Source organism: Grampus griseus (genome assembly GCF_964374135.1).
Source record: "Grampus griseus genome assembly, chromosome: 8".
In the NCBI taxonomy this organism is placed as follows: Eukaryota; Metazoa; Chordata; class Mammalia; order Artiodactyla; family Delphinidae; genus Grampus; species Grampus griseus.
In genome coordinates, this window is record NC_139002.1 from 48,089,156 (window position 1) to 49,092,721 (window position 1,003,566).

General features: G+C 38.9%; 1 protein-coding gene and 2 pseudogenes across 8 annotated transcripts; all 3 read left to right on the forward strand.

The window, feature by feature from the left end:
• Positions 1-33,684: 33,684 nt before the first annotated feature.
• Positions 33,685-972,159, forward strand: DLG2 (discs large MAGUK scaffold protein 2; the record flags this gene model as incomplete). 6 transcript variants are annotated; one of them, XM_082659633.1, is made up of 22 exons in its annotated part: positions 33,685-33,762; positions 216,508-216,561; positions 295,122-295,172; positions 348,717-348,841; positions 385,395-385,564; positions 438,144-438,280; positions 452,893-453,037; positions 455,765-455,903; positions 487,660-487,815; positions 553,725-553,793; positions 604,141-604,297; positions 662,177-662,279; positions 825,573-825,687; positions 898,893-899,069; positions 910,397-910,472; positions 946,133-946,178; positions 956,739-956,789; positions 957,886-957,987; positions 961,988-962,160; positions 964,226-964,335; positions 969,565-969,656; positions 971,366-972,159. In XM_082659633.1, 22 exons carry the CDS (start codon positions 33,685-33,687, stop codon positions 971,470-971,472), a joined length of 2,433 nt encoding a protein of 810 aa, XP_082515759.1. In that variant the 3' UTR covers positions 971,473-972,159. The 6 variants fall into 6 exon arrangements, with proteins under 6 accessions (XP_082515759.1, XP_082515755.1, XP_082515756.1 ...); XM_082659629.1 differs by lacking the exons at positions 33,685-33,762; positions 946,133-946,178 and adding exons at positions 160,972-161,450; positions 945,201-945,300; XM_082659630.1 differs by lacking the exon at positions 33,685-33,762 and adding an exon at positions 160,972-161,450.
• On the forward strand, positions 380,200-381,003 carry LOC309826556 (charged multivesicular body protein 5-like; annotated as a pseudogene). The gene has a single exon. The product of its transcript is annotated as a charged multivesicular body protein 5-like (transcript).
• LOC309825613 (L-lactate dehydrogenase A-like 6B) lies at positions 632,735-633,301 on the forward strand (annotated as a pseudogene). The gene has a single exon. The product of its transcript is annotated as an L-lactate dehydrogenase A-like 6B (transcript).
• Positions 972,160-1,003,566: the final 31,407 nt, after the last annotated feature.

A 1,003,566-nucleotide genomic window follows, 5' to 3' on the forward strand; every position in this document is an offset into this window, starting at 1 on the left:
ATCCCTGGCTGAGCACTGTAATACTCATATTCTCCCAAGAATACAAATGAATTAATTCACCTTTTTTTGGGGGGGAGGGGTATTTTCATATATTTCTTTGTGTGTGTGTGTTAGTTTCTTCTTTATAACAAAGTGAATCAGCTATACATATACATATATCCCCATATCTCCTCCCTCTTGCATCTTCCTCCCACCTTCCCTATCCCACCCCTCTAGGTGGTCACATAATTCACCTTTAAGTTTTTCCCACTGAAGGGCTAGAGAATGTTGTTTGAATAGGATTTCATGTGAAATAAAACAAACAAAACAAAACAGCCTTATGTATTTGTACTCTAATCCCTAGAGATTTTACAAGTACTTTACTCTGAGTTATTTGCAGAGCTTTCTCATCCTAGGAATAGTGTTCTCAGTGGTTTTGTGGGGGAGTTTTTATCATTTACAAGAAAAGGACAAAAAATATATTGATCATGAAAAGTTATGATCCTTACCAGACGATAATTAGAAGTCTATATTATTTTTCTGTTGGGCTTCTTTTCTTCATTCAGCACATATTTGTTGAGTCCCCACTATGTTCCAGGCATGGTTCTAGGTTCTGTCTGCTAGTATTTCCTGTTCTCTACCCAGTGATGACTATACTCATTTTCTACTCTGCCTAAGAAATTACCTGAAACCTTAGTGACCTGAAACCTTAGTGACTTGCCACTCATGGTTTTTATCTCATAGTTTCTGTAACCAGAAATTCATATAAGACACAGCAAGGATGACATGTTTCTGGTTCATATGTCTGGGGTCTCAGCCAGGAGACTCACAGGGCCTGGAATCATCCAAAGTTTCAACACTCAAATGTTTGGTAGTAAATGCTGGCTGTCTGCTGCCTTCTTAACTGTGGTTGTAGCCTGGAACATCTACACGTGGCCTCTCCATGTGGCCTGGACTCGCTCACAACATAAAGGATGAGTTCCAAAGGCAAGCGTCCCAAGAGAGAGAGCCAGGCAGAAGTGTTATCCTTTTTATGACCTAGCCTCAGAAATCACATAACACACTTTTACTTTGTTTTTCTTTAATATGGTAATGTCTGTAAACTAAAACTCTTTACATATGTTACTTGTTAATGGTGTTCAGTATGGTTGAATGCCAAGACTTTTCAGTGTTTATGGACAATTCTCAACTCTTTAACTTCTCTGATTTGAGGATTTTTTTCCTCCATAAAATGAGGGTGATGATAAGAATTACACCACAGATAATAACTACATTAAAATGATGATTAAAACTTTGTTTTAAAAAGTGAAATGCATTTTGTGTATTCATTTTACATCACAAGTTTTAAAACTTTCCTAGAAACCTGTATTCTAGAGAAATAATTTCCATATGTGCCATAGTTTGGTCAGCATACTATTCGTTTGGGGAGATCTTAGAGACAGATACATGGAGATTTGAACTCCTATTCTTTTATTAGCTATGCAATTTTGGACAAATTTCTTAACCTCTCTGAAATACAGGATATTCATCTATAAAATAAGAAATGGCTATCCTCAGAGCACTGGTAACCTTAACCAATCAGTAATTTTAGTCCTTGTAATTTGAAATAAAGGGCACAGAAGGAATGACATGACTGACGTAATTTGCAATTGTGACACTGGAGGTGACTTGCGGAGCATCAGCGTAGGAACGTATGCAATCTGATGTATACAGAGACACTGCTAGCTCATAAAGGAGCTTTTTGCAAAATGGAAACATACATCCTCCTCAGGAAGATCACTGCACCACGCCAAGGCACACAGCTCAGGGACCAGAATGTGGGCTGAATTTCAGTCCTTGCTCAGGTAGTTTCCTTGGGGGCACAGAACGGCTTGCACCATCATATACGGTGGCCCAGTGCCTTCCTATTTCATGATAATTTTAGTTGTTTGTGATAGAGGTCCTCATAACCAGAGTTAAATGCAATGATGTGCTATAAGCAGGCTCTTTAAAAAAAGGCTCTGATTTGTAGCATTTGCTGATATCCATGGTGTAAATACTCTCACCATGACTGATTTCAAGCTACCAACATTTTGACAGCTAGCTCACAAGACAATTATCTCTCACTCGCCTATAGGAGCCAACTCCAGCACACCCATTAGCAAAGAGTGAAATTCAAGCAACTGCCAGAAAATAGCCCTGAGACCTCATAACTTCCCTTAGATACGAAACATCCTATGAGCAGTTCCCATGGTAAAACAGAAGGGCTTCTAGGGCTAAAAGCAGTTTCATGGGAGGTATGCCTTTCCCTCTCCCACCAGATTATCTCCGTTTGACTGAGAAAAAATATTTCTTCACAAACTCTTATTGATTTCAATCTTATGGAAGACAAGTAGAAACATTTTAGAACATTATGTTTCAATGTACTGTGAAGAGAAAAAAAATGTGCTATAATCATTTTTTTTAAAATGAGATACACTTCCACAAGATGGTTTGGGAGGAGAGGAGACAGGAGATGATGTCACAAGTCTTGTATTGGAGAGATGCCAGGCTATGCCAGCCAAGAAAAAAATAACCTATTGGTTCCATCTTGTCACAGCTCATCGTGCCCTATCGGCTCATAATTCTGTTTTTTGGTCATATCTAGCAGACTTTCTGGTTACAGCAAATGTCATTTTTTTCATTTGTCATCAGAAATGAAGGTTAAACTATAATCAAAGACTTGGTGGTTGGATTGTCTTTAACTTTATTTCTGTTAAGTTGTGTTTAACTTTATTTTGGTTTTGTATCCTAGCACAAAGGAGGTAGAAAGATTTAGACAAAAGCATTCCTCATAGGGGAAAGGCTAGTGTGACCTCCCTTTGATTCCATTTTATTCACTTGAATTCAACAAATATAAATAAGACTTGCTCCCACCCCTCAAGAAGATTATTGTTTAGAAGTTGGACTCATCCAATTTGATCAAAGAAAAGAAAAATACTGGTGCTACTGGTGGTAGTAGTAGTCTTAATAGTAGTAGCAGTAGTAGAATAGTAGCAGCAGCAGCTAATGTAAGACCCAGGTTTGTACTTAGAATCTGATACTTATTGGATATGTGAACTTGAACAAGTTACTTGATTCCTCTGAGCCTGTTGCCTCATCTATAGAATGAGAATTCTACCTCACAGGATAAAAGGAATATATGTCAAGTTTTCAGTACCTTATCTGACACAGAGTGGGAGTAAAATAAATAGTATCTACAATTGTTAATAGTATCATCATCAAAGCATTGTTGTGAGGATTAAATTAGGTAGCATCCCTTTAAGAGCATGCAATAATTATTTAATGAACACCTACTGTGTGCTGGGTGCATCTGTAAACTGAGCAGCATATTCACTGCAACAGTGAAGGAACACACAGAGGATCAGAAATAGGGTTTAAAGAAAGGTGATATTGAGAGGAGCACAGAAAAATGGAACAAGAGGTCTTGAGAGTCTTACCCCAGTTGGAAGCTACTAATTCCACAGAAGCATGCCCATTGCCCATTGCCGCAGGATATCATAAATATGAGAATGAACTACTTCTACCACCTCATTCAAAGGTAGAGCTGAAAGTCTATAGCTCACCAATGGTGGATCAGCTAGATGAGTTTTACCTAGACATAAAGATCAACATTTTAATCAAACTTTGGAAAAATATTTGCTTTTAAGGTATAAATATCGAGAATGATTAGAGGAGCAATCAAGTTAGAAAACTTCTTTTACCCCGTCTTATGGTATTTGGTACCATTTCTTCAAAATGTAAAGGAGACGGGGAAACAACTTGCTTTTCAGAGAGTTTGTTTTGCAAAGTATCTTCAAAAGCACGCCTCACTGGATATGCTAATTTTTGGGGTTTTTCTTCAATTACCCCTGGAGAAAATGGCTTTAGACTACTTCCAGTAGAGCTAATCCTTACTTTTCTCTGCTCATTTGACATTACCTGGTAAAAATAATATGTCACTTCTCTGTATCTTGCGTATTTACTGTGCAGTTTCTGTGAATGACGTCAAGTAGAATTTTCAGAGCATATGTTCAGTCTCCTTTAGGGTGATTTGCCTTCCCCAGGCACAGTGTTTTGTAAAAGACAACTGTACACTTTCCTCCAGGAAGCTTCATGCTCATTTCATGGAGCATTTTGTATATTTCTTCGACATAAAGATATAGAAATTCTGTTACATTCACCTAGGCTATTTGTGGGTCAGGCTTTAGTGGCCTCAAAATGAGGACACTGTAATACTATCCTAATGGACAGAGCCATGTCCTTAAAGAATGACTTGAAGAGAGGCAGTCCAGTGTTGCAGAACAAGCACTGGACAGGGAATCAAAAGATAGAACTTAAAACTCTAGTTCTATAAAACTAGTTGTATGAACTTCAGACAAGTCATATGACAACTCTGGATATCTATCTCCCTATTTGTGAAGTAGAGATTAGACTACATTAATGCTTAGGTCCTTCCAGCCTTTGCACTACTGTCACCCTAGGTCTGGGACATCTCCTGGCTGGCTCGAGGCTCTTAATATTTTGCAAATTTAAGTCTTGAGTGGCAGGAATGAGGTTTTGTGATACTTGATTGAATATTCCTAATGATAAATATTTTAATTTGTGACAAAATCCAGTGGTGATCTCTGAAGTTAACAGGAATTTGAAGATAAATATTAATGGGAAAGTATGAAGAAAATATGTTTTTATTTTTTTTAGTTGCTAGTATAGTCATATTCCCACAACCTGACCTTGATTGAATGTCCCCGAAATACCTCGTCAACACCTATTTTTCTGAGTGCTATTGAGCTGAGTATCTGACCCTTAAACCCACCCAGAAGCACAAAAATGGAAGGTGCTTAGAATGTCCCATCCTTGTCCTAACACTGCATATTTTAATGGCTTCTGAATTGTTTATCTGATTGTCCCTTCTTAGAACCTTCACTTACCTAATGATTACCTACGGAATAAAGTCCAGAATCATCAGTATACCATAAAAAGTCCTTTCCAATCTGCCTTCTGCCAAATTGCTCATACGCCTTTTCCATCATCCCTCTGCACATACTCGAACTTTACTACTTCATCTGCAGATATTGACTTGTGCATGTATTTGCTTCTGCCAGGGAGTATGGTCCTAACTATTTATACAAATAAATCCCTTATGTGTAAGCATTGCACATGCAGTCTCTTTTGTGAGAATGCTGTTCTTTGCTTTCTGTGCCCAGCAAACTTTTACTCAGCCTCAGATCTCAATTTCTTGAGTCTTTCCTAACTCCAGATTCCTCCCCCAAGCATTTACCTCACTGAATGGCAATTATCTTTTTTATGCCTTTCTTTTAGACTCTAAACTCCTAGACAATAGGAACAATGGCTTATTTATATCTGCATTTTTTGCACCCAGCATGGCTGACACAGAAAAGATTCTTGTAAACATTTTGGTGAATAAGAAGAGGGAAGTGGAGTCTACTTAAGTGAATGTCCACTTTACGCTCACCTCTTCTTTGAAACCCTCCTTGATTTACCCTCACTAATCCCCAGGCACTTCACTTTCCAGTTTTTCTATTTCACTCTTATCTTTATGTATTTGGGTTCAACTATGTTTGCCAACACTTGTGCTTTCTATATTTCATTTCATTTATTTTCATTAGACCATATTTTCTATATACTTTGTCTTTTCATACAGCTCTCCCCATGTGACTGTTTCAATAAAGCTGTAAATATTTCAATATGAATGTTATTTGCTTTGTGTTCGTGCCCTTTTATATTCATATTATCTATTTTGTCTATAATTAGATAGGAAGAGATGTTAAAAAATCATTTTGCTACAGCAACTTAGCAGAAGTACTGAATAAATATTTAATGATGGCAATGTGGACTCACTACGATACACAGAATGAAAATAAAGCAATTTTCACAATCATGCAATATAAATCTCCGCTACAAAGATTTGTTGCCACTGAAATAGCTCCCATACAATATCTTACTTTTATGCTAAGGCTTTAAAGGTTTAAATGAGTTCCTGAATTTTTACTTTAATTCCAAGGCCACACAAGTAAGTCACTGGGCTTCGTTGTGCCATCAGCCTAATGTTCTAAGAATAGGAATGGATTGTCCTGATCTTAGGTTCAATCCTCGGCTCTAAAGGAATTTCTGTAGCTTTACATACAAATTATATACAGCTAGTCTTCCTTATTCCTTCAATGTGTTCTTCCTCAAATTTACCCCTCTCCCTGGAAACTCTTGCCAGATTAATTTTCCCAAGACTATCCTTCATCATCTCACTCAACCAAGATAAAAACGTTCGATGTTAGATCCATTGAAGAGAGACTGATATGTTGAAATAGTTATACCATAGTATGGTAAACATTGTAGGGATGGATACATTATTCATTCAAGAAATATTTAATGAGTCTTTACCAGTCCTTGTAATGTGCTAGTTCCTGGGGTATAGATTGGTTTAGTCCCTGTCTAGGTGTTTGGGAAGACTTGCAAGGGAAATATATCAGCTGTAACTTAAAGGTGAACTAAGAATTTACTACTTCATTCAAATGTCTTAATAATTCCTTACGTCTATGAATTAATCTATGAATTCAAAGTCTCTCTCTTTTTCTCTTTTCTCCAGAGCAAAATATAATAGTACTGGAAAGCAAAATGGCAAGGATTAAAATTTTAAAGCAAAACAAAATAACAAAGGAGAACCCAGAACTTGATCTAATATATGAAACTTTGAGTTATATATATTCTAAATAGTTTAGCACCTTTTGGTAAAAAAAAAATTTTAACATAAGTAAATTTGGGGAACACAGTACTTTAAAGAAAGAGCTAAACTGCCAAAACATGTCTTGGTCTAATCCTAGGACAAGGACTCAGTGATGGGCAAAATTGAAAGGATTGACAAAGTACTCATCTGAAATACTAACAGCAGTTCTGCCTGCAGTGGAAGTAAGGGAGCTAAAGGCAAAGTTATACGAATATGGTAAATGGAGTCTTTAATCGGTGTGTTAAATTAGTGTATCACCGGTATGTACGTGGGAGGTTTGGTGTGTGGAGGGGATGTGCACAGGGAGGATTATTGTTATTCTTCACTTGGCTGAGTTTAAATGGAAGGACTCGAACAGAGAGTAGGAAAATCAACATTTCTATCTTCCTTTGGGAAATACAGAACTAGCCAACAAGATCCAATTAACACACATGGAAGTCAAGGGACCATTTTATAGTAATTCAGCCTTCTTCATCTCATGTTCACTAAACCCAAAATTGTCCACTCAATCCAATAAGGCATCCCCAATTTCCTTCCTATGTTAATTGCATTCTGTGTTATAAAATACAGGATAGTAGAGGAACAGGGTAAAATAACATTTATTCAGAAGCTGAACCTTAAGATGGCACGACCATGTACACAAATTGTATACTTTATTTTATTTATATGTAATGCTATTATAACCCCCCAATATTGTCTTTAATTTTAATTTTTTCAGCATTTTATTAGACACATTTTAAAAGTCAGTACAATGTTGAAAGAATAATATAATGAACACCCATACTTTCTGGATTCAACAATTGTTAACCATATGCCAAATGTGTATTATCTTTCTATTTATGAAATTATCTTATCTATTAATTTATCTTCCCTGGTCTATGCAGATAGCTAGAATTCACAAAACCATTTGAAGGTAACTTGCAGACAGAATGACTTCAGTATTTATCTCCTACATAACCATAACAGCATTACCACACAAAAGACAACTAATAATTACTTCTTAATGTTATTAATATCCAGTTCATATGCAAGTTCCCCAACTATCCTCCTCAATTGTTTATAGTATTTTTTTTTCCAAACCAGGATCCAATCATGATTCATGAATTATATTTGTATCATATCTTTAGTATGTTTTAATCTAATCATCTCCTCAGCTTTTTCCCATAACACTGAGCTTTCTTCCCCCCACTTTTATTCTGAATAATTAAAAACCTACAAAAAAGTTGAAAGAACAGGAAACAAACACCATTATACAACTTTACCTTATTCACCAGTTGTTAGCATTTTGCCACATTTGCTCTCTGTAGCTCACTTGCTCTAATTCTATTATTTCTTCTACAGGCCATTTTTCTATAAAAATGTTTCCCTTCATTGTCTTAAGATGTTACTTATGTGAATGCAGGATGACTTAATACATTTCCCTTAGAATAAGGAGTTAGTATAAAAATCAACTCTAAGGATGGCAAATGTTCTCTTTCAATTTTTAAAAAAGTACCAACATTTTCTTTGATGTCCGCATTTGGTCAAGAGGAAACCCTTCAAATTGGCTCTCACGTTCTGGAACTTTTCCTGCCCCAAGTATAAAATCAGTCATCTCTCCAAGGAACTCTGTCTCCTTTCAGTAGAAAATGATAATTAGAAAGCAAGATCTTGGTGCTAGTTATGTTCTTGACTACTGGGGTGTTGTTTCTTAGGCCCTTTTAGTGAACAGATAGGGAATATATATATTTTTTCGAATGTCATGAGTAGATAATGATATTTCCAATTCAAATCTAACATTACATAGTATTTCCTTAAAATTCCTTGACTTTATAACTCCTTTCTCTTACACTAAAAATGTTTGTTTTCTTAATAATATTTTTACTTATTTGCTTTATTCTACATTATACAACAAATAGCTTCAAAATTATAACACTAATAATACAAATAAACAATGAAACTATTGAATAAAATGTAGGGTTTTTGCAGTTCAACTTTTTTCCTTAGAATGCACTCAAAATAAGATAAACTGTATTCAAAAGTCACTTGAAATAATTATTTTCTCTTTGGGATTAAATTAGTAGTCTGATACACAGGCTGGGTTGTTTGAATTTGTTTGCGTTGTTAGAATTTATTGTTTTCTTTCCCTTAAATTTTATTTATTTTGTACATTTATGTGATTCAGAAGTAAAAACTGTGGTAAAAGATATAGCAGAGAGGTATTGCTTCCATTTTTTCCATTTCTCCCATTCCCCTGTAGGTGTAGTCATATATAATTCATTGTCCAAGTGGGATACTTTTGAGAAGGAATTGGATTACTTAAAATAATTATAATTCATAATTTTTGAAATACTTAAGTATTGACTGAAGCCTAATCTTATCTTATCAGAGGACAAGTAAAATAGTCACACACTAAAGCAATTCTTTAAAAGCTTTTAAGAATATCTAAAAGTCTTTATATACTAAAAATAACATATATACATGTGTAATAAAGCAAGTTTAAAAATAAAAGATTCTATCCTGGACAAAATGATTTTCATTGGTGGGCTTACATTGTTACCAATTATTATTATTTTCTGTTTACCACTTGGCATCTCTTACCACAAAAGTAATGAAGTGTGTGTGTGTGTTTATTCTTTTCTTCCTTTCTAATGAGATAAAAACATCTTGCTTGCTATTTCACTTATTAAGTATACTTACAATTATTCCATAACAGTCTACAGAGATCTTCTTCATTCTTTTTTATAACCACATAGCACCTTATTGGGTAGATGACCATGGCTTATTCAACAAATTCCCTGTTGATTGGATATTTGAAATTCTTCAGTGTCTTGCTGTTGTATACAATGTTGTCACAAATAACCTTGTGGATATGCTCTTTAGTATTTATAGAGGCATGATTGTAGTGTAGTTTCCTAGAAGTGAGATTTTTGGATTGGAGGGAAAACACATATGTAATTTTGTTAGGTACTGTCAAATGCACTGTCATAGGAGATCTAATGCTTTGTACTCCCACTAGCAATTATATGAGAATCCCTGCTTCTTTTGTCAACTAAGTTGTTATCAAACTTTGGAATTTTTGCCAATAAAATAATAGGAAAGAGTATCTTAGTAGAATTTTACTTCTCTTATAAGTGATGTTAAGCGTCTTTTCATATGTTTGAGGGTCTTTTGTCTTTCTTTTTGGGTGCAGTCTGTTCATGTCTTCTGTCCACTGTTCTCTTGGGCCTTTGGTATTTTTCTTCCAGATTTCTAGAGGTTCTTTCTATGTTAAAGTATTAGATCTTTGTGGCTGTGAACTAAGTTGCAAGTATATTTTTACAGTTTGTTATTCATATTTTGAAAAATGTAAATATATACATGTATATGGTTTTATTGCTCATATTATATATATACACATACATATGTATGTATATATGTTATTGCTTGTGGATTTTGAGTTATATTTACAGAAGCTTTCTCCTCTCTTATGTTTTAAGGAATTAATCATATTTTCCTCTTTTTTTTTTCTTTTTTACATCCAGCTCTCAGATCCATTTGGAATTCATTCTAGTGTACAGTGTGAGGTACTGATCTAATTTTTTCTTTTTCCATGTGACTATCCAGTTGTCTCAATACTATTTTAAAATTTATTTTTTTTCTCACTGATTTGAGATGTCACTTTATCATACACCAAATCAATGTATATATTTGGGTCTTTTTCTCAACCTTTTTTTTTGTACTTTAAGTAAATGTGCAAATATCATACTGTTTTAATTATGGATAATAATAGTCTCCAAAGGTCAGAAGAGATTATGGTTTTCCCAAGGTCAATTCATTGAAAAAAAAAATTAGAGCCAGGATTTGATCCATGGCAACCCTACGTTTGTATGATTTAAATAAGCTTCTAAGCAGCATCGTTATCTCAGTTAAATAAGTTATCTGATATTGTTATCTTATTGATAATAAGTGGTGGTGTTTGGTAGTTGTAAACTACAAAAATTAGGGGTGCAGAGTAGTTTTTATAGCACAAAATGATTATCTTAAAAGTCTTCTGACCCCTTTCCTAATATATGGGTTATCCCATATATGGGTTATCCTATAGTCTATAGTCTAATTCCAAAAGCTCTTGAAGAACCCTTTACTTCCAGAAGTAGGATTTTATATGCATACATACTATTAGAGTATATATGGCAAACTTTGAGCTGATCTGAGTGGTAATGGACATGGGGGGTAGGGGGAGAGAGTCTCTATTATTTTCTCTTATGACCCACATTCTAATGTCCATGTAATGAGAATCCCTATGATGAATGCATTATTTTATAAATGTGAAAAAGAACCCACTAGAAAATAGATATGAGGCAAATAAATGCTGTTTCCCTAGTGTTGCACAGTTTAAAACAAAAACAAAAGCCCACTGGCAGAAGCCATCTGGTCCTGGCAACCTTCCCGGTTAAACACTTTTAATTGCTTCTATGATCTTGGTGGGTTGATGTGCCATGGTTTACAGGGATTTGGGAGAACTGACCTTTATGAAGTAATCACAGTTCGTTGTACAAAAGAACTCCGAGTTACCAAAGCAGGCAGCATATCCTGCTGTGGGGCTGTGGTAATAAAAATGGATCGATGTGTGATGGTGTCCTATTTGGAATAACTTCACTACAATATTCTAGATGTAAGGCCATGCCAACAGCCAAAAACATTCCACCTGGAATGTTCTGTGAGTTTTGGCAGTGATCGTAAATCTAGTAGGGTCTGTAAGTGAGATTTGTATATTGTTAGTCACTCTTATGACACCAAGTCCCTTTTCTGTACATCATCTTGAATTTTTTATTGAAATACAGTTGATGTACAATATTATGTTAGTACAGGTGTACTACATAGTGATTTGACATTTGCATATGGTATGAAATGATCATCGTGCTAAGTCTAGTAATCATCTGTCCCCATGCAAAGTTATTAAAATATTATTGACCATATTCCTTATGCTGTATATTATATCCCCATGGTTTATTTATTTTATAACTGGAGAATTATACCTCTTAATCCCCTTCACCTATTTCCCCCAACTTTCTACCCGCTCCTCTATGGCAACAACTTGTTTGTTCTCTGTATCTATGAGTCTGTTTTCCTTTTTCCATTTTAATTTTGTTTATTTTTGTGTTTGTTCTGCTTTTTAGTTTCCACATATAAGTGAGATCTTATGGTATTTGTCTTTCTCTGACTTATTTCACTTAGCATAATATCCTCTAGATTCATCCATGTTGTTGCAAATGGCAAAATTTTTTTAATGGCTGAGTAATATTCCATTTTGTGTGTGTGTGTGTGTGTGTGTGTGTGTGTACGTGTGTGTGTGTATCTCACATCTTATCCATTCATTTATTTTGGGAGAAGACATTTTCTGATACAGCATTATTTTCCCTATCTATTTTTAATTTCATTCAGAATAAGTTTAGCTCAAGCTCTTGAATTATCACCTCTTTCTCTTATACCCTTCCTCCTCCTCTTCAAACTTCTCTGAAATTTCTGAAGAGAATGGGCCATACCCTGACCCCTTGTTCCTGAGCTGTCCTTATTCAGAGCAGCTGTGTTCTCAGAGGATGCATCCAATGAGGAATGCTGTAATAATGTGATTCTGTCCGAGGAACAGACACTGTGTGGTAATAGAGAAAAGAAAATTACACTGGGAAGTAGAGAGCAAAGTCTGTGACCTGGCTTGGCTCCTGGGTGTGACCTTGGACAAGACCTGAACCTCTCTGAGACCTAGATCTTTCATCTCTAAGGCAAGTGGGCTGGCTCAGAGATCTCTGGTCTTTTTCCTCTTCTGACATTCTATCTCTTTGAAGGTTTGTAACCAATAAAAGTAAATTGGGACATTATATAACAAATACCTACCCCCATTTATGCATCTGACAGCTCCCAGAGTTAGCCCTTATGTTGCTGGGATTTGGTACAATATTCTTTCTTCGTAGCAAAAACGATCACGTGTGTGATTTTTATGGGTGGGGCTGCTGAACTCTGTAGATTCTGTGACTGTTCCTACAAAGATAGGGGCCAGTTGTTAAGCAGGACAGTACAGTAACAGTTCTGCTCAGCTGAAGTTAAAGTAAAGACACTTTATTGAAAATTTGCATTTCTAGTCCCTAGTGGGTGATGATGTAGTCATTTCCACTTTAGCATTAAAGAAAAGAAAAAGTATTACATAGTTAAGCCATTTGTAATTCTTATTTCTGTGGAACCAAACTGACATCCCTCTAAATACAAATAAATATTTTGCCCTAAGCGTAGAAAAATGATTAATCATGACTTTATAGCTTGTGCAAGAAGGATGACTGTATTCGCTTGTTAACATTGGGTCATTTCTCCGTTGTTGGACAAGTAGTACATTGGAGAGGCTGAATAATGTTTCTGCTTTCTAGAAAATTAGATTTATATGTATGTCTAAAAACACAGCTGTCATTATATCTGTCAGTTAATTCTGCATATATTTATTTGCACTATTAAATAATCATGGGAAAAATTTTTTTTAATATTATTTTATAGTTATTAAAGAGAGTATCTGAGGAAAACAGGGATATAGGACCTCTTGCAATCACTTCCAGGAAGGCTGTAAGTGGTTCAATTTGTGGTTAGAGTTCCTGACTGCTTGGGAGTCATTTTGATAAGTGGGAGCTTCACCTCTCTGATGGGTAAGAAGTCTGTAAGAAAATGCTGATATTATTAATTGGAGATCATAGAATTTTAGAGGTAATAAAGACCTGTGGGATCATTCAGCTCAGTCTGTTTACTTCACTGATGAAGAAACTGAGGCATAAAGAAGTTAAAACTCTGTTCAACATTGGTGACTATTTTGACTAATTTGAGAGCTATATGATACCTAAGTTGATTCTGTGTATTGTATAAATATTAAGTTTTCGTTCTTGGAATGCTTATCTAGTACATCCTCCAAGTATAATTTGTCATTTGTTAATTTATTTGTTCAGTTTATAAATTTAATATTATCTGGATGTCAAAACAGACAAGCATAAAAATAATATTATGACCTATTCTCATTAATAAGTAAGAATGATTAGATTTTAAATAAAATACACCCAGCAAAAATTAATATCAATTGAAGAATCATCTATGAAGGATAAGTGGAAATGAATCCCTGGAAGGCAAAGGTGGTTTAATTAGAAATCTATTATCATAAATCATAACATCTAAAATTAAATAAACAAAAAAGTATCATTCTAATATATGTTAAAGGCATTTGATAAAATCCAACACTCATCCTGACAAAAACTCTTAGAAAACTAAAAGTAAAAGGCTACATATTTAACTTTGTAAATAACAGCTATCCCAGACTTACAATCTTTTTCATACTTAATGTTGAAAGACTAAAAGAATCCCCATTAAAGTTGGGGGAAAAGAAAGATAATCATTGTTAGTGTTATGCTTTAACATTATTTGAAATTTCTGAGCACTGAAACATAACATGAAACAGAATGAGACATATCCAATAGAAGATTAATTCCTTTTTTCCCCCAAAACTCGAGATGTGCCTAATATAAGACAGGTATTAAAAAAAATCAGTTGCTTCCCTAATTACTCCAATAAAGAAAAAATATAGTTTTAAATATTCCATTTACAATAGCAGCAAAAAGTACAACATACCTAGGAATAACTCTAGTACTATCTATGCAGGATATAGATGAAGAAAACCATACAATTTTATTGATTGATGTCAAAGGGTATTTGAATAAATGATAAGTTAACCCATATTCCTGCATATGAAATGTGAAATTGAAAAAAATTAAAAATTTTCAATATTTAATACAATTCATCCTAGACCAAATAATAAAGTATTTAAACCTAACAGAAGGATTCTATGTTTGCTTAGACTAATAAATGGATGGTAAGAGTAATGTTAGTTGTCAAAGGGTAAAATAATGAATGCCCTATTTGTCCTACTGCACATATGCATGAATAGCATACATTAATAAGCATTACAAAGCTGTAACAATTTAAAAATGGTGCAGTGCTGACACAAGAACTGGCAGACAGGCCAATTCAATAGAATGGCTAACTGTGAAATAGAGCTTAGTGTAAACAATAATGTCATATAGGATGAAGGAATGAATACAAATCAAAGAAAGAACAGATAGAGTATTCAAAACTTGGTGTTCAGAAAGCTGATAATTTGCTAAGAAACAAAGTTAGAGCCATTCTATATTGGTATAAAGAGTAGTTAAGAGAACAGGCTCTAGGGGCTGACAGAGTTCAAACAAACACCAGCTACATCACTTACTTATCATGTAATCTTGGATAAGCAAATCGATCTCTCTGAACTTTAGTTTCCTCACATATAAAAAGGGACAGTAGGAGTTATTCCCAATAACTATTAATATAAGTAATAGTTATAAGGAGGTTATGGGAATTAACTAGGCGATAATTCATATAGTTAATGTAGTATACTGCTTGCAAATACTCTTCACTCAATAAACATGATCAGTTATTTCTATCAGACACCAAGGTGATTACATATGTATTAATAGGCTAATGTAAAAATAAAACCATGAAAAGTCCATATTTAACTGGTCTTAGTTTTGAGAAGGACTTTCTAATAATAAATACAATAGAAGAATTCACAAAGAAAAAAATAGATGTGACTACATAAGAATTTTAAAATACTACGTTTAAAATATAAAAAGCTGCAAAGCCGCAAATAAAACAGTTATATATAAACTATAAAGAGCTCTTACAAATCAATATAAAAATCAGCAACATCCTAGACAATTAACAAACATTAAGATAAATTCAAATAAGTTTTTTAACATTCTAAATCAATATTTGAAACAACGTAAATAAAAAATATGAATGTGCATCAAATTAGGAAAAGAATATGGCAGTGCTCCAGTTGCCAAGAGTGTGGGAAGATGATCACTCCATGATTCTGCTGGACAGGATTTATATCATGTAACATTTTGGAAGACAATTTGGCAACACTTTATAGAGTCTCAAAATGCTTTCACCATTTTAATCTTATTCTAGGAATTCATCCTAGGGAAATAATCAGAAAAGCAAATAAACATTTTTGTATACTTATTTTATCATAACATTGTTTATAATAGTGGTCACATCCATGAAATGGAATAGCATGCAGCCAAAAGAAATCATGTATGTGAAGCATATTGAATGGTGGTCCAATTTCTCACAATAATGGCTAAAACATTATGCAATTTATTATCAGTAATCACACCAGTAGCTACATTTATCACTACATCTGCATCTAAATGTGCACCTATACACAGAAGGAAATATACCAGTTTTCTAGGTAGATACCAGAATTACAGGTAAATTTTACTTTTATTTTATGTTGTGTATTTTTCGGTTTTCTACAATAATTAGCAGCACTTTTACCATCTGAAAAAATAAGACAAATAGTTGAAATATAGATGGCATTCTGTTTGTCTCTACTTTTTTGGAAGGTAATACTTCACATATGATGTGACAACTTGCGTTTATGAGATTTTGTTGTATTTCATCAATTTTGCATGAATTTAAATTTAACCTTTGGAAAATTAATATTAGACTTTCTTTTTAATTTGTTTGTAAAACTTGGGAGTGAAGAACAAAACTGAGGTTATGAAATTGCTCTCAGAAACAGCTGGAAACATCATTCAGTATTGTATTCTGTTTAATGTTCAGTGCCCTTTCACAGGGAGCTAAGAGAAATATGAGTCTTGGCATATGTTATTTTTGCATGAAAGCTTACCAAAATCCCTGGTGTATTTCAGTTGCAGGAGTGATAGGCAATAGCATTTTTTTGTCTCTGCCATACAGTTTGGCATTTGATTACGGTTTAGTGCTTCATAATATACTGTCTTTGGAATTTCTCCATCTTATGAACTCTCAAAGTATTTTATCTTTTTATTCAATTTTAGCACATTTTATTCCAGTTATCAAGTTTTTATTTATTGAGCAAGTTTTATCTTGTAGTAAATCCTACTTCTTCTACCAGATTGTGAACTCCTTGAAGTCGGGAACTTCTTATTCACTTCTTATTCACTTCTATACCTCCTGGACCTCACCCAAAATATCTTGCACACGAAGGTAGTAACTTGTTACATGAGTAAATAGAATCAATGAGAAATAACTATTTAATATATTGCCTTCTAATTGTTTCAAATTCTGTTTTTTCTCTGCCAAGATTGGAAGTTTCAGGAAAGCAAAGCCTAGGATGTCACATACTATTTTTTCACCTAATACCTGCTAATAAACTCATAAGTATTGCCCACTTAAATTGTTTAACCTTTTGCTTTGCAAAGTAAGTTTAGATGAAATTATCTGAACATGGCTTATTACCACAACTAGTAGTTAACCTTAAACAATGAACAAGGATTTATTTAAAGATTTTGCTTTTGTTTTTAGCCTAGTTTATGATAACAAGTGGTTGTTACTTAAAGCCTCATCATTTCCACTTATCACTTCCAAATATTTGATAAGTACCTATAATGGACCAGGCATCATTCAAGCTAGTAAATAAAAAAAGGTAAAATTCCCTGCCTTCATAGAACTTGCATTCTAATGAGGATGGTGGGAGAGGAAATAAATAAGTGAAAATGATGTTAGGCGCTAATAAATTTAGTTTTGAAAAATAAAAAGGGAACAACTAAAAAAAAGCTTCATTGGAAAAGTGTCATTTTAGCAAAGACTTGAAGGAGGCGAGGGAGTGATCCTATGGCTATCTCAGAATGAGAATTCCAGGCAGAAGCTAGAGCGAGTCATAAGACCTGAGGAGGGTGTGCTCTTGGTATATTTAAAGCACAAGGACTAAAACAGTGACCCATTAGAAAATTTATACCGAAAGGTATAGAAGATCTATACCTGACTTTGCAAAGTTGTGATGAGGTATAAACTGCATGTAAAGCACTTAGCACAGTCTTGTACATATCAAATAATTGATAAGTATTATTTATCATCATTATGTGAATTACATGAGCTAGACTCTTAGAACATTGCTAGAAAAAAGCACCATACACTGATGTCTTTTTAGGGTGAAAACATGTCTGTGTCAAGCCTACCTGGTTCTAATACATTATTTCCTTGCATAACTAACTACTTGCTATGTATTCTTTATTTCTGGTGGATAACTACTTATTCATGTTTCTAAATAAAATTATTTAAAATGTGTCCATGGAGCTTCCGTGAATGAGCTGAGGGAGTTTGAATTTGTACTATCCAAATGCCCAGAGATCTCTGGCATGGGATTGCTCAGCAGGCTTTTCATGCAAAGTTACAGGGCTGAGGTAAAGGCCCTGCTGCTCAGAACCCAGTGTTCCATACTCCCTTGGTGATGGTTATGGTCGCTCTCATAGACATTAGGTCTTACAGACATCCTCAACGTGAGCCAAGTTCCCTTAATGGATGTGCTGGAAAGAGCTCAGTGTTACTGAGTCAAGAATGTAATTTGAGCTGTGCCAACTGGAAACAAATTGATCATTTTGGCCCACATACCTGAATCTGAAGAAGTCCTTCCCCATCAGGGAAGACTTTCCAACATGATGCAGTTAAATTCCCAAATGTTCCTGGATATGGAGTCCTAATTTAGATTTGCTATTAAGCCCTTGAATATATTTTCAAATATGCCCTTTTAAATGCTCAATGGAAAATGGGATGAGGTTCTAGTATGTATTGTTGCATGCATGATCCTTAGTGACATTTTCTTTTTATTCCTTCCAAATTGGGAAAACAATTGCAAATAATTTCCTTGCATTTGGACAAAGAAAGGGAGCACAAAGTATTCCCAAGATCTCTTGGAGTAGTTCGTCTGTCAAAGATTGCTGAGATTACTAGTTTATAGACTTTGAAAACTTTGTTTCCTAAGCAACAGCGAAAAATAGAGTCAAAATCAATTTCTGAAGTCAAAAGTAAGTACCATGGTTAAGCCTGTTTCTATACCAAAACCAAACTAGATAAAATGGAAAAGGAAAACAGAATTAATTGGGTTTTCTTAAATTCTTTGTTGATCCACTTGCAATGCAGGCCAGACAGAAACATACAGCCAAAATACTTTCACTGTTCCTAAAATGTTAAATGGTGTCAGAAATGGACAGGTGTGAAATTTCATTAGGAAAATTGCTGTAGGTGAGAGGGAAGAGAATAACAGAAGTTAGGTAGAGATAGAATAAAAAAAAATAGAAGTTTTGGCTAAATTGTCCTAGTTTCTGCTTCTTTTCTTCATTATTTCATACTTCTTTTTTATGAAGTCATTTTGTCTGTTTTAAACCCTTCCCATTTTAAGAAAACCAGATATATTCAAGATTTAGATGACAAGCATCCTTTTATGTCTTGTTTTAACAACTTTACTGAGGTATAATGACATAGGATAAACCACATGTTTAAAGTATATAATTTGATAGATTTTGACATATGTCTCCCTCTGTAGATCATCACCATAATCAAGATAGTGAACACGCCTACCATCCCCTAAAGTTTGCTTGTGTTTTTTCATAAACCTTCCCTCCTCTCACCCTGTCCAGTACCAGTCAACAACTGATATGCTCTGTGTCACTAAAGATTTGTTTACATCTTCTAGCATTTTATATAAATGGAACCATAATGGAATCATATGGTATGTGCTCTTTTAGTCTGGCTTATTTCACTTAGCCTGATTATTCTGGGATTTGTCCATGCTTTTGCTCATACCGATAGCATTCCTTTTTATTGCTGAGTAGTATTTCATTGTATGAATATAATACAGTTTGTTTATCTGTTCATCTGTTGATGGACATTTGGGTTTTTTTCCCCAGTTTTTGGCTATTCCAAATAAAACTGTTGTGAACTCTGTACACTATCTTTAAATGAACATATGTTTTCATTTATGTTGGGTAAATGCCTAGGAGTAGAATGGCTGGGACATGTTGTAGATACACGTTTAACTTTTCAAGAAACTGCCAGACTTTTCCAGAGTGGTTATGCTATTTTCCATCCCCAAAGTGATTATTCCATTCTACATTTGCACACTTATCTCTCTCACTGGCTGGACATTTTCCTGAGTTCAGTTGGCTGTAAGAACATATCTATTTCCTCTATCTTCACCATGAGGATAGCTCCCAAATTCATGCCTCTAGTTATCATCTTCCTCTGGATCTTCAGCTCTGCAATTCCAACTGCTAATTTGCTAATCATCTACTTTACTAGTACTTTTATGAGACTATGAAGATGGGGCACTGGATCCATGCCCTAGCTCAGTTCCCCTGAATTCTCTTTCCTTTGGCAGGACCCAGGGTAGAACTGCTTCCTGGCATGATTTCACCCTATCATGAATAAAACCTCTCTTTAACTCTTTTCAACTCCTGTGAGACAGAATGGAACTTTCACGAAGACTTCACTGAATACTTCACCAAAGACATCAAGGGATATGAACACAGAGAATAAGAAGAGGGTTTTCTGATCCCTCACACAGCTAGCATGCTCATAGGAGCTAAAGTCCCTGCCCCAGGGAAAGAGGACTGGTACCAAAGGACAGGCACCCTGCCCCCATCTGTGGTCAGGAGAGGGGATTCTGAGGCAGACCTTGGCTGGATTCACACAGTGCCACTGTTAGTTGAGCGACTTCCAGAAAGTTCCTTAACTTCTCTGAGTCTACTTATGTGTAGACTGGAGCCACCTCATAGAATTCTTTTAAGATTGAATAAAATAAGTAATTGTTTGACTCATATTAAATACTTGATGTTAAATTTGATAAACATTTTAACCATATAAAATCCAATACAAGCCTTAGATATCTGTATGTACCTTGACTCCAATGATCTTTTGACCCCTACCTTATCTTATATTCATTGATCTTATCTTTTTTCTGGTTATCACCTCTCTCCTAGCTTTACTACTTTTCCTACCCAGTTTAAATCTGGTAGAAATTCATTCTAATCACTTCTATTGCATAAATTCTCAACTTTCTTGTATTACTTTCACTTTGTCCCTTGTTTTCACAGAATTCACCATTCAGTAAGGAAACTATATATTAAATAGACAACTGTAAATGTTGCAGTGCTCAAGGACTTGGTTTTGAGCTTTTTTCAGTAACTCAGCTAGTGATCATGGCTTTATATACCAGCTATATGCCAATATCTTCTTTGAAATGCTAGACCTGTATATCCAGCAGTTCCCTTGATGTCTCCGCTCAGATGTCTAAAAATATCTCAAAATTAACATGTCCAGAACCAAACTTCTTATTTTTCCCTAGAAACCTGCTCTATCCACAAAATTCATTTCAGCTGGTGGTAAATGTAGCCTTCTAGTTGCTCATGTCAATAGGTCTGGAGTCATCCTTGCTCCTCTCTTTCTCTCATACCCATATCCACTATCTTAAAAATATGTCCAGAACCCAACCATTGCTTTTTATTTCCATGTGCATTAGTTTTGTCCAAGCTACCATTACCTTTAAACTTGATCATTGCAATACTTTCTTAATTATTATCTCTGCTTCCAGCCTTGACCCCCTACAGTCAAAATTTTCAGGACAGCAGCAAGAATGACCTTATTAAAACATTATTCATATCGTGTTACTACTCTGAAATTGCTCCCAACCTCATTCACAGCAAAAGCCAATTTGCCCACAATAGCTTATGAGGCTTACAAGTTCTACTTTCCACATTCTCCCTTCACTCACCTCTCTGCCTTTCTGATCTTATTTTATACTGTCTTTCTTCTCACTCTGCTTCAGCTACTCTGACCTCCATGATGTCATCAGACAAGCCAGCCATAGTCTTTCGCATAGAATATTCATTTCCCATATATCCTTCTAGCTTACTTTCATTTCCTTAAGATCTCTACTCGAGTGACTTTTTCAATGAGGTTTACCTCAATCAGCCTATCAAAAAATTTAACCACTCTAACACTTTTTATTCCATTTATCTGTTCTCTTTTTTCTTTAGCTTGTATCAATATTTAATAGATGATATATGTTGCTATTTATCTTTCTTATCATTTCCTCCCTACACTAAAATGTAAACATGAGGTAGGGATTGTTGTCTGTTTAGTTCATTGTTACATTCCCATTGCTTAGAAATACGGTGGGTGCATAGTAATCCTCAAAAGTGTTGAATAAATGAATGAATGGAGGAAGGGTTTTTTTTCATTACTTTGCTTACTTGACATATATACTCCTATCTTTTCCAGAGCCATCACGACTTGAACAGATCTAAAAATTAACATACCATTACCCCTTTCACTTTCTATATGGATGTAGAAATCCCCAAGGCACAGGTTAAACCTCCTAGAATACACTGAAATAGAAAATGTCAACAACACTACCTTTAAAAAAAAATTGTCTGCTTTAGAGGAGCTTACAAAGAACCCTCACGTGGACACTATTGACCACGAGGAATAATCAACAAATTATATTAAATCTCTAAGAAATTCATTAGTGAAAATTTCATAAGAGACTATAAAATAAGAATACTTAAAATTATAATGAGGGGCTTCCCTGGTGGTGCAGTGATTAGGAATCTGCCTGCCAATGCAGGGGACATGGGTTCCAGCCCTGGTCCGGGAAGATCCCACATGCCGTGGAGCAACTAAGCCCGTGCGCCACAGCTACTGAGCCTGCGCTCTAGAGCCCGCGACCCACAACTACTGAAGCCCATGTGCCTAGAGCCTGTGCTCCACAACAAGAAAAGCCATGGCAATGAGAAGCCTGCACACCACAAGGAAGAGTAGCCCCCGCTCACCGCAACTAGAGAAAGCCTGCGCACAGCAACAAAGACCCAATGCAGCCAAAAATAAATAAATAAAATAAATTTAAAAAAATTATAATGAGACAAGGGGAGAAATAGAAAGTAAAATGAAAGAAGGGGGTACTCTAAAGCAAATGCTTCCTTTGTCTTAGAGATATCTCCAAGTTCCCTGGGCTCGAATCTCCAGCTACTTTTGACTTCAAGTGCTTAGCCTATAAAGCACCTGTCACATTTTTACAGATTCTGTCTCCTTCGTTATTCCTTTTTTTATTCATGTATTTAGAAAATTTGTTTCAGAGCACTTATTATGCACCAGGCACTTTGTTAGACACAGGAGATACAATGGTGAAAACACAAGCAAGTTCCCTACTTTCCTGGAATGTTCCACAAGGAAAGCAAGGAAAATATATATACTAAATAGATCATCGTCAATGTGACAAATGTTGTGAAAAGTAATGTATTGTGTTAAGGGACTGAGTCAGGGATCCAAATCTCATCTAAGGTGTCAAGAAAGAATGTTTCTTACGTTGCTTCTTGCCTTTTTCCTACCATCATCACCCTAACTAAGACCCTCATTATCTCTTCTGCCTCCATCATTCTGCCGACTCTCCAACTCTGACCATATTTGTCATGATTAAGTGTTTATTGGCATTCTCTAATTACAGCATGGCTACAGCCTTTTCTTCCTTCTTTCCCACTATTCCTCAAACACATCTCATGTTTTCCAACCTTTTTACTTTTACTCATGCTGTTTCAAGCAATACATATACTTTTTGTCTTGATCTGTTTTCTCAGCACCAACTCAAATTTCCTTTCTTATTGAAAGTCTGTCTTCTCTACTCCAGCACGTAGGCTAGTGAGTATTATCTGAACTCACAGCAGTTACCCCTTCTTTATTTATTTTTATTTCATCATAAGCTATTGCATGATATTTTTTGTACTGTTACACTCTGTCTTAAAGACAGGAACATTGAAGACCAGACAAGTTTTGAAAATCAAGAATTAAGGGAGGAGCAAACCAGGATTAAGTTACTTAATGTCTTAGAAATATACTTTCTAATTTATAAAAGGTAGATAATGTTATCTGACTCAGAGATTTCTTGAGATGATCAAATGAGATGAGACTATTTCCTAAAGTGTGGTTTATTGAAGATGGCACATGGCAAACATTTAAAAAATACTTATACTTTAATTTTAATTTAAATTAGAAAAGAAAAATTGGAACTAGAATATAAACCATCAGTTCTCTTTTGAAAGAGAGTTGTGGTTTACTTAAGATGGTACATGACAAACACTTAAAAAATACTTATACTTTAATTTTAATTTAAATTAGAAAAGAAAAATTGGAACTAGAATATAAACCATCAATTCTCTTTTCAACTAGACTTTATAAATTATTTCTGGTTTTTAGTTTACTTTTTAATATTATTAATAAACATGTATTATTTATATGTTACTTATTACTTATGGAGATGTCTTACCTTTGTTTATTCTGGTGAAGACAAGTTTATTTAAAATAAATTTATTTAAATAAAAAGTGAGTCAAATTAAATTTTAAAATAACCTAAACAACAATAGAGGTATTATGTGAACATGCAAAAATGGATGAGGTTAGATAAATACTGAGGTAAGGCAAGTTAAATACTTTTGTGGGCAAAATACTTTGTATACCTTAAAGATGAAATACCTTAATTTCATGTAAAGATGCTTAACGTAAAGTAGCTGACATAGCGGAGGCACCTAGCAAGTTGGTCTCCTTTATATTCTTTAAGCCGGAGAGAGGTTACAATTAATATCAGGAATATTTTCGGTAACACTATCTGCAATTGACATTTGCACTGAGGATTTCAGCAGCTGCTGTTTCTGTTTTTATGTAGGAGGCAGGATGGAAAAGGAATAGATTATGTGTTTTCATTAGTGGGTCTCATTTTTAAGGAAATGAAAAAAGGAGTTATTTATTTATGAATATAGTTTTCTGTATTAAATTTTGCAAAAGATCACCTGTATCTATCTATGGAAAGGGTGGAATTACAAAGTGAAAAAATGGCCAGCTGGTAGGCCACGAATCAACAAGTCTCATTGATTTATCTTTTGAAACGTTGGTTTTCAAAGCACTTTGAACCCTTCTAACAGTGACTTTGATTTATCTCTTAATGTATGAAGACGAGTATGAGGTAAAAATACAAATAGAGGGTAATAATAAATGCTTAATGTGGGTCTATATAGTGCCTTCCTTTCTTCTCCCAGGAGTGTGAAGGAGTTTAATTCAAGTGATATGCTCATTCATTTGTTTATTCATTCAGCAAATAACTATTAAATTATTCAGATATATTTATTGAGTGGCTACCATGTGCAAAGGACCATGAGGATAGAAAAATAAATAAGGGATTTTCTTGAATTGTTCACAGTCATTTATTTAGGGGGCAACACGTAAGTTCAGAGTAATCACAAATGAATGTCATAAGAGCCAAACCTGAGATGTGTACAAGTGCAATAGGAAATGTTAGTTTTAGTGCATTAGTACAAACTGGCCCTGTCTCAAGGGATCAGGAAAGGTTTCATAGAGAATTACTGAGCCAAGTCTCAAAAAATGTGTAAAGATTTCTCAAACCACAAAGATGAAAAGGAGCAGGAAGTGAGGTGAAGAGTTAGGACTGCAGGCAGAGGAAACAGCATGTACAGTGATTCAATCACATAGAATGTGTGTGTCTGGGAAACAGAAAATACTTTGGTGAAGACCCAAAAGATGATATGGCAAGGGGATAACTTCATCAGAAATGGCCATTGGACTTAAAAGAACATTCTCTTATAGATCAATTCTTGGGTCTTATGTTATGGACTAACAGATTATTTGTTTAAGGTGACTTTAGAAATTGATTATAGAGTCCAATACCCAGAGGTAAGACAACTGGTAAAAGTGAAATTAAAGCTAAAAGCAGTGACTCCAAAATTAGCACCCCACTTCCATGGATGGGAGAAATCCTGCTGTTGAGATAGCTAGAATACTGGACTGTATAACTGAATCATAATTGATAAGAAAGTTCCCATGCCGAAGGGCTCTAATTAGATGGGTGGTGTTTAAATGTCTCTATTTGTGGCAAGCTTTGGCAAAGCATGTAAATTTAAAGGGATTGAGTAGAATTCTCTGTTACAAAATTACTCAACTACCCATCTTTTAGCATTGTGTAGCTTTATCAGGAAAACTGTCTGTGGTCTTGTTTATTGCATTGATTTTTGTACTCACAAGTTAAAGTTCTTGCATGTTCCATGTGATATCCATTCTTTCTTGGCTGCTGGCTTGATATTCTTGAACTTTGCTCCTCACCTATATCCACTCAGTTCTACATTCCTTTGATAGTTATTGCCATATCAATCTATATCCCCAGTTGTAGCAAAATTTAATTGTAAACATGTGGCAAATCATAACATGTGGATTCAGAACTACTATATAAATTCAGGATGCATTTGAGTTTTTCTTTTTATGAGAAATCTGTAAAATGAAAAGAGGCTCTGAGAAGACTCTCAAAAAAAAAAAACTATTTAGAAAGCTTAAGAAAATATTCATTTGGCTCAGAAAAGAGACATTTGTGAAACTGAAAGTCTTTAAATTTATGAAAGATTTTTACAAGGGTTTGGAAACTGATTTGTTTTCTGCACTAATGGAATAAAAAAGAGGAAAGAACTTAAGAAGGTAGACTTCCTAACATTGAGGATGATTAAATACAATCATAAAAAGAGTTTTTAAAAAATTCTCTGCTTCATAATACTAAGCACGTGTTCTCTGTCTAGACTATCGTTGTTTTTTTTTTTCTTTTTCTTTTTTTTTGGCCTTCCCTAAAGATTAGAGGATGAATAAAAAATAAACATTTTTATTGCACCCATACTGTGTGTCAGGTACTGCTCTAAACAGTTTACATGTATTATCTCATTTGATTTTTATTATCAACACAATGGCATCGTTTCCATTATTACCCACTTTATAGAATTGACATTACTTGTCCAAGGTCACGAATATGACGGTGGTAGTCTATCTCACATCTAACTTGAGGTAATTAATTATCATATGAGAGTGTCTTTTAAACAGCATTTTAATTAGGTGACTTCCTGGCAATCTCTTGCATGAAACATTTCACAATAAATCTTATACATACTATTGTCAGACATGCTTATTAAACACTAAAACCTCACATGTAGGCCAGTTAAATTCTCTAGGTTTTATTTGGGGGGAGGTGGAGGGAGTGTTAAGTTAGAGGCAAGCCAGTTTGACTTATCTGAGTTTGTATAAAGTGATGGCTAGAGCAGTGATTTCTTGAGCTGACTATGGCATCCCAGGATATATGGGACTCAATAGGTGCCCTTGGAGTAAGAGTGTGGGGTTTTGATCAGGGCAAGAAAGTTGACCTTAGGATCACCAAAGGAATAAAAATGAAACTGAGAGCCCTGCGTAAAACTGAAACCTTAAAAGCGTTCTCATTTAATGAGAGGGCTTCTAAAAACTTCACGCATTAGCCCAGGTAAGCAATAATGAAGAGTATTTCTATTATGAGTAGAAAAATGAAAAAAAAAAGTAAATTTAACACTTTTGTTTGAACAGAATAACACTAAGCCAAATATATTAAACATGGGACTGCTCCTGAACTAGTGAAATCTCTGGGCAACTAGCAGAAGAATGTGCAAAATTATTCTGTAGCAACAATTACGCAATTAAAGGTCCCTGGGACTCCCACAGGAAGTACGATCTTACTAAAGAAGATCTTAGAATAAAAATGTATAGTGACATGCAGAAGCTACCCACCATGAGTAGAATCAGCATGATTAGACTTCCAAGAATACTAGATGAAAAGAGTACCAGATAAGGACTACAAATTGAATATGTTTTAAATTAAAAACATGATAGAGGAAAGAATAAATATCATAATAAAAGAATAGAACATCATGATAAGAGGCTGGGAGGATTTTAATATATAGAATGCCTAGAAATTTAAATATATATATATATATATATATAATAATTCACTAAAAATAAACACTCTATAGATAGGTAAGACAATGGATTAAAACTTAAGATAAAAAAGTAAGAATGAGGTCTGAGAATATAACCCTGAAAGAAGCACAAACAAGGGAGGAGAAGAATAATAGGAGGTATAAAAGCAATAGGATGGGTCACATGAAAATGTCCAGGAAAAATATAACAGGATATTAGGAGGAGAGAATAGACAGAATGAAGGGGAAGACGTACTAGAAGAAATAATGACTGATACTTGTTTATAACTAATCAGGTTGAAGAAACATAATGAATTCCAAGCAGAATTTTAGAAAAATATTGTATTACAACTGTAGCTCAAAAAGACAAAAAGTCTTCAAACAAATCATGGAAAAGAGACATATTCTTAAAATAGAGCAATTGGATCGACAGCAGACATCTTATCATAAAAATAGATACCAGAAGAAGGTATGAGATAATATCTTCAAAGTGCTGAGGGAAAATCTTGTCAATCTAGAAATCTTTATTTACCTATGTTATCCTTCAAACTCTAAGGTGAATGTAGACAGTTCAGGAAAAATATAAAAAGATTGAACATATTTAACCGTCACAGACTTTTGCAGAAATAACTATTAAACTATATACATCAGTAAGAAGGAAAATTAGGAGGGTTAGGATGCTAAAAATAATGAGAAAATAAATTAATACATGTGGGAGTTATTTTGACTATTAATTGTAAAGTAATAAATAATGGTGATAATAATGACAGATTTGGTCTGGAATAGAACTACTACAACAAGATGGAACTAAAATACTCTCAAACAATAACATGGAATATTGGGTGTAGTATTAAAATCATCAATTGTACAACTTTATAAAACTTAATTTGAAAAATTAGATCAAATGAAAAGGGTGATTAGCACTTCAAATATCAATATTTATAATAAAGCATAGTAATCAAGATGATGTGGTATTAGCACAGGTAAATAAAAATAGAACAATCAAAAAAGAACCCAGAAATAATTAAATGCACACTCATGTGATCTAGGCATATGACTTAGGATAAAGATAGACAACTGGCCATAAATATGGGGGGGAATAGATTCCCATCTCACAGCATAAAATGTTTTTTAAAAATTTAAGACTTAGAAGAAAATATAAGATGATTTATTTATGAACTTGAGATAGGGAAAATTTTTCTTAAGGTACAAAATGTACACACATAAAGGAAAACATTGATAAAGTTCAGTACGTGAGAACTATATGACAAAACATAAATGAAATTAAAAGACAAGTCAGAGATTGGGAGCAGACATTTTCAGTGCATGTAGTAAAGAATTATGTCCAGAATACATAAAATACTTTTATAAATCAGTAAGATATAACCTAATTTAAAAATGAACAAAGGCTATGAAGAGAAGGAAGTTCAAATAGCCAATAAATATATGAAAAAATGCTAAGCCTCACCAGTGATTAAGAAAATGCACATCAAAACTACAAAGAGTTAACAGTATACATTATGTTTGAAAAAATTAATGTCTGATTATAACATGTCATCTAGAATGTAGGACTCACATAAACTACCAATGGACATATCCTATGATCCATCAATTACATTTTGAAGTATCTACTCTAGATAACGTTGTATATCCTTAAAGAGAGAGGTACAAGAATGTTTCTTGAACATTATTTTGAGATGAATTCAAGGTGGAATGGAGTGAGGTGGGAGATTTTGATTATATTCTGAAGAGTTTATTTCTTTAAAATCAATCTGAATCAAATATGGCAAAATGTTCACATTTAATAAATCTAGGTGATATGTACATTGGTGAGTGTTATATTACTTTTTTGTATCTCTGGGTGCCTAAATATAATTAAACATTTAAAAGAAAGAACATATGAGATATTGAAAGACTAAAGAATTGATTGTGATGATTTTGAGAGCAGAAAAAAGAAGGCGGCCTAGCTCATTATAAGTAGAGTCAATAGGCTTGTTATTTGTAGTGACTTAAACATTTTTTCACACTTATCCATGACTGGTTGGTTCTTTGGGGCAGAAAAATAACTATTTGCAACTGGGTCATTGGTTTTAATGTACATATACAACTAGAGTGACCATTTTTCCTATTGTCCATACAGATAAAACATGCAGAAAGTATGAGCTATTCCTTTGCCTTTTTATCTACATCGACACTAATTATTGTGCTTTTTCCAGTTGACATTCATTATTGGGCTTATAGAGAAAGCACAAAAACAGTAATTTTCTTTCTGAGCTCCCACATTATTTTTCACACATCTGTTATTATGCCATTCTGCATTGAAATTTATCATTTTATGCATCTATGTCCCCAACTATATACAACTTCTTGAGAGGAGGGACTGTATCTTATTCAGTTTGCGGTCCCCAGTGCTTGACAATAGTAATAATAATTAATACATTTTTGTGGAAAAGTATTGCTTACCTTTTTAATCATATAAGTAATAACATGAGTATATTCTCATTGTAGAAGACTCAAATATTGCACAACTATATAGACTAAAATGTAACTGTTTTTATCCTCTCTTTTCACTACTCTCTACAGAGGTAACGAACATCAACATTTTGGCATCCCTGTGAATTAAAGTTAAATATTATGTTTACCTTCATTTAGTCATAAATTCTATGTAGTGTCTATTTGACACCTGCTGTTTGATGACAGACTAATATCAGACTTTAAGGGCTATCAACTATGTATATTATATATGCAAACAAAGCAAACAAATATTTAAATGTTTATTGGTTTTGTACATTAACTTTTTATATTTCAAACATGTATTTTCTTTGGTATATACCATACACCTAACCTAGATAGCTTTTCAAGCTACCAGATATTAATTTCTAGGGCTTAATATTTACTCTGTTTTTATAATTATTTATGATATATTTAGATGATTTTTAAAAGAAAATCATGTGTGTGCTAGGCAGAAAATGTAGCTATGTAATTCTTAATGGCTTGATTTAAATATTGCATTTACCTTGAGAATTCAGAGGAGACTCACACTGTGTGTGTTGAGGCATGGACCAAAAGCTGCTTAAAAGGATTAATGTTGCATCTCAAACTCAGCTGCACTGGTAGGCTTCTGTCATATGAGAGGTATTAAAAATGAAATTATAAAGGAAAATCTCTGTCCAGGTACTGATGATGTACAGATGGAAAGCGTCTGAAAAACTTGTTTTCCATACACAGCAGAGCTGCAGAAGTTGTTTCAATCAGCAGAGCAATGGTTAGAGACTATTAGGATTTACTGTAGGCAGCTGCTGCCTACTTTGTAACAGGTACACCTGCCCGGAAAGAGCCCAGCAAAGATGGTTGTATAACTATGGCAATGACTTCATTCCATCGACATGATACCCATCTTTAAAAAATCTTTTACAACTGAAAATTGTGGATATGCTTCTATTGCCTCTTCTAGACTTTCCAAGTGTGTGAATTCTCTTATTTTGCCATGGACATATTCAAAAAATATATTTTGAATACCTACATTGTGCTAAGCATTTGCCTTACACGTAGGCACTGACTACAAATGACCTATTCCACACTGCCCTTTCTATCTCCAAATGCCTATTTAAGGAATAATAGTTATTACTGTTATCTTTAAAGTTAAATCTCAGCTGGTAGGCCCAATTTATTTTCTTAAGAACTCCATCCTATAAAAGTTTATAAAGCCTCTAGGTCAGGTGTGTGAAGAAGGTCATTAAGGGTTCAATATAACAGCAAAACCAACCAACAAAATGATCAAGCGTCAAAGATCTTACCAAGCACCAGTTTTAGTGACTTAAGAAACATTAACTTATGAAGAAAGTGCAAACATTGTTTTATGATCTGGCAGTCTCATCAGAGTAAATTAACATTCTTTGATTTCCTCTATGGTATCAGTGATATGAAAGCTCGGTATTGTTTTCTCACTTCTTTATTGTTGGATTCCATCTTAAAATATTAAAAATGGAAATTTCTACTCATTAATGTAGGGACGATTGCTCCCCCTCCCCTTTTCATCGACTTTATCCTGTTAACTGAACAGTCTTTTAACTAAATCACAGCTTAGACAAACGCATATGCAGGAATAGTGAATTCCTTTAACATCACAGCAATATTGGGATAAGCTGTGGTCCTACCGAGTAGCTCTTTGAAAGCTAAGCAGGTGTTGTCATTTATTTATTTGTTGGATTTCTGTGGCACTTTTTTTCCCCAAAGAGTACAAGGTGTGATGTGGTGAATTTTGCACAAGGGTTGTCTAAGAGTGTCAAAAGGAAATTAAAGGAAAGTAGAGTGCATAGGAAATGAGAACACAGAGCAAAAGTAACAGCTAATGGCAAAACCAAACCCCAGGTGGCAATTAGGCCTGTTGATGAAGGTAGAAGAATCTGGGCTGCCCCAAGGGTACCACTGTTGGCTTTTCAGAACACTGAGTCATTTTACCAGAGCCTGTGCCCCTGGTGAGCACTAGACATTTCTGTTCAATACTCACATGGAGACCCCTAGACTAGGAATCAGAATCATAGACTCACAGGGCAGGAAGGGGCCTACAAAATCTTCTGCCCAATTCTCTTATTTTACAGATGAGGCAAATCAAGCTCAGAGAAAACAAGGAAACAATTTAGAAACAAAGCCAGGGTTTGAACCCAGATTATTCATTTATTCAGCAAACATACATTGAATGCATTGTGTTCAACACTGTTCTAGGCACCAGGGTTACTTTAGTGAGTAACATGGACATGGGTCCTGATCCCACACTGCCTTGTTCTACCTCCGATTGCTTATGAGGATGTTCAGTGTACTTTATAAAATGGCATTCTGTTCAGTGGAGACCCAGCACTCTGGGGGTAAACCTCAAGTGACGTAGAGTGAGAGAAGGGAATTCTTTTCCAATTTTCTGTAAGTGTGTTGACATTCTTTGGTCAACAGATGCTCCCTAGGGCAAGTCTTTCAGATCAGATGGAAAACATTTACTGGATTGAGTCTCATTTGTGGATCAGTGGATGGAAGGTTTTCCTTGCTGAGATGAGCAGTTTATTTTTTGTCCTCTAGTAGGATGGGCAAAGGCTTAGACATTATCTCTCGCTGGAGGAAACACCTGTCTCTTAAAATTGACTTTACCTTTAAAATGCCTCATAATAGTCTAAACCCTAGTAAGGTAATTGAAATTGGAAACACTTGGTGGTAGCATCAAATGTGAGAATTCTACAAAGGAGAATGGTTTAAGAGTTGCCATAAATCTACCTTCTCAAAAGTGATATTACAATCCTCCATTTAACACTGGCTATCACTACAAGAAAACTCCCTTGTTAAAAGAAAAGGGAGTAAATTGTTCTATTTTGATTTGAAGGTAGATTTAAGCCCGTCTCCATTACTCAGTCTTCAGGCAGTAAACCTGTGCTTCTAAAAGCAGCCCAGGTTGCTTTAGGGGTGGAACCAATGAGTTTAAAAGCTGAGGACCTTCGCTCCGCCATTAGGCGATAGATTTCATCCTGTTCACTTCGCCCTTTGTCCCGGGCCAGCCTGCAAAGAAATAAAGTGTTATTCTTGCAAACTGTGGGTAAGACTGGCTGATGAGCACAGGTAGGATTTTCCCTGGACCAAATGGAGTTGAGGAGGGGGCAAAGGAAGGACACTTCTGTTTTCCAGCCACCCTGACAGTCCGATCTTCTCGGAGGATCAGAGCGTGCTCTAGGCTCCGGGGACACCTGTTTGTGCCCACAGGGCCAAGTCCGTGGTGACCCTACCTCTCCTCCGTGCCTGGCAGCTCCTGTATTGGCTGATTTACCTGCGAGGCTGTGTGTGGATCTGTCTTTCCGCGGCCACTGCCGCCAGCACGTACTGTCAAGGCAGAGGGAAGCCAAGCGAGGAAGGCAACTGCCGGAGCCCAGAGCGGGAGGTGAGCCACCTCCCGGAGGAGTTGACTGCGGCTTCCCTTCCTCCTGACACGCATGGAGTTTGGTGGTGACGGAACCGAAGAACTGCAGGCAGATACTTAGCCGCCTGGATGTGTGTGCGCCGGCTGGGAAGGCAGCGCCCGCCCGCCTGACCCGGACCTCCTGTTGGCAGGATGTAAATATACCTGCGGACTGGCCAAACAGGACTGCCCTTCCCCCCAGCCCATTCCCTCCTCCCACCCTCTCCCTCGGCTAACCAGCATGAGAGGAACTGAGAAAGCAACAGCCTGCAAGTGACAGCTCCAGACCGATTCCGCTTGTCTCTGAGCCGAGGTGGGAAGTTGATTGTGCAGCAGCTTCATTGCGAATTCCTTCCATTGGCATCGCTATGTTTGCCTCTATCTGGTATGCCAAGAAGCTGGGTCGCAGGTTCGTGCACAACGCCAGGAAGGCGAAATCCGAAAAGGTAGGGAATGAGTGGGTATGATTACCTTTTCGATTTGCCAACTGCCTGCTCTGGACTGCCGGTCTGACTGAATACAGACGCAGGCTTTTTTAGCTTGGGATGCAAACTTGCCTCTCGCTGGGAATGTAGTCCATGCCACTTGCAGAAGGGGGAACTCTTGGAGCCTGGCTACTTGGGAGAGAGGCCTGGGGCGGTCAAGCAGAGTCATTAGCTGTTCAAACAAAATATTTGGTGAAATCATCAATTGATAGTGTCTCAACAGAGGCTTAATATTCCTTTAAATGGCACAGGGTGAAAGCAATTGAGCAGCTGAAATCTTTGCTTCTTCTGGGAGCTCTCTAGTAAACTTGTTGCTACACTGGATTATTTTTATTCCTAAAATCTTTGGTTCTGAAGGGGGCATTATAAATCCCTGAGCCTTCCTCCAGTACTTATGTCCTAGTGTGTGTCCTAGGAGCACATATTTGGAACTCTCAGTAACATTGACCAGACTCCACAGGGGTGCTTGATATCTTCTCAAATGAACAAAGCCATCACTTCAAAAGTGTTTACAATGAGCAAGAATTCTATTTATAATCGTATGGTCCTGGCCATTTAGAGAATGGCTTTGTATTTCTTTTATTCAGCATGACTGGTTGTTTCCAGAGAGCCTCTATGTAGATTTACCTCATTAGTTTTCTTTCTCTAAGAAATGAAAAAGGCCTGTAAGTCCTAAGCTGCATAACAAGCTTGCGTCTCTAATTTGCCTTATGCTTTCAGAGGCACTGGCCAAACTGTCATATTTAGGATATCGGTATCCAACTTGTTAGGTGATGGGGAAACTTCCCAAGAAGACAACATTTTATGAAACTGAGATTTTCCATATTATTTTGAGGATGTGATCTTTGGTCAAGCATCCTGTCTTAGAGCTTAGACCTACTCTTGAGATCGAACCAGAGGAGGCTTTCCTGGCCTGTGGCACAGTCCTTGCTCTCAACTGCAAAGATTCCTTCACTTTAACTTGCTATTTATTCCTTCAGAGTGGGGATGTTGATAAAATGGACAAGAATCCAGTGATAAACCAAGATAATTGTAGTGTGAAAAGAGAAAAAAACATCACTGGAGTTCTGACATTAGGGTTGTAGCCTTTCAGAATGTCCAGATCTGAGGATTGTAGAATGTTGACAGACTTGTTATTTAATGGCACTTTTGCTGGAGGAGTAGTAGAGAGAGGCAAGGGTGGGGTAGAATGGATTTCTTTCCTTTTCCATATATCACAGGTAAAACAATTACAAACCTAATTATCATATACCAACACCATATATCGTGAACAGCTGGGTTTTGAGGGTTTTGCTTTGTGTTGTTTTGTTCTGCTTTAAGGAAAGAGACTTGAAAGTGGGTCTTTCATTGGAGCAAATATTTTGAAAAAGTGCCTTCTTCCTATGAAAATTATAGGTTGTGTGGATGAGGGGACTGTCAGGAACCACAAATGGCTCTGGAAGCCATTGGGAGATAATGCCTTATGCCAAATTAGTATGCAAAGAAAAGTAGACTCTCCCAGTGACACTTAATTCAGGCTTGGGCCTGAATGTGGAGAACACCAGCTCTATGAAATTCAGTGTCCAGAACCTAAAAGGATGTTAATCCAAGGAACTAACACGGGCGTCTGCTTCTTGAGTGTGGGAAGAAGCTAGTAAGGGGCCTTCAGTATCTCCATTTCATTTCTGTAATGGCCATTGCTTGGAACAAGCAAGAAGAAACCAAATGTGGAGTTAAGGGTTTTTAATATTTTATCTTACTCAGAGATGATACTTTATTTGTGTTACTCAGAGAGTAAGGAATTCAACATTAGAGAACTGAAGTTTTGCTCCCTGAGTGATAAAGACTAAAGGAAAGATTATTAACTCTAATGCCCTTGTGTTAGCCAGTGGAACTAAGGAGTTAATTTTGAACACTAAATGATGATAACTAACATGAAAGTAGCGTCTCGGTTTTTTTTTTTTTCCATAGAATTTGTATTCACAGCGTTTCTGGAATAAATTAAAAGGTGTGCTGCCTTGAACAATGAACAACAAGGCCCTCAGTCGGTGCTTAGTGAAGGGAAATAGTTTATTTATTCTGAGTACCTCATTTTATCATATGGCTTATTTAAAACCAACTCTGTGAATTTTAATATTTGTCTAATGAGTACAGTAATATACTTCAACCGAGAAGGCAGTTAACAAATGATACTGCAAGCTGGATAAATTCCTATAATGTATTACTGTAACAGCAGAGATCATATAAGTATAAACAAGAAGGGGGATGTAAGGTGCTGCTGACTATATGTTGTCATGCTTTATTATAAGAAGAAGGAAGATGTATGAAGCAAGATTATTGTTGAGTTTTATTTAGAAAATGACCGGTATACTTAAGTGTGGAAGAACTATTGATAGCTTCAGAGCAGATTTTAGCATTTGGGGGTATAAATCTGTATCAGAGACAGTGACTGTGATTTTGTTTTAGTACCTTCTGTAAATTTGGGCTTCTTTTTGCTATAGGTAACATAGTTTATTTTCTCCTTTTCTAATTAAAAAAACCTACACCCATCATAGCCAATCAGTCCTACTTTAGCATTCAGGTGTGGTTGGGGAAGTATATTCCTCAAGGCTGGGGTTAATTGAAAAGCTAATTGGGAATGTACAAGCCTAAATGCCATCCCTAAACATGCAGTATACCTTATTCATGGTTGCCTGGCCTACTGTTTTACCTCATTTAATGCCAATAGAATTAAATAGCTGCATGGAATTGTAGTAGTAATAATAATAATGATAGAACAACCACAACAGTAACAATATTAACGATAGTCCCTGTTCATGCACACATAATGCTTTAGACCGTAGGGTTTCACTTAATCCTCTAAGGTAGAAATTGTTTTTCTTGAGTCCTAGAGAGAAGAGTAGCCCAAGGTCACAGAGTTAGTAGTAAGTATTAATGCTAGGATTGGAAACTGAGTTTATCCAAGCTATTCTAAAAATGACTCTGAGTCTCTAGCCCTCTCTTCCATCTACCTATCATTCACCTGTCTTAATAAGTCATGAGGCTTACCGAATCAAAGTTACTGATGGTGTAACTCAACCCCCTTATTTCAGATAAGACTGTACCTAAGCTATCTTAAATAGACAGTTGTCTGTCCCATTATAAAGACTTTACACTCTTTGTTGCCTTTAAATAAGTGTCTCAAGCTATCATCTTGGCACCTGTTATTCCTTTTAACTAGCTAGTAATTGTTACATCATCATAACCTAAACAATGGCATTTGTATTCATTACTTATCCTATAAAAACCAAAGGTGTCTTTCACCAAAAAAAAAAAAAACCTAAATGCTTGGCAATTGTAGTTGCACTCTCTTTTTAGAGTAAGTCAAAGATGTTAGCTGATTCATGTTGTCATTGTTCTAAAAAAAAGAAAAGGCTCTTAGCTATTCTTTCATTAAAAAGACAGTATGTGCATACGAACAAATTCTGTGAATGAAATTATTTTAAATGTGATGCTATGAAGTCAAGACTGCCTGGCTGCAATAGGATACCTTCATTCAAATAATTTTTTTGACCCTGTGTTCTTAATTCAGAAGTTAGTGTCTTACTTGTTTGCCACATTTCAACTGAAATTGCTCAATTTAATCAGTCTCTAGATTGTATTACTGTAAAAGGGCAGCTTTAAGATAAATTGAACTGCAATTTCTGGTGACATAATCATATGCAAGAGTATAAAACACTTGAAGTTGTGAACCTTCACTTCTGCATCAGCTTCTTTCATTTGTTTTTAATTTTTATATTTATTTATTTTGATTTTAAGCATATACCGTGAAAGTAGATGCATGATGCATTTAGAAAAGACTGGCATCAGTTTCCATCATCTAACAGACACAACTGTGGATGAGCTTGGCTGTGATATATATTCTATGAGTGATGTAACTGAGCAGAAATATTCTGACATTAGGCAATATTCACCTTGGAGAATTCTTTAAGAACGAACACACTGGTTCTACCCTCCTCTCCATATAAACCAAACACATTAATTCAACGTAAACCAACATAAGGGGAAATTTAGTAATGTATTTGCTGGCAGTATGGCCAACAAAAGAGAATACTGTCCTGGGTGATCCTGGTAGAGCATAAAGAGCCTTGGGCTTAAAGTGAGAACTTGGAGGGAATTATAGTCCTGTTCTTTGCTATTTAGCCTGAAGCCAGTCATATGCCTTCTCTAGGCCTCAGTTTTCTCTTTGTCAGATAGAAGTAACACCTGTACTTCAGTAGAACCCCAGTGTCTCAGGATACACTCCAAACTCCTTACCACGTCTACATGGCCCATCATGATATGGCCTCTGCTTTTCTCTCTGCTCTAAATCAGCATTCTGAACTATTTTCAAATTCCTGAATATCCCATGCTTTTTCTAGCTTCTAGGATTTCGCTTATCCTGTTTGGCGGACTACTAAACCACAGCCTAGCCGTACCCCTAACTCTAAACTTAGGTGACATTATCATCACTAGGAAAACTTCCCTGGCCCCTACAAGCCCAGGATGGGTCTTCCATCGGCTCCCACAGCAGCTTGTATGTCAGTTGTAATCATCTTTATTTCTCATTTCTCATTAGAATGTGGATTCTGTGAAATGAAGGACCATTCAGTCTTTTCCACCATATCTCTAGGGCCTAAAAGAATGCCTGGAATATGGTTGTCTCTCATATCCTATTTCATCAACTCTAGGTTGTCATCAGTTGCAAGATGCACCATTTTTTCATGTGTTACAAAGAAAAATAAAGATTGTCAACAGACCTATAATATATCATCACCTGTAAGATTGCATTGATTTCAGAGATGTTAAAATGTGAAAAAAAAAGTTTATTTTTAGAATCAATGAAGTATGGCATAGCTGAAAGAATGAATAATGAATGGGTTTATTTTGAGGATTACATGAGTTAATATCAATAAAATGTTTAAAGGTTACACTTGCTTTCAAATCACTTTTATTTCTTTGCAAATCATAATAATAGTTTGCATAGGAAAATATAATAGACAACCCTAAAATATATCATACATTTTGTCCTGTGCTGATCAGACTCAACCAGCATTACATATGCTATTCTGGATTTAGGAAGGTAAATAGATAGAGGGAAAATGAAAATGAAGGTTATAGAAGAAATTGCTTAAAAGCCATAATCAAACTGGAGCCATTTAGGTTGCAAAAGAGAAACCTTTAAGAAGGCTCCTGGCTTCTCAGTATATACTTATATGTCTAAATAACAACAACAATGATAGTTAACTTCTGTTGAATTCTTTCTATGAACTGAGAACTGTGCTTATGCAAGGATCTAGTGAGATCATTACTCTTATTATTAATTTTTAGAACAAGAACACATCACTGGTAGGTGACTGGGACTAGACTGGGTGGCTGACTATAGAGCTCAAGCTCTCAATAAGGAATACTCTGTATGTATACACACATGCATACAGAGTACCGCGTATTACGTAATATACTGTATACATATGTTTACAGTGACCTAGATATCAAGTGTATTTTTCCCTATGAAAGATAAATGTAAAAAGTGAATTTAAATGTAAAATCTGTAATTGAGCACAGGCATAAGAAGAAATGTCCTGATGTTGAAGATTCTCCAATCCTCGGTGAATGATAGAATCTTCCTCTGTCCATTTTTGCCTCATGGTAGGTTGAAGAGTAGCCTGACCTGGAGAGAGGGATGGACAGATTGTCCTCTCAGGTCTCTTTCTCAGAGCGTCTGAGTCTTTGAGAGCTCATCAGTCGTGAGCAGCAGCATGACTCAGCACCAGTGTCTGTCTAGCTGTGGTGACAGAGAGGACAGGTGTTTGTCCACGCTAAATGCAGCCCTGCAGTTCTCCCCTGTCACCTGGCACATGAATCAAGCAGCAAAATGGACAGTAGCAACCTGTTCTGAGGTCCCAACGCAGCTGCCCACCTTGGAAGAGCACAAGGACAGCTGTTAGCAGGACAGAGAGGGAGACAGAAGGAAAGGACAGGGTCAGAGAAATGGCTAAAATGAAGGAGGGGGAGAGCGGGCTGGAGAGAAAGATAGCAGGTCACAAAACCACTGTAAAATTGTTATTGATAATAGTAATGCCTATTTATTGAGCAGTTTACTCAGGCACTGTTACATGCACTTTGCATGTATCATCTCATTTAATCTGCACTACAACCATCAAAGATAATCCTGTTATTAGCCCCCATTTTACAGATGAAGAAACTGAGGTGTAAGATGTTACAGATTTTGCCCAAGATCATAAGTAGTGGAACCAGCATTCAGGGCTAGGTCTGGTTGAATCCAGAGCCTGTCACCCTAAACACTCAGACCCTGTGCTTTTTAAACTGATCTTGGATCGGGTGAGATAGTGATGTGGAGAAAGGATTGACCAACACAACAGCCATCTTCTCATCTGCCTGTGCTTCATCTCTGTTGAGTAACTGTGTGGCTAGACAGAAGACCTCATTTCTTATTGGGGTCCTCCAGGAACCAGATATCCAGATAGTCTACCTTCAGTCTAGTTTACAGAATTTTAGTTGCAAATTGTTTTTGTTTGTTTGTTTTGATTTGTTTTACCCTCAATATACCTTTAGAATGGTCTTCCTCTACCTGGTATTATTCAGTGGTATTTATTACATGAGGGATGGAGATGTAAGGAAAACTCTCCCATCCAGCAATAGTAGCTCAACCATGATGATCATTGTAGAGATAAATTTAATAATCAAATAATGTACACATCTTATTTGCATATGTATTATGTTTATGGAGTTAATGGAGAAACCATCTCACTTTAAATCATGCCTTGTAGTATTCACTAATAATTTCATTTTAGGTAGTCTTATTTCCCCAAATAAATTATTAAATTGCTAATTAAATTATTAAATCATTATAATTCTGTCCCACTCAGGATACCTAGTACACAGTAGGCTCTAAATAAACCCTGGTTAAATTATTGACTTGGATGGAGGACTCTGAGCTGCACAGGAACAAGACTGAATTAGGAGTCAGTAGACCTGTATGTTAACTGGCCCTGTCCCAACCATCTGTGCCACCTTGGCTAAAGTCTCTTAATCTCTCGGGGCTTGAGTTCTTCATCTGCAACCAGACTCCTTCCAACTCTAACTTTCTTTGAATTCTAATCCTGATTTGCTATAAGACTGCAGAGTCCTTAATGGGAAGGATTTGATCTCATTCGTCTTTGTACTCCCAGGACCTAGCACAATGCCCAGCACTAAGCAAAACTAATAAAATTTATGTCAAATGAATGTATACAAGAGGCCTAGGCTGTCTTTAACCATTAGCAATAAGAATATAATGGAGAATCTACCTAATTTCAAGGTGGGAGCCAAGTAAGAGATACTCAGGACTTTTCTTTCTTTACTGCCTTGTAAAGAAAAGGGAATATGAGGCATTTTATAGCACTGGGGCTGAAGGCTCCCATCCCTTCCTTTCCCACTCTCCATGCCACAAACACTGGAGTGAAACCAGCAGAATACCAGAGTCCTCTTCAACCACCAACAATGGTATGTCAAACTGTAAGATTTTCTAGCTGCTTTGCTCCACATGCCAAAAGATTACAGATTTATGTTTGATAATGAAATATTTATTTCTTGTACTTTCTTAATCTGAAAATTCTAGTTATGTAGAGAATCCTGACCTCATTTGCTGTGGACTGAATTGTGCCTTCCCCATTCATATTTTAGAGCCCTAACCCCCAGTGTGATTGTGGAGATGTGGAGAAAAGGCTTTTAGGAGATAATTAAGGTTAAATGAGATTATAATAGTGAGGTCATAATCTAATAGGATTAGTGGCCTTAGAAGAGGAAAGAGATCTCTCTCTCTCTGCCCGCCTCCCTCTCTCTCTCTCTCTCTCTCTCTGCCATGTGAGGACATAGCAAAAAGTTGGCCATCCACAAGCCAGAAAGAGCTCTCTTACCAGAAATCAAACCCTGCCAGACCTTGATCTTGAATGTCCCATCCTCCAGAATTGTGAGGAGGAAGTGTACTTCTGTTGTTTAAGCCACCCAGTCTATGGTATTTTGTTATGACAGCCTGAGCAGACTAATATACCACGATGCCATGATGGCCTTACATGGTGATGTTCAATGATTTTCTAGTGCCCAGGGTCAAGGTCTCACTGCTAGGGGGAAATACGTAACCAGTTGAGTGTCCTTTTTAATCCAAAGCATGTAAATTCTAATAAACGCACAGCCTCTGCAGTGTCAGTATCTTCTAGGAAGGGTTATTAAAATTAGTAATATAGTAGGAAAAAGGCAACGATGTGGAAGGTAAAGGGCATGAATGAGCTGCTTTTAGAGGATCACTGTGCTTGTCTTCATGTTCTGTGGTCTAACCAAGAAAGCAACATATTTTATCATATTTGCTGACTGTTCAACCAGCAAATTTGATAAAATATGAAAATAAAGTAAAACTCATCAAATACTATCCTTCCCTTCCACCCCTCCTTGTTGCTCTAGGTTACTCTGACTTATAAACAGAATTGGTTTGCTTTTCATACCATCAACTCCGCAATTCCTCAATATGGGAGAACGTTTCTGCTATGAGGAGGGCTTCTGACTTTTCACCAGAGTTTACAGCAAGGTATGATGAAAGGGACACTGTCCGGGTTAGGAAGTCAGTGTCCATGGTGTTCATGACCATAGCACTATCGAACTATGTTATTTCACATGAGAAGGTTTGGTGAATCCCTAGCACAGGAAGGGTGGAAACTGATGTACCATGGGAGAGGAGAAGTTGTGTTGGAGGTGGGAGATTTGGAGGGGGTTGTACTCGGGAAGGTATAAGAGAATAAGAAAAATATATTTCTTCTTCTGTGAACACCATCCTGACCTAGGACTTATTTTCATTGTTTTCTAAGCTCTTTGGATAGGGTCTTTGTCATCTTTATTGACCCCTTTCCTTCATACATTTTGTGAATCCTCTTGTTGGCACATCCACGAACAACGGGATGCAGTGAAAGACTACAGACTCAAGTTTGAGTTTGACTCAACACCTCACTGGTTGGGCGACCTTGAGCAAGTTGAATGCATCTTTTTAATTATTAGTGTTCTCATGTATTAAAAATAGTGATAACCATCCTTGCATGGTTTTCTGATTCAATTAAAAACTGCATGTAAAGTATCTGGTCCATTGTGAAACACTTGATGTTTCCTTCCCTCCCTCCTCCCTCCCTTGCTTCCTTCCCTGCTTCCTTCCTTCCTTCCTTTGTTCCTCCTTCCCTTTTCTCCTCCCTCCTTCCCTCCCTCTCTCTCTCCTTTCCTTCCTTCCATTCATTTTAACACTCCGCATAGTTCCAGAAAGGATGCAAAGCAGCTTTTGATAACTTCTTCATTAATGATTCCTTTTACTCTACTACTCCCTTAGGTTTCAGAATGGACTTGCCCTCCCATCCTGGTTTTATAGAGTGAGGAGACTATATCTCTGCTGCTAATTAGAGGGGGAAAATTTACTGAGAACATTTTAAGTAAAAATTGTCAGTATGCTGACTATGAGGAAATTCTAGGTTTTCATTTGCTTTTTAGTACATGAATACTAGGTCAACCTTATAAAAAGCACATTCTCTGTTTGGTGAATGTCAATCAAGGCATATTATTTCTCATTTGAAGTGAAGTGATATGTATGGAATGACTCAAGGTGCTCATTTCCCAGCTGGTGACTGCATCACATCACCTTTATAGCTTGATTTCAGGTCTTGGGGGAAAAGGGGAGAGGAAGAGCTTCATGCAGTGTTACACTGAATTTCATAACCTGAATGAACCTTCCTTTCATAAATGATAACTGTCACATTAATGACCACTTAATGAGTCCTTACTATGGGCAAGTTACTCTTCTAAAATTTTACATGTTCTAACTCACCTAACCCCCACAATGACCCTATGGGCTAAGTACTATTATATCCATATTTTTACAGATGAGGCACAGAAAGGTCAATTAATGTGCCCAGAGACATAAAATTAGCATGTTCTGGAACCAGGATATGAACCCAAGCACCCTGGATCTGAGTCTGCATTCTTAAGCATGGTGCTGCATTATTTCCCTTGTCTTTCTGATGAGCAAACTGAGTCTCTAGGCAACATGAGGTTTGGGAAGTTTCTTGCCCAGTGTAAATCGTTGTCAGCCAAACTTTTGAGATTTGAACTCAGATCTTCTGAATGCCAGTCTATCCCTTCTTCTGACAGGAGACCTAGTGACTCCACACACCATTGACATGAGTGCCCTTACGTTTATTTCCCATGATCAAATCTCAAGGAGTTTCAAGCATTACCCTTGTAATCCGAGATAAACAGCCGCCGATAGGTTCCTTCCATTTCACCAAAAGTATTATCGGTTGTATTCATAATATTGGATGGTGGTATTAATAACCTATGGTGATATTTTCAGTAAATAACTGATGCAAATTCATCTTGACTCATGATCCCTGCTTCCATTAAAAACAAAAAAAAGTCATCCAACAGGGAGGCATTTGGAAAACAATTCCACACCAGTGGTTGCATTAATTGCTACTTTAGATGTTCCCGCTGTGAATTGAATGGAGACACTTTGGATCTAGTTCTTAGAAATAACCACCTTTATTACCTCAGCTCTAGGATGCACAGTTTTGAGATTTTTAGAGGAAAATATCTTCACTAACCTGTTTGTTTTCCATTTTCATTCCATAAGTAATCCTTTTCATTGTTATCACCATTTTTAATGTTCTCAGATTTAATTTATGGAGGGTACAGGATGTTATAGGACATTTTTGCCTCTTGCTCTCTCAGCATACAACATTCTGTTAACTCCCCAAGTGTAACATTTTGAATATCATGTTTAATTCAAATATGATCCATTATTTTATTAAAGTTGTATTTTTCCCCTTACATATCTCTAGAATTTGTAAGAGCTCTATGGAAATGGCGTATGTGATACACAAGTAGGAATTTCTTTTAGTATCCGTCATTTCTCCAGTATTTTGAGAAAAACAGGATGAAATGTAGCATAATGAAACGGTGCTTGTTGGCAGTTATGAACTACACTATGCCTTTTAGAAAACAAATTTAAATACATTTCAGATTAATTGATGCTTTTTCTCTCCTGGTTTCCTAAAATTCACCTATCTGGTTGTCCTCAACAGATTCAAAGTCATGTTCTTTCATGTCTCCAGATTGACCCCAGGTTGGCCCCAGAAGAATAAAATTCAAGTAAATGAGTTATCTGTGGCCTTTTAAGGCAGTTAACAATTCACAATGCTTATTTGTCTCTTGGTATTGAACAAAGACTTACTTGCACCTTACTACTACTGATACTATGCTGGGATTTATGAAGGATGCAGAAATGATCAAGCCATGGTCTCTATGCTGAGGAAGTTCAGGTATAGGTTAGGAAAAATGAAATATATACAATCAAAGCAAACTCTTAGGTCTGCTTTAGCAGTATAAATAACACATTTACTTCTTCTGCCTTGTCAAACCCTCGGTGTTTTTTGCTGAATCATAGCATTCTAGAGCTGTGGGATCTAGAATGTGCCTAGGTTGTAAATCTATCTGTGCCTGATTGTAAACCACCTGGCATATATCTCATTCACAGAGCCCTGTTTTCCAAGATTAGAATAAAACACACCTGGTCTGATTATGCTCTTAGGTAGCACATGTGGACATGCATAGTATCCTAGGGGGAAAAAAATCTTAAAGAAACTCTCCTTATTTTTAATACTTATCTTAAGATATATTGGGACAGAAGAGTGGAGTATTTAAGAACACAATTTCTGGATCCAGACTTCCTGGGTTCAAGTCCCAGCATTGCTGCTAGCTGTGGGACTTTGAACAAGTTGTTTAAACTTTCTGTGCTTCAGTTTTCTCATCTATAAAGTGAGAGTAATAGGACCTCTCTCATAGGGTTGTTATGGGGACTGAGGAAATATTTGTGATGTAAAGGCAATTAGGTGCTTTTAAATACATACTATGAGAGAGGTCTTTTTTTTTTTAAAGAGATTTTGGGTTGAGTGCAGTTCTGTGGAACCTTTCAAATGAGTAGCCAATTCTTCCATCCCATGTTCAGACTCTGATTTTGACTTGCAGTACAGCCACTTTGAACTGCTTCATAATCATGTGCTCCACAACATCAGCACAGATGGGCAAGCAAAGCACTGCCCCAGTACAACAACCCTGAGCTTTACTGAGCTTTTGGAAGGTGACTCTTATCTGCAGCCCTAATGTAAGCAGTTGATCTCACCAGAGATGCTAGGATTACTGCCATTTGGTTGTTGAGTCATTAATTTGAAAAACATCTACCCAAGAGTGTCTGCCTTGATATCTACCCAAGAGAACATCCTCTGAGGATGTAGGGCAAAGGCCTCTAATTAGTATAATGAACTTCTGTCTTCCCAAAGCACCAGCTATGCTTTTGGAAAGGAATCAACATCCGTCATCACTATTTGTTGCTCAGTGATATAGATACTTCAATGTGTTTCTGTGCTCTTAGGAGCTGCTCAATGGATATGAGAACATTCAAATACTGGAGACAGCTTACTTTTTATTTCTAATTAACATTTTATGTTCTAGAATATGTGTTGCCTCTTTTTCCGTATCCTACCTATTTCTAATTTATACAATTTTATCGCTGATTGAGCAATAGCATGTCTTTCTGAAATAGAACTATTTTCTTTAAAGAAACTGAACATTAACTTTGAGTATTTGGCAGAAAAAATTTTTAACAATCCATAAATTTATTCATCTGATATGTGCCTTACAATATGCCAGGAAGCTGGGGTGTGATGGTGAATACAGCCTATTCAGTACTCAAGGAATACATTGTGTAGTGGATGTGGAAGACGATACTCCAACTTGAGTGTAGTCTATTTTTGTCTATTGTGACAAAATATACATAACATGAAATTTACCATTTTAACCACTTTTAAGTTTACAATTTGTGCCATTAAGTACCTTTACAATGTTGTGCAACTATCACCACTATCCATTTCCAGAACTCCTATCATCCCAAACAGAAACTCTCTACCCATCCTGATAGTCTAAATGTAAAAAATTTCAGACTTTCCCTATTTGACCTTCCTAAAAATCTACTGATTAATTTACAATAGTTCCATTTACCTGTCAAGGCTATTCTAAGAATGTTTCAGAAATACAAATGTTTGAACTTCCATTATTTCTTTGATAAGATTTTATAACGTTTGAAGTAATGATACTAAGCATTTTGTTACAAGTAATGTAATTTAGCTGAGTACCTTTAGCTTTACTAAGATTAGCAATTAAATATTTAGCTGTGTGGTAAATTAGCTATGCCACGTGATCATTGGAAAATGGGTGCTCCATTTACTGCAGCATAAATGTTTTACAAGGTATTGTAATGTAACTAGTAAATTAATAATAACAATTTAGGTTTCAGCTAATTAAAATCTTCCTTAGCATTTATTAACTTGAGAGTCTGAAGTAAAACAACTATGACAGTGATAATAACTGTTGCGATGGTTTAGCTGCACCAACCGAGGATAAAATAGGGAAAATAGAATATGTGTGACTAGTTGTAAAGATAAAAAGTCAGTTTCCAACTGTCTTTATGAATTCTGATTGGCAAATCTAAACCAGGATTAAATATTCATTGGGGAGAGAGACTTTCTCGTCAACTTCATACCCTTATTCAGTCAAAACATTTTTAATGAGAATTGACACAATTGCAATAGCAAACAGTCAATTAAATAAATTTTAAAGAGCATCATGAATGTGCCCAGAATTGAGCTAAGTTACTGAAACAGCATAATCAGACATGAAGAACCCAGTTCACAATCAGATTATTATGCCTAGAAGTTATTATAATACTAATAGCTAATAATAATATTAGTAATATATAACAAGACTTTTTGCAGATGAAGAAATTAAGGCCCATAAATATTTGGCTTTACATATCCAATATTTGTCTTCATGAATCAGCTCAGTCATAACCTAAGGCTTTATTTCATATAATGGGAACTATATGTAAGGACAATGTGAAAACATGCCAAGGAAGAGATGGCTGTGCGTCGTCACTCCATCTTTAGTTTATTTGGGAAAACACTGTGGTTTGGTTGAGGAAGCGACAGCTTTAGAGTCGGAAAGACCTGCCCTTGAATCAGCTTTGCCTTTTACTACTAGCTGGCAAAGTTATTTAACGTCTCTGAGGCTCAGTTTTTCCATCTGTAAAGTAGAGTTAAAAGTGGCAACTCACTAGCATAGCAGTGCTGTCGATAGTAGATGTTCAAAAGTCAATTTATTCACTCAAATAGTAATTGGAATTCTTAATAAATGCCTAATATATTCTCAGTTAAGGATATAAAAATAAAATAGAAATAAACTACCAGAGTATCCTCCCCAAGTTCTCTGAAGGGTTCAGGCAAGTGAGGGAGAGAGTTATGTAAATAGACTACCATATAGCATGACAGCTGAAATTTATTCATCAAATTGTGCAATAAGAGAAATACTGTAGAATCAACTTGATTTGGAGGCATAAAGGGAGGAGCGGAGATGAATGAAGAGACCTCAGAGAGGGGAATGATGCTTAGGAAGAGTCTAACAGGATGAGAAGGATTTTGCCAAGCAGATGGGGTGAGGGAAGTCATTCTGAGCAGAGAAAACAGCTTGAGCAAAGCACAGATTCCTCAAAGAGCATAGCCTTTTCATGGAACAGCAGGAGGTTCATCGTGGCCTGAGCTCAGAGTACACATGGGTGAGTGGGAAGAAGAGACTTTGGAAAGGTCGAATGGGGCCAGATGGCTTGGCTTGCTAAGAAGTTTGTATTTTATTTGATGAGGGATGGATCACCAGTGTCACCGAAGGGTTTTAAGAAATGAGGATGGTAGGAGGGGGGCAGGGTGGGGAGGGGAGCTGTAGTGGGGAACGGAGGGAGAGGAGGGATGGAGAGAGGGAGGGAATCAGATTCAGACTTTAGGAAAACTGATCTAGTGGCATATGAAGAATATATTAGAGGTGAGCAAAAGTAGAGGCAAGGTGACACTTCAGGTGACTGTTGCAGTATTCTCAAACTCCAACAGACATCAGAATCACCTGGAGGTCTTGTTAAACTACAGATTACTGAGCTCTATTCTCAGAGTTTTGGATTCAGTAGGTCTGGAATGAGGAACAAGAATTTGCATTCTTAACAAGACCCTATTCTGAGGATCACGTCCATAAAAATGATAAGGGGCTAACCAGGACCTGTACTGCAGCAGTGAAATAGAAGTTGTGAATGAAATTGTCAGAGGTTGTGAATGAAATTGTCAGGGCCTCATCGATTAGAAGTACCCTTATGATACATTTTTGCATGCTGAGATTTTGCTCGGCTAGCATTTCTTTGCCTGAGGCATTTGATAATGCTGGAGGGTATTAGGGGAAATAAAGTGCACCAGCTGTTGCCTACCAAGGTCAGAGGGTATCAAAGAAACCGGGGCTCTCAGTGAATGTTAATGCAGGAAACTGACCTTGGGAATTTCTTAACTCAAATTCCTTTCTTGTGGTCGTTGTTAAATGAAGAAGTCAATTCAGATTGCAGAGAAGAAATGTGTCCCCGGTCACAGGGCTGGTTATCTAAGGAGATGGGTCTCTGATGCAAGGCGCTGCTGCAGAAGAGACTTGCATTCTGATCCGTCCACATTCCCTGTGCTTTCAGCTGTATTATGGTCAAAGGGAAACAAATCTGGCTGCCTTTATGTTGTGTGACTATTCCAATTTTTTAAGTAAGCATATACTTTAGTAAGGTTTGTATGATCCTTGACTCTTGGTCAGATAAGATTTTTGTTTATTTGGTGCATGTGTTTGTTTTTAATCTGAACATGATCTCTCTAATGATCTTTTATTGTAACCACGGTTTCTTTTTCTCATAGTCCCATTGTTGTTCTAGGGAAATGGGCTTCATCTGCTGACTGTAGGAAAAAGGTTTCAATTGACATCTTTAACTCTGGGTGGTTACCTCGGGTTTCAAAGAGGCAGTTGATTCTTCCAGAATGTGAGGGTGTGGCCTGAAAGATCCAAGCACACTGTGTGTAATAAGGTGGCTGGGGAAAAATTTTATGCTCTTAATTAGGAATGAGATGAGGTAGCCTTCTGTCAGCAGGAGGCTCAGGACACAGGCCTGTAATTGCAATGAGTATAATGGGATTACCTCACATTGAGACTTGTTCTCACTAACAGGGGCTCAGAGCCTTCTCTACAAACCTGCACTAGTGTGGAGTAGAGAGTGTTGTAGTGGGATGTTTTGAAGAGAGAATTGATTGTGTAATTTGGAGGAGTTTTTCCTTCCTCCTTCCTTCTGTGTGCACGTGTGTGTCCATAGTGGAGTAGAGCATACAAATATTTGTGTCTCTCAATTATTGGGCTTCTAATGGAAGGGTTTTTGAGGGTTGTCTTGTATATGAGACAGTATATTCAGGGTGCTCCAAATAATGTCCAGAATAAACATACTGTACTTCTGCAAGCACTTGACGTGATTGCCTAATATTACAGCTCATAAATATTTACTAAGATAAAGTATTATTACATTAGTTAGTGTAAATTTCTCCCAGGTATAGGGATAGATATTGACCAGATATTAAATGCAATGAGTGTTTAGAAAGCATATATAGAACTTTGAATGCATTTTAATTTCAAAATAAGAGCAGGTTTGAGTTAATTAAGCACTAGGGATCTTATATGAGCCACCAATTAAGTAATCTCTCCCTCTCTCTGCCTCTGACTCCCTGCCACTTTTCCTGCTCTCTCTCTTTTCCCTCTTCTCCCCTCCTCCCCCCCTTTTTTTTTTTTTACTTTATCATGCATTCACAAAACTGTGAGTACGTGTTTACTAGGGAATGTGTAAGGCACCGTGACTGTACCAAGACTGATAAGACAGAATTTTTGCCTTCAAGGAGTTTACATTTTAATGTCAGAGGTAGGCATGCCACTAATCAACCACAAAGCAGTTTGTATCTCCAGTTAAAAACCAAGAGCTTGGACACACCAAAGAAGAAACAAAGAATACCAGCCAGGCATAGACTATACTTTGCGGAGAATATTGAAAACAAAGTGATCATAAAGAACAAGGGGGACTTTAATAGGCAGAGGGAGGTAGGCCAGCATTCCAGGGTGAGAAAACAGAGCAGAGAGACAGGAGCATTTTAAGGAAACTGAGTATATTTATTCTGGCTGGAGAGCTCAGTATCAGAGAGGGTACTGAGAGTTGCATCTGGGAGGAAGGGTTGGGCCAGATTGGTGAAAGCCTTGCACATGTAATAAGTAGCTAGAATCTAATTCCATGAATAGAAGGAAGACATGGTATAATGAATTCAGAAACCACTTAGACAAAACAATACATAGTTTAATAATGGTTAAAAACACAGGCTGTACCAAGGTTTCAAACCTAGGCTTTTGTTTATTGCTTAAGTTTGAGAAATTTATTTAATGTCTCTGAGCCACAATTCCCTCATCTTTAAAAATAATGATACCTCCTTCATGTGCTTGTTATAGAGACTAAGTTAAATGATGTCTATAAAGCCCTTAGTATAGCACCCAGCTATAATTCTTAACCAGTATTGCTGTTTTTTCTTTTTCTCTTTTTCCTTTGTCACTTAAGCTAAAAGAATTGTAAACCCCTATGTCTTCATAGAAGTAGACTAGAAAGTGGCAGACATTTTATTCAGGGTCTTTTTGAGCCTTATGATCTGCTAGGGCTTATGGAATACACTGGTAACACAAAGATGAATAAGAGTCCAACAGGTAAATAAGGAATTGTACTACAATATGGTAGTGCTGTAATGCAAACTGTTTATAAAGTGTTTGGAGCATGAACAAATTGATACATTCTAAGGGCTTATAGTCAAAAGAACACATTCGCATTATCTTACGATATAGTTATAAGAAACTTGGACATAACCCAACATATTAATGGACAATAAAGAATTTATATTTTGTGTAAACTAAAGGTCTAAATCAGGGTTGAGTGATACCCAAAAAGTACAAGTGGAGTGAGGGCTAGGAAAATAGGAAGTCCATTCCCAAATGATACAGGGTGCAAAAAGAAATTCAATTTTATGAGTTTAATCTAGGAAAACTTCCTGGAGGAGGTGGATTTCTAATGCTGCTTAAAACCTGGCAAATGATATATTGACAGATAAGGTAAGAAAAAAACACGTCATGACTTTATGAATTCTGGCACTGTTTTGAAGAAGGCAGAGGGTCCCAGTGAGAGGTGAAAAGGTGAGGAATATCTGTAAGACTATCTTAAGGAAGACCTGGAAAGACAAAGTTGGAGAGAAAATGGGCATGACTGGAACTGAGGCTTGTGTATGGCACCCTAGTGAATGGCTTTATACTCAAAGAAAGTAATACAGAGTCTGGATTTTCAAAGTGTCTTGGAAGGCAAATAAATTATTGTCCTGGAGAAGGGGGGAAATGGTGACGATGGACCATCTATGGTAAGGAGAAGGCTGTGAGAGTTTGGGGAACTGATAGACTTCAGTTCATGGGAAAAAGTCAGGAACACTAGCATGTATTAAGCACTTGCCATGAACCAGGCATGATGCTAGATACTGTTTATATTTTATCTCATTTAATTCTCACATTAATTCTGTGGGGCAGATATATTTATCCCTGTTTTATAGGCAGGAAAACTGAGGATCAGATGAAACAACTGTATCAAGATCACACAGTCAGTAAGTGAGAATTAAGAAATCCAACTAGAATATTTACAATCAGAAACTTTAAATTCAGTATTAAGACAAAACCACACCAATATCCTTCATCCATTCATTCATTCAGTAACTAATCATCCAGCCCTTACTGTGGGCAGGACACTGTGTCACAACCATCAGAGTGAGTCAAACCCGAAGGTCCAGAAACAGGCCCTGTGACTCATGGGCCCTGGTCTCATCTGCTCCAAAACCCCACCTTGAGTTCACGGATCCTGATTTTCCCTCGTGATAACATGCATCAATGATAATGAGAGAACTTGGCCTTTGGAGTTTGGCGGTCATTTCTAGTCGCATGATTTTCAGCAAGATGCTTTATTGTCTTCATCTATAAAATGGGAGAACATAATATAAAGATTATCTAAAATGAACGCTGAACTTTTACACGGTGTCTTGTACTTGATTCATGTTCATAACAGTATATGAAATATAATAAAATGTTTTAACGCAATACCTGGCTCCCAGAAGGTACTCAGCAAATGCCATCTATAGATTTGACATCGTGAGCCTTAGCCTCTGACTCTGGAAATATTCACAGGCACGTGCAATGACATCCATACTTCTACCCAAAGAGACAAGCCATCTGTCCTTACTAACACTAATCAACCTTCCAAGACAGGTTTTTGTATGCGACAATGCTACAGTAAATCTTCTTGGCATAACGTCTTTATTAAATAAAAGCTGTATGCCCTTAGGGGAATAGTAGTGCGCAGTGTATAATCCTCCGCTTTGCATATTGAAATTCAGCTACCAGACCTTGCAAAAGGAATTCAGAGGTATCTTAAAGTGGAGAATGACCTTCACATTTTTCATAAAATAAATGATTAATGTGGAGACCATTAATTCCACCCATACTCTATTCCCCAAACAGCTTTATCCATCCTGAAAAAGGCCTTTCATTTTCAAGGATAAATGATACATAGTTTTAATACAATTTTGAAAAATCAGGTATGTCATTTATATTTGTTATGTATAATAAAATACATAATTAAACATTGCTCCATAATTAAGGCATTAAAACTTGGAAGTGGCAAGAAGCTACCCGCAAGCAGCATCCTGAGTTAGGGAGATTATATATAAATGTTTCATAGTCTTAAGCGCTGTTTTTATTCCTGTTTCATTTTCTCCAAGTGTCATTGGAGAGGTCAGTCTTGATTATATACTGCATTTGGATACGTCCTTTAAGCAGAGGGATCAAAGGCCACTCACTTGAGCTTTTCAGATAAAATCTAAGGAGCCAATATTTTAACCCACATATAACGCTGATCCATTTCCCAATAATCAAATAAAATGGATTTTATCATAGATATCAATAAGTTAGTCCAAGTTTGTGCCTCAATTTGTGCATCAAAACCCTATAGTGGATAAAGTAGGGAATAAGCCATTTCCTTTTGTGGTTGTGCGGCGACGGTAAAAGTAGACATTTCCGATTCGCCTACCTCCCTTTTGGATTTTTGTCAGCTGTGATGAACAAGTAGTTAAAACGGACTGTACTGAATACTTTATTAATGACGATGATCCCAATAAAGTAATGAGTAAACTTTTGCCAGATCCTGTGTGAAGCACTTTAGATATACCCACCTATTTAATCCTCACCATAGTCCTATAAGGTGAGTATTGTTATTCTGTGTTACAGATGAGGAAACAGAGGCACAGAGATAGGTAATCTATCAGAGCATGATCTCTCTTAGAAGTTAAAAAAAAAAAAAAAGGAAAAACAAAACATAATAGCGATGGCATGTGATGGTTGTTTCCTGCATGTGTAAGACATAGGTGTTCTCTTAGAACTGGCTGGGGTTTGCTTTGAACTTAGTGTTGATACCATGATAAAGAATACTCGCACATAATAGACGTTTTATACCATTGAATGGAATTGAAGGTTCCCAGCAAACTCTCAGCTAGTTTCCTCCTGGAGGGGTCATAATATCTGAGTTGATGATTATTCTGAAGGATAAAAACCTTCTGCATTTCCATATCTGTCAGGGAGAATGATGGATAAGTGCAGAGGAAAGATTCACTGAGATGCCCTCATCAGGGATAATCATATTCCTTCCTGATTTTCAAGCAATGCCTCATTTGATAGCTGATGTCAGCAGGTATTATGTTATGAAAACCTGTGACTGACCCCTGCATGGAGTTTACCAAGTGTGGAGGCTCTGCAAAACACAACAGGCAATCTGAGAACAGTGGATTGCACTTGACCGTGTAATCACATAATCCTCTGAATGCTTCATGTGTCTTGGGGATGAGTGCAATAGTGAGGGCGCATTACATTTCTGGAACTCTTTGCTGTCTATCCTTCTACTACCACAAAACTGTTCTACCTCTTTGTTTTAGTCCCTTTGGGCTGGTGACAATTCTTCAAATATACTGTCTGTACTTAGAACTCTTCTGCCTTTGCTTACGTCTCTTTTTCTTCTAGAAGGCTCTTAACTATTCCTTAAGACCCAAGTCAAGTATCACTGTGGACCTAGTAGTTCCATTTAGTCCACGCTCTCTGCCGTACTCCTTTCATATCTGCAGACCCAGGCAGTGGCGTGATGGTTACAGGTAAGCAGAGACAGAGGACTGAGCCAGGCCTAAAGGCCTTGCATGGAAGAGTGGACCCAGGGCTGAGGCATCAGACAGCAGGAAGTAGATCCAGTTAATGAGGCAGCGACCTCTGAGCCTGATAAGGGCATTCATTAATCATGATTCAGTGTCAGGCACTGTCAGTTAGTGGAGATTAAAAGACTTGTTTCTAGTCTTCAAAGAGCCTAGACTAGGAAGAATCATAGAGTGTGAGTTCCAGAAGTTATTATCTTGGAGATCTTCTGTAGACCTCACATGCTGGGCTGTGCTTCTGGCATAGAACTCCAGTCCTTAGAACAGAGGCCACTAGAGTAAGTCCTGGGAAGCAGGGTGTAGGAGAATGGTTGGAAAACTAAAGCTTAAAATCATGGGGCCTTTCCTGGGGCAGGTGCTTCAGCTGGCAACAGAGCAAACTCAGAGCAGTCAGTTTGGAAGGATGGCTGGTGCCTAGCTCCATCACATGGGGCCGAAGACAGTATAAAACACTCTTTGTTTTATGTTCCTATTGAGCTGGGATCTATTTTTTTCCCTAACTTTGTGTCAGTTAGTAGCTGTGCTACCTTGGGCAATTCTCTTAACTTCAGCAGCCTAGGTTGCTTCATTTAAAAAGAAGATTAATCATAATTGCTTCTCTGGGTTATTCTGAGTTCAATGGACATTTAACTCCCTGTGCAGTGTCTCATGTATCTAAGGTCTCAATTAATGGTCATATCATCATTATCATCGTCACTAGTACCATCACCATCACAACCATACATATTATAACCATGTGTTATGGGACAGACTTTAGCTAAGCACAGCTATAGGGTGCTAGAGATTACAGATGCAGAAGCAGGAATTCACACACTTCCCCATTATGACACTTACATCTAAACTTTATGTCAGTCCTGTGGAAATTCTATTTGTCTGTCTTATTAGATTATAGGTTCAAGTGCACAGCATCTGACATTTTCAGGTTATGTTGCACAAAAGAATGACTCAGCCAGAAAAAGAAGTCCAGAAATGTCTCCAAAATCTGTAGCAAGAACTGAAACTGGTCTACGGTTTGTTCATTGTTATTTACTGGGGCTTTTAAACTTATATAAAGGAGGTATTAAGGAACAATTGTAGCATAATAATGATATTTGAAATATGATACTAAATGCTTTGTGATACTGTGGACACTTAGTTCAGAGCCATTGGATGTGATCTTATGCTCTCTGAACCCCTCGCCAACCCTAACTCCACCATCCATCCACCTTTTATTTATTTCTTCCACATTAATCTGAGAGAGAATAAGACAGAAATCACATCACCGGTGTTTTCTAAATTGTCTTAAATGGTGAGAGAGTCATTGTCTATTTTCTCATTATAATCAATTGAATCAGTGTATGACTAAGATCTCTGTGGTCCATTGATTTCAGTTTTATTTGTCATAAATGTTGCTGTCCATTCTTGGTAGATTTCTAGCTCTAGCAATCATAAGAAGGCATCTACCTCCCTTGTTATTTTCTGAAAAGGTAATATATGTCCACAGAGCCAGCAAATTTGTATTCATAAACATCAGCATATAAGGAGCGGTTGTGTCAGGAACACTGAAAACGTGATAAATATTAATTTCTAAATGGGTATTTCGTCAAGGACTTTTAGAATCAGCGTTTCAGGTTTTTGTGTTTGCCCTTGGAGTTTTCTAAATGATAGAAATAAAAGTTGGCGGTTTTTAATAGGGTCTTGTTTCCACCTTCAGAGGTCTGCTAATATTTTATTTTTCTACATGGTATGATTCTACCCTTGATTATTAAAGAGCTGTGTTTTCTGCCTTTTTTACTGCATCGCTCTAGTTTTCATAGGTGTATGGAGCAAGGGTGTGTGTTTACTTGATTTTACTCTTAGAAGTCAGTACTCACTATTTTTAAGTACAAAGATAAGAAAATGGCTTTCTATAAGTAAAATAAGTTCAATATTCTAAGAACTTTACTATGATATACGTAAGGTCTTAAAAAAATCCTTAAAGTTTAAGTGTTTAAAAGAAATGATGGTTCATACAGTGGAGTCATTGTTTGGTGTTCTGTCTTGTTTAGAGTGAGCTGCCAAAGGGTCCATCTGAATTGACTGAGCAACTTCAGTCACAGCCTCTGGCAAAAACCCTTCCTTTTGGTCCATGGATATTTGACAATGGAACTTGAAATGTTCATGAGGAGTGGGGGGTTGAAGCCAGAAGCTCCCTGGTGTAGACCTGGGTTTGAATCCCTGATGCACCACCTGTAACCAGCTGTGTGACTTGGGTTGAGTCACTTAACCTCCATTTGTGAGATAGAGGTAACAATACCTACTCTCCAGGTATTTTGTAAGGATTAACAGAAGCAACACGGGAGAGTGCTCAGCCATCGGGGCTCAGGAAGTGAGCTAGTCTCGCCTGGGAGTTTCCAGTCCGGTCTCTGCTGCTCATGTACTGTATGATTTTTGTGGTCTCATTTTTCTGTTCTATAAAAAGATAGCATTTCATTAAATAGCCTCTCAAGTTACTTTAAGTTCTATAAAGTCACAATTCTAATTATCTTGTCCAGAAAGGAAAAACTGGGACCTGCTTGTATGGGCTGTGCTCTGTCATTGCCTCCGGACTTCCTGGTGGGGGGAGGGAGAAGGTGTAACACATCTGCAATAGGCACATTTTCAGAGAACCAGGGAAAAAAGTTGATTGCACTAAAACTAAGTTCAACATGTTTGCTTCGAATGGTTCAGAAAGCAATTTGGGGGCACGGTTACCATGCTGTGGCCCTGATAAGAAGGTAGAAAAATAAGAGATTAGTGTTGGAATCTTTAGTAAGTGATCCTTACCCCTTCCTCACTAAGTGACATTGAAGAAGCGATCAGTTTGTATAAGCCTTATTTTCCTTATCTTTAAAGGAACAAAGATTGCCAATTTGTTATAAGGATTAAATGTGGTACACGTAGCAAATAGAATGTGTAATGCGTGAAGCACATTGTATGTACTTAAGAACTGGTATTTTCCTTTTAATCATCCTGTTCATTTCCCTGTAACTGGCCCTCATGATTTCCCTGCCAACAGTTTCACTCTTACTTGATGTAAAGGTTTCAACCAAAGAGCCACAAACAAGGTTGAGATTCTACACTTGATACTGATTAGGATGGAGTGATGTTGCTAGGAAAATTCTGTGGAGGAGACAGAACCACTGGCATAGAGGGCCCTTCTAAGTCCTGCAGTGAATGTGATTCCTCCCGATTGCCAAATGGCTCGTCTGTTAACCATGCACTTTGGAGGAGGACCCAGGGAAGAATCATGGAGATATAAAGAGCAAAATGCGTTTTTTAGGGGGAGTGCGGGGAATTCAATATTACTGGAACATAATGTGCAAGGAAAGGAATAGAAGGACCTGAGCAGAAAGGGGCCAGATGAGGGAAGGCCTTGCAGAGGGTGAGTCATCGGAGGATTTTAAACTCCAGAGTGATGTGATCAGATTAGCAGTGAGATCATTCTGTCAGCAGTGTGGATGAATTGAAAGAAGGTGAGACTGTAGGCTTAAGATCAGCCAGGGCCTTACTTCAGACACCTACTGAGAAATGACAAGGCCCTGAACTAAGGTAGCGGCACAGGAAAAAAGCTGGTCTGCAAGGTAGTTTAGGTATTGAAATTGACAGACTTGATGACGACCTGGATATAGGAGTTAAAACAAAGGTGGCATCCAGGGTAGCTCTCAGGGCTTCAGTTTGGCCCATTAGGTCAGGCTACCTCTGAGATCCTAGAAGCCCTTGCTTCCATGGTATTCCTGCTAGTCCTTCTTGGTGGGAGAAGTCACTTCTTTTGCAACAGCTCCTTTGCGTTCTTGTTTATACCACACTCATTGCATGCCTTGCTTTATTCCTATTTGTGTGCACAGCCATCTCCCCCACTTGATTTTAAACTTGTGATAAAGCTCACGGTTAATGAACCCCCAGTAAGGGCTAGTCAATCGTCTTAATTATGTGCCGCATATCATTTGATTAGACAGATATATTTGGCATAGGTTCCATGTCTTCTTCTAGGCCACAGATTAAATCGTTTTTAAAGGCCTTGGTCTCAGGAATGTCTCCTGTGGAATGCTACTTAGGACCCGCTCGATGAGTCATTATTTACCATTTTCTGATTTCTTTCCTTTTCTTAATTAATTGCTCTGGATCCCTAGACCATCTTCTCTAAGCTTATTGACACCCAGAAGAGAAATTCAAAAATGTTATTCTCTTTGGAATAAATGAAAGCTGCTGTCTCTTCCTGGTTCTTTATATACTCGTATGTCCTTGAAGGAGATTAGATTAATCAAATTCGATCTATTTAGTTTGAAAAGGTGCCGGCTGTGGGTTAGTATCAATACCTTCTTCCTAGTGCCTGCATGTGAGTCTGTGATCCTTGTTTCACAGAACTCTGATTTGTGAAAAGCAGGTGTGCCAAGGTGAAAGTGTATAGTGAAAAGGACACTTCTTGACACTGACACCGGGAACTTGGACTTTAGCAGTGGTTCGGCCACAGGCTATCTGTGCAGCCTGGGGAAAGTCACTTCCCCTTTTGGGCTTCAGGGTCCTCATCTGTAAAATGGAAGTGTTGGACTAGAGCTTTAAATATAGCTCTCCAATATTCCAATACTGTTAGATATCTTAAAGTGGGCTTGATACCCCCAAGAGCATCTTTCACTATTAAGTGTTCCTGGTCCTAGAGAGCAGAGAAAGAAGCAAGGCAAACGTGGGTGGGTCCAGATCTAGAAGCAGAAGCGAAAAAAGGAAAAGTAACCAGACCTAGGCCCAGAGGTTTTTGGGAAGCACTCCAGTTGAATAGGCAAGGTACAGAATCCGAAAGGTATAGTCTTAGAGAGCAGGTGGTCATCTAAATAGTCAGATGGCAAGAGGGATAGGGGGGATTGTGGCCACAGCAGGCAGATAGTGAGAGGAAAGGAGGGAACCCAGGAGCATGTAATGCTCAGGAGTCAGAGTCATGGAAGTCTGTCAGGGATTAGCAGGGTCCTGGCCACCTGCCTGGGTTCATGGGCAGGGCAGAGATTAAAAAGGGAGAAAGGCGAGGGAGATAAGAGCAAGACAGAGCTCCAGGCTTGGCCAGCCTGACATATTAGGCAGGTCTCCAAAAGGGAGATTGCAGAGAGAGGCAAGACAGAAGGCGAATTCTCAGAACTGGGCCACCAGGTGGGAACTGAGTTGTAGAAGCCCAGTTATAAGAACTGGGACAAAAGGGCAGGACTAGATTAATAGAAGGAAGGTTACTGCTGAAGCCTCAAGTTTTAGAATTTGGGATACTGTGAGGTCTCTTCTAATCCACAGCTTTTAGGAAGCAGTGATTTCTCCTATCTTTTAGCTGCCCGTCTTCTACAAGTGACTGACAGTCTCCTTTCCCTTCCCTACCCTCTCCTCTCCCCTCAGTATCTCTGCCCTCGTCAGTTTCATTGAGAATTTACTAAATGCAAAGTATGTAGGAGTAAGGAATGCTCTCGGGAAAGAGAGCTAGGAACAGGAAAATGTAAAATCAAAATACATGATAAATGCAGCAGAGAGATATGTGCAAGGTACAGAGAGCACTGAGGAGTTAGAAGCCAATTCCATCCAGAGGAAGTGAGGACCATGTCCCAGAGGAAGCACTCTGAACAGAGCCTTGAAGGGCAGGTGGCAGTTTGCCAGGTAGAAAGGTGGGGAATGGGCAGAGGGAACTGGCTTTGTGTGTGGGCATGGAATGGACATGTTCAGAGGATATAAGGGGCTAAGTGTGGTGATAGCAGGCGGGTGGCGGGGTGTTCTTAGAGATCAATGAGGGAAGTAGTTGGGGAATTTTCCAAAAGTGTACTAGAGTTGATGACAAGGAAGATAACATTCTTAGCAGAAAAGAGAACAAGATGGAGTATGGAGAAGGTGGTAGCAGTGAGACCAAGAAGGAGGCCATTACTTACGGTCCTGGCAAGAGACAACAGGGATGGAACCATGACTGTAGCAGTGAAAATGAACAAAAACATCAGATTTAAAGGAAAGAAGCAAGGAGCCCACAAAGCTGCAACTAAGCTAAGCAATTGCTAGGAGCCGGGAGCAAACAGCTAGGAAACAGGATTGAGTCTTTCCTTAAATGTCGCTCTCCTAGTGAAACCTTCTCTGGCTACTTGTTCAATACATCCTCACCACATTCCCAGTCTCCCTTTCTGACTTTTTTTCTCCTTAGTACTTTGTAGTACCTATCATACCACATATTTTAGTTATCTTGTTTGTTTTGTATCTCCTCCCATTAGAAGGTAGCTCTCTGAGGGCAAAGCTTTTGTCATTGAAGATCACTGTTTTACCCTATATCCCTAGCACTTAGAACACTCCCTGGCATATAGTAGACAGTAAACATTGAATGAAGTCAAGGCACCAGCAGCCATGGACCAAAACTTATAGCACGGAAAGACATACAGCCGTAGGATGTTTGACATTAGAGGAACACTAGAGACCAGACTAGACACTTTATTTTACAGAAGGCAGAAGTGACTGGCCCAAGGTGGCACACCGAGCGCATCAAACAGAGCAAATAGGAAGTGAAGGGTCTGCGGGTGTGTGGCGCCTGGTCTCCCAGGGGCTGATTGACATGCAGGAGAGGAAATAAGGATGAAGGTGTCATGGCCTGGCTGGTGAAGAGACACTGCAGCTACAGGTCATTCCTGATGTCAATAAATGGAAACTTACCAACATAAAACAGATAAATCATTAGATTTCCTTTTGTAACTGAAACATACTGAAACAATTGTTTCCTTCTTCCAAGGACTATTCTCATCCATTTTGTCCTTTGCTGTCCCTATTTGTGAATCCCCCCCACCACACACACACACATCAGGCATTGTTACAAGAATAAAGGGTCCTCTGAATTTGGGCATATATCAATACTGCCTCTTTTCCATAGTATAATAGTGTTTCTGTTTCCTTTCTTTTTTCCTTTTTCCCTCAATAAACATCAGCTCTCAGTAAATACCAAGCCATTTGGCCTGTAAAGTGTGAATGGCTTGGTTATTTTTCATATCTAGAAAAGTTAAAAGATTCTAAAAGGTGTGAGAATTTGAAAATTTTGTGAAGAGTTAGGTTACTACTTTATTTTTCATCTGTCTGTTCATTTGTCCATTTTTTCCCTTCATTCACTTATTCTCTTGTTCAACATGTATTTCCTTTGCATTTACTAGCTATAAAGGGTTGGGTTGTTGGGAGTACAGAACTAAATCAAGGAGTTTACAGCCTGGTAAGAGAGAGAGGAAATCAGGCAAAACCACACTTTCAGTAATTTAACAGATATATCTAATTTGTGTTCTACCTATTTATGTTTAAGTCAGGTAACAAATATTTGCCCAATATCTGTGTATCTAGGCACTGTGTTAGGCAATGCGGATCCAGTAGGAAGTAAGACAAACCCAAGTCCCTGACCTTATAGAAATTACATACTAGCTGAGGGCGCAAACACTAAATGTTTGTGGTATGTACTACAATGAAAAATTACATGTGGGGTGCTTGCTTTGCCTAGGTAGTAAGAGAAGCTTCTTCAGAGAGGTGATATTTGAGTTGAACTCTAAAGACTGAACAAAAATGAACTAGGTAAGGAGCGGTGGAGTTGGGGAGGAGAAGTCTAAGTAGAGGGAACAGCATGTTTGGAGGCCCCGAGACAGGAAGGGCATGTCTCATTAAAAGATTAAGAGAAGGCCAGCATGGATGAGAGCAGCAAGCGGAAAGTTAGACTAGAACAGTATACAAAGACCACACTGTGTAGAATGCTATAAACCACATCAAGGATTTTGCTCTTCTGCCTCAGAGCGATGGAAAATCAATAAAGCTTATAAACCCAGGAAAGTATGATAAAATTTTGTATTTGGAGGATTGGAGTGAGGCAAAAGTCAGGGAGATGGAAAAAATAAAAGGGATGCATAAATAATACAAAAAAAATTCAGAAGAGTAAGATTACTTCCTCTGAGAACATTGAAGAAGTATTAATGGAAGAGGTGCCTTTGGACCTGAGCTTTGAAGAAGGAATAGGATTAAGGCATATAGGAATGGGAACTGTGAGTCATCAGGGACATTTTCGACAGAAGGCCAACATTGGGAAGGTTAGGGAGATATGAAAGCACAGGTGATGAAATATGGGGAATGGCAAGCCAATAATTCTGGCTGGAGTATAAGACAAACACCTGAATTACATGAGTGAGAAATAGATCAAAAAGCAGAAATGAGGGTGGAAAGTTTTGAATATCCAGCTATTTAAATTTTATTATGTAAGTAAACAGGAGTCATTGAAGGATTCCAAGCTGACAAGTGCATGATCATATCTGTTTTCAGGGAGATTAATCACACAGCAAAGTGTAAGGGGGATTGGAAAGGATGGAGGTTGGTGGGAATGAGAACGGTCTGGCACAAAAAAGTCTGGCACAAAAAAGACTAGGCTGGAGTCAATAAAGGCTTGAATGAGGGTGATGGTAGTGGGAATGGAAAGGATGCAAAAGATATTATGGTGGTAAAATGAACAGGACTAGGCAACTGATCGGCTGCTACAGAACGTGGAAGAGGTTTAAAGACTTCATAGCATTGCCAGCACCTCATTTTATTTGGTCTTCTGTACAAACCTTTGAGGTAGGTTATACATGTGGTGTCCTGGAATACAGACTGATAACCAAAAGATATCTTGCCCACATGCCACAAATAGCTGTGTTATTACTGTAGCAGTTTTTGGGTGACTCCCAAATGAACTGAGTTTTAAATGTTAACCTACTAACAATGATTTCCATGTCCTATTAGCAATCAATTGAACAATCTACTCCTACCAACAGAGGATATCTTCTGGAAAATGAATTTGAGAAATAGTAGATGTCTAAAAAAAACAGACTGAGAACATTGTTTTGCAGCATTGCATGCTCTGGAAAAAAATAGTTGCGGTGGGAAGGAATTTCTCCTTTTCTGTTATATAAAGCTTATGCTAAGACACATAAAATATATAACAAGTTCTGTGACTTATATTGCCAAGTTTTTTTTTTTAAGTGAAAGACTAATCTTAAAATGATTCAAATGAGAAGGCAGTGCCACTAGTGGAAAAAGCCCTGGACTTGTGATAAAATGAGAAAATTTTGAATTTATCTCTATTATTTATTAGAGATGTAAGCTGTATTTTCACTTAAGGTCTCTAGGTCTTAGATTTCCCATCTATAAAATGAAGATACCATTACCTGCCTTGCCTAAGTCATAGAGTTGTTAGAAGGATCAAGTGAGTTGATGTATGTGAGTGATACAATCCTAATATCATCAGACCTAGCGAGGTACTTCACTGTAAAACTTCAAACTGTCGCGGACCACATCTTTGAATCTCTAAACACATATCTAAACACAGGGAAAGGTGTTAGATAATAAAGGTTGATAGACGAAAAAGCTTGATCACGAATTTGCCAGTTCTTCATTAGAATCCCAAAATAATTGGTCATATTTTGTGTTATTTCACAGAAAGGGTGCCACATCTGCACTGTGTAAAGTGATGGTTTTTAAAAAGTGGTCCTTGGACTAGCAAAACTAGGGACTTTTTAAAAATGCAAATGATTGGGCTCATCCTAGTCATATACTGAGTCAGAAACTCTGAGGGTGATACTCAGAGTTTTGTGACTTAAAAGGCCCTTCAGGGAATTTTTGTGACTGCTAAAACATGAGAACCATGGATACAGAGGAAAAAACCTGGACTCTGTGTTCAAACCCGGAGTCAAATTCAAGTTCTGACCTTTCATCATGCAATGACCTTGGACTTGTTCTTTATCAATAACTGCCCCAGAATTTCCCCACTGTGGCAGAAGATTAAGAGGGATAAGATAATATAGACACATTTTATCCTTCTTAAAACACTAGCCTACTGGCTAGGCTGACATAATATTTATTAGTTCTTCAGCCTACAAAAAGCTTTTCTTTCTTCTTTGCCTCCTCCTCCTTTTTTTGTAAAATTTCTTTGGGTGGAAATAATGTTCAAAGAATTGAGTTTTTGGTTAAGCTGTTGGACCATAGAGAGAAATGGCTTCTCTGAAAACTGCAATAATGTAGGGAAAAGCAAGGACAATTTTTTTTATTTTTGACCTTTAAAACATAATTTTCAAAGTGTAGAGGCTACTCCTTAGAAAAGTGCAATTTATGCTGTTAAAAATTCATATTAGTGTCTGTACCTTATGAAAGTTCATCTGCTTCAGATATACCGAACATGCAATTGAAAGACAGCTGCTATGAAAATGACTAGTTCTCTTCAAAAGTGTGTCTATAGCTGAAGTATAGTAGTTAAGTTCTTTGGGGTCACCACCTAAAATTACCCTGTTGCTAAGCATAAAGATTAAGACATGAGGCCAGGTCAGGGTCCAGTACACTTTTTTCTTCTGCTAGAAATGAGCTCCATAGATGTTTACATTGAGTCCTAAAATATTAATTAAGAGTACCAAAGAAATCCTCAATGAAGCCACTTAGACACAGAGGCCAGAGGAGATTCATCTATTCAACAGCTATTTATAGAGTACCTACCATGCATGAGGCACTCTGCTAAGCACTGGGCAAACAGAAGTAAGCTTTTAGAACAGAAGCAGTTCTCCTCATTGAAGGGACAGCATAGCAGGAAGAAGGACATTAAACAAATGATCACAAAAATAAGTACATAATTATAAGCTGTGATAAGTCCTGTGCAAAAAACAGTACAGGGTGTTTGGAAAGCATATAATAGGAGGATCTGTAAGTCTCTGCCCTTGAAGAGGTTACAGCTATCTTTAATGTGCTTTGCATCTTTTATGCTTGAAGTTGGTCTATGTTGCTTTTTATTGCTACTCATAGGACAGTAAACCAGAGTTTTACTTACCAAATAACTGTCCTGCTGCCTGACCTTAGGAAAATTACTTAATCTCACCAGGGTTCAGTTTTCTCAACCATAAAATGGAACAGAAATACCAACCTGGTACGATTGTTATAAGGATTAAATGAAGGGAAAAACAGAACTGCATGTGCTTGGCATGTAGTTAAGTGCTCAAAGAATATGAAGCATGTTAGACAAGAGGAGAAGGAGGAGGGTGATGGTATGGTGACAATGGTGATGATGATGTAGTAGTTGGGACAATTAGTAATTTAAAATTCTGTACTCTTGATACTCAGGCTAATATTTGTTCCTTAGAAAAAGTTATATATAAAATAACCAAAATATTAGAGAACATACTTAAATACACATACAAAAACAATATCTAAAATCCCCTGCCTAGTCTCTTTTTTGACTATATGTTGACAGAGTCCAGAGAGTTTTAGCATGAAAGAGTGAGAGGAAGACACTTAATTTCAAATGCTGGTCTGCCCTTTTGGTGATAAAGCAGTGGTGATCTTCAGGTTTCTAAGATAACTGTCAGTGAAGGATTTGGAGAGGAGGGCTTTCTTGTGAGAGTGGACACAGAAGCATAAGAAGACACATCAGACAAATTCACTACCATTGAGGTCCTGATGCATTCTCAGGATAGTGGCAAAGTGAAAAGAGGACTAAACTGAAGCCTGCAGTCCTTGCTTCCAGTCCTGTCTCTACCTTTCCAATGAGCTGTGCGGTCTAGATCATCTCTGTGAGCCTCAGTTTCTCCTTTTGTAAAATAGCAATGAAACGCAACATATTCAGCCAATGAATTTCATGCTTCCTTTATGAATCACACCTACTTTAGGTAGACCTAGTATCTTGTAAGGGATAGTGAGTATTGAATGAGATGATGTATATGAATGTTTTTTGAAATTTTAAGGTAGTAGTTAAACCTAAAATTATTTTTCATAATATTATTACCATCATTTGGACCTTATATTTTTACACGTAAATTTTCTGTCTTCCCAAAACCATTTATAAGCCCCTGGAGTATCAAGAGGATGCCATATTTGTTTTAGTGTCTCCCAAATAAGTGACCAAAGCAAGATTTCCAAGCACATATTGACTGAGCTGTAGAGGATCTACCACATTTGAAGAAATCAGAAAAGTTGCTTGGAGAGACACAGGAGCACAACATTTCTAGTGGGTGACACGGTAACAAACCAAAGTATGTAGCTTTCTTAGATAAGCATACAGCCAAAGGTAGTGGGTGGGCCAGACCTGTTGAGCAAAGTTTTCAGGTTTGTCAATGAAGCCAAACTTCAAGCAAAGACAAGCACCTTGGACATTTGCGGAATCACAAATCAAAGAATAGTCATTCTCCACTTACTTTTATTCACTAAATAAACTTCTATTGAGTGCAAGAAAGGACAAAAATACCAGCATGGCTCCTACCCTCAAGGAGCCCACCACCTAGTGGGGGAGGAGAGATACATGCATGTAGTACAATTTGAGAAGCTCTGAGATGGAATTATCTATAAAGGACTAGGAAATTAGAAAGGAGGCCCCTGGGCAGGCCAGGGAAGGCTTCTCAGGAGGGGTAAGACTTGAGTGTAGGAGAAGGAACACTGTCAGGGCACCGAAGGAGAGAAGGGCATTCCAGGCATTTTCAGTCCCTATTTTCATGTGGTGAACAGCCTAAGGGAGGCTCAAGTTCTTGTTTAAGCCAAGAGATGTGTATCCCTTATGAGAGACATAATTAAGACCCCAATAAGTTAATTTGTTAGTGGTTCCTCCCTTTTCGTGCATACCAGCCCTAATTTATTCTTTACCTATAATATACATTTTAAATGTATATTATATGTTACCTATTAATATGTATTAATAAGTATACATGATATACATAATAAGTATTAATATGTATTAATAATATACATAATATACATAATAAGTATTAATATGTATACCTATAATATACATATTAAAAGGTGAAAATGTGAAACTGTAACTGAGGAAGTGTCATAGAGTTCTGAAAATGAATTCACTCTAGGAGTCTAAATACAAAATAAATATCAGCTCTTTAAGCTGCTTCTTTACTGAGTGTTTTGAGTCAGCAGTCATTCTGGGTATAGAACACATAATGTGCTTCATAAATTGGGCTGACCCAGAATATTGCAGCTGATGTTACAGCATAAATCATCCAGACTCTTATTTTGCACAGTAAGAATTGTGTAAACCCACTGCCCGCTCTGTCCCTCACTGGGGTGTGAGTAATGTTTGTGGCTTATTTTGTTTGATTTACCTTTGCTCTTACCTAAAACATCTAGGAATATCAGCTACATTGCACTGCTTAACATACCCTTAAAATGAAAATATGAAAAGAAGTTTTAATCAACAAGGATAAGGTTGGGGGCCTTAAAATCCTCATTCCTACTGGTACCTGGTTTGAGGGATGGAAGTAGATACGGAACAGCAGTCCTTCCTGGCTTGCAGGTCATAATTAATCCTCCAATCTAGCATGAGCTCCACTCTCTTTCTTTATAGTACCACTAGTATCTGTCTTCTCTTTCTCCTATTCCTTGACATTTTTGCCCTCTGCTTTCCTCCCTGTTCTCCCATACCTCTGGTCCTGTCCACACGCTCCCTTTTAAGAGCTTTCAAACATACCACCTGGCTGACACTCCCTCTACAGGTGATCTGATGAATCCACTACGATTACCGTGGCACCGTTATATTCCTTTCAATTCTTGTTATACGTCATCAAAGCTCTGTGTATCATCTGGTTAAAAGAACTGTAGCAAAAGTGAAAGGAAAGCTTTCAGATTTGAGACATTTTAAGTAGGAGAATCACTTGGATTCTTATAATCTGTTTTTTTCTAGATAAAATTCATTGTTATAAAAATAAAGCATCGTGAAGAAAGAATTCATGTATAATTGATTTCTGCATCAAAGCAAATTATGGTTCATTTGTCCCAGATGAAAACAGAACCATTGTTAATTTTCATATACTGACAAAAGCATTTTCTCCTAAACTAGACTAGCAGTTATTACAACTTGCAAAACCTAGTAATAAGCCTGAGAGTCCTTAGAAGTAGAGAAGAAATTGAAAACGTCAGCATGACATTAGTGGCTTTACTGAATATTTTTTCTCATGGTTAAAAGGTAGTATATGCAGCAATGTAAGCTAACTTCTGTAACAGACAGTGGTGACAATGCAATGCAATCCTATAGCTCTCACATCAGAGTCCTGTACAGTTGGTGATAGACCTCTGGACCACAGAGCCCTACTCCTTCCACCTTGTCACTGCCACTTTCATCACTTGACCTCCAAGATTGTCAAATAATAGAAAAAGAGAGCTTGGAGAATTGTATAAGAGGTTTCATGACAAGGCCTGCATTGGCCCATGTCATCTCTGCCCACATTCTGCTGGACAGAACACAATCAATGACACCAATCTCCTATCAAGCAAGGCTGGGAAAAGTCATCAGCTTGTGGGTCCAGGAAAAAAGATAGCAATTTGGTGAATACATAGGAGTGTCTACGAAATAATTTTATAATTTATAATGAAGTGATTATTTAATAATTTATCAATATAATTCCCACTCCTTTTTCCTGTTTCAAAAATAAATCTCCCTCAAGAAGCTCTAATAAAGAGAGGCAGTATATATATAAAAGTATATATAAAAGTACAGACTTTGGAGTCATGTCAACTTTGGAGTCATGTCAACTTTAGTACAAATGTTTCTTTTGTTGACCTGTTGCCTTCTCTGAGGTCTTTTTCTTTATTCTTGAATTTTCTCATTCAATCTTTGGGAATCAAGATACCTAACAAGAAGATGCTGTGATGATAAAATGAGATAATGTTTGCAAAATAGGAAGTAGTCAATAAATGATAGTTATTATTATTTGTATGATTAGTAAAAACAGTGTGAAGAATATTAATACAGGTGACATTTACAATTAAACCTCTTTCACTCCTTTGCATTTAGGACATTTTCTTTCATTCAAACCACATTTTTGCTCCCAATCCCTTAAGCCACCTTCGGACAAAATGTACTGCCGTCACAAAATAAAGGAATTGGGTGAGGGAAGGAATGTCCCTCGTTGTGGTAGTTCACAGACTTTACAGATTTTTCATTTTGTTGGGGTAGGGGTTGTTAGCTGCCCAGTCCATGGGAATGTGATGACTGTCGTCCCAATGGCATTAGGACGACTCACTAGAGAGCTTGTTTTCACCAACTCTCTCGTTTCATCTGTACTGGGGAGGAGTCCCCATTGTACTTCTTAGGCAGAATGGCTTACTGAGGTTTTTCTCTTCCTAATTTCTGTGAAGTGCACTTTCTCCTTGATGTATGCCCATAAGTCACAGACATTTGCAAAATAAGTAAAATATTAAATCTAAAGCTCAAGTGAATTTATCACAAATAATTTAAGTAGGAGAGTTCTCAGTCAGTGCCCATGCAGGAAAGCAACTGTCATCTGGTACAGGATGTTTCTTGCCTATGGTTAAAAAAAAAAAAAAAAAAAAAAAAATCAGAGTACAATTCCACCGTTTATTGGTCCTAAGCATCTTTTATGAGAACCTTCTCTGAAGAGATACGGTTAAAGACTTTTGTTCCTAATGTTTTTCGTTTTGCAGTGAAAACCAACTATGAAGATATTTAGCTCATGTAAACTTAGTACGTTGAATTATTCAGTCCCTCCTGGGAACTCTTCACTTAGCTGAGAGAATTTTTATGGGAAAAATGGAACTGTAAGTGAAATATATTTTCATTCTGGTTCACAAGTGGGATAATTAAAGCATTAAGTAAATTAAATATGTTGCTGACATCACATGGTAGAATGTCAGTGGCCAAGAAAAACTCAGGTCTCTTAATTTCCAGGTGCATATGCTCATATTTAAACAATTTGTCTTTTATTAGCCCTCTTATTGTTTGATATGCCATAATGATTCTATAAACATTATAGGAGAAGAATATGTGAAAGATTATTTAGCCTAGCCCAGTACCCTTGAGCAGCTGAATGATTAAACAATTCAAAACAGGGATTTGTGTTTCTGGTAATATGTTGGATTACATTATTTGGACCACCTTCCCCCTCTGACCACAACTAAAAATGTTGTGTATAATAAATTAAAAAAACAGGGCTTCCCTGGTGACGCAGTGGTTGAGAGTCTGCCTGCCGATGCAGGGGACACGGGTTCGTGCCCCGGTCTGGGAAGATCCCACATGCTGCGGAGCGGCTGGGCCCGTGAGCCATGGATGCTGAGCCTGTGTGTCCGGAGCCTGTTGCTCTGCAACGGGAGAGGCCACAACAGTGAGAGGCCTGCTTACCGCAAAATAAAATAAAATAACAAACAAACAAAACTTCTTAAAAGTACCAGACAACTAACAAGATAGTAAAGAATTATCAGGCAGAAACCTAAGTGAAGACAGGAACCCAGAGAGTTGGTATTGCACTAAAGCTACTTCTGCCCTGAAGGCATTTGCTGAACCAGGTGAACTTGAACTTTGAAACTAATCAACAAAGACTTCCGATTGGAGTTGTAAGATATAAATTTTAAAATACTTATCCTCACTGTTTAAATTAATTAAAGACAAGCTTGAGTGAATAGTACAGAAAACTATAAAAACTGTTCCAGCAGATTTGGAAAAAAAAATTAGAGAACTTCAATAAAAGAAACAAAATTGAAATTAAAGACAAAATTGAGAAGTATAACAACAGATTAGTCAAAGCTGGAGAAACAATGAGTGAACTAGAAGATAGCTCAGAAGAAATGATCTAGAATGCAGAGAGACAAAGCATTGGAAAATATGAGAAGCTGAGAGACATTGAAGATAGTTGAGAAGGACTGATCAGTATCTAATAGGAGTCGCAGGAGGAGAGGATATATAGAATGTGGCAGAGGCAATATTTGAAAAGAGAAATGGTCAAGAAGTTTCTGGAATTGATAAAATGCACAGATATACATATTTAAGGGGATTCATGAATCCCAAACAGATTTTTAAAGTCCATGCCAGATATTGCATGGTGAAAATGCAGAACACCAAAGATAAAAGCATATCTTAATAATCGCTGGGGAGGAGAGACAGTGTGTATCCCAACATATGTTGAGAAAATAAATCTCATTCTGTAATTTTATCTTTAAAAAGCAAAGGCTAAATAAAGATATTTCAGAAAAACAGTACCTGAGTTTGTCACCAGCAGACACTCACTAAAGGATTTTCTTAAAAATCCTAGGAAGAAGAAAAGTGACCCTAGATGGAAAATCTGAGCTGCTAAAAGAAGGGCAAATACAGTACTATATATGTGAGTTAATTTAAATGAATATCCATTTTATAAAAAAAATATATATATATAGTAGAGTAAAAGTATTGAATAAGTTTAGATTTTGATAAGTATACATGTTATAATTTCAAGGGTCGCCAACAAAAACCCAAAAATAAGTAGAGAGAAAAAATAAATCACATAATGTAAAAAATCAATGCAAAATGGCAAAAAAGTGAGAACTATAGAAATATAAAACAACTGGGATAAATCAAAAGCAAAAATAAGAATGTAGCTAGAAAGCCAAATATGTCACTCATTACGTTAAATATTAATGAAATGACTGCTATATGAACCAGATAGCTGAGTGAATGTCACAATAGAATGGTAAGAGGAATAGATAAGTCACCCAAGGAATACATTTTGTGTGATCCTATGTATTTCAAAATAGGTAAAACTGTATTATATTGTCAAATAATGGAGGGTGGTAAACTCTGTAAAATAAGGAAATAATTATTAGAAGAGCCAGGGTAGTGGTTACCCATAAGCATTCAGAACGGGGAGTATTTGGGGAGTGGCCTTTTTTTTTTGCGGTACGCAGGCCTCTCACTGTTGGGGCCTCTCCTGTTGCGGAGCACAGGCTCCAGATGCACAGGCTCAGCGGCCATGGCTCACGGGCCCAGCCTCTCTGCGGCATGTGGGATCTTCCCGGACCGGGGCACAAACCCCCGTCCCCTGCATCGGCAGGCGGACTCTCAACCACTGTGCCACCAGGGAAGCCCTGGGGAGTGGTTTTTTATGCTTGTTCCTTAAACTGTATATATATATATATGTTTTATATACTTTTCTACAAATATATTTTATATACATATTTCTTCCAATAAGAATGTTTCTAAAAGGTAGGCAAATAAATACACAAATGACTTTGTATACATCTTTGCTATGTAAGCATTTCCTTGTGTTTCTTTATTATTTCTTTTGAACGGACTACTAGAAATGGAGATCAATGGGTCAAACCATTAGCAACAGTGATTCAAAGTCAACCCTGTCTGATTTTTGGCCATTTTCATTGAGTATACATTACATTCCACATACTGTTATTTTACCAAAAATTTTATGTCACCTTCTATTGCAACCAGGAATGCATGAGTACCAAAGCCTTTCTTTTGGCACCAAAACTGACCATTTAAAATATCCATTTCTAAGTTAACTTGGAATTACTTTGTATATTTTCAATGGTGCTTATGCTATGTTAAAAACAGTTTCTCATTATAAGAAGGTATAGTAGAGGAGCTAAGAATGTAGCCTCTGGACCCAAACTGCCTAAATCAATATCCTAGCTCTGCCAACAGAAGCTGTGAAAACATGGGCAAGATATTTTACCTGTTTCTCAGTTTCCTCATCTGTAAAATGAGAACAATAACAGGATCGATCCCATGGGATTGTTGAGAGGATTAAATGTAAACTGTCTAAAACAATGTCTAGCACATATTAAGTATTCAATATATGTTTACAAATACTTTATTATTACAAGCATAGAACAAAATGGATTTGACTTTAGCACAAATCACCTCCTTTGTAACATTATACCTATAATTAGTAAAATATGGTATGGCCAACCTAAAAGACAAATATTAACCTGCTCCTTCAGGAATATTGACTAACTAATCTCCTAGACATTCTTCTTCCCTGAGGACTTCTGGTGGTTAGTGCTGACCATGGGGAAAGAGTATGAATCAGAGGGAGGATCAAGAATTTCTTATGGTCACTCATTTAATTCAATAATGAATAATTGAGCTATATGCCTGTCTCTGCAGTAGACACTTGGAATACTGCATTGTGCAAGGCACTGCACGCTAGCAGGAGAGAGGAGAAACAAACATTGAATCATTGGAAGAAGAGGCACAGGTGCAATGGGAGCAGGTTGACATCAGGTCCTAGTCTTATTTAAGACATCAAAAAGAACTTTCCAGAAAAAGAATTGACAATTAGCCCTTCCCAGTGTACAAATCTCTGATAGACTATCTCATCATTGATTCTTCACAAAGACCCTGTTATGAAGATAGCCAACCCCTATTTTACAAGTAGGGAAGCTGAGGTGCAGACAGGATGGCTGGCTAGATGGAGTTGTTTCCCTCATTTCCAGAAATGCGCTGGGATTCTTCTGAAATGAAAAACCTACTTAGATGGCACTTAAGGTTCTCTTAGTTCTCCCTTAGCAGGCAAAGTCTGCAATCCATGGTGAGCCAAATTCTAGCACACCAAACCGTAAACAGCAAACAGCTGCTTTGACTTTTTTTAAAGCATTGACAGGAAATCCCAAGCTAAATTTAAATTGGGCTTTTAGAAAGACACAATTCAAGGAAAAATAATCAGCAGCTAGTTTTTTTTTTTTTTTTTTTTTTTTTTGCTGTACTTGGGCCTCTCACTGTTGTGGCCTCTCCCGTTGCGGAGCACAAGCTCCGGACGCGCAGGCTCAGCGGCTATGGCTCACGGGCCCAGCCGCTCCGCGGCATGTGGGATCTTCCTGGACCGGGGCACGAACCCATGTCCCCTGCATCGGCAGGCGGACTCTCAACCACTGCACCACCAGGGAAGCCCCAGCAGCTAGTTTTGTTTGCCTTCCATTAAGAAGTCTCAGAATACAAACCAGCTATAGTTTCACTATTAAATGCTCAGAAAGTATCCAAGCAAATCCACATCTCTGGTGGCATTCCACCATTGGTCTGTCTTGGAGTTTGTTACCTTGTAATTATGCTTGAATTCATTCGTTTTTAGGTCATACTGAGACATACATTGTTTGACATTTCTTGTTAAAATATAATGTAAACATGGTTTGTATAATAGAAAAGGTAAAATACCAAACTCATTTGTTTGAATTAGGTTATGGGTAAAAATAAAACCTAGGCTGTCTTTGAAGGGTGTTTTCACTCATTCAACCCCTTCTTTAAATAGGTAACCATTGTCATTGATTTCTTATGTATCCTTTCAGAGCTTGTTTATAATTCAATCAAGTATTTCAGATTTGCTCCTTTTCACTGAAAGGTAACATAGTATAAATACTTGTCTGCACTTCATTTTTTTTTTCACTTGATGTATCTTCAAGACCTTCCCATATTAGTACTTGTTTTTAGCACTTTCCAATGTGTGCATGTAGCATAATTTATTAACTAGCTCCCGATTGATAAGTATTTGGGTTGTTGTAATCTTTTGCTCTTACAACTAAACCTGCTGACATTAGTGTTCCCTGAATATATAAGCGCTTCTAAATTTCTAGCCTTCTGTGTGGTTAGGATGGGGATATGTGCCTCGGTTATAGCCAATGAGATAAGGGTAAAATTAATATAAGTAATTTCTAGGCCTGAACCTTAAAACTATTCTGTGTAACCCTCCAATGCTCTCTTCTGACGTAAAGACCCCTTGGAAATCATGTGTTCCAGATGGTATAATTATAATATGAAGGAGTGCTGCCCCACTAGCATCTGACTGTGCTGTGACTGAGAGATAAACTGTCATCATGTTAGGTCCCTGAGATGTGGTTACTACAGCATCACCTATTGTTTTTTGTTTTTGTTTTTGTTTTTTTGCGGTACGCGGGCCTCTCACTGTTGTGGCCTCTCCCGTTGCGGAGCACAGGCGCTGGACGCGCAGGCTCAGCGGCCATGGCTCACGGGCCCAGCTGCTCCGCTGCATGTGGGATCCCCTGCATCGGCAGGCGGACTCTCAACCACTGCACCACCAGGGAAGCCCTCACCTGTTGTTTTTTAATACAAAACTATCTCTTCACATATGTACAAGTATAGTTATGAAATAAAGTCCCCAAAGTGGAATTTCAACTTCAACTTCTCATAATCTCTAAGACTAGGTTTTCATCAGACCCTCTAATTCATGCCAGTGCTTCTCATCTCCAGCCCTGGCCTCACATTCCATTGACACAGCCCTAGTTTAGACCCTTTCTGTTTACCACCTGGCAATCCCCTTGCTGCTAATCTTGAACTTTAACTGTCCATGCACATTGCTGCCAGATTAATCTTTCTCTCTGTTCTTAAAACACATGCATTTTTCCACGACCCTCTAAGAAGAAATCCTTTAAAGGTTATCAACTGCCTACAGGATCAGTTCTAGATTTTTTAGCCTGACATTCCAGCCCGCCCATACCAGCATACAGAAGATAGTTACCAGTACAACGTCTAGAGTAGGTATTCAATAAATGCTGGTAGATATTATATCCTATAGCCTCCAATGAAACATACCATGGATATAGCTGATATTCAATAAATAATTGTTGGCCCGTGGATTCTATTAGGAAGAATTCGTGTAAGTTACACACTATAGGATTCCTTGATATATTCTTTCTCTAACAGCTTGGTTTTAAGGTTCATCTGTGAGGGTGTTGCTTAATCAGAGAATTGGATGGCAAGGCTACAGAAAAGTAGCTCATATCATTTTCAGTTAAACATCCAGGGAATCATTTCTTTGTAACTGGGATGGATTGTGCAACAGTACATATGTCATCCAAGGATGATTGTACCATTTAAGGCAATATTAAAAACAATGTATCGCACTGAATATTCATATCGAACATCTAGACCTAAATGATGCCGCTAACTCATAATCAAGTTGGAATAGCTTTTTTTAGCATTTTTAACCATAACATTCCAAGGCATAATTATTTGCATGTTGTTACCTCATGAATTTGAAGTGAGCCCATACGTAATCTTGTGTTTAAAAATGTTCATGAGTTGAATGTGATATTCGTTCAGAGCTAGCTGCATTTTTATAAAATAGGGATTTTGAAATACAATTTTATTTCTGTTGATAAAGGCTAGATGTTTATTCAAAAGAGAAACAAGTATTCAAAAATGTTGGTTATTTTTCATATTGATTTAACTAGTTTAAGTGAAGAAAATGTGTGAAATTGTTCTGGAGGATAAATCTAGTTGCTTGGAAATTTTGAAGAGCTAAAAAATGAAAATAAGATATTGTCATGCTTAAACTGCAAGGGCTAAGAAAATCAACTCTAAATTTCTTTAAATTTTGTTTCAGTGTGAACAAACTCATTATTAAGAAAGAAATAATATCAAGGACACAATGGATATAAAATAATACATATTATGTAATATATTTTTATTTATATTACATGTACAAAAAATCTGAATTCAGCGTTTTGTTATTGATTTGGGGCAGGTTTTTTTTGTGGTGGTTCAATTGAATGGGAATAAAACAAAAGTCAGTCTCTCTCTCTCTCTCTCTCTCTCTCTCTCTCTCTCTCTCTCTCTCTCTCTCTCTCTCTCTCTCTCTCTCTCTCTCGCTTGCTAGTAATTTTATATTTGTCTCTGCTTTACAAAACTGTGCAAAGTAGCCACGTCCTAAAATCTCATTTAACAACTAGTCAGGTTACAAACTTTAAGTGACACAAAGAAATAATATACAATGAAATACTACTTCTATTGGGCTTTGCGGAGGAAACCTCAAAAATATTAGCAGGTTCTTATCAAATTAATCTTCCAGCAACATTAGTTATAGAGATGCCCATGGTGCTCTCTAATACTTTGCAAAAAATAAAGTACAAGTAAGGAGATGATATGTTCTTTCACAACGGCTTTTAGAAGCAACAACGTAGTCTATGTGAAAGCTGTAGAAATTGTCACCTCCTTTCATGGATGCAAACGCTGTCTCTAAACTAAATATTTCAGAAAAAAAAGTGGAAGCTCCGAGAGTCTAAAAATGGCATCAGGAATTTTTATGTTAGCATAAATAAGGATGCACATTTAAGCAGAAGCAAGAATGACTTTATTATGATTATTAATAACAATTTCTATAATGATGAAACAAATGGTTTCTACATATTTCTGTTCCCAATCCCTGACATCCTCTTTTATTTTCACCTGCTTTTCCCTCCTTGCTCCTTTCCTTTCTTTCTTATCTCACATCACACACTCCTCTATTGTGAGGTTTTCTTTCCTTTTCCGCTTTTTCTAGTAGCCACGAATGGGTTCTTCTAAACGGTGACATATCCGGAAACATAGCATATTGAAATAACTGCAATCTACAATGTATAGATTTTACATTTTAATAAATTAGGTAGCTATAAATTAAAAAGAAAAAGCTACCCTCTTTTCCATTACCTACCTCTTCTGAAAACAGCCCTCCTACTCCCCCTTTGTACTTCACCAAAACACACACACACACACACACACACACACACACACACACACACACACACACACACACACACACACACACACACACACACACACACACACACACACATAGCAAACCAAAGAACAGTGGAGGCATCCTGCTATTAGAACAGACTTTTAGATTTCCCCCTGAAGGCAACTCGGACTTTCTGACTGTGTTGAGGTTTCACCAGAGTATAGAAGAGCAGACTGAAGAACCATGACTGTAGCTTGAGCTGGTTTTAGGTAATACATATCCTTTGGCCTTATGAGTAAAATTAAACAGGGGAAAGATACTTGAATTGTAAGCAAGGCAAAAGGATACTGTAGAGGCAGGACCTTCAAGATGGCGGAGGAGTAAGACGTGGAGATCACCTTCCTCCCCACAAGTACATCAAAAATACATTTACATGTGGAACAGCTCCTACAGAACACCTACTGAACGCTGGCAGAAAACTTCAGACTTCCCAAAAGGCAAGAAACTCACCACATACCTGGGTAGGGCAAAAGAGAAAAGAAAAAACAGAGACAAAAGAATAAGGATGGGACCTGAACCTCTGAGTGGGAGCTGTGAAGGAGGAAAAGTTTCCACACGCTAGGAAGCCCCTTCACTGGTGAAGACAGGAGGTGGCAGGGGGGAAGCTTTGGAGCCACGGAGGAGAGAGCGCAGCAAGAGGGGTGCAGAGGGCAAAGCAGAGAGATTCCCGCATAGAGGATCGGTGCCGACCAGCACTCACCAGCCTGAGAGGCTTCTCTGCTCACCCTCCGGGGCAGGTGGGGGATGGGAGCTGAGGCTTGGGCTTCGGAGGTCAGATCCCAGGGAGAGGACTGGGGTTGGCTGCATGAACACAGCCTGAAGGGGGCTAGTGTGCCATAGCTAACCGCGAGGGAGTCCAGGAAAATGTCTGGAACTGCCTAAGAGGCAAGAGACCGTTGTTTCAGTGTGCACAAGGACACGGGATTCAGAGCACCGCCTAAACGAGCTCCAGAGACTGGTGTGAGCCGTGACTATCGGCACAGACCAGAGACGGGCATGAAATGCTAACACTGCTGCTGCAGCCAGCAAGAATCCTGTGTGCAAACACAGGTCACTATCCACACCTCCCCTCCTGGGGAGCCTGTGCAGCCCACCACTGCCAGGGTCCCGGGATCCAGGGACAGCTTCCCCAGGAGAACACACGGCATGCCTCAGGTTGTTGCAACATCATGCCAGCCTGTGCCGCCACAGGCTCGCCCTGCATTCTGTACCCCTCCCTCCCCCCAGCCTGAGTGAGCCAGAGCCCCCTAATCAGCCGCTCCTTTAATCCCCTCCTGTCTGGGTAAAGAACAGTCGCCACAGGGTGACCTAAATGCAGAGGCGGGGCCAGATCCAAAGCTGAACCCCAGGAGCTGTGAGAACAAAGGAAAGAAAGAAATCTCTCCGTGCAGCCTCAGGAGCAGCGGATTAAATCTCCACAGTCAACTTGATGTACCCTGCATCTCTGGAATAGCTGAATAGACAACGAATCATCCCAAAATTGAGGCAGTAGACTTTGGGAGCAACTGTAGCCTTGGAGTTTGCTGTATGCAACTGACTAGTTTCTGATTTTTAAGTTTATGTTAGTATAGTTTTTAGCGCTTCTTATCATTGGTGGATTTCTTTATTGGTTTGGTTGCTCTCTTCATTTTTTTAATTACATTTTTAATTTTAATATTTTTTAAATTTTAATAACTATATATTTTATATTATTTTATTTTATTTTTTCTTTCTTTTCTTTCTCCCTTTTCTTCTGAGCTGTGTGGCAGACAGGGTCTTGGTGCTCTGGCCAGGTGTCAGGCCTGAGTCTCTGAGGGGGGAGAGCCGAGTTCAGGACATTGGACCATCAGAGACCTCCCAGCCCCACGTAATATCAACCAGTGAGAGCTCTCCCAGAGATCTCCGTCTCAACACTAAGACCCAGCTCCACTCAATGACAAGCAAGCTACAGTGCTGGACACCCTATGCCAAACAACTAGCAAGACAAGAACACAACCCCACCCATTAGCAGGGAGGCTGCCTAAAATCATACTAAGTTCACAGACACCCCAAAACACACCACTGGACGCAGTCCTGCCCACCAGAAAGACAATAACCAGCCTCATCCACCAGAACACAGGCACTAGTCCCCTCCACCAGGAAGCCTACACAACCCACTGCACCAACCGTACCCTCTGGGGGCAGACACCAAACAAAACAGGAACTACGAACCTGCAGCCTGTGAAAAGGAGACCCCAAACACAGTAAGTTAAGGAAAATGAGAAGACAGGGAAATATGCAGCAAATAAAGGAGCAAAGTAAAGACCCACCAGACCAAACAAATGAAGAGGAAATAGGTAGCCTACCTGAAAAAGAACTCAGAGTAATGATAGTAAAGATGACCCAATTTCGTGGATATAGAATGGAGAAAATATAAGAAATGTTTAACAAGGACTAAATAGCAAACAAACAATGATGAACAACACAATAAATGAAATTAAAAATTCTCTAGAAGGAATCAATAGCAGAATAACTGAGGCAGAAGAACGGATAAGTGACCTGGAAGATAAAATAGTGGAAATAACTACTGCAGAGCAGAATAATAAAAAAAAAAGAATGAAAAGAATTGAGGACGGTCTCAGAGACCTCTGGGACAACATTAAACACATCAACATTCAAATTATAGGGGTCCCAAAAGAAGAAGAGAAAAAGCAAGGGACTGAGAAAATATTTGAAGAGATTATAGTTGAAAACTTCCCTAACATGGGAAAGGAAATAGTCAACTCCAAGAAGTGAAGAGAGTCCCATACGGGATAAATCCAAGGAGAAACACGCCAAGACACATATTAATCAAATTATCAAAAATTAAATACAAAGAAAAAATAATAAAAGCAGCAAGGGAAAAGCAACAAATAACATACAAGGGAATCCCCATAAGGTTAATAGCTAATCTTTCAGCAGAAGCTCTGCAAGTGAGAAAGAAGTGGCAGGACATATTTAAAGTGATGAAAGGGAAAAAACTACAATCAAGATTACTCTACCCAGCAAGGATCTCATTCAGGTTTGACAGAGAAATTAAAAACTTTACAGACAAGCAAAAGCTAAGAGAATTCAGCACCACCAAACCAGCTTTACAACAAATGCTAAAGGAACTTCTCTAGGCAGGAAACACAAGAGAAGGGAAAGACCTACAAAAACAAACCCAAAACAATTAAGAAAATGGTAATAGGAGCATACATATCGATAATTACCTTAAATGTGAATGGATTAAATGCTCCCACCAAAAGACATAGACGGGATGAATGGATACAAAAACAAGACCTGCATATATGCTGTCTACAAGAGACCCAGTTCAGACCTGCGAACACATACAGACTGAAAGTGAGAGGATGGAAAAAGATATTCCATACAAATGGAAATGAAAAGAAAGCTGGAGTAGCAATTCTCCTGTCAGAAAAATCGACTTTAAAATAAAGACTAATACAAGAGACAAAGAAGGACACTACATAATGATCAAGGGATCAATCCAAGAAGAAGATATAACAATTATAAATATTTATGCACCCAACATAGGAGCACCTCAATACATAAGGCAAATGCTAACAGCCATAAAAGGGGAAATCGACAGTAACACAATCATAGCAGGGGACTTTAACACCCCACTTTCACCAATGGACAGATCAACCAATATGAAAATAAATAAGGAACTCAAGCTTTAAATGACACATTAAACAAGATGGACTTAATTGATATTTATAGGACATTCCATCCAAAAATAACAGATTACACTTTCTTCTCAAGTGCTCATCGAACATTCTCTACGATAGATCATATCTTGGGCCACAAATCAAGCCTTGGTAAATTTAAGAAAATTGAGATGGTATCAAGTATCTTTTCTGACCACAGCACTATGAGACCTAGATATCAATTACAGGAAAAAAACTGTAAAAATTAAAAACACATGGAGGCTAAATAATACACTACTAAATAACCATGAAATCACTGAAGAACTCAAAGAGAAAATCAAAAAATACTTAGAAACATATGACAATGAAAACACAATGACCCAAAACCTATAGAATGAAGCAAAGGCAGTTCTAAGAAGGAAGTTTATAGCAATGCAATCCTACCTCAAGAAACAAGAAGCATCTCAAAGAAACAACCTAACCTTACACCTACAGCAATTAGAGAAAGAAGAACAGAAAAACTCAAAAGTTAGCAAAAGGAAAGAAGTCATAAAATCAGATCAGAAATAAATGAAAAAGGAATGAAGGAAACAATAGCAAAGATCAGTAAAACTAAAAGCTGGTTCTTTTAGAAGATAAACAAAATTGATAAATCACTAGACTCATCAAGAAAAAAGGGAAAGGACTCAAATCAACAGAATCAGAAATGAAAAAGAAGTAACAATGACACTAAAGAAATACAAAGGATTGTGAGAGATTACTACAGGCAACTATATGCCAATAAAATGGACAACCTGGAAGAAATGGACAAAATTCTTAGAAAAGCACCATCTTCTGGGATTGAACCAGGAAGAAACAGAAAATATAAACAGACCAATCACAAGCACTGAAATTGAGACTGTGATTAAAAATCTTCCAACAAACAAAAGCCCAGGACCAGATGGCTTCACAGGCGAATTCTATCAAACATTTAGAGAAGAGCAAACACCTATCCTCAAACTCTTCCAAAATATAGCAGAGGGAGGAACACTCCCAAACTCATTCTACGAGGCCACCGTCACCCTGATGCCAAAACCAGATAAAAATGTCACAAAGAAAGAAAACTACAGGCCAATATCACTGACAAACATAGATGCAAAAATCCTCAACAAAATACTAGAAACAGAATCCAACAGCTCTTTAAAAGTATCATACATTGTTATCAAGTGGGGTTTATCCCAGAAATGCAAGGATTCTTCAATATATGCAAATCAATCAATGTGATACACCATATTAACAAATTGAAGGAAAAAACCCATATGATCATCTCAAAAGATGCAGAAAAAGCTTTCAACGAAATTCAACACCCATTTATGATGAAAACCCTCCAGAAAGTAGGCATAGAGGGAACTTACCTCAACATAATAAAGGCCATATATGACAAACCCACAGCCAACATCATTCTCAATGGTGAAAAACTGAAACCATTTCCACTAAGATCAGGAACAAGATAAAATTGCCCACTCTCACCACTATTATTCAACATAGATTTGGGAGTTTTAGCCCCAGCAATCTGAGAAGAAAAAGAAATAAAAGGAATCCAAATCAGAAAAGAAGTAAAACTGTCACTGTTTGCAGATGACGTGATACTATACACAGAGACTCCTAAAGATGTTACCAGAAAACTACTAAAACTAATCAATAAATTTGGTAAAGTAGCAGGATACAAAATTAATACACAGAAATCTCTTGCATTCCTATACATTAATGATGAAAAATCTGAAAGATAAATTAAGGAAACACTCCCATTTACTATGCAACAAAAAGAATAAAATGCATAGGAATAAACCTACCTAAGGAGACAGAAGACCTGTTTGCAGAAACTATAAGACACTGATGAAAGAAATTAAGGATGATACAAACAGATGAAGAGATGTACCATGTTCTTGGATTGGAAGAATCAACCCTGTGGAAATGACTATGCTACCCAAAGCAGTATCCAGATTTGATCCAATCCCTGTCGAATGGCCAATGGCGTTTTTCATGGAACTGGAACAAAAAAATTCACAATTTGTATGGAGAAACAGAGGACCCTGAATGACCAGGGCAGTCTTGGGAGGGAAGAACGGAGCTGGAGGAATCAGGCTCGCTAACTACAGACTGTGCTACAAAGCTACAGTAAGCAAGACAGTATGGTACTGGCACAGAATCAGAAATATGGATCAATAGAACAGGATAGAGAGCCCAGAGGTAAACCCACACACATGTGGTCACCTTATCTTTGATAAAGGAGGCAGAAGTTTACAGTGGAGAGTAGATGACCTCTTCAATAAGTGGTGCTGGTAAAACTGGACAGCTACATGTAAAAGAATGAAATTGGAACACTCCCTAGCACCATGCACAAAAATAAACTTAAAATGGATTAGAGACCTAAATGTAAGGCCAGACACTATAAAACTCTTAGAGGAAAACAGGCAGAACACTCTATGACATAAACCACAGCAAGATCCTTTTTGACCCACCTCCTAGAGAAATGGAAATAAAGACAAAATAAACAAATGGGACCTAGTGAAACTTGGGAGCTTTTGCACAGCAAAGAAAACCTTAAACAAGATGAAAAGACAACCCTCAGAACGGGAGAAAATATTTGCAAATGAAGCAACTGACAAAGGATTAATCTCCAAAATATACAAGCAGCTCATGCAACTCAATATCAAAAAAACAAACAATCCAATCCAAAAATGGGAAGAAGATCTAAACAGACATTTCTCCAAAGAAGATATACAGATTGCCAAGAAACACATGAAAGGATGCTCAACATCACTAATCATTAGAGAAATGCAAATCAAAACTGCAATGAGGTATCACCTCATACCAGGCAGAATAGCTATCATCAAAAAATCTACAAACAATAAATTCTGGAGAGGGTGTAGAGAAAAGGAAACCCTCTTGCACTGTTGGTGGGAATGTAAATTGATATAGCCAATATGGAGAACAGTATGGAGGTTTCCTAAAAAACTAAAAATAGAACTACCATACGACCCAGCCATCCCACTACTGGGCATATACCCTGAGAAAACCATAATTCAAAAAGAGTCATGTACCACATGTTCATTGCAACACTGTTTACAATAACCAGGACAGGAAGCAACCAAAGTGTCCACTGACAGATGAATGGATAAAGAAGATGTGGCACATATATACAATGGAATATTACTCAGCCATAAAAAGAAACGAAATTGAGTTATTTGTAGTGAGGTGGATGGACCTAGAGTCTGTCATACAGAGTGAAGTAAGTCAGAAAGAGAAAATCCAATACCGTATGCTAACACATATATATGGAATCTTAAAAAAAAAAAAAAAAAAGTTCTCAGGAACCTAGGGACAGGACAGGAATAAAGATGTAGACGTATAAAATGGGCTTGAGGACACAGGGAAGGGTAAGGGTAAGCTGGGACAAAGAGAGTGGCATTGATATATATACACTACCAAATTTAGAACAGATAGCTAGTGCTAAGCAGCCACATAGCACAGGGAGATCAGCTCGGTGCTTTGTGACCACCTAGAGGGGTGGGATAAGGAGGGTGGGAGGGAGACACAAGAGTAAGGGGATATGGGGATATATGTATACATATAGCTGATTCACTTTGTTACACAGCAGAAATGAACACAACATTGTAAAGCAATTATACTCCAATAAAGATGTTTTTTAAAAAAAGGACATTGTAGACATAAATTCATAATATGGTATACAAATGTATTTCTGACACTTGATATTTATGGCACTTGTGGACTTTCTTGGGACAGGATTGGGGTCTTTTATTTATCTTTTGCATGTTCCACCACACCTAACCATGTCTTAGACATGGGCTTGCTATGTCTTAGTTGTGGTTCTTTGTCAAAGTAGCTTAAGGGGCTAGTCAACAAAGCAAATCATTGAACATAGCTGGTTATTTATTTTCTTATGGGGGAATTGGAGTATTTTTCTTTTTCTATATAACTAATTTTTTTGTTGCATTTTTGCACTTTTTGGTGTAAATAAGAAGTATCTCAAAAAGGGGGGTTCATGCACAACCTGGAATAATCACTCATACAATCTAAAAATGAGTCATAGCATCATACCACTTTAGCATCACTTGGACTCAAAACTTATAGCACATAGAAGCTTACAGATAATACCTTGTATTTCCCATATTACACATACTTTTCAATATTCAGGTGTTTCCCATATTGAATGGATATAGGAAGTATATTCTTCTAAGAATACACTTAATTTTATGTTGACAATGAAATATTAGACTAAGAAGGATACTCAGCATTTCTTGACTGGATTGATGAAAGTTGCTACTCAAGTATTGTCAGGATTAAGATGTTCTTAATGATATTTTAATTGTAGTTCTAGTAATTTTTCTTTTGCTACTTAAAACACAATTCTTTTATTTGGAAATGTTCCCATTTTATGGTTATGCTAAGTGCTTTGCAAGGTACTAGAGGTTTGTAGGCAAAGATGTTCATTAGGTTCATAGTTAAATTAACAAAATGCCATTATTTTTAAGAAAAGAAGCTCAGCAAAGGTTAGAACTTGAGAAAGTAGGCACTGTACTCTCAAAAACTTACTGATTTTCATATTTAGCTTCCTTATCTGAAGAAGTTAACCTAAATTCTAATGGTATTTAAAAGGAAAGAGTCTAAAAAAAATGAAAGTCTAAGTCAAATGAAAGGAAATGCTTTGTATTAAGCCTATATATGATTTCAACCTTGGCTGAATTCTTAAAAAAAAAAAAAATACATTCCAGACTCAAAACTGTGGGCATGTATTGTAGGGAAAAAAAAAAAAGAGATGGGAAAATGCAAATGAAAAAATAGTTGAGAAAGAGATTAGCAATCTATAGCCAGGAATGAAATTGTTACAATAGCTTTTAACTTGAAGGAAATTCCAGGAGGTAATAGTGATGTGATAATTGATAACATTTTTTTTTATATCTTTCCCCACACTTTTTATATTATGGTTATATTATTTAAATGATTAAAAATTTTCAACTCTATATTAGAGTTAGTATTTATAATGTTAAATTGAGATTATAGAATCTATTAATTTGTAACATTTATTTAATTCGCTTTCAGTTATTAAAGTTAAAAAACAACATCAACAGTAGTAGACCTCATATTATGATCTTAAAACAAACTAAAACTGTTTTCACTGATATACCTGTTAAGTTCTTTTTTTAAATTTTTTTAACTTTTTATTTTATATTGGGGTATTAAGTTCTTACCTTTACTAGTGAGTGCTTGTATTACGTTGCTTAAAGCCACCTAACTTCTCTGTATCTCAGTTGACTTGAATGTCCTGTGACTAGTGTGGTATTTTTCAGTCTTAGAAGTTGATTATTGCTTGGGCAGCTTGGTTCCACATAACCATGATGAATGAAATTATTATATGGATATATTTATTCTATTTAATCATGTTCTGATGAGTTCAGTTATCTGAATATAAAATAGATGGACTGTGTAATATAATCATTCTCATATAAGAAATCCAAAGAAATTACAGCTGTACTTGTAACACAGAGGCAGCAATAATACCTGCTTTGTAAGATAGTTGGGGGGATTAAATGAGTCAGTACATGTACGCGATTAGCGCAGTGCCTGTCATAGAATAAGCTTTCAGTACATATTGTATTTTTCAAATTATTGAGTTTATTATTATTATTTTCCTTTTTTATCTAGGCAAGACTGGCAATTCTCAATTTTGATTGGAGATCATCGTAGTATTTGAACTGATAAAGATGTTATGAGGAGAATTTTAATCATATATTCGAAGTGATTTGGCTTCCCTGGAAGAGAAAAGAGCTAGAAATTTAAGGTTTCATTATAGAAGTATATTTCACAAACCTGTGGGTGTCGATATGGGATGGCATAAAGTTAAAGGCAGTGTGATAAGTGCATAAAACACGGAACCTACAGCAGGAAGGTGTGGAGGCCTAACTCTTATTCACTACCTGTGTGACTCTAGACACATAGATGTTTCAGAGTCAAGCCTTAGTTTCCATATTTGTAAACTACAGATCATTTTGCAGTCCACAAACTCCTTCTGAGGTTCTAATAAAGGCAGTATGTGAGCATTTCAAGTACATTGTCTGGCATGCAGTAGTGGCTCACAAAGTAATTCATAGTTTGTTTTTGTTAAATTAAACTTGTAATAGCTTAGTATTCTAATTGAAAGATAATGTACTGCCAAGTTTTTAAAATAAAATATATACTGGTGATGGCCCTAAATACAACCATTTCCCTATAATTATATTTTCCCTGTTGAGCACATTAAAATTAATCGTTGATGTTTTGTAAAATTTTTAGTTTTCATTGTAGATGATTTGTTGGTTTTATATTTTGTGTAGTTTATTTTCCTTCAAAGTTACTGCAGTTTAAAAAGCATGTGGGTCTCCAGTCCTCCATTCTCATTCCCTTCTCCCCTCAAATGAAAGCTCTATCTAGACCTTGTCTATACTTATATTAGAGAGAATAAATTGTTTTAAGGGACTTATTAAAAAGCTAATCAATTTGGGCAAAGTGATTGGTGTTCTTGTTGTTAACAACTTAAATTCACTTGTGAAAGGTCCACTCATGATTACCTAGCCCCCTTTTTACTTGCAGATGTGAAATAATAACCAGACAAATCTGCCCAGGTGGCATAGTCAGCTGAACTTAGATATAGTTACAGTGCCCTCCTCCATGCCCTGCACCACTCAAATTGATTATGCTGATGTTCAAGTTTAATGTCTAGATTTTAAGAGACACGCAACCACCACAGGTTGATCAAATGTCAGAAATTAAAATTAACGTGTAAAAGAGCAAGAAAACTTCTGGGTTGTTAGTTCACCTAATATTTAATGAGCTCCGCTATGTAGAGGACGATAGAGCAATGCTTTCACAATCTGAGGGAAACTTTTCTTAATCTAGAATTCCATGACTAGCCAAAGTACCATAACTAGCCCAAGTACCAATCGAGTATAAGAATAAAGATATTTGTAATGGTATGAGCACTTGGAAAGTCTGCATCACATACACTCTTGCACTGGAAGTTTCATGAGCTTGTACTCAGTAAGGGAGTACACCCAGAGAGAGGAAGCCACAGGTGTAACGAACAGTGGCGTAAACTCAGAAGAGCAAGGAAGAGATAGTGGTGGGAAGTCTCAAAATGACAGGGATACAAATGACCTGGAGAGCAGTTTAGATAAAGGTCAGAAGCTTCTAGAAGAAGCTCAGAGAAACAATGTCTTGATAGAACAAATGATATAATCAAGAATCTGCAGGTAACTGAAAGTATAATGGTAAAGGCAAATAATGTAAGAAAAAGACAAAGGCAGTTAGAAACTGTGGGGTGAGGGCTAAGGGAAGGATTATATTTTACAGGCCAACTACAAAGCAAACTATATAAGAAAGTAATTTTTTTTTTTTAAATGTAATACATTTTTTTTTTTTTTTTGGCGGGGGTACGCGGGCCTCTCACCGCTGTGGCCTCTCCCGTCGCGGAGCACAGGCTCCGGAGGTGCAGGCTCAGCGGCCACGGCTCATGGGCCCAGCCGCTCTGCGGGAAGCCCTAAAAAAGCACCAGGGAAGCCCTAAAGAATGTAATACATTTTTAAATGCATGATTTGTGGAAGGCATTGTTATAGTCATATGACAAAAAATAAATATCAACAATCTTGAAAATATAAACGTTCAGCTCTGACAGAAGAGAGAAAGAATAATAAAGTTGGAGGAAGAATAATGGGCAAATTGACACCTTAAAAATTGTGGAGTTGAGAAGGCCCACTAGAGTGATGAAATAAGATATCAATTTTTAAGAAATTATTTCCAATTACAGAGATAACTGTTAAAATGACTAAAATAATATTACAAATACCAAACATCTGAAGAGAAATTGGGAGTAGGAGAGTAGTGTGACTTAAATTCTCATCTTTCGTAAGAGGAAGTCAATAGATGTTAAAATGGACAAATCAAAAATTAGAGGGCTTCCCTGGTGGCGCAGTGGTTGAGAGTCCGCCCGCCGATGCAGGGGACACGGGTTCGTGCCCCGGTCCGGGAAGATCCCACACGCCACGGAGCGGCTGGGCCCGTGAGCCACGGCCGCTGAGCCTGCGCGTCCAGAGTCGGTGCTCCACAACGGGAGAGGCCACAACGGTGAGAAGCCCGCGTACGGCAAAAAAAAAAAAAAAAAAAAAAAGGTATATTCACATTGTATAGTAGTTCAGAGATAACCTAGGAAAGAATATAAAGTGGAAAGAGTTTAAATTCCTAGAAGAATGTCAGGAGTTGAAGAATGTGTTGGTGTGGGAGATTCTAAGCTTTTCTAGACAGTTTGTATGAAAATATAAATAGGTGTATTTACATGTGTTACTTTAAAAGCAATAAGGATAAATGAAAAATAACAAATTGGTTAAAGCAGAATGCTGCTCTTACTTAATTGCTTATTACCGCCTATGTTTCATCTCTGCCACAGTTAAATCCCTGGGGTTAGGCATTGAATTTCTTGTGGGTTACTCATAGAGTCACACACAAGGATTACTCAATCAAAATACATACATCTTGACTACTGGAGCTTTTATATCAATTTTTTAATAACGAACGCAAATTTCTGGGAGTATACAGGTCTGTTCCTTGTTAATTCAACTAACATTTATTAAGAAACTACTATTTGCATGGCTCTCCATGGACTCAAGTTACGAAAGTACTTCAATTTGTTAAGTGTACATGTATTACTTTGTCAGTATTCTTTGAGTGTTTATTATGTGTCAGGCACTATCTAGGCCTTGTAGATACGATGGCTACTATAAAAGAGTCCTCGTTATCTTAAAGTCTACTAGTTCCCCCTGAAAGGCACCGTGTACCTACTGCGTACTATGTGGTTGACTTATTATGCTGTGACAGTACTCTAAGTATCTGTAGAATGAAGGAACTTGTAGAATATTCCGGTTCAAATACTATCAAAGAGTTCATGAACCCTGGAATAGACTCTACCTTTCAGAAGAAAAGAAATGAGTTTTATGGAAGTGTGTCATGCAGTAGAGGTCTCTAAGGCCTGATCTTGAAGAATGAGAAAAAGCTTCCCACCCTTGTTCATAGCACTGAAATAATATTCATTTGTGGTTGTGAGCTGTGGGAAGGTACAGGAATAAGCATAAGGGTATTCATTTTTTATTACTAAAGCCCTATTAAGAGATCAAACAATTTTTGTTCCGTTAGATTTGGGGATCTAAATGAGAGTTATGTATTTGTAAATTTGCACCAGTTTGTGTGGGAGGGTGAATGTTACAGGAATAATTGGAGAAGGCAGTGATCAGGATAGATAGTGGTAATTTTGGGGTCACATACAAATTAGGAGTAGTATCCATAAATAGTTTTTCTTTAAATATACATGATTTTATATCCTGCCGTCTCCGTTTTCTAGAGCCTCCAGATAGACATCTCAGTTCCTCCATCCAATCCCTGCATCTGGCACAATGGAAACAGATGGAAGAATCCAAAGTCTCAATTAAAGCTGCCTTTGAATGTATAAAGAATTCCTGTTATGAAGTCTTGTGAATTAGAAACACTGTGCCGGCACTCTGCCACCATGTGGCTTCTGGAGTCATTGCAGCACATACAGAACTCAAAATCAGCACCTGTTCCTTAAACTTTCATTGGGGCTATGTGTATTAGGTTAGGTTTTATGGGCAGACACTTTATTTAAAGGGATATAGTTATTCAAGATTCATGAGAATACATTAAGAATTAGCTTTCCAATATATATTTTGTGCAATGTAGATACCATATCATTGGCTGTAATTCTCTAGCTACCACAAAATAATGATTTCCAAATTGCAATTTTAAGTATCATGGAATCTTAGAACTGGAATAGTCCTCAGAGATTATCCAATCCAACGTTAGAATGCCTCTTATTATCCTTCTAATAGGAGAGGCTGCTGTCTCAGCTTAACCATCTCTAGAAGAGCTTGTTTAATTTTGCAAAGTTGACTATCCTAATCACCTTTGACAATGTTTATCCAAAGAGTTACAAATCCAACTAACGCTGCTTGCATACAGCTCATATTTTTACATATAAACCACAAAAAGAATTATAAAAGGGTCTTATTTCAACTGCATTTTCCAAATCTATTCGGTCAGCACCAAGTATATAATAGGCACTTAGTAAATAATAGCCCTATTCAGTTTTCCCATATTCAATTTTTTAAGATGCAGGCTCAGAGTTTACAACTGTAAAGAAACTATATGCCCAATGACAAAATGCTTTCAATAGTTTATTTAATATTCTTCCAGTTTTACACTTTTACTTTAGTCCTTTATTTGTTGCAACAAAGAGTCATGGAGTACATCCTGTGTTAGATGCTGGAGATGCAAAATTAAAAATATATAATAAGTGCTCTTACATTTTTATCTATTGAAAAACAATTTATTTGAATATAAAAATTTAAGTTGCTTGATGGAGATATGTGAAAAGTTCAGTCGGACCCCAATGAAAAGTATCTTGAGTTGCTAATGTATTCATTTTCTATGCTTTCTATGCTAATGTATGCATTTTCCATGTAATTTCTAAATTACAAGTTTAATAACTTAAAACACTACACCTTTATTACTTCAGTTTCCATTGGTTGAGAGTCCAAACACAGCTTATCAGGATTCTCTGCTTCCAGGTCTCATTGGCTGCAGTCCAGGTGTCATTTAGGGCTGTAGCCTCATCAGAAGCTCAACTGGGAAAAGATCCACTTTCAAGATTACTCGGGCTGTTGGCAGAATTTATTTCCTTGTTGTTGTATGAATGAGGGCCCCGCCTTTTCATTGCCTGTTAGTTGGAGGCCACTTCGGGTATTAGAAGCCACCCATAGTTCGCTGCCATGTAACCCTCTCCAGAGGCAGTTTATAAAATTGCTGTTTGCTTCTTCAAGGCCAGCGTGAGAATCTCTCTGCAGTCTTCTAAGACAGTCTTCTATAATGTAAGGTAATCATGAGCAAAATATTCCATCATCTTTGTCATTTAATGTAACCTAACGAAGAGAATGACGTCCTATCATCTTCACCGTATTCTTCTAGTTAGATACCAGTCACCACTGCTTCTACCTGAACTCAAAGGGAGGAAGGTATTACACAAAGGCCTGAACACCAGGAGACAGGAATTATTGGAGGCCATCTTAGCACGAGTCTGTCAGAGCTGAAAAAATTTATCTGGAGAGTCAGGGAAGACTTCTCAGTTAAGGAAGACTTCACCTCAAAGTGGACATTGTGATGAGATGTGTGATGTTTTCCATGTAGATTTAAAAAAACAGGAAAACAAACCACGCTGAGAGAATAGCTTTGCTGACATATGGAAGAGTGAAGGAAGATTGGACAGGTGGGCCAGGGTCAGATCACAAAGGGCCTCACTTTGTGAGTTAAGGAGTATACCAAAAGAAATGGGGAAAATGGGTGAGTACCAGACAGGAAGTACAGTGGTCAGAGGTCCATGGTATACATGATACATGCCATTCTGGCAGCAATATAGAGGACAGGTGGGAGGAGCATAAGGGGCAGGGAAATAAATGAGATGCTATATTCATTGTCACATGGCAGACAGCTGAAGCAGTAGAGTAGCATCTGGATACAGAAAATATTTAGGAAGTACGGTCACAGTATATGATATCATTTAAGGGTATTTTTGTGTGTATTTAAAGCCAATAGACTTCTTTCAGGTGAAATATGACTTTTAATGTTTAACGGTTTCATAACTGAAGGGCACTGATGTGTCTGTAAATGTTCTGAATCCATTAGATAAAACCAGACTGGTATTTTAAAGACAAGCGGCTATGGTTAAACAAAACCTGTAGGATGAATTCTCTCACCTATAACCAGGTGCAGGGTCTACAATAGATAACCAGTCCCTGCCTTGAGTGAGTAAAGGAAGACTGAAAGCTCCGTAATACTTCATCATAATGTCCTATTTGAGAGGAGCCGCTTGGTTACTTTCACTTGAGTCCGATTTTAAAATGAAGGTATAATCTTGGGTCATTTTATCATCAGCAATAAGCAAACATTATGTTCTGGCATAGGACTGGGGAGGCAGCTGGAAAAGTATTCCCATTAGCAGAGATTGGCTTGATACCTTTTTCACTGTCTCTAGAGGAGTTTGATGAGAGCTACCTGGTGGTTTTACCTATATCTCTAAGGGAAGAGATCTGGCACCCTTGTAGACATCTATATAGTGAGAAGGAGCTAAATTAGAGAGGCTTAAACTCATTTCTAGCAGAAAAGCGGATTTGTGGAAGCTGTTTCTTCTGCTCCATGTCAGGCTGCTCCTAGCTGAACATTGGAGTGGATATTTTTTGTCTTTTTGTCTGGCCAACATTCATTTTTTCTCTTTCTAATTGCACTCCACTTTCTTCTGCGGAATCACCTCTCTACCGCTGAGGGCAATTTTGTTGTGCCTCTAAATCAAGATACATGTCCCCATACTCCAGAAGCGGAAGCTAACCCCATACCCAGAGGCTGTAATCTGCCCCTTCTGCCAGATGGTGCCCTCTCTCAGGAGGCAGCTAGACAATCTAAAATTCTGTTGGAATTTAATCACTCCAGCAGCTGCCTTTTCCATATCTTGTTCTTTTATCCTTTAGCTTTCCCACATCCTTCCAATCTCCTTTCCGATTAAGTTTGTCAGAGTTAGTTGTTTATAACCAAAGAAAACGATACAGTAGCTCATTAGCATTTCAGAAAGGAGGAGAAAATAGTGTTTATGAGCTTCTATCAGCTGTCAGACACTCTGTTAGATATTTTACATACCTTATTTTATCATCACCAAAGTGTCATGAAGTATAAACTTATCTTAATGGGTTGAATCACATTAATAAATTCTCTAATATTTAACTCAACTTGCATTTCTGGAAGAGTCAGTTTGGTCATGATGAATTTATATATTAAAATGTAGATATATATCTATATATAGCTAGATTCAGTATGGCAAGATTTTGGTAAGGGTTTTTGTATCTATGATTATAGTGAAATTGCCTAATTTTAGTATCTATTAGTCTCAAAATTGAGTCGGTGAGTGTATCTCTTTATGCTGTAAAAAGAGTTCCTATAAGTTTGAAATGTTCTCCCTCTTGATTGGTTGATAGAGCTTATCTGCAAAACTGTCTAAGCCTAATGTTTTCCTCATAGAAGTATTTAAATTTTTTATTTGCTATCTTTAATAGTTTTAAGATTATTCGGGCTTTCTGTTTCTCTTTGAGTCAAGTTTAGTAATGATTTTCCATTTCTTTCAGATTTTTAATTTTATTGAGGAAAAGTTTTTCTTATCCTTTTAAATGTTCTGCTGCATCTATAGTTGTCTCTTTTCATTCCTAAATTGTTTATTTGTACGTTTTGTAATACCTTTTGCGTAACTTTAAGGGACATGATTAATATTGTATTATTCTATTTAAGTCAGATTCCCCTGATCATAATCCCAGGATGCATCATTTATGTAGAGTATAACGTACATGTGGCCCCTGGAGTCATGCAAAGTGTTGTTCTGGTCTTTTCTTTCTTTTTTTTGAGAGATCTTTGCAAAATTTTGTCAGCTTTATTGGCTTTGTTAGTTCTCCTTATTGTATTTATTTTCTATTTTTAGTAACTCGTTCTTTTTTTAACTATCTTCTTCCTAAATGTATGTTGGATTTATTATTTTTTCTAACTTCTTAATTTGGATACTTTGCTTATTGGTTTTCAGAGTTTCTTCTTTACTAATATGAACACCCAAGGTTCTAAATTTTTCTCTTTCAATCGTTTTAGCAGCATCCCACACATTTTGGTATGTAGTATTATTATTGCTGTTTAGTTGTCTTAACTCCTAAGTTATTTAGAAATGAACTTTTAAAATTTCCAAATATATGTGTTTTCAAAGGTATTTATTCTTGACTTCTAGTTATTTAATGGTCAACAACATTGTCTTTGTGGTACAGATTATTGGACATTTGTTGAGACTTGATCTGTGGCCCAGTGAGGGATAAATATTTGTAAATGTTTCATGTTTTGAAGAATGTGTAGTCTCCTAACATATATTTACCTGGTAAATTTGAGTTAGTTTTTTTGTGAACTCTGAAGGTATAATTCTACTCTCTTACAGCTTCCATTTTACTCCCTATCAAGTTGTGTTACTTTGTAGGTAATCCACCTCTTCTTTCTAGCTGATTTTAAGACCTATTCTATATCTTTGGTGTTCTTTACTATGGTGAGTCTAGGTTTTTTGTTTGCTTTTGTTTTGTTGAAAATAAATACTGGTGGGGCTTATTATACTACCTAAATCTAGGGACTTGTATATTTCAATTCCAGAAAATTCACAGCCAACCTTTTTTGGAACAATGCCTCTCTCTCCCTTCCTCACTATTGGAACTATCATTAGAAGCATACTGGCAAGAGGCTTTGAATGCTCATACAAGTTCTGCTCTATACAAGGTGCCCAGGTGAGGGAAAAATTAAGGCCTGACTGTCATCCCATGCTCTCCTGGCCAACTTGTGTGCCTGAGGATCTGTGTTTGTCCAACTGTGCTGCCTCTTTTCTAATTTTCTCCAAGGTATTTTATGAGCTACCTGTGGTACTATATGCTGGGCCATTTTGTTCTATACTCCACTTTCTTAATTTTTCCGTCTCATTTCTCATCGTATAATCCTTAGTGATGTCTTCTAGGGAAACTTTCCCCAATCTATTTTCTAATTCTCTATTCAGTTGAGTCTAATCTGTTGTTTAGTCTTTAAAGATTTATTTTAAATGGCTATTTTTTCATTTCTGGAAACTTTATTGGACTCTTTGTTTGGATCTGCTTGTTATTTTTAGTAGTCTTTAGTGATTAACTCATACCTTTGATTTTCTCTTTTATGTCTTTGAACTTATTAACACATAGTTATTGTTTATTATTTATCCTGTGGTTTAAAGTGTTTGTATTTTAATCTTTTGTTTTCTTATGCTGACTGTCAGTCATGATGATTTTCTTAAAATTTTTATTATTGTTTAATTTTGAGCTCACGTTTTCTGGAGATTTATCTGTGCTAATTCTCTGAGGCCTAGGTTGAGGGTGATTTTGTAAAGGAAAAGCATGTATGTTTTTCTTCCAGACATCTGGGGGACAATTTTTCAGTTACACGCTTATGTTGGTGCTTTTTTGTACACAGGTAGTAGGAAATTGAGCCCCAAATCTGAAAAAAGGGCAAGGTTGTGATTACAGATTCTCAGGGGAGATTTTTCCCCCTTCCATTCACTGTCAATGCCAAGATTGATAAACATTCCTCACCATCTTTTTTTGTGGATATATTGGTATGCTTGTGTTGCTGTAACAAAATACGACAGAATGGAAATTTATTTTCTTATAGCTCTGGAGGCTGAGAAGTCCAAATCAAAGTGTCAGCAAATTTGGTTTCTGGTGAAAGCATTCTTCCTAGCTTGTAAATGGCTGACTTCTTGCTATGCTCTCACATGGCCTTTCCTTGGTGATGTACATGGAGAGAGATCTAGCCCTCTGGTGTCTCTTATTATAAGGACACTAATTCTGTCAGATCAAGTTCCCACCCTTATGAGCTCATTTAACCTTAGTTACCTACTTAAAAGGGCCATTTTCAAATTTAGCCACACTGGGGGTTAGGGATTCAACACATAAATTTTGAGAGAACACAAACATTCGATCCGTAACAGCTGGATAGATACTTTCTTAGTAAACTCTTTCATTGAGGATATGAGCATCTGGGCTCCTAGTTTTATACAGGGATTTTTGCTCTGACCCCTCACCTGTGTGTGCCCTAGGGTAAGTCTTCTGTTCTATGAGTTCATTAGAAGTGACTATTTAGGCAATTGGGAATGACAAATGTCTCTAGGGAAGCTAGCTGGTGGTTTCAGTACTTAGTTCTACCTCTGGATTCATTTGTGGCTTCTGAGAATTTCCTGTGGTTTCTGTTCAGATTAGTTATACAATCAATCAATCAATGTATGTGTGTGTTTATATTTCATCCTATATTTTAAAACATTTTATCATAGAAGTTTTTGGACTTATGTGATGCACAAAAGTAGATAAAATAGTAGAGAAGGTATAACAAGCTCCCGTATACCTATCCCCTAGTTACAGTAAGCATCAACATTTTATCAAACTTACTATAGTATTTTTAAGCTACAATATCACACTATTTGACTAGACAATACTAATGTAACTCGACAAATAAAGATAATTTCTACATAATTAACTAAAAAGTTACCAGTAAGTCTTTAATATTATCCAATACTTAGTCTATATTCAAATGACTCTTATTATTTAAAAATATTATTCTATAGTTGCTTTGTTTAAATCTGGATCCAAACAAGGTGTACATCTTATCTTTTTTTTTGTTGTTTCTTTAACTTCCCTTTAATCTAGAATGGTTACCCCCACTCCCACTTTTAAAAAAAAATTCCAAAGACTCATTGAAAATTAAGTCAGTAAAATTGCTTCTTATGGTGTATATAATGTTTCTCTATTTATAATTCCTATAAACTAGAAAATAGATATGAAGACTGGATTACATTTGGATTCAATTTCTTTAGCATACTTCATAGGTAGTGCTGTGTACTTTATATTGCATTAAATCAGACGGTACTGTCTGGTAATCATAATTTTAGTGTTATTGAGATGTAATTGGTGGTGTAGTTTTTGTCACTCTGACCATTTCATTGTGAAGATTCTCATTAACATTTCATCTAATACTTTTACCATCTGTTGATGATTGTTACCATCTTCAGTTTTTTCAAGAGGTTGCCAATTGGTGATTTTCTAATTCTATAATTTTCTCTATATTTATTAGATGGAAATTTTCCAAAAAGAATTTCTGCTCACAAACTAGAGTTGTTAGTGGACTCTAAACTTAAGTTTGTATAGAAAAGAGAGGATAAATGTTTAATTTGTCTTCTTTACTTACCAATGATCATAGTAAATGGTTGCTACCCTAGTGCCTCCAGTGCTGACGAGTGATTTTGTAAATTTTGTGTAGTCTTATGTCTTCTATAATGAGGCACTTCAAGTTGCTTTTACAAGAGGGAATATAAATAGAAAATAAATAAGCAAGAACACTTAACTATGAAATTACTACAATTTGGATTAGTGTTTCTTGGGTTCATGAAAAGTTGTTGGACCTGCCATTTCTGAGATATAAGCAAAAAACTTTATATTGACAAAAAAATAGTTCTTACTTTGATAAGCATTCAATATTAAATTTCCCAGTCCTTTAAGTCTTTCTTTTCTAACACCTTTATTAGAGTATAATTGCTTTACAATGGTGTGTTAGTTTCTGCTTTATAACAAAGTGAATCAGCTATACATATGCATGTATCCCCATATCTCCTCCCTCTTGCGTCTCCCTCCCAACCTCCCTATCCCACCCTTCTAGGTGGTCACAAAGCAGCGAGCTGATCTCCCTGTGCTATGTGGCTGCTTCCCACTAGCTATCTATTTTGCATTTGGTAGTGTATATATGTCCATAACACTCTCACTTCGTCCCAACTTACCCCTCCCCCTCCCCATGTCCTCAAGTCCATTCTCTATGTCTGCGTCTTTATTCCTGTCCTGCCCCTAGGTTCTTCAGAACCACTTTTTTTTTTAGATTCCATATATATGTGTTAGCATACGGTATTTCACTCTGTCTGACAGACTCTAGGGCCATCCACCTCACTACAAATAACTCAATTTTCTTTTTATGGCTGAGTAATATTCTATTGTATATATGTGCGATATCTTCTTTATCCATTCATCTGTTGATGGACACTTAGGTTGCTTCCATGTCCTGGCTATTGTAAATACAGCTGCAGTGAACATTGTGGTACATGTCTCTTTTTGAATTATGGTTTTCTCAGGGTATATGCCCAGTAGTGGAATTGCTGGGTCATATGGTAGTTCTATTTTTAGTTTTTTAAGGAACCTCCATACTGTTCTCCATAGTGGCTGTATCAATTTACATTCCCACCAACAGTGCAAGGCACTGTTCCCTAATGTCTGTTTAGGTCTTCTGCCCATTTTTGGATTAAGTTGTTTGTTTTTTAGATATTGAGCTGCATGAGCTGCTTGTAAATTTTGGAGATTAATCCTTCGTCAGTTGCTTCATTTGCAAGTATTTTCTCCCATTCTGGGGGTTGTCTTTTCACGTTGTTTATGGTTTCCTTTGCTGTGCAAAAGCTTTTAAGTTTCATTAGGTCCCATTTGTTTATTTTTGTTTTTATTCCCATTTCTCTAGGAGGTGGGTCAACAAGGATCTTGCTGTGATTTACATCATAGAGTGCTCTGCCTATGTTTTCCTCTAAGAGTTTTACAGTATCTGGCTTTACATTTAGGTCTTTAATTCATTTTGAGTTTATTTTTGTGTATGGTGTTAGGGAGTGTTCTAATTTCATTCTTTTACATGTAGCTGTCCAGTTTTACCAGCACCACATATTGAAGAGGTTGTCTTTTCTCCATTGTATATTCTTGCCTTCTTTATCAAAAATAAAGTGACCATATGTGAGTGGGTTGATCTCTGGGCTTTCTTTCCTGTTCCATTGGTCTATATTTCTGTTTTTGTGCCAGTACCATACTGTCTTGATTACTGTAGCTTTGTAGTATAATCTGAAGTCCAGGAGCCTGATTCCCCCAGCTCTGTTTTTCTTTCTCAAGATTGCTTTGGCTATTCAGGGTCTTATGTGTTTCCATACAAATTGTGAAATTTTTTCTCCTAGTTTTGTAAAAAATGCCATTGGTAGTTTGATAGGGATTGCATTGAATCTGTAGATTGCTTTGGGTAGTATAGTCATTTTCACAATGTTGATACTTCCAACGCAAGAGCATGGTATATCTCTCCATCTGTTTGTATCTTTTTTTTTTTTTTTGCGGTACGCGGGCCTCTCACTGCTGCAGCCTCTCCCACTGAAGAGCACAGGCTCCAGACGCGCAGGCCCAGCGGCCATGGCTCACGGACCCAGCCACTCCGCGGCATGTGGGATCCTCCTGGATCGGGGCATGAACCCACGCCCCCCGCATTGGCAGGCAGACCCCCAACCACTGCGCCAGGGAAGCCCTGTATCATCTTTAATTTCTTTCATCAGTGTCTTATAGTTTTTTTTTTTTTTTTAACATCTTTATTGGGGTATAATTGCTTGGCTTATAGTTTTTTGCATGCATGTCTTTTGTCTCCTTAGGTAGGTTTATTCCTAGGTATTTTTTTTCTTTTCGTTGCGATGTAAATGGGAGTGTTTCCCTAATTTCTCTTTCAGATTTTTCATCATTAGTGTACAAGAATGCAAGAGACTTCTGTGCATTAATTTTGTATCCTGCTACTTTATAAAATTCATTGATTAGCTCTAATAGTTTTCTGGTATCTTCTTTAGGTTTCTCCATGTATAGTATCATGTCATCTGCAAAAGTGACAGCCGTACTTCTTTTCCGGTTTGGATTCCTTTTATTTCTTTTTCTTCTCTGATTGCTGTAGCTAAAACTTCAAAAACTATGTTGAATAAGAATGGTGAGAGTGGACAACCTTGTCTTGTTCCTGATCTTAGAGGAAATTGTTTCAGTTTTTCACCATTGAGAACGATGTTTGCTGTGGGTTGTTCACATATGGCCTTTATTACGTTGAGGTAAGTTCCCTCTATGCCTAATTTCTGGAGGGTTTTTATCATACATGGTGCTGAATTTTGTTAAAAGCTTTTTCTGCATCTATTGAGATGATCATATGGATTTTCTCCTTCGTTTGCTAATATGGTGTATCACATTGATTTTTTTGCGTATATTGAAGAAACCTTGCATTCCTGGTATAAAGCCCACTTGATCATGGTGTATGATCCTTTTAAGTGTGCTGTTGGATTCTGTTTGCTAGTATTTTGTTGAGGATTTTTGCATCTATGTGCATCAGTGATATTGGCCTGTACTTTTCTTTCATTGTGACATCTTTGTCTGGTTTTGGTATCAGGGTGATGGTGGCCTCATAGAATGAGTTGGGGAGTGTTCTTCCCTCTATATTTTGGAAAAGTTTGAGAAGGATAGGTGTTAGCTCTTCTCTAAATGTTTGATAGAGTTCACCTGTGAAGTAATCTGGTCCGGGGCTTTGGTTTGTTGGAAGACTTTTCATCACAGTCTCAATTTCAGTGCTTGTGATTGGTCTGTTTATATTTTGTTTCTTCCTGGTTCAGTCTTGGAAGGTGGTGCTTTTCTAAGGATTTGTCCATTTTCCTGGCATATAATCACTTGTAGTAATCTCTCATGATCCTTTGTATTTCTTCAGTGTCAGTTATTACTTCTCCTTTTTCATTTCTAATTCTATTGATTTGAGTCTTTTCCCTTTTTTTTCTTGATGAGTCTGGCTAATGGTTTGTCAATTTTGTTTATTTTCTCAAAGAACCAGTTTTTAGTTTTATTGATCTTTGCTATTTTATCCATCATATATTTTTCATTTATTTCTGATCTGATCTTTATGATTTGTTTCCTTCTGCTAATTTGGTTTTTTTTTGTTTTGTTTTTCTTTTGCTAATTGCTTTAGGTGTAAGTTTAGGTTGTTTACTTGAGATGTTTCTTGTTTCTTGAAGTAGGATTGTATTGCTATAAAGTTCCCTCTTGGAACTGCTTTTGCTGCATCCCACAGGTTTTGGGTCATCGTGTTTTCATTGTCATTTGTTTCTAGGTATTTTTGACTTCCTCTCTGATTTCTTCAGTGATCTCTTTGTTATTAAGTAGTGTATTGTTTAGTGTCCATGTGCTTATATTTTTTACAGATTTTTTTTCCTATAGTTGATATGTAGTCTCATAGCGTTGTGGTTGGAAAAGATATTTGATATGATTTCAATTTTCATAAATTTACCAAGGCTTGATTTGTGACCCAAGATATGATCTATCCTGTGGAATATTCAATAGCACTTGAGAAGGAAGTGTATTTTGTTCTTTTTGGATGGAATGTCCTATAAATATCAATTAAGTCCATCTTGTTTAATGTATCATTTAAAGCTTGTGTTTCCTTATTTGTTTTCATTTTGGTTGATCTGTCCATTGGTGAAAGTGTGGTGTAAAGTCCCCTACTATGTTTGTGTAACTGTCGATTTCCCCTTTTATGGCTGTTAGCATTTGCCTTATGTATTGAGGTGCTCCTATGTTGGGTGCATAAATATTTACAATTGTTATATCTTCTTCTTGGATTGATCCCTTGATCATTATGTAGCTTCCTTCTTTGTCTCTTGTAATAGTCTTTATTTTAAAGTCTATTTTGTCTGATATGAGAATTGCTACTCCATCTTTCTTTTGATATTCCATGGAATATCTTTTTCCATCCCCTCACTTTCAGTCTGTATGTGTCCCTAGGTCTGAAATGGGTCTCTTGTAGACAGCATATATGCGGGTCTTGTTTTTGTATCCATTCAGCCAGTCTGTGTCTTTTGGTGGGAGCATTTAATCCGTTTACATTTAAGGTAATTATCAATATGTATGTCCCTGTTACCATTTTCTTAGTTGTTTTGGGTTTATTATTTTAAGTCTTTTCCTTCTCTTGTGTTTCCTGCCTAGAGAAGTTCCTTTAGCATTTGTTGTAAAGCTGGTTTGGTGGTGCTTATCCTTAGTATTTTCATTGTTTTTGAACTTCTTGTTTATCCTTTAAGGTCAATGTGATCCTACATTTCAATGATTATTTTTCTAATATTTTTTCTAGTATTTCATTCCCCCCAACCCCCCTGCCCTCATCCATAGGATTTGGGTTGAGATAAATAACAAGCCTATTCCTAATCTCCTTTACTCAACAAAGGATTAATATGGGCAATAAAGCAGTCAAATAGTGATTTGTTTTTTAAGTTATGCTAATAAGAATGAAAAAGAGAGAGAGAATTAAAGCTTCTAGAAGTGAATTTCTTAGCCTCCAAAGAAAAGATTGATGGTACTTTAAGCAAACTTAGAAAGAATACTTTATGAAAAAAGTCATTAACATGCCTATTTCTCTTCCTGACCTTCATTTTATCAATATCTTATTATGTGGACAAAATGAAGACATCATCATAGTACAAAAAGCTTATTTAAAAGGTAAATGGGTCAAGTTTGTATGAAATAGCAATTATGGAAATAATCACAAACAAGTCACTGAACAAGGTTTTGCTAATTAGGTTATACCCAAAGAAAGGCTCTGCATTAATGTATTTAACAACCAAGAAGGACACATTCTGGCAGGTCACAAACCATGTATGATAATCTATAATGCATATGGGTAGTCTAATGAAAAGGTAAATGTATTATGTAAATGACAAACTTGGGGCAGATATGTTGTTTTAGGTAGAAAGGATCTGGCCTCGATAATTATTAGTATTAAAATATGGGTAGCTAAGTCTATAATTTAAAAAAAAAAATTTCCATTAGTTCTTCCGAAGGTAACCTGTAGTTTAATATTAAACAAGATGAAGCTGTGTGACACGTAAGTTGTAATATTCAGTATATAGACAGAAAGACATGTACATAAAGTCTAATTTTAAATGCTTTATTAATAAAGTCTTGTATATCTACATAAAAGATGTAAAAATGCAATGTGTTTTTTGTAAAATGAGATTAACACAGCATATCATGTCATCAGACAAAACAGCATTGTCACTTGGTAAGTTTTATGTATGCTGTTTCAAAGAACCAATTGGTAAAGAAAAACTGCCTGATAATTATGTCAATCATTCACTCATTCATTCACTCAGCAGACATATGTCAAATATTATGTGCCAGATATAGTTTCAAGCTCTAAGAAAATAAATATTAATAAGACAAGGACCCTTCGTTTATGAGCTCACAGTCTCTTTGGAGAATTATGCACAGAAACAGTAGTAGTTGACTATGAAAAATGTTACATTGGAAATATAGAGAATGTACTTTGGATGACTTGAAAAGAATGAGGGTTCTTCTGCTGGGTAAGCTAGAAAGAGTTTTTCCAAGGAGGTAACTTTAGATTTGGATGTTGAAGGTTGAATACTAGTCCACCAACTGGAGAAATGGGGAAAATCAATTCAAAAGTAGGGAATCAATTACATTTGTAGAAATAGGAAAGTATAGAACAGCATGTGGGGTTCACAAGGCATATATAGTTCTGTGTGATTGGAGTAGAGAGTGCATGAGAGAGAATGGCAGGAGATGATACTCCATAGTATTGGGTAAAGATGGGGAAGATCGGGTGCCATGAGAAGCAGCTTGGGCTTATAAACTCCAGTGTTTATAGGCATCCAGCAAAGGGTTTGATGCAGTTTTATGTAGTCATCACTTCTGTGGTTTGTGAGGGATAGGATGAAGGTGGGGAAAGACTGTAGGCAGAAAAATGAGTTTGGAGAGTATTGCCAGAGTTGAACCCAGGTAGTGGTAGTTAGAATACCCAAAAAGGTGACAATTTCAGGAGTGCTTTACAACATAGGATCATTTAGACTAGAGGAACAGTTGAGCATCATGGGTTACAGAGAGAAATAATGAGGAATTATTCTAAAGTAGCCAAATGGGGTAGATTACAATGATATTGAATCAAGAACAGTTGGAGGAACAGATTTTAGGGAAAAGCTACCTGAGCCTCGTTTGGGGCATGTTGAGGTTTAGGGAGCTGAAGAATACCCAGGAAGGGCTGTGAGGGATGGGGACTTAGAGATATCCTTGTCCTCATTAAACAAATAATTTTAGAAGGGAAGTGTCAAACCATCTATTTGGGATTTGATTCAGCTTGGTGAACTTGTGTTGAAACAAAGGATACTTTCTCTGCCTGTAAAAAAAAAAAAAAAAAAAAAAAACAAAACCAAAAAGAAAACAGTAGTCAAACCTTATGAATATGGAACAAATGTGTTTTTCTAAAGCATCAAGAAGCTCAAAGGACCTTTTGATGTAAATTTTCACAATGTTGGTATGTAAAAATTATCATCCTTGGGTTTCCATTTTGAATCCATGTTGTGAGATTAGGCCCAGGGTTACCTTTGATCTTGATTCATAGAGATTTAATGGAAGGTACACATATTTTGTTCAAACTTTAGAGAAAGACAGAAAGTTGTAAGGAGCTTTTGGGGATTTGGAGATTTTAAAGGCTTTTTAAAAACAAAAACCTCTTGAAAACAAAAACCTCCCAAAAATAAGTTTTTTTTTTTAAATTTAGTGACAATGTGACAATCAACTATCGTTTACTTCTTGACAGTATGACAAACAGTTTTCCTCCATTATTGTTTCAGAATTTTTCCTCACAAGCACTTTAATAGGTATTTTTAAAATTTCCCTCTTTCTTATTTGGGATAAACAAAATTCAGAGAAATTAAGTGACATTATTGAGAACATTCAGAGTCAGTGAGACAGAATTTAAGCATTGGTCTTGCATGAGTCTCCTCCACAACTGATAAAAGTTCAGTTTGAGGCCTCAGTTGCTTCAATCTCTCTCTCCCTGTCTGTCTGTCTGTCTGTCTGTCTGTCTGTCTGTCTCTCTCTCTCTCTCTCTCTCTGTGTGTCTTCTCTTCAGCTATTTTTCTGAAGTGTCCGCCAAAGTGGAATATGTAGTTATTAGCTCAGGTCATTGTTCAAATATGCTAGCAACTCTGTGGTTTCATCTTTTGCTACATTTTTGAGTACTCAGTAAGATTACTGATTATTTTGTAAAAGGCCAAAGTGTCTCTTCAATGAGCATTTGATAAGTGAATGTGAATGACTTAGTGCTATCAAAAGTATTCGATCAGAAACATAGTTGGAAACTAGGGAAATAAATTCTGCAGATAAATAACTGTAATAGCACAGGTCATTCAGCATAACTTTGCCTTTAGTAAAGCCTATGGAAGCTGAACACAGAAAAGGCTTTTTTATATGTGAATAAGGAATAGATTCCAAAGACGCACCACTAACAGAACTTGATTTGTACGTTTGTGACTTTTTAGAGAAACATGTATTTATAACACTATTAAACAGAATAGCCTTAAATCAAAAGCATAAAGTGTGGTTAGACTAGTAGCATCTGGAAAGAATCAATCCTTTTGCCTATAATGTTTCTAAGCAACCACAAATTGAAGCAATGCAAGGATAGTTCATGGGAAGTTAAAGCTATAATTTTCAGATTTCTACAATTTTGAATCTGCTGTAAGGCAAAGACAGTGAAAGCTAATGTACACATTCTGCTTTTATTAAATACAAATTTCATTTATTTAAATACAAAAATCACAGCTTTTTATAAGCAAAGGAACCTTTTCAGGAAGTCCTGTTCTTTGTTATGAATAGTTAAAATCTGCATATGTAGTCCAGCATAATTACTTTGTGAAATATAAAGCAACACTGAAATTATGGTATTATTATTATAAAGCTATGAATTTGCTAAACATACTTCAGATACTTTCTGAACTTTTAAAATTCTAATTGGATTGAATCCAATCGTTATCAAACAATACTTCAATGCACCTTTTTATAATATGAATCTAAATGTAAGTCATTAATTTTTCCCTGTCCCCATTTGCATTTTATCAGATTAATTTAAATGTAAATATACTTTACACAAATTACCGCTTAAAATCCTTGAAGGTAAATCTCAAAGTTCTGCCACCTAAGAAGAGAGGAAAATACAGACTTTCCTATAGCATTCTCAAATAAAGCCATTTTAGAACACTGATTTCTCAAAAGGTCTTCCTTTTTTCTATGAAATAGGGTTTCTTTGTAACAGTGCAAAATGAGAGTCTAGCTGGTAGGAAATGAAATAAATCTTCCCCATATATCATGCGGGAAAGATGATTTTCTAATATGTAAATTTATGGTACATTTACAAAAAATTTCCATATAATAGTACAAAATTTTAATATAGGCTATCAGGACTTTTATATTAGATAACTAGGTGAGTTGACCATAAGAAGTATAGGAATATTATTTACTCTTTTTTTTTGGAGAGAGATACTGGCAAAACATGTTCAACCATAAATTAAAAAGTAGTAATTGATCTTAGTAGTATATTGACTTCCACCAATAAATTAAGCAAAGTTTCTATGCTAGTATAAAAGATTGTGTGTGTTGCATGCAAATATATAGATATATGTATGAATATAGATAGAATAGTTTCTTGACTAGGAGAAACATTTTCTGATTTTTTTATCTATGAATAATAAAGTAGTGCCATATTATAAAAGTAATGTGATGTTTTTCTTTTTAATGATGTGAACCAAGGGCTGAAAGAGACCAGTAGAAATTAATTAGCCCCACATCATTAACCTCCTTAAAGCTAAAGCCATAGACTTTGGTTCTTTGGGCATAAGGGGGCAAATGGATTTGTGAAACAGCCAGAATGGAAAATGTGAAGATTGACTGAGGATGCAGTGGGCACATTTCTCCATCGACTGGCCTTCCATAAAATAGACTCCCAGATATCCTCTTTCTACCACCTGCCTACACATATGATTACAGCAGCCTTCATTAGCACTTACTAGCTAAGTCAAAGTCCAATATTTTGTTTTGTGCCTTGGTTCCCTTATTCTGCTACAGGAGCCTACTTCCTATAATTTCAATTCACCAATAGTTTCTTGAACACTTATAGAGACCTAATAGTTGATTAAGGTTTAGTCACTGCATTCCAGAAACTGATACTTTTGTAGGGGAGAGTGGATATATATATATTATTCATGCTAATAGAAAAGAACCCTGTCACCAAAGCAATCTTGAGAAAGAAGACCCCTGATTTCAAACTATATTACAAAGCTATAGTAATTAAAACATCACAGTTTTGGCATAAAAACAGACATATAGATCAATGGACCAGGGTAGAGAGCCCAGAAATAAACCCATGCATATATGGTCAATTAATTTACGACAAAGGAGCCAAGAATATACAATGGGGAAAGGACAGTCTCTTCAGTAAATGGTGTCGGGAAAATCAGATAGCCACATGAAAAAGAATGAAACTGGACCATTATCTTAAACCATATACAAAACTTAATATGAATTAAAAACTTGACTGTAAGACCTGAAGCCATAAAACTCCTCGAAGAAAACGTAAGCAGTAAGCTCCATAACTAGGTCTTGCCGATGATATTTTGGATCGGACTCCAAAAGCAAAAGCAAAAATAAACAAGACTACATCAAAATAAAAATGTACTGCACAGAAAAGGAAACCATCACTGGAATGAAAAGGCAACCTACTGAATAGGAGAAAATATTTGTAAAGCACTTATCTTATAAGGGGCTAGTATCCAAAACATATAAAGAACTCATACAACCAACTCAATAGCAAAAAAAAAAAAAAAGAAAAGAAAAGAAATAATCCAATTAAAAAATAGGCAGACTATCTGAATAGGCATTTTTCCAAAGAAGGCATATAGGTGATCAGCAGACACATGAAAAGATGCTCTACATAATTAATTATCAGGGAAATGCAAATCAAAACCACAATGAAATATCAACTCACACCTCTTAGAATGGCTATTATCAAAAAGACTAGAAACAGCAAGTGTTGGCAAGGAGAAAAGAACCCTTGCGCACTGTTGGGGGGATTGGAAATTGGTGCAGCCACTATGGAAAACAGTATGGAGGTTCCTCAAAAAATTAAAAATAGAGCTACCATATGATCCAGCAATTCAACCTCTAATATTTATTCAAAGAGCACAAAGACACTAATTCAAAAAGACATATGCACCCTCATGTTCATTGCAGCATTATTCACAATAGCCAAGATAATGGAAACAACCTAAGTGTCCATCAACAGATGAATGGATAAAAAAGTGATACACACACACACACACTAGAATAATATTTAGCCATAAGAAAGAAAGAAAGCTTGCCATTTTTGACAATGTGGATGGACCTGGAAGACATTATACTTAGTGAAATAAGTCAGACAGAAAAACAAATTAGCATACAATCTCTCTCATATGTAGAATCTAAAAATTAAAAAACAAAACAGAACTAAGCTTAATAAATAACAGAGAGCAGACTGGTGGTTGCCAGAGGCAGGGGACTGGGGTTAAGAGAAATGGGTGAACTATTTTTGAAATTAATTAATTAATTAATTTAATGCACATGTTAAACTATTTTGACAAATTTACTCAAATTTTATTCAAATGTTATGCATATTTAATGCAAAGATACATGTGGTTCTCTTAACTATTTCCTATGCACCCCTTAGTAAAACAATAATGGCTCAAAAAAAAGTAGTACAGAGGAGAAGAGGTTGTCTTCCAGGACCCCACAGCGTACCACACAATGGAGTAGGTATTCTGCCTTCTTTGTCACGTCCAGTCTTCCCAAAAATCTTATGTGGATAAGGGATTTCAGTAGTGTGCCAGAACTTAGACCCAGGTATGCCTGTCTGTCAATCTGACTCCACAAACACTGTACTATTACCTTGCTACTTTATTTCCAATCAGGAGAAACTGGGAAGGTTTCTCAGAGAGGGTGGATTATAAAGATGTAATTACATAGGTTTTTTTTTTCTTCTTTTAAATGAATAACAATTCAAGTTTTCGTTGGGATTCTAAGTACCTAATAAAGTTGAAAAAATACACCTCTCACCATGTGAGAGGCAACTCGGATCTATGAAATTGTTAAAAATTAAGTCTTTGAATGGATTGTGTATTTCAAGCAGCTTCAACATGCATAAGAGGAAGTGCATGCTCGCCAGGAAAGAGGAGTTTCTTCTTCCCAGTAAGAGTTTAGGTTCTTTTCTTGAAGGGAATAGACAAAACTCTCCCTTCAGCATTATCATAGTTATTTATATTGTCCATTTGAAATTTTGTTTATAGTGTTTTAGCAAAAGAATGAAAAAAATTGGCCCTATCATTTACCAGTGAGAAACTTAGAGCAAGTTAGTTTCTCTGAATTTCAGTTCCCTTATAAGTAAGGTGAGGGGATAAAGTTTGCCTCACATGTTGTTGTGAAGCTCATATGTACCTGCATATATCTGGCACGTGGTAAAGAATACATGTTCTGTTTCATTTTATATGATTCTTAGCCTGGTAGATTGGCCCTGTGATGTCTTGGTACAGGGCTGTATACGGCTGTCCCATCCAGCGGTCTTTATGTGACATTATCAAATTTTGGAAAGGCGGGCTTCCCTGGTGGCGCAGTGGTTGAGAGTCCGCCTGCTGATGCAGGGGACACGGGTTCGTGCTCCGGTTCGCGAAGGTCCCACATGCCGCGGAGCGGCTGGGCCCATGAGCCATGGCCGCTGAGCCTGCGCGTACGGAGCCTGTGCTCCGCGACGGGAGAGGCAACAACAGTGAGAGGCCCGCGTACCGCAAAAAAAAAAAAAAAAAAAAAAAAAAAAAAAATTGGGAAAGGCATGTTTCTAATGCTTCGACCATGTCTGTGGCATGAAGCCCTTTATTGCCTTGGCTAAATGCCTAATGGAAGAGAGAGACACTTTCCATAAAACAGTTAAAGTAAATGAAGCTGTTCTTTGTATTTTTTTTCTTTAATTCCCTGAAGAAAAGCAATGTATGACCTTAGGCAAGTTCCTTTGCTTAGTTAAGCCTTAGTTTCCTCAAATGAAAAATAGAATTATCATATCTGCCTTGAAATGTCATGACTCCTTAATAAGTGAGATGTTTTAGATGCATGAGAAATAGGAACTTTTTCTTCCCCTTCTTGTTGAAATCATTAGCAATTTGTAGGAACTTGTACTTATGAGAGATACAACAGCACAGTGGTTTAAAAAATGAAGTCCCAAACGTGTCAAACCTAAGTTTCAACCTAATTTTCCTACATGGTGGCTGGGATAACTTTTCTGGAACTTATTTTTTCTCATTTCTAAGTTAGAAAAATAGTACCTAAGTTCAAGGGTTGAATAGTTAACTACACTTATATAAGTTATATGATATATATACAAAACATCTAACATATTACAGTATAAAAATATAAATTTAAGTGGAATCAAGTTGGAGATTTCAAATGACCCTCTTAGGTAATGGAAGTGATAAATTGTTTAACAAGTCAAAGCCATTATAATGTGAGAAAAAGTATCCCATATGCAGAGACTTCATTCATTTCAATTTCAACAAACAATATTTGAGTGCCTAGTAGTTATCAGACAGAATACTAGACTCTGGAGATTATAGAAAAAAAATTGGTAAGGCATGAGTTCTAGGTTATGTACAAGTATATTTTTCTCACTTACTTACTGAACACTTACCGTGTTTCAAGCACACAAAATAAAAATACTACTAAACATGAATTGAATGCTCATGAATAAGCTTCATTATGAAACTCTGTTCTAAGCTTTTCATGCATTACTTCATTAAATCTCCTATCACTCCTGATGAAGTATACCTTGTTTTTACCTTTAATAGATGAGAAAACAGAATCTTAAAGGCTAAATAATTTGTCTAGGCTTATACTGCAGCTAATAAAACACAGAATCAGAAATCTAAATCCTGAATTCCTAATCTGTACCTTAGACAGGCATGTTGACACCAAATGTATAATTTTCCTTTATGAATGGTACCATTTTTCCTAAATGAATAATTTGCCTTAAATAGAATTCATGTAATTTATTTGGTACAGTGACAGTTTTGACAACATGCTTATTTTATTGACCAAATGGTCATTAATGGAACATTAAGTCTTTATTTTGTAAGAATGTTTACATAGAACACCACGAAGAGTAGGCAAACATAAAATACCTCATTATTAGTAATCGTAAGATGATGAGAAAATTATCAAAAGGTAAGAAAGGAAGTTGTGACATGCTGAGCAAAAGGCCAATGCGAGATATTTGGAAAAAACAAATTGAGCAGATTATTGCCATGTGTATTACATATCCTGAATACAATTGATCAAACCTTCAACCTCACTGAAAATACAAATTGACAGTGGTGACTTTGGACACTTTTAACAGTTTAGGATTATTTTCAAAGTTACTAGCTGTATAGGCTGTGACAATACAATGAAAGCACAAAACAGCTTTGAAGAGCTTGGTTATAGGAAGTAAATTACCTGTCAGTGTCTGAGCTCTTGTCTTTTCTATTTGCATTAACCAAGAAAAGTAGATACAGGGTAAGTAGAAGGAGATATGTGCATCTCCTACTGGCACTGATCAAAGCTTTCTAGAGTAGTGATAAGTGCCTCATTCCAGGAATAGATAACCATAGCCACAGATACCTTGAGCAATCATCCTGTGCTTAGAATGAGACTTAGCAATCTATAGTCCATAGGCCAGATCTGGCCTACGACTGGTTTTTGTAAATAAAGTTCTATCGGAACATGGCCACATCATTCGTTTAGGTAGTGTCTATGGCTGCTTGCTTTCTACAATGTCAGAGTTGAGTAGTTGCTACAGAGAATGTATGGTTCTCAAAGCCTGAAATATTTACCATCAGGCCCTTTACAAAAAAATTTTGCTAACACCTGACTTAGAAGATTAACCAAATTCTGGAGTTTTCAGATGAAATAGATAAATTAACCATAAAACAATCAGAAATCATGCAGTGTCCTCTTAAAATAAGTGTTTGTTTTTTTTTTTTTAAGTAGTTGTCATAAAACCCGTTTTTAAGAATCTATTGATATGGAGAAAGTGAATATTTCACCAAGGCTTTCCTGGAATTATCCTTGCATGTCTTATGAAATAAGTTTTAAATACAAGCACTCTTTGAACAAATATTGTTGAGTAGATTTTGAGTACTAGTACCGAACTGGGCACTAGAAACACAAATTGAGTTAGATATAACCCATGTCCTTAAAGAGTTCACAGTTTATGGGGAGTTAATATTGTATCTTTTATTTAATTTCAGTTTCTTATAGATATCATATAGTTGGATCTTGCTTTAGTCAGTCCATTAATCTCTGCCTTTTAATTGAAGAGTTTAAACTATTTACCTTTGATGTAATTATTTCTACAAGCTAGAGCTTCAATCTGCCATTTTGCTGTTTGCTTTCTATATTTACCCTCTGTTCTTTGCTCTTTTTTTCTCTTTCTCCTGCTGTTTTCTGGATTAGTTTTGATCATGAGGTGAATTGGTATTTTCTCTTATGTTCATTCTGCTTGGGGTTTGTTGAGCTTCTTAGATCTGAGGATTTATAGTTATCATTAAATTTGGAAAATTATTGGTCACTGTTTTTTCAAATAATTTTTCTTCCCTCTCCCACTTTCTAGACTCCATTTGCACATGTGTTAGAGCAAACTTGATATTATTCAGCATACCATTGATGCTCTGTTCATTTTTTTTCAGTCCTTTTAAATCTCTGTGTTTCACTTTGAATAGTTTCCACACTATTTCTTCATGTTCACTGGTTTTCTTCTTCTGTAGCATCTTAATTTATGGTTACTCTAATCCAGTGCATTTTCACTTCAGGTATCTAATTTTTATTTTTATATATTCTGTTTCCTTCCTCATCCTCCTCATCCTGTTCATGTTTTTCTGTACATTTTTAAGTATATGGAGCATATTTTTGTGTTAGCTTTTCAAACATTCCTCTAACTTCATAACCTCTATAATTCCGGCTCTGTATCTATTAATTTTTTATCCTGATTATGGATCATCTTTTCCTGCTTCTTTGCATGCTTGGTAATTTTTTTTTTTTTTTTTTTTGGATGCTAGACATTTTGTACTTAATGCTGTTGGTTTCTGAGGTTGCTGTATCCTTCAGGCTATTGGATTTTCTCTGACAACTCTTAAGTTACATGGAATCGGTTTAGGGCTTTTGAGGCTTGCTTTTAATCTTTTTTTTTTTTTTTTTAAGGTAAGGCTTTCCTAAATCTATGGATAATTAGTGTTAATTTACCCTATAACTAGAGCAATATCCTTCTTTTTCCTTTACATGCTGCCCTAATAATATAAGGTCTCTCTACTCTGGCTGCTGGAAATGTGAAATATTCCCAGCTCTATGTGAGCCCTGGGAATTGTTCAGTCTATTACTTTTCAGTGATTCTTTCTCTGGTCTCATGGACCCTCAACCTATGCATGCCTAGATTATTATACAATCAGAGAATTGGCCAGAAGAAGGAGGGTGCTTTTCAGATCTCTGGGGTGTTCTTTCTATCTCTCTCTCTGGTATCCTGCCGGCAGATTCTACCTGCCTAGGTCACCCTAAACTCCATTTTCTATCTTCTCAATGCATGAAAGAAACTGAGCTCTGTTTGGGTTCCATATTTCTTCTCTCCTAGAAACTGCCTCCAAGCAATAAGCTGGGGACGTTGTTGAGCTCACCTCATTTATTTCCTTCCTTTTGGAGATTACAGGGATAGCTATTACCAAATGACTTAAAATTGGTAGTTTATATATTTTATCTGATTTTCTAGTTATCTATGTTTGGAGGTAATTTCCCTAGTGACTAATTCTTCCTAGGTAGAGGTGGAAGTCACAATTATTGTAAATGAGTTGTGAGATATAATAGATAATTGTACAATATATTCTTTAGGTCTCCAGAGGCACAAACTACTAATTCCCTAGAGAAGGTAGGGAAGAATTTATAAGGAAGATGTGACATTTGAGTTGACATTTGAGCCTGAAAGTATAGTTAGGAATTTGGCCCTTGAGCCTAATTTTTTTCATTTCTTTGTATTTAGCCAAATTAATTCTCCATTCCTTTCATTGATTGATTACTGCAAACCTTTACTTTCCAAGCCTTCTAGCAAAATAGTAACACCTTACTCTTAAGAATTGGCCTTCCTTAAAATGAGATAATTTGTCTTAGAAGGCATTTTCTCCCTCATTTTCTTACCTTTCCTTAATAAGTTATCACCCTTCACAAGCATATTTACCCTCTTTCCTCCTGCTGAAAGTTCACCTGTTCACCAGCACTGTTGATTCCATCCCATTAATTGTTTTGGGTGTCAGGGAGTGGATTATATTCCTAGGTCACCAATTATATTTTCTTTGAATATGAGTTTAGAAACTCTGATTTTTTTTCTCAGTCTTAAGAATTAACTTATCAAATATAGCAGGAAATTTACTGTGAAATATAAATTAACCAGGGCTTCCCTGGTGGCACAGTGGCTGAGAGTCCGCCTGCCGATGCAGGGGACACGGGTTCATGCCCCAGTCCAGGAAGATCCCACATGCCGCGGAGCGGCTGGGCCCGTGAGCCATGGCTGCTGAACCTGTGCGTCCGGAGCCTGTGCTCCACAACGGGAGAGGCCACAACAGTGAGAGGCCTGCATACCGCAAAAAATAAATAGTAATAAATAAATTAATTAACCAAATTTGATGGACCAAAATGCACAGATTTAAAATCAAATGTTTAATGTGGAAAAAGCGGAATAGGGTCTGTAATCTTGATGTATGGGGAGCCATGAAAAACCCTAATAGCCCTAAGAAAAAAGGATGCCATTTTATTCCTCATTCAACCTTAGGGAAGGCTAGAGAAATTAGAGTAGGAGGCCAAAGTGTAATAAGCATTCCTTTTAACATCTTTTTAAAAAGAATCATTTGCAAGCGTCCTTGAGGATTTCATGTAAGATGATATTTTTTTCCTTAGTTCCATATACTCTCCAGAAACCAGTGGACTTTCTCTAATTTAAAATATAAATTCCAGATGCCCTAGACAATCATTTTCAGGCAGCATAACCTTTATTAATAAAAATAAGTATGTCTAGAAATGTATTAACTCTTTCAGATCTCCAGGACAACCTTAATGAAGTTTAAGTCAATAAGTTCCTCAATAATCACTAGTAGCCTAAAAGAGTTAACACATCTAACAGAGATAGGGTATTTAGACCTTGTTCTTGAGTCTGCATCGAGATTTACTAAGCAGGAGGTTAACAGATTAGAACAATGCATAGTCGTTCATTTCTGAGTTTTGCCACTGTTTTAGGATATATATGTACCTCAGATCAACTTGGGAAAAGTTTTTAATTCTCCAAAAGAGAGTATTTTTAAAGGTTTATTCACCCTAAGGAAACATGTCACTGATGGGAAAGGGGATCATTTTGTTGGCAGTGGAAGGAACCTACAATTTGGAGTAAGCTATACCTGAGCTTAAATTATAATTCTTCTACTTATGATCATATATACTCAGATACCTATGTCTCCTAACAAAACCCCATATGTTGTAGCTCTCCTTCATGAAACCGACAAAGCAAAAAGAACAATGTAAGAGAAATTACCTGGGTTCAAATCCCAGCTCTACTATCTTCCAGTTGTGTGGACCTGAATAAGTTGCCTGATTTACCTGGTCTTCAGTCTTTTCTTTTTTTAATGTACATAGAAGTGAGATTTAGGAGGTAATAATATACATCTTATGGATTGTTCTTAGGATTAAATGAGTTATTACTGTATAGCAAAAGCAAAGCCATGTGTTTGGTGTATAGTAGTTGCCTAGTAAGTGACATTTTAAAAAAGTATTATTAAACATAAATCATCCAGTTGTAAAATTGAGTATGTCCTAGTTGTCAGAGCTGGAATGGCACATTTGCTGACACTGTGCCTTGTCTCTTCACCATGTCCTAGCAGCCACTGATGTGCTGTAATGTGATAATAGCCAAGTCTTGTTGCTGGAGGGTTGGTAGAGTTATTTTTCCAAACAACCTAGAGAGAAGTTACAACTTCAGAGTTATCACCAGCTTCCCCCAGGCTTAATTTCAGAGGTGTTAGAGTTAAGAACAGCGAATCATTTTCATCTACTTAGTATCTGGCCCCCAAGAAAGAAAATGAAAGCATGGAAATTGGTATCACATACCAATGAAAAGAGAAGCTAGTTTCTAGTTCCATCTCCCAAAAAGAAAGACTGGAACTTGCTGTTTGAAGATAGAAGGTATAAGAACAAGTGCCCTTACTGAGCTCAGCATCATCTGATAGTGCTTCAAACAATGCCAAGTCTTAATGGGGGCTGAATTTAATAAAATGTCACAGTCAGCTTTTATCAAGGCCACTGTAAAGGAGATCTCTGCAGAAATGATCCAGAAAGTGTGTGTGTGTGTGTGTGTGTGTGTGTGTGTGTGTAAGTGATGGATGAAACGTTGAGTACCTGCTGAATGAGCAATGAGATAATGTATGCAGCAGTTCTTTGGAGATTGGAAGGCACTATGCAAACATAGCAATTGCCTTTGCTAATATTATAGTAGTAATATTTTGAATTCTTTTCATTTCATTTATTGTCTGTTTCCAACACTGTAGATACACCATGGTCTTAATTCTTTGGCATGGCCAACTTTTAGAAAGTCATTAAAATAATGCTCCTGTACATTAAGAAGTTTGGGGAAAGATCTGCGTTTTGTTTAATGCCCTGATTTTTTAAAAAATGATTTAAAAAATAATTTTCAGAGTTTATATATATTTGCCTTGATTAATAAATACTTTTTAAATTTACTACTAATCATTTGAAAAATAATGCCTAGATTTTTAAAAAATGGCAGATACTCAGGTATAGTGGGTCTTTGTTGTTACTGTGTTAAATTTAATTTCTCATTTATTCATGTTGTTACCATATTTATTCGCATGCTTCTCATTGTAATACAATTTATTCATTCATTTAACAAATAATTCTTGAGCACCTGTTCTAGGTACTAAATAGACCCTGAGGACGAACTGGTATACACTGCCACTGCTCTTAGACATGAAACAAGTATAAAATCAGACTGTGATAGGTGCTAGAAAGGTGGGGAACATGCTGCCATGAGAAGATGTAGTGGACAATCTGACCGAGTCAGGGAAGCCCAGGAAGACTTTCCTGCAGAGTGAAAAACACACATGGGTTTAGAGTCAACATACCTGTGTGCCTTTTGATAAACTATTTCTGAACCTCATGTTGTTTACCATAAAATAGGAACATTGATGTTTATCTTGCATTCTTGATGTATGGATTAAATGTACAGCAGGAATTGCCTGCTACCACCCTCACCCCTCTGCAGTCCATTCTTTTTTTTTTTTTTTTTTTTGCGGTATGTGGGCCTCTCACTGTTGTGGCCTCTCCCGTTGCGGAGCACAGGCTCCGGACGCGTAGGCTCAACGGCCATGGCTCACGGGCCCAGCCGCTCCACGGCATGTGGGATCTTCCTGGACCGGGGCATGAACCCGTGTCCCCTGCATCGGCAGGCGGACTCTCAACCACCGCGCCACCAGGGAAGCCCTGCGGTCCATTCTTTATACATAGTCAGAGAGATCTTTTCTAAAATGACATCCAGATATGTGGTGTCTCTGCTCACAGCAGAGTGGCTTTAAATCTCAGTAAAAATCTCAGATCTTTCCAGTGGCCCATAAGGCCCCAAATGAATTCGCCATTTCTCCCTTCTTCTGCCTCACCTCCTACCATATCACCTTTGTTCCCTGCCTTGCTCACCACCTATTTCTAGTCACAGCAGTTTTCTTGCTACTCCTTAATCCCATCAAGCCAAACTGGTTTCTGCCCAATAGCACTTGCTCATTCTGTATTTGCCCTTCTCTCTTTGAAATGCTCCCTCCAAATATTCACATTTCTTTCAGGTCTCTTGCTGAAATGTTATCTCCTCAGAATTACTTTTCCTGATCTCTTTATTTCAATTATGTCCTCCTAGTCTCATTCCTACCCTTGCATTTTCTGGTTCTCTTTTCCTTTACCCTGCTTTGAGTCTTCTTCATAGAACTTATTGATAAGGCTAATTGTTATAAGAAAACCACAATAATAATCTTTTCTACTAACGATATTTACTATTTGCCAGGCTGTCTTCTAAATTCTTTATACCTGTTAACTCATTTACTACATACATAATTACTATTAACCTTATTTTACAGGTAAGGGAATAAGACAGAGCAGTTATGTAACTTACCTAAGGTCACACAGCCACAGCCAAAGTGGTCAAGCAAGAATTTAGGGCCAGAGAGTCTTAATTCCAAATATCATGCTCTTAACAATTATGCTCTGCCGTCTCTCAGCTTGGAAGTATGCTAAATAGTTATCGTTTCCCTTGTGTGTTCTCTGTCTTCTTGTTGGCACCTAAGCTCCGTGACGGGGACTGTATCTGTGGGGCCTCAACACTGCCATACGTACAATGAACGTTTGTGCCTGAAAGCACTTCGGATGCTGCCTAGCTACAGCTAGTCTTTATTACGTACATTTATGGTCATTACATTTACCATAACTGTACATAATGAAAATTGACATGCGGAGTTGGGAGTTATTGCCCCTAGAAAACTTATTGAGTCTGAAACATCTCAGGTGCCCTCATCCTCCCATTTCAATGTCCTTCACCCTCTGCTTTTGCCTCCACTGTCAGGTCTTCAGTGCCTAAAGCCGTCTCCTCCTTCCCCTGTTAACTTTCTCTTTATACATGACCTGAAATCTTTTACTTGTGGTATATAGACAGCTGAGTTATGACTTAGTGGTACCTCAGTGAAACAAGCTTTTAAATGATTTCATTCAGAAAAAAACATTCAATAAATATTTATCAAACACTGAGTTATATTTGGCTGTGCAAGATGCTGGGGGAATAGGGTGAAAGTCCTGTTCTTCCCTTCAGGGTATCCTAACTCTTCTAGTCCATCCTCCAGCATAATTTTCATAAAGTGTCCCATTTGCTTCAAAATTTTAGAGGCTTCAGGAAAAAGACCCTTTGTGATCTTTTTTTTCTGTTTCTTTATCCAACCCCTCCCATATTCTAAATATACTACTGAGCCTCTAAAGCTATCACCACAGTGGATGCCTTTTGTGCCTTCACACCATCTCTTCTCTCCCTTTTGTGCTCCTGCATCACCTGACTCACTTACTTGCCCTTGAGGTCCTAGCTCAATCATTACCACCTCCAAGAAGACTTTGCAGGTCAAGCTTCTCTGCTGCCAGAACATCCTGCTCATGCTTGTATCATCCTTATCCTTTTTGCCAGGAGGCCCTATAGATTATGAACTAAAGCAGAGTCTATGTATTTATCACTCGTTGCCATGAAACATCACCTTGCACAGGGCAGAATTAACGCTTGCTCTATAATAGGTGCCCAAAACTTGTTTGTCAAAAGAAGGAAAAGAAAGTAAAGCCCCATTTAAATCAAATTGATGTAGTAAACCTAATGGTATAATCACCAGCTTCAGTGAAATTGGTGGGAGTAGAACTTTTCAGAGGAGTCCAGAATCTTCCCCACTGCTGGTAGGTACTGCTAGTTCCTGGGGCTGACTCTGGGTTGCAGAAGTGGGTGACAGGTCATGATGTGATAAACCTGGGGTGTTGACAATTGGTTTTAAGGTCTGGAACTTAAATATCTGCTCCTGTTCTTCTAAAGACAACACTTCTAAGGTGTCAGTGAGAGTAATTTTCCACAGTTTATTCACTGTAATAAGAAATCTTTCTTTGCATTTCCAGCAGATAGCTTTTTTCTCATCTCTGAGAGCAAAGTTATTCTGCCAGAAAGAAACTGTTTTGAGAGAAAAAGAAAAACTGTATTTCCTTCTCAAAATTAGGGAAATAAAAATACACGTAGGAGGAGAAAAGGAGACCAATATGCCAGCAAGTATGATTTGTTTGAGTTTAATGCAATTTCATTGCCTAAAAGATTATAAGGAAGCAGGCTAATACACCTTTATAATTCACATAGTTAACAAATATTTATTGAATATCTATAATGCATTGGGAACTTTATTTTAGTGCAAAGACTTGGCTGCTAAAATCTTCCACTTTGAAACATTTTTGTATGTTTAATTTTATTTGGTATTATACTATTTTACTTGGATATTAAAGAGGAAAGTGTTTATATTTAAATACTTTATGGAGGAATTAGAATAATGATTGAATCAGAAAGTTCATCAATTCAAAAACTTATTGAGAACTTATATTGTGCTAGTTGCTAATAATATAGTAGAGAATAAGCTGTACACAGCCTCTAACATCCTGGAAGTTATATTTGAGCTATATTTGAGATATATATATAGCCCAAATATATATGTATATATATTTGAGCTACATATATATATATATATATATATTTGGTTACTGTATCACAAAGGAGAAGTGCAGTGAGTGTAAGGGATCTTCTATCAGAGAAGTTTGACCTATCAGGGAGGTTGCAGAAGACAGCAAAACTTAAATGTGAGAGCTAAAGGATTAGTGGGAAGTGGTTTGTAAACTGAATAATAAAATTATGGAAGAAAGCTGTTACAAACAGGGGAATCAGCCTTTACAAGCATTCTGAGGTGGGAAAGAGCAAGGCTGTAGTGGCAGGAGAGCAGAGAGCCAAGCAGAGAGGAGAAAAATGAAGACAGAAACATATCGTATACATTTTGAGGTCCGCAATAAGGATTTGAAATTTACTCAAAGAGCAATGATTGCCATTTGAAATTTATTTTAAAAATTGTGTTTAACGAAACTATGGCTGAAAAAGTAAGCCCCATGATCTGGAGAGGAAGTAATATGGCCCATAGATGAGGAGCCTTTTGATTTTGACTAGAAACCATCGTAGAAGCTAAGAAATGGAAACAACCAATTTCTTTCTTCCACCCTCCCTCAGATTTCTGGGTTTTGCTGCTGGGTGAATAGTAGTACTAGTCGCCAACAGAAGAAACACTGGGGAAAACCCAAATTTTTAGGGGGAAGAATGTGAATTTGGTTTGGGATATTTGAAGAGTGAGATATCTCTAAGGCTTTCAAAATGTATTGCTTAATAGATCCTAAAACTGTCCATTGAATTTGGTGCCACGGAAATCTTCAATAGCCTTAAGGCAAGTATTGATAGTAGAAACCAGTTTGGAGTTAGTTGAGAAGCAAGTGGGAGATGGCAAAATGGACAGAGTAGAGATAACTATTTTGAGAAGTTTGGTTGTAAATAGAAGGAGGGAGACAGTGATAGCTGGAGAAGGAATGTTTTTAAAAATGGGACAGAGCTTTGAATACATTTAAATGCCCATGAAAAATATCTGGTATAATGGGAGAACTTGAATGTTCTGAAGCTAGAAAGAGGAACGATGCATATTATAAGGAAGAGGATAGAATCCAGAGTACAGGAGAAAGGAGTAAAACTCTTCTGTTTTCTCTTTAGTCATTCCTGAAATTAAAAATATTTTTTGAGAACCTACTACCTACCAATCATTTTTATAAATACTTTGCTTTCCTCTTTCATAAAGTTCCATAAAATATGTTTTAAGGAACAGTTGCTAGGTGGAATATTACCCCTTCCCAGCATTTCAGGGAATATCTGAAATACTATTACCACAAAGTTATTTTGAGACATTAAAAATATCTTAATGCCTTGGTCTAGCTGATGCCTATACCAGCCAGTGAGGTGAGCCAGCAGATTTGTGTGTTACAAAATGGCTGCTGCTTCGCTTGCACCCTAAGTCTCCCACAGACTCTCTCCTGTGGTTCAGTCAACTGGAAATGTAAAAGAAATGGAATTCCGGGAAGTCTGTTCAGTCTTTCCACATTAATACATTACCAAATCACTAAAACAACTTTATTGTATAACTTGTTCTCACTATGTGATTTATTTTTCTATCATTTCCCTCTTTTACACATAGGCACTTGAGCACTGTGTGCCAAACAATTTGCCACATGCTTGACGTACATTTCCTCATTTAATCTTCACAGCTACCCTGTGGGGTGTGTTTATCATTACCCCTATTTATAAACAAGGAAACATCCTGTCTTTCCCAAGCTCCATGGTCTAGACTATGGTAGAGCTGTAATCGCAATCAAGGTTTCAGGACTTCTAGTTTGGTGCTTTTTAACGTAGTGGAAGAAAAACACATGTACTTCATGCTATAGAGGAAAAAAAAAAAAAAAAGGTCTTCATTTGGTTTGGTGGAACCCTAACCTCCATATTTTCTCAGATTGCATTGCCTCATTTGTTTAAAAAGATTCTATGAGTCAATACACCTTTCCAAAGGTAAAGTTCAGAGAGAGATGTTGTGTGGTTTAAGCACAAAGATATGCACTATCTGCCTCAAGCAATTTGTTTGATAAAACTTCATCTGAATTCAACAATCCTAATATTTTGGCCCTAAAATCTTCTTGCCTAAGAGCTGTCATTATTGAGAACTATGACTACATTTTAATTACTATATGAATTTAGATATGAAGCACAGTGTGTCTGTTCTACTCCTCCCCCATCGTTACAGTCTGTTCTAATTAGCATTTCAACCTAAATCTGCTGAGGCAAGGTCCTTTTAAGTCTTCACCTCATGCCAAGAACCAGAATCACCACTTTCCTAGGAATACTGGCAAATTAATATTTCTGCTGACTACCAATTGGTCAAAATTGCAAGTTCTTTAGAAGGACAGTAAAAGAACAAATACTGATGGAGTGCCCACTCTGTTCCAGACTCCTAATTAAAATATATCAATAAATCAAATGTTATTATATATATTACAGTCCTATGAAGTATCTATCATTAATATTTTTAAATTTAAAAGCAATGAAATTTAGAGAGGTTAATTACTTTGCCACAGTAGATAAGTTCCATGCATTATTTATTTATTTGTATATTCTTTATGTATTTATATATGTGTACATGTATGTATATCCTCTCTTAAGGAGTTTAACTTGTATTATAAATATGAATATAAAACACTAAGTAAAGTACAAATAAAATTAGGGAAACAGAAATAGGATATAATAAGTGTTTAAAATAGATGATGTCATCAGTAGCATTATATGTAGCATGTATACCAAAGGGATCCTCTATATTTGTTAAAAGTAAATAAAAAACCTGACTCTGGGTCTTTTAGCAGCCAGTGAAAAGGAGAACAGATGATAAGAGTTATTATTTACAATGCCCTAAGATTTGAAATAAACTTTTTTTTTTTTTTTTTCCTGGAGAAACATAATTTTTCCTGGAACTGAAAGCAAAGAGATATTTCCTGTTGTTCCTCACAAAAAGAGCTCTGTATAATAGAGTTTACAGTACCCTCAAAAATATCTTTATAACAAATACAATAATGAAATCTCTCGGGCTTAAAAAAATAAAATTCTTTAATAGATGTAGATGGGCTGATGCCAAAGCATGACTCTCTAAAAGCAATTCCTTGTCTTGAAAAGGGAGTGGGATGGGAATAGGGAAACATTGATTTCCAGATATGTTGCTCACTGATGGCCTAGAATTATCTCAAAAATAGATTTTAGAGTGTCTAGAAGACCAGATGAAGGACAAATTATTCAGTAAATATTCCACAAAAACTGTTTTGTTTAATCAAATTTTGATAAGTACGAAATGGACTGAGTAAGAGATTATACCTGCAGTATGAGTATTTTGCATGGTGGTAAAAGCAAAGCTATATGGCATCAGCCAAACTAGGAATAATAATACTAGAGAACATTTATTGAATGATTACTGTATGCTAGACTCTGTATTAAGTGTTCTACATGCATCATCTCATTCAATACTCCCCAGTCTTTTTGGAAGGTTTAGGGACCCAGTATTGACAAGGGCCTCTACCTCTGCATGGAGGTTGGCTGAAGGTGCTTCTGTGGTCAGAGGCAGGTTCTCAAGAAGTCCTAGATTCACTCTCCCACATAGATATAGGTGAGTAAGGCCTCAAGGCTGTATACTATAGAGCCATGGTTTTTAACCCATTTTGTGACACATACCCCTTTGCATATCTGATGAAAGTTATGGAGTCATCCCTGGAAAAACACAAATGATTTATGAAGCCCCTGGAACACACCCATGAACTTTTTCAGGTTAAAAGCTATTGAAGAGCATAGCCCTAGTAATTTTAGCCTGGGGTTGTTTTTTTTTAAAGCCTGAATAATCAAAGATCTATCTTGTCTATATATATTTTTTAGTAAACCACCCATAGAATTTAATGTTACTTTAATAAAGCAACTACCTGGTATACTCATTGAGACAAACTGACTGGAAAAATCATACCTAGTTAAATAAATGAGAAGATATTGTGTATAGCTCCCAATAAATTACATGTTGGGGGAATCTCTGCCGAAGGTAACCACATTGGCTTATATTTATCATTGTGAATCCCTTCTGCAGCAATTACATAATAGGGCTTTTTGTTAATTAAGTCTGATCAGAATTAATGAAGATAAAACCAAATCAACTACCTGTGGAGGATATCTATATTTGTGGTCACTATAGCATGGCCATGTTAGAGCTGCCATGCATGCTTGTTCAGGTTGTACACTGCACAAGAGCTCCCCAGCTAAGGGAGTATTACTCACAATATAGAGATCATAAATTTTTATATTTTTTATGATAGCTTTTCAATAGCAACATTTCTTTTTCTAATAAAATATGAGTATTCAGATAATTTTTTAAAAGATAGAAATAAAATGTAAAAGAAAGGATACATTTTTCAAATTTCATAAAAAATACTTTATGGGAGGTAAATGCCCCTATACCTTAAATATCCAGAACTTTATCTGGTCATTCAAGTTTGAATCAAAAAGAGGGGACTTATAATACACCTGCTTTATACACCACCCCCTTGGAAACTATTTTTTGATCCATCAATATTCTGTCTTCAATATCCCTATTCTGGCTTTATTAATAAGGTAAAGATCCTGTTTATATATTAGTAACTTGAGGTTTATAGTGAGCTCATGCATTTAGCTCATACTGCATGAGAAATGGCTATAGGAACTTGGGTTGATCAACCCGAAGAAGAAAAATTCAGAGGTAATATAATCAAAAACCTTTTCCAAAAAGTTTTTTTTCCATGTATATTAATTTGCTAGTGCTGCCATAACAAAGCATCACAAACCAAGTAGCTTAAGCAACAGCAATTTATTGTCTCACAGTTCTGGAGGCTAGAAGTCCAAGATCAAGATGTCTGCAGGGCTAGTTCCTTCTGAGGCCTGTGAGAGAGAATCTGTTCCATGTTTCTTTCCAAGCTTCTAGTGATTTGCTGACAATCTTTGGCATTCCTTGGGTTGTAGATACATCACTTCAATCTCTGTCTTTATCTTTACATGGCATCATCACTGTGTGTGTGTCTGTCTCTGTGTCCAAATTTCCCCTTTTTATACGGATACTAGTCATATTTGATTACAGCCTTTATTAATGACCTCTACTTTTACAAAGACACTATTTCTAAATAAGTATGTTCTACAGTACTGGGTATTAGGATTTCAACACATCTTTTTAGAGGGGCAAAATTCAACTCATAACACCATGCATACCATAAAAATTGGAAACACTCATTATTATGACCCCCCCTTGAAGATTCACCACATGTGTTAGTATATTAAAGGTTCTGAGAAATTCTACATTAAATCTGAGTTAATTTTACCCCAGAGTTCTGTAACTCTTACTCTCTTCAGCATACCTATGAACATCCTGTGAAATATCTTGGATGGAAGGAAAACACAGACATGGGAGAAAAATATAGGATTTAGAGTAAGGTATAGATAAAATTTCAATTCTGTCATTTCCTAGCTGTCTGATCTTTGGCAAATTACTTAACCTCTGAGATTCAGTTTTCTCACCCATTAAATGGATACAATTACTCCTACATAATAGCCATTTACCACAGTTGTTTCTTTTACTAGTCTCTGTGATGATTTAGTAAAATGACTATCCTAGAACACATCAGATGCTAGAGAAGAGGTCTTGAAAGGTATAACATAACATCCTTATTTTAGAGATAAAGTCACTAGAATCCATATTCTCAATGGCAGAACCAAAATGAAAACTCCAGTCTCCTGATTAGATGCAGCTAAATAAATGGAAAAAATACTTGACTTACTTGCAGATCTGGGTTCAAATCCTAGCTTCATTACATGCTGGCTGTGTGACCTTAAGGAAGTTAATTTCTCAAGACTTCTGCTTACCTCTTTTTCTTCTTCAGCTAACTTCAACAAACATTCACTGAGCATCTACTATACAACAGGCAGTATGTAAGAGATGGATACAAAGCTTATTAAGACACTGTGCTTAATTGGGAGGAGCTTACAGGTTAGAAGGAAGTGAATAAATAAGTGAAATACTCTCTAATACTGGAATAAATGTGAGTACACATAGAAAAGAGTAGTTAGATCCATTTGTGAGTATTGAAGAAGGCTTTGCAGAATTGGATATGACTGAGCTGAGAATCTTGAAGGACAACATGACAGAATTCATCTTGGTGATTAGTTTCAAAAACAATACTCCAGCTGAGAAATAATATATAAACTCATGCAAATTTTTATAAAAAGAGATCCTATAGACATCCAATGATTGCAGTGATAAATCAATAACACCTTCAGAAATGTCATTTTCTTACCTACTTCTTAACCCACTGCTTTTTCATCTACAGCAAAGGTCAACGCATTTTTTCTATAAAGTTTCACGCGGTGCATATGTTTGGCTTTATAGACCAAACTGTCTCTGAAACAAATACTCAACTCCGCTGTTGGAGCACAAAAGCAGTCATTGACAAACAAATAGCATGGCTATATTTCAGTAAATATTTACAACCCCCCCCAAAAAAAAACAGGGGGTGAGCACGATTTGGCCCGTAAGTTGCAGTTTGCCATCTCTTATTCTGTACCATGAAGCCTCGTGGCTAATCCAGCTCTGCTAGCTCTACGGATGAATGTCTTATCACAAAGTATCAGAGAAGGACTATGAAACCTAAGGGGAAAAAGACGACAGAAATATAGATTGTGACACCATCTTTCAACATGTGATTCTCACTCTAAGAGGTAAAGTCTTCATGTGACTCTCTTGGGACATTACACAATCATGATCAAAAAATTTGATTTTTGTGTCCAAAAAAATTTTTTAAAGGTTTTTATTACAATTCTGTGGACTGTTGCAAAATCAAAAAGAATGGAAAATTATTAATAGTTTAGAAGCTTAGAAACAGGGTCAATGGCCTAAAAAGCTTAAACATCACAACTTGTATAAGAGTAAGATTTCAATGTGCTTTGTTGAGACTTAGTATTCACCTATGTATAGAACTGTTGTTTTATTCCAAAATGCTATTTTCACATTCTCCAACTATGCTTGTTTCAAAATTTCCAAATCCACGTTTCACATACAATTTCCTGCAGTAGTTTTCCAAAGTCAGCATAAAAATTGTTCCTGCTTGTCCACATTTGGAAAGATAATCTATGGGAAAACAAATGATCTGGCTGACATTTCTTTTCTTTTCGTCTCCCTTAATTGCCTAACGTTGCATTTACAGCACCTCCTTCAAGGCACTTGCTAATGCAACTGGATGCTTCAGCCAAAGTGCACTTTGGTTAGGGATATCAAATATATACATAGCATTAGGATTGCTTTGCAAAGGATTGAAAAATAATATGATGAGGCTTGACTCTTTTTTTCCACTTTGACTTTTATTAAATTTGCAAGATTGGAATATCATATATTTCCAAATATACAAAATCTATGCATACTGTATAATCCAAATAAAAGGCTGTGTGTCCCATCCTAACCTTCCAGGAAGTGAAAGAAATAATGAATAGAAATGAAAAAATATGGCAAAATGTGATATTGTCTTTCAGCCATCAAGTCATCTTTGGCTCTGAAATTTTGCTAACCTGAGTACTAATCTGGGTACCTCTCTTCTTCAGACAGACCACCTCAGGTGGAATAGAATCATTGGGAATGACTGGGAAGCCCTTTGGACAGATAAGTTACTGTGATTAAATTAGATGATGGAGATTTTTTTTCAGGTAGAAAGGAGTTTGAAACTGAACATGTTCCCTTTAATAGATGAAAAAGACAAGTTTGTCAATGTCTGATTGCACTTCACTCAGCACTATCAATTCTTCAAATCCCTAAATGAGTTACCTTCTCTGCAAAGCTTTCTCCTCTCCAGACAGTTTGTTCCTCTTTATCTCAGCTCCCACAATACTTTCCATTCACTTTTCTCACTGTTGTGTAGCACTCTATTGCCATTATTTCTAGGTATGTCTTTCTCATTAGATTAAAAGGTGCTACAGGGTAGAGCATTACATTTACCCAGGTGCCTGGCATGCTGCATGTATTATCAGGAAGGGATCTAAAGCATAACATTTATTCTGAATGAGTACACATTCTAATTCACAGGAGAGACCTAGGTTAAGCTTTTTGCGTGGCTCTGTTATTAACATGTGGCACTGTCAGTATTGGTGCCAAGTCCTATTATACTATTTCATACCAAATGAATATAGTGTTGGTGCCCCCAAATTCCTTCTTTTCCTTGAGTCTGTTATCTGTAGGTGAATTGTTTTAGCAGTAAGATCTTTGTGTTTACTTAAAAAGTAATCACGAACTAATGATAATAGCTATGGTTTGGAGTCATGTATTGTGCTAAGTGTTTTATGTACACCTTCCTGGTTACTCTTCATTATAAAGTAGTAAATATTATCTACCCCAAGGCAGCTATGAAAGTCTTCACCTTGGACTAAACGATTAATGTGCCATTGGCCATTTCAACAAACAGTTACTCAAAAGGCAATCCATTTAGTAGTTCTTGTACCCTTTACCCTGCCTCTGATTCACAGAGTCTTAAAAATCTAACACAGAGACTCTGTAAAAGAGTGGAAATAAATAACAGTAGTTAAAAAATAAGCCCAGCTTCAAATCATAGCTTCTTTCAGCAGGAGCCCTAGATCACACCTCTGCTGTATTATTACTTAATTTTAAAAAGTGAAATGGACAATCCCATTCTGGCTGTGGTAAAACTGGAGCAACAAGTGAATAGAATCTGCCTTCATCCCTGGTCGGGATCTGGAGTTTGATCATTAGTGATACTCAGGGCACTGCCTTCAGAGTTAACAGTTGGCTTGGTGTGCCCCCAATAACAGAACACACAGCCAGCCTCTTGTGATGCACCAGGATTCTGGGCTCCAGGTGCTGGTAAGAAAGTTCAGGCTGAGACATCTGTATATGTTAGAATGGAGGTGAACTAAGTAACTGAATGAGTAAACATGAATCCAGGTCTTTGGACTCCAGATGTCACATTTCCTCCACTAAAATGTTGTTTCTTTCAAAATCATGGCATGTTACTTTAAAAACATTGCTAATCTGCTATGATGCTTTACGCTAGTGAATCTTAACATAGATTAATAAGACAATCACTAGCCATTTTTAAAAAGGGACACAGAGATTCTGTGGCTGTATGATTCCAGATTCTGCCTGATTGACACTCCACTATCACTCGCTGCCCAAAGGCAAAACACAAGGCCGTATGGAAATGGATTTTTTTCTTCAACCCTTACCTGTAGCAAGTGGGTTCACCCAGGGCTAAGATGCCTTGAGGTAGAGTCACCCTTGGACAGAGCTTTATTGTTCAACAGTGATTCTCAATCCTTTTTGCATATTGGACTTACTGAGGAGTTAAAAAAAAAAACAAAAAAACAACGGATGCCTGGGTACCTCCTGAGAATAATTAAATCAGAGTCACTGGAGAGGTGGGTGGAGAAGAAGCATTTTATATATATATCTTTTTTTATACAAAAAAATATACTTTTTTTTTTTTTAATATATACAAGTTTTCTGATTCTCATGTGCAGCCAGGGTTGAGTTCCACTTTACTTACAGGAACTGAATGCCAACAAAAAGAGGCATACTTACTTATTTCAGTTTATTACCTATTTCCTCTCGCCATTTTTCTCTTTTATTAGAGTAATAGCCGTTTATATTCCAAAACCACAACTAGCACCACCACAATCATCGTCATGCACCTGTGATGCAACCAGGTTTTAATATATATCTCAGGAGCTAACAAGTCTTCAAGAATGGTATTATGGGGCTTCCCTGGTGGCGCAGTGGTTGGGAGTCCACCTGCCGATGCAGGGGACGCGGTTCATGCGCCGGTCCGGGAGGATCCCACATGCTGCGGAGCGGCTGGGCCCGTGAGCCATGGCCACTGAGCCTGCGCGTCCGGAGCCTGTGCTCCACAATGGGAGGGGCCACAGCAGTGAGAGGCCCGCGTAGCGCAAAAAAAAAAAAAAAAAAAAAGAATGGTATTATGATATCCAGCTTATAATGAGGAGATTGAAGCTCAGAGCAGTATGGTAATAATCTCACAGCTACTGTGCAATGGATGGGGACCCCAAAGTCTGAGCTCCACTCTGTACTCTCCTTGCCAACTGTATGCTCCTTGAAGTTGGAGACCTGGCTTAGCAGTTGATGGATTTCCCTTTGCCTTCCTATCCTGCTGAAAAATGTTCCTAATCGAAGATACTCTTCTCTTACCCATTTATCTGGATTGGATGCACTGTTCCTCCAGCCAGCTCGCCTCCAATCACGTGGACCCCACTACTCCCATTCCCAAGCCTCCCCTACCTCCCATCTCCCTCAAGCAGCTGTGAAGCTTTCCACCCCATTCCAAGAGTGGTCCCTCTGATACCAGCCCCACACCTTTGATTTTCCATCTGCATCTTTTTGTCTTACACCTACCTCCTAATGTATGACTATTACCCAAAAGCTACCTCATAGCCAGGCTTCCTTGGAGGGAACAGGAAGAGTAACAGATATCAGAGTCAAGAGATACTGTTCAGGTCCCTGTTCCACTATTTACCAGCTGAGTGTCCTTGTGATATTACTTAGTTTCTCTGAACCTGTGTCCTTGTTGGTAAAATGGATCATACTACCTGCTTTTCCGGAGATCTGTGTGCAAGTTTCCTGGCACATGGTCTGATTCATAGTAGGCTCTAGGCAAGTATTTATTTCCTTTTTTCTCTCCTTTCTACCTTTTACATCCCTGTCTGAATAGTCATAATTAATGACCACAACAAATATTACTGAGGTGTTGCAGATCTACTAACATTTGTCTAGTGTTCCACTTATTTCCCTGGAGGATCTTTGAATTTAATGTAAATATACAGTGCATGCAGACCTAGGCTTTATGTATCTGTCCAGCAGAAGACTGTTCTTCTCCTGAGGCAGTGTCAACAATGGAATTCTCGGAGATTAAGGCAACTGGTGGGACTTTGTGTTAAAAGCAATTTTAGATTATTGGCTGAGAAAATACTGCTAGTGTGGCTGCATTTTTCAGTATTGCCTTCTTTTGTTACTACTAATTAGCAAATAAACCATACCCTCCTGAGAGATACCTCATTGTTTTCTTTACTTTTTCTCTGTGACCATATATCTGGCTGTGCTTACTGGGGGGCTTTCTATAATTGGATTCAAGCAGCTCAGTGAGTATACTAGTCCCATGCATGCACAGACCTAATCTCTAAGTGACCAGTGTAGCTCTTAGATGAATGTATGGCCAGGAGATTTACTGATACTGAAGAAATTAAATTCCCCATAATTATTTTTCTATACTTCATTCTCTGGAGAGCAAAAGCAAAGCTACTCACACGTTGATAAAATGTAGCTTATAATCTTCAGCTTCACGTATACAAACAATGCCATATTCGTAAAAGTAAGGCCCTTCTCTAAAGGAGATTGTTTTAATGAGGGCTTCTTCCTTGAGAAGATGCTGGAACTCCAGGGTGCAGAGTTCAGCTCTGCTTTGTATAGGGTGATCTTGATGGAGAGACTGAGCAAAGAACATCACACTGAAGTCCAGCATTGGAAAAACTGTATATCGTTGCATCACATGGAGGTGGGAGAGATGATGGCATAAGACATGTGCAGTCAGCTGAAAGCAGAAGGGATCATCTTTTAAAATTCTTTGCCCCAGGATTTCCTTAAAAATAAAGAGACAAGCAAAGAGAGGAACAAATATCAACATGAATTTATTGGATGTCTGCTGTGTCCACTATAGAGGATAAAAAATGGCAGGTAGTTAACCTTTCTAGGTCTCAGCTTGGACTATAAAATGGAAATGATGAACAAGGTCCACTTCAAAAAGTTTCTTGAGGATTTAATGAAGTGATGGTTCTAATAGCAGTTGGCACATTAATACTTCATAAACACAGGTTCATTTCACGCTTTTATTTTTGCTTTTAACACAGTCCTAAGAAGTTTTATCATCTGGTTGATTATCCCATAACCCTCCTTCCTCTCAGATTGATTGAAGTAGAGATAGAGAGTTAGGGAATTCAATGCCAGCTGAAATGGTGCTGTGATATAGAGGGGGAAAGAAATACTAAAACCCTCTGTAATATGTGGACATGGATGCTTAAGGTGTCATAGCAGCTTTTGGATATTAAACATAAGGGGAAATAAGCCACTATCGTCTGTGTAGATGACACTGTAATGTAATCCATTATAATAATAGATAGTTGTAATTTATGATCCTAGTTAGCAAATCCATATTAATAACTAATAAAACAATACTTCTATACATGAAGGAATATGATAGCTGCCATATATATATATATATATAAAATGTTATTTAATTCTCACATGAACATTTCAAAGTATGTATTACTGACACTTTATATGTAAGGAAACCAAGGCTCATAGTTGTTAAGGAACTTGTTCAAGACTACAGTACAAAGAAAGTCACTAGGAAAATTTTAAACTATCTGGAAAATCCACTTACTGTAAATGCCTCTTTTTTGATATTCCAGAAGAAAGTGCGTTACAAAATATTAAACCAAGTGTTTAAACCCAATTACATATAAAAGGTTTCAGAGAAGAGGATGATCAGGTTGCTTTCTCATATTGGAATTCATTAAGGAAATAAGGCTTGGACTGACAATCCGAGTAGATGATGAAGAGAAAGGGCATATCAGATAGAAAAACGGTCATAGACCGTTGCACCAAGGTGGGCGATTAAGATTCATGTGGGTGGAGCTTTGATCTGTACAAATTTGATACCTGGCTCAAACTTTGTTTTTGAAGAAATTACTCATGAATGAATGAATAAATGAATGAACGTCCCTCTTATTTACATTTTGGTTCTCAGAGGCATGCTGCATATTGTGGTACTTCAGTAGACGTATGCATCCAGTGAGTTGTCCTTTTGACTTTCTAAATTTTCATATTTCTAAGTATGCTGATAAACTTTCTTCCCTTCCTGCTTGGTCTGTTGATATTTGTCTTCCATCCCTGAGGAGGTCCTATGTGGGTTTTGAACCAGATGCTGACTAAATTACCAGCTCTTAGTGAAACCCATGGTCACTGTGCTGTAATAATATTTTACGAAGTGCTTTTTCTTTCTTGATATTTATGTAATGGAGAGAAAATCCCTTCACTTCTGAGGTCTTAATGTGTGCTGTGGCTTCCGTCAAGTAAGTCCTTTCATGGGTCAGTGAACTGGGGAACTTGCCCATAAGCTTCAGAGGCTATGTGTAAGGCTAAAACAATACAAGGAATATGGGTTTCAAGACCACTATCAGAGATGAGAGACCTAGTCAGAGATACCAGATCATCCAGTCACTTACACCAAATTTTTCTTAGTCTATAAAATCTACTGAAAAGATATTTACTGATGTGAAACAAATATCAACAATATATTAAACATAAAAGCAGATTAAAAACAGCAAGCATAGTATGATCCTACTTTTGGAGAAAAAATTCATATCGAAAAAAGAATGGGAGGATAGTACCAAAATATTAAAAACTGTTATCTCTAAGAAAGGGACTGTGGGTAATTTTTCTTTTTGCTCATCTGAATTTTCACATTTTTCCACAGTGAATGCAGTAGTTACAATAACAGTAGTAAGGATAGCCAACTTTTATTGAGTTCTCATGATAGTGAGCTCACCATGGGCTCTGTCTGCTCTGAGGTCAGACCACATGGGTTTGGATCCTGGGTTCCCCTTTTATTAGGTGTGTTAAGAAATAGGCTAGGCTAGGTGTCTCACGTGTATTGTCTCACAATATCTTTCTGGGTTAGATACTGCTATAAAGCCCAATTTTATACGTAAGAAACTAAGGCTTATGGAGTTTAATACACTTGCCCGTGTTCACATAAAATGTGAGCATATGAAAGCAATAGAATAAAGGTGAAAGAAAATTATCCTAATGAATATTGTCAGACTCAATCATGTTAATTACAGTGAAATCTCACAAATGGATTTTTATCAAGATCACAAAAAGTTTAAAGTGTGTGTGTGTGTGTGTGTGTGTGTGTGTGTGTGTGTGTGTGTGTGCAGAGAGAGGTAGTGAGAGGGCGGTGGGGGGATATGCTTTTGGAAATGAGAGGTACAAGGATAAGGACAAGAATATTCAGTTGGTATATACTCAGTTACATCTCCACTCAGCAAATTTATCTAGTCTGTCTTCTCCTCCTCCCCTCTTGCTACAGTCATCCATGCTCTGCATCTCTCCAGCCCAGAAGAGCTGCACAGCCATAGGCTTGCTCCAGGGTGGGAAGACTGGCTATCTTCCCAGACTTGGCTCCTGGTGAGCCATGCTGGTCATTTAATACGGTTGCTGACTCAGGGCTTAGCACTAGAGATGATAACCCGCCAGAGGGAGGGGAGTGATGAGAGCCAAGAAAATGGTTCAAAAATCAGAAGCCAGGAGACCAAGTCGATCCATGTGACTATCCTGGGCCTCAGTGGTCTTGATAAGATCAAACTGTCTGTGAACATAAGGGAGCAAACTTTATGAGTCGTTGGTCACTCCATTGGTAGGTAGTCTTTTCTGGCATGACAAGCATGGTGTTAGGTGAGGGTTGAAAATGGTTAGAAGGAACTGAATTGAATCAAGTACAAAAGACACTGGACTTGCAGTAGAAGATTGGGGAACAGGGAGAGATGGGGCTAAAGAAGTCAAATAGTTCTTCAGCAAGAGGCTGTAACAGCTATCCTCTGATTGCAGTAGCATTTAATCAGGGAAATCACCTTCTTTGATTCTCTTTTTTAATGTCTCCCAATCGTCGTGATGTGCAATGTTGAATGAACAGACAGGCAAACTCAGGATGTGCTTAGGGAACTAGCAAAGCATGGGCATTAAAAATTTAGGAAAGGCCCTATTGGTAAATGCACCCCAAATTTTTCAATCAGAAAAATCTGGAAAGAAGCTATTTTAATTGCAGCATAAATATGAGTAACATTAATTAAAAGAGTTAAAATTTATTTTTAATTATATTAATGAGTCTGGTAACCTTTCCAGGGCCCAGAGTTATTAAACGTCTGAATCGAGCCCTGTCATTGCAGTGGGCTTCTTCATACCCATCTGTATCATCATCACCACCATCACCACAAAGAATCCTAAAATGTAAGCTCTTGCAATGTATCAGATAGTCAGAGCCCTCAGCGCATTACAAGCTTTCCCTCATTTAATCCTCACAACAATCCTAAAAGGTAAACATCACCCTCATATCACAGATGAGAGGACTGAGGCTGAGAGAGAGGTTAAGTGACTTGTCTGAGGTCCCACAGCTGATAGATGGTGGAGCTGAGATTCAAACCCATTTTTCTCTCCTCCAGGAGCTTTTAAGTATTCTGTGAGTCAAAGGTACATTATTAGCAACATAAGGAATTAGAAATGACATACAAACTCCAGGTTTAAAGAGTGTGAAGTGGTTGGAAAACCTAAATTTTCAGCATATCTATTTTGCTCTCAAAGGAGTGTCTCAGCTTGGATGTTTGGTACAGAATTCCTCAGATCTGTCAGTAGTGCCACCCTCTTACTGAGCAGATATTTCAGTAATTCCCACCTGGGCATGCCCTTATTATCATAATAAGAGAAGTCTTAGTTTTGTGGCTTTTTTTGTTTTTTGGTTCTTTTTGAGTTTATCCAAGCAGTACAGTGTTGCTACCAATGCAGTGGCCAAGAATGCTATCAACTTCTTTGTACTGTTTTTGAACCCATGTGAAAATTGTTGTCCACCTTTTCCTCCCTCCCTTTCTTCCTCCTTCCCCTTCCTTCCTCTCTTCCTCCGTTCCTTCCTCCTTCCTTCCTTTCTTCTCTTTCTTGCTTGCTTTTTTTTTTTTTTTTTTTTTTTGCGGTACGCAGGCCTCTCACTGTTGTGGCCTCTCCCGTTGCGGAGCACAGGCTCCAGACGCGCAGGCTCAGCGGCCATGGCTCCCGGGCCCAGCCGCTCCACGGCATGTGGGATCTTCCTGGACCGGGGCACGAACCCGTGTCCCCTGAATCAGCAGGCAGACTCTCAACCACTGCGCCACCAGGGAAGCCCTCTTGCTTGCTTTTTTGCTTTATTCTTTTTTTTTTTGTAGTAAAGGACTTTACTTAAAATATAAGGTTATGACTTGGTTCTGGCTAGCATCAGTTTTAAGTAATAAGGAAACATTTTGGGGGCTGTGAATTTTAGCTATTTGCATTTTGGAATGAATTTTTTTTTTTTCATGTGGAGCTGTGTTCATTTCAGATTGTAAATTAACTTAATGCATCCTGATTTGATTTGCCAAGCTGACCAAGAGCGGAACAGATTTTACTCTCATATACACCAGCTTTCTTGGTTGAGATGTTATTTCCTCAGGAAAGCTGCCCCTAAGGCCTCTCTTGCATGCTCTCATAGTCTCTGAACTTCTCCTTTATCACCATTATCAAAGTTGTAGTTAAACGATCATGTATCTAGTTATTTATTCAAGGTCTCCCCCCTTAGTATGAAATCAACATGAGGGCAGGGACAATATCTACCTTATGCCCTGCTGTAAACTAAATGTCAAGCACAGTGTTGGGTTATAGTAGGCATGCAATTAATATTTATTGAGTGAATGAACAAAATTCTCCATCCCTAATTATTTCCTTATTTGATTTTTAATCTTGTGGACAAATAGGTTTCAGCTATGTCAATAGTTTGCTGCCTTTGAGAATTGAAAAGGTCAACAGGCAACGGTGGCTTGAAAGTGAACAGAGCCTGAGAAAACTATGTCATGTGTCCCTTCTCTCTGGTAAATTAACACCACTGTATCTGCTAGTGGGTGAGAATAGCAATTAAGTCGTGTGGAAGAAGTAGCAGAAGGCACAGAAGCATCCCCTCAGACTTCTGTAATGTGTATGGTCACTAATGCAGGTCAGACCTCAGAAGTCCTAGGGTTTATCTCTGGAAAAATATGAGCGTTGTTTACATAAAAGCCAAACATTTCAGGATTTCGACAGCTTTCCTCTATGCTGACTTCGTGTGAGATTCCAGGAGACTGAAACATAAGCTTAACATTATCTTAAGGAAGGAGATTTTGAGAATAATTTCCAATTCAAATATTGATTTTGTGAAGGTCCCAGAGTCTGTTGCTCTGGGAAACTGTGTTTAACAAATATTTCAGTATTGTGGGAGATGCCAGCCTGCAAGGCATGTGGAAGTATCCCGTACAAAAGTGTGATAGAAGATACCTCTGGGCATCACCTCTTTCTTCACCCCGGACCCCATCCTCACCCCCAACATACTCACACTCACTTACACAACTCAGCTTATTTTCTCCGAACCCCACCATTCTTCTTAAAAGTGTCATTGTATTTGTGACAGTAACATCCTCAGGTACTTGTAAGCTTTAAATTATTTGTCTAAGACCTTATATGCTTAGACTAAGGTAATTCCCAGAATGTGTGATTATTAGGAGGATTAGAGATCTAAAGGCTCACAGAACTGACTTTCAGAGAATTGAAATGTAAAATTAAGTATTATGGATTTTAACGTTAAGATAACGGTGGTATCGTTACTATCATCCTCTTTTGTTTAGAGACAGATTTATTTTATCGTGAATGCTGTTCGCATGTGGCTTTCTTCATTCTCAAAGAGCTTGGCTTTAAGAGAAAAGTGTAAATAGCCTTTTACTTTCCTGTAACTGAATTGTACACATTAACTGCCAAAGTTACTAGGAAACAGAAGTGATTGCTTTAGATTACCTTTGAAAGGGAGCCAGCTCCTTTCTGGTCCGGTGGAAGGATATAGCAAAGATCAGCAATGTCACAAAGAAGAAACTGTCAACTGAATGCCAAGTCAGTCATGGACCAAACCCAAGTGTTGACACGGCCCTAGATCATAAAAGAACATATTTTAATCTGAGCCTAATTTAAAGCAAAAGCAGTTGCATTTTTCACTAGTTGGGGAACCATTTGGAATGCAGATGCTTAACAGCACAGTTTAATTTTCAGAGACCCTTTGGGCAATTTTCAGAAGACATTTTCTTGGACCAGGGCAACAGAGGAATATCAGTCCTTCCCATTTATCCTTATAGAATTCTTTGTAAAGAAACAGAGACTTTGATGTGAATAGCCAAAAGACAGTGGATAGGAAAAGTCATGGGGATATCTGAAAAGTGGGCAAGGATGCACATGGCATATGTAAATGATGTTCAAGTGTGCAAAACCCCTACTTAGCCACTCACGTGGATACTACTGGGTCTCATCAAGAGCCTGCGCTGAAACTTTATAATCGAGACTTCCTGTTGGATCCTCCAACCTGGAACGATTTATTTTACTGCTTTTAATCCATTTTCTTTTCTACCTTAAATGAGATTGATTTCTATCCTGAATAGTCTTGTGCTTTCTGGAGCTAAAAGGGGGCCTTCCCACCATGGCACAGTATCCGTATCAGTGGAGAGGAGATGACCATTCATATGAAGGTCCTCCTTAGGTTGACTAGTAATTTGGTCCAGGTGGAATGAGGTGCTCTTTCTGATGTGCTGCCTGCCTAGTTGAAAAAGGCCACCTAGCAGATTGGATACAGGCAATAAGTTCCCTGTTGCCCTCCAGACAGATTACACATTTACCTACTTAAAGGAGGGCAAGCAATACTGTTGTCTTCAATGGGGAATTGTAAAAATATGGAAGGAGAAATATCAGATAATTGGTTTTATACTTTTCTTTAGAAACAGATGATTATTTAGGAAATTGCAAAGAAAGTGATATACAATCTTTGCTGCACAAATTACACTGAAAGAACATATTCCAAGAATGAAATCAGTGACCTTTCTGCAGAAAAGAAAATATTTTATCGTTAACTGCATGCTAATAAATTTGTACCAGATGAATCCTCCCACATGTATTTTCAGTGTTGGTGCCTGGGCTCCAAGTGGGGTGTCTTAAGCCCAACACCAATTCTGCAGAACCCAACCCACAAATACTTTGCATATCGTGTTTCCTTTGTTGGCTCATGAGTGAGATCTAGAATAAGGATTTGCTCAAAAGGTCTCACAGTGGGCACTTTGGCACCAAGTGTACAAAACGACATTTCATTTAGCCCAGCAGACCTAAATGAATACTCACTGGCAGGTGTCAAAGAACTCCACCCCAAAGAAGCTGATCACTCATTTCTGCTTGGACTTCTCACCAACATGGGTTTTATATAATCAGAGTTTGCATTGTTTTCCCAAAGCCCCCCACAGCTTGATTCAGAGTTTAACCTTTTTTTTTTTTAATTTATTTATTTATTTATTTATTTATTTTTTAACATCTTTATTGGAGTATAATTGCTTTACAATGGTATGTTAGTTTCAGCTTCACAACAAAATGAATCAGTTATATATATACATATATTCCCATATCTCTTCCCGCTTGCGTCTCCCTCCCTCCCACCCTCCCTATCCCACCCCTCCAGGCGGTCACAAAGCACCGAGCTGATCTCCCTGTGCTATGCGGCTGCTTCCCACTAGCTAACTACCTTACTTTTGGTAGTGTATATATGTCCATGCCTCTTTATCGCTTTGTCACCGTTTACCCTTCCCCCTCCCCATAGCCTCAAGTCCATTCTCTAGTAAGTCTGTGTCTTTATTCCTGTTTCACCCCTAGGTTTTTCATGACATTTTTTTTTTAATTCCATATATATGTGTTAGCATACGGTATTTGTCTCTCTCTTTCTGACTTACTTCACTCTGTATGACAGACTCTAGGTCTATCCACCTCATTACAAATAGCTCAATTTCGTCTCTTTTTATGGCTGAGTAATATTCCATTGTATATATGTGCCACATCTTCTTTATCCATTCATCCGATGATGGACACTTAGGTTGTTTCCATCTCTGGGCTATTGTAAATAGAGCTGCAATGAACATTTTGGTACATGACTCTTTTTGAATTATGGTTTTCTCAGGGTATATGCCCAGTAGTGGGATTGCTGGGTCATATGGTAGTTCTATTTGTAGCTTTTTAAGGAACCTCCATACTGTTCTCCACAGTGGCTGTATCAATTTACATTCCCACCAACAGTGTAAGAGGGTTCCCTTTTCTCCACACCCTCTCCAGCATTTATTGTTTCTAGATTTTTTGATGATGACCATTCTGACTGGTGTGAGATGATATCTCATTGTAGTTTTGATTTGCATTTCTCTAATGATTAGTGATGTTGAGCATTCTTTCATGTGTTTGTTGGCACTCTGTATATCTTCTTTGGAGAAATGTCTATTTAGGTCTTCTGCCCATTTTTGGATTGGGTTGTTTGTTTTTTTGTTATTAGGCTGCATGAGCTGCTTATAAATTTTGGAGATTAATCCTTTGTCCGTTGCTTCATTTGCAAATATTTTCTCCCATTCTGAGGGTTGTCTTTTGGTCTTCTTTATGGTTTCCTTTGCTGCGCAAAAGCTTTTAAGTTTCATTAGGTCCCATTTGTTTACTTTTGTTTTTATTTCCATTTCTCTAGGAGGTGGGTCAAAAAGGACCTTGCTGTGATTTATGTCATAGAGTGTTCTGCCTATGTTTTCCTCTAAGAGTTTGATAGTTTCTGGCCTTACATTTAGGTCTTTAATCCATTTTGAGCTTATTTTTGTGTATGGTGTTAGGGAGTGATCTAATCTCATACTTTTACATGTAGCTGTCCAGTTTTCCCAGCACCACTTATTGAATAGGCTGTCCTTTCTCCACTGTATATTCCTGCCTCCTTTGTCAAAGATAAGGTGACCATATGTGCGTGGGTTTATCTCTGGGCTTTCTATCCTGTTCCATTGATCTATCTTTCTGTTTTTGTGCCAGTACCATACCGTCTTGATAACTGTAGCTTTGTAGTATAGTCTGAAGTCTGGGAGCCTGATTCCTCCAGTTCCTTCTTTCGTTCTCAAGATTGCTTTGGCTATTCGGGGTCTTTTGTGTTTCCATACAAATTGCAAAATTTTTTGTTCTAGTTCTGTGAAAAATGCCAGTGGTAGTTTGATAGGGATTGCATTGAATCTATAGATTGCTTTGGGTAGTAGAGTCATTTTTACAATGTTGATTCTTCCCATCCAAGAACATGGTATATCTCTCCATCTATTTGTATCATCTTTAATTTCTTTCATCAGTGTCTTATAATTTTCTGCATACAGATCTTTTGTCTCCTTAGGTAGGTTTATTCCTAGATATTTTATTCTTTTTGTTGCAGTGGTAAATGGGAGTGTTTTCTTGATTTCACTTTCAGATTTTTCATCATTAGTATATAGGAATGCCAGAGATTTCTGTGCATTAATTTTGTATCCTGCCACTTTACCAAATTCATTGATTAGCTCTAGTAGTTTTCTGGTAGCATCTTTAGGGTTCTCTATGTATAGGATCATGTCATCTGCAAACAGTGACAGCTTTACTTCTTCTTTTCCGATTTGGATTCCTTTTATTTCCTTTTCTTCTCTGATTGCTGTGGCTAAAACTTCCAAAACTATGTTGAATAAGAGTGGTGAGAGTGGGCAACCTTGTCTTGTTCCTGATCTTAGTGGAAATGCTTTCAGTTTTTCACCATTGAGGATGATGTTTGCTGTGGGCTTGTCATATATGGCCTTTATTATGTTGAGGAAAGTTCCCTCTATGCCTACTTTCTGCAGGGTTTTTATCATAAATGGGTGTTGAATTTTGTCAAAAGCTTTCTCTGCATCTATTGAGATGATCATATGGTTTTTCTCCTTCAGTTTGTTAATATGGTTTATCACATTGATAGATTTGTGTATATTGAAGAATCCTTGCATTCCTGGAATAAACCCCACTCGATCATGGTGTATGATCCTTTTAATGTGCTGTTGGATTCTGTTTGCTAGTATTTTGTTGAGGATTTTTGCATCTATGTTCATCAGTGATATTGGCCTGTAGTTTTCTTTCTTTGTGACATCCTTGTCTGGTTTTGGTATCAAGGTGATGGTGGCCTCGTAGAAGGAGTTTGGGAGTGTTCCTCCCTCTGCTATATTTTGGAAGAGTTTGAGAAGGATAGGTGTTAGCTCTTCTCTAAATGTTTGATAGAATTCGCCTGTGAAGCCATCTGGTCCTGGGCTTTTCTTTGTTGGAAGATTTTTAATCACAGTTTCAACTTCAGTGCTTGTGATTGGTCTGTTCATATTTTCTGTTTCTTCCTGATTCAGTCTTGGCAGGTTGTGCATTTCTAAGAATTTGTCCATTTCTTCCAGATTGTCCATTTTATTGGCATAGAGTTGCTTGTAGTAATCTCTCATGATCTCTTTTATTTCTGCAGTGTCAGTTGTTACCTCTCCTTTTTCATTTCTAATTCTATTGATTTGAGTCTTCTCCCTTTTTTTCTTGATGAGTCTGGCTAGTGGTTTATCTATTTTGTTTATCTTCTCAAAGAACCAGCTTTTAGTTTTATTGATCTTTGCTATTGTTTCCTTCATTTCTTTTTCATTTATTTCTGATCTGATTTTTATGATTTCTTTCCTTCTGCTAGCTTTGGGTTTTTTTTGTTCTTCTTTCTCTAATTGCTTGAGGTGCAAGGTTAGGTTGTTTATTCGAGATGTTTCCTGCTTCTTAAGGTGGGCTTGTATTGCTATAAACTTCCCCCTTAGAACTGCTTTTGCTGCATCCCACAGGTTTTGGGTCGTTGTGTCTCCATTGTCATTTGTTTCTAGGTATTTTTTGATTTCCTCTTTGATTTCTTCAGTGATCACTTCATTATTAAGTAGTGTATTGTTTAGCCTCCATGTGTTTGTATTTTTTACAGATCTTTTCCTGTAATTGATATCTAGTCTCATGGCGTTGTGGTCAGAAAAGATACTTGATACAATTTCAATTTTCTTAAGTTTACCAAGGCTTGATTTGTGACCCAAGATATGATCTATCCTGGAGAATGTTCCATGAGCACTTGAGAAAAATGTGTATTCTGTTGTTTTTGGATGGAATGTCCTATAAATATCAATTAACTCCATCTCGTTTAATGTATCATTTAAAGCTTGTGTTTCCTTATTTATTTTCATTTTGGATGATCTGTCCATTGGTGAAAGTGGGGTGTTAAAGTCCCCTACTATGAATGTGTTACTGTCGATTTCCCCTTTTATGGTTGTCAGTATTTGCCTTATGTATTGAGGTGCACCTATGTTGGGTGCATAAATATTTACAATTGTTATATCTTCCTCTTGGATCGATCCCTTGATCATTATGTAGTGTCCTTCTTTGTCTCTTCTAATAGTCTTTGTTTTAAAGTCTATTTTGTCTGATATGAGAATTGCTACTCCAGCTTTCTTTTGGTTTCCATTTGCATGAAATACCTTTTTCCATCCCCTTACTTTCAGTCTGTATGTGTCTCTAGGTCTGAAGTGGGTCTCTTGTAGACAGCAAATATATGGGTCTTGTTTTTGTATCCATTCAGCCAATCTGTGTCTTTTGGTGGGAGCATTTAGTCCATTTACATTTAAGGTAATTATCGATATGTGTGTTCCTATTCCCATTCTCTTAATTGTTTTGGGTTCGTTATTGTAGGTCCTTTCCTTCTTTTGTGTTTCTTGCCTAGAGAAGTTCCTTTAGCAGTTGTTGTAGAGCTGGTTTGGTGGTGCTGAACTCTCTCAGCTTTTGCTTGTCTGTAAAGGTTTTAATTTCTCCATCAAATCTGAATGAGATCCTTGCTGGGTAGAGTAATCTTGGTTGCAGGTTTTTCTCCTTCAGCACTTTCAATATGTCCTGCCACTCCCTTCTGGCTTGCAGAGTTTCTGCTGAAAGATCAGCTGTTAACCTTATGGGGATTCCCTTGTGTGTTATTTGTTGTTTTTCCCTTGCTGCTTTTAATATGTTTTCTTTGTATTTAATTTTTGACAGTTTGATTAATATGTGTCTTGGCGTATTTCTCCTTGGATTTATCCTGTATGGGACTCTCTGTGCTTCCTGGACTTGATTAACTATTTCCTTTCCCATATTAGGGAAGTTTTCAACTATAATCTCTTCAAATATTTTCTCAGTCCCTTTCTTTTTCTCTTCTTCTTCTGGAACCCCTATAATTCGAATGTTGGTGCGTTTAATGTTGTCCCAGAGGTCTCTGAGACTGTCCTCAGTTCTTTTCATTCTTTTTTCTTTATTCTGCTCTGCAGTAGTTATTTCCACTATTTTATCTTCCAGGTCACTTATCCGTTCTTCTGCCTCAGTTATTCTGCTATTGATCCCATCTAGAGTACTTTTAATTTCATTTATTGTGTTGTTCATCGTTGCTTGTTTCATCTTTAGTTCTTCTAGGTCCTTGTTAACTGATTCTTGCAATTTGTCCATTCTATTGTCCATTCTATCTCCAAGATTTCGGATCAACCTTACTATCATTATTCTGAATTCTTTTTCAGATAGACTGCCTATTTCCTCTTCATTTGTTAGGTCTGGTGGGTTTTTATCTTGCTCCTTCATCTGCTGTGTGTTTTTCTGTTTTTTCATTTTGCTTATCTTACTGTGTTTGGGGTCTCCTTTTTTGCAGGCTGAAGGTTCGTAGTTCCTGTTGTTTTTTGTGTCTGTCCCCAGTGGCTAAGGTTGGTTCAGTGGGTTGTGCAGGCTTCCTGGTGGAGGGGACTAGTGCCTGTGTTCTGGTGGATGAGGCTGGATCTTGTCTTTCTGGTGGGCAGGTCCACGTCTGGTGGTGTGTTTTGGGGTATCTGTAGACTTATTATGATTTTGGGCAGCCTCTCTGCTAATGGGTGGGGTTGTGTTCCTGTCTTGCTAGTTGTTTGGCATAGGATGTCCAGCACTGTAGCTTGCTGGTCATTGAGTGAAGCTGGGTGCTGGTGTTGAGATGGAGATCTCTGGGAGATTTTCGCCGTTTGATATTATGTGCAGCTGGGAGGCCTCTTGTGGACCAGTGTCCTGAAGTTGGCTCTCCCACCTCAGAGGCACAGCACTGACTCCTGGCTGCAGCACCAAGAGCCTTTCATCCACAGGGCTCCTTAATTTGGGATGATTCGTTGTCTATTCAGGTATTCCACAGATGCAGGGTATATCAAGTTGATTGTGGAGGTTTAATCCGCTGCTTCTGAGGCTGCTGGGAGAGATTTCCCTTTCTCTTCTTTGTTCTCACAGTTCCCAGGGGCTCAGCTTTGGATTTGGCCCCGCCTGTGCGTGTAGGTCGCCAGAGGGCGTCTGTTCTTTGCTCAGACAGGACGGGGTTAAAGGAGCCGCTGATTCGGAGGCTCTGGCTCACCCAGGCCGGGGGTAGGGAGGGTCACGGAGTGCTGGGCGGGCCTGCAGCGGCAGAGGCCGGCGTGATGGCGTGACGCTGCAGCCTGAGGCGCGCCGAGCGCTGTCCCGAGGGAGCCGTCCCTGGATCCCGGGACCCTGGCAGTGGCGGGCTGCACAGGCTCCCCGGAAGGGCGCGTGGCTAGTGACCTGTGTTCGCACACAGGTCTCCTGGCTGCGGCAGCAGCGGCCTTAGCGTCCCATGTCCGTCTCCGGGCTCCGCACTCTTAGCCGCGGCTCGCGCCCGTCCCTGGAGCTCTCCCAAGCAGCGCTCTTAATCCCCTCTCCTCGTGCACCAGGAAACAAAGAGGGACGTAAAAGTCTCTTGCCTCTTCGGCAGCTCCAGACCCCTCCCCGGACTCTCTCCCGGCCAGCCGCGGCGCACCAACGCCCTGCAGGCTGTGTTCACGCCGCCAACCTCAGTCCTCTCCCGGCGCTCCGACAAAAGCCGGAGCCTCAGCTCCCAGTCCCGCCCGCCCCGGCGGGCGAGCAGACAAGCCTCTCGGCTGGTGAGTTCCGGTCGGCCCGATCCTCTGCGCTGGAAGCTGTCTGCTTTGCCCTCCGCACCCCTGTTGCTGTGCTCTTCTCCACGGCTCCCAAGCTCCCCCACTCCGCCTCCCGAAGTCTCCACCCGCGAAGGGGCTTCCTAGTGTGTGGACACTTTTCCTCCTTCACAGCTCTCTCCCGCTGGTGCAGGACCCGTCCCTATCCTTTAGTCTCTGTTTAGTTTTTTCTTTTGCCCTAACCAGGTACGTGGGGGGTTCCTTGCCTTTTGGGAGGTCTGAGGTCTTCTGCCAGCGTTCAGTAGGTGCTCGGTAGGAGTTGTTTCACGCGTAGATGTATTTCTGGTGTATCTGTGGAGAGGAAGGTGATCTCCGCGTCTTACTCTTCCGCCATCTTCCCGGAAGTCTCCCAGAGTTTAACCTTTAAAGTACTTATATTAGCTAAAGTAAGGTAGAAGACTCGTATCACTTTTATTCACCTTTTTTGTATGCTTTTGTGGTTTTTGTTTGTTGTTTTCGGAGAAAAGCAACATGGTGGAACAGAAAGCATCAAGATGTACAATCACACTAACTTGGGTTTGAATCATGACTTTACTATTTAATAGCTGTATGACCTTGAGCAATTACTTATCTTGTCTGAACCTCAATTTTTTCATCTATTAAAGGGAATAATATTTGCCTCTCAGGGCTGTTGTAAGAATTAGCTCTAGTTCTGTATATTTCTTGGCACATTCAGAGCAGATGATCACTAAATGGTAGCTGCAGCTGCTATGATTAAAGCTGTTCTACAGCCAGAAAGACAGGGGGTTTACATCAACTCAAGCCTCTTTCTCATGGCTGTAAGAAACCGCAGACGCTCCTGGACTTGTATGAGAAAATGTAATTAAGACAAAAACTTTATTTTCATTTCAGCCATTCTTCAGATCTCTCAAAATCCTGATGAATCCTCTCCTTAGGATTATAAATAGGAATCGAAAAGGCAAACACACATTTTATGCTAACACCAAACTTAAAACCTTAAATTCTAGGTTCACGAAATGTTCCTTATCTTTTACCCAATTTTTGATGTCAGAGAGAGTGACAAGATGCTATGTGTACATCCTTAAAAAGGAAGTGTTGTGTGGGAAAAGAGGATGGAATAGTGGACAGATTTTGGACAGAACACTGAGTTTTGAATTGTGGTTCCAACAGTATCACTTAACAGCTGTCTGACCCTTGACACACTGTTTCACAGCAATGAGCTTCTGTTTTTCTCCTGCCCTGCCTACCATATGGAGCTATTTTGAAAATTAAGAGAAATAAAGGATATAATGGTACTTCTGGAAACTGAAGTCCAACAGAAAAATGAGATGCTATTTTGCACAATTTTTTTATTCACAGGCTCCAGTGCTGTGTGAACCTTGATTTTATTCCTAGTTCCATTCCTTACTAATACTGTAACCATGGGAACATTATAGAATCTGTCTAAGCTGATTTCTGTATTTAAATTGGCATATCAGTGTTTACCATATAGGATTGTTAGGATCAAATGAAATACTTATGCTTGGGACACATTGTAAGTACTCAATAAATGGTAGATATGTTGCTGTTATCAATGATGTTATTTAGCACCTGGCCCAAGGGCAGAATGCCCTGACCAAAAATAGGAGTTGGAAAGAAGTTTAGGACCAATATGGGATCCTGACATTCAGTTGAAATCAGTTGACCTTTTTTGAGTGTCTCTATGTAGGCACTGCAGAATTTTTAAATGTCAGTATCTGCTACTTCTTATAATTGGAGTAGGGAGGGGGACGATGATAATGATGATTAGGAGGAAGAGGATAAAGCTTGCTGGATATTATTATGTGCCAGGCACTGTACTAAGTACTTTACAGAAATTAATCCATCTTATTCTCACATCAATCCTATGAGATAGGAACTATTGATATTATCAATCTTATTCTTCAGATGAGGAGACTGGGACACAGAGAGGTTAAGTAACTTAATCAAGTCCTAAGCTAATAATGATCAGAGTTGGAACGTTTACTCAGAAGTCTGATTCTAGAACTCATGCTTTGTCTACTATGAATGAGAGAAAAGAAGTACATAAATGTTGTACAAAACTTTATCACATTATGTAAAAATATAGAAAAAAATGTTCAAAATCCAGGGGAAAGTTCCAGCAGACTTCAGATATTTATGCAGCAATGAAAATGTGCTCAGCTGTGACTTCAAAGGCCATGCTTCTAGCCACTATAGCATGCCATCTCCCTATTTGGCAAAATCTTATTGAAGGGGTGTGAAATTGAGAAAATAAGCCAAAAAATTCACCATGCCATACCCTTTAATCATCTTGCTATGTGTTAAAAATAATAATAAACCTACATGTTTACAATAATAATATATTAAATCTGTATTTCTATAGTCAATTGGGAGGCATTATGATTAAACCTAGAGTTGTTGACAGGTCATCACTCACCAGCTCTGCTTGTCTTTCAGCAACCACTAAATATTGATGCATAGACACTTTAGTCCACCCCCTTAATTTCACAAATGGGGTCATTAAAACTTAACTCAATAAATTGTCCAAGATGAGATAGCTAGTTAGTGGCAGAGCTGGAACTAGAGCACATTTCCTAAACCCAAGTCCCATATTTTCCAAGTTTAATTCAACAAATATTTACTGAGCAATAATAATTATATTGTGAGGCAATGACAAGGAGGGTGTGAGTTTACAAATAAAAGATGGTCCTTGCTCTTCAGAAGCTTATAATCTAGTAGGAAAGGCAAACATGCCCACATATAATTATAAAACTCACCATAATGGAATGACTTCAATAGCAGGGAAGATCCCACATGCTGTCACTGTATGTCTCCCTTTCATCACTCAGCACACTTGTTTATTCAAGGAGTTCTGCCCTGCTAAATTGTTAGCTATAGTTCGCTAATTTATCCCTAGCATAGTTCCCGGTACAGCATAGGAACTCAATAAATATTTATTGAACAAAGTGAAAAGACACAAGAGCAAAATAATGTGGAATCACAGAGGAAGGGATGATTAATTAAATGTGAATTTGAAATGTACAGGCCAGAGCAAAGCCAATTAGGTAAAACTTTACTGAAATGTCAGGTCTCTAAGGAGAGGAGATCATTGAGCTGGAAGAGGGCCTGTCATTTCTATTAATCCATACCCCTGCCTTTAGGCCAATCCACAGATAAATTACCTCTGACAAGTCAGAATCTGGTTTATTTTTAACTGAGAAGTTTTGTGTATTTTTTTAACCTTTTGATAAATTTAGAAAATATCTATTACAAATCATTCATCAGAAAAATAAGAGCATGTAAAACTTAGACCAAAGAAAGGCTGATTCCAGTTTATCATTCTTTCTCAAATTCCGAGTGTCACAGCCCCCAAAATCTAGGTAGATTGCTTCAAGGGGATCTCAGTGGTATGTGTCAGACTGTCCCACAGTCAGAGGAAGGTCCATTTTATATTTGTTCCAGTTTGATTCTGTGCATAGCATCATTCAACCTGACTCTTGTGTCTTATCTTTTCTGAGATTTATTTCCTCAGTTTGTGACTGCTTCCTCCCTCCTTTGCTTTCTTCTTTTTGCCCTTCCTTCGTTCGTTCCTTCCTTCCTCCCTCCCTTCCTTCTTCCTCCCCTTCCTCTCTCTCTCTCTTTTCCAGTCATGAATCAATACCCTAATATTAGTTTTGCACATTTTATTTTTCATACATTTCCTCTCTCATGAAACTCAGCACAGGGGATGGCACATGCCTGTGCCCTGCCTAGGAACTCCACACTCTCCCACACTACTTTGCCTGCTCCTAGAAACCAGGAAAGAGTCAGTAGAGCATCTAGCATTGGAAGAATGAGACCAGCACTTGGAAATAACACAGTCAGAATGTTAAACATGTTAGACTCCCAAGAGTCTGATCAAAAGCCAAGATTCCCCCCCACCCATTTAAATCAATATACTTTATTTAAATTGACTTTCAAGTTTATTAAGGCTTGGACAAGAGCACATTGTTGTCTTATATGCAATAAGCTCAGTGATAAGTGCTGTAGTTACTGTATTAAGAACTAAAGAAGGTAAAGACAAGAGTATAAAAAATAACTATGAGTACAAAAATATGTTAATGGATACACACTACAAAAAGATGTAATTTGTGACATTGATGACAAAGTGTGGGAGAGAAGTAAAAATGTATTTATATACACTTGAAGTTAAATTGTTATCAGCTTATCAGGTTAAAATAGATTGTTATAACTGTAAGATATTTTATGTAAGCCACATGGTAACCACAGGGAAAATACCTATAGAAGATACACAAAAGAAAATGAGAAAGGAATCAACTCATGTCACTACAAAAAGAAAAAAAAGTAAATGAAACACAAAGGAAGATAGCAAGAGTAGAAAAGAGGTACAAGAAAGCTACAAGACAGACAGAAAACAATGAACAAAATGACAATAGTTAGTCCTTCCCTATCAATAATTACTTTAAATGTAAATGGGTTAAACTTCACAGTCCAAAGACATAGAGTGGCTGAAAAAAAAAGATTAAACTATGTACTGTCTATAAGAGAGTCACTTTAGACTTAAGAACACATATGGGCTGAAAGTAAAAGGATGGAAAAAGATATTCCAGGCAAATGGTAACCAAAAGCAAGTAGGGGTAACCATACTTATATCAGACAAAATAGACTAAGTCAGAAACTGTCAAGAGAGACATTATATATTCATAAAAGGGTCAATTCACCAAGAAGATATAACAAAGTGTTGAATATCTCATGTGATTTATTGAATACTGTACTGAACGTGAAAAACAGAATGGTTGTATGGGTACAGAATGTTTGTAAGTGTATTAGTTATTTACCCTTGTGATCACACGACTGACTGGGAGCTGTGGATTGCTCCTGTTTCCAAGTATCATACTGCATATCACTAGCCTGTGAAAAGATCAAAAATCAAAATTTGAAGTACAGTTCCTACTAATGTGTATCACTTTCACATCATAGTAAAGTAGAAAAATTATAAATTGAACCATTGCAAGTCAGAGATAGTCTGTATATGAAGCAAACATTGACAGAACTGAAGGGAGAAATGAACAGCAACACAGTACTAGATGATTTCAACACCCCACTTTCAACAACAGATAGAACACCCAGACGGAAGATCAATAAGGAAACAGAGGAGTCAAACAATAGTACAGTTCAAAAGAACCTAACAAACATATACAGAGCATGCCACCCAATAGCAGCAGGATAGACATTCTTCTCAAGTGTTAAAGGACCATTCTACAGGATAGATCACATGCTAGGTTACAAAATAAGGCTTAGCAGTTTTAAGAAGATGGAAATCATACCAAGTATATTTCCAAACACATGCAATGAAACTAAAAATCAGTGGCAGAAGGAAAACTAGAAAATTCACAAATATTTGGAAATTAAACAATACATTCTTGAACAATCAGTGGATCAAAGAACAAAGCAAATGAGAAATTTAAAAATATCTTGAGAAACAAAAACAAAACACAACATACCAAAACTTGTGGAATGAGGCAAATGCAGTACTAAGAGGGTAGTTTATAGTGGTAAATGACTATATTTAAATAAGAGAAAAGGTCTGACATAAACAACCTAACTTTACACCTCAAGGAACTAGAAAAAGAAGAACAAACTAAATCCAAAGTTAGCAGAAGGAAGAAAATAGTTAAGATTAGGACAGAAGTAAATGAAGTAGAGAATAGAGAAACAATAGAAAAAACCAACAAAATTAAGACCTATTTTTAAAAAGATAAACAAAATTGACAAACTTTAGCTACATTAACTAAGGAAAAAAGAAAAGACTCAAATGAATAAAATAAAGAATGAAAGAGGAGAGTTACATTTGATGCCGCAGAAATTAAAAGGATTGAGACTACTATGTACAATTATATACCAACAAATTGGATGACTTAGAAGAAATGGGTAAATTCTTAGAATTTACCTACAAAGACCTACAACCTACAAAGACTGAATCATGAAGAAATAAAAAATCGGAACAGACCTATAAATAGTAAGGAGATTAAATCAATAATCAAAAACCTTCCAAAATGAAAAAGCTCAGGACCAGATGGCTTCACTGGTGATATCTACCAAACATTTAACAGGAAAAAATGCCAATCCTTCTCAAACTCTTCCAAAAAATTGAAAATTCAGAAATACTTCTCATAAGCCCACATTAATATGATACCAAAGCCAGGAAAAGACACAACAAAAACACTTCGGGCCAATATTCCTAATGAATGAATGCAAAATCCTTCACAAAATAGCAAACTGAATTCAACAACACATTAAAAAGATCACACACCATGGCCAAGTGTGATTTATCCTTGGATGCAAAGATGGTTCAACCTATGAAAAACAATCAATGTGATCACATCAGCAGAACAAATGATAAACATCAGTGATCATCTCAACAGATGCAGAGACACACTGACAGATCTCAACATTCTTTCATGATAAAAATACTCAACAAACTAGGAGGAGAGGGAAATGACTTTAACCTAATAAAGGTCATAGATGAAATGTCTATAGCTAACATCATACTCAATGGTGAAAAACTGAAAGCTTTTCTCTAGGATCAGGAACAAGGTAAAGATGCCCACTGTCACCATTTCTATTCAATGTTGTATTGCAAGTTCTAACCAGAGCAATTAGTCAAGGAAAACAAATAAACCTCTTACAAATCAGAAAGGGAGAAGTAAAATTATCTCTGTTCACAGAAAACATTATTTCATGTTTAAAAAGCCCTAAAGATTCCACACATACATGCACACACACACACACGAAAATACTGTTAGAACTAATAAATGAATTCAGCAAAGTTGCAGTATGCAAAATCAATATACAAAAGTTAGTTGTCTTTCTACATACTAACAATGAACAATTTCAATAGAAAATTAAGAAAACAAACTCGTTTACAATAACAACAAAAAGAACAAAATAGGAATAAACTTAACCAAGGGAGTGAAAGACCTGTACACTGTAAGCTACAAAACATTGATGAAAGACATGAAAAAGAGACACAAATGTTCAAAGATTGGAAGACAACATTTTAAAATATACGACTCAAAGCAATCTACAGATTCAGTGTGATCCCTGCAAATGTCCCAATGGCATTCTTTACAGAAATAGAAAAAAAAAATCCTAAAATTGTTGTGGAAACACAAAACACTCCAGATAGATAAAACGATTTTGAGAAGGGAAGATGAAGCTCACATCTGTTAGTATGACCAATATCAAAAACAATGACACAGCAACAAAACCTAGAAAATGTATTAGTGAGAATGTGGAGAAAATGGGAACCCTGTGCACTATTGGTGGTAAGTGGGAATGTAAAATGGCTCAGCTGCTGAGGAAAACAGTATGGAGGTTCCTGAAAAAATTAAAAATAAAAGTACCATACGACCCAGCAAACCTACTTCTGGGTATTTATCCAGATGAATTGAAATTGGGATCTTAAGGAGATATTTGCACTACTGTGTTCACTGAGGCATTATTCACATTAGCCAAGAGGTGGAAGCAGCCTAATTCTCCACTGACGGATTAACAGATAAAGAAAATGTAGTATATACATACAGTGGAATATTATTCAGCCGTAGAAAGAGGAAATCCAGTCATGTGCTATAATATGGATAAACCTTGAGGACATTATATGAAATGAAATAAGCTAGTCACAGAAAGACAAATACTTCATGATTCCATTTATACTATATGAGGTATGCAGAAGTAGTGAAATTCATAAAAGCAGGAAGTAGAGTGGTGGTTGGCAGGAGCTGGGAGGAGGGAAATGAAGAATCACTGTGCATGGGAATAGAATTCTAGAATAGAATTTTAGTCCTGCAAGATGGAACAGTTCTAGAGATCTGCTATGCAACATTGTGCTTTATAGTCAACAATATTGTACTGTACACTCAAACCTTCATTTAGAGGGTAGATCTATTATTATGTGTTTTTTCACCACAATTTTTTAAAAGGAACTAAAGGGGATGACTATTATGGATAATAATGCTGTTTAATATTTTAACTTTCTAACTTGGTGGAGAGGAAGAGGAGATATCATCGTGCCTTTCTGCTCCCTAATACATACTTGTAATATACTGTGAAATCAGTATACCTTTTGGACTATATCATTTTAAGAGGAACGTGACTTTGGTGGCTGAAGTTTGGGATTCTCTCCCTGCTTTACCACTGACTGGCCTCTGACTTGGGGAACCACTCCCCATTTTGTCCCATCTAGCTATAAAGGGAGAACAGTCTGAAAACACAGCTGTCAGGAAGAGCAGCTTTTATGAATGAAGATCTGGCTAAAATAAACAGCAGCCATTTCTATGTTTTAGTATTATAAGACCACTAGCAAACTTCTTCAAAAAGATAAATTCATACACTTGCACCACTCAGCCACTGAAATGTTTCACATAATGACCTTAAGAACACATTGCTATTTTGTGTTTAAATTCAAAATGCTTATTTGTTCATTTTACACTAAGATGTAGAACATGGACCCAGATACCTATGTTGGAATAACCACTGAAGAACACTTTTATCTTCTTTCTTGCTTAATTTATTTTAATAAACACTAAACGCCTTTTGTGCTTGGTTCAGAGGATGCAACTGCAAAAAAAAGAGCCATCTCCCTTCCTTAATGGCTGTTACTTACATTCTGTTTGAGGAGAATGGCACAAAACAAGTAATAGTGCAATTCTTGTTTTAATTGCAGTTGTCATAAATTATAATAGAGGAGCACAGGTGCTAAATGAGTGCTTAATGGGAGGATGACTTAATCTGTTCTGGAAGGGGGTGGGGCAGTGTCCAGGGAATGCTCTCTTAAAAGGTGACATTTGAGTTGAGCTCTGGAATGCAGGGAGAACTCCAGAATTTCTGAATAGAAGAGGCTTTGGGTTGGCAATCTGGTAGGAAGTAAGCTCTGGTAGACTTGTTTTGGAGCTGTGTTTCATAATGAGCCCACTCTTTTTAGATTGTATTCTGTGTTTCCTTGAGATGGCTTCTTGGAGGTTGTATCTTGATGCACCCTACAGAAGGGTGAGTAGAAATGAATTATGTGGAGGTGTGAAGAGGGAAAGAGAACACGATAGTTGGAGGGTTAAACAAGTTGGAGGGTTAAACAAGGTGTGAAGAGGGAAAGAGAACACGATAGTTGGAGGATAGTGAGGGATGGGTGAGACTGGGGAAAGCAGTAGAGGCTGGGTCGCACAGGGCAGGATTAAGGACCACGCAAGCCACTTTAAAGATTGTATTCTCTGTAGGGATAAAGATTCCCAGAAAACGAGACTTTATTCACAGTTATCAAGCAGGGTAGAACCTAATCAGATTCTCACTTTAGAAGAAGTCACTCTGGCCACTACCTGAGCATGAATTGGAGTAAAGGTGGTGCCAGAGGCCAGTTACGAAGCTGTTTCACAAGCTTTACAGAGAAGTGAACGGTAGCTTAGACTAGGATGGTCATCATGGTGATTGAGAGGAATAGACAAAAGTAGAAGATACTTAACAGACAAATACTGTAGAGTATAACTGAATATGCCAGGTGGATCTGGAAAGAGTCACAGGAGACGTGACATTACTTTAATCTGGAAGGCTGAGAACAACTTTCTTGTAATACTGTGGTTCATCATTTAGGTTAAATTGTTAAAATATGTAAATTATAAATGATTATTACCTTTTATCAATATTCCTTTCAGATTCTCTAAGAAATGTCATATAACCTGTGTTCTTATTTCTCTAATAGTGTTACAAAGTTGGTTAGAATAGAATAAATATGCATTTCCTGAAAACCATTTGACAGTGGCCTTTTCAATTCAGATTAATCCCCTCCCCACCAGCATCCACCCAAATCCAAGTATATTAGTGAGAATTTGGGACCTTTAAAAATTTTTTTCTACTCCCTGTTAAATCCTCTGTCCAAGTTAAATCTCTATAGCAATAGGGATGTGTCCTTGCACACTGTTAATTCATGCTTACTTTTGCCTCATAAGATTTATGATTAAACTGATATAAGTATTTTGGAAATAATTTTAGAACCTAAATTACCTTAACTATTCTGGTTCTCTCTTATTTTAGAAGGTAATTGTGCTTAGTTCTGGAGATTGCCTAGGCTGAAGGTTTTAGATGTACAAGAATATTAATTTGTTAGCATTTGTAACATCTCTAGTCTTTGCGGTCACAGGAATTCACTGTACATACTTTTCAAATCAAGAGAAATTGTGTCTAATACTTTATACCATTTTATGATTATTTAACACATTACTTGGGGCTGCTAAAGGGCTTTTCTGCTACCCAGCCATCCTTTAGCAAGCACTTAGCTCTTCTTTCGTAATTAATATTTTCATTTCTCATATGCATAGAGTGCCTGCAGGAAATTTTATCTGGAAAAGAATCTGCATAGTGTTTTAGTGCAGTACAATTTATTTAGCAATTCATCTTTGATATTTATTTTTTATTAAACAAATTAAGCCAGGATTTTAGTTTTAAGCCCTTGCTTCAAAATGGGATCATATGAAATCATGTGTGTGAAACTTTTGAAAATGGTAAAGCACTATAGAATTTAAAGAATCTTTCATTCAATAAAAACAAATTTTAAATAAAATAAAATAAACAAAAACCTTCTAGTGTTTGTTCTGTGGAGGCACTACCAGGTCAAAGAGAGGTCAATAAGACGTATCTCATCTAGGCATTGCTCTGTGCGCCATATGCCCATGTTAAATCACAATGATAAGTAAGATGTGGACTTGTGCACCACTAATTCTCGTTTTGCCAGACTTTCATGTCATCCTATGGTCATTACAGTTGACCAATTACAGTTGATCGAATTGAATTATCTTTAATTAGTAGGTCTGTTTCATAGTACAGTGGGCTAGCTGGACATATTTATCTGTTTTAAGTGGTCTGTCCACAGACTTGGAAAGCCAAACGTCATTTTTGAAAAGGAAAAACTAACTGGGGGGGAGGGGGAGAGAGGAGGCTAGGATTATTTTATACGTGTTAAAGGGAAAGTACAATTTCAATAGTTTTGAAGCACGTTTAACAAAAGTTTGCTGTGGTCTTTAAGATCTTTGGAGGAAAGTCACATTAGTTAGGCAATATGTAATATTTATTTTTCTATATAGAATTGACATGCAAAGGTTATTAAAACAGCAATTCTCTTGTCTTTGTGATGGGAAGAAATAGCTGATTCCAAAGAACTCATTCATAACAGATTTAGGTCCCTATGAAGATTTATAATATCTTTGAGTAGTGCCCAGCCAGGAACTTTTCTGTCTTGTTGCAAGCTGCACACGCCATTACAAAATTATAACAAATTCACATTGACTCCTGCACAGATTGATTCTTATACTTGAGAGGCAAATGGATGAGAACAGGGCATGTATTCCCTGAAGATTCAATGGGCCTCTGAGCAATGAAATCTGCCTGAAAAACTGGAGAAGCATCTATGGTTAGATAAGATTGGAGAGAGCCAAACTTATCACTTCCTTACATTCTCATTTGGAGGGTGGTGGATTGCCATCTCACATCAAGTCCTACTGTACAGCCATGCATCATGGCGACACCAGATAAATATGAAGTTCTCTAGGGCGTTATTTGACCCAGAAGGTCATTCAGCCATTAGCCCTTGATTCAGCATAAAAAAATGAAGCGGGGCGAGGGAGGGAGGAAGAAGAAGAGAAAAAGAAAGGGAGAGAATTTTCTGCTCCTTTTCTCACTGCGTATCACATGATGATCTATTTGCCTCAATTTTATGTTTGTAAGTATTGATAGTGATTCCTTGTTCCTCTTTCAGAAAGAAATACCATTAATGCCATTGTTATACCTACCCAACAGTTCAAGTCTTCACGTTTTTGTGGCAAATTTCCTTAATATCTCAAAATCAACAGTAAAGCCAACCTTAGAAAAATAGTTTGTTTCTGGAGCACTGCTGAATCAAATATTATTTTCTAAAAATGTTAGTCAACTCCGTCATTCTTCTACTCTTTCCTTCTATTAGACATCCACCCAAATATCTATTCATCTGTCCAAAAATGTATTTATCATAAGCCTGCTATGATGTGCTGGGCAGGCAGTGGGCTAGGAGCTTGGGAAAAAATAGTCAATAACAGACCCAGGCCTGCCCTCTGAACTGACACATATGGGTCATTATTATTTAGCAAAGGTGTTTTGAATGCTTACCGTGCCAGGCAAGGTACTTATACCAACCCCTTGCACAGAATTTGGGAAACGTCTCTTTCATGCAGATACACGAAAAGAGAAATTCCTGCCCCTTCCTTTCAGGACTTTTATATATAACAATGATTTATCCAGGGAGTCCTAGTGTTGAATTGTAGGATATGTTGTAATCATGGCTTTTGAAACAAGAACCTTGTCGACTCAGATAGAAATGAGGTCTACACTGCCCCAGCACCTGGTTAGTCCACTGCGAAAGTGGGTCTGATAGCACCTGACTGTCTATAACTAGAATAACTATATCATGGGATTATATCACACTTGTTTGGTGCTGCATAGGTGGCGCTGTGCTCCCCAATCAAACCAAAATTATTTCCTTAGGGATATGTGATAGGGATAGGCATTTTGGCAAGAGATACGGAAAGTTTCAAACAGAATAAAAATTCTAAGTGCTGTAGTAATTAGCCTTTCCCTTTCCTGAAAATACTATGCATGGCTTCTGCAAACATACTAAAATTTAAAATTTAAAACAATCATGTCCTCTTTGGAAGGCAATTGCTTTAAATTGGATAGATTTCACTCATTTTTTAGTGAAAGAATTTGAAAATTCTGTCTTTGGAAACCAAAATACTGGATGGCAGAATTAGATGTCTTTCACTTTAAAATGCAGACTCTCTCTGTGGTGAATGTATTTGTTGTGGTAAAGTATTTGAAAGGAAATCCTCAGAATAATTTGGGGTAAGGAAAAACACTGTGTCAAAATAAGCCAACCCATCCGTTTGGAACTTTGGGAATTGCTTTACTTTTGAATCAGAAAGAATTAATAATTGTTCATAGCATAAATAATATATGTTTGGACTATAATATATAATCATGTTCTAAAACACACTTCCAAATTTGAAAGCACTCTGGTATAATGCTGTGATCTAAGTGATTTTTCTGAATGAATCAATATTCTTTAGAGTTAATACTGATCCTCTTATTTCGTTACCTCATGATTTGGTCTGTGTCTTGGCAAACCTCTCTCTAAATAAGTGATTCCTGTAAATGTTGGAAATTGTTTCACAGGTTAACCTCCCCATCGTTTTACATTGCTTACGCTATATGGTTTCAGCCTAGATATATTCTTTCTGGAAAGAAGGGTCCTGCTAGTCCGATAAGAAGCGTTCTTTCCTGAGGTCTGTATTTTGCGTGGGGATCAGCTGGAGAGGGAAAAGCCAGAATGCCAAATTGCGAAGAGTATGCTTTACTGTGGGGCTCCATCCAAAAAGGGTTTGTAACAGTGTACAGTCCTGTAGCCCAGCTGTGTGGAGCATTGATTGCTTCTGCCTAGAGCAGGGATACTGTCAAGTTGCTCTGTGAGTTGAGTCATCTATTGACAAAGAGCTACCAGCCCGCAGATAATGCTGTGCGGAGCTGCTCCCACGATGCGCTGCTATAGCAGCTGTCAAAGATACTGAGGGAACCACGGGAGAAAAAAAAAAAAAAAAAAAAAGACTTTTACAACTGCCTGGAAGAAAGGGGTGTGAGGGAGGAGACATTCCTGTGCAGAGCTGACCAAAGGCAAGAGTAGGCATCAGTGCAGTATGAATGCATACCTCACCAAGCAACACAGCTGCAGCCGGGGGTCCGATGGGATGGATGCCGGCAGGAGCGCACCCACACTGCTCAGGGATGCCCACTGCGCTTGTGGCTGGCAGAGGAGTCCTCAGGGGCTCGGGTACAGTTCTCAGACTATGCCCTCCTCGGGACCTGGGGGCCCAGCTTCAAACAGGACCAAGCTGGTCACTTTGTGGGACAGTGTGCGGAAAAGCTCCCACAAGACGAGCACCAAGGGCAAAGGGACTTGTGGGGAGCATTGTGCCTGCCCACATGGCTGGTTCAGCCCAGCACAGGTGAGCCTTTTCCTTGTGACTTTCCCGTGAGTATTGGAAGAAACTGAGAGCACGCTGGGGAAGGCTAGCAGTTTGGAAACTTTTCTGGGTGCTCCTTGCTGACTGGGTACGCATGTTTGGTAAATGGTAGGCCAAGAAATCCTGTAATTTTCACAGGTGTTTGTGGGCTCACACCTCTGTGTGGCCTGTGAAAGTCAAGGGATGCTGTGCTCAGTTTCTTTCAGTGACTTTTCCCCAAATTCAACTTCTCTAGTCCTCAGATGATTTTACTATTCTGCATCATAGACTTTAGCAGCACTATTACTTCTAATCATTGTTAACTTTTTCTATTCTGCCTAGCCTAGGGTTTTGTCTTGTTTTAAGGAAGAAAGAGAAAATGAACTTTAATCAGATACTTTCCATCTCTTTAAAGATAAAAAAACATTCATTTCTTCAGCTATGGAAAGCAGCGATTTAAAGTATCCTATTCTAATTTTACTCTTATAATGCTGTATACCTTTTCAGTGATGGAGAAGAAAATGTGTTTGTACTAAATAATTCATTTTATAAACAAAAGGAATACAATTGGAAGCAAGCTAGACAATTACACTCAGAATAAAATAATGAAACATTTCATTTATTCATAGAAGCAAAAAGGTTATTTATATTAAAAAGTATAACTCGTATTCCCCTGTAACATATTTCTGAAGCAGATGTGCAGAGTCCCTTAATTTGATTCCTAGCTTATTCTTGCCCCAAACTACTAGCATTGTACCAGAAACGAAATTGGCTCATTTTTTCCTGTCTCCATCCAGAAGAGGGAAAACAACTTCCTGTAAATGCTATAAAATATAAATAAAAGGCACCTGTAATCATTGTCATAAATATAGAACTCTGTTCATAAAAATTCACTGAAAAGAGAAAAATCTGTGTTTGCAGAAAAAAATCCTCTCTTGATTTTAATATGATTTTAGCATAATTAAGAAGTGGGTATTGATCATGAGTAAAACGTTATGATCTGAGAGGTGTAGAGAACATTCCAATTTTAATATTAGTTTTTTTTAAGTACTTGTAAGTATATATCACTAGATCTTAATGCTACATATACATAGCCTTATATGTGGCTTCTGATGCATTAATATCATGCATTTCAGCATCTTGATTTAAATCAAGAATATATTGTCATTTTAGAATTAAACTAGTTCACCTTGAAATGGAGCCTGATGTTTGGAAACTCAGTTATTTTTTAAAGTTAACATGAATTCCAAACTGAATAAACAGTCAACAATTATGAAGTCCCTGTTCTTTAACAAACACATGTGTTTAAATGTCTTTAGCCTATATCTCTTTATTGATTATGTTAAATTCTCAAGGCTTACATAGGCAGAGAAGGCAAACACATCTAGCTTATGGATTTTGCACAGAGTAGAATATGCAAACATGCTTTATTTTTACAATTCTTTTTATCTAAGATGTAATAAACTTTTCATCATTGCTCAAACCAAAATCTCTAATACTATATTATAATAACTATGCTCAAAAAATCTTGGTACATTTTTCATCAACCAAGGGAAACTTTTCCCTTCCTTGGTTTTTAACAAAGTCAGCCTCCTACTTGCTTAAATTTATAGCCATTTAATGCTTTAAAGATTGAAATAGACTCTGCACTGATAATTAAAGATCCAGTGACATATGAGAAGGCAATAAAATGAGGCAGCCACCATCTCCCGTTATTCTTTTGTATACACATTTCTCTACATTTTTCTCTCTTATTCACATGTCCTTTATTACTTGCTAAGAACAGTTACTCCCCAAATAATGGAGAACCGATACCACATCTTTTAGGATCTTCAGTGTTGTGACACTCTTCCATCAACTGACTTTTCTACCCTTTTACCATCTTAGTCCTAAAAATGTGCTATACTAGATTGATCAATCTCTCTTCATTCCACTCCCGTGCCCTTTCAAATATATTATGTCGAATAATTTTTAATATGTCTGTATATGCACATGTGCATATATATATTTAAATATCTCTATATAGAGATATATATTTAAATATATTAATATAGAGATATATATTTAAATATCGCTATAATATCTACTTTCATGTATTAACACATTTTCATGTGTATATAATTATACATATATATATACGTATACACATATAAAAATTAAAGTTCTATATTATTCTTTTCTCTCCTAGAAATTACTAGCTGTTCTTGTAATGTTTTTCTCTATATAAAGTATATTGCCTTTACTTCTGATAGGTACTCGAAAATGCTGCTCTATGTATATATATATCTGTATTCATTTACATATACATCTATAAAATATGTCTAATATTTGAAATATACAGATGTGTATGTATTATATGCCCATGTAAACTATCACAGAAACAAGAGTGTGTGTGTATCAATATGTGTCCATTAACACTAAGTCTGTTTTGAGAATTTTTGGATACCATTTTTATCCCTTAAATTAACTAAAGATACCCTGTGAATATTGTAAAATAAAAGGTAGAGGCTAATGATAGTAAACATTAGACTCCTTGATAAAGCAGAAAGAAGGAAAGTGCGTGTTTTAGAGTTGCCTAGGGACCCATATGTGGTACAGAACGTGCCTGAGGGCTATTAAGTGTCTGGGAGCTGGGATCTTGCCCTTGGAGATAGTTGCTGTGTTACGTGGAAATCAGCAGTGTGATTTCCGGCTGCTATAATACAGGGCCATGGTAATGACTTGAGTTCCTCCCAAGGCTCTTTGCCAAACTCCTGTTATTTGGGGGTGCTGTGTACTAACAGGACTTTGTCATTATGTTATTCCTCAGCAGGAATAAAAAACAGCTCCTGTCCCTTCTCAAATAAGTTTTCATTCCATTTGGATCTGTAGAATTAATATAACCATAATAATAGGTAAGAAAATGGAAAATTATAGTGTCCAGAAGTGAGTTCTAGAATGCACATCCAAGATAATAGTATCGGCCTTGGGGAAAAAAAAAAACAAAAAAAACATGTCCATCGCTGCTTATGCAGCATTTCTGCCCAGTGCAGACTGGTCTGGGGAGGCAGCACAGACAGTGAAGACTCAGAGACCAGGGTTCTATGCATTTGTTCTTTATTCATTCATTCATTCATTCTTCATTTCTTTATTCAACTATCATTTCCTGAGTACCTACTATGTGCCACTCTGTCAGGCCCTGTGGATATAATAGGAAACAAAGTAGATACCACCTCTACCATTATGGAGCTTACGACCTACAATAGTATACAATACTTAGCAAATATATCACTATATACACAGAATAATAGCGTCATAAATCAAAATTTGGAAGTGAAACAAAGTTCCACGGAGTGCTGCAAATTCCATAGTAAATGTGTATTCAGGATACAAAGGGACTACAAAGGAGAAAGACAAAAATATCCTTTTTTTTTTTTTTTAAGAAAAGATACTGTATCTCCTTATGCCTACATTTCCTGTTTTGTAAAATTAGGATAAAAATAGTACTTAACTCATAGGCTTATGGTGAGGAGTGATTAACATAATACATATAAAGCAGTTAGCACAGTGCTTACATATAGTAGAGACTCAATAAATATTTGTGGAATGAATGAATCATAAATCCACAATAAAAGTTGGCTTCTATTAACCTATTCCTTAATTCACTATAACTGTTTTTTTCTGGGAAGAGAAGAGAGGTGAATTAGTGAAGACTTCATAGAGGTAGTGATACTTGGATGGAACTGAATTGAATCTTGAAAAAATGTGTGTTTATCAAGTCGGCAGAGAGAGAGAGGCTTTGGGGGCAAAAATAACAGAAACAGTTGTAACACCCTGGTGTCTGTGTAGAACTGCTCTTAGTTCCGTCTGCCCACGGAGAGATGGGCAGGGGATGGGTCACAGAAAGCCTGGTGGGCCTTGGTGAGGACTCTGCTGAGTCAGCAGCATTGAGCCACCATAGGATTCAAGAGTTCTGCCACACTCTGTGTTAGGCTTCATGGTTAAGGAACCCTTCTAGGCCTCAGTTTCTCTGTTTCTAAGAAAACTGATTTTCCTAAATGAACCTCTGTATCCCTTCCAAAACTAATATTCTGTGGCTCTGTCACCTGACATCCATTAATGAATGAGACACACTTTGGAAAGGATTTATGCTTTAGAGCCAGATAATCCAAAGTTTGAACTTACTAGCTCTGTGTGATCTCACTTGCTTAACCTCTTTAAGACTCATCTGCCCCTCTGTAAAACTTAGAATGTTATAATCATGTTGCAGAAAAGTGTAATAAGAATTGAAAGTACTCCATCTAAAGAGCCAAGCGTGGCGCTTAGAACACAGGAATTGTCCAATTTAAAAAATGGTATTTATGATGACTAGTGATATCCAAATTATGTTTTTTAACCTGAAGAACATATCATCCATCGAATTAATTATCAGTATTGTGGTCCTTTATTAGAGTTTCTAGTCTGTCCACTGAATTTTTTGATGCCTCGCTTATAGTGATGAAGGTTAGGCCAGGCAACTGTTCAGAAACACTTGACACAGTACCACGTTATGATGGGGTGTCATTTTGTCCTTCAGGGTTCTCAGAGGTTTACAATGGTGTACATGTAAAGTACATGTAAAGTCATGTAAAATAGACTTGTTTTGATAAACTAGCATTTTCATAAGCTTGCATTCAGAGGTGGGTGATGTTAGGTTTTCTCAGTACATACTGCTAGAAAAACTACATTTGAAGTATTTAGCCAAACTGTGTAAATCTTCCCTAACAGTCCCTCTACAGCTCCTCCAGAAATAGCAGTTTACAGGAACTTGAGTGCAGAGGATTTTTTAGTCCAAGAAGTAGGGTTGCCCTAGGCTGAAATCTCAGGCTCAGCTTTTGTCTGGTTAGAAAGATCTGACAGTTTGTTTTAACTCTGTGGCTGCTTCTACTGATTCCTTCCATAGAGGGTCCCTTACTAAGGAAGAATAAGACTTTTTAGTCTCTGGGAAAACACCAGCAGCCTCCAAGCAAGGGAAGAAACATAAGAGAATAAGAGGTATCACAGAAGGAATAAAAGCACTGAGCATGCCTTGGGCAGATCTGAAGCCAGTCAGTCAGCAGCACTCCTGGCACCCCTGCTACTGGATGCTGACATCAGCAGAGCCTTCTCTCTAGGGCAGGGCAGGAGAGACAAAGTACAGAGGGTGGAAGAGAAAAGACCAAAGGTGACGGTATTTATCGAATACTCTCAACACCCCCAATGTGTAAAGCCCTGTGCTAGGGTCTTTACATTAATCATCACTTGGAATTCTTCCAACAACAGTAAAAGAGTGATTATATGATTCCCATTTTTCAGATATGGCAACTGAGGCTAAGAGTAACTTGCTCACGAGGGCACAACTGATAAAGGCAGAACTAGTTTCAAATAAAGTTCTATCGGACTCAAGCTTTCCACCTCATCTTACAGAAAGGCCTGTTTGAGGTACACTGGAAGGGAGAATACCCTCAGAGACCTCTTTAATTCTTTAATTTAACAGGAAATTTCCTTAAGGAATTGGAGTGTTTTACATGGTTGGGAGGACTGACACCTCCTAGCAGAATCCCAGATTTCCCCATTCTACTTTGTTTTCTGGTCTCAGGAACCCTGAGTTGGTTGAGCCCTTAAAGAGCCCTTTACTCTGTGATCGAGGTTAAGAACTACGCTGATCTGAAGCAGTGGAGTAGATTGCCACAGCACTGATACCAGAATAAGATACCTGCTCTTAGAAAGACCCCATCATCTGTAGTTATTTGCCAATTGGATTTAATCTTGGCAATATTTATGGTAAGGAATCAGGAACCATGTATTTTAAACTTAATATAAGTACAAAATAAAAGTACATGTAGAGTTTGTCTTTCATAAGTCCGACAACATCATCTCACATTGCTGAACGAATGTGAATCTCAAATGCATTGTCTACCTACCTATGCATCTGTTATGCCAAGAATCAAATACCTCCCTTTAATACCACCATCTCCATTGGCCATCTTCTTAGTTTTGGGGTTTTCTTTTTTATATTGTTTGATCTGTTACAAATGTAGCATCACCTGATTTTATTCTCCATTCTCTACTTTCATTCCTTTAATTTCCCAAAGGCATAGATAGGTAGATAGATAGACAGATATTTTATAATTATGTCAGAGCTGGATGGGAATTTAGAGGTCGTCTAGTGTATTTTCCAAAGAACGTGAAGCCTAGAAAAGTTAAAAAGACTTGCTCAAGGTCATTCAGTTTGTGGCAGAATTGGCCAGTGTCGTTGAACTCAGAATTCTTTTTACTGTTTCAGGCAGCTTTCCCTCTCTTACCTTTATGTGCTCCGCTTCACAAAGCGTAATTACTGACAAGAAAATTATTAAGCATGCAATTTGTTGATAATGCAATGTTGGGCATTATACAAAGAATTACATGAACCTAATTTCTACATTCTTATAATTCAGACCAGCAGTCCCCAAGAAGATAAGGAGAGAGACGAGCCATTAGAAATCATTTTACAAACGCATGGAGGGACTTATGTATTGATAATGTCTGGGAGGTGATACTGGCATTAGGAGAAGGGGGCCAGGGATGCTAAATGCACTATAATGTGCAGAGCAGTCCTGAAGAATAAAGAATGACTCCATTAATGCACAATTTTTAACATTTCACTTCATATTCATGAAGTTTTTTTTTTTATTTTTAATTTTCTAAACCTAAAATCAAATTCAGTTTTATAAACAAAGTATTTTCTGCAAGGATTTAATAATCATTTAATATTCTAGAAATGTAACTCCTGTGTAAATCAAGGGATCATTGTACTTTGTTCTGTTAGGAATTTTATCAGGAATTGGTTCCCAGTTTGGAAAATCCCTATCTTGAGCAATATTGCTGATCCTGGTATTTATGTCATCGATACACCTCTCCTGTATCAGTTTACATTTGTAAATGTCACCTGCAAATACGTAATTGAAGAGACTTGAGGTCCTTTTAATAGACATAGAACCAAACATTTTAAATTGGTAACAGCACTTGAAATACAAATAGTTCACCAAATTTCAATAAGATTGTTTTAAAAAATATTTTCTTTGATTGCCATACCTTATATTTATTTTTAAAATGTTATCACACTATAAGAAATCTATTTTGTGAAAATTATGTGAAATTATTTATTTTAGAGTTTTCTGTTGTTTTCAGTATTACTCTGATATTTCTCCAAAGATCATCTATACTCAGTTTCCCTGTAGGCTCTTAGGTGGCTGGGGTTCTCTAGTCCTCATTTTTTATCAAAGGACAGAGTCCCAAGATCTATTGAAGCACTGGAAGTCAAATCAAGTGTCTATCTTTACATGAGGGGTAATTCCAAATAGGGATAGAGAGGTGATGATGATAGATAGATAGATAGATAGATAGATAGATAGATAGATAGATAGATAGATAGATAAAGTTCCTCACCGGTCTGCCCCATATAAAGCAGAGAATTATTTTGACACTAAGTTATAAGTAATTATTTTGGCACTAAGTTATAAGTGTATTTGCAAAAATATGACACTTTTACTTTCTCCACTTTATCAGCAATCTTGTTAGATTATATTTCAACTAAAGTATTTCCTTTGCTCTCTTATTATATACAAATGAACCATTATTACTTCTTCCAACACTAATTTTCATATGTGTCTACTCTTCATATGCCTACTCTTGCTCTTTTCCTGTGTTTCTTGCAGATGTGATATCTGGTCTCTTTATTCCATTTAAATCTAAATTTATTCATTATAAGTACACGTAAACATGTGACTACTTTATTACATTTTCTAGTATAGTTGGGCTCACAGATTGCCATATTGAAAACATACTATCTTAACATAAAGTACTTTCTTTTTATTTCTTTTACTTCAGTTAAGGCATTATTTAAAAATGTGTAGGCAGTTGTATTATCCATGAATTTCATTTCAGATGGAGAAAAGAGGGTATTACAAAACATGTATTATAAAATGGAAAGGCTGGGTAGAATTGAGAACACTGGTTAGATATTTGAAATTGTTATATGTATTGTTATGTGTGTGTATTTAGCTTGCCTTCTAACTAGACCAGGAGTCAGCAAAGTATAGCCTACAGGTCAAATCCAACTTGCTACCTGTTTTGGTATAGCCTCAGAGCCAACAATTTTTAAAAATATTTTTGATCGTTGAAGAAAATAAGAATAATAATATTTAATATAATTTTGTGAAAAATTATATGAAATCCCAATTATACTATTTATAAAGAAAGCTTTATTGGAGCACAGCCATGCTCATTTGTTTACACATTATCTATGGCTATTTTGGTACTGCAATTGCAAAGTTGAGCAGTTGTAATACAGACTGTAGGGCCAGAGAGTCCTAAAATATTTTCTATCTGGCTCTTTATAGAAAAAGTTTGCCAACCTCTGCACTAGACTCTCAGCTTTCTAGTTCCTTCTGATGGAATGTCCCATTCTGCGTAACAAAGCCTATATGTTACTTAAAAGTCTGGTTTAAGCATCCTCCTCTCTAATCCTTTCCAGTCCGTTTTAGCTCCTAAAACCTCTACTTAATGTGGTATCCTGCACAATTAGCACATTACCTGGCATTGTGGTTAGTTGTTTCCTTCTCGGTCTCCTGATTAGAGAGTGAAAGATTCCTCATATGCCTAACTCATAGTCACCAGCTGTCCATTCATCTCTTCGTGACAATTTTGTAGTATCACTATTCTGTTTTTGGACCCTGACTTCTCAGCTGCATTGGTGGCTGTGGAGAAGAAAGACTATGTCTTGTCTACCTTTATGTCTAGCTGGGCACCATGCACAATTCACCTATCACATTGTATCACAGTTATGAATAAGTATCTATCTGCTTCTCTAAGCCAAATTCAATTAGAGCACAATCTGTTTATTTACCCTTGTTCTCCCAGTAACCCAGCATGTAGCAATCAGTCAACTAGGTGTTGTTGATTTCTGAATGAATATTAACACGGGATCTTGTACGTAAAGGTACTTAAGTTTCAAATTTGATTTATTATTATTATTACTCATTATACAAGTGCCATAAGATCAAGAGTAACATCTTCTGTCCTTAAAGTAGCTCTATTTAATAACAAAGAGATTGTAATAAAAAGTTGTTAGCACAGATTTATTGCTTTGCATATTTGTCTTGTTTTTAGTTTGACTCAGATTCTTCTTTTTGGTGGTGCTGTTAAAATATAGGAATCACTGTTCAGAAATTATATTCTGCATTCAAGTGGGTCATGCTGTTCAGTGATGGAAGGTACTGAACTGCACTTTGAGCGGACAATCAGAAAAAGAAAATCTGATTCTACACAGTTTCTTTGCCTAATTTAGGAGTCACTTGCTCTCTAGAAGGTTGAAATAATGTCGTGAACTATTACTTTATAATTAGTTTCTGTACAGTCTATTGTAGATTACATGACCTTTTTTCTCCATCATTTTCGTCATTAAATATAAGTGCTCAGAGTATAGTAGTTGGCAGCACCACATTAAAAATCCATAACTGAACACATTTGCACTTTATTCTGATAGGCTGTGCTATTTAGTTAGTGGTCAACATTGTTATAGTTCTTCAATAAGTAGTTTAAAAATGTACTAAGTTTAAAATTATATAAAAATTCCTAGATTTATATTACATTTTAGAGTGATTAGCAAATATATCTGCCTTTGCCAGACTGGGAAGGCAATCTTAGAAAATGCTTTTTGATTCTGTTTGTATACTGATCATTCATTTCTCTGATCTATGTTATTTGTTCTCCATCACACATATTATTGCAATTCATTACAATGTTTTAGTTTTTTTTTAAGACTTTATATTTTTAGAGCACTTTCACAGCAAAATTAAGAGGAAGATACTTTCAGTGTATATATTTTTCTCTGTTTTCAACTTGAAGTTTTTCAAAATAAAAATAAAGTCTAAGTGGATAATCATAAATTCTCTTAGTTTAAAGTGAGCATTTATATTACTCTTTTAAAATAATTTTATTATTTGGTTTTGATGTAGAAATAATACAAGTTTATGGTAAAAAATATTATTATAAGCTAAAGATATGTTTGAAAAATATTAAAATAGCTATAATTCCACCTAGAAGTAACCACAGTTAGTATTTTGATACCTTTTTAGTTTCTTCAATTGACTCTGCATGTGTATCTTCAGAAAAAAAATGTAATATATTATAGTAACATGAGCTCACAGATGTACCTAAATATAAGGTATTGGTTATATGTGTCTGCTAGTGGGAAGTTAAGAATATAAAACTGTATTGCTTCTTTTACATTAACATTAATTATGAACATTTTTCTGTTAGTAAAATATTTTTCTTTTTGACATAATTTTAATGACTGCCAAATATTACTGTTTCTACAAAAACTCATCTTGTTGGACGTTTAGGTTATATTATTATTATTAATATAAACAGTAGTGAAGTAAGTTTTGGCATACATTAACCTCTAACCAGTTTTCTCATTAAGATATATTTTCAGGAAAGGAATCAGTGAGTGAAGGGTGTAAATTTTTTTAGGCTTAGAACGTTGTTGTTCAGTCGATTTTTATTCAACAATTAATTATTGAACAGTTCCCAGATGCCAAAGCACTGTGTTAATCAATGGGGACATAATGGAAAACAAAAGAGATTGATTCCTGCCCCATAGAGCTTAGAGTTAATTGCCAAATTGCTTCTAAAAGGACTTTACAAATTTATAGTCCTCCCATTCCAGGAGTGTGTGAACATGTCTTTCCTCCTGTACTCTTGATGGTTCTTTCTTTATAAAAAGCATTTATAAATTTGGTAAGCTAAAAATTGCATGCTGTTGCTTTTTTAATTTGCTTTTATTAGTTCATGAAGATGAATACTTTTCGTGTGATTGCAGCCAACTTTGGACACTATTATGGCATCTTCTATAACACGTAGCATAATGATAATACCCAGTTGGTAATTTAATACATGCTTAATTTGTTGACTGGATGGATGATAGGATGGATGGAAGGAAGGAAGGAAAGAAGGAAGGAAGGATATATATACAAATAGGCAAGTAGTTTCTGTTTAAAAGTTCTGATAAGGGACTTCCCTGGTGGCGCAGTGGTTAAGAATCCGCCTGCCAATGCAGGGGACACAGGTTCAATCCCTGGTCCGGGAATATCCCACGTACTGCAGAGCAGCTAAGCCCGTGTGCCACAACTACTGACCCTGTGCTCTAGAGCCCGCAAGCCACAACTACTGAGCCCGTGTGCCACAACTACTGAAGTCTGCATGCCTAGAGCCCATGCTCCGCAACAAGACAAGCCACCGTCATGAGAAGCCCCTGCACCACAACGAAGAGTACCCTCGCTCACGGCAGCTAGAGAAAGCCTATGCACAGCAACGAAGACCCAATGCAGCCAAAAGTAAAATTAAATTAATAAAAGTCCTGGTAAGAGAAATTTCCACCTACCCTAAATATAGCAGGGTTGTTCTTAATCATCTTCATGAGTGATTTACACCCCTTTTTCTCCTGTCACTGTAACTCTTCCTTGTGTCTGTTCTCTAGAAGGAAAAGAGCTGAATGCTCTCGTTTTCATGTTGCTGTAGGTGAGCAAGATTGAATTGAATGACAGATGAAAAGGTAATTAGTACAACAGATAGAAGTAGGCAGACCATCTGACTGTGTAAACAGAGAATTTGCTGAGGAGTGTAGTATGGTCATTAAATTGACAGGAAGAGATGTTGAAGAGGAAGAGTGATCTAACTGATCAGATGGGGAAGGGAAATATTCTGGAAATTTCCTGTCTATTTTATAGTATGTTTATATACGGTTAAGAATTTTATGAAATTTGTATGTAGACATATTCAAGGTTGAGTTGGATCCACATGTCTTAAAATGCAGGCAGTCTGCCCCTGCAAGTCAACCATAATATCTTAGAATGATTGTATGAAATTGTATCCTTTGAAACCACACCATTATTATATTGCTTATACCAATATTTAGAATTAAACTTCCATATGCAACAACTCTATGGACTCCCTTATCAAAACTAAGCACCTTCTGGCCATTCTAAAAAAAAAAAAAAATGTGAAGCCAACATATCAGTAATGTGAGGGCAGCTGTTTTCTAGTATAAGAGAGCACATCATTTTCAAAGGACTGAATGGAAAGGTGACAGGAAAACTGGTTGAGGACTGTAGGTAGATTAAGGACAGAAACTCTTGAGTTTATGAAAGAGCCTAGCATAACTGGAAGTTCCTTGTAGGCTTATAGTTATTATTTTTCCAATAAATGAGTCAAAAACAGGTAACAGTTGACATGATGATCCTGATCCCTTTTTGTGCAGAAGCTTCAGCCGAGTTTTCATTACTCTTCTTTCCTACCCTGCACTGCTCTCAAACCTGTTTTACAATTCACTCAGTTTACCATGTTAGAATATCAGGAAGTCTTCGTTAGCTTCATCACCTTCTACACCCAGGGCGATCACTAATTAATTGATGACTAGTTGATATAGAATTCTATCTTAGAGTGTCTCAGATATTTTCCCGTTTTACATTCACACTCTCAGGGCTTGAGTATAGATGTGCGTTATCGTTCACATAAGATATTTGCAAGCATCAGTGGCCTCCCAGATTCCTTCCATCCATTCTAAGTGTTTTTGTCGCCAAATTTATCTCTACACTCAGTTCTGTTCGTAACATTCATTAATTTAAATAATTGAACAACTCCAGATCACTTAAAGGTAGTGCTTCACTTTAAATGTACTCTAACTTCTGGAGAAGGCTAGTATGTCTGGAAATGTTAATGGATCGTTTATATTGGATAACGTGTTAAGCAGTTGTTTATTTTTTATTATAGGATTTTTCAAAGCCTTTGGGGTTTTATATCTCCTAAAGGCAAGTAGAGTGTGCAGAGCATTTCTTAAGTGTGTGTGATGATGAAATCTCTTTTTCATGGATACATGTTTACCAGTATCTCCCGAAACATAGTTAGCCAAACACTAGTTTACAAAATAAAACTTGTTTCCCTAGCAAAGCATTAGAAGTTGTCTTCAATTTGGCCCCAACCTGCATTACCAACCCTATCTCCAGCCACTCCTATTGTATTCTGGTCACACCCCACCATTCACTGTTCCCTGATTCCCTGAAGCCACCATGCAGTCTCCTGCCAAATCTTTTCTATGTATCACTCTGTCTATAATGACTCTCCCTGTTTCTGTGTTTGGTAAAATTTCATTCATCATTCAAGGATCATCTCAAATGTTATCTTCTTTAAGCTTTTCTTTCTCTGTGGTCCTGCTTTTCACATAACAGTGTGCTTGCTTACATTTCTGCTTCATTTACCATATTGGAAGCTTTGGGAGAACACAAACCATGCCTTATTTATTTCTGCATCTTTACTGCTAGGATAGGGCCTGACATATTTTTTGAATGATTGAAAGAATGGTATCTTTAAAAATTGGTAAAGAGGAAATAGAGTGGTGTTAGACAAGGCATTCTAGAGGGGTACTTCTTTAGGTAATACTGTGATCAGGTCCCTCTATCCTATTTTTGTCTCTCTTAAATCCCAGATAGCCATTCTGATAAGTATCCAGAGGGAATTGGGACTAAGAAGCTGACTCAGATTGGCTAAAATATACATGACATCACATTATGACAAAATCATTTATTTCAGTGAAAAATGTAATTGTCAGATGAAGTGAAACACCCATGTTCATAAAATTCATCTGTTTATTCATTCACAAAGATATATTGATCATCTGTTGATGTTCAGACCTATTCTAGAAAGTTGAAAATATAGCAATAAATACAGTTGGCAAGATTTGGAGCTTATATTGAGAAATACATAAAATTAACACACAAATAAGACTACTTCAGATGTGACATACTATAAAAAAATAAACTAGAGCAATGCGATATGGCGGATAGGTTGGTGGAAGTGGGACTTCTTTGGATAAGACAGTAAAGTAAGAGAAGGCCTTAGTAAGGAGGAGACACTTGAATTGATATTTAAAAGATGAAGGTGGAAAGGGGACAATCTTATGACAATCTTCAGGTGATGTCACAAATAAAATACAACATGTTCAAGGACCCTAGGGTAGGAACAACTTTGATATGTTCCTGCAACAGAAGAAGCCTAGTGTGGAAAAAGAGAATATGGGGAAGAAGGACAGGAATGGAGGTTGGAGAGTGAGGTAAGGCCAGGTCATGTAGACTTTGGAGACTGTGGAAGTGAGTCTGAATTTTATTCAAAGTTCAGCAAGAAGCCATTGGGTTATTTTAAATAAGGACATGACATGATCTAATGTACATAGTGAGATGAGCTATGGAAGGAAGGGAAACTAGTTAGAATGTTATACAGCAGTACTTTCAAGGGAGAGATTATGATGACTTGACTGAGTAGCAGTGGTTGTGAAGATCCACTGTGTGAATTGAGGATATATTTTGGATATAGAGCAAGAAGATGGATTAACTAGCGTGGGTTTATTTGAGCCAGAATATAACAAAATGAGACAGATTAGAAGTCAAGGGTAACTTCCAGGTATTGGACTTCTTTCTTTGGGGGTCAAACCATCTTCAAAATTTGTTAATTATTTTAACTCAGATGTCCAGATTCCTTCCCACCAGTAAGGTCCTAGATTGATGGACAAAAGCTTAACCATCTGACTTCTCTTTTACTTTGCTTCCCTTCTTGACCCCAAACCTCCTCCCAAACTTCTGGTTGATACAGTTTTTTCTTTAGAGAGGATAATGTAGTCATTAGTTCTGCTGGCCTGGGTGTTCTTTCATTCCTTTAAGGTGGCCTTGTGTGGCTGAGTTTTGATCTTATTAGGGAGATCATAATTTACCTCGTGTTTAAGTTGGAAATTGGAAGGGTATCTTAATAAAGTCCCCAGATATTTACCACAAGGCAATAGATCATGGCTCACCAAATATCTGATGTTGACCCTTCTCTTCCTCTTCAGCTCTGGCCTTGACCCCTCTGTCTAATACTTTCCTGAGAAAGATATTTGAAATTTAATACAATTTAATATGTTAGATGATGAATGTCATTTACCTAGGAAAGTCACCAGGTAAAGAGAGTCTGGATGGGATGTCGAGGAGGACATAAAGTAATCATTTGACCCTAAAGAAAACTATTTTAATTTCTTAGAGTATATGGTTGAAGCCTGTGGTCTCCTTGCCCCCTTTTATTCCTTACTTTTCAGTTGAGCTATGAGATCATGAGTATATCCCTGGAACGCCATTTATTGGATTTATTAGAAATTGCCCCAAATATGAAGGAGAATTGATATAGGAAATTGAGACCATTTAAAATGGAATCCTCTCTCAGTTTCCTACCATTAAACTTCAAGTAACAAAATGATGCCATAGGTATGTGTCCATTGTTCATTCTGAATCTTTTATTTTAAGACTTGAGGCTGGTTATTTTGCTGATTAAATTTCAAGAGTGTTTTTGGAAAACAAACAAACATTTTTCTAAGAGTTACTCTTTAAGCTTCAGTTTTATTTCAAGACAGTAATGAATGAGTTGTATTTTGGGGAATAAACTTCAGCCAGTGGGAACAGATAGTCCCTTCATATATTCCAGACCAATTGACTAAATTGATGTAGAAATTGATAAATCATATTTTGTAGTATCTGAAAGTATCCTCCTATTATGAGCTGCCTGTAGCTATCATGGCAGCAGCCTGTCATAATGTCCATTATCCCATCACTAAAATTACTGTATTGTCGACCCCATGATAGCACTGGCCTTGACAGAGTGAATGAAGAGTCTGCTAAACAGTTCCTTGTTTCATATCAGTCTGTAACTGTATATTGCAAGGGCCGAGGTTTAATTCATACCTCAGCAGAAATCACATAGTGACAGGCTATGCTAAGTGATCTGTCTCTTCCAATTTGGACTCATGCTTGAATTTCATAACTCAGAGGAGAGTGAGTGAGTGAGTGAGTGAGTGTGCTGCAGTGGAAAAATACAGAACTGGAGGTCAGGAAACTTGGGTACTTGTAGCTGGGCTACTCTGGACTCTTTGAATCACCCTAGTCAAGGTTCAGAATGTTAGGGTCTACCTCTCAACTGGAGGAAGTTAGAATAGTTAAAAAAAAAAAAAACGAACACAAAAACCATGATTTATACATTTGACTGTCAACTCAGATTGATTCATGATGGCGCTATGGACCATGGTGCTAAGAAGGATGGTGAGGCTGCATCAGGCCCCTCAGGAAAGAAGACAGTAAAAATTAGCACAGTCAGCCATGAATTAGAAAGAAAACAGTGTGACCCTAGATCTCTAATTTCTTTGATAGCCCTGGCATTCAATGTTACCATGTGCTTCATGGGAATGACATAATTATAATAAATTATGATAGTAGCTACCATTTGTGAAGTTTTTCTTATATACCATTATCTTAATTTAACTTAACCTTCAAAATAATGCAGGAAGGTAGGTCATCTCATCCCCATTTTATACATGAATAAATGAACTTTTAGAAGAAAAGTAACTTGCCTTAGTTCATACCTCTAACAAGGACCAGATTTATGGTTGGAACTCAGGTCTGACCCCAAAGGGCCACTCCTTTCATTGTTCTCTACAGGTTCATATGTAAGCCTGCATTTGTTGATGTTGACTTGACTTATGAGAGGCTGATAAGCATGAAGTTGTCAGAGAACTAAACTTATTTAGGTCACTACACAGTTGAAAATATAATCATTATGGATCTCTGCAAATTGAATAGGTTTGAGAATGAAGTAGGAACAATGTAGTTTTTAAAATAATTTACTTACAGATATTCTGGAAGCTCTGTTTAATTTTTTTTAACTTCTTAAGACTTCATAATTTCTTAATGGGAGTAAAGATGTCAAATTCTGGAATGAGTAAAACTTTTTAGCCTCTTTTGAAATTTGGAAGACAATTGAAGATGATTTAAGGATAACCCTCACTCCCAAGCTCAGGGTCCAGTGTGTCTGGTGTAGTTGTTCTCTCCAACAGAATGGAGGACGGACCTGTCACTTATACCACACGATAGGTGACATTCAATAAGTCCTTCATAAATAATTGCTGAATAAAGAAATAGGATATTGCATTCCTAAGTGTCATCTCTTATTTCTACGGTAGAGAACAAGAGATGTTCTTCAAAAAGCTAGCTCAAGTTACCCACTTTTCCTTATGCATAATAACTTTAAGATATAAACACATACTACTCAATAAATTAAAAACAGAGTGCTTGTTTAGCAGATGAACCTGGACCAGAGTTAGGCAGGCAGCTGTGACTTTTCAGTGCTGCTTTCTGTCCACTAGAACTTGCCTCCTATCTGGTTACAGGATTACATCACTAGATGAATCATGTCATGTGGTATCTTTCTTGAACCCTTTATGTCCTAGTCTGTTATATAGGTGCTATTATGTGCGTATTCTTTTTCTGGTGGTGATGATGTCGGCACAGGGAAGGAGGGAGAAGCTGGTATTTTACAGGAGGTTTGTATCTTTTTTTTCTGCAGAACATCTAACTATTGCATGACTGGGAAAATTTGGCTTGTCTCTTAGACAATGCTTTTTAAATTAGGTGTGATTATTTCTGATGAGTTCTAGATTGGTCACATGGTCATCTCTTCATCTCAGCAACAGCTGAGCTTTAGCGTATCCCTCTTATTGGAACTCTCATTGTGCACCGCTTCCCCCCAGCCTCCGGCCCTGGGCCTTTATGATGTTTTAAAGTTGTGATTTCAAAGTAAGGTATGTTGGCCTTCTGTCTTATATTTCTTAGATTATAAGGGAATTTAGAAATCAATAGGGAATCAAGGACTAAATCTATTCACAAGGATCTTACCAGGAGTATTGGAACAGTCTTTAAACTGGCCTTTTGCCTCCAATGCACCACAAAACCCATCCGTTTCAAGCTGTCAGAATATTTCTAATACCCCCTCCTCCCACAAAATTTCTTGTCATTCTGCTTAAAATCCTTCAGTGGCGTCACACTGCACATGGGATACAGTCCAAATTCCTTAAAGTGACAGAGAAGCCCCATAACCCACTGACTGACCAACTTTTAAACCTTAAAACCAGTTTCTCCTCCATTTTCCTTCCTAAGTACATTACTCTCCTGAAAAAATAGTGTCACATTTTGAATACACTATGTGCACTCTCTTGTTTCCAAATTTCATTCTCTGTCAAGTTTGAGGAGGCTTAGTAATTAGCACCTTTTAAAAATTTTAAGATTAAAACCAGATAAGACAGAGGTGCCAGATTCTGATAGAGATTTTTTTTTAAATCAAATTTATTATTGCTAAAAGCTAGGTTGGAGGAAGTGGCTATGGCAGGCTGTAAAATGGGTTTACCCAAAGCCTCTGAACTCTTGATTTACCCCCATACCCCAAACTGCCAACTTCTGCAGAGCCACAGTCTGCCTTGCTAAGCTTACCTTATAGCAAGAGAGAATGCAAGGCTCATGCAGCTTGGCCGGCTCCCAAGAGGAATAAGTGAGCTGAACATCCCCAGTTCCTTTTTACAAACTTAGCCAGCACAAAACTTCCTTCTCCTTGTGGGGATGGAGAAGGAGATCCAGAGCATTACACTGGGGAAGTCTTTCTACTTGAAACCAATACTCTGAGCCTGGGAAACCCTTTATTCCTCTGTCTTTCTGTGGAATTCTGGCTACCCCTGCCCATCCAGCCTCAACGATATTTCTTTTTGTCTGTAGCTTTTCTGGTCTGCGTATTCCCCATCTCCCCTAGACTCTTAACCAACTTAACTGTGTTATTTTCCATTACACTCCATGTTCACTCCATTATAGTATGTGATGTCAATTTAGTGAAATGATTAGCTGGTCTGTGAAATCCTGAAGGTCAGGGGCTGTGTTATGCTTCACCAATACCTAAGAGTGAGTTTAGAACCTTGTGGGCACTTAATAAATAGAGATGTTTTCTAAACTACGTAGAAGGAAACTAAGTGAAAATTACTTACTTCGATGACCGCTTACTAGGTGCTAGCTGGGATGGAAAGTTGTTCCTGTTAACTCACCTAATCTACACAACAACTCTGAGAAACTGAAGGTATTACTCTCATTTTTCAGATGAAGAGAGAGGTTCACAGAACTTTGCCTAACTATCAGTGGAGCTGATATTCAAACCCAAGTTGGCCTATTGTTCTTAGATGAACCCTTATACCTCCCTGATCCCTGGGTTATCTGTAAACTGAAATTGTTTTTCAGAATATAAATTAAACAGATATAAAAGTCATAACATAAGGACAAAAATCGCACACTCGTGTTTTTTAGCCTTTTAAAATAAGTTTTTAAATAGATAAGGGGGAGTATATATTTAGAAGTTAGCATTTCAATATTGACTTTTTTTTTTTTTTTTTGCGGTACGCGGGCCTCTCACTGCAGTGGCCTCTCCCGCTGCGGAGCACAGGCCCCGGACGCGCAGGCCCAGCGGCCATGGCTCACGGGCCCAGCCTCTCCGCGGCATGTGGGATCCTCCCGGACCGGGGCACGAACCCGCGTCCCCTGCATCGGCAGGCGGACTCTCAACCACTGCGCCACCAGGGAAGCCCAATATTGACTTTTTAATGCTTTCACTGAGGAGACCTTATGTCTCATATCATTGAGAAGTTATTAATGTAAGTTATACAACATATGAATGGGTAACCCAGGTAGACTATAGGTTAGCTGTCAGTCAACATATTTAATTTTAAGATTTATGCATCACCCATTTAGTCTTATTTGGCAGTATTCCTTCTTTTTTCCTGACCTCATTCATTCTGTATTATCTTTATCTTTTCCCCATATATCTTATTGGATGTATGTCTTTAATCTGATATATCTGAGCTCACCCAGCTGACCTCCAGTCATTTTAGTCAATGTTTAGTTGTATGTGATAAAATCTACCTCATCTTCAAAATACTCGGAGTAAATTATAAGGAATTATGAGATTTTCCTGGATCATTTACTGAGCTGGTTGCTAACAAATTTTTCTTAAATGATAGAACAATAATAACTGATGTGTATTGAATGCTAACCCTGCGACGAGTATCCTGCTAAGTGCTACGTATGCATTTTTTTCTAGAAATCTTCACAACAACTGTGTGGGTTAGTCACTAGTCTTCCCCATTTTCAGATGAGACAACAAAACTTCAGAGAGAACTTAAGCAACTTACCCATGGCAACACTGACTGAGTGGCAGCGTTAGAGTTCAAGCTTTTGCTGACTCACTCTCAATTCCTGCATTTTTACACTGTTTTACCAAAAGCATAATTCTCACTTTCTGGAAGCTGAGCATTGCCTTTAGAGAGAGACAGAATTGAACTGAATTCTGTCTTTACAAATAACAAGCTCTGCGACCCTAGCTCTGTTACTCAATCTCTCCACCTCCTTTATTTGCCTGTGGAATGGGCGCAATGCCTATATCATGGGATTACTTTATTAAAAGCCCTAGTACAGAAGGAGCTTAGTGTTGTACCTGGTATTTGGTGGATGTTCAGTAAATGCTAAATCCCTTTTTCTTTCCCTCACAGAGAAAAATAATACTCCCTATGTTTCCAAAGCTTTTCCATATTTTTTTATTTGAGCCCCTAAGATCCCTGGTTTAACAAGGATTATTATTTCTGTTTTACAGTAGAGAAAATAAGGGCTCAGAAAAGTCAAAAGGCTTAGTTTTGGTCATACACATCTTGTCAGGAACAGAGCAAGGGCTTTATGTTTCTCACTCCTTTTCAGTACACAGTATTTACCTCTCGAAAAGCAAGTACACTGAAGGCAGAAGGAAGGACATCGATAAAATCTAAAAGGTTCCTATATGAAAAAATGTCCTGCAAAAAGATATTTGCTCAATCTTCTAACCCTCCTTTCCCTGAGACGCAAAAATCTAGAAAGAACTCAGGAAGGAAGGGTAAGATCCATTAGGAAGATTGTTCCCTTTGCTCAGCGAAGGCCATAATTGAGTTGACATTTAATAGTATTTGCTTATTTCAGAGCTGCAGATACTCAGCTTTTAGTGAGGACTGTTTTGTAATAGGTTAGAGGCTACATTGCATATTATCAGAATGAGTAAACTTAGTTGCCAAGAGTGATCTTGCTGATCCTTGTTAATGAAAAGCAGGGAAGTCCCCTTATAAAACGCATTGCTAAATGATGGATCTGTTTACCATTGCCTGTTGACCATCCAGCAAATGGCACTTTGAAACAGACTTGCTTCCTTTGATCACCACGTAGCACCCTAAAATTCTTAAAACATATAAACTGGAAGTAGAAATGGTTAATGCAGTCTGCTCAGAGTCCTGCAGTTTGCATTCAGGCTTTCCGAACCATTCCCATCCTCTTACTCATCATGCAAGTGAGACAGTCATGTGTGGATGGATCATCTCCCATAATTATCTAGGATTCCCTCCTTGCTTCTCCACTGGGCTCTGGAAAGTTGGAGGGTGATAGTAAAAGATTGCTTGTGAATCTGGACCTTAGGGTAAAGGCTCACTTATTTAGAATGATAATTTGCTCCTAGCTCTGGACCTCGAAAGATTACTTTTATTCATATTAGGATAGTGAGTCACATCCCATTCCCCATGAGCTGGGATGCAGAGCCCATTTTTCTCTCTCCATTGTATAGAAGACTTAAATCACAGTTTCTTTTTCAATCCCCCACTGATGGTACAATATGGGATTTTTCTGTATTAAGAAACATAGGTCAATAAAGGCCAAGGTTTGGTTGATTCTTGTAATTTTCCTAATTCCATCACAATAGCTTGGGCCAATATTCTTTAATTCCAGTTCTGTGACTTTACCATAGAAGTAGTGTTACCTAATGGCTGTGCTTTTGTCTCCTGTTTTTGAAAGAGCAATTCTTTTGTTACATTTGAAAGGACTTAAAAATGAGAAACCTAGGGATGAACTTTTTAATTAGATATAATGATTAGAAACTCTTCATCACAGCAGTTTTCCTTTCGTTATGAAAGGAAAGTTGACAGTTTCTGTTCAATTAATGTTCATTGAAATGTTTTTTAAATGAAATTATTGCTGAGTAAAAGGACATCGAAAAGCATATGACATGATTAAGGGCCTTGCTTTTTGACTTTTTTATGGGGAAAGACTGCTGATTTAAAAAGAATCCTAAAGACAACAAAACATTATATTTCTGCGCAGGAGTAATATTTAAGTCTCAGTGCTTGTAAAACTGAATATCACAAAAGCTTCACCCCACTCTAAGTGTTTGCAATCCCCATGCTAACTGACCTTTGATCACATCAACATAGTTCAGTGAAATCAAATTTGCAAGGCTTATTTTGGTGAAACCCATTATTTGTGATGATGGTGCTGGACTTTCGACTTTGGAATAGTTTACCTGTTACTGTCTTGACTTCATAGTATAATTTCAAATGATTTAGTTCATTTAATTGGGGGTTTTGCCATTGATGTATTAGCATTCCATATGCAACTTCATTTTGGGATGAATAGGCCAGAACCTCATGAGCGCTGAGATTAAATGCTTTCCATGACTCTGAGACTTGGATTTATCTCTTGTTCTAGCAGAAAATCACCTGGTTCTTGTAAATAAATCCTACTTGAACTCCCTGCATCTGCAGTACTTACCTCTCTAGTCTCTTAACAAATAGCTGTAAATATTCTTTCAATAAAAATTATTCTCTCCTTGTAGATTTTTATTGCCTAAAGTATCAAACAGATATTTATCATCCTTACCCTGGAAGCCTTCTGTACTTTCTCCTTCCTGATAGCATTCATGGTATTAATGATAATGATAATAATATTGATGACACCCAACATTTATTTATTATTACTTATTCTAAGAAGTATTATGTATAAGTAATTCATTCAATCCTCACAATAATCCCAAGAGATTGATAACATTATTGTTCATTATTATGATTCCCAGTTTACAAGAGGGGAAACTGAGGCTTGGCAAGGTTAACTAATTTTCCCAAATTTACTCAGTAAATAATTAATGCAGCAGACACAGACCCACTTATTGTCCCCCAGCAAGATTTTTTATTAATTGCTGTTGTTCCCTGCCTATAAGCTTTACTAGAATCAAGGACTGTCTCCTTCTTTATACTAGTTTTTCTTAATCCAAACTCTATTCCTTTGCTTTTTATTTTTTATTTTTTTTGCGGTACGCGGGCCTCTCACTGTTGTGGCCTCTCCCGTTGCGGAGCACAGGCTCCGGACGCGCAGGCTCAGCGGCCATGGCTCACGGGCCCAGCCGCTCCGCGGCATGTGGGATCTTCCCAGACCATGGCACGAACCCGTGTCCCCTGCATTGGCAGGCGGACTCTCAACCACTGCGCCACCGGGGAAGCCCTCCTTTGCTTTTTCATCTAATCCTTGCCCCTTGCCTGCCCTAGTAATCCAGGCTTACCTCTTATTGGCTCTCACCTGACCCCAGTTGTCTCACATAAGTTAGAAACCTCAAAGTCATTATTAATACTACCCTCTCCTTCCATGTGAAATAGACCAATAAGATATTTCTGAGTGTTTGTGCTTGTGCGCGTGTGTGTGGGAGAGGGAACGAGAGAGAAAGAGAGATGAGGGGGAGGAAAGGAGAGAGGTGGAGATAAGGGAGAAAGAAAAGAGAAAAAAGGGAGTGGGAGAGGTAGGGAAGGAGAGAGAGGCTGAGACAGACACGTATGCAAACAGACTAAAAGATGTTGCTACCCAGTGGAGATGTATCGATTAGAGGAAGGAAATGAGAGGGCAAACTTCCAGGGAGCTTTACTTTAGGGCCATTTTGATATCTTAAAAGAGTTGAGACAAGAAGTGAATCTGTAAAAAACATTCTTTGGTGTTAACAGAGCAAAAGAATATTCCTTAAAAGACCAATGCTTTAGTCCTGTCCCTGCCACTATCTAATTGCATAATCATAGGTACATCAGTCTGGGTCTCAGTTTCCTATCTGTAAAATGGGCACAACCATCCCAGCCTCATGGGATTGTTTTAAGAATCAAATGAAATACTTATATGATGAAGAAAAGGTAATGGAGATCAGATTCTTGAAGTGCTTATGAACTAGTGAAATGATAAATATCTGACATATGGACAGAGCTTAGCATTACACAGAAATAAAAATATGTTTAGGTAAAGAAGAAAGTTAATAGCTAATGATTATTTATTGGGTGCTTATTTTATGTTAGTCACATAAGCCGACTCATTTAATCTTCGCAACAACCACATGGCATAAATACCATTCTCAAACCCATTTTACAGAAGAGAAAACTGAGGTCCAGCATGTAGAGTAACCTGATCAAGGTCAGACAGTTAGTTAAAAAGCAGTCTAGCTAGGATTCTAGCCCAGGAGATCTGACTCCAGATCTTATACTCTTAACTATCTATCCTCTCTGCCTCTTCCATGAGCTGGGAAAGAATAGGCATTGCTTGCAGAGGAGAAGCCCTTTGCTGCCAGTAAGGAGATTCTACCACCACAAAGCCCACCAACACAGTTCCTCTCCATGGCTGAAGGGCACCTCTGTGTCAGGTTTACCTCTCAACAGTGTACCCTCCCCTCCCTCAGCTACTTCCATATTGGCTATCAAAGCACTTAGGCCATTAAAAAACGTTTGGAAAAAAAAATTGAGTAACTGTGCTGTATAAATCCTGCTTTTCAAAACCTTGGAAAATAGAAGTGTATTAGGCATGTTGAAAGTGCAATTTAAAAGACTTTCTATTTCCAGCTGAGATTTTTCTGCTTGGGTATGCTTAAGCAACATGGAAGTAAAAGATTTCAATCAGGTATCCTTAGAAGTTCTTTCACGTTCTAGTTAATTCGGCAATGCCTACGTTAAGATCAGAGTATCTTAACCTGTCATGTGATTATTTTTCTCTAGGCCGTTTACTAGAGTGGACCACAAGGCTAAGAGTACCATAAAAGCAAATTCATTCCCGAGAGTTATTGATTTTTTTTCCCCTCTTGCATTCCTATTACAACACGAGAAGCCCTAACCACCTCCCTCTTATATTTAATATGCCGTGATTTTTAAAAAGCATCATAGTGAGGCGTCACCGTAAGCCACTGTGAGGCCCTGAGCATTTCAGCCTTTGAGACAGTGCTAGGTCTATATCACTACTGCACATACTGCAAGGACAAAATGCAGTGGAGAACTTGGAAGGGAGAGAGGTTAAGTAATCTGAGAAGGTTAAAAAATGGTAATGGTAGTAAACTGATCTATGCTGATAAAAACTGAGAGTGTTAAAACCTAAGTTCAAGTCCCGTTATCAGCCATTTATTGATAGTGTGATTTGCATGCCTGTCATTTAACCATTCAGTGTATCTGTTACCTCAATTTAAAGTGGCTGTGTTAATTCTGTCTATACATACACCATAAGGTTTTTGCAATAACCAAATGCATTCATTTATTCAACATACATTCATTAAACACCTATCTCATCACTAGACACTGTACATACAGGTGTAAAATGATAAACAAAAGAACTCTTCTCTGTCCATAATAGGGTAGTCCAACAATAATCTAGAAGTCACAAAAAAGATTTATAAACTAGGTTCTATGAAAATCTATGATGGAATATCCTGATCAAGGTCTAGGGCAGAGGTTATTAACTGGGTATGATTTTGTCCCCCCAGGGGACATTTGGCAATGTTTGGAGACCTATTCGGTTGTCACAACTCGGGGAGGGGAGTGCTACTGGCATCTAGTGGGTATAGGACAGGGATACTGCTAAGCCTCCTACAATGCACAGTAGAACTGAGATTTGAAGGATAAGTGGGAGATAATTCTGGAGAAGAGGTGGGAGAAGATTTGAGGCAGGGTAACTAGCACTGACATGAGAATGCACTTCATCATAGCCTAAGTGCTAGGAGCAGGCCTGTGGGGCTGGGGAAAGGAGTGGGGGGAGGTAGCACAAGATGACATTGGTGAAAGACCAAGGGGTGGGACCATGCAGGGCCGGGAGGGTCATGCTGAAGTGGATATTGTGGGTTCCTGTGCATCTGCCTTGAGCAACTGAGTGGAAGAAGCTGGGATTTACCGGATGAGGAAATGAAAGAGAAGCAGATTTGAGGGGGAGGAAGGAGGATAAGAGCTCAGAGTTTGAAGGCGTTTCCGTCTGAGATGTCTGTGAGATATTTGAGTGCAGATGACCAGCAGGCAGCAGGATATCCAATTCAGGAAAGAAATCTGGGCCAAGAATATAAATGAGGTATCCATTGGCATACTAATATTTAAATGAGTAAAAAGAGAGAGGGTAAAAAGTAAAAGGAAAGAGAATTCCTAGCTGTGAAAGTGCTTTGTCTTTCAAAATATGCTTTACACATATAAGGAATTCCTGTTATTATAAACATCAAGTATAATGCTTTTAACATCCATCCATTTATTTAACAAACCTTTGCTCTCCTTCGTTATATGCTAGGTAATGTGCTAGGGCCTGGGGTAAAAAGATGAATAAGATTGACCTTGCTCTCAGAAGGAGTCAAGAAAGCAAGTGGGTGGGGGGGAGACAGAAAATTCTTTTCTTTTTTTTAACCTTTTATTTTATATTAGAGTATAGGTGAAAAACAATGTTGTGTTAGTTTCAGGTGTACAGCAAAGTGACTCAGTTATACATACACATGTATCTATTCTTTTTCAAATTCTTTTCCTATTTATGTTGTTACATAATATTGAACAGAGTTCCCTGTGCCTATACAGTAGGTCCTTGTTGGTTAGACAGTAAATTCTTAATACTGTCCTGTAAATGAGTTTGTGTAGCTTTCCTTCTGTCAGGAGAGTCCAGAGGAGAACGGCTGAGGTCTCTTGAAGTGGGCAAAGATGAGGAAGACAGATTTGATCTGCCCCGTAGTTCTATCCCGGGTTGGCCCTAGCTTTAACTCTGGCCTGAGGTTTACATGCTGTGACCTGGCATTCGGTAGAACTACGTTCAAAGAAGACCTGTTGCCCTGCCTGCTTCAGTCAGCTTCTCTGGGATCCTCTGCTTTCTCTCCCTTATAGAACTGGGCTTATGATTCCAGACTGCGGAGTATATGGAATAGCACTTTACCACAATGACTTGCATCTCTTAAGCACATATGAAATATACTGACTGATTGATCAAATATATAGCACACTTCTCTATTGTAAGAATTCTGGTATCCCACAGGTCATATCATGCCCTCTGGAAGACTATTGCATACAGTAAAAGTTCATGCTCTCTTTTATTTTGGTAAAGTCGCATGAGTCTTACCCCATCAAAAAAAAACAAGTGTCACTCTTCTTAAATAGGAGAAAATGGGTCAGATATGAGCTTTTGATAAGAGCCATGGCCAAACTCACCAGAGATCTTTGGAAATACAGAAGATTTGGGTAAATATACTAACATATGTTTTTGAAGTTTTAATATGCTTTTATCTATTTTAGGCCCTATTAATAAAAATAATATCAAGTGAACACTGAAAGAGTCTATGATGTTCCAGGCTCTGTGCTGGCGCTGACTGTACACTGGCTTCGCTTTTCTGATCCTACAGTTTACTTGGAGAGACTAGAGATTAAAAGTAAATAAATAAATATATTCCAAATTAAGATAGGAACCGTGAAGGAAAGAAACAGGGTTCAGGGAGAAAGAACATTAGGAGGATACACACTTAGACTGGGGTGTGGTTGTCAGGAAAGGTGAATCTGCAAGTACCTAAGTATTTTCCGATCAGTGGTCAAATGTGTGTTGAACAAAGAGCCAAAAAATATGAATTTATCTTAGGTCTTCTTTCTTTATCTTACTATTTAATTCTTACTTATTAAATAAGTTAAAATAAAGTTAATTTCACAAAGAATAACAGTGATAACTGTATGCTAGGCCCTGCTCTAAAGTTTTATAAATATTAACTCATTTAATCCTCAACAGTCCTATGAGATAAGTACTGTTATCATCTCTATTTTATACATGAGCAACAGGAGCAAAGGAGAAACTAAGGAACTTGTCCAAGGTCACATGGCTGGTACATGGTGAAGCAAGTTACATTAGCCTCTGTGGACCTATTTATCTGTAAATTGAGAATAATACTTTCATGGGAATAAGATGGGTGCTGCATGGGAAAGTAATTTTTTAAGAAGTACAATGGTAGATTTCTATCTTTATAATTTTAATACCAATTACAGTGTCACTATTACAATGATGTAGGCTCTGAATGTGAAATATTATGAGGAAACCAGAAATGTTAAGATGAAGGAGCCTACCCTCAAGAGTTTACTGTCTTACTAGAGAGATTATCAGCATACACGATAATGTACAATTCAAAATTGCATGGGATATTTTTGCTAAATTTAAGGCCATAGTTGTAAATGCTTAGTTGAGAGAAAAATGGGATTGTTGAGGATTAAAATCTATCCATAGATCACTGAATTATAGCTCTGAAAGACACTTGAGAGATGATTGAATCTAACTTCTGTATTTTGTAGATGAGTAATTGAAGCTTGTCAAAGCAAAATGACTGAACCAAGATCTTACTGCTAATTAGGGCAAGAATCATAACAAAGAGTAAGGCCCCTGGATATGAAATCTCAGCCCTTTCCTCTAGTTAAACTTTTTTGTATTCTTTGCTTCCCTTCCTGCGGGAAGGTCAGTGCTTTCTAACCCCCTCTCCACCTTGGGCAGATGGATCAAACTACAAGATTAAAACATTAAATGATAACAGAAATTGTCACTTTGGATCAAGTCCAGGAGATTGAGACTTTCTGATGGTTTTTCTAGGAACTTTTTAAGGAAATTTAAAAAATGGCTTCAGTGAAGTCTATTGATATTCCTTCCATGAACTGCACATATTTAAGATGTACAAATTGATGTTTTGACATATGAAACCATCCATTCACGATAATGAACATATCCTTCACCCTCAAAAGTTTCTTCATGCCTCTTTGTAATCACTTCATCCAACTCCCTCCCCCTGCCCATTGTACCTCCCCATTCCCAGTTTCTCCTTTCTATCCCTATAGGTTAGCCTGCACTTTCTATAATTTTATATAAATGGGACCATACAGTGTATATTATTTCTCTTCTTTCATTCAGCATAATTATTTTTAGATTCATCCATGTGTTATGTGTATCAATAAGTCATTCCTTTTTAGTGCTGAATAGTATTCCATTATTTGGATATATCACAATTCACTTATCCACTCACCTGTGGTTTCCAGTTTTTTGCTATTACAAATAAAACTGCTATAAATATTTGCATATAAGTCTTCGAATAAACATATGCTTTCATTTCTCTCGGATAAATATCTAGGAGTAGAATGGCTAAATCATGCTAGGTACATGTTTAAATTTTCAAGAACCACTGAACTGTTTCCAAAGGGAAAGTAGCATTTATATTCCCACGAGCAGTGTATGAGAAGTCCAGTCTTCCACATCTTTACCAATTCTTGATATGGTCAGTCTTTTTTAATATCATTCATTCTAATAATTAGTGTATTTTAATTTTTATTTCTCTAATAAATCACAGTGTTGATACTCTTCCACATGCTTGTTTGATACATATATATCTTCATTGATGGTGTCTGTTAAAATGTTTTGCTCATTTTTAATTGGATTGTTTTATTATTGAGTTTCGAGAGTTCTTTATATACTTTAGAAACAAATCCTATGTTAAATATATAGTTTATAAGTTTTGCTTGCATTCTATGACTTGTCTTTTCATTCTCTTAACAGTATTTCAAGAAACAAAATTTCCCATTTGTTGATGTCCAATTTTTCAATTTTTTTCTCTTATGGTTGTGCTTTTGGTGTTGTATCTAACCCTTAGATCAGAAAGATTTTCTATGTTTTCTTTTAGAAGTTTTATTTAGGCTTTACATGTAGGTCTATAATCTATTTCGAGTTTATATGTAGTAAGAGGTATACATCAAAGTTTGTTATTTTGCATATGGATAGCTAATTGTTCCAACATCATTTGTTGAAAAGATTACCTTTTCTTTATTGAACTGCCCTTGCTCCTTTGTTGAATATCAGTTTGCTGTCCGATGTGTGGGTTGATTCCTGGAGTGTCTATTCTGTTCCATTTTTTCCGTGCTATTCCAAGTTGTTTTGGTTACTCTAAATTCTTTGAATTTCCATATGATTTTAGAATTGGCTTGTCAGTTTCTCTAAAACAAACAAATAAGCAAACAAACAAATAACTTTGTTGGGGTTTTGACTGGGTATGCATTGCACTGAACCTATAAATTAATTTTCAGTGTATGACATCTTAAAAATAGTGAGTCTTATTACCCAGGAACTTCATATCTCTCCATTTATATGTCTTTAATTTCACTGAGGAAGGGTTTGTGGTTTTATAAATTTATCCCTAAGTATTTTATATTTTTTATAAATTTATTTTTTTCACCTTCCATTTATTTATTGCTAATAAAGAGAAATACAGTTGGTTCTTGTATACTGATCTTGTATTCTGCAGCCTTGCTGAACTCATTTATAAATTCTAAAGTTTACTTTAGATTCTATGAGATTTTCTACATAGACAGTTATGTCAAATATAAAGAAAGATACTTTTATTTTTTCCTTTCCAATATTTATGTCTTTTTCTTGACTTGTTAACTGTCTAGAACCTTCTAGACAATGCTGAACAGAAGTGGTGAAAAGGGACATCCTTATCTTGTCCTGAGATTTTTTTTTTTCTTATCCAGGAATTGATACTGGATTTTGCAAAATGTTTTCTCTGTGCCTATTGACCATATGGTTGGTTAGTTGTTTGGTTATTTTCTTTAAATGTTTGTAATACGATGAATTATATTAAGTCATTTTCAGAGATTAAACCTACTTGATTATGATGCGTTACCCCCTTTATATATTGGTGGATTCAATTTGCTAAAATTTGTTTAGAACTTTTTTCATATATACTAATGAGGGCATATGAATATTTCCTTTTCTTGTAATATCTTCATCTGGCTTGATACCAGGGTAATGCTGTCCTCAAAAAACAAGTCGTGAAGTATTTTTTCCTCTTCAGTTCTCTGAAAGAATTCGTATAGAATTATTTTTTTTTCCTTAAATAAAATTCATGAGAAGGCATCTAGGCCTGGAGTTTCCTGGTGGTTAGGTTTTTAATTAAAAATTCCATATCTTTAATAGATATATGGTATGGCTATTCAGGGTACTTATTTTTCTTGAGTGACCTTTGGTAGTTTACATCTCTCAAGGAATTTGTCTGTTCCATATACGGTGTCAAATTTATTGGCATAAAGTGGTTTCTGATATTTCCTTACTAGTCCGTTAATGGCTGCAGAATCCGTAGTGACACAACCTCTCTTATTTCTGATTTTGATAATTTATTTCTTCTCTCTTTCCTCACTAGTCTTGCTAGAGGGTTATAAATTTTATTGATATTCTCAAAAAAACCAGCTGTTAGTTTTATTTATTTTCTCTATTTTCCCTTCTAATCTTTTAACTTTTCTGCTTTGTGATTTTAATTTGCTATATTTTTTTTATTTTAATAAGGTGCAAGCTGAGATCATTAATTTGAGACCTTCTTTCTTTTCAAATATAGGTGTTTAGTGATATATATGTTCCCTTAACTACTGCTTTAAAGACATCTAACAAATGTTGATACGTTGTGACTTCATTTCATTCAGTTCAAAATGCATTCTAACTTACTTTTGATTTCTTCTTTGACCAATGGGTTATTTAGAAGTGTGTCATTTAGTTGTAAAATATTTTGGGAATTTTCAGAAATTGTTCTATTGTTGATTTCTAACTTAATTTTACTATGATCAGAGAATATGTTTTCTTTGACTTAAATCCTTTTAAATGTATTAAAATTTGACTTATGGCTCAGAATATGTTCTACCTTGGTAAATGTTCCATGAGCACTTGAAAAGAATGCTGTTGTAGGGTGAAATGTTTTTTAAAGGTATATTAGCCTAATTTGATGGATGGTTTTGTAAAGGTTTGCTATATCCTTATAGATTTTGCCTGCTTATTCTATTAATTATTCAGAGTAGGATAATAAAATCACCAACTATAGTCATGAATTTCTCTATTTCTCCTTGTTGCTTTGGTTTCTCCAGAAAACCAATTTTATATCCTCAATTCATCAAGTCCACTGGGTTCCAACTGGATCCACTCTCCTGCAATGTGGCCTAGACATTCAAGGTTGTAAAAGGGGCAATCATAAGACTTATCTTGTTTGTTTCCTGTCTCTTAGAGTTCACTACTTTTTGTTCTCTGATGTCCATTTTTGAAACTCATTGTTTCATATATTTTGTTCAGTTTTTTTTTTCCAGATAGGAATGTAAATCTAAGCCCTGTTACTCCATTTTTATTGTTGTGAAGTTATATTTAAACCAATCACTAGCAGAAAGCATTCAAATGCAGACCTTTTGAGCATGACAATAGTACCAACCATATAAAAGGTACTTTCAGACACTCTGAGGCCTGTAATCTAATTTAGAGCATGGCAGTATATTTAGATATGATGGACATATGGCCTAGTGACTAAGGGTTTAACAGAAAAATGGCAGCCGTGACATATCAGACATTGTGCTGGCAGGAAAAAAAATACATACAACATTCTACTTTGTGGGCAGAGGCAAATGCACACTGAGTGGTTCTTGAAAAGAAGCAGAGAATTGAAATTATATAATATTTATCTTTGTACTGTGTGTTTCTAGCACAGTGCTTAGCACATAGTAGAGCTCGATAAATGTTTGTTAAACTGAGCAAAATTGAATTATGTCAAATATTAGATCAGGTAAGACTCGTGGTGGACTCTATTTGAATACCAAAGGTAATAGACTTTAGAACTTATAGAAGTGATGGGACATGAGTGCAAAACATGCTATATGCACCTAATAAAAACTAAATAGTTAAGCAATATGGCCTAAATGATTGAGCTACCTAAAGCCTCCAAAAGTATATCAGTGTTCCTATTTTAAAGAGTGAGGAATAAATATATGAAATTTACTATCTCATGAGGTTTAGTTTCCCCGAATTTATGCACACTGATGCTCTAAGTATTAGTTAAAGCTAAGATTGATTAGCATTAGGAATAGGAAGCTATTGACTTTTTATTCAAGAGTAATCATTTTATTCAATAATTGTTACTTGGCTCCAGTAACAATCTTGAGTATTAAGCTTTCTTGGTGTCATGTTCTTTCCAAAACACCAGTAATGATCTTTCCCACTCTGTGCCTTTGTTCTACCTTTTCTTACTCAGGAATGTCCCCTATCTATCTCTGCATGTCCAAATTTTACCCTAACTTCAAGCTCTAGCTAAGTGCTAAATCTTCTGGAAGCTGCCCTGATTTTCCCAGTTAATGTAACTTTTCTTTTTCATTGTTTTGTGAATAGTTTATACTACCTCTTTTATGGCACGTATCCTTTTTTAACTTGTCTTTTTGTTATTTGTGCCCATGTATCATCCCTTCAGTTAAACTCTAAGTTCCTTAAAGACAAAATCAACATCTGATATCCATTTGCCCGTAATACAATGAAAAGGTATAGCACATGGGAGATGCTTGATATGCTTGTTGGACCAATAAATAAATGAATGAATGCATGACTCCAGGGGCATTTTTTATGTAGAGGTCCTACATGCAGAGACTGTGGATTCTCTACCCTTTTGTGAAAGAGTAGGAAAGAAGGACCTTTTAAAAGATGCTGCTTAAATGAAAAGCAGAAGGGATCTGTTGAACAAGAGATAGAAGTAGTCCAAGGCATGACAGAAGACCCAGAGGTTGGGGTCCGGAATAATGATGAACATTTGCTCAAGGAATTCAGAAAGAATAGATTAGAATTTTGGAGGATAACTTAGAAAACAACTTTTATTTTCCTGTTGTTTGATAAATATGGAACATCTACTAGTGAAGGAATATTTTCTGGGAGTTGTGGGCTGGCTGGTTGACAGTGCATGAGGGAGAAGCATGTGGCTGGGGCAGATGGAAGAGTATAAGGGCAGGAATGAAGGCAGAGGAGGGACTGTGGGTGTGAGTTGAACAGAACACCATGAATGAGAAAAAGAGAAGGTTGGTTGAATTAATATGGAAAAATAAACTGTCTAATGGCAATAACCTTATGGTGTGTACTCATGAAATATTAAGGAAAAACAATCTCCTTACAAATTAGCCCAGGTAGAAATTTTGAAAGATCAATTCTACTTGCAATTCCTTCAATTCCAAATTGAAAAGTAATTGAGACAAGGGGAAAACTTTGCCTTTGAGACTTTCACACCACCAAGTCATTAGTATGAACTAATCCACCATCACCAGGGTACAAATGCAGAAAAACTAGGTAACCCAAATCATGAAGCTCTTCTAAAAATAATACAGCAAAAATCCTTCATTTATGTTATACACTGTTTCCTACAGTTTGTACCTTGTTTTACACTCCTTGGATTTTCTAGGTCAATTAAAAGCACAATTTATTCATTATGCTGTGTGTTGCCCTCAGTTTACCCCTGACCTCTAGAAATACTTGAATAAATATCCCCATTGTTGGCTGTGTAACTAGCCCTGAGAGCATAGATTCCTTTGGAACTTCAAAGTGCTCAGCACCTTACAAGGTGCATTACCACCTGCCTCAAGGACCCCACAGAGTCTGTGGGGCAGGGGGGAGGGAGGAGGTTAGTAGAGCCTTACCTTGTAGGCTTAAGTTAAGGAACACTCAGAATGTGTTGCTATATTCTGTTGTTCAGATTTTATTTAGTGCTTATACCTTTTTTGTTAAAGTGTGCAAGCAATTTCTCTGGGATTAACACATTCCAATTATGTGTAGCCCACTCTCAGGTCCCAAGAATATGTGAAGGTTCAATTCTCCTGGCATTATTTATGTAAATTCTACCTGGAAGAAGAAATAAATGTGACTCTTACCTAATATAGAAGACAAAAGAAAGACCTTCTAATTACTCTTAAATTTTAATATAAATATTTGACTGCATTTTATGCTCATGAACTTTCTGGCTAGTCTTTAGAAATAATCCCAGATAAATAACTGTAGTTAATAAAGGCAGTAATACTCTCTAGATGGAAAATATATCACATCTAGATCATAACTAAACTGAGAGGAGAGTTGGATATATTAAATGACACTGTGAGAACGCATGTGTTTCACACAGAGCCGACAAGTGTACACACCTGCCTATGTACATATATGTGCATATGTAACCCACCCCTTCAATTTTACTACTTTTCACAAGCTGCTGAAATTCTACCTCCATGGCCTGCCACCCAGATCTTCTGGTGGAAATATTTTTTTACATCTCTCTCCCTCCTACTTCTTTCCCCCCACACACTTATGGTATGTGCAGTTTCGCCAGACCCATGTAAAGACAGGGGAACACTGATGGGATTGCTTTTCACAAGTGTGGGAACGAAAATCCTTCCCAATGAAAACATCTGTCTCTGTTCAAGTCATGCCCAGTTATCCCCCAAAAGAAATGTTCTGATTAACATTTTTTTTTTAAGTCTTAAGATAGCAGTTTGTGTAGCAGATCTAATTAAGAAGTTTATGTAACAGATCTGCAGGGGTTTTTTTTCCTCCTTCAACTGGGTTCTTTGAGCTCAGTTTGAGTGTTACTAGCTTTCGCCATGCAGCGGCAAAGCGCTTCCCGGGCTGAAAATTATCAGCTTCTGTGGGATACTATTGCTTCCTTAAAACAATGTGAACAAGCTATGCAACATGCATTTATACCGGTAAGGAAAATTTCCTTTTATTTTCCTAGGGATTCTTTTCTTTTTCTCCTATTTTTTCCTTTATAGCTATAGATAAATGGCATGTATTCTATGTCTTTAAAGATGTGGTATCTTCTCTGTAGTTCTTGTTTGGGATAAACATGTCTCTTTTTGCTCTGTGTGAAATCTGAATTATTAATATGATCAAATATTGATCAGTGAGAAAGAGTAAACAGTGGTCCAGGCAAACTTATCCCACTGAAGATAGTAGGTTCTAAGAGTAACATGTACTAAAGAAAGGGCACAAGATTGATATTCTTCATATTAATATTTGAAACAGCTTACAGTGCATGTTTCCTGGTTGGTTCCCCCAAAGTACTTAGAATGGCTTGAATATCTTTTGCAGTGGGTTTGATACATAGATCAGGAAGCCAAAAGTTAGTTCTTATGTTTCAATTCTTTGCTTATCCAAGTAAAATCTACCATAAAACCTCTTCTGAAAAGCGATTGTTCCTTTAGTAGTAACGTACTACTTAGAGATTTGTAAAAATGGCTTAGAAATTTGTAAAAAGAAAAAAAAAGTGCATAGATATATAAAATCAATTAATTGAGTCAGTGTCATTGTGTTTTCCATTGCAGATATAATATTTGTGCTTATAATTATCCAACTAGAAGAACCAGGCTGGCTACATTTGATAGGCTAAGGTGGGGTAAATGGGACTTGGAAGAAGAATATAAAAATATTTGCTCCTTTAAATAGATCTATTTTGAAGGATTGAGATAATCTATTAGAAATAAGAGAACACTCTTAAAAATTAAGACCTGCAAAAAATTATTTGGAATTCCTTAAGAAAAACATTATTTCTGACATAGAAATAGTTGGATTCAATCTTCTTTGAAATTCAAGTTATTTTCAAGTGGCTCAAGTCAGATGCCATATCTTTCTCTGTAACTGGGGAATCACCTGTTTCAAAGACTCTACTATGTTTAAAGTTCTTCTCATTGAATACTATTCTCTAATTGGATCTCTGTAAGTTGATCTTAATTGTTAAAGACATAAAACATATAATTTTTGCAAGGATTTAAAACACTAATGGTGGGAAGCTTTCTAAATCAGATTAAGTTATAATTATTCTGCTCTGAACTGGAATCTGCTGTGTATAGTTTGCTTCTCCTATCTTTATTAAACTCTTCCTCCTTTGTTTTAACAAGAAGATTATGATACCCCTTGCGAAGCTCTTGTGTCTCCTTCATAGAGCTTTCTCTGGCTAGGCAGAATTATTTTCTTCTATCTCGGTTCCTTTCATGCACCACTGATTTATCACCCAACATATTTTATTGTAAGTATTTTCTTTTCTGTCTCTCTAATTATATTGTAACTTCTTGGAGCTAAGGAGGAAAGGAAAGTAAGTTGGAGAAAGGAACTGATATTTGTTTCTTTTCTTATTTTCCTGTCTCGAACTCTTCGAATATAGGCAGCATCTACTCCTAGGGTCTAACACAGTGTTTGGCAAAACAAAGAGTGCTTGGTGAACATGTGAGGAATGAATGAAATCAACTAATGAGAGTCTCCAGTTCCAGCATTTCTAGTTACTACATGGCAGTTTTCATCATTAGCTTTGTCTATACTGACCTCATAAAATTATTTCTATTCAGATACATCTGGAGATAACAATAAACCTTGACTAAAGCATTGCCATGGGGTGATGGTGCGAGTGGTAGTGTGTTAGTGCAGGAGATAGACCTTTATGGGAAAAAGTAGCCTTGGATTCAATTCCCATAGTCCATGGGCTACTCTTCTTCTATTCTCGTGTCTGTTTCCCCATACTGCAGGCATTCACATAGACGTATTCAAGTTTTATTCAGGTTTGCTTCATTTTGACTGCTCTAAATCTTTTTCCAGCAGGTATTAGGAACTTGCCAGTGTCTCAACTCTTCTCAAATTTCTTCCAAGTCTTGCATTAAATGTATCATTCTGTCATCATAATTTTACAAGGACTGCTTTTAGAAAACATAGACATTATTAAAATATTACTATCAGTTGAGAATAATTCTGTTTAAATTGAGCTTCAATTTATTTCATTGTTAGAATATATAATTTAGATCTCAGGAAAAGGACTTCATTTATTCCATATTTTATGTACTTTTTAAGCCCAGTGATATGTACTTCATACACACACACACATATACATAGATGAATATGTGGCGTTCTTGGCTAAAGATGCCCTTCATTATTTAGAATATCCAAATAAATCCTTAAAACACACATCTTTACAATGATGCATTAAGCATGTTAAGGAAGTGAAAAACTATATTGACTCAATCAGTTGCCTCCTTTAGAATAGACCTGGTTATCTTTTAAAATAAAATACTTGGAAATGAATAGTATGTAGGAAGTGTAGACATACATTGATGTAGCTGATCTTAGAAACACTGACCTGAAAACTTCACAAGCTGTCTGTGCATCTCCTGTGAGTGTGGATTACTAACACATCATTAGAATACAGAGCCTCCTAGATGGTCTGGACCATCTCTCACGTGTGCAATAAGCCATAGATCACAAGTGGTTTTTCAGTCAGTGCAGTTCCGTGTACTAATAATAAACCTGACATAAAATCTCAAGCTATAATACAGTCTTCCCCAGAGAACCTCCACATACAGCCTAAAATATACACTGGAGAGGGGAAACTTAAAGCAGCTGTTACCTGGATAGTGTACTGCCCAAAACACTCTGTAGAAAGAAGGAAGACAAATTATAGACTCTCGAAGTTTCAGTATTTGATTTCACATAACAGATCATGCCCTGTAATGATGAGGCGGAGATCAAATCTGGATTCTCAGGCAGGTTCATCTTCTTGACCCAAGAGCCTTGAGTATAAAACAGCAATGCAGAATTTCCCACATCTTTAGCATAAGTGCCGGCCAATGTAACCTAAATATTTATTGAATGAATGACTAAGAAAAAGCTCTCTCATGAAGTCCTAAAAATTAGTTCCATCAATGGAACTGTAAGAGCATCCTTCTAGATAGTCAGTATCTTTGTATATCAGCAAATCAAAGGCTTTGCTGTTTTATCACTCAAATGAGCAGATATGCTTGTAAAAAACTGTCCCATATTTAGTAGTTATTTTCATAGAGACTTGCCTGTGTTTCTATTCACTTATTAGTTCGTTCACTTCACTCAGATTTTATTGAGCCCCTACTATGTTCTAGGCATGGTCCTAGGCACAGGATAAGGACCTGAAGGTACACTTCAACTTCTTTGTGACACCATCACTTTGGAATAGAGACTGCATTACCCCTTGCCCAAATGGTACCTTACTGTCTTTTGTTGCCATGAACAAAGTTGATTTTCCCTGCGCTGGTAGTCATCATGTTTGGATTTGGTCTAATGTGAGGTTCATGCAGCTTGCCAAGCGTTGGTTCAAATACTAAAATGAATAAATCAGGAGAATCCCTGAGGATACTTACATGGAATTCTGCCCACCGGGAATTTTCAAATGGACACACAAATCACTCTAACACCAGATAAAAAGTGTTGAGTCCCTTAAGTACCCATGAATTACCATAAGAGTTAAGAAAAGGGGTGCCGGGCTTCGTGGAAGGGTATCTCAGCTGAGTTGTGAAGATCAAATAGAATTTTGATATGTAGTCATGATGGTGGAAGAGGGCATTCCAAGTAGAAGGGAATAGTAAAGGTACTTACTAATGGTGTAATCGTGGTTCGTTTTCCATCTGATCATTCACTTAACCAATATTTATCAGATACTTTTTATGTATCAGAAACTGTGTAATATGCCTAGGCATATAGCAATAAATAGCACAAGTTCAAACCCTACCCTGAGGGCATTTACATTCAAATGGATGAGACAAACATTAAATGAATAGTTACATATACATCTGTACTGCACACTTGAATCCTATCCTGTGAAAGTTCTTCATAGCATTTCTCAAAATTGTAACTTAATATTGCACATATACATACACATATATATATCTGTTATTAGAATAGTACAGCAACTGTAGATATTTTGCAAAGCCACTACAAACAAGACAAATAAATCATTCTTTCCCAAATGTTTTGTAGTCTTAAAGCACATGTTAATTTCTTTAGCAAACAGTTAGTACATCCTGTCTGACACATGCTGGACTTGATACTTCAGTATAAAAGTGATAGTATTTATTGAGCACCTATTGTGTGTCACGTACTGTTCTAAACCCTTCACATATTATTTCACTCAGTTCTGTCAACAGCTCTCTGATGTAGGCACTATCATTTCCATTTTACAAAGTTTACAGAGGTTAAGTAACTTCCTCATGATCACATAGCTAATAAATGGAAAGGCCAGGCCTTGAAACTAGTTATCTGGCTCCAGAGCCCATCTTCTTAATAGGTTCACTAGAATAAGGAGGAAACCACTGAAACCAAAACAACTGCAGCACAGCATGTTAAAAGCAGTAATCAAGGGATATACAAACCACAGTAAATTCAGCAAGGTGGGAGTGATCCATCTGCTTGGAATGGAGAGGAAAGATGACCAAGGAAGACTGAAAAGAGGAGAGAAGTCTTTGGATGGTTTTAAAATAGTGGTTTATCAGATGAAGGAGGAGAGTGAGGCTGCAACAGTAGGTGCAAAGGCACTTAGGCCTGAAAGAACAGTATGGAGTGAGGGATATTTATCAACTTTCCTCAAGTCCTGATCTTCCTCTTTGAGCATTCGGAAGGAATGTCGGGAACAACAAGGATGAGAGTGGGGTCATTTATTTAAGGTAAAGATCCTGTAGGTCAATCAGAAAGGAAGAACTGAATACTTATGGAGCCTTAGAAGAAAATCTCCGCCCACAGGTTAACACCTATCTATGCCTGGAACTGAGGAAATATACGTGGAGAAGCAGAAAAAGCTTGTGCACAAATATGAAAGAATGAAACAAATGTAGAAAGAGAAAAGCAAATAAGAAACCAAGTGGTCCCAAAGAAGGATAATGAGAGAGATGAGTCTGCCAGAAATGGTGAGAGGTTGGGAGAGGCTGGACTGTGGCTTCCTGGGTCCCTCAGAACTCCCAGTTCTTAGTTCCTATCTATCAAGTGCCTAACTGCTGAGCTTCTTCCCTTTTAACCAGATATGTTCACATTTTGCCTAAGCTAGTGCAAGTGGCTTTCTCTTCCCTGCAACCAGAGAACCTTCATTACAGCAGGGACTGGTTAGTGGCTAGTGGTCCAGGGACAGGATCCATCCCTACACGAAAGGGCAGAACAACAGCTGGAGAAAAAGTGAGCAAATCAACAGAGTACATTAAGCTTCAAGGTGAAGTTCCATCCTTCAAGACTTAACTCACATCCCCTTCCGTGAGACTTACCTCATACTATGTAACCAAATGATATGCCTTCTCCCTCATTATTTCAACCCTGATTAACACTCCTTGAAGAAAACTGAGAGTAGGAAACCTACTTCCACATGGCTTTAGTCTATACTTTCTCCTTTAATCATCGCAGTACCAATATGAAATGGCCCCAATATTATTGTCTCCATTTTAGAGGATCAGTACCTTGTTGAAAATCATATAGATGCTAAGACCAGGAGAGAAACCAGACCTTCTGACCCTAATCCCACCTGCCTTTCTCCTTCACACCCACCGTGGTACTTTGCCCTATTTCTCTTGTGATGTTTCTCTGCTTTGTATTAGAAGCATTCGGGGGATTTCTCTTGTTTCCACAGGACACTGTAAACTCTTTGCAGAGCAAAACCATGTGTTTCCTCTTCCTAGATTCTGCAGCCCCGAGTACAGTGCCTTAAATATGATGTTTCCTAAACCAATCTGTATGGGCTGATTAATACTTCAAATGTAAGAACTTAGGCAGCAGTGAGATGATAATGAGGAAATAATTCTTCTTGTCTCAAATACATCCTTGAAACCTGTCTCCTCAGCTCAACCATCCCTTCCACAGACCCTGCCTCCAGCCCCTGAATGTCAAATTTGAACCATCATAAGCTCAGGTCAGCTCTAAATAGGATTTGTTCAATGATGAGTTTCAGTCCTAGTTCATGGTGTTCCAAGTGTGTTTTGTCCTTTCTGGATTCTAAATATTACTTGACTCATCATCCTCAATCATGCCAGATGCCTTTTTCTATTTCATTCCTCTTAGCCTCACTTTGCACTTCTGTCTAGTAATACCCCAGTTTTTAGTCTATTTCCTTCCAAAGAATATGAACAAGGCTATTAATGGAATTTCTATTAGTAAAGGAATAAAGGTGACACATAATCTATAGAGATGTTCAACCTAAAGGGGAAGGAAAGAACCGTATCTGAAGTGACCTGGATAATTGCAACAGCCTGGATCTGAATGAACATTTGCAGATTTGTGGTAAAATGGAATGAAATTGTCACTTTTGTTTTTGAACAAAAGGCAAAACTTGCCATCTTCTTATCTTCCTCTCTTGTGCAGTTTGCATTTCTTTGACTGCTGGTCTTGTGATTTCTGTGCATAGGTATCTGGAGTCCGTGAAAAATTAACGCCCAGTGCAGGATGGCTTCTTTTTGTATCAGTATCGCTCATTGTAAAATGTTTGTGTTGACTCATCAAAATGGGGTATTAGTGCAGATATATGTTATGGTACAACAGAGTAAGCCCATCCTCTGCTTCTCCCACTTTCCTCACCTACTCCAGAAATTACAAAAGTAGGGCCCCAAACATATTTGTTACAGGACAGAAAAATAGACAGTTGCTCGGGGTTAATAATAGCAGTCCTCCTACAAGTAACAAAACAAAATTAAAACACACACATATCAAACCCTCAAAACCTTTAATAAGCTAATACTAGAAAAATAGTACTCTTTTAAGCTTCGTTTAGATATTTTTGTTTAGCAGGAACATGCCTAAGAACAATGGAGTTTCTAATGTTTATCTTGTGTAGACACCAGAAAATATACTGTACTAATGTTTTTACTATTGCTGCTGCTGAGACCCCCCCACTACACTATTACTACTACCTTATATTTTCCTTATCTTTTTTTATCTTATTGCAATTTTCAAAGCAGTGTAAACTAGATTCTCTCTCATTACAACTTTGTAAGGTAAGCAAGACAGGTTTTAATATCCCATATTGTTCATAAGAAAATTGAAGTTCAAAAAATTGAAGTGGCTGGGGTCAGAAGTGGTTAAGTAGTAAAACATAATGTACTAGGGCTAGAGTCTCAATCTACTGCACTTTTGCTCAGATTCAGAGTTTTAGCTTAAAAAAATCTAGGTCTGAATCCTGGCTCTACCACTTGCTATCTTGGGTAAATGCTTAACTTCTCTGTACCTCACTTTCATCCTCTGTAAAATTAGATATTATACAGATAGTTTTAGGTTTGTTTGTAGTTTAAATGACATAATGTGAGTTAAACCCTTAGCAAAACAGCTAAGCAAAGAAAGTGACCAGTAAGGATTGCCATTATTAATGTTGCTGATTTTTAATAATTAGCCCAAATGTATCCTTTTACAAATTGTACAGGGTGTTTTGTTTGTTTGTTTTGCATAGGGTTTTTATATATTATCCCATCTGCTTCTTGAAGAAGCACGTTAGGTTGACCAAATAATAATTTATAATCTCCATTTGTACATGAACAGAAATTTCAGAAAGGCTACATTATTTGACTAAGACCATCATAAAAGTAAGAAGAAATGTCTTAAATCTTAGATGACCCAAATCCTAAACTCTTTTTATTACTGCTTTTATGATATTAAAAATTAGGTTAGTATTAAAATCAGCAATCATCCAATTCTTATTAGTAGTTGAATGTAGCCTTAGAAATAATTTAGGGAGTTAAGTGACCTGATCAAGTTCTGCAATGGTTCAGCCGTCCCTAGATGCCTCATCTGCTGACTCCAGGTATGGGGCTGGGAGGTGCTCTTCCTATAACATAAAAGCATAACATGCAAATGATGTTTGTCAAGTTAAAATGGGCAAGGAGGGGGTCATGAGATGTAAGGTTACAAACATTATATTCATAAGGAAGTCATCATCTCCTTTCCATTTGTTTGGGGAAATCCTTTATAAAACAAATGAAGGTTCCTAAGTATCTGAGTTTATAATTCCAGTGGACAAAGTGGTCTGAGAGAACAGAGGAGAGTCAGCCTGGGAGCCATCATTTCACTCTCCAACTTGTGACAGAGTCCCCATGTACCAGAGAACAACCTCCTCTCTGCCTTCTTTCTCTTCATTTCATTCTCTCTCACTGCTACCCTCTTTCCTCTAGCCCACTGCAACAGATAATATCCCTTCATCTTTCCTCTGATAGGCACAATTGTAGCATTATCCTAGGCTCAGGAGGAGGTAAACTGGGGAACAGAACCCTTGCTTGCAGAATAACAAAGGGTAAGAAAGCCACTGGAAAACTGAGAAACCCAAAGTAACATAGATATTGCCACTCTGGGAAGCTAAGGCAGCTGCAGAGCTAGGAACTGGGTGGCATTTTTGGACCTAGAGATTTGTAGGCTCTTGGCTGTGAAACAAAGAGTTCATTGCCTAGTCAATGACAGTATACAAACACATCTGCAAAATATATTCTTTGGCACCAGCAATTGCTGGCAGTATTTAGCCAACCTCTATTCTTCTAGTCCACATTCACTTCTCCTTTTTATCTATTCTCTCCCCCATGTTTTTCCTCATTGAAAATGATTTCAAATAAGACATTAATTTTGAAGAAAAAGTGGATAGAGGGGAGATTAATAGACGTATAGATGTTTTCAGCATTTAAAATAAGGGAAATTGATCTAAAATGTTGTCTACTCTGTTTTTTCCACAACCCAGTCCAAGTGCCATCGTTTAAAAGCAGGTATTGAAACATCTTCCAGGCCTAACATGAACATAAGAACATTATCTCTTACTAATGATGAAATAGTAAACCAAACTCACACCTCCTTTTCATCTCTCTCCCGTACATTTCCTCTCATACACACCCCAGAAAAACATTCTAGATATGAAATATTTTAAGACTTTCTCCATGGCTGTTATGTTTTAAACTTTGAGCATATTATCTAGTATCAAATTATGATTGGTAGGGGAAAAAAATCAAGCAGACCTTAGGTGTTAAGAAACTTTTCCTGCAGTTAAGGCTAATCGAACATGGAGAAAGGCAAGAATGGAAAAAAGAGCTTGGTGATAATTCTCTGTTTCACTTCAAATCTTTTTGTCTCTTTAATATGGAAGAGAATATTTTGCCACTAATTGCATGGTCTTATGGCCAGAAAAGTAACTTATTCACAAGAAAAACAGAATACAGGCTCTAAACATGATCATATAAAATACAGATTATAAAAATGATCATAAGTGGATTTTTGAGGTGCCTTGTCTAAGACGTCCGAACCTCATCCTTTATCCAGTTCATTAGAAGCCACTTTATATTATTGATCTTTTCCCAACTCGACTTTTGTCTTTTTTCTGCATGCCTGTCTTAATGTCATGTCTTCTGACTTTCTGTATCTGAATGATAAAAGCAGAGATCATCACCATCCAGAAAGAAGATGCTTGTATAGCATCCCTGCCTTCTTTCCAGTATTTCCCAGCAGGTCCAAATTTATGATGAGTGAAATCAGATCCTTGATGAGACATAGACTCTTAGAGGTCATCCATTTCACTCTTTATTTCTCAAATATAAAAATAAATTGGGAGGCTCAGTGAATTGCCTTTTCACTGTGAGTTACTGAACGTGATGGGTCAAATAAATGTCCAGTTTGGGGTGGATCTTTTGGGATATATCTTCACGCTCATCTGAGAAGTTTAAGAAATTCTGAGGATGTCATTTTACTTTTTTGACAATCTTTGAGTCCTTAGCTTTTTCACCAGATCCCAGGCTTCCTCTCACCTCTCCAACTTCTGAAATGTAGAGCGGGGTAGTAAATTAGAGCAAGGAACATCTCCTCGCTCCACACAGCGTGGTGATACCACAGAAATATGGATTTGAAGTCAAAAAGAGTGAGCCTTGGCTCCTCTAACTTTTAGTCTAGTGACCTTGGGCAAGTTTTGTTACAGGCTCATGCCTCACTCTCCTTATCTGTATAATGAGCATAATTATAGCATGCAACTCATAGGCTTGTAATGAGAAGTAGAAAAGAATGAGTGTAAAGGAACAGCATATGGTAGACACTGAAGAATCTTTCTGTTTATAACTTTCCCTAACTTACATGCCATGGTTCCGAGTAGCATGGTCTGTAGTGCATGGTAGCTCCAGATGCTATCAATAGCACCAGGCAGTGTGATACAACAGCTTGTCACCAAGGGGCAGCGTGCAATTGCCCCTTTCTCCCCATTTCACCTAATCTGTTGCCTCGCAGGTTTCTCATGAATCTTCTCTCTTGTTGCTGTGGTTCTAGTTCCAAAGGTTTAAAAACTCATTAACAAACATCTTTTGAGTATACTGTATGCCAAGCACGGTTAGGAGTGTTGGTGGAAGTGGCTAGTGAAGTAATGAAGTAGGATGAGGGCCCTGCCCTCACAATGACTACAGTTTCATCAAGGAGATGCAAATGTCACACATGAACCACTTAGCCATCAACATACGTGTAAGAACAGAAAGAAACGTTCATTAAGAATGGCAGAACTTGTTGCTTTCACGTAATTCCTTTTCCTTTATATTTATAATTTAATGTGAACTGAAGTAGTACAAATAATGAATGTTTTCAAATTTGAGAGGGGCAGGATGGACAGATTGAGGCCTGCAGTGAGGATTGAGGAAGCTTTCATGCAGAGTCTGGGGCTTTAGATTGTCCTTGCAGGATGGAGGGAGCTTGGTTAGGAAGATAAGAGAGGGGACCATGATTGGTTCAGGATGTGGGAGAAGGAAGAAATGTAAACAGTGACCTTATAGTAGGCATAAGCAAGGCGTATGCTTGGAGTAGTGAGAGTCCTGGCCTGATGGAAGTAAAGGAGATGAGAGAAGGAAACTAAACAGCAATCACTGATTGATCACCCCCTGTGTGCAAGGCCCTGATCCAGGTACCACAGAAGAAACAGGCCCCACCTCAGCCTGATGAACCGGCTTTGAGCAAGATTTGACAGCTTGCTCAGAATTCTGGTACCCTAAATCTGGAAAATACAACGGGACTGCTAAGATTATAGCTGTTCAGTGGCTTTGCAAAATGGAGCAGATGGTATCCACATGGCTCTTTCCAGGAATAGCACCACGTGGAGTGAAACAGTGAATTAAGTAGGTATGGTTGTTGTGGCATGGGGCACATTGACTAAACCACATCTGAGATTTGAGCTAATGACTCCATTCTTCGTGCAAACTTCAGAGAGCATTTGCACAAATGAAGCAGTTAGATCTGTAAATGCTCAGTGTGAATCAGTGGGATTTGTGGCATCATGGACTAATAATGGGAAAAAGCAAGGGGCTCACAGTCAGAAGACCTAGGTTTGAATCTCAGCTTTGCTTTTCTCTAGATGTCTGACGTTGGGGAATACACTGGATCACTCTGGGGTTCTGTTTACTTACCTATAGACAAGGGAAAGTTCCACCAGTCCCTCTGGGGTTCTGTGAAGAGCAGATAAGAAAGCAGAGGTGGAGAGCTTAGCCTATTTCCTGACACACAGCGGGTATTGGTCAATGAATGTTAGTTCCCTTTCCTCTGCCTGTGGGAATGAAATGATCTAATGTGTGTGGACACACATCATAAATTATGAAGCATGATATAGGTGGCCAATCTGATATAATTATCTATTTGAGTTTGAGTGATGATCTACAGACCTAGTTTTGGTGAGTCTTTTATTTTAGCCTTTTACACTAACTGCAAAGAGGTATGTGGAGAGGGTGTAGGATGGAGGTCTGAAGAGTCTTCATAACAGCTCAAGCAATTTATATCTGTTTCTCCAAGTGGGATTGATTCTAGAGAAATATAGTAAGAAAAACTCTGTTTAGTTCTGGGTCTTTACTTTCTGTGCCTCATTCTGCAGGCTGCCCCATCTTTTCTGTACTAGGAATAAAGAGGTGCCCAACTCAGCCTAACTGAGGCCCTTAGGATATCATTCATATTTTGCAAAATATTACAGTACCTTGTATTTTAAGGGAGGATCAAACAGACATGTTATCACTTTAATCCAAAGGGAAGAAATACTAATAGTGTATTTTCAAAGATCAGTGAAAGAACTTGTGTTGACTAAAACAGACTTCTGGATACGTATCAAATTTTAATAGGGAGCAGAAGCAAATATTTTGTATGTAAGTGTTACCCACTTTGGAACTAGGCTGATAGGTTTGACTCTTGACCTTGCCGTTACCAGCTGGATGACCTTGAACAAATTGCTTAACATCTCTGTGCCTCAGTTTTCTGTAGAGTGAGGATATTATTATTTTTTTATTATTAAGAGAGTTCAGGCAAGCAGAGATGAATCGAGTTCAAGCCAAACATAAATCTGACATTCTTCCTTCCCATTTTCTGAGCCAGTCTGGTGGTAAGCTAGGTAGGTAATGATGCCTGCGTTTTATTAAGTGCTAGGGAGAGGAACCAGGGTATTAGCTTCCTCCAAAGTTGCTCCCTTGAGATATCCTGCCATGACCATTAACCTGCAGTTATGCCTTGGCTAGCCAAGCCTTGGGCGCTCACATTGATCACTCACCCACTCACCTGGTATCGCCTCAGCGTCCTCACCTGTGAGGGGGGTTCCCCTATGTCACTGCAGGGTAAGGGCAAACCAGGTGACAGGCCAGAACCACTTGGTGCTGCTATTGGTGATGACTCAGATCAAATTGACCCACCTGGCCGGTCTTGCGGAGAGGGAATATGAAAAGGGAGAGGAAATCCAGGAAAGCAAGAAATAACCACAGTAATAAATAATATAACCTTACATCTATAGAACACCTCTCTTTCTCACCTCACATGCATTATTTCCCTAGCTAACTTCTTGGGAAATAGGTTAACTGGAAAATAGCATTGTCCCATTTTTTAAGCAGGGTTTTGAAAGAGATTAAGGGACCTAGAAACCCTCTGAGAATTGGGAATTGAATCTGAGTCAGTACGGTGAGAAATTTCTCTTCAGACTGGCAAAGAGAAACTAGCAACTTTCGGGGCAGAAAATAACTGCATTTTTCGGCCTTAACTGGAAAAACTCAGGAGAGGGAAGCAGGAGATGTTGGTGGTTCCCAGCATGGGTTCTGGGCCTGGAAAGGCCTGGGTTTGACACCTGGTTGTGATACCTCTTAGATTTGTGACCTTAGGCAAGTGATTTAGCCACTTTGAGCCTCCCCTTCTTTCTTTCTTTCTTTCTTCTTTTTTTAAATGAGAATGATAATGTTTTCCTTAGAACATCTTGGGAAGTAAATGCATTGATGTATCTTAAGTATTTATCACAACCCTGGAACATAATATTCATTCAGTAAATGCTTAATATTTTATTATTGTTATTCTTGTTGCTATTATCCTGTCTTCTGTTTTGATACTAAATAATTGTGAGCTCTGAGGCATGCCTCTTCCTTTCTCTGTCTCCATTTCATACTTATAAAATGAAAGGTAGAATTAAATGATTCTTAAGGCCTCAGCTTCAAGTTTTATGATTCTCGAGTAGATTTGTTCTTCCTGTTTTGTTTCCTCGTCTCTCATATAACCATCAATATGTCTTTAATCAGTGATTTACCAAAAAGTTTCTTTGGAGCTTACTCAAAGAAATCCTGATTGAGTCAGCCTGCGTGTGCCTGTGCTTCGCCTTCTCCTAAGTCGTGGCAACTTCAGGCTTGTTCATACAATGCACTAGGGCCAGAGGGAGGAGGGGCGGGTTTTGGAACCATCCTGGATCAAGGTAGATGTCTAATTTGGCTTTCAGCTGGCCTCTGAGTTGTTGGTGAACAGTCAAAATTAGAATCTAAAGAGTTCTGGTAAAGTGTGATTCCATTCTGAAAGGCAGTAGAGCATGATTGTCAAGAGCATGGACTCGGGGTTGGGAGGAGGATAAATTAGGAGTTTGGATTAACAGATACACACTACTATATATAAAATAGATAAACAACAAGGACCTACTGTATAGCACAGGGAACTATATTTATTATCTTGTAATAACCTATAATGGAAAAGAATCTGAAAAAAATACATATATGTATGTGTAACTAAATCACTTTGCTGTATACCTAAAACTAACACAACATTGTAAATGAACTATACTTCAATTTAAAATATGGTAAAAAAAATAAATAACATAAAAGTATATAGCTTAAAAAAGAAAAGAGCATGGGCTCTGAGCCAGACTGTCAGATTGTTTGGGTTTGAAGACAATCTATTTACCAGATGTCTGACTTTGGGAAAGTTACCTAACCTCTATTTTCTCACCTGTAAATTGAGAATAACAGTGTCTCATTGGGTTATGTGAGGATTAACTAAGTTAATTGATATAAATAAGTGTCGCATAAGTATTTGCCTTTATTATTATCCATCCCAGTGTTAACATATCAGGAGATCTGTGTATGGTAGGTCATGGTACCGTGAGATTCCAGGTAGTCATGATGCTCGGCCAGTGATGATCAACCAGGCAACTACGGATCCTTCAAGTAGGTAAATCCTGGTATCTCCTTCAAGTAAGAGTAGGACCTTACCTGCGGACAACCAGGGGTGTGTGGCTCCACCCAACAGATTGTGGGAAAGAAGGAGAAGGAAGAAAGGGTTTCAGTCCAGAAGAGAACTACAGGCAGTCAATTGAGGCAGAAGTCCCCCCAACCACATCACAGTTTTTAATTTCCAGAATGGGCCAACATGATGGAGGATTAGGGAGAAAACCTAATAAAAATAACGTTGTCCTGAGTTCAGTCTTTAGCATACCAAATCAGTACTTAATGGGAGATATCTCATTTCAGAGCTGATTGGGTATGTGGGTAGTAACCCCCATGTTCTACTCCCCTGGTTAGGATCGGGACATGGTCTGATTGGGGCTCACCCTGATGACAGCCCTCTGTGGGAATTGTGAAGCTAAAAGACTGTTAATATGGTATCTTGTAGCATCCAGTCTAAACCAGCTAATATTTATCTTGAGGTTCTGGGATCTCCACCTCTCTCAGTGAAATCATATTCCCACACAAATGGACTCATTTTAAAACTCAGTGAGTTCCATTTTGTTTTAAGTTGTCATGCCACACTGTAGATAGAGCCTGTGTTACTTCTTGCATATTCAGGAGCCTTGTCCTTTAAGAAGATAAGCGAAAGATTCTAGGCCCCCAGAACAGCTCACAAGTTATTCTTGCCATATTTACCTCCTGTTAATTTGGCCTACTGGCAACTACCTGCCTTCTACTTGCATGTTCCAGGTCAGCTGAAATCCCTGCACAATTCCTAGCCGCATCAACGTTACTATTCAGTTCGTGCTGTATCTGGGTCACTTGGCTGTGTGGGTTTCTCTTCTTCTCTACTTCGCTTCTTAAAAGTTTAGGTATAGGCCTGGATTCGGTCTTTTGACCCTCCCGCTGGTTAGCCTGTACTTGTCGGACCTAAGCCTCGCAGAGTATGTTCTTTGACTGACTGGCTGCTCTACCACCCCTGCCAATACCTTGCTTGAAGGGTCTTCCTCTGGCTGGGTGACCACCTGCCCATTTATGTCAGAGGTATTTCACAGATCTGGCACTTAACAAATATCACATCAGTTGGAATTAATGAACTTCTTTGAAAATTTGCATTCACTATATAAGAGTCTTTATTAGTTACATTCTCTTAGTGGCAAGCAACAGAAATTTAGTTTCTCTTTTATGTCATAAGCAAAGTTATTGATGTAATATTTGGGTATCCCATGGAACCCAAGGACAGGAAGGTGGCAGGAATTTATGAATAACTTGATCTAATAATCTAAATTGTATCAGTATTTTCTCTGCTTGCATCTGGCTTCTCTATGATTATCTTTATTCTTCCCTCTTGCTATAAACTATTTTTTTTTCCCACATGGAAGAGAATGTAATATAAGAGTCAAACCATTTACATCTTATAGCTGGGTCGTGCAAGAGAGATGAATTTTCTTAAGCCTTTATATTCACATGAAGACAAGCCTTTAAGCTTCTGGTTTAAAGGAGAATTTTTTTTGGGGGGGGGGTTGTATTTGATACTGAAATCTCTTTCCAGTTAATGGAAATAAGCATATTGAAGGGGGATGCTGGAATCTGCTAAGTCATCCATTTGATTTAGGGGTTCATTTAAAGAGAATATCCAATATGGAGAGAGAAGGTGTGTATGGCGAGGCAGTGTGAAGTGTGGAGATGAAGCTTAGAGGGAATTATCAAAGTAACTGGGGAACTGGTTTTCAGACTCAGAAACCAAACTTGATCAAACTAGGCATGGACTCACATGATCTCAAAAGAGAGAAAAGAAACAGGAGTCAGGCTGAGCCGAGAGAAAAATCTGACATTAACAGCTGGAGAGAAAAGCACATTCATGGGCCATACCTAGAACTCTACTGCACTCTGTGCTACTACAACTTGGGGCTTTTATTCTCTGCTATTATGTGCCATTGAGTACCTAAAAGATTCCAGGAAGCTTCTGGGAAAATGGTCTGGGGAGGGCTGTGGGGGTCCTGGAGCAGAGCAATGGGGAATCTTCAGAAAGTCTGATGTAGTGGGATATTGTGTTATTCAGAATAGCCCACCCTGGCATCTCCTTGGCACTCACATCAGGGAGTTGCCAATGTCAGATGTATGTGATGTATGTTTGTTCACACAATCCACACACGTTTGTTCATGCATTTTTAGCGACTTTTCTAGATGTAGGAATTAACTGTGCTTCTGGATCTTTTTAACACCAAGAAGGAGCAATGAACTTTCCACATTACATAGATTGTATTTCAATGCATAAATGCATAAATGCTTTTACATCCTGCATTTATGAAATAATTAATTATTATTTCAAAAAACTGGATAATTAAGTGTTGGTGCCTGGTTAAAGAAAGAAGGTGATAGTGGATATTGGAAAAGTCATCACAGTTTTGTTGGTAACATAAGATATTTTGAGGTTATCTCAGAAATGCTCTCCAAAGCTTTCAGTGAGATATTACTTTCCTTTGTACTATACTTTATAGCTACATTTAGTCAGTAATCCTATGTATTTCCTGAGCTCCTTCTGTGTACCCAGATGCTGTGAAAAAATCTAGGAAAGTATACAATCCTTGTCATTGAGAGAGTCTCATTGGAAAGACCAAATTTACATACATGAAATGGAAAATAGCAATAGAAACACACAAAGTGATAAATGTCATTGTATAGGAACTGGGCCTATGCATAATATTTATTTCCAGACTACATTAATGCAATTTATAGAAGGAAAACAAGAGTAAGATGAGTTGAAAGTCCCAAATCAAATCAATGCATACTTATTGATCAAAGTGTAGTAGATAATAAGGGGAAATACAAGTATTGCATATGATACTCAGAAAGTTTGAAGTCTAGTCAAGAAGACAAGACACAAATCTTTTGAGAGTCCTGGGAACCAATTAGAAAGCACAGAAGAAACATCATCAAAACTAAAAAACAAACAACAAAAACCATTAAGGAATTACCAGTTTGCTTTCAACATCTAATATGCAAGATCCTGTGGCACCTCTTACCTTCAGGGTGGTCTTTGCTTTGCCTGGGTCTTACTTGCTGCTCTTGCTAGAGATCTCAAATCACTGCAGGCCTCTTGTGATGGAGACTCCTAGATAATGGAACCATAGAACAACTCAGTGTGGAAAACATGGATCAGAAAGGCTGGTGTGAAATCTCAGCTGTCATTTTCTCTGAGCCTCAGTTTTCTCATCTATAACATAGAGATAGTGACAATAATGCCTCATCAGTATGGTTTTGTGGAGATTAAATTAGGATATATGTACATATATATATTCTTATAAATGGACAAGTAATATGTGTTTAATAAATGGTAATTTTCATGATCTAATCAGTTCTTTTTAGTGCAACTGTGCCACTAACCTAGTATTGAGATCTCTGGGGCATAAACAATTCACAAACCATCCAATGGTATTTTATCCTTATGATAGTCCATCTTTAGGGGCATTAACTAATGATAGCATTTAACATTGATTCTGAAATTTATGTTTACAGAGCACATTTAAATATATCACCTCATTTATTCTTCAGACAACCTTTTTAGAAGGTGATTATTTCTATTTCCATTCTACAGAGAAGGAAAATGAGGCAAAGAGAGTTAGTGGGCTTGACCCCAGATCAAATTACCAAGAAGTTGCTGAGCCCCCAAATCATATAATCAGGAAGTTGCTAAACCAAACTTGAGCCCAGGTCTTCTGACTCCAAACCTCATGTTCTTCTCCCTATACTACAGGCCTCTTAACAAACACTGTTTTTTGGTGAGGTCCAGTGGCAACTGTCTTTCTCCAGAGCCCCTATTTATCCACAAGGTACTTGATATTAGGAGTTAACAAATAAACCATGAATATTTAGTTGACCCACTATGCAGATATGTAGAACAGGGTCGTGTTTTCACTGACCAGTGATTTTAGTTAAAACCTGGAATTTTGTTCTGTAAAATCTGCTGGATTGCCATTGGTTTTGCCATTAGATTAGGATTCCATAGGCACAGATTGACATTAAAAAACTGTTAACTCTGTTAACTCCAGAGGGCATAGCTAATGAAATGTCCCAAAGTTGGGTACTTGCGCAAACTACCGTGTCGTATAGGACAGCTCTCGATTAATCATGATGAGACTATTTCCTCTATCTAAATGAAATCTGCAGTTTGGGAAGGAGATTAAAGATCCTTCAGGGCATGAAGGAAAAGTTGCTGTGAATATTCTAGAAACAGAAAATAAAGATAGATCTACTTAATATTCATGAAGTCAGATTGGTTGATGCAAATAGATTGTAATCTCTTATTTTCTAAGACTTGGCTTGTAACACTCCTGTATCAGTTTTACACAGATTCCTATTCAACTTTAAAAGGAATGGCTGTATTTTGGACAATTTTTTTAAAGAAACTTTAGCATATATAATATGATTTTCTGTCACCTTTGACTAATTTTTAATTTTCTGAGGATATCTAAAGTATATCATCAAAGGTGCATAAACGACAAAGAAAAGGTATGACACAGCATGAAAAATAAGTAAATATATGTAAGATGTCAATAAGTGAACCCTTCTATTTTGTTTTGTATACAACATACTCTCAAAAGCCAGTTTAAAGAAAAGAGTTACATTGGTTTAGGTTTAGTTTTGCTTCCATGAGAGAGAAATCAAAATTCTTTAGCACAGCCGTTTCATAAAGAAATTTTTAACTCCTCGCCAAATTTATTAGAAGTCCTTGCCTCTTACACTGCACAAATCCTCACTTCCTCACCTTTGAGTTCTGTTGCTTACTTCATTTCATTATGTGGTCAATGTAGCAAACATATATTTGAAGGGAGGAGGGTGAAGGGGACTCTGAGCCACTTCATTTATCCCCCACACAACACCTGACATAGTGCCTATACAGGTTCTCAAGAAATACTGTGGAGCTCTTGGTTAAATAAGTTAACAGATCCTATCTCAGAATAGACAACTTGTTATTTAAAACTTTTTTCTATTTCTCTTTTTTAGGCCAGCCCTGCTCCTATAATTGTCAACACAGATACTTTGGACACGATTCCTTATGTAAGTAACATTTTTATTAAGACTATCTTTAAAAACCGATAGAACTCAATCAGCTGAATTTAAAATTTTGTACATATTCCGTTTTACCCAATCCAGATAATCTCGTGAAATGATGTGTAGCATGAGTTCTCTTTTGAGTTTTCTTTTGATATTTGCTAACTCACAGCTTAGGCATGCTGACATTTTCCTCTTTGATTCATTGTTTTGTAAAGCACAAGGGCCTATCATGAGAAAAATAAACTGCAGCCAATTGTGATCAAATAATGTTAGTTTCTTAAGTGGTTCCCTGAAAAGAGATTGAACAAACTTCTCTGGGTTTCTTAATAAAGGAATACTCAAATCAATTTATATGATAGAGTCTAGAACATAATAAGTGATCATTAAATATTTAATGGATTTTGCTAGGCTTCTAACAAGAATTGGAACAAAATTTTGGGAGGGTGAATTCTATCTATATATAATAAGATGTATGGTTTTATAGAAGCATGGGGCATGAGATAAAAAGCACAGGCAGATCAGTAAAGCCCCAAATTCTGTATCTGAAATATAACTACTATGATGGCCAAAATTCTTGACGACAGTCTGGCTGGGCAGGGGTGATTGGAAAGTGGTGCTGGGCCACAGTGGTATGAGTGGTTGACTTCATGGAGGTCCATAAAGTCGTAAAGCTTTGTGAGTCGCCCTAGCTGATGGATAGAGGAGAGTGATTTAGGAAGATGGGACACAGATGCATGCAGACAGAAGGTTTGAAGCAAAGAGAAGGGCTGCAGGCATAATGCACAAGAACAAACAGATCCCTGGTCTTTGATTAAATGAGTACAAAGTGCTTGGTAAGTACTGGCTATTCTCAGTCTTAGACCCCAACCTCAAATGCCTACAAGGACCAAGCAAGTCACAGAAATAGTTGGAGCAGGAGGCATGGGGAGAGAGGGTAATAGAGAGCATGTGATCTTCCAAAGTGAGAGCAGCTGCCACTTGGCTCCAGTGGGTGGGGACCAAAGGGAAATGGGATCAAGAGTTGCCTGATCATTCCGTTTCTCAAGAGAAATCAGAAATTTGAATTTTTATACAATTTTACAGGCAACTAATTCTCAAAAGTTCAAACCCTCTCTGCCAAAGTGTGTCTAGTCTAAAGGCTGCCCTTTGGGAGATACCTGCCTCAGAGGAACTGGAGGTCCTGAGCAGGTTCTGCAAGCCGGGACTCGGCCACAGGGGAGCAGAATGCCAGAAGTGGAGTGCAAGTTGGGACTTGATTACAGGGACAAGTGATTAAAACTGGGACGCAGGGTCAGGACAGGAATAACAGCGAGCTTGACTTTAATGCTGAATCACCTGAACTACTGAACTAGGGCTTCTTAAATCTTTGTGAACAAGAGTCATTTGGGGTCAGACTGGAAATGGGGTTAAGCTTACCGGTAGGAATCAAGTGGCCCCAGCTGTGGAAAGTAAACGACTCTGTTGGAAGGAAGCAAAGCAAATATTAAAGACACATAGTGTTCCCTATTCTATCTGTCACTCTTCCTACCCTTCTTTGTTTTTCAAACGTTTATATTAGGATTATTGTATGCCTGACGCTGCTTTAAGCACTTATCAAATATTAACTCATTTAATCCTCGTAACAACCCTATGAGATAGGTACTGTTAATTTCTCCATTTTACAGATGAGGAAACTGAGTCATAAAGAAGTTAAGTAACTTTCTCAAAATTGCACAGTAAGAGGCAGAGCCAAGAATGAATCTAGGTATCCTGGCTGTAGAGTTTGAGATCTTATTTGACTCTGATCTTTCTGCTGCTTGTGTTTCCTCCTTCCCTCCCTCCTTTTCTGCCTCTCAGCTTGAGAACAAAGTTTTGTTACTTACTCCCCAGCAATGTGTAGCTTTGGGTGGATGACAAGTTGTCACAGAAGCTTAAATACCCTCGAGGCAGGGATCCATATATATATTAAGGGATTCCATGTCTTTAATATAATGAATCTCTTTACTATACCCATTGGCATCATCTAAAGCAGATGAGCAGTGCTTTGAAGTAGACATGGAGCAGAGAGACTTGACCGTGTTAAGTAGGACTGCTTTCTTGTGATAGACCTATATTTATTCAAAGCCTTCTATTAGGGTTTTCATGACTAACTTCCAGGTGCCATCATGTACAAATAATTTATGAATAAGAATCTAAGGATTTTGAATAGACATGCTCAATTGGTAGCCCAACTGATTAGCTAGTAAAATCAGCCATGTATAACAAATTAATCAAATTGCTCTCATTCTCCTAAATATCAATTCTGTATCTGATTTTGAGTTCTTCAAAGGGATTTTTTTTAATTATCTTCAACTTTGTTGTACTTAATGCAAACCCTCTTTGAGCTTCCTTAAGGGTAGGATCTTTAGAGATGTTTGCTAAGTATGATGAAACTGTCCCAATTCTCATGGCAGTGTGTTGTTGAGCTATTCATTTACTCCTTCTGGACGTAAATTGATATATAAGATAGGAATTATAATATCTACCTCAGAGGTGTTAGTGAGGATCTCATAAGGTTATGTGTAGGAAATCATGCTTGATTAACTTCCAGTTAATGGGGGTTTATTTATTTATTATTTTATTCAATAAATACATATGCAGTAACATGTGCTAGACCCTGAGAGAATATTAAATATTAATATCTTCCCCCATGTATGAGAAACATAACTATAATATGTATTGAAAAATGGCAGATTTAGCACACAAGCATTAATGTAGATCAATGTGCTTTGTGTCTGGACATAGGCCTAACCCTCCCTTTTGTTCCTGACTCACTGGGTGACCTTGAACAAATCACTGTTCCTTTTGCAGTCTATTTTCTCATTCCTTGGTGTTCTATACTTTGTTTTCCTCTTTTCTGTCACATGTTCTAGTTCACATAATTTCAGTTCTATTTAATGAAAAAACAAATTCAGAGTTCCCCAGAGCATTTCAGTCATGTTGCATAAGAACATTTCTTTCCTTAAAATATTACCTAAATGACAAATTTTAATTTATGCATTAAAGTCCTCCCCAAAAATAATTTCATTACAAGTAAATGTATTAATTTTGCCAAATAGCAAATTTGGTTTTAGAAATATATGGTCCTCTGTGAAGCCATCTGTTCCTGGATTTCTGTTTGTTGGAAGATTATACTTTTTTTTTTTTTTTTTTTGGCGGTACGCGGGCCTCTCACTGTTGTGGCCTCTCCCGTTGCGGAGCACAGGCTCCAGACGCGCAGGCTCAGTGGCCATGGCTCACGGGCCCAGCTGCTCCGCAGCATGTGGGATCTTCCCAGACCGGGGCACGAACCCATGTCCCCTGCATTGGCAGGCGGACTCTCAACCACTGCGCCACCAGGGAAGCCCCCTGTTGGAAGATTTTAAATCACAGTTTCAATTTCAGTGCTTGTGATTGGTCTGTTCAAATTTATATTTCTTCCTGATTTAGTCTCAGATGATTGTACATTTCTAAGAATTTGTCCATTTCTTCCAGGTTGTCCATTTTATTGGCATATAGTTTCTTGTAGTAATTTCTCATGATCCTTTGTATTTCCGCAGTGTCAGTTGTTACTTCTCCTTTTTCATTTCTAATTCTATTGATTTGAGTCTTCTCCCTTTTTTTCTGGATAAGCCTGGCTAATGGTTTATAAATTTTGTTTATCTTCTCAAAGAACCAGCTTTCAGTTTTATTGATCTTTGCTATCATTTCCTTAATTTCTTTTTCATTTATTTCTGATCTGATCTTTATGATTTCTTTCCTTCTGCTAACTTTGGGGGGTTTTTGTTCTTCTTTCTCTAATTGCTTTAGGTGTAAGATTAGGTTGTTTATTTGAGATATTTCTTGTCCTTAAGGTAGGATTGTATTGCTATAAACTTCACTCTTAGAACTGCTTTTGCTGCATCCCATAGATTTTGGGTCGTCGTGTTTTCATTGACATTTGTTTCTAGGTATCTTTTGATTTCCTCTTTGATTTCTTTAGTGATCTCTTGGTTACTTAGCAGGATACTGTTTAACCTCCATGTGTTTGTGTTTTTTACAGTCTTTTTCCTCTAATTGATATCTAGTCTCATAGTGTTGTGGTCAGAAAAGATACTTGATACAATTACAATTTTCTTAAATTTACCAAGGCTTGATTTGTGACCCAAGATATGATCTATCCTGGAGAATGTTCCATGAGCACTTGAGAAGAAAGTGTATTCTGGTTTTTTCGGATGGAATGTCCTATAAATATCAGTTAAGTCCATCTTGTTGAATGTATCATTTAAAGCTTTTGTTTCCTTATTTATTTTCATTTTGGATGATCTGTCCATTGGTGAAAGTGGGGTGTTAAAGTCCCCTGCTATGATTGTGTTACTGTCAATTTCCCCTTTTATGGCTGTTAATATTTGCCTTATGTATTGAGGTGTTCCTATGTTGGGTGCATAAATATTTACAATTGTTATATCTTCTTCTTGGATTGATCCCTTGATCATTATGTAGTGTCCTTCTTTGTCTCTTGTCATAGTCTTTGTTTTAAAATCCTTTACAGACAAGTAAAAGCTAAGAGAATTCAGCACCACCAAGCCAGCTTTACAGCAAATGCTAAAGGAACTTCTCTAGGCCAGAAACACAAGAGAAGGAAAAGACCTACAATAAAAACCCCAAAACAATTAAGAAAATGGTAATAGAAACATACATACTGATAACTACCTTTAATGTAAATGGATTAAATGCTCCAACCAAAAGACATAGATTGGCTGAATGGATACAAAAACAAGACCTGTATATATGCTGTCTACAAGAGACCCACTTCAAACCTAGGGACAATACAGACTGAAAGTGAGGGGATGGAAAAAGATATTCCATGCAAATGCAAATCAAAAGAAAGCTGGAGTAGCAATTCTCATATCAGACAAAATAGACTTTAATATAAAGACTGTTACAAGAGACAAAGAAGGACACTACATAATGATCAAGGGATCAATCCAAGAAGGTGTAACAGTTGTAAATATTTATGCACCCAACATAGGAGTACCTCAATACATAAGGAAAATTATAACAGCCATAAAATGGGAAATCGACAGTAACACAGTCATAGTAGGGGACGTTAACACCCCACTTTCACCAATGTACAGATCAACCAAAATGAAAATAAATAAGGAAACACAAGCTTAAATGTTACATTAATCAAGATGGGCTTGATTGATATTTATAGGACATACCATCCAAAAACAACAGAAAACAATTTCTTCTCAAGTGCTCAGGGAACATAGATCATGTCTTGGGTCACAAATCAAGCCTTGGTAAATTTAAGAAAATTGAGATTGTATCAGGTATCTTTTCTGACCACAATGCTATGAGACTAGATATCAATTACAGGGAAAAAATCTGTAAAAAATACAAACACATGGAGGCTCAACAATACTCTACTAAATAGCTAAGAGATCACTAACGAAATCAAAGAGGAAATAAAAAAATACCTAGAAACAAATGACAATGAAAACATGATGACCCAAAACCTATGGAATGCAGCAAAAACAGTTCTAAGAGGGAAGTTTATAACAATACAATCCTACCTCAAGAAACGAGAAACATCTCAAATAAACAACCTAATCTTACACCTAAAACAATTAGAGAAAGAAAAACAAAAGAACCCCAAAGTTAGCAGAAGGAAAGAAATCATAAAGATCAGACCAGAAATAAATGAAAAAGAAATGAAGGAAACAATAGAAAAGATCAGTAAAAGTAAAAGCTCGTTCTTTGAAGAGATAAACAAAATTGATAAACCGTTAACCAGTTTCATGAAGAAAAAAAGGAAGAAAATTCAAATCAATAGAATTAGAAATGAAACAAGAGAAGTAACAACTGACACTGCAAAAATACAAAGGATTATGAGAGATTACTACAAGCAACTATATGTCAATAAAATGGACAACCTGGACGAAATGGACAAATTCTTAGAAAAGCACAACCTTCCAAGACTGAACCAGGAAGAAATAGAAAATATAAGCAGACCAATCACAAGCACTAGAATTGAAACTGTGCTTAAAAATCTTCCAACAAACAAAAGCCAAGAACCAGATGGCTTCACAGGCGAATTCTATCAAACATTTAGAGAAGAGATAACATCTATCCTCAAACTCTTCCAAAATATAGCAGAGAGAGGAATACTCCCTAACTCAGGAATACTCCTAATGAGGCCACCATCACCCTGATACCAAATCCAAAGATGTCACAAAAAAGAAAACTACAGGCCAATATCAGTGATGAACATAGGTGCAGAAATCCTCAACAAAATACTAGCAAACAGAATCCAACCGTACATTAAAGGGTCATACACCATGATCAAGTGAGGTTTATCCCAGGAATGCAAGGATTCTTCAATATACGCAAATCAATCAATGTGATACACCATATTAACAAATTGAAGGAGAAAAACCATATGCTCATCTCAATAGATGGAGAAAAAGCTTTCAACAAAATTCAACACCCATTTTTGAAAAAACCCTCCAGAAAGTAGGCATAGAGGGGACTTACCTCAACATAATAAAGGCCATATATGACAAACCCACAGCCAACATCATTCTCAATGGTGAAAAACTGAAAGCATTTCCTCTAAGATCAGGAACAAGACAAGGTTGTCCACTCTCACCACTGTTATTCAACATAGTTTTGGAAGTTTTAGCCACAGCAATCAGAGAAGAAAAAGAAATAAAAGGAATCCAAATCGGAAAAGAAGAAGTAAAGCTGTCACTGTTTGCAGGTGACATGATACTAAACATAGATAATCCTAAGGATGCTACCAGAAAACTACTAGAGCTAATCAATGAATTTGGTAAAGTAGCAGGGCACAAAATTAGTGCACAGTAATCTCTTACATTCCTATACACTAATGATGAAAAATCTGAAAGAGTAATTAAAGAAACACTCCCATTCACCATTGCAGGAAAAAGAATAAAATACCTAGACATAAACCTACCTAAGGAGACAAAAGACCTGTATTCAGAAAACTATAAGATACCGATGAAAGTAATTAAAGATGATACAAACAGATGGAGAGATATACCATGTTCTTGGATTGGTAGAATCAACATTGTGAAAATCTACAGATTCAATGCAATCCCTATCAAACTACCAATGGCAATGTTCTAGTTCACAGAACTAGAACAAAAAATTTCAGAATGTGTATGGAAACACAAAAGACCCTGAATGGCCAAAACAATCTTGAGAAAGAAAAATGGAGCTGGAGGAATCAAACTTCCAGACTTCAGACTATACTACAAACCTGTAGTAATCAAGACAGTATGGTACTGGAACAAAAACTGAAATACAGATCAATGGAACAGTATAGAAAGCCCAGACGTAAACCCACGCACATATGGTGACCTTATTTTCAATAAAGGAGGCAAGAATATACAAGCCCAAGACACAAGTTGAGTTACAGCCTCTGATCCCATCTACTAACACCCCAGTGACCAAAGTAAGTCATATTGCCAAATTCAAGGTGGAGGATGGAGTGAATATTTTCTAAACAAGAAACTAATTTACCCCACCAAAGCCTTAAATAAAAGGGCTAAGATTCTGTATATGTCCCATTGTAAGAAAAAATAGGTACAAAAGAAGGAATCTTACACTTTAAAAATATTGGTAGAAATAAACAAAGTGCCAAGGGGAACTGATTCAACTGGTATGGAGAGTGATTGTCTACATTATCAAGGATGTCTAAGGGAAAATATTGAAAATAAAAGGAACATCTAGCTAGTATTAGCAGTATAATGATTTTGCTTTCCTGTGAGACATTTTGTTGTCTGCCACTTTATTTCCAGAGGTAGAAATAACAGTGGAGACAAGGAACTTTGTTCCAGAAATTCCAGGATTGTGTCTTTGAAAACCTCCCAAGAAAGTGAGAGAGAGAGAAAAGAGAGGAGAGTAGATGAGAGAAAAGAAGAAGGAAGAGTTAGGTTACAAAAATGTTGAGAGTCCTTAGTAGTAACACCCATTGTATTTGACTGCCAAGATCATTTATGTAAAAGCAATTTGAAAGCCACCATAATATTCTTACAATATTATCAGTGAGATTTTTATGGAGAGCTTTAAATGTGAAAGGTCACTGGATGAAAATAGAACTGTGATTCTGGGGCGGAGGACAAGAGAGTGATTTAAAGGGGATAAAACGACCCTAGGAAAGGCTGACAGTGTGAGTGAAAGATTGGTGAGAAAAGTTGGGGATGAGAGAAAATAAAAGATAATGTGGATTCAGGGACACAGAGAAACAATCAGATTAGCAGTGAGTTTCATTTGGGAGCCAAAGAATGAGCTTGAGACCAAGAGGTGTTGTTAAAGAAGATTTAAAATGCATTTCTGATTGATCCCAGCGGCAAGAAGCTGAGAATAAGAACTCTCTGAGGAGGAAGTTGCCGTATTGCAGAAATGGGATGACCAAGCACTTTGGTCATAGAGCTGGAGAGTTAGGCATTAATTTCTTTGAGTCACTTTGTACAAAAACAGAGCCTTGTGATTTAGGCTACTATTCACTTTTAATTGGATGGTTTTCCAGAATTATCCATGAAGGGAGAGAAAGCAGAATTGTTTGTTTCTTTGAACCGTTCTGGCAGTGATTAATAATGGAGATAGTTTCGAAGAATTTGCTGATTTTAGTACATTTATTTTTCAGCAAACAAGTTTATTTCTTTTGGTGGTGTTTCCCGTGAACACTGTTAAAACTATGTTGTTGATATTTTTATCTGTTGGATTTGTAGTATTATCCAGAAATGAAATATGCTTACACGCCAGAAAACAGCTTAATATTGGCTTAACTATGCCCATGAGGCAATAGGAATTTAGCAATAGAGGCAGTGCTATCAATATTTGTTCCACAGTCAAACCTAGCCAACCTAAATCCATTTCTCAACTGCCACAGTCAGCAGATCCCTTTCCATTTGTTACTTTGCTCTAAAAGGCAAAAAGTGGAACATCTTTTAGTATTTCTCAAATATTAATGTACATAAGAATCACCTGGAGATCGTAAATGAAGATTCTGATTTAGTAGGTATAGGAAGACTCCTGACAGTATGCATTTCTAATAAGTTTCCAGGTGAAGCTGCTGCTCAGTTGTGCATCACACATTGTGTAACAAGAGTCTAATGAGAGAGACTAGCCTTTGAATTCAGGAGCAACTGGGTTCTGAGCCCACCTCTGCCAGTTAGTACTTGCCTGAGTTAAGTCAGCAAGTCAGGTTAAGTCAAATTATCCATCTCAGCCTCTGTTTTATTATTTGTAAAACAAGAGTAATAATATTTGCCTTTCAGGGGTTATTATAAATATTCTTCCCAGTATGTAGAAGATGCTTAATAAATGTTCATCATAAGATTGGGGGGTGCCTTTGATAAAACAGAGCATGCCTTTGACTTAATCATCTTGAACTGTTGAGACAAGAATGCGGAAGTCATAGCTAGTTCAGTGGTAGGGCCAATAGCAGTTATGTAGGTTCGTGGGCTGCCCTACATCTAGATCTTTACTTCTTAAAATGTGGCCCATTGACTAGCAGCATCATTGTTACCTGGAAGCTTGTGAGCATAGAATCTAAGTTCTCACTCAAGGCCTACTAAATCAGAATCTGTGTTCTTAAGAAGAACCCCAGTAATTAGTATGCATATTAAATTTTGAGAAGCTTGGTCAATATGGCAGAAGCTTCTTTTTTCGGTTTGGATCCTGCTGTCTTTGTCCTTTCACCACACCTTTTGGTCTGCCCCTGGGGCAGCTGTCCTTTTCACTCGTTCACCTTAAATATATGCATAGCTGTAGGAAAAAGGATCAGTTCAGTTCAGCAAATAGACACATGTAGTGGCCAACTAGCATGTTGTATAAGCTTTTAGACCTGTGCTCTCCAAGGCAGTAGCTTCAAGCCTCATGTGGTTATTTAAATTTAATTAAAATAATATAAAATTTAAAATTCAGTTCCTCAGTTGTACTAGCCACATTTGAAGTGCCCAGTAGCCAGGATGGTTAGTGGGTGCCACATCCAACAATGCAGATATAGAATATGTTCATCATTCCAGGAAGTTCTATCGGACAGAGCTGTCCTAGGTAATCATAAGAGAGAAATAGAAGGGGAAGGGAGCTAATATTTATTGAAGGACCACTTTATTCTAGGTGTTTTATATATATTACCTAATTAATGATAAAATTACCCTCCCAACTTTTGTGAGTTGGTTTCATTTCCTTCTTAGAATTAAATATTTTCAAATCTTCTAAATAGTCATCCCTGTCCTAGGAAATTGTTGGGTATGTTCATGTGGAAGACATGGTCCCTGTCCTCATGGCCCTTAAGTGTTTGTCAAATTTAAAGGCTCTTATACATGACACACACGGAAGCAAATGCAAGCAATTACTAAAAGCCTTCTTAAAAGTTCACTGATTCTCCCATCATTTTCTTTCCGTGAAATTATAAAACTCCTATTTAGACTGGAATAATTCTTTTAATTATTCCAGTAGAAGACCTGATCTACTTATTCATTCACAAACCTACCTCAATCTTTTTTCCCTGTGGTTCCCTTATAGAGGGCACTTTGCTGCCTACTCTACTCATCACTCCTCATCTGCTGGGAAGCCTGTACATAGGCTTGTCGTATTGGACCTAAGCTGGGAAGCAGTGAGAAAATATAACAGTTGTCCAAGTGAAGAATGTGATTGATGGATGAGAGTCGCACACAGGCCCTTCTTTCTGTAATGGCTCCTTTGAAGGCACGTGCCCCATATACCTAGGCAAAGAAGCCACTGTTGCTCTAAGGAGCTCAGCCTGGCAGAGCAGGTTAAGAACAAGGGTAAATAATCCTGGGAAGGATTTATATAGTTTCTCTACAACATTGCTACTCAAGATGCAGTCTCTGAACTGGTAGCAGCAGATTTTACCAGGCAGATTACTAGAATTTCTGAATCTCCAGCTCCACCAGAGACCTAAAGAATCACAATCTCTGAGGGTAGGGCCAAGGAATCTATGTTTTTACAAGCACCCCAGGTGATTCTTATGCACACTAAAATTTGAGAGATGCTAGTGGACACCCAAAGAAGCTTCTGGATGCTAGACTGAAGAAGGGGTGAAGGGTAGGGTAGGAAATACTGCACACAGGAAGAATGAAATAAAGCTATAGGGACTCACTAAAGTACAATGTAACACAGAATTAATCTGAGCCAGCATTTAATCCTGGTGGTGTTGTTGTTTAATCATGTGGGATGCTTTTAAAAAGCATTGACTCTCATAGTCTAGTGGAATCTAGCAGATAATGCAGAGTGATAGCCTGGCTCACTCTTACTCATCCAAAAGGATTCAGCTTAGATAATGCTCCTTCTGGGAAGCTAAGGTTAGGCGTAGTACTCCCTGTTGCATGCTTTCACTTCAGACGCTGATTTCCCTTCATAGAATTTATCACACTACCTTATAACTGTTTCTTTAATGGCTGATACTTCTTCCTAGAGTATAAACATCATAAGCACAGAGAAAAATTGCTTCATCTTTCCCACCATTGTACCTTTATAACCTGGAACATTTTTGCTGGACTGGCTGGCTGAATAAATGAATGAATGGAGATGTGTAGAAACTGCTTTAAAGGAATATGCTGTAAGGAACCATCCCATTGCAGGAAGTCAGAGAAAGGCAGAATGTTAGCCGGCTCTTGAAGAATAAGTAAGACGTATCCAGGCAAAGTACGGAAAAACATTTCAGGGACAGGGAACTGTTTGGGCAATGATCAGACCCCTGGAAACTCATATGTCCTGAGTTCTGTGTGGCTGAAGCATAGAGCAGTAGTATAACATGAGGCTGGAAAGGTAGGGCTGAGTCTGATTATGAAGACCTTGCTTGCTTGATATGAGTTTTGGACTTTATCTGGTCCATTAGTATCATCTAGCCATATATTTGGGAATTTGCAGACATCTTTTTTCACTACTCTACCTCTTGGATCCTGTCTGTGCCTGCTGTGTGGTTGGTACTCTGAAATACATGTTGAATAAATAAAGCCAAAAAGCAATAGCGATCATTTAACAACAACGAGGGACAAGGTTTTCTTGAGCCTTTGCTATACTTCCTTATCTCCCTGCCATTGTTCACTCAGAAAGCCGTTTTCCTCCATACCCATATATTAAGATCCCATTAAATTGCCACCTCTATCAGCAAGCCCTCATCAGTCCCTCTAGGCACAATTAATGTCTCCTTCCTCCTTGATTTTATAGTATTTTACTCACAGAAGGTTGCCTGCTTTAGTGGAAAGAGGATGAACTCTGGGCTCTTTTGATCCTACCATATACTAGCCGGCTAACCTTGGAAAATTAACTTTTCTGATACTTTTCCCTCATCTTTTCCCTCAAGTAGAGAGTAGTAACTGTCTTTCATGGTGTGTTATTTAATATATATTTTCATTTACATTTAACAGAGACCAAAATAACAGTGCTTTTGCAAGACAGAAATGTATTTCTCACATATAACAGTCCATGAGTGAGTTGTCCAGAACTGAAATGTCTATTCTGCTCTGCAGGGTCTTATGTAGACTAAAGCACCTTATCTCCTTGCTCTACCACCCTTGCACATCACCTTTGTGCACATAGGCACCATGATGACCTACCAAGAAGCAGGTGAGAAGAATTACAGAGAGGTATGCACGGTTCCTCCCTTTCAAAACACCTCTAGGAAGTGTATTCCAAGGGTTAGAACTTAGGCACAAAGGATACCTACCTGCAATGGAAGACGAAACATGTAATCTTTATTCTGAGCTGACTTGGGCCCAGGTAAAAATTGGGGATCCAATCACTATGGAAGGAAAGGATATTGAATATTTGGAGACTACCAGTGGTCTCTGCCACACAGCATAGTTAGCTGTATTCTCCAGTGTGAGAGCTTTCTCCCAGGAAATGCTAAAGATGATCTATGAAGTACTGGATGCTTTTTCTTTATATTTTCTCATCATTTCTAATCTCAACATTTGAATATATTTTATAATAAATATAGTATCACAGTTGTACAAATATATAGTTACTCTACAGATTAGCACATATAGGGGATGCATGCTCACAAACATTTTACAGATAGAAACAATCAATAAAAAACTATAGCAATCACTGGTTGGAAGCATTAGAGACAACAGTTAGATATTGCCTGACTCATAATAAATGTTCAACAGTGATGACCATTGTTACTGTGCAGAATTAGTATTTATGACATTCTTCCTTGTTTAATGATCATCATCATTCAATATTCGCCAAAATATTTAGCTTATCTTTAAATTTCAGGGATTATCTAAACTCAAGTCCATGCATAGAGTAGGATTTCAATAAAACTTGAGTTTGTCACTGTTACATTCTGTTGTATTATTCAAATTTAGTTGTTTTAATAAAGAATACATTTTTATTTCACAATGTAATTTGTCAGGTAAAATTGTGTTTTAGTTTAAGCCACATGATCACATGGATTGAGATACAGGCTACCATCCAAGAGTGGGGTGCCCAATTTATTGGCTTAATTTGCAAATGTTTAACATGTTCATTCATAACAACTCCTTTCAAAGTAAAATGCTTTTAAAATGCTTTTTTTCTCACGTGCGTTTTTGAAAGAAAATAGAGGCAGTCATATATCATAAAGGAGATCATGGTTAGTTAGGTGAGCTCAAATAGAAGAAAGAGAAAAGAATGATAGTTGAGTAAAAAGCAAAATCAGTAAAGGAAATGATAGCAGAGTAATAAAGAGAAATGGCTTAAAATCTTTACATTATCTTCCTTCAAATTTCAGAACATTATCATTGGAATGAAGTTAGAAACCCCTACTTCAAGCTTTTTAAAAAAAAAATAAAGTAGAAATACTAAAAGATTATTTCCTAGCACCTCAGGAGTTTTATGTGATGCTTAGAGTAGTTTATAATCATGCCTCTCCCTTGTTAAATTTTGTTGGACTTTTAAATGGACTTTTCTGCACTGATATTGTTCAGGAATCAGTTCTTGGAGGGTGACTACAGTTACTTATTCTCTGGAAAATTAGGCAAACCCCGTGTTTCTTTTGTGACTATTTTAATATAAATCATTCTTTTGGTGCCCACACATCACTATTTGAATTTATGAAAATCTTCTTTCCATTGACATTCATCTCCCTTTGGTTCATCCCCAGGACACAGGCCCTTTTTAAAAAAGAACTGTCTTTTTCTTAGTGGCTAGTTGTCTTTCTGAGAACTCTATAGTATTGGCCATGGAGTTACTTTGGTTTTCTTTTCTGGCAGGCATAAATTCATATCTTTTTGGTTTACCTACTAGACCTATAACACTGAGCAAGTTACCTAAAAGTTCTGCACCTCAGTTTCCTCACCTATAAAATGGGATAATATCACCTACCTCATAGATTCATTCATTGAATGAAGTAATGAATACGAACCACCTAATATTGAACCTGGCACAGAGCAGTCAATTACCTCAGATCTATGATTTTTTGTAGAGAAAATCCATCTTTAAAATAAGTAACATTTTGACCAAAAATATTTTTTTGAAGATTTGGTTTTTAAAAGATGCAAGTGATTCAGTCTCCTATGTCTATAACAACAGGATCTAAGTCAAAGCGGCATTGTCACACATGGATATATGCTGGAAGTCTTCTACCACGCGGCTTTCAACGGTTGACTTCCCCAACTGTCTTCTCTCTTCTCAGTGTATTATATCTCAGCCTAAATTATTTCTCCTCAATTGTCGCTTAGAAGTTCCAGGTTTGTTTGAATATTTGATTAGCAAGATGAACTTTCATGAGCTTTTCCTTTGGTGAAAAAGCATAGTTGCTGCTTCACAAGCAGCTTTAATAACGATATGTTTTGATTATCCTGATTTCCACCAAGTGATCCCAATGATGTTTTGCCCAGAGGTGGTTGTTTTTGGAAACTCAGGAGCATAAAGCTCAAAGAATAGCATTCTAATGAGGTATTACGTGAAGGAAATGTAGTCAGGAAATAAAAAAGCCAGATCATTCAAGCAGCGTGCTGAGAGGAGCAGATAAACAATAGCCCATCATAATCAGTATCTCTTTAAAAACAATCTCAGGGAAGTTTTGTTTGTTTGTTGCTCTTAAACAAATTGCTAATACGTTTTCTGATCCCCTGAAGCAGTGATTCTCAAATTTAGCTGCACATTTTATCTGTTTGTGTGGTTTAAATATACTGATGCCTGGATTCCAGTAACAGAGAGTCCTTATTGGGCCTGAGTGTAGCTGGGTGTGAACACTGGGATATTGAAAACCTCTCCACGTGATTCCTTTGTGCAGCTAAGGTTGAGAACCACTGACTTCGAGTTGTTAAATGGAGAGTGTTGGAGGAGGGTGGAGACAAGATGGCAGAGTAGAAGGACTTGGGCTCAACTCCTCTCATGAAAACACTAAAATCACAACTAACTGCTGAACAACCGTCAACAAAACAGACTGGAACCTACCAAACAAGATACTCTACATCCAACGATTCTACATCTAAAGATATTCTACATCCAATGATATGGTAGGAGGCATGCTTTCACGATATAATCAAATCCCATACCTGCCAGATAGGCAACCCACAAACTGGAAAATAATTATATCGCAGAGGTTCTCCCATAGGGGTGAGAGTTCTGAGCTCCACGTCAGGCTCCCCAGCCTGAGGGTCTGTCATCAGGAGGAGGAGCCCCCAGAACATTTGGCTTTGAAGGCCAGTGAGGCTTGAGTGCAGGAGCTTCACAGAGACTTCACTCTTGGAAGGCACACACAAGATTTCACATGCACTGGGACCCAGGGCAAAGCAGTGACTCCATAGGAGCCTGGGGAAAACCCACCTGCAGTTCTTGGAAGGTCCCCTGGGGAGATGGGGGTCAGCTCTGGCTCACTGTGGGGACATGGGGACAAGGACACTGCTGGCAGAGGCCCCATGGAATATTCATCAGTGTGAGCTCTGCTGGAGGTCACCATTTTGGCACCAAGACCTGGCCCCACCCAACAGCCTGCAGGCTCCAGTGCTGGGACACCTCAGGCCAAACAACCAACAGGGTGAGAGCACAGCCCCATCCATCATCAGACAGGCTGCCTAAAGTCATCCTGAGTGTACAGCCTCCTCTAAACACACCTCTTGACACGACCCTGACCACCAGAGAGATAAGACCCAGCTCCACCCACAAGAGGGCAGGCACCAGTCCCTCCCACCAGGAAGCCTGCACAAGCCCCTGGACCTCACCCCCCAGGGGGTAAACACCAGAAGCAAGAGGAACTACAAACCTGGAGCCTGAGAAACAGAGACCACAACACAGAAATTTAGACAAAATGAGATGGGAGAAAAATATGTTTCAGACTAAGGAACAAGATAAAACCCCAGAAGAACAACTAAGTGAGGTGGAGATAGGCAATCCGCTTGAAAAAGAATTCAGAATAATGAAAGTAAAGATGATCCAAGGTCTCAGAAAAAGCATGAAGGCCCAGACCAGGAAGATATAAGAAATGTTTAACAAAGAGCTAGAAGATTTAACGAACAAACAAACGAAGATGAGCAATACAATAACTGAAATAAAGAATACAGTAGAAGGACTCAGTAGCGGAATAAGTGAGGCAGAAGAACAAAAAACTGAGCTGGAGACAGATTGGTGGAAATCACTGCTGTTGAACAGAATAAAGAATGAAAAGCAATGAGGAGAGTCTAAGAGACCTCTGGGACACATTAAATGCACCAAAATTCACATTATAGGGGTCCCAGAAGAGGAAGAGAGAAAGAAAGGGCCTGAGAAAACACTTGAAGAGATAATAGCCAAAAAATTCCATAACATGGGAAAGGAAACACTCACATCCAGGAAGTGCAGAGTCCCATCCAGGATAAACCCAAGGAGAAACACACCAAGACATATTTTAACTAAATTGACAAAAATTAAAGACGAAGAGGGGACTTCCCTGGTGGCGCAGTGGTTAAGAATCTGCCTGCCAATGCAGGGGACACAGGTTCGATCCCTGTTCTGGGAAGATCCCGCATGCTGTGGAGTGGCTAGGCCCGTGTGCCGCAACCACTGTGCCCACACGCCACAACTACTGAAGCCCACACGCCTAGAACCCATGCTCTGCAACAAGGGGGCCACCACAATGAGAGGCCCACACACTGCCTCTAAGAGTAGCCCTCACTCGCTGCAACTAGAGAGAGCCTGCATGCAGCAAGGAAAACCCAATGCAGCCAAAAAATTTAAAAAAAGAAAGATGAAGAGAAATATTAAAAGCAAAAAGGGAAAAGCAACAAATATCATACAAGGGAATCCCCATATGGTTATCGGCTGATTTTTCAGCAGAAACTCTGCAAGCTAGAAGGGAGTGGCAGGACGTATTTACCGTGATGAAAGGGAAAAAGCTACAACCAAGAATACTCTACCCAACAAGGGTCTCATGCAGATTCGACAGAGAAATCAAAAGCTTTACAGACAATAAAAGTTAAGAGAATTCAGCACCACCAAACCAGCATTACAATAAATGCTAAAGAAATTTCTCTAGGTGGAAAATAAAAGGCCACAGCTAGAAACAAGAAAATTGCAAACGAAAAAGCTTACCAGTAAAGGCAAACATACAGTAAAGGTAGGAAATCATCCCTACACAAATATGATATCAAAATCAACAATCATGAGAAAAAGGGAGTGCAAATGCAAGATATTGGAAATGCATTTGAAATTAAGAGACCAGCAAGTTAAAACAATCTCGTATATATAGAGACTGCTATATCAAAACCTCATGGTAACCACAAACCAAAAATCTACAATAGATACACACACACAAAAGAAAAAGTAATCCAAACTCAACTCTAAAGATAGTCATCAAATCACAAGAGAAGAGTACAAAAGGGGAAGGGAAGAAAAAAGACCTACAAAAGCAATTCAAAACAATTAACAGGATAGCAATAAGAATGTACATATAAATAATTACCTTAAATGTAAATGGATGAAATGCTCCAACCAAAAGACATAGACTAGCTGAATGGATACGAAAACAAGACCCATATATATGCTGTCTACAAGAGACCCAATTCAGATCTAGGGATACATACAGACTGCAAGTGAGCGGTTGGAAAAAGATATTCCATGCAAAAGGAAATCAAAAGAAAGCTGGAGTAGCAATACTCATATCAGATAAAATAGTCTTTAAAATAAAAACTGTTACAAGAGACAAAGAAGGACACTACATTAGGATCAAGGGATCAATCCAAGAGGAAGATATAACAATCATAAATATATATGCACCCAACATAGGAGCACCTCAATATATAAGGCAAATTCTAACAGCCAAAAAAAGAGAAATCAACAGTAACAGAGTAGTGGGGGACTTTAGCACCTTACTTACATCAAGGGACAGATCATCCATACAGAAAATCAATAAGGAAACACAGGCCTTAAATGACACATTAGACCAGATGAACTTAATTGATATTTATAGAACATTTGATCCAAAAGCAGCAGAATATACATTCTTCTCATGTGCACATGGAACATTCTCCAGCATAGATCATATGCTGGGCCACAAAGTGAACTTCAGTAAATTGAAGAAAATTGAAAATATCAAGCATCTTTTCTGACCACAATGCTGTGAGATTAGAAATCAACTACAAGAAAAACTAAAAAATACAAACACATGGAGGCTAAAGTCAGAGCAGAAATAAATGAAATAGAGACACAGAAAAAAAAATAGAAAAGATCAATGAAACTAAAAGCTGGGTCTTTGAAAAGATAAACAAATTGATAAACCTTTAGCCAGACTCATCAAGAAAAAAGGGAAAGGGCTCAAATCAATAAAATTAGAAATGAAAAAGGAAAAGTTACAGTGGACACCACAGAAATACAAAGAATCATAAGAGACAACTACAAGCAACTGTATGCCAATAAAATGGACAACCTAGAAGAAGTGGACAAATTCTTAGAAAGGTACAATCTTCTAAGGCTGAACCAGGAAGAAATAGAAAATATGAACAGACCAATCACAAGTACTGATATTGAAACCATGATTTAAAAACTTCCAAGAAACAAAAGTCCAAGACCAGATAGCTTACAAGGGAATGCTATCAAACATTTAGAGGAGAGTTCACACCTATCCTTATGAAACTATTCCAAAAAATTGCAGAGGTAGGAACACTACCAAACTCATCCTATGAAACCACCATCACCCTGATACCAAAACCAGACAAAGATACCACAGAAAAAGAAAATTGCAGGCCAATATCACTGATGAAAATAGACGCAAAAATCCTCAACAAAATACTAGCAGATCAAATCTGACAATACATTAAAAGGATCATACACCATGATCAAGTGGGATTTATCCCAGGTATGGAAGGATTTTTCAGTATCTGCAAATCAGTCTGTGATACACCATGTTAACAAATTGAAGAATAAAAATCATATGATCATCTCAGTAGATGCAGAAAAAGGTTTTGACAAAATTCAACACCGATTTGTGATAAAAACTCTCCAGAAAGTGGGCATAGATGGAATCTACCTCAACATAATAAAGGCCATATTTGACAAACCCCTGCTAAACTCAACAGTGAACAGCTAAAAGCATTTCCTCTAAGATCAGAAACAAGACAAGGATGTCTACTCTCACCACTTTTGTTCAACATGTTTTAGAAGTCCTAGCAATGGCAATCAGAGAAGAAAAAGAAATAAAAGGAATCCAAATTGGAAAAGAAGGAAGACTGTCACTGTTTGCAGATGACATGATACTATACATAGAAAATCCTAAAGAGGCCACCAGAAAACTACTAGAGCTAATCAATGAATTTGGTAAAGTTGCAGGATACAAAATTAATACACAGAGAGACTTCCCTGGTGGTTCAGTGGTTAAGACTCCATACTCCCAATGCAGGGGGCCCAGGTTCAATCCCTGGTCAGGGAACTAGATCCCACATGCTGCAACTAAAGATCCTGCACATGGCAATGAAGATCCTGTGTGCCACAATTAACACCCAGAGCAGCCAAATAAATAAATATTTTTTCAAAAATTAATACACAGAAATCCCTTGCACTCCTATACACTAACAACGAAAGATCACAAAGAGAAATTAAGGGAACAATCCCATTCACCATCGTATCAAAAAGAATAAAATAACTAGGAATAAACCTGCCTAAGGAGACAAAAGACCTATACTCTGAAACCTGTAAGATGCTGATGAAAGAAATCGAAGATGACACAAACAGATGGAAAGATATAGCATGTTCTTGGATTGGAAGAATCAATATTGTCAAAATGACTATACTACCCAAGGCAATCTACAGATTCAGTGTGATCCTTATCAAATTACCAATGGCATTTTTCACAGAACTAGAACAAAAAAAATTTAAATTTGTATGGAAATACAAAAGACCCCAAATAGCCAAAGTAATCCTGAGAAAGAAAACGATACTGGAGGAATCAGGCTCCCTGACTTCAGACTATACTTCATAGCCACAGTAATTAAAACACAAACAGAAATATAGGTCAGTGGAACAGGATAGAAAGCTCAGAAATAAATCCATGCACCTATGATCAATTAATCTATGATGAAGGAGGCAAGAGCGTACAATGGAGAAAAGACAGTCTCTTCAATAAATGGTGCTGGGAAAACTGGACAACTACATGTAAAAGAATGAAATTAGAACATTCTCTAACACCATACAGAAAAATAAACTCAAAATGGATTAAAGACCTAAATGTAAGACTGGATACTATAAAACTCTTAGCAGAAAACATAGGCAGAACACTCTTTGACATAAATTGCAGCAAGATCTTTTTTGATCCACCTCCTAGAGTAATGGAAATAAAAACAAAAATAAACAAGTGGGACCTAATGAAACTTAAAAGCTTTTGGACAGCAAAGGAAATCATAAAGAAAACGAAAAGACAACCCTCAGAATGGGAGAAAATGTTTGCAAATGATAAGGCATTAATCTCCAAAATATACAAAGATCTCATGCAGCTCAATATCCAAAAAAAAAAAAAAAAAAACCTAATCAAAAAATTGACAGATCTAAATAGACATTTCTCCAAAGAAGACATACAAATGGCCAGAGATCACATGAAAAGATGTTCAACATCGCTAATTATTAGAGAAATTCAAATTAAAACTTCAGTGAGGCATCACCTCGCACCAGTCAGAATGGCCATCATCAAAAAGTCTACAAACAATAAATGCTGGAGAGGATGTGGAGAAAAGAGAACCCTCTTGCACTGTTGGTGGGAATGTAAATTGGTACAACCACTGTGGAGAACAGTATGTGGGTTCCTTAAAAAAAACTAAAAATAGAACTACCATATGATCCAGTCATCCCACTCCTGGGCATAAATCTGGAGAAAAACCATGATTCGAAAAGATATATGCTCCCCAGTGTTCACTGCAGCACTATTTACAATAGCCAAGACATGGAATCAACCTAAATGTCAATCAACAGATGAATGGATAAAGAAGATGTGGGGGCTTCCCTGGTGGCGCAGTGGTTGAGAATCTGCCTGCCAATTCAGGGGACATGGGTTCGAGCCCTGGTCTGGGAAGATCCCACATGCCGCGGAGCAACTAGGCCTGTGAGCCACAAATACTGAGCCTGCGTGTCTGGAGCTTGTGCTCCACAACAAGAGAGGCCACAACAGTGAAAGGCCCGTGCACCACGATGAAGAGTGGCCCCTGCTCGCTGCAACTAGAGGAAGCCCACGCACAGAAACGAAGACACAACACAGCCATAAATAAATAAATAAAAATTTAAAAAAATAAAAGAAGATGAGGTACATATATACAATGTAATAGTACTCAGCCATAAAGAAGAATGAAATAATGCCATTTGCAGAAACATGGATGGACCTAGAGATTATCATACTAAGTGAAGTAAGCCAGAGAGAGAAAGACAAATGTCATATAATATCACTTATACGTGCAATCTAAAAAGATGATACAAGCGAACTTATTTACAAAACAGAAACAGACTCACAGAGTTTGAAAACAAACTTATGGTTACCAAAGGGAAAAGGTGGGGAGCAGGGATAAATCAAGAGTTTGGGATTAACATATACACAGTAATATATATAAAATAGATAATCAACAAGGACCTACTGTATAGCACAGGGAACTCTGCTCAGTATTCTGTAATAACCTATATGGGAAAAGAATCTGAAAAAGAAGATATATGTAAATATACGTAAAACTAAACCACTTTGCTGTACACCTGAAACTAACATAACATTGTAAATCAACTGTACCCCAATATAAAATAAAAATTAAATTTAAAAAAAAGATACCAAAAAAAAAAGGAAAGCGACCTATATCGAAATGATAAAATTTGATGCCAGCACTCAACACTACTTACTATTTTGAAGGGAAAAAAAACAGTAACCACAGTGTGGACTATGTCATAAATCATCAAGCATATTAAAGCATCTGGTCTGTCTAATCCATTGTGATTCTGGAAAGGCCTTCCAGTGGGAATCACTAGTTGAGTGGGCTCATTATCGGTAATAAACTCAGCTTGCCCCCTGTTAACTTGGTAACAGGCACAGCTACAGCTAACAAAGCTGTCCTTGCCAGACACATGCCTCTAGGTTCAGACATGATCACATTAAGGAAATGCCCCTCCAGGGGTTGTTCTGATGACACATGTCATCATTTTCAGTTAATTAAAAAGAGAGACATGGCCTGTGGTTAAGCATTTTGACCTAAGGGCCCCCAGCAAAACTGAGAAAAGAAATTTGCAGGCCAGGTTACTGATGAAAGCTGGTCTGGGGTTGACCTTTAGGTAGGTCATTGTAGTAACCTGGGGCTAATTAGAAAGAGTCAAATATCTAGACTCTTCTCAAGTCCTCCAGAAGCTTTCCCATCTCCCTGAACCTTCCTCTTATCTTAATGGCTGTTGCTCTTAGTTGAAGAAGTATACTGGTCAAAAGTTTATTTAATTCAAGTTTATTTGATGGCAACTTGGGTTAATAAATGTCTGCTTTGATGGGGAAATGATCTGGTTCCTTTAAAGTGGAGCATTTTGTTGACACGGCCAAGAGCATAGACTTGGGGTTCAACAGAAGTGGCTTTTGAATTTGATTATCAACACTGTCACTTCACTACCTATGTGAACTTGAGGAAGTTACTTAAACACTCAGAGCCTTGGTATTGTATGTGGTAAAATGGGGAAAATTGGAAATAATTTCACGGTACTGGTGAGAGAATTGTCTGAGCAATCTCATACGTGGTTTAATAAATGGGAAGAATAATAAACACTAATAATTTTTGAACCATATGCTGGGCACTATTAAAATTTTTTTCATGTGTTAATTTATGCAATCCCCACAATAACCCTGTGAAGTATATTGTTATCTCCACTTTACAGGTGAGGAATCTTAGGCAAGAGATAGATTCTTAACTTGTCCAAGGTCACACAGCATGTACTGAGGGGCCTGCAATAAGAATTACGTTATGCTCCCTGCATCTCAGTAGTTGTAATAAAATTTAATTTGCTGAGTTACTCACTTAAGAGACTGAGAAAGACACAAAAGCAGCGAAGGTCAAACAGAGTATAGTTTTACACCTCATTGATAAAAGGTCAAAGAGCTACAAAGAGAGGAAAGTTGTTCTATCAATACAATGTGGTAAATAGGGGAAATTTGCACATATATAAAATATGTTGTGAAAGTTAAAACAAGCTGGAAGGAGATCATAGAAGAGGTATTAATGATGTCATTGTATGTAACAAATAATAAATAGGAATTGAGAATGAGAGATTGGGTGAAAATCCTGAACAACACACTTTCATGTATTATTTTTTTTCATGTATTATATTTTATTTAATTCTCAAAACATTCATGAAGGAAGCAATATTTTTTAAAGCTAAGGAAACAAAGATGCTTTGAGATCATGAAGTTCGTAAAGCTTGTGTCATTAGTAAATGGCAAATTGGACTTGAACTCAGGTCTTCTACCTTCTCCCACATAACTGGCTGTGTCATTTGGGGAAGGTCTTTATGGACACTGCTGGAGCTCACCTTCCTTGTCCTCCATCAGATGAGGGAGCTCACCTATGTGATGGCTTTGGTCCCTTCAATTTTGTAATTTGTATTTATGATCTCAGGGGTCCACACTGCTGTTAGGTACTGTGATAAATTCATATAACAAAATTTTTTGAGTGCCTCCTGTATGTCAGGCACTCTTGAATTCAATTATTAGGAGCAAACAAATTTCTACTCTCATGGAGCTTATATTCTAATCGGAGTACACAATAAACAAAAAGGAGGGCCTCCCTGATGGTGCAGTGGTTATGAATCGACCTGCTAATGCAGGGGCACGGGTTCAAGCCCTGGTCTGGGAAGATCCCACGTGCCGTGCAGCAACTAAGCCCGTGGGCCACAACTACTGAGCATGTGCTCTAGAGCCTGCGAGCCACAACTACTGAAGCCCACGTGCCACAACTACTGAGCCTACGTGCTGCAACTACTGAAGCCCACGTGCTGCCACTACTGAAGCCCCTGCACCTAGAGCCTGTGCTCTGCAACAAGAGGTGCCACTGCAATGAGAAGCCCGCGCACCGCAATGAAGAGTAGCCCCCGTTCGCCACAACTAGAAAAGCCCGCGTGCAGCAACAAAGACCCAACACATCCAAAAATAAAATAAATAAAATTAAAAAAAAAAAACAAGAAAACCATAACCACACATGGTGATTATGCCTAAAACAATTTAAAAAAAAAAAGATGTTGGGCTTCTGCCGATGCAGGGGACATGGGTTCATGCCCCAGTCTGGGAAGATCCCACATGCCGCTGAGTGACTGGGCCCATGAGCCATGGCCGCTGGGCCTGCGCGTCTGGAGCCTGTGCTCCGTAACGGGAGAGGCCACAACAGTGAGAGGCCCGCATACGGCAAAAAAAAAAAAAAAAAAAAAAAAAAGGATGTTATAAAGTAATAGTGCTCTGAAGAAAATAAAGTGATGTGATAGTGGGACTGGCGAGGGCAGTGGCTTCTTTAGAAAGAGGATTTGGAGACGGCTTCTTGGAGGAAGTGATGTTTAAGTTGTAACCTAACTACAAGAAAAAGCCAGAAATGCTTTCATTATTCCTGTTTTTCTTTTCTATTTTTCCCTCTACCTAGTCCCCAAAACCTGACTTTCATTTGCATTTTTTATTTCTCTTTCTTGCTCCTTCATTCCCTGTCTTAGTGAACATCATCTTTAACTCAACTAACCAAGCCATTTTACATTTCTAGGAGTCATCCTGACTTCCTTCTGCTTCATAGCACTTCCCTTATATGGTTACTAATTCTTACATAGTATGTTTGCTAAATATCTTGTCTCTGTCCCATATTCTTCATTGTCAAGGCCCTTAGTCCAGACCTCTTTACTGTACAGGATTCCTGCAGTTGCCTCGGAACTTGTCTCTCGTTTCTTCCTTTTACTTCTTCTAGTCCACGTAGCTCTCTGCGTTATTATAAAAGCCAGTTATGGTCCCATCATTTAACTACCTGAAAACCTTTAATGGCACTTAATTGCTTCATAAAATCTAAACTTTTTAGTATGATATTTAAGGCTTTTTACTGGTGCCTGTCATCCCTTCCCCACCTTCTTTCCCACAATGTAGTCTGTGTTCCCACCTCACAGAAGTTCTCTCAGTTTCCTGAACACACTGTATTCTTGATGATTTCCATGCACATGTTGGTCCTTCTCTGACGCCCTGTTTCCTAGTAATCTCCTTCCTTTCCTTCAGTAACTACTTCACATCTTTATTGAAGCCCTTCCATATTTCTGTATGTGTGACACTGAGAATTAGAATAAGTGGCATACAAACCCCAAAATAAGAGCAGCAAAATCAGTGGGAAAAAAATCATTTTTCTCTCACATAAATGAAGTTGAAAGCTAGACAACCCATAGTTGATATGGGTTCAAGAGACCTAGAGTCATTCCATCTTAACTTTTCTAGCATTCGAGCACAAGGATCCCTGTTTCTTGAGCACCTCTTGGCTCAAATGGCTGCTCTAGCTCCAACCATTACATCACATTTCAGGCAGCAGGAAGGAACATTAAGAAGAGTGTGCTCCGGGCTTCCCTGGTGGTGCAGTGGTTGAGAGTCCGCCTGCCAATGCAGGGGACACAGGTTCGTGCCCTGGTCCAGGAAGATCCCACATGCTGCGGAGCGGCTGGGCCCATGAGCCATGGCCACTGAACCTGCGCGTCTGGAGCCTGTGCTCTGCAACGGGAGAGGCCACAACAGTGAGAGGCCCGCGTACCGCAAAAAAAAAAAAAGAGTATGCTCCCTATTTTTAAGGACACTTCCAGAAATTACACACAAGAGTCAACTCATTCACTGACCAAAGATGGTTACACAGCTACATCTAACTTAGAGAAGTTAACATTTAATTCTTTAGTGTGGTGACAGTTTCTAAGGAGAAGAGAATAGATATTCATAAGCAGCTAGCAGGCTCTCCTACAGTCACTCTGTATAGTAGTGTTCCTTATGAGGTTTATTCTTTTAGGGTTTATCTTTTAAGTTTTCATTCTTCTAACATAACCCATGCCTGGTATAGAATAGAAGACACCTGTTGTCATCTATTATCTGGACCTTGCCTTTGTCTCTACTATTAATTTCCAGGACTATTCATCCTTCTCAGTACCCATTCTATCTAAGGTTTCTGTTTGTCTGCTTCACACTTTTGTAAAATTGCATGATTTTTCCTTTAATTGGAATGCTCTATCCCACTCCTACCTCTAGGCTATGAGCACTCTCTGTATCCATCCCCTATCCATCTTCGGTTGATCTTATTTTCAATTATTTGTTCACCTACCTGCCCCCAACTAGACCCTGAGCTCCTTGAAAATACAGACTATGGCTTATTTATTTCTAAATCCTCAGCACCTAGAACATGACCAGAAAAAAAAAAAAAGTCACACTCAATGCATTCTTGAATAAATGAATGAAATGTGCAATGGAGGTATATATTCAGCCACTTGTTTCATATTTTTCGCAAACATTTGTTTATTAATGGTATGTCTAATTTCAATCAGCAAGCTGGATACTGAGATACAGCGGTATGTAAAACAATGACTGTCCCTCCGTTAAGGAGTTTAAATTCATGATGAGGGAGATAGGCCATAAACAAGTAGCATAATTCTAGTTGTGAAAGAGATTAATACAAAGGAGAAGAAAACAAGTACCTATAATGCTGTGGGGCTACAAGCAGGATACATTTCAGTTATTCATAAACATGTTTAGTTCTTATTTTTGTTGCATTCTTCATGGAAAAAAGTAGATTAAGAAGTTTGTGTTCTGTCATGACAGATTCGTGCCTCTGAGTACGGTTATCACCAAGAGAATTGTTAATTAGCTTCTTTTTTGAGTTCAGTGACTTGAAAAATTATAACGTGCCAAGCTTTGGATATGGAGATTAATGTGACTGCTGACATTAATGGCTTAAAATAAATTATTGTGGTAAATTAAACTCAATTAAAATTTGTGGGATGTTCATTTCTGTTGACCGGCTAAATGTTTATAATGAGGAACTCTTACTTATTCATAAATTATATTTATTGAATGCTCAGTACTGGGTGCTGTTTTAAATGCTTGACATTCATTCATTCATTGAGTCCTCACATCAACCATTTTAGATAATGATCTAACCGTCATCTTACAGATTAAAAAAAAAAAACTGACACAAAGGTAGGTTAACTAATATGGCCAAGGTCATGTAGCTGGTAAGTGAAGGAGCCACAACCCGAGCCCAAGCAGAGTCTGTGCTTTACACCCTCACTGCTCAAAAGAAGGGCCCCCAGACAAGCAGCATCAGCACCACTGGGCAGCTTGTTAAAATGCAGATTCTCAGGCCCAGTCCAGAACTACTGAATCTGAATCTGTATTTTTTAATAAGATCCTCAGATAATTCAAATTCATATCAAAATTGGAGAAGCGCTGGTCTAAACCACTATTCTATACTACCTTAGACCAGCTTAAGTTTGGGTATACTCTCAAATGCCAAGTGTTTATTTAGTTCCCTTTGTATCTTCTTGTAGCCCCGGCCACATAAGTGCTTGCTCAGAGAATATGCACTTTCCATCTCTCACATTCTATATCAGAATGCTACATCCTCTCTGGGAATCTGGCTGCTTGTTGAGATTTAATTAAAATATTTGTCAAAAATACTGACACCATTGACCTCTGTTTTGCGAACTCCTTGGGTCATGTGGATTAAGAGAAATGCGGTATCATCTCATCATTAAAAGTGGTTATACTATTACATTGGAAAAATTTGGAAGCAGGAGGTAATATGTCAATGTGAAAAGAATATTTTAAATCCTCCATTGATTTTCTCTCTGTGTGTTTGCTCTTTTTTATTACAGGGATACCTGCCAGCATCATTTTCTTCTTTCTCTGGTTTGTAACTTTTCCATTAAAAAGTAATTTGAAAGACAGTATGACCAGAGAGTTTTATCTGTACCTTTCTTATAGTACTTTATCATTTTGTCTCAGAGTTATTTGAGTGCATACCGGGGTATAGTTACAATCTCCAGCTTCTGTAGAGTATACGTGAGAAACCATGAACTGTGCGAAGTGGTTTTCTTCCTTAGGTAATTCATTTGATCCTCACCACAATTTTCTCATGGAGATATGATTATGATCCTCATTTAAGACGTGAGGAAACTGAGGCCCAGAGAGTTTAAAAGCATACCCAAGGCTCACAGCTTGTAAACAATGGAACTGGAGTTGAACTCAGGCAATCTGACTCCAGAGCCCCCCGGCTTTACCAGTGTACCAGTCAGCCAGGATTTCATCACAAGCAGCAAGTGTAGAAATGGGCATAACAGTAGTAGGATTTACACATTGTTTTTTGAAAGGCAGTTGTTAACTTACTTGTGTTTCTAAATTATAATTTTGGTCTCACAAAATTATACTTTTTAAATGATAAATGTTTTAAACATCTTATCGTTCAAACAGCCCCCTTTTCTTTCATGCATCATATTGGATGAGAATGTGTAGCATTGAATTAGAATAACATGGGTGTTCGTTTTGAAGAACACTTAGCCGAAACTCTGAGAACCATTTGGAATTTTTTTCCCCCAAAATTGGCTGGCATGGACCACATATGAATTTGCAATACATAGTTAAGAGTAAAACTCTGATTGAAATCTGATTCCCTATTGGTAATAACTAACAATTGAGCAGTTGCCGAGAAGCATCAATTGAATAAGTGCCAATGAGGTTCAAGATAAAGGTGTCAAGGGCTAGCGTGCCAAAAACAATTAGTCTCTAAATTCTTTTGAATCATAGTAAGTTTATGACCAACGCAATTAAAAGAGGCATGATTGGATATGACTAAAAAAGCAATAGAAGAATTCTGGAAACTGTCCCCAAATAGTCAAGTTCAATGGAAGCTGGAGGAGGAGTAAGAGACTGAGTCCAAAAAAAAAGGTATTAGAGGAATACGGAAGTCCATCCTATCAATGAGGCAACCAGAAGAAGATGTCAGATACTTAGAAAAAAGCGTTCATGAAATAGTTTGTCATCTTAGTTTTAATTAAAATGAACATAAGATTTTACAGTCTTCCCATATAGCACCATAGATTCAAGCCTTTGAGTCCAGATTTTGTGGTATGAGAAGGTGTAATTTACTCATTCAACATACTTTTTGTTGTTGTTGTTTTAATTTTTTATTGAAGTATAGTTAATTTGCAATGTTGTATTAGTTTCTTATATACAGCAAAGTGATTTAGTTATATATATATAACTTTTCCATATTCTTTTCCATTATAGTTTATTACGAGATATTGAATATAGTTCCCTGTGCAATATAGTAGGACCTTATTGTTTATCTCTTTTATGTATAGTAGTCTGTACCTGCTAATCCCAAATTCTGAATTTATCCACCACCCCCCTTTTTCCTTTGGTAATCATAAGTTTGTTTTCCATGTCTATGAGTCTGTTTAGTAAATAAGTTCATTTGTATCATATTTTAGATTCCGCATATTAGTGATATAGTATGATATTTGTCTTTCTCTGTGTGACTTACTTAGTATGATAATCTCTAGGTCCATCCATGTTGCTGCAAATGGCATTATTGCATTCTTTTTTATGGCTGAGTAGTATTCCATTGTATACATATAGCACTTCTTCTTTATCCATTCATCAGTTGATAGACATTTAGGTTGCTTCCATGTCTTGTCTATTGTATAGGTTGCTTCCATGTCTTGTCTATTGTATAGTGCTGCTATGAACATTGGGGTGCAAGTATCTTTTCAAATTAGAGTTTTCTCCAAATAAATGCTCAGGAGTGGGATTACTGGATCATATGGAAACTCTATTTTTACTTTTTTAAGGAACCTCCATAGTGTTCTCCATAGTGGCTGCACCAATTTACATTCCTGCCAACAGTGTAAGAGGGTTCTCTCTTCTCTACACCCTCTCCAGCATTTATTATTTGTAGACTTTTTGATGATGACCATTCTGACTGGTGTGGGGTCATACCTCGTTGTAGTTTTGATTTGTATTTGCTTAATAATTAGCAGTGTTGAACATCTTTTCATGTGCTCAGTGGCCAGCAGTATGTCTTGGCTTCTGCCCTCAAGATGTTTATAGTTTAATACGAGAAAATTAAACTGTGGTGGACAAATAACTGTAACTCGTTATAGGTGCCATGACAGAAGCAGATAAATGGCTCACTGGGGACCCAAATATGGGGGTGCTCAATTCTCTTTGCAGTTTTCCATGATCTTCATGACCTGAGCGAATCTCATCCAGTGCCTGGCTTCCTTTATATCCATATCGACTGTATGTTTCTCTCCCTAGGCCTCAGTCCCTCTGGTCACACAGAATTTGTTTTCCGAGTCATTCCATGATCTTTCCTAACCTGCATGCTTTTGCATATGTTCTCCTCTATGCCTGGAGTATCTTTTTTTATCTCCATCTGACAAAATCTTGTTCCTCTTTAGGGCAGAGCCTCCTGAAATGCCACCTTCTCTGTGAAGCCTTCCCCCTTCTCCTGTTAATTGCACCCTCCTCTGTGTTCCAGTGAAGTTTAAACTTAGCTCTGTTGTAGCACATGTCACATTATATTTGGTTATGCATCTGTAACTCCCAGAGGCAAAGATTCTGTCTTTATATCTGCCCCAAGATTTATCAGAGTGCCTGACGTGTATTGGGCTTCTAGGAAGTGATTTTGGTTTGGTTTGGTTTGGTTTTTGACACACAGAGGGATGAAATAAGTTGATTTAAGTCTTTCTGTAACCTATTTCCTTTTTTGGCCCATGATACAGATAGTCAGTTGATACATATTATGGTACATGTGCTCTTGGCAGTAGTACTTCTAATTGATTCTACACTGACCTATTTGAGGTTTAAAAGCATGTTTGACTAAGGAGTCTGTGTTTGACCTATCTTCACTTTGTTAGGGATTTATATGGCTTTTCCATTTCTGAATTAGAATGAAGGGTATCAGGCTGGTCCTGTATGAGTGAATTAACTTTCTTAAACATTATGCCTGATTTCAGGAGGTGCCTGTTTAAGCTAGGCAGCTCTGAAAAACTAGAGAATTTGTAATCTGCTGTTCCAAATGAATCAAAACCAATAAGCATAAGTTAAATAAATATCATCCTTAATAAGTAATAACACAAAAATATTTCTGTTAAAATATGCTTAAAACATGTTAGTATCCTAGTTGGAAGATTGCTTATAGGTCTAACAAAATTTTGAATAAAAATTGAGCAATAGGGCTTCCCTGGTGGCGCCGTGGTTAAGAATCCGCCTGCCAATGCAGGAGACATGGGTTCGAGCCCTGGTCCGGGAAGATCCCACATGCCGCAGAGCAGCTAGGCCTGTGCGCCACAACTACTGAGCCTGTGCTCTAGAGCCCACAAGCCACAACTGCTGAGCCCATGTGCCACAGCTACTGAAGCCCATGTGCCTAGGGCCCATGCTCTGCAACAAGAGAAGCCACCGCAATGAGAAGCCCACGCCCCACAGTGAAGAGTAGCCCCCACTCGCCACAACTAGAGAAAAGCCCGCGCAATGAAGACCCAACACAGCCAAAAATAAATAAATAAATTTATTTTTTTAAAAAATTGAGCAATAAATTTACATAGACTTATCATGGTGACCACTTTGAAATGTATAGAAATACCAAATCACTATGTTGTCTAACAGGAACTAACATAATGTTGTAGGTCAATTATACTTCAAAATCAAACAAACAAACTCATAGGAAAAGAGATCAGATTCGTGGTTATCAGAGGCAGGGATTGGTGGTAGGACACACGGGATAAAGGCAGTCAAACAATACAAACTTCCAGTTATAGGGTAAAGAAGTACTAGGGATCTAGCGTACAACATGATACATATAATTAAGACTGTTGCGTGTTATATGTGAAAGTTGTTAAGAGCGTAAATCCTGAGTTCTCATCACAAATATTTTTTCTATTTAATTTTCTATCTATATGAGATGATGGATGCTCACTAAACTTAGTGTTATAATCATTTTATGACATATGTAAGTCAAATCCTTATACTATGCACCTTAAGCTTATACAGTGCTGTATGTCAATTGTATCTCAATAAAACTGGAAGAAGAAAGCAAACAAACATGTAGTTTGCAATATAAATATGAGCAATAAGCTGACTATGCAAAGATAGTGTTTAAGTTTACATATTGATTTTATAAATATATTTTGGAGCAACTTCTCTAGGTAAAAGAGTGTGATTAATGCTATGGGAAACATAAAGGTGAGAAATATAGAAACTTCATCCTCCAAGGAATCTACACTGGGGGAAAGGACGAGGTTTGGAGGGAAGTGCACCTCCATGCCCCATTGCTGTGTGTGTCCCATCATGATGGCACAGAGCTGGTGGCAAAAAATGCGCAACAAAAGACAAAACTGCCTTGAATCATATTCTAGTGGAATGATCATAGTAGAATATCCTTGGGAAATGGAGGGAGGGATAAATTAGGAGTTTGGGGTTAACATATACACACTACTATATATAAAATAGATAACCAACAAGGACCTACTGTATAGCACAGGGAACTATGCTTAACATTTTGTAATAACCTATAGGGGAAAAGAATCTGAAAAACATAGATATATATGTATATGTATAACTGAATCACTTTGCTGTCCACCTGAAATTAACACAAGAATGTAAATCAACTATACTTCAATTAAAATAAAATAATAGAATATCCTGCATAAAAACGAATAAGTCAATTTGGGATGATTAAAAACCCTGACACAAGACCTTCCTGGTGTTGGGGAAAGAATTGTCATCTCCAGATCCCCAGAGCAGGGTTTAAAGTTGGAGGAAGTGATGCTATTCTCTCTGAACCTAGCTTTCTCAGTTGTCAGTGAGGCTAATGGTCCCTGCTGTACAGTTTGCGTGAGTGTTTGTCATATGTATGTGTGTGTCTATGTAGAAAAATAAGGGAATGCATAAAAATCATACCATAAGCTCTTAAATGCTATCCATATATTGTTGTTAATAAGTCATTCATTCATTCATTTATTACAGAAATATTTATTAAATACATTTACTATGTGCGAGACCTTATGTGATGTACCACTGCAGCAAAGAGGAATAAGATACAGAGCCCATGTCTTCGTGGAGGTCTCAGGCTTGTAGATGATAAAGATATGTAAAAAGACAAATGAAACGCGATATGATAACTATGAAGAGGGAGTAAGAAGTACTGTGGGACACAAGCAAGGGCGTAATTAATATTGAGTTCAGTAGAGGCAAATGTTTTAATAAATAAATCTTTCTTTTAAAAAAAGATTTTATAAAAATCTTATGTAAGAAATTTTTCAAATCTTAATGTATAGAAAGGAGTCCCCAAGGGAGATAAGGTTTAGGGAAGGGCAATCCATGGGGAAAGGAAAATATAAAGAAAAACTCAGGGAGATTGGGATTTACATGTATACACTAATATGTATAAAATAGATAACTAATAAGAAACTGCTGTATAAAAAAATTAATTAAATTTAAAAAATAATAATAAAATAAAAAGAAAGACTCAGAGAAAACTTAGCAAATGCAGTAAGCTGTTTCTAGTTTGATGTAGTAGGAATAAGGTCTGCAAGCTGAGGAGTGGGGAGAGATGACAGAACAGGTGGTTGTTACTATAGCGGTATAGCATGATACAGTGGTTAAGAGCATTGGCTCATCCAGACTGCTGGGGTTTGAATTCCTGCTCTGTGGCCCACATGACCTTGAGCAGTGACCTTAGCTTCCTCCTCCATGAGATGGGGGTAACAATAGTACCTATCATAAGGTTGTTTGAGGACTGCATCAGGTAATATATGTAAGGTCCTGAGAAAAGTGCCTAGAACATCATATAGAGTATATGTCTTAGCTGTTACTATTATCATGATTTCCCCCAGCCTATTCCTAGGAAATAATGTATACTGCCATTGGTCCTTTATTCTGACTTTCCCATGTATTATTTTATTGAAGGATTCCCAACATAAAAGTGAGGCGGACAGTGAAAGAGCTTTGTCAGGCTTGGTTATTGAGATAGAGGCAACCCAGGATGGGGTTGCCTGACTCTTAACTGGCTGCTCCAACCTTCCTCCTGGCAACACCATTCTTCCTGGCTAAATTCCTGCACTCAGGAAATGACTACTCTTAACTTCCTCTAGCCTAGGTTAGAGCTCTCTGTTGCACCCTTCTTCAAAGTCTTCATAACCTTTCTGTTGAAATAAAGTCAGTGATGTCTGGGCAGCAGTGGGGATGGACATGTGGGAGGAGATGGGGAGATGAGTATTGTGTGGATAGAGAAGCTCTCTATCTTCCATTCTCCACTTCTTCCTGCCAAGGACCTGGACTCCTAGACCCTGACCCTTGACTAGAAAGGCAGGCCTCTGTAAAGGTGGGAAGAGACCACTCTTCTCTCACCTGGCCTTCTTGGTGGGTTGATATTAGAGTGTGTGTCAAAAAGAGGGTAGAAGGGTAGAAAAGATGATGTGACCTTTATATCCATGTATGATGAAAGTTGTTGTATTTTTTTTTCTAATTAATGGCCTTAAGAGAGAGACCTATGTACCTCCAAAGCCTGGGGCAGGAGCAAGAGGCTCTATGGTGGGCTGGCTATAACATGGCCCACTGAATGCTGCACACAGGATAATAAAATGTGTGGATATCGGTGTATAGAAAAATACAGGGAAGTATCTTAAGAGAAGTTAAATTTCTAGAAATCTGTTGTTTAGACTTATCTACCCAGAAAAGCACGTCTTCCACACTATTTTCTGTCTCAGGCAATTTCTTATCCAGAACAATAACATTTTGTTCAATTCTGTGGTGCTTCCTGGTCTGACCACCACTGAATCTCTCCTCATTGTTGGGTCATGTGTCCTATTTTTACAATACAACCTGATGTTTTCTATTGCCATCCCATCTTAGTATTGATTAGTCCTTATAAGCTCTAATCATGCTCATCTTAATATTATTTGGGAGCTGAACAATAACAGATTCTAGAACATTTTGGCCTGTTCAGGAATCTGACCCTGCTGTACCCCTGCCACATTGGAGAAAGGTTTAATAGCAGAGAGATATGCTCAGGTTTCCCATTACACAGACCTGATGAGTTTCATAAAATATACCCAAGTATTAAACTCATTAACATCTTCATTATGCCATGCATTAGCCAAGGATTTTATTACCTTTTTTGTTCATTTGCAATCTCACCAAATTAGTCATCTGATCTTAGTATATTTCCCATTAATAGGAATTAGAGAGGGTTTTTAGTAGTCATTTAATTAGTTTTAAACATATGTTTCTACATCCATCATTAAGCTCTAGACTGGATTTCTATAAATTGATGAGAGTGGAGTAGGTAGAAGCTACAACGTGTGACTTTGTACATGCCTACTGATCTCTCTGGGTGAGTGTCGGGCTCTCAGGCTGTACGACCAGAATACTGATACCCATCTCCTAAAGTTGTGGTGAGATGAGATTAGATGATATATGTGAAAATATTTTATAAACTTTAATGGACATAAGGAAAATTGGATATTGTTATTAAATAACCAAGGAAGAGAAGCCTGCTTTACAGAACTTTCTTCTCATTTGTGTCTTTCTTGCAATATGAACTGTAATTGAATTCTGAATTATACTCGTAAGTGTATTAAAACTTAAAAAAGATGTTATAGTTTGACATCTCTGTGAAATGTCATCAGAAATTAATGTATTATAAACACCAGCACTTAAAAATATTGAAATACACTGATTGCTATATTAAGACTAACATTGTATCAATGTGCTAACAGTATGTCCTACTAGTTCTTTAGCCATTTATTTAACATTAATAGAATAATAACTGTAAATGTTAAGAGAAATAGAAAAATGGATATGGTTTTTTCTATGTATTTAGAATTGAATGTCATAGGAAGATCAAATTCATTCATTCACTCAGCAAGCATTTGCTAAGTTTCTAACATGAGGCAAATGTCGCACTAGTTACTAGTGATAAGCAAATGAAAAGAGAGAGTTTCAGCTTTCAAATGCCTAAGCTAACCCTAACTCCCAGTTCTCTTAAGAGAAAGCATTCTCTGATATTTCTTAGAAAAGTTGAAAGGAATCTTCTTGGCAAAAACAGGGCACGTAAAAGGAGTTTTCTTTAAATGCAGCATGTGAGCATCAAACTGAACAGGTATACGTAAGAAAACTTTTGATAGAAAAATATCCTGGAGGAAACTTAAAAAATTCTTTGCTATTCAGCACTTTACATAAATAGCATTAATTGGGAAGATTTGCTTCCTAATATTAAATTTTAATGGTTGTACAAATACAGGCCTTTTTTTATTTCACATAATCAGGCTGCTTCAGAGACTGCATGTGATACTATTTCAGCTAATATAAATTCTTTGTAATATAAATAGTATGCTCAATCCCCTTAACTCACTTGGTTAAAGGAATTGAGCATACATTAAAAATAATGTAATTTTTATACATTATTGGGCTTTTATTCCTCGTTCATTAGCAACACTTCTTAAGTGTGTAATTGTTATACATGTGTTAGAAGATTGATATTATTCCCTGAGTATACTAATTTATAGATCAGCATTGCCCAAGTTATAGTTTTGTTTTATGCAACTCTATCTTAATTTTCAGTTGAGTTTGTTAACACCACAGGTGAAACATAGGAACCAATGGAATTAAGTTTTTGTGTATGTTTTGTGAATTCTCTCCCTGGGGTCACTGGGATATTTGAAAAACATATGGTTAAAAAATAGTAATAATCTCTAGCTTTTGTGTGAAGCACTGAGTATTAGAGAGATATATTAAGCACTAACTATGTGCAGGTTTACATACTGTGTATAAATCAGTAATCTGTGGGCTACTCCCTTAAGGAGTCTAGTAGAAGAGATAAGAGAAGATATTATCAAAGTTCAGGGCCCAAGGTGATGAGTCTCTGCACAGAGCTTGGTACTTAATGAATATTTGCGGAATGAATAAATCAATGAAGTGAAAGAACACACAAAGAGAGATACTGACTAAGGAGATTATTTTTAACAGATGTCTCAGGGAAATTTTCAGGGTGAAAGTGAGACATTTGGTAGAGTGGTAGAATTTGGACATGAAGGAATTCCAGAAAGGAGGATCAACATAAGGTTTTACCTAGATTTTTTTTGTTTATTTTTCTAATTGTTCTTTAGAATCTGAATTTATTATAAATAAACAGCTAAAAATGAGAACCTAGTTACAGTACATACAAAGGGGCAACTTTCAAACCAATACACTAAAAAGATTGAATGACTACCAAAAGAAACCCAGATGTGAGCTGACTGCAGGTCCTGAGTATTACAAAAACAAAACGTTAGCCATAAGTCTGAATATTCCGTGCAGGCCCATGTATGTATCTCTGGGCGGAAGGAGAGTACTTGAACAATCTTAGGGATTTCTCACCGCCCTGAAGAAACTCATTGAAGGGTAAGCAAACATTTGCCTCAAGAGAGAGGAATAGCAAATAGTTCAGGGATCCTGGTACAATGTTTCTTTTTCCCCTAATGATTTTTTATGATTTAATAAATACCATGTTCCAAGTACTATATTCATTCTAAATAATAAACCCTAAACTTAAAGTTTTCTTTATTTCTATTTTACAAATGAGGTAAAACTCAAAGATATATACTTAGTGATTTTTCAAAAATTATAATTTTAGTATCAAAACTAGGATATAAATATGTCTTTTCAATCCTCAAGTCCAAGCTCTCTCTACATTAGGCTATCTCCTACTCCAGAGAAAAAGTACAAAGGATTTAGAGGCAAAACCTTGAGTTCAAGTTCGGTTTCAGCCACTACTTAATGTTGTGACAATATCTAAGCCAACTAGAGACAAAGAACCCATTTAAGAAACTGTTATAACAGATCAGGACGGAGAAGATGTATATGTGTAAGATATTACCAGTGAAAATAGAGATTGGAATAGATTTCAGAAATTCTCTGAGGGTAGAGTCAGCGTGTTTTGGCAACCAGTGTAATGTATTATCTTGATATTTACAGTATTCATTATATGGTCTGTTTTTCCTGAAGTATGGTCTTTGGAACATTAGCTCTGGGAGAAACTACATAGGAGTTAAGGTAACAGTAGCTGCTGTACCAAACCCTGAGAGTTCAGGCTCTTAATACAACAGAAATACTTTGTTTTCACCTAACCGTCTAATGAAGGGTTTCTCAACCTTGGACTAGATAATTCTTTGTTGTTGGGGGCTGTTCTGTGCATCATGGAGTAATAGCAGCATTCCCTGCCTATACCCAGTAATGTCATACCACCTCCTTCTCAAATGTGATAACCAAAAATATTTCCGGATATTGCTAAATGTCTCCTCAGAGACAAAAATCACTGGTCTAATATATATTCTGGCTACTGAGAACTTTCCTCCACACAGTGATACAAAAGCCCAAGTTTCTTTCATCTTGAGGGCCTGCCATTGTCCTCAGTACCAGCTGACAGAGGAGTAAGAGATCATAGGGAAGGAATACCCATTTCTCAAAAGCCTTGTTTCGGGAAGTTACTCACATGATTTTCCCTTAAATTCCATTGGCATGAATCAGTCACATGGTCATACTTAGTAGCAAAAGGAGCCAGGAAATATACTCCTTAGCTGGAAGTTTTTTCCCATTCCACTTTCTACTATGGAAAAGAAAGCACAACTTTGAACAGCTAGCCATCTCTGCCATAGTCTGAACTAAAAGAAATTTCCCTAGTCATAGATGTTCGGAAAATCTTCAAATTATATTCCTCCATTAAAGACTCAGAAAACACATTAGCACTTTAAAGTCTCTGAACAGTTCAGCATGAAATACATTTGTTCACCTTTGTGTAACTTAATATGCCTTGAATGTATTTGATTTATAGAATCTCTTCCTTGCTTTTTGGGGTTATTTTGAAGTAATATCAGTGTTCTGCTGAACCCTGGAAAATGGTCATCATGTCTCTTACTTTTACTCTTTTTCCTGCCCGTTTATTTCTGGTTCCTTTCAGAGGTATTAGAACCTTGACTGGACAATGGGCAAGAAGAAGCTCAAACGGGTAATGGACAGTTTGACTATATTCATTGATTTGTTAGTTTAGGAGACGTTCTGCCTAGCCCCATCTATTGATTTGATATTGGCTAATAATGATCAGGCTTTTTTAGTAATTGAACTTCTTTCTACCGTTAACTCATTTTTTCAGGAGCTGAATATGAGCTAACCACTCATATACATACTGTCTCCTCCAGTTGTTACTTTATTTTGATGATTGCATAATGTCAGTTATTGAATGCAGAAATACAAAACCACTTTATTCATTATAATTCATTTATGTAGTGGGGAATCATAAAATTTTCACCATATTTAAGCTTCTTAATACCTGAACTACCACAGGCAATATAATGTTCTCTATGCTGTTAATAACCCACTATAAAATCTCTCCACTGATTCCCTGTATCAACCTTATTATATCCTTCATGCTTCCAGTTGCACATCCCCTGCTTCTTTTATTCTCCTTACTTATGTCTACACTTTGCAACATATGTCATAGTTTGCTCTGTTCCCTCTTCTTTGTCTTCATTTTCCCCCATCACCAAATTAGACAAGTTTATTCTTTTACATCTTTCTCTTTCTTAACTCATCACTCATTTGAACCCAAATACATTGCAATTATGTCCGTTTTGTGATAACCTATTAGACATACTAAATGCTTACATATAAAACAAATATTAGAGATACAGATTTCTATTACAGTGTGGTAGGCAGAGTTTTGGTCCCCATGATCTCTGCCAGTTGGTGTCATTCCTGTGTAGTGTCACTGCATTCCATGGCAAAAGGAAATATGCAGATGCAGCTAAGATTCCTAATAAGCTGACCTTAAGATAGATTATCTTGGATTTTCTGGATGGGTCCAATAGAATTACAGGATCCCTTAAAATCAGGAGAGGAAGTCAGAGAGGTCTGAAGCATGCAAAGTACTGGCCTGTCATTGCTGCTTGAAGCGTTAAAAGACCGCATGAAAAGTGTGAGAAAGAAATCAGTTCAACCAGTGAACCTGAACCCTAAGCTCCAGATGAAAACCACAACCCTGGATAATACCTTGATTTATCCCAGTGAGGCTCTGAGTGTGGAATCTAGTCATGCCATGTCAGACTTCTGACCTAGAGAGATAGGAGGTAATAAATAACTATTGTTTTAAGCCACTGAATTTGTGGCAACTTGTTATGTAACGATAGAAAACTAAAACATAGGGAACAAGTCAGTTCTTCGCTTTCCAGAACAGCCATACTGGAATTTTTTAAGCAGTGAGCAATTGTAATACACTAAAATTATATGCTGGTTCAAAGAAATTGCCCAATACATTACTTTTCTAGATATTTCTACACTAAAAATGAGGTAATCCTGTTCATGACCAGTGATGGTGCTTCTTCTCTTTTCATGCCATACTATGCCTCTATTTATTCCCCTTCATCAGTGATTTTTTGTTTCTACTGATGCTAGACCCTCTGTTGATATCATCAAACTTATCATGCTCACTAGTAACATTATTAGTGCTCCCCGGTATCCAGTTCTCCTCTCCTTCATGGGCATATAGAACAATACATTTCCTAGCCTTTCGGAGTTTAGGCAGGGTCTTGTGATTAATTCTAGCCAATGGGCTATGAACTGAGGTGGTGAAAAGCCCCCTCTTGACCTTCGGCTTTTAAGGAATGGCCTGGAGAACTGCTCAACTTTCAGATTTGTGTAAGAAACAAAATTTGTAGCATTAAGGTACTGAAGTTCAGGGGTTAATTTTGTTCAACAGTGTAACCTAACCTATCCTGACCAATACAGGTAGAGCAAGGATAAGTTCTACCCAGTGACAATATTTTGCTAGGTTTCTGGATTATTCTTGATTATATAGAAATCAAACCAAGACACTATGCCTAAAATCACATGAAAGTTTTCTAATTTGTGTTGAATGAAAATTCAGAATGTGATTTTTGAAAAGCAAAACTAAGTTTTGACAAGTGTTGGACTTGTGTATTGATTAAAACAGGCACATGCTTAATTCCCCCAAGCAAAGTCTCTACTGTGATCCATACTCTTTTTCCTGTGATTTTCTTTGAAGCTGCTTCATTCATTTGAATCTCACCTTGAAGAACAGAGCATCTCCAAGACAGTCATTATTTCTTCACTGTGACATGACTAATAGCTTCTGCCGTAGGTGACAGTTCTTTGCAGTCTTTCTATTTCTTTTCTTTTTTAAGATTTGCATTGAAATGTATCTTCTTCAAATGGATATGTTTATACCTATCCAGAATTAATCACATTTATATTATGTGATAACTCTTTTCAATAGATTACCTAACTGCCTGAAAAGATAGCCACTCTTAAGATAGAACCAAGATGATTTTCTCTCACAGTCAAGTTGGAAAACATCCAGACAGTTGGTGATCTGTTCAACAAGGGGGATGAGGAGGAGAGCTGTAAATTGAATGTACTAGTTATGGTTCTCTTGTGAAATTAAAACTAGCTGAGCTTTAATTTCCAACCTGAGAATTCATAGGCACATACATTTTAAAAGCTGAGCTGAGAATGCACTCTGGCTAAATTTGATTTTATCTAACTTCCAGCATTAGTTCTCCATCTTGAGCTCCCAGAGCAGAGAAACAATGATCTACAAAGTTTGCAGTGATCAGGCTTGGGCTTTTGAAAGATTTATTTATTTAAAAAATAGGACAAGACACCAGGTTTGGATCTGAATTTATAGCTCAGCATTCACGTCAGTATTTGTAATATTCATCATCATCTCCTTTCCACCAATTCTACTATGTTTGTGCTTTTTCTCACTAAATATTAAATTTCTTTTATTTCTTGTTTGTTTTTTAAATTAGTATTTTATTTTGTTACTGACAAGAAAGAATAAGTAGAATAATAGTCCATTGGGTCATCTGACCTTTGTGTGACTAACATAGCCAAACATATTAAGAACAAATGAAGAAATGATTGTAGTGAAATTTAAGACTATATTATTTTTGGTATGGTCTCCTCCTTTAAAGCTAGTGGAATAAAAACCACAATATTTCTCAAATTTTAATGTGCCCAGGAATCACCCAAATATCTTGTTAAAATTCACATTTTGATTCAGTAGGTCTGGGATAGTTCTGGAAATATTGCATTTTTAAGAAGCTCTCTGATGATGCTGATGCTACTGATCTATGCTTTGGTCCTTACTTTAAGTAGCTTACCTCTAAAGCATTCATTCAGTCAGTCAGTCAGTGGATATTTATTAAGTCCCCAATATGAGCTAGGCCTTTTAGATTTAAAGATAGGACATTTCCTTGCTCTTAAGGAGCTTCCATTCTAGCAAAGTTAAGCTCAAACACAAATAACTAATGAAAAATTTAAAAAGTAGTGTAATTGAGATGACTACAAAGGCTGAAGAAGGTCAGATGGGGAGTGACTAATTCTTCTTGCAGTGCAGCAAGAAGGTGGGAGCAGGCAATGGAAGACTTCTCTGACCTAAGACTTAAGAACTAGGAGTTCTTTCATTTTGAGGATTTATCTTTGCTGGAACAAGGCCTAAGGAATTCGTAAACTATGTGAGCAGCTACTCTTACAAGTGAAGAATACTAAGAATGTGGCTCACAACCTGACAGCAATTTCAGATGGGAACTATCCTCATCTCCCCACCGACCCGAAAAAATAAAAATAAAAAAGTGAAAGCAAGTACAATAGTTGAATTCAGTTAAATGAGCAATTAGAAATGAGTCATTAACCGCTTATTTTCAATTCAGATTAAGAAAATTCAAATGTTTACTTGATGGTTTCTATATAGGTTTTAAATAGACAAATCCTTTGACCTCTTGTCATCACCTCCGAAAAAAATTATTTGCAAAGGTAGATTTATCTTTAAGTTAATATGCTTAAAGTTCATATGCTCCAGGTCATTTATTTTAACAGCCCTTTCTAAGACCCTAGGAAAAATTTTAGCAAACTTGTTCTTATAATTTTGTGTCTTTAAAAAAAAAAAAAAAAAAAACTCCACGAAACCTGGCTCCATCCCTGAAAGCATACCTTCTATTGTAAGAATGATTACAGTTTTCGTGTTTGCTTTGAGGAATGTGTTCTGGCATCATATAATTGGTAAATGATATTTAATCAGTTTTCATACAGTTGAGCTCTGCAGGTAATAAACAACCCAAAGAAAGGAACTCTCCAGGGATGATAAAAATTATCTCTTGCTCATGAATATTCCATTTACTCATTTTCTACAGATGGATGATTTCATTTGAAAGTAACAGAAAAACACAGAACAACCTGCATGAAGTGAACAGTGCTTACTGTAGATGGATCATAATGAAATCAGCATGTTGGCATAACTGTTGATGTGCAATGTAGTGAGCCCCTCTCCTTGAGGATCTATACAAATCCATCCTCTTTCCCTTATATTAGAATGGAAGTATAGCATATATTCTAAGTTTGGGAATATTGAAGCCATGTACTCTATTTAATTTTGAGTAATGTGTCTTATCTCCACAACAAACAAATGTCTGAATATAATTAGTCCTTTTCTTCCCTACACAGTTAAATTTGATTCTTATAGCCTAAGTTTCTTGTAGGTGATAAAACTGGATAACATCTTTTTTAAACATAGTCATAATATAATCCTAAGGAAGGTCTACTTGCTCTTGGTTAAAAATTTTGTGTGTTTTTTTTAGTGTTATTTTTTGTCTAAAGCAATAGGGAAAATTTGGATAGTGGGCGTGCTCATGTAATATATACCTGTAGGCTTATGTTTTTTTCCTTTTTTAACCTTTTAAAATTAAATTATTCAAAATAATTTTTGAAAGCTTCTCTTGCACAAGATGTGCCCTCCCAGAAGCAGCCAGTACTCTGATTTCTTTCTCCATAAATGAGTTTTGCCTGTCCTTAAACTCATATAAGTGGAATTATGTACATATGTGCTTTGTTCTGGTTTCTTTCACTCAACATGTTTTAAAGATTTATCCATATTGCAGTGTGTATCAGGAACTTGTCCCTTTTATTTCTAAGTAGTATTCCATTGTATGAATATATTACAACTTGTTTATCCATTTACCTATTAATAGGCATTTCAGTTCCCTATATTTTGCTATTGTGAATAAAGCTTCAATGAAGATTCTTGTACAAGTCTTTCTGTGGACATATGTTTTATTTTGGGTAAATATCTGAAAGTAGAGTTTCTAGATCATTAAGTAGACATGTGTTTGACTCTAACAAGAAACTGCAAGTGTTTAGTAAGGACCTGCCAGACAAATTTCTATATTGGTTGTTCCATTTTACACTCATACCAGCAATGTATGAGAGAGCAAGTAGCTCTGCATCCTCTCCAACATTTGGTATTGTTAGTCATTTTAATTTTAGCCATTCCAGTGAGTATAGAGTGGCATCTCTATAGTTTTGATTTGCATTTCCCATATGACTAACAATTTTGAGCATCCTTTTATACATTTATTGCTCATTCATATATCCTCTCCTGCAAAGTGTCAGTCTAAGTCTCTGCCCATTTTTTAAAATAGACTTCTTATTTTGGAATAATTATAGATTTACAAAATATTTGAAATGATTGCTCAGAGAGTTCCTTTATACCTCTCACCCAGTTTTTCCTATTGATAACACTTTATATTACCATGATATATTTGTCAATATTAAGAACCCAACATTGGTTCACTACTATTAGCTAATTCCAGACTTTATTTAGATTTCATCAGTGTTTCCATGACTGTACACTTTCTCCTCCAAGATTCAGTCCAAGGTTCCACAGTGCATTTCTTTGTCATGTGATTCCGTGTCCTCTAGTCTGTGACAACTTCTCAGTCTTTCTTTCCTTGTTTCTTGTGACCTTGATGATCTTGAGGAATATTGACCAGGTATCCTATAGAATGACCCCAATCTGGATTTGTCTGATTTTTTTCTCTTTCGTGATTAGAGTTATGAATTGCTGAAAGAATACCACAGAAATCAAGTGTTCTCATCACATTATATGAGGGGATATATGATATCTACATGTCATTCCTGGCAATGTTAACCTTTATCACTTGGTTAAAGTAATGTTTCTAGGTTCTTTCAAGGGAGAGTACTAGGTAGTATTTGTATGTATATTATCGCATGTAACCATTACAATCTATAATTTGTATATCTTTTCATTTGTGTGCTGAGTCTATATAAACAGTTCTTATTGATGTCTCTGACTCTAATCCAGTTTGATAGGATTTATTCTAGACTTCCTCTCTTTCTTATCTGTAACTTCCCACCCCCCTACCCTCTGACAGTGAGAAGCCTGCCTTCCACCATCTACCATCCTTTTGCTTACTTGTTTAATACCAGTGCACATGTACAGTAGTCTCAAACGTTTTTGCTTGAATTCTTGTGAGAAATAAATGTATCAGAATACAGTGTTTATGTACAGTATATGGGCCCTTTTCTTTTTAACCATATAGTTTCTGGTCAAAACAACATTTTCCAAAGTTACTTAGTTCTCCTCCTTTTTTCCCATTTAAAAAATAATTGTGTTGTTTACTTTTTTATTATCCATTTGTAAGGATTTTTTTATATGTTCAGGATGCAGTTTGTTTGGGGATGTTTACTTTGCAAATATTCTTTCCCAGACTGTTACTTACATTTTTATTTTCTTTACAGTGACTTTTGACAAGAAGAAGTTGAAATTTTTGTGAAGTCCAGTTTATCAAATTTTCTTTTATGGTTAGTGCCTTTTGCATTCTAAAATACCTTTGCCTATCTCCAGGTCACAAAATTCTTCTTTTAAAATGATTTTTTACATGTTTTCTTCTATGAATTATATAGTTCTAGCTTTTACATATAGACCTTTAATCCATCACAAATTAGTTTTCGTGTATGATGTGAGATAGATGTTGAGGTTCAATTTTGCCTATACAGACATCTAGTTGATCTAGCATGATTTATCTACACTTTTTCACATCCGAAACCACATGCAGAATTTTCCTACCTGACTTTCCTCTACTCTGTTTATGTAAGTTCCAGTTTCCCTAATACTGATAAAGGGTTAGCACTCTTTTCATACTGTTCAATCTTACCCCTAATTCTGATGTACCATTTATTTGACTCTTTTTACATAGTTGTCTTGGTTTTATGTCTGTTTTTGAAGAAGCTGTGCAATTTATTTACAAAAACATTCATGTTTTTTCGTATATTTTGATGTTACGTTATCTATAAAATAATACTGTTGTGCCGGTTATTTGTTCCCTTGTGCTCTCTTAAAACTGGAGTAAACTGTCAGTTGTAGGCCCGTTCAGTACATTTCAGTTTCTTTAAAAATAAAATCAAGAAAAAAATCTGTTTACCTTTTCTCAAATACATTTCTCTAAAACTCTTGCTTCTTCTGAGAATTCCTAATAGACAAAAAATTTCAGTAAGGGTAGGCTCTAACTTTACTTCCTGCATTTTGCATTGAAAGCATTATGATATCATAGAAAGAGCGTCACAGGCTTTAGTTTCTGAAGAATGGGGATTAATATACACTTGCTACCATTTTGTCCTGCATGACCTTGGGCTAGACATGTCCTCATGTATAAAATGGGAGTAATAGTATTTACTTCATACAGTGGGTGTGAAGCTTAAATTAGTTATTAAGCCAGACATCTATACCTTTGGGTAAACAGAAGTGGCCCAGGAAGGTACTCAAACCAAAGGAAAAATATGGCTCATTTTCTTAGATCATTATGCAGAGATTTTAGGGAGAAGTATATTAGTATCATATATATATTGTTTTAATTTTAAAGATGAAGTATGAGATAATAATTAACTTTGGATAGGGGCTAGGGAAGCAGTATGTAAGCTATACCACCAAATATTTTGTCTCCCAATTCAATCGTTTTGTAGCCATTACACAGTTTAGTGAAAATATTTGGAAACCTCTAGGTTGACCCATAAACAGTGTCCAGAATTGCTTGGCACACAGCAGGGGCTAACTAAACCTTGGCTGTTATTTTAGTTACTTGAGTATATATCTGGCACATAATTTAGCTTTAGAAATTTTTTTAGTCAATAATGTGCCACACTTTTATTGTTGACATTTAGGTTGTTTTATTTTACCTTTGATATAGGAAATGTTATTTAAAATTTTTTTAAATCTTTTTAAGTCCCATAGTGTTGAAATATTCCCCACTTAGTGTATACATTTTTTTTAAATGTTAATAGTTTCTTGACACTTTGGAGGCTTTTTAGTGATTTACATTTCACATGACATGGGTGACATGGGAATCATTGCCCTGGTCCTGAGTTGAGCAATAGGTTATCCTTAATTTTTTTGGAGAACAAATAAAAAATGATAATGTAAATTCATTGCATTTTAACTATAATATCATAATTTTATGCATGGGAGTTTTTTTGTTATGTTTTGATTACACATATAGACTACCTCACACATCATGGATCCTTCCTTTTCAAAAATAACATGATATAAGTCATTAGGGACCTATTCAAAGGGAAATGAGTGTATTAGGCATGTGGACCTAGAGATAATTTGGAAATTAACTTTCATTTTTCCTGTATATTTAATATACCTTAGATCACACTTAGTATCAAATTATTCAACATATGGTCCAAATCCTTCTAGTTAAAAATAGATATTCATTTGAATTTCATTTTGATTTCTAACCTAGAAAACACACCATATACAGAAATGAATTTAAGTGACAGGATCAACTCCTTCCCTTTAATTTATGATAAACTACACTGGCAAATTAACTGGAAGTCAGTCTTCCTGAAACATCACTTGACTATATTATTTTAAATTCTTCAATAGTTTCCTGTTAACATCAGGATAAAATTCTGTTTCCCCAAACGGACTTAATACTTTGCAACTTATCCCCACTGTTATACTTCATAATTCCTCAATAGAATCTTTTTTTTTTACACCTCACACTGGCCTCATAATTATCATTCATAGTCTTTGAGAGTCATTCTGACATCTTAACACTTTTTCATGCAGCTTTCCTTGCTTAGAATGTCCTGTCTTCTCCTTTCAAATGGAGGCACAATGGAACAAAGGAGGATATTTCATAAGAAATATCTATAATATTGTAGTTCTTACCATAATTTCAACTAAGTCAGTCAGAGTCGTCTAATTTGACCTGTAAGATACAGTACACAATTCCCTATAGAGCATAGGACCCAGAGCAAACTATGATATGTGTCTTTCCAAGATGAAATTCAAATAAAATGAAATATATGGGTTTAATCCAAAAAGGAAAAAATTCCCAAAATATTCCATAGAAGACCGAGAGAATTAGTGGCCATTTTGCTCTGAGGATGGATGGTTCACTATATAAAAACATTTCACATTTATTCATTATTTATTATATGCTGTTCTAAGTGCTCTTTTCATATGTTGACTCATTTTACCCTCACAGTCTGGTCCCGAGTTCCTCTTTTAATCACCAACATTCACTTCCTGTCCAGGTGTCTTTTCTCTGGGCTGCCTATATGTTAGTTTAGTATCTACAAATCCCAGGTCAGTCTACCGCTAGGAGATGGGGCTGGTTGTTTTTTCCTAAAATTAGTCTCCCTGAGTCACTGTTTAGATCCGTGGTTGTATCAAGTGTTCCCCTCCTAAGTTCCTGCCAAATTTGGGGGCCTTGGATATTGTCTTAATTTATTATTCTCCAGGGATGACTTTTTAACTAGATTGCAATAATTATGCTGTCATGTAGATGCCCCTCTATACCACCCATACCATAGGTGCTTAATAAATTCTTGTCAGTTAACCAATCAACTGCATTCATTGTCCACCACTTAAGAAATAGATACAAAAATCATTCTTCAGTGGATTAAAAATGATTATTTTAAAGCAAACATTCAATAAAGTAATTTATAACGTAGAATCAATTCTGATTTAATATGAGAATATTTGCTTCTTTCCCCCAAACATTTTCTGAAGAGTTGACATCACCTAAATAGCAATGTGTATTGCATTTGTCATGATTAGGAATGTTTACATTGGGGGCCTCTCAGATGTCAATACAGTTTCATTTATAAGGAATTTTTTATTAAAATTGTCTTTCTTTCCCAATTTCTTCTGATCAAAAGAGAATGTCTCTTTGGAGAAGGCCCATGTGTTCTTTATATGTGTGTCATTTTTTAACTTATTAAACTGTTAACTTTATTCAGAAAGTATTTTAGATCTCTCTCACTTGGCAAGCCCCTAAATTATCTTACCATTACATGCAGGCCAGATTTTAAAAGTTACGCAGAAGACAATGTCATATTTATAATACTCATCCACTCTTGCTGACTTAAAATATTTCCTATTGTTTTTAACATATTAAAAACAAACTTCCTTTTTTACCCAGAGCTGGGAGGTATATGTCTCCTCTTCCCTGTTTTCTGAATCATACAGTTTCTCTACTGGTAAAGTACTAGTAAAAAGGAGTCCAAACTCCTGAACTCAGGCTCCCATGGGCAGCAATAGTACCTTAATGGCACACTTTGAAGTAACCTAACCTTTTTATGTCCTTTTAAATTTTCATTTATGTTCTAGCAAATCTTCCTGGTGTTATTAGAATGCCCCGTTTCTATAACAGGAACGGGCTAGTTGATAATAGTAGCTCAGGGAAATTCCAAGATGCTACTCCATGCTTGGGTTTCTTTATCCTCAGCTTGTTGGGGTTTTTTAAACTTTCAGTGGCAGGTTTAACAGAAGGTTCTATGTACAAATTACAGTTTGTTCTTGAGTTGGCTGCCAGAACGGGAAGCTGAACTAAATGTCCACAGTCCTTATCCCCACTACCACCACTCTCCCTACCCACTTTGTAGATTCAAGTAAGACTATTCAGTTGTCAGTGATGATTTATTAACTGATAATAACCATCTGTTCCAGGATCCTTGCAAAAATTATTTAATATAAGCTACTTCTTCTAGCTAAGGATTTTCTTTAAGAAAATGCCATGAAAAGTGTGATCAAATATTTCAGAAGTTCTAACTTTGGATATTTGTAACAGCATTAACAACCAGCCTTTTTCAGTTCCCATTTATATGGCCCTTTAAAAAAAAATTTCAGCCAAAGTTTTCTTAAGAAATGGGATATGTGTTATGGGGTATACATTCTATGCAGTTTCTATTGTAATTTTTGAAAGGGGAGTAAGCCATCTTGTCCAAAGATTTGGTGGTCTTTCCTTTTATGGGGTAACCATATCCAAATTATTTTTTGTTCTTTGTTTTCCAGCTAAAATCACATACAGTAAGACTAGGAATGAAAGACTAAGACAGTCTATTTGAATAATTCCGTCTGGAGTCCTGGAGCCCTATCTTGCAAAGCTCACACGACCGATCATTTTCCTTTCGTCTTAAAATTGAAATTTCTGATAATCGTGAATGTTTTGGATATTAAAAAACAAAAACAAAATGAAACCTTAGAGATCATTACTCAACTACCTAACATTATAGATTCAGAAACAGGCCAAGTAGAAGATTCAGCTTTCTCCAGATCGTACATTTGGTTGGCAGTAGAGTCGGGGCTAGACTCCAGGTCTCCTGATTCCCAGACCACAAACCAGGCTGCAGTTTAAATGAACAAACTTTTAATGCTTTTACCCTCTTTTTTGCGTCTGATGTTCTTTGCCCTTCTCTTAAAATTGTTTCAAAGACTGCTCAGTAAATATTTAATTGAGCATTATCATTATTTTAATATACATAATACTAATCGACCAGTATTTATTTTTCTCTTCATCAATAAGCCAGCGTCTCCCAACTATTTTTTGTAGGAGAGCTATTTCCTAATTGCATGAAGTCTTGAAAGGAATTTATCAATTGACAAAGAAGTGAGGGAAATCATTTTGGATGGCAAGAAATTTTTGAGTGTGAAGAAAGGCCACCTAGCTGCCCTTTCCTTTTAGCCCTAGAATATTGGAGATCATCGCAAATCTCCCAGCAAGGAATCCCTGGTAGGCTTCCAAAAAGCCCAGGCTGTTGCTATTTCATAGAATATACTAGCCCATTTTCTTTTCTGAAAGAGGAACTTTCATGTTCTAAAAACTAATTTAAAGTGTCTGAAAATTAAAACCCTGAATTATTTTAACAAAATTATGTGCCTTACATGCATAGTTTGAGTCGGCTTCTGGTTCCAAATCCAACTGTGTAGCAATAAGGTATATTAAATCAGATCTATTTTTGAAACTACAGACTTAAACTTAAACTTTGCTACATTTTCTAATCATGGTAAACTCCTTGTAGTCCAGAGAGTTCATCAGATACTTTCTCTTTATTTCCTCTTGGTGTTTATGTGCCTGGAGCCATTTATCTGGGCCTCTAGAGTATACTTCCCATCTCCTCAATTCTCCATTGTATTGTCTATTCATCCTTCAAGACTGTTTAAGCATTGCCACCTCTGCAAAACTTTTCCTAGATACCTCTTGTGCTCCAGTCAGGTTATGTGTATCTTCTATAGACTCCCACAGCACCATCTCATCACCTTTATCATGACACTTACCTTACTGTGCTGCCTGTCCTTCACACTAGTCTCTAAGATTTTAATAAAGTTCCTTAAGTCATAATACTTTAGCATTGATCATTCATTGGTCCTAACGTTAGCACTGACCCTCTTTAAACCTACATTGTTCAACATTTCCAGAACATGGTAGGCACCTAAGACATACATGAATGAATGAATGAATGAGCAAATTTTATTAATGGGCTTCATTGCACACCCTACTACATCTTGGTTCAACTTTGAACCTAGTGAAACAGATAATTCAGTGACACAAAAAATCTTTTAAGTTGGGCACTAAGGATTTTTACTGCAAGCACACTCAAGGCCTTGTTACAGTCTGTCTTTTCTTGTTTTTTTTTTTCCCTAATAATTCTGCTTTTTGGCTTAGTGGGCTGCTCCTTTAAGGGTGTTTTTTGGCAAAAAAATAAGCAACTCTTTGCCAACACCTCCCTAATGGAGAAGTAGGAGGAGCAGAAGGGAATATTTAGGGAGAGCTGTGGCTTTGGGGTTGCAATTTTGAAGCCAGTTTTTTTTTTATAAGGAATGATTCTTGTTTTAAGTTTTTACTCCAATATTAGCTCAGTGGGAAAACATTTTCTTGCAAAGCTTATGAAAATTTGTTGAAGTCCCCAAGTTTTCAGTGGGAATCCTGAACCAGGAATCAAAAAATATAAATGCTCACCCCAACTTCATAACTTGTTCGCTGAACTTGGTCAAGGTACTTAACCTCTCTAAGCTTCAGTTTATTCATATGTAAAGTAGGGATCAAATCATTGCTTATCTCATAGTAAGATAATGTATGTGAGAACACCTTGAGATATTATGACGAAACAAGGATTTATTACTTAAAATGTGTCTGTAATTGAGGGATTGAAAATTTTAAAAGAATATAACTGCTTTGTTTTTCAGTCTAAGTGGCTCCCTCAAGATTCCAAAAGCTTTTTTCCTGCCCTAGTAACTGAATCGTTGGTCCAAAAATTTGTTCTCACAAGACGGTTTGAATATTTCGATACTGGCAAATTTATAGGATGCTGCATTTAAAGTGAATCTGAATGTTGACCATAAACCAGCAAAGTAATTGTATCCTATTTGATATTGGGAAAGCCAAATGCTGTGGGCATTCTGCTAAGATTTTAGGCAGTAGTGGTTACACTTTAGAGTCTGTCTAAAGATCTCTTCTAAAGAACACATGCCACGTTGCCAAGGTAATTTGCTTTATGTTGAGTACTTTCTGTTTTTTAACCCTATGTTTAAAGTGATCATATATATTACTAAAAGAATATTCCTGTTCTATCAGCTGATAGTTTTAAGTAGTCTGAAGGCCTTTACTGTGAACCCTCCATAAAGATATCCTACATCAACTCTAACAGATAAGAGGTATAAAGCAATCACTATTCTTTTTACCTAGAATAATGCTCATATGGGCAGATTCTGCTGATGACATACCAAGAATACTTAGCAAAAACAAGGGGAAAATTCACTTAAGGCTAGACATAGAAAAAATGGGTTCTTGGTTTAAAATGTATTTTCTCTTTTGGTTTTAAGATGCCCAAATTCCAAAACAGCAATTGTGTGAAATAATCCTTGGTCCAGTTTGATTCGTAGCTCAAACAAGACAGAGGCATCTTTTATTCCTTGTGATGACAAGGGATAAAATCCATACGAGTACACTTCCTCTGAATCTTTACAGGCCCCTTGATTTCAAAGGAAATTGACAGACCACCCTCAAGAGGCCTTTAAAACAAAACTCGTGCTCTGAAAATGGGAACTGCATTTTATCTGTCTTCTTTTGTAAGACTAGATATCTGGAAAAGTATTATAAAGATAATGAATATAGTAGAAATATACCAGCTCTGTTCTTATCAATTTTTACTAAGAAAGAATGCTATCGTTTTATCACATTTTTTCAGTTGAAACATCGACATCTTAAGTATGTATTCTGTGTGTGTGTGTGTGTGTGTGTGTGTGTGTGTATACACACATATATATAATTTTATATGGGTATATGCATGTATACGCATATATATGTATAAATCTCCAAGGATAGATTTTGCATAAACATCAGTGTCAAGTGAAGTAAATGCCCATAGCACTCACCATATTTCACTCCAGTTACAAGGATAAAAGCAAGTTGAAATAAACAACTGAGTGGTACTTAATTCTTTTCAGAAAGATATTTCTCAATAATTACTATTCGTACTTACGGCTTTGCTACTAGCAGGTAATTTTAGCTTCCATTCACTTACTTAAGTCTTATTTATTTCTGCTTCAAAAATAATTTTCCAGCCTTAATGCAATTCAGCATAACACTGCTATTTTAATGAAGCTGATGATGTTGGCAAATTTATTATATAAATATACTTTTAAAAAATTCATTCTCTATCATTTTAAATTTTATTTGGAGCCTGTAACTGCAACTGGGCATCTAGGTAGAAACAGTGTCCTTAGGCAGCATATATTCACTTACCTAGTATATGTACAACTCTGTGAGCCCCTGAAGCAGATTTTAAGAACCCCTAGGTTTGGATCTGATGAAGTTCAATTTAAAATATATTTATTGAATGTCTACTGTGCACCAGATACTCTGCTAGGTACAATGTATAGAAAGATGAATAAGAAATGATTCCTGCCCTTGGGGAGCTGGAAGTCTAATGGAATAGGGAAATAGATAGACAATTGCAGTATAGTATAATTACAATAAGTGCTGCAAAGATGACAATGATGAAGATACAAATAATAGTGGAGAATTTTTACATCCACGTTCATGAGCAATATTGGTCTGTAGTTTTCTTTTTTATAATGTCTTTGTCTGGTTTCCTGGTTAGGAAATATGTATGTTCAGATTGTCTTTTTCTTCTTTTCTGAGTTTCAGCAGATTGCCTTTCAGGAAATGGTTCATTTCATTTAGCTTATCAAAGTTGGGGGCATAGAGTTTTTCATAATATTCCTCTATTATCCTTCTAATGTCCATGGGATCCGTACTGATGTCCCCTCTCTCCTTTCTGATATTAATAATTTGTATCACCTCACATTTTTTTCTTATTTAGCCTGGCTAGAGGTTCATTGATTTTATTGATCTTTTCAGGGAACTATCTTTTGCTTTTGTTGATTTTCTCTATTGATTTCGTTTACTCAATTTCATTGATTTCTGCTGGGGGTTTTTTTTCTCTTTCTTTCTTTCCTTTTTTTTTTTTTTTGCTTGCTTGCTTTGTATTTAACTTACTCTTCTTTATCTAGTTTTCTAAGGTGGAAGCTTATATTATTGATTTTACATCATTTTTCTTTCTTTATATGCATTCAGTGCTATAGATTTCCCTCTAGTTACTGCCTTTAATGAATCCCACTAATTTTGTTAAGTTGTATTTTCATTTTCAATTAGTTCTAAATATTTTAAATTTCTCTTGAGATTTCTTCTTTGCTCCCTGTGTTATTTAGAAGTGTGTTGTCTGATGTCCAAGTATTTTAGAATTTTTCCAATTATCCTTCTGGTTTTGATTTCTAGTTTAATTCCACTGTGGTCCGAGAGCAGACATTGTATGATTTCTTTTTTTTTATTTATTTGTTAAGGTGTGATTTATGGCCCAGAAAGTGGTCTATCTTGGTAAATGTTCCACGTGAGCTTGAGAAGAATGTGTAATCTGCTATTGTTGTGTGAAGTAGTCTACAGACGTTAATTGTATCCAGTTGATTAATGGTGCTATTGAGTTCAACTATGTCCTTGGTGATTTTCTGCATGGTGCTGAATAGAGCATTTCTGATAGAGGGGTGTGAAAGTCTCCAACTGTAATAGTGGATTCATTTGTTTCTCCTTGAATTCTTATCATTTTTTGCCTCACTGTTGCTAGGGGCATACACAATAAAGACTGTTAGGACTTCTTGGTGTACTGACTTCTTTATAATTATATAATGCACCTCATTATCCCTAATAATTTTCCTTGCTCTGAAGTCTTTCTGAAATCAATGTAGCTACTCTCAGTTTCCTGTGATTAGTGTTAGCATGGTATATTTTATCCATCTCTTTACTTTTAATCTCTCTATATATCTCTATATTTAAAGTAGGTTTCATGTAGAAAATATGTAGTTGGGCCTTGTTTTTTTGATCCACTCTGACAGTCTCTGTATTTTAATTGTATTTAGATCATTGACATTTATAGTGACTATTTATATTGTTCAATTAATATCCACCATCTTTCCTAGTTTCTGTTTGTTGCCCTTGTTATTTGTTTCTATTTTTTCCCAAACTTTTCATGCCTTTTTTAGTTTTAATGGAGCATTTTATATAATTACATTTTTTCTCATTTCTTAGCATATCAATTATTCTAATTCTTTTACTTTTTTTAGTGGTTGTCCTAGAATTTGCTCTATACATTTACTAATTCAAGCTACTATCATATAATACTATGCTGATTCATAGGTAGTGCAAGTACCTAATAATAATGAAATATTCCTAATTACTCCATACCATCCCTTGTATTATTTCTGTCATTCATTCCATGCATACCTAAATATATATATATACATATATGTGTATATATATGTATATGTATGTACACACACACATAAAAACACATAATTGAATATACTGTTGATGTTACTATTTTGACAAATCTGTTAGGTCAGTTAAGAATAAGAAAAATAAAGTGGTGTTTTTTGTTTGTTTTACTTATTTATTCTCTGATACTCTTTCTTTATGTAGATCTATTTTTCTGACCTATATAATTTTCTTTCATTCTGAAGAAATTCTTTCAGCACTTCTTGCAAAGCAGGTCTGGCAATACATTTCATCAGTTTTTCTTTTTTGTCTTAGAAAGTCTTTATTTCTCTTTCACTTTTGAAGGATAATTTTTCAGAGTACAGAATTCTGGGTTGTTTTTTGTTGTTGTTGTTGTTTTTTTCCTCTCAACGTTTAAAATATTTCATTCTATTCTCTTCTTGTTTGCATTGTTTCTGAGGATAAGTCAAATGTAATTCTTATTTTTGCTCTTCTATAGATAAGGTGCTTTTTTCCTCTGGCTTCTTTCAAAATTTTTTCTTTATCTTTGATTTTCTGAAGTTTGTATATAATATGCCTAGGTGTTTCTGTTACTCACAGAGCTCCCTGGATCTGTGGTTTGATGTCTGACATTAATTTGGAAAAACTTCCCAGTCATTATTGCTTTTAATATTGTTTTCATTCCTTTCCCTGTTTCTTCTCCTTCTGGTATTACATGTATATTACATCTTTTGTAGGTGCGCCACAGTTTTTGGATATTCTGTTTGGTTGGGGTTATTTTTCAGTCTTTTTTTTTCTTTGCTTTTTCAGTTTTGGAAGTTTCTATTATCATATTTTCAAAGTTAGAGATTCTTTCCCCAATCATGCCCTGTCTACTAATGAGCCCACCAGAAACATTCTTCATTTCTTTTACAGTGGGTTTTGGGTTTTTTTTTTTAATCTCTAGCATTTCTTTTTGGACATTTCCAAGATTTTCCATCTCTCTACTTACATTATTTACCTGTTCTTGCATGTTGTCTACTCTGTCCATTAAACCTTTTAGAATATCAATTATTTTTTTTAAACTCCTGTTCTGATAATTCTGACATTCCTGCCATATCTGACTCTGGTTGATACTTGCCCAATCTCTTCAAACTGTGTGTTTTGTCTTTTATTATGCTTTGTAATTTTTTGTTGAAAGGACATCATGTGCTGGGTAAAAGGAACTGCAGTAAATAGCCCTTTAGTAATGTAGTGGTAAAGTAGCAGAGGAGGGGTTAGTGTTCTATACTCATATGACTTGGTTTCAGTCTTTTAGTGAGCTTGTGTTTCTGGACTGTGAATGTCACCAGTGCTTTTCAGTTTTTCCGCCTTTCAGATGGTACTGAATGGCTAAAGGGTGCTGAAGTTGGTATTTCCCTTCCCCAGGTAGATTAGGCTCTGGTAAAACCACAGCAGGTTAGGCTCTGATAAAATAGTTTCTCCTGAGGATAGACCTTGTTAAGAAGAACAGAATGCTTCTACATGTTTCAAAATAGTTCCTTTTTCCCTCACCTGCTGGAAGCACGAGGAATTTTTCTCCACTCTTCACTTTGAGAACCTGATAGATTTACTAGAGGTAAAACTCACTTAAATATGGCTGTGACCCCAAAAATTGAACCTCTCTGGGTCGAACCCCTGTTTAATCCTCAGATTTGTCCACACTGAGCCTCCACAATTCATCAATTACAGTTTAAGTTTTTCCTACCCTGGCACTGGTTCCTGTGGTGATTTCTGCCCCACTAATAGTGATTCTCTCTATCTGCCCACCTGTCTTTCCAATTTGGGGGGGCAGCAGTTTACTCTGTGACCTCACTTCTCTGACAGAGTTGATCTTTCAGTTTCTTTAGCTTTCTATTTGTTATTAGGACAAAGTGGTGACTTGTGATTCTTACGTGCTAGACAAAAACTGGAACCTCTGGTGGATTTTTCATGTCAGTTGTCATACTTTTCAACTCCAGAATTTTTACATAATTTTATTTTATAATTTATGCCTCTTTATTGATAGTCTATCTGATTATTCATTGTTGTCATACTTTCTTTTACTTTTTTAAAGAGGATTCCTTGAGTTCTTTGCACATATTTATAGCTGCTTTGATGTTTTTTCTGTCAATTCCAACATCTAAGATGTCTCAGAAACAGTTTATTTTTTGCTAATTATTTTCTTATGTATGGGTCATATTTTGCTTTCTTTGAAGGTCTCATAATTTCTTTTTGAAAACAGGCCATTGAGATAATGTTATAGTAACTCTTAATTCTTACTTGCCATTTGCTGTTTCTTTGTGTTCGCTTGTTTGTATGTTTAGTCACAGTTCCTGTTTCTTTGTGTTTGCTTGTTTGTATATTTAGTCACATATCTGGGCTAGATCTGTAGAGTCTATCCTTCTTGAGGTGTATAACTACTGATATCTCTTTTGAGTTTTCTTTCTTTTTTTCTTTTTAAATTCTGGCATCCTAGTGTTGCCTCTAGATCAGCATAGCTTAGTGGTGAGCCAATGATTGGTCAGAGATTACACTTAAACACTTTGAGCCAGTAAGTCTTCCATCCTTTGCCAGTGGATTTGTGTATGGACAGGGAAATGTGTTTAAATTCAAACGGTTTACAAATATGCCTGAGATTTTATTTTATAATAGACCTATTATGACTCCCCTGCATATATGCAAGGCCTCACATTCAGCTAGGGATGTGTAGATGGCCAGGACCTTCTCCAGTCTCTACTGAGTCTATGAATGACCTTGCACATGCACTCAGTCTTCCAGCCTGGCAGAGATCATTTGGAGCTATCAAGGCCTGCCATGATTCAACAGATTTTCCAGATATATTTCTAGCTAGTCTGGACAGCCTGTAGCTTTCGCCAACCAGTATTGCTAACTTAAGTTACTGCAGTGTTTACTTGTTCTAATATTTACCACCAAAATCACTATTGTTTCTAACAACATCCCTGATTATGAGGTTTGCCCACATGCTGCTCCAAGTGAAGCTGGTCCCCTGTGTCAGCAAAGCTTCTGTTTCATAGCCTTTCCTGCCCTTGTAGAATTATTACATGCACAGAATTTGAGGGAGGGGATGTGTAAGAGCAGTCGCAGGCCTAGAACACCAGATTCCCACTGCTGTTAACTGAGGTTCTTGAATCAAAGTTTTTCAATTTTCTATATGCCCTTAGTCAGTTTTCAGAGTCCAGAAATGGCTATTTTTGGCAATTCTGTTTTAAAGTTGTTCTTTGGGGAGAGGATTTTCTGAGTACCTTACTCCACCATTCTGTAATAATAATGGATAGTGTAGTAACAGGTACACCTAGCATGTCCCAGGCTATTGTTCCAAGTATTTTACTTATTCTTTTCATTTATACTAATTCACCAATTCATCCAGTCTTCACAGTCCTATGAGATTATGAACTCTCTTTTACAGATGAGAGAACGGAGGCAGATATCTCACAGCTAGTAACTGGCAGAGTCAAACTCAGGCAATCTGGCTCTAGAGTATAAGTAACCTTACAATTCCTATATTTTATCAACTGGAGTATCTAGTGTATGTACTCTTGAGCACTGTGCTATACTTCTTATTTAATTTAAAATTCCTAACAACTTTATTGGAGTAAATAAGATTTTACTGAGGAGGAACTGAAGCCGTGTAACTTCTTTAAAGTCACAACTCTTGTAAGTGGCCAATTTAGGATTAGCATCCCTGTCTGATTGAACCTAAAGCCAGAAGCTGGTAGCCAACACATTATACAATCAGGGCAAAAGATCTACACAAGTACTCTGTAAACACAGAGAAATGACATTGGCACAACCTGGCCTTTGTATAGGAGGGCTAGAGAAAGAAAGGCAGGGTTTATGGTAGCATTAGATAGCTGGAAAGGGAGAAGAATCGTGGAAGGTTTTTTGTGAAGCATAAATAGGAATTACACAGAGAAAACGTGGCAAACAAGATCATCCTAAGGTCATTAAGAAAAATGATAGTGGGGTGAAAATAGGATTTTTAATTTCCCTTCATATCTTCTCCCTTCCTACAAACTGCCTTCAATCCTTGTGCTTCCCACCCAAGATTTACTGTCTGATTAATATTTGTTTACTATGCTTAAGCTATTTATGGAATTTATTTAATTTAATGTAACTGGGGATTTATGTTGGTACCCTTTTGAGTATTCCTGTTCCAAGAAGATATTAAAAAAAAAAAAAAGGAGCAATGACTTATGGTTAATCATGACACACTGTTTAGAGCTTATACTATCATCTTACCAGTTAACACTGTGCCGGAACACTTAAAAGCCCTGGGGGATGGGCAGACAAGAGTCCAGAGAGAGAAAGATTTGGTGCCTCCAATTTGCAGCCCAGAGATCCCTGTTGTGACGAGCTGTTGTCAGCCACAGCTTCAGTATGCATAACCACTTCTAAACGCCCAGATCCAGTTTAGGAAGCACTGATATAAATGTAGAAACTTGAGCTTTTAAATTTTTCTTTGAAAAATATATTATACTTTTTTTTGTCACTGTAGATTTCTCTTTGATCTAAGTTAATTGAATCTCACAGGGGAAAGAGGGGTAACTCAAGTCCTCTGTGGGAATATTGTGCACAACTTAACAAATATATGTTAAGTTTTATAAAATTTCCTACAAACAATAGGTATTCATCTCTATACCTGCCATTCTCCCTCCGCCCCAACACTCACATGTGCCTACACTGGTTTCTGTTTAGAAGAGTGAATAGGCAGGACTTAAAATATGCCAATGGCAGACCTAGGAAAAACTTTAAAATAATTGCAGTTAATATTTTTGAGGGTTCACTAGGTGCTAAACACTAAACCGTTACAAAATTGTATCATTCAGTCCTTATACAACCCAATAAGATAATTACCATCCTTTTTGTAAATAAGGACACCAAGGCTCAGAGAGGTTAAGTAACTCACCCAAAGTTTTATAGCTAGAGAGTGAGAGAATCATGCTATGAACCCAGGCAATCTGACTCCAGAATTCTAGCTCCTAACCACCATGCTAAGTTGTTGAACCATGCAGAACTTACCATTTTGTAAGTCAGAAACATCAGCAACTTCAAACGATTCAATCAGATTCTCTCTCACTTTTAGAGTGTGTAGCATAAGGTAGTGGGATCAGCTCTAGATTCAGAGTCCAGAAAACCTAGATTTGTATCAAAACTCCAACATTACTAGGTGAGCAATGTTGAGCAACTTATCATCTCTTAGCTATTTATTCATCTATAAAATAGAGATATCAACCCTCATAGGACTGTTATGAGGAGCAAATAATAATGTATGTGAAAATAGTATGTTAATGCTGCTGTTAGCATAATCTGAAAAAGATTACATATAAACAACTTGAAACCTTACAATTTCCATATTTTATCAACAGGCTAGGCGGCTGGGGACAGAAACAGCATTAATACTAGCTCCCCGTCATGATCCTAAGGGGATTCAAGAAAGGTGAAATAACATAAAGCAGCAGAATGATCTCCCTTAGCATCTGATCCAGAAAGATTGATCTGACCTTTTTTTTTTTTATAACAAGCGAACCAACGCATTTTTTCCAGAATCACAGAACTTAAAAAACTTCTTCATGTGATCTTGATGAAAGAGCAGATGAATTAGTGGAGTGATACAGCTCTCTAGCTCTTTTCCAAGGTTGTGAAGATACTGATGTACTTTTAAAATCAGGTGAAAAGAGATCATATGAGCTGGCAAAGAAGGTGGGGAAAGTCACTCAATAAATATTTGTTGATGGATGGATTGGTGTTGAAGGCTGCTGAAAGGGTGAGCTGTATTCAGATGAAAAGGGAGACAGCTTATTGTTAGCAAGTTTTGAAGTAAAATGATTAGAGAGAAATTAAGACAGTTTACTCCTCTGGAAACTGACAATGGTGAGTAGGACTTTCGAGTACAAAGGGATTTTAAAAGATTCATGAGAAATAAGAATCCCTTCCCATAAGGTTCAATTGATTTATTTCTTCAATAACTATGTATGAAATGGCTGCTATGGGCAAGTCATTATGATAGGTGCCGCAAAAGACAGTGCCTCATCTGTACAGTAGGACAGTATATCAGGAAAGATAAAGCACGATGTAAGGAGCTGGACAGTGAGGAAGACCACAAGTACAGTGAGAGAGGGACTGTGCTATGTATGACCAGGGAGAAAGGTTAGTGTTTTAATTAGACTTCCCTTGATTCAAACAATAGATGCTTCCATTCTTTCCTCTCTCCTTATGCCACTCCTTCTTTATTCTTCCACAAATCTGGATTGAGCATATACTTCCCATCAATAAGTGATGAAAAAGATGAACAAGATAGTCCTAGTTTCATGTTACTTACAACTAGATAAACTCGGAGAAGTTGCTTAACTTAGAAACTTGGCTTTCTCAGTAGTAAAATTAAAGTTAAAATGTCTAGCTCTCAGGATTATTTTAATGTTTAGATCAACTGATCATAGTGCCTGGCATATAGTAGATACTTAAAACAAAAGAAAAGCAACAGTAGTAATAGTCACAGTAGTAGTACTATCATTATTGTTACTATCACAGAGGGGTAATTTAGAGAATAGAGTGATGATTTTCAGAGGATTGTTAAGAAAAATCTTTTTGACTTTATAGAAGAGGCAGCCTTTGGCTGACAGAAATGGAAGCTTCCCATATCCCCAAATAGAATCTAGCTCTATGAGGGTAGGGACTGTGTTTTGTTTACTACTGTATCCCTAGGACCTAACATAGTACCTGGGAAATTCTCAGCATTCAAATATATTTTTCTAAATTAATTAGTATTTTAATAAGCATAAATTAAATATATTTAGGGTGGGGTATATGACATTAATAAAGATACCAAAGAGGATATGCTTTATTTAATTTCAGTTACTTGGCTAGAAAATGTCTTTGAAGATAAGAAGTAGGGTCTGTAGCTAGACAGGTAGACTGGGGACAGCTGGTGGATATTCTGGAATGTTCTTTAAGGATAAAGAAAAGTTACTTAAAGCTACTTGTGCAGCAAAATTATACAATGAAAATGTTGCTTTTTAGAAAGATAAATCTCAAAGGATATGAAGAATAGACTGATATTGAAAAATTAGAGAGGCAGAGATATTTTTAGGAAATTATATTGATGGTCCTAAGAAAGTGATAGTTTACGTCTTAAAATAGGATAGTGGGTATGGATAACAAATACAAAGGATATATAAGAAAAAGAGGATTCCCTTAACAGGTATATAGAGTAGCCTGGAGGAAATGATAGTTATAATTAGGCAAGATGATTAGTTCTATTTTAGACTTACTGAGACTGGGGTGATACTAGGGCATTTACTTAGAAAACAAAAGTTAGGTGAGATGAAAACTCAGGTAAAGATTGTATAACAATAAGGGCAGACTTTGTGAATGCCCATATCTGGCAAGAGGAAAAGAAATGGATATAAATGCATTGGATAGATCAGTAGGGAGGAGACCAGCAAGATATCAACCATGTGACAAAAGAAAAGGGGATTTTTAAGTTATGCTCCAGATTGTCAAATACTGCGTGAAAACTAGGGAGTATGAAGGCTGGGGAAAAAATCATTATATGGATACACACGGATCTTTGTTGATCCTTAAGAGCTCAGCTTTTGTGTGGTGGTGAAACAAAAACAAGATTGCAGGGGGTTAAGGAAAGAAGTCAAAGATGAAGAAATGTACGACAGTGATGTTCTGCCGCACACTATAGTTGTATTATACCCAAGTGTAAGAGAAAATATTCTTGGCTCTCTGCTGACACCATCATAATATTTGTGAAATCTTATCTTGTGGTTCAACACACACTTTGTTTCTGTTTCTCTAAATCTTTTGGGTATGTGCTTTGAGCTCTTGATTCTCTTGGACACTTTACTTGCAACTGACCAGGTGGTTTGTATATGAGGGTGGTCAAGTGAGGGAGGGGCCTTGATGGGATAAAAACCTGTATCATGATGCTTTCTTAGTTATTCGATTGTACTCTTTAAGACCATTTACTGCCCTCAGAGAGCATGTTCAAATTTTTGGAATATTTAACCCAAAGAATAAAACAGCCTGCAACAGGCTGGAGCCAAATGAAAGCATTCAAGCCAGCTGTTATTACACCATCCAGCAAATGGTGCAAAGTAAGGAAGCAAAGCTGGGAAGAAATGTGCCATTTCCAAACCAGAGGCAAATCCAGTTCTGAACTTAAGTGACTATATTTTTCCTTCTTTACAGAAGCCTTTAATCAAGACAACTTTGTATATATAAAATGACTTTCTTTTTATACATGTAAGAACCCTAAGCTATCTTCCTTGATTTCTCTTGACAGAAATACCAGGGAAAATTATCACAATTTTACAAGGAAGAAGCTACTTAATTTTTAAAAATCTGTGGTTTATAATTAAATTTAAAAAAATACATAGTAATTAATATTAAGTCGATCACTTTTCTAGCCCCAAATTTCTATGTGTTATGAAGTCTTAATGACAAAGGCAGAGGAAATAAAACCAAAAGAAAATTGTTTAAGAATGGAACAGATCATAGGATACTGATTTTTTTTATTTTCTATATTTGCTGGAAGCTATGATTTGGCAGTTCACTGAACTCAGAAGTTTGTCTAACTAAGATTATAAGTTTAACTTGAAATCAGGGTTTACTGGTAAGAACACATTCAGGTGAACAATAAGAATAGTGCTCTTACCAAAATTAGAATCTTAACTAAGAATATCAAGTTATTTCTGTAGTTTGTGTTTGTTAAAAACAAGAAATTCTAACTATGCTTAGCTTCTTATAAAACGGTACATTTATAAACCAGTCTCATTATAATTGAATAGTATTCCTAAAATAACCAGATGCATACCTCAGATTAAAATAGGTGCTCACTAAAGCTTAAACAGAAAATCTTTTGCTTACTACAGTTTAAATAAACAACATTGACACACAAATGTGTATAATACTTAACAAAGATGACTTCTAACAGCTTGTAAGTGACAAAACTGCTATTGGAATTCAGGCCTTTTAGATTCCAGAGTCTGAGCTTTTAATTTCTCTGTGATAATTCCTCTTAACATGAAGAGAGGACAGAATTTTAGCCACTGGAGATAGTCTAGGAGAAGGGACATTGTTAAAGAAAGTGATGGACAGCTTAGTTGTGTGCTACGAACCTCCAGGCTTCGTCTAATGATGCTCTCATCCCGATTAGAGCCTCCATGCTTGTAGATTAACTTTCACTTTTTTCAGTACTTGATTGTTTTGCATCCATTCAGCAGAGACATGTAAAGTTAAATGTGATTAAAAAGATGGAGATAATGAACATCAGCCTTCAGTTCTTTCTTTTGGATTAGAGTAGAGCAAAACTCCCTTTTTGTCCCCTTTTTCAAAAAGAAAGAGCTACCTTTTATTTCTACCCAAAGATTTGAGATCTTTAAGAAGAAATAGGGAAGGTGCTGAAGGTGATGTCCTTGAGTGGAGCTAAGGAGAGCAGGTGATACTGCCCTCTAGTTTCTTCCCTGATCCTCTCAGATCAAGGAGAAGGGCCATGGCAGAGGTACATGGAGGTTAGGGAGATGCTAGCTGGTAGGATTATGGGTTGCTGATTGGGACCTTTGGAATAAAGAATAATAGAAAAGTCCTTAGTTAAGTTTGGTCGGGTGCACCTTGACCAAAGTGACAGGCAAAGTAAATATGATTTAAACAGTAGATGGGGAGAAAAACCCTGATGTGAGGAGGTCAGAGCATGGAGCGACCTCAGAGATCATCTGTCTGCATGAGAAAATTGAAGCACCATGACCTACCCAGGGTTACCCAGTCTGTTAAACCACAGAATTAAGACTACAATACAGGTCTTCTGACTCTAATGCCAGTGTTCTGTCTAGCAGAGCACTCTGAAGAAGTGGTTCGTGCTGTTCCCTCTGCCTTGATAAGCTCCTCTCTTTCCTACTCATTCTGATGAACACCTGCCCATGAACACATTCAGTTCATACCATCTCCTCTATGAAGCCTTTTTTGACAACCTCCACGTGCAATCACCTATCCCTTTCTTTGTGTCATCTCTGCAGCTGCTGTAATCCCAGGCATCTACCACAGCAGTCATATCACTTTGTTGCATGTTTTCATTAGTCTCCCTCTGCTAGAGTGAGTTCTTTGAGGGCAGAAGCCATATCTCATTCATCCCTGTATCTCCAGGGCTTATCACCATACCTAGCACATGGTAGGTTCTAAATAAGTGTTAGGTTATGTTTTAATTCATGTATTCAGTATTTAAATTAGAAATTACCAATGCATGTGCCTAAAAATTTGCCGAGATGGAAAGATAAATTCAAGTCATATATCCTAGGAAAAGACCACCGTTATTAGGGGAGGCCTAATACTTACTTGAAGTTGGAGAAGAATTCAATGACAGTGCAAATTTTGGCATTCTCACATGACCTGGTTCTAAAGATTCTTCTGAAGACATACTATGAACAAGGCACGGCACCAGAAGTTACAGGCGTACAAAAAATGAGTAAAATAAAGTGTGTATCCTTATGAGCATGGGGTATAAGGGATGCAATGAGAGCAACCTTAGGAAACTGAGTACCAGTAGCAGAGAAACATGATGGTCAAACTGGGAAAGAGAATATTAAAAAGAAAATACAAGAGCGAGTGGACAAAAGATTGGGAGAAAATTCAGTTGCAGTTATATTCTGAGTGAAAGCTACACTGACCTGATTTGGGAGAGACTGCGAAGACAATTCCTGCCCATAAGGGAGTACGTCTTAGATGGGTTCATGAAAGAAGTCTTTGTGTTAAAAAAGGTTTTTAGTGGATTTTGTAGAAGAAAGCAAGTTTGTTTGCTTCTTAAGTGATATTTTGTACTACTGCTGAAATTAGCAAGCATTCAACATTTGATCAAATAAATCTGTGACCCTTGCAGATTTCTAATCCAGAACTCAATAGAATAGCTGTCACTATTGGATACCTACTACGTGAAAGGCAGTGAAGGCGTGTAATCTCATTTATTCTTCCCAACAATTTCATGAAGAGAATTGTGTGCTATTATAGCTAAAATTTCTATTTTTATTTTTATTTATTTAACATCCTTATTGGAGTATAATTGCTTTACAATGTTGTGTTAGTTTCTGCTGTATAACAAAGTGAATCAGCTATATGTGTACATATATCCACATATCCCCTCCCTCTTGCTCCTACCCTCCCTATCCCACCCCTCTAAGTGGCCACAAAGCACTGAGCTGATCTCCCTGTGCTATGCAGCTGCTTCCCACTAGCTATCTAACTTACATTGGGTACTGTATATATGTCAGTGCTACTCTCTCACTTCGTCCCAGCTTACCCTTCCCCTTCCCCTTGTCCTCAAGTCCATTCTCTACGTCTGTGTCTTTATTCCTGTCCTGCCCCTAGGTTCCTCAGAACCTTTTTTTTGTTTGTTTTAGATTCCATATAAATGTGTTAGCATATGGTATATGTTTTTCTCTTTCTGACCTACTTCACTCTGTATGACAGACTCCAGGTCCATCCAACTCACTACAAAAAACTCAATTTCATTTCTTTTTATGGCTGAGTAATATTGCATTGTATATATGTGCCACATCTTCTTTATCCATTCATCTGTCAGTGGACACCTAGGTTGCTTCCATGTCCTGTCTATTGTAAATAGAGCTGCAATGAACATTTTGGTACATGACTCTTTTTGAATTATGCCTTTCTCAGGGTATATGCCCAGTAGTGGGATTGCTTGGTCATATGGTAGTTGTATTTTTAGTTTCTTAAGGAACCTCCATACTGTTCTCCATAGTGGCTGTATCAATTTACATTCCCACCAACAGTGCAAGAGGGTTCCCTTTTCTCCACACCCTCTCCAGCATTTATTGTTTCTCGATTTTTTGATGATGGCCATTCTGACTGGTGTGAGGTGATACCTCATTGTGGTTTTGATTTGCATTTGTGGAATGATTAGTGATGTTGAGCATCCTTTCATGTGTTTGTTGGCAACCTGTATATCTTCTTTGAAGAAATGTCTATTTAGGTCTTCTGCGCATTTTTGCATTGGGCTCTTTGATTCTTGACATTGAGCTGCGAGCTGCTTATATATTTTGGATATTAATCCTTTGTCAGTTGCTTCATTTGCAAATATTTTCTCGCATTCTGAGGGCTGTCTTTCCATCTTGTTTATGCTTTCCTTTGCTGTGCAAAAGCTTTTAAGTTTCATTAGGTCCCATGTGTTTATTTTTGTTTTTATTTCCATTTCTCTAGAAGGTGGGTCGAAAAGGATCTTGCTGTGATTTATGTCAAAGAGTGTTCTGCCTATGTTTTCCTCTAAGAGTTTTATAGTGTCTGGTCTTACATTTAGGTCTTTAATCCATTTTGAGTTTATTTTTGTGTATGGTGTTAGGAATTGTTCTAATTTCATTCTTTTATATGCAGCTGTCCAGTTTTCCCAGCACCACTTATTGAAGAGGCTGTCTTTTCTCCATTGTACGTTCTTGCCTCATTTATCAAAGATAAGGTGACCATATGTGCGTGGGTTTATCTCTGGGCTTCTAACCTATTCCATTGATCTATATTTCTGTTTTTGTGCCAGTACCATACTGTCTTGATTACTGTAGCTTTGTAATATAGTCTGCCATCAGAGAGCCTGATTCCTCCAACTCCGTTTTTCTTTCTCAAGATTGCTTTGGCCATTCGGGGTCTTTTGTGTTTCCATACAAATTGTGAAATTTTTTGTTCTAGTTCTGTGAAACATGCCATTGGTAGTTTGATAGGGATTGCATTGAATCTGTAGATTGCTTTGGCTTGTAGAGTCATTTTCACAATGTTGATTCTTCCAGTCCAAGAACATGGTATATCTCTCCCTCTGTTTGTATCATCTTTAATTTCTTTCATCAGTGTCTTATAGTTTTCTGCATACAGGTCTTTTGTCTCCTTAGGTAGGTTTATTCCTAGGTATTTTATTCTTTTTTCTTGCAATGGTAAATGGGAGTGTTTCCTTAATTTCTCTTTCAGATTTTTCACCATTAGTTTATAGGAATGGAAGAGATTTCTGTGCATTAATTTTGTATCCTGCTACTTTACCAAATTCACTGATTGCCTCTAGTAGTTTTCTGATAGCATCTTTAGGATTCTCTAAGTATAGTATCATGCCATCTGGAAACAATGACAGTTTTACTGCTTCTTTCCTGATTTGGATTCCTTTTATTTCTTTTTCTTCTCTGATTGCTGTGGCTAAAACTTCCAAAACTATGTTGAATAATAGTGGTGAAAGTGGGCAAGCTTGTCTTATTCCTGATTTTAGAGGAAATGACTTCAGTTTTTCACCATTGAGAATGATGTTGGCCGTGGGTTTGTCATATGTGGCCTTTATTATGTTGAGGTAAGCTCCCTCTGTGCCTACTTTCTGGAGGGTTTTTATCATAAATGGGTATTGAATTTTGTTGAAAGCTTTTTCTGCATCTATTGAGATGATCATATGATTTTTATCCTTCATTTTCTTAATATGGTGTATCACATTGATTGATTTGCATATACTGAAGAATCCTTGCATTTCTGGGATAAACCCCACTTGATGGTGTATGATCCTTTTAATGTGCTGTTGGATTCTGTTTGCTAGTATTTTGCTGAGGATTTTTGCATCTATGTTTATCAGTGATATTGGCCTGTAGTTTTCTTTCTTTGTGACATCCTTGTCTGGTTTTGGTATCAGGGTGATGGTGGTCTTGTAGAATGAGTTTGGGAGTGTTCCTCCCTCTGCTATATTTTGGAAGAGTTTGAGAAGGATAGGTGTTAGCTCTTCTCTAAATGTTTGATAGAAATCGCCTGTGAAGCCATCTGGTCCTGGGCTTTTGTTTGTTGGAAGATTTTTAATCACAGTTTCAATTTCAGTGCGTGTGATTTGTCTGTTTATATTTTCTGTTTCTTCCTGGTTCAGTCTCAGAGGGTGATGGCTTTCTAAGAATTTGTCCATTTCTTCCAGGTTGTCCATTTTATTGGCATACAGTTGCTTGTAGTAATCTCTCATGATACTTTATGTTTCTGAAGTGTCAATTGTTTCTTCTCATTTTTCATTTCTAATTCTGTTTGAGTGTTCTCCCTTTTTTTCTTGATGAGTCTGGCTAGTGGTTTATCAATTTTGTTTATGTCTCAAAGACCCAGCTTTTAGTTTTATTGATGTTTGCTATGGTTTCCTTAATTTCTTTTTCATTTATTTCTGATCTGATCTTTATGATTTCTTTCCTTCTGCTAACTTTGGGGTTTTTTGTTCTTCTTTCTCTAATTGCTTTAGGTGTAAGGTTAGGTTGTTTATTTGAGATATTTCTTGTTTCTTAAGGTAGGATTGTATTGCTATAAACTTCCCTCTTAGAACTGCTTTTGCTGCATCCCATAGGTTTTGGGTCATCGTGTTTTCATTGTCATTTATTTCTAGGTATTTTTTGATTTCCTCTTTGATTTCTTTAGTGATCTCTTGGTTACTTAGCAGGGTACTGTTTAACCTCCATGTGTTTGTGTTTTTTACAGTCTTTTTCCTCTAATTGATATCTAGTCTCATAGTGTTGTGGTCAGAAAAGATACTTGATACAATTACAATTTTCTTAAATTTACCAAGGCTTGATTTGTGACCCAAGATATGATCTATCCTGGAGAATGTTCCATGAGCACTTGAGAAGAAAGTGTATTCTGGTTTTTTTCGGATGGAATGTCCTATAAATATCAGTTAAGTCCATCTTGTTGAATGTATCATTTAAAGCTTTTGTTTCCTTATTTATTTTCATTTTGGATGATCTGTCCATTGGTGAAAGTGGGGTGTTAAAGTCCCCTACTATTCTTGTGTTACTGTCAATTTCCCCTTTTATGTCTGTTAGCATTTGCCTTATGCATTGAGGTGCTCCTTTGTTGGGTGCATAAATATTTACCATTTTTATATCTTCTTCTTGGATTGATCCCTTGATCATTATGTAGTGTCCTTCTTTGTCTCTTGTAATAGTCTTTATTTTAAAGTCTATTTTATCTGATATGAGAATTGCTACTCCAGCTTTCTTTTGATTTCCATTTGCATCTAATATTTTCTTCCATCTCCTCACTTTCAGTATGTATGTGTTCCCAGGTCTGAGGTGGGTCTCTTGTAGACAGCATATATACGGGTCTTGTTCCTGTATCTATTCAGACAGTCTATGTCTTTTGGTTGGAGCATTTAATCCATTTACATTTAAGGTAATTATTGATATGTATGTTCCTATTACCATTTCTTAATTGTTTTGGATTTGTTTTTGTAGGTCTTTTCTTTCTCTTGTGTTTCTAGCCTAGAGAAGTTCCTTTAGCATTTGTTGTTAGGCTGATTTGGTGGTGCTGAATTCTTTTAACTTTTGCTTGTCTGTAAAGGTTTTAATTTCTCCATCAAATCTGAATGAGATCCTTGCTGGGTAGAGTAATCTTGGTTGTAGGCTTTCCCGTTTCATCACTTTAAATATGTCCTGCCACTCCCTTCTGGCCTGCAGAGCTTCTCCTGAAAGATTGGCTGTTAACCTTATGGGGATTCCCTTGTATGTTATTTGTTGTTTCTCCCATGCTGCTTTTAATATTTTTTCTTTGTATTTAATTTTTGATAATTTGATTAATATGTGTCTTGGCATCTTTCTCCTTGGATTTATCCTGTATGGGACTCTCTGCACTTCCTGGACTTGATTGACTATTTCCTTTCCCATGTTAGGGAAGTTTTCAACTATAATCTCTTCAGATATTGTCTCAGACCCTTTCTTTTTCTCTTCTTCTTCTGGGCCCCCTATAATTCTGAAGTTGGTGCATTTAATGTTGTCACGGAAGTCTCTGAGACTGTCCTCAATTCTTTTCATTCTTTTTTCTTTATTCTGCTCTGCAGTAGTTATTTCCACTATTTTTTCTTCCAGGTCACCTATCCATTCTTCTGCCTCAGTTATTCTGCTACTGATTCCTTCTAGAGAATTTTTAATTTCATTTATTGTGTTGTTCATTTTTTGTTTGCTCGTTAGTTCTTCTAGGTCCCTGTTCAACGTTTCTTGTATTTTCTCCCTTCTGTTTCCAAGATTTTACATCATCTTTACTATCATTATTCTGAATTCTTTTTCAGGTAGACTACCTATTTCCTCTTCATTTGTTTGGTTTGGTGGGTTTTTACCTTGCTCCTTCATCTGCTGCATATTTCTCTGTCTTCTCCTTTTGCTTAACTTACTGTGTTTGGGGTCTCCTTTTCACAGGCTGCAGGTTCGTAGTTCCTGTTGTTTTGGGTGTCTGCCTACAGTGGGTAAGGTTGGTTCAGTGGCTTTTGTAGGCTTCCTGATGGAGAGGACTGGTGCCTGTGTTCTGTGTTCTTGCCTTTCTGGTGGGCAGGGCTGAGTCTGGTGGTGTGTTTTGGGGTGTCTCGGAACTCATGATTTTAGGCAGCCTCTCTGCTAATGTGTGGGGTTGTGTTCCTGTCTTGCTAGTTGTTTGGCGTGATGTGTCCAGCACTGGAGCTTTCTGGCCATTGGGTGGAGCTGGGTCTTAGCGCTGAGACAGAGGTCTCTGGGAGAGCTCTCCCTCATTGATATTATGTGGGGCTGGGAGGTCTCCGGTGTTCCAGTGTCCTGAACTCAGCTTTCCCACCTCAGAGGCACAGGCCTGACACCCAGCCAGAGCACCAAGACCCTGTCAGCCCCACGGCTCAGAAGAAAATGGAGAAAAAGAGGAAAAAAAAAAAAAAACCTGATAAATAAATAAATAAATAATGAACATAAAAATTTTTTCTTAATTAGTAAAATAAAAATTATTTTAAAGTAATAAGAAAAAAAAGAGAGCAACTAAACCAATAAAGAAATCCACCTATGATAACAAGTGCTAAAAACTATACTAAGATAAACATAAAAATCAGAAACAATCAGTCACAGACAGCAAACCCCAAATCTGCAGTTGCTCCCAAGGTCCACCGCCTCAATTTTGGGTTGATTTGTTGTCTGTTCAGGTATTCCACAGATGCAGGGTACATCAAGTTGATTGTGGGGATTTAGTCCTCTGTTCCTGAGGCTGCTGGGAGAAATTTCCCTTTCTCTTCTTTGTTCACATAGCTCCTGGGGTTCAGCTTTGGTTTTGGCCCCGCCTCTTCGTGTAGGTCACCCTCAGGCATCTGTTCACGTGCAGACAGGACAGTGTTAAAGCAGCAGCTGATTAGGGGGCTCTTGCTCATTCAGGCCGGGGGGAGGGAGGGGTATGGTAGTTATAATTGGAATGCAGGGTAAGCCTGCGGCGGCAGAGGCTGGTGTGAGGTTGCAACAGGCTGAGGTGTCCAGTGTGTTCTCCCGGGGAAGTTGTCCCTTGATCACGGGACCCTGGCAATGGCGGGCTGCACAGGCCCCCTTTGGGATTTAGATAGTGACCTGTGCTTGCACACAGGGTTCTTGGTGGCTGCAGCAGCACCGTTAGCATTTCATGCCCATCTCTGGGGTTCAAGCTGATAGACTCAGCTCATGCCTACTTCTGGAGCTCATTTAAGCAGTGCTCTTTCTTCTGTGGGCAGACAGGGAAGGCATCCCCTCTCCTCGCACACCCCGAACAATGGTCTCTTGCCTCTTAGGCAAGTCCAGACTTTTTCCTGGACTCCCTACCGTCTAGCTGTGGTGCACTAGCGCCCTTCAGGCTGTGTTCACACAGCCAACCCCAGTCCTCTCCCTGGGGTCTCACCTCCAAACCTGGAGCCTCAGCTCCCAGCCCCCGCCCACCCCAGTGGGTGAGCAGACAAGCCTCTCAGGCTGTTGAGTGTTGATCGGCACCGATCCTCTGTGCAGGAATCTCACTGCTTTGCCCTCTGCACCCCTGTTGCTGCACTCTCCTCCATGGCTCTGAAGCTTCCCCTGCACCAACACCCTGTCTCCTCCAGTGAAGGGGCTTCCTAGTCTGTGGACACTTTTCCTCCTTCACAGCTCCCTCCCAGAGGTGCAGATCCCATCCCTATTCTTTTGTCTCTGTTTTTTCTTTTTTCTTTTGCCCTACCCATGTACATGGGGATTTTTCTAGCCTTTTGGGAAGTCTGAGGTCTTCTGCAAGCGTTCAGTAGGTGTTCTGTAGGAGTTGTTCCACACGTAGTTGTATTTTTGATGTATTTGTGGGGAGGAAGGTGATCTCCACGTATTACTCCTCTGCCATCTTGAAGGTCCTCCCCCATTTTTTATTTTAAGACACTTGTCGCAGATATCTTTAAATATTGTTCACGTTCATCACTCTGCTTTATATGCTAAAGCCATAAGATTCAGAGATAAGTCTTATTTACTATATCATAATCACTTATAATAAAGGGCAGAATTAGTACCTTATCTGTCATATTCTATACTACTAAGGAATCAAATATATATAGTAAAATAGTAAATAGTAAATAGTAAATAGATCTGTACAGATCTTGCATGTGGCAACAGTGGGGCTGTGGCTCGAGTCCACTTGTATATTTTGTGTATTGGATATCACACTTCTGTGGGGTTTTAATATGTCTGTGTTTGGTACCTCTTTAAGGACTGTATGTTTCTTGAGAATAGGGATAATGTCATAAAATCTTTATTTTCTCACTACCTGTCACATCACTTGGTACACTATGCATGCTCAATACTTGTTCATTGGGTGGAATTGTGTTTAGTCCTAAGAAGCCAACACTTTGATATTCATGTTTTAGCATTTGTTTTCATCTGTGATATGGGAATGTATAAAAATCATCTTACATTTTAGTATGCTGTTAATTTTAATGAAATTACAAATGTGGAAAAGAACAAAAGAAATCATTACTTAAGATTCCAATTAAAGAGCATTAAAACATGGACTAGTTCACATGTGTTATTCATGAAAAACCTCTTTTCAGGACGTAAAAGTAGGTCTCAAATCAAATTATATTATCACCCAGGCAGGTGGTACTATAGCACTGAAGGGAAAAAAAAGAAAATCAGGGAAATTAACCTAAAGACTGTCAGAGAGAAAAAAATATATGAAAAATATTCAAAGTTTATGAAATTAGAAGCTTAAATACCAAGTTTGAATTTGAGTAAGTTATGCTCTTGTCTTAACTTCCATATGAGGCCAGGAAGGCTACATGCCCAGAACTATGCAGGACAATGTGTGGCATCAATTTGATTTTCTAGCCACCATGGAAACCTACCAGCTGTCACTACATAACCATTAGGTTCAGAAAAATCAAGTATCTGAAGAAAAACATATTTCAAAACTGGGAAATTCCATCTACTTTAGTGACCCTCCATGTCTAAAATACTGCCAATCCTCTCACTTTTCCAGGTGGAGGGGAGACTGTCAGTGATGGTCAGAGCCAGATCTGAAATAATGAGAGCCCTCACCATGCCGCTGTACAGGCTCCAAACTATCAGGACCATAAAACATTACCAGGGTGCTTAAATATCACAGGAAGTGTTACTGCTCAAGAAAAAAAAAAAAAAAAACATATATAATTGGCAGTATTTTTCAGGAAGAGAATCCTTTGTGAATTAAAAGGCATATATTGTCAAACTAATTGGGAGTAGAGTGAGGCCACTGAGACAAGTTCAAACAATAGACTGTAAACCACGCCCCCCCCAGCAGATGATGGGAGCCATTCACAACAGTTTTTCTTGGTTTTTCTGAATAAGAATACACAAAATTATGGCTAGGAGGGAATTACTGTTCATGCCTTTTGTCTCATTACCACTCAGTAAGCAACCATTCTTCTAAGCAAATGTGAACAAAAAATATTTAAAGACTGTTGAATTGGTGTACTCCTCTGAAAAGTTAACTAAATTTTCACAAATGTCACAGCGTACTCTTATATACCTCTGTTTAGAATGGAGGTATTCTTAGTTCTTTCTATTTCATTCTTTTCCCCAAGGTCTTTGCCAAGGGACCTTGTAGGATTTCTTGTCTTAGAGGTCCTTAGGCAGAACACAGATCATGCTCTCCTAGTGACGAAACAATAAACACTAGAACCTCTTAAATGTCTTTCCTAAATTCCCACTCTGGCTCTTATTATTCCATGGTTTAAATGCTCCTCAATTAAAGGTTGAAATATTACTTCACCTATGCTAAAATCCTTTCACTTCTTTATAATTTCACTAAATCCTGTTGTAGTCATGGAATATTTTCTTTTAAAGGTAAGGTTACCTCCTAACCTGGATGTCATCTTCCCCTCTTACAAAGAGATCCTGGATACTACTGAATTAGGCAAATGACATAATTTTCTTGGGTTGAAAACTAAAGACCCATGGAGTAAATGTAAGCCATCAATGGTTCACCTAGCTGACTGGGGAACTTCTGAATACAGATTAGGTTGCGTATAAATAATGCTTCTAGGATCTAAAAGTCAACATATATGATCATACAAATGTTCAGCAAAGATTTTGGTAGTCCCCAGCTATGCAATGTGTGTCACTACAATATTCTTGTCTTTTAAGCACTTTCTAACAGAATTTTCACCTCTGATATTTATTATCTGAGGCTTGTTTTCTTCTCTTTGAAGTTGTCTTTTTCTCTGCAGTTTGCAACACTTTAATAACGTGAAGGGCTCCACTCTAGAGAAGCACTGAAGCAAAGAAGAGCTCCATGGAGCCACAATGAGAGAATTAAAACACATCACATTGACTCAGCCTTCCCCCTCTGCCTTCTCTCTGTCAACTAAAAAAAGTTATGAATAAAAAGGATTAATATGGAAACACACATATACAGGGAGTTTTGAGTTTCCTTTTGTACTTTTACGTGTGAAGAACAAAAATATGTCTGTACAGTTGCTAAAGCTTAGTTCTAACATCATCAAGTTCTCTTCTCTGAGTCATTAAGTTGCTGAAGCCCAGAAAATCAAATTTGGTTTAGGGCTGTTTGATAATATAGTAACACAGTAAAATGTGATTCCCCAATTAGCTCATGTAATTAGAAAATCAAAAACATGCTCTAAGTGGCTGGTGGACACACATAAGTAAAGTCTATTGTCATTCTTTATTATTTGCTGATGATAGTGTTATGGCTTCAATTAATGATACCATATACAAATTCCTTATGGAAGAGAACCCACAAGCGTCTGTGTTTATAAATCAGATAGATAATTTAATTACTTAGTTCAGTCATTCATTCATTCACTTTTTTTCCCCTTCATCGTTTCTTTTTTGCCAGCCTCTATTAGGTAATGGGGCTATCTGATCCTTGCCTTCTATAGAGCTCTCAGTATGCAAGAACTATATTTAAATTCTTCTAAGGAAGGGACAGTAAACTGAAGGTAGAACATTACAAAAATTATGGCTTTTTGGTTGAAAATTAGATTTTTCTGGCTGATTTCTAAATGTGAATGATTTTGCCAAGACATATATAAGAAAAAAGAAACCGCCTATTCAAGAATTTTCTTGCTCAGAGGTTTTGTCTGGCTGAGAAGGGCTCTGTGATAGATAAAAGTGGGAATTGAATATTTGTTAGATTATTTTAAAGTAGCTCTTCATATATTCTGTATTCATGTCTGTTGAAATCTAAGGCATATGTTATATGTTGCCTGGCTATATTTAAAATGTTTCTCTCTGTAAGTTTAAATAAATTTAAGGGTTGGTTGGATGGTGAAAATGCTTTCTCACTAGGAATTTCAAACATGTCCTGGTTTGTTCTTTTCTCATTGCTGCTGAAGGCATGGTTACATGGTCCAGGGCTTCCCAACAAATATAACAAGAGGATAGTGGGGATAAATTACCTGAGCTTGAACCAATAAAGAAAAGGCATTTCTTATCTGACATGGTCATTCCTAATGCTGTTTAACAGCCAGAAATGTCATATGGTTGTGCTGCCCTTGCCACTGATTTCTTAAGGTCATATTTTAGTGTCTATTCATGGAAAATTTTAAAGATATTAGGAAATTTTTTCCCCTTGTAACTGTAACATTGCCCCTAGTTGGTTTATTGTTTGTAAACTCAGAGTGCACATTTTGTATTGTTTCCTCTCCCCCAAACATCACAAAATTCTAAGGGATGCAATAAGCATTTTTTTTCTAGAGTCTCACTCACATTTTAGAATAGCTTGGATTATATTTCATTTGGATGAAAACATACAATCACAAACGTCAATAAAATGCGGTTTATTCATAGCCAGGATGAAATTTAACCCCCTAATGTTATTTAAAATGCAGCTCTCTCCTCCTCAAAATGTATTTAATATGTCTCTCTATTTTTTTTTCCTATTTACAGGTCAATGGAACAGAAATTGAATATGAGTTTGAAGAAATTACACTGGAGAGGGTAAGTAAAAAACCCAATAATCCAAAACCCTAATCTTGCATTCCACATTCTGCATCCTAATGGGTTGTCTTGTGAAAATGTGCGATTGTGTCTTATACCCTGGAAATTTCTAACAGCACTCACAATGAGAATATTAATGAAATGCTTGCAGTGGAGGGCATGGAGACAAGCAGACCGAATCACCAGAATGTTCAGTATGTAAACTACATTGCCAGGATTTGGAGAAATGAATAGGAAAGACAAATATTCAGTGAGCTTGTATGATACTCTTTTCCTGTTGTTTTCATTATACATGTTTTCTGTACATTTTAAGATATATTATAAAATATTTTCATTTATGTGATATTAATACTATCTTCATAACTACCATTACCATGCATTTTTTAGTTTAAAAAAACAAGTGATGGATTTTAAAACCTCCCCCACAGAGAAAAACATAGCAACCCTGCAGAGCTCTGCCAGTGTGTTGTTAAGACCTTGGCATGGGTTTGACAAATTAGGGAAATTTTGTGTACCATAACCCTAATATATAAAGATATTTTACAGAAGAACAAAAGAAAGGCCAAAGACCGCCTAGAAAGAAAAAAATGACTGAAAGGTATTAACAGGACATTCATCAAAAAAGAAAAGGCCAGTAACATCCAAAAACCTGCTCAACCTTATTATTAAACAAAGAAAACAATAGTACTAAACAGTTTTTGTCAACCCCATTGACAAAACATTTAAAAGAAATGTTAATGTTCACTGCCATTGAGTGGGCCTGGAATTGGAGTAGCCATGAAAGAGCAGTTTAGAAACATGGATCAAAAGCTTTAAAATGGACACTTTTTGACCCAAGAGTTATACTTATAGAAATACACAAGTGTACAAAGAATGTTCACATTGGTATTGTTTATAATAGTGAAGACTGAAAAAGCCAAGTATTTAATAATACATTATTATATGTCCACATAACAGAAAATTGTGTTATATTAATAGTATTTTAGAAAAATATTTAATTACAAGGATAGGCGGTCCAACCAGACTCTATTATTAAATTAAAAATCAAGTTTAAAAATGACATTTAAATATAATCCAATAAACACAAATAAAGCTATATATGAATAATATACATTCACAACTATTTACATAAAGCCTGGAAGAATATACACCAAAATGTTAGAAGTGTTTAACTCTTCTTAAGGATTTTTGGGTAGTTTTTAGTTACTTCTTTTTGTTTATATTTATTTCCTACACTTTCCATAATAAACATGTAATACACATATATTAAAAAATAAAAATGTAAGTATTTTTCCTAAGCTATCATTCAAGCATGAAGTCAGACTCTAGATCTACATTTACATGTATTTTTCCTTTTCAGTTTACTGATAATTCACTTTCCTGAGTCAGGGAATTTCTCACTTCCAGCGTAAATTTTATTGTGAGTGGCTTTAAAAGGAAATTTACATTAAAAGTTAAGAGTTTGACAGATGGGTTCTTTAAAACTTCCATTATGAACTTTGATAAAATTTTAAAGGCAGGTTAAATGGAGAAAAGTGAGATTTGTGGAAAATTAGCTTCAATGAGAAAAGAGAAGACATTTCTCATTCTAAATTACTAATCTTCTCTCTGGAATTAGCTACATAACTTGTGGGATGCAGTGCAAAATGAAAACGTGAGGCCCTTGTTTAAAAACTAGTAAGAATTAAAAGATGGCAACAGCAGGAGCCTTCCAAATGTAAGACCTTGTTCAACTACACAGATCTCATTCTTATGGGGCCAACCTCTCTGTCTCTGAACTAAAACGCCATTTAGTTACCCTGGCTTTTACAGGTCAGAAATAGTTAGAAGCTAACATAGGTGTGAGGTAGAACATTCTCTAGGAGTCAGACAATTGTGGGTTCTAGTATGTGTTCTGATGCTTACTTGCTTCACGAGACAGCTTGCCATCTCACTGCCTTTACTTCCTGCCCTAGGGTTCCTGATCACACTCTGAACCTTGTGGTGCCCATTAGCTGTACCCCCTCCAGGACCTCTGTGTCAAGCATCATCTTCTCAGAACACCACCTCCTCTCTGCCCTTAACATTTATTCTACTGCCCCCACTCCAAAAATTCTTCACCCCCATTGGGACCTCGAATTATTGATTTCACCATTTACCTCCTGTTTTCACCCTTCTTTATGCCCTCCCCTTCCTCCTCCCCTATAGCATATGTTTCCTGGTCCCATCACTCTAATTCTCCTCGCACGCTCAACATTTTTTTTTCCTCTCTCTTTTTTTGTGTTCATCCAGCAAACTCTCAGCCCTTGTTAATCTACCCTGGTTAGACCTACACCTTCCTACTTACTCCATGCCAGCACCTGTGTAACTGAACATAGCTAGAGAAGCACCTAGTCATCTCACTTTAAATTTATAGCCATTGGTTTCAAATGAACGCTCAAAACACCCAAGCAATTCTTATACATTTCTTTAGAAGAATCACTTTCTCTTTCTCTGGGACAAAAGTTTCATATCTCATTTGCTTCCCTCAAATCTCAAACACTCCCTCCCTCATCCTCACTCTTAATTATTGATCTCTCTTCATATGGCCTTGAGAAAATCCAAGCGATCAAATGAACACCACACTAGTTTCCTACCACCAGGTCCACTAGTGTGCTCTCCCCGTTACGATGAAAGAATTTTCCCTGCTGCTTTCCAAGGCCAGCTCTTCACCTGTGACCTGGTCTCCATAACCTCTTATCCATTTAAGGACTTTACTTCTGGAGTTTTCTCCTCTCTCTCCTGCAATATCAGTTTCTCTCTTCCTTTTTCCCAGATAAATTTAATTTAGACATGATGTAATATCTCTTATCTTAAAGAAAAAGTATGTCCCTTGACCCAATGTTCCCCACCCCCATTATTGCCTCATTACTCTATTTTGCTTAACCAAAAATCTAGGGAAATTGTCTATTTGCCTCAACTCCACTTTAGTACCTCCTTTTCTTATTTTAACCTATTTCATGTTTTCATCCTCACAGTAGTCCTAAAACAGTCCCTATCAAAGTCACAGCAGGTTCCGTCTTGCTAAATACAAGCATCAGTTCTCAGTCCTAACTGACTTCTCAGTAGCATTTGATGCAGCTGTCATTGCCTCCGTCCTCAAAGATGTTAATTTCTTAGCTTCCAGAACAAAACACTCTCCTGTTTATTTACCATGTCTTCAGTGCCCTTTCTCAGTCTCCTCACCAGCTCTTCCTCTAATTGTTGGAACACTCCAGAAACCCAGTGCACAGACCTCTTCGTAATCTCTCCTCATTCCCTTGGTGATTTCGTCCAGACCCATGGCTTTAAATACCAACTATCAACTTCAGGTTCCCAAATCTGAAGTCATGACCTCTTTCTCACATTCCAAATGTGTACAGCTAGCTGTCCAGCTGGCATCTCTCCTGAACATTAAGAAGATCTTCTAAACTTGATATACTCCTAACAGAATTCATGATTTCCCTGCACTCACTATCCTTAGGGCCAAAACTGCTTCTACCCTAATATTCATCATCTTAACTAATTGGCTCTATTATTTTCCTTGTAATTCAGGCCCCCCAAAACAACAATAATATCTAAGAGTCTTGTATAATTACTCTTTTCCCTCCGTATCCAGAACAAGTCCTACTGGTGCTACCGTAAAAATATATTTCAAAATTAGTTGCATCTTACCACCTGCTCTGCTGAATCCTGGTCCAAGTCAATATCATCCCATGCCTGAACCACTGCAGTAACCTCTACTTTTGCCCATTCTTCTCCACAAAGTAGCCAGAGTAACCTTTTTCAAAATATAAACCAGATCCTACCACTTTCATTCCTAAAACCCTCCGAGAGGTGATAATTACACTCATTATCATCACCTAGAAGGCTTTATACAATCTGACCTCTGCTTCTGTCTCCAATATTATGCCCTAACCATCGACATCTAGAACATTTCACTTCAGCCATACTGACTTTCTCATCAGTCCTCAAATGCCAAGCTTTTCTCAACTCGAGGCCTTTATATATGGTATTCTATATGCCTGGGAAAGTCTCCTGTCAGCTCTTTATAAGGTTTGCTCATTTCATCGTTTAAATGTCAACTCAAATGTCTCCTTCTCAGAAAAAATGTTTCCTCTGTACCCCATTTAAAGTAGTGCCAGCTTCCCTATCACACTTTTTTCCTTTTCATAGCTTTATTCTTTTATAATTATACTTACTAATATCTGAAATTTATAGTACTTATTATTGTTTACTTTGTTAACATCTATGCCCCCCCTAAATGTATACTATATATAAATATATAGTCAACTCTATATCCATTGCCTAGAACAGTATCTGGAATGTAGTATGCATTCGGTGACTATTTGGTGGATGATTGGATTATGCCTGTGCTCTGCCTCTAAGTACAGTGAAGTAGAGACACATGGCCTATGTTTGACTCCTGTCTCTGTCACTTGCTGGTCAAGTTACTGTGAGTTGAATACTTAACCTTTCTGTGCCTCAGTTTCTACATCTGAAAATGAGGCTAAGGTATTTGTAATCACCTCCCAGGACTCTTGTGAGTATTCCATGCATTAAGATAAAGGTTTAGAATAGCATGCATCATAATTATTCTTAACATTTCCGTTATGCTAATGTGGTAGTTCTCACAAGTGTTATTTATCAGGATCAATGTCGAGCTTAAAACCTAGCTTCCCAGTGTCAGTGAACAATTTACATTAATCTAACAAGAACTCCTTTCATACCAGCTTTCCCTTTATTTTTCCTTTTTTCTTCCCCAGTTACTTGGTTAGATGTCAGACATCCAATGATGAAGTTAGGTCTTTGCTATATGTGTTTGCAGCTTACACGTTTTCTACATTCCACCTCCATAACATTTAATTTAGTAATAAACTAACCCCCTTTAGTAACATCCCTGTGAGGTGGATATTGCTAACTTCATTTAACACATTAGGACACTCATAATTTAAATGAGTTTAAATTAAACTCAGAAATTAACTCACTTGTCAAAAGTCACAATCGTAGTAAAAATGGAAGTAGGATTCAGCCCCATACCCAACAGACATGAAAACCTAAGCTCATTGCCACTAAGTTAAACTGCACCAAATTAAGCTCAAGTGTTTTTTCTCCAAGAAACTTTTCTTGACTTCCCCTCTTAGGAAAGGTGCCCCTTCATAAATTAACACAAGGAGAGAATTTCTCACACTAAGTGATGAATAAAATGTCTTTCCACTGATCTGTGAGTTCTCTGATGGAAGGAATTTTATTCTAGTGTTCTTTATATTACTATGATGATATAAAAAGAAAAGGGAAAGCCACTGGACAATTTGAGGACAAGCTGATGACTCCTCTCCTAGAGCATCACTGGTCAATGCATTGACCACTTGCCACGCATGGTGAATCCCACACATGTCTTCTGTACATTTAGCTGTTGAACACTTTCTGAACAAGGGCATTGGGCACAGTCCTTGTTTCATAAAATGTCACCACCTGGGGGAGGACACAGAGAAGTAACTAGGCAGAAACCATAAAGAAGAAAAGAATGCTGTGGCTACCTGGCCCAGAATGGAGTACGCCCCTGAGGCATTATACCTGAGCTTGGGTTAAGAAAGGTGAGAGGAAGCTAGCCATGGAGAAGGGAGTAGAAGAAGAGGGCCTCTCAGGAAACGGCAAGTGCAAATGTTCAAGGGTCCATGGAAGAGTAACATGCTGAAGGAACTGCAAGTAGTTCAAGATGACTGACTGCATTTCAAGGTATGAAGTAGGACTCGGAGAGAGAGAGACCAGGCTGGAGAGATGGAGAGGACTTGGAATATAGGTGCCTTGGATAACATTTAAACTTAAATTTTAAATTTTATCTTGAAGGCAGTAGAGAGCCTTTGGAGAATTTTAAGCAGAAAAAGTGACATAATCATACTTGTGGTTTCAAAAGATCACTTTAGCTGCAATATTGGGTGTACATTTCATGGGATTCAGGAGATGATGCAGGTATGCCATTTAAGACATATAATTAATGGCTAAATTCTGTCAATGGTGATGAAAGAGGAGATGATTCAAAATATGTTAAGAATGTTAGAAGAACAGATTCTGATGTTTTGTAGGATGGGAAAATGCTAGAGAGAGCAAGGAACTCAAAGATGCCTAGACAGTAATCCAAGAAATTCATTAACACAATCTGGGCCTCTCAGCGATGGACACCTGTGATATTTCAAGCCTTTCTGACACCCTCAGCTCTTGTGACATTAATAAAGGTAGCTGAGTATAAAGTTCATGCCTCTGAGTGACTTATCCATTATCCATATATGAAGTTAATAGGTTACGTACCCCTAACATGATTTGTATCAAGAGAAGCTAGTTGACCCAGCATGGATAATAGATTCATCATGCCTTCATAACCCTGACCAGCATGCATGTCTACAATTTAGCAGAGATGTTGAAGTGACTATCTGACCATCTGCCAACCCCTACCCCCAGCCTCTAAAAAAAAAAAAAGAACATTTGCAGTGCTTTCCTGACAGCTGCACAATTTATGACCATGTGACACTATACGAATGTTCTGTCTGACAAGTCAGGGATATTCTTTTGCAATTTAAAAAAAAAATCAAAGAGCTGAGCCATCTTCCCAAATATAAATCATTGACTTTTGTTACTTATTATTTGACCCGTGATAAAATAAACAGATTTATAGGGTAGAGAAAAGTGACTGATTTATTGCACCCTGCAAATTCCTGCAGGTGAACCGAGTTTGGGGTATAAGGTGGGTAACGTGGGAATTTTTTAAACAGTATTTGTGAACCGCAGGTAAGAAGTGACCCATTAAAGTTGTCTACTGATGGACTTTCCAGACTCATCCAGGTATCAAATTAGTTAGAAATTCATTGGATGTCTGAATCACTTAGGCCAAATTTATTTATCTCACACTATTGAGTTTTCATGAAGATGAAAATTCCTAAATTCAAATGGAATTAAGGGTCTATTGCTTCAAGTAGTGTAGAGGCTTTAGGGTTTCTAAATGTCTGGGTTTTTTCTGGGTCTCTTTAGCTATTTCAAATTAGTAGTAACAGGAACAACAAGCCAGAGTCCTGAAGATATTTGAGGGGGTTTCATATAGTCAGCTAGAGCACAGTCTTATTCTACTTTAGTCAAATAATTTTTAATGCTAGATAATTTTCTTAAATTTTATGTATTTCCAATTATCAGTGTATATTTTAGTGTGTTTGAAATATATGCACACATATGTCTATTTAAGGACATAGATACCATCCAAACCTAAGTGTGTATGTAGATATAAAAACATTTAATATGTATGAATTTTGATCAAAGTTTTATTGGCTTTGCGGAAGGTATTGCAAGATTTGTAGAACAAAAGTAGATTCACATAAGCAGTAAAAAGAAGCAGTCTTTGAACTCAGCCCTTATTTTGAATCCAGAATCAGCCACTTTCTATGTCACCTTGAACAAGGGACAGCCTGTGAAGCCTCAGTTTTCTTCATGATGAATGCGACACTGATATCTATTTTATTACAGCATTGCTGTGAAAAATAGAAATAACATGTAAAATGCCTAAAATAGTTCATAGAACGGCATAGATTCTCAGTATTATTAGTTTTTATAAAGTGAATACTCACACCTTTATCTAAGCCCCATTATTTTTAAAGATGTCACTGTTGGTATAACTTCAGGCTATGATTCTAGGGCTAAGTCAAGTGGCAAACGTATGCTTTTCTTTCGTGTGGGTGTGTGTGTGTGTGTGTGTGTGTGTGTGTGTGTGTGTGTGTGTGAGAGAGAGAGAGAGACAGAGAGAGAGAGAGAGAGACTGTATTTATGGTAAATGATAAGCTTCTTAAGTAATCTCCAAAATGTATGTGTGCCCAATCATCAATGTGTTTTTTAAGCATGTTAAGTATATAAAAGGAGTCTGCCCTGAGTTTGCAGCCATAGCTTCCTCTAGAATAACCCCACACTATTCGTAGCTCTAGCTTCCCTTCTTTGTTAGCTCACAAAAATTTAGTTCCCAGCTAGACAAGCAGTCACAGTGTTTTCTTTTGTTTTCAATAGCTTCAGGCTATGATATTTGCTTCAGATGCTCTAATACCTCCTTAAAATATTTTGTAGAGATATAGTGAGCCACTCTTCTTTTTGTTTGCACAGTACAACTTGCAAGAAGAACGTCCTCCTTTGGGGGAACTGCTCCTTGCCCCGTTCCAACCACATCATTCCGGGACCACCTGCCAGTTACAGTACCCATGGTCATACAGTTGATTGGTCTAGTGCTACTTATTGGAATTACCAGGCAAGCTAGTAAAAACTTAATAGAGATACCTGAGCCGTGCCCTAGACCACATAAATCAGAGCCTCAGGAGTGTGGAACATGAGAAATCTTGACTTTTAAAACTTTTCTTAGGGATTTGATGTACAGTTTACAGACTGATGCCTGAGCCAAACTGAGCCAATAAGAGTGCTCCTCAGGATTTTTCACCCTGGAGTTTGGGGGATGAGAGGTGCTGCATTCCACCTGGGCAGTATAGCTGTGAGATGTGAGGTGTAAGAGTGGCTGCCGTATGAATTTCCTGCCTCGTGGAGTAAGCTCATCTGAGAAAATGAGGCTTCCTGCTGAGAGAGCCAGAGACAGAAGATAACAAAGAGGGAGAGAAAGAGAGAGAAAGAACTGGCAGCATCCAGTTTCTACGTTATATCTGTCCTAAAGACCCAACCAGACAGCCACTCTGTTTCCAGTGGCAAGATGAGCCCTTCTCTTAAATTCTTCTTAGCCAGACTAGTTCAAATCCATCAACCATAACTTGCCAACAAGTGGACTTATACAAATGTATCTTGGTGTTGTATTTTAGTTATCACTGTGTGGAAGTTGTTGAATAGGTCCTGCCCTAGGCTCATGCTGCCATAGCCTGTCCTCAAAATAAATGTCACCTTGCTTAGATGTATCTTCTCTAAATTCTAATTGGGCCTCTTACCACTGAGGTAAGTTCATAAAGCAAAGCTCTCCGGTAGAGAATGTTTTTGGCAGGTTGCAATAAACCTTAATACCCCAAAGCTTACACCTACCATCCCCTTTAATGTAACCCATTACTGTGTTTCAACTCCCAGAATTAAAGAACAATTTTTAAAAAGTGGCAAGTAAAGAGAATGCCTAGTGACAGGTCTATGAACTTAGGTCTCTACTGTCTAGAAACTTTTCTGGTTTGGAAACTAGCAAGTTTGCAGTGTTAACCATTGGCCTCAGATTTCAGAAAAAAATTGACTGTTAGAAATATGATTTACAGACATTTGGGTGGGTCATTAATCTAACTTTTCTTTAGATGTAAGCATCAAAGTCTCAGGATTGAAGATCACCTGGTAAACATACTTCAAAGGCCTGATATAGATGAATTGGCACAAAATGCATTTAGCTGAAATTCAGCTGCTGTCTCCAGCCTTCTCCATTTTCTTTATACCTCCCAACTGATTTATCTCCCTTCTTTCACCCCACACACTGTCACCAGAGTATTAACAAGTGCTCTCTCCAGTTCCTTAGTGTGAGCCGTAGTGCCCTCACATCATCTAAACTGACCAGTATATTTTCTTCTGCAAGCCACTTGTTATACTATCACCCCTATCTTTTTTCAACATGGCTCTTGATTATTACAAGCACATCTGATGCTAGTATAATGGTACTTCTAAAACTAACAGCTTTAAGATGAAATCTACAATGGAAAGACTTGCACGGAAATGGCAAAGCTCCATTGTTCCCAGTTGAGTTTTCTAATCAGAGTAGATCTATTTTCCTGACTTGTATCAACGAGGTGTGGACAGTTAAGGAGGTTTGGCAAGGAAAGCTCTAACTCAGGGATGCCCTGAGACTTCAGAATCCTGATGGAGGTACTAGATCCTGAGACTACTGGAAAGCAAAGACCCAAGAGGCAGTACAGGACGGGGGCCCAGCAATCACACCTGAGTCACTAAACGCTAGATCTTAAGAACTGAAAAGCTGGGGATTTTATTACTTGCAACTGAACAAACTCAGTGATCTAGCTCTATTTTTCTGTAGGTCAACTATCAGGCTAGTAGCAAGTATAAACTGAGTCACTCTTAGTGCTTTTTTTCTCAAACACTTCAACCCCTTCCGGAATTATCCCATAGTTCTATGGCCTTATACAGTGACAAGACAACCTACACATTGTTTGGCCATGTTTCCTCAGAGGTGGCTGCTGCAACACCCATAGTTCCTCTCTGAGTTGTCCCTTTCAGCCTGTCAGTTTCTGCTGCACCTTTCCAGTATAGTAGACATTTGTCAGTTATCTACCCATTTCATTCTTTTCACCCCTTCCCTTTTGCTAACTGTGCCCCGATTTTAGTTCAGATGTCTGCCTTCTCCCACACAACCCATGTACTGTGATGGAAGCTAAAGTGACTCTGAACTCAAGGGGTAGGTCCTTATTGATTTAAGCCAATGAGCACTGATAGAGGCCCTTAGCCTCCATCAGTGGTGACTATGCAACCTAATCCAGTACAATCACAGTGAATTCTGTGACTCTTGCTTAGAATTCTGAGACAGAAACCCACTCTTCTCCACGGTCATGAAGTGATGGAGCCTATAGCTCAGGTAGTAGCTTGGAGCCATTTTATGACCAGAAGAGGATTCCAGCTTTAGAATGAAGTACCATTTTAGATGGCAGAGTAGGTAAACGGGGTAGAAAACAGTCTTGGTGACATCTTGAGACCATGAAGCAAACCATCTCTGAAGCACTCCTTCTGAATTTTTGTTAATCTCCTTTATTGTGTTAGCCGGTTTAAATTGTGAGTCTTGTTACTTGCAACTAAACAAATCCTAAATTATATAAATGGGTCATGAGACTCTTTAGCAAACTGTTTAGGGCCCCATCTTCTTAGACATGCCTCAAAATCATTTATCTTTGAAAATTATTCTTTCTCCCTTCTTATTCCAGTTCAGTGAATCTGTCCCCACCCTGCCCCCCTCCCCATTGGGGAAGCCTCACGCTAATTCCCTCTGCAGAGGACTCCTCTCCCCCCTTTTACTTCCTCCAAAAACCCTTTAATTTCTTCAAAGGGCTTAGGTTTTTGGAAACAAAAGCAGGGAGATCTTTGCAGGCTGCTTCTGATTTCAACTCCCTCTTACCTCCCCCTACAATGAATAACTGCTTTAATGGGGAGAAAGGAAAAGGAAAAATACAGGGAGAAGAAAAAAACACTAGTATCTCAAAATAGAGATACATAGTAGGAAAACTGAAAGTTATTTCAAGCATTTGAGAAATGATTAGAACTAGTTGATTTAAAAGCTTATATTTTATCTACTTAGCTTGATGCATTTTTATACTTTCAAATCATCTATCCTTCGGAGAAACAAGATGTACATAATATGAAAATTTTCATAGACACCAGAACCTCCAAGATGTATTACTTAGTTTTATAGTTTAAAAATGTTTGGTCTGTATAGACTCAGCATAAATTAAACACAGCACATTTAGTCATTGAGAAGAATGTCACCTTGCATTTAATTCAGGATCACCAACTAGGTTCTATTCCTATTATTGCTCTTCACACCTTTACTAGTTTTGCCTGAGAAGCTCTTACTCAAAACCCAGCTTATGTGTTACCTCCTCTGAAAAGGGTTGTCAAGTTCCCCAGTCAGAGTTAGCTTATCCATCCTTTTCATCACCTCAGGGCTTTCTCATCGTCCCCTGTGTTCATATCCTGTCTACCTTTTATATAAATTTTGAGGCCCTTAGAAGCTAAAATCCTTTTAATTTGGCATTTTACATCTGGCTGTTTTTAATCACTAGAATAACAAAGTATATCACTAACAGAATCACTAGAAGAATATTTAAGTCTTTTGACAAGGTGTAGAGATTTGATTCTCATCCTGATTGTGTGTGTGTACACACATGCATATATATATATATATACACATGCACATACATGTATAAATTTTATGTACATTTTGTGATGTATACATTTCTTTCACGTATTTGTATTTACATGTGTTTGTAGATGGATGGATGGATAGACAGATAGACAGGTAGGATCTTCTTTTAAGCCAGAGCCGATGTTCATGCTCTTACTAATGCTGGTGCCACACTAAGTGTATCAACATCATTTATTGAAATTTTAGCTTTGTATGTTACTTACTCTTCTTTGGTTATCTCAAATCTTAGCAATTAGTCTATTACATAAGTTGTAGGGCCTCTCTTTTACAGAGAAGCAAACTGTAGGTCAACGAAGTTAAGGCACGTGTCCATGGTCACAAAGCTAGTATACGGCAGAGCTGGTTGGTCGGTCTTCAGTCACTATGAGGTGCCGTTAGTAAGCATGAAAAATATGGAAGACTTTTTGGAGTAAAATATTCTCAGACCAGCCGTGATATATTCAGATTACCTTTAAGGTTTATACATTTATCGAAAGGAAACACTAAGCCGAATGGCAAAATGGCTTAGGCTAGCATCGGAAGGCTGAAAGCAGCTTCTAGCAAAAGACAAAGACAGTCCTAGGTGGATGGAGATGCCTTTATTTCTCTGTAGGATTATTTCTTAATGTTTGAGAAATAAGCCACACCCATCTCGCCCGATTTACTTAAACTTTACTCAAAGCTCAGTAATGCTACCCTAACTTGGGAAAAACAGCAACAAAAATGATACCACCTCTTGCAAATTTAGCACTCTTCTGCTTCAAGAAATCCAATTCAAGCAGCGTTCCAATTGTGCTTTTAAAACTTTCCTCTTGAAAATATAGCCCGGTTTTACGAAGCTAAAATTGGTGAGGTTGGTAGTTCTACCGTGCATACAGTATTAGTATTTCATTCAATTGATATACACATTCTGATACATCTCATACTTTAAGAATACTTCATTATTTCCAATGTTTTTTTCAGGTATGTCTTTTCGTCCTTCAAACTACCCTGTGAATTAGGAAAAGAAAACTTGCCGCTCCTCATTTTGCAAATGAGGATGCGAAGGCTCAGAAAATGTTGCCATAGGTTTCCCAAGGTCACTCAATACAGAGCAAAGCCTGGTCTAAATCACATCTTTAACTTCCAGCCTTGCTCTTTTGTCTCCATCTCTTGCTGTTTGGGTTTTGTTTTAACAGCAAACAAATCCAAATAATTGGCCTATTCAGGTAGAACAGACTAAAAATATCAAAATGTGGTCATTAATTTCTGAAACTAAGAGATCAGAAGAAACGTTTCTCTCATGTCAAATTGGATTTTAAACCACCCCAAATCACTTAAACTTGCTTTTCTTAAAGCAACTATCATAAATGTTTAGACTGATGAGAAGCACTTCCGAATACCAAGTTTTTATCTTCCACTGCCAGTAAGTGGGAAAAACCCTTTAACCCTCTAAAGTTTGAACATCACTGTTTAATATTTCTTATATTGATTTGAATTCTCTTTTAGTAATTTCTTCCAAACTATTTTAACAACATAACAAAGTATTTCAAATGTGGGCTTTACGGCCGTTTAGCCTAAGATCAAACTGTGGCTTTACCACTTACCAACTTTGTGAATGGGACCAAGTCACTGAGCCTGTCTGTACCTCAGTATACTCATCTGTAAAATAGGGATGATAATGATACCTCTCTCATAGGGTTGTTGTGAAGACTAAATGTGTTCATAAATGTAAAATGAGGTACTTAAAACAGTGCCTGGCCCTAATACGTACTATATAAGAGCTAGTTATTATTATTATCACTTGTCTAGTTCTCTTCGTGTGAGAGGCCTTGAATTTTAACAAAAAAGAAATCAACATCTACTTCGTCCCTGGACTCTTTCTTCTGCAGAATCACCACTACTCCCCTATTTCTTTAATTATTTCCTACACAGTCTTCTTCCTCTGCCAATACTCCTGATTATTACCTTCCTTCCTAAAATTTTCTTTCTTTCTACAGATATGCATCGATTGTGATGCCTGGAATTCATGCTTTGTTCACTCAACAAGCATTAATTGAGCATCTCTTCTGTGACAGGTGTATTAGAGGCTGTGAATAAGTGAGAGGTGAGATAGTCTCTGCCCTCAGAGAGCTTAAGAGGCAGTAATGGAGACAGACAGGTGAATGAGAGTCATTACTTCAGGGAGATCTATTTACTACTGTGGAGTGTTGACCAGGCTTGTCATCTTCTTGTTTTATACAACTATCTATGACATAAGCCTGAAAAAAAGAAAAGTGCTTTTCATACTTTCCTGTGGTAAAATGAAAACCCAGGCCTTTGCACTGACTGCTTATTACAGTGAGTGTTTCTTAGTTCGTGGTATGTTTCTCTGTGTCTGCGTTCAACGATAAAATATACAAGTGGCAAAGTATTTTGTGAGGGCTGTTTATTACTGCTTCAAAATTTAACTCATGTCAGTGTTACTTAACCACCTTCTCTGCAAACATGTTACTTTAGGGACAGGCTGTTTTCAGCCTGGGCTGTTCCAACAGAAATTGCAACACATGCTTTTCAGAGCAGTCTATCATTTTGGCAGTGCCTACAAGGATGCCCTTAGGTGAATGGACCAACTCCTGTGCCAACACTTGAGGATGTAATTGAAACTCAGTACACTGCTTTGCTTGGACCACCTGTGCATCACTCAGATTTGCCTATTCTTCTGAATAAGCAGGGGATTTCTTTTTCAAATATATAGAAAAATATTCTGGAAATCTGAACTATGTGATTCAATTTATTTGTGTTACTTTATGTAATCTTACTTGCAGCAACTCTATGAAGTAATTATCTTCATGCTATCTTGCAAACTGAGGCGCTGAGTGATAGATTGATGTGTCCGAGGTTGCACAGCTCAAAAGGGGATACAGCAGAAATCTGAACTGAGATGGGTTCAATGCTAAAGTTTCCCAAAGAACCTCTTGCTCTATAATTTCAGTGTCTCTCCACCCATGATCCAGGCTGCCTGTGCTGTTGTTTCACATGGCATGGTGATTTTCCCTTTGGAAAGCTTGGCATTTGAACAGCTGATGTGAGGATTCTTGCCTCTGGTTTCCAAAGTGATGTTTCTCAACTTGAACATAGTGTCTGCATTTGTGCTCAGTGGGGAAGGAAGAGTAATGACATTAAATGAAGGCAGCACTGACTGTGAAATCAGTGACCTTTTAAATCTCAGGGTTCTTGAATTAATGAATTAGTCTTAGAAGGCTGTGTATCATTCTTGGAATTCTGAGAAGAGAAATTGAGTATTAACCCAGTTCAAATCCATAATGCACAATTTATAGTCACATGGAGACTCAGCCATATGGTGGAAACATTCTTTCAGATTATTTTATGTTGGTTGCCCCACATACAGCAGGTCTTCTAACTGACTTGTCTTCTGTGATCAAAATAATAAAACATCTGTTGATAATAACCTTGAGAACAAATTGGTGTTTCCCAATCTTGCTTGAGCTATAAAATGTCTACTGTAATAATGAATACAGGATGTGGAGACAACGTTTTAAATGCACGCGTGCATGCGCACACACACACCCACACACACACACAAGTTGATCATGTCACCTCAGAAAAAGGTTGCCCACCAGCATTGCTGAAACCTCATTCACAGAAACAGCTTCACTGTGAATACGTGGGGCTGTTTTTTTAATGGTAGAAATATGGTTGTGAGTTCTTAAAAAGTCTACAAAAGGAGATTAAATAACCATACTTAGGCAGTTTCCTATGAAGCATGTCAAAACTGCATAGTTTAAAAACCTCAAGCGAAAGTTGAGCCTTCTGAACATTTATAAGCCACCAAAGAATTACCAGGGCCCCAAACCATCACAGAATTTCCTGGCTGTCTGGTAAGTTGCCACAGCCGACGTAGTTGCAGCCAAAAACATACTCTGTGCTGGAAAATCTGCGATTCTCATCACAGGCTCCCCCTTGCACGCACTGGGCCCACAGTCTGGTTAGAATGAGAACGTGGAACATTTTGTAGTGTTTTTATTTCTATTGTGTCCCTCTCCGTTCAGTTCTCTCCTTGGGATGAAGTTTCTTTGGGCAGACCAGAATCCTTCGTAGAAATTCCAAAAGAAAAATTCAGTGAAACGTTTCCACCTTCTGCTTTGGATGAGGGTAGTCAGTACAATAGACCTTTCAGCTCCCAGCAACTTTGAATCTCCTGTTTTATTGGGCCTGAGTGGAAGTGCACTGAGTTTTAACAAGTGCTGTTACCCACTTGCCTTGCCACATAGAGCCCTCCAGAGACTTCGCCTTGACCGTAAACACAAATGAACTGTCAGCCAACTGCAGAGTTCCTGACCCAGTGTTTCCTGCCATGCGTTAGCTGAAAAATCTCAGTTCGAACCAATTGTTTCCTGTTCATTATTCTGCCTCTTGAGTTCACTGTTAAAATTTTGCTCATTGCCCTTTCCCAAGTATACCAAGCCATATCCTTCACTTCTTTAGAAACTGGCCCACTAAATGAACAGAATAGTTTATAATGTGCCATTTACTTTTAAAATACATGTGATGATTATACTAATAATAGCTCCTAAGTATTTGAGATATACTATTGAGGCCTCCATTATTTTATTTGAGCTCTACAAGTAACCTTTTAGCTTTTTTATCCTCATTGGGAAGATAGGACAACTGAAGATGATAGTAGTTAAGTAACTTGGATTTAAAATCATTGCTATTCTGGGGCCAGAATTTAGTCCCAGCTCATTTGATTATATCTGTGCAAGTCCTGCTTCTTGCTATAAACCTATGTGGTAGCTGTTATTAAAAACCTTATACAGATGAAGAAACTGAGTTAAGGGATTTACCCAATGTTCAGGGTTTATTTGAAAAAGTCAGGGATAGAGAAAAATCATGCACTGTGTATCTCTAGAGCATTCTAGTATTATCCTTCTCTGGTATTCTCATCTTGGGATTACCATCTATTTAGCCAGAAAGCAGCTCTTACTGTTCACACCTAAGCAGCCACTGAGTCAATTCCACCTCTTTAATCCCTTTCAAATCCACCTATTTTTCCCCAGACACACTACCCACTTCAGGCCACTATCGTCTCTCACCAGGATTACAGCAGCCTCCAAACTGGTGGTTATGTCCCAGTCTTTAGCCCCCTTCAGTGCATTATCCACACTGTAGCCAGTGTGATCTTTCTTACCCTAAAGCATGACTGTGGTACTCAGTACTCCACATTGACTTTTAGGTAAAATCCATCCTTCTTGGCTCGGCCTCCAAGGCCTTACATGTTCTTCCTACCTCTCACTTAAGCTCCAGTTTATCCCTTATCATTCTTTCCTTGCGTCTGTATTCCACCCACATGGTATGAGTTCAAATTTCCCAAACACATAGGATTCTCTTTTTCTCACCTCCTCTTTCCTACGAATGCTCTTCTCCACGCCCCACCCCATTTGCCTCACTAATTCCTGCTCAGACTTCCTGTGGGAGTTTAGGTATTATCTCCTTCTAGGAGCCTTCGCCAGCACATCCCTTAATTCTCAAGTACCTTCTTCTGTTGGTTGTTTGAATGTCCTCTAACAAGAAGACTTACAGCTCCTTTTCCAGAACTTATGAGTTGATGTCCCTTGGTAGCTGCTGAAATTAATATTAACAGCCCCAATTTTTTTATCCTTCAAAAAAGAGTACATTTAATTAAAGAGAAACAAATAGAGTGACCTAGTTGCCTTCTCTGCCACAATTGTGCAGCCATTCATTGGTACAAATTTTCCATCCTACCAGAATCCACCTAGAGATGGAATCAGATGTTGAGTCTCTGCTGGTTTAGTGACATTCATTCAGTCAGTCAGCCTATAAATCTTTGTTGATCAACTGTCATATATTATGTACTATTTAAGTCTCAGGCCATATAACAGTAGGCAAAACAAATAAAAATTCTTACGCTTAGAGAGCTTATATTCTAGTGGTGGAGACATTAAATACATTAAATAAATAAGTAAAATGAATATTATGTTAGATGTCAATAAGTGCTCTGGAGAAAAAACAGTGCAAATTGATATTGACCTCAGTTGCCATAAGAGATAAAAGCCATTTAATGTTTCCCCCTGAAATGGGAATTGTCATTTAAAATGGTCATTGTTCTTCATCCATTGACTAGTATGGATGAGTGATGTGATAATTACTCCCTACTGTATGGACCCCAGGCACCTCCAGAAAGGTGGAAGTATGATATTAGCAAGTGTTGCTCTTGCAGACGCATCAGGGTCATTGTACAAATATATCAGTAATACAGACTTAAAAACAGTCCCAGTCTCAGATTGTTACTTCACACAGACACACAGACACACATGCACACACCCTAACAAAGGAGGTTCTTTGAGACAGAATTACATGTGATAGAACTCTACTTTTATCTCAGAAGATGGCAACTTCAAATATTTGGTACTGGAAACCAGACCTATTTCACTGGTAACTGGGTGACTGGGAATTGACTAGGTCAAAAGGCACTGTGTGTGCCCTGATGGATGTTCAGAAGATAAGAAGTTAAGCTTTGAATATGAATGGGCTTCTGAGCATTGTTAAGGCCTGAAATAAGATGTAGACCACTGGTACTTGTCCTCAGAGTCCCCATGTTTCATAAACTTTGAGAAGTAGCACTTCTCAACCCATATTAAAGTTACCTCTTTTCGGTGGAACCAAGAAAATAATTCAAGAGAGCAAAGTTTAGTTGCTGTAAAGCTATATTTGCTAAATAATTGTTTGTTCCTTCCTCCTCAGGAAAACTCTACTTCCTTAGTTGGAGCAGACATTCCTCCTAGATGATACCATAACACCCAGGCACATATCACACTATATCACGATTGCCTGTTTCCTGGTCAGTCACCCCATTCTATCCCTCTGCCAAACTGGGCTTCCTTGAGGGCAGTATCATTTGTGCTGAATTCCAAGCATCTACCTAGTAAGAAATACTTGAAGGAAGGAAAATGGGTTTCTTCTAAAGTAGGGAATTAATATTATGGAATCAGAAAATATTGGAGCTGGAGAAGGTTGACAGCTAATTCAAACCTATAATTTGATTTTGATAGATAAGGAAAATAGAGTGTCACAGAGGTTGCAAGGGCTTACCCAGAGTCAACACAGGAACCCAATATTAGGACCAAAAATATACACCCCATATCATTTCTTCCTCTGGTAGGAAATTTCTGATAATTATATATACTAATAAAACATATCCTCTTTCAAGCAATCAAAAATAAAATGATTTATTTTATTGTAAGGTATTTTTTAAATGAGAATGAAATACTTCAGTTTAGCTATATACATTTTGCAACACAGTATTTTTCATATGTGGTTTGGCTGCAACTCCAACCTAAAACAGAATGCTTAAAATAAAAAAAATCCTATAAATATTTAGCAGGTACAACCTCCTCTGGCCAAAAGTGTTCATTCTGAGATGATATTTCTACCAGTTTCTTTTTTTCTACCTGAAGATATCATGTGACATCAGTTATGCCTCCAGAACTGAAAACATCCAAAATAGGAATAGAATATATTTCCTCCTTTATTTGCCTTGAAATGTTCATTCTGTTCCCTTGAGGATACTAGACTTTTGAATTTTTGAATTTCTTTTTTCGTGTATGTATATATATATTCTGATTCTTATGACTTCATCTTATCACTATTTCAGAGGAGAAAGATTTGAGGGAAAAATATTCCTTCAAACTTCCTGCCTGATTGTCTGTGTCACAGAATGCCAGCCTCGGCTTTACTGTTTAAACTTTTAATTTTTTTTTTTTTTTTTTTTTTACAGCTTTTCAATGTATTTGCAGTGACCTTTGGTCAAGGGCAATAATCTTCTGACCTAACTTCTGTAAACATAGCTTTCCTTTAAAGATATTCTAGTTGTTTGCTCCTGATAATTTTGTTTTATTTTTCCTGTTTCCTATTTAAGGCTTAGACACTTTCATGCCATGAAAAGCCAAGATTTAAAAAATGCTAATTCTTCAGCCAAAATGCTGTTTCATCTCCCTTTTCCTAGCAACTTTCAGCCATCCTTCAGGTCTTAGTTTAACTGTTATTTCCTCAAAGAAGCTGTCTCTGACCTTTGAATCTAAATTAGCCATCCCCTGTTATTATTCACTCCCATAGTACTTGCGATTTTGTGTTTGCTTATTTCTCTTTTTAACATCTGCCTCTATCATTAGATATTAAACTCTACAAAAGAAGATACCATCCTTGTTTTTTTCACCAGTGACTATGTAGCATCCAGCATAGTGCCTTGCACACAGTAGGCTCTCAATAAATTAAGGGATACATTAAAAGCAATTTTTTCCAAGTATCGGGTGGTAAAAATTCTGGGTTCTGTTTTTTTTTTTTTAATGTACCATTGTCCTGGTGCTCGCTTTTATAAGCAATGTGTGTGTTTAGGAATTATTGCCAACTGGGAGAGTGAGAAGATTACAGTAGCGTGTCAAATAATTTTATCATGCTTCCTGTGTTCTTTTCTAAGCACCTCTCCATCACCACCCCATCACATGGCAGAATTCTGCAAGCACAAACCCAAAGCCACTACGTAGCAGGTATCCTGATAACACCTTGGTGAATCTGCTCTGCTCACATCAGTATTTCAGTGCAAAACTTTTTAAAACAAACACTTAGACTAGGCTGTACATATGCTAAGTTCTTTTATAACCACCTCCATTCAGCTGAAAGCCTTGACCTAAGCTCAAGCCAGGAAAGACTCAGTTCATATCCTGCTTTCCATATACATAAGCATCTGGGAAGCAGAAAGGATTAGAAAGCTCCATGTGAGACATCATAATTAAAGAAGTAATCCTGATATATGTCAGAAGAATTTTCTTCTGCCTTCTTTTTGTTTCTTCATTCTTTACACCTCAGTCCTAATTCTTCATAGCCCAGTGTGGTCATGCCTGAGTCACCTTTCCATCTGCACGCATGACCACTCTACCTCACCCCTGCTGTACTACGTGTGGATACCGTTCATCATTATAATCCTAGTGCCCTAGTACTTAACTGAGAGTAGACTCTTGACAAATAATAGGCGAATGAATGAAATTTTATGTAGTCCAAGAGAAGCAGGTACCAAAACCTCAGTGCTTAGAGTAAGCAGGTGAACAAATAGATCACCTGCTTATGTATGTATGTGTGTGCGCATGTGTATGTCTCTGCATGTATGCAGACACACACACATACACAAATCTGAAAGGGATCAGATCTACTGTAGAGGATACGAGGGCATATTTATCCTTAAAGCACTGGAATTTTATCATAGGCTGTGATCATCTAAGCTGGCTCATCTCCCTCTTCACTCAACTCTCTCTTACCTGCTTCCCTGCTTTGGACAACTGGTCCTCAATTCCTCACTATACCTATGTTTCCTAAGTTGCCTCCTTCTCTCTGTAGAGGAACCTCATCCCTTTCCACTTTCAAAACCAGCTTTACCTCTTATCTTCTCCACAGTGCCTTTCCAGCCTGTGTCACGGAGGACATGCCCAGGCTCTGGCTGTCATAATCGGGGACACAGGTTGTGCCACGCATACACTTGCCCACCTACAAAGTACATGTAAATGCTGGGTTTTCTGATTTCAACATCTGGATTACACTATCTTCATCCCAGTGTTTTCTGATATGTTTGTCTTCTGAATGATGACCCCCCCCCTTAGTTTTTCTGTTCTCTGTGTGATTTTGTTTCTCAGAGCAGGTAGTTCCACTTGAAATCTGAGATACTTCCCTAAAAGCATTTTGAAGAGGAGAGTCAATCTGGCCCATTTACTTCTAAGTTTACAAGTATAAATTTCATGCATTTTATCCTCTGCTTGGATTTTTATCCATTTTGAGAAAAGTGGTTTACTTCTGCTCTTGTGACCATTTGGGCACAAATGGGGTACTGAAGAAGCAGTGCTATATGATTATTTTACCCTAGTAGTTGCTTAGGAATGATCATTCTTGTAGATATATACTGCTACTTTTCTACTTGTACATATTTGATAAGTTCTTATAGAGATTGCCCTATATAACGTCTATGCCCTGTATTTCTTTGTATCCTTGACAGTGCCCAAAATAAATTTTTGCCTGTTGTAGGTGTTAGTGAAGGTGTGATTTTTCTCTTGATTCCAGGGGAATTAGCAAATATTTAACTTGTCTTCCTATGTAGAACAAAAATGTTATAATGGTATTTTTAACACTATCATAGGTTGATTCATTTTGAAATAGTTTATTAAAAAATTTTTAACTTATGTGTAGAAGATAGTTTCAGATTCATACTCCCCCTTTTCGAGGTTGTGATAGGTCAGTCTAGGCCTTCTATTTTATGTGTCATGGGATATATTCATTATGTGCTATTGCAAGAATACATATACATGTATATATATATATATATATATATATATAACTTATAATTGGTAAAGCTAAGGAATAGCTTTATAAGCTAGAACTTATGTGAAATTGCTAAGTACTTAGTATAGTACTAAATACTTTAGTACTTGTATTATTATCTGTGAAAGTATTAAGTATTTAATATAGTACTAAATACTTTGTTACTCTATGTTAATAATATTATGAAAGTTCTAAGCTTGAGAATAAAGAAACAGTAAGTTTCTGGAATTATAGTCACTTGTAGTTTTGTTTTGTTTTTTGAGATTTAAATCACAGATAACTCACTTTTTTTTGAATTTTTGAATTTTATTTTATTTATTTTTTATACAGCAGGTTCTTATTAGTCATCCATTTTATATACATCAGTGTATACATGTCAATCCCGATCTCCCAATTCATCACACCACCACCACCATCCCCCGCCACTTTCCCCCCTTGGCGTCCATACGTTTGTTCTCTACAACTGTGTCTCTATTTCTGCCCTGCAAACCAGTTCATCTGTGCCACTTTTCTAGGTCCCATATATATGCGTTAATGTATGATATTTGTTTTTCTCTTTCTGACTTACTTCACTCTGTATGACAGTCTCTAGATCCATCCACGTCTCTACAAATGACCCAGTTTCATTCCTTTTTATGGCTGAGTAATATACTCCACTGTATATATGTCCCACATCTTCTTTATCCATTCATCTGTCGACGGGCATTTAGGTTACTTCCATGACCTGGCTATTGTAAATAGTGCTGCAATGAACATTGGGGTGCATATGTCTTTTTGAATTATGGCTTTCTCTGGGTATATGCCCAGTAGTGGGATTGCTGGGTCATATGGTAATTCTATTTTTAGTTTTTTAAGGAACTCCATACTGTTCTCCATAGTGGCTGTATCAATTTACATTTCCATCTAACGGGTGTGAGGTGATAGCTCATTGTCGTTTTGATTTGCATTTCTCTAATCATGAGTGATATTGAGCAGCGTTTCATGTGCTTCTTGGCCACAGATAACTCACTTTTAAGAAATTTCTTTGAGGGCGCTAAGGGGAGGTGCAGGGTGAATGCCTAAAATGCATATTGAAGACTTCATGATCACAGAATATAGATCTTATTCACTGTAAGCTTTATGATTGAGGTTCAGATTATCCCCTCAGTTTTTCCTCTAGCAGAATATTTGCAGAGTAAATGAACTTAGGGATGCATATTTTACCTTCTAAGGAAAAACAGTTATAAACTCCTTGCCCTTCCACCTGCTATGGCTGTTCTAAATCAAGATGGCAGGTGTCCCCATCAATAACTCATTCTTAGTAATATATCATTTGACAGTAAAATTGTGCGCAGCATTCCAATTTGAAAATTATTGGCACATGTAGCCTAGGTATTAAAATTGGGGGGATAATTGGACAGTTTACTGCATAATTAAAATTGGGATCATCATGGAAAATTCAGATTACAGGCTAAGGTTTTCACAAGTGCTCTCCCAGGCACCAGACCTTCCTGCTGCCATCCTCTTAAAGCCAAAGGTCTTTAGAGAAATCACTTTACTCTTTGGGCCTATACCTTCTGCTCTGTAAATATATAGAGGTTCAGTTAGATAACCTCTGGGTCCTTCCCAAATTTAAAAGTTTCCTTTTAGGCCTGAAGGACTGAGCATGTTATATTACATCTAAGTATTTTCTCTTCAGTCATTCTGGAAAAAAAGAAACCTGTAAAAGAAAACCTGTGCAGGTCCCTGAAACACTTTTTCCTCGACCCAGCTGGTGTACTGTTTCACTTCATTTTCATCTGCCAGAGATTGAATGACTTTGCTTGCGTTCAGGGTCATTAAGCTAAAATAAAGAGACTGCTTTTAAGAATGCTAATTGACAGCTTAGAAGTCCCTAGCAGAAAATGCCCAAAAAAGGTGAATTATTTTATAAATTGTAGGGTGAACTCTGAAGTGAGAAGAAGTATTTTTAAAACTCACACATTTGTTCAACGTAAACTGCTGCTGCTCGTGTTGTTTCCCCTTATTTTTCCTGGTTTACCAGGTGCACAGCCTCAGTTGATTATATCAATCAAGTGGGTATGGCCCCCTAAATGCCTTATTGATCCAATTAACCAAAGATTAAAATTTCTTACTCATGGTGCAACAGAGGGGTGGGAGAGTTTTGAATATATATATATATATATATATATATATATATTTATATATATATATATTTATATTTATATATATATCCAATGCAGGCTGACAAAATTGAGAAAGAATCTGATAGAGGGGAAAAAAAGAACAGTAAGATGTATCTGGTCATATATGTATTATCCACATCTCTATCAGGAAGAATTATTCTTGTTATAACTAAGGCCCTAAATGATGAAGGGCTGTTTTGAAATTTGTAAGTGATAGTAAATGTATAGACTATTGGTAAAATATAGAACTGCATGAGAAATCAATAATGTAAAAGTGTTTAATCACTAAAATGCAATTTAATTATTAAGCAAAATAATCCCTTAAAGTATATATTGATAGCATTTAGCACAGCAAAGCAGGCCAATTTTTTATAAGCAGACATGGGATATAACTAACTACACAGATTCGTAAGTGTATCAAGAACACAAGGCCATCTTGATCTGGGTCTCAACTACTGGTCTAACGTCATCTTACATCCTCCTCCTACCTTTCCAGCTCCCTGCTCCACCAAATGGCTACAGTTCATTCATTCCACACATATTTATTAAAGCACCTACTGTATGCTGGTCCAGTTTTATGCCCTGGACATATAACAGTGAACTAGCAAACTAATACGCCAAGAAATAAACATTCTTAAGGGAGAATACTTTCAATAAACAAGCAAACAAAAGTTTTACAGTATGTTAGAAGGTGTCAGGGTTATGATGGCTTGAATTGTTCCCCCCAAAAAGACGATGAAGTCCTAACCCTCAGTGCCTGTAAATGTGACCTAATTTGAAAACAGGATCTTTGTAGATGTTTATATTAAGATGAGGTCATTAGAGTGGGCCCTAATCCAATATCACTGGCATCCTTGGCAAAAATGGAAATTTAGAAACACACATACATACACAGGAAGGACACCACGTGAAGATGAAGACAGGATGGACATTCCTACAAGCCAAGGAACGTCAAGGGTTTCCGGCAAACCACCAGAAGCTAGAAGAAAAGCATGGAACAGATTTTTCCTCACAGTCCTCAGAAGGAATCAACCTTGCCAACACCTTGATCTCAAACTTCATATCAATCAAGTAGGTATTGCCCCCTAAATGCCTTATTGATCCAATTAGCCGAAGACCTCTTGGTACAACAAAGGGGGAAATTTTGAATATATTAGAGGCAATTCCAATGCAGGCTGACAAAATTAAGAAGGAATCTGATAGAAGGGGGAAGCAATGAACAATTAGATGTATCTAGGCATATGTTATATTATCCACATCTCTAGCAGGAAGAATTGTTTTCGTTATAAGTAAGCCCTTAAATGGTAATGAGCTGTTTTGAAATCTAGCCTCCAGAACTGTGAGATAATCAGTTTCTCCTAAGCCACCCAATTTGTGGTGCTTTGTTACGGCAGCCCTAGCAAACTAATACAAGGGTTAAGGAAAAAAAATAAGTAGGGAAAGGCAGTAGGGAGTGTCAGGAGTTGAAATTTTAAGTGATGTGGTCAGATTGCACTGAAAAGATGGCATTTGAACTTGGACTTGAAGGTGAAGGAGCAAGTCCTGCAAATAATAAGAGGCAACAGCAAGTACAAAATGAGAGACAAATGAGGCTGTCATGTTCTAATAATAGAGAGACTGAGCAAGGTGGGAAATGGTAAGAAATGAGATGAGAGAGGAATTAGGAGGTCAGCTTTTCTCAGGCAAGTCATGCTTCTCAAAGGTTTGGGTTACTGGACTACTTTATACTCTTAAAATTATTGAGGACACTACAGAGCTTTTGCTTATATGACTTATATCTACTGACACTTACTATGAAACTAACAAATTTTAAAACTGTTCATTAATTCATTTAAAATTGATGATAAAAACCTATTGTTAACATTATGGCACTTTTATGAAAAAACAAGCTATATTTTCTGAAACAAAACAGTGAGAAGAGTAAGCACTCTAAGATGCTTGGGCAAGTTAATTATCCTTTCTGGGTCTTAGTTTCCTCGTCTGTTACTAGCTCATAGGATCGTTGGGAAGAGTAAATGAGATAATGCACATAAAATGCTAAGTGTGGTACATAGTACATATGAATGCCCTGTGGGCAATGCCTACTGCTTTGTGGCTTTTATGACTGTTATTTATAATTACATCAGTGTCAACAGTGAGGACACTGGACACATACTACGTGCAGGCGACTCTCCTGAGTTGTTGGGAGGAGAGGACAAAGGTAATTGAGCCCCTGCTTTCCAGGTGCCCAGGATCTAATTCAAAAGGAGGGAATATGTAAAATCGTATTTTATATTAATTCTCTGTACTATTTGTAGTGTTTTTCTAAATTTTATCATATATATGTATGTATTTTATATTTTCTTCAAGATCATACAAGATGATGTATGTCAATTGCAAAATAAGTAGCAGGTAGAGAATTCTAGGTGTTCAGAAAAGGGAATTGTTCCACAGGATTAGGGAATTATAAGAAGGCTTTGCAGTGGTTATGGGATTTTGCTCTCTTGTATAAATAGGATAAGTAGTCAGAGAGAACAAAGGAAGGCATTCCAGGCCCTGAAATGAGGAATAATATCATCAAGATTGGTCAGTTCTGGTATACTCAAGCAGTAGTAAATAAAACAATTATTTAGAGGACCAAAAGATCACATAGAGCTTTAGCAGAAGCAGAATTGGAAAGGCTGATGGTTCAGAGCTAAATGTGAGTGGGAACCTTATGATCACTAAGGAATATTGGAATCTGTATCAGAATTGGGTACCTGCTGAGTTTAACCCTCGACTTAAACAACTGGCTTCATCACTTGGGTTCTTCAGCAAGCTATCTGTGTAGTGATTTGAGATACTCCTGGGAATCGGGCAGTCTAGGTTCAAATTCTGGTGCAGCCATCCACTCATTCTCTGCCTCAGTTTCACCATCTCTAGAATAGGGAGAATCATACTGCTTCATAGAGTTATTCTGAAAAGCAAATGAAATCACGCGTGTAAAATTCTTAACACTGAACTATTCTAACATGGGCCTGGTGTAGCCCTGTTGAGACCCAGGGAAAATTATGAGAATCTTCAGGAACTTCCACCCCATCCTTTTTCCATTACATACTGTAATTTCCCACTCCCCAAGACACATTTACTGCTATCCACCTACTTTTTTTTTTTTTTTTTTTTTTGCGGTACGCGGGCCTCTCACCGTTGTGGCCTCTCCCGTTGCGGAGCACAGGCTCCAGACGCGCAGGCTCAGCGGCCATGGCTCACGGGCCCAGGCTCTGCGGCATGTGGGATCTTCCCGGACCGGGGCACAAACCCGTGTCCCCTGCATCGGCAGGCGGACTCTCAACCACTGCGCCACCAGGGAAGCCCCCACCTACTTTTAATCATCCATGAGCTAAACAAATATTTACTGTTTCCTCTACTTGTGCTGGTATAACGCGAGGTGTTCAGACTAGACAATTCCAGTACCTTCAGTGATTACACTGCAGGCTATGTGCCCTATTATTATCCGATCCACAATATGCACGTTTTTACTTTGTTCCATAGCCTTCCAGAGCTTCTTTCTCATCTTATCACCACAGTCAGATCTAGGCCAAGAATGAGATGATGATTTGAACTAATCCCACTGCTCTCATGAATCAGACAAAGTGAGAAGAGTTGTGAGCTTTATGGAGGAAACAATGTCAGAATTAAAGGAGCAGTAGACAAATGCAACCTGTCATACATTTATTGGGGAAGTGACATTTTCTAAACAAAATATCCTAGCCCTGCCTAAGAATGCTATTGCCCCTGAAAGCAGCACTATCAATGCCGAGCTAGAAATATGCATCAGAAACACCTGTGCATGTAAATTAGGGCATTTGTTCTAGAAAAGAACAGGAAACAGAAATAAAAGTGGTTTATCTTCTGAACAGGGAAACTTTGTAAAGAAAGAGGCTTTATTCTAATGCAAATAGCACAAATGAGTTACTAAAAAACCAGAATTACTCTATTAGCTAATAAAGGCCACAGGAGTCAGAAAATATACACAATTCTATTTAGAGATTGCAGTTAAATTCTATAATTAATGAGGTCATTAAATTTTCACATCTGCCTTAAATCCTTCGGATGAAGATTCTAATCTAAGTTTGGCTTAAATATGTTGTTAGACTTAAGTATTTAAGATGATTCTAAAAACAGAATTTTTTTAAAGGACAGATAAAAAAATATAGTGCTCTAAAAATAAGAAAACTCTGTGCGTGCAAATGTTTTTAAAGGTTGGAGTTAAAATTAGAGTAATTAGGAATGATTTGAAATTTATAAAAATAGGTCATCAGTTTTCTCTCTTCCAAACATGTGGGAAGAAATTTAGATTTTTCTAAGTTCTAAAGAGTCCTGGAAGAAATTCTTAAGCTATGTTTAAAATATTTTTCATGTCCTATGTAGAAATTTTGGAAGACAGAAAAAAAGCTCAAAGAAAATAAATTCTGTGTATTTTTTGTGTTTATACATCCCAAGTTGTTTTTTTAGACGAAACTGAGGTTGTATCATACGTATTGTTTTAAAATGTAATTTTCTCATTTAACAATATAATTGAGCATTTTTCTGTGCTATAAAAATAATTCTAAAATCTTAATTCTAATGGTTGTTTAGTTAGTATATAATTAAACTTATGTACCATAATTTATTTAATTGGATATTTATTAATGGACATTTAAATTATTTATAAATTATAATCAGAGTATAGATAACCTTTGATGAACATCCTTATCCTACATTATACAAATATTATTTATTTTGAATAAATTCCTAAAAATGTATTTGCTAGCTTGAAAAATATAACACTGACCTTTCATAGATATTTTCAAGCTTCTCCCCAAGTGGGTTGTACCACTTCATGCTCCTTCAACATAATATGCAAGGGCCTCGCTCCCTCACCAACATTCATTCATGCATGCATTTATTCATTCAGTACGTGTCTATTGAGGACCTATCATGGGCCAGACATTGCACAAGGAATTGAGAATACAAAAGTTATCTCGACAGGCATTTTATTACCTTCTCAAAATGTCCAGTTTAGTGGGCAAGTAAGAGATTAAAGTAAATGAGCAGACCAGTTTATAAAATAGTTATTAAAATATTTCAAGTATTACAAAGGAAATGACAGATGGCCTAATTTTTATCTATACCAGTTGGATAGGCAAGATTGTTTCTTACTGTTTTAATTTGCATTTTATTACTAGTGAGGTTGGGCGTAGTTTTATAAGCCTACTGATTGAATTGCACTTTTTTCTTTCCTGAATTATCAGTATATGCCCCTTGTCCATTTTCTAATTCATATGCTTACACATTACCTTATTGGGTCTTTAAATCTTATTATATATTAAAGCCATCTATATTTTGTCTTTTAAATTTTTATCAGATGATTTCTGATGCATGCAAATGGTCAACTCTGTTAGTATTTCTTGTAGAATTTTCTTTCTTTGGTATTTTGTTTAAAAAGATCATCCTTTCCTTCAGGTTTGACATGCCCCTGTATTTTTTTCCTACTGTACTTCTACATTCTCCATCAACTTTCTTCTTTTTCTTGAATTTTCAATCTCTCTCTTTTGATCTCTCCCATTAACATTTAAATTTCTTCAATTATTTACCAACATAAATGGAATCCTTTCTTCCATACCCCAGGTAAGCATCCTAACTGTACCAGCTCTTCACAGGCACATTTCTCTTGCTCCTCTATTTCCTCATCTCCTTCTCATTCCTCAAATTACCCTACTACTGTTTCTATGACCACCGAGTCCCACTACAACTCTTACTAATGTCTCTAGTGACCTCCACATCAGTTCGTCAAATGGATTTGCAGATACTCAGAGATGGAAAAGTTAAAACACAGTATTCTTTATTTCAACAGATGATTCCATCCTCTTTATTTAAAAAAGAAAATCTTGATCTGTCCATTAAAGGTATCTCAGTTTTGTTTTGTTTTTTAATTTAAAGCAGTTTTTTATAGGTAAACTTGGTATAGAAGAAATCTTACATGCTCTCATGGTGATAGGAACTTGTAGCTGGTTTGCATGAGGTTCCTCAGGCTGTCCTCTGAGTCCTTGCTGAATGATGTGCCTCTTTCCATCATTCCTGGCCATTGGGCATCTTGCTGGCATCTGCCTGCAGCCTACAGCCGGAGAACTTGTGGTCTATGCTTTAGACATTGTGAGAGCCCAGTTATCCCCTTGGTGTATTTGCCCCCATCTCAGATCTTGCTGGCTCTAGAGATCCTCAGCATCATAACCACATCTTCTAAATGATCTTGACGTAGGTTGTTTATCTAGAAATGTCTGCTTAGGGGTCACCTTATTCTTCAGCATGACAGTACTATGGGAAGGTCCACTGGTTGCTTTCCTTTGAAATTCTACAAGAAGCACGTGGGAACTTCTGGTTATTCTCCATATCATATAAAAGCCATAGAGAACTAGGAAACTGTGAATGGGAGGTTGGATATATAGTATGACAAATACTGTCTCAGCTTTATTCTCCCTCTGCCTCTGAACAACCACTTCCACTTTTACTGTATTACAGACTCCAAGGAGCACTTTTCCTCAGAGTACCAAAAGGCTAGTGAGACACAATCCCCATTTTTCTGGAAGTTTGCCCCCAAATCTACACAGTCGTTTCCAACATGCCTCCACTCACTCCTACCTCCAGCATGTGGGATTTTGACCTAGAGGAAGGATCAGGATAGTACATTTTTGATCCTTTGCCCTTGCCTTCTCCCTTTTGTTGGACTCTTTGTACTTCCTTTTCCTGTTTGGTAGGATCTTCCCTTCTATTGAATCCTAAGTTCTTCCTTCCTTTAAGGACTTCTTGTTCAAGGCCTTTCCTTCCCCTGGACTATTGTTTCAATGGACAACAAGCCCCAGGGCAGCATTCTTTAAGAAAAATTAAAAACACATCTGTTGGGCTTCCCTGGTGGTGCAGTGGTTGAGAGTCCGCCTGCCGATGCAGGGGACACGGGTTTGTGCCCCGGTCCGGGAAGATCCCACATGCCACGGAGCGGCTGGGCCCGTGAGCCATGGCCACTGAGCCTGCGCGTCCCGAGCCTGTGCTCTGCAACGGGAGAGGCCACAACAGTGAGAGGCCTGTGTACAGCAAAAAAAAAAAAAAAAAAAAACATCTGTTGATATATAGCACAGGGAACTATTTTCAATATCCTGTGATAAACCATAATGGAAAAGAATATGAAAAAGAATTATATATAGGTATAACTGAATCAATTTGCTATACAACAGAAATTAATACAACATTGTAAATCAACTATACTTGAATAAAGTAAATTTTTAAAAATATATCGGTTTAATATTTTAAAAATATTATGCCTCTCTTAGGCGTTTTTTTGTCTCTTTCTGACCTCTCAGCGGTGTTTAATACTGTTGATCACTCCCTTATCTTGAGATAATGTCTTTTGTCTTTCTTGATAGTAGCAGCTCTTGATTTACATGTCTCTCTCTGGTCAGTCTTTCTTAGTCAACCTTATCAGTTTCTCTTCCACCCAACTTCTAATGACTGGGAGGCTCCAGCCTCAGTCCTGAGTCTTTTTATTCTCCACTCTCTCCTTGGATGACCTCACACATTCTGATGGCTTCAAGCCCACCTATCTGTAATTAATTTGCAAATATATACGTTCAAACCAAACATTTCCTTTGTGCTCCAGACCTGGATACCTAATTGACTACTCTGCACTTCCAATAGCATGTCATATAGGCACTCAAATTCAACATGTCAAAATTAATCTAATCATCTGATACTCCAAACTCACCTCTCTCAGAATTCTCTATCTTAAAGCACAGGGCATCTAGTCTTATAAGCCAGAGAACCTAACAATTGGAATTTCTCTTTGCTTCATTGCCATTTCCAAACAATAACCTAATCCTATCTTTTTACCTTCTAGCATCTCTCTAATATATTCACTTCCTGTGTCTTCACTGTCAGCAAACTAGTTTAAGCTACCTCATTTTCCATTAGGCATTGGCATAGTAGACTCTCAATCAATCTTGCTACTTTCTTTTTCTGTCCTATCTACCTCTCCTCCACATTGTAGCCAGGGTCACTGCAATCCCTTGAGTTACTTAATCTTTCTGTGTTTCACTTTTCTCATATGTGAGGTAGAGATATTAATAGTTCCTATCTCATAGAGTGATATAAGAATTAAATGGTTTAACACATGCAAAATAGAATATTGCCTGGCATGTAGAATAGAGTTCAGAATTCTTAACATGGCTTATAAGGCCCAGCATGATCTGGCACCTATGTACTTCTCCAATCTTAGCCAGTGCCAAAGTGTACTCCTCTCCCTGTGCTTAAGACACTAGGCTATTCTTTTGTTTCATCCATTATGCTATGCTTCGTTCTACCTCAAAGACCTCACACACACTGTTTTCTCTCCTCAGAATGCTCTCCCTTGCACTCAATTAATTTAGTTGATTTCTGCTAATTCAAATACCATTTACTCAAAGAAACCTTCCTTAACTACCCAGAGCTGGGCAGGTCTTCTTGCTATATTTTCCCATATGCTCTCTTCTCCTTTGTAGCACCTAGAGCCACCATAAATCAAATAATTTACAATATAATTAGTTGCCTAATATCTGCCCCTGATTTCTACCACTGAAAGATATGCGTGGAGGGACCAGCTCTATTTTATCATTATATTCCCAGAATTTAGTATAATGCCTTGCGCATGACAGGTAGTCAATAAATATTTATTGAATGATCATATGTACTAGTGTCTTAGTAAATTTTATAGCTTTTTATTTTCATGTAAATTCTGCATATCTTTAGGCTCATGTTGTGGATGGTGCTTTATAAGTGGTTACAATTAGTATACAGGAAAGCTTTTAAAATATATTTTGTAACTGGTGAATTTACTCAGCTCTGTCATTGGTTCCTTTTTTTTTTTAGTTCAGTTGCTTCTGTTTCCAGACTCAAAGATATATTATCCACAGATTATATTGTTTCCTCAATGATAACTATACCGCTTATTTGTTTTGCCTTATTGTGTTTGCTAGAATATTTTGAATAATTGTAAATAATTGTAATGATGGAGTTACGGTCTGTGTTAGTTCTAGACTCAGAAAGGTATTATGTACAATGTTTATGAAATGTGGGGTTTTTTAGATTAGGAATGGCTGCTGAATTTTATTAAATGTGTTTATGTGATCTTCCAAGATAGTCTTGTAGTTGATATGATGAAATATATTAATATTGACATAACTTTATATTCTTTGAATAAATTCTACTTGCTTATGGTATATTATTCTTTTAGGATACTGTCCTCAAGCATACATAATAATATATATATATACACACATATACACTGCAAGTACATGTATATGTGTATGTATGCCTATGTATGTGTGTATATATATGTGTGTGTGTAGGTGTGTATTTAGAAATATACGTATTTCTAAAAGCCTAACAGAAATTGAAATTGTATTGGAGATAAGACCACACACAACAACTAACTGAAACATCAATTGCGTTTGCTTTTGCCTCTAGTTCTGCCAACCCATTGTCGTCACACTGGTTATCTTAGGCTAACCAGGAGCTGCGACTGGCAATTATGTACATATTTCATTAATTAAAGTGAAAAAAATTGTTTCTCAATAAATAAGATTTCCTAGGAGGAACAACAAAAACATGCTGGCAGTATTCATGTACCATCTCTAGACACAATCAATTAAGTTTGTTTGGCACATTAAATCTTTCAAAATAGGATGTCCATGGTAGGCTGGATAATCAGAGTTCCTTGGTCATGAAAGACTTAAATGTCTTCAGTACATATTGCTTGGGGCTGCTACTATCAGGTTTATGGTAAAGCTAGGGATAAGATGACAGCAGAGAGATCTGTCACTAAATATTTGTTAAGCACCTACCATGAGCAGAAACCTTTGTTCCACAATAAAAATCTATAGATGAATATAAATTATTTCCCACCCTACTAGAGAGCATAATGAGGTAAACACATTCAACAAATAATTTCTTCCCTTAATTTATATGATAGAACTTGAAGAATGAGTTTCTGTAGACTCACAGTGGAGGTGATCTTATAACCTGGGAGTTAAGGGGAACCTTCTTGGAGATAACACCATTGAGGACTTTCCCTAGGCTGCTCTTTTCCATTGTCAGGTAGAAATAACAACTCACAGGCAGATTCGTTTTATCAGAGAACATGGAGATTATATTTTATGTCATCTCTCTAGACCAGTCTTAGATGATATAGCTTTTAAAAAGTGCCTACACTTTAGAACCATAATTCTTTCTCTCTCCTTAGGTAAAATAAATAAATAGTTTTCCCCTTCTTACTAATTAACATGTGAGTGTGCACATGGTGCTGGGTGTTTGGTCTCTGTCTCTCCCACAAGATTATGAGATATGCTTAATTAAATTTAGGGTTAATGCCGCCTCATTTTAAGCAGTACATCTAAGAACTGCTTTGGTGAAAAGAACAATAGTTTATTTATGTTCATAGATGCTTTTTAAGCCCTTAATACATGTTTAAAATGAGTTAACATCTCCCAAAATACAGCATTGACACCTTTTCTTATTTGCCCTAGTATGATGAAAGTTCAAAGTTAAGCCTCTCGTATGCAATGGATTTAGAGTTGTGAGCTCATAGGCCACGTGACCCCAGGGACAAAATTAAGAACAAAAAATTGCAGTGAGGAGAGGCATCCCTGGTCATCACTTGATTTATGAGTCTCCAGCTTTATGGGATATTGCAATATCCTCTCCTGAGATGTTCTGCGTGCCCTGAATTCCCAGTGAGAAAATCTGGATTCTCTGGATTCAATTCAATCCAATTCTTTGGATTCAACAATTATATTTACCACTGATTGGTTGTTTTATTTTGGATAAGTCAATCTCTCTGAGTGTCTACGTCTTCAGTGGGAAAATGGGGCTAACAAGCCCTGAGCTGACTATGTCACAACATTATTTAAAGATATAACATGGAAATTTGTACAAATTATCTTTAAAATTAAGCAAGGGGCAAAAAGTGAGCAGCTAGACAAATATAAATTGTCACAGTTACTGCTGTTATCTTCTACAACAGTGGCTACAAAGAGGAAGGAGAAACAATATTATTCATAAATATTAGCTACCATTTAACGTACACCCGCTGTTTAACTGATCTATATGTTCACTGTTTGATGCATTCCTTGACTCTGTCATGAACGTATAGTTCCCACTATATGCCAAGTAATCAGGGATACGCAGCTGTGAACAACACAGGAACACAAAAGCCCAGCAAGGAAGATATTATTAACCCCATTTTACAGAGGAGGAAACTGAGACTCAGAGAGATTAAGTAACTTGCATACAATTATAGCTGTGAATCCTGTTCATTCATAAAACTTCTTCGGTTAATGAGGGATCCATGAAGTTAGGACTGTGCCTTTTTAGTTCACCCTGTACATCCAGCATGTCACTCATTACCAAGCATAGAGTAGATGTTCAATAAATAAATAAATGAGTGAATAAATGGATAAACGAATGAATTAATTAACAAGAGTTTGGATGGAGTAGAAGAAAGACATAAGAAACTAGAGGAATGTTTGTGACTTGGAATTCATTGTTTTGCTGTGCATTTACAGATACACATTTCCCAGCCAACCACCTGCACCAACACACAGTGACCAAATGTGGGAGTGTAGTTATTTGGAAGACTAGGCACTACATACTAATATAAGGTTATATATTTACTATGCTTTTAAACACAGCTCAGAAATTTTACATTGGCACCTCCATAAATGACTATCTTAGCTTCCTTCTTATGCTTTTAGTTCTATTTTGATGACTGGGCACAATAAAAATTTGCTGAGTGGGTACAAACTGCTGAGCTACTGCAAGCCACTCAGTCTAAATTCTTAGATTAATTTTTAATGAAAGAAGCATATTTTATCTTTGCAGCCCAAGCAGTTTAAGGCTCAGTGTCTATCATACAGCATCCTTACCCTCTTCTATTGAAGACCTGTCATGTGAATCTGTCTAGACCACCACTTAATTTAACTGGGCCTTTTTTTTTCCTTATCTTTGATGTAGAGATACTGATACAAACCTTTCTCAGAGCCACAATGAGGAACAGTTTTAAAAGAATAGATGTTAAATTATTATCTGTATATCACCAGCCACATAATCAAATAATTTCTGTCTTTTCCTTAGGGTTAAGAGAAATGAATGGGGTATCCAAAATTAGCAGCTTTCTTGAGTGATTGAAGTGCTCACTCTATTTCATCATCTGGGGATACTGTTTACCCATTTTCAAGTTGCATACTGACGTGTGAAATCTTTAACATAGTGAAATTCCTGGCCAGTGGGTAAGGTTTCATAGTTTACAAACAGAAGACAGAATATTAAATAAGCCTGTAGACGTTAGGCACATTTGAGAATTAGTTACTTTTTCAAGGAGTAAAAACGAATGCACCTTACCCAAAGCCTGGACAATTCTTGCTTTTGTCTTTAGATGAATTGAAATTATCTAAGGACAAAAGCAAGTTCAGGCATCAAGCCAGTTGCCTTCCTACTCCTCTCCTCCCAGCCAAAAAAAAAAAAAAACATAGCAGTTAGTAGAAATTTTGCTGCCTCTATACTACTCACAAAAGGAAACAAATGTTCCAGTACAAAGTCAGTAGGATGCATTTGATACCAGATTCATTCTCTTTTCTTTCATTGCACTTGGATTTATTCATAAACACACCCACACTTTTCAAGAAATGGTCCTTTAGGTTCTAAGTAAGGCCTTGTTAATAGGTAACCTAATAAGATGTTTTAAGCAAAATACAGAAAGATTTGTGTACTGTTCCTGAGCATCTTAAGAAGTAAAATGCTTAGAGGTTTGCTCTGTTTTATAAACTTGATATATGTGCTTTTAAGAGCTAGGTAAAAATGGGGCACATTTGTTTTAAAAAAAGACTTTTTTCTGCTTAACTTTTTTAATATCTCCTGATTTAATCTAGATATGGCTATCAGCTAAACAAATACAATCCTGATTTATAGTACAAGTTCAGTATTTTTAAATGAATAAGTGATTGAACAAATGGAAGAATGAATGACTGTTCTAGCCTGCGATTGGGAATCTCTTCTTCATCCAAATGCTGTCCTGTACAATCTGGCTTAAAAAATGGGAACTGTTCACTCTTCAGGCCTGCCATGAGAAGTGGTTATGGGAATTCTTTCACCTGTGCAAGAAATTCTGCTAGTGCTTTTAGGGGAAGACTTCTAAGATGTCTTGAAGTGGCCTTTCAATGGGATATGTATAAATATAAATTCATGAAATTGTATTTCATTGTGGTTTGTGTCTATGTGTTTGCATGTGTAGATATATAATACATATTTATGCATATATGAGCATATTTATGTGTTTATATGATGTATAAGTGAAATTTATGTACACGTATATGAATTCATATATACTTATGTGAATTTGTTGGTAGCATCCTAAAACCCTCATCTTCATAGTCTTATCGGCCCCTACTTTGCCATGTAGTTAAAATCTTTGGCCTTATCCTAGGATGAGAGAGCAATAGACCCTTACACAGACATACTACCCACCCAACATTAAGTGCTGTGAAATGGCTATATTTGGGTAATAAGGTTTTGTCTCTAAAATGCTGTGCCATGCTTTGCTACCAGAGATTTGTGCCCTGACCTTCTAAAGAAGCTTCTGTTTTCAAACTAGCTTTCGTTTTTTCTGAGGTTGTCACTTTTGCCATCTGGTGGTTGTATCTTCTGGGAGAGAAGGAGCTACATGCACAAAAACTTTCAAGGAAGCATTATTGCATAATTTGCTTGAGGTTCGAGCCAATATTCTGGAAGCTGGTTCATCATTTATTGTGATGTGGCAGATATTAGAGGACTTTATAAACACATTGTGCTTTTGAAGTGTATTCCCAAAAGATTGAAAGTGGCAGAATGTGGCAATTCATGTTTATGCCTCAAGGAGAATTATTAACCTGCCTAAAGTACAATGATAGACCAACGCTTTTTTGTCAGCTCTACTTACCCTTGGACTTCAGTGTCTGAAAGATATTTTAGGGAATCACAGAAGTAAACAGAAAATACCTTTTTGTTACCTGAATCATAAAAATAAAATTTATTTCCATTGAAAAATAGAAGAAAGTAAATACCCCATATTTCTGCTTCTACTTCTAAAAGGCTAAGTACAGAACCAAAGAGATTTTTTATATTCTACTTAAGTACCTTCTAAAAGAAATATATACCTCTCTGTTGCACTCCAATTTAGTTTATTTACTTTACCTTCAGATGTAGAAATAGTCTAGAGTTGATGCTGAGAATTAAATGCTTTATATTGTATTCTTAAATCCTTTGTCAAATATGTTCTCTTTAAAGAAAAATGATATAGGCAGAATTTCACTCCAGTAGATGAGAGAAGACTCTAAGAGGAATATAAAGTAGATTTCAAGCCTCATTTTCTTTTAAAGTCTGATTGGATTCTGCCTGTGATTAGGAAATTAAGGGGAAACCATAGAGGTGAATTAGTTCCTTCAGGCTTCTATTGGGCAAACTATTATTCTATTGTACCTCTTGATACAGCAGGAGACTGAACGAGTTTCTTTTTTTTTTCTTCTTCAAAAGGTAAACTGCTTAGTTTTTGGTAACTGGTAGAAACAAAAATAAATAGAAAGAAACAGATATTTAAATATACTATTTTAAGGAATAACTAAGATAAAGCCCATAAAGTGCTTAACATAGTAATAATCAAGAAAAGTAAAGTTCTCATTCATTCATTTATTCAACAGATACTTATTACAGATTTTTGATGTGCCCAAAAGTAAAATTAACATGGTTTCTTCCCTATGAATACAACTTTTATAATGTAATCTGATAACTGTTGGCAGCAGAAGCAAGATCAGTGTACACTGGGAGCACAAAAGAAAGCCTATTTAAGCCCAACTAGTGAGTCACATAAGATTCGCAGGACAGATGATGCTTGAGCTGAGTTTAGATAAATGGGAGCGGGGGGAGTTGGCATGGAAATGGAAATGTCATGATTGTATTCAAGAGACTATAAGTAGGAGTGGAGAGGAGGAATGGAGGGAGATGGGATGGGACAGAATATGAAGGGCTTTTGTGGGCTGAGCAAAGGTTAAACAGTATCCAAAAGCTAAGAAGAGACGTGTTTAGCACACTGTGAGACAGGATCATGAAAGAAGAGTTAATTAAACATGGTCTTGATTCTCAAAAAGCTCTGATAGACTCCGTATATATGTGTTAGCATATGGTATTTGTTTTTCTCTTTCTGACTTACTTCACTCTGTATGACAGAGTCTAGGTGCATCCACCTCACTATAAATAACTCAATTTCGTTTCTTTTTATGGCTGAGTAATATTCCATTGTATATATGTGCCACATCTTCTTTATCCATTCATCTGTCAATGGATACTTGGGTTGATTCCATGTCCTGGTTATTGTAAATAGTGCTGCAATGAACATTGTGGTACATGACACTTTTTGAATTATGGTTTTCTTAGGGTATATGCCCAGTAGTGGGATTGCTGGGTCGTATGGTAGTTCTATTTTTAGTTTTTTAAGGAACCTCCATACTATTCTCCATAGTGGCTGTATCAATTTACATTCCCACCAGCAGTGCAAGAGGGTTCCCTTTTCTCCACACCCTCTCCAGCATTTAATGTTTGTAGATTTTTGGATGATGGCCATTCTGACTGGTGTGAGGTGATACCTCATTGCAGTTTTGATTTGCATTTGTGTAATGATTAGTGATGTTGAGCATCCTTTCATGTGTTTGTTGGCAATCTGTATATCTTCTTTGGAGAAATGTCTATCTAGGTCTTCTGCCCATTTTTGGATTACTCCACGTTAAGTGCTTTGTAAGAATTATCTCATAGACTATTTATGACTGCATTTCTTAAACATTTTGGCCTCAGGACCCCTTTTCACTCAAAATTATTGAGAACTCCTATATTGTTTATATGTGTTTTATCTGTCAGTATATATTGTATTAAAGATTAAAACTGAGCACTTAAAAGTATTTATTCATTAATTTATAAGTAACAATAATAAATTCATTACATGCTAACATAAGTAACTTTTTATTAAAAATAACAATATTTTTCAAAGCAAAAAAAGATTAGCAAGAAGACTGGCATTATTTTATATTTTTCAAATCTCTTAACTCTGGCTTAATATAATAAATCTGAATTCTCTTATCTTCATCTATATTTAATCTGTTGTGCAAGTTGTTTTAGTCAAAGTTAATGAGGAAAATGTGGTTACTTCACCGATATGAATGCAGAAAGGTGAAATGTTTCTATAATCTTTTCAGGTAACTGTGGGTGTTCTTCTTTGATACTACATCAAAACTTTACAAATCGTAGTTTTTTAAAGATTAGTTTCAAGGTGGAATCTGAAACCATATCAATGAACTTTTTGTACTATGTTATAAAAAAATTATCTATCTTAAGCTTTAAATGGACCTTTTACTCGTGTGTGTGGGCTTGTAAAATCATGTATTAGTTAAATGGAAAATAATGGTTCACTGAATTATAGAGATCACTCAAATGTTGACTTATTTCATTATACAGTACCAAAAAATCCTATTTGTCAGTATTATGACCCATCCCATCAGAAAAATCTTCTGTGTCTTGGGAAGCTGTCATGCTCATGGTGGTGGATACTTGAAAACTCAAACTTTACAATTGACAAATACTATCAGCTGTTTCCTTGAAAAAACAAACTCACTTCATCAATTTTCCGGAAAGTTTTTGCCAAATACCCAAGACTGAATAATTGAAGTTTGTATTTCAGTCATTTTTTCTCAAGTAAAAATGACAATCAATGAAAATGTGGTTAGTTTAGCTTGCAACTCAAATGATTGCACTTTTTTTTCCTTGAGAAAACCATGTGCAATATACAAAAGTACTTTAGGCATACCTCTCATTTCATCAAACAGAATACTATAATGTTATGGACTCAAAAGTAATGATTTTATAAAATTAATAATCTTCACTGCTTCATCAAAGATAATTCTTAAGTAAAACTGACATTTCTTTGTTTTTGTTGTGAATATATGTTTAGTAAAGAATCCAATGATTACCAGTCCACTTTGGTACCACTGCCTTGTTTTATTCTAAGGCACCAACAGTTTTACCCACCATTGCTTTTGCACCATCAGTGCAAAGGTAAACATGGTAAGAAAGACAAATAATATCTTGTTATTATGAAAACACTTTTGATCTTGAAGACATTTTGAGTACTGCTAGTTTATAACCAACACAAAAGCTGTTATTATTCCTTTTTTTCAGATGAGGAAGCTATACTTCAGAGAACTTAAAAGAACTGTTGAGGATCACAAGCCAAGAAGTGGTAGAGCTAGGATCTGAACACAGCAGGAATGACTCTGGAGCTCGGTTTCTTGATCCGTTCCAAGAGAGTGGTGCCTAATAGGTTATAGCAAGTGCCCATCTCCATCCCTCTTGGCCTAGTCAAGATTGATAGAGATAGGGGTATGGGTTGAAGGCTTGTTAAATCAGAGCCACAGTTAGTTATTCCCAAGTTACCACTTCAAAGGAAAGTTACTTTTAAGGGACATAAGTTTTTAGTTGTAGGTTGTAACAAATAAGCACCTAGGGTACTGCCAAGGAGTAGTAAAAAGAAAGAACAAGTGTACACTGCCAGAAAAAGAAAAAAAAAAAAACTCTAGGAATCAGCCTTTTTAAAAAATCCTCATGGTTCAGTAGAGAGTGAAAAGATTGTTTTGTTCAAAGGTTGGTGGTTTTCAAAGATTTGGGATAGAATACAGAAGAAGATCTAAATTGTTGATATGAGAGAAATTGGGAAAAATTATACTTTTGAAATACAGTAAATCAAAAGAAATGGTGTATAAAGTGACCATTCCCAGACACTGGGATTTTGCAGTATCCTGGGCAATAGGAAATGAGGAAATTAGCTAGGCTAGAGGAAGTGGGAATAGAAATAAGAGGATGAAAACAAGAGGTACTCAATAGATAGAATGAACAAAACTTAGCAAATGATGGAGGAGAAGGCCTAGGGAGAGGAAGAGCCAAAGATAAATTTGAACTGTCGTGCCACCCCCCACCCTGTTGCCATGTATATGGCACATCTCCCCAACTAGATTTAAGCTCGTTCAGAAATAGAACGACGTCTTTTATTTTCTTTTGTTCATAGAATTTGATACAATGTTGAGCACATAGTGGGTACTCAAATACATAAATATAGAATTAATTAGGTGATTTAACCTTTAGCCCTCTTATATTAAAATCAGGTAACCCCTCTTTAACCCCTTCACCTGACCTTTCCTTATTAGCTCATTCATACAAATTATTTATTCTTCAGGGTTTTTAAAAAATTTTTATTGAAATACAGTTGATTTACAATGTTGTTTCAGGTGTACAGCAAAGTGATTCAGTTATATATATATATATATATATATATATATATATTCTTTTTTTACATTCTCTTCCATTATAGGTTATTACAAGATATTTAGTATAGTTCCCTGTGCTATACAGTAGGTCCTTGTTGGTTATCTATTTTATATATAGTACCTTCAGTTTATTTTAACTCAGCAAACATTTACTGAACATTTGCTCTTACCAGGAATTGGATGGCAAATATAGTGTATCCCCTGTCCTCCAGATGCTAAGAATCTAGAGGAAGAGGGACACATATACAAATAACTTTGTGGTCTTAATCACATTATGAATGAAATTGTGTGGAATCACAGAAGAAAGGGCAATCGTGTATGCCTGAGCAGTTGGAGAAAACATCGCAGATAGCATTTGAGGTAAATTTTGGTGTCTGAACAGGAATTCAACAAGAGAAGAAGTATTTCAGGCAGAAGAAGCCCTTCAATTTAGTTCATGCAAGAATGCATTCAGTTCTTTTCATGCATAGGTACTACATGATTCGGGCACAGAAAATGTATAACTCAGTTTTGATGCTTTGGATTGATGCTCACAATAGAATAGGGAAGATAAGCAAGTAAACAATACAATACAATGTGCTGCGTGTAATAGTAAAGTTGTGAACCAAGCACAAAATAATATAGAGAAGAAAATGAAGGAGAAAGTGAGGATCTCCTCTGGGTCAGGCATTTTTTCTTTACATGCTACCAAGGGGCATATAAAGCTACACAGAAGAAAATACAACTTAGTCAAATAGTGAGCAAGTTACAAAATACTGATGCTTAGATCATATCTCTGGCTTGGGGACATATTTTCTTTGGTCTTCACAATGTTGCACAATGTTGCAGTCATGGAATGTGCCTCTCATACTGCCAGTTTCAGGGAGCATAGTTGACTAAGAACATATATATATTTCAATCTAATAATTTTCTAACATTTAAAATTGGTATTTTACTTAAGAAAATTTGATTCCTAGCTTCCCTCAGCAGAGAAAAACAATCTCCCAACACTAGGCCCACATTCTAGAGTGCCCACCATCCATAAGAGCTGAATAGTACCTCTTCCCTTTAGATGCGATATATGCTCGATCCCCCCTCTTCCCTATTTTATTCCCAACACGAAGACCAGTTGCCATTTAACCACACTCTTGCTGTGTTGTTTTACCTCTCCTGGGTCCATTTTGCCATCCTATATGTCTTGTCTGCCTTCATTGTCATTTGAGTTTGATATCCATTATTTTGATATCCATTCTGATATCAAAATAATGGATATCCATTCTGCCATGAGAAGGATAGAGTGAAGTGACACAGGCCTGGAAGCCACAGGATCAATGAGGAGAACTAATGAAGTTCTAAGCCGAGCAGTGATAATTGAAATTGAGAGGAGCTGGTTGGATTTGAGGGATCTTTCAAAGAGAGAATTGACAAGTCATGATGTTTAATAAAATGCGGGGACTGGTAGGCAGGTAGGAGTCAAGGATGGCTATCAGATTCCTTGATGTGGTAACTGAGTATTTCATATGCTTCCCCATTTCTTTCTTATTTTCTATATATAAACTGTCCTAAACAGATATATGCTTTAATCCTTCATATGCCAGGAAGTTTTAAGAAAACACAAGAAGAGATGTCATTGGAAATAGAAGGCTTAATGGGCATGCAAGAGAGGGACTCCATTGTTAACAGCTTACATTGAAAAAATGATCAAGACGTTAAGAGACTATGGAGGTAGCTGTTGAGAAGTATATATTAGCTTCTAGTGGCATTCAGTTAAATACTATGGCAGGGTACAAGATAGATGTTCCTTAAACGTTTTGCAGTTGGAGTGTCATTGACAATGTCCTAAATCAGATCTTAAGAACTCACAGCTCAAACACTATATTGGATCCCAAATTACTCTCCTTGCTTTCTGACTCAATCCATCAAGCCTATTCTTAATTCATCCTATACAAAGTCTTTTAATTAATTGTAGTAAAATGCCACATTTATCATGTCATGCCTTATGAAGAAAATCTAGTTTCTCCAGGAACCTATACTCCTAGGTCTGGTATTAGAAAACTTTCACGTACACCCTCAAGGAGATGTTATGGGGGCTTGGCACATCTTGTTCCTCTGCTTGGAACCCTTTCAACTGCCACACTGCCTCACATCCTAGTCGTTTTCTCATCTTTACCTTGGGTCTTTCCTCACTCTCACCAAACAATTTTGGCCCTTTTTTTTTCTTTTGTCTATTTTGTCTCTTTCTTTCTTCCAAGGAAACTTCAGTGTCGGCTACAACTGTGACTTGCCCATCACTTTAACACATTCACATGATTTGACATTTATGCACTCCCATGACTATCAATGAGTGTTGCTCCGTCTCTGAAATCTTGAACCCTAAAATCCCATCGTGTCCACAGCTTGCCACCCTCTCTTCTGTTCCCAGTTCCCCATAAATCCATCATTTGACCTTGCTATGACCTCAGTCTATCTATCCAGTCTCTGAGCATCCTCCTTGCTTCTCTTCCTTTCCTATCCTTTGTGATTTATATACTCATTCCTTTGAGAGTCAACCACATTTGCTTTTCAAACCTCAGCCCTAAGGCAATCAAACCTTCCCTTTTTGCTGTTCAAGATTACTAAACTCTGTGGGAGAAAATCTCATAATCACGCTGACGATGTCCCACCTCAGTGCTGCTCACCAGACCCCTACCGATCCCAACATGTCTCTCTTGCCTCACAGCTGCAATTCCAACCCTTTACTGCTTTACTTAAGTCTCCACATTCATTCTAGACTTTTCCCTCTAATGTCCTGACATCTAAATATATAGAGCAAAGACATGTCATCAGTTAAGAACTCCTTCAGTTTCCTTCTCCTCTATCTTAAAAGGACCCTATCACTTCTTCCCCCTTAAAATAACACTATAATTTTATCTAAAGGGTGAGACAAAATGGACTTGGTAAAGAAGAAAAGGTATCCCCCTCCCAAGCCTAGGCTGAGTTATGCTGTCTTAAAGCAAAGTTTCCTTTGTTCTTTTGCTAGACAAGTTTTACAAATATAATGTGTTTGTGTTTATAATTTATAAGGAAAAATTAATGATGGACTTGTTCAAAATGACAAAAGAAAAAAAGGTCTATAATTCTGATATCTATGAGCAATATTAACATGTCGGTGAACATACTTCCAAATTTTTTCTATGCATATATATTACAAAGCGAGAGCAAAGTTTAAATCCTATACTGTTTTCTGTTTTCTTTATCTGAAGGTGTACTGTAAAGATCTTTTCATCTCATGATACCATTGTATTCCTTGGTATGGCTATAGCACATGTATTTAACCAGTGCCTATGGTAAGACTCAGAGAATCTGTACTCTAGACCCTCTTCTCACTCCTCCTTTGTCAGGATTTGTTTCCCACGCGCTCTCCTTGTCGCCTGTACCTTCAGTCTCCCTTTCCATGGGCTTCTTCCCCCTACGCCACAGACATGCTGAGTCCCCTCCCTGCCATCCTCTAAAATCTTTCTACTACCCTGCCCCCTTCTCATCAGATACTACCATGTATCCCCCCTAAGAACAGAACTCTTTCACAGAAGCAGGAATCTGCCTTCACTATGTCACCCATTTCCTTCTCATAAATTTTTTGGTCTACTGTAATCTGGCATTCTCTGTCCACCTGTTTTTGAAACTGCTTCCTCTCCGCCATCCCCTTAAAACACTTTCCCCTAAGCAGTTACCAGTCCCCGAATGCAGATCTCCTGATGGCTCCTCTACTCAGCAGCTTCCAGAAAAACACAGTTTAATAAAGCAAACTTTGGGACATCCTAAATACAACTCCTAGAAGTTGTAACTGAGTGAAAACAGGCATCTCTTATTCCTGGGCTAAGACCTTTAGTCAAAGATACATGGATTGTTAGCATGTTAAGAAGAAAAAAAAAAAAAAGGAAAATTTGAGGGGGAAAATTTTTTGTTGTTGTTAATCGTAAGCAACAGTAGTTAGGAATGTCTGTGTTACATTCATATGTTTATACCCTAATAGGGGGCCTGGGGCCATTCATCTTTTAATATTGCAGTATGTTGTAGAAAATGGATGAGAGAAAGACTTTGAATGATTTTCAACAGGTAATAACTATGAAAAAGATATCTTTTTATTCTCTGTGACATTCTAGATTTACTGTCTAAAATAAAATTACTTTCAGGAAAATTTAGAAGATTATTTGCCAACTAATAGACCTTTCTATCCAGTGATGTTTTTATCCTGGCCTGTAGCCTACAGAATTCTTTAATTGCTATTATCTGTTTTAACTTTTTAAAAAATATCTTTATTCTACCTACTTATATTGGTCACCTTTCTATAGTATTTGTTGATCAATTGTCAAGTTGTGCACTAATAATTTTCAATCTCAGTGCATGTCAGAAATTTACAGATGGGAGGCTAAGGTATAATTATATACTTGAAAATAGCATATATATTATTTTGTAGTATAAATTATAGTAAATAAAAATAAATGTCTTGCTGGAGCAGATATGCAGACAATAGGCTTGTTTGACAGTCTTGGCAGGGAGTGAAAAGAAAATATAGATCCTGCTGAAATGAGGGGAATGCACCAGAATCTTGGGGTTGGTAACAGGATATACAAAAATTCAGTGTATCAAAACAGGCCATAGGTGTTGAAAGTTTAAAAAATAGTGTTTGAGTCTTCCCTTATCTAGCTTTTATTTACCTAACAATTCTCAATACTACCTACCTAACCATCCCTTCTCCCATATTTAGAATGTGTAATTAAATTATCTTTACCAAGTGAAATAACATATAGTAAAATTGTAGGTTAAAATTCATCAACAAATACTTGTTGAAGGTATGAATGAAAGAATACATTGTCTAACTTCTATTTGCCTTTATTGTCCTCCTATTTGTAAGGACCCTTTTAACAGTGCTGTGTCAAACCAAAGGAAGTGAACTAACATTGACTGATCATCACCCATGTGCCAGGATCTATGCTCTGCTAGCACATATGTCATTTACTTTAATCTTTCTAACAATTCTGTGAAGTAGTTACTATTACGTACATTTTACAGACAAGGAAACTAGACTCAAAGTTAAGAAAGGTACCTAGGGCTTCCCTGGTGGTGCAGTGGTTGAGAGTCCGCCTGCCGATGCAGGGGACACAGGTTCGTGCCCCGGTCCGGGAAGATCCCACATGCCGCAGAGCGGCTGAGCCCGTGAGCCATGGCCGCTGAGCCTGCGTGTCCGAAGCCTGTGCTCCGCAACAGGAGAGGCCACAACAGTGAGACGCCCGTGTACCACCAAAAAAAAAAAAGAAAAAGAAAGAAAGGTACCTAATGTCAAACATCCAGCAAGGGCAAAGCTGGCACTCAAACCCAGGTCTGAATGGTCCCAGTACCTGCTTTTCCATTACAAATTTTTTGAATATTTTTATGATACTGATAGGAGCGGTTTAGACTCTTTTCAAAAACAAAGTTTAATGGTTTATTATTGCTATTGTTTTTATTATTTCCTTACCATCAAATTATTTGTTTAATCCAGAAGAGGCAGTATGATGTAACAGGGAAAAAATTAGTATTTGGAGCCTAAAAAATCCTGTTTGAATCTGAATTCCACTATTTACTTACTTTCTGTCTTTATGTAAGTTACTTCACTCTTCTCAGCCTCAGGGTTTTTCTTTTCTTTTTATTTGTTTTTGTGTTTTGTTTTTTAATATATAAAAGGGGAAAATACTGTCTACCAGATAGAGAATTGTAAGAAGCCTAGCTCAGTGTTTAGCATAAAAAGAAAAATGCAGTAAACGTTAGTTCCCTTGAGGACATTTTTAGTATTTTACTAAGAACTTTATAACTTAAAAAAAGTCTCCCTTTTAGGTAGTTTGAATTATTACTTAATATTATAATAATAGTAATTATTATAGTTTTACTATTACTAATTAGTAAGTAATAATGTTCTTACTAAAAACAAGTCATTTTTAATATTTTAGTGGTGATCATACTTTAATTAAAATTTCATACACTTTTTATTCCTCTCACATTTGTATAATGAACATTTTCTATTGTCATTAAATATCACTACAGTTTTAATGGCTCCAAAATGTTCCCACATTCAAATAGACATACCACAGTATTTTTAACCATTTCTCCATTGTTTGGATATTTCCGTTTACGAGTTGTTTTCTGTTTTGTTTTGTTTTTAGAAGAAGCATGATACTGCCACAAAGCTTTGAACATAAATCATTGTACACATCTTTGGTTATTTCTTTAGGATAAATTCCTAGAATTGAATTACCAGATTAAATAGTATTTTAAAGTAGGAATTTCTGACAGTCAAAGAAATTCTTTGTCAGTAGGACATTCTATAAATATATATGATTATGATATCACTTTATTTTCCTCTTCTTTTCTGCAACCCCATTTTGGGGGTAATTTTCTGTTAGAGAATAATTTTTTAATGAAAGAGGAGTTTCTGAGGATATTGTATATATATTTGCAACCATCAGTTAAATGGTAAATTGTCTTTTCTTTTTGCTAATTATTTTTTTCTTTCTGAGAGGAGATACAGTGTAGTACATGAAGGAGAAAGTACAACTTGGCTAGACAATAGGCTTGTGCTCCTGGGGGAGAGTCAGCCAATGTGGAGGACTGGGAACCAGGAGAAAGAATGGTCCCTGCCAGCCACATTCTCAGGCATGGAATCTGCCCAACAACGAAACAGCATCCTACCTGGAACTCTATACAGAGGCTGCCCTCACCAGCATGGCACCTTGCAGTTTCCATTGACTGTGTCAGGTACCAACACTCAGTTAATTAGTCACAATTTTCAGGATCTAAGGGTGTCAGCCAGGGGTCTGCCTGTTCACATGGAAAGATGGGTGCTCAGAGAGAGAGGTTCTGGGGTCTGCCCTTGCGGCTGGCTGGCTCTGGGATCGTTGTCAGGGGACTGGAGAGATTCAACCATGGAGAACAGCAGGCAGTAATTTCACTGCTGCTTTTTATCTCTCCCTCTCCACTGAATGCTGCTGCTGGTAGCAAAGGCCTGAAAGGGACGGCTGGGAGAGAATAATAAGGGGAAGAAGGGAAAGCACTTTAAATAATTTCCTTAGCTGAATTCAGATGAGCCTCTTCTAAGGAACCATGGCGACTGGATAGGCCCAACTTGCAGACTGGTTTTTAACTGAAATACAAAAGCTTTTGGGAATCTATGGGACTGGAAACACAGGTCCAGTTATACTCTGTCTCTACCTTCCTCTTTTTTTTTTTTTTGGCCGTGCTGCCTGGCTTTCAGGATCTTAGTTCCGCAACCAGGGTTTGAACCTTGGCCCCTGGCAGTGAAAGCACCAAGTCCTAACCATTGGACTGCCAGAGAATTCTACCTACCTCTTTTTATTGTGGATTCTCTGATTCATCCATTCCTTTTTCATTCATTCCTTTCCTCAGAGTGGATTTGAGGGCAGGGGCATGTATGTTAGTAAATACCAGAGCCACCATATTCTCCATATGAGAGTCAATTCTAAAAACGATGGTTACATACTGCTAGGTTGTCATCAAAGCTGTTCAAAGGTCTGTGAATTCATACGATAAGTTTTAAAAAATACAGCAGTGACTTACATCCCCCTCTAAAGTTTCCTCTAGCATTCCCTTTTTTTCCTGCTGGCAGGAACCGTTTTCCTGCAAATCTAGCCAGAGATCCAGAAGAATCCTTTGAAGTCATCCAGTTTAACCTCTCAGTAGATGTTTGGATCCCTCATGTTCAGTGTCTAGCCAGCTGCCCACTGAGTGAAGGATCCTCCCTCCCTTGCAAAGCAGCCTATTCCCAGTTTGAACAGCTCTTGTCTCATCATTCATCCTTCAGCTAAGCCACAATTTGAATTTCTGGGCTTTCCATTTTTATTCTTGGAGCCACAAAGAACAAAATGGCTTCTACTTCTGTATTATATTCCTTAACACATTGTGGACTTTCGTTGTGTCCTTTCTGAGTCTTCCCTTTATAACTTGAATATTCTTAATAAATTGGTCTGTTCATTCATTCATCAAATATTTAATGAACAATACTATGTGCCACAAAAGGCACCAAGAAACAAAGATGAATATTGTATAGTCCCTGCCTACTATAAGTTTGAAGGAAAGATAGACTCATAAATATATAATGTCAAAATACCACAGTATATGACATAGCTAGGCAGAGAAATTTACAAAAACTCAAAAGAGGAGTGACTTATCCAATGAAGAGGAATTGTGGTGGTCATTTAATATTTCCTGGAGCAGATGCCATCTAAACCATCAAGGGGGAGGTGGGAGATTTCTTGTAGAGAATGCAGAATCAGTAAAGGCCAAGAGATGAGCTATCATGTGTACTGTGCAGGAAAGAGACAGCAGTTCAGTTCAGTGTTCCTGGGGGCTAAAGTATGAAGGTAGAAATAAAGGAGACAGGGTTAAGAGCTAGATCATGAATATTTTTCTCAAATGACAAAGTATTCAGTGCCCTCTCCAAAAATTTTGATATTATCAGGAGAAATCATTGGGATATCTCCCAATCTCTGCTTGCCTCTTTCCCTACCCATATGAATGAAGAAATTGTTATCTCTGAGGTGTCAGCTCTGGTAAGACCAATATACTCTAGTTGATGTTTTTGGAGCTAACCCAAATTACATTGAAAATACTCACCTTCCCCTCATTTCCTTCTAAAACCCAAGATCTTATTCTATAATTTTCTACTGCCTCATAAGTCCCCTAAATACTGTCTTGGTGGCTATAGACCTGACACTGTGGTTGAGGTTATACAGTGAAAATGTACTGATCACCAAACACCAAACTATCACTGTCTTTTCTGCTCTGCCTTGAATTCCACGAAGGCAGAAATCACCTGGTCTTAATCCCTAAAGCCTTAGCTTCGAGGCAGTCATGTAGAAGATATTCATATAACACCAATGCAGTCATCTGGTGTCAATAGGTAATTAAAACCAAAAATGGATTCACATACATTCTGCTCTGAAGAACCTAATGATCAAGGCACATCTCATCCAATTTTCCTTCTTGCTTTCTTCATTCTAGCCTCATCGTCTGTTTCTTGGACCTGGCACACCCGTCCTTACGTCAGGGATTTTACATATGTTCTTCCCTCTGCCTGGAACATTCTGTCCTCCTCTCCAACTCCCACCTTGACCCACTTAAAAGTAACTAAGTGCTCGTCACCTTCAGGAAGAGTCCCTATGTGTGGCTTTCCTGTTAGCCACTCTTACGCTCTGCACTTGCCTTTCGTATGACTCATAAACTGAAAGGTTCACCGCTGTAGCTCCAGGGGTTAGTCCAGTGCCAAGCACAAAGCTGGTGTTTAATAAATATTAAATAAATTCATTATTTGACTACTGCTAAGTACTATCTCTGTTCAAAGAACACTGGAATTTTTCAAAGAAAACAGAATTAGAGAGAAGTCAGAAGTACAAAGCCGAGATTTTAGTGGCTGTGGTTGAATTATTAACTTCAATCTTTCAACGTATAATTGTGAAACCCACCCTCTGAAAGTCAGTTTTATTAATTCAGTCAATAAAAATTGCTAAGCATTACCTTGACATTTGCAGTGGTGGTATAACTGTCAAGTTATACTTGATCTTATCTTAACATTGAACTTTTCTGACTGAGTGCCCTAATTAATTTTTCTGGATTAACTACTGAATTCTTATTCATCTCTTTTTACCCAAGAGCAAAATTTAATCAAATGATTATAAATTTAGTAAGCTATATTTATTGTAAGAGTATATAGAGAAATTAAATATCCAGTGACAAGGGACTGGTTAAACAAATGACCTGAGTGAAATATTTTTTAGTCATTTAAATGGATAATTATAAAGACTATCTAGCTGTATGGAAATGGCTTAAAATATACTGTGAATTAGAAAAAAAATAGAATATCGTATGGAAACATAATGTAGCCATGGAGATGGAGATTTTAAAAGCATATGAAAATAAAAAATAAGACAGTTTGTGAATTTGGGAGAGATGTTTAATTATGTATTACATACAAATTTTAGAGGGTTATATGTACATTGGATGTCAATTACTGTAGTCTACAGGAGTAAGTATGAAAGCTATATTAGAGTATAAACTATTCAAATTTACATGCTGCAACAATAATGCATTCCTTGTCTGTATCTACAGCAAATTAAAACCTGTTTATTACTGAAAAGTGTCTCACATTTGCTATGACTCTAGAAGAGGTCCCTGCCTTCTGAAGTCAAAGTTCCTTATTAATAGGAAAACACATTTCTTTTCTGGATAAATAGTATTAGAGCAACAATACCAGAAATAGCAGAATGAAAACACCTAAATTTCACTACTCTGTCAAATCAAATGTTTTTCACGTGACTCATTTCCTTCCATTCTTTTTCGTATGTGTATATAATTTTTACAATGGACACTAATGATTTTTTACATTTTCTCATATTGCACAGTTTGTAAGCATTTATTTCCTACTTCATAATGATCATTTTAATTGCTAATAAAGGAAGCATTTCTTAGAAGCAAAAATATAAGGCCCTTGAATTGTTGCAATGCAGGGACAAACCTGAGTATTGTTCCTGACCTTCCTTTGTCTGCCGACAGTGCACTTTATAGCTTTGCATACAAGGCTGTTATCACCTGATTTCCATTTGAGTAGTAAGATGATAACGCAGAGTACAAGGGGAACTAGGTTTGGGTGACAGCCACATCACTTAATGTCTGCTTATTGTTTCTACAGGGGAATTCTGGCCTGGGATTCAGTATTGCTGGAGGGACAGATAATCCCCACATTGGAGATGACCCTGGCATATTTATTACGAAGATTATACCTGGAGGTGCTGCAGCAGAGGATGGCAGACTCAGGTAAAGATCTGAAATGTTAGAATTATTTGGAAAGTAAATCTGCCGCATCAATGAGACGTACTTGTGCCTTTGCAGAGTAATAATTCTCCAAAAGTTCTGTACTTGAAAGAGAAGACTGTCAAAGCAAGCTTTCTTAATGACTTTCCCGATCTCTTATTACTTATTGAATTTCAGCTAGTATTTAATTTGTGTTTGTTGATGGCTACCACATTCAACATTGAGCCAGGCAGTGTGAGGAAGGGATACAGATGTATCTTCTGTTCCACGAGGCCTTCAGTCTGATTGGAAAGAAGAATGCTATGAGCTGATGGGCAAATAATAAAAAGTATAGAGAACAATATATTGTAACTATTGTAGTGTTAGCAAAGAAATTCCATGTCATGCACCGTGTGTGTGTTCATGGATTTGGCAACCATTTCTAAGGGCTTTCTGTAGGAGTTTGGATGGAAAGAGTCTGAAAAGCTATTCTGTAAGAAGATTCCAGTCTGAGTCTGAAAAAAATAATTTATTAACCCCACAAACCTGAATGAGAGCACAGAGGGAGAAGAAGCAAGTGGTCCCAGGAAAGAAGGAAATCACGTGTCTTGGATGAAAAACACCAGGTGAGGTTCTGTAACTGAAGTGGAGCCAGATCTTGCTCAGGATAGAATAGTGGTGGCTTGAGCCAGGGACCCTCTCTTTAAAGAACTAAAGATTATTTGACAAAATAAAAGAGTCACCCACATGGGGCTCTTGGTAAATAATATAAAATTCTATCAGAGATCAAAACAGTAGCTAGGGGCTTCCCTGGTGGCACAGTGGTTGAGAATCTGCCTGCCAACGCAGGGGACACAGGTTTGAGCCCTCGACCGGGAAGATCCCACATGCCGCGGAGCAACTAAGCCCATGCGCCACAACTACTGAGCCTGTGCTCTAGAGCCTGCAAGCCACAACTACTGAGCCCACGTGCCACAACTACTGAAGCCCGCGCACCTAGAGTCTGTGCTCCACAGCAAGAGAAGCCACCGCAGTAAGTCCATGCACCGCAATGGAGAGTAGCCCCCGCTCGCCGCAACTCGAGAAAGCCCGCGCGCAGCAACAAAGACCCAACAGCCAAAAATAAATAAATAAAACACTAGCTAAAGGAATTGTAGATTGAACAATTAGGAGAGATTTCCTTGGGGAGGAAAGCATGTCCCAATGTTATTTTAGCACCTCTACTAGATTGTAAATCTCCTCAGGCCAAGCAGTTATATTATAGATGTGAATCCATAAATTCTTGCTGAATGAATGAGAGAGTTTTTGAATGAATGAGTGAGTGAATAAAATGAGAAGAGAAAGGAGGGTAAATTAATGAGTGGGGAGAGAGGGTAGCACAGGCCAAGACCTGTAGGTAAGAATGGTTTTAGCTTGCATGGAGCCGCACTGAAAACTGTGACCTAAGTGGCAGAAATGTAAGCTTTGTAGCCCTTCCTCAGTCTGCTTTTTTAAGCATAAAGAAGCTAGCTTACTGGTTTTTTATAAAGCAGCCAAGGACACTTTTTCCCTATCCAACTGTTCCGATGCAGTGATTACTTTGGACAGCTGCATCATTGCAGCTTGTGGAGGAAAATCACGCTTTTTTTTCAGGTACATCGGCATCCCCTATCAACAAGAAAAGAAATAAGTGACGTTCCTGCAGGAAACACATGCTTTTTGAATAGAATTTTCAGGCTGAATTGACTAAATTAATTTCTGGATGAGGGAATGTCCATGCTGCAGAGTGAGAGATTAGAACTAGATGCTGTGTAATTCTAGGACTCATGGTGGGGATAGTGATTGCTAATACTGGACCCTGGAGAAGCTCCATTTTAAAAGTTTAGAAATAAAGTTGTTAAAGGAAACTTCAGAAAAGTGGGCCACAATCATTATTTCATAATGATTTCGCCTCAGCCAAACTTTGGCCCTAAGCTTCAGATAAAATAAACTTCATGTTATGTGCTTATTCTACAATTAAGAATGGAAAATGGCATCTCTTAGAGTACCACCACTCTTTGCTCATGCCTACGGAGATAAAAGGAGGTTCTGCTGTGTTGGGAGCATCATTCAATAGTTGTAAAGAGAATAATCATGATGACAGCTAACATTTTTTGAGCTTTCATCATGTGTGGAGCATTGGGCTAAGATAGATAGGTAGGTAGGTAGGTTGGTAGGTGGGTGGATGGTTGGATGGATGGATACATAGATTGATTGACAGATAGGTTGATAATATAAATAGAGATGTAGGTACACACAGACACACAATCTTCTATACACTTACCACAGCCATATGAGGCAGGTACAGTTATTATGGCCATGATAATACGGACTCAGGAAATTAAGAATTAAACATTTTAAGAAGATCACCCATCTAACTTTGAATACATTCCAAAATCGAGTCCTGTATATCGCTTAAGTACTCTCTAAACTCTAATTCAATAGGAGAATCCCCTACCTCATGTGGTCCTGGCCTGAAAAGTCCCAAAGATAAAGTTTTTCACAATGGTAATGCGCAACTCTGAACAATTACAAAGTTTGCTATTTTTCTACTGAGCCACAGTTGTTTTTATTATGAACTCTACCCACTGGTCTTCGTTCTGGCTTCCTGGAGCCAGGGCTGTGGCCTATGACTGTATATGTGAATTTTGCCTGGTGAGGTTGTTCAGTGAATGACCTGAAAAGCTCTGAACAGTGGTCCTAACAGGAGCAACCCTATACCAACTCCCCAATCCGCATCACAGCCTTGTGCCTCTGTGAAGACAGCTCTGGTGTGGGTCTCCAGTTCTTTGTGATAGATCCTTGCTACTACCACTGAGACTGTTTCCCACCCTACTCCTTCCTGCCATGAACTTGAATGGTTTGGGGACATCTAAGAGTTCAAGAATAACACTCAGTTGAAAATCTGGCAGCGTGACATTAAGATAGATTTCAGAATTTAGCAATTTATCTGGTTCAAAGCCTACTTTTTACAGATGGGAAAGCTGAGGCTCAGACGAGTGATTTATCCTGAGGCATAAGTCATTTGGGAGGTCTGTTTTAACTAGACTCCAAATGTCTTTTTTTTTAACTTTTTATTTTATATTGGAGTATAGTTGATTAGCAATGCTGTGATAGTTTCAGGTGGACCTCAAAGTGATTCAGTTATACATGTACATGTATTTATTCTTTTTCAAATTCTTTCCCATTTAGGTTGTTACAAAATATTGAGCAGAGTTCCCTGTGCCATACAGTAGGTCCTTGTTGGTTATCCATTTTAAACATAGCAGTGTATACCTGTCAATCCCAAACTCCCTAAATATCCGTTCTCCTGACCCTTCCCACCTGGTAACCATAAGTTCGTTCTCTAAGTCTGTGAGTCTGTTTCTGTTTTGTAAATAAGTTCATTTGTATCATTTCTTTTTTGATTCCACATATAAGCGATACCATACAATACCATACGATATTTCTCTTTCTCTGTCTGACTTGCATCACTCAGTATGACAATCTCTAGGTCCGTCCATGTTGCTGCAAGCATTATTTCATTCTTTTTAGTGTCTGAGTAATATTGCACTGTATATATGTGCCACATCTTCTTCCATTCCTCTGTCGATGGACATTTAGGTTGCTTCCATGTCTTGGCTATTGTAAACAGTGCTGCAGTGAACATTGGGGTGCATGTATCCTTTCGGACCCTTAGACTCCAAATGTCTTGACTCAAGTAATTAATGATCTAAGGTAGTGTTAAGTGGCAGTAACACCTAAGCCCACCTAAGTCTTTTCTCAGTGTAACGGGAACACTCTTTGAAGCTGGACTAACAATGTGTGAGGAGTGCTTTCTGTTTCACCATTAGTCCTTGTGAACATGGAATCAGCAAATAACAATGAACTCTGGAAAGATGTAGGTTCTGATGCCTGTATACTAACATAGTTGATTTTGGAAAGATTAAACTCTTTTGGTTGCTGTTTTCTTATCTATAAAGTGATGACAGTTATACCTTTTCTGAGGATTCAGTGAGATAACCTAAGTCCCTAGCTATGCCAAGAATATAGTACATGCTCAGTAAATTTTAGTAATGTTTCCCCCTTTTCTTTACCAGCCCTCTCTACCCCTCAGTGGTCTTTCCTCTTCTATTGCTTCCATTCCTTCTTCTTTTTCTCTCCTCTCATCCCTTCCACCTTTCTTTCAGTTCCCGTTCATCCTCTAGGGCCTTCCCTAAGCTTCCTGTTCCTATCTTTTCACATGCCCTATTCTCTTGATCATAACATGAAATTAAAACCCATTTAGAAACAGGTATGGTACTAAAAAAGATTCTGTGTTTCTATTCTCAAGTTTATAATACAGTCAACCGAATCTGATACGTTTCCCTTACTTAAAAACTAAGCCCACAAACTAAACATAGTTTTGTTTTGTTTTAACTTGACAAATTCTTTGGTGCTGTGAGTTAGGAAATTGTAAAAATTTTTCTGATGTATCCATCACATTATAAATTATACTTTTGACAGTTAAATAATACTAAAATTGAAAGAGAAGCTGAGGCCCAGAAAAGTGAGGTGTTGGGTCTGCTCCAAGGAGAGTAGTAATCTGGACTTTTCAGTGGATATATAATAATAAGGTCAATAATAGTAATAGCAAGGACAACATAGTACTTCAGTGTGCCAAGTACTTTTCTGACACATTAACTCATTTAAAGTGTATAACAACTTGATGAGACCTATACTTTTATTACTCCCTCTTTTCAGGTAAGAAAATCAAGGAACTGAGATAAGAGGTTAAGTAACTTAGCAAGATTGTACGGCTAGTAAATGTTAGAGCAGACTTTGAACATAGGCAGTCGGCGTCTAATGTCCATGTATTTATGTTCTAAGTTACACTGCAGGGGGAAAAAGAATGACATTTAAAAGACAAATTGTGGTAAGCAGTATTCTAAAAATGCCACACCTCATGATTCCACACCCTAACCCATAGAACCTGTGACTTTAATGAGCTGTCACTCCTGTGATTCTGTTACAGTGCATGGCATAGTTGACCTAAGATAGGGAGAATATTCAGGTGAGCCTGATCTAATCACATGAGCCCTAAAAGTAGAGAGCTTTCTCTGGCTGGTGGCAGAAGAGGAAGTCAAAGAGATTCCAAATCTGTGAAGTACTCGGCACTGTTCCTGGTTTGAAGCTGGAGGAGGCCATGTGAGAAAGTACAAGGTTGGACTCTAGGAGCACACAGAGGCCTCTGGCTGATAGCTAACAAGGAAGCAGGGACCTCCATCTCACAACTGCAAGGACCTGTGTCTTACCACAACCTTATAAGCTGGGAAGAAGACCCACAGCTCCAGATGAGAATGTAGTTGGTTGACACTTGGATTTCAGCCTTGTGAGAACCTGAGCAGAGATTCCAGCCACACTGTGTCAGACTTCTGACTTATACAGATAGTGAGCTAATAAATAGGTCTTGTTTTTGGCTTTGGGGTTTTTTTTTAAATTTATTTATTTATTTTTGGCTGTTTTTTAATTTATTTATTTTATTTATTATTTATTTTTGGCTGCGTTGGGTCTTCATTGCTGCGCGCGAGCTCTCTCTAGTTGCGGTGAGCAGGGGCCACTCTTCGTTGCGGTGCGTGGGCTTCAGTAGTTGTGGCTCGCAGGCTCCAGAGCATAGGCTCGGTAGTTGTGGTGCACGGGCTTAGTTGCTCTGCGGCATGTGGGATCCTCCCAGACCAGGGCTGGAACCCGTGTCCCCTGCATTGGCAGGTGGACTCTCAACCACTGCACCACCAGGGGAGTCCCTAGGTCTTGTTTTAAGCTGCTAAATTTGTGGTAATTTTGTAAGGAGCAGCAAAACATTAATATCTACATTATTCGAGGAGTTCTGAGTTCATTATGAAAAGTCTTCCTGTATGTGCTCCATCACACCCAATATAAAGCAAGTGTGTAGGTTTAAGACACAGATAAGGTGAGAGGTGACTTTCTCCTTAATTAGATCAGACTCCAAACTGAACTCAAGTCCCAGTGTTTGCCCCAGAAGAGAGATATAGGAGAAAGAACATACTATTTGGAGTAGAGGACCTGGGTTTCAAGTTCTCCTTTCTAGCTAAGTGACCTTGGACCTCTTTTTTTTTTTTTTTTTTTTTCCCTTGGACCTCTTTTTAAGCTCTCTGTGCTCCAGTTCCCTTACTGGTAAATTGTAAGTAGCAGCATATATATCAGGAAGCTGTAATGCGTTGCTTTAAACTGCAACTGCTGTGGTAACTTGTCAGGGAGCAATAAAAAGCTAATATGGACTCTGTGGCATTTTGGACCCTAATATTCACTTAGGCTGAGGTACAGACTGGCTTGTCTCTGCCAGCACTACCACACTCTGATCTTCAGAAACACTGATCAGGCCTCATGGCTGGGCTCAGGCCCTTCACACACCTGGAGGCAAGATGTGAAAAGCAATCAGAAACAAGGGGTGGATCAAGGTCAGGAATAGGGAAGAAACCAGTCCCTCAAGGTGAGGGACAGCAGATACAGAGATTAGCTGAAATACACTGTTACATCTGACGGCTGGGGATGTTAGTCTGGGCTGGAGGGAGGGTGAGAGCCCGAAGCTATAAGGAAAATGTGAGATGAAGGCTAAGTTAAAAGGCAAGGCAAGGGCTTCCCTGGTGGCGCAGCGGTTGAGGGTCCGCCTGCCGACGCAGGGGACACGGGTCTGTGCCCCGGTCCGGGAAGATCCCACATGCCGTGGAGCGGCTGGGCCCGTCATCCATGACCGCTGAGCCTGTGCGTCTGGAGCCTGTGCTCCGCAACGGGAGAGGCCACAACAGTGAGAGGCCCACGTACTGCAAAAAAAAAAAAAAAAAAAAAGGCAAGAGAGCATATGAGGGTTTAAATGAATTCCTTTGGGTAGTGATCCTTTTCCTGTGCAACTTCTTTTTCCTGTGTATATTTTTATAGATACGATCATTGTCCTTTGTGGAATATATATAAAATTCAGAAAAGTAGATAAAAATTAAACAAAACACAACACATTCATGTTTACACTAAATAGAGTCAATAAGTATTAACATTTTTGTACACTTATTTCTGGAAATTTTTTTGCTATTTTACTTATTTTCATTTAGTTTAGATCACACTGTATATAATATTTAGCATTTGTTTAATTTCACATAACTTTATTTCATAAACCTTTCCCCATATCATTTTTTTAAAAGCCTTATACATATTTTAATTGCTGTTTAATAATACATTTACTGTTTACATTGTTAGGAGTTTAGGTTGTTTTCAGTTTTCCCACATTTTAAATAACTGGCAGTCTATTGGAAGACATTGCTGACTCTCTCATAAATTCCTTAGGATATATTTGTAGCAGTAGAACTTCTGCACCAAAAGATATGAACATTCTAAACAATTTGGATACATATTGCTAAATTTCCTTCCAGAAGGACTGTACCAAATTTTACTTCTACCACTGATGTTAGGGAGGGACTATTTTACAATATGTCATCAGCATTTCATGTGCCTGAATGCATATGATTTTAGGCTGTTTACCAAGGCAAACAATGGTATATTTCCTTGCTTTGCTTTGCATTTATTTGATTAACAGAAAGATTGAACGTTTAAAAAACTGTAACAAGTCATTTGTATTATTTCTTCTAGAAGTTGTCATTAAAATTTGATAACATTACCTATCTTTAAAGTTAGAACATTTTTGAAAGAACATTAGGTTTTCTTCCAGAACAAAATAGGTATATGTCCATGCTTTGAAGAATGGTTTCTATTTCGACTTTTGTATCTGAACCATAAAAATGCCCTCTGTGTGGCTTCAAGTCTCAGGATTGCTGAGGACCAATATTGATCTGTCATCCTGGGGAAGAGCTATCCCATGACAGCCTCCGCTTGGCAAAGCAGCAATGACATTTTACACAACAGTGCGTTTATTAAACCCATCCACAGCACAAAAGCAGCATGTAGTGGCAGGCAGAAGAGATGGCTACTTGCCAATTTCCTGACAAGTGACACAATTTAATCTCTTAGCCCTCAGCACAATCATTTCTACTCCCAGACAAGATGGAAAAAAACCCCAAAAAACAAGTTTTCTTTAAGTTCATTACTTCATTTGTTCCTTCTGTGTCTGTTTACAAGTAAGGTTGGCTTCGTCCTTATAAAAGCCATATATGTTGATTTCAAGTAAGAATGCTATTGTTCATACTGAGGCTTGACTGTACTGACTGAAGTCGAGAGGTAAAGGACCAATGTTTCAAGAACACAACCTCTGTGTATAAATTACATCATCCTTTGGCTGTCATACGGCAATTCATCCTTTTGATTTTTCATTAATTCATACCCATTAACTCACTAGTAATTTTTAAATAATAACATGAGGAAAAGAGAGGCAAAGGGGAAGAACAGAGGGAGAAAAAGGAAAAGGAAGAAGAAGAAGAAACACTGGTGATCATCAGAAGGTGAAGACATCATATAACTTAGAAATGGAGAAGGCAAACCTAAACTAAAATTTTTTTCTGTGCCAATGAGAAGCACTGAGCAGTGGAAGGGGAGCAACTTTCAAGCATCACAGTCTGAAACTTACTCCCAAGACTCACTTGCAGACTGTTTAAGGAAATAAAAGATTTCCAGTAAGTGAAACAGCATAAGAGATTGCTAATTCCATAGAATACCTCTCCACATGGAACTTGCATTAGTTTGGATGGTGGGAAACAAAAACCTTGAGTTACCAAGTCCAACATGTCAACTTCCACCAAATGTGTGACTCTTGCACCAAATGACTACAATAACGCTAAATTTTTCATTCAAAGGCAAAGACTCTCAATGTCTTCAAAGCCCTGTGAACTTTTCTCTCATTATCATTTCGAGGCAAAAGCAGCACAAAAGCCCAACCGTTGCCCTGAACAAGAACATTTTCATGAGAAGGGAGATTTCATTATGCAGTGCAAATTATACCAGCACTCTCCTTAGAAAAAAAGTATGATTGGGATCTCAGTGGACTCATAGATTATTTCCTTCCATCTCTGCCCACAGAATGAAAAGGGGTACGATGGAACAGTCCTCTGTCCTTTGATTTCCTCTATCAATATTATCAGCCCAAAAGAAAAAAAAAAGAAAAAAAATTGTCAGCCCTAAATATGCTGACAACCTGTTTAGACAAGAAAAAAATCAATTAGCAAGTAGTTCCATAGTGACTGGTAATAACAAGTCCTCGACAATTTAGAACTACACAGGAACATTTCTAAACAAGAATAATAATTTCAGCTACATATCTGGTAGTATGCCAAGTATACAGGTGCAGTCTTTCACAGCTAGAAAGGCATATCCAACAGTTTTCTGATTTTCGTCAACTGTTACATAATCTAATCAAATAAATCTCTCTATGGGTTAAATGAAATAGCTTTTTAGCAAACATGCCCCCTCTTTTTTAACAAATTGTGCCAAGACTCCTGAATATCCACACTCAAAAGAATTAAGTTGGGCTTTACCTCATACCATACACAAAAATTAACTAAATATGAATCATAGACCTAAATGTAAGAGCTAAACTTACAAACTCTTAGAAGAAAATATAGGAGTAATTCTTCATGACCTTGGATTAAGCAGTGCTTTCTTATCATAACATTAAAAGCAACAACAGGGGGCTTCCCTAGTGGCGCAGTGGTTGAGAGTCCGCCTGCCGATGCAGGGGACACGGGTTCGTGCCCCGGTCCGGGAAGGTCCCACATGCCGTGGAGAGGTTGGGCCCGTGAGCCATGGCCGCTGAGCCTGCGCGTCCGGAGCCTGTGCTGCCCAATGGGAGAGGCCACAACAGTGAGAGGCCCGCGTACTGCAAAAAAAAAACAGATAAATTAGACTTCATCAAAATTAAAAGCTTTTCTGCTTCAAAGGCCACCATTAAGGAAGTTAGAAAACAACCCACAGAATGGGAGAAAATATTTGCAATAATATATCTGATAAGGAACTTGTATTCAGAATATGTAAAGAACTTTTACAGCTCAACAATAAAAAGACAACCTAATTAAAAAATTGGCAAAGGACTTGCAGTCATTTCCTATTGATACTGTAACACATTGTAAAAAGCTTCGTGGCTTAAAATAACACAAATTTATTATCTTGTAGTTCTGGACGTCAGGAATCCAAAATCAGACTCACTGAAATAAACTCAAGATGTTCATAGGGCAGCTCCAGAGAATCTATGGGACAATCTATTTCCTTGCCTTTTCCCAGCTTCTTGAGGCCACCTGAATTCCTTGACTCATAACCTTCTTTTCCATCTTCAAAGAGCATCAGTTCAACCTTTGCTTCTGTCAAATATCTCCTCTGACTATAACTCGACTGCCTCCTTCTTTAAATTCCTGTGATTATATTGAACTCATCCACATAATTTAGGATAATCTCCCTATCTCAAAATTCTTAATTTAACCACATCTGTGAAGTCTCTTTGGCTTATAACATATTCACAGCTCAGAAATGAGGACTTGGACTTTTTAAAAGGACATTATTCAGCCTACCACATATTTGAATAAATATTTCTTTAAAGAAGATATAGAAATGGCCAGTAGCGCATAAAAAGATGTTCAATATTGTTTATTAGGGAACTGTAAATCGAAACTACAAAATGATACTACTTCACACCCAGTAGGATGGCTATAATCAAAAAGATAGATAATAAATGTTAGCCAGGATGTGGAGAAATCATCACCTGCCGTGCACTGCTGGTGAGAAGGTAAAATGGTGCAGCCACTTTGGAAAACAGTCTGGCAATTTCTCAAAAGTTGAAAGAGTTATTGCATGAACAATTCTGCTCCTAAGTATATACCCAAAGAGAATTGAAAACATGTATTCGTATAAAAACTTGTACATGAACTTCATAGTAACATTATTTATAATAGCCATAAAGTAGAACCAATCCAAATGTCCATCAACAGATGAATGGTTAAATTGTGATGTATTCATACAATGGAATATTATTCTGCCATGAAAAGGAATGAACTTCTTATGCATGCTACATCATCGGTAAACCTTGAAACAATATTCTAAATGAAAGAAGACAGATACAAAAGGCTACATATTGTACAATTTTTTTTCTATGAGATTCCAGAATAGGGAAAACCATAGAGATAAAAAAGTAAATTTATGGTTGAAAGGGGCTGGTAATGAGTATGGAATTTCTTTTGGACACAGTGAAAGTGTTCTAAAATTAGATAGAGCTAATAATTGCACAAGCCTGTGAATACACTAAAAATCACTAAATTGTACACTTTGAAAGGGCACTTTTTAAAGTACATGAATTATATCTCAATACATCCGCTATAAAAAATATCCAGTCATTCTTTTCTTGCGTAAAATATTCACTCTTATTTACAAATCTTTCTAGTTTCAGAAAGCTCATGACTTCTTCATATTGCTGTCAAGTTATAGATTTAATTCATCTGAAGTTCCGTCATTTAGGAAAGTTCTTGAATCTGTTCACCAAGTAGAGAATACCTTTGGGTTGGGCTCCATGCCTATATGGTCTAAGTAATCTTTAAAGTAGGCAAATATCATACAGTGCTCCTATTTCCTAGATAAACTAGCAGAGATTTGACCTTGTGTGCTACCTGCTAAAGTATCAATAATTTACAAAAATGATCTGATAAGTAAAGTTTATATTTTCAAAAGCCAAAAACAAATCAGTGAAGTGCATTAAAATTTAGGAGAATTAATTCAGAGTTTTTCAAGGTCCAGTTATCCAAATATACTTAAGGAAGAAAAGACCATATCGATTTTTCACAAAGGAACCATAGGATTATTGAAACATAGATGTGGTGATTCATACCCCTTAAGATTGATTCCATGAGGCTCTAAATATTCTGATTTAACTCTAGTCCCTGCTTTGTGTATAGGGAGCAATTTCTGACATTATTTGTAGGTCTAGACCCAAACTTCTAGTTCACACTGAAAGTTAACAAGATGCACTGCTCTAGTGAAGGTAAGAGAGATACCTGAGCACCTCTGCCGCTAACTAGCTCTGAGACCTTGAGAAGGTTCCACAGCCTTCTTAACCTTAGCATCTTTCTCCATAAAATGAGTATAATAGAGGAGCTTTGGGAATTTTCAGTTTCAAAATCAAATTTTGATCACTTATTTGACTTTCGTTGACAGTCTGAGACATTCAGAATACTATTATCATGGCCAGGAGATCAATCCTTTGTTTTGATTAAATCTGTAACTCTGAGAAGATGTAATCTTCATCACAGTCCTATAGCAAAGAGCTGATCACAACTTTAAGTGCTGAGAAGGCATTTGTTATTATTTATTTCTAATAGTATCCCAGAAGGAATGTTGTTATTCTAATATTCTAAAACTGTATTTGATACTGATTTTAGCAAATAGCTCCTTGGGATCTTTACCAAAAACGAAATGGTTTGGGGGAAGGAGGGAAAGACACGCAAATTATCTCCTGGTTTCTAGTTCAATGGTAATCCCAGTTATTTTCAAGAATGGATTTTCTGAACGGTTATAAATTATGTCATTATTTAGAAAGGCCCAATAATGTGGTAAGCTTTGTGCAAGCATCGTGTCATTGCAAATTGGCTTAACAGATGCCAAAATCATAAATGTATTATATGTATATTAGAGCTACTTTCTATTCATTCAGTTTCTACACAGCGGGTGTGGCCACAGCAAAATGGAGACTTACATACTATCTTCCACCTCCCAGGTGAGGTTTCTCTTCACACTGCCCAGTCCAAGCCAGGCAACCTTTGCTCACAAGATATCCCTCCACCCTCCCACATCCCCTTCCCACCCACCTCTGTACGTTGCACTTTAGTTTCCTAGAGGAAGCTGAGACTGGAAAACCTGGTTAGAACTTAGAATTGTTAGAGTCGTGCACTGGAAATTTCAGCACAGGGAGAGCAGGCCTCAGTCCCCAGCTCGCAGTCCCTCCCCCCACTTCCCTTCCTAGTTCCAGCTCCTCCCAGCACTGTGAGGGCCCTGGGGGCATGCCTGTGACTCTCAAGGTTGCACATCCAAGCTTCATCCACATCCTCCATGAATAGCTGTTCTTTGACCTCTTTGAGCCTCTGGCTGTGCCTAAAGCCTGCACCATCAACCCTTAGGAACTTGAACTTGGGAAAGAGGTCCATACAGCCACTAAAGTGGGCTGCAGTCAGGGAATTCCAGAATATGTCTGTAGTGGGAGAGGGGAGGTAGACCCCATATATTTGCCTCCCCTGGGCTTTGTAGATTCCTATGAAGTGATCATTAGTGAACATTAATCCCTTAAAGGTTAATTGGCAGGTACAATCAGGGATATTACATTCACTGAGTTTTAGGGCCTAGTAAAAATAAAATGAACAGGATATGTATGTTATTGGTAGAGTTCTTGGCTTTTAGGATTTCTCATATTAAGTTTTGTTGCCTTCATCCCAATTTATAGAGAATAAGTCTTCCTTTGCCTTCGTGATAACTTATTTATTTGCTTTAGATGACTTATTTTCTTGACTACTATATCTGAAGAGAGGGAACATGGGAATCTCTAAGCCCTCTTAATATGCCACCATTCTGTGGGTCTGAAATCTCATGTTATTTATTCTTTATTCTATTTCCTATGACATCCCTGTCCCTTACTAGCACTGTCCCTTACAATAGACACTTGGAAAATACGAGCTGCCACCTATTAAGCTTACTTCCATAAGCTCATGGAGGCTCAAAGAGGTTAAGCTATAAGCAGCTGAGCCAAAATTCTAATCGAGTCTGTTTGATTCCAAAATCCATGTTCTTCCCACCACAGCACATGGCTGCAATTAACTGCAGATGAATAACTGAACATATATTTAAGAATCTATAAACACAGATCCCTGCCAACCTCCCATGTCATAGTGTTAAAAACTGAAAACACAGACACACCTAAGTGACACCCAAATTTTTGGTTCTTTAGGAAATGACTGATTGGCATGATCTGGAGGTCTAGGCAACTTTATATGAAAGGAAGATAATAAAGATCAAATAATATTGGTTTTGAAGATGATGTAGTTCTCTGATGAGAAAGTAATGAATGTTCATTATATAAAATATGGGAAATATAGATATTTATAAAGTAAATTAGAATTGCTCACAATCCCATCACCAAAATGATCTGTTTATTATGTTCCTTCATATTCAGTGCATGGTTTTATATAGTTGAACTCTTCATTCTATCTTTTTCATTTAATATCACAACATAGGCATTTTCTTACCTTAAAAAAGTACGGGGCTTCCCTGGTGGCACAGTGGTTGAGAGTCCACCTGCCGATGCAGGTGACACGGGTTCGTGCCCCGGTCCGGGGAGATCCCACATGCCGCGGAGTGGCTGGGCCCGTGAGCCATGGCCGCTGAGCCTGCGCGTCCGGAGCCTGTGCTCCACAACGGGAGAGGCCACAACAGTGAGAGGCCCGCGTACCGCCAAAAAAAAAAGTACGTTTTTCTTACATTAAACTGTAAACAGTTTAAATAGCTGCATAATTTCATGTTATATGAGTATAACATTATTTAACTTTTACCCTACTTTGTTTATTACATTACAATGAATAACTTTGTGGAAAGGATTTAAAAATTTGATAGCTATTAGAGAAAACCAGGTTAACTTATCCCTAGATCAGTTGTTACACATTTCTTGGTTTAAAATGCTTGAAAATGGGCTCCAGTGCTCCTTATTACAAACTTTTTTCTTTTTTTTAAATTATAGATCAGAAGTTTTCTTTTACATTCCAGTGGACTGAATTAAGAACAACAGTTTTTACCAAGCACCTGGAGAGGTGTTAACATTCAGTATCATTGTTATTCCACACCCTGAGTTAAGATAATTTACAAGTCAGCCTCAGGCAAGTGACCTAGAATTTGTCTGTAAAGACCCAGGTGTTACCTGAATTCAGCCCAAATCATTTTTAGTTATGCAGGTTAGTCTGGTATTTCAGGACCACAATTTAAATTACCATCCCCTGCTACTAATTAAAATGTTGGTCTAATTTCCCTTCTACTCCTACCCTCCATTAACTCCTTTGAATATTACAGTCTAATTTTCTAGTAAATTACTAAAGAGAAAAGCAGAAGATTAAGGGGAAAGAAAGCAATGCTTCCTTTCAGAAAACAATGAATTAAAGAATGAATTAGTAGCTGCTTTCTTTGTTCATGTCTGTATTAAAGCATGAATGAACTCTTTAATATTCATTATCCCAGATATATATTATTGTAAAAATACTTTTATTTTAGAGCTTCATTTAAAGGCACTCTACTGCCTAACAATTGTGCTGGGTGTGAGAGCGCCAGAGCTGCCTTATGTACCATGAACTCGTCTCCCCTGTATTTCCCCTTCTCTGACATTCGGACTGGGGCATCAAACATGCAAATCTGAGTTAGAAAAAGGAATGGGCAGAGCCACTTTTGTATGAGTGTGGGGAGTGAGAGGAGGAGTTTCAGAGTTTTCAATGTAGTGGGATAAAAAATCTCGAGTGGGCTGAGGTCACTGTCATATCTGCTCCTGTGGCAAGTCACTGAAGTTGAGAAATCTAGTGAAGTGACAAGCAAGAAGGAATGCAAGTATTTATTAAACTGACACTGAGTCTTCCATTTTACTCCCAGACTTTTGTTACCCATTAGTCCTATAAATATTTACTGAGTGTTCTGCTATTGATCAGACAGTTGGAGCTGGGAACAGAGCAGGAAACAAGCAAACAAAAAAAACAGAATCTGTGCTCCGGTGGAGCGTTCAGTCCAGTGTAGTAATAAACAAATTTAGAGTTGAAATGAAAGGAAAGTACATAAGCTGTGAAAAGCTGTAATAGCATGACCTGATCTCATCTGGGGATCCAAGGGAAGCCTTGTAGGGAGGAGGTAGTTAAGCTGAAACGTAAAGGGTAAGCATTAGCCAAGTGTCAAGGGCTGGAGGAATCTTCAGACAGAGAAAACATGTCCAAAGGCCAGAGGAGAAATAAGGAAGAGGTCCCCAGGACTAGAATTAGTGAGAAAGGGATAACAGGGACAAGATGAGAATGCAGAGGTGGACGTGAGAAATCATGCAGAGCCTTAGATGTCATAGTGAGTAATTTGTTCTTTATCCTTCTAAAAGCAACATGAAACTTTGGATTTTCAATGAAAAAATGGCTGAACCAAATTGTTATCTATAAAGATCACTCTGATGGCTGTGGGAGTCTGGCTTGGCTGACAAGAATACATGCGGGGAGAGCAGCTTAAGAAGCTATTGCGGTAATTCAGGTGATAAATGATGGAAGCTGGGACTAAGATGCTGATGAAAAGACTGAGAGAAGTGGATACATTTTGAAATATACTTAAGGGGTAAACTTGAGGAGGCTTAATGACTGATTGGAGTGGGGTGTGAGAAGTAGTATTCCTTCAAATAAAGCATCAGTGCCTTCTCTGCCCTGGGCCCCATGGCAGGTGCTAAGTATACAATATCCTTGACTTCATAGAGTTTGCCATCTAGTAGAATTATCAGAGGATGACTTTGAGCTATGGATCAGAACAATTGACAAAGACTGGTGGAGAGGCAGTTGGAAGATAAGTTCCAATTTGGACAATGTTAAGTTTAAGGTCCTGATGAGGAATTCAAGTGGAGATATCAAATAGGCAAGTGAACATACAGATTCGGAACTCTGAGAGATCTGTCTAGGGACAAAATTGTGAATGTTTAAAGCCAAGAAAGTTAAGAGATTGCTTTGAAAATGTATACAATAAAAAGAGAAAAGGACCTAGGACTGTCTTGAATTATTCTAAACTTTTTGATGTAAATTAGACCAGAGATTTTTAATCTGAAAAATGCATACCCCTAGGAGTATCTTTATGTGACTCAATTTCCGGATCTTTAATTTGATCTGCCCACCAAGTAGGCTGCAGCTTCATACTGGTTCTTTTTTCTCACTTTTCCATTTATCATTGCTCTTCTCGCATTTTACAAATGAAAGCTATATGACCTACCCATCCCAAATCCTGCTGTGGCTCTGTTTACCACTTACTATTATTTACTATTTAGGACTATTTTACTACTTACTTAACAGTACAATTTTACCACTAGGTGAAAATAACAATCTGAAACATTGTTGCCCAGGATGAGCTAGTCAGTGTCTCTAGTGATTGAGTAGTTAATCCTTTTCTAAAGTCTTATGGTTTCCCATTCTTTGCTTTAGCAAAATTAGAAAGCAATTGTCATCTGATAGATAATTAAAATAATTTTTTATGATAGGTCACAGGATTTGGGGCATTTAACTTGGAAGGAATTCAAAGTTCTCTTCCCATTCCCATCTCCTTGTTTATGTGAACAAAGTTATCTTAGCACTTAAACATTTGTAGAAATGAAAAATAGGAATTCTGAATCTTGTCTTACTCTACCCTTAATTCATATTCATCCATGGAAACGTGAGCTAATTTTAAAAAGCTCTACTTTCCCCATTGAGAAACAAATCCCCAATACAATTACATTTTCATTGTTTTAGATTTATACATTGAAATTCATAGTTTATTTAGGTTATTTTGATCAATGTATAATATTAATAATCATCATGATAACTCAGTCCAGAATAACTTTTTTTTTAACATTGGAGTCTTATATTGCAGGAAATTTTTTTTTTAATTCATAGGATTTATATTTGTACATACATTTCTGATTCAAATAAGTATATTACAGTGATCCATATAAGATGTTCTAACATAAAATATATTAGGATAAAACTCTGTGGAAGTAAAATGAAAACATAAATTCAAGGAGAAAAAAAAATGTAAAATGTCCAACTGCTCAAAAATATCTTAATTTATATCTTAAATTGGTGATCATGGATTTCAAATTGGTATATACTTGCATTGCGCTATATACATTTGAAATAATGATGTGACAGTTAAAAAATAAAAGTTTACAATTCACAACAGGCCAGAAATTATATCCTTTGTTACTATTTAAACCTATGAGGAAAACATTAGATGTCAACTTAAAGCATACAAAACAAAGGGTAGTTTTGTTTTGCTTTGTTTTTTCTTGCTTCTGTTTTGTAAGCATGAAGATCAATAAATTGGAGAACAACTAAAATGAGAATTTCAAAAGGAGTGACCAGAGTGGTAGGAAGAAAAGCAGAAGGGTCACAGAAGCCAAGAGAAAAGTGCTTCACGGAGGAAGTGAGCAATTGGCCTTAACATTATTGTGAGATCAACTAAGATGAGGACTAAATAGATGGCATTAGATTTGGCCAAACCTAGATTTGTGGTGAATTTATTTATTTATTATTTTTTTCAAGTCTTTATTGAATTTGTTACAATATCGCTCCTGTTTTATGTTTTGGTTTTTTGGCCACAAGGCATGTGGGATCATAGCTCCCTGACCAGGGATGGAACCTGCACTCCCTGCATTGGAAGGTGAAGTCTTAACCACTGGACTGCCAGGGAAGTCCCTAGTGGTGAATTTAGTAGGAACATTTTCTGTGTTTTTCTTGGTAGGGGCATTGTGAGGGGAACTCTGATTACAATGGGATAAAGAGAGATTAGGGAGGAAGAAATGAAAGTTATGTGTAAACAGCTCTTTATAACTTGGTCTGTAAAAAGGAAAAAGATAGGACAAGGGGAGATACCAGGTCAATGGGAGGCTTTTCAAGTGATGGGAGATACCAGAGTATGTTTGAATGTTCAGAGAATGAGTTAACTAGAGAGACTGAGTTTGAGGATGCAGGATGTTAAGAGATAAAATGATTAAGTGAGGTCTTTAAGAAAATGTGAATGGACGGACCTTGGTGTCAGAAGAGACACTTCCTCCACTGTAATAGGAAGAGAGAGAACAGCGTGGCTTTGCACATAGTCAGGTAGGTATGTGCTGGAAGTGATGTAGGAAAGGGGTTTGGAGACTGTCATTGCAGAAGAAAGGATAGCAAACTGACCAGGGTGTTTGGAGATCATGAATTTACAGGGACACCCACTATTCGTGGGTTTTCTCCAGCCCTTCAGTGTTCAGCTGCTCTGGAAGAAGCAATGAGAAAGATGGAGAGCTGGGTTCAATCAGGATTGAAGTTTTGCAGACAATTGTAACAGAAGGACTAAGTGACAACAGCATAAACAGGAGTGATAAATGGCAAGGAGACAGGACCAGGAGCTGTTAAGACTCATGTATAATTTTTATTTCTCTCTCTTCCCTGCTGTGTGATTTTGAGTAAGTTATTTAACTTGTCTAATCCTCAGTTTTTCCATTTAAAAAGGTAGAGTATCTGCCCAGCATATTTTTAGGCTTTAAGAACGAAACAAAATATTGTTGGGGTGTTATATAAACACTTACTGTTCCCAAAGGTTACTACCTTTGCTGTGACAGGAGTCCTAGAAATGTGTGGTTTTACTTTGGGGTCTCTTTCTGATCTCCTTTATCTTCTGAAAGCTTCTTTCCTCTCTCCCCTGGTGCCTATGGCTTCTTCTAATAAGTTCTTCAATGAAATTGCCCCTCGAAGAGTCCCCTGATCTACCCATGCTGTAAAATGAAGTCCCATAGCCCATATGGACAATTATGTATAACATGGGGGTGCTTGACACCAATGGGTTTCTCTGTATTTTGAAAGAGAAATTTATTAATTCAAATAAAACCGATTTATTGAAAGCAAGAAGGTATTTTTGAGCAAAGGTGCCCTTCATGGTGCCTAATCCTCCTGGCTACCATCCCCAGGCCTCTGAAATTTATCTCCACAGCTGAGAACAACTGTAAGGGACTGAGCCTACCACCGCAAACACCCGTTCAACCACTAAATCAGGGAGCTCCAGTTCTGGTTTTATGAAATCACAAAATATCACCAGTAATTTCAAAATATGTCATGAGTTTTCAACACAAAATTTATTTGAATTTATTTTATGAAATGTGATTTAACTTAGGAAAAAATAAGGAGTGTAGATATTATGAAATCACATAAACAATAACAGCTGATTATGGTAGCTCAAAAAAAGGTCAGGAAACAGCATCACTAATCATCTACCCTCGAAAATTAGTATCTCCAGGCAATTTAGCATTTTCTGCTATATAGAGAATTGTTCACAGTTTTTGTCAATGCTAAGTAATTCCAATAATTATGGGTTTGGATTTAAGAAGGTTTTCAAGCTAGAGCTATCAGAATTCAAATTTGGGCAGCAAGACTGTATATACTTTGTAGTTGACAAACCCACTTCAAATTAGGTAGAACTACAATTCATTCATCCCTTCATTCATTCATTAATTTGATATTCAACTATTTATTGAGTTTCTGCTATGGACTTGGCACTGTCCGAGGCACTTAGCATAAAATGGTCAACAAGACAGGCAAGTTTCCTGCTCTAAGGAAATTACATTTTTGTCTACTGGGCAGAAGATAAACAAACATACAAAATATCATCAGTAATAAAAGCTATGGAGAAAATGAAGCAGAGAGATGTAGATGAGTGGCTGGTTCTACTCTTATACTGAGTGATCAAGGAAGGCTTCTCTAATGAAGTGGCATTTAAGGCAAGATCTCAATGACTAAAAGAAGCTGGCCAAACAAAGGTAAGGGAAAAGACTTACAAAGCTGAGGGAACAGTAAGTACAAGTGCCCTAAAGCAGGAGTGAGCTAGGCACATACTAGAATTAAAAGTAGGGCCAATGCAGCTAGCATGAAGGGGACAAAGGGAAGAGTGGTAGAAGATGACAGCATGGGAAGAAGTGGGAGCCAGGGCTTTGTGAGGTGAGGGGAGGGGCTTGGGTTTTATTTTACATAATGTAGGAAGAGCTTGGACGGCTTAAGCAAGGGGTAAGTGACAGCATCTGATTTAAATTTTAAAATGATGTACTCTGGCTTAGAGTAGAGAATATAGAGAATGTATTGTAGAGAACAGGAGAAGAACCAGTGAGCCAATGTGTCCAGGTAGAAGTGGTGGTGACTTGGACTGCATGGTGGTACCAGAAATGGAGTGAAATTGATGGATTGGGATACATTATGAAGTTAGAAGTAATTGATGTGGCTAATGGAATGGATATGGAGGGTGAGGAAAGTAAAGGAATATGGAAAATTGGGTGGATGGTGGTACTTTATTGCATGAAGAGCTATGCTAACCACTGGTGATAAAACAGAGAAAATTAGAGGTAAGATTTCTTCATTCGCAGAGCTCCATTCTAGTGGGGAGAGATGTAATAAATAAGAAAACAAATAAATCAAGTTATACTGGTATCTTATTTGTTATTGAACTGTACAAATGTTGAAAATTGTTTCCCTGTAACAACCAATGAATTTACTCACCATGAGATTAAACATTTATAATTTTAAGAATTTTAAAGGTGTTGAAAATTTTCTCTTAAATATTTTATACATCTCATAAACTGTTGAAATCACTTACATCAAATAATCTGTATTTGCTCTGCGTAAGTAAAAGCACACAGAATATCAGTTGGCTCATAAGATAGTGCACACTTCCCATGGTGGGGGGCACTGAGGCAAACCTCTTATATCAATACATGGTAAGTGAAGAGCAATTCAAAATAAGGGAAAAGATTACAAGCATCTTGCCACATGGTATACTTGAATTCTTGCTTATGGTTCAGTTCTCTCTTTCTATGAAAATTGAGCTCCAAGAATTAAAATAATCATATGACTAATAAAAACTTGAAATTAATACCTAAACTCTTAAGGTTAAAAGGTGTGCTTAAACTAGAATTAGTCTTGTATGTAAGTAATAAAGGCTGCTGTCCTTGCGATGTGATTTGGGATCTTCTTGTAAATCTCTTCCTCCCCACGTCTCGCATCTGGGGCCATCAGTATCTTTCTCATTCACCACTGTGTCCTCAGTGCCTACACAATACCTGGCACTATATAGTACATGCTCAATAAATATTGGTTGAATATGTGTGTGTGTAATTATATCTTTCAACTAATATTTGATATCTTATCATTGGTGATCAATTTTGTTTAGACCTTGCCTTCTTACTGGTGTTTTTTTTTTTTTTAATACAAATATGCCTGTGAATGACAGGCTGTTTCTTAGGTTGATTAAATTTGAATTGATTATATTTATTGCAGGAGAAATGAGAGGACATGGGAAGACACAGAATTCTCATGGGACAAGATCACTGGAAAGGATGAGGGAAAAGTATGGATACTGACAGCAGAGGTGTCATTATCAACTTCCCCACTTCTAAAATTCATTGGTTTATTTATCAAACATATATTAAGTGCCAACTCTTCCTGGAACCATAGTAGGCAGTAAAGATACAAAAATGAGTAAGATAGGATTTCTCCCCTCAAGTGATTCATGATTTGTAGATAGAAATAAACATGTAAACAAAATATTTCCTCCTTTTCCTCACTTTCCACAACCAATCCATCAGTATATCTAGTAGATTCTAATTAGCCCTTCCATCTGTCCCTTTCTCTTTATCCTGATTGCCACTGCCACTAGTCTAATCCAGGCCACCATGCCTTTTATCAAGATTATGTAATAGCCTCTAACAATAATCCTTGCTTGCTTTTTTCCAGACTCCCCTGCACCCCAAATCTATCCATGTCTGCACATCTCTACCCTGTACCTTGAGAACTCTTTCTAAAACATTATTCTAGTTTTGAATACTACAATGGCTTTCCATTGTCTTTAGGTTCAAGTCCAATTCCTTAACATGCCTTGCAAGGGCCTTCAATCAAGGCTTGATCTCCACTCCTCGCCTCACCAGCAGTTAAACTGTTCCTGGAACACTTCTCCCTCTCTTTATTCACCTGGCTAACTTCTATTTGACCTTCAGATCTCAGCTACCTCAGTTGCTCCAAGTTTTCCTCAGCCTCCCTAGCCCCAACATGATTCTCCCATTATATACTGCTGCAACACCCTATATTTCACTTGCCGTAGGACTTATTATACTGAATTTTACTAGTTTGTTTTACTATCTCCCCCCGTTAAACTGTAAAGCTACCTCAGAATGGACATTAGTCTTAAAAAATGGGTAAGGCACTGAGACAAATGTGACATCTGGAGGTGGCTATTGCAGGCAGGGAGAGAGGCCTGAGTCATGAACTTGCATGGGGTTTGAAGAAACTATAATGTTATAGCAAGAGACACGGCTGGGGAGGTGAATAACAACCAGTTGTGGAAAGACTTATATGTTATGTGAAAGTCTTTGAGCTTTATCATAAAAGGCAAGTGGACTCAATCTGTGTTCCATAGAACCCTGTGAATAGTGCTACCACTAGACCACAGAAGCCTTTATGTGATTTTAATGTGATTTAGAAAAAAATACTTCAGCAGACACTGGTCAATGCCAGGGCACTTGGCCTGGAGAAAGGGCATGCCCTGGATTTCTTTCAGTAATCACTGGCCCCTGCTCAGTCATATACGATGCCCTGACTCTGGATTCCTCAGAGCCCTCTGTGGAGTCACAAACAAGGGCCTTCCAACAGGCTCTGCTGTGATTCCCTTCCCTCCCCACCGCAGAAATCACAGAAAGTCTGCCTTTGTTATATACAGACAATTATAAATGTACATTATGTAGCTTCTGAGTAAGATTTCATTTGAAGAAAGGGTTTCTTCGCTTATACTTTTTTTTTATTTTTTAACATCTTTATTAGAGTATAATTGCTTTACAATGGTGTGTCAGTTTCTGCTTCATAACAAAGTGAATCAGTTATACATATACATATGTCCCCATATCTCTTCCCTCTTGCATCTCCCTCCCACCTTCCCTATCCCACCCCTCTAGGTGGTCACAAAGCACCAAGCTGATCTCCCTGTGCTATGTGGCTGCTTCCCACTACCTATCTATTCTACGTTTAGTAGTGTATATATGTCCATGCCACTCTCTCACTTTGTCCCAGCTTACCCTTCCCCCTCCCCGTATCCTCAAGTCCATTTTCTACATCTGCATCTTTATTCCTGTCCTGCCCCTAGGTTCTTTAGAACCTTTTTTTTTTTAGATTCCATATATATGTGTTAGCATATGGTATTTGTTTTCCTCTTTCTGACTTACTTCACTCTGTATGACAGTCTCCAGGTCCATCCACTGCACTGCAAATAACTCAGTTTCCTTCCTTTCTATGGCTGAGTAATATTCCATTGTATATATGTGCCACATCTTCTTTATCCAATCATCTGTTGATGGACACTTAGGTCGCTTCCATGTCCTGGCTATTGTAAATAGAGCTGCAATGAACATTTTGGTGCATGACTCTTTGAATTATGGTTTTCTCAGGGTATATGCCCAGTAGTGGGATTGCTGGGTCATATGGTAGCCCTATTTGTAGTTTTTTAAGGAGCCTCCATACTGTTCTCCACAGTGGCTGTATCAATTTACATTCCCACCAACAGTGCAGGAGGGTTCCCTTTTCTCCACACCCTCTCCAGCATTTATTGTTTCTAGATTTTTTGATGATGGCCATTCTGACTGGTGTGAGGTGATACCTCATTGTAGTTTTGATTTGCATTTCTCTAATAATTAGTGATGTTGATCATCCTTTCATGTGTTTGTTGGCAACCTGTATATCTTCTTTGGAGAAATGTCTATTTAGGACTTCTGCCCATTTTTGGATTGGGTTGTTTGGTTTTCTTGATATTGAGCTGCGTGAGTTGCTTGTATGTTTTGGAGATTATTCCTTTGTCAGTTGCTTCATTGGCAAATATTTTCTCCCATTCTGAGGGTTGTCTTTTCATCTTGTTTATGGTTTCCTTTGCTGTGCAAAACCTTTTAAGTTTCATTAGGTCCCATTTGTTTATTTTTGTTTTTATTTCCATTTCTCTAGGAGGTGGGTCACAAAGGATCTTGCTATGATTTATGTCAAAGAGTGTTCTGCCTATGTTTTCCTCTAAGAGTTTGATGGTGTCTGGCCTTACATTTAGGTCTTTAGTCCATTTTGAGTTTATTTTTGCGTATGGTGTTAGGGAGTGTTCTAATTTCATTATTTTACATGTAGCCGTCCAGTTTTCCCAGCACCGCTTATTGAAGAGGCTGTCTTTTCTCCACTGTACATTCTTGCCTCCTTTATCAAAGATAAGGTGACCACATGTGCGTAGGTTTATCTCTGGGCTTTCTATCCTGTTCCATTGATCTATGTTTGTTTTTGTGCCAGTACCATACTGTCTTGATTACTGTAGCTTTGTAGTATAGTCTGAAGTCAGGGAGCCTGATTCCTCCAGCTCCGTTTTTCTTTCTCAAGATTGCTTTGGCTATTCGGGGTCTTTTGCGTTTCCATACAAATTGTGAGATTTTTTGTTCTAGTTCTGTGAAAAATGCCATTGGTAGTTTGATAGGGATTGCACTGAATCTGTCGATTGCTTTGGGTAGTAGAGTCATTTTCACAATGTTGATTATTCCAATCCAAGAACATGGTATATCTCTGCATCTATTTGTATCATCTTTAATTTCTTTCATCAGTGTCTTATAATTTTCTACATACAGGTCTTTTTTCTCCTTAGGTAGCTTTATTCCTAGATTATTTTATTCTTTTTGTTACAATGATAAATGGGAGTGTTTTCTTAATTTCACTTTCAGATTTTTCATCAGTAGTGTATAGGAATGCAGGAGATTTCTGTGCATTAATTTTGTATCCTGCTACTTTACCAAATTCATTGATTAGCTCTAGTAGTTTTCTGGTAGCATCTTTAGGATTCTCTATGTAGAGTATCATGTCATCTGCAAGCAGTGACTGCTTTACTTCTTCTTTTCCAGTTTGGGTTCCTTTTATTTATTTTTCTTCTCTGATTGCTGTGGCTAAAACTTCCAAACCTATATTGAATAAGAGTGGTGAGAGTGGGCAACCTTGTCTTGTTCCTGATCTTAGTGGAAATGGTTTCAGTTTTTCACTGTTGAGGACGATGTTGGCTGTGGATTTGTCATTTATGGACTTTATTATGTTGAGGTAGTTTCCCTCTATGCCCACTTTCTGGAGAAATTTTATCATAAATGTGTGTTGAATTTTGTCAAAAGCTTTCTCTGCATCTATTGAGATGACCATATGGTTTTTCTCCTTCAATTTGTTAATATGGTTTATCACATTGATTGATTTGCATATATTGAAGGATCCTTGCATTCCTGGGATAAACCCCACTTGATCATACTGTATGATCCTTTTAATGTACTGTTGGATTTGCTAGTATTTTGTTGAGGATTTTTGCATCTATGTTCATCAGTGATATTGGCCTGTAGTTTTCTTTCTTTGTGACATATTTGTCTGGTTTTGGTATCAGAGTGATGGCTTATGTTTTTTAAATGTTTGAAAATCTGCTGTAGGCAGTGAAAAGCAGTCAAAGACTATTAAATAGGGGAGTAAAGCAATCAGGTGTATTTTCAATAACCCCATTCTGGCAATAAATTGGAAGATGGATTGTAAAGGACAAAACTAGAAACAAGGAGACTGGTTACAAATTTTTTTCCAGAATCTGGGTGATTGACAATAAGAGCCACAGTAGGATAAATGAGCATAAAGAAAAGTTTAAATCTAAAAAACTGTGTGACAGATTGAACGTGTGTCTGAGAGAGAAGGAGAACTCCCCATTTTTGGAGATGGAATGATTTACTTTGATAGAGAATAAAAAGTAAAGTACATAGTTGTCCATGGAGAGAGAATAAGCATAATTTGGCATTCTGCTGCATTTGAAGTACATTCCAGACTTCCAGGTGGAGCTAGGTGGCAGGCTGAGTTAGCCTTGAATTTAGATTTATAGAACACCAGAGTTAGAAAAGAATTGTAAAATCATTGAACTCAATTTAAACAGAGACAAGAAAAAAAATGCCTTACTTAAATGGAAAGTGTGAGGATTAGAATTCCAATCTGGTTTATAACTCACTATTCTTCCCACCATACCATGCTCCTTGTGCTTCTCAACTTTTCACTAAAATGTTCATGGATATCACATAGTCAAATCAAATTAGAATCAGAAAATGTAAAATTATCGATTTCACATATGCTGATCCATATCAATTTCTGGAATTGGAGTAAATCTTAGTAGAGGAAAATAGAAAATCAAATCCAACGTTTGAAAATGCATTTCTTAATGTATAGTACTTAATTATAGGTTCTGCAGGGGTACCAGATCAGTCTGTAGCTTTTTCATGAGAATCTACCATGCATTTGCATTTCAGGCATCATAGGCAATGAGGACTTGTGTGATTAGGAAACATTTCATGAGGCTGGAGAGTGTGAGCTTGCCTTTAAATGAGGCTGGTTTGAACTAGGCATTTGGGAGGCAGAAAGCACCATGAAATAAAATGTAGAGACAGGAATGAGCTTGTTATATTTTCAGGACAATGAGGATGTGGATTGACTGAAGCAGGAGTTTGAGAGGTATAAGAAGAGGCTAGATTTAGAGACCCTTCAATGACACTCATTCATTCTTAAGTGACAACTGTATAGCAGACACTAGGAATACAAGGATAAATTAACCACAGCTTTGATTTTATATAGGTTAAGTGACTCGATGAATTTTGAGGGAGAGGAAATAATGATAGGGTTGCTTTAGGAAATTGTAGCTGAGCTGGACTTGCCTGTGGGATGACGTAAAGAGGGACTAGGTAACCTGGCATCAGGAAAACTAGCTAGAAAGCTACTTCATTAATCCAGATGGGAGGTATCGGGACCTCGTTTCTTGAAAGTTGGTATGTAGTCCTGTCTGTGGACAGAGTATTGGACTGAGCGGACTAAGTACTCTCCAGTCCTATGATCCTTTCCCTTTGAAGTCCCTAGTTAGTGCCTCTTTTCCATGTTGCATTCACCGAGTTACCTGGCCTGAGGTTTGTTACTGGACTCTCTCCTTTTCCGGGAAAGTGCCGAAAGACCAATCACTGACTCTAAAATAGCAATTTCTTCCCCCATCGTGGGAAAGCTGTGATTTTTCCCAGATGACAGCTGCAGAGAATCCTGGAAGGGTTTTATATATGGGAAATGAAGTGGCAAATGGAGAGAGAAAAACAGTATATTCACTGTAGGAGACGGCTTCTACGGATCATAAACTCCAGTTACTCTCACCCAGAGTCAGAGACGAGAGCAGGAGCCCTATTTTTAAAATGTAGAATGGAGTGGCTATCTGTTGGCCTTTGCTGTAGGAAAACAGTAGGGAAAAGAGTCTCATATAAAATGAGTGCTGGAAAATGGCTCTCACACACAATTTCACGTGGTATGGCAGCTGTGGTCTCCTGGTCCATATTCCCTTAGAGACTTCATTCCAAATAATGAAGAGCTGCAACATTGAAGGGATTGGGTTCAGAGTCAGAGCTCAGAAATTCCAGCACAGTCACCTGGGTCTACATAAGACTGAGTAGTCCCGTTCATTTTAGAATGAACCACACACTAGCCAAGTAGAGTGACCCTTCAGAACCTTGAGCAGTGGTTTTCAGAGTATGTCCCAGACCAACAACACCAGCATTATCTAGAAACTTGTTAGACAAGTGAATCCTCTTTCCTGCTCCAGACGTACTGAATCAGAAACTCTATGGCAGTGGAGCCCAGCAATCTATGGCTTAAATCCTTCAAGTAACTCTAATGCACGCTAAAGTTTGAGAACACTTTCTAAATCTAGTTTTAAAGTATAGAAATCTGATTCTAAAGTTGAGAACTAGATTTTCTTTGAGAAAAAAATTTAGGTTTTGCTATTTGGCTCGGCTTTACCACTTTCTAGTATGATCCTTAATCCTACTGATGGGTAGCAGTTGAGATTGGTCCTTAATTATGTCCCCAAATTATTTTTAACAAACTAGAGATATGGATGGTGCAGTGCATAAGCTTTGAGATTACCTAGACAACACTTACTGTCATTATAGACTTCTTTTAGCTTCAGTTTTTGTTGTAAAATGAAAGAAGCAATATCTACCTTTCAAGGTTTCTGTTTAGGTTAAACAGATTAAAGAATATATACGTAGTACATAGTGTAAATATCTCCCGTTATGTACCAAGAATTATACCGTTTGAATAAACCAGAGACCACAGTTCAGAATAATAAGCACAGTTTAGTGCTTTTATAAATACTGTACTTTTATAAACACAGTATGTACGCCTAATTAAATTTGAATAGCAGATAAACACAAGTAATTTTTGAGTGTGTCCCAAACATGGTACAGAACATACTTACACTAAAAAGTGTTTATCTGAATAATAATTAGTATTGTTTTTATCTGAAATCCAAATTTAACTGAATGTCCTATACTTTGATTTGCTAGGTCTGGTAACTTCATTAATATATGGTACTGACTACCTAGTAGAGGGACACTGGACCAGCCAGTTGAGCCAAGGATGACTTCCCAGAAGACAAGATAAACTTGAATTAAGTATTAAAAGGAAAATAGGAATGAGGTAAGGGATATAGTGCATGCAAAGTGCTGGTCACAGAGTCTGACTGTATTAGTTAGAAATTTTTGTTGATGAGTAACAAAGATCTACCTGAGCTTACTTAATCAAAAAGGGGAATGAATTAGAAGGACACTTGGAATATCTTCTGAAATTCAAGGCTGGATTGGACAACCATGGACTGAAACCCTTACTTCTTTCCAAAAGTTTGCTTTATTCCCATCTTCTTGCAAATAAGCTTTTGCTACTTTTCAGTCAGTGTGGAAGAAAAAGGCCCTGATATGAAGCTTTCAAACTTCTATTTCTTCTGTTTAGATAGAACCTCTGAATCTCATCGTTTCGATTCCAGATTCCCCAAAACAGGGACTGTCAGACTTGACAAGTGATCCATGATAAGCTGTATGAACTGTCACTCTTCCTGCAACCCTGTGAATGTTTGGTAGAGAAAAAGTCCTAGTAGATATTACTACATCAACTCATATCTGATGCTTCCAAAACATCAGTCCTTTACCTTTCCTAGAAAACTGTTAAATTGTGCTGATTTTTATTATTTTATTCTCAATTTTAATGGACTAATAGCACCTAGTGAGGTCAATGAAATAAATGGTTTTTTAAGGTGAGAAATTTCGATAAGGAGGAACCTTAGCTGGTGGAACTTTAAATATACCCGGTGAACCCACATGTGCTTCATGAGAGGATACTGGAAGACAGCAGACAGACACAGTTAAGTAGATTTAGAAAAGGTCATAATGATTTGAAGCCATTTGGGTCAATCTGTGTGTGTGTGTGTGTGTGTTGTGTTTTTTCCTTTTCTCTGGTAACGTAAAGCATCTGTCTTTTCTTAAATAAACTTTTGAGTGTCTATTATTTGTTCTTAACCTACCTTTAGTGACTCTAAGAATAAAAGAAAAGTAAGGCATTTTTGCAACCTTAACCTTGAGAGCCTTTCTGGTATCCTTATAGTTCACATAAAATCTATGCAATTATTCTTTTTAAACAGATTCTGATTGTTATAAATCATTGATCTCTTTAAGCACAGACAGTGTAATTCCCAGCCAGTGTTTTCCATTTGATAATGTAGTATTGCATTTCATCCAGCACATTAAACATTGATCAGCTTTCTCCATGATGTGGCCCTTTGGTCTGTAATTAATTCATCTATTTGACCAAAGAGAGTAGGACTGAGTGGAGACAATAAAGAACAAGGCAATCAAGACACCAACCCACCCCATCTTAATAACCATTAAGTTTCAAAATTAAGCTTCAGACCTGTGACCTAAAGCCTCCTTTTGAATCAAGCCTTGAGCAGTCTGAGTGGCTGGATGTGTTCGCAGGTGTGGAGTGGGGCAAGGACAGAGTAGTCACGAGCTGGTGGGAATTCTGCCAAGAGTGCTGATCTTTAGAAGCTTTCTCTACGGCTACCATAAAGCTATAGTTTATATTAGAACTGACTATTTTCTTGATGGTAGGGGAGAGGGAAGATGAAAGGGGAATAAAGCTATACTCCACAAAACAAGACTTACTTAAAAGCCTTATTTTTACACTTTTCTTCCCCCAATTCCCATTCATTGCATCTCTTTCTCTCTTCTCCATATAAAATTTCAAAAATACTTTCAGTACCTGATGGTAGCCCTCTCTTCCTTTCTGTCCCTTTAGAATTTTTTTCCCCTCCACTATAGTCTTTTCACATCCTTTCTCATGCAAAATTGTTCTTGTTTTTTTCATGACTATAATAACTTACCATTTTTCAGGCACTGTGCTAAATATTTCACATATATTATTTAATCCGTACAGCAATCTTATTATCCCTATTTTCACATGCAAAAGCTGAAGCTTTGAGATGTCAAAGGACTTGCCCAAAGTCACACAGCTCCTGAGTTCTAGAGATGGGACAAGATCCCAGTCGTGTCTAGGTGTGGCCAAGGCTCCCAGGCCCATGTTCTTAGGTTCTCTGCGATGATGTATGTCCATTATAGAACTTTTGGAAGAAACAAATATAGAAATATGCTTTTTAAAACATCCGAATAGGCACATTGCGCTTGTGCATGGAGGGCCGGAAGTCAAGTCGGAGGCGGAGGTGACTCTGCTTCCGTTTCTGGTTTTGCTCAAACGTTTTGGTTTTCTTCGTGGCCACCCAAGATGAACCGATTCTTCGGGAAAGCGAAACCCAAGGCTCCGCCGCCCAGCTTGACTGACTGACTGCATTGGTACGGAGGACAGCAGGGCAGAATCCATTGACAAGAAGATTTCTCGGCTGGATGCTGAACTAGTGAAGTATAAGGATCAGATCAAGACAATGAGAGAGGGTCCTGGAAAGGTATGAGCAGCAGCGGGACAGTCTTGCCCAACAGTCATTTAACATGGAACAAGCCAATTACATCATCCAGTCACTGAAGGACACCAAGACCATGGTTGATGCTATGCAACTGGGTGTAAAGGAAATGAAGAAAGCATACAAGCAAGTAAAAATTGACCAGACTGAGGATGTACAAGACCAGCTAGAGGATATGATGGAAGACGCAAATGAAATCCAAGAAGCACTGAGTCGTAGTTACGGCACCCCAGAATTAGATGAAGATGACCTAGAAGCAGAGTTGGATGCACTGGGCGATGAGCTTCTGGCTGATAAAGACAGTTCTTATTTGGATGAAGCAGCAGCTGCCCTGCAATTCCAGAAGGTGTTCCCACTGACACAAAGAATAAGGATGGAGTCCTGGTGGGTGAATTTGGATTGCCACAGATCCCTGCTTCATAGACTTGCATCATTCAAGTACATCATGTAAAATAAACACATATTCTGGGACTAGGAAATATTTATCTTTCCAAGTTTGCCATAACAGATTTAGGTTTCTTTCCTTTCTGTGGAGGAAAAGTTGATTACATTGCTTTCATTTTTTTTCCGTTAAGAGATTCATTGCTTGAAGGAAGCTTTCTTCATACTAAATTTTTATTCCTTTTCTTTTATCAAAGACTAACTTACTTAAAATTATCATTGGGTATGTATAACTTCATTCCTTAATAGTTATTTTGAAATAAAACCAAGGAAATGGGAATCTTTAAGTTCTATGACAGCATATCTCCACAATCTCAAATTGACCTGATAAATTGATGACAAAGACGAGATTAGTGGGACTGTCCATATTATGATTCAAAACCATTTTCTCTTGTGGTATTATAGGTTGGTTAAAGTGATGGCCTTTTTTGGTGAGTTTTGTTGTGTCTTGTGAGTAAATCATTACTGTGTCCAATACTGGAATGGAATTATCACTACTGTATCATGGGTGGCTATTTTGATTCTGTGGTTCCTTCAGTGTTACAGCGGACTTGTAATCAATAATGAATATTTCTTGATATTTAATGTATAGGACATTTATTTATACTCAATAAATATTTTGCAAAAGGAAAAAAAGGAAATCCATAATCTCCACATCCACAAAGAACCAGAGCTGAAACTTTATCTTTCCTCCCACTATTTTTTAATACATAATAAACAGGTTTTTTAAAAAAAATTAATACAAGCATTTAGTGATTATTTTTAATGAATTAACATCCTTACAAATGTATAAAATCACAAATCTTGTTTTACAGTAGAACATACTTTAATACCTATGAATGAGAGTAGACATTACATGTTATTTTAGATATCTTTAGAGTAGAACAAATATTTTTAAGTATTAGTTGACTTTTCAGTGATACTATATCATATTCCAGAATATTTGTTTAGTGCAAATTTTTTCTTTTGGCCGCATCACATGGCTTGCAGAATCTTAATTCCCTGACCAGGTGTTGAACCCGTGCCTTCAGCAGTGAACACGCTGAGTCCTAACCACTGGACAGCCAGGGAATTCCCTGCTTAGTGCAAATTTTAGATGTGATTCTGTGGACATGTTAGTGATGAAATGTACTTTTTGTTTCAAAGATATTTTCTGCAAGGAAATGTACCAAAATGTCCAAAGGAACTGAGACTAGGAAGATTAAAATTAACCTTTTAATTTCATGGGCAATACTGGTCCACAAAAAGGATATTGTAGACTTATATCCAAAACAGCAAGCCCTGAAAGAGTGAAACCATCAACTTAATTATGTGGGTACAGTAGGGAGAAAGTTTGTATGTAAATGGCTTTCTGATACAATGTCTCAGAAATACGATAAAGACTTCACTTTTCACTGAAACAGTGTTATTTGAGTTTGAAGCTAGTGGTATATTTATATGTTTCAGAATGAATTCCAGTGCTGCCTTTACTCATGGAGATTATCTACTGGTAGAGAAAGCAAATTAATTCTAAATAGCCATGACCCTCTCGCCAAATGCTATTTCAAGTGATTGGGAGGAAGGAAAGTTGAGTTCCCTAGTTTGGCTTGATATCCTTTCTTTTCTGTTTTAAGAATTTGAATATAAACTTCTCCCCTCACATTCCTTTTTTTTTTTTTTTAAACAATCAACTCTGAGTAACTTTGTATCGGCATAGGCTCCACAAAAGGACAAAACTAGATTGGAATCGTGTTGCTGCCCTCACCAACACGGTGACCTTGTCAGTAAAATTTCATTGTCTGTAAAATAAGAATCTGTGTTTTATAAATGGTTTGATTTAAACACGAGCAAATAAATGAAGTCACCAAAATGATATCTGGCACATAGTAGACCCTTTAGAAATTTCAATTTCCATCCTATTTACCTTTCAACAAATTCTGAGCACAGCATCTTTGATTCACCTATCAATAGCTGCAACTCTCTCATATACGGTACGTTACAGTTTACGCATACCTTCATATATTTATCTGTCTGGTTACTCCTGTCATTAACTCTAGGCATGCTTACTCTCTTTTCATGGGAAACTGAAGTTCAAAAAGATGAAGTGACTCGACCATGGTCTCACAGCTGATACACAGCTGGGACTCAAATCCAAACCTCCTGACTGCTAGTCCGGTGGGGTTTTTTTAGTGCACTAAAGCTGCCTACTTTGTCCACATGTTCAGAAAAAAACATCTGATTTAGGCTGTGATTTCCTCACCCCAGCATTTGACAATTAAGGATTCCAGTGTATACAAAAGGAAAAAATTTAGTAGAGTTTGAATAGATAGAGCATCCAGAATTTTCTCTTTAATGTCAGCCACTCCCTTCTATGGAAAGCAGTGTTTTAATATATGATTAGTATGCTGAGCATAGGGTGATGGTAAACATTATGTTTTTGCATTATCATGAGATGACAAAATTACCCACTCTCAAAGGACCAGCTGCTGCAGGGCGGCTGGCACCCGTGATGCCTACATTCTCAAAACTATTTTAATTGGTAGTTTTCCATGATTTTTTTTAGTCAGTCAGAGAGGAAATGTCTGTATAAACCTATTAAAGCCATAGCATCTGTTATGATGAAATGACACCACTGAATCTTTGTAAGTGAAATTGTTCTAGCTCAAGAATTTGAAGCTAATCAGGGTTCTCATTGAGCCAAGAGTTCCTATCACGCAGTTCCGCAAATACATATAGAAAAGTTATGAACAAAAAAGATAGGAAAATTCTTCCCATACTTTTTATATATTTCCACTACCGTGTTACAATTTTAAATTGATGCGCACAACATACATGAAACTATTCATCACATTAGACGTATGTGTCCTAAGAGGAAAGAACAAATTTTGAAATAAGACCTAGGATCATATCCAATCTCTAATCAAATTGCTGACAGCTTTAGACAAAGAACTTAACCACTTGGAACAACTCTTATCTGTGTAATATGGGTAATAGATCCTATTCCACAAGACTATGGAAGGAATCCAATAGTTAAGAATATTGCAAATCAACAAATTGTGCACTGCTACCAATAACAACCATTTATTAGGTGCTTATTACATACTGGGGTCTGTGCTAAGGACTTATATGGACATTACCACATTTAATCTTCCCCAAAGTCTTTATCGTAGGCATTACTATTATATCTATTTTATAGATGAGACTGTGGAGGCTTAGAGAAGTTAAAAAAAATTATCAATGTTTACAAACTTAGGAAATAGAGGGCCCAATAATTGAACTTAGACTTGCTCTTTCGTTCATTTAACAAAAATTTGCTGAAGAATAGATCACCTGAACAAAATCAGGCACTGTTTGGAAGAAGGAAGTGGGGAATGGAATGGAAGGGGGTTAAGCAACCAACCATGTCCACTTTATCCTGGGCACTGTGGAGAATGAGTTGGAAGGTGACAAGAGAGGATCGGAGAGACTAGGTAGGAGGCTGTGGAAGTAGTTCAGGTGAGAGATGATGTTGACTTCAGCCAACAGGGTAGCACTGGAGATGAGGAACCTGGATGGACTGTAGATGTACTTTGCAGGTGGAGCCAAATGGGTGGTGGGAGGAGGGGTGAAGCAGGGGTAGCCCCTTATTTCTTACTCCGAGCAACACAGCGAACTGGGATGGGGAACAGAGAATGGATCTGTGGAGTGAGGGGAAGAACTCCTTCTAATCTCAAGTCTGACACCCTTAACCATTATTAATATTCTCACTAATTATTATTGTGAATATAAAAGAGATTTACAATTCATGGCCACTATGAACTATAAAGTATCTAGAAAGCTTAATGGAAAAGTCAGCTTGTTCCTTCCCATGAAAAAAAAGGCAAAAAGGAAAAGTCTAATGTAGGCCATGTCATAATTCTTAGTTTTTAAAGAAAGTACCTAGGGCAAGGATTGAGATTTTATTTGAATTTTGTGAGATCTGGACTTTAATCCCTGTAATATCGTGAAATGAATTTGAGGGGGAAAAAAAAACACTGGAAGATAATTTGCCAGAAAGCTAACATTATTTCAGATGATTGAATCATGTATATATTTTTTTCTTTCTGCGTGTTATATTGTTCAGATTTTCTAAAATGATTATATATTACTTTTATAGCTAGTAAATTAAAAATTCAAGAAAAACTAATTTATAAAGTTACATTTGCTATGTCTGTATAGTCTGTGGGAGTAAGTTCTGAGAACCACTCAAATTGTAACCCTCAGTTAAGGCAATTAAAACCAATCAAAATGCTGATGTGACTGACAGAGACCTTAAAATATGTGTCCTTCTAACTGCCCCCTATGTGATGCAGTCCCAGTCAGAGTGGACTGGAGTTCAGTATGGGACCTGACCAGTAGGGTGGTCAATGTTGGGAAAACTGTGAAGGCTGAGGAGTTCAAGGTTTTCTCGATTTCCTTCATTTGAAGTATTTCTTCCAAGTATAAATATTTTTAAATTGCCTATACCTTTTGCCTCCCCACATCTTAAGGTTAGATACTCATACGATTCTTTCAGAAATTCTCTTAGCCACTCCTGACCTTTGCCTCTTTTCCTTTCTTTCAGGGTCAATGATTGTATCTTACGGGTGAACGAGGTGGATGTGTCAGAGGTTTCCCACAGTAAAGCAGTGGAAGCGCTCAAAGAAGCAGGGTCTATCGTTCGGCTGTACGTGCGTAGAAGACGACCCATTTTGGAGACTGTTGTGGAAATCAAGCTGTTCAAAGGGCCTAAAGGTAATAGACACATAAATAACTCACAATAGAACACCAGTGACAACCTATTTGGCTAAGATTATGCCATAACCCATCTATGTAGTCCATTCTTCTATTGTCTGATAGTCAGCGCTTACCATGAGTTTTGAAATCCTATGATAATGGTAGGTTTTTACGTAGAGTAAAAGAAACCACTACTGTAAATATGAACTTAGAGAAGGAAAGGATAGATTTCTGAGGAAATTTTCTTATAAACAATAACAACAACAACCATCTACATTTTTCTATAAATTTTTAATCTTACCGGATCATCATGACTTAGCCAGCATGTTAATACTTTTCTAACTTTTCAAATGTAAATGGTAACCTCCCTCCTTTAGTAAAATAGTAATGTGAAAAATAATAATTGAAATAGCCTATCCTGAAATAACAATTATTATATTTTTATGACACTTGTGATTCGTTTTGATTTTATAATACTCTTATCTGTTGTATTCAAGTACTACATAGCATTTTATACTTGCAAGAGTCAAAATAAGTTAAAATTTATTTTTCTGAAATGTTCACAAATCTCTTGAGGTAATTGCAGTTACCCTGGGGAATCACATAAACAGTAAGATGAATCATTATATTAATTTTTAAGAATAGTCCTTTGAGCTCTGCTCTTCAGAATGATGACAGTTAATATTAACAGTATTTCAAATGTTTTAGAAAAATCAAATAATTGGCTTGAGTATTTTAAATATTTTAAAAGATTTTGAATACAGAGTCACTATACTCTTTTAGTAAATTATTTCTCTTTCCCTTAAAATCTATGTAATCTCTAATACTATATGTGATTTACAAATAAGCACACCACCTTCTCTGCAAGGTAGTGGTGGGTGGTATTTAAGATCTCAGACCCAAGACTCAGGCAGGACTGAGTTTAAAAGCCTGGTTCAGCCACTTACAAGCAGAGTGACGTTGGTTAGACCAACCCCCTTATTAAATGGGGATCATAATGGTAGCATCCCATTGGGCTTATGAGAATTAAACATTTAACTAATAGCTGGCAAGTGGTGAGCAGAAAAGCTTTCTGGTTGAGTGCAGACTCCAGAGCCAAAGTGCCTAAGTTGGAATCCTAGCTCTGCAGCTCACTAGCTGTTTGACCTTGGGCAAATTGCTTAACCTCTCTGAGCCTTAATTTTCTTATCTACAAAATGCAGGTAATAATAGCACTTGCCCCTAGAAATCTTGTGAGGATCAGACGAGTCAATATACATAAGGTGATTAGAATAATGGCTGGCACAAATTGACAACAAGTATTAACTATATAGTATATACATGTTATTTGTAGTTTGCTCCATATACTTTGAGCCTCTGCTACAGTTGTTTGGTAATCTAATAAAGTTATCAAGGATCCCTCGTGAGTTAAATTCAAATGCATTAAAATCCCATAATTAATTCTGGGGGAGGTAGGCGGAAAGAAAAGAAGTAAAGCATTTCCATACCACAATGTCTGGTGATACGAAAGAAAAGACCTTCTATCCTACACATGTACTAAAATCATATTTGCCATGTGCTTTAAAGTTAAACCAAATGAGCATCCCACTACTTTGATTAAAAAGATATACTATATATAAATAACGTAGATATTTCTACAATTCAATTAACAGCAATTATTCAGCACAGCCTTAAGGCACGTACTAGTCGAAAGCACTCAGCAAAGCATTACCATCCATTAGGAGGTCATCGAGTGCTGAGTCACTCGATGACCTCCAGCTGCTCAGCAGAGCACTTAAAGGTTCTAGGGAATCGAGAGCCAAAACTCCTTAATTTTATCAGGAACACATTTTTGGGGATCTCTATCTTTGGTATTAGGGCCCTAGCTGGTTTACTTCTGTCTGAACTATATTCTCCTTGGAGCCAGGAGTGGGGCAGGAATTTCCCTGGGACAAAGAGAGTGAGACGTGGGGACCGGTGAGCATTAATCGACCAGGAATACCCAGGCAATAACCCAATGAAAGTATGCAGCATATGGGTGACGGGCTTTTCTTTTGGTTTATTTATTTATTTTTTAACATCTTTATTGGAGTATAATTGCTTTACAATGATGTGTTAGTTTCTGCTTTATAACAAAGTGAGTCAGTTATACATACACATATGTTCCCTTATCTCTTCCCTCTTACGTCTCCCTCCCTCCCACTCTCCCTATACCACCCTTCTAGGTGGTCACAAAGCACCGAGCTGATGGGTGATGGGCTTTTTCTACTGGGGAAAGGAGAACCAGGAAACTGGTAGAGTTAATTTTACATCCCTGAAAGCAGGCTCCTGCCAAATTCCTCTAGAGGGCTGTGGGCCTGTTGGTCCTGTTGGGTTTATGTTGAGTCAGTCATACTTTTTTGTACTGTCACCATACAAAGATCACTGATGGGGATTTGTTTCTCTATATAGAGCTTACTGATTTACAGAGAAAGAAACTGTTTTAGTCATTGTTTAAATCCTTGATGCCTTTCCCTGTGCCTTGAACTCAGGACGTGATGAATCAGAGTAAATTGGATTCTACACTAAATCTGATGATACCTTGCAGTCTTAACCTCCCTTGGCACCGTTATTCTTTATTTTTGAATGATGATTTTTTTTTTTTTAATTTCTGTCAATGTTTAACTCATGCCATGGAAACTGTTATGCAGTGGAGACAATGAAGATGAATCAGATGTGCTTCTAATGGGAGAATCGGAAAGTTCTAATGGGAGAGAGAGAGACATAAAGCCAACTCACTTTAATGCTAGACAGAATGAAATCAGCTCTGTGGTTGAACTTGAGCCATGATTCCAATTGAACAAAGAGGAAGATGTGATTCATCTTAATCAGGAGATCCAAAATGCTCCAGAGAATTTAAAATTTAATATGTGCTTTCAGACCCTGATCTTCCCTTCACTGAGCATGTGGGCATTCTCAATAGTAAATATCAACACTCTCGCCAACTGGGCTAACTAGCCTCAATTATGAGTATATAATACAGAGCTAACTGAATGTGGTCATTAATTTAGTTCTTCAGTGATTCAGCAAATATTTATGAAGTATTTATTGTGGACTTGACACAGACCCAGACAATGAGGATTCACAAAGAAAACAGAGAGAATTCTCGCTCAAGAAGATTATGGTCTGATGTAGAAAACATCAGAGCATACATGATTAAGGAGGCACGAATTAAATAGTGGGTCAAAGAAGACTTCCCTGAGGAAGTGCCACTTAAGCTAAACTTTGAAATACAAATAAAATTAGAAGTTAGCTGGACAAAGAGTGGAGGAGAGCATCCAGACAGAAGTAAAAAGCATGTGTGTATGAAGGCCCCAGTGTAGGAAAGATCTTCGTACCTTCCAGGAACTGAAAGAAGTCAGTTGTGATTGAAGTTTAATGACAAGATAGTGAATGACACGAAATGATATTGTCAAGGTGAGCAGGGGCCAGATCATGTACAGCTTCGTTGACCGTATTTACAGATTTGTTATTTTATTTCAAATGCAATGGGAAGTTCTTGAAACATGTTCAGCATGTGATATGGTCAAATTTGTTGTTTTTAGAAGATCACTCAGCTGCTGTAAAGAAAATGCATTGAAGGGGGCAAGAGTGGGAACAGAGATCAGTTAGGGGACACTTGGAGAAGGTAGAGAAAAATGGATGGTGAAGATGTAAGTGATGCCACTTATTGGTAATCTAGATGTGGGGTATGTCCAAGGTTGAGGCCCTTGGACATACTCTAATTGGTCCTTCTAATAGAGCAGCCTAATGGATTGGGGTGCCATTTGTGAGATGGGGAAGGCTGTGGAGGAACCCGTATGGGGACTCTACTGGACATGTTGAGAAGACTGTGCAGATTCTGAAAAGGAGGCAGAACTGGAAAACATCTGTCTGAAAACCCTGTTAATACTCTGAATTTTCCCCATTTTTTATCAAATATCTGGAGTTGGGGAAATACCTGAATGATTGACTTTCTCACTTTTACCAATAGTCTTTAATATAAAAATCATGAATATGGCTACTTTAGCTATTTTGAACAGTTATAAACATTTAGTAGATCTATTTGATAGACATTCTTAATGCCCCAGGCCATTTTTGTTTGGGGATTATTTTTGGTTTTGTTTATTTGTTTTTACATGGGACAGAAGGTAAACAGTGTTATTCCTTTTTGTTATATAGATGCAATGTTAAGGGATTCCTTGAAAAAAATCATTTGTGGTAGAATTAAATTTACAGTTTTCCAATTTACACCCTTATGTTTATTCCACCTATCGTACAAATCACGAATTCTGAGATGATCTTTGACGTATGTGATTTGTCTGTATAGCAGTACTAGCCTTCCCAATATTCAATTAGAATCATCTGGCTAATGGTTTATAGCCATGTATTTCAGTAAGGGGTATTTGGGTAATATGCACTACTGATTTAAAATGTCTCTTCTTAACAATATATAAAAATTTCCCTAACCTCACAGTTACAGATTTGGTCATTGCAAGCAGCTGGGGTGTCTGTGTGCAGGCAGTCAGTTGAGAAAAAAATGGCTAATCATGTATAGGAAGTTGTGATTAGGCAAATCCATTTAGACTTGCCAAACAACCAGAAATATGCGAGGAAGAGAATCTGAAGTGTGCATGTGGTTTCCCAGGAAATAGGTTTATAATAAAAGTCTTTCTAGTGACTTTCCCAAGGACACTTTAAGTCATAATTTCTCAGGAACTAGATAAGTAAACACTTGTGGACTGTTGGTTTCTGTGGCCTAAGCCAAAGAAGCCTAAACCTATATAAGAAATGAGATGCCTTCTAAGATGTTCTTGCTGCTTACAGATAATATAGCTAGTTGAAGGCCAGGTTCTAGAACGGAAATATTAAGGCCATAACATTGTTAAATCCAAAGGTAGACTTTATTTAACCACCTTATTTTTTATTTTATTTTATTTATTTATTTATTTATTTATTTATTTATGTTTGCGGTACGCAGGCCTCTCCCGTTGTGGAGCACAGGCTCCGGACACGCAGGCTCAGCGGCCATGGCTCACGGGCCCAGCCGCTCTGCGGCATGTGGGATCTTCCCGGACCGGGGCACGAACCCGTGTCCCCTGCGTCGGCAGGTGGACCCTCAACCACTGCGCCACCAGGGAAGCCCTAACCACCTTATTTTTTAATAAAAACTCAAAGAGTGATAAATTTTGTCTAGCAAAACATTTCACCAATTCTACATTATTTTTGAAAATGTTTTTAAACATCTTCAGTTTTAATTTCTTCATAGTTATATACATTTTTTCAGTTATAAAAGTCTGTAACAGTGCGAACTGCAAATGCAGTGAAGAATGCTCTCAGCTTTGCACAAGAAGTAAAAATAACTATAAAACACACTGACTGTAAAAGTCACTATACTAATGGCCATTTATAATGTGTATAATTCAACCACTAGAGAAGCCACATATGTAGTGATGAAGTTCCTGGACGTCTCTCTAAGTAGGTATGAAAACTAGAGTAAGTGTCTTAACCTCTTTGTGCCTCACCTTCCTTGTCTGCAAAATAGATGTAATTTGAGTATCTAATTCATAAGGTTATTTTCAGGATAATAATTGTAAATTCTCAATACGTATTTAATTATTTTTACTCTTTTTATTATCATAATTGACTAAAAGTTGAAGAAAGAAAAGCAGCAAAGCACATACTCATTCTGGTGCTTTAAAGTGCTTCCCATAGTATTTTACACAATCTAGTCCTTTAGTAAGTATTCATATTTCTTGGATTAAAGACTCGAAAGTTAATTAAAAGTTTTTACTATTAAGCAATTTCAGATGAAGCCAATATATATTTTCATGCATTGACTCAGATTTCGGCATGTATATACACACACACGTATATTTTTAATATATTGGTGCTGGCATCTGTATGTGCCCATATATAGTATGTTCAGCTGTGTTGTTCTCTCTAGCTCTATATAAATTTGTTTCTAACAGGTCTGAGTTATGTGATATATGAATCTATGTTTTATGAAAATGTGCATATATGTCTGTTTGTATTTTTCCTTAGTTTTCCTAGTTTGGGCATAGATTTCAGTAGGCTCCATGTGCAGAAGTATCTCCAAGCATGTTGAAAACTGACCTCATGATGTCTCCTCAGGGTCAACGTCCACCGCCTGTCCTCCACCAGTGCAATCTGCTCTTCCTTCTGTCCTCTCCATTTATGTTAAAGATTGTCCCACTCATCCAGATTAAAAAGTTCAAAGTCCTGTTCTTTTGATTCTTCTTTCTTCTTTGCCACCTTTATTAAATCAGGCATCATGTCCTTTGGAAACTACCTCCAACATAACTAGTCTTCTCTTTAAAATCTCCACCGCCATTACTATCGTGTTCATATCTTCATTATGTCTTGTCTGATCTACTGTAATAGAATCCATTGCCAATCCCTCCCTTCCATTCCCACACACTTCTAGATCAATCTTCCAAAAATCGCAGCTCTGTTAATTGTTCTGCCCTGCTCAAAAGTCTCTAGTGGTTCTTCCCTGGCGCTAGGTAAAAATCTAAATTTCTTGTTACTGTATTTCACACCCTCTATGATCTCCCTCTGCAGCAACAAAATTTGATTTCAGCCTTTTCTTCTCTCTTCTCTCATTCATCTGTCTTCTTATCCAGGTAAGCTGGACTATGCACAATTTCTTAAACACATGCCATACTTTCCTGCCTCTAAGCTTTTGTCCTGTTCCCACCTTTGGAATGCGTTTCCTTACCACTGTGATCACTACCTTTTGGCATCATATCCATCCCCAAGAGTCAAGCCAGTTCAATTCTATCTCCTCCACAAAGCTATTACTAATCAATCCAATCAGAAGCAGCCTTTCACTTCTAAGAGCTTCTAAAATACTTCATTTCTTCCTCTTCTGTTCATTTTCTTGTTACCGGACCATCCAAGTAACCTTAGCACATAGAAAAGATAGATATCAACAGCCCAAATTAAAGAGATAAACAAGCTGCAAAGTCTAACACTTAAGACACTGAGTTTATGATCTCTACCCTGGCCTGTGCTAAATTTGAAGCATTTAATGAACACTTAAAAGGGAAGTACAAGCCCTAGGTTTAGTCTGCAACCAAACTCTGTGTCGCAAGTGGGAGGAATTGGGGTGGAGAGATGGAGTAGAGTCCAAGACAGATCATGCTCATCACTCATCAGCTCATACTAATCAGTATGGCAGGAGGAAAAAGCAAGGGCCAAGATGGAAGCTGAATGATTTTACTGCCAAGAGGAGTTCCTTATGAGGCAAACCCTTGCATGGACCCCTTACAGAAACTATCCATTCAAAAGATTGGGATAAACAGTATTTGAAGCATCTAGCACTTTGCTTAAGAGGCCAAGTAGTCAAAAACCAACTTCTAGATTATTGAGGATTTTTATTTTATTTTTTCTTAATAGCCTACATAACAGACTTATTGTCCAGCCTGGTTAAATGTCAACTTAGCATGCCTCTGATATTACAGACAATTTCTCAAATATCTAACTGGAATGAAGTTTACGACTTGTCTCGATATCTGCATACTCAACTCTTTTCTCTCATCTGTCCTTCTTCTTCCATCTGTTCTGGTCTTTTTTCTCTCTGACACTAACGTGGGCAGAGTAAACTTTCTCAGAGTTGATATGAGAAACTCAACTGGCAGTTTTCAGAGATGGTCATTTGGTAAATTAACCATTTCACAACTTGATTTTTGGTATATAGACCTAGAGCTACAGGTATTGAGTATATAACAAGTGCTCGATCAACATTTGAATGAGCTAAGATTTTAATTGAAAATTGAGTGTACCATCCTTACAGCATAGTACAGAGACTGCCTGCACTGAAATTCTTCTTTTTATCCCATCTGTTCATGGATAATTTTGCTGACGGCATTCTATAACAGGTTGTACAACTACCACCTGACCATGATAACTTGGGAATGTTTAGGTTAGCAAAGTTTTCAGTTGTCCAGAATTCAGCTCTTCATACCCAAATGGATCACCAGACCACTGGGTAAAAACTGAACACAACAGTTATGCAGTGATTTTGATTGCTGGCATCCAACCATTTACTGCATCAAGGGACACCATACGTTTCCCCTTTCTTGCCATGGGGTAAATTATAATGTATATTCATTTTTCAATGCACATATAAATGTGTCTCTGAATGCAAGGCACTGTTTACTCTTTATTCAGTCCTCTGTCCCAGGCTCTGAGTTCTACGTGGTAGGTAGACCTCTTTGTGGTGAAGGGCCTTTCTGAATAATGGTTTGACACTTTTTCTTTTCTTTTTTAAACCAGAGGGAGTTTTATTTTTTATTTATTTATTTATTTTTGGCTGCATTGGGTCGTCACTGCTGTGCGCGGGGCTTTCTCTAGTTGCCGCAAGTGGGGACTACTCTTCCTTGCAGTGCATGGCCGTCTCATTGCGGTGGCTTCTCTCATTGCGGAGCACAGGCTCTAGGCGCGCGGGCTTCAGTGGTTGTGGCTCACGGGCTCAGTTGTTGTGGCGCACGGGCCCAGTTGCTCTGCAGCATGTGGGATCCTCCTGGACCAGGGATTGAACCCGTGTGCCCTGCATCAGCAGGCGGATTCTTAACCACTGTGCCACCAGGGAAGTCCCAATGATTCTTAATAAGCACAAATAGCAATTCAGCTGTTTGGCATGAGATCTCAAAATACTACATTTTCCTTTTAGTGATACATTTTTTCAGTCCTTTTGAATTACCCAAATTGTTCTCTTGGAGGAAACAGGGATATGCTTGAGTGCATGTGTAGTGCAACGTTTAACTGAAATATAATATTCAGAGTCTAAAAGAAAATGCCTAACTACGTGTTAAGCCAGGGAAATAGTCTTCTTGGAAATAAATTGTGACTAAATCACCACTCTCTGATCTCCCAAAGAACAAATACTTTTTAATAATTGGACAAAGGACAACATATTTGATGAGTTCACCTTGTTCCTAGGCACTTTCTGTAGAATTTCTTTAATATGTACATGGTTAGTTTCTGATCATTTCTGGATAAATGATATGTACTTGTGGGTTGGGAGGCTCTTTCTCTAAGCTGATATTTAGTCCGTCTTTGTAATGACATCCATAAAAAAAAAAACCTCTCTCCTGAGCCTTGTAGCAAGTGCTTTATTCATGAAGAAACAAACTACAAATATTTCTACTATCGTCCCCACCGTTCTGTACATTATAACATCATAGGAGTGTAAAAACAACTAATTATATTTACTAAATCATTTTGGAAATTAAGGAATGATGCCCCACCTCTCATTTGCCCTTTGAGGTTAACACTTGGCCATTGTTTCTTTTCTTCTTTTTTGGTTAAAGCTAGTTCAGGAATTTTAACAGAATTTATGATCAATGGCTTTTTGAAAGTCAGAATTATTTTTTACCATGAAAACTTCAGATATAAAAAAATGCCTTGTACTAGATGTAGTTTGGTTTATTGACATTCAAAAGTTTTATAATTCACATAGAAAACACTGTTTACCTAGCTGTGAATATTTGCTCAGGTAAATACTTACTTGTATAGCATTTTTTTCAATTTTTTTTTATTAAAGTATACTTGACTTATAATATTTTGTTAGATTCAGGTATACAGCAAAGTGATTCAGTTACTTTTTTCTGATTATATTCCATTATAGGTTATTACACAATATTGAATATAATTCCCAGGGCTCTACAGTAAATCTTTGTTGCTTGTCTATTTTATGATATCTGTTTATCCCATACTCCTAATTTATCCCCTTTCCGCCTCCCCTTTGGAAACCATAAATTTGTTTTCTATGTCTGTGAGACTGTTTCTGTTTTGTATGTAGATGCATTTGTATGTATACTATTTTTAAAAGTTTTAAAAGTAAATGTGTTGCTGTGGTAAATACTATGACTATAAATCTTTCCAATTTAGGATCAGCAACAAAGCAATTCCATGAAAAGATTTTAGGATATGGACAGCATCTAAGTGTTTTAACCCTAACTGTTAAATGGGCATATTAAGTAGCCTTGGTTATTGTGAGCATTTAATGAGATACCTGGTACATCTCAGTGCCCAATAATTTTAAAGTGTTCTCCTTCCTTGTTTATATTTTTAAGAAGCAAATATGTGCAGAAAATAATCCTCCATTCACTCAAGAAATATTTTATTTCAAAAACATTTATTAAACCAGGCATTCTAAGTGCTAAATCAAAGGAGTGACAATAAATAAAGATTTTTGGCTTTTCTCTCAAGTACCTTCCTAGAAAACTGTCATTCACCTAGACTGAAATAATGCAGTCCTTTTCTGCTAGCTGGCACTGACTTCATGCTAAATTCATCATGGTCCCCTAACTAAATCCATTTTGGTTCCCAAGCTCATCAACCAGTGTACATTAAATTCTTCTTCTTCTCTGGAACATTGAGATCCAATAAAACTAAAGATTGCAGTATTTTTTATTCATGGACCATGACTCTGAATGCCATTACCTGTCAATCAGAAGTCTTGTACTACTACATGGACTTTGTCTCTGAGCGTAATTCAATTGCAGCGAGATAGACACATCATCCCTTACAGAAAAGTTAATAGGAAAGATTAAAAAAAAAATCTCCGCTTTTAATACCCATAGAGAAAGCCAACTTAGGAATTTTTAAACATGCTATGGGCTAGCCAATTATGAGATCCCACCAAAAATCCACTGTAAGTAGGAAATTTTCATAATAAAGATGATATTAGGAAAGGTTGAGAATTTTCAGTCAACGCTAAACAGAGAGCAAATGAAAAGACAATGCTCAGAATGGGAGAAAATATTTGCAAATGAAGCAACTGACAAAGGATTAATCTCCAAAATTTACAAGCAGCTCAATATCAAAAAAACAAACAACCCAATCCAAAAATGGGCAGAAGACCTAAATAGACATTTCTCCAAAGAAGATATACAGATTGCCAACAAACACATGAAAGGATGCTCAACATCACTAATTATTAGAGAAATGCAAATCAAAACTACAATGAGGTATCACCTCACACCAGTCAGAATGGCCATCATCAAAAAAATCTTTAAACAATAAATGCTGGAGAGGGTGTGGAGAAAAGGGAACCCTCTTGCACTGTTGGTGGGAATGTAAATTGATACAGCCACTATGGAGAACAGTATGGAGGTTCCTTAAAAAACTAAAAATAGAACTACCATATGACCCAGCAATCCCACTACTGGCCATATACCCTGAGAAAACCATAATTCAAAAAGAGTCATGTACCACAATGTTCATTGCAGCTCTATTTGCAATAGCCAGGACATGGAAGCAACCTAAGTGTCCATCAACAGATGAATGGATAAAGAAGATGTGGCACATATATACAATGGAATATTACTCAGCCACAAAAAGAAACAAAATTGAGTTATTTGTAGTGAGGTGGATGGACCTGGAGACTGTCATACAGAGTGAAGTAAGTCAGAAAGAGGAAAACAAATACCGTATGCTAACACATATATATGGAATCTAAAAAAAAAATAAAAGGTTCTGATGAACCTAGGGGCAGGACAGGAATAAAGATGCAGATGTAGAGAATGGACTTGAGGACACTGGGGGAGGGGGAAGGGTAAGCTGGGATGAAGTGAGAGAGTGGCATGGACATATATACACTACCAAATGTACAATAGATAGCTAGTGGGAAGCAGCCACATAGCACAGGGAGATCAGTTCGGTGCTTTGTGACCACCTAGAGGGGTGGGATAGGGAGGGTGGGAGGGAGACGCAAGAGGGAGGAGATATGGGGATGTAAGTATATGTATAGCTGATTCACTTTGTTATACAGCAGAAACTGACACACCATTGTAAAGCAATTATACTCCAATAAAGATGTTAAATAATAATAATAAATAAATAAAAAGAGAGCAGTTACGAAGAGGGAAGAGTAAAAATAACAAAGGAAACAAACGAGGCACATTTTTCTAGGCGAGTCAGTGCCTTACAGTCCTGAATGAAGACATACATAGTTTGTTCAGTCTAGCACATTAGTCTTAGGAAGAAAGAGTTCAACAGTTGCTTCCTAGGAACCTAAAATATTCATTGAATATTCATGAGTAGTTGAATCATATGGGAAAATTTAGCCTTCACAGATCAATTCATTTGAATAAACTGTGGTACCAGTTTTTAAAAATCATGATAATTTTGATGTCCAAGCATTCCTATTTATCAAATATTCTAATCTCTCAAAATACACACATTCACTCATGTGTTTAGTAAAATATTAATTGACTACCTCCTGACTGTGGGACTAAAAGTTGGAGATAGAGACCCAGTGTGCCCTTGAAGGAGACAGTGGTCCCAGCCTAGTGTGTGAAATGTACATATACATAGATAATAACAAATACCATCTGATACTTATATATATAGGCTTTTGTGAGGAAGTCTTGACCAAGACTTCAACTTCTACTTTAATGCTCTGGGAAGAAATAGCTTTTTAGCACTGGTGATAGCTATTCACTTGGGAGACTGCCCCAGTCATTGGATTTTTTTCCCTATAATTGAGCTGAAAGTTGGAGTTTTTTGAAATTGTCCATCAGTTTTATTTCTGCCCTTTCCAGCTATGATGACAACTCTTCATAGAAGAGCCCTTCATACATTTGTAGGCTACTGTCAATTCTCCTTTTAGGCCTCTCTCCTTTAGACTAAGGAATCCCAGTTTATTAACCATTCTGGATACAGTGTGATTTTCAGACCCTTTATTTTACTGTTTCCATACTATTAATTTTTTCAAGTTTGGCAATATCCTACCCAAATAACAATACACAGAGTTACGTAGAGAGATCCATTGATATGCTTGTAAGTGCAGACCATGGTGAATAGAGTTCTTTATGTGAACTCCATACTCTGATTATTTAATGTAATATAAAATTGTGTTAACGTTGCTTTTAAGACTCTTTTTGTTGGTTCATATCAAGATTATAGACAGTTAAATACTTCATATGAATCACTGGCTATCAGATATATTACACTCTATTTTAGAATAACTGACTTTTAATGTAAATTTATAAATTGATATTTATCTCTGTTAAATATAATATTGTTAAACTGAGCTTAACATCCAGAGCTATTGATATCATTCTTTTTTTTTTCATTAAGAACATTCACATTGTGTTTTTTTTTATTTTTCTTTTTTTAATTTATTTTTGGCTGTGTTGGATCTTTGTTGCTGCACGCAGGCTTTCTCTAGTTGCGGCAAGGGGGGGGTTACTCTTCATTGAGGTGCACGGGCTTCTCATTGTGGTGGCTTCTCTTCTTGTGGAGCATGGGCTTCTAGGCGCACAGGCTTCAGTAGTTGTGGCACATGGGCTCAGTAGTTGTGGCTCGCAGGCTGTAGAGCGCAGTCTCAGTAGTTGTGGCGCACGGGCCTAGTTGCTCCATGGCATGTGGAATCTTCCCGGACCAGAGCTCGAACCCATGTACCCTGCATTGGCAGACAGATTCCTAACCACTGTGCCACCAGGGAAGTCCCGATATCATTCTTAATAGTAATTCAACCGTTCCTCATATTAGCCACCCTTTCCTCATTTGTGTCGATTACAGATGACCTGAAGGTAAACAGATGGAATTCTTAGAAACAGGATTTGGCAGGGATGCATGTTGCCCAGCACACATAGATATGAAATGAATCCCACAGTTATAAGGAAAGACTAAATACTGAACCAATAGAAAGATGAAGATAAAAATAATGCTTATAGGCAAAGTTTTCCACCAAGCAGACTATATGCTACTAAAGAACTGGTTTCCAGGTTATGAGAGCAGATTAATCTTATCTGCTTATAGGAATTCTCTCCTTCAATAACTCACAAAATAAACATAAGGAAAATCAGGAACAACAACAAAAGTATGCTAACAGTGATGAAAGAAGGCATGAAGCACAACTCAATGCAATATACTCAAAAACTGTGATGAAGGAAAGAAACAGTAGCAGAGAGGTTTAGAAAGGCTCAGGTGCTACCCCACTCCCATTCCCCTCCTGAAACTGTGTTGGTAATTGGCAAAATCCTGAGACTTCTTTCTCACTGATACCACTAAATCTTGGAAAAGAGGACACTGAGCTGGTAGTCTTACCTTTTTCAGAGTAGTTGAACTCGCTGTTGGGAGAATCCAACATGGAGAAAGTAAGCAGCAGTGTTGATCTTCTCTAATAGAAATTAAGGCTCTGTAGCTGCATCTTGAATTAGAGAAATTACCCAACTAGATGCATCTTGATTTAGGACATTAAACAAGATTCTCAAAAGACAGCAGAATTTGGGTGTTCTAAGAAAAATGGCACACTTGACTACAGCCTCTACTGACCTCTCCCCCAACTCATTCCCTCAGCTATTGCCTCAGGTGCAGAAAGTCATTAGAATACAAAATACCCAGACCCCCATACTATAACTTAAAGGAAAAGCAAAATGAGTATATGTACAAAGGAAAAGAGTAAACTAGTCATGGGTACTATATCAGAGCAAAGTGTCTGATTGAGCTGCCCAAGATGAGCAGGATGAAAAAACTTCAGTAACCTCTAAACATACCACAATCAAATAGTTTTAAATCATATAGTTTTAACCCAAAGGTAGTCATCCAAAAATTATTTCAAGCAATAAAAGAATTGAGAAAGGTAGCTAGGTATAAAATTTATATATAGAAATCAATAGCATAATGAATATGTATGCACGTATATGAACACAGTAACCAATTAAAATATATAATAAAAGAAAGTATATCATTTATAGTAGCAATAAAAATGATAAACACTTAAGAATAAATGAGTGAGATTTATATAAAAGTAACTAAAAGACCATTAAAGGGCATACAAGAAGGGAACTCTATAATATGTCATTGGAAGGAAAGATGTGGCATCAAAAATTGTCAATTTTCACTTTTTCACTAAAGATTTAAAACAAAACTACCACTGAAAAAAAATTTAAGCAAGAAAAGTTTATTCTAAAGTTTATATGGAAAAAATTAATAAGCGAGAATAGCCAAGAAAATTCAGAAAAATAATGTAAATGAGATAGGTCTTAGCCTATCAGACATTAAAATATTAGGAAGCTATAATGAAAAAATGAAAAGATATATCAAAGTAAAGGACTAAAAAAATCATAAATAGACAAGAAACAGAGAGAAATTTAGTATATGATAAAGATGGCATTTTGAATAAATGGGAAAAGATAAATGGTTTAATAAGTCATATGTGGAAATTTGTGCATCTGTCTATCTTAAAAAAGTCTCTACATAACCTAAACCCAAATAAGTTAACAATCAAATTTGTATTTTATTTTGTTTAAGAAATAAAAATATACAGCTATAAAGATAGAGATGGGTAAATTGAACTATATTAAAATTCAGAACTTTTGTTCATTAAAAGAGAATAGAAAAGGAAGCCATAGAGTGGAGATGTTCCCAATAAATCTATCAGACAGTTGTATAATGCTTTACCTTACTCATAATGAAAGACTGCAAATTGAAAGTACAAGATACATTTTTCACCTATCAGATTGTCCACATTCAAAAAATGTGACAATGCACTGTGTTGGCAAATGTGGTTAAAAAGGCTTCCTCATATATTGCTCCTTTATATTGGAGAGCAATGTTAAAATACCTCTAACTTTTTAAATGCTCAAACTATATTGATTCTACTTCAAATGCCACTATCGTGATTCTACTTCTAGGAATTCAACCTGTAAATGAACTTGCATAGGTGTGAAATAAAGTTAATTGCATAAATGTGTCTAGAATTTTTAAAAAATGACAGAGGAAGAATGGCTACAAAAATTTCAGTATATCCATGTAATACTATTCCACTGTTAAAAAAATAATAATAAGGAGTTCTATATGTACTAATAGGGAACAAAATCTCATATATGTTGTAAAACCATATACATGATGCAGACAATATACATAATGTTTTATCATTTGTTTAAAGGAGAGATGAATATAAATAATATGCTTGTATACACAAAAAATCATTTCTAGAAAAATAACTGGTAACAGTGGTTGCTCCAGAGAGAAAAACTGTGTGAGAGGAAAACTTATTTTTTTACTGTGTATTCTTTGTACCTTTGGATTTCCTGTCATATACATATAGCATATTTTTAAATAACCAAAAAAAAAGTTTTTTAAGAAAACACAGAAAGTTGAGAAATGGAAGGATGAGCAAAAATACAAAAAGGAAAATAGGTTTGGCAATATTAATACCAGCAAAATAGAATTCACACTTTAGAAAGTACACATTTTTCTGGTTATAAAAAGTAAATAATACTCTGTACAATGAAATGATAACCAGTCATAAAAATAACTTAATATTAACATTTATAAATCCAGAAGTGTTAAAATGCATCAAGAAATGGAAAGAAACAGCACTTGATATATACTGTGAAAGATGCTTGACTAGGAAGAGAAATGCTGAGTAGATTTAGCTCAATTCATTCAACGAACATCTAATTTAATATCTCTCACCATGGACCACGGAATGTAGAAAGGTGTAAGACTTTCCTCTCTTCTTCAATTTCCATGATATATTTATTAGAGCCTTTAAAAGTACAATCCTTCAGTCAGAACTGTCTTGAACTGAGTTTTTCCACATTTAAATCAGTATGCCAAATAAATAATCTGAACATCTCACTTGAACCAGGGTGGATCAAAACTATTGTTTTCCCTGTCTGTCAAGCCTACTCTTTTCTCATAAAAAGAAAGTAGGCTTTTTTTTTTAATGGTACTTGTCTTCAGAAGCTTCAACTGTTTTTTCTTTGATACTCTATTTTTTCCCAGGTGTTTGCCCTTTGATTTTCTAATGAATTGAAGCAGCGTGCGGCTCTTTGTTTAAGGAGAGAGATGTTAGAACAAAAGGTGCATCATTTTCAGAAGTTTCTTTCCCCTATGCCTAAATTTAAAATCAAATTGGTATTTTTCTTTTTTGCTGAAGAGGAAGCTAACCCTTTGAGACTCTGCACTGACATTAACTAATAAAAGAATCTTTTAGGTCTTCTATCACATGGATTTCCTCACTGCTCTAAATAGCACAGCAGTGTATTCATTTGCTTGATTATCTGTCACATACATTTCCATCCTAGATTGTCACTGGCAGCAAGCATTTTAGATGGCCCCAGCAAGACTGGTAGTGATCATTTCCTCATGGTTCCATTAGATCTGGCTTCAGAAGGGTTATACTTTGGATGAGTGCTTGCAAAACAAAATATGACAGTTGAGTGTTTGGCAACTCACCAACTGGTTGATGAAATTGAATTGCTCCCTTCTACATTTTTCCTTCGGCACTTGGAAATTTGTCTCTATTCATTCACAGAAGGAGCTGTGACCTTCACAATGAGGAATCATGCCTGGTTACTTTGCTCATTGACTTAGTTGATACAGTTCCTCATTGTTGTAATTCACAACTTTTAAAAATTAGCTGGGACTTTCTTTTGGAACTTTTCTCAAGAAAACTCTTGCAATTTAAGAAAACTTAAGAAAAAACAAATTATTCTAGACATTAATTATAAATTCAATATAATTTCTCAGGAATAAAACCCAACTGTTAAGAAGAGTACCAGGGAGGATGGAATAGTAAATTGTGAAAGCTTCAGCTTTTCTCCTGCCATTTGTATTCATAATGGCTTTGAGTTAATATCAGTAACAGGATTAGATGGGACGTCTGTTAGAGTGGAACATTTGAGCCATTAGACAATGTTTTAAAAAGTAATTTGAGGTTTCTGGCTTATTTTTTCTACCTTGGTTCTCAAATCCTAGCAATAATATTTCACTTTCATGAGGGATATCAGATATTTTCCCAGGAAAAAGCTACTTTGGTTTTCCAATAATATCTTCTCAAAATGTATCTGTGAAGATATATAAGTTTAGGGAAGGAAATTATAGAGGTTTTCAAACCTTTTCTTTCTTTAACCTCTAAAGCCTAAAGTTCCCTACGACTCAGTGCTGACACCTCCTTGGTGGTCCAGCAACCTGTCCTCCTAGGTTTTCTCATCTGGTCTTATGACTTTAAGTTTCATCCCTATACTATATATGTAATATAGTTATCCTCATGCTATACATCTAATAGGTATTTCAAGATTGACATATATAAAACACAACTCTTTATTTTCAAAGCTAGCTCTTCCTAGAGTCTTCCCTAGCTTATTAAATGGCACTCAGTTGCTTACAAAAATGTAGGAGTTATCCTTGATTTCTCTTTCTTCCTCATACCCTACACCTCATTCATTAGCAAATCCTGTACTCTCAAAATAAATCTTAAATTAAGTCACTTTTCACCAACTCTGCTCTTGCTGCTATCATCTGAACCACCATCACCTCTTGCCCAGATTACTCTAATGGTATTGAAACTAGTCTCCGTTTCTACTTTGCCTCTTCTACAATCTATTCTCCATACGACAGATAGAGTGATTTTTTTTTTAATTAACCAGATTATATCCATTCATCCTTCTGCTTCAAACTATCCACTAGCTTCTTCTTCCACTTAATCAAAATTAAGGGCCTTACCATGGTCTACAAGTCCCTGGCTACCTCTTAGACTTCATCCCCTGTGAATCTCCCTTTGCCCATGAGGCTTCAGTCAGTCTGGCTTTCTTGCTATTGCTCCGAAGTTCTAAGCATGTTTCTGCCCAGGGCTTTGTACCTGCTATTCTTTCTGCCTAAAACACTCTTCTCCTTGATGTTCACATGACTTTTCCCCTCACTTAACTGAGGGCTTTATTTTTCCTCATAGCATGATCACCAGCAGGTATTATATTAAAAATTTATTCACTTGTTTATGCTAGGATATAAGCCCAGGAGGGCAAAGAACTCTGTTTTGTTCATTGCTGTATCCCTAAGTAACCTATAACAGGAGCTCTCACAGGGCAAGTGCTCAATATATGTTTGTCGAATAAATGAGACAAATATTAAAGAGTTGTAATACGAAAGAATTTTGTCCATCTAGAGGGCAGATCTAGGAAAAGTAGGTGTTATTGGGTAGCAGACCTTGGCTTTGGGAGAAGAAAAGCATGAGAACTACCTGACGCTAGAGCGCAGAGCCTTGCAACACGCATGGCGAGCTCTTTGTTGCCACAAGGGTTCAGGCAGAAGCTGTAAGCGTCCTTTTACAGGGGAGATCCAACTGTGTCATCTCTTAAGCCCTGTTCATCTATGAAAATCTATGTCCAAGGGTGGTAAGCAGAGAAGGAAAAGCTTGCATTTGATTACTTGTAGAATATGAGCATGAGGCAATTATTCACAGATGCAACCACTTTAGGTCACTGCAGAAAGTTCCCCAGAAAAGACATAAGGTGGTCTCCCACCTCATCCACACTCTGTTCCAGGATGCCAGATAGGCTGTCACTGCATCTGTGAGGAGCCTTTCTGATTTATGGAGGGCAACAAGCCTCTATCGCTCTTGCTGCTCTCTGGCTACTTGCTGTCTCCTGTTGGATTGTGGATATAGCCCACCAAGTACAAATTCACAGGCTCTTGCATTTTAACTTTTAGATGAGGAAGCTTGCCAGAACCTCATTGCTCTTTCATCCTAAATCATATTGAGGAAAGACTGACCGCCTTTCACTAACTTTCACTAAGTCCTTTACAGAATAGAAAAACCCAGACTGGGGATTGGGGGGTGGTCTGGGTTTTTATTCTGTAAAGGACTTAGTGAAAGTTATTATGGTGTGCAATAGTGAAATATTCAAGGAACAGCTTCCAACATATTCAAAAGTTTATGCTCTATTTTGGGGAGAATTTGTCATTGGAAAGAGGGAACAGAGAAATAATATATATCAAGCACCTACTGTGTACCAAATGTTTAGATCCTCGCCATTCATTGAACTTCAATGCTGTGTGAAGTATTTTGTATACAGTCATACCTAGTTTGTTGAATGAACTAGATTTAGTAAGGTAAAAGCAGAAACCAACTTTATTTTTTCTCTCTGACCTCCCACAAAACCCTCTGAGGATAAATGTACCCCTGCTTTTGATACAATCTCAGGTCATTTACAATAATAATTAAAAGTTCCTTTGGTCTGATGATCCCATAAGTTTAACACAGTTAAATGTAAAAACCTCTGAGCTCTTATCTGATTTTAAATGTCTTTACCTCCCCAGCTCCATCTTGCTTCAGACCAAAAAAATCTGCAATGATGAGCCTTTTTGCTCAACATGGGAAGCAGGAGATCATGGGAAAAGGACATAGTTTTACAGGGTGAGATCATTGTAATCTGGTTTCAGTACCCTTAGAATGGCACATGTATAATCTCTGATGCTTTCTCCTTCCTGGGGCTTCTGTGGGTTCCTCTGAGGTTCTCCTGATGGCAGACTCAAAACTGTGGTTCTCTGAATGGAAGTAAAACTTCCTTTGATGGCCATATTTAACTCTTTCTCAGCCCTGGGTGTACAGTGGTCCACCCCTCTATTGAGCTGCAGGCAGTTCCCTTAATGAGGAAACCTGACTAGCTTCCCCCCTCTGGACCCACATCTAGTCCGTGGGAAACAGGCACTTTTTCCTTTTGTCAGAGGAATTTCAGCTCTCTCCCACTGCAGCACCCAAGCTTCACTCTGCTCCCAGTTGAAGTAACTCTAGCTACAGTCTCTCACTTTACATTCTTCTGGTGGAGGCAACATCCAGATTTTTGACTCTTACAATCTAGGAGACATATGTCAAGAGCTCTAAGTCAATCCAGAGAGAGTCTGTCTTTCTAAACTTAAGTTAAAGGGAAAGCATCGCTAAGACTGACAAAGCCAGTTTAGGATCACCTCCTTTTCAAGTCACGAGTGGTACTCTAGCACCTTAATTCTGAAGTGAGGTTATTTTAGAGTTCTTCCAAAATAATAGGAAGAGTTGTACTTAAGATTCTATTTCATGTTAATTTTTTCCAAACAATCCTGTAAGTTAGATACTATTATTCCCTATTTTATAATTTAAGAAACTAAATCTTCAGAAAGTTTAAATTAGTTACCCAAGAACACACAGCCGACATTGGTGAGTATAAAGGACATTGTCTCTGTTCTCAAAGCACTTATTTCTTTGAGGGAGACAGAATATAAGCTAATATACAGGGAAATAAATGCATGCCTGTTCATATATACATGCATACAAATTACGAAGTGCTGTGAAGGATAAGAACAGTGTGCAATGATGGAAATTGACAGGGAGGTCAGAGAAGACCTTTTCAAGAGGTGAATCATTAAGTATAAGGTTTCCTTAAAAATATAGTTTCCTTATGAAGCATAAGAAAAGAACACTCCAGGCAGAAAGACTAGCAGATGCAAAAGGTAGAAAAGAGCTTAGCAGGTAAAGAACAGAACACTGGCTGGAACACAGCGAGTGTGGGAGAAGTTGCATAGGGCATGGTTGGACAGGTAGGTGTGGCTCAGAAGACTTAGGTGAGAGTCCTGGGAGGTAAAAGCCTTTGCTCCCTTCCCCTTTATTGTACTATAATAGAAGTTGTAAGATCAATGTCAGCAGGGCTCAATTCTTATACTTTGTGACACCCTTGCTTTTTGTCCCTACCATTTCCCTCCCTCTGAATTGTGTCTTCTCTTTTTAGTTCTCTCCATGCCAGCATATCTTCATATATTCATGTAGCTCACCCCTCAAACCAGCTCCCATTTCAATTTCCTCTGGAAATCCTTTGGTTAAATTTAAGAAATAGAAAAAACAAAAAAAATCTGGTCTTGACTACATTGTTTCGTTTTGTTTATGTCTCCTCCCCTATTCAACCCTCTCCTCCCCTCTCTTCCCTTTGAAACATGCTGTCAAAATGAGAGGGCTCACCCAGAGAAGCTTAATTTGCAACCACCAACCAATCCACCAACGAAGCTACAACTAAATGTTCGTGTGAATGACAGACCAGTTGAATACTCTTTACTTACTTGCTTCTGATGCTGCTAGGTTGGAAGCAGCTTCTGATGCCGCTAGGCTGTACCTTTTCTGTTGCCCCTCAATCTGAGCTAAAGTTGAACAAGGGCCTTTAGTTAGATGTGCATTTCTAAAAATTTTAACTACAGTTCAGAGATTTTGCTTCATTTTTAGCATTTGTGTTGGAAATACAGATCTTTCTCACGACTTAAGATCTCTAGAATTTTTCCCTCTGTCGTAAAGGATACGCTATCACATAGAAGTTGAAAACCTCGGTTTTCTTTTATAAACAGAGAAAATAGAATCTACCTTATTTAGTGGTTTATTATGAGGACTCAGTGAAGCAATTGTTGCTCAATATTTGTCTTTCTTACTATTATTGCCAAATAATACCATCATGATTTAGGGAGACCTTTCAATATGATGGCTAAGAAAGGGTTAACAGTTAATCTCCTTTAGAAAAATGTTCAGGCAGTCACTGATTGACCATAAATTTAGAAAGCCATCCTCTTTCTTGGTGGTCCAGTATCTTGAAGCATTTTACTTAGTTTTCAGCAGACTCTTGACAATTTTACTAGTCATAAAGTATCCCATTGAACCTTCTAGTTTTTACCCCCTAAAGACCATAGATACCTGCAGATTGCATTTGTAGTAGTTTAAAGAAAGAGAAAGAGAAACAACATTTTTATTGTGTTCCCACTGCTTATATACATTCACTCCTTTAATTCTCAAAACAACTTTAAAGATGAAGATTCCTCTTCAAGTAACAGCTGTTGCTTCCACATCATTTCCCTTAATTGCATCTTGGATTGCACCAACAAAAAGCAACAGGAGAGTTATTTACTATTGCCCCATGGAGACTTGCATTAGCATTTTGGTCACCACCTTTGAAAGCTGTTTGTCCAATAAACTATCTTTAACTCCCAGATGTGTTTTTTAAAAGCATGTTGAGCAACCTACTTCCCATCACACACCAGCCCCCCCCAAAAAAACATGTTTCTGATGTTTCCTCTTCAACTTGTTATTCTACTTTTTCATTTTCTAAAATATTATTTCAACAAGGACCATCATTTCAGTATTAAAAAGATACTTCTGCTTTTGCTCAGAAGTCAGACTCTAAGGCAAAATGATTTCTGCTTCACTTAGGTTTCTTTGTTTCCTTTGGAGAAAAGGAGGATGATGAAGAGGTTTTAAAAAAAAATCCTCTCCTGCTAAGCAGCTGAGTCCTTTTATTTGCCTGGCCCAGCGGGACTTTTGTTTCTCTCGTAAAGAGCCCTGTTATTTTTTCAAAGGCTTCTGTGTACAACAATCCTTCCTGTGGTTCTGTTCACCCAGCACATTTTACAGGAGTTAATGTCAAAAAGACTAAGTGCTGTTGAGTTTGGGTGTGTTTTAAGATGTTATTGTTCTCCCTCCAAATCTTTCATGAACAGGGGCTTTATTCTGTTGCTAAAGAGTGGATGTGTTGGCCATTTTGGTTGCCTGTTTGATTTGGTGGTTTGGGGTGAGGGAAAAGGATGCCCTGAATCTTTTTAACAAGCTTCACCTTTGAGTATTGCTGTTTCTTCAGATACTATCTGTAATCTGACAGAAGAGCATCCCTGGGTATAATAGTGGTGAATCTTGAAAGTATATCTCACCTGAAATTTTGCCTATATTCAAGGTTACCTCTACACTGATGTGTTTGGTAAGAAGTAGATGTGAACATAGTTAAGAGCAAACAATAATGAAAAGAAAGTGAAATTACATATTAATAGTTAGAAAGCTTTTCTCTAAGTATTTAACTTATGCCAACAAATTGATGTTACCAGATATCTGGATGGCAGAGATTTCTCTACCTGGAATTCCACCCACAGGTACTGTCAGGAACTCATGCTTCCTAAGCCGTTGCTGCTGACAGACTTAGGGAAGACTATCCGCCCATTAGCAGTGGCTTAAGGATCAGACGGGTGGAAGTTCCAAACCTGTCAGCTCTTTCTTTTGAGACCTACTGCAGCAGAACAACCAGGGTCAGCTCTTATGTCAAGAATAAGTTGAAACATGAGCTCTTGGACAGAAAAGATTCTATCTCATAGCAGACTGTAGTCCCTTTTTGCTTTGTCAGCATGGCAACTTGGAAAGAGCACAGGCTTGGATGTCAGACTAAGTTCAGTTCCTGTATATGATTCTTGTTAGTAGATGTCCATAAACACAGTGATTTTCTGAGTCTCAGCCACCTTTGCTGTAAGTTGAGAATAATAATACCAACGTCAGAGTGTGGTTTTCCACTTTAAGTCAGGGAATAGCAGATGTAAAGGGGCTAGCACACAGTAGACGTTCCACAAATGGCAGCTCTTATAATTTGTGTTCTAGAATTAAATAAATACTCATCTCTTTTGGTCCCTCTCTCTGTTGGTCAAGTGATTCTCAGTACCCATTTGCTGATTCATAACAACAAGCTACCCAGAGCCTACTGATTTCCAAAGAAAGCGCGGAGGTTCCATTCTTGACATTAGGGACCCTGGAAGTGGTACCCATTGTGAGAAGTCACCCTCTAATTGCCCTTGTAATTGGCTCTAGTACATTAAAGCTTTGAAAATGTAACCAGCAGAGCTGCCCACACAGTCACTTAATGACAACAGTTATAATTTATGGTCTTTATATGCAGAGAAGCTGCCCAGAGAGGGTTGAAATGGGAGACGTTTTGGGGGGGAGGGGTGGTGCTATGCAGATAGCGATACGAACGTCCTTGCCCACAAGGCATGAAAGACAAATACTGGAAATGAAGAAAAGGAAAATAGCCAAGAAGTACAGTGGCAGAAATAACTCTCGTGACTTCAAAACATTAAAAATAAAACCGCTTTCCTTGTGTGCCTGTCCTTGACAGTGATTTCATCTTTTTAGTTGCCTTTCAGCTTGTTTTATTTCCGGCTGTGAGGGATAGAAGCCTCTGAATGAAGAGGACTTTTTCTCTTTCTCACACTGAGACATGTACATCTTCATGTGCTCTCTGTATACATGTTAATATGCAAAGAGATAAGCAAATAAAAAATAGGTTTATTATAGGTTTAATATACGTAGATATATACTTCTTCGGTAACACACACACATAGCTTATCTGTATAAACGCAGTTGTTCCTCACGTATATATTAATAAATATACATAGCACCTAAGCACGTGCTATCCTCAATAGATATCTAGATCTATAACCTTTGTGTCACAAACTTCTCTGCCCTCTGGAAGCACCCTTTCCTTTGGTATCGCAGTCAGCCTTCAAGCCCTCAGCCTGTGTGTTGTAGGCTGCAAATTGTTTCCCGGCCACCTCTAGTCTCAAAGTTCTTCAGCAATCTCACCACAGGGAATTTCTCCCTGGTACCTTTCCCTTAAGTCCAGAATTTGCCCTCATTTTGCCCTAGCCTGTTCTTTCCCTGTATTTGTTTACCAGGGCTGCTGTAACAAAGTACCGCAAACTGGGAGACTTAACCGAAGTTTATTGTTTCTCAGTCCTGGAGGCTGGTTTAAGACCAAGGTGTCACTCAGTGGGGTTGATTACTTCTGAGGGCTGTGAGGGAGAATCTGGTCCATGCCTCTCTCTTAGATTCTAGTAGTTTGCTGGCAATCTTTGGCATTCCTTGGCTTAGAGATATATCACCCCACCCCACCTTCATCTTCACACGCTGTTTTCCCTGTGTATGTGACTGTTTCCATGTTCAAATTTCCCCTTTTTATAAATACACAGTTATATTGGATTCGGGTCCACTCTAATGACCCCATATTAACCCAGTCACATACAAAGTCCCTATTTCCAAACAAGGTCACAGATACTGGGGTTAGAGCTTAAACATCTTCTTGGGGACACAATTCAACCCACGACACACCCTCTCTCAAGAAAAAAATCCTCCTTACATCTTTCTCTCTACACCTGCAAGGGAAACATTCTAAAGTTCCTGATCTTTTATTTTGTAGAAAATGTAGCTCTCTTTTGGTTTCATCCTCTCCCAACCAGTTCATTCTTGAGACCAATTTTGACAAAATTAAAAGTCCACCCAGGAATTTTCTCTAACCAGAAAGCTATTATTGGCCGAACAGGAAATTTTATATTCTCCTAAAACAACCCGTTCAAACTAAAGTCAGCTTTTAAAGCACTTCTTTTTACTTCCTCCTTCCTAACCTGTATATAATCTCTACAAATACATACACACATAGAGGATAGTGAACAATGTATTGTGTGTGTCCGTTTTACCATATTATTGTGAAACAAAACACAGATACAGAAAAACCCCACACAAAATAAATGTGTAGCTTACTGAATTATTTCTATATAATTATTATAAGGCAAACATCCTGTAACCACCACCTGGAACAAGGCAAGAACTCTGCCAGACAACAGAAACCTTTCTATGGGCCCCATTGTAATCACGACTCCTTTCCTCCTTGCTAACGTAACCACTAACCTGACTTTTATAGTAATCACTTCCTTCCCTTTCTTTATATCATCCATTTCTTTGTTTTTATGTACCCCTGGATACTCTATTTTAGTCTTGTCCAATTTTTTTTTTTTTTTAGCTTTATGTGTCTTTTAAGTCTGGGGTTTACAGAATCCCACTCCATCACTTTATTTTCCTTATAGTTTATCTGCTGAAGAACCCAAGCCGTTTGACCTGTAGAGTTTCCCAGTCTACACATCTTGAATAACTCATGATATAGTTCAACATGTCTCTCTCTCTCCTCTATATTTCCCACAAATCGGCAGCTGGATCCAGAGGTATAATCAGACTCATGTGTGATCCTTTTGACAAGACTGTAAGTGGTGGTATGCTCTTTTATAAAGAAACAAGTAATACTAATTTTCACTCTTTTTTAATGTTAGCCAATACTGGTGTTTAATTCTTAATTGTATTATTTCATTAAGAGGTGAAAATGGCACTATTGTAGTTCTACCAGTATGTTTTCATTTATTATCTGGAATTTTTTATTAAGGATTACTTCCCCTCATCTATTACAGTTATAAGAGTTAATATAGGAAAGTCAGGATAAGTGATTAATTCTTTCCTATTATTTCCCAAGTTCATAAGGTTATGAATTAGTTCCCTGTCACCCTCAAAAGGTGACCAATTAGTTGTATTATTATCATTTTTATTATTATCAATACTAGTAGTATTGTGAACTTACGGATTTAAACATGACTGAAACAAAGAGAAAAAAGACTGAAAAAAAAAAAAAAGGAAAAGAGGCTCAGTGGCCTGTAGATCACTGAGTATTAAGCAGTTTAACATATGTGCAACTGGAGTTCCATAAAACAAGAGGGAGAATGAGTAAAAAAAGAAAAATATTGGCTAGAATTTTTGCAAATTTAATAAAAGACATCAACACAGAAATCCAAGAAGTTCAGTAAACTCCAAACAGGAAATACAAACAAATAAAATAGACTACTGTAATAACAGATCACAGACACTGCAGAAAACCAAAGATAAGGTAATAAAATCAGCCAGAGAAATCAAATACTTGACATATAGGAGAATCATGACAAGAATTATTAATGACTTCTCATCAGAAACAATAGAAGTCAGAGGCCAATGAATGACATGTTTAAAGTGCTGAAATATAGTATGTAAAGTGCTTAGACCAGTGCTTGACACATAGTAAGCACTAAATAAATTATTGCTATTGTTATTACCTTAATTGTCCATTTTCTCCTTTAAGGTGGTGGTGACCACTGAATGAATGTGGAATTCTTTTTTCAGTACCTAAAGGGACAATTTAAAGGCTACTTTCTGGTAGAAAATGTAACCTTCATGTGAACTACTAGGCCACCTGGGGCTATGGTAGTCATTCCATTGATATTATTCAAAAGTAGCTAGTTGGATAAATGAAATAAAAAGATCTGCATGAGAATTGCTGCTCTTTTTATTTACAGCTTGGATTTAGAACCTCCACTTTGGTTAGGTACATAATATAGAAGACATTCTTCAAATATTTGACCTTAGAGTGATAATTAGAAAAGGGGAAAAATAAATGGACTTTCACTTTAAAATGTAGTAGAGAACCTCTTTCTAATTGTGACTGGTTTCATTTATATGTAATGTGGCTTTAAAATTCCCTGTGAATTTATCCTTGCTCATTTCCTTTATTTGTTTATAATCTTCTGTGAACTTATAGGAGAGACTATGCTTTATTAAATGAATGCATTATTCAAATAGACTAATATTTGAGAAAGCTATGCTTATTTACAATTTTTTTTAAATGCCTCTCTTTAAAATCTGTTGGTTCGGGGCTTCCCTGGTGGCGCAGTGGTTGAGGGTCCACCTGCCGATGCAGGGGACGCGGGTTCGTGCCCCGGTCCGGGAGGATCCCACGTGCCGCGGAGCGGCTGGGCCCGTGGGCCATGGCTGCTGAGCCTGCGCGTGCGCAGCCTGTGCTCCGCGGCGGAAGAGGCCACAGCAGTGAGAGGCCCGCGCACCGCAAAAAAAAAAAAAAAAAATCTGTTGGTTCGATGTTCTCACTGCTTCTCCCAGTTTGAAATTATAATTCTCTACAATGATGAATTGACATCCTTGTTTCCCCAAAGTGCCATTCTCTCTCTTTTTTCTCTCCTTGGGACGGTACCCTTACCTGGTTAACTTCTAATCTTCCTTCAAAATCCAGTAGAAAAAGTTACTTCCGTTGGGGAATATCCTCCTAGATGTTTTCTGAGCACAGAATACTTCTATGAATCTCTCTGCTTATATAGGCAGTAGAGTGTATTGATTAAGACTCCAAGCACTGGATTCAGATTATGTGAGTATCAATCTGGCTCCACTACATTCTTGCTACATGACCTTGGGAAGGTTTCACTTGATCTCTTGTGCCTCTGTTTCCTCATCAACAAAATGAGGATAATAATCGTATCTATCTCAGAGAGTAATGTGACAATTTTAAAAAGATTAATACATACAAAGTTCTTAGAACAGTGCCTGACACATGGTAAATGCTAAATTAATAAGCACTAATAGAGCTGTCACATTTAATAATCATTCTACTTGGCCCATGCCTCACATACTAGGTGATCATGAATAATTGTAATATGAATGAATGGAACCATAGTAGCCTCTGCTTCTGAAGTTTTGTCTTGTAAAATCAATCTATTTAGTATTTATTGAGTACCTAGAGCATGGCTTGACACTTCGATATTTATTGAATGCATGAATAGGTAGGTGAATGATTGAATAGATAAGATTCCATGTTGGATGCTATTCTATAAAAGTTAAAAGTAGAAGGAAATCAATGTGAATTGGTTTCCTTTGTAACAACTTCTCGCAAAAATTAATGAGGAGCTAGATCTGAGAGTATATGTATTCAAATAGGTAAAGAGAGGAAGGGGGTCCTTCCAGAATGGGAAATAAAAACTGTGAAGGTGGAAATAGATGGTGCAGAAAATGTCAGCCTTTCTCCCCTCAAAATTAAATGAAGAGAAAGAAGCCTGTGTCAGGATTAGGGTGCACATATGCCAAAAAATATGGTTGCTTTACATCGGATGGCGAAAGAAAAAGTATATTTTGTAATTGCGTATTTTGCAAGACCTGATTAGAAAGCCATCTTTCCCATTTATCAGCTGTGAGATTGTGAGCACTTTATCAAACATCTCTAAGACTCCCAATCTGTTAAATTAGAGTAATAGTTGGTCTAAGGATTAAGTAAAATAATGCATGCAAAGCTTTCAGAACTGTGCCTAGCACATGGTACACAGTCAACAAGAACCCACATATCTAATAGGAGCAAGATCATTGGCTGGTCAGTTATTGAAAAAACTCTTTAGACATTTTATTTTCATTTAAAATATGAATGTATATTAAACGGCCAATTTTTCTTTTAAGTGGTCCCCATTTTTAGAGATCCCCATCATTTTGTGTGTGTGTGGTGGTCAATTTCTATGCCACTGCTGCCAATCACATCTGATAAAAGGACAATAAATATGATGCAAACTATGCAACAGAAGTATTATGTTTTAAGAAATTATTAAAGAAAATAATTCTCTGAAATACAGGCTCTCTGTCATCAGTTCAGTTAGTCACATAGCAGAGGACTTAGAATAGTCAGAACAATTTTGTAGAAGGGAAACAACCCACCTTTCTTCATGTATAAAATATACCAATAATCAAAGACATTGGGGATATAATCTAAGTGTCAAAATACTTCTAGACTTTGTGGGGGGTTTTCTCAATCTTTTACAGTTGCTTTGCCCACATTAATTTGATAGCATTTGTAAAAACAACCTGCTTTTAAGTTTTCCAAAACCATCACCTTACATTTTATAGAAACAACTCTTGCAGACTGGTATTTCATCAATTCACAGAATAGTTAATCAAATTACATAATTACAGCAACAAGTGACGTGATTAACAAGTAAAAGGGAGGTAAATGAGCTTGGTAACAAACTCAGATGAATCTCGGTAAGTAAGTCCCCTACATACGAACCTTCAAGTTGCGAACTTTCAAAGATGCCAACGGGCGTTCGCATGTCCGATCACGTAAATTAGTTCGCGTGTCTGACGTACATTGTCACGTGTGTGCATCCTCTGCAAGTGGTTGTGTTTTTGTGTACTTTACAGTACTGAATAGAGTACAGTAGTACAGTATTTTTATTTCAAGCCCAGGCTGTTTGGGAGCAAGTGTAAAAGCAGCAGTGATGTAGCTGGTTCTACCGTACTTTTCAAGGTACTGTACTGTAAGATTAAAAATGTGTTTTTTATTTTGTGTGTTTGTTTGTTCTTTATGTATTATTTGTGTGAAAAGTATTATAAACCTATTACAGTACAGTGCTATATAGCTGATTGCATTAGTTGGGTACCTAGGCTAACTTTGTTGGCCTTATGAACAAATTGGACTTACGAACGAGCTCTCAGAACAGAACTCATTTGTATGTAGGGGACTTACTGTAGACAACTCTACTAGGTCGGTATACAACTCTACTTGGTAAGTGTACAGCTCTACTTTGTGAGGAACACTGTGAAGGTACGTTCAAGAGTAGCTTCCTAACCATAAACATCTAGCATGCCCTGGTCCAGTCAATAGAATGATGGGTTTTGGTTAATTCGTCAAGTCCTTAACTAAAGTAAGGAGACTTCTACTATTGCTGCTGTTGAAGAGATTACATTAGTTCTATTCGCTGAAATAGCACTTCAGTAACAGTCTGCAATCATTCTGACATCCATGTTCCCAATAGAAATTTAGATGTACTACTTAGACATATTACTTCATACCTTGTGTCACAGTTAATTTTTTTTATTATCTTCCACTCTAGAATCATTTGATTATCTATCAGTTCCTCAATATTAGGTACTTGTCCTCATTGTGAAGTGCAGTCTCTAGCCCATAGTAGGAACTGGAAGATATCCAGAATACTCTGTAGTCTAGAAGCCATGTCTCAAGATAAAAATCAGAAGAAACTGGTTTGCTTAGCTCAGAACAAAGAAGACAAGGGTGGCTGTGACAGCTGGCTTCAAAACTCCTGCTTTTGGAGTAACCCAGCCTGGCTTCTATTTCAGGTTTTATAATTAAACAGTTTTGTGACTCTGAAAATCACTTCATTTTTAGAAGTCTTGGTTTACCTAATTGTAAAATTAAGGAGAAAGAACAGATGACTTGGAGAATCCCTTCTAAGTTAGTTCCACTGTTTGAAGGGCCATTATCCATATTCATGGGTGATCCAACTTTTACTCTCCTTTCCTTCAGAAGACAGAACTGAAACGAATAGGTAGAAGCTGTAGCATTACCGCTGTTTGATTCACATAGCAAAAAGTTTTAATGGTTCCATCTTGGTTACAGAGTATTCAAGGAAAGGCTTAGACCATGGGGCCCCAACCCCTGGGCCACAGACTGGCAGCAGTCCACAGCTTGTTAGGAACCAGGCCGCACAGCAGGAGGTGAGCGGCAGGCGAGCAAGCAAAGCTTCATCTGCCGCTCCCCATTGCTCCCCATCACTCACATTATCGCCTGAACCGTCTCCCTCCCGACCCCCCGTCCATGGAAAAATTGTCTTCCATGAAACCAGTCCCTGGTGCCAAAAGGGTTGGGGACCACTGGCTTACACAACCACATGCGTAAACCCAAAGCGGAGGTTGGATTAATTTAACTCCAAGGTCCCTTTCAATGATAAGATTCTTTGATTATATAGGTCAATGGGCCAAATGAAGCAAGACACTCAACGTCTTTTCTGTTTAACTTTTCTGGCTGATCCTGCCTTCCTAACCCTTTGTTCCTATGTAATGTTTTACTGAGAGTAATTTTAAATTTACTATTCTCCCCTTCAACCTAACCACAGGCCCTGTTTGGAGACACTTACTATTTTGACAGAAACTGAGACAAACCACAGCTACATAATCTCCTTGATAGGCCGGGGGTGAATCTCAAGTGCGTTGGCCAACTGTATTCCAAAGCTTCCAGTAGTCATGCCTCCATGCAGTATATAAATGCCACAATGTGCAGCCATTGAATGACTCAGTGGCAGTCAAGGTTAGTGATATTGGAAGTCTCACAAAGTTTTCCAGAGAAAACAGGAACCTAAGATTAGTTTGACTCCCTGTTTTTCTCCTACTCTGTACGTTTCTTGGGAAAAAATGAGTCTATATTTCTGCTCTTTTACAACTATTGCACAATGGCCTGGACTACATGAGGATATTTGCAAATGACTGAGAACAGAGCAACAATAACTAAATTGTTTGATGGCAGCTACTATATTGGGGAAATTATTTATTCTTAGATGCAAGTTAATCACCTTCAAAAAATACCCTTAGCAGATTTTGTTAGCCCTGAAAAGCAAGTGAACTGTCCATTTAAAAGCTAAACAATATGTTTTATTGTTTTTTTATAAGTCTTACAGAAAATATCTTATCCTTAGACTTTAATCAGCATAAGGAATAAGTTCCATCCAGCAAATTACTGCTCCAAAATCCAATTAATTGAAACATTTGGTGAAAATACAATCCGTGTTATATTTTACTTGTTTTCAGTTAAACCATATGTGCTATGGACATGCACTTTATTTGACAAACAGAAACATTAATGCTAATGGTTGGCAGTATTTTTTAGTGTCAAGGTTTTAATAACTATCTCTTGCATTCATAGAGCACATCCAAATGTATTTGACCACATTCATCGCCTCATTTGGTAATGCGCTCTGCTGTCACTGAAGGACTGAGGTTTTTTTCTCACTCTCTCAACAGTTTAGAATCAAATTGTTTTTATTCCTAGACACAAAGCCTTGTCCTAGCCCTGGAAAATATCCTGAGATATCACTGATTCAAATGACTGAAAATGCTAAATGACAGTAAAGAATCTTCTCAAAGAGGGAGAAGAGAAAAATTGTTTTCATTGGCTTACTGTATTCTCTAAATGCATATTTAAATGAATATTACCAAAATCAAACAACATTTTTTAGGTTCACTCACCTTGTTTTATTTTTTGTTACAGTGGCCATAAATATTCTTCATGCTTTTCAAAGTAAATAAAATGGTGAAAGAATATAAGACAGGAACAAGAAGAAGATTACACAGTTTTATGATTAGCAATAATTTGAAAGTAATTACTTGGAATTTAAAGTCAATTTTTAATGTGATCAAGTACACGACTTGATAATGTAAGAACTGTATACCCAGTTACACATTAAAATTAATTGATTGAATCAAGACTTCCGTAACCACTAAGTACAAAGACACAGTGTATAATTAACAATAACATTCAAGTGTTTATACTGAGTCAATAGGTATTTTGATTTCTCTCATTTTAGTATTCATGCCAAATGAAAAATACATTATTTTGAAATTATGTCGGCATATTTCACTTGGTGCAGTATTTAAGAAAGGAGTTAGGACTTTTCCTAGCACATCAACTTTCAGTTCTATTGAAATGCACGTCACAGATAGCTTCACACGAAATAAATGTCAGTGGTCGTAATCATTGATGTCATTGCCTGAAATCTTTAAATAAGTTAAAAATTTAACAACGAACGTTACAGTTAAAACTGAGCTTCAGCTAATGTCCAGTGTGAGAAAGATGAGTATTTTCATACCTTTCTCTTTAGATTTATCGCTACACTTGCTAAGAGTGGTGAATATATGTAGAACGTTTTAGAGTTTGCCAAAGTGGAACACGATGCACAGGCTGGTAGGCAGACTAGAACAGTGGTTAAGAGCAAAGGCTTTGCTGCCACAGTCTTGGGTTCATGTCCTGGTCCCCTGGTTATTAAATTTCTGACCTCGAGAAAATTACTTGACCTCTTTAATCTTTATTTTCTCATTTGAAAAAATGGTATAATACCTTCCTCATTCTTCTTTTCTTTTTTTAATGAGGTTAAATGATATATTCATAGCATATGAAATATGCTTACCATAGTGCCTGGCATAAAGTAAATAATAAATACAAATATCATTATCGTTCCTCACAAATTTATCTTATTTAATATTCATTTTCTGAAAGGAGTAGTCTTTTAAGATGCTGCTCTGTTTAGTGTCCAACTGGAGAGCACAGTTGACTTGGTCACCCACCCAAGGACCCTCCACTTTAGCTGCTAACTGCTGACCCCTGTAGGAATCAAATGAAAATGCATTCTTGGTGAAACTAGTAGGCAGCTTAGATTTCATTGCTAAATTAGTCCTTCAAGTTATACAGCCCCAAAACAGAATAGATCAGAAAGAAAAATATACTATATAAATGACAGAATAAGAAGTACCCAGTATGCTCCTTTTAGGATGAGAGACTTGGGAGCTTTAGTTAATATTTTTATGGATATACTTTTATACTGTCACCTCTAGAATCATCGCTTTTGTCTTTTTTTGCCTCTGTAATACCAAAATATCGTGACAAATGTAGAAGGAGATATTGAAATAAAATGGAAAGATCACCATGATGCAGATGGACATACTTCTCACAATCTTAATAAAGCAGTGCTTATATCTTAACATTTCTGATCTTCTAGGCATATTTTACCACAAAATTCCCAAATCAGGGCCAATAGGATACAGCATGTGTCCTAGTAACATGAATTAAGATATAAAAAACTATAGTTAAGGGGTAAAAGAATCAGACATCTTTTAAGACAACTTGTTTAATTAGACATTGACAGTTATGAATGTTTATTCATTTAGTCAAATATATATTAAATATCCAGTATTTTCTGGGCACAGAATATCAAAAAGAGAAGTCATTTGGGTACTGCCTGATTGATTCCCACTTTAGGCAGAAAAACTGTCTATTAAGACAGGACCACTAGATGTGGCTGCACAAAAATTAAAAAGGGAGAGAAATATACCTTAATAATAACCTGTCCATCCTAGGACCTCTTATTTGAATGGATCTCCATTCATCTTAAATCTATATTACTCCTTGCTTGTTTGTTTGTTTTTGTTTTTTTGCGGTACGTGGGCCTCTCACTGTTGTGGCCTCTCTCGTTGCGGGGCACAGGCACCAGACGCGCAGGCTCAGCGGCCATGGCTAACGGGCCCAGCCTCTCAGCGGCATGTGGGATCTTCCCGGACCGGGTCACAAACCCGTGTCCCCTGCATCGGCAGGCGGACTCTCAACCACTGCGCCATCAGGGAAGCCCTATATTCCCCCTCGTTTTGTCCTACCCAGAGTGTAAACTTCATGCTGGAAGACGGAACCATCATTCAAATTTAATTTTGGTAGTATAGTATGAATTCACCTGACTTCCTTTGTCAAGCTTTTTAAAAAATATTTTTCTTTCTTCTATTTCTCTTAAAACACTTAAAGCTTTTACTGCATTACCTGTTGTGTCGTAGGTATTATTGTGAAGCTGTTTCTTTAATCTTCTCCAATATACTTATAAAAAGTCTTTGGTGATCTTTTGGAGAGTGAGGAATGTTCTAGAGCAGTGATTAAACCAAATCCTCATTAAATCTCCATCTACCCACAGCTGTCTGAAATAGACTCATATCCCAAAATTGCTGAACACATATCTCTGAAAGATATGTGCTAGTTGTGGCAATTATTGATATATATATTCATAGTTTCTGAACATTTGGAATTGTGTTGCCAATGCCAGCACAATTGCAAATGTATAAACATCATTAATTAAATTTTATATCATGTACATGTAGAACAAGTTAAGGAACTCACAACTTAAGCAAAGTGTAGAGTAACTGGAAATGATTCACTAAGAAGATGATATGAGGAAGGGATTGAACCCAGATCTGTATTTAATCTCACTGTCTTACACGGGATAAACCAATTGTCATTATGAATAACAGCATTTTAAGAGAGTTTGGGAAATAAATGATCTCACAGTTGTGTGTCTGATAACTCACTTTATATTCTAGTATTTTATCATACTTTATACATTAATAATACCTAAAGTTTATATAAATATAAGCGATTTACAGTTTATAAAGAGTTATTATCACATTTGACTCTCATTACAATCTGGAGAAGGAAGGCAAAGGAATGGATATTCTTTGAATACCACTACTTAACACTGTGCGGTTCCTTCTCATACATTATCATAATCAATTCTTGCTGTGATATTATGAGGTAACTATTATCCTCCTGATAAAACTGATGCTGAGAGAAGCTAAACAACTTTTTACAAAGTCACACAGATTCTAAATGACAGAACCAAGGTTAATGCCAGTAGGCACACAGTGGTCATGGCATATATTATTATATCCATCTTATATATTAGGGAATAGACCTATTGAGAGTAAGTGACTTGTTCCAAAGGTCCATTTATTATTTTGTCATGTAAATTATGGCATATCTTTTTTTCCAGTTTTATTGAGATATAATTGACATATACAAGTTTAAGGTATACAGCATAACAGTTTGATTTATATATACTGTGAAATGATTACCTCAATAAGTTTAGTTAGCATCCATCATTTCTTATAGGCACAATAAAAAGAAAAAGAAAAAATGTTTTCCTTGTGATGAAAACTTTTAGGGTTTACTCTCTTAATAACTTTCCTGGGTATCATAGAGCAATGTTACCTGTAGTTATCGTGCTGTACATGATAACTGCTGTACATGATATCATGCTGTACATGATACATGATGTACATGATTACATCCCCAGCACTTACTTATCTAACTGGAAGTTTGTACCTTTTGACCACCTTCTTCCAATTCCTCCTCCCCCTAAGCCCCACCTCTGGTAACCACAAATCTGCTCTGATTTTCTGTGAGTTTGTTGTTGTTTTTGTTGTTCTTAGTTTCCACATTTAAATAAGATCATACAGTATCTGTCTTTCTCTCTCTGATTTACTTCGCTCGGCATAATTCCCTCAAGGTCCATCCATGTTGTCACAAATGGCAGAATTTCCTCATTTTTTTATGGCTGAAAAATATTCCATTGTGTATATATATATCACAACTTCTTTATCTATTCATCTGTCACAGACACTTAGGTTGTTTCTTGGCTCTTGTAAATAATGCTGCTACAAACATGGGGGTGCATGTATCTTTTCCAGTTAGTGTTTTTGTTTTCTTCAGGTATATCCCCAGAAGTGGAATTGCTGGATCATATGATAGTTCTACTTTTAATTTTTTGAGAATCCTTTATGCTGTTTTCCACAGTGGCTATACCAGTTTACAATTCCATCAAGCATGTGCAAAGTTTCCCTTTTCTTCACATCCTCGCCAGCATTTATCTCTTATCTTTTTGTTGGTGGCTTTTCTTAGAGGTATGAGGTGATATCTCATATATCTCATTGTGGTTTTGATTTGCATTTCCCTAATGACTAGTAATATGAGCATCTTTTTTTTTTTTTTTTTTTTTTTTGTGGTACGCAGGCCTCTCACTGTTGTGGCCTCTCTCGTTGCGGAGCACGGGCTCCGGACTCACAGGCTCAATGGCCATGGCTCACAGGCCTAGCCGCTCCACGGCATGTGGGATCTTCCCGGACCAGGGCACGAACCCATGTCCCCTGCATCGGCAGGCGGCCTCTCAACCACTGTGCCACCAGGGAAGCCCTGCCTGTTTTTTAATTGGATTATTTTTTGTAGGTTTGTTGTTTGGGGGGGTCTTTTTTTGTTTGTTTTGTCTTTTTGTTTTATTTTATTTTGTTTTTGCTATTGAGTTGTATGAGTTCTTTATATATTTTAGATATTAGCTCCTTATCAGATATATGGTTTGCAAATTTTTTTCTATCCTGTAGGTTATCTTTTCACTTTGCGGATTGTTTCTTTTGCCATGCAGAAGATTTTTAGTTTGATGTAATCCCACTTGTTCATTTTTTATTTTGTTACATATGCTTTAGGTGTCATATCCAAAATTTAATTGCCAAGACCCATATCAAGGAGGGTTTTTTTCCTAAATTTTTTCTAGGAGTTTCATGGTTTGGGGTCTTACATTTAAATATTTAATCAATTTCAAGTTAATTTTTATGAGTGGTGTAAAATAGCAATCTACTTTTACTCTTTTGCATGTGGATATCCAATTTTCCCAGCACCTTTTATTGAAGAGACTGATTTTTCTCCATCGAGTAGTCTTGGATTCCTTGTCAAATTAGTTAACTATATATGCTTGTGTTTATTTCTGGGTTCTCAGTTCTGTTCCATTGATCTGTTTGTCTCTCTTTATGCCAGTGCCATACTGTTTTAATTACTATACCTTTATAGCTTGCAGTCAGGACATGTGATGCTTCCTGCTTTGTTCTTTCTCAGATTTGTTAAGCAATCCTTAAGGAGATTCAAATCTATACCAGGATTTCTTTGTGAAAAATTAAACCTATTTAGGTGAAAGTATAAAATTAAAGCCAAAGGCGCATGCTGTTTGCTTTGTGCAACTAGATATGCAACATAGAATAATTCGTTGTAAAAATTAACAACCGATAGAAAAGATTTTTAGTCCCAATGAAACAGTTTTTATGGCAAAGCAAAAGTGCTTTAGTTCAATTGTTGTATAATTGAAGATACTAGCACTTGTCATACATAATGTAATAAAGGAGCCTCTGTTACTCAATAGTTTCAAACATCTTCTTTGGCGTATCTGAAATCATACAACAAATACTGGAAATATTGGTTAGCCACTTCATACATCTGAGCCATAGTGTGTAAGTCCTTCATTGTTTCATAGTGAGCAAAATGTCCTTGCAAAATAGGTACTTGTGTAATTATTTCAATTACATAACTCTCACTCTTTCCTAGGACCTAAGATGAATCCAGATTTTCCAATTATCTCTTTTACAAAGAGCCCCCATAAGGATGATTAAGTGAAGTAGTGAAGTCAGACATCTGCTGAAAATGCCCATTTGAAATCTTTGGTGGATTAAAACAAGCTTATAAATGAATTTATGAATTTGGGGTTAGCTGTTTAGATTCTTAGCAGATTACAAATGCCTGTTGATGTTATATTGTATCTTTTGAAGTTTGGTTTTTATGGGTAAGCTATGACAAACAGAACGGGGGAGGGGGAGAAGCCAGGAAAAGCTAATATTTCAAACTAAATCATGAACATGGGATTGAGAGATAAAAAGTTTCCCCAAGTGAGTTTTGTGGGTTTTTTGGGGTTTTTTTGTTTTTTTTTTTTTGCGGTATGTGGGCCTCTCACTGTTGTGGCCTCTCCCGTTGCAGAGCACAGGCTCCAGACGCGCAGGCCCAGCGGCCATGGCTCACGGGCCCAGCCACTCTGCGGCATGTGGGATCTTCCCGGACCGGGGCACGAACCCGTGTCCCCTGCATCAGCAGGCAGACTCTCAACCACTATGCCACCAGGGAAGCCCCCCAAGTGAGTTTTAATGAGTGATAACTGGATATAGTGAAGAAAAGACAAAAATGTGGGAAGGAAAAAATTATGCTTTATCACAAAATATAGAACATCATCCCTCACAGAATATAATTTCATGTATTTTTAAAACAGCAGCAAACACTAATGAGGAAAACTGGTGTGGACCAAATCTTATCATGTCATGCCCCTGCTTAAAACTCTTCAAAGGCTACCCATTGCCACTAATACAAGATCCAAACTCCTTAACAGAGCACCTCGGGACCTTCACGAGCCTCTGTTTCTCCAGCTTCCATTCTCAGTATTTCCTCCTAACCCCATTCACTCCTTTGACTATAATGATCAAGGCCATATCACCTATCTACAAGCTACTCCCTCACTCTGCTTAGAGTACCTAACTGTCTTTCTTCTAGCCATTCAACAGGGCTCAGCTCAGTTGTCACTATCTCCAAGAAGTTTTCTCTGACTCCGCTATCTGCCTTTTCTTGAAAGCATTTGCTTGTGTTCTGTTTACTTCTCGTTTCCTTCACTGTGGTCTGTGAGCTCCTCAAGGACAAGAATTGTGTCCTCTTCATAGTAATCTTTCCCAGCGCCAGTGTCATGAGTTGAATTGTGTCCCCCCAAAAGATGTTGAGGTCTTAACTCCCAGTACCTGTGAATGTGACCTTAATTGAAAGTAGGAAATTTGCTGATGATCCAGGTTAAGATGAGATCATTTTGGTGGGCCTTAATCCAATATAACTGGTATCCTTATAAAACGAAGAAAGTTGGATACAGAGACAGACACATACACAGGGAGAATGTCACGTGAAGATGAAAGCAGAGATGGGGGTGTTGCCTCTATAAGCCAAGGAATGCCGAAGATTGTCAGCCAAACACCAGAATCTAGGAGAGAGGCATGGAACAGATTTTCCTCCAGCCCTCAGGCAGAACCAGATGCCTTGATCTGGACTTCTAGCCTCCAGAATTGTCAGACAATAATTTTTTTTGTTTAAGTCACCCAGTTTTGTGTAACTTTGTTCCAACAGCCATAGAAAACTAATATAGCCTGGAACTTAAATGTGTTTTAAAGAATGAATGAAGTAACTCACCACATTATTTTACCAGCCTGAGCCCTTTCCTTCACAGTTCATTAAAGTATACTTATGGAAAAAGGATTCAGTGATTTTTATTTGACTCATTCATTTTAAAAATCAGTTTTGGAGTATCGACTTTGTTCATAATGCTCCTGGGGATCATAAATAAAAGAGTTATTGGGCTTCCCTGGTGGCGCAGTGGTTAAGAATCCGCCTGCCAATGCAGGGGACACGGGTTCGAGCCTGGTCCGGGAAGATCCCACATAACGCGGAGCAGCTAAGCCCGTGTGCCACAACTACTGAGCCTGCGCTCTGGAGCCCATGAGCCACAACTACTGAGCCCACATGCCGCAACTACTGAAGCCCAGGCGCCTAGAGCCTGTGCTCTGCAAGAAGAGAAGCTAGTGTAATGAGAAGCCTGCGCACGGCAACGAACAGTAGCCCCCGCTCACCACAACTAGAGAAAGCCCACGCGCAGCAATGAAGACCCAACGCAGGCAAAAATGAAATGAATACATTTTAAAAAAAGAGTTATTATTCCCTCTACATTCAAAGTGCTAACTGTCCAACATGGGGGACATTAAACTTTTCCAGAACAGAGCTGACAGTTAGGTGCTGCATACCACAGTAGTGGTTTATGGCAGGCGCCTGTTCTGATTGGTTGGTGTCCATGCTATACAAGCTATTAAATGTTTTCAATATCAACCCTTCCTATAAGTAACTCATTTAATATAGAAAATGATGTCTCATTAAAAGTGAGAGAGAGAAATAGCATTAAATGTGGTCACGGACACATTACTTTTAATTTAAAAGATGGGTATTAGGGAGGACTTTGCCGAAGAGGTGTTACTGGATAACAGCCTTTGTGGATGGAAATTTATCAAGACCCATCCAATTACCCTTCAGACTTTCTGCTCTGATTTCCCCAGCAGCAACCCTGCCAATTGGAACATTCCTATCAAGACTTCAAACTATGAGTTGATTTTTATCTCTCTCAAATAATCTGTTACTTTTGATAACTTTATGTGTTGGGATCTAGATGCCTCCAAACAGCCTGGACTGTATTCAGGGTCGATATTAATGACTTTGGTTTACATTGGCAACTAGAGTCAACTTAGGAAAAAACATTCAGGCAGACGTGGTTGATAGGTAAAGGCAGCGCCTATCACTTTTAAATGCTGGAAGCTTGGAGGATATTCCATTTCAAGTACAATAAAATAGACGGTAAACCAGTAAGAGAACATCTGATCACACTTTGTCATACTGTCCCGTGAGCAGTCAGCTGTGGTCAGAGCAGGTTACTTCCTTTGTAAGGATGCAGGCATGGAACTGCTGATCATTCTTAGATTTAATAAAGAGTAAATACATTTCTCATTGGTAATCTCTATTGTTTCTTTAGATACAATAGACACTTCATTAATTCCCAAGCACACGAGGCAGTAGTTGGCACATTAAAATGCTCAGTATGAGTTATTCTGGTCACTTTTTTTTCTTGAGCTAAAGCAGTCTGCTAAAGTATACACATCTGTTAATGTGAGATGCTTGACACTTAAAAGTATACCTATGCCATGTGATCATTTGGTCTTTGAACAATTCAATCATTAATTCATCCTGTAAATATTTATTCAACAATTACCGTATGCCAGCAGTGTGCACAAGATGATCTATTTTATGCAACCCCTACTTTCTAGGATCTTATGATTTAGTTGAAGAGAGAAGATCAATGCACACAAAAGATTAATTTCAAAAGTGATTTAATCTAACTTCTTACACTTTCTGTGCTTATACCTAGACTGCTGAGAATTGCTGAAGGAAAAAAAGTTACTAGAATAGTGCTATCATTAATTCATAGTCACTAAACCCTAACGAGACAATCAACAGTTCCTTGCAATTTTTCTGCGTTTCTCTAATCAATTATTTCTTCCATCTTCCCTAAGAGCTATTTCAAAACTTCTGTACTTACTCAAATCTCTGACCTCACTACTTCCCTCATCTTAGCCAGTACCACACTTTCTTGTTATCAGAGTAAATTGAAGATGAGAACGACTTTAGTGTACTGCCATTAAGCCAATAATCTTAACGTTTATCTACACCATCCTCTCCTTCCCTCTTAATTCAGTGGAGAAAGAGTCCTCCTGTCTCCATTTATTCCAAACTATTTATCATGCATAGTATCAGGGGCTAAGTGTACATTGGTGAATATAAGGGGTATGGTTCCTCTCCTCCTGCAGCCTGTATTCTAACTAAGACTACTTGTTGCTTTCACATGAAATATTTCTCAAATAAGTTTCTCAAATAAGCCATGTTATCTCCCAACTCTGAGTCTTTAAGTGCATGTTTCCTTCTACAGGGATGTTCTCTACCCATTCCCTTTCTCCTGGCTCACTTTCATCTTCTAGGTCTCAGATTGGCTATCAGGACTTATAGTTAGCACCTGTCCCTCTCCTATCAACACTTACCACACCGGGTTTTCATTGCCTCTTTACTTGCCTTACTCTCCATTAGAAAAGAACCATAAACACTGATTCACTGATATAACCACAATATATATAGGGCAGTCCTTGGCCCATGAGTAGTTATCAATTAGTGTTTGTTGAATGAGTTAACTCATTCTATTTAAATAGATGTAAAAAAGCTGATACGTATAATTGGTTCTACTGGGGTTCAACTTAGAAATGAACTACTTTGAGTTGGCAAAGACTTGAGTGGTCTTGAAAATTAAAGTGGTGAAGGCATTTCAGATGGGAACCAGGAGTAACAGTAGAAAAACAGCACAGCAAGATCATCTTGCTTGGGGGGAAGCTTAGTAGCAGAGAAGTAAGGAATAGTGAGAAGAGGGGATATAGCATTCCTGTAGAAAATGAACAGTGACGGACAATTTCAGGAAACAGAGCAACACAATGGATGTAGAATTTTAGGGAAAGAATAACCTGGAAAATCTTTGCTGAATGGATTGGAGAATCAGGCAGGGAAAGACTGGAATCAGGGAATGTGGTCATGAGCCTTTTACACTAAAGCAAGCATGATTGGATAAGCACTTGATTTAGTGAAGTAGCAATAGAGAAGACATATGTACATATATATAATACGTTTACACATTTTGTGCCGTCCCCTCCTATTATGGGAATGAGTGAGGTAACTATAAACTAGCAGTTCCACCAGGCAAGGAGCCCAGCCAGTCACCCAGAATCTTCCTCCAAAAGGACTGGAAATTTCAGTCCTTTGATGGGTTTTTGTTCTTTCTGCATTACATAGAACTCTACTGATTTCTTTTACATTCCTACCCTCATCACGTTATACGGCCCCGTTTCTTCTCATATTTCTTTTACTACTTCTCACTTCATTTTATCTTTTTCTATTGCTCTGAAACAGTGGTTCTCAGAATGTGGTCCTCACACCAGTAGCATTAGCATCACGTGGGAGCTTGTTAGAAATGCAAATTTGGGGGCACATGCCAGATATTCTGAATCAGAAACTCTGGGCATACAGGCTAAATTCACTTCTCTCAGATAATAGTTATTCCCCAAGGCACATACTATAGAATCCTATTCTCTCTGTAATCTCTTTCTTGTTGGAGAATCCATTTTCATAGTTTCAATGACCACTGCTATGTTGATAAGTGCCCAAACTTGTGTGTGTGTGTGTATGATTTCATTATAAAGAGATAGATATACATACCACCACTTAGACCATTAGAATTAGATGATGTATTAATTTCCTGGAGCTACTTTAACAAATAACCACAACTTGGGTGGTTTAAAACAATCGAAATTTATTCTTTTGCAGTTCTGGAGCCTGGAGGTCTGAGATCAAGAGGCCAGCATGATTGATTCCTTCTGGAGAGCTCTGAGGGAGTTTGTTCCATGGCATTTCTTGGCTTATACATGGACCATCCTGCTCTCTGCCTCTGTCATCACATGCATTCTTCTCTGTGTGTTTCTGTGTTTCTGGGTCCACATTTCCTCTTCTTACAAGGACACCAATCATTGGATTGGGGCTCACACGAATCCAGTTTAACTTCATCTTAAATTGATTGCATCTGCAAAAACCCTGTTTCCAAATAAGGTCACATTCACAGGTAACAGGGCTTAGGACTTCAGTCTGTCTTTTGAAAGGCGTAATTCAACCTATAACCACTGCCATTTGAGTAGATTGTGGTATACGGAGTCAGATGGAGGAGACTGAGGAAAGTATGTGTGATACGGAAATGCAGTTAGTAACTAGAGATCACTGTTTACAAACTCCAGCTCTTACAGTAAATAAGGCAGCAAGTTCAAGAGAAGATTTTTTTTATTAATTTATTTTTTAAAATTAATTTATTTACTGGCTGCACTGGGTCTTCGTTGCTGTGTGCGGGCGTTCTCTAGTTGCAGTGAGCGGGGGCTACTCTTCGTTGAGGTGCACGGGCTTCTCATTGTGGTGGCTTCTCCTGTGGAACACGGGTTCTAGGCAGGCGGGCTTCAGTAGTTGTGGCTCACAGGCTCTAGAGCGCAGGCTCAGTAGTTGTGGTGCACGGGCTTTATTGCTTTGCAGTATGTGGGATCTTCCTGGACCAGGGCTCGAACCCATGCCCCCTGCATAGGCAGGCAGATTTTTAACCACTGCGCCATCAGGGAAGTCCCAAGAGAAGGTCTTTCTAGGATAGGGCAGAAGCATGGTCAAAGCAGAATAGAAGAAAAGCATTGATGGTAAGGGACTGAATATTCTAGAGGGGAAAAAAAAGGAATAATGAGTAAAATTCAATGGTGAAGGGGAAGATTTACATTTAGAAAAGAGGAATGATACTCATTCCTTTGAGAAAGGGTAGGTATAGACATGGAGACTTTTCACAATAAAATAGGCATTGAGTGATGCCTCTTTTTAGGCAAAAAGTATAAGTGGGTTTTCTGTTGTTGCTGTTGTTGTTGTTTTTGTGGTACGCGGGCCTCTCAGTGTTGTGGCCTCTCCCGTTGCGGGGCACAGGCTCTGGATGCGCAGGCTCAGCGGCCATGGCTCACGGGCCCAGCCGCTCCGCAGCATGTGGGATCTTCCCGGACCGTGGTACGAACCCGTGTCCCCTGCATCGGCAGGCGGACTCTCAACCACTGCGCCACCAGGGAAGCCCCCTAAGTGGGTATTTTGAGGTACATAGTCAGGAGAAAATCTTGGAACATTGACTGTGGTAAGTGAATTAGGTGATCTGTGAGAGATCCTTAAGCAGGATTGAACCTGCCTAGCCAGCGCCGAAGGCATTTTGAACAGAACCACTTCTTTCAACTCCAAACTTTGTCGTTTGAACCCAGGGAGAATCCAGAGAGTAAGAAAATACAGATTTGGTCTTTACTCTCATCTGGCACTGTAGATATGATTACTCATTCTCTCAAATTAAAATGAATGACACATTTTTGGTATTTTTTTAAGCAATGATTTTTTTCTAAAGAAGAGATGTAAAGTAGTCTGTTACCTGTGTAGACCAGACCCGCAGGTGAAGTTTTTGTTTTGTTTGTCAAATGAAATGTATGCACATTCAGCAGTTAGGTTGCCTGTATTTCCTAAAACAAAGCCTGCCAGGCTTCAGGATGGATTCCGTGTTTCCTTTAATAAAATAGGATCGTATAGTCAGAACGTACAGAATACCACTATAGTATTTTTTTTTTTTGTAAAGCACTAAACACCCTACCTTGCAGATCCTAGATGAACTGTGACAGAAGCAGTCTGCTTAATAATATTAAAATTTTGGAGGCGCCCCAGAGTGCCCTCCTAGTAAAGTCACATAAAATGAAGTTGAACCATGTTGGTGAATGATTGATTATAAGACATCATGGGGATTCGTTCTTTACACCCGTAAAGACTATATGGGTACATTGTAGTCACATGACTCTTTCAGGTACTGGGGTTTTTATTCTAAGCTTCCCACACACAGAATCAGCCCCTTTTCCCAAGACTTCCTCCTTCAGGCCTCCACCTTCCACTGGCACCTGCTCCTCAGGCACCCAGGGGAAAGGGTGAACTGGGATCATTCCTCATGTTCTTTTTTCGCAGGAGAAGGAAAAGATTTTGCATGGGAAAAGGTTAAGTTAAAGGCTTTAAACAACGTTCAGACATTCCTTTCCCTACGCCTGCACCTCCTGTGTTAACATGAGGATATACAATCTGGGGATATGCAGGAAATACAGAAAGAAGAACCCAGCTTTATGCACTAGATGTAATCCTGAAATTGTTTGCACGTCAGGTTTGTCAAACAGATCAGTTTTTAATTGTTTGGGGAATTAGGTGTTTAAATTTCACTTGCTTTTTTCCTTTGCCAGAGTACTGAAATATCCACTGATGTTACTTCCTTTTGTGATTTTAATACTTATATTGTTCTGTGTCAGCTTTGTTTATTACTGACACATGTATAGGCAGGTTTAGTATTATTCTCAATAGCCAAACTTTCCACAGTCGATAGTGTTAGGGTCACGATTTTAGGATGAGACCTACCAACTCTTGTCACTGAGTTTATTTTATAATTGATTAGTCAATTTCTTGATCATGGACACATCTTTTCAATATTGTAACCAATTCTCTAAATTGGTCACTTACCAAAAATCAGTGTTCCTTACTCAAATCGTTATAATACTCATTGTATTTGTCTTGTTAGGGGCCGCTCTAGCTTATCTTACTGTAAATACAGGTTTTGAGTGTTCGCTAGGCATTTTTGTCTCAATTTCCAGCACAGGGGAGCTGGGATTTTATGAGCACTGTATGATCTAAGTCAGGGCAGCTGACTCTTCAGTTACTTAGTCTGATGTATTGGTTTTAAAGATGCGTTCTTGGGCTTCCCTGGTGGCGCAGTGGTTGAGAGTCAGGGGACACGGATTTGTGCCCCGGTCCTGGAAGATCCCACATGCCGCGGAGCGGCTGGGCCCATGAGCCATGGCCGCTGAGCCTGCGCGTCCGGAGCCTGTGCTCCACAACGGGAGAGGCCACAACAGTGAGAGGCCCGCGTACCGCAAAATAAAATAAAATAAAGATGCGTTCTCTTTTATCAATTCTGACTTAATACTTTATTCAAGATCCGGCCCAAATGCTAAACCTTTTGTTGATTCTCCTCCTGCTCTTCTAAGAAGTCATGATCCCCTCCATACTCACATATCATAGTACCATTACAGAACTTATCCTAGCCTGTTCAGTTATGTCAAGATCTTTAGGTATCTGTTTTCCAAACAACTTGAGAGCTTATTGAAAGCAGAGAATTTTTATTTATCAAGAATCTATCTTTGTAATAACTGTAAATGGAAAGTAACCTTTCAAAATTATATAAAATTTTTAAAAGAAATTTGAAAAATGAATCTATTATGTGCCAATTACTAAAGGACATAGATACGGTTTTTTTGTTTGTTTGTTTTGCGGTGCGCGGGCCTCTCACTGTTGTGGCCTCTCCCGTTGCGGAGCACAGGCTCCGGACGCGCAGGCTCAGCGGCCATGGCTTACGGGCCCAGCCGCTCCACGGCATGTGGAATCTTCCCAGACCGGGGCACGAACCCGCGTCCCCTGCATCGGCAGGCGGACTCTCAACCACTGCGCCACTAGGGAAGCCCCATAGATACGTTTATTCCCTTATTACACATGAGGAGATTGGGGCTCCAGTTTACACAGCTAGTAGATGGAAGAATCAGGATACGAAGCTGGCTCTGCTGTTGTACCACTGCCTGCACAGTGGTTGCCATAAACTCTGTATAGACTAAGATGGAGAGGTAACCAGAGTTCAATGAGGAAATGTAACATATACATTTATCAACTCCAACTAACGGCGCTCACTTTTTCAGCTGTTCCTCTCTCTCTAAAGCCACCAGCTTCATATTAAAGGGGAGTCTTTCTCAGAGACAAGTGATTTTCCTTGTCCTCTTCTATTCATATGTTTATCCATTCTTTCATTTAATGCATATTTATGAGGTAACTATGTATCTGCCATGGTTCTACTGCATAGCATGAAATAGTTAAAAATCCCTGTCGGGCTTCCCTGGTGGCGTAGTGGTTGAGAGTACGCCTGCTGATGCAGGGGACACAGGTTCGTGCCCCGAACCGGGAGGATCCCACATGCAGCGGAGCGGCTGGGCCCGTGAGCCATGGCCGCTGAGCCTGCGCGTCCGGAGCCTGTGCTCTGCAACGGGAGAGGCCACTACAGTGAGAGGCCCACATACCGCAAAAAAATAAAAATAAAATCCCTGTCATCTGGAGTTTATATTTTCACCAAGGAGATAGGCAATAAAAAATTAAATAAAATACATAGATAATTTATATCGTATATCACAAGGTAATAAGTGCTAAGGGACACTGAAAATAGAGCAGGATAAAGAAGTGGGATGGATTGTTAGGGGACAGTATTAAATAGGGAGGTCAGGGTCAGGGTCCCAGAGAAATTGAAATTTTAACAACAGCCTGAAGGCAGGGTGTTCCAGGCAGCAGAAACAGCTAGAGCAAATGCCCTAAGGTGGGAGTGTGTCTGGCATGTTCTAGAAATATCAAGGCAGTAACTGTGTCTAGAGTGGATTGAAGGAAGGAAGTACGAGCAAATGAGGATAGAGAATGATCCTATAATGTAGACAGACTACCCCTGCTTTCACAGAGCGTGTGCAAGGAAACCAGTACCTCCAAACTGATCATTTGGATTTGGTCTTATGGCTTGGTGGACCTAGACCACATTTGTCTTCATAGAGCAGTCCTCCAAAAAGCCAAGACATCATCTGGATTTAGACCATTGCTTCAGCCAGTTTCAGCCACAGTCACTCATATGAACTCATGGATCATTATTTCTGTACTGTTTCTGGTCAATCCATTTCTTTACATTTATGTTGGCTACAGTTGATAGCAGCTGTTATGCAGTGCATTGTATGTACTCAGGAGATTCTTGTTGAATGAGTGGATATATGAGTGAGTGAGTGAATGAATAAATGAATGGATGGATGGATGGATGGATGGATGGATGGATGGATGGATAGATAGGACCAGATTCGATTTTATAACACAGATGGATACTTCCACCTGTAAATAACCTTGTATTCTGGATGTAGACATAAGCTATACGTTTACCTATCGTGTTGAATTGAATATCTGGAATATGGTTGAATGTTGACCAAATATTGATTATTTTTAAATGTATCCATGTTCCACCAAAGTAAGAGAAATTAAGGGAAGTGTTTAGTTCTGTACCTTTAGAGCCATTCTCTGGCTCTTACTAAAAATACTTTAGCTTAAGCAGAGTCACCAGTTAAGAAGTGCTTAAGCCTAATCTTAGCGGAAAAAACATTGTTTCCTTTTTAGCTGATATATTTATGTCTACGGTATCCACAGTGATTTCATTGTCTTGGTAAAATCTTCAACTTCAAATCTCAACTACATAGTTACTCCCTTTGTTGGACTTAACCTTGTTTATAGTGGTAATTTGTTTCCTTAGCTCTTCTGTAACTCAGACCGGCTGTGGCGTGTACTGTTGGCATAGTAGATGTAAATCAGAGTCCCTGAATTTTCTTTAACCTTTTGTCCACAGTTCGGAATGACTTCTGTACTATTGTAAATGCAGTAGATTGATCCTAGCATGTGGCTATGAAACTTTTGTAAATATGTTTTTTAAGCTTTCCTATAATCATATATAAATATGAAGTAACAGTTTTAGAAAACATGAGCTGATATGTATTTTTAATTTCATAGGAAAAGCCAGTTGGGGACATTTTATCTACCCTTGGTCATCTTTCACTTGGTAAACAAATTCTTTAAATATGAGGGAAACAAATATGTTTATAGATCTATGCAATGTCAAAGCATCAATAAAGAATAATTACCCACTCTAGTAGGAAATTAAATAACACTTAGTTTAATTGCCCTATCAATTTAAATCCATTTTCCATTTATTGTTAACAACTAATTTAACAAAAAAATCACTTCCTTTCAGGTATCATTCCAGAGGTGTTACTTTATAATTTACCATGCCATTATTTTTCCATTAACTAATCACTTATGCTATCTTAAGAGCAGCACATAGCCCTACTCAATATTTATTCAATACAAGGATAGTGAAATGGAGTATTTTTAAAGTGTTTTTCATAGTATAAAGTGCCAAAAATTTTTATGATTGTCTTATCATAAAAGAAGTGTGTGGTTTTTTAAAACTAGGCAACTAGGGGTGTGTGTGTGAGGGGGCGTTAAATTTCTTAAGCAAGTTACAGAAATGTTCTGTCTTTAGTTACAGATGTCTGTGACTTATATCTATCTTTCTGAGTAATTTGCATGTTAATTATTATCATTTCAAAATACAATGAAAATATATGCTATAAGTATTGTACCGAATGTGTATTCAATTATATTCTGAGAAAGATTTTTTTTGTTCTTATACTTTTAAAGAGTCTATCAGTCATTCTTTTAAAATGGCCTCATAATGATTTTTAATAACTATTCTTGTTATCATTCCATAGTTTAATATAAATAAAAGTTTATGACAATATGTATAGACCCTGAGGATGTTATGCTAAGTGAAATAAGTCAGACCGAGAAAGGCAAATACTGTATAATTTCACTTATATGTGGAAATCTAAAAAACAAAACAAAAGAACAAGCATAAAATGGAAACAGAGTGATAAATACAGAGAACAAATAAGTCGTTGCCAGAGGAGAGACGGGTGGAGAGGAGAGAAGATATAGGTGAGGAAGATTAAGAAATACAAACTTCCAGTTACAAAATAAATGAGTCAGTGGTTGTGAAATGTGCAATGTGGAGAATATAGTCAATAACCATGTAATATGTTTGTACGGTGACATATTGTAACTAGACTTATCATGGTGATTATTTCGAAATGTGTAGAAATATCTAATCACTGTGTTGTGTAATAGGAACTAACATAGTATTATAGGGCAATTATACTTCAAAAACAAGCTCAGTCACAGAAAAAGAGATCAAATCTGTGATTACCAAGAGGTGGGGGAAGAGGAGGGGGGAGTTAGATGAAGGCAGTCAAAAGGTACAGACTTCCACTTAGAAGGTAAATAATACGAGGGATATAATATACAACATGAGAAATGTAATTAACACTGCTGTATGTTATACATGAAAGTTAAGAGAGTAAATCCTAAGAGTTCTCATCACAAGGAAAAATTTTTTCTATTTCTTTAATTTTGTATCTATATGACATGATGGATGTTCACTAAACTTACTGTGATAATCATTTCATGATGTATATAAGTCAAATCATCATGCTGTACACCTTAAACTTACACAGTACTGCGTGTCAATTATATCTCAATAAAACTGAAAGAAAAAAATTATAAGCCATAGCATAGTAAAATTCTTCTCTCAAGATGGAAAATTTCCAAAAGACAAAATTTTTTTTTTAAAAAAGGAAATTTTCCATGTTTATAATGATTTCATATTTCATGGTTTGTTACAAACATAATACAAGTATATAATCTATTTGTTTATTCTTTAGACTGTGTGCAGGGATGATTCGTTTGTGTTCATTCTTTATTAACTATAAGTTAATAACAGGAAGTGCCAGAAGTGTGAAAATATGACAAGGTACCCAGAGAAGGAAACATGAAGGGCAAGCATTGAGCTTCTTTTCCTTATCTTCTCTCTGAAATTATTACACCAATATCCAATGTATCTTCCTCATGGCTCTTATCTCAGAATTTGTGGAATGTTCGAATTGCTGTTCTTTTCATTCTAAAATGTCAGAAATATCTAGGTCTCTACCCAAATGACTGGCAGGACTTCTGTTCTCTATGCTAGAGTAACAACAGCAGCAACGAAGTTAAGCCCATAGACTAAACGTGGGCAGGATTGCACTTGTGTTTTGCCTCATTAGCATTAATCAACAAGCTTTCAAATGTTTAAAGGACACAGTTGATTGAAGTAGAATTTATTGTTATTTATACTGTTGTAATAAATTGAGGATTAATTTTTTTTCGACTGTTGAAATGTGACTAATAGCACTTTCTTAAACAAATACAATGCTTTTCTTTTTGTTTCTTTTCCATAGGTTTAGGCTTCAGTATTGCAGGAGGTGTGGGGAACCAACACATTCCTGGAGACAACAGCATTTATGTAACTAAAATTATAGATGGAGGAGCTGCACAGAAAGATGGAAGGTTGCAAGTAGGAGACAGACTACTAATGGTGAGTGTGACTGAAGCAGAACTATGTGTATATTTATAAAGCTCTTGTTTCCCAGTGTATGACTGTCTTAGTCATTTCAGGCTGCCATAACAAAATACCATAGGTTAGGTGACTTAAACAACAGAAATTTTATTTTCTCACAATTCTGGAAGCAGGGAAATTTAAGAGCAAAGTTCTGACCCATTCAGTTTCTAGTGAGGTCTCTCTTCTTGGCTTGCAGACAACTGTCTTGCTGCTGCATCCTCACATGGCCTTTCCTCTGGGCTTGTGCTGAGGGAAAGCTCTCTCTCTCTTTCTCTTTTTATAAAGCCATTAGTCCTATCAGATTAGGACTTAAGTCATGTAATTAATAACCTTAATTGCCTCCTAAAGACCCTATCTCCAAATACAGCCATATTTGGAGTTAGAACTTCAACATAAGAATTTGGGGGGAGGAAGCAGTGACCTTGGGTGGAAATAGAAAAGGGAGAGCAGATTTTGTGGTAAAAGATATCAGAAGTACAGGTATAATTGGAGATGATTTGTTGATATTTTAAAAACAGAAATCTAAATTTTCACCAGTTTTCATAGGCACAGAGATTATGTGTTGCTCTTCCGGTATCTTCCATCTCCTATCAGCCAGAGAGACTGCTAAATCCAGACTGGTAGAGAGATGGGCTTTGCATAGCAAAGTGAAAAACACTATCTGGTTTATTGATCTGTACATTTCTATGCCTGTGTTCTTTGGTTCAACCAGTGTAGACACAGTTCCTGACTTCCAAGAGTTCTGTCACGTGTGCAAATGGATCCCTTCCCCCTCTCCTTTCAGACAGGGTTTCTACTGTTTTATTTGCCAGTTGCTCACATGCTTCAGGAGTCTTGGGCAACGACTGACACCAACATGCAGCCAACCTTTCTGAGCCATGGAGTTATACGATAAACGAAAGCAAAATGTAGGCAATTATAAGCAGTAAAAAATTGGTGATTGCACCTAAAAACTGTTTCATCTCCATTTACTGTTTTATATTAAATCTACAGGATAATAATCAAATACTGAAAATTAATAGAAGATAGTTGTCAAGTAAGAGAAGTATATCTAGTCGTATCGAGTCATATGTCTCCCTTTGTAAAACAGGATCTTGAATCTTTGTCACAAGGAGCCATTATCTCCAATACTTTCATGAGAAGTGTTTGGGAAGGATCAACCTGTACAATTTCAACAGAATAGTAATTTCTAGGACATGTGCAAGTTTTGGGGGTTGAACCTCAAAGTTCATTGTACCCATGTCCCTGGACTCTAGACAGGTTGTTTGTAGTCGCACTGGCCTAATTTCATAGTTGTCAATGATTTTTGTATTGAATTATCTGGATAAGAGCTTTATAATAATCTTGATAACTAACATTTATTTGGCATTTACTGTGCTCCATGTATTTTTTTAAATGTTTTTCTGTAATGTAGTATGTATTTCTCACAACAGCCTCTTTTATATAAGCAAAGGGAAACTGAGGTATAGAGAGAGGTGTACTAACTTGGCCATGGTCATATAGTTAACAATGGACAGAATTGGATTTCAAATGCTTGTAACCACCAAACATGGTCTTTGCATTTGTTTCCTAAAATCTGTCAGTCAGTTCTTTCCTTCCTTCCTTTAGTTATCATTCAGTCATCATTTAGTCATCATTCAGTTATCATTCATTAATTCCTTTATTTAACAAGTAATATATTGAGTACCTACCATGTCCCAGGCAATAAGCACTTCTCAGGAAGGAACTCTGTCAGCAGAAAAAGTATGGTCAAACTGAATGGGCAAAAAATGTGGCATTAATGACTTCAGTCAAAGTTGCAACTAAGAGTTTTTGGCTTCTTTACTACTTGAAGTCACTACAATTTTATTTTTATTTTTTAAACCATTTTATTGAGGTATGACTGACCTGTAAAAAGCTGTACATATTTAATATATACAACTCCATGACTTTGGGGATAAGTACATACCCATGAAACCATCACCACCATCAAGGCTATAAAGTTATCCATCACTTCCCAAAGTTTCCTCTCACGATCGTTATTATCATTATTATTATTATTTTGTGTGTGTATGGGGTAAGAACACTTAACATAAGATCTACCTTCTTAGCAAATTTTAAGTATACGTTACAGTGTTGTTAGCTGTAGGCACTAGGCTGTATAGTAGAACTACCATTTTCATTCTCAGTACATTCTGAATTTTGTTTGCTTGTTTTTGCCTTTGACGTGAATGTTGGTTCTTTTTTTAAAAAAAAACTTAAAGCTCTTTTGTGTGTTTTTTTAATTTTATTTATTTATTTTTGGCTGCATTGGGTGTTCATTGCTGTGCACAGGCTTTCTCTAGTTGTGGCGAGTGGGGGGCTACTCTTCATTGCACTGAACTGGCTTCTCTTTTTGTGGAGCACAGGCTCTAGGTGTGCGGGCTTCAGTAGTTGTGGCACATGGGCTCAGTAGTTGTGGCTCGCGAGCTCTAGAGAGCTGGCTCAGTAGTTGTGGCGCACGGGCTTAGTTGCTCCGTGGCATGTGGGATCCTCCCAGACCAGGGCTCGAACCCATGTCCCCTGCATTGGCAGGCAGACACTTGATCACTGCGCCACCAGGGAAGTCCTAAAAGTTGGTTCTTATGATGTTGTGTCTTCTGAAACAGAAAAGTGTTATTGGGATATGAGACAACTTCTCTCTAACAACTTCTCTCAAGAAGACAAACTTTATAGTTTGTGGACTTAGGGATAAAATAAACTGTGATATCCATTTTCTACATAGTGCTAAATTGAAAAATGAAGAGGACAGTTTCATTCTAAAGTAGTGCGTCATAGCGACTGATTTGACCTTTGGCTCATTGTTCTGTAAGAGTTTGGATGTAGACAGCTCTTCTGGACTGCTTCTGTTATTTCTTCAACTGCTGCTATTATCATATCATGCTAGATGTCATGTGCTGATTTCTTGAAATTCTGTTTAAATTTTTAGTGTTATATTCAAATTCTTAAAAAAAAAACTCAAAGTCTAAATAATTCTGTCAAAGGATTTTCCAGGCACCGTGCTACTTTTCCATTATCATTTTCTTGATATTCATTGTAGACAAAATGATTTCAGAAATAGCTGTGACATAATCTTTAACATAATCCTTAATCCTCCTTTGAGTTTTAAAGCATAGTTTAAAAAAAATGAAGCTTCAACAACCATAGGTCTCTCTCCTCTTACGTAAGGAAAACATAATTAGTACTTTCAAGGCAACTGCCAAGCTGAATCTGGAAATGAAAGAAAATGATTCATTTTATAAAATTCTGAAAGAAAAATGAGCCTGAGGGAAAGCATAAATTAAAAATCCCAGAAGCCACCCCAAAAGGTCAATTATCTTGCTTCAACCAAAAATATTTATTAATGCTCTCCTTCTGTCATTCCTTTCCACCTCCTCTTCCCTTTACTACCCTACATTCATGTCTTCTTCATCTTTCTCCTCTTCTACTCTCCTCCCCCAAAGGAAGTATGAATAATTTAGATTCTGTGATTTACCAGCTGTACCACACTCTATTTTTCTATAAATAGGTTTTTTCTAAAACAATTTGTACCACTCCCTTCCCTCACTTCTTAGGAAAAATTCCTCCATATGTTATTCATTCATAGTTCTGTAAGTAAGTTGATCGAGAATAAAATTCCATTAATTTCTTTAGACTTTTGTGTATAGATCACCATAATTCAGGAAGTCTCCCAGCATCTACCCTGCAGTGAGAGCACAATCTTTTTTTTTTTTTTTTGGGCGGGGTGGGAGTGGGGGTGGGGATCTTTAGTAATAAACCTTTCAGTTTCTCAACTGAAATAACTTTAATGTTGGACACCATCTGAATCATACCATATATACTGGGTACTTTTTTTTCCCTAAATACTTCTTATATATCAGAATTGAAAAGTATCTATCTTAGATATTATCTTATTCCAACTCTCATTTAGTACATCAGAATCCCACAGAAAAGCAACCATGTGAAATAGTCCCTCCCCTCTGCTAGAACTCTGTAAGGATGGAGAACGGAATGCCTCGTCGCAGCTATCCATTAGATACTAACCATCAGTAAAAATGTTTTCCTTAAAATTATATCAAAATATACTTCCCTATACAGCTCTCCCTTTAGTAAAGATCTCTCCCTTTAGTAAAGCTCTCTCCATTGGAAACACAATGATGAATATGAATTCCTCTTCCACATTTGTTTAAAAAGCTATGTCTTGCCAGTTCTCCAGTTCTCAGTCTTTTAAGATGTTTTACATTTTTCCTCTCACTCTTGCACTAAATTTTATCATACATCCATTTATCCTCTGAAAATAGATTACCCTTTTAACAAAACTTCTTTTGATTCTTTAACATGTTATTCCCCAACTTAAAAGAAAAAAAAAAAACAGGCTATATTATTGCATCTGACCTTTACATTTATTCTACTGTAAGAAAACATTATCCTGCCTAAAACCTTTGCGATAACCCCCTTAGTGTTTCAAATAAGATGACTTTAATGTCAGACCTCTCTGATGTTTCATGGGTCACTCAGATGCATGGTATATGTTCTCTTTATCAAAATAACAATTTTTTAAATTTCCCCTGCTACTGGCACTTCTTATCATTCACTAGAATTTTGTTTGTTTTGTTTTGTTTTTTATTTTTTCAAATGACAGTGACATCTGATTTTAATGGATTGTACCAGTAGCTTAGTGTTGCAATCTCAGACTGAATAGATTCTCTCTTGGCCTTGAACTTCATGGAACAGATGGTCAGAGGTTAACAGTATTGATAATTTTCTAATTCTTTCATATATTTTTACACACTCATTTTTATTAAGCCCTACCATGGTGATACATAGAGCCACATATATTACAGAAATGTGATCTTCTTCATCTTTTTTCTACACGATACCAGAAACTTTGAATCTAGGGTCATCTAATTGTCTTCTCTAAAGGGACAACATGAACTGTTAATTGGCAAAGGCCCTGTCGCATTGTGATTTAAAGTTTATAATCTTAGTCTCTTTTTTCCATAACCTTTGCTTGACGTTTGAAGAAAAAATTGTCAGTGAGAGACCTTTTACAGAAAATAAGTCTGTATGTTTTCTTTGCTTAAAGGGAAGCTGAAGACAAGAGGAAAGGTAAATGAGGCATTGAAATAATATGGAAAGACAATGGACTCAGAGATAGGATATCTGGATTCAAGTCCCAGGCAGCCAGCATTAACTCTACTTAACTGACCTTGGGCAAGTCATGTTCATCTTTGGTCTTTTGCTATGTCCTCAATACCATGACAGATTGCCTTAGATCAGTGTTTCCCAAGTGTGTTTTAAAATATTAGTCTCATGTCTGTGTCACATGAAAAGACTCTACAGTCAAATTGAAATTCTACAACCTGTATCTCACCTCTTTTGTAGATTCTCAACAAACTTTAGCATATATAAGGGTCTATGAAGTCCTCCAGTCAAGGAACTAATTTAACTTTGGTACCCTAACTTTCAAATATATTTTACTGTGGAACTTTTTTTCTTAAGTAATGTTTATGAAATACCTAGAACTAGTGTTCACTGGAGTCACTCTGGGATATGCTATGTGTGAGCATCTCCTATTTTTCTTCCAGAATGTGCATCCTATGGTAAGGACATTAGATAGATTTGGGGAAGATGAGTAGAAACAAGATAATTTTCTGAATGAGTATTAGTTGTGAGGACCCACTATCACCTTGTTTCATCCAAATATCAATAAGAAAATCACCTTGAAGACCATGCAAATATGTAGGAGTTATCTGAATAATGAAGAGGATTTTAAAACACTTTCATTGTTTAGGCCAACCTTAAATAAGAACCAAAAGCTCTAACTGTCCCTGCACATGGCTCTTTCCTACCACCAACACACTGCTTCCTCCTTAAGAAGATCTTTCACCCACAGCACCTCCTCACTCCAACACTTGAGAGATGGATAGGGCAGTCATTACTGCTATTCTTATTTTCCGGAAGAGAAAGTTAGAACTCAAAGATGCAAACACTTTTCCAATATTACATAACTAATAAATTGTGAGATTGGATTCAGACCTAGACATCAATTTTCTAAAGCCACATTCCTTTCAGCTGTTTACTCAAGCCCCCTGGTTCTCGATCTTGGTTACACATTTGAATCTCATGGTAAGTTCTTGAACGCTATGGATGCCCAGGCCTCAATCAACCCTGAATAATCAATTCAGAATCTCTGGAGTAGGAGCCATGCCTCGTTTTCTTTTTTTTTTTTTTTTTTAAGTTTTCCAAACAATTCTAACGTGCAGCCAGGTTAAGAACCATAATTCTACCTTGACCTAATCACATCCTACCCCACTCTGCTGCCACTCCACTGCTTCTCCTGAGGGTGACTTCTGAGGTAATGCTCATTCCATCAAGCTGGTATAGCATCATTTAGCAATTTCCAGTCATGGGCTAAAAGGCATTAGAAATAGTTCACCCTTCAGACTCTGTCTCCAGTAGTTAGATTACCTTCTGAAACACCAGGGGGAAAAAATTTTGGATAATTATTTCTTGAACTCCCTTTTAATTTGTCTCAGATACAATAAAATTACAATATAATGCAAATGCAATGATATATTTTATTTAAGGGTTTAAGGGCTTTATTTATAAAGGGATTTTATATAAAGGGTTGAAGCCTTCCATTATATTGTTTATTACTTTTGCTTGTATTCAGTTTAATACCCCTGTTTATAGAACTTACTCTATAGTCATCATATATCGGTACCTAGTATAAAGCGGTGGTTTTAAAATTCTTTAACAGCACACCCCATCAGTAAAACACAAAAAGTTGTCTTTTTTTTTTTTTTAACATCTTTATTGGGGTATAATTGCTTTACAATGGTGTGTTAGTTTCTGCTTTATAACAAAGTGAATCAGTTATACATATACATACGTTCCCGTATCTCTTCCCTCTTGTGTCTCCCTCCCTCCCACCCTCCCTATCCCACCCCTCCAGGCTGTCACAAAGCACCGAGCCAATATCCCTGTGCCATGCGGCTGCTTCCCACTAGCTATCTACCTTACTACGTTTGTTAGTGTGTATGTGTCCATGACTGTTTTTAATATATGTATATCTCTCTACTTTAGATTGCATTCATATATTGTTATGGTAATATATACATTTTATTTTAAACCATACACAAGAAATAGAAAGATGAAGATCGATGTGATAAATATTAATGGAAGTTCAAATATTTCTTCCTGTACCCAGCTGATTGCCCTGGGGTTCCTATCATACGGTCCATTTGGTGACCACTGCTATAGAGGAAGCTGGAGTCAATCAAGACGTCAGTGGCACTTGCTCTCTCTCCCTCTCTCTCTCTCTCTCTATGCAATTGAAGGTGAAGAAATGCATTAATGGGACTTCCCTGATGGCGCAGTGGTTGGGAGTCCGCCTGCCGATGCAGGGGACATGGGTTCGTGCCCTGGTCTGGGAGGATCCCACGTGCCGCGGAGCGGCTGGGCCCGTGGGCCATGGCCACTGGGCCTGCGCGTCCGGAGCCTGTGCTCCGCAACGGGAGGGGCCGCAGCGGTGATAGGCCCGCGTACCGCAAAAGAAAAAAAAGAATCCATCTGCCAATGCAGGGGACATGGGTTCCATCCCTGGTCCTTGAAGGTCCCACATGCCACGGAGCAACTAAACCCGTGCACCACAACTACTGAGCCTGCCCTCTAGAGCCCACGAGCCACAACTACTGAGCTCGTGTGCCACGACTACTGAAGCCCGCTCACCTAGAGCCCATGCTCTGCAACCAAGAGAAGCCACCGCAATAAGAAGCCCAGGTACCGCAATGAAGAGTAGCCCCTGCTCGCCGCAACTAGAGAAAGCCCACACGTAGCAACGAAGACCCAACGCAGCCAAAGATAAATTAATAAATTAATTAATTTTAAAAAATAAATGCTACATAAATAGTTTTTAAAAAAAGAAATGCATTAATGATTAATGGAGGAGGAAGAAATTTGCCCTGTTGGAGCTCTGATTATGTCCCTTATAAGCTGATGTGAGCCGGTGTTCACATTTTGTACCAGCCTTTCATTCTTCTATCCCATGCCTGACACAGAGTGAGTGTCCAGTAAATGTGTATTGTTGGTTGAATGACCTTCATTCCTTATCCTTTCCTCTCTGACTCAACACAACTGTAAAATAGAAGCTCAACACAAATGTCTCATTCTTCGTATAACATAGGGAATTTTGGTTGCTTTTCCTTTGATATGCCACATTGTTTTTGTTTGTTTGTTTGTTTGTTTGCGGTACGCGGGCCTCTCACTCTTGCGGCCTCTCCCGTTGCGGAGCACAGGCTCCGGACGCGCAGGCTCAGCGGCCATGGCTCACGGGCCCAGCCGCTCCATGGCACGTGGGATCCTCCCGGACCGGGGCACGAACCCGTGTCCCCTGCATCGGCAGGCGGACTCTCAACCACTGCGCCACCAGGGAAGCCCCCACATTGTTTTTTTTAACTTATTTAGCGGATTGTTTCAACATTTGTTAAGTGCCTACTGTTTACCCTGTGTCAGCTGGGGGAATACAAAGATGAAAACATCTAATCATTGCCCTTGAGAAGGTCAGCCTTTGAGATGGAAAGAGGCACTGCAGGAGTAAGTGTTGTACGAGATCAGTTTCACAGGAAGAACCCTGAACAGGAAGAAACTATTTCCAGCATTAGGATCAGCAAAAGCACTATGTCTGATTTTGATGTTTGATCGTTATTCGTACGCTGCTGTATGTTATACAGTGTCTTTTCAGGTTCATGGTATCATTTCTTTCTCATAAACACAAGTAAATCAACAAATAAATCAATATTATCCCCATTTTACATATAAGAAAATTAAAACTCAGTAGATATGTTAACTGGCCAAAATTCATAAAACTAGAAATGGATAGCAGATCTGAGTCTACTTTCAAAATTACTCTCATTGTAAAAATTACTCTCAGGCGGCCTTCATTTCTAAAAAACACCTAGGTTTAAAATATGGCTATTGGGCTTCCCTGGTGGCACAGTGGTTGAGAGTCCGCCTGCCGATGCAGGGGACGCAGGTTCATGCCCCAGTCTGGGAAGATCCCACATTCCGCGGAGCAGCTGGGCCTGTGAGCCATGGCCGCTGAGCCTGCGCGTCCGGAGCCTGGGCTCCGCAACGGGAGAGGCCACAACAGTGAGAGGCCCGCATACCACAAAAAATATATATATATATAAAATATGGCTATTATTTCTCATAAATTTAAGTAAAGTCACTGGGCATGAGAAATCAACTTCCTTCTTTCCTATTCCAATTTTCCATTACTCGTGAGGTCTTGCTATGTGTGTCTCATAAAGAGGTCACCACACTTAGTTTCTGTTCTCCCTTACTTAAGGTTTTTGTTCCTATTCATTTGAAAAATAGAGTTAATTTTGTTCTAACCATAACTAATTATGTTCTAACCATAATTAACCATAGTTAATTTTGTTCTAATCATCTCATTGCTGAAAAGATGAAAAATAAGAAAATATTTGTTATTCAGAGATAACCATTATTAACGTTTCTCATGTATTCATAGTTATTTGTAAAACAAATTTTATTATAGCAGCTCATTGCAATGGACTGCAGAGACTTCAGTCTTTGGTTTATGCATATTTCTTTTCATACCATTGACGTTACTACATTAGATTGGCCCCCTTTTTCAGTTATTTTACAATATGGTGATCATCTACTTTGTCTTCGCTTTTAAAGTTAACTTTGGAGTTTGTGATTTTTTTTCCAGTGTTTCTAGAGTCTCACATTTCCTTGTACTATGTCTTAGTACAATTTTTATGTCCCTGATACCTCCCAGTTTGTCTCACTACATTGCTATTCCTGAATGAATATGGAAAGGTCAGTATGTTGCCATCTGTACATTGCTCATTTCTCCTTATCACACCCTCTCATGCCCGCACACCTCCCACCTTTGTACCATCACATATGTATTTGCTAACACTTATTTGAATTCCCACAACACTTGCCATGTTCCCTTCTTGCAAGTCTCCTGGCACCTCTTTCTTCAACTGGTTTGCCCTCTTCTGTCGGCATCATGCTCCAATTCAGTGCTCCCTCTTCCATTCGAGAGAATGAGTCATCTCACCTCCAACCTCTCTCTCTTGGCCTCAGTCCTCTGTCCTATTGAAATACATGGCCAGGCTGCACACATGTCCCCCGCTCTGTGTAGCACACCCCACAGAAACACTTCATTCAAATGCACATGATTTTTTTTTCTGAAACCAGGCCAGTTGCTCAGTGTTCACCATTATAGGCAGATACTTGATGCAAAAGAAAAAAGGAAAAGGAAAAGACAATGGAAAACAATGACAAGAGCAACCAGCCAATCAGTATAATGTCCCTTCTCTCTGTGTACAATCAGCTCCAGCTGTAGGCCCTTTATCTTGAGAGTTCAGAGGATAATGCACACATATAATTACCCCAAATAAACCCACTTTCGTGAAAAACATTTTGAAGACTTCAGCACAAAAGAGCACTTTTGGGTCCAGATCCTATACTATTCTGAATTTTTAAAAAGACCACACAGAAGCCTCATCAACAGTTCTCTAATTAAACTCATCAGTTCACAGATGTTTACAGGAAAATGCTCAGCGAAAATTTTCACCAAGAATTCCTGTTTCCTGAGAAGAGAGATGGATGATGACAATAGTAATAGTAACAAGAGCTCACGTTAATTAGTAATGAGCCTGCCACTTTACATAGGTCAATACATTTAAATCAATAACCCTTTTGAGGCAGTGATTATTCTCATACCTATTTTACAGAAGCCAAAACTGAGGCTAAGTAGGTTAAATAAGTTTCCCAAAGTCACACAGCTAGGTAGTGCCAGGAACAGGATGAGTCCTGGTTTGCATGACTCAAAAGCATGTGCTCTTAATCACTACATATTGCTGCCACCACCTCTTCCATGACGAAAATCAGTGTAAATTTTCCAACATTTCATAGTCACCAAACAAAAACTGACTGAACTACCACTATTTTAAATGACTAATATTTTCCCCAATATCCTCTCTTTCCTCACTCCTCACCTCCAACTTTTCCTCAGCTTCTGTTTTCTGCTCTAAAGATTTTCCTGGTGGTCTGAGAGTCTGTTAAGGCAGTCATTCTCAGAAAACACACTTAAAGATAACATCTTCGGGCTTCCCTGGTGGCGCAGTGGTTCAGAGTCCGCCTGCCGATGCAGGGGACACGGGTTCGTGCCTCGGTCTGGGAAGATCCCACGTGCCGCGGAGCAGCTGGGCCCGTGAGCCATGGCCGCTGAGCCTGCGCGTCCGGAGCCTGTTGCTCCGCAACGGGAGAGGCCACAACAGTGAGAGGCCCGCGCACCGCAAAAAAAAAAAAAAAAGTTAACATCTTCTAGACTGTTTCAAGGCCCAACTTAAAAATGGAAAAAGTGCAGTTGAATATACACTGGCCACATCTCTTTTTCACTGATAATCTAATGAGCTGTGTGCTTTCTGTACCCTGGAGAGAGAGACAATGAGCCCTGTCAGAAACAGAGCTTTTGTGCCACGTGTAGTCTAATCCAGTTGTTTTCTAGCCTTTAGGGTCTTTATATGTTGGCTTCTGATCCTCACTGTTTATGCCAACAAATACCTCCTCTCTTCTCTTTTTTCAATATAGATATTTCTGGGGTGCATGGTCACAATATTCAGAGCCACCTTAGGCAACCATTGTTTAAGAGAAAACGCCCACTTCCATACACATTTTAAACCATTGTATATGAGCATTATTTGTAAATATTCATTATCTAGGTACAAGTGGTACCGCCCTTAAAAAAGTGATTAATCGGGCTTCCCTGGTGGCGCAGTGGTTGAGAGTCCGCCTGCCGATGCAGGGGACGCGGGTCGGTGCCCCGGTCCGGGAAGATCCCACATGCCGCGGAGCAGCTGGGCACGTGAGCCATGGCCGCTGGGCCTGCGCGTCCGGAGCCTGTGCTCCGCAACGGGAGGGGCCGCAACAGTGAGGGGCCTGCGTACCGCAAAAAAAAAAAAAAAAAGTGATTAATCAAATATACAAGGAGGTTTTGAAGAAACATATATATATCAAACTACTTTCCATTTTACTTATTTATTTTTTGACTTTGTCAGTGTATTTGGCTGATGCAATATATTGTCACCACTGGATTAAGTGAGAAGGGTAATGATTACTCAGGCTTTTATAACACTTAGGAATTCACATTACTTCTATATGTAAACTTGGAAAGAGACTCTTCTCCTAAAGGGAGAAAGAATAGGTGATGTAAGCCCTAGGTTTCAGTGAACCAACACTCAAGGGCCGTCTCATTTTCATCTTTTCAGGAGGACGGTGATCCAACTGATGGCTTTGCCACTTGGGGTCTGTGTGACCTATTTGTTGCAAGTTAACTGCTTCAAATGTCAGTTTTTCTCACCGGTAAAATGGGCCTAATTATTCATGTCTACCTCATGGAGCTATAACCAGGACCAATTATATGACTTATGTCAAAATATATACATAGTACTTCCAAGATATATGACATATAAGTGTTAAATAAATGTTAACTCATTATTATTAGTCATTTTTGTTATTTCTCCGTCTATAACTAAAGGCTGCCATCATCAACTGTGTTCCCCATGCCTGTAGTCCCTCTACATTCCCATTCTATATGGGTCTATTTTTCTATCCATTCATTCTATAAACAGCTATGTTCTATTAGAATGTGAGTCTCATGGGAGCAGGCACTGTGTCCATCTGGAGGAAGCAGTATAGATGAGTGGTTAAGAGCATGGTCTCTGGAGCCAAACTGCTTGGCTTTGAATTCTGCCTCTACTACAAATTTGATCAATGACTTTGGGCAAGTTTCTTAACCTCTCGGAGGCATGCTTTTCTCATCTGTAAAATGAAAGTGATTATAATAGCCAGCACATAGGTTATTGTGGGGCTTTATCGTGTTAATATAAGTAAAATAATTTAGAGTAGTGCCTGACATGTAATAGGGCTGTATGTGTCTGCTATGATTATGATTATCATTCTTATTTTTTATCACTATATCTCTAACATGTAGAACAGTGGCTGACACATAATAGGTATGCAATAAATATTTGATCAATGAATAAACAAGTGCTAGACATTGGAAATACAAAAGATTTACAAGAATGTCACTTGTCTAGAAGAGAACTGTAGGAACCAGTAGAGAGGCTTACAGCTTACTGGAGAGCTCATGGTCAGCAGTCAGGTTCAGTTCCCTCCTGTTCCAGGGTCCCTAACCTGGGCTACACCACCAAAGGATTAACTGACACATGGAATTTATATAGCAACATGAAGCAAAAATAAAAAGCAATGCTACGAGGTATTAAATGACTAAAGTGCTGATTAGATAGTACAGAGAATATGTAGGAATCCAATCTATTTTATTTATTTACATTTATGTTACATTTATTTGAATTCCACATCATTTCAGCAGGAACCAACTAAAGAATTGCTTCATAAAAAAATAAGAGCCAAATAAGGATAACCTAGGTGTGCAAAATATTTCCTAAATATTTGAAAACCATTTAAGAGAAGTGTTGCAAAGACCCACTGTAAGCCACTGCCATGAAGTAGTAATTGCTGAGGTATCACAGGCTTTTCTGTCCAATAACAAAAGAGGAGTTGCTGTTAAAGCCGATAGCGTTAAGGTACTCTTGAACTTGTTCACCTGAAAAGTTCTGTGTTCCAACATTAGCACTCTTTCCTTAGAAAATAGACTCATGTTAAATGACATTTTGATACGAACAGTTTTTAAAGTGAGAAAAGCCAAGTTTGCTGAAGCTGTGGGAAATGGGGGCTCTCGTATAATTGTGGTCTAAGAGTAAACTGGTTCATGTTTCCAAAGGGCACTTTGGACATAGGTATCAGAGCCCTTATAATATTCATATACTTTGTCCAGTGTTCGTTTGTATGAGTTATCCTGAAGAAGTCGTCGAAGTGGTGTAGAAAAAAGTTTATTGCAACATCATTTATAATAGAATAAAATTAGAACCAACATAAACATGCTTTAGTAAGAGATTAGTTAAATCATTATGTTATAGCCATGCAGCACAGTGCTTTGTAGGAAACAAAATTCATGTTGTTGAAGTACATTCATGTTAGAGGCAAATGTTCACTCGAAGTTAAAAAGCAGGTTCTACAACAGTGTGTGTAATATGGTCACAGTCGTCTAAAGAAATATATCCATATAGGGAGATTAGGGATAATATTTATTTTCTTCTGTTGTTTTTGTTTGTTTTCTTCAATGGATGTGTATTACTTCTGTAATCACAATCACTATAGCATAAGAAGGACATTTGACCCCTTTGTTCCTTTTTCCACAAAGAGTATTCTGATTTCTATTATAAAATATCGTTTCCTCTTAGAAAAAGGCAGAAGCAACCTTGTTTTTTAACATCAACAACTGTACCTTATCTGCTTTGGCTAATGCCTTTAATCTATCTGTTCTGTCAAAGTGTGATATAGATACTGGACTATAATGATTGCAATTTAATCTTTACATAAGTCGTAATTTTGTATATCTTCTTGCCTGAATAGTTCTCTTCACCTGCATAGATTTGGCTCTAATAATGAATGTTTTCCCCTTTCAGGTAAACAATTACAGTTTAGAAGAAGTAACACATGAAGAGGCGGTAGCAATATTGAAGAACACATCAGATGTAGTTTATCTAAAAGTTGGCAAAGCCACCACCATTTATATGACTGATCCTTACGGCCCACCTGATATTACTCACTGTAAGTACCACGCTCAGTGTCATCTTTGAACAGCACGCCAGGTTTGCAAAATCGGAATTCTACAAAGCTTGGCAAAGTCCTCCACTTGCACCTTCACTCTTTTTAGCCTGTGGAAATACCTCACGGAGATCCTGCACTTGACTCCCCAGTTGCCTTGGAGGCCTTGCCTGATGAGTTGTCAGATTCACCCTTATGGAAAGGCTCGATGATGTATGTTATGGACAGTGTGATTACAATAGCATAGGGGCAACACATTTTCTAAATTTATTTTATTGAGGTATAGTTGATTTACAATGTTGTGTTAACTGCTGCTGTACAGCAAAGTGATTCAGTTATACATATATATATGTATACACATTATTTTCATATTCTTTTTTACATGGTTTATCACAGGATATTGAATATAGTTCTCTGTGCTATACAGTAGGACCTCATTGCTTGTGCATTCTATATATAATAGTTTGCATCTGCTAATCCCAAACTCCCAACCCATCCCTCCCCCAACCCCTCCCCCCTTGGCAATCACACGTCTGTTTGCTATGTCTATGAGTCTGTTTCTGTTTCATAGATAGGTTCATTTGTGTCATATTTTAGATTCCACATATAAGTGATATCATATGGTATTTGTCTTTCTCTTTCTGACTTACTTCACTTAGTATGATGATCTCTAGGTCCATCCATGTTGCTGCAAATGGCATTATTTCATTCTTTTACATGGCTGAGTAGTATTCCAAGGGGCAATGCATTTTTAAAGTCTGTTTCTCAAGCCCCTGAAGGAGGATAGCTCTCATGTCCTAATAGTCTCTCTTCCTAGTTCAAATCTATATAGCCGCAGAGTGGAAAAGAGGGACAGGCAAAATAAACCAGAGATAGCACTGTGCTTCTTCCTGGGGGAAAGGATCTTGCCGTCAATTGGTGAAATCATAATCCTTAATAACTATCATTATAGTTACCTTTACCAGAATTTGATATATTGGCAGGGAAGCCAGAGAAAATTGTTGATCACTATGGCAGTGGAGATGGGGTGGAGGTCCGTGCTTCTAGGGCAACAAATAACAATAAGATGCTCTACTGCGTCCTCACAAAGTCCACTGCTGCATAAGCCCCGTGTTTTCCCCTCTTCTTAATAGGTCAACAAGAAGATTCTGTCCTTGGGGACTAGATTTAGAAGCAATTCATTTCTTTGATGTGAGTTTAAGGGATAGTTTTGTCAGCATGAGTAAATGTGCTCATTCTGAAATTTTGAGAAACCAATTGTGAGGCTGGGAACTCAGAATGTCTTCAGGACCTGTCATTAATTAGTACTACGGTCTTAAGCAAGTTGTTTGACCTCTCTTAGATTTGGACGTTTCTCTTGAAATTTAAATGTTGAATGATTTTGTTATCTGCCCATTACATTAGCTATTGCTTTTCTTAATGGTGATTCTAAAATGACTTGCCCCAAAATATGTCTTTTTGTCAAGCAAGCAGTAAGATGAGATCAGCCTTACCTCAGGATATGAAAGAGTGTTAACTTTCAGAGTTTTTCAAACTGGATAAATTTAGAAAAATCTGTCTTGAGCCTCTGTGAGCCTCTTCTTGAAGGGCATATAAGATCAACGTCAAAGAGAAAAAGGAGAAAACAAAACTTGCTATTCAATTCAAGAAATGTGTATTGAGTAATTTCAATACATGCAAGACACCTTGTAAGGTAATATGTGTGATACAAAGGAGATAAAATCATGGCCTTCATTGAAAGGAAGGCTAATGCAGATATATAAATAGTAGCAATATTTGGCAAACTGAGAGGGATGTACATGCTATGAGACAGGTAAAAATATATGTCCTTTGGGCACTCAAAGGAAAGGGATATCACCTGTCTTCGGAAGATCAGAAAAATCTTTATGCAGAGGGTGGCATTTGAATTTTATCTTGAAAAATTGGATGAGATTTCAGTATCAGAGATGAGATAGGAGAGAGAAGTTGCAGGTAGCTGGTAGAGTGGAGCAAAGGTACAGATATTGGGGAGAACAGGCCTTATTTAAGGACCATAGGAGATTCATAAGGGGGGATATTAAAATGAGTCAATCTTGTAAGCATGGTGAAAGGGAGAATTTATATTCAATACAGTAGTGGCAATGGAGAGTGTGTAAGCAAGAGAACAGCATGATCAGACCTGGATTTCTCAATGTATAAAATGGATTTGGGGAGAGAACAGCAGCAGGAGACCCAGTTAGGAGGCTTTTCAGTCACCCAAAAGGGGGATGAATTAGGGTGCAGGAACAGAAGAGAAAGGCCAGAGTTAGCCTGTCTGGCATGGGAGTAGAGCATATTTAGGGATTAAAGTCTTATACAAGAACTTGCTCCTAAGAGCCTTCTGCTTTTGATGGTTTGATATTAATTACATGAAAAGAATGCAAGCTCTGCAATTAAAAAGCTAACATTTTTATTTCAATAGAAAATTAATCATTGTTCTGAAAATATGAGTGCTGGGTCTCTCCTCCAGTTTTTCTCTTCACCTAATTATACGAACTGGGCTTACAGATATAACTGTTATTACATCTTTCCAATCCTAAAGGTCACCATGTGCTTGTACATATTAAATGCAAACAAACAGCAACTCCCTCCTCTTGAAGGATCAGAAAATTCTTAGCGGGTAGCAAAGCCTTTCTATTTTTAACAGAACTGTAGCATGACACATTGAATCAGCCACATAACAGATTTCTTTTCTTTTCTTTCACCCCTTAGCTTATTCTCCACCAATGGGAAACCATCTTCTCTCTGGCAACAATGGCACTTTAGAATACAAAACCTCCCTGCCGCCCATCTCTCCAGGAAGGTACTCACCAATTCCAAAGCACATGCTTGTTGAAGACGATTATACCAGGTCAGATATGCTTTTGGTTAATTGGGTTTGCGATCATTACAAGGAAGAAATTGCATTTGCCTAACATGGCAGCTGTTGCTTCTCAGCCCCATTCAAACTTATGATAGTCTCACCTCAAGTGAAAATCTGCCAAGACTTATAAACATGTGTCATTGTCATCTGTTGGAAGCAAAAACCACAAATTCTTTGTGGAGAGGTAGTAATAGACACACAACCATCACTTTGCAATCTGTTAGGACTTTCGATATCTAACAACATTTGAGCTTTACAGCTATACTGTAAGATAGGTATCATTACTCAAAGACAGAAGATGGTGCTGAGGTTCAGAAAGAAGGAAGTAGCATAGCAGTATGTACGAGTCCCCTTGTAACCACATATCTGGTTCGTAGAAGAGTCAGAACTGAAAAACTCTGGGGTTTTTTTTTACTCTAAATTCCATGTTCTTGCCACCAACAGCTACACACAATTCACTGGAACTGAGGCTTCAGTCAGTCCTCCCTTGAGTGCAGTAACTACAGGTGGAAAGGAAAGGAGTGAAATTAACTCCAAATGGTTTGAATTTAATATATCTCAGTCTCAAAGGGGAACAGCGCAGGATTTTAGGACACAGCACAGAACCACATGGCTAACCCCACAACATAAAACTACATTTAGGGCTTCCCTGGTTGCGCAGTGGTTAAGAATCCGCCTGTCAATGCCGGGGACATGGGTTCGAGCCCTGGTCAGGGAAGATCCCGCATACCGCGAGCAACTAATCCTGTGCGCCACAACTACAGAGCCTGTGCTCTAGAGCCCGTGCTCCGCAACAAGAGAAGCCACCACAATGAATAGCCCACACACCCCAACGAAGAGTAGCCCCCACTCGCCGCAACTAGAGAAAGCCCGCACGCAGCAACAATGACCCAACGCAGCCAAAAATAAATAAATTAAATAAGTAAATTTACTTTTTTTAAAAAACTAAATCTAGCTGGCATGCCTCTGAAAAAGTCAGGTCTGACAGTTCAGAGAAGACCAACTTAGTTTACATCATGGTCACTGGTTAGGATTAAGTAACTTTTGGATGATGAACAAATGAATGAATGAAGAGGTGGATGAATAATAGGAAAGGTACATTTTTTCTTTTTTATCTTTAAATGTTTTTGTTCCAAAGTAATGCGTGCTCACTGCATTTGGTGAGGTAATGCAAAGATTTTCAAGAAACAAAAATCTCTCTCAAGCCCGGCAAGGTTCCCAGTGTGGCATTCTGGCTTGAACCGTGCATACCTTTTCTGTGTTCATACAGACGTGTACAAAGCATACTCAGATGTAACTGGGGCTTGACATTGTTTTTACAAAATAAGTTTGTATTTTACACATTGCTTTGCAACTTGCTTTTCTCATTGAGAAAAACTTTTACCCAAAATGAGATTGCATACGGATATGTACACTTTTTTTCTGAAACTGTTTGTGTGGAAAAGCGATACAGATGGATCCTTTAGTTTTATATCCTGCCTGTCTACTGAAGTCATTTGTCAGCCTTTAAAAAAATTGAGGAGACTTCCTGCTGCTTAACTTTCCTTGCTGGTGCCCGTGTGTGCTTTGGTCTTTTCATTCCTTTCCTATTTCTTTTTAAATGATTAAGCATTTTCCATTTATTTTGCAATTTCAGGTTTGCTGAAGTGGCTTGTTACATCTTTAGCCAAGGAATGGAATGTTTAGATGCTGCAAATGTGCATCTGTGGTTTAAATTAAATATAAACCTCTTCCTACGCTGATATGTCTAATCTCTCTGCTCTTAATTAAAATGAAGGCTGCAGCAAAGATAATCCTCATGTTTCTCTAAAGATTGTATAAATATAGCCACCTTTATTCACCAGAGCAATAATCTATTTGCTCTCATCCTATCGCCACTATTTGATAGGATTTTAATTTGAAGATGTCATTTTATCATACTAGGCCCCATAGTGAATTAAAATTTATTAAACCCCATTCATAATCCAGGCCCTTTGCTAGCTGTTTTACTTACACTATCCTTTTAATCCTCCCCAAAACACAGAAAGAAGGGCTGTCATCCCCATTTTAGAGATGCAGAAATTGAAGCTCAAGGAGGTTAGGGAATTTGCTTGTGGGCACACAGCTTTTAAGTAGGAAAACTGGGTGCCCTGCCAGCTTTAAAATTCTGGCTAGGAAGAAACATGTTAATTTTCTCCTTATTTTTAAAATGAAAACCAAGTCATGTAAAACTGTTCTCATCGTAAAAAAAAAATATGTGGCTAGAAAGGGACCCAAGAGTTTTGATGAGCTCTGAAGACAATTAGATGCAGTCTGAGACATACTTCTACCACTGGCTGACTGTGTGAGCTTGGGCAAATCTTTTTTTTTTTTTTTTTTTTTCTATACGCGGGCCTCTCCCTGTTGTGGCCTCTCCCGCTGCGGAGCACAGTCTCCGGACGCGCAGGCTCAGCGGCCATGGCTCACGGGCCCAGCCTCTCAGCGGCATGTGGGATCTTCCCGGACCGGGTCACAAACCCGTGTCCCCTGCATCGGCAGGCGGACTCTCAATCACTGCGCCACCAGGGAAGCCCTTGGGCAAATCTTTTAACCACTGCAAGCCTCAGTTTCTTCATCTCTACAAAGGGGAGAGTAATCAAATCTTTCTCAATAGGTTGTTGTAATGATTAAATGAGATAATACCTGCAAAGAACTTATAACAGTGCCTGATACATAATGAATATTAAATGAATGTTATCTGTTTGCTGTAGGTATACTCATTATAATTCTCAATCTACCTATTCGCATGGAATATTTCAGATGGTGTCTGGGGAAGAGATTTCATTTCTTCCTACAGTGATATGCCTCGGTGTCTTACTTCTTGCCTGCTTCCTTCCTTGCTCTCTGACAGGACAATCTCATAACTTTGCATAAAATCTTCTGAATGTCTGGTGCCTGGGAAACTTGTGAAATAAATTATATCAGCTTACACACACAAACACACAGACACCTCCCTCACATCCTCACCACCGCTGTATCCTCTCACAGGTGCTCTGTGCTATAAGTCATTACCACAGGTCTCAGAGATAAATATTTTCTGAGGCATATTCATCGCATTATTCATGAATATTCACTGAATACATCCTACTAGACAGTGGGTACTGCAGTAGAGATGCAAAATGGAGTAAGAAACAACATCTCTAAGAACTATCAAATTGGGACAAAAATATACGTGGAACCAGTGGACCCCCCAGTACCTATTCCTTGATGATGCAGACCCCCTCCATGAAGTTTCCCATAAAGCCTATATGTATATTTTTAGTCCTGAGATTTTATACTTTGGTGTCAAAATGGCCTTTCTTTTATGGTAGTCAATGGCAGTTACTTATTATATCCTAACCTAGAAGATGAAAAGTTGGCAACTTTATATTAGTCCTCGTTTTTTAAATGTAAAAGTACTGTAAAATCCCAAAGCGTGGGAACTACTAACAGAAACAAACAAAATTAGATCAGTTCAGTGAACTGATCTCGTGTTGCCCTAGCAGAGTTCCCCAGCACCAGAGAGGCACGTAGTAAATATTTATAAATAATTTTTTTGAGTTTTCCTTGAATGCCACAGGAAAAGCCTATGACATCAAATAAAGTTTTAAAGAGGAGATAACTCTTGTGTTTGAGCTTGAAAAAAATGTGTAGGCATTCATCAGGGAGTCAAGAGATCAAGAAGGGGACTCGTGGTAGGGGACAGCACATGCATACTCAAGGAAGAATGTGAAATAGAATAAAATGAACACAACTGTTATAGTTTGAATACAAGGCTCATAAAGAAAAATGGTACCTACCTTTAAGTTGTCTATTTCTATCCTTTCTCTCATCTGCAACCTCGTCATAAGATTGGAAATACATAGAGTAGTAAAAACAAAAAGATCACTGCTATGCGCTATTACGCTAAGTGCTTTCATATACATTATTGCTCCGATATTATTTATATAATATTCTTAGTGTTGATTTTTACAGGTAACAAAAATGAGTTTAAGTAATTTTCTCATATCATACAGCAAGCAAATAGAAGAATCAAAATTTGAATTCGGGTCTGTCTTCAAAGTCCTCACCCCCATCCCTCCAACCCACCATCTCATACAGTCTCTTTCTATGTAGAGATGTTGGGTAAAGGGGATTGGACTTGTATCAGGAGGCTGGTACTACCGCTTACCACCCAGATAACCCTGAACAAGTCATTCAATCTCCTGAGTCTTGATTTTCTCATCTGTAAATTTGGGTCCTCAAATTTCCTCATGAATTGTGAGGTTTTAATGTGATAATATGTGTGAAAGTTGTCATCTTTAGAGAGCTATATAAAATTATTATTATCCTAAGGTGCTATAGTAGCTTACCTTTGGGGCCTACTTTACATTTTCCTAAAATAGTAAATCAAGGGAATGAATCTTTAATGATGGGACTGGGGCTGACAGGGAAACATTTCTGTGAAATGGGTACCTTCCAACAACCTATAAAATTATATCAAATTGGCAGTCTTTTGTTCCAAATGTTCATAATATTTTCCTATCTTCCTGATTTATATTCATTTTTGTTAGGAAATACAGTAAGAATTTTAAAAAGAGTCTTGATTAGAAGAATGCTACAACGGCTTACCTGGAATTGTTTTAAATCTCTTTTACTATTTAAGAAAATGTGTACCGAGTAAGCTGGGAAATTTTGTTTTTCCTCAATTTAGAGAAAGGAAGCCTAAACAAAAAAGCCTTGGATGAAATTCTCTTAGTAGAAACTCTACTGAGGCCCTTATAAATCAAAATTATTATTATGTAAATACTCTGGTCGTCAATTTTGGGGAAACAAAGGTGTTACAATGATGCTGAGATGGTTTTTTGGCTCATAGAATTATAGACTATCAAATTTGGAAGGGCCATAAATGACTATAGAGTCTAATCTTCCTCCATTTGATGGGTAAGAAACACGAGGCCTAACATGATTTGTTGGCTATCCCTAGGTCTCACAACTTGTAAGTAGTAGAATCAGATTTAGAACCCGTGTCTTCAAACACCCAGTCCAGTGCTCTTTCTATTTCTCTAAGCTGATGTTCATTGTTTTATGATGGAGTAAGAAGCTATAATCAGTCAGTGATCACCTGTGAGCAGTGCCCACTTTGTACATTAGCTGCAACTGTGGATCCCCTCTCTACTGAGCCAAGTCTTCCCTGGTCACCTAGAAGAGATGCAAACCACACACCCTCACTATCTGGTTAAGTATTCTCAGGATACACAAACAAATCATTGATACTAAAATGAAACCAAAAACAACTGAGGATGCAAAGTACAATTTCTCTTTCAAGATGTGGGGACTTAATTTCCCAAATTATGAATGCGATAAATGCTGTTATGAAAGCCAAGGGCCTTAACTATCACTGTGAGCAATATATTTCCCAGTTTTAGAAACCAAGTTCACCTGGCCCTGAACTTATTGTACCCAGATGTCTTTCTAACTGGCTCTATATAATGTTCCCTCACATAATTTGGTTGAGCAAAAAGCAAAAGCCGAATAAAGTCTCAAGAAAGATTTCTCGTCTCCAGAAACTTTCAAGGCCCACTCTAAACTGTGACTCTGATATTCAGTTTGACTCCCTTATTACTAAATAGATATGAACCCATCAGACTAGAGTCTGCCTCCCCTCTTCTCTCCCCCAATTATAGAACATTAGTTTACTGGACATAGTATCTAAAATGTATTCTAGTTCTTTTCTCTTTCTCCCAGTCATTCATTCATTTACCCATTCAGTGAATATTCAAGCTTCTACCATGTGTCAAGCACAGTTATTAGCCACAAAATTACAATGGTGGACAAACCAGACAAGGCCCTGGCCCTTAGGGACTTTACATTCTAGTGTATTGAATAGGAGATATATAGATAAGTGAGTTATAGATAAAAAGTGCTATAAGGAAAATAAAATTGTATGATATGCCATAGACAGAGTTTGGGGAAGAGAACAGTGTAAAGGAGGACAACCAGGGAATGTCCCTCTGAGGAGATAGGATATGAGCTGAGACCTGAATAAAAAGAAAAAAATTGGTGATATAAAGATCAGAGAAAGAACATTCCAGGAAGAGGAAATAGCAAAGCCAAAGTCCCAGAGGCAGAAATAAGTTTTGTGGGTTCCAGGAATATAAGGAAGTCAAGCTTGGCTGGAAGAGATGAGCTAATGGGAGCATGGCAACAAATTAGGTTGGAAGAGTCAGCAGCCAGATGATGTGGGACTTTGGAGGTAATGATGAAGAAGTGTAGGTTGAATTTTAAGTGCATTGAGAATCTATTAAAGAGAAGCAACCAGGAGAATGAAATTATCTGATTTATGTTTTATTAAAAAAAAAAAAAAAACCCTCCTGACTGGTATATGGAGCAGGTCGGGGACCATTTGAAGAAACAAAGGAAGAGATCGTGACAGCTGGGGCTGGGGGTACAGGTGGCAGTGGAGGAGAAGAGGGGCACAGGAATCTGAGCTAGATTTTAGAGCTAGATTCAACAGCCGTCTTCCACAGGAGGGACAGGCCTGCTTCAGTCAGGCTGATCTACCACTGGCCATTTCTACGCTTTTTATTCGCTGTCGAGTAAGCTTTCAGAAACACCGTAAGTGTTCGCCACTGTTGTTATTGTTTTCCTTGGTGTTTAACTTTGTGGATCAGAACTGGTTAGAAGCTAAATCACTGTTTCGCAAATATTGCTACCCACATGCCCTTAGGCTTTGCAAAAGGAATTTGTTCTCAGGATCTGGGGTAGAACATGAAGCTTTCTGTGCAAGCATGAAACATACAAAGCCTTATGTTTTGTCATAAAATTTTGGGAGATATCCTTGTTTGCTTTAATGTGGAAATATTTTGATTAGAAATTTAATTGTTTTTATTCGAAGTCTTAATGTAAAGTTAACATACCAGATGGGTTTTCTGAGGATACTAAGTCCCTGGCAAATACCATAAGCCCCAAGTTGCGGGTGAATACCCAACTCTGAGAAGCACTGATCTAAATTACGCAAACATGCCAGTTATTAAATCTGTGCTATAGAAACCACCTCTTAATTATATCTCAAGTTTTGTGGTCTCCGTTAGGGACAGGTTCTCAAAGGATCAGTCAGCGATTTCCATCAGTGAAGTCTGGTCCTGTTCTAGGCTCTCTTCTTTTTAACTTATATTTAATGACTTAAAACCATTTCTGGATGAACTGGAAGGTCCTTCTTTTGACATAGGGAAGAAATCTTTTCTTACCTGCCATTAACCAAGTATAGGAAGAAAGAACTGGGTGTGCCCTAGGCAGACAACTGTGCCTGCTTTAGAATCGGGATCTGGACAGCAGAGTGTTCAGGTGGGTGTGCCCTGGAGCCACCCTGCTCAGGGTCCTGCCTCGACCGCTTCCTGGCTGTGTGACCTTGGGCAAGTTATGTAACTGTGCTTTGCCTCCGTTTTCTCATGTTTAAAAGGAGCAGAGTAATACTTCCCACCTCATAGGCTTATTGTGACAAGAAACTGAGTTAACACATGTAAAGTTCTTAGAAAAAAAGTAAGCACTTGATAAATGTTACCTCTTGTTAATACCATTTAAAACAAGGATTTAAGATGAACTACTCCACAAATAAAATCATTTTTTGGTGGAATGGAACTGTAGCCAACAAGGGTATGCAGACGCTCAAACAAAATGTATATATAAGTTTTTTTCAACTAATTTATCTCCCAGCACACCTCAGAATATTGTATTACAGGAAGTCTTATAGTCTTAATGCTTTATTAAGGATCTTTATTTTTATTAACACAATGAGTATCTATTACCCTCTTCATTGAAAATACAATATAGGATTCAGTGGAACCAAATATGATAAAAACTAGTCTATCAGTCTGGCTTCTGTGGCCAGATACAATTATCCTCTGGATAATTTCTTGATTTTGCCATATATTATTCATAGTAGCACTCAACAACCAACACCATGTAGCTTTTCCCTCAAAGAAATTCTGCCAAGTATGGCATCAGACTCCTCACAGCGTTTGTAAAGGGCATTATTGAACTTAACCAAGTCAAAGATTCATCAACAGTGTCTCTCAGTTATCTGTTTTGCTCTGTGCTGCATGCCTGATTTCTGCAGTGGGGATCCCGCCTGGCATTATAGTACCTGTCTTGAAGCAAAGGATAGTAATGAGAAGGGGTGACTGGGACAAAAGGGGTGAGACAGATGGAGGATAACCCACTTAGTGGAAGCCTCCAGGGGAGTTTTTTCTTTATTGATGGCGGCTCCCCATAACCATTTAGGTTTACTTACATAAACTGTGAGGCTTGATTGATAGAGCTATCCTGCTAGAAACAGAGAGAGTGGGTATGCTAATGGGGATGAATCTTAATCAAAGGAAGATATCCAAATATGTATTGGAAAACATGTTAAGCTGCTGTTTGTTGTCAGGGAAATTAATTTAATGATAGGAAAAATGAAACAGTAATGGGAATTTTAAGACAGCCTTTTATAGGTGTTTATCATTTTGTATGTACCTAATAAATTAACCAGACATAAACATACAACACTAGGCCTTATAGTTTTATGGAAGATGGTTATTGCATATCTATGACTATTGTTATTATAGATGTAAAATTCAAACAGATAGTTATTTAATCAATGCTGTATTACATTTTAATAGAATGAATTTATCCTTGGCCTCCAGGGCTGGTTGAGACCAAAAAAAGGGTTAATGGTGGGCAATGGAAAATTTTGGAGGCATCACGTGTAGAAGCAATCGACTATTAATTGACTCCAGGCCCCTTAAACTGCAAGTTAACTACTACCACAGCACAATGTGTAACTTATTTCTGGCCCTTATCTTGTGACATTGAAACAGGGTGTATATTATGATCCAAAACAAGTAGACAAAGCCTCTTCCTCTAGGAGTTTGTTTTCACATCCAGGTGTCAATAAAGTAATAGTAGACAGAAGACAGCTGGTTCTTAATTGTCCACATGTGGTGTGTGCTTTGAAAATTATCCAGGACAGCACTGCCATCCCTGAGGGACTCCTTCCACCTCCTGTGGCGTTTGCTACTGTGGGGAAGGCTACCATGTTAATGGGAATGTTTGCTTTAAGAAAATGTAAGAAAATTGTGGCACACAATTATTGCATTTCAAAGACATATTCTTATATAATATAGACATAAATTTCATAAGTTTTGGGTTGCATCATTCACTTTTTCTTCTAGTAATTTCTTTAATCTAGATAATGAAGCAAGCTATATCTGAGTAAACACATCTTAAAAATACTGCCTTCATACATTTTCTCCAGACATCCTTTTCAATCTTTAATCTATTTCTTGCCCCTTTTATTGCTTTATACCCCTCTTCAACTGTTTCTCTCCAAAAAGTGTTAATATTTTCCCTAATTGTAAAAGTAATATGTATTTGTAGAAAAGTTACAAAGTAACAAAAATATAAAGAAAAACTCACACCACAGAGGGATAATCATTATTATTATATGATACATTTCCACTAAGTTGTTTTTCTACATATAGTAGGTAGCAAAGTTGAGATCTGAATACAGTTCAGCCTGGCTGCAAAATCCATATCCTTGACCCCTCTAGCAAGGGTCACGCAGTTGGTGTAGAACAGGATCAGGATTCAAACTGACTCCAACGTCTGGCTCTTTTTGCTGTACTGCATGGGTAGCAGTATTAGTTTTAAGATTTCTAGAATCTTCTCTGTGCTTCAAATTAGTCTCTCTCTGGTTTTTCTTTTGTCCATAAAGGTAAAACTAAAGTTTTATGTCATTGCTTCCTCCCAGCAACACTTACAGCCTGTTCAGGGGAGGCAATCTGTTTTGCTCAGAAAGAAGGGAGGCCTTCTGCATGGTGCACTACCAGGTGGGGGATCAGTGAGTCCTTAATGCCTTTCATTCCGGCTGTAACACCAGACCCCCTATGGTTGCTTTAATGAACATTTTAAGTCCTTCCTGAAAGAACTTAGCTGTCCCCGTGAGTATATGTGTCTCTGAGTATAAACATCTAAATATCAACCCTCATCCTAGATCTCGTTTTAAATTAGATTGACCTTGAAGTAGAACCATGTGAGTCCTTTATTATGCAGACTGTGTCCTACATGGAAACTCTGTCCGCTGAGCCAGTATTGCTCGATATTTTGTTTTATGTTTTTTTCCCCCTAATCTTTTTCTAAAGTCTCATTTACCAGGTTCAGACAGGGGAAGAAGGCAGAATGAAAGAGCTGAAATAAACGTGATAGCCAGAGATTTCAAAGCCAATTATGTGAGGCCTTGCTCTGCATGTAGAGCAGAACTGGTAAACCCTGATAGCTGTCCAGTACTGCCCAGATACTTTCCTGTTTCTCATTTAGTTCCTATAACACCATACAAAATGAGCAGAGAGATGTTACTATACTTCTTTAACAGATTGAGAATCTGAGATGATAGAGATGCCAAATTTCCCCTGTAACAATAGAGAGTAAGTGGCAAATCCAAAACCCAGAGTCCAGAAGCAGGGTGGCATCTTGGTTAAGAGCTGAGATTTGGGATTCATAATAACTTTGGGTTCACCACTTACTAGCTGTTTGACATTGGATGAGTTATGTAACTTCTCTGTGCTTGTTTCCCTACCTATGCCTATACCATGGGTTATTATTAGGATTCAATGAAGTAATCTATGTAAAACAATTGGAACAGAGCTTGGCACAAAATAAGCTGCATTCAGGTTAACCGTTATTACTATTATTATTATTATTAGTCTTGACTTGTAGTCCAGGACACCATGGTGATTATAGGACCAGTTGCAGTTATTGATAGCAGTGCTGGTTGGAGATGGGGCAATGAGATTAGGAAGTGAACAAAAGGGAAATATGCTTCCAGCTAGCCTAATAATACTTAGACTTATCCTATATTTACACTTGCCTTAAAAGGGCAGATTTTGAGACTTTATGTTGATTTAGTGATGTTTCCTTTATATTTCAATTTCTTTTAAAATATATAGATATATAGAGAGAGAGATCCTAATTAAGAAGACTTTATTCAAAACCAAGCCTAGGGCTTCCCTGGTGGCTCAGTGGTTGAGAGTCCACCTGCCGATGCAAGCGACGCGGGTTCGTGCCCCGGTCCGGGAAGATCCCACATGCCGCGGAGCGGCTGGGCCCATGAGCCATGGCCGCTGAGCCTGCGCGTCCAGAGCCTGGGCTCCGCAACGGGAGAGGCCACAACAGTGAGAGACCCGCGTATAGAAAAAAAAAAAAACAAAAACAAGCCTAACTATTAAAGTTATATAAAAAGAAAAGTCTGTGTTAAAGAAACTGATTTTTTTTTTAATGTATTTTTTTTGGCCGTGCCACACGGCTTGTGGGATCTTAGTTCCCCAACCAGGGATTGAACCCGTGCCCCCTGCAGTGGAAGCTCAGTCTTAACCAGTGGACCACCAGGGAAGTCCCTGATTTTTAATTTGAAAACTCTAAAATTAAAAATTCTAGAATGTTAAGTAAACACAAATATATACTTTTCCAAATACTCAGATTTACTATGCAGGCATCTTAAAACTTTTTAAGTAAATGGAGTGATTGCTTTTGCATAGCTTCATGATTTGAGCACAGAAATCAAGTATATGCAGAGCAACACCTATGATGAGACTTCCCACTTCCCAAGGGTAGTGTTAATTCCACGGCTTTACTGTACAACACCAGTCCCCAACTTTTTTGGCACCAGGGACCAGTTTCATGGAAGACCATTTTTCCACACACATGGGGTGGGGGGATGGTTTCGGGATGATTTGAGTGCATTACATTTATTGTGCACTTTATTATTATTACATTGTAATATATAATGAAATAATTATACAACTCACCATAATGCGGAATCAGTGGGAGCCCTGAGCTTGTTTTCCTGAAACTAGATGGTCCCATCTGGGGGTGATGGGAGACAGTGACACCCGAAGTGTGTTGCTTATGTCCAGTCTACTCCGTAAGATGCAGCTTCATTGTCACTTGCCACTCACTGATAGGGTTTTGATATGAGTCTGCAAGCAGTTAATTTATTATGGTCTCTATGTAGTCAAACCTCTCTGCTAATGATAATCTGTATTTGCAGCCACTCCCCAGCACTAGCATCACTGCCTCAGCTCCACCTCAGGTCATCAGGTATTAGATTCTCATAAGTAGCGCTCAGCCTAGATCCCTTGCATGTGCAGTTCACAGTAGGGTTCGCGTTCCTATGAGAATCTCATGCCACCGCTGATCTGACAGGAGGCAGGGCTCAGGCAGTAGTGCGAGTGATGGGGAGCGGCTGTAAATACAGATGAAGCTTTGCTCGCTCACCTCCTGCCGTGCGGCCCGGTTCCTACCCCGGGGGTTGGGGACACCTGCTGAATGCAAATCCATGTAATGCTGAGTGTAGCTCTGATGACGTTATGCTGAGTTTAAAATCATGAGGACTAAAGGGAGATAGGAGGAGTAACAAGTGAGGAGGAGCTCATAGGGAGAAGGTGGTCTCCCCAGTTAAATCAAAGTAGGATCTTCCCAAGAACCACTGTGTTCTGTAGCTGAGAGAGAAATATTTGGTTAAATTCTGCTTACAAAAATTAAATTTTATGTATCTCACTGGTGAAATAAAGAAGAGTAGAACTCCTTACTGTCCCTTGGAAAAAGAACTTAATACTTACACTCTACAGATACTAATATTTATCAGCTGAATATTACCAAGTCAAAAAATTTTAAAGCAATACCTGTATTGTATAGTACTGAAAGAGACGATGCAATTCAAAATGTGACTTCTTCATAACTCTCTCAGAAAGAAAAGGTCTACTGTCTAAAACTAGTTCCAAACTCTCACAACAAATCAGTCACCTGCGAAACCTTTGTAAACACAGAGTCCTGAGTCCTACCCTGGATTTACCGAATCTGTGTGTCCAGGGATAGAACTGGGATATTAATATTAAAAAAAAAAAAAAAAAGAGGCCAGAAAGCTAGCTGACTGTTTTTCTGCCTTATGAATCTGTGTGTCCAGGGATAGAACTGGGATATTAATATTAAAAAAAAAAAAAAAGAGGCCAGAAAGCTAGCTGACTGTTTTTCTGCCTTATGAGGACACAGCAAAAAGACAGCCCTAGGTAAACCGGGAAGAGGTCACTTCCTAAGAATATGACCATGCTGGCACCCTGATCTCAAACTTCCAACCTGCAGAACTGTGAGAAAAAAAAAATGTCGGTTGAGGCATCCAGTCTATAGTAGTTTGTTCTAGCAACCCAAAATGACTCAGACATTCACAATGAAATATAGACAAGCATTCTATATGCAAATTGGAGGCAAAATATCCTTATAGGATCTATATTTTGAAATTCTGTCAGTAACTGGATTTTTTTAAATGCATGTAGCATTGCAAAAATTAAATGTTTCCATAATTTAAAAAAATAAAAAGTAAAATAAAAATAGAACAAAAGCCCTCACAGATGATTCTGATGCAGGCAAGTTTGAGAACCACTGACTTAAATTCATTATGTCTTTGACTTCAGAAAAATTGTATTACCAAAAAAAATGGAGCACATTAGAAGAAAACATGGTCAGGCGTTTCTCCCATAGGATGAGTTTTTATAAAAACATTGGGTGACACTAAATCACTGACAATACTAGTGATAATATGCCCAAGAAAGGGCATTGCCCCTGAGCAAGAGTTAACCAATCACAGAATTTGTTCAATGATGCTTAGATTTTACAATTAAAATTTTAGAATTTTTATTTAAATACACCTATAGCAGATATGCATTTTACTTTACAAACACATGTTTTTTAAATGGCACATGACTTTATTTTCTTTAAATCAAATTACACCTGATAGTAGGGCCCTATCTTGCCTACTTCTCCTCTTAAAGTTCTTCCTTGGACAACGATCCTTTAGGAGCTCAGACTTTTGAAGAACAAAAACTTGGAAGAGCATTTCTTTGGGAAAATTCTGCTTTCCCTCCTGTATCACAAGTCTCCAGTGAGCCAAGGGAATATAGTCAAATATAAGTTCATTGCACTGACAGAATAGCTGCTTCAAACTTGGGGAAGAAAAAACATAGTAAGTTCCAAACACAAATTAATATTTCAATAAGTTATCCTACCCCTCTCCTTTATTATTTACATTGCTTTAGAAAAAACAGGTTATGTTAGTCAAATTCAGATATGCCACTACCCCCTTTTATTATGAAACAAATGTTATACGTCATAAATGTTAAATATTATAAAGGAATCTTTGGTACTTCTAGGTCCCTTAAGTACATAGCTACCATCTTACAGCAGACCAGACAATGTCCTTATGGCTAAATGCATATCTGAGTCAGGAGTAGCTGTTGATCATCTCATGGACCTATCACAGATGCCAATGGCAAGAAATTAGAGGCTGTGGGGAGGTGAATTGAGATTTCTAATCCAATTTCCATACCCCCATTACGCTGCCACCTAAATACCTTGAGTCTCTTGTGTGTACTACAAGCTTCTTATAGGAACCCATTGATCTAGATGCTTCAGTAAACACAAGAGATTCAACAATGCAGACAACTACCACATACACTGTTGGCAATTCTTATTTTGCTTTACATTTTCCCACTTAGTATCCTTCAGTGAAACATTGCATAGTGAACACTGGAGTCAGAGAGACCTGCCTTCAAATCACGTTTTGACCACTCCCTCATTGGTACCACCTTATCCTCTCTGAGCTTCAGTTTCCTTATCCAAAAACTATAGGTAATATCCACTGTGAAAGTCTGTTGCTATGAGGATTAAAGGTGGTGATGTATGTGACCAAACAGTGACTGAGAAATAGGGATTCTCTGCTATTCATAATAAACTTATATTCAACCATTTTCCTTCCCTACCCCGCTATCCCCAAAATTCAATTCCAAAGCTCAAAATTCAATTCCAAAGCTCAGGAAAGTCATGTAGATTTATCAAAATATTTCATATGAAGACAAAAGAGAAGATTATGGAATGACTTTTAAGCTCTATATTCTGCATTCCACCTTGCTGGCACTGAGGTGTCCTGAACTAAACTGAAAACCTATGAAGTCCACTGGCTCTTTGATGCTCTGACCATTACTTATCACTGTCTCTTTCTTTATTATGACCCTCGTGTAGTTTTGCTGCATGATATCCATCTTAGTTGTGATCGGAATGTATCATTCTAAATTTTCTCCCTTCTGCTGAATCTCTTCCAGATTGGTTAGATATGGTAGATGGAAGCCTCCACTCTATTGATAATCTTAAAAAGAAAAAGAAACATCTCCTCCATCCGGTTTCACTGCTGTATCTTCATTTCAGTAGTTCATTTAAAAGCCGCTTTTGCTTCCATTGGATGTACTGGTCTAGTTGGGATTTCCCAAAAGAAGCAGTCTTGTCTAGATCCTCCTTATTGACCAGGAGTCCTCTTTGCAGATGGACTTCAGTGCCAATTATCTCATCCCTCTGGGTGTTTTGTGCTCTTACTCAGCCTGCTGGAAATACCTTGGACAACAGCATACAAGGAGAGATCTCTTATTTAAAATTCCTCAGAGCATGAACAAGAGGTCCGTCGGTATGATTATCCCACAAATGTGTTTGGCAGGGAGGGTGGGGAGGTTTGGGAAATGATGAGAATAGTCTGGTGACTGTGGGGAATACAATTAATATTGGCTGAGTTCTGCCAATGTCAAGCATTCTGGTAAGTCATTTGGATACTTTTTTCTCTGTTTATTTTCACAATAGTCCTGTCATGTACTATCTATCACAATTGTGCAGAACTGAAAAATCAGAAAGATGAGGTAACTTGACTAAATCTGCACAGCTGATAGGTAGGAGAGTTGGGACTCAAACTTGGTTTGTTTCACTAAAATGTGTTACCACCTAGAATATTAAATATTCATAAAATTCTTCAAATATACCTAATCCCAAGATTTGAGGGAGTTTATTTTGTCTATTAAAATAGAAACTCTGCTATAAATGGGTTCATATGATGTGCATTGCCATATTTTCAGACATATCTTCCACTTTTCCCCTTCGTGCCCCCATGCTCCAACCAGCTTAACCAGATAACTAGCTTTACCAGCCTCCCTGACTACTCTTGCAACACTCGACCAAACATATGCTTCCCTTAGCCATCGCCATCCTTATTTTCACATGTCCAAATACTATCCATTTTTCTCGTCCCAGCTCCAATGATGCCTCCTCATAAGATTGTTCCTACTTCTTTCTGCAGGATACCATTTCCTCTTCATTTGAATTCCCAAGACAGTCTATCCTTCCCCGCCATCACACATAGCTGGTTTTAGCCTTATTTGATTAAACACACACACACACACACGCACACGCATACGCACATCATCTCTCTAAGACAAAGTGATGCTTGAGAGAAGAATCTATGTTGGATGGATTTTTATCTTCCACATCATCTAGATTCATACATAAAAATAGAACACAAATATAGTTATTTATTGAGCTCCTACCATATGGCAGTGATTATTTAAGGTTTTGTATATTGCATCTCATTTAATCTCCTAGCAATCCTATAAGGTAGGGCTTAAGGTAAAGCATTTTCTAGGTAAGGCAGCCAAGATTCAATTTAAGTAATTTCCCCAGAGTCACACAGCTAAGAAAGTGGAAGAACAGAATTCAAACCCAGATTTTGTAGTCTGAAAGCTCATGTTCTTTCCACCATGTCCATAGCCTCCCTGTATGGTTTCTAAGTGTGTAAGTATATGTTAAATGAATGAGTAGATGCATTAGTAAAAAGACTACAGTTGCTGTAAATGTGTTTTAATTGTCATCATTTCTATAAAAGGATCCTAGTTAACACATAATTTCCCTGAAGTAGACTAAACCTTAACTGTAATATTCTTTTTTTTTAAGTGTTTTTATTTTTTATTTTTTCAAATGACCAGAAATTGAGTTTATTCAGGAATAGTGGAGGAACTGTAATTAAGAAACACATGCTGTGAACCAGCTCCAGTGAGTCCCTTGAGGATTAGGGATGGGCTGTATTTATGGACAAGGAGTGCAAAGCAGGGGGAGGTCCAGCCAGAGTCCCAGCAGCAAGTTCATTGGCTTGAGGATGGGGATGGATTCTCGGTGTAATCGTCTTAATATTGAATATATTTGTATAACTCAAGACATATGAGATTCTGACAAATTTAAATAACAAATATGGTGATATCCATTAAGCCATGCTGTTAGTCATAACCAGTTTTCATAATGCTACATTACCACTCTTATAATAACTTGTTAGTACCTATACATCATACAGAAATAAAAGTTACTCATTATTAAATAAAAATTAGCCCTATAATGGGAAAATGTATATTTTCCATTTCTGTTGTTTGAGAATATGTAGATCTTTGGGGCTGAATTGAACAAGACCCAATACAAATCTCTAATAGTCCTCTGGAATAAAAGAAAAATTTTTTAATAATTTTAAAATATGGGAAAATAAGAAAATCAACATTGCCTATAATTCCACCACTCAGAAAAGCACTGTTAACATTTCAGTGACTTTTCCAAACTTACATATAGGCATAGAGATATACCTCTCACAGAATTGGCCTCATACTACATATGCAGATTTATGGCTTTTTATCTCTCAGCTTATACGATAAACACTTTTTAATATCATTTAAAAGTTATTTAGAAAACATGCAATATTGAGAGAAAATAAAAATTTTATGTAGATGTATTTCCCAGACATGATATTCAGTAAATTCCCTGACATATGCTTCCAGACTCTTTTTTTCTCAGTATCTATTATATAAAATTGAGATCATACTTTATGTTTTTTATTATTTACAAAAATTGGATTAAACTGCATATATACTATTTTAACCTGCATTCTTCATTTAATAATATGTTGTGAATATCTTTTAATGTCACCAAATCTGTTTCCATGGCAATGTTTTTAATACTTACATGTCCGTTCAATACTGATGACCATACATGTTTTTTCCAGTGTTTTGCTTTTACGACTTTGCAACCATGACATTCTGTGTATACCTATTGTACTCAATTTTGTAGGACACATTCCTGGAAGTGGGATTTCTGGGTCATAAGTTCAGCAGTTTATACCACTGCCACTGATGTATAAAGAAGGTCTTTGCAGCTATTAGAGAAAAGGTAGATGGTGCTATGTGTACTGACTTGGAAGGATGTCTAATATACAGTTTAAAATTTTTAAATAAAAACAGCTGCATAATAATATATATATTATGATCTAGATCAAATTTTTATTTAAATATTATCTGTCTCCAGCTTATGTGTAGATTTGAGTATAGATATGAATTCGGGCATAGGTATAGAGATATAGCATTGAATACTGGGAATACAAAAATAAATTAAGAACATTTGCTGACTTAAAAGAATGCACCAAACCAAAGTGGGACTCAGCGTAAACAATTAAATTATGCCACAGTGTGAATGTATATGCTGGAAGGCGGAATACTGGCGACACAGTGGAGAGCTTGCAAGGCAAAGGGCCATCTGGCTGCCAGATAAAATAATGATGCCCATTTAAATTTGAATTTAAACACTGGATTTCAACTATGATAAACAATGAGCAGTTTTCAGTATAAATATGTCCTATGCAATATTAGCACATTTATATTAAAAATGATTCATTGTTTACCTGAGATTCACATTTAACTGAGCATCCTGTATTTTTATGTGCTAAATCTGGCAATCTTAAGCATGGCCAGAAACATGGTTTTGTCATCATAAGAGGAAATCAACTCTTAAGAATGAATTCACATCCACAAAAGGGACTAAAGATGGATGTATGAACTGGGTACCCGACTGCCAGATTTCTTGTTTAAATGTCTGTGGCAGGGCTTCCCTGGTGGCGCAGTGGTTGAGAGTCCGCCTGCCAATTCAGGGGACACGGGTTCGTGCCCTGGTCCGGTAAGATCCCACATGCCGCGGAGCGGCTGGGCCCGTGAGCCATGGCCGCTGAGCCTGCGCATCCGGAGCCTGTGCTCCGCAACGGGAGAGGCCACAACAGTGAGAGGCCCGCGTACCGCTAAAAAAAAAAAAAAAAAAAGTCTGTGGCAATCATGACATTTACTAAGTGCCAGTTAGGCGCTGTGCTAAGTGCTATTCAAGCCTCATTCCGTCTAATACTCATCAGGCCTTAAGAGGTAGGCACTATTCCTGATCACAAGAGAAGAAACTGAGGCACAGAGCTAAACAAATTGCCCAAGATCACATGGTTTCTAAGTAATGAGGCTGGAACTTGAATCTAGACAGTCAGACTCACAGCTTGCTCTCTTTGTTCTATTCTCTACTGCCTTTAAAATAGGAGCTATAATTGCCAGGATGACCGAGAAGTATAATTAGACCCTTGAGGGAAAGTATATGCTAGACAGAATTTTTTAAAATAAAACATAATGGTTACATACCCAGGCTTTGCAGCTAGGCGACCTGGATTCAAAGCCCATCCCTACCACTAACAGGTCAGCTCTGTGAGGAGAGGCAAGGTACTGCTAAGTCGTGCAGATAATAGTATTATATATGCCTTAGAATTAATGGGTAAATTACATAATATATGATATATAAGGCATATGTAGCACAATGCCTGCCTCAAAGTAAGTTCCCGGGGTATTTGTAAGTAGATGTTGATGATGTTGTTGTTGTTATTATTATTTAAAATACTCAGAGTACAAAACCAAGTGGCAATCATAAAGAATACACTATATACGAGTTTTGAAGAGAGAAAAATCTGCAGTCCGCCTCCATAAACTTCAGAGACTTTATGGAGAAAGTAGAATTGAGACCCTGCTAGAAACCAGGAACAAGTTATACATACATTCACAGGAACTTCCTAAAATATATGGTTGGAAGAAAGGACCAATCAATGTAAATTTTAGTTGCATGTGAACCATCAACTCAAGATAACTTATGACCTCAGGCTGTCTCTTTATCCGATTTTAGAAGTGCAGTCCTCTGGAAAGAGGGCAAGGCAGTGTGACAGCAATCTTTTGTTCTTACGGATGTCTTATCCTTCCTTCCTGGCTACCAGACAGTCTTCATAACCTGCCGGCAATAACAGACCCAAAAGAGTAAATGACAACAGCTGCATGAAATAGAGGAAAATGTACCATTTCCTAAAGGACGGAAAAGAAACCCATTTAAGGGATTTGGTTAAAGCCAGTTCATCCTTCCTGTTGATTAGTAGAGCATATATTTGAACATTATCTTTCCTCCAAGGGAGCTGCTCTTATACTCCACTTGAGCTTTCATTCAGTTAAAGGCATAAGGGGTTTTCTCCCCTAGAGTCAGTATTAATAATGTAAACTCGACATACAGAAGTATATAGTTGAATTAACATATTGCATTCTGTTTTAGAAGATATGATTTAGCTAAACATATTCAGAAATTCGTACGTAGGTGTGAATTTTAAAATTCAAGACCTAATCTGATTTAGAAACCTTTAGTTGCAGCGTTACAGATAGAAATCATCTTGGAGCCTCTGAGGAAAGAAAATTATTGTTGTAGAGGTAGAGTTTTCGTTTTGCAATATTATGTTTTAATACCATGATAAACAGAGAGAAACCCTAGTGAGATATTAAGCGTTGGACCTTATTGGAGGTGGGGGGGATTGTGATGTTCCCCATATTTTTCTATTGTTCAAACTCTTTTGTTGTTTCCAAATTTTTCTCCCAAAGGAGTGGTTTTGCTTTCTTTATACCATCTTTGAACAGACCTGGCTGAGAATATGAAGATGTGGGTAGTTACTCCACAGGCCAAACCTTAGAATACCTGTGGGATGCCCAGCTTACCTCAAATGGTTGTGCCCCGCCTACAGCTCTGCCAAAAGGGCAAACCCAAAAGGATCGGGTGGCTCACCCCCCAGCCAGACCCGAAAGGACTGAGTGTGTACTTGACCCAAAGGAGGCCAATTTAGAAGCTAGCCAGTGACCAATAATGTGCTTTACTCAAAAAAGTGAACTAGGTCTGTCAAATTCTCTCTTAAGAATTTTTCATTGAAAAATAGGCCAAGTGAGCAACTATAAGTGAAAGGAGAAGCTAATAGTTAGTGATGTAAAGGAGGCCAGAGGGTCCATCATGAGTCATGTGCAAGTTGATGTTATTAGGAGGCATAAGCTAAGAGCAAGCAGAAACTGTGAGGTAGAGAGTACCTCATTTCTAAACTGTCAGTTAACAAAAGTGGTGAGTAGAGAGAGAAGAAAGAAATAGCACAGAGAGGAAAGGTGTCCTCTTGAAGGGAAAGCTCTGGAATAAAGATCCAGCTCATAGGATCTCACCCTTCCTCATCTCCGCCAGTTCAGCTTTTTCTGAGTTCCCATGTGCATATGTCCTACTACTTGAAGTAGCTCAAATAAGTCACTGTTCCTTGCAGTCAAATTTCCTTGCCCAATGACAGAGGGAACATTTTATCTTATTCACTAATCTATATATATCTAGTACCTCTCTCTGGACCTGGTACAGAGGAGGCCTTTGGTAAATATTTATGAAATGAATGAATGAATATGCAAATGAACAGTCAAAATGATTAAACTCATTTAATTGCATTCAGTGCCCACTAATCTCCATGGCTTCCCATCGCCTTTGAATATTATAGTTGTATGCAAGACCTGCCCATCTTCTCAAGTCTGTCTCCTACTCAAGCCTTTAAAAAACTCCCTAAATGGGGCTTGTTTTCAGATTCCCCTTTAACTTTGCACGTGCTGTGTATTACCACTTCCTAGAAAGCCCTCTTTCATCCTATCCTCGCCCTGCACCTGAATCCTACTTTCCCCTGTGGTTTCTTTCACATCTTAGTTCAAATCTCTTTCCCAAGTGGTAAGAGAATTATGTGTTCTCACTTCCCACTCCCTGAAAACCCCATATATAATTTTGTACTCCAATAAAATATTTTCCTGTATCGTTAAAATTTTTCATGAATATTAACTTTAATAACTAAACATGGGGATATATCTTATATTCTGTACCTTTATCTCTTTGTTGGACATTTTGATTGTTTCCTTTTGTTCTGTTTTGCTCTTATAACAGACCACAAAGACTTTCTGTGGAAGCCTTTATTCACTTTTTTTTTTCTCTTCTTAAGATTGCACACAGGAGGTAGAATTGCTGAAACAAAGGGCAGGATTATTTCTAAAACTCCTGAAATATATTGCCAAATTGCTTTCTTGAGATGTGTTAAGGGGGTTTTACACTTCATAGCACCAGCAATATGAGTGTCTGTCTTACCATACCACAACTAAATAATGACTTATCGATTTGAAAATCCTTTGTTATTTTTAAACAGGCAAAGGGCGAGTATCATTTAATTTGTATTATTTTTATTCCTGCTGAGGTTAAACATTTATATGTATGTGTCTATTTGTCATTTTTATTTCCTCTTTTGTGATGGGGCACTAGCAGCCTCTATTTTCTATTGAAAGTTTGTGTTTTTTCTTATTGAGTTATAGGAACATCTTTAAAATATTGATAAATATATTTGAGTAGATGTTTCCCCAGCTTGTTTCTTGTTCATAAGGTTTTTTTACTTCCGTAGTTTTACATTTTATGTAGTCAGATCTCTCATCTTCTATGTGATTTCTTCTGTTTATTCTATGCTTAATATTTTCTTTTCCATCAAGATGCTGTGTAACTATTAACCTGATTTTTTTCTGTAGATTTATATTTTATCCCATGAGGTCAGTTTAAAAATTTTTTTTAATCTTTAAAAGTAGGTTTACAAAGAATAAAAGAGTTTAAACACTACAACAGGACATATTCAACGTTCCTCCAACAATTCAAATCCATGTCTCAAAGGCCTTGGTCTGGCCGTACTGATCTGGTGTCTTAGATTATATTTGTTTCAACATCTTTCAGAATGCCACAAAAATACTATTGGAACTGGACACATTCACCCAATACCACAGTACTGTGATTCCTACACTCTTTGGAAATATGCCTGTTAATAGTCATCATTGTCAAGGTCATCGACTTTCAACATCTTATTCCAATAAAACACTCATGAACCATTTATAACCCACTGTCATAAAAGGGGCCAATTTTGCTGAAACCCAAACATTCTTTTGAGGAAATAAAACACTTAATAATGCAAAACTTTTAAAATGACTTTAAATGCTCTGCCATTTCTCTCCTCAATAAGCAAACATAGTAAAATATAACTGAGAGTGATGTTTATAGAGAGAAAATGGGGAATCCATCCTAATTTCTGTTTTTAAAAAGTAAATATTTATAGATTATGGTACATGACTATTATTAATAACAAATTACTTATGGCCCAACAGTTTGCTGTGACACCACAGCTGTGAGCCACACAGGAAAGCAAATCATTATGAAGGTGCAGGCATAAATTTGGGGTTAGGGTTGGGGATGATGTCTTGTTAAAGGCAAAGAAAATAATTGAGGAGCTCAGAGAAAGTGAGCATCACCCTCACGTGGCTCTGATACAGGATCAATTGCCTTTAGAATCAGGAGCAAAAGTGAGCCTTTAGAAGGCACCATTAGCCAGTGCCTTTTGTGATACTGAAAAGCACTGATTGTTACTTCCCTCCACATTATAATAAAGTGAGAGCAGCATTCTCAGAGGCTTTGCTTCTCTGCAGTGTGAGTGCCTGAGGGTAATAATCAAGATAACATGGCTGCTGTTTGATGAGGTCGCAGTGAGTGCCATGCACTGAGCTCGGTGCTTTAGGTGCATTCTTCCTCTATTTCTCACAGCTACCCTCAGGCTGGTATTGCTGTGCCCACTTTACAGATGAGGATGCTGAGGCTGAGAGAAGTGAAGAAACAGCAGTTCACACAGGGTAGAATTTGGAGAACCAGAATCCAAACCTAGCTCTGTTTCTTTGCACTCACCACACTGCTTCATGATAATTTACTTCTGTGTAGAATTTTACAGTTCACAGCTTTGCTGGTCTACAAAGGTTTTTTAGTATCATTAAAATGAGGAAGCTAAGTTTTGTAAAAGTTACATGAGTGTGGTACCAATAGGCGTCTACTCCAAGGGCCCCAGTGGTAAAAGTCTTTGGGGGCCCAATCTGATGATGCTAGAATTAAGGGGATGAATGGGCTCATCTAGACCAATCTGTTCTCCAGATCTCTCTATATCAGACTTTAAGTTCCTGATAGTACCTTCGCCAAATGGCTAACACTTTTCTGCTTCAAGTGTAAGAGAAATCAGCCTCTTCCTTAATCCTTATCATTATAATGTCAAATTCACGTGTTGAGCCACATAGTTCACTCCTTGATCCGATATTCTCTTTTATCCCCTAATTACTTTTAGGCTTCCCAAAATTCTGTGCTTAAGACCTATTAGCCCAGGCCTGAAATTCAATCCTCTTATGCTTCCTTCTCCAAATTCTTTGCTCAATAAGCAATGTATTATTTATAAAGAAGAGTCTGAGGCACGCTCTTAAGGTTTAAACATCTTTTTCTCCAGATTACATCAGGCAGTATTCTAGATGCTTAGGCATCCAAGCCCTCGGCCAACCAACTGCCACCATTAAGGCAGTTTGGGTCTATGTCCTGCTAAGGTAGTGCATGGGGCTGGATGCTCCCTGCCCATTTAGGGCAGCCAAGGAAGGTCACAGCAGGATGAGGGTTGGAGAAACTGAATGGAATACAGATTTATCCATCTCTGTCTATATGACAGAGAGATTTATGGTCAAAGGCATACAAATACATAACCCAAATCCTTCCTACTGCAATTTTAGGCTCTTCCTTTTAGTTCTAGCTCAGGAAGAGAGAATTAAAAGTACTGATCATGTTTTTTTTTATTACAGCTCTAGTCCTTTTCTATGACTGTGCTTCATTCATACCTTCTTATGCTCATGGAAGCTATGGGGAAACAAAGATAAATGAGATTTGGTCCTGATCCTCTATGAGCTAACAGTCTAGAGAAGGAAATAGCCCAGTGCACCAAATATGACAGTAGAATGAGGTGAGAACCCTGCCTGAGATGGCCTGAGGACTTTGAGAGCAGTACCTTTAATGGAGACATGGAAGACTCAGTAAAGTGAGTCACTCTTCCTGTACTTCTAAGAGAAACGAGTCATATTCCTTTGACCTCCTATCTTCAGGTGCCATACAGATGAGTATTTACAATCACCATCACTGTCATCATCATCGCTGTATTTAACTCGTCTCTGATACAGGGCTGGGAGTTAGGGTGTGGCAAGTGAAACACACAGGTCAAGTGCAACATTTAAGGGGGGTACCAGAAAACTCAGTAATTTAGATAATAATATTTTAATACAGTATTTTAGAAAATAAAAGTAATGCAGAGTGAACAAAATTTTAAAGACAGGATCAGCATGGTATTGGTCTCAGGTTCAACCATTTGTCTTTTATTTTTGAGTGGCATAGTCTAATTGAGGTGATCTGAAAAGGACAATGAAAACAAAGTACCTGTTTCATTTTCACTCTTTTGATTGCAAACAAAAGATCTGACCTAAGCTCCAGTAAGGAAATACGGTAGGATGTGATAGTTGATTTTCATTATACAACTGATGTCATATGGGAACCAGCAGAGAAGTTCAGTAGCATGAGCCTTAATAGCCCCCTTAAAAAATGAACCCAGACCGTTATTTTGGATTCAAGAAACTGCTAGATACTTTTCACAACAAAACTTGGTGCTCTATAATTAATGGACACAGCTACAGCTACCCTATACCTGTCTGCATCTTTCCCTTCTGCTACCAGTTTACAATTATTTCCTGCTCCTTTATTCACTTTCCATAGGAGTATCTAATTGGCATTGACTTTTTTGAGCACTACCGTACAAGCCATGGTTGCAGAGTCAGGGGTCCAGTCCTGGTCCAAGCAGCTTTGGCTAGGGAGGGAACTGAGTTGGGTTGGAGTCAAGTGGAGCAAATGGGAAGGAGCAGTTGCAGGCAAGGTAATTTTCCTTAGAATAGGGTTAGGTGAAGCACCTGCCTCTAATACACCAGCATTGTGGACTAGCAATTGAAACTGCACCCAGAAAGCAGAACAAATAGCAAGTGCTAATGGTGTTCCGAGAAAAGAAAGATCACCAAGGGCCAGGGTGTGCTAATTATATGCTATAAGAGCCTGCAATTATAAACCCATAGATATGCAAATAAATGCTGATGGCTCAGCACGGGAGACTACAAAGCCATTTATCCATGGCCCCTGATAAGTGGACAGCAAGATAAATGATTTGTTTATAAATTCACTTAGAGATTACACTAATATCTCTAACTACCTTTCCCCCCTTCTGGGGGGCATCCACAAAATGAAGAGAGCCAATAGTTACCTTGGATTGGATTTCCATATTCATTACCTTCTGACCTAGGCTACTCTGGAGGTTTGCAGTGGGATAAACAGGCCCTTTCAATTGTGTCTGGCTTTCCCTGTGACACTTCTTTACTGCATACATTGGAAGTGATGGTGACATCTGTTCTTGCCACCCAGATCCCCGTGACAGCTCATAAGTTGGCGTTTCTTGTCTGTCTGGCAGAGAGGTCACAGAGAATATAACTGCAGGGAAATACTAAGGATGCTGTCTGCTGGCATTAGGCTTTATGGAACTCAAGGCTGAGAAGCCTTTGAGGGGCCCCGAGCTTGTGGGGTGACTCTCACAGGAAGTGAGAGCAGGCATTGCTGTGGCCAGACTTGCACATACATGAAGCCCATCCCTCTGAGAGTTGATAAACTGTGCACACCAAGTATTTAAAGCTGTCAGTTCCTAGTATTGAAATAAAGAAGTAATTTGAGATCATTAAAAAAATTTTAAAAAAGAAAAATACCTGTCAGTTCCTGACAATTTGGGAGTTTCTGTCCTTCCGTCATCTAACCTGTAGTTAATGATGGTCTAAAAATTTTAAACCTATTTAGGCGATTCAGAATAACTTAGGGCTTCTTGAAAATGCCAGAAGTCTTTCTTCATTTCTCTCAGTGGAGAATGTTTATTTAAAAATCTATATCTATACCTATAGATATACATCTCCATCCATTTATTCCAAGAGACATTTCTAAAGTACCTACTATGTGCCATTTCCTATGTTCAGACAGTAGTAGTAGTTACTGGATATTTTACTGTGGCTGGTATAGTACGTAACATAATAGAATTCTAGGACTGTAACAAAGCTAGCAGACAGAAAGCTTCAAATGTGAACCCCATTTTTATGTCACGTAAAAGGAGATTCTCGCTGATATTTTTAATTTAGTTGTTTGGTTGCATGAGGACTTTGTCAGTGTTTCAAGAAGTCTTTGTCAAGCCTGTCAAGTGTTTTGTCATGTTTTGGTGTTTTTTCATCTACCCATCTTCTGAGATATCAAGTGTTCTCACAATCAAGAAAAGAAACTGGATTTGATATGTCTACTCTTTAGCCAGTGACTGTACAAAATAACATGCAAAAAAACAGAAAAGGAATCAAAGCTGAGTGATAGGTAAAAATAAGCCTGCAATATGAGTAGCTGTATCTCTTTTGATTGACTTTGATAAAACTTTGAATCAAGAGTAATTAAGCTTAGGCAAAGAATCAATCCACTATGAAACAATCTGGAAGTGACTTTCTAAAATCCAAGATATTTAAGCCTGCCCCAAACACCAAATCTTCTAAATATGTGAGTTGTGAAATAATATTATGGTCATAAAATGGTTCCAAAAAATATAGGTAAAAGGCTCACAAGTTCAGCACTGAATAGTGTGCTGGACCTCATTTTTTTTTTTTTTTTTGTCTTGAATTTATTGTAGAGTTCAGAGACTAAAATGTTTTCCCTAATTTAGATGAGTACAATACAGGTAGGATTTTTTTTTCTTAAGGTATGTATGTATTAGCCAGCTTTGATTCTGATAATTTTTCTCAAAATATAGTGCTACCAACGTAAGAAGACTAGAAGAAAATTGGTAACATCATTTTCTTGGTCTGTGGAGACAACATCAGACTGAGAAAATTGAATAAGCTCTTTAGGCAGAAAGTGCAACGTTACTGAAATGACATCACCATGACAATGTTCTATGGCCTCAAGGAAGTCATTGATTCCTTTATTCTTAGGCCCTGGGCTGGCAGTTTAGATCAGCTACCATTTTTTTTTTAACATCTTTATTGGAGTATAATTGCTTTACAGTGGTGTGTTAATTTCTGCTTTATAACAAAGCACATCAGCTATATGTATACATATATCCCCATATCTCCTCCCTCTTGTGTCTCCCTCCCACCCTCCCTATCCCACCCCTCTAGGGGGTCACAAAGCACTGAGCTGATCTCCCTGTGCTATGCGGCTGCTTCCCACTAGCTATCTACCTTACGTTTGGTAGTGTATATAAGTCCATATCACTCTTTCACTTCATCCCAGCTTACCCTTCCCCCTCCCCATGTCCTCAAGTCCATTCTCTATATCTGCATCTTTATTCCTGTCCTGCCCCTAGGTTCTTCAGAGCCTTTTTTTTTTTTTTTTAGATTCCATATATATGTGTTAGCATACAATATTTGTTTTTCTCTTTCTGACTTACTTCACTCTGTATGACAGACTCTAGGTCCATCCACCTCACTACAAATAACTCAATTTCATTTCTTTTTATGGCTGAGTAATGTTCCACTGATGTAACATATGTGCCACATCTTCTTTATCTATTCATCTGTCGATGGACACTTCAGCTACCATTTTATATATGTATTTTTTTAATAAAGATTCAGTGGGTTCTCTAAACAGCCAGGGGTTCTAAATTATATAGTCAGAAAATAACATTCTTTAAATTTTTCTCTGTACAAAGAAAGTGTTATTTGGACTTCTGATAGAGTTAAATGTATTAGTACCTTATGGTAGGCCCTATCTGTAGTTATTTCTTTGTATTAGATGATCAGTCTTACATTTTGTAGGAGTATATCTGTTAATATTAAGTCCTATTTATATAACAAAAAATTACACTCGCTTAAACATGATAGTTTATTTTTGTACAAAGAAGATATCCAGAGTAGGTAGTCCAGAGTTGGTACAGTATCACTCCATGTCATCAGTGACACAAGCTGTACCATTATGCTCTACAATCTGTATCGTTTGCCTTCATTCTCAAGGTTGCTTCATGGTCCAGTGTGACTGTTGAAGCTCCCACCATCATATCTGGGTTCCAGGTCAGCAGAGGGAGGACGTGGGAGAGAATACAATTGCAGGGGTCTCAGCTAAAGTAGCTTCCCTTTAAGCAGCCATCTCAGGAATCCCACAACCACATCCATCTACAAGGCTGAGAAATAAAGTCTTTATTACAGGAAAAGTGCCCAATGAAAAAGTTGATATCTATTAATAAGAAAAAAGGATAAGAAATAAGAAATAGGAAAAATTAATGTTTGGGAAGCAATCCAGCCATCTCTGCCACAGTGGCTCTATTTCAGCGTGGAAAAATTGGAGAATAATAGCAGGTCCTCTTGTGATAACCTACCCAGAATCATTCCCATAGAGCTCATGCATGCCTCTTCATTTCTTATTTAATTCATATTTATGCAGCCTATTAATACAAAGCTTTTTCCAAGCTGAATTTTTGTGTAGACAACACATTTTAGGTACAAATAAGACTGTGATCTCCCAAGGCAACTTTAACCAGAATCATGAGTCTTTCTGTCTCTAAAACTATGGGAAATGTACATTAATCTTCATAAAGCTGAGTATATCAACAAAGCAAAAACAGACCCCCTCCCCCCAAATCAAACAATAGTCAATCTGACTATTTTAAAAGATGTGTTTCAGTGGCTAACTAAAAGTATCTTTCCTTTTACATTACTTCCCACAGTGTGAATTACTTATAAAAACTGATTTAAAAACAAAAAACTTTTTAAGAATGATTTTGCAGCTGCCTTTTTTAAGGGCTGGTGTTTACCATTATAAATTATGTGTGTGTATCATTGATAAACAGAAATTTACAAGCTTACTAGATTTTTTAAAAAATAGAGCACATGTCTTCCCTAAGAATAGATTCCCTAATGTAAGAAAAAAAGTCTGGCTCTTTTATTTTAAAAACCTTTAATTCTTCTTGTAAATGTTACAGGGTTAGCCACTGGGATAGAACCAGCCAAAGTACTTCATTTTACCACTGAGATAGTTATTCTGGGGGACAAAGTAGGCCTCCAGATTCCTCCTGCCTACTCCTCAGCCCTTCTACTGTGTTATACAAAATAAACAGATCAAGGAATCTCTTTCCATGTGGTGGAAAGCTTTGTGTTAGAGAAGAATCCAAGTCTCTAGACAGTATGTCTAAGCCATGATTGGCCACAGTAATATTATAAACTAGGTAGTTTGTTTTTAATGCTTTGTTTATCCTCCTTTCTTCCCTGTTCTCCATCCTCAGTCAGTTCAGGAAGCATTGACTGAGCACCTGTTATACATTAGAGGCCATGTTGGGGGCTAGGGCTACAGAAACACAGACTGTGCCCTCACTGAGTTCACCACCTACGCTTCCTGTGCCTTTGTTCAGGCACGTGGCCACCAACATGGCCTCTGGTGTCTTGTGGCCCTTAGGGGCGCTATCTGCCTCCCCTGGGTATGACCTCATGGGTATCGCCCGGTTTCCTGACACGCTCCTTACCTTCCCGGCTAAGCCTACCCTTCCTGGGTCCATGGCCCAGACTGCCAGTAGTACTTCCATTTAAGTTCCGATCTTTCCATTCTTACCTTATTGGAAAGGTATTGGTAGTAATTTCAGACCATGTGTTTAAAAAGTGGCGAATAGAGTTGTGAAAAAACTGTTTTAATAACCAAGGACTTTGTTTTTACATGGATCTGTGACCAAAAATTGTAGAAAAGTTTACCCAGTCATACTATGCATGTTTGTAAAATAGCAGCTATAACAATGTTGCTATTTTAGATAATGTTACAGTATCCCTAGATGAATTCACTTAATAGAAATTTTACTAAAATGATTATCCTCTTTGTAGAAAACTTTCTGAAGTCAATTATTGGGGGACAAACTCTGAATAAATATATGGAGGAACCACTCAGGTCATATAACCTATTAGATTCCTGGGTAAGACCAACCCCCGCAAGGCACCAAAAAAAAAAAAAAAAACACAATATAAATGTGGGAAGTTGTATTCATTTATTCGTTCATACATACAGTCAACAAATAGTTAATAGAATATGTACTGTGTGCCAGACTGTATAAGTGGTTAACAAAATAAACGTAGTCTCTCTCCTCATAGAATTTATGGTGTAGTGAGAGTGACAATAAAAATTTAAAATAAACAAAAAAATTATTTCATGCCGAGAAAAAATATTATGAATAGGTGCTGTGAAAAGTAACAGGGTGTCCCGGCCAAAGTGGTCGGGGAAGGTCTCTGAAGTTCACATTTAAGATGAGATTCAACAAGGGGGGAAAGTGTGGGGTGTGTGTGTGTGTGTGTGATGAATTGGGAGATTGGGATTGACATGTATACACTAATATGTATAAAATGGATAACTAATAAGAACCTGCTGTATAAAAAATAAATAAAATTAAGAAAAGGAAAAAAAAAAAGATGAGATTCAAGTTTAAGAAGGAGCCGTGCCAGAGAATCCCAAAGTCTGGCATTTCAGACTGGCTTATCCAAAAGGATATAGCATTTAAAGGATGATTATAACTCTACTGAGGTGTCTGACATATGGATTTTAGTCCTGCCACATGTCAGCCAAAGTTCTAATTCCTGAGCCGAGAACCTGTTTCCTGAAGAGACTCTTAACTCAGGCCTGATGAAGCCCAGGGCATTGTCTGGGTTGTTCACTTTTGAGTATGGTGAAATGCTGCTAGTTGCACAGTTGTTTAGTGTGTGTGCTAACCATGCATCTCTTTGTCTGCCTCTTGTATCACCAGGCCTCCGGAACCTGTTTACAGCACTGTGAACAAACTGTGCGATAAGCCTGCTTCTCCCAGGCACTATTCCCCTGTTGAGTGTGACAAAAGCTTCCTTCTCTCAGCTCCCTACCCCCACTACCACCTAGGCCTGCTCCCTGACTCTGAGATGACCAGGTACTGCATGCACTTCCTCACTTCATCTTCTCAAATTGCATGTGCTTCCAAAAGGATGAATGGGTAGAATCCACCTCTGCTTACTTCTCTTGCAATCTACATCTTCCTCAGGGCGGAAAGATGTTCTGCTTCCTTGGGGCAATGGGAGAAATTAAGAACATTGACTTTTTCTTTCTAGTGTGATCACAGAGCACTTACACATGATCACATGATGCTCTAAATGTTCTTGATTCCCATGCATTTTTAATAAGGTATTATATTTTTCCAGAAGAATTAATTCTGAAATTTAATTAGCACTATTTTCCTCATACAGAAGGATGAAAGAGAACATTTACTGAATACATTTTTGATTAATACATTTTGAATAATAATACTGTGCTCCATGCATAACAGCCTAAGAAGTAGATACTATTACTGCCGTTTAATATTTTAACTAAATTATTAAATTAATACCACCATTTAACTGACTCCTTGAGGTATTAAACAACTCATCCAAAACTACAGAACTAGTTGGTTCTAACTAACCACAAAGAACATAATCTTCACCTTTACAGTATGTTAACATCTGTTATCTTATTTAGTTACTCCCATTTTATATAAGAAACTGAAGTTCAGAGAAGTTAAGGCAGTTCCCTCAGTATGATATTGCCAATAGCTGTGGAGTCCAGATTTGATCTTAGAATGTTTTGAGTTTTTCCACAATTTGTAAACAAATTGTTCTAAGTCTGAAGGTTGGACATAATTCTGCATTATAATTCTAAAGCATATGTATGACAGATAATAAAACCCTATCTTCCTGTAGCAGCCAGAGAGGGAGAAAGAAAAAGAGAATACAATGTTCCATAAGGTAGTTCCAATTTAGTTTAAAGTGGGGAGATCTCAACTGTGATGTTTCTACATGTAATGGGGTGCTTATATTGTTATGTTTTCAGACAGAATATCTTCATATGTCTTCATAATATTATTAGGACTGAGAAAATACAGATTTTAGAGTGATTCATAGTGAAGAGGGTCTCCTTAGAACATCATCTCTGTCTTTGGAGATTTTCAAAGAATAAGTTTAGAAGTCAATTATTTGCCTCTCTAGGGGAGTTCAATAACAAATTTTAAGTTATATCTAACATTTCTAGAAATAGATGAGAAACATAGTTTTGGCTATGTAATCAGCTGGGGCATTTTCACTAATTTGCAACAGGTAAAGCCTAATAGCTTTGCTTGTTTTAAAATTCTTTATAAATATTAATTAAATCCTCCTATACTTTTAACAAATTATAAACACTTTTTCTTGGTACAGTGAAAAATACAGTTTTGAAGCTAAGAGGGCAAAGTCACCATAGCCATAGGGAAGGGAGAAGGAACACACACACCTACAATAACGACTTTCTAGTAATTATGCATCTATAAATAGTCAGCTACATAAAGGCAGCTAACATTTATTGAGCTCTTCCTGTGTGCCAGGCGTGTTGTTGAGCACTTCTTACAAATTATTTCTCCTAACCCTGACAATCACCTGATGAGGTAGATGTTATCATTATCTTTGCTTTACAAATACAAAAGTCGGGGCTTGAGAAGTTACCTGACATGCCCACGATCAGCCACCACTAAGTGGCAGGGCTGGGATTCAAACCCAGGTGACCACTAGCACCTGCATAGGCATAGGCATGATGGCCCAGACGTCTTTGCTTGCTGGAAAAATTCTCCACCCATTTCTCTTTGTCTTTCCTTTCTCTGTTTTTATCCTGCCTGCTCATCTCCCTTCATCTGGCTCAGTGTCAATGAATCTTTTTTTTTTTTTAAGCCGTGTTCTTTTTTGATGAACACAAGAATTACATTCCTTGCCTCCCACTGGGGATTGTGATGTATCCCTTCCTAAAAACTCACCAGTAAGTGGATGACAGAATCTACCTTTTGTATGGACCCACCAGATATGATTCTTCTCCATTTACTTTCTGTAATCTGTATTATGAAAACCACAGGGTTTTTTCCCCCAATTTTTTTTTAAAAATTGCAGTATAATGTTGAATATGTGTTTTTCGTATTACACACCCTCAGCAGTCCTGATATGCACTAGTCCCCACCCTCACCCTTCATCTTCCCTTTGGGAATTCTATTTTCTATTTATTCTCATTCTGTCCCTATCCTTTTCCCTATTCTTTCCTTTCCTTTTCCATACTTTTTCATATTTATTTCTAGAAAAATGTCACACACACACAGACATACCCATTTTAGTGGCATTGCCACCAATACACTGATACTGAAGTTCTTGATTTCTCCCCCACTTTGTTCCCCTTCCACACTTGTCCAACTCAGTAAATGGCACATATATTTACTCCACTGCCCAAGCCAAAACTTGAAAATCACACTTCGCACTTTGTTTTCCCTCACACCCATCATTCAGTCTGTCTTCAAGTCCTGTTGATTCTACCTCTGAAATATATCTCAAATCTATTAATTCTCCTCTGCTAGTTTTTCCACCGCTTTAATCCAAGCCTCCATCATCTTCCACCTATAATAGTCTCCTAATTGGTCTCACCCCTTCCACTTTTGTCCTCCTCTTTTAGTCTCAGTGCAGCCAAAGTGATCTGTTAAAAATACAGATCAGATCGCTCTCTCTCCTTTGCATTAGGATAAAATGCAAAGTCATGAACATGGCATCCAGGCTGTGCATGATCAAGCCGCTGCCTGCCTCTTAAACATCTCATGTCACTCTTCCTTTTGCTGAACACACTGTTCACACCAGCCTTCCTTTTCTTCACAAAATGCACTGAATCTCTTCCTGTCTCAAGCGCTTCACACATGCTCATTCCTCAAACTGAAAAGCCCTCCCTACACTTTGCCTGATTAACTTCTGGTCATCTTAGGTCTAAGTTTAACTTGTACTTCCACAGAGAAGCTCCTTGAAAAAGGAAATCAGGTCCTCTACTCTATTCTCTCTCTCTCTTTTTCCCCATATGACTCAAGCAATTTATAATTGTACATTTATGTGATTTTTAAACCAAATGCCTATCTCACGCTCTGTGCTGCAAGGTCAATGAGTGAAACGCTGTCTATTTTGTTCACCGCTAACACTTAGCCCAGTGCTGGCACAGCAGGAGCTGAGAATTACTGCGTGCCTAATTAACGTGGAAATAAGATCTGAAGACAAGCAAACAGATACCTGTTTCAAGAACAGGTCATGGCTCAAGCTGTGCTTTACCCATTTTTTTTACCTCCATGAATGAATGAATCCATGCATGGAAACAAATAACAGACTAGAACTAATTTTGTGTATTTCACTTTCACCTTCAATTTTCTTGACGGTCAGTGTCTACATTACAGATTGATTAGGTAGCTCTCAGCTCTTCATGAAGACTGGGCAATTCCTTTCAGAGATTATTTACTTCCTCTCCAATGGGAAATACCTCTCTGAGCAGATGTTTCTTGAAATACAGCCAGTAATTCAGGGGACAAGTTCAAAGATTTCTAGTTCCATTTATGACACCATCACTTGCTTTTTCCACTGTGACCTTGAATAACTTAAAGAATATCAGAGGTAGGTGAGAACTGAGAGTTAGATAGACAAGCCCTTATCCAACTCTGTTAATGATGAGGAACCCAATCCATTGTCTTCATGGGTCCACGTCTTACTTCTGCTCATGGTAAAATAAAAGTATTTAGGGATCTTCTGCCCTACAAAGAATATTATAAGAAAATATCAATTCATTCAATCAAGATTTATCAAGCACTGACAAAGTGCAAAATATTATACTAAGGACAACCTTTTACAAATATGTAAATTGAAGAGGCCAACCAAAAATTTTGAAGAAATGCCTAATCTTTAAGTTGCAATATGTGCTAATATATATTTTTCAGGGCATTTGAGAAATTCCCCCAGTCTATTTCAGAAGTATGCCCATATTGATATAGTAATTACAGTCTCAGATGATGATGTAAGCTAGTTCTGTGAAAGTTAGCCCGTGAACCACGCTTCCCTGTGTACCAGTTAATCTCTAATTAGCATTCATAAAAATGGAGGCAAGTCAGCAAAAGCAGGGAGTCAGTCGTCTGTATTCTCTGCCTTTTGAATACCCAAGTTCTCAGCTCTTTGAACTGATAGCAAATATTCAGGGATGAATTAATGGTATACACAATTTACTTCTATAACATCATCTAAAAGAAAACAGAGAAGTTATAAGTTTTCCTTAGCAAAGCATTTTAAATTACTTGGCAAAGTGTCAGCTCCTAAGGCTGCAGATTATGTTTAGAGTAATTGACTTTTCAGATCTTGCAAAAGCAAGAAATGGGCAGAGCCTGGAATAAAACTAAAATTTGGAGCTCTATGAAAAACAAATGGGATTGCTGTGAGGCTCCTGCTTATCCAGTATATCTTTTTCTTTAAGAAAAAAAAAAAAAAGATGTAGTTTTTGATGTTGTAATTGGTTTTTCTACTTTGGGAAAATGGTAAGTTATTCAGCTTTTAATATTCCTGGGGCAAGGAAAATCATATTCTTGCCTGTTTTCTCGACATACGGCATATTTTCATTTGTCCTTTTACATAATTGGTCCTAATTATTGTTTTGTCGTTGATAAACAGAGACTGAGATAAACCAGATGAAGGCTAATTAAAATATGTGGGCAGATTTGGGATAGGAAATGGACTCTGAAGTATTAGGTGATCATAAAACATCTTTACTCCTTGAAGAGATGTATTCATGGGACTTCTCCTAGGTCACCAGAGATTAACCTGGATGCTAGGGATTTAAAGGTGAATAAGACATGGTCCTTCCCCTTAAGCAGTTCAACATGTAAGTGAAGAATTCATTACTGTGCATTGTGATGTATATCTGCTAAAGGCCCTTGGTTTCTCCAGTGTACTTAGTCTCTAGGTAACTAAAAGAAGACTATTATAAGAGGTACTGATGGGAGCAAACATGCACTCAGACTGTCCCTTCTGCGAAGGTGTGAACTTACACATATACACAGGACTCTTCCCCACTCACACCTTATGTTATTAATTCCTAGTCATTTAGAAGAACCAGTCTTCCTGGGAAACTTAACCTTATCTTTTCGTAGGTCCATCTGCTAGATTAGTTTCTAACAATTTTCTACAGGGCTCAGAATCCATGTCTATAATTCACTCCTTGTGTAGAAATCAAAGTTGGCAGCCTCAAGCCATTCCTAGTTTGGGAACACAGAGCAAGATCTTTTCTCTTACAAGATTTCAGCCATATGGCAAAGTTATGGTGGCCTGTCTTTGGCAAGCATTCTCTTCTTATAAAATATTAGAAAATGTATCTATTAATGTTTTAACTGTCTCAAAGTCTATAAACCCAAAATCAAATATAACTTCTAGACATAATAATGCTATCATAAAAGTACACGTGAGTCTCTAAAGGTAAACAGAGGAGGAATCAGCTAACTCAGCCTCTGCTTTTCTGAAAGTTTTCTCAAAGACACTGAGCTCATCAGTCAGAAGAGGGAAGAAGTATGTTGCAGGTAAAAGGAATAGCACAGAGTTAAGCCTCATGATGTGTGAAAGCACAGGGCACTCTGGAACAACCAGTAGTTCTGTGTGGCTAAGGGTTATTGGGTGGGTGATAAAGTTGGAGCTGCAGGCAGCTACAGTTCATAGAGGGTGTTACTTGCCAAGCTGAAGATTTTGAACTTCATCCTGTAAGCAGCGAGGAGTTTGAATGCTGAGCAACGACATAATTCAATTTGTGTTTTTAGAAAGATCACTCTGTCTGCTGTGTGAGAAGAGTTTGAAGACAGGGAGACTAGTTAGCATATCAAGTAGGGTTGAAATCATGAAGAACTAAACTGAAGCTATGGCGATGGAGAGAGATAAATAGATACAGAATTAATTATCAAATAGATTGGGTGGTACTTAGTGATTGATTCAAGGGGAAGACTTTTCTGGCTTGGAGTATTCATGAGATGGTGATTGCATCATCTCCCCTTGGAGACAGGGGGCGCTGTTGTCCACAATAAATATATTTAAACATAAAACTCTGTAGAGGGAAACTCAGTGGAAGGAAAGGGAGGCAAAGTATATGAGGAGGTCTCTTGTTTGAAATGAAGGCGACGTGATGTTGTAGAGGAGCCAGGGATTGTGTCCAGACTGTCTAGGTTTGAGGCCTTCTTCTGGGCATTAACTCACCAGAAAAGGGGGAAATTAATCATAGCTGTGCTATTCTCCTCTTAGGGTTGTTGTGAGGATCCAGGGAAATGGAGCAAGTGAATTTTCGTCTAGGCACTACCTACATTAGTCATTATTAATTGTTTTCATATGCTTATTCTGTTTTAAAGCCTTGAGCTCATGCATATTTATTTTTGGTGTTATCACAAATCAGGTGAAGAATATTTACCAACACAGGTATATCCCCAGGGGCCAAAAGGAAGCTGTGGATGCTAATTTCTTCTGTCATTCTTAGTGGCAGCATCCTTGTCACCACAGGCAAAGTCATATATTTTCCCTTTTATTCTTGCATTTATAGTGTCCCCGTAAAAGGTGGCATATTTCTAAAGCCACGTGCGACTTCACGCATGTATAATTTTCTTTTTTTAATCTACTCACATAGCAGTATTTCTAGACCGCACGTACCTTTTTAGGAACGTAGACAAAATGACAGCTAGAGCACAGATTAGTAGCCAGGCACTTTCCGTATGCACCTTCTTGTTTCTAACAATCCCGACAACTAACTCTGTAGAGGGTGAGTTTTGATGTAGCAAACAGAAGAGCCAGGACTCCAGCCAGGGCTTTCCCACGGCCAGGCACCTGCTCTCAGGGAGCCTTAATCCCTCTTGCACTCACCGCAGCTTCTCACTCAGGCCCCCACGTCTTATGTCCACAGTGCCACAAATCTGTGGATCCTGAAAGCAATTCAAGCCTTGTTCACACGATGTAATCTGGGAAATGCACCATTAAAAGAAGAAAGAAGATGCTTAACAAATCATTGACCTTCTTATGCCCTTAAAAGGCTGAGATAATTTGAAAGAGTTCTTAATTTCATTTTTAATTAAAACCAGGAGAGGAAACCCTCCGGGCATGGCTCCTAAAGCCCGACTCCTTCCGGAGTTTATGCAGCAGCTTCTTCTTCAAAGGCCTTCGCTGCCTTTTTGAAGTAGGTGATCACTAAACCCAACTGGAATTAAGCAAACTAAGGAGAGATTAATGACTCCCACAAAGTCACAGAGGCGGCTCTTGCCACATTCCGTTTTACAGCCTCTTCTCTGTGCAGTGTGATATACGCAAGGATTCACACCGAAAGAAACACCCCTTGCTTTAAACGTAATGCATTTTCTATGTAGATCCTTTTTAAAAAACATGCCATTTACTGTTTCCCTTCACTTTTGTTCTTATATTAGGGAGGAGGTGTTCTTTCATTAAGATTTCAAGAATTTTTTTTAAAGCACATTTCAAATTACATCATATAGTGTAAAGGAGGAAGGAAGGCCAGGGTACTTACCCTCTTCCTAAAACTCTCAATTACTCTTCACAACAACCCTAGTAGATCCAGAGAGGGAGTCTCAGGAGAGCTGGGAAATGCACCCAGATTGATCTTATTCCAAAATTCCTGTTCTGAGACATTCAAATAGTGATGCAACAATCTAAACTGACTCGACTTGCTGTTTCTAAAAAGCCAGATTACTTATCTACCTGAGACGTTATGAATATTTTCCCTCAGTTTTAGTATATTCTTTTTGTTTTGGGAGCAATCTTTGTATCTACTTTAGTAAATCATTGTATTATTGGGCAGCAATAAGAAACTGAAGAATAAGCATAATTTCAAAAGCATTTCTTTATGGAGGCAAAGTAGCTGTGAGAAAATGCTATGCAAAATCACTATAGCAACAAATTATAGGAACTCAGAAAGAATCAAGACAGTAACATTAAACCATAACACCCACAGCATAGATACAAATTAAAACTGCTAAGTGTACTGAGTGCTTTTATATGCCAGGCACTTTTCCAAACTTTTATATGTACTAACTAATTTTATCCTCATGACAGTCTCTGGGGTAGGTATGATTATTCCAATTTTATAGAAAACTATGGTTACGTATTTAACTAACAAATGGAAACAATGGGGTGAGATTGTTGAAACAATATATCAGGACATACTTAGACTATTAATTTCATTAGAGCAAGGGTTTTGTTGTTTTATTTACTGTTGGATTCCCTGTGCCAAAAATGATTTCTGGCATGTAGTCCTAACAGTAATAGTGGTGATGATGGTGATGAAGCGGAAGGAGGAGAAGAAAACAATCACTGTCACTTATATAATCTTATTACCTGCCAGGCTGCACTTTCTACAAATTAGCTCATTAATCCACACAGCAGTCCAAGAAGGCATGTGTTATCATTATCCCCATTTTGCAAGTGAAGAAACTGAGATCTGGAGAGGTTAAGTGACCTAAGGTCACTTAGGATTAGGATAGGATTTGAATCTAGCAGGCTGGCACCAGAATCTGTTCTTTTCACATGTGCTCAATAAATATTTATTGAATGTTATTCTCATCACACATAATACTCCTCAAGCATTAAATTCTGAGGAAAAAAAAAGGATACATCATTTAACAATAGTCAAATTTTAATAGATAGGTGGATGGATAGATAATGAATATATGGTTAAGAATCTAGACTCTAGAATCAAAGTGTTAGGGTTTGAATCTTGCCTCCACAAATCCCTAATTATGTAAAGTTGAGCAATTGACAACCACTCTGAGCTTCTGTATCCTCAATCTGTACGATAGCAATAATCGTGGTATCCATTTCATGGGTTGCTGTAAGGATTTAATACGTAAAGTGTGAAGAGCAGTGCCTGATAAGTATGAACTTCCCTGTTAATGTTAGCTATTTATATGTGTGTGTGTGTGTGTGTGTGTGTGTGTGTAAAATGACATATTATGACCCCCTAAGTAGATACCTCAGGCTGAGGTGGGAATGAATTTTTATTAAAGGACAATTACGAGAGGCTGTTTTCATTCCTAGCCTGATGGTGAGTCCAGTGAATTGTAAAGGGAGATGAATGCTAGGGTTGGCAGTATAGGAGGAAGGGCTGTGCAAGACTGCTTATATTTATACAGAGATCTAAATATTTCAGAATGCAGAATTTTGTTTTCATTAAAGGATCAAAATTTACCTCTCAATGCAGAGAAGGTAAGTCTTCCATTTCCACTCTTTAATTCAGTTCTGTAGACCTTAAGCTCATATGAAGTTTAAAGGATCCCTTGAACAAGGTTTTTGAAGTCAGCAGGGATGTGTGTTCCACACTGAATACTAAAACCTAAGATCACTATATTCCAGAGAAAGTGAGTACATTAGAAAGTAAAGAGGAATTTTATGGTTCGCTTTAAGTGGGGGGAGGGTCTACTGGGCTTAGCTAACCCAGCTAGAGCTTTTGTCTAAATTTAAGAAATGCTCCCCTTCTGCGTTGGGTCTTTGTTGCTGCGTGCGGGCTTTCCCTAGTTGTGGTGCGTGGGGGCTACTCTTCGTTGCCGTGTGCGGGCTTCTCATTGTGGTGGCTTCTCTTGTGGAGCATGGACTCTAGGCGCGTGGGCTTCAGTAGTTGTGGCGCACAGGCTTAGTTGCTCCACAGCATGTGGGATCTTCCCGGACCAGAGATCAAACCCGTGTCCCCTGCACTGGCAGGTGGACTCTTAACCACTGTACCACCAGGGAAATCCCGAAATGCTCCCCTTCTGGATGAAGGACAAAATGTACCAGGCCCCAGTGTGACATGTAAAAGGAGTTCAGATCGGGTTTCAGCCCTAGCTCATTCCCTTGGTCAAGCGTTCTCTTGAACAACCTGCCTAACAGAATGGATTGGCCCAGACTGAAGACGGGGATGAGAATCTATTTCTCTTTCTTATTTCCATCTCTCTCAAATTTATTCTAATGTTCTGCTTCCTTTCTTATGTCTCTGGCATCATTATGAGGATATCACTCTGTCAACCCTATAGGTTTGAAAATAACTAGAGTCTAACACAAGTTCAGAGATGGAAGACACCCTAGAAACAATTTAGTCAAACTTGATATGCTCCAGATGAGGAAACTGCCACTCAGCCCACAAATATGTATTAAATGCCTATTATACGGTTAGTACTTCTGGGGATACACAGTCCAGGCATGGTCAAACACTAGTCTCAGGAGGTTTAGGGACCACTGGGCCCAGAGGGTTTATTTTGTGCATATAATTGACAGCCATTGGTAATGTAAAAAATAATTATTACAGATTGTATTTTTCAAATATATGTGAATTTTACTTAGCTTTCAGCCTTATTTATTCTGGATCCATTCTGCTTTCTCCTAGATACTATATTTATAGGTTTGTGTTCATCGATTTCTAGGCGTTCAGACCTTTTTCATGTGAAATCTGAAGGTCAAGTGACAGACCAGGTTTCCTTCCAGCTCTCCCCACTCTCATATGATAAGCTACTGGATAAATTCTTACTCTCTTGCTAGCACTGGAATCTATGTTCCTTGTAGGGGGGCCTTAGGCTACACTGGGCATGAGGAAAGGGGCTGTGAGTAAAAACAAAAGTCTCTGACCAGATGTCCACCAGTATAATTGCTGGAATTCTGAGACTCTCCCTTCCTTCTTTGCAGGGCCCTTGGTGACTCATGCGTTGTCCTGAACAACCATTTCCACACTCTTACAAGGCAACCTTTCCCATTGTTTCCCCATAGGATGCCCCTCACTTATGACAAATCACTTAGTCTTCTCACCTTTGTCACTGTCCCAACCCCTTAGAATGATGTCATTTCAGATGTACATCTACTTTTCCACTGCTGTCCACACTGGTGCTCCACACCGAGGCCAGACTTCTAGGAGCTGGGCAGTGTCTGGCAGGGGCGAGATGAGAAGCCTTTCATTTCTACCCTCTACCGGTGCTCTACAACTGGGCATCTTGTGTTACAACACTGAGATCCACGCTTCTGCCTCTTGACAGGTACCACGTGGGACCTCTTGTCACCTGGGGCTTTTGCCCTCAGGCAGGGACTGTTGCCTTCCCTGTTTTTCTTGCCATCTTCCATAGCAGCTCTGTTTCTGTCCCAGCCAGATTCCTTGTCCTGATTTTCACGTTGGAGCCTTTTCCTCTGGGATCCTTGTGACCCATAAAAACAGCTTCTAATCCAGACTCTTTCCCAGCAGAGAAACAAAAAAGACAGACAGACTTTTCTTTGTTGAGCAACTTTAATATTCATTTTCCAGAGCATCAATCCTTTCTCAGAAGATGATCTACTTTTTAAAACCCTGAAGTTAAAAGAAATTACAACAGGAGGGATGGGGATAGTGACTGTGGGAAATCAGGTTGGGGTGGGTGGATGGCTTGTCCAATGATGCTTCAGGCAGCTACTGGCATCCAATTGGTCAAGAGTTCCTAGTAATCTTTGGTCAAAGACTTCCTATAAATCACGGCTCCACAATGCAAGTTGCCTTTCCTGAATCCTCATCTGGGTATGTACTGTCGGTTTCTTCTCTCCCTTCTCTCTAAAAGGCCTCCTAATGTATCCCATGTTCTTGCTGTACCCCTCAATGAGACCTCTCTCACGGAATGTCACGAGACCCCCCTCTGTTTCCTTAGGTCAGCAAGTGGAAATTGACACTTGCTGAATTCACTCAAGATTCAGGCTCTTTCTAACCCCATGTCTGCCATCTTAAGTTGTCACAATATTTAGACCCTTCCTTTTTTTCTTTTTAGGTCCAAAGTTAGCTACTGAGGGAGCCGGCAAACAATCTTTAGTTCTTCGTGCACTTCCATCCCATAATACCCAGGGGAATAGTGAACGTCAAGAACAAACCAAGTCTATTTGCAAATTTTCCACTAGTAATAATTCTGTATAAATGAAAACAGGGTGACTCTCTGTCACCTCTTTATGGGTAGGAACAATGCTGTATGTTGTCCATGTGACACATGAGCACACAGTGACACTCAATGGAATGACAAATGGTAGGTGTCCACCTGAAACAGTGACTCACAGCCCAAAGGGTGGGTTTACATTTAGTGGAAGCTCTTCTCCTGGCTGAAGGCAGTGCATGGAAGAGTAGGTATTTGAGAGGAATCCTTCTCTATGGGCCATAGTTCACCCTTATTATCTTGGGAGAAGGTGATACGTACTGTTTTCCCTGAGATTTCTGAGTTAGGCCACAGAAACAGATTTTCTTCATCCTATCTACTGGGCGTTGTGACAGGTGATGTCTACTTTTTGTTAAAGTCTGTTTTATTTGTATTCTACATGTGTCAATGCCAGATGCTCTGGAGAAGTCACGTCATACGTGGATTCCTCCAACATGTCTTAGAGGGTTAGGTCATTGTAATGTGCACTGCTAGGCTTTCAAAGGTGGGATCAAGGTCCAGAGCAAGCAAACCTCTCAGCAACTCTGACTGACACTGTGAAGGGTAATAAAACAAAAATCAATTCAACAAACTTAGAAGATTGAAAAGGAACAGATTAAGACATGCAAAAGGACTTGATTTGCAGCACCAGTCACTCTGTAAGTTTGCTCAGCATGCTAAGTAAATGTCAGTGCTTGGCAAGGTGAGGGTAATTGCCATTCCCTTCCTCTAATGTTCATTCTACAAAGAAAAAGTTCCAACTATAAAGGAAAAGGAACAGAAAGAAATACGTGTTGCAAATAAGCCTAAAGCTAATCTTATATCCAGAGGGCCCTAAGTATCATTTAATCAGAGAATGCTTGATCAGAAAGGGTTAGAGAAGATTGCATCCCAACACTTCTTTTAAAAATTGAGAAAATAAGTCCAGCAAAATTAAGAAACTTAACCAAGATCACACAGTCATAGGACTGTGGCAGATATAAGACTGGGGTCAGAGATGTCAGGTGCCAGTGCATTTTCTCCCATGCCAGTTAGTAATTTAAACTAAACACAATCTTTTAGAATGTTTCATGCTCAGAAAGGTTACATATCATAGACTAAGCCTGGAAGGAAACAGAAATGTTACTTCAGGATAGCAGTGTTTACCTCAGATGAGTATGATTTGATGAGGGAAAGAAATTATCCTTTACTTTATACAATTTTTAATTATTTTAATTGTTCATAATAAGTATGTTTAAGTTTTGTTAGTAAAAACTAAATTTAAGAATCCCCCATTTAGGGGCTTCCCTGGTGGCGCAGTGGTTGAGAGTCCGCCTGCCAATGCAGGGGACACGGGTTCGTGCCCAGGTCCGGGAAGATCCCACATGCCGCGGAGTGGCTGGGCCCGTGAGTCATGGCCGCTGAGCCTGCACGTCCGGAGCCTGTGCTCCGTAACGGGAGAGGCCACAACAGTGAGAGGCCCACGTACCGCAAAAAAAAAAAAAAAAAAAGAATCCCCCATTTAGCCTCAGCAATTCCTCTGGTAGACCTAAACCCAAGAAAAATGAAAACATATCTCCATACAAGACGTATACAAATGTTCATAGTAGCATTATTCATAATAGCCAAAAGGTGGAAATAATCCAAGTATCCATCAACTGATAAATGGATAAATAGCATGTGGTATATCCATACGATGTAATATTACTCAGCCAGGAAAAGGAATGAAGTACTAATACATGCTACAGCATGTAAGAACCTTGAAAAACATGCTGAGTGAAAAAAGCCAGTCACCAAGGACCACATATTATATGATTCCATTTATATGAAGTGTCCACAATAGGCAAATCTATAGAGCCAGAAAGTAAATTAGTGAATGCCTAGGGCTAGATAGGGAGGTGGCGGGAATTGAGAGTGATTGATGATGGGTATGGGATTCCTTCAGGGGGGGGGGGTTGAAAATCTTTTAAAATGAGATTTTAATGATGATTGCACAACTCTGTTAATGTACTAAAAGCCACTGAATGATATACTTTAAATGAGTGAATTTATGGTATATGAATTATAACTCAGTAATGCTGTAAAAATTTTCCATTTAAAAGTTAAATAATTCATATAGCAACAAAGCTAAGATTATGTCCTTATGACATAAAATATTCAGATAAAAATAATTTTAAAAACTGATTTAAAAACCTAGATGATTTTTCTACTCTCTGACAGATTATTCAAATAGTTAATTATTCAGAGGATTTAGAGGTCTTCAGATATTCCTATTTTTAATAAGACTAGCTCTCATTCACTAAGTACCAACTTTTTGTTAGGTGTTCTACAAACATAATCACTACTCCTCATAATACATCTATAAAGTAGATATATTTATCCTTACTTTACTGAGAAAACTAATAGCTGGCAGAGCTGAGCTTTAAATCCAGTTCCATTTGCTTTTATTATACAACAATCGCCATCCCATTATATAAAAATAATCCTTAAAACTCTCCTTCCCAACTAGAAAAATTGTCTACACTCTCTCTCTTCCTTTTCTCCTGTTCACTCTTCAGAGCCACCCCGAGCTCTCCACTGAAATTGTTTTCACCAAAGTCACCAAGAGTCTTTGCTCCTAAATTCAGTGGAAACTTCTTAGTCTTTATCAAATTTTATCTTTCTGTACACTTGCCTCTGTTGCTTGCACCTTCCTGAAACCTTTTTTTTTTTTTAACTTCCATAATCCCTCTTCTAGGCTCATGATTCTCCTTGCAACTTTGAGTTTCTCTTCCCCATCTCCTTAGACATCTCCTCTTCTCCTCATCCCTTTTGTCCATTTCACTCAGGGATGCCTTCTCTTTCTCCTCTGCACACCCTCCCTAGTAGAAGGCATCCATGTCCACGGATTTGGTTCCCAGCTATGTGCTTATGTCTCCCATCTCTATATCTGCAACCAGATCTTTCCTTGACTCCAGACTCATACATGTAGATTCCTACTGGACATCTTTCCTCAAATGCCCTAAGACACATCAGAAAGCACACTCATCATCTTACCTTTCAGATTGTTGTCTCCGGTTATATCCACTGTCTTAATGACCAATAATAGTATGGTTTAGTATTTGGGAGCGTGTGCTTGGGTTCAAATTCCAGCTCTACTTCTTAAGTACCTGTGTGATCTCTCTGTGCCTTCATTTCCTTATCCATAATATGGAAATAATAAAAGTATCCATCTCACAGAGTCTTTATGAGGATTGAATTTATATGTGAAAAATGCCTGCCACACAGTAAGCTTAGCATTTCCATGTACTGGTTATGTACAGGTTATGACACTAAGACGTTTTCCCGGCTTCCTTCTACTGATTCACCTTAAGTTGATATCTAAGTGTCCTACCAATCCATATGTCTTTAACATCTCTGGAATAATTCCTCTGCAGTCTTTCCACATTATATCCACCCTAGATTCAGCTAGAATCATCGTCCATCTGAAACACTTACCAACTGCTCTCTACCAAAAGCTCTACGTACCTTCAATTCATTCTTCACATTATAGCACACATAGAGCCTTCTAAAATACGCATCTGATTTTGTCTCTGCCCTAACTAATCCTCTGCCCTCCCGCCATCACCTGCCTTTCATTCAAAGCAGTTCTCCTTGTAGTTCTCAGGGAAAAACACTGTGTCCCTTACTTACAAGTTTTTGCTCCTGCGTCTCCCTTTTTTTTTTTTTTTTTTTTTGCGGTACGCGGGCCTCTCACTGCCATGGCCTCCCCTGTCGCGGAGCACCTGCTCCAGACGCACAGGCCCAGCGGCCATGGCCCACGGGCCCAGCCGCTCCGCGGCACGCGGGATCCTCCCGGACCGGGGCACGAACCCGCATCCCCTGCACCAGTAGGCGGACGCCCAACCACTGCGCCACCAGGGAAGCCCCCATTCTTAAATGCCTCCTCTCTAAACAAGTCGACATAGAATCTACTCGTCCGTCTCAGTGCCAGCCCCCACTCACAGATCTCTTCACCTAGGTAACTGCTAGTAAGCCCAGGTAGTGCGACTTCTGGGGTACCAATAGAAACCCCTCCCTGATGCTTTCAGCCTGGGAGGGGGGCCCTCATCCATCCTTCTAAAGTTATAGAACTTAGCCTACTGTATTATTATTGTTATTTGATTGCCGTATCTATCTCATCAACTACACTGAACCTCTTGAGCTTGGGAACTGTGTTGTAATCATTTCCTCTATCCCTGGTGCCCAGCAATATACCTGACAAATATTAATGATTTTTTTAAAGACAATAAGAATTATTTAAATTATTATAAATTTATTTATTCCAATAAATATGTAGTGACCTCTATACTTAGTGAGCCTGTGACAGAGACTGTGCTCTGCATTGGGAATACAAAGACAAATTAGATGTAGCCCTTTCCCAAAGGGACTCATTCTAATAGAAGAGACCACAGCAGAAGGAAAACAATTAGAATCCCATAGAATAGGTGCTGTAATAGAGGGCATATGCTGAGAGGATATCAAGAAGGAATTTATTAGCATGATTAAAATGGGAGAGAAGGGCTTCCCTGGTGGCGCAGTGGTTGAGAGTCCGCCTGGCGATGCAGGGGATACGGGTTCGTGCCCCGGTCTGGGAAGATCCCACATGCCGCGGAGCCGCTGGGCCCACGAGCCATGGCCGCTGAGCCTGCGCGTCCGGAGCCTGTGCTCCACAGCGGGAGAAGCCACAACAGTGAGAGGCCCGCGTACCGCAAAAAGAAAAAAAAAAAAAGGGAGAGAAGTTACGGAATGTACACACACACACACACACACACACATATACACATAGTGATGCTCAGAAGTCTGCAAGATATTAACTAATGGGGGGGTCAGTGATTACACTTAATTTGAAATGAAATAGAGAGGTCTTTCTTGAATATAACCTATCCTATCTTATTCTTTCCACTATTTAAATTGCCTTGTTAAGCTATACCCCAACCATTGACAAAGCCACAGACATACTATAAAACATTCTATTCTACATAATTCCAGCACTTCTGGGTGTGCTTTAAGTCAGTGTTTTCCCAAATTCAAGTTCATAGACTGGTGATGGTTCACGGCCTAACTTCTACTGGTCTGGGGCAAAATGAAGGAAAAGAAGGACTTTGCAAGATACATATACATACATCAATGTTAGATTGCCCTCTGTCCTTCCTTAGGAAGAATCCTTCCTGAGATTATGATCTCCTTCTAACTTCGGTGTCAAATATATTTTATTTTATGAAATTATGGTGATAATAGATAGTAGCTATTGTATTCATAGCCTTAATTTGAAAAATTAAGAGGTGGGTTTGTCTCCAGAATTGTGTATTTATTTAAATTGCTCTTGTCACTGTGTGCTGTTGACACAACTCCCAAACACCCACCCTCTCAAATCTGGGAGCACTCTCTTTGTTGTGCCTTTGTTCGGTACTCCCGTCCACAACCTTTGGTAAGCACTGTGTTTGGACATCTGGTTGGTTCTGGCCTACAGTTTTGACTGTGGATTCTCCCTTTCCAAAAGCCCTTAGAGCTAGGCTTTGTAGTCCATAAGCCAGACACATTGAATGCCTAAATAAGATAGATCTTAAATACAACGACTCAGTCATAAATCTGGTAATTGCCGTACATATAAGTCATCATCAATAAGGTTACTTTAATATACCTTTTTGGGTTTTGTGATATGTCATTGACAACTTTTCACATCTCTCAGTTTAACAAAGTAAAATTCACATAGTTAGGGACTTCCTTGGTGGTCCAGTGGTTAAGACTCTACGCTTCCACTGCAGGGAGTGCAGGTTCGATCCCTGGTCAGGGAGCTATGATCCCACATGCCATGTGGCATGGCCGAAAAGAAAAAAGAAAAACAAATTCACATAGTTAAATGACGGTTTTCATTTTTCCAATTTTTTTTTTTTAGTATAGCTGTGATACATAATTGCCTTGATCTGTTGTCAGCCCCCCAGCAAGTGACATTATATGAATGCAAAATATGATTGTCATTTTTGCTTTTGTGCTTTATTTGTTGCTATTTTTATAATTCTTTCCAGTGCTCTAAACTGCTCATATTATAACCTTTGGGGTAGAAATTAACAAGTTCTCTATAAAACTTTTAAAGCCCAAAATAAGGAAACACATATTATAATTGTACAGCCCAAAGAAACCTTTTGCTTTTCCCTTTTGTTCTCTAAGATGTTTTGCTCTAAGTTCATCCTTTGGTATTTTAGTTGATTCATTACACAATGCTGGCCTTATGAGAGAACATTTTTTTTGTGGCTTTATCCTTCTAGATAGAAAAGTAAAGTGATTTAATAGCTCTATATTATTAAACATTATGAGGTTCACATGTTGGAAAGTAGACTTGAGAATTACAGTGGCAACAGAGGCCAGCAGTAACACATGGAGTGGATAATTGTGCTGTAAAACCAGCATTCTTAAATGTCACCCATTAATACTGTGTATACAGAGGAGCTGGTCTGAAATACAAAGGAAAAATCCCACATATTAAAAAAAAAATGAAAGAGAAAAACCTTAGTTCACAAAAACATTCAATCTAAGACAGGGTGCTGAGGGTAGAAAATTATAGGTTTAGCCTCTTAATTCTGCTAGTAGAAAGCTGTAACCTGGAGAAAAAATAACCATGGTAAAATCAATATAGAATTATAAGAGAATTCTTTTTTTTTAACACTAAGCCGGCATATTTGTTTTGAATTATCATTAATCAACTCTCAATTCAGGCAGGTTTCTCTGGTGTCACTTTCATTCCCTTGCTCCTTTTTTCTGTACCTCTGCCCATCCTAAACTGGGCCTTCTCCATCCTTCTCTGATTTTCCAGATTCTACTCATACCAAAATCTAGCTCAGATATTTACCACTTCCATGAATCCTTCCCTGAAAACTCCCACCTATATGCCTTCTCTGAAGTTATATCATGTTTTCCCCACTGTAGGTCAAATTACCATCACTTGATTAAAGATTGTCTTGTGTTATTCACAAATCATTCATTCTGTAGCCTTGTCTCACTAACTATATTGTATACTTCTTGAATATAGAGGCCCTTGATATTAATATTTTAATATTTCCCAAACCCTAGAATAGTGGTAAGCACATAGTAGGGACTCAAATATTCAACGTTTTGTCAGTAATCACTGCTGCAATGATAGCCAGCCAGCAGATCAACAGCAACTGAAGTGTATTATCTAAGTATCTGTATGAAAACCAGATTTTGCTTTAAGTTAAAATCATTGTACTTTTCTCCTGAACGATTTTTTGGTAGCACAAATTGAAACAACAAAGAAAACAAGTTCCCCATGATGTTTCCAGGACCTGTTGACTTGATGTTAATATTTCACAGGACTTTAACCCCTTCAGTAGTAGATAAGTTAAACCTTAGTGAAAACACTGGCTAACTATTAACCAAACATTTTCTTAGTTCCAGAGTTGGCAGCTTTGAGGTGGTGGTGTGTCACTTTGACAACTCTAAAATTCTTCTGCCTTAGAACCAGACTCCTCTTCTTGTGTGACAGCATAGAGTGTGTGCCCTTTTGCAATGCACATTAAGTTCTCAAACGTCCATTGCAATGCTCAACAGCTGCAATTCTGTAGGTTCGACACCTTTTCAATCCAACTTCTCAATGTAGCCTGCATTCCACTTCACTCAGTTGACTTACTCTGTTGCGTTTATTACTAAACTGTTTATTTAATTTAATGACTAACAAAGGACTCAGAAAAATTTCTTTGTCCTGCTTTTAGAGCCTAGCATAATTAATCACATCTCCCTCATCTTCAGATAGCAAATTTAATTAGAATCTCCAGTGGATCACTTTCTAGGGCACAAACACTACATGGAGACATTGAGTGAGGTTGCTTCCCTGGAACAGAGGAAGAATCTTCCCAGGTTTTCATGGTATTGACCTGTATCACATGTTTCAGAGGAAGGTTAGACTAAAAGATAAACCTGTGATATATTAAAAAGCTTGGGCAATATTATCCCCAGGGATCAAAGTCCTTTTCGCTTAACTAGGAATCTTTTGATGAAACATAACAATTAACGATCCTTGTAATTTCTGAGTTGGCCCAGCCGAAGTCTCTCCTTGCTGAAATATTTATTTCCTTGTTTCTGTTCATCTTAAATTTGAAACTGACATTAGTAAATTTGACAAGCTGGTTAAACTTTTCTTTGTTTTACAGCCAACAATTTAGGGAAATTCTCTTCTCACTTTTTACTTCCCCATAATGTGATCTCGTAGCTTTCCCCAAAAGGACCGTGCTTTCTTCCTCTTCACCATAATGAATGTAAGCAAGGCCTTGGGTAATTGCTCACACTGTCAATCTCAGTACTGCAGTCTGGCTTGGGATGGTACTCAGCTGACTGCCAGGAATTATTATCCTCATTCCTCTGATTAATTACTATTCTTGAGCACCTTGCAGCTGAATAGAATCATAGAGGTTTAGCACTGAAAGGAGTCCCAGAAATTGGGTTTCAGGACTCCTCACTGTATAAATGGGAAAACAGTCCCAGAAAAGGGAAAATGGCTTGCCCAAGGTTGTGTAACAATGCAGTAATAGATGTCCTGCTGGAAAAAAGATCTTATTTTTACTCCAATTGTCATTCTAGTACTCTACTCTGGAATCTCTTGAATATTGTATGACATAAAACCCTATATTTCCGTTAGTTCCTTTATGTTGATAACTCAGGTGAGGCAAGAAAGCAAAGTCTGCAAAGGCTGAGAAGCTGCATGTTGGGTTCCTTTCTCCAGCTAATGGCCAACTCCCAACGGTCAGTCAGGTGCAGTAATCTTCAACGAATGTTTGTTGAGCAAATCTGTATTTAGTATGCTAGGAATGGCTCAGTTAGATGATTATGGAACCTTGAAGAAGGACACTATCTTTGACCTCCAGGACAAATTCTGAGTATGAAGCGGTGTGTGTGTTCATATGAGCATGTGTGGAGAGAGAGAGAGAGAGAGAGAGAGAAGGGACAGACATATAATCAAGAGACAGTGCTATGGGAGGCTCTGAGGAGAGAGAGAGCTCACAAGTGGTTAGGAGATCGGAGAAGTTCGCGTGGAAGGGTTAACTTAGTAGGAAGACAAAGGTGTGGTGTCCAAGGCTGATGGAAAAAATCAAAAGGGTGAAATGACTTGAGTAAAAGGAGTGGAGCTAAGAAAGCATGTTTGAACTCATTCACTTATTCATACATTCACTAAATGATAATTTAGGAAATGCTACTCTGCCAGATGTTAATAGAATTTCAGATATATAGATGAAAACATGTTTCCTGACCTCAGAGAATTCATGCTCTAGACCAAACTTCTCAAGCTTTAATGTTTCTCAAAGTTTAACAGGCGTAAGAATCACCATTTCCAACAAGCTCCAGGAAGATGCTGGTGCAGCTGCTACTTGAGCCATGCTTTAAGTATCAGTAAACTTGCTTATAAAGAGATCATTATAATCTAATATGACCGTTGCCATCATGCAGGCAAGTCCAGGTGCCTTGGGAACATAAGATTGGAGATGCTAGCAGCAGTTGTGTAGGTGGGCTTAGAGATTAGGGTATGTGAACGGCAGTAGCAGACAAGTCTGAAGCCACAGGCTGGAACTGTGTATACATGGAGGACCTTAAAAGTCAGGAAAGGGCTTCCCTGGTGGCGCAGTGGTTGAGAGTCTGCCTGCCGATGCAGGGGACACGGGTTCGTGCCCTGGTCCGGGAAGATCCCACATGCCGCGGAGCGGCTGGGCCCGTGAGCCATGGCCGCTGAGCCTGCGCGTCCGGAGCCTGTGCTCTGCAACGGGAGAGGCCACAGCAGTGAGAGGCCCGCGTACCGCAAAAAAAAAAAAAGTCAGGAAGGAATTCAAAACTTGCTTGTGATTTTCTTATCACTGCTCTGGAGCATGACTTTCTTCCTTTTATCAGTAGTTGTGGGCAATGAAGATAATATTAAAAACTGATCATTATCAAGCACTTGTAATGGGCCAGCACTATACTAAGTATGTTTTATGTGTTTGCCCATTTGATCCTCACAAGCATCCTATGAAATAGGTGCTTTTATTTTTTTATTTTTTCATTTTGAGAATTAAAAAACAAGAATACTGAAGCTTAGAGAGGGTATCTGAGTATTTAGAAGTCATTCTTATCCACTTCGGGGCTGCTATCATCTTAATTAATTCAGTGTGAACCAAAGAGAGACCCCATGATCACACGTTCTCTGTTCTATCCCCCATTACTTCTGCATCTTGTATACACTTCCGTTATCTCACTAAATTATAATATGCTTGCTCCCCTTTATCCCTCAGTACATTATGTTTTATTCATATTTTATTCCCAAGTGTCTAGGATGTAGTAGGTGTTTGGTGAATGACTATATTTTCTACTTCTCTTCTAGAATAATCCTCCCACTATCTTTCATGCCTTGTTTCTCCCACACTAAATGTTCTCTCACAATCTCTGCATCTAAAATCTCAGTCCAAGATCTTTAAATGCCATCTCCTCTATGTAGCTTTTTCTGCTTCTTCCTCTGCAGACCTTGAGGGGAACAAGCTCTTCATTCCTGGCAATTTCATAGCTTTTTTTTCCTGTACCTCTGCTATCTCACTTTTAATTCTCTACCTCATATATGCAGTTATTTGCTCACCTTATGTCTCCACTGGACTCTAAAACCCCTGGTAAGAGTGATGAGCCCCTATTGTGTGGTTAAATTTCGCAGCCAGATGGAACGGGGATTTTTTTTGTGGGTGTGGAGGTGGCTAGTTTGAGTTTGGTTTAGTTGGTTTGGGTTTGTTTGTTACAGCATCTCTGCTCATTGACCCAATGATGTTGGACTTAACCTCCATGGGTTTCGTGGGCAAAATGGGGAAAGCAACATCTAAAACTCTAAACACCTCTAAAACTATCTGGAGGATTAAGTGGCTACATGTAAAGGTTTCATTTTGCCTACACGGTAAGCATCTACTACAAGGCCGCCATTGTTGTTATCATCTGTGTTCTACCCACACCACACTACCCTCTCCAAAAGTAAATGCCAATAGTATTTTTGAATGAATGAATAAATGTTCAACTTTTTTTTTTACAAACTCACCCCCTCTACAATACTGTAAGCAGTTCTATTGTATTTTTCCTCTACTCCTCTCTCTCCCAAATTGTGCACATGAGACGCAACTTGATCAAATATTGTCATCTTATATGGCACCCTTCCCATTAGCAACCTGGAAACTTTAACTGACTTCTAACAAAATACAGCTATTCCTGAACCTATTTCCAATTCCTACTTCGTGTGCTCTCAAAGTGCAAAACAATATAATTTTATTAAAATTGCTTCATGGAGAGGGAAATTTGCATATCGGAATTTATTGGGCCCACCCTATCTATCATACAGATGCATAACAATGTTGATAATGTACAAATGGCTTCTGGCAAAGATGAATTAAACCATTAAAATGTAAAAAGCAACAACACCTCAAAAGATGATAATGAAAGCTCAATAGGGCATTTTGGACATTTAGTGAGTATTAACAATCAATTAGGATAAAATATTTCAAATGATGCAGTTCTGAATAAGTGGTCCATAAAATGTATGTGACCAGGAACGTCCATGATCAACATGTCTCCCTGCCTACTACATTCTTTTTTTTTTTAATATCTTTATTGGAGTATAATTGCTTTACAATGGTGTGTTAGATTCTGCTTTATAACAAAGTGAATCAGTTATACATATACATATGTTCCCATATCTCTTCCCTCTTGTGTCTTCCTCCCTATCCCACCCCTCTGGGTGGTCACAAACCACCTATCTCATCTCCCTGTGCTATGCGGCGTCTTCCCACTAGCTATCTATTTTACGTTTGGTAGTGTATATATGTCCATGCCACTCTCTCACTTTGTCAGAGCTTACCCTTCCCCCTCCCCATATCCTCAAGTCCATGCTGTAGTAGGTCTGTGTCTTTGTTCCTGTCTTACCCCTAGGTTCTTCATGACATTTTTTTTCTTAAATACCATATATATGTGTTAGCATATGGTATTTGTCTTTCTCTTTCTGACTTACTTCACTCTGTGCGACAGACTCTAGGTCCATCCACCTCACTACAAATAACTCAATTTCGTTTCGTTTTATGGCTGAGTAATATCCCATTGTATATATGTAGCACATCTTCTTTATCCATTCATCTGTCGATGGACACTTAGGTTGCTTCCATGTCCTGGCTATTGTAAATAGAACTGCAATGTACATTTTGGTACATGACTCTTTTTGAATTATGGTTTTCTCAGGGTATATGCCCAGTAGTGGGATTGCTGGGTTGTATGGTAGTTCTATTTTTAGTGTTTTAAGGAACCTCCATACTGTTCTCCATAGTGGCTGTGTCAATTTACATTCCCACCAACAGTGCAAGAGTGTTCCCTTTTCTCCACATGCTCTCCAGCATTTATTGTTTCTAGATTTTTTGATGATGGCCATTCTGACCGGTGTGAGATGATATCTCATTGTAGTTTTGATTTGCATTTCTCTAATGATTAATGATGTTGAGCATTCTTTCATGTGTTTGTTGGCAATCTGTATATCTTTTTTGGAGAAATGTCTATTTAGGTCTTCTGCCCATTTTTGGATTGGGTTGTGTGTTTTTTTGTTATTGAGCTGCATGAGCTGCTTGTAAATTTTGGAGATTAATCCTTTGTCAGTTGCTTCATTTGCAAATATTTTCCCCCATCCTGAGGGTTGTCTTTTGGTCTTGTTTATGCTTTCCTTTGCTGTGCAAAAGCTTTTAAGTTTCATTAGGTCCCATTTGTTTACTTTTGTTTTTATTTCCCTTTCTCTAGGAGGTGGGTCTAAAAGGATCTTGCTGTGATTTATGTCATAGAGTGTTCTGCCTATGTTTTCCTCTAAGAGTTTGATAGTGTCTGCCCTTACATTTAGGTCTTTAATCTGAGTTTATTTTTGTGTATGGTGTTAGGGAGTGTTCTAATTTCATCCTTTTACATGTACCTGTCCAGTTGTCCCAGCACCACTTATTGAAGAGGCTGTCTTTTCTCCACTGTATATTCTTGCCTCCTTTATCAAAGATAAGGTGACCATATGTGCATGAGTTTATCTCTGGGCTTTCTATCCTGTTCCATTGATCTATATTTCTGTTTTTGTGCCAGTACCATACTGTCTTGATTACTGTAGTTTTGTAGTATAGTCTGAAGTCAGGGAGCCTGATTCCTCCAGCTCCATTTTTCGTTCTCAAGATTGCTTTGGCTATTCGGGGTCTTTTGTGTTTCCATACAAATTGTGAAATTTTTTGTTCTACTTCTGTGAAAAATGCCAGTGGTAGTTTGATAGGGATTGCATTGAATCTGTAGATTGCTTTGGGGAGTAGAGTCATTTTCACAATGTTGATTCTTCCAATCCAAGAACTTGGTATATCTCTCCATCTATTTGTATCATCTATAATTTCTTTCATCAGTGTCTTATAATTTTCAGCATACAGGTCTTTTGTCTACTTAGGTAGGTTTATTCCTACATATTTTATTATTTTTGTTGCAATGGTAAATGGGAGTGTTTTCTTAATTTCACTTTCAGATTTTTCATCATTAGTGTATAAGAATGCCAGAGATTTCTGTGCATTAATTTTGTATCCTGCTACTTTACCAGATTCATTGATTAGCTCTAGTAGTTTTCTGATAGCATCTTTAGGATTCTCTATGTAGAGTATCATGTCATCTGCAAACGGTGACAGCTTTACTTCTTCTTTTCCGATTTGGATTCCTTTTATTTCTTTTTCTTCTCTGATTGCTGTGGCTAAAACTTCCAAAACTATGTTGAATAAGAGTGGTGAGAGTGGCAACCTCGTCTTGTTCCTGATCTTAGTGGGAATGGTTTCAGTTTTTCACCATTGAGGACGATGTTGGCTGTGCGTTTGTCATATATGGTCTTTATTATGTTGAGGAAAGTTCCCTCTATGCCTCCTTTCTGCAGGGTTTTTATCATAAATGGGTGTTGGATTTTGTAGAAAGCTTTCTCTGCATCTATTGAGATGATCATATGGTTTTTCTCCTTCAATTTGTTAATATGGTATATCATGTTGATTGATTTGCGTATATTGAATTCTTGTATTCCTGTAACAAACCCCACTTGATCATGGTGTATGATCCTTTTAATGTGCTGTTGGATTCTGTTTGCTAGTATTTTGTAGAGGATTTTTGCATCTATGTTCATCAGTGATATTGGCCTGTAGTTTTCTTTCTTTGTGACATCTTTGTCTCATTTTGTTATCAGGGTGATGGTGGCCTCATAGAATGAGGTTGGGAGTGTTCCTCCCTCTGCTATATTTTGGAAAAGTTTGAGAAGGACAGATGTTAGCTCTTCTCTAAGTGTTTGATAGAATTCGGCTGGGAAGCCATCTGGTCCTGGGGTTTTTTTTGTTGGAAGATTTTTAATCACAGTTTCAATTTCAGTGCTTGTGATTGGTCTGTTCATATTTTCTATTTCTTCCTGGTTCAGTCTCAGCAGGTTGTGCATTTCTAAGAATTTGTCCATTTCTTCCAGGTTGTCCATTTTATTGGCATATAGTTGCTTGCAGTAATCTCTCATGATCCTTTGTATTTCTGCAGTGTCAGTTATTACTTCTCCTTTTTCATTTCTAACTATTGATTTGAGTCTTCTCCCTATTTTTCTTGATGAGTCTGGCTAATGATTTATCAATTTTATCTTCTCAAAGAACCAGCTTTTAGTTTTATTGCTCTTTGCTATCGTTTTCTTCATTTCTTTTTTGTTTATTTCTGATCTGATCTTTATGATTTCTTTCCTTCTGCTAACTTTGGGGTTTTTTTGTTCTTCTTTCTCTAATTGCTTTAGGTACAATGTTAGGTTGTTTATTTAAGATGTTTCCTGTTTCTAAGATAGGATTGTATTGCTGTAAACTTCCCTATTAGAACTGCTTTTGCTGAATCCCATAGGTTTTGGGTCGTCATGTCTCCATTGTCATTTGTTTCTAGGTACTTTTTGATTTCCTCTTTGATTTCTTCAGTGATCACTTCGTTATTAAGTAGTGTATTGTTTAGCCTCCATGTGTTTGTATTTTTTACAGATCTTTTCCTGTAATTGATATCTAGTCTCATAGCATTGTGGTTGGAAAAGATACTTGATACGATTTCAATTTTCTTAAATTTACCAAGGCTAGATTTGTGACCCAAGATATGATCTCTCCTGGAGAATGTTCCATGAGCATTTGAGAAAAATTTGTATTCCGTTGTTTCTGGATGGAATGTCCTATAAATATCAATTAAGTCCATCTTGTTTAATGTATCATTTAAAGCTTGTGTTTCCTTATTTATTTTCATTTTGGATGATCTGTCCATTGATGAAAGTGGGGTGTTATAGTCCCCTACTATGATTGTGTTACTGTCGATTTCCCCTTTTATGGCTGTTAATATTTGCCTTATGTATTGAGGTGCTCCTATGTTGGGTGCATAAATATTTACAATTGTTATATCTTCTTCTTGGATTGATCCCTTGATCATTATGTAGTGTCCTTCTTTGTCTCTTGTAATAGTCTTTATTTTAAAGTCTATTTTGTCTGATATGAGAATTGCTATTCCAGCTTTCTTCTGATTTCCACTTGCATGGAATATCTTTTTCCATCCCCTCACTTTCAGTCTGTATGTGTCCCTAGGTATGAAGTGGGTCTCTTGTAGACAGCATATATACAGGTCTTGTTTCTGTATCCATTCAGCCAGTCTGTGTCTTTTGGTGGGAGCATTTAATCCATTGACACTTAAGGTAATTATCAATATGTATGTTCCTATTCCCATTTTCTTAATTGTTTTGGGTTTGTTATTGTAGGTCTTTTCCTTCTCTTGTGTTTCTTGCCTAGAGAAGTTCCTTTAGCATTTGTTGTTAAGCTGGTTTGGTGGTGCTGAACTCTCTCAGCTTTTGCTTGTCTTTAAAGGTTTTAATTTCTCCATCAAATCTGAATGAGATCCTTGCTGGGTAGAGTAATCTTGGTTGTAAGTTCTTCTCCTTCATCACTTTAAATATGTCCTGCCAGTCCCTTCTGGCTTGCAGAGTTTCTGCTGAAAGATCAGCTGTTAACCTTATGGGGATTCCCTTGTGTGTTATTTGTTGTTTGTCCCTTGCTGCTATTTTTTTTTTCTTGCTATACGCGGGCCTCTCACTGTTGTGGCCTCTCCCGTTGCAGAGCACAGGCTCCGGACATGCAGGCCCAGTGGCCATGGCTCAGGGGCCCAGCCGCTCCGCAGCATGTGGGATCCTCCCGGACCGGGGCACGAACCCTTGTCCCCTGCATTGGCAGGCGGACTCCCAACCACTGCGCCACCAGGGAAGCCCCCCTTGCTGCTTTTAATATGTGTTCTTTGTATTTAATTTTTGATAGTTTGATTAATATGTGTCTTGGCGTGTTTCTCCTTGGATTTATCCTGTATGGGACTCTCTGTGCTTCCTGGACTTGATTAACTATTTCCTTTCCCATATTAGAGAAGTTTTCAACTACAATCTCTTCAAATATTTTCTCAGTCCCTTTCTTTTTCTCTTCTTCTTCTGTGACCACTATAATTCGAATTTTGGTGCGTTTAATGTTGCCCCTGAGTTCTCTGAGACTGTCCTCAGTTCTTTTCATTCTTTATTCTGCTCTGCAGTAGTTATTTCCACTATTTTATGTTCCAGGTCACTTATCCGTTCTTCTGCCTCAGTTATTCTACTATTGATCCCTTCTAGAGTATTTTTAATTTCATTTATTGTGTTGTTCATCATTGCTTGTTTCCTCTTTAGTTTTTCTAGGTCCTTGTTAAATGTTTCTTGCATTTTCTCTATTCTATTTCCAAGATTTTGGATCATCTTTACCATCATTATTCTGAATTCTTTTTCAGGTAGACTGCCTATTTCCTCTTCATTTGTTATGTCTGGTGGGTTTTTACCTTGCTCCTTCATCTGCTGTGTGTTTTTCTGTCTTTTCATTTTGCTTATCTTACTGTGTTTGGGGTCTCCCTTTCGCAGGCTGCAGGTTCGTAGTTCCCGTTGTCTTTGGTGTCTGTCCCCAGTGGCTAAGGTTGGTTCAGTGGGTTGTGTAGGTTTCCTGGTGGAGGGGACTAGTGCTTGTGTTCTGGTGGATGAGGCTGGATCTTGTCTTTCTGGTGGGCAGGTCCACGTCTGATGGTGTGTTTTGGGGTGCCTGTGGCCTTATTATGATTTTAGGCAGCCTCTGTGCTAATGCATGGGGCTGTGTTCCTGTCTTGCTAGTTGTTTGGCATAGGGTGTCCAGCACTGTAGCTTGCTGGTCGTTGAGTGAAGCTGGGTATTGGTGTTGAGATGGAGATCTCTGGGAGATTTTCCCCGTTTGATATTACGTGGAGCTGGGAGGTCTCTTGTGGACCAGTGTCCTGACGTTGGCTCTCCCACCTCAAAGGCACAGCCCTGATGCCTGGCTGGAGCACCAAGAGACTGTCCTCCACACAGCTCATAATAAAAGCGAGAAAAAATAGGAAGAAGGAGAGAGAATAAAATAAAATAAAGTTATTAAAATAAACAATTATTAAGAAAAAAATTTTTTCAAGTAAAAACAAAACCAAAAAATGGATGTACAGAACCCTAGGACAAATGGTGAAAGCAAAGCTATACAGACAAAATCTCACACAGAAGCATACACATAAACATACACACTCACAAAAAGAGGAAAAGGGGAAAAAATAATCTATCTTGCTCCCAAAGTCCACCTCCTCAATTTGGGATGATTCATTGTCTATTCAGGTATTCCACAGATGCAGGGTGCATCAAGTTGATTGTGGAGATTTAATCCGCTGCTCCTGAGGCTGCTGGGAGAGATTTCCCTTTCTCTGTTCTCACAGCTCCCAAGGGCTCAGCTTTGGATTTGGCCCCGCCTGTGTGTGTAGGTCGCTGGAGGGCGTCTGTTCTTCGCTCAGACAGGACGGGGTTAAAGGAGCCGCTGATTCGGGGGCTCTGGCTCACTCAGGCCGGGGGGGAGGGAGGGGTATGGGGCGAGCCTGTGGAGGCAGAGGCCAGCAGGACGTTGCACCAGCCTGAGGCACGCCGTGTGTTCTCCTGGGGGAGTTGTCCCTGGTTCCCGGGACCCTGGCAGTGGCGGGCTGCACGGGCTCCCGGGAGGGGAGGTGGGGAGAGTGACCTGTGCTCTCACACAGGCTTCTTGGTGGCGGCAGCAGCAGCCTTAGCGTCTCATGCCCATCTCTGGGGTCCGTGCTGTTAGCCGCGGCTCGCTCACGTCTCTGGAGCTCCTTTAAGCGGTGCTCTTAATCCCCTCTTCTCGCACACCAGGAAACAAAAGAGGCATGAAAAAGTCTCTTGCCTCTTCGGTAGCTCCAGACTTTTCCCGGACTCCCTCCCGGCTAGCCGTGGCGCACTAGCCCCTTCAGGCTGTGTTCACGCCACCAGTCCTCTCCCTGGGATCTGACCCCCGAAGCCCGAGCCTCAGCTCCCAGCCCCAGCCCGCCCCGGCAGGTGAGCAGACAAGCCTCTCGGGCTGGTGAGTGCTGGTCGGCACCAATCCTCTGTGCAGGAATCTCTCTGCTTTGCCCTCCACACCCCTGTAGCTGTGCTCTCCTCCCTGGCTCCGAAGCTTCTCCCCTCCGCCACACCCCGCTCCGCCAGCGAAGGGGCTACCTAGTGTGTGGAAACCTTTCCTCCTTCACAGCTCCCTCCCACTGGTGCAGGTCCCATCTCTATCTTGTGTCTCTGTTTTTTCTTTTTTCTTTTGCCCTACCCAGGTACGTGGGGAGTTTCTTGCCTTTTGGGAGGTCTGAGGTCTTCTGCCAGCGTTCAGTGGGTGTTCTATAGGAGCAGTTCCACGTGTAGATGTATTTCTGATGCATCTGTGGGGAGGAAGGTGATCTCCGTGTCCTACTCTTCCACCATCTTCTCCTGTCTCCCCTACTACATTCTTTATTCCCCACTCCACACTTTCTGTTTTCTGCAATTCTACCTGCAGTCCACAGACTCTGAAAATGCCTCTGAAATTTCTCACGAGGACAAGGCCTTTGGGTTTTATTTATTTGAATAATATAAATATACTGTTTTCACATTAATGGCAAAATAGCTATTTTGCAGACTATGGAAATAATAAAATTTGTGCCATACAAGTAGAATTTGAGGTTATCTGCAGGCCCTTATCATTTACAAATCACTGATCCATGTATTCATTCAGCATATACGTTGAGCACTTGTCATGCTCAAAACTTTGGAAGACAAGGTAAACTCATCCCTACACCCAGGCGTCTGTGTAGGGTGGAAGACAGAGGGTATATAAGCAATTACAGGGTCCCCCAATTAATCAATAAACTGTAGAAAGTGCTACAAAGGAAAAGAGCAGAATTCCATGAGATAAGACTAAAGTGTAGACCAAGGGAAGGCTTTTCTAAGGAAGTTCTGGTTAAGCGGAGACCCAAAGGATGGGTAAGAATGAGATCCAGAATGAGGGAAATTGCTTAACAGACGGACTAGGCTGTGTGGTGACCTGGGGTTCTTGTGAAAAACTGAGCCTCTGCCTCAGCTTCCTTACCTCTTAAGTGGTGATACCAATTATATTTACCCCTTAGGGTGGTTGTGAGGATTATATGACAAGTAACACGCTTAGCACAATGTTTAGTACTCATTCCATGTTAGCCATTATTGTTTCTGATGTCGTTCTTAGCAATTTTACCCTAAATGCACGTGGGATGTCACTGAGAGCAGGTGAGGCAGGTTTAAGCAAGGGAACCAATGTTGAGAACTGTGAAGGATCTGAGATTTTGTTTCTTACCTGCAAGCTAGCAAGTTACCCTGCTGTGCTGTCATGGATACAGGCAGAGGATCTGAGATTCCTGGATAAGAAACTTCATAGCCTCATACTAATAGTTGTAGCCAGAGAATCAGCATTTTCACTGGTTCCGAGTCTCAGTTTCCACAGAGCAAAACAAGGGAGGCCATGTGATGCCTACACACACGGTGGGTTCCATTACAGGAGAGAAATCCCAAGCCAGGGGAAACTGACTCTTTTACAGTGAGCCTAAGCCTGCCTGGGCTGTGCCTCAGAGAAGAACATTATTATGCTGGACAGTAAATAAACTTACTGATTGCTCCCGAGAGAGACACTGTATCTTTCAAGGCTATTCACTATACGAATATCCCTGAAAATACAGTCCAGAACAAAGGAAATCAGTATTTCTGTTTGCAAGATTTATAGAAATGCAGGGGACTCAGAGAATTGTCTCCCAAGAATTTTATGATCAGATCTGATTTTTTATAAAATCATTCTGGCAGCTGCTGAACTCATAAGTATTCATACAATTTTATACCCCGTACTTCGTTTTTTACATCATAAGCATTTTTTTCAAACTGCCACATCATGTATGTAACACTAATTTTTAATGATTGCATAATACATCAATAATGCAATCCACAGGAATGTGCTTAGCTGTTCTCTTAATACAGGAGATTTAGCTTGCTTCTAATTTTTGGCCATTATCAAGGAACGTTTCTTTTAAGACGTGGATTGGTTGCAAATGTAAAGCTCAACACTCTGAAGTAACAATATAGATGACTTAGGAAGTATTATAAGAAGGCTAGGTGCCGATGTTGCCAGTTTGCCCAAGCCGGCACTTTCTAATAAGGAGTGGTGCTAGTAACAGAACCTCTTCAGCCTAATTGCACGGGTTTACAATCTATTTCAATGAAATGGTCAATATATGCATAAAATGGACTTTACTTCCACCAGAAACATTTTCTGAGACTGAGAATCAATGAATACTATTGATAAAACCATAAGAACTTTCTTCTATGAAATTCTTACCCAGAGAGGGAGTGAGGAACAACAGAGTATTTAACATCGGGTGAAGCCGTATGCATCTCCACCTCCGAATATTCTCCATGTAAAAAGGATCCAATGGGCTCTTTCCAACTCATTTCAAGAGTCAATTTTTAGACTGGTTTTCATATTTTTTAATTATTAGAAAGTACTCATATTTTTTAATTATTAGAAAGTTTACTATAGAGATCATCAAATTTAAAACTCTTGTTTCCTGCTAGATCATCAAATTTAAAACTTTTGTTTACTACTAAGGAAACTCATTAAAAGGATGAATGAGTTGCCCATGGGCATAAAATTAAATCAGTCCCCCTTACTGAGTATCTTCTGTGTGAAAGGAGCAGTGGTTGGTACTATGAGAAACAAGAAGCATATGACACATTTCCCATCCAGAAATAGCTTGCATTCTAGTGGGTGAAGCAGAGATGCAATTTGTTATGCGGAAAGTGCTCTGATAATGGTCACAAGTGCAAAGGAACATAAGAAATGTACATGAATCACCCTGACTGACAAGGCAAGAAAAAGTCTCATGGAAGATGAGGCTCTTGAGTCATAGCAGCTAAGATCACAGCTCATCTCATGAAACTAGCTATTTGGAGCTGTAAGACCTTCTTCAATGTCTCTTCTAGTCCCCCAGACCCTGCTTTCTTATCATCGGAGGCCAGAAACTCAATCTCTTCACACAGTCCAGTCTGCCTTCCAAACTCCTGATGATTAAAAAGGGCTTCTTTGGGATGAGTTCCTGTTTGACTCTACAACTTTACCTGTTGGTTTCAGTGCTGCCCACTGAGGCCACACAGTGGAAGTACACTGCCCATTCCATATGACGGGACTGCACATGTTTATAATTTGTTTAGAGCCTTCTCTGCTCCAAGTTAAATGTTGCCAGTGCCTTCCATAGCCCCTCCTGTTGCATGATTTAAAACCAGTCATCATCCTGGTCCTTTTGGATAGAGCACTTCACTTTGTCTCTGTCTTTTTTAAATGTGGTTTCCAAATTCAAAATGGTACTCCTAGTGTGGCCTGATTAGTAGAGTAAAAAACTAGAGTGACTGTTCCCTTCCCTGCTCTTGATGCTGCCATTATCAGTGTAGCCCAAGACTAGTTTTTAGATCCACATGACATTCTTGATTTATTTCAAGCTTATTATGAAATGAACCCTCCAAACTTTTATTTTCCAGTGAAGGCTGGTAATTCATGGTGGGTACTGCAGAATGAAGATTATACCTATGACAAGAAATAGGAGATGGGAGGAAGGCATTCTAGGATGAAGAGAACCATATGTAAATGCCTAGTGAAATAACATAACATGACATGACTGAGAAAGGCTGAGTAACCCAGAATGAATATATCATGGAGTATGTATGCAGAGGCAGAGGGGGCTAAAAAAGTGGGTCATGTAAGACTTTTGAATCGTATCATTGAGTTAGTGTTTTGCAAGATTACCTTGATAGAAGTCTAAGGAATGAATTGGAGAAAAAGAGACCTCAAGGAGTAAGAAGTTACTTAATAATCTTGAAATAATAGTAGTATTTAGAAATTAATTGAGTACCTACTATACCTTACATAAAATATTCTATATACATCATCTCTGATATCACAAAAATCCTGTGAAGTACTATTATTCCCATTTTATGAATGAGGAAATTGAGGCTTAGTTAAATGGACTTACCAAGGCACCCAGTTATATGGTGATGGGGCCTGAATTTAATCCAGGTCTTCTGACATTGTCCTTTGCTACACTGTGGTGATAGCAGGGGTACTGTGAGATGATAGAGACCAATGTGAAAATATTCTAGAAGTAGAACCAATATGACTTTACAACTAGGGAAATGAAGGGGAGAGAGTAATCCAGCACAACTGAGTTTTCCAGCCTAGGAGGCCAAGAGGGGAGGACAGTGGTCGGAGACAAGCTCAAAGTACACTACTCAGCACCAGAAAAATCCTTTTTAGGAACTGAGACTGGCAACTCCAGCCAGGAGTACAAAGTTATTGAGAAAGTCTAAGGCATGATGAATATGCCCTTGCTGACAATTTTCCCTGGCCCTAAGTTGGCAATAAGAGTCAGCCAAGTATTCTAAGACTGTTACCTTTGGCACTACTTTATCAAATGATTCAACCTGAAAATACCCTCATTTATTGTATATTAAAAATACTCCACTCAGTGTAGAAATTCAACTATCCGACAATTGGCAATGAAAGCTGTGCTTTTTAATCCTCACCTATCAGAACAGAAATGTTCTCTCATGTATTTATGAGACTTGGTAAGGTTGTTAAAATAAAAAGTTAGACCATATTATCCATAATATACTATGTTCATATTTCTTCTGACTTACACAGGGATATGAAAAGAAGTACGTAAGTACAGCTTGATGAAATAGCAAAATTGATAGGAACTCATCATTAGTCTATAAAGATTTAAAAGGTGTTAGCATCAGGGAAGACAAGATTTCTTCAACCAAGATAGAAGTGGATAAGTCATGTTACAAGAGTAGAAGTAATTGGAGAAAATCAGGTCAGACAAAATTGAAGTTGATTTTTGGAAAAAATACTCCCGCCTATGAGATTTATTTTTTTAAATAATATCTTATGGAAAGTGGTGATTTTAAAAAATGAAAAGAGAAAAGAAGAAACATGTTCTTCAATTCATTTGATCAATATTAGCACAAGCTCCTGAAAGGTTTTTAAAGGAAAATCCTCATCATCTATAGGCATAAAACAAATAACACAAATTATTATGACCTTTTTATCTTATGAGTGTGTATAAAACAAAATCACAACTTACCATCTTAGACACAAAATATTAACTGAAACCTCTGTAGCCTGAGGAAATCACTCATTTTTAGCTTTCTTAAGTATTTATATTAATCTAAATGTAAGAGATACATTTTATATTTATACATACAGTATATATTTATACATATATATCCATATGTAAATGTATATGTGTATATATCAATACTACAAATATATTTATAAATATATATTTATGTATAATGTACAATTTGTGATTATGATTCAATCAAAAATTCTCAAATGTAAGCACAGATCTCCATTATTTCTTATAATATCTAAAGAGTACTTTCATCTGCAAATTCTGAAGGCAGTCATTATTCAACTACTGATAGTTTGCAAGGCCCTTTGTATAAGGCAGTATTTGTATCCAAAAATACAAAGGCACAGACTTTGAACTTTGAGAGACTGGAGGAGGATCCTATCTCTTACTTGTTTTTGTGTCTGGAGACAAAGAATTTTACCTCTCTGAGCCTCAGTGTCTTCATCTGCAAAATGGAGATAATACAGCCTTCAAGAGGAAGAAATGAGCTAATACCCACAAAGCAGTTAGCAAAGTGCCTTGGACATAGTAAATTCTAAATAAGTAGTAGCTGTTTTCAGTACAATTTTGGTTTTGACTCCCTACCCACTCCTACCATGAGAGTGTTAAGCTGAATGAGGGAGGGGATTTTTTTTTTCACTTTATTCAGTGCTTTTGCTCTAGGTCCTAGAGTATACTTGGCACATGTTAGGCACAGAGTCAAAGCTTGTGGAAGAAATCAATAAATGAATAATTATTTTTTTTATAAATTTATTTATTTATTTTTCGCTGCATTGGGTCATCGTTGTTGCTCGCAGGCTTTCTCTACGTGCGGTGAGCAGGGGCCACTCTTCGTTGCGGCGTGTGGGCTTCTCATTGCGGTGGCTTTTCTTGTTGCGGAGCACGGGCTCTAGGCACGTGGGCTTCAGTAGTTGTGGGACGCGGGTCCAGTAGTTTTGGTTCACAGGCTTAGTTGCTCTGCGGCATGTGGCGTCTTCCTGGACCAGGGCTTGAACCTGTGTACCTTGCATTGGCAGGTGGATTCTTAACCACTGCGCCACCAGAGAAGTCCAATAAATGAATAATTTAATGAATAATTCAGCCTCTCCTTCATCCTGGATGGCCTGGAGAAACAGGTTACTCCTTTTGCTCTCTATAATGACAAATAGTATTTTAATATTCAAGTAAATTTTAAAGACTGATTTGAAGAGTAGAGACTCAAAGAAATAGAAGTTCAAAAAGAAATCAGCATTGTAGATATGAGCATTTTTATTGAAGACACAACTTGGGGCCTGGTAGTTTTACTTAAATATCAGTTTATATTCAAAGAGGTAGTTAAAGGACTTAAATATCTCCTTAGGGACAGTTTATGACCTTCCCTTTGAATCTATGCTTTTCAATTTTGTTTTCTCCTTTGCTTGTTTGTTAATATTTTCCCATGCCACAAAGCTTCAAATACATCTGTGGCCCAAATATAAGGAATTTACCAAAGGCCAGTCAGCAGCTAAAATCACTACATGTTGGTAGATGCCCCATTGTAGTGAACTCGGTCCTATTAACCTGCAGTTTGTGAATCCTCTGAACAATCACTCCTCTGATTTTAAGGCCAGAGAGGAAAGTGTGACAAAACATGAATGTCATTGTCAGGTGGCCAGCCGTCTGTAAAAGGTAATGCTTTCTGCCTATGTGGGATCAGATGAAAAGTTTGGTAAAGAGCCTAGAAATTTACAGTTTAAAATAACAAGTGCTTAATGACACATCATTTTTTTTAAATCTTCTGCTATATTTTTCAAGCTTTATAGTTTGCCCTAAACTTTTTTTTAACAATTTCATGAGGCATATTTTACATATCATAAACTTCACCTCTTTAAAGTATATAATTCAGCGATTTTTGGTGACTTTGTCCAGTGGTGTAACCACCCCCATAACTCAGTTTTAGAACGTTTTCATGTCCCTAATGAGATCCCTTGTGCCCGTTTACAATTAATTTCCCTTTTGACCTTAGCCCCAGACAACCACTAATCTATTTTCTGCCTATAAATTTGCCTTTTCTGGAACAACTTTTGTATTTTTAAATGTTCATTAATCCATTTTAAAAATACCAGTAGTTAGAGGTTGTTGTTTATGGGGTCACATTATTTTCTTTATGTTTCTTCTTTGTTTAACCAAAGCACATATGGCCATTCCATCTTTTGCAAAGCTAACTTCAAAATGACATTTAACTGGAATCACAGTGAGCATCTCCACGTGGGCAGATGAGGATTCTGTAATTTCATGCCCAGCTGCATTGATGACTTTCAGCCCGTTTAAGCAGCACTGACCACAGACAGCAGTAAACCCGGCAACGCCCTGCCACGGCTGATTACTTCGGTCTTATATCTCTGTAATTTTTATAGCTGACATTTCAACTCGATGTTTCCAATAAGACACAAGTTTATTGGAGCAGAGCAGAATTCATTTACTGTCATTTTCATATATTAAACTTCATCACATATTTTATTCCAAAATTAAGATTCACCACTGTGTTCTTTAAGTGGCAGTAGACAGATTCCTCCCTTATTTGCATCATCCTTTTTCATGAATTTGAGATGAAATATACTAGAAAGTATATTTTCATTTTCCACTTTAGTCAAGGGTGTTCTATACATCGAAGGTTCCTGGTATATTTATTTGGTTTCATTAAATGCAAGCATAAATATTTTTGCTTGACAAAATTGAATATTTTTGCTTGACAAAATTGAATATTTTTGCCTTGGAATCCCAGTGGAAATGGCATAAAAAGCATCCCACTGCTCAGTTCAACACGTGGGAACTGTGTTGGCGTGGAGTGAGGGGGTACAGTGGTTAATTCGCCACAGTTGCTGCCTTCAAGGAGCCTATGGTCTAGCTGGGGAAACAGCCATTTTTAAAACAGTGCTTTACAATAGTGTGGGAAATGCCTTGATAAATGTATGCCCTGGTGCAGGGAGAACAAAGCTGAGAGGTTAGAGAGTCATGGACATATACACACTAACAAACGTAAGGTAGATAGCTAGTGGGAAGCAGCCGCATGGCACAGGGATATTGGCTCGGTGCTTTGTGACAGCCTGGAGGGGTGGGATAGGGAGGGTGGGAGGGAGGGAGACACAAGAGGGAAGACGTATGGGAACATATGTATATGTATAACTGATTCACTTTGTTATAAAGCAGAAACTAACACACCATTGTAAAGCAATTATACCCCAATAAAGATGTTTAAAAAAATAAAAAAAGCTGAGAGGTTAGAAAAGGTATCCAATCTGGGTATGCATCAGATGAGCCCTGAGAATAAATAGCAGCGGACTAGGCAAAGAACTTTTCTCAAAATAAAAGACATTTGGTTTATCACATTGACTGATTTGCGTATACTGAAGAATCCTTGCATTCCTGGGATAAACCCCACTTGATCATGGTGTATAATCCTTTTAATGTGCTGTTGGATTCTGTTTGCTAGTATTTTGTAGAGGATTTTTGCATCTATGTTCATCAGTGATATTGGCCTATAGTTTTCTTTCTCTGTGACATCTTTGTCTGGTTTTGCAATCAGGGTGATGGTGGCCTCATAGAATGAGTTAGGGAGTATTCCTCTCTCTGCTATATTTTGGAAGAGTTTGAGAAGGATAGGTGTTAACTTTTCTCTAAGTGTTTGATAGAATTCGCCTATGAAGCCATCTGGTCCTGGGCTTTTGTTTGTTGGAAGATTTTTAATCACAGTTTCAATTTCAGTGCTTGTGATTGGTCTGTTCATATTTTCTATTTCTTCCTGGTTCAGTCTCGAAAGGTTGTGCTTTTCTAAGAATTTGTCCATTTCTTCAAGGTTGTCCATTTTACTGGCATAGAGTTGCTTGCAGTAATCTCTCATGATCCTTTGTATTTCTGCAGTGTCAGTTGTTACTTCTCCTTTTTCATTTCTAACTATTGATTTGAGTCTTCTCCCTTTATTTCTTGATGAGTCTGGCTAATGGTTTATTAATTTTGTTTATCTTCTCAAAGAACTAGCTTTTAGTTTTATTGATCTTTGCTATTGTTTCCTTCATTTATTTCTGATCTGATCTTTATGATTTCTTTCCTTCTGCTAACTTTGGGGTTCTTTTGTTCGTCTTTCTCTAATTGCTTTAGGTGTAAGGTTAGCCTGTTTATTTGAGTTGTTTCTTGAGGTACGCTTGTATTGCTATAAACTTCCCTCTTAGGACTGCTTTTGCTGCATCCCGTAGGTTTTGGGTCGTCGTGTTTTCATTGTCCTTTGTTTCTAGGTATTTTTTGATTTCCTCTTTGATTTCTTCAGTGATCTCTTGGTTATTTAGTAGTGTATTGTTTAGCCTCCATGTGTTTGTATTTTTTACAAATTGTTTCCTGTAACTGATATCTAGTCTCATAGTGTTGTGGTCGGAAAAGATATTTGTATGATTTCAATTTTCTTAAATTTACCAAGGCTTGAACAAATGGAACTTAATGAAACTTAAAAGCTTTTGCACAGCAAAGGAAACCATAAACAAGATGAAAAGACAACCCTCAGAATGGCAGAAAATATTTGCAAATGAAGCAACTGACAAAGGATTAATCTCCATAATTTACAAGCAGCTCATGCAGCTCAATATCTATAAAACAAACAACCCAATCCAAAAATGGGCAGAAGACCTAAATAGACATTTCTCCAAAGAAGATATTACAGATTGCCAACAAACACATGAAAGGATGCTCAACATCACTAATCATTAGAGAAATGCAAATCAAAACTACAATGAGGTATCACCTCATACCAGTCAGAATAGCCATCATCAAAAAATCTAGAAACAATAAATGCTGGAGAGGGTGTGGAGAAAAGGGAACCCTCTTGCACTGTTGGTGGGAATGTAAATTGATACAGCCACTATGGAGAACAGTATGGAGGTTCCTTTAAAAAATTAAAAATAGAACTACCATATGACCCAACAATCCCACTGGGTATATACCCTGAGTAAACCATAATTCAGAAAAAGTCATGTACCACAATGTTCATTGCATCACTATTAACAATAGCCAACACATGGAAGCAACCTAAGTGTCTATCGACAGATGAATGGATAAAGAAGATGTGGCACATATATAAGATGGAATATTACTCAGCCATAAAAAGAAACGAAATTGAGTTATTTGTAGTGAGGTGGACGGACCTAGAGTCTGTCATACAGAGTGAAGTAAGTCAGAAAGAGAAAAACAAATACCATATGCTAACACATATATATGGAATCTAAAAAAAAAAAAAAATGGTTCTGAAGAACCTAGGGGCAGGACAGGAATAAAGACGCAGACGTAGAGAATGGACTTGAGGACACAGGGAAGGGAAGGGTAAGCTGGGACAAAGTGAGAGAGTGGCATGGACATATATATATACACTACCAAATGTAAAATAGATAGCTAGTGGGAAGCAGCTGCATAGCACAGGGAGATCAGCTTGGTGCTTTGTGACCACCTAGAGGGGTGGGATAGGGAGGGTGAGAGGGAGACGTAAGAGGGAGGAGATATGGGGATATATGTATATGTATAGCTGATGTGCTTTGTTATAAAGCAGCAATTAACACACCACTGTAAAGCAATTATACTCCAATGAAGATGTTTAAAAAAATTTAAAAATAAGAAGACATTTGGAAAAGACTCCTGGTTCTAAAGTTCCATTTACCTAATGAATATTTCCACTACTGTGATAGACAGTAACTCTTAGTAGCGTGATGTTTCATAATACAGGTGTGTATGCATTATTTATAATTTATTTTTTTCCTAAAATAACCTTATTGGGATATTTGGAAATTTACAACCCCAGAAGAAAAATACCAAAAATTCAAAGGAAATGCTTTCTCAAAATATTAAGGTAAACAAACAAAAATCCTTTTAAAAAAGTGTCATTTACTATTTTTCTTCCTGGACCTCTATAAACTTCTAGGCTAGCATGAGATCTCCTCTGTTATGGTAATCAGTTTATTTTTGCATCTCCCCCCACCCCTTTTTTTTTTGGTTAGTTGATCCCTTACTTATCTCTCTGTATAGACTATGAGATCCTTTATAGAAGGAATTGAGCTTGTTTCCTATTTGTATCTCTCATCTCATAGTGCCTAGCACAGTACTGACTTTTAGTAGACACGGAAATGTTTGAAGACTGAATGTGGGATGTTACCAGAAAGCAATAAAGGGAAAATTTTGTAAATATCAGGTGGTGGGTTAAGTAAATTGCGGGACAGGTTGTTGCCAGGCACATACACAATACTCCATAAATGTTGGCTGAATGCGTGTGCGGATGATTGAGGATATGCCTTGATAAAACTGGGAGGTGGATTTGGAGCATTTACAAGCCAATGGCATGTTCAGTACAAGATGTGATGTGAATTTGGGGAACACAGTAATCCCCAAAAGGGTTTGGCTGGGTGCTTCCTCTAAAATTAAGTCAAAAAATTGTTCTTAGGTATTTCAAAAAGCCAAGGTAGGGAAAAAATGGAGTCTAAGAAAGCATTACTTCAGCAAAATCTACAGTGTACATTAGGTGATGTTAAAATAATGACCTTTGATTTAAATTGTGGCATTAAAGACCCTGAATGAATTTACCCTGTCCCAATAGAGCTGGGCTAAGTGTGATTTCACAGGCCTTTCTTGCTCTTTCATTCAGTATTATAGAGATGGGGGGTGGTGACAGGAGAGAGAGAGATATATGTATTTCTTGTTCCTGCTCATGGAAGCAATACTCTGGAAGGAAAGGGAAGTCCGTGAACACAAAAACAAATCAATAAACAGATAATTTAAGTGAATAATAAGTGCAAGTGCTATGGAAGAAATAAAACAGTGTTAAGAGACTGTGTAATACCTGGGATGGGCGTGGAGTGCCTTTAGCTGGAAAAGCAGAGAAGGCCTCTCTAGAGAGGTAACGTTTTAGTTAAGACCTGACTGAGAGGGAGGTATCCAGGAGAAGACCTAGACACAAAGCAAGCAGTTAATGAAGGTGCCCTTAGAGAGGAGCTAGTGAGAATATCTGAGAGTCAGGAAGAAGGCCAGGGTGGCTGAGTCTTGGGGAGTGATTGACAGTGGTGAGCCATGGACACCAAAAGGCAGACAGCGACCACAGGATATTACAGCCCTGGAAGTGACTGTGAATTTTATTCTAACTGTGATGGGAAGTCTTTGCAAAGTTTTCTTTAAGCAGAGGACAAGATGATCTGATTTCATGCTTTAAAACAAGCTGTTCTCGGGCCATTGTGAGAAGTGACTAGAAAGACAGGAAGAAAACTAGTTGGGAAGCTGCTGTGAAAGTGTACCAGGAAAGGTGTTTCTCCATTAGGGTGGTAGCACTGGAGAAGCAAAAGAGCTTGTTAATAAATTGTTTGTGGAATAAGATGGGAAGTGAAGAATCAGTGAAAATGCCTAGATTTTTGGATTTAACAACCGGCAATGCTGTTGTTTACCAAAAGGAAGAATGAAAGGGAATGAACTGGAATGATCAAGTGAGTGCATAGAGGTCCTTTCTCCCGAATTACATTGTAAATGTTTGAAGATCATAGCCCTTGTTTTAGCCTTTATTGTTTTCTTCATTACATCAGCCACAGTACGTTGCATATTGTGGGTGTTAATGACTGGGTACTGGCAGATAAGGCGACTGGGAAATCAAAGTATGGAGAGTCGATGTCTGAGCCTTCTAATATGTTAATGAACTATCCTAAAATTTTTGGCATCTTAAAAAGAGATGATTTTTAAAATTCGTTGTAAACCTTAAGAAATGTGAAGAAGAAAGCTATCAGAGATTCACAATTTTTACCCTTAGGCCCTTTCAAATCCTTTCACTTGCATCTTCATGGAGTTGTAACTTACATCTGATTTAGTGGCTAAGGGGTAATCATTTTTCATTAATGAGGAAATTCAGTCTTCTTTATTTGCAAGCTTGTCGTTAGGATACAAAGACAAAGCATTTTAGTGTTTTGATACTTTCCTAACATTGATATTTTACATTTGACATTTTTCTTACGTTGATTGTCAAATGGCCATGAATGCTAAATATTATCAAGCTGTTCATAGCCCCAAAATCTTTTTTAAAAGAGGTGCTTTGTGTTGGAAAATTAATCCCCAAGGAAACCAAGAATTTATTTAAAAAGAAAGGGTTTGCTGCTGGGGTCTAGTTTCACTTCACTGGACTGAATTAAAAATCTACATTAAGGGATTTAGAAAGCATTGTATTTCATCATGTTGGGTTTTATGTCCCAATTTTCATCTCTTCAATACTAGAATTCTGGTAATATGTAGAAGCTTAGCTGAACAAATAACCTCATGGCTACCTTGAACATACTCAACCAAGGGAAAATACCAGAGGAGGAAACAATTCCTACTTTGGGGGTGTGAATAGTGAAGAGCGGAGGGAAACGAACTGGCCTTTTCAGCATGTCACTTGTTACTGCAGTGATGGTGATGACTTCTCTATGGTAACCATTGTGTGGAAGACTCAGACTACAGGTGTCAAGTGAAACAATTTCCCTTTCACTAAACACGTGGAGCTTTTCCACAACACTAATACATACAAACTAATATCTTCTACCAACCAAGTGGCCCACATTTATTTGGATGTTCCAGCTGTCTGCATGAAAATCAATGTAGAAAATAAATGATAGAATAAGAACAATTCTTCATTGAAAATAGAACCCAACAGTATGATAGGAGGCAAGAGTTTCCATTCGTTGCCTTGGTGCCTACACTGGTTTGCCAGGGGAAAGGTGATTATTCCATTTGCGCTACAGAAAGGGTTTCTGAGGACTGGCCCCTGGTAATGCTATGACAGAAAGCTTTGGTATTCATACCTAGTCTTCTTAAGACAAGCTTCCTCTTACAGCTTTTTGGCTTTCTCTATCTCTTCTCTAGCTGTTTTATGTAGCTGGGGATCATAGAAGGCTCTCTCTAAACTACAGAAGTGGCTGTGTTTTAATATTGCTTAAAATTGTTCATGACCTCCTCTTTGCCTACAGAATATAATTCAAACTCCAATGATCAGTTTTCCCTCTGCTGTAAACTCTCTAAAGTCTTTGGAAATTGTTGACCAAACTCTCTTTCTTGAAACTCTCTCTCTGCTCCCATTGTTAGCTGACATTACCTCATATTCTCTTGGTTTTCCTCCTATTTCTCCACTCATTTTTTTCTTAGTCTTTTTTCTAGGTTTATCTTCTTCTACACATCTTATAATGTTGGTTATCTCCAGGTCTCCATCTCAGCCTTCAGTTCTTTTCGTCACAATCGCTTTAGGAATACTCATGCTTTCCAATGTACTTATATATACTATGTTGACTCCAATATGGATTTTTTCATACCAGAATAGTCTACTGAGATCAGGCTACAAAATCTATCATCTTATAAGATATCTGTACCTTAATGTCATAAGGGTTCCCCAAACTCACCATGTATATCAAGATAATTATATTCTCCCCAAATCTATTATTATTCTCACACTCTTTTCTCAGTATGAAGTACCAGCATTGACCCAATCATTTCAACCAGAAACATGGAAGTTGTCCTAGACTCCTCACTCACCCACCACATGAAATTGCCAAATCCTGCAATTCCATTTCCTGATGCTTCTTAGCTCAAGCCCTATTTTCCTTCCTTGTGCCCATTGGTTAGCTCAGGTCTCTATGTTCAGACATCTTGTGACCAAATTGCACTACCTCCCTAGAAAGTAATTTCCACTTACTATTTCCCATACTTCACACTTTACAAAATTTCTTTCTCATACATAGCTTTATTTTCCCCCACAGAGCAGTCTGTGAGAAGGCACTATTATCTACATCATACTGATGACAGGATTGGAGATGAGAGTGTTCTGTCTGAGGTTGACGAGTACCTAATTAAGAAGAGTAAGAAACCCCTAATTCAAGGCCATTGACTCCCAAGCCCATGCTCCTTTCCCATCACAGTACTGTTTCCCATCTATACCCACTAAAGTAGATGGGGAGGGCGGGAACAATTGTTTCCTATTCAAACTGAAGAAAAAACCAAAACAAGGCAAGTGAAGTGACCTATCTAAGGCTATTGAGCTCGTAAGAGAACCCACATTCCTCACTTCTAGAATTCTGCCGTTTTTTTCACACAACTTTCCTTCCCAGATATTGTCAAAGACTAAAAACCAGACAGCGTTATCCTGAAAAATTTGCTTCCTGTGTGAAATAAAGGGATATCCAGGGTCGTATTAATTAAATGCCTAAAATCCCAACTGGTATACAAAAACCTTCCCATTTCTAATTCTCTGATTGTTGGTGCATTCTGTAGTAGTCGTCAATATTTTATGTAAAATTCCTAACTAAACTCGGTTTTCCTTTTTGAAGTAGCTGCATTCATGGAGCTATCTGACACTTGATTTAAGCTATTGTAAATTCAATGTTTCACTTTCCTTGTGAAAACCTGCACGGAAAGGAGCTTTTTGATACATGTTCATACATTACCTCCTGAGATGCAGCTTGTATACTACAAAAGCAAAGAAAAATGATGTATGGTCAGTCAGCCATCTAAAAAAAAAATGAATAAAGGCAGGAATATGCCTGCTGTATTAAAACACTACATTTTGCTCCTGACGTTTTAGGTTTTGAGACCAGTCATACACCATTTGGTTCAGTCCAGAGGGCAAAATACTGGGATTTCTCATTCTTGCTTTAAGCAAAGAATTTGTCATGGTGGTTGAATCAGCATTTGAAGTGCACCTTCAGAGTCTTCCAGCTACTTAACAGTGATGAGCAGGATTTTTTTAAATAGCCAATATTTTGGCTACCATGTTCATCACTGAACTGTTGCCACAGAGAAGAATATGAAGAAATCCCAGTGGCACAGGACAGAGAAAACCATGGGCTAGGAGTTGACTCTGTGTTCTAATTTCACCTTAACCACATTCTGACCATGAAATGTAGTCTATGTCTCCTCTTTAAAAAGACTCTAAGGTCTCCCATGATACTCTTTAAGGATAAGGAGAGAACAAATATCTGGGTGATAATCTGCTAGACATTCATACAGTAGAACTTCTTGTAACCCACAAAACCAGAACCAGGTTTTATTTGTTAGTCAAAATATTGAATACAATAGTCATCATTTAGGGGAAAAAATACTTGCATGCACTAATTATTTCAACTTAACTTTTAAAAATATAACTGTATGGTAGCAAAATAAAACTAGTGGTTTGACGGTATTTAAAAAAAGAAATGGAATATCTCCAGTAAGGCCCCTCCAATTTTTCTGAGTCACCATGTTATTACTGACTGTTGATTGAGTCTGTTCAGCATAAAGTAAAACCACATTTCTAGCTTCTCTGGCTATGGCATGAGAAATTTAGGGCCCTGAACTTAATCCAGTATTTTTCTTCATATTTAGATCCATCCGTTTGTCCTGGAATGCATGATTTCTTTTTGTCCACAATTTCAGTTTTCAACAAATCATCGTCATTAATCCAATGTCATACATTGTTTTGCTATAAATTATCAGAACTTTTGATTGGTCTGAGATGAGTTAACAAATTTTGTTCTTCATCATTTTTTTATATGTGAGGGTCAAGATTTTCTTTAGCATTGTCAGTCCCTGGCCAGAGTTTTTATGATGTTACTTCCCAACATCTGAATTGTCTGTTAATTGCTTTAAAATGTTTGGCACACCAAATTGATTCAAAAGACCTGAAACCTGAGGCCCATTTTTTTATGAAGTCCTACTTTATGTTTCTTGCATACCTTAATCCATCATCCGTGCCTTCCAGTTTGGATTTCTTTAAATTAGCATGAGAATCAAAAGTAAACTATGTGAAAAATTCTCAATTTATAATTATTTTCTGACCTTTACCGTTTTTTCTCTCACACCTAATTTGGCAGCAAAGTTTTTAACTACATGTGAGTATTAAGTCTTTCTAGATCAATACAACTTACTCTTGACAGAAACAATTCTTTTTCACCTACTCGTATTTTATTTTTGTAACATTTAATTAAACTGCATGAATATAAAAATGAGTACGAATAAACAGATTTGAGAACAATTACAACTGATCCTTAGTAAGAATACAAGTACATGGAAGGCATGGAAATATAAGAGTCATGAGCATTCCACCTGCTATGGACATTGGTCAGCCTGAGGACTGGTTAATTTCCAGAAAGATGCTGATTAAAAGAGCTCAAACATGAAACTTGTGGACTAACTATTAAGCTGGAGGAAGATCTGTGATGATTTGCCACAATGCACAGTCCTTGTCTCTATTTGTAATTAATAGTTTGCATGAAAATATAAGTCATATTCAAAGATGATATGAAACTAGATGAAAGAGTGAAGTCCTATAATGGCTGGCACATCTTAGATGCTTAATAAATATTAACTGAGTTAAGTTGATCATCTAATGCTAGCTTAACAAACTATAAAAATATATCATGATCAATACCATTCAATTTGACAAGGGTGGGATGGATATTAATAACTATATTGAGTTTCCCAAAACCCAATATACAAGTACATGATAGATTTGATTTTGAATCAAATCTATCGTGTTACAAATATATGAGAAGTTAACCCTAAATTTATCAATACAATTTAGCAAATTTTTTTCATGTTTATTTATAAAATTTTATCAGCAAGTTAATTTTTGAGAATCAGTCTATCTACAATTACACCACTGTTTGTAGAATGTGATTTTATCCTCTTCATGCCTTTTATTTAATTTTTTTTTTAATTTTTATGTACTGTTACTGTCAGTCCCAGAATACACGTGAACTCCTAGAAGATAGATAGGAACTAAGCCTTATATTCCTTTTTCCATTCAGTTTAGCACATTTTTAAAGTCCATGGTATCTTAGCCAGCTCTGGCAGGCGTATGGAATCCAGGTGGAGGAAAGTCAGCATCTAGTGGCACTTCGCCCTGGCCTAAACACATCTGGAACTCTGAATTCATTTCTAGGTTCTGCAGTTTAAGTAGAAATCAAAAGGAAAAATTAAGAGTATACAGGCAAAGATGGCTAGGAATCTTGAAACCATCTCATAAAAAACCAAAAATGTTTATTTGAAGGAGCAGAAGATGCAAGGAATATCTCAGTAATTCAGTGCCAATTATGGGTAAGTAGGTGTTACAACAAGAGAAGGAAGAACTTTCCAGTAATTTTGGTTGTTCCATTGCAAATCTTATCTCCCACACGTGTAAATAGGCACATCAAGCTAATCTTGTACAAAACCAAACTCAACTATATTTTCCCATCCACAAATGTACTTTCTCATACACACAATACTATTTGATTCTGTTAACCGTGTGCTCATCCTCTCAACCAATGGCAGAACTCAATTCATTCTCACCACCACCCTCCTTCTAACACCAAAGTCAATCTACTTTTGAAGGTTCATTTGGAAGTTCATGAAGAGGGCACAACTACTCCTATACCCGGGGAAGGGCAAGCCCCTTCTCTCTAGGAGATGTTAACTTTCAGGAGAAATGCCCACCCATCCAGATCACTAGGATCAATTCTAGAGATCAATGTGCCCTCTCTATAACCTCCTCTTATTCATTCCTGGATATTTTACTTCCACATGTGCTCAGTGTATCCCCGTTTCTTAATTCCAATTGCCATCATCAAAGTTTAGGCATTTATTAGTTTTCTCTACTATGATGATTTCCCTTTAGTCTCCCTACCTGTAGATTTCCTCCTCTTTCTTCCACTTTTCAGAGTATTTCCAACCTTACCCTTCTGAGTCATAGATATTATTCTGACCCCTTCATACCCCTGCTTAATAACCTTGGAGAGCTCACCACTACCATCAGAATAAAGTCCAGACTGCACTGCCCCTCATGATCCACCCCCAGCCAGGTTCCAGGCCTCATCCATGGCCACTCTGCTCTGGTTAAGCCAAACCACTCCAGGTTCCCAGAGCACAACACATACTTTTGGCCCTCCATGACCTTGAACATGCTCTCCTAGCTTCTCAGAAAGTCTTTCCCTTCTCCAACATTTAAAATACTTATACACCTGTTCAGTTCCAGCTTATATGGTTTGTCTATCAACTATACCTGGAGATGTATTGTAAAATGTTACCTGTATGAAAAGAAGCCAAGTGGTTTATTTGATTTCACCATCTTCTTTATTATCAGTATTTATTGAGGACTACAGTATTAAGGAATCCAAAAATCATCCCAAGCACCTAACACAATCCTTGGTGTGGAGTAAGTGCCCAATTAATATTTGTTAGATGTACACAGAACATATAAATAATGATAAAACTACCTCATGTTAAGTATCAATGAAGCAACAGGAGGAATAATCGAGCTTTCTGGAGGAAGGTGCTGGTGCTTTGATTATGTTGCATTTGAGACAGCGGTAGGATAACCAAGAAGATATATTCTTATTTTTAAGAATAGTGGCAACTGAATGCAAGTAAATGAAGGGAGGGAAAGTAGACTAAAAACAAGAGAAGAAAATAATATTAAGAAAGCAGAAAATGATAGATACAGGTATATAAGAGAAAGGTGGAGAGTTAAATATGACAAGGAGAGATGTGAGTTCTTCAGAAAAGTGAGTGAAGAATGAAATAGGACATTGAAAATACATCAGGAGGTATTTTAGTTGATGGATGGGACCTTACAAGTCACATTAAATAAGTTTACCAGTTTGTTAATTAAAGACACAAAAAACTTTGTGCTCTCCATTAAAATAACATAGTTTTAATATTACAACATTTTGGAAAGACCACTTATCTTGCCTCTCATTGCTTCAGAGAAGGAGAAAATTAAAAAGCCATTTATCACTACTAGCTAGGTCCTTGGTGTTCCATGTGTTACAAAACAATTTCAATTCAGATGCTCAAATTGTTTTTAATTTTACGCAGCAATAGGAATGCATTTTTCAGCTCCATTCAAATGCCATTTTCTTAGGGAACAGCTAAGGAGTCTTTCACTGGAAAATCATACAGTTCTCAGAAAAGAGACCCTACTATTTTCTGGCTCAATTTTTTTCAATGACAGCATGATTTAGAAAGGCAATAGAACTATTATCGTTTTCTGAGTCTTAAAAAGTTTTGGTAAGAGTTACCTCCACAGTCCCCTTATTTGGCACCTCAGGCAAGCCACCTAAGTACAGTGCCACAGGTTTCCTACCAGGTGACAGGGACTTCTTCCCCCAGCATCAGTGCTGTGACATGATATTAAGCCTTCCTCATTCTCACCCTACTCACCCACCATGTGTTATCACTTAAATGCTCATAAATGTCCTGGGCTCACTAATGAGGTGGTGTGGATAGGGCGGAGAAGTCCCTCTGTTAAATGATCGTCATCTTTAAAATGATCTTCAAAAGCCACTGGCATGCAAGTTGGGTATACATGGTGAAAATAATGGGTAGTATTTTATGCAAAAAAATGCTATCAATGATCTTTAGTATGAGTTTAGTATAATGGTTCCTAACACAATGTGTTGGGTCATCTGCATGGACTAATCACAGAGCTTTGATTTCACTTTTCTGAAAGGTAACATGGTTTGTCTTAGAGGAGACTATGGAGCTGACAAACCTGTCTTCTACTTTTGCTACCTACTACCTGTGAGACCTTGAGACTTGATTTACTTTCTCTCAAAAATGGGCATATATCTAGTTCTCAATGTTGTTAGATAGTTCAAATGAGATAAAGCATCAGCCTTACAGATAGATGGAACTCAATCCTTGGTATTCCTCATTCAAAAAGATATTTATGAAGCATCTTCTATGGGCCAGCCCTGGGCTGAGAATGTACAGATGAATAAGCCCTACTCCTTCCTCTGAAAGCACACGCAATATAATAGGAAAAACAGGCATGTATAATAAGTGGTGGTGATTCTCAGCCATGGGTGCTATTCTGGATGTGTGGGAAGCTTGGGTGGGGCACAGAGATCATGGCAGCTGCACTGGGGAGGTAGGTAGGCATATCATAGAAAGCTTCACAGAAGAGGTGTTTGACACTGTATAGAAAAATGATAGATACAATGAGGAGAATGGCCATTGTGGGTAGGTCTGTGTTTTTTTTCAGACAAAGAACATTCCAAGCACTTATCCCTCCAATGCTGAAAGCTTTAAGGGTTTTTTTCTTGTTTTTTGTTTTAATTTAAAAATATATATATTATATACTATTTTTAATTGAAGTATAGTTGATTTACAATGTTGTGTTAGTTTGGGATCTACAACAGAGTAATTTAGTTACGTGTGTGTGTGTGTGTGTGTGTGTGTGTATATATAAATACACTTTTTCACACTCTTTTCCATTATAGTTCATTACACAATATTGAATATACTTCCCTGTGCAATACAGTAGGACCTTGTTGTTTATCAATTTTATGTATAGTAGTTTATATCTGCCTATCCCAAACTTCCAATTTATCCCTCTCCACCCTGTTTTCCCTTTGGTAACCATAAGTTTGTTTTCTATGTCTGTGAATCTGTTTCTGTTTTGTAAATAAGTTCATTTGTATCATTTTTTAGATTCCACATCTAAGTGATATCATATGATATTTGTCTTTCTCTGTCCAACTTACTTCACTTAGTATGAAAATCTCTAGGTCCATCCTTGTTGCTGCAAATGACATATTTCATCCTTTTCTATGGATGAGTAATATTCCATTATGTATATATACCACATCTTCTTTATCCATTCATCTGCTGATGGACATTTAGGTTGCTTCCATGTCTTGGCTATTGTAAATAGTGCTGCTGTGAACACTGGGGTGTGTGTATCTTTTCAAATTAGAGTTTTGGCTTTTCCAGATATAGGACCAGGAGTGGGATTGATGGGTCATATGGCAACTCTATTTTTAGTTTTTAAGGAACCTCCATACTGTTTTCCATAGTGGCTGCACCAGTTTATATTCTCACCAACAGTGTAAGAGGGTTCCCTTTTCTCCACACTCTCTCCAGCATTTATTGTTTATAGACTTTTTCATGACCTACGTGACGTTGGTACCTCATTGTAGTTTTGATTTGCATTTCTGTAATAATTAGCCATGTTGAGCATCTTTTCATGTGCCTGTTGGACGTCTACATGTCTTCTTTGGAGAAATGTCTATTTAGATCTTCTGCCCATTTTTTAAAATGTTTTTTTATATATTCAGCTGTATGAGCTATTCGTATATTTTGGAGATTAATCCCTTGTCAGTCTCAGTGTTTGCAAATATTTTCTCCCATTCTGTAGGTTGTCTTTTCATTTTGCTGATGGTTTCCTTTGCTATGGAAAAGCTTTTCAGTTTAATTAGGTCCCATTTGTTTATTTTTGCTTTTGTTTCCATTACTCTAGGAGACAAATCCAAAAAACAATGTCACTGCAATTTCAGTCAAAGAGTGTTCTGCCTATATTTTCCTCTAGAAGTTTTATAGTATCTGGTCTTTCATTTAGATCTTTAATCCATTTTGAGTTTATTTTTGTATATGGAGTTAGAAAATGTTCTCATATCATTATTTTTTACATGTAGCTGTCCAGTTTTCCCAGCACCACCTATTAAAGAGACTGTCTTTTCTCCACTGTATATTCTTGCCTCCTTTGTTGTAGAGTAATTGACCATAAGTGTGTCGGTTTATTTCTGGGCTTTTGATCCTATTCCATTGATCTTTGTGTCTGCATTTGTGCCAGTACCATATGGTTTTGGTTGCTGTAGCTTTGTAGAATAGTCTGAAGTGAGGCAGCATGAATCTTCAAGCTCTGTTCTTCTTTCTCAAGATTATTTTGGCTATTAGAGGTCTTTTGTATTTCCATACATATTTAAAATTTTTTTGGGTTTTGGTGAAAAATGCCATTGGTAATTTGATAGGGATTCCATTGAATCTGTAGATTGCCTTGGGTAGTGTGGTCATTTTCACAATACATATTCTTCCAATCCAAGAACACAATATATCTTTCTGTTTGTGTTGTCTTCAATTTCTTTCATCAGTGTCATAGTTTTCTGAGTACAGGTCTGTTGCCTCCTTAGGTAGGTTTATTGCTAGGTATTTTATTCTTTTTGCTGCAATGCTAAATGAGATTGCTTCCTTAATTTCTCTCTCTTATCTTTCATTCTTAGTGTATAGAATTGCAACAGATTTCTATATATTAATTTTGTATCCTGCAACTTTGCTGAATTCATTGATGCCCTCTGGTAGTTTTCTCTTGGCATCTTTAGGATTTTCTCTGTACAGTTTCATGTCATCTACAAACAATCACAGTTTTACTTCTTCCTTTCCAATTTGGATTCCTCTTATTTCTTTTTCCTCCCTGATTGCTATGGCTAGCACTTCCAAAACTGTGTTGAATAAAATGGTGAGAGTAGGCATCCTTGTCTTGTTCCGGATCATGGAGAGAATTCTTTCACCTTTTCACCATTGAGTATGATGTTAGCTGTGGGTCTGTCATATATAGCCTTCATTATGTTGAGATATGGTCCATCTATGCCCACTTTCTGAAGAGTTTTTATCATAAATGGGTGTTGAATTTTGTCCAAAGCTTTTTCTGCATCTACTGAGATGACCATATTGTTTTTATTCTTTAATTTGTTAATGTGGTGTATCACATTGATTGATTTGAGGATATTGAATTATCCTTGCATCCCTAGGATAAATCCCACTTGGTCATGGTGTATGCTCCTATTAGTGTATTGTTGGATTCAGTTTGCTAGTATTTTGTCGACAATTTCTGCATCTATTTTCATCAGTGATATTGGCCTATAACTTTCTTTTTTGTGGTATCTTTTCTGGTTTTGATATCAGGGTGACAGTGACTGCGTAGAATGAGTTTGGGAGTGTTCATTCCTCTGCAATTTTCTGGAAGAGTTTCAGAAGGATAAGTGTTAACTCTTCTCTAAATGTTTGATAGAACTGACCTGTGAAGCCATCTGGTCCTGGACTTTTGTGTGTTGGGAACTTTTTAATTATTGATTCAATATCATTTCTGGTAATTGGTCTGTTCATATTTTCTATTTCTTCCTGGTTCAGTCTTGGAAGATTGTACCTTTCTAAGAATTTCTTCATTTCTTCTAGGTTGTCCATATTATTGGTGTATAGTTGCTTGTAGTAGTCTCTTATGATCCTTTTTATTCTGTGGTGTCAGTTGTAATTTCTCCTTTTTCACTTCTGAATTTATTGACTTGGACCCTCTCCCCTTTTTCCTTGATGAGTCTGGCTAAAGGTTTATCAATTTCGTTTATGTTTTCAAAGAACCAGCTTTTAGTCTCATTGATCTTTTCTAATTTTCTTTTTAGTCTCTACTTTTAGAATTTTATTTTTTATACAGCAGGTTCTTATTAGTTATCCATTTTGTACATATTAGTGTATATATGTCAATCCCAACCTCCCAATTCATCCCATCACCACCCCCTGCCACTATCCCCCCTTGGTGTCCATATGTTTGTTCTCTATATCTGTGTCTCTATTTCTGCCCTGCAAACCGGTTCATCTGTACCATTTTCTTAGGTTCCACATATATGCATTAATATACGATATTTGTTTTTCTCTTTCTGACTTACTTCACTCTGCATGACAGTCTCTAGATCCATCCACGTCTCTACAAATGACCCAATTTCATTCCCTTTTATGGCTGAGTAATATTCCAATGTGTATATGTACCACATCTTCTTTATCCATTCGTCTGTTGATGGGCATTTAGGTTGCTTCCATGACCTGGCTATTGTAAATAGTGCTGCAATGAATATTGGGGTGCATGTGTCTTTTTGATTTATGGTTTCCTCTAGGTATATGCCCAGTAGTGGGATTGCTGGATCATATGGTAATTCTATTTTTAGTTTTTTAAAGAACCTCAATACTGTTCTCCAAGTGGCTGTATCAATTTACATTCCCACGAACAGTGCAAGAGGGATCCTTTACTCCACACCCTTTCCAGCATTTGTTGTTTGTAGATTTTCTGATGATGCCCATTCTACCTGGTGTGAGGTGATACCTCACTGTAGTTTTGATTTGCATTTCTCTAATCATTAGTGATGTTGAGCAGCTTTTCATGTGCTTCTTGGCCATCTGTATGTCTTTGGAGAAATGTCTATTTAGGTCTTCTGCCCATTTTTTGATTGGTTTTTTTGTTTCTTTCAGGTGGACCTGCATGAGCTGTTTATATATTTTGGAGATTAATCCTTTGTCCATTGGTTCATGTGCAAATATTTTCTCCCATTCTGAGGGTTGTCTTTTCATCCTGTTTGTAGTTTCCTTTGCTTTGCAAAAGCTTTTAAGTTTCATTAGGTCCCATCTGTTTATTTTTTGTTTTATTTCCATTATTCTAGGAGGTGGATCAAAAAAGATCTTGCTGTGATTTATGTCAAAGAGTGTTCTTCCTATGTTTTCCTCTAAGAGTTTTATAGTGTCCAGTCTTACATTTAGGGCTGTAATCCATTTTGAGTTTACTTTTGTGTGTGGTGTTAGGGAGTGTTCTAAATTCATTCTTTTACATGTAACTGTCCAGTTTTCCCAGCAACACCTATTGAAGAGGCTGTCTTTTCCCCATTATATATCCTTGCCTCCTTTGTCATAGATTAGTTGACCATAGGTGCATGGGTTTATCTCTGTGCTTTCTATCCTGTTCCATTGATCTATATTTCTGTTTTTGTGCCATTACCATATTGTCTTGATTACTGTAGCTTTGTAGTATAGTCTTAAGTCAGGGAGTCTGATTCCTCCAGCTCCATTTTTTTCCCTCAAGACTGCTTTGGCTATTCGGGCTCTTTTGTGTCTCCATTCAAATTTTAAGATTTTTTGTTCTAGTTCTGTAAAAAATGCCATTAGTAATTTGATAGGGATTGCAATGAATCTTTAGATTGCTTTGGGTAGTACAGTCATTTTCACAATATTGATTCTTCCAATCCAAGAACATGGTACCTCTCTCTGTCTGTATCATCTTTAATTTCTTTCATCAGTGTCTTATAGTTTTCTGCATACAGGTCTTTTGTCTCCCAGGTAGGTTTATTCCTAGGTATTTTATTCTTTTTGTTGCAGTGATAAATGGGAGTGTTTCCTTAATTTCTCTTTCAGATTTTTCATCATTAGTGTATAGGAATGCAAGAGATTTCTGTGCATTAATTAAATATACTGCAGCTTTACCAAATTCATTGAGTAGCTCTAGTAGTTTTCTGGTGGCATATTTAGGATTCTCTATGTGTAGTATCATGTCATCTGCAGTGACAATTTTACTTCTTCTTTTCCAATTTGTATTCCTTTCATTTCTTTTTCTTCTCTGATTGCCATGGCTAGGACTTCCAAAACTATGTTGAATAATAGTGGCAAGAGTGGACATCCTTGTTTTGTTCCTAATCTTAGAGGAAATATTTTCAGCTTTTCACCATTGAGAATGATGTTTGCTGTGGGTTTGTTATATATGGCCTTTATTATGTTGAGGTAGGTTCCCTCTATGCCCACTTTCTGGAGAGTTTTTATCATAAATGGGTGTTGAATTTTGTCAAAAGCTTTTTCTGCATCTATTGAGATGATCATATGGTTTTTCTTCTTCAGTTTGTTAATCTGGTATATCACATTGATTTATTTCCATATATTAAAGAATCCTTGCATCCCCGGGATAAATCCCACTTGAACATGGTGCATGATCCTTTTAATGTATTGTTGGATTTTGTTTGCTAGTATTTTGTTGAGGATTTTTGCATCTATATTCATCAGTGATATTGGTCTGTAATTTTCTTTTTTTGTAGTATCTTTGTCTGGTTTTGGTATCAGGGTGATGGTGGCCTTGTAGAATGAGTTTGGGAGTGTTCCTTCCTCTGCAGTTGTTTGGAAGAGTTTGAGAAGGATGGGTGGTAACTCTCTTCTAAATGTTGGATAGAATTCACCTGTGAAGCCATCTGGTCCTGGACTTTCGTTTGTTGGAAGATTTTTAATCACAGTTTCAATTTCAGTGTTTGTGATTGGTCTGTTCATATTTTCTATTTCTTCCTGGTTCAATCTTGGAAGGTTACTCCTTTCTAAGAATTTGTCTATATCTTCCAGGTTGTCCATTTTATTGGCATAGAGTTGCTGGTAGTAGTCTCTTAGGATGCTTTGTACTTCTGCAGCATCTGTTGTAACTTCTTTTTCATTTCTAATTTTATTGATTTGAGTCCTCTCCCTCTTTTTCTTGATGAGTCTGGCTAATGGTTTATCAATTTTGTTTATCTTCTCAAAGAACCAGCTTTTAGTTTTATTGATCTTTGCTCGTTTTGTTTCTATTTCATTTCTTTCTGCGCTGATCTTTATGATTTCTTTCCTTCTACTAACTTGGGATTTTGTTTCTTCTTCTTTCTGCAGTTGCTTTAGGTGTAAAGTTAAGCTATTTGAGATTTTTCTTGTTTCCTGAGGTAAGCTTGTATTGCTCTAAACATCCCTCTTAGAACTGGTTTTGCTATGTCCATAGGTTTTGGATCACAGTGCTTTTGTTGTCATTTGTCTCTAGGTATTTTTTGATTTTCTCTTTGATTTCTTCAGTGATCCATTGGTTGTTTAGTAACATATTGTTTAGCCTTCATGTGTTTGTGTTTTTTGCAGTTTTTTTCTTGTAGCTGATTTCTCATCTCATAGCATGTGGTTGGAAAAGATGCTTGACATGACTTCAGTTTTCTTAAATTTATTGAGCCTTGTTTGTGGTCTAGCATGTGATCTATCCTGGAGAATATTCCATGTGCACTTGAAAAGAATGTGTATTCAGCTGCTTTCAGGTTTAAGCTCTATAAATATCAATTAAGTCCTCATAGTCTAGTGTTAGTTAAGGCCTATGTTTTCTTATTGATTTTCTATCTGAATGATCCATCCATTGTTGTAAGTGGGGTGTTAAAGTCCCCCACTATTATTGTGTTACTGTCAATTTTCTCTTTTATAGCTGTTAGCATTCGCCTTATGTATTGAGGTGCTCCTATGTTGGGTGCACATATATTTTCAATTGTTATATCTTCTTGGATTGATGCCTTGATCATTATGTAGTGTCCTTGTCTCTTGTAACAGTCTTTAAAGTCTATTTTGTCTGATATAAAAGTATTACTACTCCAGCTTTCTTTTATTTCCATTTGCATGGAATATCTTTTCCCATCCCCTCACTTTGAGTCTGTATGTCTCTCTATATCTAAGGTGAATCTCTAAATAAATAAAGAAAGTGAATCTCTTGTAGTTGGCATATATACGGGTCTTGTTTTTGTAGCCATTCAGCCAGTCTGTGTCTTTTGGTTGGAACATTTAGTCCATTTACATTTAAGGTAATCACTAATATGTATGTTCTTATTGCCATTTTATTGTTTTGTATTTCTTTTTGTACACCTTTTTTTTTCTTTTGTTCTCTTATCTTACGGTTTGATGACTATCTTTAGTGTTATCCTTGGATTCCTTTTTCTTTTTTGTTTGTATCATTATAGATTTCTGGTTTGCCGTTACCATGAGTTTTTTTTTTACAGTGGTCTGTATATATATGCAGCTGTTTTCAATTGCTGATCTCTTCATTTCAAATGCATTTTAAACACCCTTGATTTGTACTCTCCTCCCCTCATGCTGTTTTTGATACCATACTTTACATCTAGTTGTTTTGTGTATCCTTTAACCACTTATTGTGGATACAGATGACTGTACTACTTTTCTCTTTTAACCTCCCTACTAGCTTTGTGTGTGGATGATTTCCTACGTTTACTGTATGTTTGCCTTTACAAGTGAGCTCTTTCCTTCTGTACTTTTCTTGTTTCTAGTTGTGGCCTTTTCTTTCTTGCCCAGAGAATTTCCTTTAACATTTGCTGTAAAGCTGGTTTGGCTTTACAACAATTCTTTTAGCTTTTGAAAGCTTTAAGTTTTAGCTGTGCTTTCTTTCCTTGGTTCTTTCCACTACAATTCTCAGAATTCCATCTGGCTGGCCTCTCTGCCTCAAGAAGTGAAAGAGCCAGGCAGTTGTCACCTATAATTTCTTAGTCATGGTAGAACTAGCAGCATGCTATGTATGTAGCCAATGATACAGAAAGGATGAAACCTACTTGGTCCCAAGGGGAAGATATTTGATTTTTTTTTTTTAAATACCACTTAGAAGCTATCAGGTAGCTTCTAATACCGACTGCAATTACTGCTTAAATGTTAGTATCAGGGTATAACAAAAATTCCCGTGCATCTGTAGGTCTTGACTGTCAGGTAATTCACCATATATGTCTTAGTAGAGTAAAAGGGTAATTACATGTTGTAAAAAGCTCTGTTTGTTCCAGATTTACATGCTAGGAGAAATTGGCTGACTTTGTGTAACACAAAAGGAGTCAATTTCTGTGAGCACTTCATTGGTACCTTTTGCACTTAATCTAAGTGTCACTAAAACTTTTAAAGGGACATTTTTGGAATAACTTGGGGCAGAATATTAAAGTAATTAGTTTAAGGTAGTGATAAGTGAGATTACTGAATATTTCTTTGTTTTCATTATATGGGCCAGGTTATTGGTGAGGAAGCTATCAGTGATTCCAGTTACTCATTAATCTTGCTTAGTAAGCATCATTGATCTTTACCCAAGAAATGCTGGTACTCTCTAAACCAGTGGAAGATAAATGGTAAAGGAAAAGCCTGAACAGTTTAAACAAAAAAATACAATTCACAAATAAGCACATAGAAAAGAAAAGGTCATTCTCATAAATAAAGAAATACTCATAAATCTGAGGCATCATTTTATACCTAGTATCAATTTTTTTTAATTATAATAGCTGGGCTTATAAGATTGTGGTGAAACTGGCACATATACGTATGTTTTTAGAAGCAATAAAATGGTAGAAATTTTGAAAAGTAATTAATAACATAAGTCATAAAACATAACCAAATAAATATTTCCATTTGGGGGAATACATTCAAAGGAAATTGTCAAGTAAAAAAAAGTAATTGATATCACTATGTTCATTGCAGCATTGTTTATAATATTAAAACAACAGAAATAACCCAAATATCCATTTGTAAAAAAGGATGATTAAATAAATTACATCTTCAGAGTAAGTAACATTATATAACACCAAAATAATAATTATGGAAACCTTGCCAGGAGTGATTAAATTATAATGTAAGGGGGGGAGGAGGAATGCAGATATGAAGTTATATATGGTCTGTGTATATTTAAAATGATATGAAACACATGTGGAAATACAGAGAATCAGTAGCATAGAGTTTAAAGTACATACACTTGGCAACAAGAGGGGCTTTAGTTTGAATTCTGGCTCCATATTTGCAAGCTGTTGTTTTCTGACATGTTAAGTTCTTTGTGTTTTCTTAAATATAAAATGGGGATTCTCATAACTTCCTTATAGGACAGCTCTGAGAATTAAATTAGATGATTCTGTAAAGTCTGAGACAAGGCAGTGGAATTATATGTGAATTTTTTTTACTCTCATTTTGATTTCCATTAATTTTTTTAATTGAAGTATAGTTGATTTACAATGTTGTGTTAGTTTTGGGTCTACAACAAAGTGATTCAGTTACGTATATGTATATGTGAATATATATATTTTTCATATTCTTTTCCATTATAGTTTATTACACAATATTGAATATACTTCCCTGTGCAATATAGGGACCTTGTTGTCTACCTATTTTATGTATAGTAGTTTATATCTGCTAATCCCAAAGTCCTAATTTATCCCTCTCTGCCCCCTTTTCCCTTTGGTAACCATAAGTTTGTTTTCTATGTCTGTGAATCTGTTTCTGTTTTGTAAATAAGTTCATTTGTATTTTTTAGATTCCACAACTAAGTGATATCATATGATATTTGTCTTTCCCTGTCTGACTTACTTCACTTAGTATGATAATCTCTAGGTCCATGTGGCAAATGGCATTATTTCATCCTTTTTTATGGATGAGTAATATTCCATTATGTATCTATACCACACGTTCTTTATCCATTCATCTGTTGATGGACATTTAGGTTGCTTCCATGTCTTCGCTATTGTAAATAGTGCTGCTATCAACACTGGAATGCATTTATCTTTTCGAATTAGAGTTTTCTCCAGATATACGCCTGGGAGTGGGATTGCTGGATCATATGGTAACTCTATTTTCAGGTTCTTAAGGAACTCCATACTGTTTACCATAGGGGCTGCACCAGTTTACATTCTCACCAACAGTGTAGGAGGGTTCCTTTTTCCCCACACCCTTTCCAGCATTTATTATTTGTAGACTTTTTGATGATGGTCATTCTGACTGGTGTGAGGTGATACCTCATTGTAGTTTTGATTTGCATTTCTTTAATAATTAGCAATGTTGAGCATCTTTTCATGTGCCTGTTAGCCAACCCAATATGTGTCTTATTTGGAGACGTCTATTTAGGTCTTCTCATTTTTTGATGGACTGTTTGGTTTTTTTGTTATTGAGTTTTATGAGCTGTTTGTATATCTTGGGAATTAACCCTTGTTGGTCACATCATTTGCAATATTTTCTCCTGTTCCCTATGTTGTCTTTTTGTTTCCTTTGCTATGCAAAAGCTTGTAAATTTGATTAGGTCCCATTTGTTTGTTTTTGCTTTTATTTCTATTGCCTGTGGGGAGTGACCTAAGAAAACACTGCTACGATTTATGTCAGAGATTTTTTTTTTTATTGAAGTATAGTTGATTTACAGTGTTAATTTCTGCAGTACAGCAAAGTGATTCAATTATACATATATACATTTTTTATATTCTTTTCCATATGGTTTATCACAGGATATTGAATATAGCTCCGTGTGCTATACAGTAGGACCTTGTTGTTTATCCATTCTATATATAATAGTTTGCATCTGCTAACCCCAAACTCCCAATCCATCCCTCCCCCACCCCACTCCCCCTCGGCAACCACCAGCCTGTTCTTTGTTAATCTATTTCTGTTTTGTAAGTAAGTCCATTTGTATCATTTTAGATTCCACATCTAAGTGATATCATATTACTTGTCTGTCTCTGATTTACTTCACTTAGTATGATAATCTCTGTCCATCCATGTTGCTGAAAATGGAATTATTTCATTCTTTTTATGATTAATATTCCAGTGTTGTGTATATGTGTGTGTGTATATATATATGTGTGTGTATATATACACCACATCTTTATCCATTCATCTGCCTTTGGACATTGGTTGCTTCCATGTCTTGGCTATTGTGAATAGTGCTGCTATAAACACTGGGGTACATGTATCTTTTCAAGTTACAGTTTTCGTCTTTTCCAGGTATATGACCAGGAGTGGGATTGCTGTATCATACTGCCAACTCTATTTTTAGATTTTAGTTTTTGAGGAACCTCCATACTGTTTTCCATAATGGCTGTACCCATTTACATTCTCACCAACAGTATAGGAGTGTTCCCTTTTCTCCACACCCTCTCCAACATTTGTTATTTGTAGACTTTTTAATGATAGCCATTCTAACCAGCATGAGATGATACCTCACTGTAGTTTTAATGTGCATTTCTCTAGTAATTAGCCACGTAGAGCAACTTTTTATGTGCCTGTTGGCCGTCTATGTGTCTTCTTTGGAGATATGTCTATTTAGGTCTCCTGCTCATTTTCTGATTGGGTCTTTATTTTTTTGATATTGAGCTGAATAATTGTATATTTTGGAGATTAATCCCTTGTCGGTTGCATCATATGCAAATATATTCTCCCATTCCATAGGTTGTGTTTTCATTTTGTTTCCTTTGCTATGCAAAAGCTTGTAAGTTTGACTGAGTCCCATTTGTTTATTTTTGCTTTTATTTATATTGCTTTGGGAGACGGACCTAAGAAAACATTGCTACAATTTATGTCAGAATGTTTTGTGTGTGTTCTCTTCTAGGAGTTTTACAGATCCAGTCTTAAATATTTAGGTCTTTGATCCGTTTGGGGTTTATTTTTGTGTATGGTGTTAGAGAGTGTTCTAATTTCATTTTTTTTACATGTAGCTGTCCAGTTTACCCAGCACCACTTATTGAAGAGACTGTCTTTTCTCCATTGTATATTCTTGCCTTCTTGTTGTAGATTAATTTTGACCATAAGTGCATGGGTTAATTTCTGGGTTTTCTGTCCTGTTCCATTGATTCATATGTCTGTTTTTGTGCCAGCACCATACTGTTTTTATTACTGTAACTAACTTTGTAGTATTGTCTGAGAGGGTTATACCTCCAGCTTTTTTCTTTTTCCTCAGAATTGCTTTGGCAATTCTGGGTCTTCTGTGGTTCCATATAAATTTTAGAGTTATTTGTTCAAGTTCTGTGGAAAATGTCATGGGTAATTTGATAGGGATCACATTAAATCTGTAGATTGCTTTGGATAGTATGGTCATTTAAACAATATGAATGCTTCCAATCCAAGAGCATGGGTTATCTTTCCATTTCTTTGCCTCATCTTCAGTTTCCTTTATCAGTGTTTTATAGTTCTCAGCATATGTCTCATCTCCTTGGTCAGGCTTATTCCTAAGTATTTTTTTATGCAATTTTAAAGGGGATTTTTTTTTACGTTCCCTTTTTGATATTTCATTGCTAGTGTAAAGAAATGCAACAGATTTCTGTATATTAATTTTGTATCCTGCAACTTTACCAAATTCATTGATGAGCTCTAGTAGTTTTCTGGTGGTGCCTTTAGGATTTTCTCTGTATAGTATCATGTCAGCTGCATATAATGACAATTTTTCCTCTTCCCTTCCAATCTGGATACATTTTATTTCTTCTTTCTTGATTGCTGTGGCTGATTTCTATTAATTTTATAATGTTGTTTTTACAACAGAAAACATTTTAATAATTTGATATTGACCACCAAAGTAAGTTATAATATACTCACAAATCTACACCTTGTGGCATTGACTATATGGCTAATTGAAGTGATCTAAATAATTAATTATGCTTATTTAGTACAAAAGAAAGATCTCAAAGTGCACACTCTGCTAAATCATATGTTTATTTAACACTTATGTAGCTTTTACCATGTAAGACAGACAGACACTGTTCTAAACACTGTATTCATTGAATACCCTATGAGGAAGGTACTGTTACAGAGAACTTTAAGGAACTCAATCAAGGTCACATTGGTCTGTGTGGCAGAGCTGAAATTTGTACTCAGGCAGCCTGGCTACATGGTCCAGCTCCTCAATGCTATGCTGCCTTTCAGTTGGCCAATCAAAACACACTTAGTGGACATAAGTGATGATCGGCACTATGAGGGATGCCAGGAAACAAAGGATACTATCCTTAATTTGAAGATGACCATTCTCTAGGCCTTAGCCATAGTCCCCAAATTCTGCTCTCTCAACCTCAGATAAATGTCATCCATGTCACAGCTAAATGCTAGTCACAGAGAAACACCTCCTCTCACCCATAATAACAAAAGTTCTGAATGAAAACCTGCAGCCTGTTTGCTTGGCTCTGTATGGCAATGTCTGTCAGTGTTTTCAAAGTATGTGCTGAGAAGTCTTAGAATTGTGTGAAGTTGCCTCATGTTCTGCAAATATTTTACTCAAGTTTCTCTCTATACATATATTTGTATATACACACCTTTACACACTACATGTATATGTAACTAATGTTACAAATAAGTTTTTAAACTAATACTACAAACTAAAATTACACACTGAAATACCATTTATTGTATACTTTAATACATAGGAAACTCACAATTCATTACAATATGCTCTTGGATTGTCATTGTGCATATCTCAGATGAAAGAGTCTCCCTAATTGAAGAGTATTCTGAGATTGTAAGACAAATTCTTTCAAAGCCAAAAAAACTGTTACCATTTGGAAGGTGATATGATGGTTAAGAAGAATGACACGTCTAGATACCATTTCGAGCACAGGTATTTACCACATGAATTTGGGCAAGTTTTAAATCTTCCTTACCTTAATTTCCTCATCTGTCAAATGGGACAGTACATACCTCATAGAGTTGTAAGAAATAATATACCTAGAAAAGTAACTCAGGCAATAAGTACTCAATAAGTATTAGATACTACTATACATACAATATAATTTCTAGTGCAAATACTTATCTATAAAATCAGTCTTACCTTGTTATCATGCAACCAAATATGGAATAACCTTAAGTTCTAACTAATGTTGATATGCAACTGGAAATCCCATTTTTCAAGTTTTTGTGTTCATTCAACAGTTGAATTATTGTTATTTTTACAAGTATGCAAATATAAACTAATAAATTTATACTAATTAAATACTACTACAATTTTCAAATTTGCTGTTTAAAACTTTGTTAGAAAAAAATGTTCTGCCTTAAAAAAATAATATATTGAATCATAGTGAAATTTGTTTTTATGTTACCTTATTCCAAGGGGAAAATAATTACCTCTTCCAAATATATGTATTTCTTTTCATGGCTACCCTTCATTTAAAGCTTGCTTTTGAATAATACATGTTGAAATCAAATTATAACGAAATATTAGCCCCTTATCTGGTAGAGTGTTATACTGGGGTGGACGATTCTGCTTATCACCAAAGAACAGTCAGTTAATGTCTCCTGTATTTCTTCCAAGATTGATTCTTTTCATGGCAATAAGACTATTAGAATGTGCAAAGATATTTTAAATAAATGATTGTGTTTGTTTTTTCTTTCTTTTCTTGCAGTCATTCCCAACACAGCACTACAACCCGCCAGCCTTCAGTGAGTCTCCAACGGGCCATCTCCCTGGAAGGGTAAGACGATAAGAATATGGAGCCTTCTCTTAAACCAAACCGAGCACTTGTCACTTTGAGCATAAATTCTTTCCTTCCTTCCTTCCTCCCTCCCTCCCCATGTTACCCCTTTTTTTCTTTCTGTTAGCAAATCTCTGAAGCTTATGTTATATATATGCCAAGCACCGTGCGAGGTACTACACTGAACAAGTCAAATAAGATCTTTTCCTTCAGAGGACTCATTATCTATTGAGAGTGACAGAAATATAAACACACACCTGCACATAACAGTGTAAGCATCACACAGGAAATACGTATGAGGGATTAATGAAGGATCCAGAAAGGATATCTGACCGAGAATGGGTATCAAAGAGGGAGGGGGGGAACAGGTCAGGATGGTTTCAGAGAAGATATAACTCTCAAGCTGAGAACTGAAGCATCTGTGGATATTTGCCTGACTGACAGATATTGGAAGGAAGGGTACTCCCTGCAGGAGAAAGAGCACATGCAAAAACATGAACATCTAAGCAGATTTCAGATGTCAAAAGGCCACTGAGTGATTTCGCGCAAGTTGTGCAAGGCAGGAAATGAGAATGTGATGTTGGCTGGCCAGGCTTACGTGTAGAGGACTTAGTATTTCGTATTTCTAAATTCCCCAATCAGATAGAAGCTGAAGGGGCTGAGAAGAAGGAGTTAATATTTCCATCCACTTGCTTTATAATCGCAACTGATTTAATTGACAACACTTAATTGGTTACTGTATAAAAATTAAATCACTATTTTTCCAATATCTGTTACCAACTATGCTTTGTTCAACCCTATTTCTCAATGACAAGTAGACTTCCTTAATGGCATTTCAGTTAAAATCTCTATTATTTAGTCTATTTTAAAATCTTGTGTTTTCAGTCAAACCTCTGTCTCTCTTTCCAACATAATTAAGACTTGGGGTCCACCAAAGTGCTCTGCAGTTGATAGAGGAGTGATCTGCTCTCTCTCTCATACCACCCTCTAGATCTTCCTTTCTCTTAGATTTCTTCTCTGGTAGAAATGAAGTTGTTTAAAAAAAAAAATGGGAAATGGCATTCCTCACATTCTCCTGTGGCAGTCCTCCTTTCTGTTGGCTATCACGGGTGATGTAGCCTGGATGGGTAGAGAACCAAACACGCACCAATGCTAAGAAACTCAACTCCCCCAGCACGTGGTCCCCTGGGAGCATCAGCAAGCTTTTCTACAAAACCCCCTGGCAGTAGCACACTATAGTCCTCTGATGCACTCACCCACTTTGCCCCAGCTGCGTCAGTCCCTCCTCACAAGCACATAGTCACCCTTTCTCATCTGTCCTCAGCAGCTTCAAATGTGAGCTTGCAGACATGAGCAGCATGCATCTTTCCTACCCCTCAGGTGGAACTTACTAGGGCTAGTCCTTGCCTCCTTTCTTTCTCCCTGCCTGACATTCTCATCTTCTCTCCCCAGGGCAAGTCAGCAAACTCCATGACCTAGTGGACATCCACTTGGGAGGGAGATGTTAGCCTTTCCTTCCTGGAACAGCATAAATCTTATAAACACTTCATGGGGTGCCCTTTCTTGCCTTTAGCGAAGGAAATCCACTGCATGTCCGCAAACCCATGGGAACGTGAGTGAAAGGAATGTGACCTCTGCATGAACACTGCCCTCCCCTCAAAAGGATACCTCCTTCTCTTCCTAGTCCTACTCTTCTGTTTTTGGCAGTAAAGAACATCAAACAATTTTAGCTCCTCTATTAAAAAAGAAAACAAAAACTGAGATAGGAGTGGGGGAGGAGTCAAGATGGCAGAATAGGAGGACATGGAGTTCACCTCTCCCCATAAGTACATCAAGAATGGAACAATTCTGACAGAGCACTTGCTGAACACTAGCAGAGGACCTCGGACACCTAAAAGGACGAGAACAATCCCCATGCAACTGGGTAGGACAAAAGAAATTTTAAAAAGACAAGAGGAAACAGGACACGACCTGCACCCCTTGGGGGGAACTGAAAGAGGAGAGGTTCCCACACCCAGGGAAGCCCCCTCGCTAGTAGGGAGACCAGCTGGGGAGCTTCAGGGGCTCAGAGGATAGCACAGCGACCAGTCTGTGGCAGGCAGGACAGAGTAAGACCTACATGAATGTTTGGTGCCACAGCCCGGCACGTCCCAGCCTGAGACATGTGTCTGCTGGTGCGGACAGAGGCTGGGTGCTAGAACCTGGGGTTTGGAGAGCAGACTCAGGGAGGGGACTGCTGTTAGCTGCAAAGAGAGAGCCTGAAGGTATGGGAGTACAGAGCTCTACAAGCGGGAATGTTTGTGGAAGAAGCCCTGGCCACCATTGCAGCCCCCTTCCCCACGTGCCAGCCCCTGCCTCCCTGGGCACTAGAAGGGGCTCCTGCCTGAGCAGGCTTGCAGGCCTCACCCTCCTTGGCCACGGCCTGCAAGAGCAGGCTCACATGCCCCACCCACTGCGGCTGCCTCCTTCACCCCTGCCCACCCCAGCAGGCTGGCATTTGCCCCACCTGTTGCTGCCTCTGACCCCACCCACCTAGGCAGGCTCTGGGGCAGCCTCGGGAACAGACACTGGTGGAAGGCCCACATGCAGAGGTGGGGCTGAAACCACAGCTGAGCCTCATGGGCCATGCAACTAAGGAAGAAGAGCGGAAATCTCTCCTCACAGCTGTGGGAACTGCGGATTTACACCCCAGCTGCCAGCTCTGTAAACTCAGCACCTGCAGAATATCCAAATGAGTGAGTGCTCCCCCAGCTGAGATGGGTCTAGCTTTAGCAACTGTGGGTTTGTGGGCACATACACATGGGGACTAGACCGGGCCAGAATCTGAGCTGCCTCCATAGCTCCCACAGCAGGTCTTGGTGCACAATTACTGCAGTCCTGGGACCTGACTGCAGTGGATCTGTGCTGGTAGTCTGGTGAAAGCAACGCCTGAAAGACACCAGGGCCAATTGCCGGCATACCCGTTGTTAAGGTGGGTCTGAGAGCAGTTCCAGCAATAGTATAATTTATGAGCCAGCACAACAGGTGAAAAGTGATGCAACAGAGCACACTCACAGTTGAACAGCTCTGGAGGAGGAAAACTCAGTGGTTTCTCTCCCAGAGAGAGTGCTCCAATCCTGCCTATGTCACACTGCAGGTCAGAAACACAGCTCAGAAACAGATCTCGGGGCCTCTACTCCAACTGGAGAGCAGACCCTGCCCCTGACAGGGCAGTGACAACCTCAGAGCAAGGGGAGGCCCCCATTCAATATCCAGTGCAGGCTCAGGTCACCACAACATCAGTCACTCCTCTTACCAAGGGGATAATGGCCAGCATACACTGAGGAAAGAGGTGGCAGACAAGCATATTAAAAACAGCTCTAGCACCAAAAAATATTAAACCCACTTAGGCTACACAGGGACGTTCCCACATAAAAACAGCCCTACAAGACAGTCTGAGGGTCAGGCATCGGGAGAAAGAACCGCCCCCCCAGAGCATTTGGCTTTGAAGGCCAGTGGGTCCTGAGTGCAGGAGCTCCACAGGACTGGGAGAAACAGAGACTCCACTCTTGGAGGGCGCACACAAGGTCTCACATGCACTGGGACCCAGCACAAAGCAATACCTCCATAGGAACCAGGGCTAGACCTAACTAGGGGTCTTGGAGGGTCTCCTGAGGAGGCAAAGGTCAGCGGTAGCTCACTCTGGGGGCAAGGAAACTGGTGGCAGAGGCCCCAGGGAACACTGATCAGCATGATCTCTCCCAGAGGTCCCATTTTTGGCACCAAGACCTGGCCCCACCCAAAAGCCTACAAGTTCCAGAGCTGGAATGCCTCAGGCCAAACAACCAGCAAAACAGGAATACAGCTCCACCCACCAGCAGACAGGCTGCCTAAAGTCATACTGAGCTCACAGCTACCTCAAAACGCACCCCTTGACACGGCCCTGCCCACCAGAGAGACAAGACCCAGCTCCACCCACCAGACAGCAGGCACCAGTCCCTTCCACCAGGAAGCCTGCACAAACCCCAGGACCAACCTCACCCACAGGAGGCAGACAACAGAACTAAGAGAAACTATGATCCTGCAGCCTGTGGAAAGGAGACCACAAACACAGAAAGGTAGACAAAAGGAGATGACAGAGAAATATGTTGCAAATGAAGGAACAAGATAAAAACTCACAAGAACAACTAAATCAAGAGGAGATAGGCAATCTACCTGAAGAATAATTCAGAGTAATGATAGTAAAGATGATCCAAAAGTTCAGAAAAAGAATGGAGGCACAGACTGAGAAGATACAAAAAAAATGTTTAACAAGGAGCTAGAAGATTTAAAGAACAAACAGAGATGAACAACACATTAACTGGAAGGAATCAATAGCAGAATAACTGAGGCAGAAGTGAGCTAGAAGACAGAGTGGTGGAAATCACTGCCACAGAACAAAATAAAGACAAAAAATGAAAAGAAATGAGGACAGTCTCAGAGACATCTGGGACAACATTAAACGCACCAACATTCACATTACAGGTGTCAACAAAGGAGAAGAGAAAGAGAAAGGGCCTGAGAAAATATTTGAAGATATTATAGCCAAAAACTTCCCTAATATGAGAAAGGAAACACTCAAGTCCAGGGAGTGCAGAGAGTCCCATACAGGATGAACCCAAGGAGGAACACAGACATATATTAATCAAACTGGAAAAAATTAAAGAGAAAGAAAAAATATTAAAGACAACAAGGGAAAAGCAACAAATAACATACAAGGGAATCTCCATAAAGTTTTCAGCAGAAACTCTGCAGGCCAGAAGGGAGCGGTAAAATATATTTAAAGTGATGAAATGGAAAAAGCTACAACCAAGAATACTCTACCCAGCAAGGCTTTAATTCACATTTGACAGAGAAATCAAAAGCTTTACAGACAAGCAAAGGCTAAGAGAATTCACCACCAAACCACGTTTACAACAAATGCTAAAGGAACTTCTTTAGGTGGAAAGAGACGAGCAACTTAATACACCCTTGTGTATATATAGACAGCTATATCAAAACCTCATGGGGGGACTTCCCTGGTGGCACAGTGGTTAAGAATCCACCTGCCGGGCTTCCCTGGTGGCGCAGTGGTTGAGAGTCCACCTGCCGATGCAGGGGATGCGGGTTCGTGCCCCGGTCCAGGAAGATCCCACGTGCCGCGGAGTGGCTGGGCCCGTGAGCCACGGCCGCCAGGCCTGCGCGTCCGGAGCCTGTGCTCCACAACAGGAGAGGCCACAGCAGTGAGAGGCCCGCATACCACAAAAAAAAAAAAAAAAAAAGAATCCACCTGCCAGTGCAGGGGACATGGGTTCAAGCCCTGGTCTGGGAAGATCCCACATGTGGCAGAGCAACTAAGCCTGTGTGCCACAACTACTGAGCCTGCGAGCCACAAGTACTGAGTTCGCGTGCTGCAACTACTGAAGCCCGCGAGCCTAGAGCCCATGCTCCACAACAAGAAGCCACCGCAATGAGAAGCCCGCACACTGCAACAAAGAGTAGCCCCCACTTGCCGCAACTAGAGAAAGCCCATGCACAGCAACGAAGACCCAGCACAGCCATAAACAAACAAGCAAGCAAACAAATAAATTTTTTTTAAAAAGAATAAAACTTAAAAATTTTAAAAACCTCATGGGAACTGCAAACCAAAAAACTACAATAGATACACACACACACACACACAACCCAAACACACACTAAAGATAGTCATCAAATCACAAGAGAACAAAAGAGGAAGGGAAGGAAAAAAAGCTACAAAAACAATTCCAAAACAATTTTTTTAATTGTCAATAGGAACATACATATTGATAATTACCTTAAATGTAGTAGGAACATACATATTGACAATTACCTTAAATGTAGTTGGATTAAACGCTCCAACCAAAAGACATAAACTGGCTGAGTGGATACAAAAACAAGACCCGTATATATACTGTCTACAAGAGACCCACTAGGGACACATACAGATTGAAAGTAAGAGGATGGAAAAGGGTATTCCACGCAAAAGGAAACCAAAAGAACGATGGAGTAGCAATACTCATATCAGACGAAATAGACTTTAAAATAAAGACTGTTACAAGAGACAAGGAAGAACACTACATGATCAATCCAAGAAGAAGATATAACAATTGTAAATATGTATGCACCCAACATAGTAGCACCTCAATATATAAGCCAAATGCTAACAGCCATAAAAGGGGAAATCGAGAGTAACACAATAATAGTGGGGGACTTTAACACCCCACTTACACCAATGGACAGATCATCCAGACAGAAAATCAGTAAGTAAACACAGGCCTTAAATGACACATTAGACCAGATGGACTTAATTTTTCCATCCAAAAGCAGAAGAATATACTTTCTTCTCAAATGCACATGGAACATTCTCCAGGATAGATCATATATTGGGCCACAAATCAAGCCTCAGTAAATTTAAGAAAAATGAAAACATATCAAGCATCTTTTCATACCACAAGGCTATGAAATTAGAGATCAATTATAGGAAAAAAAAAACTGTAAAAAAACACAAACACGTACAGATTAAACAATATGTTACTAAACAACCAGTGGATCACCAAAGAAATCAAAGAGGAAATCAAAAAATACCTAGAGACAAATGACAACAAAAACACTATGATCCAAAACCTATGGGACACAGCAAAAGCAGTTCTAAGAGGTAAGTTTTTAGCAATACAATCTTACCTAAGGAAACAAAATCTCAAATAAACAACCTAACATTACAACTAAAGCAACTAGAGAAAGAAGAAGAAACAAAACCCAAAGTTAGTAGAAGGAAAGAAATCATAAAGGCCAGGGCAGAAATAAATGAAATAGAGACTAAAAAATAAAAAAGATCAGTGAAACTGAAAGCTGGTTCTTTTTCCTTTTTCTTTGAAAAGATAAACAAAATTGATAAACCATTAGCCAGACTCATCAAGAAAAAAAGGGAGAGGGCCCAAGTCAATAAAATCAGAAATGAAAAAGGAGAAATTACAACTGACACCACAGAAATAAAAAGGATCATAAGAGACTACTACAAGCAACTATACACCAATAATATGGACAACCTAGGAGAAAAGGACAAATTCTTAGAAAGGTACAATGTTCCAAGACTGAACCAGGAAGAAATAGAAAATATGAACAGACCAATCACAAGCACTGAAATTGAAACTCTGATTAAAAAACTTCCAACAGGGCTTCCCTGGTGGTGCAGTGGTTGAGAGTCTGCCTGCCGATGCAGGGGACACGGGTTCGTGCCCCGGTCCAGGAAGATCCCACATGCCGTGAAGCAGCTGGGCCTGTGAGCCATGGCCGCTGAGCCTGCACGTCGGGAGCCTGTGCTCCGCAACGGGAGAGGCCACAACAGTGAGTGGCCCGCGTACCGCAAAAAAAAAAAAAAAAAAAAAAAAAAAACTTCCAACAAACAGAAGTCCAAGACCAGATGGCTTCACAGGTGAATTCTATCAAACATTTAGAGAAGAGTTAACACCTATCCTTATGAAACTATTCCAAAAAAACTGAGAGGAATTAACACTCCCAAACTCATTTTATGAGGCCGCCATCACCCTGATACCAACCAGGCAAAGATACCACAAAAAAAAAAAAATTACAGGCCAATATCACTGAAGAACATAGTTGCAAACATCCTCAACAAAATACCAGCAAACTGAATCCAACAACACATTGAAAGAGTCATACACCATGATCAAGTGGGATTTATCAATATCCACAAATCAATCACTGTGATACACCACATCAACAAATTGAAGAATAAAAACCATGTGATCATCTCAATAGATGCAGAAAAAGCTTTGGACAAAATTCAACAGCAATTTATGATAAAAAGAAAGTGGGCATAGAGGGAACCTACGTCAATATAATAAAGGCCATATATGACAAACCCACAGCTAACATCATTCTTTTTTTTTTTTTTTGCTGTACGTGGGCCTCTCACTGTTGTGGCCTCTCCCATTGCAGAGCACAGGGTCTGGACACACAGGCTCAGCAGCCATGGCTCATGGGCCCAGCCGCTCTGCAGCATGTGGGATCTTCCCGGACCAGGGCACGAACCCATGTCCCCTGCATTGGCAGGCAGACTCTCAACCACTGCGCCACAAGGGAAGCCCTAACATCATTCTTGATGGTGAAAAACTGAAAGCATTTCATCCAAGATCAGGAAGAAGACTTTCATTCAACATAGTATTGGAAGTCCTAGCCATGGCAATCAGAGAAGAAATCAAAGGAATCCAAATTTGAAAAGAAGAAGTAAAACTGTCACTATTTGCAGATGTCATGATACTATACATAGAAAATCCTAAAGACGACACTAGAAAACTACTAGAGCTCATCAATGAATTTGGTATAGTTGCAAGATACAAAATTAATGCACAGAAATCTCTGGCATACTTATACACTAACAACAAAAGATCAGAAAGAGAAATTAAGGAAACAATCCCATTTACCATCATATCAAAAAGAATAAAACACCTGGGAATAAACCTACATAAAGAGGCAAAAGACCTGTATGCAGAAAACAATAGGATGCTGATAAAAGAAATCAAAGATGACACAAAGAGATGGAGAGATATACCATGTTCTTGGATTGGAAGAATCAACATTGTCAAAATGACTATACGGCCCAAAGCAATCTACAGATTCAATGCAATCCCTATCAAATTACCAATGGCATTTTTCACAGACTAGAACAAAAAAATTCACAATTTGTTTGGAAATACAAAAGACCCCGAATAGCCAAAGCAATGTTAAGAGAAAAAAACAGAGCTGGAGGAATCAGGCTCCCTGAGTTCAGACTATACTACAAAGCTACAGTCATCAAAACAGTATGGTACTGGCACAAAAACAGAAATATAGATCAATGGAACAAAATAGAAAGTCCAGAGATAAACCCACGCACTTATGGTCAACTAATCTATGACAAAGGAGGCAAGAATATACAATGGAGGACAGTCTTTTCAATAAGTGGTGCTGGGAAAACTGCACAACTACATGTAAAAGAATGAAATTAGAACACTCCCTTACACCATACACAAAAATACTCAAAATGGATTAAAGACCTTAATGTAAAACTGGATACTATAAAACTCTTAGGGGAAAACATAGGCAGAACACTCTCTGACATAAATATCTTTTTTGATCTTCTCCTAGAGTAATGAAAATAAAAACAAAAATAAACAGATTAAATTAAATTAAATGTAAAAGCTTTTTCACAGCAAAGGAAACCATAAACAAGATGAAAAGACAACCCACAGGATAGGAGAAAATATTTGCAAATGATGCAACCAACAAGGGATTAATCTCCAAACTATAAAAACAGCTCATGCAGCTCAATGTCAAAAAAAAAAAAAAATCCCAAAACGGGCAGAAGACCTAAATAGACATTTCTCCAAAGAAGACATACAGATGGCCAAAAAGCACATGAAAAGATGCTCAACATCACTAATTATTAGAGAAATGCAAATCAAAACTATGAGGTACCACCTCACACCAGTCAGAATGGCCATGATCAAAAAAAAAAAAAAAAAAAAAACACTACAAACAATAAATGCTGGAGAGGGTGTGGAGAAAAGGGAACCCTCCTACACTGTGGGTGGTCATGTAAATTGGTACAACCATTAAGGAGAATAGTATGGAGGTTCCTTAAAAAACTAACTATAGAACTACCATATGATTCTGCAATCCCACAGCTGTGCATATATTTGGAGAAAACCATAATTCAAAAAGATACATGCACCCCTGTGTTCACTGCAACACTATTTACAATAGCCAAGACATGGAAGCAACCTAAATGTCCATCGACAGATGAATGGATAAAGAAGATGTGGTACATATATACAGTGGAATATTACTCAGCCATTAAAAGGAATGAAATTGAGTCATTTGTAGACACATGGATAAATGAGTTGTGGTATATATATACAATGGAATACTACTCAGCCATAAAAAAGAACGAAATAATGCCATTTGCAGCAACATGGGTGGACCTAGAGATTATCATACTAAGTGAAGTAAGCCAGACAGAGAAAGACAAGTATCATATGATATCACTTACATGCGGAATCTAGTAAAAAAGAAATCATACAAATAAACTTATTTACAAAACAGAAACTCACAGATCTCGAAATCAAACTTATGGTTACCAAAGGGGAAATATGGGGGGAAGTGATAAATTAGGAGATTGGGATTAGTATATACACACAACTATATATAAAATAGATAACTAATAAGGACCTACTGTATAGCATAGGCAACTCTACTCAACATTCTGTAATAACCTATATGGGAGGTGAATCTGAAAAAGGATGGAGACACATATATATATATATATATATATATATATAACTGATTCACTTTGCTGTACACCTGAAACTAACACAACACTGTAAATCAACTATACTCCAATAAAAGAAAACAGAGATGGGCGTGGATGACTAAACAGAAACTTTGCTCTGGAAGAATTAAGTAACTCTTTTCTCAACAGTAAGTAACTCATTTCTCAACAGTAAACTACTATCTCCATCGTGACATTTGTTATTTTCCATTAAAAAAAAAAAAAAGACACAGAAGTTCTCAGTCAATACTTCAGACCATTTGGTTCTGTAATAATGTACAAGATGGTCTAGATCATGGATCTTCACCAGACTCCCAGAATTTAAACCAGGGCTAAGGAAGTTGCTAGCTATGTGATAGCAAGTTACTTGATTTCATTGTGCCTCAGTTTCCTAATTAATGTAAAATGGAAATACTGATGATGATTCCTTGTAGAGTTCTTTCAAGAATTAAAATTATATATACATACAATTTAATTTTTTATAATAGTACTGGCATTATATGTGTGTGACAGTAGTTGCTGTTGTTGTTATACATAATATATACTTAATAAGGCATGAGAGTTTCTAATATATATTAAATAAGGATTTGTTAAAAGTCAGGGACGGGTATCTTTGCTATATTCTGGAGAGGCATTTTCCTATATATATGGGTAATAATCGTTTGTGGAAGCAATTCAAATCATTGTTTGAGTTTGCCTCATTGCTGAGTTCATATTTATATTAAAAATACTTTAATTACCAAGATTATATTTAAGTGCTTATTAAACAAGGAAAGAATAACCTAAGCTGTTTTCTACACATCAGTTTATCCTCAGTGCCAAAAGAAGAATTTAGGACTAGAGTAAGAAATGTTCTTACATTTCTAGTATATATATCTTAAAAAGTTAAAGTAAAGAGACCACTTCAAAACATGAGAGGAAATAATCTTTGCCGCCTGGGAGCATTCTCCAGTTGGACTTGAGAACATCCACCAGTCATCACCTGCAGTGCAAGTTCGTGCAGGCTTGTGACTGTACCCTCCATACTACCCTCCTTGGTTTTCTCCTTCTAGAAAGTGCCATAGTTTAGACAAAACTCTTCCACAAAACACAGTTGCTTGTCATATCCTCCAAAGAATGTGCCTGGTTTTGAATTCTGCATGTAAAATTGGATATGTGGAAAGGACCAAGGAAAAGACATCCAGAGTTAACAAAGGGGTGAGACAGCATTTTATCAAGAAAACGCTAACAGGATTAGGATGCTTCGGTTTCAAGAAGAAAGCTTCATTAGACGCTTAATGAGATCATATTCAAAATGTGCAATTTACTGGGAACAAAAATAGTACAAATTCATGGCTATTTCTTCGAGGGAAGAGAAAAGAAACTAACATTTATCAGGTGCTTATTAGATGCCAGGCCATCTATCTATCCATCCATTCATCCATCCATCCATCTATGTATCTTACCTGATTTTATTTCCAAAATAGTCTTGTAAAATAGGCATCTTTTTTTTCTAAAAATGGAGTCTCAGACACATTAAGTAATTTTCCCAAAGACCTTTACATAGAAAATAGCAAGCCTAGATTGGAAATCAAATTTGACTTCACTGTCCAACTCCGTCGCCTATACTGTGGCATGAAAAATCTTTATTGAGGGCTTCCCTGGTGGTGCAGTGGTTGAGAGTCCGCCTGCCAGTGCAGGGGACACGGGTTCGTGCCCCGGTCCGGGAAGATGCCACATGCCGCAGAGCGGCTGGGCCCGTGAGCCATGGCCGCTGAGCCTGTGCATCCGGAGCCTGTGCTCCGCAAGGGGAGAGGCCACAACAGTGAGAGGCCCACGTACCACAAAAAAAAAAAAAAAAAAAAAGTCTTTATTGAGTGGGAAAGCACTGGTGCCACCATTTATAAGCCACATTCAGGCTAAGTTAGACACAGTGAAGAAGTTCCTAGGATAAGAAATGATAAAGAAGTAGAACTGACTCTCAGCCTAGAAATCACTAAGTAGAATGACTAGCCCAGCATCTGGGGAGGCACTGGAGGCCCACACGCACACTAAGTGCCTAAGGTGTTAGTTGTGGTAGAGATGAGGGTGTAGAGGCTGAGCTTACCACTGGTCTCCAGCTCACCTTCCTAGTTCTTTATAAAGACCTCCTTTGGCAGCGTGCAGGGTGGCTATCATCCCACAGTTCAGTCATTACACAAAGAAGCCTTCCTTCCGCTATGCTAAATAATGGCATTTCCTTCTAGAGCTATTTCCAAACCTTTTCCTTCTTTCTTCTTATTCACAAAAGCTTATTAGCAGTTTGCCAATAAGCAGTCTTTCAGCATTTTGCACTGTTTTCCACTTGAGTGAAATGACCTCTGTGATACATGCAGTCACTAACTCTAATTCTCTGTTAAGATGAAAACAAAAATGTGAAGGCCTTACCCTGATGTCATAACACAGAGTGATCCCATTTCTAAAAAACAGGAAACGGTATTCTCAGCTATGGCCCATCGTTCCAAGTGGTATAAAGCAGTTTGCCTCATATCTAGTTAACAATGAACTATGAAAAATATTCTGTTCCCTGCAATCATGGAAGAAAACTGACTCTGGAATCAAAGAATTCGTTTTGGATCCTGACCTCTCTTCTGTCTGTTGTTAATCTTAAACAGGACACATCCCCTCCCTAAGCATGAGCTGCCTCCCCAAAAGGGAGAAAAGCATAGCACTCACCAACTTCCTGTAAAAGCAGCGGGTACCTGTAGGGCCCTCAATAAGTACTAGCTGAATATATGCTTTGTCCAAGTATTGTGAGAAAACAAACAAAACTTTCATTTTTAAAGCTTAGGTTAGTTTGAAGACCCACGTTGAAACTTGTTATTAAATACATATATATGTACCTATGTATGTAAACCATTTCTTGATATAAAATAAAATATTTGAGGTAGAATTAATCTTGCATTGCTGGAATATTTAGAAGGGGAAACCTCAGTAATCCTCTACAAAGCCCAGAGCACTGAAGTTTATGCTATATATCCCAGCTGGCCATCAAATACATAGATAATGTGGCATACAGTCACTGTCACTGAATGCATAGTGGGAGAGGTATTTTTCATTTTGCATAGGCCAATGGGTCTTTAGCAGGCTTCCCATTAAGGTGTTACACTGCTGAACGTGGGCAATCAGCTGAAATTGGAAATTTCATTATTTCAAAATTCTCCTTGCTAATGCTTTCGTGAAAAGCAGCTACTTAGGATATTTATTAAAATGAAGGTGCTTTAAAAGGCCATAGATTTATATATTTTTCACTGAAGTTGCTATTTACTTGACATAAAATAAGTGGAAATATTTCAGATTTCCAGTTAATTCGATCCATAGAGACAATAAAACTGTCTGAGCCTCTACCTAGTTACTGCTGTTTTTTAAATTGATATCTGAATCGTCTATAACTATGCCAGACATAACGAGGCAGAATAACATTCCCATTAACAGTATGAGCTCCTTGCTTCAGGTTCAAGTTGACAGATGCAGCCCGTATCTTAATCTCCTCTTCCTCCTGAGACCCCATTAAAAAGAAGCTAATGGAATAAAAAAAAAAAAGGGACAGTCCCATAACAGTAAAGGAGAAGGGAACGTCAAAGGCCAAAAGATTTCAGCATACTTCTGCATGACAGAAAGCAGATGGAAGGGTAATAATTGAAGAAACAGAACAAAGCAGTCCCTGCCTTAGATCACCTACAGAGGAAAGGCATGTGCTGTACCTTACACAGCTCCGGGGGCACCTTACACATGGTATTCTATGTGACTGCCATCTCCTGGAGATGTGTTTCCAGGGATGCCACCCACAAAACAGCCCACCACAGTGAAGCTGCAAAGTATAGAGGAGCCCACAGCTCAGGAGGAAGCAGATCCGCCTAACAGAACCCAGGAAACTCGGAGACTTCAGAATAGTGACAACAGATGGGATTGAGAGCAGAGCCTGAGAATAGAAGATGCCCCCACTCGGCGTGCACACCCCTACACGCAGAACAGCTGCCAGGCGAGCACTCAGCACCCGTCAGAAAATGAACTTTCCGCTCTGAAGAAATAGGATGACTTCTGAGGAACCCAGATAAGCTCATTTGAATAGTGCCCCACACCAAAACCCTGCACTATGTGCTAGTTAGGGGGACAGTTTAGGGTTTGCTCCCCTAACCTGAAGCCTTTCAGTGGAAAAGTTTTGCCCTTATATGCAATACTTCCTGAGACCTTTCTACTACCTCATTCTTAAATAGGAACAGACAACCATGGGTTACCGAATATCTTAACAAACCTACCAAGTGACAGAAACAAGATTAAAACACACATAAACAAAAACTATCCTCAGGAAGCCAGAGGGATTTCGTTTGTTCTGGGAACAAAATAGAATTTAATGAAATGAAGTTGACCTTTGAACCATGTGATTTGAACTGTGCAAGTCCACTTATATGCTGATATTTTTCAATAATAAATACTATAGTACTGCACTACCTGCAGCTGGTTGAATTCATGGATGTGGAGGAAACTCAGACACGGAGGGCTGACGATAAATTATACTCAGGTTAACCCCTGCCCTTTGTTCAACCGTCAACGGCTCTAGTATAAGCATATGTTTAGCAATAGGGAAGTAACCACTAGAATTAAAACCGAAGTGGTTAAAAGTGATTGCCTCTGGGAAGGTAGGTAGGATTCTCAGGAGAGGTGACACAAATTACATTTTGCAGAATGTATTTGGAACTAGGCAGGGGTTTAAAAAAAAAGAAGAAGAAGAAAATCATGTGCAAAAAAATCTAGAAGTACTTTGCTAATACTGCATAGACTAAGAAGTACCTTCAGCTACTCAAATATCTTCCTTTTGTCCAGTAGAGGACATATACTGTTTTATCTTACCTTAGAAGATCATTTTAGCAACAATACAGAGGCAGAATTTTCTAGAAACTAGCAGTTTCCCATCCATAAAATACCTGCACTGAAAGATGTTAACCACCCTCTATGAATAGAAGGAATTCATATGGAGTGGATATTCTGTCTAATTGACCCCAAGCAAAAATTTCTCCCAAATCCAGATGTCGGTAAATATCCCAAGGAGAACCAATAAGTGGTCTTGCCTATAAACAAATGCATCTAAGGGAACCCACCCTCTCAGGTTGACTGGTCTGTGGTGGTATCACTGTCATTCTTGCTCAGTGGAACAGTCCTGTTGCTGTAGCGATAGCCATGTACTACGTCTGTTTGGCACAAGAGACTCCCTCTCCACGCTTCTAAGACCACGACAGGCCCTTGAGACCATGCATTGGTGGAGCCAGGGAGCCTCTGGTGTTCCCATATTGGGCCTGAACAGCTGTCCTTTCCAATGACCCTCTGGGAACAGGACCTCAACTGGAATCATTTGCTCTTTTGCTCTCTATCCAGCTCCTTTTGCCTTAATAGAGAAGCTTTTTTACAGCTAACATACTTCCAATTCCCCAGAACGATGCTGATTTAAAGTACTCAGTCAGGGCTTCCCTGGTGGCGCAGTGGTTGGGAGTCCGCCTGCCGATGCAGGGGACACGGGTTCGTGCCCCAGTGCGATTCCGCGTGCCGCGGAGCGGCTGGGCCTATGGGCCATGGCTGCTGGGCCTGTGCGTCCGGAGCCTGTGCTCTGCAACGGGAGAGACCACAACAGTGAGAGGCCCGCGTACCGCAAAAAACCCCCAAAAAAAAAATAAAGTACTCAGTCAGTCTTCTTAGTCTAAGTGCCTACATATTTAGTTCCAAAATATACGGTCACTGTAGAAAGTGGAAGTATTATTGACCTGAGAATCAGAAGACCTGGATTCTGCGTTCAAGTCAGCCACCTCTTACTCTGTGATTTTGAGTGCATCTCAGTTACCTCATATACAGAGTGATGAGGTTGAGTTAAACAGTGTGTTAGATTCCTTCCCACTCTTAACATTTTATAATTGCATGAGTTTTGAAGGATATAAAAGTTTGGCTTCCAGACTTATAGAACTATTTCCAGAAATGAAACCTTAGGGACCACTGGACTCTAAACAGCTGGCCCTCAGGGGTAGTTAGCTTGAGTTATCTCTACCCACCCACTCGCAGACCCAGCCACCTTTCCCGAATCTAATTGGCGTGAATGCTCAACTTCCTCCAACACATTTCTGGACCCTGACCCTCAAAAGCAGTGCTAAGCAGTGTTTCCCAAAGTAACTAAGGAGGCCGGATGTGCTGAGAAATACACTGAATTACTTGCAGATCTAAAGGAGAAACTTCATTCAGGTTGTATAGTTGCTGGGGTCAGTGGTCAAAAATCATAATTTGCCACAGAAATATAACTGACCTCACCAAAACAGAGGGGCAAGTTAGGTTACTGAAGAGGATTTTTGTGTGTGTGTGTATATATATATATATATATATTTTTTTTTTTTTTTTTTTTTTTTTTTGCGGTACGCAGGCCTCTCACTGTTGTGGCCTCTCCCATTGCGGAGCACAGGCTCCGGACGCACAGGCTCAGCGGCCATGGCTCACAGGCCCAGCCACTCCGCGGCACGTGGGATCTTCCCGGACCCGGGCATGAACCCGTGTCCCCTGCATCGTCAGGCGGATTCTCAACCACTGCGCCACTGGGGAAGCCCTGTATATTTTAGAATATACAAAAATATATATAGTTGTTACCCCCTTTATTTCACCCTCCGGCCCACTGAAGAGTTTATTTAGGGAGAATATAGGAAAATTAAAGAGACAAACAGCTAGTTGATTTTTATAAGTGCCTGAAAGAAATCAAACTCCCTCCACCAAAAAAAAAATTTTTTTTTCTTCTGATTTATAGTCCAATAAACACAGACCATCTTCTTGGGTGAGATTCCCACCTTTACTTTTGCCTCCAGGTCACCTGCGGAAGGACCTTAGCTGCGTGAAAAGACTAAGGAAGTTTATGCTCCCTCCTTCCATCCCAGAAGGGGAGAGTGAACTTCGGAACTTAAACCTCAGGGGATTTATTAGGAATTAATCAGAGCAGCGGGTAACCCCTGATCATCTCTGTTTCCCCCAATTCACATGTTTTCTTTTCATTTCTCCTCGTGTCCCTGCAGTTTCCACCTCTGCTCCTATTTGAGTTGTCAGCTCATTTTTCTTAGCCCCGTTTCTACTGGCCTACTGCTTCTTTTTTCCATTTTTTACTCCAAAAGACATCCTTTCCTAGGCCTTATAATCTTTCTTCCTTACATGTGTAGAGCTGAAATATAAAAGGTGTCATCACAGCAAACTTTAAGGATTGCCAAAAATTTATCAGTGTTGAAAAAATGCTGAGGCTGCAGAGAACTGGGAAATATTTAAGGGCTACCAGTACATGGGATTCTAATTCTCTCACAAGGCTTGGATTTCTATCGCCAACTGCTGTTGAAATAACAACTGTGTTTCAAAAAAAAATTGTCCAATTCTTTATATAGGACAGACAGAAGGTTCCAAATTTGGAATTTTGAGTAAAATATCAAAAAAGATTTTCGAAGATGACATTGAGAATCTAGATTTATATTTTCCCAGGTAAAGACTTTTATAAACAGTAACCATTGTCATCATTATTCCACTGAGGAAAGCCTTCCTTAAAACCATGAAAACAGGAAAGATGTAAAATAAGGAATGTAGAACACTCCATCATAAAAGCAGGCAGTTCAGAAACATAGTAAAGTTCAAAAAGGATATTTTCTATATTCAAATGCTAAAAATATAACATTAAATACTACATATTTAATACTAGCTGATATGTTGTACGTGCTTTATGTGGATCTCATTTGGTTCCAATGACAATTATTATCATTATGTATGAGAATAGTAACCCACTTTATGGATGGGGACACTGAGGCTTAGAGAAGTTAAGGGTGGTGCCCAAGGTCACAGCCAGTAAGAGGCAGAATTGAGACTGAAACCCACATTTCTAAGTCACCACCCTCTCTTGCCTCCTCAGAATTACATGTGTTTTGTTATTCCAAGTTGGCCAATTTGGAGGCCTAAGTAAGACACTGAAATACGATGTGGAGCTCAATATGATTTCCGGGGTTTTGGAAGTTTTTAGTCATTGTCAAAAATCCAGTTTCATATAAGAACATTAACAAAAGTAGAATGACCACCTAACGTGATTTCGCTAGCTTGAAACGTGCTGAATTAGAAGAAATGGAGGAATAATATTTCCCCACTGTTGGCATATGTTTTACCCTGCAGAACTAGGAAGAAACCTGGAAGTGACAGATTAGGAGTCTGGTTATGCAGAGCTGCTGGGCCGTCCTGTTCAGTGGCCTTGCACACGGAGGGTGCTCAATGCCAAGCAGCTGGAATTTATCTTAGAGGGATGCCACAGAGTCCACTGGGGAGTTTGGTTTAGGGGTTTTCTGTAAATAGTCCTTATTTTCTGTGCATAGTTCAATGCCAACATGATTACTTAACCCTGCATATATTCCTTGGAAAGCTTTTTATTTTTAATAAATTGGTTTTATAAAGGACTCAAAGTAAATTGTAAATAAACTTCCTCCTCGTTATTATATAATTAAACATTTGAAAGAGTGTGCTGCAGAACATTCAACTAGAAAATTGCTGCTCTTAATCAGTACTCATAATAATTAATGCTAATAATAATATGATCACCCATGACACTGACTGATATGGCATTGGAAAGCTAGTTAATACACTGAATGAACCAAGGAGGAATCAAGAAAACACCCAGTTGTATGTTTGTTAGACCAGTAAAAATGAATACAGGTAACATTATTCCATGACAGGATTTAGCTGCCCAAACTGTCAGAAAGTTATATCAATCACAAGACTCCTAATTGTTGTTCTGGCTCCAACCTGCTCTTTCTATTTGCACTATTATCCCTCTTTGAATACTGTCCTTTTCTTAGCATCTTTCCAGTATTAAGGCTGCCCTTGCTGACTTGAGTCTGTAATAACGAATCAATAAATTCAATTGGGATTATAATGATGAGCCATGCAGACACTAACTCTGGCCCTCAGTCTGGTGGGAAGAAGCAGACATTAATCAAATAATTGCACAAACAAATGCAAACCTATACGTGGGCCAAGTGCTATGAAAAAGTGACCTGTGCTGCTCTGAGTGTCTGGAATAGGGGATCTGACCTCCTCAGGAAGGTCAGGGAGGTCTTGGAAGCCTCTGAACAATGAGTAGGCATTAACTAGGCAAAGAGAAAGAAAGGGCTATCATCAACGGCTGCACAAGCAATGATTAAGAATGTGTCTGAGTGTATTTCTGAGCTGAGCACAAACTAGAACATGAATTCAGTAGAGCTTGCTATTTAGAAGTTTATAATGAGGAGGCTGACTCATGGTTGACTGTCTCCTCCAGAGAGGCCATTTGATGGAGATTTCCAGTGCCTATCAGAAATGTGTGATCTGTGCAAAGATGTAATTCTCTAAATTCCATCTCTGAGCCGTTCTGCTGTTCCATTGTTTTTTTGTTTGTTTGATGTATTTGTTTGCTTGTTTATCTGTGTGCCAGAATGTAGAGATCCTTCCTCGCTGCTGCTGCCCGCTACTCTCCTACTCTCCCAACTCTTTTTCCTGGCCCCTATTTTCTGTCTTTTCTCCCTCTCCCCTCCCTTTTCCCTAGAAACTTTCTCCTCCTCCTCTTCTTTCACTTTTTATTCTCCATTCATTTCTTTCTTTTTCCTTTTATTCTTCTCTTTTGCTGTTCACCCTGAAGGTACTAGGCTTATGTTTGTATAGTGCAATGCAATTTACAAAGGCATCTCAAGGACATCACTCCATTTGGCCCCAATAACAAATTTATTTAAAGGGAGGCTGAGTAAGAATCACTTATCCTGTTTACAGATGTGTCAGAAGGTAAGTGGCTTTTTCAAGATCGTGTATCTGTGAAGGGGAAAAGCCTTGACTGTAACCCATATGCCTATCTCCCAGCCCCATACTCACACCACTAGACCATCTTGTCTTAACAGAAATGTCAAAGACATACAACCACATCTTTTAGTCTGATGGACAGAGTAGGTCCTTCTCTGTCCTGTTATTCACAAACGTGTCTAATCAGAAGTCATGGTCAGAGGGTTTATGGTTGTTCATCATCACGTGAGTAGAAACATCCTCATTCTCATCTGATGAATATTTACTGGACATCACATGTGAACCACTTATAAAGAATGATTTTCGTTATATTTTTACCTTGCCCGCCTATGACCCAGGAGGTGGCATGGCTGTGGAGAGCAGGAAATGAGAGGATTGCTTTGAGTATCATTTGTCAGCCTTCATTAGATTACTCCTCTTGAAACATCCATCTTTATATATCCAAACTGAATCTGGTGTTTTTCTCTGCATGTATTGCTAATCCCTCAGACACCCTCAAATTTCATTAGGATTTCTGTTTACTTCCTTCTCCTGGCCAGTTACAAAAGAGTTTAAAGAAAGAGCATATCCATATCCTATGCCATAAGCCAGATGTCCCTCTATTACAGAAAAACAGTCAGTAGTCTTTATCCTTTATGTAATCTCTCTGCTTTACTTAATCTCTCTGATTTCCAGTCCTGGTAAATGTTTACTCCACTGAAGTATGCTTTTACGATGTGGGTCAGCAATCTTTGACTGATGGATCACAGTCATTTAAAGGTTCCTGCTTGTTACATGGAAAAATTAGACTGCTCAAGAAGACTTGTATAGGAGACAAGCACTATCCATCCATTCATGCAATCAGTGATCTGACTAATGAATCTCTCATTCATTCTTTCATTCAACTAGTGTTTTCTGGGTGCCCAGTATATGCCAGACACTCTAGTGAGGCATCTGAGAAAATCAAGAAGAAAAAGGCCCAATTCCTGCCTTTGAGGGGCACACAGTCTAATGAGAGTGACAGAATGTTGAAAACTGCAAAAATTCACTCAGCTTACATCTATGTAATTTCAGGATGAAAGAAAACACAGCTAATCTGGAGGAAACTAGTAGCACTATTCAGATGTGGGTTCAGTGATTTTTATTAAGTGACAACCAAACCCAAAGGGAAGAGAGCACCCTCTTCAGACTGAGGAATTTTCATGCTCACATGGGCTGGTATCAAGAGTTGGGAATTTTCCCTTCTCCAAGTCTATAAAAGCTACGTGGAAGTGTAGAATAAAGCCATGCTTTTCACAGCCTATTCAATTTTTGCAAATAGAGAATTCTCCTGTGGTGGAGCATTAATTATGCACATTAATGGGAAAAGTGCATTTCAATATCAACGTTGCATAATATTAAAATCTGTAAACAACTCTCCCCTTACAGTGCTCTTCCTGCACCTCTGAAATTCTTGCTTGTCCTCAAGTCCCTCTCCTCAGTAGAGCAGCCTGGTATAATTTAAAGAACACAGCCTTTTGATTTATCTCTACCTTCATTTAAAAACTGGCTCTTACTAGCTGCATCACCTTGAGCTGTTACTGAAACTTCTCTGTTTCTTTCATCTATAGAGAAGGGATTAATATCTACTTCATAAGATTGTTTTGAGAATTTAGTTTTTAAAAATATGTAAATATCCTAGCACAGTAGGTTCACAGTAGGAATTAGCACTCTCTCTCCTCTCTCCCTATATTTCATCTGCTCCTTTTCTTTCTGATGTGCTAGAACCTCATCCCTCTTCCTCCATACCAGGAATCCATTAACAAGCAAATGAAACCTCCATTCATTGTTCATTTAACAGACATTTCCTGTGCACCTCTCATGTGCCCTTGGGGAGATATACTCAAGAGTGTGGAAGACAGAACACAGCACACAGTAGAGAAGCAAAGGAAGAAGAGAGAGTATGCCCATTTAGAAAGTGACACCAAGGGTTCAAACGCCCTTCTAGACCCAAAGAAATGCAATGGCAGACTTTCAGAAAGAGTCGCAGATGTGAAAAGGATATTTTGGGGTAAAGTGTCACCTCAGCTCACCTCCTTATTTTACACATGACAGAATAAGTCCAGAGCCCGTGCAACTGTGTGCTAGCTCACATACATGCACACACAGATGCTCTTTCCATACCCCTGGGTCTCCATTGATTACCATTATATTAAAAGGGTTTATAAGAAACTTGTACATATGTATCCCTAGGAGCCTTTCTGATTGCCGAAATAACAGATTAAATTTCTGCCACACAACTTAATGCTTGTAGTTTCTATCTTGTTTCGTGTGCAGGAGTTTCTCCCCGCTTTAGGTGCAGAACTCCTAAGGGTGGCTCCTAGGTTTTATCCTATCATGTAGTTATGAAGCGATCTCCCAAGCATGGACTATGTTTAACAAATTATGATTTGTTAAAGTTCCTTCTCCTATTATGACCTAAGGAATCAGGGATTCACTTTCCCTGAGTGACTGATTTTCTCCACTTCCAGTCATTTTTTTTTTTTTTTTTTACTAGAGGAGATAAGCCAATTGATCATACAAGGTATAAGGTAGTGGAAGCAGCAAAGGCTTCTATAGGCAATTAGGAGTATGAATGCTGCTGCTACCACTTTTAACTGGTCAACCTTGAACAAGAACCCTAACCTTTCTTTTCTCATCTTTAAATGAGAAAAATAATACCTAACCTATAAGGACAATATAAGGATTAAATATTCATAGCTCTTAATAAACACTGGTGATTATAATTAAAACTAAAGCTCGGGCTTCCCTGGTGGCACAGTGGTTGAGAGTCCACCTGCTGATGCAGGGGACACGGGTTCGTGCCCCGGTCCGGGAAGATCCCATATGCCGCGGAGCGGGTAGGCCCGTGAGCCATGGCCGCTGAGCCTGTGCGTCCGGAGCCTGTGCTCCGCAATGGGAGAGGCCACAACAGTGAGGGGCCCGCATACCGCAAAAAAAAAAAAAAAAAAAAAAAAACTAAAGCTCTTCTCACTAACCAAAAAATAAATTGGTATTATGTTCAGTAATGAAAAAGACTAGGGTTGATGGTAGTAGTTTTATTCCCTTACCAGTCCTGTTGTACAATTCCTGGAATATTTAGTGGGTTGAGAGTGCTACAGTTTACAAAACTATAGGAGTGCCAGATCACTATATGTATATATCTATCTCTCTATGTATCTCTACGTATAGATATGTACATATGCTAACAAATGATGATTGGGCCACAAGGAAATACTAAAAGCTACATCAACACCTTTCATCTTTGGCATGGAATAGAGCCACAGCTTTCAAAGGTCAAGCCTTGTATTTAATAATACACGTGATTTTTGCAGAAGGAGATATCATTATGATTACCTGGGCTTGCCTGTCAAGAAAACACACATCTCTGTGAGGAGCTGCCTTGTAATATTCTCCTAATTTTAACTTATTTAGTTTCCATCCATAATTTGCGAAAAGGGGGTTAATATGAGAATTAGATATCTAAAATATTGTCATGTCCAACCATCTACTTTCTATTTGGAGAAACTATTCTGAGGCCAGAGACAGGCAGAAGATTTTTTTCAAGGCCACACCGAAGTTAAGACCAAAATTCAGCTCCTAATATCCTAGCCAAGGACTCCTGTCTTTCCAGAGAAGGATGAGGATGAACAAGAGTCTTCATTCCTGTGGTTATTCTTTTTTCCCTTTCTCATGTCTTGTCTGCTTTTATCCTCCACCTAAGACTTAGATGAGGTACATTGGCTCTTCTAGAAATATATGACTTTAGCACTAAGCGGTAAGGATTATGGCTTAAGTGACACATCCAAGCACCAGGAAACCCAGATCAAATTGAGCTACAGTGTGGCACCATAGTGAGTCATACACAGGGTTTGTGAGTTAAGCTCCTGTAATACCCTACTGTAGATGTAGATGTACCAAGATGAAAGAGACAAATTCTTAGAGCTTTTACGTGGCTGTTGTTTTTGTTTGTTTGAGTAGGACTTCTTTCGCCTGTAGAAGGAATGATAATGGGGAAACAGGGCTTATTTTAGGGGAAAGATGGTGGGAAGAGATGTAAAATACCAGAAAGCATCTTGCCCTCTATTGGGCTTACCCTGTGACACACCCATGAAGCCCTTTCTTGTCTGACAACTAGAATTTCTTACACATAATCTCCAGTAGCAATTCAGGCTTGGGAAGACTCCTAGGTTAGCCTTCATAGAACAGAAATCAAATTCAGCAAATGGACATGTGGCGTGTTTTGGGTGCCTCATCTCCACTCCTCCTAGACCAAATCCTCTCATCCCTTAGCCACCCTCCCTTTGTTTTTTGTTCCCAGTGTTGCAATCTGCCTTTTATCGCTACCAGCTCTCAGGATCAGCTTATTCACGTGGAGACATGGGTGTCTGCTAGATTTTTACTCCATAGTCATTCATTGAGCATGTTCTTTGGGCCAGGTATTTTACCAGATATTGGGGACACAAGAGCAGAGAAAAGAGAGCCTGCACTTTTTAGATGTCAGACACTGAATCACAAAGTGACTATGACACTCAAGAATCTCAGAGTCAGGTGGAAAACACAAACATACAAGGAAATTATCATCATTGTAGAAGATTACAATCTTAGCTTACTGATTTATAACTGCCCGTTTACCCTTCTGATCTACCACTATATTGTCAACTCCTGCGAGGTAGAGTCTGTCTGCTTTATGGTTGTAGCCCTAGCCCCAGAAGAGCTTTCCTGAAGTATAGTGGACTCTCAGCAGATACTCGTTAAATGAATAAAGAGAGAAAGTAGGAAGATTATGATAGTCCGTATGAGTCTGGTGCAATGGAATCCTACGAGAGCTAGTGTCAGACAGAGCTAAGGAGAGCAAATATTCGAACAGTCATGAAGAAAGGGGGGGATCTTCCCGATCTTCAGATTGGGTGGCTTAAAACAACAGAAATGTATTGTCTCACAATACTGGAGGCTAGAAGCCTGAAATTAAGGTGGTGGCAGAGCCATGTTCCCTCTGAAACCTGTATGGGAATTCTTCCTAGTTCCTGGTGGTTAACTGACAAGCTGGGGCATTCCTTGGCTTGCAGTTCACACACAACTCTCCTCTCTTCCTTCACCTTTAAATGACATTCTTCCTGTGTGTCTCTGTGTCTTCACATGGCTGTTTACTTCTCAGAAGACCAGTCAGGCTGGAGAAGTGGCCCACCCTACTCCAGTATTAACCTAATCTTAATCTAACCAATACATCCACAATGACCCTCTTTCTGAATAATGTCACATTCTGAGGTACTGACAGTTAGGACTTCAGCATATCTTTTGGGGGGGACATATTCAACCCATAACACAGAGTGTAAACCTCTCAGGGACAGAGACTGTGTCTTGCATAGCTTTGTACGTCCAAGGCCCAGTGGCTGCTGGGTAAGTTTTTGTTACATGAATGGAACTATATGCAAATACTCTGCCCTGCTCTCCTGAGAACTGAGAATTGAGTCTCTTTACCTAACAAAGAACATCTTCCAGGTCTGTCCTCTGCTTCCAGGTCTCCACTGCAGCCCTACTAGGACCCTATATTCCTGTCAAGCAAGAATACTTGCTTTTCTCCAAAAACCACGTATTCTCTCACTTCCCTCATTCATGCTTTTCCTTATGCACTAAACATCCTCCTAATCCCCACATCTCTGTATCAGATCAGTGCTCTCCTACCGGTTATAAAACTTATCCCAAGTGTTTGTGGATGTATGAATATTATTATAATTAATTATTTCTACATACTTCCTGTCCCACTAAGATGAGAGCTCCATGAAGTCAGGAACTAAGTTGTGTTCATAATTATATTCCCAGCACCAAGCATGACACCAGAAGTGAATTTGCCTTGAAACTCTAGGGCCCCTCAATTACATGGGCCACTTCAAGGTCCTACACCTTGTGCCATGCACTTTGCTGGGTATTGGGCACACAGAAGCCAGGAGAAAGGGAGCTCTTCTTTATTAAGCACTTTTTAGATGTCAGGTACTAGCACTCTGGGTGAATAAGAAACTCAAGGTGTATAACGTTATACACGTGATTTTATATTCTTTTTTTTAAAAAGGGCCCAAATTGTAAAACCATCAGACCCCCACAAAACCTGCATCTGCCCCTGCCCAGCACCTATCATGCTGAGTGACGTGATTCTAGCCATATTTTTATGTATAATTTAAATGGAATGTCCTTCATCAAACCTTCCCTAGACCACATCCAGAAATGATTTTTCTCCATTCTAGAACTTCATAGCACTTTTTATATATCTGTTATTACCTACTGTGTTTTGTATCAAAGTATAATTTTATGTATTTGTCATATTTCCTCCACTAGATTATAAATTCTCTGAGGACCAGGTCTATATAATAGTTTTCAACTATACCACAGTACTCTGAAAATAGTGTGTGCTCAATAAATATTTGTTGAGTGAAAAGTAAGAGCTACCAGCAACTTATTTATTAGTATGGTCTGGGCATTTACATTCATTATTCCATTTGATCTCATTTAATACTTAAAAAAGCTACGTGGTTTAAGTACCACACTATTCCCATTTTAAGGATAAGAAAACCGAGGCTCAGCAAGATGAAGTGAATTGACAGATCTCATAGTTAATAAGTGGAAATCCGGGTTTCAAATGTAGGTGTGTGTCTGAAGCCAAAGCCAGGCTTTTAACCATTGCAGAGAAATAAATCATTCTTCAAGAAGTTGAACAAGAAATACTTCTTGTGCTTAAAGAATTTCTACTTGGTGGAAGAGTCAGACAAATCATATATATTTTAAGTGATGAATGCTGTAATGCCCCCAAAACAAAATGCTTTGGGAAAACTACTCAGAAGATGGATAAGTTTGTCTGGGAGAATTGTTGAAGGATAAGCCATTCAGCTGGAGATGGGTATTCCAAACAGAGGAAGAACATTTGAAAAAGGCCTGAAGAAGGACCTGGCTATCAGGCACACAGGAAGTTCTGTGTGATAGGAAGGTATGGGCCATAATTAATGTGCCAAGGGTTGAGGGTGAAAGAATCCACAGAACCCAAATCATGAAGGCCTCACGTGCAGAAAAAGCTAAGGAGGATCCTATCCCTTAGGTAGTGAAGAAGTAATGGGAGCTTTCAAAAGAAGGGGGATGGAATGATTACATTTGTTTTTTAAGAAAATTTCTCTGAAAGCCGTATGAAGGAGAAAGTGCAGGGGTGAGTGACCGTCAGGAAGAGCCTAGTTAGGAATTCCTGGCAGGTTCAAGTGTGCAACTCTGCAGGCCTAAACCAAAGCAACAATGCTAGGATGATTTGAGAGACATTTCTGAAGTAAAACTGACTGCATCTGTTACATGATTAGAAGTGCTACATGAGCAGCAGAGAGGCAATGCAGAAGTTTCTGATTGCAAAATTGGGCAGATAGCATTAACCATAATAAGGAATTAAAAAAAAAAAGTCTAGGGAAGATAATGAGTTCATTCTTAGGCAGTGAAATAAAAATTTGGAGTAGAGACTGCAATCTGCTCTGGAGATATGGATTAGTGAATCATCAATAAGGGAAAGGATAAGACCACTCATTTACTAATTTATTCAACAAATATCAAGTCCTTAATATGTGTCAGGCACTATGCTAGGTGCTAGGGGCACAAGATTACATTCTAGTGGAAGACAAGCAACAACAAAACAAAAAATATATATAATTTCATTGTAAGATAAGTATAATGAAGGAGAGATACAAGGGTTGTGATAGAAAATAATGGGGGGGGACTTAGTTTGGACGGAGTGATCAGACAGTAACATTTAAACTGAAACCTAAATGTAGAAAAGTTGCCCCGTAGGGAAGAGCTAAAGGGAAATAGTGAGAATCAAAGGCAGCCAGGGATACGATTTTTAGAAACACCATTTATGAACATCAAGCAGATATGGGGAGCCCTTCAAGAAGACTAAGAAGGAACTGAGAGGGAGGTAAGAGAAAAAAAAGAATTTAATGAGAGAAAGAGATTCTAGAACCATGCTGTCCACTACAGTAGCCATTAGACTCATGTGACTATTTAAATATAAATTACTTAGAATTAAATAAAATGAAAAATTAGGTTTCTCAGTCTCACTATCCACATTGCAAGTGCTTAATAACACATATGGCTAAGGGCTGCCATATTGGACAACACAAACAAGGAGCACGTCCTTCTCACTGAAAGTTCTGTTGGCAGTGCTAATCTAGAGAAAAGTGTATAAAGCTGAAGAGAGGTCAACTTGGAGAGGAACTAAAAATAAAGCTATTCCTGTCCTCTCTACTCTCCTCAAGGTGACTACTAAATATGTATTAAATAATCAAATGGCATTGTGCTTTTAGAAATGTGAAACTCCATTTCTGATTTTCATTAACCAAATATATATAATGCTAGAGTTGGAAGGGGTAACTGCAGTTCTGGTTTGCTGTCCTCACCACTCACTCTATCACACAAGATGGAAAATGGAAAGAGGCTATTTTCAAAGACAATGGGGGTTAATGTTGGAGTCAGGACTTAGGAAACAGGTTTCAAATTCTTCTACAGTAAAATGGATGCATCCAAATTAGAGTCAACATAAGACCTATAAAACTTGAATCCAAATATTTTTGTTTAATTAACCCAAACCACTCACCCCATATCATTCTAACTGCTGAGGGTTTGAGCATTTGGTAATTAATTGGAATTTCATAATACCATAGAGTACTAGCTCAAAAGACAATTGTAAAAATCTTTCCTGAGGGGTTTCCCTGGTGGCGCAGTGGTTGAGAGTCCGCCTGACAATGCAGAGGACATGGGTCGTGCCCCAGTCTGGGAAGATCCCACATGCCGCGGAGCAGCTGGTCCCGTGAGCCATGGCTGCTGAACCTACGCATCTGGAGCCTGTGCTCCGCAACAGTGAGAGGCCCGCGTACCACACACACAAAAAAAAAAATCTTTCATGAGAAACACGCCAAGACACATATTAATCAAACTATCAAAAATTAAATACAAATTAAATACAAAAATATATATATTAAAAGCAGCAAGGGAAAAGCAAAAAATAATATACAAGGGAACCCCTATAAGGTTAACAGCTGATATTTCAGCAGAAACTCTGCAAGCCAGAAGGGAGTGGCAGGATATATTTAAAGCAATGAAAGGGAAAAACCTACAACCAAGATTACTCTAACCAGCAAGGATCTCATTCAGACTTGATGGAGAAATTAAAACTTTACAGACAAGCAAAAGCTAAGAGAAGTCAGCACAACCAAATGGCTTTACAACAAATGCTAAAGGAACTTTTCTAGGCAGGAAACACAAGAGAAGGAAAAAACCTACAATAACAAACCCAAAACAATTAAGAAAATGGGACTAGGAACATACATATCAATAATTCCCTTAAATGTAAATGGATTAAATGTTCCAACCAAAATACAGACTAGCTGAATGGATACAAAAACAAGACCCAGGCTTCCCAGGTGGTGCAGTGGTTGAGAGTCCGCCTGCTGATGCAGGGGACACGGGTTCATGCCCCGGTCTGGGAAGATCCCACATGCCGTGGAGCAGCTAGGCCCGTGAGCCAGGCCCGCTGAGCCTGCGTGTCCAGAGCCTGTGCTCCGCAATGGGAGAGGCCACAACAGTGAGAGACCCGCGTACCACCAAAAAAAAAAAAAAAACAAACAAGACCTGTATATATGCTGTCTACAAGTGACCCACTTCATATCTAAGGACACATACAGACTGAAAGTGAGGAGATAGAAAAAGATATTCAATGCAAGTGGAAATCAAAAGAAAGCTGGAGTAGCAACTCTCATATCAGACAAAATGGACTTTAAAATAAAAACTATTATAAGAGACAAAAAAGGACACTATATAATGATCAAGGGATCAATCCAAGAAGAAGATATAACAATTTTAAATATTTATGCACCCAACACAGGAGCACCTCAATACATAAGGCAAATGCTAACAGCCATAAGAGGGGAAATCAACAGTTACAAAATGATGATAGGGGACTTTAACACCCCACTTTCACCAATGGACACATCATCCAAAATGAAAATAAATAAGAAAACACAAGCTTTAAATGACACATTAGACAAGATGGACTTAATGGATTTTTATACGACCTTCCATCCAAAAACAACAGAATACACTTTCTTCTCAAATGCTCGTGGAACATTCTCCAGGACAGACCATAACATGGGTCAGAAATCAAGCCTTGGTAAATTCAAGAAAACTAAAAACATATCAAGTATCTTTTCTAACCACAGCACAATGAGACTAGATATCAATTACAGGAAAAAAAAACTGTAAAAAATACAAACACATGGAGGCTAAACAATACACTACAAAATAACCAAGAGATCACTTAAGAAATCAAAGAGGAAATCAAAAAATAAAGTACAAACAAATGACAATGAAAACACGACGACCCAAAAGCTATGGGATGCAGCAAAAGCAGTTCTAAGAGGGATGTTTATAGCAATACAGTCCTACCTTAAGAAACAAGAAAAATCTCAAATAAACAACCTAACCTTACACCTAAAGCAATTAGAGAAAGAGAACAACAACAACAACAAAAAAACCCAAAGTTAGCAGAAGGAAAGAAATCATAAAGATCAGATCAGAAATCAATGAAAAAGAAATGAAGGAAACAATAGCAAAGACCAATAAAAATAAAAGCTGGTTCTCTGAGAAGATAAACAAAATTGATAAACCACTAGCCAGACTCATCAAGAAAAAAATGGAGAACACTCAAATGAACAGAATTAGAAATGAAAAAGGAGAAGTAACAACTGACACTGCAGAAATACAAAGGACCATGAGAGATTACTACAAGCAACTATATGCCAATAAAATGGATAACCTGGAAGAAATGGACAAATTCTTAGAAAAGCACAACCTTCCGAGACTGAACCAGGAAGAATAGAAAATATAAACAGACTAATCACAAACATTGAAATTGAAACAGTGATTTAAAATCTTCCAACAAATAAAAGCCCAGGACCAGATGGCTTCACAGGTGAATTCTATCAAACATTTGGAGAAGAGCTAACACCTATCCTTCTCAAACTCTTCCAAAATATAGCAGAGGGAGGAATACTCCCAAATTCATTCTACAAGGACACCATCACCCTGATACCAAAACGAGACAAAGACGTCACAAAGAAAGAAAACTACAGGCCAATATCACTGATGTATATAGATGCAAAAATCCTCAACGAAATACTAGCAAACAGAATCCAATAGCACATTAAAAGGATCATACACCATGATCAAGTGGGGTTTATCCCAGGAATGCAAGGATTCTTCAATATATGCAAATCAATCAATGTGATACACCATATTAACAAACTGAAGGGGAAAAACCATATGATCATCTCAATAGATGCAGAAAAAACTTTCGACAAAATTCAACACTGATTTATGATCAAAACTCTCCAGAAAGTAGGCACAGATGGAACCTACCTCAACATAATAAAGGCCATATATGACAGACCCACAGCCAACATCGTTCTCAGTGGTGAAAAACTAAAAGCATTTCCTCTAAGATCAGGAAGAAGACAAAGTTACCCACTCTCACCACTATTATTCAACATAGTTTTAGAAGTTTTAGCCATGGCAATCAGAGAAGAAAAACAAATAAAAGGAATCCAAATTGGAAAAGAAGAAGTAAAGCTGTCACTATTTGCAAATGACATGATACTATACATAGAGAATCCTAAAGATGCCACCAAAAAACTACTAGAGCTAATCAATGAATCTGGTAAAGTTGCAGGATACAAAATTAAGGCACAGAAATCTCTTCCATTCCTGTACACTAACAACAAAAAGTCTGAAAGAGAAATTAAGGAAAAACTCCCATTTACCAATGCAACACAAAGAATAAAAAACCTAGGAATAAACCTACCTAAGGAGACAAAAAACCTGTATGCAGAAAACTATAAGACACTGATGAAAGAAATTAAAGATGATACAAACAGATGGAGAGATATACCATATTCTTGGACTGGAAGAATCAACATTATGAAAATGACTATACTACCCAAAGCAATCTACAGATTCAATGTAATCCCTGTCAAACTACCAATGGCAGGGCTTCCCTGGTGGCACAGTGGTTAAGAATCTGTCTGCCAATGCAGGGGACACAGGTTCGAGCCCTAGTCTAGGAAGATCCCACATGCTGTGGAACAAGTAAACCCGTGCACCACAATTACTGAGCCTGCACTCTAGAGTCCAAGTGCCACAACTACTGAAGCCCACACGCCTAGAGCCCGTGCTCCACAACAAGCGAAGCCACTGCATTGAGAAGCCTGTGCACCACAACAAAGAGTAGCCCCTGCTCTCTGCAACTAGAGAAAGCCAGAGCGCAGCAAAGAAGACCCAACACAGTCAAAAAAAAAAAAAAAAAAACTACCAATGGCATTTTTCACAGAGCTAGAACAAAAAATTTCCCAATTTGTATGGAAATAAAGAAGATCCCGAATACCCAAAGCAGTCTTGAGGGAAAAAAACAGAGCTGGAGGAATCAGACTCCCTGACTTCAGACTATACTACAAAGCTACAGTAATCAAGACGATATGGTACCGGCACAAAAACAGAAATATAGATCAATGGAAGAGGACAGAAAGTCCAGAGATAAACCCACACACCTATAGTCAACTAATCTTTGATAAAGGAGGCAAGAATATACAGTGGAGAAAAGACAGCCTCTTCAATAAGTGGTGCTGGGAAAACTGGACAGCTACATGTAAAAGAATGAAATTAGAACACTCCCTAACACCACACACAAAAATAAACTCAAAATGGATTAAAGACCTAAATGTAAGGCCAGATACTATAAAACTCTTAGAGGAAAATGTAGACAGAACACTCTGTGACATAAATCACAGAAAGATCTTTTATGACCCACCTCGTAGAGAAATGGAAATAAAAACAAAAATCAACTAATGGGACCTAATGAAACTTCAAAGCTTTTGCACAGCAAAGAAAACCATAAACAAGACGAAAAGACAACCCACAGAATGGGAGAAAATATTTGCAAACGAATCAGCAGACAAAGGATTAATCTCCAAAATATATAAACACCTCATGCAGCTCAATATTAAAAAAAATAAACACCTCAATCCAAAAATGGGCAGAAGACCTAAATAGACATTTCTCCAAAGAAGACATACAGATAGCCAAGAAGCATATGAAAAGCTGCTCAACATCACTAATTATTAGAGAAATGCAAATCAAAACTACAGTGAGGGGCTTCCCTGGTGGCGCAGTGGTTGAGAGTCCCCCTGCCAATGCAGGGGATACGGGTTTGTGCCCCGGTCCGGGAGGATCCCACATGCTGCGGAGCGGCTGGGCCCGTGAGCCATGGCCACTGATCCTGTGCTCCGCAATGGGAGGGGCCTGCATACCGCAAAAAAAAAAAAAAAAAATACAGTGAGGTATCACCTCACACCTGTTAGAATGGGCATCATCAGAAAATTTACAAACAACAAATACTGGAGAGGGTGTGGAGAAAAGGGAACCCTCTTGCACTGTTGATGGGAATGTAAATTGATACAGCCACTATGGAGAACAGTATGGAGGTTCCTTAAAAAACTAAAAATAGAATTACCATATGCCCCAGCAATCCCACTACTGAGCATATACCCAGAGAAAACCATAATTCAAAAAGACACATGCACCCCAATGTTCACTGCAGCACTATTTACAACAGCCAGGTCATGGAAGCAACCTAAATGCCCATGACAGACGAATGGATAAGGAAGATGTGGTACATATATACAATGGAATATTACTCAGCCATAAAAAGGAATGAAATTGGGTCATTTGTAGAGACTGTCATACAGAGTGAAGTAAGTCAGAAAGAGAAAAACAAATATTGTATATTATCACATAGATGTGGAATCCAGAAAAATGGTACAGATGAACTGGTTTGCAGGGCAGAAATTGAGGCACAGAAGTAGAGAACAAACGTATGGACACCAAGGGGGGAAAGCGGGGGCGGGGGGTGGGGTGGGATGAACTGGGAGACTGAGATTGACATGTATACACTGATGTGTATAAAATGGATAACAAGAACCTGTTGTATAAAAAAATACATTAATTTTTTTTAAAAAGATGTTAAAAAAATAAAAATCTTTCCTAAAATGTGCTTTGCCTTTAAGGAAAATATGCAGAATGATTTTTCTAATCTGTTTATAAAATATTACTTTTGCTTATACCCCAGCTTTCAAAATGTTTTTAAACAATATTTCACCAGTCATGAAAGCTTATGGGCAAATGGCGCAACTATAAAAATTAACTCTGTACAATGGTTATGGTTTTCTTTTATTTAACAGAATTGCTAAAAGTACTCCTTTTGTAAGTAACTGCTCTTTAAAAATCAAAGTGCAACAGGAAGCAGAAGCAAATACCTGTCATCATGGCTGGTATATACAACTTAACAGGAAAGTTTTCTGCAAAAATATTATGAAATAAAGGAAAACAAGAGGAGTAATTTATTTTCTTTTACTTTGGAGATGAGATGATGATTAGAAGGTATGAATATGAAAAGTGAGAGCATATGTGAGAGCAAAATTTGCTTCCTTGTTTGTCTTTTTGATAAATTCAGACAAAAGCAAATTGAGTAACATGGTTATTACATTATTATATTTGATATATGAATAAGGAAAAACTCCAAATATTTCAAGCTAACCAAGATTAGAGGGCTTCCCTGGTGGCGCAGTGGTTGAGAATCTGCCTGCCAATGCAGGGGACACAGGTTCGAGCCCTGGTCTGGGAAGATCCCATATGCTGCGGAGCAACTAGGCCCGTGAGCCACAACTACTGAGCCTGTGCGTCTGGAGCCTGTGCTCCGCAACAAGAGAGGCCACGATAGTGAGAGGCCCGCGCACCGCGATGAAGAGTGGCCGCTGCTTGCCACAACTGGAGAAAGCCCTCGCACAGAAACGAAGACCCAACACAGCCAAAAATAAATAAATAAATAAATAGAAATTCATAAAAATACATTAGTATTTTTTAAAAAAAGATTAGATTGAAACTAACCTATAGCTGATTTATGTTTGTGGAAAGAAAATTATTTCATTGGTCTGTTTGATTCCTTTTATCAAGGATATTAATATTATATAGGGATCTCAGATGTGTAACTAATTCCACGATTTTTTCTCCAGAGAAGAGAGCTAAGAGAGAGTTTTACAAAGAATACACACTAGATGCTGGCAATTAAATCCAAGGCCGTATGTTACAGCCTCAAACAAAGTCCCTCACTTTGCAAGCCAGATTATTTTTAGAGACCTTTAGAATGTTCAGTTAAGCTCCTTGCAGGCAATCTTGGGAGGTTGTAGACACAGCATAACATAACATAAACATTTGAGACTTACCAAGAGCAGTTACTGCGTCCACAGAGTCTCTGCTGAGTAAAGAAATATTCAATGCCTTTGCTTATCCTGTATAAAATCTGAATTCCTTAGCCTGGCATCCATGTTCCTTCACAATCTGCCTCAGTCTTCTAGTTTTCCTTGACACAGATCCTGCACTCCATTCAAGCTGTGTCCTCCCTGTTCTCCAAGCACATCTTGCATATGCTCCCCTCTGGCCCCGGGCTCATGCCATGTACTGAAATACCATCTACTTTCCTTTCCACTTAATTAGTTTCTACCCATCCATCAAGGTCTAGTGCAGAGTCTATCTTCTCCATGACTTAATCATTTTTTCTTTAATGAGGAGATTTCTCATTATCCACAATACTCAGTTGATACTTAACATATGTGGCCTTGCATTGTTGATTTATTATTTTATGTATATCTGCTTCCAGAAATGGTAACTCCCTGGGAAAAGAAGTGAGTTAGCATTTACTGAGCACTTGCTGTGTGATCCTAATATATATTTAAATTCATCCTTAAACTGCCATAAAATAGATATTATTGTTCAAAATTTACAGCTGAGAAAATAAGACAACAAAAAGTTCCACCAAGGTGATCAGCTGTTAATTGATAGGACTGCCTTCAACCCTCCATCTATCTAGCCCCAAGCCCATATAGTTTTTCCCAGTATCACAGCATACCATACTATCCCCATCCAATAAAATTCTTTTTATCTCACACAGTACCAACCACAGTATATTTATTTAGTATATACTCAATATCTGTGTGGTAACTATCTTGCTGAAGTCAGCCTACCCTCTGCTGCAGAAAGTCTAGAGCATAGGTCCTCCTCTTTAATGCCAGAATTCTTGTGTGTTATCTTAATATCATGTCCTCATAATAGCAGTTCAACAAAACCCCTTTATCTTTGTGTATCTATATGATGTCCAGTAATCTGCTTAACTGATTGACTAGTTAACCAAATTAACTAATTACTTGAATGAGGCATACACTGCACTACAGTCTTCTGAGGAGCTAGATCATTTATATATAAGACATCAGTCCTAATCAGCCAGCAGCTTTGAAGCCTTGTGTGGTTGACCTCCAAGCCGTCACCTTCACTATGCCCCCCTCTTCACACTTAGGCTAATACACTTCTTCCCATGCTGCTGAAAAGTCTCTTTCATCCTCATCACTATTTTTTCCTTAACAACATTGCTCACATGAATACAGTTGCATTTATAGAGAAATAAAGAAGAGAGGGCTTGGGGAGACTAGCTGGCTCTTTACGCATGACCTCAGAGGGTAACAGTCCCTTACTGGATTATCACGATAGTAAATCTGAGACTTAACGTCTACGTGCTCTGAAACTCAATTTTTGTCAGTGTATCCAGGGGTGATCAAGCTTATACGCCATAATGCCAAGTTATGAATGTACAATAAGAAATGGATCTGCTCAAGATACCAGAACGTGCTGTCTAGCACATTCACTCCTATTAGGAAAAACACTATGGAAAGACATATTTTAATGAGCATGTGGCTTGGTGAGCCTGAACTCTTAGAGAAGGAAATCAGCCAGCCAGATGACCTTAATGGCTGCTGATGAGCTAGATGGCCAGATGAGCCCATCTTGTAGGTTAGCCCCACCAGCCAGGGGGTAACCTGGCTGCACCATCCCAGCACATTTACATCAGCAACCTGGAGCCAGAGCTGGAGGGTGCCTCTGCCCCATAACGCTGGAGCTACATTGCCGAGGTCCTTCTCCTAGCACACAGGAAGACTCTCCCTCTCTTCTTCTCCCAATTTATTCAGTTTTGTGAACTCTATTCCTAAAGTACAACTTCTTCCACATTCAAACATGCCTTGATTAACATGCCTTGAAAAAACAGGCCCTTTGAGCCAAGGTGAGGTCAGATATGTATCCCTGACATCGTTGAGGAGCTAATATTTTGTGCCTTATCCTTTTGTTTAGGGTATAGCCTTTCAGGGTCCTGATTCTTTGCAAGGGTCTCTGATCTAACGCCCACCTCAGGGCCCACACAGTCCTACCCTCCAGGCAGCAATCAACTCTGGACACTGGAAACCTGCAAAAGCTGTTCAGTCCACTGCTCGTCTCAGTACTTGCCTTCTTCTCTGAACTTGTAGCCCTTTGTTTTTGGCCTCTAAGGATTTCTCTTACTTGCAAGCTTTGCCAGTCATTTAAAACTATTTTATAAGCATTCTATTCAGAATTTTTAGCTGCTTTGTAATGAGAGGGGTTTTTAGGACATCCAATCTGCCAAATGGCTGGAAATAGGATCTCAATGTATACTTTTCTTTAATACTTTTCTCTTTTCTAGAGGTTTCTAGCGCATTGCCTACTCTGAATTTTATCACTCCTCCTTGACGCAAACATTATTTCCTGCCAGCTTATTACTCACGCAAGGAACCTGCCCCACAGAAGGCATGCCCAAGTTCTCCCACATCCCTAGAGAGGTGAAACTAGAATTCAATATCATTTCATCCTACCCCTCACTTGTTTTTTCTTTGTTCATGCAATATATTTTGTGTGTGTGTGTGTGTGTGTGTGTGAGTGTGTGTGTGTCTATCTTACAGGCTCAGTCCATACTAGTTCCCAACAGTACAAAAACAAATAAACCATGGTCTTTATCCTTCAGGACCATACACATTCACAGAATAGATAAGTAAGCAAAGTAGTTTCATGACAGTAAAGGTAACAATAGTGGTACGATCAATGAAAACTAATGTGGTTTCAAAAAATGAGAAGTGGTCAGTTTTTCTAGAGGCAAGGGGGGATAAGGAAACAGAGAGGAGACAGCACCAGGCCTCAGTCTTGAAGGCCAAGTGGAAGTAGAAGTTCATTATACAGATGAGGATGCAGGAGAAGGCATCTTTCTAGCCAAAGAGAACAGCCCAGTGCTGGAGAACAGTCTGGACACAGACAATAAGACATGGAACAACCTGGTGTGAGGAACAACTCTCACCTGGAGAGTTGGAACTGGGGTGCAAGGCTGGAGCACGGGGTGCAAGGAAGCATGGTGGAGTTAAGCATTAGAGAGGCAGTTGAAGGTCAAATGATGGGGAACTGTGAATATCATGCTTAAGTTTAGGCTTTATCCTGAAGGCATACGGATCCCGGGAAGGCTTTTGAGCAAAGGAGTAATATGGTCAGATACGTATTTTATTAGAAAGATGACTGGAAACATTTTCACAGCTTACTTCCCACTGCACCACACAGCCTCTCACTATGGTGGATATTTTGGGAGTTGACTGGAGTGACTTCACACACCTCAGATGTTCAAAGCTCAAGGAACATCCTACTACTGGCCATGAGAAAGCCTTCAGGTTTAAGTAGTCACCGCCTTTTTTTTTTTTTTTTAATCCTGTACCCTCTTAAGCCATCTGGTTTAAGGAGAAGAAATTAGCCCATAGCACCCTGCTTCCCTCTGCATGAAAACATCCCAGCTGGCTGAGAGCATCTTCTGAGACTCCAGCTAAACGAGACGATGCTGCTACTGCTCAGCCACAGCTGGGAGCAAGTCAGGCGGGCATCTCCCCAGCTGTTCCGCATCCAAAGGTGTTTATAATTAAAAGGCTTTTTATATCACATTCCAAGAAAAATAAAACTGCACAAGTGAATGTAGCACATCTCATCCAGGTGATGATAAAAAGACAAAACCTTTTTAGAAGAAGACTGGTCCCTCTTTGCCCTTGGCTACTTTAGCTTACTGTGCACATGTTCCTGACCAAGCACTTGTCCCGTTCCTGGGCTCTTACAACTGTTTGTTTACACGTGGCTCCTCCCACCCCACGCTCTTTCATGTTTGTATTCACAGTGCCTGACACAATGTCGGTACTCCACAGATGTTTGTTTATTGAAAGTTTAGATACATAAATAAAATAAATACTTTTAAGTGGATAGGTAAGTTTTTTTTTTAATATAGATATAGCTATTATGAGTAACCAGGTTCCATCTTTACTATAGATTCCAATTTAAAATCTAATATGAAAGCTGAAATTAGTAGACAGCACCTAGTATGTACCAGGTATGGGGGACAAAAATCAAATGACATGTTCCCTGCTCTCAAGCTGATCATTCTAGCTGGACAGGGAGACAGTCTGCCAACTCAGTGTCATAAGCATTATGATAGATACATGGAGGAAATGCTAGGGGAGGCGCCCATCACAGCCTCGAATGCGGAGGTTGAAGAGAGTGTCAGGGACAGCTCCTAGAAGATCATGATTCTTGAGCTCAATCCCGAATAAGGAACAAGAGTCAGAATTGTGTTCCACTGTTCACATTTAATAATGTAGAATAATGACTACTAATGGGTTCCTAGGCCATCCGAACTCTAGCTGATGAATGACAAGAAAATTAGAGCTCCAATTACTTTAGTATGAAAAGTATTCACTTCTTTATAAATTGGCGGTGTGTGCTCATTTATTCAATCATCAGGTGTTTATTGAGCATTCTTCTAGGTGTACCGGGGATACCTAGAAATATAAACCACAACACCACACCTTCAATAGATTATAATCTCTCTGGAGGCCACAATGCCCTCATGCACAGAGAAGCTCATGGAAATACAAGGCGTTATGTTCATCAGACCCGAAGTCATTGGCCTAGGCAATAAATATGCAGAAATGAGAGCTGTGGCTCCACATCTGGGGGAATGGGCCATCATGACGAAGGTAGACCGTGAGCAAGTCTAATATAAAAGGAAAAGTTAAGACAAAAGGGAAATATAAGATACATATACATAGGATATTTCAGCATGAGACAACTTGGAAGGACAGAGAGGGGACTGAGTGTGGAATATTAAATCAGCTTAAAGTTACAGAGAATTACTATGAGCCAAGTGCCACGCTGAGCATCGTGGAGAAGACAAACATGGAGCAGACACCGAATGTGCCACCAAACTGCGAACAGTAGAGTCTCGCTGGCAGCCCGTAGCTGATCCGCAACAGAGACATGTGGGTGTGACCTGCACCGTACTTTTATTTATGTTTTATCACTGGCAGCTTAAAATTCTGGAAATTCACATAAAATCTAGATTCTTGTCTTTAGAAACTGGAGAATCTGGCCATGCTAGTCGGTGTTCCTGCTTGGAACACCTGTCCAGAGCTGAGCAGAAGCTACCCTTAGAGGGAACATACCCTCAGTTTGTTACAGTCCCTGCTCAGCCTGCTTCACTCATTTATGTATAGATTTTTCCATCCCAATTAAAATCTAGCACAAAAGAAAGATATTGGCAAAAAAATTATAACTTGAAGTAGAAGGTAAAGTGAGGTCTAAATCACTGTGGGAGTTGAGTCGTTCATTCAGTAACTATTTCCTGAGTTCCTGCTACTGCTGGAGAATTGCTGGTGCCTGAACTCCCGGAGTTCACAGTCTACTGAGGAAGAAGGATATACGAGCAAACAATCACTGCACAATGTAATAAATGCTACAATGTTATGTGTACAAGACACAGTGTGGACCCACGGAGCAAGTGATCGCCTGTGTCTGGAGGGTCAGAGAGTTTGAACTGGGTTTTGAGATGGCCTGAGCCAAGAAATGGAGATATGAAGCAACATGTCAAACTCAAGGAAGCACAGGAGTTTGTTATGACTGGAGCATAGGATGGCTGGAGCCAATTAAGCAAGGAACTAAGCGAATCAGGTGTCATTCTAGTGGAAAGAAAGTGTTTGGAACATTGAAACTAGAATCAAAGAATCTTCAAATTAGGAGACTATCCTAAAAGTCCAAGCCTGAACTAGAGAGAATGGAGAGGTTGCGTGGAAACCATGACGTTCAGAGAGAGCAGAGTGCAAGGCAACGTATAATGAAGGACTGAAGTTTGTGGTCCAAATGATAGAAGCCAAGGGCAGTTAAAGTGAATCTTTGAGTGTCAATAATTCTGGAAACTATACTCTGTAAATATACTGTGATACCTTTTTAAAATTCAGGTCCTCCTCTGGCTTATACAAGTATATTTTAGTTTAGTGTTTTAAATTTCCATTGTGTAAGTTCTCTCTCCATTTAATGGACAAAACACTTAACTTGTAGTAAATTGACTGGCTCTATCAAAACAATGAGATACCAATACATACCCATTATTTAGCAAAAATCTAGAACACCATCAACACCAAATGCTGGTGAAGAATTCTCATTCATTGCTGCCGAGAATGCAAAATAGTGCAGCCACTTTGGAAGACAGTTTAGCAGTTTCTCACAAAATTAAACATACTCTTACTGTATGATCCAGCCATCATGCTTCTAGTATTTACCCAAATGAACTGAAAATGTATGTCCACACAAAAACTTGCACATGGATGTTTACAGCAGTTGTATTTATAATTGCCAAAACTTGGAAGAAACCAAGATGCCCTTCAGTAAGTGACTGAATCAATAAACTGTGGTATAGCCAGACCATGGACCATTATTCAGCACTCAAAAGAAATGAGCTATCAAGCCGTGAAAAGACACGGAGGAATCTTAAATGCCTATTACCAAGTGAAAGAAGCCAATCTGAAAAGGCTACATACTGTAGGATTCCAACCATGTGACATTCTAGAAAAGGCAAAACTATGGAGACAGTACAGAGATCAATATTGCCAGTGGTTGTGTGGAGAGTGGGATGAATAGGTGGAACACAGGGGATTTTAAGGTCAGTGAAACTACTTTGTATGATACTGTAATGATGGATACATGTCATTATACATTTGTGCAAAGCCACAGAACGGACACCACCAAGAGTGAAGCCTAATGTAAACCATGGACTTTGAGTGATAAGGATGTGTCAGTGTAGGTTCATCAACTGTAACAAACGTAGCCCTCTGGTGGGGGATATTGAGAGTGAGGAAGGCTATGCATGTGTGGCGGCAGGATGCTTATGGGAAATCTCTGTACCTTCCTCCTAATTTTGTTTGAACCTAAACTGCGCTTAAAAAACTGTCTCAGAAAAAGAGAACTACAATACGACCCAGCAGTCCCACTACTGGGCATATACCCTGAGAAAACCATAATTCAAAAAGAGTCATGTACCACAATGTTCATTGCAGCTGTATTTATAGCCAGGACATGAAAGCAACCTAAGTGTCCATCAACAGATGAATGGATAAAGAAGAGGTGGTACATATATACAACGGAATATTACTCAGCCATAAAAAGAAACGAAATTGAGTTATTTGTAGTGAGGTGGATGGACCTAGAGTCTGTCATACAGCGTGAAGTAAGTCAGAAAGAGAAAAACAAATACCGTATGCTAACACATATATATTGAATCTAAAAAAAGAAAAAAAAAGATTCTGAAGAACCTTAGGGCAGGACAGGAATAAAGACTCAGACGTAGAGAATGGACTTGAGGACACGGGGAAAGGGAAGGGGAAGTGGGGATGAAGTGAGAGAGTGGCATTGATATATATACACTACCAAACGTAAAATAGATAGCTAGTGGGAAGCAGCCGCATAGCACAGGGAGATCAGCTCCGTGCTTTGTGACCACCTAGAGGGGTGGGATAGGGAGGGTGGGAGGGAGACACAAGAGGGAGGAGATATGGGGATGTATGTATATGTATAGCTGATTCACTTTGTTATGAAGCAGAGACTAACACACCATTGTATAGCAATTATACTCCAATAAAGATGTTTAAAAAAAAAGTCTCAGTCATAGAAAAAGAGATCAGATTTGTGGTTATCAGAGGTGAAGGGTGGGAAGGAGGGGGAACTGGATGAAGACAGTCAAAAGGTACAAACTTCCAGTTATAAGATAAATAAGTACTAGGGATCTAATGTTCAACATGATAATTAACACTGCTGTATGTTATATATGAAAGTTGTTAAGAGACTGAATCCTAAGAGTTCTTATTGCAAGGAAAAAATATTTTTTATTTCTTTAATTTGGTATCTATATAAGAGGATGGATGTTTACTAAACTCATTGTGATAATCACTTCATGAGGTATGCGACTCAAATCATTGTGGTGCACACCTTAAACTTATACAGTATTGTATGCCAATTATACCGCAACTAAACTGAAAGAAAAAAATTTGTCTTGAAAAAGAAGACTAGCTCTGATGTTTACTAGCTGTGTGAACAATAAGCTAGTTTAACAACTACCTTAAACAAGTTGACTTACCTAAGCATCAGAAAAACAGAACTTCTCACGCTACTATACATAAAACAGATAATCAGCAAGGACCTACTGTGTAACACAAGGAACTCTACTCAATATTCTGTAATAATCTATATGAGAAAAGAATCTGAAAAAGAATGGATTATATGTATAACTGAATCCTTTAGCTGTACACCTATAACTAACAAAACAATGTAAATCAACTATACTCCAATATAAAATAAAAATTAAAATAAAAAAAGTAGAACTTCTAATTTTCCACAGGGTTTTGATCCTCTGACAAGAAAAATATACATTAAAACAGTTTTTTTAATTTTTTTATTGAAGTATAGTTGATTTACAGTATTATATTAGTTTCAGGTATACAACATAGTTATCCAATGTTTTTATAGATTATACTCCATTTAAAGTTTTTTTATAAAATATTGGCTATATTCCCTGTGCTGTACAATATATCCTCGTAGCTTGTTTATTTTATACATAGTAGTTTGTATCTCTTAATCCCATATTCCTATTTTCCACCACCCCCACCCCCCGCTTCCCTCTCCCCACTGGTAACCACTAGTTTGCTCTCTATATCTGTGAGTCTGTTTCTGTTTTGTTATCTTCATTTGTTTGTTTCATCTTTACATGAAAACTCTTTAAAATCTTCCATATAATGTAATGGGTTATCAGTATAAGAAGTTTAAATCAGAAAAAGTACATCATTTGGAGTGTGCTTCGGACATTTTATTTGCATACCATCTTACAGATTTATTTCTTTGCATTTCTCCCTTTTATTAAACATCCTAATTTACTTTGATATAAAATTCTATTTTTAAAAAGACATTTAAATCTCAAGAGTTGAGAAGTTTCCAAGTAATTTGGTTTAAAAGACTTGTCCAAGGAAAATAAATAAAAACTACCATCACTTAAGAATGATGTGCTTTATGCAAAGGGTCACTAACAAAATGCCCCTGCATGGGTTACATAGATATGTAATGGGGTCTGATGTTCCATAATAATCTTTAAAGCTGTATTCTTTCTGCAGAGAGCATTTTGCATATTAAACATGTAAGGATAAACCTTACTTCCAAAGAAATTTTGTTCTCTCCCATTTTTCTATTAAAATATCAGGCTCCCTCCATAAAGTTTTCATTTTCTCATTTTTGATAGAACCTTGAGTACAATACTTTCCTCTTAACTTTGCAAGAAGTGCAAATATGATGCAACTTACAGATTTTTGTCTGAGAAACGTGAGGGAAAGGTAAGACTAGAGAATGCAAGGCAAGCTAGAGAATGAATGCCCCGTCTAAAGAGGGCCATGTTCTAGACAACTGTTGCTATGCAATGAGATTAAGAGCCAGTATTCACAGAATGTCTGAGTTTTTTCATGTAAAGCCATAAATCCACATTTTATGCAAATTTTCCTAATTTTAAATATGAGCAACTAATTCAAACATTTGTAAACACTGTGGGTCAGATTAAGCCTCCAACTTATCAATTGACAATCTCTGGAATATATCGTACTCTGAGATTTTGAAACAGAAAATGTGTCTTAATTCTGCCTTTGCTACTTACTAAACTCAGTAAAAACTTGGGCAGGCAGTCTTATTTCACTAATCTAAAAAGTTGTCAAAATAATTTCTTCATCAGGTTGTTTACTTTTCACAATATTTTGTTATAAAATTTTTCAAATATAAAGAAATTTAAAGAATGTTATAATGGACCTCCATATACTTGCCATCTAGATTCTGCTTTTAACATTTTACTATACTTGGTCTATTCAATCTATCCAGTCATCAATCCACCTTCCCTTTAGGATCGGTTTCAAAGTAGTTGCAGACATCAGTATACATCCTTCATTAGACTGTTTTGAGGAATAGATGGAATGATGCACAGAAAGCATCAAGCACAATATTTAATGTATAGATAAAGAGTCATAATAGCCCCCTTCCTTCCCTCTGTTTATTATCTGTAGCTTGCATGTCATTGGTCCCACTAAGAGTGTGTGTTTTATATTGGGGGAAGAAGGATATTTTTATAATAACTTTTTTTGTCAAAAATCCTCTTGGCCCCTACCTTCACAAATGTATCTAGAACCTGGACTTCCAGTATCAGCAAAAATAGAGTATCCCGATTCTTCTCTAATACTCCCTCTTGTTATAAAAGCAAAACCAACTTTAGACATGATAAACATAGCAACACTCTAACAAGTTGGAAAGAAGTCAGACTGGCTTGGGGAGGAATGACACTGATGTGAGTTATCTGGATTTCCTTTCTGCTTCCCATATAGCCTGGATGGGGCAGTAGAGAAGCCGATACCCTGAAACCACCAACAGGCACAGATAAAGGAGCCTCAAGAAAAGCCTGCTCCCTGTAACCAAAGGACTGGGTAAAGGGTAGCCGAATAGAACTGGGAACATTTTAGTAATACTGGCCCTACTTCTAGCCAAATACCAAAGAAAAAACTGTCCACTCACCATTGTGGTACCAGTAGACCATGCAGATAGCTCGATTTCTGACCCCACCAGAGACAGTTAGGAGAAGCAATTATGAGATGGCCCTTCATTTCCTCCACTGGGCTGGTGTCAGTGGTCCAAACAAGAGCTGAACTTCCATCCCCACTCTGCAGCAAAAAGGCAGAATAAGATGGTATGAGGTGTAGCTGGTTGAGACTCCACTTTCAGTGGAAAGCTGAAGTTACATCTTTACCCAGCAGCAACAAGCTGGAATGAGGTTAGCATTCTATTCCCCTACTCCTGGTATTGGCAGGGACCAGCTGGAAGCTGGACTTCCACCCCCTGGCAGTGGCAACAGATAGAAGGAGGAAGAAGGAAGCAGCACTCAGTGGCAAACCACTTTACCTACCAGGGTAGTGTCAGTGGGACTCAGTGGGGGGCTGAACTTCTAGCCCCACCCAGAGGCAAAGAGGCAAAACAAGGTGGTTCAAGGTGGTGCTAGTCAACATGCTACTTTCTCTCCACTGGTGTCAGTGGGTCCAATGGGACCTGAGCCTCTACCCCCACCAAGTGACAGGCAGGTAGAATAAGGCAAATGTTAGCTGGTACCCCACTTTCTCTCCTCCCTGGTGTCACCAGGGCCAAATAGGGAGCTGAATATCCATCTCACTTGGATCTACATGCTACACCTAAACCAATCCACTATGCGGAAAAGACTAAGATTAGATAGGACCCAGTGCCTCACAACATAACAGCCAAAATGTCCAGTATACAATAAAAAAATTGCTTCTCATACAAAAAACTAGGAAAATCTCAACTTGGATGAGAAAAAACAATCAACAGATACAAACACTGAGATAACACAGATGTTGGAATTATCTGTCAAGGATTTTAAAGTAGCCAGCATGCTTCAGTGAGCAATTGCAAACACACTTGAAATAAATTTTTTTTAAAAAAGAAAGCCTCAGCAAAGGGATAAAAGATATAAAGAAAAACCAAATAGAATGTTAAAGCTTTAAAATAAAATAAACAAAATTTTAAAACTCACTGAATGGGCTCAATAGCAGAATAAATATGACAGAAGAAAGAATCAGTGAATCTGAAGATAGAAAAACGGGAATTAGTCTGAACAGAAAAAGAAAATAGATGGAAATGTATCCACTGTTCTGCACTTCCTCTAATACCACCCTGGTCCAAGGGACTATTATATTTTGCCTAAATATAGCAATAGCCACCTAACTGGTCTCACTTCTTTAAACTTTGCCCCTCAAATCTATTTTATACCAAAGTAATCACTTAAAAATGTAAATCAAAAAAAAAAAGTAAATCAGATCAAGTAATTCTTCTTCTCAGTGGATCCCGATTTCTCTCAGAGTAAAAGTTAAAGTTTTAAAATGGTCTACAAGGCCCTTCAGGATTTATCCCCTGTTGCCTCTCTGCCTGTTGTAGGCAAAATTATGAAATGGCCCCATGATCTCCACCTCCTGGTGTTACTCCTACAGTTAAGTTACCGTACATGGAAAAGGGATTTTGCAAATGTAATTAATATTACTAATCAGTTGATCTTAAGGTGAAGAATTATCTGGGTGGGCCTAACCTAATCACATGACCCTTTGAAAAGCAGAGAGTTAAATCCAGCTAATTGCAGAAGAACAAGACAGAGAGATTCCAGATATGAAAAGGATTAAATGTACCATTTCTGGCTTGAAGATAGAGAGGGCCATATGGGAAGGAAAATGCGTGGCCTCTAGAAGATGAGAGAGACCTCCAACTGGCAGCCAGCAAGAAAACAGGGACCTCAGTCTTTGTTAAGACTAATGGTTAATTTTGTATGTCAACTTGACTGGGCCACAGGGTGCCCAGATAGTTAGTTAAACATTATTCTAGGTATGTCTGTGAGGAACTTTCTGGATGAGACTAACATTTGAATTAGTGTACTGAGTAAAGCTGATTGTCCTCTCTCGTATGGGTAGCCCCATCCAACCCATCCAAGGCCTGAATAAAACCAAAGGTTGGGTAAGAGAGAATCTGCTCTTTCTTTCTTTCTTTGAGCTGGGTCATGGGTCTTCTGCTAACTTTGGACTCAAACTTTAGCTAGAAGTTATACCATTGGCTCTCCTGGGTCTCCAGTTTGCCAACTATAGATCCTGGAACTTCTCAGCATTCATGACTGCATGAGCCAATTCCTTATGATAAAATATATGTAATACAGTCCTACAAACACAAGAAACTGAATTCTGCCAACAACCTAACTAAATATGGACCTGGATTTTTCCCCAGAGCTTCCCAATAAAGTTTGGCCTGGCTGACACCTTGATACCAACCTTAAGAAATCCTAGGCAAACAACCTAGACAAGCCCACCCAGACTTCTGACCTACAGAACTGTGAGATAATAGTGGGTGTTGTAGTTTAAACTACTAAGTTTGTGGCAATTTGCTACTCATTAATAGAAAACGAGTACACTGAGTTCATCTTTTACCATTCTCATTCCCTTGTTCACTCATTCAGCCACACTGGCCTCCTAGCTCTTCCTTGACGACACCAGGCACCCTCCCACCTTAGGGCCTCTATTCTTTCTGGCTGGAATGTTTCCTTCAGATATCATATGACTAGTTTTCTCACCCCTTCAGTCTTTCCTCAACTGTCACCTTCTCAATAAATCCTGCCCAGGCCCATCCCTGAAAGCACCGATCCTTTTTACACTGCTCTGCTTTTTCTTTTTCTTAAAATATTTATTGCTTTCTAACACGCTATATAACAAACTTATTTATTGCATCTATTTCTTTTTAGTGGTCTACCCCCATCAGAATGTATGCTTATAATAGTAGGGATTTTTGTTTTGCTTACAAACTTTCCGAGTAGCTGGAACAGTTCCTGACATAGTAGGTGCTTACAAAGTATTTGCAGAAGAAAATGAATTAAGTCTTAATACATAGCATTATTACATATTACTTATAGTCCAAGCTCTGATGTGCATTGTAAATCCTTCCTCATAATAAGGTTAAATATAGATATAATGCATCTCTTTGTGCAAGGAAATGTGATAGCAAATAACAAAATCTGTGTAATCATTAGTATAAAAATATATTGGATGGCTCTTTGCCATTCTTACATCATTAAGAGCAGGAAAACAGAAGAGGAACCTTTAATGATTGGAACTGAGATATCTGGGAGAGGAGGGTGGGTGATACAAAAAGCACCTCGGTCAAACCTAAGGCTTGCAGAATACATTTTTTGAAACTACTGATAGAGAAAATTCAACTAGATGACTTCTAAGATCCTTTGCAATGCTACATTCCATATTTCTCCAGCTTCTACACAAACTCAATGAACTGTTGCCTTAAGATTTCATCTCTCATCCTTTTATTGATGACCGTCAAATCTGAATTTGCAGTCCCCTCTGAGAACCTAAATTCCTATCCTTTGTCTCTAACTGCTTCTGCACATCTCCACAAAGATGTCCCACTAGTACCTGGAACTGAGCATTTCAAAATCATACTCATCCTCATGACCCACCTACCCCTCTTTTGCCAATTACTTAGATGTTCTTCCTTCCTCCTCCAATACCTGAATCAATCTCTGGACCCTCTGTTCCTCCCTTCAAATTAGCTCTCTCATGTTACCCTTTCTTTTCATTATCACTGCCATCACTTTTGGGCAGGCTGTCACTTCCTCAAACGTGGATTACTTGGACAACATCCTCACTGGTTTTCCTGTCTCACGTCATATCTGCGCTTCCAACTCCATCAGTCCTATTATGGTCATTTGTTAATCTTCCTAAAATGGATTTAAATATTCTTCGTGCCTCAGAATCTTCCAGTGAGTCCCCACTGCCTACAGAGTAAATTTTAATTAACAATCAAACAGACAACAAACCCACAGGCTGGCATGTAAGATCTTTCATGGTCTGACCTATTCAGTCTAGTGTCTTGTCCCCCAAATTCTCTCCCTCTTTTTGGATACATCCATCCTACTGAATACTACTCTAGTGCTCATTACAAGAACAGATGTTTTAAACAAAGGAAACTTGTAAGTCTAGTTTAAGTAAATGTTTTGGAATTAAGGAATAAATTTGCATGGTATTTTGGCATTTGTTACAGTGAGGAGTTCAGACATCTGCCCTGATATTAGCATCTTTTTGATATGCAAATTTATCATAATTGGGGAAGCCATTTTCACAGGTAATGAATTGCTGGTGTCATATATCCTGGCGAAAGTAAAAGCAATGTAAATCTTGAGTGGGCCACCCTATGAACTGTGCTCTCCACTTGTTTCTACAGGGAGCCGCGCAAGGTGGTCCTGCACAAAGGCTCCACTGGCCTGGGCTTCAACATCGTGGGCGGGGAAGATGGAGAAGGTATTTTTGTATCCTTCATTCTGGCTGGTGGACCAGCAGACCTGAGTGGGGAGCTCCAGAGAGGAGACCAGATCCTATCTGTGAGTATTTCTTCTTAATCTTTATTCCCTCCATGTCTGACACCATTTGAGAGAAAGTCACTCCCAGTTATAACTCCAAAAGCACCTTAATTACAAAGGAAAAGTGGAGGAGAGCATTATGTCTTCAGGTGCATGTTGTAATTTAAATGGTGTTCAGGTGTTTGAAGCGTGTTACTTCCCTCAGATACAGGTAAAGGTGTTAGTGTTTTCATTTAGATTTTCTGAGACATATTTGCATCCAATAGAACACTGAGAAGCATGCATTCTTTAGGTATATTACTTATTTTTCAAAATGCCAAATTTCTTTCAAAATCCATCACTATACTCTAAAAACCGTATCTTTATGATGTATATAGTTTGTTGCATATAACTATGTAAGAATAATGTATAAAATAGTGCTATATACAATTTGGTGACACTGATAAGTAGTAGCAGCATGACCATTTACCTAAATACAAAAATTACTAGAAATGAGTTAATAAGCACTTATTTACCAGGCATTTTATAAAAGTAATTTTTAATTCCCACAATCACCCTGAAAGGTACTGCCCCATGTCCAGATGAAAAGAATAAGGTTCAGAGAGGTTAAATAACTTGTCAGAGTTAACCTAACTAAAGAGTCAGAGCTGGGATTTAAATATTCAGTTTTAATGCCCACCACCTACCTCCCCTCATCCCTCCCTCCTTCCTTCCTGCCATCCATCCTTCCTTCCATCTTGCTTTCCCTCCTCCTTTCTTCTCCAAGTCCTTTCTTCTATTTGAATATCTACTGAGTGCTTCTTTCTACTACATCAAGCTACCTCCCTGGGATAAACTCTATGATAAGTAGTTAAATCCATTGTGAGTGTTCATGCCCATACTGCAATTTTGGCAATCATGCAAATAATAATAGAGAATTACATAAGGAGCCCAGTTCTATGGCTGAGGTTATCGTTCACAACTCAATGAAGCATTTAGTTTGTGGTTTTCATTGTATACTTAGAAAAATTTGCTTTTGCTTTATAGCTATGGTTTGTAGCTAGAATTTTCCAAGTGACCTTATGTTTGTTAACCATCACTCCAACTCCTGCCCATGCACACGTGATTTACCTGTATAATGTAGTCAGTGGACCTAAGCAAAGTGTCCAGTGGTCTGCATGCATGTCCCCGCCTTATGTGTTTCTGTGGTTCTCCCACACATGCAGGTTCCTTCTCACTCATCAACTAGCAGATGTCTGGAAAGACTGAGTATAGGATAAATAGGGTAAGGTCCCATGCCAGGCCTTTGTTCTGTCACCCAATGTCATGTCTTCAACTACTTCGCCCCACCTACTTCTTCTATACTTAAATCATATATATGAGATATAACTTTAGGGCTTCCCTCATGGCGCAGTGGTTGAGAGTCCACCTGCCGATGCAGGGGACACGGGTTTGTGCCCCGGTCCGGGAAGATCCCACATGCTGCGGAGCGGCTGGGCCCATGAGCCATGGCCGCTGAGCCTGCGCGTCCGGAGCCTGTGCTCCACAACGGGAGAGGCCACAACAGTGAGAGGCCCGCGTACCGCAAAAAAAAAAAAAAGATATAACTTAAAAGGTTTAATAAGCTATTAAACCTCATCACCCATATTTATTTACACACCTGTGTTTCCCTACAAAGTTGCTCCCTGAAAGCAAATTCTGTATCGTTTTAATGATTTTGTATCCTCAACATTTAGCACAGTGCCTGACACACAGCAGTCTCTCAAAAATGTTTATTGATGAAAAAGTATTGAATTAAAAATAGTGATGCCTTAAAAAGTCACTATAGGGACTTCCTGGCGGTCCAGTGGTTAAGACTTCGGCTTGCAACGCAGGGGGTGCAGGTTCAATCCCTGGTCAGGAAGCTAAGATCCCACATGCCTCGAGGCCAAAAACCAAAACATAAAGCAGAAGCAATATTGTAACACATTCAATAAAAGACTTTAAAAATGGTCCACATCAAAAGAAAAAAATAACTTTAAAAAAAAAAGAAAGTCACTATAACCTGGGAGACTGACTCTAAAATACTTTCTAGAACATACTTCCTCCTCCTGGCTCAAAATCTGTAGACTGGGGACATCCCTGGCCTTCCAGCGGTTAAGACTCCACACTTCCACAGCAGGGGGTGCAGATTCGATACCCGGTCCAGGAACTAAGATCCCGCACACCGCACCGTGCAGCCAAAAAAAAAAAATGTAGACTGGGGGACCACTCTGTCATTTCATCACAATCAGCATTCACATTGTCATAGCACTTTCCCAGACACAAAGCACTTTCACATGCATTGATTCTGGGAATCTTCAAAGAAATCTTAAGTGTCAGGATATGTTATTATTACTCCCACTTTTCCTATCAGTGGAAGGGGATTCAGAATGGCTAAATGATTTGTCCAAAGCTCCACATCTACTGGCTATGACTTTGGGCTCAAAAGCAGGTCTCTTGGGGCTTCCCTGGTGGCGCAGTGGTTGAGAGTCCGCCTGCCGATTCAGGGGACACTGGTTCGTGCCCCGGTCCGGGAAGATCCCACATGCCGCGGAGCGGCTGGGCCCGTGAGCCATGGTCCCTGAGCCTGCGCGTTCAGAGCCTGTGCTCCACAACGGGAGAGGTCACAACAGTGAGAGGCCCGCGTACCACAAAAAAAAAAAAAAAAAAAAAAAAAAAAGCAGGTCTCTTGACCCAAAATAAGTGTTCTTTCTCCTCACAGCACAATCTCTCTTCCAAACCTTGACAACGGTCTCATTCAGCACCGTCTTTGTACACATTACTGTGTGTGCACACCACACTCTGGAACACACAGAACTGTAATAAGCTAATATTTACATGGTGCTTTGAGTCAGACACAGTTATAGCTAATTTAATCTTATAACAACCCTGTGCCTTATTATGCTCATTTGAAGGATGCATAAACTGAGGCACAGAGAGGATATTAGACTTTTTAACTCTGTTTAAATGAGAAATCCACTAAGTCATGGGTTTTATTTGTTTTAACCTCTCTGTGTGTGGTAGAAAAAGAGATGAGCCAATAACCTTCTTATGGCTCAACAAAGAAAACTCCCAAGTATTTCTGCTTTTAGAAGTAGATGTATCCATTTAAATATTATTGCCAGGACCACAGAGTAAGCAAGGCAAACAATCAGAATTACAGTCTTCTTAGAGATTACAATTCATAGAACATAAAAATCTCTGAAGTTCAAATATCATATCCGTCTTTTATGTAAAACATTTGCAAAAATTGTTCAACAATGAAAATATCATCTGCTTTTTGCAACTGAAAAGAAAAAGGGAACATTTCTCCTCTTTAGCTTGTAAAAATTTATAAAAACTGTGGCTAGAAAGTGTCTAGTTTAAAGGCTCAGTATTGGAATTTCATTGGTTTAACACTGCAGGGAAATAATAAACAGGCTTGAGAAGCTCAAACATTATTACAATATGGAAAGAAAAATGACAGAATAGAATTATTAACAATGGAATATGGAGGATAATATTTTGCACCTACAGCCTGCACTGGACATGTAAGGACAAGTTATAACTTCCTGGAAAACACAAGAACAAAAACTCTAAACAAAAATTGAATACAGGGACTTCCCTGGCAGCACAGTGGTTAAGAATCTGCCTGCCAATGCAGGGGACACGGGTTCAAGTCCTGGTCTGGGAAGATCCCACATGCCGCGGAGCAACTAAGCCCGTGCACCACAACTACTGAGCCTGCGCTTTAGAGCTCGCAAGCCACAACTACTGAGCCCACGTGCCATAACTACTGAAGCCCACATGCCTAGAGCCCGTGCTCCACAACAAGAGAAGCCACCACAATAAGAAGCCCGTACACCGCAACAAAGAGTAGCCCTCACTCGCCACAACTAGAGAACGCCCACGTGCAGCAACGAAGACCCAATGCAAACAAAATAAATTTTAAAATACCTTTAAAAAAAAATTCAATACATAGGGCTTCCCTGGTGGCACAGTGGTTAAGAATCTGCCTGCCAATGCAAGGGACACGGGTTCGAGCCCTGGTCCAGGAAGATCCCACATGCCACAGAGCAACTAAGCCCGTGCGCCACAACTACTGATGCCCATACACTGTAGGGGCCGCACGCCGCAACTGCTGAGCCCACGTGCTGCAACTACTGAAGCCCATGCACCTAGAGCCCGTGCTCCGCAACAAGAGAAGCCACCACAATGAGAAGCCCATGCACCACAATGCAGAGAAGCCCCCTCTTGCAGCAACTAAAAAAAAAAACGAAAGCCCGTGCACAGCAACGAAGACCCAACATAACCATAAATAAGTAAATTATTTTAAATAAATAAGTTCAATACATAGATTTCTAAGTCATGTAAGATTAATTTGCAAATAAATTATGCTATGCTAACAATAACATAGTAAGTTTAGAGAAGAGAAATAGAATCCCCAGGAAAGAGAGCTGGAGGGTAGATCGCTGCTCTCAATTGGTCTCCATAAAGAAGGAAATTGTATAATAGACAGTTACCTTTCTAATTAGGGATATAATGTTCATCCCTATTTCCCAGAATTTTTCTCCCATATAAATTATAGAACCTTTTTAGATATTTTATTAATGGCTTACTATGTGCCAGGTTCTGTACTAGGAATTGAAATCTCAAAGATGAAGGAGATAAATAGACTAATCTCAAAATGCTTACTGCCTAAAAGCAGATCCACTTGTCCTTCGGTATCCACGAGGGATTGGTTCCAGGATACCCCACTGAGAACAAAATCCACTCTGCTCAAGTCCCTTATATAAAATGGCATAGCACAATGTATACAGTCGGCCCTCCGTATCAACAGGTTTTGCATCCGTGCATTCAACCAACCGCAAATCCACGCCAACTGTATATCAATGCATCTAACATAGGTAGAGATAGAGATGGCAAACTGAGGAAAGAGAAGGAAGCACTTAGAACAGAGCATGTCACACTCTAAGTGCTCAATCAATACTATTACTACTAACTACTCTGCCTTAGGAATGTGTGTGATGTTTTTTAAAGTGTGTCAGATAACCATGTCTAAGGAAAGCCTCTTGTAGATAGTTTGAGCCATTCCTTCTTTGGGGCAGGGCTTGGACTAGATGAGCATTTCCCAGAGTTCACAGGATATTGGAACAGCAGGATTGCATTAGGTTGCTACTGAGAGAGAGGGTTCCCTAGTGAGCAGGTTTCTTCACTGAAGAGCTTTTCAAAAACATCTGTTTACCAGTGTACACTGGGAATCTCCTTAGAGGCAGATAAAGTATATGGTTTTTCCCAAACGTATTTGACCACGAAACCATTACATAAGGAGCACCTCATAGGACCCCAGTAGTGGGAAATGCTTGAGTAGATATGTTTATAGTTCCCATAATTGACTGTTTTCCGACAAGATAGTCACACTCGCCTATACAGAAAAGGCAACTAGCCTTTTACTATGTTTTAAGATTATGGGCGCCATCTAGTGTTCATATATTGTCTAAACACTTTGCATGGCAACCTGAAGATGGAGGATTCCCAGGTGCCATTGCAAGGATTTATCCTGCACTTCCCCCTCCCCACCAGAGCTACAGAACTAAAGTAGTTAAGATGCTGAAAAACATCGTCACCTGAGGCCACATTCCATACACGTATTGTGAGTGATCTTTTCTCTCCAGTTTCTCCTTTATGTATTCTATCTCTCAGGGATTTATTATAGAAAGTCTTATCCAATAATTGAACCATCTCCTTGAGGTATTTGTGGAGAAGAATTTAGGGCATTCAGCATGCAATCACGTTAACTAGTACAGTAGCCTCCTCAGGCATTCTTTCTGCAGAGGGAAAGATAGAAATGCTTCTGTTATTATTTCAGTGCTTTGTTCTGAAAAAATGTATATATATGGAGCAGAGCATGCAGAAGCAATACCACTATAAAGAGATCCTTTTCTGTCTCACCAAGCAATTTTAGTCTGTTCAATCCTCAGGAGTCTAAAAAAGATCACCCTAGCTGACCCTGCAAACTCCAAAACTCACTCTTGATGGACTTTAAGTATTTAACTCACTCTGTTCCAAGATACATAGTTGGGAATATGTGTGGCCAGAAGTGAAATGTTGCAGCTGTTGCAGTGAAGGTAGAATAGGTAACTGGGAATTTTCAAACTGAAATTGAAATTGCATTGTGATTTTGAAGGAGTGAAAATGAGTCACAGTTCATCTGGGTGTTTCACTAATTCGCAGGTTTCCTTCCTATCTTCATGTTTAGAGCCATGCAGAAGGGATGGGCTTTCTTTGTTAGATCCTTACTGTCAAGTTACTCAACTGGAATTCGAGCATTATATACACTCTTCACCATCCTGGGGTACTGGTAAAGTCACCCTTATATTGTTACCTCAAATGACAACTCTTAATCCCTTCCAGTGAAATCCAGCCCTCCTCCTGCCCACCCCGCCCCACAAACAAAGTCCCAAATTATTTCTTTTTTCTTTTAATTTATTAATTTATTTTTATTTTTGGCTGTGTTAGGTCTTTGTTTCTGTGCGAGGGCTTTCTCTAGTTGCGGCGAGAGGGGGCCACTCTTCATTGCGGTGTGCGGGCCACTGTCGTGGCCTCTCTTGTTGCAGAGCACAGGCTCCAGACGTGCAGGCTCAGTAGTTGTGGCTCACGGGCCAAGTTGCTCCGCGGCATGTGGGATCCTCCCAGACCAGGGCTCGAACCCGTGTCCCCTGCATTAGCAGGCAGATTCTCAACCACTGAGCCACCGGGGAAGCCCCCAGAATTATTTAATTCCCTGAAGTGGTCCTCTTAAAAGCTTACCAACCCCATCCCTTCCAGTGACCATGCCATATGAGCCATGTCCTTCCTCTCCAGCTCTGTCCCCAGCCCCACGGAAGATTCTTGTTTTCATTGTTTTCAGTGCTCAAGGGTTTCTGTTTAAGGGATTGTTTCTCAGTGTTCCTGAAACCTGCCTTCCAGAGAGGCTCTGAGGACTGTGCAGAGGTGAGGACAAGAGCCGTCTCCCCACTCTGTGTTGCTTTGTCACCTTGTTTCCAAAAGCACAACAGCTTAAACTAGAAATGTTACAAAGTCTCTTACCTAATCAGCACATTTAGTTTCTCTCCTCTCAGCCTCAACACTTGGAGTCACTCAAACCCCAGCAAAACCTCCACCCTTCCCCCAGGGACAAGCGTCAGTCCCAGCTCTGGTTTTTTGTTCTTTTGTTGTTGTTGTTTTTCTGGTTGAGCTCCACCTACTCCACCTCTCCCAACAAAAGAAGGGCAACAAGACTCACAGACCAACACAAGTTTAAACACAACAGTATATATTTCCAAACTGAGATGATTTAACATCTGCATGTGGGTTAACGGGGATTCTGCAGCTTCCCCCAAGAAAATGGGTAGACCTGTCCTTTGTAACCAAGGGCCTGTCTTATAATTTTGCTCAAAGAAACAGTATTTGCTGAAGGGAATACTGAACACCTTTCGCTTAAAAGACATTAGACAGGTCAGGGGTTGGGGGGGGTAATAAATTGGGAATTTGGAATTAACAGATACACACTACTAAATATAAAATAGATAAACAAAGACCTATTGTAGAGCACAGGGAACTATATTCAATATCTTGTAATAACCTATAACAGAAAAGAATCTGAAAAATATATATATGTATACATAAAATTGAATCACTGCTGTACACTTGAAACATTGTAAACAACTATAGTTCAATTAAAAAAAAAGAACATTAGACAATATACAATTTTTGTGTGTCCCCACATTGCCCCCTGCTTCTCATCAAGGTTTCGGAAAATTCAGAGCCCTGTATCAGCCAGGGCACCCTATTAAACAACTTGTAAGTGAAATCTAACCAAGTGGAATTGATGATGTTTTTGAAAAGATGAAGACTTCTTGCCTTAACCCTGACCAGTTAAATTCAGGTTGCTGGCCCAGAAACCACGCGGAGGCTGCCTCCCCAAACCTCTGTGCCTGGTCCAGGCATTGCTCTCTCCGCTGACCCCCATTCTGTCTAGATTCGCTGACTCTCTGACTCTGGCACTCGCCTCTCAATTTTGAAGCCCACTCAGACATCTCCCCACCTTACTGGATTTGTCTTCCCGCCCAACTCAGAGCCCACACCTCAAATAAACCCAGTGAAGTACGGCCAGTGAAGAGACTTTTCCTCAGCCTCAGCTTCAGAGCCCCACCATCGAGGCTGACCCCTGGCCCGCTCACCAGAGGGCAGGGATTCAGCAGGGCCAACTGCAGCCCTATAAATCCTTTTTTCATATAGACTGTCCAGGATACACACACACATCCCCCATCACATACAAACTTCCAGACTTTGGGAAGAGTGAGCCTTTCAGAAAGCATATGTGATCATGTTGTTTCTCTCCTTAAACTTTCAGTGGCTTTCTGTTGTTTGAAGATAAAATCCAAAATTCTTGATATGGCCTACAAAATTTCACAGGGTCTGGCCCTTGCTTACCTCGCTGGCCTCTTCCCTACTCTCACTTTCACCCCGACCACCCTGGCTTTTTCTTTCCCTCCCGTCACGTTCAAAATATTTAGCTACTTGGCACATACAACTTCACAGCAGCCCATACGATGAAGGACCACAGTGCCCCAGCTGCCGGATTGTGGGGAGATGGGGTCCTCTAGGCATCACAGTTGTGGGTCACTCAAGAGGACTCAGGATAGCACTTCTCTACAGACAGTCCACACAGAAGTGTTTCCTTGTTTTAACAAAAGGAATGGACAGGTTGATACATGTGGGACTTCTTCCACGGGCCTGTGCATGTACTGAATTTTCTCTGCAGAGGAACTTAGAGGGAACCCAAGGCCTTCTAGTACCTAAAAGGGACCAGAGAACTCATGGAGTGCCCCAGGCTACACTTAAGAAGCATCCCTATTTTCTGACATAGAATCTGGCTGGTAATACCTGTCAAATGAATAAATTCAATAAACTTTATGGAAATAGAAGGGAAGCAAATGTAACATGCTATTTTCTGGTACATTCCTTAAGTACTGCTTATTCAATGTCATTAGCACTATATTTATTTATTTATTTATTTATTTATTTATTTATTTATTTATTTATTTATTTCACAACTTGTAGACATGCTGCAAAAATAGTACATCGGGAAACGTAAAGTCAGACCTCTAATAGATAACCCACAGGACAACTACTCAAGGATTCAGCTTTAAGCAGCCTTCAAAAGTCTGAAATTCAGTTCAGTGATACCAATTCCAGCTTTTCTCAAAGTGATATTTCTATATAATACCAGATCTATGAAATGCTCTATGAAAAAAGAAAGGTTCATGATCAAATAAAGGATCTGAGAATCTCTACAGCAATAAAGAAATGCTGTCAAAGCATTTTCTAACCTTACTTAACAATCTTTTTCCCCCTGGAATATGAGGTACTACCTAACTGGACATACTTTTAGAAATTCTGCCTTAAACTAAACTCCGGAAAAACGCACGCAGGTGTTTTATTTGGGAGAAGTAACATTTTCACATTAAAATATCATTTGCAGAGCTCAGGGGATGGGGTAGGAAGAGCACAAACCAAAAACCTAAGGCAGAGGAACTATCCTCCTCAATCTAGAAGGATCTTCCTCAAACAGTAGTGCAAATCAGAGGGGGCACGTGAAACATTAGATAAGGAGTATCCTGTACATACAATTTATTAACCTATTTGCATAAAACCAATCCACAGACATTTCCTAAGCATCCACTAAGCAGCGAAAACTACTAGGCAAAAAAAAATAATTGTGTCCTTAGCGAACATATAGCCTCACAAGGGGAGACAGGCACATAAATAGGTTATTTCCACAATAACATGGAAAGTGTTAATGGTAAATTCAGGGGATCACATGGGCACCAAGGAGAGGCTGTCATTAGCCCAGCCTGGGAAATGTGGGAAGGCATCTGGAGGAAAAGCTTCCCAAAAAAGACTCCGAGGAAGCAGGAACAGTGGAGAATTAGGAAGAAAATGCTTCATGTTTTTGAGTATCTGCTTAGCACCAAGTATTATGATTTCACTGAATCCTAACAATAACCTTGTTGGGTTGAAGGCTCAGAGAAATTCAGTAATTTGCCCAAAATCACACAGATAATCAGCAATGACAGTGGCATTTGAACGACCATTGCTTCTGATTTCAAAGCTATGCTCTTTCCGCAATGCCAGCCTTCAGAAAGAAAATTTAACTTGGCAGTTTGCTTATGTCTAAGGCTGTCCGCACTCTGTAAGTCCAGTTAGTGAGAAAAATATAAATGCCTGAAATAATAAACTGTTTACAAGGAGAAATGTGAGCCACCATAGGAAGCCATCATACACAGAGATTCTAAAATTGAGGAGACTTAAAAGCAACATCTAGATCCTCCAAAGCTTCCCCCGAGGGCAGGGACTGTGTTTTAGTATCTCTGCGTCCCATTGATTAATACAGAACCCAGCTACCCGGCAAATGTTAATGAATGAATGAAAGAAGACATTCATTCATTAACTTCTCTGAAGGCAACTAGGAATCCTAGGGCTCTTCTCAGTTGTATTCATCTGAACTCTTGGCCTAAAGAACCACTCTCTCCTGAAGACTCAGAATATCTTAGTGCTTTTAGCTTTCCGGCCAACAGAACGTATTTTCCAAATCAGATTCTTTCCTAATTGACTAGTAGGAACTCCCACAGATCAGACAAATATTAAATATTCTATTACATACTAAATGCTAAATACATGATGTTTGCTTAAAACTCTGTTTATAATATATACTCTTCTTCCCAAAAGATGTTTAGGTGATAAAGAGTCCCTATACAAGTCTCGAAGGGTGAACTAAAACGCGATCCTGAGTCTTTTCCACATAAACATTGAAAATGCTCTATCACAGGTGACCCCTGACAAAGGGGGATCCTTGCAGAGACATCTCAGGTTGTGAGGAAGGAGTAATCCTCGTCTGCAAGTAGACTGATTTTTTAACTCCTATTTGGTTTTGCCTCTAACCTATTTTGCTAGCTAAGCCCTGATAACCCTTGCATTTGCATCACCATTTCTATGTATCAAGTCCCTTCCTATGAACGTTATCTCATTTGATTCTCATAGAATCCAGGATAGGTAGGAAGATGACCACCTTGCCATTTTATACAGCAGGAAACTGAAGAGATCAGTGATTTTCTAACTTAAAGCCTGTTAGCCACCAGGCATAGGTCTCCTTCTGTCACAATCAGCTTCCTTGCTTATCATGCTGACTGTTCTAGCGATGTGCCTGATGGGAGCTCGGATGCTCGATTTACCTGCCAGAGTTCTGAACTCCAGACGACAGATATCTGGGTGACTTAAATGAAAAGGAATTTATTAGAGAAATAACAGATAGCTCACTGAATCCCAGGAAGGCTGGGGAACCCAGCTCAGAAGCCAGGAAGGAAATTCTGCTGACGTCAGTCTTTTAAGGATGCTGCTCTCGAGGTCATTACCACAGGCCACTTACAACCAGGCCACACTGCTGGAGGTGCTGTGAAAAAATCTCTCTCTCCATGGATCTTACACTTTAATGTGGTGATTCTAAGTTCCCAGCAGGAATATCTGCTTGGCCTGCCGTCACTCTCGCTGTGCCCTTCTACCTTTCTAATGGGGGATAAGGCTGTGCCTCCCGCCTGTCTTGGATTGCCCCCCAAAAAAGAAGGCTATTTGGGCACTGAGCAGCTAAATGATAAAGGTCCATTAGAGATCGTTTGGCTCACTGACTTCTATACGAGGAATTGTTTAGATCTAAGATCTTGAGACTCATAATAGTTGCTTAAACAGTAGAAATGATTTCCAGAGAGAGGCCTCCTTTGGGAAGGGCCTCGGCCTGCATTTGTGCAGCTGGCAGTGCCTTGCCTAACTGTGCTCATCTAAGCACGCCAACAAGAGATTCAGGGAAGGACAGGATATCATGAAGACTTCTTTCTAATGGTGATTTTCTGTTTCCAGCACATTGTGTCCCAAAGTAATTAAAAATGTCTTCCTGAGATTAAGGGATTTACAGACCAATGTACTTTGTCTTAAAAAGTCCCTATTGCTCTATTAAAGAGCTACAGACACCTTCCAATAAATGAAGAAATAAATCATCAGTTCTTTTGTAGTGAATCCACATTTTGGTCTTTGAGAAAAATGAGGATCAAATCAGATGGAGCATGGTGCCCAGTTCGATGATTCTTACTTTGGTTGGGAAAGAAAAAACAGAGAAAATTATAGAGAAAATATATAAGGAAAATATATGTAGTCCTACCCTGGACAAGACACAGCGCCATGGGTTAGAGGTATAGTGGTGAATATGATAGGCCCCATTCTTACCCTCGTGGAGTTTGCAAATTTGAGTTCTAAATGTGCTACCGAAGGGGAGCCACAGGTGCTGGGGAGCGCACACGGGGGACCTCACCTAGACCAGGGGACCAGAAAGATGTCTCAGAAGAAGTGATATCTTACCTCAGCCTTGAAAGATGTAGAAAGGATAGCCAGACCAGGCGGGCTGGGCGAGGAAGGAAAAGTGAAGCCGGAGATCAGCCTGTCCACTGGCCCAGAAGCCAGGGAAAGCGCATTGTGTGTAAGGTGGGTCGGATATAGAGAGTGAGAGGGAATTTAAAGAGAGGTGAGATTAGAGAGGAAGGAGGCCCCTCATACACCTTCTAAAGCCTTAAAAGGGGATGAAGATTAAAGGACAGCAGAAAACTGTGGAAAGGTTTTAAGCAGGGTAAAGGTTCTGGTCACCGATTTCCACCTGCAGATATGTGTATGGGTGGGAGGGGGCGTTCCCCACCCCACAAGCAATCTTTTTACACCAACCCCACTCTATTACTTCAGAAGCAAGTTGCAAGTCCAGGTCGTCACCTGTGTTTCTGACCATCTGATGGCTCACCCGTAGATTGAAGATTCCAACGACCCCTTCCTTGGGTTCAATTAATTTGCTATAACAGCTCACAGAACTCAGAGAAACATTGTACTGACTAGATCGCCAGTTTATTATAAAAGGCTATAGCACAGGGAAAGCCAGATGGAAGAGATGCACAGGGCAAGGCGTGGGGAAACATACAGAGCTTCCATGATCTCTCCAGGCACAGCACTCCCCACATGTTCAACCACCCTGAACTCTCCAAACCCTCTCTTTTTAACTTTTCACGGAGGCCCCATTACGTAGGCATAATTGACTGTATCTCCAGCCGTGGGTGATTAACTCATCCTCTAGTTCCTCTCCTCTCCCAGGAGGACTTGGGGGGTCGGACTGAAAGTTCCAACAGGGTTGGTTCTCCTGGCAACCAGCCCCCACCCTTAGGTGGACTCCTAAAGTCACCTCATTAACATAACAAAAGACACCTTTGTCTCTCTGCCCTCACTTTGGGAAATTCCAAGGGTTTTAGGAGCTCTGTGCCAGAAACAGGAACAAAGACCAAATGTATATTTCTTATAATAAATCACAGTATCACACAGGGAAATAGCACGATTAGAGTTGATAGAATTTGTAAGGCTGGTGTGGAAGGTGAAAAAAAATAACTAACTTAGAAGTCAGGCAGACCTAGGGTCCAGCCCTAGTGTCACCTTTTACTAACTGTGGCCTTGATCAAGTTATTTAAGTTGTCTGAGTCTCAGAATTTTACCCTGTAGGATAACAGAAATCAGAACGGGTGAAGTACTTCCCACCTAGGAAGTGCACAATAAATCTCTCTTACCCCTTCTCCCTTCTCACACTAAATTCAAAGTCATTTCTCCAGGACTGATCACAAGAGGCCTGCTGAATTAGTCTCTTGGGAGAATCCAGGAAAGATTTCCAGGAAAATTAATAGTGGGTTGTATTTTGAAGACAAAGAGGAATTAGTCATTTGAAGAGAAAACCATCTATTCCCAATTACAAGCAAACCTAGCTGTAGTTAAGCTGAGGGTTTCCACTGCAATGCCCAGGCCACATTCTTCCTACCCCGACTTGCTCTACTTAATATCATCTCATCATAATTTTCTATGTTGAAAAGCTCTAAAGGCACAAGGGAGAGAATTCTATTTACTTTTCTGCCAATTAAGATGCACTTATGAAAAAAAAAGAAGATGCACTTATGCATGGCCTTCTATGGGCCTAGGGTTGTACAGAACATACACGAGCATGAGTACACACATGCATGCACACACACATACACATGCGTCCCTACTTCACAGCTTTAGAAAGTGGTTATGTAACGATTCGTGTGATCCACTCTAAAAGAAGTGCAGAATCAGCTCTACAAAGAGGACGCTCATGGAGGACTATGGCAGAGGGGCCTGCAGTCAGGCAGATGGGAAGGGATTCAAGGACAGGATTTCCTGGGCGAGCCTCCTTTCAGAGCTTTCCCTCTCTCTCCTTCCTCTACCATAAACAGGCATAGGTCCTAAAGGTGTTGGTGCCCCACTGTACTGTGGTTCTTCCGCTAATGAAGTCCCTAGCACAGAGTAGGTAAATTATTTATTCTCATGTCGATTTCTTCCAAACAAATCCCAAGAACTTCTTCAGGGCAGGGACTATGGCCCCAGTGCCCCAAACCCCAGGCTGCTCAAGACGTTTGTTACCATGAATTAAGGAAGCAGGCATTTCAGTTGGAAGGATCAGTATAGGCAAAGGCACAGAGGCTGGGTGTGAGCTCTTCCAGTGGGTGTTTGGAAGGGGGCTGGGCATGGAAAAACAGGAAAAGCCTTTCCTTCTCATTGTTTTGGGGTGTGAGCAGCTATGCATGGTTCCTAAACAGGTAACCACGGCTTGGAAGTGGCAAGCTGTAGATGGGAGAACAGGGCACAATTAAGACCAAAGTAAACACATAAAAATGAGAACAGGCACATATTTACTGACGTACAGCCATTTGCACAAGATGGAGTTGAGAAAGGATGACCTTGAAAATCAGGCAGGCTTGAATTCAAATCTCAAATCCACTACTTCCCAGCTGTGTGAGTTTGATAAGGTTAATCTCTTAGGACACTAATTTCCTTATCTGTTAATTGGGGATGGTGACACCTATCAGCCTTATTGTGAGCATTAAATAAAATAGTATATATATAAGCCATTGGCACAGTGCCTAATGAGGACTAACCATTCATTTATTCATTCATGCAACAAATTTTTACAGCAGCCATTACACGCAAGGCACTAGGAATATAAGTGCCAAAAAAAAAAAAAGAAAGAAAGAAAGAACTGCTGCTTCATGGTGCTTACATTCTAGTGGGAAAAACAAACAATATATATATTTTTAAGTAATGGATAATGAAATTATATAATTTATTAGGAGGTGACGAAAAACCAATAGAGTAATGCAATGTAAATTTGAGGTGCTAGGAGACGAGTTGAACATTTAAATAAGGTGGTCAGTGTAGATCTCACTGAGAAGGTGACATTTTAGCAAAGAGTAAAGGAAAGGAAAGTGGGCCATGCAGAGCTCTGAGATAGTTCCAGAGGGAAGAGCTCTAAGTCAGGTGTGTGCCTTGTGTATTTGAGGGAGAGGAGGGAAGTGGGAGGTGAGGACAGAGAAGTGATGGGTGGGTCACAGACAGCACAGCCTCGTAGGCCTCTGTAAGAGCTTTGCTTTCCTCTGAGAGAAGGAAGAGCCAAGGGAGGATTATAAGCAGAGTGATAGGACATGATTTCACTTACATTGTAAGAGCATCACTCTGGCCACAGTGTTGACAAGACACTATCAAGGGACAAAGCTGGAAGCAGGAGGCAAGCTAGGAATCTACCTGGATAATCTGCATTAGAGAATATGAAGGATGGGACAGCTGTGGTGGAAATGGAGGGAGCGAGGGATGGTTCTGGATATGTTTAGAAGGGGCAGTTAACAGATTTCCTAAAAGATTGGATGTGGGGTAAAAGAGAAAGGAAGAGGTGAAGGATGACTCCAAGGTTTTCTACCTGAAAATCAGATAAGCAGAGACACTATTAGTTGAGACAGGGATGCTCCTACAGGTGAAGCAGGCAACAAAGGCAGACAGACTGAGCCCTGGAGTGCGTTAAGGTCCTCCTCAGAGAGAAGAGGAAGAACCAACAAAGGGAACTAAGAGTAGCAACCAGTAACGTAGGAGGAAAGCAAGTAGGACCCTGGGAGCTAAAAAGAGAAAGTATTTCCAGAGAGTGGCATCAACTGCTTTAAATGTTGGTAAGTCCTGTAAGATGGGAACTGAAAATTAACTGCTGAATTTAATAACATGGAACTTACTGATCAAATGAAAAAGCAGTTTCTGTAGTGTAATGGGGTGAGATCTGTATAAAGTGGATTTCTAAGATAATGAAAGGAGAGAAATTAATGACAATGAGTACAGATATCTCCTTTGAGTTTTGCTAAAAAGGGGAATGAAATAGGATGGCCACTAGAGGGTAGAGTTTGGTTTTATCAATAGAACAATGTTTATATGTTGGTGGAAATGATCTACTAGAGGGGGAAAACTAGTGTTTTATTTATCAATTTTTATTTATTTATTTAGAGAAAGACGGAGGGAGGGGAGGAGGTGGAAAATATTTCACGTACATGACTGCAATTCTTATTTTTTAATTCTTTGATTTATTAAATATCTCCTATGATCCATTTTATTTATTGCTACGTTCCCAGAGCATGAACAGGGCCTGGCACATCGTAGGTGCTCAATAATGACAGCATGACTATCAAGTAGTATGCTAGGTGCTCTAGGGAAGAGAGAGACGAATAAGACATTGATCCCACCCTCACGGGGTTATAACCTAGTGGAGAAATAGGACATGAACATGGTTATAATGCATGACCAATGTGATAGAAAAGATCACATTATTTTAGTCTTCTCACCCTGCTATTTTGTTATTTTATATCAATAATAATAAGTTCTGGGGCTTCCCTGGTGGCGCAGTGGTTGAGAGTCTGCCTGCCGATGCAGGGGACGTGGGTTCGTGCCCCGGTCCGGGAAGATCCCACATGCTGCGGAGCAGCTGGGCCCGTGAGCCATGGCGGCTGAGCCTGCGCGTCCAGAGCCTGTGCTCCGCAACGGAAGAGGCCACAACAGTGAGAGGCCCGCGTACCGCAAATAATAATAATAATAAGTTCCTTGATATCAGGTATCACCTTGTCTTATTGCCAATCATCATGAGTACCACTCCCATGACCACCACAATTCACTTCACCACATACAATGACCATCCTCAATGACTGACAAATGAAAAGAGTCAGTGAGCACCCCATCGGCCGCATTCTTCCCGGGTATAAGCTACTTCTCTCTTTCTACCACCCCAAATTCCCAAGGGAGGCTTTGGCCCTTGCTCTTCCTCCTAACTTCTGCCCAGGTTCAGAGCAACTACACTACTTGAAGCAGAAGAAATCATAGGTCAAATCACTAACCCCCAAGCTACTGTGTAGATCAGGGGACCCACGTGACTCATGCAGGGTGCTGGAAGGGAAAGGAGAGGCACATGCAGCACAGGGATAGGACCCCTCTGAGACCCATATAAAGATCATGACATGCCCAGCTTTAGGAATAAAGAGTTAAATAGAAGGATCTTCGCCCTCCAGGGAGATCAGAGCAAGGAAGATGAAGACAGATCCTTAAATAAGACCATATTAAGGGGCATAAGGAACCTGGATAAGTTTACGAGGGAAATGAAGAGACTCTTGGGCTGGAGAAGGGAATAAAACCAGACAGATGCGACAACAGCTCCACATGATAAAAACTGTTTACCTGCAGAAAATCCTATCTCACATTATCCCCATGAAAATTCCCATTTTGGAAGAGGGGGAACCCCTTCAGAGTATTCATCCTCTGAAATTATGTCTAAAAACTGAATGCTGGGCTTCCCTGGTGGCGCAGTGGTTGAGAGTCCGCCTGCTGATGCAGGGGACACGGGTTCGTGCCCCGGTCCGGGAAGATCCCACATGCCGCGGAGCGGGTAGGCCCGTGAGCCATGGCCGCTGAGACTGCGCGTCCGGAGCCTGTGTTCCGCAATGGGAGAGGCCAGAACAGTGAGAGGCCCGTGTACCACAAAAAAATAAAAAAAATTAAAAAATTAAAAAACTGAACGCTGAGAATTGCTAAAACCAAAATTTCTAACATATATAGTAGATGCTTAGAGCATGCTTTTAATTATATATATAAATATTATAAATATTATATATTCTGATATATATATATACATCAGAAAGGAAAGAATGAGGATTATATTTGAAGCCATAGCCTGATTATCCTTTCTAAATGACATTTTAATTATTAAGATCAAATTGCAAGTAGAGAAGTGGGATAGAGACTGGTCTGGTGAAAACTAACCGCGCAAGGTGCCTGAGATGATCACCAGGTGAACTAGTTATTCCAATTAAGAGCTTCAAGAGTTCAGAGGAGGGAGAAATTTATTGAATATGGAGGAAGCTGAATGAAAGGGCCTACAGAAGGCCCTTAGGTAGGACTCAGATACAGGGAGAGCAGGCCTCCCACCTCCTCCCAACCCTTGTATCTCCACAGCTCTTCAATGACATCCTGTGTTCTCCTTTTGATCTTGGATTGTTTTCATGAATATTTTCCCCAACAGACTGTGAGTTCCTTGAGGACAGAGGTGTGGCTGGATTATAACTGCCTCCCAGGGCCTAACCCAGTGCTAGGCACTCAGAGGTGTTTGTAAGTGGTGAATAAATTAGCAAATGAACGAACTTGAAGAAGGCTTCCCTAAGCGGAAGGGAAAGCCTTTAAAGGTTTATTCCAAAATTTTCCCTGAAAGGCTCAGATGATTTTTTTTAAGTTGCCTATGCTATCCATGATCCAACATATTACCTCAGTTTTCCAGTTGAAGTGTTTTTTGAGAACGAGAAAGCCAAGATGCAAAGCTTACAAGAGAATAACTGAAGTGTGGATCGGCGGATGGTATCCCAGGAGTAGCATTTTTTTTTTTTCCTGGAAGAAGCTCTTCCTATGCTGTATTTTGCTGTGCTTTTGGAATGTCAGGACCCACCTGCACATCAGCAAGCCAATAAAAAAAGAAAATACCCCCTTCTTCAGTCCCCAGGCTTACATAAGTATCCGCTCCTGGAGAAATGACCTCCAGGGATTCCTCTCATTGGGAACATCCACTCTCTTGTCCTGAGAGCCTCAAAAGACAAGACAAATCACTCTGAAAGCCAGAGAAGTTGAATACTGCCTTCAAAGTGATAAAGTTAAATGGAAAATTGGGTATTTAGCTGCTCTTTTCTTATACATTCTCCCAGTTATTTTCATATACTGTGCCATACGAACTTAGTACTCCAAGACAGAGTAAACAGAACATTGCAACTGGTGTTATTCCCTGAGAATCCACAAGATGGCAGTAATAGATTTTGCATAGAACTAACTGTATACAGTGGTGTCTGGCCTGTGTGCCGAGTTTTCGTACTGTGGATTGTATTTGGATTAAAACTGGTTGTCATCCTAACGCTAGGCTTTTAAAATATAATTCAGAGAATAAACAGTAAATTAAGATCTGAAAGAAAAATTTTTCACTTCGTTGCCTTTTTTTTCTATTTTTTTATATTATGAGAGTCCCATTTTTTTTTTTTAAGTTACAGAGCTAAGAATCAGCCAGGAGCCCTAAGAGCTAAGACTGCTTGAGAAAAGCTCAAAATGAAAAATGTTGCTCCTTCCTGAACATAGACTGATCGATGATTCTCTTGCTTGAAGGAAAGAAAAAGAGGGGTCAGTGAAGGGCCTAGTTAATCTTCCATATAATTTAATTGCTTGTTATTTCTCTGTTCAAAATCTACCCTGGAGGGAACAGTGCCTGATGGACCATGCTGAAAATGATGTTGTGATCCAAACTACAAAACCATTTATTGCCTATATCTCTTGTGTTTTGTGTGCAACAGAAACTGCACTAAACTATGACCTTTTTTTTTCATGTATTTTTATTATTCTACTCACAGATTTGTGATAGAATTCAGGAGAGTAGAAACTACATTTTTCTTTCATTTCTTTAATCTGCCTCCATGTTTAGCATATATGGACATGAGGTAGTTGTCCCAGAGTTGCAAACCTCACAGGAAAGCACACTTTCTGTATCAAGCATAAATGACATGCTGTAGCATAAACAACATCTCCTTTGTGTAGTAGACAGTACCACTAAGTTCAAAAAGATGGCCGTGAGTTCACATCAAACATGAAGCATTTTTAAATGGGCATCAGATATCTCTGGTTTAAAGTCCTTTGGGCATTCTCCCATGCTGCCCAGATTTCTCTTTTTCCCCCCTTCCTGACCTCTCTTCTCTAATCTCTTATTACCTTCTGATTCATGGTCATTTCTCATTAAAAATACAGCTATTATTTTTCCTTGCTTGTAAGAGACTCTCATTTCACCTCAGGTAGCTCATCATTGCATTTTCTAAACTTCTTTTTTTCCCTGAGAAAAAAATCTGCTAACGAGCTATTAAGGTAATATATTTTTCATTCCCTTACCAACATTTACTTAAATCTTCTGTTAGGAAATAGGATATCCCACTCTGTTCATTTATATACCCATCCCTGTCTACAACAAACTTGATAGAGGTTTTCAGGGCCTGCATTCTCTTGCTATGCAGGATGCAGTGATGACTAAGCCATGTGTCATGTCCTCAAGATGCATGTAGTCTAGAAGTGAGTAGGTCCACACAGAGTTATGCCGTAAGAAAAGTACAGAGAGACAATGGAGTTCAAGAGAAGAGGCTAAACCTGACCCAGTGATCTGGGGAGGATTCGTGCTCTCCTCAGAAATGAGAAGACCGCCCAGATCCTCCCCACAAGTCAAAGATAAACCATCTTTTCATTAGGCCACAAACGAAGAGCATGAAGTCTGATGCAGAAGTGAAAAGCTAGGGGTGCTCAGGAATTCTGAACAATCCGAGTCAACAAGACAGGAGATAACAGGAGACTCGTCAGGTCTCTGACCTGGGCTAAGGAATCTGAACACTGGACTATGGTGGGAAAAGCAAACAGTTCCCAGGGGTAGCCACACGATGCAACCTGACCAATTCCTGACCTGACCACCCACTCCCTCAAAGCTCTGTGAAGTGAAAGGAGGGAAATTCGTGATGTCTGAAGTCCCTTCCAGCTCCAACATTTTAGGAACATATGTGTTGGAGAAACTTTGGATGATAAAAAGAGGCACTGAAGGTTTCAAACAATTTATGACTAATAACTAAAGATTTCCCTTTAAATAATAAAATGTTTCTTAAAACTAAAATAAAAATTGAAGGCATGGATCAGGAAACTTGCACAAGCCTCTTAAATAGCCTCATCCACCAGAGGTCAGACAGCAGAAGCAAGAAGAACTACAACCCTGCAGCCTGTGGAACAAAAACCACATTCACAGAAAGATAGACAAGATGAAAAGGCAGAGGGCTATGTACCAGATGAAGGAACAAGATAAAACCCCAGAAAAACAACTAAATGAAGTGGAGATAGGCAACCTTCCAGAAAAAGAATTTAGAAAAATGAGAGTGAAGATGATCCAGGACCTCGGAAAAAGAATGAAGGTAAAGATCAAGAAGATGCAAGAAATGTTTAACAAAGACCTAGAAGAATTAAAGAACAAACAAACAGAGATGAACAATACAATAACTGAATTGAAAAATACACTAGAAGGAATCAATAGCAGAATAACTAAGGCAGAAGAACAGATACGTGACCTGGAAGACAGAATGGTGGAAAGCACTGCTGTGGAACAGAATAAAGAAAACAGAATGAAAAGAAATGAAGACAGCCTAAGAGACCTCTGAGACAACATTAAATGCAACAACATTCGGACTGTAGGAGTCCCAGAAGGAGGAGAAGGAGAGAAAGGACCCAAGAAAATATGTGAAGAGATTATAGTCGAAAACTTCCCTAACATGGGAAAAGAAATAGCCACCCAAGTCCAGGAAGCACAGAGAGTCCCATACAGGATAAATCCAAGGAGAAACACACCGAGATACACAGTAATCAAATTGGCAAAAATTAAAGACAAAGAAAAATTATTGAAAGCAGCAAGGGAAAAACAACAAATAACATACAAGGGAACTCCCATAAGGTTAACAGCTGATTTCTCAGGAGAAACTCTACAAGCCAGAAGGGAGTAGCATGATATACTTAAAGTGATGAAAGGGAAGAAACGACAACCAAGATTACTCTACCCTGCAAGGAGCTCATTCAGATTTGAATGAGAAATCAAAAGCTTTACAGACAAGCAAAAGCTAAGAGAATTCAGCACCATCAAACCAGCTCTAAAACAAATGTTAAAGGAACTTCTCTAAGTGGGAAACACAAGAGAAGAAAAGGACCTACAAAAGCAAACCAAAACAATTAAGAAAATGGTAATAAGAACATACGTATCAGTAATTACCTTAAACCTGAATGGATTAAATGCTCCAACCAAAAGACACAGGCTTGCTGAATGGATACAAAAACAAGACCCATGTATATGTTGTCTACAAGAGACCCACTTCAGACCTAGGGACACATACAGTCTGAAAGTGAGGGAATGGAAAAAGATATTCCATGCAAGTGGAAATCAAAAGAAAGCTGGAGTAGCAATACTCATATCAGATAAAACAGACTTTAAAATAAAGAATGTTGCAAGAGACAAGGAAGGACATGACATAATGATCAAGGGATCAATCCAAGAAGACGATATAACAATTATAAATATATATGCACCCAACACAGGAGCACCTCAATACATAAGGCAACTGCTAACAGCTATAAAAGAGGAAATCAACAGTAACACAGTAATAGTGGGGGACTTTAACACCTCACTTACACCAATGGACAGATCATCCAGACAGAAAATTAATAAGGAAACACAAGCTTTAAATGGCACAACAGACCAGATAGATTTAATTAATATTTATAGGACATTCCATCCAAAAACAGATTACACTTGCTTCTCAAGTGCGTGCGGAACATTCTCCGGGATAGATCACATCTTGGGCCACAAATCAAGCCTCAGTAAATTTAAGAAAACTGAAATCTTATCAGGCATCTTTTCTGACCACAACACTATGAGATCAGAAATGAATTACAGGGAAAAACACGTAAAAAACACAAACACATGGAGGCTAAACAATATGTTACTAAACAACCAAGAGATCACTGAAGAAATCAAAGAGGAAATCAAAAAATACCTAGAGACAAATGACAATGGAAACATGACAATCCAAAACCTATGGGATACAGCAAAAGCAGTTCTAAGAGGGAACCTTATAGCTACACAAGCCTACCTCAAGAAACAAGAAAAATCTCAAATAAACAATCTAACGTTACACCTAAAGGAACTAGAGAAAGAAGAACAAACAAAACCCAAAGTTAGTAGAAATAAAGAAATCATAAAGATCAGAGCAGAAAGAAATGAAATAGAAACAAAGAAAACAATAGCAAAAATCAATAAAACTAAAAACTAGTTCTTTTTGAAGATAAACAAAATTGATAAACCATTAGCCAGACTCATCAAGAAAAAGAGGAAGAGGACTGAAATCAATAAAATTAGAAATGAAAAAGGAGAAGTTACAACAGACACCGCAGAAATACAAAGCATCCTAAGAGACTAATACAAGCAACTCTATGCCAATAAAATGGACAACCTGGAAGAAATGGACAAATTCTTAGAAAGGTATAACCTTCCAAGACTGAACTAGGAAGAAATAGAATATATGAACAGACCAATCACAAACACTGAAATTGAAACTGTGATTTAAAATCTTCCAACAAACAAAAGTCCAGGACCAGATGGCTTCACAGGTGAATTCTATCAAACATTTAGAGAAGAGCTACCACCCATCCTTCTCAAACTCTTCCAAACAACTGCAAAGGAAGGAGCACTCCCAAACTCATTGTATGAGGCCACCATCACCCTGATACCAAAACCAGACAAAGATGTCACAAAAAAAGAAAATTACAGACCAATATCACTAATGAATAATAGATGCAAAAATCCTCAACAAAATACTAGCAAGCAGAATCCAACAACATATTAAAAGAATCATACTCCATGATCAAGTGGGATTTATCCCAGGGATGCAAGGATTCTTCAATATATGGAAATCAATCGATGTGATACACCATATTAACAAATTGAAGAATAAAAACCATATGATCATCTCAATAGATGCAGAAAAAGCTTTTGACAAAATTCAACACCCATTTATGATAAAAACTCTCCAGAAAGTGGGCACAAGGGAACCTACCTCAACATAATAAAGGCCATATACGACAAACCCACAGCAAACATCATTCTTAATGGTGAAAAACTGAAAGCATTTCCTCTAAGATCAGGAACAAGACAAGAATGTCCACTCTCACCACTATTATTCAACATAGTTTTGGAAGTCCTAGCCATGGCAATCAGAGAAGAAAAAGAAAAGGAATACAAATTGGAAAAGAAGAAGTAAAACTGTCACTGTTTGCAGATGACAGGATACTATATATAGAGAATCCTAAAGATGCCACCAGAAAACTACTAGAGCTAATCAATGAATTTGGTAAAGTTACAGGATACAAAATTAATGCACAGAAATCTCTTGCGTTCCTATACACTAATGATAAAAAAATCCAAAAGAGAAATTAAGGAAACATTCCCATTTACCATTGCAACAAAAAGAATAAAATACCTAGGAATAAACCTACCTAGGGAGACAAAAGACCTGTATGCAGAAAACTATAAGACACTGATGAAAGAAATTAAAGATGATACCAACAGATGGAGAGATATACTATGTTCTTGGATTGGAAGAATCAATATTGTGAAAATGACTATACTACCCAAAGCAATCTACAGATTCAATGCAATCCCTATCAAATTACCAATGGCATTTTTTACAGAACTAGAACAAAAAATGTTAAAATTTGTATGGAGACACAAAAGACCCCGAATAACCAAAGCAGTCTTGAGGGAAAAAAGCGGAGCTGGAGGGATCAGACTCCCTGACTTCAGACTATACTACAAAGCTACAGTAATCAAGACAATATGGTACTGGCACAAAAACAGAAATATAGAACAGGATAGAAAGCCCAGAGATAAACCCACACACCTATGGTCAACTAATCTATGACAAAGGAGGCAACAATATACAATGGAGAAAAGACAGCCTCTTCAATAAGTGGTGCTGGGAAAACTGGACAGTTACATGTAAAAGAATGAAATTAGAACACTCCCTAACATCATACACAAAAATAAACTCAAAATGGATTAGAGACCTAAACGTAAAACCAGACACTATAAAACTCTTAGAGGAAAACATAGGAAGAACACTCTTTGACATAAATCACAGCAAGATCTTTTTTGATCCACCGCCTAGAGTAATGGAAACAAAAACAAAAATCAACTAATGGGACCTAATGAAACTTCAAAGCTTTTGCACAGCAAAGGAAACCATAAACAAGATGAAAAGACAACGCAGAGAATGGGAGAAAATATTTGCAAATGAATCAACGGACGAAGGATTAATCCCCAAAATATACAAGCAGCTTATGCAGCTCAATATTAAAAAAATAAACAACCCAATCCAAAAATGGGCAGAAGACCTAAATAGACATTTCTCCAAAGAAGACATACAGATGGTCAAGAAGCACATGAAAAGCTGCTCAACATCACTAATTATTAGAGAAATACAAATCAAAACTACAATGAGGTATCACCTCACACCTGTTAGAATGGGCATCATCAGAAAATCTACAAACAACAAATGCTGGAGAGGCTGTGGAGAAAAGGAAACCCTCTTGCACTGTTGATGAGAATGTAAATTGATACAGCCACTATGGATAACAGTATGGAGGTTCCTTAAAAATCTAAAAATAGAATTACCATATGATCCAGCAATCCCACTACTGAGCATATACCCAGAGAAAACCATAATTCAAAAAGACGCATGCACCCCAATGTTCATTGCAGCACTATGTACAATAGCCAGGTCATGGAAGCAACCTATATGCCCATCGACAGACGAATGGATAAAGAAGATGTGGTACACCGCGCACCGTGATGAAGAGTGGCCCCTTCTCTCCGCAACTAGAGAAAGCCCATGCACAGGAACGAACACCCAACACAGCCAAAAATAAATAAATAAATAAATAAGAATATGTGGTACATATATACAATGGAATATTACTCAGCCATAAAAAGGAATGAAATTGGGTCATTTGTAGAGACATGGATGGATCTAGAGACTGTCATGCAGAGTGAAGTAAGTCAGAAAGAGAAAAACAAATGTCGTATATTTATGCATACATGTGGAACCTAGAAAAATGGTACAGATGAACCGGTTTGCAGGACAGAAATTGAGACACAGATGTAGAGAACAAACGTATGGACACCAAGGGGGGAAGTGGCAGGGGGGTGAGGGTGGTGGAGTGATGAATCAGGCGATTGGGATTGACATGTATACCCTGCTGTGCATAAAATGGATAACTAATAAGAACCTGCTGTATAAAAAATAAATAATATAAAATTCAAAACAAAATCAAAAACTAGCAGGTTAAAAAAAAAAGAAATTGAAGGCATGCACTCATGCTTTTTCAGTCTGTTGGTTATAATTTAATCACCAGAAAAAAGTTAAAATTCCTTAATACAGCTTTTTTTACCTTGTCCAGCCTCATCTCTAAAGCTCCCTTCTTCCCATTATCTACCTACATTTAATCCGTCAAACACTCTCCCCTCCCCAGCCCCTTCTCCTGAATAAGTCTCTTCTATTCATCCTTTAGATCTCAGGCCACTTGTTACACTCTCTAAACACCCTCTTTCATGAATGCCACCCCACCCTCTCAACACACACAGAGATGCCCCCAGGTTAGGTACCCCTTTTTTTTTTTAGGTACCCCTTTTAATAGACTCATATATCCAGTACTTTCCCTATCACATCATTTACCACACTAATTTGTACCGACATATTTAATACTCCATTTTCTCACTAGATTGTAAGCCAGGACAACGTCTATCTTGTTTGCCTGACACATAATAGATATCCTACAAATATTTAATGAATGAATAAATAAAGTTAATTATTTTAAGTCAGTAGATCCTAAGTGAAGACCTAGTAAAATAATACATGATACTGTATACCTATATTGTGCTGGGCAAGATGTTAGAAACTGTGCCTATAGGTTGACTCTTTAAGGATTACAACTGACAGGAATGTATGTAACCTAAAAGTATTTGAAGAACGTTTTACGACTGCCTGACATCTTAAAAAATAAAAATGTAAAAATGAGTTATGTCTTCCATACAACAACCACTAGAGGGCAATGAAAGCCAACTTGGAACATCTTTAAATGGGGAAAAAAGAATATTAAAAATGTTTTCCTTGTTAAAATCTGCATAGATGATCTTATGTTTGGGATAGTTAAAGGACCTGTGGGCTACAGTTTCTGTGATTATGGGTTTAGCGGTTATAATTACCTTTCTGGTGTGGTATTAAAACCTAGATTATCTGTGATAATAACATCACCTTACATTTTGTGCATTATCTCATTTGAACCTCCCACGACATTAGCAGGGAATATATTCTTTTCCCATTTTCCAATTAAAAAAAAAGAAAACTGAGGTTCAAGAGGTATTAATCTAATAAGTAGCCATAAGAAACCAAACTACTGGCACAGACCCTATAAATACCTGTTGGCTGCTTAGGTTTACCACACATACAAAATCCCTTACTAAGGAAGACAGTCTGGGAGAATACAGTTCCCAAAATTAATTGCACCAATTGAGAATGGAGACATATGGCAGCATCTCCTTAGCAAAAGATCTTGTGGTTTTAGGTGACCCCAAGGTAGCCATCTGATGATGATGTCAAAATATTTACCTGGAACCTATTTACAGAAATACGGTACTGGTGCCTAGAAAGCGGACAAGCTTCTGGCCTTCACACTGGTTAGACCCTTCCTAGGGTTATATGTTCCATTCTAGTTGCTGCATTTTTATAAAGGAATCAAGAAGCAACAGACTAGGATTAGTGTACAAGATATATTAGAGGGTGAAAGAGAAATTAGGATGCCCTGAAGAGGGTGAGATCAAGGGAGATGGGATTAGCTATAATGATGCTTAAGCTTGTTGGCTCTGGAGTCAGAAAGTGTGGGTTTGACTTGGTATCCACACTAAAAAATAGAAAATAAATAATTCCAGGGACCTGGGTTAGGTTTATTATGCATGTCAAATATGGAAGCCAACACGGGTTTGTAAAAGGGTCACTCCAGGATCCACATGCTAGAGAAGAAGCTCCTTGACTGCCTTAGCCTGAGCACATGGGGGAAGTCCTTTCTGGAGGCCTGGGCAAAGCCCCGGGGAGGCCCCTGCGTGATGGGTGTGACCTTGCTCAGTAACAAGATGAGGGGGATGGTAAACCTTCAGAGGCTTCCTCCAATCTCTTCCTCCACCTCGTGCATGAGCAGACATGAACTGGGCCCAGGGAGCCCCAAGGGTCAGCTGGAGAGCAGGCAGTGCGGGAGTTTTTCTTCACCTGGGGATGGCTTAGTGTCCCCTGCAGGCGACAGGCATTCTGCTGGCCCTTCACCCCTGTCGCCCGTGAATTTATGATGAATTTCACTTCCAAGAAGGCCATTCTTCACAATGAGGTCTCCACTACAGGAAGTGGATCAGTTGGCATGGCCCGTGCTATCACCATTTTTTAGAAGGCTTGAATGATGAACTTGCCTTTGTGGTTGCTGATGAAGGCAAATTGAAGGGTGAGACACTAGATCTTGAACTTGGCAGTCCTTTTATGAAAATGCCAAATATTGTTTCCAGCAAAGATTATCTTGTCACTGCAATCTCCAATTTAGTGATTATCACAGCAGATGCACACCAGGAAAAAGGAGAAATACACCTTAATTTAATCCACTGGAATGTGACTATCTTTAATGATTTCCCATATTATCCCATCCAGTCCCTGTGGCAAAATGATTATTGTTTCTAATCCAGTGGTTATCTTATGTAGCTTGGAAGTTGAATGAATTTCCCAAACTGTGTTATTGGAAGTGGCTATAATCTGGACACTCCCCATTTCCCTCCCTTGATGGGCAGAAGCTTGATATCCACCCTGAAAGCTGTCATGGGTGGATCCTTGGAAGCTTGGAGACTCAAGTGTTTCTGTGTGGAGTTAACATTGCTGATTGCTTTGAAGAATCTGAACCCAGATTTAGGAGCTGATAAAGATCATGTGTAGTGGAAAAATATCTGCAAAGAAATGATAGCTAATGCCTGTGAGGCTATTGAAACGAAAGGCAATACAGGTGACGCTTGAACAACACAGGTTTAAACTTTTTTTTTTTTTAATTTTCTATGTCCTCTCTTCACCTACCATTCTTGACTCAAGCTACTGCAATGCATCTTCTATATTCACAACTCCAGTTAAACTGTTCTCATTAAGATCATTTGTGACTTTCTTAATGAATAAATCTAATGAATGTTTTCAGCCTCCAATTTTTTGTCTTCTCCCCTTAGAAGTAACTGACATTGTTGACTACACCCTCTTTAAAACAGTCACTTTTTTTTTTTTTGGCTGCTTTGGGTCTTCATTGCTGCGTGCCCGCTTTCTCTAGTTGTGGCGAGCGGGAGCGACTCTTCATTGTGGTGAGCAGGCTTCTCATTGCGGTGGCTTCTCTTGTTGCAGAGCACAAACTCTAAGCACATGGGCTTCAGTAGTTGTGGCACGTGGACTCAGTAGTTGTGGCCCACGGGCTCAGTAGTTGCAGCTTGCGGGCTCTACAACACAGGCTCAGTAGTTGTGGCGCATGGGCTTAGTTGCTCCATGGCATGTGGATCTTCCCGGGCCAGGGCTCAAACCCGTGTCCCCTGCTTTGGCAGGCAGATTCTTAACCACTGTGCCACCAGGGAAGCCCCCAGGTTTAAACTTTGCCAGTCTACTTATATGTGGATTTTTTTCTACAGTAAATACTACGGTACTACGCTATCTACACAGGATTGGTTGAATTCCTGGATACAAAACCATGGACGCGGTGGAACCACATATATGGAGGGCCCGACTGTTGGTTGTAGGTGGATTTTAAACGTCACAGAGTGCTAGGGCCCCTAACTCCTCCCTCACCCCATGTTGTTCAAGGGTTAACTACTTCTTGGGCCACTGGCCTATCTGTAGCTGATTTAGCACAAGGTATTTTAACACAGAGTATTTTGAGACCCATCCAGTTTCTACCAATTGTGGACCTCTATGGAATAAATGAAGAAGTATTCCTCAGTGTTCCTTGTACCATGGGAGAGAATAGTATTATAGAACTTATAAAAGTAAAGGTGAACCCTGACAAGGAGGCCCATTTGAAAAAAAAGTGCAGAAACACTTGGGAAATTCAGAAGAAGATCAAGCTTTCAAGTTTTTTTAACGCTACCATCCAGAAGTTCTTGAAGAAGAAATAGTAGGTATGGGACTGTATATGTTAAACCTACAAATAAACTTGCAACCCTAAAAGCTGGAAACAGGAAAGTGGGTAGAGTGACTCCCCCATTTATTTAGCCTTCCAACTCTTTTATTGAACATCCAGATGTCGGATGATACTTATTTTTTTTACAATCCTAAGTGATTTCATCAAAGGAGGTGTTTTCGGTACGTCTAATGCATCGGTACTTGTCTTCTATATATATATGTAGTTGCCATTTGGTTCGAAAGAATCTATGATGTAGGTGATTATTGTGTTATAGAAATTCTTATCCTAAGCTGGAAAAGAAGAAAAAAATCTAATTCCTTTAAATACATACTAATTATTTTGTTCTGGCTGGCTTATACCTATGTTCATTTATATACTACTTAAAAAGTTATAACTACCTCTACAAGATAAAAAATAAAAGTACTGATATATACACAAAGGAAAAAAAGTAGATCTGGATTCTGACTCTGGACTTATAATTGTGAACTTGGGCAATTTACTTCTCCTTCTCAGTTTCCTCATCGACAAAATGGTGACTGTGCCTACTTATAGAGCTGTTAGGGAAAAGAACCAAAATAATGCATGTATGTTTAGTGTCACATTTGGCACATGGAAGGATTTGATGAATGCTGGCTCCTTGTTGTTGTTGTGTTGTTAAAGCATTTGCAAGGCCTTTCTGTAGAAATGAATGTAGACTTATTTGTGTTGCCCCAGAAAATGTATCAGAACTCAAAGAGGCCCTAGCTAAAAGCAAGAGTTTGTGAACTTAACAGGTTTGTTTTCAAATCCTGTTTCTACCACATAACACCTAAGTAATCTTGAACAAATTAATCTTGAACAAACCACTCAGTCTTATCGAGTCTCCATTTTCTCATGTTATGAAACATTTACTGCAGGTCTTCACTGTGCTAAGTAGGTGGGCAGAGTGATAGGGTGTCATTTCACTCCATTGTAGTTAGTCATAGTTAGTCAGCAGGAGGTCAGCTGACCACCCACAGGGCTTGGGAGAGAGTATCTCTGCAGAGGATATCCGATTGAGAGTATTCGTTTCTACTCTTGAAAATGTTGGAAATAAAATTGGTTCTCACATTCAAGTTGTCTTCATCTGGTGTGTCATAAGCTGGTCCTCAAGTGGTCATTCGTTCAAAACTATTTCCCTTGGAATAGCATTTGGCCTTTAAAGTTGACTAGATGCCTTTATTTCCCAAAGAGCAAACTGAAGGAAAAATGTTGGCTTTGGAAACTGAGAGATAGTTGAACCTTGCTTTACTGCTAACTGGGTCTGAGACCTTTGGACAATTACTTAGCCTCCCTGAACTAAATCTTCTCATCTACAAAATAGGGCAGATTCGTACATCAAAGAATTGTTATGGGGCTTAAATTGTGCCAGGGATAGAACACCCAGCATGCTGCCTGACACAGAGGGGGGTAGTAGGTGGTTCTGCCTTCTTTGACAGTGCCATCAGCAGTCCTAGTGTTCACAGCTCTATGAGCCAGCCTTGAACACTGGCTTTCTGGTGATCATCCCATCTCAGCCCAGTGACATTGCTCCGGCCAGGCGGAAGCTAACCTCTGGTCCATTTCCCGCACTTCTGGTCCATGAACTCTCCCTGCTCACACTCTGTGTGTACCTAGGATTCTAGTGTCCTCATGCTCTTTCTGTCACCCCCTCAGTGAAAACCTACTTCTATTTCTTGAAAGAAATCAGATGCAGCAGTTCACATTGAAGTTGAATGTCAGGAAAACGGCGAAGTGTTATTGCAACTATATTGAGATTTTAATAGTATAACAAGCTTAAAGCTAGAGCAATGACTCTTACATGGTAGAATTAAAGGATTCCCAATACTCCCTATGAGGAAGGAATTTCAGAAACATGGTAGAGTCCTTCATAGCATGAGTACATTTTTACATTTCAAAGGTGTAGATCACAGCATAAGGCTGTGATCTCTCTGGTAGCAAATCCAAATCTTATTTTTATTGATTCCAGTAGAGGGCACAGCCTCTGGCAAGTTATAGACATTCTATAAATGTAGACTATATGGTCTTAAGGCCATGTCAGATGTATAAATATATTTCCTAGCCCACACATTGCTACTAGACACAAGCATAAACCATTTACAGAACACTTGGGAAGAGAGAGTTAGAAGAAATAGAAGTACTTTTCTTTGCTTTAGTTTTGATGATAGAGGATGTAAATTCCCTTTACTTGCTAGGGAGAATTTCTTAGATGAAGAAGGATTTGAATTGGGCTTCCCAAGGCCAGGGTGACAGGATCACCTGTGACTGTCGAGCAGACAGAGTACTCCCAGCCCAGCAGACAGCACAGATGGAAGTTCAAAAGCTACTAGTGCTGATGAAAGTACTGGAAGCACTTGTCTGAGTAGCTGCCCTTGGAAACCCGTACCCCAGCGTACATTTTCCTATCTTCATTTTAGTTCCCTTTGAACATTTTAAACAATTCTTCTCCCACATATCCTCTCAACACTTCTCCTACACACTCCCAATCCTTCGTCTCTCCCACATATGTAGCAAACGAAAAAAAAAAAGGATCTCTCTTTCTCTGTTATACTAATTTCCTCTAATCTTTGCTTAGTAATGTATCACAGTCAGAACAAGTTTCAGCTCATTAGCTGACAATCTTAATGTAGTTCTCTTAAAATAGTCAAAGATTTGCTCTTTTCCTTAACATCCAACAATACATATGGATTTTCATGTCCCTTCCCCCAATGCCTGAGGCTGAAATTTTCACAAACTCAAAATTTGAACCTTCTAAAACTACTCTGGAAAAGAGAACCAAGCAGACTTATTCTACCATTTCTTCCTTAATCTAAAAAACAAATGACATGAATTTTACTCATTAAATATTTTTAACCGGGAAATAACCCAATTTAAAAATTTTATATGACATTCACATTAAAAAGTACAAAACTGAAATGTGCTTTTAATGGTATCAGTAGTGGTATTAGGTTGAACCATACGAAATTGCCATTTTTGTAGGTCATGTCAATATTGGCAGTTTTGTATGGTTCAGACTACGTGGATTCATATTTCTCTAGTACCCATAGAATCCTCACAGATGTCTTGGTCCTACAACTCTTGAGTACAGGTTACAGCCATAGATAATATTATGTAAAGAGTCTTCAGAAGGTTCAGACCAAAAAAGCTACCTCTGTTGGTTTATTCTTTAAAAGGATGTTAAACAAAGCAGGTATACTTTCCAAGTTTCCCTATTAAAAGTAAGTTCCACCATCCACTGAGTAGGTTTTTATATGTATCATCTTATTCAACCAATATGATTCTACAACTCTTTTGAAGTAGATATTCCTATCATCACTTTGTAGATGTGAAAATGGAGTCTCAGAGCAGGTCACTTGCCCAGGATGACACAGTGGTAAGGAACAGTGCCAAAATTCCAAACCTAAATCTGCTGGACAAAACCCATACTCTTTCCCCTCTATTACACTGCCCCCATTGATATGGGAAGGAAGGAAGGGAGGGAGGGAGGGAGGGGGGAGAAAGGAAAACAATTCCTCAAAATGAAATACCGGGACTTCCCTGGTGGTCCAGTGGTAAAGAATCGCCTTACAACGCAGGGGATGCGGGTTCGATCCCTGGTCAGGGAGCTAAGATCCCACATGCCGCGGGGCAACTAAGTCTGCGTGCCACAACTACTGAGCCCGTGCACCTCAGCTAGAGCCTGTGTGCCGCAAACTACAGAGCCCACACACTCTGGAGCCCACGCACCACAACTACAGAGCCCACAGGCCCTGGAGCCCACGCGCCACAACTAGAGAGAAGCCTGTGCACCAAAACGAAGAGCCTGGGCGCCGCAACTAAGACCCAACGCAGCCAAAAATAAAAATAAAATAAATAAACGATAAAGACAATTTAAGAAAAACACTCATGGTTTAAAAACAAATGAAATACCAATTATTATCAGCACTTAATAGTATAGATACATGTTGAGTTCTTTGCATGAAAACTTTAACTTTCTACAATTAGGCCTTTGAGATGAAATCCTATAAAGCAGGAAATCTTCTTATAGACCCTGAGCTCCTCAAGAACAGAGGTTGTATCTAAATAATCTTGGTATCTGTGGGACATGGGATGGGACCTGAAACGTACTAAGTCCCAAACAAGTGCTTCTAGAATGAATGTTTGAGTGAGTAAATAAATGAATGACTTTTACAATGGAGGGAGGCAGAATAGGTACATAGTTCTTTGCAGAATCAAACATCTTACTATATATATATATATATATATATATATATATATATATTTTTTTAACCACATGATTGAGTCACAGAGTCATAACTCTGAATGGGACTTCATGGACTCCCTTGAACAATATGTTTGTTCATTTGTTTGTTTAATAAATGAAGGAAGATGTTCCCTTTGAACATTTGAACAATTGTAAATAGATGAAGCTAGAGCCACATCCACTGAGTATTCTTGAAAATACACTATCCCTGGATTTTGCCACCTATCAGAACGTAAAAGCACTAATCTGAAATAGTGAATTATCCTAACCTATCTATATTTTGATACATAGGATATATATGTGAATATACATACATTATGTGAATATATATATACACACACATATAAATAAGTGCAGAACAATGTACTTTAAGGAAATATGAAAGTTAACTGGATTTGTTTTTGTGTTTTTTGTTTTTTTGCACACAGCAATTAATAAAAATCAAGATTAGGCAGGAATTTCTAGGTGGCAGAAGGCCAAATACAAGCTTTTTGCTTTGCGAACCCCACCCATTCACTAATCCTAAAGTGGATTAGTGCTGCAGAAAGGAAGTTTACGTGGCCAGACACCCACAAGCCAGCAGAAAACAAAAAGGTCACTTTTCATACATACAACAGATACTTTTACATGCATTATCCTGAAAGCACATTGTACAATTCCACATACTTTTTCTTAGTGATTTATGCTTTTATGCACATTTATTTTGTCTCCTATTCATCAAAAAAGAAAAAACCACACCTCTTTCCTAGTTTACCTGACTTTCTCATTATACCTGACTTTGAGGACAAGCAATATTTAGAACAGATACATTCCCTGCAAATGGGTGGCGTGCAAGCATAATCTAATCTAATTTTCATAGTTTTCGATCCGTCATTTCACATGTCTCCAGTGTGACTTTTCCCCAAGTGCTTTTCAACCCTGTATTTTGTATCTGAGGTTCATACTAAAATTATACCGACGCAGTATTGTTTTCATGCTTGTTGACAAAGGATGGGTAAGAAATGAAGGTTACCATGGAGGTGATGTAAACCTTGAGCTATGCACATGCTCAAAAGCTCAAAGTTAGGCTTCCCTGGTGGCGCAGTGGTTGAGAGTCCGCCTGCCGATTCAGGGGACACGGGTTCGTGCCCCGGTCCGGGAGGATCCCGCGTGCCGCGGAGCGGCTGGGCCCGTGAGCCATGGCCGCTGAGCCTGCGTGTCCAGAGCCTGTGCTCCGCAACAGGAGAGGCCGCAACGGTGAGAGGCCCGCGTACCGCAAAAAAAAAAAAAAAAAAAAGCTCAAAGTTAAGCTGTTGACTGGCTGGTACCACGTAAGGAACAAGGGGCAAATGAGGAGGCAAACTTGGAATCTAGAACATTCAGCTTGTAACAACAATTTTAAGAAGGAGTGTGAGCATTCAATCAGTTCCTTGATATATAGCAGGGCTCTACACTAAACAAGAACAAATAGGTTTAAAAAAATATATTTTACAGCAGCTCCATGGCCCTATAAATCCTAGGGAGCTTCCCCAGAAGCCCAATGTAGAAAAACCCTAACTTAAGCTTTGTCTTTGACTTAGAGTCACAGAGCATTAAACATAAACAAGACAGCCTGAGATGGCATTTCAAAATGGGAGCAAAGAATTTTATTTCAGTTAAAGAGCAAGTTCCTCTGGCTTGCCTGCATTTGACAGCTAACTCAATGTTTCAGTTTATTAATGTTGGAATGAGAAAAATTTTTTTTAATAGCATAATTATAGGCTCTTGAAGCAAGTCAGTTTGGACTTCAAAGGGGCAACCAACTCCAGCAACTCTGCATTAGGTGGTAGACACAATAAGTTGTAGGCTGTCCTCCCAAAGGAGCAGGAGAAATCAACCAGAGAAGCAAGCAAAAGAAGGATGTAGTAACAAAGCAGATCAGTCAGGGGGAGGGGGTAGGAGAAAGGCGAGAGGGATCAGCAGCAGGAGGGACTAGAGACAGCCACCGAGGAAAGGTAAGGAGGCGGGAAGCAAAGGGAATGTAGTCACAGATGCAGCTGCAGAGGAGTCGAGCGCTCCTTAATGCCCAAAGTGGGGGAGCTGCTAAGGGGGGCTGGCCCCTGCCCTGACCCATGGGAGATGAAGGAGCGACCCCTAGAAAGCAGGCCTGTGACAACATGCCTAGAGGGGGCGGTTTAAGGAGATGGAAAGGCAAAGTGGCCCACAGGTACTTGCCGGAGCTGGGGCGGCTGTTACAAGGCATCCTTTTGTGGTACGTGGTGTAGGGGTTGGCGGGGAGGGCGGGGGAGGCATCCACTGAGCAGTGCTCTGGCATGGGTGCCTTGTCAGAGTGTCGCCTGCAGCCTGAGGCTAGAGGCAGCCAGTATGTATTACAGGAGGAGGAGGCAGCCAGTATGTATTACAGGAGGAGAAGGCAGCTCAAGTGTAGGGGAGAAAGCATGCAGTTAGTATATCACAGACTGGAGCTCTTATCCCAGCTCTGCTGGCTTGGAAGCTTTTAACCTCTCTGTGCCTCAGTTTCCTCCTGTAAAAGTTAAGCTCAGCAAAGTTCTTGGGAGAATTTGCAATAACAAGCCCAGCACAGTACCCAGTACCCTCCTGCTCAATATTCCAGTACTAGTATTATCTTTATTAGTAAGCTCCTTCCACATTTAAATTTCTGGTCACAGTTTAAGGAAAGCCGATTTCACTGGATTTCTTCCCTCTTTAGTCCCTCCCTCTTTTCTGTCTCATCTCCTGATTCTTTCTCCCTCCTTCCCATTATTTACTGAGCATTTACATTGTGCTAGGAGCTGCACCATGGCGGTGAAACCTGATTTCTTGGTGATTTTTCTCTAACTATGGGAGTGTGGCTTTTCGGCTCTGTTCACATCCAGAGCTCTGGCAACTAACCATGGAAACTTAGACTTTGCTGGGGAGTTGTTTTCTGTAGGGAGCTAGGTTCTGTGCGCTAAATTGGGAGGGCTGGAAGGAGGGAATTGGTTAGTAATTAGAAAAGATTTAAATGACTGAAAATACCTCCCTGACTGTGTAAATGGAAAATTTTCTGATGCTTACAATATTCACTTGGGATTGATGGTAAAAGACTGCACACAGCCTTGGCTAATTTATGAAGCCCTGATATATGCTTAAAGGAACAAAGGAAGTGAGGAAGGAGAGGTAATTACAGAAGAAGCCATTCTTCCTCACTCCTTTGATTTTATGCAGTTTGTCTTTTCAGAAGAGTTTTGAACTGATTCTGTTGCTTCTTCCAGTTCTCCAAATGACCAGAAAGAAACTTTTTAAGAAAATCACTGACTCAGAGAGTTAAGGCTATATTTTGTGTGGTCCAGCTACCACTTCCCAAAAGAGGCCACATTCAAGATGGCAGCTCCAGCATAGAAAAACCCCACCGTACAAGGAAAGCTGATTGCCTCCTTGTCAGGGTCCTGTGTATCTCCTCCACTCATTCTCATCACTTTCTTTTCTAGTTTGTCTTCTTTTCATTATTAGCCACTGGAATTGGCCACCAATTTTTTGGTAAGCTGGTTAATAATGCTTTTTTTAGAGGAATAGGACTCTCAAGTCCTCTTCAGAGAAAAGGAAGAAATTCATCAGGCACATGTAATTGCAATCACCCTCCATAATAGTTTGTGAGGAAGGGAATTTGTGCCACATCCTAGGAATACATGTGGACTAAAACAATGGCTGGAACTGCCCTCATGAGGCTTAGAGTCTAGTTGGTGACATTTATTCATAAAAAGGTAATTTAAATGGAAAAAGAAAGCAAATTATACAATACAGTGTCAGTTGATTTATTTTTAAAAATAATAACTATATTTGGAGATAAATATATGTGCTTGTGTACCTATATACAGTCGACCCTTGAACAACATGGATTTGGACTACACAGGTCCACTTATACACAGATTTTTTTCCAATAAATACAGTATATTCCATCATTTGGATGTGCCAGCTACTATTCTAGACATCAGGAATATAGCTGGGGATATTATTTATATATGTGTGGAAAAAAATGTGTAGAAGTCATATATTTAATTTATTATCAGTGGTTACCTAAAAGTTAGAGTAGAAAGGAGATACTTATTTGTTTTTCTTCTGTGTTGTTTTAATTATTTGCAATGAGCCTGAGTTATTTCTGTGCCTTAAAAAATAATAAAACATTAAAGGACGATGAAAATTAAAACAACACACAAGAGTAAGTAAATTGAATTATCTCCTTCTTTTTATTTAGATAATCTTTCTACTGGTAATCATTAGATTACCAGCTAATGATTCTAGAAAAAACAGAGAATTAGAAAATTACCATTTTCCAACCCTCAATAAAATAATTGTTTCAGGCAAGCATAGTCAGTAGATGCTAAAAAAAAAAAAAAACTGAGATGAAAGTTTATTGGAAAAAGGATATTCACATGGTTTCAAAAATCACCCCACAGATTTGCGTTTACAAAGGTGCCTTTAGAATGGAGAGATCTGGTGGTCCTTAACCAAGGGGCCAAACTTTGTATCACCAATAGTGAGACAATCTCACATTTTGTCCTCGGAATGTGATACAGTGAGAAGTAGACAATATTACTCACAAGATTTTGTGACAAAATATTTGACCTGATTCTGATCAGGAAGAAACAATTAGATAAATCTAGAATGTGAAACAGTCTATAAGCATCTGGCCTGAACTCAAAAAAAAAAAAAAAGAAGAAGGAAGTGAGGAAGGAAGGGAGAAAGAAAAGAAGAAAAAAGGAAGAGAGGGAGGGAAGAAGAAAGAAAGAGAGAGAAGAAAAAGAGACAGAGAAAGGAAGGAAGGAAGAAAGAAAACCTTGCTTTGATCTTCAGTTGAAGAGAAAAAAAACTATAGAAGACATTTTGAGGACAGTTAAGGAAATTTGAATAGGTACAGTATATTGGATCATATAGAATTATCATTAGCTTTCTTAGGTATAACAATGGTAATGTGGTTATATAGCAAATATCTTTACATTGAGGAGTTGTTTTGCTGTATGTTAGGTTGGAAGTGGCCTGATGTCTGCCACATATTTCAAATGGCTCAGAAAAAAAGGTGTGTGTGTTTATGTGTGTGTCTCTTCTCTCTTCTGAGCCAGATAGATAGATAGATATCAATCGAGAGACAGAGAGGTAGGCAGAGAAAGAGAGAGAGAAGGAGGGAGAGAGAGTAAACATACCAAAATATTAGCAACTGTTAAATCTTGATGAAAATATGGAGTTTCATTGTTCTGTTCTTTCAATTTTTCTGTAGTTTGAATTTTTCAAAACAAATAGTTGGGAGGGAGTTTGCTGCAATAGCCTAGATCAAGACTTAGGGCTAAGGTAGTAAATTAGAAAAGAAAGAACAAAAGTAAAAGATATTTTGAAGGGAAAATAGATTAATAAATATCATTTCTCAGTGAAAGTGGTAAATACAGTTCAATTTTCAATATTTTTGTCTGTGCAGATCTCCTCCTTTTGATTTGGCTGGTGAAACAATTGGAAAGAGAAGATTTAAGAGCCCTTGACACAGTTTGCTTGAACTCAGAAAATCTGTTTCTGGGAGGTTTTAGACAGTGACACGTTGAGCTTATTTTTAGGTGAGGAATAAGTAAGATAAACGCTAAGATGTAATTATGGACAACAGTCAGATGCCAAGATACACATAAGCCAAAACACAAAAGAATATCATTATCCTGAGGAGCTACAGTGAAACAAACATCAGAGGAGTCCTGCCTGCAGCAGCCAGAATTTGAGTTTTGTGTTAATGGATTTTGACCAAGATAATTCCATTAGCATCTTATTCCTACTCAAGCCTTTCAGATGCTTTAGAAATGTACCATTTGACAGGGGTGTCTCTGGAGACAGTTTTTTCCTTCCTTTAAAACTGATTTTAGTGCTTATTAATGAGGTCGACAGAGCGGGGGTGGGGGGGGAGACCAAGAACCCCTTTCACATACCCTATAATCTCATTAAGGTTCATTTGGAATTAGCATATTTATGTGAAAAATGGTGTTGATCCAGTATTTCTTATTGCAGGTGCTATTGCATGTTTCGAAGGACAGTTTTTCACTGTGTATGAGTTTGCAGGACTTAACACGCCTGAGCCTTGCATGATTAACACCAAAGCTGATCCCAAACTATGACATTTTAAGAAAAAAAACACCTCACTCTTCCCCACATTTCCATACCCAGTTGAGAATTTCTGGTAGATTCTAGGTCACTGAGGGCAGAAGCATTGCTTTTTCCCCCAATGCATCCCCAAAACTTAGTACAATGAAGACACTCAGTAAATACCGAATGGATTTATATAATGTTTGAAAATTTGATTATTCAAATTTATTCGGTTTTCCTATAAACATTACTATATTTTTAATCTTCCTTAGTAGCTTTTTGTTTTTTATTGTCGCAGTAACACAAACCTCAAATTCAATAGTTAAAACTTCTTCAATAACTTTAAAATTGTTCTTACAATACGTGTTCACTTAAAAATTATTCAGATTCTACCTTAAAAAACTAAAAATAGAACTACCACATGACCCAGCAATCCCACTACTGGGCATATAACCTGAGAAAACCATAATTCAAAAAGATACATGTGGGGCTTCCCTGGTGGCGCAGTGGTTGAGAGTCCACCTGCCGAAGCAGGGGACACGGGTTCATGCCCCGGTCCAGGAAGATCCCACATGCCGTGGAGCAGCTAGGTCCATGAGCCATGGCCACTGAGCCTGCGCGTCCGGAGCCGGAGGCTGTGCTCCGCAACGGGAGAGGCCACAACAGTGAGAGGGCTGCGTACCACAAAAAAAAAAAAAAAAAGATACATGCACCCCAATGTTCACTGCAGCACTGTTTACAATAGCCAGGACATGGAAGCAACCTTAATGTCCATCGGCAGATGAATGGAGAAAGATGTCGTACATATATACAATGGAATATTACTCAGCCATAAAAAGGAATGAAATTGGGTCATTTGTAGAGATGTGGATGGACCTCGAGTCTGTCATACAGAATGAAGTCAGAAAGAGAAAAACAAATATCGTATATTAATGCATACGTGTGGAATCTAGAAAATGGTACAGATAAACCTATTTGCAGGGCAGGAATACAGATGCAGACATAAAGAACGGATGTGTGGACTCGGAGTGAGGGAAGGGAGGGTGGGATGAACTGGGAGACTGGGACTGACATATATACACTACCATGTGTAAAACAGATAGCTAGTGGGAACTTTCTGTATAGCACAAGGAGCTCAGCTTGGTGCTCTATGGTGACCTAGATAGGTGGGATGGGTTGGGGGAGGTCCAAGAGGGAGGGGACATGTGTATACATACAGCTGATTCACTTCACTCTACAGCAGAAACTAACGCAGCATTGTAAAGCAACTATATCCCAATAAAGAAAAAAAAGAGACCCAGAAAACTAAGTTTTTTTAAAATAATTGAATACTTGCAATCAGTGCACTGATTTCAAAGGGGAGGATATGCTGAGCAAACTATTACCACCATTCATCAGAGAAAGACCTCAGCTTCAAATCTGACCCCAATCTAAGGGAATCTGTCAGTCTGGAATCACACACACATCTGTCTCAGAACAGAGAGCTTAGAGCGTGAGGTGAGAAGCAGATCTTGAGGGCAAGAATTTAGCCTCGTGCCCCAGAGTTTTACCCTTTGCCTGAGCACTTTTGGCACTTGTGTGATGTGGAGGTGAGTGATTCTTCAGCAACAATGTTTTCAAGGGCATCGAGACGGGGCTGCGGGCTTCAAAGACTCCTCCAGCGTGATACCTACAGCCCAACACGGTTCTGAGACACTAGTATCGACAGAGACCTGTGCATAAAGTGCAGTATGGTGGACAGAGCCCTGGAATGAAGAGAACGGGTCAGTAGGAAGTAGGCTTCCAGCCTATCTTTAACATCCTGTTTTAATTTCTTATAGAACGTAGGCCCACCTGATATTTTCCTCGTTTATCATCTCACCCACTCTAAGAAAAGCTTCCTGTGAGTAGGGACTTTGTCTCTTTTACATCCATACCTCTAATACCTGGAGCACTACATAGATACCTAATGATGTTTCTTGAATTACTAAATGATTATAACTATCAGAACACATCGATTTTTATTTAAATCATTAAAATTTATTTGACAACCATTTATTACATAATTATTATAAGCCAGGTTATAATCAGAGTCCTTTTCAGAAGGAATTTGTCATCTAGGGTGAGAATGGATGATTAAACTGGACTCACTGAATCAGAATCTTCGAGAGTGAGACCCAAGAATTTTTATTTTAAAAAAAGCTGTGTATACCTAGAGGGGTGGGATAGGGAGGGTGTGAGGGAGACACAAGAGGGAGGAGATATGGGGATATATATATATATATATATGTATAGCTGATTCACTTTGTTATAAAGCAGAAACTAACACACCATTGTAAAGCAATTATACTCCAATAAAGATATTAAAAAAAATCTGTCTAATGACAGATGATCAGTCAGAGGTGGGCACCTCTCATGGAAATGTAGCTCTTAGTAGTCAGCAAAGAGCTCTCTGAGGAATTGCGCTTTAAGCTGAGAATTGTGAAAATGAGGGATCAAATGTGAGAAGAGCTAGGGAAAAGCACCAGAGTCAGAAAGACAGCGGATATACAAGGGCCCGAAGGCTGGAGGGAACTGGCTTTAAGTGAAGTAGAATGAAGGTCCTTGTGCCTGTAGGGCAGAGAAGAAGGCAAAGAGTGGAATGAGATGGAATCAGAAGGATGGGTGGAAGCCATGGCTAGGCGTTTGGATTTTACTCAAAGTACAGCAAGAAGCCAATGGAAAAAAATTAGCAGGAGAGAGGCATGATCTAAAATACCTGTTGAAAAGATCATTTTGTCTGTTGGGTTGAAAATGGATAGAGAAGAATGGGGGAGCCAGAGTGAGAGCAGGGAGTCCAATCAAGAGACTATTGCAGTATCCCCAGGAGAAATGGTGGCTTGGCCAGGGGGATAGGGGTGGAGTTAGAGAAAAGTGAGTGAAATTGAAATACTGCTTGGAGCTAGAAACAGACATGCTGATGGACTATATGCAGGAGGTGGGAGGGAAAGAGAATTAAGGTTGGTTGGCACATAGGTTCTTGGTTGAGTGGTTTGATTGCTGGATGGTGGTATTACTATTTACTGAAAGTGGAAAAACTCCCCAGAAACAGGTTTTGAGGAAAAAATTAAGAGTTTGATTTTGAGCCTGATGAGTTAGAAAAATCTTGGACATTCAACTGGAGATATCAGGTAAGCAAATAGATTTATAAGTCTAGGCTTAAGGGAAAAGCCAGAGCTGGAGATACTAATATCATATATAAGGTTTCAACTATTTTTGCTTACATATTCATATAAAGATAGTTACTTTGTTACTCAAAACACATGAATCCTAGAAGTTATTTATTGTGTTTTGGCCTGTAGTAAGTTGGGTTTGGATGGCCAAATTACACCTTATCATTTTCAGTTAAAGACTCCAAGATGATCCGTCCTCTACAAATGTCCTGGTAAACCAAAACATATTTAAAGGTTTCTTTTTTTTTTTTTTTAATAGATGCCTACTTTTGCATCAGCAAGCCAAATTTAAAAGGGATGTTAATTTTAACTGCTAAGACATGTAAATATCCAATATCAGTTTTTCATTTTGCCTCTGCTCCAGGAGGCTTCTGGTCTTGAGCTTTTATGCAACAACTGTCAGAAATGTTTTCCCTCGAAACCAAGTACAACAGCCTCCAGGAGGAGAAGGGGACTTAACTAGAAATTTCCACTTCAAATACAATGTATAGTTCATTCACTCTGGGACGTGCTGGAGGGTGTTTGAAAAGTTTAATGCTGAATGAATGTTTTTCTCAAGCTGTCAACAAAATACATATTAAGCATAGAATATATTTGTTTATTAATCACTAGAAGGGACCTCAGGTTCTTAGCGTGAGGCTCTCTTTCTAGATGAAGAAACTGAGTCCCAGTGAGGAAAAGGGACTTCCCAAAGTGAAATAAGCTAACAGCAGGATGGGACAAACACTCCGCTCTTTAACTCCTAGGACTGTGCTTTCCAGAGTACCATGCTTCCTCTTTCAATGTCTATAATCTTAGCACTTCTCCTTGGCCTGCTAAGTCTTTATTGATATAAATTTACGCTAGTCCAGGTCAGCCTCTTACTTTGTGAGTGTCAGGGGAAGGGGTCAGTAATAGTTAATAATTATACGTCCTTACTACATACCAGACACTGCCGTAAGTATTTTATATGTATTAACTAATCTATCCTATACCAACTCTGTGAAGTGGGTACTCTTTTTTTGCGGTACGCGGGCCTCTCACTGTTGCGGCCTCTCCCGCTGCGGAGCACAGGCTCCGGACGCGCAGGCTCAGCGGCCATGGCTCACGGGCCCAGCCGCTCCGCGGCATGTGGGATCTTCCCGGACCGGGGCACGAACCCGTATCCCTTGCATTGTCAGGCGGACTCTCAACCACTGCGCCACCAGGGAAGCCCAAAGCGGGTACTCTTATTAGCCATATTTTGTACAGCAAGCCTCTTCTATATCTGGGTCTAGTCAGATCAGGGTACTGACCTTAGAAATACCAAGAATAAAATGATTATTAAAATTAACTATTTCTCGGGACTTCCCTGGTGGTCCAGTGGTTAAGACTCCGCACTTCCAATGCAGGGCGCACGGTTCGGTCCCTGGTCAGGGAAAAAGGATCCCACATGCTGCACCACGTGGCCAAAAAAAAAAAAGAGCAAAATTAACTATTTCTCTAAGTTTCAGATAGATATTTCCCAACGGCCTGTAAAATTGTAGACGCCCAATAGACACAGCAAACTCTACATGTCCAAAACAAAATGCACTATCCTCGCGTCCAGACCCATTTTCCACCCTGTGTTCCCATTTTGATTAACAGTATCATCACCCCTCTAACCACCTTCTCATCTCCCATTTCTCATCCACTCAACACTATAAATACTATTTAAATTCTATTTGGTTCCCAGAAGTATTTGAGAATAGCTGTATAGAACCTCCCTCTGTGTCCTCTCTCAAGTCTACACTTATTTACCACCCTCAATTCCATTCTTATTTTTCTAATTCAGGCCTTTATCATCTACTATGTTTAATATTGCAATAGTCTCCCATCTTGTTATCCTATTTTTGATTACTTAGTTCTCCAACCCCAACTTTTCACTGTTGCCATAGTTATCCTTCCCCAACACAAATCAAACTGTGTTAAATTCCTTTGTAAAACCCTCCCCCGGCCACTTATTGACAAAACTTCTTAAACTCAAAGAGGCATTCTGCGGGCACCATTTTCCCCTTCTCTCTCTCACGCTCCATGCCAGCCACGCCAGCCTGCTCACGGGATAGTTATAGTTTCCTTGCTTCCTTCACAAGTATGTGATAAAGATCACTTAATACATGTAAATGCTTTTATTACATTTGTTTGTTTATATCTCACCTTGTTCAGCTAAAAAAAAGTGAGGTGAGAAAACAGTTTACTAACTGTAAAATACTTTGACATGTTATTTTTAAGCCATGGAAATCATTGAATTTTGAACTACCAGGGACCCTAGAAATGGTGGGGTCCAGCACCTTCTATTTTCTTCAGCGGCTCATTAGCTGGCCTGAGTTAAGTTAGTGACAGAGTTAGCAACAGAACCCAAATTTCCATCTCACTATATCGCATCACTTCAGGAAATTAAAAAATAGATTTTTTTTTCCCTCTTGAGAAAAGATGGAGCCTTCTACATTGATGTAATTCACTGGTAATATATCTGGTCACTTTACTATCCCTGTTCTCTCAATAAAGAGGAAATTGTTTGGATTCTGCACCAGTTTCTTCCCAGCTGCCCCCTGCTACATACCAGCAAGACCCCCAACTGTGAAGTAATTTGCTTGAAACAGTCCCCAGTGTTCTGCACCTGACTCATTTTAATTGAAATCAGGTGCCAATTATCTAGCCCTTTCCCACTGGGTCAGCCCTTCATATATTTCTCACAATTAACAATTCAGTTAAATGTGTAGTTCTTAGCTACTCTTATTCCAAGACAATCTTATACCAAATCTATCCTTTGGTTTTATTATTGCTGATAAAAGCCATTTGGAAGTCCTCATTTAATAGATAATGGATATGTACCTACCCAACGTGCCAGGTGTGTTGAGTACTTTATTTGCATTACCTTAATCATCCTTACAGCAACCCAGCAAAATAAGGGTTACTATCTTAGTTGCATAATGAGGAGACTGAAGCTCAAAGGGGTTAAGTAATTTACCCAAGGTCAGAGTTGATAAATCACGGCACCAAGATTTGAATTGTGGCCTTCTCAAGTCTAAACCCAGTGTTCGTCCCATGACAGTTTTCAGAGCAGGTGGATGACATGAGCTGGGATGGAAAACTTCAGCAACCATGAGCAGTGGTGCTGCCTTCTGAGAAGCATCTCCAAAGGGATCGATTCAACTTGGGAGGCTGTTAGTGAGGCTGGCAATAGCACATGCGTCTTGCATATTATCTGTATTCTCTCTAGCTGTACGCACTCCTGGGGTACAGGAGTGATGGTGAAACAATATTCCTCAATACAAAGCTGAGGAATGGCTCCCCATTTCAGTGAAGATAAACCGTAAATTCACTTAATATGTCATGGTTAGGAATGCTAACCCTTAAACCAGATTGTCTGGGTTTAATTCCTGGCTTTGCCATATATTAGCAGTGGAACGTTGGACAAGTATTGAATCTGCCTTTGCCCCTGTGTTCTCTATAAAATGGGCATGTATGTGTTCTTACCTCATAGAGCTGTTGTGAGGGTTAAGGAAACTGATATGATTGATATGTAGGAAATGCTTAGAACAGTGCCTGCCACCGAGTAAATATGTACATGGGAGTTACCACCACTACCATCATCTTCATCATTATCACCATCATCACCTTCATTTCTCCTGCCTCACCTCTCATCTCTTTCCCACTCTCGTCTCCCCTCTCTGCCCTTTAGTAACAACTACTTTCTTTTCTTCACGTGTGCCAGACCCCCTCTCACCTCCAGACCTTCATATCTGCCTCCCTCTCTGCCTGGAATACTCTTGCTACTCCTCTTGCCCACAGCCCTGCGTGGACACCCCGCACCCATCCTCACCTGGATGACTCATTCAGATGTCATTTCTGATGTCACTTCCTCCAGAAAACCTTCTGATACCTCCTCATACCTAGTATGGGCCCTTCCTTTGGGTCTCAGAGCACTCTGACCTTATCCTGTCATAGCACTTAACCACTAGGTGCTTAATTGTGTGTTTACCTGTCACTGTCCTCCACTGAATGGTAAACTGCTTGACAATGGCTATGTGTCACTCTAGTTCACTCCTTCCCTTAAGTTGGAAAAGGAAATGACAAAAATGGATATTTTAAAGAAATGGATTTTTTTTGTCAGCCCTGCATTTAGCTCTAGATACTACACCAGGTGCGCATTAAAGAATAATTGCGTAAGAGAGCTTCCAATTTGCCGTAACTGACCTCACATGCACTCAGCTGAGTCTCTGATGAGGCATTAAATAATAACAAGATGCTAGAAATAACACTCATAAGAGCCATCCCAAAATGAAACAAACTAGAAAAAGAGAGAGTTCCCTGTCACTGGAGGTATGCAAGTAGAAACAAATGGTCACTTGGTGGGAATGATAGGGAGGGAAAGGGAAGGGAATGAGGTCGTTTAACCTAGAAAAGGGAAAACCATCTTCAAATGTTAGATAGAGGACCATAGAAAAGAAGCAGTCCTAGAAAAGAAAAAATATTCTGTCAGCCCTCACAGGGCAGAACTAGAACCAGGAAGTGGAAAGTACCAGGAAGATTATTTAGATTCTACACGAAGAACTTTTTTTTTGATCACTAGAGCTGACCCCAAGTGGATTTTCCTGAAAGACAGTGAGTTCTTCATCAGGTGAAGCCAGTGTCAAATCAGCTTGGATGACCATTTGCCTGGGATAATGTAGTGAGATCATTCACTCACTCACTCACTTATTCGGTCACTCGCCTCTTCAGTTATTACACACCTACAATCTACCAGGCACTATGCTAGAGACTCAAGCTCCAATAAAACAAGCTCCTATCTTTAGGAGCTCACAAGTAAGCACATTCCACAAGTCCTCTAGAGGAGAGCGGCCAAGGGGATGGAGTAGAAAAGCCCCCAAGCTCACCTCCTTTCATGAGCACACCAAAGTCACAGCTATCTGCAGAACAACCATCAGTGAAAAAGACTGAAACCTACCAAAAAAGACCTTCTACAGCTACAGATATGAAGAAACCACAACGAGACGGGTAGGAGCGCGGGGTGGGGGTGGGGGTGGGGGGGCGGAAACTGGTGATATAATCAAATCCCCTACCCCCCGGGGTAGGCAACCCAAAAGCTGGAGAATAATTATATTGCAGTTGTCCGTTCACAGGAGTGATAGTTCTGAGCCCCCCGTCAGGCTCCCCAGCCCAAGGGTCTGGCACCAGGAGGGTGAGCTCCCAGAGCATTTGGCTTTGAAGACCAGCGGGGCTTAATTGCAGGAGCCCCACAAGACTGGGGGAAATAGAGACTTCACTCTCAAAGGACGCACACAAAATCTCCCACGCGCCAGGAACAAGGGCAAAAGCAGTCATCTGATAGAAACTTGGGTCAGACCTACCTGCTGGTCTTGGAGAGTCTCCCGGAGAATCCGAAGGGCGACTGCCGGGACCCCCGGGCAGCCATATTTGAGAGCGCATTCTCCCGCAGCGTCAGCCGGCGCCAGGTGGGACCCTCCCACTACCTCGTTAGCCCAAGATCTGGCCCCGCCCAACAGCCTGCAGGTGTCGGTGCTGGGACGCCTCGGGCCAAACAACTTATCAGATAGGGGACACAGCCCCACCCATCAGCAGACAGGCTGCTAAAGACTCAAAGAGTCCACAGTTGCCTCTGGACGTGCCTCTAGACACAGCCCAGCCCACCAGAGAGTCAAGACCCAGTTCCAGCCAGCAGTGGACAGGCACCGGCCCCTCCTGCCAGGAAGCCTGCACAAGCCTCTAGACCCACCAGGGGGCAGACATCAGAAGCAGGAAAACCTCCACCTCACAACGCAGGCCAGATACTACCTTGGGTCCAGCTGGGCCCTGGCCCTGCCCACTAGCAGGCCTACACAACCTTCCAGACACCTGGACCCCATACCCAACTGTGTCAGGAGCCAGCCCCCCTCAACCAATGATCTGAAACGAGTTTGGGGATCCCTGGGCCCTGCAGCCGGACTCCAGGAACCAGCTCTGCCTGCCAGCAGTCCAGCACTAACCCCAGGATCTGGCGTCACTTGTGGGTGGGCAACAGCCCCAGAGTCTTTAGGACCCTGACTCCACCACCAGTGAGGCAGCACTAGCCCCAAGGCCCCCTGAGTTTCTGCAACCAGCCACCTTGTGACCAGGCCCCACTAAACGGCAGCCAGCAGCGTACATACAAGGCAGGTCCTGGCAGCCAACCAGGCCTACGGGACCACCCACATAGCCTGCTGCAACAGAAGGACCCATGCAGCCTTCTTAGGGCTAGAGCATATAGCTCGGGTGACAAGAGGGGAGTGCACTGCTAGGATGCATAGGGTGCCTCCTACAGAGGGCCACTTCTCCAACCTACCACAGACATAAAAATACCAACAGCAACTTAGACAAAATGAGGCAAGAGAGCACTATTCCAGACGAAAGGACAAGATAAAACCCCAGAAGAACTAAGTGAAGTGGAGATGGGCAATCAAGATGATCAAAGAACTCGGTAGGAAAGTGGATGCACAGAGCAAGAAGTTAGTTTTTAACAGAGTTAGAAAATACAGAGAACAACCAAAGAGAGATGAATACAATAACTGAAATGAAAAATATACTAGAAGGAATCAATAGTAGACTAAATGATCCAGAAGAATGGATCAGTGAGCTGGAAGACAGAGTAGTCGAAATCATGGCCACTGAACAGAAAAAAAAAAAGAAAGAAAGAAAAAGGAATGAAAAGAAGTGAAGACAGTTGAAGAGACCTCTGGGACAACATTAAGTACACTAATATTCACATTATAGGGGTTCCGAAAGGAGAAGAAACAGAGAAAGTGCCTGAGAAAATATCTGAAGAGATAACAGCTGAAAACCTCCCTAACCTGGGAAAGGAAACAGTCACCCAAGTCCAGGAAGCACAGAATGTCCCATACAGGATTAATCCAAAGACGAACACACCAAGACACACTGTAATCAAAATGACAAATATTAAAGATAAAAGAGAGAATACTAAAAGCAACAAAGGAAAAGCAACAAATAACATACAAGGGAATCCCCATAAGGTTATCAGCTGATTTTTCAGCAAACTCTGCAGGTCAGAAGGGAGTGGCATGATATATTTAAAGTGATGAAAGGGAAAAACCTACAACCAAGAATACCCAGCAAGGCTCTATTCAGATTTGATGGAGAAATCAGAAGCTCTACAGACTGAATCTTTGAGGACTAGAAGTTTTCCAGGTGAGGAAGAGATGAAAAATTATGTTCTAAGTAGGGAAAATAGCATGTGCAGAGATGCAGAAATGCCTGAATCAGAGAAATGAAAAAGGTGAACGTGGTGGGAGAACAATGTGGTTGAATCAGCTTAAAGATACACATCATACATCAGGAGTTGAAGAGGGTCACAAAGGCTCTCTCCATTTCCAAAATTCTGATTCTGATATCATCCTTTCTATAATACTAAGAAATAGTCAAATATTTATGGAGAACATTGAATCATTTATTCAGGGACTCCCTGGAGCCCCAGGCCAGGGGCCTTAGTGGCTGAAGTAGCAAATAGTTCTCATCTTTTAAAAACAAAAAGAAAATGTGTTGACTCTGGACATGGTCCTCCATTCACATTAGCATCTGAAAAAACCCTACAACTGATTGAATCAACTAGAAGTGCTAAATTTCTATCAGCAACATGGTTGTGAAAAGGATGTTATAACAAATAGAATTTAATTTTTTCTATGATCTAATGACAGTTGTATATATAAGGAGATAGCAATAGATGGAATTTTCTAGCCTACTCAAAGCCTTTCGCTTCAGCCTTATACCATCTGATCACCATAGGCTGGGCCATAATGTCTAAACCAGGTTGTTTGGGCTGTGGTAGAGTGGACCAGCCGCACCCAATTGTATGCTGCAGTCTCAGGGAGCTTGAAAGTCAAGTTTCTCCTTAGAACTGGGTAGGTTATTAAAGGGAGAACAGTGGGAATTGGTAGTTAAGAGCTCAAGCGTTTTAGTTAGACTGTTTCAAATCCTTAACCTCTTCCAACTACTTAACTTTGAACAAGTTAGTGATTCTCTCTGAGCTCTGTTTTCTTTTTTTTTTTATAGTGATACCTTTCTTTTTTATTATTTATTATTATTTTTGGCTGCGTTGGGTCTTTGTTGCTGCACGCGGGCTCTCTCTAGCTGCGGCGAGCGGAGGCTACTCTTCATTGCAGTGCATGGGCTTCTCATTGTGGTGGCTTCTCTTGTTGCGGAGCACAGGCTCTAGGCGGGCGGGCTTCAGTAGTTGTGGCTCATGGGCTCAGTAGTTGTGGCTCATGGGCTCTAGAGCGCAGGCTCACTAGTTGTGGCACACAGGCTTAATTGCTCCGTGGCATGTGGGATCTTCCCAGCCCAGGGATAGAACCCGTGTCCCCTGCATTGGCAGGCGGATTCCCTGCACCACCAGGGAAGTCCTGAGCTCTGTTTTCTTATTTGTAAAGTCAGAAAAATAATCCCAACCTCCTGAGAATTAAACAAGATAATGTATAAAAATCCCCTATATATATGAGCATGCCTCATGCTGTTATCAATGATTATCATTGTTAATCTCAACAGTAACGAATGGCGTCCAATCTCCCAGTCCATGCTTTAAGAAGAGAAAATTAAAGCTGAAGTAGAAAAATAGAAATAATAAATATGTGAGGCTGTGTCATACTTGGTATTTTAAAATGTCATATTAATAATGTAAACTGTTTTTGAATGCCTCTGAAATGTTATTTGAGCAAAGGTTACTGATAAAAACTCAAACCTCAGAGATAGAAATAAGAATCAAAGTGACCTTGAAAAGTTTGAAAGACTGGAGAAAAGCATGTTTGCTAAAACCTGGAGGAAAATCAACAGGGCCAGGGACAATGTAGTATTGTTCAGGATAACAGCAGCATCAAATGTGGAGACCCATGTAGAACTGGGTCCAATATGAGCAAGATTTGATTAATACTGGCCCAGTGGAAAACAAACACACATAATAGGGCACATCTGCTACAGTGGAAAGAAGCCTGGGCTGGGCCAAAGAAACTCTGGGCTGGTGCTAACCCTGTGCTAACTCTGATATTACTTTGGGCAGGTCCATTCCCCTATGGAAACCATCTCTAATGTGTAAGCACTGGATGAACAGCTCTTCCAGTGCTGAAATTGTTCCTAAAAAGGAAAAAAAAAAAAAAGAAGGAAGAAAAGAAAACCATGAAGTAACGCATACAGTATATTCGTTAATTTCCATTAGATTTTATTTCATCAGTTATAATCACAGCTCTTTGAAGAAATACTCACAGCATAATAGATATCATTTCCTGAATGCCTATTTGCACCAGGCTCCGTGTTAAGGGCTTTACAGTTATTGTCTCATCTATTTCATGCAACAGCCCTGATAGGCAGGTATTATAGATAGATATTATACCCATTTTACAGGTAAGGAGGCTGAGGTTTGAAGAAGTTAAATGACTTTCCCAAGTTACTTAGGTATAACTGGTGGACTCAGGGTTCAAATCTAGTTCTCTCTGACTCCAAATCTTTTGTTCCTTCCCACTTTTTCGTGGCCCCTTAGTGCACTGAGAAAAATTCAGAGGATGGTTAAAATATTGAAAGACGTAGAAGTCTGACGCTATAAAGGAAAGGTCTAAGAAAGGGTGTGTTTACCTGGTTCTCACATCAAACACCAAACTATATTCCAGTACAACAAAGATTAAATGGCTAAAAATTAAACCAGGGTTGTACTAGAAGAAAGCGTGGGTAATTTCTTTAGTATGTATCAGAGAAGGGAATATATAATACAAAACTCAAAAGCTAAAAAGAAAAAAGAAATGTGACTATATAAAACATTTTAAACTTCTGTATGGCAAGAAATAACATACAAAGGAAAAGTTTAAATACTTTAAATACAATAATAAAAAATACAAATACCAAACTAGTAAGAATATTTGCAATAGTTATCTGAGGTGAAGAACCAATATTCTTAATATGCAGATAAATTTTTCAAAGAGCAAACTACCCAAACCAAAAAAAAAAAAAGGCAAAATAAGTGAACAGGAGTTTTATATAAAAACAAATTTAAATATCCAACAAACATATAAAAAGCTGTTTAACCTCATAATTGAAGAAATGCAAAATTTAAAAATATAATTGTCTACCTATCAGAACGGCCAAGGTCAAATATTAGGGTATGAGCAATTTTTACAAGAGTGTGAGGAAGTAGCCTATCATATTATTTGCGGGAGTATAAATTAATGCTACATTTTTGGAAGCAACTTGGCAATAGCTACCAAAATTTAACACTCATACCCTTTATCCAACAACTTACTGTTAGATGATATTTATTATAAAATTGTTTGTAATAGCAAAATACCAAAATAAGCTAAGCGCCCATCAACTGTGCCCTGGTAAAATAGCTTTACATTGACTAATAGAACCTTCCATGGCTATTAAAAAGAATAAGATAATGTATAAGAATATGTGAATGAAGAATGCTCTCGGGATTAAGAGAAAGAAACTACTATGTATAAAATAGATAAGCAGCAAGGATATATTGTACAGCACAGGCAAATATAGCCATGATTTTGTAATAACTTTAAATGGAGTATGATCTATGAAAATATTGAATCTCTGTGCAGTACACTGAAACTAATATAATATTGTAAATCAACTATACTTCAATAAAAAAAGAATGCGCTCTAAGATGTGTTAGTAAATGAAAGAAAATCAAAGTATAAAGCAATATTTAAAATATCTTTCTGTGTAAAATGTTTAAATTATTTATAATTTTATAAACCTGCTTATATTCATAACAGAAATAATTGGTAGTATATACAAGAAGCCATTAACACGGTTACCTTTGGAGAGAATAATTAGAGGTAGGGGAAGCCTTTTATTTTTATACCCTTTGTATGGCTTTAATTTTCACATATGTGCATTATGTACATTCAGTTGTCCCTCAGTTGTCCCCAGGGACAACACACACACACACACACACACACACACACACACACACACCACAGATATCAAAATCCACAGATACTCATGTCCCTTATATAAAATGGTGTAAAATAATCTATTCATATCCTTCCATATACTTTAAATCATCTCTAGATTACTTATAATACTTAATACATTGTAAATGCTATGTAAATAGTTACCAGGTATGTAGCAAATTCAAGTTGTGCTTTTTGGAACTTCCTGGAAATTTTTTTGAATATTTTCAATCCGAGGTTGGCTGAATTTGCCAATACAGAACCTGCAGATATAAAGGGCTGACTGTATATTAATTATATTTTTTATATCAATACATTATCTGGGCAATGAGATTATGGCCTGTTTTTGTTCTCTTCATTATTAGTTTCTGTTTGTTCAGGAAATAAATATTTTTTAAATGTACGATAGCAAACTAAAAGAAACATAATGCAGGGGCTTCCCTGGTGGCGCAGTGGTTGAGAGTCTGCCTGCCAATGCAGGGGACACGGGTTCATGCCCCTGTCCGGGAAAATCCCACATGCCGCGGAGAGGCTAGGCCCGTGAACCATGGCCGCTGAGCCTACGCGTACAGAGCCTGTGCTCCGCAAAGGGAGAGGTCACAACAGTGAGAGGCCCGCGTACCACAAAAAAAAAAAAAAGAAAAAAGAAGCATAATGCATATACTTTTTAACTTAAGAAGTGTATGTCCAGGGAACTTATCCTTCAGAAACACCTTCATAAGAATTTTTTTAAAAATAAATTTATTTATTTATTTATTTTTGGCTGCATTGGGTCTTTGCTGCTGTGCACGGGCTTTCTCTAGTTGCGGCGAGCAGGGGTTACTCTTTGTTGGGGTGCGCAGGCTTCTCATCGTGGTGGCTTCTCTTGTTGCGGAACACGGTGGGCTCTCGGCGCGCGGGCTTCAGTAGTTGCAGCATGCAGCCTCAGTAGTTGTGGCACACAGGCTTAGTTGCTCCGTGGTATGTGGTATCTTCCTGGACCAGGGCTCGAACCCGTGTCCCCTGCATTGGCAGGTGGATTCTTAACCACTGTGCCACCAGGGAAGTCCCCATAAGTGTTTTTAATAGTAAGAAGCTAGACACAGCCTCGACCTCATCAGAAGGGATCCTACAGAAAAAGTACTGGTACATCCATACCATGGGATACTAGGCTCCTGTTAAACGTTTGAATGATATGAGCTGAATTGGATGATGACCACAATAGATTGTTAAATGAAAAGCTAAACAAAAACAAGTTATACAACTATATATATGATATGATCTTATCCGTTTAAAGAAAAAGTCAATAATATATTAAAATATAAAATAGAAAGAAACAAATCGCGATAAAGCGACCTGCTTGCACCTGCATATAGCAGATTTCTAAAAAGCATACACTAGAAACTGCTAATGGTGGTTACTTCTGGGAGTGAAGGTGGTGAGGGGACTTTTTACTTTTCTTTTTACACCTTTCTGAAACATAAGAATTAATTACCATGATCACATATTATTTTTTAATAAAAAGTTAAGTCTAATTGTTTGACAAAAGAAGAGGTCTTTCGGCCCATGACGTTTGTGCATTCAGCTTCCTGTAGGCAGAAACCTAGATCAAATTACTTTTCCTGTCTCTTCTGGCTGTCTGAGTCATACTTCTGACTCATCGACACCTAGACAGTCTCTGAAATGACTGTCATTTAATAAGGATTAAATCTGGGATTTTATAGTTCAAAGAGGTTTTAGACTCAAAGAGCCTAACAGTCCCTTCTAACTGAGGCAGGAGAGAACTGAGGCTCAGAGAGGTGATATGACCGTCACTCAGCTAGTAAGGAGTGGCCCAGCCAGACCCAGGTTCACTCAGTGGACTTCCCGGTGTTACCGTGTAATCAAAGCTCTCAGTAAACATAGAAAGCCAATCAATGCTTTCACCAGAATAGAAAGCCATGAAATTAGTAAAAGTGAATAAGGAGACTTTAACAAAGTTATTATGAGAGGACCAGCTTGTGGGATTAAAGATTACAGATGTTCCAGGCCTGACAGGGAAAACTCAGTGGCAACCCCCATCCACCACTCAATATCGTTGTCAAAGAAGACTGATGAGAAGCGAAATAAGATTCTATATATTATGTGTAGATAAGCTGATCAGTTCTTTTATTCTTTTTCATGTTCCATAGCCATCTTCCCTGGAAGTGAAAGGAAACAGAATTCAGATATCAGCTGTGTCGTTTGGAAAACTGGACTCTGTGTTCAGTTGAAACTGAAACAAAGCTTCTTAGAGGCTTGTCTTGTTCACCTTTGTTCCCCATCCACCATCCCTCTCCTGGGCACGCACAGAGCCCTGTCATTGGAAAGCACTTAGTAATTACATTGTGTTGGTTTAGACGGAATTGATTTGAGAAAGATTTTAGCTTTTGCGTCTCATTAAATTTGACTTCAGGGTGATTTTTCCCTCTCGGCAGAGTTTTGTGCTTATTTTTTAGATGCTCTGTTTCTCTTTTGGCAAGGACCCCAAAATGGGAGTTAGCAAGAGCAACATAAACTCCTGGCATTCTCTATTTCATTTTGTCACAATTCATTCTGGAATTGTACGTAAGAAATTAGGCAGTCAAATTAATTTTGGTAACAAGGCTCAGGGCTGTCTAACCAAGCTCAGGATGACAGGACCAGGCATATGACCAAAGAGAGGGATTTGGCGGGCAGCCAGCCCCATTCCATACAGTCTCCCCAGAATCTCATATGAATATATTATTCTGTCAGCACATACTTGTCTACATACATTACATGTGTCTTTCTTTATTATCCTGTTTTCCTTCTAATTTTGAAGGCTCCTATCTAACCCAGAAATCTAGGAAACTCATAGAAGCATATTAAATGCACACACACTAAAATCTTACTGGACATGGGTAGACAAAACTTTCAACCCATTCAGACCATGGCACAAACGTCCGAGGTGAAATTTCATCTTTCTGCTAACTAAAGTTATCAAGAGCATGAAATCTGATAGGTTAACACTCAAATGCCTGGGTAGGACATGAAGGGTTTTGAGGCAGGTAACATAATCTTAGCCTTTCAGTTTTGGGAAACTTTTCCCCTCTGTCTATCAGAATAATATGCCTTATGAAATACCAAAATTCTCCGGCTTCCTCTGTTTCAGGTGAATGGCATTGACCTTCGAGGAGCATCCCATGAACAGGCTGCTGCAGCGCTAAAGGGGGCTGGACAGACGGTGACGATTATAGCACAATACCAACCTGAAGGTCAGTGAGAACTCAGACTTACAATGTTCTGATGTGTTTCTGTGTGAATGGGTGCCTGTATTTCTGATCACCGGTATTAACCAGTCACCACCAACAAGATTTTTTAAAACAATCCATGGTGAAAAATTTGTGGTTTATGTCCAAAGAACACGAGACTTTGTTACCCTTAATTCCAAGGAAAACATCCAATAGTTGGAAAGGCCTGTTTGAAAATATGAATTTAAACAAATAACAAGTAGCATCAGCTTTATTTCATTTATATTCTTGTCTGGTATACACTTTTGGTCAGCAATGGATACTATAAAAGCAATTAAGATTTAGGAAGCAAGGGGGAGAGATCCCATCTACAGAAATAGACCATGATCAGTAGACCATAGTCTCTCCTTATGGCATTGACTTACTCTTATTAACACTAAAGTGGTTTTTGGATGTCCTTGATGTGGAATTTTTATTTTATTTTATGTTATTTTACTTTATTTTATTTTATTTTTGCCTCTTCTGCCACACTATCCCTTGTTTGGAATACATCACTGTAAACCTTGAGACTTGGTGAGGTGTCATAAGTTGAATTAGCCAATTGAGATTTGATGAGATATTCTAAATTAGATTAGCCAAACCTGCGTTTTGATTGGTTTCAACATCTGTTTCTGTGATCAGAATGAGGATCAGTGAGACAACTGGGCTGCTACCTACTGTGGAATTGAGTTCTTAGCAAATTTATATATATAAATTGCTCTTTTGTTAAAGAAATGTAGTTATGTATATCATTGTGGACTAGACTTTACAAAAAAATAAAGAGGAATATGGTTCTGTCTTCAAGAAATGTAGTTAATTGTTTTTGGTCTACATGGCTAGCAGAGGGGAGAATTTAACAGATGAATATGAAAGTACAAGGGACCTTCAAGGAAGAGCCTTTGTGCATCCACATGCATAAAGAGCTTCTCTGGCCTTTTCAAATGATTTTTTCTTAGCAACATTTGGTCTATTGATGTTTGGAAAATTGAGGTTTGTGTCTTTCCTGTGACATCTTAGGTTTTACCATTAACGGTGGCCAACCACATGTTTTACGAGAGAATAAAGAAAACATTCTGCCGTTATGTGTTTTGGTATGTCACTTTCACTTTGCCTGACTTTAGAATTAGAATTTGCAATCAAGTTATACCAAAAATAAAAGTATTAATTGCTTTCTTCTATTGACCTAGCCCAGATATGGCCAGAGAGCCATCTGGGAAGAGGGGATTTGTGTTTGTCAAAGATGGACGATGACAGCACCAAGGAACCATGCTCTTCCCAGACAGTTTTGACAAGTCTTTCTACTTCTTAAAAATTAGTAGATATGTCTTCTAATAGGAATAAACAGCTCCAAAGTACCCATTGTAAAACAGAAAATGAAAAAGATCTGGGTTAACACCATTTGATGAACAAATTCTACTTCATATAGAGTAAGAACTTGTTCCTGAGATTCTTCCATTTTATTGATAGCTGTTATCTTTGGGTCTCAAACTCTATGCCCTACACCATAATCTGATGCAAGGCATAAATATCTCTGACTGTTTTCCCATTTCCAAAAACTTTCATCTCAAACAATTCTGGAGACTGATAAGATGGTCAGAACCATAGTTACACCAATTAGAAGCTCTTGATAGTGAAGACAGTCATTCAAATAACCTTGAACAGAATGATTACAAGCTTTAAAAGTTACAATAAAGGACAAGCATGTCCTAGTTCTATCAGCATAAATCTTCATCTTAAGCTTCCTTACAGCTTTGTTTCCTTTAAGCAATATACTCACTTTGGATACTATGCTGTACTTTATCAAGATGCCTGTTCAAAGCATGTCTTATAAATCAAATAAATTGATGTTTAAAGCGCTTCTAAAGATACCTGCAAATAACAACAACAAGCTTAGTATTTCAAAATGCCAAAGTACAAATCAGACTCACGGAATGACTTCCCCACTTTAATAGCCTAACTGCATTCTAATTTGTCATGGCTTTAAATCAGTTGGAAATGTGGTAATGCAACACCAAGCAATCATTCTTCTCCCTTTGCAAAGGGAGAAGAATTTAACTATTCTTAATTTAACTTAATTTAGCTTAATATAGCTTAATTTAACTATTGTTTGAAATGGAAAACTGATTGGATTGTTGTTTAGGTCATTTAGGGACATATAAATTATATGACATATTTAAGAAATAATGATCAATTTGCCTTTAAAATAACAAGTTAAAAGAAGAGTATACCATAAGATTAGGAAATTCTCACCAAGTCCCCTTAATTTGCACCAGTATTGTGAGGTATCCTTGCTAAGACAAATTTTATTGACATCTCTTGTAACATGGTCAAGAACCAGGCAAAAATGTTTTTCACTTACATTCAAATACTTTTATCAGGAATATTCTAGATGCCTTGCTCAATATTACTAGATATTCAGAAAATTCCACTTTTACCCTATCCCAGGTCTTTGTCTTTAAGGAATTTTTTATCTCCTTCAGGAAAAGAGACTTAGATACATTTAATAGAGATCAGTTCCTGATGACATATAACCAAAATTGTATGATAATGGCACCATCTCTAAGAATTATGGAATGTCAGAGAAGGAATAAACCTGCAGGAGGCAGAACAGTATGAGAGTACTTCATGGAAATGGGAAAATGCAACCAGACTTTGAAAAATGGGTGAGAATTCTATTCCAGGGAGCAGGGAGAAAGAATATCTTGATAAGCTACGTAAGATCGTGAGTTCCAAGCGTGCAGACACCAAAACCTATGTTTTGTTCACTGATAAATTTATCTTCAGTGTTGTACATATAACTGGTATTTCTTAAAAAGTTGTTGAACTAATGAAGAAAAGTTTACCATTCTTCAGTACTTGATTTTCCACTTGACAGCAATTGAAGGCTGAAGGGATTCATTTTTACTACTTGCACTTTTTCATTTTTGCTTCAAAGCAGAAAATAAGTGGTAAATAAGTGTATATTGCAAAATACAAAACTGTTTCCAACTGTATTTTTCATAGTACTTAGCACATTTTTTGAAATAATGATAAATAATTTATAATTATCATAATATAACAATAAGTGTCTTCCTTGGCAAGTTTCACTGCACAGGGTAAGGCCAAAGTTGTTATACTCACTTCTGCCTAAAATGAACTTGGCCCCAGTTGTCTGAATTACTCTATCCATCATCAGTCTTATTCAATACCTAGTTCTAGGTGGCAGAATTGAAGCCAAATTTAGAGTCACATACAAACAAATGTTTCTTTCTCCTGGTGTGATTGTGATTCATTTTTACCATCATTTTTTATCCAACGTGCGTCACATGCTTACTTTGAAGTTAACATGTATTACATTAATAATAGAAAGAAAATAATAATGTTATTTTCTTTCTTTTTTTAAAAAAGGATCATGTACCTGATACTACAGAATAAATTCTACTTAAGCAATATGAGAAATTAATTCTTGTAAAAATTTCAATTACCTATATTCAATTAGTGAAATTACTCCAACATTACTTGGAAAAAAGGAAACATAATGCCCACCCACCTCCACTACACACACACACATATATATACCCATTTCCTTACCCCTCCCAGTCATCTTCCTCATTGCTTTCAGAATTACCATTCTAGAAGATATCACCCCAAGATGCCTGTATACAAACTCCTTGCTTTTCACAGTATGGTCCCAGCCAGCCTTCATGCCCCCTCCTGCAACCACCACCCACCAGCATCATCCTTTTTCACTGTGGCTCTGCTTCACAGGACTGCTCCCTGCCCCTGCCCTTCGTCCTGAACTGCCGTGTTTCTGGGCCTTTGCTTATGTGGGTTCCTCTGCCTGGAATTCCCTTCTCTCCCTTTCCACCAGTAGTGTTCCTGCTCATCTTGAAGGCCCTCAGATGCCAATTCCACTACAAAGTCATCTTTAATCTGCTGAATCAATGTTGATTGATTCTTTCTCTGAGCTCCCTAGACCTATATTCAGACACTTGGTGTGTCCCTTGTCGTGATTTGCACATTCCTCCACTTAAGTAAGCTTCTAGAGGGCAAGGACCCTTCTATCACTCATTTTATCTCCCATGTTAATGTGCTCAATATGAATTTGACTATGCTTTATTAAAGAGTTATCAAATGTGTCTCACCTTGTTTTAGAAGTGCAACATAATATATTTAGTACGTTGGCAAATATTAATAGTAGATGTTTAAGAAATATTTGCTGAGTGAATATTAAATGAGTGCCCTGGCGTTTTGATATTAGATGCAGAAATGGTAGATGAGTCCCTATATTGGACATTTGGTGTTGATGCTCTTTTTAGGTGGTGCCTTTTTTGCTGTTGTTGTTACAAAACCTTTAGCAACCCTAAAGGTAAACTCCCTTTCTCCTGCATTGCAGAAAATCTACAGCTCTTGCTCTGTAATATAGAACAAAGAAAAGACTATTAAAGGTCTCACATTTCATTTTTTAAATCTCTGTAACTCAACTTTAACATCATTGATGAATAAAAAGGCATTGATTACAACCTAATTATACATTTGTCAAAAAGAGTCTAACACAGCATTCCCCTGGGTCAGATTGGGGCAAATCTTTACAGCATTTGTTGCCTTCTCACTAATACAATAGCACCTATATTTAGTGTGAGATTACTGCCTGAGGTTGAAATAACAAACCCTCAGATATTCACTAGGAGAATCAAGTGAACAGTATAAGTTGTTGGATAGAGCACAAAATGGAGACAATCAATTGCCAAGCTGTCCCCATGAAAGCCACCAATATCCCCTGGCCTTTAATCTGGCTACTCAGGGCACTGCTGGGGACATTGCAAGGGCTTCAGAAGGGCCTGCAAGTAGGAAGGAGAAAGTCGCTGTTGGTCCCCGTCAGCAAGCAGGGACTTGAGTAGACCGTGGAGGGGCCTGATTTCCTCCACCTTTTATTCTTTCAAAGAATGCTTGAGTTCCTAAAGGAAAATCCCAAAGGACAGAGTTGATTACTGCCTGGAGACTCATAAGTGTGGTCTGGTTTATGGAATGGAATTGTGGCAGAGTGGCCATGTTCATTCAATTAATAGTTTTTTTGCTGAACATTTACTATGCCTCAGTCAACATTCTAGGAAAATGATAAAGCAGCAAACTAACGAGCTGTCAACACCATTGTCAAATGGTGATAAGTAGTATAATTAAATAGGAAGAAGAATAAAGATGATAGTGACAGAGAAATATATGGTGTGTAGGGAAGGTCTTGCTAATAAGGTGGTATTTCAGCAGCGACTTAAAAGAAGTGATGGAATGAGCCATGTAGGAAACTGGGGGAAGAGATGACTTATTCTACAGTCTTGGTCTGCCAAGGGTGGTCGGTGAACCAGCAGCATAGATAGCAACTGAGAACTTGTTAGAAAGGCACAATCTTGAACCCCAACCCAGGCTAACTAAATCAGAATCTGCATTTTATCAAGATCCACAGGTTATTTGTACGTACATTAAAGTTTGAGAAGCACTGCTCTAGAATACTTAGGGACCCTGCAAAAATTGCCATTTGACACTATTGGGTGGGACTTCCTCTACCTGGAGTACTGGGCAAAGTCACATGAGGCTATATCACAAGGTTTGATTTCTGACATGTGTCACTCAGTGGTTAGTCATAGCTCAGTGGTTTTACTAGGAACAGATCAAGCTGCAGGGGGTCTAAGAAGTTCACGTGTCATTCACCTCTACTTTGCCTATGCCTCCCCTCTAAATACAGATTATCAAGCTAATTCATAAATCTTGCTAGAACTCCTCAGCTAGTGACACAGTGAACCTATTCAGGCTTCATTCTCTTTCATTATGGCCTCTCCTGCAAGTGAGTTAAAGAAACTAGAGTCTGTCATACAGAGTGAAGTAAGTCAGAAAGAGAAAGACAAATACCGTATGCTAACACATATATATGGAATTTAAGGGAAAAAAATGTCATGAAGAACCTAGGGGTAAGACAGGAATAAAGACACAGACCTACTAGAGAATGGACTTGAGGATATGGGGAGGGAGAAGGGTAAGCTGTGACAAAGTGAGAGAGTGGCATGGACATATATACACTACCAAACGTAAAATAGATAGCTAGTGGGAAGCAGCCGCATAGCACAGGGAGATCAGCTCGGTGCTTTGTGACCACCTAGAGGGGTGGGATAGGTAGGGTGCGAGGGAGGGAGATGCGAGAGGGAAGAGATATGGGAACATATGTATATGTATAACTGATTCACTGTTATAAAGCAGAAAATAACACACCATTGTAAAGCAATTATACTCCAATAAAGATGTAAAAAAAAGAAGCAGTGAGTTGGGATGAAGTAAGATTGAACACCATCCTAATGGATGGCTCTGTGAATCAAAAAAAAGTCATTCAGCCATCACTATAAATTTTATTTGAGTAACTTACTATATTTTAAAGCAGAAATTAATTTAAATAATCTTTTTTACTTCTTTTAAATTGTGTAGCTAATTCAGGGGGGAAAGAGTATATATTCTTTTTAGCGTGAAGTGAAACTCTGATCTTCAGAGTAACCACTCTGAATTAAGTTATCGAGCTTAAACCAGAGCTGGAGACCAAGGTGCATTTCTCTATAGAGTAAAAGATACAATAAAAGCTTGAAATTAATATGCAACTTAACCTTGGAAGAATATTGACACCTTCTGAAAGTTCTCGGAAAGGAGAGTATTTACAACATCCAAGAAACCTACTTGCAATGCAAGCTATATTTCTTTATTTAAATCAATGTCTACATAGATTTATGCATACGAATGAGCAGCTGTGGCACGTTGAAATATTTTCTCAGTACAAATAACTGCATCTCAAATGCCCAGGCAAGATTCATAAAGTCTAACTGTGGGTCTTGATCGGAAATTGCATCAGCATCATCAGGAAACATTTAAGATGAGCACTGGAGTGGAAAGTACTGGGCAGGACTCTGGACTTCGACGAGACCAGTATTTTAATGCCAACTCTAGCTGTGTGACCTTGTGGTAGTTATTCATCTTTATGAGTCTCAGTTTTCTTACCTACAAAAACGAAAGGTTAGAATGGGTAAGGTATTATCAGAATAACCCTTCAGTTATTAAATTCTAGATAAAAAACGTGACCCCTGACCTCAGGTGGTATAGAAGCATAAATTCCATTACTTGAAAGTTTTGTCACTAACATAACATCCTTTTTCTTTGCATTTTTTTGCATGATTTAAGAAGAAGTGAATGAACAATCTAGTTAACTTGATGCATTCTGTGTGGTTTAACCAGAATCATTGAGAAATAGAAATTAAGAGTTGGAGGAATCCTTTTAATACCATCTTGTCCAGCTTCTTCATTTCACAGGTGGGGGAGCTGAAGCTCAGTCAGCCTCTAGATAGGAAAGCAGTTCAATATCTTGAAAGTTGTCATAGCTACTAAAGTTGAGCAGCTAATAAATTTCTTAATCCTTTTAATTCGCTATAATAGCTCATGAGAGCAGATGGCTTAAATAGCCCAAGGAATCATCCAATAATATTGTTCTGATCAAAAGGACATTAAGGAGTTAAAAAGAAATTCTCATGGCATCTCAGGGCTTTCTCATGTACAAAACTTCACTTTCCTTTCTAGCTTACTGTTGTTAATTGCTGTTGTTCATGTATCAGAGTTAAATGATATATATGAGAGCTCTAAAAGTATAAACAATTATTGTTAATTTAAAAAACCTACCAATCTGGATATATTGATAGTTCAATAAACAGTTCAAATATATTATGATTTTCCTCTTCCTCATCCTAAATTCTTTCTATAGAACCCTTTATTCATCCATCCATCCACTCATCCATCCATCATCAATCAGTTCATCCTCAGTGATAGTCTATATTGCCACGTATCAGATTTCTCCAAATATGTTGCATTAAATCTGTTTTAATTAATCTAGTTGGTATATTCTAATTTTTACCAAAATATTAGGAAGGAAACAAATAAAACTTCATATGACTCTAGAATTTGTACTGCTTAGTCATGTCTTTCTCTACACCTCTCTCTCTCACATACATACACCTCCACCAGCAGATACTGCTGCCTCCTGCAACTAGAAATCTCCCAGGATGTCTCCTCAGTGCTTCCTTTTCCTAGCCTTCTCCCAGTTGCTTTTGTTTTCTCCTCAGCCTCCATCTAACACATAGCACTATAAAATATGACCAAAAGGATGATTCCTGCAAATAGAGTGTACAGATTCATTGGGAGGTTCCTTCCAGATACTTTAATGATGAATGATGCTGCATCCCTCTCTCCATGCCCACACCCCATTTTGGACCTAGAAAAATGTAATGACTACAAAGGGAGGTACCATTTCCTGACTCTTAGAAAACTCTCTTGACCTCATTATCTATCCTGGGAATACAACAGCCCAAGCTCATATCAAAGGGATTAAAAATATTTACAAAGGTAATTATAAGTCATACCTCCTCCCACTGTATCATCCCTCTTCCCATCTCCATAGCAACTCTCATTCCATAATTAAATATATTGATCTTTGTGTATTTCATCTATATATTAAGTTTATATTATTTGGGGGATCTCTTGGTATCCGGTAACATAAAGCATTCACTCCTTAGTACTGAAAGAGGCTAAGTAAATCCTCGTGCTAGAGATATTTTGGTAACCAAGAACATTTCTTGGATCCTTACTTGTCTTTAGCAACATCCAGATCAACTACATGGAAATAAAGAGTCTTAATTCTATTCTTGAGTATACAAGGATCGCAAAGTGAACACAAATCCTTGTTAGATAACCCTCCCATTTGATACGAAATTTCAGGATGTTAGATAACTGTCTCTACAGAGACAAAAAGAAGAATATAAACCAAGACAGATTTAAATACCTACTATCTTAACACCATATTCTGGGTTCCCATCTAGTTTATCCCTGCATCTGTTTGCTTATCCCCCTATTTAAGCCAATCCTCAAATGTAAAAATACATCTTCTCCTTTCCCTGACTCTGCAGCCAATGCTTTATTGACCGTGTTTTAAGCCTCATCACTTTTCTGAACATTGATTCCCCTGTTTGTTAATTAAGATAGAGAGATTTATTTATTTGTTTGTTTGTTTATTTATTTTTGGCTGCGTTGGGTCTTCGTTGCTGCGTGAGGGCTTTCTCTAGTTGTGGCGAGCGGGGGCTACTCTTCTTTGTGGTGTGCAGGCTTCTCAGTGCGGTGGCTTCTCTTTGCAGAGCACAGGCTCTAGGTGCACAGGCTCAGTAGTTGTGGCACACGGGCTCAGTTGCTACACGGGTTCAGTTGCTCCGCGGCATGTGGGATCTTCCCGGACCAGGGATCGAATCTGTGTCCCCTGCACTGGCAAGCGGATTCTTAACCACTGAGCCACCAGGGAAGTCCCTAGAGAGATTATTTTTAAGGCTCTTTCCAGCTGACATTCTGTGAAATTTAGTTTACTGTGTCTTCTAATTAAAGCTTGTCATCAAACAATAATAATCACAAGCAGGTAATTTCTAAATGTTCTCTTTTTATTCCACACATTTTAAAACATGGAAATTCTGCTTTCACCCACTTGTGGGAAGGGGAAAGCTCTATATCTGTGGAAATTTTCTCTTTCTGTGTTTAATAGGATTTGAACCCTGCAATAATAGTTTTAAATGTAATTCAAGTGGAAGCACTTATTGCTTGTGGGGGCTTTCAAGATTAACGACTTACTGTACATGGTCTCTTTGTTTGTAGACCCACTGTAACCTAAATCTTATCCATTTAATAAATTAAATTGTAATTACCACGCTTACAACTAGAATTATTGAGGCTGAAAGAAAGCAATATGAAAAAATCAATTTCAAGAAATCAAGTGCACAGAAAACTGAAATAGGACAATATCTTAAATTCTCAGAATCACAAGTAGTAGCAATTTCAGGATGGAAAAACCAAGCCTAGGAAACATAAAGTATACATCTTTAATGTGCTTTATAATACGGTTCCTGGTAGACTCTTTGACTAAGTCTATAAAAAGCAAAAGTATCCAAATTGTACTTTGGTTCAAGATAGTCTACTCTTATTCCCTCTTTCCATTTCCTCATATTCATGTTCCCACTGCCAAAGATAATTTGCTTTCTTAGTAAAGAGCCACTGATGCATTACAAAAATTAAGGAGTAACAGAACAGATAAGAGGAAGGAAATTTGGACGGAGAGACACAGACACACACAGAGAGAACACTATGTGACTAAGGCAGAGACTGAAGTGATGTATCTACAAGCCAAAGAATGCCAAGGACCGCTGGCAACCACCAGAATCTAGGAGAGGGGCATGGAACAAATTTTCCCTCTGAAACTTCAGAAGGAACCAACCTTTCTAACACCTTGATTTTGGATTTCTGGACTCCAGAACTACGACTGAGTCAAAGACCAACACCAGAAGAGCTAGAACAATGAAACATACTACAACCTAAAAATGAAGCTGATCATCAAACAGAAAAACGAGAGATTAAACGTCAGCTCACGAGAAAGCTCAGTCAAAGGCCAACTGTGGCTGAACTACTTGCCAGGAATATTCTGAGGTTTAATGAATACGTGGGGGTAACAGAGGCTCATGATTATGACCAGCAAGCTGACAAACCTTGGGCCAAACTGACCCCTGCTGACAAGGCCGCCGTAAGAAAAGAGTTAAATGAATTGAAAAGCTCAGAGATGGAAGTTCATGAGGAGAGCAAACATTTTACACACTACCGCCGTCCATGATGCTGAAGTTTGAGAGAGGATCTAAACAACCCCCTAAGGCAGGGCTGCTTCGCTGCTTCAGTCTCCAGAGCGACATGGAGGGAACTTCAGAGCTTCTCAGCGCAGCCAGAATTGAGTCCTCTGAGATACAGTTCTGGGGTGAACAGCACTTCTAGGAATGTAGCATTTCACTGGAATGGATTCTCACGTGCTGCCTTGGGCAAAACTGAATACTTTTTGTCAGTGCTTTTGAAGCTTTTAATGTTGCAGCATACCTGAGGGCTCTTCCCTCACCAGCCACCAATGTTCTGAGTGACTTGCAGGTTCCAAGTTTTATGGGTTGCACCTCACCCTCACCCAAGATGACTGCCTGTGCTGAGGCACGGTTTGCACCATTAGCCTTACCTGCCCTGTCCTGTTGTGAGACCCACCTGCGTAGGCGTTAAATTCTAACCATCACATCCAGTTGGTGATGGGGGAAACCTTCTGGAGGCCCCCAACCTTCTGGAAAAAAGGGGCCCCCACCTCCAGGGGAAGCCTTCATACCACACTGGCATGTCAGCTGAAAGCATTGCACTATACCTCTGGTAACACAGCAGGACAGTCCTCTTCAGGCAGTCCAGCCCAAGAGAAGCTCAGAATCTGACATGTTCTTCCTTTTGGCACAAGTCATTCTGACGTTTATTTATATAAAAAAAGAAAGAAATCTTGAAGAAATGTTGGGAACATATGTTTTTCCTATCTGTTCAACAATCTGAGCTGCAACCAGATTCCAAGTTGGGAAAATGAGAAAGCATATATATTTTCTATATATAAAAACAAAACCAAAAAAAGGCCTTTACATTGAGGCCAACTTGGCAGAAAACTGACTCATGGCTTAACTTGTATAGGCTATTGTACTTTTGTTGTACCAAATGTACTCGAAGTCATTCTAACCAAGAGATGTATTCTCCCCCATAAAGCAGAGTTGCAGCAACTCTGTGGGAGCACTTGTATGCTGTCAGCCCCCCCACTTCCAGCCAGAGTCACAGCAACGTCCTGTGGATGTGGAGTGCTAGGTAGAAAAAGGTCTTTGGAGAAGCAGTTATGACCCACTGCTCCTCTCTTTTCCTCAGTACCGTTTGCCTTCTCCTGCTGCGCTCTTTGCCTTAACTACCAACACTGATCTTCCTGCTGACCCTCTCTGGGAGCTTCCACCTCACTCACCCCTCCTCTTTCAAGATGTAGCCAGTGCAGCTGGTGCCTGGGCATTGACTCAGGCCCCACTCCTTTTTGTATGTGTAATATATATTAATATGATTTCCTAAAACAGAAGATTCAGTCGCTTTCTTTGAATTTTTATTGAAAACCATACAGCCTTACTATTTCCCTCTAATTCCTATACATTCTAAATGGAAGGGAAAAAATAGTTTCTACTTAACTGATGAATGTGGCTTTTTCCCTTTAACGTTCAGAAAATTGTGGCTATTTTATATATTTCTTCTGATTTCCTCTGCAGTCCCTGTTGTTCTGTATGTGATCTTTGAGAAGATTTTTCTCTTTTCCTCCTTTCATGCCCATGTAAGGTTTGCTGAACAATCAGGTTAAAGCAAAGCTAAAGTGACCTTAAAAGGTAGTGTCTTCCCTCCACATGGGGAATAGGGAGGTATTTGGATTTCTCAGTAAATGTCAAGTGCTTTATGACTGTGGAGATACACTGGGCCCACATCTCCTTCAAGATCATTAACATTTAATATGACCGAGGGAATATAAGTGACAATTCTACAAATTTGTTAGAAGTTTGTATATAAGGTGGCCACACATTAAGGGTTAACTTCTTCGAACCTTTCTGTCTTGTTGGTTTGGAAATTATTTGGCTTATGCCAGCATCCTCTGTGGCTTCAGATGACATTTTTCAAGCCCCTTTCACCGCCTTCCTTTCCCTTAATGTGCCAAGCTTGAAACAGGATTTGATTTCCCGAGCTACTTGTCTGCTTTCTATGTGCCACCAAGGAATCTAGTTCATCTTTCATCTCATTCATGTTCTTCTGAAACAAGATACTTTGGGAGTCAAGTCTTTTCAGGTGTTTATATAAATGTATATATAAAGTGGATTTTGTGTTCTCTTTCCATGTAAGTAACAATTCACAATCATCATGTAAAGAAGAAATAAAAGCCCGTTGTATTGTACTTCAAGATGCTTCCCTGATGTACAGAATCTCCTTGTAAAATAAATAATTGCATAGTCTATCAGTCTTCCTATCAATATTAATTATTAATGTATTTTAGAATTAAAAAAACAAATTATACTAAACAACAAAAAAAAAGGAATATGGGCTTCCCTGGTGGCACAGTGGTTGAGAGTCTGCCTGCCGATGCAGGGACGCAGGTTCGTGCCCCGGTCCGGGAAGATCCCACATGCCGCGGAGCGGCTGGGCCCGTGAGCCATGGCTGCTGAGCCTGCGCTCTGCAACGGGAGAGGCCACAACAGTAAGAGGCCCATATACCACAAAAAAAAAAAAAAAAGGAATAACAGAACAAAAATTCATTCATTCAATTTTTATTCAGCTAATGTTTATTAAATGCTTCTGATGAGTGACGCAGTGCCCTGGACATTAGAGCTAGAAAGATAAGCAAAAGAGATATGGACATTTCCCTAATGTACCTACAGTCAGCCAAGTAAAATCACACTATACAAGCTAAGGTGAGTACTCTAGAAAAAGAAACTTGGATCTAGACTCTTAGAGTCTAGAAACTCAAGTTACCCTTAGAGTACACTAAACCAGATCAAACCCAAGCAAACAAGAAACTCGACAGAGGGTTAAGAAGACATCCCCCCAAATAATATTTTCTTTACTCTGAAGGGTGAGTAGGCATTAATTTGTCAAGACAGAGCAGAGAAAGGAGTTGTAAGGAAGAGGAGGGAAAGGTGTGCAAAGTCACCTCTGGAGGAGAGAGGATGGTGCTATGGAAGGACTGAAAGCAAACAGGAAAAGGTGGGAGAAACACTGCGCCTAGGATGTTGGAATTGGGAAGCAGAGGCAGATCACCCAGGACTGTGTTAAGTATTTGGTTCTTTCTCCTGAGAGCAACAGTTTTGAAAGGTTTCAAGCTGTAGGCTGGCAGAATCAGATTTACTTTTCAAAAAGATGGATCTGGGGCTTCCCTGATGGCACAGTGGTTGAGAGTCTGCCTGCCGATGCAGGGGACACGGGTTCGTGCCCTGGTCCGGGAAGATCCCACATGCCGCGGAGCGGCTGGGCCCGTGAGCCATGGCCGCTGAGCCTGCGCGTCCGGAGCCTGTGCTGCGCAACGGGAGAGGCCACAGCAGTGAGAAGCCCGCGTACCGCAAAAAAAAAAAAAAAAAAAAAAAAAGATGGATCTGGCTGCTGAATAGAAACAGGCTAGAGAGCTCCGAAGGGGCTAGGGAAGGACTGGCTGAAAAGCATTCATCAAGGGGGTGGGATCAGTGCAGTGGCAGAATAGAAGTAGACAGACTCAGGGGGGAAAGTAGGTGACAAAACCAATTGACATACATGTGGGCTTATTAAAATGCATAAATTCATTCGTTTCATTAAAGTATGGCAAAGACTTTTGACTAGTTACAAAACAAATATACCCCTCAAGGAAAAGCATATTTTATTCACTGTTGTATCCCTGGTCTCTAGCACAGTGCCTAGCTCATAGTAGGCATTTAATAAATGTAGACCAAATGAAAAAATAAATGAATGATGCCAATGAATTAATGTATCTATTTTACAGAAACTCTCTGTTCACTTTTTAATTTTAACTAAAGCATAAGGAACTATTGATGAGAAAAAATGGAAGAGAGAAAGAGAAAGGGAGATGATTGCAAGAAAGAATAATTAAGACTAGCCTATATGGAGCACTCACTATGTGCATGATGACATTCTGAAAGCTTCTAAATACTTTAACAATTCTAAATATGTTAACTTACTTACACTTCTCAAGAACCTATGACATAGATTCTATTGCTTTGCCCGTTTGCTCATTTACAACTGAGGAAACTGAGACTCAGAAAGCATAAGTGGTTCTCCCAAGGTCAGACAACTAACGAGTAGAGTAAAACCAGAACTCAGTCTTAGAAAGACTCCAGAACAACCAGCAGAACCACTGCACTAGACTGCTTCTCATAGAAGAGAGGAAGAGGAACCAGATTCACATGGTGATAAGAGGGTTGGAGAGAAAAATGGGAAGGGATGTAAAGGATATGGAGAATCCGAAGAAGGAAAGATGCCAAATTCCCAGAGAGAGAAAGGAGAGAGGAAGAGAGGGGACAAAAATGAGCTGGATGGGGAAACAGAGATGGCAATGTTCTGGTTAGGGAGGGCCAGAGGCAGGTGGGATCGTGGAGTCTAGAACTAGACGTGACTGAGAACAGAGACAGGCAGGACTGGCTTGGAGTAGACCCTGGGCCAGAGAGCAGATCCAGGCTGAAAAAAAAAGGGTTCTCTTTTTTAATTTGTTTTTGTTGTTTTCAGGATATTGGAGTTTGGGGCCTGTGGTTCAGCTCTGAGAATAACTGTGGCCCCAAACTGGCATAAAGGCAGGCAGAGGGCTCATCACGTACTACCTGTGAGGCCTTACGTGATTGACAACCTCTCTGAACCTGAAATTCTTCACCTATTACAAAGGAGTGATCATATTCACCTTCCAAATTTGCTGGAAGAAATGGAGGAAGTGGATATAGAATGTCTGGAATGTAGAAGGCCATCATAAATGATAGCTAAGATCATAGCCCTCAACAACAGGCTTGTTATAGTAGACACTGTACCCCTCTGCTTTAATCAGAGCTTGGCACGATTCTTAGAATTATTCCTGAGAGGGCCAGAGGCTCCCAGAATATGGGAAGCATTAGTGGTTAAGAGTTTCTACTGTGAAATAGATATGGTTCAAATTCCAACTCTACCATTAGCTGCTGTGTGATCTGGAACAAATTACTTCACCTCTCAGAATATCATTCTTTATCTGTAAAATGGGGATTCACATCCATGACATAGGATGATTTAGAGAATAAAGAGAACCAGTGCATGTAAAATGCTAAGCACAGTTCCTGACAAATAGCACATCTCCATTAAGTAATAACTCTCATTATTATGGCAATTATCAGAAAGACTAGAAAGCCTATAATGTGATTATTATGTGGAAAGAGAGAGAAATGTAGACCCAGAGAGGGAAAGGAACTTGGAAGACTGTGGAGACAGGCTTTTGAGGGATTTCTTCAGGTAATAGAATTGATGTGGAAATAACCCTGTGTGGGAGTGTCAAACTGCTCTCTGAAGGCTCCTAGAGTCCACTGAAGGAATTGCAGGAGCAAAGGTCAGGGAGTATGGGTGGACACAGCCTGGGTCCTGGCCTCACTCCCACTCCAACCAGAGCTGACTTTATTTGTTGTTCATGTTTGGTCTTGGACACATGAAGGATTATGCCACCAAAAAACAGTTTTAAGCTGTTTTAGCAGAAGGCAAGAAAAGCCGTTCAAATTAAGGTGTGTGTGTGTGGTTAGGATAAAAAAAAAGCTGAAGGCTCAGTTATTTTTCCACCAGAATGTAAACTCCATGAAAGCATCAAGTATTTTAATCACTGCTGTGTCCTCAAGGCCTAGAACAGTGCCTGGCACACAGTGGGAGGTCAATAAATATTTGTAGAATGAATGAATCAGCTAAACAAATGTTCATGCCTTGTAGTTTCTGTTGAACCATAAGTGTCAGAGCAAATTCATCCCTGTTGAAAAGCCAGTTAAGAGTCATGTTAGTTAACAAGAGCTCCAAAACATTGATTTTCCTTGCTGAAAAAAAATAGTCGATCTATGAGAGTAGGTTATGTGGTCCCCAGATTGATTGTGGCATCGCTGCTGACCAGGCTGCCAAAAACAAAGACACTCTTAGTTTTACTTTCATTGTTTGGTGTGTGAAAACAAAAAATTAAGCAAACCAAACAGACTTTTATCCCAGTGAACCAAATAGTGGCTTTGTACATTTCTTTAAGTCTTAGACACATTAAATAAAATATAAAATGTTAACTGTAACAAGTATAAGACTTTGCAATTTTTCACATGATGTACAAAACAACTCCAAGAGGTAAATAGACAGGTGATATTATCATCAATCTAATTCATAGATAAGGAAAGTGAAGCTTAGTGAAGTTATGTGACTTGCCCAAGGTCATGCTAGTAAGTGCTGTGAACTGAACTTGCCCCCAGATCCTCTGATTCTATTTCTTGTGCTTCATACTGTTCTTCAAATGTTCTTTAGCATTATACTGTTTTATAATTCTTTTATTGACATAAGGATAGCTGAATCAATCTAGAATGATCAGGCTTTCCATAAATTTGCTAAATAAATATATTCTGAGAAAACATATTTATGTATTTTTAGTGGGTGAATGTTTGATGATGAATGGTATATCATTTTAACCTTATTTTTTAATGATAGTATAATTACATGCTTTCAAAAATCAAAATAATATTAAAACTTGTATACTGAGAAGTCTCATTTCTACTTCATCTCCATCAACCTCATTTCCTTTTGCCCTTATAGGCAGCCATGTAATAAATGAGTAACTTATTTAAGTGAAAACTGAAACTAAGACCATAGAGGAATATCAGTGAGTTTTATGTGCAGTGTTTTACAGGGAAAAAAAATGTTTAATAGGAGAATGCTTAATAGCCTGGAGAATTCAGGAATAAAAAATTGTTGTTTCTTAGTTGGATTACCATTTACATATGCTCCTCATATATTGAGATATTTTTCTCAAATCAGAAATAATTAGTATTATATTTTCTTTCAGTGTGACTGTCATAATATCCAATATACTGTGTAAATTGCCAAGGGATCACAATTTCTAAAAGAATCCTTCATGCAATTGTTCTTCATTAAGTAGTATGGGTTTTTTTCTAGACAAATTTGGAACACTTAATATCCCCTAAAGAGGTCACTGGAGACTAAAGGGATCTTAAATCAGGGTTAAAGCCAATCCATTCCCTTGGAAATATGTGCAAGAGTTACCTAGTTTCATAGAATAGATATCTTCATATAAAGATATTTAATAATCTTTATTATGGGATAGTGAATATATAAATTCCTCTTTGTTTAAGGTCACGCAAAAGAGTCTTTATAAGTGATTAACTTCTTTATAATATAATCACACCCTATCTTATCCAAATTTTTAATATTTTCATTTTCTTTTAAATATTTAAATTTCCTAAAAATAGGTATCATTCATTGTGGGAGACTTTTCCAGGAAGCAAAAGGAGGAATGGTAGAGTTTTAGTGATAACTCTTAGCTATGGTGGTTTAGCAATGAGCAGCAAAAACACAAAGCCTATTTTTTTAAAGAAACACAATGACCCATAAAATTGCAGATGAATAGTTGCTTTGGGTAACTATTAGTGAGAAATAATGAAAGTAGAGTGTCTACACAATCATCAAAACACAGCTGACACAGTCCAAAGAAATGAAGATGTGAAGATTGTTGGGGTTGGGAAGAGGGTAGCGGGGAGGACATGCTGAGAAAACTGCTGAGGAGGGGCTTCCCTGGTGGCACAGTGGTTAAGAATCCGCCTGCCAATGCAGGGGACACGGGTTCAAGCGCTGGTCCGGGAAGATCCCACATGCCACGGAGCAACTAAGCCCGTGCACCACAACTACTGAGCCTGCGCTCTAGAGCCTGCAAGCCATAACTACTGAGCCCACGTGCCACAACTACTGAAGCCCATTCGCCTAGAGCCCGTGCTTCACAACAAGAGAAGCCACTGCAATGAGAAGCCCGCGCATCGCAACAAAGAGTAGCCCCGCTCGCCGCAACTAGAGAAAGCCCACACGCAGCAATGAAGACCCAATGCAGCCTAAATAAATAAATAAATATTTTTTTTAAAAAAAAGAAAGAAAACTGCTGAGGAAAATCACAGTTAGGAACACATTTTCCCCTCATTCTAGGAGATTTATGCATATTTAACTGTCTTATTGGAAGCAAAGAAAGCGGATTTTCTTGTTGATCTTTTATTTGATCATTGTGTGGTTGTTGATGATATTGAAATATTATGTATGCATTATCATAAGGTTTTACCCGAGCTGTTAAATTTCTCTCACAATTTGTGTTTCCTCATTGCAATTCTATCTTTGCCTTTCCTAATTATAAACCCCTCAAAAAAATTTACAGAGAGCTTGAGACTGTAGAACAAGCTATAAAGAAGATGCAAATATAATATCTGAATATAAAATATAATCTATTTATTTTATAAAATGAGAGTTGGTCTTTCGAATAAAATTTAAATGCACTTATTGAGCCTTATACGCTTTCATCTTCTGTGACTTAGCAGTTATTAGCCTCTCTGCCCAGAATTCCCTTCTTCCTTTGTCCACTTGACAAATTCTTTTTCTTTTGAAAAACAAGCTAGAAATCAGCTCCTCCAGGAAGTCTTCCTGGCTTTCACTCCACCGCCAGTAGAGTAACTCTGCTTCCTACATGCTACCTCACTTTCTTGTATTGTTGCATTTCTCTCTCAGTCTTGCAATTCATACAAAGAACTGTCCAGTCTCTCTGCAGACTATGAGCTTCATGGGGAAAGAGAGATACCACAGTAGGTAGTCAGTAAATGTTTAATAAATGACTCAATCAATCAACCAATGAAGATTTGAGTGCTGGTGATTTTTTTAAGCCTAAGCATCTTGAAAATGGGTTGGACCATGTGGAGAAGCTGATACTGGCTCTAAAGATAATAATAAAAATAAATGGTTGTGAGTTTCTGCTTTATACGACCATGAATTGTCCACATATTAAGAAGTGAACCAGGTTCAAGAACTCAAAAAAATCACAAATGAACGAGGAGAGAGTAGGTAACAACTAATAATGATAATTGTTATCATTATGGCTAGTGCGTCTCAATATTTACATGTTATGCCATTTAATCTTCACAAACACTGTTACATTATTATCTCTGTTTTTCATATGAGGGAATAAAATCCCAGAGAATTTACATAATTAAGTGGCAGAAGCAAAATTCCAACAGTGGTCTCCCTGATTCAGGAGTCCATTTGGAACACCATGTTTCCAAGAGGGGCCAACAGTCAGATTTCAACTACCACACTTTGTGTCCTCACCTATTCCTCACTTCTTTAGAAAGGAGAAAAGGTCCATGGTCACATAACTAGTATAGGACAGGTTCATAGATTTGATAGCACTTCTCTTCAAAGCCTCATTAAACATGTTGTATGCATGGTCTTAAAATGTGCAAAGCTACATTGTACTGCTGAGCCCTGGGGCTTTAGAACTCCCTGTTGCTCTAAGAGAGCACTTTTCTTAAGTCTGGCAAGATGTTGCTTAATAAAATACACACCAAGCATCTGAGCAATTGAAGGAAGAGAGTAGTGATTATGGTTTAGAACTGGATATAAAAAGACAGCAGATTACCACTGAAGTGAGGATTTCTGCATATCATTTGGTTTAAATGGCACTGTGATTAGGAAAAGAAAAAAGACATCTGAAAGGTCATGAAAAGAAAAATAGTAGCAATATTGAATTTCAACTAAGTGGATAAAATCTGGGGCATTACAAATGGAAATACTTTCTAAAGCTCTCTACACTAAAGCATTTAACCTAAAAAGTACAAATGCCATAGGAAACTATATCTAACCTCTAAGGGACAACATATTTTGTTGATAATTAATGAATTCTATTTGAATAAAATGACATCAAATGTATATAAATATATTGCTACGATAATGAACAGCTGAACTTTAGGCAGCAGCAAAACAAAGACGTATAAAAGGGAGAAAAAATCAGAGTCAGAAAAGGAAAAACCTGAGAAGAATGACAAGCAGGATGAATTTTATGGTCAGAAATTATGTATTATCTTTCTAGCCACAAACATGAGATTAGAGATATAATGGGTTTAATTACTGAGCTGCTAGAAAGTAAATATTTGGAAAAAAACCCAAAACTTCTATAAAGAGAGACAGAAAGATGTTTGAGGACAGAACAGAAGTCAAAGACAGTACTTCTGCTACTTTCTAGCTGCGTGAACTTGGGAAAATTATTGAGCCTCTCTAACTCTCTCATCTGTGAAAAAGTGTTGATAACACCTTCGGTACGTGGGCCTCTCACTGTTGTGGCCTCTCCCGTTGCAGAGCACAGGCTCCAGACGCGCAGGCTCAGCGGCCATGGCTCGCGGGCTCAGCCGCTCCGCGGCATGTGGGATCTTCCCGGACCGGGACACGAACCCGTGTCCCCTGCATCGGCAGGTGGACTCTCAACCACTGAGCCACCAGGGAAGCCCCATAAGGTTATTTTGATGAGCAAGTCATAATTAGAACTTCTGGCTCGAAGAAAATGCTCAGTAACTGCTAAGATAATGAAAGCCAATACTGCGAAGGGCCTATAATGCCAGAGACTGTTCTGAGTGCTTTCCATATATAACCATGTAACCCTTAAAGCAAGTCCCTGAGATAGAGGCTATGGTTGTCCCCATTTTAGAGATGAAGAAACTAAGGCACAGAAAGCCTAAATAACTTGTCCAAGATCACACAGCAGGGTAGTGGTGGGGCTCCAGTGTCCTTGACCATCATAGCATGCTACCTATTCATACTAAGATGATAGCCTGTTTCAATTTCTCCATGGCAGTTATCACTACATATAATTATCTTCTTTATTTGCTTACGGTCTTCCTTCTATTTGAAAGTAAGCTCTGTGAGTGCAAGAATTTAGACTACTTTATTTATTAGTTTATCTTCAGCAACTAAAATACTGTTAAGCGCAAAGTAGGTATTCAATAAAATTATTTGTGATATGTTGAACTATAATTGTATTTACTAAGAAGAATGTTGAAAAATCATAAAAGATGAGAGAATTGCATAAAAAATTTAAATATATATGTATATTTTATATATATATATATAAATTAAAATTCTAAGAGATAATAATATGCAAAATCATTGTTAGTAATGAATCAGAAACACTCCCCAGAATTAACAATGACAGTTTATTTACAAAAGATAGCCTTGGCAAAATACAAGGCACATATGTTTTCCCTCAACTGTTGGTAACAGAATTAAAGACAGGCAAACAGTCTCATTTTTCCTCATTTTCCAAACTGATAAGAAGAAGGAACACAGTAGAATCCAGCATTGCCAGGGAGCACAAAGAAGAAATACCAGTCTCAAATAGTCTGACCTCTTAACATTGTGAAAGAAAGCATTCAGTGAAATACCCCCAAATTAATCTTACCCACATTGTTTACAAGAAGAAAATATGATAATAGCATTTACCAACATCCAAGTTGCCCAGCAAAGCACAATGTCAAGGAAGTAAAGTGGACATTATACGTTGCCAGTACGCTCAGGATTACACATGGGCCTGCTTTTCTTTTATTATCCACGTCTACAGCCCAGGCGAGCATACCCAGTCGCTTCATTGTATGTATTTGAGTCGTGATTCTGATGCCTTTGCTTTCCATGTTAGGATCAGGCAACACTTTCCTACAGTAATACATGTATTATGCCTCCTTCATCCCAGCCCTTTGCTAGACACTGGGAACAAAGACTTCCCACTCTCAAAGGCTGAAAAAGCGAGTTCTATTTGACTACCATATTTGCCTGAGGTATCTGTCTACATAATGGATCCTAATCCTATATTTGGGAAACTTCTTCTAACCTCTCTGTTAGAACTGAAGGCATGTTGGTAGTGGCAGATACCAGGGCCCAGATTCAGGCTCCTGTGCACAGACAGTTTTGTGATTTCTGTTCAAAGCCAAGCCCAAATTCAAGGACTTTTTCCTCTCTGGATATAAAATAACAATGCAGGACCCGGCACTTTAAATCAATGTAATGTAGTAATAGTATGGAATTTAAAAAGAGAAATCACCTTTTCAAGACAGAAACTAAGCTATCAGGAGAATTAACAAAGCAAATCTGCTACCTCTAAGTGTTTCAATTAATTCCTCTGACAGTAATTTAAAAGAAAAAGAATTTGCTGTTGATTCTGTGTCCTGTTAAGATGTTTAATTTCAATCCCAGAAGTTTGAGAGAAGATGGAGACAGTTTAAAAATTGTCTTAAACACTGATAAAAGAAATAGGTTGACACGTAACTATGAAAATTTCCCTAGAGCTTTCTTTTTTTTTTTTTTTTTTTTGCGGTACACGAGCCTCTCACCCTTGTGGCCTCTCCCGTTGCGGAGCACAGGCTCCAGACGCTCCGGCTCAGCGGACATGGCTCACGGGCTCAGCCGCTCCACGGCATGTGGGATCTTCCCGGACCGGGGCACGAACCCGTGTCCCCTGCATCGGCAAGCGGACTCTCAACCACTGAGCCACCAGGGAAGCCCCCTAGGGCTTTCTTTAGGCTACATTTTTCCAACACCAGAGACCAAAAAAAGAGGAAAAAAGGAACAAAGAAAGTCAACTCATTTTCCCCAATATTAGCCTAGAAAAGGGACAACAGGAGAGGGAAATGTCATTTTAATACTATAATGGAGCATGCAGTTTGGGGTAAAGTTTTGAATGGTCTTCCCAGAAACCTGGATCATCTCCAGGTCAAATCCAGGATGTGTGCTTTCCTATCTGCCAACACCTACAGGGCAGGCTTACTGGCCTAACTTCTGCAGCCTGAGAGCTGACTTTTCCTCTTCCTGAGACTGGGACAGACTGCAGACATCTGGCCTCAAAGGAGCTATGATTATAGTGGCTAAAATATTTCGAGAACACCTGCTGGGTGAATAAAGAGGCATTGTAGTGAAGGGATCAAAGCAGAGATTCTGGAGCCAGACTTCCTGTGTTCCAATCCTAAATCTGTCACTTTTTAGCTATAAGAGGACCTTGGGCAAAAGGTCCTTAACCTCTTGGTGCACCAGTATCCTCATTAGTAAAATGGGGTTAATAATAGTAGATATTTTATAATATTATTATGAAGGTGAAATGAGTTCGTATTTGGAAAGCTCTTAGAATGGTGCCTTGAAGATCGTAAGTCCTAAGTATTGATAGAGTGACCCCCATCTAACATCCAGATCAAAGCAAGGTCCATGATGTTAGGCTTCTACCTGCCCTACACACTCTTCTAGGGCCACTGGCATTTGTGATTTCCGTTTTTCTTAGCACCACTCATTCAAATTGCTCTAATCTGATTTTGCCTGCCCAGATGTGGTCATTGATGCCACAACCATATATTGAACATCTGTTACACGTCAGCACTCTCTAGGTCCAGGAGCTGGGGGTGGTAGGGCCGCAAAGGGCTCCCCCAGCCATCACCCCCACCACCATGACCCCCACTCTGATTTTCCCAGCTCTGTCTGGTAGCCAGTGCCTGTATATGCTTCTGGCCATGTGATAGTGTTACTAGGATTTTGGATAAACTCATGTGAGGCACTCTCCTATTCATTTAGAAATGGCCTCTCATTCCTAAACAACTCCTCTACAGTTAGGAATCCACCAAAACAGACCCTTGGCCAAGTTGGCTTTTACCTCCTGTTCTGAATCCCCAGACTAGATGCAATGCCTGTTTCATAAATGGAAATACTTTACCAGAATTTGAGATCTGGCACAAAATAGACACTCAATATTTTTTAAATGAGTTGTTAATATGAAAGAACTAGAGAGAGAGGGAGAGTATAACTCTGAGGGCGGTACTGGAGGGACCAATGAGCCTGTCTAGAGAGAAATTTCAAAGTAAGGAGTGGGATGTGGGTCCTGGAGTAATTAACCTTGAATCCAAAATGCAACTAATGTAAGATGTCGTGTTATTTTTTGCTCCATTAAAAAAGAAAAGAAATAACCCCACTATTACAACAAGACACCATTGACTCTAAGATGCATTCCTTATTCAGAGACGTTAAAATGTGAAAAAATTTGCATTTTTCAGTTGATAAAATATGGTGATCATTCACATTTTCCCTGCAACTCCCACAGTGAACAGTCACTTGACAGACCCTGGGCTTTGGCATAAGTGAGATGGATTGTGGTTCTGTGGGCCTCTCTAAATACTCATGATAACTTTACTCTGTGCATTCCTAATCAAGGAAGCAATTTGAATGCAAGTAATTGAAAGAATGAAGTTACTACAAAAACAATCTTAATTCACACTAATTTAAAAATCAGACCCAAATTTCAGTTGTTTAAGTAAATTACTAAAATGTTACTTTTGATACATCTCACTACCAATGGTGACATATCAGTATGTAACCATACCATGAAGGAGAACTGATGTCCCAAACTAGTAAGAGGTATTATTGGAAGCCCTTTATAGGGGGCTTTGCCTTCAGGATTAGACAGGAAGTTTGCTTCTCAAAAGCCTTGATGTATGGGAAGAGAAAAAATAAAACCTACTTGTTCTAAACCATATCACAACCCTGACCCAGATTTTCAAAGTCTCTAAGAAGCTGCCCCATGACAATACTTAATCTCTGTACTTAAGTTCACCATCATCATTATCATGAAAAGTACTACTGAACTCCTGAACTTATGGCACAGTCTAGCATGTATAGTCAGTGAAATCTTCTGAACAAAATGTTAGGTAATGTAACTGGGGTGCCACATCCTCCATAATTTTGCTGGAAAGCTATTGAAATTTGAGTAGTATGACCCAACTGCAGCATGGTCTTCCCTGTTCTGCTGGGTATTGTCAGACAACTACCCTCAAGGACCAGAGGCTTATTAAGAACGTCTTAAAATTGCTTTTTGAGTCAGCAATAGCTAACAGATTTTTGGTAATGGGCAGGAATAAAGGATCAGACATTTGATTCGCCAGGGAAATCTTATACTTAAGATAAAGGAGTCCATCTTCCTCAAAATAATAACTCATATTTGAGTTAAGTAACTCATAACTCTTACTTGAGCCCTTAAATAGTCTGTGAGTTAGACTGTGGACTGTGAACTTCTCAAAGATTAAAGTACTATCCTTTTCACAGGTTTTTGATACTTGCTCAGTGCCCAGCACCTGTAGTTACAATAACTCCCTGGTGGATTCCAAGAAAAGTTTCAAGCCAAAGGAAAAAGCTCCACATGCAAATAAAAATAATTTTATTGAAACAAGATTGTTGAGCAGCCGCCATGTCCTAAGCTCTGTGCTAGGTGGTAAGTTTACAAGGATGAATGAAACATAGCCCCTGGACTTCAAAGGCCATGTCCAGTAGGGATCACACATCAATGCATTGTTAGGGATGGTTCAATAGGAGGCAGCACAGGGGGCTAAGAGACCTTTAGCACAGTCATTTGCATTCAACTGGAAGGAGTCTGGGAGCAGTCAGTAATTGAAGTTGAAACCTGAAGGTTGACGCTGGGAGCAACGGGAACGTGGGGAGAAGGAATGCAATTTAGACAGATAGCACAACATGTATAAAGCCTCAGAAAAGAGTGAGCAGGGCACATCTGTTCCAGAGACTACCACTATTCAATATAATTATAATCTCAGGTGTAAGCTGAGGATTGGCCAAATATCACTTGAGGTCCTGGCAGGAAATATCTGGTAGACTCAAAGTGAATCATTTGAAGAGAGTTTAACACAGGGATGACTTACAAAGGAGTAGACAAGATGTATTAAAACCTAAGAGAGACTCCAGGACTATTAACTGCAGGGAACTGTTACCCTTACTAGTCTAGAAGGGACAAGAGTTACCTGAACTCTTGGGGAAGCAGTTACCTGAACCCACAGAGAAAGGTTCACCTGATAGAACTGGCACCCGGAAGTGAGAAACCCAGCAGAATAAATGCCCACTCTCACTGTCTTCCCTCCCTCTGATTTCCTGTTAGTGTTTTCCACTTGCCAAACCTAAGCAGAAGCCACGTGTGGTCCATGTTTATCAGCTTCCAGGCACAACGCAGAGTGAAGAAGGGTGAAGATTTGAGAGATCAACAAACAAAATGTATACAGCCTAAGTCTGAATTGGAAAAAATTGGCTAAACCTTGAAGGGTCTTATACCCATGTTAAGAAGTTTATCCTTTATTCTTATAAGACAATGAGGAATATTCCAAAGGTGTTAAAAGACTACAGTGCATTTTACATGAACAGAGATTTGGGGGAACACTAGAGATAGGTAGAGCAGTTAGTAAGCTGCTACAGTTGTCTAACAAAGAGATTGTGGCCGTGGAAACGGAGAGAAGGGACTGGATTTGTAACTGATTTATTTGGATAGGATAGATAGATGGAGAGAGTGAATTAAAGAAGAGAGTAAGCAGGCATTGAACTGGAAGTCTAGATAAAAGAAAGAGCATGGGTTTGGAATTTGGGTCTCAGCTTTTGCACTTATGCACCTAAAAGACCCAGGCCCCTCAACCTCTTTGAGCCTCAGTTTTATCATCTGTTGCTAATGAGAATTATAGCTGGGCTTCTCAAATTTGGCATTCTGTTCTTCTTCATTCACCTTAAACCTGGAGACAGTTTCTGCCAGCCAGGTACAGAGATTTTAGTGAACTGAGCGTGTCCACAAGCTCACATCAACATGTGAACTTCAGGAACTGGCAAGAAAGTCCCAATGATATTGGCCAGGCAAGAGGTTTGGGGGTATTGACTTTGTTTATTAAGCAATTCAAAACAAACAAACAAAAAAGCAATTCCACTGTCAATGCCTTAGTGTTTATGGCAGTGAATAGAAACGTCCTAAGCAGGGAGAGTGAGTAGGTCCTCTCTGCCCTCCAAAAATCACAGACCAAGCTTGATATCATCCATGCTGGGATGATTTAATAGAACATCTTCAGGAACTTCAAGACCCTCTTTCTGATGCCCTACTTGTGAGTTCTGGGATCTGGGAGCTGGACTGAGCTGGTAATTATTATCAGTGTTGTAATTACTAATTTGGGTTCCTGGGTGTTCTTTACAGAACCTTCCCTAGCGAAGAACAGCAGGTTGGCTGGTCCACTTCAACTGCTGGTATAAATCTTATTGCTGAGATACGCATTTTTTTTTGTTTGTTTTGTTTTGTTGCGGTACGCTGGCCTCTCACTGTTGTGGCCTCTCCCGTTGCGGAGCACAGGCTCCGGACGCACAGGCTCAGCGACCATGGCTCACGGGCCCAGCCGCTCCGCGGCATCCGGGATCCTCCCGGACCGGGGCACAAACCCGCGTCCCCTGCACCGGCAGGCGGACCCTCAACCACTGCGCCACCAGGGAAGCCCTGAGATACGCATTTTAAACAACTATAAACACAAAACCCTCCAAAGTCCTCTCTAATATTCTATAATATGGGAGCAAGAGGACCCTCTCTAAGAGAGGGGAGTCACTTCTCAAAGAAACATGTGGTGTGGCAGTACAGCAGCATGAGTGTAACTAGTTGAACAATGAATTCAGGGAGGACCCACTGAAAATTGAAGTCCTACGACCAAAAATCAATAAAACAGCTGGAAAGCAAAGGCGTTTACTCAAGTCTCCAAGGTCACAGTTGTGTTAATTAAAAGAAAGCCTAGGGGGTCGACTGAATTTTGAAAAGAGCTTTTAGATGCCCCCATCTGATTGATGTTCCCTTGTTGTTCACCATGGGTGTTGGCACTCTCCAATCCCAAGCCTGTGCTGATGCATGTACCTCTATTGGAATGTGCCCTCTGCCACTCAGCCACCCCCTTCTCACCAATTAGTTTCTAATCACCTCCTACAACCTGTCCTCCAAAAGCAGCTCTTCCTCAGTAAAACTTCCCAGTTGCCATCTTTCTATCCAAATATCTTTGGAACCATCACTGTGCTTTATCCATACAGATAGACACTTGTGACTTTTTACTTTGCGTCATAGTAATATATGCCACTTCTTTTTCTCTCCTTTAAGGCAGAATCTTTCTGATTCATCTGTATGAATCAATCATTAAATACTCAAAGCATGTCTATTGAATAAATGAATGAAGCAATCAATTAACCACTTAATCAATCAATGGAAATAATGGACACATCTTTTGAAGTGTACTTTCTCTGTGGCCATTGAAAGCATCTATTTTATGGTTTCTTCTCCACCAAAAGGTCAGCGCCCATATCCATAAAGATATCATGTTGCAAAATGATAAACAGCGTAAGACATTATATAAATGGAATGGTACAATTGCAGGCAGTATTATGAGTAAAGAAGAGGGAGATATAATCAAACCCAGAGTGATCAGCATGGGAAGTAGGATTGAAACTGTGATACTTAATTTTTTTAAGTTACTTTTATTAAGCCCTTACTATATGCCAAACACTGGACTAGGCAGATCCAGGGAATTGTTTTATATAATCTTCAAAGCAAGCCTATGAGGTACATACTTGTATTCTCTCCATTCTATGGATTAGGAAACTGAGACTTGAAGAGACCAAGTAATCTGCCCCAGATCACCAGCTATTAAGTGGCAGAGGTGGGCTTCATGTGTGACTCATGTATGACTTCATCTGTGCTGTCCTGGAGTCCAATAGGATTAGGTTAAATGTGACTAGAGACAGTAGGAGAGAGCAGCCTAAGCCCAAATCTGCAAAGCTGTGAAATAGGAACATGCCTGGTAAACTTAAGGATCAAGGACTCCAGGCCACCAGTGGACTGGCCGGGGTGGGGGACATATATCTGTGGGGGTAGTAAACTATGATGTATGTGATATTGCGGTTTATAATAAGAAATATAAATTTTGTCTTCGTCCCCGTTTCTGGTGTAGGGCTCCTAAAACCCTTGGAATTCCCTCTTTCGTTAGTTAATGAAGTGGCTTTTGGACTGGATGGAAGAACGGGGCGGGGGAAGTATAAGTAACAACCCGGACTTGCGATTGGCATTTGAAGTGGAGGGCAACCTTGTGGGACTGAGCCCTTTAACCTGTGGAATCTGATCCTATCTCCAGGTATAGTTGAATTGTAGGACACCCACTTGGTATTTGAGAATAGTTTGGTGGTGTGGGGAAAAAGCCCACACATTGGAATTGGTGACCAGAATCTTCACGTAGAAAGGAGTATGGGCCTTGAAAGTGAACAGCATTAAATGATAAACTAAGAAGCCTGGACTAGATGCTGATGAAAATGAGTGGGAAACTAACAAACAGAAGTGGCAGATTTGGAAGATTAGTCTGGCAGCTGTAGGCAGAGTTGATGAGAAGCAAAGAGATCAACATGAGGCATAGAAGCCCTGGTTCTGATACCCACAAATTACGTAAAGAGTCTGCACCCTTGTCCCCAGTGTCTGAAAGGCTCCACCTACTCATCTCAGCCTCTATTTAAGGACAATTTGCTTTCAAACACAGTAGGTCATCCCTACCATTATGCTTTCAGTGGCTATCTTGGATCCCACTGAGTCCCTAGCTCACCTCTGTAACAATTCTAGGGCCACTTTGAGCCATAAAGTAGTCATTTGTTCAGTGATGACGTTCTAGCTTTAAAAAGTTTTAGAATGTGAAAACATTTATATTCAATCCAAATTGTTTGAAATATGTAAATTCATTGGAATTCAGTCAGGAAGAACCAAGAAAATATCAGGAAGTTTAAGAGCCCCCAGCTTTGGAATCAGACTGGCCTGGGTTTGAATTTCAGCTCCACCACTTACTGTACAGACCTTGGGAAAATTGCTTAACCTTTCTGAGTCTCAGATTCCTCAGGATGAAAATGGGGATCATATAAGTACCACAAAAGTAAGCTATGTAAGTGAAACAATGCAGACAGAACCTCCTGATAGATAACCAAGCACAAAATAAGCACTCGGTGAATGGGAGAGATGATAACTATTATCATTTGGCACACGTGCACTTTATATAGAGATAGTTAATACAAAAGCTATGACGTATTTCCATATTAATTCTTTATATATCTGTAGTGCCTAAAACATAGTCTGACACATAGTATATGCTCAATAAATATTTGCTGAACAAGACTGAAAGGCTAAATATAATGGTTACTTTGTCATACAAATGTTATATTTTATGGTTAAGAATAAACTCTAAGACTCCCTAAGGATGCTCTTTATGATGGTCCCCAGTATTAGATTATAAAGATAGAAACTTTTTGTGTTTGTTTATATATTTCTTCAAAGCTATTTTGGATTACATTTATTGAGTGTCATACACTTCTATGGTGTCAGACACTGTTCTAATGCTTTGCATGTATTAGCTCATTTAATCCTCACAAGAACCTGGAGAGGTTATTATCTCCTTTCGCAAATGAGGAATCTAAGACATCAAGATTTAAAGCAATACGCTCAGGCTTACAACTTTAAAGAGGGAGATCCAGGACTCAAACCAGGAAGTCTAGCTTCAGGTCCTGGACTTGAAACTACTGTAGTATCTCTCCATATGGTTTATTGTTGTTTTGATTGTTCATTTTTTTTCACATAAAAACTCTCAAAGTTGGCAACATATTTTAGTCTTCCAAAGTATGGTAAAAATAAATGCATTTGGCAGTATTATGTACTTAGCTACTATATAATTACCCTGGGTGAATAGCTATTTGCCCACTTCAGCTCAGGAAACATTGTAAGTTCACACTTGAGAAAGAAACTTGTGGCCCACCAGGCAGTGACAGGCCCCAGTGAGTCATGGTTCTGAAGCAAGTCGTGCTTTCTGGATTTCACTCTGGGCACTTGAAGTGAGGGTTGTCTCAGCTAACTGTAGGTGGATGGTGCCCCTCCATAATGACACTTGGAGATATTCCCTCGGCTCTAGGGTTTATATAATTAACCAAAGAATTCGTTGAAAAGAACTAAACATGCTAAGGAATGAATAACACATAGTTTACTCTTTTACTGAAGCAAAACTATATACAGTAGAACTTTGATATTTTCAAAATTCATTTTCAGCTCTTTAAGTGTGACTCTGAAGGTCCATGGCTTGTAGTAATTTGTAATTTTGTTATAAGGATATGGAGGTACTCTTAATTAAGGGTAAGTCTACTTACTTCTTACTAAGAGTAAGTCTACAGTAAGAGAGTCTACTGACCACACCAAATCCTGTTCATTGCAGTAGAGTTGACTTATAATGCTGTGTTAGTTTCAGGTGTACAGCAAAATGAATGAGTTATACATGTACATATATCCACTCTTTTTTAGATTCTTTCCCCATATAGGCCATTACAGAGTATTGAATAGAGTTCCCTGTGCTATACAGTAGGTCCTTATTAGCTATCTACTTTACATATAGTAGTGTGTATATGTCAGTCCCAATCTTCCAATTTATCCCTCCCCCACCCTTACCCACTGTTAACCATAGGTTTGTTTTCTACATCTGTAACTCTATTTCTGTTTTGTAGATAAGTTCATTTGTATCATTTTTTTAGATTCCAGATATAAGTGATATCATATGATATTTGTCTTTTCTGTCTAACTTACTTCACTTAATATGATAATTTCTAGGTCCATCTATGTTGCTGCAAAAGGCATTATTTCATTCCTTTTTGTGGCTAACATTTCATTGTATATTTGTACCACATCTCCTTTATCCATTCATCTGTCTATGGACATTTAGGGTGCTTCCATGTCCTGGCTATTGTAAATAGAGCTGCAATGAACATTGGGGTGCATCCACTTTTTAGAATCATCTTGTTCTCTTCTCATCCTAATTACTTGGTGACTCCCATACTTCTTTGTGAAACAACACCACCACCAAAAAAAAAAAGGCGTAGGAAAGAAATTCAGGGAAGAGAACAGAAAGAGACAGAAAATTCTTTTCCTTTGTCAGAAAGTAGAACTCCTGTGGTGAGAAGAGTGGGCAGGACAACTATTATGGGCTAAAAATGTTATCTGCTCATTTGGAGATCGTGGATGATCTGGGGATGGCTGGCTGAGGAATGCCAAAGGTCCACTCTAGCAAAATGCAAAATCTCTGGCTCCTCTAGAACTGTAACCGCAGTGCAGTTCTGGTGTTCACTACTATACCCTCTTCTGCTGATTGCTGACACGACTTGCCGTTATGATCTAGGAATCAGTCATCTTTGTCTTGGTCCTGGTCCGGGACTGCCTCTCCATTATCTGCCTACTTCTCTTCTGTCTCTGCACTGATCTGTTTCCCAGACACACGCACTACAGAGAATTCTCAGCCTTCATGTATAAGATCAGAGGATACGCTGACTGAGTTGGCTTTCACTGCCATGTTTGCACAGTGCTGACCATTAGTGTTTCTATTTGCTATCCCACAAACGGTGCAATCTAGAGAACTGAGTAGTTATGGCCTTCTCTGCTCTAGTTCGGCTGATATTTCTGTTGTAGCTGTTCACAGCAAAACACTTTTTTTTTCTCTGCGGAGACTATGGGAGCAAATGCTGTGTAGATAATCCCAACTTCAACTAGGAAGACAGTCAGTTCCCATCCGCCACGAGAAAAGTCTCTCCTCTACACCTCTTCCTCACCTGGAAGACTTTTCTCTATAGTCATTTCCCGTGCCTCACTGCTCTCTCTTTTCCCTTCCTCTCAGAAGCAGAGTTGTATTTTAAATGGTCTAATAACTGACCCCTGGGGTTGTGTGGTTAACCATTTCATGTCACTTACACATTTATTGCAATAGCTCAGGTTCCTGGCCAGTAGAAATGTGTGCCCTTTAATCTGTTTAATCAGTGACCATTGAATTTTGGGGACTTAGAAATCAAAGCAATATTTGTTGAGTCTGGAGAAGTAACAGAATATCCTTACATTTACCCTTTGTTAATAAGTCTAACTATATTTTCTAGATGTTTAGAGTCTATTATATTTAAAATGTTGTATATATATCTGTGTATGTACATTTATATTTATATAATAAGAATATTAAGTTGAAAGCACAGTTGTCATCAAAATCATGCCTACTGTTCACCGTTTGCTTATAGACATCATCTACAATCATATCGCATATTCTCAGCATCAGATTGGACTTGATTTTGAGTAGTTTAAAACAGTTTTACAGTCACTCATCCAATGCGTAATTTATGTTGTATATGTAAAAAATAATTAATTGGTAAAAAATATTAGCTTGTATTCTTTTTTAGTTTTTTATTGTATTTATTTTAGCAATCTATATTAAATAAAATATTGCTTTATTTACATAATCTTCTTTGAAATAAAGTAAAAGTAGATAATACCTTGCAACACACAATTTACCTTTTGAATATTAACCATAGGCAATATTCACTTAAATTTTCTCATAAACAAATGGATCTGACATTTAAACTCTCCTGGTATTTAGCAGCTAGAAATATGTTCCAAAGCTCACCTAAAGTAATATTCATTTTTCCGGAAGCAAGTTAACTTTTTTCCCTTTTTTAATTGAAAACCATTACAGCAATTAGAAGAGAATATAATTATAGATTAAATTATCATTGATGTTAATTATATCTTTTCCATCCTGGATCTTATGTTTGTAAACATTGTCCCTATAACTACCTTTCATCATTCTCTATGGTTTCTCATTAGTACTTCTTTTTCACATGGCAAATTATTTTTCTGTATCTTGTATTTCAGTGAAATGCTCCTGTCTCTTGCTTGACATATTTTAGCAGTCACAGATAAGGACCTTAATCATTGGTTCCCCCCCAGGATTCTCTAATCATCAGGTCAGAGGCCAGGAAAGCAGGCACTGAAGTGAGGAATATGAAGTGATCATGAGCAATAGATCCTTAGTTTATTTAACATCAGTGAGGACAAGAGCCCACTACCTTCTCAATGCAAATGATAAATGTTCTTGCAATTAACCCACTTTAATTAGTAGGTGCACTGCTTCTCCATAAGGCATGTCCTGAACATGGGCAATTTCAACACAATAAATTGAACACAACTAGGCAAGACAGAAATCAAATTCATTATTTGTAATCCCAATCCTCTTATTGAATATATTTGACACTTAATGTAAAGTAGGAACTCCAATGAGTATTTATAAATGAGTATTTATAACATAGTAGATACTCTGAACCCATTTACAAAACAGAAATAGAGTCACAGACATAGAAAACAAACTTATGGTTACCACGGGGGAAAGTGGGGAGGGAGGGATAAACTGGGAGATTGGAACTGACATATACACACTACTATATATAAAATAGATAACTGTAGGATAGATAGATAATAAGGACCTACTGTATAGCACAGGGAACTCTACTCAATACTCTGTAATGACCTATATGGGAATAGAATCTAAAAATGAGTGAATATATGTATATGTATAACTGATACACTTTGCTGTACAGCAGAAACTAATACAACATTGTAAATCAATTAAACTCCAATAAAAATTAATTTTAAAAAGAGTTAATGTTAGAAACTCTACCCCCCTCCATGCAAAGTAAGTCAGCATTGATTTTAATAAATATTTTTTCTACCAGAAGATAATCTACTAGTAGAGAATTAATATAGTTATTTGAATAATTCAGGATAAATTTCCCCCAATTATAAACCCAACATTTTTTTTAACATCTTTATTGGAGTATAATTTCTTTACAATGGTGTGTTAGTTTCTGCTTTATAACAAAGTGAATCAGCTATACATATACATATATCCCCATATCTCCTCCCTCTTGAGTCTCCCTCCCACCCTCCCTGTCCCACCCCTCTAGGTGGTCACAAAGCACGGAGCTGATCTCCCTGTGCTATGCGGCTGCTTGTATTTTACATTTGGTAGTGTATATATGTCCATGCCACTCTCTCACTTCGTCCCAGCTTACCCTTCCCCTCCCCGTGTCCTCAAGTGCATTCTCTACATCTGCGTCTTTATTCCTGTCCTGCCCCTAGGTTCTTCAGAACCACTTTTTTTTTTTTTTTTAGATTCCATATATCTGTGTTAGCATACGGTATTTGTTTTTCTCTCTGACTTACTTCGCTCTGTATGACAGGCTCTAGGTCCACCCATATCACTACAAATAACTCAATTTCATTTCTTTTTATGACTGAGTAATATTCCATTGTATATATGTGCCACATCTTCTTTATCCATTCATCTGTCGATGGACATTTAGGTTGCTTCCATGTCCTGGCTGTTGTAAATAGAGCTGCAATGAATAAACCCAACATTTTTAACTAAGCCACTTTCATGTTTAGGACAAAGACGTCTTTAGTAAGGAGAGGGGAGAAAGGGGAAGAAAGGGGTAGAGGCAGGATTCAGTTGAATTTTCTGTTATTGTCTTCTTTCTCTATTTCACTTTGCACATAACTCCATAACTTAAAGCTGAGAAACAGGCTCTAGATTTATAAAAAACATTGATGACTCTCCCCTAGATGACTCTTTTATCTTTCTCCACTTACTTCAAACCTTTAAGAACTCCTTTCTCACTCTCACTCTCAGCTGTTGAGCTTGTTTTCTGTTTTCTTGAAAAAAAAAACTTTGTTTATAAAAGAGAATTTCCACAAGCTGCCACCACCTTATCTGCCTACTTACCCGCATCTGTGACTTCTCTCCTGGAACTGTGGATGGACTCCCTATGTTTCTGGCCAAGGCTTTCTCCTTTCTCTTAATCAATGAGGCATTGATTCAGTAATTCTGTCTCTCTTTTGCATTATCAACATTTCCCTCTTCATTGGATCAATGCCTCCAGAGAAAAATCATACTATTTCTCCCATCTTAAAACAACCAAACGAACTTGCTTTACAACAGGTCTCGTTGGAAAAGTTCTCTTTGTGTGTTCTCTTCTTCCACTCTTTTGAATCCATTCCATCAGGTTTTCACCCCCACCACTCCCCAAAGCTGCTTTGTCTTCTCAATGTCACAAATGACCTCTACTGTCACTTCTGTGGGTCACCTTCTCTATCAGCAGCATTTGATATAGTTATCCACTCTTTTCTCCTAGAGATACTTGTATCACTTGGCTTATATGACCCACACTTGTATGATTTTTCTTTCTGATTTTCAATTCCCCATCTTGTTTGTGGATTTGCCCTCATTTCCAAGACGTATGATTTGGAGTGCTCCCAGGCTTTGTTCTCTCTTTAATATCTATACCTCGTCCCACATTGATCTCATCCTGTCTCATGATTTTAAACTCCATGTCTATGCTAAGTCTCACTGCTGGCTGAAGTCTGCACACTGGAACTCCCCTAAGAGCTCCAGATCCATGTTCAACTTCCCATTTAACTTCTCTACTTGGTTGCTAATAGGATCTCAAATGTAACATGTCCAAAATGAGGCTCTTAATCTTTAATATCCTACTACCAGCAACTCCTACAATCTTTCCCACTGCCATGGAAAAACGTCATTTTTTTTGGTTGCTCAGGTCAAAAAACTTGGTGTCATCCTTGACTTCTCTCCATCTCTCATACTTCACATCTGGTCCATAAGCAAATTCTCTCAGCCACAGGTTAAATCTATATCCAGACCGTGACCACTTCTTAGCGTCCTCTTCTTTTCCTCCTAGTCCCTAGGATGATCATTGCCTGAATTACTGCAATTGACTCCTAAGGGTCTCCTTAACTATGTCCTTCCCCCCTTCAATCTATTTTCAGCACAAATGTAAGTTAGATCATGCCACTGATCTGCTCTAAACCCCTCTTATCCCACTCAGAGTAAAAGCCAAATTCTTACTCTTGACCTCTGAGATGCTGCATGTTAACTCTCTTTGTTTCTAGCTACTCTCCCTCTGATCTCTCTGGTCTTGTCTGACTGGCCTCCTTGCTGTTCCTCTAACACACCAGGCACATGTCCATATCAGGTCCTTGCTGGTCCCAGCAAAGAGGGTTAGCTAGGAAGATTCTTTCCCAAAGTATCTGCATGGCCCCCTTTCCTCAACTCTTTATTAAAAAGTTAGCTTCTCGACATACAGATGGCCAAGAAAAGCACAAGAAAAGCTGCTCAACATCACTAATTATTAGAGAAATGCAAATCAAAACTACAGTGAGGTATCACCTCACACCAGTCAGAAGGGGCGTCATCAGAAAATCTATAAACAACAAATGTTGGAGAGGGTGTGGAGAAAAGGGAACCCTCTGGCACTGTTGGTGGGAATGTAAATTGATACAGCCACTATGGAGAACAGTATGGAGGTTCCTTAAAAAACTAAAAATAAAATTACCATATGACCTAGTAATCCCACTACTGGGCATATACCCAGAGAAAACCATAATTCAAAAAGACACATGCATCCCAATGTTCATTGCAGCACTATTTACAATAGCCAGGTCATGGAGGCAACCTAAATGCCCATCGACAGATGAATGGATAAAGAAGATGTGGTACATATGTACAATGGAATATTAGCCATAAAAAGGAACGAAATTGGGTCATTTGTAGAGACATGGATGGAACTAGAGACTGTCATACAGAGTGAAGTAAGTCAGAAAGAGAAAAACAAATATCGTATATTAACGCATATATGTGGAACCTAGAAAAATGGTACAGATGAACCGGTTTGCAAGGCAGAAATTGAGACACAGATGTAGAGAATAAACATATGGACACCAAGGGGGAAAGTGGCATAGGGGTGGGGTGGGATGAATTGGGAGATTGGGATTGACATGTATCCACTAATATGTATAAAATAGATAACTAATAAGAACCTACTGTATAAAAAAATAAATTAAATTAAATTCAAAAATTCAAAATAAATAAAAAGTTATCATCTCACTGAGAATTTTCCTCCCTCCACAGTATACAGACACTTTATATTCCACTTTTTGTTATTTTCCTTTACATTTATTATCCTTTTTTTTGTTATTATCCTTTACATTTATCACTATCAAACATATATTTTATTTATCTAAATGTTTTTCTGCTCCCTCATTAGAATATAAGTTCATTGGGGGAAGGGAGTTTATCTGTTTTCCTCATTGTTAAATCTCTAGTGCCTAGTAAAGTACCTGGTATATGAGGAAGGGAGTAATCAATTAAGCTTATTAAATGCATAAAGGAATACATGAACTCTTTCCACTTCATACCTGGACTATAAGCTAGAAGTTACATGACGCCAGGATACAATAAGTCCCAAAGTACCTTTTGAATCATTATTGAAAAACTAAAGCATATTTAGTATATTCTCTAGTTTTAATGTTATTTTTTAAGGTCAATGTTGGAAATCTAACTTTTATGGGACCCTCAGTTTTCTCCTGAGGAGAAAGCACAGTGTATATATAGATGTCATAAAATTATTTGTTCAAATGAAAATTTTTTGACAACCATATTATGTAAAACAGATGAAAATAGAGATGATTGTAGGGTACAGGAGGGAATGGAGCCTCTCTCAATTGCTTCTATGACACCTCAGACCAGATTTTACAAGTAAGGGAGTCTATGATCATTTATTCAGAAAGACCTATTATTCTACAGATAACAATTCTTATTGGTCTGAATAATTGATTAACCAGATGAAGCCATTCTTTAACTGTCCTAGATGTCACTGTTACTAGGAATGTTAAGGAAATACTGCTCATAACTGTTAATAAAATTATAAGTGGTCAGTGGTGCCAGCTGCAGAATACCTACTAGATTTCCAGAGGGACTTCCCATAGGGAACAGTAGGCAAAGTCACATTCTTTATTCCTAAATGAGTTTTAGCCTTAAATCCTAGGGATAGTGAGCTGGGTAATATGAAAATCTTAGAGGTCTGTCTTGATGCTTTGACTTAAAAACCAGAGCAAAAACAAGCCTGAGCATTTCTTCTGGTGACCTCTTTTGGACTTTGCCCATGATTTTTCCTTAGCACAAATCAGACTTCTCCCTTCCTGAGAGTGAAAGGGAACATGGGTCTAATTAGTTCGTGACAATCTGATCCCAGAGAATCGTGTTTATCCAGTAACACAGGTGGTTATAAGTAGGGCGGTCTTTGTGATTGATAGCAACATAAATCTTACTAGGAAGCAAAGAAATGCTTCACTTATTTCATCTCATGAGGTCAGGCTTTATGGCCATTCTCTCTCTGGAATAAAACTGCAATATTTATAAGACATGCCTGTATTAGACAATTTAAAAGTGTCTGCCAGTTTCCTCCATATATGTCCCTACATACACATTGATAAGAAATAATCCTGTTTCACTATGCACAGCTAGATATGAACCAAAATTAAAGTATCAGCATCCTTCCTGGGATTTGAAATTGGGTCTTAGAGGTATTCATCTCTCTCTGTTATGCTCGTGCTTAAACTCAAAGATGACATAAAGCTGAGACAGGGACCAGAGCTGGAGCTGTTGTGTCGGGCCATGTGTGTGGAGAATGTGGGTCCTCAGAGGGAAAGAAGAATGGAACTGACACAGGAGAGAAACAAGAGGAGACCATACAGCAGGAGAGAGAGACAAATGGTGGAGACGATAACTGAAAACTCCATTTCTAGACTCTTTCAAGATCAGATTCCACATCTTTCCCTTGGGTTCTTAGAGCTGACACCTATATCCTGACAGTAAAATTCCCACTTTAGCTTAAGTAGTTTGAATGAGTATCTGTTTTCGGATACTTAGGAGCAATAAAATTGTTCCTAAAACAGATACTATCATGACTACACCTTTAAGAAGAAAGGCAAAATTTTTACCTTTCTGGCAGCTATGATTTGATCCTATGGCCTTCCAGGCTAATCATCACTGCTACCTCTCATCATAGTTGTGCTACTAGAATTTCAATGTGGTAGCCACACATGTCTGAAAGGATCTCTCTCCTGTGATGGCCAGCCCCACAAAAGCCATATATGGAGCCATGACCAGTGATGAACTGGTCTACAGCTGCTGCAGAGTCAGGCAAAACTTCACGATTGACCAAAATCTATGTTATATCTTTTCCATAAAACGTTAGAGTTAGAAAATATTGTAGGACTTCTCTGGTGGCGCAGTGGTTAAGAATCCACCTGCCAATGCAGGGGACACGGGTTTGAGCCCTGGTCCGGGAAGGTCCCACCTGCCGTGGAGCAACTAAGCCCGCGTGCCATAACTACTGAAGCCTGCGCATCTAGAGTCCGTGCTCTGCAGCAAAGAGAAGCCACCGCAGTGAGAAGCTCTCACGCGGCAACGAAGAGTAGCCCCCGCCTGCCGCAACTAGAAAAAGCCCGCGTGCAGCAACGAAGACCCAACCCAGCCCATAAATAAATAAGTAAATAAATTTATATATTAAAAAAGACAAAATTTTAAAGAAAAAAGAAAATGCTTTAAAGATAAATACATCTGATGTTTTCAAAGCATAAAGATAACATTTTCTTTCATTTCAAATGAAAAACAAAAACCAAAAACTCTGCACAATTGCTAGTTCTTATTTGGGTTGGGGGTGGGGGGCAATGAAGAGGGAACAAAGTTGGAGAAATTATATTTTGGAAGTAAAATGAAGAATTAACATACATTGTCTAACGCCAATATAAATAGTACACCTGAAAGTTACCCTTAAACTATATGCAAAAGGAAGGAGAAATATGCAAGCAGTTATTTTGCGAGATTTAAACATCACCTTCTTGTTATAAACTTTTAAGAAAGAAAATACTTGAACACATTTAATTGTTGAAAACGAAATTAATCTAGGAGAGAGGGAGAGGTTAAAGATAAAGTGAGTGAATAATAGGGAGAGTAAGATCTTGGAAGAGACAGGAGGTTTTGGAATCAAAAGCAGAAGCAGAAGGATTGGGGTAGAACAGGAAAGCTACATCCAATGCAAGTTTGTAAATTTGGTTTAGAGATAGTGTTACACACCTTTCTCCTCCATCCCCCAAATCTGAACACTTCTTGCTATGTAAAGAATGCAACCAATAGAATCTATTTTGACAGCATCTAGCCAGGCTTTTGTTCTACAGTATGCCTCACAAGCACTGAGAATATATGTAGCATTAAATCCTGGAAAAAGAGCCTCAGGATTAGTAGATGAGTTGATCAAGATACATGGGAAGCAGACTCGAATGTTGATATCCAGAGAGTTTGGGAACTGATCAGTATTTTTAGTTGTTTTTGCTAATTGCTAATGACAGGTGTGTATATTATAGCATCCTAAGAACATTAGCTGGCATGGAGCCAGCCTGGATTAAAATTCTCAGCAAGGAAAGTGAGTTATTCTTTCCCTCAACATAAAATGTTCTGGAAATTAATCATTTTACTTCAGAATGAAATCTGATGGCTACAGGGCAGGCCTGGGCAGCTAACTTAACATAGTTCTAGCTGCTGTGTAGGTGGAATAAAAAACTTCCTGAAACCCTTGTTTATAACCAAAGCCTGGTGCCAAACAGTTGTCCCAGACTCCCAGAGGTGCTGAATCATAAACATTCATGAGGCATTTTCTATGTCAGTATTTTCAGCTATCAAATTATAGTGGTAATGGATCCAGAGACGGAAAGGCTGCTTAGGATTTTCAGAATTCTAAAAGCAGATGATCTCTGGGTCAGGCTTAAACCATCTGGGTCTAGAACACGCTGTAACATCACTCTCTGCTATGTGAGAATGACTGTGCCTAGGGGAAATGTATACATGTGAGTCGGTCATTTCTTGATACAGAGGGTGGTGAGGTTGACTTCCACATTCAACATCAGAAATGAGTTCACATGTTTGCCAAAAAGTGATCCCTTACAAGTCTAATTCCTTATAAAGCACAGTGCTTGAATTGTATCCCAGCCCTGTACTCATGTGTAGAACCACAGGTCGCCATGCGATTCAGTCAGAGTTCATACGGAAAATAAAAACCATCCTGTGACGTTTAAAAGGAAAGAAATGTAATGCAGGGAATTAAATGTAGTATCACTGAAGAATTGGAAGAGTAGGAATTAGGAGGCTGTAGATGGATTGAAGTCAAGAACATACCACTATACTTGTGACCTAGAGACAAGGGAAAAAGGATTAGGAAGCAGTTGCTGTATTCTCCACCACCACAAAACTGCCTCTTAACACTCAATTCTGGATGACCTTGCTGACAGCAGAAAGACAACAGAAAGGCCTCTTTCTTACTTCAGCCTTCTAAAAAAATACGAGAAGAGCATCTAACAGTGGGAACTCAATTTGTATCATGAACCCTAGCTGGAAGGGAGTCTAGAAAATGTTGTATTTAGCTTTCCAGCCTCTGTAGTAATAAAATTCCATAGAAAGAAGTAAGAATAGATGCTGAGGGCCGACTGATCCTACCCACTACCTCATAATAAAAATAACCAACCTTTACTGAACATCCACTATTTCCTGAATACTCTACCTATTTTCACTCATGTAATCCCCATAGCAACATTATGAGGTACATGCTGTTTTTATCTCCAATTTACAGATAAGGAGACAAGCATTGAGAACATAAGCTAGCTTGTCCAGGGTCATATACCTTGTAAGTGGAAGTTCCAGGATTCAAGCCAGGCAATCTAGCTCCATTAACACCTAACCCTCCATGGAATTGCCATTTATATAATAGCTGACATTTTGCCTTTCATGTAACATCTAACACTTTTCTACTCTTTTACAGACTTAAAAGCACAAAACAATGTAAGTCCCCTACATACGAACGGGTTCCATTCCAAGGTCGTGTTCATAAGTCCAATTTGTTTGCAAGTCCAACAAAGTTAGCCTAGGTACCCAATACAATTGGCTATATAGTACTGTACTGTAATAGGTTTATAATACTTTTCACACAAATAATACATAAAAAGCAAACACAAAAAATAAAGAAAACATTTTTAATCTTACAGTACAGTACCTTGAAAACTACAGTAGTGCAGTACAACAGCTGGCATACAGGGGCTGGCATCGAGTGAACAGGCACGAAGAGTTACTGACTGGAGGAGGGAGAGGAGGTGGGAGATGGTAGAGCTGAAGGATCGTCAGCAACAGGAGACGGAGGGCAAGCTGCAATTTTACTCACGCCTGATGTGGATGGCACAGGTTCTGGTTCCTTTCTGGATTCAATTCTGTCTAGCCTCTTGGAAAAACGATCCAGTGATGTCTGGGCAGTGGCTCTTCTTTCCTCGTCATAGATGACACGGTAGCACTGGATTGCATCCTGAACGGCTGCTGCAACCTTCGTGTACTGTTCTACGTTCGGGTCCTGTGCTTCAAAAAACTAACAGTGCCTCCTCAAGTAAAGAAAATCCCCTTGCCATTTCCTGCATCGTGAATTTCTTTGGTTCTTTAGTTGCTTCTTCCTCTTGTCACTCCACTCTCTCAATTATTTTCACTTTTGTTTCCATCATTATCGCTTGGTGCTTCTTAGCAGTAGCAGCTTACATCACTGCTGCTTTTATGCTTGCTTGCAGACATCCTGGGCTTGAAATAAAGATACCATACTACTCTACTCTATACAGTACTGTACAGTAAAGTACACAAAAGCACAACCACTTGTAGAGGATGCATGCACCTGACAATGTACGCCAGACATGTAAACTAGCTTATGTGATCTGACATGCGAACACACGTTCTCATCTTTGAAAGTTCGCAACTTGAAAGTTTGTATGTAGGGAATTTACTGTACAGAAAAATCTTATCTCCCAAGCAGATGGGAAATCTTCATAGGAAACTAAGATATTGTCAGAAAAATTTAGGGTGAGCATGGAGTTAATATAGGAGGGTTTATAGGGACCTAATGAAACCTAAAAACTTTTGCACAGCAAAGGAAACTATAAACAAGATGAAAAGACAACCGTCAGAATGGGAGAAAATATTTGCAAATGAATCAATGGACAAAAGATTAATCTCCAAAATATATAAACAGCTCATGCAGCTCAATATTAAAAAAACAAGCAACCCGGGCTTCCCTGGTGGTGCAGTGGTTGGGAGTCCACCTGCCGATGAAAGGGACATGGGTTCATGCCCCAGTCCGGGAAGATCCCACGTGCCGCGGAGCAGCTGGGCCCGTGAGCCATGGCCGCTGAGCCTGTGCATCCAGAGCCTATGCTCTGCAATGGGAGAGGCAACAACAGTGAGAGGCCCATGTACCGCAAAAAAAAAAAAAAAAAAAAAAAAAAAAAGCAACCCAATCCAAAAACGAACGGGCAGAAGACCTAAATAGACATTTCTCCAAAGAAGACATACAGATGGCCAAGAGGCACATGAAAAGCTGCTCAACATAACTAATTATTAGAGAAATGCAAATCAAAACTACAATGAGGTATCACCTCACACCTGTTAGAATGGGCATTATCAGAAAATCTACAAACAACAAATGCTATAGAGGGTGTGGAGAAAAGGGAACCCTCTTGCACTGTTGGTGGGAATGTAAATTGATACAGCCACTATGGAGAACAGTATGGAGGTTCCTTAAAAAACTAAAAATAGAATTACCATATGACCCAGCAATCCCACTACTGGGGACATACCCAGAGAAAACCATAATTCAAAAAGACACATGCACCCCAATGTTCATTGCAGCACTATTTACAATGGCCAGGTCATGGAAGCGACAAAAAATGCCCATCGACAGATGAATGGATAAAGAAGTTGTGGTACATATATACGATGGAATATTACGCAGCCATAAAAAGGAATGAAATTGGGTCATTTGTAGAGACATGAATGGATCTAGAGACTGTCATACAGAGTGAAGTAAGTCAGAAAGAGAAAAACAAATATCGTATATTATCGCATAGATGTGGAGTCTAGAAAAATAGTACAGATGAACCGGTTTACAGGGCAAAAATAGAGACACAGATGTAGAGGAGAAACATATGGACACCAAGGGGGGAAAGCAGGGGGTAGGGGAGGTGGGGGTGTGGTGGTGAGATGAATGGGGAGATTGGGATTGACATATATTCACTAATTTGTATAAAATAGATAACTAATAAGAACCTACTGTATTAAAAAAAAAAAGGAAAGCTTTAGGGTGAGCATGGAGTTAATATAGGAGGATTTAGTCAGATTATCTTTTGAGCTTGCATCATTCATTTGTAATAACTTGATAGATAACCTCATCTTTACTAGAGAGCTGGACGTACCATGAGGTCATAAATGGGTGTGGGTTGGCCAGGCAGGGAATGTAGAACTATTAACAGTAACAAATTTTTATTGTCCAGGGTTATTTCTTATGTACAACTTGTGAATCATAGTTCTTTTACTAGGGCTTCAGACTGTCAGGTTATAATGCAATCAACTGGGTTACAGTTTGGAATAGAGATCTGGGGTTTCTTGATTGAAATTGCATGTAAAAGGGATGGATCTCCCTTGATTATAAAAGAGCAGAACCCTATGATCTTGGCAAGGAAATACTCTTAAGATCAGCTCCTGCATGAAGAGAAAACAACAAATTAAAACAAAACAAAACAAAAATTTCAAGGGCTCTTTAACTGAGAATCTAATACCACTCCTAGGGTGTATATATTTTCAAAGCTTCCTACCAATTCCTCCACCACTACCAAATACCACTCTAACCTTCTTGGTCTCCTTAACACACGTACACTCACTCTCTTACTTGCTGCATCCCCCTCCCTCACCTCATTCATTCTCTCTCTCTCTCTCTCTCTCTTTCTCTCTCTCTCTCTCTCTCTCACACACACACACACACACACACACACGAAGGTGCATTCACTACTGGGACAATAATTGGGAAGTAAAAATTGATGTGAGTAAAAGCATAGAAGTTTGGTGGAGAAGCTTGGGGGTGGGGGCATCCCAGGCAGAAGAAAGGGCATGATAAAACGTGCCAGAGTCCTAAAGGAGGATGACATCTTCAAGGCATGGCATAGGACTCCAGGTGACTATAGGATTAAGGACAAGAGAGGCAAGCAAGGGGAAATGAGGAGGAAGACGGTGGTCAATTTAACGAAGAACACTACCACATAAAGGGGTCTCAACTTAATCACGAAGGCAACTAGAAGCCAGTGAATAGCTTTATGCAGGGGACAAACCTGTCCTGATATGAGTTAGAAAAAATAAAACTGGATGCTCTTTCTATAGCTCAGGAGAGAGAGAGATTGAGACCTGATATAAAATAGGATACTTAAGGTAGAGAAAAGGCAATGGATTGGAGAGAGATTTCTGAAATGGAACTGAAAGAATTTGAGGACCTATTGAATGCAGCAGTTATGAAAAGAGAAAAGAGTATTAGAGACTTCTAAGTTAGAAGATTGTGGACGGCAGTTCCATCAGCAGAGACAGATAAAACCACATCATCTTTTGATACAGTAAAAAGGAGAGACAGTGTGTGTGTGTGAGAGACAGTTTATAGAATTGATATTTAATTTCTTGTTTGCAAATAGGTTATAAAACAAAATTAGTTTGAGACATCCATATTGAACCTAATCATCTTGATTATTAAAAATACCCGTATCTACTTAAATGTTTTTTCATTATTTGCTTTGTTTTTATTTTATAGCTTTAAACACATCAATATAAAATTAAGAAAAAGACAGTTTTGAATAAAATCACAATCTGCTTTACTCAACTAGATATAAAATTTTAGCATTTTATAAATTGTTTTGGCATTTAAGAGCAAGCGTTCTTCACAAAATGCTATTCATTTAAAGAATAATAGCCAATGGGAAAAATCTGTAAAGCCTGCTTCTTCTCATTTTTTACATATGGGGCTGCATTTTATTTTTGTCATTTATTTTGTTTTCTGTTTCATGCTTTTGTTTCTTTCTGGTTTTCATTTCTCTGTTTACTTTCTCCTGCCTTCCTGTGGTTACCTGAACATGTTTTAGAATTCCATTTTGATTTATCTATAGTGTTTTGGAGTGTATCACTTTGTATAGCTTTTCATTGTTTGCCCTAGGTATTATACTTGATATATAACCCATATGTATACATATATATCATCAAAGTCTACTAGTGTTGACACATTTCTAGTTTGAGAAGTGGAGGAACTTTACCTCCCTTTATAACCCTTCCAATTTATAGTATAGTTGTCTTAGCTTTATTCCACGTACATTGAGAGCTACATTAAGAATTGTTATAATTTTTCTTCAAATGTCAAACTGAAGTTGGGAAACTCAGGAGAAGGAAAGTGTATCATATTTATCCATAATTTGTTCTTATCATGTTCAGGATTACTTCTTTTGTCATCACCTCCTATTTGTAGAACTTTGTCATTCTTTTAGGGTAGATCTATGGGACTTTTTTCATCTCCACTCTCTTTCTCTTCTTCTGGCACTCAGATGCCATGAATGTTAGGTCTTTTGTTATAGGCCACATATCTCCAAGGCTCTGTTTTTCGTTTTTTATTTTGTTTTGTTTTTCTGGTCTGTTTATCTCTGTTGTTCAGATTGGATAGTTTCTATTGTTTTTTTAAACCCCTTTATTGGGTTATGATTGACATACAAAAAGCTGTAGATAGTTAATATATACAACGTGATGTGAATTTCTATTGTATTCTCTTCCAGTTTACCTTGAGTTTCTCCATTCTGTGGTTGAGCTCATCTATTGAGTTTTTTAATTTCAGTCACTGTGTTTTTTAGTTCTAAAATTTTCACTTAGTTTTTCTATCTTCTGTTTCTTTGCTGAGACTTCCTATTTTTTCATTTGTTTCAAGCATGTTTATAATTGCTTAATGAAACAATGCAGCTCAATGAAGTTCAGTGGCTACTTTAAATCCTGGCCAGAAACTTCCAACACCTGTATCATCTCAACCTCAGTGTGTGTTAGTGATCTTTTCTCATTCATTTCAATATCTTCCTGGTTCTTGGTAAGAGGAGTGATTTTGTCTTCATGTGATTGAAACTTGGTTATCTGGGGATATTATAAGACTCTGGATCTTATTTAAATCTTGTGTTTCAGTAAGCCTCCTCTGACACTGCTCTGGTAGGTGAAGGGGGACCTTTGAACTTCCAGAAGAGGATGGAGTCTAGCTGTACGTGGGCCTCCCAGAGGGTGGGCATGTGGAAGGGCTTCTTGTTACTCCTGGGTGGGAATGGGATCTCAGGACTCTCCAGTAGGCCTCTTCTGTTACCCCCCCCCCTCCACAGTCAGGGGTAGGGGTACCTCATTACTGCCTGGTGAGGGTGAAAGTCCAGTCGACCCACATGGTCCCCACGGACACCATGGTTTCCACTTAAACACCAGTGGGGATGAAAAGCCTGGCTTCCCATTCAGCCTTTGTTGCTGATGGTGGAGATGGGGCTGCAGGTTTTTCTGCAGTGTTTGGCTGGAGTAGAGCTGTTCTTGCTAGACTGCTCCTTTCCTGGTCCTCTGATGAGGGAGGGCAAGCTTTTGAGGGGGGCTTTGGTTTGTTTGTTTGTTTGCTTTTGTTGGCATTCCCGGGTTGCTGGCTTTTCCAGCACCCAGTTCTGGAATATACAAGGCAGTAACAGAACCCAGGGAATTCAGCTCTGTGCTGAGTCCTGAGATCCCTAGCCAGTCTGCGGCTTTCTCTCTACCTTTCAGAGTCTTCTTATATTTTCTTTATATATAATATCCAGAGTTATTAGTTGTAATTAGAGGGAAGAATAAGAAAAAAATGTCTACTCCACCTTCCTGGAGAAACCTCATTTTTGTTTAAAATGCAATTTCCCTAATGACTTCCCTAATGAGGTTGAGGCTGAACCTTTTTCATATGTTTATCAGCTATTGAATATCCTTGATTGTTTCTATTGAGTTCTCTCTCTTTTTCCTTATTGATTTGTAAGTGTAGGTTATATATTCTGGATCAGCTCTTTGTTGGTTATATGTTGCTATGGCTTTCCCTTTAACTCTCCTGGTGATATATTTTGAGAAACAGAAATTCCTAATTTTAATATAATCAAATTTACCAATCTTTTTATTTATGGTTAGTGGTTTTATATCTCATTTTATAAGTATCTACATTAACATTATGAAGCTATTATATTATCTTCTACAAGCTAACCCTAAACCTGAGTGTTTTTATACTAGGTTTGATGAAAAGTGGAAGTTGGGGAATGGATAAGACAAAGGGTATGAGCTAACTGTAGTAAATTAGGGGAAACTTGACAATGCTTGTTCATTCACATTCCTCTTGGCATCCGTCTGTCTTCAGAGATAAGGGTGCTCCAGGTACAGGGAAGGCACCTCTCACATGAGGGTCTCTAGACCTGCCTCAAGGAAAGGTCAGAGTCCTTCCTGCCCCTGCCATTTCCTAAACCCCATCATTTGGTATGATAACAACTTATCATACACAGAAAATAAAAGCAAAATTTGGATGCTAATTAAAAAATTAAAATGTATAATTTATTAGGTTTAACACCTCATAAGTACTTTGAACAATATAACCAGTGAATCTCTGTCTAGTACACAAGATTCTTATGCCTACTTTCTAGCTTTTTGCAAAATACTATAAAGATTCTCTAATTCAGATCCTTTTGACTCGGCACACAAAAACCAATGCGGCACACTCTGGCCCTTCTACTTTGTGAAACTCCCTCTCTTTCTTCAAGTTTCCTTCAGTCCTTAAACATACGAGAGATGCACTGACAGAAGGACTGAGTGAAAGCACCAGCAGCAATCCATATATTGAATATAACACAGCTGGATTTCTAATTTTTAAGAGAAAACGTTAATATGAATAGAAGCGCTGCTACTTCTTCCCTGACAAGTACATTATCTTATGTACTCCCTGAGCTGTGCTCACCTCCAACACTTTGGAACTTACACTTCAAACAGTAGGCAACTTTTAAAGGATTTTGAGCAAGACTTGTATATTAAGAGTCTACCCCGAGCTTCCCTGGTGGCGCAGTGGTTGAGAGTCCGCCTGCCGATGCAGGGGACACGGGTTCGTGACCCGGTCCGGGAAGATCCCACATGCTGCAGAGCGGCTGGGCCCGTGATCCGTGGCCGCTGAGCCTGAGCGTCCGGAGCCTGTGCTCTGCAACGGGAGAGTCCACAACAGTGAGAGGCCCGCGTACTGCAAAAAATAAATAAATAAATAAAAGTCTACCCCAAGAGCAATAAGGAGAATGGATAGAGTAAAGCAAGGAAGTTACTATCATGGTCCAGTTGAGAGACAATGAAGACACATTATAGTGCAGCTAGACACATTCCCAGGAAGTAGGCTTGACAGAACTTGGTAAATAAGATGGAATGTTCAGGCATTTGGGTGGATGGAGAACCTCTGAGCAGAGCAGATTTCATAGGGATGAGAAAAGTGATGACAACTTTAATGATAGCTGATGACTTAGAATTCTGTCCTTCTTTGTACAAAGCATAGCTTCCCAGTCTGACTGTATCTCTTTCTGCTTTGAGACAGGGGGAAATTTCAAAGCTTTTCTGCCTAATGCATTTAAGAAAACACAGCCAACCCTGCTGGACTGTCCTACACAGGTACACTTTGTGTGGACAATAATGCCAGTGGCCCACATGTGACTAATGTGTGCCTTTAGGGAACAACCCCCAAAGATAAGCCTGCCCTCCTTTAAAATGTAACAACTAGGAAAAAGAAGTCTTAGCTTTATACTGCCTATCACATCATTCCCAGGCAGCCTAAATCGCTAAATTATAGCATTAATGTTGGCAGTAAATAGTTTGCTAATGTAGGTTTTGGTAAACATTGTAATGGGAGCTGGCTGGGGTTATAGCTCAGTAGTATATAATTTGTGATGGTGTATGTTTAAACCCCCCAGAAAACACAGACTCTCTGGAATCTGAACTTGATATGAACCTCCTTTTCTCACAGAAAAATCAGAAGGAAGAGAATTGGTATTATCACTAACTTCTTCATAAGTTATTCAATGCCATCCACTCACTCCCTTTACTATCAACTCCTGGGGGCCCTTAATATGGAGCCGGGAACGGAGGGAATAGAGCAAATGGGGACAGACATGGAAGTGAAGAAGAAAAAAGGAAGGTTTTGTAGGACAGCATCACTGGAAGAATAAGAGAAGATGGGAAAATTGTAAGTCAACAAGAATACCTCAAGAAGTAGTTCAGTTCACTTAGACCTTTTAAGAGATTTACTATGTGTCCAACAGCGTAATACAGAAGATAAATTTAGGACCAGTGTGTAGGCATTATGGAAGTAGATGTCAACTCAAAATAAAGAAGAATTTTCTGTCTATGGAATTGTTCAAAAACAGAAAGAACTGTCCTGTATCATAGTGAGGCTCCCATAACTTAAGTATGAAAACAGAACTGGGACTTCCCTGGTGGTCCAGTGGTTAAGACTCCGCGCTTCCATTGCAGGAGGCAGGGGTTCGATCCCTGGTCAGAGATGTTCCACATGACACGTGTTGCAATCAAAAAAAAGAAAAGAAAACAGTTTCAGAGGAGACCGTTGTATTGGCTGCAGGTTGACTATTTGACCTCTAGGTAGGAAACCATTTCAAATAGAAGACGCTGAGCATAGTTTTTGTTTAAAATAGAGCTTCTATCAATAACCGTGGCCTTCGGTGGTTAAGGAGCTGAGGTTAGAGACACTAGCCTCACCATTTCTCCTACTCTCCTCTGCTCAAACCATCAACACAGAAAGTGGAACAAAGACGGAAGAGGTGCAGAATGTTCCAGAGAGGGGAGAAGCTTTCATAGATGAGCCAGCTGGAGTCCTGAGAAGACAACTGTGAAAAGTTAAGGGACAAAAAAGAAGGAAAGACCTCTCCAAGGTCCCTTGACTTATTGCTTAATCAGTTGTGTGGATGTATTTGAGAATGCCCTTATATAGAATACCCAGAGCTTAAAGATCACTGAGTTTGGTCTCTAGATATCTTCTATAAACAGTATTATTAAACAATCTGCTTTGTAAATTAAATGGCTGCCCTCTTTATTCACTTGGCTCCAGAAATAACAACAGCAAACATTTATTGAGAATTCACCAAGTGAATCTGTTTGAAGTGCTTCAAACAGATTAATATACATAATTCTCATAATAACCCTATGACGTCAAGCCAAGGAGTGAACTGTGTCCTCCCGAAATCCATATATTGTAGCCCTAACCCCTAATGTGACAGTGGTTGGAGACGGGGCCTTTGGGAGGTGATTAAATTTAGATGAGGTCATGAGGATAGAGGCCTCATCATGGGATTAGTGCCTTTATAAAATGAGACACCAGAGAGTTTTCTCTCTCTCTGTACACACACACTGAGGAAAAGGCTGGTGAGCACAGAGTAAGAAGGCGACTGACTGTCTACAAGCCAGGAAGAGAACTCTCAGCAGAAACCAACCATGCCGGCACCCTGATCTCAAACCTCTAGCCTCCAGAACCGTGAGAAAATACATATCTGTTGTTTAAGCACCCAGTTTATGGCATTTTGTATGGCAGCCTGAGCTGACAAATACAGGTCAGTGCTATTACTATTCCCTTTTCGCAGGAGGAAACTGAGGGATGGAGAGGTATCTTGCCCAAGACAGCATGCTAGTGACAGGAAGAACTAAGATCCAAATCCAAGCAGGCTGCACGCAGAGCCTTTGCGCTTTACCGCAGGGATCTACTACCAACCTGTAATACACGTATACTTACTACCTTTAGTTTCCCTAGTGTTTCCCAAGTTATTTCATGAACTAGTTTGTTTTTTGTTTTTTTTGCGGTACGCGGGCCTCTCACTGTTGTGGCCTCTCCTGTTGCGGAGCACAGGCTCCAGACACGCAGGCTCAGCGGCCATGGGTCACGGGCCCAGCCTCTCAGCGGCATGTGGGATCTTCCCGGACCGGGCCACAAACCTGTGTCCCCTGCATCGGCAGGCGGAATCTCAACCACTGCGCCACCAGGGAAGCCCTCATGAACTAGTTAAATCGTTCTTCACAACACTGTCCTAATTTTGTAGATGAGAAAATTGACAGATTAAGTGAAATGGCCAAGGAGAAAACTCCAGGGATCAAGAAAACGAAGAGTAGATTAAAGGCAGCTAGTAGTTTTCTGAACTGAGATTGCATGAATGTCATGAGATCATGTATATCCACCACCTAGAATGATGCCTGATATAAAGAAGGTACTAAATCCATTATTGAATGTCAAATAAATGGATCAAAATGTGATTTGAAACCCCAAAGTCATAGCAGGGCTAAGTAAAAGAAACTCTTTTCCTAATCATGAGTTTATTAATTTATTCATTGTTTTATTAATCATTTATTTAACAATTATGTAGAGGGGTTGACTATGGACCAAGCATACAGTTCTATTTGTTTTCCTTTTACAATCAGTGTTCTCTGAGACAGTGCACTTTGAAATACCTTGCCACTGAATATGTTGGTACTTGAAATGCATCTTAAGTAGGTAATACACCTTTTAGATTCAAGAGAATGGGAGAGAAAAGCATAGATCCAAGAGAGGAGAAAGGCTTATACCATTAATAAAAGCATGGTTTAAAATAACAGAATCAATCAATATGAACGTTCATTTCTCAACAAACCCTCTCATCTTTTTTTGTCTGATTATTTTCTTCTGCTCCATCCACTTTTTCTTCATGAGAATTAGTATTTTCGTAGGAAATTGTAGGAGTACAGTGAAAGTAGTTCCATATATAATTCTTCTCATAAAAGTGTTGTATTAACGTTATTCCATCCCCAGACCTAAATCTGGGAAGTAATGAATCATTCCCAGCATCACTGTAGCATCTCTCTTCTAAATCTTGTTCTAAATCCCATTCTGAAGAGGCATTGCTTCCACGGCCTGATCTGTTTACTTATACTTTTATCCAAGCAGGACTGGTTTCGGGAACCCTACAACGTGGTCTACCACTTAACTGCAAAATGAGATTTTGCACTTGTATTCTATTTCACTTAATAAAATGATGCTTGTAGATGGACTGTTCTGCTTTTTGAGTTATGTAGATATCATGGACTCGTACCACCCACAGTGTCCCAAATTCCGACATGCACAGATGCTTAGTAAATTGAACACCACCATCTATAGAGAAGTAATTAGTCAGCATCAGGTCTCATTGGAATCACTTTACTGCACTCTGATCTACCCTTAAATTGTTGTCTTTTCTCTACATCATGAGCTAACCAAAACCGTTTTTCAAATTTGGATACTTCTTTTTTCTTCTTCTTCTTTAGAGCAATACTTCAGCTTAACTGCCTGGAGAAGAAATGGGCACTTAAAAGAGCAACCATATTTTCAAAAATAGATGAAGTAAAAACAGAGCAACAAATCATACACACAGTTGATTTCTGTTGCTAGGATGTTTCAGCCTCTCTGTTTTACTTATTAACCAATGCTGTCTGCAGAGAGAAATAGGACCTTTGAGAGAAACGTTGGAAACTATAAGGCCAAATGCCAGTCAAACAAATAAATAGCCAACCTTGCTAAGTAAAGAGGGTCCAAAATCTCTGTCTCTAGAAAAGATTTCACGTCTGAAAACACCTTTCAGAACAGGTGCATAAAGCTGCCCAAACTTGGTCAGACAATTTGGCTAACTAGCAAGTATGTTGAGTTTTAGGAATAATAATAAAAACAACAATATAATAATCATAGCATCATATAGTATTCTGTTCCTCTTTGAGGACACTGAGAGGCAGAAAATCTGTCATCTGGCTCAGGGCACATGACCAGGCAGTGGAAGATCTGAGTCTTGAACTAGGGCAGTTTGGCTCAAGTCTTTGATCTTAACAAATGCACTATGCTGCTTCTTCTGTGAAAATCAAGATCTCAGAGTGGCAGAGGCTGGAGTTATTAAAATAACACTGTTTAGCTTGAACCATATGAAAGTGCCAATATCTGACAGTTTTTGACCTAACAAATCTGTAATTTTATATTGTTCAACCTCACAGTAAGTAAAACAAGTGACTAAGCACATACTTTGTAAAACTTTTGCTCTGGATCAGGCTCTGTGTTCTGGGTTGTACCTGGAGTCTGAGTGATTTGAAGGCAGAGGGAGAGAATCTGGAGAGCTGAGTTGTTGTCCAAGTACCTTTGCTAACATTGATTTGTCAATTCATATGCCTAGACCTCAGTCTTTTCATCTGTAAAATGGGTGAATCTCACATTTTTAGACTTCAGGCCACTTAGTCCAAAAACAATGTATGTCTCATTTATCCCCATCACTCTCAATTTCCAGTGGCAAACAAACCTGCTGGCAATGAAGAATGTGACTGTGAAAACAAATCGTGGGTGTGGGGAGGATTATGTTTACATAGGCTTTAGTAATAGGGATATGTTTATCCCTATGTAGAGATGATTTATCTTTGAGTATATATATATATATATCCTGCAGCCTAATTATTAGAAAATGTTAAGACAAAATATATTTAATGTAAATTATGTATTTGCATTAAATATGTTTTATATATGCAAAGGGTTGACAAAATTATTAATAGCAAATAGAAGAGTTAATGATAAAACTAAATTTATAATTAAAAGCAAGAATAGACAGTGATGACAGACTCAAGAAAAACATGGAAGATGCAGTGGATTTTTAAAAAACAACTTGCCCTCAAATTTCAGAATTTCCACCTCCCTGCCTGTACAGTAGAAGATGTGTAACATAGCCAAGCACCATATGGCAGCTAGCTCCCCTGGAGGAATGCCAAATTAAAGTGCTTAATAAATTCTCGTAATGCACTAATTTGAGTACCAAATTAATGATCCTTCATAATTCACTCAGCAGTTACTGGTCAGCAGCTCTTGGTTGAATGTGAAAATGAGTACGTATGAAATTGCAAAATAGCCTGTGCTTATGTGGCATGATTGTGATACCCTCACCTTCCGTTCCTAATTCTCTCCAGTCGGCCAATGTTAATATTCAACTTTTGTTGTTGTTGTAAGCCCCAGCTTACAACAAGAAATACATTTACTCTAAAACTCAAGGACGCACGTACACAAAGTTGCCTCTTATATTGGTGCAGTTCAAGCCCTACACAAAGGTACTAGGACAAACAGGGGAAAAGGGGCTAATACCTAGGCCAAATTCTGTGTACCTTGTAGGATGCCCTAGTGTGTATGTATGACAAATATGCATAGATATATTAATATATATATACATAACTGCACACAGGCACCCACAATTAGAAAACTAAAATTTAGATTTTCTAACACTCTTACTATGTGCAATACCCTCTGATACTTTCTACTCTATTTTTTTATAAAGAAAATATGGATCATGATATACTAAGTTGATTTCACAACTCTCTTATAGGTTGTGATTTGTAATTTGAAAACCACTGCCCTTAAAGAATGCTGTCCAGATATGAGTTCACCATGACCGCCACAGAGAGCGTAGGAGCTTCTTCTTTTCTGTCTTAGAGACCCAGAAGTGAGATCTTCCCTCTTTAAAAACTAACAAACAAAAGCACATTTGGAATTTCCTTGGATGACTGGGTTTGAAGTTGTGGACTGTAAGAAGAGATGGTGGGTACTGGGATAGCCTGGAGGAAAGAAGTGATGGCAGTGGACGAGGAGGAAGGAGCTGAGAGAGTAAGTGGCAGTCCTCCAATGTCTGAGTAGCTACCAGGGTAACCAGATGTTGGAGGGACTAGACATTTATCTATGACCCTTAGGGACAGATAGTCATTCAATCAGCCTGAGTATTTATTGAATAGCAGCTACTTGCCAGCTTCTGTGCTAAAGACTGCAAAGTAGAAAAATAATAGCAACTGCAGTCAGGTAATCTTCATGCAAAGAAGCTCTGCTTTTCTAATAACGTGACAGTTAAGCATGCCTGATGGCTAAAACAGATCTGTAGAGATACGGTCCACAGTATCGAGAGATGATGAATTTTGTTAAGTTCTGTTGAGTGGCTTTTGTGACTCATATAGCCCCTTGTTTACCAAGGTTGTCATTTGATATCCATTTCTAAATACTTCTAAGCATTCACTTCTGTGTAGAAAGTGGTTCAGTTATGGAGAAGCAGATGCCATCAGAAGGTGAGCGGCAAGCTTACCAACCCAGCCAAAACTTGTCCCAAGGCTGACCTTCCCCCATTCTGCTCCCCAGATGAAACATGAAACTATACAGGAGCTTCCATATGAACTTTTTTTTCATATGAACTTTTAAAAAGCCTTTTTAGAATTCTAGCTTTAGAAATTTCTTTCCCAAGAAAAATCATTAAGCTTTCCTTTTATTTTAGATTATTCAATTTGCAGGAAAGCACACATGATAGTGAACACATAAATCTTCTCAGTTTTTCACTAAGTCTGAGTAATGCAGTCTTGGTTTTACTACATTTGGGCTCTCACCAATCTCTTTCAAACACCAAAATAAATCCATTAAAAGTTGTGATCCCCATCAATTCACTATATTGAAAATTCAATGTTAAAGCTTGTTGGAGGTGATCTGTGGGTTTATTATTAATATGTTGAAGCTACAGAGAAACATATTTTGGCTCAATATAAGATGAATTTTCTAAGTGTAAGAGCTACCTTGGTAGGTAAGAAGTTCCCCAGTGTATGAGATGTTCAAGAATAGTTGAAGGTCACCTGGTTTAGTTGGAGTGAGGGGAGAGGTGTGACACAAAATTATCTTTGAACTCTTTACCAATCTTGAGGTAGAATGTTTCAATTAAACAATGACTTCACCAAGCCTTAACTGGGTTCTTTTCCAGAAAAGAGCTTTCTGTACCTGCCTTCTGAAATCACATCCCAAAATGCAAAATGACTTTCTCCTTAAATGACGTATTTTAAAAGAATTGTTTAGATCTAAATTAATCAGTAAGTGCCATTTGGTCTCTTCTGACAACATTGCCGCAGCCCAGCAAAATCGAATGATTAGCAATAAGTTACTAATCATAGAAATAATTACTGCTAATAATATCAAATAATGTACTAATAACATCAATAATCGTTCTTAAATAGTTAACATCCATTGACTATTGTGTGGCAAACACTGCACTAAGTGCTTTAATGACACTAATTTAGTGATAACCTATCAGGTGGTACAACTCTTATTCTCATTTAGGGGATAAGAAAACTTCATACGTTAGGAAGATTACATAACACAGAGGGTCACTCGGTTGAAGCAGAACCAGAATGTGAAGTCAGTGAGTATGCTAACTCCAGAGAATAAACTCATAACCACTAGTCGACATATAATGACTATTATTTAGGTGTTTCTGACCCTTGCTAATATGTTTAGTCCTCTAAATTACTTGGGAATATCATATACATTGTTAAATATCCAATCTTAAAATCTGAAATATTGTATCACAAATTTTCTACAATGGGGCAACGTTAAGGAATTTACAATACATCTACTAATTTTGTTTTTCTTTTTTCTTGGCCACCCCACATGGCTTGTGGGATCTTAGTTCCCTGACCAGAGATCGAACCCACATCCCCTGCATTGGAAGCACAGAGACCTAACCACTGGATCACCAAGGAATTCACTCAGAAAGATTTTAAAGAATCATTAAGGAATTTCCCTGGCAGTCCAGTGGTTAAGACTCCAAGGTTCCACTGCAGGGGGCGCAGGTTCAATCCCTGGTGTTAGGAACTAAGATTCCACATGCTCTGCAGCATGCCCCCCCCCCAAAAAAAGAACCATTAAAATGTTCTGGACAAGGAGCTGTTAAAACACAGGAAAATGTGTACAGTATACAGCATATGAAATAGTAAAGTGCAAATTTTTTTGTGCAGTGTGATCTCAACTTTGTTAAAAAAAAATTCATAGAAGGAACTAAACAAAGCGCTCTCAATGATTGACCTGGGTGTTAATATCTATTTTGTCCTAATATTTTTTCTTTAAATAAAACTCATGTTTTTTTCCATCATGAATTTGTATTGTATCTGCAATTAAAAAAAAAGTTGTTTTTTTTTTTATAGTTTATTTATTTTTGGCTGCGTTTGGGTCTTCGTTATCGCGCATGAGCTTTCTCTAGTTGCGGTAGCAGGGGCTGCTCTTCATTGCAGTGCGTGGGCTTCTCACTACAGTGGCTTCTCTTGTTGCGGAGCACGAGCTCTAGGCACACGGGCTCCAGTAGTTGTGGCATGTGGGCTCAGTAGTTGTGGCTCGCAGGCTAGTCCAGGCTTAGTAGTTGTGGCACATGGGCTTTGTTGCTCCACAGCAAGTGGGATCCTCCCAGACCAGGGATCGAACCCGTGTCCCCTTCATTGGCAGGTGGATTCTTAACCACTGCGCCACCAGGGAAGCCCTGTTTTGTTTTACTTTTGGTTTTAAAAAGCAATTTAATTCTCAGATACAAGTTGCATGGTTTCTGATCTGACATTATGGTATATAAAGTATCATGCTCTCTCTTCTTAAATGAAGACATATTTAAATGGTCATATGTTCATTTAGCAGTAAGTGAATCTGTATAGAAATGGGCAACTCAGCTTCACTGTAAAACACCCAATTATTAAGGTACATAAATATTTTTTAAAATTAATTAATTTATTTATTTTTGGCTGTGTTGAATCTTCGTTTCTGTGCGAGGGCTTTCTCCAGTTGCAGCAAGCGGGGGCCACTCTTCATCGTGGTGCGCGGGCCTCTCACTGTCGCGGCCTCTCTTGTTGCGGAGCACAGGCTCAAGACGCACAGGCTCAGTAGTTGTGGCTCACAGCCCTAGTTGCTCCGTGGCATGTGGGATCTTCCCAGACCAGGGCTCGAACCTGTGTCCCCTGCGTTGGCAGGCAGATCCTCAACCACTGCGCCACCAGGGAAGCCCAAGGTGCGTAAAATTTGCTGATTCTACTTTGCCCAGAATGTAGTCTAAAGGCTCCGAAGCTGCACTGAATTGACTATTGCTGAGTTCCTTATCAGTAACACTGAAAAGGATGATCCTGTGTTTTTCAGCTCAAGACTGGTCAGGCTGGTTTGGAGGACTTAATGCAAAGTTATGTACTGTGTAGTCAATTTTGGCAAGTCCTTCTAAGTGTAAACTGTCCCCAGGCCCCAGGGTGTCATGCCCAGCTTCAGGGGCTAAGGAAATGTAATTCCTGTATGAGTAAGCATAATTAACCTGGGGCGGATTGGGGTGTTTCTTTTTCAGGAAGGCTTGGGCTGTCCCACACAGACGTTGTTATCGTTTGACGTATGATTTTGGAAAACTCTACCTTCCTTGGAGTTTTCATTAATTGTCACTTAAGTGCCTCCCAAAACTTATGCCTAGTAAGTCACCTTTCCTTTTCTGGCTTTGGATTTGAATGGAAGTTACCCAGCATTAGACTTTGTATTTAGAGACATTTTCAGAATAACTGTTAATACTACCCTTTATAGCAATGAGTGAATAAGACTAGGGCAAAACATCAGGAGAATTCAAGCCTTCTACCTTTGCCTGCTAAACAGCTGATGCACAAGAAAGATATGCTTGTACACCCCTCTCCTGGGTGGAACTGTTTCTAACCTAGCATTGTCTAGAATAATTTATTAAGAGATCTTCACAGTACAGTAACCTGGAAGCTACCTAACTAGAAGTTACGATTATCCTTACATTGTAGAAGGAAAGAACCAAAACCAGGGCAACAGTGTTCTACTGACCTTAACTTACGTCTGGGCAAAGTAACTATGTGGTACTACTTTGCCACCACTGATATACACACTCTGAAGTTCCTGTTCAGTTCAGTTTTAAAGTGGAGGAACCAGACGTGTTCCCCGAAACTAAATCTGTTTCGTGGAGGAGGAGTCTGTGATTCAGGCTTAAGCCAAGGGTGTTGCCATTATGACATAGGCCATTACCGAAAGTAAGGTAGGGATGGTTCCTTGCCCCAGAGCTGTCAGATGCGTCCAGGGATCTGTGCTGAGTTTTTCATGATTCAGTAAAACCAGGCCATCGGAAATGCTACACTGGGTATTACCAGTTGTACCTTCAGCAAAGCAACGATCCAAAACATTTCAGGATCATGTGAGAAATACTGGAATACGAGGTATGTAGAAGGTGCTGTGGGAATAGCAGGGTGGTCATTAACCCAGTCTGAGAAGGTCAGGAGGATTCCCAGTGGCAGCAGTGTCTGAACGTGTGTTAGAAGAATGAACAGAGTCAATGGACAAAAAGGAAGAAAGAGCTATCTGTGCAAAGCCACCAGTTCTCCAGGAAGAAGACAGTGAGAAGAGAGGCTATCAATCAGGAGAGCAAGTTTGTGGAAGGAGTAATGTGCTTCACTGAGAACGTAGGCTTTATGCTGTAGTTGATGAGGTGTCAGCAAAAGATTTTAATGGAGGAGAGACAACATCAGTTGACCATTTTAGAAAGAGATTTCTGACTGCTGCTGTGGCTAATGCATTGAGAGAAGGTAAGATTAGAGGGAAGGAACCAATTTTGAGAGAGCCTCATTCATGGCAATGACAGTGTTAACAAAGAAGGACTACATACAGACTAGAGAGACGGTTTGGAGGTAGAATTGATGGGATTGATTAATACCTCACTAGATGTGGAATCAAGGCTTGAGGCTGAAGTTTCTAACTTAGATCACTAGGAGGGTTGTGATGGCATGAAGTAAAGGCTATATGCCTTCTGAAATCCGTGATTTTGTCTGAAATCTTCTCAAAACTATAGTATGAGTTCTACTGTATAATAGTTCTGTTGCATCTGACATTTGTACCAAAGTTTTAACTTTCCAGAGCACTTCCTCTTGTTTGATCTCATTAAATATGCATTTTGACAGATGAGAAAACTAAGTGTAAGTGATTTGACTGAAAGCATCCAGTTGGATTTGGCTGAGGTGGGACTAGAATCAAGTCTCCAGACCCCGTAGCCTTAAGCTTTATATCAAATCCCAAATCTGTTAGTCTTACATTCTGTGCCCCTTACCCTTTTTTCTATTTTGCACAGAAGATACTAGAATTGGAAAGACTTTTGAATAGAAGAGGAAGCTGGAAGCTTTTGGAAAAGCCACAAAGAAACCTTGGGAGCTTTTGGGGAGGATGAGGCAGCCAGCAGATGGGCAAAGGGAAGCAAATGACAATGAGCATTCCAGGCCTTCCTGATGTCAGAGTTTGGCATCACTCACAGTACAAAGGCATCCTGTTGTACTAGTTTCCCTATAAACCTCATTCCTGCAAACCATATGAGCCCTGGGAGGTGGGGAATGGAAGGTGGGTGGGACCAGCTGGTCATGGCTGTGAATGACATTTACAGTGGTCTCTACTCAGGATGGTCCCTGGGTCCCTGAAGTCTGTTCAGAGGGTCCAGTGCGGCTTACTAATAGCATTACACTCAAAATTTGTCCGCAGGCAGTCTCAACCAGGGAATAAGTAGATTTGTTGATCACGTTGGGTGAGATTTTCTATGCAGAGGCTCTAAAATAAACCCGTTCAGTTTGAAAGTGAAATCGCAACCTCAGTGAGCAGAGGAAATGGAGAGCCTTGGTCCCTGCAAACCAGAATTTCTCTGTTAGAAATAATAATTTGGTGATGGTGGGAGAGTCGTTTTGCAATTATCTCCCGTCCATGTTGGTGATTGGGAAGATGCAAAACACCTGTCTTAGACAAGGTAGACATTTGTGGGCAGGAAGAGAGTTTTCATCTGTAGGGGTCTTACTGTCTGTTTCTAGGAGCCAAAAGGGGCAACGTTTCAGGATGCCTGGAGAGAGAAAGAAAGAGAAAGAGAGGATTCTTGATGAAAACTCCTCAATGCACTGTGTTTTTAGGCGGATGTGGTCTCCCACAGGATGTGCAACAACTGACTTGCCTCAGTGATAGACTCCCACTTGTGGGTGACTGCCTTGGAAATGGTGGTCAAATAGTGGTGCTTAATAGAGACACGCTCTGTGATTGAACAGCCCCCATCCTTCTGGGGGTTTCATTGATTATCTGTCTCCCTGCCCAGACTCCTAGCTCCAGCCTCAGGGACTCATCTGATTTCAGCCTGCTCCCTTGCATCTAGAACTATGATCGACAGTCAATATTAATTGTTTACAAATGAGCAAAGTACTGCTCTTAAGGAAAAAAATTTTTACTTTTTCTCTAATGTTTTTGTGTGGGGAGGGAGAGAAATTTATACAGAAAAATACACTTTTACACCCATAGGTGTGGTTTAAACAGACCTTGTTTCATTTTATGACCCAACCTACAACCTCTGAGACTCGCACAGCTTTCAAGCCCATCAAGGCAGCCTTTCCATCAAGACCAGTTAGAAGTGTCAGTGATAATCCCACTTTATCCCTGAAAACCACTTTGAACATTTAAAAAAATCTCCAAGCAATTGAGACAATTCAACCCCTCAGTTCTGTTTTCCTAGTGATGATTTGTTTCTGATGAACATGTTTTCAACTGATTTTTTAAATAAAACATTTACACTGAAATGACTCCCTGTCTTAGGTGAGCTTGATTGATTCCTATTAGAGTTTTTTTTTTTTAAATCATAATATTTTCTAGCCTGTGCACTTTAAGTTTAATGAATGAAATAACAGGGAGAAAGAGTAGGTGGTTACCATGGTGAGCATAACATCTGATTTGAGTGGCAACAGAGAGGGCAGGGAAACAGTGCCCTATTCAACTGAATTGTAATGATGATCAACAGTTGAGAGAGGAAATTTAAATGTCTGGGCTCCACTTAGCAACTGATCGATCAATCAACACATGAATAGCAGTATCTGCACCTTAGCTTCACATGCATATATCTTACAGATCAAAACAGAAAGAAAATTGCAGTCTACATGAAAATTAAGAATCCTTAAGCATATTTGGAAAATGCTTTTAGGTAAGAATAAAAATCATCCTAATTTCCAAATTTTAGCTCTTCATCCTCGGATTATCAAGACGAGTTTAAACTACAAGGTCTTGATGTTGACAGTAGGGCATTTCCAAGTTTAATAGAAATGAAAACAGGGGTTGATTTCTCAGACTTAGGGAACATAGTTTCTCGACACTTGGTGTTGCCACCCAAAAGGTGAAATTAAAAGTTCTACATCCCTAAACTATCCTTTTTTGAATACTCTTCCTGCCTGAAGGCTGATGTAAGCAGGCATTTCCTGGCCTGGGGGAACCGGCAGATTCCAGCCAGCCAGCTGAAGAATTAACTCTACAGTGTGAATAACTTTGTTTACTCTCTTCTACATTTTAAAAGAAGATACTGGACTAACACTTCAGTGTTGGAATTTCAAACACCCGGGGCTAAGCTGGAGGGTGGGATGGGACTTGGGGGGAAGAAGTCTTCCTGGATCCTTTCAGCAGACTCCCCAGGCAGGCGTCCAGGTCCACCACCTTTCCAGTGCTAAGGCGTTTTTAGCTGAGAAGAGAAAGAGAGAGAGGTGAGTGAAACAGTCATCTGGAAAGTGATTTGTTCCTGCTTTTAAAAGGGTGGAATGGAGAAAGTAATCCCGTCTCTTAAATTGGCCCTTTTGTGTGGCAAAGCATCTCAAACTAGCTCTGCCACTAGCCTGAGAAGGTGGCCCCACCTGCTTCACTCCTCGGAGACTTTGGCCCCAGCTCAAGAGCACTGGGACTGTGTGCTGGCAGGCGGAGTTGATACACTGTAAACTCAACCAGGAAGAGGGGAGCAGAGCTGAATTTGGGAAGCAGCTGCCTGCTATGCTGAAAACCTCTGTAAACTGGCTAAGGAGCTGTGGTGAGAATCATGCTGCTTTTCTCAGACCCATTTCTCTTGACAGACCAGTGGGGAATTGTGGCCAAGAAAATGGAAAGAGGACGGCAGAGTCCCCTCCCCTTCCCTCCCTAGAACTGCAATGCCGGCCTTTTCTTAGCGCCCACAGCTTGCAGGCATCTTCTTAAGGCGGCTCTGTTTTCTTGTCTCTTGCTATCTATGCTCTGGGGGAATAAGAATCGGTGAATTTTTCTCTTCCGCCGCCTCAGTTCCGCCCTCAAACCACACTCCAAGAGTTCGATTCACCTTTAGCCTCTTCATAATAAACCTGCCTCATGTGAGCTGCTGGACTGTTGCTGCTGTATATCACAGAGAGAAATTTAAGAATGTGAAATTCTTGCCGCTGACTTAAATGGGTTCCGGAAATGCCTGGATCCATATTGATTTCAGATCAGATATTTGATGTATGCAGGTTCTGTTCAAATAGCCAGAGCCTGCTGAGGGACAGGATAGTTCTATGCAGGGAGGCAGGTTTATGGGTCTGAAAGAACCGATAGACTGTCCCACTCTCACCAATTATAAGCTATGTAACCTTGGGAAGCCACTGAACTTTGTGCCTTTAGTTTCCTCATTTGCAAAATGGAAATTATTTCACTTACCTCGTAAGGTTGTTTACAAATTAGTAGTTGTATATGGAAAGCTGGACTCTAAAGTCCTCTAGGGGACGGGGACCATGATTACCTTATTTGGGGGCATATGATTAATTATCCAGAAAAGGTCATTTATTAACAGTCTTAGCTTAGTGGTTAAGAATGTCAGCTCAGATCATTCTACCTGATTTCAGATCGCAGCTCCCTCATGGTTAGCTTAAGTTAGCTGAATAACATAAGCCTGTTTCCACATTATAAAATGGTAATACTAACAGCAACTATTTCACGGATCTGTGAGGATTTAAAGAGGCAATGCTTCCTATATAAGGCTCTCAGCACTGTGCCTAGCACACAGTACTCAGTAAATGTTGGCTGTTGTTATTGTGAGGCAGAAATCTGACTGTGGAGCTAGACAGCTGGCCTCTCTAGACTAAATTCACCCCATTTAAAAAAATTTAACTGCAGAGGTTGGACGAGATGAATCCCAAGGAGCCGTCCACCTCTTACCAGCTGTGTTCCTGGGAGCATCCACGTGCCTATCACACAGCTGTAATCTTCCTCGGTAGCAGCAATAAATTGAAAGTTCAAACATTTTATGATGGACAAAACAACCCAACATAATATACATTGTGGACTTAAAAATCACAGCCACTGCCTAAAACCAGATGTGTCATTTCATACACTCCCGTGACTTGATTTCCTGAAGAGCATATTTTCGCAGCCCCAGATGCTACTTTGCATGTCCATAGCTTTGGAGATCTGCATCCAAACACTTTGTACTGGTTTTAAGAAACTTTATTCACACAAGGTGGCTGAGAGTGGCATTTGGTAGCATTTTCAGTTTCTGGATTATTTTGAGAAGGAACCTTAACCTGTATCTCTGTATTCTGATGTCAGTTAACATGTGTCTGACATTACCAGTTGAACTGTTGGCAGCCAGTTTAAAAACCAGCTCAGAGTCACTCCTCACTGGGCCTGTGGGACAGGAAGTAGACTTGCTGGGCTGGGGGATTTGCATTCTCCTCAGACTGGGAGCACCCCCCTCCCAACATTTCCTTTGCTATTTTATTCTCTCCATAGCCAACCCCCTACTAATTACCTTCCCACAATTCCTCTCTAAATCCCTTATGAGCTAAGCTAACACTCCCATTAAACAGAACAATTGATCACAGATTTATAGAATTAATTTGTTTGATGTAAGACCAGCAAAGGGCAGGGACTGTGTTTTTTTGTTTGTGTTTTTCTTTTTATTCTTGTCTATTATTATTTTTTTAACATCTTTATTAGAGTATAATTGCTTTACAATGGTGTGTTAGTTTCTGCTTTATAACAAAGTGAATCAGTTATACATATACATATATCCCGATGTCTCTTCCCTCTTGCATCTCCCTCCCTCACACCCTACCTATCCCACCCCTCTAGGTGGTCACAAAGCACTGAGCTGATCTCCCTGTGCTATGCGGCTGCTTCCCACTAGCTATCTATTTTAATGTTTGGTACTGTATATATGTTCATGCCACTCTCTCACTTTGTCACAGCTTACCCTTCCCCCTCCCCGTATCCTCAAGTCCATTCTCTAGTAGGTCTTCGTCTTTATTCCCCTCTTGCCCCTAGGTTCTTCAAGACCATTTTTTTTTTTTTTTTTTTAGATTCCATATATATGTGTTAGCATACGGTATTTGTTTTTCTCTTTCTGACTTACATCACTGTGTATGACAGACTCTAGGTCCATCCACCTCACTACAGATAACTCAATTTAGTTTCTTTTTATGGCCGAGTGATATTCCATTGTATATATGTGCCACATCTTCTTTATCCATTCATCTGTCAATGGACACATAGGTTGCTTCCATGTCCTGGCTATTGTAAATAGAGCTGCAATGAACATGGTGGTACTACGTGACGCTTTTTGAATTATGGTTTTCTCAGGGTGTATGCCCAGTAGTGGGATTGCTGGGTTGTATGGTAGCTCTATGTTTAGTTTTTTAAGGAACCTCCATACTGTTCTCCGTAGTGGCTGTATCAATTTACACTCCCACCAACAGTGCAAGAGTGTTCCCTTTTCTCCACACCCTCTCCAGCATTTATTGTTTGTAGATTTTTTGATGATGGCCATTCTGACCGGTGTGAGATGATATCTCATTGTAGTACTGATTTGCATTTCTCTAATGATTAATGATGCTGAGCATTATTTCATGTGTTTCTTGGCAATCGGTATATCTTCTTTGGAGAAACGTCTATCTAGGTGTTCTGCCCATTTTTGGATTGGGTTGTTGGTTTTTTTGATATCGAGCTACATGAGCTGCTTATAAATTTTGGAGATTAATCCTCTGACAGTTTCTTCATTTGCAAATATTTTCTCCCAGTCTGAGGGCTGTCTTTTCGTCTTGTTTATGGTTTCCTTTGCTGTGCAGAAGCTTTGAAGTTTCATTAGGTCCCATTTGTTTCTTTTTGTTTTTATTTCCATTTCTCTAAGAGGTAGGTCAAAAAGGATCTTGCTGTGATTTATGTCATAGAGTGTTCTGCCTATGTTTTCCTCTAAGAGTTTCATAGTGTCTGGCCTTACATTTAGGTCTTTAATCGATTTTGAGTTTATTTTTCTGTATGGTGTTAGGGAGTGTTCTAATTTCATTATTTTACATGTAGCTGTCCAGTTTCCCCAGCACCACTTATTGAAGAGACTGTCTTTTCTCCACTGTATATTCTGGCCTCCTTTATCAAAGATAAGGTGCCCATATATGCGTGGGTTTATCTCTGGGCTTTCTATCCTGTTCCATTGAGCTATATTTCTGTTTTTGTGCCAGTACCATACTGTCTTGATTACTGTAGCTTTGTAGTATAGTCTGAAGTCAGGGAGCCTGATTCCTCCAGCTCCGGTTTTCTTTCTCAAGATTGCTTTGGCTATTTGGGGTCTTTTGTGTTTTCATACAAATTGTGAAATTTTTTGTTCTACTTCTGTGAAAAATGCCAGTGGTAGTTTGATAGGGATTGCATTGAATCTGTAGATTGCTTTGGGTAGTATAGTCATTTTAACAATGTTGATTCTTCCAATCCAAGAACATAGTATATAGTTCCACCTATTTGTATCATCTTTAATTTCTTTCATCAGTGTCTTATAATTTTCTGCATACATGTCTTTTATCTCCTTAGGTAGGGTTATTCCTACATATTTTATTCTTTTTGTTGCAATGGTAAATGGGAGTGTTTTCTTAATTTTACTTTCAGATTTTCCATCATTAGTGTATAGGCATGCCAGAGATTTCTGTGCATTAATTTTGTATCCTGCTACTTTACCAGATTCATTGATTAGCTCTAGTAGTTTTCTGGTAGCATCTTTAGGATTCTCTATTTAGAGTATCATGTCATCTGCAAACAGTGACAGCTTTACTTCTTCTTTTCCAATTTGGATTCCTTTTATTTCTTTTTCTTCTCTGATTGCCATGGCTAGGACTTCCAAAACTATGTTGAATAATAGTGGTGAGAGTGGGCAACCTTGTCTTGCTCCTGATCTTAGTGGAAATGGTTTCAGTTTTTCACCACTGAGGATGATGTTGGCTGTGGATTTGTCATATATGGCCTTTATTATGTTGAGGAAAATTCCCTCTGTGCCTACTTTCTGGAGGGTTTTTATCATAAATGAGTGTTGAATTTTGTTGAAAGCTTTCTCTGCACCTATTGAGATGATCATGTGGTTTTTCTCCTTCAATTTGTTAATATGGTGTATCACATTGATTGACTTGCATATATTGAAGAATCCTTGCCTTCCTGGGATAAACCCCACTTGATCATGGTGTATGATCCTTTTAATGTGCCGTTGGATTCTGTTTGCTAGTATTTTGTTGAGGATTTTTGCATCTATGTTCATCAGTGATATTGGTCTGCAGTTTTCTTTTCTTCTGACATGTTTGTCTCATTTTGGTACCAGGGTGATGGTGGCCTCGTAGAATGAGTTTGGGAGTGTTCCTCCCTCTGGTATATTTTGGAAGAGTTTGAGAAGGATAGGTGTTAGCTCTTCTCTAAATGTTTGATAGAATTCACCTGTGAAGCCATCTGGTCCTGGGCTTTTGTTTGTAGGAAGATTTTTTAAAAATTATCTATTTATTTATGGCTGCATTGGGTCTTTGTTGTTGCTTGCAGTCTTTTTCTAGTTGCAGAGAGGGGAGGCTACTCTTCATTGTGGTACGCAGGCTTCTCATTGTGGTGGTTTCTCTTGTTGCAGAGCATGGGCTCTAGTTGCGTGGGCTCTAGTAGTTGTGGCCCACAGGCTTAGTTGCTCCGCAGCATGTGGGATCTTCCTGGACCAGGGATCGAACCTGTGTCCCCTGCATTGGCAGGCGCATTCTTAACCACTGCACCACCAGGGAAGCCCTGCTGGAATATTTTTAATCACAGTTTCAATTTCAGTTCTTGTGATTGGTCTGTTCATATTTTCTATTTCTTCCTGGTTCATTCTCAGAAGGTTGTGCATTTCTAAGAATTTGTCCATTTCTTCCAGGTTGTCCATTTTATAGGCATATAGTTGCTTGTAGTAATCTCATGATCCTTTGTATTTCTGCAGTGTCAGTTGTTACTTCTTTTTCATTTCTAATGCTATTGATTTGAGTCTTCTCCCTTTTTTTCTTGATGAGTTTGGCTAATGGTTTATCAATTTTGTTTATCTTCTCAAAGAACCAGCTTTTAGTTTTATTGATCTTTGCTATCGTTTCCTTCATTTCTTTTTCATTTATTTATGATCTGGTCTTTATGATTCCTTTCCTTCTGCTAATTTTGGGGTACTTTTGTTCTTCTTTCTCTAATTGCTTTAGTTGTAAGGTTAGGTTGTTTATTTGAAATGTTTCTTGTTTCTTAAGGTAGGATTGTATTGCTATAAACTTCCCTCTTAGAACTGCTTTTGCTGAATCCCATAGGTTTGGGGTCATCTTGTTTTCACTGTCATTTGTTTCTAGGTATTTTTTGATTTCCTCTTTGATTTCTTCAGTGATCTCTTGCTTATAAAGTAGTGTATTGTTTAGCCTCCATGTGTTTGTATTTTTTACAGATCTTTTCCTGTAATTGCTATCTAGTCTCATAGCGTTTTGGCTGGAAAAGATACTTGATACGATTTCAATTTTCTTAAATTTACCAAGGCTTGATTTGTGACCCAAGGTATGATCTATTCTGGAGAATGTTCCATGAGCACTTGAGAAGAGTGTGTATTCTGTTGTTTTTGGATGGAATATCCTATAAATATCAATTAAGTCCATCTCGTTTAATGTGTCATTTAAAGCTTGTGTTTCCTTATTTATTTTCATTTTGGATGATCTGTCCATTGGTTAAAGTGGGGTGTTAAAGTCCCCTACTATGATTGTGTTACTGTCGATTTCCCCTTTTATGGCTGTTAGTATTTGCCTTCTGTATTGACGTGCTCCTGTGTTGGGTGCATAAATATTTACAATTGTTATATCTTCTTCTTGGATTGATCCCTTGATCATTATGTAGTGTACTTCTTTGTCTCTTGTAACAGTCTTTCTTTTAAAGTCTATTTTGTCTGATATGAGAATTGCTACTCCAGCTTTCTTTTGATATCCATTTGCATGGAATATCTTTTTCCATCCCTTCACATTCAGTCTGTATGTGTCCCTAGATCTGAAGTGGGTCTCCTGTAGACGGCATATATATGGGTCTTGTTTTTGTATCCATTCAGCCAGTCTGTGTCTTTTGGTTGGAGCATTTAATCCATTTACATTCAAGGTAATTATATGTATGTTCCTATTACCATTTTCTTAATTGTTTTGGGTTTGTTATTGTAGGTCTTTTCCTCCTCTTGTGTTTCCTGCCTAGAGAAGTTCCTTTCCCATTTGTTGTAAAGCTGGTTTGGTGGTGCTGAATTCTCTTAGCTTTTGCTTCTCTGTAAAGGTTTTAATTTCTCTGTCAAATCTTAATGAGATCCTTGCTGGTAGAGTAATCTTGGTTGTAGGTTTTTCCCTTTCATCAATTTAAATATGTCCTGCCACTCCCTTCTAACTTGCAGAGTTTCTGCTGAAAGATCAGCTGTTAACCTTATAGGGATTCCCTTGTATGTTATTTGTTGTTTTTCCCTTGCTGTTTTTGTATTTTTCTTTGCATTTAATTTTTGATAGTTTGATTAATATGTGTCTTGGTGTGTTTCTCCTTGGTTTATCCTGTATGGGACTCTCTGCTTCCTGGACTTGATTAACTATTTCCTTTCCCATATTAGGGAAGTTTTCAACTATAATCTCTTCAAATATTTTCTCAGTCCCTTTCTTTTTCTCTTCTTCTCTGGGACCCCAATAATTCGAATGTTGTTGTGTTTAATGTTGTCCCAGAGGTCTCTGAGACTGTCCTCAATTCTTTTCATTCTTTTTTCTTTATTCTGCTCTGCAGTATTTATTTCCACTATATTATCTTCCAGGTTACTTATCCGTTCTTCTGCTCAGTTATTCTGCTATTTATCCCTTCTAGAGAATTTTAAATTTCATTTATTGTGTTGTTCACTGTTTGTTTGCTCTTTACTTCTTCTAGGTCCTTGTTAAACGTTTCTTGTATTTTTTCCATTCTATTTCCAAGATTTTGGATCATCTTTACTATCATTTCTCTGCATTCTTTTTCAGGTAGACTGCCTATTTCGTCTTCATTTGTGAGGTCTGGTGGGATTTTGCTTTGCTCCTTCATCTGCTGTGTGTTTTTCTGTCTTCTCATTTTGCTTATCTTACTGTATTTGGGGTCTCCTTTTTGCAGGCTGCAGGTTTTTAGTTCCCGTTGTTTTTGGTGTCTGTCCCCAATGGCTATGGTTGGTTCAGTGGGTTGTGTAGGCCTCCTGGTGGAGGGGACTAGTGCCTGTGTTCTGGTGGATGAGGCTGGATCTTGTCTTTTTGGTGGGCAGGTCCACGTCTGGTGGTGTGTTTTGGGGGTGTCTGTGGCCTTATTATGATTTTAGGCAGCCGTCTGCTAATGGGTGGGGTTGTGTTCCGTTTTGCTAGTTTGCCATAGGGTGTCCAGCACTGTAGCTTGCTGGTCGTTGAGTGGAGCTGGGTCTTGGCGTTGAGATGGAGATCTCTGGGAGATTTTCACCGTTTGATATTATGTGGAGCTGGGAGGTCTCTTGTGGACCACTTTCCTGAACTTGGCTTTCCCACCTCAGAGGCACAGCCCTGATGCCTGGCTGGAGCACCAAGAGCCTGTCATCCACATGGCTCAGCATAAAAGGGAGAAAAGAAAGAAAGAAAGAGAGAGAGAGAGGAAGAAAGAAAGAAAGAAAGAAAGAAAGAGAAAGAAAGAAAGAAAGTAAGGAGATAAAATAAAGTTATTAAAATAAAAAAGAATTTTAGAAAAATAATAAAAAAAAAGAAAGAGGAGACTAACCAAACCTAAAATCAAATCCATCAATGATAACAAGTGCTAAAAACTATACTAAAAAAAGAAAAGAAGAAAAATAAAATGGACAGACAGAACCCTAGGACAAATGGTAAAAGCAAAGTTATACAGACAAAATCACACACAGAAGCATACACATACACACTCACATAAGGAGAAAAAGGGGAAAAAATAATATATCTTTGCTCCCTAAGTCCACCTCCTCAATTTGGGATGATTCGTTGTCTATTCAGGTACTCCACAGATGCAGGGTACATCAAGTTGTTTTGTAGATTTAATCTGCTGCTCCTGAGCTGCTGGGAGAAATTTCCCTTTCTCTTTTCTGTTCGCACAGCTCCTGGGGCTCAGCTTTGGATTTGGCCCCGCCTCTGCGTGTAGGTTGCCTGAGGGCATCTGTTGTTCACTCAGACAGGATGGGGTTAAAGGAGCCACTGATTCGGGGGCTCTGGCTCGCTCAGGCCGTGGGGAGGGAGGGGTACGGATGCGGGGCGAGCCTGCGGCAGCAGAGACCGGCATGACGTTGCAGCAGCCTGAGGCGCGCCGTGCGTTCTCCTGGGGAAGTTGTCCCTGGATCACGGGACCCTGATAGTGGCGGCCTGCACAGGCTCCTGGGAGGGGAGGTGTGGATAGTGACCTGTGCTCGCACACAGGCTTCTTGGTGGCGGCAGCAGCAGCCTTAGCATCTCATGCCCGCCTCTGGGGTCCGCACTGATAGCCACGGCTCGCGCCCATCTCTGGAGCTCGTTTAGGTGGTGCTCTGAATCCCCTCTCCTCACGCACCTGAAACAATGGTCTCTTGCCTCTTCGCCAGCTCCAGACTTGTTCCTGGACTCCCTCCCGGCTAGCTGTGGCACACTAGCCCCCTTCAGGCTGTGTTCACGCCGCCCACCCCAGTCCTCTCCCTGCATCCGACCGAAGCCCGAGCCTCAGCTGCCAACCCCCTCCCGCCTGGGCGCGTGAGCAGACAAGCCTCTCGGGCTGGTGAGTGCTGGTCAGCACCGATCCTCTGTGCGGGAACCTGTCCACATTGCCCTCCACACCCCTGTTGCTGTGCTCTCCTCCGTGGCTCTGAAGCTCCCCGTGTCCGTTACCTGCCGTCTCCGCCCGCGAAGGGGCTTCATAGTTTGTGGAAACCTTTCCTCCTTCACAGCTCCCTCCCACTGGTGCAGGTCCCGTCCCTATTCTTTTGTCTCTGTTTTTCCTTTTTTTCTTTTGCCCTACCACGTGGGGATATTCTTGCCTTTTGGGAAGTCTGAGGTCTTCTGCCAGCGTTCAGTAGGTGTTCTGTAGGGGTTGTTCCACAGGTAGATGTATTTTTGATGTATTTGTGGGGAGGAAGGTGATCTGATCTGTTACTCTTCCACCATCTTGAAGCTCCTCAGGGACTGTGTTTTCTGATGCCTGGCACTTAATACAAGCAGTCCTTGCTTTTGCATCATAGGGAGAGGTCATAAAGATGACATCTGAATAATCAGTGGGGAAAAAATACCATTGTCTAAGATATTGAACTTTCCTATGCCTTAGTGAATTGTCACTCCTTTCTAGGTTTGGATCAGCTTCCAACCTTTTATCCATTTCAATGTTATGAAATATGTCAGAGTTCTTTTAATGTGCACTTTTTTGCCAGTGTGATTTCCTCTGGGACATCTTCATCCTTTTCATCCCAACCTCTTTCTTCATTTATGTTCCTACGTTTGCCTTTAGTAAGTTCCCCTGGCTGCATATCTGGTCTTTCTCAAAGGGTGGCAGTGTCAACATTCCCCCGATCAGCTATGTCTTCTAAAATTCCACTGTTCCATTTGAATTTCACTTACAGCATTGTCACTTTTTGTTTCTATGCTGCACTTTCATCGTCGTTGGCAAATTCCTTCTTTGGATTATCCATTTCTGTAAAATGGCATGTGGGCTTACCACTAGGAGATGAGGCAGCAAAAGAACTACATGCTTTGCTGTCTGTGTGTGAACTGAACAACAGGTCTGCAGTGACCCATTCCCAGCAGACTTTGAAAGAAGTGACCGTGATGAGCTGCTGATCATGATGTGCATCTGTTACTATGTAGTGATTTGTGGAACAAAGAGCTAAGAGCAAGTTTATGATGTACTCACTCACTCACAGTTAATATATTGTGGTCACCAAAATTTGAATCGTATTGTCAGGGAGCTGGTGTTCCTTAATTAAACCATAGCAGTGGAAATTCATGCATGTTGGAACCACACAAATAAAAAGCTGTCCACAGTTAGTTGCTCAGTCATAAATATCTGTTGAATGAATGAACTCATGCATTGACACGGATCTCAGTTTTGCAGTCTCAGTGTCTTTATAGCCTTGCCCATAACTATTCCCTTTCTCTTCCTTCCTGGACATAATAAAATATCCAAAATAATAGGTAAAAACATGTCTACTAAAAGCTGGCTTTGAACAAGTCATTGAACTCTGAGTCTCATGTGCTAAAGGCCCAGCTACTCCTTTCTTATCAAAATTCTCCCTGAGTGTCCAGCTTCACTTCTAAAAGTAACTAATATGCTCAATAAATTTATACACTAAATGCAGAAAGGACTCTCAGGCTCCCAGTGTAGTTTGTTTTCTCCCCTGAGAGAACAGGATCTGCACTTGGCAGAGGTAGCCTCTTGAATACTGCCTCCACTAAGGATGCTCAGACCCAGTGGGCAGCAGGAGGGAGGGGCCTGATATTGACAGAATTTCCCTGACCTTATTCTCTCAAAAAATCCAGTAATTCAAAAAACAAAAGTAGAGGAGGTCTAAGGGAGAGACTCAAAGATAATCCTAAATTTTACTTAGCCTTTGGTCTCAAGGAGTTTACATTCCAAAATGGGCTACGAATCCTGGAGACATGTAAGCAGTAAGAGTGGTGTTTACCATACGGGTTTGATCTGATCTGGGTTCAGGGTTGGATCTGTCGCTTCCTAGCTCGGTAAGCTTTCCCAAGTTACTTGGGCTTTCAGAATCTCATTTCTCCATCTGTAGAATCTAAGAATTCTCTCCTAGGGTTGTTTTTTTTTTTTGCAGTACGCGGGCCTCTCACTGTTGTGGCCTCTCCCGCTGCGGAGCACAGGCTCCGGACACGCAGGCTCAGCGGCCATGGCTCACGGGCCCAGCCGCTCCGCGGCATGTGGGATCTTCCCGGACCGGGGCACGAACCCGTGTTCCCTGCATTGGCAGGCGGACTCTCAACCACTGCGCCAACAGGGAAGCCCTAGGGTTTTGAATCTGAGAATTCTCTCCTAGGGTTTTGGAGAGTCTTGAACAGGATAAGGAATGCAATGTACTTAGCGTAGTATCTTCTGTAGATTAAGAGCTTGGGAAACTGAAACGATTTTATTTACTGAGACATAATTCAGATGGATGTCATTCTTTTCACTATGATTGTCTTGTCTCCAGTGTGCAGAGTTCTGGTTGCACAGTCAGAGTGTACCATACAGGTGAAACTTATGGAAGTTACCCAGTCCGATCATGGGGGACCAAGGCTAAGATCTTTGTTTTCTCCTGCATCATTATTGATGGTCACTGGGTAACTGAGAATCTATATTCTATTCTGCCTTTGTGGAGTCAGCCCCCTAAATTCTTTTGGAACCCCTCATTTGGGTGTGTTCACAGGCATTTTCAAAGCTTTCAAGAGCGAGACACTCAAGTCACATAGTGGTAGGGCCTCGCTTCCTTCCTAGAATGATCAGCTGGATGGCATACCCATCCAGTTACCATGTGTCCCTACAGCCAGGCACACACAAGTGGAGACTTTTTGAGAAAGGCACTGAATAAGAGTCACTGTTGTGCCTGACTGCTGAGCCGTGGTTCTCAGTTCTGGCTGTGTGAGGCACTTAATAAGTGGAGATCTGCCCAGGGATTGATTCAGTAGGTCTGGAGTGGAGCTGAGGCACCTACATTATAAAAGTGGTTCCCAGGTGAGGTGCAGGCAGAGCTGAGAACTGCTGCTCTAGCATCTATAGGTGCCAGAGACTAAGAACTAAACCAGCCCTGGTTGCAGGTGTCTGGACATGAATGTGACGGAGACTGGCCTGGCCCGGGAGGCGCAAGCTGGCCTTGCAATGTGTTAGAACCTGGTTGCTGCTGATTCTTCTTACCCCAGGGCAACGTTTCCTCGTACTGTCCCCTCAGAGGGTAGTCCCATTCATCCTGACTGAACTTTTTGTAGCAGCTGCCTAATTGGTCTCCTGACTCCATCTCCCTCTCTTAACCTATCAATCCACTCTCCACTCTGCCAACAAAGTCATCTCGCTAAACCGAGAATTCCATTGTCACTCCCCTCCTCTTCTAGCCACAAAGAACTGTTCCTTGTTTCCAGCATGGGATGTTTCTTTTTTTTTTTTAATTAAAAAAAATGTATTTATTTATTTTTATTTATTGTTTTTTGGCTGCGTTGGGTCTTCATTGCTGTGTGCGGGCTTTTCTCTAGTTGAGGCGAGCGGGAGCTACTCTTCATTGCAGTGCATGGGCTTCTCATCGTGGTGGCTTCTCTCGTTGCAGAGCATGGGCCCTAGGTGCGCAGGCTTCAGTAGGTGTGGCACGTGGGCTCAGTAGTTGTGGCGCACGGGCTTAGTTGCTCCGCGGCATGTGGGATCTTCCCGGACCAGGGCTTGAACCCGTGTCCCCTGCATTGGCAGGTGGATTCTTAACCACTGCACCACCAGGGAAGTCCATATCCAGCATGGGATGTTTCTTATTGCCTTCATGCGTGTTGTTTCCCTGCCAAAACACTCTCTCTCCCAATTAATAGTAATACTTTCATAAATAACAAAATATTTCTTTATTTGAAAATTTAATCTTTGTTAGATCCAGTGCTATGTGTTTTACATATGTCTGAAAAACTCTTAACTGACTTTAGAAGCCCAGTTCTAGACCTGCTCTGAGAAGTGTTCTCTACCCCCAATTGCCCAACAGCAAAAGTGTGTGCCTCCTTTGGGCCCCAAGAGCACCATCAAAGAATTCAGCGCACTGCGTTGTAATTTGCTGTAATTGTAATTTATGATCTATCTTTCCTCCCAAGGGCATGTGCTACATTTGTCTTTGTAATTGCTTGAACAGAATGGGCCACTAGCAGTCATGGGCCATCAGGGGGAGTGGAGAGCAGGCTTGAGGGCAAATTATCTTCAATCCTAAAGAAACACCTAGATGCAGATGGTTTGCCTGACAGTGGATCTTTAGCCCTAATAGTGTCATCGCTTTTAAGTCACTTCGGCACAGAAAAGAAGTATCCCAGAGGTCTGCGTTTATACACAGAAGTGTGGTTGATGTAGCACTTAGCTCCCAAGACAATCCAAGCCACAGTGGGCAAGGCTGCTCAGCTGACGAGACCTCCCACCATGAAACATCATTGGGTTCACTTTATTACCCAAGAAGGGCTGGATTGCACTGCATCATCTATTTGGAGGGAATTTTACCATTGAACCAATGAAAGGCAGCCAAATGGAGCTGTGCATTTTTTTTTTTTTTTTTTTGGCTCTGTGTTTTTACAGGCAGACACTGTAATCAGCTGTCATGATAGCTATAATCAATTAGCTTATGGGCTGTTTTTCTCCATCTGCACTAATTGAATGGTTGCTTTTGTTTTTATTTTTGTTTTTCTTCTCTACTCATTCCCTTCTGTTACTATTGAACCATGTGACTAAGCCCCTACAAAACCTTCAGCTGCTCCTCTCTCTCTGGCAGCCTCCTTTAAGATGTGGCAGGAACCCATTAATCTCCAGAGAGATTTGCATCTATCTGCATTAATATCTAGGAGTTACGTATTTGAAAAATATATTTAAGTAGGTCCTCTATTGTTAAAGTGAAAATCAAAAAATCAGGAAATACTTGTTTCTTTTGAAACTAAGGTTTTTCTTTGATAAAGACAGAGTTGCTTACCTGACAGCCTAAGAACACAGTTAGCAGAGAACTTTTAAGAGCTGGGGAAACATTTCAGCAAACATTGTTTGCATGTCTGCACAAGTCTGGAACCTAAGCTAGGGACAAAAAGAAAAGTAGGGACAAAAAGAAAAGTAACACCTAGCGTCTGCCTGCAAGGAGCTTAAAGTTTAGAAGAAGAAAGATTTATAACACAAACAAAAACAAACAAACAAACAAAAATCCAAGCACAATAAAGCATTAAAGATGGTATGAGAGGGACTTCCCTGGTGGCACAGTGGTTAAGAATCCACCTGCCAATGCAGGGGACACGGGTTTGATTCCTGGTCCGGGAAGATCCCACATGCCACGGAACAACTAAGCCCGTGCACCACAACTACTGAGCCTGCGCTCTAGAGCCTGTGAGCAACAACTACTGAGCCTCAACTACGTACCTCAATGACTGAAGCCAGCGCACCTAGAGCCCGTGCTCCGCAACAAGAGAAGCCACCGCAGTGAGAAGCCTGCCCACCACAATGAAGAGTAGCCCCTGCTCGCCGCAACTAGAGAAAGCCCGTGCGCAGTAACAAAGGCCCAACGCAGCTGAAGAAATAAATAAATTAATTAAATAAAATTTTAAAAAAATTATAAAAAAAAGATGGTATGAGAGAAGTCTGTATGATGGCAAAAGGGAAGAAGTGCGATTAGAGAAAGAAAATATCCCTTTTTCAAAACCTTCTTTTATGTGTTCAAAAGAAAACTATCCCTGACCTCTCTGTCTTCTGGTTTCCACCTGCAAAATGGCTATAATCCATGCCATAACCTAATTCTTTTTGGAATGCATTTTGAAGAGAAGTTGAAAGGGTTTTGAAAGTTTGTATACCCTTAGGGATAGGTATTATACAGATTCCACGTTAAAATCATAGTACATTTAAAGCAATGCCCATTGAACTATTAATTAATTTTTGTCACCTGCTCCATACAAAGCTTACTGAGGGACCTTGAAGTTCTTACAGGCATGAAAAATTGAGCAACTAGAATTAATTCCACTGGTTAGGTAGGGAAAGCCCGGAGGTGAGGGTAAGAGACCTGGCCAAGAACGCCGGAACTTGCCGGGGCTATTGACTCTTTGAGGTCACTTTTAATGACCCTGCTCTCTTCACTTCCTTGTCTGTGGCTTGGGTCTCTGACTATAGATTTGTTGATGCGTGGTTTTCTTCAACAGGGAATTAAAATTTAACAAAAGCAAAAAATCAGAACAAATAACAACAACCAAAAACTGTGCTTTGAGCACAGAAAAATAGGATATTTTTCATGGAGTTTTAAAATGTATTCAGCAGATGTTTATTCAGTGCTTGCTATGTGCCGTGTATGGTAGTAAGCACTGGAGGACAAATCAAAGATGTTCTCCATCCTCATGGAGCTTAGAATCTAATTATGGGGCAATTGTGATGCAATGTAAGCAATGCTATGGGGGTCTTATAGGCTGCCCAGGGAGGAACCTTTAATGCACCTTCACAAGAGGATCAGAGAAGCCTCCACGCAGAAAAAAACATCAAAGCCAGGATGTGAAATTCTGAGAAATTAGCCCTGAAGAGTGGAAAGGAGGAAGAACAGGAAGTAGAAAAGTAGGAAAGCAAGAAGGAGCTCTTGTCCTTGGAAGTGAAAGCAGTTCAATAGGTTGGAGTTTAGACCCGTGTCTGGTGGAGCCTGGATGGCTAAGGAGGGCCCAGATCATACAAGGATCTTTATGCCCAACTGGAGTTTGATCTTTGGTCTGAAGGCAGTGGGGCCAGTTAAATGGTTTTAAGTAGGAAAGTGACAGGATCAATATTGCCATTAGGAAAAAATCTCTTATCTCTGCTGTGAAAAGAATGGATAGGAGGGAGGATAATCATTAAGGAGACGGAGGTGAGGATCCTCAGTCTAAGGGGTAGAAAGGTCACATGTAGGTCTCACTGGCTGCTCTCACTCCCTTCCTCTGTGTGGAATACTGTAAGGATTACACTCCTGGTCCTTCCCAGGCTTTTTGAATACAAAGACTCCCTTTGTAGTTTTTAGGATTTGTTGATAGAGATAATACTTACTGATACAATGATACATGAAATTAAACTTGATGTATATTTAATTAGTCACAGTGTAACCTATGTACATTTAACATTTAGTAGGACGTATATGTAGGAGACATTGTTGATTCAGTCTAGGGAATATTTGGTGCCTGGTAGATTTGAGGATTCTTTGCCAAAACATCTAGGATTCCCGAGAGAGAGTTTTTTTTGTTTTTTGTTTTTGTTTTTGTTTTTTTGCAGTACGTGGGCCTCTCACTGTTGTGGCCTCCTCCGCTGTGGAGCACAGGCTTCGGAGGCCATGGCTCACGGGCCCAGCCGCTCCGCGGCATCCTCCCGGACCGGGGCACGAACCCACGTCCCCTGCATCGGCAGGCAGACTCTCAACCACTGTGCCACCAGAGAAGCCCGAGAGTTTTTGATTCTCAAACTTGGACCCAGAGGCAAGGAGGCTTCAGAACTGTAGTTATCAGTAGTCTGTTAACTAATCCTTTTCAAAGGGTTGATAGCTATTATTTGTTGAGCTTACTGTATCCAGTAGCTTTACAGGTACTAGCTCATTTTACAGATGAGGAAACAGATGTTAGAGAAGTCAGTAACATGGTTTGGCTTCAGTGCCTCCTAGGGGTTAAGTGGATTCAATATTTGAATTTCAGTTCTACCACTTACCATCAATGTAATTTTGGGCAAATTACTCAATCTCTAGTAGTATCAGTTTCTTTTTCTGTGAAATGGGTATAATATCTACTACATGGAGTTAGAATATTATTATAGTAGATAGTGGATATTAAAAACCTAAATAACTTTCAATAAATCATCTTCCCATTGTACCATCTCCTCCTCTTATTCCTTCTTTATCTTTTCTCCCCATTTCCTTGGCATCTACTTACATTTTAGTCCCTTCTCTTCTTTCTCAGTTTTCCTTCTTAATCTTCACATTTTATTAAACTACTTTTTTTTTTAGTGTATATACAGTTAACTTATGTGTTTCCTGTTCTTAATTTAAACAGCAACCATCTATGTTTTGTTAAATTGCTCAAGAACCAACTTGCTCTGTATATGTGACCCTTCATAGAAAAACATTCTCACTTGCACATCATTGACCTAATAGTATATTTTCAGGTCCACTCTGACAACATTACTTACTCCACATTCTTTTGATATGCTAGAGATGAATCATCCACGCAGTGCCCTACTTAAAAGACATCTGTGTTCCTAGCCAATGCTCTCTTCATCCTCACACATTCTCAAGTGCTCTGGCAAATCCTCTGTGCCCCTGTCAGAAAACAGTGATGTCAGGTCTCTTGGGATATAGCCAACAGTTGATGAAGCAGGTGCAGAATTACAGAAGGTGCAATTGTCATGTGCAGTAGTGTAGAGTTTTCCAATGTGTTTCTTGGAATGTATCCATCTCATTTTTAAAGTATATTTACCATTGCATACTAAAATCTACAAGAAAAGCCTAATGGATAAAACTGGAATAACTTATCTTCTGAAATTTCATTCCTTATGTTGAGTTACCAAATAGCCACACCCTTTGGCCTAGCTTTTAAGGCCCTCCATGGTCTGGTTTCTCTCATTTCATTCTTTCTTCCTCTTTCTCTTGTGGGGACATGACCCCTACATTTAAATATTTTCTACAGCCTTCTCCTTTCACATGCCAGTCTCCAAGTGCTCATGTGCTTGCTGTTTCTCTGCTCTGGAAATCCTTCTTTTCTGCAAACCTCACCCATTCTTCAAGTATCAGTTCAAGTCCTACTTTTTCTGACCATTCTGAGTGATCTTCTGAATTCATTGACTGAGGTAGTGTGATTTACAGGGAAAGTTTGGGGATCTAGAGCCAGAGTGCCAGGTTCAAATCCTGCCCTAGAGATGTGGATCTTTTTACCTTCTTTGGACCATACCTCTATCAGTAAGAAGATAGGGGAGATAAAGGTTGTTAAAGGGATTAAAGTAGAAAAACCATGTGAAAGCATTGTGAAACTAGTATGATAATCTTGCCTAGTATATTCAATTATCGTTTCCTTCTTATGCAGTAATTTAGTTTGCAATTAAACATTTAGTAAACACTAAATTCTTAAAAGTAAGAATGTGCATGTTTTTAATATCAGAGCTTCTGAAATATTAATGTGCATATGAATCACCAGGGGATCATTTCAAAATGCAGATTCCTATTCTGTAGCTCTGGGAGGGGGCTTGAGTTTTCTGTTGCTAACAAGCTCCCAGGTGATTTGCTGCTGCTGCTTGCCCATGGAGCATACTTTCATTAGCAAGGCTCCCTGTAAACCCAAATACAAAGGCGGCAATGGAAACACCCCAAGCTCATAGTTTGCCCTCTCTGCCTGAAGTTGAGACATGGTATTTGTACAGTGACCTTCTTTTCATTGCCCAGTTGTGTTTTTCTGCCTTCACAACTGCAAAAGCTGGCTAGCTCGGTACTTAACTTGGTCACACACTGATATTAGTCAGCCTGGGGTGTTAAACACAATTACTTCAGAAGAAATAGAAAATTCATCAGGAAACTTTCAGGGCTCCCACAGGGTGAACTTGATCTATACTGAGGTGCCTGTTACATGATGACAGTGAAGTGACTCATTTGATGTCAGGTCACAGACAGACATCATCTCGTTACCTGGGAAGACCTCCTTCTGAAGCAAATGTTGCAACAGGGGTATCTAAATGAGAAGAAGGAACACTGGGAGGCTGGTTATCTGACTAACCCTCAGCAGTGCAGAGCCTCTACCAACCAGAGTGGTCACAGCATCTATATCCCTGTCCTTTAAACAGTTTATCAGTGACTTCATGTTGACCTTTGGCGAGTTGTCATCTTTATCTAGTTCTCCATGTGTGCATGAGACAAGAAGGAATGTGTATCTGATTTTGAATTGCATACTTCGATTGCACAGTTCAGTACAGGAGAGTTGGTGTGGGAAGTGACTGTTGAGGCCATGGTTTTACAGTCAGGCCAGCTCACACTCTAGCTGTGTGGGACCTTAGGCATGTTACCTAATCTAAACTTTGGATTTGTCAAAAAGAGCTGTTAGAATAAGTGAGATAGTCCACGTTAAATGTTTAACACAGCTCCTGGCATGCAGTTAGGGCTCTATACATATCAGTTATATTTATTATATTATCGATGACAGTTATTGGCGTACTTATGTTATTATAACACTTTATTAATGTTATAATTAGTGTTATAATTATTAGTATAATATTACATTTTAGGGTTTTTTTTTGTTTTGGTTTGTTTTTTTTTTGTTTTTTTTGCGGTACGCGGGCCTCTCACTGTTGTGACCTCTCCCGTTGCGGAGCACAGGCTCCGGACGCGCAGCCCAGCGGTCATGGCCCACGGGCCCAGCCGCTCCGCGGCATGTGGGATCTTCCCGGACCGGGGCACAAACCTGTGTCCCCTGCATCGGCAGGCGGACTCTCCACCACTGCGCCACCAGGGAAGCCCTTAGGGGTTTTTTATTGTGGTGAAAACACATAACATTAATTTAGCACCTTAGCTGTTTTTTAAATGTACAGTTCAGTAATGTTAAGTATACTTACATTGTTGTGCAACAGATTTCTAGAACTTTTTCATCTTGTAACATAGAAATTCATATACTCACTAAAAACAAATTCCCCCACCCTCCTCCTGCCAGCCCTTTACATTTTAGTTCCATTTCTGTAGCATATTGATATGAAACCACTCTGCATGCCCTTGGCTTCCTGTCACTACTGGGAAAACACACAGGATTTGAAGTCAGAAAATTTAGATACAAGACTAAGCCCTGAATTATACTAACTATATGAACATCCTTGTACCAGCTTCAGGCTTTGATTATATCATCCGTATCTGCAAATAGGCCCATATTATATGAACTGTATATTATTGTTAATTAGTCTCTGATTACCCCCTTCTTCCAATATTCCTCCTCTATGTTCCTAAAAATTGTTCATCTTAGCACTTTGCATGTCACAATGAAATGTGCTGTCCCCTTGAGTAGATGGAAAGCACCTTGTGGGCTGGGGTTAGGTGTTAATTCAAACCTGATTTCGCATGTGTTAAACAGAACAGTGTATTCACTTTGTATTCCTCTCTCATTTGCTTCCATGTGCTCCCAGGGGCCCCATTTTCATCATGTTACATTTCTCTTTGGTTAACACCCTTCTCTAAAACCCTTGGCAAAATGCCTACCCACAACAGTGACTGGTAACAGGGAGTAGATCAGTCCAGTGGGGTGTGGACAGCATCACGGTAAAGTTAGAAAGAGTTTGAAAAAAGAAAGCCTAGCCTGATTTCTAGGCTGTACCTCTCCTTTTAATGACTACCTAGTTATGCTTAGAATGTTCTTTCTCCTGCTTCTTCTGCCAAGCATCTAAAGAGGTCAAGAGCCATCTTGTTACCTTCCAAGTGATTTGGGGGGAAACTGCTTCCAGGTACAACAAGCTCTGCTCCTGAGGATCTGTATCGACAGTTAATTTAGAGAGTCAAGGTTCACCTTCTGAAGCAGAAGCCAAGACAGTTATGTAACCTGAAGTTCTCTGTTGAAAACAAAACCTGCAGATGCTCAGAAAGCTAAATTAAACTCTTGACTTGCAGCTTAGCCACCAAGCATCATGGGCAGTCCAAAGAATATTACCAGCACCAGGGTGGTATTTGTAATGATGCCGAATGAAACACTATATTCATCTTCCAGCCAACATGACTTAAAAGTCTGCCCAGATTAGCTAGCCAGAAAGCACGGTGAGGTTGAGCTGAACTTTACACTGTGGTTTGTTGCCTAATGAGCTGTCTTGTTAAAAAAATTTTTTTTTGTAAAATTTGGTCATACGCACTTCTGATTTGAGAAAAAGGTTTCCTCCTCTCAGGAAGACTCTTTCTTGATGAAGGATTGCATACCCTAGATTGAGAGGGGAGCCTAAGAGAATGAATATTATTGGCAGCTACCACAGGTGTCATGCTCATCTCTTACCTTTAAAAGAGGATGGGAACTGGCAGTGATTGAATACGTGCCACACGCCAGGAACTCTGCATATGTCCTTCCAATAAATTATCAGGTGAAGTCAGGGAAATGGGCAACAGCCCCCTCATATTAGAAATTGCAAAAAACAGACCCAGAGATAGGAAATAATTTGTCCAAGGTCACTCAAGTAATATGTGGAAAAGCCAGGATGCGAACTGGGTCTTTCTGTCATGACCTGGAGAGAGTGTCTACTATCACCATACCACCTTGGGCAATGACCTTCGATCATCTAATTTCTCCCACAGAATCTGAGGTCCAAATCCCATCAAATAACGTCTCTAAAATAGATCCTAAAGTCTTCAGAATCTAAACTCAAATTATAATTAACTAAGCAGTACTTTAAAAAATATATATAGTTCTGTAATAAAAACACGACAGGAAATATTGCAAAGTAAGCAATTTTTGACCATAAAATACAAGTGATATTTAATTTGGAGGGATATACAAGGCCAAATATTAAAAGAAATTTGTGATCATATTGTCTTGAGAATAAGTCCCCAGTTTTTGGCCTTGTTTTATGGCTTCATACCTTCTGTAGGTTATATAGCTGTTCCTCCTCTATGTTTATAGTCAGAACTTGGAACACTTGACATTTTCTCCCTGTTGGATGTTAGTTAGTTAGCAACCTTTAATGCTTTTACTCATTTTCAGTGTGTGGGCTGATGATTATCGCCAACAGCATATGTGGCTCACTCTTTTATTTAATATTCAACAAATATTTCTTGAACACCACCTATGTGCCAGATATTGTCCATCTACTAGGTTCTTTGTGTTCTAGAACTTTTCCCATATATGCCATCATGGATATTCCAAAGGTCCTTGAATCTAATAGTTTAGGAACTCCAAATGTAGTGTAAACACTAACAGTATAGAATTTATAGTAATGATGATAATAGTTAATGTTTATTGCATGTTGGCCATTTGCCAGGCTCTACTGATGAATGTTTTTGTATGCATCTCATGTAATCATCACAATAACCCCATGATGAGAATGCAATTTAGTATCATGCCTTTTTACAGATGAGAGCACTGTCCTAGAGAGATTATTACATAGTTTGTTCAAGATCGTAAGCTATTAAGTATCAAAGGTGGGGCTCTAATCCAGGCCCATCTGACAGAAAGTCCACATATTCTTAACCACAATGTGTTCTGCCTTTCAGTTAATTCCTTTCTGTTAGAGTCAACAAACATGCGCTGGGTGCCGGGAAATAAAGATGAATAAGACAATGGTTTCTGCTCTCAAGAAGCACCAGTCCACTGTAGGGAACAGACACTCAACTAGGCTCAACAAGCATTGGGCCTTGTTATATTTCATGCACTGCTGGGTACTGGAGATAAGCATAAGTCAGGCACAATCTCTGCCCTCAAGGAACTCGCAGTGGTCAGATACAGAAACAGGAACTGTGAAGGGCAACTGATTCCTACTTCTGCTTTCCGGTCTTGGAGCCGTTTGGATGCTCACAGGCACGGAGAGGCAGTAGTATACTGGGGCTCTGCAGCAGGTGCTTCGGCCTCATCTTCAGTCCACCATTTATTGGATGACCTCAGGCAGACTGCTTAGCTTCTTCTCGAAACCTGTTTCCTCCCTGCTTAGCTTCTTCTCGAAACCTGTTTCCTCCGTGTTTAAAAAAGAGGTGAGGTTCTTCTGTTTTAAATCGCTGGTGGTTGCTAGGGGTGCTCGGAACGGAAGGCCTGTGGTGAGAGTTAGCTCTTTAGAGAAGGTGTGAACCCGTCCCAAGATTGGCAGCTGGGGAACTTGAACGGAGAGTTGGGCTGTCTGAACCCTGATTTGATAGGTACCTTGCCGGCTCCACTACGCGCGCCTGAGCATTTTCGATGGTCGCGGTCTCTCCTCGCGCTCCCCGCGCCTAGCTTCTCGCGGGATTCCGCGCTCTTCCGGCTCCGGCGCGGACTTCCTCCGGGGGTTCGGTGCGCGGGCTTCCAGACTCGACCTGGAAGGTGACGGAGATGGGTGCTTCTGATTCGTCGCCGCGGGCAAGTCCGTTCGCTTCAGCCCACGCCTCCCATGGCTCGTTTGTTGAGAAAAGTTGGTGGGTTTTAGTCGGCAGAAAAGTCTTCAAGTTTCTGCGCTGTCAAGGTAATTTTACTAGCATTTACTTCCACTCCTCTTCCCCCCCCCCCCCCCCCCCCCGGTCTCCGCTACAAGTTTTCGACCTGGTGACCCACAGCTCTGGATCCGGGATTCAGATTGTTCGGTGCTCTTTCTGTTATTCATGAAAAATTAGCTGATGGTGCCGTGTTGTGGGTGTGCTTCTTGCTTCCCTTCCCCGAGTCACGGTAGGAGAGCAGCTTCACAGTTTCATAGCAAGACTGTAAATGAATTGTGTGTTCAAGAAAGATGGCCGGTTAAGAAGTCATTTGGTGGAAAGGGAAATGCCAGGGTTCCCTTTCCGGTTAATGATAAACTGCTGGCCAAGGCCTTAACCTCTCCAGGCCTGTCTCTCTCAAATCAGGTTCGTAACTTGGCCCCAGATTAGGTTTGTAAATGACCAAGGCATGCCAGTGGTAGAGGAAATGTATAAATAAAGAACCCTTTTGGGTATTGATATTTGTTTTTCCCATCGTTTATTTCTTGCCTTCACGAATTCAACAGGAACTTCGTTTTGTGGCCCCTAGCCAGTAAGAAGTTTAACACATAAAAGTGAGGAGAAATTTCAAATGGCAGCCCTCAGGGATCTGTTAGATTTCTGAGTAAAGAATGGTATCCTTTAGGTTTCTGGTCAGCTAATGTGGCCTTTCTATTGAAAAATGTTAAATTCACTATGCTAGATGTTTTGAAGATATTTTGGAATTAATATATAGTAACTACCTATATATCTACATAGGTAGAATATTACCTGTGTGCCTATATAGGTACTGAAGCATAATATTTCCTGAACACCTAGGGATGGAAGGTTCTCTGCAGCCCCTACTAATATCAGATATGGTGGTAAAATTACTTGAATGTAGAATCCTCTGGGTAAATGTGTTTGTGCCCTGTATATCATAAATGAAAGAGTGCACAGGTACCTCTGATTCTGGATGAGAAGGGAAGGCTTGTTTTCTCCCAAGATAGTGGGCCATTATGGCATAAATATCCAGCACCTGCTACTGTTTCTTGCCGGTAATCAATTCAGTTCAGTAAATAATTGTTTCATTAAAAGTTGAACCAGATGTCCCTCTGAAAAAAATAATAAGTGAGCCATAGAAGACAGAAAGGAAAGGAGTGTAGTAAAACATGAGAGAATGAACCAGATTCAGAAGCTGAAAAAGATGTATATAAACATCTTGGAGAGCTAGGCACATGGGTCCAGGAACAAAATTAAGTGCTGTGGAATAGTCAGGGTGGACTGGAGACACTTCCCAAAGAAACCGGTAAGAACTGATCCCCAACCTGAATTCTTTATGTACCTGTAATTGTCTGACTTATCACTGACTGCACATGGCAGGAGTACTAATGCATCTTCATTGCCGCGGTGTTTGGGACTCCTCTGATGGGCAGCTTTGGCTGAAGGATTACCATCAGCCTAACTTGAACTTTTCAAACTGTGCTGCAGGCTGAAATGCTGTCTACTTAGTCTTCTCCCTCTCCTTCATAGGCGTCGGGTCCTGTGTCACCGTTTTCAGACTAACTATCCCACCTTCCCTTGCTCCCTTTTATCTTTCACAGATATTTCCCCTAGTAAATCTCTTGCATGTTGTTATGGGCTGAATTGTGTCCTCCCCAAAATTTGTATGCTGAAGCCCTAAAGTCCCAGTACCTCAGAATGTGACTGTATTTGGAGATGAGTCCTTTAAAGATGTGGCTGAGGTAAAATGAAGCTGTAAGTGTGAACCCTAATCCAGTCTGACTCGTGTGCTAATAAGAAGATGAAATTCTGACACACAAAGAGACCCCAGGGGTGTGTGTGCATAGGAAGGTCCTTGTGAGGACACTGTGAGCAGGTGGCCATCTGCAAGGCAAAGACAGAGGCCACAGAAGAAGCCAAACCTGTTGACACCTTGATCTTGGACCTCTAGCCCCCAGAACTGTGAGAAATAAATTTCTATTGTTTAAGCCAAAAAAAAAAAGAGATGAAAGTAGAATTTACTTTTTGGAGGAGTTTATTTGGAGGATTAAGTGATAACATATCGGCAAAATGTCTATATGTTAAGTGTATGTTAGTCACTATTATTATTATCATGTCCTCGTATGGCTTATAGGAACATTACAGGTGGTGCCTTCTGTATGCTCAGCCTCATGTCTGTTTGGCTGCAGCCACCACCTTCACACACGTGTAACCTGACACCACCTTGCCTCAGCTGCCACACCTATCTCTGCTTTCTGCCCAGGAGTTCACTCACCACTCTAGCATGCACAAAACTGGAAGTGCAAGGGAGTTGACACCCCATGTGGCAACTCTTGGCAGTTGGAGGTCTGGGGGTGGGAGGAACTGGTGGATAGAGGCTCCCCTCCTCACCCCTTGGAGAGAGAGTTCTGCATGGCATGATGGATGCTCCTCAAAAGGTCCCAGAGGATTGAATCCCAGTTACCCACAACAGTGAATAGCCCGATGCCACATCCTGGTATTGCCTTTCCCTCCTTCTCTCTTCACTCTCCCTGATTCCTCCTCTTCCCTGAGATCACTGCTCAAAATGAACTATTACATGCCAACCTTTGAATCAGGCTCTGCTTTCTAAGGGATTATAGAAATGGGCAGAGGGAGGGAGGGAGAATGGGTAGTGGGAATGAGAGTTTTCCAGACTAAAAAATGGGTCATCTAGATCATTGCCACCTCACACAATTGGATCCCCTGTATGACATGACATGTTTGCCAACTGGTCATCTGGCCATTGCTTTAATATGTCCTGTGAAAGGAATGCATGGTCTCTAATCTCATTTGTAGACATCCTTATATCCCTGGCACCTAGAACAATACCTAACATGGAATAAGAGCTTAATAAAAATTACTGAAGGAATTTTTAAGGGAAGAAAATTTTGTTGGTTTGTATAATGACTGCAAATCTACTTTCCTTTGCCTTTAAAGCATTAGATCTAGTTTTCCATATAAAATAAGCTTTTATATGCTTTTGAGTCTGTTTTTGTTATTGTTTTTTTTCCGCAAAGAGAATTAATTACCAGGGGATTTGTAGGTCTTTTAATGACGCACTTTTTTTTTTTTTTTTGCGGTACGCGGGCCTCTCACTGCTGCGGCTTCTCCCGTTGCGGAGCAGAGGCTCCGGACGTGCAGGCTGCGGACGTGCAGGCTCCGGACGTGCAGGCTCAGCGGCCATGGCTCACGGGCCCAGCCGCTCCACGGCACGTGGGATCCTCCCGGACCGGGTCACGAACCCGTGTCCCCTGCATGGGCAGGCGGACTCTCAACCACTGCGCCACCAGGGAAGCCCTAATGACGCACTTTAAAAAATAACAATGGAGTTAAGTAGAGACTGAATGTTTCTACCTTATTTAATTGATGTAGGCATTTTTTTTCTTAGATTTACATAGTTTTTTTTTATATGTTAGCAGTATGGAAAGTAAAATAGATTTGGAGTCAGGGTCAGAAGTTTATTCTATATAACTTAATATTTTAGTGACTTTAAGGTTAGGTTAATTTTTTTTCCTTCTAAGTTATAACTTTTTTTAAAAAGTAACTTTTCTGATTATAATGGCATTACATGTTCATGGTTAAAAATTTGGAAGAGACAGAAAGAAGCATGTTAAAAAAAGAAAGAAAGGACAAAAGAAATTATAATTTTTACTCCTCAGAGACACCACTGTTTGACATTTTGGCTCATTTTATTTCAGTCCTGTTTCTGTCCATGAAATGTGTAGGGTGGGTTGTATTATATGTAAACCTTCCTATCCTGGTTCATTTTAGTTACATTATAGATAAGTACTTAACAATGTTATTTGACATGTGTTACAAACATCTTTAATGTCAGCAAAATTTTTCATGTTTTCAGATGCATTCTTTTCCACACCTCCACCTCCCACCAAAGTTTTACTTAGAAGATTAAATATGTTAAAAGAATTTTAATTGGGCTTTTCTAATTATAACAATAAATAAGAAAAAAACAGAAAATAATACCTATTGACTTTGTTGTGGTCTTTACAATTTTTTTCTATATTCTATGAAATTGGATTCATACGTATATAGTAAGATGATAACCTCTTTTCTTTTTTTTTAATAAATTCATTGTAGGCTGTGTTGGGTCTTCCTTGCTGCACGAGGGCTTTCTCTAGTTGTGGCAGGCGAGCGGGGGCTACTCTTGGTTGTGGTGCACGTGCTTCTTATTGCGGTGGTTTCTCTTGTTGCAGAGCACTGGCTGTAGGCACGCTGGCTCGTGGGCTTTAGCGCAGGCTCAGTAGTTGTGGCGCACAGGCTTAGTTGCTCTGTGGGATGTGGGATGTTCCCGGCCGAGGGCTCAAACCCTTGTTCCCTGCCTTGGCAGGCGGATTCCTAACCACTGTGCCACTAGGGTAGTCCCCCTCTTTTTTCTTTTAACAGTGTTTTGTGATCATTTCTTCATGTCCTTACTTTTTAATTTTTTTGGTAAAAGTGAATTTTAAAGAAATCTAGGATTCCATTGTGTGGAATTGACACTATTGGTTTAGCCAGTTTGCCATTATTAAACTTTCCGGTTGTTTCTGATTTTTTTTTTCACTATAATATTGTCAGGATGAGTATTAGATGTTATGGGTCATTTATGTGGGATGATAACATTTGTCACTCCTCTAAAAATCAAGTCTTTTCAAGATAGTTGGCATGGAAATGATAGATTATTTGGAATCTAATTTTTTTCTGAGATTTTCATGTGTATTATTTCATTAAATATTGCAGTTCAAGTACCTAGGTTAAAAAAGTACCATTTTGTTTTTTGGTTACTATTTGTTTTCATCAGTGGGTTTACAGGATCCAGATTATGGGATTTCTATGATGTGTTGTTTTTGTTTTTGTTTTTAGGAAGCTCCCTGTTAGCTAAGTCACTTTTTAAAGTCTTTTTTGAATTTGTTACAGTATTGCTTCTGTTTTACGTTTTGATTTTTTTGGCCACGAGGCATGTGGGATTTAGCTCCCAGACCAGGGATTGAACCCACACCCCTGCATCGGAAGGCGAAGTCTTAACCGCTGGACTGCCAGGGAAGTCACTGTGATGTGTTGTTAGGGGAGATTCCCTTTATAGTCCATCATAAGTGACCTTCATTAAAAACACATTTATAGGCTACAGAGGTAATAAGTTTTACCAGTTAAAGATACTGGATTAAAGGTTAGAGCATGTGATTTTCCTAGGGCTTGATGAGAGTTCAGTCATGTCTGTGAAACGCTTGAACAGCACAAATGTACTATAGAAGATAATGTATTTTCCCCACTGGGGTCTGGATTGGTGCATCATTATGTTATCATTTATAGTGCATTTGGGAAGAACTGCAATTTCTTACCAACAGAGTGCATTTGCTCTCTTTCCATCACATACTCTCCTAAGTACATTTGTATGGACTACAGAAAAATTGCTTGTATTTAACAAGCCTCATCTGTTAACTCTTCCTACTGCTTCAGCTCTGGAGACCTGAAGTAACTTGAAAACTTCTGAAAGAAAATACTTTGGTTAACCTTTATTGGTCCGTGAAGCTTCATTGTACGGAGAGAGAGAGAGAGATCAGAGTGTGTCCAACCTGTGTTCAACACACAGGAAGTAGAGCTTTCACTGGGTCCTGCCCAGCCAGAGCATGGTACAGTTTAGAGGTGCAAGTTGACCTGGCTTCCTCCACCTCCACCCACATCTTCTGCCTTAACAGACTCAGATTTCTGTCTTGCAAGGCTGCTGTCCAAATCACCTACTTTACTTTTATAGGCAGTAATGATAGCCACCAGCTGCAGAGCTGTGTCAGGCTTGGTAGTAGATACTTGGCATTAATTATTCCGCTTCATGAGATGGGTTGAATTCTACCTCTTTATAGATAAAGAAATTGAGATTCCCAAAGGTTAAAAAAATTCCCAACTTTACATCATTGTTAAGTAGCAGAAGATATTTGAAATTTTCTGTGTCTCCATCCCTTCCATTTCACAACATCCCCTTTCAAAAAAAAATATATTTTTAACCAATACTGACACTTAAATTCTTTTATACTGAAGTAAACTACCTATTTAAGAGAAGATTTGTAAGCAAAATAAAAGTGGGGGGAGGGGCGATTTGCTGACAAGTTCTTATCTCAAGCCAACACTGAGTTTGCAAAGAAGGATAAGTTCCTGGCAAGATCAGGCAAGCTGCTCTTTCAGCAGATAAATTCTAAGGTTGGCAAAGGTAGTACAAAATTATCTTCTCACCATAATAATATGGAGCACTCCTGAGATACTCCCCTGACAGGACAGTGCTGACTACCTCTCGACTTCTAATTAAAGAAGAGTTGTCAAACACACCAAATTACAGAAACTTTTTTATATACTCAGCCCTGTGTGATGGTGATGAACCTTCTGGCCCTCTCTGACCTTACCTCAGCCTGGCTTATTCATTCCCTGGGACCTGTTCACACCTTTCTTCTTGCCCCTCCCTACCAGTGTCTGTGCCTTTCTGTTGCCTTTGTCCCAAAGGGCTTGTATGTATACATGCTTGAAGCCCTATATCAAGCATCAACTCCTCCTTGAAGCCCCTTCCTCATCCTTGTAGTGCTTACTCTTTATGCCTCAGTTGCCTAGTGCTGACTTCTATCATAAAATTCCCTAGGCCTTAGTGCCTTCTTTTGTTCCTCTCCCCATGCTGCGCTGAGAACTTCCTGTGTTCAGGGACTTTGTCTTATTCTTCCTGGATTTCCTTTGCCTAACCCAAAGCTTGACCTGAAATGGTCCCTCATCAATAATAGTTTAGTGGATGGATGAATGAATGAAAAGATAATGATAAGGGCTAACATTTACTGATCATCTGCTGTCTAGTAAATGCCAGGCACTGTGCTAAGCGTCTTAAATACTTTATCTCTTTTGATCCCCAGAACATCCCTGTAAGGTAGAAGTTGTATTTATCTCTATATTACTGATGGGAAAATTGAACTTCAGCAAGGTTAAGTAACTTGCCTGAAGTTATTCAACTAATGATTGATAGAATTAGGATTTGTGCTCAAATCTGTCTACTTTCTGAGCTGGAATTCTTAACTACCATAGCTAACAATATGGCAGCTTCACAAGGGGTGCCTCATCACCATCTCCTGGACCCCTGCCTTCTTCCTCCTTTTATAGAACCTACTTAAAGGAAGCATCTAACAAAATCAAGACATCCTGTTGTGTGCTATTTTCCCAACAAGTGCTTAAAATGGTACTTTTTTATGTTCCAAATACTATGTGTTTTAATCCTAAAGGAAGTAAGATTTAGAGTCTTTATTTTGTCAGCCACTTAGCATAACCCTAGGTAAAACAGGCAACACTAGAACAATTGTTTAGGTTACGATACCTGAGTACTTGTGATTCATGGTAATTTCTTATGTTTTGTATCTGATGATTAAATCTTTTTTCAGTGCAGATGGGAATAAAAGAAATGTAGATTATTAATTTTGTGACTGTATAAAGGACCTATTCAGAGTCAGTTTTTTACTTTTATTCTCTTTCCATTGTGGCATTTCCAATTAATCCACTGAGATTTATGCCTTAAGGACATAGAAACCTTTTTTAGCAGCACAGTGGAAGAAAGTGACATTTCATTGACATGTGTTCATCTTTTCTCATGTTTTGTTCTGAGGCATGCCTGTTTTTAAATAATTTCTAACCCTTGGAGTCATGCACAGATCTGGTCTGTGTTGGAATTGTAGTTCTTTGTTTCCATACTTTAGTCTACTGTGTTATAGTTCCTGGGTAAGAGCTCCATCTTTATTTCTGGGTGAGCCTTTTCCCCTGAACCCCAGGGAACAGGGCTGGATGACCAGGGAGGAAGCCAGGTCATTGGAGCCTTTCTGCTCCTTCAGCCCCAGTGAGAGCCCCAGTAACCAGGCTCCTGCAACTTGTCTCCAACTCTTTTGACCTTTGAGCTGAAAGCAGAGGCCAAGGAAGAGCTCCCTCCTCCTTTCTCAAAAAGAGATGATAATCCCCACTAATGTGTATTTAATGCTTCCTATGTGTTAGGCGTCACGCTGAGCTCTTTAAATACATGAGTTCATCTACTTTTTAAAACAGTGTTATGATATATATACTAATTGCTATCTTCAATTTATTATTTAAAATAATTTAAATTTTTGATTTTTCTAAAGTACTTGTTGAAAAGTTTTTTCCTCCCCTTTTCTCATCCACATACTTAACCACTATTTTTAGTTTTTTGTGTATTTTTTTTGAGCTTCCTTTACAAATACAGCAAATTATATACACACACACACTTTTTTTTTTTTAAAGAATCTCAGGATTTTCCCTCCTGTGTGTTTTTTTTAAAATTTTAATTAATTAATTTTATTTTTATTTATTTTTGGCTGTGTTGGGTCTTCATTGCTGTGCACGGGCTTTCTCTAGTTGCGGCGAGCGGGGGGTACTCTTCATTGCAGTGCACGTGCTTCATTGTGGTGGCTTCTTTTGTTGCGGAGCGCGGGCTCTAGGCATGAGGCTTCAGTAATTGTGGCACACAGGCTCAGTAGTTGCGGGCTCAGTAGTTGTTGCTCACAGGCTCTAGAGCGCAGGCTCAGTAGTTGTGGCACACGGGCTTAGTTGCTCCGCGGCATGTGGGATCTTCCCGGACCAGGGCTCGAACCAGTGTCCCCTGCATTGGCAGGCAGATTCTTAACCACTGTGCCACCAGGGAAGCCCACATATTTTTTTTTCTTTTACCTCCTTTCTTTCACACCAAAGGAAGCATCCTATACACTCTCTTCTGCACTATTTTTTTTTTTTTTTTTTTACTTATTGATGTGTCTTGGAGAGCTTTTTATGTCAGTACATAGAAAGCTTCTATATTTTTTACAAGTACATAATAACCCAATGTAAATTGTACCATAATTTTATTATACCAATTTTCAAGATGAAACCAGAGCCCAGAAGGTTAAATAACTTTCTTAAAGTGAAGAGAAAGATAGAATTCCCCTGTGCCACCTGCCTCTGACCGCAAGGGTCACAGAAATCTGAAGATCATTTGACAAAGAAATAAAGGCCACAGTGCTTCCCCAGTTCATCAGCCCCCTACTTCTGCTCCCTTTCATACTTCCTCCCTAATGCCCTGCTCTGAGTCTTGTGAGTACTGTTTAGAGTGGAGCAAGTTGATGTGCTTTGTTTTTTTCTCTTCAGCCTTTTCATCCTGTTTGACATATTTGGGGTCGTATCCCTCTGCTCATGTCTGCCTTTATTGGGACCCCTTTAGATGTCTGCTCTAGACATCTTTGGGAGTAGTTATTTGTGATAAGCCTTGGAAACTTGAGGTTTGACTGCAGGTCCCAAAGTGTCTGATGTTTGTGTACATTCAGAACTATTTTCCCTGCCCAACTTGACCTCTGTCTGCAGCCCACTACCTACCTGTCAGCAGCGAGAGCTACTGATATTTTTGGTCATCATTTAGCAGCCTCTGCCTGTCAACTGAACTGATCCCATCTGGCTGGTTCTGAACTCTTGGCTGCAGACCCTGACTTTACAATCACACTTCTGGAAGGCAACATGAGTGAGGGTGAGATAATTTAGTAAAGGCTGCCAGAACTTGGCACATAGCAAAAACTCAGTAAAGATGATCAGATGATGATGATGATGGTGGCGGTGATGATGGTGGTTTGGTGATGATGATCTCATGTAATTCTTTAAAAGGCGTGCAAACTATGATTATCTTTATTTTATAGATGTGGTAACTTAGAAAGGTTTTTGTTTTGCTAGAGCTCACATAGTCATTGAGTGACAGAGGTGAGATTCAAATCAAGGTCCTTCTAGGCTGTTCTTTGTATTATATCATTAAATAGCATTCAGAGGAGACCCGTGTTACCAAATGGCACATTTAAGTACATAGTTAATAAGACACTGTTCTTACATCCAGGTTCATGCATGAAGTAATGTTACTATGATAAAGGGTTTGTGATTGGCACAAGATTCTGCTGTGTTCTTCAGTACATTACAATTACATTAAAATGAAATGCCTACTCTCATTTCTGCAAATTCATCACCCATATATTTTATTTCAGTCTCAGAAATGTTTGAAACACATTTTTCAGCCAATTTTGGAAAGAAAATTTCCCTTTCAGTAATTCTAATACTAATAGTTAACTATAATATAAAATTATAATGCTAATAAAAGTTACCATTCTTGTTATATACCAACCACTGTACTAAGCTGTTTACATCTGTTATCTCATGTACTCTCCATAACAGCCCTATGTGATAGGCATTATTGTTTTCATTTACAGATGGGGATTGAGGCTTAAGTGAAGTTAAGTGACTTGTCCAAGGTCTTTATTTATTTATTTTTATTATTTGCTTGTGCCGGGTCTTAGTTGTAGCAGGTGGGTTCCTTAGTTGCGGCTCGCCAGCTCCTTAGTTGTGGCCAGCAGGCTCCTTAGTTGTAGCTCGCAGGCTCCTTAGTTTTGGTATGTGAACTCTTAGTTGCAGCATGCATGTGGGGTCTAGTTCCCTCACCAGGGATCGAATCCGGGCCCCCTGCATTGGGAGTGCGGAGTCTTAACCACTGCGCCACCAGGGAAGTCCCTTGTCCAAGGTCTTAACAGCTTAGTAAGTGGCAGAAGCCAGATGTCAACCCAAGCGAAAAGTGACCAAAAGCCCTTAGGTGAAATCACTGTGCTTCACCATAGCTTTCTCTCCCCAATGGTAAGCAACAGGGTCGCCACCTCTGCACCTATAGGAGAGTGCAGAGTCCATGAGCCAAGCCTATTGTGAGTCCTTTAGAATCATTTCTTACTGGTCAGAGATTTTAAATTACATGTCGTAATTTTCTCCAGATGGATCTCAGTGTTCTGCGTCTCTCTGTTTAGGAAAAAATATCACAGTGTGGTGCATGTTCTTTTTTAATCCCACCTGCACTGTTAGCACCTTTACTTTTTTTCAAAGCTCTTTACATATGTTATCTCATTTGTCAAGTCACCAACTATTCTTAGCCAGGCTACTGGTGGAATTCTCCTTCCATACCCCTAATACACACCATTTCTTTCTAAACAAGACCATTCCCAAGTATGGTCTTTCCAGATTAGATATTTAGAAACCACTTATTTTATTTAAGGGCTTAGGAGTTAATTTCTCTCAATTTTTTGAGAGCTTCAGAAACTGAACTCATCCTGGCTGAAAGCACCAAGTGTGGTCAAAGGCTCTTAAAACAAATTAGATGTCATCTGCTTCCCAACACTTTGAGAATGTAGACCTGTTTGAATTAGTATTACAACAAGCCAGTTGCGTGTGGTTTGATTAATTACTCGTGAGTTCTTACATAAAAGTAATTTTTCTTAAGTGAATTCTTTAGATAATTAAATGTCAAGTATGTGTTATTTTAGAGTCAACTTCATTTTCTTTCTTTAAGTAGCAAATTTGATATTGTTCACTTTAGTTGAACCTTTACTGAGCACCTACTGTATGCTAGGTGCTATTCAAGGCATTTTGGATTGCTTGAAAGAGTAGAATCCAACCTTCTGCTTCCTCCTCCTACAATACAAAATGTTACGTACACTGATCTGTAATTTCTTTGAGGGCAAAGAGCGTGTCTTATTGCTCTCATATGGAACACCTCACATAGGACCTCACCTGTGGAAAGATCTTCTTTATTTAAAGCGAATGACTTCTTGTTTCATCTGCTTTCATGAAGGGAGCTATTAGCAGTCTTGGATCATAGAAAGGGGCATTCGTACTTCTGTTTTCTGTGACAAAGATCAAAGATGGACTTAGTACAGATTCTCTTCTCTGGGCTCCCACAGTGCTTTGCAACTGTCTAATAGCAATAGCACTTCTTCCACTTGTGACTGTGAATTCCATGTCAGGTACTGTGTCTTATTCCTCTATATATAGGCATAATCCTCTGCACATAGGCATTCAGTCAGTATTTGTTGAATTGAATTAATCACAGGCTGCTTCATTTCCCTCCCAAAGAGCAGAGACCATGTCTTCATCATTTCCATTTACATCTTATCTATAGCACATGGTGATGCACATTTTGCACGTAATTCGTGATCAGCAAGTGCTTACGGATTTCAAGTCTCATCTTTCCCTTGTTTGAGTTCATTGTGCTACCACTTTTCTTTTTCATAGCAAGACCCCAAATTTGAATCAAGGAATGAGTGTCTTCCCTGACTGACTTTACCCAATGAATAAGTGATAACCAAACACACGAATAAGGTGCCTTCTCCTACAGCCACAAAAATGTCTCCCTCTCACCTGACAGGTTGGTAAACAGGATCCTGAAAAGGAAGGACTTGTGTAAGGTCCCTAGAGAGATTGTAGTGACACTGCAACTAGAATCCAGATTTCATTATTTCCAGCCCAGATTTCTACCTTCTTGGCATCTGCCCTCTTTCCCTTTCTTTACATCCCCACTGCTGCTGCCTGAGATCAGGCCCTATCCCTCCCACCTGGACTGCTGCTCTAGGCTCCTGACTGTTCTCTCCACTGCCATCCTCTACATCTCCAGGTTGTCTTTCACGTGGTTGCCACGGTGATCTTCTAAAGTGCAAATCGGATCATGCTTACTCTGTTGTTTAAGTCTAGAGTCTACACTCCTTCACATGACCCACGGGGCAGCAAAGGCTCTGCTCCAACCCCCAGGCCTGCCTCTCATTTCTCTCCCTCAAAGCCCATTTCCCAGCCAGGTTCAAGTGTCTCCAGTGACCCCTAATCTTTAATTGTTTCATGACACTGTGCACGGCTGCCCTTATTTTTCCTGCTTTCTCTACCACTGTTTCACCTTGTCTCCTTCGTAGACAGCAGCTTCTAGGGTCTTCTTGGTGGACAGATGGGTCTCTCTTTTATCGAATCATAATCCCTGTCCTCTGCACCTCCCCACACATACTTCTTCCCTCATTAGAGCTGATGACTAAACACTTCATACACTTTTTTCTACCTTAATACCTGTAACACTTCTTTCGCTTACTTTTTGAACACTTCTGTCTCTGAGGAGGCCATGAACTTTTTAAGGACAGAGACTGGATCCTATTCATATTTGTGTTCCAGAACCTGGCAGTAGGTTAGGCATATATTAGACACCCTGTTACACAGCTGCTGACTCTCTGAAATAAATATAACTTCCATAACCCTTCACAGTGAATTAACTCAACGTATGGTTTCCTTTAAATTAAGCCTCACATGGGATGATAGTTGGATTATGTAAGACTTGAAGGAGAGTGTATTTAAAGAAAAGCAGCACTTGAAAATGTCTTGCTTTTATAGGCGGTGAATGAATATTTCACAGCAACCGTGGGATACTGTGTCAGCATGTTGGTAACGCAGAGTGGCCAGGGGCTCACTGGATGTTTTTGTGGAGCCCTCTGTAACTGCCTCCCCACTGCTGCGTGCTCTCTAGCCCCTGATTCACTGAAAGAAGGCAGTGTAGTTACCTGTTGAGTGGAGAGGACTTGGGGCACATTCAGATCTTTCATCAAGGAGTAGATTTTCAGCTACTTTTCCAGTTCAGTTGTTAAACTCATTCCTGCCTGACCTACCAATTGCTGAATTGTTCATTTGTTTATTTATTTATGATGCGTGTCCCCTGGGCTTCAGAACTAACTTCAAAATGCTACTGCTCCATCTGGTTTAAATAGAGCATGCTAAGAAGAAATGAGAGAAACAATGGGACCTTGCAGTTGAAGGGAAAAAGAAACCTCCTGGCAAACAGGAAGCAGAGAGGAATTCAGATTCTTTTCTCTTTCTTTATGAGTTTGTCCTGGGGGAGGGAAGCGATTTTTAGCAAGAAGACATGCTTTATAACTGGAAGTTCACATTTCTACCTGCAGTGATCTGATATTCAACATCTGTGAGGTCTGAGTTCATGGAAAACTTTTTGAATCATGTTTAGGCAGGCTAGTCTCTGGGGCCCAGGACAATGGCCTTTGTTCTTCCTTTTCCCATCTGTTTCATTATTCTCTTAGGCACTTCATATGCCTGAATGCAAGCAGCCTTATGAACATTTTGCCTATGCAATAAGCAGGGGTCGGCCTCTTGGCTTTGGGCATCCTGGATTCTCCAGTAAAAGAGCCATTCACCTTGATAATCCATTTGTTCAGAGTCAGGAAAGGTATGGTGATTAGAGATGTGGGCTCTCGGTGTCTATCAGGTCCCTGTTAGAGTCCGGGCTCTGCTGCTCACCACATGGGTGATCATGGGAATGCTCTGTTAAGCTCTCTGAGCCTCAGTTTCCTTATCTCATAAGTGGAGCTTATTACTCATGTAACAAGCTTGTTGAGAAGATTAAACAAGCTATGTAAAAGGACTTCACGGTAAATACTTGGGAATCATCACCTAGTTTTATAAGATCTGAATGCGCTTTCACTTTCATTGCCACTGGTCCTCACTGTGTGCCTGGAAAGGCATTGTTGGCCCCATCTGACAGAGGGAAGGGGCTCGTAAACCTGAGAGCCCCTTGCCCCAGTGAGTGTCCTCTCTTCACTCTGCCACCTTTGGTTGTGGATGCATATCCTCTGTTCACCTTTTCTAAGGCATGACTCAGAGCTCTTCCTTCTGACAGCGAATCTTCTGAATGAGAGACAATAACAATCAAATATTTTGGCGTTATTCACCAGGAGAGCCAAAAGCTCTCTGCCTTCCACATTTAAAGCATGAAGAATACTGCTTTAAAAAGCACTGTGGGGCTTCCCTGGTGGCGCAGTGGTTGAGAGTCTGCCTGACGATGCAGGGGACACGGGTTCGTGCCCTGGTCTAGGAAGATCCCACATGCCGCGGAGCGGCTGGGCCTGTGAGCCATGGCCGCTGGGCCTGCGCGTCCGGAGCCTGTGCTCCACAACGGGAGAGGCCACAACAGTGAGAGGCCTGCGTACCGCAAAAAAAAAAAAAAAACAGTGTGCAAGGGTGGTACATGATCTGCTTTGGGTCACATCTTTGATTTGTATTGTTTTTCCCTTCTATTAAAGGAGAAGAGGGTGGGATACATGTCCTCCATGAAGGAGAGCAGGAGAGCAGTGCAGAGTGCAGAGTGGCAGGCTCACCTGCCCTCCTGCCGCTCCTGCCCTCCTGCCGCTCATGGTCTGATCGCATGTTGCCTGCTGTTCACGAAGGGACTGGAGGGCAGAGCAAGGACTCAGCTTCCCCAAGTTGGAAAAGCTAATTAGAAGCTATGTACCCTTCTCCAGACTGTCCAGTGATTGTTTGACAGTATTAAAGGCATGGATGTTTTTGCCAGACAGCCTTTCCTGTGTGCCCTCAGGACCCCAGACCCAACACGGTCAGCCAATCCATAGTCAATTTATTTCAGACAATTTGGAAGAATACATGTAACAATAATGCACTGGTTACAATAATACAAGCTCTTGTTACAGTCAACTCTTAAAATGAATAATGGTTTAAACACAATAGAAGTTTATTTTCTTTCTCATGAAGTTCAAAACTTGTCTTAAGTCTCCTCTAGGCAGTGATTCAGGGACTTTTTCCGTGCTGTGGCCCCTCCATTTTCAACGTGTGGCTTCCAGGGTCAAAGGATTCATTTGCATCAAGCTGGTGGGAGGGAAAGAGAAGTTGAAGGCTTGCTGGGGAAATGTTGTTATAGGCCAGACCCATTCCATTTCATTGGCCAGAACTCACATTCCCTTGGCCAGAGCTCAGACAGATGGCCGCACCTAATTTCTAGGGTGGAGTCTAGTTTTGTGCTCCAGAAGAGGAAATGAGTTGGGTGAACCAACCAGTTTCTGCCTGGGAACAATTATGACCAACTAACATTTATAAAGCATTTACTTTGTGTCAGGCCTTGTGCTAATAAGCTCTTTATCTACATTATTTTTAAATTCATATACTATGTTTTTCACCCATTTAAAGTATACAATTCATTGGTTTTCGGTATATTCACAGAATCGTGACACCATCACCACCATCAATTTTAGAACATTTTCATTATCGCCTCCCAAACCCCATACCCATTAACAATCACTCCCCATTTCCTCGCATCTCCCTGCCCCCACTGCAACCCTACGCAACCACCAATCTCTTTTCTGTATGGATGGATTTGCCTATTCTGAACATTTCATGTATAATAGAATGCTTATATTCTTTTATATAATCCTCACAACAACCGTACAAGGTAGACAGGTTGTTATTCCCATTTTACAGATTTACAGAGGATCCGGTTGCTTAAATGACTTGCCAGTAAATTTAAACCGTGCCTCTCACTGAACTCTATCATACTGTTCTGTGTCCCAATTATAAAGAATAATCACACCATGATTTGGGAAAGAGATTTGGGGAAAGAGGTGGAAGGGGTATTTGTTTGCTTGCTTTTAAATGAATATCATGGCAAAAAAACCTAACTTTTTCATGGAGGGCTCCTTTACTAAAGTGACATGCACTTAGAAGTCAGAGATATCAAGGTTTAAAGCCCAAACCTACCACTTACCAGGTGCATACAAAGTATGCACTGCTTAATCCCTCTTGAGTCTTAGTGTCTTTATCTATAAAATGGGAATAATGAATCTGTTTGCTGGGATGATTGAATGAGATTAGCCTATGTGAAAGCTGTTCCCACAGCTTTACATAGTTGATGCCTTGCCAGTGTTAGTTGTTCTTGCTTGAAAGTGAAATTCTGGCTGTAATTGGGCAGCCACAGAAATTATGTTAATGTATCTGGCTCTCCGGGATACTGTCCGGGAAGAAATTATTGTGACTTGGTGTTTTACAGTATCCAGATTATAACCCAGGAGTGGCTGAGATCCTAGGAGGATTTCCAACAATGAGGGTTAGGAAAAAGGGACATAGGCTCCAGGATAGAAAAGTATATGCAGATTCTGGTCTGTTGACTTCTGATCTCATCTGGGCAGAACAGTTTGTTAAAGGCACCTGGAAAGAACCAGCTGAGCCAGTGTAAGTTTGAAGTTCCTTGGGAAAGAAGATAAGCTGGCTGAGTTTCTGTAGGCAAAGAGCCAGTAATGAGGTTTCCAGCATTCCATCACATGTCCTTTTCATCACTTTCAGCTCAGCCAGAGACGGCAAAGTCTCAAGACTCAGAGGCCAAGAGTGCCTTTGAGAGACTCATGAAGGTAGCTATGAAGGAGTGAATTGTGCTTTTGTTCCATTGACCCATTCCCCACTCTACCCTGTCGTTAGCCATAAAGATATTGAAATCTGGGCATGAGAGCACAGAGAAGACCGAGGAGACAGTGGGGAAGTTTTATTGGCAGTAGCTCATAATCATATAGCCAGAAGAGACCATCAGAAAAAAAGGGTCTGAACTCTATGTAGAATCAGGGGCTCATTTCAGCCTTAAAAATCTGCCCTAAAAGCCTCTGGTTCTGCCATTTCCTAATAGCGTGGACAAATGACTTAATCTCTCTGAGCCTCCATTTCCATATAGGATTGTTACCTGGACTGTGACTTACAATCCTGCACTCCCAACCTGCATAATTCCAGGGGGCTCCATTCACATACACTGGGGGTCAGCATACTGTAAACCTGTAATGGGTCAGACACTAAATATATTAGGTTTTATGGGCCATTTGTTCTCTACTGCAACTAATCAAGTCTGCTATTGTTGTGCAAAAGCAGCTATAGATAATACATAAATGAATGGGTATGGCTGTGTTCCAATAAAACTTCATTTATGGGCACTGAAATTTGAATATTATATAATTTTCATGTGCTACAAAGCATTTTTCTTCCTTTGATTTTTTTTCTACCAATTATAAATGTAAAAATCATTCTTGGCTTACAGACTCTACAGAATCAGACAGTGGGCCAGATGTGATCTGCAGGCCATGATTTATAGGCCCCTAACATACACTAAAATATGTTCAGTGTCCTCTAGAGAGATGCAGTGCAGTGCCATGATTACTGCAAGGACCAAATAAGAAAAAACATGTAAAGTGATTAGCATAGTGTCTGCCTGTTATTAAGTACTCGGCAAATGGTTGTTATTACTATTTGCTCAGTAAAAGAGAAATATATTATCAACTATACTTCAGTAAAAAAATATTAAAACTAAAAAAAAATATATTAGCTACTTGCCACAAACATCTGGAAAGGGAGACAGTTACATTTTGGTTACTTAACATTTCTACTATATTAAGCTTTTATTATTATTAAAATATATATTAAAATTAAAACTATAAAACCTGGTTTGGACAGGTAGTGACATTTTGAGGCCACAAGTTTTGTAATTTTTTTCCTAATATCCCAGTATTGTCTCTTCAATTTGTAGACATTTTTTAGTATAGTTGTTGGTTGGTTGGGGGATTGGGTTCAGGAATCCTGTGGATACCAAAATTCGAGTATGCTCAAGTCACTTATATAAAGTGACATCTTATAAAAACTATATAAAATAACATCTTACGGAAGAACCTGAACGAACCTTTTGGCCAACCCAATACTTGCATATAATCTATGCACATTCTCCCATATACTTTAAACCATCTCTAGATTACTTATAATACCTAATACAATGTAAATGCTATGTAAATAGTTGTAAATACAAGGTAAATGCTATGTAAATAGTTGCTGGTGTGGTAATTTCTAGTCTTGCTTTTTGGAACTTTTCTGGAACTTTTTTTTTCAAATATTTTCGATCCACCGTTGGTTGAATCATGGATGTGGAACCCACAGATGCAAAGGGCTGACTGTACTTGGTCTGTGCTGCTAGGTGCTACATGTATAAATGAGTTTAGGTCTTGTCTGTCTAGGAGCTCATGTTCTTCTCCAAAGTGGGTATATGCATCCTAAGGGTATGCAAGATGATAGTCTTTCTCTTTATAGTAACTTTTCATCTCAGCCTTTAAATTTCTGTTTTGGTATAGGATTTATAATGTACATACTGTGTCATAGTAATATGGTTGTACATCCTACAATTTATAAATATATAAATATTCAGATAATGGAAGGTGTGCTTACATTTTCTTTAAATGATGTTGACAAAGTTTTGAGAAAACTGGTTGAGAAGGATTTGGTATGAGTGATGTAGGTTCTTATTCAGAACGAGGCAACTGTTTTTAGAACATGAATTAACAGTTACTCTGGTGTCTATTTTGTGGCAGGTGGGAAGCAAGATATTTCACATTTTAAATTTCAGAATAACACTTATAACAGCTGTATGTTAAGTACAATTATCTCCATTTTATAGATGAGGAACGAAGTTCAATTCAGAGGAGATAAACAACTTGTAAAGGTCAGCTTGAATGAATCAGGACTGTCTAACTATAAAGCATGACATTTACCACTTCAACCTTCACTGCATTGAAGAAGTCCATGAGAAAGGAATGATTATTCTCTGGTATTCCTAAACTCTGAAATTAGTCTTTTTTCCATCACGTGTACTTAGTTTATTGAGTGGTAAATGGATAAAATTCCACTCCCCCAGAGATCCATGATCAACCCCTTCCCCGCTGACCTCTGCACATCACATGCTTCTCACTCTGATTAGAAATCTTCTTAATTAGATATCTCCTAGTCAGTCATCCATCAAGACTCAGCTTAGACCTCACCTCCTCCAGGAAGCCTTCTTGACTTCACCTCCCAGACTAGGTGAGATGCCCTTCCTCTAGGTATCTATAGCACCCTAATGAGTCCTTATAAAATATGCTAGCTGTGTAGTTAGTTGTTATCTGCTTGTTACTCCCTGGACTGAAAGCCCCTTAGGGGACAGAAAATCTGACCTTGATTGTATTGACCTCCTGCCATCCAACATGGTAATAAGGTGCCTGAGACATAACAGACCCTCCATGAATATTTATGGAATGAAGAAATTCCTCCATCATTGATGTGCAGTCTGAGATAACTTCGGCAAAGAGATGGGTTGAAGTTTGTCTTTATTAAGGTTTCCCAGGATAGGGCAAATTGGTGGACATGAATTAGATTATAGGGGACCAGATAATGGTAAAACAAAGGAAGTAAACTTTTATATGTATGAAGGCTTTTTCTTTCTGGGTTTCTCCTTCTGAAGAGGGTACCTACTCTCACACCAATCAAATTTATATTAGTGATGTATATGATTTATCAGTATATTCCAGTTTCTCTCTATGTTTATATGAGCATATATATAAGCCCACACCTAGTCATGAACATGAGTTCATAAAAATAGATGGCCACAATTTCTGTAAACTATCTCATGATCACTGAAAGCTCAACAAAAGGATAGAGTTCATTAACACTCTTCATGTTGGCCCATCTTGCCAAGTCATTCAGTTGCTCTAAATCTTCTTTGGTCCTAAAGCTATTTCCCTGCTGGATGCATAAAGCTCTACCTCTTTCTTTAAAGGGAACTAGCATTTACTGAAAGCTTTTGCAATATTCCAGATATTTAACCGAGGTGATCTCATTTAATCCTCAGACGTTTGCACAAATCCACAGGTCCTGAACCCAAAATAAAATGGATCAAGTCAAAAGCAAGTCAAGAATTTAGTGAAATAGAAAATCTTCACTAAGAAGGAAGAAGGAGAGGGCAAGACTAAGAAAAAGTCTGAATTTTGTTGAATTCAGTTATGAATGAATAGTGTTAAATTCTTACACAAATTTGTTGCATAGCATTATACCAAATTAATTTGTTGGTAATAGATGAGAGTTTATGACCATTAGCACAAACAGTTTATATATGAGCAGGGAGGGACCTTTTCAGCTGATTGGGAGAAAAGCTTTCTTCTTCCTATCACCAAATATGGCTACATATGAAGGGTTTTCTTGCTTGCTGAAAAAGGACAGCATTTGAACAGTTGTTCCCAGATTTTTACATTTCATAGACCAGAAACGCTTCAGAACAAACTTTTATAGGCCAACAGAGTTGCCAAATTTTTATCTTGCCAATAAAATGAAGGACATTAAAAAAAAGACAAAAAACCCACGATCTATTTTCATCATCATTTCAGAAATAAAAAGACAACTTTTAACAGCAAAAACAATAAGAAAAAACAGAGTAGAAAAGACATAATCTCATAATAAAGAAAGGTCATTTTATCTTGAAAAATCACTGCATTCTATTTACTTTTCTCATTCTTTCTAGACCAACAGGGGTTGGGGACCAGCCTGTAAGAACCACTGCTACTGCTATGAGCAGGCTTTAAAGTCACACGGCTCTCAATTTAAATCCAGGCCCTACTTGATTACTAGCTGTGAAACTTGGGGCAAGTTATTCAACTTTTCTGAGCTGCAATTTCTTCATGTGTCAGATGAGGATAATATCTGACCGTATTAATCTCCTAGGGTTGCCATAACAAAGTACCACAAACTAGGTTGCTTAGAACACCAGAAATTTTTTGTCTCACAGTTATGGAGCCCAGAAGTCTGAAATCCAAGTGTCTGCAGGGCCATGCTACACCTGATGGTGCTAGGGAATGATCTGTTTCAGACCTCTGTCCTAGCTTCTGGTAGTTCCTTGGCTTTTGGCAGCATATCTCCAGTCTTTTCATGCCTTTCTCCCTGTTGCATATCTGTGTCCCAATGACCCCCTTTTATAAGGACACCAGTCAGTCACATTGGATTAGGGACCCACCATACTCCAGTATGACTTCTTAACTAATGACACCTCAGACAATTCTGTTTCCAAATAAGGTCACATTCTGAGGTATTGGGGGGTTAAGACTTCAACATATGAGTTTGTGGGGGGGAAATACAGGTTAACCCATAACACTAACTAAACTCATGGAATTCTTGTATCAGAGTCATTCAGGAGAGGTTGAATACATTAAAAATACAGTAAAGGGCTTCCCTGGTGGCCCTTTGAGGAATTTATGACTTAGGGACAGTAAGTAATTTATGCAAGGATATATAACTAAGAAGTAGTGAAGGACTTCCCTGGTGGCGCAGTGGTTAAGAATCCGCCTGCCAATGCAGGGGACCACGGGTTCAAGCCCTGGTCCGGGAAGATCCCACATGTCGTGGAGCAACTAAGCCTGTGCACCACAACTACTGAGCCTGCGCTCTAGAACCCGTGAGCCGCAACTACTGAAGCCCGTGTGCTACAACTACTGAAGCCCGCGCACCTAGAGCCCGTGCTCTGCAACAAGAGAAGCCACTGCGATGTGAAGCTCACACACTGCAACGAAGAGTAGCCCCCGCTCGCTGCAACTAGAGAAAGCCCGTGTGCAGCAACAAAGACCCAACGCAGCAATAATAAAATATAAAATGAATAAATCTTAAAAAAAAAAGTAGTGAAGATGTGACTTTGAACACATTTACTTAATAAATATTTAAAATATGTGTTATGTGGCTGACTCTGTTCTAGTGCTGGAGACTCAGCCATGAATGAACTAGACAAGGCCCCTGGTTTTACATTCCAGTGGAGGGAAGCAAAAGTTAATAAAATAAACAAATAAATATATAATATAAATTTAAGTAGAGATAAGTATTATAAATAAAAACAAAGTCCATTAAGAGAGTAGAGAATAATGGAGGGATAGAAGATGATGTTCTACACAGGATGTCAGGGGGTTAGATCTTGCATGAGGAGACATGTGAGCAGAATCCTGACTGTAGTGAAGGAGTAAATCCTAAGTGAAAGGGGAGCCACAGAATGGAACTGAGTAGGGAGTGATGGGGTCTGATTTTTGTTTTAAGAGAACCTGCTTGCTATGTAGTCAGTGATTTGTAGCAAGGCAGTAGTCAAAGGAAGGAAACGAATTAGGTGAGGGCAGAAATCCATGTGAGAGATTATTGTGATATAGAGTGGGGAGCAGAGGTGGAGATGGAGAAAAGATTGGGGATATATTTTGAAGACAGAATTAACAGCAGTTGCTGATGAATAAGATGTGGGATATAAGATTTTTTTTAAAAGAGCCAAGAATGACTCCCAGGTTTTTGACCAGAGCAACTTGGTGAACAATTATGCCATTTTTTGAAATGGTATATATTAGGAGTACAGTAAATATGGGAAGGGTGTGGGGACCACAGGTTTAGTTTTGATGGTCAAATGGAGATGCTCAGATGTGGGATGCAGCTGGATATGAAAGTCTGGCATTCAGGGCACAGGCTAGGACTAGAGATCTACATGTGGTAGTCTTTAATCCATAGATGGCATGTAAGCCTTGATACTGGTTGTTGTGGCTTAGGGAGTGAGTATAATGAGAAAGGTCTAATGATGAGCCCTGGGACACAAGAAACTTGAAAGATCAGGAAGTGGAGAAGGACTCAGCAAAGGAGACTGAGAAGGATGAATTAGTGAGGTAGGAGGGAAACCGGGGGGGGGGGGGGTCTCAGGAACCAAGTTTAAAAAGTGGTTGACTCAAGGAAGATATAAATCATTGTGTCAAAGAGCTGTGGAGAGATTGAGTAAACTGAGGACTCCACTCTGGCCATTGCTTTTGTTGGTGAACATGTCATTATTTACCTTAATAAAAGCAACTCTAGTGGAATGGTGAAGGTGAAACCTGACTGAAGTCAGTTAAGGCGAGAATGGGATGTGAAGAGGTAAAAACACCGAGAGTGGACACTTACATTTTTTGTTCTCTGTTATCTCAATTTCTTAGAAGCAGTGAATATAATAGTTAAGAGAGTGGGCTCTGCAGTCTTAGAACTTCAGTCATTTTTCTGATTGTGCCAGTCAGCTAACCTCTCTAGTCACCGAGTCCTCATCTACAAAGTAGAGATAATAGTACAGCTCACTTCAAAATGTCATGAGGGTTGAGGGCTTCCCTGGTGGCGCAGTGGTTAAGAACTTGCCTGCCAGTGCAGGGGACACGGTGCAGAGTTTGAGCCTTGGTCTGGGAAGATCCCACATGCCACGGAGCAGCCAAGCCCGTGCACCACAACTACTGAGCCTGTGCTCTACAGCCCGCGAGCCACAACTACTTAAGCCCACGCGCCTAGAGCCCGTGCTCCGCAACAAGAGAAGCCACGGCAATGAGAAGCCTGCACACCGCAACGAAGAGTAGCCCCGCTTGCCGCAACTAGAGACAGCCCACAAATAAATAAATAAATAAATCTATTAAAAAAAATGTTGTGAGGGTTGAATGAGAGATGCAAGTAAAGTTTTAACACATTGCCAGCCCATAATAAGTGTCAGTAAATACCAGCACTGTCACTAATATAAGCAAAGTACTGGTGCAGCTTCCAGGCTCCACATAGTTCATTACGTCTGGGAGCAATTGGTGGCGTGAGGTGGTAATTATGACAGAATATGTGTTATGATGATCCTTGATGGGGACAGAACAGTGTGTTATAATACAAAAACTATATGAAGACTCATCCACAATAATTTTTCATGGGGTGTTTCATAATGGTGGAATAGCCAGGCAGCAGGGGGAGAATGGCTCTGAAGGGAATTTTGGGGGATCATGGTAGATCAAGAAGCTGGAAGTCATGGAAGGACTTAGAGTAGACCAAGCCACATCAAGCCATACGTGGATAACCCACATACTGATATTGGAAGTAACCCTTTATCTTGTAATCAGTTATTTATTATTTACTCTTCGCTACACACAGTATTTACACCTGGCTTTTCTTACCAGTTTAGAAACCCAAGTCCCTCTTCCCCTGACCCTCTAATTATGTTGCATACCTCTGCTTCTACAGTGTCTAGTGTTACGGTCATGAAAGAGGGGGCACCTCATCTACATATATTCCATATCCCCTAGTAAGATGCTTAGAAGAAAAAATAAACAAGGAGAAAGTAGTCCATATGTGAGCAAATTAAGTTGCCCACTCGGTCATTCTCTAGAAACACAGAGCTAAGAAAGTCTCTCATACTTAATCCTGCATAGCCTGGAAAATTATAGCATCACCTTGTCCCACAGAGGGCTACTGCTGATGTTTCTCAAGGAACATTGATTGCATACCTTGGAGATAGCAGTCTCTTATATGGATGAACTCACCTGGTTGGAACCTGTCAGGTGGCCAAATCCTGGTTTATATTGAGTTAGGACAGGAGTTTGCGGTGGAACTTTTGAGACAGAGTACCTGTTTCCTTGCTTGGCACACCTTGACTTAGTGGCAGTAGGCAGCTGTGTGCAAAATTTCATTGTTGTTATGTGGCAGGCGCTTGTTTGAAACAGGTGAAGGAAGCCAAGTTAGTCTCACTGTGGATAGCCAACAAGCTGTTAAGTATGCTTTCCTGGGCTGGTGAGTTCATTTGACTAACAGCAGAAGTGGAGAGCTGGGGACCTGAACAGGCAGCCTCGAGCAGAGCCCCCGGGCCTGCCATTCTCTGGCAGAAAGTCCCCATATTCCTGGTGATGTTCTTCAGTCTGGGTGATAGACCTCTCTGGGGTTGTTTCCCTTTTTCCACCGGCTGGCAGATTCACAGTCTTAGCAGAATCCTTGGCAAATAGTAGTTGACATGGAAAAAGACACTTTAAGGAGAAGGTGAGGCAGAAATCCATTTTCCAGAAAGAAGTGTGGTAAGAATAATAGCCAATAGTTTTGGGAGTATGCATTATAAACCAGGCACTACATTTTCTTGATGTACTTAATCTTGCAAGGTAAAAATTATCATGCCCATTTTATAGGTAAAGCAACCCATGTTACTGTAAATCAGTGACAAGGCTAGGGTTTAAACACAAGGCTGTTTGGTTCCTAAACCTGTGCTCTTCCTGTAATTTCTACAAAAGGCCATAGTAAATAAATCTGCTTGCATCGCTCATCTGCCCCTACAGTTGAATGTGAAACACTGCTTGGGATAGGATGATACGTTTAAGAGTGTGGGCTCTGAAACCAGGTTGCCTGGAGTTGATTCCAGCCCTGCCACTTAGCAGCTGGGATCCTATTTGGATGTGTTAACCTCTATGAATCTCAGTTTTTTCATCTGCAATATGTTGTTTATGCTAATACCTACCTCGTAGGAATGTTTTGAAGATTAAATAAAGACTAAATGAGGCTGAGCACCTAAAACACTGCCTGGCATATGAGAAGTGCCCAATAATAGCTATTATCATCAAAAACATGATTTCTAGTGTTGATATTCAGTGAACCTAAAGAGGTTATATTGACCTTGTCAGAGAGGAAACAAAAAGCTCAGGCACTGCTCCTCCATGCTACCTGCCTGTCAATGATTTCTGGCCAATCAATGGTACTGTTCCTGATAATCTGCATGTCTCTCGATTTTCAGGGCTTCCTTGCTCTAGAGGTAGCACAGTAGGATAGGATAGAAAGACACTGTTTTGACATCAGAAGACCTGGGGTTTGGGGTCAAGCTCAAATCGTATTTGGAAACTGTGACCTGTGCAGGTCATTTTGTCTCTCTCGCTACGGGTTCCTCATCTGCACAGCTAGCGGGTTGAACTCCCGAACCTCTAGGGCTCCTTGCATCCTCCATTTCTGTGAACATTGGACAAAGTCACTTAACTTCTCGGGTGGCTCATTTATACTGTAGCACTGCTGAACCTTTCCTGGTTGCTGAGGGGCTCAGGGAGAGTGAAGTGTTTGGTACACTGTGACAGGCTATGCAAATATGAGGGCTGATCTTTACAGAATTATTAATGAGAATTAAACCTGAGTAGTATGCCTCGCTATGTGTGCGTTGGAGACTCAGGGGCTTTCATCCACGTTTTGCCATCTTTGCCTACCCCCCACTGGGTTGGGTGGATCCACCTTAACAAGGTGTGGGGGAACACAAGTGGAGGATGGGGTGCGGTACTGATGGTGGGAAAGCGTCTTATTGGTTAATGCTGGTACATCCCAAACACCAATTACTGTCACTGCTTCTCAGGCTGATATATTTATCAGGATGAGTTACAAGGAAATATATGTACCCAGGGAGAGAAGACGCTGCATGGTCACCCCCTGTGATGTAAAGTATGAGAGCCTAGGAGGGGCTGTTTTATAATTCATCAGGTTTTGCTAGTGAGTTCTGCCGGAGTCTTAGTTATAAAGGCAAGTGTGAACTGGACGGCAGACAGGAGAACCTGGCACCAAGGAGACGGAGAAGCTGCCTTTGGTGCCTCCTGCCTCCTCCCTGCTTTGTTCCAATAATTTTGTGCTCGGTAAGTTCCCTGGCTTTGCAGCTAATCGTTGTTGAATAAGCTTGGCAAATGAATCTGTAGTTTGGAATATGCACTTGCTGTCAGAAGTGTGTGTCAGTGTTTGGGCTTCTGACAAATTCCACAATTCTGTTAAATGAGCAAAATAGCTTAAAAGATGAAACAAAAGCCGACAAATCAATTATTCACCTTGATCCTTGGAAGGCTGCTTTCTTTGGTTGCTAAAGTTTCTCTGGTTTCATTCTGTCAGTTTCATCTGTTGGGTGAGCTTTGAAAAGAACAAGTCTCTTTGTCACGAAATTGTTTTTCCTAGCTGCCAAAAGGAGGTATGTACAGGGCGGTTTGTCCATCCCCACCCCCCAGCTTACCCTCCCCAGCAATCGGTAAATTCTAAAACAGACTGTTTGCCTGGTAACCAGCTCCGACAGAGCTGAACCTATGCAAGGCAAGATTCAAATTGTAATCTTTTGTGTGAACAGAACTGAGGGACTCTGAATAATTGTCATTGTGGAGATTATTGTGAGACTCGGTATGGTGGTAGTCCCTGCGTTTTGCCGGAATGGGATCAGAATGTGAGCAGATTTGCATTTGGCATGCCTGTTGGTGGTGTGGGAGAAGGAGGAAAAGAAAAGACTGGATCGTTATGGAAAGAGCTGTACATCCCACCCGCAGGACAGACAAATGCAGAAAGCATGGCAGTTGTATTTGCGTAACTTGGGGCTGTTTTCTCTAGTTTCCTATTCCTGTTAATAATTACCTGAAGCTGTGTTTTGGTCCACATCTGGGTATGCTCCAGGTCCTGGCTCCAAGCAGAGTGAGCGCTAACTCCTGATCAGCTAGCTGTAGGAAGTCATTTCCTCCTCAGAAGGAAAGAAGCGAAAGCTGTACCTTCCTGGACTCCTTTCTGCCGTGTTGTTTGCCTCTGTCCAAATCTCATGGAAACCAACAGATTGACGTACTTTTTTTTTTTTTTTTTGCAGTAGCAGATTTAACTGTGGTGTCATATGGCATATTATGTATGGAAAGGAATAGCAAGACATTTTTCTGAATGTTTCAAGTGTGTCTGGCTTGTTGACATTTGCTTTATTTCACTGGCAAGGAGCTACTGTCTTCTGAACCCATAACTGTCTGTCCAAAGCGTTTACTTTATGCATAATTGCACTTTTTCTTTAGATGTGCAGTCTGTAGATCTGACAAGAACATCCTCTTTATCCTCAAGGAAAGCAACTCGTTTTAACATCTCCTTGAAAAAAATATGCATTTTTTCCCCCCACCAGCTTGCTCTTTGCTTTTTCTTGATAAATATTTTGGTCATCAGTACCACTATACTTCCAATAAAGTTGTTTCTTCTTTCCTAGTACACTTTCTGATTGCACCAAAACTTGGCAAATTTGGAATATGGAATGTATCTTTTTTTTCAGGAACACATTTTCCAGGCATTCTTCTTTTGTCCATAAATAGCTTTTCCATATTTTCCATTTCTCTGAATAAGTTCTGCTTAAAGAGCAGAGGAGTGATGTATTATGGTTGGCACTTAGGGGTGTGTAACCTGAGACTTGGTTTCTGATTTACAAACTGGCTGCCCCACAAGGGGTCTGTAAAATGTCTTTTTGTCTTGGGTTCAGCTCAAAGCCTCCAGGCTACAGCAGTAATTATTAAGATAGGAAATTCAGCAAACCATTGCAGGTATAAACCAACATCTGCGTTTGATGGTCTGGTCAGCACGTGATGCTTGTAAAGCTCAGGACACACAGCTGAAGCTTCCTAAAAGTGTTAATATATCTTAATGCCAAGAACAATACAGTTGTAAAGTACCTTTGCGATGTATTGCATGTTGAATTTTACTGTACTACATTTAAAAAAATCTCCTGCTAGAGCCCCTGGTTTATTTTGCAGCAGTACCTGGGTCTTGATTCAGTGTGGTTTTATGGAGAAATAAGCCAATGCACTAATTTCCATAAACTGAGTTTCTTCTCATTTGGTGGTGGTTTTTCCATCTTCCATCTTCTCCACCCACCAAGAATAAGCTCTTTCAATAGCAACAAAAGAAAATTTAGCATGAGTTATTCTCAGTTAAATTTACAGCAAGACAAATACGAACTGTGACAAGAGAACACGTACACACCAAAAAGCATGTCTCTTAAAAAAGGGTTATAAGCCAAAGAGGCATGAACATTTTACCTATATGACACATATGATTTTCTTTGAGAGAGCTTGGCGGGGGTAGAAGGGGGCGAGGTTTACAGGAGCTGTTCTAAGACCTGGCTTCAGCAGTCAGCAGATGGAAAGGGCAGGGGCTTTGTGTCTCCATGGTCCCCACCTCACTCTCCTTATCTGTAAAATTGGGGAGGGGAAGTTAGGAAGATTACACCAGATAGATGATGTATGTATGTATAACCAATGGTGCACTGATTGGCACAAAGGGGACCCAGTAAAAGGTAGTCATTATGGTTAGAAGTTGAATTTTGTAAAATATATTAGCTCATTTTGATGTTGGTTTTGAAAGAAATACGCACATTAAATAGGAAGATTATAAAAAATTTTCTTGTTAGCAAGATACACTTCTGTCAGATGATTTTGTTTTTGTTTTTATTTTGGAAACCTAGTAAACACAGAATGATTACCTTTCAGTTCACATTTCACTAATTCTTAGAATGGTATCTGATGTCTACATAATTATTTAAAGAATAAACTTGATGTCAAATGGGGAGCATGGAGATAAACTGATACCAAATAATATTTCATAGCCTTCTAAGTTATTTGCTAAACAATGAATAGGCCATAATTCCAGCCCTGACATTGCATTAAAGTACCTAATTATAAATATCATTTATTATGCCCCAGGCACTGTACTGTCTGTTTTACCCACATTTTCTCATTTACTCCTCATTACAACCCTACCCGGTAGGTGCTATTTTGCTTCTCATTATCAAATTAGGAAACGAGATTAGAGAGAAGTTTATTTAAATACTACTAATTTAAATTGGCATATGGCAGTGCTAGAATCTGAACTCAAACCTGTCTGATTCTAGAATCTATACTGTAACCACCATGGTGGAATGATTCAATAGGATTTGCCCAGCTCTACATGGCTCCATTTTGGAATCTTGGCCCTATAGTTGCCTTGATTCTTCTCCCCACATATTTAACCTCTATCAGAGTTTAGGGAGTATAAAAAAATGAAGTAGGAGACTTTCATTGCTCTCATTTTTGGTCTGTGCCAATCAAGATCACTTTTTCCTGAGTTATCTTTACAATTCTCACCGAAGTATAAAATTTAGTATTAAAAAGCATGAAATTTTAAAAGGTCATAAATCTACCAAATTCAAGATAAGATCTAAACGTTACCCTGAATTAGCATTGTCCTTTCACCTGGGCAGCATTCCTCTGGCTTTAGAGGAGTCTCTGGGCCAAGAGGATGGGCCCATTTGGAGCTTGCTTTCTAGACCACATTCAGGGTAAACAGGATCCCAGAATTTCTTCCCCAGACAATCCTGAGCCCACTTCCAAGGGTTGTACTCTCTGCCCACCCCGGGGCATGAGGAAATCCAAGGGGTTGCTATTTGCATGGGGTTAGGGGTGAGGCCAGGGAATGGGACTTTGTTGATCATAGCTTGGACTTGTGAGTTGGAATATCCACACATCTGCATGAAAGGCCTTTTGCGGTGCAGGAAGGAACTATGGAAGAGAAGAGGGGCTGGCCCAGGTCTGGGGGCCTCTATTTGTGTTCTTACCTTGGGCCCCCAAAATGTTAGGCACAGCCCTACTCTGCACTGAAGAATGTTTACCTGTACTTCAGAGTAATGAAGCTAAAATTCCAGTGGGTTGGTTTTGTGGGGCTTTTGTTTGTTTTTGCTTTTGACCTTTTCCCCATTAAACCAAAGGAAATCACTTGAACAAGAAGGTGGTCAAAGCTATGAAGATCTCAGACTAAAAGCTTTTTAAGTTCCATTTTGGAATTGACAGCAACCTGATCCATCAAGGCTAGATACTGGTCTTGTTTCTAGTTCAGAGGCATAGACTGACTTTGGAAGGTGACTTTAGGGTCAATTGGATTAAAACGCTGTCATTTGTCCTTTATGCCATTTGAAAATGTAGTTGCTCAGAGAGTCCAATGGTAATTTAAGGTGCCCTTTTCTTATCTCTAGTTTTAAATTGCTGTTGTAACCCTTGGTGCTGGGGCTGATGAAGGTTGCCTGAAGGAACTCTGTGGAACCCTGCCCTACAGGCTGGTATGAAAAGCAGAGGTGATGATCAATGGCTTTGTGTGGGCTTCTATCACTATTACAGCCCTTTCTTCTGCCCAGCGTCTTATTCTCCCAGAAGGTGGCTTCTTTCCATCTTCTGTTGTATTGGAGACAAAGACCCACGTGAGGAGAACTAGCAGTCCAGGAGTTCCAGGCAGCAAAATCCCTGTAATTATTAAGAATCTTGAGGGCTTTTTTTTTTTTTTTTTTTTGGCGGTACGCGGGCCTCTCACTGTTGTGGCCTCTCCCGTTGCGGAGCACAGGCTCCGGACACGCAGGCTCAGCGGCCATGGCTCACGGGCCCAGCCGCTCCGCGGCATGTGGGATCTTCCCAGACCGGGGCACGAACCCGTGTCCCCTGCATCAGCAGGCAGACTCTCAACCACTGCGCCACCAGGGAAGCCCTGTTTCGTTTTGTTCTTAATGCAATGAAAGCTATTATGCAGTTACCAGAGTGATTTTTTTGTCTGTTTGTTTTGTTTTTCTTTCTTTTACTCTCGCCTTCATAAAGTAGTTTTCTAGATGAAAAGGTAGAATGCATCTTGGGACATATTTTCTACTACCAAATCTTGCAACCTTGCTTTCCTTAGCTATAAAGCAAGTAAAGTAATTCCTGTCTCAAGGCTGTTGGGAAAACATAAATGCGGTAACTCATGTCCCAGTAAATAGCTATTCCCTCATCCACATGAAAGCATCTGGCACAGTTAAAACTTAGCACATAGTGTGCCTATATCAAACGTTCCCCCAGTCTGAAAATACAGCAGTTAAACTGATGACTCTGTGATGACTAAGGTGTGTGCCACACGTGGCAAGCAGAAACAGGACAAAACAAAATTTATCATTTAACCTCTGAATTGAAAACTTTTCATAGTGTATGCCTTGGCTGGTGGTAGTCCCATCGACTTTTACTTTCTTTTTTATGTTTTATGTATCATTTGAACTTTTATAATGTGCATGCATTATTTATGTAATTAAGAGGAAAAAGGAGAAGAAACATTTTTAGAGAATTGAATTAGAATAGGAAATGGTTATGGATATGTTATGGATATCTAACTCGATAGGAGGACTCCTGTCAAAATTTTTTTAAATATAAAATACTTGGGAAAGATATTTTCTGGCTGGAATAATTCCGATTAGCTTATTACTTCATATGCTTGTTTGCTTGTTTATTTGTCTATTATGAATCATTTATTAAGCATAGACTAGTGCCAGATGTTCTGCTAGGTGCTGAGATTTAAAAAATGAACACTCATCATCCTTGAATCAACGCATTTGATTCAACGCATTTGAAATCCAAGAGAAATGGACACGTGAGCCCACAGTTCTAACACAGAGTGATCCCCACTGTGCCCTAACAGGGGCAGGTGAGATTGCTTTCTATTGCAAGGAACTGGCTTGATCAGTAAAGAAAATGTATTGGTGATTGTAACTTAAAAGTACGGCAGTGAAGCCAGCTTCAGAGGTCTGATCCTGTGGCACACCGATTTCTTTTGTCAAGAAATCTGTTTCTTTTAGTTTTGGCATGCTGCCTGTTTTGGTATTAGCTGTATCCTAACACTAACTGCCCTCATGGTCCCAGAATGATTGTCAGTCGCTCATGGACAACTTATTTTCTTAGTCATATCCAGCCAGAAAGCAATGGCTTTGAGAATGGTCCTTGAAATTCACTTTTAAACGTACTGGCTTACCCTTGAACATAAAGCCAAATCACCAGCCCATTCTGAAGCTTAGACAGGATAAAGACAGCCTCCCCATAACCTTATGAACCCGTAAACAAAGTCTGGCAGCTGTTACTGTTAGGAAGAGATAGTGGAGAATTCTATGACGGTCCACTGGTTAGGACTCTGCGCTTTCACTGCGGGAGCCCGGGGTTCAATCACTGGTTGAGGAACTAAGATCCTGAAAGCCTTGCAGAGTGGCCAAAAAAAAAAAAAAGGAAAGGGTGGTGGTGGTGATGGGATGGATGCTGTGGTCTTCAACTTGCTATATGTACAACGCACAGTGTACAAATGTCCACTAGAATTAGTACATAACAGAATGGAAAGAAGGCCAAGCATACTATGGTGCATGCCTTTAAATACTGACTCACCCTACAATGAGTAGGAGTTTGCCAAAAGATAAGAAAGAGGGAAAGGCTTTGAGGCAGAGAAAAAAAGCTTTTTGCAGCCACAAAAACTAACCAGGTAATTGTTTAACTCTCTATTTATCTTCACATTGGCACTATTGCAGAAGTTACCAGCCAGAAGCCACCTGACTAGTGGTGTAATTAACAGAAAACCTAATGTATGTTTCACCAAAACCTGCTATTGGATGATAGCATTTGGGTTTTAAGCTAAACCAGTCATGTCTTTATCTTTTTATTTTACAGTGTGAGTACAGATATGGAGTCAATTCAATATGAACCTTAAAATTTCTGTTCCCTGGTTCAAAATTATAGAATTTTAGTGCTAGACAATACCATTGTCATCCTTTTTTGCTTCTGTGAAACCTATTCAAGAAGTTTAATGAAAAAAAAAAAAAGAAGTTTAATGATTCACTCAATGCCTCAAATGTATTTAGATTGTGATGTCATGAAATTTCTGATGCTAAAAAATAGTATAAGACAAAGAAAAACAAAAACAAAAAAGGTATAAGACAAATGAGGCTACCTTTGAATAGATGTGCTTACTTGCTAATTGTGTAGTATATATCACATTGAGAATGAGATAGACTAGAATAAAATATTTGTTAGCCAAATATCAATGCTCTATAGCAAAATTAGATTAAACTTTGGTGTCTGTGTGATTCACAGTTTATATAATTTATCTGTTCTTTAGTTCTTCAGCCTTAGGCAGTACTCACTTTTCCTTTCCATTGAAAAAGTAAAATACTTCCTGGATAAAATTGTACTGGGTGGGCTTGGTAACAGTTTCTATTAAAACTCTTGACTCCAAATTAAATTAGCTGTGTTTTGGATTGTTTTTCCAGTTTTGCAGCATAGAAGAAGTGACAAGACTATTATTTACTTTCCGTAGGAAGTCTGCTCATACTGTTCACAATTTTGTGGCATCTAAATGCAATCATAGCATATTATTTTTTTATTCATGAAGGTCATTAACTGCTGTCAACCTACCTACCTAATGAGTGTGGTGCTAGATACGCATTCATCTACCTTCTTCCCAAAGAACACTCAATAATGTCAACAAATGGAAGCAAAGTATATTTTCTCTTGCCATTTGCTTCTGGTGCAACAAATCTGTTCAGAAAACATGAAGCCAAGCATGGCACTGGTCACAGCCCAGCTGTGTCAGTGAGGAACCAGAGACTTACTCAGAAAACATGCTTGAGTGAGAGAAGGCAGCAGTGATCATGTAGGAAATGCTCCCCAGGGCACTGGTTTCTTCTTCAAATTAGACAGCTCTTCAGTGCAGAGATAGAAGCAACTAAAAATAGTGGAAGGGTGATGGATAATGTTGATTTAAAAGCACATATGTCATCCCAGAATTAAAAGGTGCCATTATCCCGTGACACAACTTTACTTCCTATAGCACAAACCAGATAAACTCTTCTTTGTTTAGTTTTGAGGTTTCCTTTCACAGGTTTCCTTTGCCCTCCCCCTTCCCAACTGCTTTGTATCACCCCCAACTCCAGTTGCTTTCCCAGGCTTTTCACAGAGCTAATTGGTTAACTAAAGATTAACTAAAGAGTTAACGCCTGGCACAGCCAGTTGTTAAATATTGTGACATCGCTTCTGTATAAGACCCATCTTATTTTTAAAAAACTTGTGGCTACAGTGGAGGAGAATAATATTCAGATGCAGAAACAATGTATAATTAAGACCTAAAATGTTTAGAAACAGCCCTGTGTAATTTTTTAAAGAGTGATAAAGGAGATATTATTTGAGATTGTCTGGAAAGATTGGCCAGGAATTTGGATAGGACAGGAATGAAGGACAGGGCAGAATATGCACTTTTTTTTCATTCATCTATTTAACAAATAATAACTAAATCTCCCATGTGTTTATTGCCACTTTGTACACATTACCTCTTTACCTTTACCTCTCATAACAGCACTGTGAGAAGAGAGGAGAATATAAGTCTTGATCACACAGCTAGAAAGTGGCAGGAAAGCCCATGTGTTACCCAGTCTTGCCCATTATATGCAAGGCTCTGTATTAGGTGCTGGCATGGTGAATATGAATTTTTTTTTTACTTGTAAAGGCCAAAATTTGCAAACCCAAGGAAATATTGATAGCCTTTACGTGAATGAAAAAGTGTTCTTGGGCCTTCCATCATCAAGAGCATCATTTAAAAATATGATTGGGTAATACATTTTTATATTGCTTGTTGCTTCAGTTGCTTCAACAGCAATATAAAAAGTGGAAATGTGAGCCATAGGGAACTAGCTAAACTCATTATAATTTGATTATCTAATCTTCCAGTATTAGTCTTCTTACAACCTTTGCATAACATAGCAACATTAGAAAAAAGCAAGAAAGCACACATTCTAAGCATTTAGCCTGTTGACAAAGTCAAACTTTCTATCTTTAAATGGAAACTGAAAGAGCAAGACTATTTATTAATGATTTTATAGCAAATCTAACTTTTTCTGACTGCTTTCCAGATTATGCCTTACACAACGAGTGTATACTTGCTATCACTAAATTATATGGGGAAATGTACATTTATGGGCCAGAGTATCGCATCACCTCCGTTCTTGCCAAAAATACCCCCCAGTGAGTTTCTTGAGGGCAGGGGTTTGATTTCATTTATCCTTGCATGCCTGGCATCTAACATGGTTAATTGATAGACACCAGATAATACCTCCTTTTAGGCAGGGTGGAGACAATGTAAGATTGAGAAGTTGGGGAATAATTTCTGGAGTTAACCCTGAAGGTGATGTAGGAATTTACTAGCTACACGGAGAAGGGCATTGTAAGGAGATAGTTTATACTGGGCAATGTTTTTGAAATAAAAATGATCACAGAATTTGTATTTTTAAGGAAAGCAAGGAAGACCTCAATGCCTTTGCAGTATTTTTTGTTCCTGGCAACCCATTTTTCTAAACTTCTTTCCCTACTCCCTTCTCCTTTATCTTATCCGCCACTCATTCTTTAAAATTCAGACTTCTTCAACAAATAAGTAACAAGGAGAAAAGAAACATAGGGGAAGCACTTAAAAGGCAAATCAACTAATTGTAATCAATGAACCTATCGGGTCCAGGTAAACTTCAAAAAAAAAAATTCATGACATTTATGAGACAATTGGAAATTTGAATACCAACTGGATATTTATTTGGTGATGTTATTGGTAATATTTTAGATGTGATAATGGTATTGTGGTAATGTTAAAAATAGGTCCTTATCTTTTAGAGATGCACATTGATGTATTCACAGATGAAATGATTTACATCAAAATAATACAAGAGAGGGAAAATGAGTAGGGATATAGATAAACAATAAATAAAATAATAATTAAACAAATAAGCATGAGTTTGTTTGTCTGTATCTTCCCAGAAGATGTCCCTCCCACCCCACCCGCCCACCAGTGGGTTCCATCTCCTCGTTATATTCCAAATGTTCTGGGCATGTTTCATAATTATCTGTTTACGTGGGTCGCCATCACCAGAGGGAGCTCATTAGGAAGGACAGATTTTTCTTTGTCCTCCCATTGACTGGCTCATAGGAGGCACTCAATAATGTCAGATAGAAGGATGAAAAGGTAAATGAGTGGGTACAGACCTCTAAGTTCTCCATCAGGGTGTGTGATTCAAGCAGTGGGCTCCCTTTCATTTCCCCTAGTTTTATCTAATTCCTGAAAAACAAATCTCAATTCATGTTCTGTATACAAAACAGTGTTTGCTCATAACTGAAAGCCAGGAATGCAGCCGCCTAATTGAAACTAGATAATTCACACATTTGCATTTAATATTCATAGAAGGCCAAGTTGTGAGGCCATGTTCTTAATTAGTGTAAGATAGCATTTTTCCAAACCTATTTGGTTGTCATAGAGATAAAATATGAAGAAAAATATTTCCTTTTATTTAAAAAAAAATTATGGTTATCGGAACCTAATTTTTGCATGTAAATCTACAAAACTTCACGTTTCAGCCCTGTGAACACTCTTTTGGTCCTTTGCAGGGGCTTATTTTATATCAATAGAAATTACACCTCTAAAAAGTATGGAACAGAAAGACTGAAGGGGGCTTTGGCAGGTGATCTAGTCAACACTCTTGCCTTTGATCCACATTATACTGAAGCAGCCAAGACAAACGGAAATCTGCTTCCTTTTTATTGTATTAAGGAGAAGATTTTAATCAAATCACTCCTTGGTAGTATACTATTATTGGAAATATTAATTTGCTTATAGTGCTGATTTTTTTCTCATAAATTTCTGGGAATATATGTGTTAACAATAGAAAGGAATCCATTTGTCCCTCAGAATTCTTAGATAATTAGTTATCCACCCAGGAGCAAGCCAATGAGTTGAATTTGTAAAAACATGCATGATATCCCCTAGAGAACCTGTTTCACAGACCAGGTGGAATTTGCTGGGTTTTTTAATGAAATTTCTTCATCAGCACGAACTTAGGATTTCATGAATATGTGCATGTAAGAGAGCCCAAAGGGATTTGTTTCCTTCTGTGGTGTAGATACACTTTCTGATACTAAATTACAAATAAGGAATATGTATTCCCAAACCATTATGGTTCCAATAGTAAGTATTGAGTATTCAGTTACAGAACCTTCAGTGGAGTGTTTTACTTTTCTTTCTGTGTGTTCAGAACCTAGCACAGGATCTGAAAAAAGTAAAAGCACAGTACAAATTAATAATTGGGTGTTTCTGTGCATGAGTCAGAAGGCCCTCCATCCACTCTTTCTGTGAAACTTCTACCCTGCTTCAATGCCCACCACGTCTGTGATGCCAGAGCTGACCAGTGCTGTCCATTTAAATCTCTTCTTCAATGGACTTCAGCTTGAGTTTCATCATTCTGTTTTTTTACTTCATTTCCTTAGGAGATTGTAAAGTGAGTGGGAGGCAGGGACCATGCTTCCTCCTCTTTCTTTAATTTCTGCACATGCTTAGCAGACCCTGAACCAAGTAGAAGGAAGTTAGCTACTTCTGGAGAAAGTAGCACTAATTTCTCCAGCATAGACCCTACAAATTTTGGACAAGTTGGTTGCAGTTTTGGACCAACTGCCATGTGGTCAACTTCACATTCGGGATAAGTATTTGTAAAGATCACTTAGATATGCCCCTTTGTGTCCTGGGGACTAGGAAACAAATTCAGTCCAAATCTCAGGACTGACAGAAATGAAAACAGAATCCTGTTTACAAGTGAATTAGACAATGTATTAACATTATACCAGCTCCATGTCCACCATCCTCCAGCAATGTACGTCTGCCTGAATGTCATATACTTAGATAGCTGTAATAGGAGGGATGACAGAGTTTGTGTATCACCTTTAAATGGCATTAATTCCATTTCAAAGGGCAAATAAGTGAAAAATGCACTTGAAAATTCATTGGATGCACTGAGAAGAGGTTATCTCATCTTTAATGTAGAAAAAAGACAAAAGCTTATTTTAAGAAATCTTTTCTTAAAATAAGTCTCCTTTATTTGTTTTGTTTATATTTTATTCTCTTGATTTATTCCTATAAATACATGCAGCTTTAATTATTAAAAGGCAACTGTGCCTAAGGAATTATAGAAGGGTGACCATACATCCCAGGTTGCCCTGGTCAGTTCCAGTGTATGTCTGGATTTGGAAGAAGATTATTGAAAGTAAGGCAAATGGGGCTGGAATGAGATTATTGTGTTAAGATCCAGTTGGAGAGGGAATGAAAGGGACTTTATTCTTCATTGATACTTATAGATTGGATGGGAACAGGCATAGAAGGCTGAAGCCCTGGCTTTGAATTGTGCCCATTCCACTTAACCAGCAGTGTGACTTTGGGAAAGTCATGATCCTCTCTTGGGTATCGGTTCTTCTCAGCCCATGGGAGAGTTTTGTGCTGTGTACAGGGGTCACTTTTTAGATAGTTATAATTAAGTTGTTCCTAGAGGTAACCACTTGGAGAACAGAAGTCTGGAACCCTTACCTGATAAAGATAACTTAAAGAAACCAGGGATGCTTAGGTTCACAAATTAGAACAGCAAATACACTGATAACATTATTCAAACAAGAGAGCCTTTTGAAGAGATGAGAGACTATAAACATATAATTGCAGAGGGCAGAAGTAGGTCTCATGGGGTGGGGGAGAATTAAAAGCAAGAGATTTTAGTTCTCTATAAAGAACTTTTTGATGATGACATAGGTCTAGCAATGATCTAAAAGGCAGTTCTAGTGAAAGCATGAAGCAGAGAATATGACACATAAATGTTTATAAAAATCATGGGGGAGGTGGTGGGTCAAGCTGGCAGAAGCCTGAGAAAAATCCCAGTGGAATGTAGTTGTACTTGACTTGTCTCCCAACACATGCACCCCTGTGTATGCCCCATCCTTGTCTTTTTCACTCCGAAGATCTACACAGCTGTAAGAGAACTCCAACCCATGTTTCTATGGCAATGCACTCTTCATTCTCTAAAAAATATCCAGAGAACTGCCAAAAGGGCAATAGAGAGTACTCATTTTCTTTTGGGCAGGTTACCTAATGGTTGAACAAAGGCACTCTAGGTCTGGGTTTCTTTTGTCTAGGACACAAGGTGGTTTGAATTTTTATTATTGTAGTTTATCCAACACATGCATTAAAAAAGATAAAAGAAAATGGTAAACTCTTTAGTCTTAAAATTCTCTCTTATCTCTCTTTCTTCAAGCTTATTTAACCCCCAAATCATGATGTCTGTCACATCTCTCAGGTCATCCTTGGCAGAGACAGAGCACCCAAGAGCTATTCTGATCTTTAACAAGTGTACCCCTTTTGGTACCCTCCTTTGCTCCAAGCTGTGTGTTACGTTGTAGCTGTATCCTTGTTTTATTCCTGCACCATAAAGTCCGGAAGACCTGATACTGTGCTTTATTTATTGTTGTATCTGGATTGCCGGGCACAGTACTTGACATAAGAAGGTAACCCAGGAACAGGTGAGGAATGAAGAGGAGCCCATCTCTTCTCTTTTAGAACTAACTCTGCCGGCCTCTTCCATGCAAGATTCTCCCTCGCACGCCAGTTCTACTTTTACCAGTAGCTCAGTGCCCTCTTTCTGGTTCCTTAGGTCTTTTATTCTCCAAGCTGAACATCATTTATGTGCACACATTTTATTTTTCAACAGTTCTAAGATTCCAAAGAAATCCATTTATTTCTTCCTTCTCTGACACTACTTTAAAAACTAGTTGATTGATCAAGCACTACATCCCTATTTATTGAGAGCTTGGTGGCCAAACACCCTGCTGGACACGGAGGAATTTCAAGTTATGTTAAATAAAAAAAATGTTTTCTGTCCTCAGTCTAGTTGGAGCTTAGACTATGTAAGTAGGATGGGAAAACTCATGGTGCCTGCCAGGTCTCGGTAAAGTAAGAAATACGTATCAGTGCTGATTGATGGGCTTTCAGAAGACATTTTCAAACTGAGAGACTCGGAATATTCAGGAAGTACACATTCTCAGTTAGCTTTTCAAAGATAAGTTGAATCTAGATCATACAAGAAGTGAGGGACACAGGCATTTTAAGGAAGACTGATATACTTTCCAATCTGATACTTATTTACTAATTCAACAAATATTCACTGAGAATCTGCTGTTGCCAAGCACCAGGCTAGAGACTGCTACTGTGAGTTTTCTGAGATCAAGTGTGGTTTGGTCTTCCCTCATTTAATCCCAAACTATCCATGACCTCATTCATTCCTACAGTTTTAACTACTACCTTGAGGCATGCAAAAGGCACCCAATTCTACCTGTCCACCCCCAGAATCTTCTAGCAAGTCTAATCTTGGGTCTCACTTTAAGGGAAAGTGAGGTGTGACGATTCTGCTCCACCCACTCTGTGCCAGCCGTTCCCACTCTCCCCCACCCAAAGTCACCAGACACCATGATACCTACAAAAGTTATAATATACACTCAATTCTTTGCAATTATATAACCTTTCTAGGTAGTACAGTTGTAAATGTGAAAAACATGTTTTTAAGTGTTCCTTCACATCACTGCTGCCAGTTTGGAACTGGAGAGCCTTGTGGACTAATATGGACCAGCCTGCCTATGTATCAACAGACCCTTCCTCAGTATTGATGATGGCAATACTATATTCACTCACTGAATCATTATCATGGGCCAGATGCTGTGCTAGGTGCTTTCTGTCTGTAATAGATCTTCCTTCCAGTAGCTCTAGAGATACCACGACTGCTATTATGTAAATGAGAATATTGAGGTCACAGAAACATCTTGCCCAAGATTTCAGGTCTAGTAAGTGACAGGAGTCAGTATGAGAACCCAGATCTGTTTGGTTCTAAATGCAATGCAGTTTTCTATTACATTACAACAGAAGTAGGTTAATAGTTTGCAGTGCCTCAGTCTTTCATTTGGATGTTTCATTTGGAAAGTAGGTATAGATTCTTATCTCCATCTGCCTCAGAATTACAATGCTCTTGACAACTGAGGTTTCTCAAGGAAAACCAACAGCCTAGGAGGTATTGTTCCCAGTGCTGAACAGTGGGAGGGATCCAGGCATTAAGGTTAATGAAATTACCAGCCCGCAAGTGGTTTATGACCCAAGCGACACCAGAGCATACAATCTGCAAAGGAACTTCTGGCTAAGCAAAACCAGTGAACCTTCATTCATTTATTCACTCAATTAATACTTTACAAGCTGCTTCTGGGTGCCACACACACACACACACACACACACACACACACACACACGGTATCTGCACTGATAAGGCAGATACAATGTACACTTTTAACAGCGTATCCTACTGGGTCTTATATATATTTAATAGACAGCTTGCTTTGGGAATTAATGTACCCTTCCAATTTATAGTGAGCTTTCTAGCCACAGTAGTGCACTAGCCGTAGGAGCAGTGAAAACAGCAGCTCTTAACCTCTGAAATAAGATTTTGGTGGCAACATGGTACGTTATACCTATTGAGGGCAGCATCTGAATGGAAAAAGCAAAAGCACTTTGGCATCAGTCTAGGGCTCAGCTCTCAGCTCTGACATTTAATAGTTGCTGTGTAATCTTAAGTTATTTCATCTCTAGTAGCTTCAATTCTACAACTGCACGTAGGGATACTACTGCCCATTGAGTTGGTTGTTTTTTCACTCAGTTGTTTAATTTTTATGGAACATTAAGTTGGTCAGGAAAACAGACAGCACCTTATGTATTTTAAGCAAAAGAGTTGTAATTTAGGGTATTAATGTGATTAGAAATTCTTGGAAGGGCTGGAGGAGTGATAGTCAGGGGTAAGGGCGGATACACCCAAACTGGGATATTTCAGGAAGCCATTGCCTGAGCCATAGATTTTTTGCAGCCCTGAAGCTGGAGACCAACAGTGCACTGTGGAATCTGAGGAAACTGTAAGAAGCCATAGCACCACAGACTTCTGTGCCATCCTGCCACCACCTTTCCACATCCCCAAACTCATGAAAGTTACTCTGATTGAAACAATATTGACTGTAATCCTGCTAACAAGAGATTCTGGGAATAGGGTTCTCAGGCTTCTAGCCCCTGTGATATAGTGGAGAGCATTGGGGTAGGGGTTTAAGGATTGGTGCTGAGGACCAATATATGATAGCCAAAACAAGCATGTCCTATGTGCAGGAATTGTTCTGCAAGTACGGGGTGAGTGAATAAAGAGACAAAATATGCCCCTCATGTGGTCACATTTAATGGTGGGAGATTAAATTAGTAAATGTGTTGATACATTTGATAGAGCCAGGCACAGAATAGGTATCTTAGAAATAATCATTCCCTTCTTTTAATTCCCACACTGACCCAGTCTGTCTCCTTTCCATGAAATTTCTGACAACGTAGATAATTCAAAGATTAGAAAGGGAAGAGCTGAGGGTGTGCCTTTGGGACCATATAGTGAGCTTTTAATTGACGGTGCTTGCCTTTTTTAAAAAATAAATGTATTTGTTTGTTTTTATTTTTGGCTGTGTTGGGTCTTCGTTGCTGCATGTGGGCTTTCTCTAGTTGCGGCGAGTGGGGGCTACTCTTTGTTGTGGTGTGTGGGCTTCTCATTGCTGTGGCATCTCTTGTAGCGGAGCGTGGGCTCTAGGCACGAAGGCTTTAGGAGCTGTGGTGCGTGGACTCAGTAGTTGTGGCTTGCGGGCTCTTGAGCGCAGACTCAGTAGTTGTGGCGCACGGGCTTGGTTGTTCCATGGCATGTGGGATCTTCCCGGACCAGGGCTCGAACCCGTGTCCCCTGTATTGGCAGGTGGATTCTTAACCACTGCACCACCAGGGAAGCCCCAACAGTGCTTGCCTTTTGCATATAGAGCTTCATTTTAGTTTGTATTGACTTTGAAGGCCACTTAGACATGCTTCACAGCAAATATTCTCTCCATAGACAATATAGGCCATCTTCAAAGACATTTATCAGTGCGGTTTAAATTAACTCAGTCCAGATATATTGAAATACAGATGTCCCGTAGGCATGTAAACATTGCCTCCTCACAGTAGGCTTGAGAATGAGAGATGAACATGTCAGGGCATGCACTGATGTGTTCATTTACATGAAAGATTCATTTACTCTGTCTTGAGGATTTGCCAGTCTCCTTCATATCTGCCTCCTGCTGGAGGTCACTATGCTTTGTACCCTGTCTTGATGCAGGAAAGTAAGGTAGAGTTGATTGACTTAACCCCCCATTGAGGCAGCCCTGCAGTGCCCTGCGCAGTCTGGGGTGGGAGCTGTCTCAAGTACTTGCAGTTGCCTTTGTTCTTAATCCAAGGTGTAAACCACAGGGGGAAGGACGTGCTCTCTGGAGAAGTCCTGAGGAGTGTATGCATAGGGAGAGATGGAGGGAGGGAGGTCAAATAGTATAATTTTATCACCATTCTCTCTGTCTTCCCATCATTGCTTTCCATCTGCACCCCCCCACACAATTAATGTACCTTAGTCCTTTCTCTTCCTGTCAATACTGCCTTGATAATTTTTATGTATGCGCCTTAAATGTCAGTGGGTGACTTTATCTAGGGTCACATGAGCAGTGTTACCAAGGTGAAATATTACAGCAAATGTGCTCCTGGTAGAAAATGTCTATAGGTAACTCTCCTGTAAATTGTTAAAGAAACATGTGTCCTTACATACAAATAATATGTGCACACCACCCTTAGAGGTAGCAGCTACTGGGCTCAAGTTGATGGTGCACAAACTGGAATCAGAACTCAGTGTCATTAGACTTTTCACTTTTTGGGTAGCCACAGATGTGAAATTTCTCAATTTTTAACTGTTAACCCTTGATTCATATTTCTGAAAACATCACAGAGTCAAAGAAGACATGATTGTGGGTCACACATGGTTTGCGTGGTGCTGATTTGTGACCTGCTTCATAACATCTTCTGTCATAGAACCTGAACAATGTTCTTACACATTATTATTTTTGTGTGTTCTCTCCACTGGGCTAAGAGCTCCTTAAGGGCTAGGTTGTGTCTTATTTCTCCAAGACTGTTGACTACCATGGTTCCCAGAACATAGCAAGTGTTCAAAAGACAAAACAAAACTCTATGCGTTTGCAGGGTTTTGGGGGGTTTTTTGTTGTTGTTTTTTACAAGTGTTAGCCTCTATTCACTCTCTAGAATAATCTTTTTGTGTCTTAGTTTTCTCAGATATACAGTATCTATTTTGTAAAGTCCCAATATGAGTCATCTTAAGTTATAATAGTAATAACTAATACTTGCATAAGTAGTTTAGTTTGGAAACTTGATAGTTAACACTTTTAAGGAACTTACAGTCTACCTGATGTAAGAAAAATAAAACTCATTATCACATTTTTTTGGTCCTGCTTTCAGATTTGGTTTATTTGGAGACAGTATGGTGTAAAAAGAGTGCTTTTAGGCTCTGGGGGCAAATGTGGGTTTAAATACTGTCACTGTCATTTGTCAGACACATGAACTTGAGCAACTCATTTTGTTTGTCTGGGCCTCGCTTTGGTAATAATAATACCCACCTCATAGGATAGTTGTAAGGATTACATTAAGTAATACACATGTGACCTTATACACAGTAGAAATTAAATAAATGTTTATTCTTTGGGGGGAAAAGGGCATCTCACTTTCTCACGTCTTTGACTCATTAAAGCCTATATGCACATAGGAAGGAGGGCTGTATATTATTTTTGTTTGTTTTTGTTTTCATAATATTGTGTAAGTTTTTTTTTAAATTAATTTATTTGTTTTTAATTTTGGCTGTGTTGGGTATTCGTTGCTGTGCGGGCTTTCTCTAGTTGCAGTGAGCTGGGGCTATTCTTCGTTGCAGTGTGCGGGTTTCTCATTGTCGTGGCTTCTCGTTGCAGAGCATGGGCTCTAGGCACGCAGGCTTTAGTAGTTGGTGGCATGCGGGCTCGGTAGTTGTGGCGCACAGACTTAGTTGCTCCGCGGCATGTGGGATCTTCCTGGACCAGGGATCAAACCCATGTCCCCTGTATTGGCAGGTGGATTCTTTTTTTTTTTTTTCCTCGGTACACAGGCCTCTCACTGTTGTGGCCTCTCCTGTTGCGGAGCGCAGGCTCAGCGGCCATGGCTCACGGGCCCAGCCGCTCTGCAGCATGTGGGATCTTCCCTGACCGGGGCATTTTAAAAAAAAAAAAAAAAGAAAGAAAAAGAAAAATTAATCCCTGTGAACCTCAGTTTCATCATCTGTAAAATGAGCCTCAGAGACTTGTTAAGATTAAACGCGTTTACACATGTAAAGCTCTTAGAATGTGGTGTAGCACAAGTAAATACTACATGTTGACTGTCATTGTAACTATTATCCCGTAATTTATTGTGTTCCTAATATGTACCATGAACTGTGACAGGCACTGAGATGAGGCAGTGAAGAAAGTTATGGGCAGCCAAGGCAATGTAGGGTGGCAGTTGAGATTGTAGCATCTGGACACATGGACCTGGTTTCAAATCCGAGATCCATCATTTAGTTTCCACTGTGTCACCTGGAGCAAGTGTCTACTTCTGTAAACTATGGGTGATGCTAACACCTACCACAGGGCTGTTGGGGTAAGAAATTAGATTGATCTGTGTAGAAAGCATTCATTATAGTTCCTGGCATGTAGTAAGTTCTCAGTCCTGGAAGGATTGATGAAAACATCAGAGAGAAGTTGAGCGAAACTCAAACGTGCACAAAATGTGGAGAGCTGGAGAAGGTAGGCAATACCAGGGCTTGCCAAGGGAGAAGATAGTTTTCAACGTTCTTTGTTACATTTGTTAATGTTCTCAAGCCTTAGGGCAAATTGTAAATGAGAAGGTGGCTCACAATGGCCAAAGGTGAATTTCACTAGCTAAAGGATCTGTTGTTTCAAACAAGAATATATATTGCAAGTCATTTAGCTTACCAGAAATGAAAGTCAGATGGTTTCAGTTACAATGGCAATATATACTTTGGCTACTAAGAATAGGTATGTTTATTATCATTATCATACTGTGAAGCCGAGAACAGACTTAACCTTTGATCTCCTTGCTGTCAGTTGGATAGAATTAACATAATTATGGTTGGTTGGACTGATCATTTTTAGCAAGAACTTTCTGCTTATCTCATGTGTCTATAGGAAATTTAGATTATCATAGTACAGCTGCATTTTTCAGAAATAATAAGATATCTCTATGTGTTTGTCCCCACCCTTCTCAAGAAAACAGGAACCATAAAAATAATCTTTGAAAAAAGCCCTTTAGACACGGAAAGTGTCCAGTTTAAAATCTGTTGGGGATTCACTATCAACAAACAAGAATAAGGAAACACGATGCAGCTGGATTATAATCATACAGAATTACTAGAAATAGGTAACATTTGGAGGCTACTTCCTGCTACATGTTTTCCAGACCTTAGCTCTGGTAGCCTGTGATCATGCAATCCTGGCAGGTATGGCTGTTAGGCTTATTTCACAAGCTTTAGGAACTTGCCCGAGGTTATACGGCATAGCCACATCTTCTTTCCTCTGCAGCCATGACTTCACAGGTATGTGTGTTCATGAAAGAAATCTGAGTTTATTTTCTGTAGGCAGCTGGGGGTGTTCTCTTGGCTTAATGTCTTTGGTAGTGAGAAAAAAATTGTAAGGGTAGACTATTTATGAAAACATGGATACTATTGGTAAACAACAGTGTAACAAAGGCAAAGTTTACTGATAAGATTTACCAAGTAAATGATGAACCAAAGGTTAAACATGGTGTGAGCTTGGGGAAAAGTGTTAATGGCAGAGTGAAATTAGAACCCAGATCTCTTAGATCCCAGGCTAAAATCCAACTAATGGATTTCAGCCTTTCATCTGTACAGGGTCAGGTGTCTCGCTCATGTGATATCTCACTTCACCTGTGATAATGGGTTAGTGAATTAAGGAAATCAGTTCAAGAGTTCTGTTCTTTTGTTAAGCCATCTAATTCACTTACCATGCCAAGCACTAACTATAATGTTTAATTCCTTTTCATTGGAGTTGTAGCAGCAAGAAATCCCAGACAGAATGCGACAAATCCCAATCTAAATGTTGTAACAAAGAGCTATGGGAACACAGGTGAAAGAGCAACTCTTGCTGACTTCATGAAATGTTGAGGCTTCATAAAATGTTGACGAGAAGAGCTGACATTTTTACTGGGTCTTGGAGCATGAGTAGGAAGAACTTCAGGAGGTGCTTATGGGAGAGTGGAAGAGGCCTTGTAGAAAGGAGACTTGGAGGTATGAAAATCCGTGAATATTGGGGGTTCTGCATCTTGGGGCAGGGACAAGTGCTGAAGGGAACATTCTGGCTTCTATGTCAGTGAGTGCACAACAGTCTGGAATTGGCCACCTAAGAATCATTATCCAGAGTTGAGGTTGTGTTCATCTGACCTTAGTTTCATGTGTCAATATTTTAATTCACTGATGGCATCTGAAGTACAAGTAGATGTAGTTTTACAGCCTGCATTGGGGTCATTGTATTCCACTGGAAAGGAGGAGAGGGAGGAAGGGAATGATTTTCCTTGAGAAACAAATTAGGAGTATACTTGAAAAAATTTCCTCTGGGGAACAAATTCTGACCTGCAGAATAACAAGTTCCTCCATGCATTCTTCTCTACCTTCTCCTCCCAACCCTTTCTGCTGGGGAGGGAAAGTAAGGCAGGGTGATGAGTGTCAGGGTAGGGAGGGAAATTCCGAGTGCTAAGTGGCTTCCGGTCCCATCTACAGAGGCAAAGAAGGCTAGAGGGAAGATGTGATCAGGACCTATCCCAGAGGAAATGGTGGATGGAAAATCCCTGAGGCTTGGAGAGAGTCTTCGTTGTCTGCAGAGCTTCATTCAGGCCAGGCATTATAGTACCCTGTAGTCACTGTTGTTCAAGCAGATTGATGGTTTTGGGAAAGTGGTATTTCATTGGAATGGGATTTTACTGGAAGTGGACTCAGTGGTGACTCTTAATGAGTGTCACCCTGCTGACTGTTCAGGGTTGTGTTTTTCATGCCATCTGTTAACATTTCTGAGTTCTCTGCACAGCCAGCAAGTGCTGCAAGTTGTTCCCTGATGTGTACAGTCTCTAGAAGGTTCTAACCAGATGAGCTGGGTGCTGACCAGGATGCCTTTGTGGCAGAACCTCTCCTAGAAGACTCAGATCTCATCTGCAGAATTCCTATGGCACTATTTAGGCATCTGTGAGGAGATGCCAGGACTTGGATGAGCACAGCTTCCCCAGAGCACTACGATGCCAGAAGCTCACTGCTGGGACAGTAAAATCGTATGTGGTGGCCATTTAGGAAAAATATATATATTGAAGCAATGGACTAGATCCTTTTGGATCTGAATTTAGGCAATGAAACTTGGACCATCTATGTTGGGGACGAGTGGTAGGCAAGAGTATAGAGATGTGGGGAGCTGCTGCGTGGTCTTAATTAACCTAGGCCTTCTCAGTTTTCTCTTTTAACGGATTGAATGTGAATTACAGAATCAAATCTCTCAAGACTATTTTTGAGAATTTATATTTTTGCTTCTTTTAAATCTGCACACACGTGCATGCTCCCTAGGCAGACTGTGGGGCTCATCATCTGCTCCCAAAGCATGTCCCAGTTGACCCAATAGGAGCACTCTGGCAAAGCCCCTCAGGGGCAGTTTAGCATTTTCTGAACAGGAAATGCTGGGCGCGTTGTGGTGAAGCCAGGAACACTGTCCCACCAAGTTCATGATTTCTACCACTTTTCCTGAAAAACTGAATTGAAAACGTCCATGTGCATGTCTATTGTCTTTCCCTCTTTTCTTCTTACATTTTTTCCTTCATTTATTCAACAGACTTTTATCTATTTATCTAGGACTCGTTATGGGCTAAGCCCTGAACTAGGTGCTGAGGCCTGTTTGTAGATGGTCATGTCCTACCTAGGTCCCTAGTGGTGAAGAACAGAGTAGCCACCCATTACAATGCAGTTTGGTGGTGAGTTCCGAGATGAAGAAGCACTGGGTGGCTGTGTGGGAGCACAGAGGGCACCTTATTTATTAAGCAGCTACTCTATGCCAGGCCACCTAGGCATGATGACACCGTCCACGGTCACGTGGACTGGGATCTCCCAACAGCTTGCTACAGAATGCAGGTGCACTTGTCTGGGTTAATTCTTCCCCTTGTTCTGAGCCTAGATCTCACCCATGCCTCCTGTCTCTCGATGCTCCCAAGCTGACCACACAAACCAGATTCTGGTACTGGGTTCTTATCCCCTTATGTATGTATTAAGTGGCCACCAGCAATATCCTGAGGAAATGCTGCCATACGTTAAAATAAAATGACTTCTCTCATTTCAGTTTCTGCAGATATTTTAAGGTATCCATTAGATACAAAGCTCTGCTGGGTAGGGGCATTAATTGTTAGAGGGGTAGCTGGGGCACCTCTCCTATTCTTGTGAAGTGTGTTCTCCAGGAGGGAAGAGAACAGACATATAACTGTTGCAGGAAGGGGGACCCCTTCCAGGGCCCGAGAGTGGGCTCTTGTCTAACACTCAGAAATGAATTGTCCGAGGAGACACACATGCTGACAAAGCAAGAGACTTTATTGGGAAGGGGCACCTGGGTGAAGAGCAGGAGGGTAAGGGAGCCCAGGTGGACTGCTCTGCCACGTGGCTCGCAGTCTCGGGTTTTATGGGAATCGGGTTAGTTTCTGGGTTGTCTCTGGCCAATCGTTCTGACACAGGGCCCTTCCTGGGGGCACACGCATCACTCAGCCAAGATGTATTCCAGAGAGAAGGATTCTAGGAGGTTGGTAGGACATATGGACCGGCAGCTCCTCTCTCCTTTTGACCCTTCCCGAATTCTTCCTGTTGGTGGTAGTTTGTTAGCTCCTTGTTCCTTACCAGGACCCCCTGTTGTAAGATAACTCATGCAAGTGGCTACTGTCTTGCCTAGCCAGGGCGGGCGGCTTCAGTCAGTGTTTCCCCTAACATAATCAGCAGAATACAAAGCCAGGGCATGGATATCATGATGGTGTGTTCTGTGAGTAAAGCAGTTTCATTTTGACCAGGAGAGTTATGAAATATTTAGATGAGGAAGTGGTAATTTTTCTGGATCACGAAGATTGGTAAGAATGTCAGCAAAGAGAGAAGAAGCATCATTTTGAAGAATTAAAAGAAATAAGAATGAGAAAGTACAAAGTATGTTCTGAAAACACTGGGGCACTTGGAATCTTGTAACGGAGGGTTGTCATTAAGAAAAAAGGGAGGCCGAGGGCAGATCACAAGAGCCTTGAGTGCCAGGCTAAAGCATTTGAGGTCCATTCTCTGCTAGTCTAATTCTCATCTACAGACAGAGCCCCAAACTCAGTTGGTAAAAATTGCGTCACATAAGGGTGAGAGGTGGCAGTAAGGATGGAAAACCCTCAATCGCTGCTTTAGGGACTCCCAGTCTGATGGACACGCAGCCTTATCCACAGAACAGTATAAATTCAGCCTTCTAAAATTTAATATTCACCAATTAAAAAAAGTTTCTCAGCCTCCCCCCTCAGTGTGGTTTATTTTCCTACTCCTTGAATGTGCATGGTCACTTTCACTAACAGGTAAAATATATTTATTTCTTTGTGAAAATGGCCCCCCAGAGAAATTCCTCCTGTGATGGAGGAATGAAAAGAAGTGACTAATATTTTACTGGGTTTCATGAGTGGATAGGACACGTATAGTGATAGTCACAAATCTGGGAATTTTCAGGTGGCCCAAGGTGTAGCCTTCCTGGATTTATGGGCAAAATATATTTAATTCAGGACAAGAAAAAGTAGTGGTAACATGCATAGGAAAGATTTATGCTTATTAAGGGAATTGTGCATGGACACTTGGGAGACGGGAGGAGAGGCTGCCACTGGCACTGAAAGATGGTTCATTTGTGAGTTGTGTCTTCTTTCTCTGGAGAAGATGAGAGCAAGGGAGATTGACTGCAAACCCACTGATGTTATCGGCCCCGTTTCAGGTTTGTTCAGTTTGTGGTTACTGCTTTGGAATATGATGTAGCCCACAACGAATGTTAAATCATTATAACTGGGCTTGTGATAGAAAAGTTATTGTCTTCTCTTTGTTCAGCTGTTTCCTCATATTGACAGTTATTCCGTGTCCACAACTAAAGCAACATACGCAGCTGGGAAGTTACTTGATTGGGGTTCCACTTCTGCCACTACTGCTTTCAAGTTGTGTGACTTTGGGCACATTCCAGGACTTCTCTGAGCCTCAGTTTTCACATGTACATTGCTATAAGAATATCTTTCACACAGAGCTTCTGGAAGGATTAAAAGAAAGCAAATATAAAAGCTCACAGGTGTTGGGCTAGTCATGCACAACTTTGGTGGGCTATGAAACTCAAAAAGAAGGGTCTGAAGAAGGAAAACTAAAATATAGTTTATTAATTCTTATCAAAGAGAGGTCACCCTGGAAGAAAGTGACAACTCACCCATGATAGGATACGACACACACAAGGGCTGCGGTCGGGTGGCATTAATCTTTACTCAGACCACGATAATATTAAGACAACACACTTAAAAAGCACACAGCCAAATTTCAAGTGTGCACTTGAGCACTCTTCATCTTAATAATCATGTTTCAAAATGAATAATTAGCTTTTAAATCTTGGTCCTCTCCCTCTTTTCCATAGCAGGTGGAGAAATGAAACAAGTGCAGGCTGTTGCCAGATAGATACCCTCCTACATCATCTGCAATCACTGCTTTGTGGCTCTAAGCCTAGGGAGCAATAGCACTGCAAAGATTTGAAAAAGAACATAACACCACCTCTCTGATGAGTCTGCATTTCATTTGAGGAGAAACTATGCTCTTCTACCATGAAGAATTCAGTTCTGTAAAAGGGCCAGATTTGATTGGGCCAACACAGGCTGGCTTTACTAATACGTGTAGATTTCAGGTGGTTGGTTTCCTGCTTTCTGCAAAGGTGCCAGTACCCCCATGATAGTTCACTACAGCTTTCTCCAGCCAGAAGCCACGTCTTTAGACTGTCAGTGTGACCTTGGTAACTCTGAGCCAGGTGGGGAGCGAGGTTTGGTCATTAGACCAAACATGACCTAATCCTTGAAGTGTGTTTTGGAAACAGGATTTACATGTCTCCCTGTTAGGTGCTCTTTATTTAGAACCAAACAGCATTATAAATTAGACTTCCTGGGGCATTCTCCTTCTGGTTAGTAATTTAATTAGAATAAATTGAGTACACTGGGTGCTTTCCTTTTTCTCCTCCTCCTCCAGCTCTTTATCTTTCTTTTTCTTCATCATCACCTCCATTAACAGATATTAGTAACAAAGAAACTCTACAAAAGGGTTACTCCAGATACTATGTTGTCCCGAATTAGCTTAGAAGGCTGTGTTAAGCCCTTGAGTACATAAAAAGCATGAACAATTTGGTCACAAATGAATTGTCAGTTTAATATGAGGAGAATGGGCATTTCCTGGGCCCCACTTTGTGCAGCTCTTTCACATGTGTCATCTTTTTTATCCTCACCATAGTCTTGTAATTGTAGTTGGCATTATTTCCAACTCAGAGAGGTTAAGTAATTTGTTCCTGGTCATCCTGGCAATAAGTATGTATATCTGGGGTTCCTTCTGAGACTTTTTTTTTTTTTTTGCGGTACGCGGACCTCTCACTGTTGTGGCCTCTCCCGTTGCGGAGCACAGGCTCTGGACGCGCAGGCTCAGCGTCCATGGCTCAAGGGCCCAGCCGCTCCGCGGCATGCGGGATCTTCCCGGACCGGGGCATGAACCCGTGTCCCCTGCATCGGCAGGCTGGCTCTCAACCACTGCGCCACCAGGGAAGCCCCTTCTGAGACTTTTTTTGACCTCAGACTCTGTTCTTAGTTCAGTGGGCACTTGTTGGGCCCCTATTATATGTTAAGTACTCTAGTAAGAGCTGAGTGCACAGAGTTAAAGTAAGACATAATGCCTTCCTCCATGGAGGGCTACCCTAGCAGGGGAGGCCACTACAACAATCATACAAGCAATTACAAAGGTGTCATAAATGCAATAATGAATATATGTGTGAGATATATAGAGCAAGTTGAGAAGGGGCATGATTAATTCCATTTAAGGGAGCAAGATTAGAGAAGACTTGCTATTAAAAGGAGCACAGAATTTGAATTTTAAAGAAAGAGGAGTTGGCCATGCAGATAAGGATAAAAGATGTATGTTGCAGGCAGGCCATTTACCTATTAAAAGAAATAGAAGGGGCTTCCCTGGTGGCACAGTGGTTGAGAGTCCGCCTGCCGATGCAGGGGACACGGGTTCGTGCCCCGGTCCGGGAAGATCCCACATGCCATGGAGCGGCTGGGCCCGTGAGCCATGGCCGCTGGGCCTGTGCTCCGCAACGGGAGAGGCCACAACAGTGAGAGGCCCACGTACCGCAAAAAAAAAAAAGAAATAGAAATGTGAAGAACTGAGTGTTTCTAGAGAACTTTAAGCAATAAATACATATTATGACAAATAATTTTATGCTGTTTTGGGGAGGTTCAACTGTTTCTTAGTCAACTCTCCTTCAGGTTTCAGTTCAGTGTGGAAATTTTGATTCATTCATAAGTAACTACAATACTGGGGATCTGATGTGATAACCCTCAGAGAAGTAATAGAGATACTAAATACTATAGACATTTGGAGGCAGGAGACACGGTTTCTGTTTGGGGCGATCAAAGAAGGCTCAAAGGAGACAGCGTTTCAGCTGGACCTGGAAGGAAAGGTGGAACAGGAAGAAAGCATTCCAGGTGGAGGGCAAAAGCACTGAGGTGGGAAAGCTCCTCACAGAATCCAGAAAAGAGAAAGCCCAGGAGAGTGTTAGCATGCCTGAGGGAGAAGATCAAGTGCTGCCCGAGTTCCTGGGAGTTGGAGGGTTGGTTCCTCCTGTGTGTTCAGCAGCAGCATATCCTCACCTGCACAGACCTCCCCCAGGGATCTTCTTCAGCAGGTAATAGAGAAACACTCCTTATACTATCTCCCTTACCTCTGTCAGAACAATTCTTACTCCTGATAGCAGGGAAAGACATGGTCACTGTATTCAAACAATGCTGCACTCAATTCTGGGCTCAACTCTTCTCCAGCTGTATTAGTTAACCTCTTTGAGCCCCAGATTCCCCACTTGTAAAACTGAGGTAACATCTGTCTCAGAGGGCCATAGTGAGAACGAAACATTAGCACATCCCTCATCCTTATATAACTCCTTAATAAGTGTCAGTGCTTGACATGCCAGTCTTCATCCCTCTCCTGCTGCTTTCTTCCATCCTCACTCCCTAACACACTGCACCTAAGGCCTCAGCTGAGGGAGATTTGTAAATGGTCATATTCTCTTTTGTGAGAGTCTTGCATTCTTTTAAGTTATTTTTTTTAGTTTGATGTATTATAGGAGAGTGGGTTGATAATTATCATCAAATATAAAGAGAAATTAACTAAGTAGGTAGTGCTTTTGACTAAATATAGATAAATCAATTTTCCTGGTTGGGTCCCTGGGAGAGCTCCACTCAGGTGGAAATTGGCAGATGGCAAATTTATTGGGAGTGCTTCAGAATCAAAATGCAGAGGAAGGGAGTAGGATTGGGCAGAAGGAAAAGTTGGATGTTGATGTAATTTCAACAGAGACTCGTGAAGGTATGGCCCTGTAGAGTTGTCCTGAGTTGAGATAAAGGGGCTGGGCCTTGTCACCCCTTCATTGACCAGGAACTCCATGTAGGCTGCCCCAGAAAGGAGGAGTTACTGAGGGTGATGCCGCTTTCTTCATCTAGGGACAGCTGGGGGAGTAAGTGCTTCAATCTTGAAGGGACATCTGAGGGGCACATCATGACATCTACTGCGATATCTGAAGCAAAGAAGTTTTATATACCTCTCAAGGATTTTTATAGCAGGCTAGAATTCATGTATGGTTGGAATTATTTTGCTGATAGCCAAGATGTGGCATTTTTAAAGCAATATATAAATCTGTATATATTCAGAGCATTGTATTAGTTTCCCATTGGCGCTATAACAAAGTGCCACAGATTTAGTGGCTTAAAACAACACAAATGTATTGTCTTACAGTTCTGGAGGCCAGAAATCGGGAATGTTTCACTAAGCTGAAGTCAAGGTGTTGGCAGGGCCGGTTCCCTCTGTAGACTCTACAGGGAATCCTTGCCTTTTCCAGCTTCTGAAAGCCACCTGCACTCTTTGACTTGTGATCCCTTCCTCACATCACTCCAGCCTCTTGCTTCTGTTGTCTCATCTACTTCCTCCTTTGATGTTCTTGCCTACCTCTTAATCACCCTTGTGATTGCATTTAGGGCTCCCCAGATAATCCAGGATAATCTCCCCATCTCAAGTTCCTTAACACAATCACACACCTTCAAAGTCCTTTTTGCCATAGACAGTAACATTCACAGGTTCTGCAGATTAGTATATGGATATTTGGAGAGGAGGCCATTATTCAGCCTACTACAAGCATTATAATTAAAATTTGGCGCACTGGTGCTACCTACTGAGTGTGTTTTCTAGTGGGTTTTTTTTTTTTTTTTTTTTTGGTGGTACGCGGGCCTCTCACTGTTGTGGCCTCTCCTGTTGCGGAGCAACAGGCTCCAGACTTGCAGGCTCAGCGGCCATGGCTCACGGGCCCAGCCACTCCGCGGCATGTGGGATCTTCCTGGACCGGGGCATGAACCCGTGTCCCCTGTATCGGCAGGCGGACACTCTCAACCACTGCGCCACCAGGAAAGCCCTCTAGTGGTTTTAGGATGGCAGTGTTAACAGTCTTGTCTGGGTCTGCTTCCTTAACAGACAATCAAGATCACTGGAGTCAAATAATATATTCTCTAGCAAACCACTAACATGTTTAAATGAAGTCAGAAAACTCTTCTCTGTTCTGATGAAAGATAGCCAGAGCAAGATCACACTGAGAAACCTTCAAGTCTGTGCTAACAGAGCCCTGAAATAACATCTGTAGAAATCATGGAGGAAAAATAGACATTCTTGAAATGCCCCCTGAAACAGAGAGAAGAGAGAGACACCCTGGCTTCTCCCTTCCTCCAGCCCTCCAGTTTTCCGTCAGTGTCTCCCATTGGCCTAGGAAGGGAGCCTAGGCAATGTAACTTGCATGGAGTCAACCCTTTTGATATATAAAACAGAGCAGGAAAAGTGTGGGAATCAAATACAAGAGAAAATGACCAGCATACAAATTGAATCTCTGAAAAATGAGGACTGAAGTTCTTGCCAAATAAGTTTGTACTGGTTATTCCTGCCTCCTCACTTTAGTTTTGTCCAAATATCCAGATAATCTTTTGCATAAAAACAGTTTCTCACTCCACAGGTTCCTTATGCCCTGAGTCATTAATGATGGCATTATTCATTGTGTATGATTTCAAGACTCCGTTCCCAACCATGCCTTAGAATTTCTTACCATCTACCTTCTAGCACCAAGGACGCATAGGAGCTGGGAGAAGCTGGGGGCTGGTGGGACATGTTTACCTGCTAGTGATTGAGCCAGGTAGCAGAACTAGAAATAGAATGTCCAGCAGGGAAGACACCTTGCCTCACAGTGGATTTTGATTAAATGCTAACTATCCAAAGTACATTTAAAAATTGTTACTGTGGTTTCTATGCTTAGAGGCTGATGCTTTACATTCCCCAATCAGCCTCCTGCCACTGAGCCCCAGGGTTGTGCCAGCGCTCTAATCTACCCTTTTGCCAGGCCCATGGCACCGTCCTAATTGGATTCTAAGTTTCTAGTAATCTGCAGCAGTACAGTGAGTTCAGTTTATTGCAGCCCTGAATAGAGATGCAGAGAAAATGCTCTCCATCTTTGGTCTTAAAAAGCTGCTGTTCTCCTTCTTCCTCTTTTCCTCTCCTTCTTCTCCTCCTTCTTTCTCTTTCTTTAACTTTTAAAAGTTGCAAATGAAGCTGCAAAGAAATGTACAGGGAAGTCCTGTTCAGCCATCACCCTGCTGACATCTTACATGACTGTAGTGTAATCTCGAAAACAGGAGGTTGCCATTGCTCCAAACCACAGAGAAGATGCTTCACTTTATAAGTTGTAGAGGGCGCCTCGAGCCTGGCGATGGTGGTGGTTGGCAATGTGGTAGTAATAAGAATAATCTTGTGTATTCACACGGTGCTTTTATACTTATCAAAGCCCTTTTAATCCCTTCCCACTAATGCAGGGGTTCTATTAGCAAGCTTCTTACTCAGCCAAGAGTTGCTGATACCTCAGTTTTACTTGGTAATTCAAGAGCCAAAGAGCTCATTATAAATGGGCTGCTTTTCATTTTCTCCTGGAAGGACACGGACATCAAGTTAGCTCATCAAAAGGTGACTCGGTCCCCTTTGTCCTGCACTTTCTGATGATTGAGAGAAATTTCTCCTCTTTAGCGGCAAAAGAGGCATGAGCCTTTGCCTTTACACAGCTGCTCCCTTTGCTTTCATCTGCCTTCTGCCACCCCTACATCTAGTCTTCTCTGCCTACCCAGTGCTTCCTCATCCTCTAAGATTAAGTCTTGGTGTTACCGTCTCTCAAACACCATCCTCTTTGTACTTCCTCTCAAGCTGGGTTAGGAACCTCTCCTCTGTACTGATACAGTTCCTTGTTTATGCCTTAACAAGCTTATTAGTATTATCTATTTTCTTGCCTATATTCCATAATAAATAGTGAGTTCTTTGAAGTCAAGGATTAGATTGTTTAATCCTTTATTTCTATCCCCAGCACATTTTTTAAGTGGGTGGATAGGTAGATTCATGCAATAATTCTATGTCAATCTGGAAAGATAGAAAAACTTTAATAACTGCTGAATGAAAGATATGAAAATAAATGAATCCTAGCTTATCTCCTCTTGAGGTCTTCTGTACTTTTTGCAGATGTCGCAAGGTTCAGAAATACAGAACATGTAATAATGACAGAGCTGGGGTCTATGTGATCTTGGGACGATAGACTGATGGCAAGAAAACACTAAGATTATATTTAATAGAGTTGGGCTTCCCTGGTGGCACAGTGGTTAAGCATCTGCCTGCCAGTGCAGGGGACACAGATTTGAGCCCTGGTCCGGGAAGATCCCACATGCCGCCGAGCAACTAAGCCCGCCACAACTACTGAGCCTGCGCTCTAGAGCCTGTGAGCCACAACTACTGAGCCTGCATGCCACAACTACTGAAGCCTGCATGCCTAGAGCCCGTGCTCCTCAACAAGAGAAGCCACCGCAGTGAGAAGCCTGTGCACCACAATGAAGAGTAGCCCCCGCTCGCTGCAACTAGAGAATGCCTGCTGCATGCAGCAACAAAGACCCAACACAGCCAAAAATAAATAAATAAATAAATTTATTTAAAAAAAATTTAATAGAGTTGAACATAAATTTTGAGCTTCCTTTTAAACCTGGCAGTTTGAATACCTGCATATATTTCTGTTCCTTTCCAAAATTCCATCAAAGTAACAAGTAATTTAAACAGGTATAAATCTATGAGATAAAAAAAGAAGTAAGTCTTGACAACACATGTAAGAAATATGAACAAGATTTTGGGAGCTGGAAAGATGGGTTAGTGAAAAATGACTTAGCAGAGCTAGAAAAGCATGAATTCAAGTCCCTACAGGAGTGTGAGATAACAGAAAAAAACGTGTACTGGTCTCTGCTCCCAGTTCCTGGCACAGAGCTCCTAAACCCTTATAATTTCCTAAGTGCTAAGAATACTGGGAGCATCTCTTGTTCTAATATTGGTCTTTGACCTCTGTTCTTGACCTAGAGCTCCATGAAACCCTTATAATTTCCTGGGTGAAAGGAGTCTCTTTTGTTCTAATGAGGTGACTCTGGGTGGGCTCCTAGATGGCTCCTGGATGAAGGCTAGTTACCAGGAAGAACCAGCCATGAGTAGAAGCTTGGAATTTTCAGCCCCACCCACCTTTCTTTTGAGAAAAGGTAAGGGCTGGAAATGGAGTTAATGATCCATCATGCTTTTGTAATGAAGCTTCCATAAAATCCCAAAAGAACGGGGTTTGGAGAGCTTCCGGGTTGGTGAACACATGGAGGTGCTAGGAGAGTGGCTTGTCTAGAGAAAGTATGGAAGCCCCACACCCCTTCCCACGTAGCTTTCTGTACTTATCTCTTCCATCTAGATGTTCAGCTGTATCTTTTATCATATACTTTTATAATAAATGGTAAAAGTTGGGAAGATGTTTCTTTGAGTTCTCTGAGCCACTCTAGCAAATTAATTGAACCTGAGAAAGGAGTCGTTGGACCCTCCAATCATAGCCAATTGGTCAAAACCAGCTTCTGTGTAAAAGGTGTTCTATTCACACCTTCTTGTGTCCTGATGAATCCGGAAGGGGCCAGCTAGGACCTGCTGGCCTGTTGCAGTTCTCTGTGGGCCAGAGTGGGCTTGCGAGTTTCCGTAGATCTGTTGATTCATTCTAAAGTAGCGCAAACATAACTCGATTGTATTAAAAAGGGCAGTTTCTTGGATTGATCCATAGAGACCAGCTCTGTTTGAGTTTACATAAAAAGGAAAGTTGTTGGAGTGCATTGATTTCTGTTTCTTGAATTGGAAGCATAAAAATTCCACCCCAAAGCAAGTCCCACAGATATTTTCTGGGCCCAGACTAACGGAGATAGAGAATAAATTTGCCAGTAAATACTAATTGAAAGAAATTTGCCAGTAAATACTTATCATGTGACTGCGCTGAAGCAACCCCCAGAATTGGACTTCAGTCATCCTACAGCTTCCAAATTTTTAGCCTTTCACTGTGCAAGCTGCAAATAATTGACACCGGGCTGAGTCAGCTTTCTGATCCTCACCCTCACGGTTCAGATGAGAGTCTAATTATAAGAATTACTCCTACATCTCCAGAGGCAGCAGCCTTGGGATTTCTTTTTAAATTATTAATCAAGAGGAAGATAAATTTGCCTGATTCAGTTCTACAGGGATCAGTTTTCCCATAGCATATTTTTATTTATTTGTGCATAAAAGTCACTTTTAATGGTTACTTACTTTTATTATTTTCTCATTTTTCCATAGGTCTAGAGGATAGAATGATCAGCTTAGTATGTGTTTCACACAACTGTCTCACTGTAGTTGCAGCACAGTCTTCATCTATAACAGTTCCATAGACCCAGGAAAGTTATCTAATTTATATAAAATTACTTCACTTGTTAAAGATGTTACCTCCCTGTACTCCCAGTCAGTAGCATTAAGAAAGTCTGGCACGAGAACACTGAGCTGTAATGATGCCCCCTCAAAATTAGTGTGCCAATATGAACTCTATGTCATTTTCTTTGCCTCTCTCAAGGGCATCTCCTCTTCTGTTCTCAGTCAGTTGCTCCAGCTAAAACCCTGGACACTTCCACTTTCTTTCTTTCTTTCCTTTTTTTGCGGTACACGGGCCTCTCACCACCGTGGCCTCTCCCGCTGTGGAGCACAGGCTGCGGACGCACAGGCCCAGCGGCCATGGCTCACGGGCCCAGCCGCTCCGCGGCATGCGGGATCCTCCCGGTTTGGGGCACGAACCCGTGTCCCCTGCATCGGCTGGCGGACTCTCAACCACTGTGCCACCAGGGAAGCCCTCTTTTTTATATGCCACATTGAGTTAAGCAGCCAAGCCTCTTCTTTACACCTCCCAAATGTCTGTCCCCTCTTCTCCACTCCCACTATCCTCACCATCTCTCACCTGGACCATTGAAATAGGCCCCTAAATGACCTCCAGGATTCTGATCTCTCTACTGTCACTGTCCCATCTCTTCATCAGAATGCTGCTGGCTAAGTGACAAATATAATATATCCCTTAAGCCACCCAGTGGTTCCATATTGTCGTTGTTTTAGAGTTCCCATTTCTTAGCAGACAATATTGTGCAGAGGACAGTTTAGGGTAACACTTTGTCCTTTCTTAAGTGACAATTTCAATTTCCTCTACACCCAGGGAGACCTTCACTTTCTCATAGATATTTTGCCAAAAATCAGGGGAACAATTTTATAGGAAAAAAATAGTGAAATAAGCAAAATAATTTTTTTCTGCACCGTAAAAATAACTAAACTGAGGATGAAATTGTTACCATAAATTGGTAACAATTGAAGTTCTGTTCAGCTCCTGTTTGTGTGTTTGGGGGCTGTGGGTAATTTCCCATTATGTGATTTTTCTGGTTGCATGCCATAAAATACTTAATAATAAATAGAAACACACGTAGCATCTCAAGAAGTTAAAGGTAATCAGGATTGGAGACGAATCTAGCTAGGTGGTTTTAGGATTCAGAAATAGATAATTATGATGAGAAAGAAGTGGAGGATAAATAGTTCTCTCAATTCATATCTTTGGCGATTCTTCCTTTTACCTCAGTTGGAAAATGAAAATTCTTTTAGTGGGAGAGTCATGGAGGGATAGAACATATTTATCAAAGTTTCAACATTTTCAAAATGGCTAGATCACTTTTTTTGCCAGGATGAAGGAGGAATAGTCACACCAGCAGCTCCACTCCGTCAGTTATCAAACATTTCTCAGGCATCTACCGTGTGCCTCACAAATAATAAGCAAGTCTTTACAGATAATTAGTTTCATGTATGTGAAGTACTGCAAAGGAGTAATATCAGTTGCATGTGAAGGACCTATCATAGGTCAGCGAGCTGTCTGAGGACATGATGTTGAAGACAGATGGGAAAGACAAGAAGCCAGATGGAGACCAATAGGAAAGGTGTTCCAGGCAGAAGGAACAGCATGGAAGAGAATGGAACTGAGGAAATCTCGAAAGCTAGAATCTGAAGAAACCAAAAGAGAGGGGACGTTAAGAAAAAGATGAGCTGGGGAGTTAAGCAGGGACCTTCTTGCCTTTATTAAGAATTGTAGACAGTATTCAAACTAGAAGCTAGAGCTAGTTGTGGAATTGCCGTCACTGTGGAAATCAATGTAGACATTAGATAGCAGTAATGAAAAGTCTTTGTGTGCAGAGACCACATTTTAATCATCTTATCACTGGTGTCTAGCACAGAGCCTCGCCATGGTTGATGATAAGGAAATGTTTGCTGACCGAACAGTAGCATTTGAGCAGCCTAGCACTTTCATGCCTATTACCTCAGTGAAGTTTCAAATTGCTGCTAGGTCTAGGTGTACTATACCTGTTGTACTATGAGCAAACCAGGGCTCAGAGCGACACATGCAGGGGTGCCCAGGGGCAGGAGCCGGAGGAACCAGGCCCTATCATTCCCTGTCCACTATACTAGTGAGGAGGACTGATGTGATGTTGCCAGCTTTTTAACTTTATTCAATTAGGATGTTTAATCTTTTTAAATAATCAATTTAAATGTTTCTGTTATGAACAGTTTTAAGCATATGCAAAATTAGAATTTTACAAAGAATGCTCATGTACTTGTCACCCATATTCAATAATGGTCAAGTTTGCCAATTTGCATCATATAGCACCTAAAGTATTTTCTTTCCTGATGTATTTTAAAACAAATCCAACATTTATCTCTTTTCATCCCTACAGTATTCAGAAACTATAAAGAAAAAAGAGAGAACATGTTCTTATATTACCACAATGCTATTATCACACCCAACAGAATTTACAATAATTCTTGGTATGATCTAATACGCAGTTTATAATGACTTAAATTTTTCTTTTTCCTAATCAGGAGCCAAACAAGCACTATACATTACATTTGGTGGTTATGCCTCTTAAGTATAAAAAGGACATTTTAACAACAAAAAAGTAAGAAAGAAATACTTTTAAAGACAAAAAACCCCACAGTCTATTATGTAAGTTTAGATTTATGAAGTGCTCCTACTCTCAGCCTTATTTTTCATGCAGTGACATGGCCCTGCTCTCTGCAGCCGCTCCTGGGAATCCATGCCCGAAATCGCTGCAGATTCTGCAGTATCGGAGGCAGGGCTGATTGCTGTCTCTCCTGAGCATCTCCTGCCTCCCCACAACCCTGTAAGTGCTCCTTAGACAGAGGGCAGCAAGTGAACCTGGCAGTCAGCCCCAAGTCTGGTGAACCTGCACCAACAGGAGCCATGGTTTGCAGTTGACTTCGAATCTTAAACCCAGAATCACAGTAATGACATATTGAGAAACTTTCGTTTGGGAAGTGTATCGGAGAGCAAACAAAGCCTTTTCGTTTTGATCTTACCAGCCTGCCTTATAGAATTCACTGTAGGTATGAATGTATAGCTGTATCAGAAATTGGTTATTAACTGTTACTTAGGGTGACCAAGCCAGATAGCCTGTACATGTCAGGAGCAAAAGAGGGAATAGCACTGTCGCTTGCAGGGCAAAGTGTAGTATCAGTGTAGTGAAAAAAGCTGGTTGAGGCTGGAACTAGACTTGGATTCAAATCCCAGCTCTGCTGTGTGACCTTGGGTGAATTGTCTAGCCTCTCGAAGCCTCCATTTTCTCTTAGTGTTCTTCCTGTTGTGCTTCTATTTATCTAGGAATGGTGGGTTATCCTCCAAGATAATATGTATATGTATTTCTCAAGATGCTATTAAAGGATAAATCTGATAGGAATGTTGTGGAAGCAAGACAGATATTTGTACTCCTTATGTCATATCCAGGAGGTCTGCCAACCTGCCTACCTCTAGAGCCAGACTGCTTTATCTTCTTTCTCTACCCTGGTCTATAATTAGGCAAGAATATCATCCTTTTCACTGGGCAAGATCTAACTGATTATTACTGCAGAAGAACACAGGAAGCTTGAACATTATTATGTTAGCTTCTAGCTCCATGATTTTAATACAAAAGAAGGAACAGGACAAATCCAGCAAAGATTTAACATTTGTATTTGCCAAGGAAGCCTTTCTTATCTGGTTGGATGTAGTCTTAAGCATTTTGCCTTAAATTAGAAGGCACAGCTCCTTGATCCTTCTTCTGATGTACCATTAGCTATGAATCACATCAATTAAACTACAGCCTGTGCATCCCAGCTCTGAGCCTTTCACCCAACCTGCCAGCAAAACCTTCAGGGAGAATTGCCATTGTCAGCTAGGCCCTAATGATACCAGAAGTTTCCATTTTCCCCTCAGAGTTTCACATCTCCTCTCTTAAGCATGATGCCCTATGTGGCTTTATTTCCATGGCCAAGACAGAAATCAAATTTCACAGCTTTGGGGACAAATTTCAGATACTGAGGAAATACTCCAGGCAGAATGGAAATTTTTAAAAGGCTATATTGTTATGAATTGTTATCATCACTTTATATGGTATTCAGTTTATCAAACATCTTTATATCTGTTTCTTCATTTGATCCTACAACAACCTTGTGATATAAGCAGGGTGTGAACATTATCCCCATTTTATAAATTAGGAATATAAAGCTTCAAGAGACCTTAGTCTTTTTTCTTTTCCATTTACAAATGCTATCACATTTAATTTTCAAGCAATCTGATGAGGCTGGTGGTGTTTTTCTGTTGTACATATGAGAAAACCAGGTATTTTCTGGGTTGAATAACTTGCACAAAATCCACCCTGTGAAACTTAAGATTTAAAGTTGAAACCTGTTTATTTCAGAGCTTTAAAAAGAAAAAAATTATACCAGGCTACTCCCAGTTGCCTGAAGACACAGGCTTTGCCAAATTCAAAAAGTTTCTGTGCTGACTCCACTTTGCAATAATCCTGATAATCAAAGAAAATCTGCTTTTATGAATCCATAAAACAAAGCTGGCATGAAGCCAAATTGAAATTTGATATATCTGATTTTCAGAGTTACACACATATTGTACGAAATAGCTGGTTGGGGATTCAGACTGTTGTTTGTCTATAAAACATACTTCATCTCACACGTTAAAGAATTCCTGAGCATTTCCTGAAACCTCTTTAAAGGGTCTCCAGCCAGGATGTGCAAAAACTTGTTCTGGTCAAAACAAATGACCCCAATTCTACTGAGAAAGAGAGAGAGAAACAACATGTCTTAATTCAGTATATTATTAAAAATTATTCTAAAAGGTCTGATCTACATTGTAGTAGATTTAGAAAAAGGATCATTTTTTTCCCCAGAAGTCTTTATTTAGCTTGCCCAATTTAGCAAACATTTATATTAGCATTTACTAATTGTTAACTATGTGTCACACTCTGTTCCAAACATTGGGGATATAGAAAAAGCATGACAATGTCTTGCCTTCATGGCATCTATAACTAAGTTCTTAATGCTCAGTGCTGGAGATCTCTTACTTTGTGGAGTTCAGAAAAGATAACAGACTCACCCTATTGTCTAGGTTTCCCAGTTATAGTTGGATTCTAGGGAATTTAGTTTTGAATCTGTTTATCTCTTTCTCTTCGTCTCTCTGTCTCCCTGTCTCTCTCTGTGTGTCGCACACAGCGCGCGCGTGCACACACACACGTACACACACACAGTAGTTTGGATAAGAAGTAAGCCAAACATCTGTAAATCTTCGGTAGTGGAAAATTCCATGTCACCACTTTAACACAGAAGCAGGATGCAACCTGAGAGATAAGTCAGGAGTTGGGGTAAAAGGCTAATTAAATCCTTAGGCAGAATTGTGGAGATCCACAGGCTGAAAATCCTTCCAGTGGCCAGAGGTTAGCTCTCTTGATGGCAGTTGGGCATGCCAATACACATATGGGAGGGAAGCTAGTCTTCTATAGCAGTCTATAAAAACAGCAGCCCTTCCCAGCATGACTACCTGAAAAACAGCTGGAGTCTGAAAGCTCTAAAGCTGTCTCTAAAGTTTGATGTAACATGGTGGGGCCTCTTTTTTTTTTTTTTAATTTATTTATTTTATTTTATTTATTTTTTTGGCTGCGTTGGGTCTTCGTTGCTGCGCACGGGCTTTCTCTAATTGCGGCAAGTGCGGGCTACTCTTCACTGTGGTGCGCAGGCTTCTCATAAAGGTGGCTTCTGTTGTTGCAGAGCACGGGCTCTAGCCATGCACGCTTCGGTAGTTGTGGTACACGGGCTCAGTAGTTGTGGCTTATGGGCCCTAGAGTGCAGGCTCAGTAGTTGTGGCGCACGGGCTTAGTTGCTCCACGGCATGTGGGTCTTCCCAGACCAGGGCTTGAACTTGTGTCCCCTGCATTGGCAGGCGGATTCTTAACTACTGCGCCAGCAGGGAAGTCTGCATGGTGGGGCCTCTTCTGTGCCTGTCTGACTCTGAAGTTTCAGGGCAAAGAAAAAAGAAGAGGTGGTGAAATGGTAACTTTTGATTCTTTTCTGAGCTCCAAGTAAATAGAATTATTTTTGTATCATTCATTATACAAAAGAATTTTGACACAGTATTGCTTCTTGGGCTTGAGACATAACCAGTATTCTATGGCCATCCTCCTATACATGCCTATTTGGTTAAGAGTCTAGTGGAGAATAACATGTCTCATATTTTTCTGAAGAATGTACTTTTCAGTATGGTCTCACAGTTTTTAATTTTTAAAGTACAATTGTCTATAATCTTTTGCAAAAACAAAGAGTAGTGGAGAAAGAGCAGTAATATATATGTTTGGAATTTTCTAGTTTTAAGCACTTTTATTTATCATATTACATTGATTATAAGGCTAACATTTTCCCCCTTTTACACCCATACATGTCAGCTTGTGAAATCTGAGTGAGTCTTGAGTCCACCCTCTCCAAAAACAGGACTATTATTATTATTTTTTTTTTTTGCGGTACACGAGCCTCTCACTGTTGTGGCCTCTCCCACCGCGGAGCACAGTCTCCGGACGCGCAGGCTCAGCGGCCATGGCTCATGGGCCCAGCTGCTCCGCGGCATGTGGGATCTTCCTGGACCAGGGCATGAACCCGTGTCCCCTGCATCGGCAGGCGGACTCCCATCCACTGCGCCACCAGGGAAGCCCAGGACTATTATTAATTGGCACTGCTTTTTGAAATCAATACTGCTTAAAAAGATGAAAATGAAGTACATTGTATTAGATATTCAGAACAACTTTGTATAGGTGCAGAAAAGATTTCCCCATTTTACAAAGGAGTAAACAGCATCTCTGAGAGGTTGAGGAATTTTCCCAACATCACTCAGTGCCAAGACTCAAATCCAGAACATTGATTCCAGGGTACGGCTTTGAGACCCTAGTTGCTCTTCTCACTCTACCAGTAACCGTACAGTCTTTCACAAAGATTTAACCTCCCTCAGTTTCTCCATTGTAACATGTATTTGACTGTATTGGCTTCTTCGAAGGTATCTCATTACTGTTTAGAAAGTGCTTGATTCACATATAGGAGCGGAAATCTAAGTGGCAGATGCTCTTTTTATACTCACCCCAAAGAACCAGAAAATTAAAGGCTATGTACGAGCCTGTGTATGAGCTCCTTAAGGCAAAGAACTGCCCAGTGGATTCAGTATCCCTAGCAATTAGCATTGTGCCTGGCATGTAATAAACCCTGAAGAAATGTTTGCTGAATAAATGAAGGAAGGTATTTCCCCCAAAGAAATGGCAACATTTACAATTGCTCACCTGTATCTCATTGCTGGAACAGTGAGCAGGTGCTATGCTAATAATAGGTATAAACTATTCTACCTGGCCCTGGTGACAACAGCGGTCATGTCCAGGTAAACAATATTGTGATTCCAATAGACTGCACACCATTGATATTTGCCCCAACCCTATTGGAAGGTGCCCCAAAGCTCAGGCTTCCTTAGCTTATAAGCCACCAAGGACTTCTAGCTCAGGTTTGTATAGTAAAAGCATCACTTCTTGGGTGAGCAGCAGGTGATCTCTTCAGACTGCTTCCCCTGGAGTGTGGAAGTGGATAACTTGGCAGGAAAGCAGCCTGTTCTGCTTGGATGTACAGAATCCTGCTTACAGCCCAGTAATTTACCAGTTGTTGTTAAAGCTGCACACATATCCGTAATGAGCAAATAGGAATAGGATGCTACTGTCCCCATTAGTGTGACTAAGGACTGGATATGCATTTGTCTTAAGAGGGGCCATCACAGTAACAACAGAAACAACTATCTTACATTTACAAAATGCTTCATGTCAAATCTCATTTTGATTCTCACACCACTTTGTGAGAGGAATCTCACAATTTACAGATGAGCAAGCTGAAGCTCAGAAACTTTCCATGGCCGTGTTGGTAGTAAACGACAGGATTAAGGTTTAAAGCTGGCCTCCCAGCCTAAAGTTCCCTGTCCTACTCTGCTCACTGCTTCCTCTGGTAGCTGACAATCATGAGACAGTTGGATGAGGTCACAACTGTGGAGGGTGTGCCACTCACCAGCTCACTTCGAGGATGACATGCCCATGGCTTCATGCTGTAGTCTAACGCAGTGAGCTTATTATTTTCTTCTCTCAGGCACAAGGCTGGCATCCGAGCCTTGAAGATGTGAGCAGTTGTTCAGCTTTAATCTATGCAGATTAATCCTATTGCATTAAACAACCCCAGTCTCCTCACAGGAGGCAGTGCCTCCTTTCCTGTGTGGATGATGGGGTGAATTTGCTTCTGGGTCTCCTTGTTCACACTTGACAAATTGTGTAGGAAGCAGGTATATGGCAGAGACCCCTCTCATGTGTAGCACATGGCATTCACACCCTTGCCCTTGCTCCATCCAAGTGTCCATCAGTAGCTAAAGCCTTGAGATGATACCGATGGATGAGGTTACTAATATTCCTGAAAAAGGCAGCAGCTTTGGTATTGGGCATCATTCTCCTGACCTCCAGATCACTGTGGATTTGTGAGAGGTCCCTGAGGAGCCATTTAGTGGTTGCCCAGTAGGTGAGTAGTTCCACACTGGTGCCAGGTGTCCCCAAGTACGGCCATCATTGCTCTTTGGCCTGGTAGAGACATCAGTTCATAACAGGCAGAGTAAGGCTGTATTAGAGGGTACTGGGAGCAGACACAGCTTTCCATTTTACCTGGTACAGAAAGGGGTTATGACTTCTGCAAGCAGTGAACAAGAATAGGTGTTGAATTACATGTGAAAATTAACAGGAGGAATTGTCAGTAATTACCAAGAGCCAACCCTTTAGGTCCATCAGCTCTCTGTTGTAACCTTCCCAGCATGTCTTGAAGTAGGTACAGTTATAATTCCTGTTCTACTTATGAGGAAATTGAGCCCAACTTTCACAGTAATGCACAGCTAATAAATGGCAGAGCCAGGATTCTGACCATATCTACATAATCCAAATTTTCTACCCTGTCTACTATCATTACTCATCGTGTCTAAGTGAAAGCAAATGATATAATTCTAATATGAATATGTCTAGTCAGGAACAACTAGATTTCGATACCCAAGAATGTGACATTTAAAAAAATATGGCTTATCATTTATAGAGGGGAAAAAAGAACTAACCAGAGGTAATATTTCTTTTTTTTTCCAGTGGGTTTGTACTTTTAAAAATTGAAGTATAGTTGATTTACAGTGTTGGGTTAATTTCTGCTGTACAGCAAACTGATTCAGTTATACATATATGCATTCTTTTTTTATATTCTTTTCCATTATGGTTTAGCACAAGATATTGAATATAGTTCCCCATGCTGTATGTTAGTACCTTGTTGTTTATCCCTTCTATCCCTATATAAAAGCTTATGTCTGCTAACCTCAACCTCCCACCCCATTCCTCCCCTAACCTTCTCCCCCTTGGCAACCACAAGTCTGTTCTCTGTGAGTCAGTTTCTGTTTCATTTGTGTTATATTTTAGATTCCACATATAAGTGATATATGGTATTTGTCTTTCTCTTTCTGACTTACTTAGTATGATAATCTCTAGTTGCATCCATGTTGCTGCAAACGGCATTATTTCATTCTTTTTATGGCTGAGTAGTATTCCATTGTATATAGGTACCACATCTTCTTTATCCATTCATCTGTTGATGGACATTTAGGTTGTTTCCATGTCTTGGCTATTGTGAATAGTGCTGCTATGAACATACAGGTGCATGTATCTTTTTGAATTAGAGTTTTGTCCAGATACATGCCCAGGAGTGGGATTGCTGGATCATATGGCAATCCTTTTTCTAATTAATTAATTAATTAACTTATTTATTTATTTTTGGCTGTGCTAGGTCTTCGTTGCTGTGCATGGGCTTTCTTTAGTTGCAGTGAGCGGGGGCTACTCTTTGTTGTGGTGTGTGGGCTTCTCACTGCAGTGACTTCTCTTGTGGAGCACAGGCTCTAGGCACGCGGGCTTCAGTATTTGCGGTGTGCAGGCTCAGTAGTTGTGGCTTGCGGGCTCTAGAGTGCAGGCTCAGTAGTTGTGGTGCACGGGCTTAGTTGCTTCACAGCATGTGGGATCTTCCTGGACCAGAGCTCGAACCCTTGTCCCCTGCATTGGCAGGCGGATTCTTAACCACTGCGCCACGAGGGAAGTCCCGGCAATTCTATTTTTAATTTTTTTGAGGAACCTCCATACTGTTTTCCATAGTGACTTAAGGTCCTGCTTCTTTAATGCAGTTTCCCACCTCAGCATTATCCTGCTTAATTTCCTTGTCAGTGTCCCATTCAAGAAGTAAACTCCTTTAGGTTCTTTTTCAAAACTATATGCCATGCACCTAGTACAATCCCATGTGTAGGGAAGGAGGAATGATAGATCTTGAGGTTGGAGAAACAGAGATGAGTGAGGCATACCCACTCTCTAAGGAGTTTATGGGACAATAAAGGAGAGGACCAGCATGTACATAATACAGTAGGTGAAAGGAAGGAGAGTGAGATTTTAGGAGGGAGGGGTAGAGAATTGAGGAGACCTTAGGTTCTAAGGGAAGATTGTGGTGTTTTAATAGGTACTAAGATGTGATGGAGACAGACTGACCTCACAGAGATCCAGGGTTGAATGCTAGCTCCATGTCCAAGGAGCTCTGTTACCTAGAAGCTTTGTGACTTTGGTGAAGTTAGTTAACCTCTCTGAACCTGTTTCCTCATCTCTAAAATAATATGCTTACCTCAGAGCTTTGTTAGGAGAAATAACATAATTTTTAAGTATGTAGCACAGAAAGTAGTCTATTGCAGGTGCACAGTTCAGTAAACATGAATTTTCCTTTAGAATATATAAAGATTGAGCACTTTAAAATCTCATTAGAATGTTCTCCTGAGTGTTAGGATTTTATTGGAAAATATCCCAAAGGGGAGGGCATGGATGTGAATGAAACATTTGGGGAAAGAAGAGGGAATTAAGATTAAATGGACGTGGTAGTGTTAGATTTTTAACTTGTTGAAAATGTAGTTTTCAATACTATTGTAAAGCATAAAGAAGACATACTTCACAATTTATGTATCTACTTTCTTGTTTATTTCTAGAGCATTTCTAACTTTAAACTTGTTTAACTATGAGAGGCTGGAGACATAGCCCCTCTCCTCTCTGTCTCTGTCTCTCTCTCACACATGCATACACACACACCATTTATATTTGTAAACTCAGATCTTATTGTTTTTGCTTTGATGAAATTACTTGTAAAACTTTATTTTTCAAAAAGGAGCAAAGAGGGATAAACACTTTTGAATACAGGATTTGTGTTTAACATGATTGTCAAAGTGGAGAAGTTGAGAACAAGATGGATTCCAGTTAAGACAAATACAATACAATACAATACAACACACAATATAATACCTCCCCATCCACAGTGGAGAATGTAAACACCATAGAATACGATGCAGAATAAACATTTCAAAAGGATGGTAGAAAACATTTTGGGGATCTAATGAGCCATACAGTAAGGAGAACACAGGAAGAGCCTAATAAAGTGCTGATGGCATACAAGTTAAGTATCAGAGAACTGTTTCCAAAATGTATGACATGGCTGAGATGGGGAGAGCATAGAGACTGCCAAGAGAATAGTAAAAACAACAGTGGGATTTGGGAGTGGCCATAATTAGACAGGAGTAAAGCCTTGAAATTAGGCAGAATAATTAGCCTTGAAACCAAAGTCCTAGAGGAGAAGCATCTTGTCTTTCTACATTTAAAAAAAAACCTTAATATTGAAAACAGGCAATTTCAGTCCTACAGGCATTTTAGAACTGAATTCATTTCAGTTCCTCTCACTTCCTCGTTCATTATTTATTCATTCATTCATTCATTCAGAAAATGTTTATTGAGCACCTGTTATTAAATGCCTCCTGCATACCAGACACTAGGTTAGGAACAGGGAAAGGCTTGCTGAACTCAATCTAATGGGGAAGGTGAGCAACGGCGCAAATGACTGCAGTTTGGTGTGATGAGTACAGTAAAGTAGCAAAGTGTCGGTATGTAGTCGAGGACTGGCACTGAATTAGGTGTTTCGGTGGGCGGGGGGAGATGGTTGGAGGTGGGAGTTCAGGTTTTTGTCATGATAATAAAGTCATCAAATGGTAGAGGGGTTGTCCTGGGAACAGATGGCAGATTGAGTGATTCTTAGGGGCGATGCATGGTGTTTAGCTAGTGACAGTGTGGAGCATGGCTCAGAAGGAACAGAGAGTTCCAGCTCTGTGTTCCAGGCTAGATTATTTTCTCCAAAAAATGCTGATGGGGGCTGTGTGACTCTGTGCAAAGCTTTGATACTCATGCTGTGGTGCTGTACAGACCTGCCATGGATGTGCTCACGTACACCAAGATCCCTGTCTGACACCAAAGGCTGTCATATGGGAATTGTTAAATAAATTATAGTCTAAACTGTGGAATGTAATTAAGGGTATTAAGAAACATGATACTTATTATTTGAGAGAGGGTAGGAAAAGATCCAAGTTACACTGTTAAAAAGGGAGGAAAAAACATGAGCATAATATATAATTAAGATCTCATATGTGTGTGGGAGTATGTATATATTCAAATGAATTGAGAAATGTCTGCGGAAGTCCAGCACCCGCCAGCTATGTACCTATAGGCTACGCTATAGGGAAGGACAGCAGTGAGAGAGTAGAAGGGGGCATGGGGACCGCTCATTTTTTGTTCTGTGTTTTTCTGTATGGTTCACATTTTTACAACATCCATGGACTTCGTTTTGTAATTTAAATAAGAAATGAAATAATGCTTATGAAGCCCTGAGCACAGCATCTGCCATGTGGCTGGCAGTAATATTAATTGGATATTAATAGGATGGCAAGAAAATATGACTTGCTCAGAATGATTTAAATCTGCATGTAGCATCATATTTATGGCTGTAAATAAGTGTTTTCTCTCTCTGCTAAAATGAAATGAAATAAATATCTTAAATTATGGTTAATAGATTTTAGGTTAAATAGGTATTCGGCTTATTTAAACATTTAGGATTTAATTATTCAAAGAGAAGTTGTGAACAGGAAGTCTTCCAAATCTAGGTAATATCAGACTTCGCCTAAACACCAGAAATTTCCTGTCAGTTAGGGTTGTCTGTAGAGCACTAAACTTTAAAAATATTTAACATTCAGAATTCATTGTTGTCTATCATTGAAAACTAAGGTCAAATCATTTTCTTTATGAAATTCCACGCCACAACAGCCAACAGATATTCAGTAAATTGAATTTAAATTTAATGGAACTTTTTATTATAAAAAATTTGAAGTACACTGTAAGTAGATCATCTTGTATTATATTCATTTAGTCATTCCTGTTTTTGTGAAAAGTTACGGATAAATTGAATTGAAAATCACATTGTTTTCTGAAATGTACTGAGGACCTCTGTGAAAATTCTTCATGCTTTAAATTCTCCGAAAGCAAGACACAGTTGTGCCAGGGAGGTGACAGACCAAGTTGGGATCAAGAACATGGAAACTTCAAAAGCCATTTCCTTTTCTATGCTCATTGCTTTACGGAGTGTCTTAAAACCTATTTTTCTTTCTTTCTTTTTATTGGATTGATATGGTGAAAAAATTTTTCCTGTGATGAAATAGCATCTTTTAATAATTATATTTCCTTGATTTTTTTAGACCCATATGTTTTTTCTTTGAATATTTCTAAAATAGATTTACTGTTTTCGAACCCTGATCTCCTGAGAAGCTGATTTAAATATATTGTATGTATTAGAATTGATGAAGTTTGGCATGTGATGTTTTATATTAAAGCTATAAGGCAAAGTTGAGGTATGATCCCAAGTAATCAGCTTCTAGGAGCCCCCCAGGGGAGGAAAAACTTAGCAAAATTAAATGGCGTTTTTTTGTTTGTTTGTTTGTTTGTTTTGTGGTACGCGGGCCTCTCACCACTGCGGCCTCTCCCGTCGCAGAGCACAGGCTCTGGACGTGCAGGCCCAGTGGCCATGGCCCACGGGCCCAGCCGCTCCGTGGCATGTGGGATCCCCCCGGACCGGGGCACGAACCCATGTCCCTCGCATCGGCAGGCGGACTCCCAACCACTGCGCCACCAGGGAAGCCCTAAATGGCGTTTTTTACACAGTTCATCACCAAACACTTGATACTCTGGTCTATCTGGCTGGGGGTAACTAGAGACTCACCTCAGCCCCTATACTATTGGTAATCCTGTGAACTTTTGGGGTTTTTTACCCTCTCATTTCTAAATTAATCCTATTATTTAGAGATAATTATAGATTCACATGCAGTTGTAAGAAGCAATACGGGGAAATCCTGTGTACTTTTACTTTGTTTTTCCCAGTGGTAACATTTTAGAAATCTGTAGCATGCTATGACAAGCAGGATGTTGACATAGACATAATCCATCAAGTTTATTCCAGTTTTCCCAGCTTTACTTGTAATCATGTGTGTGTGTGTGTGTAGTGAGTTCTGTGTCATTTTATCACATGTGCAAGTACCTGTATCCACGACCACAGTCAAGACAGGAAACATTTCCATCACCAACAAGGATACCTTGTATAGCCCATTTATAAAAACACCCACCTCCTCCCCATGGACTTTTCACATATTGGGGATTTGGTGGTGGTATGTTTTTGAGTTACGTTTTGGGAAGTAACTGGTTTGTTCTTTCCCTCTGGTGAATGTCTTCAAATAAATAATATGAAAGTAAACCTTCTGTGTTCCTCCATTCTTGCATTGTGCATCTCCCCGTGGCTTGGCAAAGGGACCAACAGCAGGGACGAAGGGTTGCCTTGAGTGTGCAGTATTTCTAACTTGCTGAAGGCACAGAACCAAATTTGCCACCTCCGTTTCCATTCCCAGATTACGCTCGATTTGAGGCCAAAATCCATGACCTACGAGAGCAGATGATGAACCACAGCATGAGCTCCGGGTCCGGGTCCCTGCGAACCAATCAGAAACGCTCTCTCTACGTCAGGTAGGAAACAGTGTATTTCTTACTGTGATCTGTACTTGTGAGCCATCAGCTTGGGGAGACAAAGGCGACGCCTTATAGCAACGGGACACGTGTTCTTGACTAACCTACACTTGTCAATACACCACTGTAAGACCTTAAGTTTAACCATTTTGAAGAAATTTTTGAAATGTTATTAATTATGTTAAATTAGTTAAAGGCCCCTGCTTTTAACAAGTTCTTTGACCATGTTGTGATCCAGGGTAAAGTTCTTAGCATAGGTTGTAGTAAAAATAATAAGAAATATTTTCAGTTCTGATACATCTTAAATTGAATATGTGGGCCAAAGCCCTGGACATTGGCTTACCATCAGTATGGGAAGAAAATATTCTCATATTGCTTCCTGGCCTGCTTGACATCTATGCATTAACTTTGGTGTATTGATTGGAAATCAGAAGTACTCTCTCAAAGAGCTATGTGGTTTTTTTCTTAAAGTCTTGGTAGAATGACTTTCTTCTGTGGCATCTCATTACCAGTTGATTCTCAAACCACAAAAGTTACTTGTTCCTTGCCTGTCAAAACTCATTAATTTACCAGAAAAAAAGATGATTGATTGAACTTGAAATGCCCTGTGGTCTTTCATCCCCATAGTTAACTCTTGAGTAAGATCCATCATCACTCAACTATAACATTCACCTCTTAGCATAAGCCTTCTATATTCTTCCCAAAATGTACTTCATCAGTGCTGACTCCACTTGAAAAAAACCCCAGAAAACTGTACACTTGCAAACTGTAAAAACTCAGTGAATTTGAAGTATCCAGTTGTTTCTTAAAAATAATTCATCATATTTCTTTAAGGATTTTATGTCATATTAAAGGATTAATTCCTAGTTTTTCATAAAATCTAGGAAAATCTTCCTAATTCCAATTGGAAACTATTCTTCATTCCACTATCATTCAATTAAAAAGAATGATGACTTACAATAATAATAATGTAAGTATTAACAGCCAGAGGGGGAGAGTGATGTCCAGTTAATGGTGCAGATGAATCCAGGTATCAGTGGAGGAACCATGCCCATCCTCACTGTATTCTCTCTCCCTCAGGATCTGGTCTGATTCCCACCTAGGGCCATATCCTCCTCATCTGAAATTTCACTGTCTTTTCTTGACATGAGGTGCATGTTATAGACATTAATTGATGTACTTGGATTGACTTGTCCTGTTGGTTCCTCTTTGGCTATAAAGTTATCTTTTGTGTGTATTAGGTAGGCACAGCAGGGCCAAGAAGGGAGCAGGATTCCAGAAGGCGGCAGGTTCTCGAAGGCCTTGATTTGCTGGCCTCTCTGACAAGCATAGAGTCCCTTCTTATTCCAGGGAGTTCCAGTACCTCAGAAGTCCTGAGATTTAAAATAAAAAAAACCCAGAATATCAATGTCCCAAATTTGTTCAACTGCGTTTTGGAAGATTATTTTGATACATTTCTGTGTAATCTGTGAAAGGAACTGTTGAGGACCACCCTAGAACATGTCTTGTAGTGACATCACAAATATGATGGAAAGTAGCTGTTTCTGTTCTCCTTACTTGTGTTGTATTGCTATTCTTTGTGATATAAAATATTTTCTAATCTTGAAATGTTTTAGTCTTGGGTAGCAAATTAGGAAAAGCCAATTAGGTTAGTAGGTTAGAGATAAATCAGCTAATAAAAATGGAATGGTTATATAGAATAAAACTGGAAGGAAACATTACCATATTGTTGGTATCTTGTTAAAAAATAGAATGCATAAACATGTCAATGTACTAGAAGGAGTTTGCCAAAAAATATACTGGTAATAGCTTACTCCTGTTAATTAAGTTGTGGAGGATTAGGAAAATTAAATGAAGTGCTATGATGCTATTATGTAAGACTAATAGACTTATTTGAAATAATAGTGTTACTCAGAATCAGACCTTTATTCTCTAAAATGGTAAATAAAACTATAACATACAAGAGATGAAGACTTAAGGTAATAAAGAATGTTACCTTGTTAACATTCTAATAGTTGGAGGTCATATTGAAAGGAGGAACTACTTTTAAATGAGGCTCAAAAATAGCTGACACTAAATGGGAAATTTCCCAAATTATTTCTTCACAAGATACGAAAAGTGTGTTGTAGAGGGCTGACCTCAGTATCTAAATGACTTTTAGAGGCATAGAATTGGAAAAGATATGAACCATGAATAGAGTAAAATCAGAGGGAAAGAACTTACAAGATCCCCTGGCCTTGTTCTCATGCAATGTGATAAATTAATTTAAATTAATTAATTTCATTAATTAATAAAATGAAATGAAATGGCAAGGCCTAAAGGGGATTCTTACTAAAAATGATTAAGTATGTTTGTTTGTTTGTTTGTTTTACACCAGTTTTAGCTATAGGATTTTCATAGATATGCTTGTTTCATCCAGATCGCTTGAATAGAACTAGTGCCAGTTGATTGTGCTTATTTTAGAAAGTCAACTAGTTGCTGTCTCAGAATAAATCAGTAACAGAATTTCTCTGATTATATAAACATCAGATGATGAGCATGTCTCTTTAATCTGAGAATGACACCCTAGAGTATTATTCTCTTTATTCTGCTCAGCTTTATGTAATTCTAGGGCTGGAACCTTAGCTATCACCAGGCCCACTGTTTTATTTGCAGAAGGGGAAACTGAGGCCCCAGGAGGGAAGGGATTTGCCCGGGACCCCACAGCCATTTGGTGGCAGAGTTAGATGTCCTGCCTCCTAGTGCCACCTCACTCCACCTGCTCAGGGGACAGCTTGTGCGTCTCAGCTGTTGAACGCACTTTGGCCATGAATCCCAGTGTGCTTCCATCAGCACAGTGGCCGACTCTTGGATTAAGGAGTAGATTAGCTGAGAGGAGAAATTCAAACAGAAACCTCTTTGGGGTTTTTACACAGGATAAACTGTACTATAGGGATTTCATAGGGGATTTCTTTAGTACTATTCGTATTTTTCCATGAAGCCGAAACCTAAACCAGAAAGCAAACAGCTTCTTGTTCTGTAATAAACAATTTAGCTGACTTAGTAGAACATTTGTTTGCACCACAAAACCACCCTTCCCCTTGGAGTCACCTCCTCTTCCCTATATGCACAACACATACACACGCACACACTCTCTCACACCTCACACTCCCAGCATTAGCCCTGCGCTGACCATGTCCAAGATAGTGCATCTCCTCAGGATATTGCAGAAGTTGGCCTCATTCCCCTACTAGAAATGGTCCTCCCTGGTGGTGGCGATTTATTTGCCCGACAGCGTGGAAGAGAGAGGGAGGGAACTAGCACATCTGAGCCAGGCGGTGTTGTAAACTTGAGCCAGCCCTCTCTATTTTCCAATCTAGTTGTAATCATTTTCCTTCTTTTAATCTTTTTTGTAAGGTGCTTGAAGTGCTTTGGTAGTGCCATGCAAATGGAGTTGATTGTCGCTAATGATAATACTGTACGTGTTGTATGCCAGTGATTTGCATCTATTTGATTTAATGGGCTATGCGTATTGTGTATTTCCTGCATTGTGAAACATGTAGTTGTAGAACCTTAAAAGTAAATAAAATATTAAAAATTTGAATAAAGTATTTTTCAAAATGCTCCACAAGTACATTATCAGTTCTTCAGCCATAGATTCACTTGGGCTCCTGAACCACTGGAATACAGGGTTTCGGGTTTCATTGCATGTACTTTGGGGCTCTCCATATGGGCAGGTTGAGGTCTCCCTAGCTCTAAAATATGCACTCCCCGTCTTCTTATCAGTTGTTAAATGCATCCCTATAGCAGAACAAGGCTTTTCCTGCTACTAATAGGAATGCACCTTTATATCTAAAAGCTATGAAGAAAGGTCAGAGATACAGGGGATTAAATTCACACAGAAGTGCAAATGGCTAAGGAGAGATCCTTTCTTCTGATAAAAGAGAGCAAGAGCACCCAGGACACTGGGAGAATGGAGAGGGGAAGAAAGAAAAGCAGGTAAGTCCACCAATGGGGAGTGAAAGGTCACAGGAAAGAATATAAAAGAGAAACTTGGCTCATGTTCGTTTGTTAATAAAAGGTACCGATTTTGAGAGTTCAAGTGAATAAGCTTTCTGTTGTGAATTTAGGTTTGGTTTGTTTGCTTCATATTTGGAGCATTTTGTGAATTTATGTTTAGTCAGTTACTATAATTTATTTATGCATTCATCAAGCATTTTTTGAGTGTATATTCTGTGCCAGGACCTATAATGGACATTGAGGACCCAGCAGTAGAAGTCATGTTTCCTGTCCCCAAGGAACTCACATCTAGTGGGGGGGACAGCTGAGGGGAAGACAATCACAATGCAGTGTGGTGTGAAAAGTTACCTCTAGAGAGGCCGAGAATCTTTACTGCTGCCTTATATAAGGATATCTGAATTGATTCTTGAAGATTTTGTATGAGTTAATCCAGAGGCCTTCAGACCTTTTTACTCAAAGTAAGAAATACATTATTCATCATGGCCCAGTAAATACATACGCACATAAAGCTGAAAGAAGAATTTCATCAAAGTGTACCTTTAATGTACAGTGAACTTTGCTATTTTCCGTTCTATTTGTCTTCCTCTTTTTTTAAAAAAAGTGAAGGTCACAACTCATTAACTTGGTTTAATAACTCACTAATGGGTTGTGATCTACAGCTTGCAGATGGAGTAAACAAGAAGGAGCATTCCAGGCAGATGACACAGTACATAGGCAGGAGAACACATCTTCACTACGTTACAGTTAGCATCTCTGGAATCCCCAGACCCTTGGTGTCCTAGCCAGCTTGGAAGGCGGTTCTCCCTGGCATAGATGAGGAAGTAGAAATGGAGGGAAACGTTTGTCAGGCGTCTTCTGTGGGTCACCCATTATGTTAGTGTTTGGCATATATTTCCCCGTGTGATTCTCGCAACACCTCGAAGAATCAGGGGATATTTCCTCTATTTTACAGGTGAAGAAAGTGAGACTCGGAGAAGGTAAATATTTGCCCCCAAGCTCACAGAATGGGACTGGATGTGAGCCAGACATTCAGGTCCTGTGTGTGAGGCAGTAGAGAACAATGCTTATTTAAGAGCACGGTTGCTGCATTGTGCCAGACAGACAAACATTTGAATCTTGGTTCTGCCACTTACTAGCTCAGTGATCTTGGACAAGTCAGTCTCTCTGTCCTTAGCGTCTTTATCCGTGAAATTAGTAACAAGATACCACAAAGTGGTTGTGAGGATAAAGTAAAATGGTGAATTTAAATACCTGGCACATGCGAAGCAACTGATTAATGTCAGTGGTGTTTATCATTTATTAGAAAGGCAGCCTGTCCCCTGCAGGACAGAGAGACTGTAGAATTGTTTGTGAACGGAGACACTTTTCTCAGCAGCGGTGAGTCTCCCTGTGCCTTGGCTTTCCTTCATCAAGGGAAGGAGGATAGACTTCCTGGAGACCTTTTATGTTTTCAGTCCTCTAGACCCCATGAAAGCCAACGGGAAAGGCCAGGATTCTATGGCTCCAGAGTGCCCAGCTGTGCCAACTCATCAGGCATTTCTCATCCCCCACAAGGGTCTGTCCAGAGACAGAATCTAAAAAGAATTCAGTTGGAGACACAGCTAAGAAAGGGTTGCTTTGCTTACACCTGGCCCTTCCAGTTCCTCATGGGTGTTATCAGCGTCCCTATCCTCACAATTTCTTCCATTTTTCCTCTGCATTCTTCAGCTACTCTAAGCCCTCTGCTCATGGTTTTCTGTTCTGAATTTGAAGGATTTTCTTCTTTTTACAGTGGTTCGAAGTCCACATTTTAAACTGGTAACTCAAACTTTCTACTTTCCTTGACAGTTTTTGCTTCAAAGGCTATATAATATAACAAATGCTGAGGTCTGCCTCCTGCCCCATTGTTTAACATAATGTTTTTACACATAGATTCATTAGGGCATCGATTCTTTCATTCAACAAACATGGTTTCACGTACTTACCTACAATATACCAGTCTGCCGTAGATGCTAAGGATACAGAGATGAGTAAGAGCACAGACCTCTTTCCCTCAGGATTCTCATTGTACATATCTGCAGGCAATTCAAGTAGTATGTAGATCATTATTGTAACTGTCCTTTTATGATACCTCATGTGTTATATGCCTTGCAGTTATTAACCTATTTTAATCTTTACATTATGCCTATAAGGCTTCCTACAATGAAATCTACCCAGAAGACCACTGGTATTTAAAACTCAGCTACGAAAATAGTGATCACTCTGGTCTTTATTAAAGCTTCATGGGAAAGCTCCTTGAAATGGCAATACCATCAATACTGGACCTGCAAATCCCAGTTAATGTCTTAATTTTACTATATCCTTAGTGCCTTATGCCACAGTGCTTGGCATAAGAAAGTCTCCTTAGTAAATATTTGTTGGATGAATTAATTCCTAGACTCTCTTTCCTATACAAATGTGAAAGAAAAAAATTAGAAGATAAGCCAGGACCTTTGAGCAGTCAGTCCTACGGAAACCCAATACCAAGTGTGTGGAGTCTGGCTGTGTCCTGAGGACGCAGGAACTACCTACTGGTACTGGGATTTCCAGGACGCATCGGGCTCTGCAGGGCCTTTCAGGCTGCTTCATTTGCCTGCTGAACTCTGTGACCCTCTTTCAACTGAGGCCTAATTCAATAATACATTTAGACCATGACACACAGCCTGTACCCTCTTAGCAAGAGGACTTGGGGTAGGGGCTGGGTTCAGGGTGAACTTCATCCATTTTCTCGTTCTCGGCACCCTTAATCTTCCTGTTCTAGGGACATAGGGCTGGGAGTTACATTGAAGCAAGTCTTGAGCAAACGTATCTCACCCAGGATTCTTTATCCTGATGGGTTTTCATTCTAGAGGAAAGATGTTCTTACCTGACTGATTTTGGTGGGAGGGGAAAGCAACCTCATCATATAAGTAAGAGACCCTGGTATTTTTTCTTCTTCTTCTTTAAACAATAACATATCCTTCCACTCTACTTCCTTCCCCCACTGTACTGCTGGTCAGTAACCTGGGGATACAAAGGAAGAATGTGGAATGAAGCCAGTCAGGGGACTTTGCTCCAGTGCAAAGCTGCTTCCAACTTCACCTGGCTATGGATTTCTCCAGGTCGTTTAAGGCAAAGCCATGAAATCTGTGAACTTCTTCCCTTCCAACCTTGGACCAACATGCTGTCAGCAGCCGTCCCCATAGGACATGTCTCAATCCTGTGTGCATCCCCTGCCCAGTGCTTGGCGCAGCGCTGGCCTACAATGGCATTTTTACTGCCTGTCATTCATTCAGTCACTCATATATTCTTATTTGGCAAAATTATCATTTATTCTTTCAGAAATACAATGTATTATAGCACCTTGGATTCAGAGTTTCTTACCTCTCTTAAAATCTTATTGGGGGAGACATGACCAGGTACCTGAAACAGTTTAACAAAATGAGGCAGAGAGTCTGGAGATAGTCTAGACTTGGGAAGCCAGAGAGATCTGGAGAGGGCATTGCAAAGTCAGGGTAGGCAGCTGGAACCACACTGAGAGGCCAGAGCTTGTGTACCAGTGCTTTACTCCTGACTTCGTTTAAGCCTTAAAACAGTGCTATGACATAATTATGATTATTATCCCCATTCTACAGAGGAGGAACCTTGTAGAAGGAAAAACAACCTATACATGGTGCTACGTGGCCAAGCCATATTCTCTACCCGGGTGTGTCTCTCACTGGAGCCCATGCCCACTGTACTGCAGTACAGTGAGGAGGAAGTTAATCCTGTAGGGGCAGAGGTTACATTCATATTGATAGACCTTCTGTTTGGTTTATGCTTTATACTGACTTCCTCAGGGTAGACCTGGCATCTGATCCAGACTTCACAGTTGCTCAGTTGCTGAAGCTTGAGTTTCTCATTTGTAAAATGGACATAATACCTGGTTCACAGACTTGTTGTTAGGATTAAGTTAAACTAAGTCTATGAAAGAGCCTGCCAGATGGGCCCGTTAGGTAAAGGGGAGGACCTTTACCCCTTCCATTATTCAGAGCCTGCCTCCTAAGCTGGTGCCTCCTTTAAAGCGGAATAGATTTTGATTCTTCATGTATACTTTGAGACTCATTAGCACTATGTGCACTCTTTCAGGCATTTGCATTTTTAATTGCATCCTTAATTGTGGAACAAAAGGCTTTGTCTTCAGGCAGCTAATTTTGTGCCAGAAATAGAATGGAGGAGGGGTCATTGGGGATCTGGAGGAGGTTTCTCCTTCACCTAAAATCATAGGCTGGCCCCGACTTTAGAAGGTTTTTAATTTTTAGATTTCTATAGAAAGAGAGACAGTAGTACCATGGATGACCCTACCATTGACCATCACATTTTTTTTATCTATCCCTCTATCCCAAGATCTAGAATCAGATATCATTTTTAAAAATGGCAGACCCTCATTCATTCACTTGCTCACTCATTCATCCAGAAAACTGTTTCAGAGCCACAACCATCTACCTTATGCTATTACTATGCCCTGGGGAATAAAAAGATTAATAGGACGTCTTTTCTGCCCTGAAGGCACTGAAGAATCACTCTACCAGCCTGGGTTCTGATCCTCACCCCCGCCCCATGGTAATCATACTTCCAGACATTTCACATCTCCAGAGGAGGTACTGTAGCCTGTTAGCCCAAAATTACTACTTCCAAGAACAATCTGAACAGCTCTAGCTACAAAAGAGGGCAGAACAATAAAAGGCACAACACAGAATGTTGACAGGAGAGAACAGGTGAGAGATGAGGGCATGGAAAAATTGAGAGAATCTCCACCCTAAATCATGTGATTCGGTTAGGAACAAGGGAATAAACTCAGGACATTGGTCCTTTCATCTCAGCATTTGAAACAGAGCCAGACACATTATAGGAGATCTTTAAGTACTTATTGAACAAACTTTTTGAATATCAATTCAAATTGATATTTGAATTGATATCAATTGAACATGAAGGTTAAACATGATGGTACTGGGAGAATCACCAGTGACTCATAGATGCTGGTTGAGTTAAGCACGTTCTCCTCTGTGTTCCTCTGCCCCATGTAAACTCTCTTCTAACCTTCACACCCTTTCCACTGCCCGCCTCTTAACTCACCTGTCCCCTCCACCGATGGTGAGCACCTCTCAAATGGAGATTTGCCCAGTTACAGTCTGTATCTGCACGGTCTGGCCTACGGTAACTGCTGAATCCATCAAGTGAATGAATTATGGATGTTGCTAGATTGGAGAGCATTTAACTTTTAATTAAAATTTTACTTAATTACCTCATGGCTTGCAAATGGTTTCCTGCCTAACAGAGGTCCTTGTCTCTTCTTGATCGGATGAATAAACCGTCCTGTTCAGTAGCGATAATTGTCTCAAACTATGTTTTTTTAAAAAACTCATTTAGCCAGACAAATGCCATATTTAGTATAGGTTAAGACTTCAAACCCATTTTCCTTTTTATTGGGAATCAATAAGAACAGAAACAATAATAAACATCCACAAGTTCTTCTAAAATACTTCCTAGTAATAAACAGCTAATTATAATTGCATCCTATTCTATGCCAGGCAGTTTGCTAAGCACCTTATACGGATTATCTTATATAATTCTCACAGCCCCTGCCCCCCTAAGAGATAGGTGCTAGTTTTAGCCCCACTGTAAAGAAGAGAAAATGGAGACCAGGTCTGAAGTTTACCCGTAAGAGGCTAAGCTGGGCTTAGAACCTAAGCCAGCTGTCCTCTGCCCCTACCTATGGTGCCATGTGGCTTTATTGAAAGGCTTTCATAAATTTGATTTGATTTGATTTAAAATATCTGTTAAGTAGGTATTGTTTTCCCACAGTTTTCAGATAAGAAATCTGTGGCTCAAAGTATTGAACTATCTACTCTTTTCTCCACGCATAGAGTAGTACCAAGCCCTTGCCTCAGTCCAGTCTCTTTAAAGGTGTGTGAACCCACAGCTCACATGTATCTTTGTCTAACGTTTGCCTCCTGTTTCATTTACTGCCACGTAACACACCGCATGATTTCTATAGAACTACTTATGCATTGTTAAATGTCGAATGGGCAGCTGAATGAATATCATAGTCACCTTAGATCCTGTACTCTAGTTTGAAGATGCCCAGAGCATGCGGATTTGTGGTTAAATTGAGCGAGACCCCCTGAGCTGTGGCCATGACAACAGTGTGAACGAATTCTCTGCCCCTTTTCTGCCAGCAGATTCTGCAGCCTGCGTAGCCCTAGCCAGGTAAAGCCCCACATCAAAGAACACAATTGAAGTGCCTGTCATACATTGTGCCCCGAACATGGGGGAACATGCAGCCTGAGACCCACAGTCAGCTATACAATTTGTGGGGCCCAGTGCAAAGTGAAAATGGGGCTCCACATTCAAAAATTAGAATGTAAAGACAGTGAGAGCAGAGCATAATACTAAGTGCGGGACTCTGCAGCCACGCAGGCCCACACCCATGATGCCAGTCCTGCTAACACCTGGCTTAGGACAGTTTGCTCAAAGCTGAAGGCATGTGTGTTTCCCTTAGTAAATAGTGCAGCAAGTGTAAGAAACACGATATCAGCATTGGGAACATTTTCAAGGAGCCAAGCTTTGTCTTTTACCTAAAAGAATACTTTGTATAAAGTATCCATACCTCTGCTTTTGGGATCTGTGGAAAAGCTATCTTTCATCCCTCTTAGTGCTTGAGGACCTTGAAATTCCACTTGCTCTGAACTTTCAACGGCCTGCTTTCAGTCATCACTCTCCACTGTAGGAAATCTTTCAAAAGTTAAGTGGTGTCATTTTTTTCACATTTAGTTAGCACCTGCAGTACACTGTTCTGCAAAACAGTCTTCCTGTTCTGCAAAAGTTACTACTCCTTCTCCTTGCTCCTCAGGTCTAAATTCTTAAGAAAATGTATAAAAGTGCCTCAGAACTTCCCTGGTGGTGCAGTGGTTGAGAGTCCGCCTCCCGATGCAGGGGACAAGGGTTTGTGCCCCGGTCCGTGAGGATCCCACATGCCACGGACCGGCTGGGCCTGTGAGCCATGGCCGCTGAGCCTTCGCGTCCGGAGCCTGTGCTCCGCACCGGGAGAGGCCACAACAGTGAGAGGCCCGCATACAGCAAAAAAACAAAAACAAAAACAAAAGTGCCTCAGAGGACTTTGGAAATCACTGGAACCTTTTGGGTGTTGGTGTCCTTTCCATGTGTGATTTCCTACATGCAGAGGCTGCAAGACTTATAGATTTCCCTGACCAACAGCATTAGAATTTAAAAAATCAGGACTTCCCTGGTGGCGCAGTGGTTGAGAGTCCGCCTGCCGATGCAGGGGACGCGGGTTCGTGTCCCGGTCCGGGAAGATCCCACATGCCGCCGAGCGGCTAGGCCTGTGAGCCATGGCTGCTGAGCCTGCGCGTCCGGAGCCTGTGCTCCACAACAGGAGAGGCCGTAACAGTGAGAGGCCCGCGTACCGCAAAAAAAAAAAAAAAAAAAAAAGAATTTAAAAAATCAGGGGCCTGACATGGGATTGACAACTTAATTTCACCAAGTAAGAAGTCTAAAAATAATAAACCCACATACAAATTATATTTTAAATTGATCGCTCTTTATTATTGCCATCATTTTATATAAGAAAGGCCATTTTAAGGTCAGAAAAATAGGAACAAAATATAAGCATCAGGAAAAGTACTCCAAATTTTAAAATTTATAATTTTATAAACCCCATTAGATGCATCTCCATCTTTCTACTATCCACATAATCCTACCTTGTAGCTAAGAAAATTAAGGCAAACATTGTGACAGCTAACTTGTTTAAATTCTTAATCCTGAATTTTCTGGTTTTAAATGATTATAAAATGCCTGAGATGGCTTTTTACTTTTGTCCTTTCTTGATGAAGAAAGCCGTCTTTTAGATTTTCTTATTCCTCATGTATTTTCTTCATTTTTTATACCATTTTCTCAATAAGTAGGAAGCCCAGACTATTGCTGGTGAACATCCTCTTTGGTAAACTGATGCTTTTTGGTGATGCTTGTTAAGAGGTAAGAAGGAATTTCCATTATCAAAGTAGGATTTTTATTATTTTTTAAATTGTACTTTCATATATTTTACATTATGGCATCCTTTATTTTATTTTATTTATTTATTTATTATTATTATTATTTTTTTTTGCGGTACACGGGCCTCTCACTGTCATGGCCTCTCCCATTGAGGAGCACAGGCTCTGGACATGCAGGCTCAGTGGCCATGGCTCACGAGCCTAGCCACTCTGCAGCATGTGGGATCTTCCCGGGCCGGGGCACGAACCCGTGTCCCCTGCATCGGCAGGCGGACTCTCAACCACTGTGCCACCAGGGAAGCCGTGGCATCCTTTATTTTAAAAACGAACTCTTAAAAGGTATCATCACATTCTGGTGTCTTCCACTGTATTTTAAAACATTGTATAACTGTATTGTTACAGAACAGATGGGTTACTTCATATACTTTTCCCCCTTAAGTTTCTTCAGATTACATCTTGTACATGCTTCTATTTTTATTGGCCATGCGGTGTGGCTTGTGGGATGGGATCTCAGTTCCCCAACCAGGGATTGAACCCGGGCCACGGCAGTGAAAGCGCCGAATCCTACCTGGTAGACCACCAGGGAACTCCCCCTTAATTTTCTTAAAAACGTGGATTTGGCCTTTCAGATGATGGCTCCCACACTTAAAAAAAAAAAAGTCTGATTCATGGGTAAAATAATGAGAAAATGCAATGTGAACTGAATAGAACTTTACAACAAACAGGATATTTGGTAGCTTCTAGTGACCTCTGTCACATAAATATATATTCTCAGGTAAATTAACTTTGTAGTTCTTACTCTCCAGACAAAGCTCTTAACCCGTTCCTGTGGGTTCTCAACTGTTTCATCGCTCTCTTCCTGTTAAAGAGGGCTCTGAGTTAGTCATCAGGAAGGGGTTTCTGTGTTTCTGGTTGCTGTGAATCCAGGTCAGCAGAGAGTTTCCCTATCTCTAAAAGGCCTGTGTTGAATGAACCCCAGTGTTGGCCCTTTATAAGATTATAACACTTTTCTCTTTTCCTAAAATTCCCTATTTCTGCCCCTTCTCTCATAAATGGATGCCCCCATCCTATGCCCACCTCCACAACACACTCAGATCTTCTTATGAGTCCTTGATTATATAATGCATTCAGGTATCCTGAGGACAAGAAGATGGTGATGAGAATTTAGATCTCATAATATCTATGAGGGAGTATCATTATTACCCCCATTTCACAGTTATTGAAACCAAGGTTAGATAGTTCATGTTATTGCCCAAAGTTGGACAGCAAAGAAGGAGAACAAATATAAATTAGTTCTGTCTGTTGCCAAATCCCTGGTCTTAACCTTAATGTCCAGGGTTTCTGGAAATACCACATTTTCTTGGATATGCTTGATTTCCTCTATGCTCCCTCACTCCCGTTGGTACTTATAATTGTTACAGGAAGTCATATAAGTTTTACTCTAGAAAATAGTAATTTAATGTATAGTACATCTCCCTCAATAATAAATGAGTACCTTGAAGACGGTTGGTGAGTGGATCTTTGACATGGAGTTATGATGGCTCAAATTTAAACCATAGGGTCATACCCTTCGTCGACCAAGCGTCCTCATCAAAGAGGCATGAACTTTCCTGCTGCATACAGGATGAGAAGATTGCAAGACCTTTTGATTAACCTACAGCAAATATGGTATAGTGGAAAGGATATGGGTTTAAGTTTTTCTTGGGTCACTACTGTTTACAAAAAACTATGTAGAATGCTGTCAAGGAGTGAAAAGGTGGATCAGATATGCCTCAGGATGCAGTTAAAGCTAGTTAGTATTATTTTCATCTGTTTTTTTCTGTTATTCTTAATCCAGACTCTGCTTCGGGGTCTGACAGTGTGTGTGTTGGTGGGGGTGAGGGGGCACTAGGAAATAGATATTTGAAAGGTCAGATATGAGAGGTTCCAAAAGCAAAGCTGTATTTTTTTTTGGGGGGGGGTCATCTTTGGCAGTGTGTTTCCTCTCTGCAGGAAGTAATTAGGAACTGTCATAGAATGAAACACTAACTCCTTAGAATACCAACTCACTCAGCCATTCATGCATGAGTCCACAGCGGAACGGAATGGGCAAAAAGCCTGAGTTTTAGAGTCACAAGGACCTGGATTTGAATCCTTGCTTTGCCACCTATTTCTTGTGTCATGACCCTGGCAGTTCATTTCCTCTCCCTCTGGGCCTCAGCTTCTTCTATGAAATGAGGATAATAAGTACACAACTCAAAAGGTTTTATGAAGAATAATGTCTGTAAATCACCTAGCATCTTACACAAACCCTTCCAGAAATTAGGAAAGAGAGAAGACTTCTTAGCTTTTACAATATTAACATCTCCTTGATAGCAAAACATGATATGGTAACTATAAGAAGAGAAATTTACAGTCCAGTCTCTCTTATAAAACACAAGATCAAAAATCCAAAATAAAATATTTATTACCAAAGTGAATCCAGTGATACGTAGGGAGGATACTATATAAGATGCCCTAATCCTGAAGGACATTTATCATATTGATAAACTGAACTACATTAAAATAAAAACTGTTCAACAAAAGATACCATGAATAAAATAAAAGTGTAAACAGAGCATGGGAAAACATTTGTAAGGCAGAGATCTGGAAAAGCATTTATAATCAGAATATGTAAATAACTGCCACAGGTTATTAAGAAAAAGAGACCAAATTGTTTTAAAGGTCAAAAGACTTGAATAGGTATCTCATGAAAGAGGATATGTAAATGGTGAGTTCACATGTGAAATGGTGTTCAGTTCATTGGTCATCAGGAAAATGCAAATTCAAGCCCTAATGCCACTATCTACCCACCAGGATTATTGAAAAGATATGTTGGTAAATGTTTGAGACTCTCATGGCAGTGTCTCATACATTGCTCATGGGAGGTAAGTTGGTATGACCACACTGGAAGACTGTCTGTCAATGTTTACTATTGTTGAACATATTATACCCTATGGTTCATTCTGAGGTATATACACAATAGAAATATTTATGTATTTTCAACAAAAATACATACAACAATGTTCATAGTAGCGTTGTTTGTGATAGCCTTAATCTGGAAATAGCCCAAATGTCTATCAGCAATAGAATAGGTAAATAAATTGTAGTATATTTACACAAGGGGATATTAAACAGCAATGAGAATGAGTGGCTGCTACAAGTAACAGCAGGTAGGAGTATTATAAATATAATATTGAGTGAAAGAAGCCAGCCACACACATAAACTACAGGTGTATTCGTTTTCTGTGCTGTCATAACAAATTACCACACATTCATTTTCTTAACCATTCTGTAGGTTAGAAGTCCATCAGTCTCACCAGACTAACATCAGTGTATGAGCAGGCTGCGTTGCTTTCTGGAGGTGCTAAGTGAACATCTAATTCTTGCTTATTTGGATTGTTGGCAAAATTCATTTCCTTACAGTTGTAGGACCTAAGTTCTTGCTTTCTTGCTGGCTGTCATCTGAGAGGCATTCCCATCTTCTAGAGGCTGCCACATTCCATGGCTAGTGGCCTTTTCCTTCACATTAAAAGCTGAGTACTGCGAGTTCTCTCCTCACTTGCGTCTCTCTCATCTACCCAGGAAAGGTTCTGTACTTTTAACACTTATAAAGACTCATGGGATTAGATTAGGTCCACCCAGCTAATCCAAGATAGTTTCTTGGCACTTTAGTGTCCTTAACCTTCATCACATCTACAGGGTCTCTTTTGCCATGTAAATAACATATTCACAGATTTTAGGGATTAGGGCTTGGACATCTTTGGGTGAGCCATTATTCTGTCTACCACGGTATGATTCCATTCAAAAACAGGCAAAATTAACCTATAGAAGAGAGTACCTTTGGGATCACATTTCTAATGTAGAAAGGAATAATAATATCCACTTAAAGGGTTGTTATAAGTATTAAATCCAACAAAAGTATCAGTTGTTTCAGAAAGTGTCTGCCATGAAACAGACACAGTATTTGTTATGTCCTAGTTCCTTTTCTTTCCCCTCCCCCAACTTTATCGTTTCACCTGTAAAAATGCTGCAGTCAGCACTTTGCAGGATAAGGTATTCTGAAGATTTACAGACCCTCTGTGACAGTGTTTGCCTATCCCCTAGAAATCAGGATTTAAGCAAGAATTCCATGTGCTACTTGGGATAAAGCACATTTGGGAAATAATGCTCTTTGGAATTTATTTGAAACACTGCTGAAAACATAGGAAGTGCTGAATGATCTGCTTCAGCCCCATCCAAAATACTACTCGCTGCACTTTTTAAGCCACACAAACCCGAATCAGCCATATTATACCAATGAAAACGTCATTAAAGTAAGGAATTCTTAAAATAGTGAACCACAGATCGATGTAGAACCAGCAGTCATTGCTTCTAGAACTTACTCTTTTGCTAGAAGGCTCAGTCTGTGGCTCTTAGAGTGTAGCACAGAATCCAAGTAGAAAAAAGTTCCGTAAGTATTCATTAAATTCAACGGAAATTACAAAGGGTGTCCAGTTGTTTATTTTCTGTATTATTTTGTTTTTCATTAAAGCTGCTGTTGCCCATGCCCATGACTTATTGAATGTGCTAAGAAGGAAGTCTGGTGAGAATTAGGTCTGACATTCATTTCGTTCACTTGTGCCTCCTCCTGCTTTCCATTCATTTTATAAACAACTATTGATAGTCCATGTGCCAGACACTAAGGTGGGTTCAAGGAATACAAGGATAAATACTCTCAGTCCTTGCTGTAGGGTACTCCTGATCTAGTGGGGAGACCAGCAATAAAAGCATGTCCGAATCTGATGGCCAAACCCACCTCCCCCTCCTACGTGGAATTTAGATTGGTCTGTCTTGAGCGCCTGCCAGGATAGGTCATGTCCCAATGTGACCAGTTCACACCGGCTTTCTCTCCTGGGAAGGGCCAAGAAGAGTCTCTAAAGTAGGTTTGTTTTACTAGTTGGTTCTTCCTGCTTTATCTCAGTGTTTGCCAACCTTGGCTGCGTGTTAGAATCACCTGGGGAGCTGAAAGAAATAACTTTTGTTTTCCTTTATACTACTCACTGAATACTTCACTTCCGACACCAGATGGCTGGGTTTTTCCCCACACCGACCAGTTCTCCAACACCAGCTGGGTGTCCTACAATTTAAGTCAATTCTGGCACTGTCTTCGTGGAGATAGTGTCAGATCCTACAGGTTAAGGGTTCAGCCCTACAAGACTGCCCCCCTTCAGATGCCAGTCACAAGTCCAGATTGTTAACCTGTGTTTCTGACCAGCTGGCTGTAAATCACAGGTTCAGACAGTCCTCTCTTCGGATTCAGTAATTTCCTAGAGCAGCTCATCGAACTGAGGAAAATAGTTTACTTTGTAGGTTACTGTTTTATTGTAAAAGAATAAGACTCAGGAACAACCAGGTGAAAGAGATACCTAGGGCAAGATATGGGGGCAGAGGTACCGAGCTTCCATGCTCTCTCCAGGAGTGCCACCCTCCCAGTGAGGGCCACGCTGTCAGCATCTCCATGTTTTCAGCAACCCAGAAAGCTCCCTCAACTCCATCGTTTAGGATTTTTATAGAAGCTTCATTACTAGGTATCATTGATTAAATCACTGACCATTGACGATTAATTCAACCTGCAGCCTCTCTTCCTTCTTCAGAGGTTAGGAGTGCAGCTGAAAGCTCCAGCCCTCTAGTTGCATGGTTCCCTGGGTAAGCAGCTTCCATCCTTAGGGACTTTCTAAAAGCTCACTAACAGAAACTGAGGTGTGGTAGAAAGGGGCTTGTTATGAATAACAGGAGACACCTTTATGGCTCTTAGCACTTAGGACATTCCAAGCGTTTTAGGAGCTCTGTGCCAGGAATGGGACAAAGACCAAATCTCACTGTAAATCACAATATCACAAGTGCTTTTAAAAACCCTGATGCCCAAGGCCGCAGCCCAAACCTATTGAGTCAGAATTTCTGAGAATGTGTCCTGGGCATCATTATTTTTTTTTTAAAGGTCCTCTAGTGATTCCAGTATGCAATAACATTAAGAACCATTATTTAATCTTTTTCTATTCTTTCTTTCTTTTTTTTTTTAACTTTATTTACTTCCTCCTCAACCTGAGAACAATAGCTTAAAAAGTCTTAGATTGCTTGCATAGAAGTCTCATTAATGCCAACCTGCAGCTAATGGGAGGGCCAGTTCCTGGGATTGCTTTCAATTTTGATCACATCCAGATTCAGAATTTGGAAACCATCCTTGAACCTGATGCTATAATTTGCTAACACTTAGCAAAAATAAGATTTCCTAGTTCAAAGCTAAGTAACTTTGGAAAGCAGGTTGAAAAGATTGGTGAGATTTCTTGAGAATCAGAGTTCTAACATTCCTATTTTGATTTCCAGTGAATAAGAAATGAACTGGTTAGAATTTCGTAAGTTGCATGAGGTTCCTTTGAAAATGTTCAGAGTATAGGTGAGCTCAAAAAAACCCTGGTTTGAATGCTGCATCTGTGTGTGGAGGGGGTGGGGCAGGTAATGACCAGGCTTTGCAATAAATTTAAGTACGACTAGGTTTACCAAATCCTCGTTTCTGGTGCTTACTGATCCCCCCTTCCTCCTCTGTAGTGCACTGCCCCCCCCATTCTTTTTACAGCCCACCCCCACAGTTTGAGCCTGGCCTCTCCCCTGCTCTCTCTTCTTTTTCTGTCTTCTTTCCCTGCACCACTCCCTGCCTTAGGGCTTAGCCTATCTGCAATCGGTTGGCATGGAAACACTAGATGAGCCTGCCTGGTGGGAGAGATGTTCTGTTTCCAAGTGAAAATGGAAAAGATTCAAGTGTGATTCACTTCCAGCCATTTTAACTCTTAATTTCATCCATCTATTTAAACTGTATCTGTGGCTCCTGATCACACCTACAAGGTAAAGGAGATTATGTTGGTCTGGACTCTGCCCCCAGCTCCCCCACTGGTTCCCCTAACAGACCCTGGGCTACAGCCTCAGAGAGCACCCTGCTCTTTCATTTCTCCCTGCCTCTGCACAGGCCCTTTCTTCAATCTGAGTATAGTCTCCTCCTTAGGATTTCTGTCTAAGAGATGCTCAAAGGCCTTTCAAGAACCAGTGCAGGCACATCTTCCTGGGAGTTTTCCTGGCCCACACCTCTCTGCCCCCTCCTATCATAGCACTTCAGTTAACAGGGATTGTGGGACACTCCAAGTTTAGGTGACTGTTTTCCTCCCCAGACCGTGAGCTCATTAAAAGAGAAGCATGGTGCTGTGAGGAGCCTGTGTTTTTCACACGCCTAGCGTGCAGTCCTGGCTCCATCACTACTAGATCTGAGATCTTGTACAAGCCGCTTACCTCTTCTGAGCTTCACTTTTCTCACACCTAAACTGGGAATGATGCTACCTAATAAGTCTCCTGTTTATCAGATGCTGGTTATGTGTCAGGTACTTTATCTTATTTAATCACCACACTAATTCAATGAGAGATAAGGCAATATCATTGAGTCCCTTTTACAGTTAGGAAACTAAGACTCAGGAGTCAAGAACCCTGCCCTAAATCTACACAGCTCCTGCATGGTGGAGCCAATATTCAAGCCCAGGTCTGACTCTTTACTACTCTGCTCTAGTGCCTGTGTATGTACCTAAAGCACCTAGCCCGGTGCTTGCTCTTGGGAGTAGGTAGGGGATGGGTGGACAGATGGATGGGTCGATGATAAACTGCCTTGGAAAAAGCACAATCCTATGCTCTCTTTGGGGATCCAAATGGAAAATTAAACCTTCTGTTGTTTTCTAATGTGCACAGTTTCTACAAACTTATGGCTAAAGTCAAGAATATAAAGGCATCTATCACCTTTGTTTATACCTGTGTACTACTACAAAAACATGCTTCCTACCCATTTGAACCACTGCCCCGCAAGAGAAGCTGAAGGTAAATTAGATCCTTGAGAACTGGAAAGCAAAAAATGGCCTTTGAATAGGTATTAAATCACCTTGACAGCTGCCACTGCCACTGGGAAAGAAGCCCTTCAGTGTCCCATGTTGCCGTCCTTCAGCACAGTCATAGCACCTTACTGCTTGGGGGGAATGGGGGGCTGGCAAAGAAAAAGATGGTCAAGTGATTGCTGCTCAAGGAGACATAGTTAAGTTTTAGTGTAGATCATTCGGTACCATTCAGAGAATTTCTGTGGTTTTCTTTTCTCACCAGTAATTTAGCACAAGAAGAAAATATGTGGTCTTATTCAACTATTTTTATTTTTACATACAGATAAGTAAAAATCTCTTTCAGTGAAGGGATTCTGTGTTACAGCGGAGTGTATGTAAATAATGCCTTTGGTTTCAAAAAGATAGAACAAAGCTTGTCAGTTTGTCTAGGACCAGCCACCACACAATGTTTCTTTTTTTATAGCATGCTTCAGTCATAGACTTCATTACCAGAGCTACTGACTTTTAAAATTATAGTGCTGAAATTATTAAACAGCATGGTCTCCTACAGAATCCTAGAAGCAGTGAATAAATAGTACCTCCTTCCATCATATTCCCCTCTCCCTTCTCTCTCTCTCCCCTCTCGTCTCGATATACATGCATTAAACCCAACTCCCTTTACACTCAAAAGGGCTATGAAATTGTTTCCCATGTTAAAACACAGGATTTTTTGAATGACCACAGCCAGTAGTAGTTCTAGATATAATGCCAAAATTGTGATTCACTATAGTTTGCAGCATAAATAGATTAGACAATTTGAATATTCTTTGTAAAATAATGGCTTTTACTTTGGATCTGGTTTATTCTTGAGGAAAATTAAAAAGACCAGCAGTGTTGATACAGGAAGGGTTTTGTGTTAATTTTTAACCAACCTGTTTTTGAGAATCAGAATAGTGGTGCGCTTAGAAGCTTAAGTTCTTTGATCAGATGACCTGGATTTTACTGTGGTTCCTACATTTACTGGTTGTATGACCTTGGACATGTGATTTATATGCTCTAAGTCTCAGCTTGTTCATTTTTATGCTGTGGAGAACAAGCTCATTATCATGTTGTATAAATAAAATCAGATACTGTCTATAAAATGCTTAACACAGTGTTCAGCCCATATGAAGAGATGCTTAATGAATGGTAGCCACTGTTATTATTATCATCATCATTATCATCATCATTATCATCACTGGATTCTTGTAAGTAGTAAATAATGCATTATTTCTAGGAAGATGGGATGTACTTAATAAACACTAGATATCATTACGCTTACCCTTGGTTTGTTATCCTGTCACTGTTCCATAGATGGTAGCTATACTGCTATTCCCCAAGTTCTCTTCTTTTCTCTCCTTGCTTTATTTGCTTCCGTGCCAAGAAAATAGCAGGGCTCCATAAATGCTTAATTACCTTCCCATTTTTCTTTTGCTCTGTTTCCAGTCATACCCATAGATAGGGACATTCCTTTTCCCACCTTGAGATCCATGAAGCCTGGGGAAAATTGGAGGACCTAGGTTCAAGTTGTTGTATGACCTTGTACAAAGAACTCTCATGTCTGGTCCTCAGATTTTTAGATGTAAAACAAGGTCATCTCTGAGATCTCTTCCTGTCTGATATCCATTGGCTCTCAGATTCTGTTTTAATCAGAGTCTTTGGGGGAGCTACATAGTATAGATGTTCAGATCTTGGAGAACTGCTATTTGCAGTGAATTTAAAGATTGGACATGAAAAGAGGAGACTCTGAACAATGTTATTTCAGTTCTTTAACCTAGTATGATATTTGAGGAGTATAACCCTGGGGTTACACTCAAAATTTGATGGCATGAAAATAATCCCCAATTTTGCCATAAGTACAGGCATTTGAGTTCAAGAACCAAGCATTTAAAACTTGACCAAATTTCCTACAGAGTGGTGTCCAACCTGTGCTCATTTGACAGTCTTTGCCCCCAAAAGGTTAATTCTATTGCACATAAAGAGGTAATTCTGGATTAATAGAGAAAATTGAAGAGAAAAACCATAGGGCTTCAACATGGCTACTTTAGAAACAAACTTTTCCAATAGGATTTTCTTTGCTTGGGCATAGAAAGAGACTGCATTTTAAAAATTTCAGTTTTTAGCTTATTTCAACTTCAGGGTGGGAGTAGGGAGGTAGGGTGTGGGGAGAAGGGAGTGTTCATGCAAAAACCTACATGTGCTTTTATACACAACCTATGTTATCAGTAGTGGGAAAAAATAGTTTTTTATTTTGGGGTTTAAAATCAGTTGTTAGATAATTTCCTGAAATCTGATTCTTCTAATTTTTTTTTTTTAATGTGTGGGCATAAAAATCAAGCCAGCTTAATGGGAAATTTCAAAATTCTGCCGCCTCTATCTCCCAGGGCCCCTCCATCTGTCCTAGTTGTGCTTGGAGCCAGAAAAGAGCACAGAGCCAGATTTCTCATTGGCAGTAAACGTGTTGGACTCTGAGGATGAGGGCACACGGAGCCCTGCTGGGGCATGTTGGGTGCACGGCTGGCCGTGGTTCTCTCAGGGCTCTGAAGCCCATGAAGTCTTCGCAAAGACTGGGTGTTGAGGTAGCAGGGCATGTCTGAGGTTAAGGGATTGCCTGGCTTAGGGTATTTTCTAAGTTCATCACCATGTAGGCATTTTGTGCCCCTGGTGGAAGAACTTGGCCTAGAGGAAATACTCCTACTCTTACCAGCTCCTTTTTGGTCATTTTCGCCTCTGATTTAACTCATCCTATGATTTGATGTAAATATTAGATTGAACCATATGAAATTGTCAGTGTTTCGTATGGTTTCACCTAATATTTTACTTTAAAAGGGGACTTCTGTTTGAATATGCTGGCTGCTTGTTGTCACTTTGCTGGCAGGAAGGAAGGTTCCTGGACAGCAGGGGATTCAAAGTGGGAACGTGTACATAATTCCTATCTGTGATTCTGTGAACAGTCTGTTGTGTTGAAGGCCTTGATTGTGGAACAGAACACCGCCACGGTTTGTTGGATTTTAAATCTTAATAATGGAGTTATAAATAAAGGAGAAACACTTCCTCCATTAGCCTGGCACCTAACAAACAGCATAACCAACTCTGCTTTTATCTTATGTTAGAATCAGCTGTGGTGTCTGAAAGATTCTGTGACGTCAGGTTGACCCAAAGACTACTAAATCAATTCTATTGCTCAGAGAGATAGAAGCCAAGTGCACTGTTTTAAAAAATGCTATAAAATCTATGCGAGGAGGTGCTTGCATGTAAATGCATGGGAAGGAGAAAGGAGAGAGATAGCCTCCTTGTGTACCCACCTTTCCTGGGAGGGGTTGGCAGCGGCTGCTCGCCTGTCACGTGTTCTCTCTTGCCTTCTGAATTGAAGGTATCAGAGGTACTGTGAATTAAAGAGTAATTTTATTTAGTAATAAATATATTGTAGGTACTTTGAACTTTTTGTGTACAGGGCAAGATACAACTAAATGAATTAAATGCTAAAGTCAAACTTGTACACACTGAATCACTTTCTTGAAATACAGATCTCATCTTCCTAGGAGAATAATAGTTGCTAGAACTTGTTGAGTGTGTATTACATTCTAAAGCCTCTTCATGCATCCACTCGGCCAATATTCTTAACAACACTATGAGTCAAGCATTATAACCCCGTTCTTCAGATGAGGAAACAGTCTCAGAGTCCATGAACTTGGCCAAGTTCACACAGAGGCAGATTCAAGAATTAAACAGGAGTAATTCTGACTCCCAAGATTGTACCATTCTGGTGAGTGCACAGACTCTCCTTCCAAATTATTAGAGAATTTCGAGGTTATTGTTGACATTTGGTTATACCCAGACAGATTAACCACTCATTTTAACCCTCGATTGACTTTTTTTTGTTTTCCAGCTGACATCCAGCTGGTATATGCCAGACACAAATAAATAATTTAAATGAGAAACATATCGTAACTAGGGAGGAAGCACACATCCCACCTTTTAGCCTTGGTAATTTAAGAACTGGTTGCCTTGAAAGTGTAACATATTTGGTATTGGTTTCAAATACTACAGGGAGGGTTTCAGGTTGTGCCATGGATTGGCACTCCCAGGGTGTCTGTCTGTCTGTCTGTCTGTCTCCTCTTTCTCTTTCCCTCCCTCTTCCCCTCCTGGTCTACCTATCTGAAATATAATTATACACAATAAAAGGCACAGATCAATGAATTTTAATGACAGTATACATCTTTGTAGCCATCACCCATACCAAGATATGGAACTTTCCAGCACCCTAGGTTTCCTTATGCTCCATTCCAGTCAGTACTGGGCTTCAACCCCCACCCTTAGAGATATCCGCTATTCTGAATTCTATCTGAATCTAATCTCATCTAGATTAGATTAGCATATTCTTGAACTTCGTATAAATGTAACTGTGTAGTCTGTGGTCTTTCATGTCTGGCTTCTTTGGCTCAACATAATGTTTTTAAGAGTCATCCATATTGTTCTGTGTTTCAGTAGTCTGCTACTTTTTATTGCTTTATGCATTATTCTATTGTATGAATATAATACAATTTGTTTATCCATTCTTCTGTTGAGGATGTTCGGGTTGTTTCTAATTTGGGGATGTTATGAATAAAGCTGCTATAAACATTCTTTTACAAGTCTTTTAAAGAAAATAGGCACTCGTTTCTCTTGGATTTATATACAGGAGTGAAACTGCAAGGTCTTAGGTAGGCAAATACTTCAAAATAAATTGTTAAAAGTTTTCTAAAGTGATTGTAGGAAATATAGTCTTTACCTGGGTATGCCTTCCTAAAACTCCATTGTGGGTGGGAGGGAGGTGTTGTATTCCTTAAAAGGAAGAGGGGGAAAAAAAAAAAAAGGAAGACGGGAAAAATAGATACTGAAGAGTAATTTAGTAGTCTCTCCCATAGAACCCATTACTATATTTCATGAATACATTAGCCGAGATGGTTCCTTCTGTGAATTTTGAGAGTATGAGATTCAAAACACTTCAGTTTTCAAGTGACAGTACCTCTCTTTCTTAAAATGGAGGTACAGTCAACTCCATGGAGACACTAACAACTGTGGTGGGCTAATGCTTCTAAAGGACAGCTAAAGTGGATTCTTTGATTTCAAAAATGATGAGAGGACTTCCCTGGTGGCGCAGTGGTTAAGAATCTGCCTGCCAATGCAGGGGACATCGGTTTGATCTCTGGTCTGGGAAGATCCCACATGCTGCGGGTGCCACAACTACTAAGCCCGTGTGCCACAACTACTGAGCCCACGCGCCGCAACTACTGAAACCCACACACCTAGAGCCCAAGCTCCAAAACAAGAGAAGCCACTGCAATGAGAAGCCCACGCACCACAACGAAGAGAAACCGCCGCTCCATGCAACTAGAGAAAGCCCACGCGCAGCAACAAGGACCCAACACAGCCAAAATTAAATAAGTAAATTTTTTTTAAAAAAAGGATGAGAAATGCTAGTGGAGATGTTAAGGGATTTCTCAGTAAAATAGAAAATGCCGACAGATTTAGATAGGTGGATATGGATTAGCTTTTTCCTGTTCATTATATTGTCTTTAAATTTCTCTCCTGACTATGAATTATCTGGTTCTTAACAAAGAGGTTAATTCCTTTGTGGATACCAAGTTGGAGTAATTCTCTTAGTACACGAAGGTAACTAAGTTATGTTTTCATATGGCAGCATCTCTGTTTCTTGAAATGAAGTTAAACACCACAGAGATACTGATGACTGGAGAATGACATTTCCAAAGGGCTGCATAAAATCTAGCATAGAAAAGACACACGACAAATGTGTGCCCCCTTCCCCAAGAATCTCCAGTCAAGCGATGTGCACAGATAAGTAGGTCATAATGACAGTCTAGGGTGGGAAATGCTATGCATAACACAGATGCAAGTGTTTTTATCACTACCTTGCATGGCTTGGTATCAGAAAAATGCCGACAGCCGTGTGTTGACCTAAAACAAATAGCCTGCCAGATATTTCTCCAGCCAAGATGGGTTTATTAGGGATCAGCAGAGCATTACAATTCAGGGTCTGCAACCACGGTGAGCCACATGCAATTCCCTCCACAGCAAGGGAAGGAGAACTCTTTTATAGAAGGAAAAAGGAAGTTGGGAGGGCTAGAGTAAACATTGGGTCCATGGCTTTTCATTAGCTGAGTCCTTGCCAGAAAAGAAGAGTCTCTTTCTTTCTGTTGGGCTCTGCTGTTGTCCAAGGGCATGAGCGCCCCCCCATTCTGGTCTCCCGACTCTATTTAATCAAGATTTGTTTATTACTTTTTACACGTGAAATGCAAGAAACATGAAGTTCTCACATTAATGGACCATAGTGGAACCCTGAACTTTAAATTATGTTATAACATTCAATACCTGCCTGCATACAGCTCTGTGGAAGTACCCTTGGGTGTATTGTTCTGTGATCCATTCACTAGCCTGGTTCTGCACTCCTCTTGGAGGTGAGTGGTGATCTGCGAGGTGATTGTGCTCTCAGTAGAGCAGCCCAGTGAAATCTCCCAATGCTTAGAGCTGCTCCACCTTTAATTGGTTAAGTGATGTTGAAATTATTCTTAAACTCTGATTTTCAGTTACTTCATCTTTAAAAGGAGTGTAGTAACAGTTCTTATCCGATAGGGTTTTTGTGAAGATTAACTGAGTTTATTGGGGTAAAACTCTTTAGATGATTGCCTGGCACTCAGTAAACATTTGTTGTTGCTGTTACCATCGTTGTCTTCTCTGCAGTCATTATTTCCCTGGTGCCATTGCTTTAGAAACTAGTTGGGACATTTATGTTTGTTTGCTTGCTTTTTTTTCCCCCCTTGAATTATCCAATACTACTTCTTAGTAGTCTTAAAAAGCTCATTTCTCCCTGCATTAAAAATTTTTTTAATTATTTAATTTTTAATAGACTTTATTTTTAGAGCAGTTCTAAGTTCACAGCAAAATTGAGCAGGAGGTACAGAAATTTCCCATGTGTATGCAATCTCCCCCACTATCAAACTCCTACATCAAAGTTGTACATTTGTTAGAATCGATGAATTTATACTGACACAAAGTCCATAGTTTACATTACAGCTCACTCTTGGTGTTGTACATTCTATGGGTTTTGACAAATATATAATGACATATCCATCACTGTAGTATCATACAGAGTGTTTCACTGTCCTAAAAATACTTGGATTTTTGATAGAGTGTATTCTTAAGTTCCTCATAAACCCAAAGATGAGTTGACTAAAGATATGACTCCAAGACAATTGTATCAAAGGAAAAAATTACTCTTAGAAGTTTTACACTAAGACCACACTTGAAATTCAGTGGTCAACTTGGTAAGGTTTGTCTGTGCTGGCTGGGTTATAAATATATTAGTAATAGACAGAATGCCTTATGAGTAAAAGAAGCCATTTGAAGTATTGTCATTGTGAATATATAAACCACTGTCACTGTGAATATATAAAATTTTAGTGTATTTGGAGTCTTGACGTGACAGCCTTCTTCATCACAGTGCTGCCTTGTAGTTTTTAAATTAGTTTGGTATATTTTAATAAGCTCTTCAAGCACCTTCTGCAAGCTTGAGCAAAGATATTCATGAATGTATTTCTTTTAAACCATACTAATGAATTATTTATCTTGAAATCTGTCTATATTTGTAGCTATCGATATCAGCAGTTTTAGAGAAATGACAACCTTTGGATCCTATATCTGATTTTTCTGAGGTGAAATGTGATATGAATTGAAAATTGAAGGAACATGTCTTTGCAACATGTATAGCTGATAAAAGATCACTATCTAGAATACCATATATGGAGAACTATAACGCAATGAGAAAGGTGCAAACAGCCCTATAGAAAATGGGTAAGGACTTAAAACACACACAAATGACTTATTAACATATGAAAAGTTACTTAAAATCATTAGTAGTCAAGGAATTGCAAATTAAAGTATATTAAGGCACCACTTCATATTCGCCAAGTTGGCAAAAATTAAGTCTAGTCAATCCGAAGTGTTGGAGGGAATCTAGAACTACTGGAACTCTCATCCACTGTGTCAGCAGGAACACCTGCTTTGGAAAACAATTTAACATTATATAGTAAAGTTGAAAATATAACCTGACAGCTCATTTGTTCGGTATGTACCTTAGGGAGAATTTGCACGTATACATAGGAGACATGTATAATATATATTTATACTAATACTATTAATAAAATCTAAAGATAATCCAATGTCTAGCAGTCAGGTGGATATGTGAATTATGTTATAATCATACAGTGAATATAATATGGGCTCTAAGGGGCAAGTCATAGGAAAACATATACAATGTGATTACATATCTATATCCATATTCCATATATTATTTAGGGATACATATATGTGATAACACTATAAAGATAGTTAGGGGATGATTTGCTGTAAATTCAGGAGAGTTACCTATGGGCAGAGAGTGTTTAGGAGGGACATGCTGTTGTTAAGAAGGGCAACCGGAGGGAGTCTAAGTTATTGTTAATGTTCTTTGCCTTGGTGGATTATACATAATAGCCATTTTATTTCTTTTTAAATTCTCTAGAGAGATTTTATAAAATTTCTTGAATGTGTGATCTCTCTCTCTCTCTCTCTCTCTCGCGCACACACACACACACACACACAGTTTTTTTCCACTAAAAAACAGAGTATGGGCCTAAATAGACCGTATGGTCGTAGAAAATAGAAGCGTGAAAAGAATAATAAGAACGTTCTTTAAAATGTGATCATATTGCCTTAATTTTTTCTTTAAATATACAAGATTACATTATATATGTCAACAAAATTGGAAAGAAAAACTGGCAAACTAATTTTGTGACTTGGTTAGCAACATTGCATCCTTGCCAGTATTCACTGAGCACTTAATAATATATTTCAGGCACTCTCTTCACTTTTGCTCTTCCTCAGGGTAGCACTGTGGGGTAGGTAATAATGTGCCCAAATTTATAGACAAGTACACTATGAATGAAAAAGGTTGAGGAATTTGCCCAGTCCTAAGGCTGGAAAGTGGCAATTCACTTTCAGTCTCCCAGGCCCAGGTCCTGCTCTCTCCACTCTGCCCTGCTCCCTCTCTTAGTTTAGCTTTTTCCCCTGCAGAAGGGCAGTGTTGGATATAAATAGATTCTTAGTCCAAGTCTTAGGACAAATGATATCCTTATTGGACTTCCATCTACCCTTTCCATGCTGTAACTTTCCACAGAAATAAGGAGCTCATATTTTCGTGATATTACTGCATTGTCCACTGCCAACGTGGTTCTCTGCTTTACTGAAAAATAATAGCCCAGCAGGACTAATCAATATGAAGGCACATGCATTTTGCAAAGTGTTGTGTCAGAGCACGGATCAAATCAATTATGTTTTTGGTAATGACCAGATTTTCATACTGGAACACGTTAGATAATTGGCTGCAATGAAGAATGCTAGGGAGAGTTCATAAGAAAACTAATTGAACTGGGAAAGGAGAACGACTCTTTCGTTTCCAGAAATGCTATTTGAAATCCAGAAACATGCTACTCATTCATTTCCTCATCCATGATTTATTCCCACTACGGTATATTAATCTCTCCGCTGTTCTGCAAAACTTGTGCTCAGTCCTCATCTTCCTTAGAAAGAGGGCACTGTGGCAAAGCTCTTTGGGATTGGAAACTGACTCACCAGGACAAGGTCTGGCAGGTCCAGGATCTCAGCAAAGGCAGGGACAGGCCTGGTCTCGATGGGCAGACAGGAATCAGAGTTGAGGGAACTGGAAACAAAGATATCTGATGGGAGTAAGTCGTTCCTGTCCTTAAGAACTTCAGTGGTACCATATTACCTTGCAGCTGTAGTTCCCAAATTTGGCTGTCATACAAACTGCCTGGGAAGCTAGCAAATAGTTAAAACAAACAGACAAAAACAAGAGAATCCTTGACTTCACCCTAAACTTATCCAATCAGAACATCACAAGGGATTCTGTTTATACATAGCATCTTGGAGAATTCAGCTAAGTTTGGGAACTACTGGCTCGTATAGTATAGTGCCCTCAACTCTCAGCATTCAGGACTCTGCAAAGTGACCTCGGTGTGCCCACTTCCCTCGATTATTGGGGGCAGGGGGAAGAACTGTATCCTTCTGCTAACATAAAGCCGTAGAATTTTGCATTCATTCCTTCAGTAAACATTTATTGACCACCTATGATGTGCCGGACCTGACTGACAGATTGTATCTCACTCTGTCTGTATGCTTTCTGCTGAGTTCAGGAACTAGAACAGACTTCTAAATTAAGTAGCATCACAAGCTGGCTTATGCTAAATGACAGTTGAAACTTCTACCAATGATGGTAAATACAGGATATGCTTCTCTTGATCTCAGAACAGACATTGTTGTTTGTTCCCAGCATTCTTCCCTCTGAGTCTGGAAACAACTTCAGAATCCTTCTCAGTGGCCACTGTAATGCTCTCTGCTTTGGCACATGAGACAAAGCCTGTTTGCAGTCTCTGCTGTAGACCACATTTGAGAAGCCCAGTTCCCCCATCTCCATCCTCCAAGGTGATTGAACTTGTGCTCAGACTTTAAGAAAGGTAGGATTTTCCAGAGGTAGCAATTACTTCTGGGTTGGGTCAGTGGGCAGTACTGAGCCCCAGGACAAATGCCCCAGTCCACTTCCATTCCTTTACTAGTAGAAGGCCATATACTTGCTGAACTGAGAACGTGAATGGCTTTTGACATTCAGACTCTACTTTCTCTCCCCTGTCTGCAGCTACCATAATAAGTCATAACATCAGAACAAGTTTTCTGGAAGTCCCATTAACTTCAGGTTATCTAACTTTGTGATTTGATTTTATACATTCAGGAATGAAAAGTTGAGTTGTGATAGGAGGAAAGGCGATGTAGAAAATTTCCCAAGAGGAACATTGCATTCTTGTAACCAGAGGTTAGTTCCAATAGGAACGGGAGATAGTGAAATGACAGCACAGCCGAAGTCAGACAGACCTGGGTTTGAGTACCGACCCCCCTCCCCCACCATAGCTAGTTGCGCACTCATCTTTTCAAAAAATAGAGTGTGTTTGTTAATAATATCTATGTCATAAGCTTGTTTTAAATGATGTAAATAATCCACGAGTCTCTTTTTTTAAATTTTATTTATTATTTTTGGCTGCGTTGGGTCTTCGTTGCTGCGTGCAGGCTTTCTCTAGTTGCGGCGAGTGGGGGCTACTCTTCGTTGCGGTGCACAGGCTTCATTACGGTTGCTTCTCTTGTTGAGGAGCACGGGCTCTAGAGCGCGAGGGCTTCAGTAGATGAGGTGCTTGGGCTCAGTAGTTGTGGCTTACGGGCTCTAGAGCTCAGGCTCAGTACTTGTGGCACACGGGCTTAGTTGCTCCACGGCATGTGGGATCTTCCCGGACCAGGGTTCGAACCTGTGTCCCCTGCATTGGCAGGCGGATTCTTAACCACTGTGCCACCAGGGAAGCCCCACGTGAGCCTCTTAAATGCCTTGCTGACCAGGACTTTCTATCCTCAGTTTCTGACTCAGAACCTGGCATATTAGGAAAGGTTTCAGTAAGTGGCTGTCACCATATTACACTCCATTTCTCTGTGGACAATTTGTCTGTCAACCTCAAAAATCCAGAACACCACTAAGAACTAGCTAATAGCCAAAATAAAGGTCGGTAGGAGCATGAACTTCCCAAGCTCATAGATTTGCCTTAAAAAAAATCTCTACAGGCCCTCATGCAAACCTATGTAGCAATAGATTAGTTCTGACTGTAGATTACAAGTAGAATAATGTGAGGAACTGATGGGGATATCAGCTAAAAATTAACCTGATATAAGGAGAGACAGAAAACTAAAGACTCAAAAAGATACTCACCCAGTGATTGTAGAGTACTTAACCCTGTGCCTGGGGAGACAGCACAAAGTCTAATGGGGGTGGGAGGTACACAGGTAATCCCACAACATTGTGGTGTGATGAGTATCTGCCCAGGGCTCCATGCTATCACAAAGGAAGGGGGTAAGTGGTCACTTCTTCCAGTCAGAGAATTGGGGAAGGAAGGGCAAGACAGGTTGCCTAAAACCTAAGATGCTTTAGGTACCTTTTGAAAGATTTATAAGTGTTTATCAGAAAACCAGGGTTAGTTTTCCAATCAGAGAGAGCAACAGGATCAAGAGCAAGAAGGTGTGAAAAGGGCCAGGAATTTGCCCTCAGGAATCTGCTGCACAAGGCCCAGCTCAGCATGACTGGAGCTGAGGTTGTGAGGGGTTAGGTACGGGAGGCAGGAGGCGAGAGGCGAGGTGAGGTAAGGCTAGAGAGGTGATAGATAGGTCAGCTCACAGAGGTATCCGTGTACACACCATGCTAATGTGGACCTTTTAGGCTATAGTCCAGGGAGAGCCATTGGAGCTTTTGTGGTTAGGTGGGGGGGGGGGGGTTGTTTGTTTTGTTTTGTTTTTTAAACAAGCAAGTGAAGTAGTCGGGTTTAGTTTTCAAATTCTTGTTGAGTGCAGAGGAAGGACTTGGGGATAATGAGACTGGAAATAGGGAAACTGGTTACGCTGTGGTAGTAAATCCAAGCTAGAAATTGTGAGGCCCTAAGAGAAGGCCAAAGCAGTGGAGAAAACGGGGCAGATACAAACCAGTCCAAGGAGGTAACACAACAGGACTTAAATGTGTGGCAGATTCAGGGCAAAGGCAGCTGTATACAACTCAGTAGCAGCCTTGAAGACATCACTGCATTATGCACAGTGCCATAAAGGATGTGTTGAATGAAAGTCATGAGTCTAAAGGGGAGTTTAAATTATGTTTATTGTATTTTATTTGCTAAGCAAGGAAGTATAACATCTATTTTAGAAAGAGTTCTATTTGAATAATTCATTTATTTTTAATGTTTGCTTCCCCAGTGATTCTAATAAATGAGTTTTACTGTACATAAAGAGCTAACATTTATTATGTAACCAGTATTTGAGCGTCTCTATAGGTATATTGCTTCATTTAAATCTCAAAGTTACCCTGTTGGGAAAGTATTCAATCCAAATGCAGATGAACAGTCTAAAGCTCATACAGAGGAAGTAAATGTTGGAGGGTTACACAGCTAGAATTGTTAGGGTCATTTTGATTCCGAAGCCCAGGCTTTTTCTACTCTACTGTCGCTAGCCTGATCTAATTCAATAAGCAGTCATATTCTGATTGAAATGAGAAGCTATTACATATCATACGAACTCAGATATGTGTTTGGAGTTTGCTGTCCCATCTTTCACTATAAGATGATACTCAAGAGTTTCTGAGATGTTTTTCATGGGACTAAGTAGAAGATGATAACTTCTCTGAAAGAACAGCCAAGGAAAACAGATAGTACATGTATGGAGCTGAGAAAATCATGGCAGTAACAGTTGATCTAATTTTTTCCCCTTCTCAGAAATGCGGAATTAAACATGCACCATCTTGCCCGTGTAAAAAACATATCCTCTGAAATGATTTTGAGATGTAAATTAATTCCCACCCTGGAGCAAATATCAAATCATTACAGACAACCTACTCTTCTAAGCTCAAATAAAGAGCATCAGACCGTAGCTCCAGTCTCTCTCAAGCTCTGGGCTAACTTTATGAGCCTAGTCAAGCCATTTAATTGTTCTGTGCCTCAGTCTCTTTAGGTGGAAAAGGAAAATGACAATATTTGCCTTTTCCAGGATGTTATAAAGACAAGCCTAAGAAATGTCAGTACTTTTAAAGGTCAAATATTCTGTACAAGTGCAGAGTTTATTTTTATTCTGTCAGTCTCCTGGATAAAAGTGGAAATTTTATCATGTTCCTTTTATTTTCTTCAGCAAACATTCAATGAACACATACTGTGTGCTGGTAGAGGGGAGGCACAGAGGTAAATTAGGCGTGTTTCCACTCTCAGAGAGCTCGTGATCCTGCTGCCCAATACGTGACAAGCCTATAATGCTCTCATTTATGTTATCTAATTTAATCTTATTTAATCTTTATATGTCCATCCACATTTTCGAGATGTGACTGTTGAGCTTAGGAAGTGACCAAAATGGAACTAACCCCAGGTATTCTGACTCCTCAAACTCAGCTCTCTCTCCATCATCACAGAATTGCTTCACTATCTCAGCAGAGAAAACAGGTATAGTCATAATAAGTTTCTGTATAAATCTGATTAGTACAAACTAAGAGTTATGGGAGTTAGAGAGGAGAGCAGTTCATTTTAGATTAGGTCCATTCTCAGAAGAAGAAACATTGGAAATAGACTTGAGAGAATAACCAGAACAAGTAGGAAAAGAGGTCATTCTCGATAGCAGGATGAACATGAACAAAAATGTGGAGTTGGGCAAGTACGTGGTATATTTGGAACAATGAATATACTGTAATTAAAATATGGAAACCATAGATTGAAAAAAATTTTAAAGGCAGGTTGGGCTCAGGTGGGAAGGATAACATGTTAAATAATTTGGGACTCACTCTAAACAGTGAGGGCCGGGTTAAAGATGGGCCAGATTTTGAGCAGAGGGCCAGGTTAAAGATGGGCCAGGTTTCGGGAAAGAAATTAAGTGGGCTCCATGCAGCTGAGGTGAATTTAAATTGAAAGGTACATCTGCCCCTTCCTGAACCATAGTAACTGATAAAATTCATAATGCCTTTATATAGCAATGGTATTGAGTTTCTCAGCTTTTCATGCTATGTAGGTATTTAGGCAAATTCTTTTATTGAGGTATGTTGGATAAGGGCTCCTTGCTGCTATAGAAGATGTAATCATATCAGTGATTTAGAAATTACCCTAATGCAATGGGGAGGATGGATTATAGGTGGCTGAGATCAAAGGTTGGGAAAACAACTGGGGACTATTCAGTAGCATAGGCAAAAATTTAAAAGAACCTGTATAAGGGAAAGACGACGGGTGAGGAAGATTGGAACAACATTTTAAATTAGAATCAACACTAGTAGCATGTTAGATTTGAAGGAAAGGGAGAGATCAAAGATGAGCCTGAGGTTTCTGGCTTGGGCAACTGGCTAAATGGTGGTGCCATTAACTGGGAAAAAGAATACAGGAAGGGAAACTGGTGCAATGGAAGGAAAATTATTTTTTATTATGTTGACTTTAAGGGAGAGATTGAGGGAGAAAGGGACATCTCCACTAATATCAGATCATCAGAGACAACTTTGGTGATTTATATGGTAACCAAAGAACCATAGTCACACTCCCTAAATCTTTATTGTTCGGCATATTTTTTTAAACTTTTTTTTATAGCTTAAGCTTATTTTAGGGTTAACATAAGAGAGCTGTTGGGCTGCTAGACTTCTGTGTATTAGATCATGTTCTTGTCAATATGCAAAACAAAGGAATAAATGCATTTAAAGAGTGTCATAAAATTCCTACCTTGATACCTGCAAATTTCTTTCCACCTGAATAACATTTTGATATATTCTCTTACAATGTGCCTATTACAGCATTATCTCCACCCCATCAAAGGCATAACTGTGAGATTAAGGGCCAACAAATTGATAATGGCAGACTTCATTTTTTGGAACTTCTGTCATTCATTTTTTTTCATTAAGTTCTTCTCAACAGCATTTTATGTGCTGATGGGACTTGCATTTCAGTTAGATAGTGAAGAAGTGGAGAAGAAGCAAGCAATCAGATAAAGGCTGGGAAAATGTGAGTAATTCAACTGGCTGTAGATCGGCCTTCGATCACATTAGTAACAGCTCTTCCTAGTTCCCTGCAAAGTAACTTGGTTGTGGAAAAGAGCCACAGCAAATCGGAGTGAAGAGTTCAATTTTAATTATAGTCACAGAGCCACCTGTGCAGTAACATTAATTAAAATGCATGTCTTACAGATATAGAGAGCAGACTTGTGGTTGCCAAGGGGGAAGGAGGGTGGGGGAGGGAAGGATTGGGAGTTGGGGATTAGCAGATGCAAACTATTACATATAGGATGGATAAACAACAAGGTCCTGCTGTATAGCACAGGGAACTATATTCCATATCCTGTAATAAACCATAATGGAAAGGAATATGAAAAAGAATACATATATATGTATAACATATATGTATAACTGGATCACTTTGCTGTACAGAAGAAATTAACACATTATAAATCAACTATACTTCAATACAATCTTTTAAAAAATGCATGTCTTATGGCCGCTGAGCCTGCGCGTCCGGAGCCGGTGCTCCGCAATGGGAGAGGCCACAACAGTGAGAGGCCAGCATACCGCAAAAAAAAAAAGCATGTCTTAGCCATGAGTTTGAATCCTTAGATGGATTCTTAAAGAGAAGAAAAATGAGGAAGACATCCAGTTCATGTCACTTAGTGCTCAGAACTTAGTAAGTTATCAACAACTGTCCTCAGTTTCCTCATCTGAAAAACGTGAATGATGATAGTCCTTACACAATAGGATTTAGAGAATTGTAAGAGAAAAGCACAAAAGATACAGTGTTTAGCACAAAAGCACTTAATACTTTGACTAATAGTTGAAAACCAAGCTCAACAATGCTTTACTTCTTTTAGTACACCAGAGCTGAGAGGAAACTTACTGCCATTTACACTTGAGAAATCAGAGAACCTAAAGAAAAGTGATTGTTTCCATAGGTAATTAGATTTATTGCTTCTCAAGTTTTCTTGCTCTGAGGGAATTGTTAATATATTAAGTAATTTATTGATATTCGAAAACTTCGTAGTCCAAAGGAGCCCTTATCCAATATACCTCAGTAAAAGAATACTCCTAAATACCTGTGTAGTATGAAAAGCTAAGACAATACTATCACTTTATAAAGGCACTGTGCATTTCCTCAGTTACCATGGCTCAGGAAGCAGCTCTACCTTATTATTTAAAACCACCTCAGCTGTGTGGAGCCCACCTAAAATTTCTTTGCTGAACTCTGGCCCATCTTTAAAGTAGGAACAACTTATGAAAAATCACACTAGAAGCCCACATGCTTTGACTGAGAAACCCCATACAAACCTTCTGAGACCAAGTATTGCAATTTTTCCAGGAATGGATATCCCACAATTCCCTCAATAGCAGCTCAAGAGTTAGAAGCAATCCAAAGACCATCTCTTCTTGTGCGAGCCTTCCTTCCCATCCAGTTCATAAATACTTCCCTAAGTGTCCTTTACAGTTGGCTTCTCTTTAACAACCCCTTTTCTTAGGGAGTTTTCACCATATCTAATATAAACCTTGATTGCTTCAATCTAAGACAATATAGCCTCTAATTTTATGCTCTTTGGACTAACAAAATGTTTTTAGGCATTTTTTCAGCTTAAACGAGATCATGCATTTGAAATGCCTATGTAAATTGTAGAGAGCTATATAAAATTACTTATTTGAGACTGTATTAACCAGGCTAAGACTATGTTGCCATAATAAATAATCCTTAAATTGACTTAGCACAACAAAATTTTATTTCTCACTCACACTGCACATCAAATGGGGCCTGAGGCACAGCTCTGCTCCATGTAAGTCACTCAGTACCCAGGATGATAGAGATGCCACCATCCTGTAGCTGCACCATTGGGAATAAATTCCTTAATAGCCATGGCTGAAGAAGAGAGAGAATTGCATACTGTCACATTCACTCATAGACCATGGACCAGAAGAGGCCACAGGGCCCTGCCTAACTGCAAGGGACCTGGGAAATAGGAGGAGCATGTGAATATTTTGTGAGCTGTGAATTTTTTTTTGTAGTATTGCATTCAGACTAATGGGATCAAAGAGCCTTAAATTTTTTCACTTCCTTCTTAATCCTTTAATTACTGTTACACTTATCTAGGTTTTCTTTTGGTTTATAATATATGTATCATATTTTATTTGTCTTTTTTAATGGAAAGTATCTAATTTTATTTCTAATGTGTATACCTCTTTTCTGTCTTTCCCCAGCTTTATTGGGATATAATTGACATATAACATTGTGTGAGTTTAAGGTGTACAGTATGATGATTTGATACACATATGTTGTGAAATGATAACCACAATAAGGTTAATTAACACCACCATCACATCACATAATTACCTTTGTTGGTGTGTGTGGTGAGAACTTTAAAGATGTACTCTCTTAGCAATACACTATTACTATTACAATACACTATTATTAACTATAGTCACCATGCTGTACATTAGGTCCCCAGAACTTATACGTCTTATAACTGGAAGTTTATGTTCTTTGACCACCTTCACCCATTTCCCTCACCCCACCCCCCTGGGCAACCACTAATCTACTCTCTGTTTCTATGAGTTCACACAGAAGTGAACTGAATCCACATGGTACCACATATGAGTCCACAAATAAGTGAGATTGTACAGTATTTGTCTTTCTCTATCTGACTTATTTTACTTAGCATAATGCCCTCGAGATTCATTCATGTTGTCACAAATGGCAGGATTTCCATTTTTATGGCTGAATAATATTCCATTGTATGTATATACCACATTTTCTTCAACCATTCATCTGTTGATGGACACTTAGGTTGTTTCCATATCTTGGCTATTATAAATAGTGCTGTGGTGAACATGAGGATGCAGGTATCTATCTCCTATTAAAGGCAGCAAATTTAACTTAGAGGATGAGAGACTATTAGAGCTTAAGTGGCTGCTTACAGCCAAACAGAGAACTTTTTTTAAACTATAAGCAACAGATATTTTTTTTTTTTTAGCAACAGATTTTTTAAAAATCCAAAGCATAACAATAATAGCAACTACATTCTGGAATGGCCGCTATGTGTCAGCCTTTTTAGAGATGATTTTGTGTAATCTTCACAACATCTTTGGTGAATAGGTGTAATTGTTCAGAGCCCTTTAGCTATAATAGAAGTAGAGGAGCCAGAATTTGAAATCAGGCCATTCTTCTAAAGTCTAATTTACTACGGGCAAGGAAAATAGCTCCTGTGGGCATTGCCATGTTGCCACCTTTGATATTCACAGCCCTGGTGTGAATTCAGGATAACAACACTGACTGTGGGTTAGAGAGGCATCGCAGGGCAGCGGTTAAGAGCACCAGCTTTGGAGCTAGATTGCCTGAGCTTGTGGATTTGAGTCCTAGCTCTGCAATTTCCTAGCGATGAGAGCTTGGGCAAGTTGCTTTTTAGCCTCTCTCTGCCTCGGCTTCCTCCTGAAAAATGTGACTAAAAATAGTATCTGCTCTATAGGGCTGTAGTGCAAATTAAGTAGCTACTACAAGTAAAGCACTTAGAACAGTATCTGAAAGTCAATAAATATTGGCTGCTAATTTTGAATTATGGTCAGGCACTTTGAGGATATAGGTGAAATGAAGGAAAGAAATAATATTTTTAGAGAACCTAATATGCCAACATTATGTACATACAATTATCTCATTTAGTGCACACAACAACCCTATTGAAGTGGGTTGTCCTCATTGCATAGAAGAGCAAAACCTGAGGCTCAGAGAAGTAATTTATAATTTTATAATTATAAAAATAATTTATCCCAGTGACCCAGCTGGTAAGTGGCAAAACAAGGACAGGTCTGTCTGTGCTGCAGCAGGAAGAAAATATTGAAGTATATTTATTGTTCTGTTTTTAATACAACGTGAAAATATTTCCCTTAAATTGGCAAGCATAATGGACACAGAGTTAAACTTAAGTTTAATCAACACAAATACTAAGAGGCTGGCAAACCCTTTTTGCTGGCTCCTGACCCTGCTGTGTCCCTGGCCCAGTCAATGCCAGTGTCCCACTCTTGACTGAAGCAGAAGGGCTTTGCATCCATCCCCCAGGCTCTCCAGCTGCCCTGGGGTCCCTGTTCTGATCTGCTCCTCCACCTAATGTTGAGCACTAACACGTCACCTTGGACTGAACAGCATGCCCACTCTCGAACTCTTATTTCTTTTTTTTTTTTCGGTACGCGGGCCTCTCACTGTTGTGGCCTCTCCCGTTGGCAGAGCACAGGCTCCGGACGCGCAGGCTCAGCGGTCATGGCTCACGGGCCCAGCCGCTCCGCAGCATGTGGGATCTTCCTGGACCGGGGCACGAACCCGTGTCCCCTGCATCGGCAGGCAGACTCTCAACCACTGCACCACCAGGGAAGCCCTCGAACTCTTATTTCTTAAAGAGCCCCTTCTCTGGCCTCTCTGGGGGGAGGTTGGTCTTAATTTATCTCAGTTTCTTTCTTTACCTCTTGACATTTTCTCATTTCTTCTCTCTTCTCCCTTTTCTCTTCAGGTACTGCCAGGCTTCCAAAGCCCCACTTCCATGGTACATAACTATACCATGGTCACGAGCTACCTTATTCTCTTGAATTTTCAAGCCTTGAATGTTGACTTTCTGTTTCTTTTAGTTTGATTTGATAGCAGTATTTGAAGCTTCAGAATTCTTAAAACATAGCTAATAATCAATGATTAGAAATTCTCCTTGGGGAGTGGGCATCACCACTTTCCTTTGCAGAATTCAGTAGAAAAATACTGTCCAAGTAATGTTTTCAATCAGAAAAATAACCAAATGTTGTTTCTTAATTCAACCCAACTTGTATTTCTTTGGCCTTGAGTCCCAGCTCCATGTCACAAGAGAAGCTTGATAATTAAAGTAGGCAATAAGTAAATAGAAACTAGTTCATATTGAACCACAGGGTAACAGCAATATACCCAGCTGAGATGTGGAGAGAGAGAAGTCACAAAAAGTGCAAGTATGTGGCTGCATCTAGTTACAATTATAGTTAAACTGATAAAGCTATCTGTAAACAGGCCAAAAATAGAAAGGATTATGGGTTGTTCCAGTGGTACCTCCTCTGGTCTTGGCGGCGGGGGGGGGGGGGGGGGTTGGTAGTTACACCCAGATCAATGTCTTCATCCTGTTAGGAAACCAATTTTAGTCATTACTCTTTTTAAAACAGGTTTCAACTGTTATATTTTCTTTTAAAATTCTTGCTTTATTCTTTACTACTGCTGTTGTCATCATATGGTAGTTGAAGGAGAATCCACTATTTCCATATAATGTTTTATGGTTATAAAGCGTCTTTACAATGATGTGACCATTTTATCTCCAAACTCTACTTAGGTGGGTTGGTCAGAGAGTAGTATCTTCACATTACAAATGAAAAATTTGAAGCAGGTACATGATGTTCTTGTTATTTCAGTCCTGAAAAGTAGAGAAGCCACTTCACTATAAACTACTTAAAGGCAAGAATCATATCTAACTTGCATTTATTTTACTTCTTATAACATCCAGTTCTGTGCCCAGCACCTATTTTGACTGAATAAAGGAACAAAGTATTGTAACTTGACATTGCCTGAATTAGTGGTTTTGACACTATCCCTTGCCCTCCACCTCCATTCTCAAACTCAGCTTTCTATCAGCGGTTAGTCTAAGACAGGACATATTCTCTGGGATGGCTCAGATTGAGGACTGTCCCATCCTGCTATTTCATTTCCACACAGCATATTCCTCAAAAATCCTCTGTCTTCAGAGTTTCACTTCCACTGTCTCTAACATTTGCTTCCATTTGCAACTGGGATCTATTTATTTTGTATGATATTCTCTTATTCATCACACAAGCCTCATTTCTCCATGAATGTTATTCCAGTTTGATGGCTCCTCTTCAACTGAGGAAACTTCCAGTATGTATATAACCTGATTTTTGATCTACTTCAGTAACTCTTTGCATCCTCAGAGTTGCTACTTGAGCCTTAAGGTATTCACTGAGGAAAATGCCAAATAAATATATACGTTGATGCAAATGAAATTTTGCAGAAATGATACTCAAAAATAACAACAAACATTGAGAAGTTCTATATATTGTCATTTTAAAAGTATGTAAGTTGTATCTTTCTCCTTCAGTAGCATGTGCTGGCCATATTTATTTTCTTTTAAATTATTTTATTGTTTCTTATAAAATGACCATTTTTCAAACCTCTGAATGTCTGCTTTTACTTTACGTAGGCTTATAAGATGTTTTCATATCTAATACAACAAATAAAAAGTACAGAAAATCTGCAAAATAATAGTAAGTTGTATTATTTGTGTCTTTTTTCTTTTTGGTCAAAATCTGGGTACAGCCACGGGAATGTGGCATATTTCTGAACATCATCCATTATATTAGCTTTGTCAGGAGGAGAATTGCCACAACTACATAGTGTAAGGAAAGGATTATGTCAGAAAGAGGTAGTTTTAGAAAGATCAAATGGCAAGTGAGAAAAGCTGAGCAAATAGTGCAGAAATATGATATAATTGCAGCAGCTTTATAAGTGGAGTCATTCTAGACTTGAAATTAATGTATAGAAAAAGTATGACTTTTTTTTTCTAAGATATCTACTGGCATACCTCATTTTATTGAGCTTCACAGATATTGTAGTTTTTACAAATTGAAGGTTTGTGGCAAGCCTACGTTGTCAGATGATGGTTAGCATTTTTTAGCAATAAAGTGTTTTAATTAAGTATGTACATTTTTTAGATATAATGCTATTGCACACTAAATAGACTACAGTATAGTGTAAATATAACTTTTATATGCACTGGGAAAACAAAAATTCTTGTGACTCACTTTATTGCGATATTTGATTTATTGAGATGGTCTGGAACTGAACCTGGAGTATTTTTGAATTATGCTTGTACTGTCCTAAAGTCCAAATGTGTTACATGAAGAATTTTGCTTGCCGCACCACATTACTTCATTGACTGATCATTAAGAAAGTGCTTATTCTTGAAGTTTTGTGGAAGAGAGGCATGAAAGCCTTTTCCCTATCAGGTCGTTGTTATAGTTGAGGCAGGAAAAGAAGCCCATAGCCATGTTGGTCAGAGAAAAATCAAAACACACAGGAGGCAGCAGGAAGGAACACACAGAGATTTTGGGTGCCAGGCAGGCCTCCTTGACGAATGCTAACTGTACTGCTAACTGCTTGCATGGTCCAACAATGTTCTTTGTATAACCCGAATCCCTTAGACTTGTTTTATGACCAGATTGTGGTCTTTCTTGGCAATGTTTCATACGCACTTGAAAAGAATGTATAGGTGCCCCTTGAACAACATGGGTTGAACTGCGCAGTCCATTTATACATGGATTTTTTTCAATGAATATAGTACCTGTATTTTCATTTTTCAGATCTTTAACTTAACTAAGTGAGGGGAAAGTTTGTGTTCAATTAGAGATAACAATATGTGGAATTGAAAGAACTAGGGTTTGAGTCCTGATTCTATGCAGACTGCTTCAGTTTCCTGTCCATTGGAGAGTCATTTATCAGTTCCTTTGTTTTTGAGGCAGAGATAGCAGTACGTGGATTTTTGACTGCACAGGGGGTCAGCACCACAACCCGCGCATTGTTCAAAGGTCAACAGTATTATGCTGTTGTTGGATGGAGTATTCTATAAATGTATATTAAATCAAGTTGATCGTGTTCTAGTTCTGTTTTATGTGTTTTAAAGCTCTGTTATTATATGCATATTTAGGATTGCTGTGTCTTCTTTATGAATCTGAATCACGATCATTATAAAATTACATTCTTTATTGCTGGTTATATTCTTTGCTCTGAAATCTACTTTTTCTGATATTAATATAGCCACTCCAGCTTTTTTTTTGTCTTGTGTTAGCATGGTATACCTTTTCTTATCCATTTAATTTTAACCTATTTATGTCTTTAGATTTAAAATATGTTCCTTATAAATGACATATAGCTGGATTTTGCTTTTGTATCCACTCTGATAATCTCTGTCTTTTAACTGAGATATTTAGAACTTAACTTTTAATGTAATTATTAATATGGTTAGGTTTTTCTAATCATCTTGGTACTGTTTTTTTGTTTTCTTTTTCCTTTTTCTGCCTGTTTATGTATATACATTATATACAGAATTTTAAACTCCATGATACATTGTTAGTATTTTGGTTTAACCAGAGGTTTAAATAATAAGAAAAGAACTTACATGTCTATCCACACAGTTACCCTTCCCAATGCACTTCTTTTGTGAATTCACAGACTTCCATTTCATTTTCCTTCTGCCTGAAGGACTTCCTTTTACCATTTCTTATAGTGTGCATCTGCTGCTAATGAATTCTTTCAGCTTTCTTATATTTGAAAACATCTTTATTTTGCCTTTTTTTTTTTAAAGGCACTGCTTAAACGTTTTGTTTTTGTTTTTGTTTTTGTTTTTGTTTTTGCGGTACGCAGGCCTCTCACTGTTGTGGCCTCTCCCGCTGTGGAGTACAGGCTCCGGACGCGCAGGCCCAGCGGCCATGGCTCACGGACCCAGCCGCTCCGCGGCATGTGGGGTCCTCCCAGACCGGGGCACGAACCCATGTCCCCTGCATTTGCAGACGGACTCTCAACCACTGCGCCACCAGGGAAGCCCTTTGTTTTTGTTTTTAATTTATTTATTTTTGGCTATGTTGGGTCTTCGTTGCTGTGCGCGGGCTTTCTCTAGTTGTGGTTAGCGGGGGCTACTCTTTGTTGCCGTGTGCAGGCTTCTCATTGTGGTGGCTTCTCTTGTTGCGGAGCATGAGCTCTAGGTGCACAGGCTTCAGTAGTTGTGGCTCACGGGCTCAGTAGCTGTGGCTCGTGGGCTCTAGAGCGCAGGCTCAGTAGTTGTGGTGCCCGGGCTTAGTTGCTCTGCGGCATGTGGGATCTTCCTGGACCAGGGCTTGAACCCGTGTCCCCTGCATTGGCAGGTGGATTCTTAACCACTGCACCACCAGGGAAGCCCTTGCCTTTATTTTTGAAAGATATTTTCTGTGCTTACAGAATTCTAAGTTGACTCTTTCTTGTACTTTGAAGATGTTATTCCACTGTTTCCCTACTTGTATTATTTTCGTTGAGAGGTCCGTTGTCATCCTTATTTTCTTTGCTCTCTCTAAATAAATGTCTCTTTTTTTCTGACACAAAGATTTTCTCTTTATTACTGGTTTTGAGCTATTTGATTATGATGTATCTTCGTGTATTTCTTTTCCTGATTCTGATGCTTATATGGTATTGAGCTTCTTAGATCTGTGGGTTTATAGTTTTCAAAGAAATTTGGAAAATTATTGGCCATGATTTCTGCAAATATATTTTTTTCCCTCTCTCTCTCCTGTCTTTCACAGATTCCAATCACACATGTATTAGGCCTCTTGGAATTGTCCCATTGCTCACTGATATTCTTTTCAGTTTTTAAAATCCTTTTTCTCTCTGTTTCCTTTGGATAGCTTCTTTTGCTATATATTTATATTCATTGATCTTTTCTTCTGCAGTGTTTAAGTTGCTGTTAATAATATCCAGTGTATTTTTTATCCACGCATTGTTGTTTTTAGCTTTAGAAATTCAATTTGGGTCTTTTTAAAAATATCATTCATGTCTCTTTAACTTTTTGACCATCTGGAACATAGTTATAGTAACTGCTTTCATGTTCTTTTCTGTAAATCCTGACATTTATGTCAGTTCTGGTTTGGTTTTGATTCGTTAATTTTCCTCCTCGGTGTGGGTTATATTTTCCTACTTCTTTGCATGCTTGGCAGTCTTTGATCAGATGCCAGACATTGTGAATTTTACCTTTTGGGGGCCAGATATTTTTGTATTCCTGTAAATATTGAGCTGTGTTCTGGGATGCAGTTCAACTATCTGATCCTTTTAAGTCTTGTCTTTAAGATTTTCAGGAGCAACATTTGGTCTAGGGCTAATTACATCCCACTACTGAGGCAGGACCCTTCTGAGTATGCTGCTCAATGCCCCATGAATTGTGAGATTTTCTAGTTTGGCTGGTGACCACTGGCACTGTTTCCAGACCTTTGTGATCGCCGAGTACACATCACTCCAGTTCTTTCAGATGGTTCTCTCCATGGCCTCTGGTCACTTCCTCACACTCAATACTCTGGTGAATACTCAAGGGTGACTCTCTATTTCCAGAATTTTCTTTTTGTGTAGCTTTCTTCTCTCTGGTACCCTGTCCAGCAAACTCTAGCCATGTTGTTCTCCACAGATTCTCAGTTCCATCTCGTCAACTGATAGTGTCTGCCAGGCTCCTCCTGGGTTCTTTTCTCCTTGCTTGGTGGCCTGGAAGCTCTCTCAGGGCAGCAAGCTGGGGCAATTATAGGGCTTATCTTATTTGTTTCCCATGTCTTAAGGATCACTGTCCTTCATTGCCTGATCTAGTGTCTGGAAAAACTGTATTTCATATAGTTGGTCTGATTTTATTTCCTTTTGGTTATTTGAGGCAGGAGGTAAAATCTGATTTCTCTTATTCTATTCATCTTTCATGGAAATGAAAGTCCCTTCTTATATCTCTAGAGCTGAAAGCTGCACACTGTTTATCGCATATGCCCTTGCAGATGCCGTGTGTCTCTAGGCTATCAGATGTAATTTAGGCTCAGCCAGTTATGTGCACTCAGTCAAGTCTTGGAATATGGAAATGAGTTGGAAGCTTTACTTTCTTTTGCGTATGATTTTTTTTTTTTCTGGCAGGCACAGTTTTTATAGAGATAATTTGGGTTTTGTGAACTATGTTACCGGAATTTCCATGGTTTTGTCCATAACTTAACAAGTATCAAGTGGCTAGGTTCAGGGCATCCACTTTTCACTTGTGCTGATCTAGGAGCTATATCATGTCCCTGCAGCCAAGAGCTTCAGTGGTGATCTGATTCCTGGAGTATAGCCAAAATAGTGTGTTCTTGGCGACAACAGTTCTGGTGGTGGGTTCTTATGGCAGAGGTAGCAACTTGTCCATCAGCTTTGGAATCACGACAGTTTGACTCAGTTCAGGGTAAACTGAATCTATAATATCTTGATTTTTCTGCTGTTCAGGGCAACATGAAAACGTATAGGCACTTATAAACGTGACTGGAGAAACTGTCAGACCATAGCAAATAAAAATCAGCCAATACCGTTATACTGTGTGATCATTTCTCCAAATTATCACATATATTTTAGAAATATGACCTTTTAACATGGGTACTTGATACCAATAAAAACTGAACAAGATATATGAATATGTTAAGATCAACACGTCAGGCGATCATTTTGATGACATTAGTCATTAAAATCCTCCTATGATCCCGTACCAGTCTCTATCATCCTTCTGACTGCAGTCAGCTTTTCACTTAGAATTTTCTACAGAAAAAGGATGCAACAAAGAGCCTCAGTCCACTCATGAGTAATACTTCTCACTATATATAATAAACCACCATTCTAGTTTATTAATGCACACTTCTGCCAAAGAATAGTACCTTACATCAGTATGGTCTATTATTTTATTTAATCCTCACAAATTCCCTTGAGTAGGCAGAGTGGGTAGTTCAATTTCTGTTTCAAAAATGAAGAAAAGGAGACTCAGAAGGATACATACATTGTTCAGGGTCATCTTTTAACAGGGGTGGACAACCGTTGCTGGAGATGGGGATTTGAAAGTTCCTAAGTAGAAGAGGTAGAATTCAGACCAGATTTTTTGTTTTCAAATTCCAATGCTTTTAATATGTTACTCTGTGGCCTTGTACATGCTAACTTGGTTTAATAAATATTGACGAAATTACTTGAATTAAATAAAATAATTGAATAAACAAAAACAAGTTTGATTTACTTAAAAAGTAAAACCAACAAATATTTATTTAAATATAACTCATCTGTCATTTAATCTAAGCATAGATTCCTCCATTGTCTCCATTACTATTTACCTATTGGTAGAAGTTTCTTAGAATAAAATGATAAAAAAAAATTGACCTAAACCATTTCAGAAGTGTTTTAGTGAGAATATGTGTTTTCCTGAATATTCTAAAAATAGCAATAAAGCAGTATTACTAATAACAGTATTGATATTCCTTCACATTTGGATAGCCATTTGTAGTTTGCAGAGTGTTTATATTATCTTATTAGATCCATCACAGGCATCCTGGGAATTAATAGGAATTTCTGTCCTCATTTTGTAGGTTAATAAACAGTGTGTCTGTGGGTTTTACTTGTGCACTTCTCATGCTCCCAGATTTTTGTAATTGGCATATGAGTTTGGGGTGGTGCAGGTTAAGGTGTTAGACTGGTGGGACCCATGTGCAGTGTGCTTGACAGTTACAGGTCTTTAGAACAATAGTAGCAAGTAGGTATTAAGCAATTACCATGTTACAGACACTGTGCTAAGTGCTTGAACAACAACAAAAAAAAGCCACAGGTAGTAAGCGTCCATAGATTTAACTTCTTTTTTACAGATAAGGGAAAATAAGCTCTGGTCAGTTTCATCTTTCACAGAGGAACATGGCTTGAAAGTCTGGATCTTATTTAACATATCCTCATGAAGCTGTTCCCACAGAGCTGTCCTGTTTAAACAGATGGCCCTGCTCTCCTGCAGCTTGAAGAATTTTTCAGACAGGATGAATTCCCCTGACTGGCTTCGCCGAGTCCTTCCATGTGAGCAGAGATCTTCCTAACATCCCACTTTGTTAAGCCAGCCCCTTCTCTAGGCAGTGTTTTCTCCTTTTGGGGTGATGTGCCCTCCATTCACCCCAAATCTCCATTTTCCCCTCTCTTTCTGCCTGGCTCGTAAGGATGAAAGGAAGTATCCCTGGATTTGACCCTCTCTGCCCTCTACATTGCATTGTATCCTGGGAAAAAAATCATTATATAACGGAGTTTGCATCCCCGATCAGCATCTCATCCAGTCTCATCCAGAGTTGTATGACCTAGTCAAGTCACTTCACCACTCTGACCCTCAACTTCTTCATTTGTAAAATAGGGATAAAAACATTGAAGGGATAAAATAAGGTGGTAATATATGTAAAGGACCTCACATATAGCAGACACACAATAAGGTGGCCATTATTGTTTAGATTTTTATTCTGATACTTAATCCATACTCTTTCTACTTTTCTGTACTCTTCCACCTGCCGTATACCCCCTCATTTAAGATTTCTGACATAAATGTCAGAAAAATCACATTATGATTTATAATGGTTTTCAGAGACTGTATTAAGAATTTAGATGTACCTCATTCTTTAAACTAATCAAATTCACAATAAGTAGGGAATAGAAATCTTTCAATAGCAACCTGTTTTACTGTACTTAAAATAGATTTTTTAAAAAGAATTTGTCAATGACTTTTCAGGAATATTACTGCTCAAAGATAGAAAAAGCTGTATTTCAGATCTTTGAATGAGTCTGATGATCACACTTGAAACTAGGATATTGTGAAAACCAGCATTACTCTTTTGTGACAATGGCAAGTAGTTTAACTTTTTCTGTTTTTTCTCATGAATAAAGGAAACATGAAAGGAAAATGATGATAGAAGCAGGGCTTCTGCTTAAATCTCTCAAGTCCTCCAATCATCAGTTTACTTTTTTGTCTTCCCCATTAAACTCTACCTTACTTATCCTCTTATCCTCAGGACCCCAGCACCTAGAACAGTGAATACTTAGAACATAGAAGATACTTAATGTTCTTTAGATGAAATAACATTTATAGTTGAGAAAATCTTCCCATTAATACATGGTAGAGACTAAAGCAGGTTCCCAGTCTTCCAGCTCTTCCTCTAACATTTTTTTCACTCTGTTGCGGCTTCTAAAAGAGTTAAAGAATGGTCTCAGATGGAAGGTTAAAAAGGACTTCTGTAAAAACTTCAGCTTTAAGTCTCTGGGGCCACTGCAAGGAAAACCAATGACTTGGTGAAGTCGAGTTACTAAATATTCTACTCTGGAATCCACTTAGATGTGACTCATCCTTGTGCGTCCCTTCTGAGGTTGTACATATGGAGTTTTGTCATACGTGTTTACTCCAGGCTGACAATGAGTCACCCAAGACTTAACAATCAGATGGCTTCTTCCGGTTTATGTTGCCCTGTTTCCATCTCTAGGAGGTAATAGTTTTTCAACTGGATTTGCTGTTCCTGGGTAAAAATCACTAGCCCTTGAGATAGAGTCAAGATAAATAACTCTTCCTAAGTTTTAGCGCAGCACTAAAACAGATGTTCTTACTTTAGAGTGGTGCTAATAATGGCACTTACTAGTTGCCTAGGCACTGTTTTCAGGAGTCTGCATACTCATTTGACTTACTCTTACATAAGCTGCACTGTATTATAGAATAAATTGTCAACACCTACTGTGAGATGTTCATCAGTTACTAGGAGGCATTGTTTTTTGATGAAAGAATTCCTAGCATTGTGGAGAGTAAAAGAAAAAGAGAAAAAATGTAGGATATACCCTCTGCCCTTAACAGTTAGTCTCCTTTGGCAGATTGGTCTAATATACAAGCAATTAGAAAGAAAGAGAATTATTTCTTAACATTTTTGTGCCAGGCACTATGTTAAGCATCATATTTAAGTGTGTGTGTGAATGTGTGTATGTAGCTTCTCACTATGTGTGTAGCTTCTCACTAACCTCACTATGAGGTTCTTTAGATCAGGGGTCCCCAACCCCTGGGCCTGTTAGGAACTGGGCCGCACAGCAGGAGGTGAGAGACAGGTGAGCAGGCGAAGCTTCATCTGTATTTACAGCCGCTCCCCATCGCTCACATTACCACCTGAACCATTCCCCACCTCCCCCATCTGTGGAAAAACCGTCTTCCACAAAACCGATCCCTGGTGCCAAAAAGGTTGGGGACTGCTGGTACAGTGTAGGCAGAGCTAGGATTTAAGAAGAACTTAGCTCTTCCGATTCCATCACATGGCAGTTCAGCCAACTGAGATCAGTAAAGACTATGGAGGATGGAGGGGTGGGGTGCGGGTGGGGGTGAAATTATCAGAAAACACTCAGTAGAAAAAAATGTGAGTTTTTTCTAAAAAACAGTAGCTCAAACATGAGTTGGACCTTGAAAAATGCGATTGGGATTAGATGGGCAGAAAGAAAAGGATTCTGGACAGGTCATCTGGGGCCTAGGCTTCTGGACAGGCACCCATAGACAGGACAGAACCTGTTGACTGTTTTGAAAATGACCTCTATCCTCTGTGCCCAGCACTCTATGTTTTTTTGGTTTTTGTTTTCTACCAGGTATTTCTGTTCAGCAGCTAAGCAGGTAGCCCTAAATTATTATAGAACACCCAAAAGGTGAATTTTAAGCCATACTTCTCTTGTGTACTCTTCCTCTGCAAAATTATATTTCTAGGAAAGTCATTTTGTACTAAAAATCAAAAGTATCTTAGAGATTGCAACCTACACTAAAAATGCCATTAATTATTGGGCAACAAACAGGGCTTCATGAGACAGAAGAGACAGTGTTGCTACTGCAGAAAGTTCTCTCATTGGCTAGTAGAGGCTCGCAGCATGGCCTGATGGAAACAGGTATACTTTTCTGGACTGGAAACCAGACTACCCTGAAATCCACTCCTACTTTACGCTAAGGAAATTGAATACTCTCGAATAAGTCGTCTTACTTGGTAAACCATTTGATGGTACTCCTATCTATGAAATGTTCAAGTTGAACTAAACCAGCGTTTTCTAAGATGTGCTCTTCCAAATCATTTATTACAAGTGTATATGAAACAATTGCATATTATATATTCTTCTTGTAGATTCACAATGTAAATGATTACATTAACGGCTCTGAAGGACTCTGTAGTAAGCAAACATTGTTTAATCCAGCATTTAAATTGTTATTCAGTGACAGAATACACTCTGTGAACTGCTCCACTGTGTACTCTGCATTGAGCAGAGATTCCTACCACTTGTGAGAAAATTCGGTTTGCTTTAAATCTGATTTATAGGTTGTATCTATCATATTCTCAACCTAAATTGCTGAATATTTAAAATTACACAAGGACTTCATAAAGACTCTGTTGTATTATACTGTCTGTCTTTTTCTCCTTCTCAATTTTCTGGATGCAAATCAAAGTGTTTTATATAACTCCAAAGGCAGTGAGGTAGGGAGAAGAGGAGGTATAATGTTTTGGTTCACTTGCTGAGTAACCAATTTGAGAGGTGAGTTAAGGATGCAGCTATCAATGCTTCTGAAGGCTTCAGATTACAATCTGAACTGATTCCTCAGCACAGTCATAGTAATATAACCTCTGATGTAACCGAATGCTGAAGATGACCTCTGGGTTTGTAGTCTCAAGATCAAATAATAGTTAGAAATGGTTAATTTAATTATTCTATAACGAGGGGTCTGTGTCAGAGACTGTGTTAGTCAGTGGTGATACCATAGTCATTAAGATGGGTCTCTGCCCTCAAGGAGCTCCTAGGCCAATGGGGGAGATCGATAACTGTACAGTTATGACACAGTTATGTTAGTTCTTGGATTAGAGTATGTACGAAGAACAATGGCAACTTGAAGTGAAATTCCTTGTGGACTGTGACTAAAAGATATTGAGTCAAGTCCCTTTCCTTGATACAGTCAGTTCAGAAGCAAATAAATTGTTCTTGTGTTTGTGGCCAAATACCTTTCTGTCTTGGCTACATAATGATGATGATGGTATGGAAAGGGAGGCATTATTAGTCATCATGAGAGATGGAGCTGTTTTATTTAATCCCTATGGACAGAAAATCAGTCCTCTCAAAACAGGTAGATAACCCACTAGTAATTAATGTAAACAACCTTTCACTTACATCACTTAAAAAAATTTTTTTTATCAGTGGATGAGAGGTTAGGTGCCTCAGTAAGGTCCAGGTACTAGGTACCAAGCACAGATACCAGGCTTCTTTCCTTTCTAGCCCTAACATTACCTGCCAAATAGCAGAATTTCCATTCTGGTTTATTATGTCAGGCTAAAGAAAAAAGGGAACTTAGCTACCAGAATACAGTGTCCTCTATTTATAAGTGACGACCTTGAGAAGCAACTAGGGGAGGAGTGGCTTGAGCAAGGCCACCCAGGTGATCAGGGAGAGAGTTGTGACTGAGGTTAAGGGCTTCTGAACCCCATTCCAGGGCACTCTGTCTTACTCCTGCCTATAGCGTCTCAGGACATTTTTGCCTGTTTACAGTTTTCAGTCATTGAATTTCATATTTTGCTGAAATAAATGGTTGGGTGGAAGTTAAAAAGAGAATCACAAACTAACACCTCATCTTGTCACTAGTGGACAATCATACATTTTAAGATTACGATACCTAACATGGATATATCTGCTGATGATTTTAGCATAGAAAACCCCCAAGCATACACATAATTGCTATCATCTTGCGAATTTCCAAGCAGTTTCCAAAAATATGCTAGAACTGGTCCATGGTGAGCAACCAGCAAATTATGGCCAGCAGACCAAATATCTTCTGTTTGATAAATTAAATCAAAACAGTGAATCATGTCACTGTCATTTTCTCTCAGACAGAAGTATTTCAAGAACTCAAATGCTAAGGAGACAGTGCAATGCTTGAGACTAATATTGAAAAGGGGTATCAAAATAAGATGAGTATTGATTTAAACAGCAACCCTGCACTGTGTCAAGCACTATCTCGTTTAATCCTCACAATGACTCTGTAAGATAAGCTTTCATTTTTGATCAGATGAATCTTGACTGAAGATGGACAACCTCTCTAGACTTTAATTTCCTCATCTACAAAACAAGGGTAAAAATAAAAAAACTACTTCCTTGTAGGGTTCTTATGAGAATTCAAATAATGGCTATGAACTGCTTAGCAGAGAGCCCATCACACAGCAGTTGCTAAAAAAAACATAGCTCTTAATATGATTGTTACCCGCCAGTCCCCTCATCAAGTTTTACAAAAGGGTTTATTTTAGAATTTCTTCTGCAACTCTTAGAATACAGAGAGCAGGTAAGATGAAGCAAGAACTTTCAAAATCCTCACTTAATGCTATGTTAACACTTTAAATGGCTTTTCTTTATTAAGAAACTATGTCAGAAGCATCGTAAACTCCTTTTGGTTTTACTTAAAAGACTTTTCACTGCTTCAGTGTGGGGCATGATCGAAGACCATTTAATTTAAAAGTTTCAAAGTTAAACCCAGGAGTAAAGAATTGGGGAAAAATATTACTGCCAACTCCCCACGTGCAGGGAACAACGCATTAATGGGATCCTACAGACCGAATGTGGATTAATAAGATGCACAAGAAGTGTGAAGAACTAGAGTTTGCTGTACACATTTGGTCCATGTTAGTTCACCTTTGATTTCTAATTAGAGTAAAAAAAAACATGAAAGAAAATCAGTTTTTGGAAAAAAGGAAAAACCTACTTAAACCTTGCCAAATGGTTCTCTTGTTATCTTTATTTATTCTTTCAATACACAGAAAGCACAGATTGAACTAAATTGTGCACCCATTTGCATAGAAACGATGTAAAATAATTCTGTTGGCATAAAAATAATGAAATAAACTAATTAAATCCCATCATTTGCCCATCATTTACTCTTTAAACATTCTTCTCATTATTCAAATAAAAGCCTTAATAGTGATTGCCAGTTATAGCCTTGTGTTTCTTGCTCAGGCTTCTTTCAGTGATCTCAATGAACTGAGTTCTTATTAGTATCTTCACCCCCTAACAATTCCCCAAGGCGGAGTAGGGTAAATGACAGCTTCCTGGGGCATCACAGGGTTAGCTACGATGTTTATGTGAAGAAAAATCCTGGCAAGGGGTACGTCTCAGTGTACCATGAATGCTCGCTCCTTAGTGCCACGTTCACTGTGGTGTAGGGGAGAGACCCAAGGATTTGCAGCCAGAAGATGTTAGAGTATTGACTCAACCAGTTACTAGTGTGTGACCTTTAAGTCACTTCAACTCTTAGAATCTCAATTTTATTATCTATAGAATGGATCTACTAAATCTAGCTTTGCTGAATTGCTGTGAATGTTAAAAAAAATTTATGTTCCTAACACTCTGCATTGTACTTGGTAGTAATTCAGTAAACAATAGCTATTTATATTATTATTATCATCTTCATCATCTACCTTCTCTTCATCATCTTCTCTGGGTCTCATTATGAATCAAAGAGAATAAAATAGCTTATTCCATGGGGTCACCATGAGGACTGAATAACATATGTGAAGGTGCTTTGTCAACAACTTGTCAGCACTCTGAAATAATAATTAACAAACAGACTTGAGCATCAGGGAAACCCTTACTCCTAAGCTACAGTACAAATAATAGGGCTTTTAATCTTTGAGGAAAATTGAAATTACCTTTTTTTTTTTTCGGTACGCGGGCCTCTCACTGTTGTGGCCTCTCCCGTTGCAGAGCACAGGCTCTGGACGCACAGGCTCAGCAGCCATGGCCCACGGGCCCAGCAGCTCCGTGGCATGTGGGATCTTCCCGGACCGGGGCACGAACCTGTGTCCGCTTCATCGGCAGGCGGACTGTCAACCACTGCGCCACCAGGGAAGCCCTGGAATTACCTTTTATCTGCAGAACCTGGCGAAGTCTCCTTACAAATGGCTGCCAGTGCTTGGATCTGAAGGTCTGCGGGATGCAGAGCCATAGATAGAGCGCAGGGGAGAGGGGGCAGGGGCCACTTCTTCACCACTCACCCCTTGCAGTCACCAATAGGCAGGTTTGGGACTTCATACAGCCTTTAGTAGAACAGAGAAGGGGCATTCATTTATGGTACCAAATGCAGGGCAAAAGAATGATTTAAGGTAGACTTATTCTCAAGTATAGCTGTAATCAAAGGCCCTGTTTTATTTGTGGTGGAATGCTTTTCCCCCACTTGACCTTCTGGAAATTCCTTAGACATTCCTGTCCTTCCTGATCATTCTACCCCAGGGGAGATGGAGTGAATTAAATGATTGGAAAATTAGGAGCAGAAATTGGCCTTGCATAATCCAGCCCTCTGTCGTGGAAGTAGCCTGGATCACCCTAGTTTTTAGTGGCTCCACCATCAGCCCTTTGTTTTTTATTTCTGGAAACAGACTTTTAGACTGGGTAGAAACTTCCAGCACCATCTCTCACCCACCACCCCACACAAACTCACATACACTTTCTGGCTTTGACTGTGAACTCTCCAGGTTCTTGAACTTCTTCAAATGTAGATGCTCTCCAAGGTTCAGTCCTCAGGCTTCTCCTGTCTCCCATTACACTCTCACTTGGCAATTTCTTCTAATTACGTTATATATCAGAAATGATGAAGTTTGACTACATAAAAAACAAAAAAAACAGTGACTTAAACAGGAAGCTGCTATCTATCTCATGTATATATGAAGCATCGCAGTAGGCTGTTCAGGGCTCATATGGCAGTCCACAAATTTTTCAGGAACCTCCAGTCTCCTTCCAGTATACTGCTCTGCCATTCCTAGGGTAAGATCCTTGTCCTCAATGTCCAATGTGGCAGCTAGAGCACCAGCTATCACATGTGCTTTGCTAAAAGCAGGAAGGGCAGAAGAATATGATCTCTTCCTTTTAAGTAGATTTTCCGGAAGTACCATATACTACTACTGGTTACATTTTGTTTGTTGGATCACAGTTTCATGGATTAGCAAGGAAATATGAGAAATGTTGTCTTTTAGCTACATAGCAATGTATTTGGCTAAAACTTGGGGTTCTCTATTAATTTGAGAGAGAAGGGTAGAGGGCCAAACATGACTTCAGTGATCAACTCTGGGCTAATAACTTAAATCTGTCTCTAGAGTTGACTTCCTCATAAGTGTAAATTCTCATTTCCAACCATCTGCTTCATTTCTCAAAATTCACTCATTGGGGCTTCCCTGGTGGCACAGTGGTTGAGAGTCCACCTGCCGATGCAGGGGACATGGGTTTGTGCCCTGGTCCGGGAAGATCCCACATGCCGCGGAGCGGCTGGGCCCGTGAGCCATGGCCGCTGAGCCTGCGCGTCCGGAGACTGTGCTCTGCAACAGGAGAGGCCACAACAGTGAGAGGCCCGCGTACTGCAAAAAAAAAAAAAAATGCACTCATTGAATCCATGCATAAAAGAATAAATGGCTACTATTGCCCTCGAGTCTAACCATATGCACGATGGGATTATGAGATTACAAGAGTAAGGTTCTCTACATACAGAATGGCACTTAACCTCCTCATCAGGGCTTTCAAATTCCTCCATACACTGTCCTCCATCTACTTTTCCAACCTAATTTCCCACCACACACCCAAGCAAACTCAGTAATTTCCAGGGGTTCTGAACAGTAGATAATTCTCTACACCCAAACCATTCTTTTGTAATTTGATGCTTTTGTTTATTCTTTTTCCTCAGCCTCTAATACTCTTTATTTTCATCTTTCTTTGGCCAAGTCATATGCATTCCTCAGTGCATATGCAAAACACCACCTTTTCCTTGAAACCTTGTCTGGTCATTGGAACTAATGTTAATCTTTCTTCAATTTATTCAGTAGCATGTTGTTTGTCATCCTTTCATGCACGCTTGACATTATGCCTTGTCTTATAATTATTTGTGCACATAACTATTTCCCACGCTAGTCGAGACTCTCACTGAGGGAAAGGACCATGTTTTACACACACACACACACACACTCACACACACAGCATCCAGCACTGGTTTTTTGCATGTAGTATGTGGTTAACGCATGTAAGTTGAATAAATGGATGTTAATATGAAAGTAGGTGTTTTAATTAATCAATCATGTCCTGAGCTCTAAGGACGTGATCATTTTCTCTGGGAGAGAAGATGCCGTACAGAGGCAGATGTACAGTGGACAGTCCAGACACAAGAGACAGATCTGGGTTCAATTCCTAGGTCTGCCACTTGCCTACTAGGTAACCATGGTCAAATTACTTAATATCTCTGAACCTCATTTTTTTCAGTTTGTAAAATGGAGAGATTAATAACAAATACATAATGCTCTTAGTATTTAATGCCAACATATGTAAAGTGCCTACTCTAATGTCTAGCCAATGGCAGGTGCTCAGTAACCATTAGTTTCCTTCCTCATTTCCTCCTCCTCTTGAACCCCATGCTATCAGATAATAGATAGACTAAGACATCTTTTACCTGGAAAAAGGATGCATAAGTGGTATTTTCATGTCATATGTCAAAAAAGACTGACAGAAGACACCAATAAAATTTAAAAAATTTTAAACTTCTAACAGTTTTATCAAGACAACATTATATGGCTTAAAGCCACGAAAGAGTTATTTATCAGATGTATCAGATTTTGAAATCAACAAAAGGAGAGAGAGAGCAGTGAAACATAAGAAATACCAGTGGGAGACGTTGGACTAAGTAAGGGACTACCTCTAGAGCCAATTTAGAGAAATCATGAACTTTGTGACTTTACTATGAAATTACAAAAGCCCACATCTCTGTGGATTATCAGACAAATTACTTCACTCGAATACACATTTCTTTCCCTACTTTATAGATTTCATATCCTTCTCCCACTTGATGCCGGTAACTCCATCTTTCCTAACTGATTAAATGAAATTGAAAACAGCCTCTTGTGGATATTCCTTCCTGCCAGAATTGATCTAAATCTGTCCTAGGCAATGAGCCTCTTTCTTGCCAAACAGTCTGCCTTGATTAACTTCACAACAAGCTGGTCCCCTTAGGATGCTCACCCATCTGTCAAACAGGAAATCTTGCTCCCTACTACCCCAAATTACCGGTCTGCACGGCATTTCTTTAAAACCCAATACCTTCTTTCTGTTGGCAATTCTGATGCGTATCGAGCATTCATCTTGCCTAATTATTCCACTGCCAGTTGCTGTTATGCCTAAAACTCAGTGATGAAATACCTATGAGCAACGTAAGCCTGTTTATGGGTTTCGTTTATCATTTCCAACCTTTCATTCAAGGCAAAAAGCACACCAGCCAAATGTATGGCCATGATGCAGAGCCTAGACATTACTATTTCTTTGATGCTTGTTTCAAATATCCCTGCTGAAATCAGAGGTGATTGGGAAGTTCCTAAAGACAGATGAAATTCCAGCCTTAAAAGTTATTGCCAAGAGCTTAGGTTACAAAACGTTTCCTTTTGCTCTGTGGCTCAACCCCTGGCACCATCAAAAATAGCTTGCGTTCTTACAGAGCGTGAGATCCAGCCAGTCCATTACAAGTGGGTGACTGCAGGAGAGTCACACTCATCATTCAGCATGGGCAGCGCTTGGTTTCCTCCACAAATTGTACTGCTTCTGCTGTTGCATTTAGTAAACTAAATATAATTGATTTGCTGACAGTATTGTCTAACCTACTAGACTCATACATTGTGTGAGGGCAAGGGTACCATCTTACTCATTTTTCACCTTCGGCACTGAGCACAGTATTGGGGACATCTAAGAAGCACTTAATAAATAACGGGACCCAGGTGAGAAGAGAGAGCAGACAGAGAACAAGTAAAGGAACAGGGGGCTGTTTCCAGGGTGGTCCGCAGGCAATGTAATAATCACCGAAAATGGGACTGTGGGATGGGAAAGGGCAGTCATGGCTTCACATTACGGGCTGATGATTAGAGCTGTGGATCTCGCTAGCTCAAAGGGCCACTCTCCAAGGCTCAGCCTGGCAGCCTGAATGGTTCTCCCCTCTGGCTTCTCATCCAGACATCTTCCCCATGCTTACCTTAAGCATCATCCCAGTTTACCTTCCACTGGGTGCTGACTATTCTAGGAATAACTATCGTGGCCGAGTTCCCCTCATGCTTTCCTGCCCAATTACACACTTCGATCAGACCTGATTGGCCAACTTCAGGGTTTCCCGTTGGCTTCTTTATCAAAGCCCGGCCTTGGCTAACATGCAAAATGGTATTAAGCAGCAGTTTCTCGTTCCTTCCTCCTCTCATTAGAAGAAATGTTTCTCTACCTGTCAGATTCCTCTCAGTCCATACACACGCTCCGCTGAATGTGCCCCACAGCTTTCTCTTGTTCGCTTAGAAAGTGTTGACATTCTAACAAGAAGACTTTCTTCTTCTAAGGAACTGTCTGTAGCTTGTCAATATAAACAACCTCTGAGAACAGAAAAGGGTCTTCTCAAAACACATGCAATAAATAGCTGTTGAAATGCATTCTGAGTGATGCTCTTTACTCTTTGAGAGAAAACTAATCACAATTCCATCCTGCAGAGTTCTGTAATTAGAGTTTGAAACACCCTGGTGTATCTCTAGTTATTTCAAGGAGGCCTTGCTAACCTGTCCCAAAATGCTCCAAGGAGAATTTTCATCGAGCTTCCGCTTTGAAAGCAAACAGGCATTGTAGGAATTGGAGGTGGGTTTGGAGGTGTCATAACATCAATAAAAGAAGAGAGAGGTTTCTTCATTTTAAAGTGCTTGGGAGTAATGTACTAGGTTGGAGATTTTCACGCTCTGATTTAAGGAGTCCCAGCGTTCTTCTCAGGGGCCTTTGGGCTGCTGTGCAGTTGGAGTGGAAGAGAGGCCAAAAGTTCTCTTTTGCCTCCCTGTTTTCTTTCTTTCTTTTTGTTTTTTAATTAATTTATTTTATTTTATTATTTATTTTTGGCTGTGTTGGGTCTTCATTGCTGCGTGTGGGCTTTCTCTAGTTGTGGAGAGCAGAGGCTACTCTTCGTTGCAGTGCACGGGCTTCTCATTGCTATGGCTTATCTTTGTTGTGGAGAACAGGCTCTAGGCGATGGGCTTCAGTAGTTGTGGCACATGGGCTCAATAGTTGCGGCTCATGGGCTCTAGAGCACAGGCTCAGTAGTTGTGGTGCACGGGGTTAGTTGCTCTGCGGCATGTGGGATCTTCCCGGACCGGGGCTCGAACCCGTGTCCCCTGCATTGGCAGGCGGATTCTTAACCACTGCGCCACCAGAGAAGTCACACCTCCCTGTTTTCAATCAGAGGTGTAATTGTTATGTTTCCAGAAGCCTTCTTTTAAAGAAAAAAAAAACACGTTTATTCTGGTAATAAAACTTTGAAAACATTGCCCTTAGATTATGGTGGGAGAGAGGGACAGAGACAGATAGATACTGGCCAAAGTAAATATCTGGAACCTCTGTCCACCCTGTTGCCACCACCCTGGTCAAGCCATCATCATTTGTATTACTACCTCAGCCTGCTACCTGAGGTCTCGGCATCAGCTCTCGGCATCAGAGGTGCCCAGTGCACTTCTGTCCAATCCATTTTACACTTTCCATCCAGAAAGATGTTTTCAATGCAGATCTGATCAACTCACTATCCTGTTTAAAATTCTCTAATGGCCTCCCAACACTGTGAGGAGTGTATCACAAGGTCCCTCTGGGATCCGGCCTCTCCTTTGTTCTCTGGTCTCATCTTGGGCCATCCAGGACATTGGTCTTCCTTCAAGTTCACTGCCTGCTATTTCTTCCTTCAGAGCCTCTGAATGCATATTGCCTCTGCCTACATCTACTCATCCTGCAGATCTCAAATTAAATAGCTCCTCCTCCTGGAAGCCTCCCTAACCCATTCTTCCCAGAGTAGGTTCTGTTTCTCTCCACTGAATATTCTCATGGGTTATTTCCCCATCTGCTTTTCAAGATATATTGTACTGGTAATTATTTCTTCTACATCTGTCTTTCCTCAGTTCCAAAAGTGGTGTCTTGCTTTTCTTGTTCACCACTAAAACTCCAATATTTAGCATAATGCCTGGCATATAATAGGTGTTCATTAACTACGGCTGAAAGAATGAATGCATGGCGTCAGGCACCTAAAAGTTATGTGTATTGGCTGTTTTAGAGCAGTCCCACAGGACTATCTGATCGCTTCACCAAATGGAATGAGAACAGCATTAGGGAAAGCGAGCCATTGCCCAGCACTCCAGCCCACAGGAAACATCTCTACTCCAACCTCTCCTTCCATTTACTGCCAATAGAATCACTAGCCCCAAGCCTGGCACTTAGAAAGAGCCAGCCAGATAAATGTTAAATAGATTGATACTAAAAATGAAAATTGGGACTAAATCATTCCTACACCCCATAAAATTTGAGTTGTAACATAGTTTTCTGTGCCAGTGCATATTATTCTTGCAGTTTTCCAAGTGTCTATACACCAGACACTGTGCCGTAGGAGTTTTACATGTGTTACCTCATTTCATCCCAGCAACATGTATTAGACAGTGTCTTTAGTCAGTTCAAGCTGCTGCAACAAAGAACCGTAGACTGGGTGGCTTATTAACATCAGAAATTTATTTCTCGCAGTTCCAGAGGCTGGAAGTGTGAGATCAGGGTGCCAGCACAGTTGGGTGCCAGTGAAGGCCTCTTCCGGGTTGCAGACTGCCAACTTGTCGTTGTATCTTCACATGGTAGAGAGAGAAAGAAAAAGCAAGCTCTCTGATGACGTTTAAGAGGGCTAATCCACCCTCATGACCACATCTAATTCTAATTACCCCCAAAGAACCCACATTGGAGGGTAGAGTTTCAACATATGAATTTTGTGGGGGATACAGGCCTTTAGTACACAGCAGGCAGAAATTAGTCTTTACACATTGAGAAACAGAATTTAAGGACTGTGCCTACAGCCGCAGAGCAAGTAGATGGCACAGCTGAGGAGTCTCCCAGGTCTGGCTGACACTTTCCATTATCCTGGTGCCTGGCATGTAGTAGGTGTTCAATAGATGAATGAATGAATGACTTAACACTAGGTGTATGGAAAATGCTCTGGCATGAAAACTTTAGTGCTAAAGTTAAAAGATTGTGCTGATGGAATAAGATACTAACAAGATTCACAGAATCTATAAACACTGATATTCCGGATATTATTAGTTCCTTTTTCTTTCCCTAAATTCCTGAACTACTGGCCAAACCTGGGACATTCCCTACAGGCACTTCATTCAATTAAGCAAACTGCTAAACAGAACTCTTCCTGAACAAGTCAGGCTATGTAGCACAGCGTTTGGCCTGTGAGCACTTTCTGAACAGTCACTGAGCAGAGAGTACCACAGGGGTTTGCAAATGTGTACAGAAGAAGGAGAGAAAGATAGCGTGACCCTACATGACCCACAATAAATAACAACACAAGAGCAGCTATACACACACACACACACACACACACACACACATATGCATATACTGATCTGAGGGCCTTTCATCCATAATTAATCAATCTTCACAACAACTGTGAGATGGTTCCTAACATGTTTCAGTGAATCTAGGTTGTCATTGACTATAAGATGCACTCTGTGTGTCACCAAGAAAGGAAAAATGCTGTCCATTGAATTACAAGATGGCGTTGATGGTAAGATGCATCCTAACTTTTGAAATATGAGGATGAAAAAAGGGTGATAAAATATAGTATTTTAAATTCCATTTTACACATGAGGCAACCGCAAGAGACCCAAAGAGGTGAAGTCATGTTCCAAAGTCACAGAGCATGGGTTTTGATTCGATTCAGTTCAGTTTAGCCTTGTGTTGTGTGCGCCTCCTCTGTGCCCTGTGGGAGAGACGCAGAGACGAACGAGACACTACCCTAACCCCAAGGAGCTGAGCTGTTGATCAGGGAAGTAGACCTATAGGCAAATCAACTAAAATGCCACCTGCTAAGTGCAAGAATAAGGCCAGATACAAGGTTGCAGCCTGGCACGGAGAGGGGAATGGATAGGCTCTCTGGATAGGCTCAGAGGGTTCCCAGAGAATGTCACGAGTTTCAAAGAATGGATTGAAATTTGCTGAATGATTTTATGCTTATTTTTTTATATCCAGTCAGTGCGTCAGCTTGTTCAACAATGTTAAGAAAAATTCTTGGCTGAAAAATTCCACCTACACTGTGTGAGTTGTGGTAGAGAATGTCCAAGAGAAGAGGGGAAGGTCTTCCATGGCTCAGCTCATGTGCATGCTTCCAAGGAGAGGTAGGAAGGGGGAGAGGCTGAGGGAAGAAAGCTGAGTCCTCAGGACGTGAGATCACTATTATTACAGAAGGGGTTCCCTTTAGGACAAAGCCTGAAGGACATGTCTAGTCAGTTGGGGGGGGGTGGGAGGGGTGCTACCACCTCTCAGCTAGTGGAGCTGGGAGAATTGTCCCTTCATTCGTCAACTGCTTTCTGAGCACCTAATGGGGGATCCTGCTGTGCCATCCTGTGGCACCCCACACTCATTCTTAGTATATTACACGTCATGCTCGATTTTAACTATATTTAGGGCCTTTGCACTGGCTGTTCCCTCTTCTTAGAACACTTTCCTCAGATGCCAGCATGACTAATTCCCTCGCCTCCTTCAAGCCTCGGCTCAGATGTCTTTCTCAGTGAGCCCTACTTTGACCAGCCTATTTACAAATACAACCTTCACCACCACAACTCTACCCCATCTCAAAATCCTGATGCCTCTTATTCTGCTCTATTTTTAACTTGTTCTATACCAACTAGCTACTCCTAACCTAATATACTGTTTGCTTATTTATTAGGTTTATTGTTTTTTGCCCATCTTTTCTCACTAGAACATAAGCTCCATGAAGGCATGAAATTTTGTCTGTTTTCATTCACTGATAAGCTCCAGAATCATCATTGGTATGTGCTCAGTAAATATTTGATGAATGAATAATTGAGTAGCTGAACGAATATATCCCTTACCAGTATCCTCAACCAAATATTAAGCTCCATGAGGACAAGAAGCAAGCCTCTTGTGTATTTCTGAGCCCTCAGCACATCATAATGATTGGCACATAATAGGCACTCTGTAAATAATGTTGCATTTAATATTTAAATAACTGTTATCTCATTTCCGTGCATGTAAGTTAAATCACATCCTGAACTCAGTGTTTTACCTGGGTAAGGAACCATCTCTTGTCTTCTCTGTCTGCCCTCATTCAACAGGTGATAATGGGAGCCTTTATGGACATATATGAGATTTTGAGGTGAAGTTTTCCCTAATTCCAGATTTTCTCTTGCCTCAGTCTAGCCCTGTAGTTTCCACCCAGTTTTCTGAAATTCATAAACAAACAGACAAACAAAACAAACTCAATATTGAGAGAGCTGAAGTGATTATCCAATAGTCAGGTTTTGTGGTATGTGAATTTCATCACCAACCCTGATAAACTACCGCTAAGAATTTGGGGTAGTTGTGTGGACTATTCTTGGATGTCTTTCTCCCCTTTTTTATTTGCTCATGAGAGAAATGAACTTTCTCCAACACCTTCTAGGCCTGGCATGTGTCAGCTGATATCACTAGTCATTCAGTAAATACTTAAAAGAAAGTGTTATTGGAAAGCAGAGGTAGGGTTGCTTTGTTTATGCTCCAGTGAGCAACACTAGAAAAAAGGGATGGAATTTACAGGGAAGAAATTTAGATTCTAGACTCAATGAACAAACACTGAGGACTTACTGGGTTCTAAAAGCTCTGGTATATGTAATTCTTATAAGGACTCTGTTGGACAGGGATTCTTGCCCCTCATTTTATCCCTTGGGAGGCCTAGGTACAGAGATGAAAATCACACAGCTGCTTAAATGGCAGAGGAGCTGTTTGAACCCAGGACTATCTAATGTTCATGTCTCATGATCTTGACCTGAGTCTTCTGTGTATAAATTTAAATATTTAGATGGTAATTGTGTATCAGCAATAATGAAATTCCAAATCAGGATATTCTTTTTCTCCACTGCAAGCTTACGAATTTGTGACAGTAAGACCCTAAAAAGTAGATACCAAAGTTTGCTTTACATTTTTAGCTCAGATCAGAAATAAAAGGCTATGGTCAGGGCTTTGTCAGCCTTTCTGAAATATCTTGATTAATATATCTTGATTGTCTGACAAACAAGGCCAGAACATAAGAGCTTTTAGAACTGTCATAAAACCTGGGCTATTCATCCTGGCCATGTTCCTCTTTCCCATATTTCATTTTCTGAGTAGCCAGCTGATGGCATCTGGGGGAAAAGACAATGATTTTTTTTTTTTTTTTTTTTTGCGGTACGCGGGCCTCTCACTGTTGTGGCCTCTCCCGTTGCGGAGCACAGGCTCCGCACGCGCAGGCTCAGCGGCCATGGCTCACGGGCCCAGCCGCTCCGCGGCATGTGGGATCCTCCCGGACCGGGGCACAAACCCGTGTCCCCTGCATCGGCAGGTGGACTCTCAACCACTGCGCCACCAGGGAAGCCCAAAAGACAATGATTTTAAGATTAATCTTTACAGCCTTACCTAGCCCTGAAACCTGTAGTACCATTCGTTGTGGTTTGTCAAGCCTGCCTTTGGGCAGGTTCAGATTTGCCTCTCCTTCCCTCAGATGGGGGGCCTGTCAGTCGGCGCTGCAGTGTAAACCAACCTGACAGATGCTAGGACACCCCGGGAGAGAGGGAGGGCAGCCTGGAATGGGCCCCATCCCTGGAGACCCTGATGATGAGTTGTCTGCAATGATCAACACGCAGACCTCTAGACATGTGAAGTCGGCTCATGCCATGTCCCTCGGGGAATTGTCCCTAGAGACTCAGGAGAGACTGAGAGAGACAGGGAGTTGTTGCCCCCAGAAATGATGCTTCTTCCCTGATTATAATCAAAATGCCACTGCTGTGCAGAGGCCTAGGCTGTGAGGATCTGTGGTCGGTGCCCGATTAGTTCCACCTTCAGTCATGATAGTGACTGCCTGGTTCCTTGCGTCCAGTAGAAATTGACATTTTTCCAATAACCTTGTAACATAAAAGGAAACTCTTGTGTGCTGAGAAGGGTGTCTTTAAAGAGCACAAACCTGCCTTATTAGGTTACTAATTATTACAAGGTATAACCCATGGGATACCACAGTCCATGGCATATAGTGTATTTACCCTTCTGTAAAATGGGAACGATGCCTGCATTATAAGGGCTATCTTTTTTTTTTTTTTTTTTTTTTTGCGGTACGCAGGCCTCTCACTGCTGCAGCCTCTCCCGCTGCAGAGCACAGGCTCCGGACGCACAGGCCCAGCAGCCATGGCCCACGGGCCCAGCCGCTCCGCGGCACGCGGGATCCTCCCGGACCGGGGCACGAACCCGCGTCCCCTGCATCGGCAGGTGGACCCCCAACCACTGCACCACCAGGGAAGCCCCTAAGGGCTATCTTTTGAATCACAGATAATAAATACCCAGAACAGTGCCTGACATGTATGTTGTAGGCCTACCACGTGCTCAGCAGTCACTCAATAAACAATGGCATCGTGGTCAATGACCTCTTACAAGGATTGACAGAGGCTAACGTGTTCCCATCCACTAAGACTGATTTGGTGACGGCTTTAGCCACCACTCTCACCGAAGGCAATTCATTATTGAGGTGAGTGGGGAAATAAGTGGCCTTGATAGAGCTCAGTAAGTTTGGACACGATGACTCATCCACAGGGGTGTGGGTGGCTCCTCAGAGAGATGTGAGGAGTAATCGGTACAGAGCTGCGTGTATCCCTCTACCTGGGATGGATATGTTCTGACTTGAGAGACACAATCACACATATGGCACATATGTTCATCGTTTCCTAAGAAAGACAGGAAGGCCTATGCTGGGTGTCACTCAGGCCTTTACCTGCTATTTCCAACTGCCCAGGCCTTATAGGAAAGAAAACAAACTGTTGAATTCCAGGGATTGCCCTGTGACAAGCATAGGTGATAGACTGAATAACAGAAAATCACTTTTATTGGGCATCTGTTATGGGGTAGATTCTGGGGATAGGAGGAATATGAACCTTCCCCACCTTCCATGCTCATGCAAACTAGAATTTGCAAATGTTAAAAAACACAATACAGGATGAGGTAAGAGTATATGAGAGGGGCACTTAACTCCCAGTGAATGAGTTTTTGGATTGATGAAGGAGATGACACAGAATGACCTTCACAACACAAACAGTCCTATGAGGCACATAAATGTCAGCCACATGGAAAGTTACCTCATTTCCCCAAAGTGTCTTAAAGAACAAAGGCATAGAACATGACAGCTGAAACACACCTTGATAGCTGGTGTGACACTGGACATGTTGCTTAATTTATCCAAGTTTGTGTTTCCTCATCTGCAACACAAGGCCAAAATATGCACTGCAGGGCAGTGTGAGAACTGAATGTGGGCTCAGTAAAGTACACGTGCCTCTCTCCTGAAGTCTAGTCCACGGTGTCATCATCAATGCAACCATCCAATCATGAAATCTTTGGGGATGAGATCTAAGTACAACATCCTTTATCGGGAGTTCCAAGCTGGGTTCTTACAGTCAGGAGCACGGGCTTCTTGATTCAGACACATCTGTCTGTTTGAATTCTGGTTCTGCCACTTACTAGCTTTTTTCATTTCGGCTCTCATTTCCTTTATGAGATCAAAAATGCTTACGTGGCAGGGGCTTTCCTGGTGGCGCAGTGGTTGAGAGTCAGCCTGCTGATGCAGGGGACACGGGTTCGTGCCCCGGTCCGGGAAGATCCCACCCACATGCCGTGGAGCGGCTGGGCCCGTGAGCCATGGCCACTGAGCCTGCGCGTCCGGAGCCTGTGCTCCGCAGCGGGAGAGGCCACAACAGTGAGAGGCTCGCGTACCGCAAAAAAAAAAAAAAAAAAAATTGCTTACGTGGCAGGATCGTAATCTGACAAAGTGGAATTCATCCTGTGCTGGTCTTGTGTACTTTACAGGCCCCATCCCGTTGTTGTATCTCCATAACAATCTTGTGAGTCAATGCCATCGTTACCTGAGCTTCACTGATGAGGGAGTAGTCATCTATGGTTAAGAGGTCAGCTAAGAGGTTAAGTCACAGGCCCCAGATTCACAACTAGTGATGACAGAGTTGGGAATTAAATCCAGAACTTTTCTCTCTCCAAAGCTTGGCATATAACCCGTATGCTGGCTTGCCTACCCAGTAAATTGAGGGAGACAATGAATATAAGGTCTAGCATATTGTGGGACACTTAAAAAGCACAATTTTGGTCTGGTACCTAGGTCTCCACAGCCAGGTTGCACAGCCATGAGGATAAGCAGCTGCTTCACCCCCCCACTTCCTTTCCTAGACTTCCCCTGTTGGCAAGGGGCCACCCGCCACATGTTGAAATGCAGGAGGGGCAGGAGGGATGGGAGAGTCGTTGCATTATTCATGTCTAATTCTACTTGTCTAATGGACTTGTTAAAGCACCCTGGGTGAAAAGTGTGAGTCTTAATGGCATTTTATAAAAGTTGCTGTGATGAATTAGCACATAAAGCAAATTAAAAACAGCTTATCGCTTTTTAAAATAGGTGATGGGACACTGTAGCGTTTTTCCCAGATGTGACGATCCATTAATATCCAAAGGAGCTAAAAGCTGCTGAAATGTGTCAGCTGCTTGCTTTTAGGGACCTGACAAGTCTGAATCAGTGTAATCCTAGAGGGGCAGATTGTCCAAGATTGTCCAAGAGAAATAGAACTCATGGAAAGAGCATGTTGCTGATCCCAAGGGTGGGAAATCTCCCCTCAAGAATACTTGGGACTAGAATGAAGCCCAGTAGAATTAATGTCTGACCTGGTGGGGACCTTCGGGATTGGTCTCTATTCCCCTCCCCTTGCACACAGGGTCGCTGAGGCTTGAAAGAAGCGGGGCTTTCAAAGGTCATCTGAAATATTTCCACAGACCTTCCTGAGGGTCTGCTTTGTGCCCAGCACTGTACTGGGTCCTGAGGATAGTAAGGTGTTTTAGACGTCTTTGTACACAGTCCATAAGACAGCTACTAAGTGGCACAGTTGGGACCCAGATCCCCTGATTCAAATCCCAGTGCGTTTTTCAGAATAATAATTATCATAGTAATAATAGTAATAATATTACTATTATTACATAGTAATAATAGCTAGCGTTTACTGAGCACTTGCTACCAGGCTGGTGTTACAACACTTTACATATCTTATTTCATTTAATCCTCACTGCAACTCTTTGAGGTGGCTGGTGTTATTACTATGCCAGTTTTACAGTTAAGAAAGCTTGAGGGACTTCCCTTGGGGGCGCAGTGGTTAAGAATCCGCCTGCTAATGCAGGGGACACGGGTTCAATCCCTGGTCCAGGAAGATCCCACATGCTGCGGAGCACATAAGCCCGTGCATCACAACTACTGAGCCTGCACTCTAGAGCCCGCGAGCCACAACTACTGAACCCGCATGCCACAACTACTGAAGCCCACGCACCTAGAGCCTGCGCTCCGCAACAAGAGAAGCCTCCGCAATGAGAAGCCCACACAACGAAGAGTAGCCCCCACTGGCCGCAGCTAGAGAAAGCCCGCGCGCAGCAACAGAGACCCAGTGCAGCCAAAAATAAATAAATAAATAATAAATTTGCTTTTAAAAAAGGAAAAGAAAAGAAAGCTTGAAACCCAGAGAGGTTAAGTAACTTGTTCAAGATCACACACGTTAAAAAGTTGCAAACCCAGGCAGTCTGACCCTATAGCCTGCCTTCTTGGCCACCATCTGCCAGCTTTCCTGATGGCTTTTCTACCTCCACTCCCCACGCTTTACAATCCAGAAGGAGCCTGGAGCCACACTAGAGGTTAGGGGACCTTAGGATAGGAATACTGGGACAAGAACTGAGCAGTAAGGGAACTGCAGGGATTTGGGGGAGAAGAGGTGGTCAGCTCTGAAGGGAAGATTAAAAGTTCCTGGTACTGCTAAGTCGTGAGCACAGCCAGAGGGCGACAGGCTGGGAAATTGAGCCTGATAATGAAATGGCCACGAATGTGGGTTTTGGAGTCAGACAAACCTTATTCTAGATTCAGTGTCTACCATGTGTGTACTTGTGACCTAAGGCAGGTTCCTTAACTTCCTGAACCTCCTCCGCCATCTGTAAAACAGGGGTACTAATTTTTACCTTTCAGGTTGTTACGATGTCAAATAAGACAATGAATACAAAGTGCCAGGCCCCTAATATGGGCATAAGTAGTGGTTGTCATCATGATTATCCTCCTTGCCACCCTGTCACCACCTTCCCCACCTCCCAGATTGAGGCGGGGGGGGGGTGGGGGGGAACAAGGTGAAGAGCACCGAACTAGGACTTAGCGTCGGGAGACACACGCTCCAGCCCCAGCTTGCTGCCTCTAAGCCATGTGTCCTGGGGTTAGTTAGGGGTCCTTGCTAGGTTTGCCCCTCATCTGTAAAAAGGGGATAGGAAGTACTATATCCATTGTGCCTTCTTTGTAGGAATGTATTGAGTCACAAATGAGGAAGTGTATATGAGTATGCCTTCCAATCTATAGAGCGAGTGTTGGGGGTCCCAAAGACAACTCTCAAGGTCGATGATGTACTCGGAGGGCTCATCGGACTCAGCATAGTCATCCTCATGACTGTGATTTATTATAGGAAATGGATCCAAAGCAAACTCAGTGAAGGGAAAGGTGCATGGGACAAAGTCTAGAGGAAACTAGGTGAAGCTTCCAGGAGTCTCCTCCCAGTGGAGTCACACAGGATATGCCTGATTCCTCCAGCAACAAATCGTGACAATGGGTGTAAAACCCTGTCTACCAGGGAAGCTCCTTACAGACTCAGTGTCCAGAGATTTTATTGCAGGCTGGTCACGTAGGCACCCTCACTGCCTGGCACCTGCTGCAATTCCAGACTCCCAAGGGAAAAGCAGGTATTCAGCTTAAATGGTATTGTTTATATAAACAGCTTAGGCACGGTGAGCCGTTCTTAATAGGAAATGGTAAGAACCCTCCCCAAAACTAAGTTCCCAGATGTCAGCCAAGGGCTGTCCTTGTAAGCAGGCCTTTTTAAGGATGTAATCTCAGGATTGCTGTGTTAACTCTTTTTTGCACAGAATAGAATCCATAGAAAGGATTTTTATAAGTATACACTCAAAGGGGGAAAAGGAGGTAATAATTATAATAATAACAGTTCATACTTAAAGATTGTCACTATGTGTAGGCACTTTTGTGTATGCGTTACATATATTACCTTAGGTAGCATTTCATCCATACAACAATTCCATGATAGGGGTACCGTTATCATCACTGTTGTCATCACTGTGTTATATTTGAGTGAACGGAGGCCTAAGAGGGGCTAGAGCGCTTTCCTGTGTTACCAGCTATGTGACTAGTAAGAAGAGAAGTAGTAGGACCAGGACATGGCCCCTAACAGTGTGGCCCCTGAGTCGTTTCTTAGCCGCTATTATACCGCACTATGCTACACAGCACCTACCATGGGCCGGGTGCATCCGATGTGTTATGTCATTAATGCTCGCCGCAGCTCCACGTGAATATAGTTATTGGACTAATTTTACATTTAAAAACCTGTGGTTCAGGAATGTTAATTTGTGTCACATCAGCCAGCCAGAGAAGTGACAGAGTCAGGAGTGGGTCTCTGCCTTCTCTCAGTCCCCTTTTCCTGGCTGGGGTTTTGTGAAGTCTTTGGTAGAGAAGATGCAGATGGTCGGGTGGAAATGAGTCATTCTAGGAGCTGAGACCTCGCCCCCACCCAGCCCGTATTCCTTCACCTGGGGACATAATTAATGGAAAAAGGGGCTGTGTTGCAAGTAGTTCAACTTTCCCTGCAGTATTTGAGAGCTGTAGATGCTGCCTTCAGCTCTTTTGGGTTGCCATGACAGCAGATGTGACATTTCTTTCATGAGGAAAAAAAAGAAAGAAAAAGAACCATACTTGGTCCTCAGTGATTTTAGACAGACCTGTTCATCAGATCTAGCTAGTTTTGCTTGCATAGTGGCTACACTCTAAGGAAATTCTTAGAATCGAATCAAAGGGGAATAAACAGGGATGTGGCAAAATCTGCTTCTCCAGGGAAATCTCATGTTGTATGTGTGTGGTGATGGTTTGTGAGAGATACAGGAGGAGGCGGACAATGTAAAACTTGAGACAGATTGTCAGCTGCTTGGGACAACAGCTCGTCACTGAGGTCTCAATCATCGTAATTCTGCTTCCAACTCCCTCACCCCATCAGTCATATATATTACAGCGTGTTGGGCTCGGCAAAGGCTCAGCAAAGACTCTTTAGTGGGGAAAACATGCTACATAAAGGAAGAATTACAATTCAGCGTGATAAATGCAATGATGAGATAGGCTTGGTATACTATGGAAGCAATTTATCTTGTTCATATCATTTTTTGTTCTTTGCCCGCACCGTGCGGCATGTGGGATCTTAGTTCCCCAACCAGGGATCAAAGCCTCCCCTCCTGCATTGGAAGCATGGAGTCTTAACCACTGGACAGACAGGGAAGTCCCTTGTTCATATTTTGATCTATGTGTCTATATACATACACATAAACATAGGTGTATTTTCATTATTGCTTTGTGAGCATTTAGTAATGTCATTAAATTAACCTCTACAACCATCCAATTTTAGTGATAGTCCAATACTCCAGTGAGTGGAAGGGTCCCAGTCCCCTGTGGGAGGACATGGAAGTTGTTACCATGCTGCATTCAGAAAGATGCCATGGTTCTCTTCATTCTTCCTTTCTAGTGATTTGTAAAATTTGATTGTAGTGAGAGAGTACTAACCTGCCTCGCAACCTCCTGGGAGAAGTAAGAACTAATCGTGATTTGTGACCAAAGCAGTAGGAATGTTGACTGCGATTCCAGGGGTTAGTCCTGGGAGTTGGTATCCAATGGGCAGTGGGTTCTCAGGGCAGGAATGAACAGTCAGAATGGTGAATCCTAGATCTGTGCTGCCAGAGATTCCTAACAATGTTCTCTCTCTTGTCATTTCCTCCAGAGCCATGTTTGACTACGACAAGAGCAAGGACAGTGGGCTGCCAAGTCAAGGACTTAGTTTTAAATATGGAGACATTCTCCACGTTATCAACGCCTCTGATGATGAGTGGTGGCAAGCCAGGAGAGTCACGCTGGAGGGCGACAGTGAGGAGATGGGGGTCATCCCCAGCAAGCGGAGGTAAGAATGCCTTTTTTTTTTTTTTTTTGCGGTATGCGGGCCTCTCACTGTTGTGGCCTCTCCAGTTGCAGAGCACAGTCATCCAGACGCGCAGGCTTAGCGGCCATGGCTCACGGGCCCAGCCGCTCCGCGGCATATGGGATCCTCCCAGACCGGGGCACGAACCCGCGTCCCCTGCGTCGGCAGGCGGAATCCCAACCACTGCGCCACCAGGGAAGCCCCCAGAATGCCTTTTTTGTTTCAGAGGATTTGCTGCTCAGCTCTCCAGGGAGTGGAGGTGAGGGAAGATGAAGATGTGGCAGACTGTTCACAAAATATCTCTTTGAGTAGGATAGTCAGTCTGCGGGGAAATTGTCAGTGATGGCAGGTGACACAAATGAAATGCTCTCACGCTGCTCATGTTAGGGTTTTACCAAAACTGCCAACTGTGATAAAGGAAGAAAGAGGATCTGCTTATTCTGCCTTCCTAAAACTTAGCAGCTTTCGTGTGTTCAAGATTACGCTTATCAGCTTGTATACTGACAAACTCAGAGGGGTTACTTCAGAGGTTCATAGTTTACTGGATAAGTTTATAGAAAGGCCAGGTGAAAGCCAAGTAAAGTAGACTGTTTACAAAGCTCATGTCCTGGCTGTGTAGTACTTCCAGATATTGATGGGAAAAGACTAAAAACCTCCATTCCAAAATCAGATACTTGGGGATAAACAACAAGGTCCTGCTGCATAGCACAGAGAACTTTATTCAGTATCCTATGATAAACCATAATGGAAAAGAATATAAAAAAAGAATGTATGTATGTATAACTGAATTACTTTGCTGTACGGCAGAAATTAACACAACATTGTAAATCAGGTATGCTTGAATTAAAAAAAATAAAATGACAGTTCCATTGGGGAAATAAACAAAATCGGGATAAGAGCTGTCAAACGTCTGGTGAGGTCCAAAGAGTGGGTTTACAGCTGTTTTTTATAGCGTTAGTTACTCTTGTCCCCCACCCCACCTAGCACTCCCTACTTTCACTCAGATAATTAGTTCTATATGTAATTCCCAAGTAAAGACTATTATGTTCTTTCTCTTCTAAGCATTTCTTCGACTCTGCTTTTGAAAGGCGGGAATAGGCTTCAGAACAGCCACGTCCTTCATCTGTCCCAGTGGTTTCTGACCATTACCACTAGAAAGGAACTTTCCTTCCCATGACTGTCCTTCTGGCACTAAGATATTGTCTGAGAAACAAATTATCTGCACCCTAGAAAAGAGATATGGTATGAAGTCAAAGTCAGGAATAATGCTTATTCAAAGCAGTCACTAACTTTTCTCGAGCTACAAAGGGCTCCCCTCCTCATATGCAAACACCCCAAATACCTATGTAAAAAATCCTCATGGGGTTTCCCTGGTGGCGCAGTGGTTGAGAGTCCGCCTGCCGATGCAGGGGACACGGGTTCGTGCCCCGGTCCGGGAAGATCCCACATGCCGCGGAGCAGCTGGGCCCGTGAGCCACGGCCGCTGAGCCTGCACGTCCGGAGCCTGTGCTCCACAATGGAAGAGGCCACAACAGTGAGAGGCCCGCGTACCACACACACAAAAAAAAAAATCCTCATGAAGCTGAGTATTCAAGTGCTGCCGCATGCACAGTGACCCAGTGACTGAGCTAGCACCAGCCATAGTGGGAAGATGAAATTAGCCAGAAATAACTCTGTGGGGCATTTGCACCCCAGAGAAGACCGGTCCCCCATTTTTCTCTGCCTGGGGCCACATAGCCTAGGGTGAATGTAGGGAGAGGGCAGCAGGCTGACTCTTCTGCAGCTGCTCCCTCCCACCCTCTAAGCCTATGCCTATGAATCTCCCAGCAGCAGACAGTTTTTTAAACCTCTGGGCTCCTGCATAGTTGCCTGACATTGGTTTGAGAGGATGTTCTGAGTTTGTAGTTTGCAGTGTTTTCTGAATTCAAAGCAGTAACTCTCAGGACTAGTATATATTCTGTGTTTCTCCATTTCCATTTATTTAAAAAGAAAATATCAAGGCAATATGCATTTCGGTTTGCTTTGATGTGATTAATCAGAGCTGTCTGAGGAGCTGTTCTGTAGAAGAAGGTTCCATCTTATCGAATATGGCCCCAAGGGTAGAAATGCGGTGGAGAAGGAAAGCTGTGTGGGAATAGATTTCAACTCACTTTTTAAAAAATCCTTTTAGTAGTTGGAGCTGACTAGAGATGATATGGATTACCTGGGAAGACAGTGACCTAGAACAATGGTTTTCATACCAAAGGTACATTGTGAAGACTTAGATATGCCCCTCCCCCCCACACACAGTGATTCTGATTGAGTCCATCTGGAGTGGGTCCTGGAGATCTGTATTGGTATGTAAGTTCCTCCAGGTGATTCTGATAATAGAAGATTCAGTGGCAGGAAGTATTATAAAAGGGAATCAAACGTTGGGTGGGACAGTTGAACTATAGGATTTACAGCCACTTTCCAACCCTGAGGTTCAATGATTCTAGTCAGTCTTGTCAATTGTCCTTCATTTGTTCAATTGTACATCATTTCCCCGCTAAGGAACATTCTCAGTGCTAGTCCTCCTGGGGTAATTTTCTGCCTGCTGGTGGTCATTCTTGAACTGGCTCTCTCTCCTATTTTGGATGAAGGCCATCCTAACAGCCATGCTACAGCTGGCCTGGAGAAGAAGTTTGTCTAGTGACTCTAATGTTGATATTTGTATTCTCTCTCATGAAGGGTACAGTAGCCCACCCGCCATCTTGTGTGTGTGTGTGTGTGTGTATGGCTGTAAATGAATCTCTGTCAGATTTTCTCCTCAGGATTTTAACTCTTTCCAAAAATGTTACTATTATTGTTTTATGTGTTTATAGAAGTAACACATTTCATTGAAAAAAAAAGGAAACATTTAGAAAAGTATAAAGAGGAAATAAAAATCACTAATAGGGCTTCCCTGGTGGCGCAGTGGTTGAGAGTCCACCTGCCGATGCAGGGGACACGGGTTTGTGCCCCGGTCCGGGAGGATCCCACATGCCGCGGAGCGGCTGGGCCCGTGAGCCATGGCCGCTGAGCCTGCACGTCTAGAGCCTGTGCTCCGCAATGGGAGAGGACACAATAGTGAGAGGCCCGCGTACCGCAAAAAAAAAAACAAAAAACAAAAACTTATAATCATACCCCACAAAGCGTTCTTCTGTGCTTATTTTAGTGCAGTTTAAAATCTGTCATGAGGGCTTCCCTGGTGGCGCAGTGGTTAAGAATACGCATGCCAATATAGGGGACATGGGTTTGAGCCCTGGTCCGGGAAGATCCCACATGCTGCGGAGCAACTAAGGCCGTGTGCCACAACTACTGAGCCTGCGCTCTAGAGCCCGCGAGCCACAGCTACTGAGCCTGCGTGCCACAGCTACTGAAGCTCGTGTGCCTAGAGCCTGTGCTCCGCAACAAGAGAAGCCACTGCAATGAGAAGCCCGCGCACAACAATGAAGAGTAGCCCCCGCTCGCCACAACTAGAGAAAAGCCCGCGCACAGCAACAAAGACCCAAGGCAGCCAAAAATTAATTAATTAATTTTAAAAAAAGAATCTGCCTGCCAGTGCAGGGGACACGGGTTCAATCCCTTGTCTGGGAAACTCCCACATGCCGCAGAACAACTAAGCCCGTGCACCACAACTACTGAGCCTGCGCTCTAGAGCACACGAGCCGACATGCCACAAATACTGAAGCCCACGCACCTGGAGCCTGTGCTCCACAAGAGAAGCCACAGCAGTGTGAAGCCCACGCACCACAACAAAGAGTAGCCCCTGCTCTCCACAACTGGAGAAAGTCAGAGTGCAGCAACGAAGACCCAAAAACAAAGACCCAATGCAGCCAAAAATAAATAAATATTAAAAAAGAAAAAATTCCTTTAAAAAAATTTAAAAAAAAAAATAAAATATATCATGAGCCTTCCCTAGGGCTGCTCTTTAATGTTTAACTTCTAAAGGAGGCACTCTTATTTTATACTGCATTCAGCATCTTATAACTATAGCTCAGAATAAATGGTTACTGGTATCAGTATGACTTATTATTAGATTAGGGTTATCCTTAATTCCTCTCTACCCCCTTTTATAAGTATAGTTCAGCTCGTAGAGCTGGTCTGGAAAAATCTCATAATGGATAACATCCCTTATGACTTCACCCTTTACAAAATGTTTCTCTCTTGATAATTCTATTTAATCATCCCTATGAAGTCGTAAGATGAGTATGAAAGTCATTGCCTTTTCCCTCCTTCTTTTTAGAAGTTGGTAAATAAATTTTATTTAAATAAATGCTCCTAGAGCATGCTAGACACTGTTCTAAGCCCTTTACAATTAACTTATTTAAACCTCATTACAACCCTATGGGGAAGGTAATATAATTAGCCTCATTTTACAAACCAGGAGTTTGAAGCAGAGAGAGATTAATTTACTTGCCTATACTGCCCAGCTAATAAATGGCATAACTGGGATTTTATTCCAGGCTATAATGCTCTTAACTCATATGCAATCCTGCCTCCCACCATTATAAAAATAAGAATTGACAAAATTCAATTCATCAAGCACTGCTTGAGCAGCTTCTGTGTGCCAGGTGCTATCATCCAGTCACTGCCTGGAGCCCAATATTTGTGGGACCAACATGTAACTATGGCACAGCTACACTGTGGTGAGGGCTATATTGTAAATAAAGGTGCTGTCTTAGTTCGGGCAGCTATTACAGAATACCATTCACTGGGTGACTTATACAACAGACATTTATTTTTTGCAGTTCTGGAGTCCAAAATCAAGGCACTGGCTGATCGAGTTCTCAGAGAGGGCCCTCTTCCTGGTTGGCAGATGGCCTTATTGCTGTTTCCTCATATGGCAGAGAGAGAAAGATCTTTTCTCTCGTATTTCTTCATTTTGGACACTAATTTGATTGATGAGGACTCCACCCTCATAACCTAATTACCTCCCAACACCTCACCACCAGAGACCACCACACTAGGGATTAGGGCTTCAACATATGAATTTTATGTGGACACAAACATTCAGTCCATAGCAGGTATCAAGGGAAGTGAAAGGGCAGCAGAGGAATGAATTCCATCTGATGATAGAGTATATATTGTGCCAGTTGCTTTCAAATACAAGATTTTCTTTAATCTTTACAAAAGCTTCATAAGGAAACTGAAGATCAGAGAAGTCAAGTAACTTGCCCAAGGATGCACAGTCAGCCACTGGCTGAACCCAGTTCTCTCTGTAGCCAGACCAGATGGCTTTTCACTACCCCAAGGGTATACTGGAGGAAGCCCTTGACAATTAAGGAGTTCTTACTACATTTTAAATACTATGCTAACCAATTTTTTGTATTATTTAATATTCACCATAGGGACTTCCCTGGTGACGCAGTGGTTAAGAATCCGCCTGCCAATGCAGGGGACACGGGTTCGATCCCTGGTCCCAGGAAGATCCCACATGCTGCGGAGCAACTAAGCCCGTGTGCCACAGCTACTGAGCCTGCGTGCCACAAATACTGAAGGCCACGCACCTAGAGCCCATGCTCTGCAACAAGAAAAGCCACCACAATGAGAAGTCTGCGCACCGCAACAAAGAGTAGCACCCGCTCACTGCAACTAGAGAAAGCCCACACACAGCAACGAAGACCCAACACAGCCAAAAATAAATTAATTAAATTTTTTTAAAAAAAGAATCTTTAAAAATAAATTCACCATAATTTTTCAAGTCTGTGTTAATATCCTAATTTCACCAACATGAAACCTGAGATCCTAAGAGGTTGAGTGACCTGCCCTAAGTCATAGAGCTAATAAGTGGCAGATGCAGAATTCCAACCCAGACTTGTGAGACTTCAAAACCTGGGCTTTTAGCACAGAATCTCTCTTTTCTGAGATTACATAGTTTCTGAGGGGCCAAACTAGGATTTGTTCCACTGTCTCTTAATCCAAGTCTCTATTCATTACCCCACAGTGACTGTCACCTGGGCTGTCAGATGACAGCTTGCACCTAGCATTGCATAAGGGTTTACTCACTTAGCTTCCCTGCAAGCCTGTGGCCGGTAACCTATATGGCATTTCAATTCTCCTTGCAACAGGGCCTTATGGAGCACAGGCAAAGGGATACCCAGCACCAAATGATGTTCCCACCATCCATTGCTCCAAGCCTGCCCTCATTGTTTGTTTGGCGGGAACCTGAAAACGCCAGATGGGAGATGGGTGAGAAGGCAGAGGAAGACAGTTGGGCTCATTAAAGCATGACCATGTGGTATTCTCTGGAGACGCTAGGTGTCAGAATTGATTGCTCAAGTTTTGCCATCCAGTTTATGTTTTCAGTATTTTGGTCAGTGACCAAACCAGGGCGGAGAGGATTATTTCTGCTTAAATAATCTAATTAATTGCTTGCCTCTTGAGTGTGAGAGAAGTGTGTCAGTCCTTTCATCGCAATTCAGTCTTTCTACACAGGTGACCCACCATTCCCTTAGGTAAAGATCTATGGGTCTTAACATGTATTTCTGCTAAAGGAGTCTCAGTAAAATAACTAGATAAGGTGATGCTAAACTTCTACATAGATTCCTATCAAGTACAATAAAAAAGTAGTAAAATGGTCAACAACTTTTTAATCAGAAACACTGGTTGTTTGGGCAAGTCACTTCAACTCTCTGAGCCTTGGTTTTCACACCCAGGTCAAGAACCAGTAGCCTCCTTGATGATTCATTCATTCATTTACCAGCAAAGATTAAGCACCTACTATATGCCCAGCTCCATCTTAAGCCCTGGATCACTGTACAGATTATAGATAATACAGGTAAAGTTTAGCATAGCTTCTAATACTTCTGTGCTTACTCAAATGATATATGTTTTCCTTTCTTCAGAGTTTGAGCTTTTGATGCTCAAAACAACATAGCATTATGTAGGGCCCTATTTCTCCACCCTAACTGATCTTGGCAATAAACTATCCACATGTATCCCAAGAAGCACTAGGAGAAAGGACAGGGTTGAGGCAAGTGAAGAAAAAAGATAAGCCACATCCCCTGCTACTCATGAGAAGGGTTTGCAGAGATCCCCAAGAGGCAAGCGACATGAGCCTCTGGGATAGAAAAACACAACTATTGTTGGGGATGCAGTGAATGTGAAGACTGTTGAGGAGAGAGATCAGTCCAATGTTTCTGATGTAACATTGCAAATAGACATCTAGCTAACCTGAATTTCAGTGTTAAAAGCAAATTTATTCTGAGTTTTGAGGCGAGCCTGTCATAACAGGTATTATCTCAGTGACCCTTTGCTTGAGTTTGGTTATGGTTTATTTAATTCAGGACATTTGGGATTTGGGATGCAAGGAGGGGGAATGGCTGTCATTTGTGAGAAACTCAGCCCAGACGTCTAAGGAACTATATTGGTCTTAAACTTGTGGGTGACCATCTAAAATCTCATGTTTGTTGTAACCCATTGGATATGGGAGGCATGGAAGGTCCTTAAGTACTGCTTCCCAAACAGAGTGGATGTGGCCAGACACTGAAGTTAGCTGTTAAAAGATGTGTGCTCAGGCCCTATTTCTACCACTTTCTAATTTGGCAAGCTTCAAGTCTTAGCTTTCCCAGCCATAAAATGGGGTTGAGAATACCACACTTGCTTATGTCGGGGCCAAATGAGATGATGTAAATGTGAAGGAATTTTTCATTAATAATTATATGTTAAAACGTCAGCTACCACTTATATCATCATCATCGTTATCATTCAAGAAACTTTCAACCCAAGTAGAAGTCACAACTTTCTGACTTCCTTTTTTTTATACATCTTTATTGGAGTATAATTGCTTTACAATGTTGTGTTAGTTTCGCTGTACAACAAAGTGAATCAGCCATATGCATACATGTATTCCCATATCCCCTCTCTCTTAAGCCTCCCTCCCACCCTCCCTATCCCACCCCTCTAAGTCGTCACAAAGCACCGAGCTGATCTCCCTGTGCTATGTGGCTGCTTCCCACTAGCTAGCTATTTTACGTTTGGTAGTGTATATATGTCAGTGCTACTCTCTCACTACATCCCAGCCTCGCCTTCCCCTGTTGTGTCCTCAAGTCCGTTCTCAACATCTGCATCTTTATTCCTGCCCTACTACTAGGTTCATCAGTACCAGTTTTCTAGGTTCCATATATATGCGTTAGCATACGGTATTTATTTTTCTCTTTCTGACTTGCTTCACTCTGTATGACAGACTCTAGGTCCTTCCACCTCACTACAAATAACTCAATTTCGTTCCTTTTTAGAGCTGAGTAATATTCCATTGTATATATGTGCTACATCTTCTTTATCCATTCATCTGTCAGTGGACATTTAGGTTGTTTCCATATCCTGGCTATTGTAAATAGTGCTGCAGTGAACATTGTGGTACATATATCTTTTTGAATTAAGGTTTTCTCAGGGTATATGCCCAGTAGTGGGATTGCTGGGTCATATGGTAGTTCTATTTTTAGTTTTCTAAGGAACTTCCATGCTGTTCTCCATAGTGGCTATATCAGTTTACATTCCCACCAACAGTGCAAGAGGGTTCCCTTTTCTTCACACACTCTCGAGCATTTATTGCTTGTAGATTTTTTGATGATGGCCATTCTGACCGGTGTGAAGTGATACCTCATTGTGGGTTTGATTTGCATTTCTCTGATCATTAGTGATATTGAGCATCTTTTCATGTGTTTGTTGGCCATCTGTATGTCTTCTTTGGAGAAATGTCTATTTAGGTCTTCTGCACATTTTTGGATTGGGTTGTTTATTCTTTTGATATTGAGCTGCATGAGCTGCTTGTATATTTTGGAGATTAATCCTTTGTCTGACTTCCTTCTTGAGTGAACCAAAATCTGTCACCTATACAATAAGACTCTATTTTTTTTTTTTACTTTTTTTATTGCTTGTTTGAAGATTAGTAATAAACCATAGCAAATATTAGGTTTGTTTGTGTGTGTGTCTCTGTCCATCTGACTTAGTCTTTGCAACCCGTTTGAGATTTAAGTGATGAACCACTAAAATGGCCTAATAGAAACATTTCTTAAGAAATATGAAAGGGATGAACTTAGAAACCAGGGGGGAAAGTTAGAATGCTCTAAGCAATTCTTAGAATAGAATATTGAGTTCAGCCTAATATTATTTATGTTTGGGGCCCATGTGAGTTCTGTCACTTTATGCAGAATTTATTTGCATAGCCTAATCAAATAACCATATATTCTCTGCATGTTACAGTCATTTTGGCGTCATCTGATGTACCAGTGTTCCCATAATTAGGCTGGTTAATGCAAAGAAACCAGGATAAAGTCAGGGCAGAGATGAATATGAATTAGCATTTGCACTTGGATTAAAACTGAGAAAAGCTGAAGTAGCTCGGAGTAGGCATTTTCTCAGTGAGCATCTTTCCACTTGGCAGTCTACCTCATCTGAAGTCTTCCTTGATCTCCTCCCAACTGTTGTACGTTGGGTGCAAGTAGAAACTCTTAGTGGAGCATATTGCTTTCATATCCGAGGTTAGATTTGAAGAATTTTCTTCATCTGTTTCCACTCAAATATTCTACTCTCACACTGAAATAAATATATTCTGAAACTCCATTCTGTAACTATAGAAACCCTGATCTTCAGTGCATTTCAGCTGGAAACACAAAAGAACGCTAAGTCAAAGAGGAGTATGTTGTTCATTATTGACCTATGAACAGCTTAGATTTCATAAGCCATTAAGTTTCTGTAGATTCAGGGTTTTTACCTCTCCTTTTTCTTTCCCCATTTTTGAAATTAGGGCTAGCCATATTTAAACAATAAAATGATGCTAAAACAATGCAATGAATATGATTTTAGTTCAACTGTTATTTATTGAGGACTTGCTATAATACACTGAGTGATATGTGGACTTGCCCTCAAGGAACATACAGCCTTGTATGCGCAACTCAAAAATAAACAAGACACAAGGAAACGAGATAACGCCAATATAGACATACAAATAAATGTCGTGGGGCTTAGAGGAAAGAATGGTCATGTCTAATTAGAGAGGCTCAAAAAAGAATCAGAAGTATTTAACTTCTCTTACCTCTTTTCAGCCCCGTCCTTCAAATAGGCACAAGTCCTGCCAACTTTATGTTATTAATATTTCTCCAAACCTTCCCTGTCCTCCACCTCGTTATCACTTCTCATCATTTCTTGCCTGGATTATGGCAGTAGCTTCTAAATAGGCCTCCTGCTTCCCACTGTTCTTTCCCTCCTCCAATCTATCTTCCTCCTCCCGCAGAGTCATGTATTTAAAATGCTAATGTCTATCACTTCTCAGATTTATAGCCTCTAGTAAATCATGAGGATTCCCCAAAGGAGAACCCCATGTCCTCAGAGTAGACAGATGCTCTTTATAAGGAGGTCTCACCACCTCTTCAGCCTCATGTCCCTGTGCTGTATGTACCCTGTACCAGAATCTTCCTGCAGTCTTTAGCTTGATCATATCCTCAGGTCATGGTACATGTTGTTCCTCCTGTCTGGGAGATTCTCCCTAAACTTTTCCCACTGACAAGCTCTTTCTCACCATTTAAGTCTCACATAAATTGACACCTCCTCCAGGAAGCCCACCCCATTGCTTTCCACCCCCTCTTTATCTTCCTCCAATGAGATAAATGTGCCCATATTGCTCTCAGCAATCTTTTGTGCAGCAATATCTGTCATTTTATCCCTCTGTCCCTGCCAAGAACACATTACTGTGTGTTCATTAAAGTCGTGCTTTTTAATTTTTTTTTCTTTGTTCCCCAGCACCTTACTTGATACAGTGTAGGCATTCAATAAGTGTTTGGTGAATGAATGAAGGTGAAATAATGAAAACTGCAGAGATGGCAGTGGAAGGACATTGGGGCAAAGGAAAAGTTCAAGATTATCTGTAACATGTTTGGTTTTGAGGTGAAGGTAAATAAATACCCCAGTATTCCTAAAGGGAAGGGAACAAAAAGGAAACAAAAAGAGAGGAGATATTAGGAGATGAGAGCTTACTTAGCTTCCTAGGTATTCATCTATGTGGACTGTGATTTCTTGAAATAGATTTTGATTGATTCAGGCATTTAAATAACAAATATTGGGGTTTTGTTGCTTCCAAATACGTGACTCTCAGTACATGTAACACAAAAATTGCAAGGAATGTGTTAGCAGCTTAGAGATATCATACCAAGACTTTTTATACTGAACAAAGAAGAGAAATATTTTAAATATTTTAAAACACATTTTATTTGAGCTGTAGGATAAGAAGAGGTGTTCTTCATTTGATAAGAAACTTAATCATAAATGCCTTGCCATGTGATAGACTCTTTATTTTCCATTTTCTTTAGGGTGGAAAGAAAGGAACGTGCCCGATTGAAGACAGTGAAGTTTAATGCAAAACCTGGAGTGATTGATTCAAAAGGGGTAGGTACAAAATAATCGAAACATTAAATTCTCTCGTTTGCCATGGATTTAACTATAATTGACATTTAAGCTGTTGCTAACAAACAGATCATGGAGCTACTGGACAGTAGAGCACTGTTATAAATGTATTGCTATGCAGTGATGTAATTTCTGATGAAGTAGATTTATGATAAATAAATTTTGGGAGTAAAGCTGCTAGTGGTCAGGAGAAATGATGGGTTATGAAGGTGATGTAATGACTATAGTGAGGAAGAAAAAAATAGTTTCGATGTTATTTAATTTTTTCTTTTAAATTAAATATTCTAAAAGGATAGATTCCATAAAAGATACCTGCTCATCATAAAATATGTCTAGTCTTTTACGTATTATAAAGTCAGGATAGTCATGGAAATATACATATGGATCACCTAAGTGAATACATGGATTGTTGTGACAGACATAGAAAAGAAGAAAGTGAACAAATGAAATTTAGAGTTATGCAACCATCACCACAGTCAATTTTAGAACATTTCATCACCCCATAAAGAAATCTGTAGCTGTCACTTCCCTCTCCCTCAACCCCAGCCCCTCCCCACCCAGCCTAGGCAACTACTAATCTACTTTGTCTCTATATATTTGCCCATTCTGGATAGTTCATATAAATGGAATTGTACACTATGTGGTCTTTTGTGACTGTTTTTTTCACTTTACATAATGTTCTCAAAGTGCCTCTGTGCCTTATGTGTGTAGCATAAATAAATACTTTTTTTCTTTTCGTTGCCAAACAATATTCCATTGTATGGATATACCTCATCTAATTTATCCACTCATCAGGTGATGGACATTTGCATTGTTTTCACTTTGGGACTGTTATGGATAATGTTGCTGTAAATATTTGTGCACAAATTTTTGTGTAGACATATACTCTTATTTCCATTGGGAATATACCTAGGAGTGGAATTTCTGGGTCATAATGATAGCTCTATATTTAACATTTTGGGGAACTGCCAGACTGTTTTCCAAGGTGGCTATAACATTCTACATTCCCACCATCAGTGTATGAGGGTTCCAGTTTCTCTACATCCTCACCAACGCTTGTTATTATATGTCTTTCTGCTTATAGTCATCCTGTTTGGTCTGATGTGGTATCTCATTGTGGTTATGATTTTTATTTCCCTAATGACCATTGGTATAGAACATCTTTTCATGTGCTTATTGACCATTTGTATATCTTCCTTGGAGAAATGTCTATTCAGATCCTTTGCCCATTTTTAAAATTGGGTTCCTTTGTTGTTGTTGAGTTGTAGAAGTTCTTTGTATATTCCAGATATTAATCTCTTATCAAATATATGCTTTCCAAGTATTTTCTCCCATTCTATGAGTTGTCTCTCTTGATAGTGTCATTTGATTCACAAAAGATTTTAATTTTGACAAAGACCAATTTATCTTATTTTTTCTTTTGTTACTTGTGTTTTTGTTATTATATCTAAAAAACCAAGGCCATGAAGGTTTATGCCCGTATTTTCTTCTAAGAATTTTGTAGTTTTAGCTCTTACATTTAGGTGGTTGATCCATTTTGAATTAGTTTTTGTATACGATATGAAGTAGGGTTGCAATTTCATTCTTTTGCACATGAATTGTTTTCTGTTTATTTTTGGATTGTTCACTGCAAGTGTATAGAAATACAGTTATTGTGTATATCAGTCTTTTATCCTGCTACCTTGCTGAATCCACTTATTAATTGTAGTAGCTTTTTGGTAGATTCCTCAGGATTTTCTATCTACAAGATCATGTCATATGTAAAAAGAGAGAGTTTTACTTCTTTCTTTCCAATCTGGATGACTTTTATTTCTTTATCATAACTGATTGCCTTGTCTAGAACTTCCAGTGTTGGATGGAATTCGCAAAAACATTCATCCTTGTCTTGTTCCTGACCTTAAAGGGAAAGCATTTAATCTTTCCTATTAACTATGATGTTAGCTGTGGGTTGTAAAGCTTTTTAAATTTAGTATTTTTAAGTCATAGTACTAGTATCTTATTGCTATATCGTAAAATACCTTTCCCCACCTTCTGCCTTCCTGTTTTCTTTCTCTTCATCTCCTTTCCTTTACTTTTCTGTTCTAATAATTTTGGCTGTGAACATCACACTGAACCACAAGTTTAGGTCAATAGATGTCACCATGAAAAACGAGAAGAAAAGCTCACAAGTTTTGAGCCCTAAACCACAACACTGCCCTTTGTATTTTGAAGTAGAAGTGTCACTGGGCAGCCCAGTCATTGACACAATAATTTACTTTCCCCTAAAACATTCAGGTGAAATGGGAATTTATTTAAACATGGTGTCACTCTTAAAAAAAAAAAAAGTGAGGCTGTATGTCATCATGCATGGAGTCCTTTCAAACAAATACTGCTTCCGTACAAAGGGGTAGGATTTTTCATTGATTCTTGGTGAGAATTTAAGGATAGATTTCCTGTTTGTTTCATATATATAGTTGGATATACATCAGAGAATTTTTGTTGAATACCTACCATGTGCCAGACTCAGGATTAGAACTTGTAAAAGATACAAAGTGTAACACAGGCCCTTCCCCTCAAGAGCTCCTAACATCAGTTAGAGCCCAGATGTCTTTTTGTTAAGGCCAAAACTTGTGTTGTGTTTTTTTTTAAATCATATTGCTAAATACAGTTAGATATGAGCCAATGAATAGAATATAAATTCAAGGACTTGAATGACTGTTGAAGGAGAGGCAGTGATCATGTGAAAAGGGAAACCCGGGACTGAAAGTCATGAGAGTCAGGTAGCCTGGGTTCTGGTTTCAGTTCATTACTAAGTCACCACTGCTCTTTGGACCTCATTAGCAAAATAGCAGCTTTGAACTACATCAGGGATGTCAAACAAGTTTCATCTCCTATGGGAACCGATGAATTGATGGTTTCTAACTAGACTGTTGTGTTGAAAATGACTCTGAGGCCATATGTAACTTCAGCAGGAAAAGTGTTATGATTGATTAGTCATGCCTAGCGCAACATTGGGAATTATTCTCTATTTGAGGTCCCCGGATTCAATGATTTTTTAAGGTGCCTTCCAGCAATAATTCTCCATGAGCCTGTGAATTAAGAAATAAACCAAAGTTTTCTAAGTCCCCATGAGAACAATACATCAATGAGAAGACTCTTGCCCTGAAGTAGAAAGCAAAGGACAATTAAGAGAAAGTGCACTGAAGAAAGGCCAACTCTGTGGAGAGTTGGGAAAGTCAGGAGATGCCACTCACTCTGAGCCTTGGACAAGGACTACAGAAATAAGTCATTGTTACAAAGGCCTCAGTTTCTGGGACCCTGGGGTAAATTCAGCATAATCTGAAGAGGAAAGCTGTTTGGAATGAGAAAGAGAATGGGATATTTTAAGTAACTTTATCATTAGATGGCATTCACAGAGCATTGTGAGATGTTGGGGATTCAGAGTGAAAGCCCTGGTTACTGCCCTGGAGGATCTTAGAATCAATTAGTATGTATAAAGCAGGCTGTGACAAGAGCCTTAGTAGTAGTGTGTACAAGAGCTATGGGGATTCAAATGAATGGATGTGGGAATGACCAGAGAGCACTTCATAGAAGGACTTGGGCTTTAATTAGCCTATCAGTGCTTGAGTTACTTTTCCAGAACTATTCATTAATTTTTAAAAATTGAGTGCTGCGCAACACCAGGTACCGTGCTAGGTGCCTTGTAGGGCAGCAAAGTGATTAAAAAGGCAAAGACTTTTTATACTTTTATAAAAAGTATACTTTTTATACTTTCATACCATGGAGCTCACAAAGAGAAATATAAGCAGGCAAACAATGGTGATACAATATCACTGATGATCCCCATAAATTTAGGGAATTAGTCTCTATTTTAAATATCAGGAGATTGCACCTCAGGAAGATTAACTAATTTACCTAAGATCACACAGCTAGTATGTACAAAAGTCAGTTTTAAATTCAAATCCTTTTGACAGTAGAACATTTGCCCTTTTCATTCCTTCACACTATCCCTTATTCTGTTGGAGGTCAGAAGAAGAAGAGAGTTACTAATTATGCCTTGGATAAGAGAGAAGACTTCAAAGAGAAGGTGATACTTCAGCAAGATCTTGAAGTTTGAGTAAGAGTTTGCCACACATAAGAAACAGCATGTACATGAAGGTGGAAACCGTAGGCATATTGGAGTAAGGCCAAGCAGGTCAGGGACACCAGATGGAAGGTGTGGATGTGTGGTGGGAGTTGTAGCTAATGGGGCTGACCGGGAAGATCTGGAAGGTTGGGAAGCTTGTATGGAAAGCCTGACTATGAGCTTTGATGCTTCCTGGGTTTGCAGAGTATCTATGAGGAAATCTGAGGCTCTCCATTACAAAGTGCCCATTTGCTACAAATGAAATGCCCAGGCTTTCTGTCCACCTCATGTGCCTTCACAAAGTCTGTGTCTACACATGCAAAGACAACTGGACAGTTGTGTCAGTAACCCAGATAATTCCAGCCTACCCAGACCCAAGTGGCCATCCGTTTGGATGGATCTCCTTGAGAACTGTCTCAGTGCCCCAGATCTCAATGCACCCAAGCTTTCCTGAGAATGTCAGCTAAATTTCTAATGAATCTCCGTTCAAACTAGCTTCTGGTGAAAACTTAATCACCACCTTAATTTCTTTCATTGTTCTTCTACCTTTTTTATCAGTTTTCTAATCAGCCATTCTATTTTATTTATTGAGACATTTAAGAATTTGTATAATCTTCAGAATCAACCTGTTTTCCATTGAAAAATCAGTGGTATTTAGTGATTTATGCTAAATTTTGTTTTATTTTTATTTAAAAGTCCCTATAATTTAAGGGAGGGAAATATATGTCTGAAAGAGTATGAGAGAACTATTACTATTCTTACTAAATGTCAGCAATGTGCAGTGTATAAGGGCTCCCTTTGCATTGTAAATCCTTTCTAAAGTAAGTAGGCTATAAATAACTAGTCCTATTTAGCCACAGGCTGGTACAAAACAGAAGTGATAGGTGTTACTCAAAGTAGTAGGAGTATGCATTGTAGAAACCTAGACAGCTTACACACTTCTCTTAATCACCACAACAAAACTTGAAGGGAAATCATTTGTTCCCTCTTTATAGATTTAAAGAAACTGAGGCTTGGAGAGGTGAAGAAATCTGAACCCATGTCTGATTGATTCCAAAACCCATAATCTGTTTACTATAGCATGCTCTCTCCCTTGTTAAAACCATGTCGCATTTGTGAATTTTAAGAAAAATGAAGAAATAAATTGAATTGGGTTTAGCTTTGTCAAAAACTAACTTCGGCTTAAACTTAAATTCTAAAAGGGGGTAGCTGGTTTTCTCGATGATGTGCATCTGTCTGTATTGAGAACATTTCTAAAGGGAGCTTGGGGGCCGCACACTTTCTCTGTTGTGGTATGCCAGAGTAAAATGAAGTCTTGGAAAACATGTTTCAGTCATTTAATAAACTTTCATTAGGTGCCAATACAAGGCAGCTTGCTGCTCAATGTGGACCAAGATGAGTAAGTCATGGTCACTGCCCTGAAGGAGCAGGGATACTAGGGGAGAAAATGGGTCTCCACAGGGAGGAAGTGATTCACACTAAATAAGAGGGACAGGAAGCTTGCTCTGAAGTTCAGGCTCCCCTAAACTTGATTCTAGCTTGGAAGCTGGAGGGATTTGAATTGGGGAGCCTTGAAAGATTAGTAAGGCTTGCAAGGAATGGGCAGTGGCGTAGGAATAAGATACTGGACACATAGGAAGTAAAACACGGTTTGCTTTCACTTCAAGCAACAGTTGATGAAGAATGGAAACTCAGAACTGGAAAGTAATACTCAAGTCAGTTCTGGTGCTTTAAATTTTCCAAGAAACTTATACTTAATCCTGTAAACAGTGAAGAATTTTAACAGTTGTGACCAAACCCAACCTAGTGATTTCCTCTGGGCTCCACCCTTAATGTATCTGGATTGCTGCCCAAATGTCACTCCCAGGCAGAGCTCCAAACTTACTCATCTTTGTGCCCCTAGCACTTAGCACAGTGTCTACCGGACACATATTGGCTACTCAGTCCACCCTTTTTAGAGGAAAGGTGAGTGAATGATCAAAAGTACGTTTCCAAGAGGTCAATCTGGCAACCATGGGAAAGTCAGATTGGAGGGGAGAGAGACCGACATTGGGGGATGTGGGATAGCTAAAGCAGTATTGTGGGTACAAGATTCTGAAAATCTGAATTTCAGACAGTGGCAACGGAAAGGAAAATAGGAAGCTGTCGCTAAAGAGATCAGAGAGGACCATCATCCTTAGACATCTGACCTCATATTCTGTTTCCTTTTCTAAAACCTTGAGCTCCCTTTCAGAGGGCATGTTGACTGGGAGAAGGGGACATGGGGCAGATGCAGGTATTGGTGATAGGATCATGGCAGTCTCCCTGAATCAAACTGGAGCTAGCATTAAGAAGCCTCAGTTCTGTTTCATATACTCTTGGGAATTCCCCTATGGTCATTGGCTCCTACTATGTCATTTACAGATGAAGAAACTGAGAATCATTTTTCTGGAACACACGGAGAGTTAGTAGCAGAGCCTGCCATTGAATCATTTATCAAAAAAGTGACTTGACAGTCAGTGTTTTGTTAGCAAGATAGGAATTATGTTTGCTTCACCAGGGTGAGTTATGAGGATTGCTTTTGTAACAGCTTCAAAGTGACATTTTGCGTTTCAAAGGAAAGGTCATTACTGCCCTCAAAAAAAGGGAAACCTTCTTAATAGAGCTAGTTTTTGGGTGGCCAGAGCCCAGTGAAGAGCTCAGATGTCCAGAGTGACCTAGAGATTCAGGAAGGATGGGTGAAAGGAGAGCCATACTGCCTCAGTCCACAGCCATCAGGAAGGCAGCATTTCTGCTCAAAGTTCATAAACTCAGGAAAGGCTACCCCTCAGGTTCTTTATTATCACTTTCCTGTTCCAGGCCTTCTACGAGTTTCCCAATTGTTCTTCCTGGCTCTAGCCTTTCTGCTCTGATTCTTTCCCCATACTGCATGCAGAGTGGTTTTAACCAGTCTAACATTTTTACATAAAGAGCCAAGACAGGGTTGTGTCCGGGGAATTCTGCAGTGTCACCAGTGCAGCATGGGAAGAGCTGCTAACTCACTATATTTTCTTTTGAAAGTGATAATCACATTTTTCCAAACCTTGAGCTCCCACGTCCACTGAGAGCCATGTGAGCAGCACACAGATAATTCTCTGGTTAAAGAAATGCTAGTGGCTTCTCTGCAGATGGTTCTCAAAGGGGCCTACAGTTGAGTTTCCTTCTCTGATACATGTAAGGAGGGGTCCCTATCTCAACCTTGAAAGCCAGCTGAACTCAACGAACATTTTTTACTGAATAAATACATGTGATTTTACTTACTCCTCATAGGGTATTTGTCAAGTTACTAATGAGGGAACTGCTAGTCTGCGGAATGGAATGGAGAATAAATCATGTTCCTTGTGTGTTTCCATGCATATTTATTTCTTGGGTCACTTCCCTTGTAGGTCCAAAAACTACCATTGTTGAAACAACCAAGTTAATCTGCAGCCTTATATACTAAATTTAGTACAATTAATAACTGACAAAATCTGTCCACTACACAACTACACATTCTTTTTTACAGTATGTTTTAGCTGGTTCAGTTCTTCCACCTTAATAATATTGTTAACACACTTTTTTGTTGTTGTTTTGTACATTTTGACTCGAATGTGTTTGAATAACCTCATCCCCAGGAGGAAAAAAGTACAAAAGTTGTAAATTTTTTAAAATACCTTTGAAATTCAGTGTTATCTTCATTGCCTAATTAGGCTAAAGCTTTCACTTCATGAATGTTAGAAAGAATATGGTAAATTGAAACATAATAGATTCACTTGCTCATAGTGTTTCCTCCCCTCTAATGTTTTCAGCTTTTTAACAGACATTTGTTGAGGCCATACTATGTGCCACATACCAATTTAAGCAATGGGAAGTACACCATGAATAAGACAGGGTTCCAGCCTGTAGGAATCATAAAATGTTCTGTGGAGATAAACATATCAGCAAATGACAAATAGAATCCGCTAAGTGCTGAGTGGGAAGTGAGGCCAAAATACTGTTTGAACTCAGACCTGGAATACTTAAGCCTCTCTTGGAGTTCATAGGCAAGTTCCTAGAAGATACAATGTCCCAAATGAGCCTTGAAGGATCAGTAGAATCTAGTGTGAAAGGCTGGAAAGACCTCTGTATTTTGTAGGCAGAGGGGAGGGCATGTAAAGACAGGAAGCAGCCCAGTGTGTGCAGGGAAGCCAAAGAAGCCTCGTGTTACTTAAATACAAGAGCTTAAGTACAAAGCTGCAAGTGTCAGCCAAGAAGGCAGAGGGGAAGTCAGGACCCAGATCTCGAGGGCAGTGGGGAGGCTTTGGAGGCTTTTAGCAAGATTAGATTAGAACTTTAGCAGATCGCTCTCCTGCTGTGTGGAATAAATTTCCAAAAGGAGGCAACCCTAGAAAGCTGGAGTCCATTTTAACAATGCAGGTGAGACATGGAGTTAGCCTAACCTAGTACGACAGAGTAGCGACAGAGAGGAAAGAAGAGACCAGAAAATATTTAGCCTGAGGCACCTATATCAGCATCAGCTGAGGCTCTTTATTAGAAATGGAGATGCCCAGGCTCAAACCCAGCCCTGTGGAATCAGAATCTCTGGGGATGGAGATAGGAAAGTTGCATTTTAATAAGCTCCCAGGAAAACTCTATTGGCTTGCTAAAATTCGAGATACACAGGTGTAGCAGAAAGGTTTGATATCACACAGAATGACCAGTTTCTATCAGAATTATCATAATATATCTAAGCCTTAATCACCTGATATGTAAAAATGGAAATCATATTAAAAGAGCTAAGATATGTAAAGTACCTAGAAATATTAGTCCCCTATCCCCACCCCCACCCCCACCCCCCCACACACACACTGTGCTATGGGCAGAGAGGGAGGGAGAGTTGGCCCTACAGCCTTGCCGTACACCTACTGGCACAGGGGTGTTCCTGACTATGTGCTTGCTGACTTTATGACTAGGCAGGAAGGTAGAGGTGGCAGCAGACTAATCTCAGTCTTCCACTCCTGTCCCTGCTGTTGGCTGCTATCAGGATTGTTTCTGAGTTCTCTACCATGTTGTGTAATTACCTGTGGAAAATTCCAGAACAGACTTGATCAGTGCTTACTACATTGGAGAACTGCTGCCTTCTCTTCAGTATGCCAGTTACTCTGAACATCCATAGACTGCCTTATGTTCTACAGGTTATTTTTATAGGCATTGCTCATTTGCGTCTTATGAAAATTCTTAATACGCCCATTTTATGGATGAGAAAACTGAAGCTTAGAAAGGATGAATAACTTACCCAAGTTCACAGAGCTAATAAGTGACAGAGCTGGGCCCTGCATGATGACGTATTGTGTGAGCAGAGTAGAATAATTGATTCTTTAAGGCATTTTATATATGAACTCATTCTAGATGTTATTAGCATAGCTAATTCTATCTATTTAATTAGTGATGCTAAGGCTAAAGTAATATAAATAGGCGATGTATAATTTGTGGTTATATGAATAACAAGTATAGTTTCATCAGATGAGAACACTGACTTTTTGTTCAATTTTCTTCCCGCTATTAATTCAGGGTGTTAAGTATTATGCAGAAAATTTGGCTCAAACCCATTTCTACTTTGGGAGTTATTCATGAATCAATTCTGACTCACTACAGGGCTTCCTTTAACCTGACTCTTTAAGGTAAAAGAGCCAGAGTCACACCTCAGAGCTTGCATGTTTCACTTTGCAAAAGTTTTTTTTTTTTAATGTATTTATTTGGCTGCTTTGGGTCTTCACTGCTGCACGCGGGCTCTCTCTAGTTAACAGCGAGTGGGGGCTACTCTGTTACGGTGCACGGGCTTCTTATTGCAGTGGCTTCTCTTGTTGCGGAGCATGGGCTCTAGGCGCTTGGGCTTCAGTAGTTATGGCACACAGGCTCAGTAGTTATGGCTCGCGGGCTCTTGAGCGCAGGCTCAGTAGTTGTGGTGCTCAGGCTTATTTGCTCCGTGGCATTTGGGATCTTCCTGGACCAGGGTTCGAACCCATGTCCCCTGCTTTGGCAGGCGGATTCTTAACTACTGCGCCACCAGGGAAGCCCCTGCAAATTTTTAACTCCTTAAAAGCTCAAACATCAGTACTGAAAGGTAAAGATGCAGAAGCTACTGTCCAGTTGTCTGACTTCCTCACTATAGTAATTATAGGCAGAGTCTCAACAAGCCAAAACAGTGTATCTTGCCTCTTTTCAACTGTACACTGTGTCTATATGTGGGTAGAAAGTCTTTTTTTTTTAATGACAGATCATGTAATATCTGAAAAACTTTCAGCAACAGCTTCCAGTATGTTCCTAATACTCATTAAAAAATACCTAATTACTTTGCCCTTTTATTTTAAAAAACAGCCTCTGAAATTAGACTGCCTTGGGTTCTATTCTTAGCTATTTGATCTGGAACTAGTAGCTTCTCTTTCTGAGACTCTGATTTTTCAACTGTAATAAAATCTAGAAAGTAGGTTGCAAGTTCCTTGAAGGCAGGGAATGTGATTTATTTAAGGCCTAAAATAGTTCATGGCACTGAACCAATAATTACTGAATTAAATAATGTGAGAGTAAAGAAGGTGATATATTAGGAGAAAAGGTATATAAATTAGAGTGTACAGTCTACATGTTTTTTGCTGTAGTTTGTGAATGGAGAACTAGACAATTTACTGTTGGCATTAAAGGAAGTTTCTCTTAATCTGAGTGTTATTTCCTTTCATTTCAATTAATAGGTTTTGAGTATCCCTTATGTGCAGGAAACTGCTCTGACCACTGAGTGGGGACATGGATAAGTAAGGCCCCGCCTCTGCCATTCCAGAGCTTACCTTCTAGTACGTACACACACACACACACACACACACACACACACACACACACACACACACACACACACACACACACACACACACACACACACACACACACACACACACACACACACACACACACACACACACACACACCCCCCAATATAGCATAAGGTGAAAAAGTTTAGTGAGGGATGTACAGAGTCTTAATGGAGATTCAAAGGAGAGAAGAGAAGGCCAGTCTGAGTGAGAGCAATTAAGAAATGATTCCAAGAAGAGGTAGCATTTTAGCTAAGTCTGTGAGGATTGAGTAAGATTTCAACAACTGTAGAATAATTGAAATTTTCACATTTAGAAAATAGTAGAAGCAAAAGTAAAGGAGTAGAGGGTATGTGATAATCAGCAAGTACTATATTTGACTGGAACAAAGAACACACACACACACAGAGGTATTGGGGGAAGTAAGGTTGGAAATGTAGCTTGAGGTCCAGTGATGGAGGTATTGAGTATTCCATTGAAAAGTTCAAGGAGGCTGTTCTTTGGCTCTGGGACAGAGTAGTGACAGGATTTGTTTGTGAATAAAGACATTGACTCTTGTTGCTGGGAGGATGGGTGGTGGGTACCTGGGAGAGACTGGAGTAGTGGGGCACCTTGGGGGAAGGTGCTGGAAGGACTCAGGTCACAGAGGCCTCAGAGATTGAAAGGTCACAAATAGCAATGGTGGTTAGCAGAGAATGTTGAAAATGTTATCCATGAACAAATGGAGGATCCCGAATGAGTTACTAATTGGTAGAGAAAGGGGTAAAGGCAAATCATGCAAAGTAACTGCGCCCACGAGGATGACAATGGAAGGGAAGGGAGCATGAACTTGATAGAACCCAGACTAGAAATTAAAATTGTACACATGCTTTTAGGCCTAGCCTCAAGCAGATATCTTCCTAACACCCCACCTCAAGATGGTTGCCTTACCTTCCAGTGCAAGTCTCCAGCACTAAATAGTTGCTGTGTGCTATTAAAAATCGGCACAGTTTATGATACCGAAATAACCACTGAATTGAACTGAAAACTAACCAGGGCAGATTCAATAAAACTGTCACTAAAGTACTTTTTTTAAAAAAAATGAAACCAATTTTAGACTGATTGTCAGGTTAAAAGCAGAAATGTGTTGTAACGGATCCACTCCAGTGGGATTAAGAAATTCTTCATGGATACTTGTAGTAATAAGTCTTCATATTTACAGAACTCTTTGGTATATTATCCATGTCATAGATGAAGAGGCAGGGACCGAGGATTAAGTGACCTGTCCATAGTCACACAGCCAAGTGCTATCCTTTGGAGGCACATGCAGATCATTCCAGTTATTTAGCAAAAGTTTACAAGGTGTCTTTCATGCCCAGCACTGTGCTAGGGCTTGGGGGAAACAAAGATGCATTAGCCTTTGCTTGCTCTTGGCAAACATTGGATGGTCTGGGAAGGACTAGGATTTCCTTGGAAGTTGGCACTCTTAGTATATAATATTCCTCTGTAAAATGGGCTAGTAAGAGGGGTGCAGTAAACTTGCTTCATTAAGATGTGAGATAAACTAACAAAAAGAGACATAGTATGAAGGATATTTAGTCAAATCAAAATTACACTTTTCAAGAAAAACATCTGTGTGTAGCCCACTTGTTATCTATCTATCATAATGTAATAAGCGCCATGAATCTCCCACCTAACATGAAGGTATGAAACAATGAAAAGCATTTCATGGCCAAGGATTATGATTTATCAGATTGTGTGCACTTGGGGTCCATTTAGAGAAGAGAGGGAAAAATAACTCTTTCCATGAAGCAAGTGCAATTGGTATACATAGGTACCAGTGACAAAGCTCAGGGAAACATCCTTTATTTGTTAGTAGTGATAAGGTGTAATGCAAAGAGTTGCCATTCATTTACAGAGTTCTGGGCAATTTGGGTGACACAACTACCAGGTGAGAGTTTTCCCAGTCTCAAATTTATTGCAGGCACTTGTCAGTCTGAGTTAGAGCCTTCCTCACTTGAAAAGAAGCAAAAAGCTTGCAGAGTGCTATTTGCCTTTCATGTTTTGACAACTTCATGAATATTTGTAAAGATTTTGTTACCACTTGTTGAAACTGGTATTTGGGCATTCTTGATGTGAATGGTTGTTTTTCCTGGAAGGCCCCAAGAAGCCACCGTTTCTCTCTGTAATTGGCTTGTACTCACCTGTCACGAAGAATTAACACCTTAATGAATTTGGAGCACGTGTTCAATGTGAATGACAGAGCTTGTCATTCTTCGTTTATGGAGAAAGCGTTCTGTGAACACCTCCCATGGCTGCAGGCCGTAGTGGAGGTGGTGTGCTGAGACACAAGCCCAGATTACAGTCAGAAAATAAATACATGGATTCATGATTGCTACTCAGTGCTATTTATGATTGCTTTCATTACTTTGTTAAAGGTAAGGAGTTCTTTCCCCCAGCGGACCGCCAAGAGTGGATAGAACTTCTGTGTTTACCCCCTTCTCAGTAATAGGCAGAGTTCACATTTGGTAAATAAAGGATTTGGCTTTGATCAGTAAATGTGATAACTATATAGCTAACATTTACTGAAGGTTATTTATGAGCCAAAAGTTTTGCTAACTAGATTATAAGAATTTTTTTCATTAAATCTTCACAAAAACCCTATGAGGTGAAAACTACATAGTGGCATTTTTTAAAGAAAATAATCCTTTTTGTCCCTGCCCAACCCCAAAGTGTGGACTAAATCCTCCATGATGATGTTCCCTAAATATATAAGCATAAAATTAAGTGCAGATTTCTTACACTTATAGCTCTTATCATCTATAAAGTTAAAATAAAATTACAAATTAAATGCCATATATATTTAGCATTTATTTATATATTATAGCAACAAAATTCAAAATCACAACATAAATGTGATTGATGTTGTTTTAGTACTACTAAATCTTCACCTACAATGTAAACATGGTAGTGGCTGCTGTGTGGAAGTTTCTTTTGAGTTGTACCTGCTACGTGTTAGGTGAAGACTCAATTCTCTCACTGCTACATTCACCGAAAAACCACTGCGGAGGTCCCAGGCTGGCTGTCACTCCTCCCCGTTTACCCAGCCCCTAGCTCTGACCCCATGGGAGTTGTTGAATGAATTATTATGGACCTCATTTATCATAATACAGACGCCTTCCGTGGCTGAATCCAAACTTGACAGTTTTACTTGCCTGCCTTTCTGCAGAACTCAGCTGTACTCCCTTGGCACTGTCTGCACGTATGTGTCCGGGGCAGCACCTCTGCCCAGCCCCCATCCATGCTGAGCTATGCTATTTTTAATCTACTGTGGGCTGAGAAACCCAAGGAATATGCTTTTTTTTTTTTCTTTCATTTAATAGAAGTAGGCTCTTCTCTGTGATGAAAGTGCATAAGACTTCGTTGGGTAGATTTTGTGACTTCTCTGTCAGCCGCAAAATTCTCCTCCTGCAGAATTTATAATCCAGGTACTTGAAGTGGTTGATTAAATGACAAAACAATGGTTTCTTGACTCTATTTGTGATTTCTGCAGAAAAATGTGTACTGTGCATTTAGTGCTCAATTATTCCTTCAATAGAAGTAAACGTTCAATAGTATCATGTGTAACAGAGAGGTGCACAGTGCAGGTGAACTGTCTCTTTGTCTTTCCTGCCACTTCTCTGAGTTCCATCCTCCATGGAGTAGAGTAAATCCTCTACTCCATCCACAAAGCTTCTTACCATTCCTTAGTCCCACAGAACTGGGGAAGGGTGAAGGGGAGAAGAGGTGGCCTTGCGTCCCCTGTTGCGGCCTTTCATCTGCGCAAACCGATTTTTGCTACTTCCCCACTGGACAATCTCCTACTCATTAAAACCCCTAAAACAGTGCCCCAGAGCCTTCTCCAGCCTCCCCAGTGGCCTTGCTCCCTCCATCAGCTTGTTGCCCCCACAGCTTGTTGTAAGTAACTCCATCATAACGATTATAACAGTGTAGTAATGATTTGCTTAAACTGTGAGCTCCTCGTTTTGTGTTCCCAATGTTTATTATAGCCACATTATTGCCGAGGGGACACACATGGTGGGTGAAACATCCCACATAACATTGAGCAAGAGCCAGCCTGAGAGTGTGAGCTTTTGCAATTCCTTTTCCCAGAGCGGGGTGCCATTTTCTAATTTGCCCCCAGGCACTTTTTGCCATTGGAGCCCTGGATATAAAGTTTGGCAAAAACAATAAATGCTTATGGCATAAAAATAATTACGATTTATTGAGCACTTACCATGGCTAAGCTCATACCTGCCTGGTTGCATTTACCACTGCAATAGCCTGTGATGGAGGCATTAGTTATGCCACTCCTTTGGAATCTTCAAGTAATGGATATTGCTGTCAAATGTAGTATCTTCTACTAGAGTGTGCAGTCTTCAGCCCCTGAAATGAGGATTGAGAATGGGGGAAAAGTAATAATGTTGTTTATTAGAGGCTAGCTATTTCCTAGGCACTGTGCTAAGTGATGCAAGTATATTTTCTCACAAGTGAAACACAATTGTTACACGAACAGTATGTCCAGACAAGGTGCAAAGATGCCTCCACTCGAACCAGGTTAGTGGCAGGACGGAAGGAGAAAAAAAATGACAGAAATGCACAAGGAAGGGATTAAGGATGATGGCAAAGTTTCTGGTGGATACTTGGGGAAAAAATTCCTCCCCATGCTCAAGAAACATTCTCTTTGGCTTTAAAGTGACAATCAGTTATAGTGACAGACTCACTCAGTGATCCCTGGTGTCTAACACAGAAATAACAATAAACTTGCTGGGATGTGACATGAACATGAATAGGAAAGGGATGTGTGTATGTGTAAGAGAGAGAGAAAAAGAGAGAAAAGGATGGAGGGAGGGAGGGAGAGGGAGAGAGAGAAAGAGATTGTTCTTAAAAGGAAGTGCTGGGGGTTTTGAAGGTGTCTTTATTCCCTTGAGGTGTGTATATATGTTTTCATGGTTTTTATCTCTGCACTCTAAAATCTTAGAGGATTTCAAATCTTAGTCAAGTGAAAAATCTGTACTTTTATCAGCTGCCGTTCAAAGTTTAGCAAGCAATGTTCTATTTTTCTCTCCCCAAAGAATGAACCATTGAGAAACCCTTAAGCCACTCACATCCTCTCACATTAGAACTACAGTCTGCTCTCTTGACGAGCTCTGCTTGTCTTAGAAAACACAGTCTGCTAGCATATAGCATATGAAATGCACCTTAAAGGAAATATGTAGATGGAAGGCACAGTGTGGGCTAGACAGAAATGCCCAAGATACAGACCACCTCTCCACTCTCCTGCCACAAGACTGAACTCCCAGTGAGAGTCCTAATCCCTGTGGCTCATCCTGCTAAAATGAGGCTACAGGCCTAGGGCCCAGCAGTCTCATCTATAATGGACTTGCCTTCATTTGTAAGGTGTACCCCTTCTTCCATTCAAGCATGAAGTAAGAATTGTTCAATCAGGCACAACCTTACAAAAAATACTATTTATTATTTGTACTTATTGGTTTGCCTGCAGTTACTCCTGAGACATGAATGCTGCAAGTGACCTTGTGCTCTGGGTCTGGAGGTGACATCAGATTGTGGGAGACAAAGAGCAAACCATCAGTTCCTGAAACTCAGTCATCATCCAAGAGAATGAAGCTGAGTACCTCTCCTAGTTGAAGGAGGGAAGAAAAGGAGGGAACAGGCAAGGGGAGGAAGAGGAAAAATCCTCATTGCATAAAGGACCTTCGAGGTCATCTCATTTATCTCCCTGATTGACAGAAGAGGAAGGTGCTCAGGGAGGGAAAGTGACTTTCCTAAGCTCATATGGACAGGAGGGGCCGAGGCCAGGAGTCTCTCCTTGGAGTTTCCGTAGTGAGTATAGCCTGAATATTTGCCTGTTGTCTGCCACTAGACAGTAAGCCCCACAAGCAGAGCCTCATATGTTACCATTGGTGATAATGATGACGGTGATGGTGGGAAGTAGGGATGGTACAGATGAGGAAAATAAATCTTAGAAAGGTTCAATAACTTGCCCCAAGGCCACACAGCTAGTGAGTTGGATCAAACATATTAGCAAAGAAGACTCTTGAAAAGAAAATGTGTCTAGCAGAGAAGTGGTGTGCCTGGGCCCATCTGATGCCAGGACTGGGCTCTTCTTTTTTTTTTTTTTTTAACATATTTATTAGATTATAATTGCTTTACAATGTTGTGTTAGTTTCTGCTGTATAACAAAGTGAATCAGCTATATGTATACATATATCCCCTTATCCCCTCCCTCTTGCGTCTCCCTCGCACCCTCCCTATCCCACCCCTCTAGGTGGTCACAAAGCACCAAGCTGATCTCCCTGTGCTATGCGGCTGCTTCCCACTAGCTATTTTACATTTGATAGAGTATATATATCAATGCCACTCTCTCACTTTGTCCCAGCTTACCCTTCCCCCTCTCCGTTTCCTCAAGTCCATTCTCTACGTCTGTATCTTTATTCCTGTCCTACCCCTAGGTTCATCAAAACCTTTTTTTTTTTTTTTTAGATTCCATATATATATGTGTTAGCATACAGTATTTGTTTTTCTCTTTCTGACTTACTTCACTGTGTATGACGGACTCTAGGTCCATCCACGTCACTACAAATAACTCAATTTCGTTTCTTTTTATGGCTGAGTAATATTCCATTGTATATGTGTGCCACATCTTCTTTATCCATTCATCTGTTGATGGACACTTAGGTTGCTTCCATGTCCTGGCTATTGTAAATAGTGCTGCAATAAACATTGTGGTACATGACTCTTTTTGAATTCTGGTTTTCTCAGGGTATATGCCCAGTAGTGGGATTGCTGGTTCGTATGGTAGTTCTATTTTTAGTGTTTTAAGGAACCTCCATTCTCTTCTTCATAGTGGCTGTATCAATTTACATTCCCACCAGCAGTGCAAGAGGGTTCCCTTTTCTCCACACCCTCTCCAGCATTTATTGTTTGTAGATTTTTTGATGATGGCCATTCTGACTGGTGTGAGGTGATACCTCATTGTAGTTTTGATTTGCATTTCTCTAATGATTAGTGATGTTGAGCATCCTTTCATGTGTTTGTTGGCAGTCTGTATATCTTCTTTGGAGAAATGTCTGTTTAGGTCTTCTGCCCATTTTTGGATTGGGCTGTTTGTTTTTTTGATATTGAGCTGCTTGTATATTTTGGAGATTAATCCTTTGTCGGTTGCAAATATTTTCTCCCATTCTGAGGGTTGTCTTTAGGACCGGGCTCTTATCTCTTCCCCTTGCACACTCCTCACTGAACAAATACCTGGGAGTCTCTAGTGATGTTGGCCTCGCCCTGTAGCGTCACACGCCTCCAAACAACAAACAAGGTTGTGAAACAAACCAGACTGTGAAATGAAGTAATTGGTCCCTCCCTTCCTGCCTGCAGTAGGACATAGTACGGATCCCCCTGCCGTGGACAACTAGCTCTCAACCAACTCTTCCCTCAACCGGCACTGCTTGGGCAACTTCTATGTACTCAGCCCTAGAAAAGTGCAAACAGGAAACAAGCTAGTAGTGAAATTTTGGCTCTGGAGTCTGAGAGCTGAGTTTGAATACAGTTCTGCCACTTACCAGCTGGGCAAATGATGTTACCTCTCTAAGCCTCAGTTCTCTCATTTGTATATGTGTAATAGTATAGACAGAGGGGTGTGTGTGTGTGCGCGCGCGAGTGTGTGATGGAATTGTGGGGAGGATTCAATGAGGTAATTAGTATAGAATATTTGACAAGATTATACTGACAAGGGCACAGAGAAAGAGCTCAATAAATCTTGGTTGCTATTATTGTTATCGATGAGTTTATTTGGAGAAAAGACGCACTTTGAGTGAGCGGAGAACAGTCAAGAACTCTGCCTAACTCCTTTTGCTGGTGGAATAACCTCCCCACCTGCTCTGTTCCACATGGTGAATGATGATCATTCTTCAATATCTAGTTCACAGTTCACCTCTTGCTCCCTTCCAGAGCAGAACTTACTCTGCCTTCCCGATGCCTCTTCAGTACCGTGCACACACTGTCACACTGTATTAGTAACTTAGGAATCTCTCTCTGTCACTGAATTGTGAGGTCCTTGAGAGTTTATTGCAGCTCCAGTTCCTAACTCAGCACCTGGCTTATACATGTGCTCAGCATATATTTGGTGCATGAATAAGTGGATGTAACTAAGGTAAAGGAACCTGGAGTAGTTAGGAAAGCCTTCTCTCAGGAAAGGTTCATGAGAGATGAATAACTTCAGAAGTGCTTGGACAGACAGCAGTGGAAACAGGAGGAAAGACAGTGTTCTATTACTTTCTATTAGTGTAAATCAATATATTGATTTGAGTGAGGGTCTTCTCCTCACACAGGTAATGGTAAATCAGCTTACAGCTTCCCTGCTGGCCTCATGGTGTTACATCACCTCCAGGGTGGGTGTGTAGAATCAGCCAGTGAGGACTGGCCTGAGGGATTACAAAAAGAAGAGGAGCCCTTGGGAAAGTTTCAGAACTGGCATTCCTAGGAATGAAGAAATGAAATTGAGGAGTGGCGTCCTCCCTGCAAATGAGCATATTATTTTCATAATAGTAGAAAACATTCAGTGTTATCACTGACCCTAGGGGACCCATCACAGAAATCTCATTGCATAAACCATATGAAAAGAATAAAGTACCAGAGATTATGTTTCAGAGATAAAGTATAAATTTCCGCAGAAAGTAATTTGCCTGGAGAAGTTCTCAGCAATGGCTAAAGTGCCTATATGCTAAAAGCAGGGTGGAATGCATACTTGGAATCTTGGCAAGCAATCACAGAAAGGCAGTATTGCATAGTGGTTAAGGGCGCAACTCTGGAACCAACTGCTTGGGTATGAAACCTGGCTGATGACTCACAGTCGTGTAAACCCTGAGCAAGTGACCAACTGCTCTGTACCTCGGTTTCCTTGTATGTAAAATGTGGACACAAAATAGTTGATAATTAGTGAAAAGCACTTAGAATAGTTAACCCATATAAATCACTTAGAAAAGTACTTCCCCTGTGGGTAAGCATTTAACAAATATTAGGGAGGAAAATGCTATTATGATTAGCAAGTCCCTGTTACCGATTTTGTTCCACATGTTGTTCTGGGGCACTGGGGGAAGTGCAAAAGAAAGCTTTAAGACAAGATCCTCATCCTTACAGAGTTAGACTGAAGATGAAACATAAAACTAACTTCAATAAAGCAGTTAGAGAACTCAGATTGCAAACCGGATGAATCTGTGTGACGAGGAGGGAGAGGAGTATAATAGAGAATAAGCCGAACAACCTTGTGGGTGCTCAGGTAAGGTTCATTGAATATAATTAAATGGGATTTCATTCAGGTTAGGACGTTATCAGCTGTTTTGTAAAACTCCAGATTTTGGAGAACAAAAAAATCATAGGAATAGAAGAACCCTCTCAATTATCAGTGTATTTAGAGAATGCTAAAACAGAAAGAAGAAAAACGGAATTTCTTTAACTTGACCTTGAATGAGGTTTCAGATTCTGTGAATGATCGAGATGAAAGAAGCCTCAGCGATCAGCTGGTCCGAGCACCTTGTTCTTCAGGTGGAGAAACAGGCCCAGAGATATGAGGTGACTTACCCAAGTCACAGTGGAAACCCAGGTCTCCTCCTGCTTCTCAGTCTGATTCTCAGCTCCGCACGGATGCTTGTTGGCTTCTCTGGCTCCTGAAGGGCATTCTTCCCATCCAACACCAGTCAGCTGATTGGACCCCCATCTGACTCCTAGAGCTTTTCCAGTGGGCACTTGCTTGTGGTCAGTTACGTCCTGACAGCCACATCTTGTAGGCTTAACCCTCTAGGCTTTGACTAGAACCTTAGGGTTGTAGCAAATAGCAATCAAAGGAAAGGAAGGGAAGGAGGGAGGAAAGGAGGGAGGAAAGAAAGAGCAAAAAACCGTTAATGGAGAAATCAAGAAATTAACGGTGTAACCAACATATCTGATCCATTCAACTATTCTGTTCCCCATTTTTCTGTCTAACACATGAGATTTGAAAATCATTCCAATGTGTCCCATTGATGAGAACATCTTGAAAATGAGTAAAGTTGGATATGCAAGTTTTGGGGTTTTTTGCTTAGTTTTGCTTTGGTTTCAGATCCTGTGGTTTGTTGCATAAGCCATTAGTATTGTGTGGCTTAATGCCAAAATGCTGGACAATTCTAGAATTCTGAAGCAACTAATCGGAATCACATAGCTTGGCAATTTCCTATGGAGTCTGCTACACAAAATGATGCACGAATTGACAAAATGCCACATTGTCAGAATGCATTACTGAATGTTATCATCCTTTGCACTAGTCACAAATATCAATATCTATTTAAGTGAAGACCAAATTGCTAAGGGCTCAGCAGAGAGCTTGGCACATAAAAGGACATAGTAGCCATTCACTAAATAAATTTATTAATGAATAAAGTGAATAGTGAAAATTAGAAATGTATTAATAAATAAAGTGAATAAATAAATGAATGAGTGACCCCCTAACAGCAGCATGAAGGTTCCATCAGCTACAGTGAACTTGAAGAAAGCCATTTTTACTTTTTCCAACAACTGTAGCTATGGCCCAGTGACCACACAAAGTTTCAAGTTTGCAATATGGGATGGACTGTGGAAGAAGCTCCGTTGTAGACAACTCAGTACAACAGCACCGTCTCTGATGTTTGATTCTCTGATACTTTGATTCTCCCAGTTTGAGGTCATGTCCACATCCATGCTGGAATACTTTGAATCTTAACAAATAGATTTATACTAAAACTAGCACCAGAGCTCTATATCCAGAATGATAACCTCCTTGCCCCAGCCTCGCAAAAAAAAAAATCAGGAGCAAGTTTGAAAGAGTCTTCAGGTCATTTAGAGAATACTGTCTACAGTAATAGATCAAAGTCTTACTTTTCGTTTGATTGTAGTAGTACTGGTACAATACTCGTGAACTACTCAAGAATAATAGTTTGACCAATTATTTCAGTATGTCTCTGGGTATGATGCCCTGAATTGTAAATATGTTATTTTCATAGTAATTTTTATTGTCTGATAGCTTCAGATTTTAATGTAAAGTTTACACTTCTGTGACAAATAATTTCTCTTAGAAAAGCTACTCTTCAAGCAGAGAATTTGATAATAAAAAAAACAGAGCTTAATTTCCCAGTTGTGGGATGTATCAGGGTTCTCTTTCAACTTGATTAAATAAATCTTGCCCTTGGCTAACAGACTTAAAATGTACCTTTCTCATAGAAGCTTTACATTGCAATGGGGTAATTAGGATTGTGTAGGGGGTGTTAGAAGGGGAGAAAAAAAAGCAGACAGGACACATCATTGGGACCAATTATAAATTAAGAATAAATGGTTGCTAGAGGAGATGTCAGTTAGTACAGATCATTTTGAAAGTAGTTTGGCAGGTGTCAGATTTTTTTAGCTATCCATAATTTTTAACTCAATAATTCAACTTCTAGAAATCTATCCCAAGGAAATAATCTGAAATACAGAAAATGTTGTATTCATTGCAACATAGAGTACTTAAAAATGGGAAACTACAGAAGTATCCAATAATACAGGAATGTTTAAGCCAATTGTGGTAAATCTATTTGATGAAATATTAAGTTGTTATTATGCTTATAAGATGTATTGGTTTGTAGTTTTTATTTATTGTGATATATTTTCTAATTTTGGTGTCTGGTAATGGTGCCGTATAGAATGAGTTCTGTCTTTTGGAAGTTTGAGAAGAATTGATATTTATTCTTTTTTAAATGTTTAGTAGAATTCACCAGTGAAGCCAGCTAGGCCTGGGCTTTTCTTTGTGGCTAGTTTTTCAAATTACTAATTTAATCTATTTATTTGTTATAAATCTGTTCAGAGTTATTTTTCTTCTTGAGTCAGTTTTGGTAATTTATGTCTTTCTAGGAATTTGTTCATTTCATTTGTCCATCTAAATTGTCTAATTTACTGGTATACAACTGATCATGGTATTTCTTTATAATTCTTTTTATTTCTGTAGGGTCAGTGATGATATCTTCTCTTTTATTCCTTATTTTAGTAATGAGTCTTCTCTCTTTTTTTCTTAGCCAATCTAACAGTTATCAATTTGTTAATCTTTTCAAAGAACTAACTTTTGGTTTTGTTGATTTCTCTCTGTTGTTTTTCTCTTCTCTATAGTTCATTAATTTCTGCTCTAATCTTTATTATTTGCCTTTTTCAGCTTGCTTTAGGCTTAGCTTGGTCTTTTTTCCAGTGCCTTAAGGTGGAAGGTTAGACTTTTGATATCTTTTTTAATATTATAGCTATAATATTTAATATTATAGCTATAAGTTTTCCTCTAAATATTGCTTTAGCTGCCATAACTTTTGGTATCTGTGTCTTTATTCTTATTCATATCAAAGTCTTTTCTAGTTTCCTTATAATTTCTTCTTTGACCCATTGGTTAGTTAGGATAGTGTTTTCATTTCTTTTAATGTCCACATATTTGGGGATTTTCTAAATTTCTGTTTCATTATAGATTTCTAATTTCATTCCATTCTTAAGCATTCATTAAAGCTGATGCCTCCAAATACTCTCTAATGATATGTCACCATTAAAATAATTGGCTCCTATTTATTGAGCTTTAATAAATGCCAGGCACTATGATAATAGCTTTTTATACATTATCACATTTAAATATTCAGAACCGAGGCTCAGAGATTAAACAAGCAAATAGCTGAGCCAGCACATTTTTATTACTAATAATAAACAGCAACTAGATCAGATCATTGAGCATAGAATTATGAGAAAAACAGATTCTGAGAGATAACTGCCAAGAAATGCAATTAAAAAAGACAAACATTATTCATTTGGCCATGGTTCTTTTTCTTCCATTACTTCTCCCCCTTTTCTCCAGATGTTTGTTATATTCCTCCTCTTCCTTCTTTTTCTTCTCCTTTTTTGCCAAAAGTTTCTCCCCATATTCCCAGTGGGAATCATCCCTTAGCATTTCAGTTCATGCATTCATCTGATGAATATTTGAGTACCTACCTTCTCTAGATCCTACATACAGAAATGAAAGGGATGTGGTGCCTGCTCTGAGATCATCATGTAGTAGGAGAGAGCTATGTAAAAAGGAGTAGATTCACTGTGACAGCCTTGGGTAGAACATCTGAGCATATAACCTTAAAAATGAGTCAGTGTTCATGAGATGGACAAAGGGGGAAGGGTTTCTATAACCAGCACCCAAGTCAAGATATAGAATATATACCTATAAGTCAACTATACTTCAATTTAAAAAAAAGAAGATATACCTATATATATTTAGGAGAGTAGCCTAGGCTAGAAATATATTTTGGGGAAGTGTCGTGGTTCTAGCCATGATAAAGGCACAGTTTCTCACTTTTCAACCACGAATTTGATTTCTACCACCATATCTTAGTTTTGCCTGTTCTAGAACTTCTTATAATTGAAATCATACATACATACTCTTTTGTGTCTGCCTTTTATGACTCAGCATAATGCTTTTGAGATTCATCCATGTTGTTGCTTATATTGGTAGTTCAATGCTTTTTATTGCTGAGTAGCAATAGCAATATATTGTGTGTATCAGTGTATCACAGTTTATCAATTTACCTGTTGATGGACATCAGAATTCCCATTTGGGGCATTATGAACATTCTTATACACACCTTTTTGTGGACATACTTTTCTCTTGAGTAAACATCTAAGGGTGAACTGCTGAATCATAGGTTAGCTGTATGATAAACTTTACAAGAAACTGTCAAAGTGTTTTCAAAGTGGCTATACCATTTTGCATTCCCACTAACAATTCATATGAGAGTTCCAATTGCTTCACATCCTTACCAACACCTAATATTGTAAGTCTTTTTACTTTCAGCCCCTCTAGTGGGTGTGGAGTGGTATCTTGCTTTGGCTTTAATTTCTCTGATGATTAATGATGTTTTTCACATGCTTACTGACCATTTGCATATCTTATGTTAAACAGCCAGTTGAGTCTTTTGCCCATTTTTCATTATATGTTTTTGCTTTTTATTGTTCAGTTGTAGGAGTTTTTAAATATTCTGAATAAAACTCCTTTATCAGATATATGTATTTTAAACATTGTTTCCCAGTTTGTGGCTTGGTTTTTTATTTTCTTAATGACCTCTTTTGAAAAGCAAAAGTTTTTAATGATGAAATCCAGTTTACCATTTTTTTAAATTTACCATTAGTGCTTTTATGTTTTATCCACAAAATCTTTGCCTTCCTCAGATTACAAGTATATTCTGTTTTCTTCTAGAAATTGTATACTTCAAGCTTTTAGAATTAGGTCTGCAATCTATCTCTAGAAAATTTTGGTATATGGTATAAGTTAAGAGACGAAGTTCATTATTATGAAAATTTTCAAGCTTACAAAAATGTAGAAAGAATAGAATTATGAACCTCTGTACCTATTAGCTTCAACAGTTACCAACTCACGGTCAATCTTGTTTTGTATATTCTGAAATATATGAGATATTTATAGATAGATAGATAGATAATCTCCCCTGAACTATTTCGAGAGGACGTTGTAGAAATTATGGCCTGTTGTTGTTGTTGTTCTAATTCAGAATTCAATCCAGGATCGCACATTGCAATTCATTTGTCCTATTTTCTTAATCTCCTTTAATCTAGAATGGCTCTTTAACCTTTTCTGTTTTTTATAACAGTGACATAAGAGGATGGTTCTTAATTTTAATTTGCTGATTATCTCTTCATGGTTAGCTTCATCTAATGCATTGTTGGCAAGGATATTATATCAGTGATATTGTATACTTCTCAGTGCTTTCCATCAGGAGGCACATGGTTTCAGGTTATCCCACTATATTGTGATGCTAAGTTTGATCACTTGGTTAAGGTGGTATCTGCCAGATTACTCCACCATAAAGGCACTTTTACCCATTTTTTTTTTTTCTTTTTTGGCTGTGTTGGGTCTTCGTTGCTCCACGCGAGCTTTCTCCAGCTGCAGCGGGCGGGGGCTACTCCTCATTGCAGTGCGCAGGCTTCTCATTGCGGTGGCTTTTCTTGTTGCGGAGCACAGGCTCTAGGTGCACAGGCTTCGGTAGTTGTGGCGCGCAGGCTTGGTAGTTGTGGCACACAGGCTTAGTTGCTCCGTGACATGTGGGATCTTCCTGGACCAGGGCTCGAACCTGTGTCCCCTGCATTGGCAGGTGGATTCTTAACCACTGCACCACCAGGGAAGCCCCTACCCACCTTTTTAATGATTAATCTGTTAGAAGATAAGTGTCCAGAGAGGGCATAGAGCAGAAGCAAGAAGAACTGCAGTCCTGCAGCCTGTGGAATGAAAACCACATTCACAGAAAAATAGACAAAATGAAAAGGTAGAGGACTATGTACCAGATAAAGGAACAAGATAAAACCCCAGAAAGACAACTAAATGAAGTGGAAATAGGCAACCTTCCAGAAAAAGAATTCAGAATAATGATAGTGAAGATGATCCAGGACCTCGGGAAAAGAATGGAGCCAAAGATCGAGAAGATGCAAGAAATGTTTAACAAAGACCTAGAAAAATTAAAGAACAAACAAACAGAGATGAACAATACAATAACTGAAATGCAAACTACACTAGAAGGAATCAATAGCAGAATAACTGAGGCAGAAGAACGGATAAGTGACCTGGAAGACAGAATGGTGGAGTTCACTGCTGCAGAATAGAACAACGAAAAAAGAATGAAAACAAATGAAGACAGCCTAAGGGATCTCTGGGACAACATTAAAGACACCCACATTCACATTATAGGGGTCCCAGAAGGAGAAGAGAGAGAGAAAGGACCCAAGAAAATATTTGAAGAGATTATAGTCGAAAACTTCCCTAACATGGGAAAGGAAATAGCCAGCCAAGTCCAGGAAGCACAGAGAGCCCCAGGCAGGATAAACCCAAGGAGAAACGTGACGAGACATATAGTAGTCAAATTGACAAAAATTAAAGACAAGGAAAAATTATTAAAAACAACAAGGGAAAAATGACAGATAACATACAAGAGAACTCCCATAACGTTAACAGCTGATTTCTCAGCAGAAACTCTACAAGCCAGAAGGGAGTGGCACGATATATTTAAAGTGAGGAAAGGGAAGAACCTACAACCAAGATTACTCTACCGAGCAAGGATCTCATTCAGATTCGATGGAGAAATCAAAAGCTTTACAGACAAGCAAAAGCTAAGAGAATTCAGCACCACCAAACCAGCTCTACAACAAATGCTAAAGGAACTTCTTTAGGCAGGAAACACAAGAGAAGGAAAAGACCTACAAAAACAAACCCAAAACAATAAAGAAAATGGTCATAGGAACATACATATCGATAATTACCTTAAACGTGAATGGATTAAATGCTCCAACCGAAAGAAACAGGCTCATTGAATGGATACAAAAACAAGACCCATATATATGCTGTCTACAAGAGACCCACTTCAGACCTAGGGACACATACAGACTGAAAGTGAGGGGATGGAAAAAGATTTTCCATGCAAATGGAAATGAAAAGAAAGCTGGAGTAGCAATACTCATATCAGGTAAAATAGACTTTAAAACAAAGAATGTTACAAGAGACAAGGACAGACACTACATAATGATCAAGGGTTCAATCCAAGAAGAAGATATAACAATTACAAATACATATGCACCCAACATAGGAGCACCTCAGTACATAAGGCAAATGCTAACAGCTATAAAAGAAGAAATCGACAGTAACACACTAATAGTGAGGGACTTTAACATCTCCCTTACACCAATGGACAGATCATCCAGACAGAAAATTAATAAGGAAACACAAGCTTTAGATGACACAACAGACCAGATAGATTTAATTGATATTTATAGGACATTCCATACAAAAACAACAGATTACACTTTCTTCTCAAATGCACATGGAACATTCTCCAGGATAGATCATATCTTGGGTCACAAATCAAGCCTTGGTAAATTTAAGAAAGTTGAAATCATATCAAGCATCTTTTCTGACCACAACACTAATGAGATTAGAAATAAATTACAGGGAAAAAAACACAAACACATGGAGGCTAAACAATACGTTACTAAATAACCAAGACATCACTGAAGAAATCAAAGAGGCAATCAAAAAATACATAGAGACAAATGACAACAAAAACACGATGACCCAAAACCTATGGGATGCAGCAAAAGCAGTTCTAAGAGGAAAGTTTATAGCAATACAATCCTACCTCAAGAAACAAAAGAGATCTCAAATAAACTATCTAACCTTACACCTAAAGGAACTAGAGAAAGAAAAACAAACAAAACCCAAAGTTAGTAGAAGGAAAGAAATCATAAGGATCAGAGCAGAAATAAATGAAATAGAAACAAAGAAAACAATAGCAAAGATCAGTAAAACTAAAAGCTGGTTCTTTGAGAAGATAAACGAAATTGATAAACCTTTAGCCAGACCCATCAAGAAAAAGAGGGAGAGGACTCAAATCAATAAAATTAGAAATGAAAAAAACAAGAAGATAATGTATGCTGTTCCCCAACAAATTTTTAATCAATAGTTTTATTAACCACTGATGATTCTTGCCTGAATTAATTATTATTATGGTAGTCAAAAAATGGTGATTTCCTAACTTTATTATTTCTTCTATAGTTATTAGCATTCTACATAAGAGAACTTTCTCTTTTTCCCCATTATTAATTATTTAATTTAGGTATTTTGGATGATCTTTATGGACTTACGATTTTCTTTTTTAATTCAATGTGTTATACTCCATTTCTGTCATTATTCATTTTAGTAATCAACTTGTCTAGATTTGGCTGGTGTGATCACTTTTAAACTGGCTTTGGTGTCCTTTTGACATGCCATCATTAGTTCTAGGTTTTCTAAATTTTGTGTTATTGTTGTGTTTATGTTTAGTACTTTTTACTTTCCAGTCCAACAAAATGTTTCAGACTTACCTTTTACTTCACCTGGTCATGGAATCAGCCATTTCTCAAAAAAAACCCACAAAACCTAGCTCTTTTTTGTAGGAAATGGCATTTAGAAAACAAAGTCTGAGCACCAGGTGTCCTTTCTGCTTCTGGGATATCATTACATCTAGCCTCCTTTAATGGGCAGAGAAAGAAAAATAAATTTGTTTAGAAAAATCATAAATTTATATCAGATGCTTCTAATTATTATTTACCATCATAAGATTTTTCCTCTCCTTACCTCATTCCATGATTGTACCTTACCCTTCTTTCACAAGGATAACGTTGTTTCACAACATCAGTGTGTTTTACTCACTTGCCCATTACTCACACACCAAATAGTTTCAGAATTGAACCGACAATAAGCCTCCTAAGTGAAGTTCAAAATTTCTTTACAATTCTATCTTTAGAATATATTCTGAGGGTAAGTAGTCAGGGTACTATGTCTCGCCCATATTTTTTTGAAGCAAATTCAATGCATTAAATCATTTCAACTGTAACTACTTAAATATGGCATGACCACAATGCCATTTATCACACTTAAAAATTAATAATTATTGGATTAATATTCCATCTATTTCAGGTCTTAAATTGACTCATAAATATCATAAATGCTTTTTTGTTTCTTTATTATACAATTTCTTTGCTTGAACCAGAAGTGAAATCTATTGCAATTGGTTGATCCCTCTTAGTTCTCTTCTGATTTATATGTTTTCCCCCATTTTTTTGTTTGTTTTGTTTCCATTTTTATATTTAAGAAACCAGGTCATTTGTCTTATAGAGTTTGCTCCAGATTTTCTTTGTAGTATAATTCAGCAGTTTTCTCTGTCCTCTTTATTTCTTTAAACTGGTAGTTGGATTTAGAGGTTTGGTTAGATTCAGACTCATTGGCAAAGGAGGGTTTTCTTTCCTTTTCTTTTGAGAGTAGAGGTTTACAGAACTACTTTGTGGTAATATTTTGTTTTCCCATCAGGAAGCACATTCATCTGATTGTCTTTTTGTGTGTGTGATGTTACCAGCCATTGATGCTCAATGCCTAGATGCATTAATTCATTAGCCTTGCAAACAGAACCCTGGGACACTGTTACAGACACACATCCATTCAGACACGTTTCTAAAACAGACATATTTCAGGCCAACTCCTGTCTTTCCTTTAACAACCTCTTTGTTTCATTGTTACTTGTTTTGGGACCTCTTTTGTTTTAAACTTCTCTTTTTTTCTGTATGAAAACATGATGTGTATAATACAAAGTGGTGGCCCAAACTTATAGTAACAACCTTCCAAAGGGAACACAATTATTTTAGAGGAGGAGAGACAAGAATGAAGAGGGAAGAAACATTTATAAGAGATAAAAGAGGTCACAGAAAAAGGTGTATATGAGTTCAGTATACATTTAAATCAAATTCTGCCCAGAGAACATTCATATCTTGAATGTGACTTTTTAGAACTATGAAACATTCGAAGCTTGAAAAATTAGAACACGAAGAAGAAAAACTTTAAAATGCCCCTCGTTTTAAAGTTTTCTGAATGAAAAGGGTAAAAAAACATCAAGATTCCCTCATGTGTCTTTAAAAACATGGGATTTGAGTGGGAGAAGGAGCAATTTGAGTTTTTTGTTTTGTTTCTTTTCTTCATGAAGCGTGTATTTTACCTTAAACCAGTTCACCAATGCCATTACATTCTGGAGTCAGGCTGCACAATTTCGTGCCATTTGACCTAACAACTTGGCGACTTCTGAGTGACAGTAATAATATGCTGACTCCTGGAATGAGTGTTCTAATGTCTGTCACAACATGAAAGGTATTCATTTAACAGAGACACAACAGAATCAGATAAACAAGGCATGTGTATCTGATTGATAGCAAGGGTGGTGGAGGGAGGTTTCCTCTCATTCAATTAAAGATAAAAAATATTTACACCAAGTAAAATTTAAAACATGCTGTGATTGTTTGCTTTCATCCCATAGTGTGGAGGTTAGGGAGAGGGGTATTTTTGTTTTTTAAGACCTTATTGAGATATAGTTCACATAGTATACAATTCACAGACTTAAAGTGTCCAATTCAGTGTTGTTTAGTATATTGGTAGGGTTATGCAACCATCACCACAATCTAATTTTAGAACATTTTCGTCTCTCCTAAAACTAACACTATACCCATTAGCTGTCACTTCCCATTCTCTGTACCCCCTACCCTCACTCAGCCCCAACAAACCACTAATCTACTTTGTCTATAGATTTGCCCCTCATGGGCACTTACCTTTTAAAAGCCATTCATAACCTGTCACACTGAATTTTTTTTACTTTATTTTTGTACATTATTTAAAAACAAGTACAATAGAATAGAACCCTCAAAAACATGAAAGGGTCTCAAAAAATTGTAGCAGGATATCCCACAAAAATATTGTTGAAGCCAATAGCATCTGATGGCTTAAATAAATAATTGCCAAGCAGTGAAGCTGTGGGAAAGAAGACAGATTACAGTGTCACTTAAGAAAGTCAGATGCTAATGATTTTAAATATAAACTTGAAACAGGCTTGAGTTACGGAAACTTTTCTTGCTCTAAGAACAGCAATATTTGCAACCAGGAATATTTGCAAATTCAGATTCTAACTTCACTGCTCACCAACTGTGTGACTCTGGGCAAGTAACAGAAGATTTGTAAACTTTAGTTTCCTCATCTGTAATATGAGAATAATGATGGTACCAACCTCATGAAGTTAGTGTGGAGATTCGCATATGCAGAGCCTTTAGAACCAAGCCTGGCACATAATAAGTGCTCAGCAAATGTTACTTGTTGTCTTTACCAGTTTTGTTCATAAGAACTCAATAATCCAGGTCAAATTCCACAATGGAATTCTTAGATATGCCAACTTTCCACTTGCCACGTGTGATTGGTATTTTCAAAATCTCTGCTCAAAGAAGTTTTCTGCCATGAAGACAATGGATTGGAATTTAAGATACTGTAATGTAGAGGAAAATAGCACTGATCAAGTACGATTAATAGAGCTGTAGGTTAGCCTTCAGTTGCTTTAGAACGATGTGTTCCATGAATAGTAAAAGTGCTGATTTATTATTCTCACCTAACACTCGTGTAACAGATTTTTCTTTTCTAAATTAAAAGAAAAAATTAACAGCAATGAAAACAAAAGCTTATATAATGGTATTACACATGTCTAACAAAATAAAGAATAGATTAGAGCACCATAAACCACATATAACCTCTTCTAGTTGAAATGTTTAACTAAGACCTTAAATGTGTGACTTTTAAATCTGTGCGTGTGAAGGGAAGTTGTGATTTGGTTTTGTGTCCATAAATGTAAGGCAATGTGACCACCAACGAATGATTCCATTACCTTTTCTTTAACTCCAGTACAAAGTGGCTTTCGGTAATAGACTGATATGTTAGATAATTTTATTTTTGAGGAATTATTATGCATTTTCTGTTCTTTTAAAAAGTGTGGTGCTAAATATTATGATGTCCCAATCAGATGACTCATGATACACAACATTTTCATACTCGGGAAATGTTAACACATTACAGTCCTTGCTTTGAAAAGATAAAAGAATGAATCACAAACGACACATTTTCATTTTCCTCTGACCCCAAGAGACAATTTAAATGATGTGGTTTGCATGCAGCCCCATATGGCTCTCAAAGGCCTCCACATTGTGCATTCATGTCTACATTTTAACCCCAGGCTTTATTCCTCCTGGCATTGTTTTGTATTTGCATGAAAATCTGTAAGTGTTTTTTTTTTTTGCATGACAAGCCATCCGTAACGTTGAAGTTAAATGTCTAACATATCTTGCAATATCACGTGTCATTAATTCTTACATGATATTTTTTTTCTTTTATTTTCAGTTACTGAAGTTAAATATGCTTGAAATGTAAAAGTGGCATGAAACTGGAGTGATGCAAGAATATTTAATGTTCCTTTAAGGACTTACCATTTTTTAACTGGGAAAATTTGGGGGGGTAGTTCCCAGCCTTGTCTTTGGACACCAATCCCTCAATTACAAATTATGATAAAACTATATTGAACACAAGTGCTGTCAGCAGAGTAATAAATTCTGAAGTGATACTTCTTTTTTTCCCTGAGAATGTGTTTCTAGTTCTTGAATATGAAGTACAAAATGTGTCCCCTAATTTCAGGATTTATTAAATATTTGATTTATTGGTTTTCTTAAAGCCTTCTTAATGGTACATAAAATTAAGCTCAACTGACTTTGGTGAAATTTCCTAGTAACTAAAAAAGTAATGAATTACTGAATGACAGCGCCAATATTTTAATACTTTAATATTTCCTAAATGAACATGACTACCAAAATGGATATTAGATATAGGAGTGCGTGAGTATACAAAGAAAATAAGTTATTTATACCATTTTGTCAAGCATCAAATTCATAAGAGCACATAACTGATTCCCGCCAATGGGCCAAAATATCCAAACAAGTGCTGTTTTTTCCAAGTAGTCACCTTGCTCTCTCTGCATTTATTCCTATCAGCTGTCATTGCTAAAACCGTTTTAGAATACCCCTTATCAAATTACCTTCAGTCTTTGGCACACTTATACCTGTGTGGTAACAAATCTTGTTTCTTGGAGAGAGACCCTCAGAGCCAAGTCAGTCAAGTAAGCTGGCAAAACGTGTTTTTAAAATGATACGTCAGTATGAAATTACCAAGACTTGCAGGGCTTATAGCCTATAAAATGATTAAGAACGGGTTTCCCAAAGAAGAACCCCAGATAGCATTTACATAACAGCAACAGTGGGAATAAATGATTTTTTCTTAAGAAGTCTTTTAGGCAAGCATCTGATATTCACTTGAATGAATAAGTTCTGATACAGGTATTCTGTTATGTCTATCTGTATTATTTTAAATTCCACCTCATTTAAGCTAATGGAGTGGTTTACATTTTTAAGGACAGCGCTTCTTCCATTATTTCTTGTCATATCAGAATATAGATAAATGGCCGTTATATCTCCCTTGCTTGAGTGAATATCAAGTTAATACCTCTTTACCAGCAATTTTAATAGATTTTGGTTGATGGTGCCTTGACTGTCACCAGCTAGCTCTGTGATATTGGCAAGGGACTCAGCCTCTCTGTGCCTCTGGCCCCCTGTCTACAAGTGAGGGCTTAGAGCTCAATTATCTTTAAAATCTCTTTTGAATGAAAATATAATACTGTAATTATCATATATCTGTGTGGGAACTAAATCATCATATATCATAAATCCACACACATCTCTGAGGTTTTAATTAAATTCAAGCTGAAGTAACTCAAATTCCAGTTTTTTAAAAAGACATCTAGACACTAATGTGTCTAGCATCTCTAGTAAAGTCTTTTCTACCTGATGATATTGATGATTATAAAGATGACATTTGTATAGCACTTTACGTTTATACTGCCTTACATGAGTCTCACAACCTAAGAGCTGCTGTCATCATCCTCAGTATGCAGATGAAGTAGATACTGAGGTTCAAAGAGATTCAGTTACCTGTCTAAGGTGATGAACTAGCAAGTTACAGAGCCAGACAGAGGGTCTTCTACTTCCAATTTAATATTCATTTCCCCCGTCATCATTTACCTGCCTTTTAATTAGGAGACAGTTTTTCCAAGGTGTCATTTTTCAGAATTTACACTCCTGGAAACTAAAATCTGCCTTTAGGGACCCTCCCGCACCCCTTTAGACTATCCACTTGCGTCACTACAGCTCTCTCTGCTTTTACAAACTAGTTGTTTTGTCAGCATGAGTGTGACAACAATTAGACGTCCCCTGTTTTTGCCCCATGCCTTTTCTCCTTCACAGTCATTCAATGACAAGCGTAAAAAGAGCTTCATCTTTTCACGAAAATTCCCATTCTACAAGAACAAGGAGCAGAGTGAGCAGGAAACCAGTGATCCTGAACGTAAGTAGATTCTCGAAGAGAATGTCACCTGCAACACAAGAGAAAAAAATCCTTCACGGGCAACACGCATGATGTAGGCTCCCCCACGCCACACGCCTAGGCAAACAAACATGGCAGGCAGGCAGGTCAGGGCTTACTACTGTGACCAGTGTTTGGCTGCAGTCTGGATCCTTCCCTGGATGGAGCTCTTCTTTGCAGAACGCATTGGAGAGGGACCTGAGGAAGCAGGGACTTTGCTTCCAAACAGCATTTATCTGTGACCAGGACTGGGTCTGGTTCGCGTTTTCTATCATGCAACTCTCCAAGGGCTCGAGACAAATTCTTTTCTGGACAGAAATACTAGATTCCATTGCCACGTATATTGTTTTGGAATGCTAGCTAACTGGGAGTGATTAAATTCCCTTTATTGATTACTAGCATTTGTTCACTCTTTCCCTCCCAGCAAACATTAGCACTTCCTTACTGAGCAGTGAGCTTGTATTGGGTGGATGCTCAGACTAAGAATTGGCCATGAAACTTGGAGGGGATCATCGCTCTCAGTGGTACGTTGCTGTGGCAGTACTGACAGTGGGCCAAAATGACATCTGCTGACTCTTTCTCTTTTTCATAACAATCTTCTGCTTAAACCTTTCGAGTTGCTTTACAAATCCTTGAGTCTCAGTCCAGGGAGTTGGGGATGAAAGTTGTTTCAGAAGAAGAGAGCATGGGATCCAGATTGCTCAGGCAACACGGTCTGTCATGGTAGTATCCATTTCAACTCCACTGACTTCTTCCTTCCTCTTCCGTGGCTGTTCTCCCTCTCTCATTGCTCTCTCTGGGGACTTCCATGCAGGACATCCCCGGATTAGGTGACGACGGTTATGGAACAAAGACTCTGAGTAAGTTCCCAGGAATGGTCACTGTAACTTTTCTTTTCTTTTTCTTTCCTTTTGAGTTTCGCTTTTGTTCCTTTTCTCGAGGGCCTTTCACTCCTAGCATGCACAAGATACTGAGTTTTATTTGTTACCTAGCTGTGAATGCTCCTACAAAGCAATTTTCAGCCGTTTTGTTCTGCATGTCAGCATTTAAAAGCAAAGTGTCTCAGGCACTGTAACTTCCGTTGCAGTTCACACCTTCCCTTTCTGACCGCGTGCTGTGACCAGCATGGTCCTGGTGCCGCCGTGGCATCCCTTGCTCTGCCGCCTGATACCTCCCAGGGAGCAAGAAACCATGTTGAAAGAAAGGGCGAGTTAAATGCTGTAGAACAGGAAAGCAGAAATGTATTTTATATTCTTTCTTCTGGCTTTTCCCCCAGACATACTTAATGACCTTGCCAAATTCCATAATTGGGTTGTACTTTGCTATTGGTAAAGGAGCTGTGTTATAGTCAAAAGGAACATGCATTCTCAAAAAGTAAATATTAAGCTATTTGATCTTCCATGAATAATTCTTTGCTATTAACTTTGACTGATTTTTTTTTCTGACTTGCGGTGATCCTGCTTGAAATGTTTGTATGATAAAGTTTTAGATATGTGTATTAATATGTTTTTCTATCAGTGATTTATTAGCTGCATTGCATAACCAGTTACGGTTTAGAGTGGAAAGAAAAATATATTAAACTTTAAAATTTTCTAGTTATTAATGCCTTTACTCTGTGTCCCATTGCACTAATAAAAAATAATAATTCTGTGTATTAATATACTATACTATGATTTTTCTTTCTTTAATATTAACTCCATTGTGTAGGCATCAATGAACTAAGAACAGTTTTGTGTCTTTTGCAGCTGTATCACATGTTCATTTTTGTTTGTTTTCTTTTTGTTTTAATTTAACAGCTATGGGCAATATTTTTAGAAGCTGTTCATTTCATTTCTATAAAACAAAATAACATTGAGCTGGACTTTGTTTTCAAGAGCTGGTTATATAACCCTGCGTAATGATACCTGTCATCCTTCAGATTGTTAATTTGGACTCTTTTTTTAGATATGTATGTTTAGAAAACAAAATCTGATCAAGAGTAACTACTGATCTCCTTAAAGATGAAAACTTTATCTTTGAGTCTCTGTATGGAATATGTCATGAAATTTTTCTTGAATTGGTGGCTGAAATTCAAATGTTGATTTCAAAAGTATCTGGATAGCATCAAGTGCCACCCGAGAGAATTTCTTAAATTTTCAGTGGGGGTGGGGAGCATTTTAATATATTGTTAATATGAACATCACTAAAAAGTAGTTGCTATTGGAGAGTCAAAAATATGTTATGCCTTTTTATATCTAGAATGATGCCCTTTTAAATCCAAAGGTTTGTTTACTCTTTAAAAATTGAACAGATTTCACTAGGTAAAGTTATTTGCCAGTTAACACTACTGGTAGCCATAATTTGGACTTTAGCTGGAACATATTTTTAATTTCTTTTTACCTGCAAAATAGAAAAATTCTGTTAAACACTATCTTGATGTTAAGAGAGATTGGTCGTTAAATAAAACACTGCATGGTTCTAAATTTCTATAGTGTAGCTTCACTCTAAATTATATTAAAAGTAAAAACAAAACAAAAATAAACCTGTCATCTTCAAGTCAAGGTACTTGTGATAATCACACACGTGAAGATATGCCATTGTTGGGTATGTGCTTAGACTTTCTTTTCAGTAACAAAAAACAAGTATGCACTAATTCATCCACACTTCTTTCCCTAGTGCCTCTTTGCACTTGTAACATATGTACCTAAATTAATAATGCAGTTCTGGTCAAACACCCACACAAAGAGAAATGATTCAGGTGAATTTAACCCATGCTTTGATTTTCATTAGTTTCATGCTCTGAAATTAATCCATCTAGGATGTGTTAACTATAACTAACATGATTGTGGGAGTCCTTTCACAATGTTCACATGTATCACATCATCACACAGTACACTTTAAAATATATTACAATTTTATTTGTTAGTTATATCTTAATAAAGCTAAAAAATGAAAACTAATCTATCCAAGAATCTATACTAGCAAATACATTTTAAAGCACTTTTTTAACTGTTAGAGAATAATGTTCTATATTCTTTTCCTTTTTTCTAAAGATGTACAACAGTTGTCACTTTTTAAAAAGCTGAATTTATTGCTAATGAGCTTCAGAAATCAAATAGTCACATATTCTTCATTCAATTAGCCTGATATACAAAGAAGTAAGTTGATGAATTTATCTTCTATAGCTTAGTAAATAGTACAGATGAAACGAAGTGATTTTGGAAATAAAGCCCTAATTCTGGCACATAACCAATACGTCCCTGTTATGCTAAACTGTGTTTTTATGAAAAAAAGGTTCGAAATATTACCGTATACTTGTGCAGTCATTCAACATGAATTAAAAACATACTTCGTGGCAGAACCTGTGCTTAGTATCAGACCGTTTATCTTCTGCCTGTTCCACTCCTCCAGAACCTAATAGCTATCCAAGCAAGAATCTTAAAATAAAAACAGGGAAATATTGAACTGACTCATAAAACATTTTTCAGTGACTCATTTCTTCCTCCAAGATTTCCTACACACTCACTGAAGCAGGAAAGTTCTTCAACAATCCCTTTCATCTTGTGAATTAGTTTAGGAAGTATTTAAATAGAAATAAAATTCAAGGGATTCCAGGGATCAGTTGGCAATTTGAAATGCAATATTCCTGCAAGATACCTAAAGGCAAAATAGAGCAACAAAAAGCCTGCAGAAAACAGTCCCTGCATACCAGAATCTCTTGAATTTATAGTCAGGAACATCCAGTTGAGAGACGTTGACCTTTGTAACAAGAATCTGGAAAATCAGAGCAACATGAATGGGTCAAAGTATTCATAAAAAGAAAAGTGCTTAGATGGACATTATGCATTTTTTATAATTAAACGTAGTTTACTGTTTGCTACAAAAGAAGATACAGCAATCAAGTAGTAGCTTCCTGGAAAAGAGAGATAAAGTTTTCATCTTCATCTTATCTGAATTTTCTCAATGCGTCTCCTCTACGGCCTCTTACTTGCCTTTCGCTCACATTTCTAGTAGCCTTGCATGGTATTCCTTTAAGTTCTGGCTGCTCTCCAATGCTTGGTATCTCTTTAATTTGCTGTGCTGTTCTTGCAGAACATGTTTCTTCTAATGCCAGCGATAGCGAAAGTAGCTACCGTAAGTTATTGCTTTGGTTTGTGATTCTTTTCTTTGCAGTTGCCCCTTTGCCTGTGGTGTGCATTTCAGATTTTTGCTGTCGTTGTTTTTCAATTGCTGCCCTTTATCATCCTCATCCAAAGCAAATGGCTTGAAATGAAATCATCACCTGATGTGGAAAGATACCAAAGACACTAGGGCGGTGGGTGGACTCGTGATTTGTGCGAGAGGTAGCAGTCTTGCTAATAAATGACTCCAACCTCAGTTGGCTGTGGCCTGATGATGCAATTTTCCTAGAGAAGGTGGGGGTAAAGTTCAACTTGGTGGATTCTGACATTCTGCCCTCCAAAATAATTTAAACTCCCTGCAGGAAGGTTGAAAAGTTGTCATGGTTTTATTTTCCTTCTCATTTTGCCTTTTCCTTTCTGTTCCTGGCTCCCCTTTACAAGAGAAATCCTGATAAATTACAGTGTTCCTTTTAAATGGAGCATGAACCTTATATGATTAATATTTTGAGGTAGATACTATGTTATATCTAACTTTAAATTTTGATGGTTGGGAAGAGATGAAAAAGTTTCATCCTCTAATGTTGAAGGAGCTCACATTTTGTTTAAAAGTGAACAAATCTTGGATCAGAAAGCTTAAGTGAAAAGGTAGGTAACTATTTAAAACTTATTTCTGGTGTTTGTTTGGTCACCTCAAGCCATTTGCTTAGTGATATAAAAATATTCACCAAATGCCAAGCACATCCTTTTTATCTGTTCTTGTGGTTTCTTACCACTTACAGGTTTTTGGTGACTAACATAGGTACATGTTATTACTGGGATCCTTACAATTTCTGTAATGTTTATTTATACGCCTTAATGAAATGGGTTACTCAAAAAGCAATTGCTGAGGATATTAGAAAACGGCAGGCCCAATACATATGACCCTCAGCTACCAAGATAGAAATTGGTTGGAGGTTTCTGTTTTGGGGTTTTTTAGTTTTGTTTTTGTTTTTTGTCTTTTTGCTTGTATTAATTGAAAACAAGAATAGAATAGCTTTTATTTTTGTTTTTTTCCATTACAGCATGGTAATTTACAAAACCATGCCTTTTTTGAGGTGGAACGTCAAATAGTGTTCTTGAAGTGTGACAAATTCAATCTGGATCTTGAGAAAGGCTTTGGATAATCAGATTGGTAGAAAAATAGAAAAAAAAGCACAAAAGAGGAAAGATGACAGATGGAGGAGGAAGATGAAACACACCACAGAACGAAATGAAGAAGAGTTGTAATGAGATGCCTTTGGTCAACCAAATAACGTTAGAACCCCCTCATTTCCTTCCTCAACAGAATAAGTCCTGCTGATGAAAGAAATTAAAGTATTCTCATTCTTAACGTGATCTTTAACATTTGTACATTCTTCCTACTTTTATACTTTCATGATTATCCCAAGTTGGGAAAATATTTGCCTTCCCCCATCTCTTCATTTGGTTTTAAAACAAAGAAACCTGGCTGGTTAAGAAGTGACCAAAGATTATCTTCCCTGCGCCTGAAGTACCCTCAATTTAGTATAAGGAAAATATAACTTATTTGTTGGGATTCATGGAGACCCTTGGCCCTAATTTCTTTGGCATCAGTTTTCAGTTTTTAAGTGTTGTGCTTCCATCCTGTAGATACAGGTAGAGAAAGGAAAAGCATCAACTCCTGTTCTTTCAATCCCTTTTATGGAAAGTATATAGGAACTACCTTTTCCTTCAGAAATCTTCTTTTAGAGTATTTCAGAAGCCCCTCTCTTCTCCTTCAGAGATGGGAATGTTCTTCCCAGAATCATTAAGTTATAAAAATTGCACCAGGGCTTTCAGCTGTTTGACAGTTTTTTGATTGCAATGCTCCAAGATGAAATCAATAATTCTTTTCACCCTCAAATAGTAAGTACACATAAATGTTTATTGAGTGAATAAAGGAAACACTTGCAAACAGCTTGAATTATCTATGAGAAGAGAGAAGAGTTGGAACTGGACTCTAGGATATTACTAGAGAAAATGTGGAGTCTAATAATCTATATTGGCTTGGGTCTCATCTGAGAATACAGAAGGTTAGCCATTCAAATTGTTTCCTTTACAAATGAACAAAAGTAGGAAGAGCCTTTGTCATAGCTTAGAAGGGAAAAAAGGATATTTCTTTCTCCAGGATAGAAATATGAGGAATAACACAGGAATATTTTTTAGTTCATTCATCATCCGGTCTATGTCATGCTCTCTCACAGGCACCTTAAGACCCAATATGAATCTCAATGAACTCTGGAACTCAGCACACGTATAGGGAGAGAGATCAATACATTAAAAAAGCACAGAGTGTGGCTGTTTCTAGAATAAAAGTCTGGCCCAAGAATAGTGGGGCTTCAGAGATGATTTCAAAGACGAAGGGGCCTTTGAGCTGAGCTTTGGAAAGATGAGGCACTTGCCAGCTCAGTAAGTTGAAGAAGAAACGTTCTAGGAAGGGCAGTGCCCTGACAAAAGACAGAGGCTTGGGACAGACACGGTTTCGTGAAAGTGCCATTTTGAAATCAAACCAGGCTGGATTTTTCTACTGAATTCCTGGCTTTTGCTGTAATTATGACTAACTTCTATGTTTTGTGGATAGCAGTATAGACAAATACAAAAAAAGACCTCTTTTCACTAATGTTCAGGTGTTATTTTTTACTCTTAGAACCATTCCATGTCCACTCAGGGACAAAATGGCTAAAATAATAGTCAGTGGTTAGAAAGAAGAGCCCAGGCCCGTGTGTTTCACAGCTCCAGAGGGCACCATTCACACTGCATTCTGGAGTTACAGATTGTGCCAACCTTACTTGAAAGCCTCGTTTATTTTCTGAGATACACACACATACACATGAATTTACACTAACCTCAGTTTCTAATAAGTAGCTCAGACCTTTGCTGCACCATCTCAAGAATTATAGAATAATTATTTTTTCCGAAGTCCAAGTATATTGAGCACCAGCTAAAATGCAGTTAGTTACAATGCACATTGTCTAATTATGCAAGATGCCATCTCAAACCTTGCAAATCTCTACAAGCTGAAGACCTGCCTTCCTTAAAGCCCAATGAAGCTCTTTATGTCATTATGGGTATGGGGGAGCTGATGATTATCCTCCTAACCCATTGGTGCTCATCAGTTAAGTAGGATTTTCAAAACAAGGATCTTGAAGAAATGATCTGAGTGAAATTGAGATACTGAAATGAGGAGACCCCAGACTTTCCCTCTGGAATCAGTCAAAATGGTGCCCGTATTCTTCTCCTTTCTCCACTCTTCTCAAGTTTTGCCCTTATATTTCCTCTAGTTCTTTAGTCCTTACAAAGCAACTTTATTACATCTATTATTATCTCATTTGATTTCTGCAACAAAATTATGAGATATACCTTATATTAATACCCCGTTTTGCAGATGAGGAAGCTGAAGTTCCAAAGAGCTCTACACCTCACTAATACGATGGCACTGCAAGTCCAGTCAGGATAGTTTACTTCTGAAACTTACACATTTTCAGTCTTCCCTATAGTTTGTAATCCAAGCCTCTTCATGTTTTATCTAGTACATTTCAACCATTTCATACTGCCTATCAAGTTAATACAAGCAGCAATATTTATATAGCATTAACTATGTACTAAGCCTGATATTAAGGGCACTGTGTATAGTAACAGATCTTCTGAAGATCCTTTGAAGACACTGAATCACTAATTCACCATGTGACCTTGAAGAAATCCCTGAACGTTTTGAACCTCAGTTCTCTCCTATGTAAAATGACTAGCTTGGATTAGAACAGAGATATAAGAAACAGATTTTAATCAAGATTGCCCTTTGACCAACTGGTAGTAGCTGCCTGAAGAATTGTATTGAAAAGTATTGAGGCCAAGTGAGGCTCAGCAGTAATTCGGGCAATGATCGATTTGTGATGCATGTCGAGCGTTCGGAAGGGGGAGTGACATCATCATGTGCTGCAGACTTTCCACCTGTAAACCACATGAACTCCAAGCCCTTTCTTAGCGCTAACATTCTGTGGCTCTAGGAACCCAGTTAATTCCTCATAATTTATCCAGTGCAGACACTAAACACTACATTTAGAACATTTAATGTCCTGCCACTGGTCTTTACTTCCCTCCTGTCTCTTTTCTAGTTTTGAAAAAGTTCTAAAAAAGAACAACTTGTTTTTCCTTATCATGAGGGCATATTTGGGTCTTACTCCAAATCCCTCTTACTGTGACTTGCTTCCAGTTTAAAGATGGTGTTCGTGGAGTTGGTTACAGCGGTGTCTGCCAAGTCTCTGCCAACCACAGGCGTCCACCCCCAGTACTGTGCCGCTCTCCCCTTTCCAGCCATGCAGTTGCCAAAACAAGACCAAGTAATTGTTCATACCCTTGTGTCGGCTGTTATTTCTGAGTGCCGACACCTCCTGAGCAAAAGATAGAAAAACTACTAAGGATGACTATTTTATGGAGATGACACAGCAGCATTTAAAAAAAAAAAAAAGAGTTGGCGTTTGCAGATGGAGCACCTTATGCCCTGTCAGTGACTGTGACCCAGGTTCAGCTCCTTTCTCTGCCACCCACCGTTTGTTCATTTGTAAGTTCTGGCCCTATATCCCAGCCTCCACAGAGAATTCTACATCTCTGGCCTTTTTGAGACAGTGCCATATACTCAACAAGGCGTCAAAAAAGGTGTAGTTTTGAATGTTGACTCTACTACTTACTAACTGAGGAAACAGGCCCCGTCTCCGAGCCTCAGCTTCTTCATCTGTAAGGTGGAGATCATCAGAGCACCTACCTCAAAATAAATGGCTGTGGAAAATAGGAGGCAATGGCTGTGAAAGCCTTTTATAGCCTGTAAAGTGCTATGCAGACATGAATTATCTTTCTTTCATTGCTGTGGCTTTTTTATTTCTCCCCCTCGTAACCTCCCTCCCACTACCCCTAGGGCTTTTCATTCTTGAACATGAAAGTGAAAATTGGTTTCAGGTGCTGAGTTCACAGTTGTTATGTAATACCAGCCGCCATAGCATCCCTGCAGGCTTCCTTACATAGTGCCTGATTGTCACAGGGTCTTCAGAATTGGGATGGGCCTTGACATAAGGGATGCTGTCACTGCTGTCTGCCAGTCTCACTGCTCTGAACAAGAACCAGTGCTTTTTGTAGGTTAGAAGTAAACCAAAAAGCAATGGATAAATGAAGAACTGCAGAACTCTGTTCTAACAAAGTCAGTCAAAGCTATGTTGCTTTGTCCTAGTTTTCTGAATCACACATTGTAGTTACTGACACCAAATATTTTATTTAAGGTTTGCCTTTAGAATGTTCCATCAGAATGATTTGCAAGGCCATTGTAAAGAGATTCCCATGGGAACACGAGGTGTTCTATTTGTTTAGAGAAAACCACACTTCCCAAAATGAAAGCATATAGACAGAAACACAAAGGAGAACCTGTCTTTGGCTTCTTTTCTCATCCTGTCTCCTACCACTAGAATCAGAATGCAAATTCATTGTCCTCTTTCTTTATGTTAAGTACTGGGGACACAGTGGTGACTGTGGTATGGGATTCCCAGTCTGGTGCAGAGGCATAAGTATCACCTGATATTTAAAACCTCTGTTATCTATCCCATGGTCAGGATTCTCCTACCACATATTAATCGTTCCATGGAGATTTCTCTGGACGTTAGTCTAACATTGCAGTATTAGTCTACCATGCTTCTGTCTCTAAAGCTGTGCTTTTTTTCCGCAACCATTTTTACACTTATCCTCTGAATTCCTATGACCTCTGCATATCTCAGCCTTTACATAACTAGAGCTTAGCAATCAATCACCTTTATTATTTTTTGGCCCAGCCTCTGTAAATTTTAGTCGTTTCATTTTTTTTTTTTTAAGGGAATCACTTTTTCCTGAATAAAAAAAAAAAGTCATGAATCTGATTCCTCACATACCAAACCCCTGCCCTGATGTGGGAAGGTCCCCTGAACACTTTTGGAGCAGCCGTGAGTAGGTTCCACTTAGAAGAAGCACCAATGCCTGTTCTCCGTGACTTTAGGAGGTAGCCTAGTGGTGCCATTCTGAGAGTGGGCCCTGCTTGAGGTGAGATGTGGCGCAGGCCCGGGGCCACTTCTCACACTTGAAAAAGTGACACCCTCACTCCCCCCCCACCCCCACCCCAGGGAAGACAGCTGTAATTCACAGCTTTACCCATATATCGCTTAATTTCCCAAAATCAGTTGTCATTATCAAAACTGTCTGTAATACTAACTCCTTTTATGAAATTAACTCACCCGAGGCTGTGACTTCTGAAGCACATGGCTTTGACAGACTGTGAATGTGTTTCAGGGGCTATGAGGAGATAAAGCAGTGAGACTCATTGCCGTTTGGTTTCAGGAAACAGTACCACGTATTACACTCCTCCTCTATAGAAAAGCATACAAAAAGCCCTTTTCAACAGCCCTGAACAATTACCCCACCAAAAGATAATTGGTCCTGGGCCTATGCAAATAAAAGAATAGAGCCTTCGGGATTTGCAGCTGAATCAGGCTAATCTCGTGCCTAGTTCATCAACTGGGCAAAATAGATGATTAAAAAAATAATTGCCTGAAACCAATTTACTTTTCATGGTTATGTGTTGACTTGAGGCTCATCGTGAATCGGAAGGCTTATAGCAAATGACACTGGAGGGGGCCGACCCTTATGCTACATTGTCTTCCTTCCTTCTCTTTTCAAAGTTTCAAGGCTAGATTTAGCAGCAATTAGAACCAGTGATATAGGGTCCTCCTCAATTTTTTTATCTTCTTAATTGACCCAGCGTTTTCTTGATGAATTAACAGAGTAAAATCCTCCGAGCCCTGTAGTGTGTGCTGATGAAGTTTTTGTCTCGTAAATGAAACAAGCAGACATCTGCTTTTGAACGTTCTTCTTTGGGAAATAAAATGGAAGATGAAATAAAAGGTCCAGAAATTCTGGTAATGTAGCAGTAAACTATTGGAAGGACCCTCTCCTTGAACTCAGTGGGTTCCTTTTAAGTAGGAATGCTGGATATGAGGCCATAGTGCCGCATTTCTCAGTGTCAGACGGAAGGCGGTCTCTTAGACGGCCAGCCTCCAGTTGTTCCTTAGACTTATGACCTTCGATCACCTGACACTGTAATACTGCTAAACAGCTTTATGGGGGTGAAGGGATTTGGGGAATAGTTCAAGGAGGGAGAGAGCAGGGAAATTAACCCTGAAGTGGGTCTGTTTCCTGGGTTGCAGAGCAGGACTTGTAGCTGTGGTTTGTGATTGGTTGTTAGTCCACCGTAATTTTCCTTTTTTCTCTTCTCAGGAGGACAGGAAGACTTCATTCTTTCTTATGAGCCTGTCACAAGACAGGAAAGTAAGTTTCCCAGCATGCTTTGGTTCCTGATTGACACCATTACAGAAGGGAAGAGTGAAGGACTAAGGAAAATAAACTCCTTAATAGTCAGCAGTTCCCAGGCCAGACCGTGCTCTCTCTTTGGCCCTGTGACCAAGCAAACAGCTTCCCTGCTGAATGTGGGCAATGACAGCTCCCAAGAGAATGGAACTGCCCTCCAGATGGGAACAAGCACATCCAAATCATAAAGAGCCCCACCTGCAGGATCGATGCATAAAATCTCCATGCAGATTGACATCCACTCAGTATTAAGAAGGGCTTTTTAACAGACCTGTTGTAAGGTATAAGCTACCTTCTAGGCTGCTCCGAAGCCTGGGAGGAATTTATACAGAGGCTAATGGCGTCAGAGGAGGAATTGTACCAAATGAACTTTAGAGTTCCTTGTAACCCCATGATCACAAAGGAATTGGGAAAATCCAAGCAGAGTATAGAGAGTATTTTGAGCTAAGGAAAAGAAATTACAAAAACATAAGGTGTGGGCTTCGCTGGTGGCGCAGTGGTTGAGAGTCGCCTGCCGATGCAGGGGACACCGGATCGTGCCCTGGTTCCCACATGCCGCGGAGTGGCTGGGCCCGTGAGCCATGGCCGCTGAGCCTGTGCGTCCGGAGCCTGTGCTCCGCAACGGGAGAGGCCACAACAGTGAGAGGCCCGCATACTGCAAAAAACCCCAAAAAATCAAAACATAAGGTGTCATTACTGCAGATGATTACTTTTTAAAGTCATTGCCTAAACAATGGTCAAATAGCTACTTTTTCTCCCATTCAATTGACTAAATTCAGTAGTTGTTTTGACATTGTGTAGGCATAACTGTAGAGTAAGCAAAACCTCTCCAAATGTTTCTTTTCATTGACAGACACTGCAGTTGTTTTTCCCTGCAGAAAGTAGACTCAGCCAACACACTGTGTTAAACATCAATTTCCCTATGCAGGGCTGTATGGGCAGTTTATCCACCGAAGTAATACCCTTACCAGTTCTTGGTGTTTGGCAGTTTTGCCTTAAGACCACAGTGGTTTCCAAGTCTTTCTCCTCATCTGCATCTTCCTTTCCATTTCTGCAGTAAACTATACCCGGCCAGTGATTATCCTGGGCCCCATGAAGGATCGGATCAATGATGACTTGATATCAGAATTCCCTGACAAATTTGGCTCCTGTGTGCCTCGTAAGTATCTAAACAAAGCTTGTCTCCTTTTGAGATGATAAAATGTAATTCTCTTCCTCCAGTAGTCTCTCCAGTGATTCAGATACCATCAGTTACCTAGTTTCCAGGCATCTCATTTAATTTTCCCCGCCGAACACGTTTCATCTACGCTGCCATGTGTTGTTCTCTATTTAGTGAGTAAATGATGTGGTCCCCTAGAGGGCAGGATGAATCCTTTCTTTGTATCTCCCACAGCATTTAAAATAGCATAGGTTTGTTTGTTTTATTTTTAAAAAGGGACCTCCCTGGTGGTCCAGTGGTAATGAATCCGCCTTATGATGCAGGGGATGCGGGTTCCATCCCTGGTCAGGGAACTAAGATCCCACATACCACGGGGCAACTAAGCCCGCGTGCCACAAACTACAGAGCCCACGCACCCTGGAGCCTGCGCACCACAACCAGAGAAGAGAAAAACCTGCAGGCCACAACTAGAGAGAAGCCCACGCACTACAGCAAAGAGCCCACGCGCTGCAACGAAAGATCCCGCATGCTGCAGCTAAGACCCGATGCAGCCAAAAATAAATAAATAATATTTTTTTTTAATAAATAAAATAGCATAGGATTATTGATAGGCATCGGTATGTTCTTATTGATTGATGGAAATGCCACTGAAGCATTTTTTCCCATAGAATAAAATTACCGAACCAGGTTCGCTGAGATGCCGAGGTTTGCAACAAAGAAAGGGTTAATTCACGAGGCAGCCAAGTGAAGAGATTGGAGAACGAATCTCAGACTCTCAGACTCGCTGCCTCCTCGAAGGCGAAGGCGAGAAACAGGATATTTGTGGGACGAAGGAGCAGGGTGGTCTGAGGTGGGGGGAGCATGGGGAAGGGTGATTGGAAATAAGAAAAAGGTGAGGTAAATGTCATTCTGTGCAGGTGCAAGTAAGCTACAGGCTTCCTCATGGCAAGCATGTTCAGAAAATCACAGCATTAGCATGTTCTGAGGGTGGAGTTTGGGACCCCCTGATGTCAGGTCACCAGGTGGACATTGGCACTTGCCCAGTTGGAGGGTCGGTGGTCTTAACCAGCTCAAGCTCGAACTGGACGCAGCTGACTCTGAGTTCCTGAAAAACAGCTCAGGCAAACACATCGTTTGGGTTGTGTGACGCTTGGAGGACCTGCAAGGTTTTTTTGTAACAACAAAGTGAGCTCAATCAGTGAAGGCAGGTTACAGGTTTAATGGATCTAACTGGTGATCACGCTCAGTTACAAGAAAAGAGATCAGAAACAAAGCCATCTATTAAAATCACCTCAGGATAACTTAGGGCCATGTGTCATTGCAAAACAAAATAGCCTTTCCCAAGTGTTTCACAGCCTCAGGAGTTGGGAAGATGCAGACAAGAAGGATTATAAAATTTTAACCCACCCTCCTGGCCACTGCAAACTTTAATCTGCTTTCTTGTCATTATGGACAATCATCAGGTCTCCTGGTCCCTCTGGTACACTCAGGGCTACATGCCTGTAAGAGGCTATCTGCTCTCCTTCCTCCCATTTGCCACCCACCCACTCACCACTTCCATCTCTACTCCCACTGTGTCACATAAAAATACATAGAGGCCTTCTGTGTACATAGACAAACCCACCAGGGAATTTTAATTTATTAGATCATCGAGCTCTTAAATCTGATCTCAACAGATATTTCTTTCTCACTCTGCGGTTTTTAAGCTTTATGCTCTAAAGTGTCTCTTACATTTCAAGACTGCAAATGTCTCCCGGAATACAGAAGAATAGCAAGAATTGCATGTGTGCAGTACATGGGCAGGAGGGAACTAGGACGACTGTGCTATCTCATGAAACTGTTCCCAGCAAGGGTTCTGGGAAGAGACCTTGCCACAGAGCATACCCTGAGAGAGACTCCAGATAGAAATGATCAGGTCAAACCCTAGGCCATTCGTCACAGCTCCCAGCTTGTTCCTCCACTTTTGAAAGAAAAAAAAATCCTTTAACACCATTTTTACTTCCCCTCCACCTTGCATAGTCTCCTCTTCCTCTTTTTATAATTAATAGCACTATTTTATGAAAATCAATACATGTTCATTGTACAAAACATGGAAAATGATAAAAAGTTAAACAAGAAAATAAAAATACAGAATCCCACAAGGTACCCAGAAGTAACATCGCTGCTAATATTTTCATAGATTTCTACCTATTCTTTCTTTTCATGCATTTTCTCCCATGATTAGGCACATATTAGATAGATAGATAGATATTTTTTGCTTAATATCATTTAAAATTTTATAACTATTTTAAATGATTATTATATCATAATTAATACTTTCTCACTTATGGGTATTTTGGGTTTTCTCTACTTTTCAATATTATGAATTATAACTCAAATACAATTATAATTATGTGTTATAATTATTTATAATTTATAAATTAATGTAGTGAATATCTTTAAGGATAAAACTTCATCCAAAGTTTTGATTTTTTTTTTTTTTTTTTGCGGTACACGGGCCTCTCACTGTTGTGGCCTCTCCCATTGTGGAGCAGAGGCTCCGGCCATGGCTCACGGGCCCAGCCGCTCCGCGACATGTGGGATCTTCCCGGACCGGGGCACAAACCCGCATCCCCTGCATCGGCAGGCGGACTCTCAACCACTGCGCCACCAGGGAAGCCCCAAAGTTTTGATAATTTTTAAAGATGGATTTCTAGGAAAAATATCTGGGTAAAAGATCAGAAATATTTTAACATTTTTTTAATGTTAAGGATAAATTATATTTAACCCAATATATCCAGAACAATACCATTTCAATTGTAATCAGTATAAAAATTATTGAGGTATTTCATAATTTTTGGTAGTAAGTCTTGGAAATCCAGTGTGTATTGTACGTGTATGGACCAGCCCCATTTTAAGTGCTCTTGAATGGGGCTGCTGGTGACCACACTGAGCAATGCAGGTATAGAATGTATCTTACTCCCTCCTGTATTCTGTCTTTTTAATACAATTTTTAAAGATTACTTTCCATTTACAGTTATTACAAAATTATTGGCTATATTCCCAGTGTTGTACAATACATCCTTGAGCCTATCTTACACCCAGTAGTTTGTACCTCCCACCCCCTCACCCCTAATATTGCCCCTCCCCCCATAACCACTAGTTTGTTCTCTGTATCTGTGAGTTTGCTTCTTTTTTGTTACATTCACTAGTTTGTTGTATTTCTTAGATTCCACATATAAGTGATATCATGCGACATTTATCTTAACGTTTTTTTTTTATTTATAACGTTAAATTATTTTCCCTTCTCTTCTTACCAAAAAGTTTAACCATTTCTATCTATGGTTAGAGTTGATGACTTTTAGTCCCTCCTTAACTGTGACCGTCTCATTTTACATCTTTTAAAATCCCCGGATATATTTATACTGCATGTCCATTTTTTAATATGAGACATTTTTTTACTTCTTTGCTTGTCCCATAATCTTTTATCATGTGCTAGACATAGTGATGCTACATTATTGGGCATCTGGATTTTGTTATCTTCCTTTATAGAATATTAAGTTTTTGTTCTGGCAGGTAATAATTTACTGACAAATCAGCTTCTTCCAGTTTTGACTTGGTTTTAGGGTTTGTGAAGGTGGGTCTAGAGTAAGTCGAGAGTAACCTCATAACATGCGGCCCTTCTGGCGTCTCAACCAAATGCACAGTCTGGCTGAACTTCAGAGTCTCCTAGCACTACACGACCTCTAGACACTCTCCATTTGGAAATGAAAATGGAGTAAATGTGGAGTCCCTTCGTGTTGCTCTTAAGTATTACAGCCCAACACTGCCTGTTGTCTGATGCCTGAAAATATATTTCCATATATTTTATCTAGTTTTATAGTCTTTACAGTCTTTACTATGTCATGGTCCTTCATATTACATATTTTTATATATCTATGCTGAGGGTGTAAAAATATATGTATAAAGGAAGTTTATGAGTATAAAGTTACCTTATTTTCATCTTTTTTGTTTTATAAAGATACTACGAGGCCAAAGCGTGACTACGAGGTGGATGGCAGAGACTATCACTTTGTCATTTCCAGAGAACAGATGGAGAAAGACATCCAAGAGCACAAGTTTATAGAAGCCGGCCAGTACAATGACAACTTGTATGGAACCAGTGTGCAGTCTGTGAGATTTGTAGCAGAAAGGGTATGTTCCCCAATCATCTTACGTCTCTCCTGAAGAAGGTTCCCAGGTGGCAAACTGCATTTTTTTGGTCATTACTCTTTCCTGATTTCAGCTGTAAATTTTGATTAAATATTCCTTTTAAGACCTCTAAGCAGAGATTCCCTTTAGAGCAAGATCATTAATCTTTATTCTAATCTCAATAAAGACTGACCTGGCGGGGAGAGGAGGAAAGGGAGCTATAAACCTGAAGGCAATTAACAGCTTGAAGCTTATGGAGATTCACTTTTTCCTTGACTCACTTCTCTTTGGCCACAACATTGAATTTACTTTAAAAACTTTGTCACTCTTCGTTGTTTAGATCAGGGTCCTCAGTTCTTTTTGTTAGCAGGAGTTAACTTTTCATCTCCCTGAAAACTCGAGATCCTCCTGGTGGAGGGGTAGATAGATGGGGAGGACTGCCTGGCCTGTTGCTGGCAGACATTTTAACTCAGAGGAGGTGTAGATGCTGTGATTCTCCTCCTCCTGATGATTTCATGGGCGTGGAAATGAGAAGAACGTTCAAGAGAGAATAGGATAGGAAAGCACTTCAGTGTACCTTTAAGATCTGCCTAAGGAAAGATCCTAATCTCCTATGAACACAGAGAACCAATTTCATAGAAGAAAAAAAAGAGTTAAGAGGCAATCATATTTGTTGGATTGATTGGATTTGACACAACCTTTTCCCCCCCTTTTAATGTATTGGTGAAAAAGATTAAACAAGAAATGTTCCTGTCTGTCTGAGAATACAGTAAGAAGGTGGTCTGCTTTCTTCTCTCTGGAAAGCTGGCTTCTTTGAGCTATATCATACTGTTTCGAATCAGCTTCCCGGATAATGGCATCTATTCTCGTAGACACAACCTTTGTTACCTCGAACTGTTCTGGCCAGTGAATAATCAAACTGCATTTAGACATTTTATATAACTACTGCATTTCACACATAGCAAACTTGGAATTTATGTAAGTGGTAAAGGCTTGAGCCACCTTAGTGTGTTTCTCCTATAAAAGCTCAAGTACTCACTGGACTCTCTTCATTTTTACACGGATATTATGGATGAGTTTTTATCCCCTTTTATTGATTTAGGACTATTTCTATTTGCGTAGTATGCTTTTTCTCTTCTTTTGTAAAGCTCTTTAGCCTCGGGGTAATGAAGCCATTTTCCTCCAGGAGGCAGAATATGATGTGAGGCAAATGTGTCTGTTTTTCCAGAAATACTTTATAAAGCAGCTCCTTGCTCTGAGCACTCATTGCAGTGGAAAGCAAGTTAAATGAGGTGTGCTATAGTGTAATAGGGTTTTTATTTGTTAAGAAACAAGATATTTAAACACTATGCAAGCCTATCTCTCAACATTTAAGATAAAATATTTAAGGTAACTCTTTGTGTCTGTCCTTGCTTTATACTAGACTGAGCATATCGAAGGCAGGATACATATAAACACTCAGCAGATGTTTATGGGATTGTTCTAAACTCACATTACCATTCTTCCAGATTTAACGTTGGTCAGGGTGAGACAATAAGGTATCTATTTATTTCAACCAATAAGACTTGGGTTTGAGACTTTGGGCAAGTTAGTATTTTTAAGCCTTAGTCTTGTCTTCTGTAAAATGCAGTTGATAATATGTACCTCATAGGTAGGGAATTTCTTCTTTGACAATTTGGGAATTTCTTTTTGACAGTTGTTTTCAGATATGGTTTATGAGCGTTTCATGAGAGTGGACTCAGTCATATTACATATGGCTACACAGCTTCCTGGTGCAGAGCATCAGGTATTTATTTAAGGAAATAAAGTTAACTGAGATAACACAAGTAAAATATCTATCCCAGTGACAGACGCTTAGTAAAGGAGTAAGAAATATAAATTATTGCAAACATTTGTTTATGACTCTGTATATCAACTTTTGTTTATGCTTTGCAGTGATTCTTTTTCAAAATTTGAAATCCAGTATCTTTTACCTCCCTCTAAAACATACTTACTTTTTTTTTCCTTTTGGTTTGATTATGATCATTCTTCCTGGATTAACTCCATTATTTTTCTTCTCTTCTTCCAGGGCAAACACTGTATACTTGACGTATCAGGAAATGCTATCAAGCGGTTACAAGTTGCTCAGCTCTATCCCATTGCCATCTTCATTAAACCCAAGTCTCTGGAACCTCTGATGTAAGTGGAAGACAGCGGCAGCCTTCATCCAGCCCCCTGTTCCGTACGACAGAGCAAATTGTTAACAGCTCTTTGTCATAAATGCTTACAAATGGGAACTGACATTGTTGATTTTTTTTTTTTTTTTTAAGAATTCCCTTTTTTGGGCTTCCCTGGTGGCGCAAGTGGTTGAGGGTCTGCCTGCCGATGCAGGGGACATGGGTTCGCGCCCCGGTCCGGGAAGATCCCACATGCCGCGGAGCGGCTGGGCCCGTGAGCCATGGCCGCTGAGCCTGCGCGTCCAGAGCCTGTGCTCCGCAACGGGAGAGGCCACAACAGTGAGAGGCCTGCACACCGCAAAAAAAAAAAAAAAAAAAAAAAAAAAAAAAAAAAAAAAAAAAAAGAATTCCCTTTTTTAATGATAGGTGAAAGTTCTTTTGAACCACTAGAGACATAATGTCAATAATTACTTAAAATGTCTTCACTAATGTTTCTTGATTTTTGTTTTCATTGCACAAGTTGTTTTTGTGTGTGTGATATTTTCATTTTGTGTTGCAGTTTTGAAGGTAGGTTGGTTTGGTTTGTTTTTGTTTTATCTTGCTTTGCTTTCCAAATGATAGGAAGCAATCATCTTTAAATTATCTCTTACTTTGGAGAGCAGTTCCACTAGTAAATTTTTTTAAATGTGTGGGTTTTCATAGAGGGAGCAAACAATATTTTAGGCTCTTTGCATTGGCATTTCACGTTGTTATAGCATAGAATTCTCATGTTTCTTAATTAAAACCTCATGTTATGTAGACCGCTATCCTTAATAGGGCGTTTTCCTAGTGGCCTTTCAGTAAAACATCTACAAGCTTAACCAAAAGCCCCAGACCTGTGTACGTTTATAAACAAGGGGAAAATGCATGACTTGGATTTTTTTGTTCTTTTTATCTTTAAGCGAATGTGTAAAATATCTTCCTGCAAAAATCAGTAAACAAAATGGGCAGATATTCATGATCTGGCTGTAAAGTAACAATATTTTTTGTGCCAATTTGATACAAATTGGTGGCATTATTTTGTAGACCACTCTCATACAAAAGTGACGCTGCAGTAGCCATAAAAGTAGCCGAGCAAAAAGGCTAAGAGCAGGGACTTGAAAATTAATCAGGCTAGGTTTGGTTCTTTCCTTTGCTACTGTTCAGTTATGTGAGCTCAGGCAATTTGCTTAACATCTGTAAGATTTAGTTCCTCACCTCTAAACTAAGCACATTGATGATGCAGACCTCATAGAGCTAGTGTCAAGGTTAAACAGCGTCTTGAATGTAGAGTTCTCCATATGGTCTTTGGCATATAATAATCACTCACTAAATGGTAGCTATTATTACTATAAAAGATTTCAAGTTACTTTATTGTAAGAGGAATAAGACTATTTTATCATTACAAACCATGTAAACAGTGCCATTTCCAAGAGGCCACAAGAGATGATACCACTGTGTCCATTGTAAGAGCTTTGCCCAAATATGCCTCCATTTGGGCCTCAAGACATTAGAGCATTTGGCAGGGTTCGGAAGTGAACCACGAAGTACTAGAAAACAGTGTTTATGGAAAGACCAAAGAAAATGAAATCATTTATCCCAGAGGAGAAAGCAGTTACTTGTAGAGGATATCGACCAATTATTCGGCACCTTCTCTAGAAGGAATAAGCGACAGTAGCTGGAATTGCAGTCTAAGAGAATTAAGTTAAATACATAGTCGATCTCTAGGGAAATTGCCAGAGATATATCTTAAAAGCAGAATAGACTCCCATAAATAAAAGATGCACAAAGTTCTTACCAGGATGAAAAAATAGTCAGGAGGTCACTCTTAGTACCTTCTGCCCCATGAATTTAGGTATTAATACCTAAATTAGGTACTAATTATGTACTAATACTTCTTTATATATCATAAAGAGCTTTGCCCACAGCTAGCACTGTGGAAAAATATGTGTTGAAGATAAAATAATGGTTGTTGATAGTATTATCCCTAATGGTACATATTAAATTCCTCCTCTTGTAAGCTACTGTGTTGGGCATTGAGCAAAGTGAATTAAGCAACCGCAAATTTCCTTGAGTAAAAGTGATTTATAATCTGAGAAGGGCCTCGTAAATGTTACTAGTACTGCTAACATTAATAAGAAGCATAGAAATATGGCCCCCACCTCCTGGGAACAGCATCTTAAAGGCCCGTTTCAGAAATAGAAAAATAAGTTTTCACATCATAAACATGCAATGGGATAAGTGGCTTCCGGGGAAAGGGAGGCCTGAGGGAGAAACCGCAGCTGTACATTTGGTTCAGTGCAACACTGGGGGATGTTCTCAGCAGGAGAAGGTCTACTGCTTTCCACAACTATGAGATGCCTTGTTTAGTTTTGCCTTAGGGCCCTGTCACGGCCATGTATCATCAAGGAAAATCAAGCCTGCTGAAGGCTGGACTCCACAATGAGACAGTGACTCTGACATCATTTGCTGCAGCCATATGTGTAGTACCGTAACGGTGACATTCAAACCAATGTGATCTTATTAGGAAATGCTAGATGCTTCCTTTCTAGCTCACTCTTTTTCTGAGGGTTTTACTTGAGGAGCAAAGCTGGCATGAATTGCCCATTCCGCAGGGAGGGGTGAAGGCTAGGTCACCTGGAACAAAAGCATGGCAGCTGCCACATTTAGGCACTGATAGATCATCACACACATTATTCTCAAGTGCATCATCCACATCAAACCACAGCACTTATTAGCACATACGTAGCTGACTCTTCAGAGGAGCATAAAATCAAGGGCGTATATGAAACAGGTGTTTTTTTACATTGTACCCGCCATGTGACTTCTATTCCCCACCCCCATCCCATGGCGATAAGAAGCTTTCCTGTGGCTCCCCACACTTCCACCCCAATCTGCTTTTACCTTCTTGCTCCCATGATGGCCTGTGTTTACTTCTGTCTTCAACTGTATCATAATTATGTTTGTCTAGCTCTCCAGTCATTCATTGTTTCATTTCTTCGTTCACTTATTCATTCAGTAAGTTAAGTGTTGACTCAGCTCCATGCCACATGCTAGTGAAGAAGCCATGGTCTCCGCCCTCAAAGAACTAGCAGATTGGGCAGGGAGACAAAACAAGTTCACGTATTAGAGGATAAAATCCTAAATTCAGTATTGCTACAATAAACGCAAAGGGAATTCAGAGAAGACAGACTAGTATGGACCAGGGAAGTCAAAGAAGAACCAGAACTACATGATTTCGTGACATCTGGAGCAAAACACTTTCTTTCTGTGAGAAGATACCTTGGTTTAGCCCAGCATCTCCTGCCACCCAAGAGTGACAGCCGCTCAAAGCTTCTAGGGCTAGTGCTGTTTAGGAAGAGAATTATAGATACCATCCCTCAGTTGAAGATGAGTTTACTTCAACAACAAGACTTCAGGAAACTCCCACTTCTGTATATTGCAGCCATCAACATCAAGTCCAGAATTGTGTTAGTGTCAGACTTCAGTTTTGTTTTGTTTTTCTAAATAAGGGCCTCTTTTGAAAGAAAGTCTTGGCATACTGGAAAGTCTATTTCACTAAAAATTCGTTTCAAAAAAAAAAAAAACCTTTGAGTTCTTACATCAAATTCACTCTTTTACCTTAGGCAAGTTCCTTTACTACTTCTGACCTCAGTTACTTGCTCTGAAAAAGGAATTAACCTGAGACTACATGCTCAAGACCCAGATATCTGGCATCCTAAAGTGACATGCGAAAGCAGCAATGCCTTCAAAATTCTACCTGTACCTGCGATGCCTCCCGATGGACCAACCAAACTGTCTTTGCTCTTAGCTGAACTTTTATCAGTACAGTCACACTGGTATTCTTATGATGATCAGAGGCAATGATTGTCAGTCTTTGATTAAGAAAAATGGGAAGATAAAATAATTCTTACTTAATAAGTACACTTTGGTTGGCAAAAAATGTTAACACCTAGAGGACATGAGAGGATAAAGCTGACACTGGTTGGGAATCAATAGATTAGGTTATTCTCCCTTTTCCTCCCTCCTCAATTTGTCCTTGAGACTAGATTGGATTTAAATAATCTTACGATTGATTAAGCAGCACTAACATACAGTTAATGATACACCAGTGGCTGACAGACTAACAGAAAGAAGGACAGAGAATGCCCAGCGTAATTCCTTTACAGCCCGTTCTTCTGTCCGAACAAAAATAAACAAAATAAGCATCGGAGATTCCTTCTTGCCAAGCTCCTCTCTCTGGCTCACTATCTGATATGACTTGCTTAGAGTCTGTTTGAAAATATTTTGGTCCCAGCGCTTTTGATTGTTCCTTTCTCTCTGTATCTTTAGCAGCTCCTTGAAATTCCACTGATTATAAAAACAGAGGAAGTTCAGGGCTCTTGTTGCTATAGACATGCCTCACTGTTTGCAGAAGTTGAGCCGTGCAAGCTACAGAATGCTTTTTCGGCCTGAAAGATACACACGCCTGAGGGGCCTGTCACATTTTATAATTCGTTGGAAGCACTGTCTCTTTCTCCACTCCACATGTCTCCTGCCCACACTGAAGATGAACAGCAGCCCTTGGGGAGGATGGGAGAGTCGAGAGATCAAAGCTTTCTGCGAGGTCAGGACCTGAGAACAGTCAAGTCTTGTTCTCTTAGATATAATGAGCTCTGAAAGGCTGTGATGTGTCTTCCCTTCTCTCCATCTCCTCTCCTCTCCTCCCTCTGGCCACCCTAGAAGGTTGCGTTCAGTTCTACATCCCATGTTTAAAAGAGGTTGAGATAGATGAGAACAAAGTCTAAGGAAAGAAGGGTGGCCAGGAAGTTAGGATTTGGAAATTATATCCAATGAGAGAATAGATGAAGGAAGCAGGACAGTTTTTGCTGGAAGAGCGGAAGCCTCGAGAGACACATCAGCACTTGACTTAAAGACCCAAGGGCCTGACATGGAGGAAGGAAGTTCAGTCCTACTCTGCGGGGCTGCAGAGGACAGAACCAGTGACTGGAAATCATGACGGAACAGATCCTGCTTCAGTCCCATGTGGGACCAAGAGACTGCCCTCCGAGAGAGTGAGCCCCCTGGGAGGGAGTCTTAGTGGCTGAAAATATTCCAGCAAAGAGGAATAGGAGACTGCTGCTGCTAAGATTACACTAGGCTTCCTGCAGGACTCATTTTCGCCATGCATTGTAGTGTTTCAGGATTTGGTATGTTCCCTTTGTGTTCTAATAGCAAACTCTCATTTTCCCAGGGAGATGAATAAGCGTTTAACAGAGGAACAAGCCAAGAAAACCTATGACCGTGCAATTAAGCTAGAACAAGAATTTGGAGAATATTTTACAGGTAAAACTGCATTTACATTTGTGCTGTGAGAAAGGAGATAAATTGTCTGACATTTGGTATAGAGAGGGCTCTGGGCCTGGTGTACCTGGGCCCTAAGACCTTCCTGCTAAAAACCCCTTATTTCCTTCTACTTCCATTTGATCCAAAACTCTGGTTTCTTTCTTCTCTGGATTCAGCTTCCAGGTTCCCACTGGCCCTACCCGAAACCGTGAGTGGCAGATGCCACTGAGCTATCTCCTGCTATTAAGGAGATTTTAAGCATTAATACCTCATTCAGCTTCTCTCCCTGAGATCATCAGAAAATTTGAAAAAGAAACTTTTAAGGCTCAAAATGTGTACCATCCAAAGCAGTTACTCTTGGGAAGCAAGCCCAGGGCCTCTGTCCTTTGCTTCAGGGACCTATGGGTCTGTCTCCCCATTAGCAGCACTTGAAGAAAATGTTGAAACACTTTCTGTATTTCAATTAATTCCATGTCAAGTCTCAATGCAAAACTTTTTTTTTCTTTTTAAATATTTCCTTGGAAACATGAATTTGGGGAGATATTTTGTCCTGGGTATCACGTCCTGGGTTCTTTATCCTTAACATGCATTCATGAAACACTTATGGAATTTGCCTTACCACTGATGGTTTAAAAACAAGGACTTTCCTCCTGAGTTACCTTGCATGAAGTTTGGTGTTTTCTTTTTTCTCTCACTCAGAATATGAAAATGCCATGGGCTTAGCAGTTTGCAAATATGTTGAATTGGGTAAATCTTAAGTAAAATTTTGGTTAATAACAAAGATATGAGTTATGTTTCATCCTGAAAGAACATCCAAGATGTTCTTTTAAATGAAAACAATGTACATTTTGACCAGTGGTTTATATTCAGGAATAAAATATCATAATCAATACATTCTGAGGATTGTTTTTGCAGATCTAAACCATGTATCAGTCACAGTTTATTTTTAAGCCCTAGTGTCATACGGATAGGACTGATGTGTTTGGGGTATCTGTCTACAAGATAGCTGCTGTTCAAAGGAGATAATAAAATGTATTTAAATCTACTGTAAGTGACTTGGTGTTTTAGGTAATACACAGTTTGTTTGTTTCCTCCTATTTTTATGTTTTTTACGAGTAGTTGCCCATAAGGTATTCTCACTACAAACAGCCCTGTAAGGTAAAATCTCGATTTACCAGATTACTTGGAGAATGAATGGGGTTTTCTTTTAAAGGTTTTGGGGGTTGAGGAGATTAACTAAAGATTCTTCTAAAATCTTTATTATTTCCTCTGTGTCTAAAATATTTGAATTTCTGCCCCTTACAAAATAAGTACAGTACGGAGAATATAAGTCTGGCTTTCTTTGATAACAGGGAGCTCTCAATCTGAAAATTGATCAGTGCCTAGCTCAGTGCCTGGCCCAGAGTACACACCCATAAAATTTAAATAAATGAATGATTCATTATGCAGAACTACAGAGCGACATGTAGAAAGTAGGAAGCCCATGGTGCATTTATTACCAATCTAGGACGTGCCTTGTAAGGATTTTTTTAAATCATTGTTGTGACTTTGCTTAAGTGAATTTCTGCTTTTTCTTACTAATAAAAAGTAATATTAAGCTTCCTGATGAGTTTGTCTGTCACTCTTTGAGCTTCTGCTGCGTGATCGATGGTGGTTCTTCACCAGCCAGCGAGTGATTCCTAACTCCAGTGTGTTTGCTTTTGTTCTAGCTATTGTCCAAGGTGACACCTTAGAAGATATCTATAACCAATGCAAGCTTGTTATTGAAGAGCAATCTGGGCCTTTCATCTGGATTCCCTCAAAGGAGAAGTTATAAATTAGCCACTGCACCTCCAACAATGACAGAAGAGCATTTAGAAGAACAAAATATATATAATACACTACTTGGAGGTTTTTATGTTTCTGTTGCATTTATGTTTTTGCAGTCAATGTGAATTCTTATGAATGTACAACACAAACTGTGTGAAGCCATGAAGGAGAAGGAGGGGCCAAAGGGTGGGACAGAAAAGACAGTGCAGTACGCGGGAAGGCTTTGCTTTGCTCAGAGTGCCAGGGGTAGGGATGAACCTCTGACGGGCTTTGTGCCCAAGAGATGGGCAGCCTCCTCACCCAGCAGATGTCCAGAGCTGATTTAGCTGCTGAGCTCCCTGTGTTTTTTGCTTTAAAGAAAAGTTGCCAGCACTTGAACTTCACCAACCTTCCCATTACCCACATCTGTAATTGGTACACTTCGAATTTTATAACTATGCACCTCCTTTGATTTCTTAACAAGCAAAAGAAAGAACGAAGGGAAAAAAAGAAAGGAGTCCCTTTGGAGATGGCATAATATCAGGGAAGGATAAGTGTGTAGTTTCTTTTCCTGGCATCTGCAAAGACAAGCATTTCATAAAATTTGCGAGTGTGTGGAGGACTGACCTCACTGAGAGGAGGGGATTCCACCTGGGGTTAGCTTTATGATTGTTTATCGTCTATTTTGCCATTTATAAACTTAAAGAAGGCACTAAAGATGAGAATAATTTATATAATAAAAATATATTAAATGTATAGAAATGAATTTCTATAGGTTAAAGAAGTTTTGTGAAATATTTTGTAAAGATTAATTCATTGAAAGACTAAATGTATGCACTATCTGCAGATGGTCCAATTCAACACCAGAAAGCTGCACTCTCCCTTTTGTTGCCAATGATCCATTGAGAGCATCTGAGTTCCTTCTGAAGCCTGACAAAGACTTCTCCCTCACTTACCTCCCATGATCTCCCTTCCACGTTAGTGATACACTCCCATGGAGCACATCCCTTAATGAGTTACCCTCATGAATATTTTTGGAGGACATTTGGTTAATGCATTTTTTTAAGCTGATGGCTTTCAGAGACAAACTCATGCAAATGATGTAAAGGGAAGTTTTTGCTTTTGCTTTTCTCTTGTTAAACAACCTGGGCCTGCCATGCAAATAGTTGAATAATGTTGTTCCTAGTTAACTTACATACAGTTCTTAAAGGATCATTTAGTATTTTGGCCATCATGAATAATTAGGACTTTTTTTTTGTCTGTTTCACAAGTAACTGAGGGTTTTGTAATAGCCAGAGAAGGTATAGAGCCATGGAGAGATCTGCCCCAAAATGCACTATTTCTCTGAGGAAGAGAGAGAGAAGGGAAGCATCTGGTTGGGGGGGCGTGAGGGGTACAGACTTTTTTTTCTGTGTACCGGACAAAGAGATAGAACCATCAGGAAAGACCATTAATGACTTTGAGCTCAACCAACTGAACTGCCTTTCTTGGGGGATGCGCCTGGACCAAGTTTATTTTTTAGCAATTATAATAATGATGATTTACAAAAAGAAACCTCCCGAAGCCTATATCCCACTTTAGAGCCATTGGTGACATCAGCATTGCTTGTGCCCAGGGCGTTTAGAGAGAGACTTTTCAGTGATCTCAATAACTACTCAACTCTGGGTTGTATACATGCCCAAACTAAGCCCCATCGCCTTATCTCTGGGGTACATCAGACCTGGCAGGGATTCTGCCACACTGTGCAGCAAACCAGCATGCAGGCTGCGATGGGAGAGCAAGAGACAGCCATCAGCAGTGATGGGGCTTCTTCACAGTAAGAACATCAGAGCTCAGAATGAGGGTCTCTTTCCAAAAGCAAGCATTATTCGTCTTACACTAAACTACCACTGTCTGCCCGGCTGCAGTCACCAAAACAAACACAAAAATGCAAAGTCATGCATCTACCTATAGTCTTGAGGCTACCTTTACCAATGGAAGGGCTAGCAGTGCATTTTTCCCTCTGATGAAAGTTAAATTTCCCAAGACTTCCTTGGAGCACTCAAAATGTCAAAAATGTGTCCATGTCTGCAATTCGCCAGTTTCAGGTCAAGGCCTGCTTTCATCAGTCTTACTCCCAGAAGTTTTCTGCCACCAGAATGCCATTCCTGATCCCAGCTCGACTTTTAGGCCGCCATGATGACTTCTTTGGTTTCTCAACTAAGCATGCAACCATTTATGTAAAGGACTGTCACTAATGAATAGATGTTTCCATGGGTCATGTGATGTGCTTTCCATTTAATCTTAAGTATTGCTGTGGCTGAGTACAATCAGATTGAACCCACCAACCCTTGGTTTTGTAGTAATATAATTATTTATTTTCCTAGTGTAGATGCTTCTGATTAGAATTGGCATTTGCACTGATTTTTTTATGTAGATTTATATAAATATATATATACATATATATTTGCTTGAAGAATCACCAAGCCAATTGGTGAGAGAGGGTCTTTTCCTGTAGAATTTACACCTCCATTTGTTGTGTTGTCTTGCGCTTCCCAATGTTGAGGTCTCTACGGCTCCAGTGAACCAGTGTGTTTTGCAGCAAATCTGACGACTTGTGTGGAAATGGCATGAAAGTTACCCAGATTACAACTGGTGCAAATGCACTTGGAGCCTGGGGCCAGACTGGTGCTAACACTGCAAACTTTGTCGAGAGCTCTCTCCAATCTGAAGGCTTGCTGGGGGCGCAACGTCACCTTCACATGCTGGGCCCTTTCGGAAAAGTGCCAGATCGTCTCACTGGTGCTATTTTTCATGCTCTGGTACAATGTGTAGCACCACGGGGGTCTCAGCTTTACCAAAATCAAAATCCCATTTGTCAGCTAATTGCAGGGGCATTTGTTTTTCTGCTCTCCTCCCACAGAATTTGTTGGCCACTTCTTTGCAGGCTTTTTCTCCCGGCTCCAAGCTTTTGGGTTCGCTCTGTTGAGTGCGCCCATCTTTACGAAGCCTGCACTCAGGTGCCTCTGAGCTGTCTTAGATCCTACTGCCAGCCCTTCAGGACTCCGAGCCAGGGAAAAGCTCCCCGCTCCTATGGCTCTTGCCTCTTCTTTCTCCTCATTCTTTCCCTCTGCTCTTCCCCTCCTAGTTCTGTCTCATTCCAGCTCTCTTCTGTGTACCTCTCCTTTTATCCTTCCTTCCCGTCTTCTCTGAGTTGTTGGCTTTCTCCCGCATTCCTTCTTTTCTCCCTCCCCTTTGATCCCCAGTCTCTTTGTCTATCTCTCCTTTACTCTCAGTCTCTCCCCTTCCTCTTCCTCTTCCTCCACCTTTCCTGTCCTTTCTCTTCTCACATCTCTGATCATCTCCTCTCCCATAACCCACTCCTTAGTATTTCCGTCCTAAAAGGGCTCATGGCTGATTCAGACAGCAAGTCCATACACTGGACTAATGACACAAATTCTTTGGGTCGCCGTCTCACCCAGGCAGCCCAGAAGGCAAAGCTGAGCCTGAATGAGGTCCTGCACTGGAGCCAGCTCCATCACACCTCACTGAGCCAGCCTGCACCGCTGCCCTGGCAGTGATGATGCACGTGCTCTGGGCCCTGCCGGCACCTGGGTGCCTCTGCCTGAAGCCTGGTCCAAAGTGAGCCTGCTCCCAGCACCATCCCACGGCTCTGAGGACACTTCCTTTCAATAAAGGCAGACTCTGGCCCCAGCAATTATTCTGACACCAAACCTCTTCCTTCTCATGGAAGCCATGCCATCACCTTGGTTTGGAGAGAGACTTTTTCTCCATTCATAAGCTTTCTTTTTCCTATTTTCATGTGAAGCTCCCTCTGCTTTTCAGCTGGTGATTGCTCTGGTGAGATTGAATGGACTTGCTGGTGAAATTACATCTCTTTTTTCCTGTCTTGGTCCTGCCTAAATTCCTACAAAAATATTTAAGTCAAAGACTCAGGCTACTTCCTAAGTTTATCATAGTAATCTGTCGCTCCTAAAGAGGACAAAAGGGGACATTTCCCTTAGAGTATGTGGAGTACCTCCCATGACAACTGATTTGAAAGAGGACTCCCTACAGAATTCTGTGGATATACATTTTACTTCTCTGTACGTATGGTATATGTGGTATGTCTATCATGTATACACATACTACATTGGGTACAAATGAATGTGGATGGAAACCCACACACACACTTTAGTCTGTAAATATCCTTCCTCACTGAAAACTGTGCTTCGGAAATCATTTCTTGTACAGCTGTGCAGTTTCTTGTAGCAGCTGAGGATAAACTAAGGTGAATGATTTATTAGACAAAGATCATCTAAAAGATAGACTACAGAAGCTCCCTAGCAACTCAGGAGGACAGACTACCAAATGACAAGGTTGACTCCCAATGAGATGGCAAACTTTTCTTCTCTCCTTTTTGAATCTGTGTTTCCTAAATGTGTCTTAACTTCTGAGTGCACCAGGCTGTATGCGTGAGATTTCGATATGACAGTTTTGTGCTTCTCTCTGACAGGATGCTTCTCCATTGAGCTGTAGTGCCGGATGGGAGGGAGGGAAACATACTCCTTGCCTGGGCTGGAGTTTACAGAGACACTGCACAGCTTACACTCCTGTTAAGTGTAAATATTCGACACTTCCATTCCATTTGTGTAAAAAATAAAGCACACACGATTATAAAATCAAGATGTATATTTCATACTCAGTGTGTCTTTGCATATTTATTGCGTTTCCAGTTGTCAGCGGTGGCCCCATTGTAAAAATGCTTGATAGAGTGTTTATAAACATGTCATGGTTTTATTATAAGATATAAATATTAAAACATTTTATACTTTATAGCAAATTATTTTCTCCCAAAGCATAATTTGTCTTATTTCACGAAGAATAGAATCATTCATTTCTATTTTTATCAGACTTGTCTGATTTTAGAACTAAAGTGTAGTTAGAGTAGATTCGCTCTGAGAAATATTGGCACTGCCTAGAGCAGCTGAAAGTGCTGCTTTTGAATATTTTTGAATATTCGATTGCCATCTTGCCTGCTTTTAATCAGGATTTTGCCAAGGGTGAACAAGGTATTAAATGATAGGTTTGGGGGGGGGTAATTTATTTTATTTATTTATTTTTGGCTCCGTTGGGTCTTCGTTGCTGCGCGCGGGCTTTCTCTAGTTGCAGCAAGTGAGGGCTATTCACTGCAGTGCTCGGGCTTCTCATTGCGGTGGCTTCCGTTGTTGTGGAGCACAGGCTCTAGGCGTGCGGGCTCAGTAGTTGTGGCACGTGGGCTCAGTAGCTGTGGTTCGTGGGCTCTAGAGCCCAGGCTCAGTAGTTGTGGTGCACGGGCTTAGTTGCTCCACGGCATGTGGGATCATCCCGGACCAGGGATCGAACCCATATCCCCTGCATTGGCAGGCAGATTCTTAACCACTGCACCACCAGGGAAGCCCAAATGATAGGTTTTTTAAAGACCCTCACATCTACCTCAAAAAAAAATCAATTCTCCAGTTTCAAAATTGTGAGATTCCAGAAGGTCCTAAGAATAGAGAGAAATAATTTTTTCTTGTCTGATACTAATGATGCCAAGAAAGGCATAAATGGGAAAGAAGGTGTCAATTTTCCATATGTAGTGGGGCCAAAAAACATACCAGCTCCAAAGAGCTGAGCATACCAAAAATGTCAGGCTTGAGAACCTGAATCTGCCAGATGATTCTTCCCTCCAGGTTAAACATATTCCTCGGCATGTAGACATTCGGACAGCACAGGTCTGACAGCTGGGGGGCCAAAACAAATTCCTCCCCTGGAAGGGTTGAAATTTCACCATTGAAGTGATCACTTTGAAGTACATTTTGCTTCACGATAAACTATCACATAATTGGATTAGCCACTGGGGAAGCCAGACTTGGTCATACGGCCCTGGCCAGCACAGTGTGCCGGCAGGAGTCTCCACCAGGTGCCCCGCCTCTGTCCATGGTCCTTGGCGGCAGTGAGCCGAGCAGATCAGAGGCAGCAGAAGACATTGACTGAGGCTGCAAGCCCAATGCAGGCCTCACATTCCAACAATTACTCAATTTTTAACATTTGCACAGTCTCATCAGGTGTAATATTAGTGGTAACACTACACAAAAAGCCAGTTTCTCTCAATAATGGGTGTGTTTATTCAAGGGGGAAAAAAGCTAGAAGAGCTTTTGACTTTTCTTTGGGTCCTATTTCGTTCCTTTGTAACTATTTTTAAAACACGATCATTCTGGAAGTCTCAAAAGTTAGAAAAGACTGCACATCTTTGAACCTAAGAGGGCCTAGCTATGCAACCATGGACGTTTTGTAGATACTCTGAGACTAAACATCCAGCGACAGAATTTCAAAGCCTCAGTGGGGCACAAAGATAAGGAACATTTTAGAGGGGTCACCAGCTTTCTCGGCACAAACCAGACCCAGAGTCTCTGAAGTTGTCAGGGGACAATGTCTTCTACGCCCCAGGGCCGCTGGGTCTTATAACCCCAGTCGTGGTCCTCTGTGACTCACCTTTCCCTTAGGGACATCTCAGGAGGCACTACTGCAGTCATGAAACTGATCCTTTCCCCCTTCCAATGTTACAGCCAATTGTCAAGTCCAGACCTTGTCCCTAATCCCCCTTGGCACAGTTGGGACAAAGCTGGAATACTTAGGCAAACTTTGCTAAAGATTGGCTATAACAAAAGGGAAATAACAGATAACTTGATTTATGGGATGGGCTTAGTGCCCAGCCCCTGGCCACCTGCCATGTGACACAGGGCCATTTTCTCTCACCTCCCAGGGGTCCCTCAGGCACAGCTGGACCTGAGGTCAAAACGTTTACTCTACTGTAGCCCGCTTGAGAGACACGGAATCCATGCCTGACTCAGCACTGCTTTCCCACGATGTCAGCTACCGGTGAAAAGTGCCTGCACTCTCCATCCCCTTTACTCCCGCGTGCTGGAATACAAATAGGGTTGAATCACGGTGGTTACCTTTGATTCCTCTTTCACTTAAGATCGCCTTAGATGCACGGTGGTTACCTTTGATTCCTCTTTCACTGTAAGATCGCCTTAGATGCAGATTCTGATTCTAACAAGCTCCCAGGTGATATTGACACTGGAGTCACCAGGCTCTAATTCAGTCTCATATTTCACACTGCTACTGACCACCCACCAGTGGGTCATAAACCAGCACTTTTTTTCAACAAAATAGAAACTCTATAGAGTGCCACACGTGTAGTAAGGATGAATATTGTTTCATGTTGTATCAGGTGTAAAATGTATTCCTTCCTGTCAGTCACAGTCACACTTTGAGAAACAGTGCCATGACCCACACTCAGCGAGCTCCCAGGGGCCTCCTCTCCTGCTGAAGATGGGGTGCCACCGCGGAGAACGCAAACCACTAAGTCCTTTTCTCTGCCACCTCCTAGCTTTTCCTCACTGGTCCTACTTTCAGAGCCACACAAACCAATGCATAGACCCTCTTCACCCAACTGAGACAGGGAATGAAATTGGAAACATCCACCTAAACCTACTAAAAAATGACCACTATCTAAGTCAAGGCCTAAATCAGAGTAAAGAAACTGAAGAACTGATGGCTTTTTCCAAATGTGAACATACACCTTTTCCGTTTCCAAAACCCTGGTCCACATCCTTCATGAGAGAAATCTAAATCTTGAATTTAATTTTTCAGTCTTTTATTGGATTATTTTCAAGATTCTAGGTAAAACAACTATCCTCCAATAAAAATTAATTAAAAAAATTTTAAAACAACATTGTATGGGCTTCCCTTTGAAGTCCCAGACTCCTATATCCTTCTCCTTAAGTCTGAAATGACATATATGCTTTGTCTTGCCTTACTGTCTTTGGTATCCTTCATGCTTATGTGAATTCCCCATGTGTAGGTGATACAATTTGATTTTCTCCTGTTAATCTGCCTTATGTCCTTTTAATTATTCAATTCAACCAGCCAAAAGGCACCAGAGGGCTTGGTGGGGGAGGGAGGAAGAGTCCCCTTCCCCACAGATGCTAATTGGATTGTTTGATTTTTCATGGGCCACTCCTGTTTCTTTACTAGTCTTAGTAGTAACCTTTCAGCAGAAATACTGTGTGCGACGTGCTCCCTCATCTAGCAGCTCTGGTATGAATAACCCCCCAGTGAAGGAAATCTCTCCCTTTGGTCTTTCCAAGCCAATTTCTTTTTATAATATTACTCATTCTAATTGACTACAGCCACCAAATCTGGCTTCAAATCCACAATCCTTTTCCTTAACAACTGGTGGTTTGATTTTGACTACCTGAAATTCTTCAGGGTATAAAGTAATAAGGATATAGGCCATGTTTTAAACCTAGGGTCAGTCAACATTAAAATCTGGAGTATTTAAGTGAACATTTCAGGCAAGGAAGAGCTAGCAGTTGCTTAATTTAAAATGCCCCACAAGAAAAATGTCTGCAAAGAAGCTGGCATTTTTTATTAGTTATTTATCTTGCCGTCATTCCTTACACATTTGGTCAGCAAACAGTAACCACCTGCTTGGAGCCAGGCTCTAGACGATGAAATAAAAAACAAATGCACAGGGCACAACCTGTCTTCTAAAGGAATGCAGGCCTGGGAGCAGAGGCATTTTTAAAGAGAGGAGAGAGAATTAAAACACAGAAGCTCTAAAACAGACCAGTGAGTGCATAAAGACTTTGGGAGAGAGACCTTGACATCTAGGAGTCAAACGTACACCTGCTCATGATTTGCCCTTGTTGCTCACACCCTGGGAAGAACCTTTATGTCAAAATTGAGTCTCTTCGGGCTTCCCTGGTGGCACAGTGGTTGAGAGTCCGCCTGCCGATGCAGGGGACACGGGTTCGTGCCCCGGTTCGGGAGGATCCCACATGCCGCGGAGCGGCTGGGCCCGTGAGCCATGGCCGCTGAGCCTGCACGTCCAGAGCCTGTGCTCCGCAACGGGAGAGGCCACAACAGTGAGAAGCCTGCATACTGCAAAAAAAAAAAAAAAAAAAAACTGAGTCTCTTCACTAGCATTCCTGAATCTGTCAACCCCCAGATATTTCATCCTGTGGTGTAAACCCTGAGAGTTTTTTTTTTAATTGTAATGCAAGTGCCTAACATTAAGCTTTTGATTACCCAGGCATCCAGCTATCTCCAATAAACACACTGCCAGCGACTCAACTAGAGGAAGAGCCAGGCCGCCTACCCCTGAAGTTTCCTTCGTTTTAGACTTCTCTGGCTGACTCTGATAACTAACCCTTTGACTGCTTGTTTTTCTCTTTCCTCACTTTAATTCGGGCTCTTAGGTATTAAATTTCACCAATAAAGAGTGAACCTGTGGAACACTAGCTCTCCCACCCTCGACTCCAATAAAAGCAGAACGCCAGGTTCTCTCTCTCTGCCCCCCTCCCCCACCCCCCGCCGGCTCTCTCCCTCTCCCCATCGCCACACCCCACATCCACAGCCTCTCTGTGTGGCCCCAGGCATGCCACGTGTTTTCCAGGATCTGTGAGTAAGAAATCTTGTCCTTTCAAAGGGGTTATTGCTAAGGGTGTTTTCCAATCACAGTAAAAGCCACAAGGGCCAGTCCAATCGCAGCATTGGCTCTGGAAAGGAAGACATCTGTAGGGGCTCCCTGTGAGCCCAGGTGAGTGCCCAGAGGCATTTCGAGCCAACAGTATCACTATCCACAGGCTGAGATGCACACAAAACACCTCCCCATCCAATCACATTGGCCACCTGATTGGCTTACCTATATCCAGTTAAGATGACAATTAGCACAGGCTAGCTGGCCAGGTGGGAGACGAGGGGCAGGTAAGATTAGTGTGAGATATGGAGGTTGGTATTCCAGAACTGGTATGCCTAATAGGTGGCAACAATTTCGGGAAGCAAGAAACAACTTGGACAAGTAGTCAAGACATAGGACAATCCCCGCGCTCATTAGGGAAATCTGTAGAGCTGGAGAGCTTCCGTTTTCTTTGTAACACTGAGTATTTGAGGCATCAAAGACCTGCTGCAAAGTAAAATGGTGCAATGAGGCCTTCTTTTCTGTTACTACAACTTGGGGCATTAAAACACTTTCCTTAGAACCACATGCAAGGTTTTATTCCCTTGGAAGTGGTAGTTTCCTGACCTGGAGACTTAAGTCAAAAATATTCTAAAAAAAAAAATTCTATAAAAACTAAAAGCAAGTTAAACTCAACTTTTTTAAAAAAAAAAAAAGAGTAAATATGCAGCCTAAACCTATGAGATAAATAAGTCCTGTTTCTGCTATTACCTTCTTTTTTTTTTTTTTTTCAGATTTGCATGATTATTTTAATGTTACCACAGGATACAAACACCCAGAAATTCGAATCAGAATGCTTGTTTCTCATAGCTGCAAGTGAAACCAAGCAGCACCTTTTGGGGCCCTCCTGGGCACAAAAGCCTTTCCAGGTTCTCCATTTCTTACTTGCAGGATGAAGCCTTCAGCCTCCTAGACCTTCCCTGAGTTCCAAAGGGCAGATCCAGACAGCTACTAATCAGGGCAATAGGGAATGCAGAAACCAAGGAGGAATGGTCAAGAAACCATAGTGCAGCAATTAAAGCAGGATCCTGGTGCCTCCTCAAGGGATATATGTAACAATATCTTTGAGTTCTTCTGGAAGAACGAAGACCCCCAACCAGGTGGAGGATGGTAACTTCAGGCTGAGCACAAGATTCCTGGAGCACCACCTTATTACCTCACCACTGACCAATCAGAAGAAAGTCACACATCCTGCAGCCCCCACCCCAAATTTTGCCTATAAAAATTTCTCCCTGAAAACCATCAGGGAGTTCTGGGGGTTTTGAGCAGGAGCCACCTGTTCTCTTTGCTTCGCCATCCCATAAACACTTCTCTGCTCCAAACTCCGACGTTGCAGTTTGTTTGGCCTCACTGTTCATTGCTGAATCTCTCTTATGATGTTGCAGGAAGGGTGACCCCTTCCAGGGCCTGAGAGTGGGCTCTTGTCTAACACTCAGAAATGAATTGTCCGAGGAGACAAACATGCTGACAAAGCAAGAGACTTTATTGAGAAGGGGCAGCTGGGTGAAGAGCAGGAGAGTAAGGGAGCCCAGGTGAACTGCTCTGCCACGTGGCTCGCAATCTCGGGTTTTATGGGAATCGGGTTAGTTTCCGGGTTGTCGGGTTAGTTTCCGGGTTGTCTCTGGCCAATCGTTCTGACTCAGGGCCCTTCCTGGTGGCACACGCATCACTCAGCTAAGATGTATTCCAGAGAGAAGGATTCTGGGAGGTTGGTAGAACATATGGACTGGCATATCCTCTCTCCTTGTTTTTTTTGGGTACGCGGGCCTCTCACTGTTGTGGCCTCTCCCGTTGCGGAGCACAGGCTCCGGACGCGCAGGCTCAGCGGCCATGGCTCACGGGCCCAGCCGCCCCGCGGCATGCGGGATTCCCCCGGACTGGAGCGCGAACCCGCGTCCCCTGCATCAGCAGGCGGACTCTCAACCACTGCGCCACCAGGGAAGCCCTCCTCTCTCCTTTTGACCTTTCCCTCGTTCTTCCGGTCGGTGGTTACTTGTTAGTTCCGCGTTCCTTACCAGGACCCCCTGTTGTAACATAACTCATGCAAGTGGTTACCATCTTGCCTGGCTAGTGGGGGGCGGTTTCAGTCAGTGGTTCCCCCAACAATGATGTGGCCAAGTATCACCCTGTGCTATCAGCAAATCCTACTGATAGAAATTTGACGCTGTTAGACGTTTGAGAGTCTGTTTATTCATTAGTCCTCATACCCTGTGAAAAGACAAGGCCATTTGCTTCTCCATCTTAGAGGCGAATAAATCAGGGTTGCAGGAAGAAGAGACTCCCCCACCAGTCGCACGGCTGGTGGCAGAGCTGGGTCTCGAGCTCAGGCTTTAGCCTCCCTCATTCAGTGTCCTTTACTGCTACACCAGACAAGCTTCATTAATGTTAATTAAGGATCTGCTTTGGAGCAGTGATTACCAAGTAAAGGCCCAGAAGGCTGGCCTGATGGACAAGCAGCCAGCCATCTGCTTCCTACCTGGGTCACCGGCCCCTGAGCTCCAAGCTCGGAATGAGTCACTGTCAAAAGGCAAAGAAACATCCCTGGTTATCACATGAGAAAGACAAAAAGTTATTCCAGTTTAGCAGTAATTTTTTCCCACCCTGCCACATGTTGCAATGCCAGTCACTTTAAAATAAACTCTTTATTTTAGAATAGTTTTAGATTTACAGGAAAATTCCAAATATAGTACAGAGAATTCCCATATACTCTCCAGCCAATTCCCTCTATTAACTACTCTATGGTCAGGCCACTCAGGATGGCTGTTTGCTTGCTCTCTGTCCATTCCCTGCTTCACCAGTCCCTGCTTCACCTACAGCCTATGCACCTGACTCACCTTGCTACAAGCTTGCCCCTGCCTCAGCTGATGCTTGTTCTTATCAAAGGGGAGGTGAGGGGCGTGCCCCTCTGCTAGTTTCCCTGGTAACTAATGAGCCAACCTATAACTGGCAACCTCCCCTTCCCCCACCCCCAGGAGCAAAGCCTGCCGCCATGTCCTCCCCGCTGATAGCTGCACACAGTTGGGTGTCACTCCAGGGCCTTTCTCCAGGCAGGTAAGCACCCTATCCATTAACCATTGATATCTCTGTTGCTGACTCTGGGCTCTTTCTTTGGTCTTAAAGCTGGGCAAGTGCAGGCCGTGTAGGCCTGCAGGGTGCAGCCCATAACTACTTGTCACAATCAATGGGCTGATGTTGATATGTTGTTAACTGAAGACCGTACTGTATTCAGATTGCCTTAGTTTTTACCTTTTTCTCTTCCTGGATTCCATCCAGGACACCATATTAACATTTCATCATCGTGTCTCCTGTCTTCTTGGCTGTGACAGTTCCTCAGACTTATCTTGTTTTTGTGACTGTTTTGAGGAGTGATCAGGTATTTTATAGAATGTCCCTCACTTGGGATTCATCTGATGTTTTCTCATGATTCGACTGGGATTATGAGTTTTTGGAAGGATGCTCACAGAGCTGAAGAGCCATTCTCATTACAGCGGATTAAGGGTGCATGACTTAATCACTGTTGATGTTGACCTTGTCCACCTGGCTGAGGTAGGCTTTTTCAAGTTTTTCTGCTGTGAAGTTACTTTCATCCCCCTTTTCATGCTGCATTCTTTGGAAGGAAGTCACTGGACACAGCCTGCCCTTAATTAGAAGGGAGTTATGCTTCAAGTCCTTGAGGGCTAAGGAGCACAGGAGATTTGTCTATTCTCCCCCGTTTATTTAGTCAATAATTTGTTTCTATCAGCAGAGACTAGTAGATATTCTAAATTTTCGGTTATAATCCAATAACACTTTGTTTTGTTACTCAGATTGCTTCAGGTTCGGCCCTTGGGAGCGTGTTCATTTGGCTCCTGCGTTCCTCTGGCATACCCACGTCATTGTGGATGTTTTTTGAGCACTTTCTTACTTTCTGGCTCTACAAGAGATTCAGGCTCATTTTGTAGATTTCCTGCCTGAATCCTAGAACGAGCCATTTCTCCAAGGCACCCTGGTTCCTTTCACTGGAGATTGGTATTAGGAACTGAGATCTCGCCAGGAGGTGTTGCCGGCGCCTGGTGAGGATCCGAGAGTGGCAGGGGGTGGTTTCTAGGCCTAAGCTCAAGGTACTGGCGAGAAAGGCGTCAGGAGTGAAAGGTGAGAGAAGTGCTGAGCCATCGGAGAGAGGAAGCCTCAGGGAGCCTCGGGGGCATCACCAGGGTCTGCCAAAGCCCCCAGGCCACTGGCTGGGACCTGGAGAGGTGAGGAAACACTGTGAGGCCTAGTACCGGCTTTGTGTCTGAGGCAGTGTTGGTGGGGGGAGGGGGAGCCGGAGCCAGGGCAGCCTGGGGAAGGCCTCTCCTCTGACCCCGCCTCTGGGCCTCGCGGCGGCTCTGCTCGTGGCCTCGGTGGAGTATTCCGCGGGCCTGATGCACAATCAGATCAAAGAAACAGAAACATCAGAGTTTGGAGCAAACTCTGGTTTATTGCAGAGCCAAGCAAGGGTACAGGATGGCTCGTGCTCAGAAACCCCAAACTCCCTGATGGTTTTTTGGGGAAAATTTTTATAGGAAAAGTTTGGGGTGAGTGCCGCAAGGGGTGTGACTTTCTTCTGCCCGTGGGCGGATTCTCGCCTTCCCTCTTCCCTGCCCTCATCTGCCTTCTCCCGCGTGAATCAGTTCTGAATATGGGAGGGGGAGGGCGTCTGGCTTACTGTTTCTATGAACCCCTGCTTGCGGTTGGGGGTGTATTTAATCTGAGGCCTTAGGGTCCTTTGGTGTCTCTGAGTGTTTTGTGTATGTACATATTTTGCTCTTAATTTCATAAATAAGCATATATTGAAGGTGGGGGAAAGAAACCTGAGATCTAGGGGTTAGATGCTCTCACGGCTACTGAGGTGTCATTTCCCAGGCTGCCAGAACAAGGACATAAATGTGTATGTATTAACTTGTATAATATACATACCTAAAATGTTTCTAAATGTAATCACCTCTCTATTAAGCTAAACATGAGTTCATACTGATGTCTCCACTCTAATCCATTACCACATAGATCATTCTAGCCTCCTCCCCTTGCTTGTCTGTAACCTCCTACCCCCACAGTGGGAAACCCAATGCCAGTCATTTTTCCTATCTTTATTTCATTTGGACTAACTGATCCAGGGTGGGACCCTCTGCTTGGGGGAAGTCCTAAAGAACCTTCAGATCTTTCACATTTTGGCTTTTAATAGTCTCTTAATTACCTTAGGCTCCTACTTCTTCCCAAACTTGATGATAAACATCTTCATTATAATTCTTCCAGTATTTCCCACATCCAAAGCATGGAAACATAGTGAGTAACTGATTGAAAGGGCAACAAATCCAACCTCATATGAGAGATATAATTTTCACAGTCAAAAATGTGAGGATTCAGATCGTTTCTTTCTTTGCTTATCTATTACCATTTTAATGTATTAACTCTGAGCCCTCAACTTGCCTCACATCCTAATCATGTTTAAGCTCAGTCAAATGCAGTGATTTATCCAGTGGTTTAGAATTGTCAGATCTCTTGCCCCTGCTTCCCACAGTCTCCACAGTTGGCATCTGGGTTCCAGGGTGTTTTGCATCACTTCATGGAATCAGAAGGGATTAGCTTCTGCTCACCAAACCTGACTTGAGTCTCCTGCTCCCAGTGTGATGGTCCCATCTGTTTCTCATACTCTTGATCAACTCTCTTTGGGGTAATTCTTGGAAAGGCCTTAGCAAAAAGGAAAGATTAAATTATCCACAGGCAAATTGTGAATGGTGTATCACGCTGCTTATATCAGCTAGGGTTCTTTAGTCAAAGGTATAAAGGAAATAATCTGAGAAATACAAACGTAGATTTACATGCACATGACCCGATTTTCTCCATAGTCAGCCAAGTTACTCACCTTTCTTGGCAGCTGGTGAGGGGTGGGGTAGACAGAGGGAAAATTGAATCCTTAAAGAAGGAATGCAGAGAAAGGTAACAGTCAGCTGCTGACATTATAAGGCAAGGCAATAAAGTCTAAATTTATTTTGTTCCCTTTCTTTTATATAAATTTCTTTTATGTATTTATTTTTGGCTGCATTGGGTCTTCGTTGCTACACGCAGGCTTTCTCTAGTTGCAGTGAGCGGGAGCTACTCTTCGTTGAGGTGTGCAGGCTTCTCGCTGCGGTGGCTTCTCTTGTTGCGGAGCACGGGCTCTAGACACGCAGGCTTCAGTAGTTGTGGCATGCAGGCTAAATAGTTGTGGGCTCTAGAGCATAGGCTCAGTAGTTGTGGCACATGGGCTTAGTTGCTCTGCAGCATGTGGGATCTTCCCGGACCAGGGCTGAAACCTGTGTCCCCTGCGTTAGCAGGCAATTCTTAACCACTATACCACCAGGGAAGCCCCTGTCCCCATTTCACATGTCAGCTTGATATAGAATTTTTCCCATGGTGTAAATAAGATAGCCATAAAACTACAAGCAGAAAAGACAGGATATAAGATAGAAGCAAAAGTGAAGCCCATCCTTTATAATCCAAGGTTATATTGAAGACAGAGGGTGGGCTGAAGGCAGAAGAGAAGAAACAGAGTTGGAGAGGTAGACAAACTGTGCTCCATTCCTCTGCCCGGGCTGCAACCCTGACAAGTTGAAGAGAATAATTAGGGCAGAGGGTTCCTGGCCCACTCCCTATTTGGGACCCTGGGAGGAGGTTGCCTGGTGGGCCAGGTTCCCTGACATGTCCATAAGAATTTGGGGATTGGCCACGTGAAAGAAGCTCAGTGCTACAGCCTCTCTCTAGCTGCTCTCTCTTCCCATGGGATTTGTTGGAACACAGGAGCTTCCACTGAACCCTGAAATGGGGAAGCAGGAGGTAGCTGAGTCTGAGAGCCTGCTTTCCAACCAACTGTGGTCAGGGGTGATTCAGCAGAGAAAGATGAACCCCACCCCACATCCGATCTCACCCCAACCAGAAGCCAATGGAGGATATGCGAAGGTTTTAGAGCCATCAGTGATGAGGTGAGTGTGGCAACTAGGAAGTACTGCAGCCTCTGCCAAGCCTTGCAAAACCAGATTACAAGCAATGCCAGCTTTGGCTTCAGACACAGATGCCAGCAGGGCAAGCATCCCTCTAGTGGGCAAGGAACACTGTCATGGAAACAAGAGATGCTGCTGTGGAGACCAGGGAGGCCAGAGAATATCACGTGAACCCAAAGAACCCTTTCCTTCTACCTGCAAAGAGGACAGAGTAAGCCACAACCCACTCACCTGAGAGCCATCTTGGAGCGGAGCAGGACTGTGGTCAGAAGTCTGAGCAACAGATTTTTTTACCTAAGAAGAGTAAGCCTTATTTAAAGGGAATTGTTGAAAGTATTGCAAGGGACTAACTCTTCAATATTGTCCTAAAATAAAGTTATATTTCATGTGGTCTCTCTGACCCATAAATTCCAGCCAACTTAGTCAAGAAAAGAAGTGTTAATGGAAGACCCCTGGGCAGCTCACAGAGGAGCCGCAGCAGGAGCCTGGGGTGGGGGTGGGGAGAGGACTCCAGCTGGTGGGAATGGAAGAGCTGCAGGCTCTCAAGGAAGGAAGGATACTGTTAATAGAAAGAGGGAAGGGATGCTCAACAGGCAACACAACAGATGTTCACAGCTTTCCTCTTAGTAAACAGGGAGGCTTGGTCCAGAAAGCAATCATTCATTCAACAAATATTTATTGAGCAGAATGGAGAGGAGCAAGACTACAAAGATGAATCAGGAGGAGGAGCTTCAAGATGGCAGAAGAGTAAGACAGGGAGATCACCTTCCTCCCCACAGATACATCAGAAATACATCTACATGTGGAACAACCTACAGAACGCTACTACAGGTGTTCTGTAGGTGTCCTACAGAACACCTACTGAACGCTGGCAGAAGACCTCAGACCTCCCAAAAGGCAAGAAACCCCCCACGTACCTGGGTAGGGCAAAAGAAAAAAGAAAAAACAGAAACAAAAGAATAGGGACAGGCGCTTCCCTGGTGGCGCAGTGGTTGAGAGTCCGCCTGCTGATGCAGGGGATGCGGGTTCGTGCCCCGGTCCGGGAGGATCCCACATGCCGTGGAGCGGCTGGGCCCGTGAGCCATGGCCGCTGAGCCTGCGCATCGGAGCCTGTGCTCCGCAATGGGAGAGGCCACAACAGTGAGAGGCCCGCGTACCGCAAAAAAAAAAAAAAAAAAAGAATAGGGACGGGACCTGCACCAGTGGGACGGAGCTGTGAAGCCCCCGAATCAGTGGCTCCTTTAACCCCGTCCTGTCTGAGCAAAGAACAGATGCCCTCAGGCGACCTACACGCAGAGGCGGGTCCAAATCCCAAGCTGAACCCTGGGAGGTGTGCGAACAAAGGAGAGAAAGGGAAATCTCTCCCAGCAGCCTCAGGAGCAGCGGATTAAATCTCCACAATCAACTTAATGTACCCTGCATCTGTGGAGTACCTGAATAGACGACGAATCATCCCAAATTGAGGAGATGGACTTTGGGAGCAACGACATATATATATTTTTTTCCCTTTTTCTCTTTTTGTGAGTGTGTATGTGTATCCTTCTCTGTGTGATTTTGTCTATATAGCTTTGCTTTTACCATTTGTCCTAGGGTTCTGTCTGTCCGGTTTTTTTTTTTTTTTGGTATAGTTTTCAGTGCTTGTTATCATTGGTGAATTTGTTTTTTGGTTTGGTTGTTCTTTCTTTCTTTCTTTTTAAATTACTTTAAAAAATTTTTAATAATGATTTTTTGTTTTTTATTTTAATAACTTTAAAAAAAATTTAGTACTATTTTATTTTTCTTCCTTCCTTCCTTCCTTCCTTCCTTTCTTTTCTTCCTTTCATTCTGAGCCATGTGGATGACAGGCTCTTGGTGCTCCAGCCACGCATAAGGGCTGTTCCTCTGAGGTGGGAGAGCCAAGTTCAGGACGTTGGTCCACCAGAGACCTCCCAGCTCCACGTAATATCAAAAAGGCGAAAATCTCCCAGTGATCTCCATCTCAATGCCAAGACCCAGCTCCACTCAACGACCAGCAAGCTACAGTGCTGGACATCCTATGCCAAACAACTAGCAAGACAGGAACACAATCCCACCCATTAGCAGAGAGGCTGCCTAAAATCATACTAAAGTCACAGAAACCCCAAAACACACCACCGGACGTGGACCTGCCCATCAGAAAGACAAGATCCAGCCTCATCCACCAGAACACAGGCACTAGTCCCCTCCACCAAAAGCCTACACAATCCACTGAACCAACCTTAGCCACTGGGAGCAGACACCAAAAACAATGGGAACTACGAACATGCAGCCTGCGAAAAGGAGACCCCAAACACAGTAAGTTAAGCAAAATGAGAAGACAAAGAAACACACAGCCGATAAAGGAGCAAGGTAAAAACCCACAAGACCTAACAAATGAATAAGAAATACGCAGTCTACCTAAAAAAGAATTCAGAAAAATGATAGTAAAGATGATCCAAATTCTTGGAAATAGAATGGAGAAAATACAAGAAACATTTAACAAGGACCTAGAAGAAGAAAAGAGCGAACAAACAGTCATGAACATCACAATAAATGAAATTAAAAATTCTCTAGAAGCGATCAATAGCAGACTAACTGAGGCAGAAGAACAGATAAGTGACCTGGAAGATAAAATAGTGGAAATAACTACTGCAGAGCAGAATAAAGAAAAAAGAATGAAAAGAATTGAGGACAGTCTCAGAGACCTCTGGGATAATATTAAACACACCAACATTTGAATTATAGGGGTCCGAGAAGAAGAAGAGAAAAAGAAAGGGACTGAGAAAATATTTGAAGAGATTATAGTTGAAAACTTCCCTAATATGGGAAAGGAAATAGTTAATCAAGTCCAGGAAGAATGGAGAGTCCCATACAGGACAAATCCAAGGAGAAACATGCCAAGACACATATTAATCAAACTATCAAAAGTTAAATACAAAGAAAACATATTAAAAGCAGCAAGGGAAAAACAACAAATAACATATAAGAGAATCTCAATAACATTAACAGCTGATCTTTCAGAAGAAACTCTGCAAACCAGAAGGAACTGGCAGGACACATTTAAAGTGATGAAAGGGAAAAACCAAGATTACTCTATCCAGCAAGGCTCTCATTCAGATTTGACAGAGAAATTAAAACCTTTACAGACAAGCAAAAGCCAAGAAAATTCAGCACCACCAAACCAGCTTTGCAACAAATGCTAAAGGAACTTCTTTAGGCAGGAAACACAAGAGAAGGAAAAGACCTACAGTAACAAACCCAAAACAGTTAAGAAAATGATAATAGGAACATACATATCGATAATTACCTTAAATGTAAATGGATTAAATGCTCCAACCAAAAGACATACACTGGCTGAAAGGATACAAAAACAAGACCTGTATATATGCTGTCTACAAGAGACCCACTTCAGACCTAAGGACACATACAGACTGAAAGTGAGAGGATAGAAAAAGATATTCCATGCAAATGGAAATCAAAAGAAAGCTGGAGTAGCAATTCTTATATCAGACAAAATAGACTTTAAAGACTATTACAAGAGAAAAAGAAGGACACTACATAATGATCAAGGGATCAATCCAAGAAGAAGATATAACAACTGTAAATATTTATGCACCCAACATAGGAGCACCTCAATACATAAGACAAATACTAACAGCCATAAAAGGGGAAATTTACAGTAACACAATCATAGTAGGGGACTTTAACATCCCACTTTCACCAATGGACAAATCATCCAAAATGAAAATAAATAAGGAAACACAAGCTTTAAATGATACATTAAACAAGATGGACTTAATTTATATTTAAAGGACATTCCGTCCAAAAACAACAGAATACACTTTCTTCTCAAGTGCTCATGGAACATTCTCCAGAATAAATCATATCTTGGGTCACAAATCAAGCCTTGGTAAATTTAAGAAAATTGAAACCATATCAGATAGCTTTTCTGACCACAACGCTATGAGACTAGATATCAATTACAGGAAAAAAATCTGTAAAAATTACAAACACATGGAACCTAAACAATACACTACTTAATAACCAAGAGATTACTGAAAAATTCAAAGGGGAAATCAAAAAATACCTAGAAACAAATGACAATGAAAACACGATGACGCAAAACTTATGGGATGCAGCAAAAGCAGTTCTAAGAGGGAAGTTTATAGCAATACAATCCTACCTTAAGAAACAAGAAACATCTCAAATAAACAACCTAACTTTACACCTAAAGCAATTAGAGAAAGAAGAACAAAAAAATCCCAAAGTTAGCAGAAGAAAAGAAATCATAAAGATCAGATCAGAAATAAATGAAAAAGAAATGAAGGAAACGAGAGCAAAGATCATCAAAATTAAAAGCTGGTTCTTTGAGAAGATATACATAATTGATAAACCATTAGCCAGGCTAATCATGAAGAAAATGGAGAAGACTCAAATCAAGAGAATTAGAAATGAAAAAGGGGAAGTAACAACTGACACTGCAGAAATACAAAGGATCATGAGAAATTACTACAAGCAACTATATGCCAATAAAACGGACAACCTGGAAGAAATGGACAAATTGTTAGAAATTCATAACCTTCCGAGACTGGACCAGGAAGAAATAGAAAATATGAACGGACCAATCACAAGTACTGAAATTGAAACTGTGATTAAAAATCTTCCAACAAACAGAAGCCCAGGACCAGATGGCTTCACAGGCAAATTCTTTCAAACATTTAGAGAAGAGCTAACAACTATCCTTCTCAAACTCTTCCAAAATATAGCAGAGGGAGGAACACTCCAAAACTCATTCTACAAGGCCACCATCACCCTGATACCAAAACGAGACAAAGATGTCACAAATAAAGACAACTGCAGACCAATATCACTGATGAACATAGATTCAAAAATCCTCAACAAAATACTAGCAAACAGAATCTAACACCACATTAAAGGATCATACACCATGATCAAGTGGGGTTTATCCCAGGAATGCAAGGATTCTTCAATATATGCAAATCAATCAATGTGATACACCGTATTAACAAATTGAAGGATATAAACCATATGATCATCTCAATAGATGCAGAGAAAGCTTTTGACAAAATTCAACACTGATTTATGGTAAAAACCCTCCAGAAAGTAGGCAGAGAGGGAACTTTCCTCGACATGATAAAGGCCGTATATGACAAACCCACAGCCAACATCATCCTCAATGGTGAAAAACTGAAACCATTTCCACTAAGATCAGGAACAAGACAAGGTTACCCACTCTCACCACTATTATTCAACATAGTTTTGGAAGTTTTAGCCACAGCAATCAGAGAAGAAAAAGAAATAAAAGAATACAAATCAGAAAAGAAGAAGTAAAGCTGTCATTGTTTGCAAATGACATGATACTATACATAGAGAATCCTAAAGACTCCACCAGGAAAGTACTAGAGCTAATCAATGAATTTGGTAAAGTAGCAGGATACAAGATTAATGCACAAAAATCTCTTGCATTCTTATACACTAATAATGAAAAATCTGAAAGAGAAATTAAGGAAACACTCCCTTTTATCACTGCAAGAAAAAGAATAAAATACCTAGGAATAAACCTACCTAAGGAGACAAAAGACCTGTATGCAGAAAACTATAAGACACTGATCAAAGAAATTAAAGAGGTACAAACAGATGTAGAGATATACCATGTTCTTGGATTGGAAGAATGAATATTGTGAAAATGACTGTACTACCCAAAGTAAACTACAGATTCAATGCAATCCCTATGAAACTACCAATGACATTTTTCACAGAGCTAGAACAAAAAATTTCACAATTTGTATGGAAACACAAAAAACCCTGAATAGCCAAAGCAATCTTGAGAAAGAAACACAGAGCTAGAGGAATGAGGCTCCCGGACTTCAGACTATACTACAAAACTACAGTAATCCAGACAGTGTGGTAGTGGCACAAAAACAGAAATATAGATCAATGGAACAAGACAGAAGCCCAGAGATAAACCCACGCACATATGGTCACCCTATCTTTGATAAAGGAGGCAAGAATATACAGTGGAGAATGGACAGCCTTTTCAGTAAGTGGTGCTGAGAAAACTGGACAGCTACATGTAAAAGAATGAAATTACAACACTCCCTAACCCCATACGCAAAAATAAACTCAAAATGGATAAAAGATCTAAATGTAAGGCAAGACACTATAAAACTCTTAGAGGAAAACATAGAACACTCTATGACATAAATCATAGCAAGATCCTTTTTGACCCACCTCCTAGAGAAATGGAAGTAAAAATGAAAATAAACAGGACCTAATGAAACTTAAAAGCTTTTGCACAGCAAAGGAAACCATAAACAAGACGAAAAGACAACCCTCAGAATGGGAGACAATATTTGCAAAGGAAGCAACTGACAAAATATACAAGCAGCTCAACATCAAAAAAACAAACAACCCAATCGAAAAATGGGCAGAAGACCTAAATAGACATTTCTCCAAAGAAGATATACAGATTGCCAACAAACACATGAAAGAATGCTCAACATCACTAATCATTAGAGAAATGCAGATCAAAACTACAATGAGGTATCACCTCGCACCAGTCAGAATGGCCATCATCAAAAAATCTACAAGCAATAAATGCTGGAGAGGGTGTGGAGAAAAGGGAACCCTCTTGCACTCTTGGTGGGAATGTAAATTGATAACAGCCACTATGGAGAACAGTATGGAGGTTCCTCAAAAAACTAAAAATAGAACTACCATGTGACCCAGCAATCCCACTACTGGGCATATACCCTGAGAAAACCATAATTCAAAAAGAGTCATGTACCACAATGTTCATTGCAGCACATGGAAGCAACCTAAGTGTTCGTCGACAGATGAATGGATAAAGAAGATGTGGCACATATATACAATGGAATATTACTCAGCCAAAAAAGAAATGAAATTGAGTTATTTGTAGTGAGGTGGATGGACCTAGAGTTTGTCATACAGAGTGAAGTAAGTCAGAAAGAAAAACAAATCCAGTATGCTAACACAGATATATGGAACAACAACAACAACAACTATATATATATATATATATATATATATATATATATATATATGGTTCTGAAGAATGTAGGAGCAGGACAGGAATAAAGATGCAGATGTAGAGAATGGACTTGAGGACACAGGGAGGGGGAAGGGTAAGCTGGGACGAAGTGAGAGAGTGGCATGGACATATATACACTACCAAACGTAAGGTAGATAGCTAGTGGGAAGCAGCTGCATAGCACAGGGAGATCAGCTCGGTGCTTTGTGACCACCTAGAGGGGTGGGATAGGGAGGGTGGGAGGGAGGTAGACGCAAAAGCGAAGAGATATGGGGATATTTGTATATGTATAACTGATTCACTTTGTTATAAAGCAGAAACTAACACATCATTGTAAAGCAATTTTACTCCAATAAAAATGTTAAAAAAAAAAAAAAAAAGATGAATCAGTCAGGGCCTCTAGCCTCAAGAGCTTACAATCCAGTGGGAGGGGGCCAACAGGAAAAGCTATATCACCAGTCTGAAGGGCAGAGGAGGACAGCTGCTCTTGCAAAAATGAGAGGAAAGAACAACTAATTCCCTCTGGACACATCACAGCTGGCATTTGAGCTGTGCCTTGAAACTACGTAAGTGAAAGAGAAAGGAAGAAGGATATCAGTAAAGGGAGAAAGCATGAAGAAAGGTATAGATGTGGGAAAGATAATGCACCGTTAGGGAAATGCCAATAACCAGGCATTGTTGGTACTCAGAGTGGTTAATGAAATGTTGAAGATAGGAAGCTGGAAAGAAGAGCCAGAAAGAGAATGACTTTTTTTTTTTAATTGAAGTATAGTGGATTTACAATGTTGTGTTAATTTCTGCTGTATATCTGTGGCTCAGTTATACATATATATATACATTCTTTTTTATATTCTTTTCCATTATGGTATATCACAGGATATTGAATGTAGTTCCCTGTGCTATACAGTAGGACCTTGTTGTTTAACCATTCTATATATAATCTTTTGCCTCTGCTAATCCCAAACTCCCAATCCATCCCTCCCCTACATTCCTCCCGCCTTGGCAACCACAAGTCTGTTCCCTATGTCTGCGAGTCTGTTTCTCTTTCGTAGATACGTTCATTTGTGTCGTATTTTAGATCCCACATGTAAATGAAATCATATGGTATTTGTCTTAGAAAGAGAATGTCTTAAATGTGAGGCAAGTGAGTACAGCTTCATCCTTGGATGACAAGGAGCTACACAGTCTTCTAAAGTCATATTTGCAGTTTGGAATATTCACTCTGGCAGCAGCATGGGGAATGAATTTAGGAAGGAAGAGACAGGTGACTCTAGTCCATAGGGAAAAGGATGAAGGATGGAAAGAGCAATGGAATGTCAGAGTTGCTGGAGAAAGTTTCCTCAGGAAAGAACGTTGGGAGGTGTCCTAAACCCTCTGCAGAAGCCTATCAAAGGCCAATTCATCAACAGACACCCACGCTCACTCTATGCATGCCTTTTTAAGAGCTGCAGTCCTGTCATTATCCCCTGGGCTCTTCTCCACCCATCTCTCTCCTCGATGGCTCATACCAGCATGCAAGCATACTCTGGTATCTCTCAGATCCGAAAATATTCTTGATGCTGCAGTCTGCTGCCCCATCTAGCTGTTCCACTTCCTTAACAGGGGTTTCTATTTTCAGGTTCTTCTCATGGTTGCAAAATGGCCAGTGTAGTTCCCACCCTCTTATCTGCCACCTAAGGAGAAGAAGGGGGAAAGGTAGCTGAGTCAGTCCCTTATGTTTCTTGGCTCCCCAAATAGCAAGGGAGGAAACACTGTTAACTAAAGAGTTTGCTGCCCCAAGAAAAAGTTAACAAGGAGGGAGAGAATGGGTGTGAGGTAGACAAGAAGAAAACTCTGCTATGCTTCCTTTGATGTCTTTCTAGAACACCTTCATTTCTGTTTTTTAACATAATTTCACAAAAGAGATATCAACATACACCATCTCCACTCCCACCCTTCGTGTTCTTTCTTCCATCAATCTGGGTTCTATCCACATTACGCCATGTTACTAAATCCAATGGACAGAACTCTCTTTCTCATACTCAGCTTCCCAGTAGCATTCAAATATTTCTCCAAGAAACACTAACCTTTCTCTCTTAGCTTCCTCAGCATCATACTACTGTTTGTTCTCCCACTCCACTCGCCTTTCTCCATTCTCTCACTGACTCCTTCTTCCTTATTAAATCGTATTCAATTCAAGGCTTCCCCCTGCCTTTCTTCTTGTCTCTAGCTACAATTTCCTCACAGGGGATCTCATCCAGTCCCATGGCTTTAAATTCTATCTGTATGCTGATGACTCCCAAATTCATACCTCCAACCAAGACCTCATCTCTGATCTCGTCTCATACATTTAGTTACCTACCTGGCATCTCAAACTGGTTCTCTCAGAAACCTAGCATGTCCAAACTGAAAGTCTTAAGATCCTCCGATCCCCTCTCCAAACCTGTTCCTCCTCCAGTTTCCCCTTTCTCAGTAAATGGAATCTCTGCCCATCTAGTTTCTATACCAAAACTCAGAAAAATCCATTTTGACCCCTTTGTCTCTCTCACCTTCCACATCCCATCTATCACCAAGTCCTGCCAGTTCCACTACAAATATTTTGTCAATTTATTTTTATTGCCAGTGCCACCAGCCCAGCACGTACCACCATTATCTCTCTTCTGGACTACCATAATGTCTTAATTGTTTCTCTTTTCTCCACTCTTGCCCCCTTCAATCCAATCTACAGAGGGACCCAGAGTGATCTTTTAGTATTTTAAACTGGATCATGTTTCCTCTCTTCAGAATTCCACAATGCCTCCCTACTGCAATTAGAATAAAGTCTAAACTCCTTACTGACATCCTACATGATGCTTCCTTTGCTGAGCTCTCCAGCCTTCCCCTCCCTTTATACTCTAGCCAAACTGGTCTTCTGTCAGTTCACATAAATTCAAACTCATTAAATTCTTTTTTTTTTTTTTTTTGCGGTACGCAGGCCTCTCACTGTTGCGGCCTCTCCCATTGCGTAGCACAGGCTCCGATGCGCGGGCTCAGCGGCCATGGCTCATGGGCCCAGCCGCTCCCCGGCATGTGGGATCTTCCCGGACCGGGGCATGAACCCGTGTCCCCTGCATCGGCAGACGGACTCTCAACCACTGCGCCACCAGGGAAGCCCCCCATTAAATTCTCGATCATGTTAGAAATTTGCCATTTGCGGTTTCTTCTGCCTGGAATGTTCCTCTCTCTGCTGCTCACATCGCTGACCCTTCTCATCCCAACCTTATCAATTCAGAGAGACATTCCTTTGTAACCGTATCTAAGATAAGACACTGCTTCCCACCTTAAACAATCACAGCATCCTGCTCATTTCTGATTATGGCATTGACCTGACTATGCAATACTTGGCAAAAATCTTTAGTTGCAAATTTATTATTTATTAATTTACTTGCATATGGTTTACTTCCCTTCCAAGCTATATATTTTGTGCATGGTATACTGCCTGCCACTTATTAAGTACAATAACTAAATATTTGTTGAATGAGTGGAAGGAACAAATAGATAAGCAAACAATATCATATTTAATCTCTCCAAAAACCTTATAATTTAGGTTTTATAGATGAGTAAACTGAGATCAGAGGACTTACACAACTTCCTTAAGGATGTCCAAGGAGTAACAGGAATAGGAGTAGAGAAGCAGAAATTCAAAGCCAGATCAGTTTCCAGAGTTTCTTCTCTTCTTCCACACCAAGCTACTTTCACAAATACCATGTGTCCAAGGCATCAGTCACCCCAATGGGTCATTTCTGTGCTTTGCAGTTGACCAGATAGCCAAGAAAACAACACCAGTTGCTTATGAGACAAAGAATTGAAAAGTCACCCCTGACTTTTATTATCTTCCCAGAATTAATTGGAACTCATTAAAAGACCTGATTCTAAAGGCAGGAAGAGGGGCTTCCCTGGTGGTGCAGTGATTAAGAATCCGCCTGCCAATGCAGGGGACACAGACTCCAGCCCTGGTCTGGGAAGATCCCACATGCCGTAGAGCAACTGAGCCCCTGTGCCACAACTGCTGAGCCTGCACTCTAGAGCCCACGAGCCACCACTACTGAGCCCACGTGCCGCAACTACTGAATCCCGCATGCCTTGAGCCCGTGCTCCTCAACAAAAGAGGCCACCGCAATGAGAAGCCCACGCACTGCAACCAAGAGTAGACCCTGCTCGCACCAACTAGAGAAAGCCTGCGCACAGCAACGAAGACCCAACCAGCCAAAAATAAATAAATAAATTTTAAAAATGAAAGGCAGGAAGAAATCATTTTAATGAGCAATAGGACTGACTTTTTCTCAGCAACTAGAAGTCCAGAATCTCAATTTATGCTGAAGGAGGCTTTACTTGGCAAGAAAAGTGGCTGTTTCCACAAAGGATGGAGAAAATACTGAAGTTGAGCCAGGTCCTTTGCAACTTCCTGAAGACATTCTTTATCTTTCAAAGACCGTGACTGTCTGTGGTAGCCAGTTTAACTGTAAATATTTCCTGTTAGATTGGTTACATTTTTATCCTCTTCTTTCATATTGATCTGTGTAAGAAGGTCAGGAAGGACAAAGTTAGGCTAGAAAGCAATAATTAAACTTTACTTCTTTTTATACTTGCTACTTTGTATCATTCTTGGCACTTCAATTAGCGTTTTAACAAGTCTAAGAAGTCTTGCTGTTAAGAAACCTTTTTAATTGTGTTTAGTCCAGATTTCCCAAACTTATTTGACCATGGACATCTGTTCATAATATGTGTAGTAGACAGTCTCCATAGGTGGCCACCAACAATTCCTTCCATCCCTGTATGCACCTGCTGCTCTTCCCATCAACAGATGGTTTGTCTCCTCTCTCCTTGAATCTAAGCTGGTCTTGTGATTTACTTTGTTGAATAGAATGTGGCTAGAGTATGCTGTGCCCATTCTGGATTTAGCCCTTAAGAGTCCAGGGCGGGGGAGACTTCCCTGGTGGTCCAGTGGGTAAGACTCCACACTCCCAATGCAGGGGGCCTGGGTTCGATCCCTGGTCAGGGAACTAGATCCCGCATGCATGCCACAACTAAGAAGCCTACATGCCGCAACTAAAGATCCCGCATGCCACAACGAAGATCCTGCGTGCCGCAACTAAGACCTGGCACAGCCAAAATAAATAAATAAATATTTTTAAAAAAAGGGTCCTGGTGGCTTCTTCTTCTTTTTTAAATAAATTTATGTATTTGTTTGTTTGTTTTTATTTTTGGCTGTTTTGGGTCTTCGTTGTGGTGTGCGGGCTTCTCATTGTCATGGCTTCTCTTGTTGTGGAGCATGGGTTCTAAGTGCATTGGCTTCAGTAGTTGTGGCACGTGGGCTCAGTAGTTGTGGCTCAAAGTCTCTAGAGTACAGGCTCAGTAGTTGTGGCGCACGGGCTTAGTTGCTCTGCAGCATGTGGGATCTTCCCAGACAAGGGCTGGAACCTGTGTCCCCTGCACTGGCAGACAGATTCCTAACCACTGTGCCACCAGGGAAGCCCATGGAGGATTCTTCTTTTGCTCTCTGGGAAACTGGCTACCCTGAAAGAAGTCCAGCTATTCTACTGGAGAGAGAGGTCCAGCCAGATGTCTAGTTGGGAGGTGACTTTCCCAAGATCATCTAGTTATTTGGGCCAGAACCCTGCTCTCCTGATACCCTGTCCAGTGCTCTGTCCACAACACTTGCTACCACTGATCTGCCTGTAAGAGTGATTGTTCCTGATCTCATGGATTGTTTAATTTAACACATCGGGATTTTAACTTATTAGAGACTTAGAAACTTGAAACTATCTAGTTCAATCTAACACATCATTGTAGTTTTATTTATTTTTCTAACTTTTACCATTGAAGGTCTCCCCTTATTTCTGTGGTTTATGTAGAAGCACCCCCCCACCCATGATAACAGTTAGATAACACTAAACAGTTCAGAATCTGTCATCAATCATTCAGAGTTTAAGTCCTAACTCCACTAACTGGCTTAGACAAGTTCATGCATCTCTCTGAGTCTCAGTTCCCTCATCAATAAAATGAGGATTTAAAAAGGCCTACCCATTGGGCTTCCCTGGTGGCGCAGTGGTTGAGAGTCCGCCTGCCGATGCAGGGGACACGGGTTTGTGCCCTGGTCTGGGAAGATCCCACATGCCGCGGAGCGGCTAGGCCCGTGAGCCATGGCCTCTGAGCCTGCGCGTCCGGAGCCTGTGCGCCGCAACGGGAGAGGCCACAACAGTGAGAGGCCCGCGTACCACAAAAAAAAAAAAAAAAAAAAAAAAAAAAGCATACCCATTAATTAATTACTAGTATTTTTAATTTTGTTCTGACTTATTTTATCACATGATTTTTTTCATTTTTTATTAACCAAAATCAAACCACCAATCAGGACTTCTGATCATCACAGGATAACTGGTGTTACCACTGTGAGCTAAAATAACTTTTGCTGAAAGACAAGAAGATTAATGTCTTGGTTAACCTGAGTGGACTTCTGTAGGAAGATGGTTAATGTTAATGGTTAAGGTTTTCTGGGTTTGGGAGATATTAAAAAGGACTTGAGGTCTCCTATCTTTATTTATAGTGACCCCCTAAGGAGGCACTGGACAGAGAACACCCCTTCCAGCTTTGATATTCTCAAATACTATAGACATCCTCCTTCCCCCAAAAATCCTCTGCCAAAGGGACTGCAGCTTCCAGAGGACTCCTGTGGGCCCCCATCTCTCCTTAGGCTGCATAGGACTCTCCCCAGTGAGATGACCCCTGTGAGAATGGAGAATGAAGGGCAGCCTGCAGGTCTGTGGCTCAGTTTCCAGGTATAAATGCATGTGATCAGTCTGCCACTTGAATCCATCCAGTGCTGTTTCTACCAGAGCTGATCTTCGAAAGGATAGGTAAATACCAGCCAAGGAAAACACAGTATCTCAAGGGTATGGGGTGAGTAAACTCCCTGGTTGCTAAATGTCCAAGCAGAAAAAAAAGTTTAAAAAATTCCATTAACAATCACAGCCATTTAGAATAAACTTTTAAAATGAAAGTTCACCCATCAACATCTCCATACCTATATTTTTTCAGGAAGTAATTAAATTTTTTTCTTCATTTGGTACTCAAACGCCAGAGTGAAGCGCTCTCTGACATTTGTGGTTTGAAACAGCATTTCCTGTTTCAGAGATGTTTTCTGACTGAGTTTGATGAGTCTGGTTTTTTTCCTGCAATTTCAAATTAAACTGAAAAAAACCTGATAACTTCAGTAAATAACTAGGAGTGGAATAGTAGCATCACATGATAAATGCACTTTTTAAGAAACTGTCAAATCCTTTTCCAAAGTGACTACACCACTTTACATTCCCACCAGCAGTGTATGAGAATTCTGGTTGCTCCACACCTTTGCCAACAGATAGTATCAGCCTTGCTCAGTTTAGCCATTCTAATTAGTCTCAAATAGTCCCTAATGACTAATGATATTGTGCTTCTTTTCAAATACTCATTTGCCAAGTGTATCTTCTTTGGTGAAGTATCTATGCAAATCTTTTGCCCATTTTTCATTGGGTTGTTTCCTTTCTTAATACCGTGTTTGAAGGGTTATTTTTTGTTGTGACTACAATTACATTATCAGATAAGTGATTTACAAATGGTTTCCCCTAGTCTTTGGCATAACAGAATCTTCTGAAGACCAGAAGTTTCTATTTTAGATGAAACATAATGTATAATTTTTTCTTTCATAGATTGTGCATTTCGTGTTACATTTCTAAAAAGCTCTGTTTAATACACTGTCATGAAGATTTTCTCCTATGTCATCTTCTGAAAGTTTTATGGTTTTAGGCTTTACATTTAGATCTATGATTCTCTTTGAATTTTCTTTGCATATGGCATGAGGAGTAGATCAAGTTTTATTTATTTTAATTTTTGGATACAGATATTCAATGGTTAAAACACCATTTGTTTAAAAGATTAGCTTTTCTCCATTGGATTATCTTTGTACTTTTTTTTTTTTTTTTTTTTTTTGCGGTACGCGGGCCTCTCACTGTTGTGGCCTCTCCCATTGCGGAGCACAGGCTCCGGACGCGCAGGCTCAGCGGCCATGGCTCACGGGCCCAGCCGCTCTGCGGCATGTGGGATCTTCCCGGACCGGGGCACGAACCCGTGTCCCCTGCATCGGCAGGCGGACTCTCAATCACTGTGCCACCAGGGAAGCCCCTATCTTTGTACTTTTGTTGAAAATCATTTGACCATATATGTGTAAGACCTATTTCTGAACTCTCTATTGATCTATTTATTTTTATGCCAATACCACACTGTCTTGATTATTGCTGCTTTATGTTGAATCTTGAAATCAAGTAGTGTAAGTCCTATCCAGGATAATTTTCATATTAGACATTGTAACGTTCATTTCTAAAATTTTCATTTTGGTTTTTTTATATCTGCATGTTACTACTTAGCTATGTTCAGTCTTCCTTTTTGAATATATGGAATATAAACAGATAACTTTTTAAATGTTCTTTTCTATGAATTCTATCATCTGTGTAATTTCTGGGTCTGTTTCTACTG